The sequence below is a fragment of the Bombus terrestris genome, chromosome 2 (genome assembly GCF_910591885.1).
Source record: "Bombus terrestris chromosome 2, iyBomTerr1.2, whole genome shotgun sequence".
In the NCBI taxonomy this organism is placed as follows: domain Eukaryota; kingdom Metazoa; phylum Arthropoda; class Insecta; order Hymenoptera; family Apidae; genus Bombus; species Bombus terrestris.
The window spans coordinates 9,936,460-10,911,634 of NC_063270.1; the positions used below are offsets into that span (position 1 = coordinate 9,936,460).

At 37.9% G+C, this 975,175-nt stretch overlaps 52 protein-coding genes and 4 long non-coding RNA genes across 126 annotated transcripts; 26 read left to right on the plus strand and 30 right to left on the minus strand.

Moving 5' to 3' along the window:
• Window positions 1-226,811: 226,811 nt before the first annotated feature.
• LOC100650585 (LHFPL tetraspan subfamily member 6 protein) lies at window positions 226,812-257,510 on the minus strand. 4 transcript variants are annotated; one of them, XM_012318987.3, is made up of 5 exons: window positions 256,168-257,506; window positions 247,880-247,998; window positions 242,399-242,574; window positions 234,119-234,214; window positions 226,812-233,153 (listed from the first exon to the last, which is right to left on the minus strand). In XM_012318987.3, the coding sequence occupies exons 1-5, from the start codon at window positions 256,255-256,257 to the stop codon at window positions 233,020-233,022; spliced, it is 615 nt and encodes a 204-aa protein (XP_012174377.1). In that variant the 5' UTR covers window positions 256,258-257,506; the 3' UTR covers window positions 226,812-233,019. The 4 variants fall into 4 exon arrangements, with proteins under 4 accessions (XP_012174377.1, XP_003402644.1, XP_048270454.1 ...); XM_003402596.4 differs by having other exon boundaries at window positions 234,119-234,217; window positions 256,168-257,505; XM_048414497.1 differs by lacking the exon at window positions 226,812-233,153 and adding an exon at window positions 233,196-233,391 and having other exon boundaries at window positions 256,168-257,510.
• Window positions 257,511-316,135: 58,625 nt separating this feature from the next.
• On the plus strand, window positions 316,136-341,767 carry LOC100651904 (band 7 protein AGAP004871-like). Its single transcript, XM_012318985.3, has 6 exons — window positions 316,136-316,520; window positions 319,042-319,254; window positions 320,231-320,411; window positions 323,672-323,833; window positions 338,244-338,409; window positions 339,576-341,767. The coding sequence occupies exons 1-6, from the start codon at window positions 316,460-316,462 to the stop codon at window positions 339,795-339,797; spliced, it is 1,005 nt and encodes a 334-aa protein (XP_012174375.1). The 5' UTR covers window positions 316,136-316,459; the 3' UTR covers window positions 339,798-341,767.
• Window positions 341,768-371,555: 29,788 nt separating this feature from the next.
• On the plus strand, window positions 371,556-375,335 carry LOC100650466. Its single transcript, XM_003402595.4, has 7 exons — window positions 371,556-371,741; window positions 371,874-371,977; window positions 372,091-372,183; window positions 372,253-372,387; window positions 373,737-373,851; window positions 374,211-374,439; window positions 375,134-375,335. Exons 1-7 carry the CDS (start codon window positions 371,628-371,630, stop codon window positions 375,289-375,291), a joined length of 948 nt encoding a protein of 315 aa, XP_003402643.3. The 5' UTR covers window positions 371,556-371,627; the 3' UTR covers window positions 375,292-375,335.
• Window positions 375,336-392,572: 17,237 nt separating this feature from the next.
• On the minus strand, window positions 392,573-395,118 carry LOC100651782 (dynein light chain Tctex-type protein 2B-like). Its single transcript, XM_003402604.3, has 4 exons — window positions 395,011-395,118; window positions 394,847-394,939; window positions 394,538-394,734; window positions 392,573-394,010 (listed from the first exon to the last, which is right to left on the minus strand). Exons 1-4 carry the CDS (start codon window positions 395,116-395,118, stop codon window positions 393,845-393,847), a joined length of 564 nt encoding a protein of 187 aa, XP_003402652.1. The 3' UTR covers window positions 392,573-393,844.
• A 4,154-nt stretch (window positions 395,119-399,272) lies between these two features.
• LOC100650349 (immunoglobulin superfamily DCC subclass member 4) lies at window positions 399,273-404,355 on the minus strand. The gene is made up of 6 exons (XM_003402594.4): window positions 403,536-404,355; window positions 402,912-403,072; window positions 401,640-401,850; window positions 400,866-401,016; window positions 400,467-400,615; window positions 399,273-399,804 (listed from the first exon to the last, which is right to left on the minus strand). The coding sequence occupies exons 1-6, from the start codon at window positions 403,621-403,623 to the stop codon at window positions 399,704-399,706; spliced, it is 861 nt and encodes a 286-aa protein (XP_003402642.1). The 5' UTR covers window positions 403,624-404,355; the 3' UTR covers window positions 399,273-399,703.
• A 92-nt stretch (window positions 404,356-404,447) lies between these two features.
• LOC100649982 (molybdenum cofactor biosynthesis protein 1) lies at window positions 404,448-407,377 on the minus strand. 4 transcript variants are annotated; one of them, XM_012318983.2, is made up of 8 exons: window positions 407,236-407,377; window positions 406,982-407,099; window positions 406,744-406,911; window positions 406,448-406,674; window positions 406,146-406,370; window positions 405,828-406,062; window positions 405,620-405,697; window positions 405,342-405,504 (listed from the first exon to the last, which is right to left on the minus strand). In XM_012318983.2, the coding sequence occupies exons 1-7, from the start codon at window positions 407,323-407,325 to the stop codon at window positions 405,642-405,644; spliced, it is 1,119 nt and encodes a 372-aa protein (XP_012174373.1). In that variant the 5' UTR covers window positions 407,326-407,377; the 3' UTR covers window positions 405,342-405,504; window positions 405,620-405,641. The 4 variants fall into 4 exon arrangements, with proteins under 4 accessions (XP_012174372.1, XP_020723483.1, XP_012174373.1 ...); XM_012318984.2 differs by having other exon boundaries at window positions 405,604-405,697; XM_012318982.2 differs by lacking the exon at window positions 405,620-405,697 and having other exon boundaries at window positions 404,448-405,504.
• A 349-nt stretch (window positions 407,378-407,726) lies between these two features.
• On the plus strand, window positions 407,727-411,783 carry LOC100649866 (nuclear exosome regulator NRDE2). The gene is made up of 11 exons (XM_003402590.3): window positions 407,727-407,911; window positions 407,985-408,616; window positions 408,687-409,050; window positions 409,128-409,274; window positions 409,343-409,611; window positions 409,730-410,058; window positions 410,132-410,672; window positions 410,744-410,890; window positions 410,978-411,153; window positions 411,229-411,488; window positions 411,633-411,783. The coding sequence occupies exons 1-10, from the start codon at window positions 407,836-407,838 to the stop codon at window positions 411,479-411,481; spliced, it is 2,934 nt and encodes a 977-aa protein (XP_003402638.2). The 5' UTR covers window positions 407,727-407,835; the 3' UTR covers window positions 411,482-411,488; window positions 411,633-411,783.
• Window positions 411,703-413,276, plus strand: LOC100650228. 2 transcript variants are annotated; one of them, XM_003402593.3, is made up of 5 exons: window positions 411,703-411,884; window positions 412,063-412,242; window positions 412,336-412,414; window positions 412,519-412,641; window positions 412,961-413,276. In XM_003402593.3, exons 2-5 carry the CDS (start codon window positions 412,171-412,173, stop codon window positions 413,185-413,187), a joined length of 501 nt encoding a protein of 166 aa, XP_003402641.1. In that variant the 5' UTR covers window positions 411,703-411,884; window positions 412,063-412,170; the 3' UTR covers window positions 413,188-413,276. The 2 variants fall into 2 exon arrangements, with proteins under 2 accessions (XP_003402641.1, XP_048267526.1); XM_048411569.1 differs by lacking the exon at window positions 412,063-412,242 and having other exon boundaries at window positions 411,753-411,884.
• Window positions 413,277-413,831: 555 nt separating this feature from the next.
• LOC100650103 (DNA fragmentation factor subunit alpha) lies at window positions 413,832-415,588 on the minus strand. Its single transcript, XM_003402592.4, has 3 exons — window positions 415,387-415,588; window positions 415,014-415,329; window positions 413,832-414,902 (listed from the first exon to the last, which is right to left on the minus strand). The coding sequence occupies exons 1-3, from the start codon at window positions 415,562-415,564 to the stop codon at window positions 414,782-414,784; spliced, it is 615 nt and encodes a 204-aa protein (XP_003402640.1). The 5' UTR covers window positions 415,565-415,588; the 3' UTR covers window positions 413,832-414,781.
• Window positions 415,589-416,092: 504 nt separating this feature from the next.
• Window positions 416,093-418,886, plus strand: LOC100649755 (D-beta-hydroxybutyrate dehydrogenase, mitochondrial). The gene is made up of 7 exons (XM_012318981.3): window positions 416,093-416,208; window positions 416,681-417,095; window positions 417,325-417,408; window positions 417,493-417,667; window positions 417,750-417,871; window positions 417,958-418,062; window positions 418,171-418,886. The coding sequence occupies exons 2-7, from the start codon at window positions 416,880-416,882 to the stop codon at window positions 418,567-418,569; spliced, it is 1,101 nt and encodes a 366-aa protein (XP_012174371.1). The 5' UTR covers window positions 416,093-416,208; window positions 416,681-416,879; the 3' UTR covers window positions 418,570-418,886.
• On the minus strand, window positions 417,101-418,108 carry LOC125386227. Its single transcript, XR_007226199.1, has 2 exons — window positions 417,968-418,108; window positions 417,101-417,815 (listed from the first exon to the last, which is right to left on the minus strand). It is a non-coding gene; the product is annotated as an uncharacterized LOC125386227 (long non-coding RNA).
• Window positions 418,887-419,070: 184 nt separating the features above from the next.
• LOC100649645 (SH2B adapter protein 1) lies at window positions 419,071-423,434 on the plus strand. 3 transcript variants are annotated; one of them, XM_020867823.2, is made up of 6 exons: window positions 419,071-419,355; window positions 419,509-419,909; window positions 420,031-420,911; window positions 420,988-421,187; window positions 421,271-421,522; window positions 422,534-423,434. In XM_020867823.2, exons 2-6 carry the CDS (start codon window positions 419,563-419,565, stop codon window positions 422,669-422,671), a joined length of 1,818 nt encoding a protein of 605 aa, XP_020723482.1. In that variant the 5' UTR covers window positions 419,071-419,355; window positions 419,509-419,562; the 3' UTR covers window positions 422,672-423,434. The 3 variants fall into 3 exon arrangements, with proteins under 3 accessions (XP_020723482.1, XP_003402636.1, XP_012174369.1); XM_003402588.3 differs by having other exon boundaries at window positions 419,071-419,909; XM_012318979.2 differs by having other exon boundaries at window positions 419,071-419,909; window positions 421,271-421,606; window positions 422,534-422,584.
• LOC125386228 lies at window positions 422,295-422,674 on the minus strand. Its single transcript, XR_007226202.1, has 2 exons — window positions 422,542-422,674; window positions 422,295-422,413 (listed from the first exon to the last, which is right to left on the minus strand). It is a non-coding gene; the product is annotated as an uncharacterized LOC125386228 (long non-coding RNA).
• A 764-nt stretch (window positions 423,435-424,198) lies between the features above and the next one.
• LOC100649522 (copper transport protein ATOX1 homolog) lies at window positions 424,199-425,523 on the plus strand. The gene is made up of 3 exons (XM_003402587.4): window positions 424,199-424,423; window positions 424,504-424,579; window positions 424,767-425,523. Exons 1-3 carry the CDS (start codon window positions 424,412-424,414, stop codon window positions 424,895-424,897), a joined length of 219 nt encoding a protein of 72 aa, XP_003402635.1. The 5' UTR covers window positions 424,199-424,411; the 3' UTR covers window positions 424,898-425,523.
• On the minus strand, window positions 425,056-427,354 carry LOC100651663 (POC1 centriolar protein homolog A). Of its 3 annotated transcripts, XM_003402603.4 has the most exons (7): window positions 427,107-427,354; window positions 426,548-426,899; window positions 426,248-426,458; window positions 426,033-426,115; window positions 425,916-425,957; window positions 425,559-425,837; window positions 425,056-425,487 (listed from the first exon to the last, which is right to left on the minus strand). In XM_003402603.4, exons 2-7 carry the CDS (start codon window positions 426,893-426,895, stop codon window positions 425,194-425,196), a joined length of 1,257 nt encoding a protein of 418 aa, XP_003402651.1. In that variant the 5' UTR covers window positions 426,896-426,899; window positions 427,107-427,354; the 3' UTR covers window positions 425,056-425,193. The 3 variants fall into 3 exon arrangements, with proteins under 3 accessions (XP_003402651.1, XP_012174367.1, XP_048267435.1); XM_012318977.3 differs by having other exon boundaries at window positions 425,916-426,115; XM_048411478.1 differs by lacking the exon at window positions 427,107-427,354 and having other exon boundaries at window positions 425,916-426,115; window positions 426,548-427,088.
• Window positions 427,355-427,494: 140 nt separating this feature from the next.
• On the minus strand, window positions 427,495-432,261 carry LOC100649400 (caprin homolog). Its single transcript, XM_003402586.4, has 6 exons — window positions 432,108-432,261; window positions 430,978-431,196; window positions 430,549-430,896; window positions 429,663-430,433; window positions 429,286-429,580; window positions 427,495-429,215 (listed from the first exon to the last, which is right to left on the minus strand). Exons 1-6 carry the CDS (start codon window positions 432,219-432,221, stop codon window positions 428,977-428,979), a joined length of 1,986 nt encoding a protein of 661 aa, XP_003402634.1. The 5' UTR covers window positions 432,222-432,261; the 3' UTR covers window positions 427,495-428,976.
• Window positions 432,262-432,666: 405 nt separating this feature from the next.
• Window positions 432,667-442,355, minus strand: LOC100649280. Of its 4 annotated transcripts, none has more exons than XM_048411371.1 (10): window positions 441,707-442,355; window positions 437,579-441,197; window positions 437,061-437,470; window positions 436,885-436,911; window positions 436,651-436,788; window positions 436,457-436,578; window positions 436,265-436,389; window positions 435,892-436,175; window positions 435,602-435,784; window positions 432,667-435,514 (listed from the first exon to the last, which is right to left on the minus strand). In XM_048411371.1, the coding sequence occupies exons 2-10, from the start codon at window positions 440,946-440,948 to the stop codon at window positions 435,263-435,265; spliced, it is 4,911 nt and encodes a 1,636-aa protein (XP_048267328.1). In that variant the 5' UTR covers window positions 440,949-441,197; window positions 441,707-442,355; the 3' UTR covers window positions 432,667-435,262. The 4 variants fall into 4 exon arrangements, with proteins under 4 accessions (XP_048267328.1, XP_048267321.1, XP_012174366.1 ...); XM_048411364.1 differs by having other exon boundaries at window positions 437,061-437,473; XM_012318976.3 differs by lacking the exon at window positions 436,885-436,911.
• A 401-nt stretch (window positions 442,356-442,756) lies between these two features.
• Window positions 442,757-447,518, minus strand: LOC100649159 (general transcription factor IIH subunit 1). Of its 2 annotated transcripts, none has more exons than XM_048411441.1 (8): window positions 447,079-447,518; window positions 446,088-446,290; window positions 445,601-445,802; window positions 445,332-445,488; window positions 444,710-445,252; window positions 444,305-444,632; window positions 444,059-444,234; window positions 442,757-443,980 (listed from the first exon to the last, which is right to left on the minus strand). In XM_048411441.1, exons 2-8 carry the CDS (start codon window positions 446,239-446,241, stop codon window positions 443,858-443,860), a joined length of 1,683 nt encoding a protein of 560 aa, XP_048267398.1. In that variant the 5' UTR covers window positions 446,242-446,290; window positions 447,079-447,518; the 3' UTR covers window positions 442,757-443,857. The 2 variants fall into 2 exon arrangements, with proteins under 2 accessions (XP_048267398.1, XP_048267394.1); XM_048411437.1 differs by having other exon boundaries at window positions 447,198-447,517.
• Window positions 447,519-448,108: 590 nt separating this feature from the next.
• On the plus strand, window positions 448,109-450,593 carry LOC100649041. The gene is made up of 6 exons (XM_020867822.2): window positions 448,109-448,241; window positions 448,413-448,594; window positions 448,694-448,887; window positions 448,998-449,250; window positions 449,329-449,524; window positions 450,253-450,593. The coding sequence occupies exons 1-5, from the start codon at window positions 448,217-448,219 to the stop codon at window positions 449,455-449,457; spliced, it is 783 nt and encodes a 260-aa protein (XP_020723481.1). The 5' UTR covers window positions 448,109-448,216; the 3' UTR covers window positions 449,458-449,524; window positions 450,253-450,593.
• LOC100648584 (C2 domain-containing protein 3) lies at window positions 449,832-456,824 on the minus strand. 2 transcript variants are annotated; one of them, XM_048411359.1, is made up of 13 exons: window positions 456,704-456,824; window positions 455,620-455,746; window positions 454,854-455,536; window positions 454,678-454,779; window positions 454,480-454,608; window positions 454,118-454,393; window positions 453,790-454,052; window positions 453,567-453,716; window positions 453,290-453,472; window positions 452,307-453,227; window positions 452,042-452,233; window positions 451,659-451,942; window positions 449,832-451,577 (listed from the first exon to the last, which is right to left on the minus strand). In XM_048411359.1, exons 3-13 carry the CDS (start codon window positions 455,479-455,481, stop codon window positions 450,191-450,193), a joined length of 4,515 nt encoding a protein of 1,504 aa, XP_048267316.1. In that variant the 5' UTR covers window positions 455,482-455,536; window positions 455,620-455,746; window positions 456,704-456,824; the 3' UTR covers window positions 449,832-450,190. The 2 variants fall into 2 exon arrangements, with proteins under 2 accessions (XP_048267316.1, XP_012174362.1); XM_012318972.3 differs by lacking the exon at window positions 456,704-456,824 and adding an exon at window positions 455,975-456,326 and having other exon boundaries at window positions 454,854-455,746.
• Window positions 456,463-458,493, plus strand: LOC100648922 (protein arginine methyltransferase NDUFAF7, mitochondrial). Its single transcript, XM_003402582.4, has 5 exons — window positions 456,463-456,969; window positions 457,074-457,181; window positions 457,248-457,529; window positions 457,602-457,715; window positions 457,796-458,493. Exons 1-5 carry the CDS (start codon window positions 456,658-456,660, stop codon window positions 458,282-458,284), a joined length of 1,305 nt encoding a protein of 434 aa, XP_003402630.1. The 5' UTR covers window positions 456,463-456,657; the 3' UTR covers window positions 458,285-458,493.
• On the minus strand, window positions 458,262-460,710 carry LOC100648697 (CWF19-like protein 2). 2 transcript variants are annotated; one of them, XM_012318974.3, is made up of 9 exons: window positions 460,548-460,685; window positions 460,129-460,458; window positions 459,930-460,047; window positions 459,731-459,870; window positions 459,594-459,659; window positions 459,223-459,528; window positions 458,997-459,152; window positions 458,748-458,930; window positions 458,262-458,670 (listed from the first exon to the last, which is right to left on the minus strand). In XM_012318974.3, the coding sequence occupies exons 2-9, from the start codon at window positions 460,282-460,284 to the stop codon at window positions 458,530-458,532; spliced, it is 1,266 nt and encodes a 421-aa protein (XP_012174364.1). In that variant the 5' UTR covers window positions 460,285-460,458; window positions 460,548-460,685; the 3' UTR covers window positions 458,262-458,529. The 2 variants fall into 2 exon arrangements, with proteins under 2 accessions (XP_012174364.1, XP_003402628.1); XM_003402580.4 differs by having other exon boundaries at window positions 460,129-460,710.
• Window positions 460,711-460,818: 108 nt separating this feature from the next.
• LOC100648808 (protein FAM133B) lies at window positions 460,819-464,589 on the plus strand. Of its 6 annotated transcripts, none has more exons than XM_012318970.3 (6): window positions 460,819-460,961; window positions 461,389-461,823; window positions 461,940-462,306; window positions 462,376-462,647; window positions 462,714-462,966; window positions 463,039-464,589. In XM_012318970.3, the coding sequence occupies exons 2-6, from the start codon at window positions 461,404-461,406 to the stop codon at window positions 463,161-463,163; spliced, it is 1,437 nt and encodes a 478-aa protein (XP_012174360.1). In that variant the 5' UTR covers window positions 460,819-460,961; window positions 461,389-461,403; the 3' UTR covers window positions 463,164-464,589. The 6 variants fall into 6 exon arrangements, 5 of the variants coding, with proteins under 5 accessions (XP_012174360.1, XP_003402629.1, XP_012174361.1 ...); XR_001099614.3 differs by having other exon boundaries at window positions 460,820-460,961; window positions 461,940-462,647; window positions 463,039-463,274; window positions 463,376-464,589; XM_003402581.4 differs by having other exon boundaries at window positions 460,820-460,961; window positions 461,940-462,647.
• LOC100648348 (ATP-dependent RNA helicase DDX55) lies at window positions 464,329-470,499 on the minus strand. Of its 6 annotated transcripts, XM_048411398.1 has the most exons (9): window positions 470,259-470,499; window positions 470,021-470,128; window positions 469,649-469,921; window positions 469,212-469,570; window positions 468,944-469,141; window positions 468,180-468,870; window positions 468,027-468,109; window positions 466,909-467,110; window positions 466,597-466,836 (listed from the first exon to the last, which is right to left on the minus strand). In XM_048411398.1, the coding sequence occupies exons 1-9, from the start codon at window positions 470,355-470,357 to the stop codon at window positions 466,825-466,827; spliced, it is 2,025 nt and encodes a 674-aa protein (XP_048267355.1). In that variant the 5' UTR covers window positions 470,358-470,499; the 3' UTR covers window positions 466,597-466,824. The 6 variants fall into 6 exon arrangements, with proteins under 6 accessions (XP_048267351.1, XP_048267357.1, XP_048267358.1 ...); XM_048411401.1 differs by lacking the exon at window positions 466,909-467,110 and having other exon boundaries at window positions 466,558-466,836; XM_048411409.1 differs by lacking the exon at window positions 466,909-467,110 and having other exon boundaries at window positions 466,623-466,836; window positions 468,027-468,092; window positions 470,259-470,498.
• Window positions 470,500-470,789: 290 nt separating this feature from the next.
• Window positions 470,790-476,714, minus strand: LOC100648151 (ataxin-2-like protein). 2 transcript variants are annotated; one of them, XM_012318968.3, is made up of 9 exons: window positions 475,974-476,714; window positions 475,715-475,823; window positions 475,257-475,583; window positions 474,933-475,169; window positions 474,540-474,852; window positions 474,152-474,456; window positions 473,544-474,077; window positions 473,300-473,468; window positions 470,790-473,166 (listed from the first exon to the last, which is right to left on the minus strand). In XM_012318968.3, exons 1-9 carry the CDS (start codon window positions 476,009-476,011, stop codon window positions 472,628-472,630), a joined length of 2,571 nt encoding a protein of 856 aa, XP_012174358.1. In that variant the 5' UTR covers window positions 476,012-476,714; the 3' UTR covers window positions 470,790-472,627. The 2 variants fall into 2 exon arrangements, with proteins under 2 accessions (XP_012174358.1, XP_003402623.1); XM_003402575.4 differs by having other exon boundaries at window positions 473,288-473,468.
• An 883-nt stretch (window positions 476,715-477,597) lies between these two features.
• LOC100647796 lies at window positions 477,598-478,833 on the minus strand. The gene is made up of 2 exons (XM_012318967.3): window positions 478,516-478,833; window positions 477,598-478,328 (listed from the first exon to the last, which is right to left on the minus strand). The coding sequence occupies exons 1-2, from the start codon at window positions 478,783-478,785 to the stop codon at window positions 478,017-478,019; spliced, it is 582 nt and encodes a 193-aa protein (XP_012174357.1). The 5' UTR covers window positions 478,786-478,833; the 3' UTR covers window positions 477,598-478,016.
• Window positions 478,834-480,141: 1,308 nt separating this feature from the next.
• Window positions 480,142-483,455, minus strand: LOC100651546. Its single transcript, XM_012318966.3, has 3 exons — window positions 483,065-483,455; window positions 480,825-482,992; window positions 480,142-480,714 (listed from the first exon to the last, which is right to left on the minus strand). The coding sequence occupies exons 1-2, from the start codon at window positions 483,326-483,328 to the stop codon at window positions 482,069-482,071; spliced, it is 1,188 nt and encodes a 395-aa protein (XP_012174356.1). The 5' UTR covers window positions 483,329-483,455; the 3' UTR covers window positions 480,142-480,714; window positions 480,825-482,068.
• Window positions 483,456-483,566: 111 nt separating this feature from the next.
• Window positions 483,567-484,778, minus strand: LOC100648039. Of its 2 annotated transcripts, XM_020867818.2 has the most exons (4): window positions 484,457-484,778; window positions 484,258-484,354; window positions 483,889-484,160; window positions 483,567-483,814 (listed from the first exon to the last, which is right to left on the minus strand). In XM_020867818.2, exons 1-4 carry the CDS (start codon window positions 484,477-484,479, stop codon window positions 483,703-483,705), a joined length of 504 nt encoding a protein of 167 aa, XP_020723477.1. In that variant the 5' UTR covers window positions 484,480-484,778; the 3' UTR covers window positions 483,567-483,702. The 2 variants fall into 2 exon arrangements, with proteins under 2 accessions (XP_020723477.1, XP_003402622.1); XM_003402574.4 differs by lacking the exon at window positions 484,457-484,778 and having other exon boundaries at window positions 484,258-484,449.
• Window positions 484,779-485,986: 1,208 nt separating this feature from the next.
• LOC100645781 lies at window positions 485,987-487,973 on the minus strand. The gene is made up of 5 exons (XM_012318965.3): window positions 487,812-487,973; window positions 487,413-487,728; window positions 486,962-487,329; window positions 486,496-486,874; window positions 485,987-486,385 (listed from the first exon to the last, which is right to left on the minus strand). Exons 1-5 carry the CDS (start codon window positions 487,909-487,911, stop codon window positions 486,166-486,168), a joined length of 1,383 nt encoding a protein of 460 aa, XP_012174355.1. The 5' UTR covers window positions 487,912-487,973; the 3' UTR covers window positions 485,987-486,165.
• A 609-nt stretch (window positions 487,974-488,582) lies between these two features.
• LOC105666804 (splicing factor ESS-2 homolog) lies at window positions 488,583-490,592 on the minus strand. Its single transcript, XM_012318964.3, has 3 exons — window positions 490,353-490,592; window positions 489,070-490,228; window positions 488,583-488,985 (listed from the first exon to the last, which is right to left on the minus strand). The coding sequence occupies exons 2-3, from the start codon at window positions 490,218-490,220 to the stop codon at window positions 488,688-488,690; spliced, it is 1,449 nt and encodes a 482-aa protein (XP_012174354.3). The 5' UTR covers window positions 490,221-490,228; window positions 490,353-490,592; the 3' UTR covers window positions 488,583-488,687.
• A 543-nt stretch (window positions 490,593-491,135) lies between these two features.
• Window positions 491,136-496,306, plus strand: LOC125386534. 2 transcript variants are annotated; one of them, XR_007226773.1, is made up of 6 exons: window positions 491,136-491,271; window positions 491,348-493,727; window positions 493,818-494,391; window positions 494,475-495,348; window positions 495,894-496,116; window positions 496,172-496,306. It is a non-coding gene; the product is annotated as an uncharacterized LOC125386534 (long non-coding RNA). The 2 variants fall into 2 exon arrangements; XR_007226774.1 differs by lacking the exon at window positions 491,136-491,271 and having other exon boundaries at window positions 491,296-493,727.
• LOC100645898 (T-box transcription factor TBX10) lies at window positions 495,053-500,483 on the minus strand. Its single transcript, XM_003402637.4, has 4 exons — window positions 500,103-500,483; window positions 499,684-500,021; window positions 499,337-499,588; window positions 495,053-496,442 (listed from the first exon to the last, which is right to left on the minus strand). Exons 1-4 carry the CDS (start codon window positions 500,230-500,232, stop codon window positions 495,939-495,941), a joined length of 1,224 nt encoding a protein of 407 aa, XP_003402685.2. The 5' UTR covers window positions 500,233-500,483; the 3' UTR covers window positions 495,053-495,938.
• A 1,149-nt stretch (window positions 500,484-501,632) lies between these two features.
• LOC100645394 (serine/threonine-protein phosphatase alpha-2 isoform) lies at window positions 501,633-505,838 on the minus strand. The gene is made up of 5 exons (XM_003402633.3): window positions 505,603-505,838; window positions 504,777-504,908; window positions 504,431-504,661; window positions 504,028-504,356; window positions 501,633-503,889 (listed from the first exon to the last, which is right to left on the minus strand). Exons 1-5 carry the CDS (start codon window positions 505,655-505,657, stop codon window positions 503,647-503,649), a joined length of 990 nt encoding a protein of 329 aa, XP_003402681.1. The 5' UTR covers window positions 505,658-505,838; the 3' UTR covers window positions 501,633-503,646.
• Window positions 505,839-506,262: 424 nt separating this feature from the next.
• LOC100645272 (ran-specific GTPase-activating protein) lies at window positions 506,263-508,584 on the plus strand. The gene is made up of 4 exons (XM_012318960.3): window positions 506,263-506,415; window positions 506,703-506,860; window positions 506,942-507,228; window positions 507,321-508,584. Exons 1-4 carry the CDS (start codon window positions 506,401-506,403, stop codon window positions 507,638-507,640), a joined length of 780 nt encoding a protein of 259 aa, XP_012174350.2. The 5' UTR covers window positions 506,263-506,400; the 3' UTR covers window positions 507,641-508,584.
• Window positions 508,078-510,021, minus strand: LOC100645660 (endoplasmic reticulum resident protein 29). Of its 2 annotated transcripts, XM_012318961.3 has the most exons (4): window positions 509,877-510,021; window positions 509,522-509,790; window positions 508,633-509,031; window positions 508,078-508,557 (listed from the first exon to the last, which is right to left on the minus strand). In XM_012318961.3, exons 2-4 carry the CDS (start codon window positions 509,615-509,617, stop codon window positions 508,321-508,323), a joined length of 732 nt encoding a protein of 243 aa, XP_012174351.1. In that variant the 5' UTR covers window positions 509,618-509,790; window positions 509,877-510,021; the 3' UTR covers window positions 508,078-508,320. The 2 variants fall into 2 exon arrangements, with proteins under 2 accessions (XP_012174351.1, XP_003402684.1); XM_003402636.4 differs by having other exon boundaries at window positions 509,522-509,953.
• A 2,951-nt stretch (window positions 510,022-512,972) lies between these two features.
• On the plus strand, window positions 512,973-532,850 carry LOC100645149 (RIMS-binding protein 2). 12 transcript variants are annotated; one of them, XM_048413201.1, is made up of 17 exons: window positions 512,973-513,116; window positions 516,425-516,559; window positions 517,505-517,821; window positions 517,969-518,143; window positions 518,270-518,713; window positions 518,812-519,118; window positions 519,203-519,789; window positions 519,867-519,993; window positions 520,784-520,992; window positions 521,228-521,632; window positions 521,711-522,236; window positions 522,376-522,594; window positions 522,680-522,885; window positions 522,959-523,186; window positions 523,284-523,545; window positions 525,275-525,528; window positions 527,072-532,850. In XM_048413201.1, exons 2-17 carry the CDS (start codon window positions 516,527-516,529, stop codon window positions 527,588-527,590), a joined length of 4,818 nt encoding a protein of 1,605 aa, XP_048269158.1. In that variant the 5' UTR covers window positions 512,973-513,116; window positions 516,425-516,526; the 3' UTR covers window positions 527,591-532,850. The 12 variants fall into 12 exon arrangements, with proteins under 12 accessions (XP_048269158.1, XP_048269132.1, XP_012174343.1 ...); XM_048413175.1 differs by having other exon boundaries at window positions 512,983-513,116; window positions 516,269-516,559; XM_012318953.3 differs by having other exon boundaries at window positions 512,983-513,116; window positions 516,269-516,559; window positions 520,808-520,992.
• Window positions 532,851-532,972: 122 nt separating this feature from the next.
• Window positions 532,973-535,296, minus strand: LOC100645033. The gene is made up of 5 exons (XM_012318952.3): window positions 534,786-535,296; window positions 534,177-534,480; window positions 533,855-534,016; window positions 533,317-533,722; window positions 532,973-533,214 (listed from the first exon to the last, which is right to left on the minus strand). Exons 1-5 carry the CDS (start codon window positions 534,899-534,901, stop codon window positions 533,114-533,116), a joined length of 1,089 nt encoding a protein of 362 aa, XP_012174342.1. The 5' UTR covers window positions 534,902-535,296; the 3' UTR covers window positions 532,973-533,113.
• Window positions 535,297-535,599: 303 nt separating this feature from the next.
• On the plus strand, window positions 535,600-537,570 carry LOC100644786 (short-chain specific acyl-CoA dehydrogenase, mitochondrial). The gene is made up of 5 exons (XM_003402629.4): window positions 535,600-535,743; window positions 535,823-535,922; window positions 536,093-536,760; window positions 536,829-537,052; window positions 537,121-537,570. The coding sequence occupies exons 1-5, from the start codon at window positions 535,722-535,724 to the stop codon at window positions 537,331-537,333; spliced, it is 1,227 nt and encodes a 408-aa protein (XP_003402677.1). The 5' UTR covers window positions 535,600-535,721; the 3' UTR covers window positions 537,334-537,570.
• A 161-nt stretch (window positions 537,571-537,731) lies between these two features.
• LOC100644910 (phosphatidylinositol transfer protein alpha isoform) lies at window positions 537,732-541,364 on the minus strand. Its single transcript, XM_012318951.3, has 6 exons — window positions 541,163-541,364; window positions 540,738-540,768; window positions 539,883-540,146; window positions 539,727-539,804; window positions 539,273-539,653; window positions 537,732-539,196 (listed from the first exon to the last, which is right to left on the minus strand). Exons 1-6 carry the CDS (start codon window positions 541,177-541,179, stop codon window positions 539,152-539,154), a joined length of 816 nt encoding a protein of 271 aa, XP_012174341.1. The 5' UTR covers window positions 541,180-541,364; the 3' UTR covers window positions 537,732-539,151.
• Window positions 541,365-542,522: 1,158 nt separating this feature from the next.
• LOC100644423 (E3 ubiquitin-protein ligase SH3RF3) lies at window positions 542,523-550,172 on the plus strand. 4 transcript variants are annotated; one of them, XM_048414042.1, is made up of 14 exons: window positions 542,524-542,917; window positions 543,164-543,401; window positions 543,477-543,591; window positions 543,672-543,770; window positions 543,834-543,970; window positions 544,093-544,216; window positions 544,361-544,684; window positions 544,771-545,060; window positions 545,130-545,455; window positions 545,520-545,722; window positions 545,820-545,962; window positions 546,414-546,581; window positions 547,065-547,178; window positions 547,250-550,172. In XM_048414042.1, the coding sequence occupies exons 2-14, from the start codon at window positions 543,169-543,171 to the stop codon at window positions 547,431-547,433; spliced, it is 2,460 nt and encodes an 819-aa protein (XP_048269999.1). In that variant the 5' UTR covers window positions 542,524-542,917; window positions 543,164-543,168; the 3' UTR covers window positions 547,434-550,172. The 4 variants fall into 4 exon arrangements, 3 of the variants coding, with proteins under 3 accessions (XP_048269999.1, XP_003402674.1, XP_048269995.1); XR_007227335.1 differs by having other exon boundaries at window positions 542,523-543,401; window positions 546,500-546,581; window positions 547,250-547,333; XM_003402626.4 differs by having other exon boundaries at window positions 542,524-543,401.
• Window positions 550,173-550,653: 481 nt separating this feature from the next.
• On the plus strand, window positions 550,654-553,492 carry LOC100644664 (transmembrane protein 53). 7 transcript variants are annotated; one of them, XR_007227418.1, is made up of 7 exons: window positions 550,654-550,760; window positions 551,626-551,772; window positions 551,845-552,114; window positions 552,198-552,466; window positions 552,551-552,728; window positions 552,807-553,120; window positions 553,208-553,492. XR_007227418.1 is itself a non-coding variant. In XM_003402628.4 (6 exons), the coding sequence occupies exons 2-6, from the start codon at window positions 551,680-551,682 to the stop codon at window positions 552,942-552,944; spliced, it is 948 nt and encodes a 315-aa protein (XP_003402676.1). In that variant the 5' UTR covers window positions 550,654-550,760; window positions 551,626-551,679; the 3' UTR covers window positions 552,945-553,492. The 7 variants fall into 7 exon arrangements, 6 of the variants coding, with proteins under 6 accessions (XP_003402676.1, XP_048270074.1, XP_012174339.1 ...); XM_003402628.4 differs by having other exon boundaries at window positions 552,807-553,492; XM_048414117.1 differs by lacking the exon at window positions 550,654-550,760 and adding an exon at window positions 551,019-551,256 and having other exon boundaries at window positions 552,032-552,114; window positions 552,807-553,492.
• Window positions 552,766-555,514, minus strand: LOC100644541 (probable ATP-dependent RNA helicase DDX49). Its single transcript, XM_003402627.4, has 6 exons — window positions 555,178-555,514; window positions 554,919-555,112; window positions 554,487-554,831; window positions 554,234-554,406; window positions 553,798-554,153; window positions 552,766-553,720 (listed from the first exon to the last, which is right to left on the minus strand). Exons 1-6 carry the CDS (start codon window positions 555,233-555,235, stop codon window positions 553,488-553,490), a joined length of 1,359 nt encoding a protein of 452 aa, XP_003402675.2. The 5' UTR covers window positions 555,236-555,514; the 3' UTR covers window positions 552,766-553,487.
• Window positions 555,515-556,450: 936 nt separating this feature from the next.
• Window positions 556,451-565,141, minus strand: LOC100644080 (histone-lysine N-methyltransferase Suv4-20). 3 transcript variants are annotated; one of them, XM_003402623.4, is made up of 9 exons: window positions 564,822-565,141; window positions 563,794-564,027; window positions 563,546-563,711; window positions 563,293-563,463; window positions 563,081-563,209; window positions 562,790-562,979; window positions 562,307-562,715; window positions 560,487-562,223; window positions 556,451-560,404 (listed from the first exon to the last, which is right to left on the minus strand). In XM_003402623.4, exons 2-9 carry the CDS (start codon window positions 564,006-564,008, stop codon window positions 560,011-560,013), a joined length of 3,411 nt encoding a protein of 1,136 aa, XP_003402671.1. In that variant the 5' UTR covers window positions 564,009-564,027; window positions 564,822-565,141; the 3' UTR covers window positions 556,451-560,010. The 3 variants fall into 3 exon arrangements, with proteins under 3 accessions (XP_003402671.1, XP_012174336.1, XP_020723475.1); XM_012318946.3 differs by lacking the exon at window positions 564,822-565,141 and adding an exon at window positions 564,526-564,721; XM_020867816.2 differs by lacking the exon at window positions 564,822-565,141 and having other exon boundaries at window positions 563,546-563,734; window positions 563,794-563,930.
• Window positions 565,142-565,386: 245 nt separating this feature from the next.
• LOC100644315 (mitochondrial ornithine transporter 1) lies at window positions 565,387-567,712 on the plus strand. 2 transcript variants are annotated; one of them, XM_048414122.1, is made up of 6 exons: window positions 565,387-565,487; window positions 565,579-566,200; window positions 566,536-566,772; window positions 566,850-567,016; window positions 567,091-567,363; window positions 567,449-567,712. In XM_048414122.1, exons 2-6 carry the CDS (start codon window positions 566,116-566,118, stop codon window positions 567,629-567,631), a joined length of 945 nt encoding a protein of 314 aa, XP_048270079.1. In that variant the 5' UTR covers window positions 565,387-565,487; window positions 565,579-566,115; the 3' UTR covers window positions 567,632-567,712. The 2 variants fall into 2 exon arrangements, with proteins under 2 accessions (XP_048270079.1, XP_048270078.1); XM_048414121.1 differs by having other exon boundaries at window positions 565,453-566,200.
• On the minus strand, window positions 567,646-570,656 carry LOC100644196 (FAST kinase domain-containing protein 5, mitochondrial). Its single transcript, XM_003402624.4, has 7 exons — window positions 569,505-570,656; window positions 569,270-569,431; window positions 569,039-569,203; window positions 568,710-568,938; window positions 568,548-568,628; window positions 568,173-568,463; window positions 567,646-568,064 (listed from the first exon to the last, which is right to left on the minus strand). Exons 1-7 carry the CDS (start codon window positions 570,497-570,499, stop codon window positions 567,972-567,974), a joined length of 2,016 nt encoding a protein of 671 aa, XP_003402672.1. The 5' UTR covers window positions 570,500-570,656; the 3' UTR covers window positions 567,646-567,971.
• Window positions 570,657-571,926: 1,270 nt separating this feature from the next.
• LOC100643959 lies at window positions 571,927-582,269 on the minus strand. The gene is made up of 4 exons (XM_012318941.3): window positions 578,773-582,269; window positions 572,734-572,828; window positions 572,251-572,440; window positions 571,927-572,145 (listed from the first exon to the last, which is right to left on the minus strand). Exons 1-4 carry the CDS (start codon window positions 578,779-578,781, stop codon window positions 572,023-572,025), a joined length of 417 nt encoding a protein of 138 aa, XP_012174331.1. The 5' UTR covers window positions 578,782-582,269; the 3' UTR covers window positions 571,927-572,022.
• Window positions 582,270-583,688: 1,419 nt separating this feature from the next.
• Window positions 583,689-585,324, plus strand: LOC100651427 (S-phase kinase-associated protein 1). The gene is made up of 3 exons (XM_012318940.3): window positions 583,689-583,921; window positions 584,294-584,572; window positions 584,754-585,324. The coding sequence occupies exons 2-3, from the start codon at window positions 584,294-584,296 to the stop codon at window positions 584,961-584,963; spliced, it is 489 nt and encodes a 162-aa protein (XP_012174330.1). The 5' UTR covers window positions 583,689-583,921; the 3' UTR covers window positions 584,964-585,324.
• Window positions 585,325-585,425: 101 nt separating this feature from the next.
• LOC100651306 (beta-alanine-activating enzyme) lies at window positions 585,426-590,384 on the plus strand. 3 transcript variants are annotated; one of them, XM_012318939.3, is made up of 11 exons: window positions 585,426-585,769; window positions 585,841-586,102; window positions 586,175-586,633; window positions 586,709-587,088; window positions 587,171-587,259; window positions 587,336-588,255; window positions 588,323-588,474; window positions 588,553-588,716; window positions 588,789-588,929; window positions 589,015-589,052; window positions 589,140-589,332. In XM_012318939.3, the coding sequence occupies exons 1-10, from the start codon at window positions 585,766-585,768 to the stop codon at window positions 589,042-589,044; spliced, it is 2,601 nt and encodes an 866-aa protein (XP_012174329.2). In that variant the 5' UTR covers window positions 585,426-585,765; the 3' UTR covers window positions 589,045-589,052; window positions 589,140-589,332. The 3 variants fall into 3 exon arrangements, with proteins under 3 accessions (XP_012174329.2, XP_012174328.2, XP_020723492.2); XM_012318938.3 differs by having other exon boundaries at window positions 588,789-589,052; window positions 589,140-590,384; XM_020867833.2 differs by having other exon boundaries at window positions 588,595-588,716; window positions 588,789-589,052; window positions 589,140-590,384.
• LOC100643833 (rab GDP dissociation inhibitor beta) lies at window positions 589,594-594,124 on the minus strand. The gene is made up of 5 exons (XM_003402621.4): window positions 593,750-594,124; window positions 591,891-592,304; window positions 591,566-591,779; window positions 591,304-591,486; window positions 589,594-591,230 (listed from the first exon to the last, which is right to left on the minus strand). Exons 1-5 carry the CDS (start codon window positions 593,908-593,910, stop codon window positions 590,874-590,876), a joined length of 1,329 nt encoding a protein of 442 aa, XP_003402669.1. The 5' UTR covers window positions 593,911-594,124; the 3' UTR covers window positions 589,594-590,873.
• A 455-nt stretch (window positions 594,125-594,579) lies between these two features.
• Window positions 594,580-622,469, plus strand: LOC100651182 (phospholipid-transporting ATPase VA). Of its 4 annotated transcripts, none has more exons than XM_012318934.3 (18): window positions 594,580-595,010; window positions 601,809-602,396; window positions 603,377-603,556; window positions 604,055-604,315; window positions 616,973-617,248; window positions 617,339-617,507; window positions 617,686-618,039; window positions 618,119-618,414; window positions 618,564-618,731; window positions 618,812-619,109; window positions 619,218-619,650; window positions 619,733-620,109; window positions 620,188-620,475; window positions 620,562-620,813; window positions 620,891-620,995; window positions 621,134-621,321; window positions 621,406-621,570; window positions 621,627-622,469. In XM_012318934.3, exons 2-18 carry the CDS (start codon window positions 601,819-601,821, stop codon window positions 621,661-621,663), a joined length of 4,425 nt encoding a protein of 1,474 aa, XP_012174324.1. In that variant the 5' UTR covers window positions 594,580-595,010; window positions 601,809-601,818; the 3' UTR covers window positions 621,664-622,469. The 4 variants fall into 4 exon arrangements, 3 of the variants coding, with proteins under 3 accessions (XP_012174324.1, XP_012174323.1, XP_020723491.1); XM_012318933.3 differs by having other exon boundaries at window positions 594,581-595,010; window positions 621,652-622,469; XM_020867832.2 differs by lacking the exon at window positions 604,055-604,315 and having other exon boundaries at window positions 594,581-595,010; window positions 621,652-622,469.
• A 488-nt stretch (window positions 622,470-622,957) lies between these two features.
• On the plus strand, window positions 622,958-633,407 carry LOC100643636 (bestrophin-2). 2 transcript variants are annotated; one of them, XM_048414049.1, is made up of 9 exons: window positions 622,958-625,931; window positions 628,541-628,861; window positions 629,331-629,664; window positions 629,765-629,986; window positions 630,185-630,483; window positions 630,574-630,603; window positions 630,713-630,933; window positions 631,035-631,302; window positions 631,391-633,407. In XM_048414049.1, the coding sequence occupies exons 1-9, from the start codon at window positions 625,861-625,863 to the stop codon at window positions 631,734-631,736; spliced, it is 2,112 nt and encodes a 703-aa protein (XP_048270006.1). In that variant the 5' UTR covers window positions 622,958-625,860; the 3' UTR covers window positions 631,737-633,407. The 2 variants fall into 2 exon arrangements, with proteins under 2 accessions (XP_048270006.1, XP_003402667.1); XM_003402619.4 differs by lacking the exon at window positions 630,574-630,603 and having other exon boundaries at window positions 622,960-625,931.
• Window positions 633,408-633,773: 366 nt separating this feature from the next.
• On the plus strand, window positions 633,774-782,891 carry LOC100651060. The gene is made up of 9 exons (XM_003402598.4): window positions 633,774-635,276; window positions 770,153-770,552; window positions 770,923-771,245; window positions 771,537-772,011; window positions 772,397-772,576; window positions 774,260-774,401; window positions 774,484-774,614; window positions 774,722-774,789; window positions 774,868-782,891. Exons 1-9 carry the CDS (start codon window positions 633,919-633,921, stop codon window positions 775,043-775,045), a joined length of 3,255 nt encoding a protein of 1,084 aa, XP_003402646.2. The 5' UTR covers window positions 633,774-633,918; the 3' UTR covers window positions 775,046-782,891.
• LOC110120131 lies at window positions 695,432-734,349 on the plus strand. The gene is made up of 3 exons (XR_002308753.2): window positions 695,432-695,742; window positions 705,084-705,123; window positions 732,394-734,349. It is a non-coding gene; the product is annotated as an uncharacterized LOC110120131 (long non-coding RNA).
• Window positions 782,892-785,437: 2,546 nt separating the features above from the next.
• Window positions 785,438-961,485, plus strand: LOC100643024 (SH3 and multiple ankyrin repeat domains protein 3). 11 transcript variants are annotated; one of them, XM_012318929.3, is made up of 18 exons: window positions 785,438-785,718; window positions 855,568-855,633; window positions 913,218-913,607; window positions 916,494-916,511; window positions 942,727-942,852; window positions 947,573-947,753; window positions 948,131-948,450; window positions 949,047-949,311; window positions 951,213-951,906; window positions 952,363-952,592; window positions 953,239-953,415; window positions 954,061-954,271; window positions 954,523-954,724; window positions 954,944-955,253; window positions 955,495-955,688; window positions 955,812-955,973; window positions 957,596-957,896; window positions 958,275-961,485. In XM_012318929.3, exons 3-18 carry the CDS (start codon window positions 913,266-913,268, stop codon window positions 959,483-959,485), a joined length of 4,944 nt encoding a protein of 1,647 aa, XP_012174319.2. In that variant the 5' UTR covers window positions 785,438-785,718; window positions 855,568-855,633; window positions 913,218-913,265; the 3' UTR covers window positions 959,486-961,485. The 11 variants fall into 11 exon arrangements, with proteins under 11 accessions (XP_012174319.2, XP_020723487.2, XP_020723488.2 ...); XM_020867828.2 differs by having other exon boundaries at window positions 855,568-855,629; XM_020867829.2 differs by lacking the exon at window positions 955,812-955,973 and having other exon boundaries at window positions 855,568-855,629.
• Window positions 961,486-963,037: 1,552 nt separating this feature from the next.
• Window positions 963,038-969,079, plus strand: LOC100643225 (WD repeat-containing protein 19). Its single transcript, XM_003402617.4, has 19 exons — window positions 963,038-963,275; window positions 963,488-963,867; window positions 963,947-964,157; window positions 964,242-964,354; window positions 964,430-964,847; window positions 964,920-965,153; window positions 965,240-965,365; window positions 965,441-965,738; window positions 965,806-966,004; window positions 966,069-966,166; window positions 966,253-966,535; window positions 966,604-966,832; window positions 966,897-967,149; window positions 967,244-967,704; window positions 967,784-967,880; window positions 967,946-968,152; window positions 968,237-968,523; window positions 968,600-968,676; window positions 968,734-969,079. The coding sequence occupies exons 1-19, from the start codon at window positions 963,261-963,263 to the stop codon at window positions 968,858-968,860; spliced, it is 4,113 nt and encodes a 1,370-aa protein (XP_003402665.1). The 5' UTR covers window positions 963,038-963,260; the 3' UTR covers window positions 968,861-969,079.
• A 1,044-nt stretch (window positions 969,080-970,123) lies between these two features.
• LOC100643348 (membrane-associated progesterone receptor component 1) lies at window positions 970,124-972,578 on the plus strand. The gene is made up of 3 exons (XM_003402618.4): window positions 970,124-970,684; window positions 971,080-971,226; window positions 972,002-972,578. Exons 1-3 carry the CDS (start codon window positions 970,351-970,353, stop codon window positions 972,115-972,117), a joined length of 597 nt encoding a protein of 198 aa, XP_003402666.1. The 5' UTR covers window positions 970,124-970,350; the 3' UTR covers window positions 972,118-972,578.
• Window positions 972,579-975,175: the final 2,597 nt, after the last annotated feature.

Below are 975,175 nucleotides of genomic sequence, written 5' to 3' on the forward strand. Positions count from 1 at the left end.
GTTATATAGTTTAACGTTATAGCGTATTACGTTATATAGTATAACGTTATAACGCATTACGTTATATAGTATAACGTTATATCGTATATCGTTTTAACGTATTACGTTATATAGTATAACGTTATAACGCATTACGTTATACAGTATAACTTTACGTGGTATATCGTTATAACGTATTACGTTATATAGTATAACGTTATATCGTATATCGTTATAACGTATTACGTTATATTATATAACGTTATAACGCATTACGTTATATAGTATAACGTTGTATGGTATATCGTTATAACGTATTACGTTATATAGAATAACGTTATAACGCATTACGTTACATAGTATAACGTTATATATTATATCCTTAAAACGCTTTACGTCATACAGTATAACGTTATATGGTATATCGTTATAACGTATTACGTTATATAGTATAACGTTATAGCGTATTACGTTGTATAGTATAACGTTATATGGTGTATCGTTATAACGTATAACGTTATATGGAATAATGTCATAGCGCATTACGTTATATAGTATAGCGCTATATGGTATATCGTTATAACGTATTACGCTATATTGTATATCGTTATATAGTATATCGTTATAACGCATTACCTTATATAGTATAACGTTATATAGTATCTCGTTATAACGCATTACGTTATATTGTATAACGTTATATGGTATATCGTTATAACGTATTACGTTATATAGTATAACGATATAACGCATTACGTTATATAGTATAACGTTATGTGGTATATCGTTATATCGTATTACGTTATATAGTTTAACGTTATAGCGTATTACGTTATATAGTATAACGTTATAACGCATTACGTTATATAGTATAACGTTATATCGTATATCGTTTTAACGTATTACGTTATATAGTATAACGTTATAACGCATTACGTTATACAGTATAACTTTACGTGGTATATCGTTATAACGTATTACGTTATATAGTATAACGTTATATCGTATATCGTTATAACGTATTACGTTATATTATATAACGTTATAACGCATTACGTTATATAGTATAACGTTATGTGGTATATCGATATAACGTATTACGTTATATAGTATAACGTTACAGCGTATTACGTTATATAGTATAACGTTATAACGCATTACGTTATATAGTATAACGTTATAACGCATTACGTTATATAGTATAACGTTATATAGTGTATCGTTATAACGTATTACGTTATATAGTATAACGTTATAACGTATTACGTTATATAGTATAACGTTATAACGTATTACTTTATATAGAATAACGTTATACCGCATTACGTTATATAGTATAACGTTGTATGGTATATCGTTATAACGTATTCGTTATATAGAATAACTTTATAACGCATTACGTTACATAGTATAACGTTATATATTATATCCTTAAAACGCTTTACGTCATACAGTATAACGTTATATGGTATATCGTTATAACGTATTACGTTATATAGTATAACGTTATAGCGTATTACGTTATGTAGTATAACGTTATATGGTGTATCGTTATAACGTATAACGTTATATGGAATAACGTCATAGCGCATTACGTTATATAGTATAGCGCTATATGGTATATCGTTATAACGTATTACGCTATATTGTATATCGTTATATAGTATATCGTTATAACGCATTACCTTATATAGTATAACGTTATATAGTATCTCGTTATAACGCATTGCGTTATATAGTATAACGTTATATGGTATATCGTTATAACGTATTACGTTATATAGTATAACGATATAATGCATTACGTTATATAGTATAACGTTATGTGGTATATCGTTATATCGTATTACGTTATATAGTTTAACGTTATAGCGTATTACGTTATATAGTATAACGTTATAACGCATTACGTTATATAGTATAACGTTATATCGTATATCGTTTTAACGTATTACGTTATATAGTATAACGTTATAACGCATTACGTTATACAGTATAACTTTACGTGGTATATCGTTATAACGTATTACGTTATATAGTATAACGTTATATCGTATATCGTTATAACGTATTACGTTATATTATATAACGTTATAACGCATTACGTTATATAGTATAACGTTATGTGGTATATCGATATAACGTATTACGTTGTATAGTATAACGTTACAGCGTATTACGTTATATAGTATAACGTTATAACGCATTACGTTATATAGTATAGCGTTATATGGTATATCGTTATAACGTATTCCGTTATATAGTATAACGTTATATAGTGTATCGTTATATAGTGTATCGTTATAACGTATTACGTTATATAGTATAACGTTATAACGTATTACGTTATATAGTATAACGTTATAACGCATTACGTTATATAGTATAACGTTATAACGCATTACGTTATATAGTATAACGTTGTATGGTATATCGCTATAACGTATTACGTTATATAGAATAACGTTATAACGCATTACGTTACATAGTATAACGTTATATATTATATCCTTAAAACGCTTTACGTCATGTAGTATAACGTTATATGGTATATCGTTATAACGTATTACGTTATATAGCATAACGTTATAGCGTATTACGTTATATAGTATAACGTTATAACGTATTACGTTATATAGTATAACGTTATGTGGTATATCGTTATAACGTATTACGTTATACAGTATAACGTTATAGCGTATTACGTTATATAGTATAACGTTATAACGCATTACATTATATAGTATAACGTTATATAGTGTATCGTTATAACGTATTACGTTATATAGTATATCGTTATAACGCATTACGTTATATAGTATAACGTTATATACTATATCGTTACAACGTATTACGTTACATAGTATAACGTTATAACGCATTACGTTATATAGTATAACGTTACATGGTATATCGTTATAAAGTATTACGTTATACAGCATAACGTTATAACGCATTACGTTATATAGTATAACGTTATATGGCATATCGTTATAACGTATTACGTTATATTATATAACGTTATAACGCATTACGTTATATAGTATAACGTTATGTGGTATATCGATATAACGTATTACGTTATATAGTATAACGTTACAGCGTATTACGTTATATAGTATAACGTTATAACGCATTACGTTATATAGTATAGCGTTATATGGTATATCGTTATAACGTATAACGTTATATAGTATAACGTTATAACGCATTACGTTACATAGTATAAGGTTATATAGTGTAACGTTATAACGCATTACGTTATATAGTATAACGTTATATAGTGTATCGTTATAACGTATTACGTTATATAGTATAACATTATAACGTATTACGTTATATAGTATAACGATATAACGCATTACGTTATATGGTATAACGTTGTATGGTATATCGCTATAACGTATTACGTTATATAGAATAACGTTATAACGCATTACGTTACATAGTATAACGTTATATATTATGTCCTTAAAACGCTTTACGTCATATAGTATAACGTTATATGGTATATCGTTATAACGTATTACGTTATATAGCATAACGTTATAGCGTATTACGTTATATAGTATAACGTTATAACGTATTACGTTATATAGTATAACGTTATAACGTATTACGTTATATAGTATAACGTTATAACGTATTACGTTATATAGTATAACGTTATATCGTATTACGTTATATAGTATAACGTTATGTGGTATATCGTTATAACGTATTACGTTATACAGTATAACGTTATAGCGTATTACGTTATATATTATAACGTTATAACGCATTACGTTATATAGTATAACGTTATATAGTGTATCGTTATAACGTATTACATTATATAGTATAACGTTATAACGCATTACGTTATATAGTATAACGTTATATACTATATCGTTACAACGTATTACGTTATATAGTATAACGTTATAACGCATTACGTTATATAGTATAACGTTTTAACGCATTACGTTATATAGTATAACGTTATATAGTGTATCGTTATAACGTATTACGTTATATAGTATAACGTTATATACTATATCGTTACAACGTATTACGTTATATAGTATAACGTTATAACGCATTACGTTATATAGTATAACGTTATATGGTATATCGTTATAACGTATTACGTTATATAGCATAACGTTATAGCGTATTACGTTATATAGTATAACGTTATAACGTATTACGTTATATAGTATAACGTTATAACGTATTACGTTATATAGTATAACGTTATAACGTATTACGTTATATAGTATAACGTTATATCGTATTACGTTATATAGTATAACGTTATGTGGTATATCGTTATAACGTATTACGTTATACAGTATAACGTTATAGCGTATTACGTTATATAGTATAACGTTATAACGCATTACGTTATATAGTATAACGTTATATAGTGTATCGTTATAACGTATTACATTATATAGTATAACGTTATAACGCATTACGTTATATAGTATAACGTTATATACTATATCGTTACAACGTATTACGTTATATAGTATAACGTTATAACGCATTACGTTATATAGTATAACGTTTTAACGCATTACGTTATATAGTATAATGTTATATAGTGTATCGTTATAACGTATTACGTTATATAGTATAACGTTATATACTATATCGTTACAACGTATTACGTTATATAGTATAACGTTATAACGCATTACGTTATATAGTATAACGTTATATGGTATATCGTTATAACGTATTACGTTATATAGTATAACGTTATAACGCATTACGTTATATAGTATAACGTTATATAGTATATCGTTATAACGCATTACGTTATACAGCATAACGTTATATGGAATATCGTTATAACGTATTACGTCATATAGTATAACGTTATATGGTATATCGTTATAACGTATTACGTTATATAGCATCACGTTATAGCGTATTACGTTATAAGTATAACGTTATAACGTATTACGTTATATAGTATAACGTTATGTGGTATATCGTTATAACGTATTACGTTATACAGTATAACGTTATAGCGTATTACGTTATATAGTATAACGTTATAACGCATTACGTTATATAGTATAACGTTATATAGTGTATCGTTATAACGTATTACGTTATATAGTATAACGTTATAACGCATTACGTTATATAGTATAACGTTATATACTATATCGTTACAACGTATTACGTTATATAGTATAACGTTATAACGCATCACGTTATATAGTATAACGTTATATGGCATATCGTTATAACGTATTACGTTATATAGCATAACGTTATAACGTATTACATTATATAGTATAACGTTGTATGGTATATCGTTATAACGTATTACGTTATATAGTATAAAGTTATATGGCATATCGTTATAACGTATTACGTTATATAGTATAACGATATAACGCATTACGTTATATAGTATAACGTTATATGGTATATCGTTATAACGTATTACGTTATATAGTATAACGTTATGTGGCATTTCCTTATAACGTATTACGTTATATAGTATAACGATATAACGCATTACGTTATATAGTATAATGTTATATGGTATATCGTTATAACGTATTACGTTATATAGTATAACGTTATGTGGTATATCGTTATAACGTATTACGTTATACAGTATAACGTTATAACGCATTACGTTATATAGTATAACGTTATAACGCATTACGTTATATAGTATAACGTTATAGCGTGTTATGATATATAGTAAAACGTTATAACGCATTACGTTATATAGTACAACGTTATATGGTGTATCGTTATAACGTATTGCGTTATATAGTATAACGTTATAACGCATTACGTTATATAGTATAACGTTATGTGGTATATCGATATAACGTATTACGTTATATAGTATAACGTTACAGCGTATTACGTTATATAGTATAACGTTATAACGCATTACGTTATATAGTATAGCGTTATATGGTATATCGTTATAACGTATAACGTTACATAGTATAACGTTATAACGCATTACGTTACATAGTATAAGGTTATATAGTGTAACGTTATAACGCATTACGTTATATAGTATAACGTTATATAGTGTATCGTTATAACGTATTACGTTATATAGTATAACATTATAACGTATTACGTTATATAGTATAACGATATAACGCATTACGTTATATGGTATAACGTTGTATGGTATATCGCTATAACGTATTACGTTATATAGAATAACGTTATAACGCATTACGTTACATAGTATAACGTTATATATTATATCCTTAAAACGCTTTACGTCATATAGTATAACGTTATATGGTATATCGTTATAACGTATTACGTTATATGGCATAACGTTATAGCGTATTACGTTATATAGTATAAAGTTATAACGTATTACGTTATATAGTATAACGTTATAACGTATTACGTTATATAGTATAACGTTATAACGTATTACGTTATATAGTATAACGTTATATCGTATTACGTTATATAGTATAACGTTATGTGGTATATCGTTATAACGTATTACGTTATACAGTATACCGTTATAGCGTATTACGTTATATAGTATAACGTTATAACGCATTACGTTATATAGTATAACGTTATATAGTGTATCGTTATAACGTATTACGTTATATAGTATAACGTTATAACGCATTACGTTATATAGTATAACGTTATATACTATATCGTTACAACGTATTACGTTATATAGTATAACGTTATAACGCATTACGTTATATAGTATAACGTTTTAACGCATTACGTTATATAGTATAACGTTATATAGTGTATCGTTATAACGTATTACGTTATATAGTATAACGTTATATACTATATCGTTACAACGTATTACGTTATATAGTATAACGTTATAACGCATTACGTTATATAGTATAACGTTATATGGTATATCGTTATAACGTATTACGTTATATAGTATACCGTTATAACGCATTACGTTATATAGTATAACGTTATATAGTATATCGTTATAACGCATTACGTTATACAGCATAACGTTATATGGAATATCGTTATAACGTATTACGTCATATAGTATAACGTTATATGGTATATCGTTATAACGTATTACGTTATATAGCATCACGTTATAGCGTATTACGTTATATAGTATAACGTTATAACGTATTACGTTATATAGTATAACGTTATGTGGTATATCGTTATAACGTATTACGTTATACAGTATAACGTTATAGCGTATTACGTTATATAGTATAACGTTATAACGCATTACGTTATATAGTATAACGTTATATAGTGTATCGTTATAACGTATTACGTTATATAGTATAACGTTATAACGCATTACGTTATATAGTATAACGTTATATACTATATCGTTACAACGTATTACGTTATATAGTATAACGTTATAACGCATTACGTTATATAGTATAACGTTATATGGCATATCGTTATAACGTATTACGTTATATAGCATAACGTTATAACGTATTACATTATATAGTATAACGTTGTATGGTATATCGTTATAACGTATTACGTTATATAGTATAAAGTTATATGGCATATCGTTATAACGTATTACGTTATATAGTATAACGATATAACGCATTACGTTATATAGTATAACGTTATATACTATATCGTTACAACGTATTACGTTATATAGTATAACGTTATAACGCATTACGTTACATAGTATAACGTTATATATTATGTCCTTAAAACGCTTTACGTCATATAGTATAACGTTATATGGTATATCGTTATAACGTATTACGTTATATAGCATAACGTTATAGCGTATTACGTTATATAGTATAACGTTATAACGTATTACGTTATATAGTATAACGTTATAACGTATTACGTTATATAGTATAACGTTATAACGTATTACGTTATATAGTATAACGTTATATCGTATTACGTTATATAGTATAACGTTATGTGGTATATCGTTATAACGTATTACGTTATACAGTATAACGTTATAGCGTATTACGTTATATATTATAACGTTATAACGCATTACGTTATATAGTATAACGTTATATAGTGTATCGTTATAACGTATTACATTATATAGTATAACGTTATAACGCATTACGTTATATAGTATAACGTTATATACTATATCGTTACAACGTATTACGTTATATAGTATAACGTTATAACGCATTACGTTATATAGTATAACGTTTTAACGCATTACGTTATATAGTATAACGTTATATAGTGTATCGTTATAACGTATTACGTTATATAGTATAACGTTATATACTATATCGTTACAACGTATTACGTTATATAGTATAACGTTATAACGCATTACGTTATATAGTATAACGTTATATGGTATATCGTTATAACGTATTACGTTATATAGCATAACGTTATAGCGTATTACGTTATATAGTATAACGTTATAACGTATTACGTTATATAGTATAACGTTATAACGTATTACGTTATATAGTATAACGTTATAACGTATTACGTTATATAGTATAACGTTATATCGTATTACGTTATATAGTATAACGTTATGTGGTATATCGTTATAACGTATTACGTTATACAGTATAACGTTATAGCGTATTACGTTATATAGTATAACGTTATAACGCATTACGTTATATAGTATAACGTTATATAGTGTATCGTTATAACGTATTACATTATATAGTATAACGTTATAACGCATTACGTTATATAGTATAACGTTATATACTATATCGTTACAACGTATTACGTTATATAGTATAACGTTATAACGCATTACGTTATATAGTATAACGTTTTAACGCATTACGTTATATAGTATAATGTTATATAGTGTATCGTTATAACGTATTACGTTATATAGTATAACGTTATATACTATATCGTTACAACGTATTACGTTATATAGTATAACGTTATAACGCATTACGTTATATAGTATAACGTTATATGGTATATCGTTATAACGTATTACGTTATATAGTATAACGTTATAACGCATTACGTTATATAGTATAACGTTATATAGTATATCGTTATAACGCATTACGTTATACAGCATAACGTTATATGGAATATCGTTATAACGTATTACGTCATATAGTATAACGTTATATGGTATATCGTTATAACGTATTACGTTATATAGCATCACGTTATAGCGTATTACGTTATAAGTATAACGTTATAACGTATTACGTTATATAGTATAACGTTATGTGGTATATCGTTATAACGTATTACGTTATACAGTATAACGTTATAGCGTATTACGTTATATAGTATAACGTTATAACGCATTACGTTATATAGTATAACGTTATATAGTGTATCGTTATAACGTATTACGTTATATAGTATAACGTTATAACGCATTACGTTATATAGTATAACGTTATATACTATATCGTTACAACGTATTACGTTATATAGTATAACGTTATAACGCATCACGTTATATAGTATAACGTTATATGGCATATCGTTATAACGTATTACGTTATATAGCATAACGTTATAACGTATTACATTATATAGTATAACGTTGTATGGTATATCGTTATAACGTATTACGTTATATAGTATAAAGTTATATGGCATATCGTTATAACGTATTACGTTATATAGTATAACGATATAACGCATTACGTTATATAGTATAACGTTATATGGTATATCGTTATAACGTATTACGTTATATAGTATAACGTTATGTGGCATTTCCTTATAACGTATTACGTTATATAGTATAACGATATAACGCATTACGTTATATAGTATAATGTTATATGGTATATCGTTATAACGTATTACGTTATATAGTATAACGTTATGTGGTATATCGTTATAACGTATTACGTTATACAGTATAACGTTATAACGCATTACGTTATATAGTATAACGTTATAACGCATTACGTTATATAGTATAACGTTATAGCGTGTTATGATATATAGTAAAACGTTATAACGCATTACGTTATATAGTACAACGTTATATGGTGTATCGTTATAACGTATTGCGTTATATAGTATAACGTTATAACGCATTACGTTATATAGTATAACGTTATGTGGTATATCGATATAACGTATTACGTTATATAGTATAACGTTACAGCGTATTACGTTATATAGTATAACGTTATAACGCATTACGTTATATAGTATAGCGTTATATGGTATATCGTTATAACGTATAACGTTACATAGTATAACGTTATAACGCATTACGTTACATAGTATAAGGTTATATAGTGTAACGTTATAACGCATTACGTTATATAGTATAACGTTATATAGTGTATCGTTATAACGTATTACGTTATATAGTATAACATTATAACGTATTACGTTATATAGTATAACGATATAACGCATTACGTTATATGGTATAACGTTGTATGGTATATCGCTATAACGTATTACGTTATATAGAATAACGTTATAACGCATTACGTTACATAGTATAACGTTATATATTATATCCTTAAAACGCTTTACGTCATATAGTATAACGTTATATGGTATATCGTTATAACGTATTACGTTATATGGCATAACGTTATAGCGTATTACGTTATATAGTATAAAGTTATAACGTATTACGTTATATAGTATAACGTTATAACGTATTACGTTATATAGTATAACGTTATAACGTATTACGTTATATAGTATAACGTTATATCGTATTACGTTATATAGTATAACGTTATGTGGTATATCGTTATAACGTATTACGTTATACAGTATACCGTTATAGCGTATTACGTTATATAGTATAACGTTATAACGCATTACGTTATATAGTATAACGTTATATAGTGTATCGTTATAACGTATTACGTTATATAGTATAACGTTATAACGCATTACGTTATATAGTATAACGTTATATACTATATCGTTACAACGTATTACGTTATATAGTATAACGTTATAACGCATTACGTTATATAGTATAACGTTTTAACGCATTACGTTATATAGTATAACGTTATATAGTGTATCGTTATAACGTATTACGTTATATAGTATAACGTTATATACTATATCGTTACAACGTATTACGTTATATAGTATAACGTTATAACGCATTACGTTATATAGTATAACGTTATATGGTATATCGTTATAACGTATTACGTTATATAGTATACCGTTATAACGCATTACGTTATATAGTATAACGTTATATAGTATATCGTTATAACGCATTACGTTATACAGCATAACGTTATATGGAATATCGTTATAACGTATTACGTCATATAGTATAACGTTATATGGTATATCGTTATAACGTATTACGTTATATAGCATCACGTTATAGCGTATTACGTTATATAGTATAACGTTATAACGTATTACGTTATATAGTATAACGTTATGTGGTATATCGTTATAACGTATTACGTTATACAGTATAACGTTATAGCGTATTACGTTATATAGTATAACGTTATAACGCATTACGTTATATAGTATAACGTTATATAGTGTATCGTTATAACGTATTACGTTATATAGTATAACGTTATAACGCATTACGTTATATAGTATAACGTTATATACTATATCGTTACAACGTATTACGTTATATAGTATAACGTTATAACGCATTACGTTATATAGTATAACGTTATATGGCATATCGTTATAACGTATTACGTTATATAGCATAACGTTATAACGTATTACATTATATAGTATAACGTTGTATGGTATATCGTTATAACGTATTACGTTATATAGTATAAAGTTATATGGCATATCGTTATAACGTATTACGTTATATAGTATAACGATATAACGCATTACGTTATATAGTATAACGTTATATGGTATATCGTTATAACGTATTACGTTATATAGTATAACGTTATGTGGCATTTCGTTATAACGTATTACGTTATATAGTATAACGATATAACGCATTACGTTATATAGTATAATGTTATATGGTATATCGTTATAACGTATTACGTTATATAGTATAACGTTATGTGGTATATCGTTATAACGTATTACGTTATACAGTATAACGTTATAACGCATTACGTTATATAGTATAACGTTATAACGCATTACGTTATATAGTATAACGTTATAGCGTGTTATGATATATAGTAAAACGTTATAACGCATTACGTTATATAGTACAACGTTATATGGTGTATCGTTATAACGTATTGCGTTATATAGTATAACGTTATAACGCATTACCTTATATAGTATAACGTTATATAGTATATCGTTATAACGCATTACGTAACATAGTATAACGTTATATAGTGTAACGTTATAACGCATTACGTTATATAGTATAACGTTATAACGCATTACGTTATATAGTATAACGTTATATAGTATAACGTTATAACGCATTACGTTATGTAGTATAACGTTATATAGTATAATGTTATGACGTCTTACGTTATATTGTATATCGTTATAACGTATTACGTTATATAGTATAATGTCATAACGTATTACGTTATATTGTATATTGTTATAAAGTATTACGTTATACAGTATAACGTTATAACGCATTACGTTATATAGTATAACGTTATATAGTATATCGTTATAACGCATTACGTTATGTAGTATAACGTTATATGGTATATCGTTATAACGTATCACGTTATATTGTATATCGTTATAACGTGTTACGTTATATAGTATAACGTTATAACGCATTACGTTATATAGTATAACGTTATATAGTATATCGTTATAACGCATTACATTATATAGTATAACGTTATGTGGTATATCGTTATAACGTATTACGTTATATAGTATAACATTATAACGCATTACGTTACATAGTATAACGTTATATAGTATATCGTTATAACGCATTACGTTACATAGTATAACGTTATATAGTGTAACGTTATAACGCATTACGTTATATAGTATAACGTTATATAGTGTATCGTTATAACGTATTACGTTATATAGTATAACGTTATATGGTATATCGTTATAACGTATTACGTTATAGCGTATTACGTTATATAGTATAACGTTATATGGTGTATCGTTATAACGTATAACGTTATATGGAATAACGTCATAGCGCATTACGTTATATAGTATAGCGCTATATGGTATATCGTTATAACGTATTACGCTATATTGTATATCGTTATATAGTATATCGTTATAACGCATTACCTTATATAGTATAACGTTATATAGTATCTCGTTATAACGCATTACGTTATATAGTATAACGTTATATGGTATATCGTTATAACGTATTACGTTATATAGTATAACGTTATAACGCATTACGTTATATAGTATAACGTTATATATTGATATCGTTATAACGTATTACGTTATATAGTATAACGTTATGTGGTATATCGTTATATCGTATTACGTTATATAGTTTAACGTTATAGCGTATTACGATATATAGTAAAACGTTATAACGCATTACGTTATATAGTACAACGTTATATGGTGTATCGTTATAACGTATTGCGTTATATAGTATAACGTTATAACGCATTACGTTATATAGTATAACGTTATATAGTATATCGTTATAACGTATTACGTTATATAGTATAACGTTATATAGTATATCGTTATAACGCATTACGTTATATGGTATAACGTTGTATGGTATATCGTCATAACGTATTACGTTATATTGTATATCCTTATAACGTATTACGTTATATAGTATAATGTCATAACGTATTACGTTATATTGTATATTGTTATAAAGTATTACGTTATACAGTATAACGTTATAACGCATTACGTTATATAGTATAACGTTATATCGTATATCGTTTTAACGTATTACGTTATATAGTATAACGTTATAACGCATAACGTTATACAGTATAACTTTATGTGGTATATCGTTATAACGTATTACGTTATATAGTATAACGTTATATCGTATATCGCTATAACGTATTACGTTATATTATATAACGTTATAACGCATTACGTTATATAGTATAACGTTATGTGGTATATCGATATAACGTATTACGTTATATAGTATAACGTTACAGCGTATTACGTTATATAGTATAACATTATAACGCATTACGTTATATAGTATAGCGTTATATGGTATATCGTTATAACGTATAACGTTATATAGTATAACGTTATAACGCATTACGTTACATAGTATAACGTTATATAGTGTAACGTTATAACGCATTACGTTATATAGTATAACGTTATATAGTGTATCGTTATAACGTATTACGTTATATAGTATAACGTTATAACGTATTACGTTATATAGTATAACGATATAACGCATTACGTTATATGGTATAACGTTGTATGGTATATCGCTATAACGTATTACGTTATATAGAATAACGTTATAACGCATTACGTTACATAGTGTAACGTTATATATTATATCCTTAAAACGCTTTACGTCATATAGTATAACGTTATATGGTATATCGTTATAACGTATTACGTTATATAGCATAACGTTATAGCGTATTACGTTATATACTATAACGTTATAACGTATTACGTTATATAGTATAACGTTATAACGTATTACGTTATATAGTATAACGTTATGTGTTATATCGTTATAACGTATTACGTTATACAGTATAACGTTATAGCGTATTACGTTATATAGTATAACGTTATAACGCATTACGTTATATAGTATAACGTTATATAGTGTATCGTTATAACGTATTACGTTATATATTATAACGTTATAACGCATTACGTTATATAGTATAACGTTATATACTATATCGTTACAACGTATTACGTTATATAGTATAACGTTATAACGCATTACGTTATATAGTATAACGTTATAACGCATTACGTTATATAGTATAACGTTATATAGTGAATCGTTATAACGTATTACGTTATATAGTATAACGTTATATACTATATCGTTACAACGTATTACGTTATATAGTATAACGTTATAACGCATTACGTTATATAGTATAACGTTATATGGTATATCGTTATAACGTATTACGTTATATAGTATAACGTTATAACGCATTACGTTATATAGTATAACGTTATATAGTATATCGTTATAACGCATTACGTTATACAGCATAACGTTATATGGAATATCGTTATAACGTATTACGTTATATAGTATAACGTTATAACGCATTACGTTATATAGTATAACGTTATATACTATATCGTTACAACGTATTACGTTATATAGTATAACGTTATAACGCATTACGTTATATAGTATAACGTTATATGGCATATCGTTATAACGTATTACGTTATATAGCATAACGTTATAACGTATTACATTATATAGTATAACGTTGTATGGTATATCGTTATAACGTATTACGTTATATAGTATAAAGTTATATGGCATATCGTTATAACGTATTACGTTATATAGTATAACGATATAACGCATTACGTTATATAGTATAACGTTATATAGTATAACGTTATAACGCATTACGTTATATAGTATAACGTTATATACTATATCGTTACAACGTATTACGTTATATAGTATAACGTTATAACGCATTACGTTATATAGTATAACGTTATAACGCATTACGTTATATAGTATAACGTTATATAGTGTATCGTTATAACGTATTACGTTATATAGTATAACGTTATATACTATATCGTTACAACGTATTACGTTATATAGTATAACGTTATAACGCATTACGTTATATAGTATAAAGTTATATGGCATATCGTTATAACGTATTACGTTATATAGTATAACGTTATGTGGCATATCGTTATAACGTATTACGTTATATAGTATAACGATATAACGCATTACGTTATATAGTATAATGTTATATGGTATATCGTTATAACGTATTACGTTATATAGTATAACGTTATGTGGTATATCGTTATAACGTATTACGTTATACGGTATAACGTTATAACGCATTACGTTATAAAGTCTAACGTTATATAGTATAACGTTATAACGCATTACGTTATATAGTATAACGTTATAGCGTGTTACGATATATAGTAAAACGTTATAACGCATTACGTTATATAGTACAACGTTATACGGTGTAACGTTATAACGTATTGCGTTATATAGTATAACGTTATAACGCATTACGTTATATAGTATAACGTTATAACGCATTACGTTATATAGTATAACGTTATATGGTATATCGTCATAACGTATTACGTTATATTGTATATCGTTATAACGTGTTACGTTATATAGTATAACGTTATAACGCATTACGTTATGTAGTATAACGTTATATAGTATAATGTTATGACGTCTTACGTTATATTGTATATCGTTATAACGTATTACGTTATATAGTATAATGTCATAACGTATTACGTTATATTGTATATTGTTATAAAGTATTACCTTATACAGTATAACGTTATAACGCATTACGTTATATAGTATAACGTTATATAGTATATCGTTATAACGCATTACGTTATGTAGTATAACGTTATATGGTATATCGTTATAACGTATCACGTTATATTGTATATCGTTATAACGTGTTACGTTATATAGTATAACGTTATAACGCATTACGTTATATAGTATAACGTTATATAGTATATCGTTATAACGCATTACATTATATAGTATAACGTTATGTGGTATATCGTTATAACGTATTACGTTATATAGTATAACGTTATAACGCATTACGTTACATAGTATAACGTTATATAGTATATCGTTATAACGCATTACGTTACATAGTATAACGTTATATAGTGTAACGTTATAACGCATTACGTTATATAGTATAACGTTATATAGTGTATCGTTATAACGTATTACGTTATATAGTATAACGTTATAACGTATTACTTTATATAGTATATCGTTATAACGCATTACGTTATATAGTATAACGTTGTATGGTATATCGTTATAACGTATTACGTTATATAGAATAACGTTATAACGCATTACGTTACATAGTATAACGTTATATATTATATCCTTAAAACGCTTTACGTCATACAGTATAACGTTATATGGTATATCGTTATAACGTATTACGTTATAGCGTATTACGTTATAAAGTATAACGTTATATGGTGTATCGTTATAACGTATAACGTTATATGGAATAACGTCATAGCGCATTACGTTATATAGTATAGCGCTATATGGTATATCGTTATAACGTATTACGCTATATTGTATATCGTTATATAGTATATCGTTATAACGCATTACGTTATATAGTATAACGTTATATGGTATATCGTTATAACGTATTACGTTATATAGTATAACGATATAACGCATTACGTTATATAGTATAACGTTATGTGGTATATCGTTATATCGTATTAGGTTATATTGTTTAACGTTATAGCGTATTACGTTATATAGTATAACGTTATAACGCATTACGTTATATAGTATAACGTTATATCGTATATCGTTTTAACGTATTACGTTATATAGTATAGCGTTATATGGTATATCGTTATAACGTATTCCGCTATATAGTATAACGTTATATAGTGTATCGTTATATAGTGTATCGTTATAACGTATTACGTTATATAGTATAACGTTATAACGTATTACGTTATATAGTATAACGTTATAACGCATTACGTTATATAGTATAACGTTATAACGCATTACGTTATATAGTATAACGTTGTATGGTATATCGCTATAACGTATTACGTTATATAGAATAACGTTATAACGCATTACGTTACATAGTATAACGTTATATATTATATCCTTAAAACGCTTTACGTCATGTAGTATAACGTTATATGGTATATCGTTATAACGTATTACGTTATATAGCATAACGTTATAGCGTATTACGTTATATAGTATAACGTTATAACGTATTACGTTATATAGTATAACGTTATGTGGTATATCGTTATAACGTATTACGTTATACAGTATAACGTTATAGCGTATTACGTTATATAGTATAACGTTATAACGCATTACGTTATATAGTATAACGTTATATAGTGTATCGTTATAACGTATTACGTTATATAGTATAACGTTATAACGCATTACGTTATATAGTATAACGTTATATACTATATCGTTACAACGTATTACGTTATATAGTATAACGTTATAACGCATTACGTTATATAGTATAACGTTATAACGCATTACGTTATATAGTATAACGTTATATAGTGTATCGTTATAACGTATTACGTTATATAGTATATCGTTATAACGCATTACGTTATATAGTATAACGTTATATACTATATCGTTACAACGTATTACGTTACATAGTATAACGTTATAACGCATTACGTTATATAGTATAACGTTACATGGTATATCGTTATAAAGTATTGCGTTATACAGTATAACGTTATAACGCATTACGTTATATAGTATAACGTTATATAGTATATCGTTATAACGCATTACGTTATACAGTATAACGTTACATGGTATATCGTTATAAAGTATTACGTTATACAGTATAACGTTATAACGCATTACGTTATATAGTATAACGTTATATGGCATATCGTTATAACGCATTACGTTATATAGCATAACGTTATAACGTATTACATTATATAGTATAACGTTGTATGGTATATCGTTATAACGTATTACGTCATATAGTATAAAGTTATATGGCATATCGTTATAACGTATTACGTTATATTATATAACGTTATAACGCATTACGTTATATAGTATAACGTTATGTGGTATATCGTTATAACGTATTACGTTATATAGTATAACGTTATGTGGCATTTCGTTATAACGTATTACGTTATATAGTATAACGTTATATGGTATATCGTTATAACGTATTACGTTATATAGCATCACGTTATAGCGTATTACGTTATATAGTATAACGTTATAACGTATTACGTTATATAGTATAACGTTATGTGGTATATCGTTATAACGTATTACGTTATACAGTATAACGTTATAGCGTATTACGTTATATAGTATAACGTTATAACGCATTACGTTATATAGTATAACGTTATATAGTGTATCGTTATAACGTATTACGTTATATAGTATAACGTTATAACGCATTACGTTATATAGTATAACGTTATATACTATATCGTTACAACGTATTACGTTATATAGTATAACGTTATAACGCATTACGTTATATAGTATAACGTTATATGGCATATCGTTATAACGTATTACGTTATATAGCATAACGTTATAACGTATTACATTATATAGTATGACGTTGTATGGTATATCGTTATAACGTATTACGTTATATAGTATAAAGTTATATGGCATATCGTTATAACGTATTACGTTATATAGTATAACGATATAACGCATTACGTTATATAGTATAACGTTATATGGTATATCGTTATAACGTATTACGTTATATAGTATAACGTTATGTGGCATTTCGTTATAACGTATTACGTTATATAGTATAACGATATAACGCATTACGTTATATAGTATAATGTTATATGGTATATCGTTATAACGTATTACGTTATATAGTATAACGTTATGTGGTATATCGTTATAACGTATTACGTTATACAGTATAAAGTTATAACGCATTACGTTATATAGTATAACGTTATAACGCATTACGTTATATAGTATAACGTTATAGCGTGTTATGATATATAGTAAAACGTTATAACGCATTACGTTATATAGTACAACGTTATATGGTGTATCGTTATAACGTATTGCGTTATATAGTATAACGTTATAACGCATTACCTTATATAGTATAACGTTATATAGTATATCGTTATAACGCATTACGTAACATAGTATAACGTTATATAGTGTAACGTTATAACGCATTACGTTATATAGTATAACGTTATATAGTGTATCGTTATAACGTATTACGTTATATAGTATAACGTTATAACGCATTACGTTATGTAGTATAACGTTATATAGTATAATGTTATGACGTCTTACGTTATATTGTATATCGTTATAACGTATTACGTTATATAGTATAATGTCATAACGTATTACGTTATATTGTATATTGTTATAAAGTATTACGTTATACAGTATAACGTTATAACGCATTACGTTATATAGTATAACGTTATATAGTATATCGTTATAACGCATTACGTTATGTAGTATAACGTTAAATGGTATATCGTTATAACGTATCACGTTATATTGTATATCGTTATAACGTGTTACGTTATATAGTATAACGTTATAACGCATTACGTTATATAGTATAACGTTATATAGTATATCGTTATAACGCATTACATTATATAGTATAACGTTATGTGGTATATCGTTATAACGTATTACGTTATATAGTATAACATTATAACGCATTACGTTACGTAGTATAACGTTATATAGTATATCGTTATAACGCATTACGTTACATAGTATAACGTTATATAGTGTAACGTTATAACGCATTACGTTATATAGTATAACGTTATATAGTGTATCGTTATAACGTATTACGTTATATAGTATAACGTTATATGGTATATCGTTATAACGTATTACGTTATAGCGTATTACGTTATATAGTATAACGTTATATGGTGTATCGTTATAACGTATAACGTTATATGGAATAACGTCATAGCGCATTACGTTATATAGTATAGCGCTATATGGTATATCGTTATAACGTATTACGCTATATTGTATATCGTTATATAGTATATCGTTATAACGCATTACCTTATATAGTATAACGTTATATAGTATCTCGTTATAACGCATTACGTTATATAGTATAACGTTATATGGTATATCGTTATAACGTATTACGTTATATAGTATAACGTTATAACGCATTACGTTATATAGTATAACGTTATATATTGATATCGTTATAACGTATAACGTTATATAGTATAACGTTATGTGGTATATCGTTATATCGTATTACGTTATATAGTTTAACGTTATAGCGTATTACGATATATAGTAAAACGTTATAACGCATTACGTTATATAGTACAACGTTATAAGGTGTATCGTTATAACGTATTGCGTTATATAGTATAACGTTATAACGCATTACGTTATATAGTATAACGTTATATAGTATATCGTTATAACGTATTACGTTATATAGTATAACGTTATATAGTATATCGTTTTAACGTATTACGTTATATAGTATAACGTTATAACGCATAACGTTATACAGTATAACTTTATGTGGTATATCGTTATAACGTATTACGTTATATAGTATAACGTTATATCGTATATCGCTATAACGTATTACGTTATATTATATAACGTTATAACGCATTACGTTATATAGTATAACGTTATGTGGTATATCGATATAACGTATTACGTTATATAGTATAACGTTACAGCGTATTACGTTATATAGTATAACATTATAACGCATTACGTTATATAGTATAGCGTTATATGGTATATCGTTATAACGTATAACGTTATATAGTATAACGTTATAACGCATTACGTTACATAGTATAACGTTATATAGTGTAACGTTATAACGCATTACGTTATATAGTATAACGTTATGTGGCATTTCGTTATAACGTATTACGTTATATAGTATAACGATATAACGCATTACGTTATATAGTATAATGTTATATGGTATATCGTTATAACGTATTACGTTATATAGTATAACGTTATGTGGTATATCGTTATAACGTATTACGTTATACAGTATAACGTTATAACGCATTACGTTATATAGTATAACGTTATAACGCATTACGTTATATAGTATAACGTTATAGCGTGTTATGATATATAGTAAAACGTTATAACGCATTACGTTATATAGTACAACGTTATATGGTGTATCGTTATAACGTATTGCGTTATATAGTATAACGTTATAACGCATTACGTAACATAGTATAACGTTATATAGTGTAACGTTATAGCGCATTACGTTATATAGTATAACGTTATATAGTGTATCGTTATAACGTATTACGTTATATAGTATAACGTTATAACGCATTACGTTATGTAGTATAACGTTATATAGTATAATGTTATGACGTCTTACGTTATATTGTATATCGTTATAACGTATTACGTTATATAGTATAATGTCATAACGTATTACGTTATATTGTATATTGTTATAAAGTATTACGTTATACAGTATAACGTTATAACGCATTACGTTATATAGTATAACGTTATATAGTATATCGTTATAACGCATTACGTTATGTAGTATAACGTTAAATGGTATATCGTTATAACGTATCACGTTATATTGTATATCGTTATAACGCGTTACGTTATATAGTATAACGTTATAACGCATTACGTTATATAGTATAACGTTATATAGTATATCGTTATAACGCATTACATTATATAGTATAACGTTATGTGGTATATCGTTATAACGTATTACGTTATATAGTATAACATTATAACGCATTACGTTACATAGTATAACGTTATATAGTATATCGTTATAACGCATTACGTTACATAGTATAACGTTATATAGTGTAACGTTATAACGCATTACGTTATATAGTATAACGTTATATAGTGTATCGTTATAACGTATTACGTTATATAGTATAACGTTATATGGTATATCGTTATAACGTATTACGTTATAGCGTATTACGTTATATAGTATAACGTTATATGGTGTATCGTTATAACGTATAACGTTATATGGAATAACGTCATAGCGCATTACGTTATATAGTATAGCGCTATATGGTATATCGTTATAACGTATTACGCTATATTGTATATCGTTATATAGTATATCGTTATAACGCATTACCTTATATAGTATAACGTTATATAGTATCTCGTTATAACGCATTACGTTATATAGTATAACGTTATATGGTATATCGTTATAACGTATTACGTTATATAGTATAACGTTATAACGCATTACGTTATATAGTATAACGTTATATATTGATATCGTTATAACGTATTACGTTATATAGTATAACGTTATGTGGTATATCGTTATATCGTATTACGTTATATAGTTTAACGTTATAGCGTATTACGATATATAGTAAAACGTTATAACGCATTACGTTATATAGTACAACGTTATATGGTGTATCGTTATAACGTATTGCGTTATATAGTATAACGTTATAACGCATTACGTTATATAGTATAACGTTATATAGTATATCGTTATAACGTATTACGTTATATAGTATAACGTTATATAGTATATCGTTTTAACGTATTACGTTATATAGTATAACGTTATAACGCATAACGTTATACAGTATAACTTTATGTGGTATATCGTTATAACGTATTACGTTATATAGTATAACGTTATATCGTATATCGCTATAACGTATTACGTTATATTATATAACGTTATAACGCATTACGTTATATAGTATAACGTTATGTGGTATATCGATATAACGTATTACGTTATATAGTATAACGTTACAGCGTATTACGTTATATAGTATAACATTATAACGCATTACGTTATATAGTATAGCGTTATATGGTATATCGTTATAACGTATAACGTTATATAGTATAACGTTATAACGCATTACGTTACATAGTATAACGTTATATAGTGTAACGTTATAACGCATTACGTTATATAGTATAACGTTATATAGTGTATCGTTATAACGTATTACGTTATATAGTATAACGTTATAACGTATTACGTTATATAGTATAACGATATAACGCATTACGTTACATAGTGTAACGTTATATATTATATCCTTAAAACGCTTTACGTCATATAGTATAACGTTATATGGTATATCGTTATAACGTATTACGTTATATAGCATAACGTTATAGCGTATTACGTTATATACTATAACGTTATAACGTATTACGTTATATAGTATAACGTTATAACGTATTACGTTATATAGTATAACGTTATGTGTTATATCGTTATAACGTATTACGTTATACAGTATAACGTTATAGCGTATTACGTTATATAGTATAACGTTATAACGCATTACGTTATATAGTATAACGTTATATAGTGTATCGTTATAACGTATTACGTTATATATTATAACGTTATAACGCATTACGTTATATAGTATAACGTTATATACTATATCGTTACAACGTATTACGTTATATAGTATAACGTTATAACGCATTACGTTATATAGTATAACGTTATATAGTGTATCGTTATAACGTATTACGTTATATAGTATAACGTTATATACTATATCGTTACAACGTATTACGTTATATAGTATAACGTTATAACGCATTACGTTATATAGTATAACGTTATATGGTATATCGTTATAACGTATTACGTTATATAGTATAACGTTATAACGCATTACGTTATATAGTATAACGTTATATAGTATATCGTTATAACGCATTACGTTATACAGCATAACGTTATATGGAATATCGTTATAACGTATTACGTTATATAGTATAACGTTATAACGCATTACGTTATATAGTATAACGTTATATACTATATCGTTATAACGTATTACGTTATATAGCATAACGTTATAACGTATTACATTATATAGTATAACGTTGTATGGTATATCGTTATAACGTATTACGTTATATAGTATAAAGTTATATGGCATATCGTTATAACGTATTACGTTATATAGTATAACGATATAACGCATTACGTTATATAGTATAACGTTATATAGTATAACGTTATAACGCATTACGTTATATAGTATAACGTTATATACTATATCGTTACAACGTATTACGTTATATAGTTTAACGTTATAACGCATTACGTTATATAGTATAAAGTTATATGGCATATCGTTATAACGTATTACGTTATATAGTATAACGTTATGTGGCATATCGTTATAACGTATTACGTTATATAGTATAACGATATAACGCATTACGTTATATAGTATAATGTTATATGGTATATCGTTATAACGTATTACGTTATATAGTATAACGTTATGTGGTATATCGTTATAACGTATTACGTTATACGGTATAACGTTGTAACGCATTACGTTATATAGTCTAACGTTATATAGTATAACGTTATAACGCATTACGTTATATAGTATAACGTTATAGCGTGTTACGATATATAGTAAAACGTTATAACGCATTACGTTATATAGTACAACGTTATATGGTGTAACGTTATAACGTATTGCGTTATATAGTATAACGTTATAACGCATTACGTTATATAGTATAACGTTATAACGCATTACGTTATATAGTATAACGTTATATGGTATATCGTCATAACGTATTACGTTATATTGTATATCGTTATAACGTGTTACGTTATATAGTATAACGTTATAACGCATTACGTTATGTAGTATAACGTTATATAGTATAATGTTATGACGTCTTACGTTATATTGTATATCGTTATAACGTATTACGTTATATAGTATAATATCATAACGTATTACGTTATATTGTATATTGTTATAAAGTATTACCTTATACAGTATAACGTTATAACGCATTACGTTATATAGTATAACGTTATATAGTATATCGTTATAACGCATTACATTATATAGTATAACGTTATGTGGTATATCGTTATAACGTATTACGTTATATAGTATAACGTTATAACGCATTACGTTACATAGTATAACGTTATATAGTATATCGTTGTAACGCATAACGTTACATAGTATAACGTTATATAGTGTAACGTTATAACGCATTACGTTATATAGTATAACGTTATATAGTGTATCGTTATAACGTATTACGTTATATAGTATAACGTTATAACGTATTACTTTATATAGTATAACGTTATAACGCATTACGTTATATAGTATAACGTTGTATGGTATATCGTTATAACGTATTACGTTATATAGAATAACGTTATAACGCATTACGTTACATAGTATAACGTTATATATTATATCCTTAAAACGCTTTACGTCATACAGTATAACGTTATATGGTATATCGTTATAACGTATTACGTTATAGCGTATTACGTTATATAGTATAACGTTATGTGGCATATCGTTATAACGTATTACGTTATATAGTATAACGATATAACGCATTACGTTATATAGTATAATGTTATATGGTATATCGTTATAACGTATTACGTTATATAGTATAACGTTATGTGGTATATCGTTATAACGTATTACGTTATACGGTATAACGTTATAACGCATTACGTTATATAGTCTAACGTTATATAGTATAACGTTATAACGCATTACGTTATATAGTATAACGTTATAGCGTGTTACGATATATAGTAAAACGTTATAACGCATTACGTTATATAGTACAACGTTATATGGTGTAACGTTATAACGTATTGCGTTATATAGTATAACGTTATAACGCATTACGTTATATAGTATAACGTTATAACGCATTACGTTATATAGTATAACGTTATATGGTATATCGTCATAACGTATCACGTTATATTGTATATCGTTATAACGTGTTACGATATATAGTATAACGTTATAACGCATTACGTTATATAGTATAACGTTATATAGTATATCGTTATAACGCATTACATTATATAGTATAACGTTATGTGGTATATCGTTATAACGTATTACGTTATATAGTATAACGTTATAACGCATTACGTTACATAGTATAACGTTATATAGTATATCGTTGTAACGCATAACGTTACATAGTATAACGTTATATAGTGTAACGTTATAACGCATTACGTTATATAGTATAACGTTATATAGTGTATCGTTATAACGTATTACGTTATATAGTATAACGTTATAACGTATTACTTTATATAGTATAACGTTATAACGCATTACGTTATATAGTATAACGTTGTATGGTATATCGTTATAACGTATTACGTTATATAGAATAACGTTATAACGCATTACGTTACATAGTATAACGTTATATATTATATCCTTAAAACGCTTTACGTCATACAGTATAACGTTATATGGTATATCGTTATAACGTATTACGTTATAGCGTATTACGTTATATAGTATAACGTTATGTGGCATATCGTTATAACGTATTACGTTATATAGTATAACGATATAACGCATTACGTTATATAGTATAATGTTATATGGTATATCGTTATAACGTATTACGTTATATAGTATAACGTTATGTGGTATATCGTTATAACGTATTACGTTATACGGTATAACGTTATAACGCATTACGTTATATAGTCTAACGTTATATAGTATAACGTTATAACGCATTACGTTATATAGTATAACGTTATAGCGTGTTACGATATATAGTAAAACGTTATAACGCATTACGTTATATAGTACAACGTTATATGGTGTAACGTTATAACGTATTGCGTTATATAGTATAACGTTATAACGCATTACGTTATATAGTATAACGTTATAACGCATTACGTTATATAGTATAACGTTATATGGTATATCGTCATAACGTATTACGTTATATTGTATATCGTTATAACGTGTTACGTTATATAGTATAACGTTATAACGCATTACGTTATGTAGTATAACGTTGTATAGTATAATGTTATGACGTCTTACGTTATATTGTATATCGTTATAACGTATTACGTTATATAGTATAATGTCATAACGTATTACGTTATATTGTATATTGTTATAAAGTATTACCTTATACAGTATAACGTTATAACGCATTACGTTATATAGTATAACGTTATATAGTATATCGTTATAACGCATTACGTTATGTAGTATAACGTTATATGGTATATCGTTATAACGTATCACGTTATATTGTATATCGTTATAACGTGTTACGTTATATAGTATAACGTTATAACGCATTACGTTATATAGTATAACGTTATATAGTATATCGTTATAACGCATTACATTATATAGTATAACGTTATGTGGTATATCGTTATAACGTATTACGTTATATAGTATAACGTTATAACGCATTACGTTACATAGTATAACGTTATATAGTATATCGTTATAACGCATTACGTTACACAGTATAACGTTATATAGTGTAACGTTATAACGCATTACGTTATATAGTATAACGTTATATAGTGTATCGTTATAACGTATTACGTTATATAGTATAACGTTATAACGTATTACTTTATATAGTATAACGTTATAACGCATTACGTTATATAGTATAACGTTGTATGGTATATCGTTAAAACGTATTACGTTATATAGAATAACGTTATAACGCATTACGTTACATAGTATAACGTTATATATTATATCCTTAAAACGCTTTACGTCATACAGTATAACGTTATATGGTATATCGTTATAACGTATTACGTTATAGCGTATTACGTTATAACGCATTACGTTATATAGTATAACGTTATATACTATATCGTTACAACGTATTACGTTATATAGTATAACGTTATAACGCATTATATAGTATAATGTTGTATGGTATATCGCTATAACGTATTACGTTATATAGAATAACGTTATAACGCATTACGTTACATAGTATAACGTTATATATTATATCCTTAAAACGCTTTACGTTATATAGTATAACGTTATGTGGCATATCGTTATAACGTGTTACGTTATATAGTATAACGATATAACGCATTACGTTATATAGTATAACGATAAAACGCATTACGTTATATAGTATAACGTTATATATTATATCCTTATGACGTATTACGTTATATAGTATAACGTTATATGGTATATCGTTATAACGTATTACGTTATATAGTATAACGATATAACGCATTACGTTATATAGTGTAACGTTATATGCTATATCGGTATAACGTATTACGTTATATAGTATAACGTTATGTGGTATATCGTTATAACGTATTACGTTATATAGTTTAACGTTATAGCGTATTACGTTATATGGTATAACGTTATAACGCATTACGTTATATAGTATAACGTTATATCGTATATCGTTATAACGTGTTACGTTATAGTATAACGTTATAACGCATTACGTTATATAGTATAACGTTATATGGTGTATCGTTATAACGTATAACGTTATATAGTATAACGTCATAGCGCATTACGTTATATAGTATAGCGTTATATAGTATATCGTTATAACGTTTTACGTTATAGAAGTATAACGTCATAGCGCATTACGTTATATAGTATAGCGTTATATGGTACAACGTTATAACGTTTTACGTTATATAGTATAACGTTATAACGTATTACTTTATATAGTATAACGTTATAACGCATTACGTTATATAGTATAACGTTGTATGGTATATCGTTATAACGTATTACGTTATATAGAATAACGTTATAACGCATTACGTTACATAGTATAACGTTATATATTATATCCTTAAAACGCTTTACGTCATACAGTATAACGTTATATGGTATATCGTTATAACGTATTACGTTATAGCGTATTACGTTATAAAGTATAACGTTATATGGTGTATCGTTATAACGTATAACGTTATATGGAATAACGTCATAGCGCATTACGTTATATAGTATAGCGCTATATGGTATATCGTTATAACGTATTACGCTATATTGTATATCGTTATATAGTATATCGTTATAACGCATTACCTTATATAGTATAACGTTATATAGTATCTCGTTATAACGCATTACGTTATATACTATAACGTTATATGGTATATCGTTATAACGTATTACGTTATATAGTATAACGTTCTAACGCATTACGTTATATAGTATAACGTTATATATTATATCCTTATAACGTATTACGTTATATAGTATAACGTTATATGGTATATCGTTATAACGTATTACGTTATGTAGTATAACGATATAACGCATTACGTTACATAGTATAACGTTATATAGTGTAACGTTATAACGCATTACGTTATATAGTGTATCGTTATAACGTATTACGTTATATAGTATAACGTTATAACGTATTACGTTATATAGTATAACGTTATAACGCATTACGTTATATAGTATAACGTTATATACTATATCGTTACAACGTATTACGTTATATAGTATAACGTTATAACGTATTATATAGTATAACGTTGTATGGTATATCGCTATAACGTATTACGTTATATAGAATAACGTTATAACGCATTACGTTACATAGTATAACGTTATATATTATATCCTTAAAACACTTTACGTTATATAGTATAACGTTATGTGGCATATCGTTATAACGTGTTACGTTATATAGTATAACGATATAACGCATTACGTTATATAGTATAACGATAAAACGCATTACGTTATATAGTATAACGATATATATTATATCCTTATAACGTATTACGTTATATAGTATAACGTTATATGGTATATCGTTATAACGTATTACGTTATATAGTATAACGATATAACGCATTACGTTATATAGTGTAACGTTATATGCTATATCGGTATAACGTATTACGTTATATAGTATAACGTTATGTGGTATATCGTTATAACGTATTACGTTATATAGTTTAACGTTATAGCGTATTACGTTATATGGTATAACGTTATAACGCACTACGTTATATAGTATAACGTTATATAGTATATCGTTATAACGCATTACGTTATATAGTATAACGTTATATGGTATATCGTTATAACGCATTACGTTATATAGTATAACGTTATATATTATATCCTTATAACGTATTACGTTATATAGTATAACGTTATATGGTATATCGTTATAACGTATTACGTTATATAGTATAACGATATAACGCATTACGTTATATAGTATAACGTTATATGCTATATCGTTATAACGTATTATGTTATATAGTATAACGTTATATGCTATATCGTTATAACCTATTACGTTATATAGTATAACGTTATGTGGTATATCGATATAACATATTACGTTATATAGTAAAACGTTAGAGCGTATTACGTTATATAGTATAACGTTATAACGCATTACGTTATATAGTATAGCGTTATATGGTATATCGTTATAAAGTATTACGTTATATAGTATAACGTTATAACGCATTACGTTACATAGTATAAGGTTATATAGTGTAACGTTATAACGCATTACGTTATATAGTATAACGTTATATAGTGTATCGTTATAACGTATTACGTTATATAGTATAACGTTATAACGTATTACGTTATATAGCATAACGTTATAACGTATTACGTTATATAGTATAACGTTATAACGCATTACGTTATATAGTATAACGTTGTATGGTATATCGTTATAACGTATTACGTTATATAGAATAACGTTATAACGCATTACGGTACATAGTATAACGTTATATATTATATTCTTAAAACGCTTTACGTCATATAGTATAACGTTATATGGTATATCGTTATAACGTATTACGTTATATAGTATAACGTTATAGCGTATTACGTTATATAGTATAACGTTATAGCGTATTACGTTATATAGTATAACGTTATAACGTATTACGTTATATAGTATAACGTTATGTGGTATATCGTTATAACGTATTACGTTATACAGTATAACGTTATAGCGTATTACGTTATATAGTATAACGTTATAGCGCATTACGTTATATAGTATAATGTTATATAGTGTATTGTTATAACGTATTACGTTATATAGTATAACGTTATAACGCATTACGTTATATAGTATAACGTTATATAGTGTATCGTTATAACGTATTACGTTATATAGTATAACGTTATATGGTATACCGTTATAACGTATTACGTTATATATTATAACGTTATAACGCATTACGTTATATAGTATAACGTTATATAGTATATCGTTATAACGCATTACGTTATACAGTATAACGTTATATGGAATATCGTTATAACGTATTACGTTATATAGTATAACTATATAACGCATTTGGATATATAGTATAACGTTATATGGTATATCGCTATAACGTGTTACGTTGTATAGTATAACGTAATAGCGTATTACGTTATATAGTATAACGTTATATAGTATAATGTTATAACGTATTACGTTATATTCTATATCGTTATAACGTATTACGTTATATAGTATAACGATATAACGCATTACGTTATATAGTATAACGTTATATAGTATATCGTTATAACGCTTTACGTTATATAGTGTAACGTTACATGGAATATCGTTATAAAGTATTACGTTATACAGTATAACGTTATAACGCATTACGTTATATAGTATAACGTTATATGGCATATCGTTATAACGTATTACGTTATATAGCATAACGTTATAACGTATTACATTATATAGTATAACGTTGTACGGTATATCGTTATAACGTATTACATTATATAGCATAAAGTTATATGGCATATAGTTATAACGTATTACGTTATACAGTATAACGTTATAGCGTATTACGTTATATAGTATAACGTTATAGCGCATTACGTTATATAGTATAATGTTATATAGTGTATTGTTATAACGTATTACGTTATATAGTATAACGTTATAACGCATTACGTTATATAGTATAACGTTATATAGTGTATCGTTATAACGTATTACGTTATATAGTATAACGTTATGTGGTATATCGTTATAACGTATTACGTTATACAGTATAACGTTATAGCGTATTACGTTATATAGTATAACGTTATAGCGCATTACGTTATATAGTATAATGTTATATAGTGTATTGTTATAACGTATTACGTTATATAGTATAACGTTATAACGCATTACGTTATATAGTATAACGTTATATAGTGTATCGTTATAACGTATTACGTTATATAGTATAACGTTATATGGTATACCGTTATAACGTATTACGTTATATATTATAACGTTATAACGCATTACGTTATATAGTATAACGTTATATAGTATATCGTTATAACGCATTACGTTATACAGTATAACGTTATATGGAATATCGTTATAACGTATTACGTTATATAGTATAACTATATAACGCATTTGGATATATAGTATAACGTTATATGGTATATCGCTATAACGTGTTACGTTGTATAGTATAACGTAATAGCGTATTACGTTATATAGAATAACGTTATAACGCATTACGGTACATAGTATAACGTTATATATTATATTCTTAAAACGCTTTACGTCATATAGTATAACGTTATATGGTATATCGTTATAACGTATTACGTTATATAGTATAACGTTATAGCGTATTACGTTATATAGTATAACGTTATAGCGTATTACGTTATATAGTATAACGTTATAACGTATTACGTTATATAGTATAACGTTATGTGGTATATCGTTATAACGTATTACGTTATACAGTATAACGTTATAGCGTATTACGTTATATAGTATAACGTTATAGCGCATTACGTTATATAGTATAATGTTATATAGTGTATTGTTATAACGTATTACGTTATATAGTATAACGTTATAACGCATTACGTTATATAGTATAACGTTATATAGTGTATCGTTATAACGTATTACGTTATATAGTATAACGTTATATGGTATACCGTTATAACGTATTACGTTATATATTATAACGTTATAACGCATTACGTTATATAGTATAACGTTATATAGTATATCGTTATAACGCATTACGTTATACAGTATAACGTTATATGGAATATCGTTATAACGTATTACGTTATATAGTATAACTATATAACGCATTTGGATATATAGTATAACGTTATATGGTATATCGCTATAACGTGTTACGTTGTATAGTATAACGTAATAGCGTATTACGTTATATAGTATAACGTTATATAGTATAATGTTATAACGTATTACGTTATATTCTATATCGTTATAACGTATTACGTTATATAGTATAACGATATAACGCATTACGTTATATAGTATAACGTTATATAGTATATCGTTATAACGCTTTACGTTATATAGTGTAACGTTACATGGAATATCGTTATAAAGTATTACGTTATACAGTATAACGTTATAACGCATTACGTTATATAGTATAACGTTATATGGCATATCGTTATAACGTATTACGTTATATAGCATAACGTTATAACGTATTACATTATATAGTATAACGTTGTACGGTATATCGTTATAACGTATTACATTATATAGCATAAAGTTATATGGCATATAGTTATAACGTATTACGTTATACAGTATAACGTTATAGCGTATTACGTTATATAGTATAACGTTATAGCGCATTACGTTATATAGTATAATGTTATATAGTGTATTGTTATAACGTATTACGTTATATAGTATAACGTTATAACGCATTACGTTATATAGTATAACGTTATATAGTGTATCGTTATAACGTATTACGTTATATAGTATAACGTTATATGGTATACCGTTATAACGTATTACGTTATATATTATAACGTTATAACGCATTACGTTATATAGTATAACGTTATATAGTATATCGTTATAACGCATTACGTTATACAGTATAACGTTATATGGAATATCGTTATAACGTATTACGTTATATAGTATAACTATATAACGCATTTGGATATATAGTATAACGTTATATGGTATATCGCTATAACGTGTTACGTTGTATAGTATAACGTAATAGCGTATTACGTTATATAGTATAACGTTATATAGTATAATGTTATAACGTATTACGTTATATTCTATATCGTTATAACGTATTACGTTATATAGTATAACGATATAACGCATTACGTTATATAGTATAACGTTATATAGTATATCGTTATAACGCTTTACGTTATATAGTGTAACGTTACATGGAATATCGTTATAAAGTATTACGTTATACAGTATAACGTTATAACGCATTACGTTATATAGTATAACGTTATATGGCATATCGTTATAACGTATTACGTTATATAGCATAACGTTATAACGTATTAAATTATATAGTATAACGTTGTACGGTATATCGTTATAACGTATTACATTATATAGCATAAAGTTATATGGCATATAGTTATAACGTATTACGTTATATAGTATAACGATATAACGCATTACGTTATATAGTATAACGATATAACGCATTACGTTATATAGTATAACGTTATATGGTATATCGTTATAACGTATTACGTTATATAGTATAACGTTATGTGGCATATCGTTATAACGTATTACGTTATATAGTATAACGATATAACGCATTACGTTATATAGTATAGCGTTATATGGTATATCGTTATACCGCATTACCTTATATAGTATAACGTTATATAGTATCTCGTTATAACGCATTACGTTATATAGTATAACGTTATATGGTATATCGTTATAACGTATTACGTTATATAGTATAACGTTATAACGCATTACGTTATATAGTATAACGTTATATATTATATCCTTATAACGTATTACGTTATATAGTATAACGTTATATGGTATATCGTTATAACGTATTACGTTATATAGTATAACGATATAACGCATTACGTTATATAGTATAACGTTATATGCTATATCGTTATAACGTATTACGTTATATAGTATAACGTTATGTGGTATATCGTTATATCGTATTACGTTATATAGTTTAACGTTATAGCGTATTACGTTATATAGTATAACGTTATAACGCATTACGTTATACAGTATAACTTTATGTGGTATATCGTTATAACGTATTACGTTATATGGTATAACGTTATATCGTATATCGTTATAACGTATTACGTTATATTATATAACGTTATAACGCATTACGTTATATAGTATAACGTTATGTGGTATATCGTTATAACGTATTACGTTATATAGTATAACGTTATAACGCATTACGTTACATAGTATAACGTTATATAGTGTAACGTTATAACGCATTACGTTATATATTATAACGTTATATAGTGTATCGCTATAACGTATTACGTTATATAGTATAACGTTACAGCGTATTACGTTATATAGTATAACGTTATAACGCATTACGTTATATAGTATAGCGTTATATGGTATATCGTTATAACGTATTACGTTATATAGTATAACGTTATAACGCATTACGTTACATAGTATAACGTTATATAGTGTAACGTTATAACGCATTACGTTATATAGTATAACGTTATATAGTGTATCGTTATAACGTATTACGTTATATAGTATAACGTTATAACGTATTACGTTATATAGTATAACGTTATAACGCATTACGTTATATAGTATAACGTTGTATGGTATATCGCTATAACGTATTACGTTATATAGATTAACGTTATAACGCATTACGTTACATAGTATAACGTTATATATTATATCCTTAAAACGCTTTACGTCATATAGTATAACGTTATATGGTATATCGTTATAACGTATTACGTTATATAGCATAACGTTATAACGTATTACGTTATATTATATAACGTTATAACGCATTACGTTATATAGTATAACGTTATGTGGTATATCGTTATAACGTATTACGTTATATAGTATAACGTTATAACGCATTACGTTATATAGTATAACGTTATAACGCATTACGTTATGTAGTATAACGTTATATAGTATAATGTTATGACGTCTTACGTTATATTGTATATCGTTATAACGTATTACGTTATATAGTATAATGTCATAACGTATTACGTTATATTGTATATTGTTATAAAGTATTACCTTATACAGTATAACGTTATAACGCATTACGTTATATAGTGTAACGTTATATAGTATATCGTTATAACGCATTACATTATATAGTATAACGTTATGTGGTATATCGTTATAACGTATTACGTTATATAGTATAACGTTATAACGCATTACGTTACATAGTATAACGTTATATAGTGTAACGTTATAACGCATTACGTTATATAGTATAACGTTATATAGTGTATCGTTATAACGTATTACGTTATATAGTATAACGTTATAACGTATTACTTTATATAGTATAACGTTATAAGGCATTACGTTATATAGTGTAACGTTGTATGGTATATCGTTATAATGTATTACGTTATATAGAATAACGTTATAACGCATTACGTTACATAGTATAACGTTATATATTATATCCTTAAAACGCTTTACGTCATACAGTATAACGTTATATGGTATATCGTTATAACGTATTACGTTATATAGTATAACGTTATAGCGTATTACGTTATATAGTATAACGTTATATGGTGTATCGTTATAACGTATAACGTTATATGGAATAACGTCATAGCGCATTACGTTATATAGTATAGCGCTATATGGTATAACGTATTACGCTATATTGTATATCGTTATATAGTATATCGTTATAACGCATTACCTTATATAGTATAACGTTATATAGTATCTCGTTATAACGCATTACGTTATATAGTATAACGTTATATGGTATATCGTTATAACGTATTACGTTATATAGTATAACGTTAAAACGCATTACGTTACATAGTATAACGTTATATATTATATCCTTATAACGAATTACGTTATATAGTATAACGTTATATGGTATATCGTTATAACGTATTACGTTATATAGTATAACGATATAACGCATTACGTTATATAGTATAACGTTATATGCTATATCGTTATAACGTATTGCGTTATATAGTATAACGTTATGTGGTATATCGTTATATCGTATTACGTTATATAGTTTAACGTTATAGCGTATTACGTTATATAGTATAACGTTATAACGCATTACGTTATATAGTATAACGTTATATCGTATATCGTTTTAACGTATTACGTTATATAGTATAACGTTATAACGCATTACGTTATACAGTATAACTTTATGTGGTATATCGTTATAACGTATTACGTTATATAGAATAACGTTATATCGTATATCGTTATAACGTATTACGTTATATTATATAACGTTATAACGCATTACGTTATATAGTATAACGTTATGTGGTATATCGATATAACGTATTACGTTATATAGTATAACGTTATAACGCATTACGTTACATAGTATAACGTTATATAGTGTAACGTTATAACGCATTACGTTATATAGTATAACGTTATATAGTATAACGTTATATAGTGTATAGTTATAACGTATTACGTTATATAGTATAACGTTATAACGTATTACGTTATATAGTATAACGTTATAACGCATTACGTTATATAGTATAACGTTGTATGGTATATCGTTATAACGTATTACGTTATATAGAATAACGTTATAACGCATTACGTTATATAGTATAACGTTATATAGTATATCGTTATAACGCTTTACGTTATATAGTGTAACGTTACATGGAATATCGTTATAAAGTATTACGTTATACAGTATAACGTTATAACGCATTACGTTATATAGTATAACGTTATATGGCATATCCTTATAACGTATTACGTTATATAGTATAACGTTATATGGTATATCGTTATAACGTATTACGTTATATAGTATAACGTTATGTGGTATATCGTTATAACGTATTACGTTATATAGTTTAACGTTATAGCGTATTACGTTATATGGTATAACGTTATAACGCATTACGTTATATAGTATAACGTTATATCGTATATCGTTATAACGTGTTACGTTATAGTATAACGTTATAACGCATTACGTTATATAGTATAACGTTATATGGTGTATCGTTATAACGTATAACGTTATATAGTATAACGTCATAGCGCATTACGTTATATAGTATAGCGTTATATAGTATATCGTTATAACGTTTTACGTTATAGAAGTATAACGTCATAGCGCATTACGTTATATAGTATAGCGTTATATGGTATAACGTTATAACGTTTTACGTTATATAGTATAACGTTATAACGCATTACGTTATATAGTATAATGTTATATAGTATGACGTTATCACGCATTACGTTATATAGTATAACGTTATATGGTGTATCGTTAGAACGTATGACGTTATATAGTATAACGTTATAACGCACTACGTTATATAGTATAACGTTATATAGTATATCGTTATAACGCATTACGTTATACAGTATAACGTTATATGGAATATCGTTATAACGTATTACGTTATATAGTATAACGTTATGTGGTATATCAATATAACATATTACATTATATAGTATAACGTTAGAGCGTATTACGTTATATAGTATAACGTTATAACGCATTACGTTATATAGTATAGCGTTATATGGTATATCGTTATAACGTATTACGTTATATAGTATAACGTTATAACGCATTACGTTACATAGTATAACGTTATATAGTGTAACGTTATAACGCATTACGTTATATAGTATAACGTTATATGCTATATCGTTATAACGTATTACGTTATATAGTGTAACGTTATATGCTATATCGTTATAACGTATTACGTTGTATAGTATAACGCTATGTGGTATATCGATATAACATATTACGTTATATAGTATAACGATAGAGCGTATTACGTTATATAGTATAACGTTATAACGCATTACGTTATATAGTATAACGTTATATAGTATATCGTTATAACGTTTTACGTTATATAGTATAACGTCATAGCGCATTACGTTATATAGTATAGCGTTATATGGTATATCGTTATAACGTTTTACGTTATATAGTATAACGTTATAACGCATTACGTTATATAGTATAACGTTATATAGTATGACGTTATCACGCATTACGTTATATAGTATAACGTTATATGGTGTATAGTTAGAACGTATTACGTTATATAGTATAACGTTATAACGCACTACGTTATATAGTATAACGTTATATAGTATAACGTTATAACGCATTACGTTATATAGTATAACGTTATATAGTATATCGTTATAACGTTTTACGTTATATAGTATAACGTCATAGCGCATTACGTTATATAGTATAACGTTATATGGTATATCGTTATAACGCATTACGTTATATAGTATAACGTTATATATTATATCCTTATAACGTATTACGTTATATAGTATAACGTTATATGGTATATCGTTATAACGTATTACGTTATATAGAATAACGTTATAACGCATTACGGTACATAGTATAACGTTATATATTATATTCTTAAAACGCTTTACGTCATATAGTATAACGTTATATGGTATATCGTTATAACGTATTACGTTATATAGTATAACGTTATAGCGTATTACGTTATATAGTATAACGTTATAACGCATTACGTTATATAGTATAATGTTATATAGTGTATTGTTATAACGTATTACGTTATATAGTATAACGTTATAACGCATTACGTTATATAGTATAACGTTATATAGTGTATCGTTATAACGTATTACGTTATATAGTATAACGTTACAGCGTATTACGTTATATAGTATAACGTTATAACGCATTACGTTATATAGTATAGCGTTATATGGTATATCGTTATAACGTATTACGTTATATAGTATAACGTTATAACGCATTACGTTACATAGTATAACGTTATATAGTGTAACGTTATAACGCATTACGTTATATAGTATAACGTTATATAGTGTATCGTTATAACGTATTACGTTATATAGTATAACGTTATAACGTATTACGTTATATAGTATAACGTTATAACGCATTACGTTATATAGTATAACGTTGTATGGTATATCGCTATAACGTATTACGTTATATAGATTAACGTTATAACGCATTACGTTACATAGTATAACGTTATATATTATATCCTTAAAACGCTTTACGTCATATAGTATAACGTTATATGGTATATCGTTATAACGTATTACGTTATATAGCATAACGTTATAACGTATTACGTTATATTATATAACGTTATAACGCATTACGTTATATAGTATAACGTTATGTGGTATATCGTTATAACGTATTACGTTATATAGTATAACGTTATAACGTATTACGTTATATAGTATAATGTTATAACGCATTACGTTATATAGTATAACGTAATATGGTATATCGTTATAACGTATTACGTTATATAGTATAACGTTATAACGCATTACGTTATATAGTATAACGTTATATAGTATATCGTTATAACGCATTACGTTATACAGTATAACGTTATATGGAATATCGTTATAACGTATTACGTTATATAGTATAACGTTATATAGTATAATGTTATAACGTATTACGTTATATTCTATATCGTTATAACGTATTACGTTATATAGTATAACGTTATAACGCATTACGTTATAGAGTATAACGTTATATAGTATATAGTTATAACGCATTACGTTATATAGTATAACGTTACATGGTATATCGTTATAAAGAATTACGTTATACAGTATAACGTTATAACGCATTACGTTATATAGTATAACGTTATATGGCATATCGTTATAACGTATTACGTTATATAGCATAACGTTATAACGTATTACATTATATAGTATAACGTTGTATGGTATATCGTTATAACGTATTACGTTATATAGCATAAAGTTATATGGCATATCGTTATAACGTATTACGTTATATAGTATAACGATATAACGCATTACGTTATATAGTATAACGTTATATGGTATATCGTTATAACGTATTACGTTATATAGTATAACGTTATGTGGCATATCGTTATAACGTATTACGTTATATAGTATAACGATATAACGCATTACGTCATATAGTATAATGTTATATGGTATATCGTTATAACGTATTACGTTATATAGTATAACGTTATGTGGTAAATCGTTATAACGTATTACGTTATACAGTATAACGTTATAGCGTATTACGTTATATAGTATAACGTTATAACGCATTACGTTATATAGTATAACGTTATATAGTGTATCGTTATAACGTATTACGTTATATAGTATAACGTTATATACTATATCGTTACAACGTATTACGATACATAGTATAACGTTATAACGCATTACGTTATATAGCATAACGTTATAAAGCATTACGTTATATAGTATAACGTTATATAGTGTATCGTTATAACGTATTACGTTATATAGTATAACGTTATAACGCATTACGTTATATAGTATAACGTTATATACTATATCGTTACAACGTATTACGTTATATAGTAGAACGTTATAACGCATTACGTTACATAGTATAACGTTATGTGGCATATCGTTATAACGTATTACGTTATATAGTATAACGTTATAACGCATTACGTTATATAGTATAACGTTATATAGTATATCGTTATAACGCATTACGTTATACAGTATAAAGTTATATGGAATATCGTTATAACGTATTACATTATATAGTATAACGTTATATAGTATAATGTTATAACGTATTACGTTATATTCTATATCGTTATAACGTATTACATTATATAGTATAACGTTATAACGCATTACGTTATATAGTATAACGTTATATAGTATATCGTTATAACGCATTACGTTATATAGTATAACGTTACATGGTATATCGTTATAAAGTATTACGTTATATAGTATAACGTTATAACGCATTACGTTATATAGTATAACGTTATATAGTGTATCGTTATAACGTATTACGTTATATAGTATAACGTTATATGGTATACCGTTATAACGTATTACGTTATATATTATAACGTTATAACGCATTACGTTATATAGTATAACGTTATATAGTATATCGTTATAACGCATTACGTTATACAGTATAACGTTATATGGAATATCGTTATAACGTATTACGTTATATAGTATAACTATATAACGCATTTGGATATATAGTATAACGTTATATGGTATATCGCTATAACGTGTTACGTTGTATAGTATAACGTAATAGCGTATTACGTTATATAGTATAACGTTATATAGTATAATGTTATAACGTATTACGTTATATTCTATATCGTTATAACGTATTACGTTATATAGTATAACGATATAACGCATTACGTTATATAGTATAACGTTATATAGTATATCGTTATAACGCTTTACGTTATATAGTGTAACGTTACATGGAATATCGTTATAAAGTATTACGTTATACAGTATAACGTTATAACGCATTACGTTATATAGTATAACGTTATATGGCATATCGTTATAACGTATTACGTTATATAGCATAACGTTATAACGTATTAAATTATATAGTATAACGTTGTACGGTATATCGTTATAACGTATTACATTATATAGCATAAAGTTATATGGCATATAGTTATAACGTATTACGTTATATAGTATAACGATATAACGCATTACGTTATATAGTATAACGATATAACGCATTACGTTATATAGTATAACGTTATATGGTATATCGTTATAACGTATTACGTTATATAGTATAACGTTATGTGGCATATCGTTATAACGTATTACGTTATATAGTATAACGATATAACGCATTACGTTATATAGTATAGCGTTATATGGTATATCGTTATACCGCATTACCTTATATAGTATAACGTTATATAGTATCTCGTTATAACGCATTACGTTATATAGTATAACGTTATATGGTATATCGTTATAACGTATTACGTTATATAGTATAACGTTATAACGCATTACGTTATATAGTATAACGTTATATATTATATCCTTATAACGTATTACGTTATATAGTATAACGTTATATGGTATATCGTTATAACGTATTACGTTATATAGTATAACGATATAACGCATTACGTTATATAGTATAACGTTATATGCTATATCGTTATAACGTATTACGTTATATAGTATAACGTTATGTGGTATATCGTTATATCGTATTACGTTATATAGTTTAACGTTATAGCGTATTACGTTATATAGTATAACGTTATAACGCATTACGTTATACAGTATAACTTTATGTGGTATATCGTTATAACGTATTACGTTATATGGTATAACGTTATATCGTATATCGTTATAACGTATTACGTTATATTATATAACGTTATAACGCATTACGTTATATAGTATAACGTTATGTGGTATATCGTTATAACGTATTACGTTATATAGTATAACGTTATAACGCATTACGTTACATAGTATAACGTTATATAGTGTAACGTTATAACGCATTACGTTATATATTATAACGTTATATAGTGTATCGCTATAACGTATTACGTTATATAGTATAACGTTACAGCGTATTACGTTATATAGTATAACGTTATAACGCATTACGTTATATAGTATAGCGTTATATGGTATATCGTTATAACGTATTACGTTATATAGTATAACGTTATAACGCATTACGTTACATAGTATAACGTTATATAGTGTAACGTTATAACGCATTACGTTATATAGTATAACGTTATATAGTGTATCGTTATAACGTATTACGTTATATAGTATAACGTTATAACGTATTACGTTATATAGTATAACGTTATAACGCATTACGTTATATAGTATAACGTTGTATGGTATATCGCTATAACGTATTACGTTATATAGATTAACGTTATAACGCATTACGTTACATAGTATAACGTTATATATTATATCCTTAAAACGCTTTACGTCATATAGTATAACGTTATATGGTATATCGTTATAACGTATTACGTTATATAGCATAACGTTATAACGTATTACGTTATATTATATAACGTTATAACGCATTACGTTATATAGTATAACGTTATGTGGTATATCGTTATAACGTATTACGTTATATAGTATCTCGTTATAACGCATTACGTTATATAGTATAACGTTATATGGTATATCGTTATAACGTATTACGTTATATAGTATAACGTTATAACGCATTACGTTATATAGTATAACGTTATATATTATATCCTTATAACGTATTACGTTATATAGTATAACGTTATATGGTATATTGTTATAAAGTATTACCTTATACAGTATAACGTTATAACGCATTACGTTATATAGTGTAACGTTATATAGTATATCGTTATAACGCATTACATTATATAGTATAACGTTATGTGGTATATCGTTATAACGTATTACGTTATATAGTATAACGTTATAACGCATTACGTTACATAGTATAACGTTATATAGTGTAACGTTATAACGCATTACGTTATATAGTATAACGTTATATAGTGTATCGTTATAACGTATTACGTTATATAGTATAACGTTATAACGTATTACTTTATATAGTATAACGTTATAAGGCATTACGTTATATAGTGTAACGTTGTATGGTATATCGTTATAATGTATTACGTTATATAGAATAACGTTATAACGCATTACGTTACATAGTATAACGTTATATATTATATCCTTAAAACGCTTTACGTCATACAGTATAACGTTATATGGTATATCGTTATAACGTATTACGTTATATAGTATAACGTTATAGCGTATTACGTTATATAGTATAACGTTATATGGTGTATCGTTATAACGTATAACGTTATATGGAATAACGTCATAGCGCATTACGTTATATAGTATAGCGCTATATGGTATAACGTATTACGCTATATTGTATATCGTTATATAGTATATCGTTATAACGCATTACCTTATATAGTATAACGTTATATAGTATCTCGTTATAACGCATTACGTTATATAGTATAACGTTATATGGTATATCGTTATAACGTATTACGTTATATAGTATAACGTTAAAACGCATTACGTTACATAGTATAACGTTATATATTATATCCTTATAACGAATTACGTTATATAGTATAACGTTATATGGTATATCGTTATAACGTATTACGTTATATAGTATAACGATATAACGCATTACGTTATATAGTATAACGTTATATGCTATATCGTTATAACGTATTGCGTTATATAGTATAACGTTATGTGGTATATCGTTATATCGTATTACGTTATATAGTTTAACGTTATAGCGTATTACGTTATATAGTATAACGTTATAACGCATTACGTTATATAGTATAACGTTATATCGTATATCGTTTTAACGTATTACGTTATATAGTATAACGTTATAACGCATTACGTTATACAGTATAACTTTATGTGGTATATCGTTATAACGTATTACGTTATATAGAATAACGTTATATCGTATATCGTTATAACGTATTACGTTATATTATATAACGTTATAACGCATTACGTTATATAGTATAACGTTATGTGGTATATCGATATAACGTATTACGTTATATAGTATAACGTTATAACGCATTACGTTACATAGTATAACGTTATATAGTGTAACGTTATAACGCATTACGTTATATAGTATAACGTTATATAGTATAACGTTATATAGTGTATAGTTATAACGTATTACGTTATATAGTATAACGTTATAACGTATTACGTTATATAGTATAACGTTATAACGCATTACGTTATATAGTATAACGTTGTATGGTATATCGTTATAACGTATTACGTTATATAGAATAACGTTATAACGCATTACGTTATATAGTATAACGTTATATAGTATATCGTTATAACGCTTTACGTTATATAGTGTAACGTTACATGGAATATCGTTATAAAGTATTACGTTATACAGTATAACGTTATAACGCATTACGTTATATAGTATAACGTTATATGGCATATCCTTATAACGTATTACGTTATATAGTATAACGTTATATGGTATATCGTTATAACGTATTACGTTATATAGTATAACGTTATGTGGTATATCGTTATAACGTATTACGTTATATAGTTTAACGTTATAGCGTATTACGTTATATGGTATAACGTTATAACGCATTACGTTATATAGTATAACGTTATATCGTATATCGTTATAACGTGTTACGTTATAGTATAACGTTATAACGCATTACGTTATATAGTATAACGTTATATGGTGTATCGTTATAACGTATAACGTTATATAGTATAACGTCATAGCGCATTACGTTATATAGTATAGCGTTATATAGTATATCGTTATAACGTTTTACGTTATAGAAGTATAACGTCATAGCGCATTACGTTATATAGTATAGCGTTATATGGTATAACGTTATAACGTTTTACGTTATATAGTATAACGTTATAACGCATTACGTTATATAGTATAATGTTATATAGTATGACGTTATCACGCATTACGTTATATAGTATAACGTTATATGGTGTATCGTTAGAACGTATGACGTTATATAGTATAACGTTATAACGCACTACGTTATATAGTATAACGTTATATAGTATATCGTTATAACGCATTACGTTATACAGTATAACGTTATATGGAATATCGTTATAACGTATTACGTTATATAGTATAACGTTATGTGGTATATCAATATAACATATTACATTATATAGTATAACGTTAGAGCGTATTACGTTATATAGTATAACGTTATAACGCATTACGTTATATAGTATAGCGTTATATGGTATATCGTTATAACGTATTACGTTATATAGTATAACGTTATAACGCATTACGTTACATAGTATAACGTTATATAGTGTAACGTTATAACGCATTACGTTATATAGTATAACGTTATATGCTATATCGTTATAACGTATTACGTTATATAGTGTAACGTTATATGCTATATCGTTATAACGTATTACGTTGTATAGTATAACGCTATGTGGTATATCGATATAACATATTACGTTATATAGTATAACGATAGAGCGTATTACGTTATATAGTATAACGTTATAACGCATTACGTTATATAGTATAACGTTATATAGTATATCGTTATAACGTTTTACGTTATATAGTATAACGTCATAGCGCATTACGTTATATAGTATAGCGTTATATGGTATATCGTTATAACGTTTTACGTTATATAGTATAACGTTATAACGCATTACGTTATATAGTATAACGTTATATAGTATGACGTTATCACGCATTACGTTATATAGTATAACGTTATATGGTGTATAGTTAGAACGTATTACGTTATATAGTATAACGTTATAACGCACTACGTTATATAGTATAACGTTATATAGTATAACGTTATAACGCATTACGTTATATAGTATAACGTTATATAGTATATCGTTATAACGTTTTACGTTATATAGTATAACGTCATAGCGCATTACGTTATATAGTATAACGTTATATGGTATATCGTTATAACGCATTACGTTATATAGTATAACGTTATATATTATATCCTTATAACGTATTACGTTATATAGTATAACGTTATATGGTATATCGTTATAACGTATTACGTTATATAGAATAACGTTATAACGCATTACGGTACATAGTATAACGTTATATATTATATTCTTAAAACGCTTTACGTCATATAGTATAACGTTATATGGTATATCGTTATAACGTATTACGTTATATAGTATAACGTTATAGCGTATTACGTTATATAGTATAACGTTATAACGCATTACGTTATATAGTATAATGTTATATAGTGTATTGTTATAACGTATTACGTTATATAGTATAACGTTATAACGCATTACGTTATATAGTATAACGTTATATAGTGTATCGTTATAACGTATTACGTTATATAGTATAACGTTACAGCGTATTACGTTATATAGTATAACGTTATAACGCATTACGTTATATAGTATAGCGTTATATGGTATATCGTTATAACGTATTACGTTATATAGTATAACGTTATAACGCATTACGTTACATAGTATAACGTTATATAGTGTAACGTTATAACGCATTACGTTATATAGTATAACGTTATATAGTGTATCGTTATAACGTATTACGTTATATAGTATAACGTTATAACGTATTACGTTATATAGTATAACGTTATAACGCATTACGTTATATAGTATAACGTTGTATGGTATATCGCTATAACGTATTACGTTATATAGATTAACGTTATAACGCATTACGTTACATAGTATAACGTTATATATTATATCCTTAAAACGCTTTACGTCATATAGTATAACGTTATATGGTATATCGTTATAACGTATTACGTTATATAGCATAACGTTATAACGTATTACGTTATATTATATAACGTTATAACGCATTACGTTATATAGTATAACGTTATGTGGTATATCGTTATAACGTATTACGTTATATAGTATAACGTTATAACGTATTACGTTATATAGTATAATGTTATAACGCATTACGTTATATAGTATAACGTAATATGGTATATCGTTATAACGTATTACGTTATATAGTATAACGTTATAACGCATTACGTTATATAGTATAACGTTATATAGTATATCGTTATAACGCATTACGTTATACAGTATAACGTTATATGGAATATCGTTATAACGTATTACGTTATATAGTATAACGTTATATAGTATAATGTTATAACGTATTACGTTATATTCTATATCGTTATAACGTATTACGTTATATAGTATAACGTTATAACGCATTACGTTATAGAGTATAACGTTATATAGTATATAGTTATAACGCATTACGTTATATAGTATAACGTTACATGGTATATCGTTATAAAGAATTACGTTATACAGTATAACGTTATAACGCATTACGTTATATAGTATAACGTTATATGGCATATCGTTATAACGTATTACGTTATATAGCATAACGTTATAACGTATTACATTATATAGTATAACGTTGTATGGTATATCGTTATAACGTATTACGTTATATAGCATAAAGTTATATGGCATATCGTTATAACGTATTACGTTATATAGTATAACGATATAACGCATTACGTTATATAGTATAACGTTATATGGTATATCGTTATAACGTATTACGTTATATAGTATAACGTTATGTGGCATATCGTTATAACGTATTACGTTATATAGTATAACGATATAACGCATTACGTCATATAGTATAATGTTATATGGTATATCGTTATAACGTATTACGTTATATAGTATAACGTTATGTGGTAAATCGTTATAACGTATTACGTTATACAGTATAACGTTATAGCGTATTACGTTATATAGTATAACGTTATAACGCATTACGTTATATAGTATAACGTTATATAGTGTATCGTTATAACGTATTACGTTATATAGTATAACGTTATATACTATATCGTTACAACGTATTACGATACATAGTATAACGTTATAACGCATTACGTTATATAGCATAACGTTATAAAGCATTACGTTATATAGTATAACGTTATATAGTGTATCGTTATAACGTATTACGTTATATAGTATAACGTTATAACGCATTACGTTATATAGTATAACGTTATATACTATATCGTTACAACGTATTACGTTATATAGTAGAACGTTATAACGCATTACGTTACATAGTATAACGTTATGTGGCATATCGTTATAACGTATTACGTTATATAGTATAACGTTATAACGCATTACGTTATATAGTATAACGTTATATAGTATATCGTTATAACGCATTACGTTATACAGTATAAAGTTATATGGAATATCGTTATAACGTATTACATTATATAGTATAACGTTATATAGTATAATGTTATAACGTATTACGTTATATTCTATATCGTTATAACGTATTACATTATATAGTATAACGTTATAACGCATTACGTTATATAGTATAACGTTATATAGTATATCGTTATAACGCATTACGTTATATAGTATAACGTTACATGGTATATCGTTATAAAGTATTACGTTATACAGTATAACGTAATAACGCATTACGTTATATAGTATAAAGTTATATGGCATATCGTTATAACGTATTACGTTATATAGTATAACGATATAACGCATTACGTTATATAGTATAACGTTATATGGTATATCGTTATAACGTATTACGATATATAGTATAACGTTATGTGGCATATCGTTATAACGTATTACGTTATATAGTATAACGATATAACGCATTACGTTATAAAGTATAATGTTATATGGTATATCGTTATAACGTATTACGTTATATAGTATAACGTTATGTGGTATATCGTTATAACGTATTACGTTATACAGTATAACGTTATAACGCATTACGTTATATAGTATAACGTTATAACGCATTACGTTATATAGTATAACGTTATAGCGTATTACGATATATAGTAAAACGTTATAACGCATTACGTTATATAGTACAACGTTATATGGTGTATCGCTATAACGTATTGCGTTATATAGTATAACGTTATAACGCATTACGTTATATAGTATAACGTTATATAGTATATCGTTATAACGCATTACGTTATATAGTATAACGTTATATGGTATATCGTCATAACGTATTACGTTATATTGTATATCGTTATAACGTGTTACGTTATATAGTATAACGTTATAACGCATTACGTTATGTAGTATAACGTTATATAGTATAATGTTATGACGTCTTACGTTATATTGTATATCGTTATAACGTATTACGTTATATAGTATAATGTCATAACGTATTACGTTATATTGTATATTGTTATAAAGTACTACGTTATACAGTATAACGTTATAACGCATTACGTTATATAGTATAACGTTATATAGTATATCGTTATAACGCATTACGTTATGTAGTATAACGTTATATGGTATATCGTTATAACGTATCACGTTATATTGTATATCGTTATAACGTATTACGTTATATAGTATAACGTTATAACGCATTACGTTATACAGTATAACTTTATGTGGTATATCGTTATAACGTATTACGTTATATAGTATAACGTTATATCGTATATCGTTATAACGTATTACGTTATATTATATAACGTTATAACGCATTACGTTATATAGTATAACGTTATATGGTATATCGATATAACGTATTACGTTATATAGTATAACGTTACAGCGTATTACGTTATATAGTATAACGTTATAACGCATTACGTTATATAGTATAGCATTATATGGTATATCGTTATAACGTATTACGTTATATAGTATAACGTTATAACGCATTACGTTACATAGTATAACGTTATACAGTGTAACGTTATAACGCATTACGTTATATAGTATAACGTTATATAGTGTATCGTTATAACGTATTACGTTATATAGTATAACGTTATAACGTATTACGTTATATAGTATAACGTTATAACGCATTACGTTATATAGTATAACGTTATATAGTATATCGTTATAACGTGTTACGTTATATTGTATATCGTTATAACGTGTTACGTTATATAGTATAACGTTATAACGCATTACGTTATATAGTATAACGTTATATATTATATCCTTATAACGTATTACGTTATATAGTATATCGTTATATGGTATATCGTTATAACGTATTACGTTATATAGTATAACGATATAACGCATTACGTTATATAGTATAACGTTATATGCTATATCGTTATAACGTATTACGTTATATAGTATAACGTTATGTGGTATATCGTTATAACGTATTACGTTATATAGTTTAACGTTATAGCGTATTACGTTATATAGTATAACGTTATAACGTATTACGTTATATAGTATAACGTTATATCGTATATCGTTATAACGTATTACGTTATATTATATAACGTTATAACGCATTACGTTATATAGTATAACGTTATATATTATATCCTTATAACGTATTACGTTATATAGTATATCGTTATATGGTATATCGTTATAACGTATTACGTTATATAGTATAACGATATAACGCATTACGTTATATAGTATAACGTTATATGCTATATCGTTATAACGTATTACGTTATATAGTATAACGTTATGTGGTATATCGTTATAACGTATTACGTTATATAGTTTAACGTTATAGCGTATTACGTTATATAGTATAACGTTATAACGTATTACGTTATATAGTATAACGTTATATCGTATATCGTTATAACGTATTACGTTATATTATATAACGTTATAACGCATTACGTTATATAGTACAACGTTATGTGGTATATCGATATAACGCATTACGTTATATAGTATAACGTTATATGGTATATCGTAAAAACGTATTACGTTATATAGTATAACGTTATAACGCATTACGTTATATAGTATAACGTTATATATTATATCCTTATAACGTATTACGTTATATAGTATAACGTTATATGGTATATCGTTATAACGTATTACGTTATATAGTATAACGATATAACGCATTACGTTATATAGTATAACGTTATATGCTATATCGTTATAACGTATTACGTTATATAGTATAACGTTATGTGGTATATCGTTATAACGTATTACGTTATATAGTTTAACGTTATAGCGTATTACGTTATATAGTATAACGTTATAACGTATTACGTTATATAGTATAACGTTATAACGTATTACGTTATATAGTATAACGTTATATCGTATATCGTTATAACGTATTACGTTATATTATATAACGTTATAACGCATTACGTTATATAGTATAACGTTATGTGATATATCGATATAACGTATTACGTTATATAGTATAACGTTATAACGCATTACGTTATATAGTATAACGTTATGTGGTATATCGTTATAACGTATTACGTTATACAGTATAACGTTATAGCGTATTACGTTATATAGTATAACGTTATAACGCATTACGTTATATAGTATAACGTTATATAGTGTATCGTTATAACGTATTACGTTATATAGTATGACGTTATAACGCATTACGGTATAGAGTATAACGTTATATGGTGTATCGTTATAACGTATAACGTTATATGGTATATCGTTATAACGTATTACGTTATACAGTATAACGTTATAGCGTATTACGTTATATAGTATAACGTTATAACGCATTACGTTATATAGTATAACGTTATATAGTGTATCGTTATAACGTATTACGTTATATAGTATAACGTTATAACGCATTACGTTATATAGTATAACGTTATATACTATATCGTTGCAACGTATTACGTTATATAGTATAACGTTATAACGCATTACGTTATATAGTATAACGTTATATGGTATATCGTAAAAACGTATTACGTTATATAGTATAACGTTATAACGCATTACGTTATATAGTATAACGTTATATATTATATCCTTATAACGTATTACGTTATATAGTATAACGTTATATGGTATATCGTTATAACGTATTACGTTATATAGTATAACGATATAACGCATTACGTTATATAGTATAACGTTATATGCTATATCGTTATAACGTATTACGTTATATAGTATAACGTTATGTGGTATATCGTTATAACGTATTACGTTATATAGTATAACGTTATGTGGTATATCGTTATAACGTATTACGTTATATAGTTTAACGTTATAGCGTATTACGTTATATAGTATAACGTTATAACGTATTACGTTATATAGTATAACGATATAACGCATTACGTTATATAGTATAACGTTATATGCTATATCGTTATAACGTATTACGTTATATAGTATAACGTTATGTGGTATATCGTTATAACGTATTACGTTATATAGTTTAACGTTATAGCGTATTACGTTATATAGTATAACGTTATAACGTATTACGTTATATAGTATAACGTTATAACGTATTACGTTATATAGTATAACGTTATATCGTATATCGTTATAACGTATAACGTTATATGGTATATCGTTATAACGTATTACGTTATATAGTATAACGTTATGTGGCATATCGTTATAACGTATTACGTTATATAGTATAACGATATAACGCATTACGTTATATAGTATAGCGTTATATGGTATATCGTTATACCGCATTACCTTATATAGTATAACGTTATATAGTATCTCGTTATAACGCATTACGTTATATAGTATAACGTTATATGGTATATCGTTATAACGTATTACGTTATATAGTATAACGTTATAACGCATTACGTTATATAGTATAACGTTATATATTATATCCTTATAACGTATTACGTTATATAGTATAACGTTATATGGTATATCGTTATAACGTATTACGTTATATAGTATAACGATATAACGCATTACGTTATATAGTATAACGTTATATGCTATATCGTTATAACGTATTACGTTATATAGTATAACGTTATGTGGTATATCGTTATATCGTATTACGTTATATAGTTTAACGTTATAGCGTATTACGTTATATAGTATAACGTTATAACGCATTACGTTATACAGTATAACTTTATGTGGTATATCGTTATAACGTATTACGTTATATGGTATAACGTTATATCGTATATCGTTATAACGTATTACGTTATATTATATAACGTTATAACGCATTACGTTATATAGTATAACGTTATGTGGTATATCGTTATAACGTATTACGTTATATAGTATAACGTTATAACGCATTACGTTACATAGTATAACGTTATATAGTGTAACGTTATAACGCATTACGTTATATATTATAACGTTATATAGTGTATCGCTATAACGTATTACGTTATATAGTATAACGTTACAGCGTATTACGTTATATAGTATAACGTTATAACGCATTACGTTATATAGTATAGCGTTATATGGTATATCGTTATAACGTATTACGTTATATAGTATAACGTTATAACGCATTACGTTACATAGTATAACGTTATATAGTGTAACGTTATAACGCATTACGTTATATAGTATAACGTTATATAGTGTATCGTTATAACGTATTACGTTATATAGTATAACGTTATAACGTATTACGTTATATAGTATAACGTTATAACGCATTACGTTATATAGTATAACGTTGTATGGTATATCGCTATAACGTATTACGTTATATAGATTAACGTTATAACGCATTACGTTACATAGTATAACGTTATATATTATATCCTTAAAACGCTTTACGTCATATAGTATAACGTTATATGGTATATCGTTATAACGTATTACGTTATATAGCATAACGTTATAACGTATTACGTTATATTATATAACGTTATAACGCATTACGTTATATAGTATAACGTTATGTGGTATATCGTTATAACGTATTACGTTATATAGTATAACGTTATAACGCATTACGTTATATAGTATAACGTTATAACGCATTACGTTATGTAGTATAACGTTATATAGTATAATGTTATGACGTCTTACGTTATATTGTATATCGTTATAACGTATTACGTTATATAGTATAATGTCATAACGTATTACGTTATATTGTATATTGTTATAAAGTATTACCTTATACAGTATAACGTTATAACGCATTACGTTATATAGTGTAACGTTATATAGTATATCGTTATAACGCATTACATTATATAGTATAACGTTATGTGGTATATCGTTATAACGTATTACGTTATATAGTATAACGTTATAACGCATTACGTTACATAGTATAACGTTATATAGTGTAACGTTATAACGCATTACGTTATATAGTATAACGTTATATAGTGTATCGTTATAACGTATTACGTTATATAGTATAACGTTATAACGTATTACTTTATATAGTATAACGTTATAAGGCATTACGTTATATAGTGTAACGTTGTATGGTATATCGTTATAATGTATTACGTTATATAGAATAACGTTATAACGCATTACGTTACATAGTATAACGTTATATATTATATCCTTAAAACGCTTTACGTCATACAGTATAACGTTATATGGTATATCGTTATAACGTATTACGTTATATAGTATAACGTTATAGCGTATTACGTTATATAGTATAACGTTATATGGTGTATCGTTATAACGTATAACGTTATATGGAATAACGTCATAGCGCATTACGTTATATAGTATAGCGCTATATGGTATAACGTATTACGCTATATTGTATATCGTTATATAGTATATCGTTATAACGCATTACCTTATATAGTATAACGTTATATAGTATCTCGTTATAACGCATTACGTTATATAGTATAACGTTATATGGTATATCGTTATAACGTATTACGTTATATAGTATAACGTTAAAACGCATTACGTTACATAGTATAACGTTATATATTATATCCTTATAACGAATTACGTTATATAGTATAACGTTATATGGTATATCGTTATAACGTATTACGTTATATAGTATAACGATATAACGCATTACGTTATATAGTATAACGTTATATGCTATATCGTTATAACGTATTGCGTTATATAGTATAACGTTATGTGGTATATCGTTATATCGTATTACGTTATATAGTTTAACGTTATAGCGTATTACGTTATATAGTATAACGTTATAACGCATTACGTTATATAGTATAACGTTATATCGTATATCGTTTTAACGTATTACGTTATATAGTATAACGTTATAACGCATTACGTTATACAGTATAACTTTATGTGGTATATCGTTATAACGTATTACGTTATATAGAATAACGTTATATCGTATATCGTTATAACGTATTACGTTATATTATATAACGTTATAACGCATTACGTTATATAGTATAACGTTATGTGGTATATCGATATAACGTATTACGTTATATAGTATAACGTTATAACGCATTACGTTACATAGTATAACGTTATATAGTGTAACGTTATAACGCATTACGTTATATAGTATAACGTTATATAGTATAACGTTATATAGTGTATAGTTATAACGTATTACGTTATATAGTATAACGTTATAACGTATTACGTTATATAGTATAACGTTATAACGCATTACGTTATATAGTATAACGTTGTATGGTATATCGTTATAACGTATTACGTTATATAGAATAACGTTATAACGCATTACGTTATATAGTATAACGTTATATAGTATATCGTTATAACGCTTTACGTTATATAGTGTAACGTTACATGGAATATCGTTATAAAGTATTACGTTATACAGTATAACGTTATAACGCATTACGTTATATAGTATAACGTTATATGGCATATCCTTATAACGTATTACGTTATATAGTATAACGTTATATGGTATATCGTTATAACGTATTACGTTATATAGTATAACGTTATGTGGTATATCGTTATAACGTATTACGTTATATAGTTTAACGTTATAGCGTATTACGTTATATGGTATAACGTTATAACGCATTACGTTATATAGTATAACGTTATATCGTATATCGTTATAACGTGTTACGTTATAGTATAACGTTATAACGCATTACGTTATATAGTATAACGTTATATGGTGTATCGTTATAACGTATAACGTTATATAGTATAACGTCATAGCGCATTACGTTATATAGTATAGCGTTATATAGTATATCGTTATAACGTTTTACGTTATAGAAGTATAACGTCATAGCGCATTACGTTATATAGTATAGCGTTATATGGTATAACGTTATAACGTTTTACGTTATATAGTATAACGTTATAACGCATTACGTTATATAGTATAATGTTATATAGTATGACGTTATCACGCATTACGTTATATAGTATAACGTTATATGGTGTATCGTTAGAACGTATGACGTTATATAGTATAACGTTATAACGCACTACGTTATATAGTATAACGTTATATAGTATATCGTTATAACGCATTACGTTATACAGTATAACGTTATATGGAATATCGTTATAACGTATTACGTTATATAGTATAACGTTATGTGGTATATCAATATAACATATTACATTATATAGTATAACGTTAGAGCGTATTACGTTATATAGTATAACGTTATAACGCATTACGTTATATAGTATAGCGTTATATGGTATATCGTTATAACGTATTACGTTATATAGTATAACGTTATAACGCATTACGTTACATAGTATAACGTTATATAGTGTAACGTTATAACGCATTACGTTATATAGTATAACGTTATATGCTATATCGTTATAACGTATTACGTTATATAGTGTAACGTTATATGCTATATCGTTATAACGTATTACGTTGTATAGTATAACGCTATGTGGTATATCGATATAACATATTACGTTATATAGTATAACGATAGAGCGTATTACGTTATATAGTATAACGTTATAACGCATTACGTTATATAGTATAACGTTATATAGTATATCGTTATAACGTTTTACGTTATATAGTATAACGTCATAGCGCATTACGTTATATAGTATAGCGTTATATGGTATATCGTTATAACGTTTTACGTTATATAGTATAACGTTATAACGCATTACGTTATATAGTATAACGTTATATAGTATGACGTTATCACGCATTACGTTATATAGTATAACGTTATATGGTGTATAGTTAGAACGTATTACGTTATATAGTATAACGTTATAACGCACTACGTTATATAGTATAACGTTATATAGTATAACGTTATAACGCATTACGTTATATAGTATAACGTTATATAGTATATCGTTATAACGTTTTACGTTATATAGTATAACGTCATAGCGCATTACGTTATATAGTATAACGTTATATGGTATATCGTTATAACGCATTACGTTATATAGTATAACGTTATATATTATATCCTTATAACGTATTACGTTATATAGTATAACGTTATATGGTATATCGTTATAACGTATTACGTTATATAGAATAACGTTATAACGCATTACGGTACATAGTATAACGTTATATATTATATTCTTAAAACGCTTTACGTCATATAGTATAACGTTATATGGTATATCGTTATAACGTATTACGTTATATAGTATAACGTTATAGCGTATTACGTTATATAGTATAACGTTATAACGCATTACGTTATATAGTATAATGTTATATAGTGTATTGTTATAACGTATTACGTTATATAGTATAACGTTATAACGCATTACGTTATATAGTATAACGTTATATAGTGTATCGTTATAACGTATTACGTTATATAGTATAACGTTACAGCGTATTACGTTATATAGTATAACGTTATAACGCATTACGTTATATAGTATAGCGTTATATGGTATATCGTTATAACGTATTACGTTATATAGTATAACGTTATAACGCATTACGTTACATAGTATAACGTTATATAGTGTAACGTTATAACGCATTACGTTATATAGTATAACGTTATATAGTGTATCGTTATAACGTATTACGTTATATAGTATAACGTTATAACGTATTACGTTATATAGTATAACGTTATAACGCATTACGTTATATAGTATAACGTTGTATGGTATATCGCTATAACGTATTACGTTATATAGATTAACGTTATAACGCATTACGTTACATAGTATAACGTTATATATTATATCCTTAAAACGCTTTACGTCATATAGTATAACGTTATATGGTATATCGTTATAACGTATTACGTTATATAGCATAACGTTATAACGTATTACGTTATATTATATAACGTTATAACGCATTACGTTATATAGTATAACGTTATGTGGTATATCGTTATAACGTATTACGTTATATAGTATAACGTTATAACGTATTACGTTATATAGTATAATGTTATAACGCATTACGTTATATAGTATAACGTAATATGGTATATCGTTATAACGTATTACGTTATATAGTATAACGTTATAACGCATTACGTTATATAGTATAACGTTATATAGTATATCGTTATAACGCATTACGTTATACAGTATAACGTTATATGGAATATCGTTATAACGTATTACGTTATATAGTATAACGTTATATAGTATAATGTTATAACGTATTACGTTATATTCTATATCGTTATAACGTATTACGTTATATAGTATAACGTTATAACGCATTACGTTATAGAGTATAACGTTATATAGTATATAGTTATAACGCATTACGTTATATAGTATAACGTTACATGGTATATCGTTATAAAGAATTACGTTATACAGTATAACGTTATAACGCATTACGTTATATAGTATAACGTTATATGGCATATCGTTATAACGTATTACGTTATATAGCATAACGTTATAACGTATTACATTATATAGTATAACGTTGTATGGTATATCGTTATAACGTATTACGTTATATAGCATAAAGTTATATGGCATATCGTTATAACGTATTACGTTATATAGTATAACGATATAACGCATTACGTTATATAGTATAACGTTATATGGTATATCGTTATAACGTATTACGTTATATAGTATAACGTTATGTGGCATATCGTTATAACGTATTACGTTATATAGTATAACGATATAACGCATTACGTCATATAGTATAATGTTATATGGTATATCGTTATAACGTATTACGTTATATAGTATAACGTTATGTGGTAAATCGTTATAACGTATTACGTTATACAGTATAACGTTATAGCGTATTACGTTATATAGTATAACGTTATAACGCATTACGTTATATAGTATAACGTTATATAGTGTATCGTTATAACGTATTACGTTATATAGTATAACGTTATATACTATATCGTTACAACGTATTACGATACATAGTATAACGTTATAACGCATTACGTTATATAGCATAACGTTATAAAGCATTACGTTATATAGTATAACGTTATATAGTGTATCGTTATAACGTATTACGTTATATAGTATAACGTTATAACGCATTACGTTATATAGTATAACGTTATATACTATATCGTTACAACGTATTACGTTATATAGTAGAACGTTATAACGCATTACGTTACATAGTATAACGTTATGTGGCATATCGTTATAACGTATTACGTTATATAGTATAACGTTATAACGCATTACGTTATATAGTATAACGTTATATAGTATATCGTTATAACGCATTACGTTATACAGTATAAAGTTATATGGAATATCGTTATAACGTATTACATTATATAGTATAACGTTATATAGTATAATGTTATAACGTATTACGTTATATTCTATATCGTTATAACGTATTACATTATATAGTATAACGTTATAACGCATTACGTTATATAGTATAACGTTATATAGTATATCGTTATAACGCATTACGTTATATAGTATAACGTTACATGGTATATCGTTATAAAGTATTACGTTATATAGTATAACGTTATAACGCATTACGTTATATAGTATAACGTTATATAGTGTATCGTTATAACGTATTACGTTATATAGTATAACGTTATATGGTATACCGTTATAACGTATTACGTTATATATTATAACGTTATAACGCATTACGTTATATAGTATAACGTTATATAGTATATCGTTATAACGCATTACGTTATACAGTATAACGTTATATGGAATATCGTTATAACGTATTACGTTATATAGTATAACTATATAACGCATTTGGATATATAGTATAACGTTATATGGTATATCGCTATAACGTGTTACGTTGTATAGTATAACGTAATAGCGTATTACGTTATATAGTATAACGTTATATAGTATAATGTTATAACGTATTACGTTATATTCTATATCGTTATAACGTATTACGTTATATAGTATAACGATATAACGCATTACGTTATATAGTATAACGTTATATAGTATATCGTTATAACGCTTTACGTTATATAGTGTAACGTTACATGGAATATCGTTATAAAGTATTACGTTATACAGTATAACGTTATAACGCATTACGTTATATAGTATAACGTTATATGGCATATCGTTATAACGTATTACGTTATATAGCATAACGTTATAACGTATTAAATTATATAGTATAACGTTGTACGGTATATCGTTATAACGTATTACATTATATAGCATAAAGTTATATGGCATATAGTTATAACGTATTACGTTATATAGTATAACGATATAACGCATTACGTTATATAGTATAACGATATAACGCATTACGTTATATAGTATAACGTTATATGGTATATCGTTATAACGTATTACGTTATATAGTATAACGTTATGTGGCATATCGTTATAACGTATTACGTTATATAGTATAACGATATAACGCATTACGTTATATAGTATAGCGTTATATGGTATATCGTTATACCGCATTACCTTATATAGTATAACGTTATATAGTATCTCGTTATAACGCATTACGTTATATAGTATAACGTTATATGGTATATCGTTATAACGTATTACGTTATATAGTATAACGTTATAACGCATTACGTTATATAGTATAACGTTATATATTATATCCTTATAACGTATTACGTTATATAGTATAACGTTATATGGTATATCGTTATAACGTATTACGTTATATAGTATAACGATATAACGCATTACGTTATATAGTATAACGTTATATGCTATATCGTTATAACGTATTACGTTATATAGTATAACGTTATGTGGTATATCGTTATATCGTATTACGTTATATAGTTTAACGTTATAGCGTATTACGTTATATAGTATAACGTTATAACGCATTACGTTATACAGTATAACTTTATGTGGTATATCGTTATAACGTATTACGTTATATGGTATAACGTTATATCGTATATCGTTATAACGTATTACGTTATATTATATAACGTTATAACGCATTACGTTATATAGTATAACGTTATGTGGTATATCGTTATAACGTATTACGTTATATAGTATAACGTTATAACGCATTACGTTACATAGTATAACGTTATATAGTGTAACGTTATAACGCATTACGTTATATATTATAACGTTATATAGTGTATCGCTATAACGTATTACGTTATATAGTATAACGTTACAGCGTATTACGTTATATAGTATAACGTTATAACGCATTACGTTATATAGTATAGCGTTATATGGTATATCGTTATAACGTATTACGTTATATAGTATAACGTTATAACGCATTACGTTACATAGTATAACGTTATATAGTGTAACGTTATAACGCATTACGTTATATAGTATAACGTTATATAGTGTATCGTTATAACGTATTACGTTATATAGTATAACGTTATAACGTATTACGTTATATAGTATAACGTTATAACGCATTACGTTATATAGTATAACGTTGTATGGTATATCGCTATAACGTATTACGTTATATAGATTAACGTTATAACGCATTACGTTACATAGTATAACGTTATATATTATATCCTTAAAACGCTTTACGTCATATAGTATAACGTTATATGGTATATCGTTATAACGTATTACGTTATATAGCATAACGTTATAACGTATTACGTTATATTATATAACGTTATAACGCATTACGTTATATAGTATAACGTTATGTGGTATATCGTTATAACGTATTACGTTATATAGTATAACGTTATAACGCATTACGTTATATAGTATAACGTTATAACGCATTACGTTATGTAGTATAACGTTATATAGTATAATGTTATGACGTCTTACGTTATATTGTATATCGTTATAACGTATTACGTTATATAGTATAATGTCATAACGTATTACGTTATATTGTATATTGTTATAAAGTATTACCTTATACAGTATAACGTTATAACGCATTACGTTATATAGTGTAACGTTATATAGTATATCGTTATAACGCATTACATTATATAGTATAACGTTATGTGGTATATCGTTATAACGTATTACGTTATATAGTATAACGTTATAACGCATTACGTTACATAGTATAACGTTATATAGTGTAACGTTATAACGCATTACGTTATATAGTATAACGTTATATAGTGTATCGTTATAACGTATTACGTTATATAGTATAACGTTATAACGTATTACTTTATATAGTATAACGTTATAAGGCATTACGTTATATAGTGTAACGTTGTATGGTATATCGTTATAATGTATTACGTTATATAGAATAACGTTATAACGCATTACGTTACATAGTATAACGTTATATATTATATCCTTAAAACGCTTTACGTCATACAGTATAACGTTATATGGTATATCGTTATAACGTATTACGTTATATAGTATAACGTTATAGCGTATTACGTTATATAGTATAACGTTATATGGTGTATCGTTATAACGTATAACGTTATATGGAATAACGTCATAGCGCATTACGTTATATAGTATAGCGCTATATGGTATAACGTATTACGCTATATTGTATATCGTTATATAGTATATCGTTATAACGCATTACCTTATATAGTATAACGTTATATAGTATCTCGTTATAACGCATTACGTTATATAGTATAACGTTATATGGTATATCGTTATAACGTATTACGTTATATAGTATAACGTTAAAACGCATTACGTTACATAGTATAACGTTATATATTATATCCTTATAACGAATTACGTTATATAGTATAACGTTATATGGTATATCGTTATAACGTATTACGTTATATAGTATAACGATATAACGCATTACGTTATATAGTATAACGTTATATGCTATATCGTTATAACGTATTGCGTTATATAGTATAACGTTATGTGGTATATCGTTATATCGTATTACGTTATATAGTTTAACGTTATAGCGTATTACGTTATATAGTATAACGTTATAACGCATTACGTTATATAGTATAACGTTATATCGTATATCGTTTTAACGTATTACGTTATATAGTATAACGTTATAACGCATTACGTTATACAGTATAACTTTATGTGGTATATCGTTATAACGTATTACGTTATATAGAATAACGTTATATCGTATATCGTTATAACGTATTACGTTATATTATATAACGTTATAACGCATTACGTTATATAGTATAACGTTATGTGGTATATCGATATAACGTATTACGTTATATAGTATAACGTTATAACGCATTACGTTACATAGTATAACGTTATATAGTGTAACGTTATAACGCATTACGTTATATAGTATAACGTTATATAGTATAACGTTATATAGTGTATAGTTATAACGTATTACGTTATATAGTATAACGTTATAACGTATTACGTTATATAGTATAACGTTATAACGCATTACGTTATATAGTATAACGTTGTATGGTATATCGTTATAACGTATTACGTTATATAGAATAACGTTATAACGCATTACGTTATATAGTATAACGTTATATAGTATATCGTTATAACGCTTTACGTTATATAGTGTAACGTTACATGGAATATCGTTATAAAGTATTACGTTATACAGTATAACGTTATAACGCATTACGTTATATAGTATAACGTTATATGGCATATCCTTATAACGTATTACGTTATATAGTATAACGTTATATGGTATATCGTTATAACGTATTACGTTATATAGTATAACGTTATGTGGTATATCGTTATAACGTATTACGTTATATAGTTTAACGTTATAGCGTATTACGTTATATGGTATAACGTTATAACGCATTACGTTATATAGTATAACGTTATATCGTATATCGTTATAACGTGTTACGTTATAGTATAACGTTATAACGCATTACGTTATATAGTATAACGTTATATGGTGTATCGTTATAACGTATAACGTTATATAGTATAACGTCATAGCGCATTACGTTATATAGTATAGCGTTATATAGTATATCGTTATAACGTTTTACGTTATAGAAGTATAACGTCATAGCGCATTACGTTATATAGTATAGCGTTATATGGTATAACGTTATAACGTTTTACGTTATATAGTATAACGTTATAACGCATTACGTTATATAGTATAATGTTATATAGTATGACGTTATCACGCATTACGTTATATAGTATAACGTTATATGGTGTATCGTTAGAACGTATGACGTTATATAGTATAACGTTATAACGCACTACGTTATATAGTATAACGTTATATAGTATATCGTTATAACGCATTACGTTATACAGTATAACGTTATATGGAATATCGTTATAACGTATTACGTTATATAGTATAACGTTATGTGGTATATCAATATAACATATTACATTATATAGTATAACGTTAGAGCGTATTACGTTATATAGTATAACGTTATAACGCATTACGTTATATAGTATAGCGTTATATGGTATATCGTTATAACGTATTACGTTATATAGTATAACGTTATAACGCATTACGTTACATAGTATAACGTTATATAGTGTAACGTTATAACGCATTACGTTATATAGTATAACGTTATATGCTATATCGTTATAACGTATTACGTTATATAGTGTAACGTTATATGCTATATCGTTATAACGTATTACGTTGTATAGTATAACGCTATGTGGTATATCGATATAACATATTACGTTATATAGTATAACGATAGAGCGTATTACGTTATATAGTATAACGTTATAACGCATTACGTTATATAGTATAACGTTATATAGTATATCGTTATAACGTTTTACGTTATATAGTATAACGTCATAGCGCATTACGTTATATAGTATAGCGTTATATGGTATATCGTTATAACGTTTTACGTTATATAGTATAACGTTATAACGCATTACGTTATATAGTATAACGTTATATAGTATGACGTTATCACGCATTACGTTATATAGTATAACGTTATATGGTGTATAGTTAGAACGTATTACGTTATATAGTATAACGTTATAACGCACTACGTTATATAGTATAACGTTATATAGTATAACGTTATAACGCATTACGTTATATAGTATAACGTTATATAGTATATCGTTATAACGTTTTACGTTATATAGTATAACGTCATAGCGCATTACGTTATATAGTATAACGTTATATGGTATATCGTTATAACGCATTACGTTATATAGTATAACGTTATATATTATATCCTTATAACGTATTACGTTATATAGTATAACGTTATATGGTATATCGTTATAACGTATTACGTTATATAGAATAACGTTATAACGCATTACGGTACATAGTATAACGTTATATATTATATTCTTAAAACGCTTTACGTCATATAGTATAACGTTATATGGTATATCGTTATAACGTATTACGTTATATAGTATAACGTTATAGCGTATTACGTTATATAGTATAACGTTATAACGCATTACGTTATATAGTATAATGTTATATAGTGTATTGTTATAACGTATTACGTTATATAGTATAACGTTATAACGCATTACGTTATATAGTATAACGTTATATAGTGTATCGTTATAACGTATTACGTTATATAGTATAACGTTACAGCGTATTACGTTATATAGTATAACGTTATAACGCATTACGTTATATAGTATAGCGTTATATGGTATATCGTTATAACGTATTACGTTATATAGTATAACGTTATAACGCATTACGTTACATAGTATAACGTTATATAGTGTAACGTTATAACGCATTACGTTATATAGTATAACGTTATATAGTGTATCGTTATAACGTATTACGTTATATAGTATAACGTTATAACGTATTACGTTATATAGTATAACGTTATAACGCATTACGTTATATAGTATAACGTTGTATGGTATATCGCTATAACGTATTACGTTATATAGATTAACGTTATAACGCATTACGTTACATAGTATAACGTTATATATTATATCCTTAAAACGCTTTACGTCATATAGTATAACGTTATATGGTATATCGTTATAACGTATTACGTTATATAGCATAACGTTATAACGTATTACGTTATATTATATAACGTTATAACGCATTACGTTATATAGTATAACGTTATGTGGTATATCGTTATAACGTATTACGTTATATAGTATAACGTTATAACGTATTACGTTATATAGTATAATGTTATAACGCATTACGTTATATAGTATAACGTAATATGGTATATCGTTATAACGTATTACGTTATATAGTATAACGTTATAACGCATTACGTTATATAGTATAACGTTATATAGTATATCGTTATAACGCATTACGTTATACAGTATAACGTTATATGGAATATCGTTATAACGTATTACGTTATATAGTATAACGTTATATAGTATAATGTTATAACGTATTACGTTATATTCTATATCGTTATAACGTATTACGTTATATAGTATAACGTTATAACGCATTACGTTATAGAGTATAACGTTATATAGTATATAGTTATAACGCATTACGTTATATAGTATAACGTTACATGGTATATCGTTATAAAGAATTACGTTATACAGTATAACGTTATAACGCATTACGTTATATAGTATAACGTTATATGGCATATCGTTATAACGTATTACGTTATATAGCATAACGTTATAACGTATTACATTATATAGTATAACGTTGTATGGTATATCGTTATAACGTATTACGTTATATAGCATAAAGTTATATGGCATATCGTTATAACGTATTACGTTATATAGTATAACGATATAACGCATTACGTTATATAGTATAACGTTATATGGTATATCGTTATAACGTATTACGTTATATAGTATAACGTTATGTGGCATATCGTTATAACGTATTACGTTATATAGTATAACGATATAACGCATTACGTCATATAGTATAATGTTATATGGTATATCGTTATAACGTATTACGTTATATAGTATAACGTTATGTGGTAAATCGTTATAACGTATTACGTTATACAGTATAACGTTATAGCGTATTACGTTATATAGTATAACGTTATAACGCATTACGTTATATAGTATAACGTTATATAGTGTATCGTTATAACGTATTACGTTATATAGTATAACGTTATATACTATATCGTTACAACGTATTACGATACATAGTATAACGTTATAACGCATTACGTTATATAGCATAACGTTATAAAGCATTACGTTATATAGTATAACGTTATATAGTGTATCGTTATAACGTATTACGTTATATAGTATAACGTTATAACGCATTACGTTATATAGTATAACGTTATATACTATATCGTTACAACGTATTACGTTATATAGTAGAACGTTATAACGCATTACGTTACATAGTATAACGTTATGTGGCATATCGTTATAACGTATTACGTTATATAGTATAACGTTATAACGCATTACGTTATATAGTATAACGTTATATAGTATATCGTTATAACGCATTACGTTATACAGTATAAAGTTATATGGAATATCGTTATAACGTATTACATTATATAGTATAACGTTATATAGTATAATGTTATAACGTATTACGTTATATTCTATATCGTTATAACGTATTACATTATATAGTATAACGTTATAACGCATTACGTTATATAGTATAACGTTATATAGTATATCGTTATAACGCATTACGTTATATAGTATAACGTTACATGGTATATCGTTATAAAGTATTACGTTATACAGTATAACGTAATAACGCATTACGTTATATAGTATAAAGTTATATGGCATATCGTTATAACGTATTACGTTATATAGTATAACGATATAACGCATTACGTTATATAGTATAACGTTATATGGTATATCGTTATAACGTATTACGATATATAGTATAACGTTATGTGGCATATCGTTATAACGTATTACGTTATATAGTATAACGATATAACGCATTACGTTATAAAGTATAATGTTATATGGTATATCGTTATAACGTATTACGTTATATAGTATAACGTTATGTGGTATATCGTTATAACGTATTACGTTATACAGTATAACGTTATAACGCATTACGTTATATAGTATAACGTTATAACGCATTACGTTATATAGTATAACGTTATAGCGTATTACGATATATAGTAAAACGTTATAACGCATTACGTTATATAGTACAACGTTATATGGTGTATCGCTATAACGTATTGCGTTATATAGTATAACGTTATAACGCATTACGTTATATAGTATAACGTTATATAGTATATCGTTATAACGCATTACGTTATATAGTATAACGTTATATGGTATATCGTCATAACGTATTACGTTATATTGTATATCGTTATAACGTGTTACGTTATATAGTATAACGTTATAACGCATTACGTTATGTAGTATAACGTTATATAGTATAATGTTATGACGTCTTACGTTATATTGTATATCGTTATAACGTATTACGTTATATAGTATAATGTCATAACGTATTACGTTATATTGTATATTGTTATAAAGTACTACGTTATACAGTATAACGTTATAACGCATTACGTTATATAGTATAACGTTATATAGTATATCGTTATAACGCATTACGTTATGTAGTATAACGTTATATGGTATATCGTTATAACGTATCACGTTATATTGTATATCGTTATAACGTATTACGTTATATAGTATAACGTTATAACGCATTACGTTATACAGTATAACTTTATGTGGTATATCGTTATAACGTATTACGTTATATAGTATAACGTTATATCGTATATCGTTATAACGTATTACGTTATATTATATAACGTTATAACGCATTACGTTATATAGTATAACGTTATATGGTATATCGATATAACGTATTACGTTATATAGTATAACGTTACAGCGTATTACGTTATATAGTATAACGTTATAACGCATTACGTTATATAGTATAGCATTATATGGTATATCGTTATAACGTATTACGTTATATAGTATAACGTTATAACGCATTACGTTACATAGTATAACGTTATACAGTGTAACGTTATAACGCATTACGTTATATAGTATAACGTTATATAGTGTATCGTTATAACGTATTACGTTATATAGTATAACGTTATAACGTATTACGTTATATAGTATAACGTTATAACGCATTACGTTATATAGTATAACGTTATATAGTATATCGTTATAACGTGTTACGTTATATTGTATATCGTTATAACGTGTTACGTTATATAGTATAACGTTATAACGCATTACGTTATATAGTATAACGTTATATATTATATCCTTATAACGTATTACGTTATATAGTATATCGTTATATGGTATATCGTTATAACGTATTACGTTATATAGTATAACGATATAACGCATTACGTTATATAGTATAACGTTATATGCTATATCGTTATAACGTATTACGTTATATAGTATAACGTTATGTGGTATATCGTTATAACGTATTACGTTATATAGTTTAACGTTATAGCGTATTACGTTATATAGTATAACGTTATAACGTATTACGTTATATAGTATAACGTTATATCGTATATCGTTATAACGTATTACGTTATATTATATAACGTTATAACGCATTACGTTATATAGTATAACGTTATATATTATATCCTTATAACGTATTACGTTATATAGTATATCGTTATATGGTATATCGTTATAACGTATTACGTTATATAGTATAACGATATAACGCATTACGTTATATAGTATAACGTTATATGCTATATCGTTATAACGTATTACGTTATATAGTATAACGTTATGTGGTATATCGTTATAACGTATTACGTTATATAGTTTAACGTTATAGCGTATTACGTTATATAGTATAACGTTATAACGTATTACGTTATATAGTATAACGTTATATCGTATATCGTTATAACGTATTACGTTATATTATATAACGTTATAACGCATTACGTTATATAGTACAACGTTATGTGGTATATCGATATAACGCATTACGTTATATAGTATAACGTTATATGGTATATCGTAAAAACGTATTACGTTATATAGTATAACGTTATAACGCATTACGTTATATAGTATAACGTTATATATTATATCCTTATAACGTATTACGTTATATAGTATAACGTTATATGGTATATCGTTATAACGTATTACGTTATATAGTATAACGATATAACGCATTACGTTATATAGTATAACGTTATATGCTATATCGTTATAACGTATTACGTTATATAGTATAACGTTATGTGGTATATCGTTATAACGTATTACGTTATATAGTTTAACGTTATAGCGTATTACGTTATATAGTATAACGTTATAACGTATTACGTTATATAGTATAACGTTATAACGTATTACGTTATATAGTATAACGTTATATCGTATATCGTTATAACGTATTACGTTATATTATATAACGTTATAACGCATTACGTTATATAGTATAACGTTATGTGATATATCGATATAACGTATTACGTTATATAGTATAACGTTATAACGCATTACGTTATATAGTATAACGTTATGTGGTATATCGTTATAACGTATTACGTTATACAGTATAACGTTATAGCGTATTACGTTATATAGTATAACGTTATAACGCATTACGTTATATAGTATAACGTTATATAGTGTATCGTTATAACGTATTACGTTATATAGTATGACGTTATAACGCATTACGGTATAGAGTATAACGTTATATGGTGTATCGTTATAACGTATAACGTTATATGGTATATCGTTATAACGTATTACGTTATACAGTATAACGTTATAGCGTATTACGTTATATAGTATAACGTTATAACGCATTACGTTATATAGTATAACGTTATATAGTGTATCGTTATAACGTATTACGTTATATAGTATAACGTTATAACGCATTACGTTATATAGTATAACGTTATATACTATATCGTTGCAACGTATTACGTTATATAGTATAACGTTATAACGCATTACGTTATATAGTATAACGTTGTATGGTATATCGTTATAACGTATTACGTTATATAGAATAACGTTATAGCGCATTACGTTAAATAGTATAACGTTATATATTATATCCTGAAAACGCTTTACGTTATATAGTATAACGTTATATGGTATATCGTTATAACGTATTACGTTATGTAGTATAACGTTATAACGCATTACGTTATATAGTATAACGTTATAACGCATTACGTTATATAGTATAACGTTATATAATATATCGTTATAACGCAGTACGATATACAGTATAACGTTATATGGAATATCGTTATAACGTATTACGTTATATAGTATAACGATATAACGCATTTGGATATATAGTATAACGTTATATGGTATATCGCTATAACGTGTTACGTTGTATAGTATAACGTAATAGCGTATTACGTTATATAGTATAACGTTATATAGTATAATGTTATAACGTATTACGTTATATTCTATATCGTTATAACGTATTACGTTATATAGTATAACGTTATAACGCATTACGTTATATAGTATAACGTTATATAGTATATCGTTATAACGCATTACGTTATATAGTATAACGTTACATGGTATATCGTTATAAAGTATTACGTTATACAGTATAACGTTATAACGCATTACGTTATATAGTATAACGTTGTATGGTATATCGTTATAACGTATTACGTTATATAGAATAACGTTATAGCGCATTACGTTACATAGTATAACGTTATATATTATATCCTTAAAACGCTTTACGTTATATAGTATAACGTTATATGGTATATCGTTATAAGGTATTACGTTATATAGTATAACGTTATAACGCATTACGTTATATAGTATAACATTATAACGCATTACGTTATATAGTATAACGTTATATAGTATATCGTTATGACGCATTACGATATACAGTATCACGTTATATTGTATATCGTTATAACGTATTACGTTATATAGTGTAACGTTATAACGCATTACGTTATACAGTATAACTTTATGTGGTATATCGTTATAACGTATTACGTTATATAGTATAACGTTATATCGTATATCGTTATAACGTATTACGTTATATTATATAACGTTATAACGCATTACGTTATATAGTATAACGTTATGTGGTATATCGATACAACGTATTACGTTATATAGTATAACGTTACAGCGTATTACGTTATATAGTATAACGTTATAACGCATTACGTTATATAGTATAGCATTATATGGTATATCGTTATAACGTATTACGTTATATAGTATAACGTTATAACGCATTACGTTACATAGTATAACGTTATACAGTGTAACGTTATAACGCATTACGTTATATAGTACAACGTTATATAGTGTATCGTTATAACGTATTACGTTATATAGTATAACGTTATAGCGTATTACGTTATATAGTATAACGTTATAACGTATTACGTTATATAGTATAACGTTATGTGGTATATCGTTATAACGTATTACGTTATACAGTATAACGTTATAGCGTATTACGTTATATAGTATAACGTTATAACGCATTACGTTATATAGTATAACGTTATATAGTGTATCGTTATAACGTATTACGTTATATAGTATAACGTTATAACGCATTACGTTATATAGTATAACGTTATATGGTGTATCGTTATAACGTATTGCGTTATATAGTATAACGTTATAAGGCATTACGTTATATAGTATAACGTTATATAGTATATCGATATAACGCATTACGTTATATAGTATAACGTTATATGGTATATCGTCATAACGTATTACGTTATATTGTATATCGTTATAACGTGTTACGTTATATAGTATAACGTTATGTGGTATATCGATACAACGTATTACGTTATATAGTATAACGTTACAGCGTATTACGTTATATAGTATAACGTTATAACGCATTACGTTATATAGTATAGCATTATATGGTATATCGTTATAACGTATTACGTTATATAGTATAACGTTATAACGCATTACGTTACATAGTATAACGTTATACAGTGTAACGTTATAACGCATTACGTTATATAGTACAACGTTATATAGTGTATCGTTATAACGTATTACGTTATATAGTATAACGTTATAACGTATTACGTTATATAGTATAACGTTATAACGCATTACGTTATATAGTATAACGTTATGTGGTATATCGTTATAACGTATTACGTTATATAGTATAACGTTATAACGTATTACGTTATATAGTATAATGTTATAACGCATTACGTTATATAGTATAACGTAATATGGTATATCGTTATAACGTATTACGTTATATAGTATAACGTTATAACGCATTACGTTATATAGTATAACGTTATATAGTATATCGTTATAACGCATTACGTTATACAGTATAACGTTATATGGAATATCGTTATAACGTATTACGTTATATAGTATAACGTTATATAGTATAATGTTATAACGTATTACGTTATATTCTATATCGTTATAACGTATTACGTTATATAGTATAACGTTATAACGCATTACGTTATATAGTATAACGTTATATAGTATATAGTTATAACGCATTACGTTATATAGTATAACGTTACATGGTATATCGTTATAAAGTATTACGTTATACAGTATAACGTTATAACGCATTACGTTATATAGTATAACGTTATATGGCATATCGTTATAACGTATTACGTTATATAGCATAACGTTATAACGTATTACATTATATAGTATAACGTTGTATGGTATATCGTTATAACGTATTACGTTATATAGCATAAAGTTATATGGCATATCGTTATAACGTATTACGTTATATAGTATAACGATATAACGCATTACGTTATATAGTATAACGTTATATGGTATATCGTTATAACGTATTACGTTATATAGTATAACGTTATGTGGCATATCGTTATAACGTATTACGTTATATAGTATAACGATATAACGCATTACGTCATATAGTATAATGTTATATGGTATATCGTTATAACGTATTACGTTATATAGTATAACGTTATGTGGTAAATCGTTATAACGTATTACGTTATACAGTATAACGTTATAGCGTATTACGTTATATAGTATAACGTTATAACGCATTACGTTATATAGTATAACGTTATATAGTGTATCGTTATAACGTATTACGTTATATAGTATAACGTTATATACTATATCGTTACAACGTATTACGATACATAGTATAACGTTATAACGCATTACGTTATATAGCATAACGTTATAAAGCATTGCGTTATATAGTATAACGTTATATAGTGTATCGTTATAACGTATTACGTTATATAGTATAACGTTATAACGCATTACGTTATATAGTATAACGTTATATACTATATCGTTACAACGTATTACGTTATATAGTATAACGTTATAACGCATTACGTTACATAGTATAACGTTATGTGGTATATCGTTATAACGTATTACGTTATATAGTATAACGTTATAACGCATTACGTTATATAGTATAACGTTATATAGTATATCGTTATAACGCATTACGTTATACAGTATAAAGTTATATGGAATATCGTTATAACGTATTACGTTATATAGTATAACGTTATATAGTATAATGTTATAACGTATTACGTTATATTCTATATCGTTATAACGTATTACATTATATAGTATAACGTTATAACGCATTACGTTATATAGTATAACGTTATATAGTATATCGTTATAACGCATTACGTTATATAGTATAACGTTACATGGTATATCGTTATAAAGTATTACGTTATACAGTATAACGTAATAACGCATTACGTTATATAGTATAAAGTTATATGGCATATCGTTATAACGTATTACGTTATATAGTATAACGATATAACGCATTACGTTATATAGTATAACGTTATATGGTATATCGTTATAACGTATTACGTTATATAGTATAACGTTATGTGGCATATCGTTATAACGTATTACGTTATATAGTATAACGATATAACGCATTACGTTATAAAGTATAATGTTATATGGTATATCGTTATAACGTATTACGTTATATAGTATAACGTTATGTGGTATATCGTTATAACGTATTACGTTATACAGTATAACGTTATAACGCATTACGTTATATAGTATAACGTTATAACGCATTACGTTATATAGTATAACGTTATAGCGTATTACGATATATAGTAAAACGTTATAACGCATTACGTTATATAGTACAACGTTATATGGTGTATCGCTATAACGTATTGCGTTATATAGTATAACGTTATAACGCATTACGTTATATAGTATAACGTTATATAGTATATCGTTATAACGCATTACGTTATATAGTATAACGTTATATGGTATATAGTCATAACGTATTACGTTATATTGTATATCGTTATAACGTGTTACGTTATATAGTATAACGTTATAACGCATTACGTTATGTAGTATAACGTTATATAGTATAATGTTATGACGTCTTACGTTATATTGTATATCGTTATAACGTATTACGTTATATAGTATAATGTCATAACGTATTACGTTATATTGTATATTGTTATAAAGTACTACGTTATACAGTATAACGTTATAACGCATTACGTTATATAGTATAACGTTATATAGTATATCGTTATAACGCATTACGTTATGTAGTATAACGTTATATGGTATATCGTTATAACGTATCACGTTATATTGTATATCGTTATAACGTATTACGTTATATAGTATAACGTTATAACGCATTACGTTATACAGTATAACTTTATGTGGTATATCGTTATAACGTATTACGTTATATAGTATAACGTTATATCGTATATCGTTATAACGTATTACGTTATATTATATAACGTTATAACGCATTACGTTATATAGTATAACGTTATATGGTATATCGATATAACGTATTACGTTATATAGTATAACGTTACAGCGTATTACGTTATATAGTATAACGTTATAACGCATTACGTTATATAGTATAGCATTATATGGTATATCGTTATAACGTATTACGTTATATAGTATAACGTTATAACGCATTACGTTACATAGTATAACGTTATACAGTGTAACGTTATAACGCATTACGTTATATAGTATAACGTTATATAGTGTATCGTTATAACGTATTACGTTATATAGTATAACGTTATAACGTATTACGTTATATAGTATAACGTTATAACGCATTACGTTATATAGTATAACGTTATATAGTATATCGTTATAACGCATTACATTATATAGTATAACGTTATGTGGTATATCGTTATAACGTATTACGTTATATAGTATAACGTTATAACGCATAACGTTATATAGTATAACGTTATATGGTGTATCGTTATAACGTATAACGTTATATGGTATAACGTCATAGCGCATTACGTTATATAGTATAGCGCTATATGGTATATCGTTATAACGTTTTACGTTATATTGTATATCGTTATAACGTGTTACGTTATATTGTATATCGTTATAACGTGTTACGTTATATAGTATAACGTTATAACGCATTACGTTATATAGTATAACGTTATATATTATATCCTTATAACGTATTACGTTATATAGTATATCGTTATATGGTATATCGTTATAACGTATTACGTTATATAGTATAACGATATAACGCATTACGTTATATAGTATAACGTTATATGCTATATCGTTATAACGTATTACGTTATATAGTATAACGTTATGTGGTATATCGTTATAACGTATTACGTTATATAGTTTAACGTTATAGCGTATTACGTTATATAGTATAACGTTATAACGTATTACGTTATATAGTATAACGTTATATCGTATATCGTTATAACGTATTACGTTATATTATATAACGTTATAACGCATTACGTTATATAGTACAACGTTATGTGGTATATCGATATAACGCATTACGTTATATAGTATAACGTTATATGGTATATCGTAATAACGTATTACGTTATATAGTATAACGTTATAACGCATTACGTTATATAGTATAACGTTATATATTATATCCTTATAACGTATTACGTTATATAGTATAACGTTATATGGTATATCGTTATAACGTATTACGTTATATAGTATAACGATATAACGCATTACGTTATATAGTATAACGTTATATGCTATATCGTTATAACGTATTACGTTATATAGTATAACGTTATGTGGTATATCGTTATAACGTATTACGTTATATAGTTTAACGTTATAGCGTATTACGTTATATAGTATAACGTTATAACGTATTACGTTATATAGTATAACGTTATATCGTATATCGTTATAACGTATTACGTTATATTATATAACGTTATAACGCATTACGTTATATAGTATAACGTTATATGGTATATCGTAATAACGTATTACGTTATATAGTATAACGTTATAACGCATTACGTTATATAGTATAACGTTATATGCTATATCGTTATAACGTATTACGTTATATAGTATAACGTTATGTGGTATATCGTTATAACGTATTACGTTATATAGTTTAACGTTATAGCGTATTACGTTATATAGTATAACGTTATAACGTATTACGTTATATAGTATAACGTTATATCGTATATCGTTATAACGTATTACGTTATATTATATAACGTTATAACGCATTACGTTATATAGTATAACGTTATGTGATATATCGATATAACGTATTACGTTATATAGTATAACGTTATAACGCATTACGTTATATAGTATAACGTTATGTGGTATATCGTTATAACGTATTACGTTATACAGTATAACGTTATAGCGTATTACGTTATATAGTATAACGTTATAACGCATTACGTTATATAGTATAACGTTATATAGTGTATCGTTATAACGTATTACGTTATATAGTATGACGTTATAACGCATTACGGTATAGAGTATAACGTTATATGGTGTATCGTTATAACGTATAACGTTATATGGTGTATCGTTATAACGTATTACGTTATACAGTATAACGTTATAGCGTATTACGTTATATAGTATAACGTTATAACGCATTACGTTATATAGTATAACGTTATATAGTGTATCGTTATAACGTATTACGTTATATAGTATAACGTTATAACGCATTACGTTATATAGTATAACGTTATGTGGTATATCGTTATAACGTATTACGTTATACAGTATAACGTTATAGCGTATTACGTTATATAGTATAACGTTATAACGCATTACGTTATATAGTATAACGTTATATAGTGTATCGTTATAACGTATTACGTTATATAGTATGACGTTATAACGCATTACGGTATAGAGTATAACGTTATATGGTGTATCGTTATAACGTATTACGTTATATAGAATAACGTTATAGCGCATTACGTTACATAGTATAACGTTATATATTATATCCTTAAAACGCTTTACGTTATATAGTATAACGTTATATGGTATATCGTTATAACGTATTACGTTATATAGTATAACGTTATAACGCATTACGTTATATAGTATAACGTTATAACGCATTACGTTATATAGTATAACGTTATATAATATATCGTTATAACGCAGTACGATATACAGTATAACGTTATATGGAATATCGTTATAACGTATTACGTTATATAGTATAACGATATAACGCATTTGGATATATAGTATAACGTTATATGGTATATCGCTATAACGTGTTACGTTGTATAGTATAACGTAATAGCGTATTACGTTATATAGTATAACGTTATATAGTATAATGTTATAACGTATTACGTTATATTCTATATCGTTATAACGTATTACGTTATATAGTATAACGTTATAACGCATTACGTTATATAGTATAACGTTATATAGTATATCGTTATAACGCATTACGTTATATAGTATAACGTTACATGGTATATCGTTATAAAGTATTACGTTATACAGTATAACGTTATAACGCATTACGTTATATAGTATAACGTTGTATGGTATATCGTTATAACGTATTACGTTATATAGAATAACGTTATAGCGCATTACGTTACATAGTATAACGTTATATATTATATCCTTAAAACGCTTTACGTTATATAGTATAACGTTATATGGTATATCGTTATAACGTATTACGTTATATAGTATAACGTTATAACGCATTACGTTATATAGTATAACATTATAACGCATTACGTTATATAGTATAACGTTATATAGTATATCGTTATGACGCATTACGATATACAGTATCACGTTATATTGTATATCGTTATAACGTATTACGTTATATAGTATAACGTTATAACGCATTACGTTATACAGTATAACTTTATGTGGTATATCGTTATAACGTATTACGTTATATAGTATAACGTTATATCGTATATCGTTATAACGTATTACGTTATATTATATAACGTTATAACGCATTACGTTATATAGTATAACGTTATGTGGTATATCGATACAACGTATTACGTTATATAGTATAACGTTACAGCGTATTACGTTAAATAGTATAACGTTATAACGCATTACGTTATATAGTATAGCATTATATGGTATATCGTTATAACGTATTACGTTATATAGTATAACGTTATAACGCATTACGTTACATAGTATAACGTTATACAGTGTAACGTTATAACGCATTACGTTATATAGTACAACGTTATATAGTGTATCGTTATAACGTATTACGTTATATAGTATAACGTTATAGCGTATTACGTTATATAGTATAACGTTATAACGTATTACGTTATATAGTATAACGTTATGTGGTATATCGTTATAACGTATTACGTTATACAGTATAACGTTATAGCGTATTACGTTATATAGTATAACGTTATAACGCATTACGTTATATAGTATAACGTTATATAGTGTATCGTTATAACGTATTACGTTATATAGTATAACGTTATAACGCATTACGTTATATAGTATAATGTTATATGGTGTATCGTTATAACGTATTGCGTTATATATTATAACGTTATAAGGCATTACGTTATATAGTATAACGTTATATAGTATATCGATATAACGCATTACGTTATATAGTATAACGTTATATGGTATATCGTCATAACGTATTACGTTATATTGTATATCGTTATAACGTGTTACGTTATATAGTATAACGTTATGTGGTATATCGATACAACGTATTACGTTATATAGTATAACGTTACAGCGTATTACGTTATATAGTATAACGTTATAACGCATTACGTTACATAGTATAACGTTATACAGTGTAACGTTATAACGCATTACGTTATATAGTACAACGTTATATAGTGTATCGTTATAACGTATTACGTTATATAGTATAACGTTATAACGTATTACGTTATATAGTATAACGTTATAACGCATTACGTTATATAGTATAACGTTATGTGGTATATCGTTATAACGTATTACGTTATACAGTATAACGTTATAGCGTATTACGTTATATAGTATAACGTTATAACGCATTACGTTATATAGTATAACGTTATATAGTGTATCGTTATAACGTATTACGTTATATAGTATGACGTTATAACGCATTACGGTATAGAGTATAACGTTATATGGTGTATCGTTATAACGTATAACGTTATATGGTGTATCGTTATAACGTATTACGTTATACAGTATAACGTTATAGCGTATTACGTTATATAGTATAACGTTATAACGCATTACGTTATATAGTATAACGTTATATAGTGTATCGTTATAACGTATTACGTTATATAGTATAACGTTATAACGCATTACGTTATATAGTATAACGTTATATACTATATCGTTGCAACGTATTACGTTATATAGAATAACGTTATAGCGCATTACGTTACATAGTATAACGTTATATATTATATCCTTAAAACGCTTTACGTTATATAGTATAACGTTATATGGTATATCGTTATAACGTATTACGTTATATAGTATAACGTTATAACGCATTACGTTATACAGTATAACTTTATGTGGTATATCGTTATAACGTATTACGTTATATAGTATAACGTTATATCGTATATCGTTATAACGTATTACGTTATATTATATAACGTTATAACGCATTACGTTATATAGTATAACGTTATGTGGTATATCGATACAACGTATTACGTTATACAGTATAACGTTATAGCGTATTACGTTATATAGTATAACGTTATAACGCATTACGTTATATAGTATAACGTTATATAGTGTATCGTTATAACGTATTACGTTATATAGTATAACGTTATAACGCATTACGTTATATAGTATAGCATTATATGGTATATCGTTATAACGTATTACGTTATATAGTATAACGTTATAACGCATTACGTTACATAGTATAACGTTATACAGTGTAACGTTATAACGCATTACGTTATATAGTACAACGTTATATAGTGTATCGTTATAACGTATTACGTTATATAGTATAACGTTATAACGTATTACGTTATATAGTATAACGTTATAACGCATTACGTTATATAGTATAACGTTATGTGGTATATCGTTATAACGTATTACGTTATATAGTATAACGTTATAACGTATTACGTTATATAGTATAATGTTATAACGCATTACGTTATATAGTATAACGTAATATGGTATATCGTTATAACGTATTACGTTATATAGTATAACGTTATAACGCATTACGTTATATAGTATAACGTTATATAGTATATCGTTATAACGCATTACGTTATACAGTATAACGTTATATGGAATATCGTTATAACGTATTACGTTATATAGTATAACGTTATATAGTATAATGTTATAACGTATTACGTTATATTCTATATCGTTATAACGTATTACGTTATATAGTATAACGTTATAACGCATTACGTTATATAGTATAACGTTATATAGTATATAGTTATAACGCATTACGTTATATAGTATAACGTTACATGGTATATCGTTATAAAGTATTACGTTATACAGTATAACGTTATAACGCATTACGTTATATAGTATAACGTTATATGGCATATCGTTATAACGTATTACGTTATATAGCATAACGTTATAACGTATTACATTATATAGTATAACGTTGTATGGTATATCGTTATAACGTATTACGTTATATAGCATAAAGTTATATGGCATATCGTTATAACGTATTACGTTATATAGTATAACGATATAACGCATTACGTTATATAGTATAACGTTATATGGTATATCGTTATAACGTATTACGTTATATAGTATAACGTTATGTGGCATATCGTTATAACGTATTACGTTATATAGTATAACGATATAACGCATTACGTCATATAGTATAATGTTATATGGTATATCGTTATAACGTATTACGTTATATAGTATAACGTTATGTGGTAAATCGTTATAACGTATTACGTTATACAGTATAACGTTATAGCGTATTACGTTATATAGTATAACGTTATAACGCATTACGTTATATAGTATAACGTTATATAGTGTATCGTTATAACGTATTACGTTATATAGTATAACGTTATATACTATATCGTTACAACGTATTACGATACATAGTATAACGTTATAACGCATTACGTTATATAGCATAACGTTATAAAGCATTGCGTTATATAGTATAACGTTATATAGTGTATCGTTATAACGTATTACGTTATATAGTATAACGTTATAACGCATTACGTTATATAGTATAACGTTATATACTATATCGTTACAACGTATTACGTTATATAGTATAACGTTATAACGCATTACGTTACATAGTATAACGTTATGTGGTATATCGTTATAACGTATTACGTTATATAGTATAACGTTATAACGCATTACGTTATATAGTATAACGTTATATAGTATATCGTTATAACGCATTACGTTATACAGTATAAAGTTATATGGAATATCGTTATAACGTATTACGTTATATAGTATAACGTTATATAGTATAATGTTATAACGTATTTCGTTATATTCTATATCGTTATAACGTATTACATTATATAGTATAACGTTATAACGCATTACGTTATATAGTATAACGTTATATAGTATATCGTTATAACGCATTACGTTATATAGTATAACGTTACATGGTATATCGTTATAAAGTATTACGTTATACAGTATAACGTAATAACGCATTACGTTATATAGTATAAAGTTATATGGCATATCGTTATAACGTATTACGTTATATAGTATAACGATATAACGCATTACGTTATATAGTATAACGTTATATGGTATATCGTTATAACGTATTACGTTATATAGTATAACGTTATGTGGCATATCGTTATAACGTATTACGTTATATAGTATAACGATATAACGCATTACGTTATAAAGTATAATGTTATATGGTATATCGTTATAACGTATTACGTTATATAGTATAACGTTATGTGGTATATCGTTATAACGTATTACGTTATACAGTATAACGTTATAACGCATTACGTTATATAGTATAACGTTATAACGCATTACGTTATATAGTATAACGTTATAGCGTATTACGATATATAGTAAAACGTTATAACGCATTACGTTATATAGTACAACGTTATATGGTGTATCGCTATAACGTATTGCGTTATATAGTATAACGTTATAACGCATTACGTTATATAGTATAACGTTATATAGTATATCGTTATAACGCATTACGTTATATAGTATAACGTTATATGGTATATAGTCATAACGTATTACGTTATATTGTATATCGTTATAACGTGTTACGTTATATAGTATAACGTTATAACGCATTACGTTATGTAGTATAACGTTATATAGTATAATGTTATGACGTCTTACGTTATATTGTATATCGTTATAACGTATTACGTTATATAGTATAATGTCATAACGTATTACGTTATATTGTATATTGTTATAAAGTACTACGTTATACAGTATAACGTTATAACGCATTACGTTATATAGTATAACGTTATATAGTATATCGTTATAACGCATTACGTTATGTAGTATAACGTTATATGGTATATCGTTATAACGTATCACGTTATATTGTATATCGTTATAACGTATTACGTTATATAGTATAACGTTATAACGCATTACGTTATACAGTATAACTTTATGTGGTATATCGTTATAACGTATTACGTTATATAGTATAACGTTATATCGTATATCGTTATAACGTATTACGTTATATTATATAACGTTATAACGCATTACGTTATATAGTATAACGTTATATGGTATATCGATATAACGTATTACGTTATATAGTATAACGTTACAGCGTATTACGTTATATAGTATAACGTTATAACGCATTACGTTATATAGTATAGCATTATATGGTATATCGTTATAACGTATTACGTTATATAGTATAACGTTATAACGCATTACGTTACATAGTATAACGTTATACAGTGTAACGTTATAACGCATTACGTTATATAGTATAACGTTATATAGTGTATCGTTATAACGTATTACGTTATATAGTATAACGTTATAACGTATTACGTTATATAGTATAACGTTATAACGCATTACGTTATATAGTATAACGTTATATAGTATATCGTTATAACGCATTACATTATATAGTATAACGTTATGTGGTATATCGTTATAACGTATTACGTTATATAGTATAACGTTATAACGCATAACGTTATATAGTATAACGTTATATGGTGTATCGTTATAACGTATAACGTTATATGGTATAACGTCATAGCGCATTACGTTATATAGTATAGCGCTATATGGTATATCGTTATAACGTTTTACGTTATATTGTATATCGTTATAACGTGTTACGTTATATTGTATATCGTTATAACGTGTTACGTTATATAGTATAACGTTATAACGCATTACGTTATATAGTATAACGTTATATATTATATCCTTATAACGTATTACGTTATATAGTATATCGTTATATGGTATATCGTTATAACGTATTACGTTATATAGTATAACGATATAACGCATTACGTTATATAGTATAACGTTATATGCTATATCGTTATAACGTATTACGTTATATAGTATAACGTTATGTGGTATATCGTTATAACGTATTACGTTATATAGTATAACGTTATAACGCATTACGTTATATAGTATAACGTTATATATTATATCCTTATAACGTATTACGTTATATAGTATAACGTTATATGGTATATCGTTATAACGTATTACGTTATATAGTATAACGATATAACGCATTACGTTATATAGTATAACGTTATATGCTATATCGTTATAACGTATTACGTTATATAGTATAACGTTATGTGGTATATCGTTATAACGTATTACGTTATATAGTTTAACGTTATAGCGTATTACGTTATATAGTATAACGTTATAACGTATTACGTTATATAGTATAACGTTATATCGTATATCGTTATAACGTATTACGTTATATTATATAACGTTATAACGCATTACGTTATATAGTATAACGTTATGTGATATATCGATATAACGTATTACGTTATATAGTATAACGTTATAACGCATTACGTTATATAGTATAACGTTATGTGGTATATCGTTATAACGTATTACGTTATACAGTATAACGTTATAGCGTATTACGTTATATAGTATAACGTTATAACGCATTACGTTATATAGTATAACGTTATATAGTGTATCGTTATAACGTATTACGTTATATAGTATGACGTTATAACGCATTACGGTATAGAGTATAACGTTATATGGTGTATCGTTATAACGTATAACGTTATATGGTGTATCGTTATAACGTATTACGTTATACAGTATAACGTTATAGCGTATTACGTTATATAGTATAACGTTATAACGCATTACGTTATATAGTATAACGTTATATAGTGTATCGTTATAACGTATTACGTTATATAGTATAACGTTATAACGCATTACGTTATATAGTATAACGTTATGTGGTATATCGTTATAACGTATTACGTTATACAGTATAACGTTATAGCGTATTACGTTATATAGTATAACGTTATAACGCATTACGTTATATAGTATAACGTTATATAGTGTATCGTTATAACGTATTACGTTATATAGTATGACGTTATAACGCATTACGGTATAGAGTATAACGTTATATGGTGTATCGTTATAACGTATTACGTTATATAGAATAACGTTATAGCGCATTACGTTACATAGTATAACGTTATATATTATATCCTTAAAACGCTTTACGTTATATAGTATAACGTTATATGGTATATCGTTATAACGTATTACGTTATATAGTATAACGTTATAACGCATTACGTTATATAGTATAACGTTATAACGCATTACGTTATATAGTATAACGTTATATAATATATCGTTATAACGCAGTACGATATACAGTATAACGTTATATGGAATATCGTTATAACGTATTACGTTATATAGTATAACGATATAACGCATTTGGATATATAGTATAACGTTATATGGTATATCGCTATAACGTGTTACGTTGTATAGTATAACGTAATAGCGTATTACGTTATATAGTATAACGTTATATAGTATAATGTTATAACGTATTACGTTATATTCTATATCGTTATAACGTATTACGTTATATAGTATAACGTTATAACGCATTACGTTATATAGTATAACGTTATATAGTATATCGTTATAACGCATTACGTTATATAGTATAACGTTACATGGTATATCGTTATAAAGTATTACGTTATACAGTATAACGTTATAACGCATTACGTTATATAGTATAACGTTGTATGGTATATCGTTATAACGTATTACGTTATATAGAATAACGTTATAGCGCATTACGTTACATAGTATAACGTTATATATTATATCCTTAAAACGCTTTACGTTATATAGTATAACGTTATATGGTATATCGTTATAACGTATTACGTTATATAGTATAACGTTATAACGCATTACGTTATATAGTATAACATTATAACGCATTACGTTATATAGTATAACGTTATATAGTATATCGTTATGACGCATTACGATATACAGTATCACGTTATATTGTATATCGTTATAACGTATTACGTTATATAGTATAACGTTATAACGCATTACGTTATACAGTATAACTTTATGTGGTATATCGTTATAACGTATTACGTTATATAGTATAACGTTATATCGTATATCGTTATAACGTATTACGTTATATTATATAACGTTATAACGCATTACGTTATATAGTATAACGTTATGTGGTATATCGATACAACGTATTACGTTATATAGTATAACGTTACAGCGTATTACGTTAAATAGTATAACGTTATAACGCATTACGTTATATAGTATAGCATTATATAGTATATCGTTATAACGTATTACGTTATATAGTATAACGTTATAACGCATTACGTTACATAGTATAACGTTATACAGTGTAACGTTATAACGCATTACGTTATATAGTACAACGTTATATAGTGTATCGTTATAACGTATTACGTTATATAGTATAACGTTATAGCGTATTACGTTATATAGTATAACGTTATAACGTATTACGTTATATAGTATAACGTTATGTGGTATATCGTTATAACGTATTACGTTATACAGTATAACGTTATAGCGTATTACGTTATATAGTATAACGTTATAACGCATTACGTTATATAGTATAACGTTATATAGTGTATCGTTATAACGTATTACGTTATATAGTATAACGTTATAACGCATTACGTTATATAGTATAATGTTATATGGTGTATCGTTATAACGTATTGCGTTATATATTATAACGTTATAAGGCATTACGTTATATAGTATAACGTTATATAGTATATCGATATAACGCATTACGTTATATAGTATAACGTTATATGGTATATCGTCATAACGTATTACGTTATATTGTATATCGTTATAACGTGTTACGTTATATAGTATAACGTTATGTGGTATATCGATACAACGTATTACGTTATATAGTATAACGTTACAGCGTATTACGTTATATAGTATAACGTTATAACGCATTACGTTACATAGTATAACGTTATACAGTGTAACGTTATAACGCATTACGTTATATAGTACAACGTTATATAGTGTATCGTTATAACGTATTACGTTATATAGTATAACGTTATAACGTATTACGTTATATAGTATAACGTTATAACGCATTACGTTATATAGTATAACGTTATGTGGTATATCGTTATAACGTATTACGTTATACAGTATAACGTTATAGCGTATTACGTTATATAGTATAACGTTATAACGCATTACGTTATATAGTATAACGTTATATAGTGTATCGTTATAACGTATTACGTTATATAGTATGACGTTATAACGCATTACGGTATAGAGTATAACGTTATATGGTGTATCGTTATAACGTATAACGTTATATGGTGTATCGTTATAACGTATTACGTTATACAGTATAACGTTATAGCGTATTACGTTATATAGTATAACGTTATAACGCATTACGTTATATAGTATAACGTTATATAGTGTATCGTTATAACGTATTACGTTATATAGTATAACGTTATAACGCATTACGTTATATAGTATAACGTTATATACTATATCGTTGCAACGTATTACGTTATATAGAATAACGTTATAGCGCATTACGTTACATAGTATAACGTTATATATTATATCCTTAAAACGCTTTACGTTATATAGTATAACGTTATATGGTATATCGTTATAACGTATTACGTTATATAGTATAACGTTATAACGCATTACGTTATATAGTATAACGTTATAACGCATTACGTTATATAGTATAACGTTATATAGTATATCGTTATAACGCATTACGATATACAGTATAACGTTATATGGAATATCGTTATAACGTATTACGTTATATAGTATAACGATATAACGCATTTGGATATATAGTATAACGTTATATGGTATATCGCTATAACGTGTTACGTTGTATAGTATAACGTAATAGCGTATTACGTTATATAGTATAACGTTATATAGTATAATGTTATAACGTATTACGTTATATTCTATATCGTTATAACGTATTACGTTATATAGTATAACGTTATAACGCATTACGTTATATAGTATAACGTTATATAGTATATCGTTATAACGCATTACGTTATATAGTATAACGTTACATGGTATATCGTTATAAAGTATTACGTTATACAGTATAACGTTATAACGCATTACGTTATATAGTATAACGTTATATAGTATATCGTTATAACGCATTACGTTATATAGTATAACGTTACATGGTATATCGTTATAAAGTATTACGTTATACAGTATAACGTTATAACGCATTACGTTATATAGTATAACGTTATATGGTATATCGTCATAACGTATTACGTTATATTGTATATCGTTATAACGTATTACGTTATATAGTATAACGTTATGTGGTATATCGTTATAACGTATTACGTTATATAGTATAATGTTATGTGGCATATCGTTATAACGTATTACGTTATATAGTATAACGATATAACGCATTACGTTATATAGTATAACGTTATATAGTATAACGTTATAACGCATTACGTTATATAGTGTAGCGTTATATGTTATATCGTTATAACGTATTACGTTATATAGTATAACGTTATATAGTATAATGTTATAACGTATTACGTTATATTGTATATCGTTATAACGTATTACGTTATACAGAATAACGTTATAACGCATTACGTTATATATTATATCGTTATAACGCATTACGTTATATAGTATAACGTTATATGGGGTATCGCTAATAACGCATTACATTATATAGTATAACGTTATATGGTATATCGTTATAACGTATTACGTTATATAGTTTAACGTTATAGCGTATTACGTTATATAGTATAACGTTATAACGTATTACGTTATATAGTATAACGTTATATCGTATATCGTTATAACGTATTACGTTATATTATATAACGTTATAACGCATTACGTTATATAGTATAACGTTATGTGGTATATCGATATAACGTATAACGTTATATAGTATAACGTTACAGCGTATTACGTTATATAGTATAACGTTATAACGCATTACGTTATATAGTATAGCGTTATATGGTATATCGTTATAACGTATTACGTTATATAGTATAACGTTATAACGCATTACGTTACATAGTATAACGTTATATTTTATATCCTTAAAACGCTTTACGTCATATAGTATAACGTTATATGGTATATCGTTATAACGTATTACGTTATATAGTATAACGTTATAGCGTATTACGTTATATAGTATAACGTTATAACGTATTACGTTATATAGTATAACGTTATGTGGTATATCGTTATAACGTATTACGTTATATAGTATAACGTTATAGCGTATTACGTTATATAGTATAACGTTATAAAGCATTACGTTATATAGTGTAGCGTTATATGTTATATCGTTATAACGTATTACGTTATATAGTATAACGTTATATAGTATAATGTTATAACGTATTACGTTATATTGTATATCGTTATAACGTATTACGTTATACAGAATAACGTTATAACGCATTACGTTATATAGTATAACGTTATATATTATATCGTTATAACGCATTACGTTATATAGTATAACGTTATATGGGGTATCGCTATAACGCATTACGTTATATAGTATAACGTTATATGGTATATCGTTATAACGTATTACGTTATATTGTATATCGTTATAACGTGTTACGTTATATAGTATAACGTTATAACGCATTACGGTATAGAGTATAACGTTATGTGGTGTATCGTTATAACGTATAACGTTATATGGTGTATCGTTATAACGTATAACGTTATATGGTATAACGTCATAGCGCATTACGTTATATAGTATAGCGCTATATGGTATATCGTTATAACGTTTTACGTTATATAGTATAACGTTATAACGCATTACGTTACATAGTATAACGTTATACAGTGTAACGTTATAACGCATTACGTTATATAGTACAACGTTATATAGTGTATCGTTATAACGTATTACGTTATATAGTATAACGTTATAGCGTATTACGTTATATAGTATAACGTTATAACGCATTACGTTATACAGTATAACTTTATGTGGTATATCGTTATAACGTATTACGTTATATACTATAACGTTATATCGTATATCGTTATAACGTATTACGTTATATTATATAACGTTATAACGCATTACGTTATATAGTATAACGTTATATAGTATATCGTTATGACGCATTACGATATACAGTATCACGTTATATTGTATATCGTTATAACGTATTACGTTATATAGTATAACGTTATAACGCATTACGTTATACAGTATAACTTTATGTGGTATATCGTTATAACGTATTACGTTATATAGTATAACGTTATATCGTATATCGTTATAACGTATTACGTTATATTATATAACGTTATAACGCATTACGTTATATAGTATAACGTTATGTGGTATATCGATACAACGTATTACGTTATATAGTATAACGTTACAGCGTATTACGTTAAATAGTATAACGTTATAACGCATTACGTTATATAGTATAGCATTATATGGTATATCGTTATAACGTATTACGTTATATAGTATAACGTTATAACGCATTACGTTACATAGTATAACGTTATACAGTGTAACGTTATAACGCATTACGTTATATAGTACAACGTTATATAGTGTATCGTTATAACGTATTACGTTATATAGTATAACGTTATAGCGTATTACGTTATATAGTATAACGTTATAACGTATTACGTTATATAGTATAACGTTATGTGGTATATCGTTATAACGTATTACGTTATACAGTATAACGTTATAGCGTATTACGTTATATAGTATAACGTTATAACGCATTACGTTATATAGTATAACGTTATATGGTATATCGTTATAACGTATTACGTTATATAGTATAACGATATAACGCATTACGTTATATAGTATAACGTTATATGCTATATCGTTATAACGTATTACGTTATATAGTATAACGTTATAAGGCATTACGTTATATAGTATAACGTTATATAGTATATCGATATAACGCATTACGTTATATAGTATAACGTTATATGGTATATCGTCATAACGTATTACGTTATATTGTATATCGTTATAACGTGTTACGTTATATAGTATAACGTTATGTGGTATATCGATACAACGTATTACGTTATATAGTATAACGTTACAGCGTATTACGTTATATAGTATAACGTTATAACGCATTACGTTATATAGTATAGCATTATATGGTATATCGTTATAACGTATTACGTTGTATAGTATAACGTTATAACGCATTACGTTACATAGTATAACGTTATACAGTGTAACGTTATAACGCATTACGTTATATAGTACAACGTTATATAGTGTATCGTTATAACGTATTACGTTATATAGTATAACGTTATAACGTATTACGTTATATAGTATAACGTTATAACGCATTACGTTATATAGTATAACGTTATGTGGTATATCGTTATAACGTATTACGTTATACAGTATAACGTTATAGCGTATTACGTTATATAGTATAACGTTATAACGCATTACGTTATATAGTATAACGTTATATAGTGTATCGTTATAACGTATTACGTTATATAGTATGACGTTATAACGCATTACGGTATAGAGTATAACGTTATATGGTGTATCGTTATAACGTATAACGTTATATGGTGTATCGTTATAACGTATTACGTTATACAGTATAACGTTATAGCGTATTACGTTATATAGTATAACGTTATAACGCATTACGTTATATAGTATAACGTTATATAGTGTATCGTTATAACGTATTACGTTATATAGTATAACGTTATAACGCATTACGTTATATAGTATAACGTTATATACTATATCGTTGCAACGTATTACGTTATATAGAATAACGTTATAGCGCATTACGTTACATAGTATAACGTTATATATTATATCCTTAAAACGCTTTACGTTATATAGTATAACGTTATATGGTATATCGTTATAACGTATTACGTTATATAGTATAACGTTATAACGCATTAAGTTATATAGTATAACGTTATAACGCATTACGTTATATAGTATAACGTTATATAGTATATCGTTATAACGCAGTACGATATACAGTATAACGTTATATGGAATATCGTTATAACGTATTACGTTATATAGTATAACGATATAACGCATTTGGATATATAGTATAACGTTATATGGTATATCGCTATAACGTGTTACGTTGTATAGTATAACGTAATAGCGTATTACGTTATATAGTATAACGTTATATAGTATAATGTTATAACGTATTACGTTATATTCTATATCGTTATAACGTATTACGTTATATAGTATAACGTTATAACGCATTACGTTATATAGTATAACGTTATATAGTATATCGTTATAACGCATTACGTTATATAGTATAACGTTACATGGTATATCGTTATAAAGTATTACGTTATACAGTATAACATTATAACGCATTACGTTATATAGTATAACGTTGTATGGTATATCGTTATAACGTATTACGTTATATAGAATAACGTTATAGCGCATTACGTTACATAGTATAACGTTATATATTATATCCTTAAAACGCTTTACGTTATATAGTATAACGTTATATGTTATATCGTTATAACGTATTACGTTATATAGTATAACGTTATAACGCATTACGTTATATAGTATAACATTATAACGCATTACGTTATATAGTATAACGTTACAGCGTATTACGTTAAATAGTATAACGTTATAACGCATTACGTTATATAGTATAGCATTATATAGTATATCGTTATAACGTATTACGTTATATAGTATAACGTTATAACGCATTACGTTACATAGTATAACGTTATACAGTGTAACGTTATAACGCATTACGTTATATAGTACAACGTTATATAGTGTATCGTTATAACGTATTACGTTATATAGTATAACGTTATAGCGTATTACGTTATATAGTATAACGTTATAACGTATTACGTTATATAGTATAACGTTATGTGGTATATCGTTATAACGTATTACGTTATACAGTATAACGTTATAGCGTATTACGTTATATAGTATAACGTTATAACGCATTACGTTATATAGTATAACGTTATATAGTGTATCGTTATAACGTATTACGTTATATAGTATAACGTTATAACGCATTACGTTATATAGTATAATGTTATATGGTGTATCGTTATAACGTATTGCGTTATATATTATAACGTTATAAGGCATTACGTTATATAGTATAACGTTATATAGTATATCGATATAACGCATTACGTTATATAGTATAACGTTATATGGTATATCGTCATAACGTATTACGTTATATTGTATATCGTTATAACGTGTTACGTTATATAGTATAACGTTATGTGGTATATCGATACAACGTATTACGTTATATAGTATAACGTTACAGCGTATTACGTTATATAGTATAACGTTATAACGCATTACGTTACATAGTATAACGTTATACAGTGTAACGTTATAACGCATTACGTTATATAGTACAACGTTATATAGTGTATCGTTATAACGTATTACGTTATATAGTATAACGTTATAACGTATTACGTTATATAGTATAACGTTATAACGCATTACGTTATATAGTATAACGTTATGTGGTATATCGTTATAACGTATTACGTTATACAGTATAACGTTATAGCGTATTACGTTATATAGTATAACGTTATAACGCATTACGTTATATAGTATAACGTTATATAGTGTATCGTTATAACGTATTACGTTATATAGTATGACGTTATAACGCATTACGGTATAGAGTATAACGTTATATGGTGTATCGTTATAACGTATAACGTTATATGGTGTATCGTTATAACGTATTACGTTATACAGTATAACGTTATAGCGTATTACGTTATATAGTATAACGTTATAACGCATTACGTTATATAGTATAACGTTATATAGTGTATCGTTATAACGTATTACGTTATATAGTATAACGTTATAACGCATTACGTTATATAGTATAACGTTATATACTATATCGTTGCAACGTATTACGTTATATAGAATAACGTTATAGCGCATTACGTTACATAGTATAACGTTATATATTATATCCTTAAAACGCTTTACGTTATATAGTATAACGTTATATGGTATATCGTTATAACGTATTACGTTATATAGTATAACGTTATAACGCATTACGTTATATAGTATAACGTTATAACGCATTACGTTATATAGTATAACGTTATATAGTATATCGTTATAACGCAGTACGATATACAGTATAACGTTATATGGAATATCGTTATAACGTATTACGTTATATAGTATAACGATATAACGCATTTGGATATATAGTATAACGTTATATGGTATATCGCTATAACGTGTTACGTTGTATAGTATAACGTAATAGCGTATTACGTTATATAGTATAACGTTATATAGTATAATGTTATAACGTATTACGTTATATTCTATATCGTTATAACGTATTACGTTATATAGTATAACGTTATAACGCATTACGTTATATAGTATAACGTTATATAGTATATCGTTATAACGCATTACGTTATATAGTATAACGTTACATGGTATATCGTTATAAAGTATTACGTTATACAGTATAACGTTATAACGCATTACGTTATATAGTATAACGTTGTATGGTATATCGTTATAACGTATTACGTTATATAGAATAACGTTATAGCGCATTACGTTACATAGTATAACGTTATATATTATATCCTTAAAACGCTTTACGTTATATAGTATAACGTTATATGTTATATCGTTATAACGTATTACGTTATATAGTATAACGTTATAACGCATTACGTTATATAGTATAACATTATAACGCATTACGATATATAGTATAACGTTATATAGTATATCGTTATGACGCATTACGATATACAGTATCACGTTATATTGTATATCGTTATAACGTATTACGTTATATAGTATAACGTTATAACGCATTACGGTACATAGTATAACGTTATATGTTATATTCTTAAAACGCTTTACGTCATATAGTATAACGTTATATGGTATATCGTTATAACGTATTACGTTATATAGTATAACGTTATAGCGTATTACGTTATATAGTATAACGTTATAGCGTATTACGTTATATAGTATAACGTTATAACGCATTACGTTATATAGTATAGCATTATATGGTATATCGTTATAACGTATTACGTTATATAGTATAACGTTATAACGCATTACGTTACATAGTATAACGTTATACAGTGTAACGTTATAACGCATTACGTTATATAGTACAACGTTATATAGTGTATCGTTATAACGTATTACGTTATATAGTATAACGTTATAACGTATTACGTTATATAGTATAACGTTATAACGCATTACGTTATATAGTATAACGTTGTATGGTATAACGCTATAACGTATTACGTTATATAGAATAACGTTATAACGCATTACGTTACATAGTATAACGTTATATATTATATCCTTAAAACGCTTTACGTCATATAGTATAACGTTATATGGTATATCGTTATAACGTATTACGTTATATAGTATAACGTTATAACGTATTACGTTATATAGTATAACGTTATGTGGTATATCGTTATAACGTATTACGTTATACAGTATAACGTTATAGCGTATTACGTTATATAGTATAACGTTATAACCCATTACGTTATATAGTATAACGTTATATAGTGTATCGTTATAACGTATTACGTTATATAGTATAACGTTATAACGCATTACGTTATATAGTATAACGTTATATGGTGTATCGTTATAACGTATTGCGTTATATAGTATAACGTTATAAGGCATTACGTTATATAGTATAACGTTATATAGTATATCGATATAACGCATTACGTTATATAGTATAACGTTATATGGTATATCGTCATAACGTATTACGTTATATTGTATATCGTTATAACGTGTTACGTTATATAGTATAACGTTATAACGCATTACGTTATGTAGTATAACGTTATATAGTATAATGTTATGACGTCTTACGTTATATTGTATATCGTTATAACGTATTACGTTATATAGTATAATGTCATAACGTATTACTTTATATTGTATATTGTTATAAAGTATTACGTTATACAGTATAACGTTATAACGCATTACGTTATATAGTATAACGTTATATAGTATATCGTTATAACGCATTACGTTATGTAGTATAACGTTATATGGTATATCGTTATAACGTATCACGTTATATCGTATATCGTTATAACGTGTTACGTTATATAGTATAACGTTATAACGCATTACGTTATATAGTATAACGTTATATAGTATATCGTTATAACGTATTACGTTATATAGTATATCGTTATATGGTATATCGTTATAACGTATTACGTTATATAGTATAACGATATAACGCATTACGTTATATAGTATAACGTTATATGCTATATCGTTATAACGTATTACGTTATATAGTATAACGTTATGTGGTATATCGTTATAACGTATTACGTTATATAGTTTAACGTTATAGCGTATTACGTTATATAGTATAACGTTATAACGTATTACGTTATATAGTATAACGTTATATCGTATATCGTTATAACGTATTACGTTATATTATATAACGTTATAACGCATTACGTTATATAGTGCAACGTTATGTGGTATATCGATATAACGCATTACGTTATATAGTATAACGTTATATGGTATATCGTAATAACGTATTACGTTATATAGTATAACGTTATAACGCATTACGTTATATAGTATAACGTTATATATTATATCCTTATAACGTATTACGTTATATAGTATAACGTTATATGGTATATCGTTATAACGTATTACGTTATATAGTATAACGATATAACGCATTACGTTATATAGTATAACGTTATATGCTATATCGTTATAACGTATTACGTTATATAGTATAACGTTATGTGGTATATCGTTATAACGTATTACGTTATATAGTTTAACGTTATAGCGTATTACGTTATATAGTATAACGTTATAGCGTATTACGTTATATAGTATAACGTTATATCGTATATCGTTATAACGTATTACGTTATATTATATAACGTTATAACGCATTACGTTATATAGTATAACGTTATGTGGTATATCGATATAACGTATTACGTTATATAGTATAACGTTATAACGCATTACGTTATATAGTATAACGTTATGTGGTATATCGTTATAACGTATTACGTTATACAGTATAACGTTATAGCGTATTACGTTATATAGTATAACGCTATAACGCATTACGTTATATAGTATAACGTTATATAGTGTATCGTTATAACGTATTGCGTTATATAGTATAACGTTATAACGCATTACGGTATAGAGTATAACGTTATATGGTGTATCGTTATAACGTATAACGTTATATGGTGTATCGTTATAACGTATTACGTTATACAGTATAACGTTATAGCGTATTACGTTATATAGTATATCGTTATAACGCATTACGTTATATAGTATAACGTTATATAGTGTATCGTTATAACGTATTACGTTATATAGTATAACGTTATAACGCATTACGTTATATAGTATAACGTTATATACTATATCGTTGCAACGTATTACGTTATATAGTATAACGTTATAACGCATTACGTTAAATAGTATAACGTTGTATGGTATATCGTTATAACGTATTACGTTATATAGAATAACGTTATAGCGCATTACGTTACATAGTATAACGTTATATATTATATCCTTAAAACGCTTTACGTTATATAGTATAACGTTATATGGTATATCGTTATAACGTATTACGTTATATAGTATAACGTTATAACGCATTACGTTATATAGTATAACGTTATAACGCATTACGTTATATAGTATAACGTTATATAGTATATCGTTATAACGCATTACGATATACAGTATAACGTTATATGGAATATCGTTATAACGTATTACGTTATATAGTATAACGATATAACGCATTTGGATATATAGTATAACGTTATATGGTATATCGCTATAACGTGTTACGTTGTATAGTATAACGTAATAGCGTATTACGTTATATAGTATAACGTTATATAGTATAACGTTATATAGTATAATGTTATAACGTATTACGTTATATTCTATATCGTTATAACGTATTACGTTATATAGTATAACGTTATAACGCATTACGTTATATAGTATAACGTTATATAGTATATCGTTATAACGCATTACGTTATATAGTATAACGTTACATGGTATATCGTTATAAAGTATTACGTTATACAGTATAACGTTATAACGCATTACGTTATATAGTATAACGTTATATAGTATATCGTTATAACGCATTACGTTATATAGTATAACGTTACATGGTATATCGTTATAAAGTATTACGTTATACAGTATAACGTTATAACGCATTACGTTATATAGTATAACGTTATATGGTATATCGTCATAACGTATTACGTTATATTGTATATCGTTATAACGTATTACGTTATATAGTATAACGTTATGTGGTATATCGTTATAACGTATTACGTTATATAGTATAATGTTATGTGGCATATCGTTATAACGTATTACGTTATATAGTATAACGATATAACGCATTACGTTATATAGTATAACGTTATATAGTATAACGTTATAACGCATTACGTTATATAGTGTAGCGTTATATGTTATATCGTTATAACGTATTACGTTATATAGTATAACGTTATATAGTATAATGTTATAACGTATTACGTTATATTGTATATCGTTATAACGTATTACGTTATACAGAATAACGTTATAACGCATTACGTTATATATTATATCGTTATAACGCATTACGTTATATAGTATAACGTTATATGGGGTATCGCTAATAACGCATTACATTATATAGTATAACGTTATATGGTATATCGTTATAACGTATTACGTTATATAGTTTAACGTTATAGCGTATTACGTTATATAGTATAACGTTATAACGTATTACGTTATATAGTATAACGTTATATCGTATATCGTTATAACGTATTACGTTATATTATATAACGTTATAACGCATTACGTTATATAGTATAACGTTATGTGGTATATCGATATAACGTATAACGTTATATAGTATAACGTTACAGCGTATTACGTTATATAGTATAACGTTATAACGCATTACGTTATATAGTATAGCGTTATATGGTATATCGTTATAACGTATTACGTTATATAGTATAACGTTATAACGCATTACGTTACATAGTATAACGTTATATTTTATATCCTTAAAACGCTTTACGTCATATAGTATAACGTTATATGGTATATCGTTATAACGTATTACGTTATATAGTATAACGTTATAGCGTATTACGTTATATAGTATAACGTTATAACGTATTACGTTATATAGTATAACGTTATGTGGTATATCGTTATAACGTATTACGTTATATAGTATAACGTTATAGCGTATTACGTTATATAGTATAACGTTATAAAGCATTACGTTATATAGTGTAGCGTTATATGTTATATCGTTATAACGTATTACGTTATATAGTATAACGTTATAACGCATTACGTTATATAGTATAGCATTATATGGTATATCGTTATAACGTATTACGTTATATAGTATAACGTTATAACGCATTACGTTACATAGTATAACGTTATACAGTGTAACGTTATAACGCATTACGTTATATAGTACAACGTTATATAGTGTATCGTTATAACGTATTACGTTATATAGTATAACGTTATAGCGTATTACGTTATATAGTATAACGTTATAACGTATTACGTTATATAGTATAACGTTATGTGGTATATCGTTATAACGTATTACGTTATACAGTATAACGTTATAGCGTATTACGTTATATAGTATAACGTTATAACGCATTACGTTATATAGTATAACGTTATATGGTATATCGTTATAACGTATTACGTTATATAGTATAACGATATAACGCATTACGTTATATAGTATAACGTTATATGCTATATCGTTATAACGTATTACGTTATATAGTATAACGTTATAAGGCATTACGTTATATAGTATAACGTTATATAGTATATCGATATAACGCATTACGTCATATAGTATAACGTTATATGGTATATCGTCATAACGTATTACGTTATATTGTATATCGTTATAACGTGTTACGTTATATAGTATAACGTTATGTGGTATATCGATACAACGTATTACGTTATATAGTATAACGTTACAGCGTATTACGTTATATAGTATAACGTTATAACGCATTACGTTATATAGTATAGCATTATATGGTATATCGTTATAACGTATTACGTTGTATAGTATAACGTTATAACGCATTACGTTACATAGTATAACGTTATACAGTGTAACGTTATAACGCATTACGTTATATAGTACAACGTTATATAGTGTATCGTTATAACGTATTACGTTATATAGTATAACGTTGTAACGTATTACGTTATATAGTATAACGTTATAACGCATTACGTTATATAGTATAACGTTATGTGGTATATCGTTATAACGTATTACGTTATACAGTATAACGTTATAGCGTATTACGTTATATAGTATAACGTTATAACGCATTACGTTATATAGTATAACGTTATATAGTGTATCGTTATAACGTATTACGTTATATAGTATGACGTTATAACGCATTACGGTATAGAGTATAACGTTATATGGTGTATCGTTATAACGTATAACGTTATATGGTGTATCGTTATAACGTATTACGTTATACAGTATAACGTTATAGCGTATTACGTTATATAGTATAACGTTATAACGCATTACGTTATATAGTATAACGTTATATAGTGTATCGTTATAACGTATTACGTTATATAGTATAACGTTATAACGCATTACGTTATATAGTATAACGTTATATACTATATCGTTGCAACGTATTACGTTATATAGAATAACGTTATAGCGCATTACGTTACATAGTATAACGTTATATATTATATCCTTAAAACGCTTTACGTTATATAGTATAACGTTATATGGTATATCGTTATAACGTATTACGTTATATAGTATAACGTTATAACGCATTAAGTTATATAGTATAACGTTATAACGCATTACGTTATATAGTATAACGTTATATAGTATATCGTTATAACGCAGTACGATATACAGTATAACGTTATATGGAATATCGTTATAACGTATTACGTTATATAGTATAACGATATAACGCATTTGGATATATAGTATAACGTTATATGGTATATCGCTATAACGTGTTACGTTGTATAGTATAACGTAATAGCGTATTACGTTATATAGTATAACGTTATATAGTATAATGTTATAACGTATTACGTTATATTCTATATCGTTATAACGTATTACGTTATATAGTATAACGTTATAACGCATTACGTTATATAGTATAACGTTATATAGTATATCGTTATAACGCATTACGTTATATAGTATAACGTTACATGGTATATCGTTATAAAGTATTACGTTATACAGTATAACATTATAACGCATTACGTTATATAGTATAACGTTGTATGGTATATCGTTATAACGTATTACGTTATATAGAATAACGTTATAGCGCATTACGTTACATAGTATAACGTTATATATTATATCCTTAAAACGCTTTACGTTATATAGTATAACGTTATATGTTATATCGTTATAACGTATTACGTTATATAGTATAACGTTATAACGCATTACGTTATATAGTATAACATTATAACGCATTACGTTATATAGTATAACGTTATATAGTATATCGTTATGACGCATTACGATATACAGTATCACGTTATATTGTATATCGTTATAACGTATTACGTTATATAGTATAACGTTATAACGCATTACGTTATACAGTATAACTTTATGTGGTATATCGTTATAACGTATTACGTTATATAGTATAACGTTATATCGTATATCGTTATAACGTATTACGTTATATTATATAACGTTATAACGCATTACGTTATATAGTATAACGTTATGTGGTATATCGATACAACGTATTACGTTATATAGTATAACGTTACAGCGTATTACGTTATATAGTATAACGTTATAACGCATTACGTTATATAGTATAGCATTATATGGTATATCGTTATAACGTATTACGTTATATAGTATAACGTTATAACGCATTACGTTACATAGTATAACGTTATACAGTGTAACGTTATAACGCATTACGTTATATAGTACAACGTTATATAGTGTATCGTTATAACGTATTACGTTATATAGTATAACGTTATAACGTATTACGTTATATAGTATAACGTTATAACGCATTACGTTATATAGTATAACGTTGTATGGTATAACGCTATAACGTATTACGTTATATAGAATAACGTTATAACGCATTACGTTACATAGTATAACGTTATATATTATATCCTTAAAACGCTTTACGTCATATAGTATAACGTTATATGGTATATCGTTATAACGTATTACGTTATATAGTATAACGTTATAACGTATTACGTTATATAGTATAACGTTATGTGGTATATCGTTATAACGTATTACGTTATACAGTATAACGTTATAGCGTATTACGTTATATAGTATAACGTTATAACGCATTACGTTATATAGTATAACGTTATATAGTGTATCGTTATAACGTATTACGTTATATAGTATAACGTTATAACGCATTACGTTATATAGTATAACGTTATATGGTGTATCGTTATAACGTATTGCGTTATATAGTATAACGTTATAAGGCATTACGTTATATAGTATAACGTTATATAGTATATCGATATAACGCATTACGTTATATAGTATAACGTTATATGGTATATCGTCATAACGTATTACGTTATATTGTATATCGTTAAAACGTGTTACGTTATATAGTATAACGTTATAACGCATTACGTTATGTAGTATAACGTTATATAGTATAATGTTATGACGTCTTACGTTATATTGTATATCGTTATAACGTATTACGTTATATAGTATAATGTCATAACGTATTACTTTATATTGTATATTGTTATAAAGTATTACGTTATACAGTATAACGTTATAACGCATTACGTTATATAGTATAACGTTATATAGTATATCGTTATAACGCATTACGTTATGTAGTATAACGTTATATGGTATATCGTTATAACGTATCACGTTATATCGTATATCGTTATAACGTGTTACGTTATATAGTATAACGTTATAACGCATTACGTTATATAGTATAACGTTATATAGTATATCGTTATAACGTATTACGTTATATAGTATATCGTTATATGGTATATCGTTATAACGTATTACGTTATATAGTATAACGATATAACGCATTACGTTATATAGTATAACGTTATATGCTATATCGTTATAACGTATTACGTTATATAGTATAACGTTATGTGGTATATCGTTATAACGTATTACGTTATATAGTTTAACGTTATAGCGTATTACGTTATATAGTATAACGTTATAACGTATTACGTTATATAGTATAACGTTATATCGTATATCGTTATAACGTATTACGTTATATTATATAACGTTATAACGCATTACGTTATATAGTGCAACGTTATGTGGTATATCGATATAACGCATTACGTTATATAGTATAACGTTATATGGTATATCGTAATAACGTATTACGTTATATAGTATAACGTTATAACGCATTACGTTATATAGTATAACGTTATATATTATATCCTTATAACGTATTACGTTATATAGTATAACGTTATATGGTATATCGTTATAACGTATTACGTTATATAGTATAACGATATAACGCATTACGTTATATAGTATAACGTTATATGCTATATCGTTATAACGTATTACGTTATATAGTATAACGTTATGTGGTATATCGTTATAACGTATTACGTTATATAGTTTAACGTTATAGCGTATTACGTTATATAGTATAACGTTATAACGTATTACGTTATATAGTATAACGTTATATCGTATATCGTTATAACGTATTACGTTATATTATATAACGTTATAACGCATTACGTTATATAGTATAACGTTATGTGGTATATCGATATAACGTATTACGTTATATAGTATAACGTTATAACGCATTACGTTATATAGTATAACGTTATGTGGTATATCGTTATAACGTATTACGTTATACAGTATAACGTTATAGCGTATTACGTTATATAGTATAACGCTATAACGCATTACGTTATATAGTATAACGTTATATAGTGTATCGTTATAACGTATTACGTTATATAGTATAACGTTATAACGCATTACGGTATAGAGTATAACGTTATATGGTGTATCGTTATAACGTATAACGTTATATGGTGTATCGTTATAACGTATTACGTTATACAGTATAACGTTATAGCGTATTACGTTATAACGCATTACGTTATATAGTATAACGTTATATAGTGTATCGTTATAACGTATTACGTTATATAGTATAACGTTATAACGCATTACGTTATATAGTATAACGTTATATACTATATCGTTGCAACGTATTACGTTATATAGTATAACGTTATAACGCATTACGTTAAATAGTATAACGTTGTATGGTATATCGTTATAACGTATTACGTTATATAGAATAACGTTATAGCGCATTACGTTACATAGTATAACGTTATATATTATATCCTTAAAACGCTTTACGTTATATAGTATAACGTTATATGGTATATCGTTATAACGTATTACGTTATATAGTATAACGTTATAACGCATTACGTTATATAGTATAACGTTATAACGCATTACGTTATATAGTATAACGTTATATAGTATATCGTTATAACGCATTACGATATACAGTATAACGTTATATGGAATATCGTTATAACGTATTACGTTATATAGTATAACGATATAACGCATTTGGATATATAGTATAACGTTATATGGTATATCGCTATAACGTGTTACGTTGTATAGTATAACGTAATAGCGTATTACGTTATATAGTATAACGTTATATAGTATAATGTTATAACGTATTACGTTATATTCTATATCGTTATAACGTATTACGTTATATAGTATAACGTTATAACGCATTACGTTATATAGTATAACGTTATATAGTATATCGTTATAACGCATTACGTTATATAGTATAACGTTACATGGTATATCGTTATAAAGTATTACGTTATACAGTATAACGTTATAACGCATTACGTTATATAGTATAACGTTATATAGTATATCGTTATAACGCATTACGTTATATAGTATAACGTTACATGGTATATCGTTATAAAGTATTACGTTATACAGTATAACGTTATAACGCATTACGTTATATAGTATAATGTTATATGGTATATCGTTATAACGTATTACGTTATATAGTATAATGTTATGTGGCATATCGTTATAACGTATTACGTTATATAGTATAACGATATAACGCATTACGTTATATAGTATAACGTTATATGGTATATCGTTATAACGCATTACGTTATATAGTATAACGTTATATGGTATATCGTCATAACGTATTACGTTATATTGTATATCGTTATAACGTATTACGTTATATAGTATAACGTTATGTGGTATATCGTTATAACGTATTACGTTATATAGTATAATGTTATGTGGCATATCGTTATAACGTATTACGTTATATAGTATAACGATATAACGCATTACGTTATATAGTATAACGTTATATAGTATAACGTTATAACGCATTACGTTATATAGTGTAGCGTTATATGTTATATCGTTATAACGTATTACGTTATATAGTATAACGTTATATAGTATAATGTTATAACGTATTACGTTATATTGTATATCGTTATAACGTATTACGTTATACAGAATAACGTTATAACGCATTACGTTATATATTATATCGTTATAACGCATTACGTTATATAGTATAACGTTATATGGGGTATCGCTAATAACGCATTACATTATATAGTATAACGTTATATGGTATATCGTTATAACGTATTACGTTATATAGTTTAACGTTATAGCGTATTACGTTATATAGTATAACGTTATAACGTATTACGTTATATAGTATAACGTTATATCGTATATCGTTATAACGTATTACGTTATATTATATAACGTTATAACGCATTACGTTATATAGTATAACGTTATGTGGTATATCGATATAACGTATTACGTTATATAGTATAACGTTACAGCGTATTACGTTATATAGTATAACGTTATAACGCATTACGTTATATAGTATAGCGTTATATGGTATATCGTTATAACGTATTACGTTATATAGTATAACGTTATAACGCATTACGTTACATAGTATAACGTTATATATTATATCCTTAAAACGCTTTACGTCATATAGTATAACGTTATATGGTATATCGTTATAACGTATTACGTTATATAGTATAACGTTATAGCGTATTACGTTATATAGTATAACGTTATAACGTATTACGTTATGTGGTATATCGTTATAACGTATTACGTTATATAGTATAACGTTATAGCGTATTACGTTATATAGTATAACGTTATAAAGCATTACGTTATATAGTGTAGCGTTATATGTTATATCGTTATAACGTATTACGTTATATAGTATAACGTTATATAGTATAATGTTATAACGTATTACGTTATATTGTATATCGTTATAACGTATTACGTTATACAGAATAACGTTATAACGCATTACGTTATATAGTATAACGTTATATATTATATCGTTATAACGCATTACGTTATATAGTATAACGTTATATGGGGTATCGCTATAACGCATTACGTTATATAGTATAACGTTATATGGTATATCGTTATAACGTATTACGTTATATTGTATATCGTTATATCGTGTTACGTTATATAGTATAACGTTATAACGCATTACGGTATAGAGTATAACGTTATGTGGTGTATCGTTATAACGTATAACGTTATATGGTGTATCGTTATAACGTATAACGTTATATGGTATAACGTCATAGCGCATTACGTTATATAGTATAGCGCTATATGGTATATCGTTATAACGTTTTACGTTATATTGTATATCGTTATAACGTGTTACGTTATATAGTATAACGTTATAACGCATTACGTTATATAGTATAACGTTATATGGTGTATCGTTATAACGTATAACGTTATATAGTATAACGTCATAGCGCATTACGTTATATAGTATACCGTTATATGGTATATCGTTATAACGTTTTACGTTATATAGTATAACGTTATAACGCATTACGTTATATAGTATAACGTTATATAGTATGACGTTATCACGCATTACGTTATATAGTATAACGTTATAAGGTGTATCGTTAGAACGTATTACGTTATATAGTATAACGTTATAACGCACTACGTTATATATTATAACGTTATATAGTATATCGTTATAACGCATTACGTTATATAGTATAACGTTATATGGTATATCGTTATAACGTATTACGTTATATAGTATAACGTTATAACGCATTACGTTATATAGTATAACGTTATATATTATATCCTTATAACGTATTACGTTATATAGTATAACGTTATATGGTATATCGTTATAACGTATTACGTTATATAGTATAACGATATAACGCATTACGTTATATAGTATAACGTTATATGCTATATCGTTATAACGTATTACGTTATATAGTATAACGTTATGTGGTATATCGTTATAACGTATTACGTTATATAGTTTAACGTTATAGCGTATTACGTTATATAGTATAACGTTATAACGCATTACGTTATATAGTATAACGTTATATCGTGTATCGTTTTAACGTATAACGTTATATAGTATAACGTTATAACTCATTACGTTATACAGTATAACTTTATGTGGTATATCGTTATAACGTATTACGTTACATAGTATAACGTTATATATTATATCCTTAAAACGCTTTACGTCATATAGTATAACGTTATATGGTATAACGTTATAACGTATTACGATATATAGCATAACGTTATAGCGTATTACGTTATATAGTATAACGTTATAACGTATTACGTTATATAGTATAACGTTATGTGGTATATCGTTATAACGTATTACGTTATACAGTATAACGTTATAGCGTATTACGTTATATAGTATAACGTTATAACGCATTACGTTATATAGTATAACGTTATATAGTGTATCGTTATAACGTATTACGTTATATAGTATAACGTTATAACGCATTACGTTATATAGTATAACGTTATATACTATATCGTTACAACGTATTACATTATATAGTATAACGTTATAACGCATTACGTTATATAGTATAACGTTGTATGGTATATCGTTATAACGTATTACGTTATATAGAATAACGTTATAACGCATTACGTTACATAGTATAACGTTATATATTAGATCCTTAAAACGCTTTACGTTATATAGTATAACGTTATATGGTATATCGTTATAACGTATTACGTTATATAGTATAACGTTATAACGCATTACGTTATATAGTATAACGTTATATAGTATATCGTTATAACGCATTACGTTATACAGTATAACGTTATATGGAATATCGTTATAACGTATTACGTTATATAGTATAACGATATAACGCATTTGGATATATAGTATAACGTTATATGGTATATCGCTATAACGTGTTACGTTGTATAGTATAACGTAATAGCGTATTACGTTATATAGTATAACGTTATATAGTATAATGTTATAACGTATTACGTTATATTCTATATCGTTATAACGTATTACGTTATATAGTATAACGTTATATAGTATATCGTTATAACGCATTGCGTTATATAGTATAACGTTACATGGTGCATCGTTATAACGTATTGCGCTATACAGTATAACGTTATAACGCATTACGTTATCTAGTATAACGTTATATAGTATAACGTTATAACGCATTACGTTATATAGTATAACGTTATAGCGTATTACGATATATAGTAAAACGTTATCACGCATTACGTTATATAGTACAACGTTATATGGTGTATCGTTATAACGTATTGCGTTATATAGTATAACGTTATAACGCATTACGTTATATAGTATAACGTTATATATTATATCCTTATAACGTATTACGTTATATAGTATAACGTTATATGGTATATCGTTATAACGTATTACGTTATATAGTATAACGATATAACGCATTACGTTATATAGTATAACGTTATATGCTATATCGTTATAACGTATTACGTTATATAGTTTAACGTTATAGCGTATTACGTTATATAGTATAATGTTATAACGTATTACGTTATATAGTATAACGTTATATCGTATATCGTTATAACGTATTACGTTATATTATATAACGTTATAACGCTTTACGTTATATAGTATAACGTTGTGTGGTATATCGATATAACGTATTACGTTATATAGTATAACGTTACAGCGTATTACGATATATAGTATAACGTTATAACGCATTACGTTATATAGTATAGCGTTATATGGTATATCGTTATAACGTATTACGTTATATAGTATAACGTTATAACGCATTACGTTACATAGTATAACGTTATATAGTGTAACGTTATAACGCATTACGTTATATAGTATAACGTTATATAGTGTATCGTAATAACGTATTACGTTATATAGTATAACGTTATATCGTATATCGTTATAACGTATTACGTTATATTATATAACGTTATAACGCATTACGTTATATAGTACAACGTTATGTGGTATATCGATATAACGCATTACGTTATATAGTATAACGTTATATGCTATATCGTTATAACGTATTACGTTATATAGTATAACGTTATGTGGTATATCTTTATAACGTATTACGTTATATAGTTTAACGTTATAGCGTATTACGTTATATAGTATAACGTTATAACGTATTACGTTATATAGTATAACGTTATATCGTATATCGTTATAACGTATTACGTTATATTATATAACGTTATAACGCATTACGTTATATAGTATAACGTTATGTGGTATATCGATATAACGTATTACGTTATATAGTATAACGTTATAACGCATTACGTTATATAGTATAACGTTATTACGCATTACGTTACATAGTATAACGTTATGTGGTATATCGTTATAACGTATTACGTTATATAGTATAACGTTATATAGTGTATCGTTATAACGTATTACGTTATATAGTATAACGTTATAACGCATTACGGTATAGAGTATAACGTTATATGGTGTATCGTTATAACGTATAACGTTATATGGTGTATCGTTATAACGTATTACGTTATACAGTATAACGTTATAGCGTATTACGTTATATAGTATAACGTTATAACGCATTACGTTATATAGTATAACGTTATATAGTGTATCGTTATAACGTATTACGTTATATAGTATAACGTTATAACGCATTACGTTATATAGTATAACGTTATATACTATATCGTTGCAACGTATTACGTTATATAGTATAACGTTATAACGCATTACGTTATATAGTATAACGTTGTATGGTATATCGTTATAACGTATTACGTTATATAGAATAACGTTATAGCGCATTACGTTACATAGTATAACGTTATGTATTATATCCTTAAAACGCTTTACGTTATATAGTATAACGTTATATGGTATATCGTTATAACGTATTACGTTATATAGTATAACGTTATAACGCATTACGTTATATAGTATAACGTTATAACGCATTACGTTATATAGTATAACGTTATAACGCATTACGTTATATAGTATAACGTTATATAGTGTATCGTTATAACGTATTACGTTATATAGTATAACGTTATAACGCATTACGGTATAGAGTATAACGTTATATGGTGTATCGTTATAACGTATAACGTTATATGGTGTATCGTTATAACGTATTACGTTATACAGTATAACGTTATAGCGTATTACGTTATATAGTATAACGTTATAACGCATTACGTTATATAGTATAACGTTATACAGTGTATCGTTATAACGTATTACGTTATATAGTATAACGTTATAACGCATTACGTTATATAGTATAACGTTATATACTATATCGTTGCAACGTATTACGTTATATAGTATAACGTTATAACGCATTACGTTATATAGTATAACGTTGTATGGTATATCGTTATAACGTATTACGTTATATAGAATAACGTTATAGCGCATTACGTTACATAGTATAACGTTATATATTATATCCTTAAAACGCTTTACGTTATATAGTATAACGTTATATGGTATATCGTTATAACGTATTACGTTATATAGTATAACGTTATAACGCATTACGTTATATAGTATAACGTTATAACGCATTACGTTATATAGTATAACGTTATGTAGTATATCGTTATAACGCATTACGATATACAGTATAACGTTATATGGAATATCGTTATAACGTATTACGTTATATAGTATAACGATATAACGCATTTGGATATATAGTATAACGTTATATGGTATATCGCTATAACGTGTTACGTTGTATAGTATAACGTAATAGCGTATTACGTTATAAAGTATAACGTTATATAGTATAATGTTATAACGTATTACGTTATATTCTATATCGTTATAACGTATTACGTTATATAGTATAACGTTATAACGCATTACGTTATATAGTATAACGTTATATAGTATATCGTTATAACGCATTACGTTATATAGTATAACGTTACATGGTATATCGTTATAAAGTATTACGTTATACAGTATAACGTTATAACGCATTACGTTATATAGTATAACGTTATATGGTATATCGTTATAACGTATTACGTTATATAGTATAATGTTATGTGGCATATCGTTATAACGTATTACGTTATATAGTATAACGATATAACGCATTACGTTATATAGTATAACGTTATATGGTATATCGTTATAACGCATTACGTTATATAGTATAACGTTATATGGTATATCGTCATAACGTATTACGTTATATTGTATATCGTTATAACGTATTACGTTATATAGTATAACGTTATGTGGTATATCGTTATAACGTCTTACGTTATATAGTATAACGTTATAGCGTATTACGTTATATAGTATAACGTTATAACGCATTACGTTATATAGTGTAGCGTTATATGTTATATCGTTATAACGTATTACGTTATATAGTATAACGTTATATAGTATAATGTTATAACGTATTACGTTATATTGTATATCGTTATAACGTATTACGTTATACAGAATAACGTTATAACGCATTACGTTATATAGTATAACGTTATATATTATATCGTTATAACGCATTACGTTATATAGTATAACGTTATATGGGGTATCGCTAATAACGCATTACATTATATAGTATATCGTTATATGGTATATCGTTATAACGTATTACGTTATATAGTTTAACGTTATAGCGTATTACGTTATATAGTATAACGTTATAACGTATTACGTTATATAGTATAACGTTATATCGTATATCGTTATAACGTATTACGTTATATTATATAACGTTATAACGCATTACGTTATATAGTATAACGTTATGTGGTATATCGATATAACGTATTACGTTATATAGTATAACGTTACAGCGTATTACGTTATATAGTATAACGTTATAACGCATTACGTTATATAGTAAAGCGTTATATGGTATATCGTTATAACGTATTACGTTATATAGTATAACGTTATAACGCATTACGTTACATAGTATAACGTTATATATTATATCCTTAAAACGCTTTACGTCATATAGTATAACGTTATATGGTATATCGTTATAACGTATTACGTTATATAGTATAACGTTATAGCGTATTACGTTATATAGTATAACGTTATAACGCATTACGTTATATAGTGTAGCGTTATATGTTATATCGTTATAACGTATTACGTTATATATTATAACGTTATATAGTATAATGTTATAACGTATTACGTTATATTGTATATCGTTATAACGTATTACGTTATACAGAATAACGTTATAACGCATTACGTTATATAGTATAACGTTATATATTATATCGTTATAACGCATTACGTTATATAGTATAACGTTATATGGGGTATCGCTATAACTCATTACGTTATATAGTATAACGTTATATGGTATATCGTTATAACGTATTACGTTATATTGTATATCGTTATAACGTGTTACGTTATATAGTATAACGTTATAACGCATTACGTTATATAGTATAACGTTATATAGTATATCGTTATAACGCATTACGTTATATAGTATAACGTTACATGGTATATCGTTATAAAGTATTACGTTATACAGTATAACGTTATAACGCATTACGTTATATAGTATAACGTTATATAGTATATCGTTATAACGCATTACGTTATATAGTATAACGTTACATGGTATATCGTTATAAAGTATTACGTTATACAGTATAACGTTATAACGCATTACGTTATATAGTATAATGTTATATGGTATATCGTTATAACGTATTACGTTATATAGTATAATGTTATGTGGCATATCGTTATAACGTATTACGTTATATAGTATAACGATATAACGCATTACGTTATATAGTATAACGTTATATGGTGTATCGTTATAACGTATTGCGTTATATAGTATAACGTTATAACGCATTACGTTATATAGTATAACGTTATATATTATATCCTTATAACGTATTACGTTATATAGTATAACGTTATATGGTATATCGTTATAACGTATTACGTTATATAGTATAACGATATAACGCATTACGTTATATAGTATAACGTTATATGCTATATCGTTATAACGTATTACGTTATATAGTTTAACGTTATAGCGTATTACGTTATATAGTATAATGTTATAACGTATTACGTTATATAGTATAACGTTATATCGTATATCGTTATAACGTATTACGTTATATAGTATAACGATATAACGCATTACGTTATATAGTATAACGTTATATGCTATATCGTTATAACGTATTACGTTATATAGTTTAACGTTATAGCGTATTACGTTATATAGTATAATGTTATAACGTATTACGTTATATAGTATAACGTTATATCGTATATCGTTATAACGTATTACGTTATATTATATAACGTTATAACGCTTTACGTTATATAGTATAACGTTGTGTGGTATATCGATATAACGTATTACGTTATATAGTATAACGTTACAGCGTATTACGATATATAGTATAACGTTATAACGCATTACGTTATATAGTATAGCGTTATATGGTATATCGTTATAACGTATTACGTTATATAGTATAACGTTATAACGCATTACGTTACATAGTATAACGTTATATAGTGTAACGTTATAACGCATTACGTTATATAGTATAACGTTATATAGTGTATCGTAATAACGTATTACGTTATATAGTATAACGTTATATCGTATATCGTTATAACGTATTACGTTATATTATATAACGTTATAACGCATTACGTTATATAGTACAACGTTATGTGGTATATCGATATAACGCATTACGTTATATAGTATAACGTTATATGCTATATCGTTATAACGTATTACGTTATATAGTATAACGTTATGTGGTATATCTTTATAACGTATTACGTTATATAGTTTAACGTTATAGCGTATTACGTTATATAGTATAACGTTATAACGTATTACGTTATATAGTATAACGTTATATCGTATATCGTTATAACGTATTACGTTATATTATATAACGTTATAACGCATTACGTTATATAGTATAACGTTATGTGGTATATCGATATAACGTATTACGTTATATAGTATAACGTTATAACGCATTACGTTATATAGTATAACGTTATTACGCATTACGTTACATAGTATAACGTTATGTGGTATATCGTTATAACGTATTACGTTATATAGTATAACGTTATATAGTGTATCGTTATAACGTATTACGTTATATAGTATAACGTTATAACGCATTACGGTATAGAGTATAACGTTATATGGTGTATCGTTATAACGTATAACGTTATATGGTGTATCGTTATAACGTATTACGTTATACAGTATAACGTTATAGCGTATTACGTTATATAGTATAACGTTATAACGCATTACGTTATATAGTATAACGTTATATAGTGTATCGTTATAACGTATTACGTTATATAGTATAACGTTATAACGCATTACGTTATATAGTATAACGTTATATACTATATCGTTGCAACGTATTACGTTATATAGTATAACGTTATAACGCATTACGTTATATAGTATAACGTTGTATGGTATATCGTTATAACGTATTACGTTATATAGAATAACGTTATAGCGCATTACGTTACATAGTATAACGTTATGTATTATATCCTTAAAACGCTTTACGTTATATAGTATAACGTTATATGGTATATCGTTATAACGTATTACGTTATATAGTATAACGTTATAACGCATTACGTTATATAGTATAACGTTATAACGCATTACGTTATATAGTATAACGTTATAACGCATTACGTTATATAGTATAACGTTATAACGCATTACGTTATATAGTATAACGTTATATAGTGTATCGTTATAACGTATTACGTTATATAGTATAACGTTATAACGCATTACGGTATAGAGTATAACGTTATATGGTGTATCGTTATAACGTATAACGTTATATGGTGTATCGTTATAACGTATTACGTTATACAGTATAACGTTATAGCGTATTACGTTATATAGTATAACGTTATAACGCATTACGTTATATAGTATAACGTTATACAGTGTATCGTTATAACGTATTACGTTATATAGTATAACGTTATAACGCATTACGTTATATAGTATAACGTTATATACTATATCGTTGCAACGTATTACGTTATATAGTATAACGTTATAACGCATTACGTTATATAGTATAACGTTGTATGGTATATCGTTATAACGTATTACGTTATATAGAATAACGTTATAGCGCATTACGTTACATAGTATAACGTTATATATTATATCCTTAAAACGCTTTACGTTATATAGTATAACGTTATATGGTATATCGTTATAACGTATTACGTTATATAGTATAACGTTATAACGCATTACGTTATATAGTATAACGTTATAACGCATTACGTTATATAGTATAACGTTATGTAGTATATCGTTATAACGCATTACGATATACAGTATAACGTTATATGGAATATCGTTATAACGTATTACGTTATATAGTATAACGATATAACGCATTTGGATATATAGTATAACGTTATATGGTATATCGCTATAACGTGTTACGTTGTATAGTATAACGTAATAGCGTATTACGTTATAAAGTATAACGTTATATAGTATAATGTTATAACGTATTACGTTATATTCTATATCGTTATAACGTATTACGTTATATAGTATAACGTTATAACGCATTACGTTATATAGTATAACGTTATATAGTATATCGTTATAACGCATTACGTTATATAGTATAACGTTACATGGTATATCGTTATAAAGTATTACGTTATACAGTATAACGTTATAACGCATTACGTTATATAGTATAACGTTATATGGTATATCGTTATAACGTATTACGTTATATAGTATAATGTTATGTGGCATATCGTTATAACGTATTACGTTATATAGTATAACGATATAACGCATTACGTTATATAGTATAACGTTATATGGTATATCGTTATAACGCATTACGTTATATAGTATAACGTTATATGGTATATCGTCATAACGTATTACGTTATATTGTATATCGTTATAACGTATTACGTTATATAGTATAACGTTATGTGGTATATCGTTATAACGTCTTACGTTATATAGTATAACGTTATAGCGTATTACGTTATATAGTATAACGTTATAACGCATTACGTTATATAGTGTAGCGTTATATGTTATATCGTTATAACGTATTACGTTATATAGTATAACGTTATATAGTATAATGTTATAACGTATTACGTTATATTGTATATCGTTATAACGTATTACGTTATACAGAATAACGTTATAACGCATTACGTTATATAGTATAACGTTATATATTATATCGTTATAACGCATTACGTTATATAGTATAACGTTATATGGGGTATCGCTAATAACGCATTACATTATATAGTATATCGTTATATGGTATATCGTTATAACGTATTACGTTATATAGTTTAACGTTATAGCGTATTACGTTATATAGTATAACGTTATAACGTATTACGTTATATAGTATAACGTTATATCGTATATCGTTATAACGTATTACGTTATATTATATAACGTTATAACGCATTACGTTATATAGTATAACGTTATGTGGTATATCGATATAACGTATTACGTTATATAGTATAACGTTACAGCGTATTACGTTATATAGTATAACGTTATAACGCATTACGTTATATAGTATAGCGTTATATGGTATATCGTTATAACGTATTACGTTATATAGTATAACGTTATAACGCATTACGTTACATAGTATAACGTTATATATTATATCCTTAAAACGCTTTACGTCATATAGTATAACGTTATATGGTATATCGTTATAACGTATTACGTTATATAGTATAACGTTATAGCGTATTACGTTATATAGTATAACGTTATAACGCATTACGTTATATAGTGTAGCGTTATATGTTATATCGTTATAACGTATTACGTTATATATTATAACGTTATATAGTATAATGTTATAACGTATTACGTTATATTGTATATCGTTATAACGTATTACGTTATACAGAATAACGTTATAACGCATTACGTTATATAGTATAACGTTATATATTATATCGTTATAACGCATTACGTTATATAGTATAACGTTATATGGGGTATCGCTATAACTCATTACGTTATATAGTATAACGTTATATGGTATATCGTTATAACGTATTACGTTATATTGTATATCGTTATAACGTGTTACGTTATATAGTATAACGTTATAACGCATTACGTTATATAGTATAACGTTATATAGTATATCGTTATAACGCATTACGTTATATAGTATAACGTTACATGGTATATCGTTATAAAGTATTACGTTATACAGTATAACGTTATAACGCATTACGTTATATAGTATAACGTTATATAGTATATCGTTATAACGCATTACGTTATATAGTATAACGTTACATGGTATATCGTTATAAAGTATTACGTTATACAGTATAACGTTATAACGCATTACGTTATATAGTATAATGTTATATGGTATATCGTTATAACGTATTACGTTATATAGTATAATGTTATGTGGCATATCGTTATAACGTATTACGTTATATAGTATAACGATATAACGCATTACGTTATATAGTATAACGTTATATGGTATATCGTTATAACGCATTACGTTATATAGTATAACGTTATATGGTATATCGTCATAACGTATTACGTTATATTGTATATCGTTATAACGTATTACGTTATATAGTATAACGTTATGTGGTATATCGTTATAACGTCTTACGTTATATAGTATAACGTTATAGCGTATTACGTTATATAGTATAACGTTATAACGCATTACGTTATATAGTGTAGCGTTATATGTTATATCGTTATAACGTATTACGTTATATAGTATAACGTTATATAGTATAATGTTATAACGTATTGCGTTATATTGTATATCGTTATAACGTATTACGTTATACAGAATAACGTTATAACGCATTACGTTATATAGTATAACGTTATATATTATATCGTTATAACGCATTACGTTATATAGTATAACGTTATATGGGGTATCGCTAATAACGCATTACATTATATAGTATAACGTTATATGGTATATCGTTATAACGTATTACGTTATATAGTATAACGTTACAGCGTATTACGTTATATAGTATAACGTTATAACGCATTACGTTATATAGTATAACGTTATATCGTATATCGTTATAACGTATTACGTTATATTATATAACGTTATAACGCATTACGTTATATAGTATAATGTTATGTGGCATATCGTTATAACGTATTACGTTATATAGTATAACGTTACAGCGTATTACGTTATATAGTATAACGTTATAACGCATTACGTTATATAGTATAGCGTTATATGGTATATCGTTATAACGTATTACGTTATATAGTATAACGTTATAACGCATTACGTTACATAGTATAACGTTATATATTATATCCTTAAAACGCTTTACGTCATATAGTATAACGTTATATGGTATATCGTTATAACGTATTACGTTATATAGTATAACGTTATAGCGTATTACGTTATATAGTATAACGTTATAACGCATTACGTTATATAGTGTAGCGTTATATGTTATATCGTTATAACGTATTACGTTATATATTATAACGTTATATAGTATAATGTTATAACGTATTACGTTATATTGTATATCGTTATAACGTATTACGTTATACAGAATAACGTTATAACGCATTACGTTATATAGTATAACGTTATATATTATATCGTTATAACGCATTACGTTATATAGTGTAACGTTATATGGGGTATCGCTATAACGCATTACGTTATATAGTATAACGTTATATGGTATATCGTTATAACGTATTACGTTATATTGTATATCGTTATAACGTGTTACGTTATATAGTATAACGTTATAACGCATTACGGTATAGAGTATAACGTTATGTGGTGTATCGTTATAACGTATAACGTTATATGGTGTATCGTTATAACGTATAACGTTATATGGTATAACGTCATAGCGCATTACGTTATATAGTATAGCGCTATATGGTATATCGTTATAACGTTTTACGTTATATTGTATATCGTTATAACGTGTTACGTTATATAGTATAACGTTATAACGCATTACGTTATATAGTATAACGTTATATGGTGTGTCGTTATAACGTATAACGTTATATAGTATAACGTCATAGCGCATTACGTTATATAGTATAACGTTATAACGCATTACGTTATATAGTATAACGTTATATAGTATGACGTTATCACGCATTACGTTATATAGTATAACGTTATATGGTGTATCGTTAGAACGTATTACGTTATATAGTATAACGTTATAACGCACTACGTTATATAGTATAACGTTATATAGTATATCGTTATAACGCATTACGTTATATAGTATAACGTTATATGGTATATCGTTATAACGTATTACGTTATATAGTATAACGTTATAACGCATTACGTTATATAGTATAACGTTATATAGTATAATGTTATAACGTATTACGTTATATTCTATATCGTTATAACGTATTACGTTATATAGTATAACGTTATATAGTATATCGTTATAACGCATTACGTTATATAGTATAACGTTACATGGTGCATCGTTATAACGTATTGCGCTATACAGTATAACGTTATAACGCATTACGTTATCTAGTATAACGTTATATAGTATAACGTTATAACGCATTACGTTATATAGTATAACGTTATAGCGTATTACGATATATAGTAAAACGTTATCACGCATTACGTTATATAGTACAACGTTATATGGTGTATCGTTATAACGTATTGCGTTATATAGTATAACGTTATAACGCATTACGTTATATAGTATAACGTTATATATTATATCCTTATAACGTATTACGTTATATAGTATAACGTTATATGGTATATCGTTATAACGTATTACGTTATATAGTATAACGATATAACGCATTACGTTATATAGTATAACGTTATATGCTATATCGTTATAACGTATTACGTTATATAGTATAACGTTATGTGGTATATCGTTATAACGTATTACGTTATATAGTTTAACGTTATAGCGTATTACGTTATATAGTATAATGTTATAACGTATTACGTTATATAGTATAACGTTATATCGTATATCGTTATAACGTATTACGTTATATTATATAACGTTATAACGCTTTACGTTATATAGTATAACGTTGTGTGCTATATCGATATAACGTATTACATTATATAGTATAACGTTACAGCGTATTACGATATATAGTATAACGTTATAACGCATTACGTTATATAGTATAGCGTTATATGGTATATCGTTATAACGTATTACGTTATATAGTATAACGTTATAACGCATTACGTTACATAGTATAACGTTATATAGTGTAACGTTATAACGCATTACGTTATATAGTATAACGTTATATAGTGTGTCGTTATAACGTATTACGTTACATAGTATAACGTTATAACGTATTACGTTATATAGTATAACGTTGTAACGCATTACGTTATATAGTATAACGTTGTATGGTATATCGTTATAACGTATTACGTTATATAGAATAACGTTATAACGCATTACGTTACATAGTATAACGTTATAACGTATTACGTTACATAGTATAACGTTATAACGTATTACGTTACATAGTATAACGTTATGTGGTATATCGTTATAACGTATTACGTTATACAGTATAACGTTATAGCGTATTACGTTATATAGTATAACGTTATAACGCATTACGTTATATAGTATAACGTTATGTGGTATATCGTTATAACGTATTACATTATATAGTATAACGTTATAGCGTATTACGTTATATAGTATAACGTTATAACGCATTACGTTATATAGTGTAGCGTTATATGTTATATCGTTATAACGTATTACGTTATATAGTATAACGTTATATGTTATATCGTTATAACGTATTACGTTATATATTATAACGTTATATAGTATAATGTTATAACGTATTACGTTATATTGTATATCGTTATAACGTATTACGTTATACAGAATAACGTTATAACGCATTACGTTATATAGTATAACGTTATATATTATATCGTTATAACGCATTACGTTATATAGTGTAACGTTATATGGGGTATCGCTATAACGCATTACGTTATATAGTATAACGTTATATGGTATATCGTTATAACGTATTACGTTATATTGTATATCGTTATAACGTGTTACGTTATATAGTATAACGTTATAACGCATTACGGTATAGAGTATAACGTTATGTGGTGTATCGTTATAACGTATAACGTTATATGGTGTATCGTTATAACGTATTACGTTATATAGTTTAACGTTATAGCGTATTACGTTATATAGTATAATGTTATAACGTATTACGTTATATAGTATAACGTTATATCGTATATCGTTATAACGTATTACGTTATATTATATAACGTTATAACGCTTTACGTTATATAGTATAACGTTGTGTGGTATATCGATATAACGTATTACGTTATATAGTATAACGTTACAGCGTATTACGATATATAGTATAACGTTATAACGCATTACGTTATATAGTATAGCGTTATATGGTATATCGTTATAACGTATTACGTTATATAGTATAACGTTATAACGCATTACGTTACATAGTATAACGTTATATAGTGTAACGTTATAACGCATTACGTTATATAGTATAACGTTATATAGTGTATCGTAATAACGTATTACGTTATATAGTATAACGTTATATCGTATATCGTTATAACGTATTACGTTATATTATATAACGTTATAACGCATTACGTTATATAGTACAACGTTATGTGGTATATCGATATAACGCATTACGTTATATAGTATAACGTTATATGCTATATCGCTATAACGTATTACGTTATATAGTATAACGTTATGTGGTATATCTTTATAACGTATTACGTTATATAGTTTAACGTTATAGCGTATTACGTTATATAGTATAACGTTATAACGTATTACGTTATATAGTATAACGTTATATCGTATATCGTTATAACGTATTACGTTATATTATATAACGTTATAACGCATTACGTTATATAGTATAACGTTATGTGGTATATCGATATAACGTATTACGTTATATAGTATAACGTTATAACGCATTACGTTATATAGTATAACGTTATTACGCATTACGTTACATAGTATAACGTTATGTGGTATATCGTTATAACGAATTACGTTATATAGTATAACGTTATATAGTGTATCGTTATAACGTATTACGTTATATAGTATAACGTTATAACGCATTACGGTATAGAGTATAACGTTATATGGTGTATCGTTATAACGTATAACGTTATATGGTGTATCGTTATAACGTATTACGTTATACAGTATAACGTTATAGCGTATTACGTTATATAGTATAACGTTATAACGCATTACGTTATATAGTATAACGTTATATAGTGTATCGTTATAACGTATTACGTTATATAGTATAACGTTATAACGCATTACGTTATATAGTATAACGTTATATACTATATCGTTGCAACGTATTACGTTATATAGTATAACGTTATAACGCATTACGTTATATAGTATAACGTTGTATGGTATATCGTTATAACGTATTACGTTATATAGAATAACGTTATAGCGCATTACGTTACATAGTATAACGTTATGTATTATATCCTTAAAACGCTTTACGTTATATAGTATAACGTTATATGGTATATCGTTATAACGTATTACGATATATAGTATAACGTTATAACGCATTACGTTATATAGTATAACGTTATAACGCATTACGTTATATAGTATAACGTTATATAGTGTATCGTTATAACGTATTACGTTATATAGTATAACGTTATAACGCATTACGGTATAGAGTATAACGTTATATGGTGTATCGTTATAACGTATAACGTTATATGGTGTATCGTTATAACGTATTACGATATACAGTATAACGTTATAGCGTATTACGTTATATAGTATAACGTTATAACGCATTACGTTATATAGTATAACGTTATATAGTGTATCGTTATAACGTATTACGTTATATAGTATAACGTTATAACGCATTACGTTATATAGTATAACGTTATATACTATATCGTTGCAACGTATTACGTTATATAGTATAACGTTATAACGCATTACGTTATATAGTATAACGTTGTATGGTATATCGTTATAACGTATTACGTTATATAGAATAACGTTATAGCGCATTACGTTACATAGTATAACGTTATATATTATATCTTTAAAACGCTTTACGTTATATAGTATAACGTTATATGGTATATCGTTATAACGTATTACGTTATATAGTATAACGTTATAACGCATTACGTTGTATAGTATAACGTTATAACGCATTACGTTATATAGTATAACGTTATGTAGTATATCGTTATAACGCATTACGATATACAGTATAACGTTATATGGAATATCGTTATAACGTATTACGTTATATAGTATAACGATATAACGCATTTGGATATATAGTATAACGTTATGTAGTATATCGTTATAACGCATTACGATATACAGTATAACGTTATATGGAATATCGTTATAACGTATTACGTTATATAGTATAACGGTATAACGCATTTGGATATATAGTATAACGTTATATGGTATATCGTTATAACGTATTACGTTATATAGTATAACGTTATAGCGTATTACGTTATATAGTATAACGTTATAACGCATTACGTTATATAGTGTAGCGTTATATATTATATCTTTAAAACGCTTTACGTTATATAGTATAACGTTATATGGTATATCGTTATAACGTATTACGTTATATAGTATAACGTTATAACGCATTACGTTATATAGTATAACGTTATAACGCATTACGTTATATAGTATAACGTTATGTAGTATATCGTTATAACGCATTACGATATACAGTATAACGTTATATGGAATATCGTTATAACGTATTACGTTATATAGTATAACGATATAACGCATTTGGATATATAGTATAACGTTATATGGTATATCGCTATAACGTGTTACGTTGTATAGTATAACGTAATAGCGTATTACGTTATAAAGTATAACGTTATATAGTATAATGTTATAACGTATTACGTTATATTCTATATCGTTATAACGTATTACGTTATATAGTATAACGTTATAACGCATTACGTTATATAGTATAACGTTATATAGTATATCGTTATAACGCATTACGTTATATAGTATAACGTTACATGGTATATCGTTATAAAGTATTACGTTATACAGTATAACGTTATAACGCATTACGTTATATAGTATAACGTTATATGGTATATCGTTATAACGTATTACGTTATATAGTATAATGTTATGTGGCATATCGTTATAACGTATTACGTTATATAGTATAACGATATAACGCATTACGTTATATAGTATAACGTTATATGGTATATCGTTATAACGCATTACGTTATATAGTATAACGTTATATGGTATATCGTCATAACGTATTACGTTATATTGTATATCGTTATAACGTATTACGTTATATAGTATAACGTTATGTGGTATATCGTTATAACGTCTTACGTTATATAGTATAACGTTATAGCGTATTACGTTATATAGTATAACGTTATAACGCATTACGTTATATAGTGTAGCGTTATATGTTATATCGTTATAACGTATTACGTTATATAGTATAACGTTATATAGTATAATGTTATAACGTATTACGTTATATTGTATATCGTTATAACGTATTACGTTATACAGAATAACGTTATAACGCATTACGTTATATAGTATAACGTTATATATTATATCGTTATAACGCATTACGTTATATAGTATAACGTTATATGGGGTATCGCTAATAACGCATTACATTATATAGTATATCGTTATATGGTATATCGTTATAACGTATTACGTTATATAGTTTAACGTTATAGCGTATTACGTTATATAGTATAACGTTATAACGTATTACGTTATATAGTATAACGTTATATCGTATATCGTTATAACGTATTACGTTATATTATATAACGTTATAACGCATTACGTTATATAGTATAACGTTATGTGGTATATCGATATAACGTATTACGTTATATAGTATAACGTTACAGCGTATTACGTTATATAGTATAACGTTATAACGCATTACGTTATATAGTATAGCGTTATATGGTATATCGTTATAACGTATTACGTTATATAGTATAACGTTATAACGCATTACGTTACATAGTATAACGTTATATATTATATCCTTAAAACGCTTTACGTCATATAGTATAACGTTATATGGTATATCGTTATAACGTATTACGTTATATAGTATAACGTTATAGCGTATTACGTTATATAGTATAACGTTATAACGCATTACGTTATATAGTGTAGCGTTATATGTTATATCGTTATAACGTATTACGTTATATATTATAACGTTATATAGTATAATGTTATAACGTATTACGTTATATTGTATATCGTTATAACGTATTACGTTATACAGAATAACGTTATAACGCATTACGTTATATAGTATAACGTTATATATTATATCGTTATAACGCATTACGTTATATAGTATAACGTTATATGGGGTATCGCTATAACTCATTACGTTATATAGTATAACGTTATATGGTATATCGTTATAACGTATTACGTTATATTGTATATCGTTATAACGTGTTACGTTATATAGTATAACGTTATAACGCATTACGTTATATAGTATAACGTTATATAGTATATCGTTATAACGCATTACGTTATATAGTATAACGTTACATGGTATATCGTTATAAAGTATTACGTTATACAGTATAACGTTATAACGCATTACGTTATATAGTATAACGTTATATAGTATATCGTTATAACGCATTACGTTATATAGTATAACGTTACATGGTATATCGTTATAAAGTATTACGTTATACAGTATAACGTTATAACGCATTACGTTATATAGTATAACGTTATATAGTATATCGTTATAACGCATTACGTTATATAGTATAACGTTACATGGTATATCGTTATAAAGTATTACGTTATACAGTATAACGTTATAACGCATTACGTTATATAGTATAATGTTATATGGTATATCGTTATAACGTATTACGTTATATAGTATAATGTTATGTGGCATATCGTTATAACGTATTACGTTATATAGTATAACGATATAACGCATTACGTTATATAGTATAACGTTATATGGTATATCGTTATAACGCATTACGTTATATAGTATAACGTTATATGGTATATCGTCATAACGTATTACGTTATATTGTATATCGTTATAACGTATTACGTTATATAGTATAACGTTATGTGGTATATCGTTATAACGTCTTACGTTATATAGTATAACGTTATAGCGTATTACGTTATATAGTATAACGTTATAACGCATTACGTTATATAGTGTAGCGTTATATGTTATATCGTTATAACGTATTACGTTATATAGTATAACGTTATATAGTATAATGTTATAACGTATTGCGTTATATTGTATATCGTTATAACGTATTACGTTATACAGAATAACGTTATAACGCATTACGTTATATAGTATAACGTTATATATTATATCGTTATAACGCATTACGTTATATAGTATAACGTTATATGGGGTATCGCTAATAACGCATTACATTATATAGTATAACGTTATATGGTATATCGTTATAACGTATTACGTTATATAGTTTAACGTTATAGCGTATTACGTTATATAGTATAACGTTATAACGTATTACGTTATATAGTATAACGTTATATCGTATATCGTTATAACGTATTACGTTATATTATATAACGTTATAACGCATTACGTTATATAGTATAATGTTATGTGGCATATCGTTATAACGTATTACGTTATATAGTATAACGTTACAGCGTATTACGTTATATAGTATAACGTTATAACGCATTACGTTATATAGTATAGCGTTATATGGTATATCGTTATAACGTATTACGTTATATAGTATAACGTTATAACGCATTACGTTACATAGTATAACGTTATGTGGTATATCGTTATAACGTATTACGTTATATAGTATAACGTTATATAGTGTATCGTTATAACGTATTACATTATATAGTATAACGTTATATGGTATATCGTTATAACGTATTACGTTATATAGTTTAACGTTATAGCGTATTACGTTATATAGTATAACGTTATAACGTATTACGTTATATAGTATAACGTTATATCGTATATCGTTATAACGTATTACGTTATATTATATAACGTTATAACGCATTACGTTATATAGTATAATGTTATGTGGCATATCGTTATAACGTATTACTTTATATAGTATAACGTTACAGCGTATTACGTTATATAGTATAACGTTATAACGTATTACGTTATATAGTATAACGTTATATCGTATATCGTTATAACGTATTACGTTATATTATATAACGTTATAACGCATTACGTTATATAGTATAACGTTATGTGGTATATCGATATAACGTATTACGTTATATAGTATAACGTTATAACGCATTACGTTATATAGTATAACGTTATTACGCATTACGTTACATAGTATAACGTTATGTGGTATATCGTTATAACGTATTACGTTATATAGTATAACGTTATATAGTGTATCGTTATAACGTATTACGTTATATAGTATAACGTTATAACGCATTACGGTATAGAGTATAACGTTATATGGTGTATCGTTATAACGTATAACGTTATATGGTGTATCGTTATAACGTATTACGTTATACAGTATAACGTTATAGCGTATTACGTTATATAGTATAACGTTATAACGCATTACGTTATATAGTATAACGTTATATAGTGTATCGTTATAACGTATTACGTTATATAGTATAACGTTATAACGCATTACGTTATATAGTATAACGTTATATACTATATCGTTGCAACGTATTACGTTATATAGTATAACGTTATAACGCATTACGTTATATAGTATAACGTTGTATGGTATATCGTTATAACGTATTACGTTATATAGAATAACGTTATAGCGCATTACGTTACATAGTATAACGTTATGTATTATATCCTTAAAACGCTTTACGTTATATAGTATAACGTTATATGGTATATCGTTATAACGTATTACGTTATATAGTATAACGTTATAACGCATTACGTTATATAGTATAACGTTATAACGCATTACGTTATATAGTATAACGTTATATAGTGTATCGTTATAACGTATTACGTTATATAGTATAACGTTATAACGCATTACGGTATAGAGTATAACGTTATATGGTGTATCGTTATAACGTATAACGTTATATGGTGTATCGTTATAACGTATTACGTTATACAGTATAACGTTATAGCGTATTACGTTATATAGTATAACGTTATAACGCATTACGTTATATAGTATAACGTTATATAGTGTATCGTTATAACGTATTACGTTATATAGTATAACGTTATAACGCATTACGTTATATAGTATAACGTTATATACTATATCGTTGCAACGTATTACGTTATATAGTATAACGTTATAACGCATTACGTTATATAGTATAACGTTGTATGGTATATCGTTATAACGTATTACGTTATATAGAATAACGTTATAGCGCATTACGTTACATAGTATAACGTTATATATTATATCCTTAAAACGCTTTACGTTATATAGTATAACGTTATATGGTATATCGTTATAACGTATTACGTTATATAGTATAACGTTATAACGCATTACGTTATATAGTATAACGTTATAACGCATTACGTTATATAGTATAACGTTATGTAGTATATCGTTATAACGCATTACGATATACAGTATAACGTTATATGGAATATCGTTATAACGTATTACGTTATATAGTATAACGATATAACGCATTTGGATATATAGTATAACGTTATATGGTATATCGCTATAACGTGTTACGTTGTATAGTATAACGTAATAGCGTATTACGTTATAAAGTATAACGTTATATAGTATAATGTTATAACGTATTACGTTATATTCTATATCGTTATAACGTATTACGTTATATAGTATAACGTTATAACGCATTACGTTATATAGTATAACGTTATATAGTATATCGTTATAACGCATTACGTTATATAGTATAACGTTACATGGTATATCGTTATAAAGTATTACGTTATACAGTATAACGTTATAACGCATTACGTTATATAGTATAACGTTATATGGTGTATCGTTATAACGTATTGCGTTATATAGTATAACGTTATAACGCACTACGTTATATAGTATAACGTTATATAGTATATCGTTATAACGCATTACGTTATATAGTATAACGTTATATGGTATATCGTTATAACGTATTACGTTATATAGTATAACGTTATAACGCATTACGTTATATAGTATAACGTTATATAGTATAATGTTATAACGTATTACGTTATATTCTATATCGTTATAACGTATTACGTTATATAGTATAACGTTATATAGTATATCGTTATAACGCATTACGTTATATAGTATAACGTTACATGGTGCATCGTTATAACGTATTGCGCTATACAGTATAACGTTATAACGCATTACGTTATCTAGTATAACGTTATATAGTATAACGTTATAACGCATTACGTTATATAGTATAACGTTATAGCGTATTACTATATATAGTAAAACGTTATCACGCATTACGTTATATAGTACAACGTTATATGGTGTATCGTTATAACGTATTGCGTTATATAGTATAACGTTATAACGCATTACGTTATATAGTATAACGTTATATATTATATCCTTATAACGTATTACGTTATATAGTATAACGTTATATGGTATATCGTTATAACGTATTACGTTATATAGTATAACGATATAACGCATTACGTTATATAGTATAACGTTATATGCTATATCGTTATAACGTATTACGTTATATAGTATAACGTTATGTGGTATATCGTTATAACGTATTACGTTATATAGTTTAACGTTATAGCGTATTACGTTATATAGTATAATGTTATAACGTATTACGTTATATAGTATAACGTTATATCGTATATCGTTATAACGTATTACGTTATATTATATAACGTTATAACGCTTTACGTTATATAGTATAACGTTGTGTGGTATATCGATATAACGTATTACATTATATAGTATAACGTTACAGCGTATTACGATATATAGTATAACGTTATAACGCATTACGTTATATAGTATAGCGTTATATGGTATATCGTTATAACGTATTACGTTATATAGTATAACGTTATAACGCATTACGTTACATAGTATAACGTTATATAGTGTAACGTTATAACGCATTACGTTATATAGTATAACGTTATATAGTGTGTCGTTATAACGTATTACGTTACATAGTATAACGTTATAACGTATTACGTTATATAGTATAACGTTGTAACGCATTACGTTATATAGTATAACGTTGTATGGTATATCGTTATAACGTATTACGTTATATAGAATAACGTTATAACGCATTACGTTACATAGTATAACGTTATAACGTATTACGTTATATAGTATAACGTTATAACGTATTACGTTACATAGTATAACGTTATGTGGTATATCGTTATAACGTATTACGTTATACAGTATAACGTTATAGCGTATTACGTTATATAGTATAACGTTATAACGCATTACGTTATATAGTATAACGTTATGTGGTATATCGTTATAACGTATTACGTTATATAGTATAACGTTATAGCGTATTACGTTATATAGTATAACGTTATAACGCATTACGTTATATAGTGTAGCGTTATATGTTATATCGTTATAACGTATTACGTTATATAGTATAACGTTATATGGTATATCGTTATAACGTATTACGTTATATAGTATAACGTTATAGCGTATTACGTTATATAGTATAACGTTATAACGCATTACGTTATATAGTGTAGCGTTATATGTTATATCGTTATAACGTATTACGTTATATATTATAACGTTATATAGTATAATGTTATAACGTATTACGTTATATTGTATATCGTTATAACGTATTACGTTATACAGAATAACGTTATAACGCATTACGTTATATAGTATAACGTTATATATTATATCGTTATAACGCATTACGTTATATAGTGTAACGTTATATGGGGTATCGCTATAACGCATTACGTTATATAGTATAACGTTATATGGTATATCGTTATAACGTATTACGTTATATTGTATATCGTTATAACGTGTTACGTTATATAGTATAACGTTATAACGCATTACGGTATAGAGTATAACGTTATGTGGTGTATCGTTATAACGTATAACGTTATATGGTGTATCGTTATAACGTATAACGTTATATGGTATAACGTCATAGCGCATTACGTTATAAAGTATAGCGCTATATGGTATATCGTTATAACGTTTTACGTTATATTGTATATCGTTATAACGTGTTACGTTATATAGTATAACGTTATAACGCATTACGTTATATAGTATAACGTTATATGGTGTGTCGTTATAACGTATAACGTTATATAGTATAACGTCATAGCGCATTACGTTATATAGTATAACGTTATAACGCATTACGTTATATAGTATAACGTTATATAGTATGACGTTATCACGCATTACGTTATATAGTATAACGTTATATGGTGTATCGTTAGAACGTATTACGTTATATAGTATAACGTTATAACGCACTACGTTATATAGTATAACGTTATATAGTATATCGTTATAACGCATTACGTTATATAGTATAACGTTATATGGTATATCGTTATAACGTATTACGTTATATAGTATAACGTTATAACGCATTACGTTATATAGTATAACGTTATATAGTATAATGTTATAACGTATTACGTTATATTCTATATCGTTATAACGTATTACGTTATATAGTATAACGTTATATAGTATATCGTTATAACGCATTACGTTATATAGTATAACGTTACATGGTGCATCGTTATAACGTATTGCGCTATACAGTATAACGTTATAACGCATTACGTTATCTAGTATAACGTTATATAGTATAACGTTATAACGCATTACGTTATATAGTATAACGTTATAGCGTATTACGATATATAGTAAAACGTTATCACGCATTACGTTATATAGTACAACGTTATATGGTGTATCGTTATAACGTATTGCGTTATATAGTATAACGTTATAACGCATTACGTTATATAGTATAACGTTATATATTATATCCTTATAACGTATTACGTTATATAGTATAACGTTATATGGTATATCGTTATAACGTATTACGTTATATAGTATAACGATATAACGCATTACGTTATATAGTATAACGTTATATGCTATATCGTTATAACGTATTACGTTATATAGTATAACGTTATGTGGTATATCGTTATAACGTATTACGTTATATAGTTTAACGTTATAGCGTATTACGTTATATAGTATAATGTTATAACGTATTACGTTATATAGTATAACGTTATATCGTATATCGTTATAACGTATTACGTTATATTATATAACGTTATAACGCTTTACGTTATATAGTATAACGTTGTGTGGTATATCGATATAACGTATTACATTATATAGTATAACGTTACAGCGTATTACGATATATAGTATAACGTTATAACGCATTACGTTATATAGTATAGCGTTATATGGTATATCGTTATAACGTATTACGTTATATAGTATAACGTTATAACGCATTACGTTACATAGTATAACGTTATATAGTGTAACGTTATAACGCATTACGTTATATAGTATAACGTTATATAGTGTATCGTTATAACGTATTACGTTACATAGTATAACGTTATAACGTATTACGTTATATAGTATAACGTTGTAACGCATTACGTTATATAGTATAACGTTGTATGGTATATCGTTATAACGTATTACGTTATATAGAATAACGTTATAACGCATTACGTTACATAGTATAACGTTATAACGTATTACGTTATATAGTATAACGTTATAACGTATTACGATACATAGTATAACGTTATGTGGTATATCGTTATAACGTATTACGTTATACAGTATAACGTTATAGCGTATTACGTTATATAGTATAACGTTATAACGCATTACGTTATATAGTATAACGTTATGTGGTATATCGTTATAACGTATTACGTTATATAGTATAACGTTATAGCGTATTACGTTATATAGTATAACGTTATAACGCATTACGTTATATAGTGTAGCGTTATATGTTATATCGTTATAACGTATTACGTTATATAGTATAACGTTATGTGGTATATCGTTATAACGTCTTACGTTATATAGTATAACGTTATAGCGTAGTACGTTATATAGTATAACGTTATAACGCATTACGTTATATAGTGTAGCGTTATATGTTATATCGTTATAACGTATTACGTTATATAGTATAACGTTATATAGTATAATGTTATAACGTATTGCGTTATATTGTATATCGTTATAACGTATTACGTTATACAGAATAACGTTATAACGCATTACGTTATATAGTATAACGTTATATATTATATCGTTATAACGCATTACGTTATATAGTATAACGTTATATGGGGTATCGCTAATAACGCATTACATTATATAGTATAACGTTATATGGTATATCGTTATAACGTATTACGTTATATAGTTTAACGTTATAGCGTATTACGTTATATAGTATAACGTTATAACGTATTACGTTATATAGTATAACGTTATATCGTATATCGTTATAACGTATTACGTTATATTATATAACGTTATAACGCATTACGTTATATAGTATAATGTTATGTGGCATATCGTTATAACGTATTACGTTATATAGTATAACGTTACAGCGTATTACGTTATATAGTATAACGTTATAACGCATTACGTTATATAGTATAGCGTTATATGGTATATCGTTATAACGTATTACGTTATATAGTATAACGTTATAACGCATTACGTTACATAGTATAACGTTATATATTATATCCTTAAAACGCTTTACGTCATATAGTATAACGTTATATGGTATATCGTTATAACGTATTACGTTATATAGTATAACGTTATAGCGTATTACGTTATATAGTATAACGTTATAACGCATTACGTTATATAGTGTAGCGTTATATGTTATATCGTTATAACGTATTACGTTATATATTATAACGTTATATAGTATAATGTTATAACGTATTACGTTATATTGTATATCGTTATAACGTATTACGTTATACAGAATAACGTTATAACGCATTACGTTATATAGTATAACGTTATATATTATATCGTTATAACGCATTACGTTATATAGTGTAACGTTATATGGGGTATCGCTATAACGCATTACGTTATATAGTATAACGTTATATGGTATATCGTTATAACGTATTACGTTATATTGTATATCGTTATAACGTGTTACGTTATATAGTATAACGTTATAACGCATTACGGTATAGAGTATAACGTTATGTGGTGTATCGTTATAACGTATAACGTTATATGGTGTATCGTTATAACGTATAACGTTATATGGTATAACGTCATAGCGCATTACGTTATATAGTATAGCGCTATATGGTATATCGTTATAACGTTTTACGTTATATTGTATATCGTTATAACGTGTTACGTTATATAGTATAACGTTATAACGCATTACGGTATAGAGTATAACGTTATGTGGTGTATCGTTATAACGTATAACGTTATATAGTATAACGTCATAGCGCATTACGTTATATAGTATAACGTTATAACGCATTACGTTATATAGTATAACGTTATATCGTATGACGTTATCACGCATTACGTTATATAGTATAACGTTATATGGTGTATCGTTAGAACGTATTACGTTATATAGTATAACGTTATAACGCACTACGTTATATAGTATAACGTTATATAGTATATCGTTATAACTCATTACGTTATATAGTATAACGTTATATGGTATATCGTTATAACGTATTACGTTATATAGTATAACGTTATAACGCATTACGTTATATAGTATAACGTTATATAGTATAATGTTATAACGTATTACGTTATATTCTATATCGTTATAACGTATTACGTTATATAGTATAACGTTATATAGTATATCGTTATAACGCATTACGTTATATAGTATAACGTTACATGGTGCATCGTTATAACGTATTGCGCTATACAGTATAACGTTATAACGCATTACGTTATCTAGTATAACGTTATATAGTATAACGTTATAACGCATTACGTTATATAGTATAACGTTATAGCGTATTACGATATATAGTAAAACGTTATCACGCATTACGTTATATAGTACAACGTTATATGGTGTATCGTTATAACGTATTGCGTTATATAGTATAACGTTATAACGCATTACGTTATATAGTATAACGTTATATATTATATCCTTATAACGTATTACGTTATATAGTATAACGTTATATGGTATATCGTTATAACGTATTACGTTATATAGTATAACGATATAACGCATTACGTTATATAGTATAACGTTATATGCTATATCGTTATAACGTATTACGTTATATAGTATAACGTTATGTGGTATATCGTTATAACGTATTACGTTATATAGTTTAACGTTATAGCGTATTACGTTATATAGTATAATGTTATAACGTATTACGTTATATAGTATAACGTTATATCGTATATCGTTATAACGTATTACGTTATATTATATAACGTTATAACGCTTTACGTTATATAGTATAACGTTGTGTGGTATATCGATATAACGTATTACATTATATAGTATAACGTTACAGCGTATTACGATATATAGTATAACGTTATAACGCATTACGTTATATAGTATAGCGTTATATGGTATATCGTTATAACGTATTACGTTATATAGTATAACGTTATAACGCATTACGTTACATAGTATAACGTTATATAGTGTAACGTTATAACACATTACGTTATATAGTATAACGTTATATAGTGTATCGTTATAACGTATTACGTTACATAGTATAACGTTATAACGTATTACGTTATATAGTATAACGTTGTAACGCATTACGTTATATAGTATAACGTTGTATGGTATATCGTTATAACGTATTACGTTATATAGAATAACGTTATAACGCATTACGTTACATAGTATAACGTTATAACGTATTACGTTATATAGTATAACGTTATAACGTATTACGTTACATAGTATAACGTTATGTGGTATATCGTTATAACGTATTACGTTATACAGTATAACGTTATAGCGTATTACGTTATATAGTATAACGTTATAACGCATTACGTTATATAGTATAACGTTATGTGGTATATCGTTATAACGTATTACGTTATATAGTATAACGTTATAGCGTATTACGTTATATAGTATAACGTTATAACGCATTACGTTATATAGTGTAGCGTTATATGTTATATCGTTATAACGTATTACGTTATATAGTATAACGTTATATAGTATAATGTTATAACGTATTACGTTATATTGTATATCGTTATAACCTATTACGTTATACAGAATAACGTTATAACGCATTACGTTATATAGTATAACGTTATATATTATATCGTTATAACGTATTACGTTACATAGTATAACGTTATATATTATATCCTTAAAACGCTTTACGTCATATAGTATAACGTTATATGGTATAACGTTATAACGTATTACGATATATAGCATAACGTTATAGCGTATTACGTTATAAAGTATAACGTTATAACGTATTACGTTATATAGTATAACGTTATGTGGTATATCGTTATAACGTATTACGTTATACAGTATAACGTTATAGCGTATTACGTTATATAGTATAACGTTATAACGCATTACGTTATATAGTATAACGTTATATAGTGTATCGTTAGAACGTATTACGTTATATAGTATAACGTTATAACGCATTACGTTATATAGTATAACGTTATATACTATATCGTTACAACGTATTACGTTATATAGTATAACGTTATAACGCATTACGTTATATAGTATAACGTTGTATGGTATATCGTTATAACGTATTACGTTATATAGAATAACGTTATAACGCATTACGTTACATAGTATAACGTTATATATTAGATCCTTAAAACGCTTTACGTTATATAGTATAACGTTATATGGTATATCGTTATAACGTATTACGTTATATAGTATAACGTTATAACGCACTACGTTATATAGTATAACGTTATATAGTATATCGTTTTAACGCATTACGTTATATAGTATAACGTTATAACGCATTACGTTATATAGTATAACGTTGTATGGTATATCGTTATAACGTATTACGTTATATAGAATAACGTTATAACGCATTACGTTACATAGTATAACGTTATATATTAGATCCTTAAAACGCTTTACGTTATATAGTATAACGTTATATGGTATATCGTTATAACGTATTACGTTATATAGTATAACGTTATAACGCACTACGTTATATAGTATAACGTTATATAGTATATCGTTTTAACGCATTACGTTATTTAGTATAACGTTATAACGCATTACGTTATATAGTATAACGTTGTATGGTATATCGTTATAACGTATTACGTTATATAGAATAACGTTATAACGCATTACGTTACATAGTATAACGTTATATATTAGATCCTTAAAACGCTTTACGTTATATAGTATAACGTTATATGGTATATCGTTATAACGTATTACGTTATATAGTATAACGTTATAACGCACTACGTTATATAGTATAACGTTATATAGTATATCGTTTTAACGCATTACGTTATATAGTATATCGTTATATGGTATATCGTTATAACGTATTACGTTATATAGTATAACGTTATGTGGTATATCGTTATAACGTATTACGTTATATAGTATAACGTTATAGCGTATTACGTTATATAGTATAACGTTATAACGCATTACGTTATATAGTATAGCGTTATATGGTATATCGTTATAACGTATTACGTTATGTAGTATAACGTTATGTGGTATATCGTTATAACGTATTACGTTATATGGTATATCGTTATAACGCATTACGTTATATAGTATAACGTTATATGGTATATCGTTATAACGCATTACGTTATATAGTATAACGTTATATGGTGTATCGTTAGAACGTATTACGTTATATAGTATAACGTTATATGGTATATCGTCATAACGTATTACGTTATATTGTGTATCGTTATAACGTATTACGTTATATTGTATATCGTTATAACGTATTACGTTATATTGTATATCGTTATAACGTATTACGTTATACAGTATAACGTTATAACGCATTACGTTATATAGTATAACGTTATATATTATATCGTTATAACGCATTACGTTATATAGTATAACGTTACATGGGGTATCGCTATAACGCATTACGTTATATAGTATAACGTTATATGGTATATCGTTATAACGTATTACGTTATATTGTATATCGTTATAACGTGTTACGTTATATAGTATAACGTTATATGGTATATCGTTATAACGTATTACGTTATGTAGTATAACGTTATGTGGTATATCGTTATAACGTATTACGTTATATAGTATAACGTTATAGCGTATTACGTTATATAGTATAACGTTATAACGCATTACGTTATATAGTATAACGTTATATGGTAGATCGTTATAACGCATTACGTTATATAGTATAACGTTATATGGTATATCGTCATAACGTATTACGTTATATTGTATATCGTTATAACGTATTACGTTATATAGTATAACGTTATAGCGTATTACGTTGTTATGTAGTATAACGTTATAACGCATTACGTTATATAGTATAACGTTATATGGTGTATCGTTATAACGTATTGCGTTATATAGTATAACGATATAACGCATTACGTTATATACTATAACGTTATATGGTATATCGTTATAACGCATTACGTTATATAGTATAACGTTATATGGTATATCGTCATAACGTATTACGTTATATTGTATATCGTTATAACGTATTACGTTATATTGTATATCGTTATAACGTATTACGTTATACAGTATAACGTTATAACGCATTACGTTATATAGTATAACGTTATATGGTGTATCGTTATAACGTATTGCGTTATATAGTATATCGTTATAACGCATTACGTTATATAGTATAACGTTATATGGTATATCGTTATAACGCATTACGTTATATAGTATAACGTTATATGGTATATCGTCATAACGTATTACGTTATATTGTATATCGTTATAACGTATTACGTTATATTGTATATCGTTATAACGTATTACGTTATACAGTATAACGTTATAACGCATTACGTTATATAGTATAACGTTATATGGTATATCGTTATAACGTATTACGTTATATTGTATATCGTTATAACGTGTTACGTTATATAGTATAGCGTTATAACGCATTACGTTATATAGTATAACGTTATATGGTATATCGTTATAACGCATTACGTTATATAGTATAACGTTATATGGTATATCGTTATAACGCATTACGTTATATAGTATAACGTTATATGGTGTATCGTTAGAACGTATTACGTTATATAGTATAACGTTATATGGTATATCGTCATAACGTATTACGTTATATTGTGTATCGTTATAACGTATTACGTTATATTGTATATCGTTATAACGTATTACGTTATATAGTATAACGTTATATGGTGTATCGTTATAACGTATAACGTTATATAGTATAACGTCATAGCGCATTACGTTATATAGTATAGCGTTATATGGTATATCGTTATAACGTTTTACGTTATATAGTATAACGTTATAACGCATTACGTTATATAGTATAACGTTATATAGTATGACGTTATCACGCATTACGTTATATAGTATAACGTTATATGGTGTATCGTTAGAACGTATTACGTTATATAGTATAATGTTATAACGCACTACGTTATATAGTATAACGTTATATAGTATATCGTTATAACGCATTACGTTATATAGTATAACGTTATAACGCATTACGCTATATAGTATAACGTTATATAGTATATCGTTATAACGCATTACGTTATATAGTATAATGTTATAGCGTTTTATGTTATATAGTGTAATGTAATAACGTATTATATAGTATAGCCGTGTTGTAATATGTCGCTATCAACTGTTACAATGGCGCCACGGTGGTCAGCCGTGACCACTAATAAGATAAACGGTACATTGGGGATGAATGTTGTCTTACATCGTCAATTTATTATTATTTTGCCATTATTTTCTTTGAATAATAAAAGTATTCCCGTTGCGTCCTGAGCGAAACATGTGATTTCGGCGTGGCAATGAAGGTGTTATGTATCACGTCCATCGAAAGTGCTACGAGTTTCCAGACCTTTCTCACGTTCGTTTTTATTTTATATTTTACGATACGACGAATTACAACCTACGACGCGCTATGCTTTGAAAAGGAAAAAATCTTGCAAATAACGAGCTTGGATACGATCCGATCAACGATTGTCATTACCGTCGCGATTGGAGCGGAAAGTTGTAACTTTGTTACATCGGTATTTATCCTTAATTGGAGTAAACCGGTAGAGAAATATTCATTGAGACGTACGCGTGTTCGCAGCTATATAGGTAATTAAAATTACAGACAGTGGCGGTGCGAACGCGAACAGTGTCGGCATTTCGCACGCGCGAATCGTCACGGTTCTCGCTCGAGGGGTTGCCAAGTGTCTGTTACATTGTGCGAAGCCAGTGTCTCGGGCGCCATCACGTGGCAAACGAAGGAAGAGAGGAAGGAAGGAAGAAAGTCTATCGGCATTCCATTTGGCAGAATCAAGCTCAGAGTAGTAGAATCGCGCATACGCTCGTACCGTCCGTTTAAATAAAGAAAAAGAAAAGAAATTCGAGGAAAAAGAGGAAAGGAAATGTGGCGATTCGAGCGGATAGAAAGAAAGGGAAGAATGGCGCGGAGAGAATAGCACGGAGCGTTTCCAAAATGTCAAAGGAAAGCGAAGACACGCCAGAAAGAGCTTTTCATTCTGTTTGCTCGCTCGTGAGCAGTGTCACTCGCATGCTCGTGCAACATGCAGTACTGCTAGTCGCTTACCCGTCCGTCTGACCGAACCTCTCGTTCCTGCCTTTCATTTCCACCGACGCGGCGTCTTCTCGGCTTTGGAACGACCGCGTTTCACCCAGCAATCATGCATAAAATAAGCGTTTGCGTTTCTACCTCGAGCTTGACATCCAAGAACCGTTTCATGGTCGTGTATAGTCGGTCGTTAGTACGATCATTTTCATTCGCGCGAAATGCATTCTCATGCTTTGGTTGTTAATACTTTAAATGGGTTATACCCTCAGGTGGTGTAAGATTCGTACGGTTATCCTCAATTTGTAAGTACAGTTTCAATTTAATATGTTGTCGGATTTCTAGAGGTACATTTGTACGCCGACTTATTCGTTTCATATCTTATGCACGAGTTTCTTTAAAATACCGAGAAGATATTTTATTTTTTATTTTATTATTTATGTTATTATATCTTCATATATTATAATCATATTTGTAAATGTTGAGGTTGACTGATAGAGGAACGAGTGGATGAATTTGTAATAGAAAAATATATCGAAATAAGTAAAAGTATAAGCACAGGTATAGTGTATGCTGAACCACATCCTGATTCTTACAGTGTTACGATACAATAGGAAGAAGTTATGATAGGGAGCACGTTCATATATTTATATTGTAGCAAAGGACATTACCAGAAAGTTAAGCTCTTTTGTTTCTAGACCTTGTAACCCAAAACAAAATTTATATTTAAGGGCATAATAATATGAACCCCTCATTATTTCGAACTTTTTTGTTTGTTTCACTAAATTCTCTTTTCTTCGCAACAGCGGTGTCAGTGTAACAATGGGTATACAACAGAAAAGATGTAGAGTTTTTCTTGAAGTAATTAGTTCAACAGTAACAAAGACATGAAGATAAATAACGTAAATTACATGACTGTTTTTTATTCCAAACAGCTATCGTTTATTTTTCAACGTTCCTTATATACATTTCCATTGCATTTTTCAGCAAATTTAAAATATTGGTGATTTCGTAAGTAGCAAGTCGAACCTTTGATTCTTTACTCTTGCTGTTTCATAGACAGCTTTCCGATAACACATCTTCTTTTTCTTGCAATTGGCACGGATGTTGCTTTCTTCATTTCGTTTATAAATTTTATCAATGCAACAAGTATAATCTTTTTTACGTGGTTTTGTTAATTCCTTAATTAATTCTCGCGGTAAAATACGATTAAATCATTTTGGAAATTCACGGCACGCTTCATTGTGAATCTAAATTTACTTCGAAATTCCCAGAGATACGTAGATTTCTTTAGTAATATCTAAATTGCGAAAACAATTTTCACGCTGCGAGCTGAATGCACAATGAAACCGCAGTAGCCTCGAAAGTTCAACTACGTAATTGTTTTATTTAACGTGTTTCACAAAATTTGCAGATAATACTTGATTCTGCATCATTATGTGAAAGACATAATGAGATGATACAAAATTACGTAAATCTTCAAATATTAAACAAAGTCGAATTTCAGTGACCATTGCTTTAGCATCTTTCGCTAACGAAGAGGGCAAGTACATGAGATTCTCTAAATATATTCCCTTTAGCGCGTACCCTGGCAAACTACTAGATCGCAAGTCTGTGTACAACTATTTGGTACCCGCAGTGTGTTAGTTTAAGGTTTGGGAGAAATATCGTCTCGATATAGCTGCAATATTTATTACGATGCAAGCAGCGACACAGCAGAGCTACGCAAACACGACGATAGTCGAACTGCTGCATGTGTCCTCTCTCGAACCGTTCTCCAGCTCGTGAAGTCTCTCGAGGGAGATCTCTTCGATAATTCCGGTGATTCGAGGGTCAACGGAGCTTACAAGAAGACGAGATAAGTGAAGTCGCTCTCAACCCAGTCGGGAAGTTTCTACGACCATGGCACACGCGCAGCTGACTTACACTTTGCGCGAGACCCGTTTAAGGAGCGTGAGATATCCGTTTCCGCGAAAGCGAATTGATTAATTAATCCCGTGATAAAACGGCGCCGAGTTACTGTTCGCGAATTATTTCTCTCTGCGGTAATTCGTCGCGACACGTTCTCCGAGTTTTTGCGGAACGACGATTTCCAACGCAATATGTTCGTTCTTCGAGCTGCTCGGAACTCGCACGCGCTTCTCTATACAAGACGCGATCTTCCGTACGCGAATTGATTCCACAAACGAATTCATCCGGCGTTTCAGTACTCGAGAACGTTTGTCTTTCTCGTGCCCATACGTTTCTTCTTGCCTGGTTAGTTTGCTCATCGAAATTGGCTCGATGACCCGGTTTCGCGACATAGAAACGGAATTCGCGTTAATGCGAACGTTTGACCTTTGCCTTGCCCCTAATATAAATAGGAGCAAATAGTTTAAGAAGTATGCGAGGCAAAGATACATGGACACAAGGGACAAAACGTCGTTCTAATTTCCGCGTGCTGTGTTAGCGGTTAAACGCACGATTTGTTTGCCAATTATCGTAGGAATCTGGTGATGGAGAAATCGACGTGGGTACGTCTGTGTGCACCTGCGGTGTCTGCAACAGGACACCACGGCTAGCTAAGCTAGCTCTTTGGTGTCCGAAAGGCCGAATTGAACGGGTGCGCGAGGGAGTGCCGGTCGTGGAAAGAGGAGCTTGAACCGGGAAATTAGCTGTTCCCACGATAAATTGGAGTTTCTGATTTTCGTTTTGCGGTCGTCAACGTCACGTCCCCAGTGGCCATCTCTTCCAACCACCCCGTCCCTCCCTTTCTCTCTCTCTCTCTCTCTCTCTCTCTCTCTCTTTTCTATCTATCCTCTTACACGCTCTCTGCACCCTCCGCTATCCTCCAGTGCCCTCTCCACCTTCCAAAGCGAGCACTGCACGCTCCACCACCGACCTATTTACCAATTTCTGATAAATTGAGTTTCGTCCTCCGTATTCCCTTTCTCTCCGTATCAGATCCGCTTTCTCTGTATATCCGTGGCAGCGGACCCGTGGCTGTTTGGATCGACCAGTCGAACGGACATCCACACTGCTAGAGAATCAAACCCGTTGCCGGATGACGCACGCTCCTCTCTCCACCTCCCTGTCACTGCAGCAAATGCCTGCCGTTTTCCATTTATGCTGGAATAACGTGCTTTAAACGAATCTTTCCCGAGCGATATTTAGCCGCTCCGCCGAGTAATATTATTAGTTGACACGATAACCTTTCATTGGTTTCGGGCTCAAGTTACGAGCAAAATAGGATTTCATTTTTTGCTCAAGTTTATTCGATTCGATGCAAGACAAGGGCGCATCGTGATCTCGTTCGTTCCTCCTGTTTCACCGTTACGACGTATCGGTTAGAAAATTCAATTTTCGGCGCTCGCTTTGCCCTTGTACGCCGATCGTATTACTGGAAATAAAACGCTGTCCAATCGTTTTGTATCTGATTTGTTCTCTTATCGTTTCTTCGTAGCTGGCCCGAGTCTCGAACAAACAATCGTTCGTAGTTTTTGGTGTCCGAACGTAGCACGTTCTCGTTGAAAACCATCGAAACTCTCGTTCGCGAAATTTTCGAATGTCACGCTTGACAGGACGATATATCGTTTCAGTTCGTGTCCGGAGGGAAGAGACGCAGAAAGTGGCGGGATTAGTAAAGAGAGCGGTGAGTTTACCTTTCACAGAGAATCCAATTTTCGTGATGCCTGTTGGAGTAAAAAAAAAATCGCGTGGCATGTGCAACATACGCGAATAACGTCACGCGCGCTATTCCTTTCTCACCGATTGGCGCGATCTCGGCGAAAATATCGACGGTTTCGAAACGATCGAACTCGTCAGTCGGAGATTTTTGCTGGCTCGACGATTCTCGTCGTTGAAAAAGAGGCAGCGGCTGGTGAATATTCACGGTATACAACTTATTGGCAATATCGGCGAATTGGTTATTGGTGCCGACGAAAATGCAATTTTAGGCACAAGCTTGGATAGGTAGTTGGCGATTTTATCCAAGTCCGTGATCGCACCAGCATGCTTATCCGTTCCACGCATTCGATCGGTATCTTTTGTCGGAACAGACTCCCGCCGCGTGTCGCTTTAATTTCGCGCGATCTTGATAAGCTCGCCGCTGCATGTTTTACGCTCGCCGTCCCAACAGCTTCATAATTTATACGACTTGGAAAAATTACTCGCGTTTGAAATTTGCCGACGTTCGGAAAAATTCTATCGCGAACGGTATTTTCATCAAAATCTCGAAGTTACGAGACCTCTGCGGTATTTACGATAGAAAAATGGATAGAAATTTTGTGTGTCGTACAGGAGCTACAAAAATTATTGGCACGTCCTTGTACCTATTTATTATAAAATCTACCTGCTAGTTAATTAGATATACGAAATTTTGGTATAATTTAGCAACACTCCCGTATGACTGCAAAATGAATAAAAATATAGAAATAGGAAAGAACGAATATTAAAGATATAGAATATAAAAGAATATTATAGAAGAATGAAATGTATAGAATCTGATAGAAGAAAAAAGAAAAAAAGATTCGCTGGAAAACAAACGCACGCTTTAATAACTTTTCCAGTCATTGTACGGGTTTTTGCTCCTGAATCCACTATCTGTCGACGTTTCATTAACGTAATATTACCACTCGCAGTTGATAACAATGATCGACTAGACTAGATTTTTCTCCTATACTTTCCAGAAATTACTAGCCTCCATTCGGAAGCCATACTCGAATACAGGGAAACTCGATGCAGCAAATTCAATGCGGGAAACCTTTGAAATAGCCGGTGTACATACGCGAAACGCGAAATTCCTGCAGGACCGCATCATTCAATTTAACGCGGTATATCAGGACCCGATGATTTAATGTGCCCCAATACATTAATATATTGACAACCAGCTCGATTAAGGAAAATTGAATTCCCCCGGCGCTGGCTTAATTTCACGTCAACGGTTACAATGAATGCGACTCAGAGATTATGCAGCCGACAATTTCTATCGGTGATAAAATTCAAATTCGCGGTAATTCCACGCCAGAAAACTGTGTGAAATTTGCTAGGCAGATCGATCTTCCCCTTTTAAACGACGTTTAATAAAGCGACAAAAGCTGTGTTTTATCGGTTTGGTATAGAGCGAAATTGCGAAAAAACGCAATTTTTTCTTTTTTTTTGGTTGACAAATTATCACGTGCATCGTATCCAACGTGTACAGTACCGATTATCGTAAATTGGTACAACAAAGTTGCCGCTACTAGTTCGGTGCGTCGAGATCGCTATCGTTGAAGAATCGATCGATAGTGGGGCCTCTAACTGAGTAGCGAGTCGACGTACAGCAGGTAATACGATGTAAATAAATGCTCTGTATACACACGGTATGTTTGTATCGGGTATTTTGAAAATACCGAGAAAGTTTCGATTATTTGCACAAAGTATCTCGTACGCTTATACACGCGTAACATGTCTTCTTCTAGAACAGGCTGCCTTGGCGATATGAAATAATTCCATTCGTTGCAACCGTCTGAAGGAGTAGCACAAACATTTCCAAAGACGCATAATGCGTCTAATAGGCAATCTTGAAATACCTGCCGTGGAATAGTATTGCTGTCGGTAGAAACGCGGTATCGAGCTGGAAATATTGAAACTTTCAGAGCACCAAGACGTTTTGCTGTTTTATGGGCGATGTTCTCTGCCTTTGTAGAAGCTCCGACCGAGATTCTTGAAGGATAGGAACGCATTCGCGAGTTATTTCGTCTGATCCGACAGCGGAACGAGCGGAATTCTACGACCGAAGCCTGGATAGATCGCGGTCATAATCGTAGCTGGAAATCGAGCTACTTTATCGAATCGTATTTTCAGTCGAGTAACGTTCTCCGCAGCGTAAACGGAACTAGGATCGTTAAAATCATCGTGGTGGCGAGAATTTGCAAGAAATACAGCGAGATCGCGCCACCTCGAGACCGCACAGAAGCTTATCCGTCGAGGCCAAAGGATTTAGCGAAGGGACGTTAAATCCAAAGACGCGTGTAGAACCGCTGAAACGGTACGTTGCCGGGAAAACTGAGAGAGCCGCGGTTACTTTGGGTCGTAGGTCGGCCAAAAGAAAAAATGATAACTCGCAAGCTTCTTTCGTTGGAACTTTTAACGAGAGGTTTTATTCGATGAATCCTTACTTCGCTCTTTGAGAACGTAGCTGTGAAAACGTGCGAGCGGCCACAAAAATCTGCTTGAAAGATATCGTAGAACGTTCATCGACGACAATCCTGTTTCACAATGCCAAATACCTGCATTATCATTATTAACAAATTATATTTTTATATATAATTAACATTGTTCTTGCTGGTAGGCCAATAGCGTTTCGGTTTTAATGCTTCTTTGCCGCCTAATCTATTAGATTGTCCGAAAAGTGTCTTTCTTTTACAGACACGTCTTTTACAACAACGTATCTTTATACAAACATGAAAGCTAATCTGTCGAACGTTGTAATTTTTATTTTTGTAGGACAAAATGGATCATACGTAATTCGATAAATTAATGTAAAACGGAAAATATTGTGCATCCACTATTTCCTTATAAAACGAAAGAAACTTTTCGGACGACCTAATATATTCGCTCGAGGGATGAGAAACGAAATGAAAAATAAAAAGAGGAGAACGCGAGGAAATAGGAAGAAAAGGAAGTTTGACAGGGGAATCTTAAGAAGTACTATCGAGAAATCTCAACTTTTTCGCGTTTCTTAATTACAGATCTAAACGTAGGTAATTGAAAAAGGTGACTCGCCTATCTTTCGTATTTATTCGACGTTTTTTTAGTCGTTTGTAAACGACCAGGGAACGGCGCAGGGTGCAATGTTTCCTCAAGAGACTCTTTGATCCAAGAAGTTATGTAGCGAGCGACTTTTATATTTAAAGTCTGCACAGCTATGGCCTGAATATTATTTGCTACTTTATGGCCCGAATATTATTCGCTGTTTCGCGCAATGTAATTAGATTTCCCTGAGTAATTTCGTAAACGATTTTCCACTCTAGAAATCCGCCGCTGCTGCATTTAAATATTCGATGGAAAATAAATAAATAGCGAAAATATGCAAATACCTGACGCTAGATTAAACATTCGGTTTACTTTGCTGAAAAGTTTTCGACGTCGCGTTGCAGATGTTTCGCTCGCATCCTCGCAGGCTAATCGACTCGTGAAAGTATTTGCAAAATTTTATATCCTGTACAAAAGATTTTGAAACCTCATTTGCATCGTAACAAAACGCGTCTCGTAAACGAACCAAAAATGTATATAACAGGTACAAGGTATCAATTGCGAACATACATTTGAATATTCCCTTTTTTCATCTCTACGAGATATATACGTTGGAGATGAAAGGACATCGGGGCCTTTCTTCTGGAATTTTTGGGAAGATACCCAACACTTTAGTCCAGACTGTTTATTGTAGTTGTACTTAAATAATAAAACTTAGAAGCTTACAATCCGATTATGTTTGCCCGAGATTTGTGACAGTGGACTTAGGCTCGAGGTGACACAACTGGTCGCTGAACGTAGCCACGGTCACGGGATGAACGTTTTTACCTAACAGAGCTATGGAGTAGTCGTATAATTCTCCTAAAAAAAAATAGTTGTAGCGGCACACGAGCTCGAGGACAAATCAAGCCATGTATGGTTTTCCCTCAGAAGTACCAATATTATGGGATACATGCTGTATTAACAATCAAACTCCAAACAGAAACAATGTCGCCGTTACGCGAGACTCCCTAGCAACAGCGGTTGGGATTTTGTTGGTATCCCCGACCAATATACAACAAACGAACGCGATCGTAAGGAGAGGAAAGTTTTCATCAGTCTTTTTTTCGTGCGATCTCCTTGGAGAGTTTCACATCGTCTTTAGTATATACCGAGCGTCCTAGCGAACGTTATTTTGTGCTTCAAAATATATTCTACGTTTAACAAAGAGTTACCCCGTTCACCGTGAATTTGTTATTGAACCTAAGATCATTGTCATTAATATCTCGAGTGTCTAATCACCACGATTATTTGTCAAATCTGTAAAAATCATATTTATACCAGTAAATATAATTTCTATTGTACAAGAACGATGGCTAGTCCAAATGAAGATTCGTTACACGCCCCTAAACCTAATGATAACTCGACATATATTTGCGCTGAGTATCTCGTAGTTTCTCTTCGTATTTCCAGATTTATTTCTAACCGTAACGATACTATCACGACGGCCGTAGTTTGTTACAGCGTTAACGAAGTAACGGAAATACCGCGCTATTAAGAAAATGGTTTCATCGTTTAACGCAAGGACTCCGAAAACAGAGGAAAAATCGTGTAAAACGGGAGGACTGGAGAACAAGGGCGAGGGGAAAAAAGTGGTATGATAGATGGAAAACGAGGTAGGTAAGGGTATGGTATAATTTTATAAGTGTTCAGGAGGTGCGGCTCGCAGAATAGCGGATGTAAGGCGGTTACGGGGAATGGAGTGAAACCGAGCTGGTATTGCGTTAAAATTTACATAATAGCCGACTCTAACTCCTGTTGCATTACCCGGCCGACCTCCCGCTGTACAGAGCGCAAATACAGATGTATAATATATTTCCATCGTTTATTCTCATCGCTCGACCTACGAATATCGAAAACTTATTTTCTCCTCCTTCTCTCTCATCTTCCTCTTTCTTCTCCGACGTATCTCGTACACGATTAAGTTCGAAGGACGAAAGCAAATATTAAATTCCTGCTTGCGAACACAGAATGTTTGAGCGTAAAAGAGGCAAAGCGAGAAAGAGAGAGGAGAGAGAGAGATAGAGATAAGGAAAAGGGGAGAAGAGGAAGAAGAAGGGATCGAGGAAAAAAGACGATTAAAAGGTATGTTACGCGTGCTGGAAATTGACTGGCGCTGTAAATCGTAGTCGTTAAATTTGTCCTTAGTTTCGCTGAAAGCGGACTCGCCTCGGAATAGCCAGGCGCATGGATTAACATGATCATAAATGATTAACGACAGAGTTCCGCTTTGGCTTCAAGCCGTCTTAACAATAAGGCATCAACTAGAGGAAAGTTTCCACGACGATGCTGCTGTACTTTGCAAACGTCTGCTACTCTCTGCCGTGTCTTGGCTGGTTTCTATTCCCAACTGCTTTGGTAGTAGTCGCGTTGTGAGGGTGCGCGCACCAAACTGTCTCCACCGAGGGACGAACAGAGTTCTTCGTCTAACTACTTATCGTCAATTACGAAAATCCGGGGGAAAACTTGCTAGCCGGTATTTTAATATGAAAATGTACAAGGCTCCTAATTTGCATCGGAGGTCGAAGTAGCCGCTTAATGAAACAGTGTCTGGCCAAATTACAGGACGTTACGGGGGCGTTTCTCCAGCAACGTCTTTGTTCGAATTTCGTTCTGTTTCTCCGTTGCTTTCTCCTGCTTATTTACACGCAATTCTCCGACTTATTTGCAACGTCATAGTATCAAAAGGCAAGTAGATTTGCCGACGTTTCAGCTTAGCATACGCCGAGATTATCCTCCGTTTCCCAGCAAAGACCCCAGTCGCTTTTAGTTCATTAAGGAGCGTCCCTAGCGATGTCGAGCGAGAGTCGCGAAAGTCTGCAACGAGCGGCGTAAAAATATCTCTAACTAGCAATCGTTCCCGCGCGGGTTTACCGGTTACGAAAACGCGCCATATCAAATTGTGTTCGTTCGATGTTTCGTCAGAACGATATTATGATTTTTCTCTTCCCCTCTCAGCTTCCTTTTGCGTTTCTTCGCTTCTTCGCGATTCTCTGCCCGGTAATACGGCGCGTTTCGAATAAACGAGATCGCCATCCCGCTGCTTGGTCGGCATCGAGCCCGCAACTGTCGCCGTAATTTACTTACCGTCGTTCGATCTTTGGAAATCAAACGAACACGGTAACGAGCAAAGATACGCGGAAATATCGTCGCTAACCGGACCGAACGGGACTTCTTTCGAAAAAAATGTCCGCCGCTGCTTACTCGACGTGGAAAAAAAGGCAACGTGAAAAGGAATCGGTAAACGCCAGACGTAGCGACATAAATCGTCGATACGTTTCGTGACCGATCTCCGCTTTCGTGAAAACCCGGGATCGAGGTTCGGGCGGAGAAATTTGTTGGTATCGATAAAGCTCGCTTCTTATCGCGCTCGCGTGGCACGGCCAACGCGTTGCTCCTCGTACCAGCTTTTCGGTACTCGACCAATAACGGAAGTGCTCGTACAAAACTGTCAGTCGCACCAGACGAGATGCGCGCCATGAGTTGCATCTGTCAGCCGGCGGCTGCATTTACCGCATGCTGCCTTGACGCGCGGTGCATGCTCTCCTGTCCGTGAACTCGTCCACACGCGAATATACGAACACCAGCTGGCTCGACTCGACGCGAACCTACCTCCAATTTTTGTAATTCTCCTCGTAGGTGCTATTCTTCCAGCTACTGCTATCCACTGACGAAGAATAGCTGCTTCTTTACGAAGCGCGTCGGAACGCAAAGAAGCCTCAGAGTCGTGCGATTAATTCCAGTTCGGTTGAATGGCAATGATTCGGAGATCGTTGGAGAAGCAAGCAATGGCGGAAGTTATAGGAATCGGATGAAAATAGAGAAGCAAACGGCTGCGTGAAGTGATCGTTGGATGAAACACGATGCACGTATTCCTACGTGCAATGCTTCTCCATTCTGGACACTCCTCTGACAAATATCGCCGATATCGGAAGGGAAAGCGTACATGACGTAAACAAGATTCGTGCTCGGCGTACGAAAGCGAACAAAGACACGGCCGCTCGTATTTTTTCGACTTTGCTTTATTTTTCGTGGACAGATTACAATGCCGAGCAAAATATACCGCGACACGGTCTTTCGATTTTCTTCTGTGAGCCTACCCTTATTCTTTCCGAACGCTCTTAGGACTTTGCATCCTGAATGTATTCAAGCTTGACGATACGTTTCGTAGGGGTGAGAAAATGGAATGGATCTTGCCCGTATTATAGAATCGTAGCGACGCGCGTAAGATAGCAAAGGTGTACGGAAACGAATGCCAGGTTCTTCGAGGCGTGATGCTTTCTACAGAGTGTTTCAAAAAATTATGTTCGAATTTTGAGCAACACATATGAAATTAAATGCTACAATCGCATAGTTGACAACATCTTACGACTTCAAAGCTGACCATATTTCGATCCGTGTTTATAAAAAGATCTTGTTGCTTGTCCTGGCGCGTACTACGCGCTCCTAAACTCTGACCCAAATTTGTTGAAACACGTTGTAGAAGAAATCTCGGTCGAACATCGATCGAATGTCCGTCGAACGAGTATATTCGTAACGACGTTGAAATAAACAGGAAAGGGTCGCGAGTGTGAATAGAGCGTAATAACGCGTAACGTTCGGCGTTGCTACCGCTTTATTGCCGGTGCCGTAGTTACAAGAGCAACCGGTCGACGTTTTACGAGGGATGCCCATACAGTGTTCCACCACCTTGCAACGCGAAGTGAAACGAAAGTTATTGGCATTTTCTTTCTTCCCTTCTTTTTTCCGGCACACCGTGCTTTCTCTGTCTTAGCAACCGGAGATTCTCGATAAGAGCATCCCATGTTGCTTCGAATCGCACTCCGCGTCGAGAATTACCGTCGTCGGACAGTCAATAAGCGTCTGCCACAGCTACTTTACGTCAGCTTTCGAACCGAAAGATTCGAAAACTCGAGAATGTCTCCTCTAAATTTGTGCAACACTGTACGTCCATTTAGCAATTGCTTCCTGACACATTGAAGCGCTTGTTGGCAGAAATTTCTTATAACCTACGTGTTATATTCTTGCGTTTTCAGGCACGCTAATTGTATCTTCAATTCTGATTTACCTTCAATTCTGATCTACCTTCTGCTTATGATAGTGTGGGAAAGCATAGTGCTAGTAGGTTTGGTAATATCGTTCACGCCAACACAATATCAAGTATGATGTCTATGTATCAAGTCTATATGCACACAGTCACCATTCGTCACTCACTCCTCTCGTCACAACGGTTCCAACGCTCTTTTTTCACGCTGACCATCCTCCACGACAACGCTGACAACACTGACTTCTCAACTCTCGACTGCTTGTTAATTCGTCTTTCTCCCTTAAGCATCCCTTTGTCTTTTCTCATAGCCCCACTACGTTGTCTCTTTTTCCGTGTAACTATTCGACTGAAGAATCGACGACACATCGATGGGTCGCTCGGTCCATTGAAATTTCCAAATTCCTTTCGGTTTGTCGGTACTTAGGCTTTCTCGCAACATTGTTTATGTTTCACCCGATATTTTTTAGGCAAGCAGTCCACGATACTACAATAGTATATCGATTTATGAATTTATCAAGTACTGTTCCGACTACGAAATTTATTTCGCGAACGAAAGAATCGTAGACTTATAATCCAAAGTACACGTTACCCAAGTGGTACATTGGTACGTACCTTAAGTATTTGGCACGGGTTTTCTCCACTCTCGATTTTATCGTGTTTTCCTTCATTTTTACCAATAATATATTGGCTTAAATATTAAATTTCCTTTTGTGTGCTTTGTCCGCATTGTCAGGGCCAAATTACCTCGAAGGGATTTGTGTCTGCGTAGAAACGGGATCGTAGAAAGTGCAGCGGGTGGATGGCGTTAACCCGGCGGGAGTTGATCTGTCGCCAACGAAACATATTCATGCGGCGAATTCGAGCAATGAATCGAGCTCTCCTTCCGCGTCGTTGACTTCTACCGATTCGGGGATATTTTTCTACAGCGAGCCCGCGGCGAATATCCCCAGGGTTATGATGTCTACTTAATATTTTACGATCTCCTAGGTGTCTTCATATAGGGAGCGTATGAAACGAAAGCTTTACGATCATTCTAATACATTTCCTGATACATAGCGCTTTGCCATACACGGTACTCGGCGAACTTTGCAATCGTAGTTTCCCAAGAAATTTCGCTGCAAGCTGGAAAATATACACTGGAAAGTATATCCGAACCAACAACATGCAAATTTTTTTATAAAAATCATGTTTTATTGTTACGTCAACCGATGGTAACTAGAAACGCATATTGGGAGATGTGTATAGATTTTGTTAATATTTGCAAACGTTGACGATGGAAAACGCGAATCGACGTTTTCCCTTTCATTTTGTTCGACACGTTTGACACATTTTCTGCAAATTTTCATCAACTGGAATAAAATTTATGTCACAACATGTCGTTAACGATGTGCGAAAATCCTAGACACAAAAATATCGAACAAGTTACGTCTGTATCGTAAACTTGGCGTAACGTTAATTATTCTCAATGGACTCGGAGAGGCGCGAGAGTCATTAGCAGGAGGAAAAGTTGGCAGGCGCGTTGTTGAACGTTATCGCGGTCGATGGGTATTCGCCAGAATCAGAATTTACAGAGCGAGCTTTTGTCAACGCGGGAAGCTATCCGAGAAAAAATGGCTCGCGAACGGTTAAACTGCAGACCGACGCGTTTTATGGCCACGTAATGCATTTAGCCCGGCTGCAATTGCCAGGGAGAAGTGCTACAATCAGCAGGGGCATTGACTCGCCGCTACTAAGTTTCGTTCACCGAATTGCAGAACAAGCCAAGCGGGTTTCAGCACGGACACGCGCCTGCACGCGCGTACACGCTCGTGTTACATCCGTTACGAATACACGCGGGTCTCCACTCGGTTGAACGCGCACCGCTGACAGCGGGTCATTTGCAACCGCGCTATACACTTCGATGTCGCGATTAGCAACAACCTTCGTCCGATCACAGATTCTATCCACCGTGTATTTCATGGCAATAATTATAATTTGCTGAATTACGGGAAAAAACGATATCCCTCGAAGAACCGATGTGCGACAAATCGATATAAAGTTTTACAATTTACAAAGGTTGGCTATTAGAATTCTATACCGTAACAGCTTGATGACGATTGCCTGTAAAATTGGAAACGCGATCAGCAACAACTTTCGTCTGATCACAGATTCTACCCACCGTGTATTTCATGGTAATTGTAATTATTGAATATGTATAATTCTATGTGCTAGACTAGGTTAGCTGCGTAGTAGTAATATTTGTATGTGAATATCAGTGTATGGAAGTATGTGTGCGCGGCGTCTCGAAAATAAAGGAATGTAAACTGTTCAACTCGATTAGCTGTCTGGTAGACAAGAAAGTGTTGAGACACGTGCAAGTGTGTATCGATGAATATCTTTGAAATCGCTTATCAAATAAGTATATCAGGTCTGTAAGTATGAAACCGGAATTTGCCTATAGATGGCCCTAGCTGATAATGTAATTATCACTAAACTGCGTCATTGATGCCAAAAGTCTTTGTTGACATCTCACAAACATTTTCGACTCAGAACAATACAAGTTTCATACAACAGCATAGTTTGTAATAGCGTTGAACATGTCGAATTTTGTGCCTAGAAACTGCGATTTGCGGACAGCATTGATTTTCTGTTACCATTTGAAGAAAACTGCTGCAGAATCGCATCGAATGCTTGTCGAAGCTTACGGTAATTACGGTAATTAAGCTTACGGAAATGTACGAAAATGGCTCGATGCCTGGTTTGCCTCAAAAGAGCGATAGTATTTTTTGGCGTGGCATCCACCAATTGCCAGACAGGTGGGAAAAATGTATAGCTAGCGATGGGCAATACTTCGAATAAAATATTTTTAATCATCTTCATACAATAGACGTGTATTTTCTATACAAAAATTCCGGTTTCATATTTACATACCTGGTATAACTATTCTAATATAAATTCTAAGTGTAAATTTGGTGTTCCTATACCATTATTTCGGCTATTAAAATTCAAAATTCTCAACAATAATAATTTGCGGAATTACGGGAAAAAACGATATCTGTTAAAGAACCGATCTGCGACAAGTTTTACAATTTACAAAGGTTGGCTATTAGAATTTTATACCGTAACAGCTTGATGACGATTGCCTGTAAAGTTGGAAACGTCGACAAAGGATTACGTGGAAGTAAAATACGTCATTTTGTAGAAATATTCAATTTCATAATCGTAGCACAAATCGGTGAACTTTTTAGAAACGAGCTTCTCTTTTCTTCTCTTTCTTTTTACAGATTTTAACATCACATCAACGGAGAGATTTACTAGTTAGATTTTGTCGAATAACGATGTGTCTGTCGGAATCGTGTGAAACTTGATCTTTATCACAGAGATTTTCACTAAAGGTTCCTTTTATCTAGTACTTGTTGCGAGAGTAATTGTATTTGAGGCGATTTAAAACGGCAGTTTGGATGTGTTTCACGCTAACTTGACGATCGCGGATGTCGCAGATTAGTGGGTTCGATTTTGAGATTAAATGCGCACGTATGTGTCTGGTGGAATCAATTCCAGGTCTGTTTGAAACAATTCGAGGTTTCTGTGAAGTAACTAGATCTTTGTTAAAATATTCTTCGTTGATTTCGAGCAGAGGTCGCAGAGTTTTCCTAAACGTTGTTTCAGCCGAGTTGGAGATTTTTCTTGAGAATATTGGAAAGATCGCTCGGAGGAATTTTGTTCGAGTCTTTCGTTGAAGGTAATCCGTCAGTTCGTTACCAGGTAGGTCAACATGAGACGGGATCCGCGCACGAGTATTTGTCGTTTAAAACAAAAATAACGCTATTTGGGTAGACTCGAATATGCTGTCATGAAATCACATGATATCGACATACAAATTAATTTTACCGATTAACTGAAACTAGTATTAAACGATATTGGAAATCTCAGAAACATGTAACGCGCAATATATTCATAAAGTTTGTCAGTAGAGTACAAACATTTGCGTTCAAATATTTTCACGAGTCTATCGGTAATATGTATCAATAATATAATTATTGTGTAAATATTTAACGTATACCGACGCAATCGTTTGGTAAAATAATTTACTGTGTCGTCGATGTTTGTCGTCGATCAACGAAAATTACTGAAATTCGTACGATCCACTATTTGCACAATGTACAAAATAATAAAAAACAGTGACAGTGAATGTACTACACGTAAGAATCGTGGTACGCTTAGAGCCATCGCTAATCATTGAACGAACGATGCAGTCGACAGCTCGGCACAGAAGTGCAATTTTCGCGATAGCAGAGGTCGAGATGCAAGAAATTCGCGAAACTAATGCGGCAGTTTGTCATTTTCACCCGTAGCATCCGTCTCTGTGATCCAGACGTAGCCGGTACGTTCGTGTTCTTAATCCATCGCGTCAGCTACTGGAATTTTTTGCCTCTGACAACTACTCTGCCCGTATTTTCCATCGATGCGACACGAATTTACGTTTCTGTCGTTAGGCGGACGCGTAGGAAACGCGCGAGGATTCGCGAGGACATGCTACTGTCGCCGCGTCCCTTTCGTTTTGCCTGTCCTTTTCGTCGTTGTTCCCGTCTTGACAAATCCGTAGAGAGGACGTGTAACTTGCTCGCGCGATAACCGTACCGTGAAACGAGCATTTTTAACAGAGCTGCCAGTGCTTGCCGCGGTTGATACGAACATGAAACGTATCAAAATGCACGCTCTCGTTCTCGTTTCTATTTGTCTCTCTGTCGACGACAAAATATTTATACGTATAGCGATAAAACGAGCACCGTACACGCGTCAATTATCGATTCTCGTTGTCAAATCCAAAGATCCGTTTATAGCTCGAATGGTTTTTCAAAAATTTAAGTCTCACCAACTGTGGCTCAAGTTGCGATGAAAAAGTGAGGTGGTTACTGTACAAGATTCCTCTATGCTTTTATCTCCATTTTCTGTCGAGCACGGCATATCATTTTTTACTCGAGCCTTATCGATCTTTGATCGTTGCAGTACCATTAACCGCTGTCTTGCAGTTATTTTTTAACGGACATGCTGTCTTTACGTTATTACAAGCTCGAACGCGAGTCCAACTCACGAGCCGGCAATAAAAAGAAGTTGAGAGGAAAGGAAAACTTCTGACTATCCTAGAAATCGTTTCTGCCGCGCAACTTAGTCCCAGGTTTTGCTGCTTTTATTCCCGGGTCAACTTAAATTTGAGAGTTCTTTGATAACACTGTGAAGTAGCCGGTTCTTTGTCCGCCGTCGGAAGAGAATTCTCCAAGAATGGAAGAAGAGACGGAGAAAAGAAAATGGAACAGGGAGGAATTCCGTGTCGCTGTCTGTTACCAATTGTATTCCGTCCGTCTCTGCTGTTTCGCGTTCGATTCATATCCCGAGACGGTGTTCGACGTCGCGTAACATCGTTCCGGGGAAAAAGTTGGATGGAAAGTCTCGAAAGTTTGAAGACCGTGCGCGGAAGAAACGTTAGCGACCGGTTCGATTCTCCCGAGCCGGTTTCGATCACGTGGATTCGTTTACGCGCGATTATGCTCTCGTATCAACGATTACACGGCGCTCGGCGAATTTTTCATCGGCAATTTCCCTTACGCCATCAGTTTCCTTATCAGTGATTTCCCATGCACCATCAATTTTCCCGGCGCCGATTTCCCTGGCAACATAAATCTTCTTAACGTCGATTTTGCCGTCGCGCATTTTTCCTCGGCCGCGGTATTTCTTAATTCTCGATTTCCCGCATCGGTTTTCCATTTTCCCCGTCTCTCGTCTTCGCCTCTTCTGGCTCCTCTTCTTCCTTTCACATAGGAAGCTCCTTTTTTTTTGCGAAAGACGGAAGCTTCTCAAAGGACACCGCACGCCGTTAGTCTGGTCACCTATCGATCTACTCGATTTTCCTGCATAGCTACCTTTCTTCTCGTTTCACAGCCTTCGATACTGATCTACGCGTAACAGATAGTCGACAGTCTTAATACTGGAGTTGTATTCGCGTGCGAATTTACGGAGCAGGTTACAGCCGCGACTACGAAATTCCACGTCTCAGTCGACGAAATTGAATCCAACCTCCGGGGAAATGTTCGTCGCATTCGCAAGGTCCAGTTCCTTCGATCGAGCTATCGCCTTGGGAAACTTGACTATCAAATACTTGCTCCAAACGTGGACGTCTAGTCCGTTCGAGCGCGACGCAACGGCTGCAATGGTTTATTCTACTTCGAGTTCCATGTTTTTTCTTTTTTCAAAGACGATGCATACCTGTTACCTGGCTCGTTAGTTACGAATAATTAAGCATAACATTTTCGTCTCTCTTGCTACGCGCATTTGTCCGTAAAATGCGTGCAACGTGATATCGTTTCGCGTGTAATCTGAAAACGCGGCGAGCAAAAAGACAGCGAGCCCTACCTCGTTACTTTTGTACGCGAGCCTGATGTGCATGTTCATGAAATTACATTCGTTTTACGCAACGTACTGTTGTATCCCTGAATAAATATCGGCGCTTCCGGCATAAAGACGGCCTCGTGTTAATGACGTTTTGTATCCACTGCGCGATATAGTATCAACGATCGCCAAAAATATACCGTCACCCACCAGCTGTTTTTTCCTATAACACGTTTTTTCTACCTGTGCCCTATAACACATGGACGAGTATATTCAATCAGTCAGTATATTCAATCAGTTTTATAAAACTTTATTTTAAATATAAACTTTGATTTAAGAATATTAATTAAATTATCTTTTATTATAAATTAAAAGAATAAATTACCTTAGGGATAACAGCGTAATATCTTTTTAAAGGTCATATTAATAACGGTGATTGCAACCTCGATGTTGAATTAAGATAAATTTTAAATGGAGAAATTTAATAATTAAATCTGTTCGACTTTTAAAATCTCACATGATTTGAGTTCAAATCGACGTGAGTCAGATTGGTTTCTATCTATAAAAATTAATAAATTATTTATACGAAAGGACTATAATTTATAATTTAATTATTATCATTATTTAATTAATATATCACGACACGAAAATCGCGACAATCGTACGACAGTCTGGCTCCAACGACAATGCCGACGCGATGGAAATAAACCACTCTGCGCCATCGTCTGACTATGTATGACCTTTACTACTGCTGGAAACAATATGCGGCTACGAAAGTATATCTAACAGCGACATTTTCCATGTCTTTTCCGCGACGACGTTCGATCAATTCCTCTGGCAAATTGCAGCGAAACGGATCCTACGACTGCTCTCTATTCTCCTTGTGTTGCGGCTGTTACACAGATCGTAGAGTCGGGTGCTTAGCAAACAAGTACACGGCAACTTACGACGACTCTCTCCGCAATGAAACACAGCCATTCAAACTAAAGTGAATATTCGGGAACTAAATTATTCGAAAGATAGCAAATAACTTTGTAACTTTATTATTTTCTATTTTAAACACGTTGGATAAATTAAGATGAAAAGCGGCCAAATCAAAGTGCGATTCGTAGAGAAACGACGCGCCTCGAGGTGGATTTCTTGGTTATTCAAATTATAAGATAAGAGTTTTAAGAAGGTTTCGCGGAGGATGAAAAATTCGCTTGAACCGTAAAGAATTTTAGCCGGAACGGCTTTGCCGAGGAGAAAGAACTCGGAAACGTCCGAGACGATCCCTGGAAAGCACGAGGAGAATTCCGAGGCTCTTGGGAGGCAAAGTTGTACTTTTGTTACGTCAAAAATCAACCTTTCCGAGACCGGTCTTTACTTTTGTTCTCCGACTAAAAAATTCAACCAGTCGTCCTCGATCCCGAGACCGGCGAACGATTCTCAACGAGTCGAATTTTTACACTGCTAGGTACTTGTTCGTCTTCTCTCATTACCCTTTATTCTCTGTGGGGCAAACTCCGCGAACGTGCTACACGAATTAATCGAGTTGCAGAGAGCGTAAAAATTTCCGTAGAATCGGGTTCAGAGAAGAGGAAACGCGCTGTAAGAACGTACCGTGCAATAAACCGTTAATTGCGTTGTTCGAGAAATTTGTGCAAGAAATGGATGTAGGGGAGAGTGACGCGGTACCAACCAAAGCTAAAGTACCTACCTCTCGCCTTCGTCGTTAAATATTAACATCGTGGTTGCATAAACTAGCGGGTGATACAGTAGTTTCGTTTAATATGCATATCCCTGGATAATACCGTTTATTTAATGTTAATTTACGTTCTAGGATGTTAAACATGCACGTTCATGCTATACTCTCGCTATACTCTTCACGCTATACTCTGCTAAAAAAATTACGTTACTGTTAAGGTATAGAGAGGATTTGGAAAAACAAATAGTTTAGAATTTATTTACAAATTATTCAGCTCTACATGTACGTTACTCTCTGAAGGACTCGATACTTACTCGCTTGGTTGTTTGTTTTCTTCTGATTGCTTCTAATTACTTTTAACCGCTTTTAATCGCTTTTGTCTCAACTGAGATCTGCACGTCCTTTAACGCTCACATACACTCTCATACGTACAGTATAAATGTACCATCCATTTAACAATTACATTACCGATTTCTCGCTTTCCAAGTAGCGGCATTTTCATTTTTTCCGGCGTTTACAATAACAACGAGCTTCGTCGAATTGCTCGCTTTCCGTAAATAGGCGTTTTAAAATTTCAGTCTTACGAAATCTTGTTCAAGTTAAGGTAAAATGATTTAAAGTGACGTTGTACCGCACGATCTTCTCTTGCACCTCGCGAGATGAAGTTCGCAGTGAACAGGAGGCAAATGTAAACTTAATCGACCGTTGTCGTTTTTCTCTAAAAGTACGAGATCTTGGTTTTTTCCGAGTACAGACCAGCCTCTCTTGTAAGATTCCGCAAGAAGGGGCGGCGCAAAAGTTTGATAGGAAAAAGGGGCATGAGAGGAGAGAAGAAGGGAAAAGAAGATAGAGAGTCTGGCAGGAGGAAACCGATATTTCCATCGGATATCGGCGCTACCGACTTTCCAATCGCATAAGGGATTCCTTTGAATGCAAGCAACAGAAGCCGTGCTAGAAGAAAAATTACAATCCTCGTTTCTTTCTTGGGATCTCGAGCTCAAAGGCACATGGAATATCCGTTGGATGTCTGGCTGGTCCGACCGGTCGAACTGGTAGCAGAATCCTAATACGATTTCGAAACCCATTTCGTACAGAACCAGTGGAGGGCTAAAGGTTGCGCGAACACTACTCGAGGGAAGTTCCCTCGTAAATCAATTGAATCGCGCCGATCTCTTGCCAACGTTCCGGTAAAAAAGATTACGCTGTTCGTTTCTGTTCGGCCGATGGATCGAATGGAGAGCCAGCGATCTCCAGCAATGTTTGCTTGTCGCTAAAGAGGCCACGCCACGCCCGGATCCAGCTTTCATTTTTAATGCAAACATCGCAACAGGTGCGAGCTTTTCGTCGCGCGATTTCATCCGATGAGATTGGCCGATCGTTTCATCGAAGAAACGATTTGTCACTTTGAATTTTTTAGTCTCAGATTACACAAACGTTTCCAAATCAAAACGATTCCACACCGTTCCACGCGCAACGGAGCACTTCACTTGCCCGATGTTTGCGTAAAATGAAATCCTAGTCAATCTCGTTTAGAATCGTAACGATAATTGGCGAACGTGTATGTTCTCCATTGATAAATTGATAGATCACTTAATAATCATTTGTCGAATATATTCGTCGTGGCAAACGTATCATGCCGTATGGACGAAACCGAATCGCGAAATTTTTCCCGGCGGATTTATCCGCTCGCGCGATTCTAGAGATCTAATTTTGCAATTTTTACGAAGCCTTTGAATTTCATAAATCTCGAAACGTAATCCGAAATCAAAAGTTTGGCATCGTTGTAAAAAAAGTGTGTTCTAATTTCTAACCGAGCGAGTTTATCGACTTTGGAGTTGAAAATTGAAATTAAAAATATTTGAGTTTCTGTATTTTAAACTGTTCCGGCTCTTAAATTTATTAGATTTAGCGTGAGAGCTCGAGAGTAAGACATTTGACGGCCGCAACCGGGATCTTGTGTGATTTCATCATCTCGACCGGTCTGGCATCGATCACGGCGTTTTTCTCGCGATGCAACGCGAGGAAAAAGTCGATTGCCTCGGAAATCCCCTTCCGATTCGTTTTCCGTTCTGACGAGCAATTTGGATCGGGAAGAATCGGGATCGCGAGTTCTCCTGTCGTCTTCTGAACTCTTCGAACAAAGTTAATTTCAAGAATGTCGGGCTGTGATGTTTCCGCAAACGAAACTTGTGCGAGGCAAGGGCTGTGCGTCTGGGGAAGAAAAGACGCTGGCAGGAAATGAAAGACGAATGGGTGAAACGGGTTGGAAAAAAGGCGAAGCGAAAGAATCGTGCGACGTTTCGTGAAAATCGGCCTTCCTGTGTTTTCCCATTGTTCACACTTAGGGCTATAAGCAAGTTTGCTTTCCTGTGTTGTTTCATCCTCTCTGACGATATCGTGTGCACCTGTTGGAACGTAAACTCAGCAATGTTAATAGTAAATCGAGTCAATTGTTTGGACGATCCAATATTATTGTCGATATTTAAGGTTCTCGGCATTCGGCTACAGAGTATTTTTACGTTCGATAATGTTGAGAATTTTAAATATTGACAACAATGTTAAGGGTAATATCGATCGTCCAAACACACCTCAACATTGTGGCTCAATAATGTCACTGTACGTTAGTTTCATCTGAAAATAAAAAATGTAATTAATTCAGAATTTTCTGTCGATTCCCTTTAATTTCAGTTAGTTATCCGCGCGCATTTCAGTTCATAGAATGCATTACAAATTTTATGCAAATTTAATTCCAGCCGCGTATTATTCTTATTCCGCAAACTTTTCCCTTTAAAGTTTCCTACAGGTAAAAAGTCCAGTGGTATAATATCTAGCGATCCTGGGGGTCAAGGAATTGATACTCTTCGACCATAGCCGAGGATAATGCTTCTTCAACCATTAGCTACATTTAAATGAAGAACAATCCGTCGGCATTGGGTATTTTTATCCTAACTTTCCAACGAGATATTTATCTTTACTCGTACAGCGCGTTGATATCGTTTTGCGTCTACGTGTAATATATTTCGTACAGTATACATTGAAAAACAGCTACATTACCTGAAACAGAACCGCAAAATCCATCGGAAGCAGAAATTGCTACAAATTATTTTCGAACGATCGTGTTAATTGGTTTGGAAATCGTGATCTATCGAATGCAAGAATTTTTTTATCGTTCACTACTTATACATACGATCAAATACTCAACGAGCTAGGAACCGTTTGCATGGGGAAACGCAGGGAAATCTATCGTTGATCGACAGACGGAACGAAAAGGATTCGATATCTTCTCCCTTTCATTCGGAACGAGCCGTTCGTTTTATTAAAATTCTCGAGATCGAAAAGCAGGCGGCCGTTATTCTTTCCGCTAGAAATTCTCCTACTTTGAAAAACTCGACAGCTTGTTGTACGGAAACGAAGCTTTCAAGAAGCCACTTCATTCCTTATACATATATCGTGATTTTTCTCTTGAAATTAAGGACCAGAGGTCTTGAAACGTAAAAGATTCGTAGTTTCTCGACGATCGTCGAAACGAAAAGTAAAAAAATGGAGGGAAATGTAGAAGAAAGACGAACGCGGTGCTGTGAGATCGATCGCGAAAAAGGAGAAAGGGAAGAATCGTTGGAACAGCCTCCTCTTTGCGTTACGCGTTAACCCGTTTCCGACACTCGAAGTAATTACAACGAGATATATCGCTCGTTCCGCTGGGAGCGGGAAAAATTCAACTTCTTTCGCGCTCGTGGCACGATTAACCGACTTCAAAGGAGGTTTTTTTCGCCAGACCATTCAAAGCTACGCTCTCGCCTCTTGCGACTAATTACAGAGACAAAGAGGAACCGGAGAATTTCGAACAGAACGAATTCACTGGCATAGATTTCTTGCTGGCTGTCATCGGCCACCTCGATGAAACGCGGTCGAAAGAACGAGTTGATCACCTTGCAACTAAAAGACGAAATTCTCCCTGATAAATTAGAAAATGCTCGATCGATACACGAGCCGTTTCACGTTGCGAGAGTGGTTGATTAACGTGGAATTTCCTACAAACGTCAGACGCGTTATTGACAGAGAATTTGTAGCCAGCTAATTCCACGAAAACATAGTAAATATTACTTCCAATTCGTTTCTAGTGTGTACACGTTTGGATCAAAGTTCGAATATCTTCAAGTACGGTCCATTGGAAATATTTGTGCAGTTATTTGTATGGCTCGGTCATCAGTTGCCGAACAACATGTCCATTATTCGTATAAAAAAATGTAGCAACAAATTGCGTATAATGTTACATGTCATTAGAGATAAACAAAAGCTAACGCTTAACGCCGTGTACAGTTTAAATATTTCCCTTGACAAAATCCACGGAAACGCAGCACTGCACGTCCAAACTTGAAACATTCGCGTCTGATTTCAGCAGGAAATCCCACACCTTCACTCGTCCCTGTTTCGAGAATAAAGATGCACAAGTCCCACTATCAAGTTGAAGCTCGTCTGAAACTTGCAAGAGCGACAATTCAATCCTGGAAAATGAGATCCGCCCGCTTTCCCGTAGGAAAATCCGAGCTCGTGAAACATTTCGCTTTACGATAGACTCGGGAGCATTAAAAATTTCAACGATCATCGGCGTTACGACGTATTTCACCAGATCCTCGTGCAATTCTGCATCAGCAACGTATCAAGTTCTACAGCTATTTGCCACGTACACTCGAGCTACTCGTCCATGAACATCGGCTTACCGATATTATGTTTTACGATGATGACCGACTAACGTAGCATAGTTTGACTGACGGCAAATCCGCGGAGAACGCGCCAGTTTCTCCAACCCTATCACCAGCGTCTAGCGCTCTGTCGCCCGAAGCATCTCCGTTGAACATTGACGCTGTTAAAAGCCGAGAGAAAAATTCGTCCGTAAAAGTTCTCCGCACGCTCGCGATCGTTCTAACGAAACTACTCCGTGTCCTAAAGCGTCCTCGGGGTTTTACGTTATACTCTCGAAAATTTCTCGATTAAAATTTCCCTCGTTTTGCGGAGAATAAAGAGATTACGTTGCTTCGGCGCGGTACTTGAAAACTTTGATATTCAACGTTTTCGCGAGATAAACGAGATCGGTCGCAATTGCTTTCTGTTACATTTGACAAGCAACAACTATTTTGTGTTTAATTCGACACGTCGCGCACTCGGCTCGATTAGCGAATTTACCGCCGGACAACGATGAAAAATCGCGATTCTAAACTACAGGGACACGAACGAAGGAAGAGATAAATTTCTAACGAACCGGACGACGGAAAGGCGCGAAGGCCTGTGCGCTCTCCGCGAACACTCGCGTGAAAAAAGTCGGTGTGACATGAATATTCAGCATGGACGATGAAGTTTTAACTATCTGGCAGTCTATTAATCTTCCGGCGCCATCGGCTGCCTGCGGCGCGATTCATAATGATGGCAGTTCGTCGATTATGCTCCGTTGACGTGTAACGACGTTCATTGCTCGAGTTCACACGAGCTACCGGTTGGAAACTCATCTTTCGCGAGAACTCGTCAGCCTCGCTCTGTGTTTTCGATAATATCGATTTCTGACCGTTGTCCTTCACTTTCCTCGATGGTTCGTTTCCCTCCTGGCACCGATGATACTTTTTCACCAGGCGAGAATCGACGCGAACCGATCGCGCACGATTACGATGCCATTAATTCTTCTTCAGGATCGTAATAGCGCTAGCTTTAGCGTCGGCTGTCCAGAACTATACGAACCTCTCAGAAGCCACTTTTTATTCATTTCCGAATCTCATTGTATAAGTACACGATCGATATTCGATTATCGAGAGACGAATGACGTGCAACTGGCCCACTCTAACTAGTTCGTACGAGTTTCGTTCGTAGCAACAAGATGACTATAATGGCCAATTCTGAGGTAAATTTACGATACTCGTCTCTAGGAGGACGATAGACAAATAGAAATGCAAATGAAATTCCGAGAAACCAAAATCGTGAGTTGGATATCCAACGCAAGCAACGAGCACAGTTGACCGTGAGATCTCGTTTCCAGGGATCAGTGGGGTATCTCGAAACTGAACAAAGATCCGGAACGCTGAAGCTCGTTTGCGAGTGCAACGCGTCTATCTACAAACGTACTTTTGTCACCGCACGCGTTAGCAAACACGGCTGCGTGTACCCGCAGGATTCACGGATAGACCGACGCGGTTAGTCAAAGGGAACAACGTCGTCGACGACGAGCGGAGATTTCCCTCGTGGGTGCAATCTGCAAAATCGCCACCGGCCAAGACGTAGCACGAGATATCTGTCGGATGGTCTGTTTGGAAGTTGAAAAAGGTCGTGGCTGGTGGCGTCGAGTTCTAGTTAAGGTAAAACTAGAGGCAACAAGGGAGAGAAAGAGAGAGAGAAAATTCGAACAAGAGGCAGGCAGAAACGAAGCAGCTCGGGGATCGCAAAAAGGAAAAAGGAAGAGTGGAAGATAGAGAGTGACCAACGAACGATTCGGTAAAGTCGAAGAAAAAGAAATAGACGAAACAAAGGAAAGATTTAACGAGATCGATGAAGCTACCTCCGACGAGACCACCGTATCCTTCGTTCCGCAAGCTTTGCTTACCGATGGCGAAGGAAAATCGGCGACGTTGTCTCGATCGTTTGCCTCGGCGTCGTGGAAATCTCTCTACCGCGTGGCCGGGCCAACTTCAGTCATGTTAACATTGGTTTAATGGCGACCCGTTAAGAGGCTAGGCGCGCTTTAAGCGACGAAATAAACCATCTTAATGCTTGGTCACGGGACGTCCTTTGCCGCTAAAACACCGTATTCTTCTTCGACGGGAGCACGTTGTTTCTCCCGGGGATGCCACCGGGGAAAAAAATGTCGAGCGCTTGCGACACTCACATCGACGCTCGATCCGCGGTAGCCTGTTTTTTCCAAGAGAGGAAAATACAGTGATCCTTGACGCTACACCACGTCGTGCCACACAACGGAGAATGGCTTTACAGCCATCCAAAGTGACTTTTATTTTTGTTCCAAATATCCCCGTTGCCCTGTGACCTCGAGCGTCCCGGCCACCACCCGGCGACGCTTATGTACACACGGACGATGACAGGGATTTCTACTGTAAGCACAACCCGCTCGAGAGGATTTGACTCGGCGAACGGCTTTTTCGTCCTTCGCGCACCAACTGAACGATCTACGAAACGAAATTTAATCCGCGCCGTTCGAAATAAAGTTACTGGAAGCGAAATAAAGAACCGCGCGAGCAATTTGCAAGTTCTAGGGTCGAGTTATTTTCAGCGTGATGTTTCGTAGCTCGGTAAAAGGAGCAAGTGGTTTTGGTAGAACATTCTACGAACAGTAGCTGCGCGTATCGTGTGATTCCACGAAATAAAGCGATCCGTTCGAAAGAACCGGGCGTGTTAACATTCGTTTAATGGCGCGACGTTTGTAAACGATTCGCAGCTTTATAAAGTAGAGCGCTGTCGGTTGCTTCTTCCTGTTCGCGCCACTCATTCCCCTCGTTCTTTTCCTCCTGGTGCCGAGATACTTTCCGACACATTGACTTTTATCGCGGTAGATTTTTCTCTCGGTCACGTTCCTGTTCCACCCACGCAGGCTCGTCTGCAGGATCTCGATGGAGGTTCCATCGCGAATTTGATTAAGTTTCGGCCAGCAGTGAAGCGGGATACACAATTGTGCCGTCGCGACCGACCGTCGCACTTAAATTCCCATGACGCGTGGCTTGAATTTAAACGGCGTATTTAATCATTTCGTGCTTCGCTCTTCGCAAATATATCGTTGATTTCACTTTTGCGTGTTTATTGGGAGCGGAATCGTTGCTCGGTTAAAAATTTAACCGAAATTATAAATCGCTTGGAGAATATCTTTTCCAACCGTCGATCTCGCAACGTTTTCTTTGTAACAGCACCGAACGTTTGAAGGTGGCAGCTACGAACGTTTCAAGTTAATATACGTAACATCGAATTAAGGATATTACAGGTAAGTTTTCATTTTGTAATTACGATGAACATTTCCAAACTTTACCCATTTCGGAAGCCTCTTTCGGTACAAATATATTTGATATTCGTCAAAACTTTGCTATGTATACTTTGGATGTAACGATGCCTCTTAACGGACCAAGGGATGCAACGATGCAAAGCAGCTGGAAAACTCTGGACAAACATCGCCACGAAGCGTTATCCGGTTTTCGAGTTGCGACAAACTAAGTTTCGCGTCCCCTATGAGCAGTTTTAATCTAACTCGGTGAAACGTCCTCTCTGCTAGATAATTCGATTCGCAAGCTAATGGGATTATCGAGTAATCTCGATTAATTTCTTATTCGCCGATTTAAGCCGACCAGGCGCAAATCGTGAAACCTTTAAATCGATACGGCGTACAAAGAAAGATTCGGAGTAAAATCGTCGCACATCCCGACCAGCTTAATTGACAGCTAGAAGAATTAAAATCGAGGTAACAATAAAACGCTAATCGTCTGATTTCCAAATAAATACGTCGCTGTTTCAGAGGGGTCGATGACCGGTTTTCCAAAAACGCGGTGTATGTTTGTTACCCGGTCTTTCCCTTTTCGCACGTGTTTCGTTAGCCGATAGATCCTTCGTTAATTTGGAATAAAAAGTAGAAACGCCTGGGATTTCCTGGCTCTCGTCAAACCCGTCGAGTGCTCCACGGGAATAGGAATTTTATTAGCCAGCCGCTGATCAAGAATTCGTAATGGCATTATCTTGGCTACGTTCGAGCGTTAATATCGAGAGGCTCGATCGTTATAATTGCTTTCTGCTGGATTTTGTCAGCTACGAATTAATTCGCGGTAAACTTTGCTAAGTCTATCGCTAATCTCCTTATAATTGATTTCATTATCCGATTAAATACCATTATGTTATCAGCGATTGCAGCTACGCGAAAAATACTTAAATACATTCCTCGCGTAATTCCGATTTTAGTGCGTTTCCATCGGCATACGTCGTTTCGCGTCATATGTATAGTATAAAAGGACGAACGCGTCCAAACATGCAGATTCGTCAAACGCACGTTTCATAGATTTCTTTTCTTCCTGATAACAGTTTGTAAAGATACTTTGCACGAGGTTTTCATAGTTTGCACGCACGTTTGCATCGTATACTTTACGACAAGATCATTTTTCCACCCGACCGAGACGTTAGTCCTTCGAGAAGGGCTTTTCGATAGTCGCCGTAAAATCGAGCGTCATCTTCACAACCATGAGCGCCGAAAAGAAGCACTTTGATACGTACTTCCTCGCAAAGGCTAAAACACTGCATTAATCGGCGCGTAAAAGGATATTTCCACATAAAAAAAAAATCGTCGATAATATGGAAATTTTGAAAGAATTGTTTCAAGGGAAGAACATCATCGAGCCCAATGTTCATCATCTTTGAGCCAACCAACTTTCTCCCGACAAGGGAGTTGTTTTTCACCAAGAAGACAAAACGGATTTAAAAACATAATTGAAATTTCAAGACGTACTCTCACGCTATAAAATGTCGGAAGAAAAGCGCAAATAGAATCTAAACTGTTGCATCGGGGCTTCTTTGTTTCTTGAAAGCATTGTCGCGGGTCTTTTATAGCTTCTACGACGTTTAACGTTTACTTTAAAACACGACAAGCTGCGATGTATTTCTGCTGCAGTGTACGCTGCGATCGCTCTAGCGTCATTCTCTTCCGTCTGTGCTTCCTAGGGCGGTCGATTTCGATGGCTTTCGAAGCTCGATGAAACGGCCGCGCGCTTTCCTCTAGCTATTCTCGGCGCAATTCGCAGCTACAGTCTTACGAGCGAAGTTAATCAACTCCAAATTCCCCGATACAACGATCAAAGTCTCCTCCACCTTTCCTTTCTTCCGTCCGTCCTCCATTTATCGCAACGCGCGTCGCCGGTGCTTATTTCGGCAAGTTTCCCTTCCTCTCTCTCTCTCTCTCTTTTTCTGTCTCTTTCGAAGGGAAGATTTAGCGAATCGGAGAGACGAAGGAAGCCAAGACGAGTGAAGCAAGCGGCAGTTACGCTGTGCGAGAATCATTTGTACATACTATTTTTCCAAAAGCATCCCCGTTTCGACAAGCTATTCTTCCCCGTCGATTCTTTATCCTTTTCTTCGTGCTTGGTCGAAATACCGTTTGTCTTTCAGGGACGAACGAGAAACGTTTTAAGAGCAAGTTTCGTGGATTTATAACTTTGGACGAACATGGACCTCGAGCTTTATCGAATCACTCTCAGCTTGTTGATTTTCTCCGCTGTCCATTCGTCGTTCAATCTCACACACTTCTAATCATCAAATTTTCTACTGTTTGATTATTTCCTTTCCTGTAAATCGATATTGTCGAAGTAATTAATTCAAGAAAAACTTTACATCTTGACTTCTGTATGTTCGTGACCTAGAGACTGATGTTGCTGTAGAGAATAGAATTTAGCGAAAGAAAAAGTATTCTAAAAAAGGAGATGTCCATATTATTGTGCCCTTGAATATAAATTACGTTTTGGGTTGTAAGGTCTAGAAACAGAGGAGCCATAAATAGATTTCTATTTATGTTTCTTTTAGCTAGAGCTACAAGGTTAACCTTTTTGGTAAAATCCTTTGACATAAATATATGAACGTACTCCCTATCGATTCTATTGTATTGTAACACTATGAGAGTGAGGATCTGGATCAGCATACATTATACTTATACTTACACCTTTATTTATTTCAATATATTTTTCCATTACGAATTCATCCACTCGTTCTTCTATCAGTCAACCTCAACAGATATTAATGAGAAGAAAATGAGACGCGACTCGGTCGACGAGGTATCCGAAATCGATTCGATACATTCTCGATACCGACGCGACACTGTGAATATTCATATTTCGTATTTGACGGACTTGGCAGAGAAACGTTATAACTGGACGGAAGCGGAAAGTTTCGGGAATCGAACGAAGGCTCTGTCGAGGCAGCCTAACGATCGGAACTTCTTCGAGAGAAGAAAAGGTGGCCGATTCGAAGAGTCGCGTTAAATCGAATGAAAGATCGGTATAAGACGCAGAGGGTGATGATCGGCGAAACGGTTGGTAGCAAAGCCGCGGACGAAAAGTTTGTGACGAAAATTTTCCTTCGTAGTCGCGGGATGAATTTGCGAGCGACGCGAGCAAGCCCGTTCGAATAGATCGAGCGAGCGGCGTAGCGGGGCGAGTATTCCTCGCGCGTTTTTTGACGTTTCGCGATGGCAGAACGCGAGCTGAGCCGGCTTAAGCGGCCATCTCGCTTAATAAGACGGCCAAAGTTGGAGGAGGATCTTGTTGGCAATGTTTCGCTTCTATCGGTAGTTGGTAGTTGGTGGAAAGTTTGTGGGAAGTTTGGTATCTCTTTCGGTTTACCCGGTTTCCGCCGGGCTCGCCTAGCCGTGATTTATATAGCCGCGCTGGAGGTGTCGTGTCTGCAGTTTACTCGCCTCTGCGACCTCTCTTTACTCGTTTCACCGATTTATGCACGCGGAATCCATCATGCACCCGAAGCGCAAACGTTTGTTCCTCGATAATTAAGCGGCGGGAACTCTTTACTGCCGCGGAATCGATCCGTGCTTCTCATTCTTGCTCGAACGCGTCCGCCTCGATTATCGATTCAGAAGGCGCAGCTTGACAGCGCGCTTACGATAAAACAGCTTACGAGGATCGAAGAGAGCGTACAACGTTTCGTCAAACCGGCAAGTAAAGGGATGGAGGAAACGACGAAAGTTCATCGTGGACAATAAAGTGTAATAAGTTGCTATCGTGGGTGATAGAGTCGATGTTTGGAAAGTTGGTACACGCCCCCGTTGCGTAACATCTGATCGCGGAATAGTTAGCGAGAGTTTGCGTCGGAGTAATTCCGCAGGATACGACCGCAGCGTAAATTCGCGACTAATCCGATTAGCAGACTTCCGAAAGAATGGTTAATCGTTATCAATCCGAATGTCAATTAACCGCTAACGGGTGTTTCGCTGTCCTACGTTTTGTGATCCAGCTGACAACTCGTTTGATACGAGGTATATTGTGTAGGATATGTAGGGCGCCAAAGCAATACTTTGCGGTGTTTAGCATTTATTCAACAATTCTTAACAAATCTCGCTTTCGACTGATCAATCTCGTTTAATCCTTTGAGCGCTGCGTTGTCCGACGTTAAGCCTGCGCCGTGGACTGCTTCTGTGTGAGTGGGCTCTTTACGAAGAAGCACACCATGGCCTGCATATTTTTTACGAAAATAATGGTTGTGTGAGAACGCATATATAAAGGTTTAACGGTCACAACTCGACTATTCCGTTAATCCGATTTGTTCCACGCGTTCGTTAAGCGTCCGCGAACGTTGCCACGTACGCCTTCTTCCAAATATTCGGCGAAAGGATCGTAGGAATATCGATGGTTCATTAAAGTTTTGTTGTCGAGTGCCGCTACAGATACATCCGTTGTTATTGTGGATTGTGTTGCATCGGTACAATTGTAATTTGGCCAAGGTATTTCGCTGGTAGCGGTATAGCGAAGTCGTAAATTAAAGGTCGTCGCCCAACGGTGCAACACGCCAATGACACTGGATCATCAGATCGATACTGTTGCCATTTGTGTATCGTGCTATTACATAGGCCTCGACGATCTTTAATTTACGCCTTCGCTATATTACTTCCACCCATCGCGGTACACCTGGCTCGCTGTCTTGCAGTTCCATTAACGCAGCCGTAATAACAGAAATACGAAACGAGCTCTCATTCAGACGCAGTGTGGAAGAAAATCTGACTGAGATTGCGAGTTGCCGTCGTACGATCTTAAACGAGGTTGCAGATCCTTCAAAACCTCGTAAATCGTAATCACTAACTCGTGGCTGACTTTACGACCCGACTCTATCGCTCCCACTATCCATAGCAACGATTCTTCGCTTTCTACAGCGTGTCGTTAGTTCTGTTTCGCGTTCGAACGCGTCCGAACATTGCGATGCCAACGACGCGGAACGTAACTCGGACGAATACCTAGAATCGGAAGTTTTGCAGCTTATCGGAAAACGAACGGTCAGAAGGGCGCCACGCCGTAAAGAAATTGTTTGGAGTTTGCGCGAACACGAGAAAGGAGGACAGCCGTGTCGGTACCTGAGCGCGTTGTTGCTCGAAGAAACAGTAGACGAACTTTCGGACGGTTGTGAGAGTTGCGTCGAAACCGGAAGAAAGATACAACGCGGAACGAGGTACACTGCGCGCCAGCTTCCGCTTCTACGTCTTGTTAGTTCTTTTCTTCTCTTCTTTTTTGATTTCCTTCCATCGAGAATTGGTCGCTCAATTCGAAGTCTCCAATAGCTCGGAACTAGATATCACGCGATAACTTTTCGATTATCCGCGAAGCGATGGATATTTTACGGAGAATTCTCTGTAGTCAATTTCGGAAGTAAAGCACAAGGTTCGTAAATGTTGCGCCCGACGACGATGATACACCGCTCCGCGAAATTCAACGATTGCTAAATTTTTTCTCGGAGAATCGCTGTTTTCCGACCACCGCGATTTTGCGAAGAAAAATCGTACAAAAGTCTACTTGGGCACGTTCTAAGCGGCGCAGCTTCTACTTTTCGGAGCCCCTATTTGAATTTTTTTCAAAGACATCCTTTATCTTATCATAAAACGGAGTAGAAAACCGAAGTTGCTTCTTTCCTTCTCAAATTTTCTCTTTTATGTAAAAAGTATGCTCCGGTATTGGAATAACTCAAGAAGAATATTGTAGCGTCTTGTATGTGTGTGCGTGTTTAGTATGTATTTAGTGAGAATTCCTCCGAATACTAATACCCTGATTAAAAGATAGTACTCAATCTTCGACTCTTGCATTCGATCACGCGTATCATAAAATTACCAGAATTGAGCAGAAATTAGTTGAGCGCAGGAGTAGCCGCATAGATCGTATCGCGGAAGATCGTTCGTCTTTCCAGCCGTCGACGTATCTTTCGTTTAAGACCTATAATTGCGTTTCGTCTTCGACCGCGCGCATAAATCATCGCCTTTGCACGCAGAGAACGCTTGTTCTCGAGAATCGCCAACTTGCAGAAATCTTTATCTCCGCGCGAATCACGCGGTAAGGGTTCCTACGACGATTCCAAGTGCCGATGAATCATCGTGCTGTGCAATCGGCAGTCTGCTGGCGATACGACGGATGTTCGCTGACTATGCGAGGGAAAATCTGTTACATGATAAAAAAGATCTCGCCCAGCCTATAACCTATAGGGTTGCAACGAAATGATGGACAACGTCAATCCGCGGATGGTCGACGTGTCTTTTTTTTTCGCTGTCCTTCCCGTCTGTCCCAGATTTCACAGCGAAAATGTATATAAACACCGATGGCAATCGGAAATGCGGCCGACTGTGCCTGAAAAAAAAAAACGAGCTGGTCCACGGAAGCTTCGTATTTCACCTTGTGACATTTTCCATCCGCACTCTCTCGTTTCGCTATAATAAAAACGTCGAAACAATGGCGAGCGAACACTGGCTTGATTTTTATCTCATCCAAAGTCTCTTCGATCTGTCCGAGCTGTCTTCCGTCCGCAAGTTTACCAGTCTACACGCGTATATCCGTATCGTTGTTTGGATTAATCTCGCCATGGGAGTTTAATCTGCTCGCAAGATTGTATTTACGATCGGTAATGCGCGAACGAAACATTTTGGTGCAAACGTTTTGTTGGACATCAGCAGCTTCTCGTAATACCATATGACACGATATATTTATTGCGAACTGCATTGTTCTCAATATTCTATAGATGAATCGTTCGTTGTTCAGGACCTTTGGCTGTTTTTCTTTCGCGCCAGCCCTTCTTCTTCTACGTCGTCCCTTCCCTACGAACCTGTATATACAATGGAGAGTATAACTAAACCAATTCTATCGAGTGTCTGTGGAGATGTCTAAAACGAAAAGTACCGCTTTCATGAGTCCCCGGCGATATTGATTCTCGAACTGCAGGAAAGAATCGAAGAGGAATGTAATGAAATTCGTGTCGATTATAACGGAAATCTTACTCAAAACGATTAAAAGTACAAAATTCGCGATCACCGCACGATCGTTCCATAAAACTCGATTAACGTTTATTCGCAATATTAAATTATTAATGAAAATTAATTACAAATTTTTGTTGAAAACTTCGTGACAGCCTGTAATAAACTTTTAAACGCCTTTAAATATACCGAACTGTATAACGCAAAATTCGAGAGTTCGTTGTAGCTAACCAGCTAACCACATCAAAACTGTTTGCGCAAGCGGCGAACGAACTCGCATACCTTTCAAACGATCATGTCGCCGTTAGAACTTGATTGGCTAGAGCTAAACCATGAAATTCCATTAGGAAATTAACGCACAAGCCTCTTATTAGCCGATCCTACTGATAATGCATTCGGAAAGGCTTGTCAGATCGCCTGGCACGTGTGCATACGATGCTCGTGTTTATCGACAATGCTGATGCCTCGTCTTCTCGTTGTTCGTATTGCACGCAAACAGTTGACATCGAACAGATATGTATCCTTTCGTTTATGCAGCCACGCATGTGTGTATGCGCATATTCGCGCGAAGAATCCAAGAAACGTATATTCGTTCGATTAACCTCTTAACCTACGATTTACGTTCGAGAATTTTGGGCCGAAAACGTAAACAGGCTCGCGCAGCCTTCGAGCCATTCGCACGATTTGTGTAGTACGATGGCCCGTACTATGCCCGTAATATTTACGTTTGGTCCGATCATCTACTACGGGCTATGCCCGTAATATTTACGTTGTAGGTTAAGGGGTTAAACAAGTACGAAAAGTAGCACAGAAGTTCCATATTGTAGTATCGTAAGAAAAAGCCTGATTAGAGATCGATCAAAACAGTGTCGTCTATCCTCCAGTTGTTAATTTACATAGGGAAAAAAACCTATGTGACTAAGGTCACCTAATTCTTGCAGAGCGTTGACATGATGAGATTAAAGAGAGGAAAAAATAACGCTAATGGAGGGAGACAATTTGAATTCAAAGAGTGTTGATCGAGAAGTGAGAGCGTTGATCGAGAGGTCAGAACTAATCGAAAAGCCGAGGAATAGAGTTGTTAACGTCGTCGAGTTGCGAGAATTGCTAGCATAGCTGAGAGATCGAGTTGTTAACGTTGTGGAGTTGCGTGAGTTGCTGGCTGAGAGATTGAGTTGTTAACGTTGTCGAGCTGCGAGAGTGGTTGAAGTAAAATAAGATTGTTGCGTTTAGTTCAAGTTAAACAACCATCGTTTTCTGTCTAATTAAGGAATGTAAATAAATTATAAATAGTATCAAGAAAAATTTATACTTAAATTTCCACGATACTACAATATGCATATACGTAAGGTGTAAGTGTTGTCTGTGATAATTGTAGCTGCTCACTGTAGATGTTGCTGATGGGGTACTACTGTTTTCCTTCCATTTTTGATGCGTAGAAGAAAAATCGGACTCCGGTCGCCGGGATTTGAACCCGGGTTCCGAACGTTCGTAACTTAAGGCATTAGCCACTGCGTTGCCATCGTCCGACACTAATTAGCGTCGAGTTGTGATATTTGCTATCGAGTGCCGCCACATACGTAATAGAATTTCGTTGTTCCAGCGACGTACGCTTTCTGTCCATTTCGGATATTCCTTTTAATAAAAAGTACATACAGCTATCGGCTGATGTCTCCGCCGATACCGATTTTTCTTTCTTGTTCTCGCGTCTCCATTTGTTCTCTCGTCGGCGCAAGATTTGGCACACCTACACGTATACGTGCACGTACAAATCGCTTAACCTCGCACGGAAAATAAAAGTGGCACGAAACGGAGCAGACATTAAGCTCGTAATTTGCCAAAAGCGAAAAAAAAAGTTAAGAAATTCGCGTTTACTAGTTGGAAGTAGCTCTCGTAAGGAGCAAAGCAAAGCTTATAGCGGTCGGTTGCCAGTGGCGACCATTAATTTTTTTTCAAGAAGATCGCGAAAGGCCTGCAGCTACGCGAGCGAACAAAGTCGAGATACGAAACGACAAGTGGAAAAAGAATTTGCAATGGCAGGGAAACCACCGGAACGAGATAACACGGTCGCAACATTGCCGGTAGCTTAATACGACCTTTCGAACGAGAGGCAGGAAAGACGAAGGTAGAAGTGGTGAAAAAGAGAAAAATATCTGAAGAGAGACAAATAAGAAAGCCCCGACGAAGTAACACGGAGAGAACGAAGAGTCCAGCCGAGTAGCGGATGAAGTGGAAAGAAATGTAATTACAAATAGTTATTTTACCTTTCGTTCGCAGTCGAAGCAGTTTTCCTACGCTTTCGCTACGCCGTTCGGCTTCTCGTTCTTTCGCCTTTGCCGAATGAAAACCGCGACGGCTTGACTACTAGATTCTCGTTCAATTTGACAAATGGTCACGCGGATCGCTCGGCTATCCCGGACAATGGGTAATTTCTGAGATCACCAACAAAGGAACCCTTCTTTTCGTTGCTTCTTTTTTCCCTTTCCCGGAATGACAGCGTCATCGCGCGATTTATTTTATTACCGAAATACTATGACGGCGAGAATTGTCGCCGGTGTTTCTGACACCGAGCAACAAATGTTAGAGGTCGCTTAAAATTAGCACGTGTAAGAGAAATATCGGTGTTCCAGGTTTAGAACGATATCAGTGTAATTACTCAGATGTGAATCTATTTGCTACTTTCGATATCTACTTGCAAAGTCAGTTTAACTTTTGTGCTTGCAACCGTTGATCGCCAAAGATACAATACGTTGATTATTGTCTGATAAAGTTGAGCTGTGTTGTACCGTTACAGTTAAAAATCGATTATCTGAATAATTGTAATTTCACTTTGAAACTGTCTCCTATTTTCGTTTTTTCATACAGTATTGCTAAATCTTGCTAAAAATTCCGATAACGTCATAATCTCATCTTTCGCCAAATGAATTTCCATCATTTTGCAAATATTAAGGCAGCAACGATTATTAAACCGGCCCGTGTATGTCGAGCGGATATATGCGAATGAATTTCCTCTCGCGTTAATTTGAACCAATCGTATATACGGCAGAGAGCTAAACGAATATTTGTTGGAACGTTGAACATACATAATAGTCGGCCGTCGAAAATAATTTTCGGAAACCGGCAATACGAAATTAACGTTCGAATCACAACGGACATTCCAAACTAGGCCAGCGCACCAACATTCAGCATCGTTTGGATCGGTAGACTCGAAACAACGGGAGAAAAGTCGAGAACACAGGGTATTGACGCATAAACGCGGAATTATTCCGTCGGTCGTCAAACGACCAGCTGCTGTTAAATACAAAGCAAATTGCACCGTCGTTTTAAATAACAACGAAACTAATCATTCGTTGTTCGTTATCAAATTCCAATGCATTACCCGAATTCCCGTCGTTGTAATCACGAAATCAAAAGCCCTTTGTCGCTTGGTATTTTTCTCCATGTTTCCCCCCCTTTTTTTTTTTTTTTTATCAAACGAATATTCGCTCGCGTGCCATCAACATGGCCCTAAAATTTCAAATTTGCATCAATGTCGATATTTTGTACGGCGCAACGCGGTATATCCGGTGCAGCGAGAGGGAGAGTTTTATTGACCGGACGAAAACTGGGCGAAATAATGGCACGATGAACGTACTGTTAACCTGTCTGCTCTGTATCGACGATAGTCGCAGTTGTCGCGTTCGAATGATCGGTGCGTGGATCGACTTTAGATTTTCGCATCTCCGGAATCTACGCGTAACACCGATATCTTCGCAACAAACGTTTCGTAAAACACTTGCTAATAGTTCGCAGCTAGGTTGGAATCTTCCTATAAAAGCTCGCTGTATGTATTCGCAGCTTTCGACCGGGCGCAGCCTCCGTACGCAAATAGGATTTTCCATAATTGCAGCAATAAGGAAGCAGGTGCATTTATATGATGCGTATCCAAAGATCGCAGAATTATAATAATACACATCGTTCGTAATGATTCTATTAAATTTTCTTCTGAAACAAAAGAGATTGAGTCGGTATTTTTGATGAACATGATCGATATTTGCGATGTTGCTTTTGCTCTTGATGCAAGCGATCGTCGGACGCGTACATCGTCGCTCAAAAGTATTATTTTTGACATAACGTAATTTAGTTGCAAAAATATAGAGAGAAAAACTTGGATAAAAAGGCAATGTTCGGAATTTTGAGTGGCCGTCCGTTTATGGCACATTGACAGGCCCATTCCCTTGTTTAGCAAATTCCGAACTACATGTCATCCCCGTATTGTAAACCTAATAACTTCGAGGTCAGGTAAAATACCCCGGAAAAGGCCCAGCCGAAATAACACGATGGACGGACGAAACCCAACGGCTGGCAAGGAGAATCAGCAACGTAGGAGGACAGTTCATCATCAGACATCGTACCGTGCGGGTGTTCATAACATCATACTTTACTTTTATATAACTGTTAAGGTATAGAGAGGATTCGGAAATACAAATAGTTTTCTTTATTCGCACACAACAGCTATACGTATATATTACACTCTGAAGACCTCGACAATCTTCTTGCACGCACGCTTGTTGTCCACCGACTCTTTTAGATTCTTCTAACGCCTTTTGTCTCAACTCTGACCTGGACGCCATCTGACGCATACACACACATTCACATGTACAGTGTAAATGTATCATCTTCCTAACAACAACAAGTACAGATACAGTGCTAGATTATTCTAACTCTCGATCTGTTAAACCTCTTCCAGCTTGAACGTTAATTCATTCGAGGTACGCGATATCGACCGATCGGTTTGACCTGACCGGTTGCTCTTTAGCCGATAATTCGCAACAGGCAAATTTATACTTTATCTTAATACGATCAGACGTTCCACGCATTTCTATTCGAATGTTTCAGTATTTCATATCTGGTCTATCTGTAACGATCGTCCTGATGCATTCGTTGAAATGCACGTCCACCGTAACGATAGCTTAGAGGAAATCTCTGCTTTATCGAATACGTTCGATCGAAGACAGGAACACGACGGGAGATTATTTTACTGAGATTCGCAGGAAAGCGAGGTCAGCTTGGAACGTGGATGACAGTGTCCGGTTAGGCGACGGCCTGACAAGCGTAAACCGTATAACGGGAATCGTGAGATCGACGCAGTCATCCTGTTGGCCTGTGCGCAAACTGAAACTTGGTCGAGTGGAATCAAAGAGGCAGCTGGGGCGGAAGCTGCGCGAGGTAGAAACGTACGGGCAGCACGACGCCGCTGTATTTGCTGATTGCGCGGCTCGACTGATCGAGTTAGATGCAAACCGAGCTTACAGCGGCTTCCTGTCGCCTGTACCCCGTTACTTTCTGCTCGACCTTCGGATAGAATGTATACATAAAATTAGCGGTAGCAGCAGTCCTCTGGACCTGGTCTGCTCCTGTCTGGCGAAAGTGTGCACCGCTTCGTTAACTCGCGGATACACTGCAAGACGTGCCCAGCCTGCGAACCAAGAAATGACCGCTGCTTCTGGTCGTTTGCGATGACACGACGTATCCGACTCTCGTCCAGAATATCGCCAACCAAACTGCAAACGATCGCCGTTCTTCGTCTCGTGAAAACCGTTAGGAAAGTTACATCGATATCGTCGAATTATCTTGTGAAAATTGGGGTTCATAAAATTTTCATCGATCGAATTACTTTCCTTTTTTATCGCCGATCTAGGTATCAATCTGCTATCATCTGTATCTTGTTATCGATCGTCAGGCATCGTTTATTTAACGATCTACATTTTGTACGAGATCGGTAGGCATCCTGCTATTTATGGACGGAGATACGCGTTACCTTATTGATTCTTCTTTTATAGATTATAAAGTTCACACACACACATACCTCTCAATTTTATTAAAAACGTATAAGACATGGAAAATGTTGAGCTTGGTGTTAACGTTATACAGTGTCCAACAGCTGTACGATAATCAGGATCGCGAATCGATCTGCAGGTAATCGCTGGTTTTCACCAATCTATTCGCTTAATATTTTTCGTACTTTTCCTCGATCTTTCTTATTTTCTCGCAGAAGAAGCAAGCAGGTGGAAATTCGATTTCGCTACGAAGCTAATGAAACCGGGTGTCGATGGGGAACATCGGCGAAGTAGAGTATCCTGGCTGTTTCTCGCTAAAGAGCGACAGCTTCCTCGTAAGAGCTCGATTATCCGCACTGCAAGCGTTGAAATTCGCTGACGTACGAAATTCGAAGTATATTCAGCAACAGAGATAGCAACGTGGCCAGATGTAAACGGATATGCGTCACTGGCAAGCTAACTCGAGGTAGCGAAATTAGGGAAAATTACAGCGAGATCCAAGGTCAGGTGGATACTGTGTCAGATACACGCCATGTCCAGACACTCGTACGTGTAACTCGAAATGAAACGACGCTTTTGCGTCACCGGACACGGTCGACTTCTAAGCAACGGATGGTTAAATATACGAAACTAAAGAACCGTATAGCTGAATCGTGAAACGAGGCGCATAGTAGTCGAAATCAGAAACGATTATTTGGTTCGACTTCAAAAAAAAGATTAAAAAGGTTGCTGCAATGCGTAAAGTTCGACCGAGTAACGTGCTTTGCTAACTTTTTAATTAGCACTGAAGCGGATCTTCGATTTTAACACGATAGGCGTATTTCTGAGCCTGGGTGGTATTGCACGCGTATTTGCACAACTTTTTCGCTCCATTTCATCGAAACAGTGAGTATTTTATAAAATAAGGAATATATTATAATACAATTATTATCATCGACAATATGACGCTTTCGATACTTTCATATATAAATATGCAAGCATTGGAAATTTAAGTGACAACGACTGGCAAATTATTTTAATTTATGCGCATTTTTATTACATTTTTCACACGTTTGTAATATCCAATTTTTTGTTGGTTCGAGGTAATAACTTGAATGTTTGATTTTTTTTTGTGGCTCTGTGAACGGAGCAAAAATACAATTTCCTTTTTTAATGCGAATATTGAGAAGCTCACAACGCGGGAGTCGAAGATTAAGTATTATACGTATCATCTCAGTTAGCATTGGAGCTTGTTGAAAAATTGCAAGAGATAAACCGAGTTAACTTTTTAATTAGCTTGATAGAAGTTAAATCGTAAAGACAGTTTCTGTACTGCAAACTAAATATACCTGCGTATAATAGGATTGCAATGATCTCGGAAATCCGATTCGGTTATTAAATTAGTAGATAGAGATCAAGTTTGCTTTATGGCATTAGAAACACAACGAGATGATACAGAATTAATAACGATAATATGGAGCTACATCAACATCGATAATCCACTGGAGGATCAACGCTGTGTCATTGGAAACGCTTACCATACAGAATCAATAGCTTGTACGAAAGAAGGTAGAATTTAAATCGTACAAATGTAACTTCGCTTCGCAAACCTGTTTTCTACCTGCAACATATCGAATCTGTAAACAGAATGTATAGATACCGCGGAAGATCGATATAGTTCGATGCAATTGCAAGCATGATACAAACTCGGAATAGAAAGAAGCACAATGCCGTGCAAAAATTTCGCGATCTTTTCGTTGCCGTGGAAACTCGCAGAAACATTCGAAGGAGTCGTGAAAAGAAAGAAGTTGATTCGAACGAGGAACGAGTGCAATTAACGGAATGTACGAGTTCTCTTCGCTCTTCTCCTCCCTTGCTCGGCGACGCGTTGCCTGGCTTTCAGCCTTTGCGTTCCTTTCTACTCTTCGATACTTAAATCTGGTAATCATTATCTACCTCTCCAACTTCTCCATTTTCCCTACTTGTGCACCACTTTCATTACCCTCGTTTCTTCCCCGAGGTCGTTCGATTTGTTACGCAAACGTTGTCGAACAATTTGCGAAACGTACGCATTCCGCTCTCTTCCCTCCTTTTTCTTCCTTTCTCTTCTTTTCTCCGTTGGTTTGTCCGGTCTTGAAAAGCGGAACTTCCTATAGCACGGTTCTTCCGCGGTAACGATTATTAGCTGTTTGATCGAATGTTTCGCGGAACTGTGGAAAGAGAGAAGCATAGCAAACAGCGTTTCGATCGAACTCCTGATCTCCGTAAAGAGCTTCCACGAACAACAATCCTCTTTCCTATGGATTGCTACGCTGCTTTTTTCACATAACGTGTACACCTTCTAAATGAAAATTCGTCCGCGCTTTATCGAATTTACTTACTTAATCCACTTGTAAAGAACGATAGAAACCCTGATAGATAGAAGCTTTGGTTAATGTTTTCGAGAGAACGGAATACTTTAGAATGCCGTAACAATCACCTTGAAACGATCGATCGCTAAAAAGGGCGAAAATTTTTAATTCTCATTGAATTTCGCTGCCAACTTTACGAACGATCAACTACCTTCCCATATAATTCAATGTACGATACATTAGGTTGTCGGAAAAGTGTCTTTCTTTCGCGAACGTGTTTTTTACAACAGTGGACTCTCATACGAACGTGAAACCAAGTTTGTGAAACGTCGCGGTGTTTATCTCAACAGAACAAAATGGATTGTACGTAATTCGACAAAATAATATAAAACAAAGGAACGTTGTGCGTATATTGTTTCCTCATAAAACGAAAGAAACTTGTCGGACAACCTAATATGTATTCCGTATGCCGTTGAAATACGCGCGTGAAATACTCGCATGGCGAAACTCGCTGTATCAATCCCTTCGATTATCAACGGTATCAATCATGCACGTGGATCGACCGAAATTAGAGATTATTGAAATAGAGATTATGGAAGGCGCAGCGATGGCGTGCTTTTATCTGGAAATGCTTGGCACATTCGGAACGCGGTGGACGAAGGATGGGGAAAATGAACCGGTTTGTTATCGAAGAGCCGGGTTGATCGCTTTATTCGCTCGATGAGCGAGTCGCAGGGCAGACGGTGCGGCTAGAGGAACGATTCTAATTGGACTGCGAATTGACGTGCGTCCAGGCTTATTAGATTTTGGTTTCAGGCGAAAGAAAAAGAAATTGAATCCACCGGAACCGATGTAGTCCAACGCGATTTTCGAATTCAGTCTGTATCCATCGCACCCCGTTGCTTTCCGCGCGAACAAACTTGAATTATATTTGCCTGTAGCGTGTACGTTTCCCGGATGTCACACGAAATAATCTAATAAGTATCGTCGCAGTCGCAGACTTTCTAATTTTGGTGGCGAATCCTCTCGTATACAATTTCAAAAGGACCTCTCGTTCTCTCTACTCTGCCTTTCTCGTTGCTCGTTAAATCCCACACGACTTTAATCGTTCGTCTCAGAGAGTGTTTAATATATTTAACGAGAATGTGTATCTAATAAAAAAATATATATATTTATGGCACAATGAGAGGTTCATCGTTCGCTTGTATCGCGCGTAGAATGAAAAAGTAGAGTATTCGAGGTTAGTTGGGCGAAGAACGGTTTATTAAGAGAATTAAGGATTAGGAAGCGGATTATACGATCACCTTTCAACTGAAACACGACGATAACCATTATCGTAACCGATATCGCGGACGAAACTCCGTTGTAATATCCGATTAAAGTGGGACGGCCACTCGAGATGATAAAACGATAGGAAACGAGGCTGGTCCGATTTACGAGCCGGTAGGAGTTACGAGACCGCTTGTAAAGCATGTAAAACGATTTACGATCGTATCAAAGTTTTCATCGATATCTCGTATCTGCGATAATTCTTGGTATCCGGAAGGAAATCTTTCGAGCAAGCGAAGTTCTTAGAGGACGCGACGAATAAATCGCGATCACTGGTGAAATTACCACGGAACATGACGCGGAACATACAGATCACCGGAGAGGACAAGGAAATTAACACCCCGCCAACGAATTTTATCCGCTTGATCCGCTACATCGTGCAAATGAGCGATTCTCGTTGTACGAACAGTTTCACCGGTATAACGAACGCGTATGTGGCGTAGACTGTAGATTTTTTGGGAAATTCGAAGATTGAAAAATTCGTAGGACGTAAATACTCGTAGCAATTTATCTCCGATCGTCGTATTACCCGATTCGAACTTACGATCTCTCTAGAAACGAAAAATTGTCGATGAAACAACGAGGACGCAAAACATACCAGGTATGTAAATATGAAACCGGAATTTTTGTATAGAAAATACACGTTTATTGTATGAAAATGATTAAAAATATTTTATTCGAAGTATTGCCCATCGCTAGCTATACATTTTTCCCATCTGTCTGGCAATTGGTGGATGCCACGCCAAAAAAAACTATCGCTCTTTTGAGGCAAACCAGTCATCGAGCCATTTTCGTACATTTTCGTAAGAAGTGAAGTGCTTGTCAGAAACTGCATGTCCCATCGATGCAAATAAATAGTAATCGGACGGAGCCAAGTCTGGTGAGTAAGCCGCGTGCGAAAGTATTTCCCAACTGAACGCTTCGATCGTTTCCTTGACCGGTTTTGCTGTATGTGATGGTGCATTATCATGAAGCAAAATTACTTTGTGTTGCCTTTTTTGATATTCTGGTCGTTTTTCAAGCAAAGCTTGATTCAAATCGATCATTTGTTGTCGGTAGCGCTCAGTATTAACGGTTTCGCCAGGTTTTAACAGCTCATAATAGATCACGTTCCACGTTCCACGTTCTTCGTTCCTCACGTCAAAATTGCCACTTTTGAATTTTTTAAACCACTCAAAGCACTGTGATTGACCAAGAGCATGCTCACCGTAAGCTTCGACAAGCATTTGATGCGATTCTGCAACAATTTTCTTCAAATGGTAACAGAAAATCAATGCTGTCCGCAAATCATAGTTTCCAGGCACAAAATTCGACATGTTCAACGCTATTACAAACTATGCTGTTGTATGAAACTTGTATTGTTTTGAGTCAAAAATGTTTGTGAGATGTCAACAAAGACTTTTGGCATCAATGACGCAGTTTAGTGATAACTACATTATCAGCTAGGGCCATCTATAGGCAAATTCCGGTTTCATATTTACAGACATGATATACAGTCCACGATATAGGATCTTACTACAATTAGTGTATTTACAATGGATTAAACAGGTGTTGGTTAAACAGGAAACAATGGTTGTTTAACGTGAACTAAATACAATAACGTACTATAATTTAGACAACTAAATTATTAATTTGCAACTCTCGCCAACACCGTCCCAACGCTCTCTTTCTCTCACGCGGACCATACTCTCTCGACAACGCAATTCGCACTCTCTAACTTCTCGATTCACACTCTCTGACTTCTCAACTAACTGCCTGTTAATTCATCTTTCTCCCTTAGCGTCCCTTTGTCTTTTCTCTTAGCCCATCAGGCATTAGCGAATCAGCGTAACAATTAGTATCAGTATCGAGTATCTTTGTAACGAATAGCATCGAGCGGGCAACGTTTATGATCAACACCGTATTCTACATTCAAAGAATATCTGTAAATATAATTGACGGAATCAACACGTCTCGATATTAATTTAACCAGCACGTCTCACCGTCCACCATAGTACGATAAGTAAAAAGCTTTCGCCACCATGTCGAAGATCTCGAGCGTCGTTAATTCGACGCTCATGACATTCGATGATCGTACACGAACGACAACGTTGATCTCAGATTTATCGTCGCGTACTTCGCAAGTATTCGCGTATTCTCTGGAATAGTAAACTTCCTTCCCGTTTTTCGAGAAGGAAAAATTACGTTGCCCCTGGAACGAAAGGCAAAAGGGATTGTTTCGAGCGACGAAGACGAGTCGAATTGTCGGTCGAAACACTATGAATTAGTCATCTTGCTGGTAGCTGACGAAAGTCGAGGAATTTGCGAGGGTAATAAAGTGGCTGAATTCGTTACAACGGCGCGTACAATCGGAATGTTTTCTAAGGGTACACATGCAAACGCATAAACGAGTCGCAAAATCAACAAAGCTCGTCACTCGTTTTCCACCGCTGAAAGATATGCAAATTATGAGAGATTCGCGGCTACGAATAGACGAAAAGCGTGGGACGGGGAGAGGAAACGGTAAGAAATGGGGAATGGGATCGGCTGCACGGGGGTACACTTGATCTAAATACGCGTGTGCCCTTAGTCCGAGAACAATTGAAAGAGGCGCATAATGGGGTTGGCTCGTCCTGCCTCTCTTCTCCGTTTCGCCGCTCCACCGCTGCAAACCCTGCTTTGCATCCTTGTTGTTTATATTCAACTCGAATAATTGCTTTTTAAATTAACCCTCGTCGCGTGGAATTAACACAACAAATGTTTATCCCCCTGGCACCGTCTCGAAATCTCTCGATGATTCTCTCTCTTTCTCTGTCTGTTTTCTCTTTGTAAATCTTTTCCTTTGACTTTTTGTCGGTCGCGCGTCAAAAGAATGGCGCGGTCTCGTTAAATGGTTCGTAATAAAAATCCCTAAAGCTTTTTGATCGTCCTATTTTTCATTCCTCCCATCTACGTGTATGATTCGGTTTACTCGACTTTATCGTATGGAAAATTCCGCGCGTTTGATGCCGGCCGATTCTGGGTCGACAAACCCGACTTGCAATACGTTTGTTACAAATTTAGCGGAACGGGGTGGAATTTGATCAAAGCGAAGGAAGAAAGGCAATGGAAATTCGTGTATCTTTTTGACAGACGCTCTTCTGCCTCTTGTCGTACGAACAAAAGCAGACGGCATGTTTAAGGCGATGAAGTTACGCGAAAGCGTTCGAGAGAATGCGACTTCGGTGCTTTTCTTCCTCTCATCCAATCGGCTTCCGGGAAGAATCAAAAAAGCATGCGAGTTTCATACGATATAAGTGTCCAAATTCACGAAATAACGAAGATGCCTATTTCCAACGACGAAAATGTCGATAAAATTCCTCTCGGGAGTGAAAGTCGGATATGCGTAAGGCGAAATAACGAGAAGGCTCGTTTCATCGTCTAGCAAGAAAAAGCGATCGCAATCGAAGAATATCACAGTCTCTATCTTCGACATCGTTGCCAAGAGTCTCTTCCTTGCGTTAACGAGCGAGTGAATTATAATTTACGCCGAAACGAGTATTTTCTTTTCTCCTCTACTATCTTTTTATTTTTTTTTTTTTTTTTTTTTTGTTCATGAAACTCGTGGTGGTCGAGTGGCGTGGAGAAGAAAGAAGAAACTCATCGTAACCTAGAAATTTTTCGCTTCCGCGAGCTCGAATGCGTTCAATCGGCATCTCGTTCGATGAAAATTAACGAGGCAGGCTCGTAGTTGGTATGGATTTCGCGCGAACCGTGTGCTTGGCATGGCCGATCCACGCGCAACCTAAAGCGACTCGAGTTCCAAGCCTTTCATAGGGATTCGTGTTTATAACGAGACAGAACATTGCAGTGAAGCGGGTTACTAATTCCTCGATTCGCGAAACTTGACAAATTAGAGACAAGACGAAGAGAAACGCGAGGAGCAGCGGGCGAAACGAGAATGGAAAGGGAGAGAGCGAGGAAAACGGAAGAAGAAAGTTGAACCTGAAGACGGTTAAAGAATCAAATTACTCTCAGACCAGTTTTATTTCGGTTAGCCGACGGCAGGGATTATTTTCTTGAATTAAAGATGATCCGCTATTCTAATTAGACCTCCTGGCGAGTTCGTGCGCGCCCTGCAAGATTTCTCGTCCATTATTCTCGTTGTTCCATCGTTTCGTTCGAATCGATTTCGATCTGAAGCAAAGATGTCTTTTGCACGACGATACTCTCGCGTTTTTTAACAAAAATTTCACATATTCCGAGAAAGTCTATCTGTACGTAAAACAGCTACTAAACATAGTAAGCATGTAAGAGAGGGAAAATAATTTCTTCTTGTAGCAGAAGATAAAAATCTAAATCCGTATCGTAAAATCAGTATGCATGGAGTCAAATATCAGATAGTCCGAAAAGTTTCTTTCGTTTTATAAGGAAATAATGGATGCACAACATTTTTCGTTTTATATTATTTCATCGAATTACCTATGATCTATTTTGCTCTATCAAAATAAAGATCACAACGTCCGACAGATTAGCTTTCACGTTTGTGTAAAAATGCATCGTTGTAAAAGAAAGACACTTTTCGAACAACCTAATAACAATACGTCCTTGATATAAACGACGATGTATTAAATTGACGACGAGATCACTATTACGCTATCGAATATGTGGCTCTTTCATGATCTAACGTTTCCAAGGATTATTCTCACGTTCAAGCTTCCACGAAAACCATCGTGCGTCTATTGTTGTACGCGTTGGCAGGTAAAAGAGCTGGAAACATCCGATATATGCGAGAAATTCAATCGATAGGTGAACGAGTCGCGCACGGAGAAGACGCGCGTTTCGGTGCACGTAGCGGTAAATCCAGACACAGCGGTAAGTGCAATCGTCGGTAAATTAACGTCCCTCGGCGCGACCGCGCGTACTATTATTATTTAATTCGAAGTAAACTGGAATCTTGCTGCTCAGCCTGCCAGATGAATTTACTTCGCGCCGGCCACGGAAGCTAGGATTAAAAGGAATCCGATTTGGATGGGTCCTGGCGTGGAGGCGGCCGATTCGGCGAGGATTAAATCCCCGACTCTTCTTAAAGAATAAACCAAGACGCTTCCAGCATCGCGCGCCAGCCAGCGACCAACTTTAATTAAACTAAATTTCAAAGTCCTCGGAATCTCGCTTACGCGTTCAAACGGCTGGAGGTTGTTTTATTAAAATCACGGCACCGACCTCTCATCGAGGCTGGTCGATGTTCCAGATTCTCCTCGAATCGCGCGTAATACGTGCGTTAACGCTCACGGCTGCGATATCGTGTTTAATGGTTCGAGGATTGCATGCAGAGATTCGCATAATGCTCTATACTATACGCTGGTTATATCAACGCGCGTTATGCGATCGATATCGAATAAAGAACACATATTTTATAATCTTCCAATTGCTTTTCCAACCCTTAACGATCGGCGGTTCGTTTCGCTGTACGCGTCTTTCGGACGACAGCACGTTGGCTAAACTATGGCAACGATGAATGAACAAAAGCGAAAATGGAATTCTTCAAGCGTTCCTGCGGTAGATACCTTCCGTTCTTACAATTGCGACGTTCTCACAGCGGCTTTTAATACCCTTCGGCCGTTAAACGTTGAAAACTAAAGCCAAATTTCTATCAAACTTTCGTTTCTTTATTTAGTTTTAGAAAAATGTACACTTGCGTAAATATCCGCAGTCTGGTCGTTGCTGTTGAAAGTTCGAAGACGAGGTGTCAGTAACTCGTTCGAATACGCCAGTGATGGAGAAACAGGATAAACATATTAATGTAAAAGTAACGACATATCCACGTGCTTCTCTCGAGAAAACGCAAACGAAGCTATTTGATGGAACACGAAAGATCGAACCAACCAGATCCAGCAACGTGGAAGGGATCGAAATTCGTGATCGCGAGGGATTGTAGCGCTAGGATACAACCCCTTGTCGTGGCATTAGACGATGGAAAGTATCCGGCGTCGCGGTTGATTTCGTGTAAACACTCGCGCCTCCTGCAGCTTTCAGCGTTGAAGGTTCCAGGTCTGAAAAGATGCTGTAAAGCGTCCGTGCGAATGGCTGATGGCTCGCCGTCTGTTCTTTATTGCGACAGTTAAACAAGCGGCTTGAATATTTGATTGGCAATTTCACGCTGCCACAAAAGATCAGCCCCAGACTGACTGGCTCTCGGGGGCCGAGGGCTCCTCTAAGCGAGCACAATCAACCGCGTATAATCAAACGTAAGCCGTCGGTCGGCTGACGCTCTCAGTTGCGAAACTCCCTCGCGTAACGTCTTCCAGACTCAAGCAGCCCTCCTGTGGGAATAATCTCCGACTCGTCGACCTTGAAATCGCTATCTATCCGGCTGCTCGTTACGCCGACGAAATCCGCGCCAGGCTTTCATCCAGCAGCACCATTTTGTTGGATGGAATTAATTTCTAACCGAGTTCGCCGTTGTCGAGAATGTCGCCGCGTTAAGCCTTCATTTGCATATTCCTTTGCTAACTCGCCACGGAAACCACGGTATTACGATGCTGTGATATTTTCATCCCGATTGCCGTGACTTTTCCGATGACCGTGAGACGCGACACAACATTGCACGCTTGTGGAATAAATTAGCGATTTATGAGTTTCAATCAGGACAGTGATTAATGGTGGTTTCGTCGATAAAGCACACCTTTATATGGGGATTAGGATAATTTGTTACAAAGTTTATCGACAAAGTTACCTGGCCTTATAATCGGTTACGCGTTCTTTTCCTTCGGCTCGTCGATCAAGTTTCGCAGAAACTATAAAAAGATTCGTCGGTTCGAGAAGGCTAAGCTTCGGATAATAAAGCCTGACTAGGCGAGATTCGCAAGTTAGCCTTTTAGCGTAAAATGTAAATTGTTTACAGCTTGAAAAGTAAATCTCTCTTCTTAACCCCCTTTATAAATTTTGTTATACCGTCACTGGTGGATTCAGGGAAGAAATTGAGATAAGCAGGATACAGTGGATACAGAGAAATCCGATACCATGAGCTGTCTTGCGTTTTGCAGAGAACAGCTGTTCGGCTTAACATTCAAACACGAGGCGTAGAAAAATCAAATTCTGCGTAGAGCGTTAAAAATCGAAGAACAAAGATGACGTCGGTCTTCGTCCATCTTTTGCCGTCGTCGCTACCGAAGCGTATCGTACTATCGGGAAACGAGGAAATGAAAAGTCGGGAAGAGGGAGATGGGTGGAAAGAACGAAAATCTTGAGAGCCGCGGTACGTGCACCGAGGATACAATAAAAGAATATCGAACGAAGACGTATCAAAAGAGGCACTCTATTACTAGCCAGGAGGAAAGAAAAATGTGAAACGGATACGACCGAGAACGAGCCGCTTGATCTCTGAGACGTTGCAGATGGTTTTCTACCTTTTCGCGGTGAGACGTACAAACGACAAAGGACATAGGAAAAGGTCGCGGACTAGTCGAGGATATTTTTCGTTTGCGTCGTTAGCGTGTCCGAATAAGGAATGGGATATGGAAGCAAAGCGAAGCGGAAAATCCCGTTTGCCCGATACGTTGTTTCCATATGAAACGCGACGCCCCGTCGATCGTGGCAACGTGACGCGACGATCGATGAAACGCCGTCGGTAAATCGGCCGGAAAAGTCGAAAGAAGTTTTCGTCGGAATAAACCTGAAAATCCGAAAGCTATTCGACGATGGGAAGACAGATAGAGAGGAAAGAAGTAGCCACTGGAAATTTCACGCGGGATAGATTAAAAATTGATTTACCTTACAGTCAATTTGCATGAGTGGATCGTGTAATCGAATTCTAGGAAAAGCGAAGCTCGCCTTGGAAAGCTGATTCGAATCGTGGCGCTCGTGGTTTCTCTTCACGTGTATCTACATATACACGGTGTCCCCGATTTAGATGTCAAAACTTTTGGAGCGTGTAGAGAGAACCGATAAGCTACGAAAAAAGTGCCAGAGATCTGCTCGTGTTTGCTTCGTTTTAGGAAAAAATCGAAGGCAGCGAAAAAATTTCGTCTAACACTGACCGCTCTAATCGCAGCTACGATTCGATCGTACACACGATTTTCTTCTAAACGGAGCAAATTTCCGAAGGACTTTTTCTCTAGTCCATCGGTCTCTTACACGTTGCCAAAGCTCTGACACTAAAATTAGAGACACCCGGTACAGGTACAATGGGAAAATTGCTATCGCGCCTTCCTATAACGCGATTATAAAATTGCTTAAAAAGGACAAATGTACGTGCACGTGGCAAGAAACGCGAAAAGTACGAAAGCGAATGTACATCTCGTTGCTTAAAACACGCAGAGCGAATATCCCCAACAAGACGCGTTTTTTTCTTGCTGTTTGTTGCAAACTCGACTCATTCACCGCACGCGAACCTATGCATTTTTTAATTAACTTGCATATCAAAGCTATGCATTGACCTTTGCGCGACAAGAAAGGCATTACATATTTCCGTACAAAATTAATCGTATCGTTTTAAAAGAGCTGGTTCTACCCCTTGCACGGTTGGTCTCGCGTAACGTAACGAAATTCGTCTAACTGGAAACCTATCCTCCGCGTTATAGAACGATTCTACCGTACTCTACAGATACGATGTATCGTTCTAGCTGTTGGAACTCGGTACTCGAGAGTACGGCCGGAGATATCCCATTAACGTTTCGCGCCCTTTCAATGAGAAAATTAGATCTTCCACGGATGTTCTGTCACTTTCTACGGCCTTACCTGCTCCCTCGAGAACTCGAGCTTGGATCGAAAACCGTTAAGACGACGCATCCGCGTTTAATCGAACCTCCGTTCTACGATCGTCGCCTGGGTGGCACGTTACCACCGGGTTAAGTAAGAGCCGATGTGCAGCCTCGAATGATTTAACGTCGATCGGGAACAGGGTAAAAGCAGCGCAGACCTCGCGCTGGCAATTGCCGAGCAACGAATGGCCTGGCTGACGGCGAAATGATCGGTTAAACGTCGCTCTAATGCGCCACCTGCTTTTTACTCGGCAACTGATGATCGTTTCTCCCACGATTAATGTCTTCGCGGAGTGGAATAATCGTAGAAATTGGCGTGCACGGGAGGTCGAGCCACGGTTGGTAGTTACTTACCCACGCTTCGGTTACGCGCGGCAACGTCGTTGCACCGAATCCGATCGTTTCGTTCTGAAGCTCGTTAAAATCGCACGTGAATGCTCTCTCGTTAATTCACGGCGAACGTAGCGACATGTTTAACTGTGGAATAAACGTTGCCTGTGCCGATGCCGAGTAACGTCGAAAGTAATTAACTCGGGTGAATTAATCAACAGAAATTTTCATTCGCCGATTGTTTGTCTTCGAAATCGTTAATGGCGCGGCAGATCGGATTCTATTTTATACCCCATCGTTTCCGACACTTTGTCTCGGCAACTTTTATTTGCAATTATGCGAATCGTAGCTGGCAAGAATCCGGCAGATGGAGCCGAGTATAGTTTGTCGAAAGATTCTTTCGTTGCTCTCTAATTCGTTCGAAACTTCTTTAATATCGAGAATCTTTCGCTAGTTGCAAAATTCGCTTCGATTCTACAATTTTTCAGCGAATAAACGAAACTTTTAATTTCGTTGTATTAAGAAACAGCGCACAGCGTGTTCTTTAACAAGCAACGGTAGAAAATCGCGGCATTCTGCTTCTAGCATTTTCTCCGAGGTTTTTTCCTCTCCACGAGAATTACGTAAAAGACGCAACGCTCTCTGTCGAAGAAACTAGAAGAAAAAAACGAAGGCATTCGATTTTTCAAATCACATGTGAATTTGACAAATGTAAAAGAACAGTTTCGTCCAGCTGACACGCGCAACCAACGCATCGTCCAGTCGTGAAAGAAATCGAAGCGAAAAAATCATGTCTTTTGCGATTTTGTTAGCAACGCTGATGGCGGGCGGAGTTTCTGGCCTGGAAATTCTTTAAAAGAGCCGAGCGTCTGAGCGCAAACCAATTGGAAACGGGCGAAAGACAGTTTAATTTGGCTGCCCTGGCCGTGACGCGTTTATACGCGAACCACCTCCTATAAACCGCGTTACTTGCCGCACGTGTTCCCGGAATCCGAAGTAGCAAGTTCCTCGGGAATTTTCGCGAAGGGCATACGCGGTAGGATCGATGCAAACGACTGGCTGATTAACGGGGACGTGGTTGCCCGTTCGCTTGGAACGATGAGTCGCACCTGGCGAGCAAAGTTTCCAGTCGTTTTGAATATTGTTCGCGGTAGGGAGTTGGCGAAAGTCTCCAGGGGATCGTCTCGTCCAAAGTCTCTCAAACACCGTGAACGTCACTCAATGTCGACTGAAACGTGCCGCATAAGATTACAGGGAGCAAAGTCGAAAGGTTCGAAAGACAATTTTAATCGGCAACCAGCAGCTTCAGCTTGGATAATACCTTCCTTGGAACTTTCGATATGTATTTGGTTGGAGAACTGGCGAGGCATTCGAGACTTGCAAGAACCTCTAATATCGAAGAATGTTCGCACGGGATTGGATGTTGGCGCGATCGCGTCGTTGAAAAATTGTCGGTAACGTGGAATCCGACCGAGTGGAAGAGAAAAGATTTCGATCTTCGGCTAGAAAAAGATTTAATTTCCCTCTCGATCGGCCGATCCGATCGTTACGTTGCCTGCATCTGTGGTAAACCGTGAGCAGTGGGTACATTTTCGCGCGTCGATCGGGCGGCGTTTCTTTTTCTCGCGAATATTCCGCTTAGTAGGACAGGGAATAATACGACGAGGTACTATGTACGTGCACGATCCCTGCAGAGTCAGCGATAACGAGCCGATGGCATATGGCACGACGATCGACGAGGCGCACACTGCTCGTAAAATGACCGAGCATCGACAACGAGAAAAATCGCGACGAAACTTTTTTCTCCGCGGAGACGATCGCGCGATAACGACGAGCTCTTTCTAATGGATCAAACAGGGAAGGTGGAAGAAAACGAGACGAAAGTTGCCGGTTCGATATCGGTTCGTTCGGGACAGATTGGCTCGTTTGTCGGACAGTTTAAAGACGATCCGAGCAGACGGTTGCAATTCGGTCTTGGCCGTTTCCGTTATACGGATCTCGTGCGATTCAGCGACGTCGTTGAATAATTAACGAGCAGCCGGTACACAGACAGCGGAGAGAAATCGGCGACAACGTCGCGACGATGTCAGAGTCTGACGTTGACGCGTTCGGGTCAAAGAACCGGAGCCTCCTCTTCGATCTCCGGCTTCCCGTTTCTATTTTCGAGCAATTACATTTCGCCGATTATAAATTCGACCCGTTGAAACTTTAATATCCGGTGGTTGTCGGTGGAGCCGGAAATGACGGAGGCGAGCATCGACCGCGCTAACACCTTCGCCGAATTAATCCCTTCCGCCGCGAATTTTCCAACGACAACGCATCCACCGATCGTTGAACGCCAGTGTACTCTTGAATTTCCTCGACGGGAAACGAGGTTCGAACGATATTGGCCGTGGTCGGAATGAAATTCGAGCCAACCAAGCAACTGGCACGATTCTTCGTCTCGGTTTTATCTGCTTTTAGCGATTCGTACGGTGACGGGTGTAGGTACGTTAACTCGACGACCGTCGTCGATTAAGATTGGACGATCGTCTCGATAAGTCGCGGCGACGAGACGCGTAGCTCGTCGACGAACGAAATTCGAAGCGAAAATACCTCGCCCGTATCGAGGAACCGGCTCCTTTTTGATCGTGCAATAACGCGAGATTTCCGTCATCGACGTCGATGACTTATCGTCCATGTCGCACGATCGCGAAGGCGGCAGTGTCTCCCGGGAGATCGAGGAACGGAAAAGACGGGCGTTTCTTTTTCTGGGAAACGGCAGACTGTCCACGATTTATCTTGAACGCGTCGGCGTTTTCCACGTCGACGGCCGCGGGGAACGCGAGGCAGAAAATGTTGGAGTTCCTGGGGCATACCGAGCGGAAAATTACAAATAGTTCGCGGATTCTGTCCGCCAGGATCCGGCACGGAACCAAAACCGACAAGAAAGTCGAAGGCGAAACAAAAAAATCGCGTTGGCCAGCGATGCGTGCAACGATAAATAACAGTCGATACTGCTATAAACGTGTTTCCTTTTATTTGCAAAAAGCATCTTTTACACGGAATTATCGGCCTGGAATAAACAGTAGGCGATCGTTTTGTAGGGCAAGTCTGGCAGAGATGGATATTTCTATATAACGTGAATTATCTATACGTTTTCATTTGTCCTTAGATTAATTGCCATCCTCTTCCATCATTTACGATCCAATTACGTATTTCCAACGTTGAAAAATATTTTCAGTTTCGAAAAGATATCCCTACCGCTACGTTTATTGGTGTCAATTTTGTGTCGTGCATTTTCTTAAATCATCGTATGCTCTTTTTCTTCGCAACAATGAGAATTTGATCGAAATATGAAAATTGGGGCGCCGTAGAGGCGTTAGAACACAACGAAAGAATAACTGGAATAGCATCGTGATCTGGCCGGTGGTTTAAACGAAAACAGCATAGAAATCGTTCTAGTTATCGCAGCGAGAAAGATCACGTCCCAAACAAAAGATAAACCTTCGATACAATAAATATAGAAGTATGTTTTTATTAAAAACAGCTACGAATATGCGTATCATATACTGTTTTTCCACTTGGTTCGACTAAATCAATTTATATTTTACTTGGTCAATTGTTACAATCTTTTATATATCGTACTTATCTTTCACGACAGTATTACAATTTTTCTTTTTTAATTGGATATTGTTGTTGCAAATTCGTATAACGAGTCAAGAGTCGTTAGATTTATTCCATTCTCAAGAGTACTTTTGGAATCGTATTTAGAAAATATATATTTTCAACTGTTTATATTTTAACTGTTGTAGGAAATGAATACGATACGTGGTAATTTCTATTTTTACAGAACAATGGCTTTAAAATTCAATACGTCCATCAATATTACGTTTACCTCATCGAAATTGTCTTTTTATTTAATTCGATAGTAGAACATGTATTTTTCTATCCTCGCTATATCAACTAAAATATCGCTCGTCGTAATACCATCGAAAGACGTTAAAACATTGGAGATTTTTAAATAAAATAATAATCATCAGCAATCAAGAAGAAACGTAAAAATAAAAAATCGACGAAAATCTACTTGTTTCTCATAATCTTCGATTATTAACCGTTACACTATGTACGACGGTAATTAAGACGTGAAATTTACGACACTGGATATCTTGGCCGAGTTTCTCGCGAGAAACACTGTTTATACAGCAACGCTGTTAAAGGATTAATCGTAGACTTAATTAGACTTTAGAAAAAGCGCGGTCTCTGACCTGCTTGTGTCGCTCGGTTCTTTCGTTATCCGGTTTCTCGTCTGTCATTTCGGTTAACCCTTAACGTTCCAAGTGTGCCTTTCAAACACCATCGATTTTTATTTTTGGATATTTTTGGCTCGTTATTGGTACAAATAAATATAGAAGTTTACAAATAAAATATAATACTTCTCAGCGAGTACTGTGAGACCTGTGAACGCAAACCCGGTTTGCATCCCAATGAATGTTTCAAAAAATTCCACACGTTACTCAGTTATAATTAATATAAATATCGTAATCAAAATTATATTACTTCCGAGATGAATAAAGATTGTTTCGAATAACTTTAAGCGTTTAAAATCTGACACTTAAAAACTTGCAAGACGAAGTATGATGAGAATAAGTTGGAGTTTCCGATCGATATTCACAATTTTAAAAGTCGAAGCGTTAAGGGTCAAAATCAGCTCGAATCGAAGGGAAAAAACCGGGCAAGAGAAATTCGGATGCTATTAATTCGATGATAAAACGACGGAGTAACAAGTTAGCTTGGCGAAAAGGAAATGGAACGTCGGCAAAGTTGTCGATAGCGGTTCCCGGAACGGGGCTGCAGGTTGGACTCGGAGGCACAAAGCGAGCGGAATAGAAATTTAATATTTCACAAAGAAATTGGCTGGCCGGGCAAAGTGGATGAGCTCGATCGGTGTTTATCCTAGCGCGATTACCAGAAATTTAGCGTCGCGCTTGGATGGCTTTTGTTTCGCGGGAGAGAACTTGCTCTTCCTGTACACGAGTTTCCGGCGCGCAAACTTTCCGGACGACGCTCGCCGCTGATGTACATTGGGGGAGTGAAAACGATCGCGACGCTGGAATCGACTGAACGTAAAACGCGGCTCTTTCTTCCGCCGTTTTCTTCCTTCTTTTCTCATTGCCGGTGGCTCTCGTGACGTCTCGTCTAGCACCTGGAACACGGCCAAATAAAACGTCGTCGTCGCAGGTAAAGGAGAGAACGGGTGCGGCTACTTGCTAACCATTTGCGTAACGTTAAAGGAGCAAGCTAGTTGGTACGAGAACCGACACGATCCGACGAACGTTTGAAAGATAAAGGGTCGCGAAAGTCGTCGGTCGAGCACGATGGCAAACTATGGTGGAAAAAGGAAGCGAGAAATATGATGGTCGTTGAGGCGAGCGGAAGACCGGCTAAGGAGAAATTCGCGGTGTCAAAAGGAAATATTCGAAGAAAGGAAATCGTAACGAGTTTGCCCAAGTTCTCGAGAAAGTTACCGCGATAAAGCAAGTCGAGGCGTTTCAGACTCCAAGCAAAAAGCACTCGCCGGTTGGAATTTCAACCGTGACATACCGCCAAGTCCTCGCGATCTTATCCTACCCGACAAAAGTCCCGAGTGCGTGCCTCTCGACCGACGTCTCTCGCAATCGGAAAAGTATAGCCAGACAAGTATCGTCCTGACAAGTCGTACGTTCGACTCAACGCGGGACTCTGAATATTTTAACGCTCGTCGCCTGTCATCCACTTGTCTGTATTTCTGTAGCAACTTTACAGGCTCGTCTTCGAAGCTTTGATTCTTCGAGTACGGCTAAGTCAGTAGCGTGACTTCTAGGCGCGTAATCAGCGAGGCGTGGAAATCTATCTTATCGACGATCGAACAGAACACGGCGAAACTAAAGTGAAATAAAGTAACTCGACGAAAGAAGTTAGGTATCAAAGCAAGTATCGTACCGATGCGACACTGCAAGCTGGAGGGTTAACTACGTCGAGGACAGGAGATGAAATCTAGGGATTCTGGGATACTACATCTTCTACAGAGACAAGCGAGAGATTACTCGATGAAGGGACTCGATTAGACGGCCGTTAAACGGACGCAGCCGACCCGTAGCGTGCTTCTCCGCTCAAAGAGACAGAAATTCAGCTGATTTTCGTTTCACGATTTCTGCTGTTGCGTGTCATTTTCGTTTCCACGGGACACCGGCAAGCTGGTTCTCTCGAATCACTGTACTTTGTACACGAAAAAACCGCCATCCCGATTCAAGTCCACCATCAATCTTATCTTCGAATTCGTAAATCAAAATTACTCGACCGTATCTTCGTAACCTACTCGACGATCGTTCTAACCCTTACAACCTTTAGCCATACGTGGCGCGGTCTTGCAGCAGGCAGAGCTACTATCGGCATACATAATACGACTCTACCTCATAAGAGGATTGTGGAGTTTTGTGCTTTTATGGGAAATTTGACGGCCCAAGAATGCACAGAATGCACGAAATGCACGTAATAGGCAAAAGTATACGAAACGTTCGAGGCGTATTTAATATTAAAAGCATTTAAACGGCATTCGCATGTAGACTTCTGCGACTGACTGTATATCGTTCGAATAGCTTCGAGTGACGCGCGGCTATTTATGCAAATTGCTATTTCCACGGATATAATTGAAAAAATGAAATTTACGTAAGCGAATGCTACTTGCTAAATATTACAACCAGCAATATATTCTAGATATTTTACATACGTGTGCATAGCATTTCTCCGCTTTTCTTATAATGTAAATTTCTCACGAACAGGAAATTCTCCTATCAATAATATCGTTTCAATGGAACAAGAAGATCGTAAAATATTTAATGCGTCGTAACAACGTTCGATTCACAATTAATTCATCTTTCTCGTCATTCGCGATATTTCCAAACTGAGCAAAATCGTACGGCTAATCATGCAATCGATCCGTTGTTCGTGTACCACTTTATTCGCGTATGTCAGCTCGACGCACTATCATAATCGATACTTGAAGGTATCTCGCTCGAAAATCGAGTTCGATTTCACGAAGGCACTTTGTATTCCGCACGAGTCGCTCTGGAAACGCTGGCTCGGCTCTCTGGAGCGTCGCTCGACCGTCGTCTAATTTGCCGGGGAATTTTCCAAAACGCGAGCATGATCGTGCGATGATGGAATGGAAATGAGCAACGCCGGTGGGCTCGGGAAAGCGTGCATCGCGGCGGCGTACGGCCAACTCCGAAAGGCAGATGAGAGAACGTTGCCGAGAGGAACGGAAAAAGGACAAGCGAGCGCGACAGAGACGAAGCTTTTAGGGGCGGACCGTCGAGGGGCCAAAGACATGTCCTGCGGGATTAAAGCAAAGCTCTGCGAAATTGCACGAAAGCCACGGAGTTTCAATAAACCGGACCCGCACCACGGTTAAGGGTGGCTCGTGATGGATATTGATTTTAATTTGAAATAAATCCGGCCTCTTTCGCGCGTCGGTTAACGCGACGAGGACGCGACGTGAACGAGACGGCAGCCGGGCTACGGGATCGTGGAAAAGAGAGAAAAAGCTGTCGTCGGTGGCCGATTGGAAACGGTTCTGTCGAATAAACCGCCGAATCTCGCGGCGGCAGCGAGAAAAAGAAACCAACAAGTGGAACGAATCGATTTCACACGCGATATATGAAAATAAACGAGCGGCTGATACGAGGCAAGTTTTAGCGGGATTTTCGACCTCGAGAGAATTTCCAGAGATACCGCACCACGTCCGCCTCTACCTAATTGATCCATCGAACGGACATTCCGCCTCGGAACGAGCTGATCCACGCGCTTCTCTAGGAAAGGAAAAGCTGACCGCCTGGCGTCTGGATTTACGAAGGAATTCTTGTTAGCTATGGCCGTAGCGGTGGTAGATAATTTAACGGGAAAAGAGGGAGAACAAACAGAGCCGTAGCTCACGAACGTGGGAAATATAATTTGTGTTCGAAAATGAAGGAATGCTGTGGGCTTGGCGAGAGGAGGGTGAAACTTTTGAAAAAACATCATCAGCTTATCCGTATTTGCACGTTGATTGGTTGGCTGTGTCGGTCCAACGCAATGCAAATCCTGCGGCTGGAAATTGGTTAGGAAATCGCCTTCGTGAACGATTGGAGCGTGTGTGAAAGGTCGGATGGGAGGAAGGTAGCGAGGGGAGAACGTACGAATCCGAAGATATCTGTATGATCTTCGGAAGGCGTCGAACAACGATCTCGTGCGGAATGGCGCGTTAGAATGTCGACAATGTCGGCGAGAGAGAGGAAAGAATTCTACCTGTTGGACCGTTGGTCGTTCCCAAGCATCGAATTCAAATTTTCCCGATGGAATTCGAGCGAATAGCAGGCGATCGTTTCACCGATTCCTTTGTGGACGCCGGGTCGTCACGTGCCGCCGCGTGTTCTCCATTCGCGCGCCGCAGTCCGTCCGCTTTCGCTTGCCGCGCAATTCGTAATTCTCGGTATGCTTTTATTAAAAAAATCTCTCTCGCCGGTTGTAGCTTGTCTCCTTTGAAAATCTCCCTCCCTCTCTCTCTCTCTCTCTCTCTCTCTCTCTCTCTCCCTGCCCGAAGCTGGACGAGGAAAAATTCTGGCAACGAAAGGTGAAAGAATTCGCGTAATTGCCGAGGATAGCAGTGGCAAAGCGCGCGAGCAAAGGAGACATTAGCGAGTGTCGGTGCCGGGAGAAACGCGAGGACGTGGCTCGTATCTGTTCGTTCGCGGCGTTCAACGTTCCCGTTGCTTGCATCAAAATCCCATTAATCATACTCTCGCCTTGACTCGACGCGACGCCCCGCCAGCCAGCGAGACGTTTTTACTCGCGCCGATCCTCTCCCCATTGAAAGCAACCTTCGGTTTCGGCTTGTCGTCTTAAAGACCGAATTAGCAATCCGTCTCCGTCGAAGAAGCGGTGGAAAGTCGTGAAAAACTTTTACTTATCGCGACTTTCTCCGTCAAGTTGAAAGCAAAGTTTAATTATTCCTTCCAGGTGAGCAGATCGAATCGATTGGGTCGTTCGACCCGAGCTTTCCAAGCAGACGATACTCTTCCGTTTTTCAAGTATATGGAAAGAACGCGTCAGATCTTCGTTGGCAAACTTCGTAACACAATCCCGAGGAAAAACTATTTTTCATAAGAAACTTTGGGGTATTAGCACCAATGATCATTAGTAGACCGCGCGTTCTTACGCAATTTCCTATTGTTTCATTTGTTAAACGTTACAATGAGTACTCTACTTTCGATATTTTATGTAGTTTGTATCCTCCATCGTTAATTCGACCGAATCATTATATTAGGTTGTCCGAAAAGTTTCTTTCGTTCCATAAGCTGATAATAGACGAGCAACAACTTCTGTTTTATATCATTTTATTGAATTTGGTATGGTCCATTTCGTTCCATTTCTATTATTATGTTCGTGCACAATTCAATAAATTAATATAAAACAAAAAACATTGTGCGTGTATTATTTCCTTATAAAACGAAAGAAACTTTTCGGACAACCTAATACCAACATCCGCCCTACGATAGATTAGTCGTGGTACGTTGCCATCGTAGAAAACTTTAGCAAGTCGTAGACCACCTTTTACTATCTTAACCCTTTGCAATACTATGTCGAGTGTGACTCGACATCAGTTTTTATCTCAGGAGCTCCTTTGTCGGTTCCTACCATTTTTTGTCAAACGCAGCATTGCATCCTGGAAATTGTTTCAAGATATATCATACACTTCAAATAAAACACTTAAAAGCGTTGGGAGCTGTTGATAACGAAATTGATATAAAATTCGGAGTGCAAAGGGTTGAAGATCGCGAGCTATTCGCGCCAGCCATACAACGAGCTTCTCGGCTACCTGTAATCGTACAAAACTTTAGCAACGATACGGTGTATTTTTTCGCTATTTTAGAAATTGCCAATATATATATGTAACATATATAATAATACCTATTCAAGTTCATATCGTCATAAAAAAGGTATCGGAGACAGACGCGACAGATATTACTAGTGGCAGCGGCGTATCTTGTAGCGTGTAAGTGTGCAGTCTGTTGGAGCTCGTCTGCACAGTTACCACGTTCTCCGTATGCTACGAGATAAAGCTCTTTGGATGCGAGTCGTAAGCGATATTGCGTCAATTCGAGTCCGCGGCCAACCGGACGGCTCGAACGAAAGAGCTTAAATTCCGTCGCGACGACGGGGCAATTTTCCTCGTCGCCCGATGGAAGACGATGCGACAAAGACGATCGAGTGTTTACAGACTGGCGTTCCATTCGATTCGACGCAATCCGATTCGATACATAGCGGCACAACGCGTTTCTGTTCCTCGTCTTCCTTTTCGCACACCCTTCGCATCACGTTGCCTGCTCCTCCTACAACTTAGTTTCCTTCGCTGCTGTTGCCGCAGTCCCTAATTATTCTTGGAACGCTCTGGCCAGCCAGTTACATGAACTACTTGGAAAGCGGTCCGACGAGGTTACGCTAAAGCCTCGACGAACAACCTCCAATTCCGACCATCTGGAGGCCAGTGCTCGTCTTCGGATCACCGCTGGACTTTGGCCATTCCTCTAACTCTGCTTCGTGTTCTTGTCGTCATCGATGCCTGAAGTTGGTGGGATTGAAACGTTGTCGAAAACGGTGCGTTCGGAAAAGTACGCGCGAGTCGGTATACGACCAAAACAGGCAGGCTGACTCAAGGGAGAATCGAATGGATTGAGTAAATTGAACGGCACTGTAAATTCAGTGCGAGAGAAACAATTTGTTGTTACGTTTCGCCGGTCGATTCTATGAAACATCAGTCGTTGGTGATCGATAAATCTAAAATACGTAAAACAAGTACCCCGGCACTGTTTCCAGGAAATCGATGTATAAATGCTTCCATAGGCAACACGTACATGTACGAGCTTTGTTCATTACAGATTTTAAAATTCTCTTTTCGAATTTCCCATCGAGTAGGATAGAATCGGCTAATGTACAATTCACTATAAGTACTTGCAGAATTTCCTTCGTCTGAACTTGTTAATGTCGTGCGAGGTTACCTCGTAGCTCGCGACTTGGAAAATTCGAGGTGGCCCATTGGTTGAAAAGCTGAAAAGTCTGTCTCTGAAAAAACAGCAGTCTCGAAGAGTATCATAAATCCTCATAAACACGAGGCCGAACGCAAGATTCCAAGAGTTCGATGAAATTTTCATCATCTCTGTCGAAACCCTACTCGAGCGATAGTATCGCCTTCTCTCGATGAAAACTACCAATACCGTTGTTCGACTATACGAAACAAAGCGAGAAGGGAACGGGTCGAGTTCCGTTTCGCGTTTCACCTTCTCGATTCGCAAGTTCACCGACCGATTTCGCCTAGCCGTGGCCAGCCATCCGGTCGAGCCGAACTTGCCGAGTTTCCGGAAGCTTGGAAACGATTTCTGCTCGGCGAGTTACTCGACTTGCTCGTCGTTACGTTAGTAATTATTCTTGGAAACGCAATAGCTGTTACGAGGCGGAGTGCGGTCCACCGCTATTAGGATGCACCGCCGCTAGGATAAGAGGAAAGGGACAGGCCAGGAAGGCTGGAAGAAGGGTGGAGGCGGAGGTGGGTGACGCGGCGAGGAGAAGGAGCTAGACAAAGTAGCTTCTCCGGGGTTTCCTTCCTATTATCTGTGCTTGGCGGTCCGCTCAGCCAGCATGCATACAAAACAGTATTTATAGCCAACATAGAGGCGCACGGTCCGCAGCCGCAGAGGGGCGAGTTCAACAAATATTCATCCTCCGGAGTCTAAAGTCAAAACACTATCGCTAAGGGTTACAGGGTCTCGTCGTTACAGGGTTTCGCCTCTCGAGCGAGGTATCCTCGTGATTTTTCTTCGGTCAATCGAACGTTTCTGCCACCTGCTTCTACTCTTTTCGCTCTTAGCGATAGGATCGAGCTGAGTACGTGCATGTACTTATGTAAATCCGTATCAAGCGCAACATATCGCGCTGCCAAGGTTCGCTTCATAGCGTTCGAGTATCGCGTCGTATTAACAATACCATGAATTTTTATGCGTTTATAGGAAATTAAAAATTGTAGAAACGCAAATACCCTGGAAAAATATACAAAATATTCAAAGCACGGAGTAGTACTTGTTACAATATTCGGTGGATAAATCCAATAATTTCGATTCCATTTGCTTAATTAGCTTGGTAGAAATACCAATTTTTGATGAAAAATAACAAATAATAGTTCATTCGTCGCAATCTACTTAAACGTACTTTTCGATGTTGGAACGAATCCGCTACCTGTACACTAACTTGCCAAGTACTCGAGTCTATACGAGTACACTTGGTAACGGGAAATTGCCGTGCTTCCCGCACCTGGTTTACAAATTATGTCATCGTTCGGAAGATTCTACCATGCGACGGATATTCCAGACGATTTTGACGGATAGGTGCTATAGAGGTATGATGGATATGTGTACAGAACTTTCGGAAACTGGTGACGAGAGCCATATATCGATGCAAGACGTAGGTATTTATTCGAGATATGTATATGGTTGGTGCTAGAACAACGCCCATTGTTAGATCAACGACGACATTTTTTCCTACTGACAATTGGATTTAATTAAATCCAGCAAAATCAAACGCCAGCTATTGAAAAAGCTGTCACTTTTTCTTTTTCTTTCTCGAAGGATATTACACAAAACTACAAAGTGAGAGTTATGTGTATTTCGTTCTGCGGTCAAAGGAAGTCTTCCAAGCGCAACTTGCCTTGTTTAACCTGGTTCAAAGGATAACACAACCTACCTGCTTTCTCGATGTCTTCAAGAAACCATTGTGTTTGCTCGCTTCCTTCTTTACCAGAACGAGAAGCATTTCGACTATTTCCAAGGTAGACGCGAGAGATTCGACAGCGGAAGAGATTTTCCTGACCTGGTTCACCAACTTACCGGCAAGTGTTTTTCCTGTTCAAGTGCGTCGCTTTCACCATGTTTGGCAGCTACGTAGTTTATGGCAAGCTGTAGCTATTAAACTGCCGAGATCGCTAAGACTCGAGCTTTCGAGAGCCATAATTCTAGTTCTAACTTCTAACAGGCTTGCAGGACACTTATCGTTTCCAGAAACATCTGAGCTTCGCGATTCTCGTCCAGACATTTGCGATTCTAATTAATTTTACTCGAATTCTGCGCCTGACGTTTTTCCTCCCTTTTAATTCCCTTAACTCTAGTCCGTAAGCAACGCAATTTAGTACACACTACGGCGATTAAGGAAAGACTCGGCCGAGTCGACCGAGGGTTGTTTAATTTCCAGTCTGTTTTTACGGTTTCTCGAGCAAAGAACTACACGTTATCGCGTATCCGCGATTCGTTTACGTCGGACGAGATCATAAAACCACTTGATTTCGTTTAACAGCGACTTTCTCGTCTTCTAGCTACAACTTGTTTCGAAGCTGCAACTTGTCCCAGTCGCGTGGAGCAGCCTGTATAATTCCTTTAGGCTAAACTTTGTAAACAGTTGAGTTTTATTCGTCCGAAAGTACCATTGGAACGTATTTCCGTTGCCGCGTGACGTAGCGGAATTACTCGATACAAAGAGTCGTACGCGAGCATAGTTCCGTTATACAACGTTGCAAACAGTTACAAAATGCTGAAAAACGCTACAAAACGTTAGAAAGAGTTACAAAAAGTTACGGTACACATTATAAAACAGTTACGTGATCTCGCAGTGTATTTGCAAAGAGATCGAGTGGCGCGTGAACAGCGGAATTGCGATAACAGACGTAACGAGACATTGGGACGATCTCGGGAACCAGATAAAGGCGACTGTACACCGTTGCTGTTCCGGTTTCATTCTGCGACAGAAAGGGCGAAAGCGAACGAGCGATCGTTTCGATCGCTCCAGCCGATCGCAAATCTCCTGTTTCTCGTTATATCCTCGCGGACGAAACTTTTACGATAGCGACAACAGCGAATGCAATTCCATTTGTACGACGCGTTGTCGCAAATTTTTTTACGGCTCTATGCATGTGAAACGCACCTTTCGCTAGCCGCTGTCCGTTAAGGTTTTCCGTTTAAATTCAATTAAGTTAAAGTTTAAATTAAATCCATTAAACAAGGCGAAACGAAAACGGGAAAAATTTGATTAATCCGCGTTGAAGTTTATGTCCCATTTGCCTCTCGACGAATAAAAATGAATATTTTACCGCGTTAAATTTCGGTTTTAGCGAAATTGTTTCTCGGCTGATTTCCGATTCTGACGTTATATTTTGCATTTTTGAAACAACAACACGCAAAACGCAAGATATCAAGCGGAAGGAAACAAACGTTTCTACGCTGTACAACGGTGCAACAAATGATTCATCGACCTGCCTTGCGCCTGTGTCTCGCAAAGTTCAACGTCCGCGACAATTTTATCATTTTCCATTAGGCGCGTTAACACGACGCGATAGTTAGCTCGTAGTTAGAAACATATCTGTCCGTTGGGCAGCCTAATACTCGAGAAACAAATATCAGGAACTCGCGGTGCGTTCATTCGTTCGGGACGTAGAATATTTTATTGGATACGGAGACTATTCGAAAGGCCGATGGGACGAGGTGCAGAGGAATCGGACCAAGAGATACGGGAAAGGGTTGTTTCTGGGTTATTCGTCTAGTGAAGACACGAAGAGCGAAGAAATTGCTTCTCCGAAGATTGATTTACGTCTCGATATTCGCGCTCCGTTTTCCAATTGATTCGTAGGTCGTTAACAGGCTATTTGTCAGTTGACTCACGGATTAAAGCGGTTTCATCGAGCAGAGAGCTTAAATTCGAGCGCAAACAGAAACCAGATAAATCAAGCAACTGGACTGGATTTCCATCGGCGACGAGAGGTAGAGGGACGCGTCTCGATGACTTAGCAAATCCTACCATCAAAGCAACATCGTAAAACCTTGGTATGGGATAGACGTGGCTTCGTGTACAGCGAAACAATATCTGCAAGAACGGGGAAAAAATACGGTTAAAGCGAGTTGCTGCTCTGCTGGCGGCCTGGTTATCATATTTCACCAGCGGCCGACGTAAATCCCCGTAATTTAAATTTTAAAGTGCGAAACAGTTACTTCGCCGTTTTATTTCGTCCAATGCTACCGCGTTATATCCTGCTGCCGATCTGCTTGTCTGTCGTCGGTCACTCGTTTTCGCCAAACGACTCGCCATGCACCGATTTCACCAATGCAAACTGAGAGGAAAAAGCGGACAAAGAAGCGGATGAATCAAAAGGAGAACGGAAAAAAGGAGAAGAGAAAACTGGGAGGACGAGGAAATGGGAAGAGAAAGAAAAGAACGCGCGAAGTACAAAGTGAAGGAAAAGGGCGAAGAGGAGCGAAAGGGGGAACACGGAGAAGGATGAAAGCAGATTGAAACGCAAACGAAAAGGGTGAGAAGATAAGAAGGGATGGGTGGAAGAGAAAGAGTGGAAAAGGACGAGGGAGGGACTAGATCTCGAACGACAAGTGCTACTTCGCACGTAGATTCCAGCTCGGAATCTCCTTAGCGATGCAACGTGGGATCGGCCCGGGAGGTGCGGTACGGTCGTCGAGCTTCCGCTTTGCATCGGCCGATTTCGCCACCGGGATTCACCGCTTTGCATCGTTTTACGGTACATGAGAGCTTGGCCGCATCGCGGCTCGGTTCCTCGGCCTCTAAATGGAATTTATCGGTCCCGCGGCGAGTGCAAGAAAAGACGACTAAAATGCTCTCTTCCAGGTTTTCCTGCGACGTTTTCGGTGGGTTTACGAGAGCCTTGCTAGTCGAGGAAGCGGAGACTGGTCACGGAAACGGAATACCAAGTGACCGCGATCTTGACGATTTACAGCTAAGTGGCCTGACGGACTGACTGTCTTGTTGCACGATAAAAGTCCATCTCGCGTTGGAAAGTGACCAAGATCAACAGGAAGACTGCGACAGATTTATTCAACCCGCAGGAAAAGGGATAGGGAGTGTCCTGTATTTGCAAGTTAGGATACTGAGTGGTACGTTAGGTGCAAGAGATATATCGCGATGGTAAATGAATTTTAACGTTTCAACGTTTACGACGTAGAATTACGTAGATTTGAATTCAATTCGTTTGACGATGGTAATGTTTTGTTGGAATAAAGATACAAAATATTTCGTACGATACGATGTATTCGAGAAATTTGTTATTTCGTCGGCGAGTGGATATTAAAGAATGTTCTTTTCTTCTAAAATTAAAACTACTTCAAAGTAATCGAGAAACTTAATCGCGTAGAGCGAGCTTAAGGGAGTCTAAAAATAAGCGAAGTTTGGCAACTTTTTTCATAAGTACATAATCACAAAATGAAAAGTTCGGACATTTTCGTGCGATATTAATGCAGATAAGAGTCTTACCTTTCATCCCTTTCGAGGGAAAAATTGTTTCAAAATGGAAATGTTGTTCGTTACTGCGAAACCTATCTGCTGGTCGTTATTCTCAGAGGAAGCTTTCAAATAGAAAATTCTTTTTGTTCCGCGAACTACAATCTGGTGTTTGCGATATAGCATAGAATTTTTCACGAATATTAATAATCGTAAGAATGGCACCGGTTTAAAGATAACGAAACCGTGTCGTATTAAAAATATTCAACTTTAAATATTTCTAGAAAATTGGAAAATGGAAAAATCCTACGGTATATTCTACAATTAGAATACCACCTTACGCGGGATATTGCTTCAAAATTTCAAGAAAATCGTACGCGTAGTTCCGAAGATTTCCCTGGTGGCCAGATCAAAATCATACGAGAGGTTATAACGTTCTTCCCTGATGAAGAAAGAACTTTAAATTTTGCATTCAATCAGCTATTTCTCGTCGGACCGTAATATCGCTATCAATTTTTCTTATTGGAAACAAGAGATTGCATTAAAAGTTGTTCGTGTTAAATAACTTGTGTTTTGGTAAAAACGTGTAAGCTTGATACAGCTTTATTTCTCCTCGTTATTGATCATTTTTTTCCATTTACACCACCATTTGTCAATACCTTACGTATATGTAACGTATACGTTGCGTGTATGTGATAAACTTCGATCGCAGAATATTTTCAACCAACTGCCACGCCTTTGCTCGTTATCGCGATCCTTCTGATTTCGATCGTGTTTTTAATAGCACGTTGCGCATTGCTTCAACGTTTCGCGAACATTCCAATTCGCTCGTTCTTCAAGGCAGACCTGTCACGGAACATACGTTTCGTTCATTCGCCTTGCCAGCGGCAACAATCGGCGGTAGCAATCGGCAGGAAGAGGCGTTTAATTTTTGAGAGTCGTCTCGAGATTCCTGGAAATCGACACATGGCCACCGACGAATCGCAGGCTCTCGCCGGAAGTCTGGCAGACGTTGCACCCCGTTAGCCGAGACCATTTCAGGACATCGAGACGATTCCAGAAGATTTCCTTGGATTCCAGGAAATTTCAGGATTCAAGCAGAAAACGTTTTCCAACGTTGGCGTTTAACGAACGGTTCACCGCATTGACCGGGCGATCGGCGATACGTGCAGGTTGGGAAATTTACACCGAAGTTGGCAAGTCGAGCACGTTCTTGATGACCTCCGCGCTAGATCTTCGTTCTCCCCTATATTTCTCGCTGTGTCGCTACGCTTGCTCATTGAATCACGACCATCCGATAATTTGGACATTTTTCACTTTTTTAGAAAAAACGAAAGGCACGAGCGACTTTTACGACGCGGTTCTTCATCCATTAAGCACCAAACAGTGGAAAAACTTGGTAAAGTAGTAAACGTAGTGACGTGGATGTTATTCAAAAATTATTATTAATCGCAAGAAACGTATTAAGATGAATTTTCTACTTGATTAAACCCTCGTAACCAAACGGGTACAGTCATTTTAATTGCATGAGGATGTAATTACATATTTTGTTACTGGCGAAGAACACGAGATATAGGAAAAAAGTCATTTAATTTTAGCAATTCATAAATTGCCATTTCAAATAGCCAATACCAATACCGTAAGCTAGTAATATTTCGAGTTTACTAGGAGTTCGTATGTTTTAACGAACATTACACGAGTCAGAGACACAGGGAAATATTAAATATTTCGATATAAAAATATTTAAATATTTCAAATAAAAAACAGTTAAATAGAATAGTTAAAGAAATTTAAATAGTTAAATATTTCAATTTCTTCGAATTTCGCGACAGAAATCTAAATATCGAGGACGTAGCTTCGCGTTAGAATAATTTATGTTTCTGCATCTATTGGGTTGGCAACTAAGTGATTGCATATTTTGTCAATACCACCTAATGAAAAAATCCGCAATCACTTAGTTGCCAATCCAATAACTCGATGATCGAGAACTATTCCTTCTAGTCCAATTACCTTCTCGATTCTACGCTTCTCCCTCGCTATTCTTCTCGCGTCTCAATCTTATTGGTAGAAAGAATCATAAATAAATGGAAACGCCCAAGGAAAGCTTAAAGCGGTAGAGCTGCCTCGGAAGAGGATCAAAGAGGAAAGTAGTGGCGCGGCTTGGTTCTCAGACGGCTCGATTTGAATAGGAAAAAGAAAACATACAAACACACGAGGAGCGTAGGACGAGTATGTGAGTAAATAACACGGGTAAACCGAGCGAGAAGAACAAAACTGAGAAAGCTAGCTGCTAAACAAGCGACGCGCTATCAACGAAACTGCTCTTCAGGAACGATGAACGATGAAAACTGTGGTAGAACCCGCACGGTAGTTGCAGGTAGTTGCAGATAGTTGCGAATCGTTCCAGGCCGTTGCGCAAACTTAGACAGAATAAAGTAAAGATACCGGATTGTCCTGACGGGTCTCGATATCGACGTTGGTCGATGCTCGTCCCGTCCTTCGCTAAAACCCGTGTTTCGACTGTTAGTTCCCTGATAATGCGAATATCGTGTATAGTCGCGTGGAAGAAGTTACCTTGGACACCGATAGCGCTGCAGCCGCGCCTGTTTCCCTTATAATCCGCGTCGATCGATGAATATCTCGCGAAACTAATCGTTGAGAAATAGAAATCAGATAGCAAGGTGAATTAAGTTGTACTCCGGTCGTCGAATCTGGCGACCGGAACCTCCGTTTTGCTTCTTTGTGCATCTGCCATTCGACCGGAACGTTGATATGTTTTATTAATTTATATTTGATTAAGCTCGTTAATCTATCGAGAATCGAGCGGCGAAATGATGCGTTAAAGTTGCTTAAATGCGAGGTTATACAGAAACGTAAGCAGAGAAAATTATCGTTTTATGGAAAACGTATTGGAATAATAAAAACGATACGGTAGCGGGCTATTGCATAAATCAAAGGTGCAAAAAGAATTTCTACGTGTAACTGGCAGAAAAACAGCATCGTCGTAGAATCGTAGGATACCTCGATCTCGTCAAATTTCATGAAACTGTAGGATTTAGACGGATTATAACAGAGAGAATATCGAACGAATCCTTGGAATCCTTTTTCATAATTGCGACGGGAATCCAGCAGAATTCAATAATATAATATGAATTGATTTTGCACAGCGGGAAAGGAAATACCTCGCAACTATTCCGCCAAAGGTAGAATCGTACAAAGTGAATTCAATAACATAAATTAATTTTAATAAATTATCGTAGAATTCGATCATCCTAATTGATTAAAAGTACCTAATGTAAATTCATTTCCAAAAAATTACCGAGTCAGATGAATTATTCCCTGTCGGCGAAACGTCAAAGAAGATCGCAACGCGGCCAGATTTTCGACAGATCGACCTGTTTAACACTTTGACTGCTACGTGGGTCAGAAATGACCAGCCACGGTTTTTCCTGTGACGCCTCGGTGGTCATTGATGACCGGAGCGCTTGAACTTTATACAATTGTAAAAATTGTATGAAAATTGACAGTTAGGGCATTTTGAATATAACCGATAAATAGAAGATACTTTGAAATAAAAAGTACCCCATTGAACGATTAAACATCTTTATTAGAACATCAATAAAAAGAAAATGAGAACAAATCTTGCATCTAACGGTGCACTGTGTTTGCATCCATATCCTTGGGGGGTAATCTACGAATATTATTATAAACACAGCTTAGAAAATAATCGTAAATGTTACTTTATAATCATATAATTGAAGTTAGAAGCGTGCACATACCTTACTATTATATATAGAATGAGCAAATACCGTTTACTAATATCTTCTACACATTTCAACAATATATTCTGCACGTTTTGCTTACGACGAAATAACAAACGCGAATGGTTTGTTGAAATAAACGAAGCCTTGTTGTAATATGTCGCTATCAGCTGTTACCAAGGCGCCACCGTGGTCACCCGTGACCACCAATAAGATAAATGGTCCATTGGGGAAGAATGTTGTCTTACATCGTCAATTTATTATTATTTTGCCATTATATACTTTGAATAATAAAAATACTCCCGTGGCGTCCTCAGCAAAACATATGATTTCGGTGTGGCAGTCAAAGTGTTAATGTGGTAACCCTGCCCGGCAGCTAATTGGCAACGATAGCCAAGATCGCGTGGATCGGTCGCGTTTTTATTACGAGGAAAATCTTTGCCGAGGAGGTAGCCATCGGATCGGTCGGTAATCCATGTCCGTCTGCGCTCGCTCGCCTCTTCTTCCACGTCATCCTTTCTCTCGACCTAGCTGCTTCTTATCGTGGTAGCAATTTTTTGAATGTATCGCCGCACGTCAGCCCGTTCTTTCGTTCGACGCGCTTTTTCCATGCCTGCCGCCGGGAGAAATTTATCGTCGAGCCAAAAGGAGAGCCCCGCCCGCCGATATCTCGCGACGGCAACCACACCGCGTTCGACCCTCCAAGGCGGAAGCCGTAGCCCCAAGCCGAATATCAGAGACCGACGCTACCTCAGTACGAAAATGAGAAGGTGGTTAGTGGCAGAATATGAGTTTGATTGGTTATAGCGTCGTAAACGTACAACTGCTCGCATTAATATTCCGACACGGCACTATCTTTCGTTGCTTTGTGCAACACTCGTAGAAATATCGCGTTGCTTATTCTATGAAAATACCAGGCATTTGTTCCAGCTTCGAGGTAAACAATTTCTGCCGACGAATAACGTTTAATTGCACGGTACATTTAGAAAGAAAAATCATCGGAACATCGCATTAGTGTGCTTGTAAAATCTGGCAATTCTTAGCAATTGTCCGAACTCTTCGAAATATACGACTGGTTCCATCGTAGTACGAAGTTATATTTCAAATCGTCAACGCCGGTAGCTTGACACGCGATGAGAAGGAAAGAACTCGTAGCCGGAATGTTTCATTTGCAATTGCTTGTAGAAAAGATGCACAGATTTTGCTCGCTTCTAGGCAGCGAAAGAGGAGGTTTCGCGAGCGTCGAAGGTGGAGCGAGATAAAGCGGACGGAGAACAACTCTTACCCCGAACGTCCTTCACTAGTCGTATTTTTAACGATCTGTGCGACGTTTGTTTTTGTCGAGTCTGATCGGACGAAGATACTTACGGAGTCGATTGTGAATAACGGGACAACGCGTATCGTATCGGCGACTAGAAATGACGAAATACAGTCGCCATTCTTTTCCAGCCAACCGAGAAACGTCCAGCGTCTACTAAAGGTCGAAATATACGGCGGAAACCGGACGGGATGATTTACATCGCGATTAATAAAACAGATTTCCCAGCGTTCGCGTTTATCCGTGTTTTCTCGTGGCGTACGCGTGAAATTGCATAAATTTTCGCGCAAACGAAACGAAACAGAGAATAGGACACGCATAATGTAAAAATATAGGTAAAATCGGCTGGCAGGGAAATAGGAGACGGAAATCGTCGCGAGGGAAGAAGTCGCCGACAAGGAGGATCGTAAATACGTTCGCGAATGGAGTAGGACAAAGGCTTCCCCTTCGAGGATACTCTCCAAGTGTTCGAGTATTCACAAAGGGAGCGAAGAAGAGCGGCCAAGGAGCTTTCCCCTGTGGAAACCGTCGAGAGTCCATTCGGAGGTAACTCGAAGAAGAATCTCGAGTTGGAAATCCCGTTTCTCTCCTCCATTCTCTTTTTCTATCCGTCTGGAACAACCGGGTCCCCACGAGGCTCTCGAAAGCCGCGTTAAACGCGTACCGATCGGCCGCTATTCTTGCGATCGTTTTTGTTCGACGACCGCGGTCAGATTTAACGCCGCTGCCGAAAAATCGGATCGCACGTTCGGATTACCGATTGCAAAGTTGGTTCTCGCGCGAAAAAACGCGTTCGTTTGTCCACCATGTTTGCGCCGTCCATTGAATGCAACGCGTCGAGGACGGATTCCAATTAAACGCGCATCGAGAATGAAAAAAACAAAAAAAGAAAAAAGGAAAAATAGAGAGAGAAAAGGAGGAAGAGAAGAGAAAAGAGGGGGCGATGACCGCGATTCAACGAAATAATAGTTGCTCTCGATCCGAGCCGATCAATGGGAAACTCTTCTCGGCGAATTTCGAAGACAATGGCCCCGACAAATGGAAAAAGTACTGGTTTTCGTGGAAACTCGCGTTAACTGGACCCTGGCTATCGATGTGACGACGCGGCAGCCAATTAATTTCTCCCGGTTTCGAATCGAATACCTTTTGTTTCGAACGCGAACGACGCATTGTCGCGAATTAACAGCGTCTCGATCCCGTTCAATTCGTGTCGAACGCTTCACCGCGTTCTCGTTCGTTGCGGTTAGAAGCCGTTGACTTGGGCCAAGGCGCCGGGCCGACCTTGCCGCTAATTAATTCATTTCTCGCCAATTAACGATACTGGCTCGCTCCACCGAGGCTCGATCGTTCCACGTATTCGAAATTAAGCGACGATTTAAAAGAAATCGTTATTTAGGGTTTAGACCCTAGAACTGAATTCAAAGAATAGAATTTTCTTGCGCGTTATATCTATTCGTACCTTCGATTTCCGCAATTTTTAGTACACGGATACCCGTATATTGTTTCAGCTAGACTTTGCTTAATAATTAAGAACACATCTTTGTTCGAACGAAAACGGTTGAAATCATCGACACGCTGTGCGATAATTCGCTTGAATAAATAAAAATAAGCTTGAATATTTTAAGCGTGTAAGCGTGACTTTGAAATTGTCTGCATTCTTTCAATAAAATTGTCGATATATATATATATTTCAGCGTCGTGTATCTTCTTCAGTGTATGGAATTATTGAGATATGTATAATTTTATGTGTTAGACTAGATTAGCTGCGTAGTAGTGATGCATGTATGTGAATATCAGTGTATAGAAGAATGTGTGTGCGCGATGTCTCGAAAATAAAGAAATGTGAACTGTTCAATCGGTTAGCTGTCTAGTAGAGAAGAAAGTGTCGAGACGCGTGCAAGTGTGTATCGATGAATATCTTTGAAATCGTTTATCAAATAAATATACAACTATTCTAATATAAATTCTAAGTGTAAATTTAGTATTTCTATACCATTATTTCGGCAATTAAAATCCAAAATTCTCAACAGGAATATTTAACCGCGGATAAATATTTCTTCGTATATTTTCGTATTCGTTGTAGTTTCGTTGTGAATGTAAGACTTTTGAACGAAGACGCACTTCAGAGGGGCAAAAAAACCACAAACAGACGTTCGTTTATTCCACTTTTATTATAAAATATAATAATACGTAACATTTACGCCATATCGAATATTCACGTACTATATGCATATGTATAGTATGTACAATAAGTAAAGTGCTACGCGATTCGCATTCGCGAAGATTTCGACGGGCTGTCGTCAGAAAAGATGAATTCACCCCTTAAAATACAGGGTGATGACGATAACTAGCGCCTCGTCGTACAGTTACGCAGGCCACAACTTTCAACTTCCACGTATTATGATTCTACGCATCTGCGAATATTCTCGTCGTTCAAACGCATTTGCGAGCTGCGATAAAACTCGTGAAAACGTTGAATCGTCGAACGTAGACCGTGCAGCGCGCCAGGAGCAAGTGGAAAGGGCGCGGTCGATTAAAGAACGTTTTCGCGTCGGAACGTTTGACTTTTGCCGAAAAAATATCGCCACGTTTCACGCGCCGATGATGCCTGGCCTTCGTTTTCCTCGGTCGACGGCACATCAAATGGAATTTATATCTGCGTCTGAGCAACGCGGTCGCGTTATCGTTATTTACACGTACGCTTTTCCTTCACGGTTTTCTCGATTGGCCGTGGAACGTTCTTCGCCTCGAGTTCGTTCGAATGGCTGAATATGCAAGAGACACAAGGTGATTCTCTTATTGCCTAAACCTGCCGCGTTCTTTGACTCGTCTTCTAACTGATCGTGTTTCTCTCGAGTGTTAAAAACTTTCGCTTTCTACACAGCATCCAAGATAGGACATGAACGGTTGGAAAAATTCAGACAATCGAGTTGAGATCGTATCTGTGCTGGATTTTCGTGCCATTAAACCCTAACGGTCAAAAGATTCCGCCGTTGCATTTGCAAACATAAATTGCCGACCATAAGCTAGTACTTACGCACAGGACAACCGTGAAGTTGACACGTGCGTGTTAACACAGCAGCTGCTATTTAATGCAAATTGTACGCTTTCCACCGTTTCCATTTTCAAAGTAATTTGTCACTAGGTCGCGGTATTACGCGCGTTTTATAGCGTAAAACGCTAAGGAAAGTAAAATTCGTTAGACTTTTTCGATGAATGTAACGCGTAAGTATTGGAATACTTGTGGCCGGCGGTGTATAAATAATTTCATCTTCGTTTTTATCTGTTTACGATCGCTGTGGTTTAGCCAATTTTCCGTCGTCTTCGAGAACACCGCGAAACAAAGTATCGATCGTTAAGGGTCAATTAATGGAAGTTAATAGAAGAGAAATTAGCATTCTACCGTCGCTATCGTTCTTCTTTCGAGTAACTCGACGAGAGTTAACTAGCAAGAAGATCATCCTGCATTTTCGTCCCACGCTAGGACACTCTGCTTGCTTTCGCAGGCGCTTGCGATGCTATTTTCTTCGCCTTTTTCCCTCTGTCTTTTTATCGTGTCTGTGAAAGGCTGGCAATTTGCATGCAAATAAGCAGCAAGGGGTCTGGGGAACGGTTACAAATCCGTCGCGATCGAGTTACCGTTTACTCGGGTCATCAAAGGGAGGCACGAGTTTGCGAAAACGATTGTGCTTTGAACAGAGTCGATCGTGATTTCGCGTTGCTGCCAACCGAAGTTAGAGCCAATGACCCTGCTGTTCTTTCCTGCCTTGTCCTTTTACATCCAGCAGAGCTTTGCAAGTTACGCAATCGCTAGGAACTCGTTTTTCTACTTCGATCCACCCCCGACCCAACTAATTGAACGTCGTTTCGTCTTCGACTCTTGCTGCTGCCTCTCGTTCGAACCGACGAATCCAGAGCCAGGGGATTCGCTTTAATTATTTCACGAATCGTTAAAGCGCTTTCAGGGACATCGACGATTACGTGTAGCCTCTTATCCAGCGGATTCGCGAATTTTCGACGTACATTGGACAAGAATGGAACGCGAGGAGTGTTGCTTTGACGTGGAATTATCAAGCTGTTGGAAAAGTTCGTAGCGTAGTTGATATATCTCGTTCTGATCTGGACTATTTCGAGAAGATACACAAAAATATACGTATTCGTATATATCGTTTTAATTCGTATCCTCCTGGTTTAGTAATTTTCTAGTTTCGAACGATCATTCTGTATCCTTCAACGAATCTACGACAATCGTAACATAACGTGTCCGACTTTGCTTCACGACTCGATTCGAAGCTCTAATGTCAAATATAGACCACGTCGACCAGAGTTGCGATTTTGAGTGGTTGGCTAAGCGTAGGACGTGGTTTATGTTTCGAATTATTACGGAATAGTTCGGTTTAATTAAACTCATCGCGTCATTACCTGCGACCTGAATCGCACGAGGAGCAAACGCGCCACGAGTTTTCTCAAATTCTGCTTAAAACGAATATTTCAGAAAATCACCGGGTAATATATTTTACGTGGAAACATGGTCGGTTAACGAGCGGAAATTTGAGCAAAGTATTGCCGAATATCTTGCTAAATATCTCATCATTCAGATGACATTTAATATATCAAAAGTACAGCCAACATGTCGCCAACATACTTTGCATATTTTCCATCCACATTTGCGTATTTCACGCGTGCGCAGATCCACGTAAATATTCGCCCAGCCTGCGTAAATATTTCCGGTTTATGCCAACGATACCTTCAAATTTCTTCAAAACCTCGCCCTTAAACTCTTCCAACAGTTCCATCTTTCTGCGTCAGAATTATCTGTTTGGAGGAAATGTTTCGGCGCGTAGAAAATAGCAGCGATGCTTCGCGCTCGTTTCCGAAAGGCCGCAAAGTTAAAGTACACGCCTAGGGTAGTCGATCTAATTGTTACTATGGGTGAAAGCACGGCGAACAGTCGGCTTGGCCGAGAAACGCGGCAATGGGAGGCGAAGCGAGGCGAGACGAGACGAGACGAACGCGGCCCGACTCCATAACGCGAACAAAGGAAAATTTAATCCGCGCGCCGAGGGAAACTATTTCGAAATTGCGTTTAGTTGGCACGCGATATACGTATATCCCGATGAGGATGGTTCCACTTGCGTCTGGTTCGTACCTCACGCGTGCTACGCGCGGCACCGCGAGGAAAAACGAGGTCGCAAAATACCCCTCAGGAATTCCGATTATCGCAAGCCTTTTCGGCCGCGTTTCGTTCCCTCGTTGAAAGTTCCGTGTCGTGCGATAGGAAGGAAACACGACTTAAACCGCTGCTTTGAACCTCGAGTACGCAGGGAAAGAAGATTTCAGCTCTTCCCTTCAGATTCCATTTATCGACGTTCGATTCTGTTTTATATTTCATGGAAATTTCTCTGCGTTATCGGTGATTGTGAAAATATCGTTTGGTAACGTTTTACAGGCATTGCACGAAGTAATAGAAACACCTCTTATATTTTATATTATATATGTCGGAGATGAAAGGACATCGGGGCCTTTCTTTTGGAATTTTTGGGAAGACCCTCAATTCTTTAGTTTAGACTTTTTATTATAGCTGTACTTAAATAATAAAACTTAGAAGTAGTTGTTTATGATTTAGTCCGATTATGTTTGCCCGAGATTTATGACAGTAGGCGTGCGCTCGAAGTGATACAACTGGTCGCTAAACGTAACCACGGTCACGGGATGGACGTTTTTATCTAACAGAAATATGGTGTAGCTGTATAGCTCTCTTTAAAAATATAGTTGATCCGAGAAATACAAAGAGGTACAGAGTATATAAGTGCAGTTCCACTTGGACTGACAGAGTTAGTTGAGTTCTATTTGTACTGTGGACAAGTAAGTTGAGTTACACTTGAATTGTGGACAAGTAAGTTCAGTTCGACTTAGTCTTTGGAAGAAAACGCATTTGCTATCCCGTTGACCGTGGATTCGTTATTGAACCTAAGATCATTGTCATTAGCATCTCGAATATCTAATCGCCACTAATTATATTTGTACCAGTAAATATTATTCATATTATATAACAACAATGGCCAATCCAAATGAGATCCAGATTCGTTACACGACCCTAACAGCAATGAGAACTGGACATGTGCAGGGTGGTTGGTAACTGGTGGTACAAGCGGAAAGGGAGTGATTCTACGTGAAAAAAGAAGTCGAAAATATAGAATAAAAATTTTTCGTTTGAGGGGTTTTGTTTTCGAGGAAATCGACTTTGAATTTTCGCTCGGTACGCGTGCACTTTATCACGTCTCGTTATAACGGATCTCACTGTAGATCGTTGTCTCGATGGATATTATCGCAGTTTAAGTTTGTTTTTGCCGTAACGGAAAATTAGGAATACATAATGAAATAATATGAAGTAATCATAAAATTTATTATTACAAAAATTGCTGAAAATTGCACATACTTCTGCTCTTCTAATTAAATTTCTATGAATACTTTCTAAATCGATTTTCTCGAAAACAAAGCCTCAAACAAAAAATTTTTATTCTATATTTTCGACTTCTTTTTTCGCGTAGAATCACCCCCTTTCCGCTTGTACCACCAGTTACCAATCACCCTGTATATACGACGTATAAGGGGTGTTTCCATTATTTTGTTCAAACCCCGTACGTAGTATCGACACGTTGACTGCGGCACGAATATAATGACAGACAGAAGGAAGTTTACGAAATAAGAAACACGAGAAGACGCTGTAATTTTACGAAGCGGACCTATGGATTTACTAAGAGCAACGAATAAATGTAATATGACTGTTATCGACGCTATAAACAATTTCTAATACAACGTTACTGAAATCCATAGGGTGAGACAACTTTCTGTTATCCGCTACTCGTATACTTTGTTGTGGGAGTGATGATAGATCAAAGTACACTATATCGTAATACCGAATTTTTGCAAAATATTCTACTTTTTTCTGACAATGCCGTCAAATCGTTGTTCGATATCCTAAATGCAGAAATTTATCATAGCTTGATCGTTCGCGAAAATTTGATAAAACGTAGACCCTCGATAGCTACTGTCGCAGTCAACGTTTTAATTTATGTTTTTTCCCTGAAGGAGACCAAAGCGCAATAAAGTACAAAACACGACAAAATTAACGTTTTATCGAATAATTCCACTTGCGTTTCAGTCTGCCTGAATAGAGGACACGCAATGTGGGTCGCGAAACGTGGAGCAAGGACAAACACAAGCTTGCGTTCTCGCAACAGGTCGCGGATCGTTGGAAATCGAAGGGAAAATTCGATCGCGAGCGCACGAACAAGGATCGAGGATCGGTAAGCCGCAACGTATCGCGGCATCCTCGAGGCGTAAACTCTTAAGCGAACGAGTCGCCCAACTTTTGCTTCATCCGACTTTCGTCGATAACTCGCCGCGGGATATCCGGGCTTTGGCTACTCTCGTTTTTCTCCGTGTATCCCGCGTTCCAATGCACGTCGTGGCATACACGTCGCGAATAGTAACGGTAATCTTCTCTCTTTCCTCGTCTCGCGCTTTTGGTTTACTCGCGTGGTCGCTATCGGAGATCGTTCGATGGAAAAGTCAATAGGTACGTCGGCACACACCGACGTCGACCCTGTGCATCGGACTGGAACGAAAGTCGCGCTCGTTTCTCTCTTAATGGAACTCCGCCCGATGCGGTGGCTTTATATAAACGCAAACTCGTACCTTTTCGCTAGCAGCCGCGGCTCGTTTTTCCGTTGCACATTCGCAGAGATCCGAACGATGGCTGAACTTTAGTCGCCGATCGATACGCTGATCGATCGGACTCTTCGGGCGAGATTTTCTACGGGCGTCAGACGTTTACGTCCGATGCTTACGGTTAGAGCGAATTCGTGTTCCGACAGATCGTCGTTCCATCAAGCACGTACACGAAGGAATTAAATACGTAGACAGCGAATGTTCCTGCGAATGTATTTTAAAAAGTGGACCGATAAACGGAACACTGTTTTGTAACATTTGTAATTATAAATTGCAAAGAGTATCGTACTTCCGATATTTCGTATGTTTTCCTATGTTATACACGCTATGTGTACCGTGTACGTTTGCACGAAATTAAATCTCCGAAAAATGTATAAAAATCCGCGGTCTACCTGCACGCACATAACGCACAATCTTACTTCATCGTTCTAAAAAATGTAGTAACCGAGGAAAATTTGGGTCACGGACGTGCACGTTGACGTGGCGGTCAACGCGTTAAACACTCACACGTCGGACGCTTATCCGTAGAAAATCCAACCTTTCGACCCTCGTTTCCCGTGTCCCGATAGCTCGATCGGTCACGAGAACACACTCTCTGCCTCTCGCCGCTTTCGTGTCCCTGGCTCGCGACTAAGCACTGTGCGAGGTGTTCTTCGGTGATTCGTTCGCGGAGCAGAGAGAAACGATTCTGTGCGAGAATGCCGAAAGTCGATAAGAGGTAAAAAGGGGATCGTGAGAAGAAAGATAGCAAGAAGAGGAAATCGTGCGAGAGACACAGCCTCGTGGACAAGTCTGGATTTAGAAGGGAAGTTTGCCTGGATCCTGGGGCCTGATTCGGACAGCTCGAACCGAAGATGTCGATCGATCGCTCAGCGGTCCTCCTTGTTCCTGGCGAAGAGGCAACCGTGTTCAGCCCACCGAGAGAAACTGTCCTCTAGAAAATGGCGGGGAAGGGTGAACCGAAAGAGGGCGGCGAAAGGGACGTTAAAAATGGGAAATCGAGCGTAATAATTTCCACGGGGTGTAACGGCGTAACGCCGAGGACACGTTGCGACGCATGTTGGTCGAACGGCTGGAGGACGAAGAAAGCGCAGAGTCGAGGACAAGGAGCGAAAAGAGAAAAACTCGAGGCGGGCCAACCCGACGTGTACCTCGTTCGATTGTTTCACTTCCTGACTCTTCTTTTACACCGGTTCCTCGCATCCTCGTACGGTAAATCTTTCGTCGGCGGTCGCTCTTCTTCGGTGTTTCCGCGCGAACAACTTTCGCGTTAACGCGACGAGGAAACACCGCAATTGATTCCTCCGACGATAGGAACGAGAAGCACTGAAGTTTTGACGTTTTAAATTTAGGTTAGAATCGCCGCGCGATACCGTCTGCCTCGATTACCATTTAAATTACTGTTCGTTTAAACCGCTCCGCCGAGTTTCATATACTTTCCGCGTTACGCTAAGGAAATACAGATTCGCGTTCGAAACACTCCGTAGCAAGTTTGCGCGCTTCCACGACCGTTTCTTGCGAATACAATCTTCTCGATGTTATTTTAATAAGAAGACGGTAGTCTCTGTGGATTCATCGTGAAACGAACGTCGCGCGAGTATACAGGGTATTCCAAAAAGTTGCGGTTGAATTTCGAGAGCACGTAGCATTTGTGAAAACAGGCAAAAAGGTCTTAAGAAACATGGATATGAATCGTAACCGGTTTCGAAGTTGCAAGGTGTATTTTCAATTGTAAAATTCACGACGTTTCGAATAAAACGGTAGTTTCTGGAAAAGTTGCGCGTTGCCGAGCTCGCGCTAGAATGCTAGAACAGCGGTGTAGGCGCGGTGGTAGTCCGCTTTGCAATTAGTCCACGCCTGTCGTTAACGAGGCTAAGGAATGGTAGGAAAAAGCACGGACGAGCGAGTCACGGTTTTACAGTTACGTTTTCCGTCTAGCGGTGCACTCGAAAATTTCGTGTCTCGTTTCGCACAAAGCGGAGCAGAGAGAAAGAAACAAGGCGCGGATGGGGCGAGAGACGACCAGGGGAGGTGAAAAAGCGGACAGAAACAGAGACCGTGGCTTTTAGCGATTTTATGACATTTTTCAAAGGCGCCGTTGTTTTTGCCGCGGCCGGAAAATCGCGTAACACGTGACCTCCCATCGAGTTCTCTTTTTCCGCTCTCTTTACGTCACTTTTCCCTTTCTCGCGGCCTCCACTGTTTTGCAAGGACCAACGCGTAATATACGCTTTAACACTCTCGTACGGTTTTGTACGAGTTTCGTTTGCACGGAAAAGTCAAAACGTCCGTGGAATTCAAAGATTTGGAGACTGAACGTTGATTTGGCCACGCGTTCGGTCCGTCGAACCGCGACGAATCCAATGTTCCATGGTCCCGGATCGACCACGGATGAAGCTTACGCGAGAACGCGACCGCGAGAAACCGACGATGCGTGGAACCAGAACGAGCCGGCCCCCACGCCTCTTCGAGCATCGCGGATTTAATCCACACAATGCGAGCCGGCTTCGTGAAACGCCGCGTTCGAGGGTACCTGCTCGAAAATCCGCCAGGAAAATCAAACTCCCAACAGCTGTCCTCCCCCTGGCTCCCGTCGTTTCTTCTCTCTCCCCCTTTCCCCCCTTTTTTCCTTTTCGGTCGCATAATTTTAATTGCGGCGAACCGCGATTCGACGAGCGCCTTCCATGCAAATTAGGAAAGAGGTCGATGGCGCGTCGTGATTCGTTCTTTTCACTGGACCGGCTGAATCGAGCCACCTAACCCTTTTGTTAGCGCACAGCTAACGAGCTCCGGCATAGAATTTCGAACGCGGCTCGAGTATCGTTGACGTATCAGCCGTCGTTCGATTTTTCCAATTTTCCCATATACTCCTCATCGATAATCGGTGGCGGCGAATCGCGCCATCGCTCGACCAAATTTACTTACCGCGATCGCTCGAAACAACGAGGATTAAACGTGGAAAGTTTAGTCTTTCGGATGGCGAACTCGTGAACAAAGGCGGAGTGAAAAAGGCAACGCAGCGTGACTGTTGCCTTATCCAGCCCCGAGATGAGTGAATTCGCTGGAGAAACAAACGAAAGCTGGATACAAAGGTGGATACGAAACGCCCTGAAGCAAACTCCGAGCTAGTAGCATTCGAATACCAAATATTAAATGCTGGTCATAAAGAACATAGGCGAGAGGAGTTTGCTTTCGACAACGAACAGGTGTCTAGAGATTGCGTTACCTGTCTAAAATATTCTTGCTATTCGGAACGTCTCCTTTTTCGTCGGAGCCTGGCTAAGCTCCGATACGGATCAGCGATCTTTCATCGCGCGTAGATGCAACGGGTACCGTAGTAAACGACACGTAAAAAGATAGAGAATTTACAATTAAAGCGTCATGGTAGGACGCAAATTGTCTATCGTCTATGGTCTCCTGCGCGAGAGAACAACGCTCCGATGGCCTGATCGATAATTTCCCTATTTTTGCATAGAACCTATGAAACAAAACTGTTTCGTATAAAGTTGCGCTACAACACGCTACTAGCCGTCGAAGTACAGAAACCAAATTACATGAAATTGGCAATTCGCATTAACTCGTCTCTTCCTAAGGAGAGGAACAGCCGTGCCATCGGATCTAGAAAGCAAAGTCGTTTCACGCGACCGCGTTGTCACTGATTCTAGCTAAGGTTTGACTTGCCTGATGGAAATTAATCGCTGTCTGCGACGCCGAGGAGCGCTGCAAAGTCAGGTCGTGCGCGCGTAATTTAATTTAGCCGCGACGGCTGGATCGTAACGCGAAACGATTCGTTCAAATACGCGAGAATCTCGCGTGGTCTAACGCTGCCAGAAGCTTCGCATCGATTAGCAAACTAGGCTCGCTCCCTGCTGCATTTGCCTCTTCAGTCGTGTTCAGCTTTATTCCTCGATGAATCTTCTTGAAATTTCTCTTCCTTGAAACATACCGTAGACGATGTTCTTGCATTCCACGCACCTACGTTTTTTCTTCTTTTCTTTTTGTTTTTTTTTTTTTTTTTATAGCGAAACTTTTTTTAACGATAGGAGGGGGCGGTATCGATAGGGTGTCGAGGCGAACCGTCTAACACGGTTCGGAAACCAGGAACGAAAACACCGTCCGGTGGAGCAAACGCTATGCTATACACATAAAAATTACCTTTAAATGACCAAGATCATTCACGAATTTTTCATTGACGAATATCTCGACATTGAGCTTCAACGATGCTATGTACGCGTTAATCGGATTGAAAGCGTCGCCAGTGTTTTCGTCGACTTTCGATTTTGTCAACGTTGTGCATTCACCGTCGACTATATTCTTCTTACAAACGACGCAGTCTCTGATAAAAAATATGTTTAAGAAATTATCACGAGACGAAGCGTTACGGAAGAAGCAAAAATAAAACACTGTCGTATTATTCGAGTGCTGACTAACGACGACGCTAGCGTTGATAATTTGCACACCGTTGACGAAACTCAATGTCGATTACGATTTTGTCGATAGCTTCAACTTGTCGGTCAGTGCACATGGTTTACGAAGTTTGATGCAGGCGAAATACCGTCGATAAAAAAACGTTGTCGATCGACAAGACGATCGGTGGTCGTTTCAAGGTAATTCCGTAATCATTCGTTCGTAAGTAAAGTGCGAGACGCGTTAAGATAGGATTTCCTATAAGCGTCCATCGTGTCTAATGCAAATGTAACAGTTGAAAATTATTTAGAAGCACAGTAGAAGCTCGTTTCTCAACAGGGGAACGCGTTAGTTCGGATAACCGAGCAATTCTAGCGATAAAGTTTGAGAAAAGACACCTCGTCTGACTAGTTCGAACGATACAAGTTGATATTCGGGAATTGTGGCGAAGCAGTGGTTTCGGTATCCTGTTCAACTATTTCTTCTTCGACATTGGGAATTTAGTTTGCAACATAAATGATCGCGTACAGTCGTTGTAAGAATGTGCATACGATTAAAATTATATTCGGCCGAATAACAAAGTGCGACTTTAAAAACGCTATTTTTTAAATTTACTCTAGAATTTATCCTATTATTCATCTTCTGGCAACGAACGAATGAATTCACAAAATTTACTTGTTTCTTGAGAATCGAATAATGAAGATATCTAATAACATAATCGATCGTTTAGCTTGTGAGAGGGTCGTACGTGAAGCTGAGCGTCAACTCGTTCGTGCAAACGAAATTCTACTGTACGTTACGCTTCTGTCTGCCATATTCTTCTTCGTTGTATTATAATACAAGTATGTTACACCGATAGGAAATCTGTCTGCGTGTAAATATTGCGTTCGACCGAAAGACGCGTAAATGCGTCCGACGCTAATAAGAAATCCCAGCTTTAGACAGACGCCGAGATCGACGCAGTCGCACACAAGCGTGTGACGTGTGATGTGTGACATGTGGTGTGTGGTGTGTGACGTGTGGTGGCGTACCCAGGTGAACGCAGAGGCTCGTGGTGGTTTCTCGATGCTCGTCCGGTTCACGATCAACAGACCGTGACGAAAGAGAGGGTGGTCGTCTTCGGCGAGGCATAGGCGTGAATCGATTGGGAATATCTCGATTGTCAAATGCGCAGAGGATCGGTGTGTGGGTTGGATGACTTGTGTCGTGCGGCGCAGAAGCTCAATCCGAAGCACAGCATTAATAGCGCCACCGAGCCTACCAGCAGGTGGCTCGACCATGACACGGAACACTTTCCTGAAACAGATGCGATACGTCTGTCAGCGGAATCGCGTGTACCACGAACTTCTCACCTGTCATATCGATCTGTGACTCGAAATCGTGCAGCATCTCGTCGTTATCGGATTCACGATTTCTGCTAAATTATTCCATCGATCATCGTCCGTACGATTTTCGTGCGCGCTGCCATCCACTACACGAACGTCGTACGCTGTGTTTCTTCTTTCGGACAGATTCAAAGCTTCCTTGAACGAGGCTGAGCAAAATTTGGAAAGCAATTCGCTACGAAATTTGTCGGTAAAATAACAGAAATTGTTCGCCACGAACTGGTCTTTTTAACGTGGAGTCGATGCTCTCCGAGAAATTGCTTGGTCGACCGGATGATTTCGTCGTGCTCAATCGTCCCCTATTTCTTCTCTTTTTCCAGAATCGAAGTTCTCTTAAACAAGAGTGAGCAAATTTGAAAGGAGAAACGATTTGCTTGTTCGGAAAGAAGAACAAGCCGAGTCTGATGGTTTTTCGAGCGGCGTACAATCGACGAGTTAACCAGCGCAGAAATTTTCTCGGCGAGCGTCGATCGCAGGTAGCTTAAATCAAGAGAAAATCAAGAGTTACTCGTTGTAGACGTGGCTCGTAGTTTCGCGAGGTTACAGACGCCATAAGTCTGCGGCAGCTTACGTAAGCTGGTCCAGGAATGGCTGCGGGTCAGCGCCGCGCCGACTCGCCACCTAAATGTGCAAACTTCCAAGAACCTCGTTACATTTGTAAGAGTAATAATCCCGAGATGTAGCGCAGTGTGACGTTGCTCTTTCTATACCTCGTTACAGGTAGAATCGCGCTTAACGACACCGCTCTAACGTTCGCAGCCGCGTTTTCAACAATGGAGCTTGTTGCTGGAAATCGAGTCGAGATTGGCGACGTCGATCGACGACGAGTCGAAGAGCGCGAGATTCCTTGGAAAAAAGTTTGACGTCGGTACTCACCGAGATTGTATACATTGGCGCTCTTCCCGCAGGACTCCTGTACCTCCCGATTGTCCCATCCTATAGGATACATCACCAGGCCGCCGCATATCATCACTGCTGTAACGAGAAAATGGTACAAGATGCATGATAATAAGTTAATCCTTGCCACTAAACGATTTAGCGTGTGGAAAGTGTGGGAAATTAATTCGGTGAAGTTACAGATTCGATCGATCAGTACCGAGCTATCAGGCAACCATATTCCACTAAATTTTAGTGCCCGCACACTAATTTACCGAATTACTCGCCACTCGACCAAATTACTCGACGTGTCTGTGCGAGGCTTCGCTGGATTCGCCGGATCTTCAATTTTAATTTAACTCTTAATTACAGGCCATTTGTCTGCCAGAGGAAGGAATGAGAGATTCCGAAGTAGTATCATACAGTGCATTATTGGGTTCGACCCTTTAACGCACAGATGTTTCTACATTTACCAAAAATCCACGATTAATGGATGGAAATTAATGTTGTTTTGCGGTAGCAGAAACCGAGTGAGAGTCCTGGCAGTAGCGGATCAGCTAAATGAATTATTAAATTTATACATATTAAAACGTTGGACGCCCGCTATAAATCGAGCATCCCACGAGGTGAAAATTCGTAGTCGCTACAGGTCATCGAATAACGGCATACTTGAATGGACGGTAACAATTATGTTTTCTTTCTCCTAATACAAACACAGTTAACATTGTTTTACAAACAATTGTTAAATTGAAACCGTTGCAATTACTAGTACTGCAAACAGCCATTGTCGGTTAATGTAGTATAAACGTGTATTATTTCTATCGTAATTACGCATATCGTTTCTTAAATAATCGAAACATCGATATATCAAATCTTGGGAAACTTTTAATTATTGTGTCGATAAAATGGTAGCTCTGTTGTTAATAGGCGAATAGGTGAAATTCGTAATTTACATGAAAAAACAATTAGACCGATACGGTACGTTTCTTATATTTTATATTTTCACCATCGCTGGTTGTACACTCGACCATTAACTAACCGGAAACTAGCCAGGTACTCATATTTTCATATCGACGGCAAATTTTCCAACTCAATTTTCTCCGAAACGAAGCGTCGCATGACAGATTTTCTACGTATTTTCGATTCGCCTTTTCACCACTGGAATACTCCGCGTATTTATTAATCGTTTATTTCTTTTTAACAAAATGTATTTCGGTCAGAAAATTTCATATGAAACCGAACTATCGTGACTCTATTCATCATAACTAACCGCGTTTACGTATAACGAAATATTACGACTGTATCAAGTTAACGGGGTGATCGTATCGATTGAAAAGTTTGAAATAACGTTTGAAAGGTTCAGGATGATAAAATAGGTCTGAAAGCGGCGGTAAAAATTAATAAACCGCATTTTCGATGTTAATTCGAACAAATATAAATTTCACGATTCTCGAATAGACTGTCAACCCGATATCCACTCAAGAGTTGAACCCGGTACTTTTTCGTACTCGGTGGGTACATCAGCTGGTAGATGGTTGGAATTTCAGGTATCCTCAGCATCCCTGCTTTCTGTTACCGCGAAATCGAGCCGGTAATTCGAGCCTCGTTTCGGTTTACGTGATTCGAGTAAATAGAGCCTGCGATCCGCGGTCAACCACGCGATTCTCTTTTAATCTCTTTCCTTCCCTGTTCCCTGCCCTTTGACCTCGCCGTGGCTGCGTTCTCGTTTCGTCGCGAGCGAGACGACCAAGCTGACGGTATTTCGAACGGCCGGCCAATCGTCCTCGGTATCGACGGACTTTTCCCCGAGAGGAACGATAAAATTGCAAATTTAGGCAGCAACGCGGGCGAAATTTACAATTCGATAGCGAGAGAACGTTGGAAATCGATGGAGATTAAAATCGGATATGGCTGCCGGCGAGCTAATAAATAATATTACTATTCGTGCGTATTACGGTTTTCCACGAGTTTGTTAATAATAACAAGCGAGGTCGGTGATACGCGATGGAAAGGCGTTTTAAAGTCAACGAGACGAGAGTAGCGTACGATGCACGGCGCATGACGCATGCTGCGCGACCAACGAGAAAATGAAACGTGTCAACGTTCCAAAGAAGAATGATATTCGAGTAATATCCGTTTTCTTTGTGGACAGTTCGTTGTCTAGATGTTTCCTGGTGAAACGTCGTGTTTTCCCGTTGCCTCGCAGACAGTAGACGTTCCTCTATTAACTTTTTTTTTTCTACGTGCTGTCGTTCTATCTCTCTCGAACACGTTTTCGCCTTGTCATTCTCTTCTTATTCATCGAATAGCTGTTACGACCGATGATTAATCCGCAAGGATGGCTGGACGATCTAGAAATGTTGACGATGTGCATCGATCGAAACTATACGTTCGAGATACACGAAATGAAGTTGAAACGCGTTTGATTAAGAATTAGCCCGATTAATCGTCAAATTTTCGAAAAAATCCCCTTCCCACTTATTTCGTCATATAACAGGAAAAACTTGCTGCCTATTTTCCACCCCTATACATAACCGACAATTAGACGAATAAGCGTGCACCTACACGACGACTTTCCAAGCACGATTTTCTCGAAAATGAAGCCTCCGACGCAACTGTGTTATTCTTGATTTTCATCTTATTTTAAGCTATAGAATTTCCCGGACACGGCTTGTACCACGAATTTAGTTGTATAAACCGTAGCAGCACACGGTACGCTTCCGCATGAATTTTAAACCTTACCAGACATTATGAGATCTATTATAACGTTGAACGCGATTCATCTAGCTTCAAAGTTTGTGAAACTGAAAGATAGACATCTCTGCGTATCCGAGGTAAAACTCGCCACAAAATCTACCGTAAATCCGCGAATCAATTTACCGGTAAGGAGTAGTACGGAGCGCGGGTCCGTCGGAGATGCTGGCACAAAACCTATTGTGCAGTCTATTACGCAAGCTATTCTGCAAGCCTGTGTCGAACTTATTACGAAACTTGTTACGAATCGTGTTACCAAGCTCATTGTCGAGAAACGACGCGAGACGCCGTGCGTTATCACGAACCCAACGCGAGATGATTGTCTGGCTAATGTTAATTACAGGCTACGTTCGCCTGCGGATGTCGAGCGGAGTTCGCCCTGCGTCAATCCGCTCGATCAGATTTTTCTCGCGATACCGCGCACCACGATCGCGGTTATTGTTTTCAGTTTTTCGCTGGACGGTGGCAGACCGCGAAGCGGGGAGTACAAGAAAAAAGAGTGGGACATAGCCTGATAAAGAGAAAGGGAGAGAAGAAACGAAAGATGAGGAAAGTAAATTTGCACCGTGGTGAATCACCTAAAGAGGATTGCACCATATGTTATAAAAGCTTCGCCTTACGTTTATTACCGATCGATGGGACGCAACGGAGCTCGCCACTGTTCTTGTTAAGGACACGTACCGGATGTACGATGGAGGTCGAGGACAATGCTGCTCTTGAGAAGAATCGTAGCAATGTCTGCTTCGCATTGTAGTCAGCGCTAGATTCATCGTTTCTTGCAACTGTCTTCAAGGGTCGGATATACAGCGATATACCGAGCCCCATTTATAAGCATTAGAACGATTTTATACAAGATGCGATAGTTGGACTGTTGAGGTTATTCGATGTATAAAGAGAGAAACGCGTGGATAAATTGTAAGGTAGAAAATATATTTTAACGCGTTGACTGCCACGACACCCATATTTGGGTGTCGCTTATTTGACTACTTGGGATCTACTACTTTGACTACTTAAGGATCGTCGTAGGTATTTGAAAAGTTATTCCATAATAATAAAACTGTTGAATTGTTGTAAAAGTAATACGAAAATGGTTTATTAAAATGTTATTTAGAACGTAAAACTTTAAAGCATTCTATACATAACTGAGGTTGGTTGGGACAATTTGGACAATAAGTTGTTGTTTTCTTCGAATTCTTTTGTGCCTTTGTTCGGTTCATTCGATGTCTTTTATTTGCATAACATAGTTTTGCATGCGCATCTAATGCTTCTTCCGGGATCATTTTTCCGAACGGCGATATTATGCTGACTCCGTCGAAGACAAGGATTTTTTGTATTTTCAGACAAGCCTAATAATTTTACAACTAATAATTGTCCAAATGTTCTAATATTTATATTCTTCCTTGTTGCAATTTTGTAAACCGTGTTGAATGCCAAGTTTCCTGTACCATTTGATTCCTTTTCTAATTGTAGTTGCATAAAAGGCCATTTGGTCGGAATAATCTATACCACACTTTCCTTCATTATATTCAATAAAAGCTAATGGTTTTAATGTTGCAAACAAACGAAACGAAAGATCATTCTTGAGACCACCACATGAGCGACTCACATTACTAAAATAGCGATGGGAGCACCTAGCAGAGAACGTTTGGTACTGCTGCACGCGTGGCCTGACGGAGATTTCTTTGAAAACACGCGTGGCAGTCAACGTGTTATTACAGAAGTGTAAGTACAAGTAGGAATGTAATTTGAGCTGGTCCAGATCCGCACGCTAGCAGTGTTACCCTATAACTGAAAACCCCGAAGCCAACGTCGCCTGTCTACTGTTTATGGTCTGCCTTCGTCTTTTGTCTATACGCTGTCGATGGCTTCAGTGCTTGAGAAAACTAAAAAGACCAGATGTAGAGTTTTCTTAGAAATGGTGAGCACTTCAACATGGACCAAATTATCGAAGAAACCTTTTAACCCTTTCGCTTCGAGTGCCGCTTATAGGCGGCGACCACGTGACGAATGCCGGGTTCGGCACACCATAGTATCAGGCATACACCAGTATCATCTGTAGTCAATAATACATTTTGTCGTTATCGGCAGAACATTTCCTGTTGATTTTATCGATATATTGGATTAATCACTTCTTAAATTTACTCATTGTGATAAGAAACATCAAAACGTTCCACGCAATATATTTCAAACATCCAAACGATCGTATAGTGTTTCGTGCTAAAAAGTCTGTTAAATCAATTGACAGTGAAACGATATCTCATATACGGTTCTTACAAGAATTATTGTTATAACCCTTAGAGTGCTGAATACTCGCGACCTATGCGGACCGTATGGACGGCGCGCGTCTAGCGCTGACGATCGCTGTGAACGGAATACTTTTTCGTTAGACTGAACTCTGTTGATTGACTATTCGAAGCGCAAATCGTAATAAGTTATAGTAATTCTTTTGCACGAGATTAAATGATTGAAGAGCGTTATTTTTTAGTATTAATTATTTATTATAAACATTGAAATTTATAATTAACTAGAATTTGGGTAATAAACTAAAAAACAATAAACTAGAAAAGTAAATTTAGTAAATATAACACGAGTTAATAATTCAGTTGTGTGTGCAAAATTTCAAAACAATTATCGATACATAATCCGACATCGCATTTTCTGCATTCTCTTATTTTTCACACAAACAACACATTTTCTTCTTGATAATTAGATGCGACTGTCTACGGAACAGGTAGACGATTGTTATAACCAGGCATTATTGGCATTTGTTTACTAAGAAATGCATTTATATTTATCTCACACAAACGTAATAGTATTACTTCTGCGTAGGTGTTCGGAAAAATTGACAAACGTACATATGTGTCCTTAGTCCATACCGATAACTTTTGCCAGACGCATATATGCGCCCATAGCACTCTAAGGGTCTTAAGACTTAGGAAAACGTATATACAGCAACCACGCACACTGTACGCATTTCTGGCGTGCGCTCCCTTTCAGTGACAGTACTTTGGCGGACTGAACTGTCGAAGCGAAAGGGCAAAACGATTAAAACTTTGCATAGGTAGAGTGGAAGAGGGACGCTATTTGTTAAGGATTACCTACATATATCGTCCTCGACGGTAATTTTCAGAAACTTCAATAATGTTACGATATTATTTATAATCAGCAAGCGTTTCGATACTTGCGTAAACCTCAATTACGTACAACTATCGTAGTTAGAATCAAGTGGAATCGCGATTCTTTGAATACTGGGAACATGTCCAACTAAATACTTCAAACCTCGAATGGCTCTAATCTTCTGTTTTCTCACTTTCCGTTACGTGCTTCATTTTTCAAGCTCGCTTATAGCGATTGCTGTAAGTGGAGCCTTATTGCTACATAAAACTAGACGAACCACCAATGTTGGAGGCAACAGCTCTACTATTCTTTACCTCTTCGCCGAAAATTCGACTTGCCTAGTTGCTCGTCACGTGCACGCGCTTCATCGAGAAAACTCATTTACCCGTTGCAGCATCGCAAGATTCACGCCCTCGAAACGCCGCAGATATTTGACGCGCAGCGAAAAGATATTTGCTCGGTTTCCCTCGGAAACAGCTTCCTCCGCAGCGTCGAGCCCGATACTCCTGGCAATAAAGTCCGCGGGAAAGAACGCCGTTCATTGTTCGTTGCGGTGGTGCTCGAGATTAAAAACCAGCATCCGGTCGACTGGCGGTGGCCGCGCGAGTTTTACGATAATGAAAGCGAACCGGCCGCGCTACAACCGCCCGTGAACGTGTTACACGCGCCTGCCACCGTTCGAAACGATCGGCCACGAGACGACTCGGCTCTCGGCCGTTTCCATCGCTCGACACGCTGCTTTCAATTTCCCGCGAATACTTTCCAGCTTCCATTGATCCGCGAAAACGGCAAACGGCCGACTCGAGCAAGCTTTATCCGCCGCTTCAAGAGCGCGGAATGTAATCGTCCGATGCGACCACCGCTCGCGTACCACTTCCAACGACGCGTTCCGCTCGATAGTCAGCTAAACGAAAGCGAAGATGCTCCGCGAGAGGGAATAAATGTGGAATTGTTTCGAGAAACTGAAGCGAACGGGACACGGGTTTCGTTCAACCGTAACTGCTAGAGCTACGTATCTATCACGAATTGCACGGTTGCACAGTGTCTCGTTGCTTTATTTTCGCTTACCTCTCGTTGATTTCAAGGAATGTCTAGGTGCGAATGATTCTGCAACAGCGTACAACGATTGGCTGTGGATGATAGATTCTTTTGCGTTCACTTTGTATCGGTATAATAAATACGAAATTCCAGGCATCTCCATTTATGGGAACGTTCGAACGATCAATATCGTTGTCAGTATTTAAGGTCGTCAACGTCATCGAACGAAAGAGGTCCTCTAGACGATCTATATATATTATCCGTGCGATAAACTTAGGAGGAGACGTCACAGTTGGGTCATTGATTTTGATAAACCTTTTTCTGACAAATTTAGAGCAAAAACAAGTCGACCCGTATTCTGTCGTCCTTTCTTTCTTTTTGGTAAATTCTAGTTATTTAACAAAGATACTAAATATATTCAGTCCATGTCGTGGAAACAATAAATTCCTATTAATTCCGATCACAAACAGATGTTGGTTAATTTAATAGAATTTTTATAGATCACGATGGAAATTGTTCATCCACGTTGAACTTTATTCCACCATATTGTACAGGCTATTGGTAATGCTGTGACGCTGCTTTTACCGCCAGGCAAAAATACATTCTTTAATTTATCATCGATTATTTGCAGTATTTTTTAAAGATACGATTAAATATTCTTGGTGCACGACAAAATTCAATTGAAATTTCCCAGATAACGCGAGGAGAGCAATGCGCTCTTGTAACGCGTCGGTTTTCATCGAACGTTCGTTTTGTCGAAAATACTAGTATTTTTCGTATTTTTACGATATGTAGTACTCTATATATCGTAAATAATATAACGCAATTACAACAGATTAAAAAAAGATAGACAAAGGGGAAAAATTAATGAAAGTGATGAAAAAATTATTGAAAAATAAAATATCGTACAAAAATATAGAAATGGATCTATAAAAGAACAAATAGAAAGGAAAAATACAAAACAACACAATTATCGATCACAAAGGGCATTTGAAATTTAGAGATCAAGGAATCACTAAAATGTTAAATATTTTACCAAATAACGAATATTCCCAAAAACCACCGAATATGGGACGGCTTATTTTTGTTTTACATCCGACAGGAAAAGTTTTATCAAAACCGATGACCCAACGACCGTGGCGTCTCCTTATTGGTCGTTGTATCGTCCAAACGAAATAATAATTTCTCTTCGTGGAAATTTCATAAATCTTTACGATTTACCCTAAACGTAATTTCTACGTAACTCTATGTTCCTATGAAGGACCTAGTTTTAAAGATTAAAGTCAATGCGGCGTCCATATCTCGACAGTGACAGCGAGCAAAGTGGTAGAAGGTAGAACGAGACGCAAGAGAAGTCGGAATCGTACTCACCAGCGAGCAACTGCAGGGAGCCCAGGACTCTGGTGTGCTTAGGCGTTTTCAGTATGTGCGGCAGGAAGCTGGTGACAGCGGCTAGCAGGGTGAGCGCGCCGATCAGCGCGATCGCGACACCGATTCCCATGGTGACGGTGCTCGCCTGCCACCAAGCGCTCGGAATGTCCCAAAAGCTAAAATCAAATATTGTCTCTATTGTAACGTTGCACGGCGTTCTCGTTAAACTGCATTGTTGACAAAATTCCGAGAAAATTGAATTTCAAGTTGTAAATTAACGGGCCGAGCACCGGGGGCGTAACTTTGATTTAAAGCTAAACTCGATTTTCCCGCCGGTTTCCCCCTCTCCACCCTCACCACCCCCTTCCCCTAACGCTAGTATGCACGGTTGCGGTCATTCATTTGTCGTCGCGTTAATTGCAATTGTCGGATCAAATCTGACCTCAGGATACGGAGATCGCTGCCTGAAACGAGTTCAATTATTTTTTTTACCGTTACCTAACGTTCGTGAAATTGGCCGGTCAAAGCGAACGGATGTTAAAAATTTCGAAACCGGACGAAATAAAAAGCTTATCCAGCCAACCACGCCACAGTCGGCGAACCATCGCGAAAATTTCTGCCCGCGTGCGTTGCGTCGCAAGCTCGCACTAATTTCCGCTCTGTTTTGCGTTCGTACTGAAAGACGTGGTTTCCGACAATAGCGACGATTAACGTATTCCATGTTCGCTGATGCAGTGGCGGACTGGTTCGAAATATGCGCCATAATTTTGTTTCTTGTTCTTTCACACGACATACTTCATGGTACGTCAATATTGTAGATATTTGTTATAAATATCAACTGTCTGCTGTTCTATCCGCGACTGCATATTTCTTAGACCGTAAGTCGATGGTAGAAATACTTTAAAATACATTTTCCCATCTTTTTGATAAAAAAAAGACACGATGCTCTAAGATCAGGATTGGTAAAATAAAATTTGAATTTTTAAATAAACTGACCGAAGCGTAATCGAGATGCAATTACCGGGCTAAAGGGAAAGACTATTCTGTTGCGTGGAAAATTGATTCGCGGATATCCGTGAATCTGATTGCAATATAATCTCTGTAGATGCTATAAACATGTATGGTATAATAATCACAGTATTTAGCTAAGTACACAAATAAAAACTGTTCATTAACATCGTACGGTGCAGTACACGGTACATTGCAGCGAGACCTTTCTTCCACTTTCAAGTATTTTCACTGTGTTTTTATGTTTTGCACGTACCTTGCACCTGTTTTTCACGCGTTTGTTTACCTTTTGTAGGTAGAATACTCGTAGAAAAATATGCCACTCGTTCCGAACCAGTTGCTGCTAAGCGAGTGCTACCATATTTACTTATTTCAAAATCAGTCAACGTGCTATGCACGTCACTCGCGCCTTAGAAGCATATTAAAACTGACGTGCATAATTTCTCTTCTCGGTGCAAGAGTTTAAGAAGAACGCGCCGGCATACGACGCTTTAAAACGTCTATCTAAAACGGAACAAACGTCTGTCCAGGTCTCACCCTTTTAATTACTTTACTTTCGCAGCAATACAAACTCGCATAAATAGCCGCATCCTGAAAGTAAAAAAATGATAAAAATTACAGCTTCTTTTAGGTGGCGAAACCGTTTTAAAACGCTAATGTCTTCTTTCATCGACTTATACGAACGACCGTGCTATCGCCGATGAAGGAAAACGAGTTCCGTGTGCTTCCGGCATTGTGCACGATGCATTGGGTCGCGTTAAAGCCTACTGAACGTGCAGCATTCCGGTTGAATTGGCTGACCTGAAACGCAGGACGCGCGGTTTTCCCGATAAAATGTAAACAGTAGGTGAAAAACGCGTCAAAATGCGGCACCGGCTACTAACTCCCCCCCTCTGCTCGCGCTGCTTTTAATTAACGATCTCGAACTCGAAAAATTTCCGAAGCGGCACGAGCTTTCGTTCGATCGCGATGCAAAATTCGCTCGTGATTTTTCTCCTCATCCCTCTCTGCCGCTTGAAAACGAGATTGCAGGAAACTAGCACGGATTGTACGCTATGCGCATTTGTAATTCGCAAGCCTCTCTAAAAAGTGTTTCGAAAGGATGCGGTTGAACTTTAGAAGCGCGCAATAACAGCAAAACAATCAAAACAGCCGTAATAAACGCGGATGAAAACATTATTAGTTTCGAAGTTGTAAGATGTTTTCATCGGTGAAGCGTTGCTTCCGTTTAGGGAAAACTCTATCCGTCACAAATCTACATGCACTTTCATCGATTTGTTAAAGGCATTTGTTGAAAATTACAACGTGAGTTCGCGCTCGCCATTTATATGCAGATGCGCTAATTACAATAAATAGTAACTAAGATAGTTCTAGATACAATCGATAGATTTAATCGATAGGTTTAAGATGTTCCCTTGTTTTTATCCCTAATCCATGTAAGAAAGTGCAATAAAGATTTTTCGGCTCAGAACGGTGTGATAGATTTATTCAAAGAATAAAATAATATGATTCTACCTCTAAATAAAGAAATAACAGTATTTCTCGTGAAGAAAATGTGCAATTCCAAGTCTGAGATAGGTAAATACAGTTGTATTTTATTAGCATCAAATGTATTAATATCTAGAATAGTTTTTACAAATTAGACGTCCTTTTCCATCGAACTCTTTGTCTTGACAACTCTTTGTTGTCCGGAAAATGTCTTTCTTTCGCAAACGTGTTTTCTATAACAATGCACCTTCATACAAACGTGAAACCAAGTCTGTGAAATGTCGCGATGTTTATCTCAACAGAACAAAACGGATCGTACGTAATTCGACAAAATAATATAAAACAAAAAGGTTGCGCGTCTATTGTATCCTCATAAAACGAAAGAAGCTTTTCGATATTACAACAGCATGTGGATTTTACCACAAAGCGTTCAAATTAACGGTGAATTGCTAATTATCACGTTGTAAATTCGAATTATCTATTCAAAATACGGGTAGCAAAATGTTTTAACTATTCCTCAAATATGGTACGTACGTATACGCGTTGGATATTTTTAAATATCACCGGTTCTATCGACACCGAGGATCTTCCTCTGGATTTCGAGAATTCTACTTAATCTGCGTTATGATATAAAAACTAAACAATCTGAAGATGCTGTTACATGCTGGCGAAGTTTGACCTTTTGAAACAGCCTGTGTATTTGGATCACGAACGAACAAAAATATCGGATTGAAGTGGAGCACGATATTTATACCGATTTGGATTTCGACGTTTAGCCGGCTCGTTGCGGCAACGAATCCGCTAAAAATCCCATGAGAAATGATTATTTTTGACATCGTCGAGGGCTACAGATCCTCGCCATGTTCTCCATCAAACGCGTACCACTCGATAATGAAAATATGACAAACTAGTTTCAAGGGCGTCGATCTGTATCTAGCGATTGTTACGCGACCGAGTTAGCTTCGCAGCGAACCATAAAAAGCAGCGAGTTAGATGAATTCGACGTTGGGAAAATTTGGTAAATAGCATAGCAGCAATTGCGCTGTGTATTTGTAAACAAATTTGTAAACGCTGGCAAATTCAACGAAAATAACGAAAGCAACGCTCCGTAACAAACGCAACCATATTTACAGGAAATTACGTTTTAATCCCAGTTTCGTAACCGATCGACCGCAAAACGCGTCGAAAACGATTTGTGCAAGAACGTGGCAATTGATCGCGCGATATAAATAATTTATACATATAAGTAAATAAAAACGAGCGGGCTACGCGTTATAACGATGAAAGCACACGAACATTTCCAGTTTTCACAACTGTTTATCGCTCGTATCACGAGCGACGAAGCACGTCGTTATCTGATATCGTACTAAGAAACGACTTATGTTATTTTTTCAAAAAGAAAAAGAAAGGATTATACTCGGTGGAAAAAGAAACGATAGAAAGCAAGTTTATTCTTCCTTCGTACTTATAGAACCAGCATAACGGAGTATTTTATTCTGGAAAAATTACAGACGGGAGAATTGAGCTGCAATGAAACGAAATCGTAAGAATAAGAGTACACGTAAGATTTCGTACTTTGTAAATTTATGCAAAAGTACTTGTCGACAATCCTCTTTTCACGTCTGTAAATAGCATTTTATTCTTTCTTCAAACAACTGACACTTCTACTATTGAATTTTAATAGCGTTTTAGCGATGTTCGGGCGTTGTATTATCACGCCAGTCTTCAGCCCACACCAGCGAATAAAATATATTTCATAGTAAATTAATTGACAAATATTTCGCGAGGAGTAGAAATAATTAAGACGATTTCGCGGATCGGCTTCGCCTGTAATTTTCCTCTTCTCAATAGCGAACCGCGTTGCGCCTCCGTGAGCTGTCAGGGTCAACGATTTAGCCGAAAGGCGGCAAGCAGGAGGCTAAGCTCCTAACGCTCTGGCGAACAAAGTTTTTCCAAGTTGTCGCCCCGCGGAATTATTCCAGCCCTCTGGTGCGAATTATACGAGCTCTTACGTCTTCGCCAAGCGAAATTAACTCGCCGATTGTTGGCCGGTGTCTGCGAGCTGGCGAGATGCCGGGGATATCGGGTGACACCTTCGAACTCGCGAGGAAATTGAAGTTTTCCGCGTGGCTGGCTTCGAATAATCCGCGGCGCGACACCTCGAAAGAGACTCGAACGAGGTCGACGAGCGAAGGATCGCGAAAACCGGCGTCGGAGAATTCATATCGCCCGTGCTCCCGAGCGCCTCTTAATAAACACAACTCCGCCAAGTTCTTGTTTCCAAGATATGGCCACTTGAAGTTTCACCGGTCTCGTTTCGTCGAAAAGTAGCTCGTTGCGAATGAGAACACGCGAAATTCCGGCTATTCCTTAAGCGGCTCCGGGAATTTATATCGCGCACTTCAGAAGCAATAAAAAAGGCTTAATAATCGCGGGCCAGCCAACTTCTTGTTTCAGAGATACGGCCGCTCTAAATTCCCTCTAAACTTACCTCGAAAAGAGCTTATACGAGGCACAACTCGTTCTCTACGTTTATCTCGTCCGTTATGGGCTATTCGTACGAAACCGTGTATCGTACTTAACTTTTTGATTAATTAAGAAAAAAATCGGCCCACGCTTGACGGTTACTTTTCATCGTGTCCTAGTGTCCGTCAATAGATCGTTACGCTGTAAAACACCTGCACTCGTTCTCGAAGAGACTGAATAAGTCTTCCAGTATGTTTGGCTAGTTATTATGAATCCAAAACTATTATTTATATATAATTATGCTTAATTAATATACTGTAACTATTACAATTTTGTTATTAACAATTACGGAACCTTAAGTGTACGATTTTCTACAAGTTTGCCATACGCGTTTAATATCGAGCCTCGTTGCCCGTGTTTCGTACAACGAACGTTTCACAAGACATCAACAGCCCGTGAAAGATTTTCGTAAGCGTGGTTTTCTTCGAGGAAGAATCAAGTATACAGATATATACATACCTGGAGTATCTGGCGCACTCGTAAACTATTTCGGGAGGGGCGTTCGTTGTCCTGAGCCGTGGATAGTTGCAGCGTCGAAAGGAACTAAAGTACGCGTCTGCCTTTCCTAGCAGTCGTCCCTGAAATGCGGAACACACGCGTACAAACAGACAGGCCGAGCAAGAGTTTGAACGCGAGGCGCTTCAACTATGTTAAAGCATCTCGTGATTCGCTGCAGACCCTTTTACGATCTTCGCGAATTTCCACGAGTTCCAAAGAGGCGATGTCGACGCAATGGCGTCAAGGTTAAACGTCCTCGCACAAATATATTACTAATTTCGCGGAGAAGACTGTTTGCGTGTTCTACCACACGCGTATTTCCAACTATTTTCGTCTCGAGTCGACTTTACTCGCGCGGAAGCTCGTTTAAGAGTTGGCTCGACGACCGATTTCGAGTCAAAGTGGAGGCAACGTGGCGCGTTTGAATTTCACGAGAAAATCGCGTACTTCGAATCGGTTACTTTCGCGCTTGCATTTTCCAGTGGATCTTGGCCGGGTTAATGGTGCTCGGCGCTGAAGGAAAACAACTCGCTGAGACGAGAGAGAAGGAGCGCAAAAGAGATCGTTACTCTTACACTTATACCCTCTTACTCTTTACACGAGATTCGCCATGGTTTTGTATTAGAACTCGATTCACGAGCGAAATCGTTGACCCGGTGCCAAGTAGTTTCTTCGGCGAGAGATTAAGTTTTGCAGCGGTGTCCTGCGCGTCGTATCTTGGACGTTTTTCTTGCCTCGCGAGGCATCGTAAAACCGCGCGCCGTTTCGCTTCGCAGTGGAACAAGCGGCTAAAAGTCGGACAGCATTTCCTGGGATATTATTCTTGGTCGACGCAGTGGGAAATTCGATTGTTCGCCGTGAAGCGGCTCTTCGAACCGACTTCTCCCTTCGACCTATCGTCCGTACGCCTTTCGTTCAACGTCCACAACGATACAGAGAAAGCTTCTAGAGATCCTCGCACCAAAGATAATTCGCGCCAACGAAAACGACCAACGTGTACGAATTGTCTCGTCGTAGCTGCAGATTGTGTTTTCTGCAGCTATAGAAAAACGCAAGAAGCGGAGCGAGATCTGTCTTCTAATCGCACGCGCTTCGTCTAGCGAGATTTCTGCTGAAACGAACAGATCCGATTGCTTCTTCGGCTGCGAGTACGCGAGTAGTAGGCGAGCAAAGGCGCGAGCGCGGCAAAGCTAATGTAAATTCACTTATGCATTTATTCATTTCGCTACTCGAGTATTTTCTAAGCCATTTAGAGCCTCCTTCTGCGTTTCGCTGCTCAAGAAGGATATATACGTTTCGAAGGGACACTCGTGCACGGCATGTTGACGTCGAAATTATTCATCGACTGCTTTTTCCGGCCGTTCCTCGTGTCGGCTTAACAACGAGTCGCTTCGAGAAGAACGTCTCGGACCTAGCACAGCTCCGCCAATTTCACGAACAATTTGCTCCAATTTCGCCCTGTACTTCCCATTCTTTCATACACCGAATGGATACACTGAAACGTCGATTAAAACTGACTTCGAGATAAAAGACCGAGGATAAATCCGCAGCTACAGTTAATCACGCAACGTTAGCTGAAACTTGTAACTCATTGCTGTCTGGTGTATATTCTGCGTGCAGGATATCTCGCGTCTTTTGTTTCTCGTGTTCGATGAGAGCGATTTTAGAATCTAAAATTGCCTTTTAGTTCGAGACACAGTTCGGTTCCCTTGAAAGATTTTCACGGGAAATGGATTTTGAAAATCTTAGCTCACCGTAGATCGACGAAATTTTCTAGGAAGAACCAAAGATATAAATACTAGAAAAAAGGATGCTTTAATATCTTTGATATTTCTACACGTATATATGATAAAACAAGCAACGTATTTAAAATTACGAGGAGGATGGAAAAGCACATGCTTGACTTGAAAATCAAAGAGGAAAACAATGTTGATAACGCGCAATTGATTGGCAATATATTGAACTTTAAAGTTATTCCTTTGTAAAATATGGAAATACGGACGCATTTAACCTTAAAAAGCAAATAATTTTGTTAACGCGAAACTGTTCGACATAATGGATTTTGAAATTTTCCCCTATAAAACGTGGAAAATGCGACTTATCCGGTTCTTTGCCCGTACTCTTCGTACGTTCAAAAACCATCGCCAACGCTTCAGGAACTAACCAGGTGATTCAAAAAACGATTGTATCGCGTATGACATTTACGTCGGATGATCAAAGATATGGATAACCGAGATCGGTGGAAAACGCGGATAATCGAACTTCGGTTGATCGAAGCAACGAACTGTACTTGGACACTTTCAGCCGAAAGGAACGCTGTAACGTTAATCTTTTGTAAGAACGGGGCAAGAGAAATACGAGGTGGATACGATCGTTTCCGATGAAGTCCGTGTATCAGAGAAAAAAGAGAGGGAAAGGGTGCGGTTCACGCGGCAAGTTTGTACGGCAGCTCGGAAAATGCTTTATTACTTCACTTATTGCACGGTTCACAAAGCAATCTTTCTCGTAATTTTGTTCGGAAGCATCGACGAGGCAAGTTGTACGCGTCTCGACTGTTTCTTCGCTGGGGCGAAAGAATTGCACGAGATATCCACGAACGGAATAATGGGCAGCAAAGAAGGAGGAGAAGATAGAAACTCGGCGAGAAATTCGAGAAACGGAGAGGGAAGACTCGCAGAAGCGTTAAAAGAGAAACGTCGACGCGAACGAGTTTTTCTGGAAAGTTCGGCGAATCCGGGCCGCAGGGAGCCTGCAAGAATATCCCTAGCTCCTTTCAAGTGCCAGTACTCGAGCCCAATTTGCGAAACAAGCGTCGTTCCTCCGTCCGTAGCCGGGTTAAGTGGAGTCGGTCTACGTCCCATTGGGGCGCGATCGCGAGATCCCGGTGACGTCGCATGACCCTCTGACAAGGGGAGTTCGTTTGCAATCTAATTCAGTCGCCTTGAAAGGAGTCTGGCATTGGCCAGGTAACGCCGAACAATTCCTACGAGTTGCAAAGTTCCGGTACCGACAGTCAACCCGTGGCCTCGTCACCGACCCGAATCCCATTTCTCCCGTAACGAACCGTGCCTCGCGAGTTTTCATCCCTGTTTGGTCTTTACGGGTTAGTTTGTTGGCTTTAGTACACGAACGCGTGACACAGTATCTCCGAGCAAGATAGAAACTTTATGATTTAGCCCATTTGACCCTGGAGGACATATACGTCCCAGCAAACATTTCTGATTTCTCTGTTTGCTTGATCCTTTCAAGTAGTCTTTATTATTTTTATGACCAGCATACGCATTGACGCTTCAATCGATTACAGTAACTGCACGTGGATGTTAATAGAACAGGTGTAGATTAAGGAGAAACTAATGTCTTAAATCATCGAGTAATGGACGTGAATCGTTTCTTTAAAAATTGGCAATTTCGTCGACGTGTATATTTAGTGGTTTTTTACTTAAAAATGTTAGGACCATTTTTGCCTGACCTGTGTCTTAAAAACTGACGCAGAACGACTTATCTCAGATGCCAATTCTGCAGATACCAATATCTCCAGCTAATGAATATTTTATACGTAGAGTAGTCTCCTTAAAATCAATGGCGCGTATGTTCGTGTAACTGTGACGTTCGCGTAATGTTTTACTTTTACCAGCATAACTGAACGTATAACCAACAAGATAGATTCTGGGTAAAAATTTGTTTCGTTTGTTACATGCTATCGCGATAAATGTTGCACGATTCATTAGACAAGGTGTAATAAAATTACACGACACGGAGCGCTCGCATCAAACATTCCATCCACGCTGCATTTACATTTCTTTCGGCTGAATAAATTCCATCGCTCGAGTAGGAATCTGGTGCACTTGTTGAACTCGTTTGTTGTCAACCCATCCACACGGTTCGTTACATCTCGTAATCACGTTGCCCGGGAACAGTATTTCCCTCCCACGCGTAACGTCGCCGCTAAACAATTTCCTACAAAATCTGTAATTCGCCAATTTCGGAGCTCATCGGTATGCTAATGCACCGCTGGCACACGTATCCTCCGGCTTTTGGCTTTCGGTCCAGCCAAGACTCTCAATTGAAAATACTTGCTTGAGAATTCAGCATCGACTGCAGCAACCATCTTCCCTCGTCCAGATTAATCTTCTAAAGGAGGAGATCGGTTTTATTCGCAAATTTTCATCCAGCAAATTTACCTATTCCGCTTACTATGCATCTCAAGGCTACAGGAGTATTACCGGTAGAAACTATGTACGAGGAATAACGTTAAACGAAAGCAAATTCCCGCTGTTTTTCGCTAGACGATCTAACAGACACGTAGAAAGCTGTCGGTGAGAGACGAAAGCTCGCCGTGTCGAATAAAGAAAGCAACGAACAGAAAACTGTCAAACTTCGAATAAATAAAAATGACTTGGAAAAGTGGACTTATCGCGTTTATCTCTAGCAAATTTCGTCTGCTAAGCGTTTCACGATAAAAATTGTTATTATCTAACACCGATGAATGCGGTTTTGACGAAGCTTTCGCTAGAAAATCGTCCGACTCGTGTCAGTTCATCGAAATTTATATCGACTGGCATATAATTGCATCGCACTTCGTTATACCGGGAGAATCAACAGCTAATGAAGAGAATTAGCGAACCGTTTACCGTAGAAGGGACGGGCCGAGGTTAACGAGGTTCGACGGGAAGTCTTGAATTTCGCGTTTCCAAGTTTCGTCGTTTCGTTTGGCGCGCCCGAGTCGGAAAGCGGAAAGTTGCTCGCTATTTAACAGCGACGTAATATCGAGAAAGTTTCGGTCGCGTTACACGTGTAATCCCCGCCTCTATCCGTATCCGCGTTTATCGTATTTGTTCAAAAGGGCAAATAACGTAATAATTTAATCGCTATCGCAACTTTGCCAAAGCGATCGTTGCCAACACGCTGTATTTGCCTGGTACGTTCGATTTATCCAACTGTTTTTCAACATCATACGATGGACAAACATTCGGGACACGCGCATATATCGGATGAAACGCGTGTCTCCAAATAAACGTAAACGCGATTGAACGAATGTTCGAAGAATAAGATCGTTTAATCGCATTGATCCTAAACGTTCGATGTACTCGGTTACTATTTGCGTCACTCGAAACTCAGTCGATCGCGACGAACAATTATCGAAAACTGCCACAACTTTTTAGCAAACGATCTGATGGACAAGTTGAGGACCGCTAATGCGCAACGAAAGCTCGCGTGTCTAACTCGAGAACATCACAGAGCAGCGAAGAGAAAAGTTCCGAACCTACTACGGTTTCTTTGGATCTTTGTTTTCCGAGCAACGTCTTCGCATCCCCGGAGACATTAATATGGCTTGTCGCTAGCGATAGAGTTCCCAAGCAAGTTGGACGGGTAGTTCGACGTGTCGCGTGCTGGAGGTTTCGCAGCCCGAAATTGTCAGAGCTACGCGGCAATTTAATGTCCCCGCGATCGACAGAATGATTTTCGTTTCCTAGCTTCCATCGATTACGTTTTCTAAGGCGTTCGGCGTACTTTCTCGTACGTGAAAACACGCGACTAATCTTTCTTTGATGTATTTGTGATTGTTCGGCTTACCGGTCGCTTTCGAGGTATTCGTAGAGCGACGATATCACGCGGAAACAGGACACCAGACTCGAAAGCTACGTCCCTGGCGCGTGCCTGAGATTCGCTTACCAGGAAGAAATTTCTTGGCTGTTTGTATCCTTTACGTTATCAACCGATTCATAAGCAGACTTTCTTCGGTAAAATGGTTGGAATTAAAAAAACAACAGGCAAAAATTAAAAATGCGAAGTCATTTCTGCAGCGATTCGTAACGGGGATTGCGTGTTGAGATTTCAACGTTAAAGGTGAATATCTTCACTAGGGTAAGACTAGGCTTGTCAAACATCGAATGGCGTAAAGATAATACAGCAAACAATGTATGGTGAAAATTGTGAACAAACTGTGAGAAAGTCAACCTACGCTACGAGTACTTGGACGGTACGTTCCAGTACGTCGCGAGACGTGAGAAGAAAGCGCAACGTACTATCGAAAACAGGATGAGGAGAAGCCGAAGAACCACAAATATGTCATCCACCGTCCAGCATCGTAAAACATTAAAATTTAACATTCTCTTTCTATGTTCGTTGAGACGCGTTCGTCGTTGAACAAAAACGACGTTGTACGCTTTCGTGACTATGTAGCAAAGCTAACGGTCCGATGAAAGCTCGATAGTATCAAAGAACATCGGCAAACGTCGACGTCTTTTTAACGACTTCTTTCACCAGAGACAGAAAGCTCGTATCCTCCGCCCAGGTGCTTTAAATAGGCGTTCTTCTTCCTTTTTCCAGGCGGCGTTCTTCGCACACCGCCTGCTACCAACCGACAGAGAGAAAAAAGGAGGAAGACGACAGGATGCGGCGGACGTCCTTCCTGCAACTGTTTTCGACGATCAACCGTGAGGAACGATAATAATAATAAATACAAACGCGATGTTTGTAAGTAGGTACATATTTATTTACCGTCACCCGTTAGAGTCTCGGTGATGGAATTCGACGAGGATTTTATTCTAAATCGCCTGCGTGTACGATGACAGCACGATGTTTAACAAATACTTATTCGTCGAGAGTTGTTACCTTCCCGATCGTCGAATTCGATGTAACGCTCGAGAAATTTCTATCAAGATTTATTCTATGTTGGTCGCGTCAATGACGATAACGAGGTAGAGTGTCGCGGTTGTTACTATAAAATATCGGGGCAAGTGATTCATTCGCGTCTCCAATAAATAGATACAATCGTGTTGCGTCGTATCACGACGAACCGACACCTAACGAAACCGTGGGTCGTCGAAAAACCAAGTTTATCAACATCGGATTATAGAGATCCGCGTGAAAACGGAGCTGGTTGCTCGATAACTGGCGACGCAACGTTATGAATCGAAATTACGCTCGTTTCACTTTGCGCTCGGCGGGACAATCTACCGGGCCGGTGTTTATTAATTCAACGACGATGTTTAATTTACGAAACCCGTTGTCAGCGATACGAATCGATCGATGTCGGACGCAACTGATATCTCGCCGACTCGATAACCTATCAGAGACAAAATCATGACCGATCCTCCGGTCGTTCTTTCGCTCGACGTGTTTATTTGCCTCGGACAATCGCGACGACGTTCGTCCCGCGCGTCGATCGACGATCGCGTAAATCTTGCAACGGGTGAGGAAAAAGAATTTGGAACGTTGACTTGGAGCATTGACGGACGCTGTTCGGCTCTTAGCCGGTGAGTTACGAGGCGACGAAACGATTCCGTGGACTCGGTTCGCTTCGAAAGGCGATAAATTTGCGAAAATGATCGATCCGTCATCGCGTTACGAGTCGTTGGCCACCTCGTAGCCGGTCTGTCGCCGCAACGAACAGTAAAACGCGAATCGCGAGGGAATAGCGGCGAGAAGCTTATTTGGAATATTAATTTGTAGAAATATCCGCGATCCAACCGTTGTAGAGCTGGAAGAAAGGAGATTATCGTCGACTCTTTTCAGTGCTACGACACGGAACAAAGAGCTAAAAGTGGATCTTTCTGTAAGCGTAAGTCCGAACAAACGTAGAGATTTGCTGTCGTTGTGAGACGCTTACGTTATAATACATGGAACGAGCATACGCATAAACGATCTTCAACTAGCGCATTTGCATCAGACGTACTTACGCGACTGACGCTTATAGGAAATTCTACTTTAACGGCTCTGCGAATTTATAACTGCGACGAAGAAGACATTCATCCTTTGTAGGATCGTAAAAACGAGCAAACGTCCAAGGCATAGATGGCAATATCTCGTAAATAACGCGAATAGCTATGCGCATTAGATAAAAAATAAACGACTGTTCGTTTCTAATTAATCAAAGGCATGTTTTCTTTCGTTTCTACGATTATTTACCAGCTGTCCATCGACAGTTTGTTATTCTCTTTTCGATAAAACTCCTATCGTTACGACTTTAAACTCAACTGTCAGACAAACCGCGTTACGTATAGAACGACTCGACGTATTTTACGAGATTTTACAAAACTAATTTCAAACTTGAATCAACTTCAGTTCGTAAATTGACATGAACAAACATCTCGCAAGTTGTAATTCTTTGCGTTAACACGCGTCCGTCTATTACGCAAACTATATCAACACAGTCAAGCGAGATTCGCGATTGAAACACAATTAGGTTTTTCCTCGCCACTCGTGGAAAACTCTCAAAGACGGAGGTGGAAAAGGCGTCGACTCACCTGAATCCAGTAAGGCAGGTAAAATCCGGAGCAGGCGAGAATCGATGCCACGGTGGACAGAGTCGCCCACAACACGCACAGCACTGTCATCTCATCAGTTTAAAAGCGTCTCTCCTCTATCTTCGCCGCTGGTTCTTCGCTGTCTCTCTCCGTCTCTCGGCCGCTCTCTTCTCCTCTAACCTACTCGCGCATCGCCAACGAAACTGCTATTCGAAACGTGGCAGCCGTCGCGATCCGGGAGAGGATCCCGCTTCACACACCGACGTCTCCGAAGCTCGTTCTTTCTCGACACTCGCGAAATCCACTTGTCACGGTTGTTCGAAACCTCGACAGTTCTTCTAGCTGCTCTCTTTCCTGACGTACACTGGCGACGTACGCAACAAAATTGTCGAGCCTGATCGCAGAAAGGCTCGGCTATGATCTTTCCGATACCGCGCGAACTCACTTTTTACACTGAAAGACGCGAACGCGGAGTAACGTCGCGTTTGGAAGGCAGTCGCGCGTCGAGTACGCCGCCAGAGATGAGAATAGATCGGTTAATAGGTCGGTCGTTCCACGGAAAGACCTGAACAGAGACTCACGGTCAAGGTTCGCGGTGGCCGTGTTTGCTGGCGTTCGCGTGCCCTGGACACAGTCTCGCCTCTCTTCCCAGCTTCTAACGACGATCCATCTATTCGGCTACTGTCTCTCACCACCTACGATACACTGTTGATCGATTTGTCTTCGAATCGGTGGAATGTAAAAACGATTAAAGCACAGGTTCGTCGGGAGGCGGCATGATCGCGAGCGTCAGCACGTTACAAGGGAACAGTTTCTCTCGGCAGTACGAGAGCGGTTTTGTTAATTATAGCCGGAGTGAGGCGCGGCGAAGCGCATGGAGCCACGCCGTGCGTTCGTCGGCTCTCGAGAGAAATTCATCGCGTCGTTAGGTCGCGCGCGCGCGCGCGAGATCCGCCTTCGGATATCAGGATGAAAGAAGAACGGGACGTGACGAGAGAAAAATAGGAAAGAGGGGATCGACAGAGAGGAAAAAAGGGAGTAACGTTTCTTGCGGACACTTTGGTCGATGCAATCGTTTAATTATAAACACGCGACAGGTTCTTGGTGCTTTTTTTTCTCCACGTTGGAGAAATTATCGAGGGAAGCCGACACGAAACAGAGAGAAAAAGAGACAGGAAAGAGGCGGATAGCGAGGGACGACTGGCCAACCGAGTGGAAGTGCTCGGCGCCGCTTCGTGACTGCGACTGAGCCTCGACTCGCTTCAGCCGAGCTCCGCTTTCCACCGCTCCTGTCGGTCTGTCGCGGTGCGCGCCGCCTCGCCGAGTGCCAAGGCGCGCGCTCCGCTCTCCCACTCGTCCACCCTCAGCCCCCATGCCGACTGGCGAACATGTGTGCGCGTGCTGCGACCGCAGCGGCTCCTCCGACCCCCGCCAAACCCTACCGATACCCGTTCTTCGCCGTACTTTCGTCTTCCTTTCGGCTTTCGCCTTTCCTTAACACTTTCCAAAGTAAAAAAAAAAGGAAGAAATTTGTAATTAAGGTGGCCAACTAGTTCCATCTAGTCTCCTGCTTCTGGCTACCTGTTGATGGCTTTCTTGCATTATCACCGCGACAAACTTTTCGTTTGTTATCCACCGGTTCATTTGCACCAGCCTGAAATCCCGTGAGACCACCGGCGGATTTCGTTCGTTCGACTTCCTCAGGGCAGTGTTGCTCGGTGCCTGCGAACGTCGATCTTCGCTCTAATTACGTTGTTGGGAAAGTTTAATTTATTTGTGAGGTTGGAAGGTTCAGTTCCTCGCGATCCGTACGTCGTAAGTCTAAATTCGTACGAGTAAAGTCAAGGAGAGCGTGTGGTTCGAAACAGGGGGAGAATGAAAAATAAGGAAATGCAGTCGGAGATTTCATTTCTGAGAAAAAGTTACCCAGTGTGTTTAAGTTTAATTGCGAACTCGACGGAAGAAAAGGATCGATAGCGAGTTATTCTTGTCCGCGTGTCTTTTTAAAAAAGAACTATTTATAATCAATGATGTATACACGTTATCTTGTTCTACTTTTTGCTCAGGCAATTTTTACGTCGTTCCAAAGTCTGTGATCATCTTGTCAAAAAATTTCAATTTGTATACTTGATTTTCTCTCATATTCTTTGTACGATGTTTAGTAACCGATGTTTCGATATCGATAGTACAGAAAATATTCCAATAATCTTCAATGTCGTAAACTCGAATGAAATTGCAATAATTTCTGGCCTGTTACGAAGGAAATTTGCAAGTTAATTTATTGGGTACCGAGGAACAATTCTTTTATGAAATACTCGTGATATTCGCTCCGCCTCTCCGGTCGTCGTCAAATTATTCAATTGCAAACGATATTTTCCGTAACAAAATATTTCTATAATACTTTCAGAACGTAACACCAAGATGAGCGAACTTATTACACGACGTAGTAGATTCGAAAGCAAGCGTAAAACGTACAATAAAATCCTGCAGTTTAAAACTTCATTTTGAAGAAACTAGAGGTTAAATATGTTTAATCGAGAATTAGGTCGGTAATATACGTGTACATGACAAACTTTGAAAGTGGATTTTCTGAAAAAAACGAGACCCGAAAGGAGAAAATGTTATATTACGTTTCACGACTTAGTTTCACGTGTGAAGTTCACAGGAAGACGACAAAAGCTCATCTTTGTTGAATCTTTTATTTTAATCGTACTTTATGACTAAAAAGGAATATTTAAACACAAAGAATATAAAACTGCTAAAAGTAGCAAAGACATAGCCAACCAAGCTTAACCCGACATTTTAATATTTTTTAATACTTTCGTGTTATGAGAAGCAACGTTATGTTTTTTCACGTTTCGCAGAATTTTTCCCCAAAATCGAATAAACGGACATGGGATTAATTAACAACGTGCTGAATTTTAAATATATTTTCTTGTAAAAAGGAAATACGAAATGTGAATTATCATGTTTTTCCTTTACATATTCGTACATAATAACGTATCGATTGTCCGTTATTTAATCGAGAATTAATCAAATACACGGCCATATATTCCATCACTGTACAAATTTTCAGACTGCGTTTCCTTAAAAAACGAAAAACCTTCAGTGTAGTTTCGTTATTCTTTATTTTCGACTTGCATCAAACCGTAGAATCTCGCCGATTTTACTCGCACGATAAATTTAGATGAATTTACAACGGTATACGGTCAAAAGGCTAGCAACGGCTATTAACAAAATTCGGTGAAACAACTCGTTAACGTTGATTCGCAGTCGTTCGTTCGCTACATAATTTGCAATCGTTCATGCGAGAGGGGTGCAGAGTGCAGCGGTGTAATCTAAACAGCCACTCGGAGCGTACTTTCGGCACATTCGTTGCACCAGGTTGGATGAAAAAGCCGAAATTGTGGCGAATAATTAGCGTCAACGTTACAGTTGCTAATGACTGTATTGTTTAACGATGGTGGGATGCGCTACGTTAAACGCGACACGTCACGCCCTCGCTATTTCCGACCAGGCGAATGTCACGCATCGTTCAGATTCAGAAATAATACGGTTAACTGAATTTCCCGCGTCTGTGCGTGATGTGCTAAAAATGTAATAGATGCGTTTACGGCTAAAACGTTGACGAACTAACTTCTTTAGTGGGAAAACGTGTAAATTTTATTATCGATACAGGAAATAAGTTACAAGTGACAGAATAATTTATCCCAGCTTTTGGTATTCGGTTGTCCGCAAAGTGTCTTTCTTTCGCAAACGTGTTTTTTACAACAGTATTTATCTCAACAGAACAAAATGGATCGCACGTAATTCGACAAAATAATATAAAACAAAGAACGTTGCGCGTCTGTTGTTTCTTCATAAAACGAAAGAAACTTTTCGGACAACCTAATACTATCGCGGTATAGAGCTGTGATTGTAAGATAAATATCAATTAAACTGTGGTTCAAAAAGATGAAACTATAACGTGTAAACGTTAAGCTGAAGCATACAAAACGGTAGCGTCGTTCTTTTCCGGATGAATTTTTAACTGCGCGTAGTTTGTTGCAAAGGTATATTTGATAAAATACGTTTCGCGCGGTGTATGTAATTTTACAATTATCAAGCAACTTTGTTGTTCCAGACTCGTAACGATTACTTCGTTTCAATTTATGTAGGTTTTAGAATTAAAAAATTCTTGGAGCGAAAATGGTACGTTTCATTTGCAGACTCTTCTAAAATAGCTTGCGCATTGAGAAATTACCTAAGGCGACAGAGAATATATTAATCTTCTGCATACGTTAAATATTCGCAACAATTTTCACGACACTTCTCCGATATTCGTCAATGGTCTGATTGTCGGTGACGATCAGTAACGAAATGTCGATGCCCTCGTTATGAATCTTCTTAAAAATGTAAACGCGATAAATGCAATTTACAGCTTCATTCCTCTTTAATGTAATTGATAATCGAGTGACAGGATTTTAATAGTTAGCAACGTCCCGTAAAATCAAACTTTCCGAGAAATATTTCATACGTATAAACTGATTAATTCGGCACGTTTCTATCGGTTTGTCCGAATCTGTTGTCAAGCTGATAAGACTTAACTAACACAAAAGTGACAAAATTGACAGAGACGCATTCGCTTTGAAAATTAACAATAACAATTCCATAACAAAATTTCGGTTAAAAGGCTAAAATACGTTGTTTCCACAAACGCCTCAATCCCATATAGCATTCGTATTTGTATTTGTTGGCTGTATACGTATAACGTCTGAACTTCTAAACTGTTTGCGTAGAAGTAAAGGGCACGAGGATGGAACAAATGGAGCAGCATCTTATTTTCCTACTATCCCCTGGCAATATCCTTGTTCCCAACACTCGGAGACTACGATAATATTTATCAACAAGCAGACGTGCATTTTTCTCTCCCGCTGCGTTCGCCTCGAGTCATCTGGGAGGCACGTGCGCCAAAAACTTTCTTTTTAACGACAAAGACCGAACGCGTTGGTTTCACGATCAGAAATCGGCTTCCAACAAACGCTCCGTCGTCCTCTGTCGGAGTTAAAAATTTCGTACGATGTCGACCTGCTTGCTGCACGCGCAACGTGTCCTTGAAGATGTGTAAAATGAAGCGGTGGCCCAACGGAGAAGTATATTCGTCGAGCATACAGGGAAGATGAAATTGAATTTTCTCGGTGTACGTCGTCGGTGCGATGCAGCGAGACGACACACGCTCCACTAGACCGGGTCATGTGAAACGTTGCGACGTAGCTCGAGGAATTGAGAGCAATTCGGAGCAATCACGCTATACGCCGGAATGAATAAGAAATAAGTAAATAAACAGGGCAAACGTTTCACTAACGCAAACAGTCTCGTATTCGCGAGATGGAGAATTGCATAACTAGCATCGTGAATGAACATTTTTTATAAACAAATATTTCATCTCTGTAACGTGTTACGTGAAACGTTTTACCTAACATTCGTAAACGTTTTTGTGAACAAACAACATCACTTCTGTTCTATCGCGTAAAAAGTAAAGTGGCGTTTTTTCTACGCTCGTTGAAATTCACCAAAATTCATTTACGGTTCGCATTGATAAATATTATTGCTTGCGTAAACTGTTACGAATTTTGCGCAAACTTCTTCGCTCCGCAATGAAATTGCACGCGACTAGTGACCAAAGGCAAAGTAACGAGGGAAATATTCCATGTAATTCGATCCGCTAGAATCGGAAAATCACAAGGCACATGGACGATGGTTCGTGTAGACAAAACAGAAATACCAAGTGTAACCCCTACGCCCCTTGACGATGAACTGAAATTTTCGTGGAACACGAGCCATGGCCGATTCCTACCAGAGGCGCAACCTATTCTGCGAGTCCAAGTTGGTCGACTGTGTATTTTTTTTCTTCTCTTTTCCGCGGGATTTTCGAAACACAGGGGGTTCGAGTTCCACGCGCAGCCAACAGCGTCACGGCTTTTTCGCCTGGCGATTGGAGTGTCGAAATTCGGCGTGGAAACGGTGTCGACGTAATTGGTAGAGAACTGGCTGCTGTGCAGGTGCTGATGAAAAACCAAACAAGAAAGCGCGAAACGAAACGTTTTCAGAGAGCAAGTGAAAAAAGAGGAGGGGAAGAGAGTAGACGAAAGCAGAGAGAGAGAGAGAGAGAGAAGGAAAAAAGCGAAACGTTTAACGATACATGTGTGCGAGATACGTTAGCGATAATGGTCAACAAAGTTCGATAGTTGAGATCGATTAATCAGAGAATTTTTACGGTTTGTACTTTTTGGTGACAAATTTCGATAAAAGGGAGAGAGAGAGGGACAAATTTCACGAGACTTGCGAGGGATTATTTACGAGCGACGCGGTAGCTGGCTGGTTCGCGGTGAGCTAAATGTTTCCGAAACAAAAGGAAACGTGAGTTACGATCCAACGAACGACGCATTATTTTCAGAGTCGCGGCACGCCACCGATGTTTCGACAAAGCGACTTGTCCGAAACAATATTTTGACGTTGTAACGCGCCAGCGAACAACGTGACCGATTGAAAAGCTGACAAGCTCCGAATTTTTTTCCGCCAAATCCGTAGACGTATATTTCCCGTTTCTCTCTCTTTCTCTCTCTCTCTCTCTCTCTCTCTCTCTCCTCCCTCGCACCGACCGCTCTCCGTTTTTTTCCTATTTTCCCTTTCTCTTTTTTCGACACCGTTGCCCGGTACATCTAACTCGCTGAAAGGGACATAGTCACCGTTATCGCCGTCCGGTGCACACTTTCCACGCAACGGTTTCCGCCTTTATACCGTATACTTCTCCATTACTGCAAATTAAATCTCGTTCCAGATGAAGCATCCGGCGGGTTTTGAGCTCGCTACCGCGGAAACTTTTACTCGGCGAACAGGAAATAATGCTTTCGCCGGCGAAATATCCCGAACTAATACGATACGATGTAAATTCTTTTTCTCCGGAAAAAGACCTGCATAACCTATACTAGACGCTATACTAAACTATATGAATAATATTCCTAGGTTCTTTGTTTTGTTTTTCATTACATACACAGCTGGTCCTCGAACAGCGCGCGATTTTACTTACTATACGTGGTTTTCTTTTTTTTTTATTTACAAGTACTTTACAATCAATTCTCGCATTGAGAATTTTGAATAAGTTTCTCAGTGACATGGCTAATTATTTATAATAAGTTTATTTCTAGCTGAATCTAGTGCTTAGGTCTAACGGATAGTGTTTTCTTAGTCTGCGGATCTGGTCCGAAGTATTAAGTAATTTAGTAATTAGGGCGTTTCGATGTTTGTTAACTCTTATGATATATCTATTACTACATTTTGTTATTTCTTCTTTGATTGTGGGTATCTTGAGGTCGCGATATATTGCTTCGTTGGTAATATACCAAGGTATATATCGATTAAGGATCTTAGTGTTTTCGATTGGAAGTGTCGAAGTATTTCAATGTTGGAATTACTTGCTGTTCGCCATAGTTGGATTCCGTAGATCCAGACAGGTTTTATTATTGTCTTATAGATAGAGCGTAATTTTGCTCTGCGTGCTTAAGTTGGAACGTCGGCCAATGTGCCAGTAGAATTTTTTAAGCTTTGAGTTGCTTCGACTTGTCTATGATGTGTTGTTTCCGTGTTAATCTCCTGTCCAGAGTCATGCCCAGATATCTGACTGAATCCTTGATAGGAATTGTCATATTGTTGATGGTCACCTGAGGGCAGGTTTATTTTCGCAGCGTGAAGGTTACATGCGTGGATTTATTTTCGTTAATTTTGAAGCCCCATTAACTATACGTAGCTAACAAAAATTCCTGCATAATCGTACTATGTACGTATCATTATTAACGTATTATTACATAATACTCTGTTGGCAATTAGTTTCGTATTATTAATCAACTATTACGATTAATTATTGTATCAATTTTTGTTACGAAAAAAGAACGTTGTACGTTGTTCGATTAGCTACTCTATATTTTATTTTTTAGGAAGAACATGCATTTAACATTGTATCTGGAAATAAACATTTGATGCGTGTTGTTTTATATCGATGGAGAAAGAAATGAATAAAATTCTCAATATTTCATCGTTACACGAACCATGAGAATTGGGGGTTTAAATTCGCATTGTTCAATAGCCAACCGCGTACATGTATGGTGCATATCCAAAACGTATTATCCAGTAGAAGAGCCGTCGTCCGTCGACGATACGTTATCGCGCTATGCAACGTAGAGAAAGTATCTACGTCATGATAACGCCATCGCGTCGAAGCGATAACCTTACTCGAATCCAGTTCTCAGTGGGAAGTTTTCGCGCGGACGTGAAGATGGGATGAGGTGGACGCAGAAGAAGATCAAAGCTCGAAGGAGAGGGAGGAGAAGGCCGAGAAGAGATTAAAATTGAAAGAGGAGAAAAAGAGAAGCGAGATCAAAGCGTGGAAAAGCGTGGAACCGGGAGAACTCGACAAACGGGAAAAGGACACAGGAAGAGGAAAGTTTGGAGACCGCGAGAGAAGGAAGCGGACGTAGGCGGAAGAAAATAGGCCCGGGGGTGGTCCAGTGGGAGAAACGGATGAGAAGAGAGACGACGAAGAAGCGACGCGACGTTACGTTCCATTTCTTAGCACCGAATAAAACTTTCCATTCTGTCGGCTGGTTTACGAATGCGAGAACCGTGAGCGCTCTTTTCTCCTGCACCTTTTCTTCTCTTTTCCGAGCTGTCGTAGGCGAGGTTTGACCGCGACGCTGTACGAGCGTCGGGATACTGGTCCAACCAAAGGAAACACTCTCGTTTCTCTCTGTAAATTCCATCGTGTTTTATTGTCTCTGGGTACAGTGCAGCAGTGGCCACCGTTGGGTCAGAACCTCGTTTTTCGTAAGCGCATTTTTACGCGAACGCGACTCTACGTCCGATGCATAAATTAGTCCAGGGACATAAAGAAAGAAACTAACTGTGGCGCGGCGTGTATTATTATACTTCGACCCATCGGAGGTCGCGATTAACCTTGACAGATTGGGAGACATTTTCTTACAAATGCGTTTAAACAGGCAGATGATAACGTTTGAAAAAGATGAGTAAAGAACGTAGAAATTATCGACCAAATCGTAATATTACGCGTCTTTCGCGTTATTCGTATTCGTCTAGTTTTTATCTAAAAATTGGCGTACGAGATAAAATACTCGCTTCTCTGTTCTTACGATTTCCTGTATTTCTGGCCTCGCGTGGGAAAGATACGTTTTTTACTTTTTACTTTTTTAGAAAATAAAAATTCACGATAACATTTAAGATGCGAAATATATATAAAACATTGCATTTTACCTACGTCTTTCTTTCCCTCTCTCTTTTCAAGTTACGGAATATCGAACTACGAGACAAAGATGATCCAATACATTCGGAGAAAATATAAAAATGGAAAATATAAAAATGGAAAATTTTCGAGATAGCCTGTTCTTGTTAACTCGTCCTGGAAAATTTGCAACGGTCGATACTTTGCTCGCTCGTCGGTGAGAAACGCGAGTGTACCTTTCCTCCCTTCGTTCCTTTTTCCTGTCCCGGCCGACTGAAATAGACTCCCGCAAAGTCGGCTGCTTTATCGCGTGCCAAGGTGCCGCCAGGAATCGCCATCTTCCGAAACAGATTACAGCCGGCGGATTTACTTTTACGACCGGTCGAATATCTAGGGTTGGCTCGCGACCGCTTTCTCCGCGGGAGGTGAACCGATAACGTTCTTCCATCGTTCGTTCGATAGCCGCGATTATCTCGACAAAGAAACACTTTATTGCACGCGATTCCTCGCCGTGAGCGTCGACGATAAGAATAACCATCTCGATGGCCGTATCCAACAGGCAATTGCAAATGGCAGAGTTACAGCGATTTCAAGACGTCAGATTGCAAAGACGTATTTCTTTTTCTTCTAGAAAGGATGACTTGTTCGTAACACGTTCGACAATTTCTTTCGCTCGATACAACAGCGAGGTTATAAATAGAAATTATATATTGAGGTTATTAGATGTATGAACAGAGGAACGCGTGGATAAATTGTAAAGTGGAAAATATATTTTAATATAGAAGTGTAAGTACAAATAGGAATATAATTTGAGCTGGTCCAGATCCGTACGCTAGCAGTGTTACCCTATAACTGAAAACCCCGAAGCTATCGTCGCCTGTCTACTGTTTATGGTCTGCCTTCGTCCCAGTCTGTACGCTGTCGAGGGCTTCAGTGTTTGTGAAAACTAAAAAGACCAGATGTAGCGTTTTCTTAGAAGTGGTGATTACTTCAACATTATAGATCCAAACTTATTTACTTATAACACGATCTACAGGAAATGCGATCTACGCCATTCGTTTCCTTACGTTTAATGATCGTCTCATCGAAAATCGATACATCTTTGACAAATTGACATCTTGAAATCGCTATCATTTCCTCACTTTATCCAATTCACATGTACAAATTTACAAGCACATTTTCAACATATAATTAATAATTAACCAACGTGAAAAATACGACAGAAATGAAAAATCGATGTTACTAATATCTTATACGATAACAATGCAATGAGAATACTTAAAGACCGAGTGACCACGATATCGGAACATCCATCGGAAGGATCCGGGTCACGAAAGTTACCGGTACTAAAAGAAGAACCTGGTCGAGATAAGGGACGACTCGGTTTCGACTCTGACAAGGAGTTGGGCAGAGGATCGCGTCGACTCTGTTGGCCATCCATTATTCATAATTCGGAGGGTTGGAGAAAGGCGACGTCAACAAGTAGCGGTCGTTCCTCTTCCGGTTAAATGAGCCAGATCGAAGCTCGCGATCGGCAACATCTGCTCGACTGCCTGTAAACGTCGGTACTCGTTATCCTCGGGATGAAACGCGTCGACCTAGAATATCAGTTTTTCGATCGGTTGGCCGAACGAGTCGACCGGCCGCTACCCAGCCGAATAAAAAGAAATTTTATTGCTCGTAGGTTCCACTACCGGCCAGTCTGGCCATCGATGGACTCAACATCGACTGGCAATCGATTAGGAAGCACGGTTAATGCCTTTGAAATTCATGTTTCGTCCATTCCATGGCGGGACTAGATGGTCTTATCGACTACTTTGGATTTCTTTTACGTGTTACTTTTCTCGCCAACTCGAGCGCGGCTCTCTGACCCGAGAAACGATCTCAGCTCACGTTTGCTCTTCGACTGTATCTATCGGGGTGTCTTGAAAAGGCTATGCTCCGAAACAGACAAAAGAATACGCGAGCTCTTTATCGATAAAGCGTAGAATGCAGTCTCGAGGCAAACTTTCCTTTGATTAAAAGTTTCAGAACGTTAGGGACAGCAAATATATAAATATACTTGTTTGGAATTTTTACTTCGTTTCTTTAGGCTCGACGATGGACGTGTTACGAACTCGGCACTTTCGCACGATAATTTAGAACTTGCACGTAGAACTCGACGATTACGATGCAGATTATTAAGAAAACGATCGACCGGTGGAAATCTTGTATTCGCGTAAGATCGAAAAGTACAGGGCAAGTAAGAGTTGTACGAAAGGAAAACGATAGAAGTAGAATGTACGATGATGTTGATCTACGCATGGAAGAAATTCGCGATGAATTAAATTAAAAGATGTGAGAAACTCGTTTAACGAAATAACAGATACAAGAGAAAATGTAAATGATCACGTAGTGACGACAATATACGTGAAAAGTTGTTTTGCTTGCACGCGTTTTATGGCCAGCGTATAAATTGAAAAGCCGGCTTAGAGTATGTATATGCGAATTTTCTCTATGGAAATGCGTGTTTCGTTGAAAAACGCGTTTCCTCTTTATTCCGTTGAATCGTTGTCCGTCGTAGGGCGAAAAATAGAAGCTCGACAGAGTGTCGCTTTCGGACATTCGTCGCATCCCGTTTGTGGTTAGACGTCGCATGGTCGGAAATGACAAGCTGGCAACGGTTTCCCGTGTTTCCGGATATTTGCGAAGCTTTTAGCTTTACCGTGACGAAACGATTTCACCGAGCAAAAGCAAGGGGATACGAGGGCTAACTTTCAGCGGATGCGTTTTTGTAAACTGTGTAAACTGAAAGCGATCAAGAATCAAGAGTTCGATTGCGAGTAGATGGCAAACTATTCCAGTTACCTCTGTAATTCTTCCGATGGATACGGACGAACCATGTGTTTATTTTTCAGGATTCCAATATTTCGTTTACTTTAAACATTTCTTTGGTAGAACTAGTAGCTCGGTAGCTTTATGCTATTTTTTTATACCACTAGTAGGTAGTCTCGTACTATCCCGGCTATAAATTTCCTCGCTACATCGTGCATGGACAGTTAATAGGATTTTTTAATCGATTATCTATACTATACGATATCAAACGTCATTGCAAGAAAAGACGAACGTTCTATAACGGCATATGCGTCTTAGGACGTTTCGATACGGATATGCCTCACATAGTTGTTTTGCCATAGAGGATTAACACTGTACGACGCACATAATGTAATAAACAAACGCTGTATAAAGCAATTTTGCTGCTACGTGCAACCTACAATCGGCGACAAATTCAAACCTTTTGATACCCCCCTCGACCAGTATCAATAGACGATCATGTCCTCCAGACACAGTCAGTTGCATGAATCAATATCAGTCAGTCAGTCAGTCAGTCAATCTAGCGAATATGTATAACGAATCTGTCTATCTAATAATTATTATTATAACGTGAATAATAAGTGATTATCGTATGTTTGATTCTAACTGAGTCTAATGTTTAAATCTAAAGGGTAATGTCTTTGTAGCCTGCAGATCTGATCCGTCGTGTCCAGTAATTGAGTAACTAGTGAGTTTTGGTGGTTGTTAATTCTTATGTTATATCTATTACTAAATTTGGATATTTCTTCTTTAACTGTAGGTATCTTAAGGTCGCGATGTATTGTTTCGTTGGAAACATTCCAAGGTGCATCTATTGAAAATCTTAGAGTTTTTGATCGGAATCGTTGAAGAATTTCTATGTTGGAATTACTCGCTGTTCCCCATGGTTGGATCCCATAGGTCCAAACAGGTTTTGATATGGCTTTATATAGCATTATTTTACTCTGCACGCTTAAGTTGAAAGCTGGAAAGACGACGTTAAGTTGTCAAGGACAAGTCAAAAAATCATCGAATCTCAGACGTTCGCCTCCACAAAACAGAAGAAGGAAGCCGAAAGACAAATCATTGATTTTAATTCATAGAATCCAAATGTATGTCGATTAACTTATATATCAGGTATCAGAGTCTGTTTTTGTCCCTTAATGTCGTCGTCTTAACCCACATTTTCACTAGCTATTTCGGATCCTAAGCAGTGTGGCATTGTCGAGGCAAAGAATGGCCAGGAAAGTCTAGTTTTATTGCCGGTTTCTCGGGACCTCGAGACGGAACTAGCGGGCCGAACCGCTCCAGATAAGAAGGAGTTTATTAGAAGAGAGAAAACGGACTAAGGATACAGCCAGCTCTCGTCTGCCAACCGGTGCGATCGGTGAACCAGCAAAAGACCCTTATCACGGGACGAAAAGCCGGTGAATAAATACAGTCTCACCGAGTTCCTGGCACCGTTGAACTTTCCGATTCTCCGGAGCATCGGGAGAAGCATCATCAGGAGGAAAAGCGGCTTTCTCGGAAGGAGAAGCAAGGAAAGAACGTTTAACTCGACTGTAACGCGCCAGTTTCACCTTTTTCTTCTCCTTCGCTGTTGGTCTTTTTTCTCTCAACTCGCAACCTTCCGTACAGGTTTTCAACTTCTGCGAACGACTGGCCCGATTCAACGATTTGGTAAATCGAACCTCTTTTTCACCTTTACCTTGGCTGGATTTCGATACCCAGCCGCGGTATTGGTAACGCGAGCAAAAGGAACCAAGATACTATCGTTGCTGGCACTACAGGATGTCTCAGACAGTTGGTAGCAAAGTTGAGAAGCACGTACTACTTGTTAAACTAAGCGAAAATTTTTTGGTAAACACGTGGACATGTAAATATTATTAGCTTTGCAATTATGAGATGTTGGTGAAATTTTGAACGATAAGATGCTCAGCAGTGACACGCGCCTAACGACACACGAGACTTTGTTGCGTCAACTGTCTATAACTTATCGACCGCTGTGTACATGACACTTGTAAACGTGAACGTATCACGCGAAGTAATTTGCAAATTTATTAGCGCTGCTGTTACGATCATATTACCAAAGCTCAATTCGATTCGATAAATTTGCAAAAGCTGCAAGAAAATCTTCAGCGAGTAACCGGAAAGATCGGGACAAAACTTCTACCACGTGTTAGTGAGGTCGAGTAAAGTAAAAAGAACGGTCGTACAAACTCGTGTCTGAAAATGCTCTATTGAAAAGTTATAAGCGTTCAAAGATTTCCGGTAGAGTTGTTCTTAAGACTCGTACAGAATCGCAGACAGATGCAAATGCACTCGATACTATGCATTTCTACGACAGCAGGAATATTCGAAAGAGTTCGACAATCGTTAGTTGGACGAATAAAAGCCTGGATTCTCGCAGAAGGAAGGAATTTCGAACGTTTATTACGATCGCCAAAACGATACAAGTTTTTCAACGATTTTACAACTTGTCGATACAACATTTTCGGATGTAAGCTTGTGCGAACTTCTCTCTACCTACTTGACCTCGTTAACACGCAGTACAACTTTTGTCCCAACCTTTTCTGACACCCTGTATATTCGGCAGAACAGCTAGCAGAGTAACTTGTACATACATTTTCGGATCAGTTACAAATTTTGCAAATATCGTAAGTAACGCGTTCGTAGAAGCTTGACAAGCTTTTCGGTGTTTTTAGTTTTACAATTATAAGACGGGCGAAGAATCATCTTCTAAATTGTTAGATAATTAAATAGTAGATGGTAAAGTGTATTGTTGTAGTATCGGCGGAAAACCCTGAGTAATTAACACAAGAATTGACGATTGTTAACACGAAACTATTTCTACCAAAACCAGTGAAAATGACTGGTCTTTAAAAAAATACGTAATGATAGAATATTTTTATATTTATTGATTTATTACTTTCTTACGGAAGAAATTTCATGTTATGTAGTACATTTTTGGTATTATTAATCCATCCGGGACTATGATCCCTAAACGAGGGTTGACATATTTATAAAATTGTAGAACCAGTCATTTTGATTGGTGTGGTATTTCTAGTATTAGCATTTAGCGATCTAGCAATCGATTCGGAATTTTCCTGATATTTGATATTGTCATATTGAATGATACGCGGTAAAAATTTAAAAAACGCGTGGCAAGTTATACAAAACGAGGAAACTGGTTAATTGGGGTTCGATAAACAGATTGCAGGATCCTTTTACACTTTGACAAGTACCAGTCATTTTGACTGGTATTGGTATAAGTAGCCTTAATACAAAATTATTTTATGTTTAAATACATAAATAACAAAATAAAATTCATTATATTGTATCATGGACGAGGGGCTTGGGGGGTGTCGTGCGAATTATAAACAAGCGAGGCTGAGACAAAAGATATGAAACTAAGATAAAAGACAAGGGGTTGCTAAGTGATAAACGAATTAACAGCAGTATGAGTTGAGAAGCCAGAGAGTGCGAATTACGTTGTCGAGATAGTGTCGTTAGCGTTATTGAGAGAGAGTTGAATCTGTGGTGACGAGAGTTGTTAGATTAGTTCAAGTTAAATAGTCACCGTTTTCTGTTTAATTAACATCTGTTTAATCCATTTATTATTAATAAACTAATTATAATAATATTATTCTTTTAACTATCGTTGCGAAAGTCATTACATCATGGGAGAAAAATATAACATGAAGTAGGAATTTTAAAATAAAATTATAAAACCAGTCAATTTGACAGGTGTGGTAGTTCTAGTATTAAAAACGTTTATTTGACCATTGGACATGTGCCTACCAAGTATACAGCGTAGTATCGGGGAAAAACCCTGGGTAATTAGGAACTTGACCACGGGACATGTGCAGGCCATGTACACCGGACCCAGGGTATAAAAGGTAGCCGTGAGTGAGTTCAATGGTTTTAGTGTTGCCAGTGCCACACGCTCAAGAAGATCAGCCGCTCAGAAACAGTAATAGGATAAGCTAGACATCCTGCATATCACAGCCATCTAAACAATAACCAAATAGTAACAGAGTAGGCGCCTCTGAGATACACCAGACGACAATCCCTCCAGAGGGATTAAAACCTCAGTATAAAAACCCTCCAAAATAAGCGTCTCTTCTAACACCTTGAATCATCACTCTATTGGATTTGCATAATAAATTCTATCATCATACATAAAGTTCAATTTCTTCACCTTATTCGTAAAACGTTCGAACTGCGACGTGAGATCACCGGAGATCTATCGGTTTCGTGATTTCTTGTGTCTCCTGCGTGACATCAACGTGGTCCGAGAGTGTTGTTCGCGTTGGGGATGGTGTTGTCAGTGTCGTGAAGGAGTGTGGTCGTTGTGAAGAGACGAGTTAGTGACGAATGATGACTGCGTGCATATAGACTGACGGAGCATCGTGCTTGATTTTGTGTCGACGTGAACGATACTGAAATAAATCATACCGTTACCAAATTTACTAGTGCACTAATATATTATTTTCTATATTATCGTCGTGTTTCTTGATAGATTCTTTCGATCTACAGCCTAGTAATTCCATAAAACATTAGCTAACAGTGGCTTCTAATTACCAACGTATCATTAATACGAATATTTTGGTAAGAGTCTTGCGTCTTATTACAAATTGCTATAAATCGACCGAAGCGACCGGATTCTTCCAACTTATGTTTGGTAGATAATACTATACCGGGACTAATTCTATTTGAAGCTACATTTATCAAGAGCTTTTTGCTTGTCCCGACGAATAGTACGTGATGCTGTAGCTTGCCACCAATTTTCTAAGATTCTCTTGTACGTAGAAGCGGAATCAGAGTCGAGATGCGAAAGATATCGGCGATTCGAGGGGAAAGAACGATAAACAAGATACAGGTAAACGAATAATCCCGTCGTAATGGTCGTTAACGTGAAAAGCACGGTAGACGTTGGGGTAACATGTTCTCGATAAAAATACAACTACTCGCTGGGTGACGTCGATTCCAGCTTTTTGTTCCTCGCGACTAATTGGTCCAGACGGAAGAGTTCATTCCCGCCGGACGTTTAATTACCTACTTTTTCCTCGTGTGTCTCGGCCAGCTAGCTGCCCACGGGGAAGAAGGGAACACGTGTTTCCGAAAGCTAACAAACGATCACCGGATTAGACACGAAACGGGTCGATCGTATTGGGAACGCTGGTGCTTGGCAGCTGCTCCAGACGACAGTTACAGAAGAAGATGAAAAGAACAAAAATTGTGTGTTACGCAGCTATATAAAAATAAAGACACACTAGCGTGATATTCCGCGGTGAAAAATGCATGCGGAAGACAACGACGAGATAATTAAAATCGTGCAGCCAGCGAGAACATCGAAGAGACGAAGGAAACAAATGCACGCGCGTCCAGCGCAGAACATCGCCAGAAAGACTTTTCCAATGAAATGAAAATTCTATTCGCCGAGGAATCCTGCAGTGCAGGCGATTGATAGGATCACGGAGAAGCGAGGAAAATCGATAGGTAACGGAGGATAGGTTTATTTGAGTCAGCCAAGGTTCCATATCTTGCAATTCGAATTTCAACTTTCTATAAAACCATCGAATTTACGTATCGTGAGACGCTATTAGCGTTTCAGATTTAATAACCAGCGAACTAGAAATATACCAGCTGTTACACGTGTGTGTAAGAAATAATAACATAAATGGCAATCAGCGTGAGAAAATTCAATGAGAAAGTATCGATTAATTTCGTGTCATCTTTTTTTAGAAAATTTCCATCATTAAGGATGATTAATCGTTGTCCTTATCGTTCGGATTTTGCGCGAATCCGGATGCCAAGAAAATGACGCGAAAAGAGAAGAAACGAAATGAAACGAAACGAAAGGAGAAGCTCTAAATTGAAGATCTAGCGTCGTTAGAAAATATTTAGGGAATTTAATCGGTTGCGATTACCGGGGATGAATCTTGTAGAAGGGATAGGTTCGCGTTACAACGATCAGGCAGCAGGCGGCGACGAAGATTAGATGGGTGGCGTGGAACGACGTCGGCGACTGTTCTCCGACGCCGGACCAAGCATGCTAATCAACCCTTCGCCCACGCAGTTTACCCTACACGCTTTAATCAAACGACAACTAGCAATTACAATTATCTGGAGGATTTGTTGCGATTTCTCAGGCGTGAACCACCCTCTGAGACGAACAAACGTACCAACATAGACGTCAATCGTTCTCGTTAAATTTTTATTCGCAAGGCTTTCCACCTCGTTTGCTGGAATCGCCCTCGTTACTTTCCACACTTTTACGCAGAAGCAATCTTCAAAGTGTTCTCTCCTCTATTTCGCAAAGTCTTTAGTTTGCGCTGAATTTTTCCGAATAATTACTTTTCGAGAAAAAAAAGAAAAAAGAAAAGGCAAAGAAGAAACTTTCGCGCTCATAGTCGACGATGATTGGTTAAAATTTTAGGCAAATAACTAGACTGTAGGATCGAATCGGCGCGTGACGTTCTATCGCACAGTGTTTTGACCCTTTTAAGACAAGCTTCCTTTTTCGTTCGTCTTGAACTCCTTGAGCTGTTTACTAAGCTGTTTATTATACCAAAAACCACTAGGTTCTTTCATTTTTTATTTGTAGATGTAAAATGTAAGGAGTAAAAAGCAAAATGTAACCGAAAGCCATGCTCAAACCGTAAAGCAAGAGGATTATGATTTACTATATGTGCAACATGTGCAAATTGCTATCAGAGTATTTACCAGGTTCGTTGGACGATGCAAAGTAATTTCAGCCTTTCGTGTTAGCTGGACGAGTAATTCTCCAGCGAGTAACTACCGGGTAGACCGTTAGTTTAAAAGTACACATAACCCTGTTTGAATAATTTTTATAGGTAAGTTTAATTAAAGATCCGGCAGGTCGTTCGCGTCGTGGAAGACGTTTCGCAAGTAAATCGTCCAACAGGAGGTTTTTTTCACTGAAACGTTTTCTCAGCGTGTTTGCGCGTCCCCTCGCTTTTCTCTCCGGCTTCGCGATGAAAAATAAGAACACACGAAAACGGCAGAGAGGAATGCAACGAGTTGGATTTCATTATTAAAGAATTGCTCAGGTCAGAGGCACGTTCTCAGAAGATACTTTCTCTCAACGATGGAAGAGAACCTCCTTTGATATAACTCGCTGGCAGCGCTTTACTTTGAAAAAAATCTTATATCGCGGCGTCGGGTCTCGCGCAAACTGAGAATTTCACCAGCAGTTCCACTGACACTCTACCCTTTACTGCCCTCTAAACTCTATGTACCGTTGAATCACGCTACTACTGCCATCGCAAGGCCAGGATGGATCCCAGTCACTTCACGACTGCGTCCTTTTTTCCATCCTTGCTTCTTCGTAAACTAGATCCTCTTTACAACGAATCGAATCTTCTCTATCGCACGCTAAGCTCTAACCGCCAACGAAACGATCGCCCATTATCGATACGAAAAAACGAAAATGACTTTGGTCGAGTCAATCGACACTATCGAAGAAAGAGAAAGAGATTAAATTGTTTATTTGGAAATAATAATAATTTAGAAATTATACAATTTCACATGATAACAATATCAGAAGATTTACTTTCGCAGCTAAGTTACTTTTATAATTAGAACACAGGCTACGTGATAAATGATAAGTTGTCTTTGGCTATTCAAATTATTGTTAAACGTGTAAAGGATAACGAAACTGCGAATATTTGTAACTGTGTAGGTATAACGTGTATCTGCCAATCGTAAACGTCAACTAGCCTGATATTCATGGAAATTCATATTTTTATGATATATGTTTTTGTATATTATACGAATTCTGTGTAACATTTTTCATAAATGCAGGTACTCGCGGATTCGTAGTACAGAGAAAGATATTGGAATGTTTTTCTCACCGGCAACCGCTCACATTTAAGCGATGAAAACAACCTTTGAAGTGGATAGTCAAAAACATGTTTTTTTGAAAAGTCTCGGATATTACTAGAAATGGAAGAATTGTATCAATCGACGAATTTCATGTTTTCCAGCACCAATGAAATTCCAAAGTTATTTCTAAAAAAGTTCTTTCACGAGTGCTCCAATACTTTCGCGAGCCACTGTAATCTCGAAAGTCGAGCAGATTGCTAAGCAGGAAATTTTAACTATAAAGAGCAGAATTGACCAGCTGTGGGTGATCCGACTAAGCAGTTTTCCAACCATTCGAATATATCCAACTAATCGAGCAAGCGTTGGGATGAACCGGGCTACGCTGTATCCACGTCATCCGCGTCGATTGTGGTCGATTCCCGATAACTAGCTCCAACTTGCCTGGGATACGTGAGCGAAATTTCTCGATGCAACGAGCCAAACTTTCTCAGAGATTGACGCTTCAACGTCGCCACCGATGCTGCCGCGTCTATTTCGGCCCCGGTACAAGATGCAACCCTATAAACTGCAGCCCTTGTATCCGACACCGTTTCAGCCAGCATTAAACTTGGTCCCTGGCACAGAGCAATGTGCGCCCCAACACCGCGTATTTATCGGCCGGATACCAAGTTTCCGATTAAGCGACTGCTCTATCCACGTGAATTACCATCTTTCAGGATAGATAGCTCTCGTCGCCAAGAATCTCGGCTCAGCGGGTTTTCGCAACGATATCCATCAAAATGGACATTGAACCGCGCTATCCAATCGCCGTAAGGACATACGATAACTGGTCGTGCGGATACCCAAGTGGAAAGAATAAAAAGAAAAATGAAAACGTCTCCCCGAGAACGAAAACTCCTGGTTGTCCGCAGAGCGCAAGCAATGGGAATCGAATTATTATTCGTTCAACTACCGTCTATGATATATGTATATGGCTATTGTGTGTCGTAGAGGTATATTTTACACAAATGTTATTGAACGAATGTGTGATCAGAGGCTGAACAGACTATAATTCGTGGCTATATTTATGGCAATTTCGTTTTTCGTCTCTTTATAACGCCATCGAGTTATCCCGCGTCAAGATTGATCTCTTTCATTGATGAAAGAAGGAAGACTAAAAAGAAAACACCCCACTGATTTCACTAAAGAAATAAAATAGTCAAACTGGAAGCCATCAACATGTTATTTAGTAATTAAATTAGAAAAATTTAGCAAATGTCCAGTTGGGCAAATTAAATAATAAAGAAAAAAGATTGTAAGATTGTTGTAATTACGCGAATTCCAAACGTGCCTATGCTAGAAAATAATTTTAATTCGAAATATATCGGTCGAGAATACTCGCGAGACACCGTGGAAACGCATGCGCGAATATGCAAGCGGGAACATAGGAGGAAATTTGAAATAAACGAGGTAAGAGTATTTACGTGCAACAATACGTGGAAATATCCTATGGGAAAACATGTAAGATATAACACTCGGAAACTCGTAAATTAGCTTAGCAGGAATTTATTATGAATGCGTAAAGAATATCGTGCAAGAATTCGCGTATCATTCATTGTAACGTAGTAACTGTCACTCGCGCAAGCAATTGCATATCCTCGCAAAAGCATGCGACTAACATCGCGATACCTGCGGGAATACTGTGTGCAATCAAACGCGAAATCATGCAAATACACGCGAACACATACGATAATCCATGCTTAAATACTCGCGAACACACGCGCTAATACTCTACAGCAGCAACCACACGAGGCCAATCCTTGGACACACAAGGAAGTATACTAGTGACTATCCACGCAAATCCACGATCGTACATCGTAACGTGTGCTAACACGCGAGTATTCGCCTACAACCATACAAATCCGCGAATATCTATACGACCAAATTACGAAAGTACGTTTAGCAATAATTCGATAGTTTCATATGTTTCGTATCGTTCGAAACGAACTGGATTATCTCTGTTGAAATGATTCTCACTTTTAGAAAAACTGTACATCTTCTCTAGTTCAAACAGATGATAATCACCTATTATACGTGATATAGTACCACGCCAGAATAATTTACTTATAATTCTCAATGAGAATTGATTGTAAAATTCTTCCAAATAATAAAAAAAAAGTCTTCTCTAGTCTTTAGTTTTCTTAGTCCTCGAAGCTATCGAGTATCGTTTAGCTGTAAATCAATTTGAAGGGTCTCTCAGCCTCATAATCTTTTCTAGGAACGTGTCATGCACAGATGGCGCAGCGGAGTATAGACGGGCCAATTTTCGTAATTATATAAATAGAAATTCTACTGTAAAGTAATCTGGAATGGCATACATTGTACTTATACTTACTTAAATATATTTCTATTATACATTCATGCTGTCTATTCTATACCGAGATAAAACCTGAACAGTGTGTCATGAGGTACGATAATTTCAAAGTAAGCGAAATACATCGTACCGTGTTTGTTAAACGCAAGTAAGAATTTCAGACGATCCAAATGAGCTGACGGTGGAACTATACGTATAATACTCGTACCATGGCAAGGCTAAGTATAAAACACCTGCTACCTTATCGTCGCGACGACGATCTGAAATAAATCTAACTTTGGTAATCCATTGTTCATTAATGTATTCGAGTTTATTAACATTGACTAAGACGCATTTACCTTTAACGAGAATGAGCAGAGACAAGAACGAATATGAATGTAAATTTCGTTGCTACGAGTTGCAGCGTTTCCATCTCGATCCTACTATTTCATCAAATGCAAATACGAAACAAGTTTGGTAAAGTAATTTCTTCTCGATAAAAAGGCTTACTCGCGTATAATACGTTAACGATCGAACGAACGACAAGCGGAATTGCGTTAATAGTTTCGTTCATTTTGGATGAAATACAGGTAGAAATCGCAGAGAATGCCGGTGTAATTTGGCTAGCACGTAATTTAACCAGGTCGTAGAGAAGGTTATTTTAGTGGACATGGAATATGATAATTCAAGCTTCACGATTTGCATAGAAACCAGAAACAGTAATGTTTGCTCATACCTAAGCAACCGCTTCGTTAAGATGAAAAGAACGTATCTTTGTACGATACAAAGACCGCGTTAAAAGGATTTCCTCGAATAAAGTAGATTTAAGATTCATAAAACTGAAGCTTCCGAGCTACGACTTAATTTCCGCCATTTATATTCACATCGCTCTTCGTTTTTCTTGTAAAGGGTCATGTCATTTTTGAAAATGCGTCTGTAAAATTACCAGTCACGGGGATGATACACGCGTGACTGATCTCCAGACGAACCAGCCGAACTAAGGAATTAACTTACCTCGTTTATTGATCAATTTACATCGATCCATACAGACTTTTCATTGCTCGTACCGATGACCGATGACCGACGGATTTGTTAACGCGCTGATCATCGTTCAATATTTACGGCTCTGCATGCTGGTCCAAACTCGTAAGGCAGTATCAATTTAAATTTCATTCTTTCAGAAAAATCGTCCGTCTACTCGCTTCCCATTGATTTATAGCCGGAAAAATATAAAACTTTTAGGAGCAGCAAACGTTAACCAAGCAAACATAAATCTTCTCTCGACACTGTGTTCTTTATTCTGTGACATACGGTGCTACTTTTAAGATCAAAAGATTTACCAAATGTCCAGCTGGACAACTTGTAAAGTAGAAATTAAATAACAATAATAAAAAAAAAAAAAAATACGGTGCTACTCATAAGCTGCGCGAGCCGATTCGTAACTGTAGCGTACAAAGTACAAAATTGTTAAGAAATTAATAACGTTGCTTGGTACGACTCGATGAAAAAAGAAGGATGGTACCTGTGTTATCAAAAAAATTTCATTTTATTAATTATAGTAATCGTTTTATTCCGGAGTCGTATCCTTCGAAAAATTAGAAAAAGGAATTAGCAACGAGATTAATTCGACGTCACGATACGCGTTTCAGTTTCGATGCGAGCATACACTGCCGGTAACAAGTGGCACCAATAATTCACAGACAACGTTATGGATTTACGACTAACGTATGGGACCGGCACGACGATAAAAGTGCGGCGAGTTCCCGCGATACCTCGAAAACGCTAAAGGGCTATGAATATTTAATGAAACGCGGATACTCACGGGAAAACGTGGACCAGCGGCTCTCGTCTATTGCTTATTTCACGACAAAACTTCCGACTTTCCCGGATACATTAATATCGCGCCTCTATCAAATACGTCGGGGGAACAGCAGTCCGGATATGACTGTCCGTTTTTACGCCGGATACCCGGCCATCGTCCACGAAATCCCGTTGAAAACGCGATCACGCGACTGCCTGTGACTGCAGCGCGTAATACTAGCTTTGTCCAGGACACGCTATCCATCCGTTGCTACCACCTTTTGTTCGAACGAGTTTCTTTTCTCCTTTTGTCTTCGCCAATAGAAACTTAATATTCTTAGCGAGTAGGAAGGCCGAGCATTTTATCGCTCGAAGATTAATTTCGACAGACGAGAGGACAAAACGTTGATCGTCTTTTCTCTCTCGATGAGAATTTAGTAGTTGACAACGTTCGAAATACCTGCGCTGGTCAAAATAATTCGAAGATCGTGTGATTCGGATTTCTATACTCACCCTTTATATCTGCACAGTTTCCTTCAACGATAATCTTAGTATCGATCGCCATCACGCTACCGAATAACGTGTTAATTTATATTTAGAGCTTAGGGTCCTTTTCCTTTCGTTTCTTTTCCTTTGCTCGTACAATCAAACTATTCACAGTCATTCGCGATCGTCTAATTATTTAACAGACATTTAAGCCGTCATTTTTCGACATTTGCATTACGGTGATACGCATGCGTACACCGTGGATTTTTTTAGAATATTTGAAGATGCGAAAATTCATAGAACACGCATAACGTGCAAAAATATGAATTTCCATAAACATGCGCGATCTACCTACGATAAAGGTCGTAGCAGCGATCCGGCAATTGTCTCGAGCAGCGTAGCGAAGAAGGTTCGCGACCACCTTTCAAGCCACGGAATAGAATTTATATGGACCACGGCTCTATTTATGACAAGTATCGATCAATTTTTTACCATAAATATCGATAAATTTTCCTTTTAGTAAGCTGGACAACTTTGGTAGTCTAGACCGTCTGAAGATATATAGGCGTTAAAATGACTTCTAAAGCTTCTTGATGTACGATGGTCCAGCATTGAAATACCAGAGCGGAGGGTGAAAACGTCGGCCCTGCAAAAACTTGGAGACACGAAGCTTTATGAATGTTTAATGAAATTGGAATATTCAGGGACACCCGGTTCAGTCCGTGGGCTTTCCACAATACTTATTTCGCAATAAAACTTTGCTAGTCCGTGGCCGAATCCCCAGGCACCGGTGTCGCGGCACCAGCAGCCACCAACTTTCCCAGGTACATTCGTTTCGCGCTTTCCTCGGTTACTCGGCCGAAAATTGCAATGCGTTTTTAACGCGTCCTATCATCGTAGCATGATGCCAGTAAAAGTAATACCTCGCCGCTGGCGTAGCACGGAAAAAGGAGACTTCTTCGCGCAGGTTTACGACTGAGTCGCGGATTTCGATAACTATAGGGCCACGTTTGCGAGCTTTTAATTTCGAGAGAAATACGCTTGCATGAAAAAAAAGCTAGATAAAGCAAACAGTAAAATTTTTTTGATGCTCTGCTCGATTACAATTGACTTTTTGATGAATATTTGCACGGAGAGCAGGCGGATAGAATGCAGGCTCTTCCTTTATGGATGTTATTCTTGCTCTTTAAAGAACTGGGATCGTTTGGATTCCATTATAAAGGTCCCCGACTGTTGAGGAATTTGAAATTTCCTGAAGCGAGTGCTTTCCACGGGACATTAAAATTCTAGCCCTTGCAGCATTTTTTCATCCTACGCTGTACGATACCTTTGGAAATTCACATAAATTTGAATATTATGCCTGGACGTTCGATGTCGATTAAACGACCACGTAAGTCGTATTAATGATACCTGGAAATCCTCGATTTGTCGTCTCTCGACGATCCATCAAAGGGTCTAAAAGCCTGGAAATCCGTAGAATTAATCCTTTAAAAGGACGCGTCCGACGAAAGTGTATTTTTTTACGGAACAATTTTTACTACTCGGACGATGAATCCGATTTCAGAAGAAAGTACCGAGGGAATGTGGTGATTCCATCGACCGATCGGAAATGTTAACGAATCGGGTCGCTCTGAATGCCGTTTCACCAGCACCTACGTAAAAGCCCTTCCGTAAGACGTATGATTCCTGTGGAGTGTCTTTCCTTGCTAGAAGTCGTCGTTCAGTTCGGATGAAATCGACCGAACGATGGGAAATGATCAGATATTGACGCGTTCAATTCGAAACCTTCGATCCTCACAGTATTACGACTCGTGTAAAGATTATTACGTATTTTTCCTTCGTGTTATTTATTGCATTTCGCAGTTCATTATTAACGATATACTCGACAAAATTCGAGGTGAAAAATAGATGTAACCGGATAAAGCTGGAGATGAAAAATTGTATTACATTCGTTAGTTGACATACTTAGAGTTATATCGCGCATGAATAATGATAATTTTATAGAAATTAATTTGCTTCTGCTGGTCGAACGATATATTTTAATATACAAATTCGTGCGTTAAATTAAACGATTCCTAGCGTAAATGAAAAACATGTAAATGAGAAATGTGCACGAAATGGTTTGTTAAAAAAAGGACTCTGCTCGTAATTATTTTAGTTTATAATCCATTTGCTGTCAGAATCTTTTGTTTTCAAGCTATCAATCTCGAATAGAATTTCTTTTGCAAGCTGCGATATTCTTGACGCTAATTCTAATCTCTTTTTCCTTCTAGTTCTTCTTTCTATACTGTCCGATCGTAAGCTTCGAACCATCGTTAGATCCTCGCAAGATTTTCTGGTATTAATTCTCCGAAATTCTCCAAAATTATCCGATACACAAAAGTGCAGAATTTATAATCTCTGAACAATGTAACGATGATTCACGGAACGAAAATGCACACAAAGAGTGAAAAATAATACTTGGTAAACTCATTTGCATTTCGTAATTACATTTCATATTCGTAATTTTCTATTGTAGTGTGATATTCTATGGAATTATTTATAGCTACATAGTAGAATCGCTGAGTTGGCATTACAAGATTATAAAAGTTTTATCACACGCCGCGAACGAGTAGCGTTAGGCAAAAGATGAAAAATGAAAAAATGAAATATTTCGACCTACGCCACCTTTCCGCACCTATTTATCACGTTTTGCAGGCAATGAATCATTCAATACATTGCTGTAAGATAAAACACCATCCGCATGTTAGATCGTGTGGCACATTTACATAAAGTTGAAATACTTCAACATCATTCGCAAATCCTTCCTGCAGATATAAATTACTGAAAAACATGTTTATTACGAAATAACTGAATACACTTTTAATAAACTCTGAAATATTCAATACTTTTCGACGAATTACATCGACATTTAACACGAAACAATACTACGAAACACGCTATTTTTTTTACATTGCGCAAGCGAAACAGATCCATGGAAATGTTGTTACCATTGGACTTTAGAATTTCAACGAATCGCTGTCGATTCGTACAGTTTCGTTTAAGATGGCCAAAATACACGCGTTCGAAAATTAAGAGAGTATCCTGAATTAGGATGTTCTAAAACAGCGTCTTTTTGTGATTTTTTTTAGAAGGGAAAGAAAGAAATGAAGTTATTGAATTTTGAGTTATGGTTTCATATATGTAGTATCGAGGACAAAAGGCCTAAGATATCGGTCGAATCATAAACAATGTCGCAAGAGCCGAGGCGTCATCGGGTCCATCAATGTGCCGTCGGTCCTTCAAGTAAATAGTTTCGTAGAAAAGCCCTACGTGATCCTGGCCACGGGCCTTCGTAGAACACAGGCGTGATGGGGCTAAGAAAAGACAAAGGGATGCTAACCCAGGGGGTATGAGTTAGTTGGGAAATCGTACAGTGTGAGTTGTGAAATCAGGGAGAGCGAATGCAAGAGCCGGAGAGTGTGAGTGGAGGAGCCGGAGAGTGTGAATAGGGAAGTTGAGAGCCGAGTATGCTAATAAGACGTACGACAATATTGCAATCAGTTCGTTGTTTTGAATATCATTTGTCAAACCAAAACATCATTACTTGTCCTTCCTCTAAGACCCATTTAATTACTACATATATATTTAACGAATACAAAAAGAATTAACTATATACTATATACTAAAATAGTTCGTCAAAAAGTTTATTGAAATAATTGTTATCTTAAAGTGTATTTTTTTTTTTTTTAAGACTTTTTCTTTAAACCCGCCAAAATTTTTAATTTCACACTTTTTCCTGCCGTTGTTTAGTTCACCCAGAAGAAAAATATATAATAATTTAACCCTTTTTTGGTTTCGTGTTTCAGTCAAGAATTACGAGGTGGATCTTTCACGCCGATTGAAAACTGCAACCCATGAAATAGATTTGGAAATCTGTTATAATCTTTCTTTTACTTTAAAAAAAATTTGTTTGTAATCGTTAAATACATATAAAACCATACCTCAAAATTCAATAAATGTATTTCTTTCTTTCTCTTGTAAAAAAAATCACAAAAAGACGCTGTTTTAGAACATCCTAATTCAGGACACCCCGTTAAACAATCTTCGTAAGTAGATAACGTTTTAATTGAAGATCGTCGAACATTGGATCTCTCGATGAAACTAAATTATTAAACGACAAATGAGTGAAAATTATAGTTTCTTCGCGATCAGACAGCCATATTAAAGCACCGTGACTCGTCGATGTCGCATCGATGCCCATTTTGTTGGCTAGAGATTTCTCGCATTGTACGACAACGGAATGCCATTCGACCCGTCTATCCGTTAGATTTTGCGTCCCATAAATTATGGATCATGGCAAATTCGCGGAGGCACGATACGCGTTAGAATTAATTGAAAAGTTCGTGAAGTTGGAACGAAAAAGGTTTTATTGCCAGACGGCCGACGTTTTTCCCTACCGTTTCGCCAAGCTGAAACGAACATAATTTACGATTATCGTACGCGACCGAGCTTAATGTTCTTCGCGAAATATCGAGGAAACTCTGGCTTTTCCGCGCCGAGAAGCGACGATGGCTGAAAGTTTCGTAGATAGATGTTCGATCCTCCCTTTGAATGCGAAACAAACGAAACGATAAAATTATCGATCAAATATTCATCCGGTAAGGGAATCCTGATGGCAGTTTACCAACAACGGCGCGTCAAAGGGACGAATTTAAATTTTAAAGCGGCTTCTTCCCAAACAGTTTTCGTTCTTTGATATATACTCGCTTTATAAGCCTTTACGTTTGTTCCTTGTTTCGTACATTCCCATAAACCGATACCGCGAAACTTCGTTCCGTCTGTAGCATCGTAATAAATTGACTTAAAGCGAAGACTTTATCTAAACTGACAATTACAGGTTTCGTAGAAAAATCGTTTTCTACTGTCATTAAACTTTTCATGACAAAACTTTCTTTTAGTCCCCGAGGAAATTCCCTTTTTTCTTTTAATTAATTATTAATGATGGAAGCACATTTTTGGATAATTTCATAAAGAAGGTAGAATACGTTAAAATTTTAAATCATTTCAGCTTCAGTTGTTGCTGTTGTATTTATTTTGCCCGGCGAATTCGTTAGTTTATGTTGCAACGCTAACTTCGTGTAATCGTGTCGTCAAATCCAAACTAGAAATTCCATTAAACGCTGACTCCTGTTGCCTAAATCTCATAGTTAGAACGAAATCACACGACCTCTTGCAAATACGTGCAATTCTCTCTCTTCTCGTGATTCCAAAGAATCACCAATTAACGCTTCTTCTTTCATTCTCTGCCACTTTTATTTCTTCTCGTCCCAGATCCTTCGGGATAAAACCGATTGGACGATCTCCACACTCTTCATTTCTCTCACGGATACGAAGCGTCTGACTCACCTAAAGGCGCATACACATCGGCCACTCGAAGAGCTACCGCTGGGAGTAGCCATCCACATGTTATTCAGCAATTAAGTTAGAAAAACTTACCAAATGTCCAACTGGACAAATTGTAAAGTACAAATTAAATAATTAGAAAAAAAATATCAGCCAACGTGTTCTTTGCTTGTAACAAGCTCGCAAACGCTTCTTGAAATCTACACGAATATTATTGAGATATGTGTAATTTTGTGTGCCACACTAAATTAACCGCGTAGTAGTGACACACGTATATGAGTATGAGTTTGTGAGAGTATGTGCGTGCACAGCGTCTCATAAAACAGATGGATGCGATTGTTCCATTGGTAGTGTGGTATAGAAGATGGTGAGACAAAGAGAGTGCTGAGACGCGTGCAAATGTATATCGACGAATATCCTGTACATCGCATGTTAAACAAATTTGAAACTATTTTGATATCGATTCTAAGCGTAATCTAAGTGTCCCTATACATTTATTTCCGCAATTAAGGGGGTGTCCTGAATTAGAATGTTCTAAAACAGGGTCTTTTTGTGATTTTTTTTAGAAGGGAAAGAAAAAATGAAGTTACTGAATTTTGAGGTATGATTTTACATATATTTAACGAATACAAACAAATATTTTTGAAAGTAAAAGAAGGACTATAACAGATTTCTAAACCTATTTCATGGGCTTCAGTTTTCAATCGGTGTGGAAGATCCACCTTGTAATTCTTGACTGAAACAAAAAACCAAAAAAGGACTAAATTATTATATATTTTTCTTCTCGATGAACTAAAAAAGTTCGTCAAAAAGTTTATTTAAATCATTGTTATAGCACCTTAAAGTTTATTTTTCTTTTTAAAAAATACCTTTTTTCTTTAAACCTGCCAAAGTTTTTAATTTCACATTGTTTTCTCCTTTTTTCTTAACATTCACAATTCTCAACAAATATAAATCTGTTCTCCGCTTTCTTAAAACGATCGCGCATACTCGTCTTAGGAGCCGCGATCGATGTTATAATTGTCTTCAACCGTAGAAGATTATGTCCATTAAAAAAATTAAACAAAGAATCTCGTGTTTTTACAAATTTACACAATGCGCTAGAATAAAGTTGGTCCGTATCGATTCTTTAGTCAATGTGAACTAAAACGAAACGACGCGATGCGACAACGAACAACGTACAATCGATTAGGTAGGCAGTTCGTCCTAGCGTATTGTACATACGTCGTACTTTGTGTTTGTAGATGTTTCGGTGTACAACGTACACGCTTGGCAAGATTATGTTTGACAAACGTGTTATCGAGCAGTATGCGAACGAATGTCGAAGGAACTGTCCGCCAACACCAGTGAGAACGCAGCTTTACTTTCAACTTGAAGACTGTTGAGGAAGACGATCCAGAGTGGTGAATGGCACACGCTCGTCAAAGTCGTCGTCGTGGATTTTCGAGTGGTTGGCCGATCGACTTCTCGGACACAAAGGAACGAACGAGAGTTGAGGTTCGAGGTGTATAACGACAATAACTGTCGAGTGGAGCGTTGTTCGAAACACAGAGGGATCAGCATTGAATTATTCGAGGAGTTCGCGAGACGAAGAAATCCAGGAACGCGAGTAAATAAAGCGCGACAGGGTTTAACGACCATATCTTCTCCGCAACTCGATTCGTTAACGGCCGGCGAAAATAAAAGCCGATAATTAATACGGTGAATCCTTGATGCGAAAAGTTTACGAAACGAGCAGGAAAGCTGCGTGTTCTCCGGCCTCGTGCGCGGTCGGGAAGGGGCAGTCGCCGGCAAGAACGAAACAACGCGAAGAAATTGGGTGAAACTTCGAAGAACTTGCGGCGAACTTTACGAAGGAAGTTACCAGGCACCGTTGTATCTTTTTCTCGGTTGAATATTATCGTCGAGCTACGATCGGGCTTTCTTGTGCTTAAACGCGTTCTAAATTCCTTTTCCAACGATCGTCATACCGTACGTACACAGAGCGCCAAGGAAGGAACGTTAAATAAACTTTATTCCCGAGGAAGATTTATTAGCCGATTAATCTCGAGGGGCGACGTCCAAATCTTTCGAGCATTCGCCGATGTTGGACGAGAGAAATTTTCATCGGTGTCGTACCCGTGGCCGTTTGCCGCCGCGGAATTGATCAATACTTCGAAAAGCAGCCCAACCGTGTCCTGGAGGCTGCACTGGCAGAAAAAAAGCCATCCAACCGCGGTAGAGGCGGTGGGTGGTGAAAAAGAGCAGAAAGGAGCGGGTTGCCGGTGGCGTCGCGGGAAGCGAGCCTGGAATGGGAAAAAAATGAATTATGCGACGAATCGAAAATGCTGGTCACGATGGAACTCAAGGGTATTGTCCCATCTTGTCTCTTGCTCTTGTTCGTTCCATCTCTTTCCATTTTTCACTCTCTTTCGCGTTCTCCGGACTCCGGTTTCGTTCCCGAGCACCGAGTCCGCTCGGGAGAAGACAGAAAACGCCAACGACGAAAAGTAGGAGAACGAACGAACCCGGCCGAGCTATGATTTGTAGCGGTGCCGTCATATCGTTCCTCCTTCTGATGGATCGCCTATCCCTCCAGCTTACTTTCGTCGCTGAGACGCACCATGTTTTCAGCAACACGCCATGTTTTCAGCAACGCACCATGGCCATCGGTTTAGTCGACGAAACGAGCCGCTTTCGCCAGCAAAATTCCCTTTAACGAGACACAACGAGTCGACCCAGCCGACGTAGCCAATAAGGCGAGAAACTGTTCACCGAGCAATTTAATATTCTCTGGCGGGCACAGTGCGCGTAGATGATGCACGAGAAAAAGAATAATCGCGACGAGGAATATTATTATTCGCTGTTGTACGCAGATACCGGTAGCGGGTTATGCATAAAAGAGGAGCTAGTTGTTTCGGCTAGAATTGCCTTCACGGGAATGTAATAAATGGAAACCGGTTACATACGTACAAAGGGTCGATTAATGGATGATAATTCGTCGCTTCGTACGAATAGTCGCGATGTATCAGTTTTCTCTTTACCTCGTTTCGTTATATCGAATATACCTGTGGATTTTACATTTTATTTAAACATAATATTGAGATATGTATAATTTTATGTGCTAGACTAGGTTAGCTGAGTAATAGTAATACTTGTATGTGAATATCAGTGCGTGGAAGTATGTGTCTCGAAAACAAAGGAATGTAAACTGTTCGGTCAGTGCTGAGACGCATGCAAGTGTGAATCGATGAATATCTTTGAAATCAAATAAATATATAATTATTCTAATATAAATTCTAAGTGTAAATTTAATGCTCCTATACCATTATTTCAGCTATTAAGATCCAAAATTCTCAACACATAAACTACATTTGCAGTCTCTTGCACGGTGGTTTACGGACTAATAATGTTACGATTAAATCGATAAGTCACGACTTTTACGATTTTGTAATTCTTCGTCAAATTGTATGATCAGCGTTCAACGGGACAATCGATTTACAACTCGTAAATTCGCCGATAATTGTAGCCGTTGTCTTGTTCGTTCGAGAAGGCCCGGATAATCTGCAATTCGTATAATTTTATTTGTAATATAGTCAAACTTGTATCTTCTGACATAAAATGTTGCAAATAATATTCAACTGCGCTAGAACTCGAGATATTTATTTATCCACAATATTCTTCTACTGTCGTACGCAAAGTTTATATCTGACAAATGCGCAGCAGAACCTTCCAGCTCGATACAACGTTTGATCGACGTCGCATCGACGATTCGGACGATTGACAAATTTAATAGCAACTACGATACTAGTTGGTTGAGCGTAGCGTGTGGCGGACTATTTAAAAAGAGAAAAAATCGCGAGCTTGTAAATAATCTACGGGGTGATTCTTCCGTCTGCAGTTGAACGAGCTTGAAAACTTTCGACCGAACTCTGGCCGTTTTTATTCGAAACTCTTCTAGTCTTAGTCGCTTTAACAGGATACCAATGACCCGACAACTTTGTTTCCAATGTTCGAAGATCGATGAGCCGGTGAAACGTGGCTATTCGTTAATAGAGAGGAAAGTGGAATCCTCTGAAATCCATGGTAGCCGCGATTCATTAAAAAAATATAACGCGAGCCATTATTTCTAAAAACAATGGCAAATACAGTGGAATATCCTCGCGGAACGACGAGTTTCATCCCGAAAAGTTGTTCGTCAAACAATAGCCGGCTCGCGCTACGCTCGCGACACTGATCGCTTTGATTTACCACCAACTTTAAATGCTGTCCCGTGACGTTCCATCGAAATCGTTCTGTTGTGCAATATGCAGCAAAAACGCTTAATCACTTTCGCGCGGTGATATTAAGCGGCGCTAGTTAACGCTTGTATCTGTCGATTCGTGTCCGACAAAAACTACATTCGATGACTAAGTATAATAGCTTTTTGCGCATCGATAACCTTTAACAAAGTATCGGCCGATCAAAATCAAAATTAAAGTAGCTGCTACTTGATTCCATGATACGCGAACGTTTCGGTAAATCTCGAGATCGATGATCGACTACGTTGTAGATGATACAGACACGTAACGAGCGATGTGCAGAGTCTGGCTGAAAAATGTTGAGATTGATTGATAGAAGAATGAGTGGATGAATTTGTAATAGAAAAATATATTGAAATAAATAAAGGTATAAGTATAATGTACGCTGATCCAGATCCTCATTCTCATGGTGTTACAATACAGTAGAATCGATAGGGAGCATGTGCTTATATTTCTAGCAAAGGACATTACCAAAAAGGTTAACCTTGTAGCTCTAGCCGAAGGCTACAGCAAACAGCAATAGAAATCAACTTATAGCTCTTTTATTTGTAGACCTTGTAACCCCAAACATAATTTATATTCAGGGCACAATAATATGGACCTCTTCTTATTTCGAATTTTTTATTTCACTAAATTCTATTCTCTTCGTAACAGCGGTCTCCAGGTCACTCAAGGTATACGAAGGAAAAGGTGTAGAGTTTTTCTTGAAATACTTACTTCAACAAAAAGTAACAAAGTTATCGATATACTAATTCAAAGGCTCGTCTCCTCTACCTTCGCGAGAACCGTAAATTCCACGATCCCTCCAATCTTGGGAAACGCGAATCGTTGCTGGGATCCCGCTTAATTCGATGAACGATTTCCCGACGGTTCTCGCAAAGGAGCAAAAGGAAGATATCGGGTGACCGACTACCGCCGAGAAGACAATTAACCGAGAGAAAAGGGATTAATAGAAAAGGCTGATTAAGGGAAGAAAGACGGCGAGGCGTCTCCAAGTTCCTTCGTGTTTTCATTTGGTCGAATCGCTCGTCATTCCGCAGTTAATCTTGGCGAAGGGACGAGCAGAGGATGAACTAGAGGGCGCAACGGGATCGTTAGTTTTAATCGTTTGACTGCTATTAGATCGTGTCGGTCTTTTCCTTTGCTTCGTCCCTTGCTTCCTTCTTTTTCCTCTTCCGCTTCCTTTGCTCTTCTTCCTTCCTCTCCTCCGTAGGATTGTCCTTTTGCTTCGTGTTCTCTCGCACCAGCTTCCTAGAGCTCCCTTAAGAGCCTACTCCCTGGTGGTCAGGCTCAGACGGTATTATCGATGGCCAGCATTAAACGTCTTTCGTTCCGTAACAGCTCGTGCTCGTATCGAGCGCTACGAGCCCCTGAATGACACCCCGTGGTATCGCGTTTCGTAGCAACGCGAAAAACCAGCGTATGGCGTTGGTTTATATCGCCTAACTGTAGAACAAACGAGCACCGTTCAATTTTCATTCATTACGCGTAGTTCGAATCTAATCGGTCACTATCCGAGCCTGTTTGCTGCAGCCTGTCGCTATTGGTTACAGTCGTAATACCGACAATAAAAATCACTCGAAGCATTCGGTGATGGCGTCTCGCAAAATGCCCTAAAACGCGATATCTGATCATCAGTCGGTGGTCTCTTTTTTCCCCTAGTCTTGTTTCCTGTCGAAAAGTCAATTTCGCTCGCTATCGATGAAATAGCTCGGAATAACCTAGATATGAATGCGACGCTGATGGGAAAACGCTATCAATACATTGCAATGAACGAACGACGCTGACCGGCAACAATAGCAGTAAAACGTACGGATCGTTTGTTGCTCTCGTTCTAGTTTTCCACTCTTCCCCTATTTCTCTTTCTCTGTCTCTGATGAAAATTCCACGCGCGACCAGACAAGGGTAGACAGACAACGCTGAAATAGTTGTGTTCCGAGTATATACGGAAATCGAGAAAGTATAGCGACGTTGAAAGCTGCGTCGCGGATCGCAGCGAAATTGCCAGCTTAACAATTTCCATCGATCAACCAACCGTTTGGAGGTAGAACGTCAGAAAGCGTGTCTCTCCGCCTCTCTCCTTCGCGTCTAAACGAGAACAAAATCAAGATTTCCAAAGTCAACCGGGGCAAGAAACACTTGTGGTAGTTTTATTCGCCTGCGAGCCACGGAAGCTGTAGCCCTTGGCACTCGAGGAGCGACGAGAAATTGGAAAGCAAACTGTTATTCCTGTCAAAGATCTTCTAAGTACGAATATCGAGAACTTTATTGTACGGTACTTCGCTCGAGCCAACAATCTTACTCAGATTTATGCAAACGTTTCGAGTCAGCTAGTAACCCGCTGATGTCGCAAAAAAATTTGAATTTACCCTGCGATTCTCATGGACCAGATCACGATGCAGCTTAAGAAATTTCGTCATTTTCATCGATATGAAACGATAGGTTTCGGGAATTTCATGTCAACTACATGTAGAATATGTTCTTTTTTTCTCCCTATTTTTATTATGTATCAAAAATCGCCACCTGAAAAGTGGAAAAACGTGTAGAAAGAAATATACTATGGCAGTCGGCGGTTTGACCTGACCACTCCAGTTGAGGATCGATAATCGCGACTCTCAAAGATGTAGGATTTCTCAACGGGAAAAACTAGGTTGAACCTTAGAGTCTCAATTTAATCGTTCCACCTCGTTTACTATTAAATCGTATTAAGGTCAGCCACGGAAAGAAGGAGCGGAACCACTGTTAATTACATAATCTACGTTTTAGAATTGCACGATAGCGTTGCTAGCTACCATTTATACGGATCTAAGTGAATCCGTTCCCACGATGCTCTTTACTGTTCACTTTCATCCCGACTGCAACAGAATATTCGCGTATTAAATTAAACGATTATTTTCCCAATTTGTGGAAACAACAACGCCGCGCCGTTAAAAAGTGTTGCGAGTATCCCGACTATCCCAGAGGGAGAGAACGCGCAAGTGAATAAAAAACATCTCGCGAGAAGGAAATGGTCGAGGCGAGAAACTTCCGCTAAATAGCTTTTTCGTCTTTTATTCAGACAGAGACCAGTCGTTTCGTAAGAGCAACGAGTTCCGTGTGAACGCAGAAGGCAATAGTATCCGGCGAGTCTTTTCGGAAACTCTGATGAAAATTGTATACGTGGAGAGGGTCGTATCAGTCGTCTAAGCCGCTGTAAGCTTCGACGTGTCTCGTATGAAACATCATTAGTCTTGATATAACAACGAAATGGTGAGAAAATATCGTGTAATTTACAAACAGCGAGAGAAAATATAAAAACCCTACGGTAGAATTATTTTAGTCAATTATTTGAGGGTGTATCACGTAAGAACTGATGAAAAAAACGATAAAATAGCTTTGAGAATTAAGTATCAGGTCTGTAAGTATGAAACCGGAATTTGCCTATAGATGGCCCTAGCTGATAATGTAATAATCACTAAACTGCATCATTGATGCCTAAAGTCTTTGTTGACATCTTACAAACATTTTCGACTCAGAACAATACAAGTTTCATACAACAGCATAGTTTGTAATAACGTCGAACATGTCGAATTTTGTGCCTGGAAACTACGATTTGCGGACAGCATTGATTTTCTGTTACCATTTAAAGAAAACTGCTGCAGAATCGCATCGAATGCTTGTCGAAGCTGACGGTGAACATGCTCTTGGTAAATCACAGTGCTTTGAGTGGTTTAAAAAATTCAGAAGTGGCAATTTTAACGTGAGGTACGAAGAACGTGGAACGTGGAACGTGATCTATTATGAGCTGTTAAAACCTGGCGAAACCGTTAATACTGAGCGCTACCGACAACAAATGATCGATTTGAATCAAGCTTTACGTGAAAAACGACCAGAATATCAAAAAAGGCAATACAAAGTAATTTTGCTTCATGATAATGCACCATCACATACAGCAAAACCGGTCAAGGAAACGATTGAAGCGTTCAGTTGTGAAATACTTTCGCACGCGGCTTACTCACCAGACTTGACTCCGTCCGATTACTATTTATTTGCATCGATGGGACACGCACTTTCTGACCAGCACTTCACTTCTTACGAAAATGTACGAAAATGGCTCGATGACTGGATTGCCTCAAAAGAGCGACAGTTTTTTTTGGCGTGGCATCCACCAATTGCCAGACAGGTGGAAAAAATGTATAGTTAGCGATGGGCAATACTTCGAATAAAATATTTTTAATCATTTTCATACAATAAACGTGTATTTTCTATATAAAAATTCCGATTTCATATTTACATACCTGGTAATATGCTACATTTTACTATTTCTCGGGCTACCAATGGCAGTTTAAACGATCTGGTGTCAAACGTAGATCGGTTTAAAATTGTTCATACTCGGATTACGTTAAGAGATTATTCAGCTCGACTCGAATATTCTCCCGAGCCAAATAACCCTATTAAATTGATCTTTGAAAGTAAACACGCAATAACAAGGTATCTTCAATGATTAAATCTCGCAGAAGAAGAATATCGGATGCGAAAAAGTAACGAGTACGCGGAAAATGGTGAACACGAGACGCTTCCGTTAAATATCATCTTTGTTTCTTAGTCGCGCAGAGTCCAGCCGTTTTACAAGATCACCGAATCCTGTGCAAACGCGGGAACGAGAATCCGGTGAAACCATTGAAAGAAGGTACCTGGTTCAGCAGTTAGAAGCATTTTAATGCAAATGCATGAACATCTGGATTCTCGTTCCGCCGCCGCGACTGAATCACGCGCAAACGGAAGATAACATTCTCGAGGTAAGTCCTTCCTGTAGCTACAGTTTCACGCAAATGCGACTCGCTGAAATTCCGCCAGGAGCCGACCACACGACCGAAACGTTTCGTCCTCCCGAGGATGAAACGTTTAACGGGCTGCATGAAAAATTCATGCACCTTCATCTAGCCCGGGATTACGCCTCTGACCACTGTCTTGCTCCCTGAAAACCTACACGACGACGTTTTTAACCTCGTCTAGAGCTGTCTTTCAAAATTGAAACGTTTAATTAAATGTAGCCAACGGCCGTGCGGTGCCAACGAAAACTGGTCCAATGACCGTTTAACCGTCTGAGCACCGCGGAACCTCGTACCGGGTCAATATTGACCTATACGCATCTTCTCGTTTCTATCACATAGAAGATTTTATATATACATGTTTCAAACATTTTGAAACTTGGTTAGTACTAAGAGACGCGACTTTTCTAACTATTTATTTTTAAAAATGTGAAATCAATTTGGAATTGTATAGGGAAGTCGTAAGATGTTCAATAGGAGCATTGGGAAAAAGTTGACAGCTTCGCTGGATATTGAGGCTTGTTAGTACAACGAGTAATTGACTGTACTTTATCATCTGTGTTTAAATTCTTAATGAACTTGAAAACTCGAAGAATTGATCTTGAGAAGAAAGGGATCAAAGATGATCGAGTGAAAATCTTCTCACGAAATTAACTTTATCCTACGATCCTTTTGGCACAAGTTTCTGGCCAATGTAAAATAAACGAAACGCTCTATACATCGATCAAAGAATTCGCTCATTTAACAACTGAATCGTTTTATCCGCGCTAACATGAACGATCGCTAGACTTAGGGCCGTCGTCGTGAAATTAAATATCCAAGGTGGGTCAAAACTAACGCAACACGACCCACGGTTGATCCCTCAATTTATTCGAGCTGGAAAAGTAACACGACGATATTTCTACCTAATGTACGATGGCATCCTCGAGATTTCTCGACGAACACCCTCGTTGAACGTCTTCTAGCCCCGGTACCTGGGAGAAATTAAGCCAGCGTTAACGCGAAAACTATGAGGCTGTTCGCTTGAAAATTTAATCATAATCTCAAAGTAAGAATATTGGCGAGCTAATAACGTGGCCAGACAGCTCGAACAGAAAAAGCAGAGTCAAGAGCTGCTGGCTAATGTACGGTAAGAGAATCTTAATCACTGGTCGGGTCGAGGAAAGACGCTCGCGAGATGTTTCGATTCAAAGTAAAATATAAGGGAGAAAGAGAGAGAGAGAGAGAGAGAGAGAGAGAGAGAAAATGACAAGAAGATAGAATGAAAAAACGTAAAAGTTGAAGAATCAATTTGACTCGTAGATTTTTTAGTTTAATCACTGGGAATATTCCAACTTGGGTATAATTTTAGTAATTAATCCGTCGGCTTTTAATGGGAGAGGCCAACCACGGGCAAGAGGCTAAATAGGCAGGAATGCAAAGAAGCAGGAAGAGAACTTGACCGTGATTTATTGCTCTTTGGCGAGGGAATTTCGTCGATGGGATGAAGTCGAGGTGAACGGGCGTTTCTGAACAAACCGAAACGCGTCATTGTAATCACCAGAAGGGAATGCGAGGCTGCTTTTCCTTTCCAAGTATTTACTTCTATCCACGCTAAATTCTATTATAATTTTGAATGGCGCCTGAGCGTATTTAACGGTCGCACAGCACCGGCAATGAAAGAGAATTCCATTAATTATTTCTTCTCTTGTGTTCGTTCCGGGAAAGAACGAACATACGTGGAACGCGTGTCGTCGAGTTATAAATTACTTCGCTGCAAATAAGTATAACAAGCCGACGGACGGATTGTCGGTTTTATTCTCGTGCAACGATCCGTCAACCTTAACGATCGTGAAAAAGAACAGTGGCCGCCCTGCCGGATTTCGTTAATGACTTCGAGTTGCCACCGGTAATTCTCACCTCGCGGCGAAAGAATGGCCGCGAAATATAATCAATGGGAACCCGTATATTAAGAAAGTATCCTTTTTCCATTGCTACTTCTCGACTTAATGAAGCTTTCGATATAACTGTGCTATTTTTCCCTCGCCCTTTCAAATCTTCCAGCGTTTCCTGACATTCAGACTCGTGAAACTGTTGGAAAATTGGGCGACAGAATTCAAAGGCTCGTAACAAAAATCACCCTCGTACGTGTTTCTCTGTCTCCTTCCAGAACGAAAGAACACACCAACGACTGTCCTCAATTCCCATTCGATAAATTGCGATCTTTTTTAATAAAATATTGACCATATCGTCGTAGATTGCGCACTTACCGTACGCGTGTTTGTAATTACCTCACGGGACAATCGTGTCCAATTAAATCACCAAGTTTTTGCAGAACGACTAACGAGCGGACGATAGCATAAAGTAGCAGGTTGTTGGATTTCTAGCGCTTGACGGTACGTGAATTTTACCAAAGTGTTTCAATTAACGACGAACCTTTTACGGAATGGCCAGACTATAAAATACGAATTACCTATTAAAAGCACATGTCGTGTCATAAACCGTGCCGTGCACCATGCAGACCGAATGCTTAACGCAGCCGAAAGAAGAAACGTTGAATCTTGATATCGCACCGATGCGACGCGCCGCGTTAGTCGAATTTCGCGTTATTGCGAAATGCCAAGTAATTCGTACTGATAATCTGCGTTAGAAATCAAGAAGAACAGGGAATATTTCTTTATTCCACGATAACTAGCGGCGATAGTCGCGGGCAGAGATCCATGCAGAGACAGGAAGCGCCACGCGTGTTGGTTAATCCGGTTTTCTCCGATTTACTGCTCTCGCATGCGGCACACAGGAAACGGCGTTGTTGGGACAATACGTGCAGAGCTTACTATCAAAGCATGACCACGAAGGTTCACCGTTCGGACGGGATTAGCCTACTGGCGACGCGCCCGTGCTAATTATCTCGTCCGGTAGACCTCACTATGAAATACCCTCGCAGGTTTTTCCGCTTTTTATTTAACAAGAAATTCAGTTGGTTGCCTGTACACGGTAGATTATCGTCGGCGAGTCGACCGAATTAACGAAACAGAGAAAAAGCGTGAAAATTGTAACGCGTAGCATTCGGCCAACGTTTAGATTTCGACGAGAATTTAATCGAAGTTGGATAACGAGTGAAGCAACGCTGTTACCAGGGAATTATTAAGTGGACTTTTTGCATGGCATACGGTTTGCAGAAAAACAAGTTTCGTGAATACGTTCGGTGACCGTGTTCTGCCTGTAATGCCCACCCTGTAATCCATGTTCTCAAACTTCAAATCCTTCCAAATACGGCCTCTGCACAACTTTTCAAACTCGAATTTTCTAAAAACGAGGCATTTATATTAGTTTCGTGATATTACGCGCATCGTGAGCATTGGCGATTTTTCACGGAAGTTCATAGATTCGAACTTGATGCATCTAATCTGGTTTCCATTATTTCATATTAAAATAGAATTTTTACTGACGTGAAAGCCAGAAAACCAACAAAAACAGACTTATCGTGTCGTTCGTATCTCGCATCACGTTATTTTTTCACGGTCTTCGTATAGAATAACTTTCTATTCAGTCTACCACTCGTCCCGCTACACCCTGCATATCGTAACTCAATAACTATCGACAAATATTCACTCGCGAGCTCGTATCATGATAGAGGAAATAACAGACACGACATAATAACAGTTCAACAACAACGCTGTACGATAACTGAATTTCATTTAACTTTAATTTAATCTTGTTTGCACGTAAAATACTGCACAATGCGAAATAAAATTGGTTCGAAACCAGAGTAATATTAGGTAGCGTTATACAAAGTTCAAACAAGTGTACGCAAAGAAACAAATAAACATAATTTACCAGTATATGCAGAGGTTTATTTGTTTATTTATATTTATTATTCACATCACTACGTATTCTGACCGATCGTTGAGTTAAAAGCCGGCACACGAAACAGGGACACGTGTCTGTTAGAACGGAAGAACAAATTAAAGTTAATAAAACCTGACAAACCGGGGCTACTGATTTTATTATTTATAATACTGTAAAGTAGGAAAAATTCACTAATAGCCCTAATAGCTGCTCTGTTAAAAGCAATCGTAATTGGGACATAATTACGATCGTCGTTAGCAAGAGCCTAGAAAAAGCGACGTTGGACTCTCTAAAAGATTACAAAATTTCTTAGCGTTAGACGATCGGATAATCGAGATGTATTTCAAGCGAAGTAGCATCGATGAGAGTGTAAGAATTTTACAACTATTGGCTAAATTCAAGGACAAAGCCGAGAGCCTCGTTTGCTGTTGCAACAGCTTGCAAATAACGACCATTAAAGGGCAGTGCGCTATCGTAGGATGCACCAAGGTCGCGAACAGTCCCCAAAGAGCAGAAACCCGTGTTACTGAATTGATAATTGCAAATTATATTTGTGCGGTAAACTTCCTCGAAGATCTGGTGACGCGACACTTAATATCGTTTAATTACAGACAACAGCCGGCTCCAGTTCGTACGTAACAGAGAGCACCAGTTCTCGTTTCGAGATGAATCGCCTTGCAGTCGATCGACGTCTAAGATACACGCGAAAATTCTAAAGAACTCGAAGTCATCCGCATACAGCAAGAATCTGCTACCAGTAAAAGTTGCATTCCCTACGTCGTTTATAAAGAGAACGAATGGTAGAAGTCCGTGAAACCCGAGAACTGACAGGAAAGCACAAGGACGTCTAGTGACGTAGCAGTCTCGGTCAATTGGAGCAAGTTGCCTGATAAACCTAAGGCTACGAGCTTGGTAATCGATAGATTGGTAACACGATCAACTCTATCAAATAATATCGTGGATAGAAATTTTCGATCGTAAACTAAAGCAGTGAACGATTAAATTTCAACGGAAACAAGTTGGCTAAGGGGGAAATTCTTGAATGGGTTTTTCGCGCGAGTTACGGTTTACGGGATACGACAAACGCGATCGGCGAACACGTTCGACGAACGCTTTCGGTAGAGACAGGCGTTTACGCTCGATGTTCCATGTCCTCTGGCATTAGCCCGCAACGATACAATCTCACCGTTAGAATAATAACATCGAACGATACGAGACGAAGCGGAAGTGGCACATACTCGCCGAATATTGCGCTATTATCGCGAGCTGCCACGGGAATCGATCACGAATATCTACGGTGCTCGAGGTGCAGCTGCATAAATCGCATTCCAGCCGCGTTTGCGTTCAACGTGGCCCGTTGATTTCGCGTTCTGCAGCCGCAACTCGACAACGCGTTCACCGCTCTGTGGCTCGACCATTATTATTAAGCGACACAAACTGCAACGATGCCCGTAACTCGACGTTGTCACACGATCGAGACCTCTTTGTATGTAGAAACGCGCTGACGCGGCCAGACCATCCGACCGCTACCTCCACTTCTCGATCATCGACCAACCGACCGATACTTATCAATATTCACTTTCCGGAAACAACGATTAAACGATCGGGATTTCGTATTGCCTGCAACGTGTGTCAGAAAATAAGGATACTAGTTCTCTACGAATATTTTTTAAGTCCTTGTTCTCATCCTTTAGTAGCAATGCCGGAAATCTACAAGTGAAGCTTCTTTCGGTTGGTTTGTCACGATCTGTCTGTTATCGCCTGTATTACCCTCCTTACTTTAATAATTCATAATTTATAAAAATTTGAAATATAGTTCAAATAACGCTAGTAGCGAAATTGGTTTTGTTCCGACAAAGAAAAAAAAGAGAAAGAAACACGGTTTACGAGGGTGAAACTACTACCACTACTTCTCGTTTCGCGATTACGTACGTCTATCGATCTTTCTTCAACGAAACTTTGGCATACTTCGGTGTGCAACTTCGCAGAAGAATAAACAGAAACGTCGCACTTGATTAGCAGCAACACAGTCAACAAACGGGAACCAAACCATCTGTCAATTATTTGATATTTCACGCACGACAAAAGCGCAAAATCTGGATGATATCGACGTTGGGTATATTTTCAAGCGGACCGTAATAAGCTAAAAATCATGAGAATTTAATTATCATTGTATAAAATATGACAGAGAATTGCAGATATCCAATATTTATCGAAGTAATTTGTTGCTACGCCCGATGTTTTATGCTGTTCGTTTAATTTCATTCGGCTTCCTGTTATTATTGCTAAATAAATCGAATGGCTAATTAAATATTTGAATAATATAATTCAGTCGTACGTACACGTACACGCTGTGACGATGTTGCACGTATGAACGAGTGCAGATCGATATTGACAATACGTTCAATCTCTGAATCGGTCGTGCTATTACCATGCGTAGACTGCCTTTTATTGCCTTCGAAAACAGAATCACGATCCAATTCACGATTCTATTACATCTGTCGACAGTTTGATTAACAAAGTAACCGAATAATTTCAATATTGTCTCGTCAAAGGCCGATCAAACTTGTTCATTTTTACGAATTATTCGACGGAAACGCGTACCAACTACTAGCGAAATTTTTAAAGCCGATCCAAAGTGTTCAAACTGAGAGCTCGAGCGTTGGGACGCTAATTTTCTCTCGACTAATCTCGGTACACGATACGTGTAGGATACGATACACGGCCGTGTATAAAGCGAATACGCAGCATGCGGCTATCAGGTACATCCTGGCCGGGAGAGATCCTCGGCAGCCAGCACGTAGCGGCCATTAGACGAGATCGGGAGACACAGTGAATGCTCGACGAGCTGTAAACGTTTAGTAGAATGGTCAGTCGGCCAATATTATCTTGAATCATCCTTAACGAGCTGCGAGTCCTCCTGCCCGATAATGGTATCAGACCGGTCCCTTTCGACCTGTACCACGTGCGATACTTCGCTAGTCGATCGAGTATTCGCCTGGACCACACATGCATTACTACGGATTTCGCTCGAACGACGACGGTTAGGAACCGATAGGCCAATCTAGCCTTTGAATTTGCTTTCAATTTGATTACCGTGAGGATCTCCATGGAATAACCATTTCTCAGCATGAAAGTTTTCTTTCTAACACTTTGAATGTTGGGCAAATTTCGTATATCTTCGCTTATTTCAACAGGGAACATCGTTACACGTAGTTATAAACTTTCGTTCGAAAGTTTCAACACTCTTCTCATCTTTAACAAAGCTTCGGTGTTTAACGTGGATTATGAATCTTTAATTAGATCCATTCATTAGGGAACTTATTTTAATGTTGACAAGTTAGCTTCAGCTGCATCTTCTGCCTCGTAAACTGCCACGCTCGATAATATTCTTTCATCCCTTTCTCGGAACATTCTTTAATTCATATTTAAAATTAAAACTGGATACACACGGTGTATCTCATGCTGTTTATTCCAATTTTTCATTTCTATTTACTTTACGTCCTTTACTTCGACTACTGTGTTAACATTGATTACCGGCCACGCGTGATTCATTTACTCAACAAGCGTTTCGAGGTAGTTACCTCGACAAACAAGCAGATTGTGATACCGCGCGAGCAATGAGCCGCGATCACATGACGACCGAAACACGTCCACGTTTTGGCCAGCCGCGTACCTCAGATCTGGTTATGTAATTCCCAAATGACGCACCAACTTCGATATTCTCGGCGCGACATTAATATGAATGCAAATTCTACTGTTTGCTTTCACCTTTTCTTTTTCCAGTATCCGAGCGTCAATTCGAACGACAGCTCTTCAGAAGCTGAACGTCGAGCGCCGGTAAATTTTTCGACAGCTTCCATCGAGATCTTGTCGCGGCGAAGATTCGATTTGGCTGCGATAAAATTTCCGAGAGTTTCGTTCTTCTCTTCTCTTCTCTTCTTTTCCACTGAAATATATCTCGCAGACGCGTTTCTTATTGTTAGCAATAATATCCTCCGAACAGGCCACCTTTCGTATGTCCGGCGGTTTCTCTTCGTAAAACACGGAGACATTTTCATTCGTTTCGGACCGTCCACCAGCGAAACCGAGTCACTGTCAGAATACCATTGTTACGAAGAAAACGTGAATAGAAAGCAAGGAAAAATAGAGCCAAAAAATAATAGACGATTATATGAAAATATATGTGTACTAAATTTCCTTCAAAATTGATAAAATTAATAAAAAAAAATTATCAAAATTATATATTTGCATAAATATATAATTTTCTTTAAAATGTATAATATAACATATGGTAGAGACGTGTTTCATTCCGAGAAATGCGAAAGATTACATACGGTGTGTAACAAAATTGCGAATGCGCGTGTGTTTATAATAAATTCAGACTTTTTTTTAAATAAAACTAACGGAATGGAATTTAAACAGAACCTGTTACTGATAATTTCCACCTGCAAACTTTCTGTACCATACACCGTTCCTTTGAAAATTTACCTTTTTCAGTTATGTCACCCTTTCAGTGAACTAACAGTTTTTAAATTACTCTTCAGAAATACGCGTTTAAAACATGTTTTTGTTCGCGCCTGTTCTATCGAGAATTAGCCAACTTCGCGTGCATTTGACAAGTTCTGAAATATATTTTTTTGCTTTGTTTTTTTCTATAAACTACACTTGAAATGAAAGAGGTTTATTATATCTTCTCGATTTATTTTTGTACGTAAAATGGCTTGTAGCTCGGTAATACTGAGTGATTGAGTAACCAGCGAAAAATATACAGTCGTGACACGGTAGTACGAGACATAGTAGTAGTAGTAGTAGTACGATATGCGATATACCGTACAATAACACGATTAAGACGAAACGAATGAGCTAAACCTAGAATTGCATATCTTTCGCATCGTCAAAAATATGAAGTTACCTTATAACTGTGTTATAAAGGTAAGGTAAAAGTTTCACGCAACACTGTACGTGTCTAGACGAAGATATATAAACGTGGTACAAGAAAGCCAAGATAGAGATAGAATATAGGAGGGTTAACAACGTGATCACGGTTCAACTACTCCCACAGGATCGCCACATCAGCTAGTCCGTGCTCTTTTACCCCTTCCCTTGCAGCACACAACCATTCGACAAACACAACCATACACGGGCATGCTTCGTATATAGACACCCTCGTCTATATACACATACACACAAGTACAAACAAGGATATAACGTGTATAGAGATTTTCATGCTACACCAGTATGAGTAAGTCTCGTGTGCTTTAAATACGAGTCAAGATTAGTACAGGTAGATAAATACTTATGTTTATGAAGCGTACATTGAACACGATTTAATTTCGCTAGATAAAAATACACCATAGCTGGTAGAGATTATAGCTGGTCGTAAGAACTAATTCAACACTTACGAGTATAGAATAGATATTTTTTACCAGCACATTGTGAAAAGTTCGTATCGTTTGCATTATGAAATGATGGAATGTCCCAGCGATGAAATTTCAACAAGTTTCGTATAACGCGCATAACGTATTCATAAAAATTCTGTGCGGTAAGCGTTCGAGTACTTTCGCGAGCCATGCATGCACGAGCGATCGTTTGAAAGCAAAGCAGGCTCATCCGCGCTGCTTTTAAAATCCCCAGAAATAGGGAAAAGCCGGCATTATCCAGTGTTTAATTTATCGTAATTACGGGTAGGCAAACGCAATGGTTCGACGACTCATTAATTTTCAATGCTTTTCAACGCCGTGTTAAACTTCTTTTAAGCCTACCTGTTGCGTCTTCGATTCCCCGCGACCCACCCCTCGCAACGTATTCCGCTGATAAACACATTCCATATCTATTACCTTATCGCCGAGTGCGTTTATCCGAAAAGCGATTCTCCTGCGAAAATCCAGCAGCCATGTTCTCGTGTAAGAAAGTTGTGCCACGATAAGAGGAATTCATTTAATACAAATAATAAGGCTGACGTGGGGCTACAGATACCCTTGTAACCGCACCAACCTCGCCCCATTTTAGCTTGGTTACATAACAGCGGATTTAGTAGGCCACAAAGTTTACGCAGTCAAGCACGGGGGGGTTTAAAGAATCACCGTCGTACGAGCCACCCTAACTCCTGCTCGTTTCCTTCTCCCGTAACACCTAGTTATCCGCAGGATTTACTCTCGCACAAACGACGCTACACAGGCGAACGGTTGCAAACACCGGCATAGGTATACAACGGACTAGGTGATTCCGTAGCTTACGTCGTCGTCGAGAGTCGTCAGTCACCGATCACCGATCCCAGGGTAGCCGGTGTACACTGCCGGGTACTTTGCTCCGGAGGATTTACACTGCTTCTTGGCTTTTCGTCCCTTCCAATCGATGCCACGTCAACGTGCACACGTGTACAGTACGGTACAGTATCGTACGGTATAGAATGGCTACGCAAAGTATTTGCGCATACCCCCATTTTCCAGTGAAGAATTCTTTTTTTTATTAGCAGACTGCAAATTTGTATGCATTCGTGTGCGATTCAAATGAAATGCAAGAATGTCCGGAAAAATATAATATTCCAAGTAAAGTTCACGATATGACCCGTTGCGACACGACCTCTCTACACATATTTGGCCTGCACTATGCACATACAAACGAGCACAGAAGCGAACGTAGATCGCGCTGCCATTAAATGAAACCGCCATCCCTTTCCTCCGCTTGTTTTCCTGTTTGGTCACAGTTTCGCATAGTTCGATCCACTCGGACTTCGCTCGATTCTACCGGTCGCGAATTTAATCCACTGTAGCTGAGCGTAATCGTCGGAGAAACAACAACTCTCGCTACGATGATCGTGTTCACACAGTACAAGAAACGTATCTAATTTTCGGTTTATTGCGAGCATTATCATTAGCGAACGCAGTGACTCGCGCCATTCGTCTAAGTGCGACGCGAACGTCGCTTGAAGCGATTACACGAGTACAACTTAGTCAGTCGGCTGTTGCGTATGACGTTCGAACGAGATTAACGTCGCTCGAGTAACTTCACCGATCTGGCCAGGATCTAGTAATCGCTAGATCCGATCGCTTCCAGCAGGTTTCCGTTTTCCATGAAAAAGGGTGTAAGCGAAAAATTGCTCATCGCTGCGTGCTCCATTTCAGATCAATAGATTACGTTCGAAACTTTTGATCCATGACGTGACAGGTGACAGAGAGCAACATATCGAAGTATTAAATCCGGACAAATATTGATGTTGATTGGAAAGAGAAATCGGAATCGACGAATTCGAAAGGTCTTGTTTTAGAACGAGACAACGTTAGATTAGCTGGAATGTTGCATTCCACGAAGATTCGACATTATATGTTATTCGAGAAGATGTTAATCGTATGAAAATTCATTGACTTTAAACTTTCCTTAAATTTTTGTCAAACAACGACTGATAGCTTCTATGTTCCTTTGGTCAGTTTAATTAGAACAATTGCGTCTCGTCGCAGTGCCAATGAGATTTCCAAATGTTCTACGTAACACGCACGATATAAACGTGAAATTTTTCTATAATAAGTATCGAAATACTATGATGAGCCGCTGTACGTCTCTCAAGACGTCTCGAAATGATTTATTTCAGCTCATGAAACTTGTAAACTTCCACTACTGGCCAACTTTGCGACCTCGCTATATCGCTTCCACTTGTCGTAGATCGACAGACAACAGCAGCCGATAAAGCTACAGCCGTAGAGCTGTTAGTTGTTCCGCGTCAGAAAATTCACTTCGACATCGAGTAAATACGGGAAACGCTAACCATCTTCGTTCTCTTAGACCTCGTCTCTCGACGGTGCTCCCAAACGAGAGTAATTCCGTTGTCCTTTATTAGCGGCGAATCAAAATGTTTCCCCGCGGGGCGTCGAATAAATTACTCCGTAACGAGAGACCCAGAATTTCATGGAATAATAAGATACAGGCAAAGCGAGTTCTGGATTGCATTGTGGAACATTGAAGCGAATGAAACGGCAGGGATCGCGGAAGCAGTGGGTGGGAGCCGTACGAACGTCGCCAAAGCGTGACCTCGACGTGCTACAATAATCACTGGTATTGTACTTGTATACAAAAATAACTTCCACGAAATCGCTTTGAATGGACACGTGTCCTCTGTCGAACATATTCGTCGTATTTTTAGTATTAAAGTTAGTATTTTAATATCTTAACAATTAATTTTTATTGAATGTTGAACGAATTTGCGACAGATGAATTGAATTTTCTTTTCTTCTCTAATCGTGGCTTCCCTATATGTAAATGAAACTATATATCGTTTTAATAAAAAATAATTATATTTCACACAGTCAAAAATCTACCCTAGCACCTGCACTCGATCCACAAAATTCTTGCGCATCTCCATTGAAGTCTGTTCTCGAATTACCATGATCGTTGCCACCATCTTACTGCGAAATATTTCTACTATATTTGTTTCTTATATACGTCAATAAGAATGATAGTGATTTATACGATTATCGCGTTATTTATTTACGCTTTTCTAACGTATTGTTATACCGACGATCCTTCAGTTGATAACTCGCTACTTGCCGTTTCCATTTCAACGATTAAATTATTATCAGTACGCGATTAGTTCTCGTTACGTCGTGGAGCTTACGGTGCAACAATTCCAACGCAGTCGATTGCATTTCCATGAAACGATGCGATGCTTTCAAGTAGCGCGCACGCTGTTTCACTTACAACCTAACCCAAAGGGTACTGTGTCCACGACACGAGAAGCATCTATTAAACATCGACAATTGCCACCGCAACTTCGATGTTTGCACCATTCGAACTTGCAACGTGGAATCCACGCTGCAGGATGCAATCTACGATCGATTTATTATTTATTGCTTCAGAACATAGGCATCGAATAATCGAAATACCTCCGATTACAGATCCGCGATTCGTGTGTCAAACCATCTCGTCGCTGTCGAGATGCAAAAAGATTATCGATTCGCAAGACTTTCTGTTCGATGTTCGCGGAATACGCACGAATCGTTCTACAGAAACAGCAGGCTCGTTCGATGTACGTTCTTCAATTCCATTAAAAAAATAATAGAACGTTTCTAATGAAATTTCGAGATACCAATATAATTTCTGTAATTAGAGAATTTAATCTTCCGCTGAATTTTGGTACAAATTTCAAAATGAAAAATTACGTATTGATATTAGAAATTATCAATGAATCACCCAATCGGCTTTGCATAATTTTCGAAGCACGCAGCTTCGCTTGCCCGAGGACGCCTACTCAGTTTCGCAAGTCCGATCCAAGGCAAACGCAATCCAAGGTAATAGCACGAGTTAGAGCCGCGTTTCTTAATCAACGTGCCGCAAGAATTTTTCAAAACTCTTTAAAAAAGGATTTCTGCATAGATAATGCTCGACTCTTTCACTTCGAACATTCACCTCTTTCCTCTCTGACTGTCAGATGAAAACATCAATACACTTCTTTCTCCTCTGACTGTCAGATAAAAGCACCAATACACCTCTGTCCCCTCTGACTGTCAGATAAAAACACCAATACACCTCTTCCCCTCTGACTATCAGATAAAACACCAATACACCTCTTTGCTCTCTGACTGTCAGATAAAAACACCTATACACTTCTTTCTCCTTTGACTGTCAGATAAAAACACCTATACACCTATTTCTCCTCTGACTGTCAGATAGAAACACCAATACACCTCTTTCCCCTCTGACTGTCACATAAAAATACCAATACACCTCTTTCCTCTCTGACTGTCAGATAAAAACACCAATACATCTCTTTGCCTTCTGACTGTCAGATAAAAACACCAGATAATAACCTCTGTCTGCTAATTAATAAATTTTAGGACATACATAAATTTCTCGTTGTACGACAAAATTGTAATGATTAGGTTACAGGTATCGTGAGATAAGGTAGGTCGAAAATCACTCGAATTAGAGAGCGGAGAGATCGGAGAACTGCTCTGAGCCGTCTCATTACGCGAAAAGAAATAACGAAGCACGTACGTCGCGCAAACTCGTAATCGCAAACTCGAATGGTCGGCCTAATAACAACGTTGAGTTTCCACGCCAACAGATTGGAAGGTGATAACCAGAGCACGCGATCAATTACAGGTATCGAGCCAGTGTTAATTAACTCGTGGAGAATTCCGTGGCGAGCTAGATGCCAACTCGTAAAGGTAACTAGAGAGGAGAGCAGCGTCTAGGAGAGGAAGAGGCATTTGTCAGGAAGGGAAAAGCGATAGATCTTGCGATGGATCGCGCGTTAGAGGCGCGCGTGCAGCTTGGAACCGATGAATCGTGTGTTCCTCTCTTGCCACCTAACACAGGATAATGTTTGATCCGTCGTTTCTGCGCTTGCCACGTTATACGACTAATATCCATGATCGCGTCGAGTAAATACGGTATTATCTCGTGTAATCTAGACGCGCAGCTTCTTAGTCATTAGGAGCAGCATCGGCTTACGGATATATCCGGTGGCTGATTATTATTAATGGGTCGAAGGCGTCGAGCCGCCGGATGTTAATGTTTGCGGAACGTATACGCAATTTTAGGCTGTGTATGACATGCCATCGCGCAAAAATCTGCGACACTGTTTTTTTTTTTTCTTTTTTTTTCCTTTTTGAGAAAATAGTTCTTTTTACTAATCTATTTTCGTTCATGAATATTTATTAATGCTGTCATTCTTCTCGTTTCTTCTTAACGTCTGTTTATCTTTCGATATCTTCTTTTCTTTCTTTTTCTTTGGAATATTTTATAGTATTTTATCGTAAAAGGCGTGGAGTACACGGAAGAATATCGAAGCCAAATATTATGAAACTATCTATATTTTAATAATATCCATCGAACTGATAGAAAATCTCTACGCGTGACGCTGTGTCCGATAGAAAGTCGCGTGAATGCGTCCGACGCTAACAAGAAATTCCAACTTTAGATAGACGTGGAGATCGATGCAGTCGCCAACAAGCGCGTGACGTATTGGTATCGAATGATTCTTCAAAAAACCAGCAGTCGAATTGAAAATCAAACTGGGAATACAGGGAATGTAGCTACCTCTAGCTTTGCGAGTAATCGAATATTCTGCAATGGTAACATGCGTGTATCGCTCTGTTTTTTTAATTCGCTTACTCCCCGGCCGTATTTTACACGGAAAGGGGAAAAGGGTGAACTATATGAATATATGATAACGCTAATTAGCACCGGTCCGTCTGATACGGGAACATGAAACCGGCTGTTTGTTTCGATCGGGGATGATCGGTGGGAATATTTCCGAACGTGGTCCGGTGTTACATCAAAAAGCATCTGGCACGTCAATCGATTCGCGCGCTGCCCGTTCGCATTCCCAGAGGACGACGGTATGGTTTCGTTTCGGCTAACGAGTTTTTAATTTTAGTTTCTAATTGAAACGAGAAAAAAAGCCCGACGCGATCCCTCGTACTGGCGTGTATCATAAAAAGTTATCGTTGCCCGGCATCGAATAAAAAATAGCTCGATAAATTCGAACAACGCCGACCGAGCCCCGTAAATTAAACCGTATAAAAGTGGAAGGAAATTCCATCGCTGCTCGCCGACGAATAAATTGCTAGCGAAATGGCCATCGAATGAACGTGCCGTGACTAGTTGACTGTAATCGCTAACGTTAGGTTCTGACAATTCTATTTAAATAATTTCGCGCGAAAATCATCTTATTATCCGGGTGTTGCTAATAATATACAGGGTAGTACCAAATCAGAGGATCAATTACACGCGAGAAGATAAGTCATCGAGAATGTAGAACAACGTCTTTTCGTCAAATTTCGCAAAAATCGTAAATATTAGAGCACAGGCTGCTTTTATACAAAACGTCATACCTGATCCAGATTACCGAGAAAATAAATATCGCAGGGCGAGAAAGTAAACGTACAAGACAACGATGATTATGGGAGTTACGTTTCAACAATCGTTATTCTTAGAAACGATGGTTTATGAATATTCCAATTTTATATGCCGCGTCCTGCTTCAGTCTGTCGGCAAAGTTATTAGCAACGGCCGAGTACAAATAATTTGTTCCTTATCGGTCGAACATCGGTAAACGTACATCTTATGGGGAAGCTTCTCGTTTCATTTGAAATAAGCGGTTCGGGTATTTAACTTGAACGATTTTACAGTAGAATCGCATCGTGATAATAATAATTATTAGCCGTGGCAATTTTCCGATTCGGCCGCAAATGGCAGGAAATAAAATTTCGTCGCAATATGCAAATTAGCGGGATAGCGTCGTTTCCTGATGTTACGATCAAACAATTGCCACTTTGTTACTGCGTCGATGATTTTGCCGCACCAGAAACCACGTGAATTGCGTGATCGGCGTTAAAACGTGGAATACCAACGAAGTAGGAACTAACCAGTTTCATTGACCGTTTGATCGCGCCAATGAGTAGCGTCCATCAGTCGTGACCTCAATTGTAATTTTTCCCCATTATTCGTACAAATTGACTGTGACAGCTTGTAGCTTCTATGTATATACATTTTCAAATTTGCGAATTTTACCGATGCACACACCGATAGTCGTGTCCTTATGGTATGGACGAAATTTCAAAAAATTTTCTATGAGGTATACGATATATTCGTTGTTGAAGTTGACTGATAGAAGAATTTGTAATAAAATGGATGAATTTGTAATAAAAAGATATATTTAAATAAATAAAGGTATAAGTATAAGTATAATGTATAGGTTTATGATGATCCAGGTCCTCAGTCTCATAGTATTACAATATAATACAATCGATAGGGAGCAGGTTCATATATTTCTAGCAAAGGACATTACCAAAAAGGTTAACCTTGTAGCTTTAGCTGAAGGCTACAAGAAACAGCAATAGAAATCAACTTATAGCTCTTTTGTTTCTTTGTAACTCCAGAAATAATTTATATTCAAGGGCACAATAATATGGTTCTCTCCTCATTTCGAAAAATTTTTTTCCCTAAATTCTATTTTCTGCGTAATAGCGATCTCCAGGTCTCGGATATACGTAAATAAAGATGTAGAGTTTTTCTTGAAGTAATTACTTCAACATCCGTAAAAATTATCTATGATATGATGTAGGAAAATGTGCGACCAGTCTTACCGAGAACAGGTCATTTATCGTTTAATTAGTTAACAATCTGTTAGTATTACCAGTTAACAATGTTGCGCGTATTGAATTCAAGCATGAAAAGGTTAATTAAAGCTTAAATTAAGCTCAGTAAACTGAATAGCTTTTGTTGAAGTACACCGACACATCGTCGAGGACAGATGTAGCAGACGTGCGTTTCTATTCGAAAGAATAGCCTCTAGCAACTTTATGCAGTCAAAGCGATAGGTAAAACTTTTATACGACCATTTATTGCCACTTCTTTTTTTATCTATAGCTGGTGAAAATCGTTGAATTTCTGGCTGATAGTCAGAATGATTGGAGAAGAAACGAGTCACGTTTGTTGCCGTGTTCGGATTTAGATCAAAAGAAAAAGCGTCCTTGCAAAGCTGGAGCACAGTTTCATTAGTCTAATGGACCTCGACGCTCGAAACTCGAATTCTCGCGGTATAACGCCCGGACAAGCAATCAAAGCGATCGAAAGAAAAACCGCGGGACGTTTGAAAGCAGTTTCGCCCGGGCAGGCACGTAGTGAGGAGAAAAAAGAAGGAAAAGAAAACGAGGTGGAGGGAAGAACCTCGTTTTTAAAGCGTTGCCGGAGTAAACTCGTGCGCAATTATTTAATTGCGAAGCTTGTCTTCCCAAGACCGGGATCCGGAGCGAAAAAGAGCAGGACACTTTTTACCAACTCTGTCGCCGCTTTCGTGCCGCATCGCTCGTGACCAGATTTTTCCCTCTGCTCGCAGTAATTTGGGAAATTCACGCAACACTTCGACGCGATGTTCTCTGCTCGAGAACGCCTTCAAACTTCATTCTCTCTTACGAGGGTGACGTTTTTAATTAATTTGACGGCTCTTTTGCTAATTAGAGAAAATGAAAGAAATGAAAGTGCGACGCGTAAAATGGTTAACTCTGATGCCGGCGCAAAATTGTAACTCTTCTCCGCGTAGCACGCGCAGCCATTTCTACTTTTCGAGCTACAATTCGCTGTAATGTCGCTGTACTTTCACGTAGTTTCAAGTAATTTTCTCGTACTATTGTAATCATATGGGTCGTTTATTCTGAAAGTGGTACGAGTCCATTTTCCTTTGGTTTCAAATATTCAAAACGTTTACGTTCCCATCGAAAATTCTGATAAGGTCTGCTTGGTTTGTGCACGTCTCTGTGTGTTTAAGCAGATGCAAATTCGTTATACAAACAATGTTTTTTGAGAATTAACTCGACCAATAGGTATCTTTTTTTGACACGCGAATGGACTTGCATCACATTCAAAATTAGCGAATTGTACAATTCATTAAATTTTAATTATTTAAATTTTACGTTCTATGCTTTGTTTGTAAATATCCTGGAATATTTATTATTTGAAAATAAGTAGAATAGAACTAAATAAATTAAAATTCTTATACTATTTTGCGTTAGACTGCAGTAAACATAACTGCATCGCTATCAGATTCTACTGTTAATTCGATGTTATTCATTGAGAAAAGAAAGCAAAATAACAATACGTAATAGCTTCTTTGATCTTAGATTTGCATATCGATACGGTTAATAAAGTAACAATACTTTAAACGTAATAATAATAATTCAATTGAAATCTAATAATTTAATGGCGATAACAGTAATTCGATAAATGTAATTGCAATTTACATTATCGGTTACATTATCGGTTCGCATTTAAATAACGTGTTCATATGCATGGAATATTATGTCAGATACAGAGATTAGAATTACATTCGCCATTATTTGTTTTTGTTTATTGATGTATCGATTGTTTAAACAGGATAATAAATTACAAGAAATAGACTTGTACCATCTTCAAAATAAATGGTTACGTAATTCCACGTATTAACGAAATTAACGAAATTTCAATCGATTAAAACAAAAGAACATTTTGTTTATAGTTTATTATTTAAAGTATAAATCTTTTATCAATAAAAACTTCACGTTAAAGTAAACGTCAGTTTTTCGAAAAATGGACCTACGTCACTTTCAAAGTAAACGGTCCATGTAAAATAACAAATTACAAAAAGTTGGAATGTTCTGGGAGATGTGGAAGCGAAACTATCAGTCTACATCTAATCCAGCGAAAAGGGAAAATTCAGGAAATCTCAGGCATCTCGGTTTCGCAAACGAGCCAGCATATTGCGGTTGCCAAAATAATGGGTTAAACAGGCTGCTTTCGATTCCCCATTATTCTCGATTACGCCGTGTATTCTAGTCGTTCAAAGAAAGCTCGTCCGGAACGCGTTAACCTCTCGTTTCCGGAGCCGAGATTCCTGCCGATCGGAGAATTAAAGCGCAGATTGCCTGTGCGGCTCTCATTCTCTGGAAAATTCTCAAATTTCACTCCGTCCGCCGCGATAAACGCTCAATTACGAGAATAAAGCACGCAACCCCAATGTCGACCTGACGAAACTCAACGTTAAATCGATTTCACGGATTCTTCTCGTGGAATCATTCGGTGTCGCGACCGGCTGAGGAATCTTAATTACCGAGACATTGAAATATTCACAGGAGCCAGGTTGATCGAATCGTAACCGTAAATCAGACGATTAAGCTACCTTTGCGCGATTGACTTAATGTTATTAGTGTGTAGGAAAAGGGCTAATAAATTTTTTGAAAAAAAAATGAGTCTCCTTCATTTACTCAGGATATACGCAAAGATTTAAAAATACTAATGGTCAAAGAAGAAATCGGCAGCTACGCAGAAAAATACAAGGAAAGAACGGCAACAAATCGAAACCAGCTGGCTGCTGAAGCGAGCAAAACTCTCATAGAAAAAAGACTAAAAAGAAAACACCCCACTGACCTCACTAGAGAAATAAAATAGACAAATTTGGTATCCCGCTGGGGGTAGCCATCCACATATTATTTAGCAATTAAGCTAGAAAAATTTACCGAATGTCCAGCTGGACAAATTGTAAAATACAAATTAAATAATAAAAAAAAGTTGATTTACTCAAGCGTTTTATACGACGAAGGTGTCCGAAATTTCGGATCTGGGCCTCTTGACATTTTCTCGGCGACTGACTAAAACCGATCATCAACGGTTCGATGACGGGAAATGTTTAGATTACCGACGCTGCAAACACCGATGCCCGACGCGGCTCCTGGGCAGAGATTTTCGCGTCTTATTGTCTACAAGTGATATTTCACGAGCCACGAGTCAGAAATTACGGCTACTAGTCAATTTCCCCTCATAACGATAACGAATTTGGCAGAAAGGAAGATAAGATTCGACAAAAGAATTTTGTAAAGTACAGCAGAGTCCTGCTCATTTGAGCGGAACTTTAATTAGCGCCAGATCAATCATTCACAGTCGGCTTCATTTCCAAGGAAATGGAGTTTGAACGTGTTTAGTCAAGAATTGGCCTAGTACACGAGTACGATAAATGCTCTAATTTATTTTGCCCGTAAACAAGGCGTCCTGAGCAAAAGATTTTTTCCCCGTTTCTCGAAAACGAAGCGTCGTATGAAGCAATTTTAACCTGTAGCTTCTTCTAATCTTTTCGTAAGGAATCGTCTCACGTCCGCTTGTACGTACATCGTACGTGTTATTCGGCCGATCTCCGCATAAATGGAGTTCGATAGCCGGTAGATTCAGTCAGCAGAAGTACGTTCGATCGATCGTTAACTAAAATTCCCTCTTAACAAATGAATCTTTTACCTACCGTATCGAAAAATGTTCGTCTCGGTCGACGTTCTCGATGACGAAGCCCAGAAAGCTCGTCTTCTTTGGACGGTCGCCATACAGCGAAATGCTGCGTTTCGTCGATCCGCACACTGTGCAATTACTCATTATGTATATAAACAGCGAACGTGTTCTTTCATGGCATGACGACCGGTTAATTTGGTAGAGGTTTGCGGTCGACGCGTGTGGCAGCGGCCGAGCGATCGAACGCTCTTACTATTTCTACTTGGAATCGAGCCTTCGTTCATCCAATCTGCCAGCTTCTCGCCAGACTTCTCGCGCCGCTTTAGTAACCGAATCGCCTTCACCGTGCACGGATTCTCGCGTATTCTTCGACACGGTGTTAAAACCGATGGGTTTCGAATTGACAGGTAAAGCAGAACCTCGAAGAAATTTGATGCAGCGATTGGCTGATCGCTGAGGGAACAACTAAAGAGTGGAAAGTGTATCGGAAACGTTGCAGCGAGTTTTCTCGGAGTCGGAGAAGCAAAGTCTGTCCGACCGAGTGGTTTCGTTCAGTTTGTGCTTCAAAGAAACGGACAGTGAAAGGAAAGAAAGAAAGAAAGGAAAGCAAAGCAAAGCAAAGCAAAGCAAAGAGCGGATAGAAAGAGGCGGTTGAGTCCTTCGCGGCATGGTACACTACGGATGCGCGAAAACCGACAGCGGTGGAGTCGAGTGCTTCGTTGAGTTCAGTGAGACACCACGTTGCTCCATAGTATCAGATCGTTCCATAAGTAATTTTCATGTCTACGTGTGTAACTTTGAGAAATTCCGCACCTTTGTCGGTCCTTTCCTTGTAATTTTCGCAGTTTATATAATGCGAAATCATTTCTGTCTCCATTTACAATGGCGCCGGTGACTTTGCGGGTTGCGCCGATGCTTTCGGAACAATAATGGCCAAATTCTTTGCAAAATTTAACGCAAATTCTTTGCTCAACGATTTCGGTCATCGTGAAATGCAGCGCTCGCGATTTTCGTCTCGTACGGAACGACGTACCATTGTCGACTAAATATCTACAGGGTCACGGAGCTTGGTAGAAAGAGCTCATAAAAATCTCCCATAAATGGTAAAACCCTATTTTTCACAACAGCACACCCAAGTGGAAAGATATATCCACAAGTTGGTCGCTTTCAGGACAGAGCCCGTATAAAAACAGGAAATGTGATTTATGTTTTTCACCTGTGCCCTTCGATTATGCTCTTTTATTTTTCTCAACGTCGCTTCTACAGAAAATGAGCTTCGTCACGATGAAACAGGTTTACTCCTTTTGTCCACCACTATTTATCGTTTCTTCCGTATAAATATCATTTTTAATCTTTCTAACTGCTGATTATAAATTTCTACGAAATCAACGTTCGATCTTTCCTTAAAAAATTCAACATGCGAAGTAAAATAGGACGTTACTTATGGAATGACCCGATACTTTCTCATTGTCATTGTAAAGTCGTGGCGAAATAAAAGAAATGAAGGAAAGGGGACGAAAGTTGTAACAATGAAACAAATGTCGCATAGTTTCCGCTGTACTTTCTCTCTTTGCGACGACAGGAACGATAATGCGGCGTAGCCATGCATCTAGTAAATGCGATTCGTTCCAAAGTATCGATACTCGAACCAAGCTATTATTCGTCAACGGAACAGAGAAACAAAAAGAAAGATACTCTTTGCTCGTAACGCCGCGATAGATTCACGGTATAAATAATTTCAAGCGAGTAACGCTCGCGTTGCGCATCGCATGATCTAAAATAGACGCCATTTCCAGCCCTGTACGCGTCTGATTTGATAAACATTAAATCATCGACAATCGTACTTTTAACGCCGGATGTTTTGTACTACACCGTCGTCAGCTTTCGTCCCTTTAACGAACTCCCAGCTTATTAATGCGTATTTTAATCCAGAAATAAACCGCCTGCCGAATCGTCCTCTTTTAAAATTCCGCTCGTGATTCCGTTGATTTTGTTGCCTTGGACTGTTTCCACACGGACGTGTACCCTATCACGAAGTATTGAAACAAATAGTAACATTCACGTTTATCGATGATGCCTGTATTTCCGTGTGAAACCGGCCTTAGGCTATCGATACACCGGAACAGTGGAATACAGGATGTTGCAATAACGACGATACAATGGACACGGCGGAGATTGTACGTGAAAAAATAATTCATTCACCGTAATCGTAGCCTTTAATGTCAACGTGAACGAGACTCGAACAGGTTAAATGATAAACTCAGCGATATTCGATGCCAAGATTCTCGTGATTTCGCGACAATAGAACGGTGAGACGGGGCGAAATCGCGTCCGGTGGATTTTGAAGAGCTTTCAAGAAAAGCAGAGAAACGCAGAGTGGTGCGATGAAATTAATGAGAAAGCCCGTGGATGGGTGGGGGACGAATTACTTTTCTGGCAGCCGTTCCATTTCACGCGCAATTTACCGAGGACGATCCGTGCGCGCGAGAGAGGCCTTTGCATGATTGCTTTTGCACGCGGTATCACCGAAAAGGGACACGCGCTCGCCGAACGGAAGGAAATCGTCGACCGTATAACCAGTGACAAATCACCCCCATCGAACATCCATTAATTACTCCACCGAAACTCCAAACGTTTTCCATCCCTTTCGGAAAGAGATTGCGCTTGCGATACGTTCCACGTTCTATCTCGCCAGTCGATTCGATGTACGTTGAGATGAGCGTCGTGACTTCCGTTGCGTCGTAGCGTAACGTTATAGCGTGTTTAAAACTAAGAGAACAAATGCTCGTATTTCGCTTTAGCAAAATTTTGTAACGACGAAAGCGTAGACGAACGTTCCTCTCGCTATTTTCTAATAAATTCTCGTACGTTACAGCAACCGGTTCGATGATTAAACGAATGAAATTTTGAAAGTAAAGTTTTCAAATTACAAGTTATCCGATTATATTATTTGACATAAAATTTTACAGTTAAAAAAGAAACCGTATAACTTGCAACTTATAGATTCCCTGATGTTATTAGTCGATAAATTATTTTGCGAAATGATTCTGTAAACGCTTGATAATCGCACGTTTATTTATATATTTTTTATATATAATCAGTGTAACCACTATGCTCGCGAAACTGGACGTTTGTTGTGCAAGGTTCGTAGGTAGCTTCGACCCTCTTATGGCCGGACTGTAATTCCTCCTGTAACCCTGCCAACGCCCGTCATTTTCCTTTTCTATGGTTTATTTGTTGGGAAAATAGAGGACTCCTCGGTGGCACGCGTGGAAGTGATGGACGACAACAAGGTCGGCGCAATGACGAGATTCGTCGAAGTGATCGCGACCATAGGGTCGTTTTTACTAGTGCTCGTTACGTTTCCTTTCTCGCTGTGCTTCACGTTCAAGGTCGTGCAGGAGTACGAAAGAGCCGTTGTATTCAGAATGGGGAGGTTGAAGAGCGGCGCTTACGGCCCAGGTAAATAGGCAACGCAATTTCACTTTTCTTCATTCCGAAACAAGCTGTTTGAATAATAAGCCCGCGATCGTGCTCCGAACGCGAGGAAACCTTCGACATGATTGAAATTCCGAACAGAGGGAAGTAGAAAATGGTTTAAATAATAGGGGAAAGCTGTATGAAATTTTATATTTAATTCACGTTCGTTTGCTTTAGCTTTTTCCTCCGTTGACTGCTATATTTTAACTGTGGTTAAAAAGAAAAATTGAAGGGCAATTTATGAACACCGTGGGTTCGTAATACAATTTTTTCGATACTGATTTTAGCCAGACCACTGCTTACGTTTCAATATAGAAGCCGAAAATGATTGACAATGATTTTCGAAATACAACGCAAATAAACACTTCGACATATCCCATCGTGTAACTTGTCTAGCGAGTCGTGAAACGCTATGGTACATTTTTGACAATAATCGAAAATAAGAAGGGAACATTTGTGAAAAAGTAAATTCGATAATTCACTGACGCATAAATATTTTGGAATAAATCTTTATTTATTGGCAGATACCTCGATATAACGATAAATGCTTACCGAATATGAATATCGGATTTTTCAATTAAAAATAGACATTTTTGCTCCGGTATATGATTTTCTACAGATTTTCCGAATATATCAAATTAAGTACGACTTCCTCTTGTTCTCGATTATTGAATAAAAATTAATTCATTTGGCGCTCGATACTCGTTTATATATCGAAATGGGGCACGATATTTATTTATCTGTGTATTTAACAAACACCGTGTAAACGTCATAAGTGCAACGTATAAATCAATATTTGTTACATAAATTTAAGTACTTATAATTACTTGTTGAATTGGAAAATTTCACGAAAATATATTCACCCTCCCGTGAGTCGAACGCTGCAACAATCGCGTTCGATTTTATGAAAAACGACAAGGCAAATATTTGTTAACCAAACGATGCCATGGTTTAACAGGGACGTTTTTCGTGATGCCATGCGTGGACAACTGTGTGCGCGTCGATCTGAGGACGGTGTCGTTCGATGTTCCACCGCAGGAAGTTCTCACCAAGGATTCCGTCACGGTGAGTGTCGACGCGGTCATCTACTACCGCATAAAGGAGCCACTGAATGCCGTAATCAAGATAGCCAATTACAGGTACGTGAAGTTCGATCCCATCGATTCGTTGGTTTGAACGAATCAAGGCAGGAAATATCGAAAGCATAGAATTACCCTTTAATTAAGCAAATGAAATACACGGCAGCATAGATCTCGCACAAATGTATCGCTAATTGTAAAAAGCCAAACTAATCTCAACTTGCATCTCTGTAAATTTTCAACATTTGATTAAGTTGAAATACAGTAGGTTTCCATCACAATGTAAATTTGAAACCAGTAGAATTCTATTTCTCTGAACTCGTACAAGTTTATCAATTTTTCCCAGTGTCTGTTACCTTTCGTTCAAATGAATCAATTCAATATGCGAAAAATTCTCCTATTGTACATCGTTGGACACAGTTACGTTTAGCTGTGGTTCTATCGACGCTGGTATAACAAAATATACAGCATAACGTGGAAAGCGCGTCGTTTTGCCTACGTTTGTTACGATTAAAGATACTTCTCTACTCGCTTCGCGAAGCAAAATTAATATCGAGCGTTTTCCGAAATTTTATGAGAACGTCACGCGTTAGTTTGGCTAATTTACAAATAGCTGAAATCAAAACTGACGTACATACACGTCGATCTCATCGATTATTCTACTTGAATAACCAGTTGTATATGACAGTGATAAAATTATAGGGTCAACCAAGTACCTGATCTTATATAATATCAGAATGAACACCAGGCTCTTCCCTGTTACGTCGTAAACCACATAAAATTTTTAATTGCGGTAATACCGTAACCGTGTTTTCCCTTCTAACCTGGCAAAATGGACGCGGCACGCAGAAAGCGTGCTAATGCGTCGCGAGGGAGACGGAAGTGGAACCGTCCGAGGAAATGTACGCTATCGTAAAAGAGATTTCATCCGCGTAATGCAAATGGCTGGCGAAAGGACCAGCGACAGCTCGTTGAAAGACTCGTAACATTTAGTTTTCTGTTCCCCTCGCGCCACCTTCTTTTTTTCTATTTCTTCTCGCCCGCGTATCACCAAATACAAACAACGAAATGAAAACGCAGGAACGCGACCGTGTTATAGTACGACCCAACGAGGGAAAAAATGACGAGGAGTTGAGGTGGGAAAAAGAAAGAAAGAGAGAAGGAATGAAAATTACCACTCACGATTTTCTCTTGGTTTGAACGAAGCACGAAAAAAAAAAAAAAAAATAATACACTGGATGTGGCGCGACATCATCGCGCAATTTCCTCGGTGGCGTCGTCACATCGAATTGAAAGTTCGACCATTTGCACATGAATTTTACCGAAATTCCACGCGAAAATTGCTTATTAATTTATTCTTCGACGTAACGATCGATCTCCCCTATTCTCGCGTTAACTTTTTCGAGCAACGAAACGTTAATCGAAAACGACGTTTGATGGAAGAAAAACAGAATCAAAAAATTAGAGAAATACAACGTCTCCGAAAAGTCTTGGGGATAATTTTTACAAATATAATATACGCGTTATATGAAACATCTTGAAACTTCATTAACGTTGCAATTTATGCCGACTCGTATATTTGCGATTATTATTAAAGAAATGGAACCTGGATAGAAAATTGTTTTGTCTATTAAATATTATAAAAATTAACAATTTATATGAATATATTTCATCGTCTCATAATAAAAACGCTACGAACTTCTCGAATAACCAAATATCTTCTAATTCCTGTATACATTTTCAAATTCATTGCATAATTTTATCAATATAATCGTGATATTTTATCGATATAAGGACGTATCGCGTCTTATTACATAATGGAGCGCGATATAATGCAGCGTATTATCATAATAGAATAATGACGTCGTTACAACGCAGACAAAATTTCAAAATATTTTGTGCCACGGGGATGATATATTCATAAAAAATTCATAAAAAATTTCTCTGAAAGATCAAATACTCGGATGAGCTACTATGAAAAGATATAACGGTGACTCTCTCTCTCTCTCTCTCTCTTTCTCTCTCTCTCTCTCTCTCTCTCTCTGTTCGTCATATTTGCGGTTTGAATTAAGACGAAATGGGACATAGGTGACGAAATTTTTGAGACACGGCGAATTAATTAGAACTTCTTGAACGACTGGGTTAATTAACGCGGACACTATTTTCTGAAATTTTAATTAGCATCAGGGGAGCCGTACAGTTCCGAGAGAACGGAGCAGAACCATCCGGAGAGGGAATCACCGATGCTGGAGAAAAATGCGAGAGACAGCTCCTCGAGGAATTACGAGAGCGTGACAAAATTACTTGGATAATTTGCGCCATGCAGAGAAAGAGCCTGATTAATTGCGTAAAAGTTGCGCCGGCACGATCGACCTGGAAATCTCGGCAATTGAGTCCGCCGTCGACTCGCGTAGTGTTCCTGTCTAGTGTTCAATAATTTGAGGCAAGAGTTTCCGTTGTTTCGATGATGCAACGCGTTTCTAACAAACTCCATCAACCAGTCGTTTTTTTTTTACTCCTTGTTTAAAAAAGAAGAACATCAATCCGTACTGTTAGTTTAATTACTAATAAGGAATCGATGTCAGACGGAAGCTAAAAATTGGTAGAAAGATAAGATTTATCGTGGCTCCGAGTAAGCAAGAATTTTCGCTGCTTGCGACGATGCAACGCGTTTCTAGGAAATTCAACGAACGTGTTCCTCTTTCGTCTTTCATCGAGAATAGTATTTGGAAAAAGTGCGATTAGTTTAGTTGCTAATAAGAAGCAGGAGACATCAGAAGGAAGGTAGAAATTGGTAGAAAGATAGGATTTAATGCTCCGCTGAGTGAGAACGCGCTGGCCAATGTCCTGTCCTCGTACGCACGTTTTTAAACCACACACGTGACAGCCTTCGCGAAGCGGCCGACGTTTAATTAACTAGAGCATGCCAGACCGATGTTCAATTATGGAAAAGACGTCGGCGTAATTGTACGAGTATTCATGCTGGCATGACACGAAATTTGACAAAATTCTCCGCAGTACTAATTACGACGTTAACATACTGCTTTTTTCTATGTTCGTTCCTATAAGATGAAATTATTTCCGCTTTAGTCAATGTCCCTATTATTACTTTTCAGAAGCAAATTCTCCACGTTGATATTTATATTTCGTATAGCTGGGCGTTAGAACTAGAACATAAATAAATAGAATCGATATATACTTTTATTCGTTTTACAAATTTTTGAATTTTGGAGAAATCAATACGAAGGTTGCTGTTAAAATTGTTCTGGCTATTATTTGCTGGTTCTAGCGTTAATAAAAGAAAATTCATGATGTTACAGTCACTCTACTCGATTACTGGCGGCTAGTACATTGAGAACGGTACTCGGTACGAGGAACTTAGCGGAGATCCTCTCGGAACGTGAAACCATTTCCCACACCATGCAGACGTCTCTGGACGAAGCTACGGATCCTTGGGGTGTCAAGGTCGAACGCGTGGAGATGTAAGTACACTCGATACGATGGCTAATCGAAACCTGACGCGGCGAATTTCTTCCTGCTGGTTGAAAGCTCCGTTCTTTAAAGTATCCCAACAACCCTTAAAAGCTGGAACATCCGCTTTAAACGCAGCAAACAACGAGCCCACGATTCGTAACGAGTAAAGCAGGCGTCAACTCTGGTTGTTCGCCGAGGTAAAATCGAAAAGTTGGTTAAAAGGAAAGCCGAGACGAGTTCTCGAAGAGATACTATGTCATTCGTCACTGAATTAACGTCCGATTGATCAATCATCGTGCACGGAATCCGTGTTTACGTCCGAAGAAATGTTCTCTGCTGCTTTTCATAGACCGCCCAGATAGTCGATTGGAAATCAGCTTGGCTAAATACAATCAAAAATCAGTCGCCGTGAAGAAGAATGGTTCGCGGCGTCGTATCGATCATTGTGAAACGAATGAATGCTTGATGTATAAGCCAACGATAAATACCATCTCACGCGGAAGAGAGTTCAATCGATGCGGTTACTCTACGATGTGAGTATATCTCGTTCCATTGAACTTGCTGGAAAGAACATACGATGAAAAATGTGTATGATCGAGATGTATCGACAACCTCGATGAAATCATTCGACTTGTACGGTGGACGCGATATCGAGGGAATTTTCGATTTCGTGTCAATTTACAGGGAGAACGCGAGTTCTACTTTATTATAATAGCTATCTGAGAAAACGAAAATGATATCTATGTTTGTTTAAAAAGTGTTCTTCTTTCAGTTAGATTGAACTTTCGGAATATAGTACAATAGTAACATGATGCATGTTGGAAGGTAGGAACAGGTGGGGTATAATTTCAGTTATGCTTGCGCGCGGTCGCGTTTCTTTGATGCAACGAGCTTAAGAACGTCGAGACGTTGAAGAATACGTCCCACGGGAAACGAGAACCACTCTGGTAGACCGTGATAACTCGATGGCACTCGAGGCTGTGCATGCACGTAGTTAAATACTCGTATGTCCCGGAATCGTCACAAAGCTGAAACCGTGCTATCTTTTAAGAACCTAACTCAGGAACTATCCTGAGATACCAGTCGCGACGTGAAAAGCTGCTGCGTTAAAGTACCTAGACTGTAGAAGAACGAATATATCAGACACGAAATATTTAATTTTCTTTTCATATTTAATTTTATTTTAATTTAGTTGAACCGATATCTCCATCTTTTGAAATTACAATTTACGTTGCCATCTTCCTTATTATTCTTCGTTATTCATATTACGCTTGATCCGATCGTAACGTTTCCTCTCGTTTCTATTTTCGATCGATAATTTTGATATCGCTTATGAGAAATCTAAATCATTTTAATAGTGTCAAATAACTATTAATATACAAGTATGGGGTTCAAGAATTCTCTTGGAACTTCAATAGCTTTTCTCAAATCCTCTAACAAAATCAAATTGTTATTTTCGAGCCTTTTCGAGCCTATGAAAAAGTGAAGTGTCAAAGGGAAGTTGGACTACGCGATACACAGTGAACGTAACATGCTCAGAAGGGTGCGTGCGCTACGTGAGCGCACATAAACGCCAGTATTCGAGGGTGGCTGCGATCCCTCGACGAGATGTACGAAAAAGAAGAGCCCTAGTCTCGACGTTCACAACGTCGCGCGCCCCAATAGGAAGAAGACACTGATGCCGTCTATTTCTAAAGATGAAAAAGGTTCGAGTACCTTTCTAAAGAGGCCCTTTGCGAGGACGTGAAAGATCTGTGAGGATCACTGTACGAGTGGCATTCATATCTGCTACTTCCTGTCGGGAGAATGATATTTCTTACGATGTTAAGGTGGAAGATCAAATTCGAATACTCTAGATTTTGATGCAACTGATTTTATGACCACGCTATATCCTTTCCACCTAATACACGTCCTAATAGATTTCCGTCGCATGAAATTTGCCGAGATGCAAACAGATGCATACAGATCCTTGCGGATAGTTGGAGACTTTTAATGATTAAGTGGAAGAAAGCAACGTCGGAAGTCTATTTATACCGCTGTCAACTATACCGGATGGCAAAGTGCATTTTGGCAACGTATGCATTGCATAAAATATCGTCGCGCTCGTATATTTGGATTAACGTTCGCAACGTATCTTGTTGTTTTAAAAATGACCATCGTCTGGCGAATGGAGAAACGTAAAAGGCAGACGGAGTGCATTTTTATTTCGGTCGAGTGTAACTAGCCAAAGAAAGCCGTGCTTTTTACCTCGAACTAAAGCCACTCTTAAATGTATAAGCCGCCACGTATAGCGTGCGAGCGTATACGAGGCGTAACTCTGCTTGTCGGCGGACAAACAGATACGATAATCGCGAAATTTTTGAACCGTCTGCGACACCTGCCACCTCGCCACGTCCTCACGAAAATACGAGATACAAAGTTAAAATTATTCCAACCAACGAACTCCGATTAACCTCCTGCATTAGGGAATGTTAACTTTCAAAGTATGGAACGTGGTGTCCAACGACCGGGTTCGACGAGACCCAGGCTAGGCGGTTTAAATAAAAATTATGATATACAGGATGTCTAGCTACAGGTGTCCAGGAAATCTAAGGAGTGATTCTTGAAACCAAAATAACACACAGAGATTGCAATTTTGGCTTTGTTTTTTAGTTATCGACAATTAAAAATCAACCAAAATACCCTTGCACGCGAGCAAACCTCCTTTGTACCTTTGTACAGCTCTTGTAGCTGTACCGTGTGATTCAGGAACAGTGTCCGACAAATGCAATCGGAGAGTTTGGGCATATTGTACACGCAACTCTACATGATAAAACGCGATCATTCGTTATTACAACACTAAAAGGAAAAATAATTAGAAATCGCGATGGACGTCCAACGTCGTCCAACGGCGTCCAACGACGTCCAACGACGTCCAACGACGTCCAACGGCGTCCAACGGCGCCCAACGGCGTCCAACGGCGTCCAGCGGTGTCCAACGATATCCCACGGTGCAATCCAGTCTAGATCACCCAAAATTCTTTTGGCGGCATTTGGAGATCCAAACTGGACTGGAGCGTAATTCTTAGCTTGGTATCGTTTACCAAAGATTAATCAACTGATTAATTTTTGGAAAACGATGCCAATTACCAGGTCTCACCACGAGGAGGTGACTACGTAAGAGACCCGCCCATGGGTTATTTAACATTACACATCGATCTCGACATTCAACCCATTCGCAGAATGTCGAGTTCCGACTCTACTTGACCATGGGCCTGCGTAAAGAAATAGTTGTTTCGTAGCCTAACTGCGAAACACATATCTCCAACGCAGCACTTACAAACGTAGAACAAAACATACATATCGCAACATCTATCTCCCACACAACGATTACATAGATCAGTACAAATATTGTACAATTGGCATCCCTACTGGCAACATTCCGTATCAAAGACAGATTTATCTAACTTGGAACGAATGAAAGAAAATGTAGCTAACGAACGAACTAACAAACCTACGCGACGTACCCCCGTGCACCGGATAACCCTAAGGATCAGCGAAAATCCCAAGAATTGACCATAACTCGATTCCTGTTTCACCGTTCGAAACTTATACGAATCGCGGTCGATGGCGCCAACCGATGATGCCAGTGAGCCGCTGGTGATACAGCCGTGGATCCAGCACATAGGCCGGTAACTTAACACACTCCAACTGAACATGTGGAACCCGGGGAGGGGCCGCTGAACAGGATTACGAAGGCATGGCCTCAACTGAACAGTGGGGCCCACCCCCGCGGGCCCGAACAGGATTACGGAGGACGTGAAATTGCAGGTCCCTGACCGAGTACCGAAGTACCAATCGGACAGGAGTGCAGATCCACGACTGAATCCCCAACAGATTCGTAAGCATCACCGGCGCGACGACAACTCCCGCGATCCGGTGCGAACGTCGAGCAGTCGTCGAGCAGTCACCAAGACTGAGATGTCCTTGGGCCGCCTTACGGATCCAAAGTGTTGTCCAGTGCACGTTGACCCGTACGTACCCGGCATACGCACGAGCGAGTACATCACGGTACAGTTTGATAGAACTGAACGACCGTGAACCGATAAATCGCGGGTACAAATTTTCAAGTATGATAAGCAAGGAAATCAAGGGAAACGAGATCTTTATATTTCGTTCCAAGATGGATAAGTATCGTTGTACAGAATGAGCTCACAATGCATTTAACATAGGTATCTATCTTACAATTAATTAAGACTAAAACGCACGCATACCACGGTATCTAACGGTGTCCCACGTTGTCCCACGTTGTCCCACGTTGTCCCACGATGTCCCACGTTGTCCCACGTTGTCCCACGTAGTCCCTCGTTGCCCCCTCGCTGTCCCACGTTGTCCCACGCTGTCCCACGTTGCCCCCTCGCTGTCCCACGTAGTCCCACGTTGTCCCACGCTGTCCCACGTTGTCCCACGTTGTCCCACGTTGTCCCACGTTGTCCCACGTTGTCCCACGTTGTTAAACGTTGTCCCTCGTTGCCCCCTCGCTGTCCCACGTTGTCCCACACTGTCCCACGTTGTCCCACGTTGTCCCACGTAGTCCCTCGTTGCCCCCTCGCAGTCCAACGTTGACCCACGCTGTCCCACGTTGCCCCCTCGCTGTCCCACGTAGTCCCACGTTGTCCCACGCTGTCCCACGTTGTCCCACGTTGTCCCACGTTGTCCCACGTTGTCCCACGTTGTTCCACGCTGTCCCACGTTGTTCCACGCTGTCCCACGTTGTCCCACGTAGTCCCTCGTTGCCCCCTCGCTGTCCCACGTTGTCCCACGTTGTTAAACGTCCCACGTTGCCCCCTCGCTGTCCCACGTTGTCCCACGTTGTTCCACGCTGTCCCACGTTGTCCCACGTTGTCCCACGTTGTCCCACGTTGTCCCACGTTGTTGAACGTTGTCCCACGTTGTCCCACGTTGTTAAACGTCCCTCGTTGCCCCCTCGCTGTCCCACGTTGTCCCACTTTGTCCCACGTTGTCCCACGTAGTCCCTCGTTGCCCCCTCGCTGTCCCACGTAGTCCCACGTTGTCCCACGTTGTCCCACGTTGTCCCACGCTGTCCCACGTTGTCCCGCGTTGTTGAACGTTGTCCCACGTTGTCCCACGTTGTTAAACGTCCCTCGTTGCCCCCTCGCTGTCCCACGTTGTCCCGCGTTGTTCCACGCTGCCCCTCGTTGCCCCCACGCTGTCCCACTTTGTCCCACGTAGTCCCTCGTTGCTCCCTCGCTGTCCCACGTAGTCCCACGTTGTCCCACGCTGTCCCACGTTGTCCCACGTTGTCCCACGTTGTCCCACGTTGTCCCACGTTGTTCCACGCTGTCCCACGCTGTCCCACGATGTCCCACGTTGTCCCACGTTGTCCCACGTTGTCCCACGCTGTCCCACGTTGTCCCACGTTGTTGAACGTTGTCCCACGTTGTCCCACGTTGTCCCACGTTGTTAAACGTCCCTCGTTGCCCCCTCGCTGTCCCACGTTGTCCCACTTTGTCCCACGTTGTCCCACGTAGTCCCTCGTTGCCCCCTCGCTGTCCCACGTAGTCCCACGTTGTCCCACGTTGTTGAACGTTGTCCCACGTTGTCCCACGTTGTCCCACGTTGTTGAACGTTGTCCCACGTTGTCCCACGTTGTTAAACGTCCCTCGTTGCCCCCTCGCTGTCCCACGTTGTCCCGCGTTGTTCCACGCTGTCCCACGTTGTTCCACGCTGTCCCACGTTGTCCCACGTAGTCCCTCGTTGCCCCCTCGCTGTCCCACGTTGTCCCACACTGTCCCACGTTGTCCCACGTTGTCCCACGTAGTCCCTCGTTGCCCCCTCGCTGTCCCACGTTGTCCCACGCTGTCCCACGTTGCCCCCTCGCTGTCCCACGTAGTCCCACGTTGTCCCACGCTGTCCCACGTTGTCCCACGTTGTTCCACGTTGTTCCACGCTGTCCCACGTTGTTCCACGCTGTCCCACGTTGTCCCACGTAGTCCCTCGTTGCCCCCTCGCTGTCCCACGCTGTCCCACGCTGTCCCACGCTGTCCCACGTTGTCCCACGTTGTCCCACGTTGCCCCCTCGCTGTCCCACGTTGCCCCATCGCTGTCCCACGTTGTCCCACTTTGTCCCACGTTGTCCCACGTAGTCCCTCGTTGCCCCCTCGCTGTCCCACGTTGTCCCACGTTGTTAAACGTCCCTCGTTGCCCCCTCGCTGTCCCACGTTGTCCCACGTTGTTCCACGCTGTCCCACGTTGTCCCACGGAGTCCCTCGTTGCTCCCTCGCTGTCCCACGTAGTCCCACGTTGTCCCACGCTGTCCCACGTTGTCCCACGTTGTCCCACGTTGTCCCACGTTGTCCCACGTTGTCCAACGATGTCCAACGATGTCCAACGATGTCCCACGGTGTCCAACGGTGTCCAACGTCGTCCAACGGTGTCCAACGGTGTCCAACGGTGTCCAACGGTGTCCAACGGTGTCCAACGGTGTCCAACGGTGTCCAACGGTGTCCAACGGTGTCCAACGGTGTCCAACGGTGTCCAACGGTGTCCAACGATGTCCAACGGTGTCCAACGGTGTCCAATGTCGTCCGACGGTGTCCAATGTCGTCCCACGGTGTCCAATGTCGTCCCACGTTGCAGTCCAGTTTAGATTATCCAAAATTCTCTTCGTGGCTTTTCGTAATCCAAAATGGACTGTATTAGCGTGATTCTGAGCTTGGTATCGAATTATTGTGCAATGTTTGTACTTATCAATGTAGTCGTTTTCTGAAAATTAATCAACTGATTAATCTGCGAAAACAATTACATCGATCGGTACAAACATTGTACAATAATTCGCAACCGTACTGGCAACATTCGGTATCAATGATACATATGTCTAACTTGGAACCACAGAAAGGAAATGAAAGTACTGACACTGTATATACAATTTAGAGTTTTGCAAAAGAGACATACGACTCGTTGTACTAAGCTTATGAAGATATCGAAAAGTTATATACTCCAACGTGACCGCAATATTCTTCTTTTAAAAATGGGAAAACGGGAAGAAGCCTGAACAATCAGACGATGGAAGAAAAATCATTTGGGCATCTAGCATACATATTTAATATGCTATGAAATGTTCGTATATGTAACTGAAACGTATTTTCTGTAAATGGATAAATCTGAAACAAACTCATTTACTGGATTTGGTATATGGAAGAAACAGACATTTTTAAAACGAGAACATTTTATGAAACATTTTATGAAATATAAACTATTAATAATGGTCAATTATAGATCAAATTACTATTGATTGAATTTTAGCAAATATAGAGAATCATGTGTATCTTTTAATCGAAACTAGGGTTACGTTGGAAACAAGAATTTTAAGTAATTGAATTTAAACTGAATTAAAAATTGAAAAGTTCATTTGGAATAACTAAGATGAGAGAAACCCCGGTTATTATACAATCACTTGCTTTGTCTTTTAACTTTTAACAGTATCTGTTATCTTCTACAACCACATAGTGATTTGCAACATAATAAACCGAAAGGTATGTGCATAAGTCATTTTTTGCAGAATTTTTGCTACAAACGTGACGATGTCTTTGTTTCGTGACGAAACTTTTGTTTCGTGCAAATGAAATTCGAATATTTATAAAATTCTACATTACTGTTAAAAGATTGAAGTGAAAATATCGCGGTCGAAAAAATTCTAAAAGTTATGGTTCTAAGAACGAACAATCACCAGCACTAATTCCAATTGCAATGAATTAAATTTTAAAAAATATTTCAAGCCTTCGTAGCAACATTAAGATATTTCATTATAATACTTTGTTGTGCATGAAATCGCTCACAATTTCATACATGTAAATATATATATATATATATATATATATATATATATATATATATATATATATATATTATACATTCGTAATAAAGTTCTGTATTTTAGCAGTCATGGTAACGTTAACGCTGACAAAGGAATATGTCTTATAGCAGTATTTTCAGTAATAAACGTAGTAATAAGGGGCGCATTAATAAGGGGCGCTGAAAAAGAAACAAAGCAGTAGCCAGAAGGGCTATTAAAATTCAATCGTCTTCCACTCTATATAAACCCGATCAACACGTCGAGAGTGGAACTGAATATTCTTGTTTCGCAACACTAATTTACTACTAATATTTATGAAGCAGAAAATTCTCAAAATCAAACGCGACGAGTGCTTCCTTATATCTGCAATATCAATTAATCTACCATTAAAAAAAAAAAAAAAATCTGAAAATTCCCGATATCTGATACGCAACGCTAATAAGTATAAATCTACGCACTCGTATTTAAGCAATACGCAACACTAATAGCGAGAGATCGCAGTGCAACCATTTAGGAGGTTGCGGATGAACGATCACACTTGTACAGCTCTTTAGGCTGTACGCGTGATCCAGGAGCAGTATCCGACAAATGCAGTCGGAGGGTTTGGGCAGTTTGTGAACGCAACTCTACTTAACAAAACGCGAGCATTCATTATCGCAACGCTAATAGGAAAAATAAGTAGAACTCGCAATGGAACAATGTCGCAACGCTAATTCTTAAAGTGAATTTAATGAAAATTACTATTTACTATTTGAAAAAGCTACTTTAAAAATTCTAGTATTACTACTTAAACAGAAAAACAGAAAAAATTCTAAAAATTACAAAAGACAATCGCGATACCGTAATTCGTAACTCTAAAACAAACGCGATTATCATTTTATCGCAACTCTAATTCAAACCGTAATCATTTTCTCGCCACACTAATGAAAAGCCGTGATATTATTTCGCAACTCTAATACAACCCGTAATTAATTTGTCGCAACACTAATAAGAAAAATCGCGATTTGCCCAATGGGACGATGGACCGATATATACATCGGCCAAAAAAACAAAGACTACTACTACTACTACTACTACTACTACAAATACTAAAAGCGAGCATAGTGACAAAGTAGTAACGATAATGACTTCCCATGCTCCGGATGATCCAGAGGATGGGGAGCCATTGGTAGTTGCCCTCTTGAGTGACAGTTTGTCGGGCCTCTTCGGCTTATAGCCTCTTCCTTCTTCGGGCGCAATGCCCGCTGTAACTTAAATCTAAGCTCGAGACTTCTAAATCGCAAACAAAAAAAAAACTTATAAAGGTAAAATAAAAATATAAACCGCGGAAGCTGATTGAAGTGCACATGGACTGATCAACGATCACAGCAGTGATCGTTGCCCACTCGCACGTGCGTGCTCGAGCAATAAACGTTCGTTTCGAGCCCATTCGCGACCGCGACCGCGAAATTCGAAAAATCGAAAGGCAAAACCAGAGACAAGAGCATGCTCTACTCGTGCCAGTTTCACCGTCGATTTTTCAAATAAATTTCCAGAAACAGGTTGGTCACGCGAAAACGCGCCTACCCGACCAGAGACTGTGCCAACCTGCCCGGCCCTACCTACTTATAATTAACAGACATACCAGAAAGTATGCTACCTATCCTACCTAGCGCTATATTTAAAAATGGCAAAACAGGCACACCAACACACTCGCTCCACGGTTCTCACACAAACGCCCGGGCGCAAAGGTTCTACACTAGAGAGGACGTCCCGGGACGCCTCCGACACCCGAGCTTAATATATCATGCACACTCTAAGGTACGTACCTTTTTCCTGAAATCGACTGACGAAGGCTAGTGACCATTGCGTAATACGTGATAAAACACGTCTGAGGAAATTATATTTTTAAAATAGATATAAGTAAACTTGGAATTATAATTGCGATTGATAGCGATATTAAGAGTATGAGTACACTTAGTCGCGTGGATGATATTATCAGAAATTCTAATCGTATCGAGACGTAAATTGAATCGATATATGTCTCGACATTTTTAATATTTCAAGTTTTAAGGAATGAGAAAAAGCGACGCAATTCCACGACCTAACAACACACACACACATAATGTGGAAAATACGTCGTGCACGATACACTAACACATGGTCAGTCGCTGAGAAATTATTACATTACTTAATTCTAGGTCATCGTGCCCAATGTCTTTCTCCCATTCAAGTAGCACCTGGGCACGTGAATGAGATCCTGACAATGGGCACGGAAAGGGTTAAACCTGAAAATCCTGATCTAAAAAGATCATTAGTTTGTGTAATTTTTATTTAACGGACTAACGTTCTTTGATTTTATATTTTACTACTTAGTTTCTGATTAAATCTACTTTATTAATTTAATAGTAACTAAGTAACTCTACTTTATTAATTTAATAAATCGGAACAAAATTTTAATATTGCAATAAAGATAGCGTTAATTGAAAAGGTCTGAAACTCAATGAAATGAAATAATTGACTCTAAAAATATTACTAAGAATGAAATAATCTCAGGCGATCTCTTTATCAAAGCACATACTCGAAAATGCAGAAGCAGTGTTTAAAATTATTGCTTTGATTAAAAAATCTGCCTGTCGCGAAGTGTCTTCTTGCACGTAAAATTTCACACATTCTTGTACGGAAAAAAATGAATTTTAATTCATATTTTGAATTCTAGCTGAAGTGTAATAAACTAATGTGACTTAATATTGTCACGATCAATTCATTGTGTAAGATCAAGTATATTTATGTCATATAGATATATTCGTGTAGATATTTGCCATTTGCAAATATTCATACGGAATATTAACATGCATATTTATAAATAACACGAATATATTTTTAAGTGTATATGTTTAATCTAATTATTAAAAAACTAATTATTATAATCGCGATGTGCAAGACGACCTATCCTAAACTAATAAATTTGAAAAAATGAGTGTTACTACTCACGGGTATAAAAAATACCCGCGGTCACTATGCTCGCAAAAAAATTCTACGTAATACAAACGATCACCCGTGCCGATTCGGACCTTTCATCCTACGACATGATTGAGTGACCGGAGGAACAGAAATGCATGCGACTCACCGTTCGAAGTGGAGAAATAGAGGGCGTACCATGGATACTGCGCCATCCCAGCGAATATCATCAGGAAGACTAACATCAGGCAGGAACCGTTGAACCGTCCAGTGGTGGAAGTGGAGGTTGCGAAAAATCTGTTACAGAACAGAACACGATGAGTGATCTTTTAAAAAATTGGAGATAATAAAAAATGGAAATTGATTAAATTTGTATCTTTAGTAATGATAGAAATTTATATTCTAAAAAACCGTAATAAGTATGTAGCAAAATGAAACTCTGATATAAAAGTTTCAAATGAAAAAAATTGAATTCAGCGATTTTCGATGCATATCAGAGATAATGTTATTTTAATCGAATGTTAACACTTTAACAATCTATTCCAATTTTCAAAAAAAACATTTATAGCTTTTTAAATTATCAATCATTTTTATTTTTTAATTAACAATAATTCAAACGAAATACAAAGAACAAATTGAAATACATTCTATAAAACTACTTACATTCTTCAGCCACTGGAGAGGCTTTATCCTCTTGAGAGATGCACTGACTCTAATACCGAAAATGAATGTTCAAAAATATATAAAGTAAGACTACGTTTCCGCGACTTTAATCAAAACTATCGTGATTTTAAAATATTGAAAAGGAACTATTAGCAAACACTACAAACCGCATTGCGCGCGGTCACAAATATTTCCTGAAAATAAAGCTTTTTAATAAAGGGGTGGGTAGGGAGGGTGGAAAAGAAGTTAAATATCGTTTTGACAATTTTCTTCTTTTCCTTATCAAACGTTTATTTAGAAAATACTGCTATTTCTTTAAACTTAAGGAATTATTATTAAGAAATTGGAACAAGTATGAAAAATATTGGGTGAAAATTGTGAGATATTTCTCAATAGCGAACAAATGCTTACAAATACCGTGAATGCATTGCAATCGTTTGCAAGAATTAAACCGTTCGTTATTAGAATATATACTATGAATGTTCGTTATTAGAATACGAAAATGTTGTAAATTAATGGCTTAAATGTTGTAAATTAATAGCTTAAATGTTGTAAATTAATAGTTTAAATGTTATAAATTAATAACTCAAATGTTGTAAATTAATAGCTTAAATGTTGTAAATTAATTACTTAAATATTGTAAATTAATAGTTTAAATGTAGTAAATTAATAGCTTAAATGTTGTTGGTAAATAACGCAAACGTTATAAACTGATAATTTAATTAGTAACAGTTTTTCTATGATCTTCACAGTACGAGAGTTCGAAGAGAAAGAAACTCGTGCGCTAGTCGCGTGTTCCTTATATACCTTATGACATGATCTTGACAAGGTGACAACAAGTAAACAGCTCGTTAACGGTTTGCTGCTGTAAAAACTGATTTGTCCGTTATAATACAATGAAATTTAATAAGTTTTTAACTTTCATTGCAAATTGACACCTTTAAAAATTTATTACAATAACCATTTTTACAATTTTAATAATTTTTACAATGTAAAACTAAATTCATACTTTTGTAGTATTAGTTTTTGATTCAGAACTATGTTAATTTATATCAAATGCCTCTTTATGCAGAAAATAACTATACTATTGTATAATAGTCAAACGGTATAACTATTATAAATTAAGAATATAATTATTTTTAATTAATGAGAGCATATTGTTATAAATTAATATTGGGTGACATTAATTAATGGGTTTAACATTAATTGTTAAAAATTAATGAACCACATTTTTTAGATTAATAATAAATTGTTTTTAAATCAACAACATTGCCTTATTTTTTGATACAACATTTTTATCAGCTTCTATACATTTTATTTTCATAGTATTACATTTTTATAGTTACGTGAAAATTATATATTTGTGGTTCTTCGGTTTAGTCGTGTTTGTAATAGCACGTTGTGCTTTGTTCCAACGTTCCGTGAACATTTCAGTTCGCTTTTCCGGGACAGACCTGTTCCACGCAGAACTTCACTTCCAGTGCAATAAACGTGTCCAGAAACATATATTTCAATTGATGTAGGACCACGATATTAAACAGATACATACAACTAAATTCATTTAATTCAGGCGTCTTTTTCAAGACTCAAGCTGATGAATCGATTTTAATTATTGATCTATCGCTCTGTTCTTCTATCGTATCTTCTAACAATATATAATCGCCTGAGATAATATCAGTAAAACTTCGAAACTTCTCGGCTCAAGCTTCATAGAGAAATAAAAATTGTCTTTGGAAAACTCTGTAAAACAACGTAGAAATATGACTTCGAAATAACCAAAGCTACGTACACAGTAAGATACATAGTTGTGGGTTAAAGATGAAGTTGTTTTATCATCCATATTCTTAAAAGAGATCTCACGCGCAATGGGGCATTCTGTAGGAGCGCGCAAGAGCGGACACATTTGCGAATAGTTTCGAGTTACGATGAAGAGGGTAAGTTGCTTGGCGTAGTTCCATGGACACGGCCGGAATAAAGGAGGTTTCTTTGCTTTATGTGACCTCTGTGTCGACACTACTTTCGTAACGGACCGTATTGTCCTTTGCACTCAGCGAACAGTCGTTTTGAACTTGAAGTGGAAACGAGCACTATCAAACGAATTGCTGTTCAAATACTTATCGAATTCTCTTTGTGCTGATGTGAGCCACATGCAGAGGAACGTTTAAATTTATAAGAGATAAGATCAACTGAATCATCCAGATATTCATAGATCAATGGGTTTATTTGATTTCGTTAACTTGACCGTTCTTACGGCCGATAGTGATAAATACGATCGATATTAATAAAAATAATATCTGAGGTGGTATGTTGATGAAGATGCTCACAAGAAATACTCTTGATGTTTAACAAAAAAGGTTTATTAAACTATTAACAATCAACAGTCAACAATTTACGGTCAACAATTAACGATTAACGATTAACTATCAAGAGTTAATAATCACCTATCTCTACTAGCCTCTGCTTCGCTATGACGCTAACCTTTCGCACTTCGCAGCTGGGGGCAGAATAAATCTTTGGTTGGAAACCAAACGGATTCTTTTCTTTGTTGCCCCTCGATATCCCCACTACACACGCGTTTATTAGATGTCTGCGACGTTTGCCGCGTATGCAATATTCGGCGAAAAAACCGTAAGAAATCGATGGTACATTAGGCATGTCGGCCTTACGCTTTGAAGGTATAGCGCTTTGTGTCGCGAAGCCGTTGGAAAGTTCCGTGGTCAAGTGCCGCCACATATCAAATAGCGAGCTTGCATTCATTTGACTGAAATTAAAACTATGGTAAATTCTACTAATATTAATAAATTTGATAGACCTTTGGTTTAGTTGAATTTTACATGTAACTTACGATATTCACTCAAGAAATTAGTTTTACCCTTTGCGAGTAAATTTTATTCGTAATCATCAAAGCATAGACAGGTAGATGTAGATCGAACGAAACGTAACGGATATTCGTGATTTAGAAAGGACGTTCGACTTCCGGTGCAGCTGCAACGAGCCATGGCCACGGAGGCGGAAGCCGCAAGGGAGGCACGGGCCAAAGTGATTGCAGCGGAAGGAGAGATGCTGGCTTCCCGTGCTCTGAAAGAGGCCAGTGATGTCATCTCCATGAGTCCAGCTGCTCTTCAGGTACGTTCCAGACTGTCTCCTCGAGGAACGTCAAAGATATCTTTGTAATTCCACTGCGTTGCTTCTCTCGCTGCTCTGTGTGTGGTTGAGAATCTACCGTTAATTACACTGTACCACTAAATTAAGCCTTCGTCCAACGAATTATTTTGGTTTCTCTAAACCGTTACTATGGCGACCTTTCTACAGTCGTTGGTAACGAAATCAACGCAGGTCTCTTGAAAGTCTTCGTTTAACCATTCTATCCATCCAAACAGGACCGAAACCTGACCAGAACCTAATCCCAACTTAACTTGCCAATTTCCATAGACACTTGCACATGGCACTTTCTATTCATTTTACGACATAATATCATGACATAATTTAGAACGAAAGCGATAGCTTTTAGGTTCTGACGTATTCTGATAATCAACGCGTTCAACATCAACGCCGCAATAACGCAATATTTTTGTCGCAACGTTTCTTGCAGTAGATATATGTTTACTAATTACATTTATAAGGTTTCACGCTCGAACAACAGACGCATTTGTTTACCATAACGTAATTGCGTGCACCGAAGAGACTTGCTTGTATTAAAATGTTGAACTTTTATTCAGTAAATTTTTGTACAATTTCTCCATAAAACAGAATGTAAAATAAAAGATCAACCAACAGACTGTAATTAAATTCCATGGAGAACGTACAGCGAAATTAGAATGGTAAATTCAAGGTGAAAAACCGCGAAAAATATTAACGCTTCGAAAATATCAATCCAAATGGCCATTGAAGGTGCGCGGGAAGAATCCGAATTTTTCAACACCGACTAACTGAATTATGATACAATAGAATCGTTAAAAAATTTCCTGTAAAAACATAGTTGCATGTGTGTTATGTTCCATAGGTGGGCTCTTTCGTAAGATAATTTGATCGAATTAATATCGTAGCGAAATTTTACGAGTTGCAAGCTACGATACAACTTAACTTTATTATAATTATTCGTTTACGGTAATATTTCGAAGAAATTTAGTTTGAAGGGGTTCGAAACAAACTTAATATCTAACGCGAATGATTTGAAACAAGCGAGTATCGCTTTACTTTTAAACAACAGCGTGCCCCTCAACTACTCCGCGATAGAAAAGGCTAAAAGACAAATTCAACGTTCGCTGAATTTTTCATTATATGTCCAACAGCTACGATATCTACAAACATTGAGCAACATATCTGCGGAGAAGAATTCAACCATCATCTTTCCCTTACCGGTCGAGTTTTTGGCTCCGTTCTTTACTAGCAATTTCCATCCAAGCGCAATTCAAGAAGCTGTTCGAACGTCGTCAGAGCAGCTGTGCTCGAAGCAGCTCAAGGTTCAGCCCGACATCCACTCAAACGCAGACAATATCGACGTGTCAAAGTGAAGAGGTGTGTCAAACTTCGATTATCCTTAGCAAATTTCGCCAACTTCGAACGGTATGTCGGATTAATTGGAGTGACCTTTGATCCAATTCACTGGTAAGCAGATACGCTCGATTGGAAACCGATACGAGCATACGCGAGACTCGACGCGTTTGTTGGTCGTCAAAGCGCCGCGTCACCCTTTAGCTAAAATCTGTTTCGTTTCGCGCGATTTTGGTGTGTAGGAACGACAGACGCGCGACCAGAAACGCGACAAACTCGACAAATAAATAGGTAAACTTGTAATTCATCACCGGACTCCCTGTTTGATCTCCGAGCCTTTATGCGACGAAAAGAAAATATACGCGTAGACGAATGTCGTGAGCTCGACTTTTTCAACGAACGATTGCGACGAAAAGATACGTTGACGAAAGCACGTTCGTATTACAATTCTTCTTTTGCGCGAAAAAGAGAAGACGCACGTAAGTTGAAAATTTCGAGTTCGCCGTTCGTAACGATCGATTGTGATAAAAAGACGCATTGGTACATATAAGTTTTATGGTTTTGGAATGATTGCAGCTTACAGTTACAGTGCCTAGAAAAGTATTTCCACGTACCCTGGTTTCCCAATGAAGCGTTTTTTTTCTATCAGGTTCCACTTTTTTGTAAACCAACTTTTTGTAGTCGCGTGAAGTTACGAAATTTGATATATTTGATCTGATCGATTGCTATTGGGTTGGCAATTAAATGATTGCGGATTTTGTCAATACCATTTAATAACAAAATCCGCAATCACTTAGTTGCCAACCCAATATTATAATTTGTAGGCGAATTTATCACTTACTAGCAGATATTTTCTGTGCATTCTTTCAGAGTTATGAATCTACGGATATATGTATGAACTTTGAAAAATTGTTGATCGCATGATACGAATCTATTTATGCGTCTGCGTGCAGCAGTATGTGTATCGAGTACAATTTTTACATCTGGCTTTACGAATTAAAAATAAAAGCAGCAATAACGAATTCTGCCTTTGAAATCTACGCTTACGGTATTCAGTTTATCGGACTTTTTCTCTCGTGAATGTAGAATTCATTACAAGTGATTTAACACACGTTCAAGTTTTAGCATTTTGGCTTTCGGATACGTGTAATTTTAAGCGTAGTCGATATCATTTCTATCAAAAGAGAGAAATTATTCCATCATTGTGAAAAATAAGCGGCGTATAATAAATTCGTGTCATCATATATGTTGGGGCTTGGAACAGTTAACAGAAGCAAACAAAAACATATTATTAATTGATCAAAGGGATAACATTTCCATCGAATAAAAGATGAGTTACATTGAATTTATATTTAACGTCTTCGTGAAGTATATTTAATGTTAAGTGGTTACTGAAGTGCGAGTAGATAAGCTACCTCTATCATTTTCGTATTAATTATGGACGCGATGTACGCCGTAGAATTAAATTTTACACAGTTTCAAGCGTGTGTTAAACATTTTTCAAAATGAGCATCTCGAGCCCCTTTCAACAGTCAGCTATCTCTTTCACAAATATAAATCCAAATTTTCGATAATTATAAGATAATTTTTATCAACACGATAATCCTTATGAAATACGAGCATGAAGTACATACAATTTGTTAATGCATATATTTTTAATTAAAAAATTATAAGCAAGATATTAATTTAGAAATTACGGGGGCCTGATTAATTAATTTTTATCTTTTCAAACAAGATATTAATTTACAAGTAGCCTCTGCAGCCCAAGATTAAATTGTATCCATAAAATACATATGGTTCTGTACACCATACACACGACACATACAACATCAACGAATGTCGCTATTTAAAAGTTTAATTTGCGCTACCTAACACATACACGTCTATCTGAAAAGTAGTAAGATCATCGATATATTAATCAAGCACTGGACATATTTGTTAAAACCATTCATCCGATTCGAAATGTCGTATTTTCCCTCATCGTCGATACAACGCCAGGAATGGCTATCGATAAATAACGAACAGATTTCTGAGTTTGTCTCTTTCATCTCACTTGTGTGCGATTAGACTTTACTTGTATGGGTGAAACGTCTTCACTGCGAATCTTCTATTGCAATTCTATTTGGGATTTTAACGATAAGGAAAAGTAACGATAATATTAAAGTAGTTCTTCCGAGCCAGCAAATGGTATAAAGATCGGAAAGCAAAAATGGGCTTTTATTTTCCTCGAGTGGTTTTCGCGCAAGCAAACGTAACTTGGAAACGACAGTAAAAATGAAGACACGATAAGATGAAATTATTTTCCCGGCAGATTGCTGGCAATCAGGTAAACTGTAGAAACAAATATTCGCATGCGCGCGATTAACGACTTGCATGGAATCGCTTGTTAGGCTCCAAAATGAACGACTCGGAGAACTAACATCAATTTCAGTCAATTTCCAGAAAATCGAAGCTGGATGTGGAGTTATGATAGAAGGGAATATAGTCGCGTCTCGTCACGATGCGTAAATAAATATTGTTCGCATGAATTCGAATTTAAAGGTGCGTGTGGGGGATTGAACGAGCCCCTGGAGAGAGTTTCCGCGTCACGTTCCAGGCGTTACAGCGTGCCGTGAAAGCGTGTGCCCTCCGTCGCTCGCGTGTTCCTCGTTGCGGAAGGTTGAACACGGGCTAAAGTGGAACGTACGTGCCGCGTCGGCCTGCTCTTTATGAAACGGTATAAAACGGAAATTGCGCGAACCCGTACATTGAAATTTACGTATCGAATGATAACGTGGCCATTTGTAATTTCAGCTTGGCGCGTCGCGAAACGCGCCATGGAACAGCGAGGCGTCCACGAGCGAAATAAGAGCGTACGTCTGGTGGAAATGAAATAGGCTTTTGCCGGTATTCGAGACGAAGCAAGCTGCACAAGACCGGCAGACCACTTAAATTGCCTGGTCGCGATAAAAATAATTAAATTCGTTTGGCCGATGTCAAAACCAACCGCCACCGCCGGCTGGAACGTTAAACGGTGCGCGAGCAAGAAACGAACAGAAAGTATAAATTTCAATTTTATTACAGCGACCTCGTACGGCCACCGAGGATATGTTTCCTTCCCGTTTTTTAACAGACGGGTAAAAAAAAATATTATCCCCTCGCGCGTAATGTATATAGAATGTTTTATAAACAACGGAGGAGCTTTAACGCGGACTATTATTTACGCGGAAAATTCTTCCGTGAATTATGACGCTTGTTAACCGTGCCACGACACACGAGTCCGGCCAGGATTAAAGAGCGCCCGTAGTTGCATGGAAACTCGCAGGAAGCAGTACGTTAAAAAAGCAATTCATTGCGAACGCGAGGATTATCGCGTGGACTAGGAACTCGATAAACGACTGCTTACAAAGATGTAGCTCGCGAACTGAACAATTAGAATAGCTGCTGTTAAGGTACGATATCAGTTATACAGAGGTATCAGCTTGTAGTTGCGAGAAAACCAATGATTAATCATACCGATAGGTTACGTCGCGGTAATTACCGAGATCAGGCTACTTTTACGGTGCGCGTTTCATATTTGGCAGGAACTAATATTGAAGATCGTACTTAATAAACAGACCGGTCCGCGAGATATTAATTCCTTCGACTCAAATATTTGCCAGTGAAATTAATTCGTACGCTCCACAGAGAAATGTCACACGGACACGCGTAATCCAGCCAGAGAGATAACCATCCAAATACACAGCAATTACGCTTATAACCGACCGAGATGGTCAGCGCGTTGTATTTTGTCCTTGAGCGTTCGAGTTCGAATGAAACGCGCGAATCGCTCTATACTTCTGCAACGAGAACAAATCCGATAAACGCGACAAGTGGCATACTCGAGCTGTAACACCAAGTGAAATCGCTTCAAAAGTTGCCGTCCGAGAAACACTTTGCTAATTTCATTAAGAGATTGCTTCGTTTAATGAAATTTTTAAAGAATTTCCGCTGGTGTGTTTTCGCGAAAATTTCCTGTTAGCCGTAATGGCCGCGACGCTCGGGATTCACGGTTAATTAATGTGGACGAACATTGCCATTGAAAAGTAGGTTGGCAATGTAACTCTTTCAGACGTAGACTCGTCCCATCTCGTGGAAATAGCCGCGATACATGAACGTCCGCGATGTAAAGCGGAAACGAATTTTCTCGTAAAATACGAGATCCATTTACAAGCAAACGTCCTACCTGTGTCGGTGGAAACAGGCGACGCGAGCTTAGCGCAGGAATTTCCCAGTGGAGATTCGATGCCGATCGCTACAATCCTGGAAACCAAACATTTCGGCGTGTACATACATAAGGAAACCCACGATTTGCCAATTTGGATATCGTTCGTTTATCGTTGCCGCATTCGCCAGAGCATTGCCAGGAAATTAGGAAATCCGCGAAACTACCCGTTGAATCTACAGTTTGCTTGTTATATTCCGGCTAATAACGAGGACTCCACTACTCGACCAACGAGTCTCTTACGTTCTTCCCAACATTTTCCTACATTGCATAAGACCTAATTATATTCTTTCGGAGTTAAAAAGATATCGGTTTGAAGCTCGTGTTTTAAAACTTTACGTTAAACATCTTCGCTAAAGAATTCTCTTAGGTAACTAAAGTGGAAGGGGAAATATAAAAATTCGAGCATCGTGGCAGCATCGAGCTTCGTTCGTATTAATCAAATTAACAAGACTCTCGTTAGCGAATTCTTTCGCGCGTAGTGTTTTGCGAGTTTTCATAATTATACGAACAAACTTACAAAATACAAAGTCGTTTGTCTTAATTTCTCTTGACTCGGGTTGCTTCAACTCGAGTAATTCGATTAGTCTGGAAGAATTTTACACGAAGAGATCCATAGAGAGATTCGTGGCGTGGGAAAAGTTTACGCGGAGAAGCGCGAGAAGCTGCGATCGTCGCGTCCCAAAATACAGAAAATAATCTGCTTTTCACAACGAATTAATCGCTGCTACCACTTCTCGCTATTTGTGGACAGACGGAAAACGAGTGATACAAACGTTGACATTTTAACAACGACGATTCGAACGCGATAGTACGAACAGAGGAACGAGAAGATAGCTATCCGATGACAAAAGAGGAAGAAATTAACGAGGCCGGTATGCAAAAAGACAACATTATCATACATTAAAGAGAAATTCCGCGAAGCTGAACCCAGGCTTTTGAGAGAATAAGTGGACATTGAACGTGAAAGCAGAGGGATAGAGCCTGGAATGCCGCTTTCAACGTAAATCAACTGGAGTATGGGTTCAACGAATCCGATAACTTTCATCGCGGCTATCGCTGACTCGATTCTCGGTACCGAAGAGAACGAGGAGCAGCTTGTTTTTCGCGTTACTTTCGGAGACGAGGAATCTCCGGTGATTCAACGGACGAACAATAAAGGCAGCCAGCGCTGGAAGCATTGTCGTCGACCCCAGAGACGGGATTCACCACTCGTCTCTTTAATGCTCCGTAATTTCTTGGGCGATAATTAGCAACCACTTGCACCTCGTCCGGCGTCGACGGCGGCTTACGGTTGCAATTAAAAAATTTTTAATTCCACGGCACCTCGGTCTGTCCCCTGTTCCTCTCTCGTCGAAATCCCACGTACTCGGAACACACGCAAGTTACCACCCCCAGTTTCCGCCGTAATATGCCGGCTCGTTCGTCGCACTAACTTTTCACACCGTTCTTCAGCCGTGCTTATTTCGCTTGAACTCGGGGCAAACTTTCACACCCCGTCTCAACGTCCACGTCCCTTTGAGACCAGGACTAATTTTTGCGCGACGAGATTAACCGTCACGTTCTACGGAAGACGTGGAAGTGCGACGTCATTTTTGCCTCTCGTTGGTCTTAGTCTGCTGGCCTTCTATTTTTAACCTGTTAGCCGTTTTCAATGAGTATACTCGTCTTGAAGAAATGGCAATGTTTTGCGTTACGTTGAGTATACTCGTCGCGCGTAAAAGGTAGCTGCAGTTTGCTGTTTAACTTGCGATCTTAGTAATTGCAATGATAAAATTAGAAAATAAAACGATCGTTTCGTTAGGCCTTAATTCTACGTTGTAACAACCATGCATACTCTGTGTTCGACGAGTATACTCGTCAGAGTGTACATTTCGCTACGCGTTTTACCTACATGTTTTTCAAAGAGATGGCAACAGCTGGCTGGTTAAGATTCGACTCGACGGTACGACTCGATCGAGATGAACTGCTGTTATTATCGAGTATTCTCGTCATTTAAACCACACAACCAACCATCCTCCACAGTGTTAATACTTGCAATGTGAAAGAATACTTTGATAAAAGTCGAACGTGCTGTACACGAAGCATTTACTAAGACCTAGCAATTTCATTACTACGGTGAACTGTACGTTTAAACGTCGTTATAATGCCCGTTTTGTTTTCTCTTCAATTTTATACAGTGTGCTGAAAGGGAAACAAAGGAATAGGAAGCTTCCGCGAATAATTATCCCATCCTTCCCAAGCTTCGGTATGTATCCTCCAAAAATTAAGATACCGTCCAACCGGAGAATAATACCGTCGCACGAAATTAAGGGATGATCACGTTCATCCTCGCTTATCCCCGAGGAAGACGTGACTGGCTAAATAATAGGAGGCTGTTACCGGGTTAGGACGCAACAAGCTCGTCTATTCGATCGTTAATCAGATTATTCTCTACGATCTAACCGCTGCTTTCCCCGTCGTGACCATGGAAACTCTACGCGTGGAAACTCACCAATCGTTTACAAGCGTAGTCTTCGATCGTCTCTGGTCGCTGTGTTCTACAAGAGGCGCTCTTACGAAACTTTCGCGCCGAAAGCGCAAAGTTACCGACGCGATCCACATCTTGGCAATTCGGATATTCGCGATCATCTTTCGAACAAGCTCGTTCAGATGTTCTCGGAACATCCGTAGTCTATGCCGTGATATAGTCCGAGGCTCCGAGATCCGACGACCAAATTACTTGGAATATTCCGTTCGGTGCTTGTTCTCGAGCTTGGAAAAAGAGGAGCGTAGACGAGGTCGGAAGTAAGGAGACACAGCGAACAGCGTAACCGAGCCAATGACCAGCCGATAACCGCAGTTTTGTATCGTCGATTTCTCTTACTGTTAATATCGTTAATATCAAGATATCGAAAGACACGCCTAACAGAAACATCTCGCGTAATTGAACTTGCCGTTACTTCAAATAATTTCTTCGCGTTGCGAGTGTTTTTTTCTTCGATTATATCGTAACGAGGTATATTCGTCGATTCATTTTTCTTCCACGTTGTACAAGCGAGGTTGGTGTATGGGTATTTCTATAGAAATAGTCGGTATAACGAGGCGGTATATGTATAAACATATCTTACGCGAAATTTAATAAACGCTGTTGAAGATATTTTCTTCGCGAAGAGAAGATTTTATTTGAGCGAAATTCGCGGCAGAACGAAATTCTCTCGCACTGCGTTTCGTAAACTCGAACGAGCGATCTTTTCCCGACTGCCAGTTTCTACGAAATCGTATTCCAAAGTCAAATCGTTGTCTTCAACGTCGATCCACTTCCATCCACCATGCACGATCGTTACCAATTTGCTCGAGTACTTGCTCCAAAAATGATTCCATCGCGGACAAATAGATTGTAATTGTAAGTAGGTAGGTAGGAAAATCCTCGATATCGTAAATCGTCGATAACGAAACTCTTTCGCTTATTCGACAAACGCGAAGGGTTGCAAGGCTGACGAAGGGCTGAAAGGAAACAAGCGTATCAGCGGTGCGGCGATCAACGACAAACGCCGGTTCGTTCGAGCTGCCTAAGCAAAACCGGAGAACAAATAAACGGACGTTGGCAATTTATCCGAGGAAAGGCACGATTAATGTTTCATCGGACAAAGACTCAGCTTCCCTGGGATTTTTCGCGCATACTGGCAGACACGAGCTCGCACGACCGAACGATCTTTCTCTCGCGGGTCCGTCCACGTGCCGAGAAATACTTCTTTATCCAGAGCCGGCGTATTCTCCACCTATAAAATAATTTCTCGAAGGGATAGTCTGGAAATGGGTGAGTTATGTTGTCTGGAGTTTTATGTTCCCAGTTCCGAGCCTCGGCTGCGAGCCCGGCTCTTCTAGTTCTCCAACTTCACGGATGGCATCGAACGAGCGAGAAAACGTGACCGGAGGTCCGTGCACAGCCCGCGAACACAACGAACGACAGAAAACGAACCGCGTTGCTCGTGTGTTTACCGGGACGTTCGAGCGGAACAACAACGATCGAGCCAATTAGGAGCTAGCAGCGAACCGTTGGTCGCTAAACACTGGCAGTTTTCCCGTGTTAGGATCGTTCGTTACGCTCTGGTCCGGTTGCTCGCCAACCGGATAATCGACGCGGTGGTTCTCCGTCGCGAGCCTCGACGCGATAAATATCGTCTTTTTATTAAAATCGTAGGTGGTCCCTGGACTACAAGAAAGCCAGCCTTTTCAGAATAAAATTATCGCAGCTCCGCTAATGCCGCTTGCGGAGAGGATTAAATGGGACCTACGGTTGAAACAGCAGGGTTCAATGAACCAGAAAGGGTTTGCAGCTACGCGAAAAGTGCGACGTAATCGTGTTTTATGTAATGGAACTGAACGCTAGTTTACTCCCACTTTGCCCGCAGAAAGAGAACTTTTTTTATTTTTATTTCGCCGAAAGTTTACTGCTCCCGCTGGTTCCATTAAAAGCGTGGAACGATCCGGAACGTAGAAAAATCCTCGGGCTTTCGAACGCGTTACCTATAAATCTCCCATATAAATAGTTTCGTCCGTCTAAACAACCGCCGATAGAAACACCAAAGATCTAGAATTTCGTAGAACATCGAGAAAAAGAAGCCGTAAACGAAGCCGTCGTCCCCTAAAGGGTACCAAGGAACCTGACCAGCGGAGATTCCGCGACGAACGTATTTTCCCCGCGGAATCGAAATTCTCGGCACGAACGCGTTCCAAGGGGGTGGAGAATCAAGCGAGCTGCGAGTCCGGAAACGCAAGAATCGAACGGACCTGATTCCCTATCGACAAAGAAACGGAGAGAAGCAAGCAACGATAGAAACAATGGAATACAACCATTGGTATACAAAGATGGAAGGAAGAGAGAGAAAGACCGGACGATGCCACATCGGAGGCAAATTGCGGTTGTTTGGAAACAGAAACCCGGCCCATAAATAAGGGGAAGGAAATCGCACGCGTGATAGGTAACGCATAGCCCCGGGAGCTTTGCCGCTCTTGAAATATCGTCCTGAGCTGTACGTCTGAACGAGGGTGTGGATATTAGGGAAATCGCGTGACGCAGAACGGAAACCGGGCGAAGGGGACGAAAAACGCAGCGGTGTTTCATAAAAATGAAACTAAGGGGTTAAGGAAAAACCAGAATGGGACGGTGTTACCGCCACCGGCTTTCATTATACAGCCTCTTATAGTTGGCGTAACTCCCATTGGTCGTAAATATGAATTACGGTTGGCCAAAATAGCTTGGTGCACCTTACTGTATCCGCGTGCGAAAAAGGAAACCCTTTTCCCCGCAGCCGAACCACGATAATTTATTCCGGCGAGGACCGTCCGATGAATGAAAATGGCCGTCAACCTTTACCGAGCAGCCTTTTTCTCTGGCCAATAACTGCCAACGGCAAGTTTCAGCAGTGACGAGGCAGAAATTAAATGGGACACGAAGACGAAACGGCTACAACGATTTGAACCAACTCCAAATCCTTCCCCCACGGTTCCCGACGAACCTCCAACTTGTCTATTTTCTTGATCCGTCGTCGAAACTTGCCCCACAAGCGGCTATCCGTGCTATTGGCCAGCTTTCACTGGCTTTCCCTCTTTACGAGCTATATCTGTCCCCCTCCCCGATTTTCTCGTGTCCGTTATTGAAAAAGCTGCAGCACGGTCTGATTAAATGAAATTAATTGAACGCTGTTAGCCTGCGAGAAATAGAAAACTGACGAATAAGTACGTTTCGTCGTGTTCACTGCGGCGGAAAATATAATTGTGTCGATAAAAAGAACACAGAGTTTCGAAATATCGTAACACGGTATATGATGGCGTATAATATTCAACTGTTTTTTTTTTTTTCTTTTGCGGACATTGTTTATGACAACTTTGATATGTATGTGTAATAAAAATTATTGGATTTCTGAGAACAGAGGGAATAAAATGGTTACATGGAAATAATTTCGATCGTATTTATCCGATTATAATACTTTCGATATAACGAAAGATAAAAACCTACCGTTTGATAGCAGATTTTTAAACATTTGTACGTTTAATCGAATTCTTCGCCGCGTATTAATGAAGGAGAAAGACGAGGAGAGGGAAGTTTACCGGTGTACCTGCTTGTACAGCTGCAAGACCATAAAGAAGGACTTTATGTTCGCCATTTACAGCCGCCCTTTTGTAGATTTCCTATTCCTTCTATTGAATTAAATTCCTCCGTCGCTCTCTTCTTTTGTCGCTGATGCCCCAGATTCGAATAACATCGTCAGAGAAAGGGTATTCTCGCGAATACAAACGGAAATGCACGCGAATTATGCTGTCTCGATATTGGTCAGTACGTACAAATAAAGCTGGAAGCAAAGGGAAAGATGTCGTGAACGAACGAAATAGATTGCATTCTGAGGGAATTGAACATTTCCAAGAATTGCCAGGCTAAAATCAATTTACAAAAGGACGTTGCTGTAAATAAACTCGATTAACGATCGATTGTCCGGTAGAAAACAGTCCGGGACAATCAAACGATATTACCTAAAATTAATTTCAACGTTCTATCAGAATTCTACGATGCGCTTTGATCGATATTGGCGTGCATCAATAAATAAATCGTCCTTTGTCGGGCCGTTTAATTCAATTTCACCAATTAATACGCTCGACAAAGGATCAGGGAGACGTCTAGAGAGCCGGACCACCGGCGAGCAAAAATTAGTTTAATATTATTCATGAGAATTTGAAAGATCACGCATCGCCATTACTGTCGAATCTCGGTATCTCGAGGCTCAAAGAAACTACAGTTTCCTTCCTTTCCTACCGGTCTTTCCCTTTCGAAATTTCTTGTATCCGAGTCAAAAGAATCGACAAAAGCGGCCTCGTCGTATCTTTTCTTCGGTTTAAAGCGATAGATCGAAAGACGAAGAGAAAGATCGAGAAGCCGGACGTCGACTCACGTAGTCTATCCGATCGATAAAATTTACGCGGCGTTTCGATAAGTCTGATTATCGATATTTTGAGTTATTCGATACCACGAACTCGTCCCACGTGGTCGATGAAACAGCCACCGCCTGATTATGGTTTACAGGGTGGGAGGAAGGGAGGGGGAAGTGAGAGAGAGAGCGTGCAAACGGTGAATATGACAGTGGCCTGCAGAAATGTTGCGTATCGATTTTGAAAATTATCATGCAAGCAGGCGCGGCCTACGATAGGTTAATTACCAAACCCGAACCCTCGTTAACTTTAGTTAATGCAAATTATTTTCAACTCTGCCGACTTTGTAGTCAACGTTCGCTTATAAATCGCGTACGAACTAATTGCATATTCTTTGTTCCGGCTGCCTGCCAATTACGAGCCCCATCCGATTGTTACGGCTAATTTTGTAATTATTTGCTCAACGAACCGTGCTAATTACTCATCCTCGATTTCAATAGAACGCGTTCTGATACATTTTTAGACTATCGATTTTATTGATATTCGTTATCCGTGCATAGAGGTCGTTGTTTACTTCAGAACTGTACTGTCATCTCTCAGAGGGTGAAGAAAGTAGTCAGAACTTCAAACGAACGACAAAATTCGATAGCAAGAAGCCTGTTCGTCATGAAATACCGACGTGGCAAAAATCGTTTCTTGCGCCCTCTGTGATTTGCTACTGCCAATCTAACGATCTTTCTTATTTTTATTTTATCTCCGTACGTATTTACATTTCACCTACTCGACATTAAAAAACTATTTGTACTCTTAAGATGCACTCGTACAATCTTACGTCTGATTTCTATCTATACGCAATCACAGCGAAGATAACGTGATAAGAATATTTACATGTTACAATTATAATTACATATACACAACTCGATCGTTGCAAACGACAAAATCGATAAATAGAAAACTCCCAAATGTGAAACTGGAATATTTTAATTACCCAACGCTGATAAGTATTATTCTGTACACCCGTATTTAAATATCGCAACGATAATAACGAAAGATCCATCGCTGCTACATTAGAGATTGCTGAATTACCTCTGTACAGCTCTTTTAGCTGTATCAGGTAATTCAGGAATATATTTTTCCGATCTCGGTGGAAGAAGGTGAGCATTTTATAAACGCAACATTACTCTTAATTATAAAATAATTGAAACAAACGCGATAGAAAAGTATAACAATACTACTTCTTAAAATGAGTTCGATAAAAATTATTACTTTTATGTTAAAGAAATGCTACTTCAATTATTCGCGATGAGTGAAATTGCGACTCTACAATCTTCATTAAATGTTAATATCTTTCCAATTCAACTTTAAACGGAATAAAAACTAAAGAATTGCACGATCATAGGAATATAAAGGCATGCGACTCACGATTAGATGCGGAGCCGTTGCCATCGATGCTGCAGTAGTTCAGAGGAAGTCATCACCAAGGCAGTCGTCAAGGAGGAACCATCGAATCCCATGGAAAAATGAATTAGTTGTCACCTTCATTATCTTCTTATTCGATCAACGACCTGCACAGAAGATAATCAAAGATTTAGAATTAATGTATATAACTGGACCAATTGTGGCAAAATAAAGTAATAACCAAAATCAAATTCTGTCTCAAAAGTTTATAACACAACCTATCGAAATCACTAATACTTACATAGAGAAAGTTCGAATGTTTAAAAAGGATATAGAATCTCGCTATAAGAATACGTAACAAAACACTAAATAAGAATGCATTAGTTAAACGAACCTGCTAATAGTCGATAGGAGACAATAAAATAGTAATAAAAGCGCTGCTTAGTTGAAATAAATCACTTCAAAGGACGATACATCTCGATACTGCATTTTTTAACGATACAATGATGCTCCGCGCGCCTAAACTTCGCATAGCTGATTCCTGATTGGTTGGAGCGAAACAGCTTCTCATTCGTCCAGAGTTGCGCACAAATTTGAAACATTGCATCCCGGCAAACTTAAACTCAAAGCAAATAATAACAAGAAAATTTTTTAATTTGTTATCCATTTCATTCTTACGCCGATGATATAATTTAATTTAGTTCGTCGCTAATTTTTTTTAACCATTATTGCCATTATTAAATGTAATGAGTAATTAAATTAATAAATGAACTGAAGTAATATTTTAGCATAATCTTACAATAGAAACTAAATCTAATCGCTAAACAACGGTATATGCTTAGAAGTAAGTAAAAATGAAAAATTTTGTAAAAGAATTTCGAAAAACCTGTAATTATTACAAATTATTACAAATATTGCAAAAATTCTTTTCTCTTTGACACGTGCTATCATTTTTTACCAATGATTCAACCACTGACTCTCATGTATGGTTGCTTACGGTCGGCAACTAAACGCGAACGTGATCATGAGTTCAGTATCTGCGACAGATATTTCAGTTTGCGATCTGTTTAAGGATAAATCAAACAACTTTCCTTTATTTCCTACTGACAATAATTAAAATACAGCTCTGATGCTTTATCCGTTATCAATAATTCGGTCAATTTAAAACGTTTATCATACCGACGCGATATCCTTCTCAGCCTTTAAGAATGATCAGAGAATCATGAGCGAGTGGGTGTCGTTTACGTCACGAGCAAATAATTTATAGCTCCAACGGAGAAACAACTTTTTAACGGGTTTCCAAATGAATTACGACAATTGAAGTTTCTCCGACGAAATGTACCAACTTCATTAAGAACTACTATTCGTTTCGTTTTACTTATTAACTGTGAATTTTTGCCGGTTAATTGCAAGTTTCAGTAAGTAGTTGCTGTCTGATCTTATCTTGTAAATTCAAAATGCAAAATAAGAGACTTATAAGTAAAATAAAAATATAAGTGGAACGATCTGACATTAGTTCGAAAGGTTCCAAGTATCCCAATACTTATGGACGATAGTGTATATAGCAATATATAGTGGAAAATAGACAATCGTGCTACGTATGTGCATCCTTCAACTTCCGACAGTCGGGTGATGCTTACTTTTTTATTTCTCTTGCTTCGGATGTTTCGTCGGAGTAGCGCCCGGGGCAAGCCAGAACATCCAGCGCGGAGATACATTTCCGATGTATCGGAAGTTTAAGAAACGTAACGTCGAGCTCGACGAAGGGTATTAAGGTTCCCTGCGTGGCAACGTCAACAATAGTCCAATCCTTTCAGCCGGATAAACGCAGCGAGATATGACCACTGATCTTTCGCGTTATGAGTTGCCACAGCGATATCTGGAGAGCAAAGTTTATTCCGAGTGGAACATGGCAAACACGACAGACCGAAAGAGATATTTGCACGGCAAACAGTGGTTCTCGAGTTGAGTTCCACGTGGAAATTTTTTGCTCGCTGGGAAACAAGGTTATGCAGGATGGTTTTCACGAGGCGCTATAATGAAGCGTTGCCGGAGATTAACGCGCGTGACAAAATTACGTTTCAGCGAAATCAAACATAGAACGGGCTGCGCGGTGAATTTCGTCCGGCCGATGGAACATGTTTATTTATCAATTCGGTAAACTTCAGACCGATGCCAGCTTCCATCTTTATGACGTAACAGTAAAAAACTGTTTATAGAAAGTACCGTACATCGTATGGAGGCATTGTTGTTTTATACCACGGAGATCCGGCATAAAATAGCGACCGCAAAGTATCCGGCTGCGCGCACCATTTCAACAGTATTAAGCATGGAAAAAGATTGGCAGATACACGTGCCTGGTAAAATGTACTGGTTAAAAAACGTACCTTTTTATAGCCATAGTTTCCAGAACATGGAGTAAAACCGACGTTAGTAAATGTTACATCGTCCGGTACTTGATGTTTCGATAGAAAAGAAAAATGCTGAAACAGCTTCGACGTTGACTACTATGGCGCATTTCGGTAGATTCAATTCTTTCTCTTTCAAATATATGTACATGTATAAATATATAATGTGATTACCTTACCATTAATAATTGGTAAATAAACAGCTTTTTTTGTTAATAAACGTAACGTTATTTAATATTTAAGTAGTTGCGAAACAATTGCGCTTGTAACGTATTCTATAAATTGCTAACTTTCCCATGAGATGAGGTGCTGAGCAAAATGCAATAAAATGCAATATAAAGTACAGTACTATGCAAAAGACTTGCAGTTAGGCCATTTACCATAATAATTTTCTAATGGTTTAATCATATTTTCTGGACATGTTTCTACATTGTATCATATATATAGGAACAAATGTTTAAATACTCTCTTCGTAGTATCAATTGTTCGTAGTTATCGATAAATGGAATATTAAATGAAATATTCTTGATACCTATAGAAATATATTGGAACGATTGAAAATAAAATGCAAAGGGAAAGGAAGTTGAAGATAGAACGGCGCATAGTACTAAAAAATTACTTAAAAAACTTCCAATACAACGGAAAAACTCTGGCTATTGAAATACCAAGACTTCTTCTTGCGCTTGACTGCGCCATTTTTATAAATTGGCACGTACCTCGTATTATGAATTTCGTTAAACCAAGCGATCCAATTTTAAAGAAATAGGTGCTGAATTATATATTGATATTATTACGAAAGAGAATGTATTTTGTAAAATAAATTTTCTGATGAATGTACATTGTTTAATAAAGAAAGCATATCGATATAACCTTCTATACACAACATCCTATGAAGTACGTTGCAACGCGTTTGCTGGTCAATGACCGCAACAAAATATGTACCATTTTTGTTTCGTGAAATACTCATGAAAAATGTTCAAATTCTGCACTTGCCAAAAAAAAAAAAAAATTGAGAAATGAAACACAGAAAATAACAGAATTGATTATTACGTTAATATCGATTATATTAAAATATATTACAGAGAAATACAGAGAAGATATCTGGTGCTGCGAACTTTTGTGGTGCTTTCTATGAGATATACAACGGAAAGCGGAATATTTCAAATCTGCGAAAAGTGCAATATTTCACATCTCCGAAAAGTGCGATAGAAATGTGTATAAAAACCATTCAAAAATAATATATAACAATTGTTTGCAATAACGTACGATTGCATATCGTATCTATATTTCACATTACCTGTGGTTCGTAAATATCTATCGTCTACCTGTGCGTTTGAATTGTCGATATGATCAGATATTTATACGTGAAAATATGATAATAATTTAATTACAAGATGTTCATTATTTTATAAAACACTCGTTATTTCAAAGGAAGCGATGCATACGGAATAATACAAAGAACAACTGCTAAATTAAAATTGAAAATCCACTCGATGGTAAAACAAAGGCCAATTATTCCACTTTATCCAGCCTTTAGTCACAGTTACATATTCATTATACCTATGGTTTTTCTCACAAAGATACACAGACTCTTCGCTGTAGATACCTTTGCAGGAAGAATATTAAACTCCGCTGGAAACACCGTAATATCGCGTAACAAAACAGTTGTGCGAGTTGTCCCGTGGAATTATGCATACACTCGTTAAGATACGTTTGATCCATTCGATCCAAAATGCAAAAGAATCGACAAAGCTCGGCTATTGGGACGGCTGCCGCTCCTATTTTCCCGTACCATGAACGCTTGGAAAAGCTGAAACATCGCATGAAGATCTCTCCTTCTTCCCTCTCTTGCTTCCGGATGCTCCGTTTCGATTTCGAAGTCGGTCAACTTCGAATTAAAGATTCTGCTCGCAGTTTCGCGTCGAAAGAGGCTCATCGAGACGATCCGTGTCCGAACGTGAAGCGCTAAAAGTCTGGAACAGCGAACGCAGTTTTCAATTTGAATTGTAGAAAGAGAAGTATCATGTGACCCGCATATGAAATTATAAAAGATTATTCTTGTTCAAACGCGCGTATATATCCAATGCCCGGCATTAATTTATCATCGAAAATCTTGGCTATTTTGTTCGCGGATGAAAGGGAATGCAAACACAAAGCGGACCGAGCGAACAAAGCTGCTAATTATACAAATTGCGAGGACCGTCCGCGCGCTTCATCGCTCGATTTTAATCGTCAAAATAATCACGTCCGTCGGCAGAAAGCAGTCACTGTCGAACCTTGTCAAACGATGCTATTAGTCTATCGAATTTCTCCAGAACCATGAAGTTTTGAGAAACGAAACGAGAAATCAGATATACCGACTATAAAATCCTCGATATTTGCAGCGTATCCAACAAGCAGCTTAGCTAAAATCTGTCACGATATGTATCGATCTCGTCTTTCCACTAATGGCCGAGTTAATTGTTTAATTAACTATACGTATTAATTAATTCGTTAACTAAGGAAAACGAGCGAATTCATCGTTCGAATTTCTTTTCGAGTTAATTGCTTGAATGTAATAATTTTTTATTTAAAAATCTATAACTATTTAGAAGTATAATCGTGCCATTCGCAGGATCTCGTACATTTGTTTCAAATATTTTTTCTTATTCTTATTTTCGCATAAAGCGGCAATATTAGACGGTCAGGAGCGACAGGACTATCGCAAAATTCAACGGTTGTTACGTTCGTTCGACGCTTCGCTCTCACGCTAAAAGATAAAACATCTTGCTCGTGACAACAGTAATTCAGCAACCGTTAGGCGAAGATTCAATTATATTACAATTATGTTCACAAGTACTTATTAAATTTATTTAACCAACAACCTCGATTCGCCTTTATCAACTTTTAATTCGACGATAATAAAAGTTTCCAATTAAGAACAATCCATTAACCGGTTATTTTATTTATCGCGATTTAATGGACAGTTGCGAAATGGAAGAAAATCGTTTGTATTTTGCAAACTGAGCGTTCCAGAGATTATTTAGTTCTTTTGAAGATTTCGTGCGGGATGGAAGCGAACGGAACGAGTGCGGAATTGCGTCTGTAAGCTCCACCCACGACTGACGTTTCGAACTCGCATCAAACAGATGCGCTGGAAATTCGACAGCGTTGGAAATGCATGTAGAATGGTAACAAGACGAAGTCTCACAGCAGAGAATTGGTTCGAACGATTGAAATGACCGGCGCCGAACCGTTGGAAATTATTAAGAGGCGAATTGGTTCGTATGGAAACCAGTATACTGCGGCGTTATCTTTCCTGGCCTCGCAACACAGCGAGGAACAACAGGGGGTAGACTGGAAAATTTCGCGAAAACTTGCTCGAGAGTGCAGCTATCTCAGCTCGTTACCTCGCGTTTCCGGCGCCCGGCAAGTTTACGAAAGCTCGCGCCCCTCCCGCCCGGCACTTCACTTCCGCGATATAATTTTCCTGGCTGTAAGAGAGCTCGCCTCTCCTCTTCCGTCGACAATTTTGTCAGATAAAGTCGTCGAGATAACCGTCTACGACGACCAGCAGACAGCTCGTCGCGACATTCCAGAACTTTGTCCCTTTTTTCGCCTTTTTCTTTTTTTTTTTCTTTTTCCCTCCACTCACCAATCCGTAAACAGCCACGCCAGAGGACATCTCCTCGTTGTTTTTCTCATTACTTTCGCGTGTCTTGACTAACTCACAAAGCAAAACCACTACAGCTTCTTTCCAGGAATCGCCGTAATAATCGTTCGACTAACGACGCCACTAAAAGTGGTGAACGCGCGTTCCTTCAATGAAAAAACGTCAACTCGCAAGACGCGAAGGTAGGTGATAGCCTTTCGCGTCGCGGTAGCGATATCGGTTAAATCGGCTACGTAGGTAACACGAACGAACGGTGTCGAGAGACAGTTCGATCCTTTAGGACAAGAGAGAGCGAACGCAAGAGGTAATAATCGTTAAACTTCTACGTGTCGCTTCCAGGAAATTGCCATTCTGACGCGGTTCTGCCGAGGGACGTCAAGCAAATCTCACGAAGCCATCTTCGACGCCAATTAACGGAACTCGCTTTCGAATTACAAGCAATTAGTCCCGAAAGAGGCAACGATGTAAGTTTCGATCGGTAGAGGTTTCAGGTAAAAAACACCGCTTCTCTGTCATATCTGTTGGTATCGTTCGTTCGCCTTCAACGGCAGTCGTTTGATCTTGAAACGAATTCAAATTTTTAGAACACGTAACGCGTGGCCAAGTATCGGCGACGTCAGAGACTAATCAGTCCTTTAGAATTCGCCGTTCGATATTTCATTTTTCCCAGACTCGGCGATATTCTCGCGACTCGGTGAAACGGAAAAGCTAGGAGAGAAGCAGAGCACCATGCAGTGTTTTAAAATGATCGTCTGACTACGAAAATGTCATGTGCAGACTAATGCAATGCAATGCAGACTAATATCGCTTGGCGTTCAACCATCGCTGTTATCGTATTTGATTTTTCATGTAGAATCAGCCGCGGTTTGCTGCAGAGCAGAATGGCCGAACTTTCGATAAAACTTCCAACGTTCGTAACTTTCTTGAAACTGATATTATCGATCATATTCGTATTACGCGATTCGTCAGGTTCGATACACGTCGACCATTGTCAAACAATGTTATAATTATTATATACGATGAAACTCTTTGATTGATCGTTGTTGATAATAGATTTTACGCGAACGAATTATTACACAATTTAATAATTCTCATAGGCAAATAATATTCTAGTTAAAGATCCTCGATAATATAGAAACTTTAAAAAAAAACCAAGAATTAAGCGATAGAAAATGATCAAAATTACGATTTTTGCCAAGTCAGACAGCTATTCTCAAACACCGCGCGCCGATTCCACTCGCGAGTTCGCATCTGCGAACTAACTTCTCTCCCGCAGGCGTTCGTTCTCGTTTAGACAGCCTTCTCTTTCTCCCTTCGTTCGAACGACGAATAGGATCGTCCAGCAAGTTTTTCCAGTTTTTCAAACCTTACCGGCAACTTACTGCCAAGAATAACGGGCCATTTTCACGTACGTTCTTACGAATTCTAAGTAGCCGATTTCGTTGCCGAACAGAGTTCGAAGTTGGAACATTCACATGTGAACAGGTGCGCATTCAGGTAATCGAGAATTTTCGTACGTTATTCTTGTCACTGTCTGATTCTTACTACGTAAGCCATCGAATAAAAATGATGAGAAAGTAAGAAAAAATGGAAAAAGGAAAGTAAGAGAAAGTTATCGGTTATCATTCATTGATAGACGATGTTTAAATGTATTTTTTATTCTTATACAACGTCTCGTCTCAATAATCGTGGTATCCAGGAATTCAGGTAAACAATGGGAATTTTTCAATAAAATCAATATCGTAAATTTTATACTGTAAGAGGATTTTATTAGCGCAGATTAAAAGAGAAAGCATTGCTTCTGGTATATAACGCTGAAACGATTCCTCAATTAAGCTATATTCCAGATATTACAGCCATAACGTCACTTTACCCCCCAAATTCCTTTACTTTGTAATTGCGTTGCTCTTGTCGCTTTGTGTTTCGCGCGCAATAATACTTACAAACTTAATTTACCACGTAATACTCGTATCGTCCAATTAATGGCAACGAGACGCAGAGTTTTATTACAAGAACCTTAAATACTCTTCATAGAAAACGGATAGCCATTATCAAAATTGTCTCTATCTATTTTTTCTTCTTCCTTTCTTCACGACAATTCAATCGTCGACCGATTAATTCAATTAGGAAAACGTGGATCGAAATTGGAAAAAAATACAATGATTATGCGAACAGTCGCCGATTGACGATGCGATAACATGGTCAACGTCAAAAACAGAACATTACGGTCTAATTAGTTGTGTAAAGTAATTAGTTCCGTTCGATGCGGCTCGTCGACGCGCACTGGTACAACCCAATGTCCTCTGAAAGCTTCAATACAACTGCAAATGTTATTAAAATCGACGTGCACCAAAGTCGATATTTTTGCAGCGAAATCGTCGTCTTTCAAACGACTAACGTCTTTCCGGGAAAATTGCTTTCGCTGTTTTTTCCTCCTTTCCTCCTTTCCACTCATCCTGGCGACAACTTGTACGCGTGACGAATCGTTCTTCGTTCGATCGAATCGATATTTCGGAATCTTTATGATAACCTCTATTATTATACTAATTAATATATATATAATAATTTGTATCTATTATTTTTTTCATTTTGGTATTAATGGAAATAAAAAGAAACCTTTGAAATAATGTCGCTGCTAATGTCGGGCCATGTATCCATCGTATCGACGTACGACTAATGAAATTAAGGCCACTATGTTCGGTACAATTTATTAAAAAAGTTTGAATAATATCCTGAGAACATTTATTAGCTGCGGATAATACCCAGTTGGCTGTGTCCTGCGACAACGTTAAACCTGCCTTCGTAATTCAAGTTTATTTAAGTTTCGTTAGATTCGCGAATAAAAGTTCAATATTTCACGGCTTAAGCTGAGATCAGTTAAGTAACCGTGAATCCTAAACAAGAAAAAAGATCTTCCTTCTCCTTAACGTTGGTAAACCAACAACAAAAAACGAATATCTTTCTTCGTAAATGAACAAGCAACTCGCAAATAAATAAATCTTTGTACCAGCGTGAAAAGTTGATAAGATGATGAATACAGCATCGAACGAAAGACACGCGGTTGAACGGATCATTAATGCTCGTCACGTTCTCCGATTTAAATTTCTTTCCGTAATCGATGAACCGAGCACAAGAGTTTTCACGCGTCGTCCACGACCAAGATGTTTGGCCTATTAATCAAGCAGAAGACTGGAGAATAGAATAGTAATAATAGGAGGATAAGGTGACGCGTGTGCAAGCGTAAATCGGGATGAAACTGTAGAGGATGGTTGGTCGTGTGGTTTAAATGACGAGATAACTCGATGTTGAAACCGCCAAATGTATTTAAAAATAATTAATAAATACAGGGAATGTTCGCTGAGACGCTCGATACTAACTGATTCGCTAAAGACTGTGTATCGATCGCTAATAAAATCGCTCGAGACTGAGACTGAAAAATTGCTCGTCTTACGATCGTAGTGGTCGGGGGAGTACTGGAAAATTTAAATTTGACTTTGTTTGACGGTTGCACGTAGCGGCGACATTGTTTTTCGCGCAGTTTATTTATTATTACATTATGTATGTCCTGACGATGTTGATACTCCGAGAAAAACAACATGATTCGAATTGTCTTCTAGCTCATGTGCCGCCACAAAACTGTTCGAAAGGAAGCAGACATTGAGTTCAAAGAAAGTACAGGGATGAATATTATCCGTGCGAATCCGCTCAACGACAGATATAGTTTTTAGAGATATAGGTTTTAGAGATAGTATAGCTTTTAATACCGCTCGGTTGGCAGGGTTGCGGCTAGCCATGAGGCTTATGGGATTTCCCATAAACGCACTTCCATGTGCGTTATACAGAACACGCCGCTGCCTTCCTGCGTGCGATTTTCTGTTCGAACGACGTGTCTGTGTCAGATATATCGCAGAAAATGGAGTATAATGGAACACTTGAATGTGGATTTATAATAACAAAAGATCAAAAGGCAATAAGAGCACAGCATTTCGATAGGAGTTTTAAGTAGACTTTAGTCTAGAGAAAAATCCAACACTTTGTTAAGAAAAGTATTTGGCTACGAAGGAGAATATAATTTTGTGAAGGTGTGGAAGATAAAAAAGAACACTCGTTTAAAGCCATTTAAAATGATAAAATCTTTATTCTGATGAATTAAAAACTATTAATTTATGATGTGTGTTTTAGTATTGTTATTTTATGTACAAAAACCTCAGATGTATGTCATTTTATTCGTGCAAAAATAAGTGGAGATTATAGGATGTTAAGGTAAATAAAAAATTGAAATATGTATTCAATGGACCCACCTTTCATATCCCATGCATAGTATTTTCTGGCGAACTAGGACAGCAAGTGCAATTTTATCTTAGAATGTAATAAGTGCAAGGAAAAATAATAGGTACTAAGAGACACTTATATTCTTCCTATAGGTACAATGGCGTTCCGTTTCTCTGCAGATGAAGTAATAAATATTTAATATTTACGTTTCAGCGTGAGACAAAGAACCAGATAAAACACCAAAATTCAGCTATGGAATTCAATGCTGTACTTATCGTCCTAAATCTTCAAAATACAAGTTTAAAAAAGATGCTGGTGGAAGCAACACGAAATCGAAACTTCGACACTGGAAATTTGTCCAACTCTATGGATCAAAGAATAATGCGTGCACTGGTCCATATTCAAGAACAATTATTATAAGAACTGTTTAGTCTATGCGTATGCCATACGACAGCAACACGTTCTCTTATCTAAGAGAAACATTGATGTTCTGTTTTATCCAACTATTGTGTTGTATCCTACTTTCCTCTATCCTCGTTCAAAAATATTAAGACACTTGTAAAGAGTGAGATAAATTTTAGACGTAATTAAAAAATTATTAAAGCTTTTACGAATTATTATCTAGTTTACAATTTATGTAAAGATAGATAGAGTTCACAGTATCTTAAGCTAAATAAAGAATTCATATTATAGATTCAATATTATAGATATAACAATATTATAGATGCGGAATAATTGATATATTCAATATTATAGATATAACAAATAATTATTAACCTATTTTATAACTGATAAATTACATTTGCAAAGGCTACAGCAGAAAGGAGGGAGTTCCAATATTTAAATTGTATTTTTATTGGAAGAGGAAAAAAGGTATAGGTTTTTTCTCATATTCAAAAGTGCAAATGTTTATTACTGCGAATATTAGTTGACTATGAATGTGTAACATGTTTGAAAAAGTTATTTGACTTTGATTGATTTCAAGTTGATTCTTGTTGCTTTGTTCAAATTATTGGAAAATCGAGCTGCCTTTTCATCGCAGCAATCATTCTCTGTATTTCCCATTTTTTATGTGACAGCAATTTTAAAATTCAATGCATTGCCAAACGATCTTACGTTACCAAAATTGTCAGTTTATCTATTTAGATTTTGATATAGAAAATATTATTTGTCAGAATATTAGAATATTGTTTGTCTTAACAATTATACCTTTGGCTGAAATTCCTAACAGATTCATTTCATTTGTACTTAGATTATATAAATTATTATACGTTGAAAGGGAACGTATTTTATTGAAAATAGTGGAAGAATTTGTTTCATTTAAAAAATATATTTCACTTCCCTTCTGCTTTCTTTCCTTAATAACGATATATTAAATAACGAATACATAAACAAAGGAATGCGTGCATCATTCTCGTATTGTAAACGAACTGTATCTAACAGAAAAGCATAGTCCAGAAGATACTTATAGAAAATCCCACCTTAAGACGCTTCGAGTCGAATCGAATATAACCCAAGAATATCGTAAGTTGTTCAACTTTTCAAGAAGCCCGACTTCGACGGTAAAGTACATTGGTAAATGTTGAGATCGCCGGACGATTCAACGACATTGGGAAGTTATGATTTTCCAAGTAGAAGTTGAAACATTCGAATGGGTAGTAGAAGTGGCATAATTATCGTAACTTTATACTCGCTGGAAATATCGCTAAGCATTTCTGCGATATTCGAGACACTTAAGAAATTTCGAGCATTTCGAGACAGTTACGGCTTCCGACATTCTGAAAACTGCGAAATTTTTGACAGTCGCGCAGCTTGTTAAGGCTTTCGCGGCATTCGAAGATTTCTTAGCTGGGACAGCGAGTTACGGTCACCGTAGCACGTGACTAGCGAACTGTTTGACAAGCTGGATCGAAAAATGTTGGATATTTCTATCGTTGCGGAATAATATTGGACGCGATCAAAAGCTTTGGAGGGCCAAATTGCTCGAAAACTCGCGACAGAAGGAGAATGAAATAGCCATAGCCAGGGAATGGAGCGAAGGGAAGCGCAGTCGAAGGCGGAGGCTTCCGAGGGAAAATCGAAGCGGCACGAACGAGCGAAGAAGATGGATAGATGGAATAAAAAACGAGCACGACTGTCGCTATGGATCATAAGCAATTACGAAGATAAGTTGATTGAACTCCGTTCTGTCGATAGATTAAACGAAAAGTCGCACGTGCTCCCGAGAATTATTGCGTGGATCGATTCCGTAAATGCGTAATTACCAAGCGGTGTCGTACGCGAATTGTACTGTCAAAATTACGACTCGTTGTTTCAATACGCACTACCTGGTGCTGATCCAGCTAAAGTGCAAAACTCCGTGCGCTAATGAAATTCATTAAGTTGCTGGAAATTTTCTATTCGATGTTTAATCACAACGACGTAGGATTATTTGGATAGTCTCAGGTTCGACATTTTAAAATTCACTCTTGAACTTTGTACAGGATAAATAATCTTTTCGTATATGTCGAGATTAGTTTTTAATACAGAAAGAAACGTCGTGTGATTTAAATTCGGCCAGAGGAAACGAAAAAACTATTCGAACAACTCTATGACAGGATGCTTTGAGCGAACAGATCGCATCTAAAAAGTTAGATACGCTTCGCTCGTGAAAGTATTTGGACACTTGGACTGTGTGCAAAACTTTCATGTGCGCGCAGCGTGTAACCATTCAAATTTGACTTTTGATTTTTACCTTTGCATTCACGGATTGCCACTTTGTTCCACTGTATCAAACCGAAATTAAATATCGCCAAATGCACAAGCTCGACGCCGGATCGATAAACAGACAAAGGAAAACACAACCACTGTTCAAAGTCTCTATCAAAGCAACGATAACAGTTGGATTCGCGACAGCAACTTCATTTCTATCTTCAGCGTCGTTCAAAAGAGACCGTGAAGCAGCTTCGGAATATTAAATTTTTCGCAATATCCCGAATGCTACGGTCGATTGTAGTCCTTTTAATCTATACTTCGCGTGACTTCATCGCGCTTCCAGCAAGTGCAAACTGACGACAAAACGCAGCTGTCTTCTATTTTAATCGCTTATAGGCTTTAATCTGGCAACACTCGTCTGAACTATCAAGTATCGGGGTAATCGAAACGTATGTGCGGAAGCAACCCACGGATATTAAAAATTGCGTGGAAAATACGAATAGAGACGATTACAAGTACGAAGGAATATCCAGTATTCTCTGTACGACGTCTTTCGCTAAATGGGAGCTGGTTATTCTCCTCTGTGGATTTCCTCGAGTTTTAGTTGAGGAAAGATACGTGTGATCGTCTGTTTGTAGGATATCTTCACAGACTTTTTTTTAAACGAAGTGGCGATTTAATCTTTTTGCTATGACTGAGCTACTGACCAGACTATGTCTCATAATTTATTGTGTTTGATAATAAACAATTGTAACGATTAACTGTAATATCGCGACATTTAATTCTGTTTGCTTATTTATATCATTAATTATATTTATTATAGTGTTGTTAATTGACCGATTTAATAATATCTAGATTATTTATATTTTATTAATAATTGCAACGGGATAGCTACATCAAATGTATTTACTGTTCGAATTAAAAAAGGTTCGATTAAAAGAAATAAAATACCATGTCGATAAATCGGTATATGAATTTTATGACTGCGAAGAGATTTTTAATTTCATTGAGATTTTATTGTCATACAGCGTATGAAATATTTGATTCCTACTCGTTCAAGTAAACTACGCGTTCACTCTTCGTTGAAATAAAATTAATCCACTACTAGCATTATTAAATTTGTTAAAACTGTTACTATCGTCGGAAAATATCGTTGCTTCGAATCTCGCGATATTTTCGCGTGTCGACAATATTCCTAATTTTCGAAACTGATATCGCCAGGAAAAAGATTTTAGAAAATCAACGTTTACTAATGGCATCCGCTTTGAAAAGCATACCAACATCAATTATTTGTACAGAAGAACAAAGTTTAAGCTCATAAAGGAACATGATTCGGATTTCGCGTGTATGCGTATGCGTTGTACCATTGCAAATAGAATATCGGAGAACTGACAACATCGTTCCAAAGAAAAGATACACAGAACAAAGAAGCATAAAGTGATATGTAATTTTATATACGTTAAAACCGCAGGCAAATGATATAAGTTCTCGATGTAATTTATTTAATTAAAGGATCCAACTAGAACATCCGAACTAACATTTCGTACGTCACAATATCACAACGCAATTCATCTAACAAGAAAAATCAATTTTTTATTCTGCAATTAAAGGCTATATGTATTTTTATAGTTCTATCTTTAACGTTTCATTCATCAAATCCTCCCGTGTTTGACGTTTTCCTATTAATAAGTAGTAAATAAACAATAGATAACAAACGAGAAGGATCGTTTTTGTTACGGGCCTTTCAATCGCCAACGCGATTTCAAACAAAAGACATACGAAGCAAAGGAGCGAAAATCGATGTACAATTTTATATAAACGATATTGCGTACAAGAATTATATGCACGCAATTCTCGTAATATGATTTAAAAAAGTCTATCGCGTTTAAACGATCGTTTCGTGTCATTCAACTTAACTACAATAAAAAATTAAAATAAATTTATGAATCGCGGAAATCAAAATTTCTCATTTCATAGAAATTTCACGAATGTAGGTTACAGCCGACGCTGATATCGGCTTCCAACGTTTCACGGATACCGGATATCTGGCATTAGGAGGAAAATGATTAAAGAAATGGCAATAACGAACAGATTCAACGGAGTAACATAGTTGTTTCATTTCGTATTCGGTGCACTTACGTTTTAAAGTTGGTCTTCGTCTTAGGAATTGCGATCGATCCTCGTTGCTTCTAATTGTAAGCTGCTGAAAGCTTAAGAGTATCGGACCAATATACATTTACAGACAATTGAAACGGTACATCTACCAATCTCAATAGAAGCAGATAAGCGCATAGTGGTCTGACGTGATAACACTTCACGCCGTCCCGCACCAGAGTACTTGTGCACCTTCCAGGTTGCGTTTACGTTACAGATGCGCAAACCTTCTCCCTAGCCCTACAACCTATTCTTGACCCAGAATTGGATTAGCTCGACGATCTCGAAATATCACCAACCGGCCAATAATAACGCAACCTCCTTATCTAATTACAATTCAGCGCCAAGACTTTGAATTTACTTTTGCATATGAAATAATAATTGTTATATCTCTGTTCATATTCTCGTTGTATCTACAATTGCTAACATCTTAGCTATTATACGTATAATATTTCTTGTATCGAATAGAATTTCACACGAATTTCTCCCCGACACCTTATTCAAATTTGACAATTTAACGCATCCTATAAACATTCGGCGAAACGCTGAATAATCTTGTTACTCATACACCTTATTAAAAATATATTTGTAATAGAATTTATCAAGAAATTAATACCGATAATTTATATTTCAAAATGATACATGCTCGAAGATAATAAAAAAGATCATGTTGAACACGATGAAAAGCGTTCTCATCCTTTTGAACGAGGTTTTCATCTACTTCGTTATATATATATATGTATGTATATAATAGCTCAAAGTACGGATGTACTATACACCCGACAAAAATTAAAATATCTCGGCTTACACAAGAGATCGTATTAGATTTCACGATTGACAAAAGACACCTTCCCTTTCCCAGAATAGTTACAACCAATCTCCCCGTGAAATGAACTACGGTACAGGAATGGGTTACAGCTACTTGCAGGTATACACGCGAGAAACAATGATTTCCGGAAGAGTGGACGCTAATAACGAGACTTCCTTTAACCGGAGCCAATAACGCCCTGTCCTGTGATCCGCAATTAAAATTTAATTAGAAACATCGGCTTATCCGGCCACGCGCTATCGCATATCCGTGTGTGCAAACTGTTTTGATACAGGTTCAAGCATCTCGCTTTTCCAACATTCTTCGGTCGTCTGGCGCCGAGGCGTGGAAAATTAGTCGTATCGCGAACGAAATTAAATCAACGATGATCCGTTAAAACGGCTTCGATCCGGCCATTCTATCCACGTTCGTTCTTCTGTCGTTCTTTTTAAGTTCTTCCAGTTGGACCTAAGAAAAGGATGATCGCGTGACTATTTGACAGACACGGGAATCTTGAAGATCGATTGATAGATCGCCAGTATTTGGTATTATATAAATAAATTATTATTTAAATAATTATTTAACTTATCGAGAAACGTTTCGTTTGCAGTTCTTTCTTTAATTTTCTTTAATTAATTTACTGAACTCTACCTTCTAACTTTTATACTTTTAGCTTTTATACTTTTAATTATAAAAAGGAATTTCAAACATTCGCTTTTAATATTCTTTTTTTGTCGCTATTTCATCTTTCACGTTTCCAATAAAGCATAATCAAGATATCCAAAAAATATCCTATCCTATATTACGCTGTGGAATACAGGATGCAAATTATTTCTTCAAAATTGGACGTCTAGTTGTCAAGATTTCGTGGCATTCGATATTTTCGGAAGATCAATTTCGAGGAGAACGTAAAAGGAATTTTAAGATAGCCGCATTAATCGACCATGTATACGTCTCTGATTTCCTCGATAAATTCGATGTTTTAATAAATCATTGTGACAGTGTTCTACGCGTGTAAAATCTTAAGCAACTCAAGCAACGAGAAACTCGAAAGAATTGGGGTACTCGCTCGAATAAAAGAATAAAACAAATTTCGAGAGCGGAAGGGAAAGGAGTAAAAAGGACGAATCGGATGAAAGGACAAAGAAATATAGCGATGCTGATGCGGAGGAAAGAAAGGAGAAATTTTTATTAACGCCTCCGCTCGCAGCCCTGCTTCTGGCTTTTCGCCGAGTCACAATACCAGCGACGTTTTTGCTGCTGAAATTCCGACACGGTCGCGGTGAGCATAACTCACTGCCGAATATGATATATTTCCCACGGTATCGTCGTGTATCGTGTCCCCGTTAAACCCGCAAGGATAGTTACCCGCGATAGTGATGGTCCGGAGGGGTGAAGAAGCGGCTGATGAAGGCTGGGGAAGGGTAAAGTCGGAGTAAAATCTTATCATCGATATCCACCGGGATTCCAAGTGCCAGGTAAACAGACTCGTATTTGAGATTTCCCATGCGGGGTTGACAGAGTAAGGGAACGTGGCTAGAGAGAGTTAGAGAACGGAAGGAGAAGGAGGGAAATGGTGGGAAGGATAAGTGAAACGCGAAAGAGGAAGAGGAAGAGGAAACTGGTTGTACCTAGGGATGGAGAAGAAGAGAGAGAATGAGGAAAAAGGAGAAAAAGAGGGGAGCGGTTCCGTGAGTGGCCCATGTTCGTGGACGGATGAAAACGAATAAAACCGACCGGATGTCCCTTAAGAGATCTTCATCGAGAGAGCTTTTGTACGTAATGCTGCAAGTCCGAATCGAGCACGAAATTACATTCTATCGCTGTTCTTTCATATTTCTTGTATCCCGAAATACCGATTCTCAAGCGGTGGAATCACCGATGTAATCTACTCGATCGAAAAATTTGATTTCGCGATTGTGCCGAACTAGCATGTACTTCGATCTTCGCCGAACGATCAAAGTTTTCTACGGTAGCATCTTCCTGTTTCTTCCTGTTATATCGGTTTCTTCTTTTCCTTTGCCTGTGTTCACGGTACGCGACACATTCCCCAAGAAGGATATTCGCATTGATCGAACAAAGTAATGGCGAATTGATGGCGACCAATTATCGAACCGGGACGCATTTCTTCGTTGCCATGAATTTTTTTATGAGAATGATCGATGATGCGAAATACAAACTGCGAACGAAGCGGCGACCGCTCTATGTCGAATAATAGGGGACACGTTCGCGTCGGGGGAATACCTACCGTATTTATTCCGTGTGTCGGTGTTATTAATTGAAAATCCCCTATGCTTCCTGACACGGCCAGTGTTCCATATTTTCGTGGATTGTTGGGAATAATCTGGCGCCGAGGTAATTCTCCCGTGGAAACAGTATTTCCTTTCACCGGGGAACCGCGGCCGCGTTTTTCCACTTCGAGCCCAACTATTCGCCAACTGTTGCCAGCACATCGGCCGAAACAACGTCCTCGTTACCGAATACTCATCGAAATTCGAACAAGGACAAAGTACGGGGCCCGTAAAGGAGCTGCCATTAATATCAATGTCCATTAAGGCGTGTCGCTCAATACGCGTTGTCTCCTATCTTTTTCCGATTTCCTCGCACAATGAAAATCCTATGGTACGCTTGCTTCTCGAACCTTTAAACGGAATTCGAGATACGGTTTATTATAATTGAATTTTCTTGCTTAGATTTTAACCAAAGACCGTACAGAGAAAATATGATAAACTTTTCTTCCTATCGTTAACAAACTTCTCAAGTTGCAGCTTAAAATTGTAAAATGTCTATCGTTTTCTGAAATCTGTAGTTACGATAATACGATGACTTTACGACACAAGGATAGAACGAAAGGCTACAAATTCACAGGGTTTGCGACTAATCGAGAATTTCGAGGTATTCGTTGAAACGCGGCCGAATTACGTGCTATTTTTCATTTGTCCTGGTCGCATGACGTTCTTGCATTTCGAAGGCGATTCTCAGACGGACATGTCGCGTCCAAATTAAGGGTTAGACACGGAAGAAAGTTCCGCGCTGGTAAATTACATCAGTGGCCCAATTCCTCGAGCTTCCTCTTTCCTTCTTCTCCTTCGTTTTCAAATCCATACATCGCACGGATCGTTGGATTAATTAAACCTGAATTTAATTAAACAACCTGCAACGCGCCGCTGAGAGTCAAGCGTTAAATAAACAAAGGTCGGGGTGCAAGGATTCGAAAGAGGCAGTGGGAAAGAAAATCGTAATCGAGGCCAACCGCGTGTTCCTGACTAAGGAAATTGATAGTGAACCAGGGAACGAAGTTGGAAGATCGCAAACATGCTGACCGACAGGATAAAATACGCCATGGACCATTTGTCCCACAAACAACACATTTCTCTATTGGCACGACCTAATTGGAGAAGAACGCAAACAAGGAACGCGCATATTTTGGTGAGTATCGCTCTGCATTTTCTCCATCGAGGCGATCAATGTCGAGAAGAACTCAAACAAAGAACTCGCATACTCCGGTGAGTATATCTGCTGGCTTTTTCCTACGATCGGGTAACGTCGTATTTTTATCAGGCGAATCCTTACGGCATTCGGCGAACAGCGTTGAAAGGACGAGCATCGAAAAGAATCAAAGCGATGGCGCGGCCGAAACACGTTATCAAAAAATACGATCCAACGTGAGTAATTATGCGTTCACGCGATACGTATCCACGAGGATCGATACGGTCCGCTCGGTTCTTTCAAAGCTAGCAGAGACGTAGTTGCAAACTGGTTTCTCGTCTATCCATAGAAGAGCACTACCACCGTATCCGCGAATCCATCCGAAAACGCTCGCGGCTAAACCCACGAAACGCATCCACGACTTGGCGTTGCCTACAAAGAGGTGATCTTCTTTCCGCGAGACAAGCCGGAACCTCGAAGAGAATTAACGAATTGCTCGTTCCCCGATCAGATTGCTGTTGGCGAACATGAGATTTCCCACTAGCAGCGGCAACATAGCCGAGACGCTATGGAAGGTTCAGAAATCGCGCTACCGGAAATATCGATTCTTCTGCAACGCCAGACAGCAGCGCGAGATGAAGAAGAAGTGAGTTAGACAGGCACATTTATCTAAACGTTGACTACGTTCTTGAAAGTGATATACAGTAGCTCGCCAGACTATTCAGACACGTACCTGCCACGGAATATTTTGCAGAATGTATTAAGCATATTGTACGAAACTTTTTGAAATTTCATTAGCACTGGAACGAGACAACGAATATTTTCCGTATACGTTTACGAATTGATTTCAAATTTTTTCGATACAATCGTGAATTTTACCCGAGCAATCGTGTTCCGTTACAGCGCTAACGAAATTTCGAAAAGTTTCGTAATACGCGCATAATATGTTCGTAAAAATTTCCTGTAACAAGCGTTGAAATACTTTTTTTTCGAAACGAGGTTCCAGCAATCTCACGATCTTCGGTGTATCCTATTGTAGATCGTTTCTAACTGTCGCGAAAAATTGCGAATTTGAATCATCGATCAATTTTACGATCTCGCTTCGATCAAGTATACGTATTTTGCATCGCGAGGAGGAAGCAGCTGCACGACTGTTCGTCGCGAAACGAAAGAATGACATGGCCTTGCAAATGACATCGAGAGAACGTCGACTGCAAGCGTCACGGGGAATGACGCGTAATCGGATTGTCCTTCGAACGTTTCACTCTCGCAAATGCGATCTCGTAAAGTCGGATTTGGATATCGAGCAAGGTCGTTTCCTTTCTCGCGCCCAACGAAGACAGGATCCTCGTTTGTCCGCTAACGCCGTACTCCAGCGTAATTCGCGTCTCGCGTAACGTAGCAAGTTCACGAATGCAATTATCTACTTTCGAGGCGGTCTACTCTTTGATCAACTTTTCCCTTCTTGGGATTAAAGCGGTAAATTGGAGGTTGCGGGAAACGGAAAAAGTTGGCGAACGATTCGGTATCGCTGTTGGAACGATGGGAAATCATCGACGTGCCACGAGAATTTATCTTCCCTCTTTTTTTCCTCTGGACATCGCACGAGGTTTAACGAGAAACCAGATATTGGCTTTCCACTTTCCATGTCGACTTTCCTGGGATACCTAACGTTACCATTAAACTTGGCGCGCAACTCGTGAACAGTTAGCAGACACGAGTACCCTAGATGTAATTATTAATAGTGCCCAAGGGTGTGCCGAAATTCACCAAACAAGTAGAAGCGCATGTTGCTTCCTCCTCCTCTCGGCTCCTTCACACCCTGCTCTTTCATTTTCCCGTTATTCCCGATACCGAGCGAAAACTATCCGCACGATGCGATAATTGCGCAACAGAGAGGAACCTGTTTCTCGTTGCTCGTTCCTGGGAATAGCCTAAATTTCATCCTGGTTTTCAATTTCACTTTTTACCTGGTCTCAATTTACCGGATCGCAGGCAAAAAATAATGGCGAAATTGCGCCGAGTGATCAAGCCGGAAGAATGGGATCAGCACATGGAGTTGTTGGAGATACTGGCTGCTCCTAAAGTTCCGCCCAGGCCTAGATTGCCTGTAAGAGCGTTACCAAGTTAGCGTAATTTAAAAGGAAATCACCGAGTCGAGAGACGAAGTTTTCCAAGTTATATACCGGTGGAACGAGGCGGAAACGAAAATGGTCGTCGATCGACGTACGCAGATCCTTCGACGCGGCGTGCCTTGTCGTTTGATAAACGACAGATTCCACCGGTGTTGCCGGTGAAAACGTCGATGAAACGTAACGGGGACACGAAAGGGACGGGGAGAAAAACGAGCGTTCGTCGTTGCGCTCGTCATACAGTAGAAACCGAGTAGAAACCAAGTAGAAAGAGACGCGGTAACAAAGGTTCGTTTCGACGACAGAGATCGATACACAGAGTAACGGTGAATTGCAGGGTAAAAAGAAAAAATGGAGGCCGGTCAACATGCGGAGGATCGAAGAATTGTCGACGCCGCCAGTGAGAGAGGTACCGCCGCCCAAGGACCCATCCGAAGTACCAAGAAGCGCTCTCACCTACAGGATCACGAAACGTCTCCAGAAGATTGCATACCCGAAGACAGTACCGGAGATTATACCGCCACGGATCCTCGGCAAGGTTTCCCCGGGCGCGTTGAGGGCCGTAGGTACGCGCTAGAATAGCTCGGCTTTCCTTTCTTCTCTCGGATTTTTCTTTCGTCGAACTTACCACTCAGCGGACTCGTCGTTGGTTCTACCAAGGGATTTTCCAGCGTCAGAAATCGTTCGCGTGCTTACTTAAGGAAGTTAGCGCAGAAAATGGGCAAGTTGAAAATTCCGTTGTACGTATAAACGGAGGAGCGCGGCGAATCGAAACGCACGCTGAATGTCGGCAAGTTTGAGAGAAATTTAACCGATCCTGGTCCGAGATTCGGTTTAATTTCTCTCTCGTATTTCGAGTCAGCGCGGTTTCGCGAACCGTGAAACGGCGAAGAGTAATTAAAACGATGTTTTCCACGATTAAACGGCCGAACGAATATGCGATGTTTCACCAGCCAAGTCGTCCGCTTTCGAATAAAGAGAGATCACTTCCCCTCGACGAGGCACGAGCCACGACCGTTTGCTTGGCAAATGTAAATTTCCTTCGAAATTTCCTCATTAGCAGGCGACTACGTTTCCGCGAGATAAGTTTGCGGACCTAATTCTTTGCGTTAGCCAATTAGCCGGTGCGTCCGACTAAACGGCCTTTTCTCTACTGCTAGCGTTCCGCCGTCACTGCTGAATTAATTCTCTTCCGTGCCATTTGTTCGCCTTAAGTGCGAGCGTTAGAGGCGACAGGATGCATGGTGTTTAATTTTGCAGCTACCCCGAGGACGATAATCCTGGCGAAGCCGGTTGAACGGCCAGCAGGGATGGAGACGGATCTTCGAGAAGACGCTTTCACGGTCTCGCCGATGGCCTTAAAAGCCAAGTGCTCTAGGCGGCTAAAATTTTTAGCCCGTCCCAAGAGAAGGAGATAAACTCTGAATTAACACCGATCGCAATTGTGGAACAATAGCGCGTAACTTTCGTCCCCTACCATAACGTCACTTGTCACCGTACATTGTCCCTTATGCCGAATATAGAAAACGTTAGAAGTTTACTATTCTCTTGTACGTGTGTAACGCGTACTCTTGTTTCGAGTACTGTTTGTTTCCTTCGAATACGTTCGTGAGCCATAGGACGTAAAACTATCCCATGCTAAGTATTCGAACATTTTCCTCAGCCACCGTATGACCTTAACCCTTTGTACTCTGAATTTTATTTCAATTTCGTTACCAGCAGCTGCCAACCCTTTTAAGTGTTTTATTTGAAATTTACTTTCTAACTAAACTAAATAATAACTAAAAAATAAGACAATTTAACTAAATAAAGGAAGAAAGAAATTCACTTAAATACCAGTTTTATTCACACTATTGTTGTATTTTGTAATTTTTAAGTGTATGATATATCTTGAAACAATTTCCAGTATGCAATACTGGTTTTCTTTCACGTTTCATAAAAAAAGGTGGACATGAAAGAACGTGGAGTGGGCTCGAGAAAAGAGCTCCTGAGATAAAAACTGATGTCGAGTCACACTCGACATAGAAGTGCAAAGGGTTAATGGACCACGCATCGACTGAACGACGTATCAACGTATCCCATCGGTAGTCAGCGTTTCGAGAAACAATGGTCCTACCCGGATAACTACAACGACACGAGTGTCTAATTTATGTTTGGAAATTATTTGACGTTTCACGCACCATCGATTCGAGGAGCTTCTTCGCGAACAACGTTCGCCATAGAGACCCGTAGGGAACTCGTTATCCTTCGAATTGAACCGAAACGAGAGAGGGAAACCGTGTTGCCAATCTCAGCCTCTGATTGCCATCGCGAAGTCAAAGTTCCAGCATGTACTGGCGAATTAATATGTGCTTGACTGTTTCACCGGTGAGCAACGCTGGAAACTGTTATAATCGCACTGTTACGGAAATTCCGTCAGCGTTGCGCGTCTGTCTACCGCGGATCACTTAATTCCCCGAGTAACTAGTCCTGCTTCGCGAACTAGTTAATAGGATTCGAGACGTAGAATTTACACGAGAAATCCAAATACCATGATTACCGCGTTCTACTTGGGCTGACGTTTCATTTCTAAAGTCAGCGACAACTACGAAGACTGCAGGGAAAAACGGAATAAGTTTCTCTATTTTCCACAGAGCAGCGATTTCGAAATTCCATCGATTCCCTCGTCCAAAATGGTCCTTACGTTTCACCTTTTTGTTTTTCCACCCTGTCGATTTAAAAGATATTGTTTGTCGTATCATATTGAAATATCACTTGTCCCAGCGGTTATACCTTTTCGTAGTCTACAAATTTCGAAGAAGGAAGTACGAACATCGAATGAAAATCAGGCTATCGCGTACCAATAAGTATTGCTCTTTGGTTACGAAAAAAGAAGAAAAAACAAACATGAAAATTAAGAAAAATATAGCTGTCGTACACCTCTTTTTCCCTGTGATGTTCGTGCGATGCCTTGGGACGATTTCTGCTCTTTTATTGCAAGAAAGATGGAGGATAATAAAATAAAAGAGAAATACGTCTCGCGAAGACACAGCGAACGAAGAAGCGTGAAATAATGGGCAGGAGTGTTCAATAGTCGTGTAAAAATGTTGAAGATGCCAGAGGAAAAGAATACAATGGGGATTCTATAGCGACAGTTAGTGTGTTTACACCGGATCGATGTCTCGCGGTACATCGACGGCAACGATGTTCGATACGTGTCACGTATTCCGTACGGACGGACGTCCCGTGCTCGATAGAAATTCGATAGAAATTCGATAGAAATTCGATGGAAAGGAGTCCGAACGTGTGGAACTTCTCTCGTCGACCGAGCCACCGATCGCTTCCACTCGCTGCAACGATTTTGTAAATAGAAGGCTGGTTCTGGCTTTTTGTTCTCGTTGTACGGAAGCACCGTCCCCTCTGCTGGGCAAATTTGTTCCATTTTCATGCGGACTCGTTAGGAACGACATTCTTTTTTCAACCGACGGGAAACACGGAGCGGGAAGGTTGTTCAGGAAAGGTCTTCGTTTCCAAGGGAGAAACGAACAACGTCGATATTCTCTTTAGTCGAAATTAAAGGTATAAAACGCGACTCGAGATTCTTTCTTATACCATTCGGTTACTATCTTTAATAAAATAAAATCGAATGTTTAAAAACTGTTGCATGTAACGTAAAAGTATGAAAAGAGAAGAATGGGTGTATGGAGCTTTGTGATGTTTTCACTCAAAAACAAAAAATTGTAAAGGGAAACATAGGAATGGATACTCGGTTGCCAATATGCAGGTTAAATGGAGAAAATAAGAATACGTCGGTAGAAGCGAAACGATGCGTACAGTACGATCAAAACTAGCTGCATTTTGTAGAAATGCCATTGAATATTGTGGATTTCCTAGAGGTATGATGACTCCATTGATCCCTAACAATCGGTTCAGCCAAACAAAAATTAATAACGAAGCCGAAGATAAAGAGCTTTCTGATGTAGCAAACTGACCTACTTTTATAGCCGTAAAATCGATATTACATTCGCAGCAACCTAATAAATTACCAAGAGTAAATCGATTAGACATTACGCATAATCCTACCGGATGATGATGCTTTAGTATCAATCTATTTAGTATCAAATTCATCGAAACAAGGTTATAGAAACAAGTTTGCCCAAACTAATTACTCTAATAAATAAATAACCAAGTCGTCTTCCTTCTTTCGAACGATTGAGAACAGAGATCGAGTTCTACAAGAATGGTTCGCTTCATTTCCACGAGAAAAATGTAGCCACGTTGATTTTCTTTTCAGTTTAAATTAAAGTTGTTCTGGAGAGCAGAAACCGAACGAATGAAATGGCTCGTAAAATTTCCTCGACCATCGTGAAGATAAATGGATTGTCTCTGCATCGTATACCTATTAAGCAGTATCAATATGCCTCAGTTTCGTGGATTGACACCGATTTGAGTGGAAACAGAGCAACGAGCTTGCTTCATCGTGAATCGTATTGGCCCCCCGTCGATCGTTCCAGATCGTATCTGTTTTCATTTCATTCTCCTCTCGATTCGATTGGAAACACCGTAGGAGACAAACCAGGAATTCAGAACGAGTTCCGTGTAATCCTTATTTCCAGACAATCATCCTGACAAAATCAGTGATCTCGTCGCGTGTTTCGTTATCCGTACTTGAAAATAACAAGATTCCCGGATATGCATTTCTATTTTATAGAAGAAATCACGTAACGCATTGAAACGTTGCAAAGTACGCGGACGGTTCGTTATCTTCGACAGGATGCATTTTAATTACGAGACTATGGATAAATCGAATTGCAACGATTTTAATCTTTCTAAACATCATAGCTACGTATAATGGAATATTGCGACACCGTTAAATTACTATTCCAATTTGTATTTTCCGCGCCTGCAAATAACAACATTTTCAGATACACGTTTTTATTCTGTGCAGCGAATCGCGTGACGTATTAAAATACACTACCGTCCGAAAATATTCCTGCGGTATATTATTTTTGACAGGACGTATTTTAATTACAAAACTACGGACAAATCGAATTGCCATGGTTTCGATCTTTCTAGCCGCAGTGTACCTACGGTAGAACATTGTGACACGATTATATCTGTATCAAAAATTTTTATTTTCCGCCCCCTGGGCATAGCTAGATTCGCAGAATTTTCAAATTTCTCGGTGAATTTTATGTAGAAAAATTAAAAGCAGCTTCGGCTCGCAGAGATCGTTCGGTACAGATGTAACGGAAAACACAAGGAGCAGAAGGACAACAGAGAAACATTCTAACCCAGGATCTCGTGGATTTCTATTCATCCGTTATTTTCCCGATACATTTCGTTCAAAAAGATATTATAGATTCACCGCAATACAGCAACGATCGTTTCCCCGCTTGTTGGGAATTCGTTCAACAAAAATATCCAATACGTCGAATCTTGCCAGAAACCATTAGCAGAAACGAAATATAAAGAAAATTCATGCAAAAGCATTTTTATTCGTGAAACAGATTGTGTTTATTAAGAAATAAAACGAGTAAAACTATAGCGAACGAACTATTAACATCTATGAAAATTAATATTTTTAATTAAGTATAGGATTTGAAGCAGGTAACTGTCTCGCAAACTAAAAATTCCAGACGAATAATTTGAATATTTTTGCATATTGTACACATTTTATGTATTTTAACATCTTATATATTCAGATAAAACAATGAATATAAAACAACGAAAGCAGAATTCAAAAAATAAAAATAAAACGTCGTCAATGCAAGAGATTTTCTACTCACTGACGATAATTCGATATGAAACTCACTATAAAAGACAATGTACAAGATTGTAAATTACTACGAGAACTGCTTAATTATCTAAAGTGCTCTAAATTATATGGTGATCCATAATCGTAACTCGTAACTTTTCATTCTTTCGCGTCGCTAATAACCCATGCAAAAGTTTAATGCGACTATAAATAATAAAAGAAAAATTCCTCCTTTTCTCGATCTTGTTCCATAAGTTAGACGAGTTAGATTAACCGTATACGCTATGTGATAGTATCTTGGTTTAAACTAACAAAGAAGAATTATAAATCATCGAGTTCTGTAGATCCCTGGACAGTGCAAACTTCAGATGCCTATTCACCGTACTTGATACACTGTACTCGACTTTCGTTCAAGCAGCTTACGCCAAGATATTTTTCGCGACAATATACGCAAAAGTCAGTTTCATTATTATTCCGTTACTTGCGGATTCGTTTACTTCGGCCGTTTTCTTTATAGAATCGTTCCAAGCGTCAGATACCGTTAATAAGTTATTATTAACTGAACGATAAATGTATTTTGTTTTTATTGGAACAGATCTAAAACTTCGATGTACTATATACTTTTTATAAAACAATTCAAAAAATGTCAACTATTAATAAATAGTAAAAAGTATTTTTCTTACAAATTGAAAAAAATGCGCAAAAAAGACTAATATTATTTTCAAAGCAATGGAAAAACTAAGATGAGAATAGCAAAAAAATACAAGAAATCGAACGATCCATTGTAAAGTTCGTTTCGTTACAAACTTGTTAAAAAAGTTCTTTCAATAAAATATAGCAGAAAGTAATTGCCAAATGGCGGCCAGTGTTTTCGAAATATTTTTCGTTCTTTTTTTCCTTTTTTTTTTTTTCACAAATTTCCTCCGCGCAGCAAATTGTCAAGGTTAGCCAGAAAAAATGCACGTATCGCAAAATAAGAACTATTGACATTGTATTCTCGAATACTGCACGCGAAACATCGTGCAACAATAGGACGACAAATATTGCAAACGTACAATGGATTACGTGCGACGCGAATCAACGTTCGTAAGAGTGAATTCGCGAAGCGGAAAAAAGCGGATGTTAGCGTAGCTGTAATTGAAGAGGTAGTTGCGGTAAGGGGTAGGGTAGAACCCTTTCGAAATACATCCACTACCACGTGACGAATGGAATGTAAATGTAAAGGGTCGAGGACGAGTGAAATCCTCTTATGATTCCGTCCACGTTCGGACACTCTTCTGCCTGGCTGTCGGAGCGGTCCAGTCAAGCCTTTCTCTCGCTCTCTGTCTCTCTCTCTCTCTCTCTCTCTCTCTCTCTTTCTCTCTTTCTTTTCCAGTGTACGTCACTTCTAGTTCTCTTCCTTTCTCGGCCTCGTTGTATAGTGCAAGCAGAATTTCAACCAGACGTCAGGAAAGTTAAAGGTTTAGCGGAAATGAACGTGTAATCGTAGATAAGCGAATGCAGAGTGAAAACAGTTATTAACTAAATATTAAAGGAAGAAGGAATATTCCGCATTTCAGTAATAAGTTTCTATTAAACAGGAGTTTTCATCTCGACTGGTTCCTTCAAAGGGAAACGGAAATTAATAAACGGCATTCTTCGGATCAATTTCAAAGTTGTCGAGTATTACGAATTTGAAACTATGCGTGTATTATATCGAAATTGAATCACGTAGCCGGACCACCATTATTCCATGTTCAGGGAATAATTAATACGATTGATCGATGGACGACGTTAATTAATGATCGATTATAATATTATTTTGGCACATAAAGTTCTAAATTAAACATACCAGTGGACGCAACGTGTCAAACACAATTTCGATGGATACATTCGAATTTTTTCTTTTCCAATTACTCCTAGTTTCCAATTAACTTTCCGTATTGCATCCATCCACCTATTAAATTATTTTCAATTAACATTCTCACGTTCCAACGAATTGCACGTCATCTTGCGAGTTGCCTATTTACCGGGGACATGTTTCTGCAAGCTACGCCGTTTTAAATCGTATCCAAGCGAAACATTCGCCAAGTGAGGTCGAGGTTCGGCTTTATTGGATATTGGAAAACGTCCCCATCTCTCTCCCGACCTGCTGTAAAGGCTGGTCCTTGGAGATCAACGAGATCCTGCGGCCACCTACGATCATTGTTCAGACCTACGGCTATTCCAGGTCAATCCACGGGTCCCGTGGAAAGGCTGGCTTTACGAGACCTCACCCCCGATGACGGACGACACGCTGACTCCCGTAAATTTTCAAACTTCCTTCCTGCATTATGTATAGCCGTCGAAGTAGCCGTTTCCAGTCTGGGGAACCAACCGATCGTTCGCCTTCATCGTCCTTCCAGCCGCCACCAATCGAATGATTGAAGACTGACGTTTTTGCTGACTGACTTCTGTAACTTATTCGACGAATGAAAAAATTGCAGAGAAGAACGATTTTTGTTTCGAGCAAATATCCATTCTATCGTCGTTAAGGAATTATTCTAAATTTTGTTGGACGTGTTATTCTTTTTTCTTTTTTGTATCTCTTGGAAAAGGAATATATATACGTGTACAATAATCGTGTTAAACAATACACGACCGATTAACACTTCTGGAGCATAAATTGCGCCTCATCGATTATTCCAATAATACAGCTAACGTGATTGCTACATTCTAATCTGCGCTAGATATTAGGTTGCCCGATAAGTTTCTTTCGTTTTATAAGGAAATAATAGACGCACATTATACACGAACATAATAATAGAACTAGAACGAAACGGATCGTATCTAATTCAATAAAATAATATAAAACAGAAATTGTCGTTCATCTATTATCACCTTATGAAACGAAAGAAACTTTCCGGACAACCTAATATATTCGTAAGTCTCGCATATCGGAATTTAAAGGAAGAATATTGTTCGCAATGGTAGTCTCCCGGTGTAATTTACTCGTTAATTTTAATAACTGTTTCGCCTGAATAAAGATTGATAGCGAAACTAAAGACGCTCCTGATAACAAATTCCTGAATAGAAAAAAGAATGAAATTTTGTAATGAAAGTCTTAAGTAAAACACCAGCACCGTAGCAAGTTGTTCTACCTTTATATCTACAAAGCGTTACTTGCTCGCTAGCTCCACGAATTTACCAAAAGTCATTCGATTCGACGTTACACAACCCTTGCTCGCGATAACGGTTTATCGTTGAAAGTGTCGCTATCTCACAGGAACGCCACGAATGTCTATGCTTTATTCAAAGTAGTACGAATTATCCTCGCAAAAAACAAAAAGAAACATCGTACTTTTTACGATAAAGAAATCGCTTCTCGAGAAAAAACTTGGTCATTTCTCTCGGATCATTTGCCTGATTAACACAACAGGTCGATCGATGCACGCGGAAACTTGAACATCGTGTCGACGAAGTACCCGTGCTTCTTCGACCGTGTCGGGTATCGTGACGCAATTTCGCGAATGTGTTTGCATACTCAGAACTGTTAAGATCGAAAGAAGCAATTGGTAGAATGAAAGTTGATGAGAAATTAGAGGAAGAGGCTGGCGGTATCATTTTCCGCACACTTCGTTGAAACGCGTTAGGAAATTGCAATCGTTTCTCTACACTCTGGGCGAAAAAATCAGAACGATCGTTAAAGAGTTAACGTCCTTCCAAATAATCTCGATTCTGCCAACATTCGACATAAGTCGAGCTCAAGTAGTAACGTAATCAATATCCGTGTAATCGGTTGCCAGGTATCGTTACTAGTGGCCTCGGGCTACGTTCGATAAAACCGTAGAACAACCAACTGATGACTTTTATGCTTTCTCATCTGTTTAATATAAAATATCGAGGATTCGATTAATTGCGGGTCGTCCAAGTCGACGAAGAACGCTTGTGGAAAATCGATAATTCTGTAATCGGGACGCGACGAAAAATGACGAGGAGCTCGTTCTCGATGATTTTCGGAACGTGCGAATATTTTCGCAAAATCATTGGCTGCGTGAATCGATGCGACGATTAGCTTTCGTTTGTTACGAGTCCGATCAATTAACGACTATTATCGAAGAACGAATTAAAATTAAAGATATAGCAGAATATTTGATAAAACAAGATAAATCATTATCAAACGATCTCGTAGAATTTAAAAATGTGTAAAACGAGAGACTCACCAGTTCCTATCTATTACTCGTGCTACGGCTGAAAAAGTAAAAAATATGTAGACACTTGCTTGTTTCTGGCAGAGAGTAATTTAGTTAAAAAATTACAAATGAGAAGATCCATCGCGATTTTATCCTTTATTAAAGCTGCCCTGGAATATCACGACGCGATAAAATCTAGTTTTTAAAGTTAATATGCAACAAGAAATTAGCATATGTCAATTTTAATTTAAAAAGTTCGCTATTAGCAGCTGGTTCGGTTGTCAAGCTTCAGATAAGATAGAGAAGATTTTTCCAAATTGATAAAGAAAAATAAAACCGACCATCACGGCTTATCTTAATGGTAATATTTAAAACCAGTTAATACTTGCACGAATAATATATTTAACGTTAACATATCATTGACAAGGTTTCAAGTAAGCAGATGGTTGTCGATTCCAAAAAAAGATAGTAAAGATTGCTTTCCATCGTTACTTTGCGAGAACTTTAATCGAGAGAAATCTTAACTCGTACGGCAAAATACATCGTTTCTTATGACGGATAAACTTCTTTCCCGCATCGAAATTTTAGACATTTCGGTACAAAATTTATACTACGTATAAACTCTCTGCTAAGAAGTTGCTCGTTCGTATTATACCTCGGCATAATGTACAAGCTTTGCGTATAATATCTTTTTTGCTACGTAGTTGTCTGCAAGCTGTATCCGGCAGCCAAGTATCTGGCAAATTATCCGCCTAATATTCTTCTACGCGATTATACGATCCTCCCTTGCTTTCCCTCGTTTCTCAACACTTCCCTTCCTGCCTGATACCATTCCCATTTCCTCGCCAACTTATGACTCCAACGTCACGCGAAACTTTTGCCATCAGAAAACCTGTTTTTCTATTTTCTCCTTATATACGTTACCATGTCTATCGAATGTAACTTCTTTCCGACGTTTTCTCCATTCCTTCCTTCCTTCCTCGCTGTTCTCCGCTCTCATCCTTAATTTTATTTCTGCCATTCTTTCCGCACTTATCGTCCAAGTCGACGGTACGGTATCGCGTGTAACGTCTGTGTTTCGCGCGAGACGCGTGCAACCAAACGAAAGAAACAAGGTTTTGAGAGGCTTCAACGAATATCGCGGATACGATACACCGACGTGACGTTCCTGTACGCGGAAGACAATTGGCTTGAAAGCAACAAGCGAACAGGTATAAATTACTCAAAGGATGTACCTTTTTTTTCACTTTTTATTTATTCGAACCATCTCTCTCTCTCTCTCCCTCTCTCTCTCTCTCTCTCTCTCTCCCTCTGTATCTATCTATCTATCTATCTATCTATCTATCTATTTATCTATCTATCTATCTATAATATCTATCTATCTATCTATCTTTCTCTCTAGGAACAGGAGCGCCGGAAGAAATTATTATTCGAACCGTATTTCTCTCCTCTCTCTCTCTCTCTCTTTCTGTAAGAACAGGAGCGCTGGAAGAAATTATAACACCGAACGATCCTACAAAGGCAAAAGCGTTCGCGTGACCCTACCTTGGTCGCAATAAAGAGTACCTACCTAAAGAGTGGCGGCACAAGTAAAGTACAGACGGTTTTCAAATTATTAGAAATTCTCACGGAAGAATTCACGATAACGAGAAACGAATCTAATTACATACATTGTTTATTCCGTCTCGTCGGGTTTCCCGGCTCCAGCCAAGATATTTCATTTCACAGGATACGTTTTACAGATATGTTTTAATTAAATGGACGTCCGCAGTGGCTATCGCGTAATTAGCGTTGTTTCAGTGATATCGATGCCTGTTTCAGATCGAAATCCGGTGACCCGCGCAATCAACGTCGGAGAAATCGAACCTTTCACCGCAGTCGTCGCGCCATGAACCGCGATTGCTCGTATGCAACGAGCGAAATTAGGCAGAAGGCCGTTCACCAAAGATCAACGAGGCGCCATTTCACGTTGAAATCATTAATTTACCATAGCTGCAGCAAGAGCAAGCGATTCGCAAGGAACGGAAAAACGCGGTGAACGATGTTCGTTCCTTGGCGAATAACTTCCGCGTCAGTTTTACGTACAGGAGGCCCGAAACTTTCGGTTTTCGCTGGAAAGGGATGGAGGAGCATGGAGACAGGGCGACAAACAACCAGCCAAGGAATCTAATTTTACGGTGTGCCGGCTTCGATTTCCGCACGATCCGATGATTTCACCTAATAAACCTCGTGTTCGTTCACCGCGTTTAACGAAACCGGAGGCAGGCTGTTGAGGGATGAAACGCGATCGTTGACAGGCTCGATCCGCTGACAAACAATTACCACGATATCGGCCGCAAAATTCGTATTACAAGCTGCAAACTAGTTCTGACTGGCAAATAGGTAACGACGTTTGCCGAAACTGCTGTTTAATATAAACGTTAACAACGTACGTGTTTAATATTTCGCGATGCAAGCCACAAAATCGAAGTAACCGCGGTGCATGTAGAATTTCGATTAATTCACCGTAATGTTCAGTCGAGCACGACCGCCAAATACATAGATCGTCAGGCATTTCGCCTGGTCATTAACGCGTACCGAACCGAGAGGAAATCGAAGCAGAAATTGACGGTGAAAAAGTTATGTCGAAAAAGTTACGTGGAAATTAAATAAAAAAAAAATTACAAAAGAAAAAAAGAAAATTTCATCGGTAAAGCACTCGGACGAAAAAAGTTTAAAGGTAAAAAAGGAACGCGAATCGATTGTGCAGGTATGTTCTATTTAAACATTAGAATCTCCTGAGCGATTGCCACTTGAAAGACGATCGCTTTGATTGAACGCGCTGAGATCTCGAGCAACGAAATTAATTATTTCGAGCAATTAAATTATTATTCATTATCTCGGTTGCCGCAGCCTCGACTTCTTTTTAGATACCAATTTCGGCTGGTATTGCCGAGACGGCGTCTCATAGAAGCTCTAAACCGTGCTTTAGCCGCGAAAATAGCTCGAAAGGAAAAAATAGGGGAAACCAGTTTTAAGGGAGACGTTGCATTCGCTGAATCGAGCCTCGGCTCGACTTTAAACGGCCGCTCATAATTCTCGATGAATCCGAAAGCAACTGTCAATACGCGAAATTAAACGGTCAATAAACCTTGGCGAACGGTAGCCAGAGCTTTTTGCACGATCTATAAAACACGTAAAATAACCGCGAATAATGCTGCAATTCGACCCTTTTACGTCGTCGCCATGGAGCGGTATATCCGTTTCACAGAAGCGGGATAATAAAGCGATTGCGGAAAGGTACCCCTAAAATCCTTTTAATTGGTCGTTACCATGAGAGGATATAACGGAACCGTAGCTTTTTCACGAAAAGAAAAGAGAGCAAGAAATCATTACCGATGACATGCGGCGAACAGATTCAGCGGAAAAATGTAAAATTTACTCGGTTAACTCTTCCTCGATGTAAAGAAATTCGAGCGAGTTTCGGATAAATTTAGGCTGGAAGCCTGAAAAAACGCTCGAGGAGAAATAAATTTGAAAATTTCTACAGTATCTACGAACTTGACTAATTCTTGACTAAACAGGTTCAGACTTTATTCTCTTTTAAACGAGGCTCTGAAAGAAAAAGATTTATTCGACGTTTTCAACTTACCTCCGCATGTAGAACAACTCTCTGTCGCCCATCTATTCCTGTCTAGTCGGAAATTAGTCAAATTGGTATTACGTATAGTTGACAAATTTTCAAACTCTAGTTTCTCGAAAATGAAACCGTCAACGCGATTTAGTTATTCTTGATTTTCGTCGTATTTTCAGCCATCGGATCTGCCTGGCTACGTACGTACCACAGTGCATAAACTGTCTTGTCCAGGTGTAAGAAATAATATTAAAATATCAAACAAGTACACATATCAGAGACAAAAAGATTTGCGTAATTGAAAGGAATTAATATTTACTGCTTGCAAGATTAATTAAAATATCAGTATTTATTTCTTATAAAAACTCGAAGGTTCATACTGTTCGTATCTGTGCGATAAATGCAAGAGATCTTAGCGATAAAGATGTAGTCATTTTCTCAGTAGTTCATTACGAATTCTTCGTTATTTTATTATACTGTGAGAAGGTTGAAGCGTGTCAAGGCGAAAGTCATAGAGATACCAAACGATAAAGAAAAGAAAGGAATAAAAGAAGCGCGGAGATAGAGGAGATTTAAAGCGCCATAACTCAATGGGATCGGCGCTATATTAATCTTCGGGATTTTCATTAACTCTGTAGAATATGTTCTTTTTTAATCTGCGCGTGATACGGCAGCGACGGATCGTTGAAACTGAATCCGCGCGTTGCAAGCGTGGCTTGCTGAGGAAACTGTGCTTGCGTGCCGTGGCCGATAACGCTAAGTTGGAGGCTTAGCTAAAAGGAAATAAAGATAAATGACGGCATTTCGTGCAGGACAAATTGAAAGTGGAAGGGTGCCATCATATATCAGTATTTGTTCTGGTCTCTCGCGCATCGCCAATAACCCGCGACATCTCGAGAATCTATATTTTCGCAATTAAGAGCGACAGCTACGACGACAGCTGCCACTCTCGGCCACTCGAATTCCATTAAAACAATCTTTCACAGTCGATTTCGTCTGTATGTCTCGTTTCTTCTTTAACCCCGTTGCATTCTTCCGGTCATTTTCGAGCCAACTGCACTTTTTTCAATGTTAAAAGATATCTCAGAATATGATGAAGATGAATATGAGAGAACTTTCACGAATACGCACGATTTTTCATTTCAATTTTATGTTAAATCAGTCGAGGATCGAAAATTTCACGGCAGCGAGGTCGGAAAATATAGTTTAAGGAGGAACGCAAGAGGAGATTTACCTCTTCGAGATTATCACGGGCGAAAGTTGGCCGCAGCTCACCTCTTCGAAATTAAAAAATTAATAAAGTCGAACAAGTGGAATTTTGTTTCTCTACAATGGACGAAGAATAGGAAAATTGCTTGCAGTAGTTAGAAACAATAATATCCCGATGGTATTATTACAGCACGATAATGTTCAAACAAAATTCGAACGAGATGAAATTTCGTCCGTGATAGCCCCCAAGGATTAAGACCGTGATAAATCTCTCTCGTATTCATCCCTGTAACTTCGTTGAGAGTTTAAATTTTGATAAACTATTGCGTACGCGAATCTTGAAAAAATTAAAAATTCGATCGTTTTAGACATCAGGATGGTGTACCCTTTAATCCGCAATTTTCATCTCCATTTAGTAACGAGGATGTTAGAGGGAAGAAAATATGACGTCCAACATTATTCAACACGGTTTACAATAGGAAACCTTGGTCCGTTTCAATATTGACTGTATACTTATGAATATATGAAACTGCTTTCTATTCGTAAAGGGATAGAACACAGACAATGCAAGATAGGGAAACGCTTCTTGTGAAAATATTTGATTTTATGTCAGATCTCATCGCTAGCTTGGAAGGTTGCGTCGAAACAGAAATCATTGCAACAAGCCTGAAATTTTGGAAGCCCGTTTATACGAAAATAGCGTGGATCCATGCTGAACCAGGACGGCGAAATAAAAACCGGTCAACGTAGTTTCCAATCTGACAAAGACAAATAGCGTTTGCCGAGCACGGAATCGAAGCGACGCGACCAACTATTCGCGTGATAATAACGAGCGATCGTCCAGAAACGCATCTTATTTGTCAGAAACCGAATCCATTGCCAGTCTCGTTTCCTTGTAGATATTCTGCCTGATAGTTCCCATTTACACCGACGAAAACTATTCGTCTTCGAGCGGCTTTCCTGTTCCGGCTGCTCCATAGAAGACGTAAGTTCGTTGTGCTTACGCATATTGCGGTCTTTGAAAGATTGATATTATCGTTAAAAATTTGAAAGTAATTTAGAGTCGAAATAGTAAATGACGTAAGCGATGATAAAATAAAGAAGCGATATTTTTTAAAGGGAAGGTACATGGGTGCACGGTCTGTCTGAAAAATATACCACTTTTTACCGCAGTTTCAAAGTTATGTTTAAATACAAATAGAGCATCAAATACGTATGCAACCAAATATTAAGACATCTGTAGAAACTGTGTTAAATCGCAGACATTATACAAATATTATTCAAACGTTGAAAGAAGCGTTTCCACTTTTGCCACTTGTACGCATTCCTCGCTGTTTCAACAGCTCCATAAAAAAGATAAAAGAGAGGAGTTAATCGATGATTCGTATTTGAAATTTCTGTCGATGGTTATTCAACGAATGATCGTAAGAATTAGAACAGCAATTTGAGTTTCATGGAAAATAACTACACTTGTATCCGCTCTCGATACTCGGTCTGTTAGCATTCTGCTTCTGTTTCGTTATTCCCTTCTTTTAATTCAACTTGGTTTACATTATCGTACGTTTGTCGCAATAACGATGTTGCTTAGAACGAACTTTACAAATTCAAATATAATTTAAGCCCAATCGCGAGCGACCGTTTTTATCAGAAAGTAATTCAGTCGCTGAGCTTCGATCAAATTGTCACTTCCTTGCTATCGACTGCTGTCAGTCTCCTATAAAATTGGATTAGAACACGTAACAGAATTTTGAATCGATGGTAACTATATTGGAAAGTTGTAGCCGAACGCAACGGTGATTCGCTTGCGATTCAATTCTGAATTCTGATCTCCGAATTCTTCGCTGGCCCCGTGTACTCGATAACCAAAATCGAGTTTTCAAATGTTTCATTTGTCGGAACACGCAGCCTCTGTAACCATAGCCTAATGTTAGGTCCCCGCTGACCTGGACTATACGCAAATTGTTCATGCGCGGAGCCGCAAATACTCGCGGGCAAAATACACATACACTCGTTGTGAGTAGAGCCTTTCATGTATCGTTTCCCTAGCGAATAGTGTTCTCTGTTCACTGACAAATTTGCCGCGCGCTACTTGCTATTTGCAAAAGTGTCGACACTATCGGCAAACAGCAGCGTAGATTCAGCATTACGTATCGATATTGATTGGGCATCGATGAATTGGAAGAAAAGAAGCGAGACGAATAAAGGCAAGAGGATAAAGAAGAAAAAGATGGAGGAGAAGAGAAGGAAAGGAGAGAAAGAGGGAATGAAGAAACATAAGCGAAAGAAAGAAGAAGTAAGAGAAAGGAAAGGAAAGGGAAGTAGAACTGAAAGCACGGCAAAACGAAGAGATTGAAGGGAAGAAAAAAGGAGCATTAAGAATAGTATTTACTTTTTTCCTGCTTACCTATCAGAGTTACAGCAGCGATTAAATAATGCTTGTTTAACCTGAGATTCTTATACTCTTCTATCTTTTTCTCAATAATTTAATCAACTTCGATCTTCGCCTTTAACACCGTGTCTTAAAACACTTCAATTTCTAATTGTAACACTGATTAATTTATCTGATTAATCGTTATTCGTTTAATTCCTAACTTTTTATTTTTGTGTTCACGTTGTAAGAGCACATGTATCACAAGAAAATAAAAGGCACCAAGATAATGCACATAATTAAATTTCCGGAAAAATGATCTTGGGATAATCTGATGCTTAAACGTAGAACGTAAATACTTCCACGTTGGTCGACAACCGTTTACTACCAATTCAGCTCCGTTAGCGAGTGACAATTTTTTTATGTTGCATCTTGTCCCGATGACGTGACAATTAAAAGATTCGCGTGGTTAAAGCAGAAGGTCGGCCAGGAAAGGTAAACAGAGAGACCCGGCCCGAGCAACTTTTTTTTATCCGGGAAAGTTTAATTACGTTTTCGTTAAGCTTTGACATGGCCGATCTGATTACACGGAACAAAAGTTTTCCGCGCCGCGGAAAAATACATGCGAGAGCCGAGCGCACGCAGCGGCTGTCGGTTTTGCCGCTTTCGACTAGCTAGCGACCTATGTCGGAGATAATTTACATGGAAATGAGAATCGGCATTGATTTTACGTCGAAGCCAGTAACAGAACTAGCCGGGTGATAGATTGTCCCGCTGCCTGACGTCGATCAAGTTTTCTTGTCGAAAAGCCAGAGTGGAATTCCCCCTTGCTTCGACACCGGCGCGAGCGTTCGCCTCCTTTTCGATCGAATTCACGCTTTCTCGCTTCCTCGACGAATGTAAATTCCTGTCCAACCAGTGATCCTCTACGTGTCGATACACGCGCCTCGCTCAGCAGCCTGGTTTTACATTTTTTATTGCGGTTACACTCGCGACTTTGTCGCAACGCGTCTAGCGAGTAGTACAGCCTCGAGTTTTCGCTGGCGGAACGAAATAGACGCCAAGTTCGACGTAAATGAAACGAAATGTGCCGCGAATAAATCGTTTTCTTTTCCATCTGGAAATAACTTCGAAAGCAGAAGTAATTTAAATCTATCTAGATGCAACCGTAGAAGTCGTAGCTGCGACGAAAGAACAACGCGTCGAGCAAAACGATTCGACAAATTATAGCGATCATCGTAAGTTCTACATTTTTTTTTTTTTCTTTGTAAAACTATCGTATTCACTGGGAAAGAAAAAAAATAGCATGAAAGCAGTTAATTTTTACGTAAGTACGGAACCAGCAAAACAGAATATTTCTTTTTTATACAAAAATTAAGCTCGGGATGCAACGAAATTAAATTTTGAATGGAAATTAATATCGCGCAGGTACCCGCACCAATTTTCAACGAGTTTCGCGTAATTTAGGTATACTTTTAATGAAATTTCGTATCTCGTATCCACAGAATTAGAAATTTTAAGATGGTGATTCGCCTAATTAACAATGAAAATCGAAGAAATACGTGCAATTTAAAATAACAAAGGATCGTTCATCAGGTTGCTAACATTTCCTTCGATTTTCCATAGTTTTCGCACCGCGACAAGCACGCGTCGTGTCAGGGAACACGATGGTGAAATTGCACCATTAATTTAACAAGCGACGCGCCACACATTCGCCCGTAATTTCCAACGGGGTCATTAAGGTGGCGCTTATATTTCTTGTAACCATATTATCGAAAAATCTACGGGCTCGGAAATTGCCGGCATAGGTAAGACTATATAGATGCACGATCGCTTTTAACGACCTGCAACGAAACTCTGTGAATACATTCGGATCATCGCGTTTCCTCGTCCATTGCGGTACGAAAGAGACCACCATTCGACTCAAACATCACGAAACCTTGACACGGAAAATATTACTTGGATGTTTCGTTCACACGATGGATCCTTAGGCTGAGGCAAACGCATTCAAACGTATTTTCCCTAATTTTAATCGACTCTAAAAATTGCTCGACTATTAATTATCGCTTCCAGGTAAACGAATATTCGTGCAACGATTGGCTTCCGGTACGAAACTGAACGCAAATCCACGTTACGAATTTTCAAGGAGGAAGTGGTTCAACCAAATTCGTCATTTCTTGTTTCCTTGTAGAACATCGAACGAACTGGGATCGGTTGGCCGCAATGTTCCAATAAGTCCGTGAATATCTATAAAAATGTCGGGCATGTTTCCGAAACTTTAAATCGCTGGCTATTATTCCGACGGAGAGTAGACGAGCCGGCCGAAAGTTCTTCGATAAATCACCTTGAAAAAGCGAACAGGGTCGGTGGAAGGGCAGGGAGGAGGAAGGGGCGGAGTTGCGAAACTAATAAATATTAATACTGTATGGTTACTTCATAATCGATCGAAACCTTTTTGCAACCATCCTTTACGAACAATTTAACCCAACCCTTGCCGGTTTACGGAGGGTCAGGTTAACTCTCTGTATTCTCCGATCGGACACAGTTTTCGAAATTATTTCACGACATCCATTCTCGCCAATTGCTTTGCGATAATTTTTTATTTCACCAATAAAAAAAGGATTCATCCGGTCAGACGCGCGATCGCGAAAAATCCGATAAATTTAACAGTGCGCGCCCGCGCTGCGTGAATCCTCGTAAACGTCGCGATATACATCCCCGTTCATTATGCAACGATATTGCACCGATATCTAGCGAGCACGCGGGTTACAAAAAAAAAAAAAAAAAAAAAAAGGAAGCAGCGAGCATTAGTTTGGAATTGCAACGAATATCGGGAATATCGCGAGCGCGCGTCCGCGCGTAACAGAACGAGATTTAACCGGGACGATGAATTTCACTCGTAATACAGGCCGAACACGCAACACCATGCGTAAATGTGGTTGTTTTCGAAAACATAATAAGAGTAATTGTCTCGCTCCACGTCCCAGAGGCTCTGAAACGCCGTGTGTACGCTTTGATCGAGACGTTGGACTATAGTCACCTGCGTCACTAATTTATACCTTTTAACAAGAAGAATAAATGTTACGATACAAATAAATAATACAGAGGATAGATGATGATGCTTTCTAAAAGTTAGAACTTTGCGTTCTCATTAAAGATACGACTGTAGGATATACCAGGGTCGAAGATAACAAGAGGCGAAGTCAAGAAATGAAATATTTCGAAATACGATTGTAGTTTCACTAGGAGGTCAAAGCGTAAACAAACGATTACGATAGTATTTCCAATAATATCAGATAAACGTTTAAACTCCTGGTATGAAGATTCGTTTTCTAACTGTAACAACTTCTACAAAATCCAGTATGCTAAAGTGAGATCGTTACTTTCAACCCCGGGTTATTCTACTGTCTGTGCGGTTCTCGAGCGTCGAATCTCGAATTAAAAACAAGAGAAACGATTTTTAGCGACAGCAGCTGTTACGAAAGAATTTACGAGCGAACCTCGAGGTAAGCCCGTTTGAAATTTGTTGGCATCGCGAACGTTCCGCGTTTATTGCGAGCAACGTAAACGTGTCGAGCATTATTACCTATCGTAATCCTTTTTGCAGAGTGCGTTTTGCAAATCCGATCCAATCTCCAAGCACAATTTCGCCATGTGATTTGGATGATATGCCGTCACCGGCGATAATTTACTCTCCATCGTCTCCATCACCAGTTTATCGACCACTTCGACATCGAAAGGGTTAAATGAGCTGAGCCGATAAGTGTTTTGATACCTGGGAACCTGCATTGTTCGATCGATCGTATACCGCCAAATCGTGTTAATTAGACCGTGATCGTTCGTTTCTAAACCACTGCGTCTGTCCACACGTTTTCCATATATTACTTTTACGTACCTTCAATCGATCTCCGCGTTTAGGATAGAACACGCGACTTGTCGAATTCAGCAAAGCGGAGAACCTCATCGACAACCTCTTCTTGTCTTGCATCTGCATCGATATTTTTATACGATTTAGCATTAACCTACCGATTCTTAACATTAATCGACCTATTACTTTACCTCGTTGAACTGTACTTGTCTCAGTTTGTCGATTTTTGGTAGATTCGGATTTGAGGGCCGAAACCTCGACCCATGAACTTCGGCATTTTTGCTATGTTGCTGATTCATAATCCGAAAATATAATTAAAAAGGACGACGTTCGAAATTGGCCTGGACGCGGATCAAACAAAAGAACGTTCGCGGGAATGAAGTTGAATCTATATCGCGGTACAGGCTTACATCGAAGGAAACAAACGCGCAAATATTAGGGCGCGTTTAAAAAAAAGTTACCAGCGTTTCACGGGCTTTATTTCGATCAACGAATAGAATCCGGAAAATAAAAGATACAAATTTCGCAGGTAATAAATTAAAAGATGGGTCGTAATAATAAATATCGACGAAGTTCGTGGTTTTCAACGTTTCCGCGAACGAATTGATAGAAATTTGAAAACGTAACTAACGATACGAGATTTTAATTGAGTGCTGTTAGATGAAACACGAGTCTTTGTACAACTCTGGATGACATGACATCAATCGGTGCAGCTACTCGATGCTTTAATTTAGGGCCTCGCTATATCGCGGATATTCTGCCGCAAATACAATTTCCTATAGCTGGACTCGATACAAAGTCTAAATTCAATTTCCCACGACTCAGTGCAATTCACGTTTCAACGTAGCTCGATCTCGCTCGGTCGAGAGACTGAAACAATAAGATGAAGATACAGAGCGTTCGTATTGTAGCCAGGAGTCTCGCACAAAGCAAACAACGCACTGCGACTCTTAATTTATATCGAATATAAGAAGCTTAGTAAGGAAGAAAATCTTGAAAGAAAGTCTCGGGCAAATTCGCGTCTACTTATATTTTATTTCAATTTTCTTCGTCCTGTGCTCTTTAGAGGGGTATTATCGAGAAGACGAATCACAGTAGAAAGAGAAAATCGTATCTATCTCTTCTTCGTCCGTTCGATTCTCTTACCTGTTCGTGTAATATACGGGTGCATTATCACGACCGTTGCTCGCGATCTTAACCCCAGGAGTATCCAGTTTCTCTCAACTTCAGCCTGTCCGCTTATTGATGCTAGAACAATATCAACGTGTTCGGAAATTAACAACAACGAAAGCGTCGGAAAATCGGCTGGCGAGAAGCCTTCTGACGTAGCAAGAGTTACTATGACGTGTAACAAACGTAATTTTTTGATACAAAACGCACGAATCTCCGGACAAGAAAGCCGAAATTAAGCCAATTTGCGACGGGGCGTTGTAACTCGAAGAATCTTCTCAGTAGTAGAGTTTTATGTCGGAAAAATCGAGAGGTCGTTACAGGTATGGTAGATGCATCGCTATTAATCGTAAAAGTATTGAATATTCGGAAGATAAACGATAGGAAAGAAAGCCGAGAATGCAGGAGCATCGGCAGGCGCCTTATCTTTCTTAAAGGCAAACCTGTCGATTCGAATGCAACGCGGTACGCGAATAAATGGTAGAAGGAGCCGTGAACTTCGATTTTTCATCGATAAAATTCATAGTTGATTTATGCCAGCCGGCTTTATTGCGAGTTCTCGAGAATAAGGGAGATGGGCCGTGGGTTATAAGAGTTCGAGACACGCGCGAGTCTTCTCTCGATAAAACCGTCGATATTTGCGTGTACAGTGCATTCCTCGTATAATTCAACTTGCATTCTCGCCGATTACGTGACACCCATTGCTGATCCTATTCGCAATGAAAACTATAGGATTCTCTACAATGGGAAAAGAATCTAAGAATAAGAAAACGGACGAACAACGGCCGTGCGACCTGTTCTTATCGATTTTCTAAGGAACTTGCTAACTGTAAACGTGCAAGTTTCCAGGCTCTGTCTGGCCCGTTGAATCTCACAGAGTGTTAATTGCTAAGATACTTTCATCGATTGGTAATTCGTAATGCTGCCGACGAGCCAGAACAAAGTGGCACAGAGTGCTCTGAAAATTACGGTCGCCTTGTTCGAGCTCATTAACTTGGAGCTGGCAAGTCGTTAGATACCGTAGGAAGAAAGTTGCCCGTAGACTTGTACAACTACCTTCTCGTATAACAAATTTACTAAAACTCCGGTCGTCTACCGACCTTACAGGTGCCGCTCTAAATCTGCACGGGACTTAACTTTTCCATAACAAACGACATTCGAATTCTCGTTAAACGTGGAATTCGAGGAACGCGCGGATAAAAATATCGTTCGTTTGACAAACGTTTCCTAGATTTAGTCTCGAACGTGTTCACGTTTGTAGTTTAAAGTAAATGCTAAACGAATCGTTTCGCGAGAATTTATGATCGATCGAAGGAAAGTCGAGCTTCGAACATTTGTCCGCGTGCAAAGCGAAAGAGTGCTATCACAAAATTGCACGCGCAGCATTGTTCCACGTAGCTGATAGTCAAACGACCATCGATCGCTTCGAGTTGCCGTTTCGTTCGTGCATAATTTAAACGGCGGCCGATTATCGCTAAACTTATTGACGATTAAAATATAAAACTCGTTCGATATCAAAGAAATTAAAATGAAAAATGTATGAAATGATAAATGATGTAAATGACAATTTATGAATCTTGATATCCTTTGTTGAAAACCACCGAAAAACCCCAACAATGCACCATTATAAATTCATAAAATTGCCATCACCAATTATCGATCGATTACTTCGAATAGAACTTTTTCCGTATACTCTATCGAAAATAATTCGCAACCTCGAGCCGATCCGCTATGAGCCGATAAAATTGCTAGGAAAGATTTTAAATCGGTTTAGCTTGACAGTGAGATAGGGCAATACTTACTTACAATTTGCTTCAAGGTTTAGGATTTAAGCTGTCCGCTCCAGTGCAATTGTTAAATCCACACACTACATCGTATAGATAGAGTAATAAATAATAATAATAAAAAATTGCTTATCCGGCCATTCTGGTAGTTCTGGCGTTAAATAGAAACGTACTATTCGTTAATCTCCTTTGTTCAGCCTGATTCAGTTTTGACTTTTTTACAACGCTTGAAGAGAAAGGAATGTAAAAAGGCATTTTCCGTCACTTTATACACCGAGCACATTCGCGTGAGATTTTCAGCCCAGGCGAAGAGACCGTTATACGCGAATTTAAATGCTTCTGTAAATAAGATAAAAGGCGAAAGGGATTACGGAGCGAAGTTATTTGTCTTAATAATCGCAAGTGGAATCTGCACCAAATGGTTAAACGAAGCGCTCTTCGTTGGTTCCTGCATCCTTCGCGCAATCCATCACGCTAAGTAAAAGAAAGAAATGATACTTACGCTGGAAATTATTCGGATATTACCTATTTCTATTCTCGATCAGACTTTTCTTGATTGTAAAATTACGAACAAATCGAACTGCGACTTTGGACATTTCGAATTGTCTTGAAAATTCTCAAATATTCCTAATATAGCGACTACACCTTTGATCATCGAAACTTCCTCGACTTAACAGCTATTTTTAAAAGACTTTCATTTTTTAGCCCATCGGCTCGTCATCGCCCCCAATCGCGTCAAATGAAAATTCTCTTGATTAATCGCGAAATAAAATTAAGATGAGAAAGTCAACGAATATATACTTATCGTATCTTCCTCTCGTGATTTATCATATTACGAAGAAAGAAAAGAAACGTTTCGATCGAAGGATCTTACCTGTTGGAGCGTAGAGAAACTCGGCTAGCGTCGAAAGGAATCCGTACGAAGCGACAATCAACGAGTCGTTAATCTTATACAAGATGTTGGAGTTGGAGGCGTAAGGTTAAAAGGAGACGGACGACGTTTCCGGTATCCGTGGTAACGGCAATTTCTACTCGGAAATTCCGGTGATCGTGGTCAGAGAGGAGCACGCATCGCAGGCGAAGAGACAAGAGCATCGGCTTCCCATGAATTTACATTGGCAATGTGTTCTCGTCTCCATTTCGCGGCAGCTACCTAACGGATGCTTCTGTGTGATTTGCATAAAATGAGACCGGTGAGCGTTCGCAGTCTCCCCGAGGGACGTGTGCACGGGCACAGTACGCATAGCTGGACTTCAGAACTGTCCCTTCCATTATCGGAAAACGTGGACCGGATTTAATACCGATAAGCCGGTTAATCGACCGGACCACGTCGATGCGTTAACGTTACACGGAAATTAACTTAAAACTTCAAAAACCATCCTGTCGTTGCCATTCTCTTTCCATTCGTTCGTGGAGGATGAAAAATAAGAGCGATCGGTAGGCGACGCACGTTCAATTTAACTCGCCGACAGATCGCTAGAATAATTGAAACGAGCCAATGTTGATTAACAGATATATTGTGTCTATTAACAAATCGTTCGTTTGTCCTGTTTCTCTTTTTTCTTTTTTAACTCGTAATCATACGAATCGCGAAGTATTTATTATTCTACAGGAATGTTACAGTCAGGCGTGAGGACAGAGTTCGGTGCACATCGATAAGGTGTTGGAGCGCAGCGAACGAGTTAGGAAATTCGCAGCACGACGCGCAACGTAACGAGTCATCTCTCGATGATATAATATTTCGGAGTCGAGGTTCGGTGGGTTCTCGATTCATAGAAAATTCAGTTCGCGCGATAAACGTCGAAGCTCGTAAATCACAGGACCCGGGACCTCTTCTCTCGATGTGTGTCGTCCAACGAAAGTCGGGGATATGGTCGATGGGACGCGACGTCTTGACAGACAAAAGAGCGGCAGACGGAGAAGAGCTCGCTCACCGAAATATCGTGTCCACCAGTAGGACCAGGCTGAATAAAATCACTCTCCTGTTGATGTTCCCGGTACCGCCGTGCTGCATCGCCGCAGGATGTTCACCTAGAAAGAAAGTCCGTTCACCGAGTTTGATCTGTCGCAGCGATCCATCGCGTAGAACTAGGACACCGGGAGGAAGGAGAGAAAATTTCGTGGAAATTTCGAAAATTCCACCAGCAAATGAAATTTACATAACGAGAGTAGCTGCTAGTTTAATTTCAATTCGCGATTATTTTTTCGTCCCGCGCGATTCCCCTGCGTTTCCGATTTGTTCGTTACCGGCTAACGAGAAAACTGTAACGAGTTACGTGAGTTACAACAATCGCCATCCAACGTTGTTCAAGGAATTACACGTCCTTAAAAACGTAGAATTCGTAAATTTCTCCTTAACACGAGCGTTCTTTCCTTTTCCACTTTCCTTTCCTTTATCCACGTTTATCCTTGTTCATATTCGCATTCTTGCTTCCGTTTACCGCCTAACTATTCGTTCATTCGCGAACTTTTGCATGCAACGAAGAGATCGAAAGTACTCCGGTGAAATTTCCTCCGGTAAACCTTTCGATAAGGACCTTTCGTGAAATGTTCTTAAAGTACGTCGACAATGCTTTGATACCTCAACGGAATCTCGAGGGCTTGATGGAACGAAGCAGGTATTTTTGTTTATTTCGAGGAGAGGCCTCCCCTTCGAGATTTAATCGAGCGTATTTTATATATTTTATCCTCACCGTTCAACACGTGAACCATCACATTTGCCGGAGCAACTTTGCTCGAGACGCACGTGTAATTCCCGCTGTCATCGAGCTGAGCACGCGTTATTAGCAGCTTGCTAGTGGTCCCGTTCTTACCTTTCTCCGTTTCCAGGGAAACGCCACCCCTGCCAAAGGTAAAGACGTTATTACACACGAATTCCGATAACCGATCTAATATCGATGCTGTCTCTTGTTTTGACCGATGTTTGCTTTCGCAGCTACCGACTCGATTCGCCACGTAATCGAGACGGTCGTGCAATTATAGCCGCCTTTATTTCTTTCACAATTTATTTTTTTCCTTTTTTTCTCTCTTTAATCGCGCTCAACAAACACCAAAGAAGAATAAACGAAAGTTGATATTAAGATGGGACGCACCTTGGACCATCGAAATCGATCACCGCACCGGCATGGTACCAAGTCACATTACTCGGAGGAATATCTTGCACGTCCACGATGCAGGTCAAGCTGATCGTGCTGCCCCTCTTCACGTAAATCTCTTCGGGCCCCGTGATCTTTGCCTGAACATCTAATATATCAAGACGATGAAGAGGAGCGGAAAATACGAGTCGACCAACTGTTTGACGCATGACAAATTAAGGGGTTCGCTGGTCGGTGAGTTTGTGTATAGATCCGGAGCGGAGATCCTGCTTTAGAAATTCACGACAAGACTTAACTGAAAGTCCGGGCCGGATAACGTACATGAATAAAGAATCAATGAATAAAAGATACTCGCGAGTAAGTAAAATTTATTCATAGCTGTGCCGTTATTTTAGTCGATAAGTAGGATAACTAGAAGTCGAAGCAAAAGGTTGGATAGCCGTGCTCGCGCGACGACACTGAACGCTTTAAAGAAGGCAATATTTGTTACCGGAGAAAAAGATTTAAACGTTAATTAGAACACGGCCTCGTGAAAATGCGATTCAAGCTGTACAAGATTACGCAAAGTAGGCGGCTTCCGTGTCTCTGATCCCTTGAAAAGTTTCGCTCAACGAAACCGTGGGTGAGCGTTAAATTTTCTGCTCGCCAAACGAGCGAACGAACGAACGGACGAATAGCTCGTCCCAAATAGAACATTTTCCACGGAAAATGAACCTAAGCGTCTAACATGGATATTGAGTAAGGGGCTCCGAAGAAGCGACAGAAACTCACCCAAAACTTTCAAAGTAACCGCTCTATATATCTTGGGTTCTGTATTAACTTGACACTCGTAAATGCCGGCATCCCGTGGTTGCACGTAATCTATTCGCAGATTCCAGTCGTCGCGCTCCGGATTGCCGACTATCGTAAATCTTGCGTCGCTCGTATAAGTCACTGACATGGATGTTAAGATGTGTAAGTCCCTTTTTCGAATCCATGACACCTGGGACAAATACCGAATGAGATATGGAATATTTTGCTGGCCGTTAACTAGCCGTGATATTGAATCCCTTTTACATGCCTCTACTCCCGTGAAATATGCACGTCGTCACGTTCCACGCTGTCGAGTTACGCTTCCTGTTTTCTTCACGTTTCAATACGATCTGACAAATTCGTTATTGGAAAGCTAACTGACTGCATTCAAAGGCAATATAAACGAGTTAAGATTGCTTGGAAAAAGAAAGAATTTTTCGCGATAAGAAGTAGGTAAATGGTTGTAACGCAAAAAGAAGCTTGAAGAGAAAAGCATTTATACCGCAACGCGCTAATCGTTTATCCATTAACCAAGGAAATTAGGAAAGCATTCGTAAATTTAAGAACACGTTGCGCGAAAGCGTCACTTTACATTCCAGTTAACGTACCAGAACTACGATACCTTCTTCCATTAATTAACCGGTTAAACATTTACATATTCTCTCTTTTCATCTTGATCCATTTAAAAGATTTCAATCGAGAATTTCATATTGCTCTGGCAGTTGTTCCTCGCGATTTACGATTACTGGAATTTCTACGGTATACGATCTTAAACGGCTCTTGTAACTTAAATATTTACCAGAGCATCGTATCCTAAATTTCTAGTACATCCTACGTTCCGAGTATGTACGGAAATATAGTTTCGACTATCTCGGCGTAATTCCAAATAGCACGTGATCCTAATTCGCAAAGTAGCAGTAACATTGTTCTTGCAATAATCTACTAATTATTACGAGTCGAAATGAAAATTATAATTAATTCTATTTTAGTTTCTTTCAAATATTCGATTAATTTTGATTGATTTTCTTTGAAACATATGAAAGAAAGAATTTTTTTACTTTCTTTCTTTTTATATAGTATATTTTACGGTGTGTAAATAGAGCAACGTAATCTCGTGAAAATCTAACTAAACGTTTATTCGCGAAGTAACGTTGTTTTCTTCGAATTTGATTCGCTATTATTTCTAAAGTTTCTAACGTAATTGCGAAGCGTGCAATGTGACACTACTATTCAAAGAAACGTGAAACTCACGGTTCTGTTCCCCAAGTTCTTAACACGACACAACAGCACAACAGTTTGTCCAACAACGGTGGTCACTTTTTGGGATGAGTCTTTATAAAAATACGTCCTCTTCGTTCCTCGTTGCGAGCGTTCCCCTTTATCGGGCTTTTCCCCATCGAATCGTTGCACCGCTAAAATTCAGGTATCACGCTTGAACCATCGGAAAGCTTTGCCCTTTCGTTTACGAACTTCTATATCCAGCTTTTTAAATGAAACGACCCAAAGATTAAAGCGTCTGACGCTAGCCAATTTTTACATACTGGTACGTATTTGCTTAATAAATCCCACAGGCAATTCTTTTCATAAAAAAAAATTTTTAAATACCGAATAATCAAAGAATCATCTTTTCGTTGATTTTTTATCAATAAAGTATCCTTTGTTGCCTGGTTGATTGTAACGCACATAATTACGTATGATTCAAATGAAAAAGAGATAGTAAAAATTGAATGAAAATATTAATGATCATAACGATATATAATTCTTTAATTTATCAAATCTATCATCGATCATATTATTTATTACTATTGATTCACAGCAATCTGCAATCAACGAAGATTTGTGTTTTTTTAAATTGTACACTGAGACTAATTGTACCTAAGTTCCGGTGACCGGAAGGCGGTTCTGCGTGTAACAGGTATCCGATTCCAAGCAATATAAGGGCCATGCCATGGAACGGTGCCATTTTTTTACGTACGAGACTCTTTCATCTTCATCCGTCGCTCTTTCTGTTTCCCTAAAGTTTTAACGAGTCTCCAAGAACCATCGATGATCTGTCGGTCATCACTCGATCATTACAATTCTTCGTCCTCCATCTCCTGAAGAATTCCTTCGAGGTAGTCATGTAACCGACGCTTTTACTTCTTGCAAGTAATAAATGAACTAAATTTTCACCCACATAATTCATAAATGCTTCAATTCCATCACAAGATAACGATGACTATAATCTTATATGTTTCTTTAATGATTTTATGATCTAAGTAGTTAAGGTAACAAAGATCTCGATCAAAGAAGAAAAGAAGAAAAAGAGCTGCAGGTATTCAATGAGAAGATAATGTTAAATAAGTTTAGAATAAACTTCTTGTCTCGATGATAACAGTGGGTTTATTCATAGAAAAAGGCGCGACGTTTAATATCCTTGTCTTTATTTAATGCAAAATGAAAAACGTAAAGAAAACTTGTTAGCTTGGCTACTTTTCGACGCTCGATCATCGGAGATTCAACAACGGAACAGCTTCAAGAACAGCGCGCTTCGATAGCGTTCCAAATACTGAAAGCTGCTCCTGCTCGAGGAAACGAAAAGCTAAAATCAGGGTGCAGTGGCGCCTCGCGATGCTCCCGATATTTGCGATTGCGCCAACAACTCGATCCATTCTTATAATCTCTATCTAAAACGTCTATTTATCCTTTAATTATGAGAAGAGTTTAGCTTTTACCAAAATTAAATACGTTTAAAAATCGCATATCCTAGAAAATCCTTAAAAATTCAGGAGAATAAGGAATATAATATTGAATCAAAATTATTTTATAGGATTAAAAATAATATATCGCACTTCAATGATTTAACAATTGTTTAACAGAAATACAGCCACCGACCGTTCAATGTGCATGTGTCAACATGAAAGATAATTATATACATACATCTATAAAGATACATTCTAAATTCTTCCAATAAAGAAAAAGGAATACCATATGATATTCAGTCAACACAAATATTACATACATATTAGGTAATAAAATATAGTCTGAATTTTCTTATTTTTTACATTAACAGGTACGTATATACTTACATACTAGAATAAACTTTTTATAATAGAAAACACGATAAAATTTACATATTATAACGACATCCCTTTACTAATTGAATATAAATGTATAAAAATATCCAATAATTCAGTGATAACATACTGCTGAGCAGAATAAAATTTTATATATATGTATTATGTATATTCAAGATACACTATAGAAATCTAATTCCTAAAGAAATCACCTTTTGTACCACCAGTCTTTGAAACCAATTCGATATCGGATATTTTCATCGATTTCGGAGAAGCCGCATATTTGCACATATCATAAATTGTTAAAGCCGCAATACTCACAGCTGTTAAAGCTTCCATCTCTACACCAGTTTTACCAGTACACCTAACTTCCGCTGTGATCTCTATGCAATGTAATTCTTCGTTTAAACGCAAAAGTACATTTGCATAAGATAACGGAAGTGGATGACATAATGGTATTAAATCAGAAGTACGTTTTGCTGCCATGATACCCGCTAATTGTGCTACAGACAATACATCGCCTTTTTTTACATTATTTTCAGCTATCAATTTGCTTATTGTTGAATTAACTTGTACAATTCCTCTTGCTATTGCGATGCGTTTAGTTTCATTTTTCGAACCAACGTCTACCATACTTGCTTTGCCACTTTGATCCACATGCGACAGAGACGAAAATACTCTTGCATTTGTACCATTTTTAAACTGTAGTCTCACGTAATCCATTAAATACTGTCGCGGTATATTTTGCAAATTTTTATATCTTCTCAGGTGTACATATTTCTTTGTAACTGTAAGTACAAATGTAAAATTAAACGTATGGTAGTTTTGAAACTGCATTATTAATAGCAAAAACATTGAGCGATAACGTTTGTGAATAGCATCGATACATTATTTTATATTAACTTAAAATTCCCGTAATAATAGATTAACCCCCAATCAGAATCATTGGCCTGTTTTCCATGCGGGATAGATTCAACATTCCTGAAACACATACATTGTCGAAAACATATAAACGTTATCGCTTTACACCTAGATTAATATTTTATGATAAGATAATCTTTCATCATTTAATCCTACATCAATCATGTGGATTAAAGATGAAACTTAATACCTGCATGCTGCTTCTTTTTACGCCATACTGCTTCTCTAATCATTTCTTTTAAAACATCGTTAGACGCTCCGCTACGTAACGCATCTCGAAGGGATACTTCCCCTTTTCCCTCAAATAGACAGACTTTTAAATTTCCATCTGCTGTTATTCTTAACCGATTACACGAGTTACAAAAATGGTCACTCATTGAAGTGATAAATCCAACTTGTCCTGTAAATCCAGGTACAAAGTATGCCTATTACAAAAAGATAAATTATGCTTCTACCAACAGATATATAAATTAAACAATGAACTTATATAATCTTTTAAATTACACACTTTAGATGTATCATTGTACTCATTTGGAAGACGTTGCAAATCAGGATATGTATCTCTAATAAGATCTTTCATGGCCTTGAAAGAAACCATTTTATTCTCTTTCCACTCATTACCTTGGAAAGGCATATACTCAATAAAACGTACATTAATCGGACGATCTTTTGTTAGATTAACAAAATCAATTATTTCATCATCATTAGAACCTTTCATTACCACACAATTTATCTATGATTTATTTTATATAAATTTTTATATAGCTTTAATAATAAATAGATACAAACTTTTCTCTAATTCTTTCTCACCTTTACTGGATTGTAACCTAATTGAATAGCAAGATCAATTGCAGTCATAACTCTAGACCATCCCTTCCTACGGGTAAATTGTTCAAAACGATTTTCTCTTAAAGTATCTAATGAAATATTTATTGCATCTAACCCAGCGCGTTGAAGCGATGGTAACTGGCGCGTCAATGTCAATCCATTAGTAGTAATTGCAACTTGTTTTAGATTAGACAATTGTTTTAATCCAGCTATAATAATTATTTTTACTCAATAAAAAAGGTCAATATGTGATAAATATTGAATATAAGAATATTTACCAATAATATCCACAATGTCTTTCCTAACAGTTGGTTCACCACCAGTTAAACGTATCTTATTTACACCTTCATTTACAAATAATTCAGCTATTTTAATTATTTCATCTGTTTTTAAAATACCATCATTTTTTGTCAACTTAACTCCTTCTGCCGGCATACAATATAAGCCTATAATAAATGTAACATCTCATAAAAACATTTCAATTAAAGCAGTGAATATGACTTAATAAATACTCACATCGAAGATTACAACGCTCAGTAATAGAGATACGTAAATATGTATGACGTCTTCCAAATGAGTCTGTGAGTATATCATTGTTATCGGTTTTATTTAACAATTCTCTAAATCGCTGCACCTATAATAAAATAGGAAATATAGTGATGCAATTTTTTCACCATTTCATTTCTTATAATATAAAGCAATAATCAGAAATATATATGTACTATCCATGAACAAAAATATGTTTCTTTCGCAAATAAAAATATACTCACTCTACGTGAAACATTAGATGACACAAATGCTTCAGTGGATGAATACACAGCACCGAGGATCGACTTCACAGTATTACTTTTACGAAACATTTAAGTAATATATCTTCTCAAAAAGTACAATGATCTATAACCTCTATGTTTAGTAGAAAATATTTTAATTTTCTACATAAGGAATAAAAAATTATATAATTCCAGAAATTCCAAGATGGGCGACGTATTCACGTTATCTCTTTGGTGATTTCATTAGAACTATGTTATATGTTCTAGCTATGCAAGTATTTATCCTCAGAACAGTAGAAAACATCCTCAATAGCATTCAATTTGACGAAATCTATCATCGTGATAACAAATATTAATCCTACGATATGATTCGAATTACTTTGCCGCCTTTGTTCATTTCAACCAATCATGGTACACTTTATATAACCATTGAACATATTTTCTAGAATCTTTCACATATACGAAGTTTGACAGTTTAATGTTGACTAGTTTCTACATAATCAGTTATACGGTACCTATCAAGTAATAGTACCTATCAAGTGTAACCTATCAAGAAATGAAATGTTATCTAAGCTATTAGCGGAATAAATTTCAGGAGACATGTCTTTATTTCCAGCTTATTCAAGTGAATCGAATAAATCTTCGATATCCAATGAATCGAAGAATTTTACAAAAGGTTAATTAAATACTTTATATATCAATGTCAATTATAAAATTGATTATAATATGATAATTATTTTTAATTATAGAAAATGAGACAACTAGTTGGTTATACAATTCCAGTTACTTAGAACAAATTTCATCTAACAATCTTGTCAACCTTTCTTCTGAATCTTCCGATGAAGCTACAAATGAAACTTCTTATTTACATAAACAAGAAACTATACATACTACTGCTTTAAAGAATCAGAAGCCTATTTCTGGAGAAAGACGAATATCTAAACATATAAAGAAAAAGAAAAAGGATAAAAAAAAATATGCATATGGGGAACATGAATATGAGAAAGATGTAGAAAATGTGTATTTTGAAGATAAGTACAGAGACAAGGGAAATAATAGTATAAATACATTTTACTCTAGTATCAAACCTTATTATGATATTAAAATAAATTCCCTTGGTTTTCTTCCTTATAAAAAATCAAAAAAAGATAGTTATGAAAGATATTATGTAAAAAACATTGATTATATGGAAAAAAATAAAAAGAAAGATACTATTATCAGAAAACAATCTATTACTAATTCATCAAAAGAAGAGCAATCTACTCCTTCATGGTGCATTAAGTTAGAAGAATTGCAGAAAGCTAAAACCAAAGAATATAATGAAAAATTGACAAATGATCCAAATGATATTCAATTATGGATTGAATATATAGAATTTCAGGTATATTATATTTGTATATACTAAAAATTATTAAGATTTCTTACATAAATATTTTATTTCACATTTGCAGGATACATTAGGATATTTTCAACAATATCAAGCTGCAAAGGATGTTCATAGAGTAACAACATTAAAAAAATTGTCTATAGTTGAAAAGGCTTTGGAAAAAAACATAGAATGTACAAATTTATTAAAATTAAAGTTATCTTTCATGGGAGAACTTTTGCCTGCTGATGAATTTTCAAAGCAACTTGAAGTTCTAGTTAACAAAGATACAGGAAATATTATTTTATGGCAAGAATTTATTATGACTACACAAGCTTCAGTAGCAATGTGTACAGTACCAAAAGTTTTAGATTTATATTCAAAATGTTTTTGTATTTTAAAGCAAAAAGCTAGAATAAATCCTCGAGTATATGACGAACGATTATTACGTATGTAAAAAGTCGTAAATTATTTTGTTTTTCTAATATATTGAGTAAAATGATAATGTCTAACTTATTATGAATAGAAATATTGTACTGGTGTCTAACGTTTTTACGACATACTGGACTTTGGGAACAAATGTGGGAAACAATACGTTTGAATCTTATTCTGAATCTTGGCTTAGATAAAGACAGTCTATCCTTTAAAAAAACAATAGATGAGAAGAAATTAAGTGAGTTATTAATTAGTAAAAAGATATTATTTATTTCCTGCATATTTATTAGCGTTATCCAATTACAGTTGGAATGGAGGAAGTAATATTGATGTCAAGATTACCACTCAATCAATTATGGCAAAGAACAGAATCATTAAGAGAGAATTGCCATTGGATTAGCGTCAGTAGAAGTGAATTAGACTTAGTTGGCGATTCTCGAAGATTTGTTTTACCCGACGATGTCGCAGATTTTGTTCATCCAATACTTTCAAGAAATTTGAGTTTTCGAATGGCGATTCACACATTACTTTTACTTAAAGTACCACTATTACCTACTCGCAATTATATGTTAAAAGTATGTCTGTATATATATAACGCGGACTAATTAGTAATTGATTTCCCACATTAAAATATTTGATATATATTGTTTTATTGATGTTCCAATAGTACTTATATACTTTGCTTATTTTCAGATGTTAACATTAGAAGAACTTGATTGGGGTGTAGAAACCTCAGAAGTGTTGCTTCCATTTTTTTATCCTATGGTAGGTGAAATGACTGGTTGTAATGAAAGAAGGGAACTATTAAAGGGCATACTTGAAGGACGTTTAACATCAGGTCCTCAGTACCTTACGTTTCACCCTGCACAAGAATCATATTTAGATTTTATACGCGATATATTTTTTACAATCGCTGAAAATTTACCTCCTCTGCAACGTACAAGTATATATGTTTGGTGGTTAAGATTTGAAAGATTGCTCATTTTTCTTCAAAAAGATGATCTATTAAAACATGATAACAAGTAAGATTTATCTCGTATTATTTTATATAAGTAGAAAAATTCGTAGACTTATGTATTTATATGTATTTTACAGACGAAAAAAATTAAAAACAATATTAAAGGAATTCTTAAAAAAGGACGAAAATAGGAATAATTTACATTTTTATAGGGAATATGCATTGATAGAAAGAGAAATAGGAAAATTTGATAATTGCGTAAATGTTTTACAGACAGCCATTCAATCTCAAAGTGCATGTCCTTCTGAAATCCATAATCCTGAAGAAAAATCAGCATTTCTAAGTTTGTATCGGACATTTATTGAAACTTTACTTAATTCAGAAACATATAAGGAAACACATAAAATACAGATATTAAATATTATGAGACAAATAATACCCGAAACAAATAGAAACCAGTTGCTACAAGTGGAACAATATTTAGAAAATTGCATACAAAATTTTTTACAAGAAGTTCCTTCAGAAAATGAAGAAAATATATATTTTTTACCAAACATCAAATGTGATACAATTGTTTGCTATGCGTATTTGCTATATGTACGAGATTCCGATATTAATAGAATAACTAGCATGTTTAGAAGCTGTATAAATCATTACAAAGACAGCCATTCTTTACAGGTATTAAACCTCATTTCTTTGTTTTTTATAATACAGATTGTATTATATATTTAACATATTTTATATTTCAGGAAATATTACGGGAAAGCCAAATAGCGCTTTTACAGTTACATTATAAACGGATCCAACATAAAAATCTCCTAAAGTCAGAAGTAGATGATATGATAAAATTATATCCAAATAACTTTTTTGCCCTTTCAGTATTTGCATGTATTGAGGTATACATAATAAAAAAATACATAATAATAAAAAATAATTTTTAAATTATGGCACAAAATATTTTAATTATAATATTTATTTGACAGAGTGAATTGCCTCTTTGGAAAAGCAACAGTCGCGTGACAAAGCTCCAATTATGGAAAGCATTTGCTATGTGTTTAGCAAGTCGGAAACGTATTCATTCTTTACAAGAGCTTAAAGATTATGTTAGTATGAACGCAGCAATTAATAAATTACTATATTTTCATCAAACACTTGCAAGGTATGTCCCTAAATAATCTATGTTAATTTGTTATATAGCATTTAAGAAAATTAAAAACAAATATTACATTTACAGGATACCAACAATTAAAAATTGCCCCCTATTATGGAGATTATATATGCTTCTTCTTAGGGAATATAATCTGTGTGAAAAAAAAGGAGAAGAAGTATATCATGAAAGTGTTGCATTATGTCCTTGGGCTAGAAGCATTTACATTGATGCAGCCGAGGTTGCACCTCAAATTCTTACGCAAGTTCAAGACGTAATACGAGAAAAAGAATTAAGAATGCATGTTACCCCAGAAGAATTGGACGTCTTACGCGGTTAATGTTAATGTATGGATATGTAAATATTTTATACTTAGTTAATCATTTATGTAAATAATATTTCTTTATAATGTATGTGTGTGTATATATATATATATATATACGTAAAAATAAAAATCCTATAAAAAATATACATTATTAATTTTGTGACAGATATAAATTTTATAATTCTACACTGTATCAATTTACAATACTTACTAAAGGCATACCAAAACATAATCGTATACATATGTTGAAATGATATTAGATTGTGGTTATAAGTTCATTGAGAAATACATAAGTAATAAATAAGTATTAATGGTTCTATGATGATTGTTCTCATACAATATAGCAAAGATGTAATATAATACAGAATAGTAATTAATAGATACAATTAATAATTCAATTTATTCGAGTACTGCAATCGTGAGTAAAAATTTAGGTTAAAGTAATTGTCATTGTAATAATTATTGTAACAATAATTATATGTTATTTTATCAGTGCTATTCACAAATATAAAATTTCTCTCATTTTGTCAATCATTCAGAAAAAGCTGAAATTCAAAATATAAAATGTTTGATTTGTCATTTTGTAATCTTTTTAGTGTCAATCAATTATTTTGAGATTCTTTATTTATTCATAAAATTTCATAGTATATAAAAGCATCAAAGAATTTTTGTTCAAAAACTGAATTTATTTCTTCATACACAATATGGATTTGAAAGCTGTTGTTGTTTCGGGTGAAGCACCAGAATCTGATGATGACTCTGCAAGCATTGTCACTGTATGTTATTTTTACATTATACATCATCACATATAAAGTATCCATTGTGTATTATAAAAAAGAGGAAGATATGAATTATGATATTCTATACAGGGTATGGGATTTCCTTTTATAAGAGCTCCTAATTATTGTGGTACGATTATTTCTGGCGAAGCTCCAGAATCTGATGATGGTAAGATTTTGTATTTGACAATACATAAGATATTTATAATATAAACAATAAACTCGTTTTATAGTAGCATTTTTTCTAATCTAATCTCATTTAATATCTATTAGATGGAACAAGTATAAGTAGTATTAGTGGAGCAGTTGATGCTATGACATGTATGCCAGAAGTAAAAATACCAAAATCAAAAAAATGTTCTATAAAATACAATAGTCTGCTTCATAAAAAATTACGTAAGTCTAAATATTAATTTAAAAGAAGTCAAGTGAGCATATTTTTGTCAATATCATTTTATTAATACTGCTGTAATACAATATGCACTGCTATTACTAAAATATTATATAATAATTTTAATGCAGAAAAATCTGTAATAACATAATCATCAGAATAATGTAAATTTTTATTAGACTCAAGCTTACTTTGTTTCAGCTAGAAGTTTAATTATTTAGAACATTTATTTCTGAGTATTTTATACATATAAATAATATACAATATCTAATTTACTCAAGAAAAAATGTTTAATACTTCAATTGACATTTCATAATAAAATAGATGAATGCAATGAAACATTGGATAAAGACCTTATACAAATGGTTGATGGAACAATTGGTAATGCCACTCAGGAATTATCAACTGTTAATAAGCAATTGCTAAGGAGTGAACTTATTCTTCAAGAGGCTGTGTCTCAATTACGTAGTGCCGGCAATCGAGTGAGGGATACATCCAATGCATTACATCAACTTATAGATGGAAATTTTATATCCTCTATTAAAACCTAATTTATGTAAATATATCTTGTTATATATAATTGTTATTCAAATATGTAATGGACATGAGAATATAATAATAATAACAATAATAATAGAAATATTACCTTAGTATAATGTGTTAATTATTAGTATTAAAAAATCAGTATTTTTAAAGGACATGGTGAGTGGGTCATTATTGAGCATCAATTGTTTTCTTTAATTGGCAGTTCTATTAAATATATCAACTATTTTCTAATACGTCTTAAAATTTAGGTAAAATATTACTTTGTTCAATATCTCATAAAGAAATACCATTAGAAATTACAGAACAAATTTATAATTACTGACACATTTGGATGCTATTAATTATTAATATGTCTATGCTGATCGTTGCACTTTAAATATCCAAATGACAGTAAATGTAAACATTATTTTGTAGTATACAGATGTTAAGGTATATATCAAAGAATGTCACGATGTTCTGTTTACAGTGTTTCTGCAAAGAATAAACATAAGCATTAAACTTTTTTTTCTTAAGATTTAAAATAAATATCACTATATAATGTTGAATAACATATCTTTGAACGTCACAAAGTTGATTTCATTTTTGTAACAACTATAGATATAATGACAAATTTTATTTTAATACAATAATATTTTGCATATGCATAATCTTTTCAGAAACACCTGCACATTTTCTTTTTTTTTTTGCAGTTTTTCTTATCAAATGCATAACTTTGGTATCAAAGAGCTGATATTGGTTTTTCCTATTACCACGCTAAATTTAGTGTACAATGAATTGATGATTATAATGGGGATGCATTCTTTCTCTATAAATTCAGTCTTAAACATTTCATCAATCTTCGTTGAACTAAACTTGGTATAATATATCTACATACAAAAGTTCACAAACCAAACATGTCGTCTTTTTGCTAATACTGATATGACAACATCGTGACGGAATGTTTTCTTTGACATGATATTTCTATATAGCTTTTGTTTATGTAGTACATTCAGATTATTTAATGGCTAAATTGCATGTGTTTAACTATGCATGTGTATTTTAAGACCTCATTTTGCATTAAAGCAATTCCTTATGTCATATTCTACAAAATATATAACACTAGAAAGGCATATATATACTATAAACCTATATAAAATTAAAAAATCAAGAAAACAAGTTACTATTAACAAAATATAGAACTATGCATTATTACGGTATTAACTTATAGCATGGACAAGCATCAACTTTCCATATATTTCATTTTTGCTAATAAATTTAAATGTTCACATATTTAGTAAATACTTGCAAATATCCCAGAAATAAGTTTTGACTACCCGTCGAAAATAGGAACTCAATAGTTCCTATACATGTTTCTTCACCATTACATCTTCTAAAATGTTGCATAGAAGAATCTCAAATTTTCATTGACAATGTAAACATTCAGTTTTCATGAACAATATGATGGTAATAGATAGCGTAGAAAACTTTCACGCTATAAATGTGATGGGCTCAATTCCAGAAAAGGATCAAAGTTTGTTGTAGTTGGCGACCTTTATAAAATATGCGACGTCGCACTCGATACATATTAGCCAATGTGAGGGCGCCCACCCCCCACATGGCCTACGCTCGCTCTATTTCTCCACCACTTGCACACATCTGAAGAACATCCAGGGATCCTTGTGCTTGCCGTTTTTCAGCTAAGAATCTGCCTGAAGCTTCTTTTAATTGCTCAAGGAAAATTCTGAAATGATTTACAAAATTAAATGGTATTATATTATATTACATTTCTTGAATTAATTTTACATAACTTGAATAACTTACATAACTTGAATTAATTTTTAAATATACTTACATATTGCCAGACACTATATCAGCCACACTATCTGGATCCATATCACTGAGCAATTCTAAATTATGTCCATCGAGCAATGATATATGTGATGGGTCACCGTGCAATGATGAGACTAAAGCTTCTATTGGTGGTCGACGCCTTCTAATTTCCTCTCTTCTTTGTCCACCTTCTATATTATCTACATCATCAACAACAATGTAACGAGAAGCAGCTTTACTACTTCCTGCTGCCACCCACTTTTGATCTCCATATAGAACCATTAAACTAGTATTTCTTTCTAATGTTGCAAAATATTCTTCATCATCTACCTCAGTACCTAGCATAAAAACAGTATTAAAAATTAATACTATTAGCATTAAAGATGTTTCCTTACCATCTTGTTCTAGAACAATTGTTAGTTCTGCATCCAAAGGTAAAGACAAGCGATTTCTAGCAATACTGGTTAATTCTTTTAAAGAAGAAGCAGTGATTCCCTTTCGTTTTTCTCGAGTATGATCGACAATTTTGTAAGGATTTCCCAATCCTTGCGAAATTCCCGCTGTTTCTGACATATTGCTTTAAATAAAAGAACAATCTGAAAACTGCTCACAAATAAGTTTGTTTGGTTTTGTACTTTCTTTGTTCGATCAAATATCGATCGAATGCATGAAATTTATGTCATCAAAAGTTGACTTCCTTCAAAAAAATTGACCACTTCTAAGGCCTGATTATCGTTGCACATTGGTTTATCAATGCAACCGATTATCTTTAAATGAAATCGTAATACGAGATACGCATTCACTCGATTAGTGGGTGTCACCAATGTTTATTAAATTTTTTATTAGAAAAACGTTTCCAGAATACTTAAAACACTGGATACATGCCGATGATTTGGGTGTAAATTTGTAAAGTTGGAAGATAAGTAAGAAAGGGCAGTGTTTTGGATTGCATTGGATTGTTGATTTTACAAGAACTTTTATTACGGTTATTAGCAATTCACATACACAGATATATAAAACTTGAAAGGCGTAAGATGAATTCCGTTCGAGTGACTGAACTGACCGTATGTCAACTCAACACTGGGTCAATGGTGCAACTACCCCTCCTATTTATATTCTCTGTAGACTACTGCGTATGGTATGTCCAAGAGACACCCACCATGGTATTCCCTCCCAACATGGCACCCACACAGAAATCAATAACCTACCCCACTCTGGTATTCATTTTTTTATTATCGCTAAATGAATTGTTTACATTACAACATCGTAATATTCTCATTGACAATGCAATGTAATATATTTCAATGAAAGAACATAAATCGATTTATTATTTATTTTTCATATTCATTTCTTTATTTTTATTTTATTCTTTATTATAAAATTATACATTTAAGGAGGAATTATTCTAAATGTATGAATGACTAGAAATTAATAAAGAAATAGTTTTCTTGAATAACATATTATTATTATTTATTTCGCATTAAAAATGAAATGTGATTTAAAGAAATATAAATTTTTTTATATATATTTATACACGTAAATAAATATGATATTTCTAAAAAGAAAAGCAGTATATCATGCATAAGAGTTATAAAAATATATGAAATATATAATTATGCAGATAAAATTTATTCCAAAATATATATAAAGTATTTGTATCTAATTCAACAGAATATAATTACATTTCAGATAAAATATGTAATTTTACTAGGATCTGTGAACCTAAGACACAGCACTGCAGTTAAATTTAGATCAATGAGACTAGATACTGCTTTAAGTTTAAAGTTAGAACAGAGTTAGCCCAGTTAGGGCTCTTAGTTGAGCCACAAGTCTCATCTGAATGTAATCAATTAAATTTCTTTAAAATATTATCGAAGTTAAACTAGAAATGCCTTTACCAAGTGCAAGCAAAGAACCAGATGATAGCCAAACATGGGAATTAGCAGAAAGATGTCTTCTTCCAATTGCATTCTCACATGCAATTGCAGTCATTTTAGCAACTATATTAAATACATTGAGTATATCACAAACATCTAGTTTTGTGCTTTTTCTCTTATTGTTGGTAATATCTATAGGATCTACACTATTTTATCATAACTTAAAGGTGAGTCATTAAAAACATGTGTTTATTAATCCATAAGATTACAAAGCATAAGTACAGACTATATATATCGCTTATATTTCACACATTTAATATTATATTAATATTTACTTCTTAATTTTAATATAAGTACACGCGCGCGTGTGTGTGTGTGTGTGTGTGTAAGAGAGAGATTATATTCTACAATGTTAATATATAAGCATATAATGGTACAAAAATATATTTCCCACAGGTAACTGCCGCAGGAAAAGCAGTTCTTATTACAGGTTGTGATTCAAGAGTTGGATATACTTTAAGTAAACAATTAGATGAACTGGTAAGATAATTTCTATGTATTCTTGTTACGATTGTTATTATTCATTTCTAGTGTGTTCTATATATACAGAATTTATTTCTAAAGGGGTTTACAGTATTTGCTGGATTTAGTGCAAAAGTTGAGAATGAAGAGACAATGCAAAAATTAAAACAGGAAGCTTCTGGTAGATTACATATATTGCAATTAGATATTACTAGTGAGCATGATATTCATTCGACATTTCTTTATGTAAATGAAAACTTACCAGATGGTGCACCAGGTTCAAATTTATATTTTTTTATAGATATATAAAACTTATTATTTATAATATATATTTGATAATCGTAAATATCTTACAATAGGTTTATGGGCATTAATACATGCTGCTGCTTGGGTGACATTAGGTGAATGCGAATGGGTGCCTCCTTCTGTATTAAAACGCAGTATAGATATTAATTTCATTGGTCTTGCTAGATTAACTCAGGTGATATTAATGTATTATCAACAATTATATATTGCAATAATTAATAAGCTAATCTCCATGAATAAAATAATAATTTTTATTTAAAGGTCTTTTTACCTTTGATTAGACGATCAAAAGGACGTGTTGTCATAGTTAGCAGTCTCTTAGCTCGTATTCCAAGTCCTGTCCGAGGCATTTATTGTGCAGTTAAGGTAGATCATTTTAAAAGTATCAATAATCTATATTTAAATATAACATCAGCAAAATATACATGTAACATATATTATATATGTGTGTGTATATGTGTGTATGTGTATTAGGCTGCAGTTGAAGCTTGGGGAGCTTGTCTTAGGTTAGAAATGAGAAGATGGGGAGTGGATGTAGTTATTGTTGAAACTAGTGAATATGTATCTGGAAATGCTTGGTTAAAAAATAATAGTGCCTTGCTGGAACAAGCTAGAGACATGTGGACTCAATTGGATCCTCAAACCCGTAAAGAATATGGTCAAGAATTATTCCAAAAAGAAATGTTGGCTCTTGAAAAATATACACAAGAGACAGATGTAGATTTAACACCAGTAACTAGAGCTTTGACAGATGGAGTAATGAAAACTTTTCCGATGAGAAGATACACACCAGTATCACGTAAAGAAAGAATACAAGCATTATGCAGTGATTATCTTCCAAAACCAGTTTATGATATATTGTATGTAAATTGAAAAAAATGTGAAAATCTACATGATCGAGGACAAAGAATGCAATATTCAAATTTAATAACCTTTGCCTAATAGTCAGTTGTTTATGACATGATACTGTAAAGGATAAAATTACTTACTAGTCACATTTTGTTACTTTATACAAACCCAAATAAATCTTCAACGTATACATTACTCTTTATTAAAATAAGAAATGGAAAGAAAAACGTCAATACCGTTTATTAAACTATGTGGTATATAAATTATAGCAAAATCTGTAATCAACGATGTAATTTTAAATAAAGAAATTTCCGTAAAGAACGAAATATAGAAACTTGAAATGTTATACAAAAATTATAATCAAGTAATCATTTTCCTTCTTTCCAGCACGCACTCTCCAGATCATTAAACTTATAACTCTTTATTAAATTGCCATCCTTGTCGACATTTTTGTAGCATAATTTTTCACATGTACTGCACTACACACAAGACAGATTGCGCTAGTAGTTTTAACGGTTCCATATTTCATAATGTCGGTAAAAATATTTCCGCGAAACAAAGATATTGTTACGCAAAATTTAAGAAAATCAAACATGAGAGTCAGATACCGGTTACACGAATAGAAAAAGAAAACCGAAAATGCACTAACGAATTATAATTTGTTAAAACAATTGTTATTCGTTTCACGGAAATTCACTGCGAAGGGAAAAGAAAAGAACGATAAAAAAGAAAGGTCAATTACTTGGAGGGAATAATATCTATTCATCTTTCCCTGAAGCAAGTGGATTCTGTTGTTGAATCACTGCACCGGTAATTACACTCAGAAAATAACAATATCCAGTAGTACATTGTCTTGTATTTGATCTATACATACGAAGAAATTCGATATATGTATATATGTATGTATGCGCGTGTGCTTTCTATACATAGAGTACTGCAATTGTATTAAGAATTTTGCGGTAGTTGTATAGTGGCAGGGGGAGGTCTTTAGCCCCCTTGGTGAGGCACACGCCGGTAATGAGTGTTTATACCATAACTGCGGCGACACCAACAACGAGTACAATAATATCAACAACAACGGCAACGACGACGACAGCTGTAACAGTGACGACGACGGCTACGTCGACAACAACAACGGCACCGGCGGTTGCCGTGTCGCCTGAAGCTGCACCTGGTTGGATAGAATTTTGTGAGAGACACGCCCGCGCTTCGGCTTCTGATTTTGCTAAGGCCTTTTGTACCTATGTCAGTTTAAATTTACCAGAAAGTGCAAGATCGAATCTTTCCCACCGTGATTTTTTAAGAAAATTTGTCGAAAGCTTTTGTGAACACTTTGAAAGCGAATACCTACGTCGTACGATTAGGTATGCCATAATAAGATATGTTCTGTTTGCTTTTATAACTTTTTTTAAGTCTTTGAAATATGTACACTATTATGAAAATAATGTATAAAAATTTTATAAATCTTTTTAATTACTTTGCCAGATCACCATCTTTGTATGACACAAGGCATATAGCAAGTAATGATAGAGATGTTAATGTTGTAAGCCAAAACAACAATGCTCCTATTCGTATATCATCTCATGAAGAATTCAGTGATTACTCTGAACATGATGGAGATGCAATATCACCAAAGCCTACACACAAACCATTTTTCCGCCGCTTATCCTTTAAAGGGCTTAAGAAGGGCAAAAGCTTCTTCCATAAGCAGCAAAGTGATGAAGTGGAGTTATCGCATAGTGAACATCGTAGAGATAAGCATTCAAAAGCTAAACTTTCGAAGATTGTGGTGGAATGTAGAAAAGAAGGCATTGTTAATTCTTTAATGGGAGAAAATATTGATGGAACTCAAAAATGGGAGAAATCTAGACTTGCCTTAATAAAAGCAATTGGTGGATATATGTTAGAATTTTATTCTCCTCCAAAAGCAGTAAAACCACGTAGTGGTGTCTTTTGTTCTGCAATAACTGAAGCCAGGGAAACAACTGCATTAGAAATGCCAGATCATGAAAATACCTTTGTATTAAAAACACAAAATATGGAATTTGTAATAGAAGCTCATGATTCAAATGATATGAGATCATGGTTAGCTACTATTAAATATTGTATGCGCACAGTACAACAAAATTCTGTTAATCCTAGTTCTGGAACAGATGTTACTGGAGATTCCTTAGGACATGGTTCATTAGCTATTGGTAGTGAAGGAGATAGATTAAGAACTAATTCTACAAGTAAAAGTTCCCGATCTACATCCCATGAACATGGAGATGAAATAGGTGGCAACCCTCCAGAAATACCTCCTAGACTACGTATAAGAAGTAATAGTAATCTGGAATTATGTTCATCACAACAGGATATTGAGCAAAGTATGATAAATTTATTTATAAGTACTTTTTAAGATCATATAGTTTGTATGTTATAAATAATTCAATTTTGTTGTAGTGAATGCAAATGATGGTGAATTAGATTTATCTAGCAGTTTAAGAGAATATCCATGGTTTCATGGGACCCTCCCTAGATCAGATGCAGCACAGCTTGTTTTACATAGTGCTGCTAATGGTCATGGTGTATTTCTTGTTCGACAAAGTGAAACAAGAAAAGGAGAATTTGTATTAACTTTTAACTTTCAGGGCAGAGCAAAGGTAATATGTTATTTCCTTTAATTATATTATTTTAAATTTAATTATAGTTGTCTAAAATAATTCATTTTTCACCTTTACTGCAGCATTTGCGTATGACATTAAACGATCAGGGACATTGTCGTGTTCAGCATCTTTGTTTTCCTGCTATATATGATATGCTTGAACACTTTCGTCGGAATGCCATACCTCTTGAATCCGGTGGAACAGCAGATGTCACTCTCACAGAATTTGTTGTGGCGACTGATGCAACACGGTCAGGACATCATAATGCATCTGGAATAAATCAACAACAGTTACAAGAAAGGAGACCCCCAGCTGCTCCAGAGCCAAGAGAAGTAAGAGTCAGCAGTGGAAGTCTAACTCCTCTTGAGTGAACGCGAGTGGCTAACACCCACAGTCTGAAGTCTAATCTACAGACAGTGAGTAAATAAATAAAATGATGCACCTATTTTTCGTACAGCTGGTGATATATACCATACTAAATTGATATTTATATCATTATAAAGGTATCAATTTTTAATACTTCATGTAGGTCCATATTCGGATTATTTTATAAATATTTAATTATCACTGTATATAAATATACTTTTTTTTAGTATAAGTTATCATTTCTGTATACATGTATATACATACATACTGTATATTCTGTATACATATACACATACATACAGAAATGATAAATTATACTACATATGTGAATATATTTTCTTTCATTTGTTTTTTTTTTAAATCATGTTTTAAAATCAAGGATTTTCTATGAGAATATTTCTTCAATAATTCAATATATTTACTATTTCTTTTGTTATGATTTATAAAAAAAATTGTTATCTGCAAAATGAATTTTGATGCAAGGTTTTCGTACTTACAATTTTATTATTTCAGTTAGAATAATTGCATTTTAAATTAATGTTACTGTTTTATTATTTATAATATCTTTTTATTAACTTCATGTCAAATGTATATATTACCAAACTTTCAATCCGAATGTGGAAATTTAATAGAATCGAATTAAATATATATATATATATATATATATATATATATGTATGTATATATATGTAATTAGTATTGGAAACAATTCTCAAAATTGAAATACGTCTATAACTCTTAGTATTAAAGATCTTTATTAATATAAGAGACAATGGTGCTCAATAAATATGACCGTGGGACAAGGAGCTCGCTTTTATGTGTACAGTATTCTTAAAATTTCTGGTTCATCTTAATAGCTGAAAGGACGAATAATTAATTTATTACTATATAGAATTTCCTTACAAATCCAGAAAATTTAAGATAAAATATAATTTAATTAAATTAAACATAATAAATGTGTATATGTTAATATACAGGTACGCACATATGGTGGTTCTATAAGAACACGTACAGAATCACTGGAAAGACTGGAACAACAAAACAACGTTACAGAACAACAAAGTTCATCATCATCTAGTGGTAGAGCAATTCAAAATACTTATAGTTTTCTTTGACGATGGATTCATAATACTCTACCATCAGGCTACAATCCAGTTGGTCCTTTAGATTAAATAGTTTCCCCATCAACTTATCCTATAAAGCAAAATAATTTTAAGTTGAAGTTATTATTGTTATCATAAAGTGTTATACAAAAGTGTATTATTTCTCCTATGTAAACAATGTATTTTTTCAAATCAACTGCTTCCAACTTTTCCAATCTTGCAAGATGATGTTTTCAACAACTATATTTATTAACATGTTTTTACCCAATTTTGGGACATAATCTTCGAAATATAATTGTTTTATAAATCATTTTTAAAATAATGTATATAAATTATTTCAAAATTTCAATGAAATTTATAACAAGATTGTATCAGTTGTATTCTCTGCACGTTCAGATATATCAGCTCAAATTATCATACAAATCATAATAAACATTGTAAGTATTATAAAATATTTAAAATATCATAAAACTAAAAGACCACAGCCTTTGTCTTTACTTTATTAAAGTAATTGAGGAAATATTTTGAAATTATAGAACACAGTCCATTATACCAATTAATTTACTTAAGTGTATGTACTTACATAAGAATATACATAAAAAAAACATGTAAATGTATATGAAAGTTAGTCTTGTTTTATATATAAAACTATTACGGACAATCTCTTTACTATGACTATCCTTTCTCCTACATGAATTGTAGAATATATTGTTAAATAATACTTATATATAGATCATACCAATAAAGTTTGATTTAAAGAAGTTCAGAAATTAGAGAGAGAGTCTATGTGTTATATATAAATAATTCAGTCATAATAATTAACTCAATAATTTAATCGCAACATTCAATCTAAATAAAATTAAAATGCATTATAACTTATATAATTATATGTTATTCTAAGATATATCACTATATTTTATGGTAAATGTTAATGTAAGAGAGTATTATTAAATTGATAAGCATATAAAAGTTAGTCACAATTATGACATAGAGCAATATTACTGAATGTGCAAAATTAAATTATAGATAAATGTATGATTATATTAATACTTATATTGATATTAAATATGAACTTTTAAGAAAGGGAGAGAAAGAGAGAAAAAGTATCTATCTTTAATAAAAACAATTCAATATTTAAAAAAATGGTGTACTTAATAAGATTACATTTAAAATTTGAGGTGATTGAACTGAATTTATTACTAGAATATGTATGTACGAAAATATATTAAATTTTCATAAACAAAAAAGCATAAAAATTAAATTATTTAATTATGATACATATTTTTAGTGCATTCTATTATTAAAGAAATTATGTTTCTTTTAAATTAGTAAACTTCTAGTTAAGTATTTTATGGTACTCCAGGTTTATCATCTGCAGATTAACCTTCTTATTTGAAAAATTGCAAAATATATCTATGTTCTGTCAATTAAATCACGTGTAATTCTTGTATAACGAAATATATTATTATTGAAATGAAAAAATTATTTTTTATTATGGTATTTAGTATTAGTCATATAGGTTAATAAAAATAACATCAGCCATTGTTATAAATACGTCATTGAATACAAGTAATTCTCTGAATACTTGTTAAACACCCAATAACTACTGCTATTATATTATCATTTTAAGTACTAGATAAGAGTTATTTCCGGTTCAATAAAAAAGGCTCGTTTTTGTCTGCGATACAGTACACAATTATACAATTGATATATCGTGCTAGGTTGATTTAACAAATACAAACGATTATCAGTATGGCATCTCAGGTAATGAAATTACTAATTTATAATAATTACATTTTTAATTTACAATTAATAGCATATTAGTTAAACAATACAAATTTAAGGTGCACGAATTTAATGTAGAAATGACATGTGAAGGATGTGCCACCGCTGTAACAAATGTACTTAATAAGAAGGAAGGTATGGTTTCAAGTTTACTATATATTTATATATTTTACTTAAATTTGGAAGTATTTTACTTTTTAATTTTTTTCTTACTAAACATATAATAATTAATTTAAATTGTATGACAAAGAATGTCAAATACGAAAAACATATGGAAATGTTATTGCATTAAACAATTGCTTGATTTAGAATTTATTTTTAGGTATTAACAATGTTCAAGTAGATCTACAAGGAAACAAGGTGTCTGTGACATCTGCACTTCCTTCTGATGAAATATTACGAGTTATTAAGAAAACTGGAAAGTCATGTCAATTTTTAGGAATAAAAAAATAATTGTATTATAAATTTAATGTTACTTTTTGTTATATTAAAATTTATATTTTCATTCTTCTACAAAATTATTGTATTGTATGTAGCTTTTTACATTAAAATCTCAAATTTTACAAAAAGGGTATACCTAAAATTCATTTTTATAACACTGTACTGATAAATCAATTTTAAAATTTGTATTATATTTTGAAATAATTAACCTTAAAAGATACATATTAAGTACAATTTAAATATATATCTTACAAATATTTACTCTTCAATTATATAATTGAATAACTTCATAAATAAAATACCAAAAGTTATTTTCTTAATTCTTCTTCTAGTATTGACAAACGTTGTTCTAAAATGGTAACAGCATCACTTAATGATTGTACTTGCTCATTAAGTGCATCTACTATTTTACTAGAACATGTACCAGGTGATTCTTTAGATAAGTGTGATATATTCACAATACGCCCTTCTTCAAAAGGTCTTTGATTTCTCATATTTATGACTTTATATTCTATATTGCCATCTAATACTCCAGTATCTGGTACTTCACAACGAAGTCTCCCATTTTTTAAATTTATAGTATCAAATTTCTCATGTAATGACTAAAACAATAAAATGTTTTAAGTTATAAAATATTATATGAATAGATTGTAAATTTCAAAATAATAGTTACTTCTACTTCTTCCTCTCCTCCAGATATATCATCATCTTTATGTGATTTTTCTTCCTTCATATTTGATTCTGATTCTTTAACAGGCGAAACTAAATGCCGAGACATTTTTCTAGCAACATCATCTTTATCAAAATTTGTTTTCCACATTAATAATTGATGATCTGTACCACCAGAGGCAAAATATTCTCCATTAGAAGAGAATGTTACTGATGTTACACCAGTACCATTTGCATGACCTTTAAGTGTATAAATTGGGCGACCCTCTAATAAATCTAAAACCTATTTTATAGTTTTTAATAAATGCAATATAAAAATATTACTAAACTAATTATTATTATAAAAAAGAATCCAATATACCTTCATTGTTGAATCATCAGATGCAGTTAATATGAAGTTTCCCTTTGGGTGAAATTTTATCATATTTACTGAACTTTTATGAGTTGCATAATGTTGATATAAAGAAGCAGTACGTACATCATATAATTTCACACAACCAATTATGTTTGCTGATCCAATAACAGAACCACTTGGGTGAAATTCCACATGTGTAGAATAAGCTAGTAAAGATGTTTGAGAACTTGTATTTAAACATTTTTAATAGAATATGATACATTTTTTAAACATGCATAGAAAGAAAGAAAGAAAATCTAATAGTTTCTAATAGCTTTTAATATAAATATAGGATATACCTTTTACATCATTAAAGGTTCTAATACATTGTCCACTCGTGACATCCCATAATTTTATTGTTTTATCATCACTACAAGAGACTATAAGTCTACCATCAGAAGAAAATCTAGCACATCTGACCCAGCTTGTGTGACATGTAAATGACATAAGAAATCTTCTTTGACATACTGTCCATAATTTAACACTTTTGTCATCTGATGCAGTAATTAACTATTTATAAAAACATATATATATGCATATAAATTTAAATATGTATTAAAGTAAGTTACCATTTCTATCATCATATAAAATATAAGTACCTTTTCACCATCTGGACTAAATTGTACTGATCTAACAGCTCCTGAATGTGCTTTAAAATCTAAGCATTGTCCTGTTATTTTAGGTACCCAAATTCTAACAGATCTATCTTTGGAAGCACTAGCTATGACTTCACCTGATGGTGCATAAGTGACATCAAAAACTATATCTTTATGCCCAAGGAATCTGCAAGCTCTCACAGACTCTTTCAAATTCCATAATATTATACTTTTGTCTGAACTACTTGATACTAATTGAGTAGTTTCAGGATGGAAACATAAGCTTGTGATAGTATTTTCATGGCCTTTAAAGTGTTTTTCTATCGTAGGATCGCAAGCAGTTCTGATCATCGTTCTAATACAATAAATAAATTGTGTAAAATTCTAATAAAATATTTTCACATAGTATTAGAAAAATTATTAATATCCTTAACCTAAATGCACTAATTAGTGTACATATAAAGTATTCAATGCTATATATGTTGTCTTGATAATAATACGTATATTTTAAATATAATTGATTCAATCTTAATGAATTAAAAAAAAAAAAAACAGTGACTACCTCTGTTTAATCACATTGATTATCGTTATAACCGTATTATAGTTGTTTCATAGATGAACTTGCATTTTGTTATATCCGCAATATATAAAATATGTATATACAATTCTATTATAAATATTGAGATATATTTTGCACAAACACTATATATCAACTTAAATGTAATATACCAAATATTACAAGATTTTAACCATGTTTAATTTGAAACGAATTTTCACTACGTTAATCAGTTAAAGTACTGTCACTCAGGCATTGAAAAGCGCGAAATTCAAATAGTTACTTCAATTACAATAACAGTACGTCCTAAAACAATATTATAAATATTCCATAATTTTATTTAAAGCAAAAAATAAAAAGAGAAAGCAACAAAGAGTACACACTGTTAATAAAATATGATTAATCAAATACTTTATTCGATTTTTTTATTTGAGAACAAGCTGAAGAATGAAACGATTCTCATGTTGACAATGAGTACGATAGGTAGGCTAGTTAGCAGGGTTGAATTAGATCTTTATTTGGAAGATACATAGGTATTCATAGGATAGTTGAACATAACTGTAGATGGAGGTGATTAAACACAAATATACAAACGAAATACAATACGGTACTCCTCATCACGTGTTTGGCGGTGTGAGCGTGGCTTTTATCAATGGCGCACTTTTCAAATGCGCTTTCTTTGCCTCTAGTCAGTAATTGTACACTCAACTTACATGCTAAAGCTCCGCACTATCGCTTTTTTTATTTTTAAAAATAATCATATATATTTTGCGATAAAAAAATCAGGTAATGTTGCTTCATAAACTTGACATTGCACTGCAATCTCTTTTACTTGACCAGCTGCGTAGGCGACCGTATAGAATTTTGGAATCACACAGAAAAAATAGAAGAGGGAGCGACGTAATTAGTAGCAATCATGAAACACGTTTCATGAAAAACATTTTTATGTATTCATGTATTACGTTAATCTTTCATTTTCCCAACTACTAAATGTCGACAACTTTAACTTTCTAAATACTTCACAGATTCATAGACCGAAAATGGAATATGAAGTCAAGAAGATATATAGCACTAGAAGGCATTGCTCACTGTATCCTCTTTTTTCTGGTATCTTAAAAAATTCTCTAGAACGATGCGCCGCAAGACAAAGAGATGGTCGTGCAGTTCATCTATTTGTGTAATCATTTTAACGTTATTCGTTAAATACATCCTTATGTCTTTGCGTGAAATGCTTGTATGAGTTCTCATTTTTTTTATATTTTTTATAATAAAATTATTTTTCTAATCTTTGTTGATCAGCTGTTGTTGCCCTGTGAAAACTGCCTTCTGTCACAACACAATAATACTTGCATGGTGGGTTCACGCTTCTAAATTTGGTTGATCTTTTCTTATATCACAATGTTACGTCTGTATAACTTTTTCATTAATGTTAATAGATCTTTCTTTTGATAATTGTGGATACCAAATTCAAATGCAAAATTTTTGTATTCAATGTCTCATTTAGGAAATATCCTAAGCCGCAAACAAATGTACCAAAATATCTTTTTCCCAAAATCAATCTTTCTTATCACATTAATTAAATGCAACATTTAAAAAATGTAAACATATATAAGTATCAATATTTTTTCTTAATATTATTTACTTAATATGTATGAATATAATTAATTAATCATTTACAAGGTCTATCAAATAACGATCTGGAACGTCGAAATTGCTACTTTACATACTAAAATTCGTGTATACGATTCGGTGCATTATTTTTTCAAAGTATTTGTACGTATTAAGGATACGACTTAGGTTTTTTCATAAATAGACAATTGAATTATGATCTTACAACATTATTTGTTTCACTGTGTATTACTCTATCGCATTTTTATTACTGCTGCGTATGGGGTTTACCACGAGGCGCATAACCGCCACGATTCCCACCCCTTTGGCCGCGAAACTGTCCTCGACCACCTCTATCCATACCACGCTCACCTCGTGGACCTCCACCTCTTGATCCACCACCACCTCTTTTATAACCAGAATTATAACCGCTATTTCCCTCGCTATTCCCCCAAGATCGTTGTTGATAACCATTTTGATAGTTGCTATCATTACGATAGTATGTTCCTAAGTACAAAATTATTATTTAATCAAATGTATTAAATTTTGTTGTCTAATAATAATATTAATTTTATACCTTGTCCTCCGCGTCCATTTTGTTGATAACCGCCCCTACCTCTTCCATTGTAACCATTAGAATTGCCTCTTCTTCCACCCCTACCTCTATACCCACTACGTTGTTGATCACCCCAAGTTTGCTGAGATGTTTGTTGTTGTGTCTGTTGTGAATCTTGAGCAGATTGTTGAGATTGATCTGCCTGATTCCAATCGTTACTTTCAGCCATCTGGCACCAATCAACAGATTCAGTAGGTTGTTCAATTTCTGATTCTGGTGCTGTTGTTGTTTCATCTTGATTTTCTTCAATTTTTTCCTGGAGAAGACTAGTATTTTAGTATTCTGATTATTATAAAATATGATGTTTTATTACTGGTAATATAATATTCGTAATATACTTCAGCAGGTTGTTGTTGGCTTTCTTGTTGATGCTCAAAATTCTGGTTTTGCGCTTGTTGTGTTATCTGTTGTGAAGGAGCTTGTTGTTGTGGTTGTTGTTGCTGCTGTTGCTGTTGTTGGGGTTGCTGTTGAAAATTGGTAGGATGCTGAGGACTGTACTGCATATTTGGTTGCTGGTGAGAGGGTGGCATTGGAATAGGTGGAGGTGGATTAGGATTAGCAAATCCAGGAATGTGGGACATATCCTGTGGTGGTTGATATATTACTGGTTGTGCTACTACCGGTGCATTTGCAAAGTTCTGATTTGTAAATGTTTGTGAAGGAATAGGTGCATTAACAGCAGCAGGAATGTGTGAAACAATCGGTGCTTGTGATGTAACATCTGGCGAATCAAGTTCGGATTCTTGCAAGAAAAAGAAATTTGGTGTGCCTATAACATCATTAATTCTAGGAGCTTGTGGTGGTTGCTGTTGAGTTTGTTGGGCTTGTTGTTGTGGTTGCGGTTGTGGAACAAATCCTGTTGCATTTGTGTAGTAAGATGTTTCAACTGGTGCAGCTGGATGTGGAATGGGTTGTGCAACTACAGGAATGGGGCCAGAAACTGGTGTAGTGCCAGAAACAACAGGGAGAGGAGCGACTTGTACTGGGAAGTTAGGAATTGGAATCATGGATTCAGGTGGAATGTGTCTGTCATTGGTATTATATTCTTCATTGACTTGATCTTGCACAGGTGTTTCAGATATTTGTGTTTCTGCAACTGCCTCTGTAACCTGTAAAGAATTTAATGAAATACTTTTTAATACATTTCTCATTTGTTTAATTATATTTTGTTTTACATAAATTAATCATTAAAATGTCAAAAATACATAAATATGCTTGACTTACTTCTTCTACTATAGCTTCAGTTTCATGAACTTGATCAAAATAGCCACACTGATTAATGGAAGTAATAATTTCCTTTAGTTTGTTGTAAGTTGTACCAACAACCTCTCTTTGTTTTCCATCAACAATGGCTACATAATGTTCTGCTACTTTCTGCACTTGTTGAAGGAATGTTGGTTCGCTTTCTTCTCTATGATGTTTCATCATAACTTCATTGTATAAGCTGTCCAAGTATTTTAAATCCTCTTCTGATAATTTTACAGCACCATTTTTTCCAGCAAGAAAATCTTCTCTAACAGATTCTGTACCCATGTTCATTAGTGCATCTTGTATAAGAAGAACTTCTCTCACCTGAGATAATTAATAAATATTGCAGACATTTAGTAGACTGATACAAGTTACTTATATTATAAAATCATACTTAAGTTATACCTTTGCAATATCTTGTTGCATTCTTTCAATAGCTTCCTTCCTTGCCAACTTTTTTTGCTGTTTAACTGCATCATGCGCAATTCCGACAATTTGCTTATACAGTTCCTTTGTAATATCCAATGTCTGTAACACCTCGTCATATTTGGCTACTGCTGTTTTCTGATCTGCATTTAGTTCCCTTCCATTCTTCTGCAGATCCCTATATGATTCTAATTTTCCCTAAATGTAACATATGCTATTAATTTTACTGTATTTCTAAAATATAGTAATATAAACAATAAAATTAATCATATATAATGGAAAATTATTATATGCACATAATACATATGTATATAATACAAACATATCATATACTATTTAAAAAATATATATAAGGGCACAGGCGCGCCCACACATAAATAAATAAAAGTAATTTAAACAAAAAATATCAATTTATTATTTTCCAGTGATATACATCATACATCATATTACATATGCCCTATATATACACGCGTGTGTGTGCGCATACATATACATAATTAAAAATAACGATAATATACATAAAAAAATGTTACGTCTAAATAATTGTTAACTTTAAATAAAAATTTACATATATATCTACTCTTTATGTAAAAAAGAAGCTAAATTTGGTTCATAATTTCTTATAGTGTTGTATGGTTCCAGAAAACTGATTCACGCAAGTACTATAAACGAGGGCAAATAAAGAATTTCTTATACATTAAAACGTAATGCATGTATTTGAATTTCATATTTAGATTTTTAACATTATATTAAACAAAAGATATCATTACACAATGTAATTTACCGGTAGCGGCTCGTAAGCGTGTCACGTAAAGTTTTGTGCACATCTTTAGAAGATACCGCCATGACACGAGGTTCACGATTGGAAATTTAGGTGTTCGATCGTAGGAAAAAAATTAATTTTGCTTTAATTCAACTTAAATGAAAAAGATTCAATACGAAAATGTAATAACAAGGGTTAATTCATCACAATATAATCATCAGATACCTATGAAATTTCAAGCGTGAGCACATGGCGTATCCAATCATGGCGGATTGCACCGTAAAAGCTATCAACTGACAGATAATTTTCTTGTCGTTATTTACGTATATATTATACAAGTACTTACCTTACGCTTTTCAAGATTCCGTATCTTATGCTCGATAACGATAATTGCTTGGCGTATAGGTTCTACGGTCTCCGTAGAGGCCTGTTTTTCTAGTTTAGGGTTGGCAGAAGGCATCCTTCACGGGCAACAAACGCGAACTGGAAATCAGAATAGTAACGGAGATGCGGGGAACGGGGAAAGAGAAGCGAACGTAAGCGCATGCTCATTTTGATCTTGTACTTAACCTCTACGTCAGTATTGTAACAATTTTTTTTAGAACCCTTTACATCAAAACTATGTAAATTATAAAACAATAGTATATATTTTGTCATTAATATTATAGTTCTACCAAAATAAAAAGTGTTTATTAAATTTTCTGTAATAATACTATCTGTATGTATATATTTTGTAATGACAATATATGAAACAATTAGCTAAATTTGTCATTTCATATTATAAAATACATTTTAAGCATTTATAAATATATACATATAAAATAAACAATTAAAAATAGAAATTTATAAAATCATGTATTCAATGAGCATTATATAATAGTAGAGGTAGACAGTTTAACAATATGTTGTGTAAAATTTGTCGTTTTATTGAAAAAGGATTAATAAAAACATAAATTACCCAAGTAATATTTCGCTATTTTTTTTATCATATCTTCATTTTTAAATCGTAGTAACAGAAATACTGTAACCTCATGATTAAGAAACTATGCTTGATCTTCATCATGATTTAGAAATTAATAAGTTTACAATTGAACAAATAAACATACACTTTTGTTTGAAAAAGAATACAATATAACAATATTAACTTCTACATTGTTGACAATAACATTTTACAGCTAGTGCTATATATTTTAATTTATAATTTTTTGTTACTTTCGTAGAAACAAATAACCGATAACGCTCTCATGCATTTTCAAGTGAAACGATTGAAATATTGTTATTTGCATAATTTAGACGATAAATAAATATATGTATATATAGCACTAGCTTCTTTATCGATATGAAATATTGCATGGCACATTTGCTAAAAAGAAAATATTTTGTAACTGTATACATTCCTTTATTATTATTGCGTCAATGACCAAATGCCCGCATTTTTAGGTTTCAAGTTAATAGTTTTCTGAAATAATTTATTATACAACTCGGTAACCCGACGACAATCATTAATACAATAATTTCAATTTATTGTAGCATATGAAAGATGTCTAAAACTCTATAGCTTTATCATAGCAGTCATCGCCCCCCTCTCTGTTCTTACCATCATATTTTTATAATTTACAAATATAATTTGATATATCGTCTTTGAAAAATACATCGCGCCACACACGCATATCACCACTCTCATATTTAGAGAATTTTTTTCTTAACAAGGCTAAGAACAGATCGAAAACTTAAGAATTAAGCAATAATAATAATAATCACTATAATAAAAATGAAACAATAATTATTTTAACATAATAATAATATAATTTGGAGTATAACATTTAATATACAGAAAAATTGTTAGCAATTATTACTTTATTCTTAATTTTCTATTAACTATTGATAGATATCTATAGAAGCGTCCTTAATGACAAAATATGTTTATATTTCAAAATTTTTGACAATATTCTAATAAAGTAAAGCTTGTTTTAATAGTTACATCATTAAATTTACGTAATTACTAAATGAAAGAAAATTCTATCATAATTATTAGATTTTGAAAGATATATTAGAAACTTAGACGCTTCCAAATAAGAAAAACAAATTTTGATTCAATTTTATGTTTTTTATTAACAATTTGTTTACTTTTCATTGATTATTATGTAAGATTTGAAAAGGAAGATATGATGTAAACTCTGATTATAGGATAAGTAGTAAAAAATGTAATTTCGCTCATTAGATCAGAGATCTTAAAGCACTGATATTACCAGAATTTTTATGAAAATAGATACATTTTTTATGCAATATTCATTCATACTTCATACATAATATGCGCATGTTGCAAGTTACAAGATTATTCACAAAAATAAATGATCTAAAATGATGATAATATTTTGTTCATATTTCGTAAAATGAGAATGGAATTATTCTGTAAAAGTTATTTTAAGATGGAAGAATGGAAGAACTTAGAAACTTGGTACTGAATTATTAAGCTGTTACAGTGGAAGATATAATACATGTAGTTGATCAAATTTCCGTATCAACACATGATGAACTAAAAGTGCATAGGACGTATTCCTAATCTTCTTAAAACTATTTTTATATACAAATGTTCTACAAAATTCTAATGATTTCTATATGTAAAACAATGCACGTTTTCAAAATATTGCATTCGCCATGAAACATTTTATTAAGATAACGCTATTTTGGAACACTTCTGAATATTTTGAACGTATTTTATATGTGTAAATTTTGTAGTTACATGATCTGTTTATATACAAATTAACGTGCATATAAATATCCCTAAAATTTGTCAAATCATTAAAAAAAGATAGATGTAAGCTACTTTATAAAGAAAATTCACAATGAATTTAGAAGTTACAATTACAGGAACAAACAGTATAACAGTTTCTGCACTTTGCAGAAAACAGACCTTCATAAGTATAGAGAGTGTGATGTATGTAAATATATTACAGAAGGTCGTGATGTTTTATATATCATATCTTATCACTTTATACTTTAAAATCATTTGTCTTTCATATTTCTTCTTCAGATCTTAATGTAATTCTTCAGACCTTGTTATTACATAAGATTATCACGATACAAATGCTAGAACTAAATGTCTATGCACACAAACATTCGTAAATCTCTATTATCATGCTATTACAATGGCAAAGTTCGGGCTCACTTCTAATTCTTACGCGGGGATGAATATTTTACATATGTCTGATGTTTATACCACTATGAAGGTGCAAGTCACCTTTTTACTTACCTCGTCGTTCACTACTATTTATCACTATAATTGCAATTTCTTGATTACACATTAATATCTATCTTCACCATTCGTCACAGCGTATTGTATTAACCCAATTTAAATATTTACCATCCAAATACAATACTTAATTGTTTGGTCTCAAGACTGGTATTAACTTCATGTCCATTAAATTGATATACCACTAAATGTTTAATGGTCTTCAGGTATTGTATAAAATGAAACCAATATCGATTATTGTAGCACCACTAAGATGGTATACTGCTCATTTGCACATTGCAAGACACTGTTTCAGAATTCCTTTCGGTTTTTTGTGTAGGCACCTGTGAATCCGAAATATTAGCAGTCATTCCAGATGATTGCGTTGTTGAAACACTTTCATTTGTTTCCTCTGCACTATTCACTGTGGAAGATATTGTTGATCTTGAACTCGACTTTATTTTTGCTTGATGTTCTAAATTATCTATTTCTGCCCAGATTGTCCTAACTTCCTTAAATAACTGAAAAAAGATCATATTGTTTTAATTATTATAATTAACCTTCAAGCAGTATAAAGTTTTTCAACAAAATATTTACTATTTACTTACTTGATTTAACCATGTTTCATCTGCTAATAATTCGTTTAATATTATTGTGGTATCTTTAAGAGGATCTTCTACTCGTTTATCTGCAACCCTTCTTGCACATTCCAAAAACGTCAAATACTTTTGATGTGCTACTTTATTGTATAGAGCTACCTTTGCTTGACATACTCGACATAATAAAAAATCCTAAGAATTAAATGATTAGCGAATTATAGCAATAAACTTTCAAGTATTAGTTAAGTATAACAGTATTTATTAAAAGATGAACAATGAAGGAAAAATAATTTAAATACCTTTTCTTGAGGTATCCTTGGATCAGGCGGAGAACCTTCCAATGTAGTTGCATTATATGGTTGACCATACAATAGAACTCTAGCATGAATCTTATGTTGTTGGCACCCAGCGCACGACTTTCCTTTATATTCAGTAAATGGTAAATCTTTAAGAACATTAAGACATGGCCAAGTTGATATTGCATTTATCACATTTGAACGCCATTTTGTTGTAGACAGAAACCGCTGTTTCCTTTCTTCTGTTACTTCATCAACAGTCTTAACGTTTGATAAGAAATAATCATCTGCTCGGATTAAAAGCAATTAAATAAAAACTGTGTATGTGAAATTATACACATAATAATATTATTTTAATATTGAATAGAAATTATACCTTGTTCTTGAAATATTTCAGTAAGAAAATTAGAATCTAAAGCTTGTGAAATCAATGTCTGAACATACACTTCAAAGTTATCTTGATATTTTTCAGTGTCCTTCATAGATTTGTCAATGCATTCACTAAAAAGAAAAGAGTGGTAATTTCTTTGTTTATGTATTTCTCAAATATTAATGAAAAAGAACTTACTTATCATCAATAATCATTTCATCTCTCAAGAACTCTACTACAGTTTCCGTTTTGCCTTGTTGCCAAAATTTTACTGGAACTTGTTGATATATATGCCGATTTTGCGGTGCCCAACCCGAGTACTAAAACATAATTGACATGTATACATTAATAGGAAAGAAACGAACATTCTTCAAAAGTTTATTATGTATTACCGTAGATATGTTTCGATATAAAGTCTTGCCATTAGATTTAAATGGCTCATATTTTTGCAGCAACGTTTTGCCATCTATTCTCCAAAGTGGAGGATATTCTTCATCTAAATCTGCCTTGATTACGACAAATTCTCCTGACTGAAAAACATATGATAGAATGACAAAAAATTAAATATTTAAAACATTTTACTAAAATTTACTGTTCTTGTTTTATAAAATCATATAAAAAGTTACCACGTCATCTAGTTCATCCTCAAAATGCTGCATGCAATATAAGAATATATTACAAATATAATTTACGTTACATATATATGATGAATATTTATAATCTGTATTGTTCGGTTCTATTCGGTATTATTCGGTATACATGAATCAAAATTATATAATAATAAAATCATTATATTATATACCTTAAATGGCGAAATATCAATATCTTCATCACTGATACACGCTAAAAGCTTTTCGTCTATTTTACAAGACAATTTTCCAGTAACATTAGAAGTTTTGGATGGTGTTTCATGTTTTTTCCTACTAGACTTCTTTGAAATAACAATATCACTGGAAAAATAATCATCTTCTTCCAGAACTTTTCTACTTTTTTTAGTAATAACAGGTCTCCCACGTTTTTTCTTTTTTTCTTCCTCATCTCCAACTAATCTTACAGCAGGCGTCCAAGCAGGATCAGAATCAGAATCACCTTGTTCTTCATCATTATCGAAATAATCTATACCCTGTTGTCGATCTAAAAATTGTTTTACCGAGGTTTTTTCCTTCGCCTTTCTTTTAGATGTTTCACGCCTCGGAGGTAAAAGTAAAGGATCTACTACAAATATATATACATATATATATATATATAATTATTCAATTACGAAATATGTCTTGATCTGAAAAAGGAAAGAAAAAAGATATATATATATATACATATTACCTTCTTCATGCTTTTTGGAAATTTTGCCACTTGTGGTAATTGCTGCTGCTTCTGCTGCTGCAGCAGCTGCTGCAGCTCTTCTTTTTCTATCTGTTGGTCCTCCAGGTTTAATTGGTCTCCCTTTTTTAGATTTACCTTCTGGCTTCATAGTTACTATTTCTGTTACATTGGAAGTATTCGTATTTGATACTTTTTTATCTGATTTTTTAGGCGGAAATAGAAAATCGTCATCACTAGTAAAACCATCATCACTTGAATCAAAATTCTGCTTCTTCCGTTCTTTGGGTAAAGGAAAATAACGTGGATCATTAGTATAATCAATTACTGGTGTTTCTTTAGGTGGAGGTGGTTTTTCTGATTGCATCTTTACTGTTTCTTCATTTGTTGAACCTTCTATTGATCTATTAGGTTCTACAGGAATATAAGGTTTTGACCTGCTCCAAGTTGCTTTCCTACCACCACGTATTGCAGGTGGAGGAGAAGGTTCTCTTTCCCCTTGTAAAAATTTCAAATAACTTGTCATAAATCCTGAATTAGGATCTTTATTAGATTGTTTAAAATCTTTATTTAAGATATTCATGGTTTGAATTGGTTGCTGATTTTGTTGTAAAAAACCTAGTTCTTCTTCAATGTTAGGAACAATTACTTTAGGTTGATCATCTCTAATATCTTGATTAAAATTAGTATTTTGATTTGCTGTGTTTTCACCAAAACCAATAGGAGTAATCTCAACAGAAGACTGAAACTCGTGTGAATGATGATGGCTTGGTGGAATATGAAAAGCAGGGAAATATGGAATAGGAGGTGGAGCATGATGATGAGATACCATCAAAGATTGATGTTGATGTGCTGGAGTACCAACAAAATTGTTTGAATGATGCAAAGTTGATTGTGAACTGAAAGCACCTGTTGCACCAGGAAACATTTTAGCAGGAGGTGGAGGCAAATTCCATCTTTCAAAATCAAAATAACCATTTTGTTGTTGTTGATTTGTATTATGATGTGCAGGTGGTGGTATCCTACTTAGGTATTCTGTCATTGTTGTTGTTCCACTTATTTCATTTGAAGAATTATGTCCACTTTTTTCTAAACTCTTTCTTTTCTTATTTGTAGTATCTACTTTGCGTCGTTCTTCTGCTTGCTTTTGTTGTTCGGTTGGAGTAACAGACACAGTAGTTTGTTGTTGTTGTTGTACTTGACAAGAACCTTGTTGTAATGTCTGCAAATTCTTTACAATACTCATAGGATCTCCCCTACAACTACTTAAATCTTGTAAAGTTACTTGATTGGAGTCAAAGTATGATTGTTGTCTATCAGAAACATTTAACACTCGTTGTACTTGATGTTGAACTGGCAAGCTTTGAGGATTTACTTCAGAATTTCCACCAGTATATAGAGTTACGGAAAATTTTCTATGACTATTTGCTTGTCGATTATCGTTTTCCCAACAAATTTGTTTTTGGGCTTGTGAAAAATCTTGTTGCTGTCTATCATAATTTTTGCTATCTGTGTTATAATTAGTTTTATTTTCAGCAGTACCTAAAGCCCTTGTGATAACTGATGAATAAACAACCTGACCTTGAGATGCCGGCCGTGGAACAGTAACATCTAGTGGTGATGGTGGGGTAACTTGTTGAACAGTTCCTTTATATGGTGGTCCACTTGAACATTGATTTCCATTTTCTGTATGTTGTTGTAAAGGTGAAGGAGAAGATATAGTAGCCATTGGACTATTATACATAGGATAAGCAGGGCTTGGGACATGTCCCAATGGACTTGCTTGCGAATGCGCTTGCAATGGACTTGGCCTTCTTGGTACAACAACACTACAATCAGGTCCATTTTGTGTTGAATTGTTAGACGAATAAGCAGAATCAGTGGAAGTTGCAGATTTTGATCTTCCTGAGTGATGATACTCAGGATCAGTTGTAGATCCTGTTAGATAATGTCTATATGATGTTTGCTGCTGCTGCTGTTGTTGTTGGCTTAAAACATGAAATTGCTGTTGTTGTGATTGTTGAGAATGAGTCTGTAAGTTGCTATTTGATTGAGTTCTTTGATTATTGTTGAGTTTTCCACTAGTGTTTGTACAATTTGTATTATTCCCAGCAGTATAATTCAAACCACGTGAATCCATGATGGAAAAGCTGATAGGAGATGATTGAGTATTATCATGAGATGTTTGTTCGTTTCGTCTATGTTCACTGCTGTGTGTATTTAATTCTGGATAGATTTTTGTCTGTGCTTTAGTTTGTATGTTCTGTTGAGATGTAGAAGTTGCTTTATTTGGAGGTGAAGCAAAATTTCGTGTGGACTGTTTATCTTGAATTTGTGAAGACACAGATCTAACAGATGTATTTAAAAATATAGTCGTTGATGCAACTGACCTAGCAGGTGGTTGAGGAATTCTGTACTCTTTATTGGTTGCATTATTTGTAGTTGAAACAATGCATGATTGTTGATGTTGAAGAGTAGGTTGCACTTTCCCATTTGGAGTTTGATTTCCATTTCCAGTGGAATAATTATTTGCTAATGTTTCGGAACTAAATGTAGTAGGTACTGATTGAAAGAAATTTTGATTGCTGTTCGTTTGTGATGTAGATACTACTGATTTCACATTTACTGCTGGTGATTGAGGCCTTACATTTACTGCTTTTTTATTATCTGGGAAATTAGATGATTTAAAATCTGCAGCAGGAACAGAAGATGTAGATAATTGAGAATTTAAATTATTTATAGTTTGTGTTGTAGCAAATTGAGAATTAAACGTATTTTCATAAACACCACTAGCTGGCTTTGTGGTAGATGGTCCTGGAGATGAAGGAACAACACTTTCATGAGGCAAAATACCAAATGGACTAGGTAATTGTGTATTGTTCTGATGAGTCCAAGCCAATGTAGATGTTGTAGGTGACGTTGCTGCACCCTGGTGTTCAAAAAACGTTGGTTGATGTGCTGAACTATAATTTTCTCTTAATACAGGAATATCAGATTCTGTTGTAGTATTTTGTTTTGTTACTGACACTTGTGCCTGAGCAAGAGCTTGTCTATGTTGAGTAACATAATGTGCTTGTTTAGGATTAGGATGATGAAACAATGGTGTAAAAACATCATATCCCACAGGGGGTGGAGACAAAAACCCCCCTGGGTTAAATGAAGATGGCTGACCCGCCAGAGTTGCTGTTGTATGAGCAGCTTGTAAAAGTAATTGTGACGTTGTTGTTGAAGGAGCTGCTTGAGTAGCAGCTGTTGCTAAATGATGAGATACAAAGTCACTGCTTGTGCTTGAAGTCGTTGGTTGAAATGTACTGGTAGCACTACTTGCAGTAAGACGATTATATGATGCATACCATGGACGAACGGGATCCATTACCCAAGCTTGGCACGGTAGTGCCTAGCCTGCTTGGTCCACGTACAGCAGGCCTTTGTATGTAGAAATGTTACACATATAGTTACTGACATTCATAACACAACTCTTTGTCAAATCTTTTGTACGTCTATTCCTTGTATATAGATAGAAAAAAAACTACTTAAAACTTTTTCACTGTATATATAGTCTATATATCTTTATCCAATAATTAGGACTGACAATATGATATAATAGTTCCTCCATCTTTTTCTGAAAAAATACACAGTCTTTATATACAATTTAATCAAACATAAAATAAGTATTATATAGAATAAATTATAAATATTTTACTTATTTTTTTATTTTTGCTTATTTATATATATAATGCATTTTGTATTATATAAAATACTTAAACATTTGATTTTTTATTTAAAATACTAATATGACATTGTTGTAATTAGCAATTAGGCTTTGTGACTAGTAAAAAATTTTGTGACAGGAAGAATAATACCATTTGCACAAGTATTATTAATACAGTGAAGAAAATTTTATAAAAATATTTAAAAAGATATTTAATATGCAATTGTATAATACACCATCTCAACGTCATTTAGTACATAAATTGTCAAGTGATACATCACAACAATGGATATATAACCAATTTCTTTATCACAATCCTCACTTGTTCGTTTAGAGTATTGCAATTAAATAAATACATAAATTAACCAATTGAAATTACAATAGCACATAATTATATTTTTAACAAAAAAAATACTCACTTTTTCGTAAAATCCTCGTTGCATCGCACAACACAATGTGTGCTACTAAGGATAACAAGAGAAACAGATACGAACTTTAATGCATTGCACAAGTTTCACCGTTTGTAAACTGTAGAAACAGTGGTCTAAAAAGAAACTAACAACAAATGTGCGCCGCTTTTGAAGAATCAGAAAGAACTCAATGTAGCGTCTTTTCATGTCCTATTGTACTAAGGTCCTTAAATGTTTTATATGTATACTCATATAATCGCTTTTCATTCATCAGGGGTAATGAAATCGCCACGTTTTTTATTAAAAGTGAATGCTGAAACGATGATTTTACCTTTAATAATAAATAGCCATATGTCTTAGCTATCAATTACATTTGCCGGTGTATAAGATAGTATAACGTCTTGCCGAATAACACAATAAATATGGCTACACAAACTTGGCCAATGCACGACACTCGATCGGCTGGCGCTGTGATTGCGCTCACATGATTTGACCATTCGAAGAAAAGTGTACATTCCGGATACACCCTAGACTCGGTACTCGCACATACACCGTGGCGAGTTAATTTTGCATAGGCTCATTTATCGCGGGGAATGAACAATATTACCCCGTAGTGCCCATTACAGGCCGCCATTTTGAACGAAATCAACAATAAACTGCGCCATCTACCGTCTAAGGATTAGAGAAAGGGATTAACAGGCGGGATTTTTCAACGAACTCAGCACGGAACATTTTTCCATTCGATATATCCTACCTCCTTGATAACTTGCTTATTTGTAAGCAATTTCATTTCTCCTGAAAAATAGCTATTTTTTTGCATTAACCAGTAAGGATATACCTTAAACTTGTTAACATTTTTCTTATCTTATTATATATACAGTTTAAATGAAAATTACAAGTTTAGATAAGATTTAAGGGACCTACACACACACGTACACAATGAGTACATCATATATATAACTTGTTGATCAGTATCGTAATTCTATATTTTAATGAACTTGATATTTTAATAACAAGAGCAATTAGTCACTTAATAGGATGTTATTAACTAAATACTAATTCATAATAATAACATTTATTGTAATGATAATGTAAGAATATATTTACAATCGATATTATAATAGTATTCATAGCGTAACTTCCGAGTATGATCTCAAAGGTTTTTTACTGATTAAGTTAGATATCACTCATCTCGGCAACTGCCAAATTATTGCTACTGTAGAGAAAGTGAGCAGGCAGTTTACGAAATCTCGAATTGCAAATTGCTTTACCCAATAATATATATATATATTAAAAAAAAAAAAAAAAAAAAAAAAAAATAGGATTCAACAATTAAGACACTTAGTTGAGTATATCGCAGATATCGTAAAAAGTATACTGATGCCACTGTGCATTAATAGTTTGTAAATTTCCAGGTAAACAATATTTGTTTCGTTTATATTTTGTATAGAACATACTCTTCGTTCATATAATTATAATATATATCAAGAAAAAGATTGATGTTCTAAATCCATTAACATGTATAGGAATATTTATAATGTAGAAATAAACATTCACAAAACGACGAAATTTACCTCTTAATACATCTTAATAATACAGTGGCGGTATCACAGCTACTTTGATATCGTACAATAGATATTTCTCTTAACACACATTCATCTACGTAGTTACATTTTATAAATTTTAGACGTTCCATCGCAATCATAGCTTTTTTTTGAAAATTTATAAATATTAACTTTATTCTACATGTAATATATTTTTTTATGAATTTAAATTCTTGAAATTTTGTAGCTCCATCATATCAACCATTGATTAATATAAGACGTGCAACACAATATACAATAACCTATGAAAAGTAAATAAATAAACTATATACTATATTATGAAAATATTAATGAAATGAAATATCGCTTGCAGATGGATCAAAGTAAAATATTTGTGAAAATTTTAAAACAATAATAAACACAATTATTTGTAAGAATAAATAAACAGTATGTGGCAGCATAGGATGCATGACACGATTCAGCTTTGGTTTTTGTGAAATACACCCATATTAATCCCTAATTATGGTAACATTATAAAATGCAATATATATAGGATGACCAATATTGCTTTGCTTTATTCACGTTGTTTTTAATTGTACGACAAATTATTCAATGGCTACCTCATTTGCATCTTACGTTGTTGCCAAACTGCGAATTTTCTATATGCTGTATTTAATAGTTGATTTAAATGACTTGTTAAATGTTGACTAACAGCAGAAAAATCTCGTTGAACACGATCCTAAAAAAGAAAACATCCAACATTCCTTGTGAAAAAAATAACGTAAACTAATGAATGTGAAAAATTTATAGAACTTACTTCAAAAGGTTTAAGTTTAGCAGAATGAAATCTATGTAATGCTTCGTGCATTCTAATAGCTTTTTCTTCAAGCTGTGGAGTTGTAGGTGGGAAACTTCGCCAAAAATGCCTTAGAAGTTCACATGTACACACATATACATTACGTAGTTCTCTTTCTAAATCCTTTGGTATTAATTCTGTAATTGACATAAACGACATATTACATATTTTAATCAATTCAATTTACAATTAATAATATATACTCACGTCCAAGACTTTCTTCTCTGAAGCCTTTCATTAAAGAACCACCTGGAGTTAATTCTCCTAGGGCAGAGACTGCTGCAGCTGGGCTAACTAATGATGTTGCTAATTGCCTTGGTATACTATTTCCTGCCAGCCAACCACTTACTTCCTTTCTTAATTGATTTAATGTCATAAGAAGTTCTTCAGACGTCGGTTCCGTATTACCATATCCTGGCACTGGACCATGTAAATACCTGTCTATATGATTCAAATTTAATGGTGCACTATTATTTGTATTAATATCATGAGTGGTATCAAGATCATCATAAATTAATTTTTCTTGTATTCTAAGCTGAAAATAAAATATATACATATTGTTATTGGATGTATTATTTTATATTAAAATGTATATGCATATTATAACTTTACTTTTTTCTTTGGTCGTTCATCTAACTGATTAGACAGTGTTGTAGTTTTACTTGCTGATGGCGTTGATCCATTTAATTGTGGTTGAATGGATTGTGTAGATTGCTTGGCAGTGCTGGCCTTTAAAACCATGATACTATGTTGATTAAATCTCTTAATCATACTTTGATGTACAATATTTCCTGAAACTTTGTCAGATTTACTAGGTCCATTCCCATAATTATCATCTAGAGTTTGATCCTCAAAAGAAGTTATATCCACCAATGGATCATCAATACCCGATTGAATATCTTTTTTAAGTTCTTGATCATCTATTTTGGCACATTCGGTAAAAAGATCCTTGGTCCCTGCATTGATACGATCTCGATGAAAATAATGTGACTGAAAGAATTTTGTCCAAAAATCAGATTCTGACATTTTATGAGGCACATTTTCTTGATGTTTTCTTTTTACTGCTGGATAAGTCTTAAATATACACTCTATAATATCAACAGTTAAATTATATTTCAATCCATTACAACCATCAGTTTGTGGTTTTATATCAGCCTATAAATAATGTATTGAATTATTCATTAATTTATTCTTCTAGTATGTGATTTGTATTTTAATAGCAAAAAATTCTTACCAGAAAAGCACTATTTACTCCTATTTCTTGTCTTTGACTTTTTTTAGCTTGGGTATATTCTGCAGCATGTTGTGACCAAAATTCTTCAGATGAAATAACTTGTGTAATAACCAAATCTCTGTATAACTGAAGCAATACAGGATTTTCTTGAAGCATTCTGTTAAATAATACATTTTAATATATGAATGATATAGATATATTTTAGTATAGTATATGATAGTATATGAATAATGTAATTATAAATATCACTGTAATATGAAATACCTTACCTATTTTTTTCTTCCAATTCTTTATTTACTTTTCTTTTAAATTTTGGTAATAATTGCTGAAGTAATTCTTTTACATCATCACGATCTTTAATTTGTGCCTCTTGCCCATTTCTGTTTACAAAATGAAATATAGATGATGAACCATCATGTAATACAACTTGTAATTGTATTTTTGATTTTCCTTCTGGTGATATCTTTTGTACTACAAAAAAAGGTATAGTGTAATATATTAAATTTCAAAGAGTTACTTAATATCAGTAAATATAAATTTTCCTTTTGATAATTTTCCAATTTTACTGCTCTATTAAACAGAAAAGATTAAACTATAAATATACATTTAATATAAGTTAACGTAAAGAGATAGATATAAATAATTAAATTATTAATACATCGAAAGCAAAACATATAGTAAAGTTATAGTAAAGCAAGTTTTTTTTAATAATCTTTTTATTAAACATTATTTTGATTTTTACACGAATGTTCTTACACTTAATGTCAGCATATTTGTGGCTGACTGATACAGTGTCTCTGTTATCAAGCATCCAGGCTATTCTTTCATTCATGACATATAAAGTGCCATCTCCTTTTTTATAACGAACTTGTCCTACTTGCATTAGAACATCTTCCGATGATGTAGTCATGGTGGATGTAATATATAATATAATTCTTCTAAAAATGATAAATACAATCCTAAAAAATATATTTAAAAATAAGTATGTTATGTTTACAAGAAAGAACTATGAATATATAACTATATGTAATATTATTAGGATAAGTATATCCTGATATTTATAAGTCTCCTATATAAATAAATGCATAAAAATAAAGAATCTTGTTTTATATTTGAATTTTATGTTCATAAATTTTCATGCCAATTAAATCTTTATCATGGTATCATATCATAATATAAAAAATTAGTTTTTACAAAATGATTAATTTTTAAGAAATACTCAAATACTTAATATTTGAAATCATAACAATTCTATAAAATACTGAAGGAAACAAATATACATGATGTATAACTATTTGAAAAAAAAAATTTAATTTAAATATTATTGCACTTAATGAAAATTTATATATTTATGAAAAAATTATTACTTTAAAAAGTTTTGTGAACTTCGTATGATCTTCGTATTAGTAAACAATATAAATGTATTGAACTTCTCAATGTTCTAAATAACTACAATTGTATTTATCTTTGCAATTTCCGTATAAAATAATGTAACATATTTGAATTATACAATTTTAGATAAGATGTATTAATATTTAGGAATTACGATTTATTTGTCGCTGTGCGTCCTTGAATGTTACATTACAACATAATGACTTAAAAAAAAATTTCGTTAATAATATCTTATAACATAAAGTTATGCAAAATCGATTGTGATATTATAAACAATGAGATCTTTGAAAATCGAGGAAAAATGCTAACTCTACATCGTGAACTAAACACTGATGTGATATTACCCATGACTCACTTTTTGATTCATTAATTATGGCTATCAACACGAAAAACGCTTTTTGTATAGTTCAAGGCACAGAACGCGTGTTTTTTAATCGTTAGAATAGGAAATTTAACTATAATAAGTCCATTTACCGGTGTTAAAGTGCGAAAAATCGTGGAACACTGCAGAAGCCCGTTGGGCGGCACGGCCATGTGCAGAAACACACATCAGTGGACGCATCGCGAAGCAAAGACGGCTGCAAACGAATCGTCGGTACGAATAGCACCATCGACCTGCTAAGACTACCGCACTCTGTTGTTCGACTAAACTTCTGTAACGCTTCCTGTGTTAAAACATTCCTTTCTTATTTCTTTCTTGTCTGAATAAACATATCACCTGTAACTATGCACTATATTCATATATTCTGAATCGAAATAATTAATACAGATCCAAGTGGCAAATAATGATATTTTCTTTCACGAAAGTTATGAATTTGACTCAAATAGCGTAAGTTATATCTGTAGAATATAATATAAGCATGCGTAGTTACATGAGGGCGCTGAAATATACCTGATTTTGATAATTATAACACAAATCCTACGTATTTATAAATAAATGATATAGCAATATACAAATTAGAAATTTTTATTAAGTAAAATAAATAAAGATACCAAATATTGATGACGATTTCATATGAAGAAATAACTTTTTATGCCTCGTAATAAAAATATACGCAAAAAAGATGCCCTCTATTTTAATTTCATAGAATTGAGCAGAATATAAATTACAGTGCACTGATTGGCTGCTTCTTATTCGCGTGATTTGTAAATATAAAGTCATTTGCATCTATAATATATTTATATACGCGCAATCTGAATTAATGTGCTATGTAAATATAGTTTATTGATAACGTATAATTTTATGCATTTATTTTGAAACTAATTTCATTGCAATTAAAAAATAATATATTAATAAAAACACAAAGTTTTATATAAAATACTAGACAAATTTAAGTTAAAAACAATAAAAAATAATATCACAATGTTAGGGATATTTGACATGGAATTTTTTTGCCAATAAGTATGTCATATATGTTACTGCTGTAATCATTGATTTTCCTAATATAAATTTGAAATTTATAATATTCGTACTAAATACATTCTATATTTTCATGATAATGACAGCTAGTCAGGAAGGTATAAATATATTTTATTAGTATTATATTTTCCTTATAATTAAAAGCATATCCCTTCTCTCTCTCTCTCTCTCTTTCTCTCTCTCTCTCTCTCTCTCTCTATAACATAACGTAGCTGCTAATAAATTTAGTTTAAAATACTTTATGCTAAAAAAGTGCTATTTATAAATAGGATTTAAATACGTCATACAAAAACAAGAGCGGCAAAAGATATGTTTTGGATCTGGACGTCCCCGCGATACTTCAAAAAAAAATATGACTCCATTTATGAGATACTATACATTAGAAGATCATCCAAGTGTAACACCTAATTCATATGATGTTTTAAAATCATTTAAAACAATTATAACTAAGGTATAATCAGTCGTTTAGAATATACAATATTAATTAATTACAGATTTGAAATATTTGAAATAAGTATAATATAATTTTATATTACATATTTTGTTTCAGCCTTGTTCTCATAGTATTAGTAAGAAAGGTTACAGTGGCATTGCTAGATTTGGTAAAAAAGTTGAAGTGAAAGATATTTATCCATCGCCATTAGATTACAATACTTCTACATTTCCTAAACTAATACATAAATCAAAGTATCCATTTGATTCTAGCAGCAAAAGACAGACTTTTGTTGACAATACAACTCCAGGGTATAATAGTAATATAAGTAGAACAGTTGTTACAATCACTGTTAACTGTAACAGTTGTTATAATCACTTATTGTGTATAAATTAACATTTAATGTACAATATGTATATAGCCCAGGAATGTATGTTAGTATTAAAAGAAAAGGTCCTACATTCAAACACAGTTTTGGTGGTAGTGTAAAAATGAATCTTGGAGTGAATCTTAAATGTTGTAATCGAAACACAGATATTTGCAAGATATGTGGGACAAAACCACTTGGTGATTATTGGCATTTCAAAAATGAAATATTTTTATGCAGGCCATGTATGATTAAAGAATATGAGAAGGAAACAAAGTTTAAACAAAGAGAATTAGAACAATTTCATGTAAGATTTTATTTTAATTATGTACATGTGAGAGTGTATACACATTTAATTATTTATTCATTTCTCTATTTATTTTAGAAAATACGAGATTGTTCAATTATGCATCAACATGAAACTACAACTGCAAAAATATGGTTGATGCATCCTAGAAGAGCTGTACAATGGATACACAAAGAAGCTTATCTTTCTAGTTACTTCAATGAATAATTTGATTTATACTCTATGTAGTTTGTATTAATATAAAATTTTCTATTTTAAAAATTTAACAAAACAGGTGAGGTGTAATTTTAATATCTATGTTCTGTGAACAAATAATTATTTATTAAAGAATTTTATATTTATTTGACATGCCATGGATTTAATTAATAATTTATTTAAAAAATTTTTATTTGTGTACACAAAAAAAGTATATGAAAAATAGTTAAAGTATGTATTTATATAAAAACACATTAAAAACATATTCTGAATAATATTATTGATTTAATTAATAATGGATTCTTTATAATGTATTTCCATAGTGATGTTATTATTATGTATATGTGATAATAATTTTATATAAATATCACTTTTTTTAATAAAAAGGTTAGTGTTCTGTATTATCTTTATATCAATGTATCTGAACAAGATATTTTAAACGTCAAATATTATAAACTAATTATAGAAATCATTAATTATTAATTTAAAATTACATACATACTGTAAAGAGATAGGATTCTATTTTTATATCTATTGGGTTGGCAATTAAGTGATTATGGATTTTGTCATTAGGTGGTAATAGCAAAATCCGTGATCACTTAGTTGTCAACCCAATATTTACTGTATGCGATAAGAAAAATATGTGTAACGTAGTCAAGGTATATATTTATAAGTGTAAATTATGATTATGATTATAGATGTGTGTGTAATAAATTTATTACATATTAGTTATAAGTATACTTGATTATGAGTGGAGAATTTTATCTTCTTGTTGTGTAATTAATGGCTTTTTATTATCTTCTATAGGATTACCACCATCAGGTGCTTGCCTTGAAAGCACAAGAAGAGATGTTTCAGAAGATACAGAATCGTCATTTTCAACTACTTCTGAATCAATTGATTTTATTATTGAATTGTTAATTGATATAGTTGTAGTCGATTCTGTACTATTACTAGCCAATAAGTCATTGTAATTAGTATTATGGAGAACAGTTAAATCAATACTATTATCAATATTTTCTGATACTCCAGATGGTATTGTTTTAAAACGTTCAGCATTTGCTAGAGATAAATTAGTTTCCACCGAACTATGTATTCTATTTAATTTATTACTTATTGATTTATTAAACACTTTACTATATCGATTATCTAATTGTTTGATAGTTTCTTCTTCTAATGGTGTATGTGAGTAATGTAAATCAGGTACTAAATGCTGATATAAAAGAGGATTACAAATGTTATTTAAATCCATATGACGAATATTTGAAGTTACAAGATACGTTGTTAATTCATCATATTTAGATGTATTGCTATTTTCTTCAGCAATTAATTCTTCACGAATTACTTTCGATACTTTATTAGCAGTTTGTGAGTGCATAGATGTCTCAGATGAATTTTTATCATATGTATCAACCTCTGACTTAGTTGTACAATTATTTATAGGATTTTCTGAGTTTTGGATAGTTAACTCATGTATGTCATCCATTTGATTACATAATATAGATGTTTTGTGTTCTTGGTTATGTTTATTACTGTCTTGTAAATTATTACTACTTGGTAAATGTGTTAATACATTAGTAATATTTTTTTCCATTGGTATAGTCTTAGTCAAACAGGTTTGTGTAGGAAACTGCAGAGATAGTTTATCAAGTAAATAATTTATATGTGCTTTTGCTCCTCGTTCTGGGTAATCAGTGAAAGTATTGTCCAGTGGTCTACTATTTTGCACTAAATGTTCACTTTGTTGTATTTCAGAATTGTCATTTGATAAATTTCGTTTACTATAAGAATTCAATATTTTAGAAGAATCAGATTTCATTATTTCACAACTAACTGCATTGTTGTAACTAATATAAGTTTGAGACAAAAAATTTTGAATACTCGTTTCATTTGATGTATTTTGGTTTTCATTTTCTGTAGTACTTGTATTGTGGCATATTCTGCTATTGTAATCTCTTGTAGCAATAGATAGTATTGGAGTGATAATTTTACAATCGTTATTTTCATTATCGCTATTTTGTTCATTTAATTCAAATTCATTTTCTAAATCATCTTCAAAAGCCGTATTTGTGACATCACGTAATCGTGATTCTAGGCGTTTTGTTATTTCATCTAATTCTGTTAATTTTTGTCTATAAAAAATATGAACACCACGTTTATAACTGTATGATAATTTCATTGTAAATTATTGAAATGCAATAAAATTTACTTACTTTAAGGATAAGGATAAAAATGACATAGATACATCTTCAAAATCAATGTGAGTAATAGGATCATTTAATTGATTTTCACTATGTTCTGATTTCTCTTCTTCCTGTGTAAATGTTGATGAGTTATTACTAGTTTTAGTTTGTTCTATATCATGAGAATGTGTTTCATACATATTTAATGGAACCCAATTTAATTGTGACATAGAACATATTGGTAGTCGGGTTGCACTTAACGATGTCATAGGTTTTCCAAATAATGATAAATTAGCTAATGGTGTTATACATATCTAAAATATAAATAGTATAGTAAAGAATAAAATAAACAATAAGTAAAAACAAATATAATAACATATACATATACATATATATATAATAATAAATAATACTTTAATTTGTCCATTGCATTTTCCAGTAAAGTCCATTATATGAAACCAACCAGATACTGTCGGAAAGCCATTAATCAAAACTGAGAGATCAATAGCAGAGAATCCAATAACAATATCTTTCTCTAAGTTTATTTCCATACTATTATCTGTATCTAATATTCGCCAAATTTTTAGAATTAATCTCTTTTTATCCTAAAAAAAAGGAATGTTTAAAATTATTTAAAGGGGAAAAGATTTTTATAAATAAATTAAGAAAATTACATACATGTAAAAGCAGTTCTGTCGGTAATGCTGTATCACATTTCCAATTCCATTTAGGGTTGCAACTATGTGGAAACGTATTAGTAATCATATACGAGTTTGAAGCTTTTGTATGATCAGATTTAATGGCCTGAAATGATACATATGTACTTGGTTCAACAGTTTCATTAATTTTTTCTATTTTTGGCAAATGTAATGCACATTCAATCTCCACAATAGCTCTAAACATTGTTTGATTATACGTAGAATTCGTTGATTCATTCTCTACATGATTTATAGTTGATGATTCAAATGTTGTATTACTGTGATTACTTTTTGGATGTTGATCAGTTTCTTCATTGTACTCAGCACCAACTCCAACACTTCTATATGTTTCTGTTGGTAAATAAAGATTATGTTTAACGCTATTATTATCACTATCATCAGAACTGTTATTAAAGTTCAATTCGTTTGAACATATCTGTCCTGTATTCGATTGTTGTTTTTCTTCAAAATTTATCTCAGTCTGTATTGCTTGATCTATTTTAATCTTATTAACATTTAAAACTTGCGTTAAATGATCAACTGTATTTTGTAGAATAGAATGTCTTAAATTTGAAGTTTTTTCTTGTGATTTTTCATTAAATTTAAACTCTTTAACAGTTGAGATATCAGTTTGACATTCTTGAGTTTTCGAATTTGAAAAATTTGACTCTCTTTCATCTTTAATGAAAGCATGTATGCGAGGAGTATTTTGTAAATCAGAAAATTTGTCTAAATGCAATATTTGTGACGTAGCATTCATAGTTTGCAAATTTCTTGTCGTCTTTAATAACGTAATTTGTTCAGCAGTTCCAAGAGCTACTAGTGCAAACAACTGACCAGAAGATTGACCAGTTACAGGATCTATAATTGGTACCCAGCCATCCACACTTACCACAGGATACTAAAATGATAATTTATGTAAAGAATGAAATAATTAAATTATACTAATCTAAAATGGCATACCTTAGATAATAATAAATATGGTAATACTCGTGGATCTCTGTATGCAACATATAACTGATGTACAGATAATTTTGTTAATCCTAATAGATTATCTATATTATTATTTCTTGAATAAACTTCAATGATTATGTAATTGTCTTTAATACGTTTTAATAAATCACTGTCATAAATAAGGGGTACTAACTGAAATGTAAAATTTATATATATATATATATACACACACACACACACACATATACATGACAGATATAAATACTGAATACACAGAAATATTTACTTGACAAAATTGATAAAATGGATTTTTTGTATTGTTACAGACTTGACTTTTAGTCTTATCCTCTCTCCAAAATGCTCTGCATATTAAATAAGTATTTAATTCTGATAGTTCTTTCCCTTCCACTACATATATTAAACCGTGAAGTAAAACCTACACAGTAATCATTTCATCACTAAAAATAATTATTTGATACACATTTTTAGTATAATTCATATTTTTGTACCTTATCTTGTATTCTATTTTTGTCATGTTTTATATCCGTTTTTTTATCATCTATGCTTTCTGTTATAGATTGTGATACACACTTTGTAATAACTGAATTACTATCAGTAATTGGAAAATTTACTATTTCATCTGAAATTGTTGTTACTTCATTATCTGTTGTAGACTGATTTTTTGTAATATTCTTGCTCCCTTTATTTTTAGCTTCACTAAGTGATTCTGATGTATCCAAAATAGGAATGTTTTCTTTAACAGACATACTACCTAAAAAATATAGTATATTTAAATCTTCGATATAAACATTCGTTTTCTACTTTATATATACTTACTAATGTACTGTTTTTCATAATGATTAGAATCTGGACCTAATTCTATAATTACATTTAATTCTCCTGTTTTTATTTCTTTATTAAGTATAATTAGATGTTGTGCGAATTTCCAACTTTTATTTTTTATAATTTCATTAAGATTAATAGTAGCATTGCCTAATTCAATTAATGATCTTTTGTTGACATGACGAACAAATATTTTAAATTTTATTTGCAATGCTGTATAGTATTTTAGTTTTGATATTCTATATACATTGTTGTGATTAAAATAAACCACTGTAAAAATATATTAATTAATTTTAAACATACATATATAATAAAATATATTACAAATATTCTATATGTTAATACTATCAATGTACCGTGATTTGTTTGTTTTTTAGAACATATTCTTACAGGTTTACTTTCCTTTTTGTCATTTTCTTTCATATGATCGAATATCATGTCATATTGAACAAAATATGTTGCAGATGAAAAAATGTTATCGTTATCTGTAAAAAGATATGTATTTAGTTCATAAAAAGATGTTAGATATTTATGAATTCTATAAATTTACATACGTGATAATGAAGATGATTTTACACGTCTATAACCAGCAGGACTTAAAGTAAATGAGTCTACATTAATTTGGATATAAGTAGCAAAATCAAATAGTTCAGCATCTAGAATAGAACATAATTTTCATTAGTACAGTAAAATTTAAAGGACTAATATTATTGTTAAAAGTTTAATAAACCTTTTGAATCAATACACAATTTTTTTTCTGAAAGTGCATCTTCTATTAAGGACTTCATTTTTGAAGAAGATGTATTATTTGTCGTACTCTTATTATCATATCTAAATGTTTTTAAACTACTAGATGCAAGATCTGTCAAACTTGGATGCAAAGTTGTTGATTTCAATGTACATGTTTTACATTCAATAGATGACATCATATCTTTGCACGAAACACATTCATATAATTTTTCTTTATTTTTAGCAGAAACATAAGTTTGAAATCCATTATTTATGGAATTATCACTAGAACTAAATTCATCTTCATCATATGTTTCTTTAAATAAATCTCCTCTGAGCCTTTGAGCTCTTGTAACAATCTGAGCAACAAGTCTATCAGCTACTTCATTACTAAGTTTATTTACAGATTCTTGAAATTCCGTCCTTTTCAATTTTAAAATAGATTTATAAGTATCACTTTCTTCGGGTTTTATTTTTTTGTTAACTGTACACCTATCAGATATCAAATAATCCTGATTCTTAAAATTATTACTAGTTGAAACTAAGGTATTATCAGTACCTTGCTCTTTTCCACATTTATGTGTTTTTAATTGCATACTAAAAGCTTTTGTCATATATTCTAACTTCATAGAAACATGAATTTCTCCTATTTTATTTTCATGATTACTTACAATAGGTACATATCTAAAATATGGTTTACAATTAAGAATCTCTAATAAATCTGTGATTTGTGATGTTCCAATAATTATATTAGTTTCTTTACTAACAACCAGTAATTCTACAGATTCACAATTCTTAATGTATTCTTCAAAGAGATTTATATTTGTACGAATAGCATAAACCTCAGTTATTTCTTCCTCTGATCTTACAATATCTTTTGTAATATCTGCTGGTCTGAAAAAAAACGTATATTTTAAAATATATGCAATAAGATATAAAACTAAAGAGAAATAAATTGTTTAATCAACAATATAAGAAAAGGAGCAGATAATTCATATAAAATAAAAAATGACAGGTACATTAATTTAGATTAAACATCATTAAAAATCACTTTCTATTCTTTATTATTGATATTAAAACTTTAGAGAATAGAATAAAAATTATTTTATGAATACAGTTTACCTAAATTCAGTTCTATCAGTTTCTCCCCACCAAGATAAAAATATTCTAATATCACCAAAATTTTTCTTTGACCAAATGACTTCATCAATGACAAATTTTAAATAACCATGAATTTTGCCTTCAACTAACGGAGGCAAAGATTTTTTAAATTTCATCTTCGTATCCATTTATTTTCCGTAATATAATACATTGTTGATTTTGTACATTCATTTACATTTATCATTAGTCTAGGTTATTAATAGTAAAACATGTAAAAGTATCGCTCTAGATATATTTTGTATTTTTGTACTTTTTTGTTATAGATATTTTATATATTAAAAAATTAAATATTAACACTGACACTTTTATTTTATGTCTTTAATTACCGAGTGCAAAATTAATATACAAAATAATTTGTTCTGTTCACTTTTTAAGTGATATATAAAAACAAAAGCAGAATATTTGCTGCCATCTATTCAAAGAATACATAACTTGCTACTATGAATAATTTCACTTATATATTTAACATTTAGATAAAATACATAAATAAGTATTTGAGTTTAAATAATCAATTGTACAAAAAATTGATAATTTAAAGTGAAAAAAATAAATAAATAATTTCTTTCTAATCAATGATGATACGTAAACATAACCTTTAAATTTGTTATATATGCTTTAAATTCATCGATTAAAGGGTCGATAATATGGCTATTTTTCGGACATTTGGAAAATATGTAAAGTATTACAAACCATTTAGTACAAAAATGTTACTAAATTATCGAAACCGTTTTTTGTTTTATTCGTCGTATAATTTTTCAACCGTGAGTGACAAAAAGTCACAAAGTCTTTATCACTATTTATACTCGAAAATTTTAGCCTGTGGACCTATTACAATTCATGATTACATGAAAGAAATTTTAACTCATCCAACTGTAGGATACTATATGAATAAAGACGTTTTTGGAAAACAGGGCGATTTTACAACATCACCAGAAATTACACAATTATTTGGAGAAGTATGTAAGTCATCTTCCCGAAAAATTTTTGTTTGGATTAAATTACTATAATATGTAGCATATATAATATATATTTATTCATGTTTTAATCATTTATTTTTTAGATGATAGCCATATGGATGAAATATGAATCGCAAAAGATTTCTAAGGGTCCTTTTCAAATAATTGAATTAGGTCCAGGCAGAGGAACTTTAATTAAAGATATATTAAGGGTATGTCTTTAATATTCAAAGTATAAAATTATATAATTATTTTATAAATATATCTCTACTGTACAGGTGTATAAACAATTTAAATCTCTAAATAATATATCAGTACATTTAGTTGAAATTAGTCCTACTTTGTCCTTGATTCAGGCAAAGAATTTATGTAAAACAATTACAGAATATGATACAAAAATTAATGAATCTAAAAGTAACCCTATCAATTACTATAGAGAAGGTATTACAGAAGATGGGATAAAAATATATTGGTACAATTCTATTAAGGATGTGCCTAAAAATTTTAGTATATTTTTAGCACATGAATTTTTTGATGCATTACCAATTCATAAATTTCAGGTATATTAACTATACCTAATATATACAATTTATATATAATACTTTATATACATATAATAATTTTACATTTAGAAAACTGATAGAGGCTGGTGTGAAGTTTTAGTAGACATAATTCAAGGAAGTAATGAAGAGAAATTTTGTTATGTGTTATCAAATGCTCCAACACCTGCTACCTTTTATATATCAGTAATACTACTTGTATTTTATTCTAAAATAAAATAAAATACAAAATTACAGATTAAATACATTTTGTGAATATCTTTCAGAATGATGAAAAGAGAGAGCATGTTGAAATTAGCCCAGAAAGTTTAGTAATAGTGGATTATATAGCAAACTTTTTATGGGAATGTGGTGGATTTGCTCTAATTTGTGATTATGGCCATAATGGTGATAAAACTGATACTTTTCGTGGATTTTCTCAACATAAAATACACGATCCACTATTACACCCAGGAACTGCAGATTTAACAGCAGATGTTGATTTTGCAGCTATTAAAAAAATTGCAGAGAAAGATGATAGGTTAATAACTTTTGGACCAGTAACTCAATCAAGCTTTCTACGAAACCTTGGAATTGATTTAAGATTGCAAATGCTCTTACAAAATATTTCAGAAGAAAGAAAGAAATCGTTACAAACAGGATATCATATGATAATGGATGAAGATAAAATGGGAACACGTTTTAAAATTTTATCACTATTTCCATCTGTTTTAAAAGAATATTTCGAAAAAGTACCAGTAACAGGTTTTTATTAAACATGAAGATTACAATAAATATGTTATATATATCGAACATTTTTATAATATATAGAAACTTCTTGTATGTATTTATACATTTAAGGCTAAATAAATGAATAATGTAGATAAAACTTTATTCACCTATATTAAAATTTTTGTAAAAAAAATTATGTATTGCGATAATTTGTTGGCAATTATTTGCAAAAATTACATTTATTTATAAATCATTATTTATTTATAAATCATCAAGGAATCATACCTAATTATGATTTTTTAATTTCAGGTTCATACTTTTTCCATATCTCTGAAAATTTTAATACTTTCTCACGTTGTTGATCAAAATGTTCTTTTTTTGGCTTTCTCCATATGTCCCGATTTAGATCCAACATCCCACCTATAATTTCCTGCAGTAAATTAACATTTGAAATTAATATTTTTGTGGAATAACCATTCATTCATACTTTTTTTAAAAGAAAATTACCTGTGCAAAATTTGTCGGAAACATATGCTCGTCCTCAATAACATGAGCATATCCTTTATTTCTTTCAAATTCTACCATAAAATATGATAGACCATTTGGAATAGCTTTACGCACATCTTTATTTTCAAGATTGATTACTTTTTTGTTCATTGACCATTCAGTTTCACATTCTAATAAGGCTTTCTGCCAAAAACATCAAATATAAAGCTTGATACTATTCAAATGTATTAAGTCTATGTACATATTTACCTTAAAGTATATTGGTGCTAATTCACCGATTCTTTTCTTCAGTGGAACACATTCCAATTGCATATGTGAAAATTTGTGACGACTCTTGTAAATTTCATAGAACACTGGATACAAATTTTGATCCATGAACATTTTATATAAAGCTTCTTTAACCATCTGAAAATAAAATACTTGCAAGGAAAAAAGGCATATTATTAAACAATAATATCCAGAAAATATGTTTTACCTTCAGCTTTTCCCAAATATTTTCATCCAATTGTAATTGGCAAGCAATATGGTGTAAGGGTGTTATTATACAATGCCCGGAAGTCAAAGAGGTATAATGAGGTAGACTTAAACAAATATCAGAATCCATTGTAATGATCATGTGTTTTAACATGTATTTTGAATCAATACACCAATAACAATTATCCAAACTTTTCGATAAACGTTTATGTTCCTTAATTGCACATGAACGATCTTTCTTATTTTGTTCAGCATCTGATTTAATATGCGTAATGTGTTCCTCAAACATCTCATCCATATCTCCATTCTATAAGTTATTTTGCACATCATGTATTCCATAATATCTTTTAAAATAGATTTTGTATGACATACCTTAGAAGCAATTTTAAGAAATGCTGCATCATCTTCATTTGTAGATCTTCCTTTTTCTTTATGGAACTTAAACACATTGATGATGTTATTGAGATTTAATATTATTGACTATAAAAGTTATATTTTAGTAAACATACCAAATTTTCCAATGAATATTTATCATCATCAAAGTAATGTCTCACTTTCTTTCTACAAACATGTGTTTCTATATTTTTCCGTTTACTATTTTGTGAAGATTTTATAGTTTGAACTCTGGATTCCAATGGTCTTGTAATACCTATTATATGTTATTCATTATTTATTTCAAATGTACAATTTTATACACATAATACATACCTTTTGAATCAGTTTGTGTAAGAATTACATTTTGGACTTCTTCTGTACTGCATATTTGAACATTTTTTGCGATATCTCTAGCATTTTCTAACTGAATTTTTAATTCATCAGCAAGTTTCTAAAAAAAAATATCATGAATTTTTACAATTTCTTGGCACATTTCGTGTATGTAGCGTAAAATGTTAATAAGTATACATACAGTATTGCCCATTATTTCAGCTTTAACAATTTTTGCCCCTAGCTTATTCATTTCTGCTTCTGTCAGAGGTTTAGTTTCTCCAGATTCTGTATTTCCATCACTATTAGAAATTTGTCTTGCACGACGGCCGACATGAGTATGTGACGAACTCAACATGTTAAAGCTTCAAAAACGTTTATGTCAAGCGTGTGTCATCACAACTAACTTTAATATTTGTTGTGCAGAATTGATAGTTTACAGATCAGCATGCCATAAGGCGCAATTGACTCTATGTATACCGTATATCGTATTGTTAAGTTGAGTAAAAGCTAAAGGCAGTAAGTTTCCTCTCTGTTAGAAGTAAACAAAACTAATCACATAGTACACAGCAGATTCAGCTATTGGTTGATAGTCGTTAATGAATTATGATTTTTACGAACGTTTTGGATATAAATTTGCACGATAAATCTGATCTTTTCGCTTAAGAGGTTAATGTACGAAAAAAGAATAGGGAAACAAGGAAAGTTGTGAATCAACTAAGAATTTAATCACGTAGTTCTATTTATTTTTCCAGGCTCGACTCATTGGATCACGAACTTACGATATCCATACGCTGCACAAAATATAGATGTCGTTTTTATTTCGTGATTGGGCGATTTCAAATTTCGCTCCTAATTTACACATCGATGTTGTTAAGCATAAAGCCAAGTTCATGCGAAAGCATTATAGTACTATATTGTACATAATTTAACCAATCAATAGCGACTACGTAGTTACCGCGTAGATTTTGCCGCGCAAACGTTACGGTTGTCGCTTAAAAACAATTAATTGAATATATTGGTTATTTTGACATTGTAAGTTAAGTACTATTTATTGCTAGTTCAGTTATTCTTCCTGTTTTGACATTGATGTGTTAGAACGTAAAATATTTTATGTTAAAAGGTTCTATAGAAAAAGTTGTTAATACTTTATGATTTTTTGATACTAATCTATTAACAATTATTTAAAATTATTAATGTTTTATCGTCTACATATACTTAATAATGTCGTTAAATGTTTGATAATATCGAAACAAAACAAATTATAAGTAAGGGGGTTTTAAACGAAAACAATTATTTAAACAAACTTTCATGTAATTAAATCAGCTGCCACCAAACCTTGTTATCAAATAAAATAAATTTTAAATTTATTTGTTATAAAGAAATAGTGTTCTCTAATTTCTATTATTTTTATATTTTCTACTGATTCAATTTATATGTATATACAAAATCTTCATTTTAGATAAATTTATACATAATGATTGAATCTGACCAAAGTGACAAAGAAACACAGAATGAAATACCACCTTCAAAAATTTCTGATAATCCTGTAGATACAACTGAACTTAGGCAGAAAAGGTTACGCGAAGAAACCTCAGAGGATGAAAAATTAGATTTACCTTCTAAAAAACTATGTACGTCTATTGATGAAAAAATATCTGAAAATATTTCAGAAGCAAATGATACTGCTGAAGAAGTAAAAGAAAATTCAAAGAATATAGATATTCATGATAAGAAGGACAAAATTAACTTAGTTTCGGAGGAAAATAAAAATGAATCTGCAAAAGAATCACATGTTGGAGTATCTGATATTAAAAATAATGAAATGTCAATTACTAATGATATTGCAAATAAAAAAGAAAATGAGTCTAATATTTTAACAGATGTAAAGCAACAGGTAATGTATAAATTATGTATTTAAATTTTAGTCTACAAGCAATGCTGAACGATATATAAATGTAATATTCAAAATATTACATTTTTTAATAGTTTGCATTTATTTTTTTGGGATAGGGAAACATACATTTAGAAACTGTATCAAATTTTAATACAAATAGTGCAGCAATAGAAGAAAAGACAGAAGTGGAAGAAGAAGATAATGTTAAATCAAAAAAGAAAAATAAAAAATTCCAAATTGAAGATGCTGAAGTAGTGGAAGGTTTGGAACTTTCTGTAGAGTGTGCTAGTGATAAAGAATCTTCAAGTTCTTCTGAAAGTGAAAGTGGAAAAGATAAACAACTTAAGCCAAAAACCATAATTGTAAAAGCAAAACCCAATGATTCAGAACTTGATATTAGTTCTTCTGAAGCAGATAAATCAGATTCACAAGAGACACTTGAAATTAAACCTAAACAAACTGGAAAGAAAGAGAAAAAAAGAGGTAGGACTTCTTTCAGCAAAACAAAAAATACTGACTCTGAAGAAAATAATGATGATATTTCCGATGAAGATTATAGTCCAAAAACTAAGAAGAAACTCAAGAAAGCAGGAGCAAATAAAAAATTTACAAAATCAGCCACAGAATCGAAAAAGGGGGGAGGTAGAGCAAGAAAGAAAGTTAAGAAACCCGTTGAAAATGTGGATGGTGAAGATGAAAATTCTAATATAACAGAGGATCTAAAGTCAGAAGAGAATACATCTGATAGAAAATCTGTGAAAAGCAAAAGTGAAAATGAAAGTGACAGTGAAGATGATTCTCAAAATGAAAAAAGTAAAACCAAAGTAAGTTTAATAATATTTCTGCATCATATTTTATGTTTTCAAAATTATGTTTTTATGTTCTTCTAGAAACCTGATGATAACAGAAAAATACAATTGTTAAAAAAATATATTAGACTTGCTGGAATACATGTAAAATCTTATAATGATCTTTGGGCTAGTTGTAAATCAAATGCTGCTAAAGTAAAGTGTCTTAGAGAGTTGTTAGCAAAAAATGGAATTAATGGCAGACCAACCATAGAAAAATGTAAAAAAGCCAAAGAAAAAAATGAAAGCCTTAAGGATGTTGCTGAGTTAAATACTAGCAATATTATTTCAGAAGGTTTGTTACATTATGAAACCTATAAGAAATAAATATCTTAATAATAAAAATCTTAATAATAAAAAATTTCAGGACGTGTTACACGTGCTCAGAGAAATAAGGAATCAACAAAAACACCAGAAACGCCTACAAAACATCGTGAAGCACGCAGTACATTTAAAAGAGTTTTAACTGTTGTTGACAGTGATTCAGAATGAAGTGTTATGAACTTTTAACCCTTTAACCTACGACGTCGAGTTATTCGTGGTACGTCCTTCGTGCTACATGCGACAAACATTTCTTTTTCTTGGCCGCATTCGGACGTGCAGGTATATTTTCTTGAAAAATCCTTAAAAATCTTGTTCAATGATCAATTGGTAGTAATTATTTATCAAATATCTTGTAATATAAACTTCAAACGCTCGGACAGATCGTGAAAGGGCTCGACGTCTGACCGACTCTGCCGGTGGTTACGGCACACGCTGTTGGAACTTAAATTGTAGGGCAAAGGGTTAAAAAAATGTGTAAAACATCAATATTATTTGTTTACTTACCTTCTGTGGTAAGTATATATGTCATATTTATTAAAAAAAAAAAAGAAAAAAGAAAAAAAGAAAAAAAAAATTGTGCACACACAACATATTACATATTCAGAAAAAGCTGGTAATCAATGAATTTGATATCAAAAGATATATTGAGATTACGAGATTGAGATATTGCAGTAAAAAAATACTTACATAAAAATCATTATAAGAATTATTTATTATGATGTAAAAGATTTTATAACAGATCTGCCTTTAAACTTAGAATGTAAAAGATTTGTATATCTCAAATTGATTTATGTCTTTTGGATATGTTTAATTAATTTTTGACGAATTAAAATTAATTTTTTCATGAAATTGTACAGAATAAGAAATCAAAATAATAGAATAGCATTCCTTGTTATTTCAGAGTTTATAAAAACATTTAGAGCTTTTAATAAATATATTGCTTGTAGAGCTCTAGTTATATATAGAAATTAATTAATATTTCTGGATTAAACTTTATATAAAATATAATACAATATGCGTAATTTTATATATAATTTATATTTGCTTAAAATTCTCTTGAAGATTAGTAAGTCATAATTTGATAGAATACTATAAGATATTTCTGAATGCACATATCTTTCTTCTGAAAACAGTTAAAATTATACTCATTTTATTAATTCATTCGCAAAAGTTATTATAGAGCTTCAGTAATAAAATATTCTAACATAAAAGTAATGACTAAAATAAGATAAAGGTCAAATTGTTTTATATATTATCTTTTATAATAAATTGTATAATGACTTAAAATGTAATATAAATGTACGTATATAACGAATATTTGTTGAAAAAATGATTTAGATACTTAGTAAAAATATATATTTTTATACACATGATTGTGTACAATGTTTGTTTTTCAATATGATGTACATTTCATACTGACAAATATGTACAACAAATTAAAGCTGCATAATGCACTGTATTTTATAACAAATAACACATAATATTAAAAAAAGATGCTAGATTATTAAAAATAGTGTAATATAAAGTAATATTTCCTGATTAGTTATTTAATTTGTGGATGTAAAAAATTTGAAATACATTCCTTACTACAAAATATCTTTTTCTCTTTAACTGCGAATCTCCCATTTAACAAATTTTTATTACAAATATAACAACGGAAACATGCTTCTGTTGCATGAAAATTTAAATCTTTAACAGCAACACCTTGTTGATCTGCTGCAATTACTTTCTCACACATGTTACACGTTTTTGCATATGTTTTTTGATAACACAAGAGACATAATGGACGATCATTTTCTGTGATGTACTGTTTCCCAGCCAATGGAACATCACAATCCCAACAGCAAAAATGTTTTACGTGATAATTATGTCCTTCTGCGACAGTATACTCTCGCACAAAAATAAGCTGAAAAATATAAGATAATATAAAATTTATTATTATGAAGTAGAGATGAAATTTTTTGGAAACCTTTTTAAGTATGTTGTACATACCTCATCACAAGCAAAACATCTAGGAATTCCTAAAAGTGTTGCTAAATCTCTACCACAGTATAATTTGTTTTTATAATAAAAGTATACCAAATCTACTAATAATTCATTACACATACTACACATAAAACACCCTGGATGCCATACTGCATTTTTAGCTTTATCCGTAATTACCGCAACATCACCAACATGGAACCCTTCATCGCATTTATGGCACTTTTGTGATTTAGAATCTATTGTTAATTCCTCCATGGCACTTTTAAGATGTGTTATATTCGGAACATGGTGTTCCAATTGTTTTGCTGTAGAATTAGTTTCATAAGGAAAAATCTGGTTTTCCAATTTCTGGGAATGAAGGGTAGTGGATGGTGTTGTAAAACTATTTACTGTTGCTTGATAATTATTAATATCGAAGATCTGTGGATATATTTGTGATGATGTCGCTGGTAAAGGAAATGAATTTTCTACTACTTTTGAAGGAGTTTGTGATTTACTTTCTGTTAGATTTTCTGTATTGAAACCTGTAGAATACAAAGGATCAGATTTAACTAAGTTTGAATTAGTTTTCATTATTTCCATTTCTGTTTTTATTGGTCCAGAATTATGAATATCCTTTTTTACTTTTTGAAGTTTATCCTTTGATGGAATTAACATTCCAGGATATTTTACACTACTAATAGTAACTGTTTTATCAGCTCCTTTACTTGTGTTTGTGGGAATATTTTCATTTTGTAATCCAAAAGCAATGTTTCTACATAATGAGTTGTTTGAATCTGAACTTTTTGCGAAATTGGGAATATTGGATACCTGTCCTTGATTTTCTTGATTACTATACTTATTTGTGAGCTTTTCGCGTATATACATTAGACCCTTTTCGTCTAGTGTACTTCTAACTATATCATTTGCATGTACTGTACTAGGTGGTAGCAAAGCATCTGCTAATAGAGCTTCTACAATATCAACATTATCATTTATTGGTTTTGAATGTATCAGAGAGGTGGATGGACTTTTTACTACATCTTTGTATACTTCTTTGTGATATCTTGATGGAGTACAAAGTGATGTCACTTCAGAATTAACATTTGTGATTGCTGCATCATTTAAATACTTCAAGTTTTCAGTTGTTGGCACATCTTTTGCAATATCCTGATTATTACTTTTATTAATTTCATCACCTTTATTGATTATATTATATTTTTCAAAAATTGGAATATTCTCAATATTACTACTGTTACTTGTATCTAAAGGAGTAGAAAAGTTATGTACACTTAAATTTTCATATAAATTCTTCTTAGGTGAACTTTTTGGAGCAAAACTGCTTGGTGTACGTAATTGAACAAAGTTTGGTGGCACATTAAGTTTATTTTGTGGACTATGATGTTGCAGATCTGTTGCATTTACAGGTGTTATTAATGATCCATCAAATGGACGAGCACTTAATATCTATAGTAAATAATATATATATAATGTATTAATAAATAAATATGTATATTACTAGATTTAATTTATATATAATCAAATTTAATTGGTGATTAAATTTTTAATGTATAATAATATCTTACCTTTGTCACTGTTCCTTGCCCCACATATTTTTTTATGTTTTCTAAATACCTCTCAAATTGTTTTTTCTCTTGATCACTTAACTTATCACAAGTTTTATAATCTATGTCATGAAGAGGTAACTGTTTTTGTAATAATTGTCTCCTCAAAGCTGCACCAGGTGAACCCTTAATGGGCAATTTTTCCATAGGTAAAGCTTTCATATAGTCTACAGCAAGTTCTTTTGTTGTATCTGGTGGCACCCATTCAAATGCTTCTTCCGCATGTTCTTTTCCACTGTTTATATGTAATACTAAAAAATTTAATAAAAAGGTATTATATTGTATATATATTGTGTATATTATCTTAATTTAGTGGTATTTACATATTGATTTTTTCTTATATTTTCTTGAGGTCCCAAACAACAAATCAAATTGTGGAAAATCGTCATCATCAACATCATGATCATCTTTACTGCATTTACAATTTTTACAAATTTTTCTCCAAAAATGTAAATCCAAACCTGGACATGCAGCTTTACAAAGAACGCAAGGTGCTCCTGCCCCAGCCTCATGTGCCAATCGAGGCTAAATAAAATGATTGTAATAATTTAGAAATTTCAAAAGCAATTAATCTTATCAATAACCTCTAGAGGATTAAAAATTGTAGGTATTTATAACTGATAAATTCAAATAAAATTTTCTACGGTTGTATATTACTTTTAGTTTACTAAATATACTTAATGATTAAATTATTTTGAATTATATATAAATAATAATAAAATGAATAATAAATGTAAACAGATATTATATTACAAAGGAAAACGAAAAAATATATCTCTAAGTATACTCTAAAATCGCTTCTTTAAATTCTCACTTTTCTTTTCCGATTTTCCAATTCTAGCAACCATTTCGGACGATCATTTACATCTGTATTATTCATTTCTAATTAATTTCTTATCTTTTATTATAAAAATTGAAATTATATTTGTTACACCCAGTTGACACTTGCACAAACGTGTGACTCATCACTATGCCACATTAAAGCAGTGCTTATGTCCCCCCTTCTACTATACTCGATAAGTGGGGCCCACTCACATAATGAAATCTTCCTTCAAAAAGATTTCATATATACATACACTATATATCGTACATTTTCACAATACTCAGAATACTTCACATATTCAATTCAGAGTTCAGTGTTATCTTATTATGTAGGAAAAGATATATATTAATATTTTTTATTTATCTAACATGTGTAATATTTGGTATAAATTATTTTCTTCATTTTTATAAAAAATTTTTATTGTAAAAAAATTAAGATATACTTATTTTAACAGAGAAGATTTGTTATAATTTGAGTAGTACTATCAATAAATAAACTATACATGAAAATAATACAAATGTTTGAAGAATTCTATAATATATACATGCTTCTTTATCTGTATACTGAATATATACAAAAAAGGCTCATTTGAATATAACTTCAGCATGTATTGTTTACCTTCTGCTATATCTATTAAATTTTTCAATCAGTTCCAAAAGCGGTATCAAATTCTTCTTGTGAAATCTGAAATAATTACTCTTCTTTAAAAATATATATATGAGCGTTTATTTTTTAGGGAAATTTTCATTTCAAAAATTATATTAAACGTACCTTTTTCTTTTTTAACTTTTTAATTAATGCTATGTCTTTTGCTAAATCTTTGATATCTTGTTCATTCATCTTTCTTTTTCGCTTTTTTGTTGAGTTTTCTGACATCTTCTGCTTCATTTTTTTCTCTTTCCTTTTTTTACGATTTTCTTGCTTTTCCATTTTCTTTTTTTTATTTTCAGACCATGGTTCAGTTTGTTTACATTTACGTTTCTGTGCCTTAGGCCATATTCCAGTATCTCGAAAAATCTTTAATTTTTCTAAACGACTTTTTTCTTTTTGTTTATCTGAATATGTAATTGAATTGATATCAGTATCTTCTTCTTGAAAATTTGACATATCTTTTCCTTTAAGTTCCGGCATACGAGGCATTCGTAATAACCCAAAACCCATTGCAAGCTTTCCTAGATCAATATCTTTCAATCTTAATATTAAATTACATTCATGCTTATTGTATGCCTGGATATATGATACAAATGCTCTGTTGGCCTTGTCAAAAAAAGAGCGATCTTGTTTTTGTAAATTTCTCATACACATTAAACACTTTTTGTATGAAATAATGGATGGCTCCAAAACTATTTGCTGTAGATCTACTTTTTGATTTCTTTTAATAAATTCTACGTATGCATCTTCTGTTTTTAAGAGAAATAACAATGCATTTCCTTGGTTACCTATTCTAGCTGTTCTACCACATCTAGAGCAAATGATTAGCAAGTTACAACAAAATTATAAATAATAAAAAATTTTAAAGTTAGATCTACTCTTACCTATGAACAAAACTACTTGCTGAACATGGAGGATCATATTGTAATACCCAATCAACTTCTGAAATGTCAATACCACGAGCCATTACATCTGTACAAATTAAAATTCCACTTTCAATAGATCGAAAATCGTTGAATACTTTGTACCGCTTGTTTTTCATTTTGCCATGAATTGCAAATACTTGAATAGTTGGCAACATTCTAAAACCAAAACACGTTATAAGATGTATCTTGACAAAAATGTACCTAAATGGTTTATAATATAACTTACGTTTGTGTAACATGACTAAAATAATCAACACAAGCACAAGTGGATAAAAAAATCATATATTTTAAATCAGTCCCTTTATGCTGAATAAAATCTATCATTATAGATAATTTATATTCAGCATTTACAATGACATAATTATTTATTAAATTCGAAGGTGTAGAAATATTTGGTTTTTCTTTAACAGTTATCAGAGCTGGGTTTCTAAGTCCAGCTCTTATTAACTGCTGCAATTCCTTTGTTTGAGTTGCAGAAAATAAACCTGTTCTTCTGAGACGTGGTAAATAAGATAATATTGTATCTAACGTTGCAGAAAAACCTAGATCTAATAATCTGTCAGCTTCATCTAAGATCAGTACTTCCTATAAGTAACATTGCTAATAATTAATTTAAACAAAATATTACTATAAAAACATATATTATATTTAAATGTTAGTTACCAAAGATTTTACATATGCTGTCAAGTTTATACTTTTGCAATTAGACAACATATCTTCTAATCGACCAGGTGTGGCTATAATAATATTTGCTCCAGCCTTAAGTTTATCTGCATCTTCTGCAATTGTTGTACCACCAACAAGTAATGCTTGTTTTAAATCTGGTATATTATCCAGAAACTTTTGCAAAACTTCATTTATTTGGATAGCCAATTCTCTTGTAGGACTGATTATTATTGCTCCAATTTCTATAGGTTTCCATTTTTCATTTCTTTTCTGTTTTAAATTTAAGTAAATAATGATTATCTTTTTATCCAAAATATATAAATATGTATTAAACAAAAATAATCACAGGTTGTAGATTTCATATGATACCTGCAATATCTCTAAGAGTGGAACTAAAAACGCAATTGTTTTTCCACTCCCTGTTACTGCTTCTGCAGCAACATCTTTTCCTTTTAGTAGTAATGGTATGGAAGCTGCCTGTGTATAATGTAAACAAAATTTTAAATTTACAAAATTTGTAACTATTTTAAACTATTAACATTATTTTATCAAAGGATTCAAATCTAAAATTTTTCATAACTTTATAATTTTCATTGCTATAATTTACCTGCACGGGTGTCATATAAGGAAAGTTCAACTCTTCAATGGTTTTTAATACAGAATCACTTAAAGGCAATTCTAATTCTTTCCAATTTTGTGTTTTCATTATGAATTATTAAATTTTAAGTTAAAGTAAATTAAAAAATTAAAAAATATATAATTTTAACGTTACTTTTTTTCTAATATAATTTAATAGAGTTTTATAGGTTATGTTGAACATACCATTACTACTAGTATAGATTACGATGTAAATCAAATTGCAGATGATTTATACGTACATATAGAATACTTTGATAACCTTATCGTAGATTTTTCAAATATCATTTATATAAATCAATTTTTAGTTTTAGCATATATTTAATATTTTTGAAATGTGTTTACTGTGAGATGTGGAAACTTTATATTAAATTAAATGTAAAATGTAACTATAAAAGGAAAGAGATATAAATAAAACGTATTCAACAAGTTTTCGTGATTAAAATTTAGATCATAAAACATTTTATAGGAAGTTAAAAATAAATAAACCATCATGTACAAATTGGCTTTTAACGCATTGAGTTTATTTTGATGTTTTTTTTTTTAAATCTCTTCCATATAAAATTTGTGTCTAACGATGCCACACATTCAACTATCTCTCAGATAAGGATCGTCCTTGCCTTTATTTCTTTTATGTACACGACTAGGTCTAAGGCCGTAATTCAATTTGTTTTTTTCAATGCCATACTATCTGACAGTATTTGTTTATACACAAGAGGTACACAATATATTTAATTGTTATAACAATTTTAGATATTCGACGCAATAAATTCTTCAATCTAGTGGACAATAAAATATTGTTACCTTTTTGAAAATTTCTTCAATACTTCCCTTAATTTATAATTCATGTTATCTATAATAAAAAGTAATGTTCATTTATAAAGACATTACATAGATTACATAATACTTATCTAAATTAAGCTTGAGAAAAAGAAAATTTAATTTAAAAATTGAATGTAATCAATGCAATGTTCCTTGTATAATTTTTAAATCTATTTCTACTACTTGTATCTATTTTAATACGAATATAAGATCGATAAATATTACTGTAAACATATTATTCCATAAAAAAAGGATATCGAAATTTTATATTTTAAATCAATAAACAAAAACTAATACATTTGTACCTCTTTATATATGCAGATGGTTTTTTTCACGACAGGATCGTCTGTCGGATCGTTTTAAACGTTACTTGTCAGATCCTTTTTCTCTTATACATTTTTTCTAATTAGATTTATTCTTTGCTTTGAGGATCTTATGTATTAGCATCTCATAACAAAATCCGTCATCAACAAATCGCAAAATTTGAAAGTTGACTTCAATTATTTCAATATCATGTCATTTAATTTTGTACAATTAAACGCAATTTGATGAAATTTTGAAGAATTATATCGACCTGTTCCTGTGCTTCTTATCCACTGCAGCAAGATATGAAATACGAAAGCGCGAGCAGAAAAATATGTCATATGTTCTATTTTTTACATTATACCAATAATTACTTTGTGTAAAAAAAAGTTTTACTCGCGTGATGTTCACAATTACTCCGTTTTTGAGTACTCAAATCTCCGAAGATACGTTTACTACCAGACTATTGGATAGCTCTCTGTATCAACCTTACAGGTTGAATTTTGGTTTAATGAATGTTTACAAAGTAGTGTGAGTTATGATAATTAAAAGTGAAATTTCTTTAATTTTAATATTTCTTGCAGTATTTTATAGTCACAGTCCCTCATTTCTTTCATTTCCTAATATAATGCATAGGCACCACCTACCTACCAATACAATTTTGAAATTGTTTGTTTGCCAATTTTCCTTTTACATTTCATATATTTCTATAAATTAATCTCAAAGATTATGTTTGTTTTTTGTTGTAACATTTAAATTAATAATATAGTAGTACACCGTGGTAAGTTGTATACTGAAATCTGTCTCATATGATTAAGATTTAAATACAATTTGAGGGACTAAATGTTATTGTGGGTCCTCTGTAATTAACTAACCCACTTCAAAGTCACTTTCAAGATGATCAGCACTTCATTTTAGGTTATTACTATTTTATAAATTTTTCTTTTTTGTAAAAGTGACTGATTATTATCTGAATTAAATAAAACGCATACTATTTTTGTTTTGAGTTTGGAATGATATTGCTATTATTAATAGAGAAAAGAAAGAAGAGTGAAACTTACAAAATTGCTTATAGATATATCGACGCATAGAACAAGCAAGAAAGTCATTTTAAGTGCCTAACGCCATCATGAAAGTAACTTAAATTTATAAACTTTATTCTACCTCTGCAGAATACTAGTAGTTTTTTCTTCCTTCATCCATTTCTGATTGAAGCTACTGATTGTGCGGCAAAATCACTGGTATAGTTTGCTGCGCTCCTGGAGGTGGTTGCGGCGGTAGGTATTGCATGTGCTGCGGTGGTATCGGTATATGAGGAGGAATTATAGGACACATTATTGGATAACTTGGAGCATGGCCTTGAGGAGGTGGTGGAGGATATGTGGGTTGTGGAGTACCAGGAGGATTGTAAGTGCCTGGTGTGTGTGGTGGATTAGGATTAGCTGGAGAGGGGGTTTGACTTGGTGGTTGTTGAGCAACATGAGGGTGTGGATGTGTATGTGGGCCCATGTACTGAATACCAGGAGCCTGTGGTCCTGGTGAGTCATGATGATGATAAGGTGTTGCCATATGTGGCGGTGGTGGTGGTGCCTGAACCATGCGTACCATCTGTTGATATGCTGGTTGAGTAGGATAAGGCACCTGGAATGGTGGATGTAGAGGTGCTGGTGCCATTAAAGGCTGTCCAGTTGCTGCTACTACTTGCATCTGAGAGGCTATATCTTGAGCACGATGTTGCGCATGCATTACTGGTACTGAAATAAGCAGAATAACATGCAATTTTATGATTATCTCGAAAGAGATCTATGTTTTTGGAAAAAACTGAATATAAAACATTTATTAATAAATAGAATATTGGAAATAAGATGCAGATACCTAGATACTGACCCTTCCGGAACCTTGTCACAGGTTGAGTCGGTGGCTGACTGAACGCAGTTGGTGGTTGGCTAGTCATTACATATGCTGGCATGACTACAGTCGTAGGCATAGTTGCTCCAGTATATTGAGGTGTTTGTGGTGTGTGTGGTCTACTTGGTGTTGGTGTACTTGGAGATCGCTGAAGGTATAATATTTATATTATTATTCAATATTACATTATCGCTAATTTCTAATCTAATAAGTGGTAGCTTACCGGCGTGAAAGCTTTAGTATTTGGATTGAATTCTTTAGCATTTGGATTTAACGTTGATTTTTTGAAAGCCGTCGTTATTTTATCGGCAGTAGCTTCTTGTGGGGCTTGGGTTACAGGGGGGGTGTTAGTAGAAGTTTGTTGTTGTTGTTGTGATTGGGGAGGACTTGTAGATCGCAATGGTAATGGACCTGGTGGTGGTTTACTAGTGACCACAGTTTCTTCTGGAACAGTTTGATTTTGATGTGATTGCTGTTGTTGTTGCTGCTGTTGTGGAGGGTTTGGATGCTGTTGCTGTTGTTGCTGTTGCGGTTGCGGTTGCTGTTGCGACGATTGTGACGTTGTGTGCTGGTGTGATGATTGATGATGTGTCTGAGTAATTTGTGGTGAATTATGAGTATCTTGCTGATGTTGGTGTTGTGGTTGCTTTCTGGTAACAGGTGGTGTATCTTGTGCTGGTGTTTCTGCTAATTTGAACTCTGATGCAAATTGCCTCAATTCTGAATGTTGTTCTTCTCTACTACGTGGTGTTGGTACCTTTAATGATATATACGTTCCATAATTTTGTACACATAAAGTAGCTTAAATATAATTGATAGAAAAAGTATTACTTTTCTGTGATCTGATTTATGGGGAACTATCTCACATCGTTGTCCTTCAACAGAATTTTGTTGTTGTAATTGACCATGCTGTTGATGCGATGACTGCTGCTGTTGATGAGGAGTGGTAACATTCGTTTGTGGGAATGGTGCTGGTGGTGCTTTATCTGCTTGATATACTTGTTGTCTGCCGGGCCGTTCACGCTTTTCTGTATTTATTTTAGATGATGATGTCTGTTGTTGCTGTGGTGGAAAACTGACTTGTGGTACAGAAGGTGTTGCCTGAGATTGCGGTTGTGATTGTTGAATCACAGGTACTATTAAATATAAATTTGATTAAAGGAAATGTACGAATTATTTTTATGTTTCTATATTTTATTGTTATGAATGTAATTAGTACCTGGTGGTGGTGGTTGTGATGCTGGTGTAGGCACAAATGGTGGTGGAGGGTTGTTATATGTAACCACTAGTCCCAGATTTATTGATACTGGATGCTGTACTGAAGGATGAGCACTTTGCATTCCAATAGGAAGATTCGAATTTGGAGGAATGTTCACATTTACATTGGACGGAGATTGTTGATTAAAGACATTTTTATTAGCGGTTGCAGGTCCTGGCGAAGGCGGTGGTTCACTAGATCTCATCAGCTTTGCACTATTTCCATTTTTCTTCTTCAGTGGAGGTGGAATATATTTACCTTCAGTAGGTCTCACCTAAAATTATGTAAAATTAATAGAAGATAAATAATTCCACACTTTTTAAATATAACTATAACAGTAGCAAGAAACTGCACCACAGCTGCAAATCTTTCTTCTTCATCACCATTTTCCAGCTCTAATCTTGCTTTGTAATTTGGTTGTGACTCTATTTCATTTGCAATTTCTGCAGCCTTTTGTTCTTGTTCTTTGTAATCTTTTGTATCTTTTCTCTGAAGCGGTAATGTATAAGCAGCCAAAGTTGGTTCATATGTTGTTTGAACACCATACTTTTGTTCATTTTTGCGAAACATATCATTAGCATCCCATCCATTCTAAAGTTAATTTTATATGTATACATGAATACATTACTTATGTATGTATTTAGATTCTTTTTATTATTATAAATATTATATACTTACTGTTGTACCATCCAATTTTAAGTCATCTCCATTCATAGTAGCAGGAGGAGCATCCCAAGGCTCCAATTCTTTCTCACCAACTACACCATTATATTTACTAATAGCAGTGTCTGTTCTAAATGAATCACGTATAGCGTAATCTAAATCAATATCCTTGGCAGACATAGTAATAATATCTTGTGGTTTAAAAATTAATTTTTCTACTACACTTTCTACACTAAATTTTCCTGTAACTTCCACACGATGTGCCATTTCTAAGACAACATCAAATTGGCTTGAGAAAGTGCGAAAAATACCTTCATACATTGAACCATTTAATGTTTGAATCTGCGATAATATAAATATATTACAATAAATATGAAAAGAGCTTTCAAAATTTATATTTTATATGCTTTATTAATGAAGAAAGTCAGAAAAAAATATTGTCTTTGTTTATTCTTATCAAATAACTCTATTACCTGTACAATATTGCCAACATGACTGGTTATGGCATGCATAAAATGGGCATTATTATATACCCCTTCAGCAGCAACACATCTTTCTTGTGGACCACGAGCACGTGGTGATCTGAAAATAAAATCATATTTATAAATCCAATATTGTCTTTAAATATCAAGAAACGAAAAAGTTTAGTAGTTGAACATTTAAAATTTGTTCAGTTTGAAAGGGATAAAGAAGGATATGGAAGATATATAATGAAACAAAAGAAAAAGATACCTGTTTGTGTTTGAACGATTCTTTCTTTTGCTATTCATTTTGCCACTCGACGAGGATTCTTCGCCAGTGGTTGGTGGAATTCTGCCGCCGGTTTGTTGCGGGCCTTCTCGTTTCCTAGTGGGGACCGGAATTTTGACTAATTTCCCGGTGACTACTTAACGTCAAAAAATATTTTCGATCGAATATCCCAACGCAGGGAGGTATTAACGATTTTTTTCTCCTTCAACGAACTCCTCGTTAGATATTTAAAATTTCAATTTCAAATATTTTTCGACCCCAAAGTGATTGACAGGAGGTATTAGCTACAACAACTACCAACATTCACGATCGGTTTTCGAATCACAATCGTTTATAGGTTATGCTCCAATGGTTATCTAAACACTCGTTCGCGAAAGTCTAGCGCGTGCGTGACTTTCGGATTTTGACAGACACAAGAGTGTAAGCAAAGAAAGCAGGAACACTTTGTATTCGAAGAGACGTACGGGGGAACACGGTCTGCTCGACACACGATATCTTGCTAGTGCGTGACGTAACTCCGTTCTCTTTACGCAGAAAATCACCTTTATGGAATTTTTGCGTTGACGGAGTTAAGAAACGAACAATAGTAGCCCCAAATAATGATTTCGGCCACGAAATTGTATTTCTATTTAATTAATCAACATGTGGTAAACGATAAAACTTAGCACAAGTCGCCTGATCAACCTGATCCCGGTGACTGTCAAATACAGTCGCCACCTAGTGAGAAGTTAATGCAAATTCTGATAAAGATCATTCGCAATGCTCTTTCTTAAAGAACCTATTTTCATTGAGACTTCCTTTTCTGGTGAAAATGCAGCTTTAATTATTACTTATAGTAACCCATATATATTTAGGAAGGATTTTGTTATTGAAGATTATTCGAAAACTTGTAAATTGAATTATATTTTTCAAAATATTCTATAACATATTTATATTTTAGTCGGTCTAAAAAAAATTGATGTGTTATATATCTAATAATTTCATTTTAAATTTCGATCAACTTGTCCATACGCATCTCTATTTCTCTCATCTCTGATTCTCGTTATAAACTGTGTGCAATTTTCGAATAATATTCTTCGTTCTATCGGAAATGAAATCGTCCATTTGACCCAAGATATGTACGCCTTGAATTATCCATTCAAATCCCTTATTTATCTTTTTCTCTCTATCAGTACGGTCAGTTGAACGGCTCGATAAGGCATTTGAAAGTTCTGATGAGGCACTTTGTTCCCTCGCAAATATTTTCTCTGTACCCATCATTATTATCTGGTGGACAATTCAATAATGATATACACCTTTGAATAATTTATAATCAAGGTATAGTGTTACTTACCAAAAATATTGCAAAAAGAAGTAATAAGGACGTTTTCATTTTTTCCAAATCAATTATATGTGTAATTATATGTACAAAAATAGTATCAAAGATTAATAATACTAAAAATGTTGATGAACAAAAAGTGAATGAGATTGTATTCTCAATGCAATCTACTTAGTTAACGTTCTTACAGTTATTTAATATGTGCCAGTCTCTTGATGAATTTATTTCTCTTATCCATATATTTTTCATCGGATGGTATTTGCTGACGTTAAATAAATGGTTTATATGTTTGATATTAAGCAATGTATTATTTCAAATGATTAAGCAATTTCTTTTGTAAGCACAATCATTATGTCACAATCAATCGTCGTATCCTTTCAAAAGTTGGTTGAATGATACATACATTTTTGTTCTTCTTACATTCATACATATATATATATTATTATTATACTCGTCAAAATATTAATTGATAAAACGGTACAATAGAAGAATGACGAAATTTTAATTAATTTAACTCATTAGCTTGCCTGTATTTAACTTACAATATGATACAAAATAATTGAGAATGAATAAAAGTAAACCTATTTGTAGCGAAATTAAATAAGAAAATACATTTTTCACAGAGTTAGTTATTGAAAAATTTTGTTGAACTTCTTCTCTTTCTCCATGTAGTTAATACATTTTCAAGCCTGAGGAAGTTTGGCTGTTCAGCTTTTCTGAGCTGCGGCGGCCTGAAGTTGATTGTTTAGATTTTGCGTAGCTTCTACGGCAATATCAACAGCCTGTTTCGTGAATTTCGCAAGATCTTCCTGGATTTTTCCAGAATGTTGGCCCAGAGATTTAGCGGCTTTGTCGGATTCCTTGAGTACGGTTTGAACTCCTTCTTGGAATTTAGTTTGCAATTCGTTCACTTGTTGCTGAGCGTTCGGAATTCCACTGTTAATATCTTCGACGACTTTGTTAAGCTTGACCTTAACGCCGTCCCATAGTCTTTCCAATTCAGGGGTCTTAGTTTTGACCTAAATAAACGTAAACAATATTTAAATTCTTATTACACTTTTTTTTAAGCCTAATCCACAGATTTTATTTACTTTTTTTATATCCTTGTCTTTTTCAAAACGATACAATTAAAAAATATTGTTTCATAGAAACTAAGTTTCTAAACATATTAAATCAAGTTCAGTTAACTAAATAGTTAATTATTACCTCTTCAGTAATGTTTTTCATGTAACTTTGGATGTTGGTAATGAAGTTGGTGCTCTGTTCCTTGACAGTTTTTACAATAGTCTCTTGATCGGGAATATTCCATTGTTCCTGAATTTGTTTGGCTAAATTGTTGATGTTCGTTTGAGCCTGATTGATAAGTTCGGTCAATTGAACTTCAGGAGATCCCTGAGAATTGGTAGTACTGGACGGAGCAACTTTAGCTTCCGAGACCAGTGCAATAGCGAAGATAATCGTGAAAATGGTTTTCATTTTTCTTGGATTTACTGTAAATCAACTAGAAAGTAACTGATGCGCTGGCTACACGAGCTACTGCTTTTATAGGCAATTCTTATCAAGGGTGCACGAGGGCAAGCCAATTATCTCATTAAGACGATGATGAATTGTGATTTTAGTATTCCTCTTTAGATGCTTTCAGAAGAAAGTCTTGAGAATTTTTCTCGATAACTATTAATCTCATTCAGTTTTTCAATGATTTATTCAAAACATAATAACGAGAAGAGTTTGATTACAACTTAATATCTACTAAAGATATTATCTGAAAATAGGTTAATACACGTTTATGAGTAAATATTTTATAGCATTAGTGCGTAAGATTGGGATGGATAATTCAATTTAATTTTGTTTTTTCTTCATCAAATAATAACATAGTTAAGTAAATGTTGTGATATATTCGTTAAGTTATGGTAAGTGATTATATATTTTTTCTTTCTCTCTCCGATAGTCGATTTTATATTGATATTCTCGAGTTAAAGTTCAAGATAAAAACGAAGTTTCAAGGCATTGCATTTCTCTCTGCGGAGGCATTACATTATCTTAGCGATTAAATACGATTGAAATTCACAAAAATATCAAAACTACCAAATTTACATTTATATTAGCTTATATATCTTCTTCCAACCATTATTACCACGAACATAAATACTATGTTCAGGAATTTGATATTCAAAAATATTTCAAGAAAGAGTAACTCCTCTACTAAGCAGTTACTTAATCACATTTTTGATCTTTGAAATTTGCTGTTAAATATGTATAAGATGCATTCATAGGAAGTTACGTCAAGAGGACAAGGTCTTGTGGAAAAATTTCTATTGATGCATTTGTTGATTCTTCTGTTGCATGTGTACTATCGATGCTACGGAGTTATTCCTTCAAAGTCCATATGGAACAGCTGGTTATCTATATGTGTACTGTCGGTCAATAGAAGCCTTGACCCATGACCATTTTGATTCTACTATTTGCAATACATTCATACACTTCCACCCGATTTTCATTCTACATTTTGTTTGATATTTATTCTGTATCAAAATCTACACGATTATGTATATATCAACTGATAATAACTGATAATAAATGTAGATTATCACGTTTATTTAAATATATAATTTACATATATCTTATGTTTCAATGTATTATGTACCGATGAGATGCATGACCTTATCAGTGGTATGAAGATAGGAAAAAGTTTATGTAACGATATTTCATGGTGTTGATATAATTCTTTCTACATATAGGACGTTCGAAGTTATATATTTTATTTATATAATTTTAAGCATTAATAACTTTTTAACAGTGACATTTTTAAAGGATAAAAGAATGCAAGAAAAGTGCTTATCTTTACATTTTATTTTCAAAATTTATGTTCAATGATACATAATTATATTACGGAAAATCATAGATTCATTAAAGCACGCGTTATTTATGTATTAGTTGTGTAAATACTACTTTTTATCTTAATACTTGTGTTAAAATTAACACTGTTTTCAAAGACATATACATAAGTACTTATACATATTACAAATCTAACAAGAATGATGCAATCTGTTATTTGCGAAAGAAAATACAATATTAATAAAGAAACGCTAGAAAATTGTTGGACCTTTTTATTAAAAAAGGTAATTGCACTGATTTATAAATCCATAGTAGAGAAGCTTTAGTTATGAACAATTGATCGAACGATTATTTACGCCTATTATTTGTAAGTTTCTCTATCTCTTTTCGAAAATTGTCAGTAGCCTGTCCAATAGCTGATCTCGCTTTCTCCAAGGCGCCATTAAAATCCGCATTTTCAAATGCTCCTTTTGCATCATCGAATATCTTCTTCGCTTTGTTCGTTAGATCGTCAAGAGCACTTTGAGTTTGTGGATTTGATTGTGGTGTATCTTCGGGTATTGGAGTAGCCTAGATATTAATATAAATTATCAAAAAGAATTATAAGAATCCTCAGTTACGAACCATTAATCAAATTTAATTACATTCAATTTAATTTTTTGAGAAAATATTTTACCTACCTGTAACACATAAACTAGGTAGACAAACAGAAAAGCGAATAAGAGGAGGTATCGAGCCATAATATAGTCGATCGTTGTTCTTTTCTGTTAGGACTATTGCTCAAAAGAATGTGACAGTTTCTGTTAGAGAGACGGTAGTAAACTGCTTTGAAAGCTTCGTGCGAGGTGTGTTACTACGATAAAACGAATTAAGATCAAAGATCACGCTAATAACCACTTAAGCCTCTATACTTCTAAGTTATTCTCAATTTCTTTATCGTCAGCTAAGTGACACGACTTGCACACGTTGCTCTTCTTCGCTCTACTGAAACAAAATGAACCGCTCTTCGACCGAGTGACCACTTTTGATGAAATCAAGCAATTATTCCATGCTACGTCATGATTTGCGTTTTTCACAATGCTTTATCTACGTTTTGCGGAAATTGTGTAATCAACGTATTTCCATTTCCTGGATCTTTTAAAAATGTTGTTTTTGTATACTTTGCCAAGTTAATGATACATCCTAGCGATAAACATATTAGGTAGTCATCATGTTTTACATCGTAATTGAATCAACTAATGCAATACAAGTAAATATATTTGTATAAAAAGTGTTCGCAAAGTTACTCTTTAAATTGCTTGAGTTTTATTTCGCTATTGGTAAAACTATTATTTTTCTTGCTTTTACGTATTTGTTTTTCTGTTTATATGATTGGATTTACAAAAATAGATATAATCTTTCAAGGATCGAATACAAAATAAGGAATATCTCATTAATATGGAATTTTTGTTGACCCTTGGAAACTCGAAAGTTCTTTAGTATAAACAAAATTATACGCAACAGCGGTAAAGAATGTGATTCGAATAAGAATGTTTTTAATACGTAATATCTTTATTTCAGCACTTATGCGAATAAACAATTTTAATATATATGCAGTAACTACATATAGTAAGTATAATAAATTATTAAATTTCAAACATTTTTTAACAGTCGTGAGAAAAAGTTAATTGCGATGAAGATAAGGATTCGAAAATTGTTCTAATTAACGAAAGGAATGTAGATCCTAAAAGAGACATATTTTGATCGTCATTATGAATCATTATAATATATTAAGTTATAATAAATAATAATAAAAATGCAAGTAAATAGATACTAAATTTGTAGCAGAGATTAGAATTCGACAGGATGTTACAATTCTCAATTATAAATTACATATAGAAATCGATAAACGAATTGTAATTACTGATATAAAAAATGATGAACATTAATTCTTTTCATCCGGAAGTAATCCTAAAATACTGCTTTGTGACATTTGAGAAGAAGCAACAGTCGGCAAACTCCCTCCATTTGTTGTAGGATTTTTACACAATCCCAGAACTTGTAACGCTATATTTAAAGTTTTCGAAAACCCAGAAGCAGTATATCCATTATAAAATGCTTGCAAAATATCAATAGCTTCTTCCAAAAGTGATAAATGCCGATAGAATTTATGTTGAACGTAATTTATCAAATAACCGATTGTCGTTTCCAGCCACGCGATTACCTTAGAAAATAAATTTGCTGTTTCTTCAATAGGATTTAATATGCATCCATAAATAAAACTTAATGCGGTATTGATGAAGGTAAAAACTTTGTTCTCAAATTCTTTTAAAATACCAGCGATATATTCATAATCAAGTTTAAAATAATTAAAAAGATCTTGAATATGAGTGACAAACTTTACAGTGCAATTTTTCAATTTAATTACGCTTTTCAAAATAGGAGTAATGATACGAAAAGATTTTCTTATAATATTCAATAGTGTTTCTAATTTCTCAGGGTGTCTTAAAATTGCTTCAAGGCGCGTTACTCCAATTTCTATTAACTCAGGTAGATCTTCAAGATCAGTAAATAAAATTGCATCTTCAGTTATATTCAGTAAGTGAACCAACGGAGATTCAGGCTTTAAACTTTGCCCAGCGTCTACAATGTAATGAAAGAACTTGTTCAGTTCACAAAAATATTCATGAACAATAATTCCAACTTTATGTCTGTGACCATGGCTTGCAGCCTCTGTCTCACAGGAATGACTTTCTAATGGATCCTGTGGAGAAGATTCTGAATGCTCGAATTTAGCTTTAGAAAACTCCCAAGTCATTGTATCAGTTACGTCACGCTTTGACAACTTCTTTGAGTTATCTGTAAGCTTCTAAAAATGTTTAATTTTTATTGATAAATTGTTCTAACGATACAAAATGAAAAATACAAAATAAAAAGTCACCAGATCATCTTCTGCCACTTCATTTTTTATCTTTTGGCTACTTCTATCCTCTCTATTAAAAATTTCCTTATCTGCTGATGTTGTATATAATTGCAAAGATTGTAAGACAATAGGTAAGTCATCCTGGAGTAATTCAGATAAAGGATTACGTATTCTGTTCTTAATTGCTGTTGTTATGACAGTTTGATTTTCACTAGCAGTACTAAATGTCGCGGTACATAATACCACGTACGACAAGAAGACACGCGAGCACTTGTACTTCATTCTTCCAACCAAGAATGCACTCACTGGTTTTGGCTGATGAAGGCGGCTTCATATATTCAGACGATTGATATCTTATTTTAGTAAATCGCACGCACACGGTGCGCAGTTTCAAAAGTTAAGATGATTAAATGAGATATCATTGATGAAAGTGTAACCTTACGTATACATATATATTCAAGAAATTAAAAAAAAGCACGTATTTAGTTCTTCAGTGATTGCTTACGCGCATTTCACGACAAATGTCAAGTGAAATGGATAAGGAAAAACATAATTTATCATACCAAATTTATTTTAACGCCTTTGTACCTTAGTGTTGTTATTGTATTTTATTACATCACTCTATCTGTTTTATATTAGTTTCATGGTATCAAAATTTATGAACATGATAACGATGAAACTTCACACGCAGGAACGAGTATTCGGTCAATTCGGGATTGAAGTCCTTTCAGTCGTTTAACTTTGGTTTCGCATTCATCAGATGTAACGCTGAAAAAGTTTATCTCACGTTATATTTGAAAAAATTCGAACGATCAGGATGACATTACGATTACGATACTCACTCGTTTCTTGTAATTGGATTTTCAATTTGAAAGTTATAATTCTTTGAAGGTAGTGAAGGATTAACAGCGGGGGGAACGTAAGTATTGTACGTATAAACTTCTCCACGTAAAGTATCTTCCATGCTAAGCTTTTCTGATGGTGATGAAGTAGTAGTTGGCATGTCGACTGAAATTGGATATTCAATATGACGAGGCTGAGTAAACATATCGGTAACTATTTTAAAATTCAACGACACAGGTGCCTTTTCCTCTTTGGAACACGGTTTGGGTTCCTGAAATTATTTTTATTATTTATTGCAAGATGATATGAGAGATATTCTTTGCTGAAATTACAAAATAAATTTCTATTAATTAATTAATTAATTGCACCTGGATCTGAAAAGGGAGTCGGCGAGCCGTAACGCAAGGTTCACCATAAGTCACAATTTTAACGCCATTGCAATCCAGACTATAACAGCTTTTCAAACTGCAAAATAAATAAGCAACGGTGGAAATCCAGATTATCATTCCTGGATACATGACGATATCCTAAATTTTTAATACAATTAAATTGCAGCCACGATCTCACGTTCTTAATATACATATGTTCATTAAAAACAATTCCTCTTCCGGTTTATGATCAGATTAACGGTTATACGTATTATGTTACGCAGTTTCTAAGTATGTGTTCTTCATAACGAACAAATTTTTGCATTTTACTTTAAATTTTCGCAACCTTCGCACGTGCTTCAATAAGAGGCAGTAAACAATTCTGTACTTGCGGAAGCTATAAGCTGCGAACATGTTTATGAAACCGTGAATGAAACACACGTACCGTTCCCTAAGAATTTTAAATATTACTGCTTTATATCAATCAATATGCAAAAGTATAGCACGCTATTATCAAGGTGTATTATTTGTAAATTAAAAAGATTATAAATGTTCTATCGTTTCTGAAAAACCTTGAATAGTGAATATCACAACCTCTGTATATTTTTTTTTATTTTGTAAATGTTGCTGTATTATTATAATTATACGGTAGTGAATTCCACACCAATTGCATTTGATTAATGTAATTAATCATGATTTAACTTACAATTACATTAATTTAATTACATTATAATTTAACTCTATTAATCATGGTAAACATAAATGTGGGAATGCATAAATAAAATTAAAAGAAAATTGTGTTAATGCTTTAAATAGTAATACGTTGTGTGTAAATATGTACAAATGTATCCATATATTATAATATTTCCTTCGAAAGAATCATCATGCTCTACCATATGGTGCACGTATCAAAAGATTTCCCTTCCCAACTTTAGAGAATGTTTCACGAAGTGTTGATAGGTTCGCTTAGGCTTAAACCACGAAAGTCGAAGAAACATTGTAAATCTTAGTAGACAGCAACGCATGGCAGACATTACTAATTCTTATTTTTTTCTTCCTCGAACTATTAGTTGAAAACAATGTGTAATTTAACAGATTATTGTAATTTATCGATAACGTAACTATTTATTTAAAAATCGTCTTGTGCTTAGGTAGTATTTCAAATAATATTCGAAAATATAATTATTTTTATAAATAAAACCTATATATACATTATACATATTATATATATACATATTATTTTTATAAATAAACCCATATATACATATTTTGTTTAAATATGTTGCTATGATTAACTATTTTTATTAATTATTTTTATTTATTAATTTTTCTGCTATAATTGATAGGTTATGCAATTCAAATTTCTAACGTACTCTGTTTAGTTCTTAAGAAAATTGGAGGAGGAAGTAAAATATAATAATTGTTAAATACTGATCCAAATTAATTAACGAACGATTAATTTGTTAAAAAATTAGTAGAGGTTATTAATTTTACTTTATGCCCACATAAACTTATTGCTGATAGTTAATGTAAACATATTGTATATAAAAACGTATTGTATATATGTATAATACGTTACAAATTTCTATTTTATTTCAATATTCATTGTTTATTTCCAAATTTTACACATAGTTATATAATAATATGTATTTTTAACAAGTTATTTTCATTTAACAAATTTTATAATATATTATTAAAAACAGTATAAAAGAGAATGAAAACACATTAATATTACAAAATTTTTTATTATTAAATACTTAAATTACAATGTTTTTATTTTGCTCAATATTCAATCCTTCCGGTTTACTAATGCAAATTGCTATCTTCTTTTATGGAAAGAATACACAGCTTCAGCAGAATTTAAAACTGAAAGAATTGAATATACATGTATTATCATTGTTTAATAAATTATGTTGGACATGACCTAGATTCTGAATTGCTGAAACTATCATCAATAAACTTTTCTTGAACTATAATTTTTCCTGGAATATAGCCTGGTATTGGTGACCCTAAAGGTCCACATGGCTCCCCTTCACTATCATCGATTTTTCCGTTACTTATTCCTTGATTGTAACTCATAGGTTTTGTATTTGTATAAGTTGCATCTATTGGTGCATAACCCAAATCTCTGTAAATAGTTAATAATATAGTAAATAGTTACTATATACGATTTGTATGAACAATAAATAGTATATCTTTCCTGTATATGTTAATGATTTCTTAAATCATCAAGCTTACTTGTAGGTAATAAGACTTTCTTGATCAGAAGTTTCTTCTTGCATTATACTTTCACGTTCAATTGCTTCAAGCTCTGCAAGTTTTGCTTCTTCTTGCTCATCATAAGTACCAATAACAACAGTTTTTTGAGGTGCTATTTTTAATTCTACAATAGGTTTATTTACTGTTACCAATTTTTCTTCTGCAATATCAGGAATTTGGCTTTCACTTTTTACGTCAACTGGTACTGTACGGTGACCAAAGGATAATTTATCTTCTGGAACAAATTGTTTTCCTTGCCTGTAAATTACATTTGGTGCACGAAGATTTTTATATGCAAGAGTAAGGGAAACTGCATCTGCTGGTATTGCTGGAGCTGAATTATGTCCTTGAGTTTCACCTAAAAGATACATATATATAGGTCTGTTTAGTATTTTTATATTAAACTAATTATAAATAACAACAATATATTTAATAGTTATTAAACCTGTAGCATCATCGAAACAATCTGAGGAACTGCTACTCATACTCATTTTTGAATATTGCTTTTGTCTATTTTCATTATTTAAATGAGCATAAACTAAGGGTAAATTATGAATTGCAGACTTTAATTGACTAAGTGTGTCAAAATTTATGCTTCCGTGTGAAACAGTCTCGGATGCAGCATCAGAGGAACTAAGTGTTTTACTTTTAGTTTCTCCAGTAGCTGTATTTATACAAATTTCATGTGGAACTGATGGAGGACAACATACAAGTTTGCCAGGATAAGCTGGTGTAACTTTAGTTTTTTCTATTATTTTTCCACTATTAGGTTCCATTGGAAGAGGATAACATAAATCACCAATAGGAGGAAACCTACAAATAAAAATTTAAGATGGAAATTTCTATATACTTTCTGGTTATTATATTATCTATTTAAAAAATGAAGATAAATATACTTCGGTGCAACATTGCCGTTGGAATTCACAAAATCCTCAATATCCAAAGTTTCTATATTTTGCTTATTACAACTACAACTGTTGTCATTACATTCAATGCTTTCACTTTGTGTATTTGGATTTTTGTCACATCCACAGGTGTTACCATTACTGTTACAAGGACTGGAGTTGCTCTCACTTTCTGAGTTGGAACAACCTGTTTGGATATTCTTTACAGTTGCAGCATCCTTGATTTCTTCTGCTGGCACAAAATATGTAGGTTTTGGTAATTTTGTAGCTTTCACAACGACTTCGCTTTGAGTACAAGGATTTGAACCTAAAAGTGATAGAATTTAATGAATAATTTTAAATAAAAGAAATTAAACTACACCATAAGCATTAATTTTTATAATTGAATACCTTCTCCCAAACCTCCGCATGTACATCCTTGGCTTTGAGCCTGAAGTATCAAGCACGCTATTATTAGGACGAAAAGAGCGCTCAACACTGAAGACTTCATATTAATGACTTCCGTTCTGTCTCATTCTTAATTGTGAAGACTTTATATATACGAAAAAAATCTGAATTCAAAGATACTTTACGTAATTCGATAGCATATTGTAGTTCCTGTTATTTTTAAAAACATCCTAAAAACTTCCTGTATTTTTAAATGTGGAGTTAAATTTCTTTTGTACATAGAAAACAACTTGTTTAAGTTTTGATATAAACGTAAATGAATATATGCCTGTACTGGTTACAATTTACATTACAATATAATATGTTTAATGAATTGAATGTTGGACGTGATAATTCGATGAATCGGTACTTCCGCATTATTTCCATGTTATTGTTTATATGCACGGTGTGAGAAAAAGGAAAAGAAATATGTACTTTCATGATTTTAGTTCTTTTTGGTATCAATGACATGTTATTTTTTGATAAATATTTTATTGTAAAATATACATTTTGTAATTTAGTAATTATTTTGTAATTATAAATGAACATTTGCTAATTAATCATGTAATAATATAATATATTTACAGCTATATACAATATATTAGGTCATCCCATAAGTTCGTGTCGTTTTTCGAGCGGTTATATATGTTAAGATTGTTTACATACCTTTCTGTTTCATGAAAAAATGTAATCCCCCTCTCGTTGTACAACTTCTTCCCATTTTTCATTATTCCGTCTCGATAAAAGTTCTCTTGTTCTTTTTTAAAATATGAAATGAAATGTATACACAAAGGTCGGCGCGAACTTATGGGATGACCTAATAGTACGCCTTCTTATATCTCACTTATTAAAGAAATCAGCTGCCCTTTGCCTTTGAAGGGGCAGATTAAGTAAATTATCGGTAAGAACAGGACCTTGACATCGCATACTATTGTTTTTTAGTTCAAGGTGATTTTCAGGTTTTGAAATTGTATTTATTCGTGGAGTGCTGGGTGTTCTGATACCTATCGATGGTGTCCTTGAGGATAATGCTCTTCGTGGAGATGGTGTACTTGCAATTCGAAGTTTTTGAGTAGCTAATCTTCTAGCTGCTGGAGACATAGTACTCAGACGATCTATAGTTGACCTTGGTGATGGACTACACAAAGAAAAGATAAAATAAAAAAGAGATATCTTATATAGATGTTATAAACAATTATGCAAATAGTACAAAAATATTTACGTTGCTAACGATTTTCTGGCTGCTTCCAAAGCTTTGTTTTTTCTATCTCTATGCCTTTCACCAGCTTTCTCTGCTAGTTGCAACGCAAGCTGCTCTCTTTTTGGAGGTTCTGCCATTCTAAATGATGGTCCTTGACTTGTTCTCAATAAAGGTGTATCTCCCCCATCTAATCTAAATGGTGTACCTTCTATTTGACCCCATGTCATTAAAGGACTTTCACATTCTCCAGGTCTTGGACTTGGAGTTGCTACAAAGCTAAATCCATTTACTCTGGGTGTTGGATTCCTCACAATTTCTTTGCCATCAACTCCAATTTTTCCATCATTGGCTTTTGATTGATTTTTTGCTAATTCATTAATAGTTTCTTTATTTTGTTGTTCATTAAAAGGGTTAGTTCGAAGTCTTGTATTTTCATGTATTACCACTTGCTTTTTCTTGGCTAAATCTATCCTTTCATCAGGAGTTAATTCAACTCCATCAGGAACATACATAATATAATTTTTATTTTGATAATTCCAGCTATCTAACTGATTAGGCTTATCATTACTACCTTCGATAGCTAAGGTACCTGAAGATTTGCCATTTGTTAGTGCTTTACAATTCTCTTCAGCTTCATAAAGCCATGCATATTTCAATCTTAATTTTTTTTCAGCCTCAATCATCATCTCCTCAAAACTTGCATTGTCTTCACTTGTGTGTATACTTAAATATGCATCTAATCCTGTTGTAGGTTCTGTTTTGTCTTTTTCTTTTGTATCTGTATTAACAGGTATATCTTTTGGTACTTTTGTAGATTTGAACTGTTCATCTTCTGATTCAATTTTGTTCATAGGTGTTTCAAATGTGGCTGGACTAGCAGGTCTTTCAGTTGTTGGTCTTCCTGAACTATATTTTTCATACAATTCTCTCATCCGCTTTACATCATTTTGTTCTAATGCATCTAAATATTGATTTTGTGCTTGAAGTTTACCTAAATGTGGGAAAAAGTCCCTTTGAATAATTTCCCCCATTTTTTTTATATATGTATCTTCATCTAAAATTTTTGGTTGTAGTTTTTTATATCTTTTTATTACACCTAACGGTTTTTTAAACACTGCTAGATCTTTCATATTTTTAGCTACTTTCAAAGCTTGGGTTCCTGGAGAATCCATTGTTAAACCTAAAAAATAATATATTGTAATACTCAGAACAAAAAAATAACAAATATGGACAATTGGAAGTAGTTAGTAAAAATGTATATACAAAAAGTAATATATCATAGAAGTTAAACAATTTATACTTACGTTTTAAAAATGTGAGGTTATGTGATGAAACGCTTTTTGAATGTTTTTATTTCTTTATGCCAGTATTATATTTTTATTTTATATTCATTTTAGGCAAGCTACTGATAACCGTCATAAGCTTATCATAATTTTTCTTATAACTGCAAATCTATACACAAAACTTTGAACAAAATCGCGATGTACACAACAAAAATATGCATAAAGCTTTGGACAAAAGCACGATGTACACAACAATTACATCTAACCAACGAATGGTAATACATCCTTCAACCATGTTATGTGGCGCCACTATATGTCTACAATTAGGATTTACTAAATCTGACTAAACTAATTTGAGGTTTAATTAATTTTGTCCCAATATTGTTAATACTTTATTATTATCTTATTATCATATATTTTACACAATAGTGTGTAATTTGTAAATGTAAGAAATTTTAGATGTAATAACTAAAACATTAAAAAAAATAGTATGTGATTGGTTCTCTTATTTGAATTAAAAATTATACAAATACATTAATTTACGCAAAAAGGAAAATGGACAGAATAATAAATCATTAAAAGGTAATTGACATATTGTTGTATTATAAAATGATATAGGGTAAATGTACTTTCAAATATCTCAAATAAAAGCAACAAATTATTTGTAGTATTTTTGAAATAAATAACTTTCGATCTACGTAGGCATATAATTGACAACAAGTTTCGATTAAGTATGAGTATAGTATGGTATTTGTAGAGTAAATGTAATAGGACTAAAAAAATTCGCTTTCACATTATAAATAAGAACTCAAAGAAAAAGTCAGAATCGTTCGATGTCATCGCATCACGCAATGCAGCCGAGTGAGTAATTAGCGCAGAATAGAAGTTCAATGGGGTGATCGACACACCGCGCAAACACGGCCCTGGTTTTGGCCACTCAGTAAGTAGTCGAAGTGATATTTTGGTCGAGCTGGGACAGTGGGATGGGATATGATTGCCTTCTCGTATTGCCGTAGCTTGAGACATGGACTCTCGGAAGAAAAGAGGAAGAGAGACCGAGCAAAATGATCCGAGAGGTTCCGAGGTGTTGGAAAGGCACGATGAAAGACATATGAGGATTCCAGCGGCGAGATAGGATATGCCTGCCGACTATGTTACAGCGAAAATCTTTTGAGGTTCACCTTATGCGTACTACTCCTCTTTTACTGTAGTTTTTTCGCAGAATTGACAAGTATCGAATAGTGCCGAGAGAATTCTGTAAAAACATTGACTCATTCATTTATTTGAATAACATTAGTGTAGTTGATCATGATTTTATGTTATATTAATTGTTATACAAAATTTTATAAATAGAATACATACACACATATGTATATATATATATATATATATATATATATATATATATATAGATGAAGATACATTTCAGCTATAAAATAACGAAAGCTCACGAAGTTTAACATAAAGCTTAAACGAAAGATTGAGATTCTTCGAAAGTTTGTGGAGCACGTGGTTCTGTCAACTTCGAACGTAAGAAAGACGTCCCTCTATTTACGACATAAGGTAAACTTCTTTTAGGTCTCGCAGTTCACGGTCAGTGTCTGTCTTCGGGTACTTCGCTTGCTTGGACAGTTTTCATGGCGCTAACAGATATGTCCGTCTTTCTTCCTGTTTTCTTCCTACCATGCATATTTCAATAAAATTCATTTTTATCAAGCATACGATTTAGAAAGCAATGCGTGTGTCGAAAAAAGCGAGGAAAAATTTGGAACATTTGCAACATTTTGGCACGAAGTTAAATTTACGATGAAATCCAATTTTAAATCATATTTGTTCCAAGTCACCTGTCGTCGTGCAATTAAGAACGATGAGTCGACAAGTGGCCGATTTTATTGTTGCTAATAAGACTCGAGCACAAGCTAACGACGATGCTCGTTACTTTTTCAATGTCAATTATATCCTGTATTTGATGCTTAATTTTGGTTACCGTACAATGAATTTCTTCTTTTAGATTTTGAATTCAAAAATACATTTTTTTGTAAATTGAGACTATAACTTCACTAATTTTGAGTTGAACAATAGAATCACTGTTTTAATGTAATATATATAAAAAAATTGACAAATTGGTTTGAAGAAGTACAAGAACTGTTAAACCGAGTTTTCAAAATTTCAATACTTAAATAAAACGCGAGTTACATGGAGCAAAAGAAGGGCGGTGACGACGAAGAAATTTAAGAAGTAGACAGAGACGAAGGTTGCAGACGTAAAGCATAAACAGTCGAGGTGCGATTTGACGCGCACTCGGACCATCCAAGGCACATCTCGCTCGCTGAACGTATGCTTTAAGAATCCCGAAGAAGCGACCAGCCCGATGGCTGGAATCTGTAAATCTGTCATTGCAGCCATATTCGTGTGGCTGGTACCGCAGGATATGAACTTCTGCTCGTCGTATACGCCACCGTCGTACGAGACACTAGATCTACACGCTTCTCTTCTTTTGAGAGCTTTGCACCGAAACGGAAACCTCTCCCTATCTCTCGAAATAACAAATGTTCTTTTTGTTTTTCATAAAATTGACAAAACCTCTGGGAAAGTATTTCCTTTTATTCTCTTTAAGTATTTCAAGATCACAAAGAGAGAATTTTATAATTATAGTTATTTCTTATTCGTTAACGTAAGCTTATTCGTCCCACTTAATGTATGAACTAATCTTCATTTTTGTCAAAATATTATGAAGAAAGGCTTGAAAACCAATGAAAGAACTATGTATCAAAAAATTCAACCATTGTTCATTCATCTATACCTTTCAGGAGCTTTCATCTTTTTTGTGTTCCAGTGGCTGGTTGAAAGTAAAGCGCAGTTCTTGTTGAAGGTTTAAAAACCGTTTGGTTATATCAAACTGCATGGAAACTATAAAAGCCCTGGCAGTCGTTGCACGTATACGCAGTATTCCCTCTGGTAGCTAGCGATGACGGATTCATAGCCCGTGGGATAACGCAAGACCTCACCCCAAGATGTTTCGGTTTACGGATGCACGCTCTTCCTTGCTTTTTCTTCCTATTTCTCACCTTTTTTTCTTCTATCTACTGAGCGATTCATTTGTCGGTCTTTGATCCGAGACCAACAAGCTACTACCGGAAAATTAGCCAAATTTATTAAGCAGTCGCTTTCTCTAGACTGCTATCTGTCATTTTATTCTCCTTATTTCTAGCGCAACCTGTCGTTTCATCTTATACGGGATATCATTCAGTGGAAAGAATCTTTGTTCAAAGATACCGTATTTGGGTGGTCGAAGGATAAGTGACAAATTCCAGATACTTCGTTGGGAGTCTTTTCTTTCTTTTATAAAGACAGAACGCAAAATTTATATAGATCCATGAATATTACAAAGTTAAAGTAATTATTATTTTACAAATATTTCTGTTCGATTCTCCGCTTTCTATCTTCTACGATTATTTATAAAAAAATGTCTTTGTTTTTTTTTAGACATATTCATAGCTATATTTATTAACCGATGAATTATCATTATAACGTCGCCGGTGTCCCGCTTATCGAGAAAGACGTCCTTTCAAGTTTCTGAAAGGTAGATCTTCGAGAACAGCTGGTTCTCGCGAACAGCGGTGCCACCAGCAGCGCAATGTCAACTAACCCCGTTAAGGGTTAGGGGTTAACTTCCACAGGACTAGTACCTACGAGGAAGATGAAAGAATGAGCGAAGATAGGCCGACGGCCGCCCCTTTTTATTACCGGCGCCGTCACGCGTCACCGATAAGCGCGGTCTCTCTGTAGACGAAAAGTCTATGCTTGCACCGGTTCTCTCGAAACATGAGATTTCATCTTCCCTTCTTTATTTCTGCTTTTGCCATCTCTAGTTGAAAGAAAGTTTCATTTTTTATGGACATGTGTCGAAAACCTTGGAACACTATCTGCTTCTTTTCGACAAGGAGTAATAGAAACGTGTTACATTCTTAACAACTGGCTGATCATCTGTTTCTTTATGTTTTACTCCGGCTAGAAAGAAGCATTGGGCTAAAAATTAAAGAAGAAAGAAACTGCAAAGGTACAAATTGATACACACACACATTGAAAATTAATGCAATATTAATTTGAATAATAATAGTTACTTCGCTCGTTTCAATCCAGGTTTCTGCTCTTATTTTTATTCATTGCGGAAACATGTGCGGGTCATGAATGACTGCAAAACGTTTTGTGAATGCACGAGGGAAGATGTTCACCGAGAGTCATTAAGGATACGGTATATAATATGTTTACACAACGAGGTTCTTCGCGTCGCCATCAATCATGGTGCACGTCGGTCCATCCGTTTTTCTACGCTTAGGAACCGACAGACTGAGACGCTCAAATTCTATGCTACTTCGCTTTGTTGGCATTAGATTGTCATTTCTAACAGTCCCGATGTCAAGTCGTGTACATACTACGTTCGTGTGAACGTTTGGTAAAACAATTCGAGCAAACATTTGAAAACTTCTTTGACAAATTTTGAAAAGAGCAGTTCGAGAAAAAATGTTCACTTATATACGCGTCATTCGACCACAAGGAAATCACGGGAAAAGGAATTCGTAAGAGGTTGTGAAATGGTTAACTTTAAACTCAAGTACTTGGCTTTAGATTCTCGTTTACTTTATAGAGTTTCCATTTTTTCGAATACGTTGTGTAACATAAGAAGGCAAGAAAGTTTCGAAACACAATGGTACACGATACTTGGAGAATAATTTATTAAGGCACTTAGTAGCCAAGCTCTCTCATGGGTTGTCACGGTGCGTTTACTTTCCCGTCTTGGCTCGAGAGCGTTTTAGGCTCGTTTGGCATTTCAGACACCCTGTATAAATAGATGCACTTTGCTCCTACAAAAGGCACTTTCTTTCTCGACCAGTCCGCTACGGACCTACGACACCACCGATTTGTATCACGCGATTTGATCATCGTGAACACCAATGGAACTTTAATTTTCTCTCTTGTACTTTTGCAAGATCCTCTAGTAAATCATCATTTTAATGTAAGCATCTTCGATAAATCTTACAAATATCCTAGTATTTTACATATACGAATAATTAAATATTAAGTATTTTTAAATAAATAGGTAAGTACGTTCATGAAAATAATAATCATTTACTTAGGGACCTTGCGTCACGAGAAGTATGCCATTATCGATCGTATCATTACTCTCAATTTACAATTGTTCTTTATATCTTCTTATCTACAAAGTTACACTACATATAATTTAAGTAACTGTATATTATGTACTTAAATCTAATCAACATTATCTTTGGTATAACTTTGATAAATGTTTCTCGTTATTATTTCTCTATTAAGGCATAATTTGTTAAGCTTATACTTCGCGTAATACTTATTTTCTATCACGCGACGTATTATGATAAAACTTTGGCACTCGATTAAAACCAAAGCATCATCTTTGGCTATTCTAGTTTTAATTAAATAATTTTATCTTCTTCACCTTATAGATACTTTCATCGAGCGATTTAGCAGTAAGCATTTATCGTATAAAAATCTACTTTGAATCACAATCACAATTGTTCACAGTTCCACCGAAACTTTTATGAATTCCCGAGAAAATAGAGATCCGAATTATCGCGGTCCATACAATGAGGGTCCAGTATGGGGATGATGAGGATGCGCAGGATAGTGAACCGAATTCATGTGTGCAGTTGGTTGTCCATGGTGTCCAGGATAAGTCCAAGGTCCTGCTGCGGTCGCACCGTAAAATTGATGATGTTCTTGGCTCGATATGCTTGGAATTTGCACGGTGGGTATCGTGTTTACGTAGTTGGATGTCAAAACGCTGGCACTTCCTGTTGCAGGTCTCTTTGCAGGATTCTGTATGCTTGAAACTGCGACAGAGTCACACTCATCCGATTCACAGTCACGAAAACCTTTCGCAAATGGATTGCTAGCAATTTTGAGTTGCGTGATACGATGATTTTGATAAGCTGTGACCGCAGTGAATCGCGTTTCCGGAAAGGTGAAAGTTTTGAAATTCTCCGTGCGAGGATCGGGAGCGGAACCCGGCGGCGATGGTGCAACCACTACGTGGCATCGTGGCTGATATCTATGCATCGAGTTCAGGATTATCTGTAACGTAAAATAATAAAATAATTGTTATTTATATTAGATATATAAAGATTTAGGTAAGAATTAAATAAATTTTTAAATAAGATTACTTATGAGAAAGTGTATGAAGCTTTCCTATGATCTTATGGTGTAATATATTATTGATACACAGTGGTCGTAACGGGTGAAAAGAAGCAAAGAAGAAAATGAATAAAAAAAAGCACACGTGAGGACCTTCTTCCTCTTAGAGGAAGGACAACCGCAGGGGGCGGTCACAATGTTTGACAGCCACAAGAGACTCGGTGACTAATTAGTGTAAAAACTAACCCCCGATTCTTTCTGGCAACCCGACACCCTCGTCATTCCTCTTGCACACCGGCATATGTGAGCTAGGGCATGTGTTTCTTTGAATACACAGAAAATGGAGCGCAGAGGGAAGGTGGGAGGAAAGGAATCATCCTCACAATACAGAATATGTGTGTGGCCTGACACCAGCAACTAAATTTTTTCGGACGTGCAATTTTGGTTGTCATTGTTTTAACATTTCACTCGTCTATTTTCTTAAGATGATCCTTTCTGATTTCCATTTAAAGTATTTTAAGAATTAAAGTTTGTGACAGAATTTTCTATGATTTTCAAACTTGTTTTAAATTCTTTTCTTCGCTAAAAGCATTTGAAAGTACAAAACCACCAATTAAGAAACTGAGATCGTTGAGCGTTTCAACGCTGGATTCCAACTTTTTTATAAAACCCGGTGGCACGTCTTTCCAAGCGCAATTAAAGGAACAAACTGTTCCATAGCGCGTGAAAGGAGGGTCACCCTCCACGAGTCAAAATTCTTTCTGCGCGAAACGCAATAAATTTTCGAACGGAACGCGAACTAAAGAGTCTCCGTGTTTTGAAAGCGTACGGTGTTCGTCAAGAAAATCCGCCCGATGAAAATAATCCCGTATTTTCTTATCTGCTGTCAAATGATATATGTGCAAAATATTTTACAAGAATTATTAAAACCGTACTAACGATTTATACTGTTTTTGTCTCGTAGTTGAATATTGAGCCACAGATACAACTTAGTGAAAATTTCCGGATGCGATTGATTTGCATTTGGAATAATCGATCATACGTTGGACAACCGTATGATCGTGCAATTTTTGAAATAAATGGATGAGAATTAGGAGCAACCAAATTGAAACCAATCCGGGGAGAATGAGTTGTGACATTGCGTTTGGTGGATATTATGACAGTCCGAAGGTTCCGCACACCCGTTCTCTCACTAATTAGTGACTGACGAATTAACCGAAGGTAAATTCATTAATCAGTATGCCAATACGCCTCAACACTGAAACACTTCATTTGCAATGGTGCCTGACACGTTGAATTTGGCACGGATACGTAGGGACGATTATTTTTGGCACAGCTGCAGGTGCATTAGGACATAATGAAGAAGAACGAGGGTTAAGAAGAATAGAAGAATTTTTCGAGGTTCGGCATGGAACAGTAGATTGTAACAAATTACTGTTCACTGCTTTATACTTTCCACGATTGCTTGATGTTATCTGTTCTGTAGCATACATGGAGTAACAGAATAATTTTATATTAGCTAATTTTTTAATTTTATGAAATTTAAGTTTAGCATCAACTGCAAAACAAATTTGTCTTTCACTCTAGGTAATTGTTTGGCATATACTGTCTCCTTAGTTAAAATGCTTTATCCAGAGTTGATAGTAAAATAATTTCCTATTAAATAATTTTTTAGTTTAATGAAATTTAAGTGCAAGTTAGGCATCAACTTCCCAAACAGCTGTATACTTTCACATTTATAATTTTCTACGCTATAAGAATGAAGAATTCTTTTACGCTGGTAATTCTTTTAAAAGTCGTAAACACATCCAAAGTTTTACTGTCTTTTCCCAGGGCTTCCACGGCTTAGTTTATATTACATATGTTTACATTACTTTACGTGCGGTATAGTTTCTATTGCCCTTCTGCGTGGCGACAGGAGAACAGGATTAATAAGGCGCGGACAAGAGAAGACGTAAAGAGTACACAAAGTGGTAGTGTGTTCAGTAGAAATACGACGAAAGCTAGTGATAGAGTTCCAATACGAGCAATTACAATCCTAAACTAATATTCAAATCTATATGTCAATGAAATAGCTCGAAGTGGTTTACTATAATTTTCCTAATTTAATTATTTACAGCATCCATTTTTTATAAGAATAATCCTAAAGGAAAATAAAGTCAATGACTCGTTTCCTTAGCGATGAAGCTTCATCTGCCAACAAGACATAAATCTGAACAACGTGTTAAAACAATTATTGCTACTAATTACTCGTAAGACGATAATAGCTTCCAATGGAACCATGCTTCATTGTCGTACTATGCAGCGTAGCCGATTTACTGTTTAACGACCGATGGTTTTTCGTTCATTCAACGTCCATTCAATTCATTTTTGCGCCGGATGAAATTATTCAAGAAATACGAGTATGCGTCATAAACGAAATCTGATCTTTTTACGGTCGAAATTCATTAAACGTAAAAGTGAATCGTTGAAAGGGAAAAAGAAAGAACGATGGAACATTAAAAGACGAATTATCTCGTAAAACTTTACCGCGTGTCGGTAGCGCCGTTGTAATTTCTCGCGGAAGACAGGCTCGTATCTCAGGTCAATTAAGGCGAACTCGTCCGTAAACGACAAACACATGGAACGCGATACTACCGCGGAGACTTCCCTTGCATCCCTCATTCTACGTTATATTGCGTAGGTGTTTCTCTTTTGTGTTACTTTTATAATGAATTACACTGCTCTATAATCATTTCGGCTCGCCGTCCAAGCATCTTCGCGGTAAAGCAAGTTTGGTTTCAGATTCATCGTTTAAAGTTTAAAATAATAAGAATAAGCAAGATATCACTCACATGTCCGTTGTCGTCGAGTTGATTGTTAGTCAGTTTCAGTTTGTCGAAGGAAACTGGTTGCTTCATCCAGTGAGCTCCACTCGCAGGACTGTCAGGATGTACGTGAATCCTGGGGGGTGAGACTGGGTCCGCACGACCAGCAACTACCCAAGCGCTACTGTGAAAAGCGTATCTGTACCTCTTGTCATCGCAAGGTACGAAATCCATCACTAGAAGGTAGTCGGTAGTGGGGTCCAAACCGAAAAATCGACACTGTAAATTAAGGATTCATTTCTATTAGACAGGCACGCAGTCTTTATCCTTTTGTATCATGTACAATTAAATATAAAAAGCAACTATCGTAATACCTGAAAAGTAGGAAACATTCTTCTTCCAGCTTTAGTGACTATCATTTCCGTTCCCAGTTGATGAAATTCTTCCCAAAGGGGTTTTGCTTCTAATGCAGCTCCAGCACCAACGAGAGCAGGATGAAGAGGCCTCTTCGAGCTAACTTCTTCCGTCGAATTTGCGCCATTCTCGCTTGGATGATGATCGCTGTGATTATGATTGTTATTGTTGCTATCATTGCGGGATTGGACAGCAGTCGATGAAGAAATCGATGAATTCGTGACGTGCGGAGTTAGGGATGCCTTCGATGAAGTTGGGCTGCGGGATCGTTTTACTCTTCCCGCTGATTGCAAACATGCTGAGATAATGTTACAGAATATTAAGAGAAACATCTTGGATATTTTGAATGACGTTCGTGATTAAGAAATGATGAAAGTACCTTCCATTTGTTGCATTGGGGACGGTACATTCGTTATAGGTTGAGCATGATGACTCTGATGATGAGAAGCCCATTGCTGATAACAACAATCGGCGGTAATATCGTGCCGTTGATCATGTTGCTGTTGCATTTTTACCGATTCTTAAGTTTCATCAACAGGATAATTCCCTCGAAGTTTTTGTTTTATCAAAACTATCGAACTATAACACTAGATTCACTTATAATTGCAAAGAATCTTTCCTTTAATTACATAATGTTTTGACGAATGTTAATTGCACAATTTAAACACAATCATCCAGTGTTCCCATAATAAGTAACGAAACTGTCACAACACGTATAAGCACTTATAGAATTTCTTTTACTTCTTTTTGCAGTATTTTCGTTGGTCGAGCAACAGATACGTATAAAACAATCGGACGACACGTGCAGATGGGGATACCGTTTGTTGACGTCGGAACATAGAAGGAAAAAAAGGAATCGGTGAACGAGATTCGTAGAATGCTTATCTTTCGTAACCGCTCATTAAGCGTTTTGAGGCAATCAGCGAGATTCGAGATCCTGAGCGAATATCAGAGGTTGCTCGACATCGTCGACGGGCTCTCACACCTCTCGTCAACAGGACTTGTCTTCACCTCGAGATCCGAACGCTGACAAGGCTTAAAGCCGCGGCGTGAACGCGGCATCGGATGAATCAGAAAGAACTCCCCCGAGTCGACTACACCTCGTGGCTTATCATCGAGACATCACTTTCCGATCTATGCCCTCTCTCTTTTCACAGGAATCTCCTCCTCTCCTTTCTGCCGGTTTCCTCTCTCTGAGGTAAAACCGATCGAGAAACGTGGAGAGGAGGATCGGGAGGAAGGGAAAGTTTCCACGAGGAAGGAGGGGTTTCTCAAAGATCCTCCTACGCGGACACCCACGCTAGGCTAACTTGCGTTCACAAGATGCTAACTACATCCTCTTCCTCTGAATCCCGTGCCAAAAGGCGGAGTCTTCGAGGACGGGACAAACACCCGGGGGTAGCACGGTACGTTCTCAGGGACGAGGCTCGTCTTTCGTGTACCTCGACGTTAAACCATCAGGGTTAATTGATTACAACGAGGTGCTGATTCGGTGATACCTCGTCACGACGATATGAGTTAATTTTCTTTACGTATTATTATTCTTTCACGGTCTTCTTTATGGGAATCTGTCTAACTATGCAAACCTATTCTTTTCTTTTCTTTTAAACAAACACTCGTAGCAGAAGTTAAGTAAACAGAAGTTAAGTTAAGTAAACGAGTGATTATCGATTGGACGATCTACATATATAGATCTTTACCTTTTCCTTATCAATTACTAAGTTAGATTATCTGACCGTTATTTAAAACTTTTTATGTACATATTGTTTTTAAATTGAAGCACTTTTTGGAAGAGAATTTAAGAAGTAGCAATTTAGGGGAACGAGATTATTTTTTAATCAAAAGTTCTTCATTCCTGTGATACATCGCATCACACTAATTGGAAAAATGTTATAAATACAAACATCTGTATATTCTGAAGTTATTATATTTCCAATTCCTGTAATTATTTACAAACGGTAGTCGTGCATTACTTTTATTACTAGTTTTAAAAATCGGTGTTCATTTAGAACTTTAGAGATTTATTATTAGCAGTTCATACATAACATAATGTCCACCATATATGAAGTTTCGTCATTCCAAAACTTCAAATATCGAAATATGTATCTGTTTTGAACTGTTAAGATTATCGAGTGTCTAATCAGATTGTACTTATCACTTTAGTATGAACCTGAACCTATATCGATCTAAGCTGCTAAAGTATCTAATCAAATTAATAATAAAGTTGTGTATTTGGAAAAACGAATAGATTTGTATAATTAAATATGTGTATATTACAAATTTGTATTATTGGACATTCTTTTCGCAACGATATGATTAATAGTACCAGTAGCTTTTCAGGTATATATTCAGGTATATATATGTAAGTACATACGTATAAAATGTCTCGTGAAAAAATTAAGAATCGGACAAGATGATTCTGTAAAACATGTAAAAATGGATATATATAAGATGGTGACTAAAGATATTAAACATAACTGAGAACAAAAGAGGTGGATGAATGTTTTTTTGTGAGTTTTATTTAGAAGATAGAAATTAATGTACAAGTACAAGGGAGGCGGATGACAGGTGTTTGTTGCGCTAATTTTTACAGAACAGTACCTTATGATTTCTTCTTACATACGATTCGTAGTGGTGACATCACTGAAAAATAGTTTTACGATCTACATGATACATGAAGAGTATGTCAAGGGACTGAACAAGATCGATAATAAAATATAAATGTGGTTACATGAGATTAGTGAAATTATTCCCGATAAAAGGGACCGTTAATGTTTATATGATGAATCCTTACAAATCGGGGTTTCTTCTTACATTCCTTGTTTTTTAAATTGTATGTATATATATGCATAACTTCGCTACTTGCATTATACACATTTACAGCCTGCTTTTATATTAGTTCTATCATTACCATTTCCTCCCGAAAATTAGTAATGCAATGCACGTCATGAAGAATCCAGTGAAACTTCACGGATACACGATACTTTGTATATCATAAATTTATTTTGGGATACAGGTATAAATAAGGAATATATATATGTGTATATATATATATATATATAAGTCTTTTTTCTTTTAAAAATATTCATTGAAATCGATTTTTACTGAACAGCTAAAACATTCTGTCTTTTTGCGATTTATAAAAATTTAATTACAAAAGCACATTCTACAAAAACGGTCTCTTTATGAAAGTCGTATCTGTATGTCACTTACAAATTTTGTGCAATTTACAGAAATATAATAAAGCCAAAATTATGTATCACATTTGAAACTTATGTCATTAAGAACCACTATGTATTCGATAGTATTCATATATTATCATTAACATAAGGTAGTTATGCATGCCATCAAAGCGAAGAAACAGCACAATAAAATTGTGACTAATGTTACATCAATTGTACCATGCCATGATATTCTGATCAGTGATATTGCAATTTCTAATTGTTTATTCTATAAAAACACCGAAGAAAATGTTAAGCAAAGAATTAAGAATGAATTGGCCATGAAATTTTCTTGTATTTTGTAACAATACTTCTAGTAGAATTTCTAATCTAATCTCCAATAACTGAACTTACTGTTAATTTTTTATAGACACCCATTTAATAGCATTTTTTCCGTCTTTGAACTGTTCTATTTTAATGAAGAACTTCTTTGTTTATCTTTCGCTTAACAAACTACGCCCCTCCAGGATTTTCTTTTACTTAAAATGTGATCATTAATGTGTGAGCGGAATTCATGATAAATTCGAAAATAATATGATAATAGCGTTGATAATAATAGTAGCGATACTAGGAAATAATAACAATAACATCTTTTCTCTTACAAGAACTTAATGTCTTAGAAGACTGAGGGTTTTAAGGAAGTTATTTTGAAGTTCTAAACGTTTCGTTCAAAAAAAAGGATGAGAAACAAATCTAAGGATTTCACTTCTTCTTGCTTTTGTTGTTTCCACCGCCTCGTGGGGGAGTCACTGGTCTATTTGCATTCAGGCCACCGTACGTTAATTTCTTTTTGTCAGCTGGTTTTAGAATTTGGAAACTACACATGAGAGTTTCATCAACGGACATCATAGCTCCAGCGTTATCGAATTCGCCACAGTAGTTTGGTGCTGAGAACAGGGTAACTAACTGTCTCTTTGCAAAAAATTCATAGCCATCTTCTACCACCTAAAATTTTTATAGATTTTTATTTAATATTTTCAGAATTTATTGAAATTACATAATCATAATAACATTTGAAAAATAAAGTCTTACACAAATAATGTACTAAAATTAAAAGTTCTGTATATGTCATGACATACATACCTGATGAGCACGACAAATAAGGTCAAAGTCATGCTTATGTAAAAATTTGGCAACTACTTCAGCTCCAAATGTAAATGATACCCCACGATCATTTTCTCCCCAACCCATTGTATCTTTGTCTGGATCAGACCATAATAGATCACACAATAAGCCTTGATCAGGTACATCTGTTGGTCGCATAATACGTCTGATCTGTTCCATGTTTTGTAGATCTGGACTAAGGCCACCATGGCAACAAAATATTTTTTCGTCAACTATTGCCGCAACAGGTAAACAATTGAAACAATCCGTAAATGTCTTCCACAGTTTAATATTGTAACGTCGTTTACCTAAATAATACCAGAATATAAGGATTAAGATTCAAACATTTTATAATAAGCTACATATAAAGGTAATTTTTTACATTCATCATAAAATCCATATATCCTATTAATGGATGCACATTCATGATTTCCACGAAGTAAAAAGAAGTTCTCAGGATATTTGATTTTATAGGCAAGAAGGAGACAAATTGTCTCTAAAGACTGTTTTCCTCTATCAACATAGTCTCCTAGAAACAGATAGTTACTCTCTGGTGGAAATCCACCATATTCGAATAGTCGTAGTAGATCATAATATTGCCCATGAATATCACCTTAAAAATAAAATTCATTTTGTTTCTTATTGTCTGAAGCAACTTGACATATATATTTATATGTGCATAATAAAATAAAAAAATAAAGTATGAATTATAATAAAAAATAACTTACCACATATTTTAAGCGGTGCTTCAAGTTCTAACAAAATAGGTTGTGATAAAAAAATTTCACGCGACTTCAGGCAAAGTCCTTTTATTTCTCCTTCTGTTAATTGTACATTTTTCCCTGGCCTGGCTCCCCGCACTATAAGATTAAAATATCTTCGTGTAATAAATACAATGAAATATAATAGAATTTATTCTCAAATTTTATAACCAGCTTGTAGATACATGATAAAAAAAAATCTTAAAAGAAAAGTAATTTTCTATACAACAGACATAAATAGCAGCTCCTACGTTGAAAGGACGCAAATCAAATATTCCAGAAGTTTAATATGTATTCATCTTTTCATATATAATACAAAATTATACTTCTTTTTATAACATTAACAGTGAACAACTTCTTGAATGAATCAGTTTAATTTATTAATACATTTTAGGATCCTTTTATAAATAATAGAGACAAGTAGAAGTAAAATTAAAAATTACAAAGTATATTCCAGCAATCACTCAAGCTCGAGACAAGAGTCTTATCCAAGAACTAGTGATTTCTATTACATTGCCAATCCCACTTCATGTAAACAAACAATTGTCGGTTTGTGTAAAATATTTGAGATCGGTTATATTTAAGGATAGTTGCGTAATCGATCAAAGAAACCAGATATCTAAGAAGAAGATAAAAGAATGAAAAGATAAACGAAAGACGCAATATCTTCAGCCGAATGTTCAACTTAAATTGTTAGGGACTACGTGTTTGAAGGAGTTATAACAAAGGGTGACGCGGGCGACAGTTCAGATCCCATCACCCCCCCTCAAGGAGGGCAAGTGAGCAGCTTTACCTTCCAAGAGCCGAGCTATGATGTTGTCAATATTAAGTTTGTCTGATTCAGCCATCGGGCCGGGGTTTTGTGCGCGTCCCGGGCTTCACACGGAGCACCTTCTTTTGGGGATGACCTTTGATTTTCGTGGATTTCACTAGTGTAGCAAGCTGCACTCAATTGCATTCGCGGTTTCGGACAATGTACCCGCAATGGCCGCCCGGACAACCGCGCACTCCACTCCCTTTTACCCCCTCTCTAAATTCGAGCTTTTCCTGTTCGATAGAGTTCGACCGGTCGATTTATCGAACAAACCAGAATATATACTCGATCATGCTGAATGCTGAACATGCAATTATTACGAAAAAGGAAATATTAGTAATATCGATACTATCGATTATTAGAACAATTGTAATCGAATCTGTCAAATTTCTTCAATTTATACCTAGTAATTAAAAACTATTAAGTATACAAATCAAATTAATGCATTTTGTACATGTATACTCTAGAGAAATTTTGTGCTAATCAAATTGATAGTGGAACTCCCTAGATTATTTAAAGTTATTTCATTTACTGAAATTTATTAATTTTAATAAATTGTGGGATGATATATTTGTAAATAATTTTATTTACAGTTTTAATTTGAAAATTTTTCAGTATATAGTTTTTATTCCATAGGGAATAATTATCATTTCAAACACATATGTACGAGTTATCATGAAGGTTTATCATACTACATCACAGTTTGGTATCAAACAGGTCGAAGTTAGTGGTATTTGATACGTGATCGCATAATCTTTCTTGTAAAATTGTTAAACAATGCCAGAAAACGTGGTAATTATAACATTTATTTTTATAATTCTCTCTAGATTATTATTATTCAATACAGTAATGAATAAGCTTATTGTAATTTATTTAAAATTTTTCAAATGACGCTGTAGGTTATATTGTCGCGTCTGTAGAAACAAAACACGATCTTATAAATCATATACTTTTAATTGGTTTAAAAAAATTTATTTTCATCAGATAGAATTAATATAATGAATATTTATAACCATACATTTTTTTAATTTTTAAATATTTTTTTCAATATCTATAAAATATTCTGCGTTGATTTATAGCTAAATGGAGATCATGTTGATGTGAAGAATGTTAACTGTGAAACTCAAGAGAATGATGAAGAAACTAATGAAGTAGATGTACATTTTGAACCAATAATTTCTTTGCCATTAATTGAAGTATCCAATAATGAAGAAGATGAAGTTGAAATGATAAAAATGTAAATTCAAATGTCAATAGTCATTAAAATATATATTATAAGTTTCTTATCTGATATTTGTGTATATTGTTCTATTTGCAGGAGAGCAAAATTATATCGTTATGATTCTTCTAATAATCCAGCAGAGTGGAAAGAACGTGGTACTGGAGAGGTGAAGTTATTAAGACATAAAACAAAAAATACAGTAAGAGTTGTAATGCGTAGAGATAAAACACTTAAAATTTGTGCTAATCATTTTGTAACTCCTTGGATGGAATTGAAACCCAATTGTGGTAGTGATAGAGCATGGGTATGGAGTGTACTTGCTGATTATGCAGATGAACAACTTAAGCCAGAATTACTTGCCATAAGATTTGCAAATGCAGAAAGTAAATATATTATTAATGAACAAATGTACAATGTGGACAAAATTTAAAATATCAATTATTAATATAATTGTTATTGATATTTTTTGCTCTAGATGCAACTGTTTGGAAAGAAGCTTTTGAGAAGGCAAAGAAGATAGTGGGCTCTGAGTGCGAAATATATGCTGGCAAAAATAACACTGAAGAAAAACATGTTGAGAGTGATAGTGAACCTTCTAGTGATGTAAGTTATAGTGAAAGTACTGATAATGAAGAACAAGCTAACAAATTGACAGAAGGAGATTTAAAGGTTGAGAGTAATGAAACTGAAAAAGTGGAACCTTCTGAAAAACAAATAAAAGATGGGGAAACTATGGAAAAAGTAGCTAAAGAACTTGAACAATTGCAAGTTAAGGGTGTGGAAGAAAAGAAATAAAAATCTATATCTCTATGAATTAGAAATGCTAATTATAAGTGCACATTCCAATATAAACATACATGCATGCATATGCTTAAATATTTGATCATTGAATTTAATGTAGGAAAATATTTTAACAACGATGTTAATAGACAGGTTGAACAAATTTTCAATTTATAAATAAGACAATATTTATACGGTCGTTATACGTTATAAGTAATTTCTTAATGAAGGATATTTTAGCATTTATACTATGATGAATTAATTGACATATGTTAAATTCATCAGAAATAAGAAATTAAAAAGTAGGACAACTATTTAATCTTGAATATGCAAGAATTTATACAATTTGAAATATTATTCAATTTTTAAAAATACTACTTATATGTTTTGGTGTATACTAATATTAAAATTTTAGTGTTTATGGGAACATTATTTCTAAAAAAATTTGGAGCTGGTCTTTTAAATATTTTATTCCTTTTAAACGTTTTTTCCAATCTTTTCACATTTATATAAATTGCAGTCTGAAATATTGGAATGTATGCAGTACAGACTAACACCTGTATCGTTTTAAGTTATAAAAAATGAGCTATATGATATTGGACTTAAAACGATCAGTGGATATTTGATTTTAATATGACACTATTTTTACAAAAGTATACATAACAAAATTTATAATACTGTACGATGGTAATTTTTCATAATTCGTCTCTGTATAAGAAAGAATGGAGGATATTACGTTTTTCTTCCATTGTGCGTTTCTTTTCATTCGATAATTTCCCTTTCAATATGCCCTCTATTCTAGTTTGTTCTGTTTGAACAAAAACGTCTCCTCTTTCCAATATTCTTTCCATAGTTTTAACATAAACTTTTGCGGCAGCGCGTTGCGTTTCAGGTAGTGTTCCTTCAAAGACTTTAGCTTTGTTTAATATCTCCTATGAAATAAAAGATAATTATAATTACATACTTTTATAATAATTTTATAAATTATGTTATTTATGTAATATTACCTTTCTTTCCGTTTCTCCGCTGGTCCTGAATTCCTCTGCAAGTCTATCTAATTGTTCTACACAACCAGGGAGACCAAGATATATTCCAGACTTCATTTTAATAAATCGCTTAATACTATCCGCGGTAAAATCAGTTTCTTTTTCTGCAACGAATGGAATTGGTTCTGTTTTTCCTTGAAGAAATAAAAGAACAGCGGGGAATGTTTTGGACTTTATTTTATAGCGAGCGGCAAGATCAGAATTATCTTTATTGCCATAATCCTTCACTCTCACTTCAGCAACCAATAGATCATGAGAATCTTTCGTTCCTGCAGCTATTTGCGCGTACTGTTCGTGTTTCTCTCCATACGGAAATGCCACATCGAATTTAACAACTGCCGCTTTGAATTTCGGTATCACCTATGTCACAAATACTTTATTTACTATACGAGCACGGAATATTTTTTATAAATATTTCAATATAATAAAATATAAAATATCGTTTGCATAATAACATGTCTAAATCAATATGAGATTCGTAAAAAGCAAACGGTTTCTGGTAATCGAAATAGTAATACTTATTAGTTCATTTGCTTTAAATAAGATACTAAATAATGATATATTAAAATATACTTATTATTTTCATGTTGATTCATTTCTAGATATTATATTTCTACTTCCTAAATTTTTTTGTTCTATAATATAAGCATGTCTCTAATGTAACTGAGCGTCCTGTAACCATGGGAACAAATGATCTAATCAACAAGGTAAAGAAAACAAAAGGATCTAGTAAGTTAATTTTGTTCATTTTCGAACAACTACTGGGTATATCTTACTTGAAATAAATGTAATTCAACAAATAAAATGAGTAATTCTTCCAAGAAACGTACATTTAAAAAGATTAAGGTACCTTGTCAAAGGAATAAGAATCCAAAGAAACACATCCTTTGCAATCTTCGGCAGCTGCAATTCCGATAACAAGAAGTACTACAATTGACGGAAGCATGTTATAACTGATGGGAGACTATAAATAACTTTTTAAATGTCTTTTTCGATTAAGGACTGGTAACTTAATGGTCAAAATTCCTTGGCTTTAATGCGATACGTCTTGTGTATTAATCACTTCTTCGATTATTGTATGTTTTGATAAGGTTGCCAGCCAATTATACGTAAACGTAACTAAAAGAAGAGATGCGCTTTTTACCACTTAAAAGAAGTAGATTCGTTATAGAGAGCCTTTTTCCTAGTTAACGTTCGAAACTAACCTCAAATACTAGAGCACGAATACGGTTTGATAAAATACAGGTAAAGAAGCAGATACGGCGCTTTGCCGTCGTCGAATCAGAGAAGGACACGAAACCGCGCATTACAGGATGTACCTACGTCATGTCAGGGAACGTAACTTGTGGTAATTTATATTTACACGATATTTTGACAATTTTCTATACAAAAAGATAGAATGTAGAATCTGCTCTTTCATCTTAATACGTATTACATATTTGTTAGTGAATGATTTAATTTGCACTTTTAATACAAATGATATTTCAATTATCTGTTAACCCCTATTTATTTTGGTACCAAAAGGTATGATTTAATAATATTTATAGTATTAATCGAACAATTTTAATTAACTTGTATGATAGGACATAAAAGTAAATATAATATAAAGTTGTGTATCATACAATTACTTTTTTGTAATAACAGAATTTCGATTGTTTAATGTGAATTACATTTATACGAAATGTTAATCTAAAGTTTCCGGTAAAGTTCAAAAAGAACTATTAGAATCGTATTAACTCTCTCATAGGTTTTTGATGTTGACTAAAATGAATAAAATAACTTTAGTCGTTAAAATCATAAAGATACAGATATCGAGTTCTATCGTATTAAGCACAGTGTTATTGACAGCCTTACATATTATGCTGATACATGAAAAGAGATAAACGCTAAAACATGAGGAAGGAAGAGGAATGAAAGAAGGGCAGAATAAATTAGAATGAAAAAGAGAGTATAGAAAAATCGACAAAATCAGTGAGGCATACACTGAAAAGTTAATTGATAACTATATATCTACACGTCCATGAAAATTTCCATTGCAATAAAAAATGCCAAATAATATCTATGAAGAAAGTTATTAGTACAATATAAAAGAGAATATTTCCACTATTATAGTACTTATTCATAATAATACATTCGGTTATACATGATTAATCGTAGAAGCTCGTGTATTGATATAACTATCATTCCGTAGAGTCGGACTAAAAAAGAGGAAAAAGATTGATCTATATAAATGTTCCAGTTTTGCTGGCAAAGAAACAGAGAATCGTTCCACATTTGTAAAATGCACTTGTGAGATGCGCGATACCATTAATGTCAAAATATGCAGATATATAGTGATCGACTGCTTAAAATATTATTTTCTCTGTAAAATTTTTTAAACAGTAAAGCAATCATACTTAAGAAATGTGGTTTAGGTGGTTATTATTGAGTGATATTGATTATTATCCTAATATCAATAAATTATAATTAATTCAAGATCATTATACGAATTCTCAATAAAAATAGTGAAACATTTACAAAGGTCCTCAAATAACATGTATAAGTTTTGTCTCAGATACAAACTCGACCTCGTCTAATTGAAATAAAATCGCAGTATGCGATCGATTTGAGGTCAAATTACTCAATGAAGAAGACTTGTCTCTGTATATCCATCACAGAAGAGTGGAACCTGACGAAATACAGTGATTTGACGTCGTCATGGTGAATGTCTATAAAGAGAAGTAGAAAGAGTCTGCATTTGGTAGGCCACAAAGGCGTAGCCAAACGAAGAACTGAACGTATGGGGTGCAGAAGGAAGAGCGGGTAAGGGAGGGTGTTAGTCACTAGAAAACAGGTATCCGCCGTAGGCGTCGTACGTTCATTGATAAGCGTATAACGCCCCGTGCCTTAGACTCGTGACGTCACTCAATCGCACGGACGCCTGCGCTTTTGTCAGGGCCGTGCCTATCACGCGGTTCTTGCCCCTACACTTTTTTCTATTGAACATTAACTACGTAAGTCAAATTGCAATTTCTTGATGTAGTAAGATAGCTATTCGATATTTAAATATAAATACTAATATAGCTTCTTTTACTTGTGGTTTGCATATAGTAATTTATTACATAATTTTACGTGTGATTACTATAGATCGCGAACGTATAATAATATGATGAATAATGTTCTATAAAATATATAACGTGAATTTAATAAGGCTAATACGATTACTATGTAACTTATATAAATACAATGGATTTCAGGAAGAATTCTTTCACGGTCCTATAACTGTTGGGAGTATCGTATTGGATTTCAAAAATGGAAAGAAATAGAAGGCAACAAATCTCAGCAATTATTGGCTTGCAAAATTCTCATGAATCTTGGCAATTCTCTGATGTTACGAGTAGTCTAGTTTCTTCGTCTGGTTTCATTCGTATTAGATGATGCTTATGCCACTGAAAAATAAAACGAAATGAAAGGCAAGTAACATAGAATGACGAATGAAGAGAGAACATAGATTCAGAAAGGCGGAGTGTAGATGGATGTAAGCACACTGGGTAAATGGATGGAAAGAGAGAGAGAGAGAGAGAGAGAGAAAGAGCAAAATAGTGGAGGGGAAAGTCAAAAGGGGAAGGAGCGACAAGGAAAGGAAGGGCTGTAAAACGCAGAGAAGAAGAAAGATAAAGAAGGATAGTTGGAGTAAAAGGAGAGGGAAAGATCGGTGGATTGTCTCGCGCGTATTGATTGGTCTTTTGTGAAAGCTACACCCTCATGTAGCTACGAGACGAACCATTCTGTAAAGTCACTAGACTTCCAGGGTGTATCACACGTTTCCGAGTTTAGTCGTATGACGACTTTACGGCCATGTTTGGTTTCTTTCGATTAAGATTACATTTTCCTAAATTGCATTTTGTTTGATGATCTTTAGACGATCATCGATGCTATGCTATATCAATATCTTCGAAGGAAACAGCTTTCTAGAAGATTGAGAAAGATGATGAAAGATGATGAAAGGAACAGTAGGTTAGGGTGCTATATCGGGGTAGGAATGACGTAAGCGATCGCTCGTGATCCCTAGCTGCGAAGGGGTTCTATATCGGTATCGATCGTAAAGTGACCCATATCTGGTGGTGACGGGAGTTCCTACCCCTGGCTGCTTTTCCAGCGACAGCACCCCTCGCTACCACCTCTCTCGCTCTTTCTCTCTTTTTCCCGGTCCTCTATCCCCTCTAAGTAACTGTACTCCCGCCAGAACCGTGTCTACCCCCACTTGTTTCCCCTTTCCTCCGGTGGACGAGCGAATATACCTCCTCCCCCGATTTCCAGCAGCCCTGCCGCCTGCCTTCCACGGCCGAGCAGATCTTGGGGCTTGTACGGGATGATAGCCGAGTGAAAAAGCTCGCGAGTCCCGTGAAGTTCGCTCATCAGCAGCAGCAGCCCTGGCCTGCCACAATCCCTTCGACTCGGTCATCGTAAGTGTCGTGCATCCCGTGAAAGAAACGAAACCAACATCGTGAACAAACCAATACGATAGATTGTGTAAGATTGAATTCTTGAATAGAAAGAAAAAAAAGGAAAGAGAAGCGTTAGCTTTGATTGAAAAATAAGGAGAGAAGGAGAGTAAGGGAGAGTGTGTGTGTGTGTGTATGAGAGAGAGAGAGAGAGAGAGAGAGAGAGAGAGAGAGAGAGGGTAGAATGAAAGGGTATATATTTCTGATTGAAAGAAACGGAGAGAAATTTGCTACCGTGGTACATAAGTGCTCGTGTGCAACTATGAAAGTGTCAAAGCGGAACGTTTCTTCGAGGTCTTATAAATGTGACTGAAAAAAAATTTCACGCTCGAATCTTACGAAAGGTAGAACATTTTTTCATGGTATCGTTGCAACATTCAGAAAAGGAAATATCGTAACAAAATCAGAGTAAAGAAATGGGTAAAACGACCTAGTGAGGGGAGTAACGTAAGAACAGTGTCAGTGAGGAAATGGAGACGGCGATGGTGGCACGATTTTCATCTGTATGATTGGTATCACGAAGAAACGTATCGAAGGGCTCCGCTAGTTGTGTCGACGTCGCTGCTACTCGTGGTGATAGCAGTAGGCAGTTCATAGTGATAGTGGATGCTTTACGTATCGTCGTGCAGTGGTGTCCCGTGCGCACCGGGTGTATATGTATACTACGTACCATTGGTAGTGAGATCAATAAGCAGTGCCGTGCCACTCGACCCGTGCTCATAGACAGAAACTCATTCTGAATCTCTCCTTCCTTCTTTCCTGTATTTAACTACCACCCACAACCTTTCCTTTTCCATCAACCAAATGTCGAGAGGTCACTTTCATTTGTTTCCTTTCTGAATTTTTTATCGTGTCTCAAGAAGCTTAAAACAAGTGTCTTTCCTTTGAAAGAACAAGCCATTGGTTCGTTCTTTCGATGTGTTACTGTATTATGTGTATCGGTGTCCATCCGTTTCTTTCTACCCTGTTTCTTTTGGTCTTCGCATATTTCAACTGCTTCTTTTTCTACACGTCCTCAGGTTGATCTAAGGTAGCTTTCATATTCATTCCTTAACGCGTTACGTTTTATATATTTCACTTGTCTTATTCGATAAATTTAGTTTTCTTACTTTTTTTGCGTAACTTCTGCGCTTTACCCTTATCGTTTCTATTGGACTTGCGTATCATGAGCAGGCTGAAACATATTTCTTCTTGGATCAAGCGTTTTCATAAAATAACGTTCGTTCGTTTATAGTGTTTAAATATTTTTGATATTCCGCTGATCCTTCGTATTTTTTAAATATATTCAATTAAATCGCTGTGATACACGTATCGCGTAATGTTACATGGCAAAAATCGTAAAATAAAGCAGCAGGGACGTTCTTGAATTCGTTGTAACTAGATGTCGGCCGCTATATCGTACGTCTTACTACTTGCGCCGAAAATTCTTTGCTGGATTAAAATGTCCTGTCTGACCGTGATTGGATCGTTCGAGCGTGAAAAGAATTAATGAAATTATAAAAAGAAAGAACCGGTGATATTGAGCTGTTCTCGTCACATTGAGATCAAATAATTATCCAAGTAAAAGTTAATTTTTATTGTCGGGGATAAACTGTTTTAAAAATTAACGCAGATTATTTTGTAGCTCGAGGAATAGAACCACGTTTAGTCGCTTCTTTCTTTAACGGCACATGTTCTTGGTTGCACAACGAAAGACGGATATACGGTAGATTTTATTCGGTTATTGATTTAAGAGATAACGCAAATCGTATACGCTTTGATTAAAATTGAACATATTGCAAGGTGTAAATGATACGAAAAGAGATTATAGCGATCAAATGTATCGCCGCACACTGTGTTCGTTATTCCGTTTTTGTTCAACTGTAACGATAAATGATTTTAATTCTCCTTTAATTTACGACAGAACGTCTTTTGATCTTTCTACGTTTTATTTTCCATTTTAACGAGCTATTTGAAATTATTCATCGTACTATTAGTGGTTTTCCTTTTAGTCAACGATAATACTTAGTTATCCTATCAGCAAAATTTAAGCTCCGTCCAACATACATATTTCCCGACAATGATGTAAGAAAGAAACCTATTAGATTGCTTAAACGTAGTAGTTTCGAATGCAACAAATTGTTGATCGTTCGATATTTCAGTAATTTCAAGCGAAAAAGACGAACACATTATGCGGTGAATCGTAGAATTATAAAAAACAAAAATAACAAAAGGCAAATATCCGAGCGTGACAAAATTCATTAATAGTCGTGTTCAAAGAATCAAGTTCCGTTACAACTGGGAATACGATAATTGCATAGGCATGCACGAGTATAATTTTTCCCCCTCGAGTGCTTTCATGTCGAAAATAACTCGTCGGCTGATGAGATTTGATTCACGCGATTTCTACCTCGAAGAAATGTTTTTCTTGAAAAATTTCACGTTCACGTAAATGCGACATGCGACAGGCTAACGCGCGAGTATAATAATCAACGTATCGATAAATTTGATATAAATATCAACGATGTTTTCCGCGTTATTCGGCTCGAGCGTAAAATAAACGAAACACAGGGCAACTTTTGATCATATCGGGTATATTTCGATCGAAACATTCCGAAGAACCTGTTGCCAGTAATCCCGTTGATTGAATTTCTCCCATTTAGAGGCAGTGCTATCAGTAATTTGTAATTGAGCTCGCGCAACTGCAGTTTACATGCGTCGATCGTTTTTAAAGCTGTACGAATGAGGCGACAATTGGGTTTCACGCGCACCTTCCACGTGTCATTATCACGGAAATCGTTGCGACGTTATCGTTGTTCGTGTACCGAGCGCGGCGTATGTGGCATGTTGATTTCCGTTTAATCCTCTATATATCAGCTCGTAATATATTGCTGATTAATCGGATCCTTAACGAAAAAGTGAAATTACCGTAGAATAATTGCAGAAGGAAAGAAAAATAGTAGAGTACGATGTGATCATTGTTGTCGCTATATACAGAGGGTTGAATGCGAAAAGTATCTTTTTTCATGATTATACGTGCGAGGAGAGTAATCGACTATTTTCAGTCGATTTACACTCGGGGTTTAAGGGTATCGTGGGAACACGATGAAAAAAGAATTCCTTTTCGCATCCAGAGAATTGTACACCTAATCGTGGGATCGTCGTGTGCAGCCTGGCAGGCCCCGCAAAAGCCGCCAATTAATTAAGATAGCTCCTAGATACACGGTAGATCGATAGGGACTGGCCGTGATAAAGACGGGCGAGGGTTTCAGACTTCAGGGATGTTGCAGTGCTGTGGTGTTGGAGGTGGCGCTTCCACGGCACCTCAGGCTCCGCAGCTGCAGGATACCGGATCTGCTGTCGGGATTACCACCTCCACGAAAACCACCATCATGCAGGACGCAGTTCTTGAATCCATCCTCGAGGTAAGCATCATCAACTTTCAAATTTTTTAATTTTTATTCCTCTCTACTTTTTTTCGAGACGCTCTTCGTATATCACTTTTGATTTTTCTCAATTTTTATAAATTTTCTTTCGTTTGCAACGCTTAGCTATAGTCACAGAGATACCATCGATATAATCCTAACTCGAACTAAATTACGTTGTCTTGAAATTTATCGATAATCTGTTTATGAAAAAAAAGAACGTTTCATCTAGTATGAAGATCGAAACACAATCAAGTATTACGTATAAGAATAATGGGCACGTAATAATCATACGCTGTAATAAGTATCACGTGATTACGATCGGTTTCGAGGGTCGACAGAAGCGTATCAACGAGGTGTTCGTCAGCCGATAAATACTGATGTCCTAAGCAAATTTTAAACGAAAAAGATCCGTTTTAATTAAAAAGATAACCAGCAATAGAGTTTTAGCAATTCTCGTCACTCTCCTTCTTTTTTCTTCGGTTCGATCGTTTTTTAACATTAGATAGTCCTTGCCAGAACGAGCAAACAAGTTTGCGTCGAGTAAGTTCGATTGTACCTGCCTTCCAGGCATTCAGAATACAAAGGCTCTTTTCGTTATTAATATCGCGCAGATGATTCTCGTTGTGCATCGTGTTTTTCAATCAAGCGTCCCTCCAGGTTATTAAAGGTGATTATCTACCTTCAACCATAAATATTAAGCGTAACTTGACGGTCGGATTTTTCAAAACCGATCTCTGTTGTGACAAAGTGGCACAGACGGACATCAATGTATTCTCTAACCACTGATGAACATCTATCACTTGCCATTTATCTTACGAACTCGTTCAGATTAAAAATTGTATATTTGCCTTGTTGTTTTGAATTTCATTTGGTGCTAAAAAAAAAAAGAATCTGTTTCGAGGAAGATAATTATTCTTAATCATACCGATATGGTGTTTCTAGCAAATGCGTGAAACGGAAGCTCGAAAAGCGGATCTGGAGCGCCAACATGCAGAAGCACAGAATCAGCTACACGAAAAGATAGCAGGACGATATCAAGGCCCGGAATCGGTTGAAGCATTGCAATCAAAGATAAGGGAACTTGAAAAGAAGACGGAGTTACAGATGGTCAGGCACGAAGAATTGTCCTTGGAATTAACAAGCCTGAGACGTGCACGAAGCAGAGGACCTATGGTGGGTCACTCGACGGTCCCGACTACTTGGCCTCCGACTGGTTCTGAAATTGACAGAATAATAGCAAAGATAGAACAAGATAATAGGTATGTTTCTAGATATTATACTTTACTAACCTTCCTGTCTTGAAACACGCTTTAATATTTCACTTCTGAACGATCGATACCTTTCCATCGCTTTTTCGTAATGTCACTTGGTTATTGATTAATCTTATCTAATTTTTATCAACATAGTGCTAGTAGAATGATACACGATTTGGATCATACTCGAGGATCCGTTACTACGCAACAACCCTCAGTTACACAGGGTATTTTGCGATCTAGCTCGGAAAACCTTCCTAATCTCTGTCAACATCAACATCCACCTCCACATGCTTTGAACCTAGGAATGCCAACACAGATGAGTCACGTATGTAAATAATCATTCGTTTTTATTTCGCTATGAAGCTATTTCTGTTTATCTCTCTTTCTTGCTTGATTTCTCTGTCTTTGTTTCTTATAAAATGAAAACGCATCGATCGAGAATTTGGAACAGTATGCAGGTTCACCTATGCCCTTAACGCCAATGATGCCAGGCTGTCCACCACTGACTCCGAATGGGCCGCCGTATCACTACAGCGAGGCAATTCCACCAGCACCGTCGCTCTCCACTAGTCAATCGCAACCTGTTTTTCAACAAAAGATGCAACAGTATCAACAACCGCAACCGACACATACAGAGTTACAGAGCTCTCATTCTCAAAGTGTTCTGCAGGCACAGCAGAAGCAACAAACGCACACCCATTATACGAGTAATCAGTATCAGGAGAGTTATCCACATACGCAAACCTATCAGCAGCCGCTCCAGCAGCAACAACAACAACAGCCACAACATTCGGCCTCTACAACGTACCTGACGTCATCGAGCCAAAGCATATTACCTCATTACTCCCAGCCCACACAGACCGCCCAAAGTTTTCAATTGAATGGAAGTCAGCAGGTACGAATGAATTCATCCGATTCTATGGTATTTAAAATTATGTTTTAAGTATAATCGCAAATTTTAATTTATGAATTAACATTAATCTGTATGTGTAGGCAACGACGTATCCAAGTTTGTCCATTACGTCGCATCCAAACGGAACATATAGTACAGGGGCGAGTAGCTTTAGTACTCAACTACCGCATCACAACTTTTCCGTTCCACAGACAAGTATCCCACAAACTACGTTATCCTCGTTGCCACCCTATTCGACATCCTCCTTTCACTCTACTTTGGGTGCACTTACCAGTGTACCTCAAACCGCTCTTTCCTTTTCGAGCGTACCGAGCAGTTTCGTCACTAGCGGATCGACCTATTCCACCGTCGGGACCAATGCTTTTGGCACGTCAGGCGTAAGCTCAGGTATAAATCAGGGTCTCAAAGATTTTCTATTAAAAAAATTTCTCCTTTCTTTATACAAAAGTATTTCTTTCCTTTTTTTTATAGGAACCACATCGACAGGATTATTACAAGCGATAAGCGATCCTCTTCAAGCAATGCAGCAACTTTCTGCTCAGTCTCAAGTCAATCAACTTCAACAGCAAGCTATTATCCAGCAGATTCAGCAAAGTTTACGCGCCAGTTCGCCGACAGCACCTGCTACGACGGGTCATCATTTCCTTGGTTCAAGGCAGATGCCAAAGATACCCAGTAGTATACTTCCTAATCCCTTGGATCGACTGACCAATGACAATATTGTAACAGAGGGTCAAGTGGACATGCTGGATATACCCGGCAAAGGCAGATGTTACGTCTATATTGCTCGTTTTACATACGAGCCTTTTCAACACTCGCCAAACGAAAATCCAGAAGCGGAGTTGCCTGTTCAGGGAGGCGATTATCTTCTTGTTTGGGGACAACCGGACGAAGATGGTTTTCTCGATGCAGAAACTCTTGACGGTAGACGTGGTCTCGTTCCAGCTAATTTCGTCCAAAAATTAATCGGCGATGACCTATTAGAATTTCATCAAGCCGTTCTTGGCCTCAGAGACGTTGATGATTCTGCTTCGACTAATATTCCCCAAGTGAGCAATGTAAGATTATTACGACAAATGTTACGTATATTTCCTTTACGAGGCATTGCTAATTGAGATTTTTGTTTGTTTTTTAGTGTTATCTCCAGGATATTGATCTGGAGTTAGCGGCTTTAGAAGAAGGAAATCGAAATCGACAAGCTGAACTATCTGCTTACGCGGAGCTTGATAATATAGCAGAAGAAGACGAACAAGAGCCACCAGGTTAGTACGTTTTCGTATTATCTATTGGATCTTTCATTATAAAGCATGTAGATCGTGATGAACTAGATGTACATGTGTAACTGCGACTAGAAATAGCGTGAAAATTATGGGTATGTGATCCTCTTTGAGGAATATTGATGTGCATAGTTGTGTTGTAAATGAATTTAAGTGATAGATATTAGACTGATGTTTTTTAACGAATTCAAAGTATTAAATATTAGAGAAGTTGAAAAATCCTTATGCTTGCTTGAATATTTCATTAGAAAATTATTTCTAATGTATAGTTAGTGACTTTTAATTTGAAAATTAATATGTTGATCAGTGTCAAACTTATGATGATATTATAGTATTGCGCTTTCTTGTTCCAACATACCTTCATCAGACAGTTCTTTGAAATACGTAGTATGTTTCTTCTCATAACACTAACACTCTCTTTGATTCAACAAGGTATATGTATATTCACAACAATATATATCTTTTAATTACGCTTGTTCCTCAAAATAAGGAAAGCTTAATTGCGTATATGTAGAATACCAATTTTCTTCATATTTAATTAATTTTTGTTATTTAACGGTCTTTTTTGAAAGTAGGATAAATGCATGTTATTTAATTGTTGTAGCAGTTAAAGAATGGTTTCTTCTGTTTGAGAGCAGAGGTAAATGATTGGTGATCAACATAAACGGAATCTTGCACTGTGTTGAGTATTGGATGGTCTTAGGTTGGCTTAGAGAATTAGATAGTGAAAGATTTTTAGCTACAGCTAGGCTTGTCTTGTCTTTTTTTCCTGAAGAAGTCTACCTGTTTTCGGACCTAGTTCCGGCGCCGCAGCACCTTACACTCGAGCGGCAATTGAACAAGAGCGTCTTAATTGGTTGGACGGCACCAGAAAATACTCATCAGTTGGAGTCCTATCACGTCTATGTGGATGGAGTGTTGAAGGTTACTGTGAAAGCAACTGAGAGGACCAGAGCATTGGTTGAGGGAGTTGATTCCACCAGGGTTCGTAAGGATAAATTTTTCTCTAGTAGAATAGTGTGCACTTTGCAAAATTTTAGTATTATTAAATTCTACAGAAATCAAAGATCAACCACTTTTATAATAGAGTACAAAGTATCTCTTGTCAATTGGTACGGTTGAATTTCACGAGGTTTCGTGAAATTTTTTGCATAGCGATGTATATAAATAAACGTAGGAACTTGTCAAGTTATTCGACTTCATTTGATTGTTAATGTAGCCACACAGGATAAGCGTGCGATCAGTGACGCATTCACGAAGAACGTCTCGTGATGCCGCTTGCACAATGGTGATCGGTAAGGATGTAGCCTTGGGTCCAACTGCTGTCAAGGCGTCGAATGTAACCGCCACCAGTGCTGTCATATCGTGGATGCCGAGCAATAGTAATCATCAACACGTGGTTTGCGTGAATAACGTCGAAGTTAGGACGGTGAAGCCTGGTGTTTACAGACACACAATTACTGGTTTAGCACCCTCGACAATCTATAGGGTGACTGTTAAAGCGAAGAACCTGAGAGCGACGCACTTCGAGGACCAAAACACTCAAGCGGCAAACAATTTAGCATGTCACGTCCATTTCAAAACGTTGCCCAAAGGATTACCTGATCCTCCGGTCGATATCCAGGTTAATAATTGTTCCAATGTATTCCGTTGTCATAATTGTTATGATATTTAATGTATAATCGTATGATATTTACGATAGGTGGAGGCTGGACCGCAGGACGGCACTTTGCTAGTGACCTGGCAGCCTGTTGCCCTAAACGGTTCGGCCGTCACCGGTTACGCGGTGTATGCCGATGGAAAAAAGGTCACCGACGTAGACAGCCCCACTGGTGACCACGCTCTGGTGGACATACATAAGCTTATGGGCTTGAACCCAAAGCACATCACAGTTAGGACAAAAAGCAGGGAAAGTCAATCGGGCGATAGCTGTGCTACTGCCATTCCTTGTAGCGTTCTTCGTGGCGGGACCGCGACTCATTTGCAACATGGATCTACGCACATGCAAGATCAAGGACAACCTCAGCCTTCTGGCACCGGGCAAGTGGACGACCCGAATAGACATCGTATGGGAGTTGTAGGTCAGAGATATCCATCGACTCCTGTACCATCTCACATAAGGCGACACGGCAATACTAGGGTTGACTCTCACGGCCAAGTTATCATCGAGACTGACGAAAATTTATCCGATAAAGAAATTTATCCTGGACAGAGCATGTCCCAGATGGGTAAGAGTCCTTAGATAAATCAAACTAGTTTCCATGTCCTTAGTAATTTTTTTCAAAATATTTTAGATATCACAACGAAATACTATTTATTTAAAATGATCGATTGAAATTTTTGCACGTATTGCCTACTGTCGCTTAGGAGTTCCAGAGATCACCAAAGATTCGGCAAGCGAAGCGAATTACAGCGAGGAAGATGATCCGTCACGCAGAGGTAGAGGAATGCCACTGCATCATGGCAGCCAACATCGATACGGATCACAAATGGGACAGCAAGGACTTCCTGGGACACATCGACCCGGAAGAATGAGTGGTCCTGCTGGTAGACCTCAAGATCCTTACTATGAACACTCGACACAAGGTTCGAATACAGTTACGCTTAAACGTATTCATCTACTAACAATGTGTTACATGTTAACTCTATTTTGTATTTTTTACTCTCATAGGAAGTCAGAGAGGTAGGACTTCTAGTTACCGTGGACGGGGAATGCAAGCTCAAGGTGGTGCCAGTCATCCATCGAGCAGTGCACAACAAATGAACAAGAGAACACGCTGGTTTGTTGCTCTATTCGATTATGACCCGAAAAGAATGTCACCCAATCCAGACGCCTGCGAAGAAGAATTGCCATTCTCTGAAGGCGATACGATTAAGGTCTTTATCAATAGAATTTTTGATTGTTTGTCATGTAATTCATGAAATGTTAACTTGTAAATTAATTTGGTAGGTGTACGGTGAAAAAGACGCTGATGGATTTTATTGGGGAGAATGTCATGGTAGACGAGGATACGTTCCTTACAACATGGTTGAAGAAATTAAAGATCCGAATCAGCCAGGACAGGGACAGTCAGGAAGGAGAGGAAGATGGGGAGATATCTACGCTAGCATGCCTGTAAAGAAAATGATAGCACTATACGATTATGACCCTCACGAATTATCTCCCAATGTTGATTCCGTAAGTTCTCTAACAAGCAAAATTTCTTTCTTTTTATATAGGAACGTATATAAGCTAAATTTATACTTACACACTTTAACATATTTCGATTCCATAGCAAGTGGAACTGGCATTTCAAACTGGGAATGAAATTTATGTCTATGGTGATTTGGACGATGATGGATTTTATATGGGTGAATTGAATGGTGTGCGTGGCCTAGTACCGAGCAATTTCCTCACTGAGGCGCCTGATCAGCCGTCACAAGGACAACTTCCTCCAGGAAACAGAAGACCTCCTGGTCAAAGTCAAGGACCCGGAGTAAGAGGACCACCTCCTCCGCCTCGAGAACCTCCTCCTACTGGTCATCGACGAGGCAAAGGTAAAAACTTGAAATTAATTGCCATTCGATCTTTTATTTACTACGATGCCGCGAATTATGATACAAATAGCTCCTCAAGCCAAGTACACAAAGTAGCTGGAACTTTTACCATTATTCTTCAACTTTGCGAAGCGAAATAAAGCTAAATTTGAAATGACAGAGTAAGCAAGCAGCAGAAAACCGAACGCAGTGATAATCAAGATCGAGACTGAGAATGATTTCTACGAAGATAAAAAACACTGGCTCGAGGGGTTGAAAATAAATTCACACTGGCGCCATATATTCGACCGACATCAGTTAATCTGCTTGAATTGCCAAACGATGATGCGTACGATAATAGTTGCTTTTAAAATGGAAGAAAAGAAGAAAGAAAAAGAGAAAGCTGGAAAACAACTGGACGTCAGTGTGAATAAAAAAATAAAAAATAAATAAATAAAAAATACAAACAGCAAGCAACACAAGACACGAAACTAGATGTGCCAGACGACAGGCAGAAGGGTTACACAAGTTTATAATTGAGCCATCTAGCAAGGCCCGATCGTCGTTAATCGATGCAGAGCTTACATTTTTAGGGGCGTACCTATCTTGCAAAATTACTGAGAGATTGCAATAGAGGGTAAAGCAACGTGTCAACTATTTCGATAAGGCATTCGAGTAAGTCACCCGGTGCGTTTCTTCTCAGGAGATTATTTTAAAATAGCATTCTGATAGCAAGTTTCTAGGAATTCGTTCGAAATTATCACAATATGAACGTCCGATAACGAGATTAATGTACCCGCGCAATGTGTGAAAGCTATTTTGTATTTGCAAATTTTTTTAGGAACACGTGTATTGCCATATGCAAAACGATTTTCTATATCTCTACCTATCTATCTATTTAGCTATCTATCTTATCTATCTAATATATTGTATATATATGAATATATATATATACAATAGAACACTAAGCTGCTTTCAGTGTTTTCTATTAGATACAAATGCATACATATGTATTTGTATCTACGTATGTATTATATTCGTACTTTTTCTTTCGAGCACTTTTCGGCTCTGTTACTTTTTTACGTGCCTATCTTTTTCCTCTATATAACATATATATATACGTGTTATATTTACACTGTATACATATACATATACATATATATACATATGCATGTGTGTAAGAGAATATATATGTATATATGTATATATATGTATATAACTATATTGCGTGTATTCTATATAATGACATACTATGTATCTGTGTGCCTGAACTGGTCGATGGTCGTCGTGTCACATGATTGTCGTTCGTGTCGTGTTGTCATGCTGGCCATTTAGACATTGAAGCAATTTACTCTTTCTGATGACTCATTTCGAGTTATTAATACGATGTTTTCTATCAGATTTCGTGTCTTGAAGCATAAAGAATAAAGTCGCGAGAAAAATTTAACTATATGCGCAAGTCCAGGTTTTGCCGAGTAATCTAGAACTTTACTTTTTAAGATGTTGGAAGTAAAACATTTAAAAAAGTAAAGCCGTAAAGATACCGAAAGTTGAGATAACAAATGTAAAAAGGTTTGATATGAAAAGAGTAGAAACAAGAAATAGGAACATAGAAGGGAAAAAAAGTACAATTTCATTAGAACAAAGAAATTATTACTTGGCATACTCGACAGCGCGTCTAAATGTCCATCTAGAAAGGATAAATGCGCCATGAATGACAACACGGTCTTGTTCTCTTCTCTGTTGCTAGATGCCTGCATTGTGCCTGTGTCTGTCCCTGTCTGTCACTTAGACTCTAGACAACAACAACAACAACAACAACCACCATCACTAATGAACAACCAACAACATCAACTCCAACATCAACAAAACAATCCACCGCATCTAGCGTACCAACAAGCGAATCACCACAGCTACACGACTGTAACCACGTCCAATCAACATGGGCCCACACCTATGGGTGCCCATCAGCAAGGCCCCGTACCACCCCACCTTCAACAGCAGGTGAGTCCACTGCTCTATCCAGAAGTTTTCACTTTTGCTTCTCTGCGTGCTTTCTACCTTCTCGCTGCAAAACTTGTACAATTGTTCAACTATATTTCTTTCGTCAGTTTCTCCGAATTCACCGTCACGCTTTAGTTTCTAGTTAGATACTTCTCTAAGTTTTTTTTTTGTTATCGTTCCTCTTTCATTTATGGAAGGATACCCAAAGAATGATAATCGAGTCCGATGGCTTTGACAATTTAAGGATTGAAAAATATTTTCAGTGACTCAGGTATGTTTTTGGAAGTTCTAAACGATCGATGAATTAACAATATTAACTGATATTGAATATTTTTTGACACGAATATTCGATATTTGTGATATGATATATTGTTAGAAGGTCACGTAAAATTTACCTAGTGTATTTATACAAGACGTTGATGGAAATTACTTCTTGCAATTATTATCGTATGCTGATCGATTTCGTACAACGTTGAAATAGCAATTGCTTCTAACAGTAATACGTTGAGAAATTTTACAATTATACGAGAGGAGAAATTGTAAAATTTTCATTAAGAAAGCAGCATTCAAAGACACGAGCTATTCGTATCTATCATCTATTTGGCATGGAATTGCATTTGATAGACTTGTATCTAAGAAGTATGATATTTCAATTTTATTACTAATACTTTCGAATAAATATTAACAAAGGAAATTTCTAATACACTTTATTAACAATACTTGCGGTAAAAGAACCGTGGTATGTACAGCTTGTCATTAAATGCTTCTAATTAATAGCTGTCTAAGCATTAAGCATGTATAATAGCCGATACGTAAGTTGCACGAATACGCAGTAATCATGCTTTTTTAGTAACTGAAAACACTATATTTTCCTGGTGTTCAGCTATTCCTCTCTTCCTTTTTCTACTTTTTTCATTTTTCATCTCAGCTCCTGTTCTGTACGATTCCATTTAGTATATTTTTCCATTTTCTAACAGTTGCGTGAAGTTTGAGCGCCATACAGGTCAACATATCGTCACACTAATCGAAAATAACGACATTATAAATTAGTTATAAAGTTATTTATAGTTATTAAATTAGTTTATAAAGCGAAACGAACCACTTAATTTTGTTTCGAATATTACGTCCTAATAAGCATATGTTAAAACACCTTTTTACATTATCGCCCCCTCATCTAGGTAACGATAAATCAACATATTAGTACAAATGCATTACTTCTCATAGAACATCGTAAGATAGCTGCGATATAGTAGGGGAAAAGCGAGACATCATTGTAATGTGTAACGAAACGATAAATAATTAATGTTCGATTAGATCGAAGTTCAGCGGCATCATAAAGGAATCTGTTTCTGTAGAATAAAAATTTGTTTGAACTTTTCAGGGTACCAAGCACTCGAAACGAATACTACAATTAAACGAAACGAAATTAAACTTGCTGCTGCAGATTGTTTGAAAACCTATACGAACAAGTCTATAGAGAACGAAGATACAAGCGAGTATTTTTGTAGTTTATTTAATTAATTTATGTCGCTTCAATTTCTAGGGGAAGGGGAGGGGAGGCGCGATCAATCGTGGTAGTAATGTGCCAGGAGGTATGCAGGGCCTTGGTCAGCAAGATTATCAGCAACAGAATCAACCGTACCAACAGCAACAGCAGAATCCGCAGAACCAAAACTATCAACCACAGAATCAAGGTTATCAACAGCAGGGTGCAGGGTTTGGTCCCCAAGGCCAACAATTCCAGCAGCAACAGCCTCAGCAGCAGCAACAGCAACAACCGAATCAACCGTATTCGCAACAGAACCAAGGTTCCTCTATGCAAGGCAATCAGGGCACGAGTAAGCCGATGAGAGGAATACCAACGGTGTTACCGACGCCTCAAGCGAAGGCGCAACCGAATACTACTCAAGGCCAACAACAGCAACAACAGCAGCAACAGCAGCAGAGTACAGGGCCGAATCTGATGCAAAAATTCACGGAGATGGCCGGTGCGAGCGCTGGCGGCGATATCCTGTCGAAAGGAAAAGAACTGATTTTCATGAAGTTCGGACTAGGCAAGTGAGTTATTACCCTGCTCGTGTCGCCAGCTCCGCTTCTTCTCCATTTCTGTCCCATCGCGTTATCCATCGGGTGGGTCTACGCTGAAAGCTCGAGGGGTCGGAAGGTCGGGAGGTTGTAAATCAGTATTACACGGAGAAACGTTCGCGGAGAGTAAGCGAGACGCGCAGGCAGGAACGTACGAACGCGTCTCGTCCGCTCAGGTCTTCGCGAATATCCCTGAACGAATACAAATGTAAATGTGTGCTGCCATTGCTGCTGCTGCTGTTGCTGCTACTATAACGACTGTTATTATTTTCCGCAACCATTGCTGGATCGTTCGATCGAAAAGCTCTGATCGCCCACGAGAAGATCGAGTTATTTATAATGTATCTTTCTCGTTAATTCAACTTCCTATATTAGCAAGATGAGAAGAAAAGAGGAATGTTCGCTTGCGTTTTTCTAATATCTCTCGTTAACATCGTCCGACAGTGTAATCAATCTGAAATCGCATAATTAATGACTCTTGTCCTTTGGAACAGAAGCGCAGAGTCCTGAAAATAACGAACAATCTTGGTTCGATTTTTTCTATTTTATTCCTCTTCTTCTTCTGATCCTTCATCTTCTCCTCGTTATGTTTTATCCTTACTACTACTTCCTCCTTGTATACGATAGTATCGTTTGTCTAGATGTCACGTAGCCGGTTTTAGCGTTAATTGGAATGCTGAAATTTTTGACCATAACGGAGCACTTCCGAACAAACTACAGGGATAGAAGCAATCGAATGACAGTACATAATCAGATCATTATTAAAAAAGAATCATTCATCAATTATTCCAATGAATTAATTCTTCTTATTATATTAGGTATTAATTAGATCAATAATATTTTATGTATACATATATATGAAAAGGCAGTAAGTGGATTGAAATGAGATTGCACGAAGTTGACAAATTTGTTAAAAACAAAGGGAAAGGTAGAATTATTTACCTTATTTCGTAGTTCAGGAGTTTAGGCTGTTATCTAAATCTCGCGTTAGGAGAAGCTATTACAGTTTGACGAACGACTGACGGACATTCCAGGAATTCAAACATCGAAACGTGACACAAGCACAGGAAAGATTGTTGTTCTTATTCTCTGTCATTTAGTTTTCCTTGCTCTTTTCGTCTTTCTTCGCCTGATGTTTCATTTTCCTGTCCTAAGGTGTACAACCAAACTTTACGTTAAACCATTAACATAAACAGACGAAAGGAAGGAAGTAAGCGCGTTATTATAACAATAGCCAAATAGATTAACGCGATGCAAGCGGATCATTCGTAAAGGACATTTGTAAACTGGATAGTCGCTCCTTGTCATGGTCGCGAGCACTACTACGAAACAAATAAACCATTTTACAAGACAGAAGTCAGACGACATCAAGAAATACGTGTTAATGTAATAATCGACCGGAAGATTTATAATAGGACGACTCATGGATCAAACTGAACTACGTCATAAACATATAAATATATAAATATATAAATAAAACAAATAAATAAATAAATTAATTAATATCGCTCCGAGGGGGATGGAGTATGTGAATTCGATCGACAAAAGAATATATTTGGGGGAATGAGGAGGGGGATAATATGAGAGATCATAGCATACGTATATTACGATAATGAGATATAAATATATACATATGCATATACAGATATGCGTACATACGTATACGTATATATGTATTGATTATTGATATATCTACGTAAAGGTATGTATGCATACAAATATATATACACATACATATACATATTATATTTAACTATTGCAAAGTGTTGTTACATCGCTACTTGTATCGTATTTTGTACAAAGTATCCCTACCTTCGATTGTTCTTTTTCTTTCGCCGTGATATAAATATATATAAATATAAATATACATAAAGAAACCTTAGCAAGGCGAAGGAAACGTGACAAATTACAAAGATGTCATTTTTGCCGGTATCATACTTTGGGAATCATAAACAAAATTGGTCATAATTGTTATTAAATATCGCGGGTATATCTGTTTGGAACCGATAGTTGCCTCTCGTCCGTTCATGTTAATCGAGTGTCGACAGATGCGGTAATAAGCGGTGAAAGATGTGCGATCTAGGAATTAATTATCAGGGTGTCAGACGCGCGGCCCAATTAAGCTTCATTTTATTCACAAAGTATCAAGCTTTGAGTTTCGGTTCCATTCTTTACGAAAACTTTCTTCTTATTCGTCCGAGTAACAAATTCGAATGCGAAAAATCGACTTACATTTTCCCAAATCCTAATTTCCGATTACCGCGATATTTCGTTCTTATCTTTCATCGGAAAGATCAACTATTGAGTTAATCGATTAAATCGTGAAGAACTATTTGCTGGACCACGTGTTTGAGCCACCTCCGCGTGTAGTAGTTACCATCAGACTCGTAATTATATAATTGGTTCGTGATTCTTGTTTTTGCAATGTCGATCACGATGAATCGCATAACGTTTAACGAGCAAGAGTTACAGGAACTGTGTATACTATGACTATGGACCAAACGACATTTTCTCGAGAGACCAAATTCGGCTATTCAAATGTAGATTCGTTTCCCTTAGTTCGGTAAAAGTGTTTCTTTTTGCTTCGTTCGCGGCACGATGGAAAAGCCAGACGAATAAAAGTATTTTTCTTAATATTTACAATACGCATTTGGAAACTGTAGGTGATTATGATTAAGCAACGTTCCAACGATCGCGGTTCCAGCCATCGTCGTATCGTCATCGACCAAAAGCCGCGAGATGTGTAATGTGTAATGCTTGCTCGATTTCCGTGTTCGATTTAACGCCACGAAATTGCAAAATCAACTTTGTCGATCTCGTTCGACCTGTATCCTCGCGAACGTCGAAAACTGAAAAAGTTTATCTGAATCAAAAAATCCAGTCGAACGGATAAATACGCTTTCGATGCTGTTCTTTGAAACGCGTTTATCAATGACGTCGTTTGATCCATTGGAAGAAACACTGTAGCCTTACGTAAATAATAATTTTACCAGGTTAGTGTCAAGCTGTTATTAGAATGCCGTTGTCGTGTAATTTATTGATATTCTTGAATATTTAGTGATTAAATGTTGATTTAATAGATTCCAATGGATCCAGCGAAAAACAAACTCGTTTTCCTTCATCTTTGTCCGATAGAACCCCTTGCGTGATCTCGGAGTAAACTCGCGATTGATGTCAGAATTCCTATGAATCTTTGCTATGAACATATCTAATGTGAAATGTTGATTCAGGCGATTAAACGAAAAAAGAAAAAAAAAAAAAGAAAAAAGACTGACGTGACATTTAAGATCTTCAAACGCTTAACACGTTCGCTACCAGTGTCAGGATCGATCGACGAAAGCTACCAATTTGGGAATTCAACCGATACGTCGGATGATGTAAACGAAAACAATAATTAACTCGCAACGATGGCAGAAAATTGGCGGAACGTTCTATATATCTATAAAAAGGGAAACGAGATTTTTTTTTCAAGAAAACAGACAAACGATCAGTAGCCGGTAAATAAAAACTTGGTTCAAATGGTAGTGAATGTGTTAACTGAATATTACTTAGCAAATTTGTAACGTTCATCTTCCATCTCTTTAACGGTTTTGTTTTCTTTCCTTATCTTTCATTGTTGAGTTTCATAGCGATAAGTCACGTAGCGAAACGAGTTTAAAGCGATTCAAACGGGAATGTATGAGAAATCCAGAATCACTGCAAAATATAGCCGCATTGAGTATGTACGAAAGAGAAATATTGGAACAGAGAGTTAAGGGGAGATCTTCATCTATTATCGTTAAGTGTTAGATATCATAAACCAAAAGTAAAAAAGAAAAAAAATATGCAAGTAGTATTAATTAAAAAGAAGCAAAGAATGTAACGTGAGGGAAAGACCCATTTCAAGTATCCCACGAATCGAGAGCTAAGTTCTGTCTCTTCTCTCTTTGTGATCAGACCAAATCTTAGGAGATAATAATTTTAACAACAACAGGAACAATAAGCTGACGCAATGCAACGGTCGAACATGATTAAGAACTAACGGATAATACTTAGTCGAATCTTTTTATTTAAACATTTACCAAAAATAAAACGAAACAAAATAAAAAAAAAAAGAAAAAAACAAGCGCAGACTAAACATAAATAACGCTATAAAAAATTAAATGAAAAAATGTGGGGAAATATAATAAACGAGAGAAAATTGGATTCTCTTAGATACCACGAAATCGTTTCGTTCGTTGTCTACGCTCATTTTTGTGTAGTATCTCACTTGTACATTGTCATTGTTATAAATTTAGTCGTTGAATGGATTCGTATAAAACAATCTTTTGATACCGCGACAGCTAATACAATATGAATTGCAAATATAAGCCGTGCCGAGGATGATGCGTATGTGTATGTCCTAAATAAATCGATCGCGGAATGATGTTCGTTCGATCGTCGATCCTCTTTCGCTGAGAAGACCGTCTAAAACGCGTGGAAAATCCTTTCGATTCGATGAAAACAAATAAATAAATAAAGTAATCGGTGTTAGGTCTCATACCGAAACCTCTCTTTCAGAAAAGTGTTTTCCACATCCTGAGAAAAATAGATGTACATGCGTTATTTCGATTTAGATAACGGTTAGTTAAATAATACACGATATTCCAACAGATATTAGCGATGAGTGTTAATCTTCGATGCGAGATTAAAGCTCTCTTCGGAATCGTAGAACTTTGTTCCATGAAAACACTTTATGGAAAGATAGAATAAAGAAAGAAAAGAGGAAGAATGTGGATACGTGTGCGTGTGTGTATATCGGTGCATATGACATAATGAATAAAAATCAGAGAGGGCAGTTGGTTTGAAAAGAAAATGAGTTGAAAAGAAGTAGTTGCAGAGTGCGGAATAGAAGACCCGAGAAACATACTTCGATGGTGTTATTAGCTAGGCGCCAATTATTGTCATTCCTTCTCTTGCATCGATACCCTAAAATTGTATAAACAGAACGTAGCGCAAAAGATGAAATCGATTATATACACTCATACAACTTTTAATATAACAAATTATCGCATCGATTAAGCATGTCGAATCGCCAGCTACGTTTGTCATTCAGTAATCTTGCGCTTTGTTTTTTCTATGAATCGGTGCATAACAATCTATTCCTTGTTAGCCCAACTGAAATATCGGAAAAACTGCTACAAAAGAAAAAAATCAGCAAAAAACACAATGTTATTATAAACGATTAATTAATAAAAAACGAATCTTGTTTGTTGTTACTTTTTGGTATCCTCGTCAAGTCCTTTTCTTCAACCTCCGATAGAATAGTAAAATAAAAGGTTTTATACGTGCTATCGTAAAGTAGAAAATAGTCGACCTATAAAATAAGTATACACGTATCTGATGAGCGAGAATACTTTATTTAATGTGAACTATGCACTGTAGCAGAATGAGTACATGTACATATAATTTAATTAAGCGATATATACTTGGATTCGGAATATCATGGACTAACGCAATATAAAGTGAAAAGTGTTATAGTTTATGTATCCTCTTCCCAGACGGTTTCAGTCAAGATTGCGATGTTGTCTAATCCTCTCATCGGCGCGTATTCCAAAGTCCACATTAAATTAGTAAAAACAACTAAAATCAATGTCATCAGTGCTTAGTCTGTTCTAATACATTTATTAATTTAAATTTTTCTACCAACAAAAGTCTAACTGTGCAACCAATTATTCAACTTACGCATCTCGCCCTGATGTAAATCTGCTATTAGTTCGGGACAAGAACTATTGCAAGGATTTATAGGAGTCAAACGAAGTTGTGTAGCTCCCCGTAGTTGAGCTAAAGCTATGAGACCCGAATCTAGTTCAACCTTTTTATAACTTGGACTATTGTAATCCGAAGACATAAGGACCCAATTAAAATGTGCTGGTGAGACAGTACTTGAAAGAAAGTACGGGCGTTGATAATATTTTCTCAACACCTTCACCGCATTGATGTCACAATTTTGCCAGTGGACAAACCATTTAGCTACTTCAGGTGAATGTACCCGACGTAAAAATGCTGCCAAATCGGACGAACCAGTTCTCAGATTTGAAGTTAAAGCACAAGGTACTGTTTCCATTAAGCGTTCGTTTTCTAAATAAAGCTGTAGATAAAATATATATCATTTATTTTGTTTAATGTACATGAAATTGTTCATCTTAGAATTACGTATTTATTTTCTCAGAATAAAGAAAAATACAATACTTTTATAAAATATATCCTCTTTTGTACTTACATGAGTGATATTATCAAACCAGAAATAATCTGTATTCATAACTGCCCAAGACTCCATTGCATCTGTAATAATTGCAGGTGCATCCCTACTCAAATAATTATCAACAAGATTGCGATATCTCACATCTGACAAACGATCAATGGTTTCTAGCGCTTCACAAGTCTGCAAATATAATTTTTGAAAAGATTAATGACTAGTTTCTGAAAATACTTTCAATACTTTCTGTATATAGGAATTAATCATTTATAGAAAAATAAACTGTGTGAAATACATTTTATAACATTATTTAAAGTAATATCTAAATCAATATTAATAATCATACCACGCAGTCTTCTTCTGTTATCATGTAATCATTATAAAAAGGATTATTGATCATACAATTTTCATAGTACAAGGGTTGCCAGTTCCAAATTGGAAGAACTTTGATAAGTAAAAGACGACTGATTGCAGTAAAATGTGTTCCAACAAAATCAAGTTGGGCTGCTAGACAAGCTAAAGTACCAAGGACAATCAGAACAAGCGTTCCACGGAAAACAAGCTGTAGCCAAGAACGTCGCATTGCAGCCACCAATGGTTGACAAATAATATCCATTTCCTCTTCTGTGAAACCAGCCTGTTGACAATATCTACAAACCAGTCATATGAAATATAATGATAATTAATTAAAATCATGTAATGCAATATAATTAATATATTAAAAATATTTTACCATGTATAATATAATATATAAAATATTGGTAAAAAAATAATTGGATAATGTAAAGAATTAATAGAAGATTAATAACAAACAAGTTAACAATATGTTTATATATGAACAATACAAAAATATGTCATTCTTTGAAACGGAGCTAAAAACATTAATAAGAACCAATATTATACAAATTTTAAAAAGAAAAACTATATCTATATACATAAAAGAAAACTAATTTACTTGTAAAATGCATTCAATTCATCATCTATTAATCGTAGTTTTTCCGAATGTGACATTTCTTGCTGTTCTTTAACATAATTTTTGCGTAATTGTTTAACACATTTACTATTCGACATCTTCTGATTTCTATTCAATAGAAATTCCTATTGTTATTCGTTAAATTTCTATGGTTCACTGCCTGGAGCTGAAGAAACAAACCAGTTATTATCGAACAGGAATACTATCCGTACATGCGCACATTTTCGTATTACTCCCGCGAACATATTGATTGTTTATTGCCATTGAATATATCGCGGCAAAATATGGCCAATTTTGAAGCTTGTTTATGACTATAAAAAACGTCAACGTATAGCATAAATACATAAAGTATATTTCATTCACATAAAAATAAAAAATTGCTACTTATTTAAAATAAAAAAGGCATGTTTCAAAAATACCTTAAATTAATTATGTATACCTACTTAAAACAGATCTTAAAAAACAGTATTTAAAATTAAAAAAAGCATATTAAAAGGGGCTCTACTTATCTTTCCAATGTACAAATTATTGTTATTATTTTCATATATATATTTTTTTTTCGTTTTTTTTTGCATCAAGTCGTCCCTCCATCTGCAAATAATACGTAGCTAAAAATTTATTATTTTTCAAACTTATATTAAACATAAGTAACATATAATGAAGATAACTATTCAACTATAATCACTTAACTTTTGTTCTAAATATACATATAAAAATAATTTCTTTAGTAAAAGATTGACTGCTATAATTTGTTCAAATTCAGCTTGCATATGTATGTATGTCAGTGTTATCACCGATATAAAGCACTATAAAGAGAATTATTAAATATAATAATATTGCTGTAAGACTAGATTTAATTAATTTAATTGAAACGTTGAAATATTAGTATTATTGCTACTTTAAAGAAATTTGGTAACAATGTATAAAATAAGGTTACTTGGTACGTCTTGATTTAAAAGTGCTATTTTAGAGATAAAGATGTAAGATATAAAAACCTAATGATTAATTTTCTGCTGCAGTTGCACAAAATATAACCACAATCTATAATAATGTTACTCGAAATATTGTGTCTCTTTCCATGCTATCAGAGACTCATCAGATGTTACACAAAACGTGCAGGTACTTATATATTTACTTATAATATTTTTATTCCCGTAAAGATAATGTTTCTCTCTCTTAAACTGATTTATTACACTTATTTTAAATTACAATCTGTAATCTTATAATACATATTTTTTTCTTCTGCAATGTAATTTATTTTATTTATTCTACAATAAATATTATTATAGGGATTTTGCAGAAGGAGAATTAAAGCCTTTAGCGGGAGAAATAGACAAGAAACATCTTTATCCAAAAGAACAAATAAAAAAAATGGGTGAACTGGGTTTAATGAGCATAGCAGTTCCCGAAAATGTAGGTGGAACTGGGCTAGATTATTTGGCCTATGTTATTGCAATGGAAGAAATATCTAGAGCTTGTGCCAGTACAGGTGTTATAATGAGTGTACATAATTCCCTATATTTAGGTCCTATAGAAAAATTTGGCAGTAAAGATCAGAAAGAAAAATATATCACTCCTTTTACAAATGGTAATAAGATTGGATGTTTTGCTCTTAGTGAACCAGGCAATGGTAGTGATGCAGGTGCTGCTTCTACTATTGCCAAATTAAATGGATCTAATTATATAATTAATGGTACAAAATCATGGATAACAAATGCTTATGAATCAGATGCAATTATCTTGTTTGCTGCAACAGACAGATCTAAAAAGCATAAAGGTATAAGTTCATTCATAATTGACAAACCTACAGAAGGACTCAGTGTTGGTAAGAAAGAAGATAAATTAGGTATTCATGGAAGCAGTACCTGTTCATTAATATTTGAAGATTGTAACTTACCAAAAGAAAATGTATTAGGAGAACCAGGAATGGGTTTTAAAATAGCAATGATGACTCTAGGTATGAAATAAACTAACATCCATATAAATGCAACAGCTAAAGGTGTAATAACTAAATTACATTTCTAGATGCTGGCAGAATAGGCATTGCTGCTCAAGCTTTAGGCATAGCTCAAGCATCTCTGGACTGTGCAGTTGAGTATGCAGCTAAACGACAAGCATTCGGTAATTCTATAATAAAGCTACAAATAATTCAACAAAAAATTGCTGACATGGCACTAAAATTAGAAAGTTCAAGATTATTAACATGGCGAGCAGCCGCACTTAAGGATAATAATAAACCTTATACAAAGGTATGACAAAAAAAAAAAAAAATAATTAAGCTTAAATGTAATCTAATAATTCTCTTGTTCCTGTTTAGGAAGCTGCTATGGCAAAGTTGTCGGCATCTGAAACATCTACTTTTTGCACTCATCAATGTATACAAATTTTAGGTGGTATGGGTTACGTTACTGATATGCCGGCAGAACGTCATTACAGAGATGCGCGTATTACGGAAATTTATGAAGGTACATCAGAAATACAAAGACTGGTTATTGCTGCAAATATTATCAAAGAATATAATCTTAATTGAAGTATTTAGATGTAATATATATTTTTTTACTAAAACCCTTTATATGCAAGCAAAATATTTTTATATATTCCATTAATTTTTTATATATATATATCTGTTCCTTACATGAGAAAAAGTCAATAAATTTTATATATTATCATTGCAAAGTAGCTTTTTTCCTAGATGAGTCAACGTCACAAAATATATATATATATATATATATATATATATATATATATATATATGTATGTAAATATTGCAAAATATTATATACATATGTATGTATGTCTGTCTATACTAATGCTGCATTATCAGTTTCTTAGTAACATTGTAGGAATTTCTATTCGCGATTTCTACCCTGCTCGTTATGGGGTAATGGCTAATAGATCATTTATTAAAGTAAGATTAATGCATAGAGATGGTAGACACTGCTCATAATGAGATTTTATTTTAAAATCTCTACTAATATCGTAATTCGATAAGATCGCACATCATACTTAAAGACTAAATTTACAACTGAGCAGCATGAACTCTGATACTCCCTGTATTAAGACCTCAAAACTTTAATGATTATTTTGTCTAAATTGCATTTCTAAAACTATCTTAAATACTACACTATAGATCCCAGTATAACAGATAACAATATACATATAATTTGTGCAAACGACAATTACGGTTTTTCAACTATATTCTTACCGAATTCTTTCTTTGCTTTTGCATAAGCAAACATGTTGGATATGACATTTAAATTCCATTTGTTGTACAGAGATCTATTGGAATGCAAAGAAATATATAAGTGTATGTAACATTTCAATCAGAATTTCATTGTATGCCTCTTTTTATATACAATAGTGCACTCTTTCAGTGTTTGCTGACTTTCACATTGACATAGTTTTTTCTTCTTTCATATATATGTATATCTGTATATTAATTCAATTATTTTATATAATTATTTTCATATTTTTCACAAATAATATATGTTAGTACAATAATTAAAATTGATTTAATTAAGGTTTATCAAGTTGGTCCTAATTTTGATGCATAGATTTTTTTTTAATTTCTTAATTAGAAGCAGGAAACGTAAGCAAAGCACAATTATTATAATTTACTAATCATTTGTCATTTTATCTATTCCTAACTGTAATATTGAATGTTAGTAAATTATCACAAAATCAATTTTCATTCATAGAACTGTTAAAATAGTTTTGTTTAATTTTTCTGATTATTACATACTATATAATTGAGCTTGAAAAACCTCAGGCCATGTTGTGTAAACTTATTAAAACAGTGGTTATATAAATATAGTGATGTTTCTCTTTACTTCAAACCATAACATAATGAATCTAAAACACAAATCACGAACTGTCATTGGACTTACAATTTTTGTGTCAAACGTTCTTATTTGTGTTATGCAGCAAGCATTCCGAACGACTTATTTATAAATTTTAATATCGAACTACTATGGTGTTAAATAACAATTACATTTTTTTCCACCTATATTGATTTTTATCGAACTGTACTCTTTTGTTGAATATTTTATACATCATATAAGTTGAACTGATCTGTGTATCAGCTCTCTCTCTCTTTCTTATTATTGGCTATATTATAATCTTTGACTGTAGATACATTTATCTAAAACGCTTGTAAATGTAAATAAATTAAAATCATAAGTAATTGTAGTAGACACAGAATCTAGACACTTAAATTCTGGAAATTGTCCCGATCCTGCAGGATCGCCTATGACAAAACATATGTGAGTGTATTTCTATAGGTATGCATATGTATCTGAGACATATAAGGAAATTGATTTAACCATTCGTAATAGAAGCTATCAAAGCCTCAATCATCAGCTCGCATACCCCTCACTTCTCCTTGATCTCTTTGCTGAAAAATTTAAACATTATTTGCAATTAAGTGTGAGATATAAATTGCAGTAATTTAAAGTGAAAAAGTTACTTACTCTATCTAATTCTTCTTTTGTGCTTTCCTCAATTGCTCTAATATCTTCCATAGTTAAACCATACCAACGATCTATCCAACAAAAGACTTGCCTATGGAAGTTAGTAAAAAGACGCCTTTCTGCTTTTTGTATAAAGCTTTCAACACGACTTTGTAGACCAAACCATTTAAATTCACAGGTAACTAACTTATAGCATGTCATTACAGGTTGAACATTATTCTTCCAATCTTTACCTATAAGAGGACCCCGACCTGTTTTCACAGATTTAAATTTGGTTGGGTCCTCATCCTCTTTGTAATCAGTACTTGCAATTGGATCATTTGCAATATCTATATGTATCACTTCTCTTATCTTTAATTTATCAGGAGGTAATTCATGAACCTATTAATTAAAAAATAATAATATAATACATAAAAAACAAAATGAAGTATTCTTTTTTAATTTTTATACACACATTATGTTGATTTCCAACATCATCAATGTGAAATGATTCGATCATAATTACAAAGTGTTCTTTCATATATCCAGGATTCTGTACAAAAGATAATAATAGATAAAAATACACATGAGAAAATCATTAGGAATATTTTTATGAACAAATTGTACTTACAGTAATGACTGTTTTGCAATAAGGATAAGCATTCCAAGCTTCCTCATGAATTTCTAAGGAATTCTTTGGCAGCATAATGCGAATAAAAGCAGGCACTTTACTAGCTAAATGATAAATCTTGTATGTATATTGACCTGAAGAATATTTGCCACCAAGCAAAGGATAATTTGTGAATGGCTCATTTTTTAGTACTTGTATACCCTCTCCTCCTCCAGTATTATTTTTGCTAGCTTCTGCTACAGAATACAGCTGAGCCACTTGATACTGCCATAAAGTAAATCACATTTTGTAATAGATATAATAAAGACAGTAAAAAATGTATTTTAATAACGAAAATGTATAAAATAAAAAATAACACCTAATTATCTAAAAGTATAACTTGTCTTACAAGAAAACTATACATCTATAACTTATCATCATAACATAACATCTATAATTTATTTATTAAATAAAATAATATTAAATTATAATAACTTTAAATAATTCTTTCCATCATAAGGTATAAAAGTAAAACAAGCTTAATAAACATATGTTACCAGATAATTAAAGACCAGACTAAGGTAATTGGACAGAAGAAAAAGATTTGTTACATCACAAAATTAAGTAACAGTAAATATAACAATGGAATCAGCATGATCTGGTAACATTTGTTATATACACTGGAATAAAGATTCAAAACAACATTCAAAATAGTTACGTGCTTCTAAATAAGTATTAATTAAATGATGTGAATTTTTCCTAATGATATAGTAATGATGTAAAAGCTAATTTAAATTAGTGTTTCTTTTTCCATAGTAATAACACATTTCAAAATGGGTCATTATAATAAGACCTTGCTATTCATTAAATACATACCTCTTTCACATTAAGAGGTAAAGTGACACGGCTGAAACAAAGAGAAATAAATTATATTTATGTTCAATTAAATAATAAGTAAAAAGATGACTATATATTTATGAGCAACGACCTTGAGTACACTTAAGTATGATATTAAGTACTATACACTAAGTGTCGAAAACCGAACGATAGATAATAACGTATGACGAATGAATATCTTTTGAAACATTACTCATCAGTTAAAATGATATTTTCATCACATGTAAAAATTTTGTCCGTATGGATGGCAAGGGATGAAAGTACATCCCTCTTTACCCCTCCAATCCCACCCGCCGTTAAAGATTAGTAACCATATCTCCAAGAATTGCTTTTAAATGTTCTACGATTACTTCCTTATCGCGCGATGTGTTAAATTAACAGCGAAAAATCTCGAAAAAACTTACAATTCTTTGATGAGCATTTTAACAAGCAGAGCACATGGGCTTCAGTAATTTCAGTGCGACCACACAGAACCACCCTTGCTTTAGCAAATTCACTCGTGTTATCTCTCAACCCGCAGTCATACGCATACAACGGCGTCGACTTCTCAACCGACTGCCACACACTCTTATCACCGACCAGACACACTGCTACAGCCACTAAAGAGCACACATACTTGCGCACACGAGTGCATTGAATTTCCCCACTCTTATCTCACAGACACTTTGCAAATGACGTCATGCTTATATGCACCTTAGTTCGCATGCGCATTTATCATCTATCAGTTTACAATAATTTTATCTGGGGATTTTGTATAGAAATATGCAAATAAAAATATGGAAACAATTATTAGATATATCATTTATTAATTTATTATCTATCATTAGCGAATCATATATTTAATTTATAGTTCCTGCTTGATTCAATTTAGAATATATTTAAATACATTATGAACGTATATATGCATGTATATATGAATGAAATTTGAAATTGAAAAGCTACAAAATTCACCATAACTTTCATGAAAATTGAAAATAAAGGAATACAGGATATATAAATGGGACATTGTATTTAAATCGAATAAACATTCAATTTCAATAAGGATTATAATTTACAGTTTATAACTTCTAATATAATAATTAAGTTATGCAGTAGGATTAATTACATAATGACATAATAATAGATATTGGAATAAGGTAACGTATCGTGAATTTTAATATCGCATGTATTATAAAACACAATATATTATAATTTTTAACAGCATAATTCGTAGCAATGAACAAGTTGTACAACCATTGTAAATATTGTTTGTTGAATAAATTGTTAAAAATAAAAAATATATTTCTATATATAAAAAGATATTTTTATATGATTAATACATTAAAATTTTATAAGTAGATAATTTTTTCTCGTATACATCTTAAAAATAAAAGAGCTTTTTTGATTGGTTGATTTTTATCTGGATATTAAGGGACATTTTTACAGAAATTGTTAAAAGATATAATCATTAACTTTGGTAGTTACAACTTAATTTTTCATTAAGAAGATATTTATAAATCTATACGATATAGGTTATCCAATAATCGAATCTATAACACATAAGTTTCAAAATTTCTCTATGCAAGTATTTATAACTGTATAACAAATTAAAAGGTTATTCTAGATATTCAATTTTCAAAATAATATTAGATTGCACGTACATGCAAATTTCGCATCAAAAGTAAATTTTATATATTTGTATAAAATGTTGTTTCATAATGACATATTTGGTTATAAAATCTATATTATGCATAGATGTTACATATCATGTAACATTCGTTGGCTCATTTTAGAATCGACTGTAATCGACGAGTCCGATTGATCGATATGGTTTGGTGTGTGTGACGAAATGTACTTGGATGACAGCGCGTATACTGACGCGCCTAAGAATATTTGGTTTAGGGTAAATGAAAAGATGGAACAGTCGTTTGAAAGTTAGAAGAGGGATTGAGTAACATGTACGCATATTTTTTCGCGAGGTGGGCTCATTGGTGGACTATTATAATTATCAATCGAGTTTCGTTGTTACATGTTATATAGAAGATAAGTACGTCAAATGTATGGTGGCTTGTGAGTGCAGAGGAGACGAAACGCGTGGGAAGATTAGAAAAGCTGGAGAAGCTACGTTTCGAAAAGGCGGACATATAAGCAAACAAATTGAAAAAAAAGAAAGACCGAAAGTAAGCGTTTCAAGATTCAAATCAGAATGGACGAATGTATGCTGAATGATTTGTTAGAATGCTCGGTATGTCTCGAGCGATTAGATACATCGAGCAAAGTACTTCCCTGTCAACATACCTTTTGCAAGAAATGTTTAGAAGAGATAGTTAGCACTCACCGCGAATTACGCTGCCCTGAATGTCGCATTTTGGTTGATGCTAAAGTGGATGACCTGCCTCCTAATGTATTGCTAATGCGTATTTTAGAAGGAATGCGAAATGCAGCTCCTAAATCTACGAAATCTATAACTAAAAGCAACGCAGGACCTCAAAGACTGTTTGGTGGTCACCAAGTTACTTCGACTCCTATTGTAACTACTAGTCCTACTCCTGTTGCATTCACAAATGAACCAGTTCGGCATGGTAATGCAACGGCAAAACAAGTTCAATTACACAATCAAACATATGGCCGAGCAATCTATGATTATGTGTCCAAAGTTCCAGGGTAAGTTTATAATCTCCTTGAAAATCAAGTTAGTATTTATTTAAACAGTACTTTATTAATTGTTTCATATTTTAGAGACTTGTCGTTTAAAAAAGGTGACATTGTTATACTTCGTAAGAAAATTGATAATAATTGGTGTTTTGGAGAGAGTGCTAGTAGTCATGGAGTTTTTCCTTTATCTTACGTTCAGGTATGTTAAAATGTATTTTATAGTTTAATATAAAAATATTAAAAGTATTTAGTATTTAATGTAATGTTTTATTTATATAGGTAATCACACCATTGACACCAGATGTTCCTCAGTGCAAAGCTTTGTATGATTTTAGAATGACTAATGATGATGAAGATGGCTGTCTTACATTTAATAAGGTATGTGAATATTGTAAGTATTGTAAAAAAAAACATAAATAATATTTTTAAATGACTTTACAGGGTGAAATTATTAGTGTTATTAGAAGAGTTGATGAAAATTGGGCAGAAGGAAAACTTTTGGATAGAATTGGCATCTTCCCATTGGCTTTTGTAGAACTAAATAGTGTGGCAAGAGCTTTAATGAAATTATCAACAAAGTAATTTTTATGATTTTGTCCTTAAAAATAAAGTTTAAGTATAGAAATTAGAGTCAATAATTAAATAGTAATATTGATATTATGCATGATTGATTGAATATGATAATGTTTTCTTTAAATAGTGCACAACCAGGTCCATCAAGAGTAGCACCTCCTACTCCCACTAATGAGGAAACCACACTCTTAATACCAACTGATCATTCGCGTAATTTACAAACAAGTCAACCTCGACCTCAACTTGTACAGGTATTATAAGTAAAATTAATTTAATTTATTATTACATTATTACATACCATTACATACAATTAATTTATATTAATTTTTTTAATATTTCAAAATGTCAAAAATATCTTTAACAAAGCTTACCAATTTCTTACATTTTATCAACAGAATACAGTTTTGCCAGTTTCTGACACCATTTCAAATGTATCATCAGGAGGTAGTTCTTCAACTACTACTCCAAACACCCCTAATAGTTCAACTACATCTAGTAGCTCTAGTACTGCTCCAAGTAGTCCCAGTAGTCCAGCAACATCTCCTCCTGCAGTTGGAAATAGACATAATGTTAAACGTCACAGTTTCACTGCTGTTAACACTGGCCATCAAGCTCATCCACATCACAGACACAGTGCTGAAATACTTAGTCCTGCAGTAGACAATGCCATTAGCAGTGGTACTAACAATTGCAGTAATGATTCATTTTCTTCACTACAGGTAAAAAAGTTTATTTAACAGCAACATGATTAAAAATTTTACAAACTTTATGTTTATAACAGTAAATTTTTATTTTCATTTCTCAGACAAGTACCAGCATTGCAGATCATAATCTTCGTCATAGGCGAAGCGGTAGTAGTGATCTTGCTCTTGCACAGTCATCACAAAGTTCGTCTGCCACAACCGGAAATACTCATTTACCAGCTGCATACATAGCTCTGTATCCATATAAACCTCAGAAAGCGGATGAACTTGAATTACGAAAAGGTGGCATTTATATGGTAACAGAACGATGTCAAGATGGATGGTTTAAAGGAACTTCTAATCGTACACAAAAGTGTGGAGTCTTTCCTGGAAATTATGTTACGCCTGCTAAGTATATGAAATACTTATAATAGAAATACACAATATAATTTCTTGATTTTAAATAATTCTATTTTCGTAGGTGTCAACGTGGCTTGTGTCGAGGTTCACCAAATACAGGACAGCATCAAAACTTTCCATCTTCAACGAATCAAAATAATACCGAGTCACGGATAACTACTACTTATACCAAGAATAAAGGAGCTACTCCTCAACCTTATAATGCACGTACATTGTTACCACCAGAATTGCCACCACGTGCTATTAGTCCATCTTTTATGGTATCATCGTCTTGGCATGGGCAAAGCCAAACACAAAATCAAGAAAACAGCCCGCCTCGATATAAAGAACAAAATTCAGCAAATCCTCTCGGACGTAGCCACAGTGCTGTTATGTCATCGAATATTTGTAAGTAATGATTTTATTAAAAAACATTATATTAGAATATACATGAGATTGCTTCTTGTTTTAGCGTCTCCTGGAAAACAGGTAACTATACCACAGTCATTAATGACTACAACTACAGTTACTGGTGTTAGCAACAGTGGAACTGTTGTTACTGGTGCCACTTCTTCCATAATGAATGAAGTGAACAAAAGCCCAAATAGTGTTTTACATGCAGTAGCTTCACCTTCTTCTACCGCATCTGTTTCTGCGCCTAAAAACACAGAAAAGGTATAAGCTTATCTTTCTATAATATATGATATTTGTTTTCTTATTACACAAACTTAAATATATAAATGAAACATACATATATACTTTTGAACTACAGCAGAAGGAAAAGAAGGATAAATGTGTTTCTTTAATGCGCCGGTTAACGAATATTAAAAAATCAAAATCTCCACCACCTACTACATATTCCATGGATAACCCTGTTTTCGAGGATGGCAATTCCATCAATCCAGTACATGTTCGGTAAGTTTTTTTTTTTATTGCAGTAACAGCAAGCCATGCTTTATATAAGTATGATCGCATATTTGAATATACAAATTTAAGGAAAATAAAATAATTTTTGCATAAAATAATGATTTGCATGTTCGTAGCATAATGAACATATTTTTTTAACAGTTTGCATGCATTGCTATCCAAAATTGTTTATGTTTTTGTGTACAATGTAAAATGTATGTAATTATGTATATGTATTTTTGTTATATGTTGTATAATTGTTGAATTCACTGTATAATTGCAATGTTTATACATATGTAGGAAAAAAATAGTAAATTAATTGTACATTGTGCAAAGTAGTTAAAACTCTCAGATTGTTTTTTTACTGTTTACCATATTTTTTAACACAATATGAGCTGCACGTGTTGAATTATTTGTCTAATTCTTCACGGGGGGGTTGGGCGGATATATTTAAAATTAGATCAGGATCTTGCCCAAGTCAGTTGCTACAGGTGGGAGCTACACAGGAATTAAATGCTTCAAACAACCATCATCGTTTGTGTCCAGGCTCTGTCCAAGGACATGTCACATCTTCACAAAGACTAAAATACAAGGAGAGACCATCTTTACCGGTCTCGATTCTCCAGAGGTTAGTTATTGAAATTATATGTCTGACAAATAAAGTGACTGAAAATTAACATCTACAGTAAGATGTATTTATCTTGATATATTTGTCCAGCTCATATAGAAAACGGAAATTGTATTTAGTCTTTTATAATAAAATATGTATGTAATAATTGTGTGATGCATATGTTTAACTGAATTAACATTTGCAATTAGATGTATAATAATGCTATATATACATATAGGTAAGTATGATGATAAATATTGCAAAAATTAGAAAATATGTGTTACAAATGCTTGATTATGTTGATGGCATTAAAATATATTTCATTCCTATTTTTCAGTTGCGTTTTCGTAGTTGTTATTGTTCTTTCAAATTATGGATTTTATCAAACATTTGCTTGTTGATTGAGTATGTGTGCATTTAATGCATAATCATTACATAAAGTTAACGAATTTCTTGAAGCTATTACAATTGTACTTTTATTTTTATCATTAATATTCACAGATCTAATGAATCGGGTGGAATGGCATGTACACCGATGGGAAATCATCACCGTAAGAGTAACTCATTAGATGCTGGTATGGGAAAACAAACGAAACAACAACCCACACGCGAACGGTAAAAATTATCTCTTAAATCATTTTACATTTTTATTTTTTTATCTAATTAATAATATTTTTTTCCTTCAGCGAGCGAGTATACAGATTTCGTTGTATTGTGCCATATCCACCTAATAGCGAATTTGAACTTGAACTTCGAGTAGGAGATATTATTTATGTACACAAAAAACGCGATGATGGCTGGTACAAAGGCACTCAACAAAGAACTGGCCGTACAGGCCTGTTCCCGGCAAGTTTTGTCGAAGCTTTCTGAGATACATCGCAAAACCATTTCGTATTAGAAACTTGTATATAATACTGCACGAGCTGATGGTGACATATTGCACATCAATTTTCAGGTTTATTAAAGGTATAATCATTAATATGAAGGTAAGTGTAGGATTTAAATTGTCAAATTAATCGTAATGTACTAAATAGTACAGTAAACATATACTTGTATGTTACATGTAGTATGTTTATATGGTTTTATCATGATTATGACATAAAAAATTTTTTTAATTATGCAATGAATGAAATATAGTGAAATTGTCCAAAATGGATACTGCCGTTGATATTATATTCAACAGAAATTATTAAAGCAATTAAGGAAGTAAGAGATTATATTACAACAATACTGCCATTTGAACAAACATAATTACAGAAAAATGTATTATTACTGTCTTTTTTTACTAATACGAGATCAGTTTCATAATTCATAGTACGGGAAGAAGTCTAAGTCTTATTTTATTATTTACATTTTAAGTTTTTGTTCACGTATAGTAATATTTTAAGATAAGATAATTTGAATTTTCATGAAGCTTAAATTATTATTAAATATATTATCGCATATTTCTTTTGCAATTTTATACAAGCAATTGTTGCTTAAATGCCAGTTTGAAAAAAATGACGGGATTACTGTTAAGATTTTGTTTAATTTCTTTGAATTGTTGCATTTAAAAAATTTATATGATATATTTTATGATGTTATTGAAGTTGTATGAACATAAAAAATTATATCATTTTTTATATCAGTATGATCAGCTTTGACAAATGTTTCCTTTTATAGACATTTTTCTTAGAAAAATATAGTAATTCGTATCATATAGAAAAATGTAAAACATTTCACTATGAAGTGTGTCTTATATTGTATATTAATATATCTTTTCTTTATGTAAAAATATACATATGTAAGATTACGTAATGATTTCAAATTTTACAATGTTGGTTTTGTTAAATATGTGGTTGGCTATATCAGACTGGCCTATATTTCTGCATAATTGTAGACATTTAGTTAAATAGATTTTAACAAAAAAGGTGAACTATAACATTAATATTTGTAGTAAACTCAATTGTATATCTGTACTGTACAACTGAATGTGTATGTTTTTCTTATTTACGAGGTATTTAAACATTCAAGCACAGTAAGAAACTATTAAGGTGAATTAATGAGCTTCCCAAGGCTGAATAATAATTAATATTTGGTATATCCTATAGGAGATGCTATGCTAATATGAATTATGTATAAACATCAGCTGAAAACATCTTTTATTAACGTTATTTTATCGTTTTCAATTATATTCATTTCAAAACAATGTTTATCATTCATAGAATAAGTCTGATTGCGTGTTATTTTTCTATATATGTTATAATTTATTTAATTTATACATCTGTGTCAAGAACATTATAAAAAAATGTTTTATAAATCTTTGTTATTGTACTTGTGTATTCAGTAGAAACAATATCAAGGTCATAAAATCAGTCAAGCGTTAAATTATGTTTATTCATGTTCTGAATGCTAAAATAATTTCAGTCACGTATATAAAGATAAGAAGTTCTAGCTTAATTCAAAATCATATGATTAAACTCAGAATTACGTTTTTCTTTGTAATATATTTAACAAAATATGTATTATGCAGTTTGATAAGTAGATTCTAAAAATACATAATTTATTACCTTTTACACAGTGCAATCAACGAATGATTCTTGTTAATTATATAAAATGCTACTACATGAACCTGTGTCATCTTTTAATATTTTAATATATGACCTCTTTATATCGTTTCTACTGACTACATATATGTATATGTGCATAGCACACAACAGACGCACATACAATATATGAATAGGGTAACAGAGGAAGAAATAACGAAAATATTTGATTTAGTGATTCAAAAATCACTAAGAATATAAAATTTAAATCTACTAAATTTTAGAAACATAGTTTTAAACTTATGGAGAAGATACTGACTATAAAAATTTCATATGTGTTTGTTTTTTTAATATATAAATTACCTTCTCTCTTCCTCTGATGTTATAAAAAAATATATCTTCATATTTAGTAGTATACACCATATAAAATGTATTTATATATAGGTGTTTTATATAACATGAAATTAAGTAACTTATTAGTAGCGATAATATCTTATAAAACAAATATTACTTCATTATGGCAGATAAATTTCAAATAGTAATACAAACAGTAATAATATACATTGATGTATGTGGTAATGAAAATATCGAAATTTACAAATGATATGATTTGTTGAACTTTATTCATTTTTAATTTAAAGCGTAATTTGAATTACATTCTGAAATAAGTACAGTAATATGAATACAGTTTAGAATTGTAAATAAAATATGACTCAAAAAAAAAAATTAAACTCAGTTTTCATGTCATATGATTATTTTATAAACTAAAATTGAGAGCAGTAGAATGTTATTTAAAATTCATATCTTGCATCCAAGTTTAAGTAATTCATACATATAGTAATCAAGTATCTCTCAATAATTGTTAAATTTGATATAATATTTTTGTCTTCCTTTCAAAATGATAACTATATTTGATTGTTATTTACTAATTGTCTAGTATTTAGTCATTTTTATTTTAAAATAAAATTATATTATATCAAATTTATCCTCATATTATGCTCCGTATCATAGAATTAACATTTAAGTAACATTTAACTTAAATATAAAAAGTATAATAAAAAAAGCACTATATGCTACTGCAAAATGTATTTATGAGTGATTTCTCCCCTATTGTAGCATTATATTTTACTGCTTTTCAATACTTACAAATTTTATTGTTATATTTCATATGATAATTTAATTATATTAACATCACTAAAATATGATAAAAGATACAAATCACATTTAAAACACTAATAATATATCATTATACTATTTAAATATATATTTATGTTTTATTATTAAAAGATATTATTAAAATAGAAAATATTGTTTTTTACAGATTAAATTTGTAAAAAAAATAGATAAAGTTTTTACTGCTTATTATGTCCAAAGTTAATCAGTAACAGTTCAAGATAATTTACTAATATCCCAATAGCAATGAATTATATAAAGTTTATGTTATTATAAATTATGAAATATAGAATACGAAATAAATTTGAATTATATAAATTTTTTATGTTACAAATACTTTCGAAAATATCAACGCGTATAGGTCAATAATTTATTGTAAAGTACATTTTTTATTTTTAAATGATCCGACATTGACCAAGCTATATAATTGTCGGAGAACACATACGTGATTCAGTGTATAGCCGCAGCCAGTCCAATGATTGTTAATTATTAAGCGAGTGTAAGTTCTCTTTTCCCCAACTCTTTTTTTAACGCATATATTAATAAAATCCAGTTAGAATAAAATTTTTCAAAATTAAAACATAATAATTAATTACAGTAATTGACATAATCTTATTATTCTTATCCACATTTTTCGATGTTCGTAATTTAATTAAATATATCAATGTGACATTAAATTGTTTTATAAATATTAAGAATCATTTCAAACTTCTATTTCTTCTCAAAATAAACAACATTATATGAACTTACATATGACATTGAATATTACATTTCAATTATTTTTATAAACATAATGTTCGTGAAAAGATTATTCTCGATTAAATACGCAAATTAAGATCTACATAATTTACACAAGTGCAGGTATACATTTACGCATGTGTGTATACGCAAGGAAAATGTGGACTTTAAACTTTAAACAAATAAAAAGAAGATATATGTGTATATACACATACAGGGTGTTGATTTGAAAACGTAAATGACATTTGATATTCGCGGTTAGTAACCGATTTGTATGTATTCATATATGCATTGAATAAAAGAGAATCAGATCAAAGAAACACAAGCAATTTAGTATACTGGCAAAAGATAATGTCAGATGGGTCAATTACTTCTAAGTTAAGGTCAGGTTGTATTTTGTCCTATTGGTCACTTCTATAGATATACATATAATACAAGATGATAATAAAATAATTAAAATGTATACAAAATAAACATTCTATAACTCCTAACCTCTAATTTTTAGATATGCTGTAATTAAATATATATTTCATACTACATTTTCATTAATCTAATTAAAGTCTTAATTCGCTTTTATAAACTATTTAACAAATTAAAATGTTTCAATATTATATTATTATTATTAGAAATCTCCATCAAATCTCTGGACTACAACATAAAGTGTATTTCAATTAGTAATAATGATAGTTGGGAGAATGTTATTACCTACTCTTGCCAGATCAAGATTGACTTCCTATGCAAGACCACAATTGTTAAAGCAGAAACAAGATTTGGTAATATTTACTCATTACTTTCTTGATTTACTTCTATAATATTCTATATTTTAATAAATTTTCTTTTCTTAGACTTTATTTTTATTAGTATGTAAATTATCAAACTATCATATTACAAAAAATATTGAATATATTTCACAAAATAATGTAATTAGAAATGGTACAACTGTACAGAATTTTAATAACAAGGAGAATAAACCTTTATTAGTTTTACTTAGTTGGTTGTTACCAAAACGTAAACATGTTCTGAAATATGCAGATTTGTATTTGGAACAAGGGTTTGATGTCGTGGTAGTATCAATTACTCCTTGGCAACTATTATGGCCCACAAAAGGATCTAGGGTAAACACATGAAATATAAACTATAATACATGTTACATTAATATTCATAACATATAATTTAATGTGTAAAAGTTTTCTTTTAGCTGGTTGCAGCAGACTTGATAGAGTTTTTGATAAAACATCAGAATTATCAACAAATACTATTACATGGATTTTCAGTAGCTGGATATATGTGGGGAGAAGTATTGGATTTAATACAGAATGACCCTAAAAAATGTAACAATATAATTGATAGAATTGTTGGTCAAGTATGGGATAGTTTGGCTGATGTGAGTGAATTAACAATAGGTGCACCACGTGCTATGTTTCCAAGAAATGAAATGCTACAAAATATGTGCCAAAAGTATTTAGAGTAAGTTTATTTTTAATCTTAATTTCATTTATATTTCCTAAAATATTTCAATTTGAATTATATGCACTAAAACAATTTACACAGATATCATTTGAAAACTTTTTATAAACCATCTACTCAGTATTATATAAGGTCTAGTCAGTTGTTTCATACAAATTTAGTGCATAGTCCAGCATTATTTTTTATAAGTAAAACAGACCCAGTAGGTTCATTAACAAGTAATCTAAGAGTGAAGGAAAGCTGGGATTCTTTGGGTGTAAAGGTAAGATGTGTAAATGTAAAAAATAATTACAGGTATGTAAATTACAGAATAGTATAGAAATATTTACATTCTTTTCAGATTTATGTTAAGATATTTGAAAATTCCCCACATGTTGAACATTATCGTAAATACCCAAAAGAATATGTTGCAGAACTGTATGCGTTTTTGAATAAATTAAATTTGATGCAAAATAAAAAGAAAATGGCACAATTTTAAATGTGCCATATGACGTCTTATTACTTATATTCTTAAAAAATATTCAAAACAGTGTATTTATGAAATATGTAGTTCTTTAAAATAGATTTTGATACAAATTTTTATATATAAATCAAAGCAAGTTATTTATAATTAATTGAAACTTTTTAACCAGTCAGCTGTGAACTTCACCATCCGTAAGTAAAAACACATGTTTCTGTGCAATAATATTGAAAGCATAATCAATTTCATAGCAAGAAACAAAGAAGTGTTCATTTAAACAGGTATAGTAAAAAGAAAGAGGTACTTTGTGAACTACATACTTTATAATAGTTTTAAACTTATTTGATGAATTCCGTCTTTAGCAATCATATGTACATGAATACTTATTTTTTTCTACAGTAACTATTTTTTAACCATGATGCTAATTGCAACTTATATAGTACACAAGAAAAATGTGTATTTTATGCATTGAATGTTAGTATGCCATTACAAAAATGGTTATTCAAAATATGTTACTTATTATACAATGTATATTTTTAAATATAATAAAATTTGAGTTAATTAAATTTTATTTCTATAATGCAGATTTTCATCAGTTTTCTGTTTTTTCTTTAATTTATCACGTTTTTTTTGTTCTAATATTTCCTCAATTTCATCCGGATCCTTCCCTTCTAGGATAAGTTTCTTGCGTTTATTGATCATTTTTTTGCCATAAAAGTCCATCTCGTCTAATTTCATTTCCGCTTCTCGTTTAGCAACAGATATTTGCGTCAAAATTGTAACTATTTCTTTATCTAAATACAAAAAAAGTTATATTAATATATTCTGTGTACATTTCTTTTGTAAAATAGTAGAGCTAAAAATGTATTACCATTAACTTTATATTCTGTAAGTTTTGTACCAATAGCATTTTCAATTGCGTGTAATAATTTAATATCATGTGGAGTTATTAAGGTAATTGCCATGCCATTTTTGCCTGCTCTAGCTGTTCTTCCAACTCTATGAATATACTCTTTTGTTACATTTGGTATAATATGATTTATAACTAACTCAACTGTAGGAATATCTAAACCTCTTGCTGCAACATCTGTAGCTATTAAAATTTTTGCATGATTGGACTTAAATTGAGTAAGTGCAGCAAGACGATCTTTTTGTTTTATCATTGCATGTAGGGCTACATTTTTAAATCCAACGTCATTTAATGTCATGGATAATACTTGACAATGCCTAAAAAATACAATGTACAACAAAGCATTAAGAATGTTTATGTCCATATCAAGTATTATACGTATACAATTCCACTTTACTTGCAAGTATCTGTAAATATCATTATAGACCCATCTTTATTACTTCCTCTAAAGGTTCTAATTGCTTCTACTAAAAAGGAATCACGTACATCACTTGGACAAAGTATGTAACGTTGATCAAGTTCTTTCACTGTTGCTACACCAGACTCATCTTTAGATTCCCATATAAAAGCCTTTAAAAATAGTTTCAACTCTATGTTCATTCTATTATTCCTTGTTCATTTTTTTAAATATTTACAGAATTTTATAATACCTTACTGGATGCTATGTGTTTCACTTTGTCAAGGGTATCTGTCATTGTTGCACTAAAAAGAAGCATTTGCTTCCGTTTAGGTAAAGCCTCAAATATAGTTTTTAACTGATCATCAAAGTGACCTTCTAAAAGTCTATCAGCTTCATCTAAAACTAAAAATTTAATTTGCTTTAAAGAAAATGTATTACAACTTTCAAGGTGATCTGCTAAACGTCCTGGAGTTGCAACAACTATATGTGGATGTTTTGATAACTCTAGCCCTTGTACAACCATATCCATTCCACCAACAATTACACATTTTTTTAAACCAATAGATTTTCCTATTGCCGAAAATTGGTCTGCAATCTGTAAAGAAAAGATTTTATCAAAAATAAAAAAAAGAAAAGAACAAATATAAATATATGTTTTAAAAGATTAAAGTGTTTAATATACTTGAAAAGCAAGTTCTCTAGTTGGTGTTAGAACAAGTGCAAATATGCCATATGGATCCTCAGATAATTTTTGTAATATAGGAAGTGCAAAAGCAAGTGTTTTACCACTGCCGGTTTTAGCACAACCAATGCAATCATCACCAGCTAGAATTTTTGGGATACAATTTTTCTGGATTGGTGTAGGACATTTTAAACCTACAATAAATAACAATAGTATAACAACTTTCTTTATCTTTCAAGCCCATTATTTAAATTCTTACCCATAAAATTACATTGTTGAACAAGCCATGAACTTAAATTTAATGCAGCAAATGACATGGTTGTTTTTGACTTTTGTATAGGTTAACACGTGAAATGTTTTGATTAATAGAACATAATGGTTTAGTAAAAGTTAATTTTAATACAGATTCAATTTAAATAAGGAATATATTATTAACGGATAGAATTATTTAATATAAAATGAGTTACATTTCATTAAATAATTTTATATATGCGTTGTAAAAGATATTTTTACAAGGTATATTACACAAGGGACTAAATCACTTAAACGATTCTCCTTTTTGATTAGTGCTTGATTAGATGCAATATACATTAGTTTATTATTTTTTTTATCTTATAACATTTTACAATTAACTTAATAGTGTTAGTACGAATATTAATTTAATCTCTATATTAAGAGTTAACAATATTATTAGTATTAATTATTATTATAATTAGTACTAATAATAATAATTATTAGTACAATTAGTACAATTACACCAATTGTATTAGTACATTTTGAGAGTGGATAGAATAAAATAAAAATCATGGGATTGTATATTTTTATATTGAGTATTTTTAAAATAATATATTTTCATAAATCATCAATAAAGTTAATAAAATAAGTATTCTGTATCTCGTCTATCTACAGCCTAGAGCGGTATTTAATCTTTTCATGATGCGGCACGTTGTTTGTCATATTATTTACGTGTAGCCCATTTACAATTTTTAGTAATGCAAAATTATTATTTTATTATTATGCATTAAATATTAATAAATATTATTCATTAAATATTATTGTTTTTTAACCTTTTACGAAGATATTGCGATTTTTAGAGATACGTGAATCAGAGATAAAATCGTTAAAATCGCTGGTCTAAAATCTTCAAGATTATTGGATATAACAATACATTGGATGTTAATAAATCTATGCTGTGGATCTCGTCTTTGAAAGAAATAAATTATTTTTAAAATAAATAAATATGATAAGAACGAAAATAGTTGAATTGGATTTAAAAGATATTATATTACGAGCAACAAATGGAAAACTATACTATTTGTTTTTGTATGCTCCGTTTTACGTACAAGCCTATCCAATTAATGTTTCAAAGTTGTGACACGTGATAAAAGTTTAATATACTTTTACGTTTACTTATTAAATAATAACAAATGGCATATGTTATTATCGTTATTATTATTATTATTATTATTATATTAGGTTACGCAATTCATTTATTATCATACCTTAATTTGTAGAAAATAATAATTATAATATACATTTCTATATGTTTCTTTCGATCAATAAAGATAATACAATTACAATAATGATAATAATACATTTACAGGGTACGCCAAGGCTATAAATTCTTTGAATAATTGAAACTAAATCTTAAGCTCTAATTTACAATTAAAGTTACTTTTCAACATGTACATAAGTTTTACGTATGGTAGTTATCGTAGGATTGCACTTTGTAGTTATATAATTTAAGAACAACAAGTACTAAATTTAAAGAGGAAAGTAACGATGCTATTTAACTATGTGATTTTATAATGGCAGTGAGAAAAAAGCTGCCCCATAACGGAAAGCAAAGAACGTTTCTATACTATGCAAAAAGAAGAAACCACAATTAACATAGGAGACATTTCCCACGTCTCTGTGTATGTTCGTGAACGTACGTTTATTTCTACACATTTGAAAACATAAAAATTTGTTTATGTTCGATGCACATTTTGATCTAGCATCGATCGAAACTTCCTATGCCTTCCCCCGCTTATTAAAGATAAGTGCTAAAATTCGATTTAACGAATCGCTATGGATTAATCAGTTTTTCTTTCTTAATACAGTTCCTATACTTTCCAGTCACAAAAAATATGCGTATTTAAATAATCGTCGCTAAAATTTTGACAATAACATTTTTTTCCAGTTTATAACGCAGTGATGTTGCATTAACTTTACTAGTAAAAAGTATACATTATTATTTTATATGTACTACTAGCTTTTATACATATATTGATGAAAATCCGAATTAACGCGAATTTTCTTTCATCTTAAAGGATGAAATACACAATTTCAAATCCTCAAAATCTGAAATGCTAAAAATCAATTTTGCCGATTCTCTTCTCTTCGTTTTACAATAGACAGATTCTGCTATTTTACAAATCTAGAAATACACGTAGTACGATTTAATAATAATTCGGTCAATGCGATTGGATAATTCGCTAAAATCTTAGAGGAAAACAGTTACTACGATGCTACGTTAGAACAAGAATATTTAATAGAATAATATAGTAGGTTTATCACAAATTTTATATTATATCATAGATCGATTAACGGGCATATTATCGAGGAAAATTACATTTCTTATTTTATACGATTAAGTCCAAAAGACATAACGTTCTCACATTAATTAAATGCTCTATTACACAATGGAGGAATAGTCGTCGCTGTCAATTAATCTGACGATGTATTAATTTTTAACTGGATTTTCCAAACACAATTTCTTTTTCATACATTATCATATTGATCAAATACTGAATTTTATAACTGGTACTTCTTTTGTTCTATTTGAAAGCTTTATTTTCTTGTCGCCGCGTGCATCCTATTAATAAACACAGAACATAAAAGAAATACACACCTATACAATACAAAATGTACAGTAATATACTTGCAACAAATTTGTATAGCTACGATTATAAGAATTTGTTAGATGAAAATTTAACGATAAATGATAAAGAAATGTTATGATATTCATTAATGAACAGCGTATGATCAATCTCAATTTACTAATGTTAGCCGCTGTATTTTGCCGCGTCTTAAGTGTATTTCAATTTTCTTCAAAATATTCATTTAACAATCATTACTAGGAAATATAACAACGAAAATGTATGAAAACTAAAATTTACAGTTAACATATATATGGAATAAAAAGAGCACATCTATTTAACATTTAATACACTAATAAGATTAATGTTAATAACTTGTATGAACTCTGATTGAATGACTTTATATTCACATCTAAAATTAAAATACACTTGAAGAAGCGGCAGATTACAGCGAATATCAAAGACAACATCGTCGAATGTGTGTTTTAAAATGTTTACCTTCGCATATCGTAAACGTATAAAAGATATTATTAAAGTTACAAATAAGTAAAATAAGTCAAACAATTACTGCAACTTAAAAATCTACTTTGCGAATATTATTTTTATCACGATTTCACTATACAGGTCCAATTAATCATAAAAAATAAATAATGATGTTTTGTTATATTTTTTAAAGTAAATATTCACATTCATCGTGTACGAGTCGCAAAAATTTGATGATATAATTTGTTCGAAAAATATGGATATCTTAAATATACAAAAAAACGTAAGATGAATTTTTTATGCCGCTTTTACTTTAGTAAAAAGGTGACTTAAAAAATGTTGTCTACCAAATTTGTTCAGATCTGAATAATTACTAAAGTTGTATGACTCTCCTAATTAAGCTTTATGCTACCAGTTTGTTTCATAAATGAAACAACAATCTTACCAATTCAATATAAAGTTCTGTTCCTTTAAATACTAAATCAATGTCAGAAACTCTATTGAAAACATAATTACTTGTTTCCTTTAATTTGTTTAATTAACCTTTTCCATTTATCTCGCTAAACAAAATTTTCTTATATTTTTCGTTACCGTATGTAAACGATGTATTCGGTATATGATGACACTTATGTGTAATGCGCTTGCTTCATATTCATTTGCATTAATTAAGGCATTGTAATACATCGATATACAGAATACAGTAATGAAATTTTCTTTTACACGCGCGATGTGTGTATGTGTGTGTGTTTGTCTGTCTGTCTGTTTAAGTGATTTGTTCATGTATATATACGTGCATGTATATTTATCATTTATGATACATGCGCATATACATACATACGCGCGTACATACACATAAGCAATATTTACAATTTTTTCATGGTAGTCAATCACGCATGTTGAGAAGAACAGCGGTTAATATATGTTACCTAGTATTTAGCTAATTTAATTATTGAATTATTATCATTATCATCATTATTATTTTATTATTATTATAACTATTATAACTATTATACATAGTATAAGAGTATGGATTTTTCTCCTTTGTCCTTATCTACGGAAATAGTACTTAGATACAATTCAACTCATGTTCTTTCCTTGTTTTTAATACAAGAAAATAATCGCTATTTCCTTTATCCTATATATGTGAAATTTTTATATGATATAAATATTTTATTAATAAAAAATTGTTTAATAATATAAACCCATTAATATCGAAAATAAATTGACAGTGAAAGACTATAAGTTTTAAAACCAGCTTGCCGTATCGATATTATGTCTGTTCAAATATTATATTAATGAAAAAGATAAAATAAAATACTAATTTTATTATGAATGAATATAGCAATGAACTAATTGTTTATGTGTTAACTATTTTAAATGGAGCTATACAAAATTTTCAAACAAATATTCGCTGAATAGCATATGCGTAAATCAATACATGTCGTCTTTTTATTACTGTTTTCAGTTTCTCATTTTAAAAATTTTACTAGGCCTTTAATTATTCGTTGTTAGAAGAATGAGAAGCAAAACAGAATTTAAACTGTAAAAAAATAATAACACAAAACCAGAACACAATAGTTATATCACCAAATATCTATAAAATTTAACGACAGGCATATCGTTTATCGTTTGAAGTTGTAGCATTACATAGAAATTCACGATGTTACAGGACGAGGAGACCTGTTTTTACATGTCTAAATTGTATTTATAATTTGTTCCAGATGGTACTGAAAATCTATTTATAGTTGTTAAGAATGTGGAAAGTCAATGGTATGTGTTTCATTGCCAAAAATTAAACGTAGCCTTTTCATAGGTGGCGGAGGAGGGTCGAGATTTAATTCACGTTTTTTATGTCGTCTTTCGCGATCCCGCGTTTTATGTTTTTTCTTGCGTCTGCTTCTTTCCACACCCTCTACACGTAATACTTCGTATTCAGGTTCATAACTATCTTCACTTAAACTCGTACCCGACTCTACAATGTCTTCTAAAACTGGCGAACGTTTCATGCGAAGAGTAAGTTTTAATCTGCCAGTTCTCTCTGGAGTAGTTGGATACACTTGACAATTAGAACTATTCATCTGCCATTGATATTCAGAAGCAGCTGTTAACTTTTGTGCACTATCGTTACTACAAGCTGATAATCTGCAATGAATAATTCTTCTATGTATAAATTTTGTAAAATCACAAATCTTAAAATACAAGTGCAAAATATAAAGATATTTACCTGTTTAGACTTTCACTATCTATGGAATTTTCTATTGATTGGCTATTACCATCTGAATCTAACAGTTGATTCTGGTTGCAACTAGCTGGTGGCCATGGTTCTTGTGGAAGTAATACTGGAGGTTCGGCTTTATTGTATTCATCGTTGTATTGCATTTCTTGTAAATGTGATGTGAGACCGGGTGTATGACGAGTTTCTTGTTTACGTCGCATTATCGATGGTATTCTAATATCTTCCAGATTACTTTCTTTCTCACTAAACTCATAAATATCACCTTGAATACCCGAATCGTCGTCAGCTACACCAATTTCAGTAGTCGCTATTTTCTTTCGATCTCTTTTCTGACTTCTTGTTAATCTACTTTTTGTCTTTTCTGCTTTGCTACGAGTTTTTGAAATAGACGTAACCATGTTATCAGTGATTTTATGTTCTACTATAGTTTCTAATTCTTCTCTTAGTTCAGAAATAGTGGATTTCTTCTCGCTTAATAGCTTTTTTCTACTTTTATGAGACTTTAATGTTGTGGGTAATGAATCATTTTTTAGAATTGTATTGTGAGTATCCTCTACATTACATTTGTTAATCTCGCTGTAATCGTTAGTTTCCATTGTACTGAAATTTTCATTATCTTCCCTATAGGGATCTATTCGAGAATTTAGGTTTGTTGTACATGTTTCAATAATTTCAGTGTTTTCAGACTTTATTTCAGATGTTGCAACATTAACTACGTACATATTATTTTTCATGATATCATTCTGACAATTTTCTTCGCTATTTTCTATATCCATATTTTCTTTTACAAAATTTATTTTATCATGTTCACTATTATCTGTAGACTTGCTAGATTCTGAAATAAACCTATCAAATTTGTTTGTTTCATTTTCTAGCAAATATTTTACCAATATGTTTGAATTTGTAGGGTCACTTTTCTTCAAATCTTTATCGGATGTGTGTATATCAAATGTAGATATTGTATCAGTTTCTATAAAATTCGAATTTGTGGGTGATTTAATATGAACTAAAGGTATTTGTTCGTTATTTTTGCAAGAATAATCCTTACTTGTGGAATCATAACATTTTTCTTTCTCTTTCGTTATGAGTTGTTTTTCAAGTTCTAAATATTTTTTGACACAGTTATTTGATTTTATTGGCGTTGTAGAGATATCGTTTGTATCTTTGGAATTTTCAACTGAAGACAAATCATAATGACAGGTTCTTGACTGACGATTTTCTTGTGAAATTATCTCACTCTCATTAGCTTTGTGCAAATCATCTAATCGACTTTCAGGCATGGAACTTATATGAACTGAATCACAGGAATTTGTACTATAGTGTTCTTTTTTAGAATTGGAAGTATTAATATTACCTACTGAATTAGAATTAATTCCTATAATAATATCAGGTATTTCTTTTTCATTTATCAATTTGCTATTTAGTTCTTTGTTATTTTTAATGAATGTTAAATCCGAACACTCAACAGAACAAGTTGATTCTTCCAGTACATCATGATGTAAGGTCTGAACATGGCAAACATTATTAGTTTCTTCATTCAAATTACTTTTTGAATGAGTCTTATGTAATCTAGAATACACAATTTCTTCATCTACTCTATCAGAATCTTCTTTACGATGACTTATGTCTTCTAGTTCAATATTATTTATTATGGAACCATTTAAACAAGGAGATCCAGCCTTCTCAGAAACTTTAGTCTTCTTCGATTCTGTTCTTTTATGAAGTCTGTACATAAAATTTTTAATATATTGCAATTTTCGTTTTATAACTATAATTCATAATTTAAATTATGAAATAAAATATCTCACCTGGATGATCGAAGCGTATGATTTTTAACATTATTCTGATGACCATTATTACTGTCAAATTTAAACAATTGTTTATTTCGTAGATTTCTTGTCACAGAACTTGTAATGGCAGCTGGGTGAGGTCGAGACGTTTGTAATACATTTTCCCCATTATTTGTAATAGGTTGCTGTTGAGCAATATCAGAGAAGCGACATCCTTGTGCAATTAATAACTCTGCATCATATTTTGTTAATCCCTTCCTCCGTAATTCTTTCATGCTAAGACTTTGTGGTGCTACAGCAGCATTACCAACAAGCACTGCATTTCTCTCTGTAAGTGCAGTATCAGCTTGTTGTTTATTGCGACTTAATGGCTGTTGTCTATGTTTCGTGCGATTGATGCGATTATCTGTTTCTCGTAGACGGTACCCTGTAAGAATGTTTAATTTGGTGATGAGTATATGTATACATGGATGTTATTTCAGATTTAGTTCTTAAGAGTACCAGAGGAAAGTTCTTCTCCTGGTTTTTGATTTGCAAATGCTCCAGTTGCCCTCCTCTCGCATGTTTCACATTCACAGTAACAGTTAGCATCGCCGAAAAAGTCTTCTCCATAGAAACAAGTAATTTCCTCCCCTACTTCAATATCACGAAGAACTTTAACACAAGCTGTATCTCTTCCCGTTGCCACAAACTATATTTTATACAATTTAATTAGAATAAGTTAAAAAATATATAATTAATAAAATATATAATATAATTAAAACAATAATGATCTGTATTTGATTTATTAACCTTGCAGTTAGCTCTACAGTCATGATTAATATATGCTGCTGGACCTAACCATAACTGTGCACAATTTTTGCGACAACTAAACATAACAGAAAAATCATTTTTTCCTGGATGTAATAATGCTGCTTCCTCCTATAATAACATTTTAGAAGTACAATAAACAAAAACCAATTTTTATATTTTTCTTAATGTCTTATGTATAAGTTTAAACAAACCTTTTCACTAAGTTCTGCGATACAACCAACAAGACAAGATATTTTATCATGTTTTAGCCATTTGCGAGTTGCACAAATTTTGGCACCTTTTTGACCTTCAAGACTATACCTAAAGCATGGTTCTATTGCAAATCCAGAATCTTTATCAAAAACCTTTAAATACCTGTAAATCTATAAAAGTGAAATAAGATTGATACAAAACAAAATTTTATAAAATATCTTAAAAAATTCCTAACTTGCATATATAACTCACATGTTTTTCCAAATTTATTTGTTGTTGTTTAGATTTTGTGTGAGGTAGTCTTGCACCCCAATCACCACCCATTAATTTTTTATATGTTTTTTCATAATTTTGGGTTTGAATAAATTCACAGATAATTTTACGGAGTTCATCTTTATTTGCTTTTAATGGCCTATACCTTCATTATTAAATAAGTTTTACCTATGTCAATCTCTTGTTATATATTTTACAGATTTAAAGTAATATTTAAAAACATATACCTGATATTCATTTTATGAGTAGTAAATCCCAGGTAAGGATCTAACACGAGAGAAGTAGCTAGGTCATCATTGTCAGAAAGTTCTTTAGGTGTCATACCACCACAACTACCAACATTGTTAGGTTGCATCTTTGCAGCCACTAACCCACCTAATCTTCGCTCCTGCTTCCGTATTATAGCTACTGAGCCTTGAATGGATAAGCAATCCACCACCATTCTGTAATCTGTACTTTTACTGCAGAATTAAAAAATTAATTGACAGTTAGTTCAAATAATTAAATGAAAAATGTATACTATTATTTATCATGTAAATACATATTTTAAGGATATTCTTATACAAAATATAATGATTCCATGTAAACCTTTTTGTAATTCACACTCATTTAACTATCTGAAATATCAACTAACATATCCCTTTAAATTTTTTCTAGCAATAAAGGTAGAAGACAATTTCCTAATACCTTGTTTTAAAAATAATAAAACTGACAATATTTATACAACTTTTTTGGTATGAGGAAAGAGTACATATATATAAAAAATGTTAACAGTGTTAATTAAATGATATACAATGTAATAAAAAACATACAGATTCTTGTACAAGATATATATTAATTTCGAATATAATATTTAATTGTTTGGATAAAAATGAAAAAACCAAATAGGGCGTGGAAAATGACAAGTAATTAAAAAGAAGTATTTTCAAAAAAATATATTACTAAAAATTTCGAATTACCGTCATGTCAATTATACCACTCAGTTATTTCATTTTCCTTTCAAGCTAAAAGAAAGGTAAATGGTGAAGGAATATATATAATAAGAGTCTAAAAACCAGTTTATCATGGTAATATGCTATTTTGATAATATAATAGAAATATCTCTGGCGATCATGCTCTGAACGCTAATGGCGCAGACGAGCCAGAGCGCTCCTAGAGGCACGCTGCGCTCCAATTTAATAAGAGAATTTATCTCCTTATTAAGCTACTAAAGAATGGGCAGAATCGTTAAATTTTCGTCAGACAATATGCGTACCTTTAAGGAGCTCTCCTGATAACAAAAATCACACATTTTGCTAACAATCTCTGACTTTTTTGGTATAAGATGAAGACGCGTTCGGATCTATCATGGCAGATCTACTATAGCACATACACTTTCCCTATTTTCGTAATGCAAAGAAGACAATCATCGTATTGAATTTTACGATTTCTTTACAACACAGATCAAACCCAATGCTTCCTTTATTAAAACAAACCAAAAAACGATAATCATTTAATTGAAAATATAACTGAGAAAACCCATGTTTTGGAACTACAGACTGTCGCGTACGTCATACATGTATATCTTGAATACAACGATCTAGTAACTTTCTTGATTTACTAAACTACGTGAATTTCAGTAAAATATTTTAGTTTAGATTTTATTTTAAACATTTGTGAAGAATTTATCCAAAATTATAGTATTCTACCTTTCTACTTTAGTCGAAGAACCAATGTGATACGTATATTATAATGAAAAAAATTTTGATCCACTTTTTTAAAAATCAATCTGAAATAATAAAGTGATCAATTTAGTAATATAGAATTTAAAAGCTGTAGCACTGCGTTTCTATGACAACCGTTTTCTAGCATTCTCTAGTAAAAATATATATCAAGACAGCTTCATTGATAGTTTTAGTTCTTAGAATAAATCATTTATTTTGTACGTTACTTATCATACTTTATAAACTGTAATTGTTTCATTTCGAATACAATACTGTGTATTTGAGTTTTTATAAAGTAATCCATTTTAGGTTATATTATAAATGCTTGGTACTTTATTAATTATGTCACTGCAGTAAACAATTAGTACTTATAGAAATGAGTACCACAAAAAATACGATTGCTGTAAGATGAATTCATCGTATGATCAAAAGACCAGCGAAATTTATTCTAAACTAGATAAAAATTAGCTGTGTACAGAAATTTCTTGTGTACATGAGTATGCGAAATATGATTTTTAAATGTATTATTGGCTATTTGATACTTCAATTGTCACCGATCAATGAACAATTTCTTTATCAATTTCGTATAGATACAAATGCGCATGCGTGCATTTAGAAATTTGTAAAGATGTAAATGTATTGTGTAAATAAAAAGGCATATCAGACCAAAAATACAAGTCGTATTAGTAATTTTTAGTCAGTAAATAGACCTCTCTTATCTTTCCCATTCGATAACAGATAAACATTCAAATCGTAGTTAATACAATACCGGAATAGAATGTCTTAACCTGTCATTTCATTAATCATTAGAATTTGGATTTTATTGATTTAGATATATACATAAAAATGACATTTGAATTTGCTGAAAAAGAAAATCAACAATTAAATAATATTAGAGCTGGTTTAATTGACTTTATTTCTGGATCACTCGGTAATAATACATTCTAATACATCAGAACTTTTATCAATGCACAAACAATCTTAAAATCAATAGGAAGTAAATAAATCAATTATGAGTTGAATAAAATCTCAAATATCTGTATTTTCTATAGTAATTTATATAATTTTTATTTATGTAATCTTTTCTTAGATCTATTTTATGTTATGAAATCAAATTTTCTTGAGAAGTGCTTAACCTTATTATTGTAATTAGTATTGTGCGATTACTAACAGCAAATGAATGAAGATATTAGTAAAAATAAATTATCTCTGCTTGTTGCAAAAAGATTAATTATTTAGTATAATTATGTTTCATTTTGACTTAAGGTGGTATAGCACTTGTATATGTTGGTCAACCATTAGATACAGTTAAGGTAAAAATGCAAACCTTTCCCTCCATGTATAAGGGAATGGCAAATTGCTTTTTACAAACCCTGAAAGCAGATGGAATAATGCGTGGTTTATATGCAGGAACTATACCTGCACTAGTTGCTAATGTTGCTGAGAATTCAGTATTGTTTGCTGCATATGGAGGATGTCAGAAAGTTATTTCCAATGTTTTAGGTAATATAATTTTTTTAAGATGCACTGCAGTTAAAAGAACTAACGTTTTTAATTTAAAAGAAATTTTATTTATATAGGTATTAAAAAAATAGAAGATTTGACATCAATTCAAAATGCTTGTGCTGGATTTTTTGCTGCATTTTTCTCTTCTTTAACATTATGTCCTACAGAACTTATAAAATGTAAGCTACAAGCAGTAAGAGAAGTTCAAATGGAAACTAAATCAGTATTAACTGTTGCTAAGGTAACTGAGATAAAAAAATTAATATGTAAAATTTATACAAGAACTCATATTTTGAGAAAAATTATTTTGTCTAGAAAGAAATTAGTCCATGGGGATTAACACGTCAAATTCTTAAAGAACAAGGCATAAAAGGTCTATTTACTGGTTTGTCATCAACTATAGCACGCGAAATGCCTGGGTATTTCTTTTTTTTTGGAGGCTATGAAGTAACCAGAGAACTTCTAACAAAACCAAATGAAAGTAGAAATGACATAGGATGGCAGAAAACCATGGTAGCTGGTGCCGTTGGTGGAAGTGTCTTATGGCTTGTAATATTTCCAGCAGATGTAGTTAAAAGTAGGATACAGGTTAGTTTCATTTTATATAATATAAATAATACGAATCAAGAATATAAATAAGTTTTATATTTTATTTTTAATTCTTTTTTTAAAGGTTAAAAATTTGAAAAGTCCTGCATTAGTAGTTATGAAAGACATTGTAAAAAATGAAGGTATTAGCTCTTTGTACAATGGTTTAAAACCAACGTTAATAAGGACAGTACCAGCAACAGCTACATTATTTGTAACTTATGAATATTCTAAAAGATTCATGCTTGATTTTTTTGAGAACAGTTGATAGAATAAATTATATTTATGTAATACTATTCTGTTTATTATAAGGCATAAAATAGGCTACAATAAATGGATTTGAAAATAATTGATATGAAAATGATTTTCTGTACGAAATTTTAATTATTACATTATATTATATATATTATAACTTGTATAATTAATGTCTATAATACAACAATAATATTATTGTGTGTGTGTGCATATATATATATACATATATATATATATATATATGACAATATTTCAAGACTAGTTATTTTTTAGAGGCTTTGGAGACTCAAAAAAGTTCAAGTTTTCAGAATTTACTTTTTAAGGAAACCTTTTCTCATATCAAAACAATTATTTCATTGAAATGATTTAATATCTTGATAAATTAATTGTTTTAAATGTTTTACTTTACTTTCTTCATTAAGAGCAATCCACCTATTCTCAGAAACCTATAAAAATTAAAAATTCATTAGTATATATGCATTATTCAACAATTCTGAAGTTAATATATCATTTATATATCATTGTAAAAAAGAAACAATAATTTTAGAAATTACAATAATCGGTGTGTATCCTATAAGTTCAAGTTGTCTACATTTTCTCTGGATGTATCCAATATAACCATTATGACCAGATACTTCTGTTAAAATTGGTAATGGAATTATAACTTTCCATTTTATTCTTTTTAATTCATCATTATTTACACTTTTGATCGTGTTTGTCGGCATTGTCGATAAAATAGATTCAATTTCAATAGGATTGTTACATGCATCTATACCAATGACAATATCTCTAGTTGAGTAGTGAGGTAAAATATAATCAACATGTACATCTATTCCTAATTTTTGCTAAAATAATAATATTAATACATTAAATATGTTTTATTACTATTTTTTGAGCGCTGTTCTTAAATATAATTTTGTACTGTATACCTCACAGATATGTACAATTTCTATCTTTAATTTCACATTTAGGTCCTTTCTGTAGGTATCATCATCATGTGTATGATATTTCTACAATAGTAAAAAAATTTCAATATATATAATTATCTAACTGCAAAATGTAAGTTTTTAATCCTATTTACTACACTGTACCTGTATTAAATATTCATACATATTATCTGTCAGTAATGGACCTTTGTAATAAGGCAATTCTATTTTTATTGAGCAGTGTAATATCAGCCATTCATTTGTCAAGAATTTGAGATTATTTTTGTATGTTTTTGTCATAAATTTTGGGTCAAATACGTATTGAATTAATTCTGGTACATATATATTTTTAATTGTTAAGAATGTCAGAATACGTACTAATGATATTGGAAAGCTATATTTAATATATAATGGAATCATTGATTTTTGCATAATACATTTCTAAATATATGTATTTACTATATGTAATTATGATACAGAAACAAAATATTTACCTATTAATTTCATTTGCTCTGGTAGTCTTATAAGTTAATATTATTTCATTCAGTAATTTCTGGCATACATTTCTATAGTAATCTGTAATGGGAGTAACTGTACATATGCCATAAATAACTCTTTCAATATCTTTCACTCTTGCAGTTTCCATTTCATTTTCTATTCTAAATTAATAATAAGTAATTCTTTTATAAGTGAATGTGTCATTACTTTTCTCTTGCTTAACTTACCTTTGAATAATGGCATTTGTTAAAAATTCATCATATACACGTAAAGATGCAAATGCATGTGTTATATGGATTAGACATTTTAATGGTAGTCGTGGTATCTCTGCATGTAAAGATTTCAATAATTCTTTAAAGTCTTTTATACAATGTACACAGTCACTATATCTGTATCACATATTTATATGTATTATAATAACAATTACTACAAAAAGTTATCTATAATAAGCTGTTTTATTACCTAATAATTTTCATAATTGCTGCTAAACTAGCACTGTTCACGGTAGTAGCATGTATCTTAACTTTATCCATTATTATTGGCATTAAGGCTTTATTTTTAATAGTCCTTTTATTTAAAAAAAAACCTCTTGCGATTATACCTATTTCATCTGCAACAAGTTCATGCAAGCATTCTTGTAATCGACATTCGATTTCAAACATATTTATAAATGATCTTGAATCAATTAAAGGTAGAACAAAGAACACTTGAACTAATTGTTTTCCAGAAAGTTTATGTGGTTTTGAAAGCAATTTTCTTAATGCACGCCATATAAAATCAAGATTTGTATTATCAAGCTGATAAATTGCATCAATGATTAATAACATTTGCTCAGTATTTGAACTATAAAATTGTTTTATACATTTTGCATTTAATTCTTTCATCAGTCTTTTATAAAGAGGTGATACTGTTATTATATCATGTAACGTAATTAAACGTTGCATTAAAGTTTTTATTTGTTTATCCTGCATTACTGGGAGGTGTTTAATACAGGCTTCCAAAATCCCGTCATAAAGTGATCTTTCCAAACATGTGCCACTTAAATAAGAATATGCCAATTTCTTAACAGCATTAAGAGTATTCTCTGGAGATTCATATGACCAATCTACATTATAAAGACATTCTATGTCCTCAGAAGTAACTACTGCATTTGATTTAATGCGTGGAAAAATAGTCTTATCATAATGTATGGAATCTTCAAGTATTAAATGCATGACTTTATGTTCAGGTATGTAAATATTTTCTTTTATAAGATCATTTTGGCAATTTTTGTTGACTGCAATTGCTTTATATCTCTGGCATGGAACGAAGCAATTATATTTTTCTATAAATCTTGGATATGGTTTTAAAGTCCATGTGTAATTGGTCGTATTTGTAAAGTATGATTTATTACGTAACCTTAAAATCATTGTTTTATTACAATTTAGTATGATTAAACTCGTTTTTGCAACACCCATATTTTGGATTTTTATTAGAAGATACGCTATTTATTAAATACTTTTAACTTTTAAATAAAACTTTATATACAAAACTTAAATCAGAACCAGGAACTTTCCACATGCCTTCAATTCTAATTCGTAGTGAACGAGATACTTATGTATGTGTATGTATGCATATATATTTTATCTTTGTGTGCATATATGTATAGTCACATGCATGTATAATATATAAATATGCTAAATTAAAAACAATTATTATTTTAATGTGATTTTATAGAATGAGCGAAAATAAAATTTTTTAATTATTTATGTATTACTATAAATATATAGTTCTCATTTCTCAAGAAAAGAAATTACATTAGTTTGCTTTAAACTTTTGAACATACATACATATGTGTGTGTGTGTGTGTGTGTGTATACATATGTATACATAAACACTTATATATCATATTTACGTTTTTACTTTTTATCAATAATTGTCAATATCTTTAATTCAAATGAACTATGACAATGAATTGAACATACACTATATACATATAAATTAATAGAATGTACATATAAATTAGACATGGTAAAAAGTAATAGTTGAATTTACTCATTTGAAAAGAAATTGTATCACTACTGAATTTTATGTACAAAAATTATTAATATATATACAGGTCATTTTCATCATTCTGTTATATTCTTAGTTATTAATTTTTTATCTTGCGTTCATGTTACGTTTTATTTTTATATCTCTACAAAAAAGAAGTAAATACTAAGTTATCGATTGCCAGTTTTTCATTAAATTCTTTTACTAAATATAATTTCAAAAATAATTGCATAAATACAATAATTTATTGTACAATTGTAAAATTCAAATTGTTATGAATTTTACGTTAATAGCTCCATTCATCAGTACATTTGAAAACTTTACAAGTATATAAAATAATATACGAAATTTCTTAGTTGTAGAAATAAACAACATTAACAATATTCTATTCCGAAAACAGTCTATGTTATTCCTTTTTAATTTGTTTATATACAAGTTTGATGAATAATAGTTATGCTACACATTATAATAAAATGTAAAATGATAATATTTTAACATCACAATTTTTTTTTTTTAGTAGGTTTATTTAAGGAGTTGCTTCGAATTTCAAATATATTCTTTTATACTGTAACACATGTGTATTGTTAGTAACGTGGATACAATGGTTTAATTATAATTTGGTTTTAAAAACGAAGAAGCAAAATGACTACTTGAAAACAGAAAAGATAGGAACGAGATAAAAACAAGTGGAGCAAGAAGATTTCTAATACAAAGGTAAAAGTAAAGGGAAAGTTTTATTTCGCGTGTGTGATAGAGAGGGCGAGGGAGAGACAGAGCGAGAGGGTGGCAGAGAGGGAAGAAGAGAGAGAGAGAGAGAGGGAGACAGACAGACAGACAGACAGACAAACAGAGCGAAAGAGAAAGAAGACTAAATATATATTTCTAAAATTTTAAACGATGAAAAATGTTTGCACAAGTCGAGAAAATTTGTATTTCCTGATCATTTCATTCAATAGCTGTCCGAAGAGTCCAATTCCGACAAGAAGTTCTCTATTATAGATGGCTTTCGTTTATTCATTTCATCGTTTCTTAATTTGTGGCGAGCAGATCGTGTAATATCCTTTTGCAGATCCTATAACAGATCAAGAAGATATCAAACCTGTCTATTACCCCTTTCTTAATATTTTGCTCGATTGACTTTCGACGTATAGATAAGAAAGATAATAAAATAACTTACATCGTCAAGCAAAGCAATCAACAGTTTTGACTTCGATAGAGGAATGTAAGGAATACGATGTCTTTCTTCAAATTCCTTGATGCAATTTATGTTTCCTTCACTCCCCTCGCATCCTAATCCGTACATGATCGGGAACATTGCACGTTTTCTTGACATCGAACCTCTACACATTTGATGGTACGGAAATGCTCTATGGAGATATAAGGAATATAATTACTGTTCATGTTTCTCATATTTAGACTGCGTATATCTATACGTTTATACGAATTTGGAAAGTGCAAAAATGTATAGAATGAGTATGGTATGATGCAAAAATATATAAAATATCCAAAGCATAGTTTCTGCAATACTTGGTGCGTAAAACAGATCTCTGCTTAGATTCCATTTGTTTAATCGTGTTAATAAAAATATAAATCTGCATAAACATCCGCAGTCTACTCATATCATTAAATTTAATAAAAATATATGCATATGTATACATACTCGCAATTCACGCTTTCACTACGTTCACTCCGAACGTGAAAATAACAAAGTAGGATGGCAAAAATGATCATGCATCGTTGGATGTAAGCCACAACCTGTAAATAATTTCGATAATTATTATTCATTTAAGAGTTTTCAATATTCGAGAAATAATAAATCAGTTCGTTATTGTCTTATATATTTTACGTCGCAAACGATAAAAATGGAAATAACTTAAGAAACGAATCGACGTCATATAAGTTTGTCTGTGCGAAAGCAGAAGTCATTGAATTTCAGCAATTTTCGTGTCCGGCTTGTCAATCGGGGGAGGGAAGACGACTTCATCCAAAATCAATATCAGATTTCCTTTTATTTTCAACTTGACGAAGGCAAAGGGAGAACAAGTTCGTGGCGTATCACCCAATTTGCGCCAACCTGTTCTTTTCCACATCTTGTTCTTGTTATTTGCGAGCGAACGTTTCGAATGCAGCTCTTAATAATCTCATTGGATAGAAAATATCGTACGCCGAAACGTACAAGGGTCTCAAAATTTAAGTGGGCGTACGTTGCGTCCGACATTGATTTACTAAGAATAAAGAATACATAAAAATGCGAAATATACGAGATCAAAGTTTTGCAATGTAGAAAACTTATTTGAAATCGTTTCTTTTCTAAATTCGTGAAATATAATTTTATAACTTTATACCTTTTAAATGGTAAAACGCTAAATTTGATCTTGGTGAAACCAATAATTTAGTTTGAAAAGAAAATAGCCGTTTTCCCGTAAGAAGCTTCCAATACCGATTGAAAAAGTATACGTTAAATGTATACATTGTTTTTAATATCTTTGTTATTTTAACGTAATAATCAACGCGGTTACGTGCAATTTACCTCTGATTCGTTCCTAATCCAGGTCAATTAGTTAATTTCCAGTTTACGTGTAGTGTTTCCTGAGAGAACATGTGCTGTCGCGATTCGATTCAGATTTCGCTGGGCATTTACCTATGTACTTATACGTACGTATGCCAGACTGCGTATAACAGTCTCATGAAGAATTTGTAAACGGAATATAAATCGGTGTTTCCGATGATTATCGATTAAACGCCTATAGTCGTCGCATAGTAGATTTAACAGGGATGATAAAATCACGATACGTGAGATAAATCTTAATGCGTCTTCCGGGTGCTTTGTCGAACAATTTTAATCAAGATGTAAAGCGATATCTCGCGGTTAGGGCAAAATTATGCTCTTCGTTATACATTTTAATATCCTTAAATCATGATTAAAATCGCTCTTTCAACGACATAGGTAGACACGTGTTTTCGATAGTGTCCTTTGTTGCTTTCTTCTCTCTTTTTTTCCTTTTTTTTTTTTTTTTTTTTGGTTACGATTTTTATTTGCAACATATTGCAACTTTCGAGGCAACGATACGAGACTATCAAGACGAAAGTAATATTTCTTTCCGGCAATCGCAAACATGTAACGTTAATTTTTATTCACGATTGTTGTTCGGCGACGTTCATGTATTAATTTGGAATTTATCAAAGGAACCACTGAACAGGTTATAGGTAGTAGGTGGTGACGGAACCGCGCGGTAATGTTGCACATGGTTAATTTCAGCTAATTGGTGGGTATTGCAATTACAGAAATTATGCAAATTGATCGACAGTTGACGATACAGTCTAAAAAGCTTTGGCATACCCACAGCAACTATTGTAGTACGTCAGGGTTTTCTTTTTGTTTCTGACTTCGTAAAGGAGAAACCAGCGTAATCTTTTCTGTTTCTATCAAAATCGATATACATACATGTATACAACATATTTTCTTTATCGAGATAGATAAGAACGATAGAAATTCGAATATTTATTAAAAAAGAAAAAAAGAAAAAAAAGAACGAAACACAGAGACTTGTTGATATACAAATACAATACTGTTCATTTACGACGTGAATATCGTTTTATATTTCCCACACGCATCAGAGGTAATGCGGTTGTGAATGTGCAGCAAAAGCGTTTTTGCTTTGATGGAAAATGTACAGGGATGTCGGTGGATTTTTAATTGAAAAAGACCGTCGTAGTCTTCGGAAATGAGCGTGTTCTACAAACTCAGATATATCACGGTATTTTCACCTTTTTATACGAATGCTGTAGCATGTTGTTACCACGGGTACTGACATTCTCGTCTATATTTCTTCATTATGAAATACGTTACGTTACGCCGCTACCATAACCGTACGATCTTATTATTCGATACAGGCAATTGTCACGTAAGTTGATTCAAATATGAGTTGACCCGAAACCACATTTTCCTACTATTTCACGTGCTTTTAAACAAAAAGTTTAGAAGCTTTTTTTTTTCAATTCCGGAATCAGGAATGAAAAATAAACGAAATTAAGCGAATTTAAACTGATAACGATAACGCGCCGCAACAAATTAATTATCAGAGGGAAAGTTTTTCGTGTGGGTTTCGCAATGGAATTGTTCGATCTATCCCCCTTTCGATGCGATGGTATCAGTTACCGCTTTTTCGTGGAACCAGTCACTGTTTGCTCACAGGCAGTTACGTAATGGCGACTAATCAAATGGCTATTAACATAATGTATAAATTTCGTGTAATTCATTGAAAATCGGTGTTCGAGGGGATGAAGTCTAAAGTCTCGAAGGATTCTTTTGTCCCCGTTCTCCCACAATCTTTATGCCTTGTTAGGGAACGCTTTAGGCAAAAAAGAAGTTGCGTATCGACCTCGGAATGAAAACGTTCTACCTACGCGTTGATGTAAAATTTCGAATGATTTAAAAATTTATCTTTATTCCAGTCAAATATAACACGTTCGCTGTACGTTTCTTTTGTATTATCATTAAATTCATTTAATACTAAAAGTAAGAGCTCGCATCACTGGTCACGTGGAATTTTTTGCTAAAGATCGAACAACGTATTTTCTTTGATCTGTTATTATTATACCGATCTTTATCCTCCTTTTTCCCCCTATAATTTTCATTCTCATTTGGCATCAAATTTATCAAAGCTTTTATATCTGGTTACATTTATGTGATAATTAGTGAGACGCTTATAATTTATAATACGTAGAAGTCGATGTTCATTTTTACGGGGGTTAAATGAATTTGTGTGCTGATTTTTCACGCTATTCCTTGATAGAAAAGTAGAATATCTACGAGTTACCTCTGGTATTTTCCACCGATAGTCAGCTTTGGAATAAATAACATAAATTTCGGCACGGACGATGCTCGATTTGCTGTCGCGTCTGCTCGTCGTAACTCGTCGGAACGAGACGGGTTATTAAATTTCGTCCGGGGTCACAGTCTGCTGATCTGAATCGAATCATTACATAGACGAACACTTATAAAAGTTGCCATCTTGGTCGTCGTAATCGTTTTATCAAATTGTCCAGACTCTATAATTTTTTTAACTCGATCTCACGAATCTAGTTAATGGCATTTTCGAACCGTTCGTTTGTTCTATAAAACGATTCACGTTCGTTTCTATCATTCTCAAAATGCAAGCGATTTTGCTAAAATTCCAATATAAATACCGCAGACAATTTTCTACAGTAAAAAATTTTCAAAACAAAGTCGCAGTACCAAGTGCTTTCAGTGCTAAAAGTGCTTTTTAGAAAGAAACGCAGGAAGTGTATAGTGAGCGAATTTTAAAGGGAGCAGCGATATTTACACTTGATGTCGAATCGGTAATCCGCAAGAAAAATTGTCTTCGTTGGTAAAATTGAACGGAAATATAAGAAGCGCAAATAATTATTCAGGGAGGTAGAGTGGACAGGGAGCGGATGAGAATAAGGAGAAGAAGGCAAGCGAGATAGTAGGGAAAAGCTAGAAACGCACGATTTAACCCCTGGCTCGGAAGTGGGGCGCCTTGGCGTCTCTCTGTCTCGTGGCATAGAAAAACCTCTCCACTCTTCTTCTTTTTCTTTTTCCACTCGCGCTGTCATATCCTTTCGCTTTATATCCGAATTCTCCTCTACGCACTTTCCTTGTCATCGAATTTATTTTATTCCACTTTATCGAAGAAACTTTTCGTTTGACCGTGCGTTCGATCGCGCGAAAGTACGTTGTTCGCGATACAAGATATTTTTACTTCGATTCAAAATTCATCTTTTTCTTTTCAGACGACTAAAGAAATATACTCAATTTTAATTTAATTTAAGTTAATAAAAAGAGACGTATTTTTAAACGGTAACACGAAAAAAGAACGTCCGTTGGTATAACCAGGGCAAAACGTGTTGAGTCTCTGCTACGCGAATGTATAAATTCATTGAGCAGCGGGTTATTTTTTCTCTTAAACTAAAGTTACAACTTTATTCATTGACAGTCGGAGGGTCATAAAATTCACTCGGTTTCCATCATGCTCTACGTAATTCAATGTCCAGACCAGCTCATTGATCGAAAAGAAAAAAAAATGTTATTTAATGAATACCGTGAAAGCACGTAAAAACTGGAAACCGCTAATGTTGTAACATGGAATCGTCATTTCAGTACATCGATCTATCATTCTTTCACGTCAGACTGTCGTACGAATTCGTGGTGCTGTTTAGTTGCGTATCGAGAAACGAATTATTCATAGCTATCGCGGTCCGTTAGAATAAGGCAAAGGATCTTCGATAATTATGGCCATGAAAATACACAGCTGCTGATCCCGGGTGGCAGTGATGAATCTCTAACGCGTGATAACGAGTACACGAAAACCCGTGGCGCCGTGCAGCTATGGATGAATCGTAAACATTTCTCCCAGCGCAAACAAGAAAAGCTTTATGTATTCGCCGGCGACACATCGAATTAGACGTAGCGTATCCGAAGTGGTTGGATTTCCTTCTAGTTTCCTATCTCTTGCATTCTATTTCATCCCTATTGGTTTCTGGTTCGCCGTCACATCTCATGGTCCGATTGTTATTCTCCAGCCAAATAGAAGACCAAAGACAGAGAGAGATAAACTGATCATAGCAGGCACATTCCTTACATCGTATAATAATTTTGTCCAATGTTGAATTTACGAGGAACGCGGCCAATTGTTGTCACGAGATAATTAACTCCCGATAATAATATAAAGTAAATTCTTTTCGCGTAAATTTCTGCGCTAGTAAATTTTGCTTTCTATGGTACGTAAAATGTAGATATTATAGATGGCATCTTTCCTTTTTTTTATGGTTCATAACTCTATTCACAACCACTTTTTCTCGTATACCTTTGTTGCCTCTATCTCCTATCACTCGTATATCGACCATATAAATCTACAGTTTAAAGTTATTTAAAAATTTGTCACGTAAGAAAATTCAGCAAACTGCTGCTCTGATGATTCTCGAATTAACGCAGATTAATCTACTTTGTACGATTATTTAATAAAACTAATTTCACTTTTCTCACAAACCACGCGCCGTTTTCCTACATCTTTTTCCTTTTTTTATTTACATTAACATTTTGCAACAGGGATATGCGTACTTTAAAATTTATCAGTTATGAATAGCAAAAAGATAGATGTATGGATGCATATAGCTAATCGACGAAACGATTTTATAACGAAAATACTATCTAACGAATTACTGGGCCTAACGATAAGTGCTTGTTACAAACCATTTCGTTCGTTCGACTGGAGCCGTGTTCGCTAAAATCGAGATGATTTTCCTAAACTCAACGCGACGAATACGGTTGCGATCATAACTGGTTTATTTGTAAATGACGCGAAAGACTACCAGCGATGACAATTTTGTACGATAGAACAGGGAAGATCAACGAACTGTTTAGGTTCAACGTTTCTATCCTATACACGTCACACCTCTGTTTCTTTTCTCCCCCATTGTCTAAGGCGACTTTAAACTAGGTGTGTCAAACTCGCGATATGTTAGAGATAAATTCGTTCGTGTCCATAGACGAGAGTTTTCATCGAGGGATTTTCGACATTTTCAATGCTCGGTGAAATCGTTGATCACCGTTCTATTGAACCGATCGTGCGAATCAAACGAGAAGAAACGAAAAAAACGAACGTAACGGAATGCAAGAAAATGAAGATGTTACTGAAAATGCGTTAACACTTACCGTTACCATGTTTGTGAGATTAAAGAGGTATCGCAGGTGGAAGGAATAAGCAAATCGTGCTGCCACGTAAAGCGAACAATTTCGAGTTTTTGCTGGAGTCGAAGTTAAAGGTTGGCCTCGATGGTAGCGAGCGGTCCTCGGCGATGATACTCGAATGACACCACCACGCGGTGATCACGAGGCACGAGTTTCAGTGCCGACGTGCTGGCTTGTCTCTTGATCGTATGAACGAAGAGGGGGTGTTTGGTACCACGAGAGCTTGAGAGCTTGGAGTTTGGAGGTCAGAGGGCGAGTGATTGGTGGAGCTTGCGCGGGCCACATTTATACTGCAACCACTCACCCCTCTTCTACGTTCTTCTTCCGTACCACCAAGAGAAGCAGAGCTGAATCCACCACTATTGGTACCAGCATCACCGATGTGTTCCTCCTCCACGTCGTTACGGCCGCCCCGTATGTATTATACACCCTCTGGTTCATTACGTCATTGGATTAGTCTCCACCCCGAACGATGATATCACAGGAAATCCCTCGGCGAAACTGGCGACCGGCGAGCATCGAAAAACTGTTTTTCAGACGTAGAAACTTCTTACGTAGTAAGCACGAAGATTCATGAATGAACCTCTATGAATGAAGCCCGAACGGAGGGAGGACATCGTTTCTAGATACGATATAACACGATAACTTTCGATTCGTGCAATTGCATTTTCTTTCTTTCTACTCGAAATTGGATTGAAGTAATGATGCGTGGTTTGGTCGTGGACCGTTTGTTTTTGGAAATTTGCAGATTGTGATCGGGAAAGGAAATTGCGTGCGTGAAATCGAAGCGATACAGGAACGTGGTTGTCTCGTTACAATTTACGTCACAGTACTTGGAGAAATTGCCATTAGATTATTTAGATCATTGAAATTTTAAGTTTCGCTTATGACGTTTACTTCCGACAAAATTGCTTCTCTTAAAACGAAATCAATGTATAGACGTCGAAACGAAGAAATATAGCCGGATAGATTGCTTTCGCAACCTTTAGATACAATTGCAGTTGATATTTGTATTTGCACGCTCGAATAGACTTCGCTCTTTTTGGCCGTCAAATCTTCTATCACCATTGTATCTTGGTATATTAAAATCTTCGTAGACTCGTCTGAGCGTAAGGAATCTTTTCCTTCTTCTTCCTTCTTGCTGTTTTTACGTCTTCTTAGACATCGTTCGAGAGTCTCATGCGCGAGACTCTGATTCTCGCGATTCAGTGCAGACTGAACTGCAGAACCTAATTAATTGGTTGGTACATAATTTCGATGAGTAGCGTTCAATGAGCAGTGCTGAAGAAAATAATACAGAAATATTAAGAAATCGATTAATCGGGATATTACGAGCAAATGTTGTCGAACCGTTTATAATGGAACAGCGGAACTTAATATCAGTTTCGAAAGATGCTCTTGAAAAATCACCGACGACGATGGTTAACGAACGTAAGAATTACAGACGCGAGTTTATTCCCTTTTTTTTTTTTTTTTAAGGAATAATTAACCCACAACGCCCGCGTAGGTCTCATTAAAAACGACAGGCAAGACTTGGCAGGCAGGTATCTGTTTAATATGAAAAAGCAGTCGTTCGCTTTTTTCTCTTTCCTTCTTTGTTCTTTCTTACTTTTATGCGTGGCAAGTGGTTGAGGAAAGTTCGTTTAGAATATCTTTTCATGAATAGGTGAAGCGTCAGTCCAATTGTAAAGAACCTAGATCTTTTGTCTTCGACAACTACTACACCTTTAATAATAATAGAAGTCGTAGTTTCATAATCGATCGTATCAGTTAATCTACCCTTCAAGGAATTTTCTTGAACAACATATAACTTTTCCTCCTACGATTACGAATAAATTGGATCTCTTCGTTTCGTTTAATTGCCTGGTGGAATCGTTGCAAGTCGATGAAATCGTAACGATCGTTTTTGTATGATGTTTTCCGCAGTGCGGCCAAAAGAAGCGCGAAAACGGCACCGATCATCAAAAGCTATTGCAATTAATTCGCAATTATTCGAACATCTATTCAGTGGAAATACGTTGAAGAGGGGAAGAAAAAAAGATTCGAAAATGCTTTAATAGTAAGAAGAAAGAAGAGAGGAGGGGTGTGAAGAGATGAGAAGGACAGACATAGCGGCGCCTTTGGGGCGAAGGATCTGCGTAATTCGGCATTTATCACCGCAACCATTACGTAGTGTAGAGCAGCTATATCGACGTACGTCACGAAGAAAGATCTTGCTTTATTTTGTGATGTCACTACCCTTCATGCTTAAATTTTTCATCTGTTTGAACCCAGGCCAAATATGTCGCATCTCATTTCTTTCAGATTTTTGGCGACCATTAAAAAGAACGGTAATATTTTAAGTAGTTTGAACAAAGTTAACTATTTTAACAATCAATGATAAATAAAATTCGAAGAAGAAATCCAGAATCGTATCGATGCTTTCATGAAAGTTGATTTCATTCGACGAGAATTTTAATAAGGTTTCACGCTCGAGAGATGGGGTGAAATCGTAGCTTTTACAAAAGGTTCTCGAAGCATGTAAAAGACACCGCGAGCTATTTAGAAGTAATCTCGTTAACATCCACTACGGTTATGATCGCTCTTAATAGTTGCGTAAGACTTATAATCTTTGTCTTTACCAGTCTCGTTTCCTTTTCACTCTTATTCTTTGAGTTACATATAAAATTTGTCCTGGAGCTTTTTAAGCTTCTTTAATTATTAGCGATCACGTTCCCTAACATTTCTTCGACGTTCACTGTGTCCAAAAAACCGTTTCGTAAAATCAGGTGACATACTTATGCAATTGCACGTTTAATTAAATTATTGACATGCTTCATGTAAAATTTGAACTTTCAACGAGTCACGAAACTTGTGAGTCCTCTTTCGTATTTTCTTTCAGTTCAATTAACCGTTTCCAATGATTTTCCAATATATGTATTGTTTCATCTTTTTGCTCTATCATGGTTAACATGTAAGTATACCAAGCAACCTGTAAATGTTTGTGCAAATTTATATCTTTATAAACATGTTTGTGGAAATGGTATTTCTTTTACCTACTAGATATTAGAACTAATATTACGTTTATAAATGTGTGCGAGAACTCGAAAATGTCGGCAAACCTGTAGTCGGAATAAGATACCAAATCAGGACGGGTTAGATTTCCGAAAATTTCGGAATTCTCCAGTATGTCGAAATTCTCGACAAATGTTTTCGTCTCGACCAGATATTATCGGGTTTTCTCATACTTCTAATACTGTACTTCAGATATTTCATATATTTTTGCAGTGTTCAGGCATGTGCAATGTGTGCACTTTTAAATTTATGCACAAATGCATAAGCCTTTACAGTGTGACACTGAGAACTATGAAATATATACACTGACGATCATATGTATTGGAATACTACTAAATAGGAGAATGTTTAGTACAAATTGAATACTTTTCACAGTTTTTATTTGCTAGTTATTTAATTCGCATCGTATGTGACTTAGAATCTAAAATAAAAAATAAAAAAAAACTAAATTTTTTCAATCAATATAACAAGTAAGTCTTCAAATATTTATGATTGACAGTGCATATACATATAGAATACATGTTTCTAGAAAACATCGTTTTCGTCGTAAACGTATGGTATCTTTCAATAACTTTTCCATTTCATTCAATTGGACGATTGATTGAAACGTTACGACTCATTCGTTTATCTTGCTTCGAGTAAACTAACTCGCATTAATGCATCTTTCGACGCATCGATAGTAAAACTACCCTAGCGAACGAGTCCTCTCGTTCCATTCGAAGGATCGATCAGCGGGGAAATCAAACGAACTTTTTGATACAGCTATCGAATCAACGTGACGAAGGCTCTGGTACTCTGCTTGTAATAATTGTACTTTTGCGAGAAATTGTTCACAGCTTTCCAACCGATATGTATAAAGGAAAAAAGAGGAACGATGAACAGAGTAAAGAAAGAATAAAGTGAAATCTAATCTTTTTCATCATTCGTTTCTGCAATGGAGAAAATATTATAATAATTGTAAGACTAAACAGAAGAAACAATGAACGAAAGAAAAGGAAAGAAGATGAAGAAGACGACTTACAGTAAAAGAGGGTAAGTGAACATGCGTAGGCTATTCGGTTGGCGCCTAGACAAGTATTCCTCTCATATGAATCCACTGCTCGTTTATGCATTCCTACTTTCATAGATTCTCTTTCGGCCGAATCATTTGAGCAATAGTAAGGCATAATTTTATGGTTTCAAATGATGGAGTCAGATGCTCTTGTTTTTATCATGGTTATACCGAAAATCATATGGCTCATTATGGTAGAAAATTACTGTGCAATTTTTTTCTATCAACTCATATTCTATTAACTTAATACGATACCTCGTAATTTTTTAGTATCCAGTGATGTACCCTTAGGCGCCACGCGGCTCGAATAATAATTCGATATCTCCGTAAATATAGTGCCAAGCTTCTTCATTGCAAATGATTTTTATGCAAATAAAATTTGTGCAATAATTATTTATTTTTGTAATGTAATATTTTATTATCTAATTATAATTAGTACTTTGTAGCTAATTAAAAAATTTTATTTTCTTCTGATAATCTTAACGTTATTCTTCCGTGAACTTATCTATGCAGTTTGTTAAAACGCTTTTCAAACGCTGATTGGTTCTTGAGAATGCCTATTGAATATGTACAAAAATCAATTGATTTATTAAATACTTAATATAAATAAGAAGATTTATAATTATACACAAATTACGTTTAATCTAATATTTTATTGTTATGATTTTAAAATTAAAATAAAATTTAATTCTATGATAAATCGAATTTTCTTAGAACTTGTGATTATTGCGCAGTATCGTGGCGCCATCTTACACTAAATTCAGTGTATTGCACAAATTCATGTTCCCTCCATAGCAAAACTACAAAGAGAAAAAGAAATAGTAGAGTAAGGACGTAAATAGGTTCTCGACGCATTGAAAAGGACAGCAAACGAATATTGAGTCAGAGGGAGAGAATAAAAGTTATAACGGGAGCAACAAAGAGCAGGAGAACAAGTGCCTTCTGCTGATCAACGGTGTAGCAAATTATTCAATATTTCTGTACATTGACTGCAAGAAATATTTTACGGTGATTACTCTGATATTTTATCGAATTTACATAAGAGAAATTCAGTTTTCTAACTTAGTGTTTAGTCTTTCAAAATAGTTAATACTCTTGAGCAGATAATTTGTTACAAGAAAATGTCGTTTGCATTAAATGTTTTGCTGTATGGACGAAGTGTTTGTGTATCTCAAATTTTTTTATAACCTAATAGTGCATGAAAAAGAATCGGAAATTATTTCTTGAGTAATGGATATACTTTTTAACGTATTGAAATGAAAGAAACAACGATGCTTGTATTTAAATAAGAAAACACTTCGTTTATGCACAGAAAATATTTTTTTCGAAACTATGTAGTTAATGAGCATATTATAAGTAGTGGTTGAAAATTTTTTCTAGATGCCTAATATCAAGCTACAGAGCTCCGATGGTGAAGTTTTTGAAGTGGATGTTGATATTGCAAAGTGTTCAGTCACTATAAAGACCATGTTGGAAGACCTTGGAATGGACGAAGATGAGGAAGAAGTAGTACCTCTGCCGAACGTTAACTCAGCAATCCTGAGGAAAGTAATACAATGGGCTACTTATCATAAAGACGATCCACCTCCACCAGAAGATGACGAAAATAAAGAGAAACGTACTGACGATATAAGTTCTTGGGACGCAGATTTCTTGAAGGTAAATATCTCATTTCTGTTAATATTATTTATTTTGTAATATTAACGTTAGTTTAATATTAATTCTTTTATTAATTATTAATGTTATTAATAAGTGATGTCATGAATATATATAATACATACATACAATAGTACATAAAATCATATAATTTTAAATTCAATTAAACTTTATAAATTTATAGGTTGATCAAGGAACTTTGTTTGAATTAATTTTGGCAGCTAATTACCTTGATATTAAGGGATTATTAGATGTAACGTGTAAAACTGTTGCTAATATGATAAAGGGCAAAACACCAGAAGAAATTCGAAAGACATTCAATATTAAAAATGACTTTTCTGCATCTGAGGAGGAACAAGTTCGCAAAGAAAATGAATGGTGTGAAGAAAAATAGATTTATTCTTGGATACCTGGTTTCTTGGTTATTAAAAAATTCAGTTCCAATGTTTGAAATTTTAAAAGTTAATACATGACTTCTATTGTTTTGAAGAAGTCATTAAGTGCTGGTCACAGCACATTCCGTTCAATGCAGCAAACAGTGTATACATTTTAAATTTAAGAATCAGTCACATTAATGTGTTTGTGGTTTATTTATTTCAGATTCCTTATATAAAATTTAATAATACCACTTAGCGTGCATAATGGAAATTAAACAAGTTTGTAATATTGTATTGATTGTTATCTCTACCTTAGGAGTATAGTAGATCTGCATAACTATTGTGTTTCATTTACATAGAATATAAATTTAATTTCTACCTTTGACAATTTTTTTACATTATCCTTATATCCTATGATAGAAAATTATATAAATGTGAAGTAAAAAATTATTTGTAAATTTATGAAAAGAGAATTTATGTTAGCATAAATTATTAATAATAGTTGATAATTGAAATATACCCTTAAAAGTGAAATAAAAATACATATGTCAACGCGCACGCATGCGCGTAAATGTGTGTATGTCACGTTTTCTAATGCAAATGTGTAAATATAAAATGTATGCTTTTTTTCTAACACAGAAGCAACTATTACATTTTGCATTATCTGTCAAATACAAATGAAGAAATTACGTATTGTAATATATAATGAAAAAATTATAGTAGGTATTTATTTACTATGTTAGAAAAACATGCGACGTAACCTATGATCAAAGCTTTTAAAATATTAAAGAATTAATATCGAATGATATTTAATACATAATGGGTGAGTGTGGAGTATAAACATTCAGTATCCTAGTTTTAATTAATACGTATTAAAATATGTAATTATTTTAGATAATGAAAAAGAGAATTTACTATTTTATCCCAATGGTTCAAAAAATTTTGCAAAAAAGTTACATGATATTTGTAATTGGGATCAACTTGATAATGTAGCTATAGAATATCATGATTTGCAAGAAGTCATCTATATAAATTACAGAGAACTTCTTGTTACACAAAGTTTGATTTCTGATTATTTAAAATGCATAAAAAACATTGAATTTATTGGTATAAATTTTGATATTCCTGAATATTGTGTAATTTCTGTGATACTTGGGTAAGATTTTAAATTGTTTCGAATATCTAAGATATTGACATAACAATTATATTTCTGATCTTTTTTTTATAGAATTCTAAGTAGTGAGCATAGTTTTGTAAATATACCTGTTGATTCAACAGAATTCACGAATCTAAAAAACCATTTAAGCTTACATTATTTCTTTTCAAAACAAATGGATGTTGAGGGGGATATTGTATACAAATTTAAAATACACAGAGAATGTATTTACCTTATTAAAATCAAAGACGTACAGAAACAAATTACCCAAAAAGTAAAACAAAATTATTATGCTTACGCAATTTCTACATCTGGTTCAACAGGAGCACCGAAAGTAGTCAGAGTACCTCACTCATGTATAGTCCCTAATGTTTTGGATTTGAACAAAGTACTGGGAATAACAAACTGTGATAAAATTTCTCAATTTACAAATTTTACATTTGATCCTAGTATTATTGAAATTTTTCTTGCTCTCTCAAATGCTGCAACACTGTTTATGGTATCAAGGTTATTGAAAAGTGATCCAAATAGGTAAATAGTAATTATGTGGGGAAATACAACTTTTATATAGAAACCTGTTTTTACATAAGTCTTCTTTATTTTCAGGCTTTTGAAAGAAAGTTATTCTAATCAAATTACTGTACTACAAATAACTCCATCAGTTTTTATGTATAGCTGGACAGCTGAATCTTTAAAATCTAGTATTTTAAGTAATAATACTTTATTAAGAGTTATTCTCTTTGGCGGAGAACCTTTTCCTAAACTAGAATTAATTTCTGAAGCCAAGCATCCTTATAATAATACCAAAATTTATAACATCTATGGTATTACTGAAGTATCCTGTTGGGCTAGTATTAATGAAATAATGATAACAAATACGCAATTTAATGTACAGTGTTTAGGTCAAGTGTTATCACATACTATATTTCAAGTTAGGAACGAAAGAGATGAAGTAATTACAAATGGTACAGGCTTCCTCTATATAGGTAATTTTACTATCATAGAGATTTTATTTTAATTTCATAATACCATAAGAAAAATTGTTATATGTTGTATGTCTTTATGCAGGAAGTAATCAAAGAGTGTGTCTCATGAATGATGAAAATATTGAAGATTTAGAATTACCAGTATTTCGTAATTCTGGTGATGTAGTTAATGTGAGTTAATGTGAACATAGTTAGATAATATTTAATAACAACTATGATACTAATAATACATATATTTCTATTTTAGATTGATGAAGAAGGAAGGATATTTTATAAGGGAAGAAGGGATAGCTTTATTAAAAGATTTGGGAATAAAGTAGATTTAACAAAGCTTAAAGAATTTGTATTACAAATAGATTTTGTGAAAAGTTGTTACGTAATATGGGATGATAGTTGCCATCATTTACATTTATATTTTTCTATTAAGGAAAATGTCACAAATAATCATAATATAAATACTGATATAATGAAACATCTCCACAAATTAGATTCCTTATATAGACCAGATAAAATTCATTTCATGGAGCATATTGAATTTACGTCTAGTGGAAAAATTTCTTTAGAATTTTTAAAGAAGTATCACATACAAAGAATGGTAATACATCAGGCAATAGAAAACATTGACCTCCAACAAATTAAAATTGCTTTTAAATCAATTTGGAAAAATAATTTACAATGTGAAAATGATGGATTTGTAAAATTAGGAGGAACATCTGTAATAGCACTTCAATTATCAAATACTATATCTGAAACACTAAACATAGAATTTCCTGAATTAATTGGCATGCTTTTAATGGATGCTACTATCGACGAATGTCTTAATTATATAAAAAGTGTTATATTGAATAATAATCAAAAGAAAATGATCAATCTCAAATCTCATTTTAATAGTACTAAAGAAGTCCCTTTAACTAATATTGGTAAAGAAGACATGAAGTCTTTAGAAGATTCTGATGAAAAAAGAAAAACTTGTGACTTGATGATTCAAACAAATGAGATATACACCTGTCAGTGGTATAAGTGTAGAGGACAAACATGTAAAAATGTGTCAGATATAAATGAAGAACACAAGTTACAATATAACGCAATTTCAAATGTTAAAATATTAAAAACTTATGATTTGAAAAAATGTGTAGATGCATCACCGGCTGTATTCCATTATTCAGAGTAAGTATATTTTTAATGAACTATTTTGAATATAGTCTGTAACTCGATGAAAAATTATTTTATTTAGTGGAAAAACATATGCAACTGTTGGTTCTCACTCTGGTTTTATTTTTACTTTTGGATTACAAAAGAAGTGTTGTAATTCTACATTCAAAATCAAACTACCTGATAGGGTTGAAGCCTCAGTTTTGGTTTTGGATGATTTCAGAGGTATAGTGGGTAAGTTTCTTAATTAAAAGTAGGTTTCTTAAAAGACAAAAAATCTATTTGTATTTCCTTAACTTCTTTTTCTTACAGGATGTTATGATGGTAATATATATTGTTTTCATTTAAAAACAGGGGATATTATTTGGAATCATCAAACAGGAAATGTTGTAAAAAGTTCTGCAATATTGTGTAAAATAAAGGGAATAATATTTGTTGGTTCTTATGACTGTTATATATACTGTCTATCTGTGAAGGTATCTGTTCACAGTGACATTAAATGATACAAAAAAAAAGATAATAATAATAATAATAAATATACATTATAGGATGGATCTGAAGTTTGGAAACGTAAATTCGGCGATGGAAGTATTAGCGCATCTGGTTGTTTACATGTTTCGTCAGACACTGTATTGTTTGGAACTTTAGATGGATTATGTCTAGCACTTCAACAATCATCAGGAAAACTTGTATGGAAGCATAAATTGTCAGATCCAATTTTTGTTGCTCCTTTGTCACTGAATAATGGGCTTGTCTTATTTTGTTCTGTAACAGGACTGCTATGTTGCTTTGATATTGAAGTAAATGTTAAGGTAACATATATAAAAGTATTGGATATATATACTCATTATTTCGTAAAACTAATCGTTCTTACTTGATTTTACTTTTCAACTTTACAGATGTGGTCTTACAAAATCAATGGCAATGTATTTTCATATATTGTGAAGCAGAGTGATACCTCCACAAAGCATGAAACTATTATTCTAGCTAGTCAAAATAAGAATGTGTATTGTTTAGAATCAAAAGACACAAACTTTAAAACTAAACCCACATTAAAATATATATTAAATTTACATTCACCAATCTTCGCCACTCCTTGGTGTGAAAATGATTTTCTGATCATAGCATGTACAGATGGTACTTTAAATATTTATAACTCTATAGAAAATAGATTGATAAAAGTTGAAAAACTTCCTGGCGAGGTTTTTTCATCACCAGTTATTGATAATAATATTATAATCATTGGATGCAGGGATAATAACGTCTATATTCTAGAACTTGATTAAATTATAGTTGGTAAGTAAATATATTAAGTATTCGTTGTGTCATGAAATGGATAGGAATACAAATTAATGAAATTAATATAGTATGATTTATTTTTTTTATGACTGTCATTACAGTTACGTGAATAACGTTTTAGATAAAGTAATAGGGAATCACGTACCTTTGTTCAATGAATTTCATATGTAATACGAATTCGCGATGCGCTTACAGTTTGAAGCAAAATGCAAGCGAAATAAAAAATTCTGAGAAATAGCCAATCACTCATCAACAAAACATTCACGCATACGAAAGTGCACACGTATTGTAATTTCAAAAACGATGTACGTCTGTGCATACTTGTCTCTTTTAGATGTTTCTCTATCAATAATGATGACCTTATAAATATTGGACAAAGAAATATTCCAATTCTTAAGCTCACATAAAATAACAATATCTCAACGATTCCACATTTTTTCTATATTCTCACTCTTACGTATTTGAGATTTATATATATCTATGTAATTTATGTAAATGGTTGGCCGCTTTTTTCTGCTTTCAATATTTTGACATAAATTTTCTACAATCTTTTCTGTTACAGGCAATTAGTTTTTGAAAGTGCTTCAATTTATATGTATGAACTTCGTATTTTTTAATGTATATGTTTGGAATTTGAATTAATATCATAACTAAATGTGCAGAATTATGACATATTTTCTAATGCTATACAGCGACATGCTATTTATATAATTGCGTGTAGGATTCATTTTTTTAAATTACTTCTATATTGTACCTCATGACTTTTTGACTACTGTAATTAGCAATATAACTATAGGATTCTGTAACATTTACAATCTCAATAAACAGTTATCCTTATGTTTTAATTTGATAGTTAAAATATGATACAATTATAAAGTCACGATAATCGGCACTGTCATATTTAATTCAAATCTCATGTCAGTGACGAATACATGGGTACACAAACCGTATAATAAATTGCATTTTGTAATTGTTCAAAATTTATCGACGAATATGCAGACGACAAATATTCTAATATTAATCTTTTTTTGTGTGTGTGAAAATGGTCGTACACGTATACTTTAGACATAATGTAAAAAGGGCAGTTTATAGAATTAGATTGGGATAAATTTGAAAAATAAATTTTGAATAACGTTTGCGTTTGTCATTAAAGTTCTCTATTAAAGAGAATCTAGGATTAGGCATAAGTCTATTAGCAGATTGTATCTGCTCTGAGACTTCGGTAAACACCGATGTTATCGGTATACACACATTACATTATGTTGCTTGCTTGCTTTTTTCAATTCAGCATGAACTAGTATTAAAACTGACCAGTAACCGTAATTATCTTATGGTTACTGATCTTCATCGCCTAGGTCTTGCTTTACTTTGTTAAAATCGAACTCCTCGCCGGTAGCTCGTTTAAATATATCAAGAACATCTAAACAAGTAGTTTCAAAATGCGTTGTGGCATCATAACTGGTTGATATAAAAATCTGACTGTCCAGACCGTTGTCTGTTGGTTCCATATAATCAGAAACTGATATGAACTTTTGTTTGATTGGTCCTAATAAATCCAAGCCAGGTTTGATTTCCGCCTCCGGATTTTTCGTTTCAACTGTAGTAGATACCATGGCTATGAACCATCCTTTTGCCGCTACTTGATGGGTATGTGATACTAGAGATACGTAGATATCAGAATTACGATTAACCTAGGAAATGGAAACAAATGAATACAATGACAATATATTGGAACACGGAAACGAAATGTAAGTTTCTATTTACTTGTTTCTGAGGAATAATAATTTGCGTTGACAAGGCATCTGCTGTATTCGGTATAGGATGGTCTAAAAGACAAATGCATCTTATCACCTGACCCACTTTTTTCACACGATCAGGTACATATGTGGGATCACAAAATACTTGTTTGCATTGGGCTACTTCATCGCCAGAACGTACACCAACAACCTGCGATAAGAATCAATAATTGATCATGGATTTAATTCAGTAGTTTCCTTTTAATTAAAAAAAAAATTCAAATTTGTACCTTTCCATCCTTTATAACGATTTCGTCGATCGGTTTGTCCAACATATACGTTCCACCATAAATCGCGCTAAGTCGTGCGAAACCTTGAGGAAGCTCACCCAAGCCGTACATAGGATACAGATATGGTGATTTTCCGTAACGTGCTAAACTATCGCTGTACAATTTAATTCTTCTTATAGTAGTAATTGCGCTTTGGCTTATATACTCGTCGTCTCTGAAGCAGCAAAATATTAGCGTATATATCATCAAGTTATTAATATATTTCCAAAATAATATTTGTGTTTATATATATATATATATATATATATATATATATATTTTTTACCTATAAAGGGCTAATGCATGCCCTGTGAAATCCTGAGTGTTTTTATCGAGATTAAATTTATTGTACAAAGCGCTCATGCTATTATTAAATGGATCGAAGCCGTCCCAAGTTCTGGGGTCGTCTTCTTGCATGTTCTGCACCCATATAAGAAAACTACGAAAACGTCTTTTCTCGAAAAGGCCCATTAAATCACTGGACAGTGCTTCTTGTTGATCTATCGGCACCTTCGAAATCTTGCCGGATTTATAGACATACGATCCTTCAACGCACTTGAATTCCAAATAACGCGTCACGCCTGTGTGAATTAGAAGTTTTACCAACAATCCATTTGCCATCAGGAACTTTGGAATCAAATCAACGTTCCAGTCGCGACCACGACCATAAGCTTCATCCGGCGGTGGGGCTTTGAATTTCCTAGATAACGTATGAGAAACTAAAATTAATCATCATAATATTTCACTAATGCGACATATTTCTTTCTGAAAATACAGTTTGAACTTTTGCAAAATTTCGATAACGCTGGTAGTATGAAAGTATCTTCTATGATTATTATCAGTTTAAGAAATAGTATCGAATTATTAATAATTTCTAATTATTAATATTTACCAACAAAACGTTACAATGGTTTTCATTTATTTTTTTCGATATATTCAAAATGAACAATCAAATAAAAAATATTTTATCAGCCAATAATCGTAAATTTTATGCGAATATGAGAAAGAAATTATAGTTTCTTATTAATATTACGACAATCCGTCCTGGAAAGCAGTTTCGTTCCGTTTACTTTCACATTGTTTTTTAAGCATTCTTTCGATCGGATTATACGCGAGTGCAGTCGAATAACAGTTACTGTTACAACAGATGGGTAGTTTAGATGTGTGTTATAATTTATTGAGTGCAACCGGACACATGATAACCGTCTCCCCGATGAACCAGAAGCACAATCATGCGTTTGTGTGATCGTTCTTCGTGTCATAAACAGTAGAAGAAAACACGCCATCAGATTTTTCTATTTTGTAAAGAAAAATCTTTGAAAGCATTCAATAAAAATTAATTTCTATGTATATAAAAAACACTCTTTTTTCATATAAAAAATTTAATAGAAAAGAAACGATAATGGGTAAAAGAATCAGAGTAACTTTTATTTAAAATTTCGAATTGGCGCAAGGAGGCAAACATATGTTCAATTTCACAGGAAGTGTACTAAGCTAACGGTACCACTTCGATTATCCAACATATTTCTCCTGTTAAGTTCTTAAACACATGACAGATTAATCTCATATCTTGTCATGTATTCTTTTTGTATTCGAAGCGATTAAATAGATATACATAGTTTTTTTCGAATGATAAATGAAGGTATGTGGAAGGAGGTGAGAGGTGGGAGGTGGAAGATTGGGATGGACGAGCGAGTAGTAAGGAAAAATGTATCTTAAAAGGGAAATAGCGTGTCGCGGTAATTGTAAAATACTACACAGCTAATTTATTAAGTTCGATGGAGCATGTATTTCTCTGGGGCGGGACCTTTCCCCCTCCCCTTTATCGAATGACGTTTTAGTCAATCTCCCGACAGAATTGTTTAGAAAAGAATGAAAATTTGGGAGCAGTTGAAGAGTAACGACGCATCACGGCAGGTGAATACGTACGTCACGCTTCGCCTCGGGATGTACTTAACGGAAGAATTTAACCAAATGATAATCAACGGCTATTGCGAAATAAAACGGGGAAAAAATCAATATTAAAGACGAATCATTGCATCGTACGAGTCGTTGATCACACAGTTTCAAATACGATACTAATGCCGGCAATAGTATGACATTAAAATGGATCATGGGAATATTTGATTGATCGAAATAACTTACGCGAATAGATCATCCAGAGGCGTAATCGAGGCAGATTCACCGCCGTAATATTTATTTCGATCTACATGGAGCACTTTCTTCCCACTGACCGATAGCATACCCGAAAGTATGCATTCCTTGAGTCCGGTGCCCAACACGATCGCGTCGTATTCTTCATTCATGTTGCTCAAAATGCAGAGAAATTGATCACAGCACTGAACGCGGGGTTCTCGTGAATCTTTCTTAGGAATGCTACAAAAGTCGGAAAAACGATAGCACACGGCCGCGCGTCTGCCAACCTGCACGACTATTATGCCGGAACGGAAGACCTCGTTCTTTCGCTCGTAACTGATGACGGAGTTGCTGGTAGAACGTCGGTAGTGGTGGTGTTACTGATGATGGAGCTACTGCGATGTTACATTCTCCCTAGGTTCTCGCAATTCCCCATTCTACAAATCATTCGAGCGTATCTTTTATAAAGTAGCAAAATTGTATATTTCTGAGGTCTAGAGATTTTATTATTACATTTAAAATACTCCATTAACATTTTGCAATTTTAAAACTTTAGTAAATCGATGAAATAGTTGGCTAATTATGGGAAAATTCGAATCATGCTTTATAAAAGTACTAGTATCCATGTTCTGTACATATATATACTTATGTATCCGTTTGATTTACAGAGTGAAAGCTATAATCATAAATGTATCAACTTTTGTTACAAATGCAGGATGACTTTCAAAAACCGCGGAAGCGCGGTACTAGGGACTTTGTATTCTATGCGTTAAAAAATTTGATGTCGAAGTACGACGACAGATGGCATTAGTACGAGATTGTAAGTAGTCGGCCGATACGAATTGTCAGTGCGTGTATGATAGTAAGGTCATTCGGTTTGTTGCCGCGGAACGTGAACAAGCTATTTGGAACCTGAGAGCGTGTGCAGGATATCGCGTGTATTCCTCGAAACGATCGTGAACAGGACAATGTAATCGAGGGGAGGATCGTTTCGCCGAACATTTACATAGAGCGTTGTAACGTGTCAAGATGTGCGAATAGTAAATTTCGACAGGGAGATGCTTCGAGAGAAACGCGGTGTGCTGTAACCCGTTAGTTTTCTTGTCAAGAAAAGACGCGAAAGTACCGGTTGGTTTTCCTGGTTCGATTTAGTTGTGCTCTTGACGTGATGAGAGTTCGAATACGTGGGGGACAATAGTGTGTCTCCCCTTTTGCTTCCACAAAAGCGTTAAACAAGGCCACGTGGACCACGTTGGGAGCCTGGAAAAATGTAAGAGCGAATTTTTTTTATCTTGTCATGACTATCTTTCTAATTATATTTAAATTTTTAACAATATTTCTATCTATCTAATTTTGGTACACAAGCTGTTAAAATCAGAAATAAACACGAGGTGGAGAGAAAGTGAAAGAGATGTTTGCCAGGAAATGATATGTTTCGAGTTGATTATGTTCTTTTTAGTCGATGTCACTGTTAACAAATACGTGTCGTGTTCATGGAAATTAAATTCAGAATGATCTTTATAAGAGAGTATGTTACGCGAATAAACGTTAAACCAAAAAGATGTATGGTCCCTAACTGATGTGCAGTTGTCAGGAATGCGCGGCTGACATAATTCATATCGTACAGAGTATACCGATCGAAAACTCCGAGTACAGAAAATATCATCCGAATCGCAACTCTGGAATCGACCTCGCTGTCGCGTTCCATAATTTCTAATGCTTATTTTACGTCGCTGTTTTGATCGTTTACTTAATTATTACGAGAAAGTTTCATCTAAATGCGGAAGTACTAGGCGTTCTAGCGAAACGGTAACGAGAGAGTCTGGAAAAGCGAGAACGTTTAAACCAAACGTTTATGACAAGAGATAATCAGAATCCGATATAGCAACATTTATTGAAATCGAAAAGAAAGAATCGAAAGAAAAAATCGAAAAGAATGTTATTTAATGATCGTTTAACTGTCATTCTTTAAAACTCATAACCATACATGATGATGATTATGCAAATTCATACCATCCCATATTCTCTAAAACTATATAAAATAATCATCTTTTTTTTTAAATTAACTAATTCCGCTAGAAAAATATAATTGATATATTTAATTTAAGGAAATAAGGGAAAAACTTCTTCATTTTAAAAAACATCGCGAGAAACTGTTTGGACATATTTGAATTAACCTATCAAAGATCAACAGTGCATTTAAAGCAACATTTCAGTTGCAATTTATATTATCGAATACTGTTTTCTTAGTTCTTTATACAAAAGGGAATTCAAGATGTCATTTTCGTCGCTATCTTTTCTATTTTATAGATTCATAAATTTTTCGAAGTACGTACATGTAATATTAGACTAATTACGTTTATGTAATTCGCTATTCTTATAAACATAACTTAAAACATGAGATGTGAATAGAAATATGTTTCGACTATTATTCTTATTATTATTTTATTTTCTTCGTTCATACGCTCCATGTATTTGTAGACATATATAGACCGTGTTTCAATTATAAAATATAACAAATATTTCACTTTGTATGTTTTATATATTTTTGCATATTATATGTATTCTGTAGATTTCTATACTCTCAAAATATCTTGTAAGAACCAAAATATCTGCATAAGACAAACTATCGTTTGGGTTTTAACCTTCGCAGACCGTAAGATACGCTGGCTGAGTCAAGAGCGACCGGTATTGACCATAGATGCAAACCTCCCCAACTTTCCCTCATAAATATCATTGTTATGTAGACAATGAAAAATGGTCTAATGAATAAGCAATATATTTTTAGAAATAAGTTCTTTCGTTGAGTAATATTTTATTATCATGATTTAGGATACGTAGTGTACACTTTTGGGATATCTTTTTCTATTTTTTCCGGGTGCTTGTTGCAACACGCTTATATGGAAAATTACTTTATTATTTTTAAATTCATAAATGATCAACTAGCCGCTTATTCGAAAAATATCTGTGTCGAAAATGATCCAATCGTTGGATCGCGAGAGACAATCGGTTAAGCGGTTAAAAAGAAAGTGGAATGATATTTCGCAAAATTCAGTACGTTTCTCGGGTATCGTCGAATGGGTCGAAGGTCAGTGCGGGGAATCGGTTGCCGTCTTCTTTTATTTTCTTTTTCTTTTCCCTTTTTCCAAAGCGACCGTCGGTCGTGGTTGTCCGACCGCGAAACCGGTTGTGCTCGGTCTGAGTATCGTTGAGTAGTCTCCTAGAATCGGAACGAAAAAAGAAGCAAGTTTCCGAGCGAGGTCATCCCCGGTTCGTTATCCGCAGGACCGTTCGAGAGCGTCTACTCGTTAAATTGCATAAACTTCGTCGTAGTGCGTCGAACGGTTCGCTTGGGTGGAATGAGTACCGGTGCGCGTGAAAGAACGCATAGAACGTTGCTGACGTTGCCTTTGCGTTGACAAAATAGAAGAGGGCCGCGACAGAATCAAAATAAATCCGTTCGATGTTCGCCAGTTAAAAAGAGAAGCGGTTTCGTTAGAATTTGATTCGAGATTGGTAAAGCCGATGGGCTTGTTCGCAACGTATAACGAGCTACTGTTAGGACGACCTAATTGGGATTCTAGATCCTTGTTCGTTGTACATTTCGTGGGCTTAAATTCCTAGTACAAGCGAAGTCAGGCAGATTGTACGATTCAAGCTAGGAGGACAATTATTAATAACAAAATTGCGTTAGAGAAAATCATGATTTATATTTGAGAATATCAAGGTTGCAAGCGTTTCGAGAATACGTGGTTAATTTTCAATGAAACGGCAAGCTATTCTACATACAGAAATAAATCGAAAATAAGATAAATATAAAATAAAATGTAAAATAAAATTTGTTTGTTTAAGGTGTCACGTTTGACAAAAAGTTTCAATATGTTTAGTTAAAAATAACCCGCGTTACGCGCATACTCGATGAATTTTCAAACTTTTATTTACTCGAAAACAGAATATCACGCGACGACATTTTATTCCACGGTATCGACTTATTTTCGCATGTCGAGCAACCTGTTCGCTCTTGCTCATTCGCGAATTAATCGAATATACACGTATACTTGATATGTTTTCAAACTTAGTAAAGAGAAGCTATAATTTCATTTTTTTTACATTGTGTCCGCATTTATGCAAGTTAGTCAAGTTTCTAACTATATTTTACCGACTTGAGGCTAGAACTTTATAGTAAAGAAATTACGAAAAACGTGTTTAGGCTAGATAGGGAGATTGTTAAAGAATGAGTAAGCACGTAATTGGCCTAAACTACTAAACAAATTTACGAATGAAGGATACAGCTGAAAAACACGATAAGTCACGTTTTCTTTCTTCCCTACGTCTATTCTTTTTACCTTCCTTTTCTTATCTTCTCGAACGTTTAAATTTCGGATTCGAGTTTCGCATATTTAAACATCGTCTTAGTCCGCTGTAGAATCGTTCGTTGCAACATAGTCCGCCATATAAGGAAACAAAGAAATGCATGGAAGTTACATTCGGTCGTATTGCAGTTGGTGAGTCGCGGTTTCGAACTAATCGACGAATAGATAGCAAAGCGTATTATTAACGTTTTACCTTGGACGATGTACGCGTTGTTTATCCTTTGTATATCATTTATATTTACACGTGAATGTTTTTCTCTTATGGATCGTTACTAATGTCTTGTATCTTTGCTTGCTTTTGAAAAGCTTGTTAGACGAGTAAGTGGTGAAACAGTTACGAACCCATTCAAAGCGTAAACGTTGAGCTACGATTGTCCACCAGTTTGCCTCAATTTCGTTGCAGCAGTTACATTTTATGGAGCTGTTTTAAAGTAATCCGACACGGTATCAGGTTTGTACGATAAAAGAGTGGCTGTCGTGTTAACAAACTATCGAAGTAACAATTTCGAATTCTTATCCGTCATGCGATGATAATTAGAAAGGATAATAGCTCGTTGTCGGTGCGAGGTTGAAACGCGTAGCAACCCTGCTGTTTAGGGGCGTGTAGAGTGTAGATATTCGTTTGACCCAATTCCATCGTTCAATTTTTCTGTCCTTGATATTGTCCGTGTATAGTAGAAGTCGGGATTTACGTCGGAACGACCACTGTTATCGATCACCAGCGGAATCCTTTGCTCGGTTTACGTGCACGATGAGCGTGTTCGCTTTCCGCGACCATCGATGAGCGAAAGCTCGTCCCTCTTCGTTTCGATTGTAGCAACCTGCCGATTCGAAGGTACAGCGAAACCCGAATGACTCTTCTAACCTGAGATCTTTCAACGCGAGAATCTCCCTAACTAACAGTATAATCTTATTTCGCTATGAAAATTTCTATCAGGTTCGGCTGTGCCAAATTTTCCAATTTAATAAAATTTAATCTTCCGATAAAAGTGATGAGACCTGGTTACGACCTTGAAACGTTAGCCTGACCGAGGTACACAGCATCGCCGAAACAATTAATCGATTATTTAAGTTTACTCGCCTCTCGACTGAATTAGTATCAACGCTTTGCCAGTTAAGTATTTCCATGAAAATCGAAGATTATTTTTGCGACAGGTTTTCATTCATCGTGACGCCGAAGTGGGTCCGTTCTGTCTTGGATGACTTCCCGACAACGTAATTTTGCACAGTCGCGGCTGTCGTCGTTCCTAAAGCAAATACTATTAACGTAATTCACGTTGGTATCCGTCCCTTCTCGCTCAATGATATTTTTTATCTATCGACGTTTCCGTCGCAGCTTGTTTGCTCGCGGAAGAGCGTTTCGATAGAGCCACCGTGTCGAACTTTATAGCTTCACGCAGTTTACCCTAATTAGCTTGATAACTTCGTTAACAGATATTCGTACGAAAAACGTACGGTTTACTGGTTCGTCGTTAATTCTCCAGATCTATCGTATATACAATACATAGAGTGGCTACAAAAGGTATTTGCACATCATCGTATTCGTTATGGCATCGTCGTACCGATCAATTAGGCTTAAGTATATGGAATTGCCTATCATTTGGTGGTACTTCGATATGGCTACAAAAATTTGATACGATGAAAGTAAGACATAGGACGTGATGATAAAACGCTTCGTTGAAAACCGAGAGAGTGTACAAATGTTTTTCGTAGTCGCTATAGTTTGAGATGTATTCGACAAAGAGCAAGAGAGATAAAGAAAGTGAGTGGTCGCAAATTGGAGATCGGGAGACCAACTTTATCTTCTCGCAACCCGACGCGTACGCAACGAACGACCGATAAGTTCGCATATGCTCGAGCATGCTCAAACGCGAGTCGCAAGGGCGCGTGCCAAGAGAAAGGAACACGAGCTCGTTTGCTTTCGCGTAGAACTAGCGAACGAAACATCGACCGATCATCCAAGAATCATCCACCTGTTTGTCGATTTTTAAATAAACAAGCCGCGGTTGTTCGCGCAAATTCATACTTCTATCAATTAAAAATTCGAAATCTACGGCGACTACAACAGAAAGCATTGGCACGCTATTGTATTTGTTATACCGTTTACGTATTAGGTAATCGGATCCAACACGCATGCCATTAACCGAACATTAATATCGAGCAGTTGACACGTCTTTGTAAAATTAGAATCGAATCTTCTCGCGAGCCTCGGTTAAACTTTTGCGATGAACGTTGGTTTTTTGTCACGTTTCCGGTATTCGGTTTCCTCGATCTCGAAGTTCATGTATCATGGACATTGATATATCTAGACGCCCATGTTGAAGGGCACAACAACGTTATGTTGTGAAGTCAATCTTCTCAACGATGCTATTGGATTATTCGGCATAAGGTGATTAGCGTTTCGCAACATTTTGCAAAATTTCCAGAGACACTGTCGACGACTTTCATCGATCGATTCGCCCGGTGTTTGCTCGAAAAACTTTCCCCCCCACCGTCTTTCTCTGTCTGTGCAATCTTATTAATAGCATATCTATGTCGGGTAAGTGCAAGTGCACCTACGATCGCGAGAGAGTACGCTTCGAAACGCATTACGTTGTACTTCCTGCATACCATTCGACGCGTTGTTACAGGATTGCTTCCCTCTGCCGTCGTTTTAGAGATACGTGGTTCGCGATTCATCCATCTTTTCGATAATATCGGCGATTATTCGGCAGACGACCCGATCTTTCGAGCGATTAGCAACGGATGATACCACTTCGTCTTGTGATTATTTACTCGATCGCTCGATATGCAGAGTGGCTAGCAAGATACCGATTGATTCGAATTATTCATAACTTCGCACTGGAAGATGAAAAAGCGATTAACCTTCGACTTTGTTGGCGGAAGGTTTAAAGACTTTTGGCATCGTTCGTTGTCGAACGTCAAAATTCTGATATCGACGTCAAAACGTGAGATATTTCACGCTGTCGGATTGATAATATAAGCACCTACTCGGCATCCTTATATCCGACAGTGTGTCTTTTCTATTCGAGTCCTCGGCGTTCGTAATCTACGGGTCAGGTCACGATCCCTTGTGGGGATCTACGGTGAAGCGTTTTCTAGGGTGCGCCAGAGTTATCTTTAATTAAAAATATTTACCTCTAATTAAATACTACCACGTTAACACACAACGTTTAATTTTATCTTTTCATTTATCCAACCCGAACCTTAACCTCTGTCCTTGAAATTATCATACGTAGATGTTTTGATTAATTTTCTATGGATATTGGCTTTCTACGATATAAAGTTGATAGGTTGTTTTCACACTGCTCAAATCGGATCCATTAGAATTAGAAATATATTCTGAAATACCCATTTCTAACACATTTCCTTTAGCTTATTAGAAATGCAAATTGCAAGTGTCTCTCTTTCACTCCGTAGATGATGCGGACTCATCCGTTATGCTTTGTCTATTGTTCTATGCATTTTTTATACGAATCGTTTTCGCGTGCCTACTACGCGCGTATATATGTTGCGAGATGCCGCTGAAAACGCAAATACTCGGTCAGAGGCAGAGCTAGTCATTGACTCGGAAAAATATCTCTTACGCTAGACCAGGTAATTCGGCTATTATAAAACAGGGTCGCTACTCAAAAACTGTTGAGAAACGCTGATACGAGCCAACCTTAATCGACTCGGTACCTACCTGTGTTTAGATGTGCCAGCATGTCCGAGGTCGGTGTGCCAGAAGCAGCGAGCGACGAGATCGACAGACAGGGGTCGCTTTACGTGTTCCCGGGGCCGGGTCGTCAGCATTATCCCGGCTCGGCGTCGTTACAGTCGACGACCGCCACTGTTCCCGATGCCTCGACCTCCGTTCCCACGAGCATCCCTTCGTCGAGTGCGTTCGCGAAGAGCAAAACCGAGAACGAGAACGTGGACGAGGAGATCGCCGCACGAGGCAGACGAAGATCGTGCTCGAGAACTCATGCCAGGTCGGCCAGCCACGGCGGAGTGTTGGCGGAATGTTTGACGAATACGGGACTGCAGCCACACGCGGGCTCCTACCTGGGTCCCCTGTCCGCGATCGGTGGTTCGAGGCCCTCAGCTTTGAAGAAACCCGGCCATCAGAGAGCGTTCAGTCAGGGTCAGGTGATCGATGTGCAGGGACACTCGGTCATGGGGCACAGCCGTGTAGGATCCAGAACAGATTTTATACTTCCGCCCGGTCACAGGGAGGATTCGAGGCCACCAACCGCTGGGAAAGTGCCCTCATTTCGAGGCCACTCACGCCAAGCATCCAGGTATTTGCTTTTTCACCCTTTTGCTTTCCTCGCTTTTTCCTCTTTGTTATTGCAGCGGCTATGTTGTTCTTTTCTCCGAAGGACGCGGACGGACCTAGAACGCGAGAGATACGTTTCGCGTTGTAGGAACTTTGTGTTACGTGGAACGCAAAATGTTCTGGTTTCTGTAAATACAGCGCGTCATCGCGGTACGACCGACAACAAGGAGGATCATTGTACGCGAAGAAACGAATTGAAGTTATAGAACAACATCTTTTTGGACGGCGCTTTGTTTTCGACGAAATAGAGTTTGAACATTTGCACGGTGCACGCGAACTTGGCCGATGACCGATCGCGTACGAATAAACACCAGGTTATTCCATGTGCGAATATAAGCGAGAAACGTAGAATAATATTCGAGAAAATGGAGTTTGAACGCGTTTAGCTGGTAGAATTGGCCAGGCACAGACATTCTAAAAAAGATTGTACTCTGCGCTTACGTGTTATTTTCGTACGTAGAATAACGCAGAATTTTGATGTTTGGTAGTAGCGTGGATGCGTTCAAATCGATTGTAATTCTACTGCTGATTCGGTGTTATCGACGGAACTTGTATCGCTGAACTCTCAAAAATAGCTTCTTTTTTATTGCCCGCAGAGCAAAACCGATTAGCATGCTTACCGTTTTCGTTGTGACCGTGCTTCTTCTTTGTTAAAGACCAAAGACTGAATTCTTTATCGCGTTTAGACACGAATCTCGATATAGCGGTAATATCATGCAAATTCTACGCTAAAAGGGATATTATTCGTTGTAGGCATTTATCGGAGCGTTTAACTTGACTCGAAGGTCAAAACTCCAAACATTATTCCAGCTAGGCTTTTATTCGATCACTTATTTTTACTCGCGGGTATAGCAATCTATCGAGTTTCAGATCCTTGGAACAAGATTATACTAATTATCTTTCTCAAGTTTATTAACGAGTTTCCTATTATTTCTTTCATAGATCGGAGTCGATATACACGATAAGACGTAGCGCTGAACCTCCCTGGTGGAGAAGACTCTGGGCTCGATGCTTCGGTCCGTTACCAGAGGAACCTCGTTTAAGGACCATAGTACCGAATCACTTAGTGCCGCCAAAAACACCGCCAAGTCAGCATCCTAATAGCAAGAGAGTGAACAATAGGTAAATTTCTCAAGTTACAATTAATATAAGCGATCGATTGTTACACTTACCTGTTCCGTACGTTAGTCTGCACAATAGTCTGGAAAGCTGCATTTCGCCAGCAAAACCTGATTTTTCTACTTTATCGTTTAAGGAGGCAATGTCCGAAATCTCTATCGATGACTCTCTGAAGCTTCGAGGTTTCATGTTTCTTCTTTCAGAAAATTATTAGATTGTAAATCGAATCGTCTTAATTATTGGTCGTAGAATGTAAAAACATAAATTCGGAGAAATCCAATCGCATGTATGTGCGTGCGTCCTTTAAACATAATTTACGACAGGTAGTCGATCTTTATAGGAAGAACAGAATTTATGTCGAAAGAACGTGGACACAGAGATGTCTTTAATTTTAGCCACGAAATGTCGCTTTACAGACCATATTGGCAGAATCGTACGGTTCCGAACGAGAGTAAAAGCTGGTACACCGTCTGAATTCCGGTTTATTCCGTATGCTTGCAGAGTACGTACAACAAAATATACCATACTGAGCTTCCTACCTCGCAATTTTCTCGAGCAATTTCGCCGTGTGGCCAACATATATTTTGTATTTATCGTTCTACTTAATTGGGTGCCAGCCATAAATGCCTTTGGCAAGGAAGTTTCCGTAATACCCATAATGTTCGTGCTTGGTGTGACGGCGTTGAAAGATTATTTCGAGGATCACCGGAGATTTATCAGTGATCGACGCGTAAATAATTCCACCTGTCGCGTTTACGTTCGGTAAGTAAGCAATCTTGTTTAAATCGTTATTTTTTACGAATACATACAAAATTCTGTTCGACATGTCGATCATTTCCCTCATAATCTAAATCAAATATTACAATTTCCCACGGAATCTGCTGATGTCTTAATTCCAAAAATCGACAAACAATTATAACCGAATTTGAAAAAGTATAGTACGTATAAGTATCTTGATTTAATGGTTTTGGTCAAACCATTTAAATCAAATTATCTTTCGTTGCAAGTGACCGAACGACGAGAACAATTTTTGCTCATTAATAACTATTATTCACGACAGTATTTGTTTCAACGGTGATCGAACACCGATCTTGTTCGTTTATAATGGTTGTTCTAAACTACAACACTCGGCAATTAATATTGTCCAATTATATGATTCCTTGAAAAGTTTCTCTAAGATATTTAGACACCATAAAAGACTGCACGTATGTTTGGTTGTTGGTATTTGATAGAAATCCAGAATGTAACGTACTTATTTATATCCTTTCGAAAATTTTGTCTTCGGTACTAATAGTTTTCCGACACTAATATACAGCTTATTAGCTTTTTACAAGGAACACCATGAGACATTGATCGATATGTTAAAAAATGTATAGCATTTCCATTAAGAGAAACGAGGTTGACCTTTGTTCGATTTTCAAAAAATTTCTTCGTAATGTCACGGAGGAGATGGGGGATGAGTTTGCAGCGATTTCGACAAACGGCATGTATCTTCAAATTCTTTACTTTCGCCTTCCCTCGCCTCAATGGCAAACACCGTGTCATAAATCTCGCCATCGCACAGCGGGATCGTTGCGTCGCAAACGGGGTAAAAAGCACATTCCATTTTCCCGCAGATCTTGTTTCTTGCTTTCCACTCCGATGAAGATGGCAAAATACTTTTGCCCGGACTTTTGCGTGTCTACCGACGATCGTTCGTCAGTGCTGACGTAGTTTTTATCCAAGAACTGTCTCTGGACGTGGATCCTGTCCCTCGTTGTCTGCGGATTTTCCATGATAAACCGACGCCGATTGGCTGCGACGCGTTGTCTGCGGCCAATTGTCTGCCGGTGTGGACTTAGCTTAAAAGACAGAATAATAACCAAGAACGGTTTGACGTAACGGAGCACGAAGAATGCCGGCGCCGTTCTCGACCCTTTGCAACGTTAACCTGCTGCATCAGCAGGCAATTTAGCAGCCCCGCTGGAACTCGCTTCGTAATTTATTAATATCTCGCAAATTATTGAGCGTCTACGAAAATGACCGAACATAGATCTGGGTTAGATTTAGATTAGAACGTGACGAGCGTGTGCACGATATTCGCTAATCGACTATACTTAATGAAAATTAAAAACTTTGCGAAATCGTGTGGAACGCGGATGGAGCGTGACTTCTAATTTCGCGTTTCGTGATTTTTGCTTTGCTGCGATTCTCTTCGTTCGGATAACAGGATTCAACGTTCAAGGCTGAGCAGGAGTAAAATTAAAATTCGTGATAAAACGTGAATTGAGAGCAAGACACGCCGTTCTCATAGCGGATCGATCGATATATTCGCTGCTATTAAAATATAACTATTACTGTTACTTTAAAAGCCGCGTTTCTTTCTCTTCTTAGATATCTTCTTCGATTGATTTCTTTTCCCGATTCGTGCGCGTCTTCGCACGCTATTTATGGAGCATCGTAAGTGCATATCAATGTCTTTCTTGTTTCTTTCGTGTAGTTTGATCCATCCGTCGATGATAATAACGATAACAATGATAACAATAATAGTAACAGATAAGACGACGCAACGTACGCGACAATAGCAGCGAACGTGTTATAGACGAGCCTTGGCATTTTTCGTGATCCTATTTTCAGTGTAGACGTTTCGAACGTTTACCGTTCCTTTGACCGAGGAATTACAATGGATCGGCATTGATCGCCGATCGAACGCATGTGTATCGAATATACGCGCTTGTTCGAACATAGAAAAGAAAATGTTCTCTCTTCATCCCTGTCGCGCAACAGAATTGCAGTTGTTCGTGTTTGGAACTTTAATTTCGCTGTGTTCGCACTGGGAGCGGGTTCGATCGATTCTTTCTTGCAACGCCGCTACGTTGACGAAACTTTTATCGCTTTTGATTATACTGTTTGACCGAAAAACGTTTGAAATTCCTCACGAAGGCTCAAAGAGCTAACTTCCATGGAATCACGGCTATTGTACGTACCAGATATTTCGTTTCGTTCATTGTTCGGTCATCGTTACAGCAACTGCGTAAGTGCAGTCTTATTGTTATAGAAAAGATTGTTTGCACACCGTTCCCAGCCTTGTAAGCCAAGAAAGAGTTTCATGTGTTGAAGTGGTCACCACTTCTACGAAAACTCTACATCTGGTCTTTTTAGTTTTCTCAAGCGCTGAAACCATCGACAGCATATAGACAAAAGACTGGCATGAAGGCAGACCATAAACAATAGACAGGCGACGTTGGCTTCGGAGTTTTTCAGTTATAAGGTAACACTGCTAGCGTGCGGATCTGGACCAGCTCAAATTGTATTCCTACTTATCATTACACTTCTCTATTAAATATATATTTTCTACCTTACGCTTTATCCACGCGTTTTCTTTCTTTATATATCTAATAACATCAACATCAAGGAATCTCTGTAGTTATAAAGACAGAAGTTCTCGAAGCGGCATCCAATCGCAATAAACGGTGAAATAGAACTATTCTCTATCGGTCTACATTTTTTGTTATACTCGTTTGGCTGATTGTTGAAGGTAACGGGAAAGAAAGTAATTATTCAGGAAAATTCAGCGACTTCTCGTTATTTATTTATTTAGTGTACGACTTAAACAGACATGAGGCGATTAAAAACTTCTTCGTAAGCTTCGTGCTTATTTATGTCGTACGGCGACGCGAGTTATTTGAATTTGTAAGAATACATTATGCGTGTCATACGAAACTTCTTGAAATTTCGTTGACGCTACGACTATCGCGATTGCATTGGAAAAAATTTGCAACTGGACGTTTACTGTAAACGTACGCTTGGTAAGAAATTAACGCAGAGGATGCGCGAGTAGTTGTTTTAACCGCGTAATTAATGCACTAATGGGCAATTTAAAGATGCAAGAACGTATAGTATTTCGTTTTGCTCTTCCATACGTGCCCTTTACTCCGACCCAGTCGGTTTTAGCGGGAAAATAAGCCTCGTAGTTCATTCTCTGGAAACACTGATCGCAAAGCTTCGATACAGCTTTCAATAATTTGAACGTGGAATGTAAACGCGAGGCGAATTCGCTATCTAGGTCTACACGATCGAATCCGTGATAAGCATTGACTCGTTTATTGACCGATTCGATTCGATCAAGATCCCTCTGATGTACGATGACCCCGATATCGTTGCTCGCATTCAACTTGCTCCGTTACTGGTCGTTGAATAAATTGCAACGTGACAGTTCAATCTTCGTTATGGAATTAGTTCTTACATCACCGGCAGCTTCTGGAACTTTCCTTCAATTGCCAAATTAATGGACGAGAGAGTAGGAACGCGGGAGTTACCAAGACTTTGATCTATACGCACGTAGTACCGACACGCGTATATCTTTCACGCGTTAACTGCCACTGCGAACTTTATATACTTTGCCCTAAGAGCTGCCAGAGATCGAAATACGTCAGAGCCTAAAATTTAATTCTCGCAACATATTACATAGTATTTGCGCGTGTATATTATGTTCAAATATATTATATCGTATGGTTTCTTTTGACGATAAAATTGCCCAAAGCACGTCGTTGACGATTTTTTGATCCATGAGATTTATTTCATTCTAGCCGTTGCCCAAAATTTGGTAAGAAACGTTGGGTCGCCTCTGCGGCCAAACCGCAAAGAATATTTTACAATCGAGTAAATAACAGATTCGCGTTAGTAAATTCATCTCGCGTTATTTGTATTGATAACGTAATCAGTGTAAACGAGGCTTCGACTGTCAAGTTACCGTTTCACGCGATCGTGGCCGTAGCTATCGAACAGAGATTCGAGTAGAAAGCGCCAAGTCCGCAAAGGCTCGCGCACCATCTGCGACGCGACAAAGTGACAGCAGGAAGTGAGTATCATTCGGTAAACGACGACTAGAGTGCATGTCATTTATAATGTAACTCAATTTCGCGAGGCTCGCGCGATCGATGGTCAAGCACGTAGAGCGAAACGACTTGCAAAATAATACAACACGACGACCTTGCCCTTCGTCGTGCCACTCAGTTCCTTCCAATTTGCTCGATGAAACGTACGACTTGCTTTTTTTAAGGAGACGTTAGTCCAGTCTAGCCAAACGAGTCGTCGTTGATTTATTAACAGTCGATCGCGACCTTCGATCGGGATCGGCGAACGTTCCTTTCCCGTTGCCCCGGATATTACACTTTAATCTCGTAGCGCGCTGGTATTTTCCTGTATCGTGTAATTACTAAATTAGTAATGGTCTTTTTTGTGCTGCGTCTGATTCATCGGGTACGACGATGTTCGATATACCGGATCAATGATAGCTTGTTTATTTTTCTCGCGTGCGAATAACAATACCTCTTCTTTATCGTTCCCGTTTACTCACTTTCTCACGGTTTTCAATGTCCTGCGAGATGTAGTCGAACAAATTAGCTAGCATAAATTTCCCATCTTACAGAGCGAGTTGCTCGCATGTTAAGTTACAAAGATATTTAAAACGGTGACTAAAATGGTAAATCTTCGAGACGCCTTCGCGCAAGGCGTTTCCGAAACGATCGGAACATTCTTCACAGACGTTTCGTTTAACGACGAAATTTAAATTTAATTTGGTAAAATTACGATTCGGCCCAATCGTGACGAATACTTGTATATATATATATATGTGATAGGATAAAATTCGTAGAAACGTATAGTCGATGATGGGTACAACGTATCGTTTCGTTATCACCCGTGCTTACGGTTATGTATTCGATAGATCGCGAAGCGATTCGCGACAGGTGTCCTGTTTCCTTGATTTCACCCACGATACACCGGCATATTAAACTCACGTGCATGGACAATTTGTTTTCCTTTCTCGCAGCGAGAACGGTAAAAGGATTACGTCAGCTGGAACAGGAAGGCTTTAAACTGTGAAAAATATATGGAAGATCGTTCAAGTATGTAGATGCCAAGTTCGAAGGCGTTCGGAGCGAGAGTGTAGGTGAAAGACAGAGACGCGCGATTCGCCGGCATTGAAAGGAAGCTAACGGGGCTGACAGGCGTTTTCGAGGAGCGCGAAGAAAAGGAGGTCGAGGGAAAATTGCAGAGCGCGTGTACCCGTACGGTTCCCCGGGGGAGTTTGTCGTCCTGCTCGTAGCAAAATCGAACGATCGGTGTACGCGTTCCGTTATTTCGATCGTTGTGCGCGGTTCGGATCGATACGCGTAATTAGCTGGTATTACGACCGCCAATTAACACAAAGCAAAGTGCGCGTACACCGGAGATACGCATCGCGTCGTTGCCGCGGCTCGCTCGCGCTTGTTTCGTCATTCGCGTTCGTTTCCCGGTCTAAAGGTCGCCGATTCCTTTTCAGAAATATAACCGAGAATTGGCAGAAGAGCACGGCCAAACGCATCGTCCCTTCGTCGTTCTAAACCAAATTCGTTGAAACTAATTTCGTTGTTAAAAATAGAGCTCGAGGTTGGAAGATCGATGCAGCGGCGTTTCGACCATTTGGCTTGTTTCGCGAAGAGAGAACGCGACGAATCTAACAGCCTCGCAACGGTCTAGAAACTTCGTCGGCGATCGATTCGATCGGCGATAACCCACGTTTAATTGACGTCCACGCGCAGACGGGTTTACGTAGTTGGTCGAGATAAAAAAAAAAAGAATTACGCAGGATGCGAACGCACGAGAACACGCGGGTCGATCGAGAATCCGTTGCTTCCGCAGCAACGCGTTTCTTACGACCTTTACCTACTTAATAAGCGGTTACACGCACGCGCTCGCTGACCTTCTTTAGCCTCCCGTTTAATTTCGTTCGCTGACGAGATCGACAGTCAACCAGCCCAGCCAGCCAACCAGCCAGCTCTCCACGCGGTAGTCAGCAATGTCAAGAACGAACCTTCGCCACGAATTCCAGCTGTCGATTAATGCGCTTTGACTGGTACGAGGCTATGTCGGTCGCGAGCACTCGAACGTCGTTACTGCGTTCTCCCGTGAGATAACGTCACGCGATTCCAAGTCCGCGTTCCGCTCGAACTATCCTACGGATTTCTGTGTCGAGTCGCTTTCGATAATTGCACGAGGCGAAGGAGCTTCGTAACACAGTTACGGAACTCGAACCTAGCGTGTATATAATGTAAGATATAACGAAGTCGTGGTTATACCTGGAAACAGAAATGGTACATAGTACAAGTAGATGCTCGAGTACGTTTCAGGCCATCTATTTAGGACAGCAATTTGTTACATTTATTAGGAAACGCGTGCTTTACTTCACGTAGTATTTCACGTTCGAAAACGTACACGTATGCATCATAAAAGCAGTCAATTCGTATTAGCAAAGCTACTTTGCACGTTTCGACTAACGTTGTAAAATTCTTTTGCTTTCCTATCGAACTTGTTAGTGCGACTCAAGGATGTTTATTTAAGTGGACATAAAATCGCAGAACTATGAAAGAGACATCTATAATGTGTAACTTATGACTGGTCAATTTAGTACTGTTACTGGTTTATAAATTATTACGAAGGAAGGCTCGGATATCCTAATAGCTATGACCGACTGTGTATGTCTTATCGGTACGATTGTCGCATGGTATACGTGACGCGGGAAATGGACGTGTATCGTGCAGGCGTAATCGACTTAATCTAGTACAGTTAGCAAAGTTGCTGTACAAATGTCAAATTCGTTTCGGTAATTTTTTAAAAGCATGACGTCATCAGGCGGTTCGCATGAAATCGCAAGATCGATATCTACTGCTTGCCATATTGTCGTGCAACGCAGCGCGCAACGCTGTTCCTTAAAACGCGTGCATTCGAAAGAATGATTTTCCAATTTTTAAGCTGTTGCCCTGATGTATGAACATCGGGTCACCCTTGACGTAATTGTACCGTGTCCTTGAGAGTCAGGTGAAGCGAAATCCACTTTTTCTAAATGAAAAACGTATAAAAACGTATATATCCAAGATTAAACTGTAAATACGGAAGTTTTAATGGTGTTTATTTTTACTATCGCGAATACGATTTCTAATTGTTAAACAAAACACATCGTTAGATCGTATATATTATTCCGGCTATTTCTGAACGCTGTTTCTTGGGTACTTTTTAGGATCGAGGCAACTTGTAATTTGCAAAATTTAGTTACGAAAACGCCTACGATTAAATGCCTTGATTCGATCGAAACACGTATAATACGCATAATGGATATATTCGAATAGCTTCGTGAAGCTGTGTATTGTACGTCCGTGATACGTATCAATGCCAATGCGTGGATAATCGAATATCGCTAAAGCGGTAAGTAGGAGGCAGCCTTTATTCTCGGCAGCTGCGAAACGATCCAACAGGATGGTAGACACAAGGATGTCGTTCATACGGCTCGTATCCGTCGAAGACGCCGAGAAGTAGAATAAAACGGCGATGTAAGGCGTTGCAATAAAACCGGTTGCCATATGCCTCGAGCTATTTTCCTCGTTCCTTTCCTGGATGCGAGCAACGAGAGGACGCGACATTCTCCGTGACAATGAAACCCATCGACGTTTCTGCGTTTGTAGCTTTTTCCGCCGGAACGCGTAACATAAAACACACACATCGCTGCTCCGTTCCGCGAACTGTTTCGTGCAGTGGCTCGCGCAGCACAGTATTCGCACACTTACAGAAATCTTTTTATTTAAAATAGCTCGCGAAAGTGCTCGATCGCCTGTACGAACCTTTTGCCAATGTACAACGTGATAAACAGTTTCAAATTTCATTAGCATCGTCGTAAGACCCGACCGACACGATTATATCGTTGAAGTTTCGTCTACGTTTCGTTGCATGTAAACCGATGGATTCTCGTGGAAAAGGGTGTCAATCGTTAGAAAGCATCGACAGAGAAATCTGACGATGTTCTCCAGTGACTTTGCGCGGACGCTACAGGAAATTTGAAAATATCGCCATTCCGGTGAACTCGTCGAAAAGCTTCTCCTTCTCTCCGAATTCTCTCCCATTGCGATCGCTTCGAAATATCATGTAAAGCTCGACTTGGATCATTTTTTCTTGCACGTATAACCGACGGCCTTAGTTTTCGAGTTATATGCCAAAATATCCCGCCGCTCGGCCTTCGTTTTCAAGCTGGATCGGCTTGGTGGTAGTAGTAATACACGTCAATTTTGCCGCCGTGCGGCGGCCGGCCAGCATTGTTTATGTTAACTTGTGCCGATTAGGGGATTCGCAGGGCCAGCCGCCTCGCGTCATTAATATTACTATCATTTCAACCCAGCCTGAGAACTAAAGCTAAAACAAGGCTGCGTCTGGGTGTTTTTCTGTACAGCTGGAAAACTAAAGCTAATCGTCGGTTATATGTATAGAAAGAAAGTTGCTAAAAATATTGAGCTTTACAACATATTTTAGAATCGTCGAAGTCGGGCTTTGCGAACAACTTCACCAAAACGTTGAATTTTTTCCAAATTTCCGGTGTCCTTACGTTTCTCTTTCGATGCTCTAACGATGCCCTCTAATCACACTCTTTTCACGAAGCCCCATCACCTTGCGCATAATGAAACGCGAAACGTAGTCAACGTTCGAAGGGAACTTGGAAATGTGCGTAGAAGCTAAAAAATATTTAGCGTAAATATTTTCTTGAGATGGTTCGAAGGACGAAAGCGATAGAACGCGGAAGGAGCTGTGACGGGGAATTGGAGATGTCGAAGACAATTTAGGTTTTCTTTTTCCATGGTGTGTCGTGGCGTCAAACGGCCTCTGATGTCATCGATTGCGTCATTTAATGCATGGAATATCGGTATCGTATCGCAGTTACGTGCCTGCGTCACGCACCCACCGAGGCTCGTGTTTCGTTACGCGCAACAACTCTAACAAATTAACCGATCGAACGAAGAATTTCGAGAGAATTTCGGTGGCCTAAATATTTTTCTTAATTCAGAACCACGAGGCAACTGTTACGAGAGATTCCTTCTTCCGCTGAAAGAATTCACGAACCGCTTGATAAGTAGGACAAATTTGTCGAAAAATTTTTTAGCGAAACTTGCAGATCTCGAACGCGCTTGCAAATATCCATCGACGACTTTGAAATTATTATTGACGATTCTTACCTTTGCATAATGTATAAGGTGACAAAACAAAAAAAAAAAAAAATGCAAAGCAAGTAACCTTCTATTTAACTACAAGAAACTTTTTGCTGACCTTTTTACCCCTGTTAGATAACGCGATCGACCGGTAGGAATAAACGAATCCTTTGAAATATCTCTATCGGAAGATTGAAATGTTTGTTCGCGCGCTATGTTGGAAATTATGTAAAATTGTTCACGAAGAAAGACACGTTACAAACGTGCTGGTGCTTGTTACAGACCCAATTACTATGGAAAGGAAAAGTAAAATTGTTGTATTATCTAACCGCGCGTTATCTATAATGAAGACGTGTTGCATAAAAGAATTTCTAAGGCTACTCAGTTGCTGCCGTCATCGCGACCGATTTATCAACACTCCGTTATCGTAAAAAATTCAAATAGGTCGGGCTTCTTGTCGTGGCTAGAAATACATAGGCAATAACATAAGTACGGTATTTATTTTGGACAAATCGAACTGCGATCATTTTATTCTTTGCAATCGTCATTATAGTCCGAGTAAATTGATATTCGAGTATCGGTATGCGATGATAAAACTGTCGTCCAAGTGTTAAAAACTTGTGCGAAATTTTTGCTCGACAAACTCTCTATCTTCGGATCCTTTAATTTCAGGACGAATTAACCCGTTTAGAATAAACATTGCGTTAATGCGATAACGTTTCGCTTGTGATTTTCTTTTACATAATCGGCTCGTATTAACTCGAATTCTATTGAATTCACGTTACGATTACGCGATAGTGTTCCAAAAACCTGCTTAGTATGATCTTCCTTACCATTTCTTCTTTCATCGAGATGTTGTAATTTCATGAAATTTACGGAAATTCGAGTATCAAGCAATGTCGACGTAGATAATTTATTTAATTGTTCTAAATCTGCCAAATCTTCTTGTCCCGGAAGAAGACGCTCTTGTAAAAAGTGTCTTTGAAAAAATTATGACTCACGTGGAGAGAGGAAATAAAAGGAAAAGAACCGTGTGCGTTAAGTTCGCTTTCATCTGGCGACGAATCAAGTTTTTAACGGTTAAACCGGTGTCGTTCTCCGTAATAGTAATCGAAACTCGTAAGGATGGAATTTACATTTTCCTCGTTCTCGCAGACGTTAGATCCGCCTATCTAGTTCCGCGTGTATTAGGTTGTCCGAAAGGTGTCTTTCTTTTACAGACACGTCTTTTACAACGATGCATCTTCGTACAAGCATGAAATCTAATCTATCGAACGTTGTGATCTTTATTTTGATAGAATAAAACGGATCATAGATAATTCGATAAAATAATATAAAACGAAAAATATTGTGCATCCATCATTTCCTTATAAAACGAAAGGAACTTTTCGGACGACTTAATGTACCGACCAGCGTCATTATTTTCGGTTCAAGGATGACAATTTCACGGTTCGCGAAGAGATCTTTTCTTAAAACGCTCGCTTTTGATATTTAAAGTAGAATCTTCGTGCTTTGTCGCTTATAATGTGGCCGCCAATTATCCATCTTTAGAAAACGCGCTACAAAACGAGTCTAATATCCCATGTGCCAGCCAAGTTTCTTCTTAGCGACTATGTACGCTACTCACAAGTACAATACAGATGTTCGCGAGAGAATTGAATTCTGGCCAAAAATCTGTACGCAAACTAACAACGAATTAACGGTAATTACATCTTGCACTTATCTTCTTATGAAATAAGCAGATTTTAAAATTTAAATTACCTGCTACAAAACATAATAGATACTAATATATTTCATTACCTACATATATACATTAGCTATTTAAATATCATCGCTGGTGTTAACGTTGGAAGCGTTCCTATCAGATTTTGCAGTCGAGCGAGAAAACGTTTCAACTCTAGTCGCTCTCGTTCCTTTTAATAAAGTGATATATGTATTTCTTGGACAGTCGTATGGCTGGTTAAAACGTCTCGAAGTAGGTATACAATAAATAGTCCGAATTAAGTTACGAAAGGTTACACAGATCAACGATTCTTATACGGCGAGACAAAAATCGTGTAACGGTGACCCCTTAAGTGGAGTCTAGGTCAGATTTGATAGTTCGTCGCGTATGGCGTTGGCAACGAAAAAATATAATATCCCGTTTGAAAAGTTGGAAACAACCTTGAAGTGGCTTCTCTATGTTGCTACCCACGTTCCAAATTATTCCACGATCATTCAACGATCGTTCTAACATTATTCCACAATTATTCCAAATTATTTCACGGACAAAGTGCGTACTAATTCCTTTCCGATAGAAATCTCACTCCGCTCTATGAATAATTTCCGATACGAGAAATTCAATATCCAAAGTATTATAATTCGATGGTATTAGTTTGCAGAAACGATTGGCCTTGTCACGTAATCAGCCTAAATGGTTGTTATAGGAATGAAAAAATGATGGTTCTCCCCACGTTTTACGAAAAGGTATAGAAGGTGTATCGTGTAAGTTGAGAACGTTCGAACAACACGAGTTTCGTATTATACGTACAATTTACCTTAAATTAACTATACTGAAGAGAAGATGGAAAAATAAATCGACCAGAGCATTGGTTTGTACATATTCGAATTTATTTTTCCTTCTATTCAATCAGCGATTGGTAACTCGAGCGAGTAAAACGAAGTTCGACCTTTCTCTGATTTGTGTTTCTCCTTGAGCTCTTCCCTTGGGCCGTTTGCGCTATCAATGAGCGAACATCTTGTGACTGGAAGCGTTGAACGGTGACGACAATTAATTAAGAATAATCGACGTCTGGCCGTTGACAATCCGGTTAATGTTAGATACATAGCAGCAATCATCGTCGATCGCGAAGATTGTTACGTTCTTCTGTTCATTGAGTAGCGTAATTACGCTACGAAAGAAACAGGATCTTGCACGTGAATATCAAACAGCTGATATATATCTTCGATAGGTAATTACCGCCTTTACGAAGTACGTAACTGATTTCTGACGACGTTCGTAAGTCGAGAATTCGTTAGACGGGAGTTCTATAAGAAAGAATATACATATAACGCGTAAAATGAATATATACAGATAATAAATAGATAAATAGATAACAAAGATTTAAAAATAAGAAAAATTTTAAATTGGAGAAGATTCTTTGAAAAAAGTAAGCAAAGTTGTCTCTTTTCTTCGTCACTCGGTGGATCGTCGGTAGCCGTGTCGAGGTAATAAGAGATAATATTTTACATATATCAGGAAACATCGCGTTTTTTCAAGAAAAGACCCGTAGTCTGCTTGGCCGCGCACAATTTAAGATAAAATTTCCGCTCTATAAAATCCGTAAAGTGAGAATTATGTAGCTGCACGTGAAATTCTCTTTCATAAATGTCACTCCCCTCGTTGATTCGTCAGAGAATCGTTTCTGGAGAACACGTTTCACGATTGCAGCGAAGACGACAGGTATGCAAAGGTGGCGTGGAAAGACGTGAAGGTCGGTGACCTGGTTCACCTCTCGAATAACGAACTCGTACCGGCCGATGTTCTACTCCTGCGAAGCAGCGATCCTCAGGGCGTAGCGTACCTCGATACGTGCAATCTCGACGGTGAGACTAATCTGAAGGAACGACAGGTTGTCAGAGGATTCGTGGATCTGCAGGACACCTTTCAACCGGCCAAGTTCCGATCTGTGATCGAGGTCGATCAACCGAGCACTAGGATATATCGGTGAGCTATCTCTCGACGTTCTTTTCGAGGGCAAGTTAACAAAGGACATTGTAGTTTGAGATTGGCAAAAGTTCAACATGAAAATTACAGGTTTCACGGTGCCGTGGTTCACCCGAACGGTGGTAGAGTACCTGTTTCTACGGAAAATCTTTTACTCAGGCAATGTTTATTGAAAAATACCGACTTCGTCGAAGGCATAGTGATATACGCTGGTCACGAGACGAAAGCGATGCTTAACAACGGCGGCCCTAGATATAAGGTAACGATCTGTCAATCTTTCTGATCTATCTAAATATCTGATTATAGATCGTTAAGAAATACGAAAAAAGAGTGAAAGAATGTTTCGAGGGAAACTGATTCGTTGACCATGGTCACGTAACAAAACGTAACAGAGTTTGTGAAAGTATGTAAATCGAGAGAGGGGATTCTTTTTTCAGCGCTCACGATTGGAGAAACGGATGAACAGCGACGTTATATGGTGTGTGGTGATTCTAGTGGTATTATGCGTGATAGGCGCCATAGGTTGCCGAGTTTGGCTTTCCGATTTTTCCGATCAAACGTTCGTCCCATTCATTCCGATCGTCCAAGATCCAAATTACGAGAGTATGCTAACATTCTGGACGTTTGTTATCATTCTGCAAGTAATGATACCATTGAGCCTTTACGTCACTATCGAAATGGCGAAAGTGGGCCAGGTTTATCACATCGGACACGATATTGCCCTTTATGACGCGGAGACGGGACGCTCGGCTGAATGTCGCGCGCTCAATATCACGGAGGAATTAGGTCAGGTAAGCAAACTGATCGAGCTTGTGCGTGGTCTCGATAAGGAAACAGCTATTTATTCTTTTTTCTTTTTAATTTCAACAGGTGCAGTACATATTCTCTGATAAAACTGGCACGCTCACGGAAAATAAAATGCTATTTAGGCGGTGTGTGGTGGGAGGACAGGATTATTCGCACAGCGGAGACAATGAGAATTTGATACCTTCCTCTCGACTGAAGGAAGATCTTCTTATAGGTACATTTAGGCATCATTTACAAGAATTCCTAATCGTATTAGCGATATGTAATACCGTTGTGGTCAATTCTCAACCACATTATGACACCATGAACTCCAGCGGAGTGATCGAAGAACCGCAGAAGAATGGCGAAGAACGTGGAAGGTTTGTATATATTTTTCTTCCTGTTAACTCAGACATGTCTATCATCCGGGAGGATGACTGGACACTAGTGTGGAAAACATTACTAAAAGAACTCAGGCATATCTAGGTTAATTACCTTGTTACAAATTATTTACCGTTTACCATTGCAGATACACAAGAATGATAGACAGAAGTTTAACTCCTTCGCCAATTATTCCTCTGTCTGCGTTGTCTCATCCGACCAATAGTCTCGATGAAAATGTGTCATCGATTTCTTCGATAGTTGAAATAGAATCTGTGCTCCATAATTCTACCAAACTATCGAATAAATTGTCAAGGTCACTAATTTACTTTGTATCTACCTTCTAATGGTATCGTTTTATTGTATTCAGATATTTAAAATCATAAGTATTTGCAGGCCAAAATTCCTCAACGTGACGTCAATACCAAGTTTAGGAATGGGGTTGTTAGGTAGAAAATTGTCTCCAAACGGGCAACACAAGAGACGCACTCCGCTGAGTCCCGTTATCGATGAGAGCGGGAAGAGTAGAGACGAATTGTTACCTGCGGCTGCAATTTACGAAGCGGAAAGTCCGGACGAGCTCGCTTTGGTGAATGCTGCGCGTGCTTATAACGTGAAACTTCTTAAACGAACGGCACGTAGCGCAATTGTTTCTTTGCCGGATAAATCCATTCTTACTTTTGAAATTCTTCATGTGAGTTCTTTATGAATAAATTCTTTTTTCTATTCTTCTGTCGATCGAAGCAAATCAAAACAGATCTAAAAGTAATTTGTCTACAATACAATGCACTCGGAATTGCAGGTTTTGCCATTTGACTCCAACAGAAAGTGTATGTCTATTTTGGTACGGCACCCTATCACTAACGAGTTAGTGTTGTATAGCAAGGGTGCTGATACAGCGATTCTATCGTCTCTGACTCCGCAAGATGAAAATTCTATAACAACAATAAAAAGTCGACAATATCTTCAATCATACGCGCGGCAAGGTCTTCGAACTTTGGTAGTGGCTAAAAAATCTCTGACAGCGCAAGAATACGATAACTGGCGCCAAATGCATTCTGAGGCAGAACTCGCAATGGAAAATCGTGAAATCCGCATTAAAGATTCATACGCGAATCTAGAATGCCATCTGACTTTACTTGGTGCTACAGGAATTGAAGATAAACTTCAAGCTGGAGTACCTGAAACTATGGGCACTCTTATGGCAGCAGGGATCGTAGTTTGGGTTTTAACAGGTATTCTTTTCTGAATTTCAAGCAAATAAAATGACATTTCTCGATTTAGAATGTATCGTTAATGAATATATTATATTGAAAGGAGACAAACCAGAAACCGCAGTTAACATTGCGTACTCGGCACGTCTCTTTTCTCCTGCAATGCAATTACTGTGGTTGCAAGCAAGATCCAAGTCTGTTGCTGAAACCTTAATTCATGGATATTTAGAATCTGCACGTAAAGAAAGTACAGTTCAAGGAATGGATAACATTAGGGAAATTACAATGTTTAATCGTGATGCGGCAGAAAATGATGCACATAGGATAGACAGTCCATGGCCGAAGCAACGTGCGCTCATTGTTGACGGCAAAACTTTAACCGTTATTCTTGATCCACGGTCAGGATTAACTCGATTGTTTCTCGAGTTAACGAAAACGTGTTCCAGTGTATTGGCCTGTAGAGCCACGCCTCTTCAGAAGGTACAAGAAATTTAATTTTGTGTTTTCATTCTTGATTTTATAATTTATTATTTGATGGACTTTCACGATACGTTACAGGCATATATCGTACGCATAGTAAAGGAACAGTTAGGAATGAGGACTTTGGCAATTGGTGATGGTGCCAATGATGTTAGCATGATTCAAACCGCAGATGTAGGAGTTGGTATCTCTGGACAAGAAGGTACACAAGCTGTCATGGCTGCGGACTTTGCCATTTCACGATTCTCAATGCTTAGCAGACTTCTTTTGCTGCATGGTCATTGGTGTTACGACCGTTTGTGTAGAATGATCTTATACTTTTTTTATGAGAACGCTACTATCGTTTTCGTCCTATTTTGGTATCAGGTATAGTTTCTACTTCTATACATTCTACTTCATTTTTAATACTCTAGTTTTAATACCCGTATAAAAATGTCTTACTATTTTTGTAGCTATACTGCGGATTTACTGGAACAGTCATGATGGACCAAATTTATCTAATGCTCTACAATTTAATGTTTACCTCTATGCCACCACTTGTATTAGGCATATATGATCGAGTGGCTTCTCCCGGTGTTTTGTTGTCTAACCCTCATCTGTACAAAAGAGGACGCCTTGGACTTGTATACCAGACATATACATTTTGGATAACCATTGCTGATGCTTTGTATCAAAGTATCGTCATTTTTTTTGTTAATGAGGGTGTTAGTATAGTCTCAAAAAATGTGATATAGTATAAGTTAATAAACCAACATGATTAAAAGGAAACTATTTTGTTTAGGTATACTATGATTCAACTATTGACATTTGGGAGTTTGGAACAACTGTAATGACTTGTTCTGTTGTTGTTATGTTGACCAATATTGCCATAGAAATTAGATCTTGGGTAAATACAAATTTTATTATATATATTATATAACATATAAATATATAAGTATAGATTTAAATATTATATATTATATGATATACATTATAAATGAATTACACGCTAGATATTACACGCTATATGTTATTTCCTTTCCAGACGATAATTCATCTTCTTGCCGTAATGGGATCACTAGGAGTATTTTTCGGTTTCTGTTTAATTTATAACGTGGTTTGCGTTAATTGTATGGGTCTCCTATGTTCGTATTGGGTAATGGAAATGGCTATCATGAGATATACATACTGGCTTACAGTATTACTTACCTGTGTTCTAGCATTGATGCCTAAGTATGTCGTTGTATCTTATATATTAACGGTCAATAAATATTCTAAAAATTAAATTATACGCAACTTGTATTATTGTGTATTTAGGTTATTTTGTAGAACCATAAAATCGACAATAACTCCCGATTTTATGCAAAGTGCCACGTTGAATGCACCATCAAAAAGTGGTAGCCATAGACAACGAATCGCTGAGAGAAGTGAAAATAGTTTCATTGCTGGTTGGTCACGATCAACGCAGCATGCTACTATAAGGTACATCGTGCTTTTTATATGTAAGACATGAATTATGGATTATTTAAATTATACAGATTTCTCCGATTTGTTATGTTTCAGAACTGGGACTAAACACGATACGTTGACAACTATCGTTGCATGACATATCTTAAAAATTCAAATAAGACTGTCGGCACATTGTAAAATAATAATTAAGACTATTAATAGTGCTGTTTCATCAAAATTATTAGGACAAAATCAACGTCCTTTGTCGCATTTTAAGCTGTACTGTTCCTAAGGATTGTAAAAATATTGTCAAGGAATGTATTATTAATTTTAATATGCATTTTTCCATCAGAAATATGCTGTACCTTATCGAAACTATATTAGTCATCGAAATCATCGTTCACGATCGTTTTCGTTATTCATCGAGTGGCCTTAAATCCAGACTGCTACTGTTTATTGCATTTTATGGCTGTGACTTTTAGGGACCAAAACAATCCAGTAGTAATATCAATGTCAATTGATTGAAAGGTTCATTCGGACTCATTTATACGCGCGTGTCCGAGTTGTACATGGAATCAATTAATAATTTATTCAGGTTGCAACTGTTCTCTTAGAAAGGAATGTAAAAGAGTCTATATTATAAGAGTGTAAACAACAGTTTAAATGTATATTATCTTCTATGAAGTTCATATTATATAAGTTACAAACTCGCGTTAATCATACGAGTGTAATGCATGTGAATTTTACACTCGTGATTCTAGTACTGTAATTTTAGAAGTGTATGTACGATTCGCCAGCATAGAGGTTCTATTAAACGTGTATAATGGATGTCATGACAACACCTTACCGTTCTTAACATAGTATTTTGATAAATGATTAAGAAAACTCTACGTGTACATAGTCATAACCAGTAAAACCGTGTGTTCTATAAACCTTGTCGTTTCATTAATATCAGATCTTTCGTGTCTCCTAAAATTTTTTAACGTGAAATACGAGAATATTGTCACCTTCATTTTTAGTTTCCAATTCATAGTTCTTTCATAATTTTGTTGATGACGCGTTTCAAATATTTAGTCAACTCTGATTGCTTCTATAGCACTTTCAAACATGACTATCATTTTGAATATTGAACGAATTTACCAGAGTTATGTATTTGCGCGAAATACGAATATTTTCATTAATTACGTCTTATTTCCAGAATAGTCGTATTATTCCTTTACTTCGTCTTTATGTTATTTAATTTTTAGCGGGTTAAACATCATTTTAGTAGAGTAATTTTTCAACGGTTGATGAGCACCACTGATCGATGCGGAAACACGAGGTATGATGGGGATAGGATTGAAAGGCGAGTGGTGCGGCACCGGGGGATCTTTTGGCGTGCTGCGGCAACGACTAGTCTCAGCCACATATTCAGTATTCTTTCTATAAAAGACAGGTAGAGTTTGCGTGTACGATACTCTTGGCGCTTGATTGGTCGCGATTGTGCCTAGTGCTCGGGAAACTCACGACCAGCTGTGCTTCAAATTCCGTAAAATGAATTTCGTTGTACGAAGCGTGCGCAGGGTAGAAGGACAAAGTGGGGCGTAGGACGATCTCAAGGATCTTTTGAGCGTCGCTCTGTTCCTTTGTCATGAAATTACGGCTTAACGCTCGAAGATACGGTACCCGAAATTTTTGACCTGAACAGTTCTGTTACCGAATCTCTTCTGCGTTAGTTCAGTTTTACCAAATCAATGAAATGTTTCGTTTCAGTGTTACAAAGGTCTTATGTTTTTAGAGTAGTCAACAGAGAAATTTCCAACTCACGTGATAAGGAGAAGGATCACTTTACGTCAACAAAGAACATGCGAATTTTATGAAGATACAGTGAATCATGAATCTTTAAATTGTGATTGAATTAAGAAAACTATTTTTCGTTACTGAATAACTTTTTTTACATTTCGGAGCAAAAATATTTATTTCCATCCGTGTGTGGTGTTGACACTGGTGATAATCCTGGTCCTGCTCCGTGTTACCTGCTTGATAATGCATTGTGTGTAGATACAATAAAGGAGCTACGTCAGAAACATTAATTCGTTGCACATGTGTGTTCCATGCTTTCCCCTCTGCGTCATTCTGGTTTCTCCAGAATGACTATGCATACACGTGCTCGTTGCATTTACAAGGACGAAATTAGAACCTTTCAAAGGTAGTGTCAAAAGTGGTGATCAATATCACGCTTTTCCTGGATGCATTAATGACTTTATACTTTCTAAATATATCGATCGCATGTATCAATTGACTTTTTATGCTATAGTTCTAACAATTTTTCTATCAAACAGCCGACTTTCGAAAAATTCTAGTGCAAACTTATTGCTCATTTGTAAAAACCACGAAATACAGGCGAAACGATGGCCGTCAATACGGTATAACAAATTCATACACAATATTGGAAAGATAACATTTATCAGTTTGCTACCATTAATCTAATAAAGGGATGCTTGTAGAGGGACATCTACAACCTTATCACGGTGTCGAGTGCAGACAGAATAAAGTCCCTATGTGATTCTGTACGAGCGATATCGAAAGTACTTTAGATGAAACCCTAATGTCGAATACGAATATAATTAATTTTAGAGATAAAGCTTATCGTAACATTCAGAAACCAGTGGACATACTAAAAATAAGGAAAGTAACATTTTATGCTTCTATTCGAAGAAGTTCTATACTAAGAATGTAAAGCAGGTCGGCGGCACGATAACAGACTACTTACCTATAACGCGATAACGATCCACGTACAAGGTTACAAGTCAAGCTTACCATTGCGATTACTGCAATGTTCTGTTAACGAGGAACGGATAGAAAACGCATCTTGCGTAAAGCTTGTGAAATATAGAACGCAAATGAGTCATTGCACCGAGAACGGAAGTGAACAAAGGCTTGGTCATTTGGCATAGATCGTTAGTGGGGATCAGATTTAGAAAATAATATGGTGATCGAACGAATGCAATTTGATAGGAGGTGTGCCTCGGGTGTTTGAGGAAGATCGGAATGAACGGTTAAACTTGTCTATCGCGTACGATTTCCACGTGACTTTTTACTTGGAAGATGAATGATGCGATGATCAAACATACCACATAGCACGCGGTTTGTTCATTGTGTACTATTGAATTTTTACTAAGTGATTTCTATATAAAGAAAGAGATAAGACTGGTATCAAAGACTGGTGTTATAAAATGTGTTCGTTTTTTAGTACCAATAAGTTATCGATAACGAGCGTCGATTACCACTTTCATCGACATATCTGGCATTCTAAGCTCACCTGTGGAACTTGCTAAGACGGAGACAAGCCGTAACGTTTCGGTATTACCTCCAACCGGGCGGCTTTTCAAACGTATTATCGGTGTTCTTGAGCGCGAACGTATACCGGAAACGACGTTCGAATTGTCAACGACTCGATGAAAGGAGCCAGTGAAGTGCCAGTGAATTATCGATAATACATACGACGACAAGCACCATTGTGTTAACAGCTTAAGGATAATAGTAGGTCTAAACGACTAGAGGTGTAACAACGAGGTATTTAATAGTCATGTACCGACGATAACGTGTTACAGTAGGGTACTATACGAAATCATTTTACTTGTTCAACGAAAATAACCATTTTTATCAAAGAAAGAAGGGGAGCGAAAGCGCGGCGACTTGATACAGTGTCAACATAATTCGTAGGATTGCATCGACCATTTTCTTTTTCCTTCAAACGGCGGGTTCCGTAGAGGAAGAGTAGTATGTGAAAAGTGAATCGAAAAGAAAACGAACGAAAGCGCGGTAAATTGAAAGTGTGTCGCGTAACTCACAAAATATCGTATTAATTGTTAAAATATTTTGTACCTCGTTAACTGATATCGTGATTGCCGTCATCTCTTTCTGATAGAGCGTACCGCGAGGACGTTGGCGCGTCAAAGATTTCAAACGAAAAACAATTTCATCGAGTAACGTCGTTTTCGGTGTCGTGCGATTGCAACGAATTACATAATCGATTGACGAAGAGAAAAAGAGACAGCAAGACACGCGTAAAGCATATCGAGAATGACCTTCGTAGCCATCTCGTTTGTCTGTCTATCGTCGAGGGAGAAGAACCCAGAGATAAAGTGGTACGCGATTTAATTAATAACTTGTCGTAATTGTCAGACGGAAAAAAGGTGAAAGAAAAGGACGCGATACGCGTGCCAGGAGAGATGATTTTAGCGAGACAACGTTCTAGCGAGAATATCGGTGAGATCTTCTTCTAAAGGAACTGCAGTTGGTTATGCCGTGTTTCTCAGCACAGCAGGTGTATCGTGAGAGATGACAGTCACTTATACTGCCGAAGTCGCTACCTGCAGAGGTCTCGGTTGCTTCCTAAAATTACTCCTAAGGTAAGCAGTTTAGGTTTAGCTCGTCCGTTCAGTCGACACTATTGCATGCAGTCAAGAAGACCGTTGATAAGTTATATCTGTTGTAGTTTATTTTTACTTTGTCCTGTTTACGTTGTCAATTTTGACAGCGACATTCGTTCTATTTAACTTTCATACGTTACCCTGATATTTTCTCTGGCTGAAAATGATTCGTGTCTACTCGACGCTCGATAGATAGTATACTATCGGTACTTGATAGATAAACGTAAGATTTTCAAATACAAAGGTGTAGCTTGTTAATGGATCGTAATCTTTCCCGACTATTCTTTTTGATTTTGCACGCGATTATTTATCAGGTATCATGTTTGAATAATATTTTCAATTCTTCCGTCATAGCGTTCCGCGAAAAAACGCGTCACGTGTACGTACGTGAAGGATATCAAGGAGAAGCGTAACCAAGGTTGTATAAATCTCGACAATTCTACTTACGTACATATACCGATGAGACCTGCAGGGAGATCATATCGTTCATTTTTCAATACTTACGTTACACGTTTCATACGCCGTCGGTTATTTCCTAGCGCCTAATGGATTATTATTCTTATCCAATGAGAACCGTTTGTTTCGTCGATTCTAAGACAACTTGTATATAGAATATCGAGGAAGATTTATTCCATTTTTCACTTGACCTGTGGTCGTTGACCTTTCTATTATTATTTCAATTACGCTATATCCGTACTCGGATGCGGTGTTTCAACTGTTCCAAGCTCGTCACGTGCAAGCCATGCTTTAAATTACGCGCGTTACTCGTTTGCTCTTTGAAGAATGTAATATATTGTATTTACAGTTACTCCATTGTCTGTCCGATGATACTATTTGTCTGAATCGTATTTATTGTGACACGAGATTGGACTATTAATGTCCTATTAATTGAACTCTTGCTACTTATGAACGTGAGCCTTTATTTTCCAATTGAATAAGAAACGAATTAATTATCACGTCATTGCATAAATAATATCCTTAGCAGATGTTTTGTCGTCAGTTCTCTTTCAACAACGGTGAAAATAACGTTAAATACAACGCAAAATAGAACGAATAAAGATTATTACCTGTAACTGATTTTATTTCCTAAATGTAGCACAGCTATTCTCTATGTTTAAAGCACGAGCAAATTTGAATTCTCATTTTAAAGCTACCTACATTATATATATATGTATATAAACACGACGTTACTTGTAGACATCTTCATGTTATTGAACTCCCGTTGTACGAGTTCTTTGTTTCCTGACGATTCGAGATAAACGGATTTCTACTGTATCTTCCAATTTTCTTCCTCTTGAAAGATTCGTTAAGATGTCGATCGTGGAATGGGAAAATCGACGCGAAAAAAATACTCAAGTAGTCTTGGTCTAGTCGCCTTTTAGTATTCATAGAGCGTCGTTCTACCTTATTCATTAGCGGAACGTTTATCGCGATAACAGATCTCTTACGACGATCCGACGACCTGTAGCCGTATTTAACGAAATGTTTCACGCTCAAGAATATTTTCGATTATGCATCATCGTTGAAAATAAGGTACAATTGCGTATACTGTTAACTATATGTCTTTGAAGTCTGTAATAAGACCATAGTTCGTCAGAGAGATTCTACGAATCGACCCGCGTTTATTTCTTCCAGTTTAGTCGTTATCGGGTCACGTTATGTACAATTGCTTGCGAAACTACTCAAACGCTCGTAAAGATACGATTGCACGTTATACAAAACATCTTGAAAGTTCATTGATAATATGACGAGACTGGACTGTCATGACTATATTGATAAGTTTTTGAGAGAAAATCTGAAAATCATAGCATAGAATCAAGCCGATATATAGAAATGACACTTTTACGATATTTAGCGCAGGTGCGCGTATATTTCGCAGAGATCACGAACGTATTTAGACAGTCAATTATATATACCCATATTTAACATTTACATGTATTCGAGATAACTATTCATGTTGTGCTAATTTCTTTACTAAAAATATATTTTCACATTAATAACAAATTTCATCGATATAATCATCACAGACGTGTTTCATCAGCGTGCTAATTTTCAAAGTGTTTCGTACAACATATCCGTACATGCGTACATGCAAGTTGTCTATGGTACGTGTACAAATACTTTAGCGAGCAACTGTATTTCGAACATAATACGATTGCGTGCTCGCGTGTAAACGCTGTACCCACCACTAAGGTGCGAACAATGGAAAATTGTGCGAGACTTCATCGCCTAGGTATCAATTCTCAATTTCAAGGATCGTGAAATTCCTTGGATTTCAACGTACAGTCAAGATTCCTCGAGATAAGAAAAAGAGATCTCGTAATTCATCATTGGAACGCGCACGATGTATTCCGTGATTAAGCAGAGACCTGCCGGATAATAATCGTTGAACAATCCACTGAATTATCGCGATGGTTTCTCGGAACTAACTACACTAACAGTCTTGAACAGATTCTGTGACCTAAAATCGTAGATATCGATTGCACTTTCACAGAAATTGAAAGTGCTTTCGAGAAGTGTGTTTTATTTTTTTGTAATTAATCAGCGGCTGTTAAAACGTCTTGCGTTACGTATTGTTTGTTTTCTAGATGGCGAGCAAGCGTATACAAGCTCGTCTGGTTGGACCTAGCTCTTTTCCTCTTCATATATTATTCGCTGTCGAGTATTTACCGACTGATATTGGACGAAGAACAAAAGAAGATATTCGCAGCCATAGTAGCATACTGCAACGCGTACAGCGATCTAATTCCGCTGTCTTTCGTCCTGGGCTTCTACGTCAGTATTGTTATGACCAGGTGGTGGAATCAATACATGGTGATACCGTGGCCAGACTCAATCGCGGTTTTCGTGTCAGCCACTATTCACGGCAACGACGAGAGAGGTCGACTAATGCGCCGAACTATCGTCAGGTATATAAAATACTGTGCAACAGTCTTTAGCCAATATGATATGAAACAGACACGGAACGATTAAGAGTCTGTCATAAGAAGAGAGAAATTCGAAAATAGAAATAACTTGTATGGAATACTAAAAACAAAATGTCAGATATTATAGTCTAGTTTATTTAAAAATTGTATCTGTCGAAGAGCGAAAGGCGTTCACATAAAATACCACTTCAAGATGACATCGATTTTTATATACACCTATAAAAAAACGAAAAATTTTCATTTGGTAAGTGAGCTAACATCTTTGCACAGTACTGTGCACGCTGCTCATTACTGTGGCACGATAGAACAGTAAGAATCGATTCGATTAAAGTCAAGGAGAGAAATAATCCAGTTGAACTGTTGTACTGGTATAAAAAGTATTTAATTTTCCTTGATACATATATATATATATATACGTATATATATAACAACTGCTTTTCTTTCATTTCAGATACGTGTGCGTTTGCTTAACGCTAGTACTGGCGATGGTCTCGCCCCGTGTGAAAAAACGATTCCCCACGTTAGAGCACTTCGTAGAGGCGGGTTTGTTGCTGGAGAACGAGCTAGTCATATTCGAGAGTCTGAACACAAAGTTTCCTAAGCCTAGCAAGCATTGGTTACCAATAGTATGGGCGTCAAGTATCGTGACAAGAGCGAGGAAGGAGGGTCGGATTCGTGACGACTTCGCCGTGAAAACATTGATAGACGAGTTAAATAAGTTTCGCGGCCTCTGCGGTAGCCTCATGCACTACGATACTATTAGCGTTCCTTTAGTTTATACTCAGGTGAGCGCGTCCAACACGCACCAGAACCATGTACATTTAACATTCGTGCATCCATCGTATCAAGAATTTTAATTTCCTTTTCTGTTCGCGTATTCTGTAGGTAGTTACGTTAGCTGTGTATACGTACTTTTTAACAAGCGTGATGGGTCGGCAGTCGGTGACCGATGCATCGCCGAACATCGATATGTATTTTCCAGTATTCACAACGCTGCAATTCTTTTTTTATATGGGTTGGTTGAAAGTAGCTGAGACTTTGATTAATCCGTTCGGCGAGGACGACGATGATTTTGAAGTCAATTGGATAATCGACAGAAATTTGCAGGTATAATATCTAATGAAAAGACCACGTGTTTAATCCTTTCGTGATGGATTTTTTCTTTCAACGATGAACCCAATTATACATATAATAGCGTACGTTATAATAGACGTTTTAAAATGTATAGTATGTATTGTGCTACTGTTAGCTTTATAAATGTTAATGTATCTTTGATGTATTCTAATTCCATATGTATTGTAAAAGGTGAGCTACCTTATCGTCGATGAGATGCACCACGAGCATCCGGAATTAATCCGCGATCAATATTGGGACGAGATCTTCCCTGCGGAACTTCCGTACACGGCGGCAGCGCAGCCCTTCCGCGAGGAGCATCCGGAGCCATCCACGGCTAGAATTCAGTTATCCGCGGCGCAGCAAGAACTTCAACCATCTTCGGTCAGAATTGATGAAATGGCAGGGGACTATCAACAGAAGTTCCGCCCTGACATGGCCGACGACGCCGCGTCTGGTATACATTTCATAGCGACTGGGAAAATGTCAAGGTTGGTCTTGGAACGAGCTATTTTGTGAATGTTTTATTCCACGCGATACGGTTTTTTTTGTAAACGCTCATATGCCTAACGCTTAACCAGGAGCGCAACCGAGAGTGGTAAAATAGCGAGGTAATATTATTTGTTTAACGTCTATCTACTGTATAAGTTAATTTATCGAGTGTTGAAAATATGAGAAGGTTATTGGGTTATGAAACCGGAAGTATATGTTTACTTGCAGAAGCGCTAGCAGAGTAAGCAATCGGGACCGTACCATGAGCGGAGGCTCCACTCCAAGCATCATCGGAGAATCTCTCCCAAGAGTCAACAGCGTCACCAGCGTGCTGAAACGATTATTCAGTAAAGACGATAGACCAGATGGCGGTACATCAAGTGGGACTAAGACACCTGGAAGGCTTGCATCTTCTAGTTCGGCCGCTTCGCTACAAAATAGAGCCGTTGGTAAGTTCAGGTTTCAAATTTTCATAAAACATCGAGCATATACATATATGTGCGTTTCTCCGGGTAAACTATGTTTGATATGTACTGAAAATTTTAAATAGCAGGAGGAGGCTCGATGAGGATCGGAGTAATCAAGGAAGAAGCGGACGAACAGATGACGTTAACGTCGATGAAGTCGGAGAAGAGACCCCACGTGCAGAGCATATTTTCGCCGGGACCACCACCTCCAAGTGCTCCCGTCGCTGTTCCTGGCATGGAACACTCACGAAATGGAGAGATATTTTCGTGTAGCGCTCCTGTAACTGGTGGTGTGTTAAGGGGAAGTAACGGTGAGATTGTCAACGACAGGAGATACGGGTCTGATTCAAGGTTGATAATTTTCTTTCTAAACGAACCTTTTTCTATTTTTTTCGTATTGCAAAATGAGATCGAAACGATGAAATTATTTGAATTTTAGAACACAACGTACTTCACAGTCAGCACGATCGAGCATTGCTTACGAACCAGCAGCCAGCTACGTGGACAGTGTTGCGGATGATCTTATAAGCAGCGATAGTTCATCCGCTAGCGTTAACTCCGATGACGAATTTACAAAATTGAAGACAGAAAGAGAAAAGCAAAGACGTGATAAAGTAGAACGAAGATTGGCTAGGAGCACCAGCGGCCGCAATAACTTAATCAGTGGAAATTCGAAAAGTTCCATAGACAATGAACATCTTCTGTTATCAGACATGGCGAATACTTCGCGTTTATCTATGACGCAGGGAGATGATAGTAAAACAATCGAAACTGATCGTCTTTAGCGGAACTATTTATGGCTTTACTTTGAAGTTTAACTTTAATTGCACAGGATATTAGAGGAGAACTTAAAAAGAAATAAATGCACAAAAGATTTTTACGATGTTTAAATAGAGAGACTACCGATTAGTCGTATGATCGGAGAAAGTACATGAATTTTGGATCCACTTTTACGACTAGCAAGGTTGATTCACATATTCAAGGTTCACTTAAGATATTTGTGTATATACGGATTTTTTATTAGGATGAGAGAAATATTTGGTGATAAACGATCTACGAGTTTGATCATAATAATTGACCCTAATCTGAGAAAGTATATAGAGGTAATGGAAACATTCCCATCATGAAAAGGGAAAGCTATTCTAAATGATCATGTTTACATATATATATAAAATGAACAAAGTTGCTGCGCTTGAATTGCTATTGTGATTTTGTGTATATCGTAAACATATTCCCAATTTTGCTGAAGCAAACGAAAGTTCATGTGCTCTATTTTTAGCGATTGGTATGAAGGAAGACGATTGCTTTCTAATAAATATTACTTAAAGATCGTGTAAAAAGATCCAAAGATTACATACGTAAGTGCAAACATCGAAAGTTATTACCGCTGTATTTAACCAGTGGATTTGCTACATGTACCGGTATACCTCTCACTTCAAATTTTACGTATCAAAGTTGACAATAATTATTGAGTCGTTGTCATCGATTTAAACTATAATGATACAATTTTATATATTTACATTTAGTAAATGTTACGATGTGAGTCGTAGTTGCCTCATATGTAAAGAAGAAAACGTATAAAAAATAGAGTTAATGCTTTAACTTTTAATTTGTAAATTAAGTAGTTGTTAACGTAAACTGAGAAAACAGTTTCGACTCTATTCTTCTTGTTTTAAAACGTTTCGCAAACTGATCGCTCGTACAAGAAGTTTCCGAAAAAATTAGAAGACATTCGGGACGAAGAAGAACCTTTGTACTCTGCGAATTTCAATTATTACGAATATATTGAAAGTGCCTGTCTTGTGCCTATTCTTATACGATGAAAAAGCGCTATTTAACACTTGTTTATCGTTAGATAGCTTACGGTCCTATTGCTTTGCATAATATGTGATCGATATTACGCTCAAAGTTAGTGCTTTTGTACAGCAACGTGTTCGAGCACGCACATTCCAGAAATCAAAGAAATTTAAATTTTAAGAGAGAAAGTCTATGAAATGATCGTACGTCCATAGGATAAATTTAATTTAATATTTTTCTTATGTTCGTACGTACTTATAATATCGCACACATTTTGAACATACTATATATATATATATGTATGTATAAAAAATAGGAAAAATGAAACTTTCTGTAACTATCCATTAAGCGAAATTTCGAGTCTAGCCAGTATAGCAATAAATTTTGTATGTATTTAGAAGAATTAACAAGAAGTTAAAGTACGATTTGTGAATATCCTGTATATCGTGTACATATGCATGTACAAAAGCTTATACGTAAGTTCACGCTAGAGAATGTGTCTTTCATTTTGGAATTACATTCCAGAACGCAAATAAATCTGATGGTGCTCATGGCTAAGCGTTTCGTTCAACAGTATTACGGTATCGAAGACGTATGTTCTTGGATTCTCACAGAAAGAGTTGATTTTCTTCTGAATAAATAAAAGTAAATAACAAGCATCAAATGCATTTTCTTCATTTCAAAACGCTCAGAGATAATTTACAATAAAATATATATATATGATATTACGATCGTGCCAAGTAAACCATTACGTTTTATTTTCAATATTTCAATTATTTCAATTAGAATATCGTATATATTAGAATTATTCCTATTAAAAGTTGTTCCAAATAGAACGTTTCAATTTCCCCTCCAGAACGCAAAAGTTAAGACGGCCGTGAGGTGTCGTGGCGATCGGTCCAATCGTCGAAAGGGAAGGGTATTCGTGCGGGATCGGAAGACATCGGTAGCATTCGGGCGTCGTCGTTGGGATTCGCGAGCAGGCGTCGGCAGCTTCGGGAGTGGGGGTCGTCAGTGGGCAGCCGTCGGCGAGAGGTGGCGGTGGTTTTGTAAGGTGAAGAAAAGAGGGGTTAAGTGAGCCGTGCCGGGCCGTAGAAGCGAGCTAGCGGTGGCGCGGCCCGTGCTCGTGCCATAGGGCCTCTGCCAGGCATTAGTGCGATCGTTTACAAGATGGCAGACGGTCCGTCCGCGGAAGACGCGGCTACCGACCTGGGGGACAGTGATTCTCGTTTAACAAGGGAGCGACACAAACGCGAGGACGCTTCGTTTTCGATGACGTCCTTGAGCACGGGTCAGGACATCGCGAGACGCATCCACGAAGACGCTTCTGTGCTCGATAGTCATCCTCATCATCGGCAACAACATCAACATCGTCCTCCCCGTCGTAATTGTCATACCAATCCTCATCTTCCTCGTCGGCATCTTGGTAACCCTAACAACAACAACAATAACAACAACAACAGCAACAGCAGCAATAACATCGGTAATCTAAGCAACAACAACAATAATCATCATCATTACCAGCATTATCATCGTCGGGAGCACGAGGATGATCAGGCTGATGGTAACGAACGCGTTAGTAAAAACGAGAGTGGCAGTGGTGTTGGTGTTGACACGATGTGCGTTGCTCCGTTTACGTCACCGAGCAGGGAAGATTACGAGGAAAACGACGATGACGACGACGACGACGACGACGATGACGACGAGGACGACGAGGACGAGGACGAGGACGATGATGATGATGAGGAGGACGAAGACGAAGAGGAATATAACATAGAAGAGAATGGAGTGAAGAAAGGTGTATCGAAAAAGTGTTGCGGCTTGGTTCGAATCGACGTAATAAAGACGAAAAATGTAATAAAGGTGAAAAACGAAGAGAGCGATAGCGATAATAGTAATAGTAGCGGTAACGGTAGTGGTAATAATAATGGTAGTAGCAGTGGTTCGGAGGGTGGCGCGATGACCGGTCACGCGACGCGCGGCGGTGACAATGCCGGTGGTGGGTGCTCGGTCGGTGACGGTCGACGGTCGAGGTCCGCGGCTTTCTTCGACGCGACGGTGAATTCTCCGAACGAAAGTGCGAGCAAAATGAACGAGTGCCGCGTAGATGACGACAACGACGAGGACGGAGACGGGGACGAGGACGAACATCGTCACCATGAGCATCAGGAGCACGCGTTAGTAGAAAAAGTGAATCGTCTCGGATGCGACAAAAGTAGTAGTAGCAGCGAGGCTGGTATAGACGAGGAGGACGCCTCCGGAAAAACGACGGACGGTATCGCTAGTGATGGTAGTAGTAGTGATGGTGGTAGTAGTGGTAGTGGTGGTGCTGCTGCCGCTGCTGCTGTTTCTGGTTCTGGTGGTGGTGCTGCTGGTGCCGCTGGTGTTACTGCAAATGGCCTCGTTGCCGGCAGGCATCAGGGCAGCCCTTTCAAGGGACAGGTTAGGATGGCCGAGGACACCCTCGTCGGCCCTTGCGGCAAGAAGCGGTGTGCCGATCGATACGACAGCTCCGAGAGTTCTGACAGGTGAGTGAGCGAGATAGCTTTTCTCTCTCGTGGTTCGACGAACGCCTCGAGGAACGAACAGAAGAGCAGGAAGGAGAAACAGAACGAGAGGAACGGTAACCAACTAGAAATCAAGCCGTGCCTTTGCTCCGCTAGTCAATGTATTACTCTGCTCCGATCTTTCTACGTACTCTGATTTCTCTCCTTTCTGATTACGCGACCTTGCGTCTTTTCTATCTTTGTTATGTTTGCTCGCGATAATACGAACGCCACGCATCTCGATATATGTATAATACATGCGTATAGCGTATATACGAAAGTATTCGGTCGGGCGCATATCCCGTGTTTACGTTCGCGACCAGGCGTTTTTTCGAAGTATGTAGTTTTTTTCTCTCGACAGTTCGCTTCGCATCGTTGGGAGGAGCCACTTGTATATGTACCGGGAAAGAACGCAACGGTATATAGCGGAGTAAATATCTATGTACATACATAGGTCCATTTAAACACACGACAAATCTCTGTTTCTCGATCAACGATCTCAACGTTGAAGAAACGTACTGGTCGGTAAGCGAGTCTCGGTTCGGGTATCGCAATTAGTGCGAAGGCGCGTTCGACAGCAGGCCAGGGGTCGTTGTACCGCGGTTACGAGACCGACAACCGTGGCTGCGTTCGATCTGTGTGCGCGGCGTGTTTATAGGATCGTAGATGCTGCCAACTCGCCCTCTCGTTCCCTCCTTTCTCTCTCTCTCTCTTTTTTTGTTCTTTCTTTTTCTTTCTGTTTCGCTCTTTCTTTTTTCGAACCCTTCGTATCTGGCCCTTGTTCTCCATAGGAATTTATCACGCTAGAGGTAAGGTTGCGTTTCGGTAGACTCGGTTGCTAGCCGAGGAAGCGACCAGACTCGTCGTTTTCTTTCGCGTTTCGACCGCTGGTCGTAACAATATAACTTTTGTGACTCATTTATTCACAGCTACGGAGTAAGCCTGTAGCTGCGTGTTTATATCGTACAATGCATACGTGTAACTATAGCGCACGAGAGTGTTTGTATACTTATAAAAACTTTGATGAATATATTACGTATGCTTGCGCAGATAGGAAATTAAATGCCTAGCGTAGAAGCCGGTGAAAGATATTCGAAGGATTTGATTATTAGGAAAGACTCGTAAAATTACGACGGCGGAAAGTTTGATACCAATTAAATTTTTCTTCTTTCGCTACGAATTTTCCCAACGATCTAACGTATACCACGTGTATAGCTTCCGTTGGTTTCGTGTGGGAAGGGGACGCAATAAAACTTTAGTATCCTAACGGTTCTTCTCTGTGGTACGCTACTAAACTCGAGCGTTTCTTAGGAAGAAAATGTCTAACCTAACCGCGCTATTGTCCTCTCGTCGTGGCTCGATCGCAAGCAACGTTTACCAAACGAAACTTCCGTTTACTTGTTTTCTTAATCGGCATGGAAAACGTTACGCTTTGTTCGTCTAACCTTGCCGTCCAATCCGTGTTTGTTTTTTCTTTTTCGTTCTCGTCGGTTGCTCCACATTTTCGAAATACGCGCCGAGAATTTACTCGTACGTTAATCTCGTTCCTAACCTCTATCATCCACAGGATGTTCCGGTGTTTAACAGCCAAACTTTGTCAGAATATTCTATGCGTAATTAAGCAGAAAATATGTAAGATCATTTAAGGCTCTAAAGTTATATACTGTGATAATAGCGAAATACCGTCAGACAATATTTTAAGTAAATAGCTTGTCGTAAATCTAATCTCGTAGATCTTTTCTAATTGTGTTCCTCGGTTTTCTCGAACTAGGCTGTTTTAGCAACTCGTCGCGTTTATCTCTCCTGTATACATATTTCCCCGCGCTTGCTTTTCGTTAGGTCGTGAGCGGATTTCACTTGCCTACGGTCCCTGCCGGTTAAATTACACCTGGCATCCTCGCGTAACGACGCTTTTTTCCTTCGGTTTAATCGCTCGCCTAGAGATAGTTGCGTTTAACTACGATAACGATTATCTGATTACTGAGAAACCTAGCTCGTGCTTCGCGTTTTTCTCTTTCCTTTAATATATAAACCCTCTGGATGCCTCACTCATAAATGTAAAAAATGTAATAAATTATTAGCGAAATCTTAGGAGCCACGAGTTAGTTTACAAATTACAGCTCGATTAATTGTCTCGTTTGTTAAAAAATCATAAAATTGCGTAGAACATGTCTATAATTTATAGCTCGTAAGCGGTTAATTTATTGAAATTATTAGTTGGAGGGTCCAGAATCCTCTTGCACAAACGAGCTAATTATCATTAACGAAATTTTACGCCTCCTATTCACGAAGCTCTATTAATAATAGTAATTGTAAATTCTTTCAACTTTCATATTTCTCGATTGAATCACCTTATTTATGTAACGAGTGGCTAAAATTTATCGAAGTTGTCCTAAGTATAGCTAGACTGCTGTAAATCTTGCACGCTATAAAGTGAAAAGAAGCGTGGACGTGAATGTCCGACTCGACTAGGTGAAAGATGATCGTTAATTTCCATCGTAAAATAAATTCGTTAAATGGTTTCGTGTTATCGGGCGAGCGTGGAAACTAGTCGAACGAGTTACTCGAACGAATTTTACTGCAAGTTACTCGTGCGATCCGAGATACCGAGAGCGTTGACGTTCTCCTTTGTTTTAGCCCTTTCCAGACTACGGCGCTAGTAGTTTTAAGGCGATATCGCTGTGGCGAGGCGCTAGTGTACTCTCTAAGGTCCTAGAAACTGTTTCCTTTCCGTTTGATTTCTTCTCTCTACGTCGAATCGTGCGTTCTTCGAACGGAACTCGACGTCCATCTCGATATATTACATACGACTATAACGAGTCTCAATAGAAAGATCCTCGTACGGTTTTCCTTCGTTACGAACAAAACCGATCGAACTTATCCCTTTTCTTTTTCAAATTATTGATCGATGGTACACGATATGAAGAAGAGTTTAAAAGATTCGGCAACAGTAAATGTAACTCGCACGGTAAAACGCGACCATCACGGCTTACCGTGTTAAATGCATGAAAATGGAGAAAAATATCCTCGTCTTAATTTATACGATCTATCGCATAACGATCCACTCTAACATCATTCGTTTACTCGCAAGATGTCTCGGGTGATTGACGTTCTATCGCGTTTCTGTTGAAAGAAGTATACGTTGGTCGGTAAAAAGGATCGCGAAAAACGATAGAAGGAGATAGAATAGTCGTTTTTAGGTCTGATTGGCCGGTTTGCACGGTGACCGGTTTCCTTGCGCTGCGATCGCTATTCAAGACCGTCCCGGGAATACCTTGGCTTGCGTTTTTTACCCGTTCATTACCGGATTACGGCATCGACGATCGATGTCTGTCCGTGGACGTTACTGGACACGTGACCATCGAGAACTCGCGATGAGAAGGCCGGCTCCTATCGACGCGCGTCGCTATCGCGATCGCGTTCCTCCGTTCAAAATTACTGGTCGTAAAAGAAGAACTTGCCGCTGGTGGAAAGGATATCGTTGACCGGACGGAAGAGCGAGATGTTTGCAAAAATTTACTACAAATTTGTATCGTTTATCGCGGGATAAGAGCGCATAGGATCGCGGTTAAAATAGCTCGATGAAAATAAAATATCGGGTGATCCCGTAAGTAATTCGGTTTTTCGTACTTTACTTTTGCTTCAAAAATTGAAATAGGAAACTTCTTCGAGAAAGATAGCGAATTATAAAGGACACGAGAAAATTCGCGGCTGATCGATCGCCGACAGGTAATTGTTTATTAAATACGATCGTAACAGATATCCAATCGTATTTCGATCTCGGTAAGAGTCAACTGTAATGCCAGAGCTATCCAAAGAGATAAAACCAGAACCGGTCGTCTTTACGAATTCGGTAATTGCAGTATCAAGGAAAAGAACTTTTTTTTTTTTTAATAGCAAGGGGCGCGCAATCTTCAATTATCTAAATCACTGAAAGTTAGAAAAAATGAACGCTCGGTAGTTAGATTCGGTTTTTATCGGGGATATTTGCAAGCAAGAAACCGTATAATTTGCATAAACGTCACGTACGAAGATTGATCTTCGCCAAGACAGGAAATCTTCGGTTAGAAAGCGCATCGTTCGAATATAATTTACGATGAACTGTAGGCGCGTTTCACGCGGTGCGTTCTTTTCAATTCGAATCGTAGTCCCGATGGTTCGCGTGGATACCAGACTGTCCACGGTCCTTTTGGTAATATTTTCATGGCCGCGAGCTGAAAGAGTAGAACCGACTCCTGCTGCGGCCAAGCCCAACTGGATGCGGCTGTTTTTCGTGTTGCAATCGGTCGTGGCTGGCCTGGCATCTCGTACGGTTCACGGCACTTCACGGCTCCACTTCCAGACGCCTTATCGCGCCTCCAATGCGTCCGAGATAATCGACCGAATTCAGTTCGACGCTCGTTAATCTTCGGCCGCAGATAGCCAGCGATTTCGCGACGCTAATCACCGACCTCTCGTGTTTTCGTTCCCGTTTCAACTCTCCTATTGCCCTCCTTCGTTTCCATCCAGATTTATTCGTGGATATCGTTTCTGCGAAACGAATATCCACAATCGGCCTTGTATATCATGTACACGGGCTACAAGGAGCGTTTGTACGCCAGTGTGTTTATATTTACGTAGCAATTAATCGAGTTTCGTAACATTGTCCGATCGCTAGAAACTCGATACTATGAAGATGAAACGCGCCACGTTTTCCGAACGTACGCGATGTTCGTATAGTACGCGCATCGGATCGCACACGTCTTTCGTTGTACGTACAACGAAACTTGTCACCGTTTCGTTCGGAATATTTGAGATTATTAGAATATCTTTGTATATAGACATTCGGTGGAGTTTATGCATTCAGCGAAAAAATATGATTTACGTAGGTCGCATTTGCTTTCAATGTCTCGTAAACGCTCACCTCTGCGCTTACGTTGAATAAAATTAGCAATTCCTTCGACTATGAAGCCACGATAAGCGTAACGATTTCTTGCCCACGTAAAAACGGCGACGAAGGTGATAGCAGTCTCGTTTAATCGATCGAACTGCGATAACCAATGATTCATGGGTATAATAAGAAGCGAATTGTAGGCGATCATTTTCCCGAGTGGGTGCAGCGGAATTTCAAAGGTCGGCCCGTTTCTCGTTCGTAGGCAAACTCGTGGACGGTTTAATTGGGTCGGTGAAAAACGCTCGCTGCGTCTCTTTCGATCTTCGCACGACGATTTATATTTTCTCGATCGGACGTCGAGTTCGCTTCTCGCGGACGAAGCGAAACGAAGCGAAAAGAAGAAGAAGAAGAAGAAGCGGGGGCGATCGTGGAGCGGTCGCGACGCGAATCGCGTGGCCATGGCCGTGGCCGTGAAAGTGAAATTCGTGAATGAAACGAGTGGAACAGCCGGCAAAGCCAAGTGAAGGTAAAGGTTGCCGGTTTCGGTTTCGGTTTCGGCAACCGGTGTCTTCTCCTTCGACCGGTCCGAATCTCTCCGGCTCGCTCTCCATTGTCGAGTCTGGCTTTCCATTCGAGTAACGTTGCTAGATGCTCGAGATAGCTTAGGACAGTCCCGTATCTATAATTGCAGGGTTATGCACGAGATTGAAAAAGTGGAGAATTTTTAAAGCTTTTTCACTCTTTATCCGTTCGTACAAATTTCTATCTCGATATCGTACACGATATAATTACCAAGGATATTGTTTATAATCACGTCGAAAGAAAGTTGTATTCCGTTGAAGCAGGAAATTTCGCACCTCGCGATCAAGGTCGTTTCGTAAATAATTGAAAATCAAATCGGCAGAATGGATAATTTATTCTCGCTCGTTCTCGTTCTTTGTTGAATCGGCAAGAAAAAGCAAATATTCTGAATATTCTCTGAGCAAATAAAATGTCGCTTATAGCTGTTAGGTAGTTTCTTGTTATTTCATACGTCTTATTAACTTTCATGTGCCATTGCTGCAAACAGGCTAAAGTCTCCGTACCCGAGTACATGACGTGTATGAGTGTAGAACGCGGGTAAAACACCAGCAGACTCCCAGTCTAGTTTTCAAACGAGATCCGATCGCTGCCTCGTTATCTATTTCGAAGAAATAACAGGTTTACGCGAATCGCGTAGCGTATCATCGATCGAAGCTAATTGATCCAAGCCAAGGTATTACCGGTTAATCGATCGAGATTGTTAATCTGTTAGCTAATCGTAGATTCGATACGAAACGGATAAAGTTGAAAGACAAGCAGAGTTTGTTTGGCGGATCGTCGGCACGTGGGCGGCTAAACGTAGGAAAAGTCGCGCATTGTGCCTGGCATAAAATGCGCGAGTTAACGAGGAGGTGGACGCGGAGGCGGCGTCGGGTAAGAGGAAGGATTTCTCATGAGCAGTGCCGCAAAAACGCCGCTCGAACTATGTTGCAACTGCAGTTAGAAAGCTCGAGCCTCGGCTATCTCTAGCTTGGCTCGGCCGAGCGTTTGCTCGCCGGAACGATCGTGACTCGTCCAGCTTTTCTGGAAAAATTCGGCACCGCGAACACGTGGGTGGATAGTTGAGAAACAGCTTAGTCGAAAGTGGAACGTCGATTATGGGCTCGCTTTACGGATTCCTTTAATTTCCTCCCTTCGTCGGCTTCGCTCTTGCCACGACAGCGACGAATTTTTGCCCGGGTATGACTCGAAGATCGCAGGCAAAAAGAATCGCAGGAAGTTGCATCTTTAATCGGCACAATTTTCAAATCTACCACGTCGATATTTCTACTCTTCGATGTCGAACGTTTCCAACGATATTCTTCTCTTTATTGCTGCTCTTTTAGATACACAAATAGAAAAATTCGAAGAGTTTACGTACATGCAAATTACGTTTGTGCGTAAATGTAATCTCTCTTTTTCCAATATTTATACTAAATTGAAATCGAAATCGCATCCACAATTGCGAAAGCATAAACGAGAATGGCAATGGTTCGTTGAGAATTTTCAACGTAAAGAAGACGATGTATTCTCTATTTTCCTCGTGACTTTTCGCGGTCTCGCTCGTTTTTGGTCGTCCACGCGAAACGAAAGTTTCACGAAACTCGAGTTACCTAATTTTTTCCGGACGGTTTATCCGAGGCGTTGCTCCGTCGATGTTCCTCCGGACGAATTTTTCGAACAGAGAGGCCCTGCCATTAGGCGATCTTATCACACGTGATCTATCGATCTACGTCGAGCGTGATAGCCAGCCGTTACGAAGCTCAGCTTGCGAGTCTGCGCGCGATCTCGCGCATGATTTGTCAAAATTTGCAGTCTGTCGCGTATTTAGCGGATGCTTCGTTCGATCAAAGCCGCTAAATCTCGCCAGATTGGCAACAGACTCTGGAAGACGTTCCAAGATTCTGCTCGACCAGGCTTCCACGACATGCTGGCATCGAGAAAGTAATTTCTCATTTACGAACGTCATTCGCTTCTGGATTTATCGGTTAACCAGCGATTTAAAGAATCGACCACGAAGAGGAAGATTCGCGACAAGGATTAGCGAGATATGGTTTGAGTCGCGTTTCTCTGGAAAGGACGATGGCGAGGGAGCTCCGAATATTTCTGCCCTTTCGAACATCTAAAATTCTACAAGTCCTAAGGTGCCACAAAAATACGATCACTTATGCCAACGCGATGGAAGACGTGTCGAAGGAGCGTATTTTCCATGGACAGGAAGAACGATCGTGATTTCTTTGTAGAAACGTACGGTCACGAAAACGGCGACGTCGGCGACGCGTAACAACCTTCAATTATACATACACACAGACATATTCGCTCGTTTCTACAACTTGCATTATTCCACTCTACACTTTAGTTTATCTTTATATTACCTTAGAAATTGCATCCGGTACAAGCGTTTCGCTATTGTTTAACGTCACTCCAGTTGTACTTAAGCGATTAGTCATCGAAGGATTTGTTTCACAATGATCGACAGATGTTACTGTGCGAACGATCGACGAGTAGAAACGATATCTCCTAGATGATCCGTTTTCAGTGTGTAGAATAAACAGAAATACGTTTTCTCCTCTAAATCGAAAATTCCTATTTTTGTCGTTTCTGATTTAAACAGCTCAGTCGCAATATATATGCCTCGATAGCACACATACGTATAAACTTTATCAACGGTATATTAAAATGGAATACGATTCATCGAATATCGTTAAAATGAACCGCGATAGCCAGTATCAATTCGAAAGAATCTTATCTATCGTTTAACAATCGCGCGAGCCAGGGACAACCAGCTTTTTAAATAGCGAGACCATGTCGCGTCGCGTTAACGCTTCTAGACTTCCATTCTCCTATAGAACGTTATATTTTGTATATTTTCGCGCATCCCGAGCGTTTCTGCGTCTTGGAATTTTCCACCAGCGCATCAAAATCCGCCATAGAGTTACAACCTAGAGGTCTAACTTGGTCTTTAACAGCATCGTACGATATATAAAACGTACGACGACCAGTTATCAAATCTCGATGAAATGGTAGGTGGAGCGTTAAAGTTAAAGGATCGAAAGGATTTCGTGTCTTTTGGCGAGATGGAGAACCTACTGACCTCTCGTTTCTCGTCGGCGAACGCGATTACAGCGTCGAGAAAGTCGATTATCCGACGACGTTCGGGAACACCGGTAGCGCAACGATGCACGGACGAGCGTGGCCGGTTGTTGGATCAATACGCGGCAGGCTAGCGGCCCTTTTCGAGGGCTGCTCTGTGCCGATTCGCGCAACAAGTCTTCTCTAACGGGTGTCCTGGATTCGCGCGATCCCTCCTGGCCCAAGGATCTCGCCCCCTCGATCCAATTAACGCGTCCCATCCACCCGTTCGACAAAAGGCCAGCTTCTGTCCTTGTCTAATTAGAAAGACCGCGGATTAATTGCAATTAACCGCAGCTTGTCGCGCCCTCGACGATCCAGCCATGGTCTCTCCTGTCTTTTCTCTATATGCGCACGTTGCAATACGCCGCTACGATCACCGAATTTTCCACGTCTTCTTCTCCACTTTGTCTCCACTTTGATATCTCGTCTTGATCGACAAAAGTGTTTGTCCTCTGGTTCTTTATCGTTAAACTTGAGAACCGAGTTTAAAGTTTAGCAAGTTTAACGTTGGTGCTGGGAAGAAGCGAACATCCGCTGCTTTCTAAGTAGATTTTTCGTCGTGTTATCGTGAATTTTTGTATTATTTTCACCGATCGAGACCGTACGAGCATCGGGTAATTATACGTTTTTGAAAAAGCGGAGTTAAAACAGCGAAGATCATCGTGCGAGCGGTTCAGAGGCTTGGTAAATTGAAAAGACTTTTAAATTGACGTACTTTAAAACTTACCGTCGTCTGCTCGCGACGGACCAACTCGTGGAAATAATTAAATTTGTTTCTCGAGAATCGAGTATCGATCGTATACTTACGTAACGAAGTTAAGAAATTAATGAAAACGGCGGTCGGTCGGTCGGTCTGGTTTTCGTGCGGCCTTTTAAAAAGTATCGCGAGTTTGTTTCTGCGAGATCGGTCGATAGCGGCATATGCGTTGGAGCGAGCGAGGCTTGCGAACCAGATTCGCATCGTAATGGTTGCTGTTACCTCAGGTGGTCTCGTCAGCTCGTCTCCGAGGATGGAGATTGCAATTTCGAGGAAGGTAATTGCGATTACCGGACGATTACCCCGCCAGTGAAGTGGACCATTCGCGCGGTAGCTTCGTTAAGTCATTCGCGACCACTTGGCCGTTACTTTGCGCCGGGTATTCGACCGTTTCCAGCGGATACCTTTTTCATTTTTACATTTTTTTATCCCTTTCTTGGAAACTGTCAAAGTCGTTAGTCAGCGTTTATCGCGATAATCATAGCGTAAACGATCGTAGAACCGATTCCGCTCGAAAGTATAGCGCACAGCACGATACGAGGTTTTCCAATCCTCGTTCGATTGCACCGAGAAAATTTCTCGACGCGACTACAAGCCTTAGCTCGTACAACGCGATTCACAGGGATAACAGCGGTTAGCAATTGTTAGAAATCTTCGTTATAGGTTTCGTCTCTCGACCATCTCCTTTCGTAAAAATACCAGGTTGTCCCGAAAGTTTCTGTTGAAAATTGTGGATCTTAATAGCTGAAATAAAAGCACCAAAGTTACACTTAGAATTCATATTAAAATAGTTTTAGATTTATTTAATAAACGATTTCCAGGATCTTCGTCGATATACATTTGCACTCGTCTCGGCACTCTCTTTGTCTCAACACCTTTCATATCGCATACAGTTAAAGAAGAAATATCCAAGTTCAGAAACAGATATAATATAAGAGTTAACAACCACCAAAACCCATTTACTTGACACGACAAAAAAACAATACCTTTTAGATTGAAGCATTAGATTCAACTAGAATCAAACATACTGTAAACTCTTATAATCCATGTTACAGTACCACACCAAAATAATTTACTTATAATTCTCAATGAGAATTGATTGTAAATAGTCTACCAAATAAAAAAAAAAGAAAAAAAATTCACATTGCCAATGGAACAGTTACATTAATCTGTTTTCCGAGACGCTGTGCACACACATACTTGCATACACTCATATTCACGTGTACATGTATATATGTGTGCCACTATTACGCGGCTAATCTAGTCTAGCACACAGAATTACACATATTTCAATAGTTTCTTTCCAGACGCGCCATGTGTTTTGTTCTACGTTATTTTATCGAATTACGTGCAATCCATTTTGCAACATCTCCAAAAAAATACATATAGAACGAAAATTGTCGCGCATCTGTCGTTTCCTCATAGAACGAAAGAAACTTTCGGAATACGTCCATCTTCATCATCCACTTACGTGTTCTCTCACGTTATGCGCGTTTTCGTACCTTCGAATCTCCAAGAAACGCACAACTTAGCGTAGCGTGGCCACTTACGAAAGGATGGGTGCGACGTCTTGGTGAGATTCCTGGGAACTGCAAAGAGCTAGGAAGGATTAATGGGGCGACGAGAGGGCGGCTAGCGAGCACCTACGATAATTTGAGACGCGGTTCACCCGTGTTTCATCCACGGACCAACGTCGGACCTTTATGACTGAAGGTACACTTGGAATGGGGTTTCGCGAACGCGAGCTCGAGAAGGTGGACGATTACGCTCGAGGCAACCACGTGGGTAGTGATTAATCGCGACACGAGCAAACACGCAGCTACGTATGCGTGGAGTACGCGTGTGAGGTGGTACATGAACGCGGAACGAGCACAATAGGCCAGAATACGCAGGCGTGGGCAATGCGTTGCCTCGCTCTCGTGCGATCGACTCCAGCGAGCTTCGTTTCGATCGTATGGAATTTTTCTTCGACCATCGATTTTACGAATGAAATTCCACGAAAGCGTAAAATTTGAACGGTATTAGCGAAATAAATAATTTCCGCGAGGTCGTTTGTGGGAAAACAGCAGTAAATTTCAAAGCGCGTTAAAGCAAACTCGCGTTCTCAGCGTCGTTGCTTTTCTTCACTCTCCGGTTCTTGAAATTGATCGATATAATTTTCGCACAGCTCGGGCCATCCTATTTGCAGCCATATGGTAAAAATTCGCCAGTTCTATGTATATTTATAATTTTGAAAGTATTCGTACGCTCGATGTTCCATCGGCGTTAGAACGGCACGCGGCTGCCAACATTGAATCGGCAAAAATCGAATCCGATCTGAAAATATACGTAGAAGCTGCGAGATACTTACCGCGAGCAAATATTTAGTAAAAGATCGGTATACGATACGAATAGTCGGTCTGGCCGTACAAAAAGCGTTAAACACCGAGACTTGTCAGTATCGCGGTTGATCACCCGTTTAAATATTTTCGCCATGTCTGCGAGATATATACTTGTACCAAAATATCTTGCAATTTTCGTATGCATTTTCAGAATCGTTTAAAACGTTATAACTTCGATATAGCAACGATGTAACTTCACTAGTGAAACTTCAAAATGATTCGCGTAACGCGCGCAATAACATGTTGGCGAAAGACGTCGACGAGCGAACGAATTCTTTCGCCAGCCAGGCTGTATTTCCTTTCTTTTTTCTAAAGAAGCGGCGAGCCAACTTTCAGACACGACCAGGTGAAAAGCGTGGTAAAACGTACGAGCTGCAGCTCTTTCGACTTTAATCGGTGGCTGCGGCTTTGAGTCCGTTTCCAGATTCCTATCTAACTGGCACGAGCTGTGGCCTGCAACCTAGGCCTAGGTCCGCGCTGAGTTTTGCAACGTGCCGCTTTCGTAATCGGCTGTGTATCGCGACGACCGCGTTTCTCGTTCACGGGTCGCGCGGCAGAAGTGCTCTAGGCCGGTTTCACTCTCTCCTCTGTTCCGTTGCGTTGCTCTCGTAACTTCGTGAACGGGTTGGCGGACTCGCGCGCGATTAGACCGGTCACGGTTCGCGAACAGGTCGACGGCTCGTTTCGTTGGTTGGGCGAGCAGCGTTCAAGTGGCGGGCCAGTTCGCGGAAAAGTCAGATCGGCCGAAATCTGCGGGTGGTCTCGAAGGGTGGTCGATTCGATGTTCCGCTTCGATAAGCCGTGCGATTAATTTTCTTTCTACCGGAACGTTCGATTTATAATTCAACGTTAATTGGTGTGAGGTTGCAAGGTGGAGAGATGGTCGTTTTTATTTTGTTTCGCTTCGATAAATCACGAGGGAAGAAGAATCAGCGTCGATTCGAACGAGCGAATTTCGTTTCTATACATGGTGATGCGATGCGTTTGCACGTACGTGGAGTTTCCTACTTTCCCGGCTGTACGAGCGTAATCTACAGACAAAGATAAGAGAAAAGACGTTAGACGAAGACGTTGGTTCGTACGTTACGCTGCTGACAAAGTTCAAGCAGCCTACTTTCCATTAAAAATTCTGAGAATTCTGTTTCGACGATCGATACCTCTTGGAACGCGATCAACCTCGTAATCTCGTTACGCGTTTCCCGTTTACGCGCGTTTCATATAGTTTGAGGGTTTCTTGCGTAAGGAAGGGGATGTTGCGTTGCCTTCGACGCGAGGCTTTGCCAGAGCGTAGCCGGTTGCGCGTGGATGACAAACTGCCTACGTAACGCGCACCCTGATCACACGGTACGCCTTTCTCCTCTGCAAATAATCGCCACGCGACCTTTGCTCGCGTGCGTTGCCCTGCACTGGGTTACCGGTGCCAAGCTGTGCTCGATCTGGGACGCGATTTTACTCGACCGAGCTGTCGGAATTTGCGAAATACGCTCAAGACGCGTGCCTCGATCGCGCCGAAACGTAACGAAACGAACGTTCCTACCCGGACGAATAGTTTTACTTCTGACTATCGTATCGCCGTTCGAACGCTCGACTCTGTGCTTTCTATGTTGCACGGTTTGCTCGAGTTTCTCTCGAGCGTTCGGCTATCGTTCTTCGATTACGCGTAATTGCGAAAATAATGGCGGAGAAACGCGGGAAACAGAGAAGAACGATCGATAAAGGAACAATTCCACGTCGCTACGACGCAAACGGAGTCGTGTAAGTGCACCGGTTGTTGCATCGTAGAAGAATGCGAACGTTTCGTAGGCGAGTGACTAGACAAAGGGAACAGGCTGGCCCGACGTTCCCATCCGGGCTGAAATATCCGATCCAATTAACTCTGTACTCTCTTCTTTCTCTCTTTTTTCCTCCCTCCCCCGCGCCTCGTTCGCTGTCCTCTATCGCTTTTCCCTGCAGTCCAATTGTCGGACAGCGCAACTATTTTTTTCCCCCTCGGTTCTACGATTCAATTTCGACTTTGAATACCGGCAGAATTCTGTCAGGTCGCTCCACCAGTAACGTTATAACGTATCTCGTAGCTTGCGCTTTCAAGTTGTACAAACAGGGATACGCGGATGGACGAAACTCGGGGATTCCTGGCTATCGTCGATTTTCAAATCCGACGTAGCGGTCAAAGACTATGCAACGTTGGTAGCAGCGTGCGAACGCGGGTCGCAGCGCGTAAACGGCTTATGCAACCGACAAAGTCGGCCCAGCAATTTGTTTATCGATGAACGTACAGCCGTTGAACGTATATCCCGCACCTTCTTGGTTGGTTTTCGCATCGGTAAACACGGCCCGTTTCCATGCAGAATACCATCGCGTTCTTTCCTCGTTTCTAGCTTGTTAATCTTAGCTCGAATTCCGTGGAAGAAGCTCGCGAGCAGCGCATACTGCAGGAACCGTAGCAGTACCAGGCAATATTGGCAGGTTTCAGTTCGCAGATGCGACTTTAGCCAGATTTTTACTCTTTTCTGCGAGACGCTCTCGGAGAATGGAAGACGATATATCGAGAAAGAAATATTTCGTGCGAGAAATACCGCACGACCGTAAACTACGAATTCGAAGAGACGAGGGTGAGCCGAAACGTTTGGGAACGTAAATCCGAGCGAAACCGTTGCTGGTTGAAATTTCGCGAGAATCAAGACCGCGATTCTCGGGCTTTCGCGTAGCCTCGAGAGCGGAGGCGGCGCCATTTTCCCCGTTATAATTTCCGCCGTGCCGGATCCATTTCCCTTTCGCCGAATACCTCTAACGATCAATTAGCTGCTGAGATTAATCGCCCGACAGGTCGGTGGACGGTCGTCGAGCTGGTGATCGTTAAATCTAGTTTGCCTGATTTTGCCTTCGACTCGGAGTCAACGGTTTGCAAACTGGTCGCTTAAAAGTCCAGTAGAAACTTTTCAGCTAACTTAAGCCCGAAAGTTGAACGACGTATTTTAAGATCCGACATATTTTTCAACCGTCGAGTAGAATTCACGCGAATCTTGGTTTGCAGTTGTAGCAGAAGGTTTAGTAGGTCGAGATAGCGAGCGTCCAGGAACGAGTTTCATTTTCTATCCCGCCGAGTCAAAACAAGACGAGGGCGCGGAGCGAAAAGACGGCAGAAAGAAGCGAAGAGACGGGAGGAGAGGAGAGACGAGAGGGAAAGGAAGGGCAAAAGGCAGGAGAGAAAAAGTAGCGAGGAGGGAAGAGAGAGAGAGAGAGAGAGATCTCTAACTCCGCTATTTATCCCTTGAACCCACTCTTGCCGGTTTGTCCCTCCACCTCCTCGATTTCGCGGTCAGAATTTGCGGAATGTCCGAGGCTGGAACCAGTCCATCCGGTTTTTTAATTGCAAAAAGGATCCGCCCGGGCTGTGGAGCGGACCGTGCAAACTTGCCTCGAACCTAAACTTCGCAGACAGGACTCCCTTTGGCTCCTCGGAGATCGGAAGCTGCATCCTTGCCTTCTCCTCGAACGAATCGAGTCTGACCGTTTCGACCTCTCTACCTTCTCCTACGCTCTTCGTTTTGTCCTCTCCACGTTCGCTCCAGTGAAATCTCGTTTAACGTTAATCGACGCTCTTGCGATCCCGGTCGTAAATATTAGCACGCTGGTCGGTTACGTTTCGTCAGGAAACTGTAACAACTTCTGCTTTACCGAGAATTTTATAGCGCGCCTATAACGACGGACTCGCGACGCAACGACTAAAAGATAAAAGCAACGAGTCGCATTGAATTTGTACGGCGTATCGATAGCTGTAATTCGTTTGCAAAGGATAACGCACCGATGGATCAAGGCCTTTTCGCTCGTTCTCGTCGACGACGTTTCAAAGTTACGCGTAGAATTGCCAACGCATCGATAGCAATTCCATACTCCAATACGTATTTACAAAGAATCGAATCCTTCGAGTAAGTATCGATATCGTACGATATCGTATAGCGCGTTCGCGATACCGTGATGCGTACTTGGTCGCAACGTATCGGTATGGTTCGATAATCTTCGCGTGCGATTTTGTTACATTCTTATCGTCCGTGATATTATCTTCGATGGATACGCTCTAACCATAATAACAGGTAAAAATTATTCGGTTCTTGTTTCGTTATACGTACGCATGCCGAGCCATACTCGAGCGAACGGCCGTGCGTGTGCCTGAACTCGTTACATCCGCCTCGTTACGAGCCGTATTGTCCGGTGTCGGAGTCCAAGCTGTACGCGATTGCCGTCACTGAAAATAGGTTAATCATTGTTTTATGTCTCTTCGATACGTACCCATTAACTCGCGATTTCTACGGTGGCTCTTTAAAAGAGCATTAACTGGTTGCATTAACATCTGTTGCGACACCGTGTCAAATGCAAAGTATCGCGATATATGTAGATAATTAGTATTTTATTGTTGTTTATTCCTTGCCTTTCGGCTTTGGACGAACTTTCGGTTTTACATCTTTTATGTCTATTTCTTTTCTTGTATGTCTACCTGCCCTCTTTTCCACTCTATTCTATTGCACTCCCTTCATTATTCTATCTCTAAAAGCTAAAACTAGGAACTACGAATTAACCACTAATGACTAAAAACTATTGCAACTTTGGGCCTTAGTCTCCTTGCGGTGCATCCTTTCTGTCGTTTACTCTTCTCTTCTCTGTTATTGCTTTCAGTTCTGTTAAACCTTCTCCCGTCTCATTTAGCGTTTTTCCTATGTCCTTCGGTCCTCCCGTTATTTCACATTCTTCTATTACGCGTCTCGGGTCTTCTTCTTTCCTTTTACGTAGTCTGCATCTCTTTTCTCCCTCTTGCTTCCAGCATTCCCTTACTTCGGTCTCGTTTCCACATCTGAATCTTGCCAGACTCCGTCCTTCCATTTATATAGATAATTAGTATTCGACGATCTTTAGCGAAGAATCGAAGCGCAGGAAATGGCGTTGAAATCCGACGCTGTTGCGAACGCGATCTGTCTTTGTTGAATCTTTGTCCAACAACCGTATACCGTTGTGTCTCGATATTGCGAAATAGAAAACGCAAAGCTTCCTTTCTGATCATCCGTTTCCTACTTTTTCCTTCCCTTCTTTTTTTTTTCTATCGACAAGCCTGATCGAGAGTAGTACGTACGTTGATTTTCTTTTATAAATCACAAATACAAACGCCCGTGACATGGACTGATAATAGTCATTTTTTATCTAACCTCATCACGGATAACGACTATCACAGTTCTATATTTTACTTCGATAGCAGCGACTGTCCCTGCTTCCAGTCACGAACGCTCTCTGTTCGCGAACCTTCTTTTCCAAGGTGCGTTCAGACCGAGCGAACAAGAGCACAGCGCCAGAACAACAACGTTCGCTCGCGTTTGTTTAATTAACGTAAACGTTCATCGAGCAAATCTATTCGTAAACCGAGCGGCACTGAAAGACGCGCTTCTTCGCGACGACCGCTAGCGAACGCATCGGCGAACAATCGCGAAACAGCGAGAGAATGCTCGCTTACATTTCAATCTCGAAGATGCCAGTCGACGAGCAAAATGTCTGCGATCATCGCCGTTGTGCGCCGTACGCGTTACGCAACTGGAAATTAAAAGACTCGCTTCTTGTCACTGATTCACGGATTACGAATAAACCTGGGTATATTCGGAATATAAACACTCGAGTTTCGCGGCAGGCAGAGAGGAGAATGGACATTCGTACGCTTTCTAAACGCGCTTTCGTTGCAGCTCGTTCGCTCGAATCGCGTTTATCGCGCGAGTATCGATCGGTACGTACTCGCTTCGCTCGCTTGCCGCGGTCAATTATCGTTTAATCCGACAGGAAGTCCCTTGCCTGCTCTCTTACATCGATAAATTCGTTGATTTGTCTGGTCGAGCGCGTCTACGTCGCGGCCACGGAACGAGGGTAGCCGCGATAATCGCGTCGATCGATAGCCGCGATAACAGTTGCCGGATGCGTTCGTGCTATCGGCGTGTTCGCCGCAACAAACGACGGTTGAATGGAGATTCGCCAACTATATCGACAACTATTTCGCGGGTCAGGGTCTCGGTACCAAGTGCAGTAAGAAACGGGAGAAAAAGTTGAGTTGGCGTTTGACAAAGTGATAAGCAAGCGCAAGGAAAGAGTGAAAGGTCTAGGAATATTGTGCTCGGGTTATCGAATTTCTATTAAAAAGTAAATATAATCGTGGAGAGTAAATAATCTAACCAAATAATAAACTCTGCGTTTCAGATATCGCGTTATCCGTTCTAACCTTTTGATTAGAGACACGTACGTCGTTGTCAAATGATCGCCGAACCGCTGATCGTACGGAGATACGTGTTGCTTTAACGATATCGACCAGCTCTTCCATGGTAACACCGTCTTCGAAGAGTAATTTTTCATCCAGATACGATAATTTAATTTTACGTTTCTCTCTTTAAACGCTATTCGCGAAATTAAATAATTTGATTCGCGTTAAGATCGGTGGTCTATTTATCGTTTAGAAGAGTAGGAGGATTTACCGTGGCTTATCGAGTGCGTTTAAAATACGTTTATCGAACGATCGTCGTTCTACGAGGTTACAACGTATGGAAAGAAAAGTGGAGTGGGCGCGGGCGAATCGCAGCCTCGAACGTCGCTACGAACGCCGATGCGAATCTCAAGGAAGTCGGTACACCGCTGCGTTTATAATCGCGACACCTTCCACGAGATTGCGTTAACCCATTTTCCGTCTTTTCTTTTTCCGTTTTTTCTCCTTTTCATGGTGAGTAACTGCGTTAGCGAAGGTTCGCGTAATCTCCACGTAACACGCGATTCCATCCCTTTTGACATCGATGCAAAAACTTACAGTCTTCCGTGAACTTTGTGACTCTACGTTATCGGTACTCCTCTACCTACGTAGTACGTATTTTATTATTCTTAAACTCTTTTAACCAGTTTGTACGTACAGCGGATCGATACGAATGGCCTGTCGTGTTTATTCTTTGCACGGAAACAGATCGATCATTTTTTACGTAACTGAAATTTCTACGAAACTTAAGGTTTCTGAGATGCCGGAACTGGAACGTTCGCGAAACATCGGGCCGAAACTCGCTGTTAGAAACACGACCGAGACTGAAAGCAGCACGAGTCTGTTATCTGTTCCAACGGTTCCTGATCTTCGCTTTGCCAGCGACCAGCTCTGAATAATTTTTTGTCGCCACGGTCCCCCAAGACTTGCTTCGAAAGGTAAATCCGTCGTATGCCTGAAATACGTATATTCAAGGTACTCGTCGAGAATCTTCGAATTCGATTCATTCGAAATATTAGGTTGCCCGAAAAGCTTCTTTCGTTTCATAATGTGATAATAGATGAACAACAATTTCTGTTTTATATCATTTTATTGAATTAGATATGATCCATTTCGTTCTATTTCTATTATTATGTTCGTGCATAATTCAATAAATTGATATAAAACAAAAAACATTGTCTATTATTTCCTTATAAAACGAAAGAAACTTTTCGGACATCCTAATAAACAGAAACTCGTACTTCTTTCGAATATTTTTCGCTCGAACGATAAGACAAGGACTCATCGAGACCCGAATCAAGAACCGCCGATTGCGATTACAGAATATATCGTACGATCCTGTTTTTAATTCTTATTTTCTCTTAATCGAACGCCTTACACCTGACGACCGTGTCTGTGGCTTGATCGGATTCCTCGGATTCGTTTTCTCAGCTGTTGGATCGTGAGAACACGGTCGACGTCTAATGGGTTCATGGATATCGCGAAACGAAGCCAGTCAGCCTCTGATTGCGAAAGATCGCGGAGAGGCTGGCATCGGAAGAAAAGAGGTGTACAACGTTATCGATCGCGCAGGTGTCGATACGTTCGTTTGGAAGCGAATTGCGCGCGGATTGGTACGGCTCGAGGTTGATATTTATGAAAGCTGCGCGCAAATCGGGCCGGAAATTCGAGGCGTGGAAGGTTGCGGGAAAATTCAACGATAACAATTAATAATCGTACGGACAAGTCACGCGCGAATGCGGACCGACAGCCAGGCTTATTATGATTTAACGATTTCGTCACGGTCCGCCACACGCTCTCCGCTCTCGCTCCTTTTCACCAACAGGGAAAAATAATCGTACGCGTTCCCGCCGACAGCTCCACATCGACGCCCAGTTTTCTTTCCTCTCCTATACCTTTGTGCTATACGTAGTGATGGATCTGAAACACTTGCAATCGCTTCGAACCTGTATAGAGAAAGGCAGAGTCGTTGGCTGAGTCGGCGGTGCTCCGATATCTCAAAATTCAATCTCGAATACGGAATAATCGAACACGTCGTTTGTCATAACTCGTAAACGTGCTTGAAACATAAGCAACGCACACATATTATACGTCGGTAATATACGTATGCGATGCGAATACATGGATACGCAATATCTTGCAACGGATATTCGGTAACGTTCTTGCAATTATTTTGGTGTCTGCAATTCGCGCTGTGTAATAAATCGCGTCGTAACGAATTACGAGCGGATGTTCGCGCGTAAAACGTAACGCTTGCCTATGTTTGGACGAGTCAAAGTTGCAAAAGAAAAAAGTTACAAGAAACGCGGCTGTATCGAATGTCAGTGTGGAAAAGCTTGGAACTGTTTGAAAGTTGAGGTTCGAGCGCGTAGAAGGGAAGAGCGACCAAACGAATTCTTTGGTAATTCGATCGCGAGGTAGTCGAAAGCGCGAGACGGTTCGGGTGAAAGACTGTTTCGCGAAAATGCCACGTTGCACGGCGAAGGAGGGCAAAGGGTAAGAAAAGAAGACGGGAAGCTCTGAAAGGGTTGGCGTTCATAAAGATCGCTAGAACACCATGACCTGGAAGAGCACGGTGTGGTTTACAAAGCAAAAGAAAACCACCGACAGATCGTAGCATCGGGCTTCTGGCCCTACCGCTCTTACGCTCCCTAAAACTGGTTTCGTCATTTAGGAACGCCCCTTTTCTGGGCCCTTTGCCTCCTGCTTTCCTCTTCGCTACCACCAAAGGATTTTAAATACCCTCGGAGAAACACGAGAAACCGTGGCCGCAACACGCTGCAAGCGGCCGTATTATGTACGCGTTCACGAATAAATCATGTGATTCCATGCGTTAGACGGTTAAACGGGAAAGGAGGTTGGAAAAAAACGAAAGGAGAGTCAGGCTGAGAGCCACGAGATAAGCGGAGAAGTTACGGTGGGTGCGTCGGTGTATTAGGGCGAATCAATTATAAATTTAATTTATCGACGTTTTGAAAGAGCCTCGGGTAACTGACGCCCTTTTTATTACCTCGTTCGTTCGATAAGCTTTGTGACGCGATTTATAATATACACAGCGGCTATGAAAAGTGTTCGTACACCGCTGTATTTGTTACACCATTCGCGTAATAATTAACCAAGTATGTTCAATTTTCCTGTCGTTTCATGATTATATCACGATATGTTCTACGAACGTGGAACGATCAAAATCTTACGCGATCAGGATTAATCGATCTCGAGGATCAACCACGTTCTTTTACCATATTACGTAGACGTAGGTAAAATTCGAGGTTCCTTGAATAAAACAAAGGGTTCATCGATTGAAAACGCGTCGAAAGCCTGAGATATTGGCAAAGTAGCGGTCGATTGGTATTTAAAGAAAACGAGAATGGTGCTGGGAAACCTGTACGTAATAAAAACGAGCGAACTTATTCGACGACCCAATAGCTTTTCTTCCTTCATGTAGTCGGTGTGATTCGTTTTCAGCGAACTTTCGTTTCTCCTGGCACAAGTTCCTAGCCTTGTCCGGCACGTTTACTAAACTTGGCTCGACTCCTCGTAGATGTATCGTCGTTCGTGCGGATCGACCTAAATGAAAAATTATCGATTTTCCTACTTCTTATTCCAAACGTTTCCATCTACACGCGTGTGACGCTTTGATTCCTACGAGCCCTTGTTAAACGCCACCTTTTATCCAGAAGGAAACTTCGCTTATTCGAATTCCATTTGCGGAACAAATTCACCATTGTCGTTTCTTGCGAAAGAAAATATTCCGTACGACGAGAAATTAACGTAACTCGTCCGATCGTAACTCCACTCGCGAGAATTGCAATTTGTTTGATTTTCCACGATTTTCTGCATCAAACGCGGTTCTCGTGCCAAGGCAGTTTTCAGGTCACCATGCAGCCTTCTTTGTTCCTTGCTCGAGCTTTTCTGTTTCGTTCCTTCTTTCTCGCACTTTAACCCCTTCTCTCTTTCCTCTGGTTTTTTTATTCTCCCCCTTGTCTCCCCCCTGCCTCTCAAAGCCCTCTTTTCGATCTGCCTCGCTCGCGATACGACCTATCCGCTTCGGGGAACAAGAGACGAATCGTTGCTTGGCTTTTTTTCGTAGAAGCAGCCGTTGCTCGTCTCGCTACATTTGTAAAGACCGTGTTTTTTTTTTCTTCCACATTTCGCTATTCCCCACCACTGTTACTAATTTTCAACCGCAGACACAGCTCGTTCGCGGGCGACTCTTTATCGCGTTCGCGCTCCCTTCTCGAAACGGGACTGTAGCGTCGCTTTTTCAAGATTTCACAGATCGTTGGAATCGATAGTGAAATAAAAAAGTGCCACTCACCGAGAACAGAGATAATTTTTTCCCCGATAGAGAATAAACGAGTCCCGTTTCTGGAGCGACATTTTTTTAGATTATTGGAACGAGCGATAAATTTCCGAGAGTCGAAATGCGAATCGAGGGCAGAGACGAAGTTCCCTTTTATCCCTAACGCATACAGCCAACGGAGATGATATGATAAAAAAGGATACAACTACGAACAATGTGACAAATTTTCAAACTGGTTTTTTCCAAAAAAACATCCAATACTTTAACGCAATTTTGTTATTCCCGACTTTTGTCTTGTTTCGAGCCATAGAACCTGATTTTCTGATTTATCTATTCGTCAACATGGATCAGAAATGCAACGGAGATTCGCGATTACTCGCGTGCCAATAGGAAATGGTTAAAAGAAAGACGAGGAGAGCGCGATATTTCGTGGAATAGGCCAGATCCCGTGTGACCCGGATTCTCCAAGTTTTCTGGATCGTTGCGAAAACGCGTTGCAAAGAGCTGTGGTTCGTTGGTAAAGCGTTCTATTTCGCGCGGTCGAAATGCAGCTTCTAAATGGGTCGCGTGTCAATCTCGGTTCATTTAAATTTCATCCGGCAGCTGCATTATGCCGAAAGAGCTTGAAATCGCTAAGTATAACTCGGCTGGAAGAGGCGAGACTTACGGCGAATCGTTCGACTCGCGTTGCATTTTTAGAAGAAATCGGCAAACGCTTTTGCGTGACAGCTTCCGGAGCGAACAACGTCGTCTCGTCATCTTTTTACGTACAGCGCGCTATAAATTGAAAGACGGTGAATTTGCTTGAAACTCGCTATCGGTCGTAAATATGTATCAAGATATCCGCATGTTATACGTAGCGAATTTTATTTCGCTTGATATTTCATATTATAAGATACGCGTGACGTGACTGACTAACAGATTTATGATAAAATAATCTGAAAATACGAGCTACGAAGAACGACTTGATATGTATCGGATGTCTCATTTTCTTCAGATATTTATAATTTATTATAATACTTACGACTGGTACTGCAAGCGGAATACACGGAACACGAAGCATCCTTTCTCAATAAATAAATTGACTTTGAAGATTTGTAATAGGTGTGACACAATAACTCACGATCACGTGATAGTCAGACCGATGAACATTGATGAATTTTCTACGATACTCGTAAAGCCATTCTACGACGTTTATAGTCGAGTTTCTCGCATGTAGTCCGCAATCTCGTAACACGACGTAATTTATTTGTAAGTAAAGTTAAACAACGCGTTAAGAGATAGGGTATTCGTAAGTGAAGAGGAATTTATATATCCGAGATATCGAAGGCAGAATGACGAGTTAACCGTTGACTTGCCGAGTTGACCGCGGTTAAGAATTTCAAACGATTATTTCAAATAAACGCAGAGCACGTTGCTTACCCTGAAAAATTATTCGAAAATTATTTCGATTTAAGGGTTTGAATCGATCGTTGCCAGCTTCTGTCGCGTATTAATCTATCTTTCTTTTCCTTCGAAACGAGCGCCAGATACGCCGCTTTCGTTGGAAATGTCGTGGAAATAGCGAGGATCGAGAGCACGGACGTTCTCGTGCTGTTTTGCAACGTTGGATTTTTCAACCGCGAGATCGCCGCACGACAATAACGGGTCTTCTTTATGAACCATTATCTGCCATTCGACGTGCCAGCTGGTCGGCTCTAATGAAATTGCAACATCCGGCAGGGCTTCGTTGGCCAGGGAACGGCCCGACTTTTCCTTCTTTCGTCGATCGTCGAAGAGAGAGGAAAAGCTGGCTCGTTGAAAATTGGGAAAACAGCTGGCGCGATATTTCCAGACAAATAGGGAGCGACCGAAAAAATTAACTCGAAAAATGGAGATACCTTTTGTTCCAGTTGTATCGAAACGAATCGGAGAATTCACCGGTGGAATAAATTCCCCGTGAAACTTTAATCCTTTACGTTCTGAATTACCTAGCATTTCAATTTTATCGCTGACATTGTCGCAAACGTTTCGAAAACGTTCGAGTAGCACCGCTAATGAAATTTCAAAATGTTTTATGTGACACATATCGTACGTAAAAGTTGTCTGCGGTGATTGTTTAAACACGTATCGTGGCTCGCTGTATACGTGATTTCTCGTTTCGATTTCAGAATGAAGTTTCTCTTCAAACATCAAAAACCTTTCTTGCTCGTCGAAACGAGAACGCACACGTAGGACATAGAAATATTTCACACGTAGAAATTCGAGAACCGCGGCAACGATCGATAACAACGATGATTTCAAGTTTGTAAGCGTCGTAAGAACGTGTAAAGGGTTACCAAATCGAATTTGTCGATTCGTGCATCAACTTTAACTCGATATTTCAATAACTTGGAGCCGAACTCCACTGTGAAAGCCTATATCATCCCAAAGGTAGCGCCGGTCAATTCCTCAAACCGTTTTTACGCTTCGAACGTTACGTTCTCTTTGGCCCTCTGACTTCGAAAAGTCCAGCCCCGTGGAATTTTGTAATTCTGCCCGGAAGGCTCTTCCGTCGATCGGTTTCGCATCCAGCAACGTTCGGTAGCGTAATTGCTAACCACATCACGGCCTCGCGTCTCTTCGTTCCTCTTTTTCCTTCCAGCTCGATCCTCACTTTTTTCTTTTCATCGCGTTGCTCTTACCTCGAATTTTGTTGGAAACCGAGTCTCGACGCTCTACGTTTCACGGCGACCTCTGACATTCTCGCCGATCGAAGTCCATTTCCCTCGAGCTCGATCAATAGAAAGAGGTTTCTTTTGTTTCGTGAAATTTCAAACTATATCTAGCGCATGCAACTCTCTCTCTCTCTCTCTGTCTCTACACTTGGCTCGTAATAAAAACGAATTTGGCTCGTCGATTTTTTACGTAATGTAAATTTTCCTGTAGTCAGAAGCCTCGCAACACGATGGAATCGATGTTACTGCAAGAATTATCTGTGTGCCGATTCGTCATCGAACGAAAATTCAACGTTCTACGAACGATCTTTATCAAGAGCCTACAATTGCGTCGTTTAATTCGATGTAATTGTTTTACGATATGCTGAGAGAACGTGGTGGTCGAATAACGAATTACGAAGGCGCGATCTCGCGTTTGGAACACACGAAATAGCTTTCCGATTCTTTATTTTCGTTTTTTATTTCTGTTTTTTATCGCATCTGTCGTGGCACTGTGTTACTAGAAGAACAACGGAAGCTCTAAAATCACAGTTTCCTAGAAGCGAATGCAAATGTTCAATATTCAACACAATTATGGATACGCTCGAAACAATCGTATAATACGACGATTAGCCTTTCGAATTTCGCAAAAATACTCCAACACGTATTTGTTTATTTTTACCGAGCAGTTTGCTTGCCGGAACCCAAATTTCCAGCTTCGCTGGATATAGAGACGCGCTTGTTATCCTTTCAAAAGGAATCGTATCCTTTACCATCCCTGTAGGGATTGACTTTCGAAAAACGATCAAACACGTGTTTGAATATTTTTAACGACGAGTTGCTATGCCCAATTTCGTGTCTCTAACCGCAGTGAATATAGAGACACGCTTATCCTTTGAGAAGCCCTCTTGCTCCCCTCCCCGTTAAGAGTTGAATTTCGAAAAAAAAGGAAAAACTCAGACACGCGTTTGTTTATTTTTAACGAGGAGTCGATACGCTTCCCGAACTTTACCAACTGGTGGCGTACAGGTATCTCTTAAAAAAGATTGTTTTTACCCTTTTAAGCCTTTAGTGTCGGTATTTTCAAAAATCCTCTCTTATCCTGCGTCAAAATTTTACGTTCGAGCAGCACGTTAACGAGCGAACCAGTCGCTTTCGCACATACGCGTAGATGAATATCCGGCTAAAAAGAATCAAAATTAAAAAGACTAGGGTATTCTTTCATTTTACTTCGATTTATTTCGATTCGCTGAGAAGAAAGATACTCGGTCTCGATAACCGGTCGGCGTCACGAGGAAAGAATTCGAAAGGTTTGCTGGGAATTCTTCTGGTCCATCCTGAGATTTCCCTATCAATCAACGTGGACGTGAAATTTCATTAATGGACGTTGGCCATGAACCGCTAAAATGGACCTGTCGGCCGTTTGATCTTCCAAGAACGTGGCCAGGGTGCAGAGAAAATTGCGTCACAGTAGAACGGTCCGGCGAGCTCGGGGTGTGTACGCCGATATCTCCTTCGGTCTCCCTCCTCCGCCCTCCTTGTCACCAGCTCTTTCTCCGTTATTCTACCTCTCCTCTTCGTTCCAACCTTCGTGTTCGTTCGTTCGTACGATCATCTCTCTTGCTTCGTTGCAACGGGTCGGCCGTACGCTTCCCGGTGGACGCGTACGAGAGAAAAAAGCCACCCTCGCCCTGGAAAGTATTCTGCCCTAGGAAGCTGCCCTTTGGACACGACTAATCGATACAGCTCGTTCGATATGGACCTCCGCGTACAACCAGCCGCAAAATTTTCTCGTCCCACGCGTATAGCGAACGCGCGCAGGTTAATTATCTCGGAGATTTGAGAATTTCAAACGACCGACGTTATGGTACGTAGACTTTGGGTTCGTAGGAAATTTTCGAAAACGAGAGAAGCAGCAGGATATTCACACTTTTGAGGGGAATCGATATCTCGTTGATCTAAACATTTTTCCAGAGAAATCGCGTAATCGAATTTTAGAAACGAAGAATTTAAGCTGCTGTTTTAAAGTCAGAAAGGGGGAAAAATGTAACGTATCCTGTGTTTCGTAGGTACAAAATATATTTTACCAACGGCGATGTTTGATGTAACGCGATAAAAAAGCAATAAAGTAATCAACGTTAATACAAACAGACGATAAAGAAATTAACGCGAGTCTCTATCAAGTCGTTCGATAAAATTAATCGTAGATTATCGAGAATGGAAAAGATACGTTTGTCTTTGGAGCCGCGATCTTGCGAAATGAGAACGAGAATTCGATTGGTAATTGCTATAGAAGAGCCAGATCTTTCACTTATCCGCGTCCGCTAATAAAAACGGACGGCCGTCGGTGTCGGGCAAAGATTCCAAGCAGTCAAATTACAGGTACAAAGTTGTAACACGAGGGCGAGCAGACGGAGATGGAGATATCGAGGAGCAACACCTGGTTCGCGCACCTTGCAAACTGGTCTCTCGTTCTCTCCTCCTTTCTCTCTCGTAATTCTCTCGTTCGTCTTACCGACTCGTCGCTCGCTCCACTCGCATTCTGTGCACGCACCTTTAATTTCGCGCCTCGCTGACAGACCGCGACGGGCAAAAAACGTGGCACAAACCCACTCTCCATCTTATTCTCGTCTTAAATTGCAGCCAGCTATAGCGCGAACACCGGCGGGATACTCCGTCGAAAACGGCTGACACTCTGTTTTCCCATGTTTTACGAGGTTATTTTACGTCGGCATAGAGATAAATCATCCGGCGCGTGTTACAGGTGGTAACGCTTTTAATCGAAACTGTACCCGAATCGATTACCAGCATGAAAATTTCAAATTTCAGGCTGTTGCCTCCCCCGGCGATGATCCGCGGGATAATCGCGCGGCCAATTGAATTCGAAATTGTAGGTCTACGTTGAACGCGATTTAAACTACGCTTCTAAGTTTCCGCGGTAACTTTGCAAACGCCAGCACTCGCGTGTTCGAGAATATCAAAATTCGGAAATCTAAACGTTTGGAAATTTGACAAATCGGTAACTCCAACGATCTAAACATCCGGAAGCTCGGCGATCCGAGCATCTGAAAAATATGTAAATATTCGAATATTCGTCGATTTTCTACTCGCAATGTCAAGAGATTGGCGAGCGTGGAAATTTGAAAATTCGCGCCAGTCGAAAATCGAAAACGTTCGATGTTCAACGATTTGGAAGTTAGCGTATTGAAAAATTCCACGATTTAAGCATTTGAGAGGCCAAGTTTAGAGCGTCGATCTTTTTCCAAACTCTGCGGATAAGACGAGAAACGGTGGACGCTGACGTATTGGGTAGAAATCCAATATCCGCGAGAACGAAAAGGAGATTCGGCAAAAGGCGAACCATCCGTGAAGTCTATCCCTATCCCTATCGAACGATTGGTCATTCTGCAATTTAATATCGGTGCTCCCCATCGTTATACGTCGATCTCGCGTTGGCCCTTGCTCACCCCGACTCGATGGCTTATCTCGCTCTTAAGGGATGAATGGGGTCCGACGTTCCGCTCCGTGGGGTGCCAACTCGTGCATCTGTGTAGCTCGGATATCCACTTCGGCTGGCTTTGTCGAGCACGAACCAACTTACTAAACCTCGTTCCTTTCCTTCTTCGATCTTCCCTTTGCTCTTTGTTCGTTCCAATTCGTCCACGACCTTTCTTTCCGAGTCTTTGAAACGTAGATGAGGGCCCGATGGTATCGGTTAACTCGCGACTCATTAGGTTCCTACAGGTGTCAACTATTGTCCATTCTACGACCTAATCAAATCGACAGTTTCTCGATCGCGGATGCTGGGAATTGTTATTTTCAGCGGTGAAAGCTACGCGTATATGGATATTTCCACCGATGAATGTTATCGCTGCACGTAGAGATTAAATTCGATTAAACGTTGATTTGATAAAATGCCGTGTCCGATAAAAAAAGAAAGGCTGGGAATCACAGCGCTCACCTATACGACCGCTGTTTGCGAGGGACGATGCGAAAAAATTGATTTTATTGAAGGTAAACGTACGTCCTGTTACAAATACTTTTTCACCTTACGATTTCTCTTTCTTCTTGCAAAGAATTGCAATGATCGGCTGGTTTAGTATCCGTTTCGGACACGTCGGTTTAAAACACCGCTGACAGGCTGAACAAAGTCTGTGGCATAGAAATTGGAGGGAAATGAAGCAATAAATTCGTCGGTATTAAAGCCGCGCTCTATAGTTTTCGCAAATTGTTCCAACGAAAGTCGTAGGTCTTCGTCGATTTGCCGAGCGAAACCTTAGAAAGTCAGCCGCGATATCATCGTCGTCGGCGACCAACAACACAGGGCCAGGATTATGGTTATGCGCGGTTAAATAGAGAAACGGACCGGTGGCATCGAAAGACATTCGTGAACGCGATTCCAATAATTTAATAACGCGAGGATGTACGTGGAAAATGCTGACGCGTGTTGGTAAATCGGACGTAGCGTCGTTTGCGCGATACAATACACGCGTGTACACCCCTGCGTGCGGTGGTGCACGACGCGGAATATCCAGACCAAGCGAGCAGGATACGAGAACAGATGCGGGGTACATTAATCGTGCAACTACCATGGGGGTTCCTACCCTTCTGATCGATATTATTACAATCGCTATGGCCCTACGGTCCACCATTGTGTTTGTCCTAGCCACGGGGCACGGCGGTTCTTCTTTCCTTTTCTGTTTGTCCGAACCTTGTTTGGGATTAGCCGCTCTTTGCTCCAACTTCGAGAGACACTAAATACAGCGGTGTCTGTTTAACGCTAACCCTGCCACGGTTAGTCAAACGATCGCTTTCAAAATTTTATTAAAAATTGTACGTTCATTGTCGTTTTTTCTTGTTCCTTCAACTTTACGCGAATCCTGATATCATCCGATTAATCGATTTCTTGGTTTTTGTTAACACTAGAATTACCGATAGTTAACACGAAGCTATTTCTACTAAAGCCAGTGAAAATGACTGGTCTTTAAAAAATACGTAATAATAGAATATTTTTATATTTATTGATTTATTACTTTCTTACGGAAGGAATTCCATGTTATGTAGTACATTTTTGGTATTATTAATCCATCCGGGACTATGATCCCTAAATAAGGGTTGACACATTTATAAAATTGTAGAACCAGTCATTTCGACGGGTGTGGTATTTCTAGTGTTAGCATCTAGCGATTGATCCGGAATTTTCCTGATAACTGATATCATCACATTGAATGATACGCAGTAAAAATTTAAAAAACGCGTGGCAAGTTGTACAAAACGAGGAAACTGGTTAATTGAGGTTCGATAAACGGATTGCAAAGCTCTTTTACGCTTTGACAAGTACCAGTGATTTTGACTGGTATTGGTATAAGTAGCCTCGAAACAAAATAAAATTCATTATATTATTCCTTTAGTTATCGTTGCGAAAGTCATTACATCATTGTGGAAAAAAGTACAACACGAAGTAGGAATTTTCAAATAAAATTGTAAAACCAGTCAATTTGACTGATGTGGTGGTTCCAGTGTTAATAGGAGAATTTACATGGAGTTAGGCGAACGAGACTTACTTCTATCCGTATCTCTAGCGGTATAAAAACCGACGCATCGTTTTGGACAAGAGATACGAGTTGCTCGTAACTGGACGAGCCAGACTCGTTATATCAGACTACGTGCATCGAGAAATCCTCAAGGGATTGCTTACTTGGCTACCGCGGACCATCGTTAAAGTCCCGATCCCCTTCTCTTCTCCGTCTCTCTCTCTCTCTTTATTTCGTTTTCCTCGTCCATTCGACCTATCCTTTTCTCTCTTCCGTGTTTCAGCTTCGTTCGTCCCCCGGATCTCGTATCCCTGGCGCGTTCCATCTACGGTGGAGCGACGCGCTTGGTCCGCGATGCGAACGCGTGGTCTCGATGGGGGTCGCGTGCAACACGCGTGAGTCATGCGTCATGCGGCGTGGACGCGTGTACGACCCTTCCTCCGGTTACGCCGATCTCTGTCGGCCATTCTCTATTTTTTTGTCCTCGTTACTCGCCACTTACCGTACTTTACTTGCAAGAAGAGAAGAATAGTTGGCACTTTCTCTCGAGTTTGCCGATTTCGAAGTCCATCAATTCGAGAAAGTGCCAATTTAAAATGAAGATTTTTACAGAATTAAAATACACCGGATAAGTCGAGTAATCGACTGCAACTCCGTTTCTATGGTAGGTAGAAAACAATCGTTTTCCAGAGATTTTTCCATCGTTTATCAAGCTTCATCTTCGTGTGCTGAGATTTTCTTCTCAAGCGCACCAGAGCGGTGGCAAAGTCCGATCGAATTCTTCTTTCTCGATCAGATCGTACTACCTTTCCCGCGTCGATCGATGGAGAATCAGAGTGGCATAAGTTTGAAGCGCATAGGATCGTTATTCGGCAAAACAAGTATCGACAGAACGTGACGTATCTGTCCGCGTACCTTAAATTTTTCAAATCTCCGATCGCGCGTTACGCTTACAAATGATAAAATTTGGCAATCGGCGAACGTAGAGCCGTAGGGCCCGTGTATCGCTGCATCTCCCGATACGGCGAGGGTGCAACAAAAGGGTTAGATTATAGGCGAAAACGCAAAGGGTGGTTTTGTCAGTCGAATCTGCAACGCGCCGGGGTGGATCGAGAAACGGCGAAGGGTGAGACGATCAAGGGAGAGACGGGAGATGATGTCACCGCAGGGGATGGCTAATTTAATGACTGCTGATTGGCTATGCATGGGATACATGAATGGGTACCCACTCCTGCCAAGCAATCTCTTCCCACGTCTCCGGCTGGCTCTTGTCGCGTTGGGTATTCTCGTTCGACGGGACGTAGATCAGAGCTAATTTTGCTCCGATTGTGCCCCTCTCTCCTCGTCTGGCCTACTATTCGTTCCTTCGACGCACGAACCAGCCTCAACTAGGAATATCTTTCGAATCTTCTCACAGGTTCCACGAACGCGTAATAAGACAGATGGAAAAATGGTTTACGGAACAGGGCCAAGGAAAGTACAGCACCGTCGATCAGCACTAACACACTCGTGGAACCAAGAATAATCCTGAAATTATTAAAACCTTCAGGAACGCGATTATTCCGATGTTTTGAAATGTTACGCTATATGGAAGCCACGTACGTTCGATGTCGCAATTTTAATCTCGTCGATTTGGCATAAGAAAGTATTGGGTTGGCAACTAAATGCTTGCGAATTTTCAATATCAGTATCTCTTAATGACAAAACCCGCAATCATTTAGTTGCCAAGTCAATAAATTCTACTTTCGTCTATGCGTATCTGTAGCTTTCGTTTCCATCAATTTTGACATTCGCTGTAGCTTCGACGCATTGTCGCTGTTACATTTTCTGTTATTTGACTTCGCGCAAGCTACAAATGATTTTACGGTACAGATTCACACATTGCAACGTTTTATCTAATTTATGTTCGTCAAGACCAACGATCGTATCACTTAAATTTCAAATAGGTTCGGAAATTTTGACAAATTTTTGCTCTTTGCGTAGAATGGAATTTCGATCGCACGAATAAAAAATTCCTGTCGACTCGCGTTCCTTCGTTCAGTCATCTCACGCTTGCACAGTACGTGTGCTCGCAATTAATCAGATTGTTGCGATGAACCGTGACGTCAGATGAGACACGGAGGAAACTGTTGATCCCGTTCGTGGCATCGAAAGCACCGATGTCTCGGAACTGTTTCACGGTCTACCTAGTACATGTGATAATGGACTCGTTATAGGCAACACGTTCTATATTTAGGTTACGATCGACATGTGCTGTCGCGTTTACTTTTACGCTCGCCTTTGAAGCGTTGACACCAGGTCTTCGTTACGATTTCGTACAGTCCAATGATTATTGGCTTTATGCTTGAAAAGCATCCAGAAATCGAGAATTTATCTTCCGATTTTTCTTATTCCTTCATCTTCCTCCCTGTCTACGGACGCATTGTTCGTAGCTCAGTCGTCGAGGATAGAATTCGAAGCTAACTAAGGGCGTAAAGTTGATACGGTCGAAGTTGGCATAAAATATGTACGCGGCAAAAAACAAAAAGAGAAAAAGAAAAAAGTGCCTAATCGCCTTCGTCGTGCGCGATTTAAAGTAAATCCAAAAAATTTGCAAAGAACTCGTAGAGCGACAACCGCTTGCAGTTTCGTCGCGTGTCACTGGTTTCATAATAAACGCACAGCGACTCGCAAACTACGCTCTATCGACGTATGGACGTCAGCGTATGCGAAGAAACTGCATTTCATACGACGCGTCGTATGGAACGCGTCCCTGAGTGTAATCCAAAAATATCAAAGTACGTAAAAAATCTTACGTTGGCGCGCGGAAATCATCCTCGTCCTCACGATCAACTCTCGGTTCGACTCGTTTTCTCGTTCTCGCGCGCAAACGTCTGTCTTAATAATTTCCAGCGATGGACGATGACGTCGCGACGTGGTAAGACGAGGGTGAACGGTCATTGGTCTGGAAAAAAGCGCACTTATCTATAGTGATCCATTTTGCATAATCCGTTTTATTTGCATATTTTTTCGGAGCCCTTGCGCCTGGCGCGCTAATAGCAAGTTGCGGGGGTTGGTAGTGCATGGCGCGGGGGACGAGGGGTGGAAAACGCGAGGATCGATGGAACGGCTATGAGAAGTATAAAAGCATTTCCGTTTTAATACGAGCTGCACGTGATGGCTCCCATGCACGACGCTACGGTACAGGTCGGCAGAAAAAGAAAAAAAGAACGACACTCGAAACGGAAAAGGGTTTGGTGTCCGACCAAAGTGTTTCAACAGTTTCTCCTTTGGCGGAGAGAGTTTAAAAAGGATAAAGCGTGTGTAGGAAAGAGACACGCGTTTCTGTTCTACGATAGTTATCGCGCGCGTAATTTCATCGGTTTTTTTCTCGCATTTTCTAAGTACATACTCCGCGAAACTATTACGTACGGAAAATCGTGCCTCGAAAGCGACTTAAAACGAGGCGTGCAGTGGTCGTACGGCGAAAGTATTCGAACGTTTATCGTAAGAGACATTGGCGAGTCGTACGAAACGTTTCGAACGTTCGCGATAAACGTGGAAATACTTTGGCGTGGCGTTGTACGTCTAGACGTTTAGAGGAAATTCCGCGTTAATCGAAATCGTCTCTCGAACGAGAAGTCGTGGCTGAGCGGATTTTTCCTAGCTTCCGGTGGAACTCCGTGGCGAACCTTCCTCTCGACAGCTGAACCACGAGCCGAACACATTTTATGCGTAACGCGTTACGTCCTCGCGCGATACGCCGTCTGCCACGCCTCCTCTCTCTTTTCCTCTCTCGTTTCACCGATGCTCGCTCGCTCCCGTATCCTCTCGGCCTTTTCTTGCATCCGCCGTGCTCTTGCGTAAGCGTACGCACACGCGGCACTCGCCGTTTTTTCCTCTCTTTCGCCGCGGCACGTGCCAACAGCTGACATCGAAGATCGCCGCTTCGTATGATACATCGATCGCGTGCCGCGATCACGGCCCACGCCTCCTTCCATCACCTTTTTTCACTCCACTTTTCGCAAACCTTCAATTTCCTTGCGATTTCTCCGTGTTTTATACTCTCCAATCGTTTCCTTGCTGTCGGCTCTCGACGCTTTGCTTATTGAAATAACGCTCGTTCCCAAGAGTTGTATTTACGAGATTACGAACAGACTGCGAATAGTTACGACTTTGTGACAAGCGCGAACGTGCAACGACGTATACTTGTTGGATCTAATCGATTATTTAGAATGAACGCGAGTTTACAACAACGAAAGCACATTGGATGAAACGAAGACGAGATAGCGACGTACGTGTCGCTGGCAACTGCAAATCGGTTTCGATATCAACCGGTTAATTGGATTGTTTCGTGTCTAGAAATTTGTATAATTGCGAACCATTTCGCGATAATGAGAAAAAAGGCGAGGCCCTTGGATATTAACCCTTTGAGTGCTGTGGGCGCATATAGGTGTCTGACGAAAGCTATCGGTGTGGACTAAGGACATATATATGCGCTTTCTGTAAGTGCCCGGCATGGGCTAAGGACGCATGTATGGGTTTTTCAATTTTTCCGAACACCTACGCAGAAGTAATACTATTACGTTTGTGTGAAATAAATATAAATGCATTCCTTACGGCAGTAAACAAATGCCAATGGTGCCTCGTTATTGTTGAAGTGGTCACCACTTGTAAGAAAACTCTACATCTGGTTTTTTTAGTTTTCTTAAGCACTGAATTTTTCACACACAACTAAATTATTAACTTGTGTTATATTTACTAAATTTAGTTTTCTAGTTTATTGTTTTCTAGTTTATTACCCAAATTCTAGTTAACTGTAAATTTCAATGTTTATAATAAATAATTAAAAATAACTAAAAAATAACGCTCTTGAATCATTTAATCTCGTGCAAAAGAATTACTATAACTTATTACGATTTGCGCTTTGAATAGTCAATCAACAGAGTTCAGTCTAACGAAAAAGTATTCCGTCCACAGCGATCGTCAGCGCTAGACGCACGCCGTCCGTACGGACGACATAGGCCGCGAGAAGTCAGCACTCAAAGGGTTAAAGCAAACCGACAATTCCCTCGATTCTTATTTGAGCGAATAAAATTTAACATCAGAAAAGTAATTGTTATATCGTTCAAGCTGTTATATAATATCTTTACTCTTTCTAGCTTTCCTTTACACTACCTTCGACAGATTCTACCGTGTCTAGTCAGCGAAAGAAATTTCTATTTTATATCTTCTCGTCTGGTTACAACTGCCAGTGAATCATCGACTTTTGTTCGTGTCACAAGGAGTAGGAGACACAAGAAATCACGAAATTGACAGACCATCGGTGACCTCCTCGCGTCGCACTTTGGACGTTTCACAAATAAGTTAAAGAATCGAACTTTAGATATATAATAGTAAAATTTATTATACTAATCCAACAGAGTGACGGTTCCGAGTGTTAGAACAGAGAGTGTCCAGAGCCGATTTTAGAAAGGTTTATATACAACGAGTTTGGTTCCTTTGGAGGTGTCAGCAGGGGTGTCGCCGAGGTCCAGGTCAGAAATGGCCATGCTGTTACTGTTTTCTAACACTGGAGCACTTGCTGCATTGTCGTTTCAATGGCCTGTGGGATTTTTCTATGGCTAATTTATGGCTCTGTGACATTCGCACAGACCGATCATGACGTTACCGATCTTTTTAGCAAAATACAGCTGTACGATCGCTTCGTTCGCGTTACTTTTCCTTCGATCGTGGCAAATAGCGAGCGAAGAAACGACTTGCGTTTTCGTTATTACGCGCGCCGTTGGAGTTATGGATGGCAGAAACGTCGTTTCGCCTCGACGCTTTTGCAATTAAGCAACTGGGATTTCTCGTAGCGTTTCCGCCGCCTGACATCGCCGTGACGATCCAAGGATCGACCGGTTTCGTGCGTGTTGCTAATCTCCTTTCTTTCTTTTTCATCCAGTCATTATTCTTCATCGTCTTTCTCACGTTCTTTACGTACGTATATGTAGGTGTTTTGAAATTCCCTTTGTACCTCGAGTACAACACGCTTGCTCGACCGAGACAAGCTGCTCGTTCTTTTTTCGTTCGATCCTGAACGTGACAAACTGCTGCAAGAGATTTTAAAAAGTCGAGATCTTTCGCTACGAAAATTCGTTTCGAAAATTCCACCGTATAAAAATTATTATAACGTTAAAATAGGATATTACTGAGATACTACTCGATTCGAAGACAAAAATTTAACAAGTTTGGTAGAATAACGAGAACGCGAAGCGTGCCTTTATGATTCGTAATGACGACAAGACGAGCAAACGTACAATACATTAACCACATACCTAAGATTTGTATTAACTTATATTAACAACAATTGAGAAATCGATTAATCGGATAATAAAAGAATTTACATAAACTTGGACGAACGAAGAAACGACGATAAAAATGCACATTTGACGATGTTTTTCATTTGTATTTAATTTCAGATGTGAATATAAAGTCACTTAACCAGAGTTCATACAAGTTATTAATTGATGTGTTCTTTTTATTTAATTAAATTAAATTTTAAAGCTTGCCACGACTAGCGTTAATAAATTTGACTATTGTACGTATCTACGTAAAATTGGCTCGTGTGCCGCACAATTTTACTAATAAAAAAAGAAAAAAAATTGGAAGATACTAAAAAGAATTACGAGAGACCGTAAGTCGATGGCTAGGGACTATAAAATCCCTTGTTCGATCGATGGTCCCTTTCCCTTCGACTTCTCACGATCCCTTTGTCCTAGGGATTCGCCGACGTCGGCTTTCTCTCGCGACACGCGTCCCGTAATCTTTTATCTCGCCTAACCATACATCGCGATCCTTTCTCAGATTTTGTCCGCGACACGCGCTTCGCCATTGGAACGACACCCCTTTCGAAAGACTCCATCGTTCGCGATATTCACGACCCGATGTAGAATTCGCAATGTGGTGCAAGTCGATGGTTCGCGGCAAGGCGAGCGTGAAACGCGTTCGCGGTTTAGATACATCGATGTTTCTCGAAAGGTTAAGCCGCTTTAAATCTCGATCGGTCCCTTTCAATGCAAATCTACCCGGGTACCCGTGGAACCACGAAAAGCGCCGACACTAGACGCAGCACGCGCCATAGAAATCGTAAAATTATAGGGAGAAATCGACGAGCAGACAGGCGGATTTTTGTGCCTTCGCTCTGGGAACTTGCAAATCTAAAAAGCATCAGTGTACAGGGATGGAAATGGTATTCAAAGACGACTATTTCTTGTGAAATTTAGTAGGTGAAATAGATCTTTACGTAGGTACCGTCGCTTTGGTTATGTCATTTAAAGAAATTCTGAAATTGCATGAAAATCCACAGTCCACAGTCCGATGACTATCGGCTTTGACACAAGTTTTATACTTCGATCTGAGCGGGCCGAGCGTCGATAGAGCGACGAACGAAGGACGATAGTATAGCCAGCTCGGCAGCGCATGTCGTAAATTTGCAGGTCGGTATAATTCGTAAGAAAAAGGATGCGACATCCGACAGCGAAGAATTACGACGTAATATTCGATGTATTTTGGAAACTCTGTACGCGAGGACGTATAATACAAAGATTGAAATTACGATTCAAGCAGGGAAACGTGTCTCGATGATAGAATTCGCGATACTTGGTTATAATTTCGCGACAGACTCTTTAACCCCTTCCCGTACATTAGCGAGTCAGACTCGCGATGAAGATTTTGGCCCAAACATGAATATCGCGAGTCAGACTCGCCGAAGTACGGGAAGGGGTTAGTAAAAAGAAGACGACAAACCTTACGAGGACGCGTGACCTAATTGTAACGTAATTAAACGAGGCAACGTTTATTCGCGCGGAATATCTATTTATAAAACGAAGTTGAGAAAGAACGTGGACGAAGCAAGTATCTGTAGTTTTTCCCTGAACGGAACAACGATTACGGTGTCGTTTTGACCAAGAAAAAGCGGTTGGAAGGGTTCTACGACACCTTTTTCCTGTTGGCTCGGAGCGCGTACACGCGGTCTGGTAAACGGTCACGCGTTGGATTCCGGACTAGCAAGTCAGCCACCCGGTTTACACGAGTCCGAAGAAAGTGACTTTGACGTTTTCCTCGTCAGTGGTCTGAGAAACGCGCAGGTGCTGCCTGCCACCGTGCAACCGGCAGGTTCTCCCTTCTGCCTCTCCGTTTGTGTGCACACCTTTGTACGTAGCCGTCTGCCATCGAATCGAATCGAATCGAGGCGATTCGTTTTGACACCGGTGTCGCCTCGAGAACGATCGCCTCGAGCCTCGCTTCAACCGGAACGATGTAGACGATATTACGTACCGTATAGATAATACGGATGATGGCCACGACACGGCCTTTCCTTCACGCCCCATCGATTTCATAGGACAGCTCCAACTTTGACGTAACCGTTCCGGTTCTCCTCGTCTGGCGATCGTCGCTCGTGATTTCTTCGATCGGTTTTGTCACCATTCTTCCAGCAACACGTATCGTTGGTTTGTTGAAAGAGTAACTGTTGAAAGAGTGGCTAAGAGAGGCAGAGAGAACTGATTTGCGACAGATAGCGCATTATCGAATCGTTTATCGATGGAGAGAACTTTTTTCCACTGCGATTTAGTTTAATTTTAGAATTTGAGGGTCTTTAGCGAAATATCGTCTATCGTTTGTTATCTATCATTGCTTTATCGCGCGTGTATATTCGTATATTTGCCAACTCGTAGGCTCATGAGTTTCGTCTATAAATAAGTGATTATCGTAGCACGTAACGCAATTTAGTATGTTGCGAGATAATTTATATCTAGTCAGAATCAAATATATAAGCGTAATAAGAAATTTTCACCGTACTAAAGGAATCTTATTTTTCAGGTACGTACATTTCCAGAAAGCTGTTACTGTGCTGTAAATCAACGTAGCTGGTCGGTAAGAATCCACTTTCCTCTGTATCTTTTCAAAGAAAAGCAACGTTCGAACCTCTAAGAAGTCAAAACTCTACCCTTGTCTTTTAATTTGAAATCTTGATTAATGTCCAATCTTTCCATAAGCGACACACGTTCGTAACTTGGCTTGTCGCAAGCGTCCAACATAAATCATCCTAAATTCCAACGTAAATATTGAACAAATTTGTAACATCATCGCGTTTCTTTACCTTTTGATCTATGGAGTTGGTCCGAGTCTGAGTGGTTCGTCCGTAACAATAGAATCGTTCGACCTCCGGCCATATTAGCGTGAAATATATAAAGTAAAAGGCGAAGGGGAACTTTCACGTTGCCTGAAGCAGGATACGGAAACGCGGTATAATTAATAAATATACGTTGGCCTAGGGAAGCGACCGACAGGGGTCTAATTCGATTTTTAAGATCAATAGAGTTTCTGTTCCGATGCAGCTTAGCTGCTGGTTTCCTAAAAGCTCGGTCTAATCACGGACCCTCGCCGCCTCCACTCTATGGCAACTAATCTCAGCGACCCAGCTCCTCCCTTCTTCGAGTATCCCTTCGTTCGTTCGTTTTTTCTCTTTTCTCCAAAGGCCAACAGCACAATCGCATCCGCCAGATTGATCTCGATTTCGTTGCAGGCGATGTACCACGTAGACCTAACTTTCGATATATTTTCGCGTTACGTTTAACGTTATTCGATCGACGTAGAATAATATCACGGTCGTTAAACCGTGGTGTTGTGATGTTTCTAGCAGGCCGATTCAGAATATCGAATTACACAATTATTTATAGACGTGTAAACTAATTAGAGATACGTCAAGGAGCGACAATTACGTGCAGCGGAGCTCACGTGTCACTCGATGGAACGACAGCAATTACCGAGCATCGTGTTTGACGACAAATACGAGATTGAAAAAGATGAATATTTATAACGAATTAGTCGGAAATCAGATGTTCTGGCCGACGGTCCCTTCGTTGAGTCAAATTTCCTGATTGAATATGTTAAAAACGATCGGTTTTAAAAGCCATTTCCATTCGAAATGATACAGCTGTTTGTAAAGACGATAATAGATATCGCAATTTTATGAAATCTTTCATCTCCAAATTTGATTCTCATTCTCGCGGAAAGGGAAGCGAAACGTTGAAACGTTTTCCGATAATTGTTTCCTATACTTTTTGGTATATTTTCCCCTTTCGCTTGTTCGAACGCTCGAAACTCGCGAAAGAACCCAAAATCTTGGTTCCTCGAGGGGAGAAATTTCGTCGCGTTGTCGTCGCGAGGTATCTGAAAGGTTTCGCGGGGAAAACGGCCCCGAACTTGAAGAACGAAAAGGAATCAAAGAGAAAGCAGGAAGATAAAGTCTGGCGTTCGCGACGGAGGGAGGCGAAAGCACAAAAGCGCGTAGGACAAGATCGGAGCAGAAGATGGAGGAGTCGGCTCGGCTCGTGCGCTCGAGAGACGGTACGGACATCGAATTCGGCGTGCTGGAAAAATTCCATCGACAATAAGGACGTTTAATCGCGCTTGCCGTCGAAAGCGGCGGAAAAGAGGCCGGGGATTGCGAGAGGCACGTTGAATCGCGTCCTCCTCTCCACGTTGCTGGAAATCGAGCAAGAATGCTTCTGTATCTTCGCTCCTCTCCTCTTCAGATATCCTTTCACGATAAGCTTCTTTCCTGTTTGCTCGTCGTAGAAACGTTTTCACCACGCATCGAGTTGTTTGCCCGCCGAGCGTCGAGATCTGGAAGGAATCGCAGAACGCTGCAGGATATTTGCTTTTCGAGATTCTAGTCACAAAATCGTGCGGCATAGTGACCTGAAAAACGCCTTGCTTACGCCACTGCTTCGAGTTGTTCGAACGATTTCAATGGCCGGTGAACGTTGGTTGAAATAAGTGAAATTTCATTAGGAAATAATTTCTACTCTATATGCGATATAATAAGAACGGCAAGAGTTGCAATCGATCGCTATCTATAAAAATAAAAATCAAAGAAACCGACGTACGAAAATGTCGGACAAAAAAATGTGGCAGTTGCAGATGATTTATAGCAATTCCTCCGCATGGTAAAACTCGTCGGTGATTCATAGTTACAGCAGTTTGCGGTAAAAATGTTATCCACCTTGGAGCGGATCAAGAGCTTGAATCTAATTCGTGTTTTTACCATTTTGGTAGAGTGTGTTTCGTCGAGATAGCGTCTCTCGGCACAATGAAAATAAACGGGTTTCGAAATACGTGACAGCAGAACGAAGCAGAGTTAAGACATTTGAGAGATGCAGGGTCCGAGTGTTCGATTCATCGTGCCGGCGAGATCTCATCGGCAAACGAGCTTTATCACGGTGTCCGGTAAGACGACCGAGTGACACAGGAAATTCTGACATAGCTTCACGCGCGACGACACCTTGTCTTCCCTTTTATTTCTCTTTTAGCCATTCCCTGGAACGAGTTTCCATTCGCGTGATTCGTCGTTGCTCGAAACTACACGCGATCCGACATTACACGAATGAAATTGCCTAGCGATCAACCGCGTCTTCCGGTGACTAAGCTTTTCTACCAGCGAAATTAGCGAAATTGCGAGCTGATGCATCGTGATGCGGATTTATACGGACCTCGAATCACCGCGTGTCATAAGTAGGCTGTAGAAGTTTACAAGGATACTGTACGCGCTAGATATACGAGTTCCTATTAGGTTGTCCGAAAACTTTCTTTCGTTTTCTATGGAAATAATAGACGCACATTTTTGTTTTATATTATTTTATCGAATTACGTTCGATCCATGTTGTTATGTCGAGATAAACACCGCGACATTTCGCAGATTTGGTTTCACGTTTGTGCGAAGGTGCACTGTTGTAAGAAACACGTTTGCGAAAGGAAGACACTTTTACATCGTCCAGTAAGTCCATCCTCTTCGTTTTCCGTCACTCGCGTGTCCTTCAGCTTCGCTTCCATTGTTTTTTAAATATCGTTCGTTCGGACTGGCGAAAAGAAGAGCGAAGTAATGAAAATGGAAAAATGTCCGTAACCCCGTTAATTACCATAAAGGCGATAACGTGCAATACCTATCTGTGCGCACCTTTATCTTCCAGTAAAGCATGTTCTTAGCAAGTTAGCGACTCTTATATCTCACTTTCGCAGTACGAACCGCTCGTGGTCGTACGAAAGTACCGAGAAACGGCGCGAAATCGAACATACCGAAGTTTAGTTCTAACGTATAAATGAACGATTATATCGATATGCATAATGATAATCAATGGTAAAATGGTAAAATGTTGTCGAATGATCTTCGTAGCCACTGTAATCGAGAGGCTATTTAACAGCGACTCTTATTTCTGTCAACGTCCCATTAATTTAATCCGCCGCTCTAAAAATATGCGTTTGCATAAACTTCCGCTGTTTCAGTAAAGAAAGAGGGAAGGGTTACGATAGAAAGTCGGTGACCGATGGGTTATCGTACAGCAAGCTTCTTCCAGTTAGTTATCGCGCGTTTTTTATCGAACGAGCGCGAGCTGGGAATTTTTCCCGGTCTCTGGAACTTCCTTCTGCCAACTGATCGGGAACAGCTATGATAACGCTCACGTTATTGCATAATAGATATTCTTGGCTGGTAGAGGCTCGACTTTCCTCTTTATGGAGGCGAGCAAGTGCACGAACGACCGCGCAAGCGAGATTACGCGCGGACGAGCCGCGCGCGATGACGATCGTCCCTGGCTCGTTCAACGAAGAATTATCGCTGCCGGGTCGTGTATAACCTGCCACGGTATAAACACGTTGATCGCCGCGAGTGTTGTCGGTGGAATGCGTAGCCCTCGAATAGGGATCGTCCTTAATGGCAAAGGTCGTGCCACGCTATCGCGTCTTCGCTGTTCCGTATCGTCTTCTCGATGGATTCGCGCTTGCTAGAATTGGCGAGGAGGAATTTCAACGCGGATGGAAGTGGCAGATCGACGAGAGAAATCGGGACGATGGAAAATATCGGATCGTTTATCTCGAGAGACTCGAACGCGAACTTTATCGTTGTAAAACGTTTCTAATTAAAATTCAAAGATATCCGCGTGTCTCGATGAATTTAAATCTCGTTAATAATTGTAATCGCAACAGTGGTTTATTCCGAAAGTGACGTAAGTCCATTTCATGTAAGTGTATCCTGTGCAAGCAGCCCAGACACCAATAATCAAAAACAAACGATAGCGAACGTAATCCTAACCGCTGTGTCTGATATAATATCGCACGCATGGATATGAACAAGTTCAAATGATACTCGCTAATATACACACGCAAATTATTATATTACGTTTAAAGTATTATTAACTTAACGATAGTTTTACGAAGCGCAAACCTGAAATCGGAGGAAGCATCGGGTATTGTTGTTAACTTGTTTTCTCTGTTCGATGCGTAACTCGATGGATTTTAACGCGACGATATTTCGTTTAATTTATCGATTAAACGGGGAGAGATTGCTATTTGCAAGAAGGCGGTACACGATAAGAGAAAAAGACACGTATGAACGGCGATCGATAGAAACGGCGAACACTTAAATATTTTAAGACAAAAGCAAATGGACTTAAACCACTTTCGAAATAAACGGTTCGATCGTACGGGTAATTTGTCATACAATTGGAGAGCGGCGATTTTACGTGGAAGAGTAAGCGAAAGACATATCGTGTTGAGTGATAAGTAGAAAGTAAGTTGAATGTATTGTTGAATTATTTCATGCACATTGTATCCATGTTAAAATTAATATAACTCGTAAACGTGAAGTAAAAGTAACCAGGAAACGATTTTTAAGATACCTTAAGCTTTCCACGTTTGACATTTCCGCGTGTACGAAAAAGTAAGCGATGAATACGTTCGCCTGGAAACCCTATTTACAAAAATATCAAAGAACCAGTATTTAATTTACTATTAACAACTTAACAAAAATAGATTCTACTCGCGCCGAAAAAGCAAACACTACCGAAAGGATTAAGGAGTTATTGAAAAACCAAATGACAAAAGATGGAGCTAAAGAAATAACCAATTTTCCAAACGATAAGAGAAATAACGACCAACGGTGCAACGATGCTAGTTAGAAGGAAAATTTCGCAAGAAGCCAATAGTAGAAAATCGGCCAATATCGTCGACAATCGTACTGTTTTTACTTTATTCGTGAGAAATGTTCGTCCGTTTCCAAGACTGTGCTACGATGTAGAAGATGGCCTTTTACTTCTGAAGCGGCGTTCCCGGACATACAGACAAAAAATTGCATGCCACGCGGAAAACCACACAACCGCAAAACCATATTCGCCCACTATACAATCGTTCGTAGCGTCTACCAATAGCCTGCTATATCGTATCGAAATTATTACTCGAAAACGACTCGACGAAATTCCATATAATTTCTCGATGATTCGTCGAGGCAGCTGGCACAAGTCCCGTGATTATCGTGGTTCGATCGTCGACGAGACGATCTATCGGCGAGGATCTCGCGACGCACGAACAGCTGGAGGAAATGTCACGAGAAGGCTGGAGTATGTGGCTGCTGGCATAACTGGTAACTGGTCGGTGACGATAACGAGCGATGCCTATTTCTCCGGCGGATATGCTCGACCAGTCCGGCACAATAAAGTAATTTAATTGGTGCGTCGTTTCCATAAATAGCCTGGCAGATTGCTCGAAACGTCAGGCTCTTTTTCTCCTTCTCTCTCTCTTATTCTTCGTCTTCAACGTGCGTTTCGCGCGCGATTCGATGAATCGAAGGTTGGATCGAAGATTCCGCTGGTAAAAACTCACTTTATCCATTTCTCCTACCGTATCCGATGTCAGGTGACACCGTTCGATCCTTCGCGCTTGTCACTGTCGATTTTCAACGATCAAGGTTACTCGCGCTTTCGAGAAAACGATATTTAACCGCTTCTTACCTTCGGCAAGTTCGTTGACTCTCACCGCGTTGGTAGAATTTTCACGACTCTTCGATGAAATCGGTCGACGTATCTTCTTTCGACGCGCCACATACAGCACGACTGCTTTGCTTGAAAATTTTTGATTTTCCGTCTGCGCTGTTCGTACTTCTGCGCTTCGAGTACAACTATGAACGAGTCGCCCGAAACATTAGCTTGTCCGGAAAGTGTTTTTCTCTCGCAAACGTGTTCTTTACAACAGTACACCTTCGTACAAACGTGAAACCAAGTCTGTGAAATATCGCGGTGTTTATCTCGACAGAATAAAATGCATCGTACGTAATTCGACAAAATAATATAAAACAAAAGACGTCGGTCTGTTATTTCCTCATAAAACGAAAGAAACTTTTCGGACAACCTAATAATCGTACGATTCGTCGAATATTACGTGGAACGTGATATGGAAATCAGGCGTTGCTGGCACGTTTGTTATTCGCGAAAATCATTCTCCGAAAACGTACATCGAATACCGTAATTAACGAAACGTCCAAGTATTGTGTGTTTCGTATCGGTACCTTCTTCCTACGTATCCGATGTCCGTTTCTTCGAAAACACCTGTGACACCGTTCGATTCCTCGGTCTTGTCGCTGTTGGTTTCTAAGGATCAAGATTGCTCGTGCTTGGCAAAGGCGACGTTCTCGTCTCCCTCGCGAGTCGATTAACTTTTGTCCTTCTCCGAGGGGAGAATTCGAGTCTGCTTGCGTTATGCAAATTCGACGGAAGATCGTATCTGTGAAATTTGAAACGACGCGATGGCGTGCTCTTAGATGGGATGTTCTTTTTGACGGATTTCACTGACACAGGAAGTTCGATAACTCGAAAATTTGGAGAACCTGGAAATATTTGCGGCAATGCGGTTTTACCGAAGTCGATAACGAAATTGCTTTTTATTCCGGCAAACGATGTAACTTTTTAGGAAGATTCTTTTCCGTGAGAACGCAGATCGTCGAAACTCTGTTTGAATATCTTGCAGAGTCGCGTAAATATAGCCGAGAAAATAAAATCTCGAAATGTTTCGCTGCTGTGAACCATTTGTTTATCGGAACAGGAAATAATTTGATTATCGGCGTCGCTTCAACCACGTTTCCGCAAAGTTTCAAATCCCTCGGAATTTCGCTTATTTAAACGTCAGAACCTGATTTCCTACGCTTTGTATCGCGTTCCCCTCGCTCTTTGAAATTACCCTATAGCCGACACTTGCTTCTTTTTAAAGTTATAAATAACTGGGTTAGTAGACGCTCTTGTTTTCTTGTTTTCCATGCTCGATTTCTTAACAGCGATCTTAGATTTATCGACCCTATCGCTAGAATACGCAGCTATGCCAATAACGTGGCCGATCCAGTTGATCTCTTCTGTGGGTCGATCGATAAACGCGGACGAGCCACTATGAAACTGATCTACTGTTAAAACGCGCTGCACTCGTTCTTCTGTCTGTTCTTTCATATCTGTATCTCGTTAAATCGATCCGCTGCTTCTCTTTATTTGTTTCGTAACGTAGACCACCGACCCGTTAACCGAATAAACAAATAAAGGAATTCTCGACTTGTCGAAGTTCCCTTGCGAGTTACGTTTCAAACGAGCGCGTCTCAGTTGCGCGGAAAAAACGGTTGCATGTTACCGTGGCGATAAAAACGAGTCGGTTGCGCGGTCGAGTGGACGCGTTGCACCGGTACTCGATAATATATCGAGCTGGTTAATCGTTTTCAATTAATCGCCAGGTAATTTCGTAATTGGGCGAGTCGATAAACGGCAGGCAAGAAACCGGTAAGATTTATGTATGCGCGTTCCCCGTGTCAAGGTGTACGGGACGCGCGTCAAACTCCACGACGATCCCCTTCTCGTTCTCGTAAATTACTTTCCCAGCGTATCCCTTAATTGAGGCGCGACGCTCCCGTTGGTCGAAAAACGCGAAAACCAGCGGTGTTTGCGAATCACGTAGAGCGCGTCATTGCCGCGTTGAGAGGAAGCCCCGTCGCGTCAAAGAGAAGGAAAATTCAATTTTCCCCGTCGGCGCAACGGCTTTGTAGGGAAAACCGAACGCCACGCGGCCGGAAAAATAGGCAGGCCAACGTGGGATAAAACGATTCGTGGAAATTTTATCGATTCCCACTGTATTCCGCGGATCGTTCGAGTAGAAGCTCGGTAACGCGAGCATCGATTCGACGGACGTCTGCGGAAAATGACGTAACGTATTTCCTTTGAAGAGTAGGATCTCTCAAGCGACGATTCTATCGATGTAGCGCTAAATAAATTGTGTAATACCTGTGCGACTTTCAGGTTCCTCGTAGGTACGTTAAAAATAACGTTAAGTGATATTTGCGATAAAAGGTTCGCGCATCCGCGTACGTGTAATAAAACAGTAGAGACGAGTGGTGTCCCTGCATCGAATAGAAAAAGTAAAACGGTCGACTAGAAGAAGCTTCGTAAGTTACCAAGTAGGAGAAACTAATTTTTGGAATTTTTATCCGGTCGATTGCGTTCGTTCGTTTGTACTCGCATCGCGCAGAAATTACCGAACGAGTTTTAACGGGGTTTTCTCTGTCGTATAGCTTAGCGTGTCTAGAGGGCAGGAAATAGAGTATGCTTGAGCTGGATCCGTTTTACAGAAACCGAGAAATAGCCTGGTATTTCAGACGAATGCGTTTGCACGTTTGGTTACAAGTTAAGTTTACGTTGGGTTCGTTCCGAGATGATACAATTCTTTTCGTAATAAAAGATACGATAAAAATTCGTTCTGTTTAAAAATTGTTCCCTATGTAGTGGTAGTTCAGGCCGCTTATTTTACGCTGCTATTTTTCTGGTATTTTTCCGCAGCATTCTTTCTACATGAAATTATCACTCTCTGCCGTTGACAGACGGTGAACATACTTTGGACGAATGCGATGACAGTCGTTCTCAATCACTGTGCGCCGTCGGCTGGGTGACGCGAAGGCGACGTTAGTCGACGAGACGAGAGGCGCAGCGATTTGTAGACACAGAACGAACGTAGGAACCCCGACGGAATCACGGGGAATAAAAGAAGGAGGGTCGGTGTCGGTTATTGCGCGCGGGGGTACGTTTTATGGGATGTAACGACTCAGGGGATGTACTTAGGGGCCTCTCCTCGTCTAGATGTTATCTAAACCGGCCGCTTCCTGGCGTGCCTCGTTTCCGTACGCACGCGAGCCAAAATTAAAGGAGGACCGACCTTCTTCTCGTTAATTGCTTTCTCATGATCGCGTTCGCAGCTCGTCTATCGGAACGATATGCAAATTGAGGGTCTCGTGTGGAAAAGCATCCTCAATTTTCGTATCGATCGACTATCGTCGAACAAATAAATTTTTATTTTTCTCCGAGAAAGTAGAAAAAGTATCCTTCGTTGCTATACCAGGTATGTAAATATGAAACCGGAATTTTCGTATAGAAAATACACGTTTATTGTATGAAAATGATTAAAAATATTTTATTCGCTAGCTATACATTTTCCCCACCTGTCTGGCAATTGGTGGATGCCACGCCAAAAAGACTGTCGCTCTTTTGAGGCAAACCAGTCATCGACAGCCATTTTCGTACATTTTCGTAAGAAGCGAAGTGCTGGTCAGAAAGTGCGTGTCCCATCGATGCAAATAAAATAGTTTCATACTTACAGACCTGATACACGACGGATCTCGATCTTTGTTCTTTAACAAAATATTCGTTATACCTTGTCGCGCGTTATCGTGTATGTTATTCGTCGTATCTATTTGCATTTTAATGTTTTAGCAGGTAAAAGAAATGTTTACGCTTCGAAACTGTCGCGTCTGTGTCGTACGTGTTGTATGAAACATTCTGAAACGCGATTAGCGCTGTAACGAGACACAAATGTCGCGATTATATTGGTAACATTTGGATTCAATCTCCATTTAGTTTCTGTTTCGCTCATCTTCTTTCGAAAAATTAGAGTTCGCGTAGACAGTGGCGTTGTCCAGTTACGAGTACGTCCGCACCTATTCGGTCGTTTACTTGCATAGCGTTTTGCGTTTACGTTTCGTTGCACTATGTTTCGCGGGCGAAGGGAGCTCGATCAGATCGCAGTTAAGATAGCTGCAGGAATTTTTTGCCGCGCCCCTTATTTGCATCGCGAAACGACCGCAATACGTCTCAATTGTACTCGAGAGGACGCCCTGGGAAACCGATTTCCACGAAACGCGTTCTTCAGAACGAAATCTCGTTTCGACGAAACGCTGGAACCGGCCGTGCCACACCAACTATTTTTTACACGCTATCCTAGGGAATTTCTAGTTTGCCACGTAAGCGGAAAGACGAGGCCTCCCTGTTTTCCCGAAGCACGAGCTTCCGTGACGCGTACCGTCCGCACGGCTCGATAGCGTTCGATTCGTGTCGGCTACGTTCGTTTCCCCGGAAATATAGCAACGACGCGGGTTCGTTTCGACCCTCGGAGGATGGCCCGCTCCACCCCTTGTATAAATAAAGTCGTAAAAAAACAATTTACTAGGTCCCTGTCTCCGGAACGTGTCTTTATTAGAAGCGAGGATGGAGAAGAAGAGAGAACAGAGTTTATGGATTTTGAGGTACAGTTCCCCATTAACCCAAGTCCTAAGTAAAGTACAAAATTCCTGATTTATTTTTCTATCTACGTACAGGGTGTATGGTACACACTCTAGGTAAGAAACATTTATCTTCGATAGGATTATAAAATCTACGTTAATTTACACGCGTGTGACTTATCTCGTTGAAGCGATTCCTTCGATATGCGTGAAGAATATAGAAAGATCATTCTTGTCAAAGATCCCGTTGAATCGAAGAATCGAAAAGAACATGATGTTATTTCCAACAATTTATAAGACAGCAGGTTGTAAGATGTTGACGCAGATATCGCTTTAATACGATGTTTTAGCGCGTGGCGTTTCGTTCGCCAGCATTCCGGTTCGCTCAGGTGTGCCCCTAAGAAGCGAACTGGAATGTCGACGAAACGTCGGAACAAGGCGTAACACGCTATTAAAAGCACGATCGGTGCCCGCACAGCCACAAACACGTCAAATATGGGTTTATCGTACTCTTTCCCCTATGATCTTCCTTCGATTTCAATAAGCACAAAGAAATGGCTTGATCCGGCTAGCACCTGTAGTCGAGACACTGTGCACCGCCACGTTTACCCGTTGCAAATCCAATATCGTGAAAGGACGAAGAAAGTTTGCCGGCGGGTCAGGTGGCGTATTACTCCGAAAGAGGTAGACGAAGGTCGAGGGAAGCGACTCTCACTCCCTCGCGATATTTCCATATTTCAAGGGATCCAGGCGCGGTAATACCTATCGCGACTAGGTCTCTCGACTTTATTTTCCCTGGGCCTACTCGATATTGCCCGGCAACGGGAGCCTGCCGACGACACGTCGCCGCTTCCGAAACGAGTCTGAAAAACGAGAAAACTTCGATTCCCGGGATCCAACAGGAATACCGATGAGAACGCCCAAGCACCGACCAAACCAATACCATCTCGCTGTAAATGCCCGCTCGTTCCAGCTTTCGTGTCTCGCGCGTAACGTTAGGATAATGTCCGGCTATTCGCCACCTCCCCTCGACGCAAACTTTGACCCTATCTTAGAATACGAGGATGCCTTTGGATTGCCTCTTCTAACAGCGACGTTATTCCCGTTTCTATCGATACCGTTATTCGCGTTTCCATCGTTAGGGTTTCACTTTGATCGTAGCTAATTACGAAGCCTCGCGTAACATTTCGATCGCACGGAACGTACTAAATCTAATGTAAATAACAATGCCGTTGGTTCGACATTTACATTTCAACGATATTTCGAAACAGCTCTCTCGAAACGTACTTTCGTCTAGCCCGGTAGAAGCAGCGCGATATTTACTACGCTGTACCGCGTGTTTCTCGTCGGTAGGAAGCCGTTTCTCGCGATTGCTTATCCTGCACGCGTTAAGGAACGCGATAAACGCTGTTTTTCATGAAATCCGGTCACGAGATTTAGCCGGCCAATTAACCTAATCGAAACACGGTGCATCTTCTCAGACCGGAACAGCTTGTTATTTCTTGTTTGCGGTCAAACTGGCGGAAAGTTGTTCGCTCGACCAACTTCTCCGTATCGTTGGGTTATTAACTGTGCAACGCGTTCTCCGTTTTCTTGTCGCGAGGGTGAAACGTCGATCGACTCTCGGTCGATGTTTTCTTTCGTCGAAAAGAAGTATGAAATAATCGGAGACGCTTGTCGATCGCGAACAATGGAGGCAGAAACGAAGAAAGAAACTGGCGTCAGATTTTTCGCTTCGGTAAACGGCGGATGGTCTCGGAAGGGGCCGGCTGTTTCTTTACGGGGAGACGGAAGAGCCCGGCGGCGAAACGCGAGAAAGAGCAGCGAAGAAGGAAAGAGCCTTATCGGCGTTTCTCGAGGAGCCTGTTTCCTCCTCGCTCTCGAGGTAAGCTCTTGTGCAATCTCGTCGACGATGTTCCGCGACCGGTCTTTCTTCTCGCGTCTACTCGTGGCCTATATCCGGATCGAGCGATGTCCAAAAGCTGGAACGACGCCACGCTCGCGCTCTTTCCTCGTACGTTCGTGTCTCAGCGATTTCCCTGGGATCGGCCGCCTTCGCTGAAATTGGAACATCGGACGCTGTAGGCTTTCGCTCGAAAGATTACGACGTTTCGAGGTCCTCGGACGGTTCAAGGTCTCCGGAGATTCATTAACGCTGGAAAATTTCTATCGAAGAAACCGGAGCGTATTATATGGTCGAGTCGACTAACTGTAACGCGTTTTATTTTATCTCGAGCAATTTAACGTAGACGATATTACCACGATTATAGACGTTATTCTATACCATAAATCTGCTTTTATTTGAATTCTATTTACAGTAAGGAAATTTTACTTGATGCTTGATCAAATAAACGGCTGTCGTTTGAATCATCCAGTTATTCGAATGTGAATACCGTTACACGAACGAGAAATCGTTGAATCGGCGGAGAATCAGCGAATTCCCATTGCGTCCCTTCGATTCGTCCGAAGAAAAAGATCGAGGACGGCTGAAACGAGCCGGTCGATTTCACTCGGAAGAGAACGCGCGTCGCTGCCAAACTACTCCGAAAATTGGCGAAATTTTTCTCCAGAAAATTTCCACCCTTCCTTTAGCAAATATCCTCGAGATTCTGCTCGAAATCTCAGCGATTCTCGCGTTCAAAGGGAAAAGCGCGCTTCGCGACGGGTATAAGGGCGTCTGAAACGAGCTATCGATTTCGTCCGGCCCGAAACACGCGGCGAATGTGTGTCAATTAACACGAGCGCGGTTTTCCATCGCGGTCGCGGCCGGGGCGCGTGGATGAAAGTAAGTCTCTCTCGAGGAAGGAGGATAACGGGTGTCCGCGTGTTCGCGATGTAGTCGGCGGCTCTGGTACACGCGAGAACAGGCGTGACGAGTTTGGGGGGCGGTCGGGACGAGAAGCGGGACGAAGGGGGTGGAGGAGGGCGAACGTTGCTCGGGGGTGGTGTACTAGACGTATCGACCAGGTCGGCCACGGTATTGTGGGGTTCTCGACGAGAGAGGAGCTGCTGGTACTGCGTGTGTGTACGTGTACCGGTGGCGTACGTGTGCGAGACACGGAGGGAAATCGCGGGGAAAGGGGATAGGAACCGGGAAAGCAGGAGAAAGGGAGGCAGAGAGGAGAGGCAGGAGAACGATTCAGACAGAGGGAAATAGGGCAGAGAGAGCGAGAGACGATTGGGAACGAGAAGGAGGGACAGGGAGAGCTGGATGGAACGCTGGCGATGTTCGATTCGCTTCCCGCCTCGAGTTCCTAAGCTACTCGCTCTTCCATGGAAGTTTCGGTGGCTTCCAGACGACGAAATTTGCCTTTGGAACATAGTCGTGGTGGTTGTTCGAGTCGAATTCTTTCATCGTCGAAAAGAATATCTAGAACGACTGGAAATCTTTCGTAATCTACGAATCGAGGAAAGGGGCTAGACACGCGGAAGAGTTTTGCGAGCTACTCGCTTCTATGGAAATATCGCTGGCTTCCGGACAATGAATCTACCTTCAAAATTTCACAGGGGTTAGACGAAATAATGGGAATACCTTTTATATGTCGTGTATCGTCCGTTATCTCGTTTAATCTCTGTGTACACTCGCGTGTATCACGTATATGACGTATATAGAAGGTGTTTCCATTATTTCGCCCAACCCCGTAGATACGATAGTTGTCCGAGTCGAATTATTTCGTCATCGGGAAGAATATTTCGAACGACTGGAAATTTTCCGTAATCTACGGACGGAGGAAAAAGGTGAGACTCTCGTGGGTTGCTAAGTCATTCACGATCATCGAAATTTCGGTGACTCGTGCGCGACGAATCTACTTTTGGAACGTACCTGTGGTAGCTCTTCGAATAGAATTGTTCTTCATCGTAGAAAAGAAAATTTCGCGCAATTCGAAATCTTCCGTGATCCACGTAGCCCCTTCGGATCTTTCCATCGTCCAAAGAATATCACGAACGATTCGGAATTTTCGCCGATCTGCTGTCTAGATGGCGATACAGAGGAGCGTCTCGAGGTCATCGTCACGAAAGGACGATGCACGCGAGGGGTGTGATACGAAGAAGGGAAGAGAACGCGAAAGGTGGTGGCGTGGTGGAGAGGACGACAGAGAGGGCCGATGGCAGAGGCAGAGAAAGAGAAGTGAAAAAAGGAGGAGAAGTACCCTTCAGGCGCTACGTGCGCTACTTTGTCCGTGGAAGGGTGCGGAAGCGAGATATCACGAGGACCCTTTTCCACCTCCGCACACGCCGCCACTCTATCTCTCGCCCCCTGCGCTCCGTGCCCTTCTTCCTTCTTCCTTCTTCCCTCCGACCCGTTTTCCACGCTTTTGCGCCACTGTCCAGCCAACCTTCTATTCGACTACACCTCACTGCCTTCGGGGAGACCGAGCCAACTCCACGGATCACCGAGCTTTCCTCGTGAATCTCACCGACGATGCAACCCATTTTCCCTCCGTTCTTGCGTAACCCTGTCCGTGGACGAGAGCCGGTCGACAACCTATCGGACAGAGAGACCCTCCGATCTGTCGTAAACAATATACGAATACACGTACAACCACGTTCACCAAGTAATAGAATACACACATCTTGGTCTCGTACAACGTGTAATCAGCAGTTTATATTATCAAGGAAACGGTTAATTAATTGTGGTGTTCGTACGAGCTAACGATCTAACGTTTTGCACAAATTATCTGCGAGATTTGCAGGAATAATACGATGAATCATAAATTACATATGTGTTAGTCGTCGCGATATCGATAGAAAACTGGCTCGTTTCTGTCTCATAGTTGTAGAACGAACAACGGTAACGCAATAATTTATTATGCAAAGCTTGAGCCAAGAATAATACACCGAGACGAAATTGTAAGAAGGATAATTTGTACAGGTTCGACTGCCTGTTCGATTTCGTATAACAGATAACTCCAATTAGATTTTATCGTGTCGTACCAAGATACCTGTACAAAAATCGAAAGTTTCGGGGTTTTACAGCGAGAATTATATTCGAGAGTTACATTCGAAGCATCCGAAATGGAAGTGGAGTCAACGTCCAGCTTCGTGATACCAGTTTGCGATTCCATTAGGAAAACGAGTTTCCTCGCGTAAAAGAAGGGTTTCGAAGGGTGTGTAGTTAATCCCCGAGAAACTTACATACGCGACGGAACCTCGTAAAGGAGTGAATCGTCTACTGTACCGGTCTATCGACGCTATATATTTTCCGAGATTCCGTAAAGGGGAAAAAGTTATTAAAGTTATAGTTATAGTTTATTTCACGCCTGGAATTAACTCGTACGTATACCGTGCCAGGAAAGTTTCTCTCTCTTTCTCTTTCTTTCTTTTCGACGATAAATAAATCGAACGGTCGCTAAACAACGTTATTAGCGTCTACGCGTAACAAATGTCGTGGAATATTCTCGCTAGAAGCCGCTTCGTCTCGATTCGATGAGAAAAGATTCGCGTTAATTGGCCGTTGCGACGAGCGGAAACGGAATTAATTTCAAGTAACGCGCCTCCCCAGCCTACTTCCGCTTGCGTTGGCCCGTTACTCGCGCGATCAGAATGCATTCTTTCCTCGGGAAACGATCTAGACGACTCGGCAGCGTAGATTCACCGAAGAAAGTCAGCTTCGAACTAACAAATCAGTCATTTAGAGATCGCACTGGTCGATTTCTTAGCTCCATCGTACAAGTACACAACAAGACTAATGTTCGATCTTTAAAAAACAAGTTACTTACTTCTATACGAGTATACTTATTGCAAGAAGGTGACAAACGATAGCAAGCTTCGAGATAAATTTGAAAAACAACGTTTCCAACGTCGCTTCGTCTTTCGCCTTTCAATTTACGGAGACGATATCGGTGTAGCTGCCTAACGACACAAACGACGTCCACTGGGCGAAAACACGATAAGCCACATTTTCTATCTTCTACGACTTGAAAATTCACCGTGCTGCTGATCGATCGACCGAAATTCTACTTTAACACGGTCGCAGCGTTAAAAATGATATATTTATTGTGCTAATAGTTTTACCCTTTGGCTTTCATAGAGTTTCGACGACTTATCGGCTATTTCTAAAGAAAGCTTACATTCTTGCGCTTAAAAAGTTATTCCTTTCGGCTGGTATGTCGTATTAACATTCTCGTTTGTAATCGTACGACGATAATAAAATGAGAAAATCAACGAGAACGTACCTATCGTGTCTTTCCCCAGTGATCTTTAAATGTTAACGACTAGCCAGCGTTTTTTCGTGACTCTAATGAACTGCCATGCTCGACGCCCACTGCGTCCGGCCACGAAACTTTCCTTTCCAAGCCCTACGATCTCTCTTTGAATAGAATGACTTTATCAACGCTGGATCGTTGGTCGGTCAATGCTTCGCATATTTACCGAGAACGTTGGAATTTTACTTAGCATGTTAATTACGACTAGGGTGACCAGTGAATGATATTAGATACTTGCCAGTAGCGTGAGATATTTCAACGAAAGAAATACGAGCGAGAGTCAAAAGTTGAGCGTACCTTTACAGATACGAGATTCGTGCAACAACGACTGTATCTTTTACTATTAATTTACATATTTTCGATCGATTTTCAGTTCAAAAGTTTAAAAGTCGCGTGTAAAAGTTTCCGAGTAAATTTCGTGCCCTCCAGGTGTATACTCACTTTTGAAATATCTTTGCGTTTCCATGTAACCGCGTACTTTGAATATAAAATCGAGAAGAGTCGGAGAAATTAGAGGAGTTTGAGCGGATGGATCTCAATTTCCGCCGACATCTACATCGCGTAATCTCCTGCCGGAGGCTCAGATTTTAAAAAGTCGTTCCACGATAAAAAGATCCTACTCCGTGAAAGTCGTTGTGTTCGCTCAGGGCGGTTCGTTACGTGTAATCAAACGTACGCGTCTCGAGAAAATCGTGTCGCTCAATTATTCCGATCACAGCGATCCTAACGATAAGCGAAGCAAAGAGCGTTTAACGAAAGTTTCACGCGGTAGCCACATTGGGATCGATAACGATAATTAAGCTAATCGGCTTGCAGCGAACTTGCACATAGCGCGAATTGCAGCAATCGTTTTCCACTTTCTTCGGTATCGCGCGACGAATCGCTGAAACGATGCAACGTTTGGCGCGTCGACGCGTCTTTGAGCGGAAACGCGTGACGCTTGGAGGCAAAGACGGCTACGAGAAGAATCGTAGCTCGCTTTTGGGACACATCCCTCGCGGTTACGTTGACGAGGGCACGCGAGCACGTACCAGGGGTGGCTTTGTGGGAGCGTGCACATAAGCGCCACGTCAGCGAGACTAATGATGCGAAAGATGAAAGAAAGGTGATTTATGTCGGGCTGCGAGCGATCCACGGAAAAAAGGGAGGACGAACGAGGGCACTGGCTTGGCGCGGGCCGATCGAACTCGAACAATACCCCGTGTACGCGACGCGGCCTGTTTAACGCGACCCAATTAGAAACTAATTCGTCTGCTCGACGTCGCGTACCTATTTAGCCCGGGAATCGAGCGAAGTAGGCAGAGAAAACTGTGGCAAAACAATGATATTTAAGGGACAACGGCGTGCAATACGCGAAATATAGGCCGATCGAAGTGTGTTCCGTTTGAATTTCATCGTCGATAACTTTCAAACGAGATGAAAGACGGCAGTCTTCTTGACGCGAGTCGTTTACCTGTCCGATAGATACTTGGAAATTATACGCGGAATATAATTTCTGAAAGGCGTACGCCTGCGGACGCGGTATATTTGTCGTTACGTTTTCGCGCGAAATTTAATCGAATGCCATCTTTCAGATCGTGTTCGGTTTATCGGCATACGCTTTACTTCGAAGAAAATCCCGTAAGAAGAAGCGTGGTGTAGTTAAATTAGGCGATCCAGGAGGGCGAGATGATATCGTCGACGTAGCTTGCGTAAGATCGCCGTCATCGACGGATTACTTCGATCGACGTTTTAACGATTCTCTCGAACTGTACAACGCTCCATGATTATTTCGCCCTGCATTCGTAAAGCAATCGCCAAAGCGGAACAAAGAACGATGCATCGTTCCAAAATGGACTGTGAGATATAACGCGACTGTATCAGATCCGTGTCGATGAAATCCTCCTGCGGTATCTGGTAATTCTGTAATTTTCGCTTTACCAAAATCCTATTCGAACATCCAGGTAAAACGCTGAATTGCATCGAAGAACCGTAAGATAGTGTACGAGAGATCGCAAAGAGTTACAACGAATAACTGTGACTAATAATACAAGCAATAATATGAATAATAATTGTTAAATGTCATTGCTCGTTAAGCGTTACTTTTTTAATCATCGTTCGTATGGTAGACTTAACGCTGGACCCAGCGATCTTTTTCTTTCTTGGCCCGTGTCTTGGCATCTCTCGGACTATGTCAAACAACGGAGTTTCAACAAATGTAATTTCATAGAAGGCACGAAGCCAAAATTAACTCGCGTCTAAGAGTTAAGAGAGACGACCCAGTTAGCATCGTGATTGTTCAGCTGGGGAGTTTCAACGAAAGAAAATACGTGTTCTTGCTTCCGGTATAACCCGATGCTATCGAGAGACGCGCTTCGATACCGCGGCAGCGGTCGGAAATCCTAGATTCTCGGCGAGCGAGGCCACCGAGAATGGCAATTAGTTGCAACGATGTCACCGCAGTTACTTAATTAATACACAGGCGGCATTGTCGGCAACGCCCCAGCTTGGCGTGTTTCGCGTGTCGTGACAGCCGCGGCTCGACTCCGGACTCCATTACAAAATCGAGCGGTCGAGCTTGAAACGCTCTGGATAATTACTAACGAGTCTGTCCACTTACTTCTCTGTTCGTAGCGCGGAAATGCGCGCGACCGACGATTTCGCATAGCGGCGACGCGCTCGTCCTTGCAGCGGAACAACGATCGATCGATTTCTTTGCAACCAGCGTGTTGCCGTGTTGCTGAAAAACTGTGGCAGCTCGGGAGAATTTTTAGACATGCACCGAGGATCTGTCACGCATTTGGTGTTTACGTTATAAACCTGTCGCGACTTCTTCTTCGATGATTCAGTCGCGAACTCTTCCACCGTTTCGTACTTTTACGCAGTTATACTCAGTTTACGCAGTTATATTGTTGTTTGAAGAAGTTTCTGTTATTTCTGGCGTCGTGGCGTGGCTTTCATCAGATATCAGGTTGCCCGAGAAGTGTTTTTCTTTTACAGACGCGTCTTTTATAACGATAAATCTTTATACAAACGCCAAACCTAATCTGTCGAACGTTGTGATATTTATCTTGATAGAACAAAATGAATCGTACGTAATTCGATAAAATAATATAAAACGAAAAATATTGTGCATCCATTATTTTCTTAGAAAACGAGAGAAACTTTTCTGACGACTTAACACATTCCTCGGTTTTCAGCACGCACCTCGAGCGTCGTTTCGAACGAATAGAAAAGATGAAAGAGCAGTTTCGGGAGACTGTGACGTCTCGTGCTCGTTCAATTCTTCTCGTCAATTTGCAAATCGGAGGTCGCGCGTGACAAGGTGCGTATTTCGTCCGTAGCGTTAGAAGTTAATCGGAGGTCGAGTTAACGCCCACAAATCGCATCGTTGCGTATGCTTCTCGTAGCGCGACGCGATGTCTTACTTTGAATAGCGCGCGTGTGCCGTGCATTAATCGCGCAAAACTTGCCATTCGTTATTTACTGTGCCACTCTTGAACAATGCTCGCTTACGAATAGTAAAGTCGAAGTTGCGAATAGGAAGAATCCGCAGAGACCGATCCGAGGTGCACGCGAGACGCACGAGTTTGTTCTACTTTTCTCCATGCGCTTCGACAACGTGTCTTCCTTGTTTCACTGTCTGTCGGTTGCCCTGAAAAATCATCGGTTTTATATCATTGGGAAACGACACTTTTACTACAATAAACAATTATTTTATCACCGTAATCGCTGTTTAAATCATCGTATCGCTGGTTATCTTTCAAGGAAGTTGCGTATACTCGATCTATTTATAACGTACACAGAGCTTAACGAAGTATAATAATTGGTTCACGATGATTCAGTAAACACGCGAGACAAAGCGGTTCTTCGCTTACAATTTACTCGAAACATTTTGCCAAGAAAGCAATTATTTTTCCTCCTTAGTCATCGACCGAGGTCAACGCGAATTGGTCGCCTGAACGCGCATCAGTCATAAGTCAGCATGCATAAGTCACGGCACACTTACAATTAGTACACTCAGGATAGACGTACGTACGTGTACATACAGCACCGGTTATAACTTGTCGTTAGTAACAGGTGGTTTCGGCCGGTGCCACCTGTAATTACCGGTTGCGAGCAACCGATAACGATTAAGGCCGGCCAGGCCGGGTCAGCTGCGACCCTCTGCGACTTACCTGCATGCGAACGGTGACAAGATACAACGGCGCGGCGTGCACGCACGATCGCTCGCGACGATACGTCGTTAATCGAGATGTCGGCCTACGCGATACGACTTCTCGTTTGTAAAGCGCGGACGAACGACACGGCCGGGTGCACCTTGTGCCTTGTCGATCGTCTGCCAGTGCGCCGTGAACTTTTTCTTTCCAGTCGTCGATTGCGCTGCATGGAGGACACGCGTTGGTAAGTTCACGAGGATAGTAATTACTTTTTGCCGCGCTTCTTGTTCCGCGGAACGTCTTAATTCGATTAGGTAACCGGTTTGTAGATGGGCGTGTGAGAAGAATTTTTACGAGGAAGAACTACCAAATTTTTGCTCCGTATGATTATGGATCATCGTCGTTCGATCAAATTACGAATTGCGTCTTGGTCGATTTGTACGTCATTTGGATTACGATTAAACGTATCGTTGTGCGATTCATAGCAACCGTTAGACCGCGGATTTTTACGCGCTTCTGAGGAATTTGTAGAAAAGAAAGTGCGCAGAATGCACGCTCCACTACGTAGAAATATGTATGGAAGCAAAGTATACTCTTTACACATTTTTCCAAGTTCCAGTTTGTAACCTACTTATATGTAAAAAAAAATACCTATTTGCATATCTAGAAGTTCCTTGGCTTTAAATTATCTTATCGGTGATATCGGTAATATATAAAAACCCTACAATAACTTCTTTTCGTATTTGCTTAATACAAAACTGCGCACCTTCGAACAAATTGCTATTTTTTCCTAACATCGAGTCATGTTTTCATTTGTATCGTAAGAAAGTTTAAACGTGCGGCCAAAGTACCACGGCTACTCGTATGGTAGATTAGGGACTGTAACAAGTACCTCGGAACTTTTTCAGATTTTCTTTATAAAGCCCAAAGAAATGAAAACAGGGGTTGAAACACCCGTAATGCCGATCGCGTTAACGAAAAACCATATTGTCGGCCTAGCGTTAATTTTTCTTTAAAGAAAAAACCGATATTTTAGATCCTAGGAAGCTTTCGTTCATACCCTTGACAGTCGGATATGGAGCGAATAGCAGAGCGTGGAATTTTGGGAGAAATCGATTCGCTTAAAATCGACGAACGCGCGAGGGAGCATCGACAGTCACCGGCAAATTGGCAATATGTTGGCGAGTCATCGTTCATCGCGATTCACTCGTCGTGATTGTCTATTTATAGCCGCTGGTTCCCATCGATCTGCGAGCGTATCGTCAGACCGAAAGATATTCGTTTTTCCGTGAAAAACGTACAGACGAGAACAGGTTGGTCACCGTGGGATTTACCGTTATCGTCATTTCGATTCGCGACGTTAGTCGTTTTAGGCATTTCCGATCGGAAGACGAGTCTCCGCCATCGTAGTCACTCGTCGTTTTACTGTTAGCCAATCGTATACAGTATACATAGTCATCAGGGAAAACAAAGGCTGCGCTGCCGACTACACTCATTGCGAATGATCGCCGCGACGTCGTCGCGGATATGTACTCCTCTGCATTCGTCTGGCTCCTTTTCTTACCGTTTCTCCGCGAGCGGAACTCCTTTTCCTCGAATTCTTCGAGGACTCGCGATCTCCCGGTTTTGCGCGTCCGCTCACGTACCGCTTTGTTGCGTGCTTTTCGTAGTCGTTCGAAGCGTCGATAGATCATCGATCGAAGGAAAGAGATCGACTGATTTTTTAACGTATAGGTGGTGGAGAAGATAAACGGAATTTTATTTTTCGAATGGCTAGGCGATTACTAGACTGTGGATTTGCAATTGCGTGTTTTGGTAGACAGAACTGAAGAGATGGAGTCTACGTGGAAATGTTTGTTTCATCCTCGAAAAAATTGTATTTTATTTCGTTTGTTGTATCGTAGTCCTCGCTTTTCCGCTTAGGATGGCTTACGCTGTTGTATCACGCAGCAAACATTGTAGAGTACTACGAAAGCATTACGTACACCACTTTGGCTATTTTAATCTTCTACGTATATGTCATTTGTTTTCTTTTTTTAATTTTGTACCTTAAACTTTATTATAAATTCATAAAAATCCTAGCGATTAGCATCGAACGTTTGGAAAAAGAAAATTAGTTATTTCCACGAGTGTGTCACAAGAAAATCACATATATTGCCATAAATCTCAGAAAGATGCGGAAAGAATTGCAATATTCAGCACCTCTTTCGTTACTCTGTAATTGATCGATCGACGAAGTCGATCAATCACTTCCGAGCAGTTGAAATATCGATCAGCCGGTTCTGCGTCCGAAACTTGGATATTTCTTTACCTTGAAAATCCTATGCGAATATTTGTAGCAGTTCAAAGGTCATCGAGGATAGCGAAAGTGGAAGCTGATCTCTCGGCGTAGTTCTCGCACGATCAGTTTCCTGCTGTTGGCCATTCTTCCGGAGAATCTGCATGACAAAGGCGGCTAAATTAACCGAACCTTTTATCACGACCATCTTTGTTCCGGCACTCTTTTCTTCTTTTCGTTTCGAGCGTATCCTGCGCGAATTAATATCCAAAAATTATCATAATTTATTATCTCGCGTTGCACGAAGAGCAACGTTGGTGGACCCGTTCCGCCAACAGGCGTTTTGCGCTCTTGTATTTACATATTTATACTTGACTCCTGAGAGACACGCGAAGAAAAAACAGCCTACCGTGGAGAAGAAACGCGGATGGCGAAACAGGAAGGAAGCGAGGAAGGACGGAAGGAAGGAAGGAAGGAAGGAAGGAAGGAAGGGAAAAAGGAAAGGAGGCTTAAGAATTCGAGGGTGGTTTTACGCATCGTTTCTCTCACCTTCCATTCGCTGCAGAGTAGAGGGTGTCTCTGAATAATTTACCAATCCCTTTTGCCTTAATTTCACGCGAAAGCTTTCTCCTACCTTTTGTTTCCGTCGCCATTCCCTTCGTCTTCTTTTTTTCCAAGAGCTGGAAAGTTTGTTCGCGTCGACGCGAATGTACCGTTTAGGTCAGGGTCTCGCAACCTTTCTCCGACTGCCATGCTCTTTTACGACAGACAAATAATTCGCAAATCTATGACCCGTATATGAAAAGAAATTTTAAAGAGATCGCTTCGAAACAAAAAAGAGTATTTCAAGATGTACCGTGTCGAAGCTTTCAGCTCTTATACATCTGAGAGTTAACGAGTATAAAATAGAAACTCGACACAGCCCGAGTTACGAGTATAGAGAATAGAATAGATAAACTTTATCTCATTTTCATTCCATTCGTGTATTTTATGTTATCTCAAGTTCAATTTACGCGTGATAAATATTCTACTATGTTGATTTTACATTTATGGAAGAAAAACAGACTGGACTTCTCAAGTCAACGTAAAGGACGTTGTTTCTTTATACGATTTTTCCTTTAGCATACTTCGTTCCTCGTCCTATTAACCACCGTACGTAAAAATTGCAAATTTCTACTCGATTTTATCCTAACGAGACGCAACGTATAATTGCGATCTCGTATTCGATTTACTTCGAAAGAGAAATTTCGCGATTGCAAGTTCGCGACGATTAGGAATCAATGCGATTTAAGTGGCTGTTTCATCACGCGGATGACGAATGCGTGTATGAAATAATGGTTTCGCCGAGTCGACCTTCTCGACGCTCGTCATCGAGCACTCTCTCGACGCGGAACCAAGGAACCGTGACCATAATTTTCAAGCTGCCAACAATGCCGATCATCGGCCGCCTTGAGAACGTTCCAGATACCTCGATCGAAAAGCCAACGTAAAATCTGTCTATATGATCGTTTAGATTCGTCGCTTTGGTATGTTACGCGCGGAATGCAGGTTGTCTCGATATTTTCGTTAATTGGCTCGAGTTCGATCGTTACGGAATCGAGTCCGAGGATTTCCTTATTTATACGAGATTTTTTTGCTCGTTCGTGTCCGTTCGCGAAACAATGCCTCCGCGAAGGCCGCCGGTTATGCAAACGCGTTTGCACTTTTTGCCACTGACGTTCGTGACGTTTCGCAGCGATGCCGCGAACTATTATGTAAAAATGGCCTTGGACGAGTGCAGAGGTTTAATTCACGCTTCGCGTCGCGTGGTAACACGTTACTGACCCGTTTCTCTCTTGTTTCTTTTTTCCTTTCGATAGCTTCTCGGCCTTTTTAGATACTTTCCAGTCTGTGCAATCGTGGAAACACGATTCAGCGCAGTCGATATTGTGCAAAGTTGGTGGTTTCTATGTAAACCGTGCATATATATTACCTTTCATAAACAATCGTACAATTGATGGATGTGTAGTAACAGTTTTTTTTTCGTTTTAACGATACAACGTATTAATAATTAGGAGCAGCACTCGTTACTTTTTTATCGGATCGGCAGATTACAAATGTAAATTACCTATCAATACGTTTTTGCTTTCTTTTTTTTTAAACATACTGCTACTCGTATTTGATATTTAATATCGGTGCTCGCATTAAATTGGAATTTTTCCTATCGATCCTGTATCTTTTTAATTTGATTTATTACGCGTACCGTTAGAGCGACATGATTTATATATTACGAACTGTCGCACAGCATGTGCATTCTGACGATCATTTTTACTCGAAACGAGCAAATATCCGCTGACTTATGAACAGGAATGTACGTATGACACCGTAGAGAATCAATTGTTTTAAACGATCATTCGTCTTCTATCGCCTGTCGCATGGTTGTTCACGAGTAGCGATAGGCGTATCTATCGTTGCACGTTCAGCATAAGTGAAAACGTGCAGCGGATGGTGATATCCGCGTACACGTGGTTCGCGCGAGCCACGTGTGCTACGACGAAGCGGCGGGTGCAGGTAACACGTCATGACGTGATTCAGTGTACGCCACGAGACTGTGAGAAGAAACGTTCTCCCTCTGCCGAGGCGTCATTAGGCACAAGGCTAGAGTAAACGCGAGTCGTTGCACAAAGGCAGCCAGTGATGGAAAGCGAGGAAGAACGTTCAAGTAAGAGACAGGCAGAGAAAGAGAGAGAAAGGAGTAGCGCGTACAGATAGCAGCGCACGGTATTGACAGCTCGTTTGCTAGCTGATAACGAGCTAGACAACGAGAAGGACGAGCGCGTCCTATTTTTCCATCAGAAACTTTCGCTCTACCGTTCGTCCCTCTTCTTCGTTTTTCACTAAAATCTAGCGAGTGACTAAATCTTAGTTCACTGAGCGATCGAGGCATTTTACTTACATTCCTCTTCGTAAATGACTTACCTCGGTTTCTTTTATGGATCTATCGCGCCGTTCTTTGATCTTGATGTTATTTTTCGGTAATATTTTATCAACAAATAATACAGACGTAGGTAAATCAAAACGTACGTATAGGAGACACGCGAAGATATCAAGATGAATCGAAAGATTTCAGATGATTTCGTCGACCGTTTATCCTTTTTTCATCTCAGAGTTTGGTGTTTCCATACTTTTGATAAAACAGATTGATAAAGACGAGAGCAGAGGGAGATGCAAGCGTTCAGATGATTTTAGATTATGCACTATGCTTTCGCTTACTCGTCCTTGTAACAACTTTATCGATATTATTCGTTAACAAATGTCGCTTATATCGTCCAAAAGCAACATCGAAATTTCAGGGCAACGATAACAAATTCACGAAGGCAACTAGATTCGTAAGATGCTTAGGCAACGTCCGCAAACGCGTCAGTGCCCTGATACTTATATGGATTTAGTCTAAGAATCCTAGATTCTTCGATGTCCTAGAACAGTTATTATAGTGGCGTGAAAACTGGAAAAAGTAGAAAATTAATAAAGTTTCAAAATATCTTATTTTGTACTTTAAAACACGTAATATGTTCTTGAAAGTTTCCTACGGTAAGTGTTGGAATATTTTTGCGAGTCACTGTGTAGATATATTAAAAAAAGAGACACGCGCGTCGAAGTCGATCCGCACGTTCGTCGCAACGGTGGATCGACACTACGAGCCTCGCGAAATGCCGAGGCCGCGTATCGAGTAACTCGCCACTCGGTTTTCTCGCACACCGCTGACATCGAGAATTAATAACACGGAACGCAAGATCGCCAGGCTAACGTAAATGGCAAGAGAGGAGAGCGTTCTCCGTTTGATGCTGATGCTGGGATCCGTTCAAGCCACGTTTACATAAGGCGACTGTAGTCGAATCGACTAGGTCGTTCGATCAGAAATAGAAGAAACGGCTATTTCTGATCCAACGATTACATGTCCTTTCAACTTGTTTGATACCGCGTTTACGCGCCTTCACCGAACCAGTCGTCCGAACGAAACTTCTAAACCAGGTTTTCTAACAGGTTCTTTTCTTGGACAGGTGTAAGATTCGATATACGTTTGAACAACGAAGTTAGGAATTAAAGCATCGATCAGTGACACCGATTGACGCGGTCAAGCTCAAAGTCGTGCTTGTACGTACGCGTAGAAACACCTGGAATCTCGAGTTGCAAAGGTCGTTTATCGTAACATATGAAGTTTCCTTACAATATTCGTACGTGCGTCGATCTTCGATTTTCTCGAGTGCGAAGCTTGGAACAGACAAACTTACTCAACGTTTTCGACTTAGTTTTGCACGTAGAATCACAGCTTGGTCGACTGACCGCGTGATATGAACGTACGCAATTGCAACGATCCGACGATATTTGGTGCCTCTTGCGAAAATGCGCGAGAAACGATCGTTCGCCTGCACCAAACCTAACGTTCGACTCTGACGCTTTGCTCGATCGACAAATCCTGTTGGATCGAATAAACGCAACATTAATCAAGCTGCAACCTTCTGCAGCAGCTAGAGCAGCGCACCTGTTGCTGTAAGACGTCATTTCGACTACGTCCTGCTTTTTAATAGACGTCCGCGTCTTCGTGACAGGGGTGTGCTACCCTATCCCCTTGTCATCCCCTCTGGAAGGTTACTCGTGAGCGACGCCATCCAGCGAAAGGATACCATTTATCAATTGCGCGTCGAGGAAGCGACTCGTCTCGTTTCATCGCGATAGGATCCCTGTGATTCTCAGAGTCTGATCGTTATCGCAAAATTCGTAATTAGCGTCTCTCTTCTCACAGTCTAATTATTTTATATCGCCGGTGCACCATTATGCGGTGTATCGTATACAGTGTAGCGATAAGCATCGAAACGCGGCCGAACGTTATTGAAAACACGGCTAAAAATTCAACGGAGAAACCCAGCGATAAGTCCAATGGCGCCACGTTGAAAATTGCAGCTCGCTCGTCGAGATTTAGAGACGCTGTCAGCCGTGGAAATGTAAACGTAGGAAGCAGCAACAGAATACAGCCACTTCTGGCACTTAGCGAAATTAGGCCCGCGAAAGTTTCGACGATTCGTCCGACGACAGCCGGAAACGAACTTCGCCGGAGCGGAACTTTCGTTTTACCTCGAACCACTCCCAAGGGAAAACGTTGCAAAAGGACCGGCCTTCGTTTTGCGCGGATCGCATCGAAACCGTGTTGTTCGTTTAAGGGAATTGCGTGTACGACGAACGATCTGCTGCGCCTCTTCCATCGGTGAAGCAGATGAAGTCGGCGAAGTGGAGCGTGGACTGGCGAATTTCGTCAGCGGACGAAAGAGAACGCGATGGAAGCGTAGGTTTCGGCTACGAAGGTAGGGCTCGAGGAAATTGGAAAATTGCGCGAGATCTCGCGCGGGTGGTACCTAGGAAACGACAAACGCTCGCGCTTCCTGGCACTTGGTGGAATTAGGCTTGCGAAACGCGCAGCCTACTTGAAATCAGCATAAACGAGCGTACCACTCTCGTCCCTCGGTTCTTCCTTCCGTCGAACCACAGTGGGGAGAGATATCTGTGGCATTGATGCGCGCGTGCCTAATGGGTGAAAATGCTTCAACGATCGATCCGCTTTCGTTAGAAATTTTCCTACTTGTCCTGTTCCTTTCTTCTTCTTTTTCTTCCTTTTTTTTGGTTTCTCAAAATTCTTTGGAAGTTTGATCGTTCGATGTGATAAAACTGTCGCGACTTTATTCGCGGGTTGACCTATTTTAACGTAATATAATTAGAGAATTAATCGATAACGAAGACAGGTGAATTTCAGCGGTCTTATCGGCAAACGTGAAATAACATACGCTGCTGTTCAAAAGCCATAGGACACTCTTTACTTTTAAACAGAGCTTCGATATTTTAATAAAAATTACGAGCTTCGAATCGTATTCGTTTCGTAGATCAGCTTTCTTACTCTTGTACAATGGAAGATATTTTCTTTGTCGTATAAAGTACCGAGTTAAACGAAACGTTCGTTTATAACCGTTAACGATTACCTACTACGTTTTACCCTTTTATTTCTTCCTTTTGCCGGTGCAATTAGGATTATTATACCGCTGATGTTGATACATTTCCAGGAAATTTAAACGTAGAAAAATACACAGCATGAAAGAATACACGAACCGTTTTAAATAAAGTTATAATGTTTAGAGGATGAAAGAAAAGGTTGTTTAGGTTCCATTTCCTTGGGTGTAATCATAAAAGCGTGAATATGCATAAAAATGCACGATGCAGTCATTACGTATGGCATGAAAGGGTTCATGCTCGTTAATTAAGAAATAAGTAAATAATTTCCATACTCGTTAAAACGGGGGAACTCATCGGAATTTCACGCGTCCCCGACACACGCGAAAAATGCAACGCGTGTTAGTCGGTGGACGACAGGGTCACGGTATTGTTCTGGCGCTAGAACGTCGAGGGTTAGCGCAAGGGAACGCTATCGACGCGTCGCATCGCGGCTCGATGACAAGGCTACGCGAATACGGTTTCCTTTGCTAGAAAATTCCACGGTGAGCGATTCAGCCTGGTCGAGGCTTCTCTCGTCAAGGATTCGCGTGTCCTTGGCGCGTTTAATATTTTTTCACGCCAAGCGAGACTAATCTGCGAGTCTTCCAAGTTCTTCGATCTCGATCGATCTTCGTCGATCGTTTGTTAACGAGAGCCTTCAACGTAATAGCCGTAGGTGTGTTACATGTTGCTTGCTGCAAGTAACGACTGCGTATAATTTTTCTAATTAGTCCAGGAGAACGATAATTCTTCTTAATGAATCACGTTACGGAAAGAACGCATTAATTAGAGGAGAAGTTTCTTGGAATATAATATTTGTTCGTTCGAACTCGTCTTCGAGAAAATACGCGTATGCACTATGAATTTTCCAATTCGATTTCCCCGAACGAGATACTTCAAACGTTTTACTCAAATTTATTACTGTTATTATTTTACACGGAATGATTGTACCGTAAATCGAGTTTGACATTTCCTCGAGCACGAAGGACGCGTGTTTCCTTGAAAACGAGGCTTCAAATTGCTAAATCTCGTTCCACATTTTTGACACGAACTTCTCTACGTGCAGTAACTTCCTGTTCCTTGTACGTACCACATGTCCTTCCACAGCTCGTGTTCTATTCGTCTCATTAGACGCTATCGTCTTACGAGACGGGACATTTTTCCGCATCGTTTTACGATTATTTGAAGATAATTTTAACCGACACGTTACATGTTAATGTTACATATTATACCTCGCCCCGGCTCGACGATCTTTTAATAATACTCTTTCATTTTGATTTCCGTTGCAGGTATGTAACTACGTGATCGATGTCAACCAGTTACCTTTACGTAAGTAATCATGGTCACGGACGTGCTTTTTATCGATTGCTCCTCCCCCTCTTTCTTCCCTTCTTTCCCTGTCTCGCGCTACGAACGAGTTGTCGGAAGCTTTTTATCGTATCCGTTTATCAACACGATAATTATATTCCACGATCTCCAGTTTTCTCAACAAATCATATCGTTGCGCTTCTCGCCAACTTTTTTTCACTTTCGCGGCTATCGTTTCTTCGAACGATTACCGTGATATACGTGCAGCATCGCGAAAGTGTTCGAGCGCTTGCCACAGAGTCTTTTTTACGAGTACGTTACGCGAGACTTTTTCAAGTTTCTTTAATATTCTAACGAGACGAGAAACTTCAACTCTGACTCGGTAAGATAACGAAACACGTAAGATGTTTCAACGGTTAATTACACTTCGATATCTCGGAAAATGTAAGATATTAGGAATTAAAATCGCATACATCCGACGAGTAGCTTGGAATGTGACATAATTCGTTTCAGATGATTCTTCGATAAAATCAAACGACAAGTTACTTTAGTTGATACGTAAAATATTCCTCATCGATCCACCCCGTATTCTACGTTTCGATATACAAGTTCGATTCCAAATTTTACCGATACTAATCGCGTTAACTCGCGCGTGAAAAAACCATCTGCACGAGATACGGGACCTGGCGTGAAAGAAAGGGTTAATAAGCTTTGTGGGGTGGCTGTGACGTTGGTCGATGAGATCGTAAATCGGCACTCGTCGCATGGCCCGTCCATGGGGTATGCCGAGTCCCAAGAGGCGTGTACGAAAATAAAACTGGCCGTATTTCGTGCTAGCTCGACACGTCCTCCACGTGGGGCCAGTTTTCTCGCAGTCGGTTGAACGAACAGACGCCCGTCGTCTTTGCTCTTCTTTCGTCACCGATTATCGATCGATGACCGTCCGCGATCGGTGAATTTTAACGCGTGATCAATAACGGGCAGGTCGAAGAAGACGCCATGAAACGGAGGTCCAAGTGAGTTAATCGAGACGAAGACGATTGCTGCATGTTTCTAGTGTTTGCCGAAAGTTGTGCGAAACTCGGTTACACGCGGTTCTCCTCGCAAAACTTCCCTAAACCTCTTGGCTTAAATCAACCCAGTTAACCGGGCAGAAGGGAACTGTAGAAAAAGTTTATACCACGAATCAATTTCTGATTTCCATTTTTTTCACGCTTCTACGTAACACTCGGCATATTACGTATATATAACGTATAATAATTTCTTACACGATAACTTCGCACCGAGATGTTTCGCGTGTTCGTGTATATGTAGATTGCAGAAAGGAAATGTAGAAAATTGCTATTTTTAACTCTTGTGTAGACAACCGGAATGTTCCGCGGTAATTTTATTCTGATTTATTTCCAAAGGCCATAATTCCTCTTCCTATCACATTCTTCTGCTTTCTGTCATTCCTATGTGTGCGTGTTTACGTTGAAAAATGAAAATAATTGTTTCTGCTGTAACGACTTTAAGAGTTTTCTTACATACGTCAGAGTACAAATCCACGGAACACTTTGTAGAACGAAACGATCGATTGTTTCAGTTCCGATCAACTTTCCGCTCACGTAGATTGTTCATCCTGAAAAAATTTCGTTCTCGAACATCGAGTGTTTTCGCGAGATACGGTTCGCAATTTCTGGAGAAGAATTTCTTCGAATATTACAACCAAACGGAATTTGACGTGGACACGATGGACCAAACGTTGGCAAGATACGGTACATAGAATAAAGACGGACTGTCAGACGGATAGCGTTCTTTCATTAAATACTTGACTTTGTCGCTTGTTTCTTCTATCTTATTTGTACTTCATATAATGGCACATTACATAAAAGAACAAACGATCGTCATTTACTTTTACGTCAATTAGGAGCCAATTGACGTCAATTACGTCGAATTACTGTGTATTCAAACCGTCGAAACTCGGGCCTCGAATATCCAAATAACGTACAATTTTCAACCGAATTAGTAACAGAAAGTCTACTAATTTCGTTGCATGCCGCAAACGTTCCTTCCGCTTCCTCAAAATCATTGCCATTCTTGTTAGAAGCAAATGGACCAATTTGCGACGAGGACGCAAACACGATTACGATATGTAAAAATTGTCTCGTTATTAACGTTAATGAACAAGTAGTTGCAAGATATTTGTATTCTGTATAATTGTTTTTTAAATTTCTATTCGTATAATCGGTCTAGTCAAAACTTGCTGCGCGTGCGTTTATTTAAAACACCTTGCATAATTTTTGTTCTCGTAATTCGCGACTCGACGTGAAAGGAATTTTGCGATATATTGGCAAAGACTTTAATTAATAAAAGGATAAAAGAAGAAAAACGAGTAGAACAAGGGTTTGATAGTAAACTATGGCGCGTCACGAAAAACCTGAAACTTCGTCGATCTTGATCTTCCTCTACATCGAAACGAGATACCACGGATTCCGTGAATTCCCGATCCGCTAACTCCATGAATCGAAAGAGAAGCAAAAGGAAGCTTCGTGCGGATAATCTCGTTCGCCTCTGGTCTTCGTGGTCGCGCGTCTTCTATCGTCGCACGCTGTGATACGTCGAACGATTGGTGATTTGACGAACACGCCATTGATAGGGCGGCTGCCACGTGCATCGATAACGCTGATTTATTCGACGAGGTATACTTGGCACGGTACATTAATTACGATGCAGAGACGAAACGCAACCGGTTTACGCGAACGAAACTCGTCTTGATTTGAATCGAGACCAGAGCGTTTCGAACGCACGGTTATCCACACCTTGAACTACACGGCTGCATCTGGCCGTGAGGTCGACACGCGAGCACTGGGTATATCGCACGAGGTCGTAACCAGATTATGTCTATAAATCACGATAATGATAGAGGTTTGCGCCGCGTGACAGTGCGCACCAGGCATAAGACGATCGCTATTAAAAATTATCATCGAGGTCGTGGGGTTAATTTACAAGACCACCCTTCAATTTTCACCAAGCATCGTCGCGTGCTGGCTCAGATGTTGCGGCAAGTAAGCGCCATTTCGCTGATCAGGACCTTCTTGCGAAGTATCGACGATGACATTTTACTATTAGTATTAATCGACGACCAGTCGACGATGACCAAATGGAAAATAAATTAAGCGCAAGACGCGGAGCCACAGATACATGGGAAAAACCGATAACGGCGCTCGAGTTTGTTGGTAGTTAAACGCGTTAGCTGATCGATCATTGTTGGCCCGATTTCTCGGTGGTTCGCGATGCGAGCAAAGGGAACCGACGAACCACGGTTAATTACGTCCGTGGAAAAGAGGAAACCGTTGGAGCGATTTCAGCGAGGAAAAGAGATCATTGATTAGCTACGTGTTCCACTACCAATTAATTAACACCAACGAAGTCGCTGCTCAACACGGCGATCCGAAAATTTCGTAACAATAACGTCGAACAGATAATTCGACAAAGATAAAAACCAGGCTCTTTCTCTTTCGTGAATGAACAAAGATAGAGCGTGCGTATCGTTTTCCAAAATCTCGGATTTCCGGTAAAGGAAACGGTATCGACCGCGAGATTAGCTTAATCTAATCGGTCCGTGACCATCCAGCGAACGTGACACTTTTATCTGCTGACGCGCGACCACGGAGAAATCGGTTGGCGATGGGGAGGAGTTACGCTTGGCTACGTAGTTTCCCAGGAAAATGGGGATATTATTTAGATTTTACCGTCTGACACAACCGTAAGCAAGGATTGTGTCGTTGTTATTTATGAAATGACGATAGCATCTTTCTATTTTTAGCTTTAGTTTCGTATTAAAACGTTGCTCGTTACTCGTAAAGCGAGACGAAATTCAGAGAAGCAGGGAAAACGTACTTGTCGCGTTGTTTCCTGCGATCTTCGTATCTTTCGTAATCGACTACCGACAAGCTTCCTGTTCCTTCGAACAAAAGCGACCGGCATCGAAACTTGACAATCACGTTTCCCCTTCTCTCGTGCTTCTATCGCTTCGAAAGACCCACGCTGGTGAGAGACGCGCACGTAGACAAGGGCTGATCGAGAGTTCCTCGGCAAGACTCGCTTCTTTTTCAAACACACGAGTCCACCTGTCGGAGGAATGTAGGTCGCGTGGCTGTCGTCTCATCCACGCGTATTATTGTTTCGTCCCGTTCCCTTTCAATCTTCCATCGCGCGTCTTCTTTCAACCTTTGTCCCTTTGTTCCTTATCCACCGATGTACGAATCGTCCGTCAATACGGCTACGAGAGACAAGAAGAGACAATGCGATACTTTCATCTTTGTTTTCCTATAATTCGTCCACTCAGTTTCGTGAAATTGAGATTGAAATATCTTTGAAACTAAGAATTTTCAGATTCAAATGGTAATTTACGCTACTGATGCACCGATCTATTCTAAGCGAGGTATTCTGCGTGATATATACGTTGCATCGTGGTGGCACATCGATTGCATAAAAAAGATTTTTAGCTACATTCGAAAAAATAGAGGGGTCGGAGCGAACATATGTACCAGATCGTGTGTCATTCGAGATGAATTAACGTTGTCTAGTGAATTTCTTTCCCATCTTTTACCGTTTTGGAGCTATAATTTTCGCAGGATAGCTGGTATAAAAGACAATGTGAAGGTTGGTTCTCTCTCATTTTTCTTAAAAATCTACCATTTATACGAGAAAAACGCCGCAAGCTGACGGCGTGAACATGCCGCGTATTTCGCTACAGTGGTACTCTGAACGGAAGTTTATCCGAATTCGTCTAGGCACAAACGGTTCGTGTAATTGAGAAAATCGCTACCTATTACGTATTTTTCGCTTACGTAATAGCAAAAGTTCGGTTAATAGAGCATTGACTAAAATTTCGTTGCAGTAAGTGGAGTTCAGACAAATGGACTTCTGCTGCGCTCGCACGTGTTCCGCTACCGATCTGTCGGTTAGGACGCACGCGAGCTCGCGGTTGCACGAATCGAAAGGAGGAAGTGGCCGTCGATCACACGGAGCTTTCGAGCAGAGCCGAGGATCGATTCGTCGCGTGGCGACTTAAACAAGTCGCAGCGACGAGACAGGTCGAAAAGCGTTCTCGATCCCTCGCTGAAGGATATCGTGTTCTCATCTGGCTAAACGCTCCGGGTGTTCCATTTGGAAGAATGGAACGCCGCGGTGAAAAACTCACGAGAAGAATTAGCCACGGCTGGATGTCGAGCCGCATTCATCCACCCACGTATTTACTACGTGGAAGCCGTTGGAGCGGGGCCGTTGGCTGGCACAAGCGAGGGAAATGATAAAGGGAGGAACCTGGCGATGAGAGAGGGGCCAGGGAAAGAAGCGAGGGAAATAGAGACCGTCGAGAATCATCGGACCGTGGCACAATGGCCGCTTGAATGGAACGAAGGGCCACGAAAAGATTCGAGGAATGCTCGCGGCGTTCACCAGGGGATTTCACGGGCCGAAAAGCCTGACCCGTTCCTCCTCCGTCGTTTGTCGTTTTCACGCGCTCCTGGTCGAGTCACCCGCTTGTCGGATAACGTTGTCTCGCGCGGCGACACCTGCGATACTTGCGATGGGACCCGAAACGCTTCGAATCGCTTCGAATCGACGTACGTACGCCAGCCATCTGGAAACTACGTCGATTAAACCTGTGAATTGGAATGCAGAGAGAAATGTCAATTACGAGGACAGTTTCTTAAAGATTCGTCTTGCCCGTCTCTTCGTGCTAAATCGATTTGCAAAAGTAAGATTCATCTTTCGAGATGTGACATAAGTCGAACGTTAATTTCATGTTCGTGAAATTGACAGCTGCGTCAAAAGTGGAGTCAATCGATCGGTGTGGTTTCCGGGCGATATCTCCGCGAGGGTCGCTGTAGCTGTTCGAACGATCTCGCGGGTCATTACAAATACATAGGAAAGAGTAAACGGGGTGGCGAGTTGTTTTCGATCGGTTTTGATGGAAAAATATTGGCCGCGAAGGTTGATTTTTGCAGATGACGGTTAAAAACTGACGATGACTCGGCCCCGCTGTTTTTGATCAAACTCCGTAATAAAGCCGCGTTCCCCCGTTGCGGTGACCCGCGTCGCTATTTTTCGATTCCCTTCTTCGATTTCCCGGAACATCGTCGTTTAGTCCATCATCCAGCAGAAAGAGAGAAAAAGAGATAGAGAGAGAGAGAGAGAGAGAACCTCGATCATTTTTCCGCTGCGTTTTGCGGTCGTCGCGCGATTGAAAGTTGCGGAGAATAATGCCGTTCGTTTCTTTATAAAGAATCGGCCGGACGTCGGTTCGTTCTCCATTTCCACGCCCTTTTGTCGAAACGATTCGTGCCGAGCTCTGGCGTACCTATCGATTCGATTTCACGCTTGTCCGCGGTGGACGCCGCAATTATCCGTGTCACGTCGGTTTCCTGTTCCAACCAGGCAACCAGATACGACGTAAAGAGACATTTGTCCCGAAGGAGCGGTTTCGGCGCGTCTCGAACGGACAGCTGTTTCCAGAGCTCGCGACGAGCATCTGCGAAGCCCGAGGCGCGCTCAATAGCGGGACGCGTGCTTGTTAACACCACGGACGTGGAAACAGGAGGAAAGGAAACGTTCGCTTTCCTTCTTGCTCATTTTTTACGTCAGATCCTGCCATATGGTCGGGGTATACGAGATGATCGATCGATCGATCGATCGATCGAGGACGGATCGTTCGAGGACTCGTCCATGAGTTTCTTCGACGACTCGTCGCGAAGTGTTGCGTGTCGTTTGAAATGAAAAGCGGTGGAAGATTTTCAGTTTTTTGATAAACAAATTGTAGTTTGAAATTCGAAGGCGTATTAGAAAATATAGCATTTGCTGCCGCTTTTATGAACGTAAATTTGAACTCTGGTTACTTAACGATAGAACAATCGACATCTGCAACTTCTATTTAATTACGTCATTCGTAGAAGATTTTATAGGGAATTTTATAGGAAATTCCTACGTATCTCTAGTAATCGCAATCGTTCGAATGGTTTGATAGTTGCGGCGTTAAATTGATGCAGCTTCGCCGATCCGAACGAGGCTTCTGCAATTTGTAATTGTTTCGACGCTGCGTTTTACGTTTCTTTCGAAAGAACCGTTATTTTCTCTAAACGATTAAAGAAACCATCGGAGAGAACGCGATTCGGATTTCAGTACTTTGGAATGTTCGAGGTCTTTGAAAATGTAGCGCCGTTCGATGTTAAGATCATCGCGTCGCCGGCGATCGCCGTTTCTCGTTAGCTGTTACAATCTTTTGCCCATTAACGACATTCCCGCATTTATCTTAACGACTGAGAAAAGAGGCGAGAATTACGGCGCGTAATTTCTAGCTGGCAAGTTTTCCGTGAGACGCGACGTGAAACGCAGCGGGCTGGTCGTTTCCCGAAGCAATTTGCACCGTATGAAACAGGCGCATCCCGCGACGGGATTATCAGCGAATCATCGGGAATATTCCAAGACGGAACGCGCTCGTTTCTGGCGGGATCCCAGCCAACAGCGCGATCTTATCTGCTTGCATAAAATTCCTGGTAATCGGAAGGCTCGCCTCGTTCTCGAAAGGCGATTTGCCGTCTCGAGTTTGCCGTGCGCCAAGCGACAGAATTTGCCGAGTTTTATGCGAACTTGTCGCAAAACAGACGGCAGAAGGTAGAACGTACAGTTACTCGCCTCTAACTTCGTGTGTCCGCAAATTTTTCAGATACTCGTTCCGTTGCTTCGTAGTCGTTTTGTAAGAGTAGCATCTTATTCCATCGCGAGTTATCAGCGAAACGATAATCAAACTTTCGCGTTTCCACGCTGCTCTCCTGCGGATTAGAAAAACTAAACTTTCTCACGCGTATGTCTTCTCGGTGCTAAATTAAAATTGCGATTTCGTTTCTACCATCCTCTTCGTAAAGATATAAAAATGCATCGAGTTCGATGCAGTTACGGGACGCGGTTGTATCGAGGAAAGTAACGCCGTGGAAAGTTTGAGAAAGGAAAAGGAAGGAAAGGAAAGGAAAGCGAGGGCGAAAACACCACGAGATCCTTATGACGGATGTAACAGGGTGTTTAAAGATGGCGGGCCCCGATGTTTACAGCGTCGTGGGTAACTTCCCCTCCTTGTTTCGCTTCTTCCGGCTGGTCGTGTATACGCCGCGTCGGTGAATTCAGCTTCTACCTGAGCTTAGACTCGTCGATAGCGAGAAAGAGATAGAAAGCGCTGAGACGGCAGGAGGCTGCTGGCCCCGTGTACACCACACGGAGGGCCTCGTAAACGCGTACGCGTGTGCGCACTAGCACACTCAGCGAAGGAAACGCGCTCTCGCTCGTCCACACAGCTGTGCACCGCGGCGTTCCGTGTGTTGCTGGTGGCTGCATCAGCTGTCGGCCTTGGTAGGGTGCAATTACCCCGGCAGAGCAGCGACGAAGAGAAGAAGACGACGACCGAGAGGAACGATCCGAGCGAGTTAGCCGCGGGACAGAAGGAGAGAGAGCGGATACGAGGAGAGCTCGAGCGCAGCGAGTCCGCGGCAGCGGGCTTCGAACCCAGGATATGGACCTGACTGCTCGTCTATCCGTCCCGTTCTCGCGTCCTCCTCCTCTATACACCTCTTTCCTTCTCGGCTCTCTCCTTATCTTTCACTCCACCAGCCTTCGTTCTGGCCGCGCGTGCATCGTGAACCAGGCACCCCACCTCCAAGCACGCTCTCTTCTCTAGAATGGGATAGACTACCAAGGAGTCGAACGGTCGTCCGCGTGCGAATTCAAGGATCGTTCTGCCGTTCCGGGGGTTTCAGCCACGGTACACCGAACATTCGTCTATTTCCCAGCCATCGAAAGGTCTATTTCTACATGATTTAATTGGTTCGACACGGGAGGTCCGCGCGAGGAATCGACTTACACGCGTGGCTGAAGAAAGCAGGAAAGTTTGTAGAAACGCGCGAGCCTCTTGGAAGTCGGATCGATCGATTTTATCTGTTGGTCGTTTCATCGTCCCGTTGCTTCGTCTCAGAAAGATGACATAGACGACGGTAAATTCTAAGGTTTCCAAGGCACGTTACGAAAACCGTGTTCGTAGCATCGGTGGAGTTGCCACATCGAAGTTTCCCACTTTCAATTTATGGAGTTGATCAATGCGACTTCCCAGCTGTTCGTATTTCTTACTTATCCTCGTTTACGAGACGTAACGAGTTTTCTGTGATGTAATTTGACACTCGATTACCTTCGCGGAGGACGCTCCATACGATGATCCGTTTTATCAGATTACGAGCTTCGTTTCGATAGCGTGAGATTTTTGTTAATAGAACTGGCGTCGACGAATTCCGACCCGGCACGACCCAGCGAAAAACATTCTCCTCCTTCGATTTACTTTTAACTCGCCTATGAAACGTCTTTGAATCTTCCGCAACAAGATTCAAGAAAACATGGATATGGCAAGTGCGTGGATTCCCAGGAAGTCCATGACCGTTTCCCTAGCGCGCTATCGCCGTTCTCCGCGGCTCTTAACCTCGGTTAACGTCACCGCGGGTCATGTCGGGGTCAGCTGGCCACGCATACGCAGGCACGCGCGGGTTAAGGAACCCTCGCACGCGAGTCGCCGGAAATGGAAATGGAAAGGGAGAGAGAACGGTCGCATCGACGCCAGCTCGAATCGGGGTTGAACCGCGTACTCTCGGCGCACGAATCGCGTCCCCGGGGGCGCAGACGCGCGCACCGCTTCCGTCACCACCCATTCCCGTTCCGACCGTTCGAACCAACAACCGGCGCTCGTTACCGCCGGGATTCGCCACGCAGCAACGCGTATCCGCTGCGCCTCGTTCCAGATCTCGCCACGACCTCGCCGGAATCAGCGAAGCAAACGTTGAATGCGAGAAGATCCAGCGAGGACCGGAATCGACGAGAAAGCGATGCGATTCGCCGTATCTCTCCTGCCTCGTGGTGCCTTGGAAAAAAAATAACGCGATCGTTCGTGTCGCTTGATAAAATTTATAGAGTCCTTCCTCGTTCCTCGTGACGTTCCGAAGAGGAGGAGCGTCGCCCTTTCACGTTGCTTAATAAATTTTGCAGAGTTTTTTCTTCGCGAGACCCTAAAATTGTATTTCAGAGAACGTGGTCGAGGTGGCTGGTGAACGACAGATAATACGCGATCGAATTTTATTTGGTTACGGTGTTCCATTTTCAGGGATAGCGAGTGACCTTTGACACGGCAATCCAACGCGGTTAATTCACGATGTAACACCGCGTACGCGATACGTATAACGTTGTGCTTGTCGATGGATCGTAGCTAATTACCAATTGCATGTAACGCAACGTGGCTCTTGCCTATTTGCTCTTTTCTCTGCTCCGAGTCTCGCAACCGATCGGGTTCTCGATAACTTTGGATGTTTAATTCGACTTACGTACGTGCAACGTTAAATCGTGTCAAAGTGTTAAAGATCTAACCTAGAAAAGCTTGTATAATTGGAACCGCGTTGCTTCTGTGGTAGGCTATGTACGTCTAAAACAAAATTCAGTGGTGTTTGGGAAAGTGGCAGAAACCTGTTCCTAGTTGCATGACCGGCCGTGAAGGAGCCCACGATGGCGCCCACGATGGAGCCCACGATGTTCCTTCTAAACCTGGACGGCGCATCTTCGTCGGCCGTTTCTACATCTCGCGATTCTTCCTCGAGAATCAAACGGGAACCTCGAACCTCGAAGAGTAGTTTTCGATCTTCACTGTTCCACAAGTGGATTACCGACTTTCCCGCAAATTTCTATTTTTGAAAATATAGATAGAATCTGGATAGAAACTTGTTTCGTCTATCAAGTATCATAGAAAGCGCTATACTTTGGATATTTAATGAATTTTTTTTCGTATTACGCGCGTTCTGTGCAATTTTGCACTTTCATATTTCCTACAAACGCGCAATACCGCGTAAGATTAAAACATGCAACGTGCTTCTTACGTTCAACGTGACGTTTCCTTTCTACCAAATATCCGCGAGAATTAAAACTATCGACGGAAATCGCAAAACCGTGCTCCATCGTTGACCTAACTTTGGCCGAAACGCGTTGCAGATCCTTGCTCGAAGTTTCGCTACAATTTTTATCTTTCGTCTCGCGTCAGCCTTCTCGTCGCCTTTCACGGCTTCGTAATCCTTCTGTTTTTCACTCTGTCGCCGAAAGGTTTTCTCAACGCGTTCGTTTCGGCGGAACTGCTCGATCCATTATTCATATCAGCAGCGGGACAGAAGTACGGCTCGTTCGGATTCTCGCGGCGCGGAAAGGTAGAAAATGCGCGATAATCCTTTCCGAACGGTTCTCCGGAAAATGGACGAACCTCTTAGCCGTACGTCGTGTTATTCGTAGATCCAATACCGTGGATGAAGCTCAACCGTATTTGCCTCGATGTTTAATATTTTACCGACCGAGTGTTTTTTATCACGAACGGTGATTCTCTTCGAGTCGTATCGCTTAAACGAATCGAGACGTTGATATAAAAATTTCATATTTCTATAACTGGATCTTACGCGTGTAGAGGCGACATCGAACCTTGGTACGGCGATTCCAAAGCAACGTGTACAGTGTACTTTCTGGAAATAGATGCGTACGCGACAGAATATCTAGCTTTCGAATCGCTGTTTGCAAATCTCTTCTCGATACCAACGTTCGATTGAATACAAATATCGATGGACCTTGATACGTTCTGGTATATACGTTTCGCAAAAGCAGCAAACTTGGCCAAATTTCGTCGCCGATTTTCAAACTTCTCGTCGAAATGAAACGCTCGATGATCGTACAACTTAACATCGATACGCGTAAGAAGTAATCGTCGTTGGTGGAGCGATAGCAGGATGTCCGTCGCAGGAAGTCCAACGACGATTCGCTCGAGGCAGAGGCGACGGTGTTTCCGCGTCTGCGTGTGCACTGTGCATCTCGCGTGTAGAGACGGGGTTGCACGTGCGCGTTGCATAGATCGCGAGGAGAGCGTGTGGTGTGCGTGGCTGTATGTGTGTGAATCGTCTGTGAAAATCGTCGTCTGTGTAAATGGTGTGTGTAAACGTGTCGGTACCGACTGCTCGGCCCGTCTGCCTGTTCTCGGCTGGCCGTGCCACTCCGCGCTCACACAAGGAAGCCCTCTGTGTGGGTCTAGAATGTGTCCTTGGCTGAGGTGCGTTGACCTTCTTGCCGTAGCCGCGTGCTGGACTCCAGACTTCTACTTAGAGAGGGCTAAATCTCCATCCGGAGAGCCTGGACCTTCCTCGTCCTCCCCCGCCGCTCTCTGCCTTCCATCGGGCGAGCTCGACCCGCAGATTCACTCGCGAAACTTTGACTTCTCCACCAGCTTTCCTCTCCGTCTTTCGTCGTCCCGTTCCACCACTCTCTGTCCTTCCTCTCTTTGCCTGTTGTACGCGTCACACAGGATGTTTCCTGCGTTTCCGATCGAACCGTGATAATCTGTGAGCGAAAATGTAACAAAGGTGCGGCCTAACGCGAGAAGGCGGTCAAATTTTTGAAGGGACTTTCTCGTAGTTTCTATAGATAGTCTGGCGTGTCACACGGTTCAAGCGTATCGTTGTTCATCGTTGCGAGGATAGTTGGTTTCCGCGAGAAACATATGGAGACGCGTGGAATCGTGACCTTTCGGAGCAACGCACGCGAAGCACTCCTTGCATCGTTTCACCACGCTAGACCGTGGCGTACTCGCGTAAGCGCGTTCCCTCGCTAAACAGGTACTGTCGATGGGCCTCGATGCCACGAGATATACACGGTGCTCCCACAAAACAGTGTCTTTAACCCTTCTTCGCAACTGTTTCGTAACCCAAGTAGCTTGTATTATTTCAGTACACCAAATACAAAGCGATAGTTCGATACGCTTTGATAAATGTAAATACGTACAGTGGCTACGAAAGATATTTGCACACCGTTGTATTCGATGTAGCATTTACCTATCGACGAATTAGATCCAGGTATATCCAATTTCGTACCTTTCGATGTTGCTTTCGTGTAACGTTTGGTACTACGAAAATGAAATGTACAGAAGCTGATAAGGAAATGCTTCATATCGGAGAATAACGGTATATGCGGCTATGAAAGATAAGTACGTTTAGTGGCCGTTATACACTTAGAATTCCAATGTTCCAAACGCTTCTCACAGAAATTAATTCAGGAATCGAAGAAATACCCAACATATGGGAACTCTATGACGTATCTTCTACGAACGTAAAGAATCACTTAATAAAGAGCTGAAGTGGGTAGCCGGCATAGGGGTTAGGTTAATCCAACTAATCTCTCTTTCCTTTTATCAATCTCTATAAACGGTACCTGCCAAAGACCAGGAGAAAAGTCACGGAGACGAACGATCCATCTTCGTAGCACCCAGCGAACTCGCTGCTAGCGGTGATACGGTGGATCGAGTTTGAGAGGCAATGAATATGCAGGAGCAGCGAGCGTACAGGTAGGTGCGCACGGAGGCGCGTGCATAGGCACGCCTAGTTGCAGCGAACCTGTGACAGCGGTTCCACGCGCGGGCACGTACCTAACAGGCTAGCGGATAATCGATAAGCTCGGGCATGCCATCGCAGTTATGCGTGCGAAATATCTCGGTTTTTTCGTCGCGGCTCGACAGAGATCGCACGCGCGATCGATCCTACTCGACCACTGGAGGCGAGGCGAGAGGTGCGCCGATCGAAGGGAAACCGAACCAGAGAAAACGAACGAGCTATAGTCGTCGTGAGAACGAGTAGCTGTGTAAAAAGTGTCGTTGCGTAGACCGATGGCAATGACGTATCTTGCGGATAAAGATAAAGCTCGATTATGGAAATGAGTCGTCGGTGTGCGGAGTTCGTAAGTCGCGTCTCGACCAACTCGTGAGATCCGGTCGAACGACGAGTAATTTCGTAACCTGCCGAGCGCTGGACGTTAAAATTTCGTCCGGTGGAGCGGAGTTCCTTCGCTACTCGCTGCTAATCAACTAAAAACCTATCCGGACCCGTTCGCGACGTGCTCGCGACAACTCGCCCGATGAGATAGGTGTTCGCTGATTAACATTCTCGCGAACTTGATCGCCGACGAGCAAAAGCGAAACGAGCTTGTCACTAATGACTCGACTCGTGGGACAAGAAGCGGTCTAACGCCTAATCGACCACGGGGAACTTTCGACGGGCATTTCTTGCGCGTGCATACATCCGTATATGCTGTGTCGACAGCCGCGAGCGGCGTGTGTTATTTATCGTGCCGGAAATGTACGTGGACGCGCGAAAAGGAAGGTCGATCTGTGTAACGAACGAACTAGCGTCGACCATGTTTCGTCTCCGTGGTCGACCGCTGCTCGTGACGCGACGCGTATACTCGCGGAATTTTAAAGCGGCTGTCCGAACGATGGAAAGTTGCAACTTTTGTCTCTTTTTATTGAGAAAAGTAGAAGCTCGAAATCGGAATATTACGGCCCTATTAGTCAGCAAGCAAACGATCGACCCGGCGTTAATTTTACATTCGTGATAACGCGCCGACTCGAGCACGGTTGCCGACCCGATAACACTAATTTTACCTCTTCTAACCTTTACTTTATTTCTGTCTCCGTTTCGTGCTTCCACTTTCATGGAGATAGACCGGTGCCAATTTCGCGTTCCATTTTTAAAGAAGAGAACGAAAATACAGGTAAACGATACGTACAGTGCACGGTCTCTAAATTCTATTCCACGTTTCTTACTTATTTTCGCGCGTGGAATAGTCGCCTGCTGATCGTTTACTCGTATTCAGATTAACTTTCTCCTTATTTTTCGTAAGCAATCGCTACTCGCAGGTACGCGTTACTCGGCCGAACTGCGTGTAATTCGTAGAACGGTTCCGTATCCAACGCGGAGATATTACGACAGGCGATGCAGCGCAACGCGACGCGGCGTATGAGACAGCATAACGTTAGACGCGGTGCGTTATCGCGTGACCCTTCGCATCTCTTTGCCGGCTTTCGAAGTAACGGACGCGCGTTGCATAATTTATCGGGTGCAGGATCTCTCGAACGAAGCTAGCCGATGCACGCGGCGAAATTAACGCGACGTCGTTCACCTTGGACTCGTGCCTCTCGAACGCCAGCCTTCCATAAAGGTGCAATTTCCTATGAGCGTTAGACACGAGCGTTTTAGATAGACGCGCGCGTTCGCCGCTTTTCGCTATACGCGCCATCCAACGCGAATGGTATTTTGCATGCCTGTGTGTATGTGTGTGTGTGTCAAATGCACGCATCTGGACGTACACGGTAGCTCGCGAAAGTATTGAAACACTTGTAGAAACCTCTTGCGAATACATTATGTATATTATAGGGAACATTTTGAAATTTCATTAGCATTGTAACGGTGAAACGCGTACACTGCGCGTGCGTCTATTTCACGTAAATTTAACGCCAGTTAATGATTTTAAATTTCACCGTTATCCAGTGTTTGTCACTTGTCGTACTAAACATTCCACATATCAAGTAATTAACGCCGTTGTATCGAGTAAAGACCGCGATAGTGTTTTAATACGTGGACGAACGATTAATTCAACGATACCGCCGTAAACGAATATACAGGACGTAGCTGAACATGCGTTACCAGTTTTCCAGTTTCGATTTTGCCTTGTCCAATTGCGAAAGATGTTCAAGACGACGAAATTCCCGAATTTGCTGGAAAGCCTGTTCTGTTCCGAACCTTGGTATTTCGACGTTTTCGATAAGTGTCGATTCGTTATATCTGAGAAACGACGACGTTTGTACGGACTTTTTTCATGGCTCCTAAATTTACAATTCGACTCTCGAAGTGGGCCCTGCGCGTTCCCTTACACGCTGTGGAGAGACAAAAACAAAAGAAACGGACAAAACGTATTTAAACGTAGAGTATCTGTGGAAGGCTCGCGATATCCGAATATTAATAGAAGCAACTGTGCTTATGAACGTACGTACCTATGTTTGATATTGACGCAACGTTCGAAAATCGCTAATAGGAAAACAGGAACAAGCTTCTGTATTCTGATATAAATACACGATACTGACGCTTATAAAACCGCGTTTCAACGAGGAAAACACCTCGCTCGTTCGATTCGAATTTGGAAGAGCGAGAGAAAAACGCGCGGAAATCATCGGTACTGCAACCGAGTTGGGTTTTTATCCGCTGTTGTTTACGATCTCGATAGTAGGCGAAAAAGTGGCGAGTAGAACACGACGAAAGGTGCAACGAGCACGGATAATTGGTTTCGTGAAAGGGCCGAGACGGTCGATAGAGTGGAACGAGAATTTCCCACTCGCGATACTCGTGTTGGCTTTCCTTTTCTCTTCGGCGTGGTTCGGTCGTTCCGTTTTCCTCGCTCTACGCGCCTACGATCTAACCTAGCCGACAGTTGCGTTTTACCATCGGCTGCAGTTACGCAATTACGGATGGAGCTTACCTACGTTATATGGGCCAGGGACAAGCTCTATTCACATAGCGCCGGACTCGCCGATACACTCGACTCCGCTAGATGTTTCCAATTGTTTCGAAATTTCGTTCGCGAATTATTGGTGCACCGTTCTTCGTCCTTCGAAGATGAGGATAAAACATGGTGTAAACGCGTGTGTAGATGAGTTACACTTTTATCGTCCAAATTCTTTTATCTTTATTGGCCTGGTGTTTAGATGCGAACATTATTTCCAACATTTCTTGTCGTATATTTCGAATCGTCGTTTCACACCAGAACACATAATTCTTATCGATTAATTGTAGCTCCATAATCTAGATTAATTATCGCGTTTTGTACGAGACCAGCAGGTGTCCTCGTATTTACGAGCTGGAGAATATACCCAGGGACGTATAATTAGAGCAGATTATTCAGGCAAACGATCGATTCTTTAATTCCGTATTGGTACGACCCAACGATTTCAGATAAACGTTGGCAAATCCCTACATTTTGACAATTCCAAATCCTTTGAGACTTTTGATAATTTCCTACTAATTGCTCGCTGAATTTTTTCTATTTACTTTGTCTTTGTGAAAACGGTCTGACCCTTACGGGGCGTACACGAGACAGACCTTCTCGCGCAACGAAACCTCGTTGGACAGAGGGTTAGCTGGATTCGGAGCGGTCAGAAATTGGCGAGGGGACGAAGCAGCGAAGGTCGTCGCGCTCATTTCCTCCCTCGAGCCGGGACAAACAAGAAATATTCGCGGGAGCGCGCCGGTGATTTCGCCGTCGTGGCCGGCGAATCGTGAACCCGTCGCCGTGTGTATCTCGCTATAGCAACGATGGGAATTTACCAGGGTTGGCCGGAAATGTACGGCTTCCATATTTTCCAAGGAGAACGCGTTAACGCACGCGACCGGCGCGGCTCGTCGTGTTACCATCGAGAGCATCCGCCGTGATTTTCAGTCGAGACAAGAGGATCCACAGTAGCCGCGTTCTCGAGGTTACCGTGACCTTGGAAACGCTGTTATTTCGCGTGTGCTTCGGATTCTTGTGAAACTTTCGAGATTTCCAAGAAAATAGATCCGCTGCCGGGGCCACCGAAATTTCCTAAATCGAGACAGTAACTGGGCGTATTAGAGATCTAAAGGTATAGTTACGCGAATCGATGGACAACAAAGGTACAATATCGTTCGTATCGTTAGCCCATTAAGGACGAAGCAATGGTTCGCCACGATGTCGGACGTCGCCTCCGAAATTTCATAAAATTGGAGAAAGTCGCAAGAATTCGTCTCATCTTCGCTAACTATCGCCTGTCACAGCCAGAACGTTAGAATACAAAGTTCGATAACGCGAACTGATCGTAAAAAATTTGCGACTGAAGTGTTGCGTTACTGCAAATTGTTCACAGTTACTACCGTCGTCTTTAACGGATCGATAACGCGTATCCGTCAAGAAAAATTTACCGTTGTGTTTTTAACTAATTGTTAAACGACGCAAGATAGCCATATACGCGTTGTATAAAAGATTATCGATATCTACTGTACCGAGTTGTTGCAGTTATGCAAGTCTATGAAACAGGCATTAACGTGGCAATATCGTACTTTGTTGGCGAGGAAAGTGGCGCCTCGTAAACTCGATAGAGGAAGCTTAGCGCTTTAAGGATAAGAGTCGATGGATAGCCAGCTTAGTGGCAGCCAGTAGTCGCGGATCGCGCAGAAGACTAAACAAGAGGTTGGCGTCGACGACTCGCCGCTGTGCTCGGTTTACGGACGAAGACGCGTAGGGGAGGAGGCGCGAGCAAAGTCGCGGTGGCGGAACGCCAGCCAACGAAACAACGTTGCATTGTATTTCCTGGTAGGCCGTTAACCCAGGTCAGCAACTGCGAATCCGCGGTCCTCCTGCCGGTGTCGACACCTTTCTTTCCTTCTCGCTCTCTTTTCTTCCCTTCAGCCTGCGGCCCTTTCCGTTCGCTTTCGTCCTCTATCTTCGTCGCGTCTCTGTTTCGCTCGCGTCGCCGATCCCCCCAACGTCGACGCGCATTCGCGCACACCGACTTTTGCTTCGTGACGCAGTTCCGCTCGAACCGGAAGTTCGTCGCTCCGCTCCGTTTCCGACACGCTTCGCGAACCGCGCGCCGTACCGGTGCGCGTCGATCCGCCTATCGAATCCTTCGTCTCGATCTACCTGGGCCTTCACCAGCGAACCTACCTTGGCTCGCGGATTTCCGAGATTCGCCATTCGATCCGTATTTTTAACGCCACAGTCGGTTTGATTTCGTTTACTGTACGCATCGAATAATCCATTTTTGTACACTGAGGAGTAGATGGCGTAGATACGTAGACGTACAGCCGAGAAACGAAGGAAGAGAAGTAAATAGGAAAATACAAAACGAACGAGCAACGATGAAGAGGAGAGAAAGAAGTATTAGAAGATAAAGTTTAAAGTTTGTACGTAGGAACCTGATAAGCGTAAGAAAGATATTTTCAAATAATAGATTTTAACGCGTATTTAAATACGTTATACGTACACTGGCTCGCTAAAATATTTGTATAATCGTAGATACCTTTCGTGAACGTATTATGCGCGTTATATGGAACAGCTTGATACTTCATTTGCCGTGTTACGTAGCTCGACTGTCACGATCGTATCGATAAAACTCGAAACGAATCCGGAAACATAACATAAATGTAGTTGCAAAGGGTACTAGTACGCTGTCGTATTTATTATGGCATTTACGTATTAAATATGTCCAAGTATATTAAATTTCGTATGGTTTGGTCGAATCTATCGAGGACGATATTCGTCAAAAGAACAACAGAATTAGTCTACATAGAAACAGTCTACTCGTAACGTGCGAGTTTGACTGTTCCGCGCCAAGTTCAACATTCAGTTTCAAGATCTTCGAGCCTAGGTGACTTAAGTAGCTCTACTTTCGTACAACTTCGTTCCAATTGAAACGTTTCCACTTAAAATCGGATTTACGTAGCTTCGCCTTGGAGCAACACGGCGGATGAACGCTGCTTTCATCTTTGCTTCGTTCGCGCGTTTCAAAGCAGCGTTCATCCGCCGTGTTGCTCCGAGGCGAAACAGCGTAAATTCGGCTTTAGGACACGAGCGCGGAAAGACTTTTCCACGAGTTAGCAACGGCTCGTCGATCCTTGCCGCGTGCTATTGTAAAAACGTGACGCGGAAGAGCACAGACGGTTAATATCGTCGCGTAGAATAATTAACGACGAATTTTAACGGTCGTGACGATTGGACGGAACCGATACGATCGCGTCGTAGCATCCGGGCCGGAGACAGGCCAACGCGACGGTAACGTCGAGCAGCGCATTAGAGCAACGTATTCAAAGTATAGCACTGTCGTAATCGCTTGGAACTGCCGGTTAAATCATGTCTATGGCCGACCGCTGGAGCACCGAGATATTTAAGCATATCCGTCTCTCTCGTTCTCCTCTGGTCCCTGGTGTCTCTCCACCACCCTCTCTTTCTCTTTTTCTCTCGTTCGCTCGCTCGCTCGCTCCATTCCTGCGTGTCTAGCCACCTTTCTCTCCCTCCCTCGTTTTCTCCTGCTCGATGTCGTTTCGAGCCTCGTAGCCCATTACGAGCGCTCGAGTATCTCACGAAGTACGTGTAGCCCGATTGCCGAGCGGTGCCATTCGAACGAGATACCCGTGGCTTTTCAAGAGCCACGTTAATCCTAACTACTTTTTAGCATCGCACCTGGAGAGCACTCGGCCGCTTCGATTGCGAAAAAAATAAAGTGCTACCTATGCGCACTGTTGCACGCGAGCCTGCCTCTCGAATCGAGGCGGAATCGAGACGCCTCTCCTTTCTCCACCGAGCTTATCCTAGCGGCGACCGCGTAATGAGAAAATGAAAAATTTCACGCCGCGTGAAGTCGGTTTTATCCGAGATATAATTGGACGTAAATCGTGTTTAGAGCTGTAATATCGCGATGGGAAGCGTTTGTTGACAGGAAAGAATCGTGCGGTATAAAAGGGAGGAAAGATACGAGAGACTGTTAGCAGCGAAGACGTTGTTTGGTCGTTTATTTCGTGATTTTCCGCTAGTTATTTTACCGTCTAACGCGTTTGTCTTCGACGTACGCCAGCGTTAGTTCGTTATTCTTAATTTAGCCTATCGATTATTTTACTCGCGCTATGATCTCTCCAATCGCGAATCACCGAACCTAAGATTCGAAAATTTGCGAGATTCTGTCGTGGTGGCTCGGCAAATTTCACCGCGATCGGTCGTTCGAACGGCGTTCGAAAGAGCATGCGAAAATACCAAGTATAATAAGACGCTGCTTTCAACTACTTCTGAGAAGGGGCCATCAACTTCGCTCTTAGAGACAAAGGATTTCGACTGGATGTTTGTTCCGGCGCTGTTTAGTTCCGATTCTGCCGACAATGAGACAACGAGGAACGCCGTCGAGTGGAAGGAGAACGAGCGGGATCCACGTAACCGACGTGGTCGTCAAAGAAAGGTGCAGTGACACAGAAACGAAGCGAGAGAGCCGAAGGATGCGTCAGAGTTGGAAATAAAGAGGAGGCGTGGGCCGTGAGCTCGGGTAAAAAGAAGGGAAAGGTGAGAGGGAGAGAGAGACAGAGAGAGAGAGAGACAGACAGACAGAGAGAGAGAGAGAGAGACAGAGACCGAACGATCGTAAACGGACGCGTATGGGAGGTTATCGTGAAAGCCGGCTGTTCTGTGAATGAAGCACCCACTCCGATTCCCGTCGTGCCATGTACAGTTCAGCCGACCGACGAACTTGCACGTATTTGCATTCGATTAAAGACCGTCTCACGGGTGCACCGGCCGGAGTCGATGCACTTTCGACCTTCCGCCAAGCTGCACGTTCTGTGTCGTTCCGTCGGCGTCGATCTTATCGATCTTATCGAATTTATCTTTCGACGCATCATGTAACGATGTTACATACGCTTCTGTCTAGAAGTTATGGAACACTTGCTTGTTTTTAACGCAAGGTTCGCTGAGATAGGATCGCCGAAGTCTTTGATATTTGATTGATCGTTGATATTAAGATATAGATTATTCCTCGCGTTAGTCGTAAAGTGACGCTAAAGTGACAAAATTGGCAAAAACATACTTGTGTTTTTTCCGTGATCTTTATAATTTTAGTACAATACGTTTCTGTAATTTCCTCCCTCGTCCACCTCGTCACATCGACACGCAACATCGTCTAATTTACTTGTAATTCCCCTAGGAAAATCAATTTCTTTGAGTGAAAAAATAAAGGAACATTTTATGATTAAAGTATCTATTTATTATGTATCCTAAATGTACCGATGACAAGTTGGTGTCCTGTAACTTACAACTATGGAAAATAGCGCACGTAACGTTCTTTGTTTCACGTTTTCCAAAACGAAACGCTGTGACCAGTGGAAGATTATTTTTCAAAATAATTCGTACATCGAGATAGCGATTTTAGAATTCACGTTCTATCGGTGTTTCCCTATCGAGTAGAAAGCAGAAAGGTGAATCGTGTGGGTCGCGCAAGTTTGCAGTAGGCGTGGTATCGAGGCGTTCTCCTCGAAAACATCGTTTCTCGATATCGCGCGGAAGAACCTCTTCGTTATCCTTTCACGAAACGAGCGATACCGTCGTTGGAAAGAGGATATCGAACCTGTCCGTTCCGATATCTTTACCTTGCTTCCATAGAAAGAGGAAGAAGAAGACATTGAAAAAGATCATTTTCCAATGACGAAACATCGATATGTTTCGAAACGACAGCTTAACGCGTTTCGATTCGACCAACCTGCCACGATATCCTTGCAACGCGAAGCAGTGCAAATTGCAACATTGGACTACATAGTGAAATGTCATGGTATATATATCTCGTTTCGATTAGTTAACCACGATTAGCCTGCGGGTGTTTGTGAGTTTCCAGAGAATTCAATGCTACAAGAACATTATAGAAGAATGTAGAAAACGTGGAAAATACGTATATCGTTCGTTGCAAGGTTCTGCTCGACGAAATAAGTTCCACTTGAATTCGACTGCTTCGTTTGTGTGTATTAAAAATACGAATTTGCATACGTATCCGCGTCTAATTATGATACTCTTGCGACACGAAATACCGCAAATCCTAACGTTTCGGAAATTATCATTGCCTTGCGTGGTGATCGAGCGATAAATTGATAAAGTTCGCACGATTGCGAGAGTTGGTCGAGACGGGAAACTACGAAACGCCACGTTTCAATGCGTCTAATTTGCCACGATACTTTCGTAACGTGAAGCGTCGCGAATCCGAATGTTTCACGTCCTAGCACGGATTGGCGTGGCAATCGAGCGATAGACGGTTAAATTGCGATTCGAACGCGAACGATTCCGAGGATTCGTCGAAGCGAGCGATATCCTGGTCGTTGGCTGAGCCGCTTAAGGAGTTGCTGTACGCGCTTTGCCGACAATAAAACCGGCACTTTAAAACTCGTTTAGCCGGCGCGCGTTCGCGAATAAGGATACCGGTGCAACCTGCTCCTGATTTTTGCTCGGCCCGTGTTCGGTGCCGCGGATCCTTCCGAAGAAAGGAAGGGAACAGAACAGAACAGAAAAGGAAAGGCGAGCGTCGAAAGCGAGGCCGAGTCGTGTTCGCGCGCGTGATATAACGCGACGTAATATCTGCGAGATCGCGGCCAACCCCGAAGGAAACGAGTCCCTTCCTTCGCTTCGATTACACGTTGCCAGAACCGGTGCCAAGCCGCGTGCTGCCTTTGCGCGCCAAACTCCATGCTTTTGCTTTTGTTTCTTCCTTTCTTTAGAAACTACGGTACAGCTATATCATTTTTATTCAAACGAAATTTCAATTAGCGAACGATCGACTATTTTATTCTTGCGTCCATGTATCGAGTGCGTCGGAAAGGTGTAGACTATTAAAGCTTGCAACGACACGCGAGCGATTGCGTATGTATTAGGTTGTCCGAAAAGTTTCTTTCGTTTTATGAATATGTCGGAGTGTCAGTAGGATCGGAGGTGTGGGCGTGTAATGAATCTTCACCAGTATTAGCCATTGTTAAGGTACGATCCAGAGTTTATTGGCACAAGTATGGAGATTTGACAAATAACTGCGGCGGTTAGGCACTCTAATGACAATAGTCTTAGGTCCGATAACGAATCCGCGGTCAACGGGACTCTTTTACTCTTTACTCGTCGGCAACGCCTAGGTGGTACTCTCAGTTAGCACGTGAAGTAAGCACTCTGTCGAAATGATACCTTAGTCGATGAGATCGTACTCGAAGTTCTCACGGTGACGCTGTTTCGGAAAAACTGCTCCACTCTCTCGCGGCCCCAGGTCTTTTATATTCGTGGAGACAAGTCTTCGTTCGGAGAAATTATTTAATATAATAGAATAATTTATGGAGGGCTATAGACTTTTCCATGACTTTGTTAGACAAAACGTTCGTCCCTTGACCGCGGCTACGTTCGGTGACTGGTTGTTACCTCGAACCCAAATTAATTCTCATAGATTGCAGGCAATTGCAATCGGGCTGAAGGACGGTGATTGTTTAACTACGGCTATGGTAGAATCCAAATTTCCGACAAATAAATAACAGATGCACAACGTGTTTTGTTTTATATTATTTTGTCGAATTACGTACGATCCATTTTGTTCTGTTGAGATGAACACCGCGACGTTTCACAGATTTGTTTTCACGTTTGTACGAAGGTGCATTGTTGTGAAAAACACGTTTGCGAAAGAAAGACACTTTCCGGACAACCTAATATTTCCTGTTTTTAAATCCATCGTACGAGTACGTGGTAGTAACTAACAAGTAAGTAACTACACATAAAATTTACGTAAAATGATTACACACGCGTGAGACAGTTTCTTCTTTCGTGTTCCGTACATACACGTTTCTATGGCATCGTTCTATCACGTTTTTTAATGAAACATGTAACATTATGCGTTTTGATCGAATATCAGGTAGTTTTTTAAATTTTACGTATATCGTATAGTCGCATTACATCGCCATTTCCATCGATATTGAAAGGATTAAATGGTCTCCTACCGATTGAATTTGCTTATCTGATCGTGAAATCTTATTATACAGAACGTACTGGTAATCATGGTACGATCAACAAGGCGGTGGTTTTATGTGGAAAAATAAATTCCCCTAATAAGATCACTTCCTTCTTGATTATACCACGATTACTTTATTAGGAGGATTTATATCTTCGTATCGAATCACCTCCTTGCTAATTGCGCCATAATTACTAGGACATTCTGTACGAACTGAAGATCAGATAATTAGAAAAACTAACAAATAGGTTTGTATCGTACGAATCGTTTATCCCTCGACTTAAACAAACTCTGTTTCGTTTCTTTTCCCTCGAGTTAAGCAATTTGTTCTTCTTTTCGTAAGAAAAGCTATCCGCCTCTAATGTTATGAAAAGCCCATGTTATGAAAATGTTTCACCGCTTACCACTGGAAACTTTTATGCTCGCACCGTGCGTTATAAAAATATTTTGAACATTAGCGCTGTCGCGAGACTCGACCATCCTGAACGCGCGTTCCGATGCCTTCGCCAGTCTGCGTGTACGAGATATTCGACAATTAATTTTATATCATTGGTATTGACTAAGTAAGAAAGGTCGACGTTCCATCTGTTTTCAACGAGAGGTCGAACGGGCCTGGTCTGGCTCGAAAGGCAGAGCCATTGTACGAATTTGCTGACAAATCTATTCGGCGGCGCGAAGGTGTTGCACGAACAATAGAACCTGGATATCCTAGCGAGTAATAATCGCATGGATTACCAGGTATCTCCGGTCATAGAGGGGGATCTAGCAAACCAGACAATCGGTCCTCGGTGTACTATTCATTTGTCAGCCGACATTTCGACCAATAGTCTCTGGCATCTCGATTAAAGCTCGTCCAGGCGTACACTAAATTACGACTCGGCTGGTTTCTTACGCCGATACTCGTTCTCGGTTACAGCGTCAAAGATTTCTATCTATTCGTAGAATATTTTTCAAAGCGTGGAGGAATATTTCTCGATAATTCAATCGCGCGTTCGAATTCTCGTACGTATTCGTTGGCAATCGTTGATCTAGCGAAAGGAAAATACGATTCGACACGCGCATTTATTATTAGACATTACGTATTACGATATTTCTCTTATCGCTTTTTCATTTTACGTCTCTGTGCAGTCGAAATAGGCAGAATCCTACGACAAAGTTATTTCTGTTAAAGTGAAACCTCGGGAAACTTCGCTTCGAAGCGTATTCCCCTGTCTTTGTCTGTCGACGATCCTGAGAGCTAAACTAAATTATTTTAGCATTTATAACACACTAACGTGATTTATCGTTTCGACTGTAAGGTTCCAGAACTCGTACAGATCCTTCTCGTATCACCAAACTCGTCTTTCGTCTTGTACGCTCCACGATATCACGGTAGGAAAAAGGAGAAAAGGATCCGTGAAAGGAAGGACCACCCACGTCGCCTAAAGGACTCAAAGGCAAAACAAAGTTCCGTGACAGGATGAGCGTCCACGTATATCCTTTTCGTGGTCGAAACGAGAAACGACACCGACAAAAACACTTCCCTCTGGTCCGTCGGGGCAAAAGGGCTGCTGCTCGACTGTTTGTTTTTCCCTTTAGTGGGTCTCGATGAAAAGCCAGCGCGAGAAAAAGGGGTCGCGGTTCTTTCAGCTCCTAATCGTTCCTGTTTTCGATTCACGTTCGTCGATTACCAATTACTTTGAACGACTCGCCAGCGAAACAGCTCGATCTTATCGGGCATACGTCACGTCTCGTTATCGCGATAGCAATGTCGCGAGATATTAAAATTTCCACGCGTTTTCTCGGTGCTTACGCGACCGAGACGGTTATCGAATAGTCCAGCCACGATCTTCAGCTTCTCTTCTCGCCTTGTATGGCGTGGCTTGTGTCGCGTAAAATTAACGATAAAAAAAGCAGTAGCTCAGCAATAACTTAACTTGACCGTGCTTTTATAATTTTGTAGGCTTTTATTCACGAAAATGATTAAATATAATATTACAATGAAATAGAAAAGTTAAAATAGTTGTTCAAATCAGGGCCAAACTTTACACAAAACTCAAGACTAAAGACCGAAGACTCGCCTCGTGGTCGAATGCTTGCACTTTTTATATGTTGCGTTTGCAGATGTTGAGGGGCAAGGGGAGGATCTTGATTGTCCTACGTAATGGGGAAAGTCTAATATTGGGCCATGTGCAAAGGTCATGTCAAAATCTAACAGTTCGCTGTCACGTAGTACGGAATGACGTGGATTTGGGTATGGTCGTTGTCACACTTGCAACGGTTTGGGAATATCGTCACAGCCGGTACAATTAGCTGGTAAGACGAAGTTGACGAAAGAAAATGTTCGCAAGAAAATTATGAGATTGGGAATTTATTTGACTTAGCATCGTGAACCCCTTGATGAATGCAGTCTAGCGTGTCGTGCGGATTCTCGATAAGTATAGAGATACCCGAATATATTATGAGAAGAGGAAAGGTCATGGATAACCAACCTGGAGGAACTCTGGCCTCGATGACTAAGAGCGTTCGTAGAAAGGATCGTGAAATCTGATGTAAACAAATTGACTCAATGTGTACGTTAAGTCGAAGCACAGATTGGACTCGATAAAGTGGTCGACCATCCAACGCGTGACCAATTGAAAATTCGTCAGTGCACGTAGAATTTAAGCCGAGTATTTAAGGGCCGCGTTCTCCGCGGTTTATTTTACGAGATCGTTTGTCGTATTGGCGAAAACGCGAGAAACACGGGACGGTGAATGGCATCGATTCGCATGCCGTGACTCGCAAAGCGTTTTTCGTTCCCTCCACTTTGTCACGCGACTCTTCTTCGCTTTTTTCATCGTCACGCCAATAACGTTTTTCCCCTTTGGTTTCTGTTGCAGGTAAGCATCCAAGCTCGAGTCTTTCACGGCGCCACGCAATTACGGCAAATTGCTGTTTGCCTCCAAGTATCAGCGGAGAACGCGTCTCTCGCTCGGAACTTTGGCGCGTAGCCGGTTTTTCCGCAGCTTTCCGTGACTCCAGTTCGCGTTGGTATCGGCTCTGTGTCCCGTTCCTCGACCGGCTGGACGAGAACGAGCCGAGTCGTAAGTCGACGGCACGTTGCAGGAAGCGCATCGCGTTCCTGGCCATCGATGCGGATAATTTCATTCGTTTGTACTCGCTCGTTCGTCTCGTTCGCGCTCCGAGGCTGCTGAAATTAACGCTTTGCCGAACCTACGCGAACGTTTCTCCTATTTCACTTTTTCACAATTGTATGTAGTGTGAAAGTATGTACATACTCCTTGCTGTAATCTCCGATATCTCCCGACTTTTCCACCATTATTTAATTAATTTTCAACGGTGCGATATTCCTCGGCGCGAACGTAACGTTTGAATTATTTTTATAATTGTTATATTACATATCAATTTTCTATCGATTAATTTTATATGTTTGAACAACGTTTGCTAATAACGCTTACAGCGACGATATAAACGGTAAAACTACGATTGAAACTGCAACGTGTAATGCGGCATATTCGTCGTATGAATATTTTGGAAGAAACGTATACATATATACGCGAAGTATTTCTCGTTTGATTTATCTTTATTTTCGAATCTTCGAATTTACGTAGGTCTCTAACGTTCACGGTGTAATGGTACGCGCAGTAAAAACACGACGGAAAATGAGCTACGATGCTGAGAATAATTTGAAGCGATACGCGCAATTTGCGCGTGCTTAAATTTTACTATGCGCGTCAAATCGATAAGATTTTGGCTTCGACATCGATCATGTTTCTCAAAGCGAAAGAAATACGATAATTGGAAGCGAAAGTAGGTCAAAGTCATAATTTCCTTCGTTTCGAATTTATGTCCAAGGTACACGAAGCTTGGAATTTAGCAATTTTTGCCCATTTTCCTGAGCGCAACCGGACCAAAGAAGTTTCTTCGCGATTTTGCCTCTCTCCGTATAAATCAGAGATTCGGGACGAAGGAAAGAACACCTCGGAAAACGATGGGCAGCAGGGGACGGAATAGAAACGAGGCTTTAATTACTTAGAGTGACCCGCGCCTGGCGTTCCGGCGCCGCTCGGCCAACAACCCTTTGACAACTTCGTGTCGGCGTTGTTGAAATTTTAATCAACGCTCTTCTCGCTCGTTCTCTCCCTACGATGCATAGAAGAGCCTCATCCCTCGAGATAAAGCCAGCATAGTGGCGCGATAAGGAGCTACGATGCGCAGAAGGGGTTGAAAGAACGCGCGAAGAAGACCAGCGGCGGAAGCGCTTGTGCCTCGAATAGCCGATATCGATTTATTATTAAAATATACAGCGAGGGAATTCTCGCGTGCCACGAGCATCGCATGCCTTTCCATCGAAATTGTTTCGTTTTCCAAGCGTGCATCGGTCAACAGGCTTTTTATCTTGTCAAACACTCGGTCTGCGCTCGCGTTGATAAACTTTCGAAGGCCAAGAAAAATAAACCGACTCGAAGATTAACAGACACGGAAATAGGAGGTACGCGTTGGCCAAGATCGATGCCGATAATCGTTCACATGACGCAATTTGAGAAAACGGCCGCAATATCGATCGCGACGAGCCATCTCGCGCCCTTATTTCGATTTAAGTTAATATCGTAACATTTTCGTAGCGGAAAATGTCGCGAATAAGATTCGAAAGTGGATCCAGTTTGAGGTCATCGGCCTCTTTTTTATACAAAAGCTAGAATCTAGTTAGAGATTCGTTTCGCTAAGCATATGTCGGAGATGGAGAGACACCGGAGCCTTCCGTCGAAAACCGGGGAAAAACCCCTAATATTGTAGTTTGGATTCCGCCATAGCCGTAGTTAAACGATCACCGTCCTTCAGCCCGATTGTAATTGCCTGCAATCTATGAGAATGAGTTTGGATTCGAGGTGACAACCAGTCACCGAACGTAGTCGCGGTCAAGGGACGAACATTTTCTAACAAAGTCATGGAAAAGTCTATAGCCCTCCATAAAAAGAAATAGTTGTAACGGCACACGACAGTAAGCACACTAATGGTTTCTGTCTCATGGCTCGCCATAAGCAGACCCTATTTTATGGGTAGGTCAATTGCCGGTTGTCGAGACATATTCGCAAAACATCTGCAGCCAGCCTAATGACCCGTCATAAACCCTAAACCTTGATTAACGAAAATAGGCAAACAGTCTTTTCCGTGAAGGACACTTCCAAAGACTGATCAATTAACAACAACGGCAATTTACCTCACTCTCCGAACGAAGACTTGTCTCCACGAATATAAAAGACCTGGTGCCGCTAGAGAGTGGGGCAGTTTTTCCTAAACCGCGTCACCGAGAGAGCTTCGAGTACGATTTCATCTAAGGTATCATTTCGATAGGGTGCCTACTTCGCGTGCTAATTGAGAGTACCACCTAGGCGTTGCCGACGAGTAAGGAATAAAAGAGTCCCGTTGACCGCGTATTCGTTATCGGACCTCAGACTATTGTCATTCGCATCGCGAGTACCTAACCGCCGCAGTTTATTTGTCAAGTCTCACATCTCCATACTTGTGTTAATAAACTCTGGATCACACCTCGACAATGGCTACTATTGGTGAAGATTCGTTGCCTGCCCACACCTCCGATCTTACTGACTCTCCGACATATATTTCGTACAATTTACGATGAAATAATAATTACGTGCATATAGAATCTGAGGATCGTAAAAAGCTGCATCGGCTCTTGAAGATCGTAACTGAGAAAGTAACGTTAAAGAAAAATATTTGCGTATTACGTGCATGTTACACGCATCTGTGCGTTTCCATATCTTTAGATTTTAGATTTAAATGGACGAAAATTTACGATATACTTTCCGGTGGCGCAAGGGTTCGCTATAGAATAATTGTTCCCTCTTCTCGGTGGGAAGTCGATCGTACCACGCTTTCTAGTCGAATTAACGCCGCGAAACCAGCATCGATCAGGCGATAAAACACTCTCATTCGGTGGCCGTGCCAGCGGCGTCTGCACACGGTCGCGTCAATGTTTGATTTACAAATCGAACGGTAATTCGTGCATTCTCCGGGCCTGCCCTGGCAGAAACGCCGGCATAAAGGACCGCAGAATCTCTGCGCCACCCCCATAGCAACTTCATCCCCCCCGGGGAAACCCCTCTGTGTTTATACAGCGGTCTTGCTGCTGGTTTTGCTTGCTATACCTCGTGGGAGATCGATGGAATACCTTGAAACGCGGAATCGTTTCGTCTTGACGGTTGTTCGTCGTGAAGCGCAATAATTTCGTAGGGTGCACCTTTTTTCGATCTTGGCGCCATTTGTCAAGAGTTGTTTCGCCTAAATTCGAACGACTCAGCCCCGTTGCTTTTAGGGAACATATTCCAAATTTGTATATCTTTACGCGCCTTGTAGTAAACTTAACCAGAACAGATTTGCGCGATTATCGATAACCGAGCAACGTAAACTTACACCGTAACGCAAGGAAAAGATATTTCGTTAAAAAAGAGATCGAACTAGATCGAGCAGAAATCGTAGAAATTAGAATATTCGTTCGTTTTCTTGAAAAACGACAAGAACCGTTCCTGTCGTGAAAGCTGTCGAATTAAACGATCAACAGCTCGAACCTATTCGTTCGTTTCACTCAGGTTCGTTGTATATCGTTTTCGTCTGCAAGATATTTCAAAAACCAGCGAGCTAAACGCGCGCGTCGATTAATATCGAAAAGCACCGTAATTCGACCAAAAATTTCGCCAAAAATTAGGCGGAGAGGTAACGCGGCAGAGGGTAGAAAAGATTTCCCTCGACACCCTGTTCAATTATCGACACCCTCCTCGAGTAAACAGACTAGTCCGCGATTTCAACGCGCTGGTCGAAAGTTCGGACAACGAAGGGCCCTCTGCCTGGAAATCATTCCCCTAATTAATCCCCATTTAGTGGATCAGTTTGTCGAAGCTCGTGACGAGGGCGGTATGGAAATTAGTCGCGTGGCGCGATTGCTTCGTGTCGTGTCTTTCCCTGCTATCTTTCTAAGCGTTCGATCCTTCTCTCGAGATAAACGCGTAACTACCGTTAAAATAACGTCACCGGGAGAAAGAAAGAAGGAAAAAAGAATATGCTTCCGCCTCGACGATGTATCGCTTTCGTTGCGAATAGAAAGATATGTAAAGTAGTTGGCAGAGGACTGTCGACGAGGTAGGCAACTCGGTATGTTTATATCCCGTGGCGATCGACTTTCGAACTGCGATGTGCTGCAGTTCGTGTGAAAAGCGTTTGAAAACAAAGCGTAGCATATGGCCAGACGTTGCGTCTTCCCAAGCACGGTACACGTTCGCAAGCGTAAATAATAAATGGTTGCGTGTACAGGCGCATTAACGAGCTCCTTTGTTCCATTTTTCTCGAAGATATAATAATCGAGGTAAAATCCATTTACGAAGTATAATGTTATGCCACGAAGCGTTTATATTATCCATTTGAAGCACGTTCCGAGTTTTATGCCACCTGCTGACTAAAAGGGTATACTTTAGCCCATTAAAATCCCGTTCCCGCGAAGGGGAAAAACTACAGGTTACCATTTCTTCTGTGACTTTTATTTTAAATCTGTTAGCGTTTAATCGTATCAAAAATAAAAATCCTGATTCGCTTGTAGTATCTCAGCGTTACGCGTATCCGTACGCGTTTAAAATATCGAACCATCGGGATGGAATGTTCAACACAGAGCGACGGTGCGGCGCGTCGTTACCTCGTTTCCGTTTGCGCAGGTAGAAGACTACTAATCGAGCAAATAAACACTGCTTCGCGATCGATCGAATCGAGAGCCGCGCAATTTCGAGTGCTATTTAATCTCGTTGTTACGCGAATACAGCCAACAACGACCAGTCGATAAGAAGATAAATTGGCACGTTCCGGCGTGAACCGCGGAGGCAGCTTGATTCTCCCAAATATACATTTCGCGTAGGACGATCGGTCGACCGTGCAAACATCGTCGAGTGTCCTCGAATTCTCAAAAATGCCTCATTTCGAAACGACCTTAAAGAAAATTTTCTCTAGTTCCCATCTCCTTGCCACTTTCTCCGCTCTGGTATTTGCTATACCTTCTTGAGACTCATTCACCCCGAAGAAACTACCCTCGATTGCCCTCGAGTCCTTTATCCATGAAACTCGAGGCAGGCAAGAATTCCCATAATTTTCACCGCGTCGTTCAACGACCTCGTGTATTGGAATACGTCTCGACACGTTCACTCGTCGGCAAACATGTTCGCGGGCGATATGCGTAAACATTTTATGATCGTTGTATAATTTTCTTGTGGACACTGCTTCAACGAATAACAACGTGAAACGGTAACGCCGTGGAAAAATGTGGCTCTATTTCCATCGATTTTCGGTATCGAAATCGAGATCGCTAAGATCGCAAGGAGAATCGATCAATCGTCGTTTTAATTTATACATCAATTATATTGCGTTACATTATATATTCGGAAATAATTTTATTTCTTATTCTCATAATTTTTATTATCCCGACTACTTTCCCAGTATCTGTGTACCCAACAAGTCAGGTAGCAGCAGGCCCGTTTTATGGTTATGAGACGCGATAAAAGAAAGCAAGGGTCGCAAATTATTTGTCTATGGGTACATTTCTTGTCGACGGACGAAAGAAGACAGATTTTGATAAAACAGCTGTCTCCGGTATACTTAAGTACAGTAATAAATCTTACGTTCCTATCCTCTTTACTTACAACGTGGATATTACAACTTAACTGCTCTTCTCTTCTGCTCTCTTACCTGACATTCCCGATAGTATAGCCAAAATCCAACGCTTGGTCTCATATCTCTCTTCAAGTACGCAGAGCTAATAATTCTGACTTTTATCGTTCTGGCCATCGACCAGGGATACGATGGAAAAACAGGGTCGTGTTTTAAAAACGATCGGAAAACACTGTACCAAGGCGACTAACTCGTAACGCGGCTATTTGTTTTCGCACGTGCGTCGGTGTTGGTCGCGCGTGATTTACGCGAAGAAGCGACGCGAGTGACGGATAAACGGATCGGTGAAAGGGGATCGGAGGGGAAAAAAGTAGGCGAACGGAAGCGATCGCGGGCGGCCGGAAACGCGGTTGCGTTACGTCAAGTTAGAAACGAGCGAACCGCGTTGCATTAGTTAGAGTGTGCTCGTCGTTACGCACGTGCGTGCCTGCTCGTCTGTGCGCGCTCTTCGCGCTACTTCCATCGCGTCCTCTCTTTTTTTCGCTCTATTCCTCTTCGTCTCTCTTTTTTCTCTGCTCGTAACCCTCTACTGTTCCTCTTGCTAGCCCTCCGCTTCGCTACGATCTTTCAACTAGCAGTGACTAGCCAAGCTACGTAACGCACGTTCGAAACGGTGCCTCATCCGAGCTGTCGTGCGTTGCCATCGTATATACCCGGTGTCTTCGAAATCTGAATCGTTTCGGACGTTTCGAAGAAGATAGGCTGCATAGAAATGCATGGGAATCGTTTTCAACGACTTGCAGCCGTATAAAATGTCGATTTTCCTTCGATTCATCGACCGACGCCACGCGTATATTGTGCCTATGAGTCGCGCTATTTCCTTTTTCAGTTTTACTTTTAAATATAGTTTACATATTTTGTTATCTCTCTTTGTGTTATCCTTCAGTTCGCGCTTTCGTTATTCTTAACCACATAATTGCTATCCAACTGGTCAAAAAGTAATGCCAAAACTTCTAACAAAACATTACATAAATGTACATTTTAAGAGAAATTTTGATAAGCAACATTTGTTATCACTTATCTGCTCTACCGATTCGTGGAATTGATCTGCGTGGCTTTCAAGCGTGGCGAAAATTTCTATAGCTAGACGAAAATGTGTTAGGTCGTCTGAAAAGTTTCTTTCGTTTTATAAGGAAATAATGGATGCACAACCTTTTTGCCTTTTATTAGGTCATCGCATAAGTTCGTTTCGTTTTTCGAGCGGTTATATATGTTAAGATTGTTTACATACCTTTCAGTTCCATGAAAAAATGTAATCCCCCTCTCGTTGTACAACTTCTTTTCATTTTTCAAGTGCATTGGTCCCTTATCGCCGTATATTTATAAATCGACACATGAAATGTATACACAAAAGTCGGCGCGAACTTATAAATTGACCTAATATATTATTTTATCGAATTTTGTCCTATCAAAATAAAGATCACAACGTTCGACAGATTAGGTTTCATGTTTGTATAAAGATGCATCATTGTAAAAGACACTTTTCAACCTAACGATATCGGTAAACGATAAACTTATAACGATAAACGGTATCGAAGAAATTACTACGCACCGATCCGACATGTTAATTAAATTCCTCAACGAGCGCACGTTTGACGAAAGTTCAAGAAAGAGCGAATAGGACACCATGCTTTCGTAATATTGTCTCTTTTTTCATTTTGACCAATAAAACTCCGAGAAGGTGATTTTCCAGCCAATCTCTCCATTTTCTCCTTCGAAGTATTTACTGGCTTCCTCAAACATTTCCCCAGACAATGACGATAACCGTCCGTCAGAATCCTCCTTCGAAATCACCGTCGTAAAGACTTTTTACGCAAGTACACCCTGTTAGTTCTCTCCGGTCGGAAGACAATGCGAAAGATATTTGCGTTCCAATTTTAGCTCGAGAAATTCCGGACAAATTTGTCGGGGCCCGTTCGACGTATACAACTTGTTTTCCGTTCGGTCGAGAGCCGGTCGCAGGTTTTTCTACCTGAGGCTGGCTGCACTCAGGGTGAGTCAACGCGTACCAAACTGCGGAGAAGGGAACACGGATCCTATGGGACACGTAGGATAAACGGACCCTCTCAGTCACCGCCACCCCTCCTAACCTTCCCTTGGCATGTCCCCCGTCTCCCCTCGCCGCAGCCATTGCTGAGAAACCCTCTTCACCCCGTCACGTACGCACCTCGAAGGGACCCCTACAATTCGGTTTCCATTCCAGTCGTCCTCGTGCCCCGCTATGGGATAGATACGCGTCAGGGGTCGTGTCGACGTGTCTACGATTTTCTAACATCGATCTAGCGTCTCTTCTCTCCGACACAGTGTACCTCTTCGTCTGCTATAATTTCGATCGCGCTAGTTTTATTTGTGTCGTGGTGTTTCGTGAGCAGTATTTTCCTTAATTAAACAAGGAAAGAGACAAGTCTGATATTTTGAACTTTGTGACTCGTCCTGGTCTTCGAAGAGAATCGTTCTTCGTCGCTTACGATTCCGTTTGTTTTCTCGGTCGCGTTTCTGGTGATTCGTGAACGCTATTTTTCACGAGAGATGTTTTTCCAATTAATCAACGAGGGATAATTAACATTTGCTCCGGCTGACGAAGGAACGACGTGGTTGATACTTTTGTCGAATGACCGAGGATACGATCGTTACTTTCTTCAACCGACGAAGCATACGATGGATATTTCTTCCAGTTAACGGAGAATACAGTTGATAGCTTTGATTCCTTGACTTAAACCGTGATTAAGATCGAGTTTCTTCTTCGTCGTGATCGTGAACAAGGTGAACGAGTACGCGGGATTGTGAAGGCGTAAAGGTTTGCGCGAAGCACGTGACAGCGAGGTTACGAACGAAACGCGCGAAACACGTTGGAAATGAAGGTTGATGCACAGCGAGGTTCGTCTGCTGCGAGTTTCCACGATTTCCACCCTGTTGATGGATGACGAGAGCCAGCTGTTTCCGAGGAGGGTGAACCATTTCGAAAGGTTGCCACGAGTTGTCCCGCCGATCGATCGCGCCACATAAAAGGGTGGACGAAAGCGAGCTTCGTTCCTTGATGCTCGCGTTGCTTGCCGACGATAGAATTCTGCCAGGATCGTCTAGGATTGTGGTATGGTTTCGAAGTACGTTTTACTTTTTTTTTTTTTTTTACTTTTATTATCACTGTAGTAAAAGTTCGGGTCGTAAATTTCTACGAACGTAATTTATGTTGTGTCGCCTAGACGCGTGACTAATCTAGACGTGTTTGCGATCAATGTAGATGTGTACGCATTGAAAATATTCATCGACGTAAATACGATATTGTAAATAAAGATACGTAAAAATTAATCGCTACAATGGACGATAGCGGTTCCCTAGTTATTCCTTGTATTTCTTATCAGTTTGGATAACAGGAGATAATTTTCAGAAAATTCAAGTGGAAAAGTCATTTCTGTATATAATTGTTCCTTCTTCGACGTACAAATACTACAGGAAAGAGGAACGTGATACGCTTAATGTCGCTTTATGGCCAAAAGAAGCAAAGAATAATTTTGTGGTAACACGCGATTGATAAGATAGTAGATTTTTGAACTGCTGCTCTACAGAAAATGTGGCGCCGTGTTCCTTTTCTCTGTGGAATTTATTCATAAATAGACACAAATAAATCGTATATATTCGTCATAGGAGTACATGTTCTTACAAACCCAGTTTACACTCGATTAGTTCGGACAATAGCGGTGCACCTACGAGTTCGCACAATGGACTCCCGCTGTGAGTCTGTAAACCCGAAGCTTGGTCTTAAGTTGTTCGTACGAACGAGGTTTCCTACCGCAATTTGAAAATTCTCTGATGAAAGAACCGCAAATAAATTTTAAGAAATGGTCCGAGGACGAAAACTATGGTATGTTGGCGAACGATTAAGCGAGAGATGGAATTAGAAAGAGCGGAGGAAAGAAAGATTTGGAAGGAAAGCAGAAACCGTTCGATCGTATTACCAGTTAACTACCTACGAGTTGCTGAACGTTCGATCGCGTTTCACCGGCGTGCCGGAACAATGCACTAACGTACCCTCGTTTTTCCAACTACCCTAAACCAATAAAACCCACCCCCACCATATCCCGAGCCGAATCTTCCTTCGGAGTAGTTTTAAGGAAGAGCAGCTGTTCCTCCTCGTCTCTGGTTTTTTTCTATTTTTACCAGCATCGCGCCTGCCCTTTACAATTTCTCCAAGAGGAGCCATGTGCTCGGGCATAAACGTAACGGAGTTGGAGCGGTAGCGTTTGGCAGATGCGACGATTTCGACGTTCGAACTGAATTTCGTGAAATTGTTAACGTTCGTTCTCGTTAGCGTACGAGAACAGTTGGTAAAGTTCGATATTTATTTGCTATCTGCTTGCATGTTGTTCGCGAAACGTGCGATATTGCTCGCTTAATCGAAGAAGTGGACCCGTTTTCCAGCAATTTGAGCAAACCTACAAAAGTCAAGGATAACTAACTCAAAATCAAATTACGTAGTTTGCCACTAGTTTGCGATTAAATTGTTTTAATTAGCCACTAACGAGATCAACTTATCGAAAATAATCGACCGATATTCCTGGCAACCAACTTTCCACTTTCGAATATGACATTTCTTTTTACCGCGGATGAACGTGGAAAACAAAATTATTGTATTTATTTATTCACGTAATCGTCAGATTACTTTGGCGATACCATCGAGGTCTTCAAACTTTTTCGACGAAAATGACGCGAGACACGACTATATTTGTATAAATTTGAATTGTACTGATAATACGTAATTAGACGGAGCTGCTCGAACCTTCCGCTCTATTTTCTTCGTGTTCGATGTTACTCGTTCTCGTCTTCAGAGAGAAATTCACGTGTCATTTCGTACATGGCGTGAAAAATACGAATAGAGAAAAGAATGGCTCGTTCGAGGAAGTCTAGTCGGAGGAAGCGAAAGATGGACAGACGGCAGGAAGATATCCATCCTGTGATCAGGTTTAGCGTGCTTGGAAATTCAAGGGCTATCTACGATCTTCCGGGTCCTGACCCCGTGTAATTCTGAATTCGAGGCATGCCCAGACCATGGATACGAAACTGAGGAAACGTAACTTCCTTTCTCTAAGCAGTCGCCGTGCGTCGCCACCGTTATTTACTGTATTGGCAACGTGACTCGGATCGACTGGTCGACGGCGTGCTATCGCGTCCTCGAATTTCGTTTCTCAATCGCAAACAGGAATTCCTTGCGATTTTATATCCACGCTTTTACTCTTTTATCTTTTTAATTGCTCCGAGGACGATACAATTTTATTCTCTTTAATTAATATTTAACTCGTCGTAAGATAAATCACTTCCTTGCGCGAGTTCCTTTATCGTAATCCGATGGTGTACAGAATTGTAAATTCCAAGGTAAATTCTAGCACCGAGCGTATTTCCAACGCGATTGCTTCCCTCTACTCTTCCATTTACTAACATTATTATTATCTTTATAAATACGACTAAACGCAACTTATATTTTTATCTTTGCAATTTAAACGCCACTCGTATCTTTACAAACACAATCAAACAAATGCAATGCAAGCAAGCATTTGTTTCGTACGTTAAATCCCATGTGTTTTTCGTCTGTTGTATGTATGTTTTGTGCATTTTGGCGTTTTTAAACTTTCCATAAGTGGACAAAAATCCGCGATCTAATCGTCAGCGTGTCTTGCACGTGAAGGAACGATTCCGCTCGAGAGGAAGAATCGATCGTTTTCCAACGATTAGATAAAAGAGAGAGAACGTGAGCGTTGAGGGATTAAAAGGGATCGAACTATCGCGAAACATTCACGTTGCAAATCTTTTCCCTTTCGTTCTACCTTCTTTCTCGTCTTTAAGCGGATACCTTCGTTGTCGATATTTGCATAGCCGTCGGGCTAATAAATGCACAGGTTTGTTTCCCTGCTTTCTCTCTCTGCTTTCTACTCTTTATCTTTGTTTCTGTTATCCGTGTCAGAGTTCCGGCGAAATAATCGTTCATTCTTCTAATTTAGGAGGATTTTTTTTTAACGATAAGTACACTGAAATATCCGTATCAGCTGGGAATAAGCTTTCAAATTCTCCGTTAATACTTTGATTGTTGATGAATTTTCTATCTTTGGGAATAATAGACTCTTCTATTACCGGAATATTCATTCGGTTCCGGTATTAACCATCGTTTGGACGAATCAGTCGTCTCGATGAACGAAATACCAAATCGTTAGCACAGCTAACAACTAGTAATAAGATAAAAGAATAATAATGATAAACGCGGTGTGATAACGATACAATGCCTACGTGTATGACAAATGCATGTTTGTACGAAACAAAAGAAATGAGATACGTATTGTAAGAAACAGCATACGTTGGGTATTTTAAAGATTTTCGAATGGCGTGTGTTCCTCGAATGTTTGCCATGCGAATAAATCGAAATTAAACGAGATAGATCGAATCGAACGAATGTCGGCGAAGGTCGAGCCGTCGATTTAATAAAAATTGTTTGTTTAATTTTTTCGAACCACTGTCAACCATACCGAGATTTCACTCTAATAATCTGCCGCCTCTCCGCTTCTTCTTCGAACGCGAAATGTCTCTCGATATATTGTTTACGCATTTACGCGGAAGGGTGGAAAATTAAATCGCAAGTGGCTCTCATGCACGATTGCACTTTTGCATCGATGGAAGCTACGAAATCGAGTTAACGAGCAATTCGTCGCTAACGAGAATTGTACGAGGAAACGTGTTTATTCGCGTGTGATTAACTACACGCCCACGCTCGCGACTATTCCAGCGAGAAGAGGACTGGAAATATGGCGCGATCCACTTACGGATTTTCGAAACTACCCCTCGTCTCTTCGTGGCTGTCGGTCCCTCGTTTACGGAAGAATCGGACGATTCTTTGTTAGAGTCCGTTTGTAGAACTCGTTGAGCGAAACCTTCTTCCGGGCTGCGTATCGTTTTGCGGTTTGAAATGCGGTTTCTTCCCTCGTCCGCGTTCCAACTGTTACCAGTTAGCTAATGCGTCAAAAACCTGATGCATGTCGTTCGCAACAGGAACTAGATTCTCACCTTACGAGACCTTGAATTCTCCGGGTCTCTGATCCACGGCACCGACCCAGCTCCTGTCGTCGCGTTAGAATGAAACGGGAGAAAGCTCGGGGCGTGTTTCTGAATAATACCAGTGGCTGGTAGAAATGAAATTTGACGGATGTTACGTGGAAAGGGGGTGAGTAAACGGAATATAGAATTTCCGAGGTTTGGCAATTCGTACGCTCGGAAAATACATTTTACTTTCTTATTAGGTCATCCTATAAGTTCGTGCCGTTTTTCGAACGGTCATATATATGTTAAGATTGTTTACATACCTTTCAGTTTCATGAAAAAATGTAACCCCCCTCTCGTTGTACAACTTCTTCCCATTTTTCTGGTAGGGCCATTATTCCGTCTCGATAAAAGTTCTCTTGTTTTTCTTTAAAATATGAAATGTATACACAAAAGTCGGCACGAACTTATGGGATGACCTAATAGTTAGTATCCCAGTTGAAAAGAGAAATTCGGAACTTGAAAGACGAACGATAATCGCGAAATTGAGGAAGTTTTAACGAACGTATATTAGGACCCTGATAAATTAATCGCAGAAGTGACATTTCAAAATTCCAGACATTTCTTCGTACCGACTAGAGAAGCGTCCTCCTTCTGTCAGTTCAAACTTCCTGCGCTCTTTTGCGAGCATTTCGAACATCTACCAAATGTACGAACAAACAAGCCCAAAATCTCACGTTTTAAAGCTATCCTCTTGCCCCTGGACGCTGGAATTTCTCTTGCATCAACCGTCGCTAGCTAACTAGGAAAAGTATTCCAAGTTCGTCCCTACGAATCGGCTGCTTCGAACACAATCGGATTCCGATCGAAGCAATGATTGGGTACGCGTGGATTCGTTGATTCTTGACGCGGGTCTTCCGGATCACCTGCCCGTCCCTGGCGCGCTGAATATCCCGGCCAATGGCAAGGTTCGTCCTGACGACAATGAACTTGCGCGGAAGTTTTGCGGCAGGGGCGGCAATGGAAGGGGTTTACGGACTGCTTCTCGAACCCACGGAGTAATGACACCGCCGCTTCCTTCCTCCCTCCCGGATCCTCTCTCTTTCTCCTTCTCTGTCTTCCAAGTCCATCGCTGCTTTCGTTGCTTTGGTCGGTCGGCGAGTCGCAACGCGCGAAGTTTGGGACAAGGTTAGTGTGTCGAGCCGAAACACACTCGATTTGGCGACCCACGAGCCTGTTGGATATCGTAGAGGGACCGAAACCTGGGATGGGATCGCAGAGAGAGAGAGAGAGAGAGAAAGAGAGGGGGCAGAGGAGAAAGGGGCAGACCGGAATAACGTGTTTATAAAGAAAGGACCATCGAAATCGAGCTTGATAGTCCTTTTTGCGGGATACGCGTGAGCTGCGCGCGATAATCCTGCCCCGGCGCGATAATTATTTTCCCGCGGGATTTATAGCTCTGATTAATTTAATGGCGACCATGTCGACCCGTTGTATTTATCTATTTATCAGCGCATTAGCCGGGATTTCAATTGGCAATTGATAATCGTAATGCCCGCTAGAGAACTTTGTTCATAGATAAAGACCGATAAACGAAGTAGATTTCCTAAGAAATCAGAGGATGTATTCGGTACCTGCGTTATTCAGCATGGATCAGCTGCAGGATCAGAATCGGTCCCTCCATTGTCCGGAGAAACGTAGAAACGAATATCCTGTTGCGTTAGGACTGATCGAATCTGTATACGTGGCATTCTGTGAACAGGGAAGGAAAATTGAATATTTAACTGGTTAAAGCCACGGATCGTCAACTTTGACCGTATCGCGCGAAGATAGTGCTAAGAGCTGACATCGCTTGGCAAAGGAATCGAGGATATTTCTACTTGATCCTTCGAACAAACATACCGACTGTGTATACCGGGATTTCACTGACTTTCCAGGAAAAAGGCATTGATATTCTCAAATCGTAATCACCAAAAATCACGAACGTTGGAAGAAAACGTGCAACAAAAATTCTTCCCTCGATATACCTGCGACATTCGAATTCCATCAATCGTGGTGCACAGTTCGTGGAAGGTGTAATCTTACTGTTGCGAGAGCACGCAATCGCAGTTGCGTATCGCTTCGGCCGACTAACGAACGACGTCCATGGTCGTTAAAATCTCTACCAAAATCGCCGTCTTCTCTCTATACGCTAACGTCTTTATTCGAAACGCCGACTAACGAGATTCCTGTGCAGGAACAAACGTTGTTTGTCCCAGTGGCAATTTGTTGGCGAGCGTCGGTCGTAAACCGGCGGGCAAGAATTGCGAGCGGCACCGCGGAAAAAGCGCGGCCTCGGTTCATTTCGAACGAGTTATTACGCGACTCGGCCGACCGACTTATCTCTTATCTCTCGTTGATTGGTTTATATAGCTCGTGTCGAGTTACCTTGTACGTACAGCGCATAAACGGGCTTTTTACGCTCGTGACACGCACACGAATACGTACGTGCGTCGGGTTCGAGAATGTCGTTCTGCGACTGGCTCGCGTGTTCCCACATTTTCGATCTTACCCAAGCTCGCGACTATGTTGCGTTACCACGGTACGCCACCGTGTCCGAAGAAAGCACGCTTACAACGAAATTAGCGATTTTCACGGTTCCTTTCAAAACGGCGAACTTTCTATTTTTCTACGCGTTCTGTACGCCTCCGTTCGTAAGTACCGAGGACGTTCACAGGAAAGAAGGTTATTCTTAAACGATTGTAAAATTATCGCCATCTTCGGTGGTTACTGTATGTTAAGGTTACACAAAAGTGGACGAGGATCATAGAATTGTAAGACAAACGAAGAATTGAACGTTGTAATAGAAGTTTCATCTTTGTATAGAGGTTGATTCGACGACGGTGGTTGGTGACAGTGGTGAAAAAATAAGTGGAAAGTGTAGCAGAGTAAAGCTTTTGCGGTTAGTTATCAAGCGTACTTAAACTTGGATAATTACAGGCTACGTATGAATACAAATAGCAGGAGATTATATGGAAAGTGTTTCTGTTTTAAGCTTCGCATTCGAGAAAATAAAGTTTGAACGCGCTTAGTTAATAGTTGGAAATTTACTTTTCTCGGAAACAAGGCGTCCTACGAAAAAAATTCTGTTCTACGTGTTTTACTTGTTTTCGCGTGTACAGCAACCCCCTGTCGATTATTTATTCTCGTTCGGTTCTGAATCAACCAAATTAAAATATACTCGTCAAATTCGCAAACTCGATTTTCTCAAACACGATGCCTCATAATGCGAAAACGTTGTTCTACATCTTCCACTTACTTTTTCACGAGGAATAACTCGCTGTCCGGTTGTATCGCCACCGCCGGAACTGTATAATGATATTCGGCATTTGAATTCGAAGATATTAAAATATCTCGATAATTACGCCTTATCAGTTGCATAACCAGTGTTACGTCTTTGATTCTAACAGATTAGATAACCATAAAGAGCGACTCTAAAATTAGAAAGTCAACGAAAACGGATTTTTCTTATTTTCCTCGCCTGATCTTCAGAAGGAACGACGCGATATATACAGAAGATATACGGAGCGATGTTGTAACTCCGGTTGTATCCAGAGGAAAGAAGAAAACACGGCGTTGTTCGCAGCTTTGAACCGAGCAACGTTCTTTGGAACAACTCGGTGAACTCAGCGGAACGCAGAAGTAATGCCTCGACTAACGGAGATTCGTTCGGCGAAGGAACGCAGCGTTTTTCACTCGCTGAACGCGTGAGCTTCTAGAGAAACGCATTCCGTTCGCGACCGGTGTGTTCGCGTGTGTACCGGTTAAATTAGCGCTAACGACTCGGATTAACTTTCCCGGCGTTGCGTCAGGAAAGAAACCACGGCTGGTTCTCAAGGAGAGAAACAAGCCAAGCCCCCGCGATTACGCGTACGTATCGTGGCTTATCTGGCCGGTTCGCGCAATGACTCTGACCTTACTTTTAGCGGACGCTGCATCTTTCACCGCGAACGTTTGCTCTGGGAATTCTATTTGGTTGCGTAATAAGTTCCTTCGTTCTTTCGTGTTGCATTTTGATAAACACCGAGTAGAAAAGCTATTTATGTTTAACGAAGTGAAAATGGTTACGTTAAATAGAAGAAAAGAGAAGACGAATCTCTAGTAAAGAGAAATATTTCGTCAGCATACAAATTAATAGATTGGTAGCATCTCATGACACGGCAGAAATATCCGATCAACGTCGTGTATTTCAGATTGTAAAAGTATTTTTCTCGCTATCGATGTTGTTTTATCAGTTGTTCCAACGGTTGGAAGAACGGTTTTATTTGAAACTGATCGTTGGATAATTCGAAGAATGCAAAAACATATACCTGAACTTTTGGATAAATGAAGAAGACCTTTCAAATGACGAATCAAATATATCGCTCGATGTATTTAGATAACTTTTGGTTATCTGTGAAAGATAATGGAAGGAAATAACGCATACATTTATCGTGGGTTAAATAAACCTGACATAAAAGGGTCAAGATCTTTGACAGCCTTTCGAAGAATTGCGAAGAAACACATTACAGAATTTAGTATTCTTCTGGATAGATAAAAGTCTGTTGCGATACTTCTCATATCTTTCCGAGACGTTGCAAGCGAAATGTTGTAATTAAGAGATATTGTTTTTCAATTTACGCGCTCCTTTTTCCCCAGGAATAATTGACAAAGGCGTACAGTGGCCGTGGAAGAGAATGTTTGCCACGGCAAAAAGGTCAATTTTGTAGGGTGGCATCACGAGCTCTCGAGAGACTACCCTCCACACAGTCCAAGTTATTTCTACCTTCGTAAAAGGATTAAGTCTCGCCCTTCGTTTTCCCCGGTGCTTTCGTATACATAGCCACCTTTGTATCTCGCTTCAGCATTTTCCTACCAGCTATTCGGGTTGCTTCCCCTGGACTTTTCACGACGCACATTGTCACGACGGCATATATTCCCCTTCCGAGTCCGATATGAAATTTAATAGGCGCGAACTTGTATTTGAATCGTTAACCATCATCGAATGAATTTCGATGTACTTAGAAAAATAGAATCTGTGCAGAGCTTTGCACTGCCTTCTAAGCATCCTGTTACAACAAACATCCTGCTTGGGATGTTATTTTATAAAAAGAAAATTTCGTTTCGTGTTCGTTCGTGAAAGGGTTAACGAATCAAAACGATCTTCCCGGACAAATCTTGTCGCCCTTTCCTCGTCCGTCGATAAATTCTTCGTAAGTTTCCTCGAAACGAAGCTATTTTGCATGAAATGTGCCAATAACGGGACGATTTTCGCGAGTTAAGTTAGAAGGAAGGTAGAAGGATAAAGAGGGCGTAGAATGGAAGGGTCGTTAGAAGGAACGGTGATTAAACGTTTACGAGAAGCTTTTCGAGGTCGTTTCAACGCCCCTCTGCGCCCTCGCCTCTTTCCGGATATATTCAAATCGGTCTTAATGGCGAGGACACACGCGAGGTTCCCGCGTTCCCGGCGAAAAGTTGGCGAAATCGCGCCCTGGCTGCCGGTTTCCTCTTTTCAGTCGCGTCCTTCTTCTTCCACGAAACCTACGAAACTCATTTCCACCAGACTCGCGAGTCTCGACTCACAATCCCATCCGGTGAACGGGGAAAATGGTAATGGCCTGGACGTGACGCGGGAATAATGAAAAGTTCCTCGTTTTCCTTGTTTTCAACTTTAGATCCTCCAGGCTCTATTAACCGTTCCCATCTCATAGAGGATTGATGAAATGGATCAAAAGTGGCGTGTCCCGTAAGCTTCTCACGTTCTTCGCTGGATTTTCAATTTTAAGTCGATAACTCTTAAGTGCAATTGCGATTAAATTAATGGTATTTAATTTCTAATTTAATACCATTATATCAGTGCTACTAGGCTACAGTAAACCTACGACGTGTATTTGTCTAATAACTTTTATCGTCCCATTTTTCGTGGTTCGAATCGATGGGTTATTCGAAGGCGACAAGCTCCCCAATACCAAGTTCCATCTGGAATTCATAGTCTTTCGATTCGTATCGATTCGAAGATAAACAAATATGTCGAAAACCGAACTGTAATGTAAACTGAGGTAATTCTCGCGTTTTAAAGCTGAGTGTACGAGCCTGCCATGAAATATCAGTAATCCTGAGAAACTCGACGATACGCTATTGTCGTAGTATAATCGATACTACTTAATGTCAGTTTTTAAAGAACCAATGGATGTAAATCAATTTCGTACCGAGTAAATCTTCGAGTATCTATTGTAGGATCTTTTTATTTATTTAGGATAGATTAAACGGGAAACGATGGTTATTTAACGTGAACTAAATACGGTAATGTGCTATAACTAAAACCATTAAATAGTTCATTTACAACTCTCGTCATCACGGTTCCAACGCTCTTATTCACGCGGGCCATCCTCCTCGACAACGCTCTGACTTTTCAACTCACGACTGTCTGTTAATTCCCTTTGTCCTTTCTCATAGCCCTGCCACGTACCATACCCATGCCATGCGTACTATAGCCATGGTCACATAGGTCTTTTTTCCGCCTAACTATTCGACTGAAGGACCTATGGCGCATTGATGGGCCTGTCGGCACTTAGGCTCTCTCGCAATATTGTTTATGGTTATTGTTTATGGTTTATGGTTACCCGATATTTCTTAGGCCATTTGTCCACGATACAACACTATTAACCCTTTGAGTGCTGAATACTCGCGGCCTATGCCGTCCGTACGTACGGCACGCGTCTAGCGCTGACGATCGCTGTGGACGGAATACTTTTTCGTTAGACTGAACTCTGTTGATTGACTATTCAAAGCGAAAATCGTAATAAGTTATAGTAATTCTTTTGCACGAGATTAAATGATTCAAGAGCGTTATTTTTTAGTTATTTTTAATTATTTATTATAAACATTGAAATTTACAGTTAACTAGAATTTGGATAATAAACTAGAAAACAATAAACTAGAAAACTAAATTTAGTAAATATAACACAAGTTAATAATTTAGTTGTGTGTGAAAAATTCAGTGCTTAAGAAAACTAAAAAAACCAGATGTAGAGTTTTCTTACAAGTGGTGACCACTTCAACAATAACGAGGCACCATTGGCATTTGTTTACTGCCGTAAGGAATGCATTTATATTTATTTCACACAAACGTAATAGTATTACTTCTGCGTAGGTGTTCGGAAAAATTGAAAAACCCATACATGCGTCCTTAGTCCATGCCGGGCACTTACAGAAAACGCATATATATGTCCTTAGTCCACACCGATAGCTTTCGCCAGACACCTATATGCGCCCACAGCACTCAAAGGGTTAAAATTCGTTTAAACCTATAGCGGTACACGGAGCAACAGCGAGTGCAATAATCTACTTACAACTTAATAAATGTTTCTGTATTTCCAAAATTCCCAACAGTAAAGCATTCGCAAGTCTGACGAATCGCGTGGGCACCCAGACGTTTCTTAGAAACGCGTCTCCGTCCGTTATAACAGGTTACCTGTGCGAAGCTCTCGTGGACCGCGGATACTCGCGACTCGTACGCCCACCTCTCTCTCGCTGGCACACCTGTGTATTCTCCCCTACCAGGTATCCGTGATTCCGCTAACGGTTATCCGCCGAAAGTGAGATTCTCCGTCGTTACTGTCTCTTTCCGCCGTCTCAGCCTTTCAACGAACAATGGGCAATGAGTAAAACGTAGAACGAAATGCGTGCCAAAGGAAATCGTTGCGCGTTAACGATGTTACTACGTATTTCCAGGCACATTGCTAACCTGTTAACCGCGAGGAAACGCGCATCAACTGGTTAATCAGAACGCGATAAGTCGTATTTTCCATCTTTCGCAGGACAGTCGTTGTAAAATTCTGATCATCATTTAATCTTCTCTTTATATGATCTTGTGACCGAACCTGCGTCTTTCTACCTTCTTTTTTAATTTAAAAACATACTCGTTCGTCACGATATCGAAGCGTAATTTTCCTTAACGATTCAACCTTCAGTCAGCTTTTCCATCTTTGATTATTTTCCATTAAAACATTGCCGTTCGTCTATAAAGCGACGTTGAAATCGGTAGATCGACAGAGATATATATATACTTATGGCGTGTTTGTGCTGCGATCTTTGTATAAAAATTTCTGGTTAAGGTTATGACTCGGTTATCAAGTTACATACATATCGCGGTCATGAAATACGATCCTTTCTACGTTTCATCGTCATCACGTTATAAAGGAAAGGCAAAAATGCTTTATTCCATATTCCCAGCGGTCGCTCGAAAATTTGTATTCGCTGCACGAATAGAGGGAGGCGAGGCGCGATCTTTTATTCCTATTCGGTGGCTCGAAAAACCGGGCTGCGAGACGAACTTCGGGGTAGAGGAACGAAAGTCAGCTTGGACCGGCGCAGCCTCGACAAGATTCGGCTTTCAGGAAGAACCGCCACGAAATACCGGGGGCTTCGATTCCCCTCCCACAGGAAGAGCTAATGCGACGATAAAGCGTTCGCGCGACGGGAAGCCGAAGAACAGCAGGCGTTGACGACGAGCACGCGAAACGAAGCGAGCCGGCATGAAGAGTTTCGTGATAGGGTTCAATTAATATCGAGTTCGAGCCTCCCGGTCATTGTTTGACATTTCACGACTCGTGCCGATTTCTAATTGAATTGCAGAAGAAGAAGAAAATTGCAGGAGTTTGGAATTTTGAAAGGACGCTCGCTGCTCATTTCGCCAACGGTTTATCGATCGTTTGTTATCTTGTTGCATTCTGTTGGCGAACGTGCGCATGGAACGTGTAAGTGCAGCCTACGGTCAGTGCAAAAGTTATCAGCTATATGCGATAGAAATCTCGTAACGGTATTTGATCGTATTTTTAAGCAATATTTCTACGCGGTACTGCATGCGATAGAGAGTTTGTTATAAATAAAACACGCACGTTCGTACGTCTGTGGAGAATTGAAAGAGAATATTCGATATGCATAGAACGATCGTAACGCGACGAGATATATCGTTAGAAAACGTTCGGCGTATAACATTGATTACGGTATTTAGCGGAGAAGACAAATATCTGCTTGTTCGCAAGCTGTGAATTTATATAAATATGTAGCGGCACACGAGTCTGAGGAACGCTGTTATTTTGCCTTGGGGCATTGACACCGTCTTGACGTACCAAATGTAGCGACAAACAAACTCTGGACAAAACAATGTCGCCGTTACGTGCAACCGTCAATCGAAGTTGCATTTAAACTTTTCGGTACCCCCCGACCGATATAAATAAACGAACACAAGCGTTGAGACAATCAGTCTGGAGCATTCCTATATCAGCAATCAGTAAGTCAGGCGATCGGCAGTGAGTAATCAGCAATCAGTCCTCAGAAGGAATCTAGTTAGTATCTTAGTTAGTATCTAGCGATCATAGAGCGATTATCATCGGGCGAATATACTCGTACGCATGATGAGCAACACTTAGCGAACTCTGTACTACAAACAGTTTTTCAATATATTGACTACACCAAATATTCACTCGTCACGGCATCAAATATCGCAGTTCGTTCAATCGTCCTAATAGGCGTAGGCTAGTTAGAAGCAGCGTTCATCAGAGTTTCGTAGAGTTGTCATAAAATATTTGCAAACCTCTTGCAAGTACCGTCGAAGAACATGTTGGCTGATAAGTACGCGTCTTAAAATACAGGAAATAATCTGTGTAAATCAACTTTAATAATTCTATAAATATCGCGCGCTACATCCGTTCGTTTCTCGTTCGAAACTAACGAGATGAAAAGCGGGAAACCATGTACTCGGAAGCGTGGAGCGATCAGAAGATGATGAAAACGGGTTTAGAACGTGTAATAGATGGTGATAATAATCGCTGTATGCTCTAGCGATAAATATAATCGATATTCATGGTGAAATTGTGGCATTCAGATAAGTATCCTTATCGATATCGATACGGATTTACCTGATGCAACGTTCGATGCCGTAACAACCGATCTTTATTAGGAGATAAACGTGATAAAATTGTTTCTGGCTCGCGGCTCTTTCCTTCCTCGTTGATCTTTTTCCCATCATCTACGGTAAGATTACGAATTGCGAGAGAATAACAGATCAAAGATGAAAATCTCGGAAAGTTAAAACGATAAGCCTGACTCGGATTAATCGAGTTACACGAATTCAATGAGCTCGGAACGCCTTCGCCGATATAAATCTCCTGTTTTATTTGACGTGAAATATCCTTGCGAGCGGTTCTATCGTGTCCTCTCGCGTACGTGAGTCATTTGACTTCGCGTAATGCGAAGCACTTCATTAACGTGGTTATTCTTGTTGCTTTGCTTCACTTGGAATATCAAGTCGCTGTTCCCGAGATGTATTCCGATTTCCCTTCGGAGGAAAGGCTCGATGGGGTTGGTGTCAAGGGTCAGCTATATATTGGATCAAGCCTCACGATTTATTATCGTGAAAAAAGAGGGAAAAAGGCGAGGGGACCAGATAAGAATGGAGTTTCGAATTTCAACGTTTTCCCGGTAGATTATTGGTAGGAGAAAGTCGAGGAAAAGGGACGACGCGTAGAGCGTTTTAAAATTTTAAACGACCGAGTTCGAAAAACCTCATCGCGCACCATATTGTTATTATTATTTATTTCTTTTTTACGCTTTTAATATTTTTTGTATTCTTGCAACCATACGTAAATTATTTTCATTTCTCAATTTTATCCGTTATTTATAAACATTAAACATTCGTACTATCCACGCTGTATTTGGTATTTGACTCTTTGAACTCTTCTCAGTCCGTATAAACTACGAGGTTACTAACGGCAACGTTAAACGTTCAAAAAAGAATGCATTTTTAGTCGCATTGGCTATGAAAGGTGGCTTGAAAGAGGCGTAAGCGTAGTCTGTTAGACGCAAAGACACGTCTACGCCTGTATTCAATCGGCGAAGCGTACAGTAAGACACATTTTGTCTCGTTATTTAATACGTCGAGCAATAAAGAAGACGCCTTCGTGCTATATCACTACATTCGTTTATTGCTGCAACGGACGCGTATGCGCCGCTACTGACAGTGTTAACATTAGTCGTCAAGAAAACACGTAACGACGAGAACATTTCGCTGTTGTTTCGTGGACAGGTGCACATAACTTTGCAACGAACGCTGCATGGAAGCGTGCATCAACGTGTCTAATACGCGTCTATGAGACGACGCTTACTTTGTTGCTTTGTTGCATTGTGCGCTTAACACGTTGACTGCCACGCGAATTCCGTTCCTTTCATTCTGGCAGCTACGGCACAAACGCTTCATTTTTCCAACATGTTGCATCGTATTTGCGCACTTTTTTTCTAACGATGTTCCCTAAATCGTCGTCGCATTTTCGTCGATATTGATTTTCCGGGACAAAGAATCGCGTTTTGATTTTACGCTTTCTACTTGCATTTTGGGTCAGCGTCTCGTGGACGTTGCAGTCTGCTTCTTCTGGGCAGACCCGGCAATTCAAAATCTATTTCCACGTTGTTGAAAATTTGTATATGGGTCGAGGATCTATATCGAATGTACGTAGAAACTCGGAAAAGCCAATTAAGTAGTAGAAAATGATCAGAATTATAACTTTTCCCCGGTCAGTTCTGAAACACTGTGCGTGCTGTTGTTCTGTTTCTCTTGGCGTTTTCTCGTTCGACTCGGAGCGAATAAACGCGTCGGAATATTTCACGGATGCCCGCGTTCCCGCTTGGCATCGGAACAAGAGTGTCGGCCCGAACTTACGGTATATCTCGTTGACGTCGCGTTACATCGTTTATCACGGAGGGTTAAAGCGTCGTTTTACACGCCGGTTCGCCAACGTGTCTTACGCAATTCGAGAGAGGTTCTGGTCGAAAGAAATCCAAAGCCAAAGTATCTTTGCATTATTACGAGCGACCAGCATCGTAACGTTGGATCGTAAAGCGTCACGATGGTTGCTGGATGCGATGAGCGGTGAAACGATCTGTCGCTATATCCAGTTTACAGGGACCGCGAAAATGGCGCGACAGAGCCTCGAGATTAAAAACTAATCAACGTCGTTAGGTATGAAATGGTCGACTATCAGCGAATAAGCAGATACAACTTGCGTAATAAATAGGAAAGCAACTGTAATGGATAAATCGTTAAACGACGGCGATAACTCGGCGAGTAGTTAAACGTCGCTGTATCCTGTAATGGTAGGCGATGATTTCACGTGCATAGGGTAGATACGTCGGAAACGTGGAATGAAATTTTTCTAACGCGTTGAGTTAAGAATCGGTCTGACACACGCGTACTGGGTAAATTCTATTTTTTCAAAAACGAGGCGTTCTACGAAGAAAATCGTGATTGTAAAAGTTCTATGCTCTTTTCGAGGTATTTGCACGCGAAGAATATGTAGAGGATCGTTGGTCACTATAGAGGATGGTTGGTTTGTTCGAATGACGAGATAACTCGCTGTTGAAAATCGTCGAGTATATTTAAAATGATAAATAAATTGATACAGACGACAATCGTTCGTAGTAACAGATTCGCTGAAGACAGTGTAAATCGCTGATAGCGACATTGTTTTGCCCGGAGTTTATTTATTATTATATTATGTGTATCCCAACGATATTGTTACTCCGAGGCAAACCAACAATATGATTTGAATTGTCTTGTATCTCATGTGCGGCTAAAAATAAAATCCTATCGATTTATTCACTTCGATCCAGTGCGGTATTCAAGTACGCTTGACAAAACGTGCAGATCAGTTTTCTCGAAGACGACTCGTCGTAGGAATTAACGTTGTTCCATATTTCTAGTTCGCTGTTTCCACGCAGAATCATCGTGTTGCCGATTACATCACGATTCTCGATAGAAGGTCAGCCGAAGCGTCTTGAGCGAGCCATTTGTGTCTAATATTTCGTTCGTGCACTTGCCCTCGTACCTCCGTTATTGAAACCATTACACGACTAATTCTTCCTTGTCGGGCTTATGTCTGGCTCGCCACTCTGCCTCGTCCTCCTGCTTTCGTGTCGGATCGTTCGACGATCTCGAAGCAAAAGAGTTTCTCCGCTCGCATGAATAAGTAAACGAAGAAACGAACGGATAAGCGAGTCGCAAAGGTAATAGTCGTTCGATCCTCGAGAGACGATTGCTCTCTCATCGTGGCGAATTAATTGATCGCGTCGATTGTTCTCGAGACGAGGAAGAAACGAGAGAAAGGAAGAAGGGAGAGAGGAGGATTGCCACGGGTCTTTGTAAACGCTCTCTTGCCATTTAAATCGAGATCTGCGAACGAAAGGAGTCGGGAATATCAAGCGCAATCAAAGAGTAGCGCATTATTTCGGGTAAAACCTGCGACTTTGTTCGAACGGCCATTGCGAAAGGGGTGGAGATGAGATGAGATGAGACGAGAAGAAGAGGGTTACGAGGATTGGAAAAACGAGGATTGACGCGCTGTGTCGCTTCGGTTCGACGAGCGAGCGCACGCGGGACCTTTCTTGTTCCCAAAAGTCGAGCTAGGTAGTTCTTTTGAACGAGCCAGAAGGAAATGAATTCGCGCGACTGCTCGTTCCAGAGAGGCAGAAGGAGTAGGACGACCAGACTTTTGGTATAGTCTCTCGTTGGAGAGAGAGAGAGAGAGAGAGAAAGAGAGAGAAGAACAAGAGGCACAGACTCGGTTCTAAGTATAGGGAGACAGAGAGGAGCGTGTCGAAGCGAGTGGCTAAGGCTGAAAGATCATGGCGAATACCAAGTAGCAGATTCTACGATCCGTATGCAACAACGACCGCGACGTTGATGCAGATGTCGATGCGACTAACGATAGGCTCGATCGTGTCGCGAGCACGTCCGAGTCGAAACAGGATCGATCGAAAAGATTAAATTGCTGCATGTAAAGCGTCCTTTCTTAGAAGTTAATAGCACCCATTAAATTGCATTCTATCGTCAACGATCGATTAGATTTGTTTTATTAATTCCTTAATTTCGCTACAGACGTATTTACGCGATTGATATTCGATTCTCGACCTACGCGATTAATATTCTATTCTCAAGTACAGGATTAATATTCAGTTCGCAAGAAACGAATAACTTGCTTCCATAACTTCATTCGCTGCAACGTGATGACACAGACTATAAGATGAATTTTAAGAACAGTGTTCGTAACAACATTTTCTCCCCTATACTTTTTACGTTCACAGAGTCGATCGATACTCGTAATGGAAAACAATTGCCGCTGAAACTTTTCTAATTTGTGTGACAACTGTTAAGACCCGCGGATAAAGATGCTTGCACGCTACCCAGCTAGCTAGGTCAATTAGGATGTCCTGCTAATACTTGGATTTACGATCACGCTATATCCTTCCCATCGAGAATACGTTGCTTTTATTGCTACCTTTCGTCCTCGTTAGCCAGTTTCCGTTCTCGAAGAACGAAATCGAAGCATTCAGGAAGCGTTAAGCGCCACGTCACTCGGAACGCACGCGAGCCTCTTGTTTTCCTTCGATTTCTCGAGCCGGTGCTTTTGTTGCTGTTCTCAAAGTTCTTCTCCTATGCACACGCACGTCAGCCAGTCAGTTTGCTTGCTAAGCAGTCGATAACGCGTTACGCAAACTTTAGTCAATTACGATCGCAGGTCTAATTAAACGCGAAGCGATGCACCGTTGTCGGTTTGCCAGAAAGGGCAGAGTCTGATAAACTCGCCGCTTACAAATGGAAACCATCGATTCCTTTCAGCTATTCCGATCTTCCTGGAATCTCTTCTCAGGCGCCATCAGTGTGGCGTGATTGAATTTCCGGAAATTTCAGCGCTCAACGAACATGGTCTTCGTGGAAACGTTAGGTTATTAGAGACGCGTAACGTCGTTAGGATATTCGCGAGGCAACAAAGGGACGAATGGAAAGACACTGATGCAGCCGCTAAACTGGCAGGTTTCGATTGTTACGTGCGATGCCTCCGACAGTGACTGTCGAGGAAGTCGAGGATAATTTAGAGATCACTAAATGTGGACCGCTTTGTGAGTAACATAACCGGCGAAACGATGGCGAAAGTAAGCTCGAAACGGGAGGTGTAATCCGTGTCGACGACCTCTGCCGACTAATATTACTCGGTGGCGCGCAGTGTTTGAAAACGGCCGTCTCACCGGCGAAAAATAATTTAGGCTTAAGATTTTGATCGTTTTTTACCACATAAACATTCTTGTTTTCTTCATCTACACTTCAGTAGAATATTATTCATCTATAAAAGTGGTTTGTCTTATCACGGATTTTGTAGAGAAAGGTGCATACCTAAGTGTTGCCAAAGGATTATGGATATCATCGATAATATTCTTTAGTTCGATAACACTTCCTAAGAAAGTGCTTGCCCGATATATGTTTCTGATTTGACGAAATTTAAAGAATTCGCCTTTCGTGGGAAACAGCCGCTCGATTCTTCCACTCTTCCCACTCACGTTGCTCGATTATCATCGCGGTCGTTCGACCAACTAACAAAGATACGAGTATCTTTATAATAATTACAAGAAACTGCGAATTTGTGGGTGGCACAAATTAATTTATCGAATTAAATTGGTCGTTGTATCCTTTCAACGGACGACGATTCGACGATAATCGTTGGTCGCTGTGTGGTTCTTGCTGTCCTTTTTTTCTGTTCTTATTCGGTAGTTTCGCGGAGCATGGGACGTAATTGACTAACATAATCGTAAACTTGGGTCAGAAAGTCGCGTCTGCCGACTTTGATTGTCCGTGCAGAACTTCGTTAGCCTAATCTCGAGTCGTCCTGACAACACTTTCTTTTTAACGTGGGAAAATTACGAGCTGTCGAGGGCACTCGTTTGCCAACGACCAAATGGAAATGCGCTATTCGGCGAGGTAAAAGGAACGGTAAATGCGAAACGATGCTGTAGGACCTATTAATACGTTCACGGGCTCTCTGGAAGAAACATAACTCGCTCAAAAGATTAATATGGTATGGAGGAATAAGGAAGATGGTTTAATTGTCATTATTCTTTACAAATACGAGTAACAGGGAAAGTTTTTACACCTACCAATTTCAAGTTGATTTTATTAATTTTTGATCGCTTACGCGAGAATTATAATTATCTCCGTATAAAATACTTATTACAGTCCATTACAGACCGCTAATTCTAGCGTCAAAATTATATTTAAAGGGACAAAGTTTCGTACACGATAACGCCACGATAGTTACAGAACGTTGGTTGCCCGAATAACTGTTAGCTACAAATTCCTAATGATTTATGACTGTCAGAACGTCTAGAATAAACTACCTTTTTCTCGGAAACTGTTAACGACGCGATTCATTGAAACGTTTCTAGAGACCAGAAGGTAGTACCTTCCAACTTGGAACAACACGACATCCATCGACCAAGACGAAACACCGTCGTAAATCTGGTTTGGAGCGTCAGATTCGATTAGTCGCGACTGTAGTCGGTTAAACGGGCAATTAAAACAACCGTTCAATCCGACACTGCTATCGACCCTCTCCTTTCCCACGAGCCTAGCACCGAGTACACAGCGATTCGGTTGCGTTTCCTCCTCGATGGAGAGCAGCGACTGGCTAATGACCGATTCGGCAACGATTCAAAGGGCAAACATTTTCCTTTGAACGATGAAGTTGAAGCTGGAGTCTCCGTGAAGCCCTCGCGCGATATTATATTCTGGCGGAGCGTTGAAATATCCGCTCAAGCACCGTCCACTCGAGCCAGAGCCGGAGGTATCGTTGGGATGCCAGGATCGTTGTTTATTGGTCGCAATAATGACGGCTAAATTACCCTCCGCGGGCAGCAGATTGTTTTCAAAGCGGCCAGCTGTTGAACCAGTATTCAAACGTCGCTAGTTAAAATTACGTCGGCTCTGTCCGCGTTATAACCGGTCATTATCATTTGAATAGTTACTTCATTAGCTACTTCGATTTCATTCGTTACGATCGTTGATATTTTACGCCGAACTGTTACCTCAAATTAGTTCACGAGCTCGTTTATTTAAATCTGTAAACCCGAATGTACATCACCCTCGTCGATGATTGTTAGAAAAGTGATCTCAGAAAAGACACTGCATTTTAACTTTACTTCGGAACTTACCATCGTTTATGTCATCTTCTTGCGGTGAATGAATTTATGGAAGCACGAAAATCACTCGTTTCTCGAGAACTGAGCGTTAAACACGCGCTTTTCTGGGTAATGAAATTAAGAAATTAATACGAGATGGAGTTGCGCGAATTTTGCTTCTCAAAGATTTAATTCACCGCTGTGTACTATATTCAGTTACTATACGATATACAGGGAACGAGAAATCGACGTTTTTCTCCTAAGTTTGGCATGGGAAAGTTGTACGAGAATCAACTGCTACGGTTGGTTATTTTTAAACTTGGTCGACTGGCGCGTCGAACCTTGACCCCGCCAAGTTACCGGAAGTTTCGCCAAGCCAGTCTCCTCGCCGGTATTAATTTCGCCGCTGTTAAATTTCTCTAGAACCCTCTGCAATTTTTGTTCATGCCTCAAGAATCTGCCGGAGTTACTGCCTCGAGATGGATCATAGGTCGCAACCCTTCCAACCCTAATAATCCTGCGAAAGGGATCCTGTCGATAGACTCGGTCCTTCCCCAAGCGTTTCTCGGAAACGAGGATTTCAGAGACGGGGTCAATGAACGCTTCATAAATTTGCTACGTTCCTCCTCAACTTTTATTTCCTTCGTCGGTAGAGATTTCTTGGCGGAGAGCTGCCTTTCCCCAGAGGGATTTTTTACTCGGGAAAATTACGTAATAGGGTAGCCTACGAACTTACAGGAACCCTACCGCACCCTTCCGCGCTTTCGTAACGTTAGAGCGGAGGGACAGAGAGCGCGTGTGTCGGTATTGTGCGTGCGTTCGCGTGACCGTACCGAGGATCAGCGGATTGGGCGTAGGTCAGTTATGCAACGCTGCTGGCCATCGAACATCCATCCCTGACACGTCAGCCTTCGACCAAAATTATCTTCCGAGTTTTATGCTACTTCGTATTTATTTTTCTTCGCACATTTGACTCACGAAATTATCCCAATACCCACCGCACAACATTTTTGTGAATACGTTATGAGCGTTGCTGCTTGCAAATTTAATTCGATCATATCGGTAGAATTTGAAACCGTTGTAAAAGTATAGGAGTTGCAAAACGTTTATACACCTGATGAAAAATGAATTACACGGTCGTTTTCGATATATAATCGGAGCTAAAAGTCTCTGATCTCAGCGAATATCGAGGTTTAATAATTATTAATTAACGTACGGCCGTGACAAATATCTTGCAACTTCTAGGTACCGGTATATCCCGGGTTTTTAACGTATTATAGTCCGTAATACTATATTATTCATTTACACTTTACGATATCAGATACATGATCAATTAGGTCTCGATTACTAGGACGGAACAAATTGTGAATATTAATACAAGAGGGACGGTTGCGAGTACCTCTTACGGGAACATAAAAGTTTAAGTATGCGTCAAATATCTCCACCTTGCACCCTTTTTACAAAGTTCTCGACTACAAAGATTGGATTTCTTGTATTTGGAGGATGGCGAACCCAATGCCGGGGGAAAATCTATACAGGATTATCGAGGGCTTCGAGAAGGGCTTCCACCGGTATTTCAATGAAAAATTTAACGAAATTGACGGGAATCGACCGACGCGACGGCTGTTCTCATCGTATAGTTCGGGACAAAGAAGAAATTGTCGAATGGCGGGGGTGTCTGTCAAGATGGCGGACGAGTCTGTTGTCCAGGGTTGACCTTTTCCTGGAATAGGAGATCTCCGACCGAGATGCAGCTGCTGTATTGTTGAATAATACACCGCGTCTTGCAACTTTCGATTTTTATACGCCAGTGTCGTATATTCTTACATGTTTATGTAATATGGAACGAAGTTATATCATCTTACGTACGAAATCGTATCGAGAAGCAATTTATCTTTTCCACCTCAAAAAGGTATAGATTCCTTTCATTGGAAAAAGGAAAAGAGCAGCAAAACTAACTCGTTTCGTAACTAGGGAACCGGCGTAACAGAACGTTTTATTCTACAAAAATTCTAGCAATAATTTTTATAAATCTAATTGTTCGATTTAGCGGAATTCTAATCGGATTTTATCGCGTCGTATTTCGTGTATCTCGTAGCCGTGCAAGAATTGCAAATATTATTGTAGTTCTACGCTTATGAGAATTACGGTGTACGTTTCTCTATTCGTCGAAACTATTTCTAAACATTACCGTTTTATTCGACAAGATATTTTCTACCGTAGCTCTGTTCATTTTTATTGAAATGGAGGAGGTTGTACGTACAGGGGAAAGGGAACGATATTTGAAAACGTGCACGTTTTGGAAAATGTTTTCGATCTAGGAGCAAGCAGTCGTGGTGTCGTTGCTTGTCTGCATCGTCGGTTCTAGTTGTGAATATAACTCGAGGTATTTAGGTGAGCATGCATTTCCGCCGTCGTACGTTCAACGAGGAAAGATAGCGAGTCCTCGATAGAGACAAGGAAGGAGACATTCGTGCGAATACCATTTTCCCGACCTGCGACCGACGGAGATGGATAGAGAAACGTGTGCGTTTGTGTACGTGCGCGCGCATGCGCTAGCGATGGGACCGATACAAATAAGGTTCGGAAACCTTCGACCAAACAGACGTCGAGAATGCATGATTATCTTTTGGCCTTGTTTGGCGACCTCGATACATTGAAACTCTAGCTAAATTATTAAAGAATAATTTTACACACGCCAAAAGCTATAAACAAACCACAGGCGTAGTTAAAGACAGTATGGAGAGATTCGTAAGGATCCGCGAAGACGTTGAAAGCGACGTAGCGATAGTTGGCAAAGGAATATCTTTCCCAATCGGTGATATTTCGTTGAGCTTTTATCAGCGGATCATCCGTGTCTCGGTAAGTTTGCGTCGTATTCGATCAAGCGAAGATCTCCGCGCGGGTTTAAATTCCGACCGTCGTCGTAACGTTGCGAATAAAAATTATCGTCTATCTGCTAATGTAAAAGGAGAATCGTAATCGATCCGAACAAAGCTGCATGCGAGAGCGTCATTCCCATCGCTAGTCGCTGCTGGTGGAGCCTGCTGATAAAGAAGAGGCAGTGTCTGAGGGCAGGACAGAGAGGGAAAGCTGAGTCGAGGAGGAACGCGCACCGACCTGGACAACAGAGAAGAAGATACTTGCAGCTCTTCGCGCGAGTGAGAAAGAGAGGAATGAATCCTGAGGGTGCGAGAGGGATAACAGCAAAGAGAGAAAGGGACGCGTCGATCGCGAGACTAGCGAGAGTGAGTAGCGAGAGAGGAACGTTTGACGGAGAGTGAGAGAGAGGTGAAAAGAGGAGAGCGAGAGAGGCAACGATAGAAGGCTCGAGAAAGGGAGAGAGCGAAGGACGCGGAGGAATTAGAAGGATGGATTTCCTGAAGAGGGATAGAGAGGCACGAAGCGGAATTCTAAGAGGCCAGAGCAGGACGAGGACGTCGGTGAAGAGGCACGATAGGGAACGGGACAGAATTTGGGTCCGAGAGGCGCGCGGAGGCAGACTAGAGAGGGATGCAGTTATTTAGCACGAAAGAGAGCGAGAGGCGATGCTTCTGTGACGAAGATATCGGATAAACTTAGGGGGTGACGAGCTACGTGCGAGGGGCCACGACACACAGGGAATTAAGGAACGCGAGAGAGAAAGGCTAAACGAGAGGATACGCGGCGGGAGGGAACGACGATGTTCTTCAGACTGGAAGGATGAAAGGGCGGAAAGAATGGTGGAGTGGCCGAATGAATTCTCTGATAAGTGGGCAACGACGGAGAAAACTTGTAGCGGAAATTGTCTTATTACTTTCTATAACCATGGACGGTCGACTTTTGAACTATTCTGTACAAAGAATCGCTCGGTTCTATGGTTCTCGTGGAATTCGTGAAAGGTATGTGTACATATACAAAAGGCTTTGTCTTGTCAAAAGGAACTCCATAAATGGTGCTGCGAATGGTGTCAAGCGACACGAGCGCCGTTGTTTTGAAAATCTCTTCACGCGCTGCCATTGGCTTCGGTGCTCGATCGCATAAGCGAGAGAGAAGGAAGGACGGAGAAATTGACAGAACCCGAAGAGCCAGCAGGCCGCGTGTTTCCACGTTTTCGTCGAAGGCGAAAATGCATGAAATACTCGCGTTTATCTTGTTCGCAGGAGGAACAGATGTTTCGGTAAACCGAGACGAAACGGGGGAGAACGAAGATAGGGAAAAGAGCGGCGGCAAAGTGGACAAGGGATCCTGAGAGTGAAACGTGCACTTCGCTGGTAAATAGTACGTAAAAGTGCAACAGAGGAAGACCGTCCGAAGACGAACGAAGAGAGACGATAACATTGGCGGAACGGTGTATAGGAAAATAAGAGAACGGAGTGAATACTCGAAGAGAGAGAGAGAGAGAGGCAGAGAGAATGGGTTGGTAGATGGAAACACGGGGATATGTGTGCGAGCGTTGTCGAAGCCTTGGTGCACCTCCGAGCGGAGGAGCCACCTGTAAGGACAATATAATCGACGTAGCGTGATCCACGAGAACTTCGCCTCGCGATCCTATCGTTGCGTAGATCTCTCGATCGGAATCGCACGCGATACGCCTCGCACGAAAAATTGACGAAAACTTGCCGCTCTTTGGATCCTTCGAAGGAGAACGAATTTCATTATATTCCTTCCTGTTCCTCTACTTTGTTGTCGGAAACTGTTCGACGTCGTCCCCGTAGATTTTGACACGCGTAATCATCGAGTTTATAGACGATTTCAACGTGCAAGGTGTTTCATTTGCGCGATAAGATGCGGCCCTTTTCTCTGTTTTCATTTGTAAAACGACGGAAGGACGCGATACGTATATTTTTATCGGTGTTTCGCTCGAACGTCGCTGGATGACGACTAAAAGGAATATTTCGATATAGCCAAGAGTAGAAAGGATCTGTGAGATTCAAAGAAACAGTTTTACTGTAAGCGAAGCTATTAAATGTACTTTATTGATCATAAACGAAATGCAAAACGCTTAGGATAATAGCGAAGTATTGTCGGTTGAGCAAACTTTCACTCGACAGGCGGGAAGTATGATTTTTAATAGAATGTAGCGACTAGAAATGGGTTAGAATTAGGGTTGGGACTATACAGGTAGAAGAACGATCATGAACGACGTGGATGACCGGTCGTTGAAGAGGGCTCTCTCGAGTCGAAGGAGATTCGAGAATCGATAAAAGGAGGAGTTTCGTGGCACAATGACCGTCATTCAGCAGCCGGCCGGGAGTTTAACGAACGACCGCGCGACTCCGTTTCTCTTGGTTGGCCTCCGGTCCTCGGCCGGCAGAGCGCGTCGTTGCGTAAACGCAATGTCGGAAAGGAATCGTAATGTGGAAAGGTCAGTGTCTTTCTTTCTCCGGTGACGTCGACAGGCCGGCACGAACGCGCTTCCAAAAATATCCGCCGTGGCGAAAACCATCGCGAACGTGCACCGAGCCGAGCCGACCGAGCAAACCGCGTTCTCCTTCCCCGCCTCATCTACTCTTTCTCCTTCCCCGTCGAAGCTAGGATCGCGTTTTATCGTCCACGAGAATTTACGCCGTCTCGGTCACTGGTCAGCGACGAGACGCGCGAAATCACGAGAAATCACGCGAACCATGCGAACAGTCGTTACGTTTCTACATCCAACTACTCGCAATCCTCGACTCGTTTCTTCGGACTCGAGTCGTTTTTGAGGTTGTCGTCGTGTAAGACGACATAAGCACGGCGACTCGTAAAACTGGAGTACGAAATGCAGCTCCGTCAGAACCGATCGATATCTCGGTTAACTCGAATTATGTGCAACTGTAGCCGCGCCTTCGTTGAATCAACAACTACAAACCTTTCGTCGATGTTCCGTGTTTGTCGAAAAGGTTGTTGCATTCGATCTCAGATTTTAAACGAGACTATGCTCGAGCTAGTTGCCGCGCGACAGTTTTCTCGGCTATGAAAAGGACATTCCTCTATTCTGCGTTATTAAGAGCAAAGAGAGAAAAGAACGCCTCTGTCAGACGACTTCTTTGTTATTAGAAGGAAGAGAAATGGAAGTTTCGATCGATGCGAGTAATACGCGCATAACCCAATTGTCGAAGGTATCAATCATACCTATTTAAGTCTTTTTTTCAAGTATCTACTTACATATAAATGACAGCATATACGCAGGATTGTACGTTTGCATACAATCGTAACGTCACCGTATCGTGTTCCATTTATTTCCACCGAGAGCACTAAATGACTTTGTGCCTGTTAAATAAATAAATAAATAAATAAATTATCGCTGAAAAAATTGAAAACGACCATAGAATTGGCTGGTTAACGTTGTATGAAACTGTGCATTACGCACACGTTCGGTTTCGCTTGAGCGCGATGCAATTACCAGTCGCGAGCTGGTAAAAGGTTCGATCGACTATCGGGCATGATCGATATCGTGGGTGCGTGGCAGGTGTACGAAGGGAGGAAACCGTAGCTGCAGAGAGCTCGTGCGCAATCTCTCTGCGATCCGTTCTCAGCCACCATATACTTTGTAATTACCTCGTAAACAGGAGGAGGCGGTTGATCAGCGGTAAATTAATCGTCGATGTAAAACAAGAGCGTTCAAAGTCGCGGCTGCGTAGATTTATTGCCAACGAAGCGACCATGGCGATAGCAAATGGAGTAAGAGAGAAACTGGCAGTATTCGTTCGCAGCCGCACGAACAGCGGCGATGTTGCGTGCGCGCGTAAATTCAATCCTCGCTCGAACAGAGCGCCAACTTCGTTCCAGCGAGCATTCTTTTTCACGGCGAAACGTGAACTACCGCGCCTCCATGCGATACGATTGCTTTTGCAATAGCGTTCGCGTAACGCAGGTGCACGCACCGAGCCGAGAAGGTTTTCTGTTTCGCGAACTAATCAGGAATTCGCGTGCGCGCTCCAGCCACGCGTTAATGGAGCCACGACTTCGTCAGTTTGTTTCGCGGATTCGTTTCTTTTGGCTTCTCTTCTCGATTCGCGAAAGACTTTTATCCAGATTGCAGCAGCGTTTTTCGACAGTCGTAAAAGACTCTGGAGGAATCGTCGGAAGCTCGATGGGCGGGTGAGAAAGGCGTTCCGAGAAAGTGAAGCGTTTCGAGACACTTGGTCGGCTGTAATTGTAATCCTCCTGGTTCCTGCAATCTTTCCTTCGTTCCTCGCAAATCACCGAACCGACGAGGATGAACGAGTCGAGCGGCTCGTGGCACTGGCGGCCTTCCCAAACGTTGGGCCAATTGCCAATGTCTGACCCTGTAATTAGGTTTGCGCTGCTGTAATACCATTACCCCGTAACCGTGCAATTTCCCTGGTAGCCGTTCCCGACCTCCCGGACCCGTTCCTTCAACCTGATGTACGTATACACCGAACCACACTCTCCTCGATCGCGAACACTCGTAAGAATCGACATCTCGGAGACATTCTCTCGATACGTAACAGTTTATAATTTCTATTAATAACATAACGTTTCTATTAAAGCAAGATCTGAACTACCGTCTAAAGAAAACTAAAGCGTACTATGTTTCGAAGATTATATTATCAACGTGTTTCATCGAAGCTTACATTCGTCAATTCTCGAAACGGTACTATCCGATTATACATGACGATTATGATTTACGATGTTCAATTTTATTTATTACATATAAACTCTGTAATATAGATTGGTAATAAAATTCGATGAAACTAAAAATTCGAAAATTACGTAATCAAGCCTTAACTCGTTAATGGCGCAATGATACCAATTGAAAGTTTGGAACTCAGTCTTGCGACGTATGGACTGAAGTATGCTCGAAATTTGTGTTATTAGATCGTATCGAGAATCGTGTGCGAGTCAGCAAATATTTAAATTAGCATTGTTGTAACGTTTTTTCAGTGGCGTTGCCGTGTCTTGCGGGGAGTGCAGCAGCAGCGGTACCAGCGATATCACGGAACCAGGTTCCCCGTGCAGCACGAGCAGCGACGAGGGGGTAGCGATACGTGGCGCGTCCGCCAGTCCACTTCCGTCCCTACCCAAGCTGGCGCCGTCCTCGCAGATCAGTACCAGGCCCCAGTGGCCCTGGACCCCGCCACTGGCGGCCACCGCGTGCTCGACCTACAAGAGGCTGAAAGGCGAGCCCGAAGCTGGCACCCTCCCGAGGTCCGGTGCCGCGGACCCGACCTTCCGAGGCACCATCAAATCTACCAGCAAGTCTAACGCCGCCCATCATCATCACGAATCCCAGGGCAAGATCACCGAATACTTCAAAACTCAGATCAAACCTCAGCAACCCAAGGTAACGAGATCTGTCCTTTAAATGTTTTATCGTGTCCGATATCTGTAATACAATTTCTACGATATCCGATATCGAGAACCAACTGTCCTTGAAATACGCATAATGGATGATTTTGGGTGTGAGTCGTGTCTTCGATGAAAATGTGTTTCAACGTCCGATAGGGATGTGCACTTGTCGAGTTCATTGCAATATTGGCGAAACGAAGGCATTTTCTTCGTTGAGACACAACTCATCAAGCGCCGATTATACAAATTCTGCGATTCAGCGACGATGAGAGGCTCGAACCTCTTCTCATAGTCTTGAAATTGTTAGAAAATTGGAGTCGAAGGTTTCGCCGTTAATCCATGCGTGTTGCGATATGTGTCGATAGATCAAGAAGAACAGCGAAACTATGTCGGTGCTGGTTGCGAAGAGTTCGTCGGAATTTCGGAGGCCAGCGACGGTGCAAAGGAACAAAAGCGGACTAGCCAAGTATCTAGCTACTGTGTCGCCAAACGGGAGAACAAATTCAAGCAACGATTGGGAAGTAAGATCTCTGGCAATGTCTCCACCACCTACGAAGAAACCACCGCCGGTGATCGTACCTAGGGCCAATGGTAAGATGGACAAGAAGTTGACGAAGCCGGTGCCCAGCCTACCCATCTCGAATGACGTACTGAAGAACATACCAAGCTGTAAAATCTCGTCCCTCAGGTAGGTCAATTACACGCTTCCAAGCGTGCCGAATTTTTCGAGCAACGCTTAATCCTCTGTTCGTCTAGATCGTTGCGTATTTTGGTACTCTTGGTATACGATGCACGGTTCACACGAGGTACACAGAAAATAGTATCTCTTTTGTATTACTTGTTTGCAATCTTTTCATAGTGACCGTACGTACGTATCAGTTCCGGTCGTTTTCGTTAACGAGAGGATCAAGGCAACGAAGGTAGAAGTAACGATGTTGCTCAACACAGTGTGAATTTGAAACATGTTGTTACGAAATAGGTTGACGTCGGAAGCAACTTCGAACGCGAAAAGTAGCTCGCCACCCTCGACCCCGGCTCCTGCTCTCAGCAGCGACGCCACGACTCTCGACTTCAAAGGTTGCATTCTGTCGAAGCCGCACGTGAACGAGAACAACAACCTGACGAACGGTTGCGGAAGCATCCTGGGCTCGCTGAGATCTCAAAGTAGCCAGGATCCATTAAAGAGGTTGTCCGTTCCGGAGGACACCGACGATAGCAAGGAGAGACAGGTGAGTCCTGCGGACGAAGACGACGTGGAGGAAGAAGAAGAGGATTCGAGGAGCAGCGAATCGAAACCACCCCTATCGCCGATACTCTCTGCCCCGACCACCATACGATTTCCCGCCAGAGAACCGGAGAAAGACAGACAACAGGCTACGGATAGCGGAGTCTGTCGATGGGACAAGTGCGAGGAGAGCTTCGAATCGAGCGGAGAACTACTCGAACATCTGCAGGTACGACATTTTTATAATATCCCGCTATATAGGTGCCGACTCGAATCAGGAAGAACATCCGCAGGCAGAGCGTTTTTATCCGATCGATCGGTTCCATGAGTAACTTGATCGTACACAGGAATTAGCGAAGCTCGTGTATCGCGTTTCGCACTTTTCTGTCACATTGTTGTCACTCCGTGTACAGCGCACGAAACGTCGAGTCCCAATTTTTTTTCTTTTTTGTTATTTTTCGTCCATGTTTTTTGTTGCGTAATCGATATTGCAATACCTACGTGGCTACCGAGTATCCGCTGGATATAATTTCGTTGCAACATCGTGCGACACCATACCGTGCTACGGTCCTTGGCTCGGAAATGTTATTCATCGACAAACTGCTACGTTTCAGGCAGCGCACATCAACACGCAAACCGGAGGTGATAATTTCGTCTGCCAATGGCAAGGCTGCAAGGTGCAAGGGAGGAGTTCCTGTTCGCGAAGGTGGCTGGAACGACACGTGTTGTCTCACGGAGGCAACAAGCCCTTCCGGTGTATAGTCGACGGCTGTGGCAGCAGATTCAGCTCTCAGGTAATGCCTCGTATTCGATGGTTGCCGCAAGCATCGCCTTTTTCATTTGGACGACCATTGGAAGCGATCTCTTTCATACGCGAAGGATGTTAGTGAATTTCATTGTATCCTGTGCTCTTTCTCCTCCTCCGTTCATGCGCTTCACGCCGTATTAATTATTTGCTTTTCATTGTGTTTCTGGCAAAAAACAGCGATAGAAAAAGAGTCGATCGTAAACATAAATCCTTTCGTTGTATTTGTGTTCATCTGGTAAAAAACGTGATCCAAGGTAATTCGATCATGAATGTACGTCGACTGGTTTGCTTCGACGATAAAAACTTGAAATTTGCTCGTGCTAAATAACTTGTTTCATTCTCGTCGTAGCAATGTGCCAATAAGAGAATCCTTGTTACGACGGATATTCGAAACTTTTCATTCATCTGTGTATCGACCATACATCGATCATAAATATAAATATTTCGCTGTGTTTCTGCCTATCTGGCAAAAAATGCGATCGGAGGTAGGTCGACCGTAAGTGTACCTCCGACTGGTTTACTTCGATGGTATAAAATTAAAATTTGCTTCGTGCAAGCTTCTTGTGTTCTTATAATGTCGTCGCTACTAACATAATCGTTGTTGCGATCGACATTCACGTTTCGTTCGTCTCGAGGCCAGATTGAAAACAAAAAATCTCCACGAAAATCGTGGCATCGCCGTAAACTCGATGCTTTTCGTTTCTTCGGGTACTCTTATCGTTTCTAACCGTTGCCGATTGTTCTAACTTTGCCTTTCCTCCTGTGTATCAAGGAATCCCAGAACCTATTTCCGTCATCGTATACGGTGAATTTCATGATGTTATATTTAAGCCGATTTCGAATATCGCGGTGTGAAAACTAATGAAACTTGTTTTTCCTGTTTATCAAGCATTCGACGATCAAACGTTCAAGTACAGATCACAAGTGCAGATGCTGAGATGTTTTTTTTTTCTATGTCGTTGTCGCTCGATATTGCTGACGTTGGGTAATGTATACTGTATCTAAACGAGGGACTACGTATTCGTTGCTGATCCTGAAAGCGGCGCGATCTCAATAATACCGTACTCCCTCTGGTTACCGATGTATGTAGAAGGCAACCGAATCTGTGCCGGTTAAGAACCAAAGAAAATATTTTTACGTAGATCGTTTGGTCCGTGTTTCGATCTACTGATTTTCCATCAATTCACACCTCGGTCGATCAGTCTGTGTGTCTTGAAGAAATCTGTCTTCTTTTGTCTTAACCGTTACCACGAGTGTTCGTGCGTACGTACATGGTTGACGCTGTCTTCAAAAGGCGGGCACTTTCCAGGGACAGTTTTTAAAAACTGTTCACCCGCGACAATCTCTGGCTGGATTTGTCTTTATCTTGCTTTCTCTTTCGTCTCGCGTTGTGTTTCGTGAAACGAATCGTAATTTTCATTATCCTGCTTATCGACGTACCCAGATTTGTCTGTCTTTGCACAGTACGATCGGTCCTTCGTATTTGTACTTTCATCCCCGCATGAACATCTATCTCAAAGCACCTCTGCTATATCTCGAAAATTGAATTTACTTTTGGATACAAAATTTTTGAATAACCGAAGATGATCCTTCTCTATGGACCACGAGGATCACGCTTTCCCTGGGAAGTGCCCACGTTCTAGATTCTAATTAGCGAATCCTTTTACAGACCGCTCTCGAAAGGCACGTGAACGGACACTTTAATCAACCAGAAACCAGCAACAATAACGCCAGACGAAGCTGCGAGAGCGGAGGAAAACTGGTCAGAAGAAATGGGAAGAGACTTCGATACAGGCGACAACCTTGGTCAGGTAAACATCGTCTTTTACGTTTTCTCTGTTTTTGCGGCTTTTTCTTTACGGTTTTCGTCACTGTTCGCTTTTTCGTCCACAGCGAGACTCTTCGATTACTTCGACTCAGGGGTGATGGAGGGTCTTCAGCACAGGTTACTTCAACTGGCAAAGTCGAGGACGCAAGGTCGTCTCGCGGAGACACCAGGAAATTCGATGGCCCTAACTAGTCAAGTACGTCAGATAGAAGTAGACAGTCTTTGGCGATTCATCGACCAAATTATTTTTCAATTCAAATAATTCTATTCAAATAATTTTATTCGAATAAATTTTTTTTGTAGATATTAGCCCGAAGAGTAGAAATGGATGGAAAGACTAAAGTCCTGTTACGGTGGTACCCTCCAGACATGTAAGTTGTCTAGACGTTTCCTTCCGCTTATACACACTAACTATCACGAGGTATTATAATCCTTTTATTTTCCATTAGTGAGCCAGACGAATGGGTACTAGAGTCCGAAGTACAAAGCACGAAAAACGTCGAAATACGAAAAGTGGCGTCGTCTCACCCGGAAGAAGTAAGTTTGGCTCTATATTCGGCGGTAAATGGCGGCATGCCGTCACTGACGCGAGTAAAACAACGCCGGAAACCGGTCAAGAACTCGTGATAATGCCGATCATGGTGTTCGAGAACAAGCGTGATGAAGTAGCGACGATTAAGCCAGAAAACGAATATCGACGAGTCCTGTATCAGGACAGTTATGCTTTCTGGTCTGGAAAGATGGAGCCTGACGAGATTAATCGGAACCTAAACGTGTCGAGAAGAGGATCCGGGTAAGACGTCCTCTGACTGCAAGAGGAAACGCACGATATGAGTATAGATGGATATGCAAACATATCCATGTAGAAAAGAACCGATATCCGAGAAAGATACTACATTATTATAGAACGAATCTGTGAATCTGTGAGCTCTGTGAGCTTGTATCGCGAGCCAGAACAATAAAAAAGAGGGAGACGAATAACAGACAAACATTAAGAATGTAGCTAAGAGTACCCACAGGGGAAGGAAAGAGTAATACATTCTAATTTATATAGCCTAAATTGAAACGATCGTTAGGTGATATATTAGTAGTCGTGGATAGCGATGAAAGATATTCTTGTTGCCTATCGATACCAAATTTTGATGAAACGATGTTGGGGTCGATTCCTGCCACGAGTGCCTGTGATACAAAAGCGGTGACACTCGTCGGACTCGGAAGAGCTAGGTTTGGGCCTCAAAAGTGCCTCACCGTGGAAACATTTTATATCGTTGACCGTCTTGCAAGACCAATGAAAAGACGGCGGAGTTGAATTAAAATGAAAAAATACAAAAAAAGGAAACAATAACGCAGGATGGAGACGAGAATTTTACTTACGACTCATGCGACGCATTAACCGTGCGAGAAAAAAGAAAAAAAAGAAAAAAAGTGAGGAGAAGTAGGAAGAAAAAAAAAATGCAAACTGTTAGACGTTAGTTAACGATTGTAAGGAGATAATCACTCTGGTGGCCTTAGGAATCAATTAATATCTAACAACCGGCCCCTTGGCACTTCCGGGCCCCGTTTAAGTACCCCGAGAGAAGTCAGAAGAAAAGAAAAAGGGATGTAAGGAAGGAAAACGTGAAACGCGGACCTCCTTCGACTTGCCCTCGACCCTCGACCAACTTTCAAAAGGAGATGTATCTACCTCGATCTTCAGCTCGGTAGAAATTCGTGCAGGCCGCTGTCGTGCGACATGGTGAAGATAAAAGAAGGAGGAGGAGAAGGAAGATAAAGAGGAAGAAGAGGGACGTAAAGGGGGCGTGTACGCGTGGGTGCTGGGTTATCGGATAACGAAATCTTGCGAAAAGACGACAACGGAAAGCAATAGCCAAGGAAAGAATGTAAATGGTCTCAACGGAGAATGAAAGAGGAGATAGTAATAAAAAATAAAGTCGACGCGAAAGTTAAAGCCGCAAAACGTAGTCGGACGACTGATGAGCCAACGGGGTTTCTATCGAGACTTATCCACTTTTCCCCTTCGAAAGAAAATATTGTACAAAATGAAATTAAAATAGGAAACGAACAAATAAAGTGAAATAAAGAAGAAGAAGGTCGAGGCCCGAGGCACGCTCGAGACGTAGAAAGGACGAGTTTGACTCGTTCGTGCCTAGAGCGTGTTCGACTTCTCGTGTACTTCGTCGTCGCCTATTTTTATCTTCCTGCTAAGTTACGTGCAGCATGCCAATGCGAACCTGTCGCTGCGTGGCGAGACAAAATCGAACAATCGTTTCTTTCCATTTTAATCCTCTCGTTCTTATCTTCCGGTCGCCGAGTCGGCACAAACAGAGAAAAAGGGAAAGGAAAGAAAAAAGGGAGATGAACTAAAGCAGGAATGTCCGGATAATCGATCATTTTGATAACGACTATCATTCACCGTTCGTGAAGTTATCGAGGACCGATCAGAGGTACGTTCTACGTACGTACTTTTTGAAACTTTCTCAATTCCAAGTTTTTACATCGTCGCAATGTTTTTCACCCGATTCGAACCGAAAAGGAGAGAACAAGAGAAAATGGCAAGGAAACACATTGGAGAAACGAGCCAAGACTTTGCGATCGACTGTACAGAGCCGTGGCAGAAGATATATCATGGAATTGCCAGTCGGAAATACCTGCGACAAAAGTATATGTATATCTCTGGAAAGAAAGCGGATAGAAGGAACCAGCTAATCGGCAGCGAGAGCGAATGCATCGTGCTGTACGACCGTAACGAAGAACTGTTACTACTCTGAATAGAGATAGAACACGATGGCTGTGTTACATTTTCCACAGAGTTACTAAAGGGTTGAGGGAGTAATATGAACGCGGATCTGCGAAAGAAAAATAAGGAGGACTTATGGAACGAAGTGTGTCGGATCGCTATTTTCATAGGTGTAGATACGCCGAGATCGTAGAAATATATTTCTCGTATCGCGCGGAAGATGTCTGACATCGTGGGATGTGATGCCGCACATTGTACACATATATACATAATTGTAGAGAGTAAAGAGAATACTTGTAAATTAAGAGGAGTAACAGGTGGAAGGGGTGAAAGTTCGTGTCGACGACGTGTTGTGTAGCTAGTATGGAAAACATAATGGAATCGAATGTAGAAAAATAAGCAAGACGTAAAGGCCTGTAAACGTTCGAAAAGACAGCTGGAATGTAAGGGAGAAACTTGGGACACACACGGACAGAAGCACATCTACACACACCAGCTAAGAAACACTGCCAATATAATACGATTGTAATTAAGAACATTAGGCTAATTGGTCGATTTATTCTTACTATTATTATTACGATTAACTGTATAACCCGATAGATCTCTAGTTGCCGCGGATGCATAAGTGGCGTCCCGGTTGCTCCAGGCGCGTGCGCACGCGAATTTTCCACCGGACAAAATAGTTATTGATGCCCGTTAGTTTTCTTCGTAAAAGTATCGACGTATGTATATGTATATTGGGAAACGTTCGCGCGTGCCAGTAAACGGGACGATAGCGGATGAGCGTGTAAATAGTTAGTTGAAATTATCGATAAATCGCCTGGTGGTACGGGCCACCACTTCTATCCCGGGGATATTGAACTCGTCGAAAGGGCGAGGCGCAGCCTATCAGCTTGCGAATTTCAAACCAGAAAGAGATTCACCTTTTTGATCGGAATTCTCGTGGCGGGACACGCCTCGCGTGTTCAACGAGAAGGACGCCGCGGTGAATTACGAGAGGGTGGCTGGTCTGGCTCGTGGAAAATGGGAAACGATACGAGCTCGAAGAAAATGGAAACGCGTCACTGCCAAATATAGTGCACTGCCAGCCGTTTAAATACTGCGGTAGTCGTACACCCTTAGAGCCTTATTTCATTCGCGGAGCATCGTGCTTCTATCTTATTAGTTTCGAGTTTAGCGCGGATTATTGTTTCCTTTACGAGCTTAACCGGCCGCCCTCTAATCGTTTATACTTTGGATTCTCTGTTTTTTTTTTTTTTTTTTTCTTCGAAACGTGCATCAAGAGAGCGTGTTTACTGCCAGTCTGACGACGACGATAGACGCGAAACCAAGGCACTGCCAGCGGAACGTAAGACGGAGCAAATCTGAATCCCGTATAACGTATATGTATATAGGTATACATGTATGCAAGCGAGTCATCGTTAAACCTTATATAGAGACGCGGTCGATTGATGTCGTTTTGTTGCGCGACTTATCCTGTCCATTTTCCTCTTTCATTTCTCGCCGACACGGTTCGTTTTCCTCGTTACCGTTAAACTTTTCATTTATCCCTTTCGCTTTTGGCATCTCCCCGCCAGTGCCATACACGTGTACAACGTGTGCTGCTCGTTCCTTCTGATTTTTCGTCGTGTTCGTCCCGCGCTCGTCTTCTTTTCTTCGTGTTCATGTTTGTGTTCGTGTTTATTCGACTTATTTCGTGGCGTGATCGCGATTCGATCGTCGTTCCTCTCGCTCCACTCTCGTCGCGTTTAGATCTTTAGGGAAGGTAGCTCGATAACAAAAAAAGCTATTATCACGGGTGGGACCAATTTCTCTCGTGCGGGAACTCGTGTTCGTAATGTTTTCTTTTTTCTCTTAGGAATCGAGCATTACTTTTTTTTTTTTAGAGCATTGTCGTCAAGTATGTGGGAATGCGACGGACTGTATTTAGTCGTAAAGAAATATCGAATTATTGATTAGGTTTAGAAACGTTATCGTAACGTTGTTTAGGTAGAAATTACTAAGTTTACTTAATACGATTAGATGTAATTGTTCGGTTGCTTAGCGAGGGTGGATCAGCGGGAGAATCTTTCGGCCATTCGATCACGCTTGATCTCGTGGCAGTGAACCGTGACGGAAAATTTAGACCGATACCGGAATCTGACTTTTTTTCAAACTGCCGCAACAAATTTGTTCAACTGTTTAGATTGTAATCGTCATAGTTCGCTTCGGAAAAGACTGTCCGCATTTAGTGTTTAGGGTCTAATTATCGTATAATTTTGTGGAACGGAAAGAAGAAAGAAAATCGGATAAGAAATTCAAAGCTGTGACTGAGGGATTTTTTTTTTTACTAGTTCTTTCAATGATTTACTGTAGCATAAATATTTTTGCTGTTTTCTATTGTCCATTGATTGGACCAAAGTGGCGCTAATTTGATCAAAAGATACAAAAAAGAAACCCGCGATTTAGCGAGGAAAGTTCTGTATCGCGAACTTAAAGGCGGTAAAACATCAAGACGGAAAGGGGGAAGGACATAACTGTTCACGTACCACCATGTTTGTCGTTCAAAAAATAATTTTCGTACATTTGTCTCTTTTTCATTTTTTCTTTTCTCTTTCTTTTCTTTCCCTCATGGGAAAGAAATTCATTCATTCATAGCCCTCCTCGTTTGACCTATCCTCTTCTAATCCCATTTCTTTTCTTTTCTTTTTTATGTCGAGTTTTTCTTCGCGCTAGCGATAGTAACTTTTACCCGCGCGATTCTACACATTACACAGTAAATGTATATTTTAGCGGATCTTGTAAAGTTTTACATAAGATAATTAGATATCCATTAGTATTGGACGCAAGAGTGACTCGGCCTGAAGAATAGCTACGAAGCACACCTTGTTCGTTTCAAAAAAGAAAATGTCTCAAAAGACGCGGTGTTCGTCGTCGATCGTAGCTGTTCTCCCGGTTTTGGATTTTGTACATGTGTATGAAAGATAAAGGAGGACAGAGTATGAGAGTGAATGAGAGAGAAAGAGAGAGAGTGTGTGAGAAAGAGAGAGAGAGAGAGTACCCGGCTATAATTATAATAAATTGTTTAGCACTGTGTAAATAAGAGACACAATCGATTACACTTTGGGGCAAAAAAGACCATAGAGGAAAGAAACGATGGGCGAAAAAGAGTGAGAGAAAGGGAGGAAGTTAGAGAGGGGAAGATGAATGATGATAAACGTCTCGTATTTTTACAAAGAACATTATGCGAAATAATTTGAAACGAGAACAACAAGAGACGTATCGCAGGTGGATTTATTACATTTTCTTTTGCCTTATATTTGGTTACGTGGTATTAATCGATGTTTAAAATAAAAATCGCTAGCGGTCTATTCCTTTTCCTTTCTTTTACTTTTTTTTTTCTTCTAAAATAAGAAAACAGAACCAGAAAGATTAACGACGATTGCTCGGAGACAAAGACATGTGTTCGTTAAATGTATTATATCACTTATTCTTTTCCCATCGATTCGGCTGTCAAGCTCGCATATATTTGAAGCATTAGACATAGTGGATAAGTTTGTAAAAAAAAAAAAAAAAATGTAATACGTGAAATTGAACATAAATCTCCATTCCAATCGGTTTATCGTTGACTAGCGCGATGCGATTTAACCCTTGAGTACGATCTTCCATGTGAATCACGAACTTGTCGAACACCGCGTGAGTTTTCCTCGCACGTTTACGCGTCCATGCAATTTCGTTAGGATTTTAACATTCGCACAGATGAAAAAGCAATACGTATAATAGCAGCTACGAATAATCTCGCTATGGCAACTATCAACTTCTACGAATGGAACGTACTTAAGAGTTAAATCGAGTCACTTCGAATGCTGGTCGTGTCAGTGTTTCGGAACAGAAGCGAGCAACACGCTATCTAAAGATCCATTTGTCCTATTTATTCATCGACAACATATCGATTCAGAATTCTAGTCGTCGAGATCCTAAGGTAAACAAATTTTCTTTCGAAATTGTTGCATTCGAGAAAAACCGCGCGCCTAAATTCCGAAACGCTTGCACGACCGTGCGTTCATGTTCGATATTAGAACGAATTTCGCTGTGTTTCTCGATGAACAACGAGGGAAGGGTTCGGAGCCTCGTTCATCGTCGACGTGAGAAAGAAACGAAACGACGACTAGTTAAGGTAGAACTTGTCCGAACACGGCTTTCTAGTTTTCACGGCTCTCTCTGAAGCAGCGCTTGCAAACGCTAGAGCGAATCGCGCGTCCTTCATAAAAATACAGCGGGACATGGCTTGTAAATGTACAAAAAAAAGATGATTACGAAAATAAAGTAATAGAATTAGAAAGATTAACAGGAAGAAAGGAAGAAGAATGCCGTTTTACCAATGTACATATGGATCATTGTCGCGTTTCGAAATTTTCATCGAGCGCGCGGCTAGGGATAGCGTATTACGAATATAGTGTTTGCATTTATTATAAATTCTATGTAAAAATACGATGAGGAAGAATGATCGTTGGGAGAGATTGTTTCTTATAGACCATATCGGTATAACTAATATAATATCGACGTTCCTTTTGTAAACCTTTCCATATCGTTTGTTCGCAACGAGCTACACCTATTCCCTATTTATCGTACACGAGGTTTAGGTATTCCTGGTATGCGCACGATCGTTCCACGTTGTTTCGTTCGGTTTCCCCTCCGTTGGACGCGTAACGCGCTTTTCGACGTTCGTCATGAGCGCTGCGATATTGCTTCGGTTAGAAGAAAAGGCTTGTCTCTTGTATAAAAGTAGAGGAATAATAGCGCATAGTTTCGATTAATACTTGAAATTCTAGGCTATGTAGAAAACGCGTGTGACGGTCTGTCATCGTGCGTACAATAAAGGTAAAAAAGGAGCAAAGAAAGAGTAAAGTGAAGAAATAGATGAGATAAACGTAGGCGCCATAATATTTCAGTCGTGTGTCATTGATCGGTAGGGAACCGGGGATCGGCACCATCGAAATACAGTGTCTTTCAACATTGAAAACTGGAAAGCCCACTCTAATCGCTTTTACTTGATCGTTCATTGCGAGATATATCCGTGCGAAGAGCCGATCGTTTCTTTAGCGACCTAATTTTTCCACGATTCCGATGAAGTGGCAATAAATTGTTTGTAATTAGGAGCGGTGCTCCGGAAATGGTATAGAGACGCGATTGTAATCGCGAAAATATTTGCTGGGTTTTATACGATGACAAAACTATCGTGACGACCAAGGACAATCAGTTGCCACTTCATTGTATCAATTGTGTTTCCAGCATATACTATGTATAACGACAGTACGAAACACACGGGAAGGAAAAACAATTGAGGAAAACGAAGGAAAACGATAAACTATCGCTTCGCACTGCCAAACGGGGAAGAAAAATGGGAGCTCAACGTCTCGCGTTCGTTGCGTTGACCGATCCTGTCGAGCGATCGTCGAAAGCACCGCGGTGTTCATTGTAATCCACATAGTGGTACCCCAAGAGAATAAAATAAAAAAAAAAAAAATGAGAAATAATACGTGTAGGAGGTAATATACTTAGATAAAGCGCACGCGAAGATTTTTTAAACCCGTATTAAGCGCAAGAACAGAGAAGAAACTAAGCGTTGAACAGTGCTTTTGACTTTTTGGATACTTTCATGTACAAACACGAATGACGGTTTATAGCTCAAGGAAAACATTAAAGAGACAGATATTGTAAGAGAGTAATAATAATTTGACGGTTACGATATCGTAACACGGTGTATTTCTTTTACTATTTACCCAATCCGTGCTTCATTCATTTTTCTTACATTTCCGAATGTTTCCTACGAGCATCTAACACATTCAACCCCGTATCTTTAGGCGAATCGATCGCTTTAATTAATTAATCGCTTCGCAGTGTAACACGAGGTGAAACTTGAACAAACCGTCAAGCGTAGGACTATAAATTTCATATCTTAAATGTCATCAACTGCAAAAAGTTGAAAGTGTGTGTATTTTTTGTATTCGATGCCAAAAATGCAAGAAATCGCGACGATAAAAAGATAATTACCTTTTTAATCATCAAGATTTATTTTTATTTTTAATTTTAAATCGTTCGTTCTAAATTCGCGATCATCTTATTACAACCTTGAAGAATTAATTCGCGTTTTAACATCACCTCGCTCCACGGTTAATTTACGATCATCCATGATGGATGTTTTTTAGCGCTGCAGGCAATAGTTATCTTGCAAAAGGCGATTCACGATCGTTACATTGTTCTTTTCTTAATTTCCTAGTTCTAGAAGGTGCAAATTCACGCTCGCCAAAAATTACGCAACAGCGATACGTTTCGTAAGAAATTGGCATTCACATGCGAAACCAGCAAAGTTATCCTTTATTTTCTACGCAGAGAATATTTGCGTGAAATATTAACGTGGGTGTTTTATGGAAGCGTGGCTTCCGTTTCCGGCACAAACCACCCTGTCCACGGGCAATACGATATTCCCTCAGGTGGTGAAAATACAGGAAACCCGATCCTTATTTCAGGATCGACTCTCCTCTGGACAACCTGTTGGCTACGCTGAAACGACATCGAGTGTGTGCTGTCGACGAGAAATTTAATAAGCCGGCTCGCGTGCCCTTTTCAGAGACGAACGAAATTTGTGTCGATGATGCGAGAGAAAAAAAAATAATTAACCGATGACGGTGTCCGGTTACGCCGATTCCTATGCTCTTTTTCCTTCCTTAATTGACTCGCGAACTCGTTAATTGCAGGTGAACGATGTTCGCGCGACAACGAGTACGATTAGTCGAACGAACAAACGAATCGATTGCATTACTCATTATGGCTCGTTATGGTTCCGATTCGCGTTCTTGACGCCATAACGCTCCGTTAACTGTGAGCTTCTACCTAACAAGGCGCGTGAATTTCCAACGCGGCAATACGAGAAAAGTTAAGCGATTGTTACGAACAAAAGAGTTTCTCGAAATTCATAAAAGTCCTGCCATACAAACGGAACGAGACGTGTTATTACAAGCATCGTCGTTCCACCATCGTACTAGGTCGTTAATTAGAAAGCTAGAATTAATTTCACGTTTTGTTTACGCCAAAGCGGCCTGACTGTTTCTGTACAGTTACTCACTATTATTCTCCGATGAATTCCCGTAAGGAGAAAGCTCGTGACAAAGAAGTTGCTCCTGGTGAGGAGAGACCAGCGATCGTACTGTATGCATCGTTGGCCAACGAAACCAAGATCGGGACAGGAAGGTGGCGAAAAAAGTAAGTAAGCCGGGCAGGAAAAACAGGCGCACCGGTAATCGGAAGACAAACGATTGTTGATTTACTCGGTCGACTTGGAAATACTGTTTACCAGCTGCCCGGTGAAAGAACGGGAAGGAGACCTGGAATGGTAATGGTAATGGTAATGGTAATGGTACCGGTGCAGATCGTCGGGAACGCGGATTATACGAGCGTTCGTTTCTTGCCCCGTACCCTCGTCGTCGTCCCCATCGAGTTCTTCGCCGCTCGTGTACAGTTAAGGAGACACTGGGATGAAATTCAGCCCGCCCGTTGTCCTACGGTCATTGACATTTTCTCTCTCGAAACAGCATCCCCATCTGCGATTATCGAAATTCAATTTTATCGATCTAACTCGTTCCCCTAGTTCAGGACGTTGTCGAATAATAATATCGTAATATATTTCTATAAGCAATATTACCTTTTCTCGCGTATGAATGGAGCCAAAAGATATAATTCGAAATTGCAGCATTTCCGTTAGATTTGATCTGCGAGAACGATATTCCGACGCGTTCTCGAAACGGACATTTTAATTTCGATAGTTACAATCGCAACAGTTTGGCGCCACTTTTTTCAGTGTAATGGCGTCACGTCGGGAGGTCGATGTATAAATCAAATATCCAATCGGGAACGACAAACACCGATCGTAACTGTGCAAACAACAAACACGTATCAAGTGATTAAACGGTTCGAGTGAATTTAATTATTTTGCGAATTATTCGATCGGTTTGATTTTCCATCTGAATCGCCTTCCAAGGAAAAATATTTCGGCTGTTGTACTTTCGATGCACGTAACCCAATTTTCCGATTACGATTGCGTGTAGTGTGCCATGGAGATCACCCACGTTTGATCCTCGTTGTTGTCCTACAAACAACCATACGCATTGAAACTGTTCGAATTTGATCGAGAGCGGGGGATTCGTAAAGCGAGGGGGACAAAACGCGACACGAACGGGACGAAATTTCGTTTTCGTGCGTTTCGGTCGGCTTCCACGCGTGGCGCTGTGGTCACTACGGTCGACGTTCTGGGTAGTCGCGAGCGCGAGTTCAGACCGGTAAGACGTATCTGTTGTCGTCTCGTGTTCGTGATACACGTCAAACGCGCGCCTCGGCGCGAAAACGAGGGTGTCGCTTTAACGTCGCTCGTGCTGATAAAAGTGTTTTTACGGGAGTGTTAGTGTGACCATCTTACTACGGTCGAGTACAGTGTTGACGAACTTGATCGATTTGTGAAGAAGAACTCTACATTCAAGAGGGAAGTTGAACAGACGAATTTTATCGAAACGTCACTTCGTCGCCGGTGGTGAGTACATTTGACCTTTTCTTTAGTTTCATTCGCGACATTCAAACGTAGTACGCGAACACGAACGGTGTCGTCATCGTGTTCGGTTCGATCAATGAATCGTTCCACGGTTCTCTAATTTAAAAAGACGACCGCGCGTCGATAACGTAGAGTTTCCTGTATTTTCGGACGTCCGTCACGATGTACGTTCGGTGACGTTGTTCGCGTGGTGTGACTATCTTGCTAACAGTTTTTTACCGGCATACCCGGAATAAGTTTTTTTCTAACCGACAACCGTAAATATTTCACTGTACTATGCTATGAGAAGTTAATGTAGCCGACGATCGATTTGAAGTAAGCCGAATGTTTGCGATTAACGCGTCATAGGTCGACCTTCTGTGTTTTGTTTCGTACTTTTGTTTCCATGGAATTGAATGTTCGTCAATTAATTAACCGGATAATATAAAATATACGATAGAAGGAAGAAGTATATAGTGTGAGAATGCGTAGCAAACTAATAATATTATTAACAGCTGATGCGTTAATATCACTTTCGCTTATCGAATGGTGTTTTGAAGGATGGCCATTGATCCGAACTATCGACTGCACCAAAATGGAAGCTCTCGAAGCTTTGAATTTTGCGATTATATATCGAACGCGTACGTCGTAATTATTCTATAGAAACGTACAAATACGCAGAACAATCATGTACACGATAAGTTATAAATAATACCATAATAATTATAACCGCATTTTCATACGAAATTTGTACGTTAATTTACAAGTAAATTTATATAAATTTACGACGAACGATTTTGCGAAATTCGTTCTGCTGATTATTGCTTCGTTTCGTCAACACGCGGCAAATTGCGTCTTGGAATCCACGCTTTTTCGGCCAAGGGTAGACACGATTGCCGGTAAACAAATAGTTTTTGCTATCCGGTGACGAGCCTCTGTGTAACTCAAATAGAGCATGCTTTTCTTGAGGTATGTTGGCACGTGTAACGTTTTCCCTGGACGTGTCCGACAACAGGTTTTCGCGCACATAAGTGTTTACCTTGCTTATGTAACGCGTCGAGGCTGATCGCGTCGCGTTCCATCCAAAGGGACATTTGCTCTCGACCATGTTTCAATAGTGACGCTACTTTTCTCATTTTTCTGATCCATTTTTCTTCGTCCACTTCGATTCCTGATTATTTGAAACCAAATTAACCCTCGAAAACGTTCAATTCCAATTCGTATAAACTTTCATATTTATTCTAATTGTAGGGTACGTTTACGGATTATTATTTTATCAAACACTATGAGGGATTTTATTTTCTATGTAAATTTAAAGCATATTTAAGGCAAATTTAAGGCAAATATGATATATTATACATCAGTCGATTCTATTTGACGCGTACAGTATGAAAATAGCAAAAGAACTACGTTTAGAAGGTTTAAGAAATTCGTGTTTGAATCGAAAATTTTGAAAATAATCTATATTATAGCAGAATTTTATATGAATTTATCGACCTTATGAAAGGTCGATTAATCAGTTTTTGTAATGAAATATTTCGGCGATAATAAACTTTTGTAGAATAATTTCAATTTAATCGCCAGTAAACAGCAGATGTTTAAAATTCATACTTGTGTGAATACGATTACAGAAATAGAATCTACGCAGAGGTTTCTCAGCCATTAAATATCGTAACAAGTACTACTTTACCTCCGATATTTTATATACTTTTGCAGATTGCGTTTATGGTGCGCACCTCTTCACACTTTCAAGTTTTTAATAATTGCGTAAACATCCGCAGTTAAATTATCGCGTAGAGGCAGAAAGTCGTTCGCCTGTTCTCTTTATCGCTATAAAAAATAAAATATTCCACGTGGCTAACAAAAATAACCCAACTGTCGCTGTGCTCTCGAGTTGAATCGAAATACCAAAAGGAATCGAATTATACTGGCACATCGAATTGTATCGCGGAATCGCGCTCGTCTCAGAGGAATCTCACGCGATTCAACACGCGTTACTACACCTACGCTAATCGTGGAACAGTTGAGAGTCGTGAAACACACGGAGGTTCGCCGACTCGAGGTAAAGTCATGCGCCTAACGTGGTGTCGTGCCTATTTAGAATTTCAGCGAGATCCGTTGTTGAATTCCGGCACGAGCGGCTGTATTTCACCGAGGGCAAAGGGAGATGTGTACGGGCGCGGGTTTCCCTCCTGCGATCTCGTTAGTATCTCGATGAAATATACAGGTGTAGAGTAATGCCGCGCGCGTTTTTCCCTTCGCCGCGCCGGCCAGATAACAGAGATCTCGCGCCGCTTGGCTGTTTATGCCTCCACGATGGAGGTCGCGCGTTCTCCACGATTAGACGGCCCTCTCGCTAGATTCCAGCTTGACGGAAGAGACGCTGTAAGGCCCCGCGCAGTACCTTCCTTAGCTAAAATACCTTGTCTATCATTCCGAAATATCCGAAAGAATAGAGATTCTATTCTTTTTCTCTTCTCCGTTCCTCTACTTTTATTTTCCTCGTCTTCGTTTCTCTTTAAGATACGTAGTCGTTATTCCGGATTTAGAATTCAAAAATTCTTAGGATGCAGTCCTTCATTCACGATTTCTCCGGAAATAATTTGCGGATTAACAAATTGTCTAGGCGGAATAGAAGATGTCTTCGATATTCCCCAAACGCGGTAATTCGATAACTCACAGTTATTCAGTATCAATGAATAATAGGAAATATCTGTGGATTACGATTGAAGACGATTGAAGATATCTCGGATGGTATTTTAGCGCATTGATATAAGTTAAGTGCAAACTTCGGAGATATTTGATATGATCGACCGAATAGAATAACACGCTACACGAAATTTGCTCGTCAAAAGGACGAACCTGCATCTTCGCATAAATCGAGTCATTATTGCCACCGGGTAGCTCAAAAACAATTTACCTGTACGTATACGAAAAAAGAAAGCTGTATCTACATTGGAACTGAGATACGAGAGTTTATATTTCGGACGTAGGTGAAATCGATGTCTGGCTGTTAAATACTAAAAGTTATTTTTCTCAAAATCACCTTTGGTTAGGTTTACGCCTATTTGATATTAACACGACAGTACATCGGAGATAACGTTGCATCGCGTCTGTCTTCTCTGTTTCGCTTCCCGTTTGTCTATTTGTCTGACACTTGACCTCCACACGACGATTACCGTCACGTATATCAAGTACACATATTTTCGAAATCGCGTGAGGCATTTGCACGTGAGTCTGCGAATTTTTGGATCGTCGTGCCGGCCGGAAAGCTTGAGAGGATGACGCAGCAGGAGAATATTTCGCCTTGGAAGCAAGGTTCGCGTACACCGGCATCGATCTCGGGGCTGCACGCGTTTATCGCAGCTAATAAGCGCGATCCGAGCAAAAAGCAGCGAAATATCGTTGACGTTGGATACAGAAGCTTCTCGCGATTCAATTGGCTTCCGCTGGCAGTTCTCGCGACCACGAGTCTCGCGTAACGAGCCAGCCTTTCGCACGTTTCACGCGCAGCGGATGGACGCGCTCGTAACGCTGGTAATCCGTGATGTAACCCGCGGCTCTCTCACTACCGACGACCACGAACAGCTGACTGCATCGTAGAAAATTGGCAAGAATGAGTCGCCCGATCGAATACGCTTATATTCGTTTAGAGTCGAGAGTCATTTGGTGCACGCGATCTCTAGGACTTCGTCGCGGCTAATTGGCGGTTTCGAAAAATGCGTCGCCCCCGTTGAGGACGATTCACGCGATCGCGTGAATGATTTTTTTTTTTCCAGTGTGCAAGGACTCGAGCATTCGTTCGTTACCGTGGCGCGTGCTTCGCAAAAATGGAACAATAGGACGCAATTTAGATAAACGGCCCGTTTCAAAGCCGCTATCACCGACGCGATCGTTCGCAGTCCGCGGTTCGTCGTAGTTGCGAGTACAAAACCTCTCTTTCTCTCTGTGTCTCTCTCTCTTTCTCTGTTCTCCGGGCGATTTCGCAAATTACCTCGAAGGTTTGTACCTCGCGCTATACGCTCCGAAGAGGCGCGTCCTATGTCATAATCCAGATACACAGGGAGATAATGCGACGAAGCGATGCCGGTATTTGTACAAATGAATAACACGTCGCTGCGTGTACGCTAGGATGATTTATCGTGCTCGCGGGCCAAGTATGCTTGTACCGTACCGCCTTATCTGCGGCAATTATGCCCATTGAGAGCGTCGAAGGCAATACGCGATAAAGGTGTACGTAAGCTTTTGTTTCTTCGATTCCGTGGCTCGTTGACTGGTCAGACCAGTCGATTTCTCGTCAAGTAGTGGAGGGGTTCTTGGCTGGATGGTAAAACGTGGAACGATCGCGATGAATTATGGAGCGAGTGGTCGGTCGCGATATGCGTTTTTCCAATTGCACTGTTCCTGGATCGAAGGCTGGCCCGACTCGTTCCTCCAGCGGTTCATATCAATTGCGTCAAAACAGGTGTTGCCTCTTGGAACGTGATGAAAAAAGATGCGAACTACGCGCCTACGGCGATCCAATCGATTCTACGCGCACGTAGCACGTCGTCCGTTCTCGCTACCGTCGCTTATCACCGTGAATAGCTAAAAATAAGCGCGTTCGTTTCTCTTCCGGTCTCGACTATCGAGTGTCTCGAACAGCAGCTCCAGTCTTTCGAACAGCTCGAGTGTTTTCGCTCGATCGCGAAACCGACTCTCCGCTGGTAAGAGAAAATTTATCGAACATCTTCGACGAGGAAAATGACCGGCATCCGTGCCAGCTGTGTTACGTAACGCCATCGCCGTGCTTTTTGTCCACGGTAAAACCATTGAGAGTATCTTTGGGAGAGAAGAAACGATTTTTAACGCTTCTTTGCATCAACGACAACGCTTCGTCGTACATTTTCGACGAAGAAAAGAGTTCTTTGACACCGTCTCGCCCCATTCGCGTTCGGTACACTGCACCCTAGGTCCGTTGGAAAGGGGTTTGTCTCGGAGCGTTTGCATACATCTTTTGCTCGTTGTCCTGCGGAATTGGTCGTAAACAATAAGGCGACACGCGACAAAGGATAGTTGTGAATAGCAGCGAGTTTCGCCCGGTGAACCCCTGCCGTCTTTAAAATTAATCGACTCCGTTTCGCCGATACGCGCAGGGTCCCGTCGCGAGCTTCTGCCTACAATTTTATCGGTGTACGATATAAAATATAGCCGATCGGTATTTCCAATAGCTGTACATGTGTAAGTAAATATTTGAACACATTCGGATTATCGCGAATAGATAGCATATACTTCGATTGGATTTCTTCGATCTAATTTTGGCTTCCAATCTTATCTGGCGCAATCGTGTACAATTACTTGAGTTTACAACTAAGCATATATCTACTGATACTGTTACGAACAACGAACATACGGAACACGTTGCTCCGAACGAAAAACATGTAACCGATTCGAAGGAAAAGGCAGCGGAGGAATATCTCTTGAATATATTTTGCCAGAGGATCGCGTCATCGGGCGCGCTATGAGGTTTCATATGCCGGCATAATCCTCGATGAATTATCTCGCGAGAAGCTCGCAGCACAAAGGACCGGGAAATGAAAGAGGAAGGTAGGATAAGGGATGAGAGGAGATGACGAGTGTAAAGTTGAGGGAAACGCGGCGAAAGTTCCGGTATACGAAGGAAACGAAAGACGGAGGCAGGCAGAGGGTGGAAAATGCTGGGTGGAACGACGTCGGTGGCGTCGCCGGCAGTAGCGGCGCCTATATTGATTTTGGGCCGAGGACGGGGTAGTCGGAGGGGAAGGGCCACGTCGATGGTGGTTACGACGTTGCAACGCGTCGCGCCGAGCCGAACCGAGCCGGGACGAGAGGAATGCGCGCCGATTTTTCCTTTACGCAAATGGATTTCGAAATTCTTTCCAACGTATTTTACGCCCTGCAGCGCCTACAACGGTAAAACCATTTCACGGAAATGAAAAAGAATTTTACTCGACGTTTCGCGTGGCACGACCCACGGCCGTTTTAACTTGCGCCGGTTTAATATCGGAAGAAAACAGCTGCGTTGACCTTATTTCTCTATTTGAACTACCGAATCTTTCATATCGCGCTCCATACCTCGGCGACGCGATGTCCCACGGTGGATTAAATTTCAAATTCCAGCCAACTTTCATAAAAAAAATATTTTCTCTTTTTATACTCCTTTTAATACTCGTATATTGCGCGTCAAAATGTTTCCCCGTAAGAAATATCGTTTCTTTTAATGAAACGTACATAAGTGTTCGGGCACCTGGTGCAACTTAATGAAAAGATTTAGTATTTCCATTACCCCTCTATGGTTATATTAAGTCGAGTAATAAGCTGGTTCGTTTATCGACGTTACATCTTGTCGAATATTAGTTACAGTCTGTAATATACGACGAATAACGTGGATAAATATCGTTTATAATCGTATCGTTTAGCAATATTAACGAAGGAAAGACGAACGTTATAAAAGTTCGGTAAAGAAATCGACTTCCTTCAAGGCGGTATAGATGGAAATTGGTACGAATTCTCGTCGTATCTTTTGTTAGAGTTTTAAATCTTTGAAGTAGAAAATAATTGCGGTTAATTTAGCTCACATAGAATAAAACATAACCGCAAAACGCTACTAACACTCGATAGATAACATTCACACGACTACTTGAAGAAGGATTTAGTTCTTTTATTTTTCAGATAAACTACTTATCTATCGACGATCGTCTTTATCTCGTCGTTAGGTTAGAATACTTTTTGCGCTTTTTCAATCGCTCTATACGTACGTATAACCGTGGAAAGCGAAGTTAATGAACTTTCCATTCGTGGGAAAGATAATAACGGGCATGAACGACGTTAAGCCAATATTCTCTGGTTTGGATCGATTGGCTTTCGGTATCACTCGGACAAACACTCGGCTTAAATCGATCTGGAAGCCCCGCGCGTTCGCGAAAGAGTCGGAAGTCGATAGCGACGAACCCCGTGGAAGCCTATTGCATTCGATAGACGATCCTCGAAGCCGCAGATGCTATCTCTTATTCACCGATGTTCGTCCGGTGAAAGCATCTTGTCGCGTCCCATTCGACGCATAATTGCCATTGTTGCTTCTTGCCGTGCATTTATCGTCTCGAAACACGCGGTGCATCGTGTTCCATTCCTTTTTCTCTCTTTCGTTCTTTCCATCCGATATGATATTCCGAGTCGTGAACGATCAGGCGCACTTTATCGCCTGTGTCGCGTCTCATCCGTCCCACGTTTCCTTGTTTCGTCGAATCGCTTCGATCTTGAACTCGTATCGCCAGTCATCCTCTGCTTTACTTTTATTTCCACGTGTTTTACATCCCCTTTACGTCGCACCGAAAGCTAGTAAAATCCGTTCGATACGGTAACTTCGCTTTCGCTCGATCTCGCTTTTTAAATTCCACCCTTTCCCCGGTTACGTTCCACCGATAGAACGTAAACAAGACAGTGGAAACTCGTACGTTCGATGGTACAACTCGGGAAAGAGAATCGGCTGATCGTAATTGTTGCCTCGATCATCGACGATAATTTTTCTCAGCTGGCGAAGCCGGCGCAGTTGGCCAAATTACACTTTGCTCTCCTCTTCTCTCCAACATTGGGACGAACATCGTCTTCGTGGGGTCGTTGCACGATTTCGGAGGATAATTTACGATGCCCCGGCGTTTCAGTCGCGACGGGGCCGGCATAAACAACCTTGCGTCTCCCTTCTCTTTTTCCTCCCTTTTCTTTCCTCCCTTCCTATTTTCCGTACGCTTCACGGCCACCCTCTATCCCACGAGAACGCATTGGAAAGGGAAGAAAAGAGATCAATACCAAAGAACGGCGCGTTTTCATTTGTTTTTCCTTTTTCTTTCGCGATCATTCGAAAACAATCTTCCTTTAATCAAGCACGTTCTCCGTTTCTCTCTATACACCGTTCTCAGGAAGAGATGCTTTCAACCCCGAGAACTGGCGCCAGAGCGATGCCACTTGCCCCAGGTAAGTTCCATCGGATATCGCAACTTTCCGGATCGGTCAAACACGCGAGAAACTTTTAATTCGAAATTTCGCGCAACGCTTCTCCACCGTGTTTTTCCAGCGTGGCGCGAAACATCAATTTTTCTCTCTTACTTTCCCCTCTTCGTTCACTCTCCCTGAGAGTTTTTTTTTTTTTTTAACTCTCGATGCTCGAGTTCTTTGACACCCCCACTCGGCTCGCGCCACGTTTTTTCTTCCACCCTATATACCACGAATCCCTCTTCACGGGTGCTCGATGATGCGTACGATGCACACGACCAGTCCCAACGGAGCTTTACATTCGACTTTTTATAGCGGAAAACCCCGTATAAACCGACGACCGTTCTTCGGTTAAATGGTGGCTTTGATCGAGAGGGTCGAAATTCGCCGCTGCCTTCCGATAATATTAGCCGAGCTTCTCTTGGGAGAAATATTACGAGAAATATTACGAGAAATGTGACAAAATGGAGTAGGTGAGAAGATTCCACCCTAATCTAGTATTCCAGTCGTTGTTTCGATCGCAACGGAATAAAGATGATATATTTTTTCACGCCCCTGTTCTTTCTTCCGTGTTGGTCAAATCGATGTGCTGTTCAACACGAGAGTCGTTCCATCGATTCGTGGGGGGTTGGAATTACGAATGGATGCGTTGAAGGGGAACTGGACCAAGCTCTTCCATCTTTTTTACGGAATAATCGAACAGCTATCGCGAACTAAAAGCATCGACAGATTTCCTTTATATTTTATCGCCTATCATGAATATTAAAATATTTAGATTTATTTTAAATATTCTATCTTTTTCAATCTTGTTTTACCGCAGCATCCAACTTTTGTCTTTTCTCTTTTCTTAATGGATGAAACAAGATTGTGCTTAATTTCCGTTTCTTTAGTTCGGTAAAGATACGAATTTGCATACACATCCAGGGCGATCTCATTCGCCGGGTGCTTTATCTGAAATTATTCCACTTCTTCGTCTCTGTTTCCACGTGTCGTCTCTGTCATATCTTACAAAAAGTATATGAAATTCATAGCCACTAATGTTCCCCCGTTTCACGACATCCTATACACCTTTACGAGATTCTAAAAATACAAATGTCTTTGGAATAAATTTCCTTGAAAATTCACGATACGATACGATGAAATAAGAACCGATCGCGTTCGTGTCGCAGGAGTCGAGTCGAATGGCGGTCAATTTCTTAGCTCGCGAAGTGGTGAAGTGGGGACAGCTGGTATACGCAGACGCCGGCACGATGGCACGTTAAATATTGTGCATCGATGGTCAGGATACGACAAGAGTCTCGTCTATTCGCTGTTTAAGTTAATGAACGAAGAAGAGGAGAGAACCGTGAAGGTCCCGGAGGGATCGAAGTCACCGTTGCCCGAAGACCTCTGACCGATCGTGTTTCCGTTCTTTTTATATTTTGCCAACCCTCGATCAAGGGGAACAGTCGACCAGAGGACTCGTCGTTTCATCCGATGTGCCTGAAACGGGGACCGTTGATACCACGGACAGCAACCAGCATCCCGAACGCGTCTCTCTGTCCGATAATTACGTTTCTCCCAGCCTTTGTTGCTTTCGTTGCGAATTAACCCTTGGACGAGAGGCAGGAAGAAACGATTATGCTCTTATTAGATTTCTCTTATCCGGCTTTTCTCGTCGTCGTGGCCGTTGTGAAGTAACCCGGTGTACGTAAAGAAAATGAAAAAGTTGGATACAAGGTATGCAAGAAGGAGAAACGGAGGCGAATGAAAGTCCGCGCTCTTGCCAAGTAATCGAACGAGCTCTAGCGGAGGGCGCGCGACTCGACCGACACCCAGTATACACGACACAGTAGGTATTTTATAAACGACCGACTCGCGTAACAAGTTGTCCGTAAGCTATAATAAAAATGTAAGACCGATACGGAAGCGTTGCATCGAGAATTACGTCGATACCGCGATGTCAATGCACCCGGGCGGCACTCGGCCGTTCGAACCGTAGAAAAAGCCGAACGAACCGGAGTCTGAGTAATGTCGTACGTCCATTGGTCCAAGCACGTTGTGGCCGTTTCGGATGCGCCTTGGTCCTCGGTGCGTACGCACATTGCACCGGCCCACAGCAGTACAAAAACCCCGTGCAGGACAATAACCCTGAATAAATCACTGCCCCCGATGGCCATTCGGCCGCGCGGTTCCTCTCTCGATTTTATACCGCTTCGTTGCCTAAACAAGATTAACACGAGTACCGAAGACCCTGGAACAATTGGCAATGGCACGCCGACTAACCGCGTTGTAGAAAATTCGTATAATTTTTCACAGGCCGAAAATTTGTTTAGAATAGAGCGCGTGATTGAGTGAAATCCTGTTTCGTGTGTAGTATACATCGTGGTTTTACGTATATTTTTGCCGCTATATCGCGAGAACGTTTATTTCTCAACATCTACACAACAATTGAAATCTTTAGAGGAGAAAAGAATGTTTTTGGTAGCCTCCTATTTATAAATCGTTTTTACGTAAAGAAATTGCCAAGTGAGCGGAGAAATATGGGCGACGAGGTAGAATATGGATAGAACCTGCCTCGTGTAATTTTTTTAAGGTTTCCTACCCCTTTGAAGTTTCACGTTTGCTCCAATAAATGCATCGAATAGGTGTACCAATATAAAACTTGTGGTTCGCGGTATATTCCTCCTTTGCTTCCTACGTTCCACAACGTTTTCCAACGAAAGCTCGATCTTCAGGAGCTGGGAACATCGCCAAGTCGATCGAGCCATTTTATTTACACGCGTCGCGAACATCGGTTTGTTCGAATAACTCGAGAAACCTTCTTTTCTTCTTTATTATTCCCGACGAATAACGAAGTTTTCGTAAACCGCGTCCTTAGTTGTCGTAACAATTTTTCGGCATTTTCGCGTAACAATTACGACCGACGAGCGAGTAAATCGGAGACATTCGAGCCTCTTAAATGCAAATTTCACGTGGAGAGCCAAACGGAGAGACTTCTGCGACGTCGACGAAGTTACCGTCCCTTTATGGAGCTGATTTCGCGAACGGATCCGATACAAACTGCGCTTTAGAGCGCGTTAAACCGCAGTTAAATCCGAGCTCTCGGAGTTGTCCGAGCTCACCGTCTCGCGACATAAATCTTCGACCCTGGCGTAACAGCGTCCACGCACGACTCTCTATGTGGGCGTAGACGCCTAACTTTTAGGTTGTTCGGAGCTTCCGTGATTTTCCTGTCGAACCATCTGTCCCACGGTGAAACTGTCGTCCTCGGCGCTGGCACGCCTATGGGCTTCTCTAATTCGAATTACCAATTAACGTTTGAATATGCTTCGAAATTCGAGCGAAGTTTCCCACGCAGTTCCCTTGCCTCGTTTAACGTATTCGAGCTCGAGCAATGAAATAGTGCGTAACAGTAGCGTCAAAGTTACGTTGTTAAGAAACGTTAATATAGTAAATTATCCGTAGTTAAATTAAATACCAAAGTAAAATACGATTGTCGTTAAACGATCGTAGAGTTACAAAATTTAATTAGAATAGCAAATAGATTACGGAGATCGATCGGACAAAGTGGCGAAGGTACAAGAAGAATTTACATAATTTGGAAAAGAGGTGGTTTTTACCATGATACAACGTAGGTATTCCAATTTCTTTCGTAGAATTGTAGAATTTAGGATGATTCGGTTTTAAGTACGTTTATATATATATATTAGGTCGTCCGAAAAGTTTCTTTCGTTTTATAAGGAAATAATTCCATAATAATTGAAATAATAATTTGCACGACATTTTCCGTTTTACGTTATTTTATCGAGTTACGTATGATACATTTTGTTCTATCAAAATAAAGATCACAACGTCCGACGGATTAGGTTTCACGTTTGTATAAAGATGCGTCGTTGTGAAAGACGTGTCTGTAAAAGAAGGACACTTTTCGGACAACCTAATATATATACCTGTTAGGCAATCATGGTATATCGCTTGTCCACATAAGGGAAAGAAGTTCACGGCGCGTTGGCACGCACGAAGTGTCGCTTAAAGCTTAAGAATAGGCAACTCGTTCGAATATCGACAAACTGCATTCCTCGGCCCAGTTTTCCCTGCTTGTTCTTTCGAACGGCAGCGAGAACGGCCTCGTAAAGTACTAGAGCCAGTGACTCTACGAACTTTCTGGAACTTTTCTGGAATCACTCGCGTGACTTCGTTTATAAGATCAAAACGAAAGTGTATAACTTACGGTCTTGCGAATCCAAAATTTGTTTGAACAGCTTGAGAAACGAACCAAAACAGTCGATGTGGTTTTGATATGAAAAATGCAAACAAAAATGTCCTAATAACTCAATCATTTGACTGGAAAATACGTTCGCTATTTATCTTTTAACAAAGAATATACAGCGTATCGTAAGGTAATCTCTGCGTGAGATTCAAATTGCCGAATTTAAATTGCACGAAGAAAGAAGGAGAATATCGTAGAATTTTACGATTCGAGGAGCAGGAGCATCGTCAAGATCCGAAGTCGTTCGCGAATGATTCATTTCGTAAAGGATAAAAGACAAAGTTACTCGTAGACGTTAATACTTTGGAAAACGAGAATCGAAGGGACGAGTCGTTATTTTCAAAAGAAATAATACGTAACAGGGGCTCTGGGACGAATCGAAATTACGTCCATTAAAATCAACAAAATTGTCACGGCGAACGAGACAGGAGCCTTGATGTTTCGATGGTGTATCGTTTGGTTGTTCAGCCTTGGAGAAAAATGCGGCGGACGGAAAATCTCGTTCGTTAGGAACACCGCGTGTCACCGACATCGATTTCCATTAATCACCGGTGACGTTGGTATTCTGTGGATAAACACCAGTTAGAAAATACCTTATCGCTGATATCGAGGACTCAGAAGCTAGGCAGCTTTGCTTTTGCACCTGGATTTCAACTCTGACGTAGTCGGAGAAAGGAAGACGTCGAATCACACGGTGTCTGGGTGTCTAATCTGCGTTTCATCGATCGACGAAGGTCTTCGAACGACGGGATGCGACGCGACGCGCAGTGTGTTAGCAAATTAATCGATTTTTTAATTACCTGATTTCTACTTTTTCCTGCTACGTTTATTCTGTTATGTCATTGTTCAAAGTGTTGAAAAATTTGCCAAGAGTCGTTTTTGACACGAGTCTGTCAATTGACCGGCCGAGGAACTGCGTTTACATCGGCAATGAAAAGAAACGAAATTTATACGAAGATTCGAAGGATAAGCGTGTCTTTTGAAAATAAATGATCAATCAGCGATATTAGTTCGACTCGACTGACGCTGGTCTGTGTAATTTATTTCCTCGATAATTTTAAAATAGTCGGAAGAGCGACAAAAACGAATGGTTGTTTCCAGAAACAAATGACGTAGGGTTGGCTAACGATATTGAACTTCAAGATTACCCTCCTGTAAAAGACAGGGAAATGTAACTTATCGTACACTTTTCAGCCGTGGTCTTCGTATAAAATGATCAATATGTTGACTTTGTAGCGATCAGACAACCGTTTTAAAACACTGTCGTCACGAGGCAACGGAAAGGAACTGTACGAGCCGGGCGTCCGGATCGCGTCGGTGCGGACTAGAAAACGCCTCATCAGCAACGCCGTTTCGCCTTCGGTACGTGTCGTAACAATGTCGCTCGTAATTAGAATATTTTCATTTCTATCCGTGTCCGGCAAACTCGGCCTCTTTGCGAGCAACCCTTGCGAGCGTAGGTGGGACCGGTTTTAAGTCGCGTTCACGCGTGCGACACACAGCCCTCGGTGTATGTAGGACTCTCTGTACGTACGTTCCGCGGAACTAGTTCGTTCTAGGCAAACCGTCCAGCCGATCGGTGGAAAGGAGAAAGATTCAGGTTCTCCCCTTTCCCTCTCGCGGTCGTTCGTCGAGCGCATTTGCCTTTCACGGCTCGCGCTCCAACTCCATTGAAACTGCTCCAGCCTTCGTCCGCTCTGTTGCTGCTGCTGCTGTATTCTTGTTATTGCTTCATTTTTTTTCTGTTTTCAACCGCACGACATATACTCTTTGGAAATGAATCCTCCGTTGCACCGGTCTTTGTGCTTTTACAATGAATCGACCTAAAAATTCAACTCGACTGACGCGACTCGCTGAAACGTCGAGTATTAGCGTTTATTTCGATGAGAAGTCGCGTCCATCTCGGCCAACCCTCGATCGAACGTATAACGTTCGAACGATTTTTCTATAAATCTTCGAATATTGCACATGTGTAGGCTTTGTTATTTTTTGTTGAAAAATATTGTACATATCTTGCAATGACGGCTGATCGATCCTCTGCTGGGTTCGCTCAACCAAAACGAACAATGGAGAAGAGCGCGAATCTGTACGCAACAGGAAAGGCAAAGAGTAACGCGAATTTCGATAAAATCCTCTTAACGCGCAGGGCTGCCTTTTCGAACGTGCAGGCAGACGAATACGCGCGTATCGTACGAGCGCATCCGTATTTGCGAACGTGCATGCGCTATACGTAAACCACACCATGGAATGGTCCCGCTGGCAGATTATGTTAATTAAACGTAATGCAGGAAGCCGAGGGAAATTAATCGCGCCTCGTCGCCGCCTCGATCGTTCGTTAACGGCGGCGCCACCTTTATCGTGCTCTTCCTTTTTTATTCCTCTTCGTCCAGCGCCTCGTTGGTCAATACAGATCTGCTCTTCCTAAATAAAATGCTCTTCTTTTTCTACCTCTGGCGAAGGAAATATGGACAGGTATCATCAGCGTCTTTTTTTATTTTCGTACAAGTCAAAATTTAATTCCAGCTCCAATTTTGTTGAAAAGTGACTCTGTGGCTAATTTCGACCTCGAGACAGGCAGGATGTAGTTTGTGGCCTGTGCGGCAAGCAGTTTTCGAGCGGCATAAAGGGATGAAAAATGGCTTTAATATACTGGGTGCTTTAAATACCAACGTGAGCTGTATATACGACGACTCCTGAAACAAAGAAGTTTTTCGGCGATTTTTCCACGTAACCTTACACTTTGTTCTATGTTTTACTTTGTCCTCATAAAATTGCATTATTTTTATAATCCAAAGTATAAAACAAATATTATCTATGCGCACAAAAGTCAACTGCAATTAAAAGGTACGAAATTAGGATTTTCTTTCTATCAGCGAAAAACACACCTCCATTTTTTATCTTTTTCTTTTATCCACGCATATGAATATCGATGAGAAAGTTATTATTACAAAGCTGGATAACTTTGTGCAAATTTTGTTCCACGTAAGAAGCAAAAAAAAAACTCGAGGATAAAGATATTCCAGTCAACTTGTTTCTTTCAAATCGGTCGCTCTCCCGGCTTCTTTTCATCGAGCGTTATTAATTGTCATCTAACGTCGTTATTAATTGTCATCCAGCGTGGTGAGTCGGCTTAACGAGCAAACGTTGGCTGGGATATTTTTTCCACGTGGCATTGTATCGTCCGTGAAAAGGGAGAAACCAGAGGACCGGGTCTTTGGCGGAGAACAATCGCGGTCTCGATCATCGATCCTGCTGGATCCCATTCTACTGTCAGCCGGTCGCATTCTTGCTGGTTCGCTAACCTTCGAAAACGAAGCCCTTCCACGAAAGCGGCCGCAGAGTTTCGGAAGAGTCTCGGAAGAGTCTCGGATGCATTCTCCTTTCGTCTCATTTTTCACCTTCTCCCTGACCACACTTGCCATCATCCTCTCTTCCTGAGCTCTACTCACTTTCGTTGCTGCTCGTTAACCTAAAATTTTCTCTTGGATGCGCTAATAGCGCTCCTGAACCATCTCTTCGCGCTCTAGGTTTTGCTTGTTTCGCTTACTTGCATTCTTGCGCCTCCGCGGTTCGTTCTTTTTCAAATCTCGGCAAATTCTACAGTCGTGGGAGTGTACGTTGGATTCTCAGCTCGGCGCGAAAGGTTTAGGCAAAAACAGACGAGCACTACGTTGTCTTGCAACCCTGGGATACCGCTAAACGCCCGTCTCCAGCCAAAAAACCTCTCGACGACTTCCTCTACGGTTATTACCAGTGAACGCGAAACGCCGGAATAAATTGACGTTTTTTCGTGGTGCACCGTGACAATGGTCGGGTAACCGAGCGTTCGCGGAACGCGGATACACAGTTCGGCAGGTTCCCTCGACTTGCTTAACGTTGATTTATCGCCCCGAAGAACTGCCAAATTGGCAGTTCTCGTCGTCGAAACTCGTTAACCAGCCAATCGCCGCACCAGGATTCTTCACAGTCAGAATTTTCGATAATTCCAGTTGGAATACGTGAGATCTCACATTCACTCTTCCCCTCCTCTGTTCTTCTTTATTTCCTGGTTCTTCCTTATTTTTTGCCGATGTTTGCCTCGCTTCAGAGATTCGACCTGGACAAAATCGGAACGAAATTCGGCTCGGTCGTGCAACACAGGCGCGGAACACACCGTTTACTTTTTATATCGCCGACCGGTAAAAGGATCGTCTTGTTTTCGTTTTCTTTTTATCGGAAGAAATTGCTGGGAATCGTTTGTTTCGATAGTGGAGGAGATACGTGGCAGGTTTTCGTTGGACGACGCGACTCGTGCAGCCTCGCGGTGACGCAACTACGAGTTACAGCTTCCGCGACAATGTACCCTATAGATTCGCTTAACAGCACCGGAAGCTGTAATAATTCCGATGATGATGCGCGCTCCCTCGTTCATCGAGCCGCGCTGCGCTCAATTGTAAGACGTAAACGAGATCGCTCGGAAACACGCGACAGATAAAAACTTTCCAGCGAGAATAATAATAATAAATGGCACTATCTGCTTAATAATGATAAAAATAAATGACGCTATGTGTCGGATTCTGTTTCAACCGGACGGGAACAGAATTCGTATTCCGTCGATGAAACGTGAACTTTAGCGGCTCGGCGTGCGTATTTCTAACTCTGAAAATTCATCCTAAAAAGAATTAATTCGTACCTTAAATAAAATTTCCTGTAAACGCCAAATTCGCCGATGTTTGGTTAAAATCGAGATCGATACTAGACCGGCAAGTGTTTAATTAGCAGAACAATAAACAGAGCAGGAATTTGTTGGACGATCCACGATAACGTGTAATTATTCTTTTTGTTCGCTAATGAGACTTCGTCTCTTTTATTAAATAAATACACTAATTACGAACGTGAATCATTTGGCAAAATATATGTTCAGCCATACGCAACACGATCGATGATTCGTATAATTCTGCGAATTAATTTGCTTACGTAAGCGACCATAATCGTTTCTTACGTAATTTTCGATCGCACGGACAACAATCGTTCGCTCCGTTGTGTTTCGATAATTAATACGAAACGAACGTGAACGAGATCTTTCGATTAGCTTAATTACGAACGAGTATCTATATGATATTTTCGATAAAACGAACCGTGACTGTTTTCGTTTTCACCACGGGATACCTGCACGTAGCGCGGTTCTCCAAGGTTAAAGCGACCTCTCCAGTCGTTGGATTTTCACAAAAGGCGAGTCGCATAAATTATCGCGTTCCATTTATCTTAGGCAAGCAATTAACTCCAGAGTCTGGAAGAATCTCAACGAAGGAAACGGTCCGATCATCAGAAGGCGTAGTCGGCATCTACGAGTAACAGCCCGCTCGTTCCGTCAAATCTATTTAATGCACATTTTACCCATCCATTGGGCTGCGCTATAATTTAATCCTATCTCTTCCTGCTACTTTAACCGTGCGTGACAACGACGTACATCTCTCTTTATAACTATCAGTACACCTACGAAGGTTTAAGTAAATTTGAGAAATTATTGGCTTGGCCAATTCTTTAAATTATTATTTCACGTGAAACGTCAGAGTGTAAAGGATTCGTATATGCCGTTTATTATTTATTACGTGTAATCCTTGCCTTCCAGCTTCGGATGGTTGTCGATTTTATTAATTCTACGTACACAATTCGAAAGAACCTACCGCTAAATTAAAACACATTTGTCAATGAAACGTGTATATTATCAAAGGATATATTAAAATTTAATAGCCTCTTCTTGACGCTTTAAACGAAGCAGTAGGTGTCACGATACTTCTGAACAGGCGTGTGTACATTATAAACACCATCACGTTCATTCACCACTTTGGCCAGAGCGAAAGGCACCACGTAGATGCGATAAATGCGTGCACGCATCCGTCCGTCCATTCCGTCATTATGCTATCAGACGATGCAATTGCCAATTGGCTGTGTCGTTGGTGAACTTTCTCGACGCGGCTCTCGTCAACAAACGTACTTTGCTATATACACGGCCGACGCTTCGGTTTGACCGTCGAATAGAAACTAGAAGTCAATACGATACAATTGTACCTAGTACACGAATTCGAACTTTGGCACCTGAAACGACGAGAGTTCGTGGCAATACGAAAACTCGATGGTCTTCGAGTCAACGTGGTGACTATCGATCGATTGAAAATAAAAATATTGCACTTGGATACATTATTGCGATATTCTTACTATTTTCGGGTATCGACGCTTTCGTCGATATCCGATCTCAGTTGTTGAACATCGCGTTATATACTCGACGATACACGTTGACGATATTCGCAACGTTATTGATCGCGTGCGTTCACCTTAATACGCGGTTCGCGTGTCCCGTGCACACGTATATATATTAATAATACACGTTGGGAACGGTGATCTCCAAGAGAAACCTCTGCCTTTGTCGTTCGACCTATTTTCAATCAGGACATTTCCGTCTTTCACGTAAATTACAAATCGGCGAGGAAATGTGGCACACGGGAGAATTGACTCGTTCCGAGGTAGACTCACGGGAAATTGGAAAACTGGTTCCGAGGTAAACGTCGAATCTCACGCGGCCAACGCGAGGCAGAAACGGAAAACGCTATTATGACTTTTGAGCTTTCGGTCCGACAGCACCGTCGGGCATCGACAGCCGCCGTTTGCGCTCCCTTCTCCCGCTTCGATTCTCGCGCAGGGTAAAACTCGCACACGCGCCCCTGGAAACACAATTACTGGCGTGCACCTATTGTGCAGTGCATAGAGTCTGGCACACGAATATCCAGTTGCAAACAGAGACCTCTTGCTACGACTGAGTTTGAAGTGGCAGTCAGGTGAATCGAAGAGGATGAAACGAGGATAGAGAAACGAAAAAGAGCGCGTGGTATAAAGCTCATTTATCGACTGGCTTTTCCTTCCACTAAATACGCGTTAGCTACTCGACCGTTGTATTTTCCGACATCATCTTTCGTTTCGCAATTTCGCTGTTATTTTGCTAGGACACGTTCGATTCAACTCCGACGAATGTAAATAGAAGAAGCTTGTACAGTACAGATTGGTATACAGTGGAATATGCATTTAGCGTAAAAAGCTGGCCGAAATTGAAATCTTCAAACTCGTTTGTTCATTCAGCGTGGAAAACGAATCAACTCGTCGTTCGGCTTGTTAATCTTTTGGACATAGTAATTTCTTCACTCAGGGATCCTTCATTTTTTACGCGACGTTTTATGTAAAAATGAATTATATCGGTCAGTTTGACCGATCTGCTAGACCCAGTTAATCGCTTAGACCTAAAAGTTCTCACCAAATAGCTGCTCGCTAATCGGCAACAATTCTTCGTCCGCTGCAAATTACAACATTTTTATTCCTGAGAATTCTCCTTCCTTTTAGAGAAAGCTATTTCCTTCTTTCGCTCGAGCTGCATTTATATGAAACGTCTCTTTTAAAATCGAAATTCTACCATTGCTGCTGCAAAGTACGGTAAAAAGACTTAAAACGATTAGCACTGCACTTCCCTTAAATTTTCCAAATTAATTGCAACGAGCTGTTCTGTTCTTTGCTACTCAGCCAATTACAGCCTCGCATCGGAATTCCTGAAAGTCGAACGCCAGAATTGCAAAAAGTCGCGAGCAATTGCTCGCAGAGACCGTTATCCGCGCGAAGACGCTTAGGCGACGGGTATTTATGTAAGTTTGCTATTTTGCCGCGAAACGAGCAAAAAGGCGATTGGTCGGTTGGACGAAATGAGCTGTATTCGCGGCGTAATTTTGCAAGCACGTGTAATCGAACGACGACGACGGGGCACCAGAATCTCGAGGCTGTGGCGAGGCCACGAAACCCGACACTCTGCATTCTCGATCGAGCCCGGTAGTTTTGTCTAATGCCTATGAGAGCCGTCACCGCGAACTTTGGTCCACGGCCAAACGATCTAAATGTAACGCTGGTGGAAAAAAAGACAAACAGCACAGTGCCACTTGTCCGATCTTCGTTTAGCACTTCTTCGTTTTAGTAATTCTACTTTATTCGTTTTCCCACCTTTGTGTTAATATATTCATTTTCTCACCTGAGTAACTAAAAGAAAGTATCTACGTATTTTGATACGAAATAGTCGAAGAATAGACTTGGAGATACATACAGACCTTGTGAAATCATAGAAAACGATAAATCAACGACGTTTCATAAGAATGTTGGATCTTAACTTTTTACGCAAATTTTATTCGATTATATAATTAGTTTGCATAATATCGTTTAACCGTTCAAAAAGGCGACAATCCGCAACTAGCAATATATCGAATTTTAAAATTGTCTTTCTATAAAAAGTCGAGAAACGTGGTTTATCAATGTTTTTTACCTCATCGTGAAATGTAACATTGGTAAAAGAAAAGAAATCGCAGAACACCGTACTAATAGTCTCATCTTCGCCCCTCTTCTTTCGCCAAGTCTTTGATCGTGATTTTCTTGCAGAACTTGCAGAATAATGCTGTCTTTACGATTCTCTGCATCCCTCTCAATCAAAGATCATCAGTTGAAATGTTCGATAGACCGAAAACTTGCGTCTCCATCGGTAACGAGAGTCGCTCGATCGACGCGTTTCATTACACCAGATTCATAGCTTTTTGTTTTAACCGACCGTTTCTTTTTTTGTGGCGAGCGATTCGGTTTTACGAGGTTTCCGAGTGCCAGAATTACCCATCAATTTCCAGTCAAACTGGACAAAGGGTGCTTTCGCACAAAGGATTAATGGACTCGCGTAAACGTGTTTGCCACCGATTTCTTTGCGCGTCATAAAAATTACCCGTAACCTTCCGACAAGCTACGTATTATGTGCTTCGTTTAGAGATCGCATTGATAATGTCCCTGAGTCGAAACGTAGAATGATACAGGCTAGAGAGAAACGTAGGAAAGCGACAAATTTTCGATAAATAAATTTATGGAAGTGAGTCATACGCTTTTCCGAGGATCGAAGGTTAATGGGGTTACGCGATGAAATTTAGAAACTCACAGGAGTCGATCGCTCTGACTTCCGCGAGGCTCGTATCGTGCGCTCTGGTCGAGTCTCTTTATTGTTCCAAACAAGATTTCGCAATCCCATAACCGGCAACGGTTTCGCGTTGATCACGGCTTTCGTGTCAAAGTCGGTCGCGCGAAACGTCCCCGCGAGCTTCGGAATTTTCATCTCCGAAAGAGCTTTGCGAGGCTGTGACTCGTGAAATATTTTCGGCTCGTCCCATTTGGATGACAAGACCGAGTGGAAGCAGCAGGGTTAGAGAAACGACTGGAGAGCACAGGCAATAATTAATGTCGCGGAGGCTGCACGATCGGAGCGCGCTGCGTCAAGGATCGTGCTAATTGCAGGAGGTCGAGCAAGTTCACGGTAGCACGGTACGAGAAGGTTACTGTTACTTTTCCTGGTCGACATCTTGGAACCCCTTGCCCCGTGTAATTCCCTCTCTTGCTCGCCGCGACGGAATGAACTCTCTCGTTGTACACTGTCGAGTCCGAGGGAAAAAGAGAGGAAAATAAGAAGAAGGCAAAAGGGCGAAAGATAGATGGAAAGAGAGAGAACGGAGAGGAAAGGAGCCACGGACGGATGATTGGCTCGTTTCTCGAGATAGCCGCGAACCTGGTCGCGAGCGTCTTAGTGGTCGGTAACAGAAGAAACAGCGGCAGCAGAAGCATCTACTCTTCTGGGTTGCAGAAGTTGCGGTACTGGTCTAAAGGAATTACCGTTAGAAGAGCTGCACTCGTCTTACGTGCTTCCTAGGCTCCATGTTATACATATATACGTATAGGTGCACGCTTCTTTCCGTGGTCTGCGTGCATCGGCGCGGTGCACGGCCGCGCTCTCTGTGACGACGCGACTCCACGCTCCGTGCACGATATACAAGGTGTCTGTTGCGACTTTCAACCTGGTGGTTCTTAAACTTGAGAACTCTTACGAGTCCTTCGTTTCGTTTTCGCGGTAGATAGAAACGGTTTCGTGGTGAGATCCGGTAGCATCGAAGGGGTCGTAACGAAAATGACGCTCGACCATATCCGTTTCCTCGCACGAGCATCTTTAGTTTTTCTTGGACCGTCCCAGTTTCCTTTTTAAGAAACAGTCGTGGTATTATGTCGTTGTGAATGCATCGTAAAAGAACTGCGTTTAATTAAATTCTGAATCACCTACGTCATAGAAGAACCATGTTTTGATTAAATCGTGGAACCGTTCGAGCTATTTAATTAAGTTGTTCGTTGGAGCTCGGTGAAGATTAGTTTAGCAGTGTCATTTAATTTTCCGATTACAACATGTTGCGAAGCCTCAGTTTTAGCTGTTGAAACCCATTTTTCTAACTAAAAGGTGTAGAAATTTGAGAAGAATGGTCTTTACTACGAGCCCTTCGATCTCTTTCGCCTTCTTTCGAATTCGAACGAGAAGTCGATCGGTTATTTGATAAATCCGGTTGACAGAAAAATTCGATTTAGGACGCGTAGGAGGATGTCGTCTAGGGAGAATGTCAGGAAAATCACCGCGGAAAATTAATTCGCGCGAGTTAAGACGAAATAGGGTGCAGGATTGCCGCAGATAAACTGGTTACGGCCGTTACTTAACGAGGGTGGATCTCGAGGCTTAGGCGAACAGCATGAAATTGGATTTTGAGCGCCGATAGACAGCTCCGTCGACTCGCAATCGAAGTCCAGAGACGTGGAATTTTGACAAACGCACATTACCATCCATACGTATCCAGACAGCCGATGGAATTCTATCGAGAAGTTGACGTTTTCTCATACTTTTAAAGTTACGATCAAAGAACTTTTCTCAACTACGGAAATGTCGGAAAATCGACAAAATTATAGTTATCGCGTTCTTCTTCCGTGAGTTTCCTATAACTTGCAATAATTTGAAAGTGTCCAAATGTCTAATATAAACGATATTGCCGTCTAATGCAAAGAAACGTTTGACCTCGTAGATCAGCTATTTTTGCGCCATCTATCAAACTCACGTCCGATATTAAAGAACCGTATTTCTAGAATACGAAGTATGGCGCGCCAAATATGACGAATAAGTTGGACAGCATTAAGGATAGTGGTGGGTGACGTTAATGTTGCTCGACTATGGAATGAAGCGAGGAAAAAGAGCGCGTGTACCCCTTGGAATTGGAATTTGTTCCGTACCGTTGCGATTTCGGTCAATTACGAAGTTTTCTCATTTTTTTTCGAAAGATTGCAGCACGGAAAATACGCGTATCGCGCGTTCCGATGGATGAAAAATTGTAAACGTGGCCGTTAAAACGACTGCCCGTTATAATGGTCTCCGACTTCGCTGCCCGATAACCACGATGCCGTTAATTAACGCGAAAACAAATTCCGCGGCGTGTAACGGTGATCGATCTAGAAGAGTTCAAGGTGATCAATTTATCGGACCAAGTTCGATAATACGCTGTCTGGAGCGGAAGAAAAATTGATCTTTGCGATTATAACGCTTCCATCGTCTGTGCTCGGTTCCCTCGATCATCGAACATTTTATGTCTCGGTCTCGCTTTCGCTTTAACTTACGATTAGAAGGGGACTTTTAATGATTTAAAAAGTATTTATCTCGAAGCTGAAACGATGATTCTTTTTTTTTGAAACTTAAGAAACCGCCTAACGACAGAGAAATATGTTCGGTGGATTCGGTGGAGGATGATCGATCAAAGGATGCAAAAGGTTTAACGAAATCTTCTTTTACGAAACGAGAAACAAGTTGTGACTGTGCAGATACATTCTGCTATGTACGAAAGAGAAAACGTGTGTGGTACAACGACGAACGCATGCATAAACAGCGGACACAAAAACAAAATCTCGAAGCGCAACTTTGTTCGTGTGGATTAAACGGAACCTGTTCGCCGATGAAATAAAGTTGCAAGAACCTGATGGTAAAAGGGAAATCGGCGGAAAGAGAAAACATTGGTTAAGAAAATGGAGAAAGAAAGAGAAGAAAAGGGGAAAGAAGAGAAAGGAATAAAAAATTTCTTCCTTCTGTTAACGTATAAGCAGATATACTACTTGCCACTATGTAAACACCAAGGACATTTGGTACACAGTTTACTTTTTACAAGTATTGATTATTGCAATTTCCTGAGTGATCAGCGTGAGCAATTTTCAAGTGAGAATTGCTATGTACTCTGCCTTTATTTATTTTTTTTCGAATCCACGCAAGATCGATAGCGTTTAGCTTCTTTTCTGACTCGTCGTGGTCGTCGTTTACATTTTCACGCTATATTTCCTTTTGCTACCGTTGAAATATTAACATTTTTCCTTAGTTGTTCATTTCTAACATAATAGGGTGAGTTAAGTACCTATAGTCTTGAACCCTTCGATTCCCATAACTCGGATTATGATGCAATATGAGAAATTTCTCATAATTTTACATTCGTACATAACTATATACGTAACTGCATAAAGTACGTTTTATTATTTTATAGTAAACAGAGCATAAAGGTTCGACGTTTTTATCAAAATCAACTAAAGATCCTGACATCGGTATTGTGAATTAACATATTGAAACACATACTAAACTAACTAGTGGTAATGGAATCCATTAGAACCTATAAACTGTCGATTTACCTGTGTTATGGAATATGTAAATAGAAAATAATACCTGTAGGTGACCAAAGGAACCGAAAGACTAAGAAAGCGTATTATAGCGTCTTTGATTTGCAATTTGCAGATGTGTTCCTTGGTAGCTATATTATCGTAGTCGTAAACGTAGAACAATAAAAACTGAAATTGAAAGTATGATCAGTGTACTGGTCGATGTTCACGCGGATTTGTTAGTTAGTTCTTATGCTACGTTCGGTGTACGTGGTCTGCTGTGTTTCTTTCCTTTACTCTTCGCGCCCCTGACCCTCACACTTAGCCACTCGGTCATTGTGAGCCGAACAATGAACCGTTTCGATATACCTTGGCTCGTCGGAGCGCGCGAGTACTCTCGGCTGCGCTCACCTACAAGCTTCGTGCGCTTCCCCTTTCGAACTGTGTGCGCTTCGTCTTATGTGCCCGTCTCTCTATTACGCTCCGTACGTCGCCGCTTTAATTAGTACCGGGACCTCTACAAGCAGGACGAAACTACCAATTGCGACGCGTCCTCGATTCTCCTCGCGAACATATCCTCTACCGTGTATCGTAGATGGATTTCTGTTTGCTTGTCGACTGTTCTACCATGGATAAAACGAAGAATAAATATAATAAATAACTCGAGCGGAGATACACGGTTCCACGCGAGTGGACAGAATGGAACGTCGTGCCACGATGGCGAGAAAATAATCCTTGTACATCGTACATACATCGTGGACCTCGATTCCTGACGCATCCGAAGTCAGTTCTACCGCTCAAAATAAGTCGAGAATCGAGAATTACAGAATTGCGTTGAGAGCTTCATCTTTCAGAGAATCGAGAGTAATAATTTGTATATTCTTCTACAGAGAAGATCGTTGTACAAGCGAAAATAAGTCGAAAATGAATCTTACGAATTGTTCGCTTCCGTTCGATCCATACTCGTATCGTACAAGTATAAACTCGATTTTCTCAATCCGCGATGTGCGTTGCAAAGGTCTTAAAATCATCGAAACATCGGGACGTTAATATCAAAGGACTTTCTATTTCATCGATCACCACTGCCAATTGTCTTTAAACCGAACCAAGGTCCATTCGATTAATAAACGTCCGATTGAACAGAGATCGCAACAAACCGTCCTCGATTGTAATTTTGGTTATGCTAACCCTGCACAGCATACTGGCGTCATCCTGTCGATTTAGCGCCAATGGCCGTTAATAGGTTCCTACGTTTGCAGAACCTTCGTCTGTCCACTGATTTCGATTACGTCCTGTTTACATACATAGCGAGCAGCCAGGGAGCAGACGTGTTCAGAGTACTTAAGCGACTACGTGCATTAAGAATGTAGCGGAGAAGCAAAGCTGAAATATATTGGTTGTCTTTTGCATAATAAATTATACCCCAGTTCACGTTAATTAGGATATCTGTATCTTCTTGCATAGATCGAACCGATACAACTAATGAAATTTCATAAGTTGGAAAATTGCAAATTACCAATATTGCATGATCTGCTGAAAGAAGTTTCATAACATGTGAAATTGTACAAATTACACGCGATTATTTAAAAAAAAGTGATGAAATCACAAAGAGGAATCTGTAACTTATAACTCGTAACATATCGATTCGCTAATATCATTAAGTGATAAATTATTATTGAATAGGTGCTCGTTTAATTTCATGCAAAGCGTGATAATCGAAGCACATCGAGGCAATGATTAATTGCACAAAATTATGTACGCGTGCAAGGTAGCGATCGAGAATATATAGGAAAAATTTGTAAGAGTCATTTGCAGAAGTTATAGGAGAATAATGAATCAGCAATTAATACGTTGATATCCACAGTCCTTTAATTACACCTCATTCGGAATATCTTAGAACTCGATCGGAAATGTAAAGGAGTCTAATAAAGATCTGGATTTGGTTCGCGGAGTCATTCGTAAAATGCATAGAACTAGAAAATAACAGATACAGCAGAAAAGTTAATAACGTAAATGTTAAAATGTCTGAGTGATGCAAACAGAAAAATCGCAGAATTCCAAGCAAAAATAACGATCATGAAAGTTTTAATAAATTCCGGATGATTTTTTTCAACTTACTTTATTTTCCTTAAGTATCCCAAACAAAGGTGTGTTTTTATCGAGGCAACATAGCGGAACAAAGCAGCTGGACGAGATAATTGATAGGAATCCAGGGTAAATATATTTTACAGAGACTCGTCAGAGCGTTTCCTGATTTTTATCGTTAATCGTTCTCTTGCGATATCGTCGGACCAGGTCACGATTAAACGAACGCAAGATCCAACACATTATTCCTGTTCTACGTCGATTCTCGAGCAATGCGCCGTTATTTATGCGCCGTTGCACGTGCTACGGTTCTTTCCTCTTATTTCAACCTCGATATTCGATTGACCCATGACTCGGTCGTTTATCCTGATAAACTTTTAATCCCTCCCCGGAAACTGGTGGATATCCTTTTGCGGTCGCTCTCTCTATTAAGCGAATCGTTCACGGCGCCCGGTGGTCATTTTTTCTCGGTTTTTTTCCCGACTGTTCAACCGTGACGAAGGGCAACCCGTAAGGATGCACGAGAGTAAATTGTATCCGCGTGGATAAGTTATCCCGGTCACGATGCCCAACAATAATTTGCCTGCGAACTGACACGGACGACCGACTCGATCGAATTCCCTCCATCGAAATCGATCAAATTCGTGCCATCTGAATCACATGGAGATCCCGGGTTTCGTTGATCGAGCGATAAGACGAATCAACGAGCGGTAAACGAGGGTCGATTTTCGAAGCATAGTTTTGAAGTTTCTGTTTCCCACAGAAAAGAATTATAATTGTTCGGATTACCGTGAAACTACAATGGATGCAATATCGATACTTATACCGATAATTGTAATACCGATAATTACATTCCGATAACCGCTTCCAATGTACATATATATATGTATAGGTATGTGTTTTATATCATCCCTATTTTTAAACCAATTACGATTAAGTTATTGAATTTGGAATTGGTACATACGTTTCTTTCCAGATAAAAAGCGGTGAGCGTATTTTGCTTGTTGCTCCAACGTAGCAACGATTTTATGGCAGCTACTTTGGCTTTGTTTGATTCCAACCTTTACAATCGATGGATCAGATGACTTCTTAGTTAATTATTTTGAAAATGATCACTATCGTATTCGCACGTTTGGTTTCATTTTTAACAATTTCCCTATCGTTTTTCGGGAGGGTGAAACGGACATTGTTTGCTTCTGGAGAGACATTATTTAGATACGTTGCATGCATACTTTCAACATGTTTCGAGTAACAGATGTAATACGCATAATTCGTAAAATGTTTCTAAAAATATTGGAACATTTTCGTGAGCTATCGCATGTGACTATAGCGCGTTCTTTCCTATTTTTACTAAAGAAACGATCTGTGCATGGAAGTCGAATTAATTGGCGTATCGTGTTAATTATCACGCTGACGACCGTTCGCTCGATCAGCGTGAAAGCGTTCACTCGGCCATCGCTAACTTTTCAATCGACAAACCTTTCCCGAGTTAGTTTCTTTTTCTTATTTTAATTAACTTTCTTGTCCCGTTTCGCTCGTCCGATTTTCTCCCAACAACACAGTTTTTTTTCGTATTATCGAAAGTCTATTATCGCGAGAAGGAAGAAAGGGAAAAAACAGACATCGGACGGAGCGTAGAATAGTCACGCGTTCGTTACGCGAGCTTCATAACCCGATTGCAGACAGAGAGATGGCTTACAGCCGTAAAGCTTCTTAATAGGGCTACGAGGGAGTAGAAACGCTGTACCCAGCTCATGTACCTCGTTTGTAATTAGCGCTGAGCCGTACGTACGCACCGCGGCGTGCAGTAATTCCTAGGTATGATACTTAGTTGCGTGCTACGCGATACCACCGTGCGTGGAAAATTTGCTCTGTTACAAACGAGTTTTCAGTTGCCCACCAAATTAACCGTCACTCGTCGAGTTTTTATTCATGCAACTTTGTATTTGGCTTCTGTCGCATCGATCTCGTAAATGCGGTTCGAGATCGGCCGCGTTTATCCCTTTGCGATCGTGTGTCTGCTCTTAACTCATTAAAGGAACCGTTCTAATTATACATCGTACTGAATCAACACGGAGATTCAGTGGAGATACATAGGATTGTTGACTTTGAAATCGAAAGTAATAACATAAAATTTCATACACGCACACACACACACACGTTCCGACTCTTTAAATACTTCCTTTGATCATATTACAAAAGCGTTTACTTAGAACTCTGTTTGTATGAATCTGTCGGCGAACAAGTAGGTTCATATAATTACGTCGTTCGTGTAATAGAAGTTCGACTAATTCTCATCGAATCAATGTTTTCTTCGGTCAATGAATTCCTATAAACCAGAGATGGTCAACTTCATTATACGCGATATACGATCGACTATATTTCTTAAAAACGTGTAACAATCTACCTATAAAAATCATGACATTTAACACATTCAAACATGTGTATGTATTAGGAGTTAGTGACAAGAGTGGAGGACGTATTAAACCAACATGATATTTTATTAGTAATACGATCGATCAAACATCGCTTTGCGATCGACCGATCGATCGCGGTCGACTCGTTGGCCATTCCTGCTATAGGCAATTGGATTCCATTTGAATCTCATGAATTCCAATGGATTCGCGTCAAGCATTTGCTCATATATACGCAATAGCGTTTCAAATCTTGGGATTTTGGAAACGTACACATTTATTCGAGAACTCCAGCAAATATTTTGCTTAATATTTCACGTTACAAAGCGTATACTAATGTGTTGCGAACGAAATAACCGATTTATAATAAAATAGCTAGAAAGTGGAAACGGCGAATGGCATTGAATTTATATTAAAAATCAGCAGGTATCCTGATACTCGTGGTCGGCAACGTAATTCATTAATTATTCGGTCATCAACTAAGTGATTGCGAATTTAGGTCATTAGGTGGTATTGACAAAATCTGCAATCACTTAATTGCCAACCCAATATCTATCTATTCGTTATATTTATTAGCTCCGCAAGTTCGTTTATCATATTTTATTCACAATCTTCACAAGCTATTTTCCAACCTCGGAACGAGTACTCGCAACTTTCGAAAATCCGCTTACGAGCACGTCAACGCTGAGCTATTGGATTGGCAACTAAATGATTACGGATTTTGTCATTAGGTGGTATTGACAAAATCCGCAATCGCTTAATTGCCAACCCAATACAAGAGGACCGATTTTGTAACGTTACTTCTCCAATAAAACATCTGTGACAGACGCGATCACAGTGTGTCAGGAGAGATTCATAATCGCATAATTCTCGGCAAAGGGAATTGAAAACGCTCGGTTATCGCGTAAGTTACGCTTGCAAGGGCTCGTAATACGGTAGTCCTGGAACATAGATTGGGGCGGGCAGCGATGCGTGTATCTCGTTCGTAATTAGTGGACCGCAATATGCGTGTGTCGGGCCACACCGCGACTGCCGCTGCTTTTGCGTACACGTTCACGAGGATACGTTTACGCGCTGCGACGCAATTAAACGATCGCGCGATGCTCCTCGTTCTCACGCGTCTCCTCGTCGCTTCTTCCTATCGAGAACACGCAATATCGAACCCGCACTACTAGAAGAACGATGCGTAGCATAAACTGGGGGGGAGATTGCTTTATCGTATAAAAAGCATTAAGTCTCCGATTGCCATAACCAATTACGTGTACCACCTTTTATTTATTCTGTAATTAGAGTGTGGATGTTTATGTAAAATGTTTTTACGCACATGAGCGATATAGTGAAAACGAAATAAAGATTTGCTTCAATTAGACATAATTATTATCATCAGAGCGTATTAAATATCGTACGAGTATTTTACTTTGCATATTTTATTTATTTTTTACATGTTATGTGTATCCTTTATGTTTTTGTTTTTGCTTTCTTTTCTAATATTCCATTGGATACATAAATATTTGCATATCTATAGGACAAGGATAATTCAGTATTTAAATTCAGTTTGCTGAAAAATGATACAAAATACAGTGCGCGCGAAGGAAAAGTTACTTTCGAATAAATTACGTTAATAGTCTTTAATGAAATCTTCGTTGGATCTTTACTCGTTTAAGCATTTTTTAATCCCACATGTACGTGTTCTGATTTAAAGCAATAATTCACGAATGAACTAGCTTTCATTCGCCTCTGACAATAGCCGTATTCGCTAGCTTGAAACTGAAATTAAATTGCTTTTATCTCTTGAAACATTTTGGCTGTCATATTCATAATCCAGCGATAGAAATGCTCTGCGTAGCATGAAATGCTTTCAGTGATTCTAAAGTTCGATTAGTCTCGACGACGAATCCCGTAATTAATCGTTCAAATTTCGCTTTCACTAGATCCTCGAATAATTTTTGATAATGCGCCAAAAGCGTTCCAAAAAGAAAAAATCCAAATGAAAATTTAAAAAAAGCCGCCGTATGTTTCAACGTTCACGAAACATCAGAACGAACGACAACGCGCTATCAGAGACGCTATCGAAACCCGAATAACTAGAAACATTCCAACCTGTAAAAAGCTTGGACATCTTGCTAAATGTACGTTAAATGTACGCCAATATTAACTTCGCGTTTCCATTGTTTTCCCAGTTTGCGGTAACTGTCGTTGTTAGTTTCTGGGATCGAAGAGGAACTCTATTCTGCACTTTATTACGATGGAACTACATATTGTTCTTTTATTGCATCGAATACTACTCGTGCAAATACGATTCGGTATCAGGTTCCGTTTATCCAATGATTTTCGACGTTGGAAAAATCGCTGCTCGACATAACATCCCCTTAATCAACGGAAATTTGTTTTTCGAGCGTTTAATCGAGGAGGGTGGCAAATTTGCTGGTAAATATTTGCAGCGAATCGATCCCCTTGAATGGCGCGAACATCAGTTGATCGGCGCGGCGCCTCTCGTCGCAGGACATTCCTTTTTCCTTTTTCCTGTTGGGAAGGCACGTAGTTTATTGTTTCACTTCGATCGCGTTGGCAGGGTGGTTATGCGTGCGCATCGATTCCCTTTCATCTCGTTTTCGTTCGTTCTACCGCGTCGGTTAAATAAACACTCGGCCACCAGCCAATATACGCATGGAACTGCGTGGAATTTAATCGAACGATCGCGTTTCTCGGCAACGAATTTTTACTTCCGATTCGATATTGTGTTTTCTCGATCGTTGATCAGGTACACTGCCGAATACATATACAGTGAAATCGGATCGCTTTGGCTGCACGCACAAATATATTCACATTTTCGTATTTTTCTATTGTTCGATTTTTGAAAATTGATTTTCAATAATTGGCTTCCAAAGCCTCTTTGAAGTTTCCTCGTAGAATTACGTAAGGTTATAGTCTATCACCTACTTATTAACGTTGAGTTTTAACGTGTTTACAACCGTAATGGATTGGAGCACCGTCACGGATCGTATCCCATTTATTATATTTTTATACGATATTTAACGATATAACATACTTTTATTACAGTAATACGTTTAGGACTGTTCGACTATTCGTTGTTGGATATAATTGTCCGAGATTGTTCTTTCTTTTTAATCAAACACCTCGGTTACATATACGTTTACTTCACAGTGAAATCAAATCTGAATTAATCTTCAAATATTATCAAAGAATTAAATATAAGTTTCCGCTTGTAATTATTCAAAGGATATCTAAACGATCCGTAAACATTGTTTCAATGATTTATATTTCAGGCACGAATAATTCCCAATAAATAATGCCATCTAAACAGTGTTTATTGCTTCGATAAAGGCTAACATTTATGTATTTAATAATAGTAAGAAATCTTTACCATCGCGTCTGCTACATATCTGTTTCTTTTACATTACATTACTGACACATTTTTCTTCCTTCTGCTTATACATAGATACGTAATTTCTTTCCTTGTCGCATCGCTAGGATAAACATATAAGAACTCAGCGGATAAGAACTCTCGGGGATTGAAGAATAATATCGGGTTGCCGGATTCGTTCTGGTACTTGTAACGTTTTCTCGTGCCTTCTTCGGCTTCATTTTACGTTTATACATACCAATACGTTTCGCTAGTAGGTCTGTTGAAGCTCGTAGATAAGATGGGCTTACCGCGAGCTCTTATCGTAACTCCAACGACGCTGACGATGCTTGAGAACGAGCCTCGACGAATCAAACCGTCGCGTCGACGTTAACGTGTTGGTGATTTGAAATCGAAGACGGTTCCGAGGAACGGTCCAACGTAAGCGAAAATTGTTCATCGCGTACGTCTACTAGAAGTACTAGGGCTTCAGTTCTTCTCTTTGCTTCGAACCGAGCGGATCTTCGCACCACGCGTCATTCTCTCCACTTCTTTTCGATCTTCGTGCTTGATTTCCGTGTCACACGTATTGCCTTCGATTTAGTGGCCGATTGTCACTCGGACAGTGGAAGCTGAGTTACATTTACGCGTTACTATGTTCCCTCAAACTATACAGTTTTAACTTTTAACTAGCTTTTAACTAACTTAACTTTTGTCTAGATTCCAGTTGTTAAATTATTCGGTTGTAACGTAAGGCCGGTTAAACTCGCCATATCTTCCTTTATTTCACCGAATTTATTTATCTTACGATCCAATATATACTAGAAAAATATCCGTAGTCCAGCGATAATTACGACCACAAGCTTCCGCTATTCGAGGGTTAATTACCAAAGATCGAAGAGCATGCTGAGGACGAGTGGATTTGATTGTCTCTATTCGGACTGTGACGGGAAGTATCAACAAACGACGTTATTAAACTAGTAGCAGTTAAGATCTGACAAATTGTGTGGCTCTTGCAGTCGTGATCGTGGAAACGAGAGTGGGTCGCAGGTTTTTCCAATGGGTGGATGGAATTTCTCTGGAGAATAGACGACTGACGGTCGACAAAGTTATTTCACGAACGGAACTGGCCAAACGGAATCTATCAATGGAATCGAATAAACCAAGACGTTTTTCTATGGATTACGGGTATATTAATAATTATCGCGGCACAGCCCCGTGATATCGTAATTACTTATCTCGAACTTAATATCCTTTTTTCTTTCTTTTCGATATTTCTATCGACCTATCTGCACTCCAATTGTACATATAATACATCTATACACGCTTAAAGGTTTTTTCAAAAACGTACATTCTTTTTCTCGCGCTTCTGTTTTTTCAATCTTTGCTTCGTTGCAATCCGCTATCTTCCATTTCTATGGCTATCAACATCAGCAACGAATCAATAATTTCCACTACCGATTAACTGAATCGCGTTATTTATACACCACTCGAGATGGTTGCGTCAGATGTTGATTTTGTACAAAGAGTGATGTTTCGTATCGCGGTTCATGAAGTCTGTTATATGCGTGCTAAGAATGAACGGTTATCTAAAGGATTGCGAGGCACAAAGCAATTGTAACCGCGTCTTGTTCACGGAAGCCTTAGTCGTTCGTTGGTGCGAAAGGCGCGCGCACCTGTGGCTAATGACGAATATTTTTAGAAGGAACGAATACCACGTTCGAGGCCTAGAAACGGCGGTCGTAAAATTTATCGCAACGATACTCGTGCAAAGAATCGTCAAACACGGCCAGCAGTAGGTTTCACTGCAGAAAACTTGCGAAACAAATCTTAAAGGCACTCTCTGATTCTCTAGAAATATTAGGTGGGCGCAAAAGTTTTGTTGCTTTTCTTCTTCTTTTATTCGTCTGCATATCTCGAAATATATAACAAGTGATCTCTTAATGTTTCTGCTTTTCTTAATCCACCTATTTCTCAGGTGATTAATACTCCTTTCGAAGAATTGTTAGTTCACAAAGTCTATGAGATCATCGGTAGCTCGTTTGACTTGTTCCTCGTACGTTCAGTTATTTAACTGTAATTGGTCTTGGAGCGAAATATCCCTAGAACAAAAACAAACTTCCTGCTTGTACCGTAGAGCTACCAAACTCGTTTAACACGAGTACAATAACGCGTATGAATTTCAACTCTACACGAGCGAAAGCATGCTTTTGCATCTTTCGCGAGTAACCTGGCTCGTTTATATCAATACTTACATCTCTCATCGACTTACGTTTTCAAAGATCTAGACAAATTCCAAAATTGTAATTTCTACTTAAAAAAAAAAAAAAAAAAAAAAAAAAGAAAAGACAAGACATTGGTAGATGATACGAAGAAATCGACGGAATTTTTGTATCCTCCTATGTACCGTCTCCGTTTCCTACGACCATCCTAGATGCGCAGAATTCGATGTATCTTGCGATTAATCGCAAACGCACGACTGGTAATCAGTAATCGAGCTTTTTTTCCGTTGCTCGAGCTCGGAATCGCCAGCTTGCAACGTGACACCGTACTTGATATCGATAAGAAAAAGATATAAAGCGTAGAACCAATCGTCACAATTTGCTGATGCGTTCCGTCGAACGTTTAAAGCGACTCGATACGCGCCATATTTAATGGCGATAACGGCTCCGCTAACGACCGATCGACCATCGGTCTAGCGATCTCATTTCCTTCGGGCGATATCGCGCAATGATCCATAGATCGGCTCATGCCACGATCATCTATTCTCAAACGATCTTCTTGCATCTTCCTTGAAATTCCACCATTTCCACTACAACTTTCACAGGCGATTTTTGCACCTTCCGGCGATCTGTTCTCTCCGCTAAACATGAAATAATTGACAGCCATGCCTTCGTAGAGACATAGCGAACGATTCTGTTTTGTTCCGTCGTGGTCGTTCGTGTCGAATCGCAAACCGAATTCGAACGTGTCGCGATTTTCCATTATACCGACGGCAGTTAGGAAGAAATAGAAAAACGTGCGTGTATCGGTGCTCGAATACTCGGGATGTCTCCAGATCAACGGTACTTGCTTTTTGCATTTAAAGCGATTCGAAGGCTCGTGTCTCCTCTGTGTTTCTTGTCTCGTAAACTCATTGGAGAAATGTTCTTTCAGAAACAGACAGCAACTGATAGGATCGGATGGTTTCTAGGAAAGAAAACAATTTATTGGCGATGCAGTAAAAAAGTTTGGTTTTTCGATCTACGCTTTTTACTATACAAGCTCGTAGCGTCTTTAAGATTGAAAGATGATTGCTTACTTATTACGAACTTCTGCGGAATAAGAAAATAAATTCGAACAAATGCATCTAATTGGCCATTAAATGCAACGATTCGCGTGGAAAATTCTAAATTGGTCAATGATCGAAACAATTAACCTGTCAAGTATGAATTTTCTTTAGACCGTGAGAAAAATCTTTTTTTCTCGTTCAATTACGGTAGAAGCGTACCTTTCCGGATGGTTCTGTAAAGAAGGCGCAGCGCGTTGAAATTTCAAATCAGTTTTTTCAAAAACAGATACATTTATTATCGTCTAGATAATTAATAACACAGATAAATTGTTGCCTATACTCTTATTGCATCAAGCACAAAAGAGTTAATTTTTACGTTCAATGGCCACGTATCTGAGAAAAATAAGGAGCAATTATCTTGCTCTGGCCTCGATAAACCGATTACTCAAGAAATTATGAACTTGTTGAACATCCAACACATAAAGAAGAAACAACGTGAACTTCCTCTATTTGAAAACATAAATTCGTATTAAGAAATTGGATGCGGCATATCTAAAAATGCCTGGCATGTTTCTCCATACGAACACGCGGCAAACCGATAGCAAAGAAGCTTATCTTCGTTACATTCCGTGTTCCGAGAAGGAAATGGCCAAGAATTTTTCGAGGCGGTTCGAAACGCGTCGTTGGATGTTCATTTTTCACGGTGGCAAGCTTGGTCGAAACTCTATTTCGTTAGTGGAGGGCGACCGAGAGATTCTTTGGCTCGTTAAAGCGCAACCTGTCCGTTAAAATTACGGCCAGTATACGCGTTGCGAAGTTCGAAGGAGAAACTTTTCGCATAGCTGCTCGACCAGTCGCAGATTTACGATTCAACCAGCCTTTTTCATGCGTTTCGAGAAATCGGGTTAACGCGCGTGTTCAACCGGCGCAGCGCGGCGTTTCGTTCAACGGAATTGTCTTATAATTATACTCGAAACTTTGTTGCACGCGTGATTTCCATCAGGAGGAAAGTTTTGCATCCTTTTTATCGATATCGGAAGCGCCAGTGATCCTTTCTCCGCGAGTAAAGAGATCGTTATCGAATCTAGATAAAAACCTCCTTTCCTCTGCTCTCGATTCTTCGAGATAAAATCGCGCGACGCTCGATTTCCTGCGCGAATGATCGATCCCCTTAAAGCGCGATTTTTCCTCGGTTTATTGGAAAAAGAATGCGTTTGACTCGATTTTTTGTGACACAAATAAATAAAAGAAAAAGAGAGAGCCGTCATGGTTGAAATTTCAACCCACGCGAATTTGTTTCAGTATCATCATCCGCACTGTCGTTATTTGCAATCATTGCGATCAGTAAGTTTTCTATTCTTCGTCTAAAACACTTAATCGCACCAGTTCCGATCTATTAACTTTTTAATCGAAGAAAGATTCGCTGCTGGTGAACTTTCACCTACGATAGCCTTCGGGTTCTTTTTCAATTACGCGTATTAAAAATAGGACGCGATAATGGACATTGCAAGCGCAATTTTACATTAACGCAGAACTGCTTGTTAATGCATTAAGCAGAAATAGAACGCCACTGCGCTCGAAACCCATTGCGGATCCACTTGCAGGAAATTCGTTTGTCGTTAATGCCTCGTCTGAATTTTTTCCGCATTCAGCCGGTCGATTCAATGGAAACAAGCTCCTTGATGATCGTTTCTAGACTCGTAGAATCATTAGAAACGTATTCGTGGATCGTCGGAGAGGTTTGCGATCTGGCGAAGATCTCGGCGTGAATCTCGGACTCCGTAGGCGTTCACGTGTAGCGCGTTCGCATACCAGCACAAGCGCACCGGTTGCACTTATTACCGGCGAGATTCTACGTTAGCTCTCGTTTACATCTTACATGGCCGCGAAAGAAACGCCAGCTCGGCCATAGTCAGCGCGTATCGCCGAGTACGCCCGCGAATCTAATTAGCCGCGCTTTCGAATTCTCTCGATTATGCATTTTCTCGCGGTTGTTCGATCCTCCTCTCTCGTCGCCGACCATGCAAAGTTTCGTTCGAACCGTTTCTCGTTTTTCCTTCGCAGGACCGAAGAAGCATCATGCTTGGGACTTGACGCGTTTCTCTGTTTAATCCCTTGACGTCGAGATTGTCGTACGATTGTACGTAAGTTGATCGTAAGATTGTCTCGCATACATACAATACATGTCACGCAATGACAGGATAAGATACAGTTGCTTGAGACAGAAGGATATTTCGATTAAACCTGATAATTTGCTTTGTAATTCTCTAAATTCGATTGTAAACAATTTTTAAGCGGATTATTCGATTGCTTATTAGTGGCGTTACGAACAGCGAAATATATGGCATTCACACTGGCAGCTCGATGGTCATAAATCTCTACGATATTACTTGTGCTCGTAAAAAGGAAAGAAGTTGATTCTATTAATGTTAATGTTCTCGGCTAATTGTCAGTTAATTATCAGTTTCTCATTGCATTATCATAATTCAATAGCGTATCGTATGTATATTACTTGGTTTCTACGAGTTGTTTTGTTATTCATTCCATTCGTTTGTATAATATCCCCTCATTGATTCAAATAACCCTATCATTGGATTCTGTCGATCATTTTCTCATTTTTCATATTTTTCCCTGCTGGATCCTCTGGTGCACCATATCGTCTCGTTCCTTCGTTAGATGTTACATTAAAAGTTAATGGTGTCACATAACGTGCAACAAGTTCGTTGATCCTGCGCAAAGTTCGACGTTGAATTTCAGAATGTTGACGCTTAGGTGAATCAATATTCTGCATGCCTGAAACATTAAGAAAATTGAAAGACTGTCAGGATGGTGTGTATTCCTTTAGCCCGTCGAACGATTCTGAAACAAGCGGTGTCAGAGTAGAAATTCAAATTACCGACCTCGTGGAAATTGCACAGGTACGATCGCGCATCCAGAGAATTGCGCATAACGCGTAAATAGTAGCCTCTCCGATCGAATTATTTATGCGAATTGCCGTTCTCGATGCTCGAAAACCGTGTCGAGCACACGTTTATCCGTTCGTAAAAGCATCGGGATGCATACAACATTCTTAAGATTTACCATACAGCGGAGCACATTATTTTTGTATCTGCCTTTTATCTTCTTATTCCACGTTCCTTCGTGGCGCCGCTATCGATTACGTTTAACTTAAAATCTCTACATCCATCGTGCTTCTCTTGCGCAATGATCTACTAATTATATAATTATACGTTATAGAGTTCAGTTGCACAATTTCGCTATCTCGCGTAGAATAGCACGGCTGACCGGTAATTTACGAAACGATGTTATAGAGCTTTGCTATTTTCTATTTCTCTATCAAACTCTTGTTAGCGCTAGGTAGGAAAATTTATTAGCGTTAATAACTCGTAACTCGTCAGATTTCACCTATAATGTTAGTTCGATCGTGTAAAAGAAACTGTTTCAGAATTAAACGGACAGACGTCTGCTTTCGCGTCCGCGTTTTATTCATTTTTTCGCGTTTAAAGACGCGCGCTCGCTTTCGTGCCGTATATCCATTTCGTATCGGTTGCACCTTGTAATCAATGAGCCGTGAATACGCACTATACCGATCGTTGTACATAGTTCGATAGCGTGACGTTGCTCTTGATCGGCTTCTTTAATTTTAATGAAAATTCACTTGACAATAAGCCTATGGACGTTAACACTCGTCTCTCGCTTCTATCTTCGGCTTTCTTTTTCATCTCTTTCTCTCTTATCTATCGGTATCCTCCGCATGTTGCGTCAGAACGATCGCACGCAAAAAAAAGGACGTTCGAGCAACAACCTGTCTGGCCGGCGCGACGTCCGCCCTTATCCTTCGTTTTCTTCCATTCGAGATAATTTCCAGTTTGTCCCTGCTCGGGGCGAGCTGGACTTTTCATCAAATTATAGCCGAACGCGCCGCGGATTTTCTGACGCGCGAGTAATATAACTCTTTCGCTTGGTCGCGCGAATTCTTCGAAACTAACCTCTGTTTCGTCAGCTCGAAAACTCTCGAAACGATCCGTCGTCTCTGCCTTTCCTTCTGGTATTCGCGCGCGACGCAATTAAATTCTTTTCGCTTCTTTCCTCTCCTCTTCTCTTTCCTCTCGCTTCTTCTTTTTTTCCTGTTTTTTTCTCTTCTATACAATTTTCGCGAGAATACTTCCGCAATCTCCTTTCCCTTTGCTCGCCTTTCATCTCGCTACGCGCTATCGCTCGACCAACTCTGCTCCTCTTCACGCGTATCCTCTTCTTCCTCGTTTTTCCTTTCCACCTCTTTTTATTCTCTTTTCGCCTGATTTTTCATTCTTTTTTTTTCTCTTTATCTCTCTCCCACGATAGGCTGGATATTCTCAGAGATCATCAAGGCAGGTTCTTGGTTTTTTTCATCCCCAAATGTGCAGTATGTCGACCGCGAAGATTACATCGGTTCGTTCGTCCCAGGGAACGCCATTACCTCACAGAATCACCGATTTTTAGATGGCTGGAATCTCGCGAACGATGTCCTCCGATCGAAGTTTGTCTCTTTCTTCGACGGGATCGTCGTCACGAGGTTCCCGCTCGGCGTGATGTGACGTAATGGTTTTCTCCGCGACGTCTTTCCATCGCCCTTGCTTTGGGAAGATTCCTTGCTCGTCTAATTTCAAAGGACCCAAGGAAAACACGAAGAGTATCTTCTGTTCCACGATCTCGAGAGAACTCGAAGATTTTTCATCGAAGTTTCGTCAGAAAGAAAGAGTCGTGATCGTGCCATTTTGTTAGAAAGCGCCGTAAATAGTACACGGTTATCGCTGCGTTACCATTTTTCACGGATCGAGCTCGCGCGGTATTTTATTTCGGATCAGATGAAAAAAAGGACTTTCTAACGACGACACGCCTTGCTCGTATTCGCGAGGAAAGTAACGGGTCGCAATTAACGAGAAATGGTGCGCGTACCGCTGGTAATTGCGAATCGGAAAATTCTTCGTCTGCCGTAAGTTGCACGCGTTACTTTCGTCGAACTCGTGCGAGGACTTGACAAGTCGAAACTGTGCGGTGTATTATCGTTAACGTTATCGATAGACTGTGGATTTCTCGGCGTTTATCGACGCAACGTGTAAAAGTATACGATGTATAAAACATTCAAGGTAATCGTCACAATTTTTAAAAGATAAAACCAATGTCTGAGTTCTATTTCTTTAATTGTAAGTACGCACAAACATATAAATTTCCATCAAAATTGATAATCTAATTTTTTTATTAAGGAACTGTTCCGTGAAAAAATAATAGAAACTGTATACGTATAATAAACCATTCCCGCCGATACGTAAAATTTAGAGAAAGAATCGGTACTTGGACCATTTTGCAAATAACTAGTATCAGTCTAAACAGCCTTTCAACGATAGTATTTAACGATAATGATTATATGATTTGAATCGTTTCACAAGAGAATTCAATTACAAATCGTTCATTTAATTTACGCAGAATATCGTAAAAAGATCTATGATTTCTTCAAACATGTTCCTTACTGTACGTACGTCGCTTGATAATCGACTGTAGTCTAATTTTTACCCGACCTGATTGTTCGCCTGGTTCTCACCGATCCGTCCGCTGTTCTCCACTTTTCCCGCTCAGGAATCTGAGTCAAATCTCGACGCGATTCGAATGCTCGTCCAGAAAACGGACGAACAGGCGTTAGCTGTAATGGAATGAGCGCGCGTTCGATGTAAGCCATGCGTGATAACCGATCCAGCGGGAATGGTTGAAAAATTGTGCGGAGAAACGCGAGGAAGCTATATTTAAATAAACTAGTCGCGCTGTGCGCATCGTTTATATCCAGTTTGGTCGGAAGTGTGCGCGCCGGTTGTTTATTTTCTGTGTAGCGAGCACGTAACTTGCATCACTTCCGGCGCGTGTGCCCGATCGTGTAATCCGTGAACGATAATTAACACACGCTCGCTACGCCTCCCTTGGAGCGGTTCGTGCGCGTGTCTGCCTCCGTTCAAACGGTTTAATTTGTAATAAATTATTCGGCCGCTTTTCCCACCGCCGTGCCGAGGCGATTTTCGATCGACCCGCGCATTGTTAAATTCATAACTCGCCGCGCCTTTAATTAAGACCAACGGGAGCGTTGCAGGTAGGTCAACAGCAGGTAATATCGTGCTTTGCTAATTTCTAGAGCGATCGGTTGCGGAACGGTCGATTTTTCGAGCCTCTCTCAACTCCGTTAGCTTCTCTCGTTGCTGAACAGGTGATTTTAGAGAAGCTTAATACCGCGTTCTTTTATTGGTGAAACCTCTTTAGAAATTCTGTAATCGCAACAGAATTTGAATCTTACATGGCGATACGAATATTGTCAATTTTCTAAAGCGTAACTAGTCTATTGGAACGTAAGAGCGCTTTCACGTAAAGATACGTGCAAAGATATCGCGATGATGGTCTATACGTCGATTTTCGAACAATCGAGTCTCTTTATGTCGCGATACTACCGATGCTGTGCATCCTGGACTCATCGACGAAGTGTGTACAGACGAAACGTAGCAGTTATTGTTCCATTCGCATGAAAGATACAATGTATTATATAAGCGCGGTTCTTTCATTTTTAAGTATCTCTCTTGGTTCCTTAACCCTTCGTGTCCTGAGCCGTGCCATTTATAATTATCGTCACTATCTTCGTTCTAGATGTTTCGATGATTTCTAGACGTCTCCAAATAATATATATACTACGTATGTATAAGTAAGCATATAACGCTTTTTGTAATTATTAGGGCATAAATGTGTATGTATACAGAACTTCAATGAAAGTACTTTTAAGAATTATCAGGCCTCTAAGTGTATTTTATTTCTTAATCTTAATGAAAATGCTATGTGTTTGAAAGTATCGTCAGAACATAAAGGGTTGACTAAGAAATACGATCGGTACGTTATCGCTCCCTTTATTTTTTTCTTCTTTTTACCGCGATATATGTGTGAGATTTGCATCCAAGAATAGAACGTATGAAAATACTCGTTCGATACATTATCTACGTAAGTGTGTGCTACATGAGGTCGTCGAATGCGAATAGCGTGTCGAGGTACGTAAGTGTAACGTTTTGACGAACACGAAGGTCCGTCAAACCGCAATTTTACGCCATAACACTCGACTTGCTTGTTGCGACCGGGTAACCGCGAATACGCGACACACAAACAGTTTACGTGGTCTTAACGGAATGACCGAGTAGCGGTGGAAAATGACATCGGCGGAAAAACGCGATTCTGATATTCATGGACGTATTCGTCGTTTGTATTAATGGCTCGCGAACGTATTTGGGTAGTTGCTATAAAAATCTTCCATGTATATGTTACGCGCGGCGTTATTTATATGTAAAGTAACTTGAAATTTCATTAATATTACAACGAGACATCGCTGTCACGATCGTATCGGTCAAATTTCAAGCAAATCTGAAAACGAACAAGTTGTAAGACATTCGTGGCGAACGTAAACTTGGGAAAAAATTAATATACGATACGAATAATTGTTTTAAACGTATAATAAATGTTAACGATGATATTAAGGCTCGTTCATATAGATAATGGACAATTGTAATGGAAACCAGATTCGCAGATTGGTTCCAAACTTTATCTTATAACCATGACGGTCGAGTTGAAATTTGGAAATGTATCTTACAACAGAGATAATACGTTCGTATAAAGTTTCTCTAAGTATTTAGATACTTTCTTAAGCAGCTGCTGTACGTCGCGTTTCACGACCTTCCCTCGAGTTCTTCGGATCAATTCGTAGGATCTTCTAGTTTAACTTTCACGCGTATCCGTTGTTCTCGCTGAGAACGCTCGTTTCTCTGAGAGAGTTAATTGTATGGTTCCGGAGCGAGTGAACGGAATACGCGTATCGTTGGCGATATCGAAAACATTAATCGTTTATCCGGTTATACCGTTGCGCTGCGTTTATTGTATAATGCGTGGTTCTGTATAATTGATTGGAAAGTGGCTCGGTGCTCGTGCGAGGTAATTAACATTGAAAAGATAATTACGAGCGAAACGAATGTACAGAAGTTTGTAAACAAATTTGTATTTATCTTTTTAATAGCGTTGCTAAGCAAGTTTGTAAGTATCGTGCCAAAACGTCGTCTTCGACGGAAAGAGGAAACCAAATAAAAAAGATATGCGTTCAGTGATTCGCAGGTGCTTTCCATTTTCACCCCATCATTTATTCCGCGCTACTGCCAGTGTTGTATGACGGCCAACTAGCTCCAACCTAGATATCCACCCTGTCAGTGTAAACACAGCTCACGTCCACGCAGAAGTTGTCCCACTGGCATTAGAAATTTAGGCCTCTCGAAAACTCGACAACTCGAAGTCCCAGCTGTTTGCAGAAGCGCTGGAACGTCCCAAATATGAGTATCCTCGAACGAGAATCTCTCTAACGATTAAAGTAAAAGTCTCTTACGATTATTCCCTGCGTCGAGTTTCACAGGAAACCGGACAAATACGACGAATATTCGTATGGAGAATCGGAGAACTCGCAAAACGTGTGGTCGAAGCAGGTGGAAATCTGACTGGAAGGGGAAGGCTCATTATCGGGTACCTTGTTCTCTAAGTTCACGCGTCTCATTCCGAGTGAAAATATACTCTCCGCTATCCCTCGACTTATCGCCTCCCCACTCTAGCAAGGATCATGCGTTGAAAGTGTAAAGAGCGTACAGACAGCGTGGGTAGTCCCTCTTTTTCCACCTTTTCCATAGGCCCCGATGACCATAAATCCAGACCGTTCGATTAACACGTCCCACCGTTATTCCCTTTTCGCTTTGCGTACACGTCGTACACCCCTTCTTCGAGCAAACGCGACCTAGGCGCTTAGTCGTTACCCGTTACCCGCCAACACGCTTATCAGAGACTCGTTGATAAGCCACCTCTAATTTATTCGTTTCCTTGGGGATAACTATCGGCCGCTGTCTGCTACGTTGCTTTCCATTCCACGCGTTCCTCGCCTTCTCCTTACGTGCTACGATATAGGCGCCGGTATTTAATTAGATTCTCGATAGGATTCGTTTATCGTCCCCAGATACTCACGCTTATCGTCGTTTTCTTGCCATTCCCGCCCCTTTGTTACCATGGAATTTGACTGCCGATCGTTTCAGTCAACTACGAAGGGGAATTCGGGTGGATTCTGTCTGGGATCGATTTTTGATCGATCCTGGTTTTTGGAAACGGTTTGCGTGCAACGCCAGCCAACAACGAGCTGGTTATCCGAATGGGAAGAGAAGGGGACGCTGGTTTATGACCAAGTTTTCAGGAAAGGTAACGTAATTGTGGTGATTTTTAGTTTGCAATGTATAATGCCCGCATTACATTGTGACGCCTATTAAATATAAAATAGAACTTGAAATTTGCCGAATTTAAGGCGTCGATGACGATCGCGCATCACAACCATAAACAATTATTTAACGAGAAATTAAATAGGATCTAAAGATTGCACGGTTTAAGGATACATTAGAATAATGCTATAAAACGTTCAGCTTCGGATTAGGAATCTTTAGTTGAGCTTCTATTATCAATGCCATGGTCGAGCGTAAGCTGAAACATACGAGTTGGCATCTTTGTAGCGAGTGTACGTAATCATACGTTTGTCTTCTTAATATATCGAATAAATTCCACGTGTCAAAGTAAAGACCGTTGGACGCGATATATAGAAACAATTTGTAATTCGACGCATTTGTGATTTTTCGAGTTTCGATCGTATTTTTATCAGCACGTTGGGCTTCGTTCCAACGTATCGTGGAACATTCTAGTTCGTTTTCTCAGGAAGAAAAACCACTTACGCGCTCTCTGTTACACGACGTTTCAATCCTAGCTTCGCTTATACAACACCTTAGCGAGGCGCGAACGGAAAAGCGAGGGGCAACTTGTATACCCTCGGTTCTTTCCACGACTGCACGCGTCAGGGGTAAAAAAGGCCGCGAATGTTTGCTCGCACGCACAGGGTGACTCGGTGATTTACGAGCAGCGATTTCTTGTGGCCAGACCCTTCTCGCTAGCACTGTCGATCTCCTCGCGATAGATTCGACGATCGGCGTGGCGTGCTCGACGAACACGCGGTGCCACTCAATTTTCGCGGCCGAGAACTCGGTGTGCCTTTACTTTTCTTTCTTTTCTTCCGTCTCCTTCGTCCCTGCCCCGGCCTCGCGAAATTAATAGCAGCAGTCGAATTTGACTTACTCGCGGTATTAATAAATTTCCATGAATAATAGCCGTATCCTGGCTGGCCGTCCGTGGCACGTTAAGTTGGTGGAAGGGAAAAAAAGATGGTCGATGTCGGTAACAAATTGCCGCGAGTACGGTGATGATGTAAACGTTCCGTCAAGCTGCATCGGACACGGACGGAGGATTCGGGTTTTGAGCGAAGAGAATTCAGCACGAAGGGAAAGCTGTGTAGTAAAAGAGCCGAAAAGACGATTAGGCAATGGAGCGCGAGTCTGGTTAGCTACTTCTGACAGACCCGATACAATCACAGCCGTCTCGCTGATTCCGTCTTTTCAGCTTCCCACTAACGCACTTCCGACAGACGCCTATGATCGTTCAAGACGAAATTTCCTACGAGGTACTATGGAGAATATGCTCGTTGGGTACAGTAAGAGCTACGTCAATTTTCAGGACAATCTTACAAACAACGATACTATAATACCACGTTGTAAGTGTAAGTGAGATGTATAGTTGAAGAATACGTATACGTGTACATACATACAGTTAACTTCGAAAACGGTGAACGAGCAGAGGAAGAGTCCATCCTTTCTTAAAGAGTAACATCGATACTGGTTTGAATAGTATGTGATAGTATCTTTAGAATACATAAACCAATTTAATATTTGATATTTCGAATTCGTCGTTCCTTTTCCGTAATGCGCAGAAAATCTCACGACCTTGATCTTGCTCGACCACTCGGAAGGATATCCGCAGGAAATCTCGAAGAAATTTCTCTGTCTTTCTCGGTACAAGAGGAGAAATGGTGGCGAGTAAAACGAGCCGCATGGTCGATGCGATTCTCGGCTCGTAAAGCGTCATGCAGGATAGAGCTGCTCCGTCCCAGAACACCACGTATCTGTCCCCTGTGGCTGGACCGAGGAAGAGCCGAGCTTTTATTCGCCAAGCACAGGACACGCGGGTTTACGTTGCTGGATAGAAAACGCGAAAACGCGTCTCGATTTTCTCGCTTGGTCGAGACAACCGGATCGTTATCGTATTATCTTTATCGCAACCGTTGCAGCGATTGTCATTACCGTGATTATTATTTAAAGCTGGTTTAGCGAGGGCAGACTGGTCGATCGACGCGCTCCTTCTCGCGGAAGGAAAATCTCCGCGAAATCGTAAAGAGTGGAAGATACGGCTTTGCATTCCTTCCATATGTGTCCATGCAGCTGACTCTCTTCGTTTCTCAGCCGCGGGCTTCTCCATTGTTTTTCCATCGTTTCCCGTTTAGTTTGCGAACGCGTCTCGACTCGGTGGGTGGAAGCCCGAACGTTGTATATCCCTCGTGCGTTCCTTCAAGACAGAAGAACCGTGTTTTATTCGATCTGCGAGTGGTCAGGATCGTTCGCGTATTACTCGCGGCGCAGAATCTCTTTTAATCGACCACGACCAGCTCGATCGTTCTGCTCGGCGAATTTGCCTTGTATTCGTCGCGGATTCCACGCAGCGCGATGCCCTCGCGAGCTGACGAAGCTCCGCGTCGATAAAAACCGACTTTTATATCTTTCTGGGTTATCGCTGTCGTTCGTTATTGCGCACAGTCGGCCAACTCCAGACAGTCCTCTGCTCGTTGCTCGAATCGGCTACAGCGATTTAATAGCTGCTCGAAAGCGCGCTACTAGAAAGCTGTCGCGCGCTTCCGTTCGCGAATAAATCGAGTATTGTTCACGGTCCTCGTCCGGCTCCGCGTGGTCTCGCTTTTCGTCTAGCCGGATCTAATCGCGTTGTATCGAGAAAGCGACACACCTACGCTAAGAGGATTTTATATAAACGCGAACGTATTAGATTATTCTGAAGGTCTCGGCAGTTTTAATACTTTCGCTCTTCTCTCCGGGAATATTTCTCGTATTCGAACAAACCAGTTGTTAAAGATCAATGATAGACGAAGATATATTTTATGGCCACTACCATACAAGAACACAGTGTTCTTCCTTAAGCGCGAAGACGAACGCAACAGCTGAATAATTAGTTATTTTTATCGTTTAACACCGGCAGAGTGAGAAATTGTAGAAATTTTCAGAATGACCTGATATCTCGCCTAATGTCCAGGTAGCCTTGAACGATTATTTAGAATTATATATTCGTTCTTTGATTCTCGTGTAGACTTTGCCTGCTCGTGCCCTCGGGCTCGACACGAAAGGGATAGTCTATCCGTGATAGATGACGTACGATCGTGTGCGTTATTAATTCTGCTCCGAATAAATCTTCGTCCCACTTTGCGTGCGCACTGCAAACCATAAAAGGCGTCCACTCCTTTAAATGCTAATTCCGCGCGGCTCGGTATCGATTAATTCCGCGCTTGGGCCAATTCGCCTTGGTAATCTCTCATTTTCCACGAAATTCCGTTGACAAATATTTAATCGGGAATCCAAAACGATGCATAATCCGCCGTCTCTGCCTGAAAGCGACGCTTTTTACGAGTATGGTGAAACTCCAACGAGATAAATCAGCCTGAGGCGTTCAAAAATAAGTAAAGTTTGGGAATTTTTTCCCGTAAGCTGTTACAAAGTGAAAAGTTGTTACCTTCTCGAACGATAATAATACAGCTTTTATCTTTGCCTTCGAACTTTTTTACGGAGAAAATATTACGAAGTAGCGTGACTATGCGAAATTTCTTCTGTCAGATCTGTACGTAGAGCGATATGTTAAAAACGCGAAATTGTTTCCGAGTTTGTCTAATAACGGAAAATGTAGCGTAGAACTTTGACGATCGTAGAAATGGTATCAGTTTGAAGAAAACGGCTATGTACTTTTTATCAAAAACGTCGGTTTTTATCGTAACTTTGTTGCTAGCAAGAAAGTCGTTCGTTTAGACATGTTTATCAATTTTTCCAAACGTACGTCTTTCCCGTAATTACGCTATCGCTTTCGTTCGTTTCTCACGTTTTTCCTTCGCAATGAAACACGATTGGCAATATTTGTTACGTCATCGAGTGGGAATGAATGAACGAAGAAGGCCATGCTCGACCTGACTACGAGTGACTCTGTTAATCTGGAGTGCGTAGTACGCGTGATCTAAAAGGTCGACCGGTAAAGACAAGCAGTGGAAGCTATCTGTTTCAAGACAATTTCTGGTTTTAAAAGGTCGTTTTATCGTTTAGTGTCGTTTACCGTCACGATTAATAGGACACGAAATTACGTGAGTCGACTTGCTAATGATAATTACGATAAAAAATAAAGGCTGCAGATATCTGTATATTTTGGGAAAACTTAAATGCCTACCAGGTACGCAGAAGTACGTATACAAGTAAAATAAATATAATAAATTCTATGTTTACATGTAACATTTATTACGTCGTACTTTTTCACAGTAAAGTAAAATCACGTTAATGAAATAGTCGAGGAACTATATAGCATTTGGGGAACGAAACAAATTTCTATTTAGGTTTCGTTTATTTAATTAGATTTATAAAAAGACAGAATTGCGCAAACATTCGTAATTTAATAATAGACAGAGAAATATTTTCACGTTTCGACAAAGCTAACGCCGCAACGAATTAGCTTTCTCCGTTGTTTTTTCAACATTGTGTCGCTCCCCGGGGCAGTTTTGCGTAACAAGCGCTTTGTATCGATACCATTCGTTTTCGAAATACGTCAAAGCGGTATAACGACAAAATCTAGAATCTATTTCTGTTCACGGTCGTGCGAGGTAGGACAAAAAAAAAAGAATCTGTAAAAACGAGCGCTTTAGAGACGCCGTGTTGTCGAGTAGAAAATATTTTTTGCTCGATATTCGTTATTCAAGAATAATCCGAGCGGTGATCGCGAATTCCGGGATCCGGCGGAAGAACGTCTGTTCCAGAAAGAAAGATACGTTCATCCAATTACCCGAGAAAAGCTTTGACGACCAAAGCTCGCAGGGTGAACTATCCATTGAAAAGCGTGTAGAAAATTTTTATCGTATTATATCCCCGACGGGTGAAAAAGTAAAGATATACGAAACAGTTGCAACATCAAAGTAATTAGATACGCATACGTAATGAGATATACATTCGACAATTAGATTTCTATCCATCTTTCGCTGTTAGAATTTCGGATTTTATTTTCAACGAATAGTAATCAAAAATTAACTCGAACGCGTGATCTTCTCTTTTTTTATCTTATAATCTCGTTTATTCGCTTCGAATAAATTATCCAGTAATTCTCGTTATTCTTAGAACATATTCGACCGAGCATATCCTAAACTTTGGTTAGTCGCGCAATCTTCTTTCACGCTCGGTCATGCAATTTTATTCGCATCCCAATATCGTTCATTGTTATGGAAAGCGGAATTTATGGCCACTGTTGATAGCAAAAATCTTTCCAGTCTGAGCTTTACTGAATTTTTCAACTTTTTTATCGTCTGCAATGCACAGTCACTCGTAATAAACGATTCCTCAAACGTGCGTATCTACGCGAGTGTATCGTGGAAACGCAAGTGTAGGTCAAGGTGGTCGATTAATTGCGGTGTTTAAATCTCCTGCTTGGTTGCTCGCTCTATCGCTTTTGTCCTCAGCCAGCGTTCTTTATCACGCTGTGCCATTACTCCGGTTAGTTGATAGAGCAGGGAGAACGACTGAGTGCATTTAGCATGCGGATACAAATGACCTTATCACGTACAGCAAGCTGGAGGGGGGTACATTAGCTACACTGATTATGAGTCACATTTGCAGGTATGAGTTTGTACATTTTTAGCGGTATTTTTGCGCTTTTTACAAGATATTCGAGGACAGAACAAGGATGATACGCTGAAGAAAAGATGAGAAGGAAAATGGTCCTGAGAAAATCATTCGAGATCGTCGAGCAAAAATATTCATAGGATATAAACGATGTCTTTACGCGGAATAATATCCACGGAATATGTATTAGGTTGTCCGAAAAGTTTCTTTCGTTTTGTAAGGAAATAATAGACGCACAATGTTTTCTGTTTTGTATTAGTTTATTGAATTATGCACGAACATAATAATAGCAATAGAAATAGAACAAAATGCATCATACCTAATTCAATAAAATAATATAAAACAGAAATTGTTGTTCATCTATTATCACCATATGAAAAGAAAGAAACTTTTTGGGCAACCTAATACGTTTCTGTGAATCGAAGACACAAAAGAGGTCCGATTCGTTGTTTGTACGTACCAAGGTTCTATCGAGATTCTGCTTAAAAATGACAATTAGCAACATACGATAGAAAATACATATGAAAAATCGATATATCGAAGAATACATAATTAACATGAAATATAACGAACCAAAGTGTAATAACAATAAATGTATTTAACCGTCATCCGTTGCTCGTTTTCGCAATTTAATGTCCCTTGTGTATCAAACTGACGCAATGGTTAAACATCAATGAAATGGAAAGATAAATAATTAATTTCTCTGTATGTCGCACACGTGCGTTCGCACTAATTATCCTTCGGAGATATCGGATTTCATTCGTTATAGATAACTGAATAACGTAACCTTTTATCGGAAAAGCGTATCAAATTGACACAAGGGACGGACGAGGATTAAAATAAACGGTGTAATTTAGTCTTACAGTCTTACTAATATTACAACAATTTGCGAATGTTCTTCCAATTTACTGTACGGAATGTTTGGTGGCCGTGCGAACGCGCAAGAAGCCAGAAGAGTCACGTCTCGAAAAGTTATCGAATTCGAAGCAAATCGCCGCATATTAAATTGTTCGCGCTTCGATTCTCGTTTCGATGACATTATCCTGATACGATGAGAAAAACAGAGTCATCCAGTTGGATTTCAATTCGTGAAAAGCAAACTGAGTAATGGGCAATGTAATTGGTACTATCCATGGCCGATATCGCGCGACGATGATCCATGCGACGTATCCCCGCGAGGGTTGCGATCGTAGATCATCGGATTGCTCGGGCCAGCGGTCATTAGGCTAATGCAGCCTCGCTTATTTCCATGCAATCGATCCTCGTTGATTGCGTCGGTGCTCCCTCCTCGTCGTTCTGCGTCCGTAAATATCGCAGTCAGCAACGAGACCAGCATAACAGAAAGAAAAACGTGCGCGCGGTCGAAAATGTTGTTTTTGCTTTTAGCACGCGTGCACATCCATCGAACGCGACTAATTAATCCGTAACATCGTTAGGCCGAGCTATCAACAGGATGCAATTCGATAAGGAAAACTGTTGATTTCGCAAATATACTGGTATACTAGAGGAAAGGAAAAAGTTGACGCATCGATAAGACGAACGACATCGATCGACAAACGAGCACCAGAGGAGAGACATATCCGGAGGAAATGATTAGAGTACGGCATACGAGCGTCGATTCAACGGATGTTGCGACGGATGTCCAAGAATAATCTTTTCTGTTTTTCCAATGTAGATATTTTTCTTTAAGTATATCTATAAGTATAATATGTTCAAGACGCGTTTACGTTGGTCAAATTAAAGGGGTTTCCTTTGTTAAATAAAATAAAACTGGTTTTTTCCTTGTATAGCATGACATCGCCTTGCTACTTTACTTCGGTAAACCATCAGAGACAACAATTGTGGTTTTAGATAGTCTGTACCGAAGGGATAAAGTCGAACAACATACGACGATTTGCTGTCAAGAATCGAAGAAAATGTTTTATCCTAAGTCTAACGTTGTATAATATTCACACGATTCTTAGAGTTCTTAAACCGTCCGATGCGTATATCCAATGTCATTCGAATGACATCAGATGGGATTTTCCCGTTCGTCGTTAGATTAGCGCGACGAAGATTATATCGCGTATTACTCGTCTCGTCGACGATATCTACGACGTATAAAGAATATCAGGACGTTCTAATAAATGGCGAACCGCCGTAGAGACATTAAAGATTAAAGATGTGAGTAAGTATACGGACGCGTCCAGTGGGATAGTGCGTGGTTGAAACCGACATCGACTAGGATCTACTCGACAGTACCTACCTAAATTCAATAGCGTAGACGCGGCGACGAGCCCTGAAAATACATTATGTACTTCCCATGCACTCTGTCTAATGAATATTTTGTGGGCAACATCCTTCCTTCAGACACGGCGTAAATATTTATGTAAGGCGAGAACTATAACTAGTTACGTAGTATATAGTAGGTGTTTGCACAATATTTTGTAGTAACGTTGGTAAATTGACAAGAGACCAGTTATGGATTATATACTTGTAACACGTTGAATTTAACTATCGCTGTCTTATAAGAAACGAAAAATGTCACTTGTCGCTGTTTTTCTCCTGTGATCTTCGAATAAAGGGACACGGAATTCAAGCGCGATTAGGGCAGAAAGAAATGGTTATCTGTGCTAAAATCCGACTCAGAAATAGCCTCTTGTCTTCGAACGAGTGCTTGTGGTAGGAATTATCCAAGAAAATCCTCACGCTTCTGCTCCTTCGCACAGAAAGCTCCCTGTGAATGTCTTCGATATCGCGAGATGTCGAGAATTTCTGCCTACGCCATTGATCCCTAGAGAGTCCTGCACTGTGTCGAAAGAAGCTTCTGCGTACAGGGTGCGCTAAACGGTATCGCAGGAATCCGCGGAATTCCAAGGTTCTGCACACACGGGATACTAGCTTCGATGCCGTGGTATCGATCGATCGATTCTTCGACGAGCTTCCCAATTACGCAGCACGGGGCGATTGGTGGAAAGAAAGGGAAAACTAAGACGCGATCTTCGATCACTTTTCGATGGATATCTCCGAACACGCGTTACGTGAACTTATTATCTTCTTTTACCACAGAAAAGAGGAAGAGTAGATTAGATAGCACTTGAAAATTTCACGAGTATCGATATATAAACTCAGCGTTTGTTGTGAATTTGTATAGAATTAATTAATTACACGCTGGTACGTTTGCTATGGTACGATCGACGACGCTTTTACTCTTTTTCCGAACGTTAGATAGCGAACACATGGTAAGAGCGATAAATATTGGTTTGGCAACTAAGTGATTGCGGATTTTGTCATTGCCATCTAATGATAATATCCGCAATCATTTAGTTGGCAACCCAATAATATCGAGGAAGAATTAGAAACCCGAATAATCATTATTAAAAAATTGCTTCAATTTTCAAGAATTGTTATCTGGTGTGTTGATTATCAATGTCATCCAATCATGCGCGATTAAATTGTATTTCTCCGATTTCTTATATTTATTTCAAGCAATTAATCATTTTTCTATCTGAAGATCACAGGAAAATAATATTCAAATACAGATACATTATTCGAATCTAAACTTTAAAACCCATTAGATATAATATCGTGTTGAGAGAGACGGTCCAAGAGACACGCATAAATCCATTGGTCGTGGTTTTCCTTCGACAGCGATAGTAGAGAACGTCGGCTGGGCAGAATCGAGAGCGAACACAAGGAGATGTACCTCCAGGCGAAATTTCACCTTACGCAATTAACCCAGCACGTCGACTCGGCAGTCGCTTACATCAACTCCGTTACGCGTTGATCTTGCGCGCACCTGATCTTGCTGGTTACCGGTAACGCGACGATTCGTACTTGAAACCTACACACTCTCGATGCTACGCTAGGTCTGTGATCAACCGAATTAGTTACAGAAAAACCGGATAATCGAACGGTTAAAATCGCCTGACTGGGTTTCTCGCGCGTTCTCGCGCATGTGTGTCTGAATGATTTTCTTCTTGATCTTGCACCCTGTCTTCCCAATACTTTTGAAGCGACAAGTAACAAGTTTTTTTTTTTTAAATTAGCAATTCTGCAGAATTATTTCTATTTCGTGATTCGTCGCTGATTTCGCTATTGTTAAATTTCCCTTTAATTCTCCCATTAATTTCTTCATCGCTTACGTTTCTAACGATTAATTGGAAACGATAACCCGATGGAAGAATATACAGAGAGTAGGATACAATTAAGAACGTGTAGTCTAAAGTAAGTAAAGGGATATTTCAGAATACGAAGACTCGAACGATATTTATCAACTTTTAAACACATGACGAGATTTTATAACTTCACTGTTCTTTTCTATCGAGGAAACGTTTACGTGCGTACTTTATCGTTTCCCCTTAAGATTTTGACTAAATCGTTTTTAAATAACGCAGCCTGCCGTTTCAACTTTTATCATCACGCTTTGGATCGCGGGGATTACACGAGATAGAAAAGTTGCAATGAATTTCAACATGTAACTTGCCTCGCTGGAAGAAAGCGATCTCGTTGGAAAGACTCGATCGAATCATGGCAATCGGAAAACGCTTGCTCGATGAGACAGCGACGAAGAATAGAAATCGACTATTCCAGATCGCGCGCACCTACCTACTCACCCACTCACCCACCTACCGTTCCACCTCTTTCCTCGCGAAGGCTAAACTCGACTCTCGCGAGCCAGCCTGCTGTATTATGTAAAAGTTGCGCTCGTGTGTACGAGCCACGCCGCTATAATACCGCACAACAGACTCTGTAATGCTCGTTCAACCGATTTTTTCCTCTCTTTCGCTCCCTTCCGTTCTCTCGATCGGTTGATCGCCACTTTTCGCCGCAACGTTCGCAGTCTGTTTGCCATTGCTCCCGTTGTTTGTTTCTTGGAATTTATTTCTCAATGAATCTGACTCTGGGAAGAATTTAATTCTTTTTTTTTTGTTCTCTATTTGCCATGAAATCTTGAGAAATTACAGATCGATGTTACTTCACGACGCGAACCCCAAAATTCGTATCAGCGATCATGTGCATTGAAGAAACTGTGGTTAATCGATCGGATTGGCATTCTCACCGTCGAAAATTCCGGATCTTGTATCGTAAAAAAGTACGGATCGTTCGGAATTGCCAATTGGAAAAGGATGATTAAAATCATGATCGAATCGCATAAAAATTAAACGTACGAGTACGCATATGCGACAGCATCCCCCGAGAGGATAATGTATTTTATGCAGCTTTGATCGGATCGATGGAACGATTGAACTTAAATTCACAGCAGAAAATAACTTGAATTTCGCGTGTATTTATCGTTGGAAGGAAAATTTCCCACGAATTTCCGATACTATTTCGAACGAGCAACGCGCGAAATAAAACAGCATAAATCTAATATCAGATACATGATACATCTCTTAATACAGTTTAGAAAAGAATCTGAAACGTTTCGTAATATATCGCCACCTAATACATCTTTATCCGGAGTTCCATCGACGATGTCAAAACAAATCGATGGAACGAAAAGACGGGGCACGTAATCCGGCAGGAAGCCCGCGTGCTTCGATTCGTTCGTCGCTATACTCCTCCGGACAAAGGGAAGAAATCGTCGAATTGCACACGCCGTCAGAATCTGTCGCAGTCGAGTTGAAAAATATTTGAACGAAGGAATTGGTTTTGGGCGTTCGCCACGGCACCATTGTCGCTGCAAACGTTCGACTTAATCGCAGATTCGAGGAAATTCAATAGAGGATGCCACTTTGTACCTCCGATCGATCGTTGCATCGAATTCGTCGCGGGATATTCGTTTTGCCGGTGAGAAACGCGATTTGTCAGAGGAACAACGAACCGGAGGCGGCAGTTTCTATGGACTTTGAAAGACGAATGGAGGACAGAAATAATTTTATTCGCAGTGGAACGGATCTCTCGCTTCTGGGACGGTTCCTCGGGGCGTGTTATCGCACAACGCTTTATAATCCGCGCGCAAAAGTATTTTCTGACGGAGTATGCGAGCAGGAAATCGCGTACTAATGAGATTCCTCCGGAGAGATCGGCTGTTCCGGCGATAATTGCACGATGGCGCGCGACAGCTTCGCCCGACCCCGTTATCGATTGCTTAATAACACGATCCGTGTCCCAGCGGCTCATTGATTTCTCTTCCGCCCCAGTTAAGGTTACGAATTGCCAGTCTGGATATCTCACGGTTCGTTAAATATTGATCTAGCATAGACAAACGAAAAAAATAATTCGACCCAAAAGCCGGTCCCCCGTGCTCCAGAGAAAATTGATTTCAGGCCCCGGCATGAATCCGGACAGCCGCGATTGAGAAATTGCCGCTCGTGTGGCCGTACTTGGTCAACCGATAAATCGTATGCACGTATCGCTTGTCGTCAACTATCGATAGAATTCTCCTTCTCGATATCTATTATCGCTAGATAATAACGTTTTAACGTATACGTATATACCGTGACACAGAAACGCACGTATAAACGGAATTAAAAAATCCTTAGTTTGACAACTTACAACGCAAATGAATATACAATCTTTCAGTTTACAGTCTGTGAGATATCGTAGTGCTTGCATCCGATGAAAAATCACGTTCTATAAAAAGAATCGTATGAAAATATCGAATAGATTTACATTACATGCATAGGTGATATAAAACTGTAATTAATTGAAGGAAGCATATTGTTACACGAATAAGAAACAATTGCACACTGAGAAAAGGAAATTGGTTATTATATGGTTTAAATGGAAAAAACGTGGTTAGGAGGTCGAAGACCAAAGTAATTCTATTGGGTTGTACGAAAAGTGTCTTTCTTTTACAGACACGTTTTTTACAACAATGCATCTTTATACAAGCATGAAATCTAATCTGATAGATCTTGATAGAACAAAATGGATCATACGTAATTCGATAAAATAATATAAAACGGAAAATGTGCATCCATTATTTCCTTATAAAACGAAAGAAACTTTTCGGTCGACCTAATATAATTCAGGCCAGAGAATCAAGTCCGCTCAAAGCGAAACGTTTACACGTCTTCCGAGTTGAATTAACGATCGAGCGAACGTTTGGCGATTTCGTGGTGGACAGATTCATTAGGTTGCCGAGAGCGTAGCGAGCCGTTAACGCGCTCGATCTTTAGTTACGAGACGCTCGGAAAACGGGTCTCGACGCGTTAAATAATGCGGTCGCGTTGAAAGCTCGCGTCCAGCGTATCAGTCACGGCCTCGGGAAACTCGAATCGTGACCGAACGATAATCACACGCGACAACATACGAGGGCGTAATATGGAATAATCTTTAACGATGCGACAACTCGCTAGCGCGTTCGCGCAGTTCTGATATCGTACGGAGAACAAACGATATCAACCAGAGGTTCGGTTTTATCGTTTGGCTAATACGAAACTTGTCGTGACGTCGACGCATACTATGCGAAATGCGAAAACCTCGAACGTGGATGTTTTTTAATTTCAGAGTCAAGGTCTGGAAACGAACTTGGTTCGCACGGAGTCAGGATTAGGTTTAAACTCTCAAAAATTGTATTAATTTGTATTTATTCCAATTATTATTATGCTGTAACGAAGAAAAATCTAGGATCAAGCAGTTTGTTATCATGGTATAACAGAAATAACTGTATTGAATGACGCGCTTGATTGACTTGATTCGTAGATTAACCTGTTAATTACTCGTTGTCCAGAAACACCTATAATCGCGTAATTAAAAGTTAACGAAGCTAAATCAATTTCGCTTGGCTCGCAGATGTCAATAGAATGTCATCTATTTCTAGGAGGAAGAAAATGACGCGTAAGATAATAGGCGATCTATAAATAAAGGAATCGTTGTATCCAAGAAATTTTCAATTCCAGGGACGAGTTAACTCGTCTCCGACTGTCGACTGGTTGAAAGATATCGGGCGTCCTTTATCCGCTCTTCAACGTCCTTCCTCCACTTATATTCCAATAGATATTGGATTTAGACACGCAAATTCGAAGGCGGAAGATCTGAAATGGTGGAAAGTACGAGGCTGTCTCGAAAGTATTATGAGAACGCGGTTCCTTAATTTCCCGGGCAAAACAATGATTGCACAGAAGCCAGAGGGAGAGCGCCATTGCATAAGAAGCGGATCGTAACGAGGAAACGTTCTTCCTCCTTTTCCTGCTTTTGAGAACCGCACGAGGCCGAGTCGCACGCCATCCTCCAATCTGTGTAGCGAACCAACATCCTAGATCGGTTTCCCGTGAATCTAGTGTCCTACACGGACTCTAATTGCGCCGGATAATTCAACATTCAGCCCTCGTAGCGACCTTCCGCGATAAATCGAGGAACGCGAGAAATCGCAATTTGCGAAAGCACGTGCCACGCTTTACCCTCGCTTTATCGAGTGCTCTCCGCTTTTCCTTGCGATTCGTTTCAATATATCCCAATTGAATGTATTAACACGTAATACATTGGGAAAATTCGAACGTTTTCGTACAAATAGACACAGTCACGAATGATTAGGGCAATTGACGTAGTTCCACTCTTTGAACCATTTTCTAACTAATCGTGTTCTTTTTTATCGTCAACAATTGGACTGTTTCATATTAAATCGCGTTTCTCTGTTATTAACGATATTCTGTGTAAGGTAATTGATCAGCATTATTCTAGCATTATTCGTTTGTTTTTGTTTAACAAACGATTAAATCGAAGTTCAGTTGGAGGAACATCTTGCGTTGGTAATTTAACGCGAGATCTCGGAAAGGCGCGATCATCGATATCCTTCGAGAGAAATTTCCGCGTTGGTGGCATGCGATTGGAATTAATTAAAATTACTAGAGGGCAATTAGCGATCGTTACGCGGCGGTATTATTCGGTGAAAGTGTTGAGAACCGCGTCCTACCTCTTTCTACCTTTCTCTTTCTCTCTCCCTCTCTCTCTCTTTCTCTCAGTGTACACGCACGTATCTTGTCTTCGACTTGTCCATTAATCCCCCAGCTCATTCTTCTTTTTGTACGCGTTGCGAAGCTTATCTAGCAGAAATCTGACTTCCGATATTGTATCTAATAATCCACGTACGTCACTACAAGACTACCGATGGATATTCTAATCCGCCTCCTTTCTCTCTCAGTTCAGTCACGCGCGAATTGAAGCAATTTTGGTCGCATAATCTCGTAAGCCCTTCATCGCGCTAACTAATGTCAATCTCCTCTTGCGTAAGCAGAAAGTGCTTCTAGACGCTTGGAAGCGTTTACCGCAGAAGGATATCAGTGGGTGATTATTTATTTAGCCTTGGATCTTGGATTATCGAGTTCGCTTCGTAGAAAGTCGCTCGAGAATATCTTACGAATGCAAAGTAGCGGTACGTAAAGCTTGGGTCTACGAAACTTTGGAGCTCAACCTTAAGGACCATGCTTCCAAGACTGTTATCACGCGAATATAAGCTTCCCAAGCTTTACAGATTGAAGCTATAAGGCTCGATCCTTCAAACTCTGAAGGATCAGAAGCAAATTAACGGTAATTCTACGATATATGCGTGTACGTTGTATCCATCTTCTGAAAAGAATAACTGTGGATTTAAACATCGAATCGTTGAATAAGTTAATCTCTTCTTTTCCTTCTGCGATCAAGTTCTAGTTCTGTAAGTAGAAAGATTGCGGTGAAGTAATCAGAATCCCAAAAGGTCGATAAACTGCGTAGTTATCACCCTCGTCTCTTCTATTTGTACTTAATCTTTCGCAGATACTCTTCCGACGAGTAAAGCGTAACACGCGAACTGAATTTCGTCACTTGAATTTCGTCACCACGCGTATTCTTCGAGTATCGTCGCATTGGCGTTTACTGTATACGTATGCGAATGATATTAACAACTCGTTGAAACGCTCAGACGTTAAGAACTCCAACTTGCAGCTGAATCTCCAACAGCTGAAAATCCGAAGTCAAAGAGAGTTTCAACATTTATCCGCGACTCGAGCTTTCAGACTTCGGAGTTCATTGTAACGCCGACGCAAAGCCAGTCGGACGAAATTTATCTCGTTGACCGGATAACGCGAGGAAAGTTTGTCACTGCGAGGAGAGAGCAGCCGAGAGTCTGGTGAAATTTCGGAAGAAACATTGCCGTCGCTTCGTAATCCAGCGCTTTTATCAGTTCGACGCGTGGTCCCTGCGACTGTTGGGAACGGCTTACGCGAGGATATTTTAATCAGCTTTCCTTCACCGGAGTACGACAAATTATCGCGATCGTAAATTACATCGACAAACAGTTCCGACTGAATCACGGTCGCTTGATTTACGATAGCTCATAAGAGTATTTGCACGCTTACAGAAACTTTTTATCAATATATCGTGCGTTTATATGAAACTTTCTGAAATTTAGCATTCCATTATCTGCTCGATATCGGTAAACGATGAAATCGTTCTGAAAATGTATGTAAAAGTAAAAAGACGTTTATTGCGATCGTACGTTATTTGCTCTACTAGTAATTAACGATATTTCTTATTATTATTATTTATTTTATTTAAGATCAAACATTCGTAAACCATTCTCGATAGTCATTAGCGATCGCGCTTAACAATATGCATAACAAAATAAATAAAATATAACAGGGCAAGTTACAAACTTAAATAGCGGTATCTGTACAATTTTCAGCATACGTATATCATGTAGAGTACAATTACAGTACAATATCGTAAATAAACGTAGATCATCGTTAAATTTGGACATCGTAATGGCTGATACAAATTAATATCTTTGAGAAAATAGAAAAGATTTTCGCAATGTTTTTTATGATTTTAAACATGTCCGAATCTCTTTCCGAAGACCAAATTTAATTTTCTATTGGGAAACGTTACTATAATCAAGAAAATGATCTACAGACAGAATACGGTTACAGTGATTGCACTTATTTCGTTCAGTTTTATTTATCAGACGACAGCGTGAAGTGTAGCGTGTCCAACCCCAAGTCTAGTAAGAATAACTTTCTCTTTCCTGTTAAAAATAAACGTCGGACTTTTATCAAATATATTTGCACGTATCTTATCACGATATTTAACCAGACCATCTTGAACACTCGTTGTATTTTTATGTCGTGTAGCAATTCGTGGACTAATTTCTCAGTACGTGTTTATGCGCGATAAATGCCTTGTAACTTTTTTTATACATTTTCAAATTAGTTTCATGTTTTACCAGCATAATCACGACAGCCGTGTCTCATTACACGGTGGTAACAAATTTTCAGACAAGTTTTTAGAACGCACGTAATATATCGATAACAATTTTGCACGACACAGAGTTGGGACACTTTCGCGTGTCACTGTATAGCGGCAAATCGCATAACGCGGCCACGGCACACACCGGCGAGACATTCTCGATACGTGCACGTAAACACGCGAGCAGTTATTCGAGAGCAAGGATAATCAGCGGAATCGCAGGATGCGTCTGGTCGGCCGACATGAAGACATTTTCGCGTTTAATTTTACAATCGATTAAACGTCTTGCCATCTTATTTCGAAAGTAATAGGTTCCGGTGTTTAACGGCGCGCGTCACGGTAATTTCAAGGTAATTAGGATATTCGTGGGAACCTCTTCATTAAAGAAGCATTAAAGATGCGTCGGTCTTGCCGGCCTCTCGAACGCGTTGGCAGAAACCGGTCTCAACTACGAGACGAGATATCTCGCCGTTTCTCCGGATTAAAGGCAAATAACGTACTTGAATTCCTATTTATAGCCAGTTTCAGCTACGTTCGTGACCGCACGCGTGAATACGGCTTTACTCGCGAATTCGTCTCCAGAAATTTCAAAGAACGATCGTTCTCTTCCGATTTGCCAGATCCGCAAGATCGTTTATTGTCCAGCGACCTCGCGAAACCAGCGAAATTGCTATTATATTTAAGTGGATATTAAACCTAAACTAAAAGAAAGCTATCTATTAAGTGTCTACAACTCCGTCGCGAATAAAGAAAAAGTACAGCCGATTAATTTGAAGTATGAAAGTGCGGTTATATAAATTGATGACGTTGATGGCGTTAAGAGGTCGAAATTTGTTCGACAATTGAACGAAATCGATCGAGTTGCCGTTATCTTCGATCTACGCTAATTCTGTCTCACGTAACACGAATAACTCGACACGAATGTCACGGACCGCCGTTACATCGTTAGCTTTCGGTTTTATGGTCGACTATTCGTTAACGGCGAGCACGCCGAGTCACGTTGCTTCTATCGGTTCTCCATTAAGACGCAATAAAAGCAACATCACGCGGCGAAATCGGTTACATAGATTCGCCTACGAAGGAGAAGACGATACCGACTCCGAATGCCGCATGCTGGTTGCGTAAGCGTCGCGTTGAAATTGATGCGCTGCGAGCGCAGGCGAATTTCCCTTTCGCGCGTGAAACGGTGTCGCCAGGGAATCGAATGCGACCTACTGCAAGATCGTGCCGGCTTTCGCGGCGAAAGCATTCGAGGGTCAAGTGGAAATCAATCTCCCGTTTATCTTGGTATCGCAGTGAGTGGAACAATGCCGTAGAATTACTCCACCAAGTCGACGAATATATTTAAATGATATATTACATTATTTATACGTTACGTGTAATATTGCAATTGGATCGTGGATTTTTATGCGTTTATTGAAAATATGCAGATTCGAAGATGCACGTAATGTGCAGGAAAATATTTTAACAATATAGCACTCTTTGTAATATTCTTCTCTTTTCTTCGATCTTTCGTTCAAATTCCAGTTCCTTCATCGTATTCGTAAGAATATGAATTTGCACAAATATCTGCAGTCTAATTACAATATGTGCATGGTACGAGCAACCTGTTCGAGTAACAAGAGATTCAAATATTAGGACATTTGAGTAACGCGAGTGTACCGCGTTGCCTTTTGTATTCGCAAACATTTCCCTTCTTACTGTTCCTACCTTCCTAACTTATCTCTTGTCGATCGATTCGCCAATACGGAAATTTCGCTAATCTCATCGGACGATCGGTAGAAACATCGGCTCAACCATCGGCTCCGATCCCAGCGAGATGCAGGTTCAGATCGTATCTGGCAATCAGTCGGATTTGAATCTAGTTTAGGCAGGAATCGTCCGGTCGGGTGAGATCAAGGTGCACGAAATCCATGTATAAACGTCTTTACGAACATAAAGGAATTAATTCAGCGAAGCCGGGGATCGGACGGTGTCTGGAACGTGACCGTGGCTCGACTCTGTTCGGTTCCGCTTGGTGCTCGAGTGCTACGCGAACAAGGTGGATTGACACGTGCCTCTGACACCGACATTGGCGTAGCTTGCAAAATGTCAAGTGCACGCGCGCGATCAGACGTTTCTCTTCTCGACTCGTATCGATCCACCGACGTCTTGTTGAAATACCTGGGACGAGGGAACAGGTCTCGTTTCCGAGACAATGGGCCCGCGATGGACGTCGTTCGCCTCTTCCGTCCACGGGCTCTGCAGTTTCTTATAAATGGGACGGTTCAAGGTTTTAACAGAATCTATTATTTTATCCTGTCGGATGTCAAATCTAACAATTCCAGTTTCTGTAAGCTTGTTAATTTCGTTGTCCAATTAGTACGTATCAGCGTGTAATTAGTATTCCAAAAGGCAAAAATCAAAAGACTTATTTTTATTTTACTAGGAAGACGGCGATACGCGGGTAGTTGCAAATTTCGAGATAAATTTTGAATCGTAACGTAATCGTTATCGTTCCTCTGCATTGCAATTTATGGTCGGTCAGCGTGGCTTCCGAATGACCGATTCGTTGTATTACAACTGTTCCAACTTGGAAACTTGGTTTATAGCGTAATAAGGTCACGTATCATGGCAACACACGAACAGTTAGCCTATGAATATTAAATTAACTACTGTCTTCGCTAAACGACCAGATAACTGAAATTAACCATTCGAGGCACGTAACGCAAAATGAAATTGTTCACAAGTCGACAAATGGAGCTCGAGCCATGTTTTTCTACGTGATCGTTCCTCGATAGTTTAATATCTAGAATCGGCATCGATCTACGAGTGTCCGCTACATATTCCGAAAGGTATTGTGCAACTTGCAATGAACACGAGTAAATGTACTTTGCAACAACTACGAACTCTCGAATCGGTCCAAGAACAACGTGTACTTATTCTCTACTCGCTCGCAGTTTCAAAGATGATGGAAAGAAAGCTTTGCGGTCGATGTAAAGGAAACAAAGATCGTGTAAAAGATTTGTGCTGTATACGCGGATGACACGGACCGTCCGGGAGGAAGAAGGAAAGGACTAGTCGCAGCCTGTGAAAAGCAGATGACATTGTCTCGAACGCGGTTGCCGCACGAGAAGCTACAATAGCTCGTTCACCTACGAACGGATGAAATTCATAAAGTATCGCGATGTTTTACGATGCAGTAAAGTGACGTAGGCTGAGGACGACAGCGCCGCGAACAGCATTTCTCATTTATTCGTTCTTGTAAATTTATATCGTAGCCGACATTCGCGGGGGTTTAAGCACGCGCGGTAAACGTCGGGGATGTCGTTGCTTGTACTTCACGGCTGCAAACGCCAGGCAAGATTAAACGAGCGGTCTGGCCTGCGCGGCGATTTCGTAGGAGAAAAGCTCACCGTCACCTTAACCTTCCTGGCGAAGCACGCGAAGATCGTTCGACGACCTTCGAGACGGCGAACGACTGACAATGATTAAACGTTCATGGCTATGCACGACGTTCTACCATTGTTGCGACGTCATATCGTTACGCGAGGATCGCTCGTTATGGTAAATTCCCCTTGACGTTCGATGTCTCGTGGATCCTGCGAACCTCGTGGAAATTTTGCTTTCGATGGCTGTCCGTCGATTTCTGATTTCACCAGAAAAACCGGTAAAAACAGCGATCGAACGATCGTACGAATGAAATTCTGATAAAGACGTGGTTAAACCGAAAGAGAGACAATGACAAGACAAAATATCGTATATATTAACGTCGTTCTCGATCGTATAGTAATCCACGATTAATTCTGATGGTATTTTAAAAGATCAGTTTCATGAAAATTGTACCAGTAGCCAAATATATTTACAAGTTTTATGGTACGTACTCGTACTACGTATTATTTATAATCGATAAGGATATTATATATTGGAACACACGATATATGGATACTTTGTGTAGCAAGATCTTGAATAAAGAAACAAATTAATAGTCCTTGCATAAACATTTTAATATAGGTGTTTAAAAAAGTAGGACGGTAATAACGAAGAAAAATAAAATAACCGAGGCGATAAATGGTTAAAGTTATTGCAAGTTAGCGCAGTTGTTGAGATTAAGCGTTTCTCGTCTCCGACAGTCTATTGTTATTCACCGTGGCGGTATCGCGAACCGCAATAATAACAACAGCGATAATAATTCGTATTCGCGCGCAAGTAACCGGCAGCATCGCTTACAACGCGCGTGTTTCTTCGACCTCTTTACGGATTTTCCGTTAAGAGAAAAACGCGCCCCGTAGATGAATATTAAAGTCGACGAGTAAAACGTACAGCTACTACAGCGCTGTGCGACGAAAATGAATTCGAAGCGTGATACGACCGCTTCTTGTCTGTTTTGTTTTTTGACAGCTAACTTCTACATAATTAAGACAGGTTGCGTATACAACGTATATGTGGGTAGCAGTGGAATATATTTCTCCATATTTGAAGCGTGACGAACTGTTTCTTCGTAACGTTGTCGTCTTATTTCGATCTCGCCTACCTTAGACTTCTTATAAGAGCGAAAAAGAGATTCGGAACGTCAGTGACAAACGAATAGAACTAGCGCGACGGTAGCGCGAAGTCATTACATTTGATATCGCAACAGGCTGGAAATCGCGCGGTTTCTCGTTATGCGTCTCTAATTTCGCGGCGCGAAAGCGTCGTCCGCGTCAAAATTCTTTCGAGCGACTGACGTCGGTTCTCACCGAGCATTCCTCGTTCCTCGCTCTGTAATCCGATCTAATTTAGCCAGGAACGCGATATGAAAACTCGACGCCCTGGATGCCTCGTGCTCTAGCCCTTATCTGCTTATCTATAGACGATGCAACGCGTGCAATCCTCCGTTTCTACGTCTTTATCTCGAGACCTGGTTACAGTGCTACGAAGCTCTAATTTCTCTTGAAATTCTGTTACAATTGTCGGGAAAACAGCGAACAGCATGAACATCGGCCAAGTAGACACGATACGTGCGTATACGAAATGTTTTAATGTTTCTTTTTCTTATGCAACGATCGAATTTATCGACGAAAGAAAGTTATCAATCGCGATGTATTTATTTGGTAGAAAATTGACAATGTCATAGGCAAGGTAGGAAAATCTCCGAGCGAAAGCCATCTCGAGTTTCTTACGCGTAATTTAAACGCGATCGCGAATAAACGAAGAGAGCAGTTTCCCTAGCTCGAGCTAGGAAGTCAAGGAAACGGTTACGTTCCTCGTCGCGGTTGCAGCTCGGAAGTCGCGCTCCGACTTTACGACTGTATTAAATTCGACACCGGATGCTCCGTCTCGTCCCGTTCCTCGAACAAAGGATTTCCAGGAAGGTGCTTCAAGCAGTTGCACGCCGTTGTTGCAGAAAATTTGTAAATCGTCGAAAGACCAACGAAATTCAGCAAAGTGTAAGAAACTGATTGTCCATACTTTAAATTTCATATCAGAACGTCTCGCGACACTTTGGAACCGATGTCTATCGTTATCGGAAGACAAACCACTAGAAGCGAGACAAAACAATATTTGTGTTCGTAGATGGAAATTCTCGGAAACCTGTATCTCGATATTAAGCTCTATTATCGATACCTATTTTATCGACAAACATACCGTATTTGGCTTTACCATTTTTTGGCATTCGCCGATTTAGAATCAATGTACTCGTGTTTAAAAGATCGAAGGATTAAAATCTAAGGAGAAAAACAGAGCGACGGACTAACCGATCGTTATCCAGCAAGCTAATCCGAGGTGGTTACTCGGTTCCCTAATTACACTCGCTCTTTCACGGTACCAAGTTGCCGGTTACCCACGGCCAGGTCCGCTTAAACTCTGCGTTAAATTCGGCCAAGTAACTTGCACCGTTCAGACACCATCTACTTCTCGTTTTCTGAAACACCACCGTCTGCCGAAACATTTTCTCAGCCTGTTACTCGGAGCGTTTTCGAAATCGCGGATGGAACGCACGATTTTCTGCACGATCTCTACGAATCGTTCCTGGAAATTAGTCCGGCCGGGGTGGTCCAGTCTCGTCACGCCACGTCTCGGTCCATGCCGATTGAAAGCGAACGCGTGGTTCTCGTTTAAAAAAGCCGAATTACCGGCGGTTCCTTTCTCGGTTTTCAGCGGATAATTAATAGTCGCGTGAGCGAGCCGGAATCACGACGACTATTCGTTTTTTCGTCGGTGTTTTTGCAGTTCCAACGTGGGTAGCGCGTGGAATGCAATTCCCTTTAGTTCGCCGGTTTACGCGTTCACCGCCACGCGAATTTTATATATTTTTCCCTGCCAGCAGAGATAATAAAGGGACATAATTGTTTACCGAACTGGACGTGTTAGCGATAGCGATGGCGACTGAGCAGAGTCGATTTCCGAGAGACGGAGATATAAACATTCAAACGAGTGCTCTTGGTCGATGACGAATGGGTGGAGGGGACGAAAGGATTTTGCAGCACCTGATTCTTTCCATCTCAATTGAATCATTTATATCGCGTCGTAATTATCGCGATAAGCGTTTTTCAAATTAAATTTCTAAAACAAGTCGAGATATACTTTGTACGCCGTAATACTTAATTTTCGCAAACCATCGTATCGCGTTTGTTATCTAAGACATTCGCGTGGTCGAAAACTTTTCAGTCGTCGGAACTTATCGTGTTTCAATCGCTCGAAAAAATTTAATAACGCGGCTTTCACCGATGATCACTCGATGCCACTTAACGTGATAAGAAAAAGAACTAAGGAAATACGAGTTTACGACTGTGAGCATAAGAAAGTAAACACACTCGATTAAAAATCAGATTTCATACAGAGAATTAGATCTTCTTATTTGCTCGTGGCTTTATCTTATCCGCGTTCTTTATCGTCGCTGTTTGATAACCCTATAGTTCTCGTTCGCTGATACAGTCGGTAAACAGACGCAAAGAACGAGCGTAGTAAAGAAATTTCGAGACAGTTTACGCATCGACCAGGAACAGCGATAAAGGGGAATGCCGAGGAGCAAAGGATGGTGCTAGAAATTGAATCGAAATAGGAGGGAAGGTGCGTTATTCATGACGAGGAAGAGAATTGGCGAATAGGTAGTGCACGAGGTAGCGATACCTCGAAACGCCTTTTCCCTGTTAGGTTTCCGAGGAAATGGAATTCTTTGTCGCGTTTGCTTTGGTTACGGCATTGATCGTTCCTGCTTTGAACGTCGAAGCTTCTCGGAGTACGAGCGTTTATTCTGGAGAAGCTGCGAGCTGTTCGCGTACGGCCAAGTCATCCACGCGTTTGCTAATCAGCTTATCGGTAATCTGTAAACAGATTACCCTGGAAAACAAGCTGTTGGCATTGTGTAACGTTGATTTATCGCCAGTACGAGCAAGCTTGCCTGTCGATCCCTTCCCTCCTAATAACTTTCCATTTTCTCATTCATCTTGAATCTCGTGATAATCGATATTCGATGTTAAAGCCCAACGATCGGTATCTGCCTACCTTGCTTTAGGTATCTCGTTTGCTATTTCGAAACCAAAGGAAACTAAAGTTCTATCATTTTCCTTCTGTCATCTCCGTTTTCCTTTGGTTTAAAACATATCTCGTAAAAGCTTGCGTAGTATAGTTTGAAATATTAACTTTAGATATGAACTTTGAATATTGAGAAATATCTTAAGAAACGAATAAACGCAGTATATTTTTATTAAAGTGGGGCGGAATTATACATCGGGAACGATTCTCTCGAAGAGACACGAAATATGTACCAGATATGATCCTCGAAAGGATCGTCGTCCATCGAACGATTTCTTCTTTTTTTCTTTTTCTTTTTCGCTAACAGCGAACGAGCCAGACGCGAGTAGGAAGTTTCATTGTGAGCGAGATATAACGGTGAATTAGCTGCTAAAAGAATGGCTTGTGTTTCGTTGCAGATGCTGCTCTTGCCATACCTTCTTCGTCCATATCTGGTCGACGAGATTGCGCTCCGATTATGGTGAGTAAGTAACCCCTTCTCTCTGTTTGCTATCAATTATTTATGATGCTGCGGCACACAGTTCCATGTTTCGATACGCGCAAGGACAACAACTTGCAATAGAGAAGGGATATTTTGACCGAATTTTCATTTGAACGATGGTCGTTCGTCTGGTGCCAAGTCGGAACGATTCGAAAACCGCTAGTTAGCCAAACGCTCGAGGATCTTTTGATCTCGAGACAAAAGCTACCACTCGAACGAAAGCGCTAAAAGCATGCCGTTGCTTAGCGACCTGAGAACAACGCTAAAGCGAACCACGTTGCCGCGACGTTCCCCGTTAACCTTTTCATTCTTCACCCGCCACTATTTCTTCTTCGTTCTTCCGCTTTTCCCTGCTATTCGCGATCGAGCAAGTTACACAGCCCCGAAGACTTTTTCGATTAAACTTGCCGTCGACGATTCGCAAATTGTTCCATCGCCGCGACGAAAGAATCGAGAATAGAATTTCCATCGAATTTCCATCGAATTCCCGCGCTCGATCGCCCACGACAACCGATTTTTCTTTTCGCTCTCGAAGGATGCATTTGTCGGTGTATAAAGCGTGGCTTAAGGTGAGTTTAGACCGAGCGAACGCTCTCTCTTTTCTCATTTTACAGAAATTTGGTAAAATGACGGCGCAAACTGGCGTCGATTCGACGTCTGACAATTGTCCTAGAATACTGCAAAAAAGCTTGTTCGATTCTTTGAAGTTTTTCGTTACGAACGTTCGATTTCTAATTCAGCGTTAACACATTTCGTTCCGAAATTTGAATAAAACGACAGAAAAGCGAGTGTTCGTTCGCTCGGTCTAAACGCACCACTGTAGATTACGGAACATACCCATACTCAGTTGGACGTGTTTTGTTATTTGCGCATCGTGCGAACGATGATATCGCCACGATCTTCAGTTGTCGGAAACTAGGACGCAGGCTAGCGGCGCGCGTTACGCCGCTGAACTTTGTATCGAGCCGCAATTCCGTTCCGCGAGTGATCGTTCACTAGGTTGCACGCACGGTATTATTAATATTAACCCTCGAGGAGCTGACTGAAACGAGTAACGCGATAAAAAGTAACGCATTATCGTTCGTTCGAGTTAGAACGATAAGACCGAATCGTGCGAATAACAGACGTTCGAAGCTTCTCCGCTATACTCCATACACGGACTAAACGTAACTCGAACAAACACGTACTTTGGTAACCTGGTATCGATTAATCGGTTCTAGTAATCTAGGTGCCATGGAACAGCACGTTCCGGCATAACGAACGTATAGACTGGAGATCGTTGCCGTGGTCAAAGGTTTGCTCAAAGATTAACGCGTTAAACCGTACGAGAACAGACAGGTGTCGATCGAAAAACTGTGTGCGATCGTTCGTTTTTCCACGCATCTGATCGCGAATTGAAAGAACGGATAAACGAACATATTCGTTCGCGGCAATAACTGGATCATTGGCGTGGGCTATGTTTATATTCGAACGTAACTGTTTTATTGCTCGAAGCTTTTAGGAAATTGGAATAAATTCTAGGAGTAAAATGATCGTATTTAAAAATGGACCTTACGACTGTAATAGTAACGGAATTCAGAAGGCAAAGTGTATTGCAAAATTTTCGCCGACGATATACTTACGTACGCATAAATGTACGTTACTTTATCGCTGTATATACGTCGCTTTGTATTCAGAGACGCTGCAGCGCTCCGTTACGATACCGTGCGAGAAAAATTCGCTAGCCTAAAAAGATGCTAGTCGTCGCTCGAAGGCGATCAACGTTCGATCGGAAGAGAAGGATCTTCGGAAAAGGGCGTTCAGGTATACGCATAGGCAACACGGTGAATCTGTACCGTAGTAGATCGTAATCGAAATGGTTGCAGCAGCCTGGCGTTTTGTTCCTCGGTGCTTGTCCGCACTCTTGATTTACCGTTACCACTTCTTCGCTGCCAGCCGAAGAACATAGTCCAGCCTCTAATCTCGCTAGCACCGTCGTCTAATTAAAAGCTTCGAGAAAAAATTGCTATTTGCCTCGAACGGTAGATTCGCCGATAGCACAAGCTGCATCTTGACGCCGCGGCGTGCATCCTGTCGCGAACTCGAGCGCACTCGGACACGAGCCGCTAGTACGCGTGGTATTTGTACGCACGGTACAGTTAGGATCCGCGTTTAACCGTCAGACTTGTTCGAACCGAGACTTCCTGCTTTCGCAATACGATGGAATACCGTACAGCTGCGAAAATCTGCGATAACGCGCGTTCGCTGTTTCATTTGTCGGCGTTGGTGATTTTTCGCGTGACTAAATTGGGCATTAATCGCGATTAAGATGAATCGATGATCGTAGAAGTTTGAACGAGCGTGATAAAATAGCAGCAATTAGACGCGCGGTCATCGATCGCGACGACGTTACGACGATAGGTCGTGTCGCTGACATATTTCTTCGGATATATTGATTCCGCTCATTGAACACGTGTCCGACTCTGCATCTAATTGAACGAAGAGACCACTCGAATTATTAACCCATTAACCCTGCAACTCCCATAGCCCAGATTGTGATACATTGTGAGAAATTCTCCGTCGATGATGGAACGATAGCTTTCAATAATTTATTTTGATACAGATGCGAAATATATATCTTCTTATTTTCATTACAAACTGTAAATCCTTCTTATCGTGTTTCGTTGTTTTATCGAACGACGATCGAATGATACGTTTTACGCTTGCAAGACGCGGGGTATAGATGTCGAACGAAAAATTAGCAGTTTTCGTGCGAACATAGGGACATTGAGAATAAATTGCAAACGACAACTAAACTAGCTACGAATATCGATCGACGACGATGCGATTTCATGGTAAATACGTTCAAATCACGTTGGTGAAATCAGTTCGTGCAGTCGGGAAGAAGCTCAACGGAGGAGTCTGGTTTCGTCGGGTTTTTTTCGTCCAGGTAGATTATTGGTCCGTGCAGTACAAAAGGACCGATCCAAGCTCGTTTGCATTGTACAATCGTGCATTGTGTACAGAACCACGTCACAGGCTGGCCCACTTTCTTTACCCTCTTATTTCTTCCGTCGCACCCTAAAGCCGCCGGCTGTCGAGCTTCAAAACTAATAAGACCATTGCTCGACACATCCTGACCTTGGCCTTTTGTTCACCGTATCTGCGTCATTCCACGAATACCCGCGTCTACAATCGATACGACCACCTTCTTCGAGTTCCAATCGCAGCGCGGCGTCGCGAAGAAAATCGTAAACTCGTTTGTCACGTTCGTTCGAAAGCGTCTCGCGTTTTCATTTATCGATAGACGTGAAAGGATAGGCGCGGCTGGAAAACCCACAACGTCGAAAAGATCGCCCGAACCTCTTTCTCTTTCCGGCGAAACTCGGCGAATCGCATTCGAGGCACGTGCTCGCGAACACGCGTCGATCGTGCTAATTCGAGCGGTGCACCATCCGCCTCCCATATAATCGACGCAACGATCATTTTTGCCTTGTACGGTTTGGACAACGACGAAACGTTCGATACACCACCGGGACTCGCCTTGCTGGGACTCCTTGCACGATCGAATTAACGTTATTAGCGAAATTTTACGAGTCAGAAGTTGCTAGGACGTATAGCGAGCAAGTTTGATAATAAGAGAAATGAAACTCTACAGGTTTCACTAATCGTAGATCGTTTGATTATTCTGTTGGACGAGTGATTACAAAATCGCAAAACAGAAGCCTAGGATTTATAATTCCTAATCTATTTATAATCTGACCTCTCGTTGGCTGTTTTTCATATTCTAAAAGTGCAAGATTAGTTATCGATCGAGCTCCTTACTTAATTGCTTATTTATTACGCATTTATCGGTTATTTGATCCTTCTTTCCGCTCGAAAGATATTCGATTACGAGCGAACCATTCATGTTCCTCGTTGAGAAGATTCATAACTGACGAAGTGCTTCCCATTTATCGAATAAAATTCCACAAACGATTAGGTTTGCCACGATGTTGGAGCGAGTTCAATGAAACGTGAAGAAAAACGAGAATCGTGCAGAGAGAGAGAGAGAGAGAGAGAGAGAAAATGAGAAAGAGGGAAGAAATTGAACTTCCAGCGAAATAATTCGATCTGCAATTCGATTGGACAACTCGATCATTCCACGGAGTTAGTGCCGTGCATGATCGACAGATTCGCGGCTACGGGAATCGCTGATGGCCTCCGCGGATTATCGATAACGATCGAACATCGGCGTGATTCTAATCGCCACTTTGGCAACCACTTTATACGATAGATCGAGTTTGTACTCAAGCAGTCCAGGCGAAAGAACGCCGCTCTATAAAATTACTCGCCAACTTTGTAATCGAACTTACAACACGAAATTCCTTCGTTCGTTCTAATTCGAAATCGATCGTTCCGTAAATTTCAACGACTCGTGGAGACAGTGATTTAATTGCTACGTTATTATGAAAATTCTTACGTCGCTCTAACGCCGTGTAAAAATTCCAAACGCTAGATATACATCACGGGTCACGAAAGTAGTCGAATTCTTATCGCAGAAAATTTTTAACTGGATCCTGATTATATCGATAGAATTTGTCGACGAGACGTTTATCACAAAATCTATTAGATACGATTGAAAATATGATCCGAGAAGAAGATTAGATACATCTTAACACGATTAGAACGATAATCCGGTTTATTGCTTAACTTAGTTAAGATCTTTATTGTCTTATCTTTCCGATTGCGCGAGATTGTTGAAACGAGTATCTTTGGAACAAAATTGTAAATCAATATCTCATCGCCAATGGTTTCTAGTTAAAACGATGGTAGATGCGCGTATTAATTGTAGTCTTTACGACTTCAACTTCGATACCAAATCGGAACGATAGAAGTAGAATCGATCGAAGTGGTCGGGCGATCGGGCCGCGTTCTCGTGTGACTCAGCTGGCTGGAATTTCGCGACACGCGATACCGGGCTCGAGCGGCGGTTTATTAACGCGGCACGGGTAATTCTGACCACGATCGAGCATTAGAAATCCCCGTAGCCTCCCTGGAGCACGCATACACCCGACCGTGAAAGGATTCCAATTGCAACGCGTACGTTTGGCCACGGAATCTCGCCTGGCCTAGCTAACGACATCTCTCTTCATTTTTATTCGTTTCGTACCACTTTTATTTATATAAGTTCGTGGCTGATGACTCAGAATATTAGTTTTCACCAGATACCTTCTTTATTCGCGGTTCTGCATTTCTCAAGTATCATACCGAGCCAATGGAATAAATCAAAGTGGAGTAAATCGGTGAATTTAATAGACAGTTAATTGAATATCTCGTGTTAAAATTTTTGTTCAAGATTCTGCAACTCTTCTCATACTTGTTCATTTATTTGTTTATTAACAGACGTAACTCCTTTCGAAATGAGGATTTTAATGAGTTATAAAAGTAATTCGTAGCCTTGGAATTATTGAATTCCAAATAATTAATAATCTTTAACGACAAACGCGAAGGTTTATGGCCAGGAATATAGAAATAATAATTCACCGCAATATAACTGTGAATTTCCACAGATGGCTGCGATATTATCGACGTAATTATTAAATGGCAATTAATGGTAGAAATGTCAAAGAACGGTATCCTGTACTGCGATTAAATTTTTCACCAAAGCATATTGCTTGAAAATTACATTAAATAACAGAAAATTAACGATAACGTCGCGCTCGTACGTGACGCTCTCGGCCGCTTTAATTGGTTGCCGAATCTTTTTATTAACTGTACGGTTCTCTCTCTGCTGGTGCCTTTCAATTCTACCCAAAAAACATGAAAAATGTCGAAAGTTTTGTCCGGTCCTAACTCGGTAACCAGAGATCGCGCTGCTCAACTTTCTCTCTACAGAGCGCTATGCGGGAAAATCACAGTCGAAAAGGTTCTTTGGCCAAGAGAAATGCGTCGTTACGGTAGGTTACGAGGCAAGGTGAACGAGGTGTGGAGGTTTTGCAACGCCACCGCGACTCGTTGCACATTTGTTTCCGCGAGCATCGCGGAATATTTTTATATAGAATGAGTTTGTTCGATCTCGATGGGAATGTACCGTGTGCCAGAGAGCACGGAAAAGTTGAACGTCGATTACGTGCAAACGGGAGAACGGCGAGAGCGTACACCGTATGTATACCATAGGTGTACACGCCAGAGAAAACCGGTCCTTTATAATTACAGGGTCCACCGCGGACAGGCCGTCCACCGATATACAAGGGTACGCACCCTGAATAAACGTCCGGCGAGCCACGCTAGTGATTTTGGTCTTTCCTTTTCGCCAACGATCTCTAATCGTTCGCTCGTTTCAGCGCGTGTGTCTGAATGCAGCGGAATTTTTAGATGCCGTGTACGTGGTCGAGGTTGGCGAATTTTTACAGAAACTGAAATAAGATAGTAAATGTAGATTTTGCGTTGTGTGTAGTCGATGGATGTACAGTCTTGCTCGTAAGTATTAGAAGGTCCGTTAATCTCGTACGAAACGTGGTCGATCGGTCGAGATTAATTATATATTCGCTTAATTAGAAGTGAATGTTAAATTAATAGGGTAAAATTATACGTACGATTTATGTGGATTTTTTTTCTAAGATTCTAAACGAAGTAATAATCTCGAGGCTGTGAGCTTATTTTATTAACTTAAAAGGCTGTAAAAAGCGATAATTCCACTCATGCACGTTGATCGAGCATTTTAACGTTTCCTTTCATCAACGTAATATTTACAAACAGATTTCACGAATAAACATATACCATTATTTACCATTATTTGAATTCGCTATAATTAACAAATACCACGTAATCGGTGTAATCTACGTAACAGATAGATGGTTTCATGGATAACGTGTTTTATCGATGTATCGTGTATGTACGTTTACATTTCTTATTTTAAAACGCAATATCTACCGAACGTTTGATAAGTTTCTCAGAGATTTTTCGTTTTATCTCGTATACCTCGACTACCCCAATATTTATGAACGGGGTTGTACGTATAAACGGCCGGGCAGTTTGATCGATCAGAGCTGGCGCTACTATGGAAAACCACCTGCCATCTTCTGTAAGCTTCGTGTCAATTTTTCACTCGGCGAAGTTGAAGATAATCTTACAGCCACGGTGGGTGGTAGGAGCTTCTCTTGCCGAAGATTTTACACGGCACGGATTAAAAGGTAAAGGCACGCTATCGGGAATGAAGTTTAAAAAGAGCAACTGGGAGGAGGCTATCGCGAGGACCATGACAGGGATGTAGTTCGTGCACGACTCGGATCGGCAACCGTTCGAGCTGCGAAAAGAACGCTGTCGTGACCCGTCAACTTTGCATGTCGATGTTCAAGGTAGACGCGACGGTTGTGTGCGTTTTACGTTTCTTTGGTGGCACGCAGAACTAGACACGACCATGTGCCGTACAAAAACATAGGAGGAGAATCGAACGTGCACACGAATCTGTCTAGCTACGGGCTAAAATAAAAAGCAAGTGCTCTGATCGATAATATATTCGGTTGCTTTGTTTCGTTTTTACGACAGCTATGCTACCATTTTTTAAGCTACCGTGGATTTTGCCGCGTCTGACTTTGCTCTTTCGATACAACCGTTGGTTTGGCAACTAAGTGATTGCGGATTTTGTCAATACAACCTAATGACAAAATCCGCAATCACTTAGTTGCCAAGCCAATAGTTATCTATCGACACGATAGATATTAAGGTAAGGAATTCATAATGATTCGCGTATCGTTGTAACTATTCGTATAGTTGTATTAGGTTGTCCGAAAAGTTTCTTTCGTTTTATGAGGAAATAATAGACGCTCAACGTTTTCCGTTTTATATTATTTCGTCGAATTACGTACGATTCATTTTGTTCTGTTGAGATAAACACCGCGATATTTCGCAGACTTGATTTCACGTTTGTACGAAGAAAGAAAGATACTTTCCGGACAACCTTTCTTCGCGTGCTCGTGCGATGTACCGGCTCCACGTCGAAAGGACCGATTTCATCGAGGGTGAATTTTTCAAAATTGGCAAACGATAATTCGCAAAGTATTAAATGGAGTTGTAATTTATTGGATAATAACGATAACCTTTTCATAAGGTTATGTAGGAAAGCTTCCGTGGATCGCTGTATTCGTTGTACGAAGCTGTTGCGATAAAAGTATACATCGAGTATTACGAAATTTATTTTCGACAAAAACGTACAATCTCGATAGCCTTGTATTCTTTCAAAGCGAGCGATATAAAACAACGGCAACTTTGACGGTGAGCCAATATCGAGTCAGCATGACTGTACACACTCGCGCGGTACGCTTCCTACGCAGTTGCCGCTTCGAATCGATTCTTTTAAATGGAAAATCCCAAACGACGTCGTGGTAGTCGACGCGGTAATCGAACGACGCGGCGCGATATTAATTCACGAGCAATTAATCCAATTAATTTGCATAAACTGAATTACCGATAATTGCTACCACAATCGGTGAAACAATGCGGGTGTTACGAAGTTGATCTAAAATGTAAATAAATTTAACGGTCGATTCAGACGGGGTAAAAAACGATGTTCCTCTCGCCCACAGGCTTTTTGCCCTTATACCGGAGGAGGTGTCGAAATCAATGATAGGGGAGAGGGGGTTGGCTTGGTTGGAATAATAAAAAGAGCCTCGATACACGCGTCGAGAACACGATGGGTGTGGTCGATATATTCGGCCAGCGTTTTTCTCCCTCCCTTTTTCAGCCTTATCCCTTTTTATCCGAGCTCGCGAGATGGCCGCGCTGCGCCGGGCACTAATTCTAACGTCGCGGATCAAAGAGCCACGTCCCGCCTAGCTCATTAGTCATAATGACGCCTCGATGCCTGGAATTAACGCCGATAGACGACCGCGCCACGGCCAGATTCCCCGCCAGTTGATCGACCAGAATTTCGCGCCGCGCGTTAGGTATAAAGAGTAGCCCGGAGCAGAGTGAGAAAAAAGAAATAGAAAGATTCGCTGTCGGCCCTTTGGTCTGAAAGGCGAAAATTCTCTCACGCTGCCTTCTCGCCGACGATCGGAGAAAGTGGATGGACTATCGATCGACTGTCCGACGCCGTGGAGCTTCCGAGGAAATTGAAAATAAAAATAGCAGGTATACGGAGACGAGTAACGGCTGTAACGGGCGTGAACGCTATAGAAACGCGGCAATGGGGCGATTAACCCCTTCCCAACATAGCGGTCTGCGTTGGAAAGATGTGTTTACATTGCAATACGAATAATTTACATACGATTCGGTACGATGTAAGTTTTTGTCAACGATAATGATCGCGGACAATTTTGCTCGTTCAATGAGGGGAATATAAAATGCGTTCGTTTGCAATTTATCGTGGAATAGATCGTAAAATAGACAGAATCTTCGAAGACGGCGTTACCAATGAACCTATTATCTGTCGTGGGTTATTTAAATTTCCTAGCGATATCATTTTCGAGAATGAGAATGTATCTACGAGGTATTTATAAAACTGGAAGCCACGATATTTTTCGAAAATAACGTAGAAATATCGTATCTCGATGTGAAAACTGTGATCAGTCCAACGACGTAATATGCTTGCAACTAAATTAATAACGTTACTCCGCTGAAAAGCGAAAACACATATATTTATTTTAGCGAAGCAAACGTTTCACGCGTTATGATCTCATACTTATATGGCACGTGATACGATCTACACAAAAATGGTACATGAAAATATGAACACAATACGCTTTACTCCGTTAATTAAAATTTTTATCCTCGCGCAACAGACGTCGCATAGATCCTAACGCCATTGAATTTCATTCCACTCTATGGCAAACAAGTAGATAAAACGAAGAAGCGTGGTAATAAGAGAGAAGAGAGGAAAAAGTGGAAGTACGATGCGGGAGGTATAGCCGGCAGCGGCGCCAGCGGCGTCCCGTGTTTCGCATTTAATTAGCCACCATATGCGGCAATTAATTAAGAATTTCTCGCGGTATCGATGGTTTTGTCAACGCTACGCGTTAACCGTCCCAGATCATTTTCGAACAAAGAACACGATCAATGACAATCCTACTTATAGATTCCTCTCCTTCCCTTTTTCCTTCCAAGAACCAGACATGTACATAGAATTACAATTCACCCTGTAGAAAGAACGTACTTCCGATCGTAGTCTGAAAATTCGACTCACGGTGTTTAATTCGAGGTAGTATCGAAGGTAGGCGAGCGCTACTTGCATCGGCGTGATCACGTTCGCGCTGAAAGCAGAATTCCACTGCGAACGAACGCTGCGCGTACCGTTGGCGTGGCGCGCGATAACCGGTAATAGCCTGGACGGTAACAGTAACAGTGTAACTGACCTACAGACTGCTCCACACCTGGATGCATCTCGAAAGCTGTGAGAACGGCGGCGCGTGCGCTCGCGGACTGTTCTTCCGCGTGCTGTTCGATCATTCCGATCGTTCTCGTTCCTCGCGAAGCTAAATTATTCCGATAACAACATTGCCCGTTATAACAAGACGGACTTTTTTATCGTAGAGGGGAATTTTCGTCGGAGGAAAAGTAGCACGGTCCGTTAACGAGGTACGGAAGGAAGGTCTTCCCAAACGAGGTAATTAAGAAGAGGAACTACGCGTTAATGAATCGTTCGACGAGGATGACGTTGCGCGTGGTCGATGCGAGTTTTCCATCGTCCGTATCGGGGCCCTGTCTAGCCCCTGGAAATTCTAATTAACCGCTCGACCGTGTCGAAACCTTTCGATCCGTCGGTTCTCACACTGCTCCTCGAAACGCACGAGCGACGCGAGATTCCCAGAAGGTTGCAGGGAAATGCAATCGAGTGCGTTCACGCGCGCTCGCCGTGCCCCGGCTGAATAGAAAGGGATTGCGAGACGCGAGAAAATCTTACGAATCGGGCCGTTCGATCGGGAAAAATCCCCGAAGGCTGATCGAGCGCCGAGAGTTCAGAGTCTCTTCGATGCAAAGTACAGGGCGCCGAAAATTTGATATTCCTTTTGGAATTTCTTCGGTACGAGCGATCATCTTTTAGTACGATCCTGACCAATCGAATTCGAATCGAAAATTGCTGAAAGAAGAGCCTATAGGTTTATGGTAAATACGTATAGATGTTATTTTCTAGCGAAAGATCGAATTGTTATGAAATCATCGTAAGATTCTGAAAATACGAAATCCCTTTGAGCGAGAAGGTACAATACAACTCGTGGATTCTACCACGACCCTGGCAAATTGAATTCGGCTAGGAGCAATCGAGAAGCTTGCGACGAGAACCATTTTTGTCAAATTTTTCGACCTTTTAGATGATAACGTGAATTACCAATTCAAACGTATCTAATATTAGAAAACTGGAAGTGAAACCTCCTGCGCAGTTTACTCGATTCACCGTTCTGTCGTGTGGACCTTCTTCTCAAAGGAAGCGCTTCGATTACGCAAATGAGTTACAGCTGCGAGGGAAGAAGCTCGGTATAAGTGCAAACAGTTAGATGGAAAATGTTTAAGAGACTGAAGAGTGAGTTAATGGATCGATAGGAAGGAAATTCTTCCGGTGGGAAAGATCGTCGTGAAATGGCAATCGAGCGAACCATTGCGTTCTTTATATACGTGCGATGTACACTCTTGTATACTCTGCTCTCAGCGGTTGATCGGAAGAAAACCGGCGATTTAGTCAACTGGCAAGCGTGTTTTGCTCGATGCACTTTCCAGGAAGCGTCGATCGAATTAATGTCTCGGCGTAGCGCGACCAAACACGCGTCTGATGTTACATCGGCCGTTACATGTAGGGGATGATAACACGTTTCATTAATCATCCGTCGAAAGGGGCAAAGCCCTCGGTCTTACCGGTGTTAATTATTCCCACGTGGAGAATCGAACCGGCGAACCTTCGGGGACGAGTTAAAATAAACGCGCATCAACTGCATCTCGAAGCGTTCCTCGTTCGGTTCTGCTCGACTATGTACTCTTGGTGGAAAGAATATAGTCAGGTATAGCTATAACATAGCCGATATAACTACGAATCAAAGCGTATTAAGCGTATCAAGTGGACGTGTCGTTGATCTGGTCGCAGCTACAGCCATACAGACACACTCGTCAGTTGGAAATGACGCCAAAGCGAAAGCATCTTGAATTTCAGATTGCAAACGTGATTTATGAATTAAACGTCAGTGTATATCTAAAGTTGTAAGATTATGAGATTGTAAGTTAACATCTTATTGAAAAAGCTCGAGAACCTTATTTTTCTTTTTTTAATATTCATCCAAAAATTACTGTTTTAGCAATCGAAACCGGTGTATGTACTTCGAAGCTTGATTAATTTTACAAATTTGTGCAATTTTACATGAGCTTATACAGAAGACGAAGATGTAGAAAAATTCGCACGATATTGTAATTTCTGAATAATCGTCTTGGCGCGATGGTTGCGAACAAGTCGCTCAGATAACGCCGAGGAATACCGTCAGAGTGATCGGTACGCGGCTGCAAACGTGGTCACCGTGCTTCCTGGTTTCTCGCGATTTTCATTCATTGTGGTGCCTGGCTCGCGTTTCCTTTCGATTCAAATCGACTGCTGAATGAATCTCTCGCTCTTAGGTGGCTGCTGCGGTTTAGTCAGTGGTAGACCTAACCTACCCACAAACAAGTTCCTTTAACATCGCGGCCAATATACGTTTCCCGCTGTATAATTTCTTTTATTAAACCGCATTTGATAAAATTATCGACCTACGTATAGGATTCTTTCGTGTTTCATTTACTTTACGAACGTGGCTGTGTAAGCCGAATTGAAAACGTTTATACGTTTAAATAATACGGTAAAAATTAGCCTCTTTTCGTTAACCTGCGTGTTGCTTAAATTCCCTCGCGTAATTCGCCACTAAATTCAAACTAAGAATAAAGCAGAATTTCCACGTGTTAGAAAAATAAGGAAAAATATCTTACGCGTATACTGGATCCATTTACACAAATTTTCCGTAATTAAAGTGTAATTAGTTACGTTTCTACGCGTTCTATCTTCAACCGTACCATCGTATCGTACATATGTATATCGTGTACAACTTGCTATACGAGAAACCACGCGACCCAAAACCTATCACATCGATTATTCGTGTCTATCATAATCTAATCTATTACGTAATAAACTAAATATAACTATAACTACGCGAGAACTCGAACCATGGTATTTTCTCGCTATACTATTCGATAGTTGCGGTGTAGAACGAATGTGCATTTTGTCAGCGGAGAATCCCTCGCATCTCGACTAGAGAAAATAACGATGGCGCGTTTAAACGGAATCGGTGGCGGCTCATCTGCTTTCAGGGTGCGTCAGAGATCGCGTTGATCGGTCTGTGTGGGTCCGCGCGTTCCATCGAAGCCCGAGGGATCGACGACTTCCTCTTTCTCACGTTTGGCTCCGCGGTTTCGTCGCGACGCGACGCGACACGACGGTGAGAACACTGGTTGGTTGAAGCGGGAGCTCGATGTTCGTGAAGCTACGGCAGACACGGGGCAGAGGAGCGTTTTTCTTTGTATGCATTCCACGCGTCCCGGTACGTGACATAATCGGCACGACACGCGTGTACAACGGTGCCATTATTCGCGAACAATGGGACAAGCCGCGTACAGAAGGCTCGGCTTGAAAATAGCGCGTTAACCGGCCGGATGTTGCCCCCGAATCCTATCTTACTTGTTAGATTCTAAACGCCAGATCTAATCTGTCCTTGGTGAAATTTTCTATCGAAGCTACTGTACAGTTCCATTCGTTCGAACCTATCGATAGACACACAGTTGCTGTACATACCTAAGTATACTACTGGGTAGTAAGTACTAGGATATCTACTCGTTACGTTTATTGGAAAATTTCAACAAATTTTAGATCGTTTTGTGTTTTACACGACGAAATACGTATGGTAGGAATTAAATAGCCTTCTTAGGATAAAGTAAGTGGAAAATAAAAGCAGTAGGAAAGATTGAATTTGCGGTAAATATTAGCAGGTGTATGTCCTGTACATACCTAAGTATACTACTGGGTAGTAAGTACTAGGATATCTACTCGTTACGTTTATTGGAAAATTTCAACAAATTTTAGATCGTTTTGTGTTTTACATGACGAAATACGTATGGTGGGAATTAGATAGACTTCTTAGGATAAAGTAACTGGAAAATAAAAGCAGTAGGAAAGATTGAATTTGCGGTAAATATTAGCAGGTGTATGTCCTCGTTCGCAGGTAACGAGGCGCTTACAGGAAATGAAATAAACCTGAAAAATTATTCAAGTTTTTGAGAATTATTTTTGATTAGACCTCGTTCGTTAGACCATTCTGAGTTTACAAATTATTCGATATTATTAGATCATTCGTTATATTGTATTAGACTTTAACGCCACGTGGATGTTTCAAGCATTGTACGTACATATAGATACGGTTGAATGTACCTGTTGTACATTTTATTTCGTGTCATGATAAATGAATGGCCTACTGTACTCGACGTTCGCTTTTTCTCCTTCTTCATCTGAAATTCACGAATTACTCAATTGTAGGAGCAAATGGCGGATATTCTGACCTCCCTAGAGAGATTTTTCTTGAACGGCAGACAGGAGATATGCGATCGCGTAAATTGCAGAAATGAGAATCGTTCGTGCGACCCTTTTTACGGCTGAATTTTGCGCAACTATACGGGAACGCTGGAAACTGCACGGCTCGCTGTTTCTCCAAGGGGAACAAAAGCCCACTTATCTACTAGCGGGCAGGTCTCGATCTTAATACTCGAGACCCTAAGGTTTCGCTGAGATTAGGTGTTGCTTCGGTCACGACGTAGCCTATCGACCGTCTCGATAGTAAATGAAAATACGTGTGGAACGAGAAACACGAGTATGTATAGCGCCAGTCGCTCCTCGAAAGTATGGTCCTGTAAGCAGATGACTTTGGATTTTCATATGGTACACAGTGGCCCAGGAATGTGTTCGTAGACACGTTTCACGAGTATATTACGCGCGTGAAACATTTTTAAAATTTCATCCCCGCTGTAACAAGATCCGGCCGCCTTGATTAACTTGATTGATCGTGATTGTTAATAAAGTATCAAATATAGTAAATATTAGGTTGTCCGAAAAGTTGCTTTCGTTTTATAAGGAAATAATAGACGCACAATGTTTCTTGTTTTATATTAGTTTATTGAATTATTCACGAACATAATAATAGAAATAGAACGAAACGTATCATGGCGAATTTAATGAAATAATATAAAACAGAAATTGTTGTTTATCTATTATCACTTTATGAAAGAAAAGAAACTTTTATCTCTCGAAAGCCAGCTAATCGACTCCATTTGTATAAAGTTCTCGATTCACGAACCAACGATGTAATTAATGTTCAACATCTCGAAAAATATTTAAAAACTTGATGAACGTGTTTCACGAACTTTGTCATTGTCGTGTAATCGTCGCAAAGTGATGGCCTTTTATTATCGCAAATTTCGAGATAAAATTTAGAAGATAGTATTCGCACAAACGAGAAATCGTTAGAAAAAGCTGGGAATTTGTAGTTGCTCCGGCTCACGCGATGTTGGTACACGAGGACACCGTGTTGGCGTTCTCGTTCGATTCGTAGCTGTCGCTATTCATCGTCCATGGTCAATCCCTCGACTGCTCCCTCGACGAGCAATCGATCGCACCCTTTTCGGAGTGATGAATTTCTTTTCGTCGGGGATCTCCCTGGAGTAAAGTGGTCCGATGACCTAGATACGTCATCCGCGATAGCCGGGAATCGGCTAAAAGACGATTTGTCCTTTCTGTCAACGATTTGGTGCAATTACGGTGAAATCCTTCGGCGCACGGATTCCTCGAGCGAGATGCTCCGAGTATCGGTGGAATATTGGCAACTCGACTTTCCTTTCCCTTGAGAATATGAAGCTGGTCGAACCACGTTGAATTGGTCGGACCAACGTCTCTAACCTCTCGACATCTTCGCCAGGATTGCCGTGTCTCTGCTGGAAACGACGCCACGCTCTTCGAGAATTAATATTCGTTCAGGCGATAGAAAAAAGTTTTCCGAGAAATCTCTGGGATTACGAGATCTGCAGGATTAAGGGAGCGAGTCTCTGTCACGTTATCGCGGAAGAAAAGTAAATCGGAATTTACGCGGTCGCCAGAGAATCGTCGGTGATTACGTTAGCCAGCATCGGTTTCTCGTGCATCGGTGTCGGATCGGCTTCGGGCGACGATCGTTTCGTACCGACGACTATAAGTTGGAATAGAGTGGAATAAGAAAGAGACGAAAGCATCGATACGTCGTAGTAAGAAGGAGAAGAAAGTAGAAGCAAAGGGAGACGGAGACACGAGGGAACGTGGCGTGACACGTCGTGATCGCTAGAAAGAATCTCGTTCTGCAACCCGGAAACGCCGTGACTAACAACTCGGTATCACGAAGGTGGAAGAAAAGGCTCGCGAACCCTTCGGGGTGGATATCTCCTCTGGGGTCCAGGAGGGTCATCAACCATCGACCGCCATGCCGGCCGGGATCGAGCATTATTATGACCAGATCTAATTGAAACTCCATGGTTCGAGCTGCCTCAACTTTGGTTTGCTCGACCAGCGTGATACAACACATCGAGTTGCCTTCAAGTTGTTTCATGCAGTGTACATCGCATAGCGATACTACACAGTTGCTACGTACACTATACGCTGCCGGGAGAAGTATCGCGATATCTATCGATATTTGATACAAATCGAATGCTCTAATTTTTTAACTATTTCATCGTAAATCTGTTGTCTCATTCGCGATGTACGCGTGCAGGTGATCTAACACTTTCATGGCCGGTAGTTTGGTGTTTCGTCCTTGGAGTAAAATGTATGTTTCTCGAATCAAGCGCTAACGGCGTCAAGGCGACGACAGTCCGAGCCCGAGCAGGACAGTAGCAAGGCACAAACTTAATTTCGCGACTCTGAAAGATGTCGTAATCGAGAACTTTCCAACTTCTCGCATAATCGTGTGGGAGGAATTGTTCTTCCTTCGTAGACCCTGGCAAACATGCGCAACATTCTGGACGTCAGGCTCAGAAAGGATGGCCCAAAGAACCAGCCGATTAACTTCTGCAAAGTTTCTGGAAAATGGCACGACTCGTACTATTTCGCCGGTTGACACAGCGTCGCGAAGGTCTGTGATCTTCTTGGCTCCAAGTTCTTCCGCGGTTGCGTGGTGTCACGACGTCGCGAGACCCGGGACCACCGCAGGGAGATCGGCCGGGTCTGCCAAGGAAAAGCACGCTCGCTCGAATCTCTTTTGACATGTACCGTCGTCCTGGACCGTGAGGGTCTGTCAGCGCCGATCCTTTCCACTCTAACGAGCTAAAACGCCGGATACGACGGTCCGACGACAACGCATACATACCTTTTCCTCCCCTTTCCCTTCTATTTTCGCCGACCCGAGAGTTTTATCCCCCTTCGCGATCCAAGACCTTCTCTGTTCAAATTCGATCGATAACAAATTTCACAAAATTTTGACGTATCAGCGATTCCGGGCGTCCAACGTTCCAAATAAATCCCGAAAACTATGTCGTGTTGGATTAATGGCTCGCGTTGGAAAACACACTTTTCCCGTCACGAGTCATGAATCGTAGATCGACCGGCCAAAATTGGAAATAAATCAAAACTCCGTGTCACTCTGGATCGATGAGTCACGTTGGAAAACGCATCCTTGCGTCACGAGCCCCTCTCGATGGTTCGAAGCAGGTGCCGCTTGCGTTTCGAGAGCTAACCAATGCGCTTCTCCGATCTACGAGCTGCCTAGTTTTCATCTACGACTCGCCATCGTTCGAAAACAACGCGTGTTCGCGGTAGGTAGACCTCTCGAGGTCTTCACACCTCGCAAATATACCGCACCAGAGAACGTCGCTAAATTTACGCGACTATCTAAACTTCGCAACGAGTTAATAACCCAGGCCAGCGTAGCCCTCGCTCCTTGCTCGCTCTCTGTTGCTCCCTCTCTCTCTCCTCGATATTGTCTCTCTCCTTCTGTCTCTCTCTCTCTGTTTCCCTTGGTAAGATCGATAGCTTGAGCCGAAACAGGGCCGTCCGCGAAAGGGGCGCGTGTACCCGGAACGTCAATTACCAATTTCCCTATCGAGGCAACGTTGATGAAACTAACGTCGAAAAATATCTAGAAACCGAAGTCGCCGACTGTCCAGGAACTCGTCGGTCTTGTCTCTAGACGTACAGATAATATCGAGTTTAACGAGGTGAAAGACATCTTTGACCCGCGTACAGTTTATTGGCAAACTTCCGTGGCACGCTAATATTTCATTCAAATAGACGAAGTTTCACTGTAGAATCCACTCACCTGAATGTGAACTTCTGCTGCACGGTAGAATTCCTATTATAAAATCCACTCTGCTGAATATGAACTTGCAATATGAGCTGCAGTTCTATGAACTGTTTATTTCATCACGGATTCAGACAAATGGAATTCTTGTAGCGTGTCATTCTACTTACTCCAGCTACTAACTGCTGAAGTTGTCCCTCTATTATCCCTCTGGATCTTGCATTTCTCGGAAATTTTATTCTCTTCGGAGATTTTGCGATTATAATTTTACATAAGCAAGCTAATATTAAAAAAAAAAAACTGTATTTAACATACTCTTCATTTCAGGATCGAATAAACGAATCGTTAAATCAAATTCACTTGCAGATTCTTGTAGGATTTTATTTCAGTTACAACATCGTAATCTGTGTTAATTTGCCGGCTGGGGATCGAATTACTATACATCGAGTACGATACAGATACCAATAAGAACAACTTCTATCGTATATCCTGAAGTTTTCCAATAATTTGCTTCTAAAGGAAATTGTTCGATAAACCTGTCGTCATTGAACTTTGCAATAATAGACGTGGCGATGCTATCAAGCCACGACATCTACCTAGGTGTAGACGTCTATTTACGCGTAAATTCGCGTTGATTAACGTAAATAAGCCGGTCGATCCTCAGCCTCGTATTCAGAAACTGTTAGTCGAGCATTTACGAAATAAACAGCGACAGTTATTAACAGCGAAGTCGTATAATTCGGATGTTTTGCGGAGAGAGGCTTAATTTTATGTGCCATGTATGTAACGCGGCCGTTGCGACATCATGTTCGTCAGGCGCGTTTACGGCCGAACGAAGTCATCAAACGCGTTTTTAATTTCTTCAGCTCCAGTCGTTATACCAGCGTCTTCTTTCCCTTGCAAATACGCCTCGTAAAAATACGAGTCGCGACGACGCGACGACGCATCTCATTTTTGTTTTTCTCGCGCTTTGTCTCGAGCAAAGTTTCTTCGGAGACAGAAACTTTTCGGCCGCCCCTCGCGAAAAATTCGACGCCTTTCCCCCGCCCCCTGTTTGTGTCACCCCAACACCAACATGAACTACCGGAACGACTTAGCCCGCGGCTTCCGCTCCGACTTTCTACGAGCTTCCGGTTCGCCCTCCGCGTTGCGGCTACGGCTACGCAAGCTGTTTCCCTCGTTGGCGTTTATTTAAGGAACTCGTATTTTTGACGACAAACTCGCGCTTCAACGTTAATTTTCTTTTCTACTATCGCATCGCTGTATGAGTTTTAACCCCTTAAATCTGGAGAGGCTGATATGGTGTTGGGATCGCGTGACGTATCGCCGAGCTCGGTATCGTTACGGGCTGATTTGCCACGCTTGTCGAACATTCAACTTTCAGTAATTTTCGTTTCATCGAAATCTGCTTTAGTAATTTCGCCAGTTGTTATAACGAATACTCTAATTCAGATATTCTAGATATTCCTGGATATTATACGCGATCTGCACGGTTTTGCACCTGCAGATTTCCCTACATTCCCAATATCTCTGTATCCCAAATATAACGTAAAAATCCACGGCTTGTTAATTACTCTTATCGCTATATCGAATTTGTAACGATTTCGACTAACGAGAAGCGGTGACAGAAAAAATCTGAAATACATCGTAGTTAGTAACGTTGAACAGAATGCTGCGAACATGCCAATGTCCTGATTCGAAAATAACCTCTTCTCTTCAAACAGTCGTGTTATAGAATTACTTACGAAAATTCTCAATCTCGTTCTCCATTTCGCGCGAAATATTTACCGATATTCAGGGAGCATCTTCTCACTTGAAAAAAGATATGGTGAATATTCTCCGAACATTAACTACTATACACCCAAAATTTTATCTAAAAGAGTTTCGTAATTTCTTAGAGAAAGAATTTCGAAAAAATGCATACTGTGAAAAGTAGCGTTCTAAACCAGGATACTGCCGTAACTCATAACTGTACGATCAGGTACACGGATGAATCATCGTCGGAGCCGGCACTTTCGGTTTCTAAAATCCATTAACCAACCGCTTCATCGATCACCGCGAGCCACAGCTAAACCGAACAAAGACCAACGACTGGGATACCGCAAAGATCGCTGGAAACCAAGAGATCGCACGCCAATGGCACTCACCTTTCAGCGTTTATTGCGCGATGACAACCTTAAACTCGAACGAAACCGAGACGCGGTTAAGCCTGTGGAGCCTGTGTTTTATAAGGAGATTCGCGGGGATCGCGGCGTGGTTTTCCGAGACCGGCTCCGCAAACGTGCTGTCGTCGCTCGGGACGATCAAGCGGGCCGCGATATCGGTTCGTTATATCCGGCGAAGAATGTACTTGCATTGTGGCAGCGGCACTCGTTTTCCATTAAAGCCACCGCTAAATGACAGGTGAGCTGCGGTGGCGAGGCCAGAGACGGCCGAGCTGGCCAGCACGTGTTGTAACATCGCGATCCTCCGCACTGCGGATCCACAGACACTCGGAGAAAATGCAATCGGAGTCGGTGTTTTCATCGAACGTGAACACGTGCCAAAAATAAGCAAGTCGATAAACACGAGATAGGTGTTTAGATAGGCGTATAGCACGGAGGAACAGAAGAGATCGGTAAATATATAAATCGGAGCAAACTTGACCTTTTAAAAATCTCCTGCACTGACCAGTCAAACAAACCGAGCGTCTGACCTTTGCTTCTATTTTACCATCTTTCCTCATCCGCTTGGAGTTTTCCTGTATCTCGCAGTTTTGTCTTCCCCAGTTTCAGTTTCTTTCGTTATAAATTGTCAGTCTGATATTCTATTACGTGTCCTGAATTTTGACTAAACTTACGATCACGCGACGTAGGTTGTGTGTCGTAATACGACGCAAGACGAGAAGAATTAGGATAGAATCACGATTACTGTCAGTTCAGTTAATTATAACGTTTACGTTGAAAATCTCGAGTATCGAATTACGATCAGGCTAAATATGCCGAACTTTTTACGAACTTTAATAACAAAGGTCGGATATTAATTATCGGAGCGTTGTACATGTACTTGTTTTCAACATTTTTCTAATTTATCCTCTCCGCTACCTTGATTATATCTCCACTGTATCTTCCTGGTAAATATCCGCAAAAATTAGTTCTTTAAAAGCGAATCTGTTTCCCGCTGTAAGAATAGATTAGTTTACGTAATAGAAATATATCGTTTTATTTAGAGACGTCCGCATCGATTCGAAGACAAAGGGAGATCCGCAGTGCGGATTCCGATTCGAGTGTCGCATGTCGATGTAGGCAAATACGTGCCAGAAATAAATAGATTCGACCCGTGACACTTCTCGCGATCGATCGGACACGCGATCTCGTCTTCTCCATTCTTCTGCATTTTTACTCTCCAGCGTGTTCGTCGGCTTTCTCGAAACGTTTCTCGCTTACCGGTGCAGCGAGTGTATAAAAGTCGACGATGCGTTTTACCGTTTCGTCTTTGTCGTCCCGTGAAATCTAATATCGAAATGGCCACGGTAAAGTTTGCTCGCGACCAACCACAGACGAATCGTTAGACTCTGTCGAAGCCGATAGAAGAAGGAAGAGAATTCATTTTTAGAAAACGTCGGGGATTTAGTGAAACTATGGAATCGTTAAAGTGAACCGAGTGCTTGGAAATTGCATCGTCGATGAGTGGATATTAAGGAAAATAATAAGAGGGGGAAGCAAGAATTCTACAACGTGGGAGGGAAGTCTGTTCGAGGGGACCCGGCTGTCGTTAAAGGTTTATCGGTGACTCGTACGATCGTCGAAAGCTCGTTTGCCCGCTTAATTAAAAAGGGGGCTTCGAAATTGTGCCTTCTCGCCTGTTCCGTATCGTCTTTCCTTTCTCCGGCGTTCTCCCTCGTGCCCTTCGAGGGCGAAGGTTCGAAGGCTTGGCTGATCGTAGCTGATGGGATTTGAAAGAATTAACGCGCTGGGGGAAAGAGTTGTCCGTAATCTGTCGAAAATCCTGCGGCAAAGAGAGCAACGAAATTACCATGGTAAAACGTTCGGGATTAATAAAGGAGAAAGAAGCGGCAGCTGAATAAAAGCCGACAGAAATTCGCGGATCGAGTGGCTTTTCGCGGAGCGAGCGCGAGATATCGAGACGAGAGAAATCGATGTGTATAGAAGGAAGATCCAGTGGATAGAAGCTAGTGGAGACGAAAAAGAGAGGAAAAAAGACGGGGAGAGCTAAGGCGAAAACGAGCGAGGTACAAAAACTCTGGAAGTGGAACGTGGATGTCTGGCATTGGAGATCCTTCAAGGAGGAAAAAAAGCGAGCAAGATGAAAAGAAGAAGCGTGGAGGAGCGGATCGAGAGAGGGGGAAAAAAAAGGAGTCGAAGCAAGATGAACGACAGTCGCGAAATGAAACGACGGAGATTAAAAGGCTCGGGGGAGGAAGACGAAGGATGAAAGAGACGGGAGGTACGAAACGAAGAAGGAGCCAGGAAAATCCTTGAGGAGTTGAGAAGGAAGAGAAGGAGGGATGACACAATAAAAGGATCGAAAAGTGGAAGGTGGTAGATTGAAACAGGTGGAGGATAAAGTCCTGGAGAATCGGCAAGTAAAACGAGAGAAGTTAAAAAGAGCCGACCGAGGGAGGGATGTGAAAAAAAAGAAGAAATAAAGCAGTCGGGCACCGCAAAAGGTTTGAAAAAATAAAGCGAAAAAGCGCACGCTCGAGAAAGACTGGCAGGATATGCCGCGAAGGGAAGCTGCCACGTCCTAAAACAGACACGAGGGGGAAAAAGATAACGTCGGATACGTTTGCGTGCCAGTGTATCAGTGGGTCTTAACCTACCCTCTTCTTCGTAAGATGCTGTTCGCTGCGGGATCATTAGATCGATTCAACTCTGTTTCCTTTTTCCCTCTTTGGTGCAACGGAGCAACCTGTCGAGAGATGATACAGATGGTCGACAAATCTCCAAGGGTTTCGAATCTTATTTATCCTTGTTTTTTATACTCTGCCTAATAGAGTTTCTACTTTGACGGTTTAATAAAGCCTACTTTATCACGGGTGTTCGTGGCGATCGTCAAGTAATTCTACGTAATACGTAATAATTAAAGAGAGAACGGTATATACTTGTCAGATTTTCCGTCGACAAATCGCAACACAGAACTACTATTACAGATCATAATTAATAACGACGAACAAATTTAGCCTGGAATCTCTTGAATTTCAGATATCTACCGCTGACCCGCTTTACTCGTTCCAGTTGATTAATGGCTCTGTCCGTTGTCTGCAACTCCTAGAGAGTCGATTAACTTTTATGCCTCTATGAGGCCATTTACATTTTTGCAACCTTTGCTCTCTCAAATCGCTGCAATTTTAAATACGCCATCCTCCATTCCGATTATGTCTTCTTCGCGCTAACGTAACACGAATAGAAGTAGAATACATCAATGGAAATTTCTCTACGTGTTACATAGCTAACTAAATAAAATAAAGTTCTGTCCTGTTTACACGTGTGCTCCGTACACGCGTTCCAGCACAGATGGAACAGAAACTTGACGCGCGTTTCTCCGAGTACTATGCTCTCGACGATCGCGCTATCTCCCTCGTATTCTTTGAGGGGCAAGTGCCGGCTTGGAAGTTACGAAACGACCGCCGTTGGAAAAGTTTCGTCATGATAAACAGATTCTTTAGTTCGACGACAGCCAAGAAGAGAGGACGGCTCGTCTTGAAGCTCTCGGTGGTAGGAGGCCTTCTGGTTACTGGGTGAATCTCGTTAAACGCGCGTTACACGGCATGCATCCTCATTGGCATGATGGATCGTGCGTAACGACGACAGCTTAAATTTCCGGCCAAACCACTCTCCCCTTCTTACGCGAGGCTGGCTTCCAAATTTCAAGGTCGCTGGACCTACCGAGAGTCTCGTTCAACTCGCGTAATCTCGTTAACGCATATTGCTCGCGTGCACGCAAGGAAAATAAGAACAGAGGTCTCTTCGAGGCGCCGAAACTTACGTAAACTGTTTTGTTTCGACGTTTTACTTGTTCCACCGTAGACGTCTCAAGGATAGTGACAACCGGTGGCTTCGTACGTAAGGCGTGTACGTAAGAGCTCCGTGTATCTTTATCGAGGGGACGATAATTTCAGGTAACCCACGGAGGCTCGTATGCGAATTTAATGGAACCAGACTCCGGTGAAATGGAAGCCCATTAAGTTCTGCCCCCCGACGCACAGTACTCACGAACCTGCGCTCTTTCTGAATAAAGAGGCTCGCGCTCGCTGCTTTCGCGCGTATTCTACATCGTGCACGCGCGTACTCGCGGACACTCGTGCATAATGCAGCCTTATTTTCCCTCCTTTTCTCTCTTTTAACCTTTTTCACCGTCTTGAACCAGTTTCTTAGATGGTTCTTTCGTCGCTTTAGAGTCATTCTTTCGATCTTCTTCAACAAAGAATTATCGTTTATTTATCCATTGGTATATTATATTGTTACTATTAATTGTTATATTGTTATATTGCTACGTATAATCGTATATTATACAACGATATACAATTTATTCAACTGTATTTAATCAAATGCTTAATCGTCAGTTCTCCACTTCTCTCAATTCGATCGTTTCGAGATTGACGGTACGATACATCGTAAGTAACTTTCAGCAGAATGATCGGTAACGAACGATCGTAGTTAGCCTGCGAAATTTTGCAGCAAAACCGTATTTTTATGGTCGCGCTTAATGGAACTTAATTGCCACGCGGATTATTTTTATATTCCAGGACGATCGATCATCGGCGCGTGAAGCGGGTTATTTGCGATTTTTGGGGTAAAAAAACTCTGGCGCGTGTGTGTTCCAGCCTGTGGTTAGTTAGTTCACGTTTCCAGATGGAGCAACGAAGATGGGGACGCGCGGTCAACGTTCGACGCTCGCCGACAACGAGGTCGTTTTAACCCTGAGATTCGGACTTTTGGGTCATCGGGGGTCAGAGGAGACCGGTCCATTGTGGCGGCGCAGCGCGCGCGGCCAGCTCTTCTAACTCGGTGCAGTGAACTCAGGGCCGTATCGATTCGGCTGGCATTTTCGCGCGCGGCACGGGTTCCACGCTCCGCTTCCCGGTATCGTTTATCGATACACGAGCCGATGTAGCGCGCGGAAGGCCGTCGTAATCCAACGATCCCTCGACCCCCGTCGCCACGCAGCGTATACCTCGCCGTATAAAATAGAGCGACGGGTGTTGCGTGCCTGTTAAATTGCCGTTCGTAGTTCCGCCCCCGCGAGCACCGCGCTAGTTAGACACACAGTGCGCGCCAGAGGATCCCGGAACACCGTCGGGCTTCGCTCGACGACTCTCCAGCTCGCAACTTTAAAGTTGCTCGAGATATGCGCCCGACGAGCCTTTTAAATTTATGAGCTTCGCGCTGGAAAATGCGATCGAGAGTCGTTTTTCGCCGCCACCGAGAGCGATGTATCAGCGAAAGAAAGAGAAAGAGAGAAAAGTCTTGCAATCTGGCTGAGTGGAATATTTGAAACCGACAATACAGAGCGTTGCCTGCTTGCTCGTTTTGACGACTACGAAGTTTGACTCCAACTTCTTTAAACATTTTCTATATTTGGCGAGGAGAGGGTAACGTGGCTCTTAGTTACAAGATGACCAACTTCTCTCTCGATTTAATTTTTGGAAAGAAACGACAACCTATGTATTCGAGTATATCGACTCGATTATGTTTATCGGTTGAGAAATTAACGAACTGATGGTGAAACGCGTTTGTGAATTGCACAATCAACCTCAAGTTCTTCTTTGTTTCTATGTAGACTCAACGTGTTCTTGTTCGACGGTTTCTACGACACTGTACATTCTCGTTTAAAGTGGAAAAGATTCATCGTTACAAGATCAACTATGCTTTCTCCGAATCTTGAATTTTGAGAGAAAAGGACGGCCAATCTATTTGGTCGTAGTAATCGGTCGTCCAGCGGAAAGAGCGAGGAGTCTCGAGACGAAGTTTTTCGAAGCCGATCCAGACTCGGCGTGTAACCCCTCGCTGGCTTCTAGGCATCTCGAAAGACGGTCGATTTATTAAAGGTTCGGCGAAGGGAGCGCGAAACGCTGCGAGGCGTCTAAGCAACGCCAGGTGCATCCTCTCTGGACGTCAGGGGTCGGCGATGCAACCAGCGAAAAGATTCGTTGAAACGGTCGATACGTGGCCGATCGAAGCCAGCGGAAGTAACAACAGCAGCAACGCGCGATAGGTTCAACGACAACGACGACGACGACGACGACGACGACGATCCGCAAGTGCAAAAGCAGCAACCGCTGCAATAACAGCCCTCCCTCTTTCTTTCTCTCCCTCGTCTCTTTCTCTTCTTCGGCAGCGTTGTTTCACCGGAGCGCAGCTACGCCGCATCGGGCACCCCGCTGCCACACTGACTCTGATATACTCGCGAGATATCCGGCCAAGATTTAGTGCATCCTTTTGCTAGCTGCCCCGCAGAAAATCTGCGCCGGGAATCGCCCTTACAACCGATCGAAATGTTTCTCCTGTCCTTGAAATGAATACCACCGCTGGAAAAACAAGGTGATCCCCGTGCTTTAACGATACAGGCCCTACCTTCCTCCCACTTTTCTTTTCGTGCGGCTCTCTCTCTGCTTCTTCTCCTCTTCTCTTTTCTTCTCCTCTTCGCTTCCTTTCTTTCGTCGTTTTCTCCTCGCCACGCGGTGAAGAATCGCGTATATAGCGAACTCGAAGCACCATTGCAACAACTTGGAAGATCGCTCGCGATTTCTCCGCTTGGAAAAATTGAACGGACGAACAGAGGGTTAGTTCGCCGAGTGGAATCCGAGAACACGATCCACGCTCGCGAGGGATGTTTCAGATACGAACTGTTCGCGAACTGTATCGGTCAGCTGCAGAAATCGGAAAGTACGGAGCAGCGTGCCGAGTGCTACAGGTTTTGGAGAATTTCCTTGGAATCGACGATTAAATAAACATCGTAGAGTTGTCTAAAAGCGAGTATACACTCGTCTATGTTTCTGTTTCTCCATGTACTTTATATCTTTTCGATTAATTCTCAAATTATACGCGCACGTAAGAGTTTTCGAATAATTTTCCTACCTTCATAACGTATACTCGACATTGATTCTCAGTGTATCTTTAAATCCACCACATTATTCCGTTCTTCGGTTCCTTCGTATTGGAATACTTCTTCTTGGTCAGCAGGTGATAGAAAGTTAGCAAAAATCAACTTACATCTTTCAAATATTAAATATATTTCTCTCCCAATTGGCCAGCCGGCTACGGTTCAAATTAACGTTACATTTATGGCCCACGTGGACCTACTACCGTAACAGACTTTGCCAAAAGCAGCAAGAATTACATCCGACGTATCCCCTGTCAGATCTCGAAGACCAGACTGGCGCCATTGACCTCGCACGCGCTAGTCGCTGGAATTTGCCTCTAATTAAATTGCGGCTAGTGATTTCATTTGCCAAGGGAAGTAACCGAACCGAAGGGAGGAAGAAGAAATAATTGTCGTAAGAAGATAAAGTGGTGTTTTTTTCGGTGGAAAGGGAAAAAGGTTGCGGAGGAGGTCGGCGGACAGCGCAGCGTCTCAGGGCGCTACAAAGAGCACGAGAACGGGGTTGGAGGGCTGTGAAAGGATCTCGAGGAGAAGGGAGAAGGGGAGAGTTCCGGTAGATGGCGAATATAACATTGGCTCGCCGACGCGACGTTTTACAACCAAGAAGAGGGGCCCACGCAGGATTTATTGGCTAGAGAGTGGAGAATTTATGCGAAGATTCGCGCTGGCAGGTGGTTTTACCCGCGATGAAAAACCGAAATTTCTCTCTTTCTCTGACGGCCTTGCGTCCTACGCTCGTCCTTCTTTCGATTCGAGGTATCCGCGTTGCTTCGCGGTCCCGCGAACAGATCCGCCACGAAATTGGAGATTCCTGTCTAGGCTGCTAGGAGATACGTGGCTAAACAGCTTACCAGACGAAGTTGCGAAACAGGTTGCGCTTTCGGGATGAAGCTTCGTAGCTGCGAAATCGATTTGCGAGATTCAATTTCGGTGAAATTCGTTGCTACGTCGTGAGAATCGAAACGCGGCCCACCGAGGACAGCGTTCGCGAGCGATAACAAACGATGGTTTCGTTGATAGTATACTTTTCGACGAATGTCGACTTCTTTGTATAGAAATTATCGTAATATCGTGGACGAAAGGCCTAAGAGATACCGGGCGAACCATAAACAGTGTCGCGAGAAAGCCTAAGTGCCGATAGACCCAAGAATGTATCGTCGGTCCTTCGATCGAATAGTTACGCGGTACAGGTCTGCGTGACCCTGGCCACGAGCGGTTGCAGAACACGTGCGTGGTGGGGTCAAGACAAAAGACAAAAGACAAAGGGATGCTAAAGGAGAAAGACGAATTACCAGTCAGTGTTAGTTGGAAAGTCAGAGAATGTGAATCGAGAAATCAGAGAGTGCGAATTGCGTTGTCGAGAGAGTGTGGTCCGCGTGACAGAAACCGTGGTGACGAGAGTTGCAAATTAACTATTTAGTTGTCCTAATTATAGTACGTTATTGTATTTAGTTCACGTTAAACAAGCATCGTTTCCCGTTTAACCAACATCTGTTTAATCCATTTTAAATAAATTAATTGTAATAAGATCCTACATTATCGACTGTGAAATTAGAGCTTTGCATATTTCGTAAATCGTCTGTTGGCGGTGTTCGCGTTACGTGCTTTCAATTAGCTGCTTATCCTCTTACGTGGAAGGAGAATCAATTTGTAAACGATCGTAAAAATTCGATGAATTTGGTGTTAGCTGGTCGAGGCCGGTCCCAAGGCCAAAACCTTTTTATTCCCGAGAAAAGAAGATCTTTCAACATCGAGGACAAAGACGAAGACACACGAGAAACGTCAAGATGACAAATAACGTTTTCGTCAAAAGATCGTTCGAATATACGAAGCTCGTTCGTTCTTTATTGAAACACACTAGAAATCGTAAAGCGTTGCGTTCGAAACCGAAATCGGCTGGAACGACAGTTTGCTTCGTGCGTGGGCTCGAAGATCAAACTGGACCATGCTCCGATACGATACGATCCATACGGTTCGCCAGAGAGAAACGATGGTCCACCGTTGTTCTCCGGCGAACATCGACCGATCCTTTCGGCCAGCGTCGCTTTCTTTTTACCTGGTCGACTACCATCCTCCTATCCCGACGCGTCTGAGCTCGTCAAATCGCGCGCAGCTCGCCTCTTTTTATTTTCGTGCCCTCGGCCGTGGTTTTAAATGCAAATTTCGGCCCCGGCGAACGACCGATTCGAAAAACTCCGAGCGTTGAACTGCGCTCCCTTCTCCTGCATCTGGCGAGGAAGTTTCCTTCTTAACAGGCATATCTTAAAGAGCAATTTTTGCGTTCTTCTGTTAAATATACGTGTTATACGTCTATTATATGCACACTGTACACTTCCAAGAAGAAACGTCGATTAGACAAAATTCGATACATGCTGTCTCGCAGAAGTATTTGATCACTTCGCGTAGAAACCTGGTGTTCGTACTTTATATTTTATATAAAACTTTTCGAAATTTCATTGGCACTGCAACGATACACCAGTGTCATGATTATTGTTTACGATATCATTGTATGCAACTTTAAATTGCTCGTTAAAGACACGCGAATAAAGGGGATATAAACATATATTTTAATATGCGATAGCTAAATATTTGCATATGCGATGAATGATATTTGTATGCATCGATCTGATCAAAATCGAACTGTATAGGGCATTAAACGAAATTGATGTGTGAAAATACAGTATGTCTGGATCATCGTTCGTTTTGTTGTAATAAGGGTAATTTTTATATATTTTTCTATGCCTCTCCTTCTCTTTTGTACGTATATAAGAGTTTCATCCGTGAGAAATAAACGAACGAATAAATAAATAAACAAATAAATATAAATCCAAGATCGATCGGAACGAAATAATGAAGGGGGGTGTTTGTTATCGATGACGAGGCTGAAATCAGGAACTTGGAATGAAAACGAACGTGATGCACCGGTGTCCCCTTCGATGAATTACGCTCCGAGGGTTTCATCAGGTTCGTTGCTTTTTTTGCGGTCGTCTCTTCGGACCCGTGACAAAAGTGCCGATGTAATTATCGAGAACCTGTCGGCGCCTCGTTAACAAACGCCGCCGTAAAGTTGGACGACCCCGTACGAGAGAGCGCGAAAGTGTCGGAACCAGCGTGCTCGGTCGTTTACAGGCAGACCAAGTTCGTTTCAACTCTGCAACAACATCGATGTCGTGTAATTTTCCAAATAAAAGTTGCGTAAACTTTTACGATTCTAGAAGTTCTGAATTTGCGTTTCGATCGATTAATGAAAAAGGAAGAACGAAGAGAAACAACGTATTCAACGCGGTAAAAGAGAGGTACAGCGGCGCAACAACTTTACTTTCTATATAATTTTTCAAATACCCTTTGAAACTGTACAACTCGCGCGAATCTCAAATCTATATTTTTCTCTTTTAAACGTGAAAAAGAGAAGAAGAGGAATGGCACGGCGCTTACCTTGCAAATGGCAGCAAATGAAAACCCCTGGGATTTCGTAGGGGCGCCATTTTACCGATCGAGTAATTTTGGTAAACGGTTTCGATAATTTTCTGACGATAGAAAAATATTAAATTGTCAGAAATGTGTCTTTCGTTTTACAAGGAAATAATAGACGCACAATGTTTTTTTGTTTTATATTAGTTTATTGAATTGTGCACGAATGTAGCAATAGAAACAGAACAAAATGCATCATACCTAGTTCAATAAAATAATATAAAACAGAAATTGTTGCTCATCTATTATCGCCTGATACGATTAGCCCGAAAACGAAGCAGAGAATACAGCCGGCTTAGGCACGGACGGACTGTATCGACGAAGGTTGACGTTAAGGTGTTTCAGAAAACCATAGAAACTAGCGGATGGCTGGGGCCGCAGACTGTCGCAACACCTGTTCCCAAACAGGGGTTATAAAGTATAGTGGCGAGTTCCGGGGTGGTCCGAACGGTGCGGTTCTGCTACGCCGAAAAAGGCTCGGCGGATCGAGCTGCAAGAAAAAAAGAAAGAGAGAGACGAAACAAGAAGGAAGGGCAGGAAGGAGGAAAGGAACGTGTGGCAAAAGGAGCACGCGAACACGACAGACTCCGAGCGAGAGTGTGTGCCTCGTATGCAGAGGCTCGTGTCGAGCCGTGTCGCGAAAAGGAGACGGCGTGGCAGGAGAGTTCGGCAAAAGGGACTCGAATCGCGGACCGAGACGGGTGGACGCGAAGGCCAACGGAGAGAGGAATTCTCTGGTTAAAGGAAGAGACGATAGGAAAGGAGAAAGAGAGAGAAATGGACGGAGGGAGAGTGGGCTGAAAGCGAGCCGCCGACACCGTGGAATGATGAATGCGTTTGGGAAAGGAGCCGCATAAATCGTCGAGGATAATGCGGTTCGCACTTTTCGGTCGATCCTCCCTTTGAATCCGCGCGGGTTTTGCTCCTTTTCGCGCGGCTGCTATCGGACGGGCTCGCGGGTTTTAGATAAACAAGCAAACGGTCCGAAGAAGATTTATCGTTTTGCCGATAGTTCGTTAGAAGGGTCCGTTAATTATTTACCCGGGATTAACGTAACCGAACTTACCGTCGCTGGCGATGCAGGCTTCGTCAGGTAAAATGGCAAACCCGGAAGCTATAGATTATCCCGATTGAGCTTTCCATCTCGTTGAATGCAACGTTCGTCAGGTAAAATGGGAAACGCGGAAGTCTATGGTCCAGTCGTTGCGACAGCCAAAATCGATACAGAGATACAGCAAAGAATTTGGATAATTATCATGGGAAATTTTTATATTAATCGTGTTACATGGGAGATTTTGAAATTTCATTAGCGTTGTAACGAGACGAGACTGTCGCAATTATTCATATTTAGAAGTCACACTGATCAACTCGGCAATATAAAAAGTACAGGAAAGCGACGGTGTTGCAAACACTGTTTTCTTCGATTTACTTTAAAATTTACTACGTTGCGTTTGCCTATCAAAAATATTTTTCTCAGAGCTACCACTAACCACGTATACGTTGAAAATATATTTTGGTTATTGATAATTTGGTTACGCCAGTTGCTTCCAATCAAAATCATTTAAGCTCGGATATGAATTCTTATGCCATCACCTTTTTAGTTTGATTTTGTTTTCATTTACAATAGTCATGATCCCTGATAAATTCATGGGTATTAACTCCGATCGTCCTGAGTGTACATAGCAGCGTGATTAGCGTACTGTTGCAAACAAGTCGAGTGTAGCAAAATGTTACCATGACTGGTTGGCGAGACGCGCAAGACTAAGATTTGCGGGAGTGGTCAAGCAAAGGCACACGGAGAGCGGCGTATACTCGCGGAAAGGCGTGGGAAGCCACGACGAAGGGTTATGGTTATTGCGGAAATATTTCATCGTCTTAGGCGGCCGTGCCGATCCCCGTATAGGGCATTTATCATGATAAGTAGCAGCGCGGCGCTCGGTCATCGTGAATTAGCTTGCATCCACCTAGTCAGCAACACCATCTTCTGCCGCGTGGGATTATTATCGTTATTGTTTGCGTTATTATTATTAAACGCGAGCCTGCAACCCCTTGGCGTGGGCGGAAAATCTCTGGGAAAGCAAACGGTCAACCCACTGGCGATTTGTCTTCCCTAAAATCGAGCCACGTTTATTTTTCGATCGTGTAACATCGTGCAAACGTTCGCGACAGTACCTTTCCGATAAAATTCTTTTTTACTTCTCCGAAATACCATATCGAATTAAAATATCGATAATCTGGAGATTTTGATTTCCGCAACTTACTGGTACACGACTTTTTGGTACATTGCTGTGACAAATTTTCAAGCGCGATTCTCTAAAAGAGGAAATGTCGCGTGAAAATGTTTCATCCTGTACTTCTGTTTACGCTTGTATTTTCGCGTAAAATCACTCTGAGCGTCAACGTCGATGACACCGTGTAGTTTTATCGTGCGTCAATAAAACCAACGATATTTTCTTACTAATTCAATAGTCGATTAAACAATTGCAACACAACCAAGATCTCTACATGTGAAAAAAACACACGATCGCGCAAACGATCGAACGTCTTCGTACCTACTGGACGAGTATGTCTTCGTATTTATAATTAAACGAATATACATCGAAAGGTCAAATAGAAACGCTAAAGACGATGTTTCATCATCGCCCACGTGCGGATATAACGGAGGAAGGAATTTCGGCGAAGCGATTTCGCTAGCCAACTCGTTGCAGGACTCGAGACGGATGGCCGACATTTAAAGGGTCCTTATACCTCGGTTACAGATATCTGGGAGGACTTGGTCGAACGCCAGCTACGTGACAGGAATAAGGTTAAAACCTCCCTCGCGACGAACTTGCTCCCACCTCCGGATACCCTGGTTGCCAAAAAGCTGCGCGGATCGAACTTCGTCTCGCTCTACCCGGAATTAGATCAATCACAGACCCGGTGTCTTCCTCTCGAATAAAATTTTCCTCGTCGCTTCTTCCCGTAGCCTCTGGCTCGATACAATTTCCGCGAAATCAGTGCGCCGTCGTGCGACGTGCAAACGAAGTCACCAAGGTCGAACGTTCGCGACAAAGAGGTTCCACGTTTCGCGTATTTTCTCAGGCTTTCTTTCGCATCAAAGTTCTACGCTCGTTACGTCGCGATCTATCTCGAGGGTTCGCGATCGCTTGGCCTCGTAATCCTCAAAGTCCGCGATCAGACTTTTTACGACGGATTCGCGTCAATTGTAATTTACAACGAGGCTGGCGCGTCCGCGTCGAGCTCGATCGCCTTTCGAAACTTTGAGGTATTAATCGTCGCCGTGGAAATTTAGTTATTCGCCGTTTCCGCGTAACGTTATGGTCGCCGTAAATAACAACGCGAAAAGAACAGGCTGGACCCTGTATCTCGGGGTTCGCAGACCGTTTCTCGAGAGAAAGTGCCGCGCCCCATCGCGCCACGTTTTCTGCTGGCCGAGGCGAGCTTCGAATCGCCTCTGAGCCGATTCTCGCCGATGACGCAACCCAGCCAAGCCGTGTGTCGCAAGCGGAGAGCCTATTCCTCCGACACGCGCTCGTAAATTCGGCCACAACTCGACCTGACCAAGGTGGGCCAACTGTACGTTACCCTCTCTTTCTCTCTCTCTCTCTCTCTCTCTCTCTTTCTCTGTCTCACACACAAAATCACGAAAGCTGACTCGAGGCAAATTCTGAGCTTGATCGATGTCAAACGCTAAAGTACCGGCTGTCGCGACCAATTTCCTCCGCCATCTGTGCCAAAGTTTGACCGCGTGAATCTTTCCTAGAGCAGTGGCTACGAGCGGTGTTGCTTCGGTTTCGCTTCGGTGAGAGCAGCTGGTCGGCGATTATTTCGAGACGTAGATTAGGATAAAGCGATAGGAAACATCGGGTAGAGTCTCGAGGATGGTTTAATCACGGGGCGAGCCAGTGGATGTTTCGCGAGGAGAATCCTATATATGGTGTTGCACAAAATTGAAGTCAAAGTTCAGGAACATGCAGCGGTTACCGAAACAAGTAGGAAGATCTTGGTAAACGGGCCCGAACATCGTTGTCTTCGTAAAATTTATTACGCGGCTTATATGAAACGTTTGTAAATTTCGTCAGACCCTATAACGAGACCCGACTGTCTGCATTACATCGGTAAAGCTCGAAGCTAAAAACATTCTCGCGTTGCGTGTTCCAAAACGTTCCCAGGGAACGACAACTTTTAGAAACGCTTGACCCGTACCAAAGACGCGTTCGGCGACTGTTTCAAGAAATAGAAACAGCGACGGTGGAAACGAGGCTCGACGCTCGAACGCAACTTTCTGAAACACCCTATAGCACGACGATCCTATTCTTCGGTTAAAATCATCGTAACGCTTCGATTTATTATATTTTATCCTTGGCCTAGGCGCGGCGCGAGCAACGCCGAGATGAGGCATAAGACGATATACCATACCGGACGTGCCTCCCTGGTGCGCGAGGTAGGCAGCAACGATGCGGTATTTACAGTCCCGGCTTACCTACATCTACAACACAGTTTACTCGTTCGTCCTCCCCCTTTTGCCGCCCACACGCAAACAGGACGAGGCAAACAGACGCGTAAACGGGCAAGACTCGTCTACCAAGCATCCGCAGCTGCTCCCTCGACATCCTCGTGGTCGTCTTAGGGAATTCCGTCGGGATTTCAGGAGCCGCTTTTCGCTCGAGGAATCCCATAAATTGAATATACGTACCGGAGTGTAAATCAGCGTTACCGAATTTTCAAATCGCCTCTTGTCCGTTCGTCTTTGTCATTGCGATCTGTTGCACGATGTTCGCTGGATCACGTATAGTTATACGTATCTGGTTCCGTACTGGCTTCGAAGCGATGCTCCATCGTGGAAACGCCTTGACAGCGGTTGCGCCAGAGGACACGCCATTTAATATCGTTTCGTTTATCGCCCGGAGTTTCTTTAGGTTATTTGGTACGAGTTAAAGTTCCATGAAGTTTTGGGATGTGCGTTGAAGGGACTGGACGAAGCGGACTGCTTGAGATTTCGGAAATTCGATAAGAGAAAGTTGGACGTTTGTTGCTTATTGATCTTGGTACGTGCCTGGCAAAATCACTTTTGGCGAAATATAACGTGCTTTGTATCGAGAAATTCATTTCGTGGAATCGTATTATGAAAATAAAAATTATTCTACGGAAAGTTGGTCGCGTTGCGGTCGATTTTTCAATCACGCGAGACGCGTTGTTTGTATTTTAACCAATGAAAAATCGTGTTGGGGTAGACCATTTACGTTATTATTAAGAAACACGCCACCGATGCCAATGCGAAAGAATTTTCAACAGATTGTTTTCTCTCGCGTTCACATTTACACCCTGTTTAACCGACACGAAGCCGTAACCTGCTACATTTACGACGATATCGCTGACAAGGTTGATCCACGAAGATTCTATCTCCTTAATTCAACATTCTTTCCCACAGTTTAGCGCCCACGTACAAAAATCTCTCGTTGCACAGACAGGAGGCTCGTAAACGTCATCGAACGCCCCAACGTTGTGCACTTTGGCTCAAATTCCCTGGTGCTAGGGCAGAGAGTTGGCTATAATTTCGAAGCATTGTTTGAAGAAGGTGTGTAACAGAACTCGCGCGCCGAGAACCACCACGTTATACCGCGTTATCACGAACCATTACGTAGGTAGTAATTGTTGCCCGTGAACGCTAATCTCCTCGTGGAGCAAACGTTCGTCTCAATACACGGTTGCTCGTAAACGCGGCACGTTTCCATCGGTCGACGATATTCGTGGCGTCTGACATCGAGAAATCGAAAGTTTAGCGACTTCTCGCGCCTTTTCCAGCTCGGATATCGCGATACGGGGATTCGCGTTGAAACGGAAGGCGTCCCCCTACGCGAAGCCTCCACCTCCGCTCGTGGAGGACGTTAACAATGCCGGTTGCCTACCTTCGGTCCGGCTTCGCCAGATAACAGCGAGATGTAGTAGGTGGAAAGGTGTAGGTAGTAGGTGACTAGACCGATTCTAAAGTTAGATCGTTCCGACAGTGGTCGAAACGCACGACCTGTGCCCCTTACATGGAATTTTATAACTCGCTAGTACCGATAAATCCTCTTACGTAACAGGAACAAGGTTGATAATAAAGTAAATGACCAATTACTACGTGTCACTATGGTGAACAGGAAAAGCAAGTTTACGATGTCTCGATTAAGGACTATGTATATGCGCAAATTTTATTAATTTCTATCGTCGGATAGAAACACAAAATAGAGATAAATCGTAGCAACGTTTACGTCCGACTAAGTTCACAATTACTTTTTAACTTCCGTCGGAAGTGGATGAAAGGAAACGAATCTGGATTTCACGGAATAATAACTTCAATTTGTCGCAAATGTGTCATCTAATTTATGACGGAAGCTGCGAATCTAAAGATTCAGTTAATCGTTACAATTTTTTGTCTCGATGTACGAAATCTTTTTCTTCGTACGTTCAACTATTGTCTACCACGATTGTTACCAGGACGTTACGTCTTCTTACGTTAGTTTCTTTGCTCTTTTCTCGCAGGATATCCTTCCTGCCTCGCGCCGCTTCCTGTCTCCCTCGGCCCGGCCGCCAGACTCTCCGGCGAGAGAGTCTGGCAAAAGTGTGCGACAACCGCGTCGTGAATTACGATCGACCGACGAGATCCTCGGCATTGTCTCTTGGAAAGGGAAAAGTTTGTCTCTGGCACACGAACGATGAAAGTTCTCCGCTGCAAAGATATACGCTCGAGTACGATAACTTTTCTCCTCGGTCTCGTCTCGTTCTTTCGTTCGTTGCTCTCCGCTCCCATTCACTGTCCCACGTAAGATACATGGACGCTCTCACTGAATTCTCCGAGTAATCTGTTAACGCGTTACGGAGGTTCAGATCGTACGAGATCAAATTAATTATAAGTGGTAAACGGTGCATTAAAACGGCGGAAGAGGAGATTTCGTAATCACCATTCTAGAACGGACGGTTCCACGAAGAGGGATCCGGAGAATCGACCGTATCGTGGGAGAATCGTCTCTTTGTATCCTAATTTCGCGAGCGTGATCCCAACCAAGGTAATTACTATACCAATGCAAAATTACTATAACCTGTATGCAAATATCACATAACATTCGTACGGTATATGCCATATACCGTTTTACGTAATTTTATATTTTTATAAATATACCTAAGGAAATCGAACATAAAGAAAAATTTCTTTCATCTCCTAAATATCGTAACGAGCATTTTACTTTGGCTATTGCGTACACTAAAATTCCTTGTAGAGCCGCCTATATCGTTAATCGACGAAACTATCTACCATGGGATTCTTTGATTTCTTAGTCATAAAAACAAGAAGGGTCGTTTAAACTGATGGAAAAACTTCTAACGATGATACTACCAGAGATGTTTCAATAAAAATAGGGTCAAACTACCCTATCGAGTTGATGCTATGCCGTACGAGTAGCTTCTTTTATTTTGTTCCTCGATGCGTACCCTCGCCTGGAACTAGTCTAATAACGCTAAGGAAAAATACGATGAAAGATGAAACGAAGTATTTCGATGTATGAGAGCCGTGTACGAAGATGTCAAGACGGAGGGGTTCGCCAGGGCGAGAAAAAAGTCTCGTGATGGAGCTATAAACGCAGAAGGACGGTTCGATGATAGGCTGCCGCGGAGAAAATTCAAGGGTTTGCCGGCGTGGGCGGAGGTCTCGCGATCAATCGATCAAACGTCAAATATACGTCGGATCTACGAGTATGCTCCGGCTGAACCTCGGCTCCCGGGGCACGTCGTCCTTTGCCTCGGCAAATTAATGGGCTGGTCGACGGATCGAAAGGGGAAGCGTGAAATTCGCTTTGATTCTTCGGCCCTGTCTCCATTAACGTCTTAATTAAGTCAGCGACTGGGCGCTTCGCGATACGCCGATCGATACCGGGCAATCGTTACCCTTCCTCGAGATGGCCAACGCACGACGAACACGAAGTGAACACGAAGGGAGCACCAGGAGAGATCACGATGAGGTATCGTGCGAACGAACCGAGCTTCGAAGGAAGCGACTCGTTTGATCGCGCGCGATTGCAAAAACGGTCTGTCTTCGTAGGAGGCGATTGCCTCTAAAAATAATATCATCATCGGATATGGAGCGTAGGTGGTTGAAAAAACAGAAAGGAAGGGAGTTACGATGCCCTCGATGGTAAATGGTTCCCGTTTAACCGAGCAAAGGGGATCGAGTACGAGAGTGTCACATCCTGCGCGAATTGAAAGCCGGAGGGCGTCTCTGTGACGGCTGGAAATCGAGGTCAAACCTCCAGAGGCAACTAAATTGAGCTCGATCTAATCTGGAAGGACCTTGCGCCTACTTTCCTCCTCCCTGTCGTTCGTCAGATAAAAAAGGAAGCAAATTGGTTCCGATCGATTTGGGTGCATCCTGTGGAACATGTACAAAACCGACGGTATTCTGGTATTATGAACAGAGAGACCTTGAACTCTTTCTTCTTTAGAACGGCTTCTTAGCGCCGTAGAAATATAGAAAGAGATCGGCAGAAATCGCTTAGATACGGTTTATCCTCGTCAACCGCTAACAGCTGGAACGATGGCCATGGCATCGTCGAGTCTTCCATTACCGTGTCTTTATTATGAAACGCAGTCTCGTTTGTCCCATTCATGCGACGCTTGTTCGCGCCAATGGCATCTCTCGGAATCGAGTTGCTCTCGATTCGTGTGCTCGCGACGACGCTACGATGAACGCCGTTCGTCGAGGACGATGAAAAATTAAGCGCGAAGGTCGTCGCTCGTGCACGCGCTCGGCTACCTTCGAAAGCTCGGCGAGCAATCTCACGACGTGCATGCCTGCCTCCGTATAAAGGCGACCTTTCCCTCTCTTTCTCCTTCTTTGTACACCTACAGTGGCTCTCGTGAAAGTATTCGAACATTTATCACGGAAAATCTCTATGTATATATCGTGTTATATAAAACAAAGAATTATCACCTCGTTCGAAATCTTAGATCAAGGTAGATAGAGACTGTACGATCTTAGATAACTAATCATATTCGTCTTGTAACTCGTAAATACAAATTTACATATTCTTAGGTTATTATGCAAACTTATCTTGTGTATCTTGTAACGCAAAATTCTAACGGATCGATCGGTTCCCCTTCCTGTTCATGCGTCGCATCTTGTAGGAGGGTAAAATAATATGTCGAAGAATGATACTTCAAGAAAAATTCTACATCTTTATTTATGTATATCCGTGACCTGCAGACTGCTATTACGCAGAAATATTCTAAATAAGGAGCGGTGCATATTATTGTTCCCTTGAATGTAGGTTGCAAGGTCTAGGAACAAAAGAACTAATAAATAGATTTCTATATTTGTTGCCTGTAGCCTCTAGCCAAAGCTATAAGCTTAACTTTTTTGGTAGTGTCCTTTTGCTGTAAATATATGAACGTGCTTCCTATCGATTCTATTGGTATTGTAACACTAAGAGAGTAAGGATCTGGAGCAGCATAAACTATTATTTATAATTATACTTATACCTTTAATTATTTCAATATACTTTTCTTACTTACTTACTTACTCAACCTCAACATAATACATTCTAATACTTATGCAGTGGCTGTAATTAAAGCTTCAAGCTACGTATATAAAGCAAGCGTATACTTCGGAAAGATAACGAAGCTTTGTACAGTCAGTTGTTTATTTTCAATATTAACCCTTTGCATTGCGAATTTTATTTCAATCTCGTTAGCAGCAACTCCCAACGCTTTTAAGTGTTTTATTTGAAATTTACTTTAACTAAAAAATAAGACAATTTAAATAAATAAAGGGAGAAACAAATTCACTTAAATACCAGTTTTATTCACGCTATCGTTGTATTTAGGAATTTTTAAGTGTATGACATATCTTGAAACAATTTCCAGGATACAATCCTGCTTTTCTTTCGCACGTTTCACAAAAAAATGGTGGGACTGAAAGAATGTCGAGTGAGACTCGACAAAGGAGTTCCTGAGATAAAAACTGATGTCGAGTCACACTCGACATAGCAGTGCAAAGGGTTAGCATATACGATTTCAGATTTAACAAGTACAGCTACAATAGCCGTGTCTCGTTACGGTGCTAATGAAATTTCAAAGCGTTTCGTTATAACGTACGTAATATGTTCGTAAAAGCTTTTACAGATGTTCGAGTACTTTCACGAACCGCTGTATCTCTATGTGCTTCTTTCTGGAGTATACGAACGTACGTAACGTACGGTTGCTTCACTCCCGAAGGAATCGGACGTTAAATCGTCGAAGCAACGTGCAACCGTGAGCACCACGCCTTGCCCATCTTGACGCAAGCCTGCTGCTTGTTTACGAGCTTCCAGCGGTGTGTATCGGGATCGATGAAAGCTCCAGTCTCGCAGCACCGGTTTTCTCCTCGCGCATTCGCAACGCTCGCGTTAATGCAGCATTGTTATGAAAGCTAACGCGGCGCGTTTACTCGATTCTACCGAGGTAAGCACTAGAGTTCACTAGGTCCTTGGTGTTTTCCTAGTTTCGGCGAACGAAGCAAGGTCATTCGGTTCGCGTACTCCCCTCGAATCGAGAAAATTTATCACGGCAGAGAGTAAAGCTACAACTTAATCAACTAGGAAACGCTACTTGTAAAAGTCGAAACTCGTGACTAAGTTGAAATCTTCAGAATCTTCGTTTACGTCACAGCGATTACCAGCCGGACATTTGTAAAAGTTAGAAGATGAACGCGATAAGTTGAGTGTTACATCGTTAAACGTTGTCTCTTTAAGTCAGTTATATCTCATCGATAAACGATAAAAGATTCGACCTCGCTATCGTAAAGATAAACTTTTTATTGTAAAACTAAATATCTTTTATCCGTTTAAAACTCCATAATCTTTATCTATCTTAATGAAAAGTTTCAAACGAGATAATAATCCTTAAAGGTGTTAATAATTTTCAGACAGTAAGTGACTTTCTGTAAGTTTTTTAATAGTTACGAACGAAGCGTGCATAGCTAGACGTTGAAAAGCTAATTATAGAAGAACCGACGGCCATTTCTGACACTTCGAAAGATCGACTTTTCGTTCGTGCTGCGTTTGCAGCGAGGTCGATCGGAGGTAGCAGTCTGGTCCTGTTCGAAGATGGGATCGCGCGTGCTGGCAATATTTCAGCACTGCCGAGCACGAACCAGGCGGACAGATATTGCGCTTTGTACGAGATCGCGGGATTTAGTGAGCTTTTCGTTCCCCTGCGATCTACCGCCGAAGTAAATTTCTCGATAAGCGTGCATTAGCAATAGACAGATTCTTCGTCAGACCGATTCCCTCCTTTCTACTCGCTAATGTACCCTTCATCGACAAATTGTCGAGAGAACAGTTGCCTATTGCGATCCGAATTCTCAATCTCGCTTCTGCCTCGACGAATAATACAACTTTCGATATCTCCGGTGAAACTTTGGAATAAAATTGAAATAACAGATCGTACGTATCGATCGTTTATAAAAAATGAACATCGAATAAAAATTCCCAGTTCTATCAAAACTTTCGTCACAAGGTGCACAACTTCGTAATTGCGTTGGATATGATTCTTCCGCGGTACGGTCATAGAAATTATGTAATATATTAAGTGCTTTGTTTTAAAAAGTTATGATACACATATATATAAAACTAAAAAAAGCAAAAGCTAATTGCGTACATATCGGAGCACACATTCGTTTGCTTGCCTGGAGAAAGACAAATACGGACAAGGGTTGTTTTCGTTACCAGCCCTCCGATTGACGATCCAGCTTTTATTCCGCGACTTTGCCATATCGCTATCATTCTACTACACACGTTGAGCTCTCCAACATATTCGGAAGATTACGCGTACAAAACAGCAGGAGAAGGCACGTTACGGCGCACGCGCTACGCCAATTGCAGCGTGCGCTTTCTAGAAGGAATCCTCGCTGGGTTCCCTTTTCGACGAGGGTCCTGGCTTGTAATTCCTTGCGTGGCTGAAGGGGTCGAAGGCACTCGAAGGCGAAAGAATCTCAACCCCTGCGCTTCTCGACAAAAGGACTCGCGTGACGCGGTCCGTGGCTTTGCCGTTTCTCACCCCTGGCGTGTGCCACTCCTGGTGCACGAAGGGTGCCACTACGACCCTCCCTTCCCTCAGCCACTCGGCCGACCTTCCTCGAAATCAGAAGTATCGTCTTTCGCGGGCTAACGAGCAACGCGTGCTCGCAACATCCCGCTCGATCCTTTGTTCCGATAAAAATGTACACGTTCCGTGAAATTGTACAAGCGGCTCGTCGATCCAGGATCAACGATGCTATTCGTCTTTTCCCTCTTCTCGGTCGGACGTTCTTTTGCTTCTCTTTCTTCTTCGCATCGAGAGTTCGTTGTGATCGCGTTCTCATAACGTGGATCTGCTCGGTCCCCTCGTCGACTTGTTTATCCCCGTTCGATTGCATCCAGTTCTCCTACAGTCGTTTTCCGCGAGTACTTTGCATCCGAGAATACGAGGTCGTTTGAAAGCCTCGACATATCGAAGGCGAAGCGACCGACAAATAGACGCCTATTATCGCGCACCCTCTTCGATTCTCTGTAAAGCGAATCTACCAGTGTCGTCGAATTTCTCTTTAGCTTCCTTCTTTCTTTCCTTTTTGGCTGGATTGGGCGATAGCGGTGAACGAATGGTACGGAGAATTAAAATCAAATTTATTCATGAAACGATAGGAAGGAGAAATTACGAGGAAGAAAAATCGTTGGATTTGATTGCTCGTTAACCCTTCTATGTATAAAATTGATCATTTATTAATTTATTTATTATTTCATCGCGTGTACATTAATACGCGTACGGGACATCCTAGTTTGCGAATTATTAATTTATTCGGTTATTAACGCAAGATAATTTACAATTTTATATTCGTTCGTGTTGAATAAATTAGATTAATTATATGGCCGAAATATGTTAGCCACGTAACAAGTGTATTATTATTATATTACGAATTATTAAATGATAAGTATATTTGTTTGCGACGAAATCAGCTTCAAGTTTTAGTGCATTACGTGCGCGTTATAAACGTACGAGAAAAGTTGTGCTTCTATTATTAATAATTGGTACCAAGCAATTTCTCTCAAAGTCTAAAAAAATCTGGGTCCTGAATGGGTTGGGAAGCAATTCTGACTCGCGATAAAGCATTTAAAATTAAAATAACTTGACAAAAAACCGAAGTGGATTACCTGGATAAATATAATGCCGATTGATCGATTAACGTACAGTGACTGACTTTCCCTTCTCCTACTACAACCCCGATTGGGTTCGCAGGTCAAAAAGTGGCCATTGTTTATATATGTCCCTCATGCGCCACGCTTCAACGCGCCTCTTCAACGATATATGAATTTTCAAGAAAAACTAACGCAAGGATACTGACGTTTATCGATATAATCGATGCTCGACTGTTTGAATACGATACGAAATAATAAATATATAAGGAAATACGTTATACTTGTACTAAATATCTTGTAATTTCTCGGATTAATTTCTATCAATGATTCTATCAATGTGATCAATAACAATCGTGTCTCGTTACAGTGTCGGTGAAACTCGATATATTCATGAAAAGTTTGTGGAACTGTTGGAATAGTTTCGCGAGCTACTCTATATCGAACGATAAAATGTCAAACAACGAAACCTTAATAGAAACCTTTTAGTTTAACAACGACTTGAAGTCGATCGACTCGTTCGACGAACCAAAAGTTGACCGACGTAGACGCGGTTTTAATCTACTCGATCGTACGCTATCTTATTCAAGAATCGATTTACGGTCTGGACAGGCGTGTAACTTGGTACCGCGGAACCACGTGTAACCCTGTTGTGGAAAACTTGTTTCGTTTATCGATAAAACGCGAGTGCGACGTAACGGGCCAATGAATTTATAATCGCGGGCCAGAGCACGGAGACTGGAAAAGTTTGATGGACGAGTAGGAAGAAAGCGACTGCGTGCAGCCAGGGCCATAGGGAAACTATTATTCCTCGCTGGTGGACTGGGGCAAGGGCTAAATGAAATCCACTCCGGTGGCTCCGCTAAATGGTACGCGGACTGATATTTGCATATTTATGCGTTTTATCCAGGCAGAATGGATAAACCGCTCCGAATGCTTCTTCCCGTCGTTGAGTTATAACGTGTCGGCTCTCACGGACACATGCCACGACTTTTCCCTCACGGCATTTTGGAAAACCTGCTCCTGTTTTCGCGCCAACATCTTGCTCAGGGCAAAATTGCGAGTTCTGCGCCCGCTGGACGTAGTTCAAGGTTGCGTCAAGAATTCATCTTGCAGCGGTTCGCCACGGTATTTGAACATTTACGGAAACGTTTTATGAATATCGCGTGTATTGTACGAGACATTCCTCGGTTACAACGTACTCGGACAAAATTTACCCTTGAAACAAATCTGAAAATCTATACCCTCGTTAAATAAGAGTTGGGCATCTGCGGAGAATGAGATATTATTAGCAAGTCGTTAAAAGAAGAAGTAGTACGAAATCTTAAAAATTAAGGTGGATAGAAATTGTATGATCTCAGATGGACAAAGAATCCGCGCATTTAACGTTACAATAAAAATATTTTTGAGCGTTGTATATAACGCACATGAAGTTGCCTATGCTGTTCGACTGTCCAAGTGTTTCCCGAGTCACTGTACTCTCCTAATCGTCAGGATTCCAACCTGTCGGAATTATTTCTATTATTCGTCCCTGAAATCCATTAAACGCTGTCTAATTGCAGTTTGCCCTGCAAATAGTGTGACAATAGCGAATGGCGCGGATAGTGAAAATCCTCGATCCTTGAGACATTGCAAATTGTTCTCTCCTTGGTCATAGAACAACACGATGACGAATCACGTTGTGATGTCTTTTAAGGTAGTCGCTCGATTCTGATGGATTTTCTGCTATAAAAGGTGAGAAACGATTTCTAAGAAGAAATGGGATCGCCTCTCGAACTATCGAAGGACTGGTTGTTCGTCCTACGCAGAAAATATAGAAAGCTCAGTGTTCTGGAAATGGAAAAGAGCGACGGCGAGAGTTCGTAGGTAGAAGAAAACACGAGGTTCTCGCATGGATGATCGCTATTGTCGGAGGATGGATCGATGAAAGAAGCAGTTCATTATGACATTTAACCACGAAGAGAATATCTGACGAGAAGCTAATCAGGTCAATCAGTCCTTAATTAATGTTTAACGAGGAACACCGAAAAGTTCTTAGTTCGGGATCTTCGTTAGCAGACGTATTTCGTCCCTCGTTAATGGGTCCGGAGTTATTCTCCTAATTTCAAATTATCTGAACCCTTGAAACAGGATCCTTAAAGCTGAAAGTAGAGGAAATAAAATTTCTTTGTATACTTTATAATTATTTTATTATTTTAATTAACTGGCCAAGATTTTTCGATGAAAACGATACCAAACGTGACTAACGATAAATCAGAATGAATTTTCAGCTTCCACGATGATCGATGGATGTCGTGCTTTTGGTTTTTCGGTACATAACGCGAGCATCGACTCCGTTGCAATTATCCCTTTTCGTAAAATTATCGCGTGTTTTCGTACCTCGTATTCTACTATTCTTCGCTATTCTTCTATTGGGTTGGCAACTAAGTGATTGCGAATTTTGTTATTAGGTCGTAATAACAAAATTTTTAACAACAATAACGAAATCCGCAATCACTTAGTTGCCAACTCAATACTATTGTTTTATATCCAAATTTCTGATCGATCTATTGTTTGCTGGTAACGCTGTTCGATGAAACGAGGAGCTCCAATCTTTCTCTCGTCGCGTCTTAAAATGTCTGACTCTCATCTCCGATATAGTAGCATAAAAGCGATCAAATCGAGAAGAGGTAACAATCGGCAATACTTGGGACACCGCCTTACATCTGTCGCTAATAATTTTCCCTTAACAAGGACGCGTATGGGACAAAAATTTCGAGAACGACGACGGTCGAGTGCTTGTCCAAGTTCGGAACTCTTGTAGCTCGATCGTTCACCGAAAACGGCAAAAAATTCGATTTCCAAAGTTTCCTTAGTGACGACCACTTTCGACGACTTGGCCGTGGAAAAGCAGTAATTAGGGAGAATCTCGGAGAAACGAACTCAGCAAAAACTTGGCCGACACTCCGAGGCGAAAGATAATCTTTCTCGACGATCTTCCGTTAAACGGAAACAGACCGCGGAATTAATTAGATCGCGGCAACTCGAGGCGCAAAGCTAAAGGATCCAATGGCGATTTAAATACCGTTGGTACTTATTACCGTGAGTCGATGATGGAAACGCGGCAAAAGTGTCCGTGAGATTATGGCCGAAAGGGAAAACGAGAAAAACGTTGGTTCGCGATTGCGATCTATCCACGGGCATCGGTTCGTTCTTTCCGAATCGACGATCATCATTCATTAGCCGGGCAGCCTGTTGTTCTCCCACTCATAAATCTTCGAGTTCCCATCTATCACCGTGATAGATCCCCCTTGCGTCCCCGATGCTCTCTCCACTCTAGACGGTACGCGTTCACTAATCGTTTTTCGACGAAGGTCTCGATACAAAAACGGCGAGAGGCGGTTCGCGGTAACGTAACATCGCAACCGTAGGAGAAACGATTTAATCGTCGTAGGAAAATTTACGGTCGTATCGCATTTAGAGGTTCGAAGAAAAAAGAATTCCCTCGATCGGGCGATGATTTCGTCGTTCGCGGACGAAACGAATCGAGGCATCGTCTTCTTAGAGTTTTTGGTAAACGAGCGATAGCGGAACTAATCGGACTGGTTCCATAGGTTGGCCGAGGTATCGCCTCGAAATCGAAGGCATACTGGACGGTAGAAGGTTCGTAAATAGAGGAGAAAAACGGATAGTTTCGGCAAGAGCATCGATAACCGCCGTAGGGGTATCATTCCCATTGCTGGGAAACATCGCGAGAGGGTGGTGGCCGAGCGTGTGTACATAAAGGAGAGAGACGGAGAAACAAGTTGGGGTGAGGAGACTGCAACACGAAGGGATGAGGCGAGAGACAGAGAGACGGAGAGATGAAGAGACGGAGAGAGGAAGAAAGAGAAAGAGAAAGAGGGAGGTGAGAGCAAGTTAGCGAGAGCAAGCTAGCGAGAGCGGATAGAGCAGCGGTAGCGCGAGAGGCGATGGCAGGAGGGCGAAGGGCGGTTAGCACACTCGGTCGATCTCTCGTGGTTGCCAAGCGACGAACATCCACCACCAGGGTTCCCAACTACCCCTGGAACATCCTGAAAACCGGCTGGCTGCGCTGGCGCCACCTGGCTCGCCGGAATACGCGCCACCCCCGTCCCCGCCCGCGGGCTGACAGTCGCGCGATGCACTCCACGCTGGCTGGATCTCGCTTCGGAGCTGCCGGTCCTCCTATTCGCGCCGCCGATGCGCTTTTCGCCAGCGAAATCGCTCGTCTGGTCGCGAACCAGTCGCACGGACGCGAACCGCCGCATCCGCTACCCTTCGATCACCTCCCTCCTAGAGGATTCTTTCGGGAGGAGAGGACCACCGTCGTCATCGGCTGGCCGCCATCTTGCTAGTGCATCTTGCTGCGGGCAACCCCGAATAGTAGCGGCAACGCGCGTACAAACGTTCGCCGGGCACGAGAACACGGAACGACACCGAACGTTGATCGGCAGCAGGGGATGGGGGAGCGGGCAGTTTCCGGTCTTGTTTTCGGCAACGGCCGGCACCGCTGGTGAGACGGTGCGATAACCCGCCACGGGGTTTATCGTCGTTCGCGCTCTTACAGCCCAGGGGTCGTTGAACGTGGGGTAAGTGTCGGCAAGCAGCGACGTTCGCGTTCACCGGCACGTGCTTTCTCAGCGTTGCGCGATCGAGTGCCGTTGCTCCTCCCGTCGTTTTCATCGCCACCCTGTTTTCCCAAACCTTCGCTACTTTCTCGCCTCTCCCTTTTCGCATTCACGCACCATTCCTCCGCCTCCTTTTATTCGCGCCCACTCTCTCGTGACTTGTTTTGAACCAAGAGGGTGCACCGGCAACCCTCCCTCCGAGGCCACCCTTCCACACCCTACCCTCTCACGCTTTCGGTCTCCAGATTTATTTGTTTGGAAAGCGTCGCATTCATTGTACGCAGTTACGAAGGAGAATGGCTGCACGGCCGAGGACGACGAACTTTCCGCGATCCCGCTTCGCTTATGGCTATTGTCGCGCACGTAACTTCCATCGGAATTCCTCGGTCGGAGAATTTCCGCTATTTCTCATCGACCTCGAAGATCATTGCCGCGAAATACCGCACGTGCGTCTCCCTTGGGAAACTTAAAATCGCGAAACCGCGTTCTCCTTTTCCATCGGACTCTCCAAGTAACTCTGAATAAGGGGATCGATGCGAAACTCGGAGAACTCGAGAAACTCCGCATTCCTCGCTGAAGACCAAGCTTGTCTCGATCTAACCGTCCATGTTATACGCGTTTGTTAGCTTCTTTCGCGGAATGTGGGCCACGATGTTGCACGAATATGTTTATCGGATCTGGCTGCGTGTTCAACGTGCATTAACGCGTCCGTAACGCGCCCCGATAGCGCGAGTAACGAGCTCTACATTTCTCCATTTAATGCTGCGACGCGTCGTCCGGTTACCAGTGTCCCACGAGTTCGCCCCGTTACGAGAGGGAAACGAATATTGCGCAGTACGGGCTTACCGCCAGCGGAGAATAGATTGCTCGTCGTCTCGATATCCCGACCGTTAGAGAAACGGCTATTTATAAATTTTGTGAATGGACGTCGTGCGATCTTGTCGACTCCCGATACTTGCCGACCTTCGACTTTCGACCTTGCCTCCCCTTTAACCTTTCGAAAGGTCTGATTCGATTATTTAGCGCTATTCTTCGCACCCCTGTGCTTCACCACCACTCGTTACGTAGCTTCTATAGAAGTCGTTTCGCGGTCTACCGATGGCGTTCGATCCTGTAACATGCCACAGGTCGAAAAACCAATCCTTTTAACCGATATTGTCTCTTTTATCGTGGCAGTGATATATTGAAAGTGCTACACCTGACCCCGTTTTGCGTTCTCCTGTTACTTTAATTTTCATGGTCCGCGATCTGGCATATAGGTACTATTACCTGGATGCTGTCGAACATGTTTGTGCAATTTCATCGGGAACAAGAGTAGTCTGCAAGAGTTGCAGCAACTCTGCACTGATATTTATAAATACGTGTATTAACAATGGATGAATGTTGTTATAGTATACGAACTAACGAGAAGCTACTAATCAAAAACGATGCTTACTATCTTTTCGCGGAATCAACGGATATGTACCGTATGAAATGCAAGTCGTTTATTTACAATCTTCTAAACAGTACATTAAAATTAAAAATACACGATTCGTCGAGATATCAACAGCTTTTGAATATTATCCCTATAATTAATCGCGATTAACAGTTCATATAAACTATTAATCTCCGCGATTATCCTTCGTCCTATTTCATTCGTCGCTCTTTCATTCATACGGACCGTCGTTTTCATAGACATCCACTAATCGTGTACGACTGCCTCGTATAAGAGCAGAAGCTAAAATTAGTCTAAGGAATTTTACTCGATATACATTCCATGTATCTGTAACAACGTAGATATATCCAAACGCTTAAGAACTTCAGCGTACATCGATACTCGCGTTGAAATAACAAAAACCATCTTCCGCGAACAGCCTCCAACCGGTTAACAAGTTAAAGAAGCATCAAGTCGGACTAAGAACGTTCTCTCGTCAAAGTTCCCAAAATTCGATCGCAAAACGAATCGAACTTTATTCTCGGTGGAGCGTCGGTTTATCGAAAATCATTGTGTCGCGCGTTCCACGAAGAGACAAGTTCGGTGCTTGGAGGCGACTCGGGACGAGGAAGCTTTCGAAAAGTCATGTGCATCTAACCGGAGGAACAGCTCGAAACGACGAGTTCCCTGAAGGGCTGGTGCGCTCCCTTGAAGGAAAGTCGCCGGCGGTCCGAAACGAAAGGCGGCACCCAGGGATAGGGTGGTACGTGTTATTCTTCCGCCCGCCCCCCTTTCGTAACGTCGTCGCCGACGATGCGGAGCTTCTTTTTTGCTTCGAACGTTCTTCCCTTCTGGTGTCACCCCTCGGCGTTCACACGACGTCGGTGATCGTTACACGTGTGTTACACTCGTCGTCGTATCAAGACTCTCTTCCTCCCTCTCTCTCTTTCTCTCTCTCTGTCTTTGCAGCTCTTCACCGAGGGAACTTCCTCTTTATATACCTTGTGTACCTTGCATCCATTCCCGTACTGACACGACGCCTCTCTGTTTTATTTTTCTCTGGTTCGCCGGAAGCGGGCCGGTCCGTTTTCATCAGCGAAATCATTTTGATAGCCGACGCTGATCGAACGCGATGAACGCGGGAACCAGCTGGTAATTGTTTGATTGAACGATCGAGGGGATCGGACGGCACCGCTTGATCCTGTTTCGCGAGCAATTTTTACCGGTATATCGGTTCGAGGGGAAACGCGGACTCCCTGTCGAATTATATTAGGGTGCTGCGTAAGTTCTATCCAGAGTACATTCACAAATTCGATTTCCAACCTTCGTCTATAATCGCCTGTGAGAATATTCGAACATTTATTGTAGAGACTTTTTATTATACTGTCGCCGTTATTATTCTCTCTCTCTCTCTCTCTCTCTCTCTCTTTCTGTCTCTTTGCTTTTCTCGAGATGTTGTCGTATTTATGGTAAATACGAGAATTTATCGTCAAGCTCGTGGGTTTCCTCTTTCTGTCGTACGTTTAAAAAGATTCGTACCAGTGGCCATTTGCGCAAAATTATCGTTTCTCGTACGATGATGCATGTCTATGATAGTATCTCTATTATGCGTAGGTTGTTACGTAGATTCTATTTTTATTGTTATTTAATATCATACCGTGTATGTTGTACAAAACTTTTTAAAGAGATTTCTGATAAGTCTATGACAAATATACTGTCGTTCGGAAGTATCTGAACGCTTGCTTATCTTTGATGGGACATAATTCAATAACCAATAATGAGTACATGAAAGTAATTTACGTACAGAGCAACGTCATCCTTGGTAGACCGATCCTTTGGTATTTCGAGCCGCGTCGAGCGGTTACGCTATCGGTTGCTTCATTGTTTCCGTAATTATAGAGAATGATTTACATCTGGCACGATCGATACAACTGGGACGAACAACAAAACACTTGGAACAATGCAACGCTGGCTGGTCTACGAGCGTAATGTTTTATACACGCTGGTAATTGCAACCCAGCCAGTGATGTTACGTACACGCAGCATATGTCATCATTATTGTTCTCCGGATATACACTACCGTTCGAAAGTATCCGAACATTTATCAACATGCATTTTAACTGAGAATTTCCGACCAAGTCGAACTGCAGTGATTTCGTTCTTTATAATCGTCGTAGATACGTAGCTACGCCTTCGTTCGTATGTTAGGACACTACCGAATATGAGATAAATTCTAACGCTAATAGTTATATACGTAGAACGTGAATGTTTATGCGTTTATAGGGAATTTAAAAATACGAAAATGTATAAAATACACAAAACGTGCAAGCAGCGATATTTAGATGGTAAATGCTAAAGGTAGTAATACACACATATAGTAAACGGTGAAGCATATGACTGATATATCTGTTAATAGGTAATTTAAATGTAGTCTTCTAACTTCATAGCGAGATAGCAAGCACTGTTTGTATTTGTTAATGGGTCATTAATATATGTATATATACACTTTGGTCATATGTAAATATATGTTCAATATAGTAGAGATATGTACTACAAATCAATCAGGTAATGGATTTAGATACGGAAAAAACCGAGCTTCGATTAATATTAATTAATTATCGAATATAAGAGGGGCCGTCGTCATTCTTACGTTTTAATTAAATTCAGTTTTGTTGCTACAAATTGATCAAATTATTCAGATCTTTATGAAGTTTATACGTATAGTAAAACCTCGAAGTGCACATTTTTCTGTACAGTCCACTGCCCCTATATTTTACCCGATAGCCTTTTCGATTCACGTTCATCAAAAATATTTCCCCAAGTTATTCTATAAAAATGCACGAATTTAATTCCGCTGCGATCCTCGAATTTTCGTATTTCAATCTTGTTTCCGTTTTAACAAACAAGATAGATTTATATAATACGTGATGAAGATTTAACGTATTAAAACGAGACATCACGAATGCATAGCGGCAAGAATTTTTTATTATTTTATTACATCTGCTGAGGTACTTTTTGACGTTGGAAAAATACAATTAGACCCGTTCGTCGTTCCATTCTTCAGATTTTCAGAAAGGCAACGAAAGCAGGTCTTACGCTTTTCCAGCATTATCCACAAACCGCCGCTGCCAGAATATTCAAAGAACGTAGCTGTGGAACCCTTCTCTAGTAGAATAGAAATTTGGAGATTCGAGGGTCGAGTCATCTGAGAAGGCGCGTGGCGCCGAGAAATTCGTTTATTCCGCGTCCGTGCATACACATGACCACGGAGCTTGGCTCCGACGAGATTGACTCGGAGTCGAGATACCAGAAGCTCCGTCGTAGCCGTTCTTTCGACTTCGACTCTCGCTTTTCCGTGATCTGCATATTTTGTCTCTTACCAGTGTCTCGTCCTGTATTTCGCGAAGCTCTCTCATCCTAACGAGATTTTTCTTATTCCTATCATGGCGGGGATAAAAACTCGTGACATCTGGAGATATCGACGTACCAAATGATAGATTTTTCTAGTCGTGCCGCGACTACTCCTTCCTCGATTTCAACGGATGTTCGAGACTTGAATTTCCAAGTTAGAAACCGTCTGTTTATCAGTGTACCGATCATAGCAGGGATCGTAGTCGACATTACGTGGAAATATTCGTACGTGTTACGAATATACGCGATAGAAATTTTGTTAGAACCCGCCTGTATATCGTAAAAATTGAAGTACGCTTCATTAACGTTATGGATAACTATCGATAACGGAATACTGATGTCATATGAGGGTCAACCTACCGATGCAGGGTACACAAAAGGTATTCATAAAACGTTGTATTTATTATAGCTAGCCTTTATTATTATTTATTATTTATTTTTGTTGACTTATGATTATTTTTGTAAACTCATATTTTTATAGACTTAATTAAAAAAAAAATGGGACGAATAAAAAATCGCTTCTATTTAATATTGTAAAGAACACTATACTTTATTCGTGTATTTTTACATCTTCAAGTTACGCAAATAAATGCAGAAAAATTCCTACTCGTAATTATGATTAGTCGTCTTTCGAACGTTAGTTTCTGAATATTTTTAGAACGCGTTGCTTTCATGTAATCTGTTGTTATGTAAAGTTAATCTGTTGCGCAACGGGATTATTCGACTTTTAAACGGTTAAGAATCCAACATTTTCTCGAACGATCGCACAGAGGAGGAACACTGGTCGGGGGTTAGAGAGTCGGAGGTGCACGGTCGCGACCAGGAGAATGTCATGGTCGTACTTTAACTCCTGGCCGTCCTTCGGAGTTCCTCCCCTTCGTAGTCGGATATGGTTCCATAGGTAACCTTGGATTTTTTTTAATTATCATTGAATCACCGTTAAACACGACACTGTTAGGTGACTCTGAAATTAAGGTACGGCCACTTAAAAGCAAACCCGTAAAGCGACGCCCACGCAGCGGGTACCTGCTATATGCACTTACGCGCGTGCAGGGGCGGATCGAGCGATGTTCGTTCGAACTTTAAAGTCGACGTATTACGAATTTTTCTCTTTTGTCTCCGAACGTCGCGTCGTTCCTATACCCTTTAAACACTCGAAGCACCAAGGTGAAAAAAATGTTCTCTTTCTAAAGATATACTCTCTAAATAGAAAGCCTGGAGGGAAGAATCAAAAGGCTTCGGTTCTCGCAGCTGCTCCATTTACCTTTCATGGGCGTTTATCCTCTTCTTCTTCTTCTTCTTCTCCTCCTTCTTCTTCTTCTTCGAATGGGTTCAAACTTCCGATAGTCGGTTCAATGGCGAACACGTCGAGCGTTAATTGTTGCCCCCAGCGTCACGAAAGTCGCCGGTATTTCGCGTGCCGCTTCTCCATCCTCTTCGGTCGATTGGAAGGAAGAAAAGATCGGTCGGTTCGTCGTCTGGCGAAGAGGAGATACGGCCCTGAATACGCTGCACACAGGGTGGCCAGACAGAAAAATGGCAAAAGCACTCCCCACCGATGACTGCCACGAATAAGGGCCACATAAAGACGGGTCGTAAAACTATGATTTACGGCTTGTCATTGATGCGTTTGCTGTCCGTCCATCCGTACGATCCTTCTCCCTCGGTTCATCATCGTCTCCCTTCGTGTTCCCTCTTATTATTTTTCTTGTATCTCGTCGTTCCTTTTGTTCCTCGTCTGCGTCTCCTGCGAGAGGATAGCCCGTTCGAGAGGCGATAATCGATTAGCCGGTTGGAAAAAGCGGTAGCGTATCAGTATCGTTCCGACTAGCGTACGATATATGTAATAAAATATCACTAGAGGAGGGGAAAAAATGAAAGGGAGAAGCTGTATTGTGGGAAAGAAAGAATTATCGTAGCAACGTATTGCCTTTGTATAGTCTTCTTAAAATATACACCGGAGTTCATAAGTCACGGACCATTTATTAATCTTAAACGTAACTCTTGTTTAAATAGATCAAATCTTCCATTTCTTTCTTTTCCTTTCTTCTTCTCTTTTCTTTTTTTTTTTTTTTTGCAGGAAAGCAGTTTTAAAATTCGACGCGTTGTTAATCGATCTCGTATCAGCAAAATCGCCATTAAACGCTTGAAAACGTCATTGTAAATCAGAGTAACAATTTAAATGTCCCATAACTTCTGAACAATAGCGTAAGATCAAGACGTTCGTTCCTTTCTCTTTGTACTCGCATCTCTTATTCCCCGTAATAATTCTTCCAGAAACAAATCGTCATATTTTACATTTGTCTTATTGCAAACCATATCAACGTAATTATTAACCCTGAGGATCACGTGACATAAGCAAGAAACGAAGCGGATTTACGTCCCCCTCTTAGGTCTTCGTTCTTTTTCGTACCGTTGGCTGGCCGCAGACTCGACACTTTCGAGTGGGGGAGAGCCAGGAGACTGGAAGAAGAAAATCCCTTCGTCAGTGGAATATTAACGCCTAAGGATGAGTGTTTTTCTGGTCGGGCGCGAAGGATGCGACCTTGCGGCGTTTCCACTTCGTCTTGACTTCGTTGGCTATTGTCCTCGAAGCGTAAGCATTGTGTATACGATGCGGTCAGTGGGTTATTTAAAGTTTTAACGCAGCCCAGCCTGCCGGCAACATGCTTACGTTTAATGGCGTCTGCGGTTTCCCATCAAACTTCTCCCCCGTACCACCTGACATATTGCGCTCGCTCTCTTCCAATTCGCAAACACCGTTCTGTCGCCTATCTTCGAACTCCACCGTTCTTACGAAAATTTGTCGTCGTTTGAACGGAAGAAGACAGGGCTCGCTAAATCCTAAAGAAATTCTTCAACGAATTGAACGATCAGAAAAATATTAACTGTTAAATGTTCCGATTATAAATAACCATGATAAATGGTGAACGTTTGTTTGGTTATTGATAACCAGTATCAGCGCCGGAAACCGTATTTGTTTACCGCAATAATCATTATCGATGAGGGAATTTTTTTCGATCGTGAATTTCCATTATCGATGATAACATCTTTTTCTTTTATTTCCGATAATTCCGTCATCGATAACGATTATCGGAAACCAACAAAATGTTGATCGTTTATAACGGTTATTCCGTATCAAAATCGTTTAAACCGGGTCACTAATTCTTCTGCTATAATCTTTTTAATTAGTACCATAACGTAACTTTCGAAGAATTGCCGGTGCTAAACTGATACTCGTGAAATAACCACGCGAGAAATTGGCAAATCGAATAATAGCAGTCGCGTGGAACGATCGGTTACCGGCGAAACAGCCAGCCACGAGTGTTAATCTTGTTCGCGGGAGGTTGACGATGATACACGCAACGGCTATACCTGGACGTTTATGCTTGTTGGAAAGTTCGAAGTGAAAGTGGCCGAGCCGCGCTGCTCGTTAGCGTGTAAGTTATTAGCTGACCGATAGTTAACCCCCGAGATCGAAGGTCGAATTGTAAAATGGCCAGCCGCGTTATCGCATCGATGCCGAAGAAACGCGTGAAAACGCGCGAGCAACGCGAACGCCCATCCTTTCTACGTAATCGATTCGACGCGTGTATCCCGTCGAATATCTTTAATAAAGAATTCTGCCGAGCTTCGCCAGATTCTTCGTCGAGGATCGAGGAAATGAAATTTCCGTAAAAATGTTACGGAGTCGACCGAACGAACGAGCAGAGTATCAACGGCCACGGATCGCGAGATATAAAAGGCTTTTACGATGTTTAAAAAATCGTCGCGGCATCTCGGCGCCGTTTCTTTATTTCTATCGCAGTAATCTTATCCGCCTTTACCGTTACTCGATGTAGTCATAAAGAACGGACCCTCGCCGTTTTAATTTCTTCATCTGCTTTTTCCTTATTTCTACCTGCCTCTCTTGCTGCTTCCTTGAGATGTCTCTTCGATTAAACGGACGACATGGTGATTTCGCGATATCCCACGGTAACGGCACAATCGGGTCGATTAATGCTGGAAAAGAAGCAAAAAGAAAAACTGGTCGCAGTAAAGAACGAGGTAATGAACTCGAGCCTTTTTTTCTGTTTCAGATGTGAACCTGTGAAGGTGGAATCCTCGAGAAGCGCGAGGTCCTCGCAATGGAGGCGGGACCGAAGCAACAGCAACAACAGCAGCAGTCGCAACAGCAGCAACAACAGCAGCAACAGCAACAACAAAATTCGTCAGCTGCTGGCACGGGACAAACGTCGAGCCAGGCCACGAGTCCGCAAGGCGGTCAGGCTCAAGGCCAAGCTCAAGGTCAACATAATCAAGATGCGGCTGCAGTCGCAGCTGCCACTGCGGAGGCCGGTCCGGTGGAAGAGGGAGTGCTTCTCGCCAGGGTGCACGTCCCGGAACTTTACGTCAGCAAGTGTCTTCAGTTCCCGAGGGATCAGCTCGTCTGGGACGTGAAGCAGCAATGCCTGGCATCCTTGCCCAAGGTAAGACGATATTCTCTGCCTTCACGTTGTCCGATTCTCTCTTCCGAGTGACTGACTACCTCTCTCACGCGAGAATCCATTAGCCAAGATCCTTGAAGACGAACTGGAAGAGTCGGGACCCCGACGGATATCGTGTAGCTTTCTGCGATTCGTTCGCGTCGATCGGTCAATTAACGGTCTCAAATTGCATTATCCTCGCCACTCATGGCGCCAAGGCATTAATCGCGAGTCATCAGGAGCCGTTGGCGTTCCGTTAAAAATCATAATCGTCCTTGTACTTGTCGATGATCGCGGGGTTGAACGCGTTTACCATCCATTACCGTCGATCTCTATCGAGCGCGGCTCGTTGCATCGTACGGCGTTGAATCGTCGGTTGTACGTGAGATCGCGAGCTCCCCCGCTCTATCAAGAACTCGGAGTCGGGTGGTTTTTCTTGAGAAAAAAAAGAAGAAAAGAAAAGAAAGTACGCACTGCGTTACGGACCGCAGACTGCTACTTTGTATGTTGATCTCGGTAAATTGCAGGGGACTCTCGAACGGTCGCGTCGTGGTGTATTCGAGCGAGAGTTCTTCGGGCAAGACTGGACCGGGCTTCCTGACTCTTCTCTCTCTTTTTTCATTGGTAGTCGTAGCCGGAGCCCTCGGAAAGTCACGAAGCACACGCAGGATTAAGAGATCTCGAGGGGATCGCTACCGTGCGCCCCTCGAACGTCTCACTTTATTTATCGAGATATTCGTTGCTCGGGAACGAGTAACGATGCACCAGCCGGGCAAATGCAAATCGGCGCCGTACCTGCGCTGTGTTTCGCGGCGATGTCCGGCTCCGAAGAATTTCGCGATCGCACAAAAGAGGTACTACATAAGTTACTAGCCGCACCGCCACTGACAAGAAACAGACACGAACACGTGCCGCTACTCCTAAACAAAATAGGAGCTAGAAAATACCGATCTCTGTGTGGCTTCTTCTGCTTCGTGTGTCAAACCATCACGCTCTTTCATACCGTGTCTCTTCCCTCCCCACCTTCTCTTCTCTCCTTGCATTCTGTCCATTTTTGTAGCCGTGTTTTTCCCTCGGCCGTCTCGTCGTACGTCGCGCAAGGAATTTTCACACGTGTAGTCTTTCTATCCTGCCTTCCGCGACGGAGGCGCGGCGTGACAACTCCCATCTTTACGCGACTCTCGTTACGCGACTTCCATCTTTCACCTATCCTCGGAAAACTTGTCTCTCTTTGTTTGTCTTTTCGTTTCTCTCTCCCTCGCTGCGAACGTTCGCTGCATAAAGTCGCAGTTCCAGACCAAGACAATTGGTTCGTCGATGTGTAAAACTGTACGCGTTAAAGTTACTCGTCGAGACCCACCTTCGACTAACGTTCCAACTTTGTCCGCTTAACGAATCTCTTGCCACCCCCTGGACATCCTGTGCTCGATCTTCCGCTTCGGACCAGCCCATAGCAGACCTTGTTTCTCGGAACGAGTTCGATGACGAATATTCATAAGACGAAAATGAGGGGGGAAGGGAATATTCGTATTATTCGTTCGGGAATAAACTCGTACTCCCATAGCGAACGTACGTATCGCTGCAATGGATACGTTCACCTGCATTCCACGCGGAGTTTCGCTTTTATTGATAATTGGCTATCTTGTTAATGGACCAATGCTCGACTCGATCGGCCACCGTCTATTACCTTCGCTTCTCGCGACGTACCAAGAGAGAAAATGTACCGTTTGCGAGCGTAGCGTATTGTTCGAATTTTTCAAGCCGATCTATCCGTGGATTTATGGAGCGCGGTGGAAACGTTAATAGTCATCGAACGTGTTCCGAAGGATTCTCGCGGCAGGACCACACGAATATATACACATACACGTACCACAAATATACTGTGCGCATTGTACTTTCAAGATACACGCAATGGATACACGAATAATATACATATATGTATATCATGTATGGGAGTAAAATATAATATGTATATATTATATTTTATGAGATGTGGTTTATTAAATATACAAATATATAATATATATAATATATATAAGGTGCCCCAGATATCCTTGATCAAACTCCTTCAGTATATTCTGTCAACGTGAGTAAGAAAAAGAAAATGATATAAACATAAATCGTAAATAATAATCATGAAAGATAGGTCAACACAAAAAAAGATCGAAGAAAGCTTCTTAAGACAATAAATTTGATCTCTTACCACTGTAAAAGTCCTCTACGTATTATCAGAAATGGTAAATTTTTTTAAATACCGTTCACCTACCTAATGATCACACTGATTACAAAACAATGCATTTATATCTATAATCTCTTTCTTATTTGTACTTGTACAGAACGTACTAATAGCGTTTGTCTGGGAAAGCTTGGAACACCGTGTATTTTACATTTTATATGTAAATAAAGAGGGATATATATATATATATATATATATATATATATATATATATATATATATATATATGTATGTAAGTATGTATGTACGTACGTATGTATGTATGTATGTAAGTATGTATATATAGTTATTACTAATTAGTAATTATGCACAGCGACACGCGAGTGTCCATCGATTAATCGTGTATATTTTTCTGACCTGTGGCGTTGTTGTTGTTGTTGTTGTTTTTGCTTTTGCCTCACTTGCACGGGGCGTGCGAATACACTACACCCGCCACCACCGAACCACCACCGAACCACCACCAACCACCACTTCACCTGTGCTATCGTCTTGTTGGGGCCCGCCTCTTCGAACGCACCCCCGTACGCGAATCGACCGACAATATCGAAAATATACAAAAATCGCGCCCTCGGGCCCGACCTTCACCCTCCACCTCCGGTGTGTTGCGTCGCGGATATACCACCGCTTCTCCACCCCTTTCGAGCGCCTCGCAGGTGGCCACTTGGTACAGGGTACGTCTTCACTATTACTAATAGCATGCATCCAACCCCCTATGCAACTACTTATACCAAACACCCCGATAAAACCCGCCGCCTCTTCTTTATACCGATTTGTCGTCCCGTTTCTTCTTTCGTTGTTTCAGTTTTCTCCGCCGTGGTGAAAAAAAAAAAGAAAAGTAAGAAAAGAACGAACAGAAAGAGAAGAGAACCTTTCACATTCAGACTTTCGTGCATGGCGAAACGAAACACGGTTCGACGAACTATCCCCGTTAGGTTTGGCGTGTTCCTCGGAACCCCCGTTTTAAAAGCTTATTGTAAATTTTACGGAGTCGATTTATATTTCCGGCTGTCCTCTCGAGAGAGAACGAAAAAAACGGCGAGTTTCTTTACGACAAGAAAGACGAGGAAAGTTTACAGATGCATACGTAAGTGCATCTTTTGTCTCTGTGCTCTGCCTTTGGAACTCAGTCTCGCGTTCTACAAAATTCGGCGGTTCGTGAAAAGCTAATTTATAAAGCTCATGGCATTTGCATATCTGTCTGCTCTTTCTGTAGAAAGCGTTGTAGTAAAATTTCTTGGGGTAAATTTCACGTTAAGGACTGTCCGGTAAAAAGAATTTATCATTAATGAGAATTTTTTAACGATTTTGCAACGCGGCCCTGTGATAGTTCTCGGCATCCTGACTCCGGTTCCAAAGAGGAAACGTGGCATCGCGTCACTTGCCACCCCAAGTCTCGTTAACGTAGGATCACCCCTCGTTGTACGCGACTTTTCTCTCGTTCCTTTGCGTCGCGAGCTCGCTACGCGCACCGACCAGACGAAGAAGAACGATACTTGGAAGAGCAGGCAAGGGGTGGAGGGTAGTCCCGAGATAGTCTCGGGCTCGATTCGCTTTTCTCTACCTTTCCTTCTTCGATCGCCACGTATAGAAGATCCGAGGGGAAGTTTCGTCGAGTCAAATTTCGTCGATTCGATGGAAAAGCGAATTCGCTGTATTTTCATTCGGAAGACTCTCATTGAAAGGACTTTTATTTGAAAAACCTTTATGCGATAGACATCCTTCGATACCGCGGCGTATCGTACAGTATAAACGTATTGGCTGATTAAAGGATCGAGAAACGTTTGCAAACAGACGTATAACGTGTAGAGCAAAATGCACGAAGAGAGATACGTGTCGTTTTACGACGAGAGGGACGCGCGAGCTACGCGATCGATCGATTCGCGAGGAACGAGGACGAACGCTTTAATTAACCGTGGAGACCCGCTCGAATCGATGATTCCGTCCTTACGACGCGCGACCGTAGACCACGAGCTAGAGTTATTTCGAGCTCGATTTGCATGTACTTATAGCAGCTCCTGCCTTTCAGCGCTAAAGTATCATAGAATGTAAGTGCATGTATCGGTTAAGCGTACATAGCTCTTTACTGTTACTGACCCGTGGTTCACGTTCAAGGATGATGCGATACAGTCTCAAGGTCGTGCATTTGTACCTACGCAGTTTCCTTTCAGCGGGCTTATCCACTTATCGTCGACTTATTGTCGTTATGACTGTTTCTTCGAGATCCCTGACGTAATTTGGACCTCGGAGAATTTGGACGCGTCATCGAAACGAACCTTTTTGTTTCAAGATAAGAAAAACGAGTGAACGATAACGTAACTTGCTTTCCAATGCTTTTCGACTTCCTTAACTCCGTGGAAAGTATGCAACAGTCGATAAGCTCGAAGGAAGCGACTCATCGTGATTTTTCTGCGAAAAAATGTCGATTTCGTAGTACGGTTGAACGTCAAGAGGATTTCGTGCTTCGTCGAAAGCATGACGCCACGCTGGACGATGACTTTCGTTTTCACCTAAGCGTCTCGGAAGAGATCGTTCGGCTCGCGGATCGTGTGTCGCGCGACGAATCGATCTCTGCCTGGGCAATTTGCGATTTTCCGACAGAGATCGACGACTAGATCCGTTTGCTGGCGTATCCAGATGGTTGCACGAAGCTTTCTTTACCCGAGACGCAGGCGTTACGCGAGATTACGCAACGCGAGTCGAGTTCTCGCGAGGGAAAGCGGCACGCCGCTTGTCTTCGAGGATTAAATATCAAAAGTCATCGAACGTTATAGAGAAACGAAGCTTATCGGATCCGATTTGTCTCCCTGGAATCCTCGCCGCGACGGAAACGAGTTTCGCGAGCGTACGACGTATCATTGCGGTGTTTCTCGCGTGTTTTCGCGTTTGATCTAATCTGTTCTCGAATGAGATCACCTTCCGACTATCGCGTTGTATCATTCGTATGTTTATCCTACGCTTATCGACGAAATAATCCAGCGCGAAGAAAGAAAGAAATTGCAATTCACGACTGTACTACCTGCCATAAGTATGAAATCAAACTGAGCAACTGTGTCGCGTTTAGATTGTCCTGCTTCCGCAAAATTAAACTATGATTTTGACTAGTAGTATACAATATGAAATTACAGAGTTATAGCAAAGCAACAAGAGAATCAAAACAGTGGAAAGTATCGAATATCTGTATCAAATGGCACATTTCATCCAAGTGCCACAAAATATTTGTGCCTCTCGGAAGATAAACCGATCAACCGCAAATTTCTGGAAATTCCCAATTCGTAATTCAAGTACGTATTTCATATCTACGCAAAATTATTATTCAACGTATCAAAGAGCAAGCGACTGATTTTCGAATATTTATTTATCAGAAGATCATAATCGCAAATTTGAAGATAAATTTAAAGAAAACAGTACTGTGATCGTCAAGTTTCCTCGCATTACAATTTACGAACTCGATGGACATGACCTCCAAGCGGGAAATTACGCCTGCTTCGTACAATCTTGCCGAAAAGATTGGTTTAATCGGGGAAACAGGTGACACACGATTTTCATTCCGTGTCACAGGATGGCAGATGGCAGATAGCATTGAAAAATCAGTCGCTCGAACCGATTCGTTGAAAACACGAACGCGTAAAAAATGATCGACGCTAACAAGTGGAAATGGACGAGTGCGATCGTGGGTAACTCGGTGTTATCGATGACAAGCGTACGAGCGACTAAAGGTACGAATAGAACGCCTACAGGTGATTCGCTTTCGTAGCCTCGTGAATTTTCACCGACGCGTCCTAGTGATTAGCGGCGTCGACGACGGCTAATCGATTTTTCTCGCTGGCACGCGGAAAAAGAGGCGCGTCAGCTTCTGGGAACAACGAACGCCGCGCCGCAAGAAATTCCGTGAAATTTCTTCGTGGTATTTTTCCCTAACCTACCGTGAACGTACGTTAATTGACAGAGAAAAAGCTCATTTGCATAAAACTATAGAGTCGACAGACTGTTTCAATAGAACGAATGAACGGAAAGAGGTAATCAGATTTTACTCATGTACGTGATGTTAACGCAACATTTCATTTACAATTTTCTTCGATCAATCTGCGTCATCGAATTCTGTCTTTCAGCCTCGTAACTACGAAAGACAGTTCCGAGGATTCGTTGAATATTTCTCACGGCGTTGTTCCTTCCACCCAGATTTTACGATCTTACGAAATTTCAAGAAAATGATGTATTTATAACGTTATGACGAACCATTGCTTGCTCCTTAATGCGAGTTAATTAGCAACTCGTGACTAGAGTTCGCTGAATACTCTCGTCCCCGCTATCTTTTCCGTCCGGATCTCACAAAATTTAAAGAAATTTAAAGAAATTGTTATTACACGTTTATAACGTTATGACGCTATGACGAACCATTGCTTGGTCCTTAACGAGATAATTAGTCAGCACGCGACAATGGTTATAACGAGATATCGTCCTTCTATTGTCTGGATATCGATGTCACGGTGTCCTTATCGTCGCAGAGTGCCATGTGGAGGGATCGATCGCTCGATTGTGACCAAGTATCGAGATAACACCGTACCGGAACCGGTGACCGCACATTACGGGCTGTATCGATGCGGCGACGTATGTACCGCAGGTATCCGACGTGGGGATCTCGCCTCGGATAAATTCATCGCAACGCTACGGGTTCCGCGATCCTCCGGGGCCACGGATAGATCCTCGTGGGCGTTAGATCATTGTGATTCGCGATCCAAGACCTGGATCATCCTTCACTTCCGATAGGATCGTCCCTTCCCTCTGTTTCTCGCGCGGTTCCCTCTGGGCTATTTCTTTCTCGCTCTCTACGCTTCTTCTCCTTACGTACGCTATCGTCCGCGAGTATTTAGACGCTTGATGCAATTCGATGAAAAAATTGATAGTTTTATTGTACTTCTGTCGTTACCATTGGAAAAAGTTTCTCTGTCTCTTGCTACAAGCGCGATCAAATGCCTCGCTAAATTGAAATTGAAATTGAGGATATACAACTGCTTCGCTTAAGAGTTTCGTGTTTATTTCTAAAGATCAGCTGACAGTTTTTAAAGTCTGCATAGCAGGATAGGATTATTCGAATCGCCTAAGCTTTTCGACGTTTAAAAATGAGATATCCAACTTTGAACAGAGCGATCATACTCGTCGCAGGCGTATGTTTGATATTTTTATTATAAATCTTTTTAACTTCGAACACGAGTGACCTGTAGCGAATTTCTCCTTTTTCCGTGTGGTTGACGACTGACGAGGCAACAGGACAATACATATTTATTTCAAATTTCAAAGAAGCGTGTCATGCGCATCAACCAAATACAAACAACTGTACTTAGAAACCTTATAAACGCGTACGCGAAGAGCGTGGATGGTAATACGTGATAAATAGCGAGAGTGGAAGCGGAGATTTTCGAAACGAAGAGCAATTTCGCGGGCAGCGGAAACGGTGTGGATATCTCGATCTTTCGATCCTCCGGCTCGAGAAAAATGGTGTATCAGATCGCGATATCTTTCAGCGCACGAGGATCGAGCGAGATGCGATCAGACGTATCGTAAGTTTTCGTACGCGGCTCCGTGTAATTGAATGAAGGGCACGGTGGATCGTGACCGGTCCGTGAGATAACTCGAAGACCAGTGACCTCGAAACCACGACGAAAACTCGAATGTTACGAAAGTAACAACGTTCAAGATTCTCGTCAATGTCGAACACCTCTTTCGATTTCTTCGAATCGTTACTGCCAAAATTACTCCAGCTGCAACCTCGAACCAAAGAAACAACCGTGCGACCAGAGAAACCGTTCACCGACTCGGCGAATTACACAACGATTCGATCGAACGATCCGAAATGAGAAAGAGAAGAAAAAATGAGAGAGAAAGAAGAAAGGACGGTCGGTGAATACACGCGGCGATCGGTGTTCCCGTTCGAGAAACGTTTCCCGATCGATTTGCAGCAATGAATACCATCTAGTCCGGCAAGTGGTTTATCGAACGATTCCGCGAACGAGATCGAAGCGCAATCGGTACGCGGCTCGCACGTGCGTGTACTTGCATGCGTGGAAAACAATGACGACACGAGACGAAAGACAGTCCCGTCGTGGCGAACGAGGGTTAAGACTCGTGTCCACGGCGCGTCGACCAGAAAAGAAGAGCGAAAAAGACAAAGGGAAAGAGAGAAAGGGAAGAAGAAATGGGCGCCTCGTGAGTTGGCTGTCAGAGGATCAACAAATCCTGCCGCCGTAGACGCGGAACAAATACACGCGAGTTGTTGATCGCGTACGATCGAGTCGAGCTATTTATACCGAGGCTCGTCCACTCGTCCGAGGGAGTAGATCGAATGGAGATCGATGGGCTAGCTTTTCAGAAGTGGAAGACAACTGCGCGTTGTGGCGTGCACGGTGCCCGCGAGTCGAACAACAGACACGTCGGCCAACTCGATCCTCCTTCTCTTCCTCCTCGTGGCGTTCTTGCGAAACGAACGCCAACAACGAACGAAACTTGCCTTTCGAGAGAAACGAGAAGGAATTCCGGAGGCACGCGAGTTCCGCCAGGAAATTGCTTGAAATATTTAATCGGTACCATTGTTAGCCTAGATACACGTAGGTTGTTTCCTCGAGGGCTGGTTCTTCAGCTTCGTCGCGTATCCCCTCGAAATCTATCTACTCGTTCTCTCGCTTCTCGTAGCTGCGTTTAGGGGCAATCGTGGAACGAACGTAGCCGGATATTAATCCAACGTTTTAAGCCAGTAATTACGTTCGGGAAGCTGCTCTGTTCTGATTCGACGTTTCTTCGTTCGGAAGTAATGCGATGAAAGAGCTGCTGCAGCCGGGTATTGTCTTAACTGAAACGCAAGTGGAGGAACTCCGACTCGGAGACGTTTTTGCGGTGTCGCTGTCTTTAGAGAAAATCTGTGTAGGTGGCTATTGTACGTGCGGATCGTAGATATAGCGTGGTCGTAAAATTGGCAGAAAAGTAACTAGAATCTTGGCGTTTCCAGTGTCGAATACTCGAAGGAGAAAAGAATTCCAATCTTTTTAGATATAACGTCAACTTGGAATTGTTTCGCCCAAGGGAAATTATTGTTGTCTTTCCCAAGAGAAATTATTATTATTTCACCGACTTACTAACTTGCAGCGAATTTGAATACGCATGAACTTTGAATACAGCGCAAGAAAATAATCGCAGATGACTATATACGTACGCCTCGACTGCCTGCAATTTATAGGAATTCTCAAATCAAATTACAAACCATAGAAGCAAAATCCGACGGCAAAACCGTCCACTTGATACAACTAACTTTCTCAATCGGAGATCTAAATTGCTTCGAAACTTACACAGTCCTAGGTGCGGCAACCTCGATGAATCTCCTCCTAAAGCTCCAATTTACCACTCTATATCGTTTCCACCCAGTACACACGCTTTTATTCTATGCACGAGGAAAAACGGTCTCCGTTGCCACTATTTAAATACCAACATCTTCCCTCAGCGTGCATGCATATACATATATAAGAGAGCAGGGCCTGTGTCGAGTCGAGTCGAGTCGAGTCGAGTCAACTCGAGAGATCGGCTCGGAGCAGAAGGAGCATCTTTACAAATGGTTTCGGAGATAGGAGTTTTTTTCAGTGAGCCAGTTCGGACCGTGCACGTAAGTTCGTCCACTTTACTCGTTGGGACGCGAGCGTGGAGCAGTAGCCAGCAACTGCAGCAGCCTTTTACCCGGGGCTCTCCAAGTGCAATCTCGTATTCATGAATTCCTTGTACGTAGCCCCTCTACCTTCTTCCACCTCCGCCTTCTTTCTCCGCCCGCGCTCCTTGCCTCTTCTTGCCCCTCTGCACCCTTTGCCATATCTTCTCCGTTCTCCTCTCTCTTCCTTTCTCTCTCTCTCTCTCTCTCTCTCTTTCTCTCTTTCTCTCTCTCAATGTCTTGCCCTTCCGCCTCTCTAACAATCCCATACGCGTCGCTCTCCAGAGCCGAGGGACTAAGAAAATCGTTGGACGCTCCGCGCTCCTTCCTGCCAGAGACTGAAAAACAGACGCAAGATAGCAACCAGCGTGGAAATCGTTTCCGCTGGAAAGTCGCAAGCACAGCCACGAATTTACGAGGTCTTTACGCGGCTTGTATTAGAGCCGGCGTGTCGAGAATTTGTCAGGCTTGTTGTTTCGTACAATTGGATAGCTATAGATAAAGCTGTTAGGCTTTGTTTCTTTGGTCAGGTATATACAGGTTCGTGAGAGTATTCGGACATCCGTAGACTTTTTACGAACCTTTCACCAACATATTACGCGTCTCGTACGAAACATTTTAAACTTTTATTAGCGCCATCGCGAGACTCGTGATCGTATTTTATCGAAATTTTCTCGCTCTTACGCGTACGTTGTATAAATTAACAATTTATTCAGAACGTGCACAGTATATAGGGGAATACAAATTAACATTAAAAAGACATAGGTAAATCTAGGCAGATAAATCAATATTATAGGAATCTCATTTTTCTAAGATATATGATTTTTGATACTCGCTGTATTGAGAACAATACTATGAAATATTTGGTACAAGCGATCACAAAGATATTTAAACGATCCGTTATCCATAGTTGGACATTTGTTTCGCTTAAAAAATTCATTTTAGAGTTTTTTTCCACTTTTGCCTGTAACGAGAAACTATCATCTGGAATCTTTCATCAAACGAAACAGTTTCACTCTCGATGAGAGCCACTGTCGCCCGTGTTCAACGTTTATCTGAACACGATGGTGACCGTAAACGTCTATGCCGTTCAGGATTCGCGACCATAACAATAATTCCCCTGTTTAACCCCATCGAGTGTTCAACGCGTTCCTCTGTCCTTTTGCTTCTATGATTCTCCCCTTTCCTTGTGTCCCGCGTATATCTTGGCCGACCTTCACGTGAAAACGGAACTGCTCACTGCTATTTATCAGCTTTGTCAATTATCGTTAAACGTTCGCAGGAACGCGGAAAGCCAAGCCGAGAGCTTCTCGGACGATCAAACGTTTCTCGTCGTTGCAGATTGCAACTTGCAGATACCGATAAATTCGATCTCGAAATCATCGTACGGCTGCTTTAATCATTCAGAGCAATTAATACGATAACGTCTTGTGAAATATTGTAGCTCTTCAACTGTTTTTCGTAGTAAGTTCATACGTTGAGCCTACGTTGCGCTATTCTGGCGAGTGAACCGTTCTGCTGAACTCAGCGTTAACCTCTACAATTCTCGTAGCTTAAATTACGATGCAACGTGAAGAATTTCGCTAATTCCTGTCTCCGTTACTACAAAACGCTGTGTTCTATTAATCCTCCAGCCTTGGACGATTTTCATATTTTCTGTACAAAATCGTGGACGAAGTTTGTGTCTTTTGAAGATTTATCATAAAGGTCGCGCGATAATGGCGTGGTCTGCCGGAATTAGGAGAACGTGATTTTGGCACGGCAGACAGTAGGGATGAACTTGAAACTGAGAATTTCTCTGGAGAAGTAAACTGGAATGTTCATAGAAAAAAAACGTCGGAATAAAATGCAACACGGTATTAAAAACACGGTCGAAGAAAAATGTAATTAAATTATAAAATATCTCATCTATTCATCGTGAACGTTTGAAAACTGAAACGTTTGAGAAAAGCTCGGCTCAGCTATTTTCTCCGTAGATCGGAATGAAAAAAATTTCACGAAGAACCAATAAGAAGAATCAAACAGAAGATAGCGACGTGACGCGAGTCTTTAATTGTTCGAGATTAGATAAGAGATTCTAAACTGGATACAAAATTCGGAGTCAGCGAAGAGGCAATTCGATAGATTCCATTTGAAAGATCGCCGAGCCCATCTTTCGTAAAAGCTCTGTGAAAAAACGGAAAGCTGGAAACTCGTTGTATAAAATTAATTACTCGGCTCTTTGATCTTCGTCTGCTTCTATTCACGGTTTTTTAACCTTTTCATTCAACAACCGAGAGAGCTCCGCTTTGGAATCGAGCGAGAATCTACTCGTCCGGTTTTTCACCCGCGTCGAACGTTCGCGGATTTTCTCGCCGCGAGACGAGGAGCGAATGAACGAGCTGTAGATAGTCCACGTGACACATAATCGATACTATTAATTAGGAAGTCTATAAATATCATGGTTGGAAAGGGAATGAATGGAGGAAAGCAGGTTTCTCATCCGGGTCACGGATCTTCATGTCGATTCGTTAAAATGACGAGAAAATGAGAACTATAGTCAGGTCATATATACGGTGAACTTAAATTCTTGGTACAAGCGATGTCAGGTAGATTACATGAGCGTAGGTGAAAGGGAAATTAAAAGCAACAAAATTGCGTCGAAATCTTCGTTCCTAAGAAAATCGAATCTGAAAATGTGACAAAATAAATTTGGAAATTTGTTGAGTATCTGTATACCTGATTGTTAATTATCTAACTTTATTTTCTTCAAAAGGAGGCCTTGTACGAACAAATAGACCAACAGAATCTGTCTGATTTCACCTGTAACGTAAATTTTTACTTTATATATGTCATCGAACTCTTTATCGATACGCGACCACGCGAGCAAAAGGCGTGTAAACGTGAAAGTTGACGGAGAAACTTAGCGAAAAACGCGGGAGAGTAGAGAAAGAGACGAGTGGAGCGGGGAAAAGGTAGTTTTCGTGCGGTTAGCCGCCCGGAAAAAAGGCTCGAGTGGCACTTTTTCTAAAAACCTACTCGTCGATTTAGTGACACGTGGCATCTCGAGCAGCCGCTGTACTTTGCCGCGCATCTTCGACCCATTTCCGCGAAATAAACTCGGCCGGCGTCTCGTGACAAACTGCTCTTTTCCCTAACTTGTTTATTCTCAACGAAAAAATGTCGCGACGATCGCTCGCCAGTGCGATGCCGGGAAAAAATCCAATAACGAGCGATTTTCTCGCATCGACGATGGAACCGGTCCGGTATAGTACTCCAACTGGCCGTTCGTGAAAATCCACCGACGAAATGTTTCGAATCGACTGGCAATATCCGGCAATTTACAAGCGCGGAGCCAGCTTACCACGCGCGCGACGAGTCACGCCGGTGCCACGGTTCATCGGTGTAATTTCCACTTCGATTAGCGAACGCTTCGATGTCACGGACAGCCTTTAGGATCGAAACGAGACTGCGAATTGCCGGCAACGACGTAGCTAACCTGGCTTGATTAAAATCGACGAGGAGGCCACGCTGCTCCATTTCCGGACCAGCCAGGCTTCTGAAATTTCCTCCTGGTCATTTCAGACGACACGACGTTCGATTCTGCATCCGTATTTTTAGACGCGGGGGAACGTAACGCGTTTCAGGCACGCTGCTCTCCAACCGTTTCGAACGCTTGACATTTAGATTCCCATTAAGCGATCGCTACTTTAACCCTCGGCCATCGGACCTGCATCGCTTTCAGACGATGCTGGTGTAGCGGTTTACGCACAGGCGGTGCTCGAATCCCTTCGGCTCTCTTCCTTTACACTCGTTCTTTATCCGCGTATATTATTTTCTCTTCTACTTCCTCTGTTCTTCTATACAAATTAATGACCATTGTTATCCGTGTTACTTGCACGAGTAAAGAAAATGAATCGCCTCGAACAAGACAGACATTATTTGAAGCCAAACGAACTCGGGCACCACCGCCTGATTTCGGTTCGTCGTTCGAATGTTAAATACGCATCTTGCGTTTGATTCTTATTGTATCAATGTAAATTATCATATTGCGTGAAGTATTGTTTGAAAACGTTATTCGATATAATTAAAAAAGTGGATACTCGGTAGAAAATTATAGAAAGCTCTAAACTTTGGACAATTTATCTTTCCGTATTACGCGCGCTCTGTACGATTTTGTACTTTCACGTTTCCTGTAAACGCGTACAAAATCCGCGGACTATTTATCATAAAGGTGGTCCTTTGACACGATCGTTGATGAACCGGTTCGAAAACGGAACAGATCCAGATGGAAAGAAGGTTACCCCTCGTGCAAAGGTGAAATGCACGGGATCGAGGGATCGATCGAGGACTACCGGCGCCACGTGAGGCAGCCGATCATTCCCGGAATTGATTGGCAATTACCGGCAAGAGAAGCGACGGCGCGCTCGATTCTCCGATCCAGAAAATTGAGTTAGCCGACGAAACTCGATTCGCGAGGAGAAACGCGAGGAGGAATCGACCCGCCACGAAAATTCGATATTACCTTAATCAGACTTTAAATTGCGCGTCCGCGAAGTAAGAGAGCGTACACGGGGTGTAGACTGGGTCCGACCAATGACGACGACCGAACGAAACCCAACTCGTCTCGAAATCCGAATTTTCCACGTGGGAAACCGATTAATTATATCGAATTTGCCTTAAACGGACGAAATTACCTGTGTCCCACGCAACACGGATAAGCTATGGCTCTGAACTGTTGAAAGATAGAAAATTTCATTAGACAAAATTAAACGATAGCGTAAAATGTATGATCCAACGTGGCTGTACGCTTGGGAAATTTTCATTTCTTCGAACAGAGATATAAAATTGTTGTACGTAGATCGATGGATTTCCGTATTCTTTATAAAAAGATATTAAGACGCTTAAGTGTCTTTTTATCTTTGTCTGATTAACGTTTATTAGCTTCAAGGATATTGGAGAATAGCTTCTATGAATATATCTTGTAAGGACGATAATGAAATTGAACAAATTCTTGGAATTGCTTTCTTGTAGTCACGGTATGAATTCATTAAAATTCCGTAATATGAATTGTGACTAGAAGAAAATTACAAAGAAAACGTTACATCAACGCGACGTTGGTGCTTAATGATTTAAAGAGAAAGAGAGCCTGATGTTACGTAATAATAAAATAACACGAGCAATCGTGCCAATTACCTGGGAGGGTAATTAAAAAATATGACTCACAGTGGAACCGACGCGCGTTGAATGTTTTATGGTCATCGTAAATCGAAATATTCGAGAGTGAAGTACGAGATCCTCTTTCTTCAGAGAGAACGAAATAACTTCGTTCGTGCCGATGAGTTACTATAAAAACGTTCTATGTAAAAGCAATTTTGGAGATTACGAAGATAACTACGGTGACGATCGTAATTTTTGATTCCTATTTTTGTGTCCATGTGTTGGACACTGGGATCACGATTAACGGCACACGTTTTAATTTAACTTGAATCGTTCGACTCATTCGCGTAACGCTTCTATAAACATGCGCTATGAACATACGCTAAGCAAATAAATTAAAAATTGGAACTATCATCGTATACCTCGTATCTCGTATTTTTATATTCATAATTTCAATTTTAATCGGTCTAATAATTACCTTGTTCCTTGTATTTCGTGTGTGTCGGTGTCGTAAAATCGGATAATTGCTCGTGTAGATGCGTCTGTTTATAAACTGGGCCCATTACTAACCCATTGGGGACGTAGAAATTATCGCTGGAAATTAAGCCAGTGCCAGTGAGGTAGTCGATGATGGATGAAACATGGTTGGACACCGAGCGAGTGGCGAATAAGGGTGAAAAAAGTGGTTGACTTATAGCGTTCTGTATATCAGTCAGAAGGATAACTGGAGCTGGAAGGAAAAAGATGTGGTTCTGTAAGCGAACAACCGCGAGGCGACTTCTTTCGTTGTCGTTTCGTCATCGACGAGAGTCCACTACACTACAGGACAAGTGACGTCGATTTGCGGTTAATTGTCGACCAGAGGAACGATTCCGGACAGGTGGAAAAATGAGAGAAAAGAAGATGGCACGAACGTTGCCCGAATGGAACGTCTCAATTCAACGTTACTTTGCACCTTCTCGCTGGCGATTTTTGCACGATTAAGGAAATCAGTCTTCCTTTTTTCTAACCGATTCGTTGGAAGAGAACTCGGTAATCGTGGGTAAACGGACCGACCACAAGTCTCGGAAACCGGATGACAAAGGCGGAACCAGTTCTAATAACCTGTCTCGAAGCAGACAAAAACCGGAGACCAGTTTAAGAAACGATAGACTCTAAACGATCATCGTTCGCTGCGCGATCGTCGATCTTCCTGGAAGAATCGATACTCTTTTCCCTGTACTTCCACTAAACGCTTTAATTCGCCACGTTTTTCAATTCCATCCAACTCTAATCCGGAATATCGAGCGGAGAATATCGAGCTGAAGATGAGCTTAACATACGGTTACCATGAAGCGATCAAAGTGTCTGAATATCAAAGCGGCGGTGTAAATTCTTCGTAAGATAAGATTTCGAACGAGGTAGCAATTCTTAAAGGTTTCAATAATTTCCCAGTAATCTATGGTAATAGTATACGAATTTGTATCAAAGTGTACAAATTAATAGTTAGAAGCAATAGCTACCACGTTTCCTATCGAGACATCGGTCTATTAATCTAAAGTGGATACTTGTTAGAAACATAACGACGCTATATCTTACCATTATATACTTTGCTACATACGTTTACTACGTAAATATCGCTGCTTATATCAAGCCCGTTACAATCCTATTTTTCTAACGTTAAAAAAGATCTTCACACGATTCCGACAAAATACGAGAATTTTATCGATATGCGCGATTCCTCCGTATCAAACATCTTCCTCCTCGAACTATCCGAGCATGACGTTCGGACCTTACGACTTCTCTTTGTTCGTTCAAGATGAGAGCAAAATCGGAATATAAAAGTCCGAGAACTGTAACGTGGTCGAAATTAAAATTGCGAAAATCCAAAGTATTGCTATCGGTTTAGGAGACGCTTTGCAATCTAACTTTTTTCAGTGTCGATATCGTCTCGTATCCGGCGTCACGCGTCACGAAACTTTGTTGCTCCTGCAGGTTCCGCGTGAATCCACCTTCTTAGCGTTCAACAGCGTTCCGTGAAACGACGCGTAAACGATGTTCTTCCGGTGCAGCGCGGACGGAACTGGATCCCGTGGCAGGGCAGAAAAGTCTCGCCCGGGACGAATGTGTAAACCGAAACCAGTCGCGGAGGATGGCCGAGAGACTCGCAGGCAAAAGTAAAACGACGAATGGCCGCCCGCGGCCGTTTCCGAAGCCGGATTATCCCGGTGCCGCGGAAACCCATAATTCCTGTAATAAGGTCATTATCGTGTGACCCGGGACTGAACGCCGGGACCAAGCCACGAACACACACCGGCGGCTCGCTTGCATAAATACAGATTTCCATTTATACCTCGCCGCGCTCGCGCCACGGTATTCCCTGTGCGCGAGTACACGTGCACGCGAGTACCGTGTGTACGCGTATTATACGAACTCGCGGCTCATGCCTTGGACAGTGGCGTAACTTCGAATCCGGGTCACTTTGTTTCTCGCAGAAAAGTGTACTCGACGATGGCTCGATTTTTACCGATTCCAGTTAAAATTTGGAGTTGAAGGTAAAATTCATTTGTGGATGTATGTGCTTCTCGTGGAGTGTCGAAGCTCTATTTTCAGCATCGTTGAACGATGACATTAGGTGATAGATTTTTAATGACCTTCTCGTGCAGTTTGAAAGCTTTACTTTCGGCTACATTGGGTAGCGTCGAGTGGCGCCAATCTTGTTATTAGATTTCTATGTATTTATGGGAAGTTTGAAGAGGCAAAAGCGCGCAGAATGGATACGATATACGAGGAAAGCCAGATTTCTGTTCCAATTTCTTTGCTCTGGTCATAAAAATATAAATCTGCATAAAAAATAATGTAGCTGTTACGCTGAGTTCGCAGTAATGTCCACATCAATGCTCATAAATAATTCACGGATAGAATACGAGGAATGGGTGAATTGCTGTAATAAGCTTTGATTTGTATAGTCCAGGCCAGGATATAGCAAGATAAACTATTGTATTAGAAGTGGTATCGATTAATACCGATATCCGTTTATTCCTTTTCTTTATGTCCCTAAAGATCTCGTAAGTTATTATCTCGTTGGTGGAAAACTTTCTAGTTTCGTATTCGCCTCATTTTACGACCCGTTATATAAATGACTCAGAAGTCAAACTGATCAACTAAATCGGGATTAATCGTTCGATTTCCGAAGAACCAGAGGCTAATCTTGTATTGTGACGCTAAATGTAAACAATTTTGTGAATGAACGATCGATTCCCGCGTTATATTATGTCCTGAACGAACAGTGTTCGGTATTCGCTGTCGAGTTGCCTGCCAACTGCTCGTAAAAGTCTAAAAGTAAATCTACCGACTAACGTAAGTTTCCAAACCATTCACGAACAGCGATGTAGACACAGCGTTAAACTGCACGAAGAAGAACTCTATTCCTGATGAACAACGTTCGACCTAACTACCATGTTTTCATGACAACGGAAAACTTACGACTAAATGCAAACGCGACAAAGAATCGGTCATCGACTCTTCGAAGAACGTGGTCTCCAAACGCTCCAATTTAGCTCGAGCTCTCCTTCCTTTTCGCCAACTTGGTTCAAGTTCTAGGGCTCTCCCCTCCTTTTCTCGAGATTTACCAGAGATGGTTACGCCACTGCGAGCCGAACAGGCCGGTGTATAAATGCCTAGATGCACACAGTTGTGAGAGCGTAGGTACACGCGAGAGGGGCCTGGCATACCATCGACTGTCCATAGCCACCTAAGCAGATTCTGTCCCCAAGGTACGAGCGGCGAGGATTCGTAGCGTTCAATTTGCATTCTAAAGTCCTGGCGATGCGGAGAAAGAAGAGGAGTCTCTCGGCCACTCGGCGCTAGCTTGCGCGCCACGCCGGATCTCCTCGCATTTCCACGCTGCCCGCTACTTTCCATTTGTCGCTTTATCGCTTATACGATCAGAGCGAAGTCAAATCTCAGAAGCCAGCGAACCCATCGTCGTAAATTCGACAAAGCTGACATTGAAGATCGCAAACGTGCAACCATTAACTACGCTACTGCTCATAAGTATCTGGACATTTTGGTCCGTACTAACGGTACGTGAACTTCGCCAAAGTGTACGAATTAATGGGAAATTAATAGTTAGAAACAACACTTGCTACGCTTTCCATGCAGTCGTCAAACTATAAATCCAAAGTACCTGTTAAACACGTAGCAATAACACATTTCACGGTTTATCGCGTATACCGCGACATACGTTTGCTATGGAAACATCGCGCTGGTTGTACCAACGTCAGAGAGGTGACGACAACTATGTATCTCGTTTAGAACACAAGTTAGAGAGCTAACTTACTTATTGACTGACCTGTGCATTACTCGCGTACCCCGTGTTTATTCAGTCCTAACAAATACTCGTTCGAACTTAGGGCCGAGGATGGCAAAAAGCAATTCTACGGTGGTAAAGTATCGCAGAAAGGTAGAAAGGAAATCGATTCTTAGGTCTGAGAGAGTCGTTTAACGTTTGTTTGCTCAAGAAAGAGGGCGGTGTAGGGGTAGTCAGGTTTGGTACCATCGAGGATAGGAACAAAGTAAAGGAATTGACTGTCTCTGCTGTCGACTCGTCCTACGATTATCCTTCCGTAGAACGAACAATAACACGATCGCCCGTCTTTTTCCGCGCAATTTGTAACCAGTTCTCGGGCGGTCGATCGTCGTGGTTTTTCTGACGCGTAAGAAATAGAAATAGCCGGGGTTAACGAGCCAGAAATAGTCGTGTTTCTGTAAATTCGTTAATCCCTGCCGAAATATGTTCGTAGGAGGGCTGATTCGTGGGCGTAAACGCGACGTTATCCGACTCGTTCGATTACGCGCATTCGATGGTAATAAAAGCTTCGATTTAGTTGCATCAGAGGATTCCTGAAAATCGACGACAGTTATCGAGGCTCGGCAGTTTTGAATAAAACATTTCCCCTGGCGTAACGTGCTAAGGCACAGTGACGCAATCGATGGTGCAACGAGGTTGTATTTTGCATTCTGCGAAGACACGATGCAGGATAATTTCCGAACTCGCTTTCATTGCCATCGTATAAGCTTCTGAGCGACCGAGCGTTGAGCCAAGAGCGATCTTCGCTGCTTAGGGAGAAAAGAAATCGATTAAGCGTCTTATCTAGGTCACGTGGACTACTGCAGTTAGCGGACACGTCGATCAACTATCCCAATCGAAAAGTACAGAAATAATTATTTTAATAGTTTAATAATCGAAATTTACAAGAGGACATGGGCAGATTTTTATAGAAAAGCAGATATATTTACACGTAATCATCATCAAATCCTAGCAACGACATTGCAAAGCTTATAAAGAGCGCAGTAAATCGTTTTAACTTCTGAGGCGCTCGATTAATTTTTACTTATTTAACCAACACGCGACGAACCTAAATCTGTTGCAATAACCGTTTGTTTTCACGTTGTTGTCTATCTTATCAAACATAAGCTTAATTTCAGACGGGTAAAGCCTTTGTAGATATTATACGAGTGTTACAATCCAAGGCACAACAAGGCCATTTTGCCGAAAAGTAGTTCATAATAAATATTTGTCCAAGATATAGCCGATGCGTGTAATTTAAGCTATTATCTAGCAAGGACGAGTTAAGTCGTCATTCGAGTTATCAATCTTTTGGACATAACATCGAGAGGTTCGATGGCTTCGTAGCAAAATTAAAGAATTTATAGGCAAAATATATCTGCATAGAATTAACCTTATATATCGAATGATATATGGTCCGTTTCTTTCGATCATTTGCTGTTACAACTCGAGTGATTTATTTTTTCGAAAACCTATTCACTTTTTATCATTAAATTTCGTCGAATTTAATTTTTTACTTATTGTAGAGTGTTCGATCGATCAGGATTCGGAGATAGTTTAAAACGCCTAGACAAATAAATTTCTTCCATGAACAGCCTACAACGATTTTCTAAAAGATTATATTAAAACTCGAAACACCAAACAATATTTATGGGAAACCCTTTCGTGACGCTTCCGAGCGACGTTAGCCAGGTGTCCAAAGAGTTTGGTAAAACGATCACCGATGGTCTTTTTATTTTTCGGATGTGTCGGCAATTCGATTTCGTATTCCGTCCGTCCTTCCCTCACCGCGTGCATCGAAGGTTTATGGCTCGTATTTCCTCTTTAACGCCAAAGTTGCTTCGACCGCGGCTGATTCTACTCGCCTTTGTGCCCCTTCGCTGATTCTCCGAACTTCGCTTCGTCCTGTGGCCTACGTTCGCCGCAGAACGAATCGTATCCTGCTTCGTCCTCAAGATGGACATCAAGGATGATCGCCTGTTACGTTCCAATGATTCGTCGTGTTTTACGAATTCTTGGCTTTCGTAATCGTCGCATCGACGTGTCCACGTTTACAGTCACGAATCGTTTCGTAATACGCTTCCACGTCGCTTCTTTCTCCTCCATTTAACCGTGACTGACTGTAAACAGTTTACGAAGTTCACTGCTCGTTTCTTTAATTAACACGTTCATTCTGAATTAAACGATAACACCTAAAACGTATAATTGCACCTCTTTTCACGAGAAACGTCTTCGTCTTAAATATTAGGTCGCTATTTAAATCCTGTGCTAAATTAAATCTTCTATTTATATATATTATTCGGTTTATGATGTCCATCCATGTTGCATTACATTTCTTTTATAAAGATCAAAGTTATTTTAATCTTCGTCCTCCAAACTATTTTTCCTCTGAAGAGATGAAAATCTTTCGACAGCAGTTCTGTCATTGGTGAATTCTTTCTTGATGCCTCTTTAGCACGTTAACTGAAATATCTTACTTCTGCCTTCTGTCGTATTTTCTCCGGAATGTTTTAAAGCACAAAAATATGTGTCGCAGTTATACGCGACACAAACTTCTCAGTCTAATAAAAAATATCCGCGCCTACGTGTGACACTTATAGGGAAGCCCACCTTTACTCGTTCCCTCGACTACGCTTCGATCCGTGTTTCCGTTTCTCTGTTCGATGTTGGGCCACCTTTCGCGGAACTTCCTAATTGAGAGCGTCGTTGGCCAACCAAATTCGCGTATTTGTTCTTGCAATTTGTAGGGTCTCACGGTGCACGCTAATTAAACGTGCCGCGCGACGTTCGGATAAAAATACATGCTCAAGGGTGACGACCTTTATGTCGAGAGACTACAAACCTCTGGAAGTTGTCCGACGAATAAGGAAAAAAAAAAAAAGAAAAAGATCGTCTGCGAGGAGAGAAAGAAGGGTTGATCTTTGGTCTGTGGCGTCGAATCCGCTCGTCAACGAAGTCGCGAGTTGCAAAAACTCGTTTCGTGGTTCGTTGCGAAGGTTAAAACCGTAACGCTTCTATCTGGGTTGTACGGTGTTCGCCGCGGACGCACACGAGCTGGCCGAGCTTAACATCGGCGAGGCCCCTTGCCAGACCGCAATTACATCCCATAAAGCACGATTGAGACACGGTTCGGCCATTATTCTCCCATACAGGGCCGTACAAAAGGGTCTCGCCGTTTAACGCGCCCCCATACGAGCTCCTTGCTTTCGGAATTTATCTACCTACACGCGTGCGTACACGCATGCCTCTTTCTCTCTATCTTTCTTCGTCTATCGGACGAAACCGAGGGAAATTATTGGAGACCTCGGCATCCAGCCATCCAGAATCGCCGTTTCCTTCGTAATTGTGAACGACATCGTCCTGTTCGTTGTTGCTCGTCTCGATGCGATAGCGTGGAGGGAAGTCAAGGTACTCTTCTTCGAGAGAATCTCCTCGAATATTCCGTTGATTCTCCTGGAAAAATCCAAGGACATAGATGGAACGAGGCTCTGCGCGCTCGAATGCAAATCGCAGCCGGCTTTCGCGTCCATTTCCCTAATCCCGAGCGGCGGTGACACGTTCATGCATTTATGCATTCTTTCTTCGATTCATCTCGCGTAATCGTCGTCGTGGAAAACGGCGGGAAATTTCTAATTCGATCGGGCTGGATGTCTCTAAATCGAGCAAGAATACTGTGCATCGAAGAACCTGAAGAAGGTGAATCAGGAAAGGAAATGGGGCAGCAGGAGACGAACTCGATAAGAACAGGGGTTGAGATCGCGTCTGTCGACGATGAATATGGGCAGGACGAAGAGGACAGCGATCGAAGAAGTCGATCGGGGGGGCAAAAAAAGAAGTGAAACTGGCGAGACCGACTTTCACTCCAAAGACGTAAGTTACGATCTTTCTGGACGCTGGTGTATTTGTTGATATTCGAGGGACAGAGAGAAAAAATGATGCAATCGCTTCATTGAGTAACCGCGCAAGATAAATTACGCCGCGTATGCTATTTGGTCAGCGTGATCGCCCACCTTTTGCCAGTGGAACGCGCCGAATAGCCAGAGGATGGGGTCGTTTCAAAGATAATATTGTCCTTCGACCGGTCCCTTCCACGCTTTTTCTCCCTTTTTTTCATCCTTTCTTTTAGTTTCTTGTTTTGATTCGCCGCAACTTTCCTGGTCGCGCTTAATCGACGAAACTCGAGGCACGTCTGAACGTCGCGCGCGATTGTGCGGCTTCTTAAGACTTTACGAAGCAATTACCGCGCCGCTAATTAGAGCACGAGCGTCGGTATCCGTGGGCAGTCCCATTTTTGCCTACGAGGAGCGCGCGATCCTTCGCGTAATTGCAATTTCGATTGCCGTCGACGATTTCATTCTCCGCCGCGTTCCATTCTGCCTGTGTTTTCCGGCTGGTAAACCTCGTGACTTAACGCCGCGCGAACGATAAAGTAAAGCGGATCTGAGCGTAAAGAAAAAACGAAGAGGAGGAGGAGAATGGAGTGATTTAGACGGGGGAGGATTTGGTCAGGCCCCACCGGTAGATTTCGGGCGATTTATAAAGCTAACGATTACTAACTGGCTGGCAAGTCACGCGTGTCGAAGCGTTTCAGCCCAAGGTATTAATTATCTGGACTCTCTTGTACGATCGAACCATTGGAAATAGTTGATATAGGGGCTTGCATTTATTATGTATTTAATGGCTAATAAAAGGAACAGAAGGAAAACGACGACGACGCCGACCGAACCTCGCGCGTATTTCAAAGCAACGTAAAAGAAGAAAGTTAAATGCATAGGTATATAGATACTACGAAGCACAATGCGCATAAATGAAAAGAACGAGCGACGTTTTTTTATGTGAATCAATATTACGTGAAATTTTATCGTACGATTAAATATATAACAGCTTTGAAATGATCGATATCGATAAATTTATGTAATGTATGTAAGAATAAATTTTCTATAAGACAAATCGTCGACTCGCTGATATCGTCGATTTTGATATCCGCGAAACTTCAATTAATCTTTGGAAATGTATCTTTGCATAGTCTGCACATTTTTACACATTTCAATTTCTCGTGAATACATAAAAATCCAATTATTATACAAAAGGACGCTGCAATCCTCGTCGATCGAAAGTCTGCTTGTCGATCAAATATACGAATAAGGCTGAGTAGTCCGGGTTGTCCTCCATCAGGATTCAAGAGAGAGAACGGCCGGGACACGGAGATTTAGGTGCATCGTTAAATGTCCCGGGCAAGATCAACATTTGCCTTTCTTCTTCCGCGTGTTCCTCTTGCTTCCCTGCAAAGAGAAGGCCATTCGTCCTTTCGTTTCCTTTCGCTAGGACTCCTCCAGGAAATTTTTCTTTCCCCGGGGTGGAAAAGAAGTTGCAAGGCGACCCTCGCGCGTCGATCCGCCGTATTTACACAGGCTCGACAGTCGAGAACGAGTTCTCGCTAACGAAGACGAAATTTAACGAACATCCAGACCTTCTGCTCCCTTTTTTTCTTCCGAACGGATGATCGAGCTTGCTAATGACCACGAGCTGCTTCCAAGCCGAAGAAACCCTTTCGACGAACCCATCGACGAGCCTTCGATGCTCGCCTGGAACCAGGTTGGCGTGACTGATAATTCTCCGCGAAAATGGTACGCGTTGGCAACCTGCCACCAGCTGGGACGATGCTCAGCGAAATCTTCGCTGTTAAATATCGTCGATGAAATCTTCGAGTCATTCTCTCGAAGCGGTTTAACCTTCCACTGACTTGCAATGATTACCAAAGCAACCGTTTCACGCGTTACCGAGAAATTTCACGAAGAAAGCTTTCTTGCGTACGCTCTTGACCTGTTAACCGGTTCATTCGTTAATCCGAAGCTGCTGTTATATCATAGAATCGAAAAGTATCGTAACGAAGACAAATGCGTTCCTGTTAGATTGGTTTTGGTTCGTGGGAATCTAAGTACTTCTTACACGGAATATAATTTATGTTTAAGAGAAACGATACAAAATGTAAGAAAATAGAGGGTCGTTAAATGAAAAGACTATTACATACAAAAGAGATACCTTTTAGTTATAAACTGTTTCAACGTTTCTACTGTAATAAATTCCCTCCTTTAAGAGCTCTAATTTCAATATAAAATAATTGAAAACAGCATGTTCAGTTCGAAGATGTAAGTCTGTTAAAACTATCCAATAAGTTGAAGTTTCGCAAAATTTAGGAAACCAGAGTTGCAATTATTATTAACGAGCGATATTTTCGCTCCCTGTAAAAAATAGGAAATTTGTTATATCGTATTTTCTCTTGTAATTTCTTTTTACGTATGTGTTAATCCTATGACAATAATCTGATGAAACGGGATAATGTGGAATTCAACTCAGCGTTGCGCCTAAAGAGTCCTATAGAGAACAGCAAAAGCATTTGGTTTGTGAACGAACCTCCCTCGGAACCAGCCAAAAGAATTCAATCCACGGATTATGGTACCCACTTTATCAAGACCAAGCTCGTGTGCAAATTGGTAGAACGCGAAAAAACCGTGTGGCAAAGCTGGAACATACTTGGAAGGCTCGAGACGGCTGGCCGCGCATCAACCAGGCAGATCGTTCGCTTTGTCCCTCTGTGGCTCGGCCGTTTTTCTCCCTTTCGGTGGCTTTTTTCAGGGCTGATTCTCAGCCACACCCCCGTACGTCAGAGACGTTTTAAACGGAGACCAGACACGCTCGCACAACTCGGTACTTTGGTCCGAGGCCTTTAATTTGGCACGTGTTCCACTCTTGGCTATTGTTGCCATGATTGTTGGGTGGATCACTCTTTCCTCTCGCTCTGTCTGTGCCCGTCTTCCGCCCCCTCTTTCGCCGCTGGTTTTTGCGGTAAACGGCGGATGCTGGTAATGCACCGGCCCGCGTCTGTAGCCCAGTGCATGCCCGGCACGTGTTTCGTTTCTTCGTGGCCGTTTTTCGCGCTGCGGGCGACTTTCCATCGGAACGAAACGTTTCCGACAAGTTGAACGCGTCTCTCCTGCTCGCGATACTCCGAGCATCCGAGGAGCAGCACAGCACGCGAGTCCATCACCGTCGGGAATTTGAAATCGAGAAATCGTTGAACGTTAACCCTCGTTTGGGTCACTGAGTGTTTGGGTAGCTACAGTGGCCACAGACAATGGTACTGACACGTACTCTTATTTTATAACGAAGCGTTTTTCTTATCAGTTTGTATATAAATGTTCCACTTCTATCGTATCAAATTTTTGTAGCCCTTTATGGAAAATTCGGAGGTACAAAAATTTATAAAATATATCTAGTATAATGTATATTTAATAATCAAATTTTTCTACTCGTACGACCGTATGAAAGTAAAATTATCTCTAAAATGTATAGGATACCCGGGTATTTTAATCGTTCGACAGTCGCGAAGATTTTAGTTGAGTGTACAAAAATTGAACAAATTGTTAATTCACTTTAATTGAATTCTCTCAAGGAATCGAGACGATGGTCGAACTTTGTTGCTCGAAGTTTCTTCCTCCGTGTCGTATAGTGGATAATAAATTACAGAACGCCTTTTAATTTAGCGCGCGAATCCTTCACGAAGAAGCATTTGACCCTCGTTGCCCTGTCGGATGCATTCTACTCCAAATCATTCATCGACCCAGCGAGGAATTGCCCAGCCGCTTGACGAATAGCGTGCAGACGATCGAAGTCGAGAGTGGTTCACATTCGACTCGTTTTCGAACCGTGCGACCGAAACTGGGCCACTCATTTACCTTAATAATGCTTGGCTGTTGGTCGACTTTCGTTTTTCACAGCGACTGGTTTTTCGCGACCTTGCTCGCGATTTCGTACGATTAACGGTTTGTGCATCGTTTAGTAATCGAGGTAAAGAAGCCCCTAAATGTTCAATCGACGAAGCCCCCAGAACGAGCGGCCAAAAAGCAACGTCGATGGAATTTAATTTCTAAAGTCAGTGATTAGATTTTATTATTGCTTTATCTATTCTTTCGTTTTAAGTTGCCCTATTTACGTAATCAAGAGAATTTCATATTTTTATTATTTAAAAATAAAATAAAATGTATACTATTCTCTGTTACATAGAAAGAAAAGCTTTTTATATGATTCTAACTTTTACGCTCTGGGTATAACACGATATTCGTATAACGCGTAACGTATTTCCCATATTGCAGAGTTCCATTATAAGTGTGATGCTTATGACAACAACGATCCAGTCTCCCTTAAACGCTAATGAACAATTATCAATACGTTGACTGCGATACGTTAAACGATAATCGTCGATGACCAATCTGTTATTAAAATTTGTAGAACGAATAAAATGAGAGAAATTTCGTGTATTAAAAAATACTTAACAAATTGAACGACTCGGATACGTCTGTGTGACGCGTATTGTGAGAGAGAAAGTGCGCGAACACGATACAATATCTCGCGAAAATGAAATATTATGTCACGATGTATTTCAATCTATCGCAATATACGTAAAATTCGCGTGACAGTCAACGTGTTTATTAATCATTATACGAACGTGTCTTTAATTCCTATGATTGCAAACTGGGACGAGGAATGATACCGTACGAAAGAAGCCTCGCTCCGCGGATGCGACCTACGAAGAGAACGTACGAGGCCTGTCGGCCAGCAAGATAAAGAGTGGCGCGTATACAAAGAAAACCTGCTGGCACGCAGCGCGTGAGGAAGAACGATGGCGAAATTCCCCGCGAACAGTCTGTAAATTCCAGGCTTTACTGCCTGTCGTCGGTGAAATCGAAGCATATTATTTTAGCGCCGGATGATCCTCAACTCCCGCGCAAGACATGCAAGAGGGCCTAGGGAACGAAGACGACGTCTTTCGTTGCGCCTAGAATAACGTTCGCCGCGAGAGGAATTCCCTTCGAGGAGGAAAGCGATTGAAATGCGTTTTACGAACGACCACGCGGCGAAATATCGACGTGGATAACGTGGACGATGGAAAACGTTTCAGGTCGGATTTCTCGATCGTCTTTATTACTTCCGAAGCTACCAAAGACCGCGTTCTCCTGGAACATTCTTCGATTTAAGGCTTCGGTGGATGCGCTTTCTGACGAACAAAGTATCGAGCTATATCGGTTCTTACGAAAGAAAATACTATTTTCCAGATGTTTCACCAATTCGTTCGAATATCTGATCGTGCAATAGCTGATCTGAGAAATTCTCGATGTGGCAATTGTAAAGAGCAATAACGGCGCCAGCAATTGTGACAAACGAATTCTTGCAAATACATATAAAGTGCATATGCTCGTAGGAATTCGTTCGCTGGATGAAATTCGTCAGAACACATTCATCGTTCGAGCAAGTTTGATTGGCCGCGTCGATCGAATTGGAATAAAATGGGTGTGGGAAAACGAATTTCTTCGACGCACGAAAATAAGCGTTGATGAGATCTAGAAGGGAAGATCGCAGTGAGAACGACAGCGCGTCAAAACGCGCATTCGCTGTAATCATAGCTTTATTCGATAGCGATAAAACGGTAAGGGGAATAAAATCGAATAAAATCTGACAGAGAGGATTCCCATCGCCATGTCTTAACGCGTTAATCGATTCAAAGCAAACCTTTACAACGAAGTGGTTTCGATTTGGTTCGAAGCGTTCACTCCACCCTGGGTCTCTGCCCTTGTTGCATGAAAATAGAGTGTGTTTAGTAGAACGGGGGTGGCGGGCCGTTTTTCCAGCGGGATGGGTTTTCGATTAATCCAGGCTGTGTGCTGGTTTGCAGGAGCTGAAGGAAAGCTTCAATTACGGCTTGTTCTGCCCGCCCGTGAATGGAAAAGCCGGAAAATTCTTGGACGAGGAACGTCGCCTCGGCGATTATCCCTTCAATGGACCCGTCGGCTACTTGGAGGTAAGACACCTTTCTTTACCTTAGTTCTGCTCGCGACAGCGCAGCGTGTTCTTCGCTGACTATTGCTGGCTTAAAGGACAACGACCATATCAAACAGCTGCACGATTTATAAAAGTATTCCAACACATAGTGTAGACAAATTTTAGGTTTATATTACGTACGTTATATAAAACATTTTGCAACTCCATTCATTAATTTAAAATATTACAGTATTACAGTATTTGTAACGAGACACGACTGTCATCGTCGTGATTATATTGGTATTTGAAAATAATGTGAAAATGTACATAAAAGTTGTAAGACATTTACTGCAAACCTATTTAGTTAAAAGCATGGTATACAGCACGAAGAACCGTGTTAAATTTTAAAGATGATTTCGTCGGATATCGAGGCTCGTTAATATAATGAATTAGCTTTATCAAGATCTTAAAGCTTCGAGCTGAGCAGGTTCTTTCATTTTCAACTATGTCGTATTAAAATACTCCTTTGTAATTATAAAATGACATTAAAACCAAAAAGTCAATAACGGCGTACTTGCCGTACAAACTTCGTACAATCTGTATCTATTATTATATAATCATTATTAAAAGAAAAATCCTTCGTGAATGGGTTAAAATATCACTATTGGGTCGAAAATTTTCCCACCTTGTTATACGTACGGCACGAATGAAATAACCAGAAAATAAAATCCACTGAAAAACGTGCAATTTGCATACTAAATATCAACGGTAAATGTTAATAAGGACGTAATATTTATATCGAGGAGTACGTAAGGAAGAGCCTGAGCTAAATGCAGTTGAAAACGACGTAGGATCGCGAAAGGCTGGCGGTCGATTCCGGGGAAGGCCGGACGCTAATAGGTTAATTTGAATTTTCATCCCTGACCTCGGCATTATTCTCGTCGAGGAATAATCGCTGCGAGGGCGGCTGAATGCGAGACTTAAACGGGCTGGTTCAGGCGCATTGACGCGGTCGAAAAGGTTTCTTCAGCTACGAGATTGGCCGGTTCTATTGACGTCCGGTGCCCGTCAAAGGAAACAAGCAACGAAAGAATGACGAAAGAAGTTTGCTCGGTTACGAAGAACTGCGACTCTTGAATATCAAGGGGTTTGCTCGGGAACCTGGCGATCCGCTATCATCCGTGCTCTCCCTCTATCTTGCGCGCGCGCATGTTTCTCCGCGTCCCTTGGGTCAAGGAGGGACCGCGTGGCTATTTTTTCCCCGTAAGCCTACTTCCTTTTTCACCTGCGAGGTGAGAAACGATCCGCGAGAAAGTAGAAAACATCGGTGGCGACCGGTCGTCAACGACGTCGTCCTCGACAACGAGCAGGAGCGAAAGGTTGCAGTGTGACCGTGAAAAGAAAAGGCGCCACACGCCGTTACGAATTCGTTCCGAGTGCCGGTGTTTCTCGGTTTTTCAACGGGACGATTATTCATACACCATCGATCATGCTCTCGATGAAAAGCCCCACTCGACAGCCATGCGATTACGCGTGTTTTTTCGAAGACCCTGGGACGCGATCCGAAGAGGAACGAAACCCGAAGGTACGTCAGAAGAAACGCAGTGAATCTCGGAGTTAGATCGACTCGAGAAAAAGTGGTATTTCAATTCGAATGCGAGCGGGTAAGCCGTGGAGAGATGGACTACCTTTTTTAACGTCAATTTTTTATGCCTAGAATCGGTAGAATAAATGCACACATTTTTCCTTGTAATACTATATATCGAATACATTTTTAGTAATTTTATCTTGCTTTAGAAATACACATATAAAAGACGATAATAATATCCCAGACAATCCACGGTATAATTTAGTCGAACTATTACATAGATGATAAGATCGAATACGTACAGAACCTTTTCCAAGAGAAACGTGTTTTCGCGTTTATTGTAACAGTTCGACATTTCTGCCAATTAACCGCGGCGATTTTCACGCTCAAATCTTATATCATAGAAAAAGGTAGAGATACAGTTTTTCGCGATACAATTAGTGGAATTTAACAGTAGACGTTTCCATCAAACGGAGCCATCTTAGGGCTCCCTCGCGTGTTCCATCTTTCCCCGTCTCACCTTCGTTTCATTCGACGAAGAACGGAATAAAATTTCCAGCGCGTCGCACGAGATTTCGTAGTCCTTCGACAGATGGTGAAGACTCGACTTGCATCCAGGAGTCGATGCACCAGGACGGTGACTGTTGAAACGGGGTTTTGCGAAAAACAAATAATCCCGTGGTCGGTTAACGAGATCTGGATCTTGCCCGCGGTTTTCTTGCGTAACCGGATCTAGTTCTCATCTCGGTATTCCTCTTCTTCTTCTTCTTCTTCTTCGTAACTCGTCTCCGTTAACGCGATCGGCTCCAGTGCCGATAGCACGGTTGGTCTCGCCGCGGGGATTCACTTTCTAGGGTAGGTTGGTTGACTCGCGTAACTTCGTCGGCTACTTCTCGAACCTTGCACAAGTTACAAATTACCGAACCGTTCCTCGACCACGATCGAAAAACTCATTCGACGAATACCTTCGTCTCGGTCTCCGCGTTCCCCTTTTTTACACTACTGTGCATAAATATTCGGACACTTCTAAATTATTACGAATACAGTGGCTCGCGAAAGTGTTTGAACATTTTTAGAGACATTTTACGAATATATCAGGTGTGTTATAGGAAACATTCAAAGATTTCATTGGCACCATTAGGAAATTCGATTATCATAATTATATCGATCAAGTTTGAAACAAAGGAGGATGTATATTGAAGCTACAAGATGTTTAGTGCGAGTACCGTATATTTCACTACGGGAATCATAGGAATATTTAAACAGTCAGTTAGCCATTATTTCGTTATAACTTTTAAAAAGATAGAAAAGATCTTTTGACCGAATTGCACCAGGTGTTCGAATACTTGTGCATGAGAACGTATGTACTTACGCGTATTCACGTCTGGCTCGTGAATTTCTCATAGAAAATTCGTACTACGTAGCGGTATCGCCTTTGTAGTATCGCAGCAAAGGAACACGGGTTCAAGCTGAACGCGAGCCGAGTGTACTTTTGATTGTTGCATAATTAATGCGCTCTATCCGAGGTTAATTAAACGGTAAGAGTTTTACGTCGGGCGAAAAAAGATTCCACCTGGCTTCGAGATCTTTTTCCACCGAGCGACCTTGAGCCAGTCGGACAGCAAAGATTTTCAGCTCGTCCATTTCGCGAAATATTTCAACGTCGAGGTGGATGATGTAGATAAAGTGCGAACGTCCGAAGATGGTACGCGCCGGCTTGTTTTACTTTTTCTGCTTGCCGTTGGCTTAAGTTGCGCGCAATAATGCGGCCGCCATATAGGACCTGGATAGAAATAAATACGCGGGGTTAGACAGACCCATAGATCACTTGTATTCGGTACCATCGGTGTTCGCCACGATGTTCCTTTTTATTTTTTTTTCTTTTTTATTTTTCTTTTACGTGTGTGTTCCTTGCACTCATCGATCGCACGAACCGAACGAGCGAACGTACGCTCGATCTCGTCACGCGAGATTCACTTTCAGGAACGAGCTGGCTTACAAACGAGCTGCAACTACCTGCGTCTCGCGAGAAAAACTTAGCCGTGACTATTAATTTTCACGCCTCGCTGTTTCCTCGAGGACGATTCAATTTTCGAAATCGCTGCGCTTCGTTAGCAGCGAATCTTGGCGAATCCGAGCATTGTTTTCCAACGACGAATCTCCTTCGTCGTGATATTACAGCGAGGCAATTAACGAGACCTTCGTCCGTTGCTTTCTTCGGCGAAGTACGCGATTACACGCGTATCGAGCCAAGAAGCAAGATGCGATAGCACGTCGCGTAATTAGACGCGCGCCAAAAAGGTTCGTAATAAAACTATTGCCTGTGTAATAACGTGATTAACCGTCATCGAGTAAGCAGCCCGAGTGACGGTGCAATTCAACGCGCGGAAAAGAGGAAAAGTCGCGGACAAGGTAGCCGACGTTGGAGACGCACGTAACCCTAGTTGAAGGAACACGACCATTAAATACGCCAAGGATGTCTTTGCATGCGAATGCAATCGTTTACCACACGACTGGTGGCACCTCGCTTGCTTCGTTCGTAGCTCAAAGTTTACCGACAAGCTTCTCTCTCCGCTATACGCGCAAAGATAGATAATCGTTAATCGTACAGTAACGTCTAATTTGTAAAAAGTTGTACGACAGGAAGTAAAAAATTCGTTGATCAAAGGCGGTTGGGCTTTTGTAATATGACGGTACATTCGTTATTTTCGTAGCGGCCTATCTCTAATTTACATTGCAACTCCGGTTCCCTGGATAATCATAATTGCTGCTAACGGTAGTCATTAACGCGGTCGTAGCTGCGATATTGCCTATCCGTCAGTAATCTAACGCTGTGAAGCACGACGCCTCCGATAATTACAAAGAAGCTGTAACCACCAGGAAGCGACAGGGTGAATCCCCCATTAAGCCGAGATAATTTTATACGTTTTGTCCTCGGTATTTTCCGGCTAAGTCTATCCTCGAGGAAAAACAACGTGCGTATTTCGCGACCATCGAGCAAGACCGGTGTTGAAAAAACGCCTAAAACACCTCTGGACGTGCGACAGCTGATTAAACAGCATGGTATAATCGCTATACGCGCTTGATAATTAATTATATTTTCTGACCGATTTAAATCTATGGCCAGTTACAATATGACTTAAGATTTAACTTAGAATTTTGTAATTCGCAGCTCAAGTACAAAAGACGAGTATACAAGATGCTGCATCTCGACGAGAAACAGCTGAAGGCAATGCACACGAGAACGAACTTGCGAAGGTTACTGGAATACGTGGCAAACAGCCAGGTCGAGAAGATCGCCAAGATGTGCAGCAAGGGTCTGGATCCTAATTTCCACTGCCAGGAAACCGGAGGTAAAACCGATTACGAGTTTCTTTCTCGGTTGAATTTGTGGCACTGATCCGGCAAACGTTCTACCGTAGTTCCCGAAAAAGCTCGATTTCATTTAGATAAAAGCTTCGTGGCGAGCTAATTCATGCAAGGAGGAAAAGTTCTCGCTGAAACGTCGGATATAACTGTATTCGACTATGTAGCCAGCTATTTCTCGTTGGGCTAATCACAGACTCGCAACCACGCGTTTGCTTTCTGTCGCCTCGAGACAACATGCCGACCTTGAGGCCGCGTCAGTGATCATCGGATTTCCTCGTGTCCATCAGAATCTTCCACGCGTTAGGAATCCGCGTCGATGTACCGCGAGTGATCTGACGCGAAAATTTGCCTGCTTTTGCAGAAACTCCGTTGACCTTGGCCACGACCCTGAAAAAGCCTTCGAAGGTCATAATAGCGCTGGTGAACGGCGGCGCGCTGTTGGATTATCGAACGAAAGAGGGTCTGACGGCAATGCACCGCGCTGTCGAACGAAACAGCTTGGAGGCAGTGAAGACACTGCTCGAGCTTGGCGCCAGCCCCAATTACAAGGACACCAAAGGATTGACGCCGCTCTATTACAGCGTCATATACAAGACCGACCCGATGCTCTGCGAAACGCTGCTTCATGACCACGCGACGATCGGCGCCCAGGATTTGCAGGGATGGCAGGAAGTGCACCAGGTCTCGTAACAATTTTTTCTTTTTCTTTTGTACCACTATAACACTTCCTAAAGCACTGTTCGTTTAAGCTGCGACCTCGCCTAAGCAACAACGGGAAACTCTTTGTCGTCTATCATTGTCGCATGTTTGGAACGATAACCAACAAATATCGACTTGTAGAAACATTTCTCATACCGAGCGAGGGATATCTGGTGTTTGCTTCGATTTCAAAATGGTAGTTTTTCCTAGCAAAAATTGTCCACACACGGTTTCGTCGTGAAACGTTTGTCTCCACCAGAATGTGTTTCGTTTTACTCTGATCTTTACCGCTCTGATTGGAAACAAACAACAAGCGACTTCTGTTACGAGAAACAGTAACATGAAAAATAGTGGGAAAACATTGGACAATAAACCGGTAACTTTTTCAAAATACACGAAACATCGACCGAAAGTTGCTGTTTGTTGCTTGGAGTAAGGATGCAGCTTTAGACTAGACGTATCTATCTCGAGCAACACGTGGTAAGGTTTGAAGGACAAGTTAAGGGAACGTAGGAAAAGTACGGTTTAATTATAATCGCGTCCCCTTCGATAATCGATACTTGGTGTGGTGTTCGCAGGCCTGCCGCAACAACCTGGTCCAACACCTGGATCACTTGCTTTTTTACGGCGCCGACATGAACGCGCGTAACGCATCTGGTAATACACCGTTGCACGTTTGCGCAGTGAACAACACGGACTCCTCTTGCATACGCCAGTTGCTGTTCAGAGGCGCGCAGAAGGACAGTCTAAATTACGCGAACCAGACGCCTTACCAGGTCGCCGTGATCGCCGGGAACATGGAACTGGCCGAGGTCATTAAGAACTATCAGCCGGAGGAAGTTGGTGAGTGCGAATCACACTGACAGATAGGCGAACCTCGTCGAAGATTCGACGTGATTAGGGGAAGAAGGAACTGTCGGCGAGACAATTTTCCTTTTGTCGTTCTTTCAAGCAACAGAGAAAAGATGAAACCGAACCTCCCCTCCACGCGACCGCTGGTCGATCAGTTGATCGATTAATTTTCTACATTTTGATCGTGCCATGCGATAGCCGATTCTTAATAGGTAGACAACATTCAGGGAATCGACAACGATCACGAAAAATTCGTGATTCGGAGAATTCGATGAGTGTGTTTCACAATCCTTTTGAATCGTTCGACGACATCGTTTCGCACTCGAGATTACGGACAACTCGAGTTGTACAACGTATACACGACGTAACACGTCCGTTGACAGACGATGAGTAGCTACGCGAAACGCTTATCTGATAAAGCGCGGACTTCGTATCGACCGTCCGGGAATTTTTTAAACATAGAGCACGTCACGAATTTAGCCTGGCATGTGCATGTACGTAGAACGCTTCACCTTTTTTCTTTACCTGTCTACTAAGAGACAAACACGCTTCAGCGCTTGCTCGTAGCGTAGCGAAGAGTAGCTAGTGAACCATAGACTAGTCTAACGATGTAAATATATAACATACAAATATATATTTACGTATACATAATTGTGCGTGTATCTGTGTCTGTGCTGTATGACAAAAGTACATGAAATTGTAACAGTCTAATGGGATCTTTGGTGGTGATGGTCTTGTAAGACGTCGAGTATGTTTGTAACGATATAACGAGAAGTAACGACTAAAGTTTGACTGCTTTTGAGTAATTACTAACGATGCCGTATCTTTTGGTCTCGTCGTAGAGCGACTTCGCTGTTGTCGGATCTACCGAGATTGCTTTTGAAAATCGTACAAATACGGAGAAATCGAACTCCGCTGTTGACAAAACGGATATCGAACGTTCGATTGGCAAGTCCGACAATGGCGAAATCGTGAGAACAAGTTGACTAGTAATGTTTGGTAGTTTCGGCGTACTTTGTGAGTATACGTACGTGTGTCGTCGTGGGCCATTGGAATTTCCTTGGAGTAAAATGGAAAAAGCGAAGCTGTTTCCAGTCGATGTTTCCGAGAAGTCCGACGGCCCGTTGACGGCAACCTCGAAATCACCGGTGCACATGTGCTGTGTCTGTCTAACAAAAAAAAAAAAAAGGAAGTACGAAAGTACGATGCGGATATATCTCAATGGCACCTTTACAGCCTCGGGCACATTGTATCGTACAAAACAGATACAAGCAACCGCGGTCGAATGCGTGATTCCTGCGTGTGCTTTTCACCGCTTTCTTGTATACAGAGACTAACGATGATAACGTTATCCGATCGTCGTTGTTCCTTATAACACGTGACATAACGTAAATCACATGCCGTCGAGCAATGCCGAGTATTTAACAATTTGTGTAGGTGCGCGTGTGTGCGTGCGTGTGTGCCGTCGGCAGCTTGTAAGTCCGCTTGAAAATTCTGTGAAAACGAAACGCGCGCGGCGAAAGGTCGCGAACGTCCAATCGAATCGCTCGCTTGTTTGAAAAACATGGAACGATGCACGGGAAACGCATCGTAGCAAAAAGCACGCTCGAAAAGAGAGAGAAAGCATTTCGTAAGATCGAAAGAAATATTGTTTGCCAGGGATTCGGGATTCAGGGAAATCGTGTTTAGAAAGGGACACGCGCGTGTCAGATCACACACACACACATTGGACTCGTGAGCGAGAACACAGAAAGATGATAATATCGGGAGAGAAAAAGTGACAAAGAGACGATCTCGCTCCAAAGGAAGACAAATACCTTCGGAGAGCGGCGTCTACTTGTAAGGCTAAGTAATCCTTTCTTTACTTAACCTTGCAACCCTCGATTTTCCAGTACCGTTTAAAGGGCCGCCACGCTACAACCCGAAACGACGGTCGGTGGCCTTCGGCGGCACGTCAACGATGACCACGAGCTGCTCGGCCAGTAACTTGGGCACCCTCACCAGGATACCTTCCGCGGAACAACAGCACGGATCTGGTGGAAGTTTGACCGGTTCCGGAGGAGGTAGCCTCACCAGAACGATCTCAGTGGAGCAGTACACGGCGAGCGTCAACGCGGTCACGAGAGTACCGTCCGCCGAGCAATACGCGACCGGCAACCTGACCAGAGTACCGTCCACGGAACAACAGTATCCATCCACCGGCACCCTGAACAGAGTACCGTCCTCGGAACAATATGCCAGCCCTATCGCGACCGCGACCGGTACCACCACCGTAACCAGGATGTCTTCCGGAGAGCAATACTCCGCGACCTCCGGTACGCTCACCAGAGTACCGTCCACAGAGCAATATTCAACCGGTACGCTCACCAGAGTACCGTCCGCCGAGCAGTACGCGAACAGTATCGCGAGGACGGCGGACACCCATCACGCCGCCCTCGCCAGAGTACCGTCCATCGAAGCAACCAGAAACGAGCTACAGAGAATACCGTCCGAGCAGCACGTTGCCGCTAGATCCGCCGAGCAGAACGGTCATCGGATTACTTCGGACTACCAGAGCCCCAATTCGCTGAGGGATCCTAACGCGAGGTAAGCATAAACTGTCTTTGCGATCTCTCTTGCGAACTCGGCTGCTCTCGAAATCGGGATTTCCTTGTTACTCCTCTTGTCCCTTCTTATACTCCGTGCTGTTCACTCGAATCTCCAACATCTCTTCTCTTTGATTAATCCGACCGATCAAGGTCGAGATTTCTTGCCGCATTCTTTACGAAGCCAGGGCGTCTGCTCTTATCTTTGATTCGATATCGATATAACCTCACACGTGTTTCCAACAGGCTGTATTCCGATACTAACCTTCGCGACGAATTCAATCGATTGTACGTTGTTCGGGTGGCGGAGAACCCGCGTGTTCATCCGCGCGTTCGGGAATTAACCGATCGCGCGTTAAAGCAAAGACAATTTACGCTAATCTCGTGAGATTTAATCGAACATAAGGTCGAACGTAGTTACGTTCGACTCCTATACGAGTTCCGCCTCCATTTCAAGATTACCAGCCACCGCGGAGAACTATCAGAACGTAAGAATGGAGGGACTGACGAGGCTGCAAGAACACCGGCTCGAGCTTCAACACCGTCTTGACATGCACAGAACGATGGAGATGCCGCCGTCGCCGTCACCGAGCAGCAGGAGTCTAGCTCCTTTCAGCTCGGCTAGCTCGAGCCTCTCCGAAGGCAGCAATCAACCGTCCGGTGAAGATTCCGCCAGCATCGTCACAGGTATACACACACAGGTTTATTTTCCTCGACTTTTGCCTCTCTCGGTCGCGACCAGAGCGACCAGAATGCGATTCTACGGAAGCTCGCGTGCTCGCAACCTTCATCGTTCAAGAGATTTCGTGAGATCTAGCCTCCGTATATGCGTTTGGGACACGACAAATGATCCCCTGATGCGACACGGAGAGAAAGGTACAGAGAGAAAGAGAGGGAGAGAGAAAAAAGAGAAAGCGAGAAACACGATCAAGTGTATTTGTATATTTGGCGTGACTCGAACGTCGAACCATCACCATCAGAAATGGTACGCGATGCCAGACAGGCTAACTTTGCCGAGTCTGTTCCACGCGGTGCTATGACGTTTCTCGAGACGATGACGAAACAACACGCGAGATACGACTATCTGTGTCTCGATGGATGTAACATCGGCGATCTAGACATTCCACGCCACGAAACTCTCTCTACATACACGTATTTACTTGTTAGGAAATTTCAAAAGAGCGGATATACCGTTTTAGCGTTAAGCTGGCGCTTTCTACTTTCCGTTAACAAATCTAGCGTTGCATGACGTTCAGCCGGTCTAAGAATCCGATCGAGCCAATGGAACGATGAAAAGCTCAAACGACCATGCTTGTTTTCGTAAATTTTTTAGACAAGAGTCTCGGCGATACAGCCTCCGACGTGATTAGCGACAGTTCCGGGGTCGGAACCTCACAGTCGGACACTACCAATTCCCTCTCGATCCCAGGTACCACGGTCGTTTGCGTCGAGAGCTACAACAGCGGAATTCTAGGCCATCTGAATATCAATCAGGGAGATATCTTGGAAGGTACAGACTATAATTATCTTCTCTATCGCTCTTTATTTATTTGATCAAGGCTCGCGTTTATCGCGTTTCCGATAACGGAACGAACGCTGTTCGTTGATTTTTATTTCGTAAGTATGCACATTTTTTGTTTACGAGTTTGTGGACTTTGGTAGATTCGTATTTCTTTTTTTCGTTATAATAGTTGATTGGGATTACTTTCGACACGGCGGCTGATTCTACGAACCTAGATTAAGCGAATTTTAATTTTAATAATTTAGTTATAGTCGTTTGTAAATGATGTGCCGTATTCTATATACGTTTTGTAATATAACGTTACGTTTTATATGTTTTTCTTATAAGCTGGGAAAAAGTAAAATTGCCCGAACAACAGTCGCATGGTGGTGGAAATATCTTGGACCTTTGTTAATTGTTTCCTCTCAAATATCTCATCGATGGTGCATTCAAATGAAATACACCGACTCATCGGATAATCAACCAGTTTTATATCTTTTCTGATATTCTTGCAAGGAAGATGTAACACGCTAAAATTTCAAGCCAATCTCGTCGAAACCAAATACCTTTATTACTTAGTCGATAATTTCTAAAATTAGAAGGTTAAAATACGCCGGTAGTGAGTTGTATCTTTCATTTTTGAATTTTTAACAGTCACCGGAGCGACCGACTGTGGTCTTCTCGAAGGAGTGCTTCGGGGACAGGGTACGGGTCTGTTTCCGGCGCACTGCGTACAAGAAGTCAGGCTCCGTCACACGAACATTCCACTGGGTCCTCAGCCTGCCAGAGATGGCCGGAACAGAGTATTGGGCCGTAGAGAATCTCAACATAAGTATTTCGCTACTGCTCCTAGACTGAAGAAACCGTGAGTCACTTACGTATATTACTTTATATTACATCTTACATTATCATCCTACATTATCATCTTACATTATCATGCATCCTACACAGACGTATAATAATAACAGTTAGATCGGACATTTTTACAAGCTAGAGAGACATCCGTTAGAGCGAATATCTTCGAATATCCTCGAGCCTGTCGTAGCCTTGAGTGCTAACGGAAACGACGCTGGTTTAATCCACCGAGTAACCGTTATTCAATTCGTTGATCTTCAGAGTTACGTCTGAACCTCGTACCGTGGTACTGCATCGCTCGAGAAAAGGTTTCGGCTTCGTATTGCGGGGCGCCAAGGCAACCTCGCCTCTAATGGAACTGACGCCGTCGGCCAGGTATCCCGCCTTGCAGTACTTGGACGACGTCGATCAAGGAGGAGTGGCCGACCTAGCTGGCCTCCGAAAAGGAGACTATCTTATCCAAGTAAGTAACAAGTAGCGAAGCAGTTCGAATCGCTTCGTACTGTATACGAAAAATTCGAATTTTACCTACTTGGAACGAGTTTTGAAACTTGGAACCATAGAAAGCTTCGAATGGATATTGGAACAACCGTTGCTAATCGCAGCTTCGTTTTTATTTTCTAACTTTGGCTTATCAATTTGATCAACTTCTATTCTATCTATGCCTGATACTTTTTCGTAGATCAACGGCGAAGATGTGACAACAGCGTCGCACGAACACGTAGTCGACCTGATCCGAAAATCCGGGGAACTGGTCAGAATGACGGTAGTTTCCCCGATGATCAGCCTTCCGAATTCGCAATCGGCAGCCCTTTTGCCAACTAGTCAACCTATCCAGAGACAGTACGCAACCCTTCCGCGTAAAGGTAACAACAACGTGGTGATTGGCGGTACGCTTGGCAGATCACCGGCTCCCATGCCACCCCGAAGAGACCCGAAAACCACTCTGAGCGTTGGTCGTGCTCGAGCAAGATCGATGGTCGCGGGATTAGGTAAACTTTCGATGATAAAAGTAAAAAAATACAGTAATACCGGCTTAAATTCCAATAGGAAAGAATTGTTGCGCCTAAATTACGATGACCTAGTCCTATTCGCTCTCCGCTACTGTTCTCAACAATTTCGTTTATGTATATAAATATGTGTATAATCGCCGCTCGACATTAGTTTCTTCTCCTATATATGTAGTTACCAAATATACTGTACAAATTTACTATGTTTTCTCGTGACATGCAGAAGGTGGTGGTGAGAGAGACGATCGCGATGAAATAACATCGACGGGAGCCAAATCGAGTAGCGCGGAATCGATCCATCTTCCTCAGCAACCATCGACCGGGCCCAATACCGGACAGAACACACCGGTGCAGCCGCGAACGGCCAGTATTCGATCTAGACCTACCTCCAGTAGGATCACTGCCGCGGAACTGGAGGTACGTATGAAAAATCACGAAGCATATACCGTTGCTCGATCACGAACGATGCGCTTCTTGTTCTCCTCGAATGGCACTGCACGAACGAACTGAGGCTTCAGCTTTGTCCTTCCTTTCTTCCAGGAACTATTTCAGCGGCAGCAAGGTAGTACCAGTGGTCAGTACAGCTCGTCCATGATGAGCTCTCACTTTCAAACTGGTCAAGCTACCAAGTCGCATCCTTCCTCACCTGCTAAGACCGGCAGGGTATACGCGAGCGTAGCGGAAATGAAACGCAAAGGCAAAGTAAGGATACTTTCCCTCGAAAGTTAATCGTATATACTCTTTTCGATCTGCCTCTGTAGTGGGTCGTATTATTATACTCTGTCGCGTGATACTTTGCTCGATGGTTACGAACGTGATAGAGTTTGCGGTGTTTGACAGCTGTAGAAACTAAGCTAACCGCTAAACTGTCTATTCTAAGGATTCTATCTGGCAAATATAAAGGAGAGTCGTTTCAACAGCAAGTTAACTTGTTTCTTTTTTTAGATAATTAATCAATTAAACGATAAACGTATTTGCCTTCGGTGAAACTGATTTTACATTTTATTGCATTTATAGAAATTTATATTTTTATAAAGATAATTAGAAAAATGAAACTTGGATGAGAAATTATTTCGCGTACTAAGTATTATATATCCGGATAGGGTTAACGATTCGACCGTAAAATTTCTGGCCAGAGGAATCCCTAGAAGCGGCAAGCTTTGTTTAACTCCGATCGACTTAATTTCCCGTAACTTGGATAAATTGTTTGCCGTTACAGTAGATCCGTGTTGTTGGTGACCCGTTGGTGACCCGAGTATTTCTGGTCATTTAATTAGTCGCTGTGCCTCCCCACTCTTTGTTTAATCATTATCGATATTCTGGTTCTCGGCGAGAGTATTGAAAGTATTTTTCAGAGTGACTAGTGCTCCTCGATGCATGCTACCCAGGTGGTGATGGTGGCTGTTTTTACGCATGTGTGTTATAGTTTTCTCGCAAGCCAGCACGAGTGTACAGCAAGGGGCGCTCCTGGTACGAGAGAGACAACGAGGACGACTTATATTACTGATCGAAAATACTTTGTTTCTAGCGCGTCCGTGACTTGCATGATTCCAGGTGACTAAGCCATTTGCTAATGAAAATCCGATGCTCGAAAGGGTATCGGATATCACTTTCAGCTTTATGAACACGCCTCGCAGAACTAACGATGTATATCCATGAAACGAACATTTTAATTACTTTGCTTACACTTTTTGCATGATCGTGCATTCTTCCCCCGTGTGCCATACATAATCGGCCGTTACACGTTTAAATAACATCCAACTTTCTCAGAATTGCGAACCATCTTAAATTCTCGCGAGTCGCCAAATAATCTCAAAGTCACTCGACATCTCAAAATGTATGAATCTTATTAAACAAGGAGAAAATGGAACTTGATAAATTTGTAAATATAAGTAGATGCAAATTAAGACGATAACGATATTAACCAATTAATGAGCACATGTACGTGACCGTAACCGATTATTCTGCAGCTACTGATCTTTGTAAATTGAAACTACGATATCTTATACCAAAATATGTATATAAAATGTGTATTATACACCTATTTTCGTTATTAGTTATTATTAATTGCTTCTTAAACACTTGATTTTGAAGACAGAGATTTAATCATTCTCGTTAATAAAGGAGAAAAATTTGCGCGTTAAGGGAATATAAATTGCTTTTTATCGGTGCTTGTCCAAGTTCATATAATTCTCGGATATTGCGTTACTTGTGACAGTAGTACGAGCTATGTATGTGCGACCAGCTATTGTTTTTTGTGAACGCTATCCCCTCGAAATAGCCGGATCGTGGGTCCCAATAGGATTTTGTCGGTTTGTTCGCAGCTGAACTCAAGAGTGCGATTCTTCGGTGGATTGGGCGGTGGTTCCGATCTTCACCGAGACTTTCACAGTACACCGGACTTAAACGTGCAGGTGCAGTCGTCTATTTTGGCTCCGAAAGGGCATAGAAGCCAGGAAGACGTAAACGCGTTGAATGGCAGAAACGGGCTTCCACCACCGAACCATCCGCCACCTCCGCCACCGGTCGGTCAAGTCGTCAAAGTGAACGTGGGCGCGAACGTGCCGGACGTAGTCACGCCGGCTTCTGTGTACGATAATATGGCTCATATACAGCAAGTCAAAGGTACCGTATATCGTCAGGATATTTCAACGCGTTACGGTTCAGTCACGTGTTATTTCGTGATAAATTTCACGGTAGCTGCTTGTCAGCCTCCGCTCCTATTGTGCTGGTAGCTGGAAAGAAAGGCGAGTGAAATAGATATAAATCCTATTATACCCATCTCGATCGTACACGCTCTTACCGTAAGAAATATGAATTTGTATAAAAATGCACGATATTATGATCGGTCGAAATGGTCACATCTGCCAATCGTGTCGTTTAATGAACGAATCGAGCAGAATGCTCCTCTCGCTGCTGTACCATTCCGCTAGTCTCTTTCCAACACCGCGTTGTAGAAATTATTCCCACACGAGATAACTATATTCTTTCTGTTCTATGCAGAACTGGCAGCCGCGACAGCAGACGGAGGTTATGGCGTGATGTCGAGCTTCCGACCATCGAATAGCGCCAAGTTATACGCCTCACCGGAAGATATGAAGACGGTAGGATATCGTTCTCGCAGCCTACCAACTCATACGACCCGTTGTCACGTGAGGAAATCGCACAGTCTGCGCACCACCAACAACACGACCTTCAAACCGTTAAACAACCAACAAAACGTGAACAACACCGTCAGCAACAACAACCAGGTGAACAACAATCAGTCGGCCAACAACCAGTACGCGCAACCTCTGAAGACCAACAGAAGTCACAGTACGGCTGGTGTCAGGGAAAGAAAGAAGAAGGCCATCGGTACCAGTTCCTCGATCACGAATCTCTCGTCAGTGGCGAACAACAATGCTGGAAATACGGTGACTAACACAGCTCCGCCGATCCCAGAACCGGATTACAGCTTGTCGGAATCGGACAACGACGAGGGAGAGGAGGAAACGGACGATGATGGAGAATCAGAGATCGCGAAGGAACTCGAGAAAGCGGCTGCAAGGGAGAAATTGGAATCCACTCGAGAAACATCGGGCAACTCGAACACCTCGGGTTCGAGTTCATCCGGTAGCAGTTCGTTACCGCATTCGTTCAGCGTTGAAGAAATTCAGAAGGTTAGAACGCAATTGAAGTCTTCGAAGAGTCATCCGAACGACTTTTTGTTGCAACAAACTCAACAATCCCTCGTCGAGGACGGCGATAACAGCTCGAGTGGTGTGAGTTCCGACCAAGACGTGCCAGTGGGTCCACCAACAGGTTTCGATGATACGACCGCTAGAAATCTTGCCAACGAAACCGCGCAACATCCGACCACGGTGCTCTCCGTCGCCAATGTAGAAAAAGAGACGAATCCGAAAAGAACGAGCTACGGTGGTAGCGGATTACTGACGCGACACGCGGTTAGCCTAGCCCAGTTACCGCCACCGATCGAGGCGGATGCCGAGGAACAAAGCAGCGATCTGTTCGTCCCACCACCGCCTGAGTTCAATGCTGGACCTTCCGCGGGTAGCGGCGACGAACTGGTATTTGCTCCTCCACCTCAATTCTGCGACAACAAGCAGCAACCGCAACAACAACAGCAACAGAATCGCGTGAAGATCATCGGAGCGATACCGAAGGTTACCAACAATCAAGTAAAAGCTTCCGGTGGGCGGTTTCTTAACCAGTGAGAAAGAATCGTTGCGAAGGATCGCCGATGAACGGACGGTTCGAGTCGCGTGATCGCGTCACGATTTACCAGAGTCAATTTAATCTTTCCCTATTAACCTTTCTCCTCCCGAGATAATTATGTACGCACACAGCGTTGCGCGTGATCCCTAAATATCACCTGTTTCGTCACTGGACCGACGGTCGAACGCAAATTCGTTCGACCATTGCGAAAAACATACGATGCGATTGGCTGCAATAAAATTTTTCATCGATAACGTTCCCCGCGCCGGAGGAGTTTTGTAAGGAACGAACGCGCGCGTCTTCTCTATCGCTAAAGTATCCGTACTTGAATAGAGCGCCGTTTAGGTCGCTCCGTCAGAAGGATCTGTAGTAGTGAACAAGGTATTCAGTGAATTTTTACCGTAAAACCTAGAATATATATGAGTCGTACGAACCGCAGATACGTTAGACTTAAAAAAAAAAAAAAACATGCGCGCGATGCTTTCTACACACAAAGCGGTGTGACGCAACGTTCGTGAATGTCAAAATTCCATAGCCGTCTCGTGGAATGGCCTAAAGAGGTGAACGAGAAAATAAAAAAGGAAGGAATCTATAAATCGTACTGTAGCTCGTAATTAGAGAGAAGAGAGAAATGAGCGAGCAAGAGAAAAAGAAAAGAATAAAGAAAGAATAATTCTATGCGATGCACGCTCGTGTGTGTGTATTATGTATGTGTGCGTGTAAGAAACGTAGAGAACGAATGCGTAGCGTATATCGGTTTGTTTTTCATATTTCTATCGAAGTACGACGCGTGTTTAATACTTTTACATGTAACAACTTCTATCTGTAAACGTCATCAACTTCTCCCATTCCACCGCGAAACAAGCAGGAAAGAACGAAGGCACTTTCGAGGAAGAACGCATCGAAATGTAAAACCGTGCTAAGACACGAATCGGTGCTGCTAATCGTAATTCGTTTGATATCTTTTTAGTATTGGAGGCAATGTGGCGCGAATTCGATGCGGAAAAGAAAGAATCGAAGGTGCCGAATCAATGGATTAGCTAGTAAAGCGCGCGCGCAGTTGAGTTCGATTCCGTTTCTCTCGTGTTTAGACACTGCTCAAGAGCCTAATTACAAAGTTCTACTCACAAAGTCATTAGAGATTGTTTCTAGTTTGTAATAACGAGTAATAGCGTTACGACGAGTATGAATTTATCTCTAAGCTCGTAATCGCGTTAATAGAGGCGCACTGTACTACGTTAACGCACCAACATTATTCAGCTTGTAAGATAGATCGTATTCCTTCCATTTGAATCAGGCTCCTGAGAGCCGCGAGGTGTTAGCATAACTTTGACGATCTTTCCCTCACCGAAAATGATGTTTGTTCGCTAAAAAGAATGCACGGTTATCTCTGGTCCCTCATCGAAGTGTTTCACGTCGAAGATAATCAAAAGTCGATCCTTTTCTTGTAATGGAATAACCCTCGTTGATTTATCCTTTGTATATAGTATATAATTGATCGGCAGTGAAGAAATAAAGAAGAAAGATCTCGCGACTCTCGGCGACACTGCTACATACTGTATATATATACCGAACAACATTGCTACGTATTGAATATCTATAACGATGGAACGATTATTATCATCACTTTTATGATCACACCGCGATAGATTTAAGCGATATCCATGAAAGCAACGTCCTTCCTAATTATTGTTTCTATGCCTTTTCAAGTTAAATCATATTCATATACAAAACAGTGAAGTATGATGTTAAGTCAAGTGCATGCTTGTTGAAGCATGAATGAAACAGTTTTCGAGTCGAAGGAAATCATATTAAAGATAAGTATTAAATGTTCCTTAAATATTTTATTGTTTGTTTCCGATCGGTAAAAAAGAACGAAGGATCACTGATACGTGTATATCGTTTCAAAAACTTGATCGACTGGTTGATTCGGGTCAGTAAAGCAATATTGTATGCATTACAACGGCTCGTGTAATAATAAACCGTTTCAAGAATAGAATTTTATCTTTGTTTGCGGTCTTGAACAAACGGTATTGTCGATTACGCTAATTTCCTCGTATACGTGCTCGGGCAAACTTTGTTAAAAAACAGATACATAAAGGTTGAAAGATATACGAAATGAAGAAGGTATATCCTATACGTTGGATTATTCTTTTCAAAGATCGCGCACTTTTTAACCATTATTCGCTTAAAAGAATATAATTCCGTTGAAGGTTCGCCGACATACTCTCCTTGAAGTTATCAAAAAGTTCAGGGTCACGGCCGCTCGAAGTTACTCGATGGTTCAAGGTCACTCCAAGGACATTTCAACGTTCCTGTATGATATTTTCAAAGTTAAAGATTTAAGATTGTTTCAAAGTAAAGCTATATTGATCTTAAAGCTGCTTTAAAAATGAAAAAAAAAAAGAAGAGAATATCGAATTTCAGCGAAGTTATGTTTTTAGAAACTAAATAGTTCACGAACCGAAGAAATTTTTGCGATGACCCATTTACGACATTCCTGCCAAAACTAATTATAATAGTGTGTAATATATCGAAATTTACGAAAAAGAGTTGATATTACACCCATTTTTGGACAAATGATCCTTATACGCTGTCCATAATATTGTACTTTTGAATCTATCTGTTCTCGTTCATTATCGAACATTATCGCATTATCGAACTGTTTCAATAGTATGATAACACTTTAAAATGCTTCAAATTCGCGCGAGATTATTCAAAAGATAGATCACCTGATTATCCGTGTCCTTAGAATTTGTTACTAAACGGCTTTTACCTCGCTTTACGAGGCGGTAGAAAGTTTTGTAGCTTATTCCAAAGAAAAATCACGCATAGAAGTCACTCGCATATATCTATAATTATTTCTTCCTAAATGAAGACAGTACACGCTCGCCATTAACGATGACGAAATATAGACACTTTAAAAAATATTGAAGGGAACTAAACAAATTTATAAAGCGACAACCTGGATAGCTAAATAAACGTTTGTTATCCAGATACAACGAATATATTGCAACAATTTCAATTTATTTATTAACGATAATAAATTTGAAAATTTAAGCATTCGATATAATCACCATCGACACATAATGTTTCCGTGGATCTTGCTGATGAAGCATTATTGACATGCATAACTATACATAACCAGATGCATGTATTTACAAAACAAAAATTGCGTTAGTGTCAGATTAGACGCGAAAAATGCAACACGAATTGAATTTTAAAGGCTTTCTGTTGAACCTTTATTGCATACATCTATTTTATTCGTTCACCCATACTTGATACATTTCTCTTTAATCTTAATTATCATCCTGCGAATACTATTAGTACTTTTTGCACTACAATTACTGTATTACGAGTTGCAAGATACGTGCAATTTTCCGATGATAAATAATAATCGATCATGTTCAAATAATGACAGCATACTTTAATGAACCTCACATTTATCTGTCTAACCGTTACTTTAATAATTTTGTTTCCGCTTTGTCAATTAATTCAAAGCTATTGAAAACTCGAACAGAAAGAAACAAAATGAATTATAAAATACAGCGCTATCTATCACGATCCATGGCAACAATCACATACACAATTTGAAATTGATCGAGGCCTATCGAAACATAAACAACATGGCGAATAAAAGAAATATAACGTTACATGTAAAATATGTCTCATTTAATAAATTAATATTTTAACTATGCGCCATCATAACATTTTTATACTTTGTTAGGCAACTAGCCTTTTCGACTATAACGCTAAAAACTTCGGCCTCAAAAAATGTCGATTGATAAGGTAGGTTATACATTTACAAATTACATTTACAAAATACATTTACAAAAAACTATGCAATATCCTTGCTTACTTGTTATTTAAGATTTAGATTATAACAAAGAACATTTACAAACGTTGTTTAAGAAGATGCTTATCCATTCAAACTATTTAAGAATGTATCAACATTTATTTTGTCCATGCATATGGCTTATCTGTCAAATGTTTTGATACAGGTTCTTTATCAATTGTATCAACCCCATGGTTCTGGTACTGTTTTCATTTCATGGCGCCCTGGTAATAGTACTCATCTAGCAACTACTGGTTATGATTCCTCAGTTGCTATTTTTGATAGACAAGGTGAATTACAAGAACGTATTCAAATTGCTGGTTTATGTACTGGTTTTGGATGGGATTCTGACGGAGATCTATTGGCTATTATATCACAAAGTTCTTCTACTATCACGTTATGGGATGCAACAACTGGAAAAAAAACACAAATAGATGCTGGTGTAAGAGATGGATTAACATGTATGATATGGGCAAAAAGAGCTTGTTTATTAGCAGTAGGAACACAGAAAGGAAATTTAGTACTATATGACCACATAAATGCCAAGTATGGTGTATCATAGTATTTTTATGGAAAATACTTTTATATTATATAATCTTACATTAAATCATAAATTAATATATAGACGAATACCAATTTTGGGAAAGCACAAAAAAAGGATAACTTGTGGCGCTTGGTCTTATGAGGGACTTCTTGCGTTAGTCAGTGAAGATAAGGTTTTAACTATCAGTACAAGTGATGGGGATACAAGGCGTGAAATACCTCTTCAAGGTGATGCATCTGATATTCAGTTTAATGAGATGAAAATGGATCACAGAGTTGGGGGTGAAAATACGGTATGATTTCTTTATAAAGCAGATATATATAAAATACATGTGTGTTTGTATATTTAAAGTATTAATTATCTCATTATTTGCCAGGTATCTCTTATTATTAGCAAAACCACTTTATTTCTATACAATATTTTGGATCCAGAGAATCCTATTGAATTAGCTTTTCAAAAACGTTATGGACCTATTGTTACTTATAAATGGTAAAAAGCTTTAGATCATTAAAAAAAATCACTTAAATTTAATTACTTTTGTTTTCACTATATGTTTTACTTTAGGTATGGGGATGGATATATTTTAGTTGGTTTTCAAACTGGATATTTTACTGCAATATCTACGCATATTAAAGAAGTTGGCCAAGAATTATTTCAAGTTAAGAATCATAAAGATTCCTTGACTGACTTGGCCATAAGCCAAACAATAGGAAAAATTGCTACATGTGGGGATAATGCCATAAAAATACATAGCTTGCAAAATTTAGAAGAAACTGAAAAATTAATTACAGTAAGCGGTGAAACTGGAATTAATACAGTAGAATGGTCAATGGATGGTACAATGATAGCAACTGTGACTCACAGTGGCAATGTTTTAGTCTATTTAATACAAATTCCTAAATTATCTAGCATTTGTGGAAATAGGATTGCACTCCTTACCAGTTTAACAGAAGTTACAGTCCATCTGTATACGCTAGATAAGGTAAATCTAAATACATGGCATAAAATCAAAACTGCATAAAACTGCATGTAAATATATAAAATTAATTTTTAGGAAAAACCAGAACCAATAATAATTAATACTATAATAGAACCGTCGGTATTAACAATAGGTCCAATGCATGCAGCAGTAGGGTTGAATAACAGAGCATTGTTCTGGGATATATCTGGAAGAGATTACAATACTACAGTACATTTTGAAAGAGATTATTTAGCAACAATAGATAGTATAAGATTGAATGAAACTTATGCATCTGTTTTATTTGATGGCAAATTACAGTTGCACTCGGTAACAAGTATATTAAAACACATATAAATTTATCTTACATTAGTGTATTAGTAAATCGACTATGTGTTAACTTATTATCCTTGTAGATTAAAATGGATCAAACACTATCGAAAGAAGGGAAGGATACAAAAATGTTTCCAGGCTTAGTTGTTTCAGATTTTAAAATAACGTGCCATGCTCTTAGTAGCGACTTCTTAATCTACGGCAGTGATGTAAGTTATTTCTATGAATATATGGAATTCTATGTAAATACTGAAAGAACTAACTTACATTTATGATATATTTAGATGGGCCACATAATCTATTTTAGTTTAGAAATCTTTAATCAATGTACTGAACATATACACAATAATGGCATAAAGGAAATCTATTTAGATACAAATGGAACACAATTATGTTTTATAGATAACAAGTTCGATGCTTATATGTATAATTCTGTGCAAGAAACTGTTTTACAAATTCCTGATTGTCTAAGTTGCATTGAAGGTGTAATTTGGGATCAAAATATTTTAGAACGTAATATATTTACTGTTTACAATAAAACTCTCATTACTACATACATATTTGTAAAATACTTTATCGAAGGTAAGTTAAAACTTAAAAATTATACAATATATATAAAACAAATATATTACGCATATTTTGGAAACAGGTACAAAAATTATAAAGATAAATACAACAAAACTGCCATCTGAAACATTACCGCTATTGATGTATTCTGGAGAATTGACATTAAGTTCAACAAATAACAAATTAATGCAAATTACATTGTCTTCTCATGAAGATATAGGAAATATTGTGGAATATACAAAAATGAAAGAAATATTAGAAAATCAGATTCTTTGCAGGAGGTAAACGTCTTACTTATTTCTTTATTTGTTGACTATAGGATATTTACTCTATTAAATATTTCAGATATCAACAGGCATGGGAGACGTGTGAGAGAATTAATGAGAAAGACTCATGGTTAAAGTTAGGAGAAATTGCAATTGCAAATTTAAATATTGATTTTGGTATTTGCTGTTGTTGTTGTTGTTGTTGTTGTTACTATAAGAAACGTATAAATATATTATTTACAAATAATCATTTTCCATCACAGCAATTCGAATTTACCGCTACTTAGAAGATGCTGCGATGGTTTGGGCACTACAAACTATGGAAACCTTAGATGAATTGCCTTTATTATGTGGACATGCTTGTATTTTACTTGGTAATTATAATGAGGCAGAACAATTTTTTTTACAATCATCTCAACCAGTACAAGCTTTATATTTAAGAAGAGACCTAATGCAATGGGAACAAGCATTAAATTTAGCCCAAAAATTAAAAGCTAATGAAATTCCTTATATTGCTAGAGAATATGCTCAACAGTTGGAATTTACGTAAGAATACAACATTAGATGCGTAAATTATTTATGTGTTCGTATTTAAATTTTGAATTTTTTTCTAGGGGTAATTATCCAAAAGCGTTAACAAATTATGAACGTGGATTGGTAGATTCAAATAATATATCTAATACAACTACACATAATCCGCAACATCGAAATCTATGTCTTGCCGGAATTGCAAGAATGTCTATCAGATGTGGGGATAGTAGAAGAGGTGTAAACATAGCTATGGATAATGAAAGTTCGAGGCAATTGCGAAAAGAATGTGCAGAAATATTAGAATCAATGAAGGTGTGTAAGTACCATAACCGTATAAATATATTCTATAAGTATTACAACTGGGTTATTATTATAGCAATTTAATGAAGCTGCATTACTATATGAAAGAGCTGAATATTTTGATAAAGCTGCTTCTGCATATATAAAATTAAAAAATTGGCAGAAAGTAGGGCAACTTCTACCACAAATTTCATCTGCCAAACTTAATATACAATATGCTAAAGCCAAGGAAGCTGAAGGCAAATATGAAGAAGCAGCAAAGGCATATGAAACTGCAAAAGATTATGAAAATATAATTAGGATTAATTTGGAATATTTAAACAATCCTGGTAATATAATTAATATTAAAATATCTTATATCTAGTTTATTAGCTATTAAACTTCATCTAAAATGTACATACATATATGGCTTACTAATTGTAGCTCGAAGTGTTGAAATAGTACAACAAACGAAAAGTATAGAAGGAGCTAAAATGGTCGCAAAATATTTTCAAAAAATGAATGATTATAATTCAGCAATTAAGTTCTTGATTTTATCAAATTGTCACGAAGAAGCGTTCCAATTAGCTAATCAACACGGAAAAATGGAATTATATGGAGAAATCCTAATAAATACGATTGATGACAGCAATGCGCGAAAAGAAGATTTTAAAAGCCTTGCGATGCATTTTGAATCTCAGAAAAATAACTTTTTAGCTGGAAAATATTACTTCTATGCCAAGGAATATCAAAAAGCATTACGACATTTATTAAAAGCTGCACAATTAGTAACAGATGAAAATGAAATCCTGTCATTAGCCATTGATACAGTTGCTTCTTCAAAAGATGACAAGTTAGCAAATCAGTTAATTGATTTTTTATTAGGTGGTGATGGATTACCAAAGGTATTGGTATCTGATTTAATAAAGATATCGGTATTGATACTTGATTGACTTGATGTTCAACTAATCATACTCATTACAGGATCCTAAATATCTGTTCAGATTATATATGGCTAGAAAACAGTACAAAGAAGCTGCAAAAACAGCAATTATAATTGCTAATGAGGAACAAATTAATGGTATGTTTGTTGTATTTATATAACCAATGTTAAAAGAATTGTGTTAGTGATGATTTGTTCTACAGGAAATTATAGAAGCGCTCATGATGTTTTATTTGGCATGTATCAAGAATTAAAAAAGAATAAAATCAATATACCTTCAGAGATGCAAAACAATTTAAGACTTTTGCATTCATATATTCTTGTGAGACTTCATGTAAAAAAGAACGATCATTTACGTGGTGCTCGTATGTTAATAAGAGTAGCCAATAACATATCGAAATTTCCATCACGTTAGTAAAATATATATAAATATGTATAATTAAATATCGAAATAATACGAACAATGTTTAGTATACATATTCTTTTTCCTTTAGATATTGTTCCGATTTTGACCTCCACTGTAATAGAATGTCAAAGAGCTGGATTAAAATATGCTGCTTTTAATTATGCTGCTATGTTGATGCGTCCAGAATACAGAAGTCAAATTGATGCTAAGTATAGTAAAAAAATTGAGGCAATTGTAAGAAAGCCACCAAAATCAAAAGATAATGAAATTGAAGAGGAACCTTTAACTCCATGTCCATATTGCAAGAGCAAACTTACAGAGACAGAGATTACTTGCGACAAATGCAAAAATACAATACCTTTTTGTATAGCTACAGTTAGTATTTCTGAAGCATGCATTTATTTTGAAATTTAATACATATATTGTGTTTTAATAAGACAACATTTTTTAGGGCCGACATATCATTGAAGATGATTTCGCGGTATGTCCACAATGTGATTTTCCTTGCATAAGAAGTGAATTCTTAAGGTATGTATGACATCTTATTTTAAAGATAATACATATAATTATTCGCTGTTATACTAGGATTATTGAATCTGAAAATACGTGTCCAATGTGCTCGGAAAAAGTAGATGTTAACATGATTTCATCTACTCTTAACATCCGTTCCTATCTCGATTTTCAAGAAGGAAAATTACCAGTGAGAACTTAAACAGTTTTAGTTATAATTTAATAGAAGTTGAAAAAAATACAAATATTATTATTCCTATCAAACGGTGCCGTCCAATATGAGTACAACATAGACAAGTACAAGTAGCTTATATAAATTCATAGATTATTTATAAAATTTGTGCACAAATCAAATAATGACCATGCATGGAAGTATCAACAGTATGTAGATATTATTGCCAATAAACTAGTCTCCAAGCAATTGTAATTGATTCAGTTCCCCCACTATTATTCTATCCAGATTAAACAATTTACTATCATCAATATATACGTATATGCACACACACACACACGCATACACACGCGCCATGTACACACATAGAAAGGCACATATACATGTATAATATATATCTAAAATAAACAATTGCTTGTACGAATATTTTGTAAGCATTGATAAGATATAATGAGTAATAAAAGCGACATCTAACGGGTTTCCGTCAATTAAACTCCGACTTATCAAGATTCCTTCGTATAAATAGAAAGAAACATGCACATACGAGAAAAATGACAACATGGCATGACTTTGAAAAATTAAACTCAATAATAACAATGAATGTCTTAATATCCTAATAAACTCTATAAAGCATATGTTTATATCTTGATTATGTTAAGTTATTTGAAATAAAATACATTAAAAATAAGAATTTATAATAATGTTATTGTTATATTTATTTTGAAAAAAGTTATCATTTTTATAAGACGCAATACAATATATAGAAAAAGTTGAACTATATTTCGAAAAAATTAAAGATGTTTTCATATTTTTATTAAAATAGGAGATGACTTTAATTCTGTATTTTATCATTTTTGTTATTTATTCGTATATTTTTAATAAAAAGATATAATTTATTATGAGAATTTTTTATACTTCAAATTTAAAAAAATCAACATATTTGTACCAAATGTGCAATTCAAATTTATATATATTGCGTTACAAATATTGTATCATTTTCGATAAAGTGTATGTATCATCGGTAATAGTATCAAAATGCTGAAGACTCCGTTTTTATTGAAATAGCAATAATAAATGATAAAATATATTTAAAGTTATAGGTATTTACAATGATATATCTTTTCTTAAGTAACGAAATTATTATAAAATAAACGCTAATTGTTAAAAATGTAGTTTTTAAGTTAGCAGATCCTATTATTTTGGCTTATATTAAATAAATAAAAAGTTTTCTATGCAATTCTTCTGTGCATGCAGATTAGTAGTGGGGCAGTATATGTTAAAGAACATAATCACATCAGTATAGGTGCTAGTTTAGCCAGCACCGGTATGTTAGCAGTACGCGATTGAGGTTGTACGCGATACAATTTAAGAAGTACATTTGACAGATACTGATTCATATTTTTCGAAAGATCATTTTAAATTTCTTCAAAACTATTTAATACGTATGTAACGTGAAATTAATCAATAGTAAGCAAAAAATATCATTTTATTCTCCTATCATCCAAGAACTGGTGGTCAAAATGGCGGAAAAGAATGACTCGCCGGGTTCCACCTCAACTTCTACAGGGCACGAAAGTCAACAACTACTTTCAGGTTTCATAGCTGAAATTGTAAAGAGTCCAATAAATCTCCTTTTAGTAGGCGTGATCGCCTTTTTGGTTTACAAAATAGTTAAAAGCAAGACAAAGATTGAAGAGCCCGTAAAAGAGATAAAGAAACTACCAAAAATACGACGTGATTTTACACTCGAAGAGTTGAAGAAATATAATGGTACGGGACCAGATGGACGAATATTAATTGCTATAAATGGTAGTGTTTACGACTGTACTCGTGGTGCCCACTTTTATGGTCCTGGTAAGTATTCAACTATTTCTAATAATTTATTTTGCATGATAGTTGACGAATCTGCGTCGTACATGAAATTGCTATGTAATCGCAATTTTATGTTACGTACCTTAATTTTCCAGTGTTATTAATTAGCGCATAAGTTCCATCGTCCATTGGTTATTATCAGTCTCGGCTTGTGTAAAAATCAATTTGCGAACATCACGAAACCGTGATAATTGAGAAATTCATTATTAAAATGCAACATTCACCCACAATTTATGAAAAGATTTCAATCAACATATATCAATGATTATTTTGAAAAAATGATTATGATAATATTTAATATAACAAAACAATAAATGTTATATTTTCAGAATTATATTGGTTTATAGGACTATGACTTTTTATTAATTTTATTACAGGTGCTCCATATGAAGTATTTGGTGGGAAAGATATTAGCAGAGCCTTAGCAAAATTTTCATTGGAAACATCACAGGAATATGATGACCTAAGCGATTTGAAAACTGCAGAAATGGAGTCTATAAATGAGTGGAATGAACAATTTAAAGGTAATAGCTTTGTAAAATATTTTTTGAGAACAGAATAGAGGATCAAAGATAGAAAATTATAAGTAAGTATTGATAACTTGGTAGAAATACTTGTACTAGGATAGATACAATAAATCTTTGTATAATGAATTTTAATATCTATAATTTAAAATCAAAATTCAATATTTTCTATACAGGCTGTCGCACAATAAGTGCCGTTTGATATAATTACTAAATAATAGATGATAGGACAAAAATGTAAGGGGACTTTTATCATTAATTTTTATGTAGAGCGTCACTATGAAAAAAATGTCTAGCTTCAATTTTTCAAGGTCATACTAAGGTCGTCTCGTGTTCTTTTAATAAAATTGTATGTATGTAAAAATGTATTTTTAAATACATTATTCAATGCATTTTTTAATTCTCCACAAAAAAGTATTAAAACACTTGCATCTAAAAATGATTAGTTTAGAAAATATTTTAAAATTAATATTGTAGAACTTATCATATCAAAGATTAGATAAACATAAAGAAAAAGGACTAAAAAACATTGAATGGTATATAAAAAAATTTATGGTTTTATCTAAAAAAACATCTTAGTATGATTTTGGAAAATTAAAGATAAACATCTTTTTTTCACAATGATGTTCTACATAAGAAATGATAAAAGTTTCTTTATATTTTTGTCCTACCATCTATTGTTCAATAGTTATATGAAACTGCTCTTATCATGGTACACCTTGTATATATACACCTTTATAAAAGGACATTATTTTTACATTTTTCCTTATTTTAGAAAAATATGATTATGTGGGAAAATTGTTGAAACCTGGTGAAGCACCTACAAATTATTCAGATGAGGAAGATGAAGGTAGTCAACTAGAGAATGAAGCAAAATCCAAAAATGATTGACTGCTTGATTGTACATCAAATGCCAAACAGTCTCAAAAAGATATTGCGCACACTCCATTAAAGAAATTCTTAAAATCGTGACTCATGAATATATTTATGAACATTTATCTGGATATTTTACTACGTCATAATGATATTAAAATAAAAACTAAAATGGTATCTTTTGACCGAGTTGAAAACATATAATTGTTCAAAACTGATGTTATGTGTGAAGATTTTTTTTTAGTATCCAATTTTTCAATCAATAAGGATACTTCAATAGTATAATGTTTTTATATGTGTACAAAAAGTTTCTTACACATCCTTAAAACTGGCACTAGACATAAGACAGAAATCTTTTGTGCTATATTCCATTAAATATCTTTGTTTATATTATCATTCACGTCTGCCACATAGCATTTGGTACATATAATATATGTATTTGATATCTGTAAACTTTAATAAAATGATGTTATATTTGACATGCATTTGAGATTTAATATTAAGTTGATGCAATACATTGCATAGATATGAGAATAGAAAATATTTTCTTAACATAAAAACATTATGCTCTTTCTAAAAACAAAATGATACCATCTTGAAGTACAGAATAATTTCAATCATTCATAGCTAAATCTATTCTGCAAAAAATAAATTGTAAGTTAAATATCAAAATCTCAAGTCCAAACATTTTTGTATAAAAGGCAGCATTAAAAATCTATTTGGGAGTTTGTAAAAAGTGATACACGCTTACTAGTCTTTTTTATATGAAAAAAATGAGAGTACGTGTGAATCTTATTATAAATTCTAATACATTATGTAAATTGTTATTGTTTGGAAATTGGGATTTCTTAAAAGTTGTTAGCATTTACGATACTGTTCATACAGTGAACAATTTTTTATTATCGTGGAATTATTTATCAACTATGTTTTTTCTCTTCTTTTTAAAAATCTCCTTCATTCATGCACCAATCTTAAGAGAAAATAATCTCACATCCACGAGAATATGTACATGTATTAAGTACTTTTAAAAGATATGCATTTTCTCAATTATTTGTGCAATTAATTTTATTATAGGACTGATACCATTTCTGTAATAAATAAATATAAATATATATATATTAATTGAAATAAACTATAAATTTGAATTTTCAATCTGCGCTGTTATAGGAAAGAACATTTATTGATTGTATAATAAAAACGTTGTTAATATAAGCAACTACATATAATTTAATGAAATTTGTTTTGTTTATATGTACGAAGAAGACTACATCAAGATTTGATTAACCTACGATTTATTGTAAAAAAGGAGAGGCATTTTACTATAATTTATATAAAAATTTGTGTATAATTTTTTAAAAAGTAACATACGGATGATACTCTATTATACATGTGTATATGCTGCAGTGTTTTCAGTGTAAATAAGACAATTCTGTATCATTCCTACAAAGCAAAAATATTTATGAAGATTTTATAATTGTATCGTATCGCAAATATTTCGTATTTATAAGCAACCTTGATTTGTATCTCGAAAAGCAATATTATTGGAAAAACTATATTTTTGACTGTACTTTCCGTAATGATCATATTCACACAATCTTTGATACAGTCATCATGTAATAAGAGACTGAGTTTCGTGTGAAATTTATAAAAGCAATGCGTATTATATATACTTATTCCAATTTGTACAAAAACAAGTTTGCTCAGATTAAAAATTTAATCAAGTACTTGACCAAATTAAACATACTTTACTTTATATCAACATATATTATTCTCTTATATATTATATATGTGATTTTATTCTTAATATAGTTTCGATATAATTTATTAGAAAAGTTATTTCATATCTATACATGTTGTTGTACTTTTTCTGTTAAATGAAATGTATGTTTGTATGTTAATTATTCCAATAATTATTATACCGACCAGTTATAATTTTATGTAAGTTTATTTATAGAGAATGTTATGAATCAATATTGAAATGTACTTTCTGTTATTATTAAAAAAGGAGTGGATAGCTTGTAAGGTGCAGACTTAAGTACTCTACTATTACATACGATACAGGTCATATCAATTCTTGTTTATATTAAAAGAAATAATTTCTTTCAAACAAGTTCCTTATTTTGACTTTGTACCTCCCATTTACGTGATTTAGTTTCTTTGTCTTTCCACTTAGTTACCAACCCAATAGTTTCATTGTGAGTGAGGAATTCGTAGAAAAGTGAAACACGTAACGATTTCAATTCTATATATGTTATTGAAAGTTGTTTTTATTACAATAAAACTCCAATTTTGTTTTATTAACTTAGTACTATGACATGTTCCTATTAAGAGTCCATTTTCAATCATATGTTACCTGTATATTGCGAATATATACACAAAAATTTGTTCGTGCATGATTAAATTATAGGAGAGCATTATTAAATTATACAAATAACGTTATACGTTATACGTTTTTGTGCATAATGTGTATATACATATATCATATTACACATATATTAATTTATTTTTTAAAATCGCACTTATTTTTTAAAATTACTTTATACTTTACATTCTGTTTGCTATTTATAAAATTTTAAATATCTAATTTTTCCGATTTAAGAAGTAAAAATAAACACCAAGAAATGAATTAATTTTTTATAAAGATTTGATAATTCATATGGATTATATTGTATATATTTTTTATCATATTAGATATTTTAATGAAAATAATAAAAGATAAAGATTATAGTTATTTAAAGATCGTGTTTTTCTACGGTCAGATTACATTGGTTCCGTTAAGCGGTATGTGAAATCAAGGTTTCAATACTTATGTGTAAAACATGTTCCCTTACATCGTAAAGAAAAAAGATATTCTCGAAGTATCCTGAAAAATCAAGCCAAATATACAAGCCAGGATCATCTTTCATTTACGATCGATTTCAGCGTGAACCGAAAGGTTTATCTGTTCTAGTCTGTTAATAATCTTTTCAGAATGAATGATATTGGAATGATTCGAACATAATTAACCTTGCTTTTCTAATCTATATGGATTATTGAGTTCTTCTCTCGACAACACAATGCCATGAAATGCTCGTAG

Excerpts from the sequence above, each read along its gene's own strand:
- LOC100645660 (XM_012318961.3), bottom strand. The coding sequence starts at position 509,617 with ATGCTTCCGTCAATTGTAGTACTTCTTGTTATCGGAATTGCAGCTGCC. Across the intron at positions 509,032-509,521 it reads ATTCTTATTCCTTTGACAAG|GTGATACCGAAATTCAAAGC; the intron begins GTACCTTAATCT and ends TTTGTGACATAG. Across the intron at positions 508,558-508,632 it reads GCGGAGAAACGGAAAGAAAG|GAGATATTAAACAAAGCTAA; the intron begins GTAATATTACAT and ends TTTATTTCATAG.
- LOC100649280 (XM_048411364.1), bottom strand. The coding sequence starts at position 440,948 with ATGGATCCCGTTCGTCCATGGTATGCATCATATAATCGTCTTACTGCA. Across the intron at positions 436,390-436,456 it reads GAAATGATTATTGATGATAA|TGAATGCATTGACAAATCTA; the intron begins GTAAGTTCTTTT and ends TTTTCTTTTTAG. Across the intron at positions 435,785-435,891 it reads CAAGGATACCTCAAGAAAAG|GATTTTTTATTATGTCGAGT; the intron begins GTATTTAAATTA and ends TTTAATTCTTAG.
- LOC100644664 (XM_003402628.4), top strand. The coding sequence starts at position 551,680 with ATGATAGTTGGGAGAATGTTATTACCTACTCTTGCCAGATCAAGATTG. Across the intron at positions 552,467-552,550 it reads ATGTGCCAAAAGTATTTAGA|ATATCATTTGAAAACTTTTT; the intron begins GTAAGTTTATTT and ends CAATTTACACAG. Across the intron at positions 552,729-552,806 it reads GGGATTCTTTGGGTGTAAAG|ATTTATGTTAAGATATTTGA; the intron begins GTAAGATGTGTA and ends CATTCTTTTCAG.
- LOC100643225 (XM_003402617.4), top strand. Across the intron at positions 966,536-966,603 it reads GCTCAACAGTTGGAATTTAC|GGGTAATTATCCAAAAGCGT; the intron begins GTAAGAATACAA and ends ATTTTTTTCTAG. Across the intron at positions 968,153-968,236 it reads CATATCGAAATTTCCATCAC|ATATTGTTCCGATTTTGACC; the intron begins GTTAGTAAAATA and ends TTTTTCCTTTAG.
- LOC100643833 (XM_003402621.4), bottom strand. The coding sequence starts at position 593,910 with ATGAATGAAGAATACGACGCGATCGTGTTGGGCACCGGACTCAAGGAA. Across the intron at positions 591,487-591,565 it reads TCGTTATAAAGGATGGAAAG|GTTGTTGGTGTACGTTCTGG; the intron begins GTACAAATTTGA and ends TTCTTATCGCAG. Across the intron at positions 591,231-591,303 it reads TTATTATTCCTCAGAAACAA|GTTAATCGTAATTCTGATAT; the intron begins GTAAATAGAAAC and ends TCCATTTCCTAG.
- LOC100644315 (XM_048414122.1), top strand. The coding sequence starts at position 566,116 with ATGACATTTGAATTTGCTGAAAAAGAAAATCAACAATTAAATAATATT. Across the intron at positions 566,201-566,535 it reads CTTTATTTCTGGATCACTCG|GTGGTATAGCACTTGTATAT; the intron begins GTAATAATACAT and ends TTTTGACTTAAG. Across the intron at positions 567,364-567,448 it reads TAGTTAAAAGTAGGATACAG|GTTAAAAATTTGAAAAGTCC; the intron begins GTTAGTTTCATT and ends CTTTTTTTAAAG.
- LOC100650228 (XM_003402593.3), top strand. The coding sequence starts at position 412,171 with ATGGATTTGAAAGCTGTTGTTGTTTCGGGTGAAGCACCAGAATCTGAT. Across the intron at positions 412,243-412,335 it reads ACTCTGCAAGCATTGTCACT|GGTATGGGATTTCCTTTTAT; the intron begins GTATGTTATTTT and ends TATTCTATACAG. Across the intron at positions 412,415-412,518 it reads AGCTCCAGAATCTGATGATG|ATGGAACAAGTATAAGTAGT; the intron begins GTAAGATTTTGT and ends AATATCTATTAG.
- LOC105666804 (XM_012318964.3), bottom strand. The coding sequence starts at position 490,220 with ATGGATTCTCCAGGAACCCAAGCTTTGAAAGTAGCTAAAAATATGAAA. Across the intron at positions 488,986-489,069 it reads GCCAGAAAATCGTTAGCAAC|TCCATCACCAAGGTCAACTA; the intron begins GTAAATATTTTT and ends TTCTTTGTGTAG.
- LOC100645394 (XM_003402633.3), bottom strand. The coding sequence starts at position 505,657 with ATGGCTGAATCAGACAAACTTAATATTGACAACATCATAGCTCGGCTC. Across the intron at positions 504,909-505,602 it reads CATAGCTCGGCTCTTGGAAG|TGCGGGGAGCCAGGCCAGGG; the intron begins GTAAAGCTGCTC and ends TTAATCTTATAG. Across the intron at positions 504,357-504,430 it reads ATATGGATTTTATGATGAAT|GTAAACGACGTTACAATATT; the intron begins GTAAAAAATTAC and ends GGTATTATTTAG.
- LOC100644786 (XM_003402629.4), top strand. The coding sequence starts at position 535,722 with ATGTATAAAATAAGGTTACTTG. Across the intron at positions 535,744-535,822 it reads GTATAAAATAAGGTTACTTG|TTGCACAAAATATAACCACA; the intron begins GTACGTCTTGAT and ends TTTCTGCTGCAG. Across the intron at positions 536,761-536,828 it reads AATAGCAATGATGACTCTAG|ATGCTGGCAGAATAGGCATT; the intron begins GTATGAAATAAA and ends TTACATTTCTAG.
- LOC100649522 (XM_003402587.4), top strand. Across the intron at positions 424,580-424,766 it reads TGTACTTAATAAGAAGGAAG|GTATTAACAATGTTCAAGTA; the intron begins GTATGGTTTCAA and ends ATTTATTTTTAG.
- LOC100650585 (XM_048414496.1), bottom strand. The coding sequence starts at position 256,257 with ATGACAGTGCTGTGCGTGTTGTGGGCGACTCTGTCCACCGTGGCATCG. Across the intron at positions 247,999-256,167 it reads ACCTGCCTTACTGGATTCAG|GGACGACTGCTAGGAAAGGC; the intron begins GTGAGTCGACGC and ends TCCGCATTTCAG. Across the intron at positions 234,218-242,398 it reads CTCCCTGCAGTTGCTCGCTG|CAGTGATGATATGCGGCGGC; the intron begins GTGAGTACGATT and ends TTCTCGTTACAG.
- LOC100645033 (XM_012318952.3), bottom strand. The coding sequence starts at position 534,901 with ATGTCGAATAGTAAATGTGTTAAACAATTACGCAAAAATTATGTTAAA. Across the intron at positions 534,481-534,785 it reads GAATTGAATGCATTTTACAA|ATATTGTCAACAGGCTGGTT; the intron begins GTAAATTAGTTT and ends ACTGGTTTGTAG. Across the intron at positions 533,215-533,316 it reads TTTACATCAGGGCGAGATGC|TTGTTTTTACTAATTTAATG; the intron begins GTAAGTTGAATA and ends CATTGATTTTAG.
- LOC100650103 (XM_003402592.4), bottom strand. The coding sequence starts at position 415,564 with ATGTCAGAAACAGCGGGAATTTCGCAAGGATTGGGAAATCCTTACAAA. Across the intron at positions 415,330-415,386 it reads AATTGTTCTAGAACAAGATG|GTACTGAGGTAGATGATGAA; the intron begins GTAAGGAAACAT and ends TTTTTATGCTAG. Across the intron at positions 414,903-415,013 it reads GATATAGTGTCTGGCAATAT|AATTTTCCTTGAGCAATTAA; the intron begins GTAAGTATATTT and ends AAATCATTTCAG.
- LOC100649400 (XM_003402586.4), bottom strand. The coding sequence starts at position 432,221 with ATGCCTTCTGCCAACCCTAAACTAGAAAAACAGGCCTCTACGGAGACC. Across the intron at positions 431,197-432,107 it reads GGAATCTTGAAAAGCGTAAG|GGAAAATTAGAATCATATAG; the intron begins GTAAGTACTTGT and ends TGTTACATTTAG. Across the intron at positions 430,897-430,977 it reads TGCAACAAGATATTGCAAAG|GTGAGAGAAGTTCTTCTTAT; the intron begins GTATAACTTAAG and ends TAATTATCTCAG.
- LOC100651663 (XM_012318977.3), bottom strand. The coding sequence starts at position 426,895 with ATGATCAGAACTGCTTGCGATCCTACGATAGAAAAACACTTTAAAGGC. Across the intron at positions 426,459-426,547 it reads TTAGTCCAGATGGTGAAAAG|TTAATTACTGCATCAGATGA; the intron begins GTACTTATATTT and ends TTTTATAAATAG. Across the intron at positions 425,838-425,915 it reads CTGATGATTCAACAATGAAG|GTTTTAGATTTATTAGAGGG; the intron begins GTATATTGGATT and ends ACTATAAAATAG.
- LOC100651306 (XM_012318938.3), top strand. Across the intron at positions 588,475-588,552 it reads TGATTTCAGAGGTATAGTGG|GATGTTATGATGGTAATATA; the intron begins GTAAGTTTCTTA and ends TTTTTCTTACAG. Across the intron at positions 589,053-589,139 it reads ATATTGAAGTAAATGTTAAG|ATGTGGTCTTACAAAATCAA; the intron begins GTAACATATATA and ends TCAACTTTACAG.
- LOC100648039 (XM_003402574.4), bottom strand. The coding sequence starts at position 484,407 with ATGTATCCAGGAATGATAATCTGGATTTCCACCGTTGCTTATTTATTT. Across the intron at positions 484,161-484,257 it reads GACTCCCTTTTCAGATCCAG|GAACCCAAACCGTGTTCCAA; the intron begins GTGCAATTAATT and ends AAATAATTTCAG. Across the intron at positions 483,815-483,888 it reads AATCCAATTACAAGAAACGA|CGTTACATCTGATGAATGCG; the intron begins GTGAGTATCGTA and ends AAACTTTTTCAG.
- LOC100650349 (XM_003402594.4), bottom strand. The coding sequence starts at position 403,623 with ATGGCACCGTTCCATGGCATGGCCCTTATATTGCTTGGAATCGGATAC. Across the intron at positions 403,073-403,535 it reads TTCCGGTCACCGGAACTTAG|CGGTGCAACGATTCGATGGG; the intron begins GTACAATTAGTC and ends CCTGAATTTTAG. Across the intron at positions 401,017-401,639 it reads GGTTACTTTGAAAGTTTTGG|ATGTTCAGGCAAAGATCACG; the intron begins GTGAGTTTCTGT and ends TTGATATATTAG.
- LOC100644080 (XM_003402623.4), bottom strand. The coding sequence starts at position 564,008 with ATGGTGGTGGATTGCTTATCCATTCAAGGCTCAGTAGCTATAATACGG. Across the intron at positions 563,464-563,545 it reads AAATAAATTTGGAAAAACAT|ATTTACAGGTATTTAAAGGT; the intron begins GTGAGTTATATA and ends TCACTTTTATAG. Across the intron at positions 562,716-562,789 it reads AGGAGAAGAACTTTCCTCTG|GGTACCGTCTACGAGAAACA; the intron begins GTACTCTTAAGA and ends ACATTCTTACAG.
- LOC100649645 (XM_003402588.3), top strand. The coding sequence starts at position 419,563 with ATGAGTGTTTATACCATAACTGCGGCGACACCAACAACGAGTACAATA. Across the intron at positions 420,912-420,987 it reads ACAACAGGATATTGAGCAAA|TGAATGCAAATGATGGTGAA; the intron begins GTATGATAAATT and ends ATTTTGTTGTAG. Across the intron at positions 421,188-421,270 it reads ACTTTCAGGGCAGAGCAAAG|CATTTGCGTATGACATTAAA; the intron begins GTAATATGTTAT and ends CCTTTACTGCAG.
- LOC100649041 (XM_020867822.2), top strand. The coding sequence starts at position 448,217 with ATGATAATGACAGCTAGTCAGGAAG. Across the intron at positions 448,595-448,693 it reads TTAAAACAATTATAACTAAG|CCTTGTTCTCATAGTATTAG; the intron begins GTATAATCAGTC and ends ATTTTGTTTCAG. Across the intron at positions 449,251-449,328 it reads GAGAATTAGAACAATTTCAT|AAAATACGAGATTGTTCAAT; the intron begins GTAAGATTTTAT and ends TATTTATTTTAG.
- LOC100643024 (XM_012318929.3), top strand. The coding sequence starts at position 913,266 with ATGGAGGCGGGACCGAAGCAACAGCAACAACAGCAGCAGTCGCAACAG. Across the intron at positions 942,853-947,572 it reads GACCCGTCGGCTACTTGGAG|CTCAAGTACAAAAGACGAGT; the intron begins GTAAGACACCTT and ends TGTAATTCGCAG. Across the intron at positions 949,312-951,212 it reads CTATCAGCCGGAGGAAGTTG|TACCGTTTAAAGGGCCGCCA; the intron begins GTGAGTGCGAAT and ends TCGATTTTCCAG.
- LOC100645149 (XM_048413175.1), top strand. The coding sequence starts at position 516,416 with ATGTTGCAGTGCTGTGGTGTTGGAGGTGGCGCTTCCACGGCACCTCAG. Across the intron at positions 518,714-518,811 it reads AATTGAATGGAAGTCAGCAG|GCAACGACGTATCCAAGTTT; the intron begins GTACGAATGAAT and ends CTGTATGTGTAG. Across the intron at positions 525,529-527,071 it reads CACCCCACCTTCAACAGCAG|GGGAAGGGGAGGGGAGGCGC; the intron begins GTGAGTCCACTG and ends TTCAATTTCTAG.
- LOC100643959 (XM_012318941.3), bottom strand. Across the intron at positions 572,441-572,733 it reads AGTGAAAGCGTGAATTGCGA|AGCATTTCCGTACCATCAAA; the intron begins GTATGTATACAT and ends ATATCTCCATAG. Across the intron at positions 572,146-572,250 it reads TGATTGCTTTGCTTGACGAT|GATCTGCAAAAGGATATTAC; the intron begins GTAAGTTATTTT and ends GATCTGTTATAG.
- LOC100644423 (XM_003402626.4), top strand. The coding sequence starts at position 542,944 with ATGGACGAATGTATGCTGAATGATTTGTTAGAATGCTCGGTATGTCTC. Across the intron at positions 545,723-545,819 it reads CGCCTAAAAACACAGAAAAG|CAGAAGGAAAAGAAGGATAA; the intron begins GTATAAGCTTAT and ends TTTGAACTACAG. Across the intron at positions 547,179-547,249 it reads CAACAACCCACACGCGAACG|CGAGCGAGTATACAGATTTC; the intron begins GTAAAAATTATC and ends TTTTTCCTTCAG.
- LOC100648922 (XM_003402582.4), top strand. The coding sequence starts at position 456,658 with ATGGCTATTTTTCGGACATTTGGAAAATATGTAAAGTATTACAAACCA. Across the intron at positions 457,530-457,601 it reads TACCAATTCATAAATTTCAG|AAAACTGATAGAGGCTGGTG; the intron begins GTATATTAACTA and ends TTTTACATTTAG. Across the intron at positions 457,716-457,795 it reads CTGCTACCTTTTATATATCA|AATGATGAAAAGAGAGAGCA; the intron begins GTAATACTACTT and ends AATATCTTTCAG.
- LOC100651782 (XM_003402604.3), bottom strand. The coding sequence starts at position 395,118 with ATGAATCAGCAACATAGCAAAAATGCCGAAGTTCATGGGTCGAGGTTT. Across the intron at positions 394,940-395,010 it reads GACAAGTACAGTTCAACGAG|ATGCAAGACAAGAAGAGGTT; the intron begins GTAAAGTAATAG and ends ATATCGATGCAG. Across the intron at positions 394,011-394,537 it reads TGCAAAAAGGATTACGATAG|GTATAAATTAGTGACGCAGG; the intron begins GTAATAATGCTC and ends TCTTGTTAAAAG.
- LOC100649982 (XM_012318982.2), bottom strand. The coding sequence starts at position 407,325 with ATGTTTCGTAAAAGTAATACTGTGAAGTCGATCCTCGGTGCTGTGTAT. Across the intron at positions 406,912-406,981 it reads TGAGCGTTGTAATCTTCGAT|GCTTATATTGTATGCCGGCA; the intron begins GTGAGTATTTAT and ends CATTTATTATAG. Across the intron at positions 406,675-406,743 it reads AGACATTGTGGATATTATTG|CTGGATTAAAACAATTGTCT; the intron begins GTAAATATTCTT and ends TAATTATTATAG.
- LOC100648808 (XM_003402581.4), top strand. The coding sequence starts at position 461,404 with ATGATTGAATCTGACCAAAGTGACAAAGAAACACAGAATGAAATACCA. Across the intron at positions 461,824-461,939 it reads TAACAGATGTAAAGCAACAG|GGAAACATACATTTAGAAAC; the intron begins GTAATGTATAAA and ends TTTTTGGGATAG. Across the intron at positions 462,967-463,038 it reads TAGCAATATTATTTCAGAAG|GACGTGTTACACGTGCTCAG; the intron begins GTTTGTTACATT and ends AAAAAATTTCAG.
- LOC100644196 (XM_003402624.4), bottom strand. The coding sequence starts at position 570,499 with ATGGGTGTTGCAAAAACGAGTTTAATCATACTAAATTGTAATAAAACA. Across the intron at positions 568,629-568,709 it reads TGTATGAATATTTAATACAG|AAATATCATACACATGATGA; the intron begins GTACAGTGTAGT and ends TTACTATTGTAG. Across the intron at positions 568,065-568,172 it reads TAGGATACACACCGATTATT|GTTTCTGAGAATAGGTGGAT; the intron begins GTAATTTCTAAA and ends TAATTTTTATAG.
- LOC100649159 (XM_048411441.1), bottom strand. The coding sequence starts at position 446,241 with ATGACTACATCATCGGAAGATGTTCTAATGCAAGTAGGACAAGTTCGT. Across the intron at positions 444,633-444,709 it reads ATGAACGACCAAAGAAAAAA|CTTAGAATACAAGAAAAATT; the intron begins GTAAAGTTATAA and ends TTTTATTTTCAG. Across the intron at positions 444,235-444,304 it reads CAGAGAAGAAAGTCTTGGAC|AATTAATACCAAAGGATTTA; the intron begins GTGAGTATATAT and ends TGTCAATTACAG.
- LOC100648584 (XM_012318972.3), bottom strand. The coding sequence starts at position 456,141 with ATGGATACGAAGATGAAATTTAAAAAATCTTTGCCTCCGTTAGTTGAA. Across the intron at positions 455,747-455,974 it reads ACTGATAGAACTGAATTTAG|ACCAGCAGATATTACAAAAG; the intron begins GTAAACTGTATT and ends GTTTTTTTTCAG. Across the intron at positions 451,943-452,041 it reads AATGCAATGGACAAATTAAA|ATATGTATAACACCATTAGC; the intron begins GTATTATTTATT and ends TTTATATTTTAG.
- LOC100651182 (XM_012318933.3), top strand. The coding sequence starts at position 601,819 with ATGTCCGAGGTCGGTGTGCCAGAAGCAGCGAGCGACGAGATCGACAGA. Across the intron at positions 621,322-621,405 it reads GTTCTAGCATTGATGCCTAA|GTTATTTTGTAGAACCATAA; the intron begins GTATGTCGTTGT and ends TTGTGTATTTAG. Across the intron at positions 621,571-621,651 it reads ACGCAGCATGCTACTATAAG|AACTGGGACTAAACACGATA; the intron begins GTACATCGTGCT and ends GTTATGTTTCAG.
- LOC100645272 (XM_012318960.3), top strand. Across the intron at positions 506,861-506,941 it reads GAAGTTGAAATGATAAAAAT|GAGAGCAAAATTATATCGTT; the intron begins GTAAATTCAAAT and ends TTCTATTTGCAG. Across the intron at positions 507,229-507,320 it reads AAGATTTGCAAATGCAGAAA|ATGCAACTGTTTGGAAAGAA; the intron begins GTAAATATATTA and ends TTTTTGCTCTAG.
- LOC100651546 (XM_012318966.3), bottom strand. The coding sequence starts at position 483,328 with ATGAAGTACAAGTGCTCGCGTGTCTTCTTGTCGTACGTGGTATTATGT. Across the intron at positions 482,993-483,064 it reads AAGTGGCAGAAGATGATCTG|AAGCTTACAGATAACTCAAA; the intron begins GTGACTTTTTAT and ends AAACATTTTTAG.
- LOC100644541 (XM_003402627.4), bottom strand. The coding sequence starts at position 555,235 with ATGTCATTTGCTGCATTAAATTTAAGTTCATGGCTTGTTCAACAATGT. Across the intron at positions 554,154-554,233 it reads ATATTTACAGATACTTGCAA|GCATTGTCAAGTATTATCCA; the intron begins GTAAAGTGGAAT and ends TGTATTTTTTAG. Across the intron at positions 553,721-553,797 it reads TACAGAATATAAAGTTAATG|ATAAAGAAATAGTTACAATT; the intron begins GTAATACATTTT and ends TTTTGTATTTAG.
- LOC100645781 (XM_012318965.3), bottom strand. The coding sequence starts at position 487,911 with ATGAAGTCTTCAGTGTTGAGCGCTCTTTTCGTCCTAATAATAGCGTGC. Across the intron at positions 486,875-486,961 it reads TTGTTTCGATGATGCTACAG|GTGAAACTCAAGGACATAAT; the intron begins GTTTAATAACTA and ends TGTATCTTTTAG. Across the intron at positions 486,386-486,495 it reads GAAAGTCTTATTACCTACAA|AGATTTGGGTTATGCACCAA; the intron begins GTAAGCTTGATG and ends AACTATTTACAG.
- LOC100648348 (XM_048411394.1), bottom strand. The coding sequence starts at position 467,465 with ATGAATAATACAGATGTAAATGATCGTCCGAAATGGTTGCTAGAATTG. Across the intron at positions 467,111-467,399 it reads TGGAAAATCGGAAAAGAAAA|CCTCGATTGGCACATGAGGC; the intron begins GTGAGAATTTAA and ends CATTTTATTTAG. Across the intron at positions 466,837-466,908 it reads ATATAAGAAAAAATCAATAT|TATTACATATAAACAGTGGA; the intron begins GTAAATACCACT and ends TAAATTTTTTAG.
- LOC100650466 (XM_003402595.4), top strand. The coding sequence starts at position 371,628 with ATGCTGACCGACAGGATAAAATACGCCATGGACCATTTGTCCCACAAA. Across the intron at positions 371,978-372,090 it reads ATCAAAAAATACGATCCAAC|AAGAGCACTACCACCGTATC; the intron begins GTGAGTAATTAT and ends GTCTATCCATAG. Across the intron at positions 372,184-372,252 it reads TTGGCGTTGCCTACAAAGAG|ATTGCTGTTGGCGAACATGA; the intron begins GTGATCTTCTTT and ends TTCCCCGATCAG.
- LOC100649755 (XM_012318981.3), top strand. The coding sequence starts at position 416,880 with ATGCCTTTACCAAGTGCAAGCAAAGAACCAGATGATAGCCAAACATGG. Across the intron at positions 417,096-417,324 it reads TATTTTATCATAACTTAAAG|GTAACTGCCGCAGGAAAAGC; the intron begins GTGAGTCATTAA and ends TATTTCCCACAG. Across the intron at positions 418,063-418,170 it reads GCATTTATTGTGCAGTTAAG|GCTGCAGTTGAAGCTTGGGG; the intron begins GTAGATCATTTT and ends TATGTGTATTAG.
- LOC100648697 (XM_003402580.4), bottom strand. The coding sequence starts at position 460,284 with ATGTTGAGTTCGTCACATACTCATGTCGGCCGTCGTGCAAGACAAATT. Across the intron at positions 459,153-459,222 it reads ATATTTGGGAAAAGCTGAAG|ATGGTTAAAGAAGCTTTATA; the intron begins GTAAAACATATT and ends TTTTATTTTCAG. Across the intron at positions 458,671-458,747 it reads TTCCGACAAATTTTGCACAG|GAAATTATAGGTGGGATGTT; the intron begins GTAATTTTCTTT and ends AATTTACTGCAG.
- LOC100651427 (XM_012318940.3), top strand. The coding sequence starts at position 584,294 with ATGCCTAATATCAAGCTACAGAGCTCCGATGGTGAAGTTTTTGAAGTG. Across the intron at positions 584,573-584,753 it reads GGGACGCAGATTTCTTGAAG|GTTGATCAAGGAACTTTGTT; the intron begins GTAAATATCTCA and ends ATAAATTTATAG.
- LOC100647796 (XM_012318967.3), bottom strand. The coding sequence starts at position 478,785 with ATGAAAACCATTTTCACGATTATCTTCGCTATTGCACTGGTCTCGGAA. Across the intron at positions 478,329-478,515 it reads TGAAAAACATTACTGAAGAG|GTCAAAACTAAGACCCCTGA; the intron begins GTAATAATTAAC and ends ACGTTTATTTAG.
- LOC100644910 (XM_012318951.3), bottom strand. Across the intron at positions 539,805-539,882 it reads ATTGCAAAACAGTCATTACT|AATCCTGGATATATGAAAGA; the intron begins GTAAGTACAATT and ends TCTTTTGTACAG. Across the intron at positions 539,197-539,272 it reads CAAAAGAAGAATTAGATAGA|CAAAGAGATCAAGGAGAAGT; the intron begins GTAAGTAACTTT and ends TAAATTTTTCAG.
- LOC100643636 (XM_048414049.1), top strand. The coding sequence starts at position 625,861 with ATGACAGTCACTTATACTGCCGAAGTCGCTACCTGCAGAGGTCTCGGT. Across the intron at positions 628,862-629,330 it reads ATGCGCCGAACTATCGTCAG|ATACGTGTGCGTTTGCTTAA; the intron begins GTATATAAAATA and ends CTTTCATTTCAG. Across the intron at positions 630,934-631,034 it reads GCTACAAAATAGAGCCGTTG|CAGGAGGAGGCTCGATGAGG; the intron begins GTAAGTTCAGGT and ends AATTTTAAATAG.
- LOC100649866 (XM_003402590.3), top strand. The coding sequence starts at position 407,836 with ATGTCTTTATTTCCAGCTTATTCAAGTGAATCGAATAAATCTTCGATA. Across the intron at positions 409,612-409,729 it reads CTCGCAATTATATGTTAAAA|ATGTTAACATTAGAAGAACT; the intron begins GTATGTCTGTAT and ends GCTTATTTTCAG. Across the intron at positions 411,154-411,228 it reads TTTCATCAAACACTTGCAAG|GATACCAACAATTAAAAATT; the intron begins GTATGTCCCTAA and ends TTACATTTACAG.
- LOC100651060 (XM_003402598.4), top strand. The coding sequence starts at position 633,919 with ATGGCAGACGGTCCGTCCGCGGAAGACGCGGCTACCGACCTGGGGGAC. Across the intron at positions 770,553-770,922 it reads TCAAACCTCAGCAACCCAAG|ATCAAGAAGAACAGCGAAAC; the intron begins GTAACGAGATCT and ends ATGTGTCGATAG. Across the intron at positions 772,012-772,396 it reads AACTACTCGAACATCTGCAG|GCAGCGCACATCAACACGCA; the intron begins GTACGACATTTT and ends GCTACGTTTCAG.
- LOC100651904 (XM_012318985.3), top strand. The coding sequence starts at position 316,460 with ATGGTACACTACGGATGCGCGAAAACCGACAGCGGTGGAGTCGAGTGC. Across the intron at positions 319,255-320,230 it reads GAGCGGCGCTTACGGCCCAG|GGACGTTTTTCGTGATGCCA; the intron begins GTAAATAGGCAA and ends ATGGTTTAACAG. Across the intron at positions 320,412-323,671 it reads ATCAAGATAGCCAATTACAG|TCACTCTACTCGATTACTGG; the intron begins GTACGTGAAGTT and ends ATGATGTTACAG.
- LOC100648151 (XM_003402575.4), bottom strand. The coding sequence starts at position 476,011 with ATGAATAGCAAAAGAAAGAATCGTTCAAACACAAACAG. Across the intron at positions 473,469-473,543 it reads ATACTAAAGCTTTCACGCCG|CGATCTCCAAGTACACCAAC; the intron begins GTAAGCTACCAC and ends TTATACCTTCAG. Across the intron at positions 473,167-473,287 it reads CCGGAAGGGTCAGTATCTAG|TACCAGTAATGCATGCGCAA; the intron begins GTATCTGCATCT and ends TGCTTATTTCAG.
- LOC100645898 (XM_003402637.4), bottom strand. The coding sequence starts at position 500,232 with ATGCAACAGCAACATGATCAACGGCACGATATTACCGCCGATTGTTGT. Across the intron at positions 500,022-500,102 it reads CCCAATGCAACAAATGGAAG|CATGTTTGCAATCAGCGGGA; the intron begins GTACTTTCATCA and ends ACATTATCTCAG. Across the intron at positions 496,443-499,336 it reads AACTCGACGACAACGGACAT|ATAATCCTGAACTCGATGCA; the intron begins GTGAGTGATATC and ends TTTACGTTACAG.
- LOC100643348 (XM_003402618.4), top strand. The coding sequence starts at position 970,351 with ATGGCGGAAAAGAATGACTCGCCGGGTTCCACCTCAACTTCTACAGGG. Across the intron at positions 970,685-971,079 it reads TGCCCACTTTTATGGTCCTG|GTGCTCCATATGAAGTATTT; the intron begins GTAAGTATTCAA and ends ATTTTATTACAG. Across the intron at positions 971,227-972,001 it reads GTGGAATGAACAATTTAAAG|AAAAATATGATTATGTGGGA; the intron begins GTAATAGCTTTG and ends TCCTTATTTTAG.